Source organism: Pongo pygmaeus, chromosome 19, assembly GCF_028885625.2.
Source record: "Pongo pygmaeus isolate AG05252 chromosome 19, NHGRI_mPonPyg2-v2.0_pri, whole genome shotgun sequence".
NCBI classification, from domain to species: Eukaryota; Metazoa; Chordata; class Mammalia; order Primates; family Hominidae; genus Pongo; species Pongo pygmaeus.
In genome coordinates this window covers 35406823-36560255 of record NC_072392.2, presented here as the reverse complement: position 1 = coordinate 36560255, position 1153433 = coordinate 35406823, and the positions used below count along the sequence as shown (strand labels likewise).

The window sequence follows — 1153433 nt, the reverse complement described above, 5'->3', positions numbered from 1 at the left end:
TTTTAAAGGAAGGGAATCCTAAATATAAATTCAGGGTAGTACTTACCCTCGGGCTGAAGGGTGTAAATCAGGAGAAAGGACAGAGGAGGAGCAGATGTTAGGGTCAGAATCCTAGTTCTTGGGTTGTGTTCTGGGTTCACAAGTGATTACCATATTGCTCAAATACATTTACATAGAGGCCCAGGCACAGACAAGGATGAAATAGGAGCCAAGGTGTGCTATGAGCCAAGGATTATGATTAATCCAATTTTGTGCACTTTAAGCCCTTTGAAAAACAGAAAAGCAAAACAACAAAATAATTTTTAAGAAATTGAATATAGGGCGCTATGTCCTGAATGTGTCCTCCTAAAATTAATTACCAATGTCATAGGATTAGGAAGGAGGGCTTTTAGGTAGTGATTCAGACATGAAGGGAGAGTCTTCACAACTGGGTTTAGGTCCTTACACAAGGACTGGAGGGAGTGGACTTCCCCTGTTTTGCCCTTCCGCCTTCTGCCATGTGAGGACACGGTGCATCACCTCCTGAAGACACCGTGCACAAGATACCATCTTGGATGCAGAGACCAGGCCCTCACCAGACACCAATCCTGCTGGCGCCTTGATCTTGGACTTCTAGCCTATGGAACTATGAGGAATACATTTCTGTTCTTCAGAAATTACCCAGCCTAGTGTATTTTCTTATATACTAGCACAAACTCATTAAGGCGTAATGCCTCTTGTCATTTTCTTCTAAAATTTTCTTTGTTGCCTCTTTAGCACTGGGGCATTTTATATTTGACCCTTCATAATATCTCTTACTTTTGGTTTCTCACATTTCTGTTCCAAGTGTATTCTTAGATACATATTTTCCACTATTTGTTAGTATCCAGGTCAGAAAGTCCAGAATACCTTCTTTTAAGGCTTCTGTTTCTGCAACAATGAAATATTAATGCCTCCTGTAAACTAGGTGTTTCCTTTCCAATTGTAACTGCCATCTGAAAGCAAAGTAGAATTACAGTCTATGAGTGTGGGGTTGATTTTTAATGTATCTAGAGTATGGTTAAATGCTGATTTTTAATCACACAGATACATGGATTGCTTGGCACACTAGGGTATCAGTTGCTAGTTATCTCTGTATTTATCCATGCTGTTACAAAGGGAAAGTACAGACCATGAAGTTGGACCAGCTGTCATACCCACAACATTTGGGGAGCTTTGATTTTTTTTAACCTTCAGCTGCTTAACTATCATACGTAGCAGCTCAGGTGAAAAGCACCTTTATTGTGGGGACTTTCCCTTAGTGCTCTGTGGCAAAATAGAGCAGACCTATGTAGAAGCATTTAAGTATTTTGTGCAACAACAGGAAAATTAAAGGAACAAATTCTTATTGTATCCTTTAGTCCCTGAAGACAAAACCACAGTGACAGTAACTAGGTCATGGCATTGTATTCAGAGAGGGTCAGCCTTGGTCTTTGAGAATGAGTCCGCTTTACCCCACTATCAAGACTCACTGAGCAAACGGGAAAGTTCAGGTGGAACATGCAGTGAAGAGCAAACACGGTGGGGGGCGCTCACTGTCATGCGCTGCCATTCCTGCCATGGTCAGCAGACCTGTCTTATACTTGACAACAGGAAAGTTGAAAAACATTTTCTTTTAGAGTTTCTTGATTCTTCCCAGTTGTGGCAGGATGGACTGACTTAGAGGAGCTCAGGAAGGCAGTTAAACAACACAGAAACACAAGATGAATTGTACTCCTCAGCAGGCCTATGTTAGAGCAGCAGGTCCTTGAAGCCTCGGCCACTCCTGGGACACAGCATAATGCCCCTAATGATTTGAAAATTGGTGGAGAGTGGGCTGCTAATCCCTGTGTCCAGGGACAAAAAGAGACATAAACAGCAAAAAGTTATAAAATAAGTGTGCCTAACATCTGCTTATTGTGGGAGGAAGGGATTTAAGATATAAGAATTTAGCTGCAGGAGCAAACACACACCTGTAATCTCAGCACTTTGGGAGGCCAACACAGGAGGATGGCTTGAGCCCAGGAGTTTGACATGAGCCAGGCAACATAGTAAGTCCCCATTCGTACAAAAATGTTTTTGAAGAAAAGTAGTTGAGTGTGGGGGCACATGCCTGTAGTCCAGGTACGTGGGAGCCTGAGACAAGAAAATTGCTTAAGCCTGGCAAACTGACGCTGCAGTGAGCTGTGATCACAACAATACACGCCAGCCTATGAGTCCGGAGACCCGAACCGGCACCCTGAATCAGGGTCCACCTCCACCTATAGAAATCGGCTCAAGGAGGTCCTGAGAACAGGACTCCCGGGGCTCCGGCTCTGGGGGTCCCGAAGCCCCCTCTCCCACAATGCCCTCTACTACATCCCAGCTCAAGCAACCACCGCGACTGCAACAGAAAGGCCCGTCCACGCATCGCAGAACCTGTTTAAAGGAGCCGCAGCCGGACTTTGAAGAGCAAAGCCCCAGTCAGCATGGGAAACGCGCATGCGCGAGGCGCCAGCCCATTCTGTCACAGTGACTCCACCGGTTGGCTGAGACCACTCCTTAAACCTTATCAAAGCAGGAGCCCTTCGGAGCAGTGCGTCTGTATTGACGCTCCAGCCTGACCAACCCAGGCGTTCGAAAAAACAGTTTCAGGACACCAAGATACAAGGAGGGCTAAACAGGAAGCAGAAAAAGCAGACGGAGTCCTGGCAAAGCAGCGCAACAACCCAGACACAGGCCTGCCTGGACGGTATTCGGGTGAGTCTACCCAGAAGTCGTGCCCCCGTGATCTCCCCGACAAGACTCCTTGCATGCCCAGGGGCTGTTCACTCACAGGAGGACCGTTCCCGTACAGAGCAAAACCCGGAAGCCGCAGGGTGTCCTGGGGCGTGTATTTCTGTGCCACGGCCGTAGGACTGTGTGTGTGGGTGTGTCTCCCATTCTCCCTTCTCTCTGTCTCTCACACTGGGTGCTTCTTTCCCTCTCTCTGTCGGTTTCTCTCTCTGTGTGTGTGTGTGTGTGTGTGTGTGTACGGGCCCGCGTGCGTGTGTGTCTTTGGACGAATGTGCCCTATGCGTCAAAAAGGGATGTCTTTTATGTCGGCCGGTCTTTGGTGAGCCTCTTTCTGCGTCTCTCCCTGGGTCCTGCGGCCGGCTGTCCATCGCTTTGGCGCCGGTTCCACTTTGGGTCTGTGAAAGCCTCGATCACGTGAGGGGATGCTTGGGGCCGGAGCAATGGAAGTCTCATCCCCATCCTGAGCGGCCTCTTCTCTAGGATCAAGGGGACCACACTCCAGCCCAGGACAAAAGCCCCGCAGGAGCACATGGTCCCGCAGGAGAGGATCAGACCCGAGTCCAAGAAGACGGTTGTACCTTTCCACGGCTCTTCTCTGCGAAATGAAGCCGCACCACCACACAATCTTGAAGAGGAAGCCGGGAATGGGAGACGGCAACAATCCCTGTCCCTGGAACGCGGGCCTCTCTGGACAAGCCACCCGCTTCCCACCCCTCCCCTTATGCCCGTGGCGGTGGCTCGGCGCCGTATCCTGCCTGGGCTCTGGCCTCTGCTCTGTCCTCCCTCTTGCTCTGTCTCCCCTGTCTCTGAGCGGCCTAGATGCCTCTTGGTCTGGCTGAATATCTTCTACGAAGATCACCTCCCCGTCCATCAGGGAGACACTCACTTCCTAGAGATCCGTGTCGTGACTGTTTCTCTCTCCAAACCTGTTTCTGCTGCGTTGGGCAGGTCTGATGACCCTGGAGCTCTTGGCTTCCATACGTGTCTCAGACAGGGAAGCTTCCTTGGTCTCCGTGTTTCACCTCATGGCTGGGTGGATTGCCTAGAATGAGCGCTAGGCCACCGTGACTGGCCTTGTCTTCTAGGACAGGTGGTGTCGCATTTCCTCTGCTCTTCCTGTCTCACTCTTGAGGGACATCCTCTCCTCTGCTCAAAGGTGGACCGACTGCCTGAATCTTTTGGCTGTAACGAATGCCAGGAAACAAAGGGACTAGGCGGGGACTGGGGCTGGGGCTGGGTGCAGGGGAGGTTGCGTCAGGGCTAGCTGGGCGGTGGAGGGTTGGGAGTGGGGTGAATGTTGCAGAAACCTCCGTGCTCCTCGGGGAGGCCTTTCAAAATGTGGCTTGGACCGAGGCGCAGGCCCCGTCCAGGTTCCCAGGTCTTCTTCGAGTTCCCTTGGCACTCAGGGAAAGGCCACACTTTCCCCCTTTCCACCGGGCACATGCCTGGACCCCATTGTTGGTTTCGCCATCGCCCCATATGCCTCCGGTGACATACATTCAGGCCATCTGCTCTGGGATACGCCAGTGCCATGCGTGATCGCATTGTCTCCACCTCGGATTCGCCCCGTCCCCGTCTGCACGTGTCCTGGAAAGCAGTGTCGGCTTGCAGGAGCCCCAGGGCTTTTAGAAGCGGGGCAGGCCACTGCTCTTTCAAAGGAGGAGGGAAGCAGAGGGCTCACGGATCAGTGAATTTTCAGCGACACCACGCCTTGAGGGCCATGGGATCATTGTGTGCGGCAGCCAGGCCCTGCCTGCCTCACCACATGTGGTGAGCCCATCCTTTGTCACCCGGAGGGGTCCAAAATCGCTTCTGAAGAGGAGTCCAGAGAACCCAGCAGGCGCCCTGAAGCTCCCCCTCCAGCGGTGGAAGTCGGCTCCAGGAGGTCTTGAAGACGGGACTCCTGGGGGCTTGACCCTGGGACACCTGCGGCCCCCTCTCCCACGCGGCCCAAACTGGACCCCGGCTCCAGCCGCAGCCGCGGCTGCAGCAGGAGCCCCCACTGCCGCCGCGCAGCCGCCGTTATTTAAAGGGGACGCAGCCTGCCTGACTGCCAGGAGCCCAGCGCCTGGCGGCCCAGCCAATGCGCATGCGCGAGGCGCGCGCCCATTCTCCCGCCACAGTGCTTCCCACGGTTGTCTTAGGAACCAGTCCCCGAGGCTTGGCAACACGGGGGCCCTCCGTGGCAGCGCTTGGGTGTCGGGCCTCCGAGGCTCCGGCCTGACCTCTCCACGGGGTCCACAGGAACGTCTCCGGCTGCCAGGAGTCGCAAAGGGCCGAGCAGCGTGACGGAACCACACGGGGAGTCGGGGGGAGGCAGCATGGCATCCCAGCCTCAGGCCTGCCCGGACGGTGTTCGGGTGAGTCTACCCAGAAGTCGTGCCCCCGTGATCCCGAGGACAGGCCCGCCTGCGTGCCCGAGGGCTGTTCTCTCACCCGAGTTTCCTTGCGGTCGAGATCAGAACCCGGCAGCCGCAGTGGTTGCCCGGGGGCGTGTATTTCTCTGCCACCGCTGTAGGACTGTGTGTGTGCGTGTGTCTCCCATTCTCGCTTCTCTCTCTGTCTCACCCTCTGTGTGCTTCTTTCCCTCTCTCTGTCGGGGTGTGTGTGTGTGCGCGCGCGCGCACGCGACCCTGTGCCTGTGTGTCTTTGGACGAATGTGCCCTGTGCGTCAAAAAGGGATGTCTTTTATGTCGGCCGGTCTTTGGTGAGCCTCTTTCTGCGTCTCTCCCTGGGTCCTGCGGCCGGCTGTCCATCGCTTTGGCGCCGGTTCCACTTTGGGTCTGTGAAAGCCTCGATCACGTGAGGGGATGCTTGGGGCCGGAGCAACGGAAGTCTCATCCCCATCCTGAGCGGCCTCTTCTCTAGGATCAAGGGGACCACACTCCAGCCCAGGACAAAAGCCCCGCAGGAGCACATGGTCCCGCAGGAGAGGATCAGACCCGAGTCCAAGAAGACGGTTGTACCTTTCCACGGCTCTTCTCTGCGAAATGAAGCCGCACCACCACACAATCTTGAAGAGGAAGCCGGGAATGGGAGACGGCAACAATCCCTGTCCCTGGAACGCGGGCCTCTCTGGACAAGCCACCCGCTTCCCACCCCTCCCCTTATGCCCGTGGCGGTGGCTCGGCGCCGTATCCTGCCTGGGCTCTGGCCTCTGCTCTGTCCTCCCTCTTGCTCTGTCTCCCCTGTCTCTGAGCGGCCTAGATGCCTCTTGGTCTGGCTGAATATCTTCTACGAAGATCACCTCCCCGTCCATCAGGGAGACACTCACTTCCTAGAGATCCGTGTCGTGACTGTTTCTCTCTCCAAACCTGTTTCTGCTGCGTTGGGCAGGTCTGATGACCCTGGAGCTCTTGGCTTCCATACGTGTCTCAGACAGGGAAGCTTCCTTGGTCTCCGTGTTTCACCTCATGGCTGGGTGGATTGCCTAGAATGAGCGCTAGGCCACCGTGACTGGCCTTGTCTTCTAGGACAGGTGGTGTCGCATTTCCTCTGCTCTTCCTGTCTCACTCTTGAGGGACATCCTCTCCTCTGCTCAAAGGTGGACCGACTGCCTGAATCTTTTGGCTGTAACGAATGCCAGGAAACAAAGGGACTAGGCGGGGACTGGGGCTGGGGCTGGGTGCAGGGGAGGTTGCGTCAGGGCTAGCTGGGCGGTGGAGGGTTGGGAGTGGGGTGAATGTTGCAGAAACCTCCGTGCTCCTCGGGCAGGCCTTTCAAAATGTGGCTTGGACCGAGGCGCAGGCCCCGTCCAGGTTCCCAGGTCTTCTTCGAGTTCCCTTGGCACTCAGGGAAAGGCCACACTTTCCCCCTTTCCACCGGGCACATGCCTGGACCCCATTGTTGGTTTCGCCATCGCCCCATATGCCTCCGGTGACATACATTCAGGCCATCTGCTCTGGGATACGCCAGTGCCACGCGTGATCGCATTGTCTCCACCTCGGATTCGCCCCGTCCCCGTCTGCACGTGTCCTGGAAAGCAGTGTCGGCTTGCAGGAGCCCCAGGGCTTTTAGAAGCGGGGCAGGCCACTGCTCTTTCAAAGGAGGAGGGAAGCAGAGGGCTCACGGATCAGTGAATTTTCAGCGACACCACGCCTTGAGGGCCATGGGATCATTGTGTGCGGCAGCCAGGCCCTGCCTGCCTCACCACATGTGGTGAGCCCATCCTTTGTCACCCGGAGGGGTCCAAAATCGCTTCTGAAGAGGAGTCCAGAGAACCCAGCAGGCGCCCTGAAGCTCCCCCTCCAGCGGTGGAAGTCGGCTCCAGGAGGTCTTGAAGACGGGACTCCTGGGGGCTTGACCCTGGGACACCTGCGGCCCCCTCTCCCACGCGGCCCAAACTGGACCCCGGCTCCAGCCGCAGCCGCGGCTGCAGCAGGAGCCCCCACTGCCGCCGCGCAGCCGCCGTTATTTAAAGGGGACGCAGCCTGCCTGACTGCCAGGAGCCCAGCGCCTGGCGGCCCAGCCAATGCGCATGCGCGAGGCGCGCGCCCATTCTCCCGCCACAGTGCTTCCCACGGTTGTCTTAGGAACCAGTCCCCGAGGCTTGGCAACACGGGGGCCCTCCGTGGCAGCGCTTGGGTGTCGGGCCTCCGAGGCTCCGGCCTGACCTCTCCACGGGGTCCACAGGAACGTCTCCGGCTGCCAGGAGTCGCAAAGGGCCGAGCAGCGTGACGGAACCACACGGGGAGTCGGGGGGAGGCAGCATGGCATCCCAGCCTCAGGCCTGCCCGGACGGTGTTCGGGTGAGTCTACCCAGAAGTCGTGCCCCCGTGATCCCGAGGACAGGCCCGCCTGCGTGCCCGAGGGCTGTTCTCTCACCCGAGTTTCCTTGCGGTCGAGATCAGAACCCGGCAGCCGCAGTGGTTGCCCGGGGGCGTGTATTTCTCTGCCACCGCTGTAGGACTGTGTGTGTGCGTGTGTCTCCCATTCTCGCTTCTCTCTCTGTCTCACCCTCTGTGTGCTTCTTTCCCTCTCTCTGTCGGGGTGTGTGTGTGTGCGCGCGCGCGCACGCGACCCTGTGCCTGTGTGTCTTTGGACGAATGTGCCCTGTGCGTCAAAAAGGGATGTCTTTTATGTCGGCCGGTCTTTGGTGAGCCTCTTTCTGCGTCTCTCCCTGGGTCCTGCGGCCGGCTGTCCATCGCTTTGGCGCCGGTTCCACTTTGGGTCTGTGAAAGCCTCGATCACGTGAGGGGATGCTTGGGGCCGGAGCAACGGAAGTCTCATCCCCATCCTGAGCGGCCTCTTCTCTAGGATCAAGGGGACCACACTCCAGCCCAGGACAAAAGCCCCGCAGGAGCACATGGTCCCGCAGGAGAGGATCAGACCCGAGTCCAAGAAGACGGTTGTACCTTTCCACGGCTCTTCTCTGCGAAATGAAGCCGCACCACCACACAATCTTGAAGAGGAAGCCGGGAATGGGAGACGGCAACAATCCCTGTCCCTGGAACGCGGGCCTCTCTGGACAAGCCACCCGCTTCCCACCCCTCCCCTTATGCCCGTGGCGGTGGCTCGGCGCCGTATCCTGCCTGGGCTCTGGCCTCTGCTCTGTCCTCCCTCTTGCTCTGTCTCCCCTGTCTCTGAGCGGCCTAGATGCCTCTTGGTCTGGCTGAATATCTTCTACGAAGATCACCTCCCCGTCCATCAGGGAGACACTCACTTCCTAGAGATCCGTGTCGTGACTGTTTCTCTCTCCAAACCTGTTTCTGCTGCGTTGGGCAGGTCTGATGACCCTGGAGCTCTTGGCTTCCATACGTGTCTCAGACAGGGAAGCTTCCTTGGTCTCCGTGTTTCACCTCATGGCTGGGTGGATTGCCTAGAATGAGCGCTAGGCCACCGTGACTGGCCTTGTCTTCTAGGACAGGTGGTGTCGCATTTCCTCTGCTCTTCCTGTCTCACTCTTGAGGGACATCCTCTCCTCTGCTCAAAGGTGGACCGACTGCCTGAATCTTTTGGCTGTAACGAATGCCAGGAAACAAAGGGACTAGGCGGGGACTGGGGCTGGGGCTGGGTGCAGGGGAGGTTGCGTCAGGGCTAGCTGGGCGGTGGAGGGTTGGGAGTGGGGTGAATGTTGCAGAAACCTCCGTGCTCCTCGGGCAGGCCTTTCAAAATGTGGCTTGGACCGAGGCGCAGGCCCCGTCCAGGTTCCCAGGTCTTCTTCGAGTTCCCTTGGCACTCAGGGAAAGGCCACACTTTCCCCCTTTCCACCGGGCACATGGCTGGACCCCATTGTTGGTTTCGCCATCGCCCCATATGCCTCCGGTGACATACATTCAGGCCATCTGCTCTGGGATACGCCAGTGCCACGCGTGATCGCATTGTCTCCACCTCGGATTCGCCCCGTCCCCGTCTGCACGTGTCCTGGAAAGCAGTGTCGGCTTGCAGGAGCCCCAGGGCTTTTAGAAGCGGGGCAGGCCACTGCTCTTTCAAAGGAGGAGGGAAGCAGAGGGCTCACGGATCAGTGAATTTTCAGCGACACCACGCCTTGAGGGCCATGGGATCATTGTGTGCGGCAGCCAGGCCCTGCCTGCCTCACCACATGTGGTGAGCCCATCCTTTGTCACCCGGAGGGGTCCAAAATCGCTTCTGAAGAGGAGTCCAGAGAACCCAGCAGGCGCCCTGAAGCTCCCCCTCCAGCGGTGGAAGTCGGCTCCAGGAGGTCTTGAAGACGGGACTCCTGGGGGCTTGACCCTGGGACACCTGCGGCCCCCTCTCCCACGCGGCCCAAACTGGACCCCGGCTCCAGCCGCAGCCGCGGCTGCAGCAGGAGCCCCCACTGCCGCCGCGCAGCCGCCGTTATTTAAAGGGGACGCAGCCTGCCTGACTGCCAGGAGCCCAGCGCCTGGCGGCCCAGCCAATGCGCATGCGCGAGGCGCGCGCCCATTCTCCCGCCACAGTGCTTCCCACGGTTGTCTTAGGAACCAGTCCCCGAGGCTTGGCAACACGGGGGCCCTCCGTGGCAGCGCTTGGGTGTCGGGCCTCCGAGGCTCCGGCCTGACCTCTCCACGGGGTCCACAGGAACGTCTCCGGCTGCCAGGAGTCGCAAAGGGCCGAGCAGCGTGACGGAACCACACGGGGAGTCGGGGGGAGGCAGCATGGCATCCCAGCCTCAGGCCTGCCCGGACGGTGTTCGGGTGAGTCTACCCAGAAGTCGTGCCCCCGTGATCCCGAGGACAGGCCCGCCTGCGTGCCCGAGGGCTGTTCTCTCACCCGAGTTTCCTTGCGGTCGAGATCAGAACCCGGCAGCCGCAGTGGTTGCCCGGGGGCGTGTATTTCTCTGCCACCGCTGTAGGACTGTGTGTGTGCGTGTGTCTCCCATTCTCGCTTCTCTCTCTGTCTCACCCTCTGTGTGCTTCTTTCCCTCTCTCTGTCGGGGTGTGTGTGTGTGCGCGCGCGCGCACGCGACCCTGTGCCTGTGTGTCTTTGGACGAATGTGCCCTGTGCGTCAAAAAGGGATGTCTTTTATGTCGGCCGGTCTTTGGTGAGCCTCTTTCTGCGTCTCTCCCTGGGTCCTGCGGCCGGCTGTCCATCGCTTTGGCGCCGGTTCCACTTTGGGTCTGTGAAAGCCTCGATCACGTGAGGGGATGCTTGGGGCCGGAGCAACGGAAGTCTCATCCCCATCCTGAGCGGCCTCTTCTCTAGGATCAAGGGGACCACACTCCAGCCCAGGACAAAAGCCCCGCAGGAGCACATGGTCCCGCAGGAGAGGATCAGACCCGAGTCCAAGAAGACGGTTGTACCTTTCCACGGCTCTTCTCTGCGAAATGAAGCCGCACCACCACACAATCTTGAAGAGGAAGCCGGGAATGGGAGACGGCAACAATCCCTGTCCCTGGAACGCGGGCCTCTCTGGACAAGCCACCCGCTTCCCACCCCTCCCCTTATGCCCGTGGCGGTGGCTCGGCGCCGTATCCTGCCTGGGCTCTGGCCTCTGCTCTGTCCTCCCTCTTGCTCTGTCTCCCCTGTCTCTGAGCGGCCTAGATGCCTCTTGGTCTGGCTGAATATCTTCTACGAAGATCACCTCCCCGTCCATCAGGGAGACACTCACTTCCTAGAGATCCGTGTCGTGACTGTTTCTCTCTCCAAACCTGTTTCTGCTGCGTTGGGCAGGTCTGATGACCCTGGAGCTCTTGGCTTCCATACGTGTCTCAGACGGGGAAGCTTCCTTGGTCTCCGTGTTTCACCTCATGGCTGGGTGGATTGCCTAGAATGAGCGCTAGGCCACCGTGACTGGCCTTGTCTTCTAGGACAGGTGGTGTCGCATTTCCTCTGCTCTTCCTGTCTCACTCTTGAGGGACATCCTCTCCTCTGCTCAAAGGTGGACCGACTGCCTGAATCTTTTGGCTGTAACGAATGCCAGGAAACAAAGGGACTAGGCGGGGACTGGGGCTGGGGCTGGGTGCAGGGGAGGTTGCGTCAGGGCTAGCTGGGCGGTGGAGGGTTGGGAGTGGGGTGAATGTTGCAGAAACCTCCGTGCTCCTCGGGGAGGCCTTTCAAAATGTGGCCTGGACCGAGGCGCAGGCCCCGTCCAGGTTCCCAGGTCTTCTTCGAGTTCCCTTGGCACTCAGGGAAAGGCCACACTTTCCCCCTTTCCACCGGGCACATGCCTGGACCCCATTGTTGGTTTCGCCATCGCCCCATATGCCTCCGGTGACATACATTCAGGCCATCTGCTCTGGGATACGCCAGTGCCACGCGTGATCGCATTGTCTCCACCTCGGATTCGCCCCGTCCCCGTCTGCACCTGTCCTGGAAAGCAGTGTCGGCTTGCAGGAGCCCCAGGGCTTTTAGAAGCGGGGCAGGCCACTGCTCTTTCAAAGGAGGAGGGAAGCAGAGGGCTCACGGATCAGTGAATTTTCAGCGACACCACGCCTTGAGGGCCATGGGATCATTGTGTGCGGCAGCCAGGCCCTGCCTGCCTCACCACATGTGGTGAGCCCATCCTTTGTCACCCGGAGGGGTCCAAAATCGCTTCTGAGGAGGAGTCCAGAGAACCCAGCAGGCGCCCTGAAGCTCCCCCTCCAGCGGTGGAAGTCGGCTCCAGGAGGTCTTGAAGACGGGACTCCTGGGGGCTTGACCCTGGGACACCTGCGGCCCCCTCTCCCACGCGGCCCAAACTGGACCCCGGCTCCAGCCGCAGCCGCGGCTGCAGCAGGAGCCCCCACTGCCGCCGCGCAGCCGCCGTTATTTAAAGGGGACGCAGCCTGCCTGACTGCCAGGAGCCCAGCGCCTGGCGGCCCAGCCAATGCGCATGCGCGAGGCGCGCGCCCATTCTCCCGCCACAGTGCTTCCCACGGTTGTCTTAGGAACCAGTCCCCGAGGCTTGGCAACACGGGGGCCCTCCGTGGCAGCGCTTGGGTGTCGGGCCTCCGAGGCTCCGGCCTGACCTCTCCACGGGGTCCACAGGAACGTCTCCGGCTGCCAGGAGTCGCAAAGGGCCGAGCAGCGTGACGGAACCGCACGGGGAGTCGGGGGGAGGCAGCATGGCATCCCAGCCTCAGGCCTGCCCGGACGGTGTTCGGGTGAGTCTACCCAGAAGTCGTGCCCCCGTGATCCCGAGGACAGGCCCGCCTGCGTGCCCGAGGGCTGTTCTCTCACCCGAGTTTCCTTGCGGTCGAGATCAGAACCCGGCAGCCGCAGTGGTTGCCCGGGGGCGTGTATTTCTCTGCCACCGCTGTAGGACTGTGTGTGTGCGTGTGTCTCCCATTCTCGCTTCTCTCTCTGTCTCACCCTCTGTGTGCTTCTTTCCCTCTCTCTGTCGGGGTGTGTGTGTGTGCGCGCGCGCGCACGCGACCCTGTGCCTGTGTGTCTTTGGACGAATGTGCCCTGTGCGTCAAAAAGGGATGTCTTTTATGTCGGCCGGTCTTTGGTGAGCCTCTTTCTGCGTCTCTCCCTGGGTCCTGCGGCCGGCTGTCCATCGCTTTGGCGCCGGTTCCACTTTGGGTCTGTGAAAGCCTCGATCACGTGAGGGGATGCTTGGGGCCGGAGCAACGGAAGTCTCATCCCCATCCTGAGCGGCCTCTTCTCTAGGATCAAGGGGACCACACTCCAGCCCAGGACAAAAGCCCCGCAGGAGCACATGGTCCCGCAGGAGAGGATCAGACCCGAGTCCAAGAAGACGGTTGTACCTTTCCACGGCTCTTCTCTGCGAAATGAAGCCGCACCACCACACAATCTTGAAGAGGAAGCCGGGAATGGGAGACGGCAACAATCCCTGTCCCTGGAACGCGGGCCTCTCTGGACAAGCCACCCGCTTCCCACCCCTCCCCTTATGCCCGTGGCGGTGGCTCGGCGCCGTATCCTGCCTGGGCTCTGGCCTCTGCTCTGTCCTCCCTCTTGCTCTGTCTCCCCTGTCTCTGAGCGGCCTAGATGCCTCTTGGTCTGGCTGAATATCTTCTACGAAGATCACCTCCCCGTCCATCAGGGAGACACTCACTTCCTAGAGATCCGTGTCGTGACTGTTTCTCTCTCCAAACCTGTTTCTGCTGCGTTGGGCAGGTCTGATGACCCTGGAGCTCTTGGCTTCCATACGTGTCTCAGACAGGGAAGCTTCCTTGGTCTCCGTGTTTCACCTCATGGCTGGGTGGATTGCCTAGAATGAGCGCTAGGCCACCGTGACTGGCCTTGTCTTCTAGGACAGGTGGTGTCGCATTTCCTCTGCTCTTCCTGTCTCACTCTTGAGGGACATCCTCTCCTCTGCTCAAAGGTGGACCGACTGCCTGAATCTTTTGGCTGTAACGAATGCCAGGAAACAAAGGGACTAGGCGGGGACTGGGGCTGGGGCTGGGTGCAGGGGAGGTTGCGTCAGGGCTAGCTGGGCGGTGGAGGGTTGGGAGTGGGGTGAATGTTGCAGAAACCTCCGTGCTCCTCGGGGAGGCCTTTCAAAATGTGGCCTGGACCGAGGCGCAGGCCCCGTCCAGGTTCCCAGGTCTTCTTCGAGTTCCCTTGGCACTCAGGGAAAGGCCACACTTTCCCCCTTTCCACCGGGCACATGCCTGGACCCCATTGTTGGTTTCGCCATCGCCCCATATGCCTCCGGTGACATACATTCAGGCCATCTGCTCTGGGATACGCCAGTGCCACGCGTGATCGCATTGTCTCCACCTCGGATTCGCCCCGTCCCCGTCTGCACCTGTCCTGGAAAGCAGTGTCGGCTTGCAGGAGCCCCAGGGCTTTTAGAAGCGGGGCAGGCCACTGCTCTTTCAAAGGAGGAGGGAAGCAGAGGGCTCACGGATCAGTGAATTTTCAGCGACACCACGCCTTGAGGGCCATGGGATCATTGTGTGCGGCAGCCAGGCCCTGCCTGCCTCACCACATGTGGTGAGCCCATCCTTTGTCACCCGGAGGGGTCCAAAATCGCTTCTGAAGAGGAGTCCAGAGAACCCAGCAGGCGCCCTGAAGCTCCCCCTCCAGCGGTGGAAGTCGGCTCCAGGAGGTCTTGAAGACGGGACTCCTGGGGGCTTGACCCTGGGACACCTGCGGCCCCCTCTCCCACGCGGCCCAAACTGGACCCCGGCTCCAGCCGCAGCCGCGGCTGCAGCAGGAGCCCCCACTGCCGCCGCGCAGCCGCCGTTATTTAAAGGGGACGCAGCCTGCCTGACTGCCAGGAGCCCAGCGCCTGGCGGCCCAGCCAATGCGCATGCGCGAGGCGCGCGCCCATTCTCCCGCCACAGTGCTTCCCACGGTTGTCTTAGGAACCAGTCCCCGAGGCTTGGCAACACGGGGGCCCTCCGTGGCAGCGCTTGGGTGTCGGGCCTCCGAGGCTCCGGCCTGACCTCTCCACGGGGTCCACAGGAACGTCTCCGGCTGCCAGGAGTCGCAAAGGGCCGAGCAGCGTGACGGAACCGCACGGGGAGTCGGGGGGAGGCAGCATGGCATCCCAGCCTCAGGCCTGCCGGGACGGTGTTCGGGTGAGTCTACCCAGAAGTCGTGCCCCCGTGATCCCGAGGACAGGCCCGCCTGCGTGCCCGAGGGCTGTTCTCTCACCCGAGTTTCCTTGCGGTCGAGATCAGAACCCGGCAGCCGCAGTGGTTGCCCGGGGGCGTGTATTTCTCTGCCACCGCTGTAGGACTGTGTGTGTGCGTGTGTCTCCCATTCTCGCTTCTCTCTCTGTCTCACCCTCTGTGTGCTTCTTTCCCTCTCTCTGTCGGGGTGTGTGTGTGTGCGCGCGCGCGCACGCGACCCTGTGCCTGTGTGTCTTTGGACGAATGTGCCCTGTGCGTCAAAAAGGGATGTCTTTTATGTCGGCCGGTCTTTGGTGAGCCTCTTTCTGCGTCTCTCCCTGGGTCCTGCGGCCGGCTGTCCATCGCTTTGGTGCCGGTTCCACTTTGGGTCTGTGAAAGCCTCGATCACGTGAGGGGATGCTTGGGGCCGGAGCAACGGAAGTCTCATCCCCATCCTGAGCGGCCTCTTCTCTAGGATCAAGGGGACCACACTCCAGCCCAGGACAAAAGCCCCGCAGGAGCACATGGTCCCGCAGGAGAGGATCAGACCCGAGTCCAAGAAGACGGTTGTACCTTTCCACGGCTCTTCTCTGCGAAATGAAGCCACACCACCACACAATCTTGAAGAGGAAGCCGGGAATGGGAGACGGCAACAATCCCTGTCCCTGGAACGCGGGCCTCTCTGGACAAGCCACCCACTTCCCACCCCTCCCCTTATGCCCGTGGCGGTGGCTCGGCGCCGTATCCTGCCTGGGCTCTGGCCTCTGCTCTGTCCTCCCTCTTGCTCTGTCTCCCCTGTCTCTGAGCGGCCTAGATGCCTCTTGGTCTGGCTGAATATCTTCTACGAAGATCACCTCCCCGTCCATCAGGGAGACACTCACTTCCTAGAGATCCGTGTCGTGACTGTTTCTCTCTCCAAACCTGTTTCTGCTGCGTTGGGCAGGTCTGATGACCCTGGAGCTCTTGGCTTCCATACGTGTCTCAGACGGGGAAGCTTCCTTGGTCTCCGTGTTTCACCTCATGGCTGGGTGGATTGCCTAGAATGAGCGCTAGGCCACCGTGACTGGCCTTGTCTTCTAGGACAGGTGGTGTCGCATTTCCTCTGCTCTTCCTGTCTCACTCTTGAGGGACATCCTCTCCTCTGCTCAAAGGTGGACCGACTGCCTGAATCTTTTGGCTGTAACGAATGCCAGGAAACAAAGGGACTAGGCGGGGACTGGGGCTGGGGCTGGGTGCAGGGGAGGTTGCGTCAGGGCTAGCTGGGCGGTGGAGGGTTGGGAGTGGGGTGAATGTTGCAGAAACCTCCGTGCTCCTCGGGGAGGCCTTTCAAAATGTGGCCTGGACCGAGGCGCAGGCCCCGTCCAGGTTCCCAGGTCTTCTTCGAGTTCCCTTGGCACTCAGGGAAAGGCCACACTTTCCCCCTTTCCACCGGGCACATGCCTGGACCCCATTGTTGGTTTCGCCATCGCCCCATATGCCTCCGGTGACATACATTCAGGCCATCTGCTCTGGGATACGCCAGTGCCACGCGTGATCGCATTGTCTCCACCTCGGATTCGCCCCGTCCCCGTCTGCACCTGTCCTGGAAAGCAGTGTCGGCTTGCAGGAGCCCCAGGGCTTTTAGAAGCGGGGCAGGCCACTGCTCTTTCAAAGGAGGAGGGAAGCAGAGGGCTCACGGATCAGTGAATTTTCAGCGACACCACGCCTTGAGGGCCATGGGATCATTGTGTGCGGCAGCCAGGCCCTGCCTGCCTCACCACATGTGGTGAGCCCATCCTTTGTCACCCGGAGGGGTCCAAAATCGCTTCTGAGGAGGAGTCCAGAGAACCCAGCAGGCGCCCTGAAGCTCCCCCTCCAGCGGTGGAAGTCGGCTCCAGGAGGTCTTGAAGACGGGACTCCTGGGGGCTTGACCCTGGGACACCTGCGGCCCCCTCTCCCACGCGGCCCAAACTGGACCCCGGCTCCAGCCGCAGCCGCGGCTGCAGCAGGAGCCCCCACTGCCGCCGCGCAGCCGCCGTTATTTAAAGGGGACGCAGCCTGCCTGACTGCCAGGAGCCCAGCGCCTGGCGGCCCAGCCAATGCGCATGCGCGAGGCGCGCGCCCATTCTCCCGCCACAGTGCTTCCCACGGTTGTCTTAGGAACCAGTCCCCGAGGCTTGGCAACACGGGGGCCCTCCGTGGCAGCGCTTGGGTGTCGGGCCTCCGAGGCTCCGGCCTGACCTCTCCACGGGGTCCACAGGAACGTCTCCGGCTGCCAGGAGTCGCAAAGGGCCGAGCAGCGTGACGGAACCGCACGGGGAGTCGGGGGGAGGCAGCATGGCATCCCAGCCTCAGGCCTGCCCGGACGGTGTTCGGGTGAGTCTACCCAGAAGTCGTGCCCCCGTGATCCCGAGGACAGGCCCGCCTGCGTGCCCGAGGGCTGTTCTCTCACCCGAGTTTCCTTGCGGTCGAGATCAGAACCCGGCAGCCGCAGTGGTTGCCCGGGGGCGTGTATTTCTCTGCCACCGCTGTAGGACTGTGTGTGTGCGTGTGTCTCCCATTCTCGCTTCTCTCTCTGTCTCACCCTCTGTGTGCTTCTTTCCCTCTCTCTGTCGGGGTGTGTGTGTGTGCGCGCGCGCGCACGCGACCCTGTGCCTGTGTGTCTTTGGACGAATGTGCCCTGTGCGTCAAAAAGGGATGTCTTTTATGTCGGCCGGTCTTTGGTGAGCCTCTTTCTGCGTCTCTCCCTGGGTCCTGCGGCCGGCTGTCCATCGCTTTGGTGCCGGTTCCACTTTGGGTCTGTGAAAGCCTCGATCACGTGAGGGGATGCTTGGGGCCGGAGCAACGGAAGTCTCATCCCCATCCTGAGCGGCCTCTTCTCTAGGATCAAGGGGACCACACTCCAGCCCAGGACAAAAGCCCCGCAGGAGCACATGGTCCCGCAGGAGAGGATCAGACCCGAGTCCAAGAAGACGGTTGTACCTTTCCACGGCTCTTCTCTGCGAAATGAAGCCACACCACCACACAATCTTGAAGAGGAAGCCGGGAATGGGAGACGGCAACAATCCCTGTCCCTGGAACGCGGGCCTCTCTGGACAAGCCACCCGCTTCCCACCCCTCCCCTTATGCCCGTGGCGGTGGCTCGGCGCCGTATCCTGCCTGGGCTCTGGCCTCTGCTCTGTCCTCCCTCTTGCTCTGTCTCCCCTGTCTCTGAGCGGCCTAGATGCCTCTTGGTCTGGCTGAATATCTTCTACGAAGATCACCTCCCCGTCCATCAGGGAGACACTCACTTCCTAGAGATCCGTGTCGTGACTGTTTCTCTCTCCAAACCTGTTTCTGCTGCGTTGGGCAGGTCTGATGACCCTGGAGCTCTTGGCTTCCATACGTGTCTCAGACGGGGAAGCTTCCTTGGTCTCCGTGTTTCACCTCATGGCTGGGTGGATTGCCTAGAATGAGCGCTAGGCCACCGTGACTGGCCTTGTCTTCTAGGACAGGTGGTGTCGCATTTCCTCTGCTCTTCCTGTCTCACTCTTGAGGGACATCCTCTCCTCTGCTCAAAGGTGGACCGACTGCCTGAATCTTTTGGCTGTAACGAATGCCAGGAAACAAAGGGACTAGGCGGGGACTGGGGCTGGGGCTGGGTGCAGGGGAGGTTGCGTCAGGGCTAGCTGGGCGGTGGAGGGTTGGGAGTGGGGTGAATGTTGCAGAAACCTCCGTGCTCCTCGGGGAGGCCTTTCAAAATGTGGCCTGGACCGAGGCGCAGGCCCCGTCCAGGTTCCCAGGTCTTCTTCGAGTTCCCTTGGCACTCAGGGAAAGGCCACACTTTCCCCCTTTCCACCGGGCACATGCCTGGACCCCATTGTTGGTTTCGCCATCGCCCCATATGCCTCCGGTGACATACATTCAGGCCATCTGCTCTGGGATACGCCAGTGCCACGCGTGATCGCATTGTCTCCACCTCGGATTCGCCCCGTCCCCGTCTGCACCTGTCCTGGAAAGCAGTGTCGGCTTGCAGGAGCCCCAGGGCTTTTAGAAGCGGGGCAGGCCACTGCTCTTTCAAAGGAGGAGGGAAGCAGAGGGCTCACGGATCAGTGAATTTTCAGCGACACCACGCCTTGAGGGCCATGGGATCATTGTGTGCGGCAGCCAGGCCCTGCCTGCCTCACCACATGTGGTGAGCCCATCCTTTGTCACCCGGAGGGGTCCAAAATCGCTTCTGAAGAGGAGTCCAGAGAACCCAGCAGGCGCCCTGAAGCTCCCCCTCCAGCGGTGGAAGTCGGCTCCAGGAGGTCTTGAAGACGGGACTCCTGGGGGCTTGACCCTGGGACACCTGCGGCCCCCTCTCCCACGCGGCCCAAACTGGACCCCGGCTCCAGCCGCAGCCGCGGCTGCAGCAGGAGCCCCCACTGCCGCCGCGCAGCCGCCGTTATTTAAAGGGGACGCAGCCTGCCTGACTGCCAGGAGCCCAGCGCCTGGCGGCCCAGCCAATGCGCATGCGCGAGGCGCGCGCCCATTCTCCCGCCACAGTGCTTCCCACGGTTGTCTTAGGAACCAGTCCCCGAGGCTTGGCAACACGGGGGCCCTCCGTGGCAGCGCTTGGGTGTCGGGCCTCCGAGGCTCCGGCCTGACCTCTCCACGGGGTCCACAGGAACGTCTCCGGCTGCCAGGAGTCGCAAAGGGCCGAGCAGCGTGACGGAACCACACGGGGAGTCGGGGGGAGGCAGCATGGCATCCCAGCCTCAGGCCTGCCGGGACGGTGTTCGGGTGAGTCTACCCAGAAGTCGTGCCCCCGTGATCCCGAGGACAGGCCCGCCTGCGTGCCCGAGGGCTGTTCTCTCACCCGAGTTTCCTTGCGGTCGAGATCAGAACCCGGCAGCCGCAGTGGTTGCCCGGGGGCGTGTATTTCTCTGCCACCGCTGTAGGACTGTGTGTGTGCGTGTGTCTCCCATTCTCGCTTCTCTCTCTGTCTCACCCTCTGTGTGCTTCTTTCCCTCTCTCTGTCGGGGTGTGTGTGTGTGCGCGCGCGCGCACGCGACCCTGTGCCTGTGTGTCTTTGGACGAATGTGCCCTGTGCGTCAAAAAGGGATGTCTTTTATGTCGGCCGGTCTTTGGTGAGCCTCTTTCTGCGTCTCTCCCTGGGTCCTGCGGCCGGCTGTCCATCGCTTTGGTGCCGGTTCCACTTTGGGTCTGTGAAAGCCTCGATCACGTGAGGGGATGCTTGGGGCCGGAGCAACGGAAGTCTCATCCCCATCCTGAGCGGCCTCTTCTCTAGGATCAAGGGGACCACACTCCAGCCCAGGACAAAAGCCCCGCAGGAGCACATGGTCCCGCAGGAGAGGATCAGACCCGAGTCCAAGAAGACGGTTGTACCTTTCCACGGCTCTTCTCTGCGAAATGAAGCCACACCACCACACAATCTTGAAGAGGAAGCCGGGAATGGGAGACGGCAACAATCCCTGTCCCTGGAACGCGGGCCTCTCTGGACAAGCCACCCACTTCCCACCCCTCCCCTTATGCCCGTGGCGGTGGCTCGGCGCCGTATCCTGCCTGGGCTCTGGCCTCTGCTCTGTCCTCCCTCTTGCTCTGTCTCCCCTGTCTCTGAGCGGCCTAGATGCCTCTTGGTCTGGCTGAATATCTTCTACGAAGATCACCTCCCCGTCCATCAGGGAGACACTCACTTCCTAGAGATCCGTGTCGTGACTGTTTCTCTCTCCAAACCTGTTTCTGCTGCGTTGGGCAGGTCTGATGACCCTGGAGCTCTTGGCTTCCATACGTGTCTCAGACGGGGAAGCTTCCTTGGTCTCCGTGTTTCACCTCATGGCTGGGTGGATTGCCTAGAATGAGCGCTAGGCCACCGTGACTGGCCTTGTCTTCTAGGACAGGTGGTGTCGCATTTCCTCTGCTCTTCCTGTCTCACTCTTGAGGGACATCCTCTCCTCTGCTCAAAGGTGGACCGACTGCCTGAATCTTTTGGCTGTAACGAATGCCAGGAAACAAAGGGACTAGGCGGGGACTGGGGCTGGGGCTGGGTGCAGGGGAGGTTGCGTCAGGGCTAGCTGGGCGGTGGAGGGTTGGGAGTGGGGTGAATGTTGCAGAAACCTCCGTGCTCCTCGGGGAGGCCTTTCAAAATGTGGCCTGGACCGAGGCGCAGGCCCCGTCCAGGTTCCCAGGTCTTCTTCGAGTTCCCTTGGCACTCAGGGAAAGGCCACACTTTCCCCCTTTCCACCGGGCACATGCCTGGACCCCATTGTTGGTTTCGCCATCGCCCCATATGCCTCCGGTGACATACATTCAGGCCATCTGCTCTGGGATACGCCAGTGCCACGCGTGATCGCATTGTCTCCACCTCGGATTCGCCCCGTCCCCGTCTGCACCTGTCCTGGAAAGCAGTGTCGGCTTGCAGGAGCCCCAGGGCTTTTAGAAGCGGGGCAGGCCACTGCTCTTTCAAAGGAGGAGGGAAGCAGAGGGCTCACGGATCAGTGAATTTTCAGCGACACCACGCCTTGAGGGCCATGGGATCATTGTGTGCGGCAGCCAGGCCCTGCCTGCCTCACCACATGTGGTGAGCCCATCCTTTGTCACCCGGAGGGGTCCAAAATCGCTTCTGAGGAGGAGTCCAGAGAACCCAGCAGGCGCCCTGAAGCTCCCCCTCCAGCGGTGGAAGTCGGCTCCAGGAGGTCTTGAAGACGGGACTCCTGGGGGCTTGACCCTGGGACACCTGCGGCCCCCTCTCCCACGCGGCCCAAACTGGACCCCGGCTCCAGCCGCAGCCGCGGCTGCAGCAGGAGCCCCCACTGCCGCCGCGCAGCCGCCGTTATTTAAAGGGGACGCAGCCTGCCTGACTGCCAGGAGCCCAGCGCCTGGCGGCCCAGCCAATGCGCATGCGCGAGGCGCGCGCCCATTCTCCCGCCACAGTGCTTCCCACGGTTGTCTTAGGAACCAGTCCCCGAGGCTTGGCAACACGGGGGCCCTCCGTGGCAGCGCTTGGGTGTCGGGCCTCCGAGGCTCCGGCCTGACCTCTCCACGGGGTCCACAGGAACGTCTCCGGCTGCCAGGAGTCGCAAAGGGCCGAGCAGCGTGACGGAACCGCACGGGGAGTCGGGGGGAGGCAGCATGGCATCCCAGCCTCAGGCCTGCCCGGACGGTGTTCGGGTGAGTCTACCCAGAAGTCGTGCCCCCGTGATCCCGAGGACAGGCCCGCCTGCGTGCCCGAGGGCTGTTCTCTCACCCGAGTTTCCTTGCGGTCGAGATCAGAACCCGGCAGCCGCAGTGGTTGCCCGGGGGCGTGTATTTCTCTGCCACCGCTGTAGGACTGTGTGTGTGCGTGTGTCTCCCATTCTCGCTTCTCTCTCTGTCTCACCCTCTGTGTGCTTCTTTCCCTCTCTCTGTCGGGGTGTGTGTGTGTGCGCGCGCGCGCACGCGACCCTGTGCCTGTGTGTCTTTGGACAAATGTGCCCTGTGCGTCAAAAAGGGATGTCTTTTATGTCGGCCGGTCTTTGGTGAGCCTCTTTCTGCGTCTCTCCCTGGGTCCTGCGGCCGGCTGTCCATCGCTTTGGTGCCGGTTCCACTTTGGGTCTGTGAAAGCCTCGATCACGTGAGGGGATGCTTGGGGCCGGAGCAACGGAAGTCTCATCCCCATCCTGAGCGGCCTCTTCTCTAGGATCAAGGGGACCACACTCCAGCCCAGGACAAAAGCCCCGCAGGAGCACATGGTCCCGCAGGAGAGGATCAGACCCGAGTCCAAGAAGACGGTTGTACCTTTCCACGGCTCTTCTCTGCGAAATGAAGCCACACCACCACACAATCTTGAAGAGGAAGCCGGGAATGGGAGACGGCAACAATCCCTGTCCCTGGAACGCGGGCCTCTCTGGACAAGCCACCCGCTTCCCACCCCTCCCCTTATGCCCGTGGCGGTGGCTCGGCGCCGTATCCTGCCTGGGCTCTGGCCTCTGCTCTGTCCTCCCTCTTGCTCTGTCTCCCCTGTCTCTGAGCGGCCTAGATGCCTCTTGGTCTGGCTGAATATCTTCTACGAAGATCACCTCCCCGTCCATCAGGGAGACACTCACTTCCTAGAGATCCGTGTCGTGACTGTTTCTCTCTCCAAACCTGTTTCTGCTGCGTTGGGCAGGTCTGATGACCCTGGAGCTCTTGGCTTCCATACGTGTCTCAGACGGGGAAGCTTCCTTGGTCTCCGTGTTTCACCTCATGGCTGGGTGGATTGCCTAGAATGAGCGCTAGGCCACCGTGACTGGCCTTGTCTTCTAGGACAGGTGGTGTCGCATTTCCTCTGCTCTTCCTGTCTCACTCTTGAGGGACATCCTCTCCTCTGCTCAAAGGTGGACCGACTGCCTGAATCTTTTGGCTGTAACGAATGCCAGGAAACAAAGGGACTAGGCGGGGACTGGGGCTGGGGCTGGGTGCAGGGGAGGTTGCGTCAGGGCTAGCTGGGCGGTGGAGGGTTGGGAGTGGGGTGAATGTTGCAGAAACCTCCGTGCTCCTCGGGGAGGCCTTTCAAAATGTGGCCTGGACCGAGGCGCAGGCCCCGTCCAGGTTCCCAGGTCTTCTTCGAGTTCCCTTGGCACTCAGGGAAAGGCCACACTTTCCCCCTTTCCACCGGGCACATGCCTGGACCCCATTGTTGGTTTCGCCATCGCCCCATATGCCTCCGGTGACATACATTCAGGCCATCTGCTCTGGGATACGCCAGTGCCACGCGTGATCGCATTGTCTCCACCTCGGATTCGCCCCGTCCCCGTCTGCACCTGTCCTGGAAAGCAGTGTCGGCTTGCAGGAGCCCCAGGGCTTTTAGAAGCGGGGCAGGCCACTGCTCTTTCAAAGGAGGAGGGAAGCAGAGGGCTCACGGATCAGTGAATTTTCAGCGACACCACGCCTTGAGGGCCATGGGATCATTGTGTGCGGCAGCCAGGCCCTGCCTGCCTCACCACATGTGGTGAGCCCATCCTTTGTCACCCGGAGGGGTCCAAAATCGCTTCTGAGGAGGAGTCCAGAGAACCCAGCAGGCGCCCTGAAGCTCCCCCTCCAGCGGTGGAAGTCGGCTCCAGGAGGTCTTGAAGACGGGACTCCTGGGGGCTTGACCCTGGGACACCTGCGGCCCCCTCTCCCACGCGGCCCAAACTGGACCCCGGCTCCAGCCGCAGCCGCGGCTGCAGCAGGAGCCCCCACTGCCGCCGCGCAGCCGCCGTTATTTAAAGGGGACGCAGCCTGCCTGACTGCCAGGAGCCCAGCGCCTGGCGGCCCAGCCAATGCGCATGCGCGAGGCGCGCGCCCATTCTCCCGCCACAGTGCTTCCCACGGTTGTCTTAGGAACCAGTCCCCGAGGCTTGGCAACACGGGGGCCCTCCGTGGCAGCGCTTGGGTGTCGGGCCTCCGAGGCTCCGGCCTGACCTCTCCACGGGGTCCACAGGAACGTCTCCGGCTGCCAGGAGTCGCAAAGGGCCGAGCAGCGTGACGGAACCACACGGGGAGTCGGGGGGAGGCAGCATGGCATCCCAGCCTCAGGCCTGCCGGGACGGTGTTCGGGTGAGTCTACCCAGAAGTCGTGCCCCCGTGATCCCGAGGACAGGCCCGCCTGCGTGCCCGAGGGCTGTTCTCTCACCCGAGTTTCCTTGCGGTCGAGATCAGAACCCGGCAGCCGCAGTGGTTGCCCGGGGGCGTGTATTTCTCTGCCACCGCTGTAGGACTGTGTGTGTGCGTGTGTCTCCCATTCTCGCTTCTCTCTCTGTCTCACCCTCTGTGTGCTTCTTTCCCTCTCTCTGTCGGGGTGTGTGTGTGTGCGCGCGCGCGCACGCGACCCTGTGCCTGTGTGTCTTTGGACGAATGTGCCCTGTGCGTCAAAAAGGGATGTCTTTTATGTCGGCCGGTCTTTGGTGAGCCTCTTTCTGCGTCTCTCCCTGGGTCCTGCGGCCGGCTGTCCATCGCTTTGGTGCCGGTTCCACTTTGGGTCTGTGAAAGCCTCGATCACGTGAGGGGATGCTTGGGGCCGGAGCAACGGAAGTCTCATCCCCATCCTGAGCGGCCTCTTCTCTAGGATCAAGGGGACCACACTCCAGCCCAGGACAAAAGCCCCGCAGGAGCACATGGTCCCGCAGGAGAGGATCAGACCCGAGTCCAAGAAGACGGTTGTACCTTTCCACGGCTCTTCTCTGCGAAATGAAGCCACACCACCACACAATCTTGAAGAGGAAGCCGGGAATGGGAGACGGCAACAATCCCTGTCCCTGGAACGCGGGCCTCTCTGGACAAGCCACCCACTTCCCACCCCTCCCCTTATGCCCGTGGCGGTGGCTCGGCGCCGTATCCTGCCTGGGCTCTGGCCTCTGCTCTGTCCTCCCTCTTGCTCTGTCTCCCCTGTCTCTGAGCGGCCTAGATGCCTCTTGGTCTGGCTGAATATCTTCTACGAAGATCACCTCCCCGTCCATCAGGGAGACACTCACTTCCTAGAGATCCGTGTCGTGACTGTTTCTCTCTCCAAACCTGTTTCTGCTGCGTTGGGCAGGTCTGATGACCCTGGAGCTCTTGGCTTCCATACGTGTCTCAGACAGGGAAGCTTCCTTGGTCTCCGTGTTTCACCTCATGGCTGGGTGGATTGCCTAGAATGAGCGCTAGGCCACCGTGACTGGCCTTGTCTTCTAGGACAGGTGGTGTCGCATTTCCTCTGCTCTTCCTGTCTCACTCTTGAGGGACATCCTCTCCTCTGCTCAAAGGTGGACCGACTGCCTGAATCTTTTGGCTGTAACGAATGCCAGGAAACAAAGGGACTAGGCGGGGACTGGGGCTGGGGCTGGGTGCAGGGGAGGTTGCGTCAGGGCTAGCTGGGCGGTGGAGGGTTGGGAGTGGGGTGAATGTTGCAGAAACCTCCGTGCTCCTCGGGGAGGCCTTTCAAAATGTGGCCTGGACCGAGGCGCAGGCCCCGTCCAGGTTCCCAGGTCTTCTTCGAGTTCCCTTGGCACTCAGGGAAAGGCCACACTTTCCCCCTTTCCACCGGGCACATGCCTGGACCCCATTGTTGGTTTCGCCATCGCCCCATATGCCTCCGGTGACATACATTCAGGCCATCTGCTCTGGGATACGCCAGTGCCACGCGTGATCGCATTGTCTCCACCTCGGATTCGCCCCGTCCCCGTCTGCACCTGTCCTGGAAAGCAGTGTCGGCTTGCAGGAGCCCCAGGGCTTTTAGAAGCGGGGCAGGCCACTGCTCTTTCAAAGGAGGAGGGAAGCAGAGGGCTCACGGATCAGTGAATTTTCAGCGACACCACGCCTTGAGGGCCATGGGATCATTGTGTGCGGCAGCCAGGCCCTGCCTGCCTCACCACATGTGGTGAGCCCATCCTTTGTCACCCGGAGGGGTCCAAAATCGCTTCTGAAGAGGAGTCCAGAGAACCCAGCAGGCGCCCTGAAGCTCCCCCTCCAGCGGTGGAAGTCGGCTCCAGGAGGTCTTGAAGACGGGACTCCTGGGGGCTTGACCCTGGGACACCTGCGGCCCCCTCTCCCACGCGGCCCAAACTGGACCCCGGCTCCAGCCGCAGCCGCGGCTGCAGCAGGAGCCCCCACTGCCGCCGCGCAGCCGCCGTTATTTAAAGGGGACGCAGCCTGCCTGACTGCCAGGAGCCCAGCGCCTGGCGGCCCAGCCAATGCGCATGCGCGAGGCGCGCGCCCATTCTCCCGCCACAGTGCTTCCCACGGTTGTCTTAGGAACCAGTCCCCGAGGCTTGGCAACACGGGGGCCCTCCGTGGCAGCGCTTGGGTGTCGGGCCTCCGAGGCTCCGGCCTGACCTCTCCACGGGGTCCACAGGAACGTCTCCGGCTGCCAGGAGTCGCAAAGGGCCGAGCAGCGTGACGGAACCACACGGGGAGTCGGGGGGAGGCAGCATGGCATCCCAGCCTCAGGCCTGCCGGGACGGTGTTCGGGTGAGTCTACCCAGAAGTCGTGCCCCCGTGATCCCGAGGACAGGCCCGCCTGCGTGCCCGAGGGCTGTTCTCTCACCCGAGTTTCCTTGCGGTCGAGATCAGAACCCGGCAGCCGCAGTGGTTGCCCGGGGGCGTGTATTTCTCTGCCACCGCTGTAGGACTGTGTGTGTGCGTGTGTCTCCCATTCTCGCTTCTCTCTCTGTCTCACCCTCTGTGTGCTTCTTTCCCTCTCTCTGTCGGGGTGTGTGTGTGTGCGCGCGCGCGCACGCGACCCTGTGCCTGTGTGTCTTTGGACGAATGTGCCCTGTGCGTCAAAAAGGGATGTCTTTTATGTCGGCCGGTCTTTGGTGAGCCTCTTTCTGCGTCTCTCCCTGGGTCCTGCGGCCGGCTGTCCATCGCTTTGGTGCCGGTTCCACTTTGGGTCTGTGAAAGCCTCGATCACGTGAGGGGATGCTTGGGGCCGGAGCAACGGAAGTCTCATCCCCATCCTGAGCGGCCTCTTCTCTAGGATCAAGGGGACCACACTCCAGCCCAGGACAAAAGCCCCGCAGGAGCACATGGTCCCGCAGGAGAGGATCAGACCCGAGTCCAAGAAGACGGTTGTACCTTTCCACGGCTCTTCTCTGCGAAATGAAGCCACACCACCACACAATCTTGAAGAGGAAGCCGGGAATGGGAGACGGCAACAATCCCTGTCCCTGGAACGCGGGCCTCTCTGGACAAGCCACCCACTTCCCACCCCTCCCCTTATGCCCGTGGCGGTGGCTCGGCGCCGTATCCTGCCTGGGCTCTGGCCTCTGCTCTGTCCTCCCTCTTGCTCTGTCTCCCCTGTCTCTGAGCGGCCTAGATGCCTCTTGGTCTGGCTGAATATCTTCTACGAAGATCACCTCCCCGTCCATCAGGGAGACACTCACTTCCTAGAGATCCGTGTCGTGACTGTTTCTCTCTCCAAACCTGTTTCTGCTGCGTTGGGCAGGTCTGATGACCCTGGAGCTCTTGGCTTCCATACGTGTCTCAGACAGGGAAGCTTCCTTGGTCTCCGTGTTTCACCTCATGGCTGGGTGGATTGCCTAGAATGAGCGCTAGGCCACCGTGACTGGCCTTGTCTTCTAGGACAGGTGGTGTCGCATTTCCTCTGCTCTTCCTGTCTCACTCTTGAGGGACATCCTCTCCTCTGCTCAAAGGTGGACCGACTGCCTGAATCTTTTGGCTGTAACGAATGCCAGGAAACAAAGGGACTAGGCGGGGACTGGGGCTGGGGCTGGGTGCAGGGGAGGTTGCGTCAGGGCTAGCTGGGCGGTGGAGGGTTGGGAGTGGGGTGAATGTTGCAGAAACCTCCGTGCTCCTCGGGGAGGCCTTTCAAAATGTGGCCTGGACCGAGGCGCAGGCCCCGTCCAGGTTCCCAGGTCTTCTTCGAGTTCCCTTGGCACTCAGGGAAAGGCCACACTTTCCCCCTTTCCACCGGGCACATGCCTGGACCCCATTGTTGGTTTCGCCATCGCCCCATATGCCTCCGGTGACATACATTCAGGCCATCTGCTCTGGGATACGCCAGTGCCACGCGTGATCGCATTGTCTCCACCTCGGATTCGCCCCGTCCCCGTCTGCACCTGTCCTGGAAAGCAGTGTCGGCTTGCAGGAGCCCCAGGGCTTTTAGAAGCGGGGCAGGCCACTGCTCTTTCAAAGGAGGAGGGAAGCAGAGGGCTCACGGATCAGTGAATTTTCAGCGACACCACGCCTTGAGGGCCATGGGATCATTGTGTGCGGCAGCCAGGCCCTGCCTGCCTCACCACATGTGGTGAGCCCATCCTTTGTCACCCGGAGGGGTCCAAAATCGCTTCTGAAGAGGAGTCCAGAGAACCCAGCAGGCGCCCTGAAGCTCCCCCTCCAGCGGTGGAAGTCGGCTCCAGGAGGTCTTGAAGACGGGACTCCTGGGGGCTTGACCCTGGGACACCTGCGGCCCCCTCTCCCACGCGGCCCAAACTGGACCCCGGCTCCAGCCGCAGCCGCGGCTGCAGCAGGAGCCCCCACTGCCGCCGCGCAGCCGCCGTTATTTAAAGGGGACGCAGCCTGCCTGACTGCCAGGAGCCCAGCGCCTGGCGGCCCAGCCAATGCGCATGCGCGAGGCGCGCGCCCATTCTCCCGCCACAGTGCTTCCCACGGTTGTCTTAGGAACCAGTCCCCGAGGCTTGGCAACACGGGGGCCCTCCGTGGCAGCGCTTGGGTGTCGGGCCTCCGAGGCTCCGGCCTGACCTCTCCACGGGGTCCACAGGAACGTCTCCGGCTGCCAGGAGTCGCAAAGGGCCGAGCAGCGTGACGGAACCGCACGGGGAGTCGGGGGGAGGCAGCATGGCATCCCAGCCTCAGGCCTGCCCGGACGGTGTTCGGGTGAGTCTACCCAGAAGTCGTGCCCCCGTGATCCCGAGGACAGGCCCGCCTGCGTGCCCGAGGGCTGTTCTCTCACCCGAGTTTCCTTGCGGTCGAGATCAGAACCCGGCAGCCGCAGTGGTTGCCCGGGGGCGTGTATTTCTCTGCCACCGCTGTAGGACTGTGTGTGTGCGTGTGTCTCCCATTCTCGCTTCTCTCTCTGTCTCACCCTCTGTGTGCTTCTTTCCCTCTCTCTGTCGGGGTGTGTGTGTGTGCGCGCGCGCGCACGCGACCCTGTGCCTGTGTGTCTTTGGACGAATGTGCCCTGTGCGTCAAAAAGGGATGTCTTTTATGTCGGCCGGTCTTTGGTGAGCCTCTTTCTGCGTCTCTCCCTGGGTCCTGCGGCCGGCTGTCCATCGCTTTGGTGCCGGTTCCACTTTGGGTCTGTGAAAGCCTCGATCACGTGAGGGGATGCTTGGGGCCGGAGCAACGGAAGTCTCATCCCCATCCTGAGCGGCCTCTTCTCTAGGATCAAGGGGACCACACTCCAGCCCAGGACAAAAGCCCCGCAGGAGCACATGGTCCCGCAGGAGAGGATCAGACCCGAGTCCAAGAAGACGGTTGTACCTTTCCACGGCTCTTCTCTGCGAAATGAAGCCACACCACCACACAATCTTGAAGAGGAAGCCGGGAATGGGAGACGGCAACAATCCCTGTCCCTGGAACGCGGGCCTCTCTGGACAAGCCACCCGCTTCCCACCCCTCCCCTTATGCCCGTGGCGGTGGCTCGGCGCCGTATCCTGCCTGGGCTCTGGCCTCTGCTCTGTCCTCCCTCTTGCTCTGTCTCCCCTGTCTCTGAGCGGCCTAGATGCCTCTTGGTCTGGCTGAATATCTTCTACGAAGATCACCTCCCCGTCCATCAGGGAGACACTCACTTCCTAGAGATCCGTGTCGTGACTGTTTCTCTCTCCAAACCTGTTTCTGCTGCGTTGGGCAGGTCTGATGACCCTGGAGCTCTTGGCTTCCATACGTGTCTCAGACGGGGAAGCTTCCTTGGTCTCCGTGTTTCACCTCATGGCTGGGTGGATTGCCTAGAATGAGCGCTAGGCCACCGTGACTGGCCTTGTCTTCTAGGACAGGTGGTGTCGCATTTCCTCTGCTCTTCCTGTCTCACTCTTGAGGGACATCCTCTCCTCTGCTCAAAGGTGGACCGACTGCCTGAATCTTTTGGCTGTAACGAATGCCAGGAAACAAAGGGACTAGGCGGGGACTGGGGCTGGGGCTGGGTGCAGGGGAGGTTGCGTCAGGGCTAGCTGGGCGGTGGAGGGTTGGGAGTGGGGTGAATGTTGCAGAAACCTCCGTGCTCCTCGGGGAGGCCTTTCAAAATGTGGCCTGGACCGAGGCGCAGGCCCCGTCCAGGTTCCCAGGTCTTCTTCGAGTTCCCTTGGCACTCAGGGAAAGGCCACACTTTCCCCCTTTCCACCGGGCACATGCCTGGACCCCATTGTTGGTTTCGCCATCGCCCCATATGCCTCCGGTGACATACATTCAGGCCATCTGCTCTGGGATACGCCAGTGCCACGCGTGATCGCATTGTCTCCACCTCGGATTCGCCCCGTCCCCGTCTGCACCTGTCCTGGAAAGCAGTGTCGGCTTGCAGGAGCCCCAGGGCTTTTAGAAGCGGGGCAGGCCACTGCTCTTTCAAAGGAGGAGGGAAGCAGAGGGCTCACGGATCAGTGAATTTTCAGCGACACCACGCCTTGAGGGCCATGGGATCATTGTGTGCGGCAGCCAGGCCCTGCCTGCCTCACCACATGTGGTGAGCCCATCCTTTGTCACCCGGAGGGGTCCAAAATCGCTTCTGAAGAGGAGTCCAGAGAACCCAGCAGGCGCCCTGAAGCTCCCCCTCCAGCGGTGGAAGTCGGCTCCAGGAGGTCTTGAAGACGGGACTCCTGGGGGCTTGACCCTGGGACACCTGCGGCCCCCTCTCCCACGCGGCCCAAACTGGACCCCGGCTCCAGCCGCAGCCGCGGCTGCAGCAGGAGCCCCCACTGCCGCCGCGCAGCCGCCGTTATTTAAAGGGGACGCAGCCTGCCTGACTGCCAGGAGCCCAGCGCCTGGCGGCCCAGCCAATGCGCATGCGCGAGGCGCGCGCCCATTCTCCCGCCACAGTGCTTCCCACGGTTGTCTTAGGAACCAGTCCCCGAGGCTTGGCAACACGGGGGCCCTCCGTGGCAGCGCTTGGGTGTCGGGCCTCCGAGGCTCCGGCCTGACCTCTCCACGGGGTCCACAGGAACGTCTCCGGCTGCCAGGAGTCGCAAAGGGCCGAGCAGCGTGACGGAACCGCACGGGGAGTCGGGGGGAGGCAGCATGGCATCCCAGCCTCAGGCCTGCCCGGACGGTGTTCGGGTGAGTCTACCCAGAAGTCGTGCCCCCGTGATCCCGAGGACAGGCCCGCCTGCGTGCCCGAGGGCTGTTCTCTCACCCGAGTTTCCTTGCGGTCGAGATCAGAACCCGGCAGCCGCAGTGGTTGCCCGGGGGCGTGTATTTCTCTGCCACCGCTGTAGGACTGTGTGTGTGCGTGTGTCTCCCATTCTCGCTTCTCTCTCTGTCTCACCCTCTGTGTGCTTCTTTCCCTCTCTCTGTCGGGGTGTGTGTGTGTGCGCGCGCGCGCACGCGACCCTGTGCCTGTGTGTCTTTGGACGAATGTGCCCTGTGCGTCAAAAAGGGATGTCTTTTATGTCGGCCGGTCTTTGGTGAGCCTCTTTCTGCGTCTCTCCCTGGGTCCTGCGGCCGGCTGTCCATCGCTTTGGTGCCGGTTCCACTTTGGGTCTGTGAAAGCCTCGATCACGTGAGGGGATGCTTGGGGCCGGAGCAACGGAAGTCTCATCCCCATCCTGAGCGGCCTCTTCTCTAGGATCAAGGGGACCACACTCCAGCCCAGGACAAAAGCCCCGCAGGAGCACATGGTCCCGCAGGAGAGGATCAGACCCGAGTCCAAGAAGACGGTTGTACCTTTCCACGGCTCTTCTCTGCGAAATGAAGCCACACCACCACACAATCTTGAAGAGGAAGCCGGGAATGGGAGACGGCAACAATCCCTGTCCCTGGAACGCGGGCCTCTCTGGACAAGCCACCCGCTTCCCACCCCTCCCCTTATGCCCGTGGCGGTGGCTCGGCGCCGTATCCTGCCTGGGCTCTGGCCTCTGCTCTGTCCTCCCTCTTGCTCTGTCTCCCCTGTCTCTGAGCGGCCTAGATGCCTCTTGGTCTGGCTGAATATCTTCTACGAAGATCACCTCCCCGTCCATCAGGGAGACACTCACTTCCTAGAGATCCGTGTCGTGACTGTTTCTCTCTCCAAACCTGTTTCTGCTGCGTTGGGCAGGTCTGATGACCCTGGAGCTCTTGGCTTCCATACGTGTCTCAGACGGGGAAGCTTCCTTGGTCTCCGTGTTTCACCTCATGGCTGGGTGGATTGCCTAGAATGAGCGCTAGGCCACCGTGACTGGCCTTGTCTTCTAGGACAGGTGGTGTCGCATTTCCTCTGCTCTTCCTGTCTCACTCTTGAGGGACATCCTCTCCTCTGCTCAAAGGTGGACCGACTGCCTGAATCTTTTGGCTGTAACGAATGCCAGGAAACAAAGGGACTAGGCGGGGACTGGGGCTGGGGCTGGGTGCAGGGGAGGTTGCGTCAGGGCTAGCTGGGCGGTGGAGGGTTGGGAGTGGGGTGAATGTTGCAGAAACCTCCGTGCTCCTCGGGGAGGCCTTTCAAAATGTGGCCTGGACCGAGGCGCAGGCCCCGTCCAGGTTCCCAGGTCTTCTTCGAGTTCCCTTGGCACTCAGGGAAAGGCCACACTTTCCCCCTTTCCACCGGGCACATGCCTGGACCCCATTGTTGGTTTCGCCATCGCCCCATATGCCTCCGGTGACATACATTCAGGCCATCTGCTCTGGGATACGCCAGTGCCACGCGTGATCGCATTGTCTCCACCTCGGATTCGCCCCGTCCCCGTCTGCACCTGTCCTGGAAAGCAGTGTCGGCTTGCAGGAGCCCCAGGGCTTTTAGAAGCGGGGCAGGCCACTGCTCTTTCAAAGGAGGAGGGAAGCAGAGGGCTCACGGATCAGTGAATTTTCAGCGACACCACGCCTTGAGGGCCATGGGATCATTGTGTGCGGCAGCCAGGCCCTGCCTGCCTCACCACATGTGGTGAGCCCATCCTTTGTCACCCGGAGGGGTCCAAAATCGCTTCTGAAGAGGAGTCCAGAGAACCCAGCAGGCGCCCTGAAGCTCCCCCTCCAGCGGTGGAAGTCGGCTCCAGGAGGTCTTGAAGACGGGACTCCTGGGGGCTTGACCCTGGGACACCTGCGGCCCCCTCTCCCACGCGGCCCAAACTGGACCCCGGCTCCAGCCGCAGCCGCGGCTGCAGCAGGAGCCCCCACTGCCGCCGCGCAGCCGCCGTTATTTAAAGGGGACGCAGCCTGCCTGACTGCCAGGAGCCCAGCGCCTGGCGGCCCAGCCAATGCGCATGCGCGAGGCGCGCGCCCATTCTCCCGCCACAGTGCTTCCCACGGTTGTCTTAGGAACCAGTCCCCGAGGCTTGGCAACACGGGGGCCCTCCGTGGCAGCGCTTGGGTGTCGGGCCTCCGAGGCTCCGGCCTGACCTCTCCACGGGGTCCACAGGAACGTCTCCGGCTGCCAGGAGTCGCAAAGGGCCGAGCAGCGTGACGGAACCACACGGGGAGTCGGGGGGAGGCAGCATGGCATCCCAGCCTCAGGCCTGCCGGGACGGTGTTCGGGTGAGTCTACCCAGAAGTCGTGCCCCCGTGATCCCGAGGACAGGCCCGCCTGCGTGCCCGAGGGCTGTTCTCTCACCCGAGTTTCCTTGCGGTCGAGATCAGAACCCGGCAGCCGCAGTGGTTGCCCGGGGGCGTGTATTTCTCTGCCACCGCTGTAGGACTGTGTGTGTGCGTGTGTCTCCCATTCTCGCTTCTCTCTCTGTCTCACCCTCTGTGTGCTTCTTTCCCTCTCTCTGTCGGGGTGTGTGTGTGTGCGCGCGCGCGCACGCGACCCTGTGCCTGTGTGTCTTTGGACGAATGTGCCCTGTGCGTCAAAAAGGGATGTCTTTTATGTCGGCCGGTCTTTGGTGAGCCTCTTTCTGCGTCTCTCCCTGGGTCCTGCGGCCGGCTGTCCATCGATTTGGTGCCGGTTCCACTTTGGGTCTGTGAAAGCCTCGATCACGTGAGGGGATGCTTGGGGCCGGAGCAACGGAAGTCTCATCCCCATCCTGAGCGGCCTCTTCTCTAGGATCAAGGGGACCACACTCCAGCCCAGGACAAAAGCCCCGCAGGAGCACATGGTCCCGCAGGAGAGGATCAGACCCGAGTCCAAGAAGACGGTTGTACCTTTCCACGGCTCTTCTCTGCGAAATGAAGCCACACCACCACACAATCTTGAAGAGGAAGCCGGGAATGGGAGACGGCAACAATCCCTGTCCCTGGAACGCGGGCCTCTCTGGACAAGCCACCCACTTCCCACCCCTCCCCTTATGCCCGTGGCGGTGGCTCGGCGCCGTATCCTGCCTGGGCTCTGGCCTCTGCTCTGTCCTCCCTCTTGCTCTGTCTCCCCTGTCTCTGAGCGGCCTAGATGCCTCTTGGTCTGGCTGAATATCTTCTACGAAGATCACCTCCCCGTCCATCAGGGAGACACTCACTTCCTAGAGATCCGTGTCGTGACTGTTTCTCTCTCCAAACCTGTTTCTGCTGCGTTGGGCAGGTCTGATGACCCTGGAGCTCTTGGCTTCCATACGTGTCTCAGACAGGGAAGCTTCCTTGGTCTCCGTGTTTCACCTCATGGCTGGGTGGATTGCCTAGAATGAGCGCTAGGCCACCGTGACTGGCCTTGTCTTCTAGGACAGGTGGTGTCGCATTTCCTCTGCTCTTCCTGTCTCACTCTTGAGGGACATCCTCTCCTCTGCTCAAAGGTGGACCGACTGCCTGAATCTTTTGGCTGTAACGAATGCCAGGAAACAAAGGGACTAGGCGGGGACTGGGGCTGGGGCTGGGTGCAGGGGAGGTTGCGTCAGGGCTAGCTGGGCGGTGGAGGGTTGGGAGTGGGGTGAATGTTGCAGAAACCTCCGTGCTCCTCGGGGAGGCCTTTCAAAATGTGGCCTGGACCGAGGCGCAGGCCCCGTCCAGGTTCCCAGGTCTTCTTCGAGTTCCCTTGGCACTCAGGGAAAGGCCACACTTTCCCCCTTTCCACCGGGCACATGCCTGGACCCCATTGTTGGTTTCGCCATCGCCCCATATGCCTCCGGTGACATACATTCAGGCCATCTGCTCTGGGATACGCCAGTGCCACGCGTGATCGCATTGTCTCCACCTCGGATTCGCCCCGTCCCCGTCTGCACCTGTCCTGGAAAGCAGTGTCGGCTTGCAGGAGCCCCAGGGCTTTTAGAAGCGGGGCAGGCCACTGCTCTTTCAAAGGAGGAGGGAAGCAGAGGGCTCACGGATCAGTGAATTTTCAGCGACACCACGCCTTGAGGGCCATGGGATCATTGTGTGCGGCAGCCAGGCCCTGCCTGCCTCACCACATGTGGTGAGCCCATCCTTTGTCACCCGGAGGGGTCCAAAATCGCTTCTGAAGAGGAGTCCAGAGAACCCAGCAGGCGCCCTGAAGCTCCCCCTCCAGCGGTGGAAGTCGGCTCCAGGAGGTCTTGAAGACGGGACTCCTGGGGGCTTGACCCTGGGACACCTGCGGCCCCCTCTCCCACGCGGCCCAAACTGGACCCCGGCTCCAGCCGCAGCCGCGGCTGTAGCAGGAGCCCCCACTGCCGCCGCGCAGCCGCCGTTATTTAAAGGGGACGCAGCCTGCCTGACTGCCAGGAGCCCAGCGCCTGGCGGCCCAGCCAATGCGCATGCGCGAGGCGCGCGCCCATTCTCCCGCCACAGTGCTTCCCACGGTTGTCTTAGGAACCAGTCCCCGAGGCTTGGCAACACGGGGGCCCTCCGTGGCAGCGCTTGGGTGTCGGGCCTCCGAGGCTCCGGCCTGACCTCTCCACGGGGTCCACAGGAACGTCTCCGGCTGCCAGGAGTCGCAAAGGGCCGAGCAGCGTGACGGAACCGCACGGGGAGTCGGGGGGAGGCAGCATGGCATCCCAGCCTCAGGCCTGCCCGGACGGTGTTCGGGTGAGTCTACCCAGAAGTCGTGCCCCCGTGATCCCGAGGACAGGCCCGCCTGCGTGCCCGAGGGCTGTTCTCTCACCCGAGTTTCCTTGCGGTCGAGATCAGAACCCGGCAGCCGCAGTGGTTGCCCGGGGGCGTGTATTTCTCTGCCACCGCTGTAGGACTGTGTGTGTGCGTGTGTCTCCCATTCTCGCTTCTCTCTCTGTCTCACCCTCTGTGTGCTTCTTTCCCTCTCTCTGTCGGGGTGTGTGTGTGTGCGCGCGCGCGCACGCGACCCTGTGCCTGTGTGTCTTTGGACGAATGTGCCCTGTGCGTCAAAAAGGGATGTCTTTTATGTCGGCCGGTCTTTGGTGAGCCTCTTTCTGCGTCTCTCCCTGGGTCCTGCGGCCGGCTGTCCATCGCTTTGGTGCCGGTTCCACTTTGGGTCTGTGAAAGCCTCGATCACGTGAGGGGATGCTTGGGGCCGGAGCAACGGAAGTCTCATCCCCATCCTGAGCGGCCTCTTCTCTAGGATCAAGGGGACCACACTCCAGCCCAGGACAAAAGCCCCGCAGGAGCACATGGTCCCGCAGGAGAGGATCAGACCCGAGTCCAAGAAGACGGTTGTACCTTTCCACGGCTCTTCTCTGCGAAATGAAGCCACACCACCACACAATCTTGAAGAGGAAGCCGGGAATGGGAGACGGCAACAATCCCTGTCCCTGGAACGCGGGCCTCTCTGGACAAGCCACCCACTTCCCACCCCTCCCCTTATGCCCGTGGCGGTGGCTCGGCGCCGTATCCTGCCTGGGCTCTGGCCTCTGCTCTGTCCTCCCTCTTGCTCTGTCTCCCCTGTCTCTGAGCGGCCTAGATGCCTCTTGGTCTGGCTGAATATCTTCTACGAAGATCACCTCCCCGTCCATCAGGGAGACACTCACTTCCTAGAGATCCGTGTCGTGACTGTTTCTCTCTCCAAACCTGTTTCTGCTGCGTTGGGCAGGTCTGATGACCCTGGAGCTCTTGGCTTCCATACGTGTCTCAGACAGGGAAGCTTCCTTGGTCTCCGTGTTTCACCTCATGGCTGGGTGGATTGCCTAGAATGAGCGCTAGGCCACCGTGACTGGCCTTGTCTTCTAGGACAGGTGGTGTCGCATTTCCTCTGCTCTTCCTGTCTCACTCTTGAGGGACATCCTCTCCTCTGCTCAAAGGTGGACCGACTGCCTGAATCTTTTGGCTGTAACGAATGCCAGGAAACAAAGGGACTAGGCGGGGACTGGGGCTGGGGCTGGGTGCAGGGGAGGTTGCGTCAGGGCTAGCTGGGCGGTGGAGGGTTGGGAGTGGGGTGAATGTTGCAGAAACCTCCGTGCTCCTCGGGGAGGCCTTTCAAAATGTGGCCTGGACCGAGGCGCAGGCCCCGTCCAGGTTCCCAGGTCTTCTTCGAGTTCCCTTGGCACTCAGGGAAAGGCCACACTTTCCCCCTTTCCACCGGGCACATGCCTGGACCCCATTGTTGGTTTCGCCATCGCCCCATATGCCTCCGGTGACATACATTCAGGCCATCTGCTCTGGGATACGCCAGTGCCACGCGTGATCGCATTGTCTCCACCTCGGATTCGCCCCGTCCCCGTCTGCACCTGTCCTGGAAAGCAGTGTCGGCTTGCAGGAGCCCCAGGGCTTTTAGAAGCGGGGCAGGCCACTGCTCTTTCAAAGGAGGAGGGAAGCAGAGGGCTCACGGATCAGTGAATTTTCAGCGACACCACGCCTTGAGGGCCATGGGATCATTGTGTGCGGCAGCCAGGCCCTGCCTGCCTCACCACATGTGGTGAGCCCATCCTTTGTCACCCGGAGGGGTCCAAAATCGCTTCTGAAGAGGAGTCCAGAGAACCCAGCAGGCGCCCTGAAGCTCCCCCTCCAGCGGTGGAAGTCGGCTCCAGGAGGTCTTGAAGACGGGACTCCTGGGGGCTTGACCCTGGGACACCTGCGGCCCCCTCTCCCACGCGGCCCAAACTGGACCCCGGCTCCAGCCGCAGCCGCGGCTGTAGCAGGAGCCCCCACTGCCGCCGCGCAGCCGCCGTTATTTAAAGGGGACGCAGCCTGCCTGACTGCCAGGAGCCCAGCGCCTGGCGGCCCAGCCAATGCGCATGCGCGAGGCGCGCGCCCATTCTCCCGCCACAGTGCTTCCCACGGTTGTCTTAGGAACCAGTCCCCGAGGCTTGGCAACACGGGGGCCCTCCGTGGCAGCGCTTGGGTGTCGGGCCTCCGAGGCTCCGGCCTGACCTCTCCACGGGGTCCACAGGAACGTCTCCGGCTGCCAGGAGTCGCAAAGGGCCGAGCAGCGTGACGGAACCGCACGGGGAGTCGGGGGGAGGCAGCATGGCATCCCAGCCTCAGGCCTGCCCGGACGGTGTTCGGGTGAGTCTACCCAGAAGTCGTGCCCCCGTGATCCCGAGGACAGGCCCGCCTGCGTGCCCGAGGGCTGTTCTCTCACCCGAGTTTCCTTGCGGTCGAGATCAGAACCCGGCAGCCGCAGTGGTTGCCCGGGGGCGTGTATTTCTCTGCCACCGCTGTAGGACTGTGTGTGTGCGTGTGTCTCCCATTCTCGCTTCTCTCTCTGTCTCACCCTCTGTGTGCTTCTTTCCCTCTCTCTGTCGGGGTGTGTGTGTGTGCGCGCGCGCGCACGCGACCCTGTGCCTGTGTGTCTTTGGACGAATGTGCCCTGTGCGTCAAAAAGGGATGTCTTTTATGTCGGCCGGTCTTTGGTGAGCCTCTTTCTGCGTCTCTCCCTGGGTCCTGCGGCCGGCTGTCCATCGCTTTGGTGCCGGTTCCACTTTGGGTCTGTGAAAGCCTCGATCACGTGAGGGGATGCTTGGGGCCGGAGCAACGGAAGTCTCATCCCCATCCTGAGCGGCCTCTTCTCTAGGATCAAGGGGACCACACTCCAGCCCAGGACAAAAGCCCCGCAGGAGCACATGGTCCCGCAGGAGAGGATCAGACCCGAGTCCAAGAAGACGGTTGTACCTTTCCACGGCTCTTCTCTGCGAAATGAAGCCACACCACCACACAATCTTGAAGAGGAAGCCGGGAATGGGAGACGGCAACAATCCCTGTCCCTGGAACGCGGGCCTCTCTGGACAAGCCACCCACTTCCCACCCCTCCCCTTATGCCCGTGGCGGTGGCTCGGCGCCGTATCCTGCCTGGGCTCTGGCCTCTGCTCTGTCCTCCCTCTTGCTCTGTCTCCCCTGTCTCTGAGCGGCCTAGATGCCTCTTGGTCTGGCTGAATATCTTCTACGAAGATCACCTCCCCGTCCATCAGGGAGACACTCACTTCCTAGAGATCCGTGTCGTGACTGTTTCTCTCTCCAAACCTGTTTCTGCTGCGTTGGGCAGGTCTGATGACCCTGGAGCTCTTGGCTTCCATACGTGTCTCAGACAGGGAAGCTTCCTTGGTCTCCGTGTTTCACCTCATGGCTGGGTGGATTGCCTAGAATGAGCGCTAGGCCACCGTGACTGGCCTTGTCTTCTAGGACAGGTGGTGTCGCATTTCCTCTGCTCTTCCTGTCTCACTCTTGAGGGACATCCTCTCCTCTGCTCAAAGGTGGACCGACTGCCTGAATCTTTTGGCTGTAACGAATGCCAGGAAACAAAGGGACTAGGCGGGGACTGGGGCTGGGGCTGGGTGCAGGGGAGGTTGCGTCAGGGCTAGCTGGGCGGTGGAGGGTTGGGAGTGGGGTGAATGTTGCAGAAACCTCCGTGCTCCTCGGGGAGGCCTTTCAAAATGTGGCCTGGACCGAGGCGCAGGCCCCGTCCAGGTTCCCAGGTCTTCTTCGAGTTCCCTTGGCACTCAGGGAAAGGCCACACTTTCCCCCTTTCCACCGGGCACATGCCTGGACCCCATTGTTGGTTTCGCCATCGCCCCATATGCCTCCGGTGACATACATTCAGGCCATCTGCTCTGGGATACGCCAGTGCCACGCGTGATCGCATTGTCTCCACCTCGGATTCGCCCCGTCCCCGTCTGCACCTGTCCTGGAAAGCAGTGTCGGCTTGCAGGAGCCCCAGGGCTTTTAGAAGCGGGGCAGGCCACTGCTCTTTCAAAGGAGGAGGGAAGCAGAGGGCTCACGGATCAGTGAATTTTCAGCGACACCACGCCTTGAGGGCCATGGGATCATTGTGTGCGGCAGCCAGGCCCTGCCTGCCTCACCACATGTGGTGAGCCCATCCTTTGTCACCCGGAGGGGTCCAAAATCGCTTCTGAAGAGGAGTCCAGAGAACCCAGCAGGCGCCCTGAAGCTCCCCCTCCAGCGGTGGAAGTCGGCTCCAGGAGGTCTTGAAGACGGGACTCCTGGGGGCTTGACCCTGGGACACCTGCGGCCCCCTCTCCCACGCGGCCCAAACTGGACCCCGGCTCCAGCCGCAGCCGCGGCTGCAGCAGGAGCCCCCACTGCCGCCGCGCAGCCGCCGTTATTTAAAGGGGACGCAGCCTGCCTGACTGCCAGGAGCCCAGCGCCTGGCGGCCCAGCCAATGCGCATGCGCGAGGCGCGCGCCCATTCTCCCGCCACAGTGCTTCCCACGGTTGTCTTAGGAACCAGTCCCCGAGGCTTGGCAACACGGGGGCCCTCCGTGGCAGCGCTTGGGTGTCGGGCCTCCGAGGCTCCGGCCTGACCTCTCCACGGGGTCCACAGGAACGTCTCCGGCTGCCAGGAGTCGCAAAGGGCCGAGCAGCGTGACGGAACCACACGGGGAGTCGGGGGGAGGCAGCATGGCATCCCAGCCTCAGGCCTGCCGGGACGGTGTTCGGGTGAGTCTACCCAGAAGTCGTGCCCCCGTGATCCCGAGGACAGGCCCGCCTGCGTGCCCGAGGGCTGTTCTCTCACCCGAGTTTCCTTGCGGTCGAGATCAGAACCCGGCAGCCGCAGTGGTTGCCCGGGGGCGTGTATTTCTCTGCCACCGCTGTAGGACTGTGTGTGTGCGTGTGTCTCCCATTCTCGCTTCTCTCTCTGTCTCACCCTCTGTGTGCTTCTTTCCCTCTCTCTGTCGGGGTGTGTGTGTGTGCGCGCGCGCGCACGCGACCCTGTGCCTGTGTGTCTTTGGACGAATGTGCCCTGTGCGTCAAAAAGGGATGTCTTTTATGTCGGCCGGTCTTTGGTGAGCCTCTTTCTGCGTCTCTCCCTGGGTCCTGCGGCCGGCTGTCCATCGCTTTGGTGCCGGTTCCACTTTGGGTCTGTGAAAGCCTCGATCACGTGAGGGGATGCTTGGGGCCGGAGCAACGGAAGTCTCATCCCCATCCTGAGCGGCCTCTTCTCTAGGATCAAGGGGACCACACTCCAGCCCAGGACAAAAGCCCCGCAGGAGCACATGGTCCCGCAGGAGAGGATCAGACCCGAGTCCAAGAAGACGGTTGTACCTTTCCACGGCTCTTCTCTGCGAAATGAAGCCACACCACCACACAATCTTGAAGAGGAAGCCGGGAATGGGAGACGGCAACAATCCCTGTCCCTGGAACGCGGGCCTCTCTGGACAAGCCACCCGCTTCCCACCCCTCCCCTTATGCCCGTGGCGGTGGCTCGGCGCCGTATCCTGCCTGGGCTCTGGCCTCTGCTCTGTCCTCCCTCTTGCTCTGTCTCCCCTGTCTCTGAGCGGCCTAGATGCCTCTTGGTCTGGCTGAATATCTTCTACGAAGATCACCTCCCCGTCCATCAGGGAGACACTCACTTCCTAGAGATCCGTGTCGTGACTGTTTCTCTCTCCAAACCTGTTTCTGCTGCGTTGGGCAGGTCTGATGACCCTGGAGCTCTTGGCTTCCATACGTGTCTCAGACGGGGAGCCTTCCTAGGTCTCCGTGTTACACCTCATGTGGTTTGATTGCCTGTAATGTTTGCTAGGCCACCGTGACTGGCCTTGTTTTCTAGTAATGGAGCGGTGCCGCCTTTCCTCTGCACTTCCTGTCTCATCTTTGGGCGACGTCCTATCCTCTGCTCCTGGGTGTACTGACTCCTTGAATCTTTTTGCCCCTTCCTGGATCCCAGGTGTTCTTTGATTTTCCTTGGCATTGATGGAATGGTCACTTTTGCCCTGCTTCCGCCGGCACATGCCTGGACACCAATGTTACTTTCGCCGTCGCCCCATACGCCCGCGGTGACGCACATTCACACCATCTGCTCTGGGGTACGCCGTGCCACGCGTCGTCGCATTGGCTCCACCTCGGAATTGCCCATGTCCCTGTGTGCATGTGTCCTGGAAATTGGTATCAGCTTGCAAGTGCCCCAGGGCTTTTCCTCTTTCAAAGGAAAAGGGAGGCGGAGGACTCTTGGGTCAGTGAATTTTCCGCTGACACCACAGCTTAGGGCCCATGGGATCATTCTGGGATGCATCGAGGCCCTGCCTGCCTGGCAGATATGGTGAGCCCGTGCTTTCTCCCCCAGAAGGGTCCAAAATGGGATCTCAAGAGGAGTCCTGGGACCCCAGCAGACGCCCAAAAACTCCCTCTTCACCCCTGGAATTCGGCTTAAGGAGGTCCTGAATACAGGATTCCTGGGGGTTTGGCCCTGGGACGCCTGTGACCTCTTCTCCCTCTCCGCCCCCTACTGTACCCCTGATCCAGCCGCTGCCAGGGCTGCAACTCGAGCCGCCCTGTCTCCACGTAGCTGCCATTGTTTAAAGCGGAGGCAGCCTGACTACCAGGAGCGGAGCGCTACTCGGCCCCGCCAATGCACATGCGCAAAAGCCCGTGGGGATGCTTGTCACAGTGATTCCCACAGTTGTCTTAGAAACCCTTCCCTGAGGCTTGGCAAAGCAGGAGCCCTCCGTGGCAGTGCTTGGGTGTCGGGGCTCTGAGGCTCCGTCCTGACCTCTCTACGGGGTCGACAGGAACGTCTCCGGCTGCCAGGAGTCGCAAAGGGCCGACCAGGATGACGAAACCACAGGCGAAGTCCGGGGGAAGTGGCATGGCATACCAGCCTCAGACCTGCCCGGACGGTGTTCGGGTGAGTCTCCCCAGAAATCGTACCCCCGTGATCTCAAGGACAGGTCTGCCTGTGTGCCTATGGGCTGCTCTCTCACCTGAGGGTCGTTCTCGTGTAGAGCAAAACCCCGCTGCCTCAGAGGTTGCCTTGGGGTGTGGAGTGTTTCTGTGCCACTGCTGTATGACTGTGTGTTTTTGTGTGTGTGTGTGTGTCTCCTATTCTCTCCTCTCTCTCTGTCTCTTACTCTTTCCCTCTCTCTGTCGGTTTGTTTGTGTCCTTGTGCGTGTTTGTTTGGACGAATGTTCCTTGTGCGCCAAAAAAGCTATTTTTGCATGTCGTCTGGTCTTTGTTGAGCCTGTTTCTGGGTCTCTGCCTGGGTCATGTGGCCGGTTGTCTATCGTTTCCAAGGCGGTTCCACTTTGGGTTCGACCCAAAGGCCTCGACCACGTGACGAGATGCGTCAGTCCCGAGGCAATTGAAATCTCATCCCCAATTTGAGCGGCCTCTTTTCTAGGATCAATATGATCACACTCCAGCCAAGAACAAAATCCTCACAGGAGGTCATTTTTCTGCAGGGGTGGAGCCAACCAAAGTCAAAGAAGATTCTTGTATCTTTTCACAGCTCTTCTCTGAGAACGAAGCCACACAACGATACAATCTTGAAGAAGAAGCTAGGAATGGGAGTTGGCAACAATCCCTGTCACTGGAACACTGGTCTCTCTGGACAAGTCACCAGTTTGGCACCCCTCCCCTTATGCCTGTACCGATGGCATGGTGCTATGTCCTGCCTGGGCTCTGGCCTGTGCTCTGTCCTCCCTCTTGCTCTGTCTCTCCTGTTTCTGAGGGACCTTGATGTTTCTTGGTCTGCCTGAATGTCTTCAACAAAGATCACTTCCCAGTCTGCCAGGGGACACTTCCTGGAGATCCGTGTCATGATTGTTTCTCCCTCCAAACCTGTTTCTGCTTGATTAGCCCGGGTTGATGATCCTGGGGCTCTTGGCTTCCGTACGTGTCTCAGACAGGGAAGCTATCTTGGTCTCCGTGTTTCACCTCATAGCTGAGTGGATTGCCTAGAATGGGCTGTAGGTGACCATGACTGGCCTTGTCTTCTAAGGCAGGCACAGTGTCGCATTTCCTCTGCACTTCCTGTCTCATTCTTGAGAAACATCCTCCCCTCTGCTCGTGGGTGGACTGACTCCTTGAATCTTTCGGCTCTAACGAATGTCAGGGATCCAATGGGACTGGGCTGGGGCTGGAGCTGGATGCAGGGGAGGTTCCGTCAGGACTACCTGGACATTGGAGGATTGGGGGTGGATTGAACTTTGCAGAAACCTCTTTACTCCTCCAGCAGGCTTTTCAAAATGTGGCTTGGACTCATGCAATAAGAAATTTAGGGGTTGAAAGGGCCCCTTTTTCATTGGCACTCTGGGTAACATCGCTTCAGCACAATCGTATGGTAGAGAAGCCTTATCAAATTTGCTGTCCTTCAGGGCTCTTAAAGATGCTTGATAAATGATTAGGGAAATAAGAACAAAATTGAAAGGAAAAGGAAGTCCAAGGACCTGCCCCAGAAGAATCATAGATATGTTTGAATACTTATTCATTATTTGCCCCAGATAGAAAATGTTTTTTAATCAAAAGGCAAAAGTTATAATGAGGAAGATAATATTACCTGGGGCAATGTTGAGACAAATAAGGTGAAGATCAACCAAACGCCCTGAGTCCTTTGTCCCAAACCCTGCTGGGGACCCAAATCCTTTTGATATAGCATCTTTCTACCTGAGGAATGCAAGGAGAATAATACTCATCAGCAAAGAGCCTCTGTTTTCCCATAGGACTGACTCTAACTATGTGAAGAACTGCTACATATTCTACAGTGCTTGATAGGCGGTTCCCATCTGACAGGAGCTGTTTGGCTTGTGGATAGCAGTTCCAAGATTAACAAATGACATCATGTTTGAAAGCCACTGCTCTTATTAAAGAAGAGTCAAGCAAATGTTTTTATTTTGAGTTATTTATAGTTTAGAAAAATTGGGTGAAGTGTGTTTTTGTGAGCAAATTTATTTTTCTCTAGTTTATCCATAATTTGAAAGCTGTGAGTATTCTGATTAGGTGAAAATATAGTTATTTGCTTAAGTACATCTTTTATTGTAAAATGAGACAAATGGAGACACTGGTTATTTTACCCAGGCTTTGACTAGAATAACTTAATTTTAGGTAAATTCCAACAAACCCAACTTAAGAGAAGCCTATATGACCAATTAATTGTTTCTGCACTTTAAGTGAATACTCAGGCTGTACTAGTCCCTTCTCACACTGCTATAAAGATAATATTTGAGACTGGGTAATTTATAAACAAAAGAGGTTTAACTGACAGTTCTGCATAGCCGGGGAGGCCTCAGAAAACTTACAGTTATGATAGAAAGGAAAGTAGGCACCTTCTTCACAAGGTGGCAGGAGAGACTGTGTGTGTGTGTGTGTGTAAAGGATAAAATGTCAAACACTTATACAATCATCATATTTCATAACTCACTATCATGAAAACAGCATGGGTGAAACAACTCCCATGATACATTCACGTCCCACCAGGAGGGATGACAATTTGAAATGAGATTTGGGTGAGGACACAGAGTCAAGCCATATCACAAGCCAACCATAATAAGCCTAAAAGTTATTTTTCACACAAATTGTTCTCACTATGACTTCTCTTTAATAAAAAAGGAGAGCTAGAGAGAGACAGAGAGATTGTTTCAAGGGAAAAGGGTAATGCTTGTTACTAAATGTCAGCTCTGGCTTTTATTTTATGGAGTACAAATTGAATCATAAAATTTTTATATTTTATTTTATTTTCCTTTAAGTTCCAGGATACATGTGCAGAATGTGCAGGTTTGTTAAGTAGGTATACACGTGCCATGGTGGTTTGCAATACCTATTGACCCATCCTCTAAGTTCTATTCCCTCACCCCTCACCCCCCAACAGGCCCTGGTGTGTGCTTTTCCGCTCCCTGTGTCCATGTGTTCTCATTGTTCAACTCCCACTTATGAGTGAGAACATGTGGTGTTTGGTTTTCTGTTCCTGTTTTAGTTTGCTAAGGATGATGGCTTTCAGCTTCATCCATGTCCCTGCAAAGGGCATGATCTCATTCCTTTTATGGCTGCATAGTATTCCATGATGTATATGTACTACATTTTGTTTATCCAGTCTATCATTGATGGGCATTTGGACTAGTTCCATGACTTTGCTATTGTAAATAGTGCTGCAATAAACATATGTGTACATCTATCTTTATACTAGAATAATTTATATTATTTTGGGTATATATACAGTAATGGGATTGCTGGGTCAAATGGTATTTCTGGTTTTAGATCCTTGAGGAATCGTCATACTGTCTTCCACAATGGTTGAACTAATTTACATGCCCACCAACAGCATAAAAGCATTCCTATTTCTCCACAGCCTGGTCAGCTTCTACTGTTTCTTGATTTTTTAATAATCACCATCCTGACTGGTGTGAGATGATATCTCATTGTCGTTTTGATTTGCATTTCTCAAATAATCAGTGATGTTGAGCTTTTTTTATATGTTTGTTGGCTATGTAAATATCTTCTTTGGAGAAGTGTCTGTTCATATTCTTTTCCCATTTTTTGATTGGGTTGTTTGTTTTTTTCTTGTGAATTTGTTCAATTTCCTTGTAAATTCTGGATATTAGACCTTTGTCAGATGGGTAGATTGCAAAATTTTTCTCCCATTCTGTTGTTTGCCTGTTCATTCTGATGATAGTTTCTTTTGCTGTGCAGAAGCTCTTTAGTTTACTTAGATCTCATTTGTCAATCTTGGCTTCTGTTGCAGTTGCTTTTGGCATTTTTGTCATGAAGTCCTTGCTCATGCCTATGTCCTGAATGGTATTGCCTAGGTTTTCTTCTAAGGTTTTTATGGTTTGGGGCTTGACATTTAAGTTTTATGTTTAAGGTTTAAAGTCTTAAGTTTAAGGTTTAAGGAAGGGTTCCAGTTTCAACCTTCTGCATATGGCTAGTGAATTTTCCCAGCTCTATTTATTGAATAGGAGATTCTTTCTTCATTGCTTCTTTTTGTCAGGTTTGTTGAAGATCATATGGATGTAGATGTGTGGTGTTATTTCTGAGGTCTCTGTTCTGTTTAATTAGTCTATATGTCTGTTTTGGTACCAGTACCATGCTGTGTTGGTTAGTGTAGCCTTGTAGTATAGTTTGAAGTAGTGTGATGGCTCCAACTTTGTTCTTTTTGCTATTCCAAACAATTGAAAAGGAGTGACTTCCCCCTAACTCATTTTATGAAGCCAGCATCATCCTGATACCAAAATCAGGAAGACACACACACACACACAAACACACACACACTTCAGGCCAATATCCCTGATGAAAATCGATGCACAAATCCTCAATTAAATACTAGCAAACCAAATTCAGCAGCACATCAAAACACTTATCCACCACAATCAAGTCAGCTTCATCCCTGGGATGCAAGACTGTTTCACCATGCACAAATAAATAAATATAATCCATCAACATAAACAGAACCAAAGACAAAAACCACATGATTATCTCAATAGGTGCAGAAAAAGGCTTTGATAAAATTCAACACCACTTCATGTTAAAAACTCTCAATAAGCTAGGTATTGATGGAACATATCTCAAAATAATAAAAGCTATTTATGGCAACCCTACAGCCAATATCTCAGTCAATGGGCAAAAGCTGGAAGCATTGCCTTTGAAAACTGGTACAAGACAAGGAAGCCCTCTCTCACCACTTCTATTCAACGTAGTATAGGAAGTTCTGGCAAGGGCAATCAGGCAAAAGGAAGAAATAAAGTGTATTCATATAGGAAGAGAGGAAGTCAAGTTGCCTCTGATTGCAGATGATATGCTGTTATATTTAGAAAACTCCATAATCTCAGTCCCAAAACCCCTTAAACTGATAAGCAACTTCAGCAAAGTCTCATGATATAAAATCAATGTCCAAAAATCACAAGCAATCCTTTCCACCAACAATAGACAAGCAGAGAGACAAATCATGAATGAACTCCCATTCACAATTGCTAAAAAAAATGAATAAAATACCTAGAAATACAGCTGACAAGGGATGTGAAAGACCTCTTCAAGGAGAACTACAAACCACTGCTCAAGGAAATAAGAGGACATAAACAAATGGAAAAACATTCCATCCCCATGGATAGGAAAAATCAATACTATAAAAATGGCTGTATTGCCCAAAGTAACTTATAGATTCAATGCCATTCCCATCAAACTACCACTGACATTCTTCACAGAATTAGAAAAATCTACTTTAGATTTCATACAGAACCAAAGAGGACCCCGTGTAGCCAAGATGATCCTGAGAATCCTGAAAGTTTTCATAGTTATAATAATCTTCTAATGAGTACAAGATTATCATTTTTCTTCATATTTTCAGTTGGTGACCTAATGAAATAGGCTATTTTTTGTCTTTTGACACACAAGTACTCTTCTGATGGTCAAAATATTAATGTTATTTATCTCTCCTTGTTTCACTTCAAAGGAAACCAGAATCATGGCATTCTGAAGATTAGAGATGCAAATCTCCATTATTTGGCATCCCAGTGGACCCGATCTGTTTTTCATTGCAAATGTCCTACTGCTAATACTATGCAAGGACCCTCCCTCTAGGCCCAGAGACTGTTGCAGAAGAGATGGTTGCATGAGATTGTAAGGGCTGGTTTTGAGGGATACAGTTAGCTCAGACACTCCAAATCAAGGAGGGTACATAGGTGCCTAAACAGCTTGTAAAACAAAGAACTTTGCTTTCTCAGTTATTATGTGGCACCTTTTTATCCACCCCAACCATGAAAAATGTCCTGCTTCCTGAAATTAAAAGAAAATAATTATTAAGAGGATAAAGATACCTCATGACCAAGCCTCCTGGGCATAATACTCCCAGTTATAAGTTTTGCAGATATAGATATTTAGATATATACAATTATTTTTTAGAAAAATGTATATGTTTTGTATAGTTAATCACTGTAAGTCTGTAATTAAAACCAAGATTATAGTAGCTCAACGCATAGAAGTGAAAGAAAAGTCAATTTTTGTAAACTCGCCATTGGCTTTTTGTTTTTGGCTCTTTACTTTAAATAAATCTTTTAAGGGGTAATGAATGCCTGCCCGAGTCCATTCCTATCTTTCCTAGAACACTTACTTGTCTGTAAGTATTTTGACTTCAAGTTCCTCCACCATAGGGAGTCTCACTGAAGGACAGGATGGACACAGGGCAGGCAGATAGGCCACCCAAGCAGTGCTGGGGGAAAAAAATTAATAGCCATTGATGCTGATGCTGGCAAATATTGGCCATAAAGGGAAGAATGTAAACCAAAAATAAAATTCTAAGCCCTTCAACCATCTGAATGTACCCCTCCTCTCGGCCATGGGGATTCCAGAGTGAAACTGAAAATCTTGTTCAGGCCATGATGGAAGAGAGCATTGGACATGCATCATTATATTTCTCCAGCATTAACATCAACACAGACCTTAAGACATCAACATCAGACCTAAGAGTCTGATCAGAAATATTTAACATCTACTTTCTCTGAATCCTGCTACCTGGAGGCTTTATCTGCCTGATAATATCTACATTTCTCCAACCGCTTATCTTAACCCAGACATTCCTTTCTACTGATAATAACTCTTTCATCCAATTGCCAATCAGAAAATTTTAAAATCTACCTATAACCTGGAAGTCCCCACTTCAAGTTGTCCTGCCCTTCCAGACTGAAACAATATATACCTTACATGTATTGACTGATGTCTCATGTCTCCCTAAAATGTGTAAAACTAGGCTGGGCCCTGACCATCTTGTGCACATGTTCTCAGGGTCTCCTGAGGGCTGTGTCATGGCCCATTGGTCACTTATATTTGGCTCAGAATAAATCTCTTCAAATATTTTAGAGTTTCACTCTTTTTGTTGACCAGTCACTCCCTAGTAAGTTTAGGAGCAGGGATCTGACAGCAACCATTTCATGCTCAGAAACAGCATTCTCTCATCCACTGTCCCCAGGCTCTGCAGAACCCAGGGTCCTGGTATCCATAACCCAAGGAAATGGGAAGGAGTCACGGAGCTCTTGGGCTTTCTCATTCTCTGAAAATGGGCAATTGATAACTAGCCTTGATTTTGTTTAGAAGTATAAATAAATGTCACATTTCTAAGCAAAATCAAGTCTAGTTTCAAATGTGTGAGAGGAAAATAGAAACTTGGGACCCCAATTCACTCTGCCAAAAGGAGAAAGTTAACCTGAAAGCTGAGTCATGCAAGAAGCTGACTTTCCTTTTGCTCCTAAGCACACAGCTCCAGATAGAAGGTTAAATATCCCCACAGGTAGGTGCTCTGTCCTCATCTTACCTTATGTGAAGTGCTGATTTACTGAGCATAAGATGAATACAAAATTGACTATTCCCCTGCCTTATCCTTTTCTTTTGCAATGTGTGGATTCAGTAATGTGACCATACCCTTCCTCTTTCCCCTCCAGCACACTCTTCCCCTTTAAACATTGAAGCCTCAGCATCATCTTTGGAGAAAGGCACAGTCCACAGATTGTTTCTATGATTCTGTGTTTTTTCCTTCCAACTTGTCCTTAATCTTGGCAAAATAAACTTCTAAATTGATTGAGACCTGTCTCAGACACTTACTTGTTTATGAATATTAGAAGCAGTTTGTGTTCTCATCGCGTGTGTTATTACAGCTATCCCTTGTTATCCAACCTTTTACTATCAAGCTCAATAATTGAATAAAATCAGATAACTTTTTAGGTGAGTCCCTTTCTATATAAATTCTTGCTATTCATACTGGAGCTACATTCATTTGGATAGTGCTCTCCCTCCTGAGTCAAGCTTGGTGCTTGACTCTCCCTATCCAAATCAGAAGCCAAATAGACTTGGAAGGTTCAGGCAGTCAGTGTACACAGAACATGCACCGAACTTTTTGTTTAGCCATCGCTAGTTATCTCTAGTAGGTGTAATAATGAGAAATGTTTACTTTTCAAATACATTGCTGTAGTGTTTTAATTTTTACAAGCATGTTTACACAACTAATTTTTATAAAATACACCTGTTGCTGGATACCTCTTGTCTCTATCTTGATAACCATCACCCAGATTTGCAAAGGAGGCCTTGCTCAAATATCTGGAAAGTAATGCCCTCAGAGAGATGTCCACCAGCCTTGTTCCTCTCATTCCTATTTAAAGATTGTGATGTCATTGGATCTTTCCCTAGGGTGGCCCCTGGTTTGCCAGGCTGGACACTCCTGTGTTGGAGATGCATCGACTCACATACTGCATAAATATTTCAGATTTTACTGTGAAGCAAACAATTCACTCCTCAGACCCTCATTCACCCAAGTCCACATCTGGACTTGAGGTTTGGCTTCTCTGGTCCTAACTGGGACTTATCTGACCCTGACAGGAGATAACTTCAGTAGGGACTTTGCCTAATAGCGAGCATGCACACTTCAACTTGGCTTGCTCTGAAGGTAACATTTACTCATTATAATGGTAAAAAAAAAAAAAAAGCCCCTGGGTGGAGATTTCAGTCATTACTAAGACGTGTGATGTATGTACTAGCATGTATCACCATAGAGCATGTGCTCCCAGGAGACCACCCAAAACATGTTTGCTAGTAACACCCCTTCCCAACCCCTTTCATGAATAATCATATAAGACCCTCATAAGGGAGCTTCCCCAGTGCCGATCTACGCTGTCTCTTTTTCCAAGCAGCCCACTCTGACTTGGCTTTTAGAGTGTACTCTCTCTTTAAATAAACTCTGCAGCTGCTTCACTGTCACTGCTCACTTCTTGGCTGAATTCTTTCCTCCAAAAAGACAACAACTGAAGACCCCACACCTCCTGGTAGCATTACCAACTCTTTCTCCTTTTTCTCTGGAGCTGGTGCTCAGATGGTGAGAGTCCTGTGCTAATGGTCCCAGGGTGGGAGCCTGTTTGCCCCTGTCTGGTCCTCAGCAATGTCCTTGGTTAGCTGCCTGGCAACAGCTGTTGATTACCAGAGGGAATAAGTGATCAGCACCTGAGTCGATCACCTCACAGAGGAGCTGAGTGGACGGGGTCAGCTCAGGCCTCCCGGACCAGGGCGGGAATGTCCTGTGATGGCAGATCAGTGTCTTAGCTACCTTTGAGGCACCTCTTCATAGACTGCAGGGATCATTTAGGTAAAAATATAGCCTGCTGATTTTTACACCTTGCTGAAAATCTTTGCTAATAGCAATTTGTTAGCTGTGACAATTACCATTGTTTTTTATTTTTCATTTTGTTCCTTATTACTGAAGATATTCTATGGAGCTTTAAAGCCTCCTGCAGTAAGAAACTAGTAAAGAAACATACTGTTTGCAGGAAGGAAAATTACCCACAATTCTTGTTCTCTTAAGTTGCGTGGTTATCATTCCAACAGCCATTCTCAGCAATGAACTGAGGACCCTCAGATGTGTTTCATTCTCTTAGTATTTTAATCCTCTCCTCCACTCTCAATTGCCACTTTTCCCATGAATGGGGGGAGAGGGGTTGGGAGGGACATCTCCTGTCTTGGGCCCACAGATTTTGAAGTTCAAGTCGGAAGCTCCAGTGATTGCCTGTGTGTAGTAGTCAGGGGCAAGACAGATGTGTGGTTGGTAGTCTTTCCTTCTCTGTACATCTGGCAGCCTCTCTCCTCAAGTTGGGGCTTCATGGAGTCCCAGAACTTTGAACCTGAAGTAGTGTCAGCAGCCATGTTGCAGCTGGAGTCAGGCCAAATGTTGGTCTCACTCCCTCGTGACTGGGACGCTTGGAAGAGCCAAACGGGCAGGCTTGGAGAGCGTGTACTTTTGAAACTCAAGTGTATCTTAAACCATTTCATTGCAACTACGTGTGTGTCTGTGTGCGTGTGTGTGTGTGTGTGTGTGTGTGTGTATGTGTCAGGAGGATGCATAACAGCCTCACTAAGGGGTGACTGACATATAATAGAAGGACTTGTGCACCCATGAAACCATCACCATTATCAAGACAGCGAGCATGTCCATCCCCCACAGGTTTTCTTGTGCTCCTTTGTGATCCCTTCCTCCTGCCTCTCCTGCCATGCTCCACCCAAAGCAACCACTGATCTGCTTTCTGTCACAATATATAGATCGGCAAACTACTTATAATACCAGTTCTAACCTCATCAGGCAAATACTTTCTTTTTGTAAGTTGGGCTTTTCATTGTGTGTTCAACATTCTTGATTCAGAAAGAGTAAGAGAGAAAGGCTGGTGTGGGCCCCTCCTGGGAGGCCTGGCGCTATCCACAGCTCCAGTGTGGCTCACATGCCCTGGAGCCTCTGCCCACAGGAGAGCCCTGACTGCTCATCCACAAGCTTTGTGGTATCCTCTACCATTCCTGGGCAGGATCTGTACAGTGCAGAACTTTCTCCCAGTCCTTGCACCAAAATAACAAGTGTCAGAGATAGTACATTTGGAGCCAGTGGCTGTGCCCTCACCTCTAGATGCGTGTAATACTGAGCTGCTAAGCAAGAGGTCCCTCCCTTCTTGCCCTTTTCTTGGGGCCTCATCCCTTGTGCTCTGCTCCTCCTCACACAGGATCTATCTTCTGATTGCTCCTCTCCACCTCCTGCAGTCCCTGGACCCCCATGGCAATACGAACAGACTCTTCTATATCTTCTGTCCATTGCAGGACCAAGCTCTGACCTGGCTCTCCTCTGTTTTCCAAGCCCTGCACCTGTGGAGTTGGGAATTAGCACCCACCTGACCCCATTGTGTCATCAGGCCCACCCTCCCCAATGCAGGAAGATTTCCAGATGTTGGGGAGCTATGGCATTATCCTGCACACATATCATGTCCTGGCCTGGGAAAGTGATGATGATGATATTTTCCCACAAAATAGACAATAACATCATGAAAGTGCCTAGTACATTTTCTGGCATAAAATATGTATCAAAGCAGTGGGGTTTAGTAGGCATATGTATATTTTAAAAGCTCCTCAGAAGGCAGGGAATGATTTCTTCAATAGAAAAAAAAAAACTACCCCAAAAGGAGAAGATCAATACATTGGATGATAGTAAAATTAAGAATCTCTCAAAAAATTCAATAAGAGAGGGAAAAGATAAGTCACAAATGGGAAATATATTTGTCACAATATGACAGGCAAAGGACTCATGTCCAGAGTGCATGAAGAATTTCTACAAATAAAATAAAGAATCCAACGGAAAAATGAACAAGAGAAAGGAATAGGAACTTCATTTTTTAAAAAAAGAAAAGAAAAAGGAAGTAAGGAAAGACAAATGAGCATCCAAATGGCCAGAAAGCATATAAAAACGCCCAACCTCATAAACCATCAGACAAATGTGATCCACAATGAGAAGCCAATACACACCGACCAGCATGGCTAAAATTAAGAAGACTGTTAATACCAAGTGTTGGTGAAAATGTGAAGTAACTGAAACATTTATACACAGCTGGTGGAAATGTGAAATAGCACAACTACTTTGGAAAATTATTTGGGAATACTGCTAAAGGTGAGCACCCCTATGATCCTGAAATCCCACTCCAATGTGAAAACCCAAAAGAAATGCATCCTGATAGAGGCACTCTTCATAGTAGCCCAATGTTAATCATGGAATAATGGACAAATATATATTATATCATGGAATTTTTATGGTAATGAAAATAGATTAATAACTGCCATGCACAGTTGGTGAATCTCACCAACATAATGTTGAGTGAAAGAAACCTGATACAAATGAATGTGTGCTACACTATTTCATTTCCGTGAAACTCCAAAACAAGCAAAACAAACCTATAGTGTTATAAGTCAGCATAGTGATCATCTTAGTGTTTGCATGGGAGCTCTGGTAATGTTTTATTTCTTGATCTAAGGGCTGGTGTCCCAGATGTGTTCACCTTGTGATAATTCATCAATCTGTTTTCTTGGGATTTGTGGCTTATCTGTACAGACATACTTCAGTTAAAAAAAATTCAACTCAATGACAACAACAAAAAAAACTCAATTTTTTAACATTTTGTGGAGTGTTTATTATGATCCAGTCAGCGTACTAAATACACTATTTTATTTGATCCTTAAAATAACTTAAAAAACTTGATTTAAATATGGACAAAGGACTTGAGAAGACATTTCTCCAAAGAAGATATACAAAAAGCACATGGAAAGACACTTGACATCATTAGTCATCGGGGAATGCAAATGTAAACCATGGTGGGATACTACTTCACACATGTTAGAATGACTATTATCCAAAAATAAAACAAACAGAAAATAATAAGCATTGGCAAGGATGTGGAGAAATTGAAACCCCCATGCATTGTTGGTGGGAATGTAAAATGGTGCAGCTGCTGTGGAAAACAGTTTGATGGCTCCTCAGAAAACCATACACAGAATTAACATATGATCCAGCATTGCCACTTTCAGGTATATACCCAAAACAATAGCATGAAACACATAAAGAGACATGTTCATAGCAGTATTATTCAGAATAACTAAAAGGCAGAAGCCATGTTAAGTGTTCATTGACAGATGAATGGGTAAGCAAAATGTGGTATATCCATACAATGAAATATTATTCAGCTTTTAAAAGGAAGGAAATTTGATACATGCAACAACATGGATGAATCTTCAGGACATTGCCATCGGTGAAATAAACCAGTCGCAAAAAGACAAATACTGCAAGATTGCAATTACATGAATACCTAGAACAGTCAAATTCATACAGACAGAAAGTAGAATGGTGGTTGCCAGGTCCCAAAGCCAACATAAAGCAGCAGTTGTGGACAGCTTCAGTTTCAGCTGAACTTGAGTGTACGTTATGCTGAAACCAGTGTAATCTGATGTCCAACACTCAGAGCCAGTTAAGACTTCTGTTTCTGGCGACCTGGGGAGCTGATGGTGCTTTTCAGGCACACCAGGGATGACTCTTATTTCCCAAATGGGTTGGCAGATTCTTGTGGGTGCCAGGTCTTTGATGGAATGGATCTAGACACTAATAAATAGCCTGCTGGGATTTTGATTGGGATTGTAGTCAATCTATATTGAATCTGTCTTTTAAGAGTATAACCTCTTAACAATATTGAGTCTTCTCACTCATGAACAACATATATCTCCCCATTTATTTATGGCTTCTTTAATTTATCATAGCAATGTTTTACAGTTTTCTGTGTACAGGCCTTTTACATTTTTTGTCAGATTTGTTCCTAAGTACTTTACATTTTTCATACTATTGTAAATGTTGTTAATTTTTTATTTTAATTTCTTTATTTTTTACTTGGCAAATACAAATTTTATCTATTCATAGTATACAATATGATATTTTGCAATGTGTGTACATTTTGTGATGGTTAATCCAACCAATAATATATGCATTACATTTTAATTTTGAATTAAGTTACAAAGCTCTCATTAAACAATTTTTGTACAGTAATTTGTCCTGAAACCTTGGTAAACACACTTATTAACCTCTTGTACATTCCACTGAATTTTCTACACAGACAATCATGTCGTCTGTGAATAACGACCATTATGTCTTTCTTTCCAAACTGAATGTCCTTTATTTCTGTTTCTTGGCTGATTGCACAGTCTCCAATACAGCGCTGGATAGAGGTGGTGAGGGCAGGCATCCCTAGTGTGTTCCTGATGTGAAGGGGAAAGTATTCAGTCTTCCACAATCAAGTGTGATGCTAGCTGAAGGACTTTTGGAATTGCCCTTTATCAGCTTGAGGAAGTTCCCTCTGTTCCTAATTTGCCTCAGTTTTTATCAATAATGGATGTTGGATTTTGCCAAATGTTTTTTCTGTATTGATTACGGTGATCATACAATTTTTTAGTTTGTTTATGTGGTAAATTACATTGATTTATTTTCTATTTTTAAATCAATCTTGCATCTCTAGGATAAATACCACTTAATTATGATTTATTACCTTTCTATTATATTTAGGATTTCATTTGCTAAACTTTTGCATAGAATTCTTGCCCTATGTTCATGAAGAATATTGTCTGTAGTTTTGTTTTCTTCAAATATCCTTGTCTGGCCAGGGTAGAAGGATAATTTTGGTATCAGGGTAACGCTGACTTCATAGATTGAGTTGGGAAGTATTTCTTCCTCTTCAGTTTTTTGGAAGAGTTTGTGAAGTATTGTTATTACTTCTCCCTTAAATGTTTGGTGAATTTCACTACTATCACCATCTGGGCCTGAATTTCTTTATAGGGAGGTTTTTATGTTATTCTTCTTTTTTTTGAGACAGAGTCTCCCTCTGTCACCCAGGCTGGAGTGCAGTCTTGCAATCTCGGCTCACTGCAGCCTCCACCTCGTGGGTTCAAGTGATTCTCTTGCCTCAGCCTCCCAAGTAGCTGGTATTACAGGCTTACACCACCACGCCTGGCTAATTTTTTGTATTTTTGGTCAACAAGGGGTTTCACTGTGTTAGCCAGGATGGTCTCCATCTCCTGACCTCATCCTGACCTCATGATCTGCCCACCTCAGCCTCCCAAATTGCTGGGATTACAAAGGTGAGCCACGGAGCCAGGACTTTTTTTTTTTTTTTTTTTTTTTGAGGGAGAGTCGCACTCTGTCGCCCAGGCTGGAGTGCAGAGGTGTGACCTCAGCTCACTGCAACCTCGGGGGAACCCACCCCCAATAATTCAGTGTGGGTCCTTTTCTATTTTCCATAAGTGTCAGCCAGTCTGAGAAATAAAGGGAAAGAGTACAAAAGAGAGAAATTTTAAAGCTGGGTGTCCAGGGGAGACATCGCATGTTGGCAGGTTCCAGGATGCCCCCCAAGCCGCAAAAACAGCAAGTTTTTATTAGTGATTTTCAAAAGCAGAGGGAGTGTACGAACAGGGTATGGGTCACAGAGATCACATGCTTTACAAGGTAATAAAATATCACAAGGCAAATGGAGGCAGGGTTAGATCACAGGACTGGGGCAAAATTAAAATTGTTAATGAAGTTTCGGGCACGCATTGTCATTGATAACATCTTATCAGGAGACAGGGTTTGAGAGCAGACAACTGGTCTGACCAAAATTTATTAGGCCGGAATTTCATCCTCCTAATAAGCCTGGGAGTGCTACGGGAGACCGGGGCTTATTTCATCCCTTATCTGCAACCATAAAAGACAGACGTTTGCAGAGTGGCATTTCAGAGACCTCCGCCTAGGAATGCATTCTCTTTCTCAGGGCTGTCCCTTGCTGAGAAAAAGAATTCAGTGATATTTCTCCTATTCACTTTTGAAAGAAGAGAAATATGGCTCTGTTCCACCTGGTTCTCAGGCAGCCAGACCTAATGGATATCTCCCTTGTTCCCTGAACATCGCTGTTATCCTGTTCTTTTTTCAAGGTGCCCAGATTTTATATTGTTTAAACAATTTGCTCATTTAACACAATCATCACAGGGTCCTGAGGCAACATACATCCTCAGCTTATGAAGATGACAGGATTAAGAGATTAAAGTAAAGACAGGCATAGGAAATCACAAGAGTATTGATTGGGGAAGTGATAAGTGTCTATGAAATATTCACAATTTATGTTCAGAGATTGCGGTAAAGACAGACGTAAGAAATTATAAAAGTATTAATTTGGGGAACTAATAAATGTCCATGAAATCTTCACAATTTATGTTCTTCTGCCATGGCTTCAGCCAGTCCCTCCATTCAGGGTCCCTGACTTCCCGCAACACCCCCCATCCCAGGTTCAAGCAATTTTCCTGCCTCAGCCTCCCAAGTATCTGGGGTTACAGGTGCCTGCCACCATACCCAGCTAATTTTTGTATTTTTAGTAGAGATGAGGTTTCACCATGTTGGCCAAGCTGGTCTCGAACTCCTGACCTCAGGTGATCTGCCCGCATCAACCTCCCAAGGTGCTGGCGCTGGGACTAAAGGCATAAGCCACTGTGCCTAGCCTATAGGGAGGTCTTAAAACAACATTTTTCATTATTTCTAGGCCTTTTACCTAAGATAAAGTGTAAAAAACGAATCTGAGTTTATTTAATAGATACAGGGCTATTCAGGTTATCTGTTTCTTCTTGGGTGAACTTTGGAAATTTGTCTTTGAAGGAATTTGTCGATTTTATCCATGGCATTGAATTTAATTGAGATAAAAGTATTCCTAATATTATTTTACTATCCCTTTATATCTGTAGAATCTTTAGTGATGTCACCTGTCTCATACCTTCTACTGGTAATTCTCTCTTTTTTCCCTGATCAATCTGGCTGAAAATGTATCATTGTTATTGATTTTCCCAAAGAACAAGCTTTGGGATTCACTGATTTTCCTCTAACCTATTTTCTTTCACTGATTCTCACTTTGATCTTTATTATTCCTTTTTTCTGCTTACTTTGGATTTAATTTGCTTTTTTTTCCATCTTTAAGTGAAAACTGAAGTCACTGATTTGAGACCTCTCTTCTTTTCTTTTTTTCTTTTTTTTTTTAAAAGGTTATGAAATCTTTTTTTTTCTTTTATTATTATTATTATTATTATTATTATACTTTAGGTTTTATGGTACATGTGCCCAATGTGCAGGTAAGTTACATATGTAGACATGTGCCATGCTGGTGCGCTGCACCCACCAACTCATCATCTAGCATTAGGTATATCTCCCAATGCTATCCCTCCCCCCTCCCCCCAACCCACAACAGTCCCCGAAGTGTGATGTTCCCCTTCCTGTGTCCATGTGTTCTCATTGTTCAATTCCCACCTATGAGTGAGAATATGCGGTGTTTGGTTTTTTGTTCTTGCGATAGTTTACTGAGAATGATGATTTCCAATTTCATCCATGTCCCTACAAAGGACATGAACTCATCATTTTTTATGGCTGCATAGTATTCCATGGTGTACATGTGCCACATTTTCTTAATCCAGTCTATCATTGTTGGACATTTGGGTTGGTTCCAAGTCTTTGCTATTGTGAATAATATAATATTTAATGACATAAATTTTCCTCTAGGTACTCTTTTAGTGGCAGCGCATATATTCTATGTTGTTTTCTATTTTCATTCACTTTGAATTGCTTTTTAATTTCCCTTTAGATTTCTCCTTTGACCTATGATTTATTTAGAAGTGTATTAGATGTCAGATATTTGGGGATTTTCAAGAATCTTTCTGTCACTGATTTCTAATTTAATTCTAATTCATCATATGCAGTATGTTTCACAGAGAACACACTGTGTATGATGAATACTTTTGAATTTATGGAGACTTTTAAAAATGGGCCACAGTGTGGTATAGATTCATAAATATTCCATGTGCACTTGGGAAAAATCTGTATTCTGCTATTGTAGAGCAAAGTGTTCTGCAAATATCAATCAAGTCAAGTTAGCTGATAGTGTTGTTCAAATCTACTATATTCTTTTTTGTTTGTTTGTTTGTTTTTGAGATGGAGTCTCATTCTGTAGCCCAGTTTAGAGTGCAGTGGCACAATCTCGGCTCACTGCAACCTCTGCCTGCTGGGTTCAAGTAATTCTCCCTGCCTCAGCCTCCCAAGTAGCTGGGATTACAAGCGCTTGCCACATGCCCAGCTAATTTTTGTATTTTTAGTAGAGACAGAGTTTTGCCATGTTGGCCAGGCTGGTCTTGAACTCCTGACCTCAGGTAATCTGCCCACCTCAGCCTCCCAAAGTGCTGGGATTACAGGCATGAGCCACTGCACCCGGCCAAATCTACTGCATTCTTACTGATTTTCTGCCCACTTGTTGTATTAATTATTGAGAGAAGGCTATTAAAATATCTCATAGTTATGCATTTTTCTATTTTTCTTTGATGTTTTATTAGTTTATCTTTTATTCATTTTGAAGCCTTATTAGGTACAAAAACATTTAGGATTGTTATATCTTCTTCACTGACCACATTGTCAGTATGAAATAACCTTTAATTCCTAGAAATAATTCTTAGCTCTGAAATCTATTTTGATATTAATATAGCCACTCTAAATTTCTTTTGACTAGTTTTAGCATGGTATATCTTTTTCCATCTTTATACTTTTAACCTATTTGTGTCTTTATATTTATAGTGCCTTTCTTATAGGCAGAATATAGTTGGGTCTTAGTTTTTCAATGTAATCTGACACTCTCTGCCTTTTAGTTGGGGTATTTAGACTATTTACATTTAATGTGATTACTGATATGTTTAGGTTGAGCCACTCACCTTGCATATGTTCTCTATTCATCTCATCTGTTTTTTAATTCCTTTTTCCATTTTCCTTTGAATTAATCAAGTATTTTTATCATACCATTTTATCTCATTTTATCTCTCTTCTTAAACGGCCACAATTTTTTTTTTTTTTTTGAGACAGAGTCTTGTTCTGTCACCCAGGCCAGAGTGCAGTGGCGGGATCTCGGCTCACTGCAAGCTCCACTTCCTGGGTTCATGCCATTCTCCTCCTCAGCCTCCCGAGTAGCTGAGACTACAGGTGCCCACCACCACACCTGGCTAATTTTTTGTATTTTTAATAGAGACAGGATTTCACGGTATTAGCCAGGATGGTCTCGATCTCCTGACCTCATGATCCACCTGCCTCAGCCTCCCAAACTGCTGGGATTACAGGCATGAGCCACTGAGCCCAACCTACAATTCTTTTTTTTTAATTGTAAACCTTAAGATAATACATTTTATTTGAAGAAAGGTGCTGAAGAGGTGTTATTTGTGTAGGGTGTTAAAATAATGGTAAGCTATGAGAAGGGGAAAAGGGCATTGAGGCTAAGGAGTTAGTATGAAAAAAAAAACAGACCAGTACACATGGGAATGTTGGTGTAGTTTTGTACTGGGGTGGTTAGATTTGCAGTCGCTGAAGCTAAGTGTGTAGGCAAAGACTGAATGAGAGATGAATCTGGAATGGCAAGTTCAAATTAGTCACTAGAAGACCTCAAACCATCCCCCCTACAACCCCAGTTCTGTAGATATTGAAAGAATGGTGGACCCAGGGCCTGCTCTCTCTGAGCTTAACTCCTCACTTCCCTATGAAAGCTGGCTTTGCTATGTGCCCTGTGATATATATCTGTCCCCACTTTACAAAAATATGAACCTTGTCTCTGGTTTAACTCCAATGCCTAGAAAAATATGTGGCAGAATGCATGCTTCAGTAAATAATCTTTTAATCACTGAATATTTCAAGAATTTCACAGAATTCTATATGACATTATTAACTATTGTAAATTTTTAAGTGGAGAAAAAGTACCATGTTGCCTTTATTTCATGAAAGCAACCTTAAGAATTGGCAGGAATACATCTATCCATCCACTTGTATTTGTGCTCATATACTCATATCCCACTTACTATGGATGAATGGAATGATCTATCATCTAAAGTCAATATTTCTTTTTCCTAACTTCCAATCCAAGGACATTATTCCAGAAATACTTCCTTGTATTTCCTACATTATCAATTTTGCCCTCTCTGTGGATGATTTCCATTGGCATGCAAACATGATATTATTTTTTCTCATCTCATAGAACATTAAACACAGTGATCTTGACTCTACTTCCTCTATAACTACTTACCTTTTCTCCATTCCTTTTTTGAGTGAACCTTCTTGAAATTGTTGCCTGTGCTTACCGCATTCAACCCCTCTACTTTGTTCTCTCAGAAATCCCTTTCAGTCAAGCTTTCTCCTTATCACTTCACTCAAAGGACTCTTGTGAGGTCATCAGGGCTAGCCACTTTATTAAATCCAATGGCTGACTATCAGGTCTCATTTTATGTCAACTTTCAGCAGCATTTGATAAAGTTGGCCACCATTTTCTTGAAATAGTGTTTTCCTTTGGCTTTGTGAACATCATACTCTCCTTTACTGGTTGCTTTTCAATTTCTTTTTGTGGTTCCTCTTTATCCTTCTTTATTTTTATTTCAATAGGTTTTTGCGGGGAACAGGTGGTGTTTTGTACATGAATAAGTTTTTTAGTGGCAATATCTGAGATTTTTGTGCATCCATCACCAGAGCAGTGTACACTGTACCCAATGTGTAGTCTTTTATCCCTCGACCCCCTCTCACCCTTTCCCCCAAGCCCCAAAGTCCATTGTATCATTCTTATGCCTTTGCATCCTCATGGCTTAGCTCCCACTTATGAGTAACGACATACAATGTTTGGTTTTCCATTTCCGAGTTACTTCACTTGGAATAATGGTCTCCAGTTCCAACCAGATTGCTGCAAATGCCATTATTTCATTCCTTTTTATGGCTAAGTAGTATTCCATGGTATGTATGTGTGTGTGTATATTCTTTATTCACTTGTTGATCGATGAGCATTTGGGCTGGTTCCTTATTTTTGCAATTGTGAATGGTGCTGCTATAAACATTCATGTGAAAGCATCTTTTTCATGTAATGATTTCTTCTCCTCTGGGTAGATAGCCAGAAGTGGGATTGATGGATCAAATGGTAGATCTACTTTTAGTTCTTTAAGGAATCTCCACACTGTTTTCCATAGTGGTTGTATTAGTTTACATTCCCATCTAACAGTGTAAAAGTGTTCCCTTTTCACCACATCCACACCAACACCTATTTTAATTTTTTGATTTTTTTATTATGGTCATTCTTGCAGGATTAAGATGGTATCGTGTTGTGGTTTTGATTTGCATTTCCCTGATAATTAGTGAGGTTGAGTATTTTTTCATATATTTGTTGGCCATTGGTATATCTTCTTTTGAGAATTGTCTATTCATGTCCTTAGCCCACTTTTTGATGAGATTGTTTTTTCCTGAACAGCTACAATTCTTTGGCTAGTTATTTTAGTGGTTGCTTTAGTGTTTATAGAGCATGTCTTCAACTGATCACAGTCTACCTTCAAATGATAATATGTCATTTTAGTATAAGAAACTTACATCAGTATACTTCTTCCCTCCTAGTCTTTAAGCTATGACTATCATCCATTTTATTTTACATGTTGTAAATTCCATAGTACTTTATTATTTTTGTTTAAACAATTATATTTTAAAGAGGCTCAAGTAATAATAACAAATCATATATTTGTCCATTTTGTTACTATTTCCAGTGCTCTTCATTCCTTTGTGCAGATCTAGATTTCAATATGGTATCCTTCTTACTGCCTAAAAGACATCCTTTAATTTTTCTTATAGTGCAGGTCTCCAGGTAAGAAAGTCTTAAGTCTTTACAAGTCTGAATATGTATTTATTTCTTCATATCCATTATTCTCTTTTTGGTAGTATCTAGTTGGCTGTGACACTAATCCATTAAACTTTCCATTTCAGTTATGGTATTTTTCAAATCTAGATTTCCATTTGGTAATTCTTCCCAATATACTTGATTATTTTCATACTCATGCTCTTTAATCCCGTGGTTTCTTTACGTGTAAGACACACTTCATGTGATGTTTGGTGACTTTAATATCTTAAGTCTCTGTAGGTTGTTTCCTCTGTACATTGTTTCTGCTGGCTCTTGCCCATTATACATGTTTGTGATTTTTGATTAAAAACTTACATTCCTTGAAGCTGTCTTCCATTTTGCTTTTGCCAGGAACCTGGAAGGCATTAAAAACCTGATGTCACTTTAAATTTGCAGCTTGAGACTTTTTAGATTATACAGCTTGCGTGTGAAGCCACCAGTGGAAGGGCTGCCCATGGTTATATATTAATGTATCCTCACTCTCAGGAGAGATGATTTCCCTCAGGATGGACAATCTTGTCTGCTGCTCCAGGGGCTGTAGGGATTGAGGGGTCAGGAGACAGGGGAGGCAGACAGGTTGATTCATAGCTCCCTCCTACACTAAACCTATCTTTTTGGTGTCCTACTTTTTTTTTTTTTTTTTGAGATGGAGTCTGGCTCTGTCGCCCAGGCTGGAGTGCAGTGGTGCAATCTCGGCTCAATGCAAGCTCCGCCTCCCGGGTTCACGCCATTCTCCTGCCTCAGCCTCCCGAGTAGCTGGGAATATAGGCGCCCGCCACTACGCCCTGCTAATTTTTGTATTTTTAGTAGAGATGGGGTTTCACCGTATTAGCCAGGATGGTCTCGATCTCCTGAACTCGTGATCTGCCCGCCTCGGCCTCCCAAAGTGCTGCGATGACAGGTTTGAGCCACCGCGCCCGGCCGGTGTCCTACTTTTGATGTCTTCTCCTAACCCTCCTACCTTGGACAGGATCTAAACTTTGTCTGCTATTCTGCTGCCCCATCCTCTTCCCAGACTATGAAAAGAGAGTTTCAGTATGACACTTGGCAACTATCTTAAGGGTGAAAAATGGCATCTAATTACTTCTTTGGGTTTCTACTTTCACTTTTTAATTTTAATTTTTTTGCCTTTGCAAACTCTTAATTATTTTGCAGCTCATTGACACGTTTTTTAAAATGGTTCTTGATATGTATTCCAGAAGTTTTTGTTTTCTGGTTCTTGTCAGCCCATGTTGCCGGAAATAAAATTCTTTCAACTTGTTCTTTAACAGTTTAGAGTATCCATATATTCCTTCCTGTTTCAGAGGCAATAGAGTGAGAACACACACTTAGGAGCCAAGCTGGCCTGAGATTAAGATCCACCAGCAATGTGACCTCAGTAGCCTATTTACATTCTGAGCCTCAGCTTCTCATACGGTTGGTGTGATAATTAAATGAGGTAATATATGAATAACACTTAAAACAGAGACTGACACTGGTAAGGATGGACTTTCTTGTTATTACTATCTGAAAAAGTTGAAAAATTATGAGCCTGAGTAACAGTTATACATCTTACCCAATGGTTCACTAACCTCTGGTCCCTGGCTACCCCGGCCCCCTCTACCATGCAGTCACCCACACCCATGCTTATACTGATGGAGGGGAGTCAACTATGAGCTATTCACTGGATGACAGGCCCAGCTACTGTCACAGATGCGCCCCAAGTCCAGGACAGAATGCTAGCAGATAGCTGCTGGTCTGAGAAATGACATCATCATATAAGCCTGAGTGAAAGCACAGCCCCTTTACTACTAAGAAATCTGAAAATAAATGAACATAAACATAATTTTGTATTTTTTATGATGTCATTTGTCCCAACAGCCATCTGACATCAATAGCCCTGATTGCTAAAAGTCTCAGCGTTATAGAAATGTTCTCCTCCTTTTTGAAAACCATGTTTATTTTCCCCCACAATACAGCGCTATCTGCAAAGCCTTGAACTGATAACATAGCTCAGGGGCTAACTCTGTCTTAGCAGAGTAGCAGCTGAAAAAAGAAGACAATTCTTAACAAACAGGGAGATCAGGAATGCTCACTTCTAAAAACATTATTTATTCACGGCAAGTGGTATTTCTGACGTGCAAATGAAGCTTAAACTTCAGCTTTAATTTATAAGAATTAGGAAATACAGATTAAATCTCTGATGCCATATTGTGAATTCAGTAAAGGTTAACTAATCTACCCCGCACAGACAAACGTTAGCTATCCTACGCTTATTATTCTGGAAATTTAATAAAAATTAAACAAGAAGCCTCACAGAGTATAAGAATTGTCCCCCCGCCTTAACAATGTTGTTTTCAGCCTCTGTTGCCTGAAACATTGCAGAATAATTCAGATTTTTTTTAACCCCGCCTTTTTATTGAGTAAAACCAAAGTACTAAACTAATAAATATGAAAAAGGAAGTTGGGTTTAAAAAGAAAAAGCCTCAAGACATCGAGCCTGTTAGATATTTTAAAAGTGAAGACAGAAGGAACGCACTGTTGCTAAACAGAATCATAGGATTATGGTCAATTTATAGTCTTTTCAATATGGGATTTGAATGTTCTGATATTAGATACGATGTACATACTTTATTTATATAGTACCTCCCGAGAAGAAAAAAAACCAATATTGGTTTATACAGTATTTGGCATGCTATGCACATATGCAGTGATGTATAGGATGTCAGAGCTAGAAAATAGCTTAGATACGATTTGGATTCAGCGCTGGGCGGGTCCGCCCCCGCCAAGCCCCGCCCCGTCCCCTCCCCCCGCCTCGCCTCATCCCGCCCACTCCGCCCCCCGCCCCCTGCCCCCTGCCTCTCCGCCCCCCGCCCCGTCCCCTCAACCCCGCCCGGCTCCGCCTCCTCCGCTCTGATCCGCCCCGCCCCGTCCCCTTCGCCTGCCCCGCCCCCGAGACATGCGCTGTGCGCCTGGCCGGCGGGGCTGGCTGAGGACTGCGTGTGGAGCTCCGTGGCCGGTGTCTGAAGTCGTCAGTTTACTGCTTGTAAGGAACATAGCGATCACTGGGAACCTGGAAGTAGAGACTCCTTTCTGCCGTCCCTCCGTCCCTCCGGCTGCTGCGAATCCCCCCGCCGGCCTCCAGGACCCCGGGCTGACAGAACGCCCGCACCGGTCCCTCCGCCCCAGGGCCCGCTATGCGCCCGGCATAATGGGAGAAAAATCACAATGGAAAGGCCCAGCCCCTTGCCATGCAGACGGGAAGCTTGGTCGCACGTCTGATCACCCTTACGCCCCTTGGGGCTTCACTCCCTTTTCGCGGGCTCCAACAACCTGGGTCAGGGCCTCCTTGTCCTGCGTGGGCCTCTCGGCCGCAAGAACACAGTCCCGAGCCCCGGCGAGCCCGCAGGCCTCCCACCCGCCGTGCACAGGCTGCACTTCTGCGCCCCAGCACTGCGCCTGCGGGACCATCTGGATCACTTTTCCATTCTGATGACGTCCTATACTTCGTGGCTGCAGGCTCCTCAAGCCCCAGGTCTGTGCAGAGACGAGCAAAGCTTTCTGGAGCACCCATTTTACTACCAGACTTGGAAGGAACGAAGTTAAGTAATTTCCAAGGTAAGTAATTAAAATTTTACGATGAAAAGGCTAGAAACTCTTCGGCTGGTAATAACTGTCAGACATATCTGTGACTGAAATGTCAGACTTTTTCTGAGAAAAAAACTGAAAACTTGTTTCCCATTATTTTAAATAGGAAAAATTATAGGGCACAGCAAGTCAATAGAAAAAAACCTACCAATTTCCTAACTCACAGTGTGGCAGTAGATTTAAGTTGCACATAAGTTAGGATGTAAAATGCTTAAATGTTGCCACTTGGTCACCCACATTTGATATGGTTGTTAACATGCAGTTGCCTTAGATGCAGTAGCTGTGGCTTGAGACCAGCAACATCCTTTTGCTGAACCTCCCCTTTGTCACCTGAACCTCCCCTTTGTGAACACATCAAAGCTTTTTAAGTGACTGTCACGATCCTGATGGTCTACCAGTTGTTTCTGGAAGCAACATGTGGCTTTTTCCAGCAAACTATTTAGTTTAAAACGTTGTAATTTTTGAAAGCTCAAACATTATGTCTACAACCATCACCCAAAAAATTTGAGACAGGTTCTTGCTCTTTTGCCGGAACTGCACCATGATAGGGGCTCCAGCGATCCACCTGCTTCAGCCTCCCCAGTAGCTGAGACCACAGGTGTGCGCCACCATGTCTGTTAATTTCTAAATTTTTTGTAGAAACTACATCTCCCCACATTGCCCAGGCTGGTCTCGAACTTCTAGACTCAAGCAGTTTTCCTGCCTTGGCCTCCCAAAGTGCTGGAATTACAGGCATGAGTCACCAACCGCACCCAGCCTGAAAAAAGATTTGTGAGATAAATAGCTGCTATACAATTTCGATATTAAAAACTAAGATGTGTTCTTCCAGGAAAGTAATAATTTCGGATATATTCTGTGTCACATCCTGTATGATGAAATAGATGGCAAAAAAAAATCCCATTTAATTTAAAGATGGAAGCTGTAACTTCAAGTAAATTTGGAGCTAAGGAGTCCTTTCGGGCTATGACCCCAGAATTCTGGGGTTCTCTGTACCGATTTTTTGCTAGTGTCCACACACAAGCATTCCTTAATGCTGTGTGTTAAACAAATAGACCTTCTTTAACCCCAGATTTCTCTCCATTTACCATTCTGTTTCTCTGCTCCATGCAACTACCTCACCTCATATCCTCTCTTGCACCCACTCCTTTTGAGCTTTCCTCCAGGGTACTTTGCTGAAATGACTTTTATCTCAGTCATTTAGCTGCATTTGACACAGATGATACAATTGAGGATTTCCACCCTTTCTTCTGGATTTTAGGGACCTTCTCTCCTGGATTCCCTCTCACCTTTATCTTCATCCTCCTGCTCCTCCTCCACCAGATCTCTAATGATCCTCTCAGAATGATCCCACACAGTCTCATAGCTTTAAATACCATCCATCTGTTGATAACCACTAGGCTTGGGGCCTCTTCCCTGAGGGGAGCACCAAGAGTCATCCCTGACTCTTTTCCCTTCTCCCCCAACCCCCATGCAACCACACGGCAAGTCCTGTGGCTCTTGAGTGCAACCAGCATCCTGATTCACCATCTCCATTTCCACAACCAGTTTCAGTCACCTTCCTCTCCTACTGGTCTACTGCCAAAGATCGTCCAACCTCCCTGCATCCTGTCTTGCCCTGCTACAGTCCAGCCTCCACTCAAGCATCCAGAGTGATCTCTTGAAAATGTTAAAACATGATATAAGCATACCCCCACCCCGGTGTAAACCCTGCCACTGTCTACTCATTGCAGTGAATAAAAGCTCAGACAACCTGGTGCATGCCTCTTCAACCTCATCTCCTACCCTTGCTTGTTCTTGCTATGTGGGTCAGATTTTCTGGTCTGCAGAGCTGAAAACAATCTTAACTGACAAACGCTAGATCATAGACTGTATCTACAGCATAAGGCATGGAAGGAAAAGTCCGAGAGAATGAAGGGCCAGAAAAGTTTGTTTAAAAAAAAAAATAAAAAGCACAGGAAACTGGAAACATAACTAACCTGTATGTATATACTTAAAAGAACATGGTAACAAAATGAACTCTTTAGAAACTGAGCCAACAGACTTGCAAACAAGTAGAAATACCTTTGGTCCTACTCTGAAAACAAAAAGAATCCTTAGTGAGTATACAAGAACAAAAATTGTACACATTTCTGGGTCATAATGCAATAAAACTAGAAATAATCAAAAGAGAATTTAAAGATGTTCAGCTTCCTGAAAATGTTAAATTATCCTTTTAAACAAATTAATGCCTACGTCAGGGTGCAAATCCAAAACACAAAGACCTTGCCTATAAAAATATATTTTTGCAAACAACAGTGTATCGGGATGTAAGGAGAGAGCTCACTGACTCAGAAGCTCCCAGAGTGACCAAATGTGTTCATGGGAACTGGAGCACTGCCCTGGAGTCATTTGACATCACCTTATTACAAGTAGGAACAACCATGCTGGGAGATGCTCAGATGCCAGTAATAAGTCAGAGGATTCCCTCGTGAATGGGACCTCCCAGTCCTCTTTGGCACAGGGTTCCAGGCGTGACCACAAATCCATCGGTGAGGGCTTTCAAGATCAACCTACCCTCAGGCAGTGGAGTGGAAACTGGCACTAGCAGCTACAGTGGAAAAAATGAATGTCCTCTAAGAATATGTCATCTGCCCCATGCAAAGACTCTGGATCCCAGAAGTCCTCCTGGTAAGGACTTGGAGCCAGACAACTTCATTTCCTGTCACCTGGGCTGCTCTCCCTCTGACAGCTATGGAAATTGGTGAAGCACAGGAACATATTGGAAATGGCAATGATGTGCCATGCCAATGTGTGGAAGTGTACAAGTTAAGTAATATTTTAAAAACAGAACTCACAACAGTTTGCACAATCCGACCAAAGCTCTGTCATGTATGTTCCTAAACAAGTTTGGAAGAGAATTTGGAAATGGCTGAAATTTTTTTATAAAGCTCATGTTTTTAGTTTGTTTAAATGTAAAAGCATACACTTAGAAACAAGTTAGTATGTAAAAATTTTTAATCTTAGCTATCTGGAAGCTTCAAATACCTAGAATGAGGCATTTCCCAAAGGTCTCTGTAACTTGAATTTCACCGTAGTTTGAAAACTCTTGCCCAGCATAATGGCTAACACCGGTAATCACAGCACTTTGGGAGGTTAAGGTGGGCAGATCACTTGAGCTAGGAGTTAGAGACCAGCCTGGGCAACATGGTGAAACCCCATCTCTACAAAAAATTAAAAAATTAGCTGGGAGTGGTGGCACTGCCGATAGATACAGCTACTCAGGAGGCTGAGGTGGGAGGATCCTTGAACCTGGGAGGTCTAGGCTGCAGTGAGCTGTGATTGCACCAGTGTACTTTAGCCTGGGCAATACTGCCAGACCCTGCCATGTCCCCTAAAAGAAAGAAAACTATTAGTTCATAGTGCAGCTGATGAAATAATATGCATCCACAAAGAAAGGGGCAATCATAATATGTATATAATTACTCAGTATTAAAATATTATGTATAGTATTACATATATTGAATACCTATAATGAATGGGGCACTGCTTTAAGCACTTTATACTCATTATCCCACAAGAATTCTCTCTCCAGCAGGTCTTAGTATATTCAATTTAAGGGCTAATTAGTAAGCAATATATAGAATTGAATGAGAAACTACTTAAAACATAGAAGGCTCTCGAAAATACAATGTGGAATGAGTAAAGCAAGTTACAGAGATACACAGCACATTTATAGAAAGTGTAAAAACTTACAAAGTTAAACAGTATATTATTTAGGGAAACAATATATTATTTAGAGATATTATTATGTAATAAAAGTATAATGAAAGTCAGGGAAATAATACTTTTTGTAAAGCTTCAGATGAATGATTGTCCCAGATGGGGTTACATTTCAGAAGGGCCAACCATGCAGACGGCTTCAAATGTAGTGGTGTAGGTGATGGGTACAATTATTTATTTTACTTTTATGTGAGTCTGTGTATGTGTGTGTGTGTGTGTAATTTTGTATGTATAAAATAGTTCATAATAATTTTTTTTTTTGAGTTGGGATGTTTCTCTGTCTCCCAGGCTGGATTGCAGTAGCATCATCACGGCTCACTGCAGTCTTCACCTCTCAGGCTCAAGTGACCCTCCCACGTCAGCCTCCTGATTACCTAGGACTACAAGTGCACACCACCATGCTTGGCTAAATTTTTTAAATCTTTTGTAGAGATCGGGTCTCACTCTATTGTCCAGGCTGGTCTTGAACTCCTGGCCTCAAACAGTCCTCTTGCCTCAGACTCCCCAAGTGCTGGGATTACAGGGTAAGTTGCTGTGCCCAGCCTAATTTTTTTTTATTTTTAAACAGCTTTATTGAGGAAATATTCACATACCTTATGATCTGCTAGGGTTTAGTATAATCACAGATATGTGCAACCAAAACCGTGGTTAAGTTTACAACATTTTTATTAGTCCTGTACCTTTTAGCTATCACCCTGTTCCCCCCACCACCTACCCCAGCTGTAAGCAACCACAAATCCAGTTTCCATCTCAATAGATTTGTCTTCTCTGGGCATTTCATATAAGTCAATCCATATAAGTGTTTTTTCATGTCTGGCTTCTTCACATTTGTCTCATTCCAGAAGGTGCCTGAATTTTTCCACAACCGGGAATGCTAAGCTGTGGGGTGAATTTTTGGTTCCCAAGTGAATGTGAATGAGGCAGAGTGGAAGGAGAGTTCTTTTACTGAGGGAACGGGACAAGAACCAATGAAAGAAAGAGATCCAGCAGGAGGGGAGGGAGGAAGCGGGGTGGAGAGCTGCTTGAAGCAGATGAACAGAGCTCTGGGCCATGACAGCAGAATAGAAGGTGCAGTGCAGCGGGGTGCAGGTCCTGAGGGGGTGAGAGGGGGAATGTGGAAAACAGCAGGTCATAAACTCTGAATTCCAGCTGCTGGAGCTGTGGGTCCCAGGGGCCTGGTTATCCCCTCACAGGCAGGAGCTGGAAAGTGGGGCGCTGCTCAGGTCCAGGAAGGAAGTGGGTGCACGGGTGGTGTGGACATGTGCATGGAAGCCCACAATGCCCACAACGTGAGGTCAGAACTTCAGGGAGAACCTGCATTTGGGCTCCAGGCTGGTTGGAAGTATTCTTTCATTCAGCAGCCTTCTCATTAAGTGCCTGCTGTGTGACAGACACTGCAGAGCACAGAGATGCAATCTTACCTGTCCCAGCCTTCCAGGCACCAGGGGTGCCACGCGCTTTCAAACAACCAGCTCTCATGTTTCATAGAGCAAGAACTCACTCACTACCACTGGGACAGCACCAAGCCATTCCTTCCAGGGACTTGCCTGGAAGGCTGGGACATGGTCATTTTCCATTTCCCCATGGTTCATGGAACTGTATTCTGCATAGAATGGGCAAAGTGCAACTATCATTGATTAGTAATTGAAGAAACAAAGATTTCACCTTCATGTTTTTTACAAAATGCAATATCTGAGATGTAGCATTCTATATCTTTGGCTTCTTTAATGTTAGCTATACAGACAAAATAGAAAATGAAAAAAACCTTCCAATATTAAATATTCACATTGATGTCTGTATTAGTCTATTTTGTGTTGCTATAAAAGAACACCTGAGGCTGGGTAATTTATGAAGAAAAGAGATTTATTTGGCTTATGATTCTGCAGGCTGTACCAGCCTGGCACCACCATCTGTTTCTGGTGAGGACCCTAGGAAGCCTCCAATCATGATGGAAAGGGAAGTGGAGCAAGGAAGAAAGGAGGTGGGGTGCCACATGCTTTCCAACAACCAGCTCTCATGTTTCATATAGCAAGAACTCACTACCACTGGGACAACACCAAGCCATTCCTGAAGGATCTGCCCTCAAAGACCAAACACCTCTCACTAGGCCCCACTTTCAACATTGGGAATCAAATTTCTTTCTTCTTTCTTTCTTTTTTTTTTTTTTTTTTTTGAGATGGTGTTTCGCTCTGTCTCCCAGGCTGGAGTGCAGTGGCATGATCTCAGCTCACTGCAAGCTCTGCCTCCCGGGTTCATGCCATTCTTCTGCCTCAGCCTCCCGGGTAGCTGGAACTACAGGTGCTCACCACCATGCCCGGCTAATTTTTTTGTGTTTTTAGTAGAGACGGGGTTTCACCATGTTAACCAGGATGGTCTCGATCTCCTGACCTTGTGATCCGCCTGCCCTGGCCTCCCAAAGTGCTGGGATTACAGGCTTGCACCACCGCACCCATCCTAGGCCCCACTTTCAACATTGGGAATCAAATTTCTTTCTTCTGTTTTGTTTTGTTTTGTTAAAGAGATAATCTCACTCTGTCACCCAGGGTGGAGTGAAGTAGCGCAGTTATAGCTCACTATAGAAGCCATGGCTGAGCTGAGCCATAGCTTACTGTGGCATCCAACTCCTGGAGCTCCAGAGGTCCTCCCACCTCAGCCTCCTGAGTAGCTGGGATAACAGGCTCAATCCACCATGCCCAACTAAGTTTTTAATTTTTTGTAGAGACAGGGTCTCACTAGGATGTCAAATTTCAACATGAGATTTGGAGGGGACAAATATTCAAACTGTATCAATGTCAACAGGTTTTTTTTTCCTCATAAAGAGTATCTATGTGTTAGGAACTTTAGATGTTTAAAAAGTGGTGGGGGGGAAGAAATATATAATAAGGGACACACACTTTATAATTTCCTCACATTTTAAATTACTCCAATAACTAATACATAGATGGATTTATGGGTCTGGAATTTTTTCAGTGAGACATTTGTTTATAATTAAAATGTGGATTTTATCTCCTTATTCCTTTTTAATTCAGTCCCAGGCCTGAGCCACCATCAAAACCTTCCTACATTGAAGCTGGGGTTTTTCCCTGAAAATGTTGCTTGTTAGGAAACAAGGAGGCAGTTGCCTTGAGCCAGCTGACCTCAGCCGCCATGCCGCTCTCACAGAGGAGTGTTATTCAGTGGGAAGTTTTGCTCCCTGCATGGCACCGCAGCCCCTCAGCCATGAACTCAGCAAACACTGTCCCATTTTGCCCCCAGTAACAAGCACAGGGGCACCATCACAGGCTAGTACCCAGTGTGAACTAAGTCTTGGGAACTTACTGGAATTGTTGGAAGATATGTCCCTTTTTAGTAATGCACATGGCTGTAAATATTAGGTACAATTTGATTTCAGACTCAATTCATGATGTGTTTTGGCTCAGCTGTGGCCTGCATATGGTGTTGCTGAAACAGAAATGAAAATGCTGGTGAGCCACAGAAAGAAAAATCCTGTGTTTTCTGAAAGCTTCCAACACCTTTGGCCTTGTTCCTTAATCACCTGGGAGGAAGAGGACCTACAAAAACTGGAAACGCAGTGGCCAGCAACCAGCCCTTGACAGGCTTGCTGAGCTGTGAGGGTCTGGAGGAGGAAGAAGCTCTGCATTGTTTCTGCAGCCCCCGTGCAAAACAATGTTGAATTCCAGCATGATATTGAAATGAATGTATTTTATTGTAATGTTAAATCTTAAATTTTTTATTAAGTCCTTTGTTCACAAATGGAAACAACAAAATGACAAATTATTTAAAATTTTCAGATTTTATAACCTTCCTGTCCTCTAGCAAAAAAAAAAGAAAGAAAGAAAGAAAGAAATTTGATTCCCAATGTTGAAAGTGGGGCCTAGTGAGAGGTGTTTGGGTCTTGGGGACAGATCCTTCAGGAATGGCTTGGTGCTGTCCCGGTGGTAGTGAGTGAGTTCTTGCTCTATGGAACATGAGAGCTGGTTGTTGTGAAAGCGCGTGGCACCCCACCTCCTTTCTTCCTTGCTCCACTTCCCCTTCCACCATGACTGGAGGCAGCCTGAGCTTCGGAAGGGAGGCAGTCCTTTAAGACAGCCGTGTCAAATATAAACAATATGAGCTATGCCTGCCTGTAGTTTTAAATTTTCTACTAGCCAGGTTAAAGAAACTAAAGAGAAACAGGTGGAAGTGATTTGTAATAATATAATTTATTTGACCCAATGTATCCAAAATATTTTAATGTGTGATCAGTATAAAATTATTAATGAAACATTTTACATTTCTTTGTCCTAAATCTTTAAAACTCACTCCATATTTTACACTTCTAGCATATCTCTGTTCAAAGCAGCCAGATTCAAGATGTTCTGAAAGCTCTGACTCCCTGAACTCAGGAAGGTGAAGGGCCTGAACCCCACTTCTCTGCCAGGAGCGAGGGAGCTCCCCCTCCCTACCCACATCTCTTCCCAGTCCCAAAGGAAGAGAGAGTGCCCTGAGAGAGCAGGGGCTGCCAGCAGGAGGTGGCCACAGGTAGGCCACTGCTGCCCATCTGCTGCTTGGTGCGGCCATTCTCCCCGCCAGAGATCAGAGGACAGCAGGGTCCCAGGAGGTGGGACCTGTCCACAGCCTTGACCTCCAGAGTTTAGATTTGGAGGGAATAGATTCCAGACAAACGCCTTACCTTGCTATTTGGCCCTTGCCCTAGTGGTCAGGCTGTCATCTATTTCCTCCTGTGTTGTGCGATACTGTGTGAGTTTTAAGCACATACACGTCTACATGCATTTCTTTATAATTCAAGGGACCCAACTTCTAATAAGGGGAAAAGGAATTCAGTACCTAGACAGTCCCTATAGTGTGCCAGCTAACTTGTAGTCAGCATGTTGTTAATCCTGGCATCCTGTCAGCTCTGGGTGTGTTGGTTAGCTGTTACTGTGTAATGAGCCATCCCAAAACTTATTTAGCTCATGATTGAGCAAGTCAGCAATTTATGACAGGCTCCTGCCATAAATTACTTACTATACATATAAAACCTGCCGTACCTTTGTAAGGTATAGCAATCTTCATGTGTGTGTATGGGAGAAGGGTGTCAGCTGCTGGTGACCAGGAAGCTCTGCTGTTGAGAGTGAGTTGACTGTGGAGTGGGCAACTTTGGTTCTCTTCCCCAAAGTGTTTCATCCTCTAGCAGGCTAACCTGGCCTTGTTGTCATGGAGATGGCAGGGTTCTGAAAGAAAAGGAAGAAGCATTCAAGACGTTTTGAGAGTGGGCCCAAAACTGCCAGGTGGATCCAAGTCTTGGGAAACAGATTCTAACTCTGGATGGGAGCAGCTGTAAAAGTGCATTGCAAAGGGTGTAGACACAGGGAAGGTTGAAGAAACACGTATAAAGCACTCCACATGTTTGGAAATTCTTTTCATCCCATTTTGGTATTTGTAGGCTATTACTGGTCTTCAACACAGACTAAATCAAAATGCTGTGCCCAAAACAACCTCTTACTCTGAAAGCAAGTGATGTAAAGATAGATCTGCTGAAAAGACATTTCCTCCTGCTGCACTTTAGTCAAGCAGCTGAGCACGTCTTGAAGCCGTCCTTTGATTTTAACAGGGCAGAGCTGTTTTCTAAGACGGCCCACCACCCCTCCCCGCAAAGCTGAGATGCTGCAATGAGGCAAATCCCAGCAGCACACAAGGAAACCAGGCACAGCTAAGGTTCTCACCCCTGATGCACCTTATAATCACCTGGGTGGCAGGGGGCTTTTAAAATTCCCAAAACCCAAATTGCAACAGACCAGTGAAATCAGAATCCCTGGGGTAGGATCCAGACATCCTTGCTGTTTAAAGCTCTCCAACTGGTTACAATGTGTGGCCAGAATTGAGAACCACAGCGTGAAACCAACGTCTTTTGATGAACTAGTAGCAAATGGTTTCTCAAACGAATGTGAAGTCTTTGCTGCTGAGCTGTAGCCTTTCAGTCTTACTTGCGTTATTTACATTATTTACATACTATCTTTTGCAGGACTTGACCTCTGCTCCTTGTTTTGTTTCTGATTCAACTCAATTTCACAAGTACTGAGTGCATATGATGTGCAGAACACCGTGCTAGTTATTGTGGCCTTGGTTTGGGGAGGACTTTGCTGGGAAATAAAATCACATCGTCAGAAATAAGAGTCTTGCTACTTACCAAATTGAGGCAAAAATGGGAAGACCTAGGGGGTCTCACCCAAGGGTTAGGACACTAATAGATACATCAGAATATTACAGTTCATCTGCTGATGCTGTGAGTGGAAGTGTTCCACTTTGAAACAAAAAACACTGCTGTTACTCTGAGATACTAAGTTTTGTGTGCAAATACATGGTATTTAAATATTTTGTTGATATATAACATGCATGTAGAAATACATGCATAAAGCATTCCCGTAAGCTCAATGTATATTATGACAAAATTGATACACGTGGGTAACCAACAAATAGAAGCAGCCTCACTCATGTGGCCCACAAGCGCTTTCTCCCTCCCTCCTCTTCAAATGTACCAGTGTCTTAACAGCTGACATTACAGATCAGTTTTGTCTTTCTGTGCAAGTCTTTTCATTACAGAAAAATGTAAATATATAAAAATTGAACAAAATTGTATAATAGAGCCGTGATCCAGCTTCAACAGCTAATAATCATGTGCCATTTTTGTTTCTTCTGTACCACAGCCCTTTCCCTACTACCCTTCATTTTATTTTTTTTTTTTTAGTTCTTTTTTGGTGAGGTAAGATACACATGCATTGAAAGGCACAAGTCTTAATTGTACAGCTTTGAAAAATAAATACACCCATATAACCTTCACCTCTTTTCAGAATGGAATATTTCAATCATCCCCAGAAAACACCCTTATGTTCATTCCTAGGCAATTTTTAACTTCCCCAGAGGAAAGTACTGTTGTGGGGGTTTTTTAACCGTAAGTTCATTTTACTTGAAATCATACAATATACATTTTTATGTCCAGCAGTCTCAGCATAATATTTGTGAAACACCTCCATAGTGTGTGTTTTAGTAGTTTGTTCCTTTGTATTGCTGAATAGTATTCTGTTGTATGAATGCACCGTGGTTTGTTCATACATTTCTCTGTTGATGAATATTTGGGTTATTTCCTGTTTTGGGCTATCATAATAGTAAAGGTCTATGAACATTCTTATACAAGTACTTTTTTGTATTGTTTTATTCCTTTATTAGCATTGAAGTGACACATTTTTTCATTTTTTAGCAGTTGCTCCAAGGATTACAATGTGCATCATTAACATTCTCACAGTCTAGAATTAATATTGTACTATTACAGTGAATGTAAAATAGAAAAACTTGCTACAGAATAGTGCCATTTATCTCCTATCCTTTGTGCTGTTGTTGCCATAAATTTTACATCTGCATGGCATAAACCCCATAACACAGTGTTATATTTGCTTTAGTCATAGATCTTTAGATGAAATTAAGAGGAAAAAAAAAGAAAAATATATAATAAATATTTGGAGGGAGATGTTTTGAGGCCACAGAAACATACTGTTTCTTCATCCAAAATTTTTGCATTCGTTGATGACTCTTTCCTGCAGTAATGATTACTGTGGTGTTCTAGTGGTAGTTTTCTGTTTGTGCTCCTTCAACATTTATTACTTGGAATTCTTCTGCAAGGAAGATTTGTCTTTCCTTCCTGATTTATTTAATCTTTTCTATATCAGTATGGACTTGTGGATATTTATTTTATGTTCTTGGTTACAGTTTAGTGCTGTCATAGTTGTTTGCCACTCACATTGTTCCACCTTGAGTCATAGCTCTTCCAGGTTGGCTTCTTTTGACATGTCCCCACCGTTTTATGTTTTTTAAAAGCACTTTCTTATTTTCTGGCACTGCAAGTTGCTCTAATCTCATCTCGTGTTTTTCATGGCAGGCCTAGAATTAGTCATTTCTCCAAGAAGCCTTGGTTTCTTTTATAGGAGAATGGTATTTAGAAACCAGGATCTGGGTACTGGGTGTGCTCATTAATACTGGGATATCACTGCTTCGAGGCCCTCTCAGCATAGTTTGGAAACACGTGAATGTTTCCAAACATGTATGCATGAATACAAACTCAGCATCTACCTATCTACATCTGTCCATCTAAACAGATACATTAAAAGAGACATGGGTTCATACTGACATTCCTAAGTCCAGTACAGCACCTTAGGGTTTATTCTAGCATTCTCCCTTTGTTTATTTATATCTCTTTCACCTAAAGAGAGAAACTGGGCTCTAATTTTCTAAAATATATTTGCTAACATGGAAAATCATTTCAGAATTGCTAACCCATATCCTGAAACAAATTTGCCAACCAGAATACACTATGTTTGTGTGCAGTTCTTGAGTCTTACAGTATGCAGTCAAAACAGTATTTTCCAAGGTTACTTAGGTGAAGACTTTTTTCCCCCACATTCTTCAATATGGGTTAGTCAATATTTTTAATTCAGTAAAATTCATTTGTCACCAACTGCATTCCATCTGACCCACCCACCATCTTTGTTGATTTTTAAATTTATATAGAATAAAACTCATTCTTTGTAACATACAGTTTCATGAGTTTTGACAACTGTATAGAGTTATACATTCACGTTCACAGTAACAGAACTGTCTCATCACCTCTAAGATTCTCTATTCTTGACGCCTCTTTGTAGTTAACCCCTTCCCCAACCGCATTATTTGGCAACCACTAATCATTTTCTATCCCTATAATACTACCTTTTCTAAAATATCATATAAATAGAATTATAGAACATATACAACACAGATGAATCAATTGGTTGTTTGTTGTTGTTGAGTTGTCAAGAATCCCTTGGCGATATATGTGAGAGTTTATTTTGGGGCTCTCTAGTCTATTCTGTTGGTCTATATGTCTGTCTTTATGCCAGCACCACATTGTTTTGATTTCTGTAGCTTTGTACTAAGTTTTGAAATCAGGAAGTATGAGTCCTCCAACATTGTTCTTTTTCAGGATTGTTTGGACTATTCTGGATCCTGAAATTTTATATGAATTTTAGGATGAATTTTTCTGTTTTGCACAGGACATCATTGGGATTTTTACATTCTTGGTTTAGTTAATTCCTAAGTATTTTATTCTTTTTGATGCTATTGTAAATAGAATTTTCTTAATTTCCTTTTCAGATTATTCATTATTAGTATTTAGAAACACAGCTGATTTTTGTGCACTGATTTTGTATCCTACCATTCAGCTGAATTTGTTTATTCTAACAGGAGTGTGTGTGTGTGTGTGTGTGTGTGTGTGTGTGTGTGTAATCTTTAGGGTTTTCTACATCTAAGATCATATCATCTGCAAACAAATATAATTTTACCTCTTTCTTTTCAGTTTGGATGCCATTTGTTTCTTCTTCTTGCCTAATTGTTCTGGCTAGAACTTCCAAGCCATTTTGAATAGAAGTGGTGAAAGCAGGTCTCCTTGCTCTGTTCCTATCTTAGTAGAAAACCTGTCACTCTTTCACCATTAAGTATGATGTTAGTGTGTGTTTTTCATATATGATCTTTATTATATTGAGGTAGCTTCCATCCCCTCTGCATTTGCTGAGTGTTTTTTCATGGAAGGGTATTTAAATTTTGTCAGATGCTTTTTCTACATCTGTTGAGATAATCATGTGATTTACCACTCCATTCTCCTAATGCAGTGATGTTTGAATGTTCAACCATCCTTGCATTCCAGGAATAAATTTTACTTGGTCATAGTGTATAATTATTTTAATATGCTGCTGAATTTAGTTTGTTGGTATTTTGTTGAGGATTTCTGCATTGATATGCATCAGGGAAGTGATACGTGTCTCTAGTTTTCTTGTCTACTTTTTTTCTGACTTTGGTATCAGGGTAATGCTGACCTCATAGAATGAGTTTAGAAATGTTCTCTGATTTTCAGTTTTTTAGAAGAGATGGATTAGTGTTATTTAAATGTTTGATAAGATTCACCAGTGAAGCCATCTGATTCAGGGCCTTTCTTTGTCAGAAAGTTTTTGATGACTGATTCAGTCTTCTTAGTAGTTATGGGGTCTATTCTAATTTTCTGTTTTTTCATGATTCAGTCCTAGTAGGTTTTGTATACCTAAGAACTTGTCTATTTTATCTAGACTGTCCTATTTCTTGGCAAACAGTTGTTTATAATACACCTCTTATAATTCTTTATTTCCGTAGAATTCGTAATAATGCCCCACTTTTATTTTTGGCTTTGAGTCTCTTTTTCTTAGTCAATCTAGCTAAAGTTTTGTCAGTTTTGTTCACCTTTTCAAAAACCAACTTTTGGTTTTGTTTATTTACTGATAAGGAGGGATTTATTTCTGTCATATACTGTTGGTTGTTTATATGCTTTATAGCTTTTTTGTTCTTCATTTCCTGCATACTGTATTCTTTTGTATTTAATTGATTTTTGGTAATGAAATGTTTTAATTTCCTCATTTCCTTTTGTATATGTTCTATTGTGTGTGTGTGTGTGTGTGTGTGTGTGTGTGTGTGTTTGTGTACCACCATGAGATTACATTTAACTTGCAAGTTTATTTATTTTATTCAATTGTATAAACATACTGTAATTTATTTATCCATTCTGCCCTTGATGGTCCTTTGGATTTTTTTTAATTATTGGACTTTTTTTTAGAGCTGTTTTAGATTTACATGAAAAATGAGTGGAAAGTACAGGGAGTTCTCATATATCCAGTTTCCTGCCCACATGCCCTGTTGTTACCCTTACAGTCTTGCCTTGTGGTACATTTGTTACAGATGATGAACAATGTAGAAACATTATTATTAACTAAAATTCACTAGAAGTCACTCTTTGTGTTGTACATTCTATAATTTTGAGAAATGTGTAATGACATGACATGTATCCATCATTAATGCAGCATGCAGAATAGTTTCACTGTCTTAAAATATCCCTTGTTCCTCAGCTACTTGTTCCTTTTTTTCACCCTCCCCCTCCCACAACCCTGGCAACTACTGCTCTCTTTACTGTTTCCATAGTTTTGCCTTTTACAGAATATCATGTGGTTGGAATTCTATGGTACATAGCATTCAAGTGGGCTCCTTTTACTTACCAATATGCATCTAAGTTTCCTGTGTGTCTTTTCATGGCTTGTTAGCTCAGTTTTAAATCAAGGAATAATAGTTCATTGTGTGAATCCACAACAGTTTATCCATTCACCTATTGAAAGGCATCTTGATTGCCTCCAAGTTTTAGCAGTTATGAATAAAGCTATCATAAACATTTACATGGAAGTTTTTGTGTGGATATAAGTTGTCAGCTTACATATGATAAGTGTATACTTAACTTTATAAGGAACTGCCAGGCCAGGCACAGTGACTCATGCCTGTAATCCCAGCACTTTGGGAGGTTGAGGTGAAAGGACTGCTTGAGCCCAGGAGTTCATGACCAGCCTGGGCAATATAATGAGACCTAATCTCTACAAAATAAATTTAAAAATGAACCATCTGTGGTGGTGCCTGTTGGTGTTAATATCATTGTTATGCAACCTGCTCTAGGAAATGATGATCCTGTATTCTCTAAGATGAACCTAATGAGAACCACTCAAGTCAGTAGTCACAACCCATCATTAGCAGAAGCTCAGAAAATAAGATGTTAAATGCCTGGCCATTAAGTTTTCTTATCTTTATTTCTACAGAATCATCACCCCTGCCCCATAAACATGAAAGAAAAGACAAGAGAAACACCCCAGAAGAGAAGGGGAGAAGTGCCCCAGAAAAAATCATACAGTCTCTGAAGTTTGCCCAGGTGGGCCCAGGCCAGCCAGCCTCTCCTCTGGTTGCCCAGCCAGCTACAGGCTGTCATTTAACCTTCCGCCCAGCATGCTTTTGAGTGTGCATAAGTGCTGCATGCCCAAACATGCTGTGCACACAGAGCAGCTCTTTGTATCCCACTCCTGGCCGATCTCCTGCATCATCTCATTGAGCTTCATTGAACTCCACAGTCTGCATGCTCTGTGGAACTCAGGGTCTTCATTTTGCATGGAACTCAGGGTCTTCATTTTCCATGGAACTCAAAGTCTTCTTGCTGTGTGGAACTTGGAGTCTCCTGGCTCCATGGAACTCAGGGCCTTTGTGCTCCATGGAACTTGGGGTGTGTGTGATTCATGGAACTCAGAGTCCTTGTGCTCTGTGGTACTCAGAGCCTGTGTGCTCTGTGGAACTCGGGGTCTGCATGCTCCGTGGAAAGCAACAGGATGCACTTGACCCCCTACACCCACACACACATCCTTCATTTTATTCCTGGCCCTCACCTGTCCACCCTGTGAGGCTTCTTCACCCCCACTCTCCTTTGAGCTCATGCCGGGTCTTTTGCACTGGCCTGAAGCATGGGTGTTGGTAGGAGGGAGTGGCTGAGGTCATGCCTGCAGGCAAATTCTGCTAGTGTCGCACCTGATGGAGCTGCCTGGGGAGGATGTTTCCTTGGAGGACGCGCCCTGGCAGCCACTGGCTTCTTATGGTGCCTGCACTGCTGCTGCTGCTATGGGGGCGCCACAGGGCCACACTAGGGGCTGTTCTGGAAGTGGTGGTTTTCATTTCCAGGTTAGGTAGGGACTGGCAGGCACCTTGGCTGTCCTTGTGGCTTCTGCCCTGACCCTGGTCCTACCCAGGCTGCCGATTTTCCGGGCTGCTGCTCTTCCAGGAGGAAGTAAAGGTGGGAATGGCTGAAACCTCAGCTTTGGATTCGCAGAGACCCTAAGCTGTGTCATGCAGAAAGGGAAAGGATTGCAGATGGTGGTGGCATCAGCTGAAGGCAGGGGATTCACTGTGATGCTGGAGCCGTTCACGCTGGGATGTTTGCATACAGCCCAGGTTCAATTCGGTGGCCCATCAGCGAGTCCTGGATTCAGTCTCACTCGCAAGCCATGGACAACATGAGCTCAATTTGCCAGGACTCTTGGGGTTAGGGAGAGCTCAGCGTCCGGGTGGCTCTGGTTCCTTCTCATGCTGAAATTCTGCTGGTGTTCCTCCATGGGGCCCTTGTGGGTTTTTCTGAGGTGCCCCTCTTGCTGGAGTCGAGGATGAGAAATGTTTTCAGTGGGTTTTCACCCTCCACACATATGTAAGAGGTGTTGTGTTTCATTCCTGTCAGTATTCATTGCTGCAGCTTCCTGAAGTTGTGTCCGTTAAAAGGCAGGGACCCAGTGTCCAGGCTACAGAGGGTGACTCCAGGTTCCACAGCACCACTGTGGACCAGTGTGCCTATGGCCTTAGGAGAATTCCCAGATAGCACAAGGGGGCTGCCCCAGAGGGTGTTCAGCTTGTTGCCAACAGTTACTGAAGCCAGAGTCTGCAACCTTAATGTTCAGGTGAAGCAGCCAGAAACAGGTGTTCTGGCTTTAGGTCCCTGTGGACAATGCCATTCTCTCCTTCCCAGGCTACTGATGTCCTGGGTTGCTCCTCTTATGGTAGAAGCTCAAGATGGAATGGCTGGAGCTTGGCTGCCTCCGGTTAGAGCCTGAGCTCTATATTGCCGACATCACCCGGCAGAATTCCTCATGGGCCCCTTTTGTTGTGGGTGCGACTGCTGGGGCCAGGGTTGTCGTGGGTAGTAAAGGTATTTACCAAGACAACTGTGAGTAAAGAATGGCAAGTTTATTACAGAAACTATGAAAATACATTGCAAGAATGCAACATGCAGCACAGCAGAGAAGGGGCTGTCTGCAAAGATAAAGGGCTGGAGGGAAGTTTTCTAAGGTTGTGCTGGACAGGGCTATGTGCCGGTGAGCTTGTGCTATATGCTAAGAATATGTTGGAATAATTTTAACTGCCAGGGGTTTCCTCTTCTGGTGCCTGAGGGAAACGCCCTGCTGCTTTTAGCTGTCTTGTAACCCACACGCCTTTTCATTTCTGAAGTTGCAAGATAACGGCTGTGGTTTTTCACACAAAAGGTTGCAGACTGGGTTAGGTCCATGTTCTGCCAACCTGGCTCTTTCCCAGTTTCAGTTAACTTAGTGGTTTACTAGAGCCCCACACCTTTCTCTTTCATATGGCCATGATCCAGCAGGTAATCCGTTACCTCCCCTCCACTAGAGAGCTCCATGGCCAGGGGTAATCCTCACTTCTCTGCTAGAGTGCTCCATGGCCAGGAATAATCCTTACCTCTCCTCTGCTAGAGTGCTCCATGGCCAGGGGTAATCCTTACCTCTCCTCCGCTAGAGTGCTCCATGGCCAGGGGTAATCCTTACCTCTCCTCCGCTAGAGTGCTCCATGGCCAGGGGTAATCCTTACCTCTCCTCTGCTAGAGTGCTCCATGGCCAGGGGTAATCCTCACCTCTCCTCCGCTAGAGTGCTCCATGGCCAGGGGTAATCCTCACCTCTCCTCCGCTAGAGTGCTCCATGGCCAGGGGTAATCCTCACCTCTCCTCCGCTAGGGTGCTCCATGGCCAGGGGTAATCCTCACCTCTCCTCCGCTAGAGTGCTCCATGGCCAGGCAGTGTTTCCTGCGTCCAGAGCACCTCAAACAATTTCAGTGTTGTGGTGACTCAGGGCCTTCACCATACAGACTTGGCAGCATAGTCTAGAGGCTGGAGGGGCTCTGTGACTCCTATTAATGACGGTCACTGCCACGGTTTCCCCAAGTAGGATGTGCCGGGAGAACTGCTCCATGTTGGCTCAGCAGAATGTTATTATAGGTAGCTCAAAAAGAGAGGGAACAGGGCTTCTCTAGATTATTTCAGGGAACAGCTATTATTTGAATGTTAATTTAAGACTATTTTATCAATTAAAAATGTAAGGCCCAAGAAACTTCATTTAGGAAGAATGAATAAATTGAATGAATACTGTTAAACTTTATTCTTCTTTCAACAAATATTTTCTGCTCCTCTCTATGAGTCAGGCACTGTGCTAGATACCATAACATAGAAACATAGTGTCAATCAAATATGGTGTGGGTACTGTATGTCAAATTTAAAAATAAAATAAAAGTGCTATATAAGAAAACTCTCAGTGCCCTGGAGGCAGGGTCCAGAGACATATCCTGTGGATGACTGGGGCTGAGGTTTAAGGGATGAGCGTCGGTGATGAGACGGATGGGAGAGGGCCCCTAGGAAAAGCGTCTTCAGACAATTGTGGTTCAGTGAGCTGCAGCCGTCGCGGCAGGAGAGTGAGGAGCACGGCCTATCTGGTGATTTGCTGTGGTGATGTTCTGCAAACTTGCCTCCGGGTCCTGAAGTATTGCTTCTGGGGAAACACAGGGTAAGGTTCCTGCAAGCCTCTGGTTGCAATATTTTCAACTGCCAAGGCACCATTCATGTTCCATGGCTTCATTTTCCAACATCCCTGTAAAACAAGCCAGTCCCATCAGTGTTGAAAACTGCTCTCCACATACCCTTTTCCCATAGAGTACTTCCTGACATACAGAGCTGCCACTCCTGAAAAGCTAACACTTTCCATGCCATGCTGCCTTTTGAAAGGTGCCAGCCAGGCAGCATTAGCTAAGGCCGCTTTTTGGCTCTCCTCACAACAGTGCTGCCCGCTGTGCTCTCATTGGTCATCATCTCATGAAGTCACAAATGTAGCTGCTTTTCCATGGTTTCGCCACACACCAGTGGTGTTAGTTTTGCACTTTCCCGAGCAGCCTCGTGTACAGGTTGGTGAAGCTCCCCTTCCTCTTTCTGGATGCACTGTAGTGCTTGTCATTAGCGTTGAACTCACAATTTGCAGCACTAGAACCCACACCTGAACCAAGCTTGGCTAACAAGCGTTTTCTCTGTAAGGCACATCACAGCCTTCTTGCTCATAAGGACACTAGACAGCGCTTCAGCATTATGCTTAGAGGCCGTTTCAAACTGTGAAATCTCCAACAACAAGCTCAAAACTGCAAAAAAAGTGGTACTATATAGACCATGAGAAGACTGGTTTGCAGGTTGAGAGTAGGAACAAGAAGGCAGCATGGGGCCCTGCATGGCCTCCGCTGGGAGGCCGATGGCTCAAATTGTTGCCCTGCTCTGCACATGTTTTCCTGTGATTGTGAAAGCAACACGAGTATTGATTTGGGGGTTAAAAATACATTTTAACAAGCAGACAAGTTCACAAAAATGAAATAGTGGCTAGTGAGGACCACCCCCATGCGGGAGCTGCAGACAGAGGCTGTTGTGAGTGCGAGGTTTGCTCCTATCCCTGGAGCTTCTGGTTGCCACCAGCACCTTGTAAGCCAGGGAGTGGTGTCACTTGTACTGTAGCAAAAGCACCTTTTCTCAATGTGAAGTATGGCTTGAAGAGAGGAAGATGGAAGACTGGCTGGAAGATGGCTGTGTTAGGGGTGAAGCAAGGATGGGGGTGGATTGACCAAGCTGGGCCAGAGGTCCGAGGGGCTGATCCAAGAGCCCTGTGTGCCTGTGAGTCCTGGCGGAGTGGCCGTGCATGGTGACAGGAGGCATCTAGGACAGCACCCACGTTCCCACCTGAAGCACATGAGGGTGGATGACAGGGTTCGGGGCCCTAGCCTTCAAGTCAGACACACCTGAGTTCAAATCCAGACTCCACCACTGACTGGCTGTGTAGCCTTAGACATGTTCCTTCACTTCCCTAAGCGTCCATTTTCTCATGTCCAATACATAGATTACTATGCCATAGGAATATTAAATAACTCAGTGATTTTGAGGTTAAAATGAGTGCTGGTGCTTTTTATTGAAATAAAGAAAATGGGAAAAGAAGCAGCATTTGAGGTGTGAAGGGGGGGAATCTGGGCATGGGGAGTTGGATGTGCCTGTGGACTTCCATGGACAAATGTCCAGCAGCCGTCTGGTGTGCTTCCGGGATGCTGGGGCCAGGACGTGGGGCCGCAACATACAGACCTGGAAGTTACGAGCAGGCAGGCAGCTGCTGCAGCTGTGAAGAGCAGGCAGTGCAGGATCAGAGGCCCAAGGGTAAAGCCTGGGGAATGCCAGCATTTAGGAAGAGGCCGCTGGAGATCAGGAAAGAGCAGCAGGAAAAGCAGGAGGGTGTGGAGGGATGGGAGGTGCAGGAGGAGGGTTTCCAAGAGGGAGGGGTAGGAGTTGGTGTTCTGTGGGCATGGACTGGAAGTCGTAGCACTTTTGAACTGTAGGGACCTAAGACATCTTTTAGTCTAATCCCCTTATCTATCCTGAAGAAGAAATCATGATTCCAAGGTGATGTGAGTTGCTTGCTTTAGGTCACACTGATTTCACATTGGGATACTTCGATTTCTAATGAGTAATAAAATATTTAACAAATATTCTAGAATTTGGTATTGCTCCTATTCAGTCACACTGGATATTTTCCCAATTTGATGAAACTGAGATTTTAACAACTGTTAACCATTCCATGTACTAAGATGCTTATAGTCAAACTGTGCCTCTTAAACATATTTTTATTGTATATTTAATAAATTTTGCTATAAAAATAAGGTTAAAAAACTCATAACTCATCAAACTGCATTTTAATTATAGTAAACACAAATTACACTGAAGCGGGAGAGTTCCCTGGCCCCCCTCACAGGACGTGTGACAAGGTAGTGTGGCTCTCTGCCTATTCAAACCCCTTACGGGAGGGGGATCACGCACAGGGACAGGTGCAGGAGCCCAAGTGGGTGTGTGCTACAGTGTGCTCTTTTAGCCTTGGCATCTGTGGATGGCTTGAGTGTTAACCAGCTCGGTGGACCCTCAGCCTTTCTGCAAAAGCAGAGGGTCATTGTGACAGCTTTCTGTATCCCAAGCTCTTGTCCAGCATCCTGGAAGAATCAGGTCACACACAGACTTGAAGGATAAATGCAGGGGTTTCTTTGAGGGGTAGAAGTGGCTCTTAGTAGGGATGGATGGGGAGCTGGAAAGGGGGATGGAGTGGGAAGATGATCTTCCCCTGGAGTTTGGCCGTCCAGCAGCCAAAATCCTCTCTGACCACCCCCAGCTGAACTCCTCTCAGCATTCAGGTGTTCCTCATCTTCCTGCTTTCTCTGCCACACCATTCTGCTGTTTGTCTGCTTTTCTCTTCATCTCTTCATCTGTGCCTGGAGCCTGGGGTTTGGGGTTTATATGGGTACAGGATATGGGGGTGTGGTGGGCCAAAGGGCAACTTGTGGGTACGAAAACAGAAATGCCTGTTCCCAGTTAGGGCCATGGGTCTCCAGGCTTGAGGGTGGGGCCTTTGCTGGGGAGCCACCCTCTTCTATGCAGTATTTCCCTGTCTCTTTTCCATATCAATACCTCAATAAAATTTAGTTTTAAAAAATAGCACAAGTAAAAAGTTTGGCTATTTAAACTAAAAAGTAATTATGTCCTAAATTATTTTGTATACAAAGACCTGAGGATTTGAAATATTTTAATAATTGGAGCTTGTCTCTCCTTTGAGGGCACCACTTGCCCCGATCCCTCTTGGTTTCCCCCACAAGGTAGCAGGAGTGCCCATGAATGAACGTGGGTGAAATCATTGGATACAGATAGTAAATACATTCTATTTCCTGAAAAATATTACCTAACTACATGTCTAGATATGGAATTGCATTTTCAAGCCAAGTTGGAATTACAAATTGTAGCCCATTTGAAAATGCAAACAAATGTGTGACATATACACCCAGAGGAAAAGAAGTCACAATTATGAAAGAACAAAGTGGAAAAATATCTCTTTCATGTAAGATTGAGCATTTTGGTTGATACTGTGATAAAAAATCTTGTGATTGATTCTCTTTTGCATTGGTTTTTAGTGTCATTTGCCCTCTGCCCAACTCAGATAAAATTGTATATGATGTAAATAGCAGGAAACTATAAATGGTGATATTGTCCTGAAAGGAAGCCACTTCATTTTTCAAAGATTTCTTCTGCTGCAGGGATCTAGGAGTGTGCAGTGATGGAGTTTTGCATTTCTAGAGGAAACAGCAGGCGGGGGTGTGTGCAGCCGGAAAGGGAGGTGTCTAGGTTCCAAGGGTAAATCCCACCCCCTTAGAGGAGATTGGAGAGCCTCGGAAAGAGGCTGGGCTGCCTGTGATCCCCACCCCACACCCTGCCTCCTACAAGCCCCCTAGAAGGTCCACACTTTGAGTTGTCAGCCAGAGACAGTAACTCAAAACCTTGGCTTTGGGCAGCCAGAAGCCTGGAAATGGGGGAGAGGGCAGGCCTAGACACCAGGGATGAAAATAAAATGAATATTGAAAATTACATACATGTAATGTTTCATATATTCCATATATTTTAATATAAATGCCAGAGGTTTTTGAACCAGAGTAACTCCATCTTGAATAGGGGCTGGGTAAATAAGGCCCCACCCTCAAGCCTGGAGAATCTTGAATAAGGCTGAGACCTACTGGGCTGCATTCCCAGGAAAGTAGGCGTTCTAAGTCACAGGATGAGATAGGAGGTCAGCTCAAGATACGGGTCACAAAGACCTTGCTGATAAAACAGGTTGCGGTAAAGAAGCCAGCCACAACCAAGATGGTGATGAAAGTGGCGTCTGGTTGTCCTCATTGCTCATTACACGCTAATTATGATGCATTAGCATGCTAAAAGACACTCTCACCAGCACCATGAGAGTTTATGAATGCCATGGCAACGTCAGGAAGTTATCCTATACGGTCTAAAAGGGGGAGGAACCCTCAATTCCAGGAATTGCCCACACTTTTCCTGGAAAACTAATTGATAATCCACCGCTTGTTTAGTATATAATCAAAAAGTAACAATAAGTACAAGCAGTTGAGCACCCCATTCCACTGCTCTGCCTATGGGGTGGCCATTCTTTTATTATTATTCTTCTTCTTCTTCTTCTTCTTCTTCTTCTTAAGACAGAGTTTCACTCTTGTTGCCCAGGTTGGAGTGCAATGGTGTGATCTCAGCTCACTGCAACCTCCATCTCCTGGGTTCAAGTGATTCTTCTGCCTCAGACTCCTGAGTAGCTGGGCATACAGATGCCCGCCACCACACCCAGCTAATTTTAATATTTTTGGTAGAAACAGGGTTTCTCCATGATCTCAAACTCTCGACCTCAGGTGATCCACCCACCTCCTCGGCCTCCCAAAGTGCTGGGATTACAGGCATGAGCCTCCGTGCTTGGCCACTGGAGTGGCCATTGTTTTATTCCTTTACTTTCTCTAATAAACTTGCTTTCACTTTATGGATTTGCCTCGAATGCTTTCTTGCACGAGATCCAAGAATTCTCTGTTGGGGCCTGGAACAGTGCCCCTTCCCAGTAACATAAATATGTAATAAAACAAAGGTCCATAACTTGACCCAATTGGAAACACAAAATTTACTATAAGGATTTATATGACAAAGGGATAAAAGGGGCCATTATTGGCTTTTGTGCCTGTGCAGCATGGGCTCCAGATTAACAAATGTTAAAATGCACCAATTGACAAAGCTTCATGAACTTAGTCAATGCTGGGACTCAAGTTACAGTTATACCTGCGAATCTCACTAAATTTAAACACTGCAATGCCTGTAATCTTGGGAAAATAACTATAGAGGAAAAATAGCCATGCTTTATTTTAACTGTAGTTTTGCCTAAATTTTGCATAGGCATAATACTCGTTGCCCTAAAACATGCTCTAACACAATGAATAATAGATATGATTCAATTAAGTCTTTGGCACTTGCAAATTGGCTTGGACCTTGGAGGTCCCCAGTAAAAATAGTTAATATTGCTATAACTATGAGATAAATTGTACCTTGCAGGTCCGCAGTTAAAATAGTTAATATGACTCTACGTAAGTTATAGCAAGATGTGTTAGTCTGCTAGGGCTACCAGACACTGGGTGACTTTAACAATAGAAATTTATTTTCTCCCTGTTCTGGAGGCTGGAATTCCAAGACCAAGGTGTGGGGTATTTGGTTTCTCTGAGGCCTCTCTCCCGACCTGAAATGACCTTTCCTATGAGCACACCCAGCACTGAGGTCTCTTTATGTCTCCAAATTTCTTCTTTTATAGCGACACCTGTCATGTTGGATTAGGGCCCACCTTAATGGTCTCACTTTAACTTAACCACACCCTTTAAAGGCTGTATCTGTAAATTCAGGCACATTCTGAGGTACTGGGGTAAGGGCTTCAGTATGTAATTTTGGGAGAGACACAATTCAGATGTACAGGACATTCAAGTTTAAAACAATATATAAAACCTAATTAATAAAAGGGTGATTCTCTCTACTGCTTCTCCATTTGACAGCTCAGTCTTGCCTCTGCTTAAGTCTGGAAAAAAATAAATGGTGCTTCACGGTGGATTACTACAACCTTAACATTGTAATCCTTTCATTAAGACCCCAACACCCAGTATTATGGAACTTACTGACCCCATCCAATCAACAACTGGTAAATATTTTGCTGTTATAGATTCGGCTATCATGTTCTGTTCAGTGCCTATTTCAATAGTCTCTCTGCCTTAATTCACCTTCACCTGCAGTGGGACACAGTACTTCTTCTCTAGGCTACCCATGGGTTATCCCAACAGCGTTGCCACCACATACAATCTTCATAGAGCCCTTAACTGCACCCAGCTTTCTCCCGGAGCTCAGGATGCCCCAGACCCTCATCCCAGACAGCATTGCTCTGGAGCTCACAGCTGGAGATGACATCAGCACAGACGTCCCCATCCCAGCCCTGTCCTGGGAGCAGGATTCTGGCTTCCCTAGTTAGGCCTCAGAGCTGGCTGATCACCTGGCTTCCTAAACCTGGGTGTTTTCAGGGAAATTTTTGATCTCTACAAACCGTGACGTGTAGAGAGGGACACATATCTGATTCAACAGTCCCTGATCCACTGATCCATGGACATATTTGCCCACAAGGAATAACCAAGAATCTCTCTCTGGTGGAGGTCAGAGGCATTACAAGAGCTGAGTAGCGCTTAGTTTTTAATCACAGACATAGGCAAGGTGTTGAAGTTATTACACTTTCAAGCAGCATGGCCCTCACTCACTCAAGGTGAGATAAATATTGCTGCAAAGGAACAACAGCTGCATTGTTGGAGTTTCGCTTTTGAGGCGTGTGTGTGTGTGTGTGTGTGTGTGTTGATTTCTTTCACAAAACACATTTTCAAATACTTCCTTACTCCAATCAACATTGCCCCGTCCTTTTAAATAAATTTTTTGAAAACTAATAAGCCTATTTTGTTTATTTACATTTTTTATTTACATTTCTTTACAAACTGTTCGCTATTAGTCTACAGTGAAAAGTCAACACTTTATAAAATAAGATTGGCATTTAAAAGCTTCTCAATTCTAATACTTTGAAAGGCTACACCCATTTTCAGAAAGTCTGGGCTATTCAAAATATTTTACAAAATTCTGAAACTTTGAAAAGATGCAAGATTTGGGGACAGCAAGACGAGGCATTTTTTCTTATAGCCAGTTTTGTTCAATATATTATTAAATAAGCACTTTTTAAATTAACAGATTGAATTCTAAAATATATTTTTGAAAATCAATAATGATTTTTGTAAAAATAGAAAATCAGTTGTACTTTTATCTTAAAATTCATTTCTTATCTATTTTCTAGATTTGATGTTTTGCCATTTTAAAGAATACTAGACAAGATGATCTCAATTTGGATCACTATATTGGGCTCCTAATAGCCTGATATAATTTTAAATCATCCCAAACAACACATTATTACCATATACATCAGCATTTCCCAAACTGTGCTGTAAGCTGTGTATACTATTGATATTTTTGAGCTAAAATATGCTTATAAATACACAAAAATATATTTATCTAGGTGTTGTTATGCAATAATGCACTTTTCAAAAAGAAACGATATACCAGTCTCAAGAATACCTGGAAGCTGCATGAAAATTCTTGATTCCTTTTATATATAGTGACAGAAAAAGATGTAAATCTCACAATTGGTTATTTTTATTGTATAAAATTTTTTCTATAAGCACATGTGAATTAAGTATTCATTATTCCACATTCCCCATGTCACCGGCGCTGGGTGCCCACAGCACAGTTTTTCTAACACTGCAGCTGCGGGGCTGAGGGTGGCAGACCGGACACCTGCACTGAGCTGCATTCCTCACACAGTTGGACCAGCCCTGAGCCGGGGGCGGAAGCATCCCAACGTGAAAAGCTGTTTGCCAAGTACAGTGACCACACGTTTCATCTATTTTGAATACACCATCACAACAAACTCTACACTCTTGACAGATGAGACAGGCAGATATGATCTTTGAACATGAGTGAGAAAGACATTCACACAGGCTCCCATCCTCCCTCACATGACTGGAGGATTAAATGGCAGTGGGGGGGTGGATGTTCAGCTCAGGGGCAGGTTAGTGACACTGTCACAGCTATTTTAGGACCTGAAATATTTATAGGATCCTATTCCAAGCCCTAATACATAAACAATGAACCCAAAACTGTACACAAAGGGAAACAAAAAACCACTCTGACAGCCTCCAGGTCCCTCATAAACTCCCCAGAAGTCAAGGAGGTCAAGGCTGGTCTCAAACTCCCGGGCTCAAGTGATCCGCCCACCTGGGCCTCCCGAAGCTCTGGGATTACAGGCATAAGCCACCGCACACGGCCTAGTAAGTTCTTTTGATATGTTTGGAATGAATGTGTTTCCAAGGATAAAAGCTTACAATGACATCTTTCTTACCTGTAAGATACCCGAAGAGCTGAGAGAGGGTCCCCAGGCTGGCTAAGCATCCAGAACTCTGGGGGAGCTTTAAAAACATAGATATGAATTATTGTGCTTCACCCCTTACTTACTGAGTCACAATCCCAGGGATGGAAGCGCCCAGAGATCTGTCTTTTCAGAACTTCTCTGGCTCTCCAGGTGGTGCTGACAATCAGGCAGATTGAGAGCCAGTGCTGCAGGCAGCTCGTCCCAGACCTCAGGAGCAGGGGAGTCACCCAGGGCTAGGTCAGACTGAAGGTTCTGGGGCACCAGGGGTGGGGAGGGGCTTGAGAGTTGGACTTTCCAACAAGCTTCCCAGAAGGGCTGGTTTCCTGAGCCTCAGACCAGGCTTTGAGGGTGCACAGCACTCTTCCTCTAGGTGTGTGTCCACATACCTGGCATCTTTGTTGTTGAATTGCCCCAGATATAAAGTGCACGGTGCCCCCTCTACGCCTTCAGCCCTGCTGTCTCCCTTGCTGACCCCCAAATCTCTGGGGCTCGGACTTGCCTTTATAAAGGGACCTCTCAGCTCAGGGGTGGGCCCTCCCCACTGGCCCTCTCTTCCCAAGGCCCAGCATCAGCAGGAGCTGCTCGAGCAATTCATCCTGAGGGGTCTATGTGGTGTGAAAAGCTGAGGGAGACTGTTCTGTTTATTGTCAAGGGCCAAGAAACAAAGCCTGGAAACAAAGTCTGGTATTGCTCAACCCAGTGGTGATGAGTGACAAGATAGGGCGGGGTGCAGAGGAGACTCCCACACACAGCAGGACTGAGTGAGCGCCAATTCTTCCTTCTAACACTGGCACCAAGGAGAGACCGCTGTCCCTTCCCATAAAGGCAGTGGCCAAATGGAAGCATCACTTGGTGTGCCAGCTCCTTTGGGACAGGAGAACAAGAGGTGACTTGAAGCGGGGTTGGTAGCCCCATCCCAAGCACAGTGGATGCTGAAGGGGGTCCCGGGCTCCCCAGGTCCTGGGCTTCTCTTGATTCTCAATGTTAAGCTTGTTGATTGATTGAATATAGTTGAATATATATAGGTGAGGAAAAGACACAGGCCAAGAACCGGGTGATTCAGTCAGCTCTGAAAAGTCAGGAACAGCATTTCTTTTTTTTTTTTGAAACAGGGTCTTGCTCTGTCACCCAGGCTGGAGTGCAGTGGCACGATCTCGGCTCACTGCAAGCTCCGCCTCCCGGGTTCTCGCCATTCTCCTGCCTCAGCATCCAGAGTAGCTGGCACTAGAGCACCCGCCACCACACCTGGCTAATTTTTTGTATTTTTAGTAGAGACGGGGTTTCACCGTGTTAGCCAGGATGGTCTCCATCTCCTGACCTCGTGATCTGTCCGCCTCGGCCTCCCAAAGTGCTAGGATTACAGCTGTGAGCCACCATGCCCGGCCAGGAAGAGCATTTCTAACCTCCAAATGCAAACGTCTGCCACCCCGGGCTGCTCTCCTCTGGAAACGGCACTGCAGGGCATAGCAGGTCCCAGGTTTGCCTTTCCTAATTCCCTGCACCACCCAGCTCCTGCCTCCCTCACTGTGAGGGATGAGAGGTCCACACAGACAGTTCCTTCTCACCTTTGAAATGGCAGTGGTGGCTGCAGCCTGGGAGCTGAGGCCATCCCAAGCGGGTGAGACCCCCACCAGGGGCCCTGGGTGCCTACCGGCCACAGGCTGAGCCATCCAGGCTGTGCACAGCCACGCCTCAGCCACCAGGATTTCTTTCCTGTGGAACTAGACCTTCCATCCAGAGAGCCTTGCAGCAGAGAGCAGAAATGGGCTTTCTCTCTGCTGGTGTAGGAAAGCCATGGCAGGAACGTGGTACCAACAACACACAGTTGCCTGTCCCACATGGGGTCCCGCACCTCCCGCCTCGCTGCTTTCCTGCCCCTTTACTTGGTAAGTGTGCTCTTTGATTAAGTGTCCTCTTTTTAATTGTGTCCAAATGTTCACACTGTCTCAAGTGATGCTGGAGCCACAGCCTGGGGCCACTGCAGGTCCTTCCTCTGGAGCAAACGGTCTTTGTCACAGTGTTTCTCTAAAAGCACATCCATCCTGACTGACACTTATTTTAGAAACAGAATTGGTGAAAAAAGAGTTGAGCATTATAAAATGTCTTTGGATTTCAAAGAAGTTGACCACTATCTATGGGGAATTGGGGATGAGTAACTGCTCTTTAAATAAATGAGGACAGGCCAGGCATGGTGGCTCATGCCTGTAATCCCAACACTTCGGGAGATTTGTATGTAAAAAATACAAAAAGCTGGACATGGTGGCATGCACCTGTAATCCCAGCTATTCAGGAGGCTGAGGCAGGAGAATTGCTTGAACCCAGGAGATGGAGGTTGCAGTGAGCCGAGATTATGCCACTGCACTCCAGCCTGGGTGACAGAGCAAGATTCCATCTCAAAAAAAAGTAAATGAAGACAAAATCCCAAAGGCTAGAGCCACCGCCCGCCCAGAGCAGGTTCAGGATCGAAGTGCCCCTGTGGTTCCGCTCCCACCTGAGTGCTCTATTTTAAAATGAAGGTCTGGGACAAGGAGACAGCATGTCATTACTAAGGTTCAGTGTTAAATAGAGACATTCTTTCACTGATGGCAGCCATGATGGGCTACCTGAGCTTTCTTTGGTTTTCCCTGCCATCTGCATCATCCTCCACTACACTTGAATGAGGAGTCCTGAGGGCCTGAGTAACTTGCAGGGATTGCTGTGCTGCCAGGAATGAGGGAAAGAAGAGGCCAGAACAGCCACCTCAGCTAAAAAGAAAGCCAGAGGAGAGGGTGGGTATTTAGGGAGCAGGGATTTTTAATTTCAAGTAAATTCTGTAATTAAGGAAATGGGGTGGTGGTGGTGGGGCTCGGGGCTGGGTGCTCTGGCACTGTCCCTAACAGCAGTCACAGTGATGGCTTTGCTCCTGTGCTGCCGTCCCTCCTCCCTCTCAGCAATAGGAAGAATATGTGTGCTTTTGATGCACGTGGTGCAGCAGGCCTGGGATGCCGCATTTCACACAAGCTTCAGGTGACCCCAGTGCTGCTGGTTCATGGACCACGCTGTGAGTAGCAAGGTCACAAACTCCCCTGAGGGAAGGGAGCAGCTGGGCTGCGTTTCTGAGAGAAATCGTAACAGGTTACGATTGAACTACTTTGGGCCTCCCTTCTTGAGAACCCAAAACAGCTGCTGTGTGTGCTGAAGCTATATTCACCCCACCACAAAGAGGACAGTTAGCACCTCTCCCCACACAATGGTATAAGGTTTTGTTTTCATATAAAACCTCAACAGATGAATGGGGCCACTATCAATGATTTTCAGAAAGAAAGGTGTAAATACCAACTATTTTTTTTTTTATGGAGTCTTGCTCTGTCACCCAGGCTGGAATGCAGTGGCACGATCTCCACTCACTGCAACTTCTGACTCCCGGGTTCAAGCAATCCACTTGCCTCAGCCTCCCGAGTAGCTGGGACTACAGGTGTGCACCACACCTGGCTAATTTTTGTACTTTTAGTAGAGATGGGTTTCACCATGTTGGCCAGGCTGGTCTCGAACTGCTGACCTGAAGTGATCCACCTGCCTCTGCCTCCCAAAGTGCTGGGATTACAGGTGTAAGCCACCATACCCGGCCTCCAAATACCAACTATTCTTTAAAAAAAAAAATGATTATGTTGGAGGCACAGTGGCTTATTCTGTAATTTCAATACTTTGGAAGGCCAAGGCAGGCAAATTGCTTGAGCACTGGAGTTGGAGACCAGCCTGGGCAACATGGCAAAACCCTGCTCCTGCAAAAAGTTTTTAAAAAATTAGCCGGGCATAGTCGCATTCATCTATAGTCCCAGCTAGTCAGGAAGCTGCGGTGGGAGGATTGCTGGAGCCCTGGAAGGTTGAGGCTGCAGTGAGCTGTGATGGCACCACTGCAATCCAGCCTGGGTGACAGAGTGAGACCCTGTCTCAGAAAAAGAAAAAAAATATATATATATATATGTATATAATGTTGGGAGAGATGTCCCTCATAATTAAACTAGGTTAATACAGATGATTTTATTTAATAGCTGAAATGGTTCTGTTACCTGGGAGTTTGTTTTACATTTAGTTGATCATGAAGGATCCATCATGAATCCCCCCTAGAAGTGCCCACAGTGACATGTTCCATGAGTGCTTGATGGAAAACCATGTATTTCTAAGGTTCTGGTGGCAGGTAGCAGTTATGCGATGGCATGAGGAAAATCCATTTAGCAGAGTTGTCCAAAAGTGCAATGGCCTGGCTTGGTAAGCTGTAAATTCTGTCCCTGTGAGGGGTAGAAAGTGAGGATGGAGAAGGAAGGAATATGCAAGACAGTGGTTGAACCAGACAGGCTTCTTCCAGCTGTCAGCTTCGTGACTATGGGTACTGTCCATGTCTCCAGGATCCACCTGGGATGCCTCTGATAATGTAACCACGTACCCCCATTTTTCTTGGGCAGTTTATTCCAACAAGTGAGCTATAGTGCAGGCATTGGGACATGAAGTAATCTGTTTGACTTTCAAGGGCTTAGGTCAGCTTGGTGGAGTTCTCTGGGTCCCTCTAGAGAATCACCCAACCCAGGGATGGCCTTCAGGTTCCCACCCCACCACTAAAGCACTTACATTCACACAAAATCCTGGAGCTGAATGTTCTCAGCAGGCTTATTCCTCGTAGGCAAAAGCCAGAAACAAATCCAGATGTTCTTCCAGGAGCGAGTGGCAAAACAGTTGGGGTCATTGTGGAAATGAAGGGAAGCCTGTGGTGTATTGGAAGAATGAACAGGACTCAGTAATGGATTGTTTATGATGTGGGGAGATACAGGCTGAAGAAACTCTTTCTAGAGTCTGGAATGGAGTCCCTAGGTGAGCTGTCACACCATTTATTTAGACAGTAAGTCTGGGTCACAGCCAAGTCCAGGAAGATGACCTAGACTATAGAGTGGGATCAGTTTTAATCTGTAATGTCAAAGAGGCATTTCGGTCTGGAAATCAGCTAGGCAGCTGTACATATAATTCTGAGTGGAGATAAAATCTGGAGGTTGTAAGAATAGGGTTAATAATTAGTGCCTTAAAAATCAGTTTGGTCCCTCAGAGGGCTTGGGGTTCTTTTTTTCTGGCATACCAATAAAAGAATAGCAGAGTCCAGGAGTGAGTTATGATGCACTTCAGATTTTAAATCCCAAGCAGGGGTTTTGAGCACACTGGCAAACCTTGGGGAGGAGCATCCAGAAAGGCAGGATGAGAAGGAGAAGCATTGGCGTCAGGAGCCAGGAGCAAGATGGACCCCAGAAACAAAAAGGAGCCACTTACCTGGACTGTTCCTTTAACATGGTAAATGGAAAGTGGCCATTAGATTTTCCATCATGGAACTGTCAAAAGACAAAAGTACAACAGATTTAGTTTAAAGATCCTAATTGGCTTTATTTGCTATTCTAGAATCAGGCAACACTTCATTCCATAAAACAGACTGAGCATTCCTCCGAGCAGAGTTGGGGAGATGGGCTTTATGGATAGAAAAGGCTGAAGCAGAAACAGAGAACAAAACACGGATTGGTTGCAAAGTTACTTTCCTTGTAAACATTAAAGCAGAGGGGAGGGACTGCCTATCATGCTGGCTAAACCTGGCCTGCTGGGGATTTGCCTTTTATCTCTCTGTGTCCTGACTTCTCAGAAGGTCAGATCAACAACTCAGTTTTGGTTTGGAAAAGTGGAACTTTAGCGCAAGAAACTCCAATCCAGTCTGGTTTTGTTACTGAAATGAACCTGGGTCTGCTTGCCCCGTGTGGTAAAACCAAACACCCACACCGAGATTTGCAGCAGGAGAAAGGAGGGTGTTAACTTGCAGGACACCAAGCAAGGACAATGGGACAGCTTATGCTTCAGACCCAATCTCCTGGATGGCTTACAAGCAAGGGATTTTAAAGGCAGGGGAATAATTCAGGAATGCAGAAGTTACAGGGAAACCATAAATCGATACAGAGGGTATACACTGGTTTGGCCTAAAAAGGTGGAAGCTCTTGAAGCAAGGGGCTTACAGGTCATAGGCGGCTTCAGGATTCTTTGATTGCAGTTGGTTAAGGAAGCCAGGCTTTGTCTAAAACTTGGGATCAGCAGAAAGGAATGTTAAGTTCTGGCCTGTGGGCATGACTCTCTCCAGGCCGCTGAGAAAGAAATTTACAACAAAGAGCAGCTGTCAGAGTGCAGCCCTCATCTCCCTGACATCTGAGGTCTCTGTGATGATGGTCAGTATTTTCCATCTGAGGTGGGTCCGGGTTTCTGAAAAACCATTCATGGACATATGCTAAGATGCAATCTTTAGTTTCAACAGGGGACAAAACACCTTGTCGCTCTGACTTACTCGAGTGGCTATTACTTGCAGCTGTTATTCCCTTCTTGCTTATCAGGTGGCTCATTTACTTCTCAATGCCAGCTAGGTACCTGGAATTTCCCTTGAAAGAAATCAAGATTTTCCTTTGTTTCCATGCTTGGAGGAGGCCTAGCAGGCCTCTAATAGGGGTCCATGCTCCATCTCAGTCTGTTGGGCCTAGTGCAGAAGTTCAGTCCAAACCAATGGCCTCCTGTAAATATATTTTACAGAAGTCAGCAGTGTCCACAGCAAGGGAGAGTTTCTTGAGCAACCTGCTGGGAGACATAAGAGTGAAATAAAGAGTGAATGTCAGGTGAAAACATTGAAAAGATGAGGACTGACAAGTATTTACAGAGGGTTAACTCTGAAGTGGTTCCAACAAACTGGGATCTTGAAAAGCAGGTAGTGGAGGGAAAAATGGCTTCCCCTTCTAGGTTCTTTGGCTGGGCTAGGAATTAAATTGACATAAGACAGGCTAATAGGAGAAGAAAACACTTTAATTACGTCTATATGCACAGGAGTCCCACAAAATATGGACCAGGAGAAGGGCCAGATGAATGAAGCTTAAATAGTGTCCTGAGTTACAGAAAGGAACAGGGGCTTGGGGCTTGCCGGGGATGGGCACAAGTTCTGGGAGGGTGAGGGGAGGCAATGTCTGGTGAATAAAAGGTGTCTTGTGCTGCAGAGAAAACTCTCTGGGGTGATAGAATTGTCTGGAACCAGCCCTCTTCCTGATACAGATAATTCACTAATGTAGATGTATTTTATAGTTATAAATTTCTTTCACAAAAGGGCAGCTTTTCAGAGCTACTCCTGTGTCTGCAATTTCTTAGAATAACAGATCAAAATTTGCCTAAGAAGTATATTTTGTGTTCACATATCTAGTTTTGTATTGTCATATTTTGGGGTGGTGTGTCCTGAGCCCCAGCAGCAAGGGCCATGTTATAGGAATATAATTTTTAATTGACTTTTTCAGAGTTGTTTTGAATTCACAGCTGAAGGGGCTTAGAGTATGCCATCCCAAAATATGCCACTCTGACATAAAGATTATTTTGAGCTGAAGACAACTGAGACCAAGTAGACACAGGACAAACTCTCTGCCCTGCCTCCATCTACCAGAAGGGCAGGATGTCTCTTACCAGCCCAGAGGTGGCACCAGAAAAATCAACATCACAAGCACACCAAATCAACCTTATCTGTCAACTTCCCCCATATATCTACCTTCCCACAACTTGTTATCCAAAGAAGCTCAAGGTCCCCTTCCTTTGTCTTTCCACTTCTCTACAAATATATTGCTCTCTCATTAGGGTGCTAATAAGCCCAAGTTCTAACTGCCTTTTTGAGTTATTATCACTGAGCTCTCCCATGTGTATTTGCAACGCATGAATTAATAAATGTGTTGTTTTCTCTTGTTAACCTGGCTTTCATTGGTCTAAATTTGTGGGGCCAAGGCAATAAACCTAAGATGGGTGGAGGTAAGATTTTTTCTACACCTATACAGCAAAATTGAGCTGAGCGTGCAGAGAGCTCTCATATGCACCCCTCACCAGCCCGCGCGCACACACACACACACACACAGCCTGCCCTACTGTCCATGTCCCACATCAGTGGGGCACATTTCTTACTACTGCTAAACTCACACCAACACATCATTTTCACCCAAAGTCTGTGGTTCACATTAGGGTCGTTCTTGGTGTTGTATTGTCAGTGAAAAGAGCCAAACACTGTAAAATATTTGAAGAGATTTATTCTGAGTCAAATATGAGTGACCCAAGGTATAGTCTCAAGAGGCCCTGAGAACATGTGCCCAAAGCGGTTGTTTTACAGTTTGGTTTTATACATTTTAAGGAGACATGAGACATTAATCAGTACATGTGAGATGCACATTGATTCAGTCCAGAAAGGTGGGACAGCTAGAAGGGGGTCAGTGGGAGGAAGGCGTCCAGGTCATAGGTGGATTCAAAGATTTTCTGATTGGCAATTGATTGAAACAGTTATTATCTAAAAACCTGCAATCAATAGAAAGGAGTATCTGGGTCAAGATAAGGGGTTGTGGAGACCAAGGTTCTTACCATGTAGATGAAGTCTCATGGGGGCCGCCCTTAGAGACAATAGATGGCCAATGTTTCCTATTCAGACTTTTAAAAGGTGCTAGACTTTCAGCTAATCTCTAGAGGATTGGGAGGGCCTGGGAGGGCCTGGAAGGGAAAAGAGCTAGTTATGGTAATAGAGATTCTTTACAGATGCAAATTTTCCCCACAAAAGACAGCTTTGCAGGGCCATTTCAAAATATGCAAATAAATCCTATTTTGGGCTAAAATATTTTTATTTCCTTCTTTATCTGTCATATGATGTTATACGAGAGTCCAGTGGGAAAGTAAGCTGTGTTATATATAAGGTTAAATAAAGCCCATCTGTTGAGATTTTAGTTTTTAGGGTATGACTCCCCAGGCCCCTTAGATAGGAATCTGGGCAAGAGAGAAAAAATGTCAGTTTAGTCCTCAGTACATTCTGTGGGTTTGAACAGATGTCTAATGCCATATCCACCACTGTCATATCATACAGAGTAGTTTCACAGTCCTGCAGATCCCCTGTGCTCTGCCTGTTCATCCCTCTCTCCCCTAACCCCTGCCAACCACTGCTCTTTTTACTGTCTCCATGGTTGTGCCTTTTCCAGAATGTGACAGAGTTGGAATCTTACAGTATGCAGCCTTTTCACATCAGTTTCTTTCAGTTGTAATATGCATTGAAGGTTCTTTCATGCAGCTCAATAGTGTTTGGCAGAAACTCAAAGGCAGGGAGAGGAATGGGAAATCTGTGTGGTGGAAAAGAGGAAGAGGAGTCCTGATGGGACTGCCAGCTGCCAGAGGCAGCTGCTAGTGAAGTGGCTTCATTGTCTGGGGTGACACCCAAGGTTCATTGTCTCACAGCCACAGAGATCAAGGGCATGGACACACAAAGGGTGAGGTTAAGAGTGGAAATTTAATAGGTGAAAGAAAGAGAATAGCTCTCTGCTACAGAGAGGGGTCCCGGAAAAATAGGTTGCTGATGCACAGTGAAATGCAGATTTTTATAGATGAGCTAGTGGGGAGCAGTGTCTGATCTACATCGGGTGCAAAAAAACAGGACCAGGTGTGCCATCTGCATAGGGCATGAATCTCTGGATGCCCCCACACCAATCTTCTATTTATTACGCAGGTGAGTAGCTACTCCATGTTGCTTATTTCTTTCTTACTGTGCATGTGTTAACAACAACAACAAAAAATTAGGGAAGGTGAACCCCCCATGGTGGACATGCCTGGCCCCAGGTAGTCCCTTTTATCAGTGCGGCTGCAGGCCTCCTCCCAGGCAGGCTTCCAGCTTCCTTATCTATGCTTGCAGCTCCATTTTTCAGGCTGCTCTTTGTTAGAAAGAAATGATTTCTTGGGCTGTTTTTTGTTAGAAGTTCTGCCAAGGACTCTTTTGTCCTATCTGCCTAAATAATTTATTTCCATCTCCTGTATCACTGGAAGAGGGGATCCTACCCGACTGGTAAGAGGGTGCCTATTTTGTTCTCCCTGTTGGTCCTAAGTTCGAAGCAAGGGCAAAAAGGAGGGAAGCCGTCAGTGCAGTCCTGACCATTAGGGTTGCTGTATGCAGTTCCCAGCTGGTTGCTTCACTGACTGTGGGTCAGAGCGTCACCAGGCTCTTGGGTGGATTTTTTAAATCCCACGGACTGAAACCCTTCTTTATTATCTCTAGTCACTTGAACATCTTTCTTTGATAGACAGTTTATTCAGTGTTGTTATTTAAAAAAAAAAGCTGCTACTATTACTACTACTACAATTACTATTTATAATAATGGTAATAATTACAGTAATGATGAATCCCAGCAAGGACCAAATAATTATAATTACTGATTTAATATTTATACATAAATATTTATTAAAATATATAATCTATATATTACATATATTTATACCATGACATTTATAGTATCTACATAATTGTATATTATTAGTGTATTTATGACAATTTATATTTATAAATTACATAATAAAAAAAGAATATTATTACTACTACTACTATAAGCCTCAGGACTCCCCCTGCCGCCCACCATTACAGAATATCCCCCTTTTACCATTCAGCCACCCAATCCCTCGTTGCCCCGCTGGTCGAGCTTGCTATATATAAAGGCGGCCGCCAGGTGTCGCCAGACAACTAGCTAAAAAGCCTGCCGAGCGGATCCGGATGGCGAGTGGGCAGGTAGGACGCCAGGCCTCGTCCGTGTCCACCTCGCGTCGCAGTCCCACCTCGGGGCTCCCTGGCACGCATGAGTGGAACCGTGAGATCCCTGGAAGCCAAAAGAAGCCTTGGAAAATTTGGGGGGGAGCGCCCTGGGCCAGGGACAGCTGCCGGGCAGGGGACAGGCTCCGCAGCGCCTCCCGGGACAGCGCCCCACCCAGAGGGGACTTCAAAATTCACAGGGGTCGGCCTGCCTCAGCCTCCCCAGGGGCATTTAGAAATTTCTGCGGACCGAAAGCCCCTCCTGCGTCCTCTTCAGAACTATAATTGTTTATATCTAATCACTATTTATGCAGATTTATTATTTATAAAGTATAATTTATACTTATAATTCTACAAATTTATATTATTTGTATTCATATAGTTTGTAAATGTAAATAAATTATTATTTGTTTATAATACTTGCTTAAAAGAATTACTATTGCTATATAAACCTCAGGTTCCCCCATCCCCCTGCCCCTACCCTCCCCTTCGCACCTCGCCGCAGGCCTCCCCCCATGCCCTTCTCCCCTCGCCTTGCCCCCTTCTCCTCTCCCAAATTCTAGTTGCCCATCTGCTGGGTTGGGCTGCTGGTCGATCTGATCAACTTTCTGAGGTCACATCAAAACTGCAGAAATGAGGCTGATCGACCCAGCAACTCTAACAAAGATCATCCATCGGACATCTGGTTGCCCCTCTATCTCGGAGCCAGAGGCTGTAGGCTCTTCCCCAGTGGGGAGGGTGGGGCCCCAAAGTCCATCCACAAGATCCCATTTTGCAGGCCGTGGCTAAATCCACTGTGCCTTCCCCATTTTTTCTCGAACTGCCCAAGCCAGACTCCACCGATTCCTGCGTGTACTAGTCGACCCGCTCAGGCCACAGCACTCCGAGCTCAAGAGTGCGCCTCCAACGCTGACCCGCAGGTTTAATCTCCGACGAAAGGACGAAGAGTACACCCGGCAAAGCGAGGCTCATCCTGCCAGTGCTGCCAGTGCCGCCAGTCCCCTTGAACTCTGCATGGCGCCCTGTGGCCAAATCCCCTTTCTTGCCTGCTTCGCCAGAGCGCCAGAGAGAAAACCTTCGAAGTGCAGCCAGGTGGCGCCCGACAGCCGGCGCAAGCAGCCGCGGATAGTATGGGCATCGCCAGCGGGCGAGGCCTCTCCTAGTCCCAGACCACCTGGGATCGCGTTTCTTGGCCTGGGGCGGGTGGAGGAGCTCCCAGTTGGCATGGCCTGGAATGACGCGACCCCGCAGCCGAAGGGGACTTGAAAATTTTTCCTAACAACCGTTTCGCTCCGAGGGACTGCTACCTGCTGGGACAGACCTCCCACGCAGCTCAGGGCCTGGCGATCTTCCGCGGGAACTGGGAACGTTTCCGGAGACCCCGGCAGGCCGGCGCTCTGCCTCGGCTTCACAGTGCAGCGGGGTCCCGGGTTCCCCGAGGATTCGGAAGTTTTGCGGGGCGCCGGCGGCGGGAGAGACCGTGAAGTTGAAACCGTGAAAGGCAGAACGTGGGTGAATCGCTTTTATTCTGTCTTTTCGGAGTGGGGAAGCGTTTCTAAAGCATAAAATAAACCCAGAAGCCATCAAGGAAATGATCGATCAGCTTGACAACATGAAGTTTCACAAGCAACGTCAAAAGATAACGAATGATTGTGGGGATCACTTATGCATAAGATAAGAATATTGATTTCATTCACAGTAGCCAAGATACGGAAGCAACCTAAGCGTCTACCAGTGGGTGAAGGGATAAAGAAAATGTGGTGTATGTACACCACGGGGTACTATCCCGCCTTTGAATAAAAGGAAATCCTGCTATTGGCGACAACATGGATGAACGTGGAGGTCATTGTACTAAGCAAAGTAAGCCAGGCACACAAACAAATACCACTTGGTCTCTCCTGTTTGTGGAATCTGAAAATAGTTGAACTCATAGAAACGGAGAGTAGAACGGTGGCTACCTGAGGCCGGGAGAAGGGCAGGAGGGAGGAGCTGTTGGTCAAAGGGTACAAGGATTCAGTTAGACAAGAGGAATACGTTTTAGTGATCCACATGACACGGTGAATGTAGTTAATGCATTTTATATGTCAAAATCCCCAAAATAGTAAATTTTAAATATTCTCACCACAAAAAATAAATGTGTTGGTGATGGATATCTTAATTAGCTTCAAGTAATTGTTCCACCAATGTATACATATATCAAAACATCACATTGTATCCCATAAATATATGCAATTATGATTTGTCAATTAAAAATAAACTTTAAAAAATCTTTTTAAAACGATTTCAGCATTATTTACTATAATAACAAAAAAACTGGGGTGGGGGATAATAGCCACTGATTAAGAGGGGTCAGGTTAAATAAACTCCAGTGCATCCACACCGTACACTGTGTGAATTTGTTTTGTTTGTTTTAGATGAGATAAATGTTGATGATGAAATGTTAAATGAATTATTTAAAATAAGAATTAAGTTATCTCTATTTCAACACATTAAATAGCTAGTAAAGACTGTGTGGTGTGGACAGAGGGAGATGATCTACAGAACAGAAAAGAGACCAAAACAAATGCACCCAGCTGGTTTTTGACAAGCATGCAAAAGCACCTCGTGGGAGGAAAGGTAGCCTTTCCATCAAATGGGAGTAGGGCAATTGCACATCTCAGGCACAGCAAACAAGCAGGCAAATCAAAACCCTTGACCTAAACACCGTCAACTTTAGAATCCCAAGCCCCCACCAAATGAATGGACCCCCTCTTGGCCAAGGGGACCTCAGGAAAATCTTAAAAGTTTAGTTCTAGTCATGATGGGGTGGGAGGTCAAACATGCCTCATTATACCCCCTGCCTTTTGGGGTTTAGACCAGCATTAATGTTAACATAGAGATCAGAAGACTGAGAGAACAGACTCTGAGGCAATAAAATACCAAATTATAAACGGGACCTAAGGCCATGCCAGGCAAGGGTTAAGTCACTAACCCTACGCCTAAAGAATAAACTGTGTTCTAAGGACTACAAGGTTTTTCTTTTTGTCTAGCAGCTAAACAACCACTGGCCTCGAGATAGACAAGATGATTAAAACAATTTCCAGCTCCACTACCCACTTGACTTACTGAACCCCTGCTCTACCAGCCATAACTTCCTGATAAGACCACCAACCATGGATTGTCTCTGGCTGGTTTACAGAGGCTGCACGCTTGTGTGCCTTCATGCCCTGAAAAGACCTGTTGACATATGGGACCTAACTGTAATACATTTAAATGTTAAGTTTCCACCCCAAAGTGAACATGGGTCACATGCTACATGCATGTCTGTTCAATATGCATGTGTCAGGACCACCTTCATGAATATTCATAGCTCCTCCTATAACCTGTTGAATATGTATGTTTAGCCAACCTGCCCAGCATAAAGCTCCTACCCTAACCCCTCCTCCTTCAAAGTGCCTGTTTCTGGTCCCTTGGCTGAGCTGGCCACCTTGAAGGCTGTAATCCTTATGAGAAATAAAGTCTCCTCACGTTTCTAAATGGATAAATTGTGGGGGTTTTACCGTCACACCTCATGCAAACCTTAACTCCAAATGGATCACACATTTCAATGTAAAATGTAAAACTAAAATTTTAGGAAAAAAATTCTTAGAGAAAATTGGGATCTAGGCTAATAAATGAGATTTTATACTTGACATCAAAAGCATGATTCATAAATACAGATGGATAAATTGGAAGTCATCAAAGTTAAAATCCCAGGCTCTGTGAAAGGTCCTTTTTTTTTTTTTTTTTGAGAAGGAGTCTGGCTCTGTCACCCAGGCTGGAGTGCAGTGGTGCAATCTCAGCTCAGTGCAACCTCCTCCTCCCAGCTTCAAGCAATTCTCCTGCCTCAGCCTCCCAAGTAGCTGGGACTACAGGCGTATGTCAACACTCCCAGCTAATTTTTGTATTTTTCATATAGATGGGGTTTCACCATACTGGTCAGGCTGGTCTTGAACTCCAGACCTCGTGATCTGCCTGCCTTGGCCTCCCAAAGTGCTGGGATTACAGGCGTGAGCCACCACACCCAGCTGAAATGTCCTTTTAAGAGGAGGAAAACAAGGTATAGATCAGAAGAATATATTTACAAACCATATATTCTACAGGAATGTGTAAAAAAAAACCTCAAAATGCAACGGTATTTTTCTTCAAAATCCAATTACAAAATTGATGAAAGACATGTTAAAGTATGCCCCCTGCAGAAAGACAAAATGACTCCCAGGAGACTAACTGAATTGCTCAAAGTTAAAATGGAACCAGGCAGCCGTAGCTGGGTGACAGAGACTTCATGTACTCTGTGTTCTTGGAAAGGTGTTATAAAAGTATCACAAGACCTCCCTTCCACAACCAAACCAAACCAGTTCCTTTTGTCAGTGTCAAGATAACTGTAGCCTGAGCACCGCTCCCCTGGACCCCTGACAGCCATTTATAAGAAATTTCTGACAGTCTTCTGCTTAAGGCTTAAAGAACAAGTCAGAACTCCCCTGCCCCGACTAATCAGGACTCAACTGCATCAATCAATCAATCAGGGTTCACCTGTATCGACTAATCAGGATTCAGCTACATCCACTGATCAGGACAGCATGAGTTTCAGTCCTTCATTTACATAAATGAAAGTAGTTGGAAACCTGGACAGAAACTTTCACCATAGAACCCAAACCCTTTCTTAGTTTTCTAGAACTTACTTTCCTTTTGCACTGAAGGCTGCAACTTCCCCATTTACAAACTGTTCACTGAAATAAAGTCACTTTCCACATTCCTTTTCAGAAAACTTAGTTCACAGACATAAACTAGCATTTCACTGAGCAGGATGTACAGATGGCAGGTCGGCACATGAGAAGATGTTAGCCTTTTGTGGGAGTGTAAATTAAAATCAGGGTGAGACGTCATGACACATCCATCAAATGTCTTCAACAAAATATAGGAACAGCATCAAATGCAGGTGAGGCTGTGGCAGAACGGGCTTTCTCACACATTGCTGGTGGTAAGGTAATATTGTACTGCCACTCTGGAAAACAGTGTGGCAGTTTCAAAAAAGAAAACAGCAACAACAAAAACGTGCAGGTGAAGTGTGGCAGAATATGCCATCCCAAAATACGACACTTTAGCATAAGGGTTATTTTGAGCTAAAGGCACTTGAAAAACAGCAGGCACAAGGAAGATGTCCTGACCTCCCCTTTTTCTTCCTGAAAGTAGGAGGTGAATCTCCCATGGGAAAGGCGGCCTCCCTGTACCAGGAGGAAGGAAGCCATTCTTAGCACCAGAGGCAGGGAGTTGGGGCTGAGGGGAATCTGTATGAACAAATCTCGTTAAACTAACCCTCATCTGCCTCGTCACTTCTCCACGATGAACTGCCCTATCCCAGAACCCATTGTCTTGCACGTTTTCACAACGTACTCTTTGTCCAACCTAGTATATATGCGTTCAGGCCTAACTGCTTCTTCGGATCTCTTTTTCCTACAGGGCTCCATTTACATGTGCAAATCTGTGTGCTTTTCTCCTGTTAATGTGTTTTATGTCCACTTACCTCTTAGGCCCAGCCAGAGACACTAACAGTGGAGGTAAAGTTTTGCTGTCCCTGCATAAGGACCATGTAACCCAGCCACCAAACCCCTGGGCATTCACCCCAGAGACACAGGAACTTGCTGTGCATGAAGGGTTGATTCAGCACCTCTGGGGCCGAGGACTCCCCCTGACCTCTGACCCTGGGCTACAGCAGGAATTAGAATATTTCCGAGCCTGAAACTCCTCTTTCCTCAACTTCAGTCAACCAGACACCCTTTGTGGATGGAAAAATCTCATTCAGTGTTTTTATAACAATAACAAATAATAATGGTAATCATTACAATAATGATGAACAACAGCAACAATAACTATTATTATTATTAACCTTGGGGGATGAAAGGGTAGGGTAGAGACCTCTGCATATGCTCCTGGAGAATGACCACCTACTCCTGCTGGGTCCCAGGGTGGGCTGGAGTCAGAGCCCCAGGTTTGCCATGCAACATGCTCTGTGAAGGCAAGGGGCAAGCAGCAGGAGGAAAGGAAATTTGCCCTAAGAGGGTGTGGAAGACCAGTGAGGACCCTGGGAGGAGAAACGGGGGAGGGGTGCACAGGGAGAGGGACCCTGGTCGGGCACCTGCTGCCTGGTCAGTGAGCTGCCAAAGCTTCCTCCACAAGTGCTGGACTCCTTGTCCATGCCTGCCTACCCGGCCCCCGGCCAGCAAACTGTGGGCACCAGCTCATGGTGTACAGAAATATGCACTCTGGATGAATCGCACACCTCAATGTTAAACGTAAAAGAGAAAACCTCAGTAGAGAATGCTAAGCGTTTGTGTCCCCTGGAGAAATGGTCTTCAGTGTGGCACAGCAGAAACCCAGGTGGTCAGCAGCCCCTTCTGGTGTGGTGTCAAGGAAGAGCGCTGACTTGTTAGAGTAGCCTGGAGTTCTGCCCGCTGCGATCCAGCGCGGCAGCCTCTGCATCTGCAGGGAAGGCCTTCAGGTTTAGCACTGCAAACCCAGGCATTTGGAGACTGTTGGGCCAATATCACTGCTCAGGTGCAGATGAGCCGGCTGACTTCACCTGAATTGTAGCTGCCAGCCTTCGTGAGAAATGGGGGCGCTGCTGGGACTGGCCGGCTGGGGCCTCGGGTGCACCATTTCTGCTTGAACACACGTCCCCCAGGCACATGGGGCCCCCAACACGCAAAGCGGCCATGAGGTGCTAGGCCTCCCTCTGGCTAGGGGGAGCAAGGAGACAGCGAGTGTGTCAGCCAGGACTGGGCCTCAGTGCTCCCAGCGTGTGGGGGTGTGACGGGTGTAGTCAGGCCAAGTCTGCGGGGAAGGTTTGTAGGACTGGGGCTGGTGGCTAGCCTTGAATCCTGAACCACCCACCAGTGGCAAACTGCAGTTTTGCAGAGGTTAAGCCTCTGGCACCTCTCTAAGATAGCTAGGCTGGGACAGGACTGGCAACAGCAGCACCAACGCCTGTGTGTCCTGAGCAGGGGGTGCTGCACTCACAGGCTCCAACCAGCAATGTCATTAACATTTTTCTCCACTGCGAGGATTGTGCAAACCCTACCAGTTTCATTCCAATGTTTTTTGAAAAACAAACTTGAACACAGAGCCGGGAGTTTTGACAGGTAGGCTTTAGGAGCTTTGTCACTGCTGCCAGGACACAGGGATCTCCCGGCAAGGTGCTCAGGGACCTGTGGGGCCCAGAGGCCAGGGGGCCGGGAGGGTTTGGAGTGGCCGGCAGGGAGGCCTCAGAGCCATGCCTACTCCTCCCCTAGTCACCCCAGCAGACCTTCCCCTGAGAAGCAGCAGACCAGGGAAGGGGCATCTGTCATTCTCTGCCTGTCACTTTCTTCTCCACTCCACCACCTATGCATTTAACACAGAAAGTGCATGAGGCCACGCCGTCTGCAGTCAGCCACAGCCACTGCTCCATCCAAGGACTCTGCACTGGAGGCCAGCAGGATGCCCTGGGCTTCCTGCAGGGGCTAAGCCATGCACGGTTCCCAGTGCAGTCAGGGCCCCAAGGCAGTGAGAAAGGTTCAGCCTGGAGGCAGGTGGTTAGACATAGGTCATCGAGGGTCCCTTTAAGGTCTCAATCCTAGGATCACATGGGGTCCCATTGCTGTGGCTCGAATTTCTGAGTCTCTCCCTTGATTTTGCTGGTTTTGCCTCTTTACAGATTATTTCCTTTTGGGTTTTCTCTACTTCTAAAGAATTTTTTGTTGTAATTACTTCAGACACTGCCTGAGGATTGAGATTTTATGGTTTTCAAGAGTTACGGTTTTCAATACATCTTTATGTTCCCTCGTTCTACTCTCCTAGAAGTTGGCTCTGTGCTGTTAGCTGCCTCCACACATGTGCCCCTCATTTGTTAGGACTCAAGTGTCACATCTGAAATGGGGGCTAGCAAGGTAGATCTGCAAGACCTATCCCTTGGTTGAAGTAGCAAGCCCTGGAGTGGCCCAGCAGGTGCTGATAATCTGACCTGTGAGAGACTGATTATACAATGACAGTGGCCAGACTACATAAGAAATCAAACTCTGAGCCATAATCTGCAGCAGCCAGCCCCAAAGCCAGCCCGAGATCTGCAGCAACAGCCCAGGAATCCAGCCCACTCGAAGTCAGATGTGCAGGAAGCCAGCCTGCTATCTCCAGTCAATCCAGGGAGCTTAACACCGCCCTGTAACAATCAGCCCCAAACAGCCAGAACTTGACTAATAACAGCTTCTCTAATTTTTGTCCCGGCTTCCAACTTAGAACCAACCAGAAAAAGTGAAATCTGCTGCCCTAACCGACCACACAGGAGGCCCCATTTCTGGTCGGCCACCCCAGTTTCCCCAAGCAAACAGCCTCCACTTGGAGTGCACCTGGAGCCTCCCCTTTTTCCACTGTGAACCTTTCCCATCCTCTGCCTGCTTGGAAATTTCTACCAAAATGCAACTGGTGATGGCTGACTCCCTTGCTGGGGCCTCTGTGTCTCTCATTTGAGTGGTCTTTGCTTATCTCCATGCTGCTTCCCATGCTATTATGGATGGGCATTTCCTGCCCATCCATGAAGATTTCACGTGGGTGCCTGGGGTGGCAGTATGCCCAGGTGCATTTCTCCTGCCTCCTCCTTCTCTCTTTATCCCGCAGTCTTCCTCCTCACCCAGGTAGCCACAGGTGTCCACGTGGAGCACAGTCTGAGGAGAGAGCAGGGTCAAACACAACCAGGTTCTAGGTGGAGCTGAGTGGTGTTTGACAGGTGCTAAGTGCTCCCCCAGATGGATCTTTACATCATAAAAACGATTTTGTGCTTGAGGATGTTGCTTCAGATCCACGAAGCATAAAATCAACACCTGAAATTAGAAAGAAAACATCCAATAAAGAGACCTTCTTCACTCCAGCATCCCTCTCCCTATCTGCCTTCTGAAGCTCCTGCAGCCGGCCTGAAGATGGGTTCAGAAAGTGTTTCCAAGAGGAGCACCACACAGCTCTAACACAAACACACACACACACACACACACACACACACACACAGAGTCAACATGAGGGTAAGAATGAGGAGAGTGATGGCTGCGGTGTCTGAGAGAATCTAGTCTCAAGGATTAACGGAAGGCTCCCCAGGTGAGCGGGAAATGTGAGCAGTGTTCAGTCTCTTAGAGGCATGGATGGAAGTGTCGTCCAGGCAGAAGACAAATGCACAAGGCTTGAAGCTGGAGCAAACAGCTTCCATATGCAGGAGCGCAAATGACAGGCACTTCTATGGCAAATCCAAGAGTGAGGCAGGAGGGGTCAAGGCCCAGCATGCCAGGCCAGTGACTTCGTGGAACCAGCAAACCAAGCTAGGCAAAGTGTGGCATGTTATTTCCTTATAAGATTTTTAATTAGAATCGTAATATTTTCTCTTTAATGCAAAGAATAAATAAATCCTTAAATAATACCTAGCCCAAGGCCCACTATCCAGAGACACTCAAGCTGCTAGAATTTTTAACGTATCCTTCAAGAAATATTTTCTATATAAATGGAAGGCTGAGATGTATATACCATTTTTTGTGGTCTCTTCCACCAAAACTTCCTCAAATGTATTAAGAGCACAACTCTTGAAAACATGTTCCCACAGAAATGTGCACACAAACGTTCTTAGCAGCATCATTCATTATAGCCAAGAAGAGGAAACAACCCAAATGTTCACCGACTGATGAATAAACAAAACGTGCTCCATCCACACAACGCGACATTCACACGTGAGGAATGCCGCACCGTGGTGAACACCAGGAATAGCACATTCAGTGAAAGAAGCCCCATCATAAATGACTCCATTCATGGAAATGTCCAGAATAGGCAAATTCATACAAATAGAAAGTAGATGAGTGGTTGCTTAGGTCTGGAAGGGATGAGGAGCATAGTGGGATGACCTCTGAGATGCATGGGAAGTCCTTTCGGGAGGCTGAAAGTGTTCTGCAATTGACTGGATAATGGCTTCACGGCTCTGTGAATATACTAACAACCACTGAATTGTACACTTCAGCGGTGAATTGTTTGAAATGCAAATGACATCTCACTAAAGCTCTTATTAAGAAATAAATGAGTTGATGGCAGATGGCTATCAGGATTATGAGGGCGACATGTCAGGGGAGGGGCTGTGTGTGGAGGTGCCAGAACTGCACCAGACATCAGCCATTGAAGGGTCCTCTGATGTAAAAATAGGAATTGTGACCTGAGTAATTAATGAGACGCTGGCTGTCCTAAATTTGCAGCTAGTAAAAAAGTTGTGAGTCAGGAAACAAGCTTGGTTTTTCCATAACGGGATTTTGGCTGCTGCATAAGAGAATTGGCTGGAAGAAGCACCATTCACAAGAACTTACTGTCAAGAAGCAAGAAGCACAAAGCACTTACCATCAAGTAAGAGGGACAGGACTCCCAGTAAGGGGGTAGCAGAGAGATGGTGGCAAGTGGACGGATGCACGATACACTTGGGAGATGACACTGACAGAACATGCAAGAAGAATTAGGTAAAAGCATAGGTTATATCAGGGTGTGTCAAAAACAGTGACAGGAGCAAATAAATAATCTAAATTGAGGAACGCTGATTTGAGAATTCTCAGACATGGATTATTGATGGAAAAGCCAAACTCTGTAAAATATTTGAAAGAGGTTTACTGTGAGTGAATGAGTGACCGTGGCCTAAGGAAACAGTCTCAGAGGGCCTGAGGAAGCGTTCCCGAAGCGGTCAGGTTACAGTTTGACTGTGTACATTTTAAGGAGGAAAGAGTTCTAGGCAAAGACATAAGTCAACACATGGAAAGTATACATTGGTGTGACCCGAATAGGTGGGACATCTTGAAGCAGGGGTTTATAGGTCATAGATGGATTCAGAGATTCTCTGATTTGCAGTTGGTTAAAGGAGCAAGCTCTGTCTGAAATTTGATGTCAGGAGAAAGGCATGTTTTAAGCTCAGGATGCTATGTAGCAAGGTCGATGGCCTGCAGGCCTGACTAAACCCTCGCCTGGCATGGCCTTAGGTCTTGTTTATAATTTGGTCTTTATTAACACAGAATCTGCCTTGTCAGTCTTAGGATCTCTAATGTTAATGTTGGAGAGTTGCAGCTAAACTCCAAAAGGGAGGGGGTGTAACAAGGCTTGGGATCCCCTTGGTCAAGAGGGAGTCTGTTCAGTCAATAGGGGAGGCTTAGGATTTTATTTTTAGTTTATAGGATGGATCACATTGTTTTTCTTTTGTCATTACAAATAAGGCTGAGGCCAAGCATAGTGGCTCATGCCTGTAATCTCAACACTTTGAGGGTTGAGGTGGGAGGATCATGTGAGCCCAGCAATTCAAGACCAGCCTGGGCAATATAGGGGGACCTCGTCGCTACAAAAAATAAAAATAAATAAAAATTAGCTAGGCATAGGAGCCCACTCATTTGGTCTCAGCTGCTCAGAAGGCTGAGGCAGAAGAATCACTGGAGCCAAGGATTTCAAGGCTGCAGTGAGCCATCGTGCCACTGCACTCCAGCCTCGGCAACAGAGTGAGACTGTGTCTCAAAAAATAATAAATAAACAAATAAATAAGGCTGAAATGAACAGCCTCATCCATATATTTTCATGAACACCCACCAACTTTTCTCTCCAAATAGCTTTCTAAAGCTTTTGAATAGCTTATTTTTAAGTCCTGCAATGACTTAACAAATTGCGTGTTAGAAAGCCTGTTATGAATTTAGACTCCTGTGTTATTTTGAAATAGATATTTGGTCTTCATCCCCATCCCCATTTAGGAGCAAAAAGCTCCTAAAACCCTTGGAATCTCCAGAGTACTAAGAGTGTCATTTGTGTGCTAATGAAATGACTGGTGGCTGGGGAACCTAGAGAGCTTCAGGATGGGGGCTGGCCACCAGAAAAACAGAGGTGGGATTAGGGGGTTGGGACTTTCACCCCACTTGCCAACCTCTGGGGAGAGGAGAGAGACTGAAGGTTGAGCTGATCACCAGTTGCCAATGATATGGTCGATCAATCATGCCTCTCTAATGCCACCTCAGTGAAAACCCGCAAGGACAGGGTTTGGAGAATTCCCAGATAGCTGAATACATGGAGCCTGGAGGGCGGTGTGTCTGGAGCAGGTGTGGGAGCACTAAGCCCCTTCCCAGATGCCTCACTCTGTGCACCTCTTCCATCTGCCTCTTCATTTTCAGCCTTTGAAATATCCCTTGTAATAAATAAATAAGTGTAAGTAAAGTGTTTCCCTGAGCTCTGTGAGCCACTGTAGCAAATTAATCAAACCTGAGGAGGGAATACTGGGAATCCTGATTTGCAGCCAGTTGGGCAGAAGAACAGGTCACAACCTACTACTTGTGACTGGCATCTGAAGTGGGGACAGTCTGGTGGGACTGAGCCCTTAACCTGTGAGGTCTGACACTGTCCGAGTAGAGAGTTTCAGAATGGTATTGAATTAGGAGACACTCAGCTGTTATCTGCTGAAGGAGTGGTTGATGTGGAGAAATCTCTACACATTTTAGTGACCAGTGATCAGAGAAATACAATTATCCTTTGGTATCTTCAAAGGGATTGGTCCCAAAACTCCTCCTCTGGAAGGGTTTTGGTGATTTGGACACCAAAATTACTGGCTGCTCAAGTCCCTTATATATGAAAGTATAGTATTTGCATATAACCTACACACATCCCCCACATGCTTTAAATCAGATGTGTCCAATCTTTTGGTTTTCCTGGGCCACACTGGAAGAAGAATAGTCTTGAGCCATACATAAAATACACTAACACTAACGATAGCTGATGAGCTTTAAAAAATCGCAAACAAAAAAAAATCATATGTTTTAAGAAAGTTTACAAATTTGTGTTGGAGGGTCCACCACAGGTTGGACAAGGTTGCTTTAAATCACCTCTAGATTACTTATATCTAATACAATGTAAATACTGTGTAAATAGTTGTTATATTGTATTGTTTAGAGAATAATGGCAAGAAAAATTCTGTATGTTTAGTACAGACACAATCATTCTTTTTTTTCAAATGTTTTTGAATCGAGGTTGGCTGAATCCATGGATGCAGAACACGTGGATATGAAGGAGTGACTGTATTCTGTGTGGAATTTATGCTGAATGGGGTGGCAGAACATACATATTCAATAAGCTATAGGAGGAGCAATGAATATTTATGAAAGGAGAAACGTGAATGTGCCATTGAGTTTCATGCCTCTTCATGGGTCATGTGTTCATGCGTTAGCATTATCCGAGGGTGTAGTTTGTAGCCTCTGACATCAAAAGGTGAAGCAGGGGCCACAAACCACTCACTGTGCATCCTCTGTGAGCCAGCCAGAACTGGAGCAGAGGCGGTGGTCCGTTTTAGGAAGGATGCACTGTGAAGCTGGTGACTGTCACTCCAAAACTGCAAAGAGGTAGGATGAGTCCAGCCACGGCCTCAGATGATTGATGATTGGCTAAAGGTGATAAAGGAATGAGTCCTGTGTTTCTTGTCTGCCAGAGCTGGTTTCTGCTTACTCCTTAGGAAAGAGTTCTGGCTAAAGGTTAATATGGAAGGGACATGCTGAAGTCTGTCTGACCTCCCATACCGTCCTGGCCAGGAGCTCAGTTTTTAAGGTTTCTCTGGGGTCCCTTTGGCCAAGAGAGGGTTCTATCAGTCAACTGGGGGAACTTATGATTTAATTTTTATTCCTCGGGTCAATTTAGTAGAACTTGCAACTTGAAAATAAGCATTATCAGGTCTAAGAACTCAGTGTGTGAGCACCACTCAAGCATCACAGCCTGCTGCCAAGATGCTAAATGTTGTAAGAAAATTAATAATTTAAAGGTAAAAACTGACCGCCATGAAGATGAAAAGCCTGAAGACACTGTAATTCTAGAGAGAGGAACATGTGTTCCCGTTGGGGGAAGGCAGCGTCCATTTCAGGGCACACTCAAGGCATGCCAGGGTTTTTCAGGAGTCTGCCAGGTATCCTGTCCTGTCACTCAAGACTCCAGCCCAGGGACAGACAGAAAACCGGAAGACAGCACCTCCTGGCCAGGATCCCAGCATCTATTTGAGGGAGACAAGATGAGAAGGAACATTGTTGTAGCAAAAATAATAGGTTTTCCACTTTTCTACACAGGAGGAAATTCCCACACCTTGATAAGAGGCAGTTCCCCTTCCTGCCCACCTTGGCACAGGCAGTCACACTCCCCACCTGTATGTTGAGGGAAGGTGCAAGAGGGCAGCACTGTCTGAGTTGGGACATCCACAAGCCCCTGCTCAAGCCCACCCTTGGCTTTAGTGCTGGTGATGGCAACACCCCCTCTCGGCCCTGGCCTGAGGTCCTCCACCCTTCTTCAGTTCTCCCTCTCAGGCCTCCATCATCTCACAGCTTTTCTTCCAATCTCTCCTCTTTTTTCTTTTTGATGATGTTTCAAAAGAGTCAGCATTTTGGAAGACAACTGTAGACTTGCTTTCAAATGCAGAGTGTCAGAGAGCCATGGTCTGCCCACAGGTGGCCTGCAGCAGGGCAGATCTGTGCCTCTGATGGCCAAGGAGGAGGTCACAGTTGCTGCTTCTGTCCTCCTCAATGCTCCTGTGACACAATTAGAACAAAGCCTGACTGCCGTGATGAAGAAGACACAAACTTGTGCTGGTGGGTGTCTTGTCCAGAGCACATCAGCCACCCCGTGAGTTGGCAGAGCCAATGGGCAGACACACAGAATGAGGTTACAAGAAGATGCTCTCCTGCAGCAGATCCAAGGAGACAGAGACCCCAGCAGATGGCCCGAGAAGCTCCCACCTGCACCTTCAGCATCAACAGGCAGACAGACACTCCTGTGAGAGGGGATGAGGAAAGTCTGGGAGCCTTAGAAGACTAAAGGAAGAGCTGCGGATGATGTGAAGCAGGTTCACTAATGACCAGTCCAAGGGAGGCCTCCCACTGCATGGAGAGCAGCAGAGACCATCACTGCCCCTCTCACAAGGAATATTTGGCCTGGAATATTTGCTACTTACACATTATGAATCTCCCAGTTACCCATTGGTGTGCCTTTAACTAACATGAGAAACAGGGACCGGGCTGTTTGTTCAGTATTATGTCTTGATATTTTTTATTTCAATTGTATGTGTTAGTAACAAGGGTAGGGGTGGAGGGTGTCCTCATGCATGGCTGCTATAAAGGTCATGAGCAATCAAAAATAGAAATAATTATTTCCATTAATTGGGATATCATTGTAGGATGAAGGTGGAGAATGTATGCTCTGAACATTAAAAAGAGGGCTTGGATCACAGCTCTGCCTTCTGATATTTTGTTTGTTTGTTTGGAGGAAGTGCTTGATCCTTTAGGTAGAAAACAGGCTTAGTGAAGTTAAGTGATTGGCCAAAATCATGCTGCTTCTTACCAGTTGGCTAGAATTCAAACCCAAGCTGACTTAAATAAGAGCCCAAATGTACACTGGTTATGTGGGAGAGGGGTTGCTTTTCTTTACTTCTCATTACTGTGAAAAGACATCTTATACTCAGTAGGGGATATAGAGTCTAGATTTATACTCTAAAAATTATAATGAAATGCACATGCATGTACCATCACCCACCGGAGATATGCACTGGTCCACCTGCCTTTGCAGCTCTCATTTCACATTCCAGCCGCTACACTCACGTCAGCTGTGCATAGAAGATCTTCGGTTATTTCTCGTGTGAGAGTTCACCTTTTGCAAAGGCTGACAGGAAGTGGATGATGAAGAACTGAGTTTTATGTAAAGGAGAGGAAGAGGTAATTGATGGATCAAGGCTGAGCGCACTGCAGGGAGGAAGGATGGAGGGCACGGGTGGAGGGGAAGGTCACCATGGCAGAGTCAGGGACATCTCAGATGAGATGCCCAAAGGTGTAAGAACTCTGATAGGAAGCTGTGGTGTGTGCCACATGCCTCTGCAGGCTGCAGACCAGTTTGGATCTTACTGGTCTATGTATCAAGATATGGAGTGAGCTTACCCTCTCCACACTGCAATTCCTGTGAGTTTCTCTCTTCTCCTTGGAATCTGAGTTTGTTGGTTCCAGAGTAGCTTTCCAGCTGGGAATCTGGGGTGAGATTTCACCAGCCAAAGGCTTTTGGAAGGCAAATCAGGATGTTGGGTATGGGCTGGGCTAACTGCAGGACTGGACTGAGCACTGGACCCTCAGGGTGTCACCCCTGGGGTGGGGTGGGCTTTGGGAGGAACACAGCCCTGGCAGGTGCCCACCTCGGCTTAGTTTGTGCTGGTTGCTATGGGAGTGAAGCAGCTGCCAAGTGGTAGCTCCAGGTGGGGCTGGCCCTCCAAATTCCAGGCCTATAATTTGTCTGGCACATATAACCCCTCATTTGAGGCTTAATTTGTTTCCGAACCCTTGGGTTTGAGAGATCTTATAAAACTTTTATTTTATTGTCATCATATTGTGACAAGTGAAGACATACCCCAATAAAAAATTGAGGATAAACTCCAGTTTGATGAGTTTTTCCTCCTTTTCATGTGTTGATATCAAGGACCCTGTTAGACATAAGGATTAATATCAGGTCTGCTTTTCAGACACTGACTCAGCCAGGAGAAGTGGGACATGGTCCTGGCCTAGCTGATATACATAATAGATACGGACCTCAGGCAGCTGCAGGTGCAGGTGCATGGGCACGGAAGCCTGTGGTGCCGGCTGAAGAGGCTGAGACTTGGAGGACAGCCAGATTCCTCCTTGCCTCTGCTTAGGATTCTGCATTCTCTAACCAGGCGTGGCTGTTGGTTCTGGCCTCTGCCTGCATCGCAACTCCAGTGAGACACCTTCCAGATTGTCCACCTGGGAGATCAGTGAGCCTGGAGAGAAGGGCGGTATCAGAGTTGCAGGTGGAGCTTGCCTTGCAGCAAGGAATCCCAGGCCAAACTAAGCAGGGCAAGCAGCACCACTGAGTGTCCCATCACGTGATTGGTTTCATGTGTTGAAGAATCTGCAGCCTGGAAAACAAGTGGCAGAAATCCGAATGGCAGCATGGTCACAGACACTGGCTGGCTGAGGACTTCGAGACTGTTGAGGTACTTTCTCAAGGCTTCTGTTCCCTTACTGGTCCAATTAGAGTTGACAACGGACACACCCTACCTGGAGTCAGGAGAAGGGAGCGGGCCTTAGTTCTCGTGGACCAACATGTTAACAAGTGCAGCTGTCCCAAGCTCTTTGTTACTGTGGTACGCAGAGCAATGCCCCCAAAAGCTATTCCCATCCCAGGCCATGAAACCAGTGACCATGTTACATATATGGCAATGAGGATGTGCCCCTGCATTGAGGTGTGGCTCTGGAGATGTCCTGGATTTCACAGGTGGGCCCAAGATTATCGCAAGATTCCTAAAGATGGAGGCCGGAGGGCCAAGTCATAGAAAGAGAGGTGGGTGTGGAAGCAGAGGTTGGAGTGATGTGGCTGTGAGCTAGAGAATGTGGGCAGCTTCTAGAAGCTGAGATGGTGAGGAACAGTCTCCCCAGGAGCCCCCAGAAAGGAGTGCAGCCCTGCAGACAATGTGACGTTAGCCAGATAGACCCATTTGTGATTTTTCGCCTCCAGAAATGTAGCACAAATGTGTGTGATTTTAAGTCAGTTTGTGGTATTCAGCCATAGCAGCAATGAGAAACAGACGTAACTTCCATGTGATTCCTTGACAGGCCACGTGGCTCAGGACTCCCGACTCTGTCCTGGCTTTGTTTGCTTGACTGCAAGACACAGTGGGGCTAGACACCTGCTGTGGTCTGAGTGTGGCCCCCAAAAGCATGTGTTAGAAACTTGGTCCCCAGTGCAACAGCATTAAGAGGTGGGACCTTTTATTTTTTAAAATAAAAAGGATCCATGAGGAACAGCTGAAGTAGGTGGAATCTTTAAGAAGACATGATTAGGCCATGAAAGCTGTACCCTCGTGAATGGATTGATTCCCTTATCTCGGGAGTGGGTTAGTTATCATAGTAGTGGGTATCTCTCTCCCTCTCGCTCGCTCTCTCTCTCTCTCTTCTCTCCCTCCCCGTCTCTTTGACCTTCCACTACAGGATGATGCAAAAAGAAAGCCTTCCTTTACCAGATGTCAGCCTCTCAATACTGGACCTATAGGTCTCAAGAACTGTGAGACATAAATTTCTTTATAAATTACCCCATCTGTGTGGTACTCTAATGTAGTAATACAAAATGGACTAAGACAACACATAATGTTTTATAAATAAATTGCATTTGTGGGGTGCTTTTGTCTTTTTAATCTCTCCAACAAAAGACAACTTTGCAGGCCCACTTCTGTTTGCATGCCCTCTGAAAAGCCACCACAAAATATGCCAAAGTATCCTTTTACTTTTTTTCCAGAGTCCTTTTTTCCAATGCACCAAAGTATATTTTGAGATAAAATATCTTTGGTTTTCTCCATTCCCCACTTTGAAACTTCAAATGTTTCACATATAAAAAGGCAAGTTAATCCCTTTGGAAAGATTTAGGTTAGAGTTTGTTAAATAATAGACAGGCAAAGAAGAGAAATGTCAAATTTGAATGAGCAGAAAAGAAAAAATTTTAATATTTTGTCTCAGATCTTCTTGAGACACTTCTATGGAAACAGAAGAAAAACAAAGGTTAATGTCTGGAATAGTGTATAGACTAGTTTTTCCAGAGTCACTGAAGCATCTTCAAATTGTGGTGGTAATCTGACAGATTTTTCTGGGTATTAGTTGGAATCAAGTGTTCCAGCAAACTTTCTGAGTAGTCTGTACATCAACAGGTACAAAGGCTGTTTACATGTAAAGTTGCTATAGTGATTTCTCCTAAAGTTTATATCAAGTTTTCTAGCATCAATTTGCAGGGCTTTAAGAAAAGCCCAGTTTTTTTAAAATTTCTGGTGATTCCAAGTCAGAAAAATGTGAGAAAATGTGAAAACATTAGCTTGGAGACGTGTAGCCAGAAAAGAATTCAGAATTCAGTCCCAGTTGTAGACAAATAATAAAAACTGAAAAACAATGGACAGGGCTAGAACAGAATAGTGGGTATACTATAGTTTTCTTCTGAAACATAATTTTTCTCTCCCCAGTTCCCCATTTCTAACAAAGACAAATCACAATAGGACCAATTTATTCACAAAATAAGTTTTCATTTTGTTATAATTGGTCTGATTGTTTGAATAAAGTACAGAAAAAATGGCGATTGGCCATTCTTTTAAGTTGGCCTTGCTGGAAATTTTTTATAAGGAATTTCATATTAGACTTTTAAAATCCTCTAAAAGCTAGGAAACCAAGCCAAGGGTTTGCCATCAGACTGTGCCTGTAATGCCTGTACAAATTCGGTGAATTCCTCTCCTCTTGAGGCCCCAATATATCTTGAGGTTCTTGGGCCCTTCAGAAAGTGACATTCTATACTTACTGCAAGGTCCAGAACCTTGTAAGGGAACTGTGTAGACGAGGTACCTGGCCAGTCTTTCCACAAGGATTTTTATTAGATCTATAAAATCAACTTTAGTTCTGCTAAATAGGCTCATCATATCTGAAAAGATGCCATTCTTGTCAAAACCTTGGTAAAATAACCAGTGTCTCCAATTATGTCCTGTTATTTAAAAAAGCCCAATTCTTACTAAGCTTATGCAAAGAACTATATTGACATAAATTAAAAATACTTACAAATAATTTCCAAATTCTAGAGAAATCTGATAGACAGAGAGATAAATGTTTCAATTTTGTTCAATTGTTAAAAGCTATAGATGGCTTAAGAGAAAAAAGTTTTCTTGATTCTAGAAAGCAAAGCATAGACAGAATCCACAATGTTTCAAACCAAAGAGTCAAAAAAAATTTTTCTGTCCTCTATCAGTTCAGTCCCATGTAATTAACTCTTGTTCTGCTTGATATTGGGTTAGCAATCTTCAGGAACCCATCACCTTTTCTTATCAGAGTTCTGGAAGTTTTTGCCTATTCCAAAGGTATGATATCCAAACTTACCATAAATTTGTATCCAAGAGTACTTGTCAAGGACTTTTTGATAAATTTCCTTGAAGAAGAAGCAAGCTTTTGACTATAGTAAATCATAAACTGCTTTCTGAGAACAGTCAAAGTAAAACAAAATTTATCTGTGGATGACAAAAGACTTAAAATAACCAGGGTTAGAGACACAATTGACAAGGAAATTTGGTTATTTCTGTGACATTCAGCAATTTAATATAATAATCATAATTATTACTGATAACACATATGAAGACATATCAGAATTTTAGTAACCCCATACCATTTAGGAACACACATTAATAACACATTTTTATAAATACAACTCAAAGACATTTAAATACAATTTCTTATATGGCCAGTCTTTCCATATGATTTTTGCATACCAAATAAGACTAATATGTCCCTCTTGGACTTTCAGTTCTTCATGAAAATACTTTTATAATTTGAAATTAGATTTTGGGAAGTTTTCCAAATATCAACAGTTTAAAACACTTGATAAAAAAACAGATGAATCACAAGCAACTATAAAGTAACAGTCATTCATTAGTGATGATTACCCCAAGTGATAATGTAAAGATTTTTAAAACCAAAAACTTTTACTCTTTGATAGAAAGGAGACTCTGTTTCCCAAATAATCAAAAGACCTAATGAAGACAGCATGAAGCAAACAAAATGCATCTCTCCCCTCTTTCTTGTTCAGTTTACTTACAAGGAAGACAAAAATCATTTACTATCTCTTATTAATACTACAGGAAAATCGTGTTTAAAAGAGAAAACCAAATTCTACCTTTGCAATGGTGTATTAATGCTAAAGCTGATTTTAATAAAATCTTATAAACAGATCCCTTCAATCTCAGTTTTGATCACATAAAATAAGATTTTCATAAACCTTTTATAACTTCTTGCATTTTTTCTATTTTCTTTTTTCCCCAGCTATCCATTCAGTTTTATAACTGTAAAACACCTAACAGAGACAGTAAAAACCTACCTAATTAGACCCAGGCAAAAATGTCTAAATTAAATTCTGAAGATGTTTCTGTTTTATTTACTTTTCTTTTTATTTATTTATTTATTTTTAGAGACAAGGTCTCATTTTGTTACCCAGGCTTGAGTACAGTGGTGCAATCACAGCTCGCTGCAGCCTCCAACCCCTGGGTTGTAGCTGAGATGACAGGCGTGCACCACCACAAACAGTTAATTTTTTTTTTTTTTTTTGAGACAGAGTTTCACTCTGTCACACAGGCTGGAGTGCAATGGCGTGATCTTAGCTCACTGCAACCTCCACCTCCCAGGTTCAAGTGATTCTCCTGCCTCAGCCTCCCTAGTAGCTGGGATTACAGGCATGTGCCACCATGCCCAGCTAATTTTGTATTTTTAGTAGAGACGGGGTTTCTCCATGTTGGTCAGGCTGGTCTCGAACTCCTGACCTCAGGTGATCTGCCCACCTCGGCCTCCCAAAGTGCTGGGATTACAGAAATGAGCCACCGTGCCAGGCCTGCAACCAGCTAACTTTTTAAATTTTTCTTTGTAGAGATTGGGGTCTTGCTATGTTGCCCAGGCTGGTCTCAAACTCCTGGCCTCATGTGATCCTCCTACCTCAGCCACCTAAAGTGCTGGGATTACAGATGTAAACCACCATGTCTGACCCTTTTATTTTACTGTAGCAATAACTGAAAAACTATCTTTATGGCTCGGCATGTAGCACATGCCTTTAATCTCAGCACTTTGGGAGGCTGAGGCAGGTGGATCACTTGAGGCTAGAGTTCAAGACCAGCCTGGCCAACATGGAGAAACTCTGCATCTACTAAAACTAAAATAAAATAAAATGAAATGCCAGGAGTGGTGGCACATACCTGTAATCCCAGCTACTTGGGAGGATGAGGTATAAGATTGCTTGATCCTCGAAGGTGAAGATTGCGGTGAGCTGAGATTGCACCACTGCATTCCAGCAGAGGTGACAGAGTGAGACAGTCTCAAAAAAGAAAAAAAGAAGAGAAACTTTTTTTTTTTTTTTTTTTTTGGAGACAGAATCTCACTCTGTTGCCCAGGCTGGAGTGCAGTGGCATGATCACAGCTCACTGCAGCCTCAACTACCCAGGCTCAGGAAATCCTCCCAGCTCAGCCTCCTGAGTGGCTGGGACTACAAGCCCATGCCACAACACCTGGCTAATTTTTGTAGTTTTGTAGAGACAGGATCTCACTTTGTTTCCCAGGGCTGGTCTCAAACTCCTGGGCTCAAGTGATCTTCCTGCCTCAGCCGCCCAAAGTGCTGGGATTACAGGAGACTGTACCATTGGATCTTTTTTTTTTTTTCAACAAAGTTACCCCCTCAAGTGGCTCACCAAAACCAATAAGGCTTAATCAAGATTATGACTTAATCAAGGACACATGAGGCGTCTCCAGAGAGGTGCACAGCAGTACTCACCATATCCAGAACCACCTCAATGACAGCTCAAAGAAGGGAAAGTTTTGCTAGCCACAAATGGGTTATGAACCACATCTGCCAGCCATATCTTCCAGGGTCTCAGCCTTTCAGCTGACCATCTACACACAAAAACCTAAGAGCCCCATGTAATCCCTCAAACAGGAGATGACAGAAAACCAAAAGCAGTCTATGGAAGAGGAAAGGATCAATGACAAGTGGGTAAGCCACAAAGTCAAAAGTCACACAAATATCAAACCAAAAACAACTGGCTTTCCGACCGGGACCTGCACCCAGGCCATGGCAGTGAATGTGTGGAATTTTAACAACAAGACTGCAAGGTGGGGCCAGGTGCGGTGGCTCACATCTGTAATCACAGCAGTTTGGGAGGCCGAGGCAGGCAGATCATGAGGTCAAGTGATTTAGACCATCCTGGCCAATATGGTGAAACCCCGTCTCTACTAAAAATACAAAAATTAGCTGGGCGTGGTGGCACATGCATGTAATCTCAGCTACTCTGGAGGCAGAGGCAGGAGAATCATTTGAACTTGGGAGTTGGAGGTTGCAGTGAGCCGAGATTGTGCCATTTGCACTCCAGCCTGGGTGACAAGAGCAAAATCTGTCTCAAAAAAAAAAAAAAAAAAAAATAGACTGCAAGGTGGAGTGGCTGGCACTGCAGATTCCACAAGGGACCCAGGGCAGACATTTGGAGCATATGAAGGATTTTAGCTTTGTTTCAGGTCAGACTTTTGCTCTTTAATCTCATCAAGAGGATTTCTAAGGCAAGCCATGACACTATGATGTGTCTTTTAATTTAATCTTCCAATGAATATAAATAAGGCAGCTGTTTAGAATAAGAAATCTCTAAACTATTTTTTTGTAATTTAGAGGTCTTTTCGACTTAAAGAATCCATCTTTTGGCTGCTAATAACTAGAATTTCCAATGATATTCTTATTCTAACAGCAATTCTATCCCACAGCCTCTTCATGGAAAGCCCCGGATGTGGTTTTCCAGGCTTAGAGTACGTTATTACCATTTAAGAAAGACTTGTTTCCTGAAGAGGGCATAGAATAAGCAGTTCCAAAGATTCCTCCAGTAAAATTCATGCCTAGAAACAGGCTCAGATAGCAAGAGACTTTTTTTATTTTAACTCACAGTTTTTATTGGTTGAAGTAATAAAATAAAAATTAGCGCCTTATTTCCTACTTCTTGTCTATTGTTTTTCTTTCTTTTTAAAATTTAATTTAATTTAATTTAGTTGTAAGTTCCAGGATACATGTGCAGGACATGCAGGTTTGTTACATAGGTGAACATGTGCCATGGCAGTTTGCTGCACCTATCAACCCATCACCTAGGTATCAAGCCCCGCATGCATTAGCTATTTATCCTGATACTCTCCCTCCCCACCACAGACAGGCCCCAGTGTGTGTTGTTCCCCTCCCTGTGTCCATGTGCTCTCATTGTTCAGCTATCACTTATAAATGAGAACATGTGGTGTTTTGTTTTCTGTTCCTGTGTTAGTTTGCTGAGGATAATGGCTTCCAGCTCCATCCATGTCCCTGCAAAGCAACAGACCCTTGTTGCCACACATGGTTAGGATGGTGTTTGTGTGCACAGTGCCTCTGGTGACCCACACATTTCTGGGGACACCCATCACAGACCCCTTAATTCATGACACTGGACAGCTCTCCTAGGATGGGACTTTCCCAGGACTAACCAGGCAACAAGGGCTAGACCACAAAAATTCCATATGGATGGGACTTCTTATTAAGACAAACATTCCCAACAGCTGAACACATTCAGAACAAAAAGTTTGCTGCCTAAAACCTTGTATCTCAGGTTCCCAGGCATCTTCAGACTAAACACCTGATGTGACCCAAAAATCACACCCTAGATTGGGGAAACAAGAGACAGTGCTCCCACTTGTCACAAGTCAAACTCTCCAGGGCATAAAACAAGATAAGAGGGGTCCTCATCTGGCTTCTATTTTGTTTTTGTTGTTGTTTTGAGACTTAGTCTCTCACTCTGTCACCCACGCTGGAGTGCAGTGGTGTGATCTTGGCTCACTACAACCTCTGCCTCCTGGGTTCAGGTGGTTCTCCTGCCTCAGCATCCTGAGTAGCAGGGATTACAGGTTCTCACTACCATGCCTGGCTAATTTTTGTATTTTTAGTAGAGAGGGAGTTTCACCATGTCAGCCAGGCTGGTCTTGAATCCTTGACCTCAAGTGATCTGCCCACCTCAGCCTCCCAAAGGACTGAGAGCCACTGCACCTGGCTTGGCTTCTATTTTGAGGACCCACAGCAAAGTTTGCATGCCCATCTGATCACAGCCGCAGACTGGCTGCTCTTCAGGTCCGGCCTGAACAATGGGCTGGCAGGATCTTCAGCCCCCATTCTACCCTACAAGGCCCCTTTTCAGGACAGAACAACACAGGAAGACCAAGACAGAGGAGAAGAATCCTCCTGGAAGGAAGGGCCCTAAACAATATAAGTATTCACACCAAAAAGTACACCAGAGTCACTGCACCCAACACTGTTCACACAGATCCTTTCTCACACTAATCAACATCTTGCGGAGGAAAAACGACTGATTTTCACCCGGATTCCACAGAAAGAACAGCCAGGAGCCTGGCTGGTAAGAATTTCTTACCCTTCTGCCAGCTTCTCAGGTCCTGGGTCCCCTGACTGAAGCTTCCAGAAGAACAAAGCAGCTTTGGTATTCTGTTCAGGACACCATAACTGTAGGGGCAAAGGGAAAACCTCCCCTTTGCCCTTGAAAGTTTCACTGAAAAATCAACTCACAACTCAGATTAATTAATCAACTCAGATTCATTAGAGAAATGGCATGCACGTTTATTAATGTGCACACGGAGAAGGACCAGAGCGATGATCCCAACCCCGCAGTGGTGTGCAGAAGCTTATTTACTGCCTTGAGATTACAGAAGGAACAGGGGCTGGGATGATGGCAAGACAGGTTAGGGGAGAGGGAGGAGGAGGCCTGGCTAGCAAAGGTGGTCTCAGAATGCAGACAGAACCACACAGACAGCAGTCCTCAGAGAGAATAGATGGTAAACGTTTCTTTCTGATGGCTAAACATGTCAGACTCTGAGGGACTCCTTCCTAGATCCAGACAAGGGAAGGCTTCAGAGGAAACTTGCCTGTGTCGGTGTGGATTCTCTACAGACGTAAACGTTCCCCTCAAAAGACAGCTTTGCAGGGCTGCCTCTGTTTGCAGGCCCCTCTAAACAGCCATCTCAAAATATGTCCAGGTATATTGTGGGGTGAACTATTTTGGTTTTCTTCAACTACGTCCTTACTACTTAGTTCAATGCAATTTCTCTTAGCCATGAACTCTTAAGTCTTTTTTTGCCTGATAAGGTTTTGATTCAATTCATAATCTTGACTGATCACCACGTAGGCAGATAAATATTGGTTGACAGCTATATTTCCTCAGTATATTAAAGAAACCTGGCTCGGTGCAGTGACTCATACCTGAAATCCCAGCACTTTCGGAGGCCAAAGTGGTGGGTGGATAGCTTGACCCCAGGAGTTTGAGACCAGCCTGGGCAACATGGCAAAGCCCTGTCTCTCCAAAATTACAAAAATTAGCCGGGTGTGGTGGTGCATGCCTGTAGTCCCAGCTACTCGGGAGGCCGAGATGGGAGGATCCCTTGAACCCAGGAGGCAGAGGTTGCAGTAAGCTGAGATCACGCCACTGCACTCCAGCCTGAGTGACAGAGTGAAACTCTGCCTCAAAATAAATAAATAAATCTTTCCGTGGTTGTGTAGATGTTAAGATATCTGCCTTGCCTACATTTATTTCTCTAATTTTTCCTATCTTTTATTTTGATGTAATTTTAGATATTTTAAAATTTGCGGCCTGGTGTGGTGGCTCGTGCCTGTAATCCCAGCACTTAGGGAGGCTGAGGCAGGTGGATTGCCTGAGATCAGTAGTTCGAGACCAGCCTAGCCAACGTGGTGAAACCCCACCTCTACTAAAAATACAAAACGTAGCTAGGCATGGTGGGGGGCGCCTATAATCCCAGCTACTCAGGAGGCTGAGGTAGGAGAATTGCTTGAACTCAGGAGATGGAGTTTGCAGTGAGCTGAGATCGCACCACTGCATTCCAGCCTGGGTGACAGAGAATAAAAAATGAAGAGTTCATGTCCTTTATAGGGACATGGATGAAACTGGAAACCATCATTCTCAGCAAACTATTGCAAGGACAAAAAACCAAACACCGCATGTTCTCACTCATAGATGGGAATTGAACAATGAGAACACATGGACACAGGAAGGGGAACATCACACTCTGGGGACTGTTGTGGGGTTGGGGGAGGTGGGAGGGGTAGCATTAGGAGATATACCTAACGCTAAATGATGAGTTAATGGGTGCAGCACACAAGCCTGGCACATGTATACATATGTAACAAACCTGCACATTGTGCACATGTATCCTAAAACTTAAAGTATAATAATAATAAAAATTAAAAAAAAAAGAGTTGCAATAGTAGTGCAAAAAATTCCATTCATGATTCCTTCAGATTCCTCTCATATTAACATTCAATTACATTTGCTAAATGCTCTTCTCTTGGTGCAGATGTAGAATATTATAGCTATTTTCCTAGACCCTGTGAGAGTCAGTTGCAGACATGATGCTCCTTTACCTACAAGTATTGAGCGTGTGTTTCTGAAACCAAGGGCAACTCTTACATTATCACAGTACAGTGATCAAAAACAGGAAATCTTCACTGACAAAATACAATTCTCAGACCTTCAGATCTTCTTCAGATTTTGCCACTGTTCCAATATTGTTTTTATAGGGGAAGAAGGCCCTGAACTATGCCTTCATTCAGTTGTCTCATCTGGAACTGTTCTGCAACCTCTTTGATTTCTTGATATTGATGTATTTCCAGATACAGGCTAGTCATTTAATAGAATGTCCCTCCATTTGGTTGCCTGATACGTCCTCACATTGAGAATCAGGTTTTGCACTTTCAGCAGGAACACTACAGAGGGGATGCTGGGCTTTTTCAGTGCAACCGCTCACAAGAAACATGAAGCCAGTTTCTCCCCTGCTGTGAGGGTGAGGTGGGCTTTCTCCCTGGACTGCAACCACCTGGGTAAGTGTGTTTTATAAAATTATCCTTTCTCCACTGTAACCTTCTCCCGTTTCCATTTCTGAGTACAAATTATCTTGTGGGTGGTTACTTTTGAGATTCTGGGTCTCTTAAACATTAGTTTTGGTTGATTTACTTCAGTATCACAATACTTCTGCATATTATCTACTTTCATTTATTCATGGAACTCATTGTGGTTCTGGAATCTAAAGATCAATAGTTTTCATCAATTCCAGAAATTCCTTAGCCATTATCCCTTTGAATAGGACCGTTCTCTCATTATCTGCATTTTCTCCTTTTGTAATTATTGTCAAGTGTGTTTTGCATATTCTCATTTCAATTCTCCAGTCTTCTGATGATCTTTCACAGTTTGCAAATCTTTATTGCTATATATTCTAGACAATTCCACATATGGATATTCTTATAATTTCTATCATCATCTGAGGCTAGTCTGTTGTGTTTTAATTTTTAACTTCACTGATTTCACTATTCACTTCCAGAAGTTTCCCCTTGGTGTTTCAAACAAGCCTGTCTTCTGTGATGGCGATGTGGTATTTTCTAGTGACTGCAGCCATTCTTACCTATCTTTAATCCTTTTAAACCTAGTTAAAAGATTGCCTTCTTCCATGTTCCCTCTGAATGTTATCAGCTTCACATTGCTAAGGTTTTTGAGGTATAATTGACAAAGTGAGTTATAATTGCTTTATTGAAGTATAGTTGTCTAAGATTGTGTACATTTAGGGTGATATGATGACCACAGTGTGATGTTTTGATTTATGTATATATTGTGAACTCATTACCACAACCAAGCTAATTAACACATCTGTCACCTCACATAGTAACCTTGTGCTTGTGTTATGAGAATCTTAAGATACGCTCTCAGCAAATGTCAAGTATTATTAACTATAGTCCCCATGCTGTATATTAGATTCCAGAACTTATTCGTCTTGTAACTGGGAGTTTGTGCTTATTTATTTATTTATTTATTTATTTATTTATTTATTTATTTTTGAGACAGAGTCTGGCTCTGTCATCAGGCTGGAGTACAGTAGCATGATCTTGGCTCATTGCAACCTCCACCTCCCAGGTTCAAATGATTCTCCCACCTCAGCCTCCCGAGCAGCTGGGATTAGAGGTGTGCACCATCATGCCCAGCTACTTTTTATATTTTTAGTAGAGACGGGATTTCTCCATGTTGGCCAGGATGGTCTTGAACTCCTGACCTTAGATGATCTGCCCTCCTTGGCCTCCCAAAGTTCTGGGATTATGGGTGTGAGCCACCGCTCCCAGCCAGAAGTTTGTGCTTTTTGATCAACATTTCCCCATCCCCTCCACTCCCAGCCCCTGGCAACCCGCATTGCCCTCTCCACTTCTGTGAGTTCAATTTTTTTAGATTTCACATCTAAAAACAGGAGGTAAGGGAGATAGTGCAATACAGTCAACCCTTGAACAATGTGAGAGTTGGGGGTGCTGACACCCCCACGCAGTTGGAAATGTATGTATAACTTTTGACTCCCCAAAAACTTAACTATTAGTAGCTTACTGTTGCCTGGAAGTCTTATATGTTAACGTACATCATTGATTAATACATTTTTTATGTTATACATATTATACACTGTGTTCTCATGGTAAAGTAAGCTAGAGGAAAGAAAATGTTATTAAGAAAACCATAAGGAAGAGAAAATCTGTTTACTATTCATTAAGTGGATCATCATAAAGGTCTTCATCCTCATCATCTTTCGGATGAGGAGGAGGGAGAAGAGGGGTTGGTCTTGCTGTCTCAGGGGTGGCAGAGGTGGAAGAGGTGGAGAAGGTGGAAGGGAAGAGGCAGGAGAAGCAGGCCCCCTTGCTGTAACTTTTTTTGAGAAAAATTCATGTATAAATGTACCCACACAGTTCAAACCTCTGTCATTCAAAAGTCAACTATATCTGCTTTTCTGTGTCTGGCTTATTTCACTCAACATAACATCCTCTGGGTTCATCCACAGTGTCACAAAAGGCAGGATTTCCTTCTTTTAGGGTGAATGATATTCTATTATCTCATTATTATGTACATCACATTTTCTTTTTCCACTCATCCATGTGTGTACACTGAAGAAGTTCAGGAAATTCCTTCCCCCCACCCAGAATACGCCAATTTGATGTGTTGATTGCTTCAAACTGAGGGCAGTGGTGGAGGAGCAAATGCAGGGAGGGTTTTCTCTGGACCTCCCTCATCTGTCAAAAGACAGATCCTCCAAATTGAGCTCAGCTGGCATGAATCCCCTTCCTGAGAATCTCATCAACATGGGAAGATTTGTTCATGTCACAGCAGCACAGACAGATCTTGTCACAGCTGTCCCTTTTTCATCCTTCATTCTTCCGGGGATCAATTTATCTTTCCCCCAAATAATTTACTCTCTCTTTGGTTGCCTTTGTCCCCTCTCTTTCTCCCCTTTGCAGAAAAGTACATAAACTTCCAGCCTCACTGGGTGTTGGGTTTCACTTTTCTTTCACGTGATGCCTCCATGCCCACATGTAAATTTGTAAGCCTTATTCTCCTGTTAATCTGCCTGCAGTCCATTTATTTCACAGACTCAATTATTGAGCCCTCTGAGGGTAGAGGGAAAGCTTTTCCTCCCCACAACACCTGGGTTGATTCAGTATTTCAGCTATTGTGAATATGCTGCAATGAGCACGGGGATGCAGACAACTCTTCAACACCCTGGATGCATTTCCTTTGGATATATACCCAGTAATGGAGTTGCTGGATCACATGGTTGCTCTATTTTTAGTTTCTTGAGGAACGTCCATGCTGTTTTCCACAGTGGCTGTACTAACTTACATTCCCACCAACAGTGTACAAGTGACACTGTACTGTGGTCTGTTATACCCTCCTTTTCTGGCTTTGACATTTTGTCTGTGGTGCACTCCTGAAATGAGTTCCGTGGCATGCCTTGTTCCTGTTTTCACTGGAACACACTGCACGCTATGAGGATTATTTCTTTGTGGAGGCCTGGTCATACTTGGTTGATGAGCAGAAGGATCATTTGCCTTTTAGAAGCAGATGTTTGACTTCAAGTTTAAAATCTTCTGTAATTACTGATCAAATTAACATCTCCATGATACTAGTTAACACTTTTCTTAAAATGTCTTTTGTTTCCTAATACTTTTTCTACATTTTTGCACAGTTATCTCATTTTAATTACTCTTAATTTACTTTAAATTTGGAAGTGAGCTTTCTTTTCAACAATCCATAAATGGTTTTTTGTTATTTTCTCTTTTTTCTTGTTCATATTTTCCCAACATTGTCCCTTATATATTTCCTTTTAGTTAAGCAGATTTATTTCTCATCAATCTAATTTGTTTTATATTTTAATCAATTTATCATTTATCTTTATGAAATTCTTTTTTTTCTTACTTTTTTTTTGAAACAGAGTCTTCTTCTGTCACCCAGGCAGGAGTACACTGGTGCCATCTTAGCTTACTGCAATCTCTGCTTCCCAGGTTCAAGCGATTCTCCTCCCTCAGCCTCCTGAGTAGCTTGGATTATAGGTGTGCACCACTGCAACCAGCTAATGTTTGTATTTTTAGTAGAGATGGGGTTTCTTCATGTTGGCCAGGTTGGTCTTGACCCCTGGCCTCACATGATCTGCCCACCTTGGCCTCCAAAACTGCTAGGATTACAGGCATGAGCCACCACACCTGGCCATTTTATCATTATGAATTTTTGTTCTCTTTTTTCTTTTTTTTTTTTTAACAGATTTTAGTCTTGTTCCACTTTTTATTTACCTAACTTCTTCAGTTAAAGTTAGCTTATTAAAATGTTAAATTTCTTAGGAAATGGTAATCTTTGGAGGTTAAAAAGATTTAAATTTCTTATTATTCTCACAATGCACCTAAAACTATACAGCTACACATTTTTTCTCTTAGAACAGCTTCTGTTGTATTCTGACTATCTTCTTAGGTTGTACTTTCAATCCTAGATACCTTCTTCTCTAAACTCGGTGGGTCTTCTAAAAGTAGGAGTAGAATGGGTTTATAGTTTAAAAGGTCCACTACTGTCCTGGGATGTGAATTCTTTGAGGAGGGAGTTACTGCACAAGGAGGTCTGGAGCTGAGGGAGTCTGATGACAAGGCCCTGGGGTGTAGGAGAGGGCGCAGGGCACAGCAAAGCCAGCCTCACTCTGTGTCCCTGGAGCCTATGCCAGGTCTACTTCCTGGCTGCCAGCTTTTCCACAAATGCTATGTGCACCTCGCACTTTCAGATCAGGCTGACAGCTTTCTGTAGGTCATGCCAGGAAAGCGAGGTTAAGCAGGCAACTGTCTAAGGGGTTTGGGGGAAGCTTGGGGGAGTCACAGGTTTTGTTGAGGAGAGAGAGATGGAGGAGATGGGGCTGTGTGTTGGGGAGGAAGGTTCAGACTGGAGATCCAGAAATCCATTAGATCCTCTGGTGGGTCAGGGACGAGAGTTGGGGGTGTTGGGGGTATAAGTGAGTGGAGAATGAGGATTTATGGTGGGAGTGGATTTCAACATCTGCTCTAGGTCAGCATTTGGTTCCTTAATTTTGTTAAGGGATGTTTTGAGACTAACCATAGTACGTTCTATGTTCCTCTGTCAGTGTGATCTTCCCATAGATGCCAGCAGATCAATTGTTTAGAACGAGTACTCTCTAACATGTTTTAAACACAGATCCGTCTCTGGCCATGGCCGATTCGGATCTGCACCGGTGCATATGTTCCAGTAGTGCCTTAATCTGCCTTCCCAGGGGAAGGCCAGGAGGTAGCTTTCATCATTACCAGAATGCAAGGAGTGTTCCTGCAATAGGTGCAGAAAAGGCAGTCCGTGATCCAAAAATTCACTCTCAGAGATGGATGAAGAAAGCAAAGACTTACATTGCCACGTGCAGTTAGGGAGAGTGTTTGTGCAGATCATGCCTCCAGTCTCCCGTGGAAGCTGAGATGCCTTCAGCCTCAGGTCCACTCACTGTGACACTGGGCAGGTGATGCTGGAATAGGAGTCTCCAGCACTAATCAGGGCAACAAGGATAAGATGAAAAAAGCCCTTAAGAATTGGCATTTTACAACAAAACTCCGTCAGCGCTTGACACATACAGACAGAAAGAGTGCCACCCAGATCTCATGTGTCTTGAGTCCCCATTCTGGTCAGACTGCTGCCTGGCACAGAGCCACACTCTGTGCCCCTCCAATGGCAGAGACCAGAGAGGCATCCTCCTTGGTCACACAGCCAAGCTCTCAGGACATAAAACGAGGTGAGAGGGGAACCCCATCCCTTTTTTTTTGTTTCATGGACCCACAGCACAGTTTGCTTAGACAGACATGGGTCTGACAAGCACAACAAACCCAAGTGCTGGGAACACAGCAGGCTTTGAAGGACCTGTACCTGTGTTCTCTACCCAACACTTCCTCTCCTTATGACAAATGGCAGAAAAAGACAGAGACAAAGGAAAACAAAGACCAACTCTGAGATCAAAAGGATCAAATAGAAATCTAGAGAACTCACAAAAACACTAAATGTCCCTTTTTACCCAAAGAACTAGTTCACAATGTTTTATCCTGTCAACCCCAATTTAGAGAGAGAAAAAGACACAAACCTCACCATTCTCACCTAGATCAGCCCCACAGCAGAGACCTGGAAGGCTGGCAGTAAGAATCCTGCATTTGCCGGCTTAGGTCAGAGGTCCCGGGTTTTAGCTGCAGTATCTCCAGAATAAGCAGTGCCCCAGTCAGTGACGGAGGGCCCCGGACTCTGTGTCACGTTCTGTAGGGACCAGAGATCACCTCCAACCTGACTTAGCTCTTACGTGGGCTCCTCAGCTGGATCTAGAAACCAAATTGAAACCAAGCATATTAACAAGAGAAAAGCATACAAATTGTATTAGTATTAAAGGTACATGGGGATCTTCCCAAGTTAGTGAAGTCTGAAGAAGTAGCCAAAGCAAGATGCTTTTGTACTTTTTAGACAAAGAATAATAAATTTGAGAAGAAATGACAAGGCCAAGCAGAATCTGGCTAGGGGCAGTAAATTTCCATGGGAGCCTCTAGGTGATATGCGGGAATATAAAATCAGTGGACAACAAGGCTTACTTCGTGAAGTACATTTACTCGGGTCCGTTGCTGACCCCAATCCCCAGTCTCCGGTGCTAAGGGCTCTCTTCTTGCTCTTGCGTGGGGGTGCCACCCCCAGTGGAGTCTTTACGGCTTGCTACGTGCAGGAAGAGGCAGGTCAGTTCACCCTTTCTAAAACTACATTTTCTCCAATATTTTTGACATAAAATTATCAATATACCAATTTGGCATATTTTGGGATGGCATTCACTCCTTCAAGAGAAAGGTGGGCTGGGGCGGTGCGGGGTCAGGTGAGGATGTGGTGAAAGACACGGTGGGGTATGGATGGAAATGGGCTCTAGGGGAAGAGGGAACAGGCATGGAAGGGGTGAGGAGAGAGGGCCATGAGCCATGGTTCCAGAGGCACAGAGGGAGGCACTGGTGCAGGTGATAAAACCTCACATGAGGGGTTGCACAGGTCAGGGGGAAGGTGGAGGCCACTGGTGAGGAGACCGGGGGTCGGGGTTGACAACTCCACAGATCCCAAAGGTGATGGGGAAGAGCAGCATCTTCCCCGGCTCCCCACACAGCAGCATGTTGGCCTCCAGATATACTCCATCACCCCCATGGGCAGGGCTTACACTTCTGACACCCAGACTCTAGAATACTCCTCTGTCCCCACCCAGGGAAGATCGCTACCCTAGAAGTTCTCCCTCTCATGTCCAGCAAATGCTGCATAGAGCCCTGGAATTCCACAGGGCAAGTTAGGAAGAGGGACAGCTGAAATGAGGAGTAATCACCTTCTCCAAAGAGAAGTTCAGTCCAGTACCATCTTGTGCCCCTGGGCAAGCTCTCCAGCTGAGGGAAGAGGAGCAGGGGTTATGTTGGGCAAAGGTGGAAGCAAGGGACCTCCCAGGAAGTGCTGTAGAATGTTCCACTGGGGACACCTCGTACCCTTCAGGATTAGACCTTGAAACCTGGAGATCCCAGGCAATTAGTATTCAAGGTCAAAGGGCCAGTGACAGGAATAGGAAGGCCTACTGTGTCATTCACAAAGCACTTCCAAATGCATCGCCCCAGGTGACCCTCACAACAACCCCATGAGATCTTCAGGGCAGGGGCTCCCACAAAGAAGGAGTCAGGAATGTCCAGATTTTAACACCTTCTCCAAGTCAGGACCAGGAAATGCTGTCCCAGCACCAACTTATATTCCCTAGACTTCCTCCCACACCACAGCTTAGGGTGACTGCTACCTCGTGGGCAGAGACCCTCACTTTCCAATTCCTACAAGGGGCTGTGCAGGGGGAGGATGAAGCCCCCTCCTCTGACTGTCTCCTCTAAGATCCTGTTTTCTGATGAAAGTCACTCTGGGAACTGTCGGCCTCTGCAAATGGGGGCCTGGACCTCGTGGAAAGAAGATGTGAAGATCACACCTGGCAGGGACCAGTGCTGGAGAGCAAACCTCACCTTTAAAAATTCCCAACTTGGGTGTCCTCCTGCCACTGCATTGGTGCTGACTTCTAAAGGAGCAGCAGACGTGAAAAAGTTGACTTCATGAAGATTATTAAAGTGATAAAATATTTATCCTATTCTCTATAAAGCTCCAGCAAATACGGTTTTCTGCACAAGCTTATCAAGGAATCTTTTAGCGAGGAGCCCTCTGCTGAGGAAAAGTGCACAATCTCAGCTGGGACGCAAATGTCGCTTCTGGAAACAGATGAACACGGTCTGATGAGAGTCTTTCATGGGTCAGCATTGCTCCAGGCCAGCCCAGCACAGTTAGGAGCCTCGGCCCAGGCATGCCCAAGAAGGGAGGGTGGCTAGTGCCCAGGTGCTGGGGGACTGCTCTTTTTGGGTGCTCTTAATTCTGTTAAGAAGCCAGTCCATGGCCCCAATGTCATGGTGTTTGGGGCTTTACCCTGGCATCCTGAACACACCCAAGTAGCTGGGTGTGAGCACTGGAGAGAAGCCCCGGTTTCCACTTCACCTCCTGCCCTGCCCAAGCTGCTCCTCTGGACTGATAGTGTTCTAGTCTCTCCTGAGCATTCTCATTCCTGGGGCCCCTGGGGTCCAATAGTCAATTTAAGAGCCCATCCAAAGAGACTATCTCTTTTAGGGGGCTGGATTTAGGGTTCCCTTACTGATGAATTGGTAAATATGGATGGCAGTGGATGCAGTTGCATGACAGAAAGCAAATCCCAACCCCACACAAAATAATGAGAAATGGAACCAAAGTCCCAGGGCTCTCCAAGCACAGAAGAAGCCACCAAATATTCTGCATCTCCATCATCTGAAGTGAGCTGATGCCTCGGCAGCTGGGTGCAGAGAACATGCTGCTCAGTGCAGAGCTCCAGGCATGCATCACAGGCTGTGGAAGGGTTACAGATTACTCTTGTGCTCAGAAAGGGACAAAACAATCAGCTCTCCCCCTGCTCCCACCCCAGCAGGCCCAGCACCCCTCCCAGCTTCCAGGCCCCACCACCCTGCTGCCTCTACGTATTTTCTGTCTCCAAATTTACTTTACTGTAAGTTCCTTTTCACTCTGTCCATGACCCAGACATTAGCAGGGATTCCCTCAGAGAAACAGACTTGGATCCCAGCTTTGGAGGTCTGAAGATCTCCAGGATTTTTTTTCTAATTCTCAGGCATTAAAACAAATTTTTTTGAAAGTATAACTCACAGATGGAAAGCACAAATATCTTAAGCTTACAATGCAATGGATTCTCACAAACAGTACACTATGAGAGTTGAACTCACCCCAGAAAATGGGCTCACCCCAGGACCTGGAAGCCTCTCTAGGGCCCCTTTCAAGACATCACCTATTCCCCACCCCCCCACCACACTTTCCTGACTTATGATTTTCCAGGAACAATTTTATAGTTTTCCTGTGTTTTCACTCAACTAACATTCGTAGTAATGCTCTGAGATAAACACTGCACTCTCTCCCATTGCTGATGGAAAGCTGGAAGCACAGACACTGGTTATTGATCAGGTGCCCACTGCTTAGGGCGGAGCCAGGGTCCCACGCAGAAGCTCCCTGTAGAACCACATTCTTCAAACACTGAACTGCGCTGCGAAAAGCCCTTTGGCTGCCTGGGTGCAGTGGCTCACACCTGTAATCCCAGTGCTTTGAGAGGCCAAGGTGGGATGGTTGCTTGAGTCCAAGAGCTCCAGACCATCCTGAGCAACATAGCAAGACCCTGTCTATTAAAATAATAATAATAATAATAAAATTAAATTAGTGGGTGTGGTGGTGCATGCCTGCGGTCCCAGCTACTCAAGAAGCTGAGATGACAGGAAAAAAAAAAAAAAGAAAAATCCCTTGGCAAGCAGGAACAATAGCCCAGTTCAATACAATTGGGTGTGTAGAAGAATCGCCACCAGGCTCTGGGTAGGCTAGGCAGAGGGTTTTGCACACACTCTGGGAGTCCTGTCCTCTGCACTGTGGTTGGAACCTGAGAGGGGCTGTGAGGCTCTGAGCAGGAGAGAGACTTGCCCAAAGGACACAGACAGGGAGGAGTAGAGTCTAACGTGAGTACAAGATAGACTACGACCATCGTTTATCTCTTTACACAGGAACAGGAGGAACTTGAGGCAAGGAGGGGCTATATGAGATGCAGTCCCCTCCCTACAGGGGCCAGCTTGGTGCTGGATGCATGGTTGGTTTTATAGTGACTTGAACTCTGGGACTGCAGCAGGCGGGGCCAGCTCCCTGACTGTGAAGGAATAGATCTCTTCCCTGAACCAACAGATGCTGTATGAGGAGGAGAGGAGGGCTGGGAAGCCAGCCAGGCTGGGGTGGGTGGGCAGAGAATGATGGGGTTTCTCAACTGTCCTAACAACCAAAACCACCTTTCTGGCCTTAGAAAGAAGCAACAGGGAGTGTGTGTTCTGTAGAGTTCTTCAGGGCTGGGCAGAGCCCCTGGGGAGACTTGTTGGGGGTGGGGGGACAGAATTCAGATGAAGGAGACTTGGAAAAATGAGTTTCAAGAAGTTTGATTGTGGGTTATGATTTCGATAATGATTAGAATTGCATTTCAGGATGGGCATGGTGGCTGATGCCTGTAATCCCAAAACTTGAAGAGGCAAATGTAGGAGGATCACTTGAGGCCAGGAGTTCAAGACCAGCCTGGACAACATAGCAAGACCCCCTCTCTGCAAAAAAAAAAAAAAAAAAAAAATTAAAAATTAGCCGGGCATGGTGTGACACACACCTATAGTCCCAACTAGTTGAGAGGCTGAGGCAGGAGGATCACTTAAGCTCAAGAGTTCAAGGCTGCAGTGAGCTATGATCAACCACTGCACTCCAACCTGTTTCCAAAAAAAGACAGGAATTGTGTTTCAGTATAATGAAATCATAATTTTTAAAGGTAAATGCTATAACCTTTTATTGAGAGAGAAAAGGAGTTTGACAGTTTAAAACTTGATACTGTCATAAAAATAAACAAAATAGCCCAAAGGTCTTTGCCAAATATTCATGTATATGTAGGAACTGATAACAGAACAAAGGTTGTTTTCAAAAGAAATGAGGGATGGCTCACAGGTTCATTGAGTATTGTTGAGGAAATAGGCTATCCATTTTTTCAAATGCTCAGATTATTCCTAGATTATTCCTACCACACAAAATACAGAATCTAGTTGCTGTATAAGGAAGAAGGTGGCTCTGGGCAGGCACCTGTGTTTCAATCCCAGTTTTGCTCTATGCAGCTCTATGGCCTAGAGAAAGTTACCCTACATCTCTAGGTATATGCTATCCAGATCTTAAGTGGGTTTAAGAAAATAGCTAGGCTGGGCATGGTGGCTCACGCCTGTAATCCCAGCACTTTGGGAGGCAGAGGTGGGAGAATTGCTTGAGGCTAGGAATTCAAGATCAGTCTGGGCAACACAGTGAGTCCCTGTCTCCACAAAAATAAAAAATAAAAATTAGCAGGCACGGTGGTGCATAACTGTAGTCCAAGCAACTTGGGAGTCTGAGGCAGGAGGATTGCTTGAGCCCGGGAGTTCAAGGCCACAGTGAGCTATGATTGCACCACTGCACTCCAGCCTGGGCAACAGAGCAAGACCCTGTCTCAAAGGAAAAAGAGAGAAAGAAAGAAAGGTAGCTAAATCATAGAATGGTTCTGATAAACTGGGCTCTAGATGTGAAGACCTTAGAGCAATGCCTGGCATGTTCAGTAAATACAATTTCCCCACATCCGTCTATTAATAGCATGCTAAACACAGGAGCAGAAGGCCACACAAGCAAGTGGGTTACAAACTTCTGGTTCTGGGTAGGACTCAGGAGCAGAGACAGATAGATGAGGGATGATGGAGGATAGCAGTGGACTCACTAAGATTGACTTCCTGGCTCAAATCTTGGAGGGGAAAAGGGAAAATCCCAAAGGACTTTGGCCATGGGAGTTTTGCTGCTAGTATACCAGGGCATGTCCTGGAATTCATGCTCGTTAAGACAAAACATTTTATAGCAGTTGCCATCCCAGAAAATTCCTATTCCAGCTTCCCTGGGCCACAGGTGAGACAGAGGCTCTCTAAAGTCAACCCGCAGGTTTGACTTCTTCCATTTAGCTGTGCCCTTTCTTTCAACAAGGGGCCTCCAAGGCTGCCACGATGGAGAAAAGAAATGGGGATTACACAGGAGACGGTTCTGTGAGCCAAGCCCCAAAGTGGCAGCCTTAGCTTCTGCCCACATCATACCGACAAGGACTCAGTCCTGTGGCTCCTGCTATGGGCAGGGAGGTGAAGTTTCCCTAATCTGCAAGAGGAACATGAATGGGTTAGGTGAGCAATGGCACTGACTGCACCAGCATGCCTTCAGGTCAGCAGGTCGTCATATTTCTGTTGTCACTACACACCAATAAAACAGAAACTCACTCTGTCTCCAAGGTGGCCATGCAAAGGACTCTCTAGTAATTCCATCCTGCTCAAAGCTCAGGACCATTGGCTCACACGGAGTCCTCTCCAAAGCAGCAAGATGTGGCCCTGTGCAGCCAGGAGGCAGAAAAATAACCTAATTCCCATTCAGAACATGCAGAACATGGACCAAGGAGAAACACAGAATAATTTGTGTAGCCTATGGGGCTGGCAATGGGAAGATAGTAAGAATGTTTTCCTTGATTGGACATCAAATCTGCTCTCTGGAATTAAGTCCATTTCCATTTTGTTTTCTCTTCTTGTCCCTGGTTCTCCTCTCCAAGGAATTCATCATTGTCTGTTACCATCTTGGTCACTTCTGAAGTGGGTTTGGGGGAAAAATTCTCTGTGGGAGCTGCAAGTGTAGCAGCCTGCTTCCTTGCAAAGATGGTACCAAGACTTGCCTATGGGTCCAAGCATTTTAGATCCTGCTCTGCATTTAGACAAGGCTCATAGCTTCACAAGCCACCCCAAACCTTGGTTAACTCACATCCCTGTGTTTCCAGTCAGTTCCATGAGCCAATTACCACACCCGAAAGGCCTTTCTTGGACATAATTCTCAAGACTGAGCCTTGGTAGATTGGACTTCTAAAATACTCTCTTACTACTTGGGGTCCAGAAGCAAGGTTTTTCCACCTCACAAAGTCTGATGTTTCTGGATTCTCTTGATTTCTTTTTAGTTCTACTTACATACTGGGAAAATTATTGAACTCATCTTTCTCCAATTACCTGCCAAATGCATTTATCAATATAGAACACACACTACTAACATTGTTTATCAAACTCTTCCTTTATAGTCACAAGTTCAGCAGCAGGTGCATAATCTGCCATCTAAGTAACTGCAAGTGATGACTTTACCAAAGGCTTTGTTATCACTTAAGATGGATTTAGTTTTCATTAGAATTATTCATTATATTATTCATCAAAATAATATAATACAAAACCAAATAAAATGTGGCTACACTATAAATTTTGGTAAATGATTAGCAAATATAAAAATTAAAAATTTTTGGAACGCTTCTCTTAATGAGACGGATGGACTTCTGTCCCAGCTTTGCCATGAATCTGTGAATGAACAGTTACCTGCTAGAATGTGACAGAGTTCAACATCAGTCATACACCTATTTTTTCACTTGTTCAGTTGGAAGCCTTGAGAAACCTTGCTTACATAAATAAGCAGATAGGAATGGAAAGAGTCTTTATGCAATTATTTGAACTCTTTCAAAGTTATAGACCAAAAAGCACAGATTTATATAATAAAAGTTATTGTAAATGACCCATCTGCTGACAACTGGATTTATTCCACCTTCAGTTTGTTCAAATGAAGAATTGAAACTTATGTGACTTGTAGTGGGATTTGATATCCAGGAATTAAAGACAGTCTCACCTGAAATACCTACTTCAGTATTTTAAATTATCCCCTTGTTAATCCCTGGAGATATGGATCTATGGTCTATAGTAAGATGCAAGATTGTTGAAAGGGAACCTCTTGTGAAGTAGGAAAAGGGCTATTCTAAATAGGGACTCTTTGATCTCATGCTAGATCTTAGGAAGACGATATTTTGGAAACAGCCCAGGTAGAAGTTAAAGATCTGAAAATTAATTTCTTTAAAACCATCCATGGGAAAGTTCTGAGTTAGGAATTCCAAAGGCCTGCCTTCCACCAAAACAGTGAAACCACTGGCAAAAAACTGTCAAAACCACTCTTTATAGAACTCTGGAAAAGCAGCAAGCAGTAGAGCACATATCCAAGAAAAACTGCTGACACCAATAAGAAAAGCTTGCTCCAGGGTGCTTTAGCTTATCCTGGTTCCATCTCCTGCTTCCCTTGAAAACTCACAGCTGCTGTTGCCAGTGTGGTACTGCACAGATCAGAAATGAAGATATTCTCAGAGAGATGGAACTGCTCATTTTGATCTGTCAGATTGCTCCCCAGAAGGCCAGCTCCAAAGGATTGCCATTCTCTCGTCCACCTTGGAACTCACCCCAAACTGAAGCACCACCTCAGAGCAATTGTTGACAACATGTACAGCAAATGCTCCAGGCCCAACTGCCAAAGGGAATGGACAGTTGCTGGGGAAAACAACAGGTTAACCAAAACCTACTGGGAGAAAAGTCTGGGAATAAGATGTTTTAGGCAACAAGGGCTTTGGAAAATTGTTACAAATTCCTGGGAATCTTGAAGGCTGCACACATGCCCAGGGCTCTGTGCACCCTCAGAGAAGAGCTCAGACAGCCCTAAGCTCACCCTTGGCTGATCATGAGGTTCAGCACAGGCAGGAAGTGAAGGTTAAGACCAGGTTGGAAACCACCTGGCTGAGCATTGAAAGAATGACCTCAAAATGCAAAGACTTCCTCTGCAAAAATTAGATTTTTATTTTATTTTATTTTATTTTTTTAGACAGAGTCTTGCTCTGTCACCCAGGCTGGAGTACAGTAACATGATTATGGCTCACTGCAGCATCAAACTCTTGGGCTCAAGTGATTCTCCCACCTCAGCAGCTGGGAATACAGGTGTGTGCCACCACACTCAGCTAATTTTGAATTTTTTGTAGAGATGGGGTTTCACCATGTTGCCCAGGCTGGTCGTGAACTCCTGGCCTCAAGTGATCTACCCATCTCAGCCTCCCAAAGTGCTGGCATTACAGACAAGAGCCACCGCACCTGGCCAAGATTAGATTTTTTATTTTTTTTGAGACGGAGTCTCGCTCTGTCGCCCAGGCTGGAGTGGGATGCGACGATCTCGGCTCACTGCAAGCTCCGCCTCCTGGGTTCACGCCATTCTCCTGCCTCAGCCTCCCGAGTAGCTGGGACTACAGGCATCCACCGACATGCCCAGCTAATTTTTTGTAGTTTTAGTAGAGACGGGGTTTCACTGTATTAGCCAGGATGGTCTCGATCTCCTGACCTCGTGATCCGCCCACCACAGCCTCCCAAAGTGCTGGGATTACAGGCATGAGCCACCGTGATGGCCAAGATTAGATTTTTTTGAATCCCAGTATTTAAGGAAATATCTGTCTAGTTGTTAGCTGACCACTAAACTAATGGAACAGAGACTTCAAAGAATATAAACTTTAAAATGAGTTCAGAAAATGTACTAAACAAACAACTACAACAAGCACAACAACAAACCCCTGGGAGAGCAAAGAATTTCCAGTTTCCATGTTATAATATGCAAAATGTCCACAGTTCAACAAAAATGTAGGAAGAATGCCAAAGAAAAGAAAGAATGGCCCTTACACAGGAGAAAGAAGCAATCAATAGAAACTGCCTCTGAGAAAGCCAGACATTTGGAATCACCAAGCAAAGGTTTAAAATCAGCTTTTTTTTTCAGACAGTCTCACTCTGTTGCGCAGGCTGGAGTGCTGTGGCACAATCTCGGCTCACTGCAACCTCTACCTCTGAAGTTCAAGCAACTCTCAGGCCTCAGCCTCCCAAGTAGCTGGAACTACAGGCACCCACCACCATTCCCAGCTAATTTTTTGTATTTTAGTAAATATGGGGTTTCACCATGTTGCCCAGGATGGTCTCGAACTCCTAAGCTCAGCCATTCCGCCCACCTTGGCCTCCCAAAGTGCTAGGATTACAAACGTGAGACACCATTGCCGGCCTAAAATCAGCTCTTTTAAGTATGTCCAAAGAGCTACAAGAAACCATGTTCTAAAGAACTATGGTGAGGATGAAAACAGTATCTCACCAAATAGAGAATATTAACAAAGAGACGGGAATTATAAAAAGAAACTCAGAAGTTGAAAAGTACAATAACTGCAATCAAAATTCAATGGAAGGCTCACCAGTGCATTTGATCAGGCAGAAGAAAAGAGCTGACACCTTGGTTTAGGTCACAGCATCCCAGTTGCTGCAACTAGATTTTTTCCTTTTTTAGGAATCTCAGGGTCCAAGGATTGTAGTCCCACTGGTGTTCAATGACACAAGATCAATGTGTGTCCATGCAGTACATTTAATTCCGAACCCCCATTTGGGGGTGCTGTCAGGCTTACAGATGCCTTCATGAGATGCTAGGGTGTTCCCACTGCTCATTACTAGGACAGAGCTCCAGCTGCCATTTCAATAAAAAATCCCAAAAAGTCAACTAAATTCAACTCCTTCATCTGCACTCAATGAGCCTGTCTGCCCAGTGGGGATTGTGGACAGAGCAGAAGCATTATGACACGTTATATGTTGGAGTTTTTAGTGCTAAGTTTGTGTGATGAGAATCGCTGAACCCTCCGATGTGTGGTGAGTCATTAAATTGTCTCCCCTGCCACTGAATAGATTCCAACATAGCCTGGCCACATGTCCAAGGGTGTGGGGGACAGAGGGGGAGCTGAAGCACTGATGCTCCCTGATCCCTCTGGTGGAGGGGTCCAGATGACTGAGGTGGGTGCATACAGAGGGTGGGGGCAGGAAAATGCTGGGGTGGATGTTGGAGAACCGACACTAGTGCAGCTAACCCAAAATCACTAAATCAGGGATTTCAGATGGCATCTATTGTTAGGGAAATGAGAATCCTCATGTGAGATGAGTCAGGTTCTCCCGGGAACATAGCAATGTTCCATCTCTACAAAAAATAAAAACATAGCCGGGAGTGGTGGCACACACCATTCCTGAACACTAGGGCTAATAAATAATAAAACCCTATATTTCCATTTTACTGCCAATCACATGGAGACATAAACATCTTCCTGATGGGAGCCATAGCCAAAGTCTTTCCATTTGCAAGAGCTCAGACCTCCCTGCATTGCATGCAGGTTGACCAGGGAGACTACAAGAGGGGGCAGGGGCGGGATTCATGGCAGGTGAGCCTGGGAGCAGAACAGAGAGAAGCACTGTTGTACCGTGGCTTCTTTTTTTTTTTTTTTTCCAATTTTGCTTTTTTTTATATTATACTTTAAGTTCTAGGGTACATGTGCCCAACGTGCAGGTTTCTTACATATGTATACATATGCCATGTCGGTGTGCTGCACCCATTAACTCATCATTTACATTAGGTATATCTCCTAATGCTATCCCTCTCCCCTCCTCCCACCCCACGACAGACCCCGGTGTGTGATGTTCCCCTTCCTGTGTCCAAGTGTTCTCATTGTTCAATTCCCACCTATGAGTGAGAACATGCGGTGTTTGGATTTTTGTCCTTGTGACAGTTTGCTGAGAATGATGGTTTCCAGCTTCATCCATGTCCCTACAAAGGACATGAACTCATCCTTTTTTTTATGGCTGCACAGTATTCCTTGGTGTATGTGTGCCACATTTTCTTAATCCAGTCTATCATTGTTGGACATTTGGGTTGGTTCCAAGTCTTTGCTATTGTGAATAGTGCCACAATAACCTTTGCCCACTTTTTGATGGGGTTGTTTTTTTCTTGTAAATTTGTTTGAGTTCATTGTAGATTCTGGATATTAGCCCTTTGTCAGATGAGTAGATTGCAAAAATCTTCTCCCATTCTGTAGGTTGCCTGTTCACTCTGATAGTTTCTTTTGCTGTGCAGAAGCTCTTTAGTTTAATTAGCTCCCATTTGTCAATTTTGGTTTTTGTTGTCTTTGCTTTTGGTGTTTTAGACACGAAGTCCTTGCCCATGCCTATGTCCTCAATGGTATTGCCTAGGTCTTCTTCAAGGATTTTTATGGTTTTAGGTCTAACATTTAAGTCTTTGATCGATTTTGAATTAATTTTTGTCTAAGGTGTAAGGAAGGGATCCAGTTTCAGCTTTCTACATATGGCTAACCAGTTTTCCCAGCACCATTTATTAAATAGGGAATCCTTTCCCCTTTTCTTGTTTTTGTCAGGTTTGTCAAAGATCAGATTGTTGTAGATGTGTAGTATTATTTCTGAGGGCTCTGTTCTGTTCCATTGGTCTATATCTCTGTTTTGGTACCAGTACCATGCTGTTTTGGCTACTGTAGCCTTGTAGTATAGTTTGAAGTCAGGTAGCGTGATGCCTCCAGGTTTTTTCTTTTGGCTTAGGATTGTCTTGGCGATGCGGGCTCTTTTTTGGTTCCATATGAACTTTAAAGTAGTTTTTCCAATTCTGTGAATAAAGTCATTGGTAGCTTGATGGGGATGGCATCAAATCTATAAATTACCTTGGGCAGTATGGCCATTTTCACGATATTGATTTTTCCTATCCATGAGCATGGAATGTTCTTCCATTTGTTTGTGTCCTCTTTTATTTCGTTGAGCAGTGGTTTGTAGTTTTCCTTGAAGAGGTCCTTCACATCCCTTGTAAGTTGGATTCCTAGGTATTTTATTCTCTTTGAAGCAATTGTGAATGGGAGTTCACTCATGATTTGGCAGTTTGTCTGTTATTGGTGTATAAGAATGCTTGTGATCTTTGCGCATTGATTTTGCATCCTGAGACTTTGCTGAAGTTGCTTATCAGCTTGAGGAGATTTTGGGCTGAGATGATGGGGTTTTCTAAATATACAATCATGTCATCTGCAAACAGGGACAATTTGACTTCCTCTTTTCCTAATTGAATACACTTTATTTCTTTCTCCTGCTTGATTGCCCTGGCCAGAAATTCCAACACTATGTTGAATAGGAGTGATGAGAAAAGGCATTCCTGTCTTGTGCCAGTTTTCAACGAGAATGCTTCCAGTTTTTGCCCATTCAGTATGATATTGGCTGTGGGTTTGTCATAAATAGCTCTTATGATTTTGAGATATGTCCCATCAATACCTAATTTATTGAGAGTTTTTAGCATGAATGGTTGTTGAATTTTGTCAAAGGTCTTTTCTGCATCTGTTGAGATAATCATGTGGTTTTTGTCTTTGGTTCTGTGTATATGCTGGATTACATTTATTGATTTGCATATGTTGAACCAGCCTTGCATCCCAGGGATGAAGCCCACTTGATCATGGTGGATAACCTTTTTGATGTGCTGCTGGATTCAGTTTGCCAGTATTTTATTGAGGATTTTTGCATCAATGTTCATTGGGGATATTGGTCTAAAATTCTCTTTTTTGGTTGTGTCTCTGCCAGGCTTTGGTATCATGATGATGCTGGCCTCATAAAATGAGTTAGGGAAAATTCCCTCTTTTTCTATTGATTGGAATAGTTTCAGAAGGAATGGTACCAGCTCCTCCTTGTACCTGTGGTAGAATTTGGCTGTGAATCCGTCTGGTCCCGGACTTTTTTTTTTGGTTGGTAGGCTATTAATTATTGCCTAAATTTCAGAGTCTCTTATTGGTGTATTCAGGGATTCAACTTCTTCCTGGTTAATCTTGGGAGAGTATATGTGTCCAGGAATTTATCCATTTCTTCCAGATTTTCTAGTTTATTTGCATAGAGGTGTTTATAGTATTCTCTAAAGGTAGTTTGTATTTCTGTGGGATTCTTGGTGATATCCACTTTATCATTTTTTATTGCATCTATTTGATACTTTTGTCTTTTCTTCTTTATCAGTCTTGATAGTGGTCTATTGATTTTGTTGATCTTTTAAAAAAACCAGCTCCTGGATTCATTGATTTTTTGAATGGTTTTTTGTGTGTCTATCTCCTTCAGTTCTGCTCTGATCTTAGTTATTTCTTGCCTTCTGCTAGCTTTTCAATGTGTTTACTCTTGCTTCTCTAGTTATTTTAATTGTGATGTTAGAGTGTCAATTTTAGATCTTTCCTGCTTTCTCTTGTGGGCATTTAGTGCTATAAACTTCCCTCTACACATTGCTTTCAATGTGTCCCAGAGATTCTGGTATGTTTTGTCTTTGTTCTCATTGGTTTCAAAGAACATCTTTATTCCTGCCTTCACTTTGTTATGTACCCAGTAGTCAATCAGGAGCAGGTTGTTCAATTTCCATGTAGTTGAGCAGTTTTGAGAGAGTTTCTTAATCCTGAGCTCTAGTTTGATTGCACTGTGGTCTGAGAGACAGTTTGTTATAATTTATGTTCTTTTACATTTTCTGAGGAGAGCTTTACTTCCAACTATGTGGTCAATTTTGGAGTAAGTGCGATGTGGTGCTGAAAAGAATGTATATTCTGTTGATTTGGGGTGGAGAGTTCTGTAGATGTCTATTAGGTCCGCTTGGTGCAGAGCTGAGTTCAATTCCTGGATATGCTTGTTAACTTTCTGTCTCATTGATCTGTCTAATGTTGACAGTGGGGTGTTAAAGTCTCCCATTGTTATTGTGTGGGAGTCTAAGTCTCTTTGTAGGTCTCTGAGGACTTGCTTTATGAATCTGGGTGCTCCTGTATTGGGTGCATATATATTTAGGGTAGTTAGCTCTGCTTGTTGAATTGATTCCTTTACCATTATGTAATGGCCTTCTTTGTCTCTTTCGATCTCTGTTGGTTTAAAGTCTGTTTTATCAGAGACTAGGATTGCAACCCCTGCCTTTTTTTCTTTTCCATTTTCTTGGTAGATCTTCCTCTATCCCTTTATTTTGAGCCTATGTGTGTCTCTGCACGTGAGATGGGTCTCCTGAATACAGCACACTGATGGGTCTTGACTCTTTATCCAATTTGCCAGTCTGTGTCTTTTAATTGGAGCAGTTATCCCATTTACATTTAAGGTTAATATTGTTATGTGTGAATTTGATCCTGTCATTATGATGTTAGCTGGTTATTTTACTTGTTAGTTGATGCAGTTTCTTTCTAGTATCGATGGTCTTTACAATTCGGCATGTTTTTGCAGTGGCTGGTACTGGTTGTTCTTTTCCATGTTTAGTGCTTCTTTCAGGAGCTCTTGTAGGGCAGGCCTGGTGGTGACAAAATCTCTCAGCATTTGCTTGTCTGTAAAGGATTTTATTTCTCCTTCACTTATGAAGCTTAGTTTGGCTGGATATGAAATTCTGGGTTGAAAATTCTTTTCTTTAAGAATGTTGAATATTAGCCCCCATTCTCTTCAGGCTTGTAGAGTTTCTGCTGAGAGATCCGCTGTTAGTCTGATGGGCTTCCCTTTGTGGATAACCCAACCTTTCTCTCTGGCTGCCCTTAACATTTTTTCCTTTAATTCAACTTTGGTGAATGTGACAATTATGTGTCTTGGAGTTGCTCTTCTTGAGGAGTATCTTTGTGGCATTCTCTGTATTTCCTGAATTGGAATGTTGGCCTGCCTTGCGAGATTGAGGAAATTCTCCTGGATAATACCCTGCAGAGTGTTTTTCAACTTGTTTCCATTCTCCCCATCACTTTCAGGTACACCAATCAGATGTAGATTTGGTCTTTTCACATAGTCCCATATTTCTTGGAGGCTTTGTTTATTTCTTTTTATGCTTTTTTCTCTAAACTTCTCTTCTCACTTCATTTCATTCATTTGATCTTCAATCACTGATACCTTTCTTCCAGTTGATCAAATCAGCTACTGAAGCTTGTGCATTCATCACATAGTTCTCGTGCCATGGTTTTCAGCTCCATCAGGTCATTTAAGGACTTCTCTACACTGGTTATTGTAGTTAGCCATTCATCTAATCTTTTTTCAAGGTTTTTAGCTTCTTTGCGATGGGTTCGAACTTCCTCCTTTAGCTTGGAGAAGTTTGATCGTCTGAAGACTTCTTCTCTCAACTCGTCAAAGTCATTCTCCATCCAGCTTTGTTCCGTTGCTGGCGAGGAGCTGCATTCCTTTGTAGGGGGAGAGGCACTCTGATTTTTAGAATTTTCAGCTTTTCTGCTCTGTTTTTTTCCCCATCTTTGTGGTGTTACCTACCTTTGGTCTTTGATGATGGTGACGTACAGATGGGTTTTTGGTTTGGATATCCTTTCTGTTTGTTAGTTTTCCTTCTAACAGTCAGGATCCTCAGCTGCAGGTCTGTTGGAGTTTGCTGGAGGTCCACTCCAGTCTGTGTTTTCCTGGGTATCAGCTGCAGAGGCTGCAGAAGAGCGAACATTGCTGAACAGCAAATGTTGCTGCCTGATCGTTCCTCCAAAAGCTTCATCTCAGAGGGGTACCTGGCTGTGAGAGACATCAGTCTGCCCCTACTGGGGGGTACCTCCCAATTAGGCTACTCAGGGTTCAGGGACCCACTTGAGGAGGCAGTCTGTCCGTTCTCACATCTCAAACTCTGTGCTGGCAGAACCACTACTCTCTTCAAAGCTGTCAGGCAGGGACATTTAAGTCTGCAGAGGTTTCTGCTGCCTTTTGCTCGGCTATGCCCTGCCCCCAAAGGTGGAGTCTACAGAGGCAGGCAGGCCTACTTGTGCTGCAGTGGGCTTCACCCAGTTCAAGCTTCCTGGTTGCTTTGTTTACCTACTCAAGCCTCAGCAATGGCGGGCGCCCCTCCCCCAGCCTTGCTGCCACCTCGCAGTTCGATCTCAGACTGTTGTGCTAGCAGTGAGTGAGGCTCTGTGGGCATGGGACCCTCCGAGCCAGGCATAGGATATAATCTCCTGGTGTACCGTTTGCTAAGACCATTGGAAAAGAGCAGTATTAGAGGGGGAGTGACCCGATTTCCCAGGTGCCGTCTGTCATGGCTTCCCTTGGCTAGGAAAGGGAATTCCCTGACCCTTTGCACTGCCTCACCCTGCTTCAGCTCATGCTCGGTGGGCTGCACCCACTATCCTGCACCCACTGTCTGACAAGCCCAAGTACCGGTACCTCAGTTGGAAATGCAGAAATCACCCATCTTCTGCATCACTCATGCTGGGAGCTGTAGACTGGAGCTGTTCCTATTCAGCCAACTTGGAACCACCATTCCCATGGCTTCTTTGTCTCTGCTCTGCTTTGCCTGCATCATTATGGACTATCCTGAGGGGAGAATCTGGATGAACACAGGTGGTGGCCGAGTTCTCCACAGCCCACATGCAGTGAGTGAGGACCTGCCTCTTCTCCTGAATGGTACCTCTTTAGCCAGCAGATGGGCACATTTGTCTCTCAGCCTGGATCTTCTAAATGTGTCCAAGAAGTCTCAGTGCCAGTTGTTTCTCCAGGACTCTGGGAGGCTGTGGCAGTTCAGGGGCTGATTGGGAGATCAGCTCCTTTCCAACCTTTCCCTCTATGAATTCCGACTTCCATGACGCCTGTGTCTTCTCAGAAGACATGGGAGAGGTTTCTTTTTCTCATCCAGCCCACAGCCTCAGCAAGGGATCACCCATATCAGTGGCTATCATGGGCCCGGGCATGAAGTGACCACAGGAGTTGGGGCTGCATGAGACACTCACCTTGAAGTTGGTGGCAGGTGTGTCCTCAGGGGAGTCTTGTCAGCCAGCACTCCAGGTGTGGGGTGGAGGGCAGGGCAGCCTTCAAGGACAGCAGAAGAGCGGGTTGGGTTGGAGAGGGCACGGAGGAATCACTTATGTATGCTCCCCAGTTTTAAACCTACTAAAATGTTTATAGGATAGACCTGAACAGTCTGATCATTTCAAAAGGGAAATAAAACTCTCCTTACAATCCTTGTCCTCAAAACCCAGTTCTTTCTTGGTAATTATCCTTTGATCAAATTTGAAAACTGAAAATGATGTATGGAGAGCTTTATTTCCTTAATTTTAACGTTTCTAGAGGAGAAGGAGTGTAGTAGATGGAGCAAAATGTAGGGTTCTGTGGCAATTTTGAAGAACTGGAGAGACCAGATTTGATCGTGAGGCTTCTATAACCCATTAGCGGATACACAGGACAAAGACACGAGAGCAGCAATGGTGACTGATGCTGCAAGGCCCCAGAGGACACTGATAACAGAGGCCCCATTGCAGGAGGGGTCTGCATGAGCTGCCCTGCAGTGCAGCAGGCTGAGCTTCTGCTCTGAGCTCTGTCCTTAGCCCCGCACACACAGGATTGTGCGCAATGAGGGAAGCTGCACCTGCCAGCCCAGTCCTGTGGAGTGCTGGGCGTTGCTTCATCACTCTGTGTCACTCCATAAGGGAATGTTCATGTGTATTTGTTGAACTTCGCTCTCCAGAAGGCCCTTCAAATATTAGTCCATTGGATCTCTCAACTCTCCCAACAGATTGTTGAACCATTTCACAGAAGAGGAACCTGAGGCTCCTGTGAAGGAATAGTTCACCAGAGTCATGGTTGATAGGCCACAGGTCATGGGGATGGCTTGCCTTGGGATGAGTGTGTAGATTGACTTGAAATTTCTAAAGAGGGGAGTTTAGATATGTATTCCCAAAACTTACCATCGCCATCTGGAAGTCTGAATTACCATCTTACTGGGAACTGTCCAGGTGACACCACACTAGAGCTCATGTGATATCTGTTTATGATGAGGTGGTTGTGTGCTCAGGGTGCACACATATCTCTGAGTGGGCATGAGGCACATGCCAGGTGGGCACAGAGACATCCACCTGGAATCCCAGCATGGTTTGAGCCCCTCTACACATAGCTCTTTCCTTGGTGCTGGGAAGTCAATTGTCCTCCCCGACCCTTGGGAGGGAAGTCCTGGCTGGCCCAGAATGTTTCAGATATTTTAGGTATCAGTAACCTTTGAGGACATTACTGTGGATGTCACCCAGGAACAGTAGGCCCTGTAAGGCCCAGCCCAGAGATGCCATGCTGTAGAACAATGGTCCCCTGGGCCTAGTGGGTGAGTCTATCAGCACTGATTGATTTATTCATTTATCTTTAATAATTTCAACTTTTCTTTTCAATTTAGGGGGTCCATGTGCAGGTTTGTTACATGGGCATATCGTGTGATGCTGAGGTTTGGGGTACAATTGATATTGTCACTAAAGTAACAGGTTCACATGGTACCCAATGGTTAGTTTTCCAACCCTTCCCCTCTTGTCTTCCTTCGCCCTCTTGAATTCCCCAGTGTCTATGGTTCCTATCTTTATGCCCACGTGTACTCAACATTTACCTCCCACTTGTAAGTGAGAACATGTGGTATTTGGTTTTCTGTTCCTGAGTTAATTCACTTAGGATAATGGCCTCCAGCTGCATCCATGTTGCTGCAAAGCACGTGATCTCGTTCTTTTTATGACTGTATGGTATTCCATGGTGTATATGTACACATTTTCCTTATCTAGTTCACCATTGAAGGGCAGCTAGGTTGGTTCCCTGTCTTTGCTATCGTGAATAACTCTGATTTATTTTTTGAACAAGTGTCCAGGACAGCCTCGCCACACCCCTCCTTTCTCAGCCCTCAGTCACACTAGTTCTTTCACAGCACAAAGGACTACCTGAAGGAAGCTTGTTAATGTCTCTACATCTGGCTTGTCACCCACCAGAGCATCATCTTCCCATTGCAATGTCATGCCTTTCTGGCGGCTAGATCTCCAATACCCAGAACACTGTGGCTATCTTTAAAAATAAATCACTAGATTAAATTTTTACCAAGCAACAACTCTGTTCTGAGCACGAAGCTAGCGTTTGAGAGCATAGCAGGAAGAATAACTGGCCCTTGCCTTTTTCTTGCAAAACTGAGATTGTGCTGGTGGAGCTTTCATTGATTGGATTATTATGAAAATAAAGGTCAGCCAGCTGTGGAATCTTCCTTCACTCTGCTCTGAGCCTGGCCATGCAAACCAGCAACATGAGCTCCCACTGCCTGGGGATCCGAGGCAGGACTCCCTCCTGTCCTGTGAGGGACACTGGCATCCTTGGGGTCAGGGCTCCCTCCTATCCTATGAGGGATGCTGGCGTCCTCCGGGTCAGGGCTCCCTCCTGTCCTGTGAGGGACACTGGCGTCCTCAGGGTCAGGGTGTTCTTTCCTGGCTGCCCTTGGAGGCCCACCTCGTTCTTCCTCAGGAGCCTGCCCTGAACCTGAGGCCCATGCTTGGTTCTGGCATAGGATTCAAATCCCTGCAGCTTCACTGCAGAGCAGGAGCTCTGCCAGTCAGAGAGAATTTCCCAGCTGGAGCAAAGACAGGGCTGTGGAGGACAGGGAAGGTCCTCCCTGGGGCCTGAATCCAGGTGAGCCGCAGACAGGTGTGCTCTTGGGAGGACCTGGCCAGGGAGGGAGCAGGGTCTTAGTGAGCGCGGTGCGGAGTTCCAGGAATGGTGTTTTCAGGTAGTATGGGGGCTGCTGGTGACCGGTTCCTTCGAAGTCATATTCCTCACACGTATCAGTCTCCCTTCCTATATGTTCCTGTCCTCCTGGGAGTCGGAGTTTCCCGTTACAGCCTCTGCCCTGACCCTTGCCCTTGGACCGTTTCCCTCCCCTTTCATCCCTGATATCCCAGATCTATTCTATTTTTCCTCTTATAACAACCCTGAAAATGTTGTCTGTCAGTTTCCTAAGTTGTGTTTCCACTCGCTGGTGTACGGAGTGTCAGGTTCTACCCCGTGCAGCCGGGTGGGCCTCTCCTGCTCCTTCCTGCTCCTGTAGGTTTCATCCTCCACCTCCCCCAACAGTGGCTTTTAGCTGCCTGGGGCCGCCCACCTGACCCTGGGACGAGTGCGGAATGACCCCCTCTCCACGCGGAGACCTGAGCGGGAGGAGGCAGGGAGGGGCCCAGGCAGCGGGAACTGGGAACAAGCCGCCCGGCAGGAAGTTTCCGGTGCCTGGAATTTTGGAAGAAGCTCGACAGAGCTCAAAACCTCCTGCTAAACAAAAGTGAAGGCGCGCATCCGGTTCTGTTTCCCACCTGCAGGTTCGGCATTCCTCAGTCAGGCAGGTGGGAGGCGGGAGCGGGGTCGGAGAAATGGTGGAAGGCTGGGGTTGCGGGGTGCAGAGAGTGCTGAGCCATGAAGACTTGGGGCAGCGAGGCCGAGCGATGGCAGAGCATGGGGAGGCGTCCAGGCTGCGGGGGAGCGGGGACTTCGGAGCAGTGACCCTGGGGGACACTGAGCACAGGGCCAGGGCGGCGTCCAGGGGTCTCGGGGAGGCCTGGACTAAAGAGGCCTGGGAAGAGAGATGTGGAGAGGTCAAAGGGCCCTGGTGATTCTGGGTGAGGAGCAGGGGATTGAGTCCCCCCAGAACTGAGTCCAACGTTTTTCGGGGGAGGGACAAGGAAACAGTGAGGGGGTGGGGGCCACGAGCCACTGTTCGAGGGACAAACCCAGCTCAGAGGAAATAAGGCACGGGGGTGAGGTGACAAGGGACATGTGGGTGACAGGGCCATGAGATGAGGGGTGTCAAGGTCGGGCCAGGAAAAGACCAACTCATCAGCCAGGGGAAGTGGGGACCCGGGGAAGCAAGACATGGAGGCATGAGGGAGAAAAAGGGAGGAGGGGGAGCTCAGCAAATCAGTCACTGCCAGGCGCCTCTAGGAGCCTGGTTTTGTGGCACCTTAGTCATGTTTTCAGAGAAGAGGTTCATAGTCTAGAGGATCCCATGGCCACATGGACAACGCTGGAAGGAAGTGGAGTGAAGAGCTGGGGTGCCTCTGTGGCCTCACTTCCTTGTGAGGTTCCCACAGGCCCTGTGGGCACACAGCCCAGCCCTGCCCTGAACTCGGAGCCTGCCTGGGTCCTGTCTCTTCCCTCCTGAGCTTTCTGTCTCAGCTGAGCTGTTCTTGCCTGCACCTTAGCACCTCAGGCTGAGTGGCAGGGAGAATCCTAAACTGGCCCTCAAGATTCTGCCCCCTGGGGAACAGTCCTGTATATAGAATCCTTTTCACCAGGGTGGCCTGGACCTCTGAATACTTTGGGATCTCACTCCCCAAGTTACATGACTTTACATTGTAGTTAGGGGGTTTTGAAGATGTAATTACAACACCTAATCAGTCTACTGTAAGGTCATCAAAAAGGAGATTTTCCTGAAGAGGCCTGGTCTAATCAGGTGATCCCTTTCAAAGAAGGGCTGGAGGCTGGGCATGGTGGCTCACGCCTGTAATCCTAGCATTTTGAGAGGCCAAAGCAGGAGGTTCACTTGAGCCCAGGATCACTTGAACCCATCTCTACAAAAAGTATAAAAATTAGACGGGAGTGGTGGATGCACGCCTATAGTCCCAGCTACATGGGAGGATGACGTGGGAGAATCACCTGAGCTCAGGGAGGTTGAGGCTGCAGTGAGCTGTGATTGCACCACTGCACTCCAGCCTGGGCAACAGAGCAAAACCCTGTCTCAAAAAAAATAAAAGGAAGAAGAATAAAAAAGTGGGGTGGAGGTCAGAAGCAGAGGGGGTCAGCGTGATGCAAGGCAGACAGTCTCCTGGAGGCCCTGAAGAGGCCAGCTCCTGTGCTGTGCAGCTATGCCACTGCTGTGCCGCTGCTGTGCCACTGTGCTGCTGTGCCACTGTGCCACTGTGACGCTGTGCTGCTGTGCCGCTCTGCCACTGTGCCACTGTGTGGAGGGCCTCCAGGAAGCTTTCTGAAGCTGCTGCGTGTGTGGCAATTGGTTACATAGCAGCAGAAAACAAATGCAGCCATCTAGTCCTCCCTCTCCTACCCCACCCCTGGATCTAACCAGTTCCTTATATTCTGTAACCAAGGATCACCCTGCACGCTCCTGGACAGCCCTGGTGTGAACCCTCACTCACCCTGGGTGGCTGAAGATGGTTTGGGATAATAATGATAATAGTGGCTCCTGATACCTGTTGGGCACTAACTACTGTGCAAGTATTTTACACCCATGAAGCCATCCCATTTTCACAACAGCTGCATAAGGAGGCATACCTAGAAGAGGATCTAGCAGTCTTCCAGTTCAACTTCATTTAGACATCAGGATCCCAGGCCCAGAGGCACAGCTCATAGTTTCCAAGCCCCACAGGGCGCTGTTTTCAACTGTTAGGACAATCCAGAAGACCCGGAGGGGGCTCCTATGTGCTATGAGCAAAGCAAAAACATCCTTCACTCACAGACTCTCCCCAGGCTGAGCCTGCAGACCCCCTCTTGTGATAGGGTCAGAATTCAGTTTTTAAAGAGCTTAGTGTGTAGATACTATTGATGATCTTTGGGAGCTGAAGTGTTCTTGAACTCCAGGCATAGTAACATGTTTTAGGTTCATTTATTTGAAGCATCATGAAAGGAAAATATATGTTACACCTCAAAAGGAGTTTAGATTCTCTGTAGTTATAACTACAGTATAGTCACATGACTATTTTCCACATTTTAAGCTAAATATTCAGTGTGATAAGATACTCATTTTTGTACATGTTATATCCACTTAACTATTAAAGCTGGTCATTTATCACCTCACATGCAGTGTTAAGATAATGAGTAAATTGTTCATAAATTTTCACTACTATTATTGGGAAGCAACATGGCATGTAATAAATCATCTTTTTTATACGTAGAATGAAATCAAGGCTAGGGAAGGTACATACTACACTTCATTCATGCTGTGTGGCTAAGAATGGATCTCATCGATTGTGTATAATGGCAAGATGAGTACTAAAAATATTTGTAGGATCAATACTTGAATGTTCATAAGCAAGATGTCACAAATATCCCATCATTCCTACAAATCAAAATAATTTTAGTATAATTTTGAGATAGCACATTTATAAACATGTGCCAAATAGAATGTAGCCACCTAGCACAGTGACTGGATTGGATGTAGTACATCCCTGGGTTCCTCCTATGTGTTTCCTGGAGATGTTTGGGAAGTCACCTAGTCCTTTGCTTGTTCATATTCTTTATCCATGTATTGGAATTTTGTAGTAACTGCTTAGCTGATGTGTTTAATGTAAGTTACAGAATTGTCTATTAAACATGCCGTGCTCATTACCTATTATAGAATATTGATTTTTTTCTGTATCTTTGCCCTTCTTTAAAACATTCTAGTACTTTTACTTTTTAGAACATGCATGAGAATACATAGCAGGAGGAGAGCAAAGATGACACCAACTTTTTTCATTTCTTAGCCCTTTTGATCTATGTTATGGCTGAAGATATAGATGAAAATTAAGGCTGAGATATCTGATATCCTGGTATCTTTTGGGCACTTTTAATCTGTTGGGAATTTTAATTGTTAGATATTTTACGTCTGATTATGTGAACATATACAATTTAATGATTAAAATATTATAAATTTCATGCTTAATAATAAATGTCTTTCATATATGACTCCATCAAATCTTTAAACTTAAAAAAATGAATTAACTAAGCCTCTGGCTTTCTAAAATGGAAGCAGGAGAGGCACTCACATCCGCTAAAGGTCAAGCCACAGAATGTTCCAGTAGACTTGGATAAACAACTGAAGCCAATGTCCACCAGCCTTCAGCATCTTTCAGCTGGGAGTAGATTCATTAACTGACCAATCAGAACGAGTTTACAACTTCGGATTTCTGCCCAACAAATCAACTGCCTTTAAAAATAACTTTTGTGGAAATCCTCGATTCAAAAATATTTCCTGTGCTTGCCTTACAGGATACTCTTCAGGGCCACCCTGACTCACTGTACCCGAGTTGCAATTCTTTGTTTCCCAAATAAATGCTATTTCCTTTGACCTCCATGTCCATCTTTTTTAGTGAACAGTACAGTATCTTAACTGTTATTGGTATCCATTATTAAGACTGTTGGACCTTTCATTGCTTCGTAGAATTATCTTTATCTTGGGTAAGAAAGTAAAAATTATCCATAGTTTCTTTAAAATAGTAATTAAAATAGTAATATTTTAAGCCACTCAAAATAAGAAAAAGTCAAAGTTCACAATAAAAAGATCCTGATTTACCTGAATAAGACTTGAAAAGTGAAGAATAATTCCTTCTACTTGAAAAAGGTGTTGACCCAGAATCCACCTCGGATGACCCTCTAGAGCTAGCAAGTCAGCATCATCCCCAGTGCACCTGTGACTGACGACACATCTTATCCAGCTTCCGTAGGGATATCAAAGACACAGGATACAGTGCTGGAAAGGGAAAAAAGTATCAGTGCAAAAGCAGATTTCAGGATTTGGAGCACGGAGGCAAGTGCCCTCTCCTGGCATCCCTGCATGGGGCCATGGTGAGGAGGCTCTGCAGTCTTCCAGGAGGACTGGACCATGGATAGGAAATATCCAAGACATGGATTCTCTGGGGACATGGGCGATTCCAAAAGCACCGAGGAGTGTGCCCCCAGAGAAGCAGTCCACTGGGTCCGTAGTAAAATCTCATGGCATAACCAACGTGGAGGCCAGAGACTAAAAATCTGTAACGTCCTTGGTGTCCATGGACCTCGAAGCCAAACACAACAGCCCCACAGGCATCTGCCATCCCGGCACAGAGAGCTAGGGGCGAGCTTCTAAGGGTAAAGGAGGCTTCTTCCCTGTCCAGATGTGTTGACGGTTGGGTTTACAGATAATGGGGGTGTCTATGTATGTTGTCATGAAAATATAAGGCAAGTGGCAGCAAATATGATTTAGTGGTCCCAGAAATTCAGTGCTGTGTGCTTTCTGCATGACATTAATTTTAATTATGTGGACACAGAAGGAGAAAATTTAAAACTTAAATGTCTTATTATTGCTAGAAAAATAAAAGTTTTTTCCCTATGAGTTAGAAATCTTGATCTCTGCATTTTTCTATGGATCAATTCTCAAAGTTTGTGCAAATACAGTTGGTGTTTCTTTCTAAGTGTCTATGAACTAAGGATGTAACCAACTCCTGCATATGAGGTAAAGGGATGAGGCAAGAGAGATCCAGCAACAGGGTGTGGTTTTTTTTCAATCTTTGGCAACATTTTTCTTCGTGATGTCAAAAGTAGTGAACTCCCTGACTAGGGTTTCAGACAAGGGCTGTTCTAATCCACCAAACACCAAAGGGCAGGGGAAGAAGTGATTTGGACATGGATAACCAGTGTCACCTACAACATGGAACGGAGGGTCATCAAAGTGATCTGAGTCACTTTAATATGTGGCTGGAGAGATGCCAGAACAACAGAAAGAGCCCTCAGGAGGCATCCCCACCCAAGGTCAGTGAAGCTCAGTGCAGCTGCGGGGTGTGGGGTCATAGGGTGACCAGGTGACAGGGCTGATGAGGAGGAGAAATGCTCTGTTAAGGGTGTTGTCTCTGTCACTTCTTCAAGAAGCAGCACAGTCTCAGGCACATGCTCCCTCCTGCCCCGCACTCCCCTCCCACCGACCCACTGCAGCTCTTCCAAGATTCTTCCCTCCATTCTAGGACCTCCCCTTCCTCCTGAGCCCCTGTGGCCTCTATCTTACTCCTTCTCCCCAGTTCTTTGTACCTCCCTCCTCTCCCTCACTCACCTCCCCTCCCATGCAAAGCCCCTACTGGTTCCCCCTTCCCCACTTCACCTCCACTCACACTCCATCTTCACCCTCCATTCCAGTCCTTCCCTTCCTCTCCTCACTCTGACTCCCCTGGTAAACTCACTTCCCATCCCCTCTGTCCATGTCCCTGCCTCAGTTTACCTCCCTTCCCCTCTCCTCACCTTCCTTGGATGCACCTGACCTCTCCTGCCTCCCTCCCCTTCATGCCCTTCCTTTCTTCTCTCTCCAGTTCCATCTCCTCCAACATGCTCCCCTCCCCCTTTCCTTCAGCCTCTGTTGACCTCTCCACCCTCCCAGTCCCCTGCACTCTCCTGCCAAGGCCATCCCTCCCAGCCATCCCCGCCCTCCTCACCTCACCTCGGTTGGCTCCATGTCCCTCAGCTCCCCTCCCCTCCCCTCCCTCTTCCCTGTCCCAAGAGCCATCTGGGTTTCCTTTCCAGTCTCCCTCTGCTCGTGTGCTTTCTTCCCCTTCCCTGACTTCCCCTGCTCTGTCTTCTCCTCAGTTCCCCGCCCTCCCTCTCTGCACCTGCCCAGTTTCCCCCATCTCCCCTCCATGCTCCCTTCCTCGGTTTCCCTCCCCAGCTCCTGAGTTGGGCCACCTCAGCTCAGCGCCCTACTTCCTGTGCCTGCCCCTGCCTGCTGCCCACCCTCCCTGCACACAGCTCACTTCTCCCTCTGACCCTCTTGCTGAGCAGGCGGCTCCCCCGCTGCCCTGGGCCTGCCCACCTTCCCCAGCCCCCGCAGTCAAGGCTCTCCAACTCCACACCACCGGGGTGAGGGCAGAGATGCATCCTCTCCAGGGCTCTGCTTCCTTCAGCAGGTCCCAGATCCTCCCTCCAAGCTAAGTTCCATAGCCTATCCCTGCCCTGGGGGCGACACCACAGGGACCTTCTGCCCACCTTGCCAGGCTTTTCAGAGGCCTCGAAGCTGTGGTCAGGCAGGCAAGTGGGGAGCAAGCCAGGGGTTACAGATCCAGAGCTTGGGGCAGTCCAGGTAGTGGGGGCTGTGGTCCCCTGTGACCACTTCTGTGACCTTGCCACTTGAACCCTCCAGGGCCTATGTCCTCACCTCCAACGTGAAGATCAGGCTGGGCCATTATTGCAGAGCTGTGCTGAGTGTTGAAGAAGATGCGTGTCACGCGTTATTACAGGTGGCTGTTGTTTCCTGAGCATTTGGAAACAACGCTCTGTAAAATACTGTGAACTAACCGCAGAGCTGGGCACAGCATGCTTCATGATCTTATTTTATACTGACGTGTTTTGTCATCGTGCTGTCAAGTATTCTCCAGCCACATCATTTGTTAGTAGTTTGACCTGCATAGGAGGGCAGTGTCACCCTCCTTCCTTCTGTGCTGATTTCAGCGAGGGCCGCCGGACCAGACCGCCCCGCGCGCCCCCTGTTGACTAACCCGGGAACCTCCCGCCGCCTGCCCTGAGCCTTTGGATGTGGGCGGGACCGGGTAAGGGCAGGGCCAGGCGCCTGCGGGGAGGGGCGGGGCCAGGCGCCTGCGGGGAGGGGCGGGGCCAGGCGCCTGCGGAGGGGAACCGCCCCAAGATCTAGGAGTAGGTCGGTGCATTATGGGGCCAGAGTTCACACCCCTGGCTTGACCTACACGTAATTTTTTTCTTTATACTTTGAGTTCTAGGGTACATGTGCATAACGTGCTGGTTTGTTACATAGGTATACATGTGCCATGTTGGCTTGCTGCACCCATCAACCCATCGTTTACATTAGATATTTCTCCTAATGCTATCCCTCCCCCAGCCCCCCATCTCCCCGACAGGCCCTGGTGTGTGATGTTCCCCACCCTGTGTCCAAGTGTTCTCATTGTTCAATTCCCACTTATGAGTGAGAACATGCGGTGTTTGGTTTTCTGTCCTTGTGATAGTTTCCAGCTTCATCCATGTCCCTGCAAAGGACATGAATTCGTCCTTTTTTATGGCTGCATAGTATTCCATGGAGTATATGTGCCACATTTTCTTAATCCAGTCTATCATTGATGGACATTTGGGTTGGTTCCAAGTCTTTGCTATTGTGAATAGTGCTGCAATAAACATACAGACCTACACGTAAATTAACCGGTGTGTGTCAGGCATAGATACCAGCCAAGAAGAAAAGACAAAGTCGGCGGGGGCAGCTCCAGGACAGCGATGACCTGGGTCGCTTCATTCTGTGCCTGGGAAAGAACCAAAGCCACTTGGGGAATAACGCCATGACAAAAATGAGGGATGACGTGTGTGCAGTTGCGGGTTTCATGTTTACTTTCCACGACTCTAGAGGACTTGCCCACCTGTTCATACATAAACTAGTGCCCAAGGCCCCGCTGCCCAGTGAGGGCTCCATCTCCTCCATCACCCCACCCCCTGCTTAGCTCCTGGCCCGCCCCAACCATCCCTTAGTTGATGAGTTGGTGAAGCTGCCCCCCTTTTCCTCCCTATATCCTCTCTTCTCTCCCCCAGGTCCTGCTGGGCCACAGTCTTCGGTCTCTCTGCCCCACCTGCCCCAGGACCCGCCTGGTCTCTTGGGTCCTCACCTGCATGCTCCCGAGCTCACCTCCAAGTTGATCTGCCACTCACAAGGCTGGCCCCCTGCAGCCCACCCCTCACCTGGGGCACCAGGGCCATCCACTTCCTCCACTATCCTCACACCCCCGAAGTGACTCAGGGCTCCCCTGAGCAGCTGCGCTGGAGTCCTCCCACCAGCTCCCTCAGTTATACCTGCTCCCTTCCCCTCAGACCCAGCCCCCCAGGTCTCCAGACCCATTCATGGACGTGGCCTCCTAGGCCTCTCAACACTCACCTCCCAGCAACCCCTCAGCCCTGCCCTCCCCAGGCACCAACTTGGGACCCCCACGGAGGCAGAGACACCTATTCTCACTTGGGCTCATGTCACCCCGGCTCACTGGGGATGCTGAGCCTGTGAGCCCAATCTTGCTCCATCCCTCCAGTTCCTTTGTCCAATCCAAGTCCTCCCAGACCTGTGGTGTCACTCTCAGAAGCCATCTGGACACCCAAGGCACTGCCTAACAGAGATGGCCATGCTCTTCCCTGTAGGGATGGACAAGGGACACCTGCAGTGTGCAGGTCACAGTCTGAACCTTTGGAATGGTGTGGCAGGCTGTGCCCTACCAGGGCCCCCACCAGGCCCCTGAATGGCTGCTCCCCATCAGTCACAAGGAAGACCCTTGATGATCATCCCCACTGCCTCTGAGATGGGCCCGGAAAGGCATGAGCTTCTCAAGCACCTGGGTCACCATCCGGGAAATGGCAGTCATGATCAAGTCAATCCCTTGTGCCCCAGAGACACTGTAACTCCTCAGTAGAATCCCAGAGGGATTGAGGCCACCCTGGACAACATAGCAATGTTCCATCTCTACAAAAAATAAAAACGTAGCCGGGAGTGGTGGCACACACCTGTAGTCCCAGCTATTTGGGAGGCTGAGGTGGGTGGATCACTTGAGGCCAGGAGTTCGAGGCTGCAGTTGAGTAGTCAGTTTGCTACTGCACTCCAGCCTGAGTGACAGAAGGAGAGGGGAGGGAGAGGGGAAGGGAGGGAGGAGGGAGGGAGGGAGAGGAGGGTAGAGGGAGGGAGAGAGAGAAGGAGAGGAGGGAAGGGGAGGGCAGGGGAGGGAGAGAGAGAGGGAGAGGAGGGGAGGAAGAAGAGGAGGAAGAAGAAAGAAGGATGAAGGAAGAAGAAGAATCCCAGAGAGTAAAGAGCCACCATGGGTATCCCCACACTATGTGCAGGCGTCTCTCTGCCTGAAGCATACATGTGTGAAACTCACTGTAGGCAGCACAACCAAGACGGAAAATTAGACCTGAGAGCAGCCTCTGCGGTCTTTGAGAGGAACCCAGGTGATGACCAGAAGCAGGGAGGCCCCATGGGAGGGAGAAACACAAGTAGATGGCCTTCTCTGTGGCTTCCTGCCTGGGGCAAAGGGTGGTCAGTCTCCAGATGCCCAGTAAGGGAAGGGCTCGTGTGGGAAAAGGGAAATCGAAAATCCTGCCGCCTGCACAGCACAGGGGAATCATCCAAGGCTCCAAAGGGTCATTACTGTGATGTCTGTAGCATAATATCCACATCGCTGTAACATCCACAGGGGCCTCCTTAACACCATCAGGCTCTGGAATCGGAGAGCAGAAGCTTCACAGCTGGAGCTGAAGTGGGTCTGAGTACAGACTAATCTCTATCGTGCAGCTTACTATTATCCCTCCTTTAGGGACATGGTCATTTTAAAATATTTTATTTTGAAATAATTATAGAACTTATAGAAAACTGCAGCAGCAGCATAATGGGCGCCTGCTCCCTTCTCCCAGCTCCCCCAGGGCTTCTAGTTTTGCCATGTGTCCCCGCCTCGCTGACCAGCCCCAGTAGACGGCACCAAAGGCAGGCAGGATCACACACTCCTCTTTGCTTGAAACGCTCAGGGATCCTTCCTGCCCCACAAACCCTCTCCATGTACCCACATTCTCTGCCCAAGGGTGGCCTGGCCCCCAGGCCCAGCCCATCCCCGGCATGTGGCTGCTTCCACTCAGGCTGTGGATCTCATGTATTGCAAATGTGGTTTAAACTTTGAGAACAGCAATTCTGGTTTGTAGGAAAAAGTGAGGATCTAGGCCTTTGCAGTCATGCACATGTTCGTATTTTAAATACCGGCCAATGAGCTGCTGCCTAGTGTGCCTACCAGAGACACACCTGTTGTTAAACTACAACTGGATTTACTGTTTCATTCTGCAAGAATATGCCATGGCGCTGTGGAGGGTGCAGTGAGAGGCTTGGAAGAGCCTTGCCACAGGCCGTGTGTGTGTGCCAGCTGGCCATGGGTGGACTAACTGGAGAGGGGCTGGCTCTGAGTTGAGCACTGTTAGGAAGCAGGAGGAGGTATGTATACACTGGAATCTTCATAAACCTCATCCCCCGGGAGGCCAGACACGGGCAGGACAGGCTATCACCAAGGCCAAAGCAGCAGTCACCATGTGGGCTGGGAGAGGACACGGCTGGCACTCCTGGCCTGAGAGATGCTCCCATCTGTCTGTATTCAGACAGGATTCTGGAGTGGCTTGTCTTTGTCTTGATCGGACCATCTGGGGTCTTGCCTGCTGCTGGTGTCCTAAGGGATGGTTTGTATTCTCCAGGAGAGCCCCACAACCTCACTGAGGGTGCCAGCCCAGCTCCTGGGACACAGCCACCCTCCTCCTTCTCAAGCTTTAATGAGAAACGGGCAGGAGGTGGCCGGAGAACCATTGCCCATCTTCCGGGGTGCTAGGGGTGTCTGCTCGCAGATCTGGTCTAGGGCAAAAAGAGAAGGGAAGGGAAAATCTCTCAGAAAATAACAGAATCACAATGCAGCTGCAGGCGAGATGAGCAAATTGGGCTGGTGGCATCCAGGGCGTTAGCAAAGAAAAAAGCACCAGTGTTCAGGCAGCCAGGGAGCCCAGCCGCTCTCTTAGGGCCACCCCCTCCCAGTCCCTCCCGAAGCCACCTTTGCCCCGCCCTGCCCCAGGAGCACACCCCGCGCCCCTCCCGCAGTCCTGTCCCTGCTGGGCTGCCCCCTCCCGCGGGTGCATCCCTAGTCAGTCCCTGAGACCATCCAGAGCTCAGCCCCCGGGATCAGGCTTGCAGTGTTGCAGTGTTGCATCCCTCCTTGCCAGATGCCGCCCTGGAGAGAGCGAGGGCGCAGAAAGGACTGAGCGTCCCGGGTCCCTGCGTGGCCGAACGGCATGTGAGCACATTCCAGGAATACGGAAACGAGAGGAGTAGGCATTTCTACCGTCTAAGGCACTTTGCATGAAATCCCGTGGCACTGGAAAAGTAGTTGAAACAAAGTAACGCTGGCTTTTACGATGCAGATAAACGGATAAGCGGCGTAGGACTCAAGTAGGAGGGCTCCGTGCACACCAGGCGCAGCCCAGCGGGGATTTGCCTGCGCGTCGGGGTGCACAGGGAGGTTGCCGAGTCCCAGGGAAGCCCCCTGGGCTCGGGCTGCAAACTCAGGCAGCCTCTGCTCCTGCCTTAGGGCTTTGAGGGCACGTGCTCCTCCGGGGAGGCACAGCTTCCTCCAATTTCCCACTTCCTCATCCGGCCCTTAATTCACTAAAGACTAACAGGGAACGATGTTCATTACCAAAGTGGGTGCTCCCCCTAGCGTAGCACAGAACGCAGCGCTGTTCTCACTATTGAATTGGAATAATATTTTTAGTATCAAAAATTAATTCTAGAAATCTATTACAGTTCATTTTCCAGAGAACAAGGATAGCAAAAATAATATAGGTTTGTTTCTTAATTTCTTTGTGACACACATCACTGGTTCATGTGATAACGTGTGGATTCTCACCCGGAAGACACACGAGGAATAAAATCACCCATATTTGAAACTCTATCTCAAGTCTTTCAACATTTCAGGCTGTGCTCATTCACACACTACAGAATGATGAATATTCAGAGGAAACTTTTGCAGAACAAGTAAAATTGCAAAATCGGAGTCGGGCGCGGTGGCTCACGCCTGTATTCCCAGCAGCACTTTGGGAGGCCGAGGTAGGAGTATCGCTTGAGCTCGGGAATTCAAGAACAGCCTGGGCAATATAGTGAGCCATCATCTCTAAAAAAATAAAAATAAAAATAAAAAATTGAAAAATTACCTAAAATGAAATGCATACATTGAAATACAATTATTATGAAAATTAAAGTTAATATTAACAACATACGACATGAGCCACAAGATTTACATTAAAATAGTCTAGTTGACAATAACTTGAATATTTAAATAAAGTCCTCTTTATCTCTAAATAATATATTTACAGTCTACCATTATATGAATCACTTAAAATTCAGATGAGGATATTAATCAATATTGACAATTGCTTCAGGAATATCAAGTGAATAATAATGATTTTACTTTTTGGTTTCATTTTGTTTTTGACATAAGATCTTGTTCTGTTGCCCAGGCTGGAGTACAGCAGCAGGATCGTGGCTCACTACAGCCTCTGCCTCCTGGGCTAAAGCAGTCCTCCTACTTCAGCCTCCTGTGTAACTGGGACCACAGACGTGCACTACCAGGCCCAGGTAATTTTTTATTTTTTATTTTTTGGTAGAGACAGAGTCTCATTATGTTGCCCAAGCTATTCTTGAACTTCTGGGCTCAAGCGAGCCTCTCACCTCAGCCACCCCAAATGCTGGGATTACAGGCATGAGTCACCATGCCCAGCATAAAGATTTTATTATGTGGAAATAAAAGGACATTAAAATATAACCTGAAATAATCCATTTCTTGCAAATGATTATTTTTCCACCAGTTAATCAAATAGTGCCAACACTAGACACCAACCCCACTTCCATTGCTAATCCCACTAATACACTCACCAAGACTTCAATTCCTGACCCCCATGTCTCAGGATACTCCTCAATAGCCATTGCAGTAGTATATCCAAAAACAACCATCATACCCCCTAGATAAATTAAAAAAACCTTTAAACCCATATAACCTCCCCCATAATTCAGAATAATAACACACCCAACTACACCACTAATAATCAATACTATACCCCCATAAATAGGAGAAGGTTTAGAAGAAAACCCTACAAACCCTATTACTAAAGCCACACTTAATGATAATAAAGCATATGTGATTAATCCCACGTGGATTACAACCACGACCAATGATATGAAAAACCATCATTGTATTTCAACTATAAGAACACCAGTGACACCAACACGTAAAACTAATCCACTAGTAAATCAACCACTCACTTATCGATCTCCCCGCCCCATCCAACATCTCCATATGATGGAACCTCGGCTCACTTCTTGGTGCCTGCTTAACCCTTCAAATTATGACAGGACTATTCCTAGCTATACACTACTCACCAGATGCCTCAACCACCTTCTCCTCAGTCGCCCAAATCACTCAAGATGTAAACTACGGCTGAATCATCTGCTACCACCATGCCAATGGCGCCTCAATATTTTTCATCTGACTCTTCCTACATATTGGCCGAGGCCTGTGCTATGGCTCATTTCTCTACCTAGAAACCTGAAACATTCACATCATTCTCCTACTCACAACCATAGCAACAGCCTTCATAGGCTAGGTACTCCCATGAGGCCAAATATCCTTCTGAGGGGCCACGGTAATCACAAATCCACTGTCCGCCATTCCGTACGTCGGAACAGACTTGGTCCAGTGGGTTTGAGGTGGTTATTCAGTAGACAAACCCACTCTCACACGATTCTTCACCCTCCACTTTATCCTACCTTTCATTATTACAGCCCTAGTAGTCTTACACCTACTATTTCTCCATGAGACAGGATCAAATAACCCCTCAGGAATCTCCTCCCACTCCGATAAAATTACCTTCCACCCCTACTACACAACCAAAGATATCCTAGGCCTATTTCTCCTCCTTCTCACCCTAATAACACTAGTACTGTTTTCACCCGACCTCTTAACTGATCCAGATAACCACACCCTAGCCAACCCCCTGAATACTCCACCCCATATTAAACCCGAATGGATTGCCTATGCAATCTTATGATCCATTCCCAACAAACTAGGAGGCGTACTGGCCCTCCTACTATCAATCCTCATCCTAGCAGCAATTTCCACACTTCACATGTCCAAACAACAAAGCATAATATTCTGTCCACTAAGCCAATTCCTATATTGACTCCTAATTACAGATCTCCTTATCCTCACATGGGTTGGAGGACAATCAGTAAGCTACCCCTTCATCACCATCAGACAAAGAGCATCCGTAGTTTACTTTGCTACAATTCTAGCCCTGATACAGCTTGCATCCCTAATCCAAAACAAAATACTCAAATGGACCTGCCCTTGTAGTATAAACCAATATACCAGTGTTGTAAACCAGAAATGGAGACTCTCTCCCAAGGACAACTCAGAGAAAAAGTACTTGACTTCACCATCAGCACCCAAAGTTAAGATTCTAATTTAAACTACTCTCTGTATTCTCATGAGGGAGCCATTTTGGGTGCAACCCAAGTATCGACCCACCCCACAGTAATTTTATGTATATCGTGCCTTACTGCTAGGCACCATGAATATTATACAGTACTATAATTGCTTAACTGTACATAGTACATATCAAACCAAACTCAACAACAACTCCTCCCCACCATGCTTACAAGCAAGGACTAGAATACCTTAACTAACTGTAACACATTAAACCCACCCTCCAAAAGAAACTTCTCAACCACAAGCATACCAACAAATACTATATATCCTTAACAGTACATAGTATATCTAATCGTTCATCGTACATAGCACATTCGAGTTAAACAAGTCCTCGTCAATACGGATATCCCCCTCGGAGAGTGGTCCCTTGTTCACCATCCTCCGTGAAATCAATATCCCGCACAAGAGTGCTACTATCCTTTCTCCAGGCCCATAATACTTAGGGGTAGCTATAATGAACTATATCCAGCATCTGGTTCTTACCTCATGGCCATAAAGTCAAGACCGCCCACATGTTCCCCTTAAATAAGACATCACGATGGATCATGGGTCTATCACCCTATTAACCAGTCATGGGAGCTCTCCATGCATTTGGTATTTTAATCTGGGGGGTGTGCACAAGATAGCATTGTGAAACGCTGGCCCTGGAGCACCCTACGTCGCAGTATCTGTCTTTGATTCCTGCCCCATCCCATTATTGATCACACCTACATTCAATATCCCAAGTGAGCATACCTATCACAAGGTGTTTATTAATTCATGCTTGTAGGACATAACAACAATCAGTAAACACATCCGCAGCCGCTTTTCACATCAACTCTACAATAAAATTCCGCAAATCCCCCCTCCCCCATCTTTAGCCTCATCAACCCAGGAAAACACATCTTTGCCAAACCCCAAAAACAAAAGGCCTTAATCCAACTCAACCAGAGCCCAGATTTTTATCTTTAGGCTGTATGCATTTTTAACAGTCACCTCTCAACTAACACGTCTTTTTCCCTCTTAGCCTCACTTCACAGACTCTACAAATTTAGTTACCCCTTTTTCAGCCATCCCATTCAACGCACGCCCAACGACTACTAGACCGACACCCTAAACTAACCCAACCCCAAAGGCAAGGCTTTCCCCCCTACCCATTGCTTGTATGCCCATCCCCTAGCCTTGCTTACACCGTGCAATCACACAGTCTATGTAGCTTAATTACCCAAAGCAAGACACTGAAAATGTCTAGATGGACTTACACTGCCCCATAGACAAACAGGTTTGGTCCTAGCCTTTCTATTAACTCTTGGTAAGATTACACATGCAAGCACCCCCGCCCTGGTGAAATAACCCTCTAAATCACTATGATCAAAAGGAGTAAGTATCAAGCACGCATTAATGCAGCTCAAAACACTTTGCCTAGCCACACCCCCACGGGAGACAGCAGTGATAAACCTTTAGCAATAAACGAAAGTTTAACTAAGCTATACTAACTTCAGTGTTGGTTAATTTCGTGCCAGCCACCACGATCATACGATTAACCCAAGCTAATAGAGACCGGTGTAAAGAGTGTTTTAGATTATCCCTCAATAAAGCTAAATTTCACCTAAGTTGTAGAAAACCCTAGCTGATATAAAACAAACTATGAAAGTGGCTTTAATATTTCTGAATACACAATAGCAAAGATCCAAACTGGGATTAGATACCCCACTATGCTCAGCCCTAAACTTCAACAGTTAAATCAACAAAACTGCTCACCAGAACACTAGGAGCAACAGCTTAAAACGCAAAGGACCTGGTGGTGCTTCACATCCCTCTAGAGGAGCCTGTTCTATAATCGATAAACCCCGATTCACCTCACCACCTCTCGCTCAGCCTATATACCGCCATCTTCAGCAAACCCTAACAAAGGCTACAAAGCAAGCACAAGTATCTACATAAAAATGTTAGGTCAATGTGTAGCCTATGAGGTGGCAAGAAATGGGCTACATTTTCTACCCCAGAAAATTCTACGATAACCATTATGAAACCTGAGGGTCCAAGGAGGATTTAGTAGTAAATTAAGAACAGAGTGCTTAATTGAATAGGGCCATAAAGCACGCACACACGGCCCATCACCCTCCTCAAGTATATTTCAAGGACTATCTAACTAAAACCCCTGTGCATTTATATAGAGGAGATAAGTTGTAACATGGTACGTGTACTGCAAAAGGCACTTGGATAAACCAAAGTGTAGCTTAACATAAAGCATCCTGCTTACACCTGGGAGATTTCAATTTAATTTGACCACCCTGAGCTAATTCTAGCCCCAAACCCAAGTAATTCTACTACCAAACAACCTCAACTAAAATATTTACCCAAATAAAGTATAGGCGATAGAAATTATATTTCGGCGTAATAGACATAGTACTGCAAGGGAAAGATGAAAAAACATAACCAAGCATAAAATAGCAAGGACAAACCCCTATACCTTCTGCATAATGAATTAACTAGAAATAACTTTACAAAGAGAACCAAAGCCAAGACCCCCGAAACCAGACGAGCTACCTAAGAACATCTAAAAGAGCACACCCGTCTATGTAGCAAAATAGTGGGAAGATTCATAGGTAGAGGTGACAAGCCTACCGAGCCTGGTGATAGCTGGTTGTCCAAGATAGAATCTTAGTTCAACTTTAAATTTATCTACAGAACCACCTAATCCCTTTGTAAATTTAACTGTCAGTCTAAAGAGAGACAGCTCTTTAGACACTAGGAAAAAGCCTTGTAGAGAGAGTAAAAAATATAACTTCCATAGTTGGTCGAGAAGCAGCCATCAATTAAGAAAGGGTTCAAGCTCGACGCCCAACCACCCAAAAAAATCCCAAACACATAACTGAACTCCTCACATCACACTGGACCAATCTATCACTTCATAGAGGAAATAATGTTAGTATAAGTGACATGAAAACATTCTCCTCCGCATAAGCGTACATCGGACCAAAATACTTTACTGACAATTAACAGCCCAATATCTATAAATAATCAATTTATAAATAAATTATTACCCACACTGTTAACCCAACACAAAAAAAGTAAAAAAGTAAAAGGAACTCGGCGAATCTTACCCCACCTGTTTATCAAAAACATCACCTCTAGCATTACCAGTACTAAAGGCACCGCCTGCCCAGTGACATATGTTTAACAGCCGCGGTACCCTAACCGTGCAAAGGTAGCATAATCACTTGTTCCTTAAATAGGGACTTGTATGAATGGCTCCACGAGGGTTCAGCTGTCTCTTACTTTCAACCAGTGAAATTGACCTGCCCGTGAAGAGGCGGACATAATACAACAAGACGAGAAGACCCTAAGGAGCTTTAATTTACTAATGCAAACAAGACCAAACAGACCCGCAGGCCCTAAACTACCAGATCTGCATTAAAAATTTCGGTTGGGGCGACCTCAGAGTATAACCCAACCTCCGAGCAACATATGCTGAGACTATACCAGTCAAGGCGAATATCCACATACAATTGACCCAATAATTTGACCAACGGAACAAGTCACCCTAGGGATAACAGCACAATCCTATTCTAGGGTCCATATCGACAGTAGCGTTTATGACCTCGATGTTGGATCAGGACATCCCAAGGGTGCAGCTGCTATTAAAGTTTCGTTTGTTCAATGATTAGAGTCCTGTGTGATCTGAGTTCAGACCGGAGTAATCCAGGTCAGTTTCTATCTATTCTACATTTCTCCCAGTAGGAAAGGATAAGAGAAATGGGGCCCACTTCATAAAGTGCCCCTCCCCCATAGATGATATTATCTCAACCTAATACTGTACCCACACCCACCCAAGAACAGGATTTGTTAAGATGGCAGAGCCCAGCAATTGCATAAAATTTAAAACTTTACAACCAGAGGTTCAACCCCTCTTCTTAACAACATGTCCATAACTAACCTTCTACTTCTTACCGTACCTATCCTAATCACCATGGCATTCCTCATGCTAACTGAACGAAAAATCCTAGGCTACATGCAACTACACAAAGGGCCCAATATTGTAGGCCCCTATGGACTATTACAACCTTTTGCCGAGGCCATAAAACTCTTTACCAAAGAATCCTTAAAACCCTAAACATCAACCGTTACCCTCTACATCGCTGCCCCAACCTTAGCCCTATTGCCCTTCTATTATGAACTCCCCTCCCTATACCTAACCCCCTAGTTAATCTTAACTTAGGCCTTCTATTCATTCTGGCTACATCCAGCCTAGCTGTCTACTCTATCCTATGATCAGGATGAGCATCAAACTCAAACTACGTCCTGATCGGCGCATTACGAGCAGTCGCCCAAACGATTTCACATGAAGTTTCCCTAGCTATCATCCTATTATCAATCCTACTAATAAGCGGCCCATTCAATCTCTGCACCCTCATTACAACCCAAGAACACCTCTGACTACTCCTACCAGCATGACCCCCAGCTATAATATGATTTATTTCCACACTAGCAGAAACCAATCGAGCTGCTTTCCACCTTACCAGAGGAGAATCAGAACTAGTCTCAGGCTTCAACATTGAATATGCTTCAGGCCCATTTGCCCTATTCTTTAGAGCCGAATACATAAATATCATTATAATAAATGCTCTAACTGCCATAATCTTCCTAGGTACAATATATAATATTCACCTACCACAACTCTACACAATATGCTTCACCATTAAAACCCTACTCCTAACCTCTCTATTTTTATGAACCCGAACAGCATACCCCTGATTCTGCTACGATCAACTCATGTATCTCTTATGAAAAAATTTCCTACCACTTACACTAGTACTGCTTATATGACGCATCTCAATATCCGCTACAATTTCCAACATTCCCCCCCAAACTTAAGAAATATGTCTGACAAAAGAGTTACTTTGATAGAGTAAATAATAGAGGTTTAAATCCTCTTATTTCTAGGACCATAGGAATTGAACCCATCCCTGAGAATCCAAAATTCTCCGTGCCACCTGTCACACCCTATCCTAGAGTAAGGTCAGCTAAATAAGCTATCGGGCCCATACCCCAAAAATGTTGGTTATAGCCTTCCCGTACTAATCAATCCACTGGCCCAACCTGTCATCTACTCCACAGTTTTCACAGGTACACTCATTGCAACATTAAGCTCGCACTGATTTTTTACCTGGACAGGATTGAAAATAAACATACTAGCTTTTATCCCAATTTTAATTAAAAATATAAACCCCTGCTCTAAAGAAGCCGCTATCAGATAATTTCTCACACAAGCAACCTCATCTATAATCCTCATAATAGCTATCCTCTCCAACAATGTACTCTCCGGACAATGAACCACAACCAACACCACCAACCAATACTCGTCATTAATAATTACAACAGCCCTAGTAATAAAACCAGGAATAGCCCCTTTCCATTTCTGAGTCCCAGAAGTCACTCAAGGAACCCCTCTAATATCCAGCCTACTTCTCCTCACATGACAAAAATTAGCCTCTATTTCAATTATATATCAAATCTCCCCATTAATAAACATAAACATTCTCCTTACCCTTTCAATCCTATCCATTATAGTGGGTAGCTGCGGTGGATTGAACCAAACCCAACTACGTAAAATCCTAGCATACTCCTTAATCACCCATATAGGCTGAATAATAGCAGTACTAGCATACAACCCAAATATCACCATTTTCAACCTAATCATCTATATCATTCTAACAACCACCACATTCCTGGTACTCAACTTGAACTCTAGCACTACAGCCCTACTACTGTCCCGCACCCGAAATAAACTAACCTAACACCCCTTATCCCATTTACCCTACTATCACTAGGAGGCCTTCCCCCACTAACCGGCTTTCTACCCAAATGAATTATCATTGAAGAATTCACTCATTATCCCCACTACCATAGCCATTATTACTGTCCTTAACCTATATTTTTACATATGCTTAATCTACTTTGCTTCAATTACACTATTCCCCATATCCAACAACGTAAAAATAAAATGACAATTTGAAAATACAAAATCCACACCACTCCTCCCCACACTGACTGTCCTTACCACCCTCCTCCTACCAATCTCTCCACTTACACTACCCACCTCATAGAAATTTAGGTTAAACACAGACCAAGAGCCTTCAAAGCCCTTAGTAAGTTAATAATACTTAATTTCTCCAGCACCCAAGGACTGAAAAACCCTACTTTGCATCAACTGAACGCAAATCAGCCACTTTAATTAAGCTGAGCTCTTGCTAGATCAATGGGACTTAAACCCACAAAAATTTAGTTAACAGTTAAATACCTTAATCAACTGGCTTCAATCTACTTCTCCCGCCGCAAGGGGAAAAAGGCGGGAGAAGCCCTGGCAGGATTGAAGCTGCTTCTTTGAATTTGCAATTCAACATGAAAGTCACCTCAGGGCTGGTAAAAAGAGGTTCAGCTTCTGTTTTTAGATTTACAGTCTAATGCCTTGCTCAGCCATCTTACCCACTAATGTTCGCCAACCGCTGACCATTCTCAACAAATCATAAAGATATCGGAACACTATATTTATTGTTTGGTGCATGAGCTGGAGTCTTGGGCACAGCCTTAAGCCTCCTTATTCGGACTGAACTAGGTCAACCTGGCAACCTTCTAGGTAACGACCACATCTACAACGTCATCGTCACAGCCCACACATTCATCATAATCTTTTTCATAGTAATGCCTATCATAATTGGAGGTTTTGGCAATTGACTGGTCCCCCTGAAAATTGGCGCCCCCGACATGGCATTTCCCCGCATAAATAACATAAGCTTCTGGCTCCTCCCCCCCTCCTTTCTACTACTGCTCGCATCTGCTATGGTAGAAGCCGGTGCCGGAACAGGTTGAACGGTTTACCCTCCTTTGGCAGGAAACTATTCCCATCCAGGGTCCTCTGTAGACCTAACCATTTTCTCCCTTTATCTAGCAGGTGTCTCTTCTATTCTAGGAGCTATTAATTTCATCACCGCAATTATTAACATAAAACCCCCTGCCATATCTCAACACCAAACGCCCCTCTTTGTCTGACCTGTCGTAATCACCGCAGTCCTACTCCTCCTCTCTCTTCCAGTCTTGGCCGCTGGCATTACTATACTGCTACCAGACTGCAACCTTAATATTACCTTCTTTGACCTGGCCGGAGGAGGGGACCCTATCCTATAACACCTATTTTGATTCTTTGTTCACCCCGAAGTCTATATTCTCATCGTACCAGGCTTTGGAATAATTTCTCACATCGTAACATATTATTCCGGAAAGAAAGAACGATTCAGGTACATAGGTATGGTCTGGGCTATAATATCAATTGGCTTCCTAGGGTTTATTGTATGAGCCCATCATATATTCACAGTAGGGATAAACGTAGACACGCGAGCTTACTTTACCTCCACCACTATAATTATTGCCATCCCCACTGGCATCAACGTATTTAGCTGACGTGCTACGCTTCATGGGGGTAACACCAAATGGTCCACTGCAGTACTCTGAGCCCTAGGATTCATCTTCCTTTTTACAGTGGGTGGCCTAACCGGCATTGTACTAGCAAACTCATCATTAGACATCGTACTACATGATACGTATTATGTTGTGGCCCACTTTCACTACGTTCTATCAATAGGAGCTGTGTTCGCCATCATGGGGGGCTTCATCCACTGATTTCCCTTATTCTCAGGCTACACACTCGACCAAGCTTATGCCAAAATTCACTTTGCCATCATATTTGTAGGCGTAAATCTAACCTTCTTCCCACAGCACTTTCTCGGCCTATCTGGGATGCCCCGATGTTATTGCGACTACCCCGATGCATATACCACATGAAATATTTTATCATCTGTAGGCTCATTCATCTCCCTGACAGCAGTAATGCTAATAATTTTCATAACCTGAAAGGCCTTCGCTTCAAAGCAAAAAGTCCTAATAATTGAGCAACCTTCCACTAACCTAGAGTGGCTGTACGGATGCCCTCCAGCCTACCATACATTTGAAGAACCAGTCTACATAAAACCTTGACAAAAAAGGAAGGAATTGAACCTCCTAAGGCTGGTTTCAAGACAGCCTCATAACCCCTATGACTTTTTCAACAAGATATTAGAAAAACTATTTCATAACTTTGTCAAGGATAAGTTACAGGTTAAACCCCGTATATCTTAATGGCACACGGAGCCCAGCTAGGTCTTCAAGACGCCACATCCCCTCTCATAGAAGAGCTAATCGCCTTCCATGATCACTCCCTCATAATCATCTTTCTTATCAGCTTTCTAGTTTTATATGCCCTCTTCCTAACAATTACAACAAAACTAACACTAACATCACAGACGCCCAAGAAATAGAAACTGTTTGAACGATTCTACCCGCCATTATCCTAGTGTTAATTGCCCTTCCATCCCTACGTATCCTGTACATAACAGATGAAATCAATGACCCTTCTTTTACCATTAAATCAGTCGGACACCAATGATACTGAACCTATGAATACACCGATTATGGAGGATTCATTTTCAACTCCTATATGCTTCCACCACTATTCTTAGACCCAGGTGACCTTCGACTTCTTGAAGTTGATAATCGAGTAGTCCTTCCAATTGGAGCCCGTTCATATAATAATTACATCACAAGACGTCCTACACTCATGAACTGTCCCCACATTAGGCTTAAAAACAGATGGAATCCCCAGACGCCTAAACCAAACCACATTCACCACCATACGACCAGGAGTATACTACGGTCAATGCTCAGAAATCTGCGGAGCTAACCATAGTTTCATACCCATCGTTCTAGAACTAATCCCGCTAAAAATCTTCGAAATAGGACCTGTATCCACTTTATAGGCTACTGCCCACTCTCTTAATAAGGTTCACTGTAGAGCTGACCCAGCATTAACCTTTTAAGTTAAAGACTAAGAGAATTGCTATCTCTTTACAGTGAAATGCCTCAACTAGACACCCAACTTATGACCCACTATCATCGCATCAATACTCCTCACATTATTCCTCATCATTCAACTAAAAGTACTAAACACAAACTACCATCTGCCTACCTCACTAAAAATTATTAACATGCAAAACCACAATAATCCTTAAGAGTCAAAATGAACGAAAATCTGTTTACTTCATTCATTGCCCCCACAATTCTAGGCCTGCCAGCTGCAGTGCCAATCGGTCTGTTTCCCCCCATGCTGATTCCAGCTTCCAAACACCTTATCAACAACCGATTAATTACCACTCAACAGTGACTAATTCAACTCACCCTAAAACAAATAACAACAATACGTAACATTAAAGGACGAACCTGATCCCTCATGCTAATATCCCTGATTATCTTCATTGCTACAACCAATCTCCTCGAGCTCTTGCCCCACTCATTCACACCAACTCCCCAACTATCTATAAACCTGGCCATGGCAATCCCCCTATGAGCAGGCGCAGTAATTACAGGCTTCCTCTTTAAAATCAAAATATCTTAGCCCATCTCTTGCCACAAGGCACACCCTCACCCCTCATTCCCATACTAATTATTATCGAAAATATCAGCCTATTTATCCAACCAATAGCCCTAGCCATGCGCCTAACTGCTAATATTACGGCAGGCCATCTGCTCATACACTTAATTGGAAGCGCCACACTAGCACTATCAACTGTCAACCTCCCCACCACCTCAATCATCTTCACAATTTTGATTTTACTGACGATTCTCGAAATCGCTGTAGCCCTGATTCAAGCCTATGTTTTCACACTCCTAGTGAGCCTCTACCTACATGACAATACATAATGACCCAACAATCACATGCCTGTCACATAGTAAAACCCAGCTCATGACCTCTAACTGGGGCCCTTTCAGACCTCCTAATGACATCCGGCATAGCTATATGATTTCACTTTTACTCTACCACCCTACTAATGCTAGGCCTACTGACCAATGCACTAACCATATACCAATGATGATGTGATATTGTAGGAGAAGGTACATACCAAGGCCACCACACAGTACCCGTCCAAAAAGTCCTTCCGTATGGAATATTTTATTCATCATCTCAGAAGTCTTTTTCTTCGCTGGGTTCTTCTGAGCATTCTACCACTCCAGCCTAGCCCCTACCCCTCAACTAGGAGGACATTGACCCCCAACAGGCATCACTCCACTCAACCCCCCTAGAGGTCCCACTCCTAAACACATCTGTATTACTCACATCGGGAGTTTCAATTACTTGAGCTCACTGTAGCCTAATAGAGAACAATCGTAATCAAGCAATTCAAGCACTACTTATCACAATCTTACTCAGCATCTACTTCACCCTCCTACAAGTTTCAGAATACTTTGAAGCCCCCTTTATTATCTCCGATGGTATCTATGGTTCAATATTTTTTGTAGTTACGGGATTCCACGGGCTCCACATCATCATTGGGTCAACATTCCTTACTGTTTGCCTTATCCGCCAACAATTATACCATTTTACATCCAAACACCACTTCGGCTTCGAAGCCGCCGCTTGATACTGACACTTTGTAGATGTAGTTTGACTATTCCTATATGTCTCTATCTACTGGTGAGGATCTTACTCTTTCAGTATAGACAGTACCCTTGACTTCCAATTAACTAGTTTTGATAACACTCTAAAAAGAGTAATGAACCTGGCACTAGCCCTAACAGTCAACACCCTCCTGTCCCTATTACTAATAAACATCACATTTTGATTACCACAACTTAATGTCTACATAGAAAAGTCCAACCCTTATGAATGTGGGTTTGACCCACTATCCTCCTCTCGCATTCCCTTCTCCATAAAATTCTTCTTGATTGCTATCACCTTTTTATTATTTGATCTAGAAATTGCCCTATTACTACCCCTACCGTGAGCCCTCCAAACAACCAATCTACCACTAACAGTTGTATCATCACTCATATTAGTTACCATCTTAATCCTAAGTTTGACTTATGAACGATCCCAGAAAGGGTTAGGCTGAGTCGAATTGGTAAGTAGTTTAAACAAAAACAAATGATTTTGACTCATTAGATTATGATAGTCATACTTACCAAATGCCCCTCATCTACATAAACATTACATTAGCATTTACTATCTCACTGTTAGGACTACTAATCTATTGCTCACACCTAATGTCCTCCCTACTATGCCTAGAGGGGATAATATTATCTCTATTCATCATAAACACCCTCATACCCCTAAACACACACTCTCCCTTAATTAACATCATACTTATCACCATTAGTCTTTGCTGCCTGCGAAGCAGCAGTGGGCCTCGCCCTACTAGTCTCAATTTCTAACACATACGGTCTAGATTACACACATAACTTAAACTTACTCCAATGTTAAAATTACTTATCCCTACAATCATACTACTTCCAACAACATGACTCTCTAAAAACCGTAAAATTTGAATTCACATAACCACTCACAGCCTAATTATCAGCTCTATCTCACTGTTATTTTTCAACCAGGCCAATGACATTCTATTTAGCTACTCTCTTTCTCCTCTGACCCCCTGACGACACCCCTTCTAATACTAACAGCCTGATTTCTACCTCTTATAATCATAGTGAGTCAATGCCACTTATCTAACAAGCCCCCCTTATCGAAAAAACATTACCTGTCTGTACTAATCACCCTTCAAATCTCCCTGATCATGACATTCACGGCCACAGAACTAATCATATTGATTATTAGTGGTGTAGTTGGGTGTGTTATTTTTCTGAATTAAGGGGGAGGTTATATGGGTGTAATGGGTTTTTAAATTTATCTAGGGGGTATGATGGTTGTTTTTGGATATACTATGGCAGTGGCTATTGAGGAGTATCCTGAGACATGGGGGTCAGGAATTGAAGTCTTGGTGAGTGTATTAGTGGGATTAGCAATGGAGGCGGGGTTGGTCTTATGAGTGAAGGAGTACGATGGGGTGGTGGTAGTGGTCACATTCTTTGTTGAACAAACAGCACCTCAAATAACTTCATACAAATACTACTGGGAAACTTAGCATTTTATTAAAATGTTTAAATTTCATATTTTATCAAAGTCTAACATATTAGTCATAATCTATTCTTTTTATTCAACTTTAAAGTTCTATTCAACAATAGCAATTTATAATTTTATATTATTAAATGTCATTCATACAGTTCAATAATTATTTTATAACTTAGCATTAATGAAACCAGCACAGACAGTATAATGTTCATGATATTTTTATTTATAGGTTTAACATACACATACATAATTCAACATTAATGGCTTCCTTAATTACCATTAATATTATAATTTTATATTATCATTTAAGGTTGCCCTTCTATTTTAATATTAGATGTTTTAGCATCCATCAGTTCTATCAAGCTCTTCTCACTGGTTCTTCTTTGAATTCCAGACATGGCTGCAATCTTCTCTTCTAAAATTCTAAAATCTGAGGGCTCTCGCTGGCTGGGTGCTGCTGGAAGAACTGTAACTTGGTTGTTACCTCAACTGTATTTTATTTTAAATGTTTTAATTAAAAGAAGTTTTTTAAAATGTGGAAATCCCTGAGAATATTCACTTCTTTAAATACAATGGGAATAGGTATGGATGAAGTCTGTTTCTCCTCATTTGATCCAGGGGTGCTTCTGAGAACTCTTCCAAGTGCCAGATCCTGGGCCTCTGGCAACTTGGCCCCAGTGGCAGTTCAGTTACCCCATCATGGCTGGGGCACCAGGGGAGCCCCACAGGTGGGTGAAAATTACCGTAGATTAAAACCTAGGCAGTTTAACACAAGCAGCCAGCACCAACATCACGGTACTTGATCTTCCAACTTCCTGCACTACCAATTCTATGTCTCATCACATTCTCCTCTGGCCTCTCAGCCCCTAGCACGCAGGCTTCAGCCTCTGTTTCTGCTGAAGCCCTTTCTTCATACACCCTGGAACATAGAACATAGGACAGAGAGAGAGAGACTTTAGTAGGAATACTGACATTTAAAAACTTATCAGAGACATGAAAAATCAACTACATGAAGTATGGTGGTATATTAAGGCTTTGTGAATAAAAACACAGTAAAGGGTGGGTGTGTAAAGCTATTTTCCAATCATCCTTCCAAACCAAGGCTTTTGAGGACACAAGTCCTCCCAGCAGGTGGCAGGATGGGCCCAGCAGTGTCTTCAGCCCATTGCTGTCATGAGTTAGGAAAGGCTGAATTCTACTTTACATACAAAAGAAAACATTTATTTAATTAAAGATTCAAACTACAATACAGTTCTTCATAAAACTAACATATTTTGATTATCTATATTTTTCTGTTGCTTTTTCTCATGAAACATGATTTGCCTTTGTGAAATCTGAAGTTTCCTATTCTATCAATGAGAAGGTGTATCAAATGGATAGTCCATCCAGTGTATCCAACATCAATTACAAAATGTCTCCCTTTTTCCTAACTTTGCCTTTTTTTCCCTTTGTCATTCTTGAGTCTCTGTTAGTGCACTGAGGAAGTGAAGACATGTACTTAAAGAAATGCCAACACCTGCTGAAGATCAGATTCCATATTTTGTAGTTTAGTTGATGTAATGATGACTTTAGTTATAATGACTTCAGTTGATGTAATGATTCTAATGAACAAGAAAGATTTTGTTTCCCATTTTAAAAACCATTAAATCATGCTGAATATTTTTCAATTTATTACGGACGTATATTCAAGGGGTTGCCATTTCACCTGCTTCAGTCTTCCCTCTAAACCAATCCTAAGACATACCTAGGCTGAATTCATAACACATGAAAATTCATCACATGATGTCCTACTGGGACAAAAAGTATAAAAACTGACATTATTGAGAAAGACTTCATTGAAATCAGGACAGAAAGACACTAAGGCATACAGTGCTCAGAGTGGCATGCTGACAAGATCTCTGGTGGGAGGCCATTGCCTGGATACCTGCTGGGGTTTGTCCTGGACACCATTCATTCACTTGAGCATGTTTGGTACCCAAGGTATTTTTAAATAATAGGCAAAATAGAATGTGTTCTTCAAATCTTGTGGATTTTATACTGAAAACTTCCAGAGATATATCTTAGGTAATTATAAGACCAAGCACAAGAACAACAAAATCCTAACTTGAATCCATCAGTTGCAGATTTCATGGCTGACTACATCAAGAGGAAGTTGCAAGCTCTAAAAGCTGGAAGGCCAGTCAATATCAGGAACTCCTCAGAAGTGAAGGAAAAGCAGTTTAAATTTGTTTAACAAAACCATGTTTTCAAACTAACTTTAGTTCATGCATGAGGGCCATTAAATTTGTTCTTTTTAAAAAGGAAACTTCTTAATTGGAACTAAATCATTCATTATTCACTGTGATACAGGTTATATACCCTTAGGTTTGATGTGATTATTCACATGTTCAGCTGACAGAAAGGAGAAAAAGCTACTCTAATGACTTAGCGTTGCTTTGACTCACTGGTTTTTATCTCACTTTAACTTCCAATCTCGGTTACAGAGAGTGTTAAAGCTGGAAGAGATAATATTTTGGTAGGTGGTAAAGGATAAGTACGAGTCATTTCAAGTTGTTGAAGTTTTCATTAAATAAAGCAAGCTATTTGAAATCTTAAAGCTATTTAAATAAAGGGCTAAGACTTTTCTGTTTTATTTACTTAAGAGCTTAAAAGATACTGTTGAAAATTTAACAGTTAATCTATTTTAGGGTGTGGTTAGATATTTATTTTGACAGTGCTCACTGAAAATTCAATTATACACCCAGAGTCAAACTTGCCCATCATCAAAATATCTAAAGATCTGAGTGTTTACGGGGTAATAACAAACCCTATACTAAACAGTTTGCCAGAAACCTGTCACTACAACATCTAAACGGAACAACTGGGTGGTTATCTAAGACACCTAAACTCAATATGACATTTCAGCTAAAAAGAATGAACTTATACCTAAGCACTTCATGCAAGTTACCAAAAGAGAAGATTTTCTTTAATAAAAAAGTACATTTGTAGACTCAAAGAATCTCAGTGTCGTAAGAAATATTTGAGATCATTTCAGTTAGGCTTTTCATTTCTTAAAATTGAAACTGAAGCTGAGATTAAACAGCTCATAAAAAGACAAAGCTGATCCATGATATTGGTTTGGGCAATGATTTCTTAGATATGACCAAAAATGCACATAGAACAAATGAGATTACATCAAACTAAAGAGCTTCTATACAGCAAAGAAAACAATTAACAGAGTGAAGAGTGACAACTCACAGACTGAGAAAAAATATTTGCAAATCATATGTCTTATAAAGAGCTAATACACAAAATATACAATGAATTCAATAACAATAAAACAAATAACCCTGTTAAAAAGTGGGCAAAAGACCTGGACAGATATTTCCCCAAAGAAGACATACAAATGGCCAGAAGAGATATTAAAAGGTGTTCAATATCACCATTGATTAGGGAAATGCAAATTAAAATGAGATTTCACCTTACTCATTTTAGAATGGCTATTACAAAAAAAATGAAAGACAAGTGTTGGTGAGGATTTGAAGAAAAGAGAACACTTGTAAAATGTTGGTGGGAATGTAAATTAGTGCAGCCATTATGGAAAACAGAAGGGAGGTTTCTCAAAAATAAAAATATATAATTACTATATGAGCTAGAAATTCTACTTCTGGGTGTATACTCAAACAAGTTAAAATCAGTATGTTGACTAGATATCAACACTTCCATGTTCATTGCAGCATTATTCACAATAGCCAAGATATGGAAACAATCTAAGTGCATATCAAGGGATGAATGGATAAAGATTTTATATACATATTTATAGTGTATACACACAATGGAATGCTATTCAGCCTTTAAAAAGGATAAAAGTCTGTCATTTGTGGAAACAAAGAAAAATCTAGAGGATCTTATGTAAAGTGAAATAAGTCAGGCACAGAAAGACAAATACATCATGATCTCACTTACATGTGAAAAGTAAAAAATGTCAGACTTATAGAAGTAAAGAGTAGAATGATGGTTACCAGAGGCTGGAGGAGGCGGGATAGAAAAAAGAAGATTTATTTGTTAAATGGTACAAGGTTCAGCTAGATAGGAGAAATAAGTCCTAGTGATCTATTGAGCAACAAGGTAATCATAGTTAATAATAATGTATTATATACTTCAAAATTGTGGAGTATATTTTAAGCGCTCTCACCATAAAGTAGTGATAAAGATGTGAGTTGAAAGATATGTTAATTCACCTGATGTAAATGTTCCACAATGTATACATGTATCTAAACATCATATTGTAGGCCATAAATACATACAATACTTAATTATCAAATAAAAAATTAAGATGGAGCTGAGCCAAGAATCCAAGACTCTGAATTTAGATTTTTCATTTTCTATTATGCCGAAGTGTTTTCTGAAAATTAAAACTGAATATGGCATGTCCAAAAGAATATGTCATAAGAAGACAGGAATGGGGGGGCTGCTGCATGTAATCTCATATTTTTAGTCGGTTGTGTAAGATATTATTAGGGGAAGAAAATCAGATATTTTAAGAAAATTCTTATAACTCCTGTAATACTGAAATTTTATGGCAAACCTAAAACCTTCAAAACACAGTTTTTTTAAAAGTGAATCATATATACGCAAAGCTTTTATTGAGATTATTAAAGCAAAATCTCTCAAAGTAGCAAAACATTAAGTATATGTTTTAGACTGTAATATGCAGAATAGCAGAATGGTGCCAATGGCAAAAAATCTTTCAAAAGACATAAAAATTATTGAGGTCTCATCCCACCTCCACTAATCTATGTCTTAGCAACCTAGTGTAATTCCTACAAGTTCTGAACACTGCCTTTAATGTATCTTCATGGTTCCCATATCATTTTATAAACTTCAAATATTCACACTTTATAATTGAAACAATATACAAACTTTATTATTAAATAAGCTATGGGATGATATTCTCCATCTACCCTATAAAGATACTATCTTCCTGTTAGAAAATCTGAGACTCTCCAATACATAGTTACTCCTAAGATCTTTTCTTTTTCTTTTTTTTTTTTTTTTAAGACGGAGTCTGTCTCTATCGCCCAGGCTGGAGTACAGTGGCACAATCTTGGCTCACTGCTAGCACTCCCCAGATCTTAACTGTGGAATCTCCAGACCACGTCCAGTCAGTAATCCATTATTAGTTTTGCCTTATGTGCCCTAACCACCTTCTCTTTACCTTCTATTTAAGCCCCCCCAAAAAGATACTATTCTTGGCTCAATTATCCAAATCCTTTGAAAGTAACTGATGACACTGTAGCCTTTCTTTATGTGCCACCTTGTGATCCAGGCTTCCTAGTTATCTGTGAATATTCACATCAGGTTACCTGCACTCCACAGAGGCAGCACCAACAAAAAACATAATTGGGATATACACCACTTTTAGACTTTCGAATACATGCTCCACCTTATAATATGTGAACTGATTATTCACTTCTAGACATTCAACTTTCAAACAGGTACGCTCTGTATTAAACACCAACATCCTCCTTCCCTTTCACTCAAGGGACATCGGGAAAACAAAAAGATGCAATGCAAAGTTCACACATAAGGATAATTATTTGTGATAATGGTGACAATTATCCCTATTTCTTTTCCTGCTCTTATGAATTTGCAAATGTCCTACAAAGTGTATTAAATGAGTCTGTGAAAGTTCATCTAAGTCCCTAGTATTATTATTTTTTAACTCTCTAGAAAGTCCTAGCCACGTGGCTCAAAGCAAAATAGAAAAGATCCAAATCATTCATAGGACAAGTGTTGAGGCAACTTTCAATTACTAAATATATTTTTAGCCATTTAAAACTAAAAGAAAAGTAACGTCTGTAATACCAGCACTTTGGGATGCCGAGGCAGGTGGAACACAAGGTCAGGAGATCAAGACCGTCCTGGCTAACACGGTGAAACCCCGTCTCTACTAAAAAAATACAAAAAATTAGCCGGGCATGGCAGCAGGCACCTGTAGTCCCAGCTACTCAGGAGGCTGAGGCAGGAGAATGGCTTGAACCCGAGAGGGGAGCTTGCAGCGAGCCGAGATCACGTCACTGCACTCTAGCCTGGGCAACAGAGCGAAACTCCATCTCAAAAAAAAGAAAAAAAAAAGTAACAAAACTCTTTTACTCCTTTTTATGATTTAAATTTTATTTTAGGTTTGAAAAGTGAGATGTATATCACTTAACAGTCAGGAAGTGTGTAGTAAACTCAGTCTCTGAACCGACGTCACCTAAAACAGAGATGTTTGTTTTCTCATACTCATCTCTAAAATAGAGGTAGACAGAGAAAGTGCTTCTTTTTCCGAGATTGTAATGAATTCAAACCTATTCATTCATTTTATAGCAGTTATTTTGGTTTCACAGAGAAACATAAAAAGTTCTATCTTATTGGAAAGAAAACCAAGTAGCTATCTAAGTAGTTGATGAGAATGAATTTCTTCTACTGTTTTAAGTGCATGAGGGATAAAGCAAGACTTAGAAATATTTTTGTTAGACCGTTTCATTTTAATAGTATTTTCTATTATAACAGAAATGACCTACAGTAAAATAATTCAAAATACCCTTACTTCTGAAGGTTATTTCCACATAAAATTGTAACATTACTATGATCTAAATTTAAATGTAAACATTACTATGATTAAAATTTTCTATTGATGTTAAAAGTTTGATAATATACAGTTTGTTAAAGTGGTTTGGTCACTATTTGGGTACGATCGACTTCAAACCATAGAGGTGTTTAAATGAACCAAAGTCTTTGGTTTATTTCTATAGCTTTTTGTCTAATTTTATTAATAACTAGTATACCAGTCATTCATATATAGTCATAACTGGCCAACCAAGGTTTACTTGGTAGGAGGGTGACAGTTTACCCTTTAATACCACCTGATCAAAATACTCAAGATGTTCTACACAAATAACAACAAATTGTTTATTTCTAAGAACATAATTTTCCTTTGATAGGAAGCTCTCAACATTAATTTGGAGTCACATTTTAATTTTATAATGTGATAATTCAATAAATGGTCGTTAGATATTGGGTTATTTGGAAAATTGCAAAAAATCAAACTTCTGACAATGTCCTTTAAAATAATTAACTCAGCTGGAAATAGTTAAACAAGACTTAAAAATACAAATCGTAATGGCCGAGCATGGTGGCTCACGCCTGTAATCCCAGCACTTTGGGAGGCTGAGGTGGGCAGATCACGAGGTCAGGAGATCGAGACCTCGGTGAAACCCCGTCTCTACTAAAAATACAAAAAAACTTAGCCGGGAGCAGTAACGGGCGCCTGTGGTCCCAGCTACTCGGGAGGGTGAGGCCAGAGAATGGCGTGAACCCGGGAGGCGGAACTTGCAGTGAGCCGAGATCGGGCCACCGCACTCCAGCCTGGGGCAACAGAGTGAGACTGAGTCTCAAAAAAAAAAAAAAAAAAAAGAAAATACAAATCATAATGTGAATATTCAAACGATTGTACAGTGTAACAATTGTATGCAAATAATCAAGAACAGTGACTATAATAAAAAAGTTTAATAGATTTGACATCAACACTTAAAGAATATAACTTACATATATGAAAATAAGCCATCAAAACTTGAAGCTGTCAAATTGTGAAAAAGAGTAGTAAACAATAAAAATCACTTACTCATTGGAAACACTGCAAAATGTCATGAAATCATTTCAGAAATGAAGGTACATTAATGAAAAATAATCATAGTTTTAAATTCAGTCTCACCTCACCTTTAAGAAACAGTGTAAAACAGCAATAAATGGAATAATTTATATTACTGCAATAAAATGCAAATATATATATTGTGTACTAGCACCCTCTCTTCAATGTATACTTTAACCCAATAGCTTTCTACCACTGGAAATTTCTCATAAGAAAATAATGGTGGCTTACACCTATAATACCAGCACTCTGGTAGGCTGAGGCAATAATGTCAGTTGAGCCTAGGAGTTCCAGATCAGCCTGGGCAACATAGGGGGATTCTGTCTCTACCAAAAAAAAAAAAAATGCCAGTCATAGTGGCTGGCACCTGAATCCTTGCTGCTTGGGAGACTCATATGAACCTAGGCTAATTTCAGCAGGAGTATCATTTGAGCACAGGAGGTCAAGTCTGCAGTGAGCTATGATCATTCCATCGCTGCAGCCTGGGTGACAGAGCAAGACCCTGTCACACACAAAAAAGAAAATAATTCAGAATGTGCACAAAAATATATAAAGATATTTCTGAAAGCTGCATTTGTAATACTGCAAAATCAATGCCACATTGAGACAGGGGTACCAAGATTAAGGTAGAGTCACCAGTGACAATGGAAACCTGGAGTCAGAATGCTGTATCTAAGTGGGACAACAGTTTCTCTGCTGCAGCCTACCATTACCACGCAGCAAAGTTGCTCTATTACTTCTGAATTTTCCACATTCTTAAAGAAAAGCAGAAACTCCAATTTCTAAGACAAAAATCAAGTTACCAAGTATTGACAGAAGAATCACTTTTAAATAATTGTAAACAGTAACAACACACTATAACAGTAAATCTAATTCAGCCTGCTACCAGGCTGTACCAATAGATACAATGAAACTGCATAATATTGGTAAAACAATTGTATGGTAGAAAAATACTGGCATAAAAATGTTCATAGCAAATTCATAAATGGAAAAAGTAGTCTGTTTTATTTAAATAAAAAGGAGCTAAATGAATTGCAGACAACTACAAATTAATAGTTTATACTTTTCAATTTTAGAATTAATGATATATTTTTCTTTATTTTTTGAGTTTTCATTATTGTGATGTATTATGCTGAAATTAGCAAAAAAAAAAAAAAGGTAACTATCTGACTGATACAGAAGTTTGTAATGAGAAGTAAGGTGTGTCCCTAACAAACTCACCTATGAGTCAGTTTGAAGGTAGCAAGAAAATTTTTATCACAGTCGGGGAGAATGGGAACCTGTGATATGTGGCAGTGACATATTGATAACACTGCACTGAGCTGACTTCGGAAGTATTTGTGTAGCTAATGATTTCCAGTGTCATAAAACTTAGGTAAGAACACTGAATATTAGCACTGGTTGATATTTGGTCTCTACAATAGTGAGTATGGTGGTAAATTTTAGATGTCAACTTGAATGGACTAGGGGTTGCCTAGAGAGCTAGTAAAACCTATTAAAGTATTATTTAATATAGTATTGTAGAATATACCTTAAATACATTATGTTACATGTATTATAATGTAACACATTATAATATATTAAAGACATCATTAAATTAATACAGTACTTAGTATAGTATTATTTAATACATTAAAATGGTAACTAACCTTGACGAATCCCTGAGCAAAGCCAGTTAGACCTCATAAGTGGCCTCTCAACCTTGCTTGCTTTGCAAACATAAACAAAACTTGAGGTATTTTTTGTAAATGCCTATATGAAAGAAAAACAGAACTTTCTTTTTCTTTCCAAATAGGAGTGTTTACTATAGTTTTCCTGTTCCTGTATCACATTACACACTGAGTGTGTGGGAGAGCAGAGAGATTTAATTTACAAGTTTTAGATCAAGAGAGCGTGACCAGATCCCAGGTTAAGACAACACTACAGAATACTCATATTAGTAATACTTGTCTTATAAAAAGATATACTCTTCACTGTAATTGCTGCAAACTATAAAATACTGTAAAATAATATGCAGTGTGTTTGTGAAAGGTCAATAACATGCTTATATTTTTGCTGTTGAAAAACTACACAAAAGCAAATGACTAGAACTGTAGATCAATTAGTATCAGTAGAATTATACCATCAAACATTCCACTGAGCTTGAATGTAAGATCTGAAATAATTAAATAATTCCATGGCAGGGCAATAAACTGCATTTACGTTCTCTTTCTAACAATTAGTGCAAGCATATCCAGATAAAGTATATTGATTTTACATTATCTTAAGTGAAATCACCTAATAATTTCTTCAGTAGTCTTTCTTTTAATTTTTATCCTAATTATACATCTGAAAATGATCTTTAGAATTGGTAAAACTCTGATTACATTACATCCTTCGGTTCAGAGTAGCATTGGGTAAAGACATTTTGGCTTCAGACAAATCACTCTTTCATAGTCATCAGCTTTCAGAACATTCTAAGATTTTATTTTCCATCTAAACTTTTCAGTTAATTTTACTATAACTATTAATTGAAGTTACTGAGCAGCAAAGGAACCTGAAGGACACTGCTTTGTTTTGAAAAATGAAGAAAGAAAGGAATGTAAATCCTGTAAATGTAATTCTAATGAAATCAAGATAAAATATCATGTTTATAAAATGAAATACAATTATTTCTAATAACTGTACTTTCATTTCAAATAATTTTCACAAGTTAGTGATGTAGAATAAATACAATTCCAGAAGAATCCAGGATTTTTTTCTATTGCATTTTTTATTAAATTATAGCTGCTTGAAGGCTTTGAAAAATTGAACACCAGTGAAACTGCCCTTCTTTTGTTAATGTGTTTTGTTTTCTTGTTTCATTTTTAATTCAACTAGTCATTCACCAGAAAAAAATTTACTCAGGTAAACTTTTTTGATTATCCTTTCATAGCATTTAACGCACGTTATTTGTTGTAGTCTTTTGTCTATGAATCTATTAATGCTAAGAAACTGAACATTCCTAGGAGTGTCCTAATAAGAAAGAAAAATGAACAATATCAGCTGTATTTTTACTTAAATAAATATTCATATAGTTTACCTTTCAGGATCATAACAAACACTTTGATTATATAAGAAGGTCTTTGTATATACATCAGACTACCAAGAAGTCATATCTGATTTTGTGCTTTTCTACTACTCTTCCCCCAAACTCTTGTTCAAAAAGTTTACTTTTAAAGGGTCTGAACTGTTTGTCAAGCACTGACATCAGCATGTTACCTGAATTAATTCATTAAACTCTTGTGATACTCATGTGGTATTAGCAGTGAAGAAACTGAAGCACAGAAGCTTCAAGTAAAATGTCCAGTTTTAGAGCAACTGAACAGTAGAGTATGGAAGCCCAGTTACTGACCTTGTACCATTGCTCAGTATTGTGAACTGACCTAAAAAGGCCTATGAGATATCAACCCATTAAGATCCATGGCATAAAGAAAATTGTTTGTCCTACAATATCCCAATCTGGATGAAGGCACATAAAGAGAATATGCTTAAGCATGATGACAAAAAAATAAGAAAGAACTGTGAATGCACTTTACAAAACAAAAAGGAACATAAGGGACTTTGGAACCAAGTTGAAAATTAAATATGTTCATGTGCACATAACAAAAGAGTGATCGTAAATAAACTGTGTCAACATTGTACTATGAAGGTGAAACTTTCTTTTTAGGATTAGCTAAACCTTGTATAACTTGTAAAAAAATGCAACCACATATGTTGATGACTAAACCCAATATTTCTTTTGGCTTATATACTAAAAACAGGAATTCCTTCCTGTAATGAAGAAAACAACACAGGCATCAAGGAGTAACAAAATTAATGTCTTAGAATGTAAAATATAGAAACACAAATTAAGCCTTTTTTTTTTACATAATACATGTGAAAACTGCATCAGAATTAAAAAAAAATCTACAGCATAATTGGTTCTGACAATAAGCAATCACATTCTGCTGGAGGTAACTTTAGTAACGTCAAGCTAAAGTCTTAAAATTATGACAGGTGGTATTCATTTAAAATACTCTCAAGAGCTCTTAGAAATCAAGAACACAGTATCTGGACCCTTGATTTGAATCCACACTCAATCTCTTTCTAACTGGGAAATTTTGGACAAAGTTTTAAATTTTCCTGAACATAAAATGCCTAGCTAGCAATAACTTTAGAAAATACTAGGAGTTTGTAAAGTTACAAGAATCAAATGAGTTAATAAATGTAATGTACTTAAAGTAATAACTGGCACAAAATAATTATAACATAATTCATTATTTTTAAAAATATCTAAATTCTCTAGCTTGTAGCTATTTTGAACAGATAAATATATATATATAATTAAAATTTCTAATATGTGTTTTTGATTACTTATCATGTAGAAAAATATAGCTTTCCAGATGAAAATATAGTATCTAATGTAGAAGTCACAAATAATATTTATTAAACTGGAATGCTATGATTTTAAATTGTTTTGAAGCTCATTAAAGTAAGTCCGCACTGGCCAACTTTTAATTTATTAATGAAATTTTTGCCTAGCACAGTTAATCTCCTTTTCTAAGACTTAATTCCCAAATCAATAGTCTTTCTTTTCCCATTTGGAGATGGGTGGGAGTACTGCTCCTTTCTTGCCCATCCCTTCCTCTATTTCCATTATAATAACCAATATGCCCTTGCCTAAGCATATGCCCCCACTTAATAATACAGATTCACTGTACTGTTTCACCAAATGTAACCTGTTATTTTTGGAAACAGGGTTTGTTTAAAAATTTTTTTTTTTAATCCATTTTTTGTTTAAAAATGGGTTTGTTATTCCTTAATACATGCCAAATGTCATCAGTATATTGTGGTCCAGATGTATTCTAAATACCAATTGAAAAACATTCTTAAAGCTAAGAACACACAACATATTTCACAGAAGTGAACAACTGTGAGAAGCCTGGGGATTGTGAGCATTCCTGAAAAGCAATTTTTTTTTTTTGCATTGTGTTACAAGCATTTGCCTATGTTATATGTCTTATAGCTCTAGTTATAAAAATAGAGAATAAATAATATTCCCTCACATCTGTACAAAATAGCAAGAATACACATCTACAGAAGTTTAAAGTATTTACTCTTTTTTTAGTTAATACGTTTCAGAACCTTAAGGAGAGCAAATCATAATACCCATTGATTATAATGTCACATTTTAGTTATTACATTATTACATTTACTTATTACAACTTTTAGAATTTTAGGAGGAAAACAATAATTCTGAGTGTGAAATTTGAATATTTGCACCCTAAAAATTTCCAATTCCATTTTCAATAATTTAGTAGAATGTTTCTTAGAGAAATAAGAAGACAATTAAAAACATGAAAGTACTAGGTTTTCAAGTATATTGCAAAACCATAAATAATATATAATCTATCAGTGGTACAATAATGAATATATTTTTCAATTATATTAAGTTGTAAGAACTCAATGCTCCTAAAATTTTTAAATAATACTATATAAAATACAACTCAAATGATATCAGCTCAAACTCATGTATACATCTTTGCAGCTAGTCTTTTAAAATTAAAAATAATTTAAAATTTTGTCATACATTTATGAACCCATTTTAAAGAACATAACATATCATACAAATGTTAATTTAATACATAATGCATTAGTAAAAACTGTTCTGTATACATATATTATGTTTATGTTAGAAAACTATTTTTAAACAGCAATTAGATTCTATTGATTCATCAAATTATTAAATCACAACACTGCTAAACTCAATTTTTACTCTCCTAAGCATATGGGATCTATGAGAATATACAGTAGAGATAATAATTTGAATAGAATTTAACTTATATGTTTTAGCAAAGAAGAAATAAAAACTGGAATATTATGGGTTTCTAACATGCCTATTTGTTTGTTAGCTGTCCTTTTAAAAATTTCTTTATAGAAACATTTTGAGTGAAGCCCACAGATTATTTAATAACTTATTAGTTATTCAAAAAAGTCTGTCCTTGTTGGCAATGTGGAAAACACCATAGAGCAGGGTCCCCCACCCCAGGAGCTGCAGACCAGTTACCTGCTCATGTCCTGTTAGGAACTGGGCCTCACAGCAGGAGGTGACCTGCCGGACAGGTAATGCTGGGTGGCATTACCACCTGAGCTCCGCCTCCTGTCAGAACTCAGAGCGGCATTAGATTCTCATAGGACCAGGAACCCTACTGTTAACTGCGCATGTGAGGAATATAGGTTGCACACTCCTTATGAGAATCTAATAACTAATGCCTGATGATGTAAAGTGGAAGAGTTTCACATACCCCCCATCCCCACAACGCACTCACCGAGCCATCCCTGGTCTGTGAAAAATTTTCTTCCACAAAACTGGTCCCTGGTGCCAAAAAGTTTGGGGAATGCTGTGTTAAGGTGAAAAAGGGTACATGTGGTAATTGTAAAAAAAAAAAGTTCAATAAATATAGGAAAAAACTCTAACATCATATGTGTATATGCGGACACATACACTTACATATACATGATTTTCTGATTTGAAGAATGTATGAAAAATGAGAAAATGACATTGAAAACCCTTTTAAGGATCATAGTTAAATATACTCTCGCTCTCTCTATATATGTATATATAATATATAGTATATATATATTTTATGTAATATATATTTATATATGTATGTATTATATATAATTATATATTTTTATATGTATATATAATATATAATAATATATAATATATATAATATATATGATATATAATACTTATTTTATATATAATTATATATATACATTTTATATAGACAGGGTCTCACTATGTTGCCCAGGCTGGTCTTAAACTCTAGCTCGAGTGATCCGGTCTTGGCCTCCCAAAGTGCTGGGATTACGGGCATAAGCCACTGTGCCTGGCCCATAGTTAAATTGTCTTAAGCCAAAACTGATCATTGTACTTCCTTTCTCTTCCTCGCTTCATTCTTGAAAGGAATTCAACACTGAAAAAGAGGTGGAGACTTAACTGAGTCATTCACAAATAAGAACTTTAGAAAAGTAAAAAAACATAGTTATATAAATCATTTCCAACGATTTGTTCATCTTTAAAACATAGGCCAATATTTCTATTTTACCCAACTTTACTCAGCTGTAGGATGCAGTCCAGAAACATCTTAGTGTAAGAGTATTTTTTCATAAAATGTAAGATATTTTATTTAAATTGAATGGCTGATCAACCATAAGAATTCCACTGTAAAGTATCCAAAGAAGTACAATTCTTACAAGACAATCATGAAATAATAGTTTTAAGAATTAAAGAAAAAGTAATCGCTTTTCACCAGGAATCAAACTTTTAGTTGGCATAGCATAAAATAATTTCTCACACTGGCAAAAGAAAAACCTCCAGAAACCTGCAGGCAACTGTCCTCTCCCCACTCCCACTCCTAAAGAAAATACGGGCTGGACAGAGGCACCATGATGTCTCCTGCCTCTTGGATTTCCTCTCTGTACCATAGAGATGTCTTCTAGTCTAATCCCACTCGTAAAGTTGAGCAAATGGCATACCAAGAAATGGCATACAAAGACAGAGGATCTAATATGTGTTTGACCTTTCTGAAGCATCTCAAGTCCCTGGATTCCACCTCCTGTTCTCTGTATTTTCAAACATGTTCTCGAACACGTGTTTGACCTTTCGAAAGCATCGCTAGTCCCTGGATTCCACCTCCTGTTCTACATATTTTGTAATGTTAATGTCCAATTTCATTGTTAAAATGTGAGTTTCTACACAAGTTGATTCTTATTTATACCTGAAGACTTTGAATAGGCTCTGGCACTCCCAGACATGGGATATCAAACAGATGCAGGCCTTAAGTAGGTCATAGGACTGGACTTACATAAAAGTGGCTGTGGTTTGTGAGACTAGGATGTAGTGGTTTTTTTTGTTGTTGTTGTTTTGTTTTTTCATTTTGTCTAAGGACTTGAAAACCTTTAGGGGAGATGTGCGTTAAGATTTCTCTTCTTCTAGTGATCTTCTTTTAAAACATAAATCAATCCTGTTAAGGAATCCATTAAATTACTATTAGTGTGAATGGACTTTTTTAGGTAGAATGGATGAATTCAATGTAAATGCAAATGCAGTATGTGGAAGAAGAGCCATTCTCATTCTATGAACATAGGACAGGGATGAGAATATATATAACACTATAGTTAATGAAAATATGTATTTCTGATTTATTTGAAATCAATTTAAGAGATTACATATATATATTTTATAGATATAATATGATTTTCATCAGAGCGCAGAGGATGAAGAGAGAAAAGAAAAGATAGGAGTGGTGGCTACTAGATCCTCTTGGGGGATTATTTTTAAAAAGGCAGTTTTTGGCAATAAATGGACACTAATACCTTCTAATAGGTATCCATTGGCTTGCAGAAAAAAAAGTGTCAGAAAATTTATCATTGGAGAAAAGTCAATGTTTCCATTAGTATTAATGTGGCTAAAGATGGCTCAAGGGTAAAATTATTCAAAATACTATGCACCACAATAGTGCCATCCTGTAGACTACTCTCTCACCCTGTGGGGACAGGGGCTATGTGAAAGGAAAATGAATTTCTAGAGCAGCAAAACAAAATTCTTTATTTTTTTTACATAGAAATTGATTGTGTTTGCTACCAGTGATGTAATTATTTTACAAAGAAGCCCTTGAACTATGGCAGAAATTCTGGATGCTCTGTCACTGTGTGTCAATCTCAATGTATCAATCATAACACGTGTGATTTGGGGTTAATATGAAGCAAAAACAAACTTCTCTTAGGTTAAGTATATTTTCCGAGATTTAAACTAGTTTCCTAATTTTTTTCCCCAGGTTTCCAAATTCTTAGTGTAACACCAACCAAATATCAAAGAGATTATTAGAGTTTCAATAAAATAAATAAAATTAAAGAATAAGCTTATAATTCACATTATTCCATTACATGCATTATTAGAGAGGACATTTCATTAAAGCATGCAAGCTGCATTTTTTTTAAATTTCGACACGTAGATAATTTAAACTAGAAGCCAGCCAACACTTTGATATAGCATAAGACAACTGGGAAATGTCAGTTGACTAAAGTGGTTATTTAAAGAAAATAAGCAAACACAATATTCTTTTTGTTTATTGATATGTGATGCTGTACTGTTATTGGGCAAACTTTTTAATTAATAGAAATCTCTAATGCTTACGACGATAAAAGCATGTTCTGTAAAACAGCACTGTATATGAAAATAGTACAAAAGCGGGAGATTAGAACTCTGACACCACAGTGTCAATGAACATCACACAGATTGAAGATCACAGTAATGAATGACCAACATCTTTAGGCTGGAAAGAGTGGGAAAAATTAAGAATTTCATGGAGATGTTATTTTCAAAAATAGACTCAATAAAATGACCAAACTCACCATTGGGTTCAGAATGTGATCAATCATCTCTTTCACTTTTATGTTACCTTTGTGGAGTTTTATTAATGGAAATGAAGAAATTTACTAGAAAAAATGATTGTAGGCACTGTTAAATTTACTTTCTCTTTGTATAATTTCATGAAAGTGACCTGAACTGCTTTGCAGCATTAGTAGGGAAAAAGATAAATATATGAAATTAAAAGGTGAGAATAAATAAAAAGTTTTTATCTCTCCAGTAAGAAAGTGATAATCATAATGTTTAGTTAAAGCTATCATCTAACCAAACCCGTCAGTACACTGATTTTTTTTTAACTTGAGATTTTAATAATGCTGAAGCATTTCTGTCACCTCAGTATTAGTGCTTCCTTGTTTAAATCTCAAAGGGTCACCATCCAAGGCTGCAAGTATACAAATGATAAAATTTTGGTATTTGAGAATAACCATCTACTAATAGGACAGCCATGACAATAATAATGGCATTGATAGAAGAAAACAAGAAAATTTCAAGAAGATAAATACTAGGGCAGGTTTTTAGATTAACATGCAAGTATGATACCCTCCCTCACAAAAATCAAGTTCATTAACACTAAGCCTGTAAATTTCATAGAATACTTCTTGAACTAGGAGAACTGGAATCACCCATCCTGTTAGAATGCAATTAATTCGACCCTCTTGAACCAGTATCTTGTGTGTTAGGAGTTGTAAATCTCAACTGTTAAGCATCTTCAGGCACTAAACAAGATCTGAATACTAACGGGTTCATTCATTTCACTGATTACTGTATGCAGATATGAAATTCCAGGCACTAATTTTTCATTAAACCACTCTCTTAAGGTTAACTTGGCTCTCTCTTTTCACCTATGAATCCATATGCTTACCACGTAAATTGTAATATTGATTTTTAACATTTCCCCACAGTTCAAAAATATTGTTTGCAAAAAATCAAGGGCCTTTTCTAACAATTCATGTAATTCCTGTTATTAGCTAATGTGTTAAGAGTAGGGAACAATTAAACATACTGTATACAAAATCTTACCATGCTGAATTGCACCCAAGATATTAGTTCTGTCATCCTTCTAAACTAAATCCTCACAACTAAAAAGGATCAGATACTTAAATAAAAACTTCAGGCAAGGTAGGAAAGAAGTCTTTTATCATCCCTGTATATTGCAAAAGTGTTCCATTCTTTCTAAATTCACATTATATTTATTAATGAGCAGCACATAGAAAGAAAGAAAATGAGAGAGACAGAGAAAAAGAGAAGGAAGGAAGGAAAGAAGGAAAGAAGGAGAGAAGGAAGAGAAGATAAGGAAGGAAAGAAGTCAGGACAGAAAGAGAGCTAGAGCTAGAGATAACGATGAGAGAGATAAAAGAGAGAAACTCTAATGTCTTTGATATCCCCTAATTTAAAAGAGAAGGATGTGACCCCCCCACTGTTTACATATAATGGAACAAGCCAAATGTACATTCACTACATGTGGACAGTAAGAAAACTTGCATGGGGAAAACTTTTGGGGGGAAATGAAGGTGATTTCCGAGCTGCTACTGCAGTTGTATATGACACTGACATTTATTTCCCATAATTCTTGCTCACAGGAAACACATCCTTTAAGAAACTGAATAAAATCAAGTTTGACATTCTCATAATCTGCAAGGTATCAACTTCCCTGAGAAGCTCACATTCCCCCAAAACACACACATATATGTAAGGAGCGAGACATTCAGGCGATGAGCTGTGAAAGGTACTTCCACATTGTGTGGGTGGCCAAGGATTTGGTTATTCCTGAACCTGAATCCGAAAAGCGGGGGTGGGGTGTGCGATGACAAATGAGGGTGAGAAGAATGTTTCCATGAAACCAGACACCCTTTTGGAATCTAGGCTGAGAATCAGGATCCCACCCCTGTGCCTACCGTCAGGCGCCAGTAAGCAACCGCTGGCGTCCTCCCCTCTGCTCCTTCCGCAGCAGAAGACATAGGAATCGCGAATAGCCAGGGAGCTTAGGTCCCGCCGAGAGCTCCTGCCAAGCGCTTCTCTCTCGACTAGTTATCAATTGAGAAAAAAAGGATCAGAGACACACAAGGATGGTGATCAAAATCCAGTGTCAGGCACCAGGGTCCCAGAAGGTTCCGGTTCCTCTTCTGCGCCCTTACCCAGCTCTTTTCGCCTGGCAAAGGGTCACCCAGGGAGCCCCCAGCAGCAGATCCTTCCCTTTTGCTGCTCCTGATAGCACCAATCTTCGCCGCCACTGCCACACTGCGCGCCCGCTATCCACTCACCGCACACCCAGAAGGCCTGGCGGAGACAGCGCAGGGGGAGGAGGGTGGATTAAAAGGATAGATTTTTGGAAGGGTAAGGGAGAAAAACTTTGATGTTGTAACCACACACAGGACTGAGAAGAAACCAAAACAAGTTGCAGCTTCGGGAGCGGGGAGGACGCTTTCGCCAGCTCGGGAAAAAAAAAAAAAAGGGAAATCACCCCCTACCAAAATCAGGGGGAGGAAGCTTCCTGCTCCTTGAGCGATCACTGAGCGCACCTCGCAATCTCTGATCTTCGAACCCACTGAAAAAGCACAAGGCATGGGGAGTCCTGTTGGTTCACGCCCGGGGTGCGAATACCAAAAGCACCTCCCTCTGGAAAGGCTGCAGGAAACTCGAGGCAAAGACAGAGGCAAACGCAACGCTGGGAAGAGCCAGGGGTGCTGCAGTCTGCAAAAGCAGAGACGCGTCTCCCTTCGGGCAAACTGACTGCTACAAAGTCTGTTCCCTCCTGCGCAGAGACAGAGACATTTAAAGGCCTGAACGGACGTCAGCACCAGTCGAGCTCGCTGGGTGAGCGCCAGGTCTCCCCGCCCCAAGGATAGCGCGCACAGGGCGATCTACTGCTCGCGAGATAGAGTGGCTTACTTGGGGAGAAAACAGAGCTGGTGGCGCTGCGGAGTGTCAAATCCTGGAGCCCATCGTCAAGACGTTATGCTGGTGGCAGTTCTGTGAGTGCACTTGCCGAATTGAACAGAGCCAGAGCTGCGTGGAGAGAGGTCTGACCACTCTGCGCGCGCACCCAATATTGGGTTACCAAGGAGCTCAACACCTGGTTTTTAGAAAAAAACACTTTTCTCTTTAGCTCTGGTTTGAATCAGTATTCTGATTCGTTTCTCAAAGTTAGTTGAAATCCACCGAGATGTCTTTTACAAGAAAGGGATTAGACTTTCCCGTCTTGAAATTCCAATCAAGATAATACTTAATCTTTCCTTAACCCCCACTGTCTACTTCCTAACTCAGTCACAATGGATGATAGTATTCAAGTGTTTCAAATGACCATTACCCTGCATTCTAAGACGATTTGCATACTTAGACGCCCTTTAGTAACTGCAAATTCTATTTTTTCAACTTCGTTTGCCAGCTGGCTTCAGATCAGGTTCAGTCAATGAAAGCTGGTGTGTAGGAAATTGGCCGGTGCCCAGAGGGTAACAGCTAGGTTGTTCCTCCTCCTTTGCCTCTGCTATGGGTGACATCTGCACCATTACCTGTCCTCTAAGTGGTTCTAGCTTCCATCAGGGAACGCTGCCTCCTTGTCTTTAGTAGCTTGACCTTCCCCCTTTATACTTTCAACCTGTTTCTGATTATAATTTGACTTCTCATATAGAGTAATCAGAGGGAGACAATTTACTGATTTCAACCAATTACTATTCTCTATATTTTATTTATTTATCATACTATAAGACTGAATTTTATGTGTATTTAAGCATGATTCAGCCACTCAAAATTTGACCAAAGCAGCGTTGGTATCTTCCAAAAGGAAGGTCAGATCCTGATGTGTGGTAAACTAATTACTATGAGATCTACGACCCACAGGCTTAGGGTTTTACTTTGATGACTGTTATTTTTATAATTCTGAGTATCAGTGTTCAACGTATTTGATGGCTATCCTCATCAAATGATCCTAATTTATTTATTCACTAATTTATGTACTCTTTGAAAATATGTATTGACATCTTCTGTATCCCTGTCCTCATACATATCTCAGTTTTGTTGCAACAGAGGAAAGCATATGGTGAAACAAGGAGTTGGCCCCTTCTTGACAACTTGTGCAGATACAAGTGCTTTGAATGGGGAAGAGCCTGGGAATGCAATTTTCTTAGTGTGGTGAGCTATTCTGCAATATTATAACATTCAATAAAGAGCTGCAACTCAAAATGAATAAGATAAATTGAAGTGTTGTGATTTAAGTGCAAATTAAACTCTCAAAAACATTAAAATACAGGTTTTGCCTGAAATTAACAAAGCAAAGACAGAGTGTAAATCTTATGTGGTAATTAGATTGGTCCATGGTAAAACTGAGGTAGCCGGTAATTTATTTTTCTATGTTGGGGAAGAAATTTAAAAACAAATATAGTAAACAGCAATTAATGTTTTATGATTTATAAATAAAGTTCTATTTTTAAGATTGAAGCCTCTCTTACCATCCTCGAAGAGCCATTTCAAGCCTTGAATCTCTCAGGGCTTCAGTTTGAATTATTATAACTTTCCAGTTTGAGAACATTTTTCATTTATTCAACACTTAAATTGTATGAGATTATATTTTCAGAAACAATTATTTTTATTTTTTATATGAAATAAAAGTGGACAAAATATTAACTGATAATTTTAAAACTATTATTACAACAAATACAAGGCATATTATAATTGTCAATAAAAAGAGAAATGCCTGTAAAATTATAATAAATCATTCAAATATCTTAAAAGCAAAATGCATAAAAGGTAGAATGTATATATTTTCAATTGAATGACCGTTTTTTAATTAAAAGAAATAAGAGGATTCTTAAAACATTCAATTAGAAACTAGGGATTTTCAGCTTTTCCCCTGATTCTATTAGAAATGTAAAACAAAATAAATTTAAATTCAAAAACATGACAGACCCTTCATAATGTATTCTCTGCCTACTCATTCCATGTCACTTCTAATTTCTCCCTCCATACAAAATACGTTGAAATCATACTAAATCTTTGCCTTCTGTGCTTTTATTGTAACACACTCCGTCATCTTTGCAGTTGCAATTTTCTGTTCATATAATTTGCCTTCTTTCTTCCATTTTATGGCTTAGCATCTTTCTATCTTTCTTGGATCATCTAAGGTTTAGCTTTCTTGTGGAAATCTACATTGGCTGCACTTCCCAGATATTCCCATTGGGCGTTGATTTCCTCTTATAGCACTTCCTCCACTGCGATGTGTTGCCACACTTACTAACATAGCTAACCTGTTACACAGTAAGAACTGTTAGGGGAGAGTTAGGATAAAAAGACTAAAGTGGGTAGAGTTAGGGTTTGGGTTACAATGCTAGCTGTATCTCGATTTGCTAGCATAGCATACATACTAGTCAACAAGTATATATGTATTGTGTATATCTATAAATAAATCAATAACAACTTTTAAAACATGGACCTTTGGTTTGTATCTTATAAAAAGCTTCCCTAAAATGTATGAAAGGTCTCACTGACTTTATGAAATATACATTGCTCTGATTTCTTATTTATTTTCATTTATTTATTTATTTATTTTGAGACAGAGTCCCTCTGCCGCCCAGGCTGAAGTGCAGTGTCACAATCTTGGCTCACTGCAAACTCCGTCTCCTGTGTTCAAGCAATTCTCCTGCCTCAGCCTCCCGAGTAGCTGGGATTACAGGCGCATGCCACCACACCAGCTAATTTTTATATTTTTAGTAGAGATGGGGTTTCACCATGTTGGCCAGGCTGGTCTCAAACTCCTGGCCTCGTAATCCGCCTGCCTTGGCCTCTCAAAGTGCTGGGATTGCAGGCATGAGTCACCATGCCTGGCCCCTTGCTCTGATCTTAGTCTTCTTAGGCTCTGGTCCTTAATATTTGAGAATGTCTGACAGGACCCATGAATTTTATTTTTTTAAAATTGTAAATGCCCAAAATTTGCATGCAGTTTGTATGGAATTTTGCAAAACGTATGGAAATCCTGAAGTCTGGCTTGTTTTTTTTTTTTGGCAGGGTCTCATTCTGTCACCCAGATTGGGATGTGGTGGTGTTATCGTAGCTTACTGTAACCTTAAACTGCTGTGCTCAAGCAATCCTCCAGGCTCAGCCTCTGAGTAGCTAAGATTAAAGGCATGTGACACCATGCCCAGCTTATTTTATTTTATTTTTTTCAGAGACAAAATCTTGCATTGTTGCCCAATCTGGTCTGAAACTCCTGTCCTCAAGTGATCCTCCTGTCTAGGCCTATTAATCCCAAAGGGCTGGGATCCCAAACGTGAGCGGCTGTGCTCAACCTTGAGGTTCTGGCTGTAATCTGGCTGTTACTTATGGAAACAACAGAAGTTCTTGGTATTACCAGTCATTCTTCTTGAGAGAGTCACCCCACAAGCCTGAGAAGAATATAGTGAAGAACCCAAAATGAGGTCATTATGGCAGAAGAGAATTGATAGTGCACACTAAAAGACATTACACACTTTGGGTGATTCAACTAAATCATAGTCTGAAATGCAGTTACTAAGTGGTAATGTTCAAAACATCATCTATTAGTCAAAGTTACAAGAAAAGTCCTGGTTATGTTGGTAAAAATTGATATCTGTGATTGTCCATCTTCAAATGATTTGTTAAATATTTATTAAGATAAAAAAATTACATTTCAAAAGTATTGATATTATTTGTCAATTCCTCCATAACAAATTATCCCAAAATAAGGTATAATAATAAAATTAAAAAAAAGATGAGAAACATATCCTTCGCTACAAAAAAAACAAAAAACCTTTATTATCTCAAAGTTTCTGTGGTGCAGGAATCTGGGCGTGGCTTAACTGGGTCTTCTATTCAGAGACTCTCACAAGTTATAATCAATCTCACTCACATGCTTGATGGTGTATTCAGTACTTTGACAGCTGTTGTCCAGAATTCCATATAATGTGAGCTTCTTCAGTATGGGAAGGTTTCTTCATCAAAATGTGTGAAGCCAAAAAAAAAGAGCCATTGAAAAGAGTCCAAGACAGAAGTCACATCTTTTGTCAACTAATCACAGAATCAACCTCTCGTCATGTTTGCTGTATTCTATGCAACAGCAGCAAGCCTATAGATCCAGCTGACACCCATGGGGAGGGTATTAGACAAGGGTTGGAATCCCAGGAGATGGAGACCATTAGAAACTATGTTAATCGCTGATTACAGTAGTTTGCCAAAGAATCCTGAGATAATAATTCTGGGCTCAAAGTTCTTATGACGCACTGAGGCAGGACAATAAAGGAACAGAAAATAATACTATATTAATTTTAATGATTTACTAATACTAATATACTGGTATAACGTACCAAAATAGTATACTACATTTTTGGTAATTTGTCCAGGAGTAATAGAAACAAATCCAAATATTAAATATCAAAGCACATTATAATTCTATGATAATTAACTCTGTAATTTAAAAAGTCTAACATACGAATATACTGAAAAAGAAAGTTTTAAAAATATACTTTATTTCCTAATGTATCAAAATGGAGACTTCACATATGAAATTAGTAAAATATTTTTGACCTAATAATTTCATTTTTAGCTTTTCTCTAAGAAGTCATATTGTTTGCAAAAATGTTATGTACCTAAGGAGTTTATAACATGCAGTTGTAGTCAGGAAAAATTTTAAATTAAAAATGTGCAATAAATATATGTAAAAACAGAATAATATAGGCATCTAAATAGCCCTACATAAAAAGGCAAACATAAAATTACAAATTAGCATTAACCAAAAATATGCTGTGAAGTACATCCCTTGATTACATTTACTTCTTTTGGAAAAAATAAAAATAATTGTATTTGCTAGTAAGAGAAGGTAGAACATTATTTGCCTATTTGTTTTCAGAAGTAAAACAAGACATTTATGTTTTCAGAACATAATGCAATATAAATACAATATTTTCTAAGTAATAAGTAAACAATTACAAATACAATATTTTCTAAGTAAAACAAATACAATATTTTCTAAGTAATAAGGTTGAGACAAGAAAAAAACAGCAATGAGTCAAAATGTCTATTTACATGCTTTTACAGGAAAACAAGACTTAGCTACTTTCTTCCAAAAAAAAAATTAAGTAGAAATGTTATTGTTTTACTAAAAGTAAATACATTTTACATACTTCTCTCATAATTTTAATCTGGAGTTCAGTTATGGTGATCATATTAGTCAGTGTTTTCCAGAGAAACAGAACCAATAGGAGAGAGAAAGAGACAGGGAGATGAAATCAGGCATTGTTTAGCATGACTATGGGGGAAAAGACATCCCAAGATCTGCAGTCAGCAATCTGGAGACTCAGGAGAGATGGTGGCATAGCTCCAGTGTGAAATCTGGCAGGCAGGTTTGACACTCAATGAAAGCCAAAGTTTCAGTTTGAGTCTAAAGGTGGGAAGGGACCGATGTCCCATCTCAATGCATTCAGGTAGGAGGAAGCTCCTTTTTACTCCTAGGAAAGTCACCCTTTTTATTCTATTCAAGACTTCCACTGATTGGATGGGACCCACCCACATCATTGGGGAAGTCTACTTTACTCAGTCTATGAATTCAATACAGAAAAAGATATACATAAGATGTCATTTAAATTTTTTAAAAATCATTTCTAATCAAAATGTAGCATTTTAATTGTGTTTTTAGAGTTTTGTAAGTGTCCTTAATTTTTCAGCTTATTCTTAAAAAATCAATTTCACTTTATTCAAAATTCCCTTTTGGAAAACATTAAACAGTGGCCCATATAATCTTAGACTTTACATGCTTTTTGATAAATATAACATTAAAAGTAGCATGTGTAGTAATTTAAATTACATATATAAGATGTACATATATTATTCTCCAGAGGAAATAAAACTGTTAAGAACTCTGATTTAGTTAAGGTTCTCCAGAGAAACAGAACTGATAGAAGATGTGTGTGTGTGCGTGTATACATATATACATATATATATGTATATATGAGAGAGAGAGAGAGAGAGAGACAGAGAGCGAGAGAAGAGGTGAAGAGAAGACATTTATTAGGAGAATTGGCTTATCTGATTTCAGAGGCTAAGAAGTCTCATAATAGGCCATGTGCAAGCTGGAGAACCAAGAGAGTTGTTAGCATGGCTCAGTCCAAATCCAGAGGCCTTTCCAGACTTTACCACTAATCAATGCACTATATTTAGAAAGATATCATAGTAAGTCTCTATTTCAATTTAAGATTCTCTATTTTCAGTGACAATGAATGACAAAGGGTCAAATTTTATAATTATTGTGAAAAGAGATTATAGAGAAAGGGCCTGGATAATACAAAAATAGAAGAAAGAACCATCCATCTGGGGCAGAGAATCAGCAGTGATATTACTTGAAATATGGAAATTAATAATATGTATGGTTGAGTTTAAGGTCTAAAACATAAAAGTTAAATCTAAATCTAAAATACATTATTTAACTCTCTAGAATATATCTACTCAATTATATGAAACAAGCAGGCTGATTGTCAATACTTTATCAATAATAAAGGTTTTTCCAAATAGTATTGAAAAAATATCAAAGTGTCTTAAAAAAAAGCCTTAGACCATGAACCGTAGAGAAAAAGGCAAGGTTTGCCATGAAAAGTGAATAACCTTTTTACTTCCAGTTGTGATGCGATCATACAAACCATGAGCACTTTCATTTCAGTGAGTTATGCCAGTTCTTGCTTTACCTTGTCAAGATTATATGTATGATTATATAAGCCAAACATGCTTCCAAGCTGTAACTCACACCAAAATAATAAAGACTGTGAATGAACTGACTATATTTTATGCAAAACAAAATCTTACACTTATTTTAGATTTGAAAATATTTGGGCAATAGGTTAATTAGATCTCTTTTGAGTGTTTTGTTTGGGATGTGTGTGCATATGAATATGAGTGTATTTCTTTGTATGTGTCATCAGCTCAACCTACCTTGAAGAAAAAATATGATAAAATAAATAAATAAAATATATATTATCAGAAGTCAGTGGAGATAAAAAGTACAAAATTTGATGAAGATCTGTCTTGTTTATCATTACACAAGAAAGGAAAAAATTGGAATATAAGACAAAAATTATTTTTTTCATACTAGATACTTTTGAACACTGCCCAACAATTTTTCATCCATTAAAATAAATATGAGAATCAAATATTTCAAAGCAATGCTATAAAATACTTGTATGTAGAAGTTTGTTGATACCCTCCTCAGCATCCTGTTCATGTCTTATTTTATATCAGCACAATTCACAATTGCAAAAACATGTAACGAGCCCAAATGCCCACCAATAAGTAGATTAAGAAATTGTGATTTAAATAAATAAATAAATATATGAGAATACTATTCAGCCATAAAACGAAAAAAATAATGGGATTCACAGCAACCTGGATGGACTCAGAGACTATTATTCTAAGGGAAGTAACGTCAGAATGGAAAACCAAACATCATATGCCCTCGCTCGTATTTGGGAACTAAGCTATGAGGATGCAAAGGCATTAGACTACTACAATGGACTTTGGGGACTTGGGAGAAAGGGTGTAGGGCATGAGGAATAAAAGAATACAAATTGGATAGTGTATACTGCACAGGTGTTCGGTGCATCAAAATCTCACTAATCACCTCTGAAGAACTTATTCTTATAATCAAACACCACCTGTTCCCTAAAAACCTATGGAAATAAAATAAAATGAAGAAATTTTCTGTATGCATACCACATATTTTTTAACTTTTTTCACAGGTTCATTGAGACATAATTTATATATAATTTAATTCACTCATATAAGGTATAAAATTCAATTTTTCAGTGCATTAAGTGGGTGAATATGCAATCACCACAGTATAATTCTAGAACATTTTTATGCTCCTTAAAAGAAAGCTTGCACCCATTAGCAATCTTTCCTCATTTTCCCCACTCTTTCTTTAAACCCCTCCCAGCCCTAGGCAACCATCCATCTTCTTCCTAAGGATTTGCCTATTCTGGAAGGATTTGCCTACCCTGGACATTTCATGTAAGCGGAATCATAATAATATATAGTTATGTGTGACTCGCTACTTTCACTTATTATGTTTTCAATGTTCATCCTTTTTGGAGCATGTATTAATACCTTTTTCTTTTTCATTGCCAAGTAATATTATATTTTATGGACAGGCCACATTTTATTAATCTACTCCTCAATTGATGAACATTTCTGTTGTTTCCTACTTTTTGTTGCTATAAATACTTGTATGCTACTTTTTGTGTAGACGTTTGTTTTAATATTTTTGTGTATACATAGGAGTGAATTACTGAGTCACGTGGTAATTCTATACTTAACCTTTTGAAGAACTGTTTCATTTTTCTGCATGTTGCTTGCCAATTATCCCAGCACCATATATTGAAGAGTGTCCTTTCCCCACTTTATGTTTTGTTTGCTTTATCAAATATCAGATCTGTAGATTGTTTTGGGTAGCATTAAGATTTTGACAATATTATTTTTTGAATTCATAAATATAGGATATTTTTCTATTTATTTATGTCACTTCCAACTTCCTTCATCAATGTGCTATAATTTTCAGTATACACATCTTTCACACCCTTCATTAAAATTACTCCTTAGTATTTTATTTACTTATATGTTTGTTTTGATGCTACTATGAATGTAATTACCTTATTAATTTATTTTTCAGATAGTTTGTCATGGGTGTTTAGAAACAAGAATACTATTTGTATGTTAATTTTGTAACTCTCAACTTTATTGAATGTGTTTATCAGCGTTAACGGGTTTTTTTGGTGGAGTCTAAGATTTTCTTTACTTTAGGATTACATTTTCACAAAACAGAGACAATCTCACCCCTTCCTTTCCTATTTGGATGCCTTTCATTTCTTTGCCTTGTATAATTACTCTGGCTAGTAGATTACATACAATGTTTTCAGCATTTGTAATGTGACATCAAATCCATCTGTTGTAATACATTGATTTTCACTTTTCAACTTGAAAACCTGGACATTTATCACTACTCTCCCTTTCTCTTGGTCTAGTCCTTATTAAAAAAAAAAAACCTACCAATCTATACTAGAATAATTATTTTTCTATAAAACAATTTCAAAGACATTTTAAAAATTTAACAATTTTCAAACTTTCTATGTCAATGATTTTAAACTGTGGTCTCTCAAAACAAATCCAATACCTTTAGTAGAAGAAATTATATTAATTCTTACACTATCGTTGGGTCTATCCAACAGTTGATATTAATAGATATGCTTATTTATTACCTTGTTCTAACAGTTGTAGTGGAAGTCTTGAAAATCAAGTAAAAATTTGTAAAGATTATAATTGCACAAACTCCCTTTCATGAGTCACACAGTTAATCCAAAATATTATTTCTAACTTATCATAAAGCCAACAAGTAAATATGACATAGTGTTTAAAAATAATCCTAATAAGTATATTCTAAAAGTGAAACATTAATTGATACTATTTATTGAATATCTCATTTATTTACATAGAAACAAAGGAATCAAAAGCATATTATGTAACATGCAAATGACTAAAAATACTTGAGATAGCATTGCTACATAAATGCTATGTAAATGCTGACAAAAGTAAAAATGCCATTCGCTACATTTGCTGAATATATTGTGACACATTGTAAGTATTCTAAAGATATATCACTAATGCTTGGGTCAAGTGGGCAAAAATGATTCTAAGTATTTAATTGCCGAAAAATTTAGTACAGAGGATAGTATTCATGTGATGGAAAAATTTTAAGTGGAACTCAGAGATTAGAAGCAGCAGGAAGTTTTAATAAGGTACCAGGTGCAGTGTATAGGATACAAGACAGAACTGTAGGTAAAGTCTCACTCTTTCCAGCATAGCTAGGAGACATGGCTAACTCCACCTGTCCCCAGGCCTCATCTAGAAGTTGAACAGCTCCAAACCAGGTAAACAGAACAATTTTCCAAAGTCAATCAATTTATGACATTAAAGCACTTCTAAAATTTAAACTCTGACTTAAATTAGACAAAATGGATAAATTTTGATGATTTTTCTTTACCAATGATTTTAACACTGTCTTTATTTCCCAAAGATTACTGAAGGCATGTGAAATCATTGGAGATTCTATTTTTCTGACAAAATATTTAAGAGCCTTCCTTTTCTTCTAAGCCAAGTAATTAGGGCTCCTTTGTATATACATCACATAAACAACACTTCTAGACAGGAAAAGATCTAGCAGTTGTAAGTTTTTCTTTCTCATTTTATGAACCCTAACACAACTTCCACAGACCATCTATGACATGAACTTTCTGACTTTTCCTGTATTTCCCTCTTTCATAATTAGTCATTCTACTTTAGGACAAGAATTTGCCATACAAGATCCTCTCTCATATAACATTTCTTTCCTTCATAACTTTTCTTACCATAAATACATCTTCATATCCACAACTTTCTTTAGATCTCTCTCCCTGACTGATTTCTGATGCCCACCCAAACCTAAAAGGTCAGATAACACAAAGCAAAACAGAGGAGAGCTTTAGATTTTGAGAGAGATCTGTCTGCCTGAAGTTCTTGGGATTCCATGAGGACAACAGAGGTTTCTCCTAAAATGGGTTTTGTAGCACCTTCTGTTTTTCTTTAAAGAGTCCCAGTCTGTCAGAAATTACCTTAGTTCCTCTCATGTGGGCACTGAGAGGCAACAAGACAGACTAGGGAACCGCTGGCAACAAGACAGACAACTGAGCAGAAAAAGAAAAACTTACTACAGTCCCCATTGTAAAGATGGATAAACTGAGGCACCATGGAGTTTAAAAATTCATGTTTACATAGAGTTGGGCTCCACAGCTCACTCTCTTAACCATCCTGTAATTTTGCCTAATCTATGCCCAGTCACTGATGCACCTGTATGGTACCTCATGGCCCCCTTAGAGCTTAGAACCTGGGTTTCATTCCTGCTCTACAGCTATATAATTTAACAATTTTCCTCTGAATTTGTTGGATTCTAACCCTATATTTCTAAAATTTTATTAATATTACTGAATCTTAAAGGGAGCTTTAAGATGTCTTTAGTCTTTAGAAATATTAAACCTATAAACAAAGGACTATATGAAGTTAAACTGTATTCAAATTTCTACATGTTTTAAGACATTGAGGCAACATATTAAGAAACACACCTAAGAAACTGCAACCAGTCTACTCTGGACAAAAATTTAGATACAATCTCTTCAAAATAAGCTGCCTAGTGGTATTTATACACATTCTTCCATGTATCAACAGTATCTTACATGCTCATAGCCTTAAAAATAACTAAAAAGTGTCAGAATTATAGGCCTTACACATTTCTGTTGGCTTGAAAAAATGATACAAAATGCATAAACTTCTAGAGTGATCAGTTTAAAAAAGGAGTTCATACCAAAGGTAGTAATACTAGGAATCAAAGAGGGCTAAACACTGCAGGTTCTTAAAGGCGAAAGTTAATAAAACCTTGTTTTTGGTTGTGAATCTTTGCCTTACAACATTATACACATAATTCTCCCCCCTTCTTTTTCCTCTTGCAAAGATGTGGTGATGAACCAGGTTTGCTCATGCAGATGACAATACTCTTGAAAATCATGGCAGAGAAAAAAAATGAAGGGATTATGGTTCACTTAATCATCTCATAAATTAGAACTTATTACCCCTGTGACTCTTGCATAGCTCCAGAAAAAAATATGTGAGAGACAAGAAATGGCTGTTTCCTACCAATATTTTATGTGATGCTTCATTTTTGATTCCTTGAATAACACAACACATTAGCCTATTTATGCCAGAGGTTGCAATTTTTTGAATTTTGGCATAAGTGAAAAATCAGACCTTGTCGATGACATTTAGCAGTAGGATATAAGTAATTCCCACATGCTTAGCATGGAACACTAGGCAAAAGTAGATTAACACAATTATGAAAGCATAGCTATTCAAGTAACTAATTATACAACTTTTTTTTTCCTCATCTCTAAAACATAGTAAGGGATCAGTTATTTAAAAAATACAGTGACAAGTATTTTATTTTTAACTCAGTTTTGGTTTGTTAAGGCCATTGTTTGGCATAAAAAAAATAAAAACAGGAGGAGAAACAAGAACACAAACATGAAATAGAAGCAGTAGTAAAAGCAAATGAAGAGGAACAATGAAATGAGAAGAAAATATACAATGGAAGAAAGGAAAAAGAACAGGTGTGGGAATTAAAAGGCCTATTATGATACCTTTTATCCCCTCCTTGATTCATAAAATTTGAGTAACTCCAAGAGTATCACAACAAAAAACAAGCAAAAGGATACACAAATAGTCACCCCCTAAATTTTGTTAAGAATGAGATAATGCTGCCATTCACACCTAGCTGAGGCACCAGCAGGAGGAGGGCACCCTCCAGAGATTGCAGGAGAAGGGGGAGGACTCTTTGCCCTAGAAGTACCACCACCATTGCCACTGAGGCCTTCGTTACAGCACCCACAGTTTCCTCCCCACCCCAGAATGAGATGGGCCCTGCCGTGCTCCTACTCCCCCTTCCCGGCCCCCAGACTTCCTACTGCTACCACCACTGGTGCCGATGCTAATACAACCACTGTCACCCTCAATGTACCAGCCCACCCCACCAGGCTCCTACCACCTGGTCCCCGTGGGTGTCCTCCTACCGCTCCAGTGGAGCTGCAGTCTCCATCTCCACCACCAACTGCATGAGGAAAGCTGCAGAGCCACGTCATCTGCTCGACCATACCACTGGCGACTCCTCCTTCTCCTTCTGCAGCCTGGCTTGGAGCAGCCAGGCAGGCAAAGCCAGAAAAGCCCAAAACGGGACTCAGGCAGTGGAACAGTTAGAGCCTCACCTTGTCATGCTGGTGCCTGGGTGGCAGGGATCAGTTTCATTGAAGGCACTCACACCCACCTTCCAAAGTCCAGCCTCTCCTTCTGGCTACAGCTGGCCAGGAACTGGGGTCTGGGGTTGGAGTGAGTGCCTTCACTGAAACCGGCCCCTGACCAAGTCCAGCTGGCCAGGAATTGCTGGGCCCACCAAGGCTGCCCTCCTCAGGGAGCCCGAGTAGGAGAGACTCAGACCCAACCAGCCCTCCCCACCCAAGGGCTGATTCCCATTCCTGACACCTCCACCCCCACCAAAAGTGCCCTGTACCCCACTTCCTCCATGGTGCCTACTACTCCCCGCCCGGTAGTCCCATGTGGTCTTCCCAACACAGAGCATGAGGGCGGGCCGGGAAACCACAGTGGGTGTGGGGGCCCTGCTGTGCAATCTAGCTCGAGTGGGAGAAAATTGCCTTCTAGAGTCTGCAGTCTGGGAAGAGAACAATCCCTTACTTGGAAACAACCAGAAGGAGGCCACTGCTGTCACTGCCGCTGCCACCTCCTCAGCTCGCCAATGCCGCTGGCAGTGTAGCCCCCATAGCACCCCTAATCTGCCCTCTGTCACTAATAGTGTAGCCCCCAGATAGCACATCCAACACACCCTAGTTTCAGGCAATGTAAACCCCATATGCCCCCCAAAGCACTCCCCCCACACCTCAGGGAGCATACCACCCAGTAGTGCTCACAATCTGACCCAGCCACCCGGCAGTTCAGCTCCTGATGGCGCACCCCCCAGTCACTGGCAGTGCAGCACCCAACAGCGCCCCTAAACCACTGCCCACTGCCAGCATTGTAGCTCCGGATAACTCCACCCAACCCACCACCTGTCGTGGGCAGTGCAGCAGAAGATAGTGCACCTAATCCTTCCCCAGCCACCTGCAATACACATTAGTGTACACAATCTGCCTCCCCCCATCATCTCTGCCACCAGGGGGAGTATAGCCCCAGATAGCCAGCCAACCTGCCCCACCACGAGCAATGCAACACCGGAGAGTGCCCCCAACCAGACCACTGCCAGAGGCAGGGTAACCTCTAGCAGTGAGCCCCAATAGGACACCCAACCCTTGTCCCCAGAGGTGTACAGGGCAGCCCCGGAAAACTCACCTACCCCATCACATTTCTACCACTGTGGCCAAGCGGCAGTCTCCGATGTCACCACCAACCACAGCGAGGCAAGCCATGGTGGCACAGGCTCCAGCCTCCAGCATGTGGTGGTGCCTCTTCCTTCTAGTCCTCCAGCCCGGCAGGAGAAGCTCCTGCTGCCGGCCGCCCTCCTACTGCTCTGTTGCCACCACCAACCACAGCGAAGTAGTGTCCCAGGCTCCATCCATCCTCCAGCCGCCGAAAGGTTGCGGCCTCTTCCAATTTTGCAAGTTGGGCACAGAGTAGCTCCTCCACTTGACACAGAAGACCCTGAAATGACGTGACGGGACCTCAGCATGCTTTATATACCGAGGTTAATGCAAATGTGGTTCCTGGACTACATGTTCTGATTGGACGAGAGAAAAGCCTCTAGGCCTACTCTGATTGGACTTTATTTTCATGCTGTGATTGGTTGTGTTAAGACTTGCTCTCATCCAATCAGAACATGATCATAAAGTCCAATCCAGAGTAAGCCTGGAGGTTTTTTCTCATCCACTCAAAACATGCAGCCCAGGAACCTCCATGGGCATAACTGCAGTATATAAATGATGCTGAAGAGGGATGAGGTTTTTTCAGGTTCTTCTATCTTCCTGTGGAGTTGTTCGCTGCATAGTGTAGCGGACTAGGAATCAGGAGTCACTGGCCCCGTATGCTGGAGGCTGGAACCGCGGGAGCGCCGCTCGCCTGGCTGCGGTTGTTGGCAGCGACGGAGATAGCAGCGAGGCTGGAGCGGTAGGAGAAGGAAAACAGTTTTGGGATAGATGGAGGGGAATAAAGAGGGTAGATAGTGCCAAAGGGAAAAAAGGATAGCTTAGTCGGGGAAGGAGTTGCAAAAAGTTGGTGGGGAAAAGTGTTTTTGGGTAGATGGAGGCGGAAAAACAGGGTGGCAAGCAGGACAGAAGGAAGGTTTTGCAGAAAGAGGGTGGGTAAAAAGTTTAAAGGTAGGTAGAGCGGGAAAACAGGGTGGCAAGTAAGAGGAGGAAAGGGGGAGGTGATGGGGGAAAACGGGGGCGAGCAGTAGGGAGAGAAGGTTTTGTGAAAAGAAGGGTGGGGCAAAAATACAGTGGGGGGGACAAGTTTTTGGGTAGAGGAGCAAAAGAGGGTAGCAAGTGGGAGAAGGAAACAGAGGGTAGCCAGCAGGAGGAAGACAAGGTTTTGTGAAAAGACAGTGGCAGAAAAGAGCGTGGAGAAAGAAAAGACAGTGGGTGAAAAGTGTTTCGATAGATGGAGTGGAGAAAGAGGGTGACAAGGAGGAGGAAAGACGGTGGTGAGAGAGAGCAGGGATAGAGTGTTGAGAAAATGATGGAAAAATAGTTTGGGGTAGATGGAGGGCAAAAAGGGTGGCAAGCAGGATGGGGAAAGAAGAGCACGAGTGGTAAAGGGAAGAGACTTTGAAAAGATGGTGGGGAAAGTTCTGGGGGGTAGATGGAGGGGGAAAAGACAGAGGTGAGCAGGAGTGGGGAGAAGGCTTTGTGAAAAGACCCTCTGTCTGGAGGGGAAATATTTTTGGGTACATGGAGAAGGGAAAGAGAATTGCAAGGAGGAACGAGGGGAAAGATGATGAAGCAAACAGTTTTTGGGTGGATGAAGGGGGAAAAGAGGGTAGTGAGCAGCAGGAGTGGGGAGAAGGTTTTGGGAAAAGATGGGGGAAAATGCTTTTGCTTGGATGAAGGAGCAAAAGAGGGTGATGAGAGTGGGAGGGTGAAAAGAGGGTGGCTAGGGATAAGGGGAAAAGACGGTGGGAAGAAACTGGGGAAAGGGTTTGGGTAGATGGATGGGGAAAAGGGTGTTGAGCAGGAGAGTAGAGAAGGCTTTGTGAAATGAGGGTGGGCAAAAAATGGTGAAGTTTGGGGGCAGATGGCAGAAGAAAAAGTTTGGCGAGAGGGAGAGAGGGCCAAAGGTGGTCAGGAAAAGAAGGTAGGGAAATAATTTTGGGGGACAAAGGTTTGGGGTAGATTTTTTTAGTAAGATCTTTTGTATTTTTGCTTTTGATGAGTTCCTTATTTTGTGTATGAACCCCTTGCCTGATGCATAGTTTGCAAATACCTGCTTCCATTTTCTGGGTTGTTTCTTCATTTTTTAAAAAATTTATTTTAATTTAATTTTTTTTAGAGAGTCTCACTCTGTCGCCCACGTTCAGTGCAGTGGCGCGATCTCGGCTCACTGCAAGCTCTGTCTCCTGGGTTCACGCCATTTTCCTGCCTGGGCCTCCTGAGTAGCTGGGACTACAGGCGCCTGCCACCATGCCCGGACAATTTTTTTGTATTTTTAGTAGACATGGGGTTTCACCGTGTTATTCAGGATGGTCTCGATCTCCTGATCTGGTGATCCACTGGCCTCGGCCTCCCAAAGTGCTAGGATTACCAGGGTGAGCCACTGTGCATGGCCTGGAAACATAACTTTATTTTTTAGTTTTGTATTGTATATATACGTTAATAGCCCTGAGTTTTAATAAAGTTTCCTTTAAAATATGTATCTTATTTTTTAGAAATATACCCTAAGGCATGTGATTAGTTGGGTGGCATGTTCTTTAGTTTTTACAATTGAAGGATTGTCATTCTTTTATACAAAAAAATAAATAAAGGTGAATTTTTATCATATGCTAGAGGAAAGAAGGCAGATACTAAATAATAAATACTGTATGCTTCCATGTAGATAAAATTTGAAATTATATAAAGACAGAATATTTAATCTTTTCTGGGGTTGAAGTGGGGAGTTTCATTGGCAAAGGTCATGCAATAAATGTGTAGGTGAAGGGAATATTCTATATTTGATTGTGTAGGTGATTATCTAGATTTATGAATTTGTAAAACTGAACTGGACTAAAATGTGTGCCTTATATGCAAATTATAATTCTATAAAATTGATTAAAACTAGTTAGGAGAGAATCAGTCAAGGGGAAAAGAGAGAAAATGCATGTGAAAAAATAATGCCAATGCACTAGAATTATCTTTGATGACATTAAATATAGCCTGGCCTTCTCTTAATTCTTTTTAAAATTAATGTAGATTTCTCAATCCTTTGATACTTTCTACTCAACACATCTTATATTCTCATACATGTTAATGTATGACTACATAGGAGAGGACTCTCTTACAGTTGGACTGGAACAGCTTGATGTTTATATCTAGAGATGCGTTGGAAACATAACACTGACCCGTGAGCAAGATGAAAATGGCATGTGCTAGTTAGTGATTCATTAATATGTTGCTTGAAGTTTAGTGCCAACTGGTCTACATCGTTGAGAATGTTTAGTTTGATGGTTTACACAACTTGGCTTAAGAAGTATATGACCAACAATGTATGAGAGAGCCTGCTATAAAGATTTTTCTGCACTTCCATTAAATTATTACAGTAAGCTCAAATCTTGAAGGTTAATATACAGATAAAATGTGTCTGTGAGACTGAGAAAGGATCTTTTAGGGAGAAAGGCTCTGTTCCCAAAAGACAGACTTTCAATGATTTCCTGCATTTTATTTCTGTTGTACTTTACCTTTACCTTTATTAAACACCAATAAGGTGGTTCTTATAGGGTCATAGGCCTTTTTAGTTTTCCAACCTATTCATACTTGGTGCAAACCTGGTAATTTTTTGCATGATAGTATTGGGATTTTACTCTGAGGCTAGGCTTCACTCTGTAAAAACAGCTTTTTGGAATTGTATCATTTTCAGTCTTTCCATCGTGTTCCACTGTCCCAACCACACGCACACCAGATATGAAGACTACGAGCAACCTCAAAAAGTAACACATCTATAGTAGATGTTTCTACCTCTTGTAAAATCTAAGGAAAAGATACTAAAAATGAAGGCATCAGTAAAACAGTATCATTTTAGGTTGACCTTGAGTATTTCAACATCAGTCTGGCTTCGGAATAATACATTAGCAAGGAGAAACGGGGTACTTTTGTGGTTTTTTACACCTGTTATTTCAATTGAAATTGAAAAAAAAAATTAACTTGAAGTAACTAACCATAAAAAGAAGGTTTTATCAGTATTGAAATAAAATAACAAAATGCATTTGTGGGTCTGACCTCAGAACGGAATTTAAATAGTCAATACTACCTCTAACTCATTCCCCCTTCTCTGAACATCAGCTTTATTCTTATTCCATCTTACTTAATTTGGCACTGACAGATACAGACTCATTCTTACAACATATACCATCAGAAAGTGAAACCTTCACACTCTCCAACTCTTGAAAAATCTGAGATGCACTTTGACTGTTCTCAGATCATGGATCTATTGCTTGGATCAAAAAGTACTGCACAGGGAAGTAGATACTATAGTCTCAGACATTACAGTTTCAAGGTTGGAGTGTGAAAGGGATAGCTCCCTAACAAGGGAGTATCATAGAAATGATATTTTCATGGTCATACTTTTGTGAACTGGGCAGACATCCCTTTACGTAAACTACATCTCTACTTTGAACAGATAAATATCCATGCATATACAAAATTATGCAGTAATATAAGCATGACTTTTCATTAAAATTTTTAACCAAAACAGTCTATTTAGGTGAATAAATACTGATACAGGAGATAGTTCTGCTTGAATGATCTTTACCCTTGGGGAGACATACATAAAAGAATGTCATACTTTATTATGATATGACTATCCAGCATTTATGAGTAAACTTTCATAATACATTTCTCCATTGTTTAAAATAAGCACAAAAACCCTTATAGTTAATTAATATCCCTTTTTAATATACAAAATGAATATAAGAAAATAACACAAATGGTATTATGCCAGCACACAGAAAGTGTTCCAGTTAAAAGTCAATCCTGTATTTTGAGAACTTGACAAAATCATAATTGAAAATAGTGTATTATCTTACATGCAGATGTTGTGTAATCAGGGACATCCAAATCAACTTACATCCAAATATTTCACAAACCATGCCCTCAGGAATATAAAAGCACAAAGGGAGCCAGGACTCCAAATAGCCATTTTTTCATTTTCTGAGGTTAGGTACAATGAAGACTGAATTTTCAACATTATCAGGGCCAAAGAGACGTTGGAGCTTAAAGGATAACATCCAATTTCATAGCAATCTGTTAAACTATAAGCCAGTGTAATGACCCAAATGTTCACCATAATAATTACCATCTTGAGTGATGATGCTGTGAATACAAAGGAACACTGCATCTCCAAAATAAACTACATTTATATGACATCAGACCAATTTGATGGAAAGAAGGCAAACTGTGAATGGTAATTTTGTTTTTTAATTGTTTTCATTGTGTGTACTCATATCTGAAAATATAATACCATGTAATTAGAGAAGTTATCATAACAGAAAATAGACTGGAAGCTTTAGCTTTTTATATCAAATATTTTGCACACAAATATGGCGTTTTACTGATGACCTATGGCTCCAAAATATTGGTAGCTATAATTATGCTTTGTAAAACAGAAGCTATGAATGCCTTACTACAGAAAGACACAAAGAATCATTTCCTTACTCATTCACTGCTAGTAGACCCTGAGGCACAGCATTTCCTGCCCAGATACCTGATTATTAATCCAGTTTTTGTTAGGGGTATACTAACATTAAAGGAGATCGTTGTTTAAACCAGTTAATGTAAAGAAATGCTGTAGGAACCGAAATATTCCTTTTAAATTAACAAAAGTGTTCTTTCCAGGTAGACAAAGTTTCATGAGGACCCAAATGTATACTAGAAAATCATTTGATGAATATGGAATTAATAAAGGAATGTTTTGTTATATGGTTTTAGTACTTTGTTGGTGCCAGGTTAAAGACATGTGGCCCTAGATAGGATAACTCTACAGAAGAGAATTTAATTTGTTTACCTGCTTCACCAGAAATCCAACAATTAAGTCAGTGACTCTATTTTCCAATATTCATTTCCTCCATTTTCTCATCTCTTTTTGATTGATGGTATCATTTCATTATTTTATTTTCATTGACATGGAATTCATTTTGTCTAAAATGACTTTTTGACTGTGTATATATATATATAATTTTAAAATCAATGAAAAATATTGTTTCTCTACATCCAAGATTATCCCTCTATATTCTCTAAAGTTGATACTGTGAAACAGTCCAGATATAAGTCTAGGAATGGCAGTATGAAATACTGTAAAACTGGAAGCAATGTAGTAGGTAATCCATAGGGAAAATGAAACTCAATAAAATTGACTGTATTTAGTTAATGTAATGATGCATTTATATTTTTCATACAAGTATTTTTTTCATATTTTAAAATTTCAAAATTAAGTATACATGTGACTACAGTTCCTCGAAACTTCTTTAAGGTACTTTATCTGGCAGTCACTAGCAGATGTGGTTGTCTAATTCTTAGGTTTTGTTTTCTGCCTCATAATTTTGTTCACATTTGCTGTGGAGATTTTAGAAATCACCCAGATTGTTTGGTACAGGAAGGAAATCAACCACGGGCTGCCTAATTACTGACAATCTTTGTTTTTCCATGGATACATTTTCACCCTTACATACATTGATGGTTTTGGTTAATCCTTTCCACAAACAACCATACGTCCCATGATAGCTTGCTGTACATTAAATCAAACTTTTTATATTGAAAGTGGATAAAGTAAGCCAAGATGTTCCAGAAGAAAATACATTTAGTTCAACGTTTTTAAAAATAAGTTATAGCTTGAAAGTTTCACAGGCAGTCCTAACAAGAAACGACTTGGGAGAAATAGTCCAAATACATGAAACACATAAAAAAAGAATCTATATCAAGTGTAATAAATTGTTCACACCTCAGGTTTTTTCTGCTTTGAATTTTGTCTTGACATTTGACCACATACGTTTCTGTTGTATTCACTTCTAAAAATAGAACAGGAAAGACGTGGACAACAAAAATAGGATATGAATTGAGAGAAAACATGAATTTTCAGAAGAGGAGAAGCATGAAATAACGATAATTAGCATCGAGATATTAAATCTAAACAAACTAGGACATGGTGGTGTGGATAATGATGAAAGCATGCTTTATACGTAAACTAGCAATTTGGTCGAGCGAGTAATTTTGACATTCAGATTGAATACAAATAGTTTAATAAAATTAGACTGCAAACTGCATAGTGTGCTCACATAATTGTTTTTATTTTTTCAAATGTTGCCCTTGCTCCGAATTCAGGTCTGACAGAGGAACAGATGATACAAATAACAGTTGATCCCCTTACATCATCTAGCTAGACAAAACGATGTATATATACTACTACCAATACAAGTTTTCTTCTTTTCCTTATATCACTAATCTTATTTTTAAATTTTATCTATTTCAATTTATATCTTTTATTTTTCTTTTACTACCTAAAAGATGCTATATGGATAACTTTCAGGGAAGCTTGGATTACTGCTGCATTTGTTCAATATGTGACATTTTCCAGTTCCTCCATAATATTCCAGTTAAGTGTGTATGGCCCATTAACCTCCTCCTCCTTTGTGTTTCAGTGCACAGACTTCTCTCATTAATCATCTGTACAACTAAAAATTCAGTTCTTTTTTAAAACTCACGTCAGACTAAAACTTTAGAGATTTGACAGGCACTGGATATTTTTTATTTTCAAAAGAATAATCAAAATGTCTCATAACTATCAAAATGAGGCTTAGATGGGGGAATATGTTTAAGACAGACTTTGACTAAGGGGGAAAAAAAGAGAAATAACAAATCCTTGGGTCCAAGTACTCCAGTGACAAGCTTAAAGTATAAATGCGAATCCTTTTAGTTGAATGAGTCACTATTCTAGTTTAAGCAGATAATGCTGATATCAGACATTTTGGTATTTTATATATAATTGGTAGGATTAATAATCCATTTTGTAGAAAATTGGCTCATTTATCTTTGGGATAGCATGAGATACTAAAATTAACTCTAGAAAACATAATTTTACTTCAATATTTCCAGTACATCTATTGGGGCGTTTCATTTTTTAAGGTACTTTTTTTTATAAGTATCTATAAGCATATGATAACAACATCAGCACGCTAGCAAACACACTGTTAAATTTTGTGTAAAGAGTTATTGGCTTATGGATTCAAACATTTACAAGGTTACTATATACCTCACTAAGAAAGCATAATTCATTTATCACTGACTAGATAGAATAGTATGCCTTTTTTTGAAAGCCCAGAGATTATATTAACTTAGAGAATGAATATAAAATTGCTTTGCATTTTATTGCTATAGGAATAATTTTATTTAAATTGCTTAGTGACTTTTTGCTATTTTGATTTTGTGGTGGTGGTGGTTGCTGTGAAATTCCTTCATTCTAGCCATATTTTCTCCTCCCAATTTTTTCATTCATTTATTGATAATACATTTATTAATTCATTTATTCATTATTTAATTCATTTATTATGTGAGTAAACATTGAGTTGGACCACCTGATGTAAATATAAAAAAACTAAATTTTTCTTGCCATCAAGCATAATTGAGGCAGACATAAAAATATTTGACAAATATTATAATTGTTATAGTTGAAGTCACTGTTAAATAACAAAGTAGCACAGTTTGAGCTTAAACTCCACCTAGAGAGTAGAGGAAGGCTTCATAGAAGCAGGGCATGAACGGGACTTTGAAGGTTGAGGAGGCTCACTTAAGAAGGCTGGGGGGGTTGGCAGTCATATGCAAAGCCTCAGAAAAGTATAACCACATGGAGTAATTGCAGAAATTGACATAATTAATTTAATATTGCTTTGAAATTGCATAGAAGTGGTTACATATAAAACTGGATATGTCAGATGAAGGTCAGGTCCATATGTTCAGCTAAAGAGGTTTAACATTGTTTCTTGAGAAATGGGGAGTCATTTCAAAAAGGAATTATATAAATAGATTTCTGTATTAGTGAAATTATCCAAGGAACAGTGAAGATGACTGAGTTCGTAGTCAAAACTGGAGTCAGAGAGACAACAGAATAATTCAATAATGTACATATGGGAGGAGGAGGGTCAATTTAACACAGGCATAGTGTAAATGATGAGCAAAGAATAAATATAAGAAATCATAATAAATTTCAGAGATTATGAACCTGGAGTCAGTATACATACAGGACAAATAGAAGTGGTGGATGCATGAGAAGAAATAGTTTGACAAAGATCAATTTTCTATGAAAGAAGAGGTGCAGTGCACATTTTGCCTTAAAGTAGCTGAGGGTCCTTCAGCTACTATATTTTAACATTCACTAAAATATACAGCAAAATTCTAGGGTAAAGATAATAGAATTAACAAGATTTTATGCTACAGGTATAGCATTAGCAATTTTCAGTGCACAGTTAGTAGTCAAACTCTATCCACTTCACAGTAACTATATTGTATTTAACTAGAAATGATTTTTTTGAGAAATAGATTTTCAATAAAAGTTATCTTTAGCTAAGAAGTGAAAAGAGTGGGTATCTAGAATCTAAATAAAAAAGTATTACTTCTCTATGGAATAATTTTTCTTTCTGTCAAGCAACAGTTGAGTAATGGGAGTTATATTGTCCCTCAGGGGCCAAAACTGGCTATGTAAAATAATAATAATAATAATAAGATTGTACTCATGTATAAAGTACGGATATAAATACAGTAAATAAATACACAGTATAACTGTAGCATTAAAATTTAATGGAAGGCAATGACTTGGAAAAAGAAAAGTTCATGAATGCTCCTTAGGAAAAGGTAAAAAATGAAGTTGAGAAACATTAATCTGATAGAGGGATGTGTCTTCCTTTTTTTAGTGAAGGTATTTCTGAGTGTCGTATGTAATTTGTGAAATCAGCTCTCATACTAAAAGTGACTTAATGGCCACAAAATCACAAAGACTGGTGATCTCCCTCTCTTAACATTCTTACGTCAAGTTCAGTCTGACATTCTGACATAGTCTGCCTGCTCAGTTGCTGTGGAGTTGAACAACTCTGTCGAGTCCATATCCCTAAGGGATCATAAGCTTTTATTTCTGAGTAAGGCGGAAAGTTATTGCCAAGATAATTAGTGTTAGTTATTGGAGGATCATTAATGGCATCTGCATCAAAAATCACTCCAAGTGGGAGAGCTTCCTTTCTCTTATGGAGTTTTCATTTAATAAGCCATGCTTCCACTTAACATCACCAAAGAAATCGGTTGTATTTTATAAAAATTTTTTTAAGAATGTTTGTACATTCAAAGTGAGCATAGATCTTATATAGAGGATATTTTTAATTGTATATTAAAAGTTTTTTTCTTAGCACATATAGTCTTCTGCATAAAGAAGCCAAGAAGAAACTATAATGATAAGACTTCTTTGGTACTATCACATAAATAATGAGTTGTAAGCAAGCTTACAAAATACATATATACTATATAGAATATATAGGCATGCACTACTTAACTAAGGGGGTACATTCTAAAAATTGTGCCATTCAACATAGTGAAACCCTGTCTCTACTAAAAATACAAAAATTAGCTGGGTGTGGTGGCACACGCCTGTATTCCCAGCTACTGGGGAGGCGGAGGCAGGAGAATCTCTTGAACCCATGAGGCAGAGGATGCAGTGAGCTGAGATCGTGCCACTGCACTCCAGCCTGGCTACAGAGCGAGACTTCATCTCAAAAAATAAATAAGGGCTGGGCGCGGTGGCTCACGCTTGTAATCACAGCACTTTGGGAGGCCGAGGCAGGTGGATGACGAGGTCAGGAGATCAAGACCATCCTGGCTAAAATGGAGAAACCCCGTCTCTATTAAAAATACAAAAAAATTAATCAGGCTTGGTGGCGGGCGCCTGTAGTCCCAGCTACTGGGGAGGCTGAGGCAGGAGAATGGCATGAACCCAGGAGGCAGAGCCTGCAGTGAGCCGAGATCGCGCCACTGCACTCCAGCCTGGGGGACAGAGCAAGACTCCGTCTCAAAAATAAATAATAAATAAATAAAATATACATAAATAAAAATTTAAAAAGTGCCATTAGGTGATTATGTCATTATGCAACCATCATTGGGTATACTTACACAAACCTAACTGGTATCACCTACTACATATCTAGGCTACATGGCATAGTCTATTCCCGTCGACTACAAATCTGTGCAACATGTTACTGAACTGAATACTGTAGGCAATTTTAATGGTGGTATTTGTGTATCTGAACATATTTAAACATAGAAAAAGTACCTAAAAATACACTATTATAATCTTATCAGACCACTGTTGTATATGCAGTCTGTCATTTAGACTGAAGTCATTGTGTGGTGTATGACTGTATTGTTTAAAATAAGCAAGTGGCTTCTCTGCCTAACGTATGCATGATGCGAGGTCATGAGATTTGTAATCTAATTCCTCTCATGCAGAGTCACTTTGGATAGATAAGAGCAGCCTAAACCCTAGCTGAGGTTAAGTGCAAATGGGTTTGCACCTTTAATTTCTAAATTCTAGCAAGCAAAATTGTTTAAAGTATGTGAAATTAACAGTCTGACTTTAAGTTGTACTTTTGCTGAATTATTTTATTAACAAATGAATTTAAGGATTTTTAAAAAGTATCAATTGACTGTGACTCAGTAAAATTCCATCCAAGAAAGTCAATTTCTTTCTTTCAGTCTTTTCTTATGCGTTCACTAGAGATCTAGATCTGGGGTAGAAAATGTAAGGTTTTCCTTTCTAACATTTTACTTTCTTATATGAGAAAAGTTTTAACTTAGGGTCCATAAATTGCTGCTGAAAGCAAGGGTCTGTTCAGCTGCAAAAATGGTAGAAAAAATATGAATGTGTATTCTTTTGTTTACTTTTCCCCCTTTAGGAGAGATTTTTCAAAGTAGTTCTTGCAAGCATTAACATTTATCTGGTGCTTTTTCGGTTCTCTCTTTCTTTTGTGTTTGGAGGGAGCTAGTATCATTCTTTATTTGGCAGGGGACAGAAAAGTCACCTCCATCACATATTTTTATGGTTCCCCTTTAGCCAGGCTTATGCTTACTGCAGTGACAGCCAATTTCTCTTGCTTAGCACAGGAAGAGGGAAGCTGAATTGCATTGGCTTGCGCGCTCTCCACATCCACTTCTCTCCTCATTGTGCCTGGCCAATACTAAAATCTGTTTGATGAGGCCAGGAAATCTCACATAACCTAACAAATTATATATAATTTTTAAATAAATTTGGTATTAATCATAAATGTTTCATGCTGCAGGCATTACAATGAATTTCACTAGAATATTGGTAATTTAAGAACTGAAACATCTATTGTGCCAGTTTGTTTTTTTCTTAAGTGTAAATTAATAGAATTATTTACTGACGTTATTGGAAGTGATTACGAGAAAAAAACACAAGAAATAAACCATGAGACAAGAACATTATTCCTTTGCATATTTCAATATGGACTGAAATGCAGTGATACCTTTAAAATTTGATAATAAATAAAACCAGAAAACATTGTCAGCAATCTTCTTTGGGGAAGAAGAAAGCATTTACTTTTGCCATAGAGCATAATACATTTACATCATAATAACACCATACCTGTGTCTTTTATAACCTAGAGAATTGAACTGTTACATGATGTCACTTTTTAATAATGCAGGAAGTTCACCTTGAGAGTAAATAGTAGCTAGAGCTCAGTAAATTAACTGAAGGAAGAGACAAAAACATATGAATAGACAACAGAATGTTTTCCCTTGAGGGAGGAGAGCAATAGAATATTCACAGAAAAGCAATTACTGTGAAACATAGTAAGGTATGCAGAAAAAGTGAAAGGAAAGTTGAGTTTAACAGAAAGATGGCAATAAGAAAAATAGGTTATTAAAATGTTAAACTTAACAATAAATACATATCTACATGTAACATCTGTAGATCATCTGCTTCTTGAGTGCATTTATATGCACAACTTACCACTTTTGCTAGATTGTAAACTACATGAGAACAGAATCTGTAATATATTCATTTTAAAATAACTGACATCTCCTGTTAGAATGCCTGTCCTGGAGTTCAGATCTCAGAAACACATTCTGTAATTAGGGTCTATCCGAACATCCAGATCCAACATGTATAAATTGCCTGAGAATATTTCCTGATCTAGGTCTAGGTTGTCACTTAGACGTTCTCTTGAACTTAAAAATCCAGCTCAGAAAAGACTTCCATATGTCTCTCCCCATGTTTCTCTGTGTTCAAACATCTGAGTCCCAAAGGCTAATGATCATTCAAATAGAAACACAAAATAAGAGACTTAGCAAAAAGTATAATTCCTAAACCATGCTGCAGCAAAGATTCCCTGGTAAATGTGATATTTAAGGAAATAAGTCTGAACTTTTACCTAATCTAAATTTCAATGGCATAACGTTTTTGCCATCACAAAGGCAAGTGCTTTGCTAGTTTGGCTTAATTTTTTAAGGTATTGCCTTAATGTCACAGGACACCAACACTTACCCAAAGGTGGCAATTGGGTCAGGGTTTCTGCATTAGAGTCCCTTCTGTAGTCACCAGAAATATGTTACAGGAATAGAGATCCAATCCAGACCCCACGAGAGGGTTCTTGGATCTCATACAAGAAAGTATTCAGGGTAAGTTCAAAGTGAAAGCAAGTTTATTAAGAAAGTAATGGAATAAAAGAATGGCTACTCTATAGGCAGAACAGCCCTGAGGCCTGCTGGTTGCCCATTTTTGTGGTTATTTCTTGATGATATGCTAAACAAGGGGTGGACTATTCATGTCTCCCCTTTTTAGACCAGATAGGGTAACTTCCTGATATTGCAATGGCATTTGTAAACTGTCATGGTACTGGTGGGAGTGTAGCAGTGAGTACGACCAGAGGTCACTCTCGTCGCCATTTTGGTTTTGGTGGGTTTTGTCTGGCTTCTTTATTGCAACCTGTATCATCAGCAAGGATTTATGACCCGTATTTTGTGCCAACCTCTTATGTCATCCTGTGACGTAGAATGCCTTAACTGTCTGGGAATGCACCCATTAGGTTTCAGCCTCATTTTACACAGCTCCTATTCAAGATGGAATTGTCCTGGTTCATGTGCCTCTGATATTAATGCTGTGCCTTAAACTATTATTGCAAGAGATCAAGAGGATGTTAATATTCCCTTCAGCATGACTAATCTTTAGACAGGATTCTTCTTCTTCTAGGCCTCTGACCTCTCTTTTCTTAGAACATTTACATTGGAACACTTATCATTCCATATTACCTCTTTGCCCCTTTGAGATGCAAATCTTGTTAAAAGCATCTTGCCAGTTTAGAATTTAGGAATATCTTCCTAAAGGATCTGGGAACCATCTCTTTGAAATGTAAATATTTGAGGAGATAGCACCCCAGTTTCCAATCTCCTTGGGAGGGCAGACTCCTAACATCAATGGGTACCAATCAGCAAACACAGATGGATGACATAATATCAAAGAAAAACATTTTGAAAACTCAGGAATAACTAAATGTGCTCCATACATCCCACAGATCAGTCTCCCTTCTAACATCATGCAGTGAAAACTGCTTACCCTAGTATATAAAAACTCTCCCACTTGTTGTTTCATCTGAGTTGAGTTCAGAGTGAGTTCTGGCCTCTAACATTTACTGCAATGGCTTTGAATGAAGTATTCCTTTCCTATTGAACTTTATCCAGTGCAATTTTTGATTTGACAATAGTTAAAAAAAGTAGTCACATCAAATTGATTTTTCATTTGCCCTGTAGTTGTTATAAAATCTATTACCTGTGGACTTTGTTTTTGCTGTTTTGAGATAGAGTTTCACTCTGTCACCTAGGCTGGAGTGCAGTAGAGTGATCTTGGCTCACTGCAACTTCTACCTCCTGGGTTCAAGCCATGCTCCTACCTTAGTGTCTTGGACTACAGGTGTGTGCCACCATGCCTGCTAATTTTTGTATTATTGGTAGAGATGGGGTCTCTCCATGTTGCCCAGACTGGTCTCAAACTCCTCAACTCCAGCAGTCCACCAGTATTGGCTTCCCAAAGTGCTGGAACTATAGGCATGAGTCACTGACACGGTCTATTAACTTGTTTTGTGATTGAGGGTCTCTGTGTTACAGGATTCTCTCCTTAGTTCAGTTAAAGATGGGATCCCTGTCACATGGCCATAAAAAATTAGTCTCGCAGACAATTTGAAGGGTGAAGAAAGTGGGATTTATTAGGGAAAAAGGGACCCTCCACAAACCCAGAGTCCCTGCTGTTCACTTCCTGTCTTGCAGATTGAATACCAGGTTCTGCCCAGGAAAAGGAGGAGCCTGGCTCCTCCCTGCTGCAAATGGCTCAGGCTCCCTGAGGCTCCACCACAGTGCACACCAATCCCAGTGTGCGGGCTGGTTGGGGGTTTGCTGATAAACCCTTTATACCGGCTGTTTCATGGGAAATGTCTTTCATAGGATGATCACAATAAATGTCATTTTTTATTGTTTTTTCAATGGATAAACTTCATGTTGTTGAGTTATTGATGATATATTGAAATGGACTTTTCATCATCAGTGAGGAAAAAGTGGCTTCCCTTTACCTTCCTAGATTATTTCATTAGACTACAAATTAAATGATCATAAAACAGATTACTGACAAAAAAAACTATAGTTAACTATGTACATGCACAGCAGTCCAACAGAAATATGAGATTCAATGAAAAGCCAGATGATTGATGCTTATATAGCATTCTGAGCTATAGAAAAATATTTGAGGCTTGGAGTTTGTGAAGGATGGTGAAGACAAGTTATAAGGGTGAGGGGGTGGAGATGTATGGTAAATAAATGTTGTCTTGTTCTGCAGATCAAAAATATCTCAGGTAATAAAATTGTCTCAGAGGAGATATCTTTCTGTATTGGACATCTGTATTAAGTACTTTTACTAAAGCAGTGATGAGGCAAGGAGAAAAGTTCCCCTTCACCCTTGGAAGGCTCACTGAAAATTCAACTCACAAAAGAAAGATTAATAAGAGAAAAGCCATCTCATTTATTAAGGTGCACATGGAGAGATCCGGAGTGATTACCCAAACCGCTAGTGGGGTATAGAAGCTTATATACCACCTTGAGGTTACAGATAGAATGGGGACTCAGAGCCCAGGTGAAAATAGGTTATGGTGCTAAATCAGGTTATAGTAGGTTATAGCAGGCAGGTTATGGATAGAAGAGAAGTGGAGGCTTGGCTAACAAAGGTGACCTTGTAATGTAAATGAAACCTTGCATGTAGCTGCCCTCAGATAGAATAGATGGCATATATTTCTTTCAGGCCTTTAAAGCTGTCAGACTCTCAGTTACTCTTTGCTAGATCCAGGAAAGGGAAGTCCTGGCTGCATCAATGCAGATTGTCCACAGAAGCAAATCTCTGCCACAAAAGACAGCTTTGTAAGGCTACATCTGTTTGCTGGCGCTCTGAACAGCCATCTCCATGTATGCCAAATAACCATATTTTGGGGTATGATACTGTTTGGGTGTGTGTCCCAACGCAAATCTCATCTTGAATTGTAATCCCTGCGTGTTGAGGGAGGGACCTGCCTGGAGGTGATCGAGTCATGGTGAGGTTTCCCCCATGCAGTTCTTGTGATAGTGAGGGAGTTCTCATGAGATCTGATAGTTTAAAGGTATGTGGCAGTTTCCCCCTTGCTGTCTGTTTTTCTTCCCCCTTGTGAAGAAGAAGGTGCTTGCTTTCTCCTTCACCTTCCACCATGATTGTAAATTTCCTGAGGCCTCCCCAGGCATGCGGAACTGTGAGACAATTACAACTCTTTTCTTTATAAATAACCCAATCTCAGGCAGTTCTTTATAGCACTGTAAAAACAAACTAGTACAGCATAAAATATTTTTATTTTCTTCAGTAGATTTTCTTTACAGATTACAAAAGGACAGTTTTCAGAGCTACTCCTTTGTCTGCAGTTTCTCAGGATAACCAGCTGAAAATATACCAAATGAATCTACTTCGCAGTGGTACATTCTGCCCTCCAACAGTCATATGAGAGTTAGGCTCGGATGTATCCTGAGCCCTAAGAGTGCCAAATCACTGGTATAAACCAAAAGTAAAATTCTAAATCCCATCAGCCATCTGCATAGACCACCTCCTCTCAGTCAAGAGCATTCCAAAGTTAACCTGAAAAGCTAGTTGAGGCCATGATGGGAACGGGAAACCAGCCATGTCTCATTATACCCTCCTCTGTTTTGGAATTGCTGATAGAACAGACTCTGAGTCTGATAGGAAACATTTACAATCTATTCTCTGAAGCCTGCTACCTGGAGGCTTTGTCTGCATAATAAAACCTTGGTCTCTACAACCCTTTAACTTAACCCAGACAATTCCTGTCCATTGATGCTGAGTCTTTGTATAATAGCTTAACTCTTCCTACCAATTGCCAATCAGAAAATCTTTGAGTCTAACTGTGACTTGGAAGCCAGTTTCATGCCTTTCTGGAGTGAACCAATGTACACCCTATATGTATTGATTGGTGTCTTTTGTCTCCCTAAAATGTAATACACCAATCTGTGTCCCAACAACCATAGGCACATTTTCTTACGATCTCTTGAGGGCTGTGCTATAGGCCATTGCTCACTCATACTTGGCTAAGAATCAGTCTTTTCAAGTATTTTACAGATTTTGGCTCTTTTTGTCAACATTGGTAAGAATATAAATGGTTATAATTTTGTAGAGAGCAACTTAATGTGTTTCAAGAATTTCTTCACATTCACACTTTTTGAGCAAGTAATTTCAAAACTAAGAATATGCACTAAGAGACTACTCAGAGATTTATGTAATTATTTACAAAAATGTTCCCAAATGTGAAACAATGAAATAATGTATAATTAAAATATATCATATCTAGAAAAAAATTTATTGCAAAATATCAAATATTATTGGTAAAATATTTAATAGAATATATTTATTGTTGTTATTTTTAGTGCCAATTGGGAATGGAAAGAGTTTTGTTATGACCATATGCTAATAACCATGTCTAAAGAAATTAAGCAGTGGGTGATTTTGAAGGCTCAAGAAGAGTTGTAAGGGTGAAAACATGTGATACCTTTCCTCACCCATCATAGGTGTCACGGCCAACACTCCTATAACAAAAGATGTATTAACAAGAGAAAAGCATAACAAATTTAATCAAATATTTATGTGACATGTGAGATTTCAGAAATGAAGGCCCAAGGACACAGGGAAAAGTGTTGTTTTATGCTTAGATTAGATGAAAAATGGGTAGCCATGTAAAAAATTTAAATGGACAAAAGGGTATTATCTAGTAATAGAACATTAGATTTATTAATTTAGTAAAAATTGAACTGTACCTGCAAGGTTTGTTCTTTCAGATATTTCTTGGTCTCTCTGCATAGCATTCATTATTTCCAAATATGAGGCAAGACACCTCTTGCTCCACACCTGGGGCAACAAACCTGGAGGAAATAAGGGTGGTCAAGGGAGAAGGATGAGTGTGGCTTGACCAGGTTTTATGGCTTTTTGGTGGGAAGGTAGTTCTAGCTTATGTAACCTGCTTTGAGGAAGACAAACCTTGGTTTGTATGAATCACTTCAGGGAGAGAAAGGCAGCAGGAGACAGGAGTACAGGAGAAGGTCAGAGAGACTTTGCTTCCGAGGCTTCCATTTCCTGTATTTCAAAGTACTCAGCATGCCCAAGTGCCATACTTTGGGGTATGGTTTTCTCAGCCCTAACAAGAGTAAAATGTGTATATGAGGTAACAGTGTGCTACACACACAATGAGAAATAGCTTTGTTAATGGGGTAGCTATTTGAATAAGGTGTCTTTTCCTAAGATCTGTCAATTCTCAAGGACAGCTTTAGGAAATAAATATGTGTAGCTATTTGAATAAGGTGTCTTTTCCTAAGATCTGTCAATTCTCAAGGACAGCTTTAGGAAATAAATATGTGTCTCCTCCCAAACTAACATGGAGATTTTGTGATGTTTATGTATTTTTCCAGGCAAGAAGTTTTCTATTTAAGTCAGTTCTCAATGGACTAAATCTTCAAAATCTTAAGAACAAACCCATTTAAATTAATAGAAGAGCATCTCTTTTGTTGGACCAGAGTGATATTTCAGCTATTCCAATAATGATATAGAGGTAGTATGTTTAGACATTCCTCTGGGCATACACAACTTCCTGGTAAATTCAGGCCCATCATCTAAATATCATACTTAAAAACATAAATGGGCCGGGTGTGGTGGCTCACGCCTGTAATCCCAGCACTTTGGGAGGCCAAGGCAGGCGGAACACAAGGTCAGGAGATCGAGACCATCCTGGCTAACACGGTGAAACCCCGTCTCTACTTAAAAATACAAAAAATTAGCTGGGTGTGGTGGCGGGCACCTGTAGTCCCTGCTACTTGGGAGGCTGAGGCAGGAGAATGGCCTGAACCTGGGAGGTGGAGCTTGCAGTGAGCCAAGATAGCATCACTGCACTCCAGCCTGGGCGACAGAGCAAGACTCCATCTCAAAAAAATAAATACATAAAATAAGATAAAAAATAAAAAACATAAATGGAACAAAAATGATTTTATTAAACAGATGTCTTCCATTTACATGAGCCAATGTTACTTTCCTCAAATTGTACACAATACCCACAATGTTGCTAAGAGTGACAGAGATTAATGGAATCAAAAGTTATCTCTCACTCATGCAGGTGCAAGTTAGATTTCAAATTGTATAGCCATTTGCTTTGTTCTAGGGAAAACTGTTTCTTCAGTAATAGCATTCTATTTTCTATGGTAATCGAGCTTTCCAAAAGCAAACTGCTTCTTCAATTGTGTTTCATTGAATGAAATTTTTGCAGAATATATGAAGAGTTCTGTTTCTTTAAACACTTTAAAACATTAGTTTACCTTTTTATATACTGCACAAGTGCAATGAACTGAACTCATTGACTATTATTTAACTGTGATGCTGAAAGCTAAAATATTACATTGCAAGAACTTTTAGTGATCACCATTTAGCATTTTAAAGGCACTAAAAGCACTATTCATCCGTCAAATTGTTCATTTGTTTAAAACACATGCGACAAAAACTGAGTGTACCTAAAAGCACAAAATAAATCTTCTCCCTTACACTTTAGTTAGATGAAGCAGAATGTGCACAGGTAAGGTCAGTAGAAAAACATACACACACACACACACAGAGTATGTTTGATGTACTCCAAGAAGTTCAATAACACTTGAATGCACATTCGTAACACATCTTTGGAAAACACATGAATATAATTTTAAATTCTGAAACAATAGAAAAGTGAATTGTCACAAGATTGGTTTGGATTTCAGTATCATTATATTAGAAGCAAACTTCATAATCATTTTGAGAACTGCAATCATCTATTTTACTTTGCATTTCTTTCCTTTCCTTGTTTCCCTCTCTCTGCTTCTGGGCTATTAGAGTTTCTCAAATTGTTTGTATCACATAGATGCCCACGTAAACCCTGCAGGGTTGACTCCAAGACTATATTAGACACAAGTGTGTTTGTATTTCAATTCTTGTAATTATAAGTAGCCGCACTTCAGACTATTCGGTTTTCTGTGAAACACAATGGAAAGCATCAAATTAGGGGAAAAGAGTGGCTCAGGCTGGCTGAAGCAATTAATTAAAGAAAATTACTACTGGATGCTTTATGCACAGCAGGGGCGCTGTGCATGAAGAAATATAACTGCTAGTCACACCTGTGCTGATTCTCACTGTGGAATTGAAATTATCATGAGTAAATATAATTACTTAGCAAATTTAATAAATGTTGTTTGGGGTTCTGAAAACAGCACTTGGATCTACATATTACACAGTGATAAATGTGGCAGCACAAGTTCAGTGGTCTCTAATAGCACTAAAATATGTAGAGCATCCTGGAATGTACCAGGAAAGCTTATGAACAAGTAAAGGTAATAAATTGCTACAAAAAAAATGGGTACTAAGCCACTCATGGTTACCCATGCTTTCATGTTTTTCTTTATGTAATTTTGACAAAGTTATTTTTTTCAAAATCCCTGGTAGTTTAGATATCCAAGCTTATCCTCCTGAATTACAAATGTTTATTCCTAACAAAAAATTAGTAAGTATTTGGTAACACTTGAAATGAAGTGCTCTAAGTATTTAATTAAGAAATAAAACAGTTATTGCTCTTGGGTTGTGATGATTGGCAATAATTGCTTTACATGATTTAATGGTTATAAAATTAGCAGAGATAAGTAATAAAAATAAATTAAGCTACACTTTTCATCATAACTTTAATTTGTATGCTCTTAAGAATCATAATGATGATTGGTGTTTTATTAAATGAATATTACGATGAACCTTCATATAATCTATATTATCTTTGAAGAATATGTTGAATCATGAAGTCATAATTTATAATTAAAATGCAATACAAATTGTTTTGTCAAAAGGAAATAAAATATTTATGTATTTTGTAAAATTGTCATATGATAAAAGGCTATTCAGAGTATAAGCTTTCTGCTATAATACTAATAGCCATAAGTCTTCTACTTTAAATCAAGAAAATGTTAGAAAAGGTTTAATAGCTTTATTATATGTAAACAATTCATCAAAATTATTTAAAATACTGTTCTTTTGCTAGGGCTGTCATAACAATATGCCACAATTGGGTGACCAAAAGTCACAGAAACATACTCTCTCACAGTTCTGGAGGCTACAAATCCAAAATCAAGCTTTCTGTGGGACCATGATCTCCACAAAGGCTCTGGGAATGAATGCCTCGTTGATCTTCTCCCTTCTGGCGTTTGCTGTGAAATCTCAGCATTCCTTGTTTTGTAGACGTGGCACTGAAATCTCTACTTTCTTTATCACATGGTCTTCTCCCTTGTGTCTTCATGTCTTCATCTCTTCACATCATCTTCCTTCTCTGTATATTCACATCACCTTTCATCTGTGTATGTTCCTATGTCCAAATTTCTCCCTTATTAGGGAAAGGAAATTATCTAGTATCCAATGTCTTAAGTTCAATAATGGATTTTGTGGCTGCACTAGTTTAATATGGCCATATGTGAACTTGATTACATCTATAATAATCCTATTTCCAAATAAGGTTACATTCACAGGTTCTGGGTGGGCATGAGTTTTCAGGGGCCGCTAATTAACCCAGTACAAATATAAGGTGTTAATGTTCTTGTAAGTCATGTGGCTGACTTCTCCCTGTTTTGTCAGTGTCCTGCAATAAATAAAATTCCCACCTAGTATTCACCTGTACACGAAAAAGAATATTTATTATACTCTAATGGAGGAATTAGGGTCAGAACACTTATTCTGTGAACAGATAATACATATTTTAGGCTTTGCAGACCACATGGTGTTTATTACAATTACTCATCCCTGCTGTGAACAATAGGTAAATGGATTGGCATAGTTGGATTTGGCCCCAAGTCATGATTTTGCCTACCTTTCCTATGGTGGAAAGAATTCTTTATTTTATTTTAACAGAGTAAATTTAAATATATATATCAAGGAAAATCTGTTCTTTGAAAGCACTGTCCACAATTTTTCAAAACCCAGATTTTATTTTTAAAGCTATTTCAAGACCTAGGAAACATAATGTATTTTAAAAATCAAACCCATATGAAGAATTAAGTCTAGAGAAAAGAAATACATATATTTGGGGTGAATTGTAAGTTCAGACACAAAGCCCTTCTGAGTGTGGGACCCCATGTGACTGCACAGATCAGATCATATGCCCTTGAAATTGATTCTGTCTGAAAGCATTTTTGAAATCTTGTTCTTTCAACACACTAGGTCTTACTAAATGGGATTTTTATGAAGTCACTAATAATAACCCACAAATGAGTCAAGTGAATAATATATTACTTAAAGTGCCTACTATAATGTTTTGCACATTAAGTGATGTCCCAGTACAGAGGTTTTTAGATGAATTTATTTATTTATTTTATTTTTTATTTTTTATTTTTTATTTTTTTCTTTTATTATTATTATTATTATACTTTACGTTTTATGGTACATGTGCACAATGTGCAGGTAAGTTACATATGTATACATGTGCCATGCTGGTGCGCTGCACCCACCAACTCGTCATCTAGCATTAGGTATATCTCCCAATGCTATCCCTCCCCCCTCCCCCCACCCCACAACAGTCCCCAGAGTGTGATGTTCCCCTTCCTGTGTCCATGTGTTCTCATTGTTCAATTCCCACCTATGAGTGAGAATATGCAGTGTTTGGTTTTTTGTTCTTGCGATAGTTTACTGAGAATGATGATTTCCAATTTCATCCATGTCCCTACAAAGGACGTGAACTCATCATTTTTTATGGCTGCATAGTATTCCATGGTGTATATGTGCCACATTTTCTTAATCCAGTCTATGATTGTTGGACATTTGGGTTGGTTCCAAGTCTTTGCTATTGTGAATAATGCCGCAATAAACATACGTGTGCATGTGTCTTTATAGCAGCATGATTTATAGTCCTTTGGGTATATACCCAGTAATGGGATGGCTGGGTCGAATGGAATTTCTAGTTCTAGATCCCTGAGGAATCGCCACACTGACTTCCCACAAGGGTTGAACTAGTTTACAGTCCCACCAACAGTGTAAAAGTGTTCCTATTTCTCCACATCCTCTCCAGCACCTGTTGTTTCCTGACTTTTGAATGATTGCCATTCTAACTGGTGTGAGATGGTATCTCATTGTGGTTTTGATTTGCATTTCTCTGATGGCCAGTGATGGTGAGCATTTTTTCATGTGTTTTTTGGCTGCATAAATGTCTTCTTTTGAGAAGTGTCTGTTCATGTCCTTCGCCCACTTTTTGATGGGGTTGTTTGTTTTTTTCTTGTAAATTTGTTGGAGTTCATTGTAGATTCTGGATATTAGCCCTTTGTCAGATGAGTAGGTTGCGAAAATTTTCTCCCATTTTGTAGGTTGCCTGTTCACTCTGATGGTAGTTTCTTTTGCTGTGCAGAAGCTCTTGAGTTTAATTAGATCCCCTTTGTCAATTTTGGCTTTTGTTGCCATTGCTTTTGGTGTTTTAGACATGAAGTCCTTGCCCATGCCTATGTCCTGAATGGTAATGCCTAGGTTTTCTTCTAGGGTTTTTATGGTTTTAGGTCTAACATTTAAGTCTTTAATCCATCTTGAATTGATTTTTGTATAAGGTGTAAGGAAGGGATCCAGTTTCAGCTTTCTACATATGGCTAGCCAGTTTTCCCAGCATGCCATCCCCATCAAGCTACCAATGACTTTCTTCACAGAATTGGAAAAAACTACTTTAAAGTTCATATGGAACCAAAAAAGAGCCCGCATCGCCAAGTCAATCCTAAGCCAAAAGAAGAAAGCTGGAGGCATCACACTACCTGACTTCAAACTATACTACAAGGCTACAGTAACCAAAACAGCATGGTACTGGTACCAAAACAGAGATATAGATCAATGGAACAGAACAGAGCCGTCAGAAATAATGCCACATATCTACAAGTATCTGATCTTTGACAAACCTGACAAAAACAAGAAATGGGGAAAGGATTCCCTATTTAATAAATAGATGAATTTATTTACACCTTTAATAATATAAATACCAAGTGGTGAGTATTGCCCCAATATAAGGTTATTTTAAATGTGATTCGTTACATAATTAATATTATTCTTATAATCATAGTAATATTTTAGTCAAATATCAACAAATAAGGTGCTATTGCTTTATGAGTGTTTTGTAGAAATAGTCAAAGTTCTAGCTATGAATCCTGAAAAGTCAACATTTAGTGAAAACTTTGGATCACTAAAAAATTATACAACAACAAAGTTTGTGAAATTGTTGATGCAAGTCTCATTCATTTAAGTGTGATTAACAAAGGAGGTTAAATTTCACATAGCATAAACTTTTTCTGTTTTTTTATTTTTAATGTGAGAACTTTCTCTAGAAATAAAAATAACCCCATGTTATTTTCATTTTAAATATATAACCTTTGGCACAAAACTGAGAAAATGGCTGCTTCAATAGATGTGAAACTGCCTTTCCCTTGCCAAGGGTTAATTACTAAAGAAGAAATTCAAACTTAAACAACCAACTGCAATTTTGATTAAAAAGAAACTATCATGGTGACTCCGGGTAGTTTAGAGATGACAAGTATCAAATATGTGGTAAAGTGAAATGTAAAAATTATAAGAAGGTGATTATAAGGCAGGCCAGCTTTTAGATTTGCCATGGCAGAGCTAGAAATACTATGATTTTAAAATCTGTATGTTGAACTTTACCTAATGAGTTTTATGTGAAGGCAGATGAACAGAGTACAGAACACAAAAACTGCATTTGCATAATGGAATATGGTTCTGCTTAACTGGCAAGAGAAAATTATTTTTTAAGCATTAATGTAAATATATACTGTTTCATTTTCTTTTATCTGATTATTTTAAATAATGTTTCTGAGTAGCAAATAGAAGGCTTTTTTCCATCAAAAGATCATTATATCATTTCATTTTTCCAATTCTGTGTAAATGTCCAAGTTAGTTTTTTTTGAGGTCTTGCAAACAAAATAGACATCCAAATATTCAGATTTTAATTTTTCTTAAATTAATCTTGGTATTTAAACAATGTAAAATGTTCTACCTCTTGATATATATTGATAATCCATAATTCTGTTTGATGGCACAATAAAAATCACATTTTATTTGTGTTTTAAATTTTAAAAATGCAGGATTTATTTTTAAACTAAAACTTCAGACTCTCTTGGAATAAATTACACAATCTCAAAATACTATTGCACTCTCCTACAAGTGAAAAGCAAATTTTTTTTTATTAAAGAAGTTCAATCTTAGTGAAATAATTTACAATAACCTAGTAGGGGGTGGTGTTTAAGAGATTGAAGCAACATAATTCACTTGATTCAGATACACACATAGAAAATTTTCTAACAGTTACTTTTAAATACATTGGTTCTGAAAGTTCATTTTAATTCTTTATTCTGAGTATAATATTTTTATTACAATTTTAAACTTAATTTTATAAAGACTTTCCTGAAGTACAATTTTAACCCCTCATATATTTTCTAAACAATTGAACAGAATATTTATAGATTGAAATTTTAGGCTTAAAACAGACTCTCTTAATATTCCAATTTTTTTTGAGTCTAAGAACACGTTCCCTGATCTAAAAGATAACTTTAAGAAAATGATATTAATTCATGTCAAACAGGATTTCTGTCTCTTGGAGAGTCACTTACCTTCCTCAAAGTCATTTTTGACCATCTATTGTGTTTAATATGAGATGGTTATTGAGTTACTTGATAAACTTCTAGTTTCCATACATAAAAGTATAACCATTCTGAATATCAAATACTTTGTGAAAATAAAATTATAATTTACATCTGTATTTTACTTTGTCTATTCAAAAAATGTTTGGAAAAAAACATGGAGACTGCAGTCAGCATATTATTTCAAAATTAATACTAATGTTAATGTATGTTGAATACCTGTGATGATAATAACTGTACATTCTGAAAAAAATGTTACTATCCTGTATCTAATTGCTAAGTAAATCACTCACCATTTTAAAGCACTTATTATATGCCTTGCAGTGTGACATGTTGTGAAAGGATGTATAAGGTGACACAAGGTTCTATCATTAAAGACATGAGGAATAAACTTATCACAATAAATGATATCTAATGGCTTAAAAAAGAAAGAAAATATTCTGACTGTGTTAGAGTTTCAGGCTGGGGAAATAGTCACAATGATGATGACTAATAGATCATTTAGGCCTTAAACATAAATAGAACGTTATTAAGCATACAGAGGAAGGGGAGACAAATCTACGTAAATGAAATGGTATGAAGAGAAGCATAGAAGATAAAAATTTAAAAATACAACAAATTTTAGGAAATTTTTAATAACCTAGAAAACAACTTGAGATTCTTCCTTATTTTTAATTTCATTTATACACCATCATTAACCTTACTGAGTCTTCCTCCAAAATGCCTCTTATTACTTCATCTCTATTTGTGTTACTTTCTGAATAAAGTTTCATGTCAACATGATCAGGGATTCCCACCTAAGGGTGATTTTCATGCATAAAGGATATTTGGCAGTGTGTGAAGACATTTTTGATTATTGCAAGTGGGGGAAGAGCACTAGTAGTATGTAGCAGGTAGAGACCAAGTATATTGGCTAAATTGTAGCCAATACTAATACACTGAAGAATATGCTAAATATTCTACAATGCCTAGGTCAGGTTCCCACAACAAAGAATTATCTGTCCAAAATGTCAAAGTACCAAAGTAGAGATAACTTCCTAACTTTATCTGTGCCTTAGAAATTCCTATTCTTGATTAGAAATCATCCAGTCATGTAATCAATTCGATCTACTATAAAATATCCAAGAAGAGATATCTATGAGACAGTTAAAAATCTAATATTAGGCGTCAACAGGAAAATCATATTTGGAGATACAAATTAGTGAGAAATAAAGTATAAAGGTTCAAAATACAGAGATGGTTAACATTTTCTAGAGAAAATCTTTAAAAGGAAAGAAGGAATAATAAGATAATAAAAAATTTATATTTAAAAGGAGGATGGGGTTGGGCGAGATGGCTCATGCCTGTAATCCCAGCACTTTGGGATGGAGGCCAAGACAGGCAAATCACCTGAGGTCAGGAGTTTGAAACCAGTCTGGCCAACATGGTGCAACCCCATCTCTACTAAAAATACAAAAATTAGCTGGGTGTGGTGGCGCATACCTATAATCCCAGCTACTTGTGAGCCTGAGGCAGGAGAATTGCTTTAACCCAGTAGGCAGCGGTTGCAGTGAGCCAAGAAAAGAACCGCTGCACTCCAGCCTGGGCAAGAAAGTGAGACTCCATCTCAAAAAGAAAAAAAAACAGAGAAGAATAAAGATGAATCTGCCAACAAAATATTGAACAAACAACTGAAACAGAAACATTAAGAAAGGAGAAAGAAGAGAACATCTCTTAATAAAGCACATGGGTTCAGCTACTGACCACTTCCATGAATTTGGCTGTCTTCAACATGCCTTTAGGATTAGTAATAATTCCGCTTTTTCCAAATATATGTTTGTTATCTACACATATATTAGATATTGTTTCTGATATTGTTAACCCTTGTATTTATTCTCATTTGGTAAAGTAGTACAACCAAGAGAGAATAAACCAAGTTCTTTCAAAATGTAAAAATCTGGGGGGTTCATGGAATCCATTTGGATTCATGGAATAGCCTCTCCTGATTCTACTTCTGTGTTTTTAGCTAGTTTGTATTATTGGAGCATAATATAGACACGGAAATGGTCCTAAATTATGAGAGTGTAGGTCGATGAGTTTCCCAAATACAACAACTTCATATAATCACTACATTGATCAACAAATAGGGCAGCCCCCACACCTTAGATATCATCATTTTGACCTCTTCCAGTTAGTGACCATCTAGGTTTGTCATTACCTTGACTTCTAACACTATGAATTAGTTTTGTCTGATTTTGAGCTTAATATAAATGTATCATACAGTATGCATTCTTTTATGTATGGCTTCTTTTGCTCAGCATGATAAATCTAATGTTTGGAAAATTGCTTCAATTTTATATATCATTATAGTACATTCATTTTCTTACCTCTTTTGTATGAGTAAACACAAATTATCCATTCTACTTTTGATGAACACTTCAGTTGTTTCCCAAATATTACTGTATTATAATGAAAACTGTTATGAACATTATGTACAAGTCTTTGGAGAACATATTATACAGTTCTGTTGTTTGAGTCACTCATTAAATATTATTTTCACCAGTGTTCTGAAATTGGTACTCTTTGGTGATCACACATCACTTTTGTTACTATTTATTTCTTTAAAATTTCTACAAATACATCTGTCTACTGAGAACTTCTGAACTTTTAACAGGTACTTCCAGTACCTAATATTTAATTATTTTTCTTCTTTAATTTTCCTTCCTATATTACCTTCTTAGATTAATGTGTACAAGACACACAGTAGAGCTACTTAAAATATTGCCTTTTTCTTCTCATTTGGTAATGAAATGTGTAAATCCTACTTAATTAACAACCCTATACTTAACCATCTTCTGCCACTGTCTTAGTTTCTGCTTTCATCTTATTTGAAAGTGTTTGTAAAACTAATTTTCTGATGGCAACGCTGATGTCTAGTGGTTTAGAGTAGTTGGGTTGTTAAAAATTAGTTTCCGCATTCCAAGATAAAAGTTGTTATTATCACAAACTCTTTGAGCAATCCTTACTGTAGCAGTGCACGAGTGAATGAAGTGAGTATCAACTGAGAAACTGGAAAATAATAAGCAACAAAATGCTTGAAAAGAAAAAAAAGAAAACATTTTTTATGAATGTTTGGCGGGTGAGTCCCCTGAGGAATGAATGCCTTTGGTATTTGTGACTCCACGTAAATCAAACGGACATAAAAAGAGATCTAAACTTTGGCACAAACAAATTGATCTGACTGGATGGTGACTGATAAAATGCATTTTTACCTCAATTTCAAAAAGATCTTGGCTGATCAAGGCAGCAATTCAAAAGATAATAAAGTCTGGAGAGACTTGAACAAGTTTCATGGAGTTTATATAAAAGGAAGACTGAGAGGGAAATGTCAAAATATTGAGCAGTACAATATCATGATCATTATAGAAATTACATTATTGAAGGTTGCATATATGGATATATGCAAATGATATGAAAGGGATGAAGCCTTTCCATAAAAATATAATAAAAAATCAACATTCATTTTCACTGGTAATTTATTCTAAGCCTTATTTCCAATGATGCTGCGTGTGTGTGTGTGTGTTTCTAGGATTAAATAAATATGTGCCTTTCTTCTGGGATTAAATCTTTTCACTCATTTTCTCATTGCTGCTTTGATTGTGTCCAAACATCTTATGACAGAGATTTGGCTTTTGCTTTATTTCTAAATGCTTCTCATTAGCACCTAGATTCCTGCTGTATCAAACTTTAAATGTTTGAAATACTACATATAATTTTAGTTTTCTTGGCCTTGGCTCATATGGTTTAATTTTCCTGGAATAGTTTTACCTTACTTGACCATTTGGAAAATTCCTATTCTTTTCTAAGATCCCGTTCCTGGATCTCAGTATTTTTGAAAGCTTCTCTTGACCTTCATAAGCAAACCTGTGTTGTTACTTCTTCTTGTGTCTTTTTTTCATAATATACAGCCTTGGCTCTTCACCTTTAGCATTTAAAAAAATTGCCATTATTTTTTAAATGGACTTTCTAGCCCCAATGCTAAATTTGCTCACAAAAATTTTTAGAATAAATTCAAAAATACACTAAAGATTCTTATACAAATAGTTTGAGTATCTTACTCTGAGAACACTGTTCCATAGCTATTATCACTTTTCACATTAATATTTTCTAACAGTCTTTGTTTTCCTTAAGGGAAGGAATGGATAACATTTATTGTCCTAGCACCTGTTATAGGGATGGACAATTAGTATTAATTTAATAATTGATAATTTTTGTTTATTATACTTATGTGAAACTTAATGTAGGTCTGTACAATTGTAAGCTTTTTATTAGTATTAAACTGATTCAGTCTCATTATTAACCTGTAAAGGTGCTACTCTTATTAATTCCTTGTTTTCAGGTGAATAAACTCAACAGACAAGTTACTAACTTGCCTAATTTCAGGCAGTTAGAAAGGCAGCTCTAATTAAAATATAAGAAACATGATTTCAAATTAAAGGAATTTATCCACTTCATAACACTCTGGAATGTTGATTTTTAAAATATTTATTGTAGTATAACACTGACATATGTACCAACATCAAATGTACAGCCTGAAAAATTATCCAAAAGTGAGCACAGCATTATAAAGATGACTCATGTGAAGTAATAAAATCTGAGCCGAATCCTAGGAAATCCCTTCTTTCCCTGACACAGTAGTAACTCTCCCTCTCACCATTATCCTCACATCTGTTGATACTTTACAGCTACTTCTTTCACTCAACATGCAGTTTGTGTGTAAACGTAACACATTGTACTTATTTATTCCATATTTGATATCTATTTTTCCAGTTTGGATCTAATATAAATTATGTTTCTGGAAAGATTATTATACATATCGTTAGGAGGAAGTATATGTACACATTTATGTATGTATTTCTATATACACACTATATGTATGAAAACATACACACAAACATGCAAACACCTGTATGAATATATAGTCAGGATGGATTTGGGCAATGAGGTCGAAAGGATACGTTCATTATGTTCATTACAAGGTTAAGTTGAATATTTTTCAGAGTCATAGTGATTTACATTCTCTTCATCAGTGCATGCAAATTTCATTTGTACAGCTTCTCTAGAAACCCTAAATACACTTTATTTTTTAAAGTTTAGCTTTTTAGTAATTATAGAGTAGAATTTATTTTTATTTTTAATTTGTATTTATCTAGTAAATAATAAGTAGCTTGATTTCCTTTTATTTTTTTCTTTCTTTAATTTTTTAAAATTCTGTGTGGTAAAGTGCTTTGAAAAGGCCTTTCTTTATGTTTCACTTGGTTGTACTTTTGTTATTTATTTAAAATTTTTTTTTTTGGAGATGGTTCTAACTCTGTCACCCAGGCTGGAGTGCGGTGGTTGATTAGAGCTCACTGCATCCTTGACCTCTCTGACTCAAAAGAGCCTAGCTACTCAGGAGTAGCTGGGACTACAGGCCAAGAGCCACCATGCCTGGCTAATTTTTTAAATTTTTTGTATAGGCAGAGTTCTTCCACTATGTTGCCCAGACAGGTCTCAAATTCTTGGGCTCAAGTGGTCCTCCTACTTTGCCCTCCCAAAGTGCTGGGATTAATGTTGTGAGCCACCATACCTGACCATGTTTTTATTTTTTCAAAAAATTCATTTGTAGAGTTTAAAAAGTATCTTTTAAGAGTTCTTACTGTATTTATGTTGCAAATTTCATTACCCATTCTGTTGCTTGCCTTTTCACTCTCAGTGAGTTATTTTATCATTACAAATCCTTGTTTATGTTATTTTATTACTATTAACTTATTTATCTTATTTATTAGCCTTCAGTGGTTAGTTTTTGAGTCTTTTTTTAAATCTTAAGGTCATAGAAGTATCCTCTATATTACTTTTTAAAATCTGTACTGTTTTATGTTACACATTGGCTTCTATATGAAATAATTTTTGTGTATGTTGTGAAGTTGGATGTTAATATTCATTTTTCTCTATGCATTTATGAAAGACAGCACAATTTATTGAAAATACATCTTTTCCTTGCTGTACTGAAGCACTACTTTTTTCACAAATCAGCTAAATATATTGCTGTGTGGTTCTCTTTATGAGTTCTCCTTTCTGTTTCATTGAAATATCTATACTTGCACCTTTTCCATAATGTCATAATTAATATACATTTATAAAAACTTTAATAGTGTAAGTCTTCACATTATATTTTTTCTTCAAAGTTATTTATGCACTGCGTTTTTATTTGCATTTTACAGTCAGTTTTTCAGTTGCCGCCAAATATAACGCAGACAAATTACACTATTACTAATCACAGTATTGTGATTTTCAGTGTATTGCAAATATAGATTTATTTAAAATACTGAATCTTTCTTCTAATACTAGGAGTAACATAGAAACATGTTACATCTTTATTTCTGTTGAATGTCTTTAATTTCTCTTAATATTTCACAATTTTCAGTAAAGGGATTGCATACAATATGTTATATTTTATATTAGGAATTCAATGTTTCTTCCTGGAAACATTTCAGATTTATAATATTTTACTTGATTTAGACTCACTACATTTGGAAAGCTTCAATTATAATTTTACTTTTAACAGATATAGAGTTACTCAGATTTGCTATTCTTGTGTCACTATTTACGATTTTCTAGAAATGTTATCTATTTCATCAAATTATTTCAAAATTTTTTACTTAAAGTTACTTATTACATTCTCTTTTTCTCTCATGACTATAAAATCTATAATGATTTCCTCATTATTATTCATGACATTTAGAATTTGTGGATACTCTTTTTTAATTTCATGCACAATCATGGGATATTGTTATCAGTCTTTTCATAGTAACTTTGGCTTTTGCTGATTTCATTTATTTTATGATTGTTTCTTTTTCTCCTGCTTCTTATGTATCTTCTCTTTTTTAATTCTTTGGATTTAATTTGACATTACATTAAAAATTTTTGAGATTGATGATTACATTATTAATTTTCAAGCTTTAATTTTTTTAACATATTTATGTAACCACATACATTTATCTCAAACCTGAGGTTTGCCTAAGTCTCCCAACTTTTAACAAGCAGTATTTTTACTTTCATTTTTATTAAATTCAAAATATATTTTAATGTTCACTGTAATTACTTTCTTGATCCATGAATAACTTAGAAATGTGATGCTTAATTTCCAAACATTTGTTAACTTTCAAAGTCTTGCTATAGATTTCCAGCTTAATAACATTGTTGTACAAAAAACACTGTCCAAGATTTCAAATTTTTGGTATTTATTGATTCTTGCTTGGTGCCTAACCTCAGCCTATATCTATCTATCAGATTATCTATCTATCCATCTATCTACCTATTTTCCTATCTATCTATCTATCTAGCTATCTAGCTATCTAGCTATCTATCATCTATCATCTATTTACCTAGATAGAGATATCTATAGATATCTATGGTAAATTTTGAAACATGTTCCAAATACACTATAATAAATTGTATGTTTTGCTATATTTGAGTGCAGTTTTTATGTCAAAGTATTTAATCCTCCTGCTTTAAATGTTTGTATTATTGGTATTTTGTATCCTTTTTGCTATCATGTATAAAAAAATGTATATTAGAGTATTTATGATTGAAGATGTGCCTATTGCTCCTTTTAGTTCTATAAATTATGCATGTGCGTTAACTGTGTGTGCATGAATATAAATACACAAGTTTGACAACTTCCTCAGTAATTGATTCTTTTATGTGGATGATGTATACATCTTCCTCTCAGGTAATAATTTCTGCCTTAAAATCTCTATTGTCTGATATTAACATAGCTAAACAAATTTTCATTTGGCTTGTGTTTGATTATCTTTTACATACATATATGAAATTTTAAAATTTAGATGGTTCTATAGATAGAAGACATATAGATAGAAGACAGTATATGTCTTCTACAGATACAGATATGTATATGTGTATATATAGATATATTAATATTTATATCTATGTCTCTATAAATGTATATATGTAGATATCTATATATGTATATCTACATGTATATCTACATACCAATATATATCTATGTGTGTATATGATATCTATATACATATAGATATGCATGTATATACATACATAGATAACTGTGTATATATATCTACACATGTAGAAATATAGATGTAGATATAAATACATATCTGTGATTAGAGTTATGTGTAAACATGTACGGATATATAGATAGGTCTATACAGAGAATCATCTATCTATATCTAGATAGATGTCTATCAATTGATATCTCTACCTATCTAGCTCTAGATAGATTATCTAATATATTTATGAAACTATCTTAAAACGATCCTAATTTAAACATCAAGATTCATTTTAATTTAAAAGTTAGGAACCATCTTTATTTTGTGGTTCATATACACCATGGAATACTAGGTAGCCATAAAAAAGAGTGAGATCAAGTCATTTGCAGGAACATGGAGGGAGCTGGATGGAGGTCTTCATCCTTAGCAAACTAATGCAAGAACAGAAAACCAAATACTGCATGTTCTCATTTACAAGTGGGAGCTAAATTATGAGAACACATGAACACATAGAGGGAAACAACAGGCACTGGGGTGTCTGGGAGGGTGGAGGGTGGGAGGAAGTAGAAGATCAGGAAAAACAACTAATTGGTACTAGGCTTAATAGCTCGGTGGTGAAATAATGTGCACAACAAACCTCTGTGACACTAGTTTACCCACATGACGAACCTACACATGTGCCATTGAACTGAAAATAAAAGTTAAAAAAATGATGAAAATACGTAAATAAAAATCTTCAACCAACACAACATGGTTCATCACAAGAATCATCTTAATTTAAAAATCTTTACATCTTAAGAAGCTACATGGGAGGCTGAGGCAGGAGAATGGCTTGAACCTGGGAGGCAGGGGTTGCAGTGAGGCAAGATCGCGCCATTGCACTCCAGCCCAGGCGAGACTGTGAGACTCTGTCTCAAAAATAAAATAAAATAAAATAAAATAAAATAAAATAAAATAAAATAAAGACGCAACTTTGCTGCTTAGAGTATATATCCGTTTACATTTAATGTGGTGAATGAAAAATTTGGTTTTCATTTACCACCCTACAATTTGCCTTTCTCAACTACTACTTTATAGATAAAAGGACTTACAGAAAGCAAATATATGACTCAATATTGCAATAAAAGTGCTTGAAATAATTTATATTGAGCAAGTTATCCTTCTTTCTTAAAAATCTTAAGCTATACACATTACATAGCTAGGCACTGATGAGAATCTAGTACTAAATAACCATTATTTCAAAAGGCATAGATAGAATGCTTTCCAGCTATGGAGTGTTTCCATACTCCTCTTCCATACATTTTCAAGCCATTGCATAACAAATATGGAATTTTGTGGAGAGGAGTGAATTTATATCCTTTAATATTTTCTCACTTTAGAAATGCAGTCTTGGAATGATATAAACGCTGTAAACAGACTATCATGCTACATTTACGGAGAATTATATTAAGGTGTCTATTTTTAAGACAAGAATAAAAAATATGTTTTTGTTCTAATAATAGAAACGGATAAGCAGAATTCTGGCTTATAATAATGAGAACATACTATCTCCTAGTTTGAAATAAGTTAAATAATTTAACTTTCTCATGTTATCTTGAAGTTAATACATTGTTCATATTGAATATATCAGTGCATTACATGAAATGGGACATTTGGTACTGTCAGGCCTCTGAGCCCAAGCTAAGCCATCATATCCCCTGTGACCTGCATGCACACATCCAAATGGCCTGTTCCTGCCTTAACTGATGTCATTCCACCACAAAAGAAGTGAAAATGGCCAGTTGTTGCCTTAAGTGATGACATTCCACCACAGAATAAGTGAAAATGGCTGGTCCTTGCCTTAACTGATGACATTACCTTGTGAAATCCCCTTTCCAGGCTCATCCTGACTCAAAAAGCTCCCCCACTGAGCACCTTGTGACCCGCCCCAAGCCTGCCCACCAAAGAACAACCCGCCTTTGACTGTAATTTTCCTTTACCTACCCAAATCTTATAAAGCAGCCCCACCCCTATCTCCCTTCGCTGATTCTCTTTTCGGACTCAGCCTGCCTACACCCAGGTGATTAAAAAGGTTTGTTGCTCACACAGAGCCTGTTTTGTGGTCTCTTCACAGCGACATGGGTGAAAGTTACCATCCCTTTTATCCTCCACATAAAATGATTCAGTGGTTTAAAACACTTCTTTCCATATCCTGCAGTTTTGCATAGCAAAAGAAACATGCACTTTGAGGAAAATGTACCTTTTAATTTTTTGTATTTTAAATATTTATGGGTACAAAATATTTGTATATAATTATGGAGTACATGTGATGTTTCCTCCTTTTTGATCCCAGATCTTCCCTGAATTTTTTGTCCAATTTGCATTGCATTATTTAAGTTTGAAAAGGAGTAATGATGTTTAGTATATACTGTTATAAAATAACTGATTCCAAAGATGTAAAGTATCTGATACTTACTATGTCCAAATACAATTTTTAAGCAAATGTTCCTAACAATGCATAAATAATAACATGGAATAAAATAAATTCGTATAACTTTATGATAATTCACTTAAATTAAAAAGTGTTATGTGCAAACAGATGGTATACGACACTTGGCGTGCAATAATGCAATTGAGTCCAATTAAATATATTGTTTGATTTATTTCCACAATCTTTGCTACATGTATTGTAGACCAAAACATCAAAAACCATAAGTAGGGCTGGGCGCGGTGGTTCAAGCCCGTAATCCCAACACTTTGGCCAAGGCAGGCAGATCATGAGGTCAGGAGATTGAGACCATCGTGGCTAAGATGGTGAAACCCCGTTGCTACGAAAAATACAAAAAAATTAGCCGGGTGTCGTGGCGGGCGCCTGTAGTCCCAGCTAATCAGGAGGCTGAGGCAGGTGAATGGCGTGAACCCGGGAGGCGGAGCTTGCAGTCAGGGGAGATCGCGCCACTGCACTCCAGCCTGGGTGACAAAGCGAGACTCCGTCTCAAAAAAAAAAAAAAAAAAAAAAAACCGTAAGTAGCCTGTATACTGTATAATGTCTTTTTATTCGCTGTCATGTTTTTACTATAAATATATAAGAGCATCTTAAATTATTTAAATAAGTCAATTATTTTATAAGTGGATTTAGTATTAGAACATATATATTGTTTTGCACAAGAAGCTTTTTTAAGTGTCAGAAATTATATACTTATATAGTGACTTTTGTTCACAAAGTAGTTGTAGGTACATACAATATACTTGAAAAATATTTTTGTCGACTTTGGATGCATTTTTCTCTTATAGACTCTTAAAAATGTTAACAAGCCAACATGTGAATGTACTGAAGTATTTTTCAATCATCTTTTCTAATGTTGATAACGAGTTGGTTGATATAAAGTCATTAGAGTGGCAATTCAGCAAATATTTTCTATCGCATAACAAATGTCATTAACTTGCTAGTCTGTCATGCTGTTGCAAAGATAAAGCCACATTCATTAGTGTTTTTTGTCGTTTGTATTGGTGGTTTGTTTTGTTACATGATGTGGCCCACTTCTTGTATTAAATTATTCTTTCTGAAAATGTTCAATCAGAATGTAATAAAACCATTTAAAAATGATTTAAAAAGTTATTCCTGTAGGTGGGAATTGAACAGTGAGAAAACTTGGACACAGGGCAGGGAACATCACACCCCTGGGCCTTTCGTGGGGTGGGGGCAGAGAGGGAGGGATAGCATTAGGAGAAATACCTAATGCAAATGAGCAGTTAATGGGTGCAGCAAACCAACATGGCACATGTATACCTATGTAACAAACCTGCACATTGTGCACATGTTCCCTAGAACTTAAAGTACAAAAAAAAAAATATTAATTTCTACTGAACAAAATGTCCATATATTAGATGGCCTAGGACTGGTAGGGGTCTCTAATCCAGGGGATTGTTGATAAACTCAGACAACTTCTATAATTTTTACATTGTTACTCTTAAAGTCTTGTCATTGTCTGATTGTCTCAATATTGGAAAATAACATGTCAATATTCAGTGTAATAAACTGGAAGAAAAAATGGGCCAATATGCCATTCAATTAAAGACATTGAAAAGAATGTGTATGTATGACTTCTACTCACATCTCAATGTTCATCATGTTGTCACCAAGCCAGATGGAACCATACACTGGGGAATGTAATGTTTATCTGAGAAACTAAATGCCTAAATACAAATTTTAATAGTATGAAGTAAGAGGAAATAAATATGGGGGATTTTCTAGTCCTCTCTATTAGATATAAATTGCAAGATTTGGCCACTTTAAAAAATATTTTTACTAATTTTCCATCAATTCAAATATCATATCATAGAGAGCAATTTAATCAAATTAGATGACAGTTCTAAATATAAAATTTAACTGTACATCTCCCAGAAACCAAAAAATGAGAAATTATCTGTGGCTTTTGGTTAGACAAAGATTTTTTAGATGTGGCCCAAAGAACAACCTAGAGAACAAGCAAAAAAACCAATTACAACAGTAAATATGACTTCATAAAAACAAAAAATTCTATATTTCTAGCCAAAATGACTCAAACTTGGAATAGACATTGCCAAATTATGTCTGATAAAGGATGTGTATCCAAAATATGGAAACTCAATTATAAGGCAAATTACTGTCCAATAATAAACAATAAGGAAAAGAATATATTTGAACACATACTTTGCCAGAGGAAATTCAGAGACAGCAAATAATCACATCGAAAGATGTTTAATATCTTTAGCCATAGGAGAAATACAAATTAAATGAGATGCCATTCCACACCTACTAGAATAAATACAATTAAAAATACTCATCATCTTGTGTGTTGGTGATGATTTAAAAAATCTGTAACTCTCAAATACTGATGGTAGGAAAGTAAATGATACAGCCACTCGGGGGAAAAAAATGGACTGTTTCTCACAAAGTTAAATAGACACCCACCATTTTACCTACTTACTCTACTGTTGTTCTTTAAGCAGAAAACATTAGAGCATATATACATATAAGAATGTGTTTACAAGTGTCCATGGCAAACTTATTTATAATAACACTAAACTGTCAACAATCCAAAGTTTATCAGTGGGTGAATAAATAAATCCAACACGGTATGCTCATAACGTGAGATATAACTTCACACTCATAAAACCATATTTTCAGCAAATGGTGCTGGAACAATTGGACATCCACATTAAAAAAAATCTAGACACTGTGTTTACACAGTGTACAAGAATGTATAATAGATTTAAATATAAAAATGCGAGACTGTAGAAGAATGTTATAAATTGAATTTTTTATGTTAGTACTTCTGCTCTAAGAAAGACATAGTTTATATTTACAAAACAAGCCAAGACTGGGAGACAATATTTACAAAACGTGTATCCAATGAAGAACTGGTATGAGCACACCACAGAACTCTTAAAACTCAAAAAGAAAAAAAAGATAAATAATCCAGTTAAAAAGTGGGCAGGAGATCTGAACAGACATTTCACCAAGGGAAACATATTAATGGCAAATAAGTAAATGAAATATGTTCAACATCATATATTATCAGAGAGTTGCTCATTAGAACAAGATACCACCGCATGCCTACTAAAGTGGCTAAAATCCAAAACACTGACAACACTAAATTGTGTTGAGGATAAAGAGCAAGGGAAACTCGTTTATTCTTTGTGGGAATGCACAATGGCACAACCACGTTAGAAGATAGCTTTGCATTTCTTACAAAGTTAAATGTAGTCTTACCACATGGACCAGTAATTTCACCCCTGTCCAAATAAGTCAAAAATATTTCTACACAAAAATGTCACATGACTCCTTAAAACAACTTTTCTCATAACAAAACTTGGTAGCTACTAAGATGCCCCCAACAGGTGAGTGATAGCTCAATAAACTGGCATATCTATAAAATGGGATATTCAGTGATAAAAGAATAAGCTATCAAGCCATACAAAAATGCAAGAATCTAGAATACATATAACTTAGTGAAAGAAGCTAATCTGAAGAGGCTGTACACTGTATCATTCCAATGATGTAACATTCTTAAAAAGGGGAAAATCTATAAAAAGATCAGAATTTCCAGTAGTCTCCAAGGGAAGGGATGAATAAATCAAGCACAGACATTTTTAAGAAAGTAAAACTATTCTTATAATACCATAGGAGTGGGTACATGACATATGCATTTGTCCCAGCCCATGAAATATATAATGCCAAGAGTGAACCCTAATATAAAACTAATATATGCACTTTCATTTATAATAATATGTCAATACGGATGTATCAGTTATAACAAAGGCACCACACTAATGCAGGATATTAATCATAAAGAATATGGAATGTAGAAGGAAGTGTTTGGAAATTCTCTGTGCTTTGTTAGTTTTTTCTATAAACCTAAAATTGTTCTAAAAATAAAATCTATTAATTTAAAAAAGAATGAACTATTGTTACCAGTATCAACATAGGTGAAAGTCAGAGTAGTTATGTTGAATGCAAAAGACAGACAAAAAAGAATAGATTTTGTGTGATTACATTTACATAAAATTCTACCAAGCGTAAACCATTCTGTAGTATCAGAAATAGATTAGTAGTTGCATGGAGATTAACTAGGGAAGAGCGGAAGAAGCCATTACTAAAGACACAAAGCAACTTTGGGGAAATGAATATGCTCATTATCTTGATCGCCATGGTGTTTTCTTATGTACCAATATGCCAAAACTTTAAAAATAATATACACTGAATTATGTTCAGTTTATGTCAATTACACTTCAATGAAAAACATTTAAAAATATTATGTATCTTGATTTTATATTTATTCAGAGATATTATTATTCTCTATTTGCCATATATACCTTTTGGCAGTGTAAAGATATATAAACATAGTATATAAATATGGTATTTGTAATATTCTTATTCATATGCAAAGACAGTTTACATTTAATTTTTTTAACTTTTCTTCTATTTTTATTCTGTATCCTCCAGACATTAACATTGAGAACTTTATATACTATTACATATTTAAAAATGAGTCATGTCCAGTATAATACAAAATTTCAGCAATGTAACATGACAGGAACAAAATATAAATGAAGTTGCTTTATATAGATTCATTTTTCTCATTAAAACATTTCATAGAATAAATCACTTATTCCAAAGTATTAACATATATATTTAAGTGCAATATGAAAACACAGAATCAAGAAATGGATACCAGATTGATACTCACTAAATCATATGTTAAAATATATTGAATAATTTTGTAGTTTTTCAAAAGTAACTCACATGTCACATATTAATAATGTATATATTTATTTTTAGGAACTCCTTTTAGATGACTATTAGGTGTATAGTTTTATGCTGAGTTTCATGAGAAATACAGAAAGCATATCATTTTATGTCAGAAATAGTATATTGGTTCCTAGGTCATTTTCTATAGCTGTCAAAATGTTTCAACATCTTTTAAAACTCAAGAAAATGAGGAAGAATTACAGAAATATTCCTAGGTTAATTGTTTTTATATCTTTATCTAGTTCTTTCTATTCTTAATTATATTAATTCTTCCAAATGGCTTATTTAAAAATGGGTCGTCAATTGTCTTTCATTAAAATTCTATGGGGTCTCACTACCTGTAAAAAGTTTTATTTAACACGAAGTATTTTTTGGTTATGTAAAAGGAAAATAAAGCTCTGGGCTAAATAAATAACTTTTTTAAATTTTCCCTATTGGGAAGTAGTTGAATATATACATTGCTGTATTCAGCTAAAACATATTAGAATGTGTGTTTATTTACAACAAAAATGAAATAAGGCTGTGTTACATTTGCAAGCTGTAATGGGAAATGTATTTGTCACCCTAGGCAAACTCAAAAGGCATGTATATTGAATTCAGTAATGCTGAGTAATTCAGCCTTCACTTATAACCCTTATATTAGATAATTCAACTTAATAAGTTAAGTCATTTTCCAAGTGTCTGTTAATGTATCAAAAGGATTTATACATTTCACAATCGGGGACTCAAGCTAAGCTAAAGATTTATAAACACAACCAATTAACTAGAGAAAGAATTTTAAGCTTGTTTTCTTGTTTTCCAAACCTAACTCTTTCATGGAATAAAAATAAAGGCAATATTATAAAATAGATGAAAGTGCAGGTAATTACCTTAAGTAACATTGAGAAACCTAGAGCTCACCTGGTCCACAATATTTGATAATCCATGTCACCCCTCATTTACTTCCACAGTTCCCTTAAAGATTGAAGAGCTGTCTGAATACCACAGTCTTAGTATATTATATTTTGTAAGGAAACCTGGTCACTCAGGAACATCTTCTGTGAGAGCCAATCCATCCAGCATGTTAGGAAGTTTCCTTCCATGTATGATTCAGGCTCACCTGATCCAGTGGATTGGATAACGAATGAACACTTGATTTAGGTGGAAGTTATCCATTTATTGATTGGAAATCAGTAAGCCTCTTTCACTTGAGAATTCCAATTGAGATGAAGAATGTAATAGGTATGCATACTGGTTACGCAACACCAAATAGCCTCCATAATGTTATAAAGAATAATATTGAGCCACAGGCAAGCAATGGGGATACAAAAAGTACAAGAGTAAGGGAACATATGCTGCCCTGGAGTGAGAGAAATTGATAAAAAGCCACTCCCTTGATGTTGGACAGGTTCTTAGTTCTATGTTCAGCCTTTATTTTCTGCCCTTGGATTCTACACTGTAAATTTCAAGTTTATTTACAAATGGTTTTGACTACAGAAAAAGCAAGTGTGCCATTATGTCATTTTTGACATATTTTGGCAGGAATAAAGTAAAAACTATTTTTTTCTTTTATTTATTTTTATATTTATTTATTTATTTATTTGAGATTGAGTTTCTCTCTTGCTGCCCAGGCTGGAGTGCAATGGCGTGATCTTGGCTCACTGCAACCTCCGTCCCCCTGGTTCAGGTGATTCTCCTGCCTCAGCCTCCCGAGTAGCTGGGAATACAGGCTTGTGCCAACATGCCCAGCTAATTTTTGTATTTTTAATAGAGGTGGGGTTTCACCTTGTTGGCCAGGCTGGTCTCAAACTCCAGATCTCAGGTGATCCACCCACCTCGACTTCCCAAAGTGCTTGGATTACAGGCGTGAACTATCGCACCCAGCCACAAAAACTATTAAGAGAGTTTTTCAAAGTAGTTTCTGAGTTACATGTAAAAACAAGATAAAAAATTTACTAACAACACTGCAGCTTTCAAAATTAAGCAGTCAGATTTCTATGTGGCTGAGAATTTCTAGCAGTCTCCTCCATTAGAATTTGCCATGCCCCAAATGTCCTATGCTGTACAGTTAAATGATCGATGTTTGAGTAATATTCAGTTTGAAAGCTGACTAAATGTTTCCTTGAGGGGAAAGCATGCTTAGCATTTCATTATAAAATTATCCAAGCTTTCCTCTCATTTCTATGTTCAAATTCAATGCATGAGTTAAAGCATCTTAAGACTTCCTTTTAAGCAGTTTATATATTTGCCCTAAGGTTTCAACTAGTCCTAATCTCAGAGGATCACTTCATTGGAAAAGTTACGCAGAAGTAAAATGAAATGGAGAATAACTATACTAAATTGCCATGTTGAGCTTCGTGATACATTTAGTTAAAATGATATTACTCAAATTGGAATTAACTGCAACTTTCCTAGGTATGTAAATGAAAGTGGAGTGAAATTACTATATAAACCTAGAGTTATGACCATCAAAATACATGATATAGCAATACAATAATTTAATGTTGACTTAGGGATTAAGAAATCAGATATTTCACTCAACAAACTGTGATTTTTAAATTATAACATAATTATAAATTAATATTTATAAGTAATTGTTTCTTAATAAATAATGAGTTGACAAAAATAATAGTTTAAAATTTTATAGCATGATTATATTGTGAAAATTTACATTAAAAATTAAAATAATAAATAAATCACCTTTGGAAACTACTTTTATTTAAAATATCAGGAGTCCAGAAAATTGCAACTTTTTTTGATCTTTATAATCATTTTTACATGAAAATTTAGTTCCAAAACCATTGCAAAGATTTATTATTTTCTTAACCATAGTATTAAGAATCAAACAGTTTCTGTGAAAGTACAATAGAATACAAACATATCCTAGATGTATTGTTTTCTGCATTTATGCAAGAACAATAAGATTTTTTAAATGTTTGACTTATCTGTGGAAATATAGAGACAATTGTATGATTTGGTTTAAGGATTATTCATTTCTGCACTTAGATGAGGTAATTTTTTATTTTCTAGATAAACTCAAATTCCACTTTTTTCATACAGTGCACACATATACATGCATATATATGCTTCTATTAAACAACAGTAGTAAGATTTGAACAGATTGTTTACCTGCCTTTCTGAAAAGTGTCTGTTAACGTTGTTATAAGCCTATAAGGGAAGAAAGGGACTATATTACAAAGGAACAGAAATGATCCAGGGGAGTATGAATACAACTGGATTCTAAGAATACTGGGCTATTGGGTATTGGGATGTAGATTGGGATAAAAGAGTATACCCTTATCAGAGCACTGTCAGTGTCACTATTGATAGGGTACAAACACATGATAGGACGGTTTGTAGCATCAAGGAAAAAGTGATGGCCTCAGATGAGGTTGCAATGTCAAATTTTCAATGGAAGCTGACAGAAGATGCACATGTCACAAAGAAAATAACATGTAGAATACTTAAACTCTACTCTCAATAATTTTTAAGTTATTTTAAATTATATACTATTGTTATTAACTATAGTCACTATTTCCATAGTCGCTATAACTACAGTCACTATAGATCTATTACATAATGTACAATAGATCTCTGAAACTTACTTCTGTCAATTTAAATTTTGTTTCCTTTTACCAACATTGAGATAGCAACTTTTATAACAATTTAAAAATTATAATAACATAAAACAATATAATTTTACAGCAAGGAAAAGGCATTTCTTGAAAGTTAATTCACAAAATTGAATGAATTGCTAAACAAAACAATGTCAAGAACCAAAACAACTCTAGATATCTCAGGCAGAATTAATTCAAAGAAAATGACTGTGCATATTATTTCTCAACATTAGATTCACAATGGAATCACCTGGGGCAATTTTTTAAAGAAACAAATGCCTAAATATCATGTCCAGATTCTAGTATATTTGTTATTAGATATGGCCTGGACATCACTCTACTCCTGATGTCCCTGCTCAAGAATCAACTTCCAGGAAGAGAGACTGGGACTCACTGATTTTGGTGCTATTCAGTTGAACTATAGCCCTCCTGATTTTCCACCTGCTGGTTCTATTCATTATGGATAGGGAGATGTTAACATCTCCAATTATAATAGTAGATTTATCTGTCTGTTCTTGCAGTTCTGTTTTCACCTCAAGTGTTTTTGACAGCCTGTTACATGCAAACACATTAAGGATTGTTATGTTTTCTTGGAAAATTAAACCCTTTGTTACTATGTAATATGGCTTTGTATCCCCCTATAACTGTTCTTGCTCTGAAGTCTTTTTGTTGGAAATTATTAATCCACTTTTCTTTTAATTAGTATTATCATGTTATATATTTTTCAAAGTTAACTCTCAAGCTTGTCCACAATGCCCTTCCAGAAATTAATCAACTACATGTTAAAGTTTTCTACTCCATTACTAACTCCTATGGGGACTCCTGGGCTTTTGCTCCACTAAGCTACAATTCTTTGCATTTCCCCATCTCTCTAATTAAGTGGGGATTTAGGGTGGGGGCAGCACTTTGTTCTATGGCCTCAGTCTTCTAAAGGATCTAAATGAGTTGTTGATAGTCTGTTTGTACAGCATTTTTCTTGTTGTAAGGATGGGAGTGATGACTTCCAAGTTTCTTACATGCTCGAATAACTGACAGTTTTTATTATATACTCACCCCCATGGTGGTAGAAAAATGCTATAATTTTTGGATCAACAGAACTAAAGTACTAGGAGAGGGGCTTTTTCACAGGAAAAATGGTTGCTACTGAAAAAAAAAAAAAGAAAAAAAAGATAAAGTCTTCTCTGCTATCTCCTCTAGACTCTCTAAACTCTCTTCCTGTCTCTGGAGTCCAGACACACAAGCCTCCTTTTAGTTTTGAGCTTTCACTATGCTTTTGTCTTAAAGACTTTGCCTACTATGTCCTTTTTGCTGAGAAAGCACCTTATCCCCTCAATTACCTAGTTAACATCAAATATCAAATCATACTTCTTACTGAAACCCAAGTACCACCTCTAGAAGTCTTCCCTAAGAACAGCCTATATACTGTTAATTCTGTGAGCCCTTTTCTTATATCCTTCAAATTCTCTTCCTTCACATTACTCTTCCTTCATATTACTCTTCCTTCACAGCCTTTAGCCAGGCAATATATTACAGGAAAACAGGGAGTACATGATTTTGCCATGCACTCTTTCTTTTGCCTAGCCCAGTGCCTGGCAAATAATAGATTCTCATTATGTATTTTTTTTGAATGAACTAATAAATCTAAGTAAAATAATTGATGTTTTGGAATTATCTAAGACTGTTAAAATCAGTTAAATATAGTTAATGTGAAGCAAAAAAGAGTAAACAAAATTAATGTAATATATGTGCTGTTATTATTTTAGAAAAAACACAATAATTTACTAATTTCTTTCAATAATTCAATTAACTTTTATGAAATTTCATTGAAGACAAATCTATGAATGCTTTGTTGTAAATAAAAGAATCCTTTTAATAAGCACAAATAAATTAACATAACAAATATCAATTTACAGAGAGACAAAAAATGATTGTTTTCTAGATGAAAGGAGGATTATTAATAGTTGGCATAAGAAATCAAAAATTAGTTCAACAATTAGTCATACGGAAATGTCAAATATTGTCATTAATGTGATAAAGGAGAGTTTCTGCAAATAACCTCCCATCCCTGATGTGAATCTTTCACGTCATTCTGTAGTTCAACTAGTTCTTAATAATTCAAAAACAGGAAAGATAAAATCCATCATTTTGTTTTGCTACCCAGATCCCTCCTGTAGCTGTCATACAGAGTGTAATTTATGACTTGTAAGTTGTGCTGTGGAGCTTGACAAGTTAAGTTTGATTTCATTTAGTATTTTCTTTAAACCATCTTAGATCTCCTCTTTGACAAGAATTTATGTTAGTGTTCTCAAAATGTAAAATGGGTAACTTAATGAGAGCAAAAGTTGTATCCTAAGATATATTTGCATTATCTACATACTCGCAATTAATTCTTAACAGTTCAAATATACCCATTTGTAATAGAATCTAACAGTTTTCCTGTTGAATTTTTTTAGACACAAGAAATTTTTAGTCCTAATAATGTTTAGCTTCCTAGTCACAAACCAAAGAGAAAGCAAATTTCATCAGTTTAGAATGGTTAAAACCAACACAGCTGCAATATTTTTATTTTTGTTTTAAGATTTTGTTTAATCAAATATGGTTTTAAGATGAGTAGAAATTCTTCTGAAGATAATAAAGTATGTCATATAATATCTTAAATAAAAATAATAAGTTATTAATTTTTTCTGCTTATTATGCTCCAGAATCTGTACTAAGCATTTTAGAGGATTATTTTATTTAATTCACACAATAATCCCTTGAGAAATATATAATTATTATCTTTAATTCACAGTTACTGAAAATGAGACACAAAGAGGTTAAGAATTTTGTCTAAGGTCAGGCAGCTAGTGTGACTTAGCAAGGGTGTAATTAAGAAAAAACAAGTCTTTCTTATCTTATGGGAAATTTGGAAAAGCAAATATCTAGGTTCTCTTTTTAATTGAAAAAATATAAAATATAAAATGTGAGTCTCTCTTAAAGCAGGGAATCAACTTTAATTAAATTGAAACAATACAGAATCCTTTGTTATTCAGGCTCTATATTATTATTATCTCTGCTGACAGCAAAAGCTAAGAATAGAAAATATTTCTGACCTAAGTTGGTAAATTATGAATCAACCAGCTAAATAATCAGAATAGGCTAACAAGTGGAATTAAATGTAATTATTCTATATTAAATATAATATAAACAAATTCTTATTGTTATAATTTTACTAAGATTCTACCAGTTTCAACTGAAATATAACATTTTAAATCCAAGCTTAATAAAAGAACTTGGCATGAGATGTTTTCATAGGAAATAGTGACAATTCATATTATTTTTAAGTGTAAATGGGATGTATTATTTCTGTATTTCATTTTCCTTCTAAAAGTTATTTTTAAAGTTTTAGTTTTTCTGAAGTTGATAGCTATTACTAACTCTTTTGGGCAAAGTTTTTTGAGATAGATTGATTTATAAAATTAGGAAGAAACTAAAGTAGTTGTGAAAGTTTCTAAAAAGATAATAAAGTAGTTGTCTTTATGTTATAATAGAAAATGAGAATGTGAATGCAGATCATTTTGACTCTCAGAGTTTGTGTTTTCAGCAAATATTACCTGAATATTGATATATAAATTAGAATTCCCCAAAGGAAAACATTTAAAAATGTTAAAATTAATAAGATCATTAACTTATATACTTGTCCTTAGTATCAGGACCTTCTCCAGTGGATTCAATAGAGCATCTGAAGTTTTGTTGAACAAAGGTTTCTGCAATATGGACTCATGGTGTGAGCTTACTGGGTCACATTCTTTGTTCCTTCTTGCAGCTTTGGGGGGCATTTATAAAAGAGCTGCTGTAGTAGAAGGACTGAGTTGTATCACCCTGAGGATTTAAGTTTCCATGGGAGAATCAAATTCACTTTAGTATAGGGATTTAGTAGGTTTCCCTAGCCTTATTAACAAAATATCATGGACTGAATTATTAACAAAATACTAACACGACATGAAAAATGCATACTTACAATAATCCATTTAAGGCACTATTTTTGTATAGCAAAATTCTTTACTACACACTAGTTGCAAATCAAGTGAGCAAGAGGTGATCATACTGCTCTGCTTCCTACTCCTGCCCTTTCCTCCTACCCCTGCTGAAAATACTTGCTGCAAATGTCTTTTTGTAGGAGACTTTGACCCCAGTGTGTAGAAAGGGAAAGGGAAGGGTCAGATATATATGTCTTGTCTATAACTTAAATCTAATACCAGCACAAAACCCTGAAAGGACAGATTTTTAGAGGGCATTGGCAGGAAACTCTTTGCTCTGCTATCATCTGTTTTAAGCTACTTTTATACATTATTTTTTCAGCATCTACTCCGCTACTATTCAACTGCAATTTGTTTTATTGTACACTTCAACACCATGAACAGTATCTTAATCATTATTGAAGTGTATTACAAGTTCATAAAGAAAACAGAATTTTGTTTCTTCAGTCATCTACTTTGGATGAAAGTGTTATTTAGAAAAGAATAAATGGGAAAAATGATACATTAAAAATAAAAATTGCATATTAATTTTTTAGATCAAATAAGCCAATTTTAAGCATTTTTGTGGACCTTTATAACCAAAATAAATAAACATTTAAAAACAGATGATTTAATTCAGTGTTTTGTTTCTTGAAAATACTGGAATATGTGTTGTAGATAATGTATATATTTCTGTTATTGAAAAGTTTTCAATAGTCAGCTGACTTCATATGTAACTTTTTGCAAATAATAATACCATTTTAAACTTCTTCAAGGATTTTAGGTGTTCTTAAATATTATTTTATAACTTATTTTACTCCCTTAAAGTAAATATTTATGGCATCTGTAAGCCATTGTACAATTGGTATAGCATAGTATTATAATTGTCCTTTGTAATATTTTATAGTATTCACATTTGTATTTAATCACAAATTTGATACAATTTAGCCAAGCCTTCAATACATTTATAAAGAGAGCACTACTGAGACTTTATACATTGGAATAAAATAACAAAATATGATGACAGCATTTTTCCACTCAAAGAGATATATATATTTTTTATTCTATCTAATTTTTAACTAATTTTATTTTTTGCACGCAATGGAGGAGAAAATTACTAAAAGTGTGATTAAGGCTATTATAAGATACCTAAACTGTATGACGCAAGCATTCTCAACTCAACTTTACACTCCACATTGTTTATGAACTTAGTATGCCAGCTTTTTAAGTGTGGTGGGGTCTGGTATTCCACACTTACATGTCTCTGAATCCCACCCTTGTGCTGATGCCAAGATGAACTGAAGCAGGGATGAATTTTTCTCTTACATGGAAACATGAATATATTCCAAACTGGAGGGAGCTCTCACAAGCAGTTCGCTTATGGGAATTACTCTGTGCCTTGAAATGGGTCACACAGTATCCTCAAAAAGATGTGTTGAGTCCTAGACCCTCTTCCATCCCAGTACCAGTAAATGTCACCTTATTTTGAAATAGGAGCTTTACAGATATAATAAAGTTAAAGATCTCAGGGTGAGATCATCCTGAATTTAGGGTGAGTCATGGATATTGGGACACAGAAACACAAGCAAGGTCATGTGAAGATAGAGACAAAGGTTAGAGTTACGCTGTCACAAGCCAAGGAGTACCAGGAGCCACCCAGAACTAGAAGAGGCAAGGAAGGATTCTTCCCTAGAACCATCAGAGGAAGTATGGTCCTGTGTACACCTGGATTTTGGTCTTTTGGCCTCTATAATTGAGAGATATTATTATTATTATTATTATTATTATTATGTTAAGCCACACATTTTGCAGCAATTTCTTTTGACAGCACTAGGAAACTAGTTAATGCCTGTATTATTTGGTTAAACAAAGAGCACTATTAAGTATTTTTAAAACAATGTATATCAATGTTGATTATGGTAAGCAGTTTATAATCAGATCAGTTTCTATGTAAAATTTCATGTTATTATATTGACTTTGTTTTGTTTTAACCATACAAGACTTACTTGGATGTGGTACCATTGATAACCATCCCCATTCCCTCCTGTCCCACAACTTTTAGAAATTTATGGGGTTTTGTTCTAGACTGAATATTTCTTTTCCCTCAAATTTCATATGTTAAAGCCCTACCCCACAATGTGACAGTATTGGGAAGTGAGGTCTTTGAGAATTAATTAGGTTTAGACAAAGTCATGAGCTTAGGACACTCATCAATGGAATTAGTGTCCTTACAAGAACAGGAAGAGAGTCTGTAGAGTGCTTTCCCTCTCTCTCTCTATCTGCTATATGAGGAAAAAGCAAGCCGGGAAGAAGACCTCACCAGGAAACAAATTTGCCAGCACCTTAATCTTGCACTTTCCGGCTTCTAAAATTGTGAGAAATAAATGTCTGCTGTGTAAGCCATCCAGTCCATGATATTTTGTTATAGAAGCCTGGACTGACTGTTATAGGCTGGAACATGCTGGAGATATGGTATGAAATCTAATTTTAGAAAAGTATTTTAAGTTGTAAGATCTGAGGCAAAAATCAGTTAAATATTACCATTTACATTAACCAAATTACTCCATTTGCAGTATCAAATTAAAGAAATTTATGTTTTATTCAAGCCTTTTAAAATCAGCACACCCACTTTGCAGAAGTGATTAATAACCCATGATTATTAATTATGTTTGCCAATTTAATTTTCATCCAGTATTACTTGCAGGGAAAGTTTGAAATTGATCAATCATCTTCCTTTTGAGATGTCACTTGTATAACTAAAGGCTACCTATAATTTCTGTAATTGTTACTCTTTAATGCAACTTTAAACTTCTAAGAAAGATATTTCAATATATTGTTAAATTGAATTAAATGACTAAGACTGTAGCTTAAATGACTGAGATTGTGGTGGAGAGGATATTCCCCAAACTAACTCTGTCTCTGACATTTAGGGGTTCATTGTAATAGTAACACCTTGCTAGCAATCATCTACTAGTGATTTGCTCATGGAACATGCTGGAGAGAAGGAGTGTCTGAGTCCTAGACCATCTCCCATCCAAGTACTTGTAAATGTCACCTTATTTTGAAATAGGAGCTTTACAGACATAATAAAGTTAAAGACCTCAGGGTGAGATCATCCTGAATTTAGAGTGAGTCATGGATATGAATATATGCATATATATATATATTACATGCATGTGGAGGCAGGGTGTATATAATATAATATGTATATATATTATGTATGTATATTGTGTATGTGTATATATATATATATATATGTATGTATATATTATATACACCCTGCCTTCACATGCATGGCCTCCCTCATTATCAGTATCCTCCCCCAGAGTGGTACAACTGTCAAAATTGACTTGCCTACATTAACACAATGTTGTCACCCAGTGGTAAATATACATAACATAAAAGGTATAATTTAATCATTTTAAATTCTAAAACTCAGTGATATTGAATACATTCACAGTGTTGTGTAATAACACTGTTTTCATAACTTTTATATCACTTCAAACAGAAATTCTGTACCATTAAGCAATAATTCTCCATTGCTCTTGCCACAGCCTCCCTGCCCTAGAAACATGCAATCTGCATTCCCTCTGCATGAATTTGACTATACATGATCTTTCGTATAAGTAGAATCATGTACTATTTGTCGTCTTGTATCTGGCTTATTTTATTTAGCATAATGTTTTCAAGATTTATCCATGTTGTAAACATGTATCAGAACATCATTCCCTTTTTATGGCTAAATACTATTCCCTTGTATGTACATGCCACATTTGGTTTATCCACACAGACAGGTTTGTTTTCACTTTTTGACTCTTGTGAGTAAGAATGAGTGATGGTATCTGGCATGTGCATGCAGCCACTTTCTTACTAAAGACCAATAGCATCAAGCACTCTACTAATGGTTGTTATTTATCTGATTAGGATCCAGAGTTCCAAAAATGTTAATTCTTATTTTTTCCAGTTTAACAGCAGTTTTTGTGGAGGGATTGACTTCTAAAACTTCCTATTCCAATCTTCTAAAATCCACTTTAAAAGAATGGTTTAAATTCTGTGCTTGCAGGATGAAATTGATAAAAAAATATTTTACCAACTTTCAAAATTGCATTACAGAGATAATGTCTTTGACTATTGGGTATTCACATATTTGGCATGTTATAAACAACTTTCTGGAAGGTAAAGGCCTTTTATTTCATACTTAATATTAAGACAGGAAACATTGTCCTAGCAATGGCTTTTGGGTTTGATGTGATATATTTGTATGTAATGAGTTTTTAAAAGTTAGAGTGAAAAGTCATCTCATACAAAACAAAATCGTTTTTACTGTTATAAGAAAGTAGTTATTAATTACTTATAAAACATGCAAGTATCTTTATGATATTTGGTGATTTATTTTTCTCCAGTCATCTTGTGTTGTTCTTAGTGGAGAAAAAAATATGGGTGCTCTTTATCTATGACAATGTGAAAAGTAAATAAATGGTTTCCCTAAAAATTCGTCTTCTAAGTCTTTAATCCTCTAAAATGATCATTGATATGTACAAATAAATATTAATAATAACAACTTAAGGATCATTTTTGCTGTTATCAGAAATTGAAAGTACTGTAACAGTCCATCAATAGAGAAATAGTTATGTATATTATGATATACAGCATACATAGTGTATGTCCATATATAGAATATGTACCAAATGTATACAACAAAGTACAATGAATACACGATTATGCTAAGATGGATGGGCATGGATCCACATATTACTCTGTTTGTATATGGTCTTTTCCAAAAAGAAATAAAATGTAAGAAAGAAGAAAAGAAAAATAAAGAGAGAATAAAGGCAACTAAATAAAATATAAGCCAGGATGCATAAGTGGTCTCATCTTAGGACTGGAACACCAGTAAAGCCTCTCTTCTCTGGAAAAAGTTTAGGTCTCTGAAGTTTTCTCAGTGCATCATAACTGACAGCAGCAGGAATGTGGTTCTGCTAACAGCAATAGAAAAGCAAAACTGTCTCAAGATTGTAATATTAATCCAAAGGTTAAAACTTCTTACCTTAGTGTTGCTGGTTTCTGTATGCACATCCCAAAGGATCTAGAAAGGTGGAAAAGACACAGGAGTTGGAAAATGTAGAAAATAAAAAAATAAGATAAATTTAAAAGATAATAAGACAAACATTCATTCATTCACATTAAGCTCCTAAGTTGTAACACATTCTCTGGTAGACACTATGGATATAGCAGTGAAAAAAAAGAAAAACATATATGCCTTTTTGGAGCTTATATTCTCTTGGAAGGAGATATATAATAACAAAAGTAATTAAGCTATATAATATGTTAAGTGTTGATAAGTGCTATGGAGGAAAGTAAGGCAGACAAAGCAATCAGGCAGGAGAAAGAAAGAAATGGTATTCAATTAGGAAAAGAGGAAGTCAAATTGGCCCTGTTTGCACATGACATGATTGTATATCTAGAAAACCCGATCGTCTCAGCCCAAAATCTCCTTAAGCTGATAAGCAATTTCAGCAAAGTATCAGGATAAAAAATCAATGTGCAAAAATCACAAGCATTCTTATACACCAATAACAGAAAAACAGAGAGCCAAATCATGAGTGAACTCCCATTCACAATTGCTTCAAAGAGAATAAAATACCTAGGAATTCAACTTACAAGGGATGTGAAGGACCTCTTCAAGGAGAACTACAAACCACTGCTCAACAAAATAAAAGAGGACACAAACAAATGGAAGAACATTCCATGCTTATGGATAGGAAGAATCAATATCATGAGAATGGCCATACGGCCCAAGGTAATTTATAGATTCAATGCCATCCCCATCAAGCTACCAATGACTTTCTTCACAGAATTGGAAAAAACTACTTTAAAGTTCATATGGAACCAAAAAAGAGCCCACATTGCCACGTCAATCCTAAGCCAGAAGAACAAAACTGGAGGTATCACGCTACCTGACTTCAAACTATACTACAAGGCTACAGTAACCAAAACAGCATGGTACTGGTACCAAAACAGAGATATAGAACAATGGAATAGAGCAGAGCCCTCAGAAATAATACCACACATCTACAACCATCTGATCTTTGACAAACCTGACAAAAACAGGAAATGGGGAAAGGATTCCCTATTTAATAAATGGTGCTAGGAAAACCGGCTAGCCATATGTAGAAAGCTGAAACTGGATCCCTTCTTTACACTTTATACAAAAATTAATTCAAGATGGATTAAAGACTTACATGTTAGGCCTAAAACCATAAAAACCCTAGAAGAAAACCTAGGCAATACCATTCAGGACATAGGCATGGGCAAAGACTTCATGTCTAAAACACCAAAAGCAATGGCAACAAAAGCCAAAATTGACAAATGGGATCTAATTAAACTGAAGAGCTTCTGCACAGCAAAAGAAGCTACCATCAGAGTGAACAGGCAACCTACAGAATGCTACCAAATTTTTGCAATCTACTCATCTGACAAATGGCTAATATCCAGAATCTACAAAGAACTTAAACAAATTTACAAGAAAAAACAACCCCATAAAAAAGTGGGCAAAGGTTATGAACAGACACTGCTCTAAAGAAGACATTTATACAGCCAACAGACACATGAAAAAATGTTCATCATCACTGGCCATTAGAGAAATGCAAATCAAAACCACAATGAGATATCATCTCACACCAGTTAGAATAGCGATCATTAAAAAGTCAGGAAACCACAGGTACTGGGGAGGATGTGGAGAAATAGGAACACTTTTATACTGTTGGTGGGACTGGAAACTAGTTCAACCATTGTGGAAGACAGTGTGATGATTCTTTAAGGATCTAGAACTAGAAATACCATTTGACCCAGCCATCCCATTACTGGGCATATACCCAAATGATTATAAATCATGCTGCTATAAAGACACATGCACATGTATGTTTATTGCGGCACTATTCACAATAGCAAAGACTTGGAAGCAACCCAAATGTCCATCAATGATAGACTGGATTAAGAAAATGTGGCACATATACACCATGGAATACTATGCAGTCATAAAAAAGGATGAGTTCATGTCCTTTGTAGGGACATGGATGAAGCTAGAAACCATCATTCTCAGCAAACTATCGCAAGGACAGAAAAAACAAACACTGCATGTTCTCACTCATAGGTGGGAATTGAACAATGAGAACACTTGGACACAGGAAGGGGAACATCACACACTGGGGCATGTTGTGGGGTGAGAGGAGAGGGGAGGGATAGCATTACGAGATATACCTAATGTAAATGACGAGTTAATGGGTGCAGCACACCAACATGACACATGTATACATAGGTACCAAACCTGCATGTTGTGCACATGTACCCTAGAACTTAAAGTATAATAAAAAATAAATAAATAATTTTAAAAAATTAAAAGAAACGAAACAACAACAAAAAACAAAGCAAATAACGTGAGGAGGGGATACGATTTTAAGTAGGGAAAAAAGGAAGGCATGACAGAGACAGTAGCATAAGAGTGAAAGGCTTGAAAGAGGTGAAATGGTTTGACTGGGTCCCCCACTAAATCTAAAGCTTGACTTGTAGTTCCCGTAATCCCCTTGTGTCATGGGAGGGACCTGGTTGGGGTTAATTTAATCATGGGGTCAGTTACCCCCATGCTGCTGTTCTTGTGATATGAGTGAGTTCTTATGCTCTCTGATGGTTTTATCAGGGTTTTTTTTCCTCATTTTGCTTGGCACTTCTCCTTGCTGCCACCACGTGAAGAAGGATGTGTTGCTTCCCCTTATCATGGTTGTAAGTTTCCTGAGGTCTCACCAGCTGTGCAGAACTGTGACTCAACTAAACCTCTTTCCTTTACAAATTACCCAGTCTAGGGTATGTTTTTTATTAACAGCATGAGAAGGAACTAATACAGAAGGTGAGAAAGCAATCCAGGGGGGATTTGAAGACAGGTGTTTTCAGTCACAGAAACCATGTAAAAAGCATCTAATGTGAGAGTGCTATAATCTGAATGTTGACAACCCCCCCAAATTCATACGTTGAAATCTAATTCACAGTACGATACTATTAAAAGCTAAGGTCTTTGGAAGGGGATTATGTCATGAATACAGAGCCTTCATGAAGGAGATTGGTGCCTTTATAAAAGATGCCCGAGGGGTTGTTTTGTCCCTTCCACCATATGATGACTCCACCATATGAAGAAGAAGATGGGTCTATGAACTAGGAAATAGGGCCTCATCATATATGGAATATGTGGGCACATTGATCTTGGACTTAGCTTCCAGAACTGTGAAGAATAAGTTTATGTCATTTATAAGCTACTTAGTATGTGATATTTTGTTATAGCTGCTCAAATGGACTAACACAGAGACAATTCCCAGCCTGCCCAAAGAGCATCAGGAAGTGTTGGGTACAGGAAAGCTGGAAAAGAGCCACGAGGGGAAGAGCAACAGGGCTGTGATCAAAGAGGTGTGCCTGGTGGGGAGCATGAGTAGAGCTGTATAATCTGCACAATAATGACCCAGAGTGGAATTAGAAGTCCTTAAAAGTGGGTGAGCAGAGTGGCATGATCTCTATTATATTATGTTATATTCTTGCTTGGATATTGAGAATAAACTGAAGGTGAAGGCTAATGCAGAAGCAGGAAGGGAGATAAAAATTCAGAGGAGACATGATGTTGGCTTAGCCTTGGTGGATAACAGCAGTAGTAAAAATCATTTAAATGTTTTGAAGGCAGGTTTGCTGAGAAGTAATTTTGGAGGTACATTACCAAGACTAAATTTATATTTTATAAAATGGACAAATTTAAGTTGTATACCTTAACTTTATATATTTATGCACTCATATTCACACCACCCATATTAAGATGAAGAACAGAAAATCTTCTGGTGCTTTATTCCACAGAAAATCTTCTGGTTCTTTATTCCAGTCAATAACAAACACGGGTCAAAGGATATTCTACTATGACCATAGTTTTCTTTTGCCTCTCGCTAAACTTAGTTTGTCTGGAGTCATATAGATTTTAAGCTTTTGTGTCTGACCTATTTTACTCAACATGATGTTTTGGAGATATATCCATGCTGACTTATGTGTTGATATTTTATTTTTTATTGCTGTGTATTATTACTCTGTAAGTCAGTATCATAATTTGTTTATCTCTTCTCCTCTTTATAGATGTTACATCCAGTTTTTGCCTACAAAGAAAAAAAACTTTTATGAATAAATTTATATCTGTCTCTATTGTGTGAATACACAATCTCATTTATTTTTGGAATATACCTATACATTGAATTATGATGTCATTGGGTATGTGCGCAGTTTAACTTTATAAGACATAGCCAAACTTATTTAAAATGTAGCTATACAATTTACTTTCCCACCACAAATGTATGAGATTTTGTTTCATAACCTCTTCAAAATTGCATATTCAGTTCCCATTTTTTTTTTCTTAAGAGATGGGGCCTTTCTCTGTCACACAGGCTGGAGTGGAGTGGCACAATCATAGCTCACTGCAGCCTTGAACTCCTGGGCTCAAGCTCTCCTCCCATATTGTTCTCCAGGTATTTAGCCGTTTTAATTTTACCAGTTCTCTTGGACATGTAATGACATCTCATTCAGGTTTTTATTTTAATTTTTCTGATGACCAACTGTGTTCAGCACGTTTTTTTATCCCGATCACCCACTTGGCTGTCTTCTTTTATGAACTGACTGTTCAAGTCTTTTGCCCACTTTTAATTGAGTGATTTATCATCTGCATAACAATTTATAGGATTTCTTTACTCTCCAAAGAAATCTTTTGTCAGGTCTATGTATTTCAAATATGTTGTCTCAGTGTGACATTTCTGTTCATTTTTAATTGGGATAAAAACATAACTTGTGATCTATCCTGTTAATAAGGTTTTAAATGTACAATATAGTACTGTTAAGTATAGGCATGATGTTGTACAGAAAATCTCTGGAACTTATGCAACTTACACAACTGAAATTTTATGCCCATTGAACAGCAACCCTTCTTCCTCCTTCCCCTAACCATTCTACTCTCTATTTCTATGAGTTTGACTTTATTTTATTTTTTTTTTGAGACAGAGTCTCCCTCTGTTGCCCAGGCTGGAGTGCAATGGCGCGATCTCGGCTCACTCCAAGTTCTGCCTCCCAGGTTCACGCCATTCTCCTGCCTCAGCCTCCCGAGTAGCTGGGACTACAGGCACCCACCACCACGCCTGGCTAATTTTGTGTATTTTTAGTAGAGACAGGGGTTTCACCATGTTAGCCAGGATGGTCTCGATCTCCTGAGCTCGTGATCCGCCCGCCTCGGCCTCCCAAAGTGCTGGGATTACAGGCTTGAGCCACCACTCCCGGCCGAGTTTGACTATTTTAGAAAGCTCATAGAAGTGAAATCATGCAGAATTTGTTCTTCTGTGACTGACTTATCATGCTTGACATGATATCCTCCAGGTTTATCCATGTTGTTGCAAATGGCAGAATGTCCTTCCTTCTTAAAATTGAAAATATTCCATTGTATTTATACACCACATTGTCTTTATCCATTCATGCAGTAATGGACATTTAAGTTTTTAAATTTTGTTTTTTGTGAGTAATGCTGCAAAGAACAGGGGTATGCAGGTACCTGTACCACATCCTGATTTCCATTCTTTTGGACATATTCCTAAGAGTAAGATTGGGGGATCATAGAGTAGTTCTAATTTTAGTGTTTTTGAGGACCCTCCATACTGTTATTCACAGTGACTAAACCAATTTACATCCCAATTTACAGCAAGAGTGTACAAGGATTCCAGTTTCTCCACATCACTGCCAACACTTGTTATGTCTTGTTTTGTTTTATAATGGCTCTCCTAATGGGTGTGAAGTGATATCATATTGTGGGTTTCATTCGTATTTCTCTGATCATTAGGGATGTTGAACATCTTTTCATATACCTTTTGGCTATTTGTACGTCTTTGAAGAAAGTTTATTCAATCATTTTGCCCCAATTTTTAAGTTATTTTTTCTGTTGTTGAAGGAGTTCCTTATATATGTAATGAGGTTTTTAGAATAAATGAATATAAGTTTAATATAGTAAAAACATTAATACAATTTTTATTTTTATGTTTAATACATTCTGTGCTCCAGAAAAAAAAAAATCATTGTTTATCTCACCCTAGATCATTATGATGTTCCTCAAAGTGTTCTTCTAGAAGCTTAACATTCATGTTTAGGTGTGTGATCCATCTTACATTGAATTTTGTGGGTGATATGAGTGAGATATTAAGATTAATGAAAATGCTAATTATAATAGGTTCTCAGGTCCTAGCCAAAGGTTTTGTATATTAGGATCTGCTGAGATCTAGGTTATTTAAAGGCAATAGACAATCAGTATTAATGAATTTGTTTTCTTTATCTATCTGGTGGTTCTTAAACTTTGTTCCATATTAGAATCAAGTGGTTTGCTTCCTTGCTTTGTTTTGTCTTTGCTTTTAATAGCACTGCCTCAATCATACCTTCAAAAATTCTAATTTGATAACCTGGACATCAGGATTTTTGGAGAAGGAGGGGACAGGGTCTCACTCTGTCACCTAGGTTGGTGTACAGTGGCATGATCATATCCCACTGCAGCCTCGAACTCCTGGGCTTGAGGGATCCTTCTTCCTCAGCCTTTCACATAGCTTGAATTACAGGTGTTGAGCCACCATGCCTGGTGACATTGGGATTTTAATGGGTCTCTGGGTGAGTGAATATAAAGCCAAGTTTAGGAATCACTGACAAGCTCCAGAAGCCTGGAATAATGTATGCGTGAAGATAGAGGTTAGTGTTACTCTCTCCTTGGATGAAAACACCTGACAAGATTTATGTATTTATTTATTGATTTATTGATTTATTGATTGGGAAACAACATTGGAAACAGTTTCTGCTCTGCCTCCTTAATCCCTTGGCCAATGCAATCTTGAGTTCTTTATAGTCTCACCACTAATTCTTGTTGGGAGAATACATCTTTACTTCAAGTTTTCATGCACTTTATCTTCATCTTGGAGAATTATTATTTGAAAAAAAGTTCTCAATATATAACTCATATTAAGTAAAAGACGTATAATACATTGTCGTAATTCAGCAAATATTGCTTGTGATGTTGTACTTACTTTACACTTGTGAAAAATGTAAGCAAAAATTTTAAACAGTTTTATATTATTTTCATAGAAGAATTACAGTAAAATGAGAACTCTGCAAGTCCATATTTTACTAAGTTGCATTATTTGAAAAGCAAACTAATTTTGAAGTATCTGATTTCAAAACACAGTTTGCTATTATTTAATTAGAGGATTTGAAATATAATTTTTAACATTGACTTAGACACTTTCCCGAAATCTATTAGACATAAAAGTAAATGGTATTTATATATTTGTTTGTAAGATGCTATGATTTTAAATTTAAAAGTGTATGTAGCTTTTTCTGAAGGAAGCTGTTCTACCATTGTAGAAGCAATTTTGGGGCATTTCTCTTACTTGATTGACTTTTTTCTCATCCAGATGCTACTGATTTTCGAGATTGCACAAAGTCCACTTCTATAAGGGAACTCAGCCCACAAGGCTGTCATGTACATCAGTAACATCTATATCTTTATAGTACCACATATGCCTTGCCCTATCTAATGAAATTATATACCACGAAGTCAGGATCATATCTTAACTCTTCTGTAAACTCCACAATGCATAGCATAGTGTCACTCATGGGAAAAATCAAACACTTGTAATTGAAATGGATTAACATTCTTCTCATGTTAAGGAACATACTTCTTTTATTGTACCTGTTGTTATGCAGGGTGTAAGATTTATTATTTTCTCCAGAATTGATATCAATAATTTAAAAATATATAAAAATTGAAGATAAATGGGGAAACAAACAATTTATGAAGGTCAAAACTATGAAGTAAATTTCAGTTCATGGATATTTGGTAGAAATACTAGGTTGGAGAGTATGGTTTACATTTGAGACCAAATTAAATACTATTTAATAGATTTCTTTCATACTTAGTTGAAGGAAAGCATGTAGTAAAAAACTAACTTGACCAAAAACCTGACTTGCTCTTGGCAAAAATTATGGTGGAGTGAGAGAGAGAAAGAGAGAGAGAGAAGGAAGACAGAGAATTAATAACCTCTACTCTGTGGGAAAGTCTTTCCATTCCAAATGACACAAATAGAGAATCTGATGAATCCGAGCCTAGGAAAGTAAAAACAGAAGCAGATTGGTATCTAATCATTGAAGACAATAAACCTGAACACTAAGAAGACATGACTAAATAAACATCAAGTTCTGAACAATTAAACTGGTTACTTCTCTTACATTGAAGTAAAGAGAGACTGGAAATTTCTGCCTCAACTCTCCCTATCAACTCAATACCTTAGAGTCGAACATAGTTTTCCAAATAAAAATATAATGAGGCAGAAGATGACACCTTGTTTACTAAATTTTCTAGTTCATATTGAATAGTTCCATCTAAGCTTGAAAGCCAAGGTCTTGGGGAACAATTTTTAATGTGCTTTTCAAAGAGCTCATATTAAAATAATTACTTTATATGTAATTAGCAAATAATTAGATATGAGGCTCACAAAGGAAATATTTATGTTCATATAATATGGCTAATGTATGGTAACAATAGTATTAAATCTATAGATCTATGATGGGAGAATTACTAGAAAAACGATAGTAGGTCTCCCAATCCATGATCATGGAATGATTTTCCATTTGCTTAGATTATTAGTTTTCAGCATGCAAATCTTACACACATTTTGCTACATTAATTTCCAAGGGTTTATTTTTATAGTATTGTGAATATAATTATTTCTTTTTTTTTTTTTTTTTAAGAGAGAAAGTGTCTTGCATTATCTACCAGGCTGGAGTGCAGCATCTTGCAATCATAGCTCACTGCAACCTTGAACTGCTGGGCTCAAGCAATCCTCCTGCCTCAATCTCCCGAGTACCTAGGACTGAGGTGAATGCCACCAAGCCTAGCTAATTAAAAATAAATAAATAAATTTGTAAAGAAGAAGATCTCTCTTTATTGCGCAGGCTTGTTCTGAACTCCTAGCCTCAAGTAATCCTCCTGACTTGACCTCCCAATGCACTGGGATTACAGGCTGAGCTGTGGAGCCCAGCCACTTCCATTTCCTGATGGTTTTATCAATGTGTTCTTCATTGTATTAACTATAACTTCCAGTGCAATATTGGATAGAATTAGTGAGAGTGAACATTATATACATCTTTGGCATGTCACCAATTTTGAGGGGAAAACATCCAGTCTTTCACCATTAGATGTGCGATAAAATACAATGTTTTTGGTGGTGGTTGTTGCTGATGTCCTCTATCAGGTTGAAGAAATTCCATTCTATTTTTTTTATTCATGTTAGATTCTGTCAAATCATTTTCCTGCATCATTGAGATAATCGTTTCATTTTAGTTCTTTATTTTACAACATAGTATATTACATTCTTTACTTTTTAAATACTAAAACAATCCTGCATTTCTGGGATTAATTTCACTTAGTCATGGAGTGCAATCATTTTTATACATGGTTGAATTTAGTTTGATAATATTTTATTTGAGATTTTTGTGTCTATATCTGTAGGGTATATTGATCTCTAATTTTATTTTTAGTTTTTCTTTTTAAAAATTTCTTTTTCTTTCTTCTTTCATTTTTGCTTTTGAATATAGGCCTTATAACATCAATTGGGAAGTTTTTCTCTTTCTCTATTTTCTGCGTATGGGTATCATTTCTTCATTGACTATGTGAAACAATTTACCAGTGAAGTCATGTGGTCCTGTATATTCTCTTATGGAAGACTTTTAATTGTTAATTCAACATATTCATTCAGATTTTCTATTCATGTTTGTTTCAGCTGTGGTAATTTACACATTTTTAAGACTTTCTACCATAAATATAAGTTGTATAATTTGTGGTTATAAAGTAATTTATAGTATTTCCCTTATAATTCATATATTTGGACAGGATGGGGGAGAATTGGTGGTAGTAACCATTGTTCCTGATTTTGGTAATCAACACATTATCTCTTTTTTCTTTTCTTTTTTGAGACAGAGTTTTGCCATTGTCACCCAGGCTGGAGTGCAATGGAAGGATCTGGGTTCACTGTAACATCTGCCTCCTGGGTTCAAGTGGATTCTCCTGCCTCAGCCTCCTGAGTAGCTGGGATTACAGGTGCCCACCACCATGCCCGGCTAATTTTTGTTATTTTTTAGAGATGGGGTTTCACCATGTTGGCCAGGCTAGTCACGAACTGCTGGCCTCAAGTGAATCATCTGCCACGGTCTCCCAAAGTGTTGGGATTATAGGTGTGAGCCACCATGCTCAGCCTTTTTTATTATTCATCATCTAAATATTTCTCAATTTCATTTAACTTTTCAAAGATTTAGATTTTGGATCATTAAATTTATTTGTTTTTTGTTTTATTTTCTATTTGATTGATTTTTGCTGTAATCTGTATTATTTCTTCATTTTTCTTGCTTTGTGCTCACTTTAGTCTTCCTTTTCTAATTTCTAAAGTTGGGAGAATGGATTATTAATTTATGAACTCTCCTTTTAAAGTAACCTTTAAATTTTGATATAATTGTAGATTTACTTACAGTTGTAAGAAATAAGATAGAGAGATCACTTGTAACCTTATCTCATTCTCCCAAATGGTAACATCTTGCAAAACTATAGCACAATATCATAACCAATATATGGAGATTGATATAGTCAACATACAGAATATTTCCATTACCATGGAATCCCTCATGTTGTTCTTTCCTAGCTATATCCATTTTTCTCTTTTTCACCTCATCTTGAACCCTTGACAACCATTAATCTTTCCTCCATTCTCATAATTTTGTCACTTTGGTAATGTTATATAAGGGAAATTCCACATCACATAATCTTTTGTGATTAGATTTATTTACTCAGCATAATTCTATGAAGACTTATGGAGGTTGTTGCCTATATCAATAACTTGTTTATTTTTGATGCTATGTAGTGCTTCATTGCATGAATGTAATACATTTTGTTTAAACTTATTCACTCTTTCAAAAATGTCTGGGTGGTTTCCAGTTTGGGGTTATTAAAAAATAAAGCTGCTCTGAATATTTGTGTAAGTTTTTGAATTAACATGGTTTTTTAAAAGTTACTCTGCTGTAAATGCTCAGGAGTGAAATTACTGAGTCATAGTGTCATTGCATGTTAAATTGCTTGTTTGCTTTTTAAAGAAAGTATCAAGTTGTTACAGAGATTGGCTTTGTTACTTTACATTCTCATCAACCATGCGGGAGTTATGTAGTTTCTTTGCAGCCTTGCCAGCACTCAGTGTTGTCATTATTTTTTATTTTAATGAGTCCATTGGGTGTATATTGAAATCCCATTGGGGTTTTAATTTTTCATTTCCCTAATGGCTAATGATGTTGACATCTTTTCATGCTCTGATTTTCTAAATATATATTCTCTTCAGTGAAATGTATATTCATGTATTTTGCCCACTTTCTAATTTGACTTTGTTCACTCTTAAGTTTTGAAAGTTTTTTATTTATTCTTTATACTAGTCTTTTTCAGACACATGGCAAGCAAAAGGAAAAGGAAGGAGCACATTTTTACCGTCAAGTTGAGATGAAGGACAAGGTTCCCCTTTAGGCCTCCTTTGCCACACAAAAAGTAAATACTCTCTGTTTTCAAGATAAAGTAATGAATGCCAAGAAATACTCAAATTTTATTTATGTACTAATCATAAAAATGAACTATATTATTTAGATAATCAGAAAAAAATTGACAACTTAAGGCAGAGTGAAGGAAACTGAAACTGCAGTTCTACTTTACTATCTTCAACTCTCATTGCTAATTGTATTCATGAGATAAAAATCATGACTAAGTAAACTAGGACAATAATGTTTTACCTAATTTTAAACAATGTACACAATTACTGAATGGGAGTTGTATTTGTGACAATCTTTGTTTTGGTTAAGTTGCTTTGTTATCTAATGGGGTTTCATAAGATATTTCTTTCATAAAATATAAATGTTTAACAGACCACACTTTAGGGCACAAGAATAACCAAAATAATCCCCTTCCAAAATGCTTTTTCTTTTGAAACTCTTGATCTTCTTGTATACACCTAGGGTTGTGGAATGAAATGGATGTTACTTAAAGAAAATGTCTAGCTGGCAAATAGTTGTCATACTTTTTCTTATTCTTGATCCATAGCCAGCTCTGTGTATGAATGGATTAATGCTAGCCATTATTTATCATGCCAATAAGCAGTGGCAATTTTGTGGTGGTGATACTATCACAGTGGGCTAAAGAAGGACATCAGGTTTGGGGTTTGTTTTTTTGTTTCTTTCTTTCTTTTTTCTTTTATCTTATAGGGTTTTTTTTTCTTTTTTTCTCTTACCTAAAGCTGGTCCTCCATTGAAAATGACTTCTTTTACCTTTCATTTATATTCAGTGAAATGATACTTGACCTATTTTTTTTCAAAATTATACTAACATTTACAACAATTATCTAGAGAAGCAATATGGTATGACCATTATAAGCATAGCTCTGATTTCAGAGTGCCTATATTTGAATACATAAAATCACACAATGGATCCATATAGTAACTATTAAAATGTTCTGCCTGAGTTTCATCTTTCATATAATAAAAATAATAATAGTGTCTTGTATGTTTCTCATGATAATTAAATTGCTAATAGATATATGTCACCAAAATACTATGTGTTCAATAAATTCTAACAATTATTATTATATTAGAAAAGTTCCTTCTTCATATCACTCACCTGCTATTAACCTATAGTGCCATTTCTGTAACTCACACACAGTTCTCTGTACAGCCATGGTGAGCAGCTGTATTATATTAATTTCATTAACTGTATTTGTTCAAATCGTTTTAGGACTCTGACTAACCTTTGTAACCCTCAGAGCTCCAAACAATATTCTCTTATCATTATCTTTCTACCTTTTTGAATTCCCTTGACTTTATCCTTAATTTTATTTTTGTCTGCTCTAACCTGTACTGTTATTGTTATTAGATTATTTGAAACATTTTTTCTTCAAGAAAGCCTTCCCAATTTATCAGTATCTTACTCAGAACTATTTTAACTCGGGCCCTATTACCATTATTTGATATACATTTACTTATAATGAGTGGTATATTTTAATTCATATTCTCTAGTTTTTTTTTTTAAGTAAGAATGTCCTTGAAAAAGATATTTATTCCTTCTATGTTTTCCTATAAATTCAAAAGCCTATTAAAACGTTAACTATATGGAAAATACATAATACATGCTGGTGACAAATTTATTTATAATAAAAATGTCTTAGTATCTTTATATGTGGATGATATTGACAAAATTTTTCTCTTTAGTTACATTACAATTGACTTTTAAAAGGTCTTGTTATTCATTAACGTTTCTAAGTGCTTTCCAATAATAACAGAAAAATAGGTGATTGAAACTTGAGAGTTTCACAGGCTTATTCTACTTCTGAGGTGAGATGAGAAGCCACAGACAGACTATCTCTCAACTATGATAGTAATCATAATTGATCTCAGAATTAAAAGAGGAATTTTGCTTTACTAGGTCTTAAGCTTATTGTTCTTTATTACCCATTATTTCACACTTTGCAACTGACTGGGCATTTTGCCAGTGATCACAATGAATAAAATGTGGCTTCAGCAGCCTATTATTGTGCTCAATGTCTTTGCAAGTTGCTGGCAAACATGATTTTATTTTAGATACTGTTATATGAAGTACTTTTTTAAAATTTACAGTTTGCCAATTTATTCATAATTTTCTTAATATCTCATTATCATTATTAACACATTTACATACTGTGCTTCACGCTTACCTGTAAAATAGTGAATTCTACATCAAAACTATTTAACAAGAGCACTGGTGGATGAAGCGACTATACTTCCAAAGCAAAATCATCTGTTTTTCATTTATCAGTTTAGATGTTTAATGTTACTTGTAAATAATAGACTAACAAAAATCCACTAACCCTAGCTTTTGGATTATTATATGCAAAACAGAGTTGTGTTAGACTGTCTTGAAATTGACTGACCTGCTCTGTATAAAGGCTTGAGGTGATCAGGAATACTATATTCTAAGCATATGAGAGTTTTGAAAATTCCTCCATACAATATGAATGGGGAATGCAGGTATACTTGTTTATATATATATTCTATTCATGTATACACATTTATTAACTACTTTCTGTGTTAGCCTGCCACAGTGTCATGAATGCTGGGAGAAGATACAGGACCCCTGGTTCATGGACAAAGACTTTATTTCTCAAGGCACAAGGGGCATGAGTTACTCATTCTTATTGTTCCTTTTACCCCAAAAGTCTAACAAGACAAAGTAGAGGGACCTGAGTAGATACTACACACAGTGGATTTACATCAGAGCTGAGTTACTCTAGGCTGAAGGAGCCCAATCATTTTATCATGAGATATAAGAAAACCTGCCCAGGATTTGCCTTGGAAGGAGACATCTTTATTACCAATAAGTAAGAAAATATATTCTTGCTTTAAATGGAGATACTTAGTCTTTCAAAATTGTTCTCTGCACAAAGATCCTTTAAAAGGGAGCCTAGTGCAGAACAACAGTTTTGCAGAAATGCAAAAGACACTTGGAGGACTGTCTCCTAACACCTATCAAGTGCAGAGTACTACACTAGGTATCAGGGAAAGAAAGATGAAATTATTTGGGCTCATGGAAATCAGCAGCTCACTTAAAAGAAGCATGAGTGGAAAGTTAGTTATGGTAATGCAGGAGAGGAAGTGTTACCATAATGTTTAAAACAGGGAGACATTTAGCCAAATCTTGGAGGTCAGGGAGTACTTTTCAAAGTTAATACCTGATAAGAGTTTTGATGTAAAATTTCTAAAAACACTTCTATGTACATGTGTCTTTCTTACTTTCTTAGGGGTTCTGGGTTATACAAAAGTCAAGAATTTCAGGGCTTTTTATTAAAAATTGCTCAACATATAGTTCTAAGATTTGTTTGCTACCAGTAGCCTCCTGTAGCCAAAATTTCGTAAGGTTTCAAGACTATATAAAGATAATGAAAACTAATCTGAATTACAGTTTTTGCTTAATTAGTAGGATCTTGGAAATTATCTTAAAGAATATAAGAAGATTTTAATAATAATTTTATTTGTGAACTCTTGCCCATAACAATAATGTTTTATAATTTTATCTCCTTCTCCTCTCACTTGAATATGCAATGTTCAACTAAAATCACTTACAAAAGAAGCAGGAATATGGGAATATTTAGCCTTTGGGGAATCTTATTTCCTATCTTGTTGACTATGGCCTCCAAAGAGGAATTTTAGATCCCTGTTTCCCTGCAAGATGATCTATTATGGTGAATTATAACTTCTATATCTCATTTTATCTCATAATGGATAAAGAAAACTTGGCACATATACCGTGGAAAATTATGAAGCCATAAAAAAGGATGGGTTCATGTCCTTTGCAGGGACATGGATGAAGCTGGAATCCATCATTCTCAGCAAACTAACATAGGAACAGAAAACCAAATGCCACATGTTCTCACTCATAAATGGGACTTGAACAATGAGAACACATGGACGCAGGGAGGGAAACATCATACACTGTGGCCTGTTGGGTTTGGGGGGCTAGGATATTAAGAGAAGTACCTAATGTAGATGATGAGTTGATGGGTGCAGCAAACTACCATGGCGCGTGTATACCTATGTAACAAACCTGCATGTTCTGCACATGTATCCCAGAAGTTAAAGTATAAAAAATTCCATATTTTTATATTTTGATATACATACTATAGCAGTATAGTTATATATGTAAAAATTTTAAGGGTAAATACATATAAAACATATATTAGTCTTTGATCAGAATTTTATTACCAATATAAATAAGAATATCATTTAGAATATAAAATTCCTAATTCTGCAAATGACTTAATATTTATCAATATTAATCATAATTATTTAAATGCTTTTTAGCTGCCCATCATCATATTAATAATAGGAATAATGACAGCTAATTTTAATTGAGTACTTCCTAACTGTGGCCCAATTACAGTAAAACAAACACTATTAGATACACCCCATCAATCATTACAGCAAGTCTATGAAACATACTGCGTTACTAAGCCAATATTAGAAATGAAAAACTCATGGGAAGGATATGTATAAAACTTGCTCAAAGTTACCCAGCTAATAAGAGGCTAGGACAAGATTAAACACCTATGTAGTTTTCTTTCCTGAGCGGAAGTTCCTAAGTCCTTGGCTGCATGGCCCCTCATTCAAAAGTCCTAAATTGGCTAAAATTTATATAACAGAAAATTCACAGAATCATTTCCTTCTACTTGTCCACTACCAGGGCTGTTAACAGTCCCAAGCAAAAGGACAAAAATTTTTTCTACTTGAGATAAGAAAAATATAGAGTGTGACAGAAGGTGTTCTACCAATATAAAAACACTTTACCAGGAAAATTGAGAAGAGGGCTGTTAACCTTTGAGAAAATGTAGACCTTCAGTGGATTCTTGTTAGAATCATAAAGACGTAGAGAGAAGATTTTCATTTAAAAGCCTCTTCCATTCAGCCAAGTATATTCTGAATCCATTATGGTATTAGGCTCCTATATAGTTACAAGTAACCCCATGTGGTTTTTAGAATTCTTAAATATTCACACACATAGTTATCTGAAGAATGAATAAATCCATGAATGACTAAGCAAAGTTTATTCCCATATCATTTTCAATATCCTTAAATTATCCTTACATCCTTAAATCTGTTACTTCATTCTCAAAGCACGTAGTCTGTAACTCATAAAAATAAACCTCTGTTGGCCAGGCACAGTGGCTCATGCCTGTAATCCCAGTACTTTCGGAGGCTGAGGTGGGCAGATCACCTGAGGTCAGGAGTTCCTGACCAGCCTGATCAACATGGAGAAACCCTGTCTCTACTAAAAATACAAAATTAGCCGGGATTGGTGGCGCATGCCTGTAATCCCAGCTACTGGGAAGGCTGAGGCAGCAGAATCGCTTGAACCCGGGAGGTGGAGGTTGCGGTAAGCCACTCCAGCCTGGGCAACAAGAGCGAAATTCTGTCTCAATAAATAAATAAATAAACACCTGTCTTCCTAGTGTTTTATGTATATAGTCCAGAGATGCTTTACCTACCTCATCATGTGTCATTTGTTCTGACCTGTTCCTATTCTTCATTGTGTCTAGCCTCATAAGTCATCTTCCTAGTTTTGGACTAACCTAATCCCGTAAGGTCATTGCTAATGTTTCAGCTTTGAATAATTTCCTCTTTTCTGCCCTATGTATTGAACACTTCTATTAATTATGCTGTCTTTAATATATCTTACTTGCTTTGAATAGACTTCTGTACCATTCTACTTGTAGGTTGTTCCAGCCAAACTCATTCTTAATAGGCCGGGCATGGCCTAAATGTTCTAAATAGGCCAGGCATGGTGGCTCATGCCTGTAATCCCAGCACTTTGGGAGGCTGAGGCCGGCGTATCACCTATGGTCGGGAGTTCAGCATCAGCCTAACCACCATGGAGAAACCCTGTCCCTACTAAAAATACAAAAAATTAGCCAAGTGTGGTGGTGCATGCCTGTATTCCCAGCTACTCCAGAGGCTGAGTTAGGAGAATCACTTGAACTCAGGAGGCAGAGGTTGTGGTGAGCCGAGATCGCACCAGACTGGGCAACAAGAGCAAAACTCCGTCTCAAAAAAAAAAAAAGGTTCGAAATAATTCATTTAATATGGGAGAGTGTGGGAAACAGAAAGTTAAAAAAAAAAAAAAAAAACTAACAAGATCAGCAATAATCTCACTTTTTCGTGAATTTGTTAGCATTTACTGAGCTCCACTTACAGTGACTTTCCCATTCTTCCCTGCACACTGTCGACACATAAGGACTCAAATTAAAATGATGTATATGTTTACACTCCAAAATGTTTAAAGAAAAAGGACAGAGAGAGAAGAAAGTAAAAGAAAAGAAAGCCAAAAGGGAAAATATAGCTAAGGTGAACCAGTGAGTTTCTACTCAGAATCTTTATTATTGAGCATGATGTATTTTGTTTTCTTAGTTTATGTATAATGAAAATGGAATGGAAGAATTATAAAAGATGCCTTTAGCTGATATCATTACATGAAAAAGCTGGTATCTGGAATGGTGCATAAATCCCCAATCACAAGCAGAGACCCTGTAACTTATATCACAGTTGTTGCAGTCATCCTTTGCAGCTTCCTCATAGTTGAACCTCGGAGGCGAGGATTGCAGTAAACTGAGATTGCACCACTGCACTCCAGCCTGGGTGACAGTTCATCCCAAGAAAAAAAAAAATAAATACATAAAACATTTTGCCAGGAGTGGTGGCTCACACCTGTAATCCCAGCACTTTCAGAGGCTGAGGCAGGAGGATTGCTTGAGCCCAAGGGTTCAAGAACAGCCTACAGTCTGGGCAACACAGTGAGACACTGTCTCTATAAAAAAAGAAAAAGAGGCTGGGTGCGGTGTCTCATGCTTGTAATCCCAGCACTTTGGGAGGCTGGGGTGGGCAAATCACAAGGTCAGGAGTTCGAGACCAGCCTGGCTAAATGTTGAAACCCCATCTCTACTAAAGATAAAAAATTAGCCGAGTGTGGAGACTTGTGCCTGAAATCCCAGCTACTCAGGGGGCTGAGGCAGTTGAATTGCTTGAACACGGGAGGCGGATGTTGCAGTGAGCCGAGATCTCACCATTGCACTCCAGCCTGGGTGACAGACTGATACTCCATCACCAAAAAAAAAACAAAGGTAAAGAAAAAAATTTATGAAAGTATGCACAACAAAATTAAAATGTCGACTCTAAAGTGAGCTACTGAATGACTGGGATGCATAAGAGAAAAGGGTACTTAACATTTTTATACCTATTGAATTGTATCCTATGTATGCATTATAAATTTAAATGTGCAATAATGCAGATAACTGAAATGTGGGTATGCTTTGATTAGGACTTTGCATTTCCCATTTGCTCAAATTCCTCGTGATTCTAGGTGCATATGAATAGAAATACAAAATGTAAGGGGACAGAGGACTTCTCATAGCCCTTTCTTCTTTCCAGATTTTGTGTCTCTGACTGTAGTTTGCCATATGAGTCCACATGGCTAATGAGCAAAATATTTTTCAGATGGATACCTGTGACCAAGCATTGCATTTTAAAGATATTTCTGAATCTTGGACCTCTTATTTACAGTGAAGACCCCTCACGCATAGTAAATCAGAGAGAAATGTAAAAGATTGCTGCATCGATAATCAATTTCTGGTGAGCAGTAAGTATAGGTAATGTAAACTGAGACAATTATTGCTTTTCATCATATCTTGAGAGAAATCCTACTGTCAATGATTTTGAAAAAAAAAAAAATCTAAGTTCACTCTTTTCTGTAATGAAAAGACATTATCCAGTAGAAGTTCAAGAGTACAATCTGAAGGCAGCTTATCTGACCTGGACACATGATCTTGCCACTTGTTAAAGACAACTTCCTACACAGTAACCTCTCCAGACCTCAGATTTTCAACTCTCTAAAATGGAAACCTAGTAGTATTTACCTCTAGAACTGCAGCTGAACTGAGCATTTTAGGGAAGGAACAAACACACGCATGATATATATATAGTCAGATTATGAACCCAGTGTAGCCCAGAATGCAAAAATTTCTCAGTACTAGAGATTCTCAAGAGAAAAATGAGATGTAGCCTATCTCAGTGGCCTTTCATGTGGCAAATGAAAAGTGAAAGTCCATAATGAGAAAGATATGGGCAGCCAGTGACACCACCCATTCAATGTAGATTCTCAACATCTCTGACAGTCATTACCTGTTGTACCCCAACCTGCTTATATATTAGAGTAATATCACTTTTTGATCAAAACATACATAAACCTCAAGCCTCAGTAAGAAATATTTATGGAGAATCAGATTTTCTGTGTTTCCAGTCAAAACTCAGGTAGACCACATTTTATGTGACAGGAGAAGTCACAGCTGATGCCCAGTTAACCCTGAGATAATCTCTGCCTGCAGCTTCCTATCATCATAGGAAGCTCTTTCACTGAAGTACATCATCTGTATCTGCCCTTTGCTATATAAGTAGCAAAAATAAGCATCTGAAAAGATGCTCAACACCATGTGTCACTGGGGAATTCAAATTAAAACAACAATGAGATACCACTACACATCTATTAGACTGGCTTAAATCCAAATGCTGACACCACCAAATGCTGATGAGGATATGGAGCAACAGGAACTCTCATTGATTGCTGCTGGGAATGCAAAATGGTAAAGCCACTGTGGAAGGCAGTTTTGCAAATTCCTGCAAAACTAAACATACGCTTACCATATGATCTGGCAATTGCGTTCTTTGGTGTATACTCAAATGAACAGAAAACTTTATCCACTGAAATTCTGCACGTGAATGTTTAAAGCAGCTTATACATAACTGACAAAGATTAGAAGTAACCAAGATTTCCTACAATAGGGAAATGGATAAACCATCTCTGAAACATTCATACAGTGGAATATTCTTCAGGAATAAAAAGAAATAAACTACCAAGGCATGAAAAGACTTGGAGGAATCTTAAACACGTATCTCTAAGTGAAAGAAGCCAATGCAAAAAGGCCACATAGTGTAGAGTTCCAATTATATGGAATACTAGAAAAGGCAAAACTAGGCAGATGCTATTATAAAAAGTTCAGTTGTTGTCAGGGGCTTGAGCAGAGGAAAGGATGAATAGGTGGAGCACAGAAGATTTTTAGGGCAGTGAAACTTTTCTGTGTGACCCTATAATGGTGGATATATGTCCTTAAGCATTTGTCAAAGCCCATAAATGGTAGAACACAAAGAGTGAATCTTAATATAAGCCATGAACTTAATAATATCAATATTGGCTCATCAAGCATAACAAATGTACCACACTAACAAGATGATAATAGAGGAAGTGTGTGTACTATGGTGTGAGGCAGATATTAGAGCACAATAGGCCTTCTGCTCTATTTTCTGTACACCTACAACTGTTCTAAAAATTAAGTCAATTATTTATTTATTTATTATTTATTAATTTATTTTTTGAGATGGAGTCTCACTCTGTCACCCATGCTGGAGTTCAATGGCACAATCTTGGCTTATTGCAATCTCTGCCTCCTGGGTTCAAGTGATTCTGCTGCCTCAGCCTGTCAAGTAGCTGGAATTACAGGCACCCACCACCATGCCCAGCTAACTTTTTGTATTTTTAGTAGAGACGGGGTTTCACTGTGTTAGCCAGGATGGTCTTAATCTACTGCCCTCGTGATCCACCCACTTTGCCCTCCCAAAGTACTTGGATTACAGGCATCAGCTACCTTGTCAGGCCTTATTTATCTTTTTGAGACAGGTTTTAAATCTGTCACTCAGGCTGGAGTGCAGTGGTGCAATCATGGCTCAATGCAGCCCCAACATCCAGGGCTCAAGTAACCCTCCCACATCAGCCTCCTAAGTAGTTGGGACCACATCGGTGTGCCACCATGCCTGGCACATTTGTTAAACCTCTGAAAAGATGCTCAACACCATATGTCACTAGGAATATTCAGTATTCAACTAGAGGCTTCAATGGGCTCTGAAATATCCCCTCGTAAACTCTATAAATGTGTTTCCAGCTGGCTGAATGAAAACAAAGGTTTACATCTGTGAGATGAATTCACACATCAGAAAGCATTTTTACTGAGAACTTTTCTAGTTTTATAGCAGGATGTTCGTTTTTTCAATATTGGTCTCAATGGGCTCCAAAATGTCCCTTTGTGCAGTCTACAAAATTTTTTGCCAACATACTGAATCAAAACAAATGTTTAACACTGTGAGATGAATTTTCACATCACCAAACATTTTTACAGATAGTTTGTGTCTAGTTTTTAATCACAAGATTTTGAATTTTTCACTATAAGCCTCAAAGGGCTCTAAATTGTCCCCTCTTAGCTTCTACTAAAAGAGAGTTTTGAAAGTTTAACTCTGTGAAATGAATTCCCAGATTGCAAAGTTATTTCACAGGTAGCTTGCTTCTAGTTTTTATCACGAATTATTTGGCTTTTCACCATAGGCCTCAAATGGGCTCCGAAATGTCCCTTCATACATTCTACAAAAAGAGTGTTTCCAACTTAGCTGAATCAGAAGAAAGCTTAAACTGTGTGAGATGAAACCGCAAATTGCAAAGCATTTTCACATATAGCTTCTATAGTTTCTATCATGTAATATTCTGTTTTCCACTATAGGCCTCCATGGGCTGTGAAATGTCCCCTCATAGGTTCTACAAAAAGGTGTTTCCAACATGCTGAATGAAAACAAAGATTTAACTTTGTGAGATGAACCCACACATCACAAAGCATTTTTATAGATAGATTTTCTCTAGTTTTTATTGCATAATATTCAATTTCATACTATAGGCCTCAATTTCCTCCAAAATTTCCCCTTGTAGATTCTACAAAAAGAATATTTCCAACCTGCTGAATCAAAACCGATGTTCAATTCTGTGAGATGATATGCAAAGCTTTTTCACAGATATCCTGTTTCTATTTTTTATCCTGGGGTATTTGGTTTTTCACTATAAGCATCAATGGGCTCTGAAATGTCCCTTTGTAGATTCTACAAAAAGAGTGTTTCCAACCTGTTGAATAAAACAGTTTTAACTTTGTGAGATGAACCCACATATTGCAAAGCATTTTCACCCATAGCTTGTTTCTAATTTTTACCATGGGTTATTTGTTTTTCACTAAATGCCTCAATGGACTATGAATTGTTGCCTGTAGATTGTACAACCAAAGAGTTTCCAACCTGCTGAAGCAAAACACAGGTTTAACTTTGTAAGATGAATCTACACCTTGCAAAGCATTTTTACAGATAGGTTGCTTTGAGTTTTTATCAAGAGATATTTGGTTCTTCACCGTATGCTTCAATGGGCTATGAAATCTCCCCTTCTAGATTCTACAAAAAAAGTTTCCAAACTGATGAATCAAAAGGAAAGTTCAACTTTTGAGGTGAAATCACACATCACAAAGTATTTTCAGAAATAGCTTCTTTGTAGTTTTTATTGCAGGATATTAGATTTTCCAATATTAGCCTCAACGAGCTCTGAAATGTCCCTTTGTAGATTGTACAAAATGAGTGTTTCCAACTTATGGAATAAAAAGGAAGGTTTAACTCTGTGAGATAAATCCACACATCACAAAGCATCTTCACAGATGGCTTGTTTCTAATTTTTCTTGTGGGATATTCAGTTTTTCACTAAAGGCCTCAAGTGCTCCGAAATGTCCCTTCGCAGATTCTATAACAAGAGTGTTTTAAAACTGCTGAATCAAAACAAACGTATAACTCTTTGAGAGGCATCCACACATCACAAAGCATATATTCAGATCACTTGTTTCTAGTTTTTAAAGCATGATATTCAGTTTTTCACTATATGCCTCACTGGGCTCAGAAATGTCTCATAGTAGATTTTACAAAAATAGTGTTTCCTACCTGCTGAATCAAAACAACAGTTTAAATCTGTGAGATGACTCCAAACCTGGCAAAGCATTTTCACAGATAGATTTTTCCTAGTTTTTATCGCAGGATACTCGGTTTTTCAGTATAGGCATCAATGAACTCTGAAATGTCCACTCATAGGTTCTGTAAAAGTGTGTTCCCAACTCCCTGTATAAAAGCAAAGATTTAACTCTGAAATGAATCTACACATTGGAAAGCATTTTCACAAATAGCTTGTTTCTAGCTTTTATGATGAGACATTTGATTTTTTACTATTGGCCTCAGTGGGCTCAGTAATGTCTCTTTGCAGATTCTACAGAAAAAAAGTTTCTCATTTTTCTGAATAAAAATACAAGTTTAACTCTTTGATATGAAATCGCACATTACAAAGAATTTTCACAAATAGCTTGTTTCTAGGGTTTATCACTGCATATTGGGTTTTTCACTATAGGCTTCAATGGAGTCTTAATTGTAACTTAATTCTACAAAAAAAGTGTCCCCCAACCTGCTGTATGTAAATAAAGTTTTACCTCTGTGAGATAAATCTTCACATTGCAAAGCATTTTCCCTGATAGGTTGTTTCTAGTTTTTATCTCGGGATATTGATTTTTCACTATTGGCTTAAATGGGCTTTGAAAGGTTCCTCTGTAGATTCTACAAAAGGAGTGTTTTAACCTGCTGAATCAAAACAACATTTAACTTTTTGAGCTAAATCCACACATCACAAAGCATTTTCACAGATAGCTTTTTTTTTTTTTTTTTTTTTTTAGATGGAGTCTCACTCAGTCGCCCAGGCTAGAGTGCAGTGGTGTGATCTCGGGTCACTGCAAGCTCCGCTTCCTGGGTTCACACCATTCTCCTGCCTCAGCCTCCTGATTAGCTGGGACTACAGATGCCCGCCACCAGGCCAGGCTAATTTTTTGTGTTTTTAGTAGAGACAGGGTTTCACCATGTTAACCAGGATGGTCTCGATCTCCTGACCTCGTGATCCACCTGCCTCAGCATCCCAAAGTGCTGGGATTACAGGCATGAGCCACCGCACCTGGCCGATAGCTTTTTTTACTTTTTATTGTGGGATATTGGTTTTTCACTACAGGCTGATATTTTCTTCAAATTGTACCCTCATAGATTCTACAAACAGTGAGTTGCCAAGCATCTGAAATGCTAGATATTCAGTTTTTCACTGTAGGCATCAATTTCCTCTGAAATGTCCTATTGAAGATTTTACCAAAAGAGTGTTTCCATCCTGCTGAATCAAAAGAAGGTTTAATCCTGTGAGATGAAATTACCCATCGTAAATCATTTTCAGAGACAGTTTCATATAGTTTTTATCTTAGAATATTCGGTTTTTCACTATAAGCCTCAATGGGCTTTGAAATGCCTCCTCATAAATTGTACAAAAAAAGGAGTTTCCAACATGTCAAATCAAAACAAATATTTAATGTTGTGAGATAAATTCAAATATCGCAAAGCATTTTCATAGATTTTTTTTCTAGTTTTTTCACGGAATATTCGGTTTTTCACTATAGTCCTCAGTGGGCTCAGAAATTCCCCTTGTAGATTCTACAAAAAGAATATTTCTAACCTGCTGAACCAAAACAAAACTTCAACTCTTTGAGATGAAACCACATATTGCAAACATTTTCACAGATAGCTTGTTTCTAGTTTTGATCACAGAATATTGGATGTTTTACAATAGGCCTCAAAGGGCTCAGAATTCTCCTCTCTTAGATTCTACTAAAATAGTGTTTCCAAAAAGCTGTATAAAAATAAAGGCTTAACACTGTGAGATGAATCGACACATCACAAAGCATTTTCACAAGTAGCTTGTTTCTACTTTTTGTCATGTGATATTCAGTTTTTCAATATATTCCTCCATGGGCTCTGAAATGTCCCTTCATAGATTCTATGAAAAGACTGTATCCAACTGACTGAATCAAGACAAAGGTATAACTCTGTGAGAGAAATGCACACATCATAGAGTATTTTCACTGATAGCTTGTTTCTAGTTTTTATCACAGGATAATTGGTTTTTGACTATAGGCCTCAATGGGTTTCAAAATGTCCCTTCGTAGATTCTACAAAAAGAGTGCTTCAGTTCTGCTCAATCAAAGCAAAGGTTTAATTCTCTGAAATGAATCCACACATCACAGATCATTTTCCAATATAGCTTTTTTCTAGTTTTTATTGTGGGATATTTGATTTTTTACTTTAGACCTCAATGGGCTCTGAAATGTGCCTTCTTAGATTCTACAAAGAGTGTTTCTCACCTGCTAAATCAAAACAATGGTTTAACTTTGTGAGATAAGTCCACACATCACCAAGCATTTTTACAAATAGCTTGTTTCTAATTTTTATCATGGGATATTCAGTTTTTTTCAGTGTAGGCCTCAATGGTCTCTGAAATGTCCCTTGTAGATTCTACAGATAGAGTTGTTGCAACCTGATAAATCAAACATTTAATTCTGTGAGATAAATCTATAAATCTACACATCTCAAAGCATTTTCACAGATAGCTTGTTTCTGGTTTTTATCATGGGATACTTGATTTTTCACTATAGACCTCAATAGGCTCTGAAATGTCCCCTCATAGAGTCTACAAAAAGAGTGTTTTCAACATGCTGAATAAAAACAAAGGTTTAACTCTGAAAAATAACAAATCATAAAACATTTTCACAGTTGGCTTGTTTCTAGTTTTTATCATGCGATACTCAGTTTTTCATGACAGGGCATAATGGGTTCCAAAATGTCCCTTTGTACATTCTACAAAAAGAGTGATTTTGGCCTGCTGAATAAAAACAAAGGTTTTATACTGTGAGAGGAATCCACACGTAGGAAGGAATTTTCATAGATAGTTTGTTTCTAGTTTTCATTGCAGGATGTTCAGTTTTTTCATATACTTCTTGATGGGCTCTGAAATGTCCCTTCATAGACTCTACAAAGAGAGCATTTACAACCTGCTGAATAAAAACAAAGGTTTAACCCTGTGAGTTGAATCCACATATCACAAAGCATTCTCATATATAGCTTGTTTCTAATTTTTATCTTGAGATATAACATTTTTAACTTTAGGCCTTAATGTTCTCGGAAATGTGCCATTTTGGTTTCTACAAATACAGTGTTTCAACCTTCCAAATTAAAACAAGGTTTAACTTTGTGATATGAATTGACATATCACAAAGTATTTTCACAGATAGCTTTTTACTAGCTTTTGTCATGGGATTTTCAGTTTTTCACTAATGGCTTTCATGTACCCTGAAATGTCCCTATGTAGATTTTACAAAAAGAGTGTTTCCAACCTACTGAATCAAAACAAGGGTTTGAGTCTGTGAGATATATCCATACATTGCAAAGGACTTTCACAGATTGCTAGTTTCTAGTTTTTATCATGAGATACTTGGTTTTTCACTATAGACCTCAATAGACTCCCAAATGACTCTCATAGATTGTACAAAAAGAGTGTTTTCAAAGTGCTGAATCAAAACAAAGATTTAACTCAGTGAGATGAATCCACGCATTGCAAAATATTTTCACAGATTGCTTGTTTTTTTTCATTTGTTTCTTTGTTTTGTTTTTATCGTGAGATATTTCATTTTTCACTACAGGCCTCAATGGGCACCAAAATGTCTTCTCCTAGATTCTACAAACTGACTGTTTCCAACTTGCTTAATCAAAACAAAGGTTTAACTCTGTGATATGAATACACACATCCCAAAGGATTTTCACAGAGAGCTTGTTTCTAGTTTATATCTCCACATATTTTGTTTTTCACTGTAGGTTTCAATGGGCTTTGAAATGTTTCTTTGTAGATTCTGCAAAAAGAGCTTTTCAAATCTGCTGAATTAAAATAGATATTTAACTCTTTGAGATGAATCCACACACTGCGAAGCATTTTCACAGAGAGCTTGTTTCTAGTTTTTATCATGGGATATTCGGTCTTTCACTGTAGTAGTCCTCAATGGACTCTGAAATGGCCCTTAGTAGATTCTACAAAAAAGAGTGTTTCCAACCTGCTGAATCAAAATAAATGTTTAACTCTGTGAAAGGAATCCACATAATGCAAAGCATTTTCACAGATAGCTTGTTTGTAGTTTTTATTGCAGGATATTTGGTGTTTTAATGTACTTGTCCATGGGCTCCGAAATGTCCCTTCATATATTCTACAAAAATAGTGTTTCCAACCTGCTGAAAAAATAACATGTGTTTAACTCTGAGAGATGATTCCCCAAATCACAAGGCATTTTCACAGATAGCTTGTTTCTAGTTTTCATTGTGGGATATTTAACTTTTCACTATAGGTCTTAATGAGCTTTGTAATGTCCCTTTATACAATCTGCAAAAAGAGGGTTTCCAGCCTGCTGAATCAAAACAAAGGTTTAACTCTGTGAGATAGATCCACACATTGCAAAACATTTTCACAGACATTTTGTTTCTATGTTTCATCGTAGGATACTCACTTTTTCCAAATACTTCTCCAGGGGCTCCATATTGTCCCTTTGTAGATTCCACAAAAAGAGTGTTTCCAACCAGCTAAACCAAAACAAAGGTTTAACTCTGTGAGTTAAATCTATGCATTGCAATGTATTTTCACAGATAGCCTGTTTCTCATTTTTATCATGGGATATTTGGTTTTTCACCATAGGCCTCAATGGGCACTAAAATGTCTTCTCGTAGATTCTAAAAACAGACTGCTTTCAACCTGCTTAATCAAAAGAAAGCTTTAACTCCATGATATGAATTCACACATTGGAAAGCATTTTCACAGATAGCTTGTTTGTAGTTTTTTTCTCCACATATTTTGTTTTTCACTATAGGCTTCCATGGGCTTTGAAATATTTCTTTGTAGATTCTGCAAAAAGAGTTTTTCCAACCTGTGTATTTAAAACACCGTTTTAACTCTGTGGCATGAATCTACAATGGCAAAGCATTTTCACAGATAGCTTTTTCTTGTTTTTGTTTTGTTTTGTTTTGTTTTTGCAGGTGGGGGATATTTGGTCTTTCACTGTAGGTCTCAATGGGCTCTGAAATGGCCCTTCATAGATTCTACATAAAGAGTGTTTCCAACCTGCTGAATCAAAACAAATGTTTAACTCTGGAAGATGAATCCACACATCACAAAGCATTTTCAGATATAGACTTTTATTGTTTTTATTGTGAAATATTCTGTTTTTTACTATAGGCATCAATGGTTGTGAAATATCCCTTCATATATTCTATAAAAAAGTGTTTTCAACCTGCTGAATAAATGCAAAGGTTTAAATCTGTGAGACGCACCCACATGTTGCAAAGCATTTTCAAAGACAGCTTGTTTCTACCTTTATTGTGAGATATTTTGTATTTCACTATGGACCTCAATGGGCTTCAAACTGTCCCTTTCTAGATTCTACACAAACAGTGTTTCCAATCTGCTTAATCAAAAAAATGATTAACTCTGTGAGATGAATCCACATATCACAAAGTATTTTTACTGATAGCTTGTTTCTGGATGTTATCGCGGGATAATCGGTTTTTCATCAACCTGCTGAATCACAAGAAATATTTAAGTCTGTGAGATGAAACCACACATCACATATAACTTTCAGACACAGCTTTTTGTAGTTTTTATCACAGGACATTAAGTTTTTCACTATGGGCTTCAATGGGCTTTGAAATATCCTTGTGTAGATTGTACAAAGAGAGTGTATCCAACCTGCTGTATGAAAACAATATTTAATTCTTTGAGATAAATCCACACATCCCAAAGCATTTTTACAGATAGGTTGTTTCCATTTTTTATCATGAGATGTTAGGGTTTTCACTATAGGTTTCAATGGGCTCTGAAATATTTCTTCATAGATTCTAGAAAAGGAGGGTTTCAATTCGATTGAAATGAGTGTTCTGATTCTGCTGAATCAGAAGAAAGTTTTAACTCTATGAAATGGATCCACACATTGCAGAGATTTTTTGCAGATAGCTTACTTCTAGTTTTTTCATAGGATATTTGGTTTTTCACTATAGGCCTCAATGGGCTGCAAAATGTTTTTAGGTAGCATCTACAAAAAGAGTGTTTCCAAACTGCTGAATTAAAACAAAGGTTTAAATATGTGACATTATTTCAAATATCACAAAGCATTTTCACAGATAACTTGTTTGTAGTTTTTATCACGGGATATTCTGTTTCTCACTATAGGCCTCAAGGATTCGAAATGTGTTTCCTTAGATTTACAAAAAATGTGTTTCTAGCCTGCTGAATGATAAAAAATGTTTAACTCTGTGAGATGAATCCAGACACTGCCAGTCGTTTTCACAGATAGCTGTTTTCTAGTTCTGTGTGTGGGGGATATTCGCTTTTTCACAATATGCCTCAAAGGTCTCAGAAATTCCCATTAGTAGATTCTACACAAAGAGTGTTTCCAACATGCTAAATAAAAGAAAAGTTTAACTCTGTGAGAAGAATCCACACATCATAAAACATTTTCACTGATAGCTTGTTTTTAGTTTTCATCATGTAATATTTGTTTTTTGTTTTTCTTTTTTGTTTTTTGTTTTTTTACTATAGGCCCCAATGAGCTCTGACATTTTTTCTTTTTAGATTCAACAAAAAGAGTGGTTCCAACCTATTGAATCAAAAGACAGGTTAAAATTTGTGAGATGAATCCACACATCACAAAGCATATTCACAGATAGCAAGCTTCTAGTTTTTTTTTTTTTCACAGGATATTCTGTTTTTCACTGTAGGCCTCAATGGGCTCTGACATGTTTATTGGTAGATACTACTAAAAGACTGTTTTGAACCTGCTGAATCAAAAGAAAGGTACAACTCTTTGAGATGAGCCCACACATCCTAAAGCATTTTCACACATAGCTTACTTCTAGTTTTTATCGCAAGATATTCTGTTTTTCACTATAGACGTCCGTGGGCTCCGAAATGTCCCCTTGTAGATTCTACAAAAAGAATGTTTCCAAATTGCTGAATTAAAACAAAGGTTTAACTGTGTGATATTATTTCACAGATCACAAAGCATTTTCACGGATAGCTTGTTTCTAGTTTTTATCGCAGGATATTTGGTTTTAAACTCTAGGCCTCAATGTGCTTCAAAATGTCTCATCTTAGATTCTACAAAAAACATGTTTCCAGCCTGCAGAATCAAAACAAAAGGTTGGCTCTGTGAGATAAATCCGTGTCTCACAAAGGCTTTTGACAGATAGCTTGCATCAAGTTTTCATCGTGAGATATTCCATTTTTCTCTATAGGCATCAGTGGGCTCCAAGATGTCCCTTTGTAGATTCTACAGTGAAAGTGTTTCTAAACTGCTGAATTAAAACAAAGATTTAGCTTTGTGAGATAAATCCAGACATTGCAAAGCATTTCGCTGATAGTTTGTTTCTGGTTTTTATCACAGGATAGTCAGTTTCTTACTATAGGCCTCAATTTGCTCTGTAATATCCCCCCTTAGATTCTAGAAAAGGAGAGTTTCCAGCCTACTGAATCACAAGAAATGTTTAACTCTGTGAGATAAAATCACACATTGGAAAGCATTTTCAGACATAGCTTCTTTGTAGTTTTTATCGCAGGATATTTGGTGTTTCACTATGGGCCTCAGTGGATTTTGAAATTTTCCCTCATAGGGACACAAAAAAAGTCTTTATCTTTCTGAATCAAAACAAAGTTTTAACAGTAAAAAAAAAATCCACACATAGCAAAGCATTTTTACCATATCTGCCAACAAGGAAACTCTTGTTCTCCCAATTTTATCAGAGGGCTGCATGATTCCTATAGGATGAGAAGCAGGCAGCAGTGTCTGGATTTGCCTGGTCATCTAGGCTCTGTTACCTGTCATCTGCATGTTCTTTTTCATTGTGGAGGGGATCTTTTATGGATCTGTTGCTAGGGGGAACTGCCTGTCTTTACAGATCTTTTGGCTGCCAGGGATTTCAGGGAGCAAAAGTACTTTGGGTAGGCTGGCTGCACTCCAGGTTGTGAGTAGTGGTCTCGCTGTAGGGGACTGAGATATTTGCAGTTTGCAGGAGGTTTTGGGTCCTCTGGCAGGAATCCTTGAACATGGCTTGGACTCTAGCACAGGCCCTCTCATTCTCCAAGGCAAGCGTTGATTTTCCATAGCTTTCATGAGGAGTCCATACCCTTCATCAGCACTCCTAAACACACTTTTTTTGGCTTGCAATTGACGGCCACTGAGACACTCTCTGAACTGCATCTGCACCCATGAGGTCAGTCCGAGGTGTGAGACTTCTGCTTCACTTTGAACTTGCCTTTGTCATGGTTTCTGCCTTTCCCAAAGAGCCATGTTGAGAAGCAGGAGCCCCTGTGAGGCCCAGGATGAAGGGAGACAGTGAGCTCAAGGGCCCGGCCATTTTCTGCTGACATCTGCCTCTGGGGTCTCGGGTGTGATTTCATCACCTGGACACCCCTTAACATCTCAGCAGACTGTTTTCCCTTCCCCCATGGGACCCAATTCTTGCACACAGCCTCTTTTGGGAATGAAATCAGAGGAACAGTTTCCAGCACCCACCTCAGTCTCCAAGTGCCTCCTCCTCCAGCGGGACCTGACCATGGAGACAGCCCGAAGGGGCCTGCCTAGAGGGTGCGGGGGTGAGTCTTTTTGAAACTTGCCCCGCCTGTGATGTCTAGGTACAGCCCGCCTGTGTTCCCCAGGCTGCTCTCTCCCAAGAGGAGCTTCCTGCAGAAACACACAGCCTCTGAAGCTGCTGGGATGTGTATTTCTGTGAGAGTGTTTCAAGTTGTGGGTATCTGCGTGTGGATGCGGTCACGGGAGTGTGTGACTGTGTGTGTCTGTGTGTAGGGGTAAGTGGAGTCTGTTGAAAGAAATGTGGCTAACGCCCTGCAGCACTTTGTTTTTTGTCACCCCACCTTCCGGTGGCCTGTCTCTGTGGCTCTGCTTGGGCTGAGGGGCTCCATGTTCTTCATTTTTCCACGGCTTCTGAATCCACAGTGAATTGGAAGAATGGCTGACAACTACCAGGGTCAAAATCACCTCCGCTTGCCAAAAAGCCACATTTCTACAAAGAAGAGAAGCACACCACACCCCAAAACAGACAACTCCCTGTGCTTTATTGTTCTGTGGCCAACCCAGGGCCAAACCCCAGCAGTCCAGTCACAGGGCTTCTTGAATTTACCTTGATTTTGGTTTCTGGCTGAGTAGGTGCTTCAGGTCATCAGCGAGGCACTCCTCCATTGTCTCAGAATTTTATTCTGGGACACAGAGTGTCAGCAACAATAAGGTCAGATAGGGGTGAGAATACAGTCTGTTGAGGTATGGATGGGATCTTGCACCTTCACCTCAAAAAAGGTGCAAACAAATGACACAGAAGTTGCTTCTAACTGCATCCCTTCATTCCCTTCATTGCACAGTCAACAGTATGGCCCGGTGCCCAGGTGGGATGACTCAATCGTGCAGGGAAAAGATGGATTGCAAACTGGGGCCCTTCTGGCCAGCTCTAGAATTGAGCTTTCATTCCCGGAGCCACATTGGAGTGAGACGGATTGATGCTGGGTTGGATGTGGCTGCCACACTGGCCTCCTCTTTTCCTGACTTCCATGTCCCTTGTGGGCCTAGAGTTTCCTAGGTCTGGCTTAGAGTGACTTCCATGTTCCTCATGAACCTGGGGTTTTTCAGGGTCTGGCTCAAAGTCTTCCACACAAAAAGTTTCCCAGTTCATGGAGGACGACTCTAATGGCAATCCATTTCATGAGTGTTTTCTTATAATCACTGTCATGTTTTAATGACTGGGCAGTTGTGATAGTTTTGGAATCGTAAATTTTGATTATATCCATGATCAAGGTAACTCTTGTTCTCCCACTTCTAAAGGACAGCTGCATGACTCCTGTAGGATGAGAAACAGGCAGCTGTGTCTGGCTTTTTCCTGGCAATCTAAGCTCTGTTTGATGTCATCTGCACTTCCTTTCTCATTGTGGATGGGCTATTTCATTGGGCTGTTGATGGGTGGGACTGCCTTTCATCGTGGATATTTTGGTTGCCAGGAATATCAGAGAGCAAAAGGTATTTTGGGTAGGCTGGCTGCACACCGGGTTGTGGGGAGTGGTCTCATAGTGGTGACTGGCATTGTTTGCACTTTGCAGGAGGTTTTTAAGTCCTCTGTCAGGAAACCTTGAACATGGTTTGGACTCCTGCACAAGTCTGCTCATTCTCCCAGGAAAGCCTTGATTTTTCTTTGCTTTCATGGGGGGTCCACAGTGCCCATCAACAGCACTCCTGGACATTATTTTCAGGTTTCAAATTGCCCCAGACAGCCTCTGAGACACTCTCTCAACCTCATGTGCACCCGTGAGAGGCCTGTTTTAGGTGTGAGAACACTGCTCCACCTTGGACTTGCCCTTGCTGTGGTTCCTGCCTTTACCAGAGAGCCGTGCTGAGAAGCAGGAGCCCCTGTGAGGCCTGGGATGAAGAAAGGCAGGGGGTTCAAGGGCCTGGCCATCTTCCACTGACACCTGCCTCTTGGATCTCAGATATTATTCCATCACCCAGAGACCTCTTAACAACTCACCAGACTTTATTCCCATCCCCAGGAGACCCAATTCATGCACATAGCCTTTTTTGGGAATGGAGTCAGAGGAGCAGTCTCCAGAGCCCACTTCACAGTCTTCAAACCCCTCCTTCTCCTGTGGGACCTTACCACGGAGATGGCTCATGAAAGCCTTATGTTTGAGACTATTAGAGTGCTGCAGTTGGTTGCTGCAGGCAGCCTTTTTCTGGAGACTAGGCCAGCTCTGGCTGTACTATTTTCCTGGGCTCTGTCAGGCTTACAGCCCTGACAGCCAGGTGTCCGAGCCTGCTTGGTGAATGTGCATGTGACAGTCAGGCGACCAGGCACCAGTGGTGAGCAGCGGCTCACGTCACGGTGAATGCCACCATTGCCTGGTGACAAGTCCCTTCATCTTGGCAGAGAAGGAATCCTCTGTGGATATGTGTCAGCATTGAACTCTTGCCTGTCTACTCTGAGAGCTCTATGGGATATTCCCACAATCCTAGAAGCGGGCAGTGGTAAGCCAGCCTGAAGAAACTTCAAGTGGAGCCCCAGGAATAAACGAAGAAATCCCCAAGGATCCAAAAGGATACCCAAGATGAGTCAGGCCTGCCTAGACGGTGTCGGAGTGAGTCTTTTTGAAACTTCCCTCCCTGTGATTTCTAGGTACAGCCCGCCTCTGTTTTCTGGGGCTGCTCTCTCTCAGAAGGGGCTTTCTGCAGAACCATGCAGCCTCAGGAGCTACCAGGCTGTGTCTTTCTGTGGGAGTGTTGTGAGTGTTTGAATGTCTGTGTGTGTGTGTGTGGCTGCATGTGAGTGTGTTTGTGTGTGTCTGTGTGTGTGTGTGAAGGGCATCTGCTAAAAGGAATGTGTTTAATGCACTGCAGCACCTTTTTTTTTTGAGTCCCTTCACCTTCTGGTGCACCTGTCTGTGTGGCTCTGCTTGGCCTATGGGGCTGCATGTTCTTTGTTTTTCCATGGTTCCTGAGTCCACGGTGAGTTGGGGGGATGGTTGAGACTCACAGTGTACAAATCACCTCCCCATACAAAGGAACCACTCTTCTAGAAAGAAGAGGAGCACACCACTCTCAGGAGCAGACACCTGTCAGGGCCTCATTGTCCTGTGGCCAAACAATGGCAGGACTGTAGCAGTCTTGTCCACAGGCCGCTTGAATCCAATTTGAATTTGGTTTGCAGCCAAGCAGGTGCTTCACATCATGAAGGGAGCACTCCTCCAACATCTTGGGATTTCATTCCGGAACTAGGAGTGTGAGCAGCAATAAGGTCAGATACAGGTGAACATATAGTCTGCTGAGGTGTGGATGGGGTCCTGCACCTTCATCTGCTAAAAAAGGTGCAGACAGATGACACAGGAAGTGCTTCCAACTCCATCCTTGCATTCCCTTCATTGCACAAGCTGTCCACAACATGGCCCTGTGCTCAGGTGGGAGGACTCCAACTTGCAGGGAATAAAAAAAAAAGGTTTAACTGATACGAAAAGGTTTATCTCTGTAAGATGAATCCACACATCGCAAATCATTTGCAAAGATAGCTTCTTTCTAGTTTTTATGCCAGGATATTAGGTTTTTCACTATAGTCCACAATAGGCTCTGAAATGTCCCTTCATAGATTCTACAAAAAAGGTGTTTTCATCCTGTTGAGTTAAAACAAAGGTTTAACTCTGTGAGATAAATCCACACTTCACAAAGTATTTTCACAGATAGATAGTTTTTAGTTTTTATCGTGAAATATTTGGTGTTTTACTTTAGTCCTCAATGTTCACAAAAATGTCTTTTTTTTGTATATGCTACATAAAGAGTTTTGTCAACCTACTGAATGATAATAAAGGTTTAATTTTGTGAGATGAATCCCCACATCACAAAGCATTTTCACTAATAGATCATTGCTAGTATGTATCGTGGGATATTCAGTTTTTCAATACACTTGTCAATGGGCTCCAAAATGTCCTTTTGTAGATTCTTTAAAAAGAGTGTTTCCAACATGCTGAATCAATATAAAGGTTTACCTCTGTGAGATGAATCCACACACCACCAAGCATTTTCAAATATTGCTTGTTTCTAGTTTTTATCTTGAAATATTCATTTTTTCACTATCAGCCTCAGTGAGCTCCAAAATGTCCCTTCATTGGTTGTACAAAAAGAGTGTTGCCAACCTGCTGAATCAAAACAAAGGTTTAAGTTTGAGTTTGTGAGACAAATCCACACATCAGGAAGCATTTTCACAGATAGCTTGCTGCTAGTTTTAATCACTGGTATTAGGTTTTTCAGTATATCTCTCAATGTACTTTGAAACGTCCCTTTGTAGATTCTATTGAAAGAATGTTTTCAACCTGCTGAATCAAAACAAAGGTTTAACTCTGTAAGATGAACCCAAATATGGCAAAGCATTTACACAGATAGCTTGTTTCTAGTTTTTATCAGAGAATATACAATTTTCCACGGTAGGCCTCAATGGGCTCCGAAATATCCCTTTGTAGATTCTACAAAAAGAGCTTTTCCAACCTACTGAATCAAAAAAAAATTTATCTCTGATAGATGAATTTGCACATCACAAAACATTTTCACAAATTTTTTTTTCTAGTTTTTATCACAGGATATTAGGTTTTTCTCTATAGGCCTCAATGGGCCTATATGGGCTCTGTGTTCCTTCATAGATTCTACAAAAAGAGTGTTTCTAACCTGCTGAATCAAAACAAAAGTTTAACTCTATGAGACAAATCCACACATCGCAAAGCATTTTCACAGATAACTTGTTTCAAGTTTTTATGATGGGATATTTGGTTTTCCACTGCAGGCCTCAACTGACTTCAAAATATCCCTTTGAATGTTCTTCAAAAAGAGCATTTTCAACTAGCTGTAACAAAACAAAGGTTTAACTTTGTGAGATAAATCCACATATTGGAAAGTATTTTCACAGATAGCTTGTTTCCTGTTTTTACAGCAGAATATTCGATTTTACAACTATAGGCCTCTATGGGCTGCAAAATGTCACTTCATAGATTCTACAAAAGAGTTTTCCCAACCTGCTGAATCAAAACAATTTTAACTCTGTCAGTTGAATCCACACATCACAAAGGATTTTCACTGATAGATGTGATTTTCTAGATTTTATCAAGGAATATTTGTTTTTTTTTATTATAGTTCTCAATGGGCCCTGAAATGTCTTTTAACACATTCCAGAATTAGACTGTCTGCAACCTGCTGAATAAAAACAGAGGTTTAACTCTGGGAGATACATCCATACATCAAAGCATTTTCACAGATAGTTTATTTCTAGTTTTTATTGTGAGACATTCGATTTTTAAAGAGGTCTCAATGGTCTCCTAAATGTCCCTTAGTAGATTCTCGATAAATAGTGCTTCCAATCTGCTAAATCGAAACAAAGCTTTAACCTTGTGAGATGAATCCACTCATTGCAAAGCATTTTCACATAAAACTTTTTCTATTTTTCATCACGGGGCATTTGCATTTTTACTGCAGGCCTCAATGGGCTCCAAAGTGTCTCTTCATAGGTTCTACAAAAATAAGTGTCTCCAACCTGCCTTCCATAGATTTTCCAGAAACAGTGTTTTCAACCTGCTGAATCAAAACAAAGATTTAACTCCGTGTGATGAATCCAGACATCAGAAAGCATTTTCACAGATAGCTTGTTTCTAGTTTTAATCACAGGATATTCACTTTTTCACTATAAGCCTAAATAAACTTTGAAATATCCCTTTGAAGATCCTATAAGAAGAAGGTTTCCAACCTGGTGAAGTGAAACAATGGTTTACCTATGGGAAATGAATTCACACATCACAAAGAATTTTCACAGATATCTTGTTTCTACTTTTTATCATGGGATATTCAGGTTTCCACTGTAGGCCTCACTGGGCTTCATAGTATTCCTTCATAGATTCTACAAAATGGATGTTCCCAACTTGCTGAATCAAAATAGGTTTATCTCCATGAGAAAAATCCACACATCACAAAGCATTTTCACAGATACCTTGTATCTTGTTTTTATCACAGGACATTTGGTTTTTCCCTACAGGCCTCAATGGGCCCTAAGTGGTCCCTTCGTAGATTCTACAAAAAGGAGTGTTTCCAACCTACTGAATCAAAACAAAGTTTAACCCTGTAAACTGAATCCACACACTGCAAAGCATTTTCACAGATACCTTGTTTCTAATTTTTATCAGAGGATATTCAGTTTTTTCTAACAGGCCTCAATGGGATCAAATTGTCTAATCATAGATTCTACAAAAAGAGTGTTTCCAAACTACTGAATCAAAGCAAAGTTTAACTGTGAAATGAATCCATACATCACCAAGCATTTTCACAGATAGCTTGTTTCCAGTTTCAATTGCAGGATATTTGGTTTATTGCTATAGGCCTCAAAGTTCTCTGAAATGTCCCTTCATAGATTTAACAAAAAAGTGTTTCAAACTTGCTGAATCAAAATAAAGTTTAACTCTGTGATATGAATCCGCACACGACAAAGCATTTTAACACATAGCTTGTTTCTAGTTTTTATTGCATGATATTCGGTTTTTCTGTATAGACCTCAATAGGCTTTAAAATGTCTCTTCATAGATTCTACAAAAGTGTTTCTAACCTGCCAAATGAAAACAAATTTTAACTCTGAAATGAATGAACACATCACAAAACATTTTCACAGATAGGTTGTTTCTAGTTTTAATCACAGGATGTTCGGGTTTTCACTATAGTCCTCAATATGTTTTTAAATGTCCCTTTCTAGATTCTACAATAAGAGTGTTTCCAAGCTACAGAATTAAAACAAAGGTTTTTCTCTGAGAGATGAATCCACACATCGTATAGGCATTTTCACAGATAGCTTGTTTCTCATTTTTATCACAGGACATTCGCTTTCTCACTATAGGCCTCAATGGGCTTCAAAATGTTTCTTCCTAGATTCTACCAAAAGAGTGTTTCCAATCTGCTGAATCAAAAAAATGGTTTAACACTGAGATGAGTCCACAGATCGCAAATCATCACAGATAGCTTGTTTCTATTTTTTATTGCGGGATATTTGGTTTTTCATTATGTAACTCAATTGGCTTTGAAATGTTCCTTTGTAGATCCTAAGAAAGTAGTGTTTCTAACCTGATGAATCAAAACAAAGGTTTAACTCTGTGTGATGAATCAACACATTACAAAGGATTTTCCCAAGGAGCTTGTTTCTAGTTTTTATCACGGAATATTATGTTTTTCACTATAGGCCTCAATAAGCTCTGAAATGTCCTTTTGTAGATTCTACAAAAAGAGTGTTTCCAACCTGCTGAATTCAAACAAAGGGTTAACTCTGTAAAATGAATCCAAACATTGCAAAACATTTTTATGGATAGCTTGTTTCTAGTTTTAATCACAGGATATTCAATCTTTCACTATAGGCCTCGATGGTCTACAAAATGTTTCTTCATAGATTTTTACAAAAACAGAGTTTCCAGCCTGCTGTACAATACAAAGGTTTAACTCTGTGAGATGAATCCTCACATTGCAAAGCATATTCACAGATAGCTTATTTCTGGTTTTTATCATGGGATCTTTGATTTTTCAGTATAGGCCTCAATAGGCTTAGAAATGTCACATTGTAGATTCCACAAAACAGTGTTTCCAACACGCTGAATCAAAACAAAGGTTTAACTCTGTAAAACGAATGAACACATGACAAAGTATTTTCACAGGTAGCTTGTTTCTAGTTTTTAATTGCAGGATATTCGGTTTTCCTCTATATGCCTCAATGGGATCTGAAATGTCTCTTTGAAGATTGTACCAAAAGAGTGGTTCCAACCTGCTGAAACAAACAAAAAAAAAAGGTTGAACTCTGTTATATGAATCCACAATTGCAAAGCATTTTCACATACAACTTGTTTCTAGTTTTTACCATGGGATATTTGGTTTTCCACTGTAGGCCTCAATGGGCTCTGAAAAGTCCCTTCACAGATTCTACAAAAGGAGTGTTTCTAACCTGTTGATAAAAACAAAGATGTATCTCTTTCAGATAAAACTACACATCAAAAAGTATTTTCACAGGTAGGTTGTTTCCAGTTTTTGTCATGTGATATTTGGTTTTTCACTATAGACCTCAAAGGGATCAGAAATGTCTCTTTTACATTCCACTAAAAGAGTGTTTCAAACCTGCAGTACAAAAAGAAAGCTTTAACTCTGTGACATAAATCCACATAATGCAAAACATTTTCACATATAGCTTGTTTCTAGTTTTTATCCTGGGATATTCTGTTTTTGCCCCTAGGCCTCAATGGGCTTTGAAACATCCCTGTGTGGGTAATGCAGAAAGAGTGTTTCCACCTTGCTGAATCAAAAAAAAAAAAAAAAAAAAAAAAAAAGGTTTAAGTCTTTGAGATGAATCAACACATGGCAAATCTAATTCACAGATAGCTTGTTTCTAGTTTTTTTGAGGGTTATTCATTTTTCACAATAGACATCAATGGGCTCTGAAATGTCCCTTTGGAGATTCTACAAAAAGAGTGTTTCCAAGCTGCTGAATTGAAACAAAGTTTTAACTTTTGAAGATAAAACCACATGTCTCAATGCACTTTCACAGATAGCTTCCTTCTAGTTTTTATCATGGGATATTGGTTTTCACTACATGACAAAATGGGCTCCAAATTGACCTCTTGTAGATTCTACAAGCAGAGAGTTTCCAACCTGCTGATGCAATACAAAGATTTAACTTTGTAAGATAAATCTACACATGACAAAGCATTTTTACAGATACCTTGTTTCTAGCTTTTATCACAGTATATTCTGTTTTTCACTACAGGCCTCAATTTGCTCTGAAATGTCCTGTTGTATATTCTACAATAAGAATGCTTCCAACCTGATGAATAAAAAGAAAGATTTAACTCTATGAGATGAAATCACGCATCTCAAAGCATTTTTAGAGATAGCTTCTTTATAGTTTTTATTAGGATTTTAGGTTTTTCACTATAAGCCTCAATGGGCTTTGAAATATCTCCTCATCAATTGTACAAAAAGAGAGTTTCCAACCTGCTGAATCAAAACAAAGGTTTAACATTGTGAGACAAATCCACAAATTGCAAAGCATTTTCACAGATAACTTATTTCTAGTTTTTATCACGGGATGTTTGGTTTTTCACTATAAGCCTCAGGGGGCTTAAGAAATGGCCCCTCATTGATTCTACAAAATGAATGTTTCCAACCTGCTAAGTTTTCAACCTGCTGAATCAAAACTAACATTCAACTCTGTGAGATGAATCCACACATTGCAAAGCATTTTCACAGATAGCTAGTTTCTAGTTTTTATCACGGGATATTCAGTTTTTTACTATAGGCCTCATTGGGTTTGAAATGTCCCCTTGCAGATTCTAGAAAAATAGTGTTTCCAACCTGCTAAGTCAAAATAAAGGTTAAACTCTGTGAGATGAAACCACGCATTGCAAAACATTTTTACAGATAGCTTGTTCTAGTTTTTATCATGGCATAGGCTGTTTTTCACTATAGGCCTCAATGAGCTCAAAATTGTCCCTTCCTTTATTCTACAAAAAGAATGTTTCCAACCTGCCCAATCAAAACAAGGTTTTACTCTGTGAGTTGATTCTACACATTGCAAAACATTTTCACACATAGCTTGTTTCTAGTTTTTATCCTGGGATATTTAGTTTTTAATATAGGCCTCTATGGGCTCTGAAATGTCCCTTCATAGGTATTACAAAAAGAATATTTTCAACCTTCTGAACTAAAACAAGGGTTTAACTCTGTGAGATGAATCCACACATCTCAAAGCATTTTCACAGATAATCTGTTGTCAGTTTTTATCAGGGATATTCCTTTTTTTTATAATAGGCCTCAAGGACTCAGAAATTTCTTATTTAAATTCTACTAAAACAGTGTTCCCAACCTGCTTTATATGAACATAGGTATAAGTCTGTGAGATAAATCCACACATCACAAACATTTTCACAGATAGCTTGTTTCTAGCTTTTCTCACAAGATATTCAATTTTTTCACTAAAGGCCTCAAAGGGCTCTGAAATGTTCCTTTGTAGATTCTACAAAAGAGGGTTTTAGACCTGCAGAAGCAAAATAAAAGTTTAACTCTGTGATGAATCCACACATTGCAGAGCATTTTTGCTAATAATTTTTTTCTAGTTTCTATGGTGGGATATTTTGTTTATCAATATACTCACACATGGGCTTCAAAATGTCCCTTCATAGAGTCTTAAAAAAAGACTATTCCCAATCTCCTAAGTCAAAACATATGTTTAACTCTGAGAGATAACCCACACATCACAAAGCATTTTCACAGATAGATTGTTTCTAGTTTTTATCGTGGAATATTGGGTTTTTGACTATAGGTTTCAATGGACTCTAAACCATCCTCTCTTAAATTCTACAAAAAAAGTGTTTCCAACCTGCTGTATATAAATAAGAGTTTAACTCTGTGAGATGAATTCAGATTCAAAGCATTTTTACGGATAGCTTGTTTCTAGTTTCCATTGTGAAATATTTGATTTTTCACTCTAAGCCTTAATGGGCTCCGAAATATCCCTTCGTAAATTCTAAAAAAGAGTGTTTCAAACCTGCAGAATCAAAACAAAAGTTTAACTCTGTGAGATGAATCCACCCATTCCAAAGCATTTTTACTAATAATTTGTTGCTAGTTTCTATAATGGGAAATTAAGCTTATCAATGTACTCATCCATGGGCTTTGATTTTGCCATTCATAGAATCTTTAAAAAGAGTGTTTCCAATCTGCTGAATCAAAACAAATGTTTAACTCTGAGAGATGATTTGCATATTGCAAAGCATTTCAAAGATAGCTTGATTCTAGTTTTAATCAAGGAATATTCAACGGGCTTTGAAATGTCCCTTCTTAGATTCTACTAAAAGTGTGTTTCCAACCTGTTGAAAAAAATTTAATTTATGTTTCTAGTTTTTATCGTGGGATATTCAGTTTTTCACTATTGGCCCCAATGGGCTCTGAAATGTCCCTTTGTAGATTCAACAAATTGAGTGATTCCAAACTGCTGAAATTAAAAAAAAATATATTTGTTTTTTTTTTTTTTTTTTTGGTTTTTTTGAGATGGAGTTTCTCTCTGTCACCCAGGCTGGAGTGCAGTGGCAGCGATCTCGGCTCACTGCAAGCTCTGCTTCCTGGGTTCATGCCATTCTCCTGCCTCAGCCTTCGGAGTAGCTGGGACTACAGGCACAGGCCACCAGACCTGGCTAATTTTTTGTGTTTTTAGTAGAGACGGGTTTCACCGTGTTAGCTAGGATGGTCTCGATCACCTGACTTCGTGATCTGCCTGCCTCAGCCTCCCAAAGTGCTGGGATTACAGGCGTGAGGCCCAGCAAAAAAAAAGTTTTGCTATGTGAGATGAATCCACACATCACACAGCATTTTCAGAAGTAAATTTTTAATTGTTTTTATCATGAAATATTCGTTTTTTTACTATAGACTTTCATAGGTATGAAATGTCGTGTGTTCTAGAAAAAAAAGGATTCCCAACCTGCTGAATAAATACAAAGGTTTAACTTTGTGAGATCAATCCACACATTGCAAAGTATTTTCACTGATAGCTTTTCTCTAGTTTCTATCACAGGATAATCAGTTTTTGAGTATAGGTCTCTAATTTGCTTTGAAATGTCCTCTAGTACGTTGTAGAAAAAGAGTGTTTCCAACCTGCTGAATGACAAGATAGTTTAAACTCTGTGAGATAAAATCACATATTGCAAAGCATGTTCAGACATAGCTTCTTTGTAGTTTTTGGTTTTTATTCCCCCGTGGGACATTTGGTTTTTCGCTATAGGCCTCAATGGGCTCTGAAAGGCCCCCTCATAGATTGTACAGAAAGATTGTATTAAACATGCCAAATCAAAAGAAAGGTATAACTCTGTGAGATAAATCCACACATAGCAGAGCATTTTCACAGATAGGTTGTTTCTGGTTTTTATCATGGGATATGCTGTTTCTCACTACATGCCTTAATGGGCTTCAAAATGTTGCTTCATAGATTCTATAAAATAAGTGTTTACAGCCTGCTGAATCAGAATGAAGGTTTAACTCTGGAGGTGAATCCACACATCGTAAAGCATTTTCACGAGAGCTTTCTTCTTTCTTTTTTAGTGTGGAATATTTGGTTTTTCATTGTTGACCTCAATGAGCTCCAAAATGTCCTATCGTAGATTCCACAAAATTAATGTTTCCAACCTACTTAAGCAAAAAAAAGTTTTAAATCTCTGACATGAATCCACACATCACAAAGCATTTTCACAAGTAGCTTGTTTGTAGTTTTTATCACGGGATATTTCGTTTTACACTATAGGCTTCAATGGGCTTCAAAATGTCTTTTCTTAGATTCTACAAAAAAGCATTTCCTACCTGGAATAAAAGCAAAAGTTTATCTCTGTGAGGTGAATTGACACATTGCAACGTATTTTCACAAATAGCTTATTTCTAGTTTTTATCGCGAAAAATTCGATTTTTCACTATTGGCTTCAATGGGCCCTGAAATGTCCCTTTGTAGATTCTACAAAGAGAGTTTTTCCAACCTGCTGAATCAAAACAAAAGTTTAACCCTATGAGATGAATCCACACATTGCAAAGCATTTTCAGAGATTGCTTTTTCATTGTTTTCATCGCAAAACATTCGTTTTTTACTGTAGGCATCAATTCTTGTGAAATGTCCCATTGCATATTCTACAAAAAAAGTGTACCAAACCTGCTGAATAAAAACAAAGGTTTAACTTTGTAAGATGAATCCACACATTGCAAAGCATTTTCACAGATAGCTTGTTACTAGTTTTTATCACGCAATATTCATTTTTTAAATATAGGCCTCCATGGGCTCCAAAATGTCCCTTTGTAGATCCTACGAACTGAGCGTTTACAACCTGCTGAATCAAAACAAGAGTTTAACTCTGTGAGATGAATCCATATATTGCAAAGCATTTTTACAGATAGTTTGTTTTCAGTTTTTATTGGGGGATATTTAGTTTTTCATTATAGGCCTCAAAGATCTCAGAAATATCTTCTTTTAGATTCTACTAAGACAGTGTTAGCAACATGCTGTATATAAACATAGGTTTAAGTCTGTGAGATAAATACGTTGCAAACATTTTCAGATATAGCTAGTTTCTAGATTTTATCACAAGATATTTGGTTTTTCACTAGAGGCATCAATGGGTTCAGAAATGTTCCCTCATAGATTATACAAAAAGTGTGTCTCCAGTCTGCTGAATCAAAAAAAAAGGTTTAGCTCTGTGAGAAAAATCCATGCATTGCAAGCTAATTGAGAGATAGTTTTTTTCTAGTTTTATCACAGGATATTGGTTTTTCACTATAGGCCTCAATGGGCTCAGAAATGTTCCTTTGTTCATTCTACAAAAAACGTGTTTCCAACCTGCTGAATCAAAACAAAAGTTTAACTCTGCAAGATCAACTCACACATCACAAAGCATTTTCACAGATAGCTTGTTTCTAGTTTTTATCAAGAGATACTCTATTTTTTTTATTGTAGACTTCAGTGTGCTCTGAAATGTCCTTTCATAGATTCTACAAAAACAGTGTTTCCAACCTGCTGAATTAAAATAAAAGTTAAACTCTGTAAGATGAAATCATACATTGCAAAGCATTTTCACAAATAGCTTGTTTCTGGTTTTTATCGTGGGATATTTGGTTTTTCAATATAAGCATCAATGGGCTTTGAAATGTTCCTTCTTAAATTTTACAAAGAGACTGTTTTCAACTTTCTGAATAAAAACAATGGATAAATCTCTGAGATGAATCCACACATTACAAAGCATTTTCACAGGTAATTTTTTTTAGTTTTTCTCACGGAATATTGTGTTTTTCAATATAGGCTTCAATGGACTCTAAATTGTCCTCTCTTAAATTTTACAGAAACAGTGTTTGCAATGTGCTGTATATAAACAAAAGTTCACCTCTGTGAGATAAATCTACACACACAAAGCATTTTCACAGTTACCTTGTTTCTAGTTTTCATCATAAAATATTTGGTTTTTCACTATAGGCCTCAATGTGCTCCAAAATGTCCCTTCATAGATTCTACAAAAAAAGTATTTCCATTCTTCTGAATCAAAACAAAGGTTTTACTCTCTGTGATGAATTTACACATTGCAAAGCATTTTCATAGATAGCTTGTTTCTAGTTTTTATTGTGGGATATTTGGTTTTTCACTATAGGCCTAAAAGGGCTCAGAAATTTCTTCTTTTAGACTCTACTAAAAGAGTGTTTCCAAACTGCACTATAAAAACAAAGTTTTACTTCTGTGTGATAAATCAACATATCACAAAGCATATTCACAGATAGCTTGTTTCTAGTTTTTATCACAGGATATTGGGTTTTTCACTAAAGCCTCAATGGGCTTTGAAATGTCCCTCTGTAGATTTTATTAAAAGAGTGTTTTTAACCTGCTGAATCAAAACAATGTTTAACTTTTTGAGATGAAGCCACACATTGCAAAGCATTTTCACAGAGAGATTGTTTCTAGTTTTTATTGCAGGATATTGTTTTTTCACTACAGGCCAATATGGGCTTTGAATTATCCCCTCATAGATTATACAAACAGCAAGTTTCCAAGCTGCTGAAGCAAAACAAAAGTTTAACTTTGTAAGATGAATCTACATATTGCAAAGCATATTTTACAGATAGTTTGTTTCTAGTTTTTATTGCTAGATATTCAGTTTTTCACTGTAGGCTTCAATTTACTCTGAAATATCCTATCAAAGATTCTACAAAAAGAGGGTTTCCAACCTACTGAACCAAAAAAAAGGTTTAACTCTGTGCGACTAAATCACACATCGCAAAGCATTTTCAGAGACACCTTTATATAGATTTATTGCAGGATATTTGGTTTGTCACTATAAGCCTCGATGTTCCTTGAAATGTCTCTTCATAGATTGTGCAAAAACAGAGTTTCCAACTTTTTACTGTAGGCCTCAGTGGGCTCAGAAATGACCCTCAAAGATTCTACAAAAAGAATACTTCTAACCTGCTGAATCAAAACAGAAGTTTAACGCTTTGGGGTGAATCCACACATCATGAAGCATTTTCACAGATAGCTTCTTTCAAGATTTTATCGTGAAATATTTGTTTTTTTGCTATAGGCCTCACTGGGCTCAGAATTGACCCCTCTTAGATTCTACTAAAAGAGTGTTTCCAAAGTGCTGTAAAAAAAATGAAGTTTTAACTCTGTATGATGAATCTACACATCACAAAGCATTTTCAGATATAGCTCACTTCTAGTTTTTATCACGGGATATTCTGTTTTTCACTATAGGCCTCAAAGGGCTCCAAAATGTCCCTTTGCAGATTCTGCAAAATGAGGGTTTTTAACCTGCTGAATATAAACAAAACTTTACCTCTGTGAGATAAATCCACACATCACAAAACATGTTCAAAGGTAGTTTTTTATCTAGTTTTTATCACATGATATTCAGTTTTTCACTATAGGTCTAATGGGCTCTGAAATTTTCCTTTTTAGATTCTACAGAGTGTTTCCAATGTGCTGAATCAAAACAAGGTTTTAACTATGTGAGATGAATCCAGACGTCTAAAGCATTTTCACAAATTGTTTGTTTTTATAGGGGGATAGTCAGTTTTTTACTACAGGCCACAGAAAGCTCAGAAATGTCTTCTTTTAGATTCTACTAAAAGAGTGTTTCCAACCTGCTGTATATAAATATAGGTTTAGCTCTGTGAAATAAATCCACACATTGCAAACATTTTCACAGATAGCTTGTTTCTAGTTTTTATCGTGGGATATTTGGTTTTTCACCATAAGCCTCAATAGGCTCCTAAATGTCCCTTTGTAGATTCTACAAAATGTTTCCAACTTGCTGTATAAAAAAAAAAGGGTTAACTCTGTGAGATGTATCCACACATCAAAAATCATTTTCACAGATAGATTATTTCTAGTTTTTATTTTGCGATATTCTGTTTTTCATTAAAGGTCTCATTGAACTCCAAAAAATCCCTATGTAGATTCTACAAAAAGAGTGTTTCCAGCCTGCTGAATCAAAACAAAGGTTTAATTCTAAGAGATCATTCCAAACATTGCAAGACACATTTACAAATAGGTTGTTTCTAGGTTTTATCATGGGATATTTAGTTTTTTAATATAGGCCTCAATGGGCTCCAAAATTTACCTTTGTAGATTCTATGAAAAGAGTGTTTTCAACTGGCTGAATCAAAACAAAGGTATACCACTATGAGAGAAATGCACACATCGCAAAGCATTTCAATTGATAGCTTGTTTCTACCTTTATTTCAGGATAATCAGTTTTGACTATAGGCCTCAATGAGCTTCAAAATGTCCCTTCTTATATTCTACAAAAAGAGTGCTTTAAACCTGCTTAGGTTTAAACCTGCAAAGGTTTAATTCTGTGAGATGAATCCAAACATTGCACAGCATTTTCACATATATGTTATTTCTAGTATTTAATGCAGGATATTTTGTTTTTCACTATAGACCACAATAAGCTCTGAAATGTCCCCTCATAGATTCTACAAAAAGAGTTCTTTCAACCTGCTGAATAAAAACAAAGGTTTAACTCTGTAAAATGAAGTGATGCATTGTAAAGCATTTTCACAGATAGCTTGGTTCTAATTTTTATCATGGGATATTCAGTTTTTCACCACAGACCACAATGTGCTCCAAAATGTCCATTTGTAGACTCTACAAAAGGAATGATTTTGGCCTCCTGAATCAAAACAAAGGTTTAACTCTGACAGATGAATCCATATATTGCAAAGAATTTTCACAGACAGATTTTTCTAGTTTTCGTCACAGGACATTCTGTTTTTTCATACACTTCTTCATGTGCTCCGAAATGTCCCTTAGTAGACTCCACAGAAAGAGTGTTTTCAACATGCTGAAGCAAAAAGAATGCTTAACTCTGTGAGTTGAATCCACACATCACAAAGCATTCTCTTATATAGCTGGTTTCTGGTTTTTGTCTTGAGATATAAGGATTTTGAATGTAGGCCTCAATGTTCTCTGAAATGTGTCCTCTTAGATCCTTCAAAAACAGTGTTTCCAACCTGCTGAATCAAAGTTTTAACTCCATGAGATGAATTGACACATCACAAAGCATTTTCACAGATAACTTTTCTAGTTTTTGTCACGGGATATTCGGTTTTTCACTAGTGGCCTTTGTGGACTCCAAAATGTCCCTTCATAGAGTCTACAAAAAGAATATTTCCAACTGGCTGAATCAAAACAGAAGTTCATATCTGTGAGATATATCCACACATTGCAAAGCATTTTCACAAATAACTTTTTTCTAGTTTTTATTGCAGGAAATTTGGTTTTTCACTATAGACCTCAATAGGCTCCAAAATGTCCCCTTGTAGATTGCACAAGTGTTTTCAACATGCTAAATCAAAACAAAAGTTTTAATCTGTGATATGAATCCATACATCACAAAGCATTTCCATACATCATAAAGCATTTCCACCATCAAAACAAAGGTTTAACTCTGTGAGATGAATCCACATGCTGCAAAGTATTTTTGCAGATAGCTTTTTTCTATTTTATGTCATGGGATATTCGGTTTTTCACTGTACTGGTCTGTGAGCTCCAAAATGTCCCTTTGTAGATTCTACAAAAAGAGTCTTTAATCTGCTCATTCAAAACAAATGTTGAACTCTGAGAGATGAATCCACTCATCACATAGCATTTTCACAGATAGCTTTTTTCTAGTTTTATCACAGGATATTCAGTTTTTCACTGTAGGCCTCAATGGGCTATGAAATTTCCCTTCGTAGATTCTACAAAAAGTGTGATTCTGGCCTGCTGAATCAAAACAAAGGTTTAACGCTGTGAGATGAATCCTCACATTGCAAAGCATTTTCACAGATAGCTTGTTTCTAGTTTTCGTCACAGGACATTTGGTTTTTCACTATATATCTCAATTTTCTCCAAAATGTCCCCTCATAGATTCTATAAAAAGAGTGTTTCCAATTTTCTGAATCATGATAAAGGATTAAGTCTGTGAGATGAATATACACATGTCAAAGAATTTTTACTGATAGATTGTTTCTTGTTTTTTTGGTGGGATATTTGGATTTTCACTGTAGGCCTCAATGGCCTCTGAAATGTCCCCACCTAGATGTTACAAAAGGACTGCATCCAATGTGCTGAATAAAAAAAAAAAGGTTTATCTCTATCAGAAGAATCCAAACATTAAAAAGCATTTTCACAGATAGCTTGTTTCTAGTTTTTATAGTGGGATATTCAGTTTTTCACTAATGGCCATAATGGGTTCTGAAATGTCCCTTCTTAGATTCTCCAAAGACAGTGTTTCTAATGTGCTTAATCAAAACAAAGGTTTAACTCTTTGAGATGGATCCAGACATCACAAAGCATTTTCAGAGATAGATTTTTTATTGTTTTTATCACAAAATATTCATTTTTTTAGTGTAGGCATCAATGGGTGTGAAATGTCCTTTTGTATATTCTATAAAAAGGTGTCTTTAACCTGCTAAATAAATACAAGGTTTAATTCTGTGAGATAAATCCACACATTGTAAAACATTTAAAAAGATAGCTTGTTTTTACTTTTTATCACAGTATATTTGGTATTTCACTATGGGCCTCAATGGGCTTCAAAATGTCACTTTGTAGATTCTACAAAAAGAGTGTTTCCAACTGCCGAATCAAGACAAAGTATTAGCTCTGTTAGATGAGTCCACACATTGCAAATAATTTTTACTGATAGCTTGTTTCTGGTGTTTATCGTGGGATAATCAGTTGTTCATCAACCTGCTGAATCACAAGAAAGTGTAACCCTGTGAGATGAAATCACACTTTGCAAATAATTTTCAGAAACAGCTACTTTGTAGTTTTTATCATAGGAAATTCAAATTTTCACTGTTAGTCACAATGGGCTTTGAAATGTCCTTTTGTAGATTGTACAAAAAGAGTGTATCCGATCTGCTGAATCAAAACAAAGGTTTAATTCTGTGAGATAAATCCACACATTGCAAAGCATATTCACAGCTAGCTTGCTTTTAGTTTTTATTGTGGGATATTGGGGTTTTCACTATAGGCCTCAATGGGCCCTGAAATATTTCTTCATAGATTCTACATAAAAAGTGTTTTAAACCTGCTGAATCAGAAGAAAGGTTTAACTCTGTGAGATGAATCAACACATTGCAAATCATTTTCACAGATAGCTTGCTTCTAGTTTTTGTCATGGGATATTTGGTTTTTCCATATAGGCCGCAATGGACTCCAAAATATTACTTTGTAGACTCTACAAACTGCTGAATTAAAACAAAGGTTTCACTCTGTGAAATTGAATCCACACATCACAAAGCATTTTCACAGATAGTTTACTTTGGCTTCTCACTGTAGGCCTCAGGGGTTTGAAATGTCTTTTCTTTGATTCTACAAAAAGTGTGTTTCCAACCTGTGGAATCATAGTAAATGTTAAACTCTGTGAAATGAATTCCATACATTGCCAAGCATTTTCACAGATAGCTGGATTCTAGTTTTTATTGAGGGATATTCATTTTTTTACTATAGACCTCAAAGGGCTCAGAAATGCCCATTTGTAGATTTTACAAAAAGAGTGTTTCAAATTTCCTGAATCAAAACAAAGGCTTAACTCTGTGAGATGAATCTACACATCTCAAAGCATTTTCACAGATAGCTTGTTTCTACTTTTTATTACATATATTATATATACTTATACTTGGTTTCTCACTGTAGGCCTCAATGGGCTCCAAAATGTTTCTTCGTTGACTCTACAAAAACATGGTTTCCACCCTGCTAAATCAGAAAAAATGTTTAACTCTGTGAGCTAAATCCACACATCACAAAGCATTTTCACTGATGGCTTGCTTCTAGTTTTTATTAGACGATATTTGATTTTTCACTGTAAGTCTAAATGGGCTCCAAAATGTCCCTTCTTAGATTCTACAAATACATTGTTTCCAACCTGCTGAATCAAAACAAAGGTTTAACTCTGTGAGGTGAATCCACACATGGCAATGCATTTTCAGAGTTAGATTTTGTATTGCTTCTATCATGAAATATTTGGTTTATTACTATAGGTGTCAATGGCTGTTAAATGTCCCTTCATATAATCTATAAAACAAGTGTTCATAATTGGCTGAATAAATACAAAGTTTTAACTCTGTGAGATGAAATCACACATTGCAAAGCATTTTCAGACATAGTTTCTTTTTAGTTTTTATCGACGAACATTCCTTTTTTCACTATAGGCCTCAATGGGCTCAGAAATGTACCTTCGCAGATTGTACAAACAAAGTGTATGAACTTGTGGAATCAAAGCAAAGGTTTAATTCTGTCAGATAAATCCAAACATCACAAAGCCTTTTCACAGATAGTTTGCTTCTAATTTTTATTGTGGGTTATTCTGTATTTCACTGTAGGCCTCAATGAGCTCTGAAATGTTTTCTCCTAGATTCTATGAAAAAAAATGTTTCCAACTCTGTAAGATGCATCCCACATTACAAAGCATTTTCACAGAAAGCTTCCTTCTAGTTTTTGTTGCAAATATTCAGTTTTTCACTATAGGCCTCAAAGGGCTCTGAAGTGTCCCTTTGTTGATTCCACAAAAAGAGTGTTTATGAACTGCTGAATTAAAACAAAGGTTTAACCCTGTGAGGTGAATCCACACATCACAAAGCATTTTCACAGGAAGCTTGTTTGTACTTTTTATTGTGGGATATTTGGTTTTTCACTATAAGCCTCATTGGGCTTCAAAAAGTACTTTATTAGATTCTAAGAAAAACGTGTTTCCAACCTGCTAAATGGAAACAAAGGTTTCACTCTGTGAGATAAATACACACATTGCAAAGCATTTTCACATATAGCTTTTTTTCTAGTTTTTATCATGGGATAATCGATTTTTCACTATAGGCTTTAATGGGCTTTGAAAAGGCCCTTCGTACATTCTACAATTACAGTGTTTTCAACCTGTTGAAACAAAGCAAAAGTTTAACTCTATGAGATAAATCCACACATTACAAAGCTTTTTCACTGATAGGTTTTTTCTAGGTTCTATCGTGGGATATATAGTTTTTCTTTTTCTTTTTTTTTTTTTTTTGAGACGGAGTTTTGCTCTTGTTGCCCAGGCTGGAGTGCAATGACAAGCTCTGCCTCCCCAGTTCAAGTCATTCTCCTGCCTCAGCCTCCCGAGTAGTTGGGATTACAGGCATGTGCCACCACACCTGGCTAATTTTGTATTTTTAGCAGAGATGGGGTTTTTCCATATTGGTCAGGGTGGTCTCGAACTCCCAACCTCAGGTGCTCAGCCCTCCTTGGCCTCCCAAAGTGCTGGGATTACAGGCATGAGCCACCATGCATGGCGGGATATAGAGTTTTTCACTGAATGCCTCAACGGGCTTCAAAATGTCCCTTCATAGATTTTACAAAAAGAGTGTTTCCAACATGCTAAATCAAAACAAACAAACAAACAAACAAAAAACTTTAACTCTCTGAGATGAATCCACACATCACAAAGCATTTTCACTGATAGCTTGTTTCTAGTTTATATTGCAGAATATTTGGTTTTTCACTATAGGACCCAATGGGCTCCAAAATTTGCTTTTGTAGATTGTAAAAAAAGAGTGTTTCCAACTTATTGAAGCAAAAGAAAGTTTTCACTCTGTGAGATTAGTCCACATATCGTAAAGCATTTTCACAGATAGCTCACTTCTAGTTTTTCCTGCCAGATATTCTGTTTTTCACTCTAGGCCTCCATGGGCTCCAAAATGTCTCCTTGTAGATTCTACAGAAAGTGTTTCCAAACTGCTGAATTGAAACAAATGTTTGACTGTGTGACATAATTTTACACATCACAAAGCATTTTCATGGATAGCTTGTTTGTAGTTTTTATTGCAGGATATTTGGTTTTTCACTATAGACCTCAATGTGTTTTGAAATGCCCCTTCTTAGATTCTACAAAAAAGTGCTTCCAAATAGCTGAATCAAAACGAGGTTTTAACTCCTTGAGATAAATCAACATGCAGTAAAGCCATTTGATAGATAGCTTTCATCAAGTTTTTATTGTGGGATATTCTGATTTTCTCTATAGGCACCAATGGGCTTTGAAACGTCCCTTTCAAAAAAAGTGTTTACAGGCTGCTGAATCAAATCAAAGATTTAGCTTTGTATGATTAATCCAGATATCACAAAGCATCTCACTGATAGTTTGTTTCTAGTTTTTAGCGCAGGATAATTTGTTTTTCACTATAGTCTCAATTGGCCTCTGAATCCCCCTGGTAGATTCTAGAAAAAGAGTGCTTCCAAACGGCTGAACCACAAGAAAGGTTTAACTCTGTGAGATGAAACCACACATCGGAAAGCATTTGAAGTCATGGTTTCTTTGTAGTTTTTATCACGGGATATTCGATGTTACACTACAGGCCTCAAAGAATTTTTAAATGTCCGTCCATTGATCGTACAAAAAGAGTGTATCCATCCTTCTGAATCAAAAAAAAAGTTTAACTCCATATAACAAATCCACACACCCTAAAGAATTTTCACCTTATCCCCCAACAAGGAAACTCTTGTTCTCCCAGCTTCTATCGGAGGGCTGCATGATTCCTGTAGGATGAGAAACAGGCAGCCATGTCTGCCTTTTACCTAGTAATCCAGGCTGCTTTATTTCATCTGCCCATCCTCTCTCATTGTAGAGGGGTCTTTCACTGGGCTGTTGCTGGGTGGGACTGCCTCTCACTGGGGATCTTTTGTCTGTCAGGGATTTCAGAGAGCAAAAGGGATTTCAGGTAGGCTGGCTGCGCTCCAAGTTGTGGATAGCGGTCTCATTGAGGGGGTTGGGTTAGTTTGCACTTTGCAGGAGACTTTTGGGTCTTCTGACAGGAATCCTTGAACATGGCTTGGACTCCAGCACAAATCCGCTTGTTCTCCCAGGCAAGCCTTGATTTTTCTTTGCTTTCATGGTGGGTCCGCAGTGCCTCTCAACAGCACTCCTAGACACCCTTTTCGGCTTGCAATTGCCCCAAACGGCCTCTGAGACACCCTCTCAACGTCATCTGCACCCGTGAGTTGCTAGTTCGAGGTTTGAGAACACTGCCTCACCTCGGACTTGCCTTTGTCATGGTTTCTGCCTTCTAGAGCGTCGTGCTGAGAAGCAGGAGCCCCTGCAAGGCCCAGAATGAAGGGACATAGTGAGCTGAAGGGCCCGGCCATCTTCCACTGACACCTGCCTCTGGGGTCTCAGGTATGATTCCATCACCTGGACACCCGTCAACAACTCACCGGACTGTATTTCCATTCCCATGCGACCGGATTCTTGCACACAGCCTCTTTCTGGAACAGAGACAGAAGAGCAATTTCCAGCACCCACCTCACAGTTTCGAAACGCCTCCTCCTCCAGCGGGACCCGACTTCGGAGACGTCCCGAGGAGGCCTTATTGTCGAGACATTAGGGTCCTGCAGTGGGTTGTCGCAGGCAGCATTTTCCCGAGACCAGGTGCGCTCTGCCTGCACCATTTTCCTCTGCTTAGGTAGGCTGACAGCACTGACAACCGAGCGCCCAAGACTGCTTCACGAATGCGAATGCATCAGTCTCTAGGCACCAGGAGCCAATGGTAAGCCATGGCTGGCATCACAGTGGCCACCGTTGCCTGGAGACAACTCCCTGCGGCTTGGTGGAGGAGACCTCTGTGGACATGCATTGGTGTTGGACTCTCGCCTGTGCTCTCTGGGGGATCCACGGGATAGTCCCCCGATTCTAGGAACTGGCAGGGGGGAGCCAGTCTAAAGAAACATCAAGTGAAGCCTCAGGAATAAGTCGCGTAATTCCTAAGGATCCAAAAGGAACTGCAGGATGCGTCAAGCATGCCTAGTGGTCTCCTTGTGGGGTCCGGGGTTGTTTGCAGTTTGCGGGAGGCATCTGGGTTCTCTAGCTGGAATCCTTGAAAGTGGCTTGGATACAAGCACAAGTCCGCTCGTTCTCCCAGGCGGGCCTTGATTTTTCTTTGATTTTATGGGAGTTCCACAGTGCCAATGAAGAGAACTTGTGGACACCCTTTTCAGGCTTGCAATTGCCCCAGAGGGCCTCTGAGACACTCTCTCAACCTCATCTGAACACGTGAGAGGCCAGTTCGAAGTGTGAGAACACTGCTCCTCCTTGGAGTTGCCTTTGTCATGATTCCTGCCTTCTCAGAGAGCCGTGCTGAGAACAGGAGTCCCTGCAAGGCCCGGGATGAAGGTCCTCTCTCTGGATCCGGAGGAATCATAACATTTATCAACTCTGTAAACTCTCGGGAAAGTACTTGTGCTATCCAGGTAACCTGGCCTGTGTGAATTCATGCATTAGTCTCCATTTCTGGGAAGAGCTTCAGCACCAGCAGCACATACCGCTGTGAGGGCAAGTGAAAAAGTATCTCTTTGGGTAGATGGATATAATCCTCCCGTAAAGCTTCATTTGCAAGAAAACGGCTATCACCCTTTTCCACCTGTGGAATAAAGATCCTTCTTACGTGTCCAAGATCACCTGGGTTTAACATAATTATGTTGGATCCCCAGTCATCTCCGTCTTGTTCAGAGGCAGTATTTGGAATTGAGATTCGAGATGTAAAAATACTACTAGATTTTGTATCCCTGTGAACCAAAGACATTGAATGAATATACCTCAAGCCCTGGCTACCTTGCAAAAGGAGAGCCTTCAACTCTGCTTCTTTAGAGTAATTTATGATTCTACAGTTTTCATTCACTTCAGTATCAGCTAAATTTCCACCATGACAATATTCATCCTGTGTAAGCATAGCACCATCTTCTGCCCAGGCAGAGAAATACGGAACTGCATAAGGAAGCCGTCCAGGCACTGCAGTAGAGCCTGTGCTCCTCTCAGAGCGTTTTGCTCACTGCAATCAGCTTAAGGCTTTTCTGATCACCTAATACGGTGCATGCATCCATGCTGCCTCTTCACACAGTAAACACAGAACCAAAACCTCCAGAGCAATTTTCTGCAGCTCCTGAAACTGCTGTATGCCGTAACCTCGCTTTGCTCTCAGTCACTGCAGTTCTCTCAGCAGGCCACGTTTCATCTCCCAGCTCCTCAGCCCTGGCTTCCATGTCTTCACCACAAGAATCATCCCCATACCCCCAACAGAATCCGGAGTGAAAGGATCCGAATTCACTTGGAGTCTGTTGCACATCCAGTTCCCATTTCCTGATTTTTCTGTATCAGGAAGATTGGTCCCAGAGTTTAACAGAGCTGGGATCAATTCTTCCAGCTCTGGAGAGGAAAACCGGGAGTGCAAGTGGCGGGTGGCAGAGCCTAAGCTTGCAGGAGGTCCACCGGGGCCCTCAGGATCCCTCAGCGCCCAGCAGGGACCTCCCCGCCCGGGCCCCCACAATCCCGCGAAGCTTCTCCCGGTGCCCCCAGCACTCGCCAGAACCAGTGGCCCAGGAAGCAGGTGCCGCTGGCCACCAGGAGCCCAAACACCCTCCCCGCACCAGTCACACAGAGACCCGCTGCCAGGCCGGTCAGCGCTGCGCAGGGCCCCAGCAGCTCCTCAGGCTCCAGGTCCAGGGGCTGCTGGGCCTGGCGGGCAAGGTTCCGCTCACCCCCAGAAAAGGAGATGGAGACCCACAAGGACCTCAGCTTGTCTGGTGCTAGAGCCTGGGCTGTCAGAATGCCTCTCCGCCTTGCGGCAGGCAGGAGCCTCGTGCGCCCCCTGGTGGCCGCGGCCAGAAGCTGTCACACCCCATGGGCGGAGGCGCCTCAGCCCGGCAAGGGCGGGCTGGAGGTGTCACTCCCATTCATAGACTAGGAATCAGAACCCTGGGCTGTCATAGCCTGGTCAAAATTCTTCCAAACTGAGCAGGGACAGGGACCAACTCACCCCCAGCTGCAGTGTATGCAGTGTAGACATATCTGGACTTCAGCCATTCCTGAGAAACCCCTTGCCTCACCCGTACATGCCCGGCCCACCTTTCCCTTCCTCGCCAGGACCCCACACCCCTCCCTCTGAGTCGCTTCCTCTCTGAAACAAATAGGGGTGATAGAGAGTAACACATCAGTAACAAGAAACTAGCAGGTGTTCAGTAAAATTGTCTACGCTGGCCTCTTCCACAATCAAGTGAGCATTAACCGGAAAATGCTCATTGGAAGTGGAGAGTCGCCGACAGCCCCTCCGCCTCTGTCTGGCTTTGCATTCCCGCAGAGCCAAACTGGGGCCCAGAAAAGGTGTGGGCGAAGACCCCCTCACCTCCCAGCAGGGAGCGTGCTGCCCGCGGTTTTCGGGATCCTGGGCGTGGAGCCATCCTCACAGGACCCTCAGAGGTGGGGAGGAGAAAGAGCACAGCCATTTGACAGATGCAGAGTGAGGTCCGTGGGGGAGGGGTGAGTGGCCCAAGGCAACAGGACCTGTGAATAGCAGAGCTAGGATTCCAGCAGGTCCCCAGCCAGTCACTGGGTGAGCCCCTGCTGTGTGGGGATCACTGAGGTGCAGGCATTCTGAGAAACACACGGTTGAGGAACTCATGGCCCTCCATCCTGAATTCTGGGGCGCTTTCTAGGACACAATATGGTAAAGGTTGTGTAATATGTGTGAGGTCCAGCATGTGCACGAAGCAAACAGGGATAGATTGGGGTGGTAGTACAGGGACAGAATCACAGTTGGGACCCTTGAGAAGGCAGTTGGAGTTTTTCTGCCAGAGCAGGAGAAACCTTCTGAGCACCCAGGCTGGCATGTGCAAAGGCATAGAGGCAAGCTCCCCCTGACACACGGCTGGAGGGGAAGCTCTAAGTGCTGCGCACAGGCTGTTCACACTGCATCCTTCTCCCTGGACTTGCTCCCCCCTCAGCACCTCCATCCTTCCAGTTAGCTATCCAGGCCACCACCCTCACCCTCTCACACCCACGTCCTGTGGGTCCCACATTCGAGAGACAAGAATTCAGTTTCTTCTCACACCCCCACCCCATGGCTGCTCATCACCTGGTCTGAGTCCCCATCCTCTCTCTCCCCCTACTTGGTCTCTGCTTCCATCCTTGACTCCTGACGTCTCCTTGCAACTCAATACTAGGTCAGATCATGTCACACTTCTGCTCTGGTGCAAGAACTATGTGGTTCCTTCAGTTCAGTGTCACCAGGATTTGATATTCCCAAGGCATGTCTCTCACTCCTTTGTTCTCATTTTACCTTCACACAGGAAAACACTTTTTCTTCTTGAAGTGTGCTGCTATGTAGCTACTCTTGGTGATGAAATCTATGTGTTATTACTTTTGAAATTATTTTAATAGTCCTTACCAAATAAAGATATTTAGCTATGTATTCAACACTAGCTTGAATAATTTTTCTAAGCATGCTTTTTGACTTTTTAAAATTTAAGATGACATTGGATGATTTTATTATGTACATCATGATGTTTTGAACATTCCACATATAGATTGTTGAATGGTTAAATCTAACTATTAACAAATGCATTATCTAACATCGTTATCATTTTTGTTGTGAGAACACTTATCATCCACTATCCTTGCAGTTTTCTAGAAGGCAATATATCATCAGTAACTGTAACCACCTTGCCATACAATAGATTTCTTGAAATTTGTTTTATCTATCCAGTTTTAATTATGTGCCCTCTGACCAACATCTCCCCATCCTGCTCCCCTCTCTAACCACTCCAGGCTCTGCTCACCGCCATTCTGCTCTCTACTTCTATGAGACCAACTTCTTTAGATCCCTCATATGAATGAGATAATGCAGTATTTTTCTTTCTGTACTTAGATTATTTCACTTAATATACTGTCCTCCAGGATCATCCATGTTGACAGTAATGACAGCATTTTATTCTGTTGTATGACTAAGTATCATTCCATTGTATGTGTTTATGTACATACATACATACATGTATGTATACAAGCATATGTAGACATACCATTCTTCAAATATATTATTTTACATTTATTTTTATTAAAATTATATTTCTCCCTTATCTAAATGCTGATAAAAATATGAGGTCTTTTCAGTCCTTCCTCTTAATAAAAGCCAAAGTTAAAGGGCTGTTTCCCTGTTTTTTGGTAAGATTCTTTTTCTTGCTGATTTTTTTGAGTTCCCTGCAGATTCTGCATATTACTACTTAATCGTAAGTATGGTTTGGATTTTTTTTTCCTTTCTGTATAATGTCTGTTTCCTCTGTGGTCTATTTCTTTTCTTTGCCAAAACTTTTTATTAGTTTAATTCAGTCTCATTTATTTATTTTTGTTTTTGTTGCATTTGCTTTTGGGATATTTGTCATAAATTATTTATCTAGGCCAACATCTGGAAGAGTTTTTACTAGGCTTTTCTTCTAGAATTGTTATGGTTTCAAGTCTTAGATTTAAGTCTGTAATCCATCTGGAGTTCATGTTTGGATATGGTGAGAGACACAAACACAGTTTCATTCTTCTACATGTGGCCACCCAATTTTCCCAGCACCATTTTTTATGTATGTGTATGTTTTTGTCTGATTTGTCAAAGGTTGTTATTGTTTGGCTGTATTTGTTAGATTCTCTATTCTGTTACATTGTTGTATGTGTTTATTTTTATACCAGCAAAATACTGTTTTGGTTACTGTATCCTTGTAGTATAAATTGAAGTCGAAGGAAAGACAAAGGAAAGTCGTTGTCTTTCCTTTATTTTGAAGGAGAGTTTTAGCAAATATAAGTGTTCCTAAATAGCAATATTTCCTTCAATACTTTGAATATATTATCCCACTTGGCCCTGGCCTGAAAGGAGTATCTGAGAATTGTGCTGATAGTTATGTGATGAGTAGATTTTCTCTTGCTGCTTTTAAAATTCACTTTTTCTCTTTGACTTTTGACAATTTTGTTAAAATATGTCTTGGTGTAAGCTTCTTCATGTTCAATCTACTTAAGGACTCTTGAACTTCATGAGTCTGGATGTCCACCTCCCACCTCAAATTCAGCAGGTTCTCAGTCAGTATTTCTCAAAATAAGCTTTCTATTCTTTCCTCTATTTCACCTTCTTGTATGCACATAATGCATATATTGCTTTATTTGATGATATTCCATAAGTCTCATAGTTTTTTTTACTCTTTATCTTTTGCTACTTTTTTGTTTTTTGCACCTCTGACAGGATAATTTCAAGATACCTGTTTCCCACTTTGCCATTTCCTCTTCATGACTGAATCTGCTGTTAAAACACTCTATTAAATTTTTCAGTTTAGTCATTATATTCTTCAGCATTAACATTTCTGTGTTTATTTTTATTGCTTCTATTTATTAGTGTAACTTCTGATTTTCTTTATGTATTGCTTTCCTAATTTTGTTTAGTTGTCTATACGTGTTCCCATATAGTTCACTGAGCTTAGTATCTAAAATAATTACTTCCAATTTTTAAAAGCACTTTGTCAATTCCTATTTCTTTAGGGTCTACTATTGAAGCTTTTTGGCTTTACTTAAATTGTGTCATATTTTCCTGATTCTTCATGATTCTTGTGGCCTTGTGCTGGTATACGTATCTTTGAGAAGGTGGTCACTTTTTCTAGTCTTTACAGATTGGCTTCAGCAGGAAAAGTTCTTCACCATTAAGTGTGGCCTGGTGTTCTTGTTCGGTCAGGTGGTTGAGCCTGTTGATGGATTTGGCTGACTGGCGGTGCTTCATGGTCAGAAATGTCTGCTGGTTTTATTCCCCCTGATTTGGTAGCTTTGTTGGGTGAGGCCACTCGAAGCATTGTGGGGCACATTGAGATCTGCATGTACCAGTCACTGAGTGTTTCACCCCCTTTCTTTGGTGCTAGTTATCTTCAAGTGGTCTAAGTATTAAAATTATTCCAGTGTTCGTTTTGAGGCAAAGTAGAAGTGTGCCCATCAGGTAGCACTCCCCAAATAGATATTGAATATCCACTTTGATCTACTTTTCTCCCACTGGAAAAATAATGGGCTGAGGGTATACTTCTCAGCACAGTATTGTTCGGGATACGGAAGTGGTAAAGCAAACAAAGTAAAATCATTCTTCTTATCCATTTTAATGAGTCTGTCTTTGCTTTTGAGCTCTTTTTGGGTTTTGCAATCTCACAGTGGTATTTGGAGTTCTCACAAAAGCATTCTTTCCTGTGGGTAGTTGCCAAATAGATGTCTCTTTGAGGGACTCAGGGCTGGGAACCTACTATTCCACCATCTTACCAGACTCCCTCTATATCCAACCACTTCCATCTCTCAATCTCTCAGTAATTTGTAAAATAGGAAAATCCAAACATGTCTAGAAATCATTACTAAAACTAATAGATGAGTTGAGTGAAGCCACAGTATATAAGCCAAATGTGTAAAAAAGTCAATGTGTATTTTTATAGACTGGCAGTGAAAATCGAAACTTACCCTGAAAAACCTGAAGGAAGTACTGAGGAAAATTAAAGAATACCTACATAAATAGAGCTATCATGTTCACATATCAGAATATTCAATATAATTAATATGTAAATTTTCCCTGAATTAATATGCAGCATCAACACAATTCAGTAAAATTTCAACAAAGGGCTTTGTAAAATTTGATAAGCCAATTCTTAAAGTACTTTGAAAATATAAATAATCTAAATTAGTGAAAACAATAATGAAAAACAGTCACATTTAGAGACATATCTGAAATAAATACTATAAAGCTACAGTATTCACAAAAGTGTGTTGTTACTTGAGAAAATAAATATAAGTAATTGTAATAATATAGGAAGCTCAGATTATATATATATAGACACACACACACATATAAACACACACATACATATGTGTGTATATAGATGTATATATTTACACACATATATAATTTTTTATTAAGGAATGCGTGAAGACAATTCAAAGAGAAGAATAGAAATTTATATAAATATTCTTGGAGAAGTTGAATACCCATATGTAAATATGTTAACATTGATTAATCAAAGTACATCTGAAAAATTAACTTCAAATGAATGAGACGTAAGTGTAATAGATAAAATTATATATTTTGTATGAATAAAACATAGGAGAAATTTATTGTGACCCTGGGATAGGAAATGGTTTCTTAGATAGGCTACACATGCAGAAAACATAAAATAAAATGTATAAATTGAGTCTTCATAAGACACTGTTAAAAAAAATTTAAATTGACAACCATAGCCTGAGAGAAATATTGAAATACATATATTTGATAAATGCTGGTGTTCAGATTTGTATATACATAATTCATACAACTCAGTTAAAAGAAGGCAAATGACCTGACAAACATTAATGGGCAAGGTCCATTAGCTGCTGGTGGGTAAACACATTGTGGCGTGCCCATATGATGGACTATTTCTCAGCAATAACAAGTAAGAAATTAATGATATGTACAACTTGGATGATTTCAAAGGAATTATTATGAATTAAGAGAAGACACTAAAGACTACATAAATGTTAAAATCACAATTATGTGAAATTTTTCAAAAGGCAAATATAGTAGCTGAAATATAATAGTTTTGTCATGGGCATCATGTATAAGGAGAGAATTTAATGAAAAGGACCAGATTGAGCTTTTCGTGGTCATGGGAATGTTCTACATGATGTTTGTGATAGTGATTATACAGTCACATGCAACATATTTGGAAATGACAATGTGTAAAATTTTACAAATTATTCATTTATAATTGATGAATTTTAAAGAATGTAAATTGAACCTCAATAAAATTATTTCAAATTATGCTATGGAAGAATATGTGGGACAATTGGAGCATGCTCAAAACATAGTGAATGTCTGCAATCATTTAGAAGAACTGTATTTTAGTATTTATTTAAGCCAAACAGATGCTCTCCCTGTGACTAAGCAACGTTCCTGTAAATATATATACCATAGAAATGCATCCTTATAATCATGGCAGCTTTCTTTATAATGGCTAAAACAGGAAATGTGTCCAAATGTTTGTCAACAGTAGAATGAATAAATTCTAAAATATTTGGAAAGAAAGCTCTCAGGACAGGGCAGAGTGGGATAATATATTCAAAGTATTGAAAGAAAAACTTCTAACTAAGAACCCTTATATTTGCTAAAATTCTCCTTCAAAATAAAGGAAAGACAAAAACATTCCTTTATCTTTCCTTTGACTTCAATTTATACTACAAGGATACAGTAACCAAAACAGCATTTTGCTGGTATAAAAATAAGCACATAGTTCAATGGTACAGAATGGAGACTCTAGAAATATAGCCAAACAATAACAACCTTTGACAAATCAGACAAAAACATACACATACATAATAAACGGTGCTGGGAAAATTGGGTGGCCACATGTAGAGGAATGAAACTCACCATATCCAAAGATTAACTCCCAGTGGATTAGAGATGAAATCTAAGATCTGAGACAGTAAAATTCTAGAGGAAAAATGTAACAAAAAAACTCACAATAAATCACAGAGGAAACAGACATTATACAGAATGTGAAAAAAAATCCAAAGTATACTTACGATTAAGCAGTAATATGCAGACTCTGCAGGGAACTCAAAAAAATCAGCAAGAAAAAAGAATCATTAAAAAATGGGGAAACTGCCCTTTAACTTGGCTTTTATTAAGAGGAAGGACTGAAAAGACCTCATATTTTTATCAGTATTTAGATAAGGGAGAAATATAATTTTAATAAAAATAAATGCAAAATAATATATTTGAAGAATGGTATGTCTACATATGCTTGTATACATACATGTATGTATGTACATACATACATAAACACATACAATGGAATGATATTTATTCATACAACAGAATAAAATGCTGTCACTACTGACAACATGGATGATCCTGGAGGATATATTAAGTGAAATAAGCCAGGCACAGAAAGAAAAATACTGCGTTATCTCATGCATATGAGGGATCTAAACAAGTTGGTCTCATAGAAGTATAGACCAGAATGGTGGTTACCAGAGGCTGGAGTGGTTAGAGAGGGGAACAGGATGGGGAGATATTGGTCAGAGGACACATAATTACAATTAGATAGATAAAATAAATTTCAAGAAATCTATTGTATAGCAAGGTGGCCACGGTTACTAATGTTATATTGCATTCTAGAAAATTGCAACGATAGTGGATAAGTGTTCTCACAACAAAAATGATAACTATGTTAAATAATGCATTTGTTATTAGCTAGATTTAGATTTAACCATTCAACAATCTATATGCGGAATGTTCAAAACATCATGCTGTACGTAATAAAATCATCCAATGTCATCTTAAATTTTAAAAAGTCAAAAAGCATGCTTAGAAAAATTATTATTCAAGCTAGCGTTGAATATATAGCTAAATATCTTTATTTGGTAAGGGCTATTAAAATAATTTCAAAAGTAATAACACAGAGATTTCATTACCAAGAGTAGCTACATAAGAGTACACTTCAAGAAGAAAAAGCGTCTTCCTGTGTAAAGGCAAAATGAGAACAAAGGAGTGAGAGACATGCCTTGGGAATATCAAATCCTGGTGACACCGAACTGAAGGAACCACATAAATCTTGCACCAGAGCAGAAGTGTGACATGATCTGACCTAGTATTGAGTTGCAAGGAGACGTCAGGAGTCAAGGATGGAAGCAGAGACCAGGTAGGGGGAGAGAGAGGATGGGGACTCAGACCAGGTGATGAGCAGCCATGGGGTGGGGTGGTGAGAAGCAACTGAATTCTTGTCTCTCGAATGTGGGGCCCACAGGATGTGGGTGTGAGAGGGTGAGCGTGGTGGCCTGGATAGTTAACTGGAAGGATGGAGGTGCTGTGGGGGAGCAAGTCCAGGGAGAAGGATGCAGTGTGAACAGCCTGTGCGCAGCATTTAGAGCTTCCCCTCCAGCCGTGTGTCAGGGGGAGCTTGCCTCTATGCCTTTTCACATGCCAGCCTGGGTGCCCAGAAGGCTTCTCCTGCCCTGGCAGAAAAACTCCAACTGCCTTCTCAAGGGTCCCAACTGTGATTCTGTCCCTGTACTCCACGCCTATCTATCCCTCTTTGCTTCGTGCACGTGCTGGACCTCACACATGTTGCACAGCCTTTACTGTATTGTGTCCCAGAAAGCGCCCCAGAATTCAGGATGGAGCGCCATGAGTTCCTCAACCCGGCGTTTCTCAGAATGCCTGCACCTCAGTGATCCCCACAGAGCAGGGGCTCACCCTTTGACTGGCTGGGGACCTTTTGGACTCCTACCTCTACTATTCACAGGTCTGGCCGCCATGGGCCCCTCACCCCGCCCCCACGGACCTCAGTCTCTGCACCTGTCAAGTGGGTGTCCTCTTTCTCCTCCCCACGTCTGAGGGTCCTATGCGGAGGGCACCAGACCCAGGATCCTGAAAACCGCGGGCAGTGCGCCCTCTGCTGGGAGGTGACGGGGTCTTCGCCCACACCCTTTCCATGCCCCAGTTGGTGCTGGGGGAAGGCAAAGCCAGAGGGAGGCGGAGGGGCTGCCGGTGACTGTCCACTTCCTGGGAAGTGGATTCATTTTCCTGTTAATGCTCACCTTGACTGTGGAAGAGGCCAGCGTAGACCATTTTACTGAGCACCTGCTAGTTTCTTGTTACTGATGTGTTACCCACTATCACTCCTATTTGTTTAAGAGAAATAAGCGACTCAGAGCGTGGGGTGTGAGTACTGGAGAAGAAGGGAAAGGTGGGCCGGGCATGTACCGGTGAGGCAAGAGGGGGTCTCAGGAATGGCTGAAGTCCTGATCTGCCTACACTGCATACAGTGCGGCTGGGGTTGAGTTGGTCTCCGTCCCCGCTCAGTTTGGGAGAATCTTGACCAGACCCTGCCACTCGAGGGCTTTGATTCCTGGTCTATGAATGTGGGTGGCACCCCCAGCCCTCCCCTTGCTGGTCTGAAGCTCCCCATCCCATAGGGTGTGACAGATTATGGCCGCGGCCAGAAGGGGGCTCACGAGGATGCCGCTGGCTGCAACACGGAGCTGCATTCCGGCAGCCCAGGCTCCAGCACCAGACGGGCAGAGGTCTCTGCCGGTCTTGGTCTCCTTTTCACGGGGCGGGATGAGCGGAACCTTGCACTTCAGGCTCAGCAGCCCCAGGAACTGGAGGCTGAGGAGCTGCTGGGGCCCTGCCCAGCGCTGACCGGCCTGGCAGCGGGTCCCAGTGTGACCGATGAGGGAAGGGTGCTTGGGCTTCTGGTGGTCAGCGTCACCTGCTTCCTGGGGCACTGGTTCTGGCGAGTTTTGGGGGCGCCTGGGGGAGGCGTCGCAAGACTGTAGGGGCCCCAGGTGGTGAGGGCTCTGCCGGGCGCTGAGGGATCCCGGGCGCCCTAGTGGACCTCCTGCAAGCTTCGGCTCTGCCACCCGCCACTTGCACCCCCGGTTTTCCTCTCCAGAGCTGGAGGAATTAATCCCAGCTCTGTTAAACTCTGGGACGGTTCTTCATGACACAGAAAAGTCAGGAAAAGGGGAATAGGATGTGCAACAGACTCCAAGTGAATTCGGATCCTTTCACTCCGGATTCTGTTGAGGGTGTGGGGATGATTCATGTGATGAAGACATGGAAGCCAGTGCTCAGGAGCTGGGAGATGAAACGTGGCCTGCTGAGATAACTGCAGTGACTGAGAGCAACGTGAGGTTACGGCGCACAGCAGTTTCAGGAGCTGCAGATAATTGCTCTGGAGGTTTTGGTTCTGTGTTTACTGTGTGAAGAGGCAGGATGGATGCATGCACCGCATTAGGTGATCAGAAAAGCCTTAGGCCAATTCTGCAGTGAGCGAAACACTCTGAGAGCAGCACAGGCTCTACTGCAGTGCCTGGATGGCTTCATCATGCAGTTCCATATTTCTCTGCCTGTGCAGAAGATGGTGCACAGGATGAATATTGTCATAGTGGAAGTTTAGCTACGCTGAAGTGAAAACTGCAGAATCATGATGAGTTACTTCAAAGAAGCGGAGTTGAAGGGTCTCCTTTTGCAAGGTAGCTGGGGTTTGACCTATATTCATTCAATGTCTTTGGTTCATAGGGATACAAAATCTAGTAGTATTTTTACATCTCGAGTTTCGATCCCAGATGCTGCCTCTGAAGAAGAGGAAGATGACTGGGGATCCAACAAAATTATGTTAAACACAGGTGATCTCGGACGTGTAACAAGGATCTCTAGTCCACAGTTTGAAGAGGGTGATAGTCGTTTTCCTGCAAATGAAGTTTTACAGGAGAATTCTACCCATCTACCCAAAGAGATGTGCTCCTGCTGCTGAACCTCTTCCCAGAAATAGAGACCAGTGCATGAATTCACACAGGCCAGGTTACCTTGATAGCACAAGTGCTTTCCCGAGAGTTTACAGAGTTGATAAAAGTTATGATTCCTCCAGATCCAGAGAGAAGACCTTCAGCAATGGCCCTGGTAAGCATTCAGTACCGCTATCTGCTTCTAGAAAGAGAGCAGAACAGTAACAAATAGAATTGAAGCCTGGAAAGTTCAAAAATTTGCTTTTAGAAGAATAACTCAAGGGAGCACAGATGGCAGAGGCTGCAGCTGAAGCAGAGTGCTCTGCTGGCGGGACAGCCATCATGTCCAGCACCCAGAGTAATGGGCCATTCAGCCTAGTGGAAGGCATATGAGCCGCTCCATCAACCTTCCTGCATACTCACCTACTCATGTCCCACCTCCTCCAGAAACTGTGACAAGAGGAAGCTAGGTTGAAATCACTGCTGGAATCCCGTTTGTAATGCCTTTCACTCTTGGTAGCAGTAGTTTTACTGCTTGGGACTTTTATTTGTGAATTACAGTTGAAAGCTGCAGTTTTACCTATGTCAGGCTTTCATCTGATCTTACCAGTCTTTCCTCTGTAGGATGGCAGTCACTGTTGGATATTACACCATCCTGTCCAGGGTTAGCCATTGTGGTGGTGTGCTGCTTATAGCTTGCTGTTGCATTGTAATAAAAGGTATCTTTCCTTGTTGTGATTTGTAAGAAGAACTCAAGGGCATTGTTACAAAAATATTCTCCCTTCAAAAAGAGAAAAGCTAAAAGACTCATTACTACTCAGCCTTCAATACACCTGTGTGTCAATCTTATATTTCTTTTTTTATAAAAAACTGTAAAATATACTTTTAGGTCCAACTGTTAGTGCTTTGTAAGCATTGCATGAAGCCTGAGATGTTAATTCCATGGAAGCTTTGCCCTGGGAATTTGCTGTCTTTGCTGTAAGCTTGTGGCATTAAACAAACATTGTAGTTAATAGGCTTTCTCTTTGAAACAATTATGTGAAATGTACAGCTGTTCTTGAGGAACTTTGAAGCTAGTTCATTGAAAAATGCTCCTTTCCCCTCCTTTGTAATGCTATATTAATGAAGTATAATAATTACTGGTTTTGTAATTTTTTTTCTGGTAATGTTCTTCTCTGACTCTTTAAAAATGTCCTTTCCCTCCTCCCAAGTGTTATACTAGACTGTGTGATTAGTCTGATTCTAAATGTTTTACCCAGTTTCTCCTCAATATTCATGTATATAAATTGATCCTGGTGATCCTGTACATGGCTGTTTGAAATGCCAGAATGATTTCTGACATTCCAGGTTTTTCACAAAATACATTTTATTTGTGATTAGTCATTTGACTAATAATATCAGCTAAAAGATGTTGCAAAAAATAAAATTTAAAAAAAATGGCCGGGCACAGTAGTTCACACCTGTAATCCCAGGACTTTGGGAGGCTGAGGCGGATGGATCACGAGGTCAGGAGATCGAGTCCATCCTGCCTAACACGGGGAAACCCCATCTCTACTATAATACAAAAAATTAGCCGGGTGTGGTTGCAGGCGCATGTAGTCCCAGCTATTCATGAGGCTGACACAGGAGAATGGCATGAACCCAGGAGGTGGAACTTGCAGTGATCGGAGATCGGGCCACTGCACTCCAGCCTGGGCAACAGAGTGAGACTCCGTCTTAAAAATAAAATAAAATAAAATAAAATAAAATAAAAAAATAAAAAGAATTTGTGTCTTGTTTGTTTCCTCATTAATGTTGGTTGAAAGCATGTTTGCACTTGTGTTTGACTTGCATTTTTTTTTTTATTTTTTAATTTTTTTATTTTTTATTTTTTTTCTTTTTTCTTTTTTTTTTCTTTTATTGACTTGCATTTTATAAACATCTATTGGCATATTAAAAGTCCCTCTGAGTTTACCTTAATTGTCTAAAAAAATGTAAGAAAAAGGGCCTGTGGGAAGGACTACCATGCAGAGGGCCTAGTGTGAGCACATGCTGTGCAGGAGGGAAGAGGTAATGACCAGGACCAGGGAAATCCCCAAACCCAGCAAGTCAGGGAGCCAAATGAAAGCCTTTCATCCTGTATCGGCCACCTAACCCCATCGACACTCCAAGTGAACATTCTCTTTTAGAGATACTCATTGTCCTGTTTTTTCTGTAATCTTGTAAAGGAATCTGATTTCTCCCATTAGCCTTTCACAGGACTAAAATTTCACATTAGAATGCTATTCTTTAGAAGGCACCTTCCTCGACTAGGCTGCAAAGAGACTGAGGAAGTTACTGTCAGTCACTTATACCCCACAGGGACATTAATTCACCAGAGCTTTGGTGAGGGAGTAGAGGAGCTCATTACAAGCAGGTCTGGATGCTGCACAGAGTGTAAAGGGGGCAGAAGGACCCAGGGCACCTAGGCCTGGAGATAGCCCCAATCCTGGGAGGTACTGTTATTATCCCCATTTTACAGAGGAGCAAACTGAGACACAGGCAGGTAATATGATCAAGAGCACGCTGCCCCGCAGTAGAGGAGCCAGGATCTAAACCGAGGCAGCTTGCCTTGCCATCAGAGCTCTCACCCATGACCTCAGGCTGCTGTTAAGCAGGATTGCCCTGTGGCCAGGGGCACAGCCTATGGGTTCACATTCCAGCTGCTCTACCATTTCAAGGTGTGTGTCCTTGGGCAAGTTACTTGTCTGTGCTCAGTGTCCTCTATAAAGTGGGTGTAGCAGTACCTGCCTCATGGAGTCCCTTAAGTGAGTTAATAGCTGTAACATGCTTAGAATGGTGCCATGCCCATCATCACCATCCACTACATATAGGCCATCATGCCTGAATCCCAGATGGACACATATCCTTGAAGGGTCTAAAATCCAGGATCCTGAAATGCCTGGCAGTGGGATCCTGAAATCCTCTGGCAGTATTCTAACGTCTTTTGACTTCAGAATTGTACCCTGCTTCCTAGGGCTAGAAGGTGTCAGACAACCTGCTCACCCAGTTCAGCCCCAAAGTAGGCAAAGAAAGTTTTGTCACAGGCTTGTCTGGGGCCCAGCCCCTGTAACCTCCCCCGTCCCTCCTTTGCATGCTTCCTCATCCAGATCCACACATGCACTCCAGGTCTTCTGGGCCCAAAGGGAAGGAGATAGGGTGGATAGTGGGTTCTCTGGTCCACCAAAACATGCTGCCTCCAGCCCTGCTGAACTGGTGGGTCCAGGGAATGGGCCTGGAGATGAAGGGGTCTTGCTCTCTCTCTAACTTTAAGCCTTCATTTGCAGTGACTCAAGAGCTTCACCTCTTCCTGTGAGCTTGTCTGGATGTTTATGCTAGATGGCACGGGCCCCTTCTGGCAGGGGTGCACAGGCCAGGACCTGGCTGGCAGCCATGACAGGTGAGGAGACCTTGGCAGGTGAGGAGACCTTGGCAGATGAGAAGACCTGCTTCAGCTTCAATGTATGGGTCTTCTCCTGGCTCTCAGTACATTCCTCCTGAGCCATGATTGGCCCCAGTTCAATGATACCTTCTGCAGCAGCATCATGGTGTCCAGGGGTATAATCTGTAGCATGTGCCAGTGCTACCCCAAGGTATATGGTGGTGGGGCTGAGTGGAGCCAGAAGGGCTGGATCTTGTTCCTCTCTTCCGTGTATGAGCCCCATCCTTCAAACATCTTCTTTTCTTTTCATTTTGACTCCCTGTTTTATTCTGTCTTCTCTTCTGAGCATCCATCCAATCATTTATCCATTCATCCATCTATTCATCCCTCCATTCATCCCAGCATTAATCTATCAATCCATGCATCCATCCATTTATTTATCCAACCACCCATCCATCTATCTGTCCATCATTTAACATAAGGATTGATCAGAAGCCTCCTGGTTCTGGAGCCACGGACCAGACACCATGGGGAGACATGACGAAAAACAACATATGATTTGTGTGCTTGAAACAAAAGCTAATGAGTGCTTACCACCTGCCTGGCAGTCCTGCATTCAGGGTGCAGTTCTCCCCTCATCCTGAGCTTTTTGGTACCTTCTGTAGTTTCATTTTGTAGTAGAGAATGCTGAGCCTCACAAAGTGTGGCCGCTCAGCTGCATAGTGGAGTTTGGATTGGAGCTCAGATGTATGTGACTTAGGCATCACCCTCTGCCTTGAGTCCTCCACTCCAGGGTCTCAGAGCTGCTGAGCATTCTGGGGTTGGTCAGCTCTAACCTTGGTGGCATGCATTGAGCAACTCTCCATATTTTGGAGTCTTGACGTATTCCTAGCCTTAGTGATGGCAAGGACCCTGCTTTGGGAGACCAGGGTTCTAGTTCCAGTCCTGTCCCAAACTTTCTGTGTGATCCTTGTCTTTCTGAGTCCAGTATTTGCATCTGCATAATAGGACACAAGCACCAGTTTTCACAGCCTCATGGGGGTATTACAGAAGTCAGAGAAGAGAATAGATATAGGAATATTTGTAGACTGTAGAGTGTTTCGTTTGGCGAAGGGCTGTCAGGTCCTGACAACCCTCTGGAATGAAGATGTCAGAAGTTGTAAACCTTCAATGCCCAGAGACTTGGAGTGACTCTTCCAAGGTCACATAGCTAGTCAGAGACAGACCTAGGGGAACAAAATGAGAGAAACATGGATTCTAACTTGGGCTTTATCTCTAACTGCCTGGGAGACTGCTCAAGCCCCTTCCCTCTCTGGGCCTCAGTTTCCTTGTTTTTACAATATGTGAGGCAGGATGAGGAGATGGATGTGGAGGATATCTGGGGGCCCTGCTAGAACTCACCTCTAGGGCCCAGGCTTGGGAATCCCCAGAACCCCCATATTGTTCTTTACACCTGGGTGGCTGTGCTCAAGGGCTCAGGGAGGGGGGACTCCTGTTGCTCTGGACTCCCTAGCCCTTCCCCTTCTGTGGGGCCACCCTGGGCTGTCAGCATGTTAGGTGCTGGAATGGTCTGAGCTGGTCTGTAGTCATTTCCGAGGCAGTTTATGGTTGCCTCACCTCTGTCCGTGCCATGTCCTGAGCAGAGGTCCCGCGGAGAAGTTCTGGGGACCAGAGACACCCATGTCACCACTAGCCATGGTAGTCCTCTTCCCCGTGAAGAGGGTGCACCCTGGGAGATGGAATTGTGTGGAACGGAGCGTCTGTCCTGAACTCCCCGTTAAGCAGAGGTGGCTCTGGGACTGTGGGCAGAGATACTGGAGTGGCAGTGGGAAGCAAAGTGGAGGAGGAAATATTGCCGGGTGCTAATGAGTCACAGTTGATAGACTCATGTCTTCATGTGCTGTGGAGGCAGTGTGGTGGGGTGCAGATGGCATATGTTTTGGTGACCTACAGGCTTACATTCAAATAGCTGTTACCTCATGTTCCACATCTGTGACCTTGGTAGGGGGAGCTCCTCAACCCCGAGCCTTGCACAGCTGAGTGGGAGAAACCAGAGGGGTCTTGTGTTGTCGGGGACCTGGCATCATGCCTGGCACAGAGCACTTGCAAAATCTTCATTCTCAAGATTGGCATTTGTAGCTCTGGGGGATACACAGAGAGGTCTCTGTATGTATGAGCAGGTACATGTGGATAGGTGTGGGTCTGTTTGTGTGTGTGGGAGTGCATGTTTCAGGGACACAGGCTATCAAAACCAGCACAAGGTGACTCTAATAAGGGAAGGGAGGAAAGCGCATGGTAAACCAGGAAGACACGCTAGAGATGAGGCTTCCTGCACCCCTCATGGTCTCTTGGTGCCTGTGCCATTGTAGGCTTCAGTGCTCATGCTTGTCCTACCCTCAGGGTCCTCCCCTAGATCTCAGTGTCTGGCCTGTGGAAAGCTTCAGTAAATGGGGAAACATAAATATAAGGGAATATAATTAGCTAATTAGGGTAATTAAGTGAGGAGTAGCCATTTCAAACATGCATTAAGCTGTCCCTGATTTTTAGGGGCTGGATGTCTAGTGAGGGAGATAATTTGCGGCATGATGGGGAGGAAGTAGGATTCACAGAGAAGGTGAGCCGGGCTTTGTAGGTTAAGTAGAAATTCAGCAGGCAGAGAAGATGTAGGAAGATGCTCCAGGCAGAAGAGCAACAGGATCAAAGCCATGTGGTGAAAGAACAAGGCAAGTGGGTCAGCAATGCTACTAGAGGGGGAGGGGAACAAGTCAAGGTAGAAATGGAGGGGCCTCAGCTCCTCAGTGCCTGGGGTGTTATGCTAAGGAATTTGGATCTTACCCTTTAGTCAAAGGGACAAGGGAGGGACATGACCAGGTTTACAGTCTGAGAAAATTATCAGGCTGATATCTGGAAAGAGGAAGTTCTGGGGCAGCGAGACCAATGGGAGGCTTCTCTGCTCAGATGAGAGATGGCGGTCATCTGGATTAGGCAGAATTTGAACTCAAGGCTGTAGGAACTGAAAAGACAGTTCTAGTTTACCATATGAGGAGTACCTGCTGTGGCTGGCAGGGCACCAGCACTTCTACCCAGATTATCTCATTAAAATTCTAAAGTAGACATGGTCAGCTCTGGAAGCCGCCTGGGCCTCAGGCATGAGAGAGGAGGAGGAATTGAGGCAAATCTAGTTGGTGGGTGCAGATGGAGATGCTGAGCCTATTAGGAAAGATGGGACAGGAATGTGGGGAGCAGGGAAAGGAGGGGCAGGGAGAGTGAGGCCTTTCCCTGCCTGGCTGCAGCCTTTACCGATGAGCCTCCCATTCCTCATTCCTGCCAGATCTGCTGGACCCAGGACCAGGACCCTGGTTGGTGCTGAAGGTTCTGTCTCCTCTGTGGGCCTCCCTCCCTCTGCTTCTTCCTTCTGAGGATTGCTCAATGTTCTGCCTAAACACAAATCTGACTGCATACTCCCCTGCTGATAAATCTTCAAGGATGCCTCTGATTCTGGGCAAAGCCTGAGCTTCTTAGTTTTATGTTCTGGGGGTCTCCATTGTTTGATATCCCCTCCCCAGCTTCAACTCCGCCTGTTCCTCCTCATCAAAGTGTTTGTATTTTAATATGCTACCTCCTCTCTTTTTCCTCCAAGATTTTCATAATTGTGGTTGTGATGATGTTGGTGATGGTGATGATGGTGATGGTGAAGGAGGTGCTAATGATGGTGATAGTTATGCTGAGGATGATGATGATAATGGTGAGAATGGTGAAGGTGAGCATGGTGATGGTGATGGTAAGGATGGTGATGATGTGATAATGATGGTGATGGTCAGGATGGTGATGGTGAAAATGGTGGTGGTGATAATGATGGTGATGGTGAGGATGGTGATGGTGAAGGTGGTGATGATACTGTGATAGTTATGGTGAGGATGCTGCTGCTGATGCTGGTGAGAATGGTGAGGGTGAGACTGATGATGATAATGAGGATGGTGATGGTGAGTATGGAGATGGTGATGGTGCACCCCTTGATTTGGCAATTCGACACCTAAGAATTGTTCATTTCTTTTAGGATTTTTTTTTTTTTGAGTCAAGACTTTCCTATGTTGCTCAGGCTGGCCACGAACTACTGATCACGAGTGATCCTCCCACTTTGGCTTCCTGAGTAGCTGTGATTACAGACATGAACCATGGTGACTGGCTTTACCCTAGAAATTTTTCCTGAGGAAATAATCAGACAAGTGTGCCAAGCGGGACTTAGAGAAGGGTATTTATTTTTACATTGATGATAGTAGGTAAGATGTGGAAAGAATGTAAATGTCCAGCAATAAGAGATTGGCTAAATAATTGTGCTACAGCTAGGCAAGGGGCTGGCTTATGGACATTCAGAACACAGCCCCTCCTGATTGAGTCAAATCTCCTGTCACTCCTCTCACACACTGCACACCTCCCTCCTTTTCAGCATAAATTACAATTGTAATTTTCCATTTCTTTGTGAACCTCTTTGATGAATTTCTGTATCCCTCATTAGATGCTAAGCTCCACGGAGGCAAAGAGTATTCTATGTTCATTATTGTGTCCTCCATGCCAAGTTAAGTTCCTGGAACACAGTACACTCTCAATAATTTGTTGTTAAATGAATGACTGAATCTATATTTCTTAGTATGGAAAGATGTTTCAAATGTACAATTAAGAGAAAGAGCAGATTATAAAGCAGCATGCATGCTGTAGTACACACTGCAAATTCCCTCCTTTCTTGATCTTCTTTGGGGGACCACATGCCCACTCTCAGTCAATAAATTATGATTGATCCAAAGTCAACATGACAATGCTATTCTCTACTGCTAGGGATGGTCATGAGATCAGGTTCTGGCCAATCGAAACACAGATTTACAGACCTAAAGAGAAATCCTCTGGGGGTCACCTCTGAAGTTCTTGCTTTTCTAATAAGAATACAGAAGTGACTGCCTTTGCTGGCCCTGTAAACTCATGTAGTGGTTGGAGCTGCAGTAGCCATCTTTCAGCCATGAGCTAAATTCCAATAGACTCATAAAGATGCTGGGCCTAACATTGTTGAACCAGTGAACCATATCCAGGAACCATAGATACTCTAACTATGTAAGAAAAGTGAACCTGTCTTTGTTTAAGTGACTGAACTTTCAGATTAATGCACTTCCAACAGATACAGAGCATAATCCCATATATACCTGTATGTACAAATACGAATAGAAAAATAATTAAAATGATTATCTCTGTGTGGTAGGATTCTCCTTCATATTTTTAATTTCATAAAATTTTCCCAAAGGGCATGTAAATAATAATCATACAAATATTTCTGTACATTCAGAAAATAAACAATGGTACTAATTTTATTTTTAAAAAATAAACAAAATATTGGGGCCCTAGAAGGTAGTTCACTACCATATGTTAAGTTAATTAGCCACGACCGAGATGAACACTTGTGGGTATCCTGGAGGACAGGTTCTGCAGCAGTGAGAAGTCCCCTCCAGAACAGTATGTGGTTCCATACTCCTGAGAGAGGCGGGGCAGACCCCAAGGAAGTAGATGAGAACCTGAGTGAGGCTCTGTGGGGAGAGAGGATGTTCCTCAGCCCTCACAAGGACATGTCAGTTTCACTTGAGATTAGGTCCTGGTCTTGGCTGGGAAGCCTGCCAGGCAGGTTCTCAGCAGCATGGGGTGATAACAGGAGGAGGGGAAGCCTGGCAAGCTGGGGCAGCTCTGGGGTCTTCAGGTGGGGCTGTCTCGGCAGCAACTGTGTTGGCTGTAAACACAGATTTCCAGGAAGCAGAGCGTTGCAATCTCTCCCTCCACAAACCTGGATCATCAGGGATGTTTCCATAGCAGCATCCATGCCAGTGAGAAATCTGGACATGATCTGCGACCCTGTCTCCCACTTTTCCTTTTCTCTTAGAATGGGACAGAGCAGCCTGGAGCAGCTAGTGTCCTGTAGCGACTCCAGTTTGCTGCTCTCTTCCTTATCTTCTTCCTCTTTCCCTCTGTCTCCTCTGCGTCCTTCACCTTCTACATCAGGAAGCTCAAGTCACTGGGCTGAGCCTGGGCTTCTCATCTAAATCACGGAGTGCCAGTCAATGCCTCCCTTCCTCTTCCCAGGGAGCAACTTCAATCTTCCCTGCCTGCAGTGGGGAGCTAGACCCTGCTCCTTATTCCCTGTGGGACAATCTGCAGCCTGTTTCCTCACCCCTGTAATGGGACTGCAAGCCCTCCCTGCCCACCTGACAGTGCTAATTCCAGGCCAGGGGCCCTCCTGGGAAAATCACCAGTGTGGGTGATACAGTGGGTGTTTGTGTGTGTGGAGGAGTGGGGCTGCCACCGGGCCAATTACAGACCCCATCTTTCTTCTCTTCCTGTGCTTGTCGCATGTCAGGAATCCCTCTCCTTTGTGCCATGAAACATAAGGCATTTTCACATCCATCATCTCACTGAGCCTTGCATCTCCTTGGTGAAGTTGGAGTTATTGTCACCATTTTACTGATGAGTAAACTGAGGCTCAGAAAGGGGAAAGTCGTTGCCAGGGTTCCGCTGTGGACTTACAGTGGAGCTGGGATTAGGATGCGTATTCTGGATTCCTGGTGGGGTCCTGGCCCATCTGCAGCTAAGGCCTGTCTTTCTTCTCCCATGAGGTCTCTTTTCCATTCCTTTCCTCCCCATGACAGCCACTGTCACCAACACTCACGGTGTCTGCTCACTGTCACACCACCCCTCGCTGACCCCTGCGTCTGGACTGGAATCCACCATGTCCATCAGACAGATTTTCCTCAATGGTGGTTGGGCTCCAAATCCACTCTCCCCAGACTGACACAAATTGCACTACAGGGGGCCACAACTGTAGGCGTTTCTGGTCTAGAGATAGAGAGATGGTCTCATAGAAATGTCAACATCACTTGGTGAAGAGGAGAGTGGAAACACAGGAGAAAGTTCAGGGAGTGACGTCAGGAGGAGGTGGCCCTTGAGTTGGGTCTTGAGGGGTGTGTAAGAGTTACCAGGCAAGGAACGCTGGGAAGGGCATTTCAGGAGGAAAGAGCAGTATTCTCCAAGGCTCAGACTGGTCTGGTGGCTACAAGATAGAGCTGAGTGACCTGGACCCCTGGAGACAGTGCTCCCTTTTCAGGAGGAAATCTGCAGTTCCCATGCTTTCTGAGACAGCTCTGGGCTGTCTCAGAGTCCCCCCGAGATCTTGGGAAGTTCCTGGGTCCAGTTCCCAGGGATTCTGGTCCAGGCAGAGGAATCCGCACTTCTCACAGGCAGGGGCTGTGACCTCACCCCACAGTTCTGATGCAGTTGGTCCCTGGATCACTCTTGGAGAAATACAAGCAGGACTGAGAGACTTTGACCCAAGCACTGTGCAGGGGGTGGGATGGGGATAGATGTGGAATGGGCCAGAGGAATAGTGGTTGGAGCTATACCCTCCTGGACCACCTTGTCTAAAATGTGGCTGTCCCATCCCCCTTTCCCACTGACACATTCTATCCTCCTTCACTTTTCCTTTATTTTATTTTATTTTTTGTAGATTCAGGGTCTCACTATGTTACCCAGACAGGTCTCAAATTCCTGACCTCAACCATCTTCACATCTTGGCCTCCCAAAGCACTAGGATTACAGGCATGAAGCACCATGCTCTCATCACCAACTCACATGCTGAACATTTGACTAGTTTATTTATTACCTGTTTCACTCTACCAGCACGAGGGCTACATGAGGAAAGGCACTTTGTCTATGTCATTCGCTGCTGTAGCCAGGTGTCTACAATGTGTAAGGTCATGGAAGCTTTTTCTGTTTTGGTTTGTAATTTTAATTTTGGGAAGCAGAAGATATGTGAGTGGACTCAGTGGCTGACAGGAAAAGGGAGAACAGTCTTGGTGTGCACAAGAGTGACAGGGAGACCTACACATAGAGATGTCAGAGGACAGTTCCTGGAAGAGGCTGATGGAAAGGTGGGGCAACTGGGGAGGGTCTCTCTGGACATGAATTCCTTTGAAGCTGGCAGGGAGGGAGGAAGTGCATGGGTGGAGAGGAATGCCTGAAGAACACCTCCTTGGCTTCCATATTCTTCATGAAGTGACAGGTGAGGGGCTTCCTGGGAAGAGAGGGCAGGAGGGGAGCAAATGTAGGCTGGTGATGGTGGGCCTGCAGCAGTGCCCCAGGATGAAGGGGTGAATGCATTACTGAGGCTGGACCCTGGTCATGACCCTTGCCTTGGCCACAAGACTCATTAAAAACCAGCCTCCTCCAGTGAGCTTAGATCATGCCACTGCACTCCAGCCTGGAGACAGAGTGAGACTCTGTCTCAAAAACAAAAACAAAAACAAAAAAACAGCCTCCAGTCCCAATGTGCCCAGCTGGACCATGAGCTGCTTCCTGGATGTGCCAACATCACAACTGGAACACAGATCCTGAGTCACTGACTCTAGAAAGCCTGCCTGGATTCAGTGCCCATCAGACTGGGCTCCTGCAGCACCTGGTCTGCCACTACTATGTGACTGGCCTCTGCCTGCCTCTTATCACAGGTGCCTGTGTTTTTACCTGCCTCAGCGCAGGCTGTTGAGGACCAGGCCAGGCTGATCCATCTTAGGGGCTACAGCAGGTGCCAGCAATGGCTGGGCTGTGTCAGGGCTGGGCAGTAGGCAGCCCAGGTTCTCATGCTGGGCACTGGGTGCCCTTTGCGGGCTCAGCTGGGCATGACCACTGCTTCTGAGTGGCCAGAAGATTCCTGGGACAGGCCTGGTTATCTTGGGCTGACCCTCGCTCCCCAGTTCCTTCCTCCCTCCCTTCCTTGCTGAAACCCTTTTGCATGTCCTCAAAATCCTGCTCCAGCACCAGCAGCCCCCTGGTTTTCAGCAGCCTCAGGGAACTCTTCCTTTTCTTCCTTGCTGTGAGTAAGAGGCCCGATCCCCTGAAGACACTGCTGCCTTGCTGTCCTCTGCTCCAGCCCTTCCCTGAGCCTGAGCAAGATAGGTCCTCCTTGCTTCTCATTGCCTCCCTCTTTCAGCTCATCATCCTTCTCTCCCATAAAAATACATTCATGTGCCACAAAATGATGTTTCCATCAACCCAGGCCGCATGTGAAGTGGTGGACCCATGAAACTATAATGGAGCCGAAAGACACCTACTGCCTAGCCCAGTGACATAACAATTGTAACATTATGGCACAGTTACTTTAAAAATATATTTATTAAAAAAGATTTATAATTCTGTAGAAAAAGAAATATATATCTGGTAGTGTAGCCTAAGTGTCCAGTGTTTATAAAATCTACAGTAGTACACAGTCATGCCCTACGACTTCACCTTCACTCACCACTCACTGACTCTCCCAGAGAAGCTTCCAGCCCTGCACGTTTCATTCATGGTAAGTGTCCTAGACCAGTGCACCATGTCTAGGTACCACACTATATTTTTATATAGTGCAATACTATGTTTTTACTGTACTTTTCATGATATGTTTGGATGCACAAGTACTGACCATTGTGCTACAACTGCCAACAGTATTCACTGCAGTAACCTGTGCCCAGGTGTGCAGCCTGAGAGCAGTAGGCTGTGCCATAGAGCCTAGGTGTACAATATTGAGGTGTGTGTAAGCACACTCTGTGACGTTCGCCCAAAGAAAAATTACCCAAGGACACGGTGACACACGAAGGGAATCAGTATTGAAGCTCTTGCCCTCAGATTGCACCCAGGACGACATCCCTATGCAATGAAGACTTATCTCCCAGTTCATGGGCACTTTCTCCTGCTGAGGTGATGGCAACATGCGCATAGAGAGTCCTCTTCATGCTCTGGCTCTTGGTCCCTCCACCCCTAGAAACTTTGTCTCCACCCTCCCTGAGTCACACACTCCTACCTGTATATTCATGTCCTTGTCACTGCAGAAACTGTAGCTACTCCAGACCCTCAATTTCAAACACCCTTTTTTTGACCACCACTTTCCTTTTTCCCACTGCCTCCCAACTCCAACACACTTCAATGACTCCAAATTTTCACTTTTGTGTCTCACTCACTTTCTTGTAAATTTCCCCTCCTCCCAGCTGAGACTATATGGTCTAGCCTGTCATCCACCCTCTCTAACACTCTCCACTCTCTTGCCCTACAATTTATTGTACTCCCAGGGCAAAACTGCACTCTGCTGAAAACCAGCCACCCGCTCCCTCTGCTCCTGCACTCAGGTGGCTGAGTACAGCCAGAGAGAAACACACATGCATTTTGCTCTCATTTAATCATTAAGCCCAAACCTCCAGGGGGCCCTGGATGATGTCCTACAAACTCACTCATTTCCTGAGTCCATAAGTATGCCAGACTTCTTTATTTGTTGTCTTAATAAAAATATATATAATCTAAGCATGTTATGAATACCAACTGATTTAACTATCATAAAACTCTATGAATCTGTTCTATAATAATCACCATTTCACAGCTGAGGAGATCCTGGCACAGGAAGAGATGAAGTGACTTGCCCTGGAGCCCAGGCACCCAGCTCTGGAAGTGCTGCCCTGTCCCCAAGCAACAGTATCGTGCCTTCTCCTTCCTCCTTAAACCTCTAAAACCTTCCCCAGCCTTCCTTACACCTGCTGCCTTGCTTCCTATTTCAATTTGAAAATAGATGCAATAAAGAGACAACCTTCCCTGGATCCCACCCCCACATCTCCCCAGCTGCTTGCCTCTGTGCTTCATTCTCCACCTCCGCTTGATTGTAGCTGGAGTGTCTGCACTCATGTTAGGGGAGACATTTCTCCATCATATCCACAGCTCAACCCTCAGGTTCTTTCCTGAGTGTCCACTTTGCACACTGCCCGATTCCACAATGCAGCTCTCCCACCCATCCCACACCCTGCATGCTTACTTATTCATCATCTGTTCTGCTCTACTACATGAGGGCTACACAGGGGCAGGGATTCTGGGTAACTTATTCACTGCAGATTCCAGCATCTGGAGCAGTACCTGGCACCTAGAAGGTGTTAGTATTCAATGAAGTCAGTCATTTTATATGTCAGGCTCTGGCCTGCTGCTGGGGACACTAGGGTGATTCAGACAGGTCTCTGCTTATACCAAGTTTACAGTCCCATAGGGGAGACAAACACATTACCTGACAAATTTGCAGGCAGCCATTTATGTTTTTTATCTTACAAAGCAGCCCTTATTGTACTTGAGAGGAAATGCACTCAAGCCGTGAGCTGTAGCCCCACCTCCCCTACTTCAGGACAGAAAGCGCCAGCCTCCAGCCCTTACATTCCTGGGCCTCCAGGGCTCCCTGGACTTTAGGAAACAGCTAGTAAGGGAGTCCAAGTCCACTTTGACTCAGAGCTGTGGGATGTCAACAAGGTGCTTCCCCTCTCTGGTCCTCAATATCTTTGTCTATTCCAAGAGATGATGGTGCCAGCTCAGCAAGCTCCACGGGGCTGGGGCAAATGGGACAGGGATGGTGACAATGCTTTGTGGACAGAAAGGAGGAATTCTGAGTGGCTACCGGAAAGGCACCATGTTTATTTGACAATTTCAAACATGGCAGAACTGCAGAACACAGACATCAAGACTCCCGTGTAATTCCATTTGGAGTCTAAAGCTTAGATGTTGTTTTGTTTAAGCAGTGGCAAACATTATGTATAGATATAGATGTGGGATCATAAAATGTGTTTAAAAGTTATTGACGTGGGATGACTTTGCCTATCAATATACAAGCATTTATTTTGTTTTAATAGCTGTGAAATATCCCACTGTATGAAGAGACTAAAATCTGTCCTTCCATTGTGAATATTTGGATTGATGAACCATTGGACCAAAACAGAGAGGGCAATCAAAGCATTTGACAGCCTGGCAGATCAAAGTGAGAGTTTTATTAGAGAAGACAGTAATGCTAAAAGGGGAGGAGAGCTAAGAGAATCCACCTGCTGCAATCAGAGCCCAGAATCCCACCACCCTAAGAGGCAGGAGACAACGTGGCTAAAAGGGCAGAGACCCCCACGGCTCCCAGCAGTGCCAGATGCAAACTTGTCATCCCACCGTGTGTGGGCTTCCTATGCCCTGGACAGTCTTTCCTGAGGCAGAGGCTGTTTTAAGAGCTTAGAGCACCTTTTCTACAGCAGATTTTCTTATGAATGAGGTCCCTGTTCTGTGCTCCTAACCTATGCTGGGCCCTTTTCCCAACTTGACTTTGGGTAGTGGGTGGATATAGGCCCCAGGTAAACACAAGGCCCCAGGTGGACATCATGGCTCCAGTGGACACACAGCCTCCAGGTGTATATCAGGCCCCAGGTATATACCATTTTCCTGGTATGTATTAGTAACCAAGGGGACACTGGAGTCCAGGTGTACATCAAGTTCACAAGTGGACACCCAGGCCCCATATGGACACCAGCCTACAGGTGAGCATCAGGCTGCAGGAGGATACCCAGGCCTTAGGTAGATATCAGGCCCTATAAGGACACCAGGCCTCATGTGGACATCAGGGCCTAATTCGGGACTCAGGTTCTAGGAAGACACCTAGGCCTCAAGTAGCATCAGGGCCAAGGCGGATACTAGACTCCAGGTGGACATCAGGCCCTAGTTGGACACTAGGCCCTAGGTGGACACCTGGGACCCTGGTGACCATCAGGCCCCAGATTAACTCTAGGCCTTAGGTGGACACCTGGGACCCTGGTGACCATCAGGCCCCAGATTAACTCTAGGCCTTAGGTGAACATCTGATCCCAGTTGGATATCAGGCCCCAGGAGAACATCAGTCCCCAGGTGGATATCAGCTTCCAAGTTGACATCAGGCCACAAGTGGACACTGGACTTGAAGTGTACATTAGGCCTCAGATAGACACCCAGACCCCAGGTGTACACCAGGCACAGGTGGAAATAAAGGCACAGGTAACACCACGCCCTAGGTGGTTACCTAGGCTTCAGGTAGACATCAGACCCCAGGAGGACACCTGGGTCTCAGGTGGTCATCAGGCCCTAGGTGGAAACTCAGGTCCCAGGTGCACATCACGCTCCAAGTGGACACCCAGTTCCCATGGTGATACCCAGGTTCTAGGTGGGCACTGGGACCCAGGTGGACACCAGGCTCAGGGTGGATACCACAACCTGGGTGGACACCCAGCTCTGAGGTGGATATCGGGCTACAGGTGGACATCAAGCCTCGGGTAGATATCTAGTCCCCAGGTGGACATAAGGCCCCAGTTCGACACCAGACCCTGGGTGGATACCTAGGTCTCGGGTGGATGCAACTCCAGCTGAACATCAGGCTCCAGGTGGACACCCAGGCCCTAGGTGAACACTAGGTCTTAGGTGGACATTAGGCCCCAAGTGGAGAACCAGGCCCCAGGTGGACACCCAGCCTTAACATGGACATCAGGCCCTAGGTAGACGGGCAGGTTCAAGGTGCATATGAGGCTCCCGATAAACACCAGTCCCCAGGGAGACCCTTGTCCCCAGGTGAACACCAGCACCCAGGAAGACATCCACCTCCACCTGCACATCATTCCCCAGGTGTATACCTAGGCCCTATGGGGGCACCAGGCTCCAAGTGAGTACACAGATCCCTGGTGGCCATTAGGCAACAGGTTGACACCCAGGGCTTAAGTGGACATGAGGCTGCAGATGAATGCTAGTCCCCAGGTGGATAAATAGGCCCCAGGCATACATCAGGTCTGAGGTCTATACTCAGTCTTCAGGTAGACACTAGGCCCCATGCAGACACCAGACCCCAGATGGATACCAGGCCCTATGCAGACACCAGTCTGCAGGTGGACAGCAGGCCCCAAGAAGACATTATGCCCTGGGTTGACACCTAGGCTTCAGGGAAACACTAGGCCACAAGTGGTTCTCTATGCCCCCGGTGGACATCAAGCCTTAGTGGAATTCCTAGTCGCCAACTGAACATCAGGCCACAGGTGGATGCCCAGGCTCTAGGTGAATACCAGGTCTCACATGGACATTAGGCCCCAGGTGAACATCAAGCCTCAAGTGAATACCTAGGTTCCTGGTGAACATCAGGACCTAGGTGGCACTCAGGCCCTACAATCAAGCCGTAGGAAATCAGAACATATGTGGACACTCAGGGCCCAGGTGGCTATCAGGCCCCAGGTTTATATCACTTTCCTGGTAGACATCAGTACCCAGGTAGATACTGGACTTCAGGTATACATCAGGTTCCTAGGTGGACAGCCAGGCCCGAGGTGGACACCAGCCTACAAGTGGACATCAGACCACAGGAGGACACCCAGGCCCCAGATAGATATCAGTCTCCAGAAGAACACCCAGGCCTCAGGTGGACATCAGGTCCCAGGTTAATTCCAGACCCCATATGGAACTCGGGCCCCACCTGGACACAAGTCCCTAGGTAGATACATAGGCCCTGTAGGCCCTGGGGAACATCAGGCCTTAGGTGAAGTTCTAGGTTACAGATGGACATCTTGCTCCAGTTGGACATCTGGTCCCAAGTGCATATCAGTCTCCAGGTGGACACAAAGTCCCAAGTTGGACATCAGGCACCAGGAGGACTTTAGTCCTCTGGTGAACACCAGCTCCCAGGTTGACATCAGGCTACAAGTTGACACCTAGGGCCCAGATGGACACGTGGCCCCATATGAACACTAGTCCCCAGTCAGCTAGGGCCTGGGTCCACCTGGAGCCTGATGCTTAGCTAGAGACTGGATATCCACCTGAGGCCTAGGTATCTACCCAGGGACTGGTGTCAAAGTGGGGCCTGATATCCACCTGGGGACTAGGTATCCACTTGGGGCTTGATATCCACCTCGAGCCAGATGACCTTCTGTATTCTCATGTCCACCACAGGCCTGGGTGTCCATCTGGGGCCTGGTGTTGATTTGGATTCCAGTGTCTACCTGGAACCTGGGGTCATGTTGTCCACTTGGAGCCTGGAGTTTTCACCTGGGGCCTGGTAGACATCTGGCCCCAGTAAACATCAGCCTGGGGCCTGGTTGTCCACTTAGAGCCTGGAGATTTCACCTAGGGCCTGAAGATCACCTGGGACCCAGGTGTCCAGCTGGGACACCAGACTCCAGGTGTACGCCCAGGCTCCAGGGTACAACAGGCCCCAAAAGAACTCTAGGCCATATTAAACATCAAGTCTCAGGTGGATGCCCAGGCCCCATGTGTACACCAAGCCCCAGGTAGACAGTGGATGCCAGCTGAACATCAGCCCCAAGGTTGACACCCACACTACAGGTGGATATCAGGCCCCAGGTGAAAACCTATGCTTCAGGTGTGCATCAGTCCCCAGGTGAACATAAGGCCACAGATACACATCAGGCCTCGGGTGCACATCTGGCTCCAGGTAAATGTCAGGCCTTAGGTGGATACCCAATCCCCAGGTGGACATCAGAGACCAGGTTGACACAAAAAAATCCCAGTGGGTATCATGTCCCAGTGGACATTCAGGCTCCAGGTAAACACACCAGCCCCACCGTAACCGTAACCACCGTAACGAGAAATGGTAGGTCTAAGTACCATCATGCTCCTTGCTCACAAAAGGATTCTTAGCTATTTTATTCAAAATACAACTCCATTCATCACTCTAAGCAGCGATGTGTAGAAAGGAAAAGAAAAATAAACCAGGCCTCAAGGAATCCATCCAAAATGAGGTAGATATTATAAGGGACAGAAATCCCCAAATGAAATGTTATAGTTGACATAGAATAGTCTTTAAAACCCATTAGTTTCCTCGCACATTTGATACAGAGCATTATTTCCAGAGACTGAACCTAGAAAGAATTGCTTAAGACTAGAAGTCTTGTTCCAGCCTATATTCCACACTGTTGAACATCTATACTTAGTACACCACATTATACATAGCACTGACATGACCTGTGTGCATTTAATTTTCTAATACTTGTTCATCTCTGGCATACTTTATATATATATATATATATTACATATATAATGTACATACATACAAGTACACACACACACAAAGTATATAAGGGTAGGATAGTATAATTTTGCAGTAAGGTTTCTTCTGAAAGTGGTGGAAAGTGGATTGCATTGGCGACATGCTGGAATGTGCTTCCATTGGCAGAAGTAAGGCTTTCAAAACTAGTCGTTTTCATTTTTCTTTAGCAACTGGGAATATTAATAATTGAAGATTTGTTGGTATAAAAATAATCATAATAATCACAATGAAGTGGTGTTAATAATTATATCACAAGATATAATAAACATTATAGATATTATAAGATGTCAAAAAAGAAGATGTCATAAAATCTTTGAGATGATTGACACGTTAAATGCGGCCTCCTGTGCCGCCCTGGGGCGCCACTCTCGTTGGGTTCTTGGCGGTGCTCACCCTACTCCACCTGCTCAGCCTAGGCTCCTGCGCCCCCGGAGTCGCGCCATGGGAGCGAGGACCTTGTCTCGGCCCTAGACAAGGACAATGAGGAGGTGTTGCACGTGGAGTCCCCGCGGAGAGGCTGGACGCCGGGCAGGAGCCTTTGCGGGGGTGCACAGCCTCCTCTGGAAGCCTTGGTTGCTGCCCGGTGCCTGCTGCCCCCTGCGAGCTCCGCGGCGGTGGAGCCAGGCCTGCGCTGCCGGCTCTTGGCCCCGCCTGCGGAGCCTCTGCCCTTTGTCTTGCCCCTGGGGCCCGGGCCTCAGCTGGCCCAGGGTTCCTGATGTTAGCTGACGATGGGCTGGCCTCTGGGACTGGGTCGTGGGCCTCGTGCAGTGGCCGCCGCGTCACCAGCGCCAGGCCTCCCCGCGGTGCTGCTGGCGATGCGGGATGCCCGGGCTCGGGGTCTGCTGGGCCCCCTGGCGCTGCGAACCCGGTCACCTTCCATCGCGTCCACCATGCTGCCCGCTGTTCAGCCCTGGTCTGCAGCCTTCCTGGGACCCCTCCGGCCCCAAAGAGGCATCACTCACAGCCGCTTGCGACACCGGGGCCGCCTGAACCTCCGCCAGGGCTGCGCCGCCCAAGTGGCTCCAGCCAGCCAGCCCTGGCCCACCAACGAGACTTTCCGCTCCCCGAGAAGATCGCCCTCGGCAGGCATACACTGCCATGGAGGATGCAGCGGATACCTTCCAAAGTTTGTGGACACTCTTCTGCCACACCAAAAGTTTCACCATCAGCTGCGATGCCGACTGAGGCACAGAGACCCCTCCGGGAGGTGGACCGGGCAGTGCCTTTGCTGGGCATCCGCAGTGTTGAGCATCCCAAGTGCAGATCCTCACTTCGTGTTCCTCCTCCACGTTCCACATCCAAAGTTCTCTCACCATTTCTAAGCAGGAGAGATCAAAAGAAACTGAAATCAGAAAGAAAGAGAGAGAGAGAGAAAAAGCCATGAGCAAAAAGAGCAAAATCTTTTGGAAAGCGTAAAAAGCCCCAAAGCCAAAAACTAATTCTTATCTCTTTTAAACCTTCTGGACTTCTCCAATGATGAATGATTTTTTTTTTCAACCACTGGCAATTCGTAATTATTAACTTCTCTGGCATTAATGAATAGAAGTTGAATCACATGTGGTAGTATAATTTGTATTATATGAAGCTTTCCATATTTTAAAAAATAATTGTCCAGTTTTTCTCCATGGATTAACAATTAATGGAAAATTTTCAACATTGCTGTGTTAATGTCTCCTGAGATAATTAGATGTGAGTAATTTTTATAAACAGAATTTCCTGGGTGGAATTTCTCATCTTCAGGAGCTCCATAAAAAACCATATCCCAAGAGAACTGTGAATTTGGGAACTGAAAGAACTGAGTCCCAACTTGTCCAGCCTGGAAGCTTTTGGGTGATCACTCTTGCAGGTGACTTCACTGCCTTCTGTTGAAGGGCCAGTGAGAGCCTGGGGGTTTCAACTTGCAAGAGCCTTACCATTTTAGGGTTAGCATTAACAATGAGGAAAAGGCATACTTTTTTGATACTCTCCGTATGTAATAAAATAATTACCAAAACAAAGCAAAGTGTGAGTGGTGACTATTGAGAGGACCCTTTCTATCTTTGCTGGATTCCCAGAGATTTCTGGGTTTCTTTTGGAGTCAATAGTATTTCCATGTTAATTCTGAGCTCTTAAAACCCACAATATGAGTTGCAGCCAGTGACTAGAGTTGCAGCCAGTGACTAGAGTTGCAGCCATTGACCAGTGTAGCAGCTTGTTAAACTGATCACTGGTGGTAGAGTCTTTTCATTCTGCTCACTTCTTAAAAGGTCAGCTTGGTCAGGGATTAGTGCTACCCTGCCAGAAATAAGCAGTTAGGAATCAAGTAAAGGAGTCAGCTAAAAGCGTAATTACGATGTAGTGAGGTCACAGCTAGATGGTTGTTGATCTTTTTCTCTCTGCTGCTGATTTCAAGGCTTTATACTGTGTTTTGATGTAACATAGAATGTATACCATGAAGGACAAACAGTCTGTTAGCTTCTTGGAGCTATAGTCCGTTACTGGAGCAGGGGACAACAATTTGAAGGACATTATTACTTAGACAGTTTAATCTGCCTTTGGCTAGGATAAACTTCAAGTTCCAAGGGCTGGGTTCAGTTGTTATGCAAACTTAGATTGTTGCGGTAAAATTTCCAAAAAAAGGATAGGACTCTTTAGATGAAATAAGAATTTAACTGTATTTGAACCCTGTTGAAGGCCAGACAAGTTTAGGCAAAATGCCATGACTGATGAGTCCCTTTAAATTCCAACATATAATCGATGTTGGTAAATATGATACGTGCACTGGAAAAGGACGTGTATTCAGTAGTTGTTGAGTGTCCCGTTCTGTATATGTCAGTTTCTGTCAAGTTTGTTCATTGTGTTCATCAAATCTCCCTTTCTCTTATGGATTTTTTTCTGTTGGTTCCATCGGTAATTGAAAGGTATGTTAAAATCTATATTGTAGATTAGTCCATGTTTCTTTTAGTTATATCAGTTTCTGTAGTAAATAATTTGAAGGGATATTTTATATTTAGACATATTTAAAATTGGCATACTTTTCTGGTGACTGACATCGTAAAATCTTTTTTATCTTAGCAATATTTCTTGGCTTAAGTCTAAACTGTCAATAATAACATAGCAACATGAGCTTTGTGCTGATTAGTGTTTGCAGGCATGTTTTCCATTGTTTTACTTCCAAATGTCTGGATTATTGTATTCAGATAAATTAATTAAAACATAAAAATTAAATATAATATAAAACATTAAAAAGTGAATATTCTAAAAATCCAGCCAGAGATGTTTCACTTTTAATTGAAGTGTTTAGGACCACTTCTCTCACACTGTGTGCTGAGGTGCTCTAAGATGCTGTGTTTAACTGACAGGGGCAGCAGCGGATAGCGTGTGAGTATGTGTATGTGTGTGTGTGTGTTTGAGATGGGGGTCTCACTCTGTCCCCCAGGCTGGAGTGGAGTGGTGAGGTCTAGGCTCACTGCAGCCTCTGCCTCCCTGAGTAGATGGGACAACAGGCAAGCACCACCATGCCTGGCTAAGTTTGGTAATTTTAGTAGAGACGGGGTTTTGCCATGTTGCCCAGGCTGTATATTTTTGAGGGAAACAAAGCAACATTTGCTGCAGACCTTAAGAACTACTAGCCTGAGGCAGTTCATAGTTTCAAAAGTAGTTAGAAGTGCATTTCTTTACCTTTAAGGTGGGTGTTGTTAATTACCGCGTTGAAAGGAAGTATTGTGCTAAAGTCAGTGTGCAATAGGAATAAGGTCCAGTGGTTGAGATCCAGTCCGATTTTAAGATTTGAAAAGTTGTGCTTTGTGCCCAACAGGCACACACATCGCATTAGTAAGTCAATTGTGCTTTTTTAAGAAAGAAACAAAAATACTGTTTCTACTTCCATTGCGTGTTATTTTTTATATGTACTTGCAAATCCATCACCAAAATAAAAATAATGAACATATCCAGCACTCATAAAAGTTTCCCCTTGCCCTTTTATAATCCCAAACTTTCTGTATCTTCCTACTTACCACTCTCCCTGACAATCACCAATCTGTCACTATAAAAGAGTTTGCCTTGTCTAGACATTTATATAAATGAAGTGTAGTATGGACCCCTTTTTGGAGGGGTCTGGCATCTTTCACACAACATAATTATTTTGAGATTCAGCTATATTGCAGGCATCAATGGGTCATTAATCTTATTACTGAGTAGTATTCTATTGTGCAGATCGGTCGCAACTTATATATCCATTTGCCTGTTGGTGGGTTTTTGCATTGCTTCCAGTTTGGAACTTACACAAATACATTTGCAATGAACATTCATATACACAAGTTCTTATAACTTTGAGTAAATATTAGGAGTGTAATAGCTAATAGGTTTAGGTTTAGTTTTAATAGACCATCAAAATGTTTGTCAAAATGGTTGAACCATTTTATATTTTTATCAGCAGTATATAAGAATTCCACACTCTTGCCAATACTTTGTATGGGCCTTCTTTTAAAATTTTAGACATTTTCATGTGTGTACAATAGTATTTTATTGTGGTTCCATAATGCCTAATAATATGTAGTATCTCTTTATGTACTTACATGCCATCTGTATATATTTGGTAAAGTGTATGTTCACATTTTTTTTTGCTTCTTCCTTTTTTGTTTTTTTCTTTGCTTATTTTCTCATTATTAAATTTTAATAGTTTCTTTATGTACTCTGGATTCAAATCCCTTATTAGATATGAGACTTGCCAGTATTTTCCCCTTGAGTTTTCTTTTTGTTCTCATAACACTATCTTTCAAACAGCAGATGCTCTTAATATTGATGGGGTCCAATTTATTAATTGTTCTTGTGCATTTGGTTTTTGGGGCTTCATCTAAGACATTTTTGATTAATTGAATATTACAAAGATTTTTTTTCTGTATTTTCATCTAAAAGTTCAAAGCTTTCAATACTTTATTTCATATTTAAGTCAATGGTCCTATAAGTGACAGAGCTTTAACCCAAGTCGCTGTCATGCATAGCTGGACCCAGAGGCTTATATAAAATCGTCAAGAAATGTTCTCCTTCTTTCTCTCGACACTTTTCCTTTTGTTTTAGCCTCATTTTTTCCTTCTGAAGATGACTCTCTTCTCTCTCTGTAGCAAGAGATAGTGTGACAAATAACCCACTTTACTTTGTCCTCATAGACCACAGTGGTAGAAAAAGCAAGAGTCCTTCCTGATGATTCCAAAAAAAAAAGTACTGAAACAGTTGCTATGATCCAAGGGTAGAGTCTTTTGCCAGAGCTGGGCATCATGATCACCTCTAGGGCTGGGGCTGGTAGGTTGGGTCAGGCCCAGTTGGTGCTCATTGAAATGGTCCTCAAAGAAAAGGGGGGCTCTCAAGAGGAGAGTTGCTGAACACCCCACCAAAAAATAGCCACTCTGTACATACCTACAATTCCTTGCCATTTTATAAGCAACTGGTTGGGTGGAAAATGACTAGAAATTCAGTTGTCATTAAATTTCCTTTATAATGTCAGTAGAATGAGCCATACATTTCACATGTTGTGGGTTATGTCCATGATAGTCATTTCTGTATATTAGGTATCAATTTGAAGTATCATCTGAAGAAATACACTATTTTGTGATGTTATCCTTAAATTAATATTTTTCGGATAAAGAATTATAGGATGAAAGAAAAGTCTAGGATAGAAATAGAAGAATAGAGAAAATGGGAGCATGGATATACTGCAGAAAATGGCCAAACAGGAAAAGTACTTGTGAGAGGTATTGAAGTACATAATTGATATCACATAGACCTCCAGGAAATTACAACTACTGGCATAAGAACAAACTATCTGAATAGTCTTTGCTAATACTGAGTCTTTTCTGCTTGCAAAAGAAGTAAGAATGGTAAGAAATTGGGACATTGTTCAGATAGGCTTGAATGCATTTATTCATTTACCTGTTGATGGGGTTTGGGGGTATTAATGAAGGATGTTAATAAGTAATAATGGGCATGTTAGGTAATCATAATCGATTTGTCCATTTGGTCTGAAGAAAATTTTGCCTACCTTCTTTTTTGTTGAGGGATTCATTTTTAATGTCATGTTGGATTCTATGGCTTACTGAATGTGTAATTGCCTATTTATGGATTCTGAAGAATTTTATAAAATGTATTTGCCAAACATTTTGAAAGCTTAGAACTTCTCCTAGGAAGAAGTTCTTTAGTGCTTAGTGCTGCCCTGACAAATATGGTAGCCACAGCCATGTGAATATCGAGCACTTGAAATGTGGCTAGGCTGGACTGAGATGTGCTGTCAGGGTAAAACACACACCAGATTTTGAAGACTTAGTAGGAAATAAAATTAAACATATCTAATTAATAACTTCTATATTGGTTAGACATTGAAATAATATTTTGTATATATTTTACATATAAGTATACATTAATGTGTATGTGTAATTAATATCTTCATATGAAATACTTCTCAATTACAGTTGGAAGAATGATGACTTTGTGGTGGAGAAATCTGGCACAAACTTGATCATGTGCCTCCTGCTGTGATGTCCTAGGAAGACCACAGCAGTATTTCTGTGGTTTTCTTGTGAAAGATACATGACCTAAGTCTGGATGTGGAAACACATCAGATGGAAAAAGGTGAACATATCCTTAATAAATGCTTATGCTCTTTAAAACTCTTAAGGTTATGAAAAATAGGGCAAAACAGAGGAACTGTTTGAAGTTGAAGGAGCTTAAGAGACATGACAATTAATGCAATGGGAACTCCTGGATTGGATCCTGGATTACAAAGTTCAAAAAAAATGTATTTAGGGCACAAATGAGAAAATTTGGATGAGATTATAGCTTCTGTTGATTGGACAGTAGTGTTGGGTGGATGCTGATATCCTGATATGGATGATTATGTTCTGGTTATGAGAACTTTTCCCAGATTCCATCGTTTGCCCAGTGGTTTCATGGACAATGTGGCGATGGTAGCAGGAGAAGATGCTACATGTTTCCAATAACATGAACTTCCCTGCAGCAGTGCTGCCTACTGCCCAGATGAGTGCCCTGACTGCTGACAATGAGCAATGCTGAGACCCTGGAAAGAGGAACTGCCTTGCCTAGACCAGACAGATTTCTGGTAATGTTGTAATAATATTTTCTCCTTTCCTTCATGGAAGTGGTAAAGAATTGCCATCATTGGAAAGATGCATATCGGAATATGGACTCCGCTTCATATGCTTCTCATAGCATCAAATTATTTACATTTGCTGAGTTCTTATTCTCTGCTATCATACAACTACTACTGATGATGGAGCTTATTTTACAAAAAAAAGAAGTGATGTGATGGGCTTCAGCCCATATTTATTGGTCTTGTGACATCCCACATCACCCAGAGGAACATGACCTCACAAGAATCAGTTACTTCACCAACTGTGAGACCCTAAGGGGCTGGGTTTCTATCCTATGAGATGTGTTAGATGCCCTGACCCAAGAGCCCTCCTACCCAGAATGCATGGTTCCATGTAGCAAGGATCATTGTGATGGTGGTGATGATGATGGTGAGGATGGTGATGGTGAAGGTGGAGGTGGTGATAATGAAGTGATAGTTACGTTGAGGATGATGAAGGTGATGATGATGGTGAGAATGGTAAAGGTGAACATGGTGATGGTGAGAATGGTGATGGTGGTGATTGTGATGGTGATGATAAGGATGGTGATGGCGAAGGTGGTGATGATAACAGCGATAGTTATGGTGAGGATAATGGTGATGATGATGAGGATGATGATGGTGAGAATGGTGATAGTGACGATGATAGTGATGGTAATGTTGATAATGATTATGATTATGAGGATGGGGAGGGTGACAATAATTATTATGGTGAGGATGGTGATGGTGAAGGTGGTGATAACGATAGTGATAGTTATGGTGAAGACGCTGGTGTTGATGATGGTGAGAATGGTGAGGGTAAGAATGGTGATGGCGATGATGATAGTGTTGGTGATTGTAAGGATGGTGATGGCGATCATGGTGATGATGATAATGGTGCTGACTGGGCTATTAGGTAACGGAGGCAGAAAAGTGGCAGTTTCTAGGAAGTATAGAGCCAGCTGGGAACTGCAAGGTAACCTTAGTGGGGGTGGAAGATGTCGGGCCTCTGCCTCATTTCTAGACATCTGGGGAAAGCTCACCCCTCACAGTAGTTCCAGGAACCCCTCCATCCAGCATTTCCTTCTCGCAATCAGCATGGAGCTTTTGGGGTGCAGAGAAGTGTCTTCTATTCACTGCACTCTGTGGGAAGGGAAAAGGGGGAGTGGTATTTATGAACCCAGTATAATACAGTAGGGTCTCATCTAATATATTTTGGGAGAATTTTCAGCTGAAGAGAGCAAGGCTCAGAGAAGTCAGGTAACTTTATCTTCAATAGCATCCAGTTGTGATTTATTGAGCAGTTACTATGTGCCAGGCAACATGCTGGGTGGTTCCTTATATGTTATCTCATGAAATCCTACAGCAACACAAGAAGACAGGCATAACTACCCCATTATTAAAACTGTGGTAAAATAAACTAAAATTTACTGTCTAACTATGTTTAAGTTTACATTTCAGTGGCACTACATTCACAATGTTGTGCAACCAATTTCAAGAATGCTTTTCATCTTGTAAAACTACAATTCTGTAACTCATTTAACAACAACTCCCCAATCACCACCCTCCCCAGGACCTGGTAGCCACCATTCTCCTGTCTGTCTCTATGGATTTGACTACTCTAGGTGCCTTGGAAAAGTGGAATAATACAGCATTTGCCTTTTTGGTCTGGCTTCTTTTGCTCAGCCTAATGTCCTCAAGGTTCATTCTTGATGCAGCAGGCATCAGAATCTCCTTCCTTTTCAAGGCTGAACACTATTCCACTGTATGCATAGACAGCATTTTGTTGATCCATCCATCCATCCATGGGCACTTGGGTTGCTTCCATCTTTTGGTTATTGTGGATGATGCTGCTCTGAACATGGTTGTGCAAGTATCTCTTCCAGGCTAGCCCCATTATACAGAAGAGCATAGAGAGATTCTGGGAGGAGGGATGACCTGCCCGGGGCCTTTGGTGAGGTCCTGGTGAAGGATCTCCCAGACCTCAAAGGCAGAGCTCCTCTCCTCACCTCACTGCCTTTCTCAGGACCTGCCTCCTGCCCCACCACACAGTGCCCACTCCCTGGTACTAGACTTGCTAAGGCCTCTTGATCCCTGAAAATTCAGGGACAGGAACTGGTGAGCACAACTACAGTCACTCACTTCTCTGTCCCCTACTGCAGATTCTGTGCCAAACAATACATGATAATGACCTGCTTTCCACTCTTTCACCAGATGTGGATGAGGCGCCTATTGCATGCCAGGCGTGTGTGGTCACTGGACGGAGACCCCTGTGAAATGAGAAGATGTGAGCTCCTCAAGGCCAGGGGCAGCCCTTTCACTTGCTGCTACCGTGTGAGGGATGGAGGGGAACCCTGAAGCATTGAAGAAGTGCATGAGTGACCTAGCTCAGATGATGATATCATAGTAACCCTGTTTATTATCACCTACCATGTGCCAGGCATTGTGCGAACTACTTTGCACACATTACCTGCTGTAAAGCTCAGAGACAACTGTAGGAGTGAATCTGTTATACCTCCCACTTTACAGGGAAACTGATGCCCAGAGAGGTGAACCAGTCCACCCCAGGCCTTTCAGCTAGTCTCTGGGATGCAAATCCAGGTGGTCTGACTCAGAGATCCCCTCATCCTCTTGGTTTTTGCCCCTGCAGCCCTCTGGCCTGTCCCCAGAGCCCTGTACCCTGGGCCACCCCGAAGATGACCTGGACATGGGCTTCAGCAAAGGCAGCAACCCCAGCACATCTCCATTTGATAGGGAGGAACCTCAGGCCCACCACAGGAGCCCTGGGCTGCAGGTAGTGTAGGTGCTGGCTGAACCACAATGCACCCATGTTGGAGGATGCACCCTAGGATGGGCAGCAGCAGGAGGTCTCCCTGCCCAATAGCTGGTAGTGGTACCTGAGAACAAAGGAGGAGAAGGAGGCTTTGAACACAGGTGTGGAGAAGCCCAAGGAGGAAGAATAAGACTTGGACTATGGACTGCTGGGTGGCCTCAAGGACCCCCTCCCAGAAAAGGAACTTTGAGACTCATACCCAGGGCTGAGATGAAAGTGCTCCCTATTTTCTATCCTGGAACTGCTGCAAACCTCAGTGTGACATCACAGGGCCTCATTTCCCTATTTGTAAAATGGGATTATATGGGGGTTCCAATGAGACACTGGACCGAGAGCATTTTGAGAATTGTAAAAAATGTACAGTGAGGGAATAATTATTATCAATGGACCATTGCTCTTCCAATAGTTAGTATTCTTTAGCAAATATTTGAAGGTAAAATATGATTTGTTGAGGAGGTTTGCAGCAGCTGAGACCCTCAAGAGTCTTTTCTGTCTCCGTTCCAAGCTGGCCTCTGACAGAGACCTTCTTGGTGCCACCCCTGGGACTCTCATCCTTTGTGCAGGCTTCTCAGGGTTCTTATTTCTATTGCATCTTGTGGTTCCCTAGTGGATGGCGTGCTCCATCTTCACTCAGAGCTAACTGCATCTCCTCCAGGCCCATGTCCCTTGTGCAGCACCCACTGCTCCCTCACCAGGATTCAAACCCTTCTGTGATTGACCTCTGCTGACCTCCTCATTCTTTCTGCTCCTCCAGTTCCATGCCTGTGCCCCTCAATCCCGTGGCTCACACTCTCACCCAAGCTGTTCTCCATCGGGATTTCCTTGGCTCCCTTTTCTGCTCGGCAAATTTGTGTTCATCCTTCCAAGCCCTGCACAGATGTCCTCCTCTCAAAGCTCTCCCTGAGGTCACACTGTCCAGGAACAAGGTAGTTCTTTCTCCTCTGCTGCCTCTGGGTTTTGTGCCTTTATCACTTTGGTGTGACTGCCTGCCTCTTGCTGAAGGGAGGCATTTTGGCTTTACTCACCTCAGTATCTCCTGGGTCCAGCTGGGTGTCTGGCCTGGCCCAGACTCGGTGCTCATCGAGGGTGTATAGAACTCACAAGGACCAAGGAATGTCTTGCAAATAATACCACCCTCCCACACTTCTCCAATGTTTACTTTCTAAGCTCCTTTATTCTTTGACATTCAAATTTCTAAGTGGCCTGTATGTATTTACAAAGCCTGGGAAAACGCCTTCAGAGGACAAACACACACCACCGGCAGAATGTATTTGCATTGACTAGGATTATGGATGAAATTCAGCTTTCTGGAAAATGAATCATTTGGCATTGGCTGAGTATCTACTCTGTGCCAGATACTAAGCTGTGATCTCTAGAAAGAGACATGAACTACTGACACAGTCCTTGACCCTGAAGATCTCAGAATCCAGTGAGCTTGACTTCTTGTAAGTTAGAGACAGAGTTCAGAACAGAAGCTCAGACAAGAGAAGAGAAGTAAAAGGGACACACCAGAGGCAGTGACAGCCACACAGCTGTCTGGGGACACTGAGTGCAGCAACAAATAGCTTAGGCTGACTTGGCAGCCCACGAAAGTATCACGGTTTGCAATTGCAGCATCTCACTGATGCTTTTGTTATGCTGATCTCTGCAAAGCCCCTCTGTGCCCCAGCCCAGGATGGTGGCAGCCATGCTGTGGAGAAAAGGGCAGTGACCAGGACCACAGACTCAGAGCTTGTACCCTGGACCACCTGGGAATGGGAGCCCTTCACATGTTCTCTGCCTCTGTGTTCAGGTTGGGGGTCCCGGCCAAGGAAGGGAGATGACCCCCATGCTGAGTCAAAAGGACACACTCTTGGGAACAGACTGTCTCTTCTTTCTGGGTAATTTCTGCCTCTGCAGTGAATGGTGAAACCAGATACATCCTCTCTGTTGGTATGACACAAAGACAGGCGTTCCTGCTCATGGGCTGAATCTTAGTTGAGGGGAGGTGTAGCACACTCCTGTGCTCTGCTGACTAAGGCAGGGACACATGTCACCCCATCAGAATGACTGCCAGACCAATGGCTAAAATAAAATCATTTCCAATATTCAAAGGAGTCACCTTCATTCATCTACAAATATTTTTCCTTTTCTTTTTTTTTTTTTTTTGAGATGGAGTCTTGCTCTGTCACCTAGGCTGGAGTGCAGTGGCATGATCTTGGCTCATCGCAACCTCCGACTCCTGGGTTCAAGCGATTCTTCTGCCTCAGCCTCCCGAGTAGCTGGGACTACAGGCGCCCACCACTACATCTGGCTAATTTTTGTATTTTGAGCTCCTGACCTTGTGATCCGCCCGCCTTGGCCTCCTAAAGTGCTGAGATTACAGGTGTGAACCACCGCGCCTGGCCCAAGTTTTTTTCTATAAAATGACCTATTGCACTCAGGGTCGGGTAAATGATGCATCATGCCTGCTGGCAACATGGGCCCTATCTGGAAAGTGAGTGCCCACCACCATGGCACAGTGCTGTGCAGTGCCTGTGTGGTGCTGAATCTCAGGAGCAGCCCCCATCCTGTGAACCACAACTACAGGGACCTTAGACATAAGCAAAGACCTCTGGTGGCCAGGCCTGCCAGCAAGCAGATGCTGACTCTGTCCCGGGGGTCTGCAGGGAGGTCGGGCCAGTGGAGAGGTGGCGAGACCCATGTGTGGTCTCCCCAACTCCCTCCCATGCTATGCAATGGGGGCGACCACACACCCGAACTTCCTGGGAGGGTCCTGGTGTGCCCACTGCCTCACAGAGTTATGAGGGGTACTGCCTCTCACATCTCACCGGTATCGCATTTGAAGGACAAATTATGTCTTCCCTTCTCCACCCTGCGGAACTCCGTTTCCTCATGTGCAAGTGGGGGATGATGTGCTTACATGGTTATGCAGTGGGGGTATCGATGGGATCCATCTGTCAATACCCTGCATCCAGTGACCACCTGGAGCACACCTGCAGCTCGCAAGCTGGGCTCCCTGCTGCAGGGAGGGGAGCAAGCACTGCCTGGAGCCAGGGAGCTTCTCTGAAGGAGGTGTTGGAAAGGATTTGTTCCAGAATTTGGGCTTGTATTGGAAGCTTGGGGGAGGGTTGAAAGAAGCCTTTGCTCCAGATTGGATGCTGTCAGAGGCAGGGTGGATTCTATCACCTGGCATCTTCCCCAATCTTACCTCGAAGGAAGGAAGACAAGACCAAAGCTAACGCTGCAATTGACAAGGAGGTAGTGGTCATGACATAGCCACAGGGGAGGGGGTGTGAGGTCATTTTTGTCCATGTTTTGCATGAGCTGAGCCATGATAGCTACCAAGTGACCTTGCTTTGTCTTGACCCATCATGGTCACAGAGCGACCTTGTCTGATGCTGACAACCTGTGCAGTTCAACAGGAGAACACCAACGCCTTGCCAGCAGTGGTTGCTGTCCTCCTGAGGCCTCACTGCTCCTCCTCTGGGACCGACTGCTGACCGTGGGAGGTGTGGAGTGGGAGGGGAATATGCTGTGGGTTTTTTTTTGCAGAGCAAGGGCAGAGGACTCTGATGCCTTCAGCTCTGGCCATCCTGAGTGCTGTGATCTACTTCCCCTGCTTCCTACACCTCCCACAATCCCACCACACTGCTGGAGTCACTGCCAACTCATAGTGCCTTCTAAGGGCCCCAGTGTCTCCGGGACACCCCCTCTACCCTGGGAGGGAAGCAAAGTGCTCACGAATGTCCCAGGTGGAGGTGCTGAAAGAGTGTGGAGGTGGCTTCTTGAGTGTCAAAGTCTGGGATTCCAGCTTTCAGCCTCAGGCTCCACGTGTGTGTGCTGAAGTGGAATTTTCTGCTCTCATTCACTCTCCTGCCTGGTCAGAGGAACTTGGGGAGTTCCTCTCTAGGAGAGGGAAAGGCCCTGGTGAGGTGGCCTTGCCCTGAACTGGGAAGCAATGGGCACGGGAAAGCAGGGTCCTGGGCTCTGCCTACTGCTTGCTGACAGCTTGGGCACAGCACTGCCCTCCCTGGGCTCCTGTCTCTTTTCTCTGTATGATTAGGTGGAGGTGGATGGGATTCTGCTTCTACTCCCAGTCCTTGGGCACCATGTCAGGTACTCACACACTTATGACCCCATCTGGTCCTTGGAACAGCACTGGGGGATGGATCTGTCAATCTCACGTTGGAAATGTTTGTTCTAAATCCCACACTCTGAAGTCAGAAAAACCTGGGTTTCCCTCAGGCACTGACGGTTGCTTGCTATGTGACCTTGGACAAGTCACTGCCCTTCTCTGAGCCTCAACACCCACATTTACACAGGGGAAGAATAATACCTCCCTCTTGGGCTGCTGTGAAGCAGAGCTAATGGGTACATTGCCTCAGGCACATTGCAGGTGCTCAAAGTGTTGGTCTTTCCTTCCCTTTCTAGGTCTCCATTTCCTCATCTACACAGTGGGGAGCAACTCTGTCCTGATTATAAGGAATACAATAGGTGAATGCACTCAGCAAGCCTGCGGACAGGGATGCATAGAGAAGCTTCTTGCAAAGGTGAAGAATGCCTGCTCTGAGCCCCGCGCTGAGTGACAGGTGAGAGGACAGCAAGCCCAGCGACTGAGGCCTATAAAATGCCCCCTGCAGAGAGGGAGGAGGAGCAGTGTTCTAAGGTGGGTGGTTGGCAGCATCCCCAGTGCTTGCAGGAGGAGCAGGACTGCTTGTGCTTGCTCAGGTGGGTGGTAGGTTAGGTTCTTAGGCATCTGCTGGGTATCAGATGCTGCACAGGCATCATCTCCGTGAATTTAATCTTTCCATCATACCTGAGAGGTGGGCATTACAGGGGCATAGTGGGATTGAAACACAGGTCCCCTGAGCCTGTGCCTTTTCTACAAGGCAACTTGGTTCACATGTAATAATAGGACCCAAAAATACACCTGCTATGCTGTGCTCACCAAATTTCAAAACATCCTTGTGACCTGCGAGGTTGCTATACTGTCTTCATTTTATGGATGAGAAAACTGAGGCTCAGAGAGGCTGAATAGTGTATTCATCCCTCCAAAGAACTAAAGGGAAGAGGGGTGCTATAGCTGTGGGGCCTTCTATTCCTGGCAGGAAGTGTGCAGTACCCCAGGCCATTCTGACCCTACTGCAGGCAGGAGAAAAGGCACATCAACAAATCCAGCAGCAAGCTTCCACTGAGGGCCTCCCTGGCCTTTCCTTGCACTAGTGCTGAGGGAGAAACAGCCTTGTTCCTTCACATAACATGGCTTCCTGACGCCCCCAGGATAAAGGTCAGAGTCCTCAGTTCTGTGTTTGAGACTCTTCATGGTCTGGTCCCATCTGCATTTCCAGCCAAATTCTCCACTACGGCCCCCAGTGCAGCAGCCCTGGCCATCTGTCCCATCCCACCATCCTGCCTTGGCTCAAACTGTTCCCTCTGTCCCATGCTATTCACACATAGAACAAGGAGAAGCTTGATAGAGGCTAGCCTGAATATTCCATTTGAGAGCATTTTCAGCTTCTGGAAACAGACATTTCACCCAAAATTCCAGATTCCCTGCTTCTCTGAAAATACATACATACATGCATACATACATACATACATACATACATACATACATAAATCTGCTCTTACTCTGCACTATTCTGTTTCTTGAGACAGAGTTTCACTCTTGTTGCCAGGCTGGAGTGCAGTGGTGTGATCTCCATTCACCACAACCTCTGCCACCCGGGTTCAAGCGAGTCTCCTGCCTCAGCCTCCTGAGTAGCTGGGATTTACAGGCATGAACCACCATAGCCGGCTAATTTTCATGAACTTTTTTTTAGTAGAGATGGAGTTTCACGATGTTGGTCAGGCTGGTCTCCAACTCCTGACCTTGGGTAATCCACCAGCCTCGGCCTCCCAAAGTGCTGGGATTACAGGTGTCAGTCACCTCACTTGTCCAGTCTGCACTATTCCTTAGTGTCAGACTATTTGAGCCAAACAATGTCTTTCTCATTTGGACGTGAACTTCAGGGTCTAATTTTTGTATTTTTAGTATAGACCAGGTTTTTTTTTTTTTTTTTTGACAGAGTTTCACTCTTGTCACCCAGGCCCAATGGTGCAATGGCATGATCTCAGCTCAATGCAACCTCCGCCTCCTGGGTTCAAGGGATTCTTCTGCCTCAGCCTCCCGAGTAGCTGGGATTACAGGCACCTGCCACCACACCCGGCTAATTTTTTGTATTTTTATTAGAAACAGGGTTTTGCCATGTTGGACAGACTGGTCTCGAACTCCTGACCTTAGGTGATATACTCTCCTCAGCCTCCCAAAGTGTGGAATTACAGGCATAGGCCAGAGCCTGGCCTCACCTGGCTAATTCTTTGTATATTTGAAGAGACAGCGTTTCACCATGTTGGCCAGGATGGTCTTGATCTCCGGAATTTGTGATCCACTGGCCTCAGCCTCCCAAAGAACTGGGATTAGAGGTGTGAGCCACTGCACCCGGCCTCAATGTAGCTTATTATCAAAGTATTTACATAGAAAAATTAATCAAAGGGCACAAGCATTTCAATACTTAGGTTAAGATGAAATCTGTGCCCGGAAGAGTGCCAGACACACATGAAATGTTTTGTGCATGAAGCAACCACAACTTAAAATGACTTTCTGTTATTCGTTTTGGTATGTTATTTTGGGAATGTGATTAATCACCTATGTCAAGGACGTTGGGAAGAATTTCCAGATACTCTGATATGCATGACATCTTAATCATACAATATGAAGCAAGGCAATCTTAGGAAATTAGGTATCACTGCCAAGGACCTTTACAATTGAAGATAAATTAAAATTACTATTAAATTTATAACAGTCAGATGGGTTGGCAGGCAAGATGTGTCATTATTTTCTCAGCGTTTTTTCTTTTCCTTGATTCAATAAAACAAACTTAAACGCCAGCTATCTGCAGAACCCTCACTAGACTATATTTAATGATATGTGAAACACAGCCTGCGCACTCACAGATCCTTGCCACGTCCCGTTCCCATCCTCTCAAAACCTGAGTTACCCTGTGGCTAGATTTCTCAAGAAAATGAAAGAGAGAGACGAATGAGAACCATCTTCTTTCAGGTCGCTCCGCACTGCTCCTGCGGGTAGACAATGACCTCTCCGGTGAGGCTTTTATCCTTGACTGTGGGGTGGAGGCCTTAATCCGAGAAAAGAGGCCTCTCAGGGTGAGGAGATGATTTAAATTCTTACTAGAGAGATGTAGCTCCCCACTTCATCCGGACCTTCACAAACCTAAACTGGAGCCGCCGGAAAAATGACTGACAACCGGCCACACAAGCCAGGCAGAGACGCGGGGAGAGCCTTGTGGAGGCACATTGGCTGGGCTGACTAAAGCTCTGGTGCTGGAAGTCAGGCTGCTGCTCCTTTAAACAATGGCAACTGTGCTGTAGCAGAGGGGCTCCTATTGAAGCCTCCGCAGCGACTGGATCCGGGGTCCAGTTTGGGGCAGCCTGGGAGAGGGTGCCGCGAGTGTCCTGTCCCAGGGCCAAACCCCCAGGAGTCCTGTCCTCCGGACCTCCTTAAGGCGACTTCCACCGAGGGAGGGGGAGCTTCAGGACGCCTGCTGTGTTCTGGGGACTCCCGTTCAGATCCGATTTTGGCCCCCTCCCAGTGAGATAGGCTGGGCTCACCACATCTGGTGAGGCAGGCAGGGCCTCGCTGCAGCGCAGAATGATCCCATAGGTCTCAAGGCGTAGCGTCAGCTGAAACTTCACTGATCCATCAGCCCTCTGCCTCCCTCCTCCTTCGAAAGAGCAGTGGCCTGCTCCGCTTCTAAAAGCCCTGGGGCTCCGGAAAGCCGACCGCGCTTTACAGGACACGTGCAGGCAGGAACAGGGGCGAATCCGAGGTGGAGACCATGTGACCACGCGTGGCACTGGCGTATCCCACAGCAGATGGTGTGAACGTGTGTCACCGGAGGCATACCGGGAGACGGCGAAACAAACGGTGGTGTCCAGGCATGTGCCAGTGGAAGGGGGGAAGAAGTGACCTTTCGGTCAATGCCAAGGGAAATCAAAGGACACCTGGGACTCGGTGGGTGGGGGGCCTGTGCCTGACCCAAGCCAGGTTTTCCAATGCCTATCAGAGGAGCAAAGAATCTTCTGCAGAATTCGCCCCGCCCCCAACCCTCCTCCTCCCTGGTAGCCCTGACGCAACTTCCCCTGCACCCAGCCCCAGCCCCAGCCCCAGCCCCAGCCCCAGACACAGACCCAGCCCCAGCCCCAGCCCCAGCCCAGTCCCTCTGGTTCCCGGACATTCGTTTGGGCCACAAGATCAAGGGAGTCAGTCCACCCAGGAGCAGAGGAGAGGATGTCCCTCCAGAATGAGACAGGAAGTGCAGAGGAAATGCGACACCACCTGTCCTAGAAGACAAGGCCAGTCACGGTCGCCTAGCGCTCATTCTAGGCAATCCACCCACCCATGAGGGGAAACATGGAGAACAAGGAAGCTTCCCTGTCTGAGACACGTATGGAAGCCAAGAAATCCAGGGTCATGAGACCTGCCCAATGAAGCAGAAAGACGTTTGGAGAGAGATACCATCATGACACGGATCTGCAGGAAGTGTGTCCCTGACGGACTGGGAAGTCATCTTTGTTGAAGACATTTGGCCAGAGCGAGAGGCATCCAGGCCCCTGAGAAACAGGTGAGGCAGAGCAAGAGGGAGGATAGAGCAGAGGCCAGAGCCCCGGCAGGATACAGCGCCGTGCCACCACCACGGGCATAAGGGGAGGGCTTCCAAAAGGGTGGCTTGTCCAGAGAGGCCAGCGTTCCAGTGACAGTGACAGGGATTGTTGCCATCTCCCATTCCCGGCTGCTTCTTCTACACGGTATGGTGGTGTGGCTTCATTTCTCAGAGAAGAGCCGTGAAAAGGTACAACCATCTTCTCTGATGTGGTCCTGCTTCCCTACTGCGGGACAAAGAGCTCCTGTGGGGCTCTTTTCCTTGGTTGCTGTGTGGTCATGTTGATCTTAGAAAAGAGGCAGCTCATGATGGGGATGAGATTTCAATTGCTCCGGGACCGATGCATCTCCTCACGTGGGCCAGGCCTTCACACACCCAAAGCGGATCCGCGGCGGCGAAAACGATTGACAGCCGGCCTCATGACCCAGGCAGAGACGCAGAAAGAGGCTCAGCAAAGACAGGCCGACATGCCAGAAATCGCCTTGTGCTGCACAGGGCACATTCAGCCAAAGACACACACGCAGAGGGGCACGCACACACTAACCGACAGAGAGAGGGAAAGAAAGACACAGAGACTGAGAGACAGAGAGAGAAGAGAGGATGGGAGACACGCACACACGCGCGCACACATACACGCACACACACACACACAGAAACAGAGTCATACAGCAGAGGCATGGAAACACACCCCCCCAGGCAACCCCTGAGGCTGCGGGGTTCTGCTCTCGACGAGAACGACCCTGGGGTGAGAGAAGAGCCCAGGGGCACGCAGGCCGACCTGTCCTCGAGATGACGGCGGCACGACTTTTGGGGAGACTCACCCCAACAGCGTCCGGGCAGGCCTGAGGCTGGGATGCCGTGCTGCTTCCCCCGGACTCCGCCTGGGGTTTCCTCATCCTGGTCGGCCCTTTGCGACTCCTGGCATCCGGAGACGTTCCCGTCGACCCCGTGGAGAGGTCAGACCGGAGCCTCAGAGCCCCGCCACCCAAGCACTGCCACGGAGGGCTCCTGCTCTGCCAAGCCTCAGGGACGGGTTTCTAAGACAACCGTGGGAAGCACTGTGACGGCAGAAGCCGCGCGCGCCTCGCCTCGCGCATGCGCATTGGCTGGACCGACTCGCGCTCCGCTCCTGGCAGTCAGGCTGCGTCCCCTTTAAATAATGCCCCCGCTGCGCGGCTGCAGCGAGGCTCCTGCTGCAGCCGCGGCGGCGTGTGGATACGGGGTCCAGCTTGGGACGCCGTGGGAGATGGGGCCGCCGGTGCCCTGTCTCAGGGCCAAACCCCCAGGAGTCCCGCCCTCAGGATCTCCTTGAGCCGACTTCCACGGAGGGAAGGGGAGCTTCAGGACGCCTGCTGTGTTCTGGGGACTCCCGTTCAGATCCGATTTTGGCCCCCTCCCAGTGAGATAGGCTGGGCTCACCACATCTGGTGAGGCAGGCAGGGCCTCGCTGCAGCGCAGAATGATCCCATAGGTCTCAAGGCGTAGCGTCAGCTGAAACTTCACTGATCCATCAGCCCTCTGCCTCCCTCCTCCTTCGAAAGAGCAGTGGCCTGCTCCGCTTCTAAAAGCCCTGGGGCTCCGGAAAGCCGACCGCGCTTTACAGGACACGTGCAGGCAGGAACAGGGGCGAATCCGAGGTGGAGACCATGTGACCACGCGTGGCACTGGCGTATCCCACAGCAGATGGTGTGAACGTGTGTCACCGGAGGCATACCGGGAGACGGCGAAACAAACGGTGGTGTCCAGGCATGTGCCAGTGGAAGGGGGGAACAAGTGACCTTTCGGTCAATGCCAAGGGAAATCAAAGGACACCTGGGACTCGGTGGGTGGGGGGCCTGTGCCTGACCCAAGCCAGGTTTTCCAATGCCTATCAGAGGAGCAAAGAATCTTCTGCAGAATTCGCCCCGCCCCCAACCCTCCTCCTCCCTGGTAGCCCTGACGCAACTTCCCCTGCACCCAGCCCCAGCCCCAGCCCCAGCCCCAGCCCCAGCCCCAGACACAGACCCAGCCCCAGCCCCAGCCCCAGCCCAGTCCCTCTGGTTCCCTGACATTCGTTTGGGCCACAAGATCGAGGGAGTCAGTCCACCCAGGAGCAGAGGAGAGGATGTCCCTCCAGAATGAGACAGGAAGTGCAGAGGAAATGCGACACCACCTGTCCTAGAAGACAAGGCCAGTCACGGTCGCCTAGCGCTCATTCTAGGCAGTCCACCCACCCATGAGGGGAAACATGGAGAACAAGGAAGCTTCCCTGTCTGAGACACGTATGGAAGCCAAGAAATCCAGGGTCATGAGACCTGCCCAATGAAGCAGAAAGACGTTTGGAGAGAGATACCATCATGACACGGATCTGCAGGAAGTGTGTCCCTGACGGACTGGGAAGTCATCTTTGTTGAAGACATTGGGCCAGAGCGAGAGGCATCCAGGCCCCTGAGAAACAGGTGAGGCAGAGCAAGAGGGAGGATAGAGCAGAGGCCAGAGCCCCGGCAGGATACAGCGCCGTGCCACCACCACGGGCATAAGGGGAGGGCTTCCAAAAGGGTGGCTTGTCCAGAGAGGCCAGCGTTCCAGTGACAGTGACAGGGATTGTTGCCATCTCCCATTCCCGGCTGCTTCTTCTACACGGTATGGTGGTGTGGCTTCATTTCTCAGAGAAGAGCCGTGAAAAGGTACAACCATCTTCTCTGATGTGGTCCTGCTTCCCTACTGCGGGACAAAGAGCTCCTGTGGGGCTCTTTTCCTTGGTTGCTGTGTGGTCATGTTGATCTTAGAAAAGAGGCAGCTCATGATGGGGATGAGATTTCAATTGCTCCGGGACCGATGCATCTCCTCACGTGGGCCAGGCCTTCACACACCCAAAGCGGATCCGCGGCGGCGAAAACGATTGACAGCCGGCCTCATGACCCAGGCAGAGACGCAGAAAGAGGCTCAGCAAAGACAGGCCGACATGCCAGAAATCGCCTTGTGCTGCACAGGGCACATTCAGCCAAAGACACACACGCAGAGGGGCACGCACACACTAACCGACAGAGAGAGGGAAAGAAAGACACAGAGACTGAGAGACAGAGAGAGAAGAGAGGATGGGAGACACGCACACACGCGCGCACACATACACGCACACACACACACACAGAAACAGAGTCATACAGCAGAGGCATGGAAACACACCCCCCCAGGCAACCCCTGAGGCTGCGGGGTTCTGCTCTCGACGAGAACGACCCTGGGGTGAGAGAAGAGCCCAGGGGCACGCAGGCCGACCTGTCCTCGAGATGACGGCGGCACGACTTTTGGGGAGACTCACCCCAACAGCGTCCGGGCAGGCCTGAGGCTGGGATGCCGTGCTGCTTCCCCCGGACTCCGCCTGGGGTTTCCTCATCCTGGTCGGCCCTTTGCGACTCCTGGCATCCGGAGACGTTCCCGTCGACCCCGTGGAGAGGTCAGACCGGAGCCTCAGAGCCCCGCCACCCAAGCACTGCCACGGAGGGCTCCTGCTCTGCCAAGCCTCAGGGACGGGTTTCTAAGACAACCGTGGGAAGCACTGTGACGGCAGAAGCCGCGCGCGCCTCGCCTCGCGCATGCGCATTGGCTGGACCGACTCGCGCTCCGCTCCTGGCAGTCAGGCTGCGTCCCCTTTAAATAATGCCCCCGCTGCGCGGCTGCAGCGAGGCTCCTGCTGCAGCCGCGGCGGCGTGTGGATACGGGGTCCAGCTTGGGACGCCGTGGGAGATGGGGCCGCCGGTGCCCTGTCTCAGGGCCAAACCCCCAGGAGTCCCGCCCTCAGGATCTCCTTGAGCCGACTTCCACGGAGGGAAGGGGAGCTTCAGGACGCCTGCTGTGTTCTGGGGACTCCCGTTCAGATCCGATTTTGGCCCCCTCCCAGTGAGATAGGCTGGGCTCACCACATCTGGTGAGGCAGGCAGGGCCTCGCTGCAGCGCAGAATGATCCCATAGGTCTCAAGGCGTAGCGTCAGCTGAAACTTCACTGATCCATCAGCCCTCTGCCTCCCTCCTCCTTCGAAAGAGCAGTGGCCTGCTCCGCTTCTAAAAGCCCTGGGGCTCCGGAAAGCCGACCGCGCTTTACAGGACACGTGCAGGCAGGAACAGGGGCGAATCCGAGGTGGAGACCATGTGACCACGCGTGGCACTGGCGTATCCCACAGCAGATGGTGTGAACGTGTGTCACCGGAGGCATACCGGGAGACGGCGAAACAAACGGTGGTGTCCAGGCATGTGCCAGTGGAAGGGGGGAACAAGTGACCTTTCGGTCAATGCCAAGGGAAATCAAAGGACACCTGGGACTCGGTGGGTGGGGGGCCTGTGCCTGACCCAAGCCAGGTTTTCCAATGCCTATCAGAGGAGCAAAGAATCTTCTGCAGAATTCGCCCCGCCCCCAACCCTCCTCCTCCCTGGTAGCCCTGACGCAACTTCCCCTGCACCCAGCCCCAGCCCCAGCCCCAGCCCCAGCCCCAGCCCCAGACACAGACCCAGCCCCAGCCCCAGCCCCAGCCCAGTCCCTCTGGTTCCCTGACATTCGTTTGGGCCACAAGATCGAGGGAGTCAGTCCACCCAGGAGCAGAGGAGAGGATGTCCCTCCAGAATGAGACAGGAAGTGCAGAGGAAATGCGACACCACCTGTCCTAGAAGACAAGGCCAGTCACGGTCGCCTAGCGCTCATTCTAGGCAGTCCACCCACCCATGAGGGGAAACATGGAGAACAAGGAAGCTTCCCTGTCTGAGACACGTATGGAAGCCAAGAAATCCAGGGTCATGAGACCTGCCCAATGAAGCAGAAAGACGTTTGGAGAGAGATACCATCATGACACGGATCTGCAGGAAGTGTGTCCCTGACGGACTGGGAAGTCATCTTTGTTGAAGACATTGGGCCAGAGCGAGAGGCATCCAGGCCCCTGAGAAACAGGTGAGGCAGAGCAAGAGGGAGGATAGAGCAGAGGCCAGAGCCCCGGCAGGATACAGCGCCGTGCCACCACCACGGGCATAAGGGGAGGGCTTCCAAAAGGGTGGATTGTCCAGAGAGGCCAGCGTTCCAGTGACAGTGACAGGGATTGTTGCCATCTCCCATTCCCGGCTGCTTCTTCTACACGGTATGGTGGTGTGGCTTCATTTCTCAGAGAAGAGCCGTGAAAAGGTACAACCATCTTCTCTGATGTGGTCCTGCTTCCCTACTGCGGGACAAAGAGCTCCTGTGGGGCTCTTTTCCTTGGTTGCTCTGTGGTCATGTTGATCTTAGAAAAGAGGCAGCTCATGATGGGGATGAGATTTCAATTGCTCCGGGACCGATGCATCTCCTCACGTGGGCCAGGCCTTCACACACCCAAAGCGGATCCGCGGCGGCGAAAACGATTGACAGCCGGCCTCATGACCCAGGCAGAGACGCAGAAAGAGGCTCAGCAAAGACAGGCCGACATGCCAGAAATCGCCTTGTGCTGCACAGGGCACATTCAGCCAAAGACACACACGCAGAGGGGCACGCACACACTAACCGACAGAGAGAGGGAAAGAAAGACACAGAGACTGAGAGACAGAGAGAGAAGAGAGGATGGGAGACACGCACACACGCGCGCACACATACACGCACACACACACACACAGAAACAGAGTCATACAGCAGAGGCATGGAAACACACCCCCCCCAGGCAACCCCTGAGGCTGCGGGGTTCTGCTCTCGACGAGAACGACCCTGGGGTGAGAGAAGAGCCCAGGGGCACGCAGGCCGACCTGTCCTCGAGATGACGGCGGCACGACTTTTGGGGAGACTCACCCCAACAGCGTCCGGGCAGGCCTGAGGCTGGGATGCCGTGCTGCTTCCCCCGGACTCCGCCTGGGGTTTCCTCATCCTGGTCGGCCCTTTGCGACTCCTGGCATCCGGAGACGTTCCCGTCGACCCCGTGGAGAGGTCAGACCGGAGCCTCAGAGCCCCGCCACCCAAGCACTGCCACGGAGGGCTCCTGCTCTGCCAAGCCTCAGGGACGGGTTTCTAAGACAACCGTGGGAAGCACTGTGACGGCAGAAGCCGCTCGCGCCTCGCCTCGCGCATGCGCATTGGCTGGACCGACTCGCGCTCCGCTCCTGGCAGTCAGGCTGCGTCCCCTTTAAATAATGCCCCCGCTGCGCGGCTGCAGCGAGGCTCCTGCTGCAGCCGCGGCGGCGTGTGGATACGGGGTCCAGCTTGGGACGCCGTGGGAGATGGGGCCGCCGGTGCCCTGTCTCAGGGCCAAACCCCCAGGAGTCCCGCCCTCAGGATCTCCTTGAGCCGACTTCCACGGAGGGAAGGGGAGCTTCAGGACGCCTGCTGTGTTCTGGGGACTCCCGTTCAGATCCGATTTTGGCCCCCTCCCAGTGAGATAGGCTGGGCTCACCACATCTGGTGAGGCAGGCAGGGCCTCGCTGCAGCGCAGAATGATCCCATAGGTCTCAACGCGTAGCGTCAGCTGAAACTTCACTGATCCATCAGCCCTCTGCCTCCCTCCTCCTTCGAAAGAGCAGTGGCCTGCTCCGCTTCTAAAAGCCCTGGGGCTCCGGAAAGCCGACCGCGCTTTACAGGACACGTGCAGGCAGGAACAGGGGCGAATCCGAGGTGGAGACCATGTGACCACGCGTGGCACTGGCGTATCCCACAGCAGATGGTGTGAACGTGTGTCACCGGAGGCATACCGGGAGACGGCGAAACAAACGGTGGTGTCCAGGCATGTGCCAGTGGAAGGGGGGAACAAGTGACCTTTCGGTCAATGCCAAGGGAAATCAAAGGACACCTGGGACTCGGTGGGTGGGGGGCCTGTGCCTGACCCAAGCCAGGTTTTCCAATGCCTATCAGAGGAGCAAAGAATCTTCTGCAGAATTCGCCCCGCCCCCAACCCTCCTCCTCCCTGGTAGCCCTGACGCAACTTCCCCTGCACCCAGCCCCAGCCCCAGCCCCAGCCCCAGCCCCAGCCCCAGACACAGACCCAGCCCCAGCCCCAGCCCCAGCCCAGTCCCTCTGGTTCCCTGACATTCGTTTGGGCCACAAGATCGAGGGAGTCAGTCCACCCAGGAGCAGAGGAGAGGATGTCCCTCCAGAATGAGACAGGAAGTGCAGAGGAAATGCGACACCACCTGTCCTAGAAGACAAGGCCAGTCACGGTCGCCTAGCGCTCATTCTAGGCAGTCCACCCACCCATGAGGGGAAACATGGAGAACAAGGAAGCTTCCCTGTCTGAGACACGTATGGAAGCCAAGAAATCCAGGGTCATGAGACCTGCCCAATGAAGCAGAAAGACGTTTGGAGAGAGATACCATCATGACACGGATCTGCAGGAAGTGTGTCCCTGACGGACTGGGAAGTCATCTTTGTTGAAGACATTGGGCCAGAGCGAGAGGCATCCAGGCCCCTGAGAAACAGGTGAGGCAGAGCAAGAGGGAGGATAGAGCAGAGGCCAGAGCCCCGGCAGGATACAGCGCCGTGCCACCACCACGGGCATAAGGGGAGGGCTTCCAAAAGGGTGGCTTGTCCAGAGAGGCCAGCGTTCCAGTGACAGTGACAGGGATTGTTGCCATCTCCCATTCCCGGCTGCTTCTTCTACACGGTATGGTGGTGTGGCTTCATTTCTCAGAGAAGAGCCGTGAAAAGGTACAACCATCTTCTCTGATGTGGTCCTGCTTCCCTACTGCGGGACAAAGAGCTCCTGTGGGGCTCTTTTCCTTGGTTGCTGTGTGGTCATGTTGATCTTAGAAAAGAGGCAGCTCATGATGGGGATGAGATTTCAATTGCTCCGGGACCGATGCATCTCCTCACGTGGGCCAGGCCTTCACACACCCAAAGCGGATCCGCGGCGGCGAAAACGATTGACAGCCGGCCTCATGACCCAGGCAGAGACGCAGAAAGAGGCTCAGCAAAGACAGGCCGACATGCCAGAAATCGCCTTGTGCTGCACAGGGCACATTCAGCCAAAGACACACACGCAGAGGGGCACGCACACACTAACCGACAGAGAGAGGGATAGAAAGACACAGAGACTGAGAGACAGAGAGAGAAGAGAGGATGGGAGACACGCACACACGCGCGCACACATACACGCACACACACACACACAGAAACAGAGTCATACAGCTGAGGCATGGAAACACACCCCCCCAGGCAACCCCTGAGGCTGCGGGGTTCTGCTCTCGACGAGAACGACCCTGGGGTGAGAGAAGAGCCCAGGGGCACGCAGGCCGACCTGTCCTCGAGATGACGGCGGCACGACTTTTGGGGAGACTCACCCCAACAGCGTCCGGGCAGGCCTGAGGCTGGGATGCCGTGCTGCTTCCCCCGGACTCCGCCTGGGGTTTCCTCATCCTGGTCGGCCCTTTGCGACTCCTGGCATCCGGAGACGTTCCCGTCGACCCCGTGGAGAGGTCAGACCGGAGCCTCAGAGCCCCGCCACCCAAGCACTGCCACGGAGGGCTCCTGCTCTGCCAAGCCTCAGGGACGGGTTTCTAAGACAACCGTGGGAAGCACTGTGACGGCAGAAGCCGCTCGCGCCTCGCCTCGCGCATGCGCATTGGCTGGACCGACTCGCGCTCCGCTCCTGGCAGTCAGGCTGCGTCCCCTTTAAATAATGCCCCCGCTGCGCGGCTGCAGCGAGGCTCCTGCTGCAGCCGCGGCGGCGTGTGGATACGGGGTCCAGCTTGGGACGCCGTGGGAGATGGGGCCGCCGGTGCCCTGTCTCAGGGCCAAACCCCCAGGAGTCCCGCCCTCAGGATCTCCTTGAGCCGACTTCCACGGAGGGAAGGGGAGCTTCAGGACGCCTGCTGTGTTCTAGGGACTCCCGTTCAGATCCGATTTTGGCCCCCTCCCAGTGAGATAGGCTGGGCTCACCACATCTGGTGAGGCAGGCAGGGCCTCGCTGCAGCGCAGAATGATCCCATAGGTCTCAAGGCGTAGCGTCAGCTGAAACTTCACTGATCCATCAGCCCTCTGCCTCCCTCCTCCTTCGAAAGAGCAGTGGCCTGCTCCGCTTCTAAAAGCCCTGGGGCTCCGGAAAGCCGACCGCGCTTTACAGGACACGTGCAGGCAGGAACAGGGGCGAATCCGAGGTGGAGACCATGTGACCACGCGTGGCACTGGCGTATCCCACAGCAGATGGTGTGAACGTGTGTCACCGGAGGCATACCGGGAGACGGCGAAACAAACGGTGGTGTCCAGGCATGTGCCAGTGGAAGGGGGGAACAAGTGACCTTTCGGTCAATGCCAAGGGAAATCAAAGGACACCTGGGACTCGGTGGGTGGGGGGCCTGTGCCTGACCCAAGCCAGGTTTTCCAATGCCTATCAGAGGAGCAAAGAATCTTCTGCAGAATTCGCCCCGCCCCCAACCCTCCTCCTCCCTGGTAGCCCTGACGCAACTTCCCCTGCACCCAGCCCCAGCCCCAGCCCCAGCCCCAGCCCCAGCCCCAGACACAGACCCAGCCCCAGCCCCAGCCCCAGCCCAGTCCCTCTGGTTCCCTGACATTCGTTTGGGCCACAAGATCAAGGGAGTCAGTCCACCCAGGAGCAGAGGAGAGGATGTCCCTCCAGAATGAGACAGGAAGTGCAGAGGAAATGCGACACCACCTGTCCTAGAAGACAAGGCCAGTCACGGTCGCCTAGCGCTCATTCTAGGCAGTCCACCCACCCATGAGGGGAAACATGGAGAACAAGGAAGCTTCCCTGTCTGAGACACGTATGGAAGCCAAGAAATCCAGGGTCATGAGACCTGCCCAATGAAGCAGAAAGACGTTTGGAGAGAGATACCATCATGACACGGATCTGCAGGAAGTGTGTCCCTGACGGACTGGGAAGTCATCTTTGTTGAAGACATTGGGCCAGAGCGAGAGGCATCCAGGCCCCTGAGAAACAGGTGAGGCAGAGCAAGAGGGAGGATAGAGCAGAGGCCAGAGCCCCGGCAGGATACAGCGCCGTGCCACCACCACGGGCATAAGGGGAGGGCTTCCAAAAGGGTGGCTTGTCCAGAGAGGCCAGCGTTCCAGTGACAGTGACAGGGATTGTTGCCATCTCCCATTCCCGGCTGCTTCTTCTACACGGTATGGTGGTGTGGCTTCATTTCTCAGAGAAGAGCCGTGAAAAGGTACAACCATCTTCTCTGATGTGGTCCTGCTTCCCTACTGCGGGACAAAGAGCTCCTGTGGGGCTCTTTTCCTTGGTTGCTGTGTGGTCATGTTGATCTTAGAAAAGAGGCAGCTCATGATGGGGATGAGATTTCAATTGCTCCGGGACCGATGCATCTCCTCACGTGGGCCAGGCCTTCACACACCCAAAGCGGATCCGCGGCGGCGAAAACGATTGACAGCCGGCCTCATGACCCAGGCAGAGACGCAGAAAGAGGCTCAGCAAAGACAGGCCGACATGCCAGAAATCGCCTTGTGCTGCACAGGGCACATTCAGCCAAAGACACACACGCAGAGGGGCACGCACACACTAACCGACAGAGAGAGGGAAAGAAAGACACAGAGACTGAGAGACAGAGAGAGAAGAGAGGATGGGAGACACGCACACACGCGCGCACACATACACGCACACACACACACACAGAAACAGAGTCATACAGCAGAGGCATGGAAACACACCCCCCCCAGGCAACCCCTGAGGCTGCGGGGTTCTGCTCTCGACGAGAACGACCCTGGGGTGAGAGAAGAGCCCAGGGGCACGCAGGCCGACCTGTCCTCGAGATGACGGCGGCACGACTTTTGGGGAGACTCACCCCAACAGCGTCCGGGCAGGCCTGAGGCTGGGATGCCGTGCTGCTTCCCCCGGACTCCGCCTGGGGTTTCCTCATCCTGGTCGGCCCTTTGCGACTCCTGGCATCCGGAGACGTTCCCGTCGACCCCGTGGAGAGGTCAGACCGGAGCCTCAGAGCCCCGCCACCCAAGCACTGCCACGGAGGGCTCCTGCTCTGCCAAGCCTCAGGGACGGGTTTCTAAGACAACCGTGGGAAGCACTGTGACGGCAGAAGCCGCTCGCGCCTCGCCTCGCGCATGCGCATTGGCTGGACCGACTCGCGCTCCGCTCCTGGCAGTCAGGCTGCGTCCCCTTTAAATAATGCCCCCGCTGCGCGGCTGCAGCGAGGCTCCTGCTGCAGCCGCGGCGGCGTGTGGACACGGGGTCCAGCTTGGGACGCCGTGGGAGATGGGGCCGCCGGTGCCCTCTCTCAGAGCCAAACCCCCAGGAGTCCCGCCCTCAGGATCTCCTTGAGCCGACTTCCACGGAGGGAAGGGGAGCTTCAGGACGCCTGCTGTGTTCTGGGGACTCCCGTTCAGATCCGATTTTGGCCCCCTCCCAGTGAGATAGGCTGGGCTCACCACATCTGGTGAGGCAGGCAGGGCCTCGCTGCAGCGCAGAATGATCCCATAGGTCTCAAGGCGTAGCGTCAGCTGAAACTTCACTGATCCATCAGCCCTCTGCCTCCCTCCTCCTTCGAAAGAGCAGTGGCCTGCTCCGCTTCTAAAAGCCCTGGGGCTCCGGAAAGCCGACCGCGCTTTACAGGACACGTGCAGGCAGGAACAGGGGCGAATCCGAGGTGGAGACCATGTGACCACGCGTGGCACTGGCGTATCCCACAGCAGATGGTGTGAACGTGTGTCACCGGAGGCATACCGGGAGACGGCGAAACAAACGGTGGTGTCCAGGCATGTGCCAGTGGAAGGGGGGAAGAAGTGACCTTTCGGTCAATGCCAAGGGAAATCAAAGGACACCTGGGACTCGGTGGGTGGGGGGCCTGTGCCTGACCCAAGCCAGGTTTTCCAATGCCTATCAGAGGAGCAAAGAATCTTCTGCAGAATTCGCCCCGCCCCCAACCCTCCTCCTCCCTGGTAGCCCTGACGCAACTTCCCCTGCACCCAGCCCCAGCCCCAGCCCCAGCCCCAGCCCCAGCCCCAGACACAGACCCAGCCCCAGCCCCAGCCCCAGCCCAGTCCCTCTGGTTCCCTGACATTCGTTTGGGCCACAAGATCAAGGGAGTCAGTCCACCCAGGAGCAGAGGAGAGGATGTCCCTCCAGAATGAGACAGGAAGTGCAGAGGAAATGCGACACCACCTGTCCTAGAAGACAAGGCCAGTCACGGTCGCCTAGCGCTCATTCTAGGCAGTCCACCCACCCATGAGGGGAAACATGGAGAACAAGGAAGCTTCCCTGTCTGAGACACGTATGGAAGCCAAGAAATCCAGGGTCATGAGACCTGCCCAATGAAGCAGAAAGACGTTTGGAGAGAGATACCATCATGACACGGATCTGCAGGAAGTGTGTCCCTGACGGACTGGGAAGTCATCTTTGTTGAAGACATTGGGCCAGAGCGAGAGGCATCCAGGCCCCTGAGAAACAGGTGAGGCAGAGCAAGAGGGAGGATAGAGCAGAGGCCAGAGCCCCGGCAGGATACAGCGCCGTGCCACCACCACGGGCATAAGGGGAGGGCTTCCAAAAGGGTGGCTTGTCCAGAGAGGCCAGCGTTCCAGTGACAGTGACAGGGATTGTTGCCATCTCCCATTCCCGGCTGCTTCTTCTACACGGTATGGTGGTGTGGCTTCATTTCTCAGAGAAGAGCCGTGAAAAGGTACAACCATCTTCTCTGATGTGGTCCTGCTTCCCTACTGCGGGACAAAGAGCTCCTGTGGGGCTCTTTTCCTTGGTTGCTCTGTGGTCATGTTGATCTTAGAAAAGAGGCAGCTCATGATGGGGATGAGATTTCAATTGCTCCAGGACCGATGCATCTCCTCACGTGGGCCAGGCCTTCACACACCCAAAGCGGATCCGCGGCGGCGAAAACGATTGACAGCCGGCCTCATGACCCAGGCAGAGACGCAGAAAGAGGCTCAGCAAAGACAGGCCGACATGCCAGAAATCGCCTTGTGCTGCACAGGGCACATTCAGCCAAAGACACACACGCAGAGGGGCACGCACACACTAACCGACAGAGAGAGGGAAAGAAAGACACAGAGACTGAGAGACAGAGAGAGAAGAGAGGATGGGAGACACGCACACACGCGCGCACACATACACGCACACACACACACACAGAAACAGAGTCATACAGCAGAGGCATGGAAACACACCCCCCCCAGGCAACCCCTGAGGCTGCGGGGTTCTGCTCTCGACGAGAACGACCCTGGGGTGAGAGAAGAGCCCAGGGGCACGCAGGCCGACCTGTCCTCGAGATGACGGCGGCACGACTTTTGGGGAGACTCACCCCAACAGCGTCCGGGCAGGCCTGAGGCTGGGATTCCGTGCTGCTTCCCCCGGACTCCGCCTGGGGTTTCCTCATCCTGGTCGGCCCTTTGCGACTCCTGGCATCCGGAGACGTTCCCGTCGACCCCGTGGAGAGGTCAGACCGGAGCCTCAGAGCCCCGCCAACCAAGCACTGCCACGGAGGGCTCCTGCTCTGCCAAGCCTCAGGGACGGGTTTCTAAGACAACCGTGGGAAGCACTGTGACGGCAGAAGCCGCTCGCGCCTCGCCTCGCGCATGCGCATTGGCTGGACCGACTCGCGCTCCGCTCCTGGCAGTCAGGCTGCGTCCCCTTTAAATAATGCCCCCGCTGCGCGGCTGCAGCGAGGCTCCTGCTGCAGCCGCGGCGGCGTGTGGATACGGGGTCCAGCTTGGGACGCCGTGGGAGATGGGGCCGCCGGTGCCCTGTCTCAGGGCCAAACCCCCAGGAGTCCCGCCCTCAGGATCTCCTTGAGCCGACTTCCACGGAGGGAAGGGGAGCTTCAGGACGCCTGCTGTGTTCTGGGGACTCCCGTTCAGATCCGATTTTGGCCCCCTCCCAGTGAGATAGGCTGGGCTCACCACATCTGGTGAGGCAGGCAGGGCCTCGCTGCAGCGCAGAATGATCCCATAGGTCTCAAGGCGTAGCGTCAGCTGAAACTTCACTGATCCATCAGCCCTCTGCCTCCCTCCTCCTTCGAAAGAGCAGTGGCCTGCTCCGCTTCTAAAAGCCCTGGGGCTCCGGAAAGCCGACCGCGCTTTACAGGACACGTGCAGGCAGGAACAGGGGCGAATCCGAGGTGGAGACCATGTGACCACGCGTGGCACTGGCGTATCCCACAGCAGATGGTGTGAACGTGTGTCACCGGAGGCATACCGGGAGACGGCGAAACAAACGGTGGTGTCCAGGCATGTGCCAGTGGAAGGGGGGAAGAAGTGACCTTTCGGTCAATGCCAAGGGAAATCAAAGGACACCTGGGACTCGGTGGGTGGGGGGCCTGTGCCTGACCCAAGCCAGGTTTTCCAATGCCTATCAGAGGAGCAAAGAATCTTCTGCAGAATTCGCCCCGCCCCCAACCCTCCTCCTCCCTGGTAGCCCTGACGCAACTTCCCCTGCACCCAGCCCCAGCCCCAGCCCCAGCCCCAGCCCCAGCCCCAGACACAGACCCAGCCCCAGCCCCAGCCCCAGCCCAGTCCCTCTGGTTCCCTGACATTCGTTTGGGCCACAAGATCGAGGGAGTCAGTCCACCCAGGAGCAGAGGAGAGGATGTCCCTCCAGAATGAGACAGGAAGTGCAGAGGAAATGCGACACCACCTGTCCTAGAAGACAAGGCCAGTCACGGTCGCCTAGCGCTCATTCTAGGCAGTCCACCCACCCATGAGGGGAAACATGGAGAACAAGGAAGCTTCCCTGTCTGAGACACGTATGGAAGCCAAGAAATCCAGGGTCATGAGACCTGCCCAATGAAGCAGAAAGACGTTTGGAGAGAGATACCATCATGACACGGATCTGCAGGAAGTGTGTCCCTGACGGACTGGGAAGTCATCTTTGTTGAAGACATTGGGCCAGAGCGAGAGGCATCCAGGCCCCTGAGAAACAGGTGAGGCAGAGCAAGAGGGAGGATAGAGCAGAGGCCAGAGCCCCGGCAGGATACAGCGCCGTGCCACCACCACGGGCATAAGGGGAGGGCTTCCAAAAGGGTGGCTTGTCCAGAGAGGCCAGCGTTCCAGTGACAGTGACAGGGATTGTTGCCATCTCCCATTCCCGGCTGCTTCTTCTACACGGTATGGTGGTGTGGCTTCATTTCTCAGAGAAGAGCCGTGAAAAGGTACAACCATCTTCTCTGATGTGGTCCTGCTTCCCTACTGCGGGACAAAGAGCTCCTGTGGGGCTCTTTTCCTTGGTTGCTGTGTGGTCATGTTGATCTTAGAAAAGAGGCAGCTCATGATGGGGATGAGATTTCAATTGCTCCGGGACCGATGCATCTCCTCACGTGGGCCAGGCCTTCACACACCCAAAGCGGATCCGCGGCGGCGAAAACGATTGACAGCCGGCCTCATGACCCAGGCAGAGACGCAGAAAGAGGCTCAGCAAAGACAGGCCGACATGCCAGAAATCGCCTTGTGCTGCACAGGGCACATTCAGCCAAAGACACACACGCAGAGGGGCACGCACACACTAACCGACAGAGAGAGGGAAAGAAAGACACAGAGACTGAGAGACAGAGAGAGAAGAGAGGATGGGAGACACGCACACACGCGCGCACACATACACGCACACACACACACACAGAAACAGAGTCATACAGCAGAGGCATGGAAACACACCCCCCCAGGCAACCCCTGAGGCTGCGGGGTTCTGCTCTCGACGAGAACGACCCTGGGGTGAGAGAAGAGCCCAGGGGCACGCAGGCCGACCTGTCCTCGAGATGACGGCGGCACGACTTTTGGGGAGACTCACCCCAACAGCGTCCGGGCAGGCCTGAGGCTGGGATGCCGTGCTGCTTCCCCCGGACTCCGCCTGGGGTTTCCTCATCCTGGTCGGCCCTTTGCGACTCCTGGCATCCGGAGACGTTCCCGTCGACCCCGTGGAGAGGTCAGACCGGAGCCTCAGAGCCCCGCCACCCAAGCACTGCCACGGAGGGCTCCTGCTCTGCCAAGCCTCAGGGACGGGTTTCTAAGACAACCGTGGGAAGCACTGTGACGGCAGAAGCCGCTCGCGCCTCGCGCATGCGCATTGGCTGGACCGACTCGCGCTCCGCTCCTGGCAGTCAGGCTGCGTCCCCTTTAAATAATGCCCCCGCTGCGCGGCTGCAGCGAGGCTCCTGCTGCAGCCGCGGCGGCGTGTGGACACGGGGTCCAGCTTGGGACGCCGTGGGAGATGGGGCCGCCGGTGCCCTGTCTCAGGGCCAAACCCCCAGGAGTCCCGCCCTCAGGATCTCCTTGAGCCGACTTCCACGGAGGGAAGGGGAGCTTCAGGACGCCTGCTGTGTTCTGGGGACTCCCGTTCAGATCCGATTTTGGCCCCCTCCCAGTGAGATAGGCTGGGCTCACCACATCTGGTGAGGCAGGCAGGGCCTCGCTGCAGCGCCGAATGATCCCATAGGTCTCAAGGCGTAGCGTCAGCTGAAACTTCACTGATCCATCAGCCCTCTGCCTCCCTCCTCCTTCGAAAGAGCAGTGGCCTGCTCCGCTTCTAAAAGCCCTGGGGCTCCGGAAAGCCGACCGCGCTTTACAGGACACGTGCAGGCAGGAACAGGGGCGAATCCGAGGTGGAGACCATGTGACCACGCGTGGCACTGGCGTATCCCACAGCAGATGGTGTGAACGTGTGTCACCGGAGGCATACCGGGAGACGGCGAAACAAACGGTGGTGTCCAGGCATGTGCCAGTGGAAGGGGGGAAGAAGTGACCTTTCGGTCAATGCCAAGGGAAATCAAAGGACACCTGGGACTCGGTGGGTGGGGGGCCTGTGCCTGACCCAAGCCAGGTTTTCCAATGCCTATCAGAGGAGCAAAGAATCTTCTGCAGAATTCGCCCCGCCCCCAACCCTCCTCCTCCCTGGTAGCCCTGACGCAACTTCCCCTGCACCCAGCCCCAGCCCCAGCCCCAGCCCCAGCCCCAGCCCCAGACACAGACCCAGCCCCAGCCCCAGCCCCAGCCCAGTCCCTCTGGTTCCCTGACATTCGTTTGGGCCACAAGATCAAGGGAGTCAGTCCACCCAGGAGCAGAGGAGAGGATGTCCCTCCAGAATGAGACAGGAAGTGCAGAGGAAATGCGACACCACCTGTCCTAGAAGACAAGGCCAGTCACGGTCGCCTAGCGCTCATTCTAGGCAGTCCACCCACCCATGAGGGGAAACATGGAGAACAAGGAAGCTTCCCTGTCTGAGACACGTATGGAAGCCAAGAAATCCAGGGTCATGAGACCTGCCCAATGAAGCAGAAAGACGTTTGGAGAGAGATACCATCATGACACGGATCTGCAGGAAGTGTGTCCCTGACGGACTGGGAAGTCATCTTTGTTGAAGACATTGGGCCAGAGCGAGAGGCATCCAGGCCCCTGAGAAACAGGTGAGGCAGAGCAAGAGGGAGGATAGAGCAGAGGCCAGAGCCCCGGCAGGATACAGCGCCGTGCCACCACCACGGGCATAAGGGGAGGGCTTCCAAAAGGGTGGCTTGTCCAGAGAGGCCAGCGTTCCAGTGACAGTGACAGGGATTGTTGCCATCTCCCATTCCCGGCTTCTTCTTCTACACGGTATGGTGGTGTGGCTTCATTTCTCAGAGAAGAGCTGTGAAAAGGTACAACCATCTTCTCTGATGTGGTCCTGCTTCCCTACTGCGGGACAAAGAGCTCCTGTGGGGCTCTTTTCCTTGGTTGCTGTGTGGTCATGTTGATCTTAGAAAAGAGGCAGCTCATGATGGGGATGAGATTTCAATTGCTCCGGGACCGATGCATCTCCTCACGTGGGCCAGGCCTTCACACACCCAAAGCGGATCCGCGGCGGCGAAAACGATTGACAGCCGGCCTCATGACCCAGGCAGAGACGCAGAAAGAGGCTCAGCAAAGACAGGCCGACATGCCAGAAATCGCCTTGTGCTGCACAGGGCACATTCAGCCAAAGACACACACGCAGAGGGGCACGCACACACTAACCGACAGAGAGAGGGAAAGAAAGACACAGAGACTGAGAGACAGAGAGAGAAGAGAGGATGGGAGACACGCACACACGCGCGCACACATACACGCACACACACACACACAGAAACAGAGTCATACAGCAGAGGCATGGAAACACACCCCCCCAGGCAACCCCTGAGGCTGCGGGGTTCTGCTCTCGACGAGAACGACCCTGGGGTGAGAGAAGAGCCCAGGGGCACGCAGGCCGACCTGTCCTCGAGATGACGGCGGCACGACTTTTGGGGAGACTCACCCCAACAGCGTCCGGGCAGGCCTGAGGCTGGGATGCCGTGCTGCTTCCCCCGGACTCCGCCTGGGGTTTCCTCATCCTGGTCGGCCCTTTGCGACTCCTGGCATCCGGAGACGTTCCCGTCGACCCCGTGGAGAGGTCAGACCGGAGCCTCAGAGCCCCGCCACCCAAGCAGTGCCACGGAGGGCTCCTGCTCTGCCAAGCCTCAGGGACGGGTTTCTAAGACAACCGTGGGAAGCACTGTGACGGCAGAAGCCGCTCGCGCCTCGCGCATGCGCATTGGCTGGACCGACTCGCGCTCCGCTCCTGGCAGTCAGGCTGCGTCCCCTTTAAATAATGCCCCCGCTGCGCGGCTGCAGCGAGGCTCCTGCTGCAGCCGCGGCGGCGTGTGGACACGGGGTCCAGCTTGGGACGCCGTGGGAGATGGGGCCGCCGGTGCCCTGTCTCAGGGCCAAACCCCCAGGAGTCCCGCCCTCAGGATCTCCTTGAGCCGACTTCCACGGAGGGAAGGGGAGCTTCAGGACGCCTGCTGTGTTCTGGGGACTCCCGTTCAGATCCGATTTTGGCCCCCTCCCAGTGAGATAGGCTGGGCTCACCACATCTGGTGAGGCAGGCAGGGCCTCGCTGCAGCGCCGAATGATCCCATAGGTCTCAAGGCGTAGCGTCAGCTGAAACTTCACTGATCCATCAGCCCTCTGCCTCCCTCCTCCTTCGAAAGAGCAGTGGCCTGCTCCGCTTCTAAAAGCCCTGGGGCTCCGGAAAGCCGACCGCGCTTTACAGGACACGTGCAGGCAGGAACAGGGGCGAATCCGAGGTGGAGACCATGTGACCACGCGTGGCACTGGCGTATCCCACAGCAGATGGTGTGAACGTGTGTCACCGGAGGCATACCGGGAGACGGCGAAACAAACGGTGGTGTCCAGGCATGTGCCAGTGGAAGGGGGGAAGAAGTGACCTTTCGGTCAATGCCAAGGGAAATCAAAGGACACCTGGGACTCGGTGGGTGGGGGGCCTGTGCCTGACCCAAGCCAGGTTTTCCAATGCCTATCAGAGGAGCAAAGAATCTTCTGCAGAATTCGCCCCGCCCCCAACCCTCCTCCTCCCTGGTAGCCGTGACGCAACTTCCCCTGCACCCAGCCCCAGCCCCAGCCCCAGCCCCAGCCCCAGCCCCAGACACAGACCCAGCCCCAGCCCCAGCCCCAGCCCAGTCCCTCTGGTTCCCTGACATTCGTTTGGGCCACAAGATCGAGGGAGTCAGTCCACCCAGGAGCAGAGGAGAGGATGTCCCTCCAGAATGAGACAGGAAGTGCAGAGGAAATGCGACACCACCTGTCCTAGAAGACAAGGCCAGTCACGGTCGCCTAGCGCTCATTCTAGGCAGTCCACCCACCCATGAGGGGAAACATGGAGAACAAGGAAGCTTCCCTGTCTGAGACACGTATGGAAGCCAAGAAATCCAGGGTCATGAGACCTGCCCAATGAAGCAGAAAGACGTTTGGAGAGAGATACCATCATGACACGGATCTGCAGGAAGTGTGTCCCTGACGGACTGGGAAGTCATCTTTGTTGAAGACATTGGGCCAGAGCGAGAGGCATCCAGGCCCCTGAGAAACAGGTGAGGCAGAGCAAGAGGGAGGATAGAGCAGAGGCCAGAGCCCCGGCAGGATACAGCGCCGTGCCACCACCACGGGCATAAGGGGAGGGCTTCCAAAAGGGTGGCTTGTCCAGAGAGGCCAGCGTTCCAGTGACAGTGACAGGGATTGTTGCCATCTCCCATTCCCGGCTGCTTCTTCTACACGGTATGGTGGTGTGGCTTCATTTCTCAGAGAAGAGCCGTGAAAAGGTACAACCATCTTCTCTGATGTGGTCCTGCTTCCCTACTGCGGGACAAAGAGCTCCTGTGGGGCTCTTTTCCTTGGTTGCTGTGTGGTCATGTTGATCTTAGAAAAGAGGCAGCTCATGATGGGGATGAGATTTCAATTGCTCCGGGACCGATGCATCTCCTCACGTGGGCCAGGCCTTCACACACCCAAAGCGGATCCGCGGCGGCGAAAACGATTGACAGCCGGCCTCATGACCCAGGCAGAGACGCAGAAAGAGGCTCAGCAAAGACAGGCCGACATGCCAGAAATCGCCTTGTGCTGCACAGGGCACATTCAGCCAAAGACACACACGCAGAGGGGCACGCACACACTAACCGACAGAGAGAGGGAAAGAAAGACACAGAGACTGAGAGACAGAGAGAGAAGAGAGGATGGGAGACACGCACACACGCGCGCACACATACACGCACACACACACACACAGAAACAGAGTCATACAGCAGAGGCATGGAAACACACCCCCCCAGGCAACCCCTGAGGCTGCGGGGTTCTGCTCTCGACGAGAACGACCCTGGGGTGAGAGAAGAGCCCAGGGGCACGCAGGCCGACCTGTCCTCGAGATGACGGCGGCACGACTTTTGGGGAGACTCACCCCAACAGCGTCCGGGCAGGCCTGAGGCTGGGATGCCGTGCTGCTTCCCCCGGACTCCGCCTGGGGTTTCCTCATCCTGGTCGGCCCTTTGCGACTCCTGGCATCCGGAGACGTTCCCGTCGACCCCGTGGAGAGGTCAGACCGGAGCCTCAGAGCCCCGCCACCCAAGCACTGCCACGGAGGGCTCCTGCTCTGCCAAGCCTCAGGGACGGGTTTCTAAGACAACCGTGGGAAGCACTGTGACGGCAGAAGCCGCTCGCGCCTCGCGCATGCGCATTGGCTGGACCGACTCGCGCTCCGCTCCTGGCAGTCAGGCTGCGTCCCCTTTAAATAATGCCCCCGCTGCGCGGCTGCAGCGAGGCTCCTGCTGCAGCCGCGGCGGCGTGTGGATACGGGGTCCAGCTTGGGACGCCGTGGGAGATGGGGCCGCCGGTGCCCTGTCTCAGGGCCAAACCCCCAGGAGTCCCGCCCTCAGGATCTCCTTGAGCCGACTTCCACGGAGGGAAGGGGAGCTTCAGGACGCCTGCTGTGTTCTGGGGACTCCCGTTCAGATCCGATTTTGGCCCCCTCCCAGTGAGATAGGCTGGGCTCACCACATCTGGTGAGGCAGGCAGGGCCTCGCTGCAGCGCCGAATGATCCCATAGGTCTCAAGGCGTAGCGTCAGCTGAAACTTCACTGATCCATCAGCCCTCTGCCTCCCTCCTCCTTCGAAAGAGCAGTGGCCTGCTCCGCTTCTAAAAGCCCTGGGGCTCCGGAAAGCCGACCGCGCTTTACAGGACACGTGCAGGCAGGAACAGGGGCGAATCCGAGGTGGAGACCATGTGACCACGCGTGGCACTGGCGTATCCCACAGCAGATGGTGTGAACGTGTGTCACCGGAGGCATACCGGGAGACGGCGAAACAAACGGTGGTGTCCAGGCATGTGCCAGTGGAAGGGGGGAAGAAGTGACCTTTCGGTCAATGCCAAGGGAAATCAAAGGACACCTGGGACTCGGTGGGTGGGGGGCCTGTGCCTGACCCAAGCCAGGTTTTCCAATGCCTATCAGAGGAGCAAAGAATCTTCTGCAGAATTCGCCCCGCCCCCAACCCTCCTCCTCCCTGGTAGCCCTGACGCAACTTCCCCTGCACCCAGCCCCAGCCCCAGCCCCAGCCCCAGCCCCAGCCCCAGACACAGACCCAGCCCCAGCCCCAGCCCCAGCCCAGTCCCTCTGGTTCCCTGACATTCGTTTGGGCCACAAGATCAAGGGAGTCAGTCCACCCAGGAGCAGAGGAGAGGATGTCCCTCCAGAATGAGACAGGAAGTGCAGAGGAAATGCGACACCACCTGTCCTAGAAGACAAGGCCAGTCACGGTCGCCTAGCGCTCATTCTAGGCAGTCCACCCACCCATGAGGGGAAACATGGAGAACACGGAAGCTTCCCTGTCTGAGACACGTATGGAAGCCAAGAAATCCAGGGTCATGAGACCTGCCCAATGAAGCAGAAAGACGTTTGGAGAGAGATACCATCATGACACGGATCTGCAGGAAGTGTGTCCCTGACGGACTGGGAAGTCATCTTTGTTGAAGACATTGGGCCAGAGCGAGAGGCATCCAGGCCCCTGAGAAACAGGTGAGGCAGAGCAAGAGGGAGGATAGAGCAGAGGCCAGAGCCCCGGCAGGATACAGCGCCGTGCCACCACCACGGGCATAAGGGGAGGGCTTCCAAAAGGGTGGCTTGTCCAGAGAGGCCAGCGTTCCAGTGACAGTGACAGGGATTGTTGCCATCTCCCATTCCCGGCTGCTTCTTCTACACGGTATGGTGGTGTGGCTTCATTTCTCAGAGAAGAGCTGTGAAAAGGTACAACCATCTTCTCTGATGTGGTCCTGCTTCCCTACTGCGGGACAAAGAGCTCCTGTGGGGCTCTTTTCCTTGGTTGCTGTGTGGTCATGTTGATCTTAGAAAAGAGGCAGCTCATGATGGGGATGAGATTTCAATTGCTCCGGGACCGATGCATCTCCTCACGTGGGCCAGGCCTTCACACACCCAAAGCGGATCCGCGGCGGCGAAAACGATTGACAGCCGGCCTCATGACCCAGGCAGAGACGCAGAAAGAGGCTCAGCAAAGACAGGCCGACATGCCAGAAATCGCCTTGTGCTGCACAGGGCACATTCAGCCAAAGACACACACGCAGAGGGGCACGCACACACTAACCGACAGAGAGAGGGAAAGAAAGACACAGAGACTGAGAGACAGAGAGAGAAGAGAGGATGGGAGACACGCACACACGCGCGCACACATACACGCACACACACACACACAGAAACAGAGTCATACAGCAGAGGCATGGAAACACACCCCCCCAGGCAACCCCTGAGGCTGCGGGGTTCTGCTCTCGACGAGAACGACCCTGGGGTGAGAGAAGAGCCCAGGGGCACGCAGGCCGACCTGTCCTCGAGATGACGGCGGCACGACTTTTGGGGAGACTCACCCCAACAGCGTCCGGGCAGGCCTGAGGCTGGGATGCCGTGCTGCTTCCCCCGGACTCCGCCTGGGGTTTCCTCATCCTGGTCGGCCCTTTGCGACTCCTGGCATCCGGAGACGTTCCCGTCGACCCCGTGGAGAGGTCAGACCGGAGCCTCAGAGCCCCGCCACCCAAGCAGTGCCACGGAGGGCTCCTGCTCTGCCAAGCCTCAGGGACGGGTTTCTAAGACAACCGTGGGAAGCACTGTGACGGCAGAAGCCGCTCGCGCCTCGCGCATGCGCATTGGCTGGACCGACTCGCGCTCCGCTCCTGGCAGTCAGGCTGCGTCCCCTTTAAATAATGCCCCCGCTGCGCGGCTGCAGCGAGGCTCCTGCTGCAGCCGCGGCGGCGTGTGGACACGGGGTCCAGCTTGGGACGCCGTGGGAGATGGGGCCGCCGGTGCCCTGTCTCAGGGCCAAACCCCCAGGAGTCCCGCCCTCAGGATCTCCTTGAGCCGACTTCCACGGAGGGAAGGGGAGCTTCAGGACGCCTGCTGTGTTCTGGGGACTCCCGTTCAGATCCGATTTTGGCCCCCTCCCAGTGAGATAGGCTGGGCTCACCACATCTGGTGAGGCAGGCAGGGCCTCGCTGCAGCGCCGAATGATCCCATAGGTCTCAAGGCGTAGCGTCAGCTGAAACTTCACTGATCCATCAGCCCTCTGCCTCCCTCCTCCTTCGAAAGAGCAGTGGCCTGCTCCGCTTCTAAAAGCCCTGGGGCTCCGGAAAGCCGACCGCGCTTTACAGGACACGTGCAGGCAGGAACAGGGGCGAATCCGAGGTGGAGACCATGTGACCACGCGTGGCACTGGCGTATCCCACAGCAGATGGTGTGAACGTGTGTCACCGGAGGCATACCGGGAGACGGCGAAACAAACGGTGGTGTCCAGGCATGTGCCAGTGGAAGGGGGGAAGAAGTGACCTTTCGGTCAATGCCAAGGGAAATCAAAGGACACCTGGGACTCGGTGGGTGGGGGGCCTGTGCCTGACCCAAGCCAGGTTTTCCAATGCCTATCAGAGGAGCAAAGAATCTTCTGCAGAATTCGCCCCGCCCCCAACCCTCCTCCTCCCTGGTAGCCGTGACGCAACTTCCCCTGCACCCAGCCCCAGCCCCAGCCCCAGCCCCAGCCCCAGCCCCAGACACAGACCCAGCCCCAGCCCCAGCCCCAGCCCAGTCCCTCTGGTTCCCTGACATTCGTTTGGGCCACAAGATCGAGGGAGTCAGTCCACCCAGGAGCAGAGGAGAGGATGTCCCTCCAGAATGAGACAGGAAGTGCAGAGGAAATGCGACACCACCTGTCCTAGAAGACAAGGCCAGTCACGGTCGCCTAGCGCTCATTCTAGGCAGTCCACCCACCCATGAGGGGAAACATGGAGAACAAGGAAGCTTCCCTGTCTGAGACACGTATGGAAGCCAAGAAATCCAGGGTCATGAGACCTGCCCAATGAAGCAGAAAGACGTTTGGAGAGAGATACCATCATGACACGGATCTGCAGGAAGTGTGTCCCTGACGGACTGGGAAGTCATCTTTGTTGAAGACATTGGGCCAGAGCGAGAGGCATCCAGGCCCCTGAGAAACAGGTGAGGCAGAGCAAGAGGGAGGATAGAGCAGAGGCCAGAGCCCCGGCAGGATACAGCGCCGTGCCACCACCACGGGCATAAGGGGAGGGCTTCCAAAAGGGTGGCTTGTCCAGAGAGGCCAGCGTTCCAGTGACAGTGACAGGGATTGTTGCCATCTCCCATTCCCGGCTGCTTCTTCTACACGGTATGGTGGTGTGGCTTCATTTCTCAGAGAAGAGCCGTGAAAAGGTACAACCATCTTCTCTGATGTGGTCCTGCTTCCCTACTGCGGGACAAAGAGCTCCTGTGGGGCTCTTTTCCTTGGTTGCTGTGTGGTCATGTTGATCTTAGAAAAGAGGCAGCTCATGATGGGGATGAGATTTCAATTGCTCCGGGACCGATGCATCTCCTCACGTGGGCCAGGCCTTCACACACCCAAAGCGGATCCGCGGCGGCGAAAACGATTGACAGCCGGCCTCATGACCCAGGCAGAGACGCAGAAAGAGGCTCAGCAAAGACAGGCCGACATGCCAGAAATCGCCTTGTGCTGCACAGGGCACATTCAGCCAAAGACACACACGCAGAGGGGCACGCACACACTAACCGACAGAGAGAGGGAAAGAAAGACACAGAGACTGAGAGACAGAGAGAGAAGAGAGGATGGGAGACACGCACACACGCGCGCACACATACACGCACACACACACACACAGAAACAGAGTCATACAGCAGAGGCATGGAAACACACCCCCCCCAGGCAACCCCTGAGGCTGCGGGGTTCTGCTCTCGACGAGAACGACCCTGGGGTGAGAGAAGAGCCCAGGGGCACGCAGGCCGACCTGTCCTCGAGATGACGGCGGCACGACTTTTGGGGAGACTCACCCCAACAGCGTCCGGGCAGGCCTGAGGCTGGGATGCCGTGCTGCTTCCCCCGGACTCCGCCTGGGGTTTCCTCATCCTGGTCGGCCCTTTGCGACTCCTGGCATCCGGAGACGTTCCCGTCGACCCCGTGGAGAGGTCAGACCGGAGCCTCAGAGCCCCGCCACCCAAGCACTGCCACGGAGGGCTCCTGCTCTGCCAAGCCTCAGGGACGGGTTTCTAAGACAACCGTGGGAAGCACTGTGACGGCAGAAGCCGCTCGCGCCTCGCGCATGCGCATTGGCTGGACCGACTCGCGCTCCGCTCCTGGCAGTCAGGCTGCGTCCCCTTTAAATAATGCCCCCGCTGCGCGGCTGCAGCGAGGCTCCTGCTGCAGCCGCGGCGGCGTGTGGATACGGGGTCCAGCTTGGGACGCCGTGGGAGATGGGGCCGCCGGTGCCCTGTCTCAGGGCCAAACCCCCAGGAGTCCCGCCCTCAGGATCTCCTTGAGCCGACTTCCACGGAGGGAAGGGGAGCTTCAGGACGCCTGCTGTGTTCTGGGGACTCCCGTTCAGATCCGATTTTGGCCCCCTCCCAGTGAGATAGGCTGGGCTCACCACATCTGGTGAGGCAGGCAGGGCCTCGCTGCAGCGCCGAATGATCCCATAGGTCTCAAGGAGTAGCGTCAGCTGAAACTTCACTGATCCATCAGCCCTCTGCCTCCCTCCTCCTTCGAAAGAGCAGTGGCCTGCTCCGCTTCTAAAAGCCCTGGGGCTCCGGAAAGCCGACCGCGCTTTACAGGACACGTGCAGGCAGGAACAGGGGCGAATCCGAGGTGGAGACCATGTGACCACGCGTGGCACTGGCGTATCCCACAGCAGATGGTGTGAACGTGTGTCACCGGAGGCATACCGGGAGACGGCGAAACAAACGGTGGTGTCCAGGCATGTGCCAGTGGAAGGGGGGAAGAAGTGACCTTTCGGTCAATGCCAAGGGAAATCAAAGGACACCTGGGACTCGGTGGGTGGGGGGCCTGTGCCTGACCCAAGCCAGGTTTTCCAATGCCTATCAGAGGAGCAAAGAATCTTCTGCAGAATTCGCCCCGCCCCCAACCCTCCTCCTCCCTGGTAGCCCTGACGCAACTTCCCCTGCACCCAGCCCCAGCCCCAGCCCCAGCCCCAGCCCCAGCCCCAGACACAGACCCAGCCCCAGCCCCAGCCCCAGCCCAGTCCCTCTGGTTCCCTGACATTCGTTTGGGCCACAAGATCGAGGGAGTCAGTCCACCCAGGAGCAGAGGAGAGGATGTCCCTCCAGAATGAGACAGGAAGTGCAGAGGAAATGCGACACCACCTGTCCTAGAAGACAAGGCCAGTCACGGTCGCCTAGCGCTCATTCTAGGCAGTCCACCCACCCATGAGGGGAAACATGGAGAACAAGGAAGCTTCCCTGTCTGAGACACGTATGGAAGCCAAGAAATCCAGGGTCATGAGACCTGCCCAATGAAGCAGAAAGACGTTTGGAGAGAGATACCATCATGACACGGATCTGCAGGAAGTGTGTCCCTGACGGACTGGGAAGTCATCTTTGTTGAAGACATTGGGCCAGAGCGAGAGGCATCCAGGCCCCTGAGAAACAGGTGAGGCAGAGCAAGAGGGAGGATAGAGCAGAGGCCAGAGCCCCGGCAGGATACAGCGCCGTGCCACCACCACGGGCATAAGGGGAGGGCTTCCAAAAGGGTGGCTTGTCCAGAGAGGCCAGCGTTCCAGTGACAGTGACAGGGATTGTTGCCATCTCCCATTCCCGGCTGCTTCTTCTACACGGTATGGTGGTGTGGCTTCATTTCTCAGAGAAGAGCCGTGAAAAGGTACAACCATCTTCTCTGATGTGGTCCTGCTTCCCTACTGCGGGACAAAGAGCTCCTGTGGGGCTCTTTTCCTTGGTTGCTGTGTGGTCATGTTGATCTTAGAAAAGAGGCAGCTCATGATGGGGATGAGATTTCAATTGCTCCGGGACCGATGCATCTCCTCACGTGGGCCAGGCCTTCACACACCCAAAGCGGATCCGCGGCGGCGAAAACGATTGACAGCCGGCCTCATGACCCAGGCAGAGACGCAGAAAGAGGCTCAGCAAAGACAGGCCGACATGCCAGAAATCGCCTTGTGCTGCACAGGGCACATTCAGCCAAAGACACACACGCAGAGGGGCACGCACACACTAACCGACAGAGAGAGGGAAAGAAAGACACAGAGACTGAGAGACAGAGAGAGAAGAGAGGATGGGAGACACGCACACACGCGCGCACACATACACGCACACACACACACACAGAAACAGAGTCATACAGCAGAGGCATGGAAACACACCCCCCCCAGGCAACCCCTGAGGCTGCGGGGTTCTGCTCTCGACGAGAACGACCCTGGGGTGAGAGAAGAGCCCAGGGGCACGCAGGCCGACCTGTCCTCGAGATGACGGCGGCACGACTTTTGGGGAGACTCACCCCAACAGCGTCCGGGCAGGCCTGAGGCTGGGATGCCGTGCTGCTTCCCCCGGACTCCGCCTGGGGTTTCCTCATCCTGGTCGGCCCTTTGCGACTCCTGGCATCCGGAGACGTTCCCGTCGACCCCGTGGAGAGGTCAGACCGGAGCCTCAGAGCCCCGCCACCCAAGCACTGCCACGGAGGGCTCCTGCTCTGCCAAGCCTCAGGGACGGGTTTCTAAGACAACCGTGGGAAGCACTGTGACGGCAGAAGCCGCTCGCGCCTCGCCTCGCGCATGCGCATTGGCTGGACCGACTCGCGCTCCGCTCCTGGCAGTCAGGCTGCGTCCCCTTTAAATAATGCCCCCGGTGCGCGGCTGCAGCGAGGCTCCTGCTGCAGCCGCGGCGGCGTGTGGATACGGGGTCCAGCTTGGGACGCCGTGGGAGATGGGGCCGCCGGTGCCCTGTCTCAGGGCCAAACCCCCAGGAGTCCCGCCCTCAGGATCTCCTTGAGCCGACTTCCACGGAGGGAAGGGGAGCTTCAGGACGCCTGCTGTGTTCTGGGGACTCCCGTTCAGATCCGATTTTGGCCCCCTCCCAGTGAGATAGGCTGGGCTCACCACATCTGGTGAGGCAGGCAGGGCCTCGCTGCAGCGCAGAATGATCCCATAGGTCTCAACGCGTAGCGTCAGCTGAAACTTCACTGATCCATCAGCCCTCTGCCTCCCTCCTCCTTCGAAAGAGCAGTGGCCTGCTCCGCTTCTAAAAGCCCTGGGGCTCCGGAAAGCCGACCGCGCTTTACAGGACACGTGCAGGCAGGAACAGGGGCGAATCCGAGGTGGAGACCATGTGACCACGCGTGGCACTGGCGTATCCCACAGCAGATGGTGTGAACGTGTGTCACCGGAGGCATACCGGGAGACGGCGAAACAAACGGTGGTGTCCAGGCATGTGCCAGTGGAAGGGGGGAAGAAGTGACCTTTCGGTCAATGCCAAGGGAAATCAAAGGACACCTGGGACTCGGTGGGTGGGGGGCCTGTGCCTGACCCAAGCCAGGTTTTCCAATGCCTATCAGAGGAGCAAAGAATCTTCTGCAGAATTCGCCCCGCCCCCAACCCTCCTCCTCCCTGGTAGCCCTGACGCAACTTCCCCTGCACCCAGCCCCAGCCCCAGCCCCAGCCCCAGCCCCAGCCCCAGACACAGACCCAGCCCCAGCCCCAGCCCCAGCCCAGTCCCTCTGGTTCCCTGACATTCGTTTGGGCCACAAGATCGAGGGAGTCAGTCCACCCAGGAGCAGAGGAGAGGATGTCCCTCCAGAATGAGACAGGAAGTGCAGAGGAAATGCGACACCACCTGTCCTAGAAGACAAGGCCAGTCACGGTCGCCTAGCGCTCATTCTAGGCAGTCCACCCACCCATGAGGGGAAACATGGAGAACAAGGAAGCTTCCCTGTCTGAGACACGTATGGAAGCCAAGAAATCCAGGGTCATGAGACCTGCCCAATGAAGCAGAAAGACGTTTGGAGAGAGATACCATCATGACACGGATCTGCAGGAAGTGTGTCCCTGACGGACTGGGAAGTCATCTTTGTTGAAGACATTGGGCCAGAGCGAGAGGCATCCAGGCCCCTGAGAAACAGGTGAGGCAGAGCAAGAGGGAGGATAGAGCAGAGGCCAGAGCCCCGGCAGGATACAGCGCCGTGCCACCACCACGGGCATAAGGGGAGGGCTTCCAAAAGGGTGGCTTGTCCAGAGAGGCCAGCGTTCCAGTGACAGTGACAGGGATTGTTGCCATCTCCCATTCCCGGCTGCTTCTTCTACACGGTATGGTGGTGTGGCTTCATTTCTCAGAGAAGAGCCGTGAAAAGGTACAACCATCTTCTCTGATGTGGTCCTGCTTCCCTACTGCGGGACAAAGAGCTCCTGTGGGGCTCTTTTCCTTGGTTGCTGTGTGGTCATGTTGATCTTAGAAAAGAGGCAGCTCATGATGGGGATGAGATTTCAATTGCTCCGGGACCGATGCATCTCCTCACGTGGGCCAGGCCTTCACACACCCAAAGCGGATCCGCGGCGGCGAAAACGATTGACAGCCGGCCTCATGACCCAGGCAGAGACGCAGAAAGAGGCTCAGCAAAGACAGGCCGACATGCCAGAAATCGCCTTGTGCTGCACAGGGCACATTCAGCCAAAGACACACACGCAGAGGGGCACGCACACACTAACCGACAGAGAGAGGGATAGAAAGACACAGAGACTGAGAGACAGAGAGAGAAGAGAGGATGGGAGACACGCACACACGCGCGCACACATACACGCACACACACACACACAGAAACAGAGTCATACAGCTGAGGCATGGAAACACACCCCCCCAGGCAACCCCTGAGGCTGCGGGGTTCTGCTCTCGACGAGAACGACCCTGGGGTGAGAGAAGAGCCCAGGGGCACGCAGGCCGACCTGTCCTCGAGATGACGGCGGCACGACTTTTGGGGAGACTCACCCCAACAGCGTCCGGGCAGGCCTGAGGCTGGGATGCCGTGCTGCTTCCCCCGGACTCCGCCTGGGGTTTCCTCATCCTGGTCGGCCCTTTGCGACTCCTGGCATCCGGAGACGTTCCCGTCGACCCCGTGGAGAGGTCAGACCGGAGCCTCAGAGCCCCGCCACCCAAGCACTGCCACGGAGGGCTCCTGCTCTGCCAAGCCTCAGGGACGGGTTTCTAAGACAACCGTGGGAAGCACTGTGACGGCAGAAGCCGCTCACGCCTCGCGCATGCGAACTGGCTGGACCGACTCGCGCTCCGCTCCTGGCAGTCAGGCTGCGTCCCCTTTAAATAATGCCCCCGCTGCGCGGCTGCAGCGAGGCTCCTGCTGCAGCCGCGGCGGCGTGTGGATACGGGGTCCAGCTTGGGATGCCGTGGGAGATGGGGCCGCCGGTGCCCTGTCTCAGGGCCAAACCCCCAGGAGTCCCGCCCTCAGGATCTCCTTGAGCCGACTTCCACGGAGGGAAGGGGAGCTTCAGGACGCCTGCTGTGTTCTGGGGACTCCCGTTCAGATCCGATTTTGGCCCCCTCCCAGTGAGATAGGCTGGGCTCACCACATCTGGTGAGGCAGGCAGGGCCTCGCTGCAGCGCCGAATGATCCCATAGGTCTCAAGGCGTAGCGTCAGCTGAAACTTCACTGATCCATCAGCCCTCTGCCTCCCTCCTCCTTCGAAAGAGCAGTGGCCTGCTCCGCTTCTAAAAGCCCTGGGGCTCCGGAAAGCCGACCGCGCTTTACAGGACACGTGCAGGCAGGAACAGGGGCGAATCCGAGTTGGAGACCATGTGACCACGCGTGGCACTGGCGTATCCCACAGCAGATGGTGTGAACGTGTGTCACCGGAGGCATACCGGGAGACGGCGAAACAAACGGTGGTGTCCAGGCATGTGCCAGTGGAAGGGGGGAAGAAGTGACCTTTCGGTCAATGCCAAGGGAAATCAAAGGACACCTGGGACTCGGTGGGTGGGGGGCCTGTGCCTGACCCAAGCCAGGTTTTCCAATGCCTATCAGAGGAGCAAAGAATCTTCTGCAGAATTCGCCCCGCCCCCAACCCTCCTCCTCCCTGGTAGCCCTGACGCAACTTCCCCTGCACCCAGCCCCAGCCCCAGCCCCAGCCCCAGCCCCAGCCCCAGACACAGACCCAGCCCCAGCCCCAGCCCCAGCCCAGTCCCTCTGGTTCCCTGACATTCGTTTGGGCCACAAGATCAAGGGAGTCAGTCCACCCAGGAGCAGAGGAGAGGATGTCCCTCCAGAATGAGACAGGAAGTGCAGAGGAAATGCGACACCACCTGTCCTAGAAGACAAGGCCAGTCACGGTCGCCTAGCGCTCATTCTAGGCAGTCCACCCACCCATGAGGGGAAACATGGAGAACAAGGAAGCTTCCCTGTCTGAGACACGTATGGAAGCCAAGAAATCCAGGGTCATGAGACCTGCCCAATGAAGCAGAAAGACGTTTGGAGAGAGATACCATCATGACACGGATCTGCAGGAAGTGTGTCCCTGACGGACTGGGAAGTCATCTTTGTTGAAGACATTGGGCCAGAGCGAGAGGCATCCAGGCCCCTGAGAAACAGGTGAGGCAGAGCAAGAGGGAGGATAGAGCAGAGGCCAGAGCCCCGGCAGGATACAGCGCCGTGCCACCACCACGGGCATAAGGGGAGGGCTTCCAAAAGGGTGGCTTGTCCAGAGAGGCCAGCGTTCCAGTGACAGTGACAGGGATTGTTGCCATCTCCCATTCCCGGCTGCTTCTTCTACACGGTATGGTGGTGTGGCTTCATTTCTCAGAGAAGAGCCGTGAAAAGGTACAACCATCTTCTCTGATGTGGTCCTGCTTCCCTACTGCGGGACAAAGAGCTCCTGTGGGGCTCTTTTCCTTGGTTGCTGTGTGGTCATGTTGATCTTAGAAAAGAGGCAGCTCATGATGGGGATGAGATTTCAATTGCTCCGGGACCGATGCATCTCCTCACGTGGGCCAGGCCTTCACACACCCAAAGCGGATCCGCGGCGGCGAAAACGATTGACAGCCGGCCTCATGACCCAGGCAGAGACGCAGAAAGAGGCTCAGCAAAGACAGGCCGACATGCCAGAAATCGCCTTGTGCTGCACAGTGCACATTCAGCCAAAGACACACACGCAGAGGGGCACGCACACACTAACCGACAGAGAGAGGGAAAGAAAGACACAGAGACTGAGAGACAGAGAGAGAAGAGAGGATGGGAGACACGCACACACGCGCGCACACATACACGCACACACACACACACAGAAACAGAGTCATACAGCAGAGGCATGGAAACACACCCCCCCCAGGCAACCCCTGAGGCTGCGGGGTTCTGCTCTCGACGAGAACGACCCTGGGGTGAGAGAAGAGCCCAGGGGCACGCAGGCCGACCTGTCCTCGAGATGACGGCGGCACGACTTTTGGGGAGACTCACCCCAACAGCGTCCGGGCAGGCCTGAGGCTGGGATGCCGTGCTGCTTCCCCCGGACTCCGCCTGGGGTTTCCTCATCCTGGTCGGCCCTTTGCGACTCCTGGCATCCGGAGACGTTCCCGTCGACCCCGTGGAGAGGTCAGACCGGAGCCTCAGAGCCCCGCCACCCAAGCACTGCCACGGAGGGCTCCTGCTCTGCCAAGCCTCAGGGACGGGTTTCTAAGACAACCGTGGGAAGCACTGTGACGGCAGAAGCCGCTCGCGCCTCGCCTCGCGCATGCGCATTGGCTGGACCGACTCGCGCTCCGCTCCTGGCAGTCAGGCTGCGTCCCCTTTAAATAATGCCCCCGGTGCGCGGCTGCAGCGAGGCTCCTGCTGCAGCCGCGGCGGCGTGTGGATACGGGGTCCAGCTTGGGACGCCGTGGGAGATGGGGCCGCCGGTGCCCTGTCTCAGGGCCAAACCCCCAGGAGTCCCGCCCTCAGGATCTCCTTGAGCCGACTTCCACGGAGGGAAGGGGAGCTTCAGGACGCCTGCTGTGTTCTGGGGACTCCCGTTCAGATCCGATTTTGGCCCCCTCCCAGTGAGATAGGCTGGGCTCACCACATCTGGTGAGGCAGGCAGGGCCTCGCTGCAGCGCAGAATGATCCCATAGGTCTCAACGCGTAGCGTCAGCTGAAACTTCACTGATCCATCAGCCCTCTGCCTCCCTCCTCCTTCGAAAGAGCAGTGGCCTGCTCCGCTTCTAAAAGCCCTGGGGCTCCGGAAAGCCGACCGCGCTTTACAGGACACGTGCAGGCAGGAACAGGGGCGAATCCGAGGTGGAGACCATGTGACCACGCGTGGCACTGGCGTATCCCACAGCAGATGGTGTGAACGTGTGTCACCGGAGGCATACCGGGAGACGGCGAAACAAACGGTGGTGTCCAGGCATGTGCCAGTGGAAGGGGGGAAGAAGTGACCTTTCGGTCAATGCCAAGGGAAATCAAAGGACACCTGGGACTCGGTGGGTGGGGGGCCTGTGCCTGACCCAAGCCAGGTTTTCCAATGCCTATCAGAGGAGCAAAGAATCTTCTGCAGAATTCGCCCCGCCCCCAACCCTCCTCCTCCCTGGTAGCCCTGACGCAACTTCCCCTGCACCCAGCCCCAGCCCCAGCCCCAGCCCCAGCCCCAGCCCCAGACACAGACCCAGCCCCAGCCCCAGCCCCAGCCCAGTCCCTCTGGTTCCCTGACATTCGTTTGGGCCACAAGATCGAGGGAGTCAGTCCACCCAGGAGCAGAGGAGAGGATGTCCCTCCAGAATGAGACAGGAAGTGCAGAGGAAATGCGACACCACCTGTCCTAGAAGACAAGGCCAGTCACGGTCGCCTAGCGCTCATTCTAGGCAGTCCACCCACCCATGAGGGGAAACATGGAGAACAAGGAAGCTTCCCTGTCTGAGACACGTATGGAAGCCAAGAAATCCAGGGTCATGAGACCTGCCCAATGAAGCAGAAAGACGTTTGGAGAGAGATACCATCATGACACGGATCTGCAGGAAGTGTGTCCCTGACGGACTGGGAAGTCATCTTTGTTGAAGACATTGGGCCAGAGCGAGAGGCATCCAGGCCCCTGAGAAACAGGTGAGGCAGAGCAAGAGGGAGGATAGAGCAGAGGCCAGAGCCCCGGCAGGATACAGCGCCGTGCCACCACCACGGGCATAAGGGGAGGGCTTCCAAAAGGGTGGCTTGTCCAGAGAGGCCAGCGTTCCAGTGACAGTGACAGGGATTGTTGCCATCTCCCATTCCCGGCTGCTTCTTCTACACGGTATGGTGGTGTGGCTTCATTTCTCAGAGAAGAGCCGTGAAAAGGTACAACCATCTTCTCTGATGTGGTCCTGCTTCCCTACTGCGGGACAAAGAGCTCCTGTGGGGCTCTTTTCCTTGGTTGCTGTGTGGTCATGTTGATCTTAGAAAAGAGGCAGCTCATGATGGGGATGAGATTTCAATTGCTCCGGGACCGATGCATCTCCTCACGTGGGCCAGGCCTTCACACACCCAAAGCGGATCCGCGGCGGCGAAAACGATTGACAGCCGGCCTCATGACCCAGGCAGAGACGCAGAAAGAGGCTCAGCAAAGACAGGCCGACATGCCAGAAATCGCCTTGTGCTGCACAGGGCACATTCAGCCAAAGACACACACGCAGAGGGGCACGCACACACTAACCGACAGAGAGAGGGATAGAAAGACACAGAGACTGAGAGACAGAGAGAGAAGAGAGGATGGGAGACACGCACACACGCGCGCACACATACACGCACACACACACACACAGAAACAGAGTCATACAGCTGAGGCATGGAAACACACCCCCCCAGGCAACCCCTGAGGCTGCGGGGTTCTGCTCTCGACGAGAACGACCCTGGGGTGAGAGAAGAGCCCAGGGGCACGCAGGCCGACCTGTCCTCGAGATGACGGCGGCACGACTTTTGGGGAGACTCACCCCAACAGCGTCCGGGCAGGCCTGAGGCTGGGATGCCGTGCTGCTTCCCCCGGACTCCGCCTGGGGTTTCCTCATCCTGGTCGGCCCTTTGCGACTCCTGGCATCCGGAGACGTTCCCGTCGACCCCGTGGAGAGGTCAGACCGGAGCCTCAGAGCCCCGCCACCCAAGCACTGCCACGGAGGGCTCCTGCTCTGCCAAGCCTCAGGGACGGGTTTCTAAGACAACCGTGGGAAGCACTGTGACGGCAGAAGCCGCTCACGCCTCGCGCATGCGAACTGGCTGGACCGACTCGCGCTCCGCTCCTGGCAGTCAGGCTGCGTCCCCTTTAAATAATGCCCCCGCTGCGCGGCTGCAGCGAGGCTCCTGCTGCAGCCGCGGCGGCGTGTGGATACGGGGTCCAGCTTGGGATGCCGTGGGAGATGGGGCCGCCGGTGCCCTGTCTCAGGGCCAAACCCCCAGGAGTCCCGCCCTCAGGATCTCCTTGAGCCGACTTCCACGGAGGGAAGGGGAGCTTCAGGACGCCTGCTGTGTTCTGGGGACTCCCGTTCAGATCCGATTTTGGCCCCCTCCCAGTGAGATAGGCTGGGCTCACCACATCTGGTGAGGCAGGCAGGGCCTCGCTGCAGCGCCGAATGATCCCATAGGTCTCAAGGCGTAGCGTCAGCTGAAACTTCACTGATCCATCAGCCCTCTGCCTCCCTCCTCCTTCGAAAGAGCAGTGGCCTGCTCCGCTTCTAAAAGCCCTGGGGCTCCGGAAAGCCGACCGCGCTTTACAGGACACGTGCAGGCAGGAACAGGGGCGAATCCGAGTTGGAGACCATGTGACCACGCGTGGCACTGGCGTATCCCACAGCAGATGGTGTGAACGTGTGTCACCGGAGGCATACCGGGAGACGGCGAAACAAACGGTGGTGTCCAGGCATGTGCCAGTGGAAGGGGGGAAGAAGTGACCTTTCGGTCAATGCCAAGGGAAATCAAAGGACACCTGGGACTCGGTGGGTGGGGGGCCTGTGCCTGACCCAAGCCAGGTTTTCCAATGCCTATCAGAGGAGCAAAGAATCTTCTGCAGAATTCGCCCCGCCCCCAACCCTCCTCCTCCCTGGTAGCCCTGACGCAACTTCCCCTGCACCCAGCCCCAGCCCCAGCCCCAGCCCCAGCCCCAGCCCCAGACACAGACCCAGCCCCAGCCCCAGCCCCAGCCCAGTCCCTCTGGTTCCCTGACATTCGTTTGGGCCACAAGATCAAGGGAGTCAGTCCACCCAGGAGCAGAGGAGAGGATGTCCCTCCAGAATGAGACAGGAAGTGCAGAGGAAATGCGACACCACCTGTCCTAGAAGACAAGGCCAGTCACGGTCGCCTAGCGCTCATTCTAGGCAGTCCACCCACCCATGAGGGGAAACATGGAGAACAAGGAAGCTTCCCTGTCTGAGACACGTATGGAAGCCAAGAAATCCAGGGTCATGAGACCTGCCCAATGAAGCAGAAAGACGTTTGGAGAGAGATACCATCATGACACGGATCTGCAGGAAGTGTGTCCCTGACGGACTGGGAAGTCATCTTTGTTGAAGACATTGGGCCAGAGCGAGAGGCATCCAGGCCCCTGAGAAACAGGTGAGGCAGAGCAAGAGGGAGGATAGAGCAGAGGCCAGAGCCCCGGCAGGATACAGCGCCGTGCCACCACCACGGGCATAAGGGGAGGGCTTCCAAAAGGGTGGCTTGTCCAGAGAGGCCAGCGTTCCAGTGACAGTGACAGGGATTGTTGCCATCTCCCATTCCCGGCTGCTTCTTCTACACGGTATGGTGGTGTGGCTTCATTTCTCAGAGAAGAGCCGTGAAAAGGTACAACCATCTTCTCTGATGTGGTCCTGCTTCCCTACTGCGGGACAAAGAGCTCCTGTGGGGCTCTTTTCCTTGGTTGCTGTGTGGTCATGTTGATCTTAGAAAAGAGGCAGCTCATGATGGGGATGAGATTTCAATTGCTCCGGGACCGATGCATCTCCTCACGTGGGCCAGGCCTTCACACACCCAAAGCGGATCCGCGGCGGCGAAAACGATTGACAGCCGGCCTCATGACCCAGGCAGAGACGCAGAAAGAGGCTCAGCAAAGACAGGCCGACATGCCAGAAATCGCCTTGTGCTGCACAGGGCACATTCAGCCAAAGACACACACGCAGAGGGGCACGCACACACTAACCGACAGAGAGAGGGAAAGAAAGACACAGAGACTGAGAGACAGAGAGAGAAGAGAGGATGGGAGACACGCACACACGCGCGCACACATACACGCACACACACACACACAGAAACAGAGTCATACAGCAGAGGCATGGAAACACACCCCCCCAGGCAACCCCTGAGGCTGCGGGGTTCTGCTCTCGACGAGAACGACCCTGGGGTGAGAGAAGAGCCCAGGGGCACGCAGGCCGACCTGTCCTCGAGATGACGGCGGCACGACTTTTGGGGAGACTCACCCCAACAGCGTCCGGGCAGGCCTGAGGCTGGGATGCCGTGCTGCTTCCCCCGGACTCCGCCTGGGGTTTCCTCATCCTGGTCGGCCCTTTGCGACTCCTGGCATCCGGAGACGTTCCCGTCGACCCCGTGGAGAGGTCAGACCGGAGCCTCAGAGCCCCGCCACCCAAGCACTGCCACGGAGGGCTCCTGCTCTGCCAAGCCTCAGGGACGGGTTTCTAAGACAACCGTGGGAAGCACTGTGACGGCAGAAGCCGCTCGCGCCTCGCGCATGCGCATTGGCTGGACCGACTCGCGCTCCGCTCCTGGCAGTCAGGCTGCGTCCCCTTTAAATAATGCCCCCGCTGCGCGGCTGCAGCGAGGCTCCTGCTGCAGCCGCGGCGGCGTGTGGACACGGGGTCCAGCTTGGGACGCCGTGGGAGATGGGGCCGCCGGTGCCCTGTCTCAGGGCCAAACCCCCAGGAGTCCCGCCCTCAGGATCTCCTTGAGCCGACTTCCACGGAGGGAAGGGGAGCTTCAGGACGCCTGCTGTGTTCTGGGGACTCCCGTTCAGATCCGATTTTGGCCCCCTCCCAGTGAGATAGGCTGGGCTCACCACATCTGGTGAGGCAGGCAGGGCCTCGCTGCAGCGCAGAATGATCCCATAGGTCTCAAGGCGTAGCGTCAGCTGAAACTTCACTGATCCATCAGCCCTCTGCCTCCCTCCTCCTTCGAAAGAGCAGTGGCCTGCTCCGCTTCTAAAAGCCCTGGGGCTCCGGAAAGCCGACCGCGCTTTACAGGACACGTGCAGGCAGGAACAGGGGCGAATCCGAGGTGGAGACCATGTGACCACGCGTGGCACTGGCGTATCCCACAGCAGATGGTGTGAACGTGTGTCACCGGAGGCATACCGGGAGACGGCGAAACAAACGGTGGTGTCCAGGCATGTGCCAGTGGAAGTGGGGAAGAAGTGACCTTTCGGTCAATGCCAAGGGAAATCAAAGGACACCTGGGACTCGGTGGGTGGGGGGCCTGTGCCTGACCCAAGCCAGGTTTTCCAATGCCTATCAGAGGAGCAAAGAATCTTCTGCAGAATTCGCCCCGCCCCCAACCCTCCTCCTCCCTGGTAGCCCTGACGCAACTTCCCCTGCACCCAGCCCCAGCCCCAGCCCCAGCCCCAGCCCCAGCCCCAGACACAGACCCAGCCCCAGCCCCAGCCCCAGCCCAGTCCCTCTGGTTCCCTGACATTCGTTTGGGCCACAAGATCGAGGGAGTCAGTCCACCCAGGAGCAGAGGAGAGGATGTCCCTCCAGAATGAGACAGGAAGTGCAGAGGAAATGCGACACCACCTGTCCTAGAAGACAAGGCCAGTCACGGTCGCCTAGCGCTCATTCTAGGCAGTCCACCCACCCATGAGGGGAAACATGGAGAACAAGGAAGCTTCCCTGTCTGAGACACGTATGGAAGCCAAGAAATCCAGGGTCATGAGACCTGCCCAATGAAGCAGAAAGACGTTTGGAGAGAGATACCATCATGACACGGATCTGCAGGAAGTGTGTCCCTGACGGACTGGGAAGTCATCTTTGTTGAAGACATTGGGCCAGAGCGAGAGGCATCCAGGCCCCTGAGAAACAGGTGAGGCAGAGCAAGAGGGAGGATAGAGCAGAGGCCAGAGCCCCGGCAGGATACAGCGCCGTGCCACCACCACGGGCATAAGGGGAGGGCTTCCAAAAGGGTGGCTTGTCCAGAGAGGCCAGCGTTCCAGTGACAGTGACAGGGATTGTTGCCATCTCCCATTCCCGGCTGCTTCTTCTACACGGTATGGTGGTGTGGCTTCATTTCTCAGAGAAGAGCCGTGAAAAGGTACAACCATCTTCTCTGATGTGGTCCTGCTTCCCTACTGCGGGACAAAGAGCTCCTGTGGGGCTCTTTTCCTTGGTTGCTGTGTGGTCATGTTGATCTTAGAAAAGAGGCAGCTCATGATGGGGATGAGATTTCAATTGCTCCGGGACCGATGCATCTCCTCACGTGGGCCAGGCCTTCACACACCCAAAGCGGATCCGTGGCGGCGAAAACGATTGACAGCCGGCCTCATGACCCAGGCAGAGACGCAGAAAGAGGCTCAGCAAAGACAGGCCGACATGCCAGAAATCGCCTTGTGCTGCACAGGGCACATTCAGCCAAAGACACACACGCAGAGGGGCACGCACACACTAACCGACAGAGAGAGGGAAAGAAAGACACAGAGACTGAGAGACAGAGAGAGAAGAGAGGATGGGAGACACGCACACACGCGCGCACACATACACGCACACACACACACACAGAAACAGAGTCATACAGCAGAGGCATGGAAACACACCCCCCCAGGCAACCCCTGAGGCTGCGGGGTTCTGCTCTCGACGAGAACGACCCTGGGGTGAGAGAAGAGCCCAGGGGCACGCAGGCCGACCTGTCCTCGAGATGACGGCGGCACGACTTTTGGGGAGACTCACCCCAACAGCGTCCGGGCAGGCCTGAGGCTGGGATGCCGTGCTGCTTCCCCCGGACTCCGCCTGGGGTTTCCTCATCCTGGTCGGCCCTTTGCGACTCCTGGCATCCGGAGACGTTCCCGTCGACCCCGTGGAGAGGTCAGACCGGAGCCTCAGAGCCCCGCCACCCAAGCACTGCCACGGAGGGCTCCTGCTCTGCCAAGCCTCAGGGACGGGTTTCTAAGACAACCGTGGGAAGCACTGTGACGGCAGAAGCCGCTCGCGCCTCGCCTCGCGCATGCGCATTGGCTGGACCGACTCGCGCTCCGCTCCTGGCAGTCAGGCTGCGTCCCCTTTAAATAATGCCCCCGCTGCGCGGCTGCAGCGAGGCTCCTGCTGCAGCCGCGGCGGCGTGTGGATACGGGGTCCAGCTTGGGACGCCGTGGGAGATGGGGCCGCCGGTGCCCTGTCTCAGGGCCAAACCCCCAGGAGTCCCGCCCTCAGGATCTCCTTGAGCCGACTTCCACGGAGGGAAGGGGAGCTTCAGGACGCCTGCTGTGTTCTGGGGACTCCCGTTCAGATCCGATTTTGGCCCCCTCCCAGTGAGATAGGCTGGGCTCACCACATCTGGTGAGGCAGGCAGGGCCTCGCTGCAGCGCAGAATGATCCCATAGGTCTCAACGCGTAGCGTCAGCTGAAACTTCACTGATCCATCAGCCCTCTGCCTCCCTCCTCCTTCGAAAGAGCAGTGGCCTGCTCCGCTTCTAAAAGCCCTGGGGCTCCGGAAAGCCGACCGCGCTTTACAGGACACGTGCAGGCAGGAACAGGGGCGAATCCGAGGTGGAGACCATGTGACCACGCGTGGCACTGGCGTATCCCACAGCAGATGGTGTGAACGTGTGTCACCGGAGGCATACCGGGAGACGGCGAAACAAACGGTGGTGTCCAGGCATGTGCCAGTGGAAGGGGGGAACAAGTGACCTTTCGGTCAATGCCAAGGGAAATCAAAGGACACCTGGGACTCGGTGGGTGGGGGGCCTGTGCCTGACCCAAGCCAGGTTTTCCAATGCCTATCAGAGGAGCAAAGAATCTTCTGCAGAATTCGCCCCGCCCCCAACCCTCCTCCTCCCTGGTAGCCCTGACGCAACTTCCCCTGCACCCAGCCCCAGCCCCAGCCCCAGCCCCAGCCCCAGCCCCAGACACAGACCCAGCCCCAGCCCCAGCCCCAGCCCAGTCCCTCTGGTTCCCTGACATTCGTTTGGGCCACAAGATCGAGGGAGTCAGTCCACCCAGGAGCAGAGGAGAGGATGTCCCTCCAGAATGAGACAGGAAGTGCAGAGGAAATGCGACACCACCTGTCCTAGAAGACAAGGCCAGTCACGGTCGCCTAGCGCTCATTCTAGGCAGTCCACCCACCCATGAGGGGAAACATGGAGAACAAGGAAGCTTCCCTGTCTGAGACACGTATGGAAGCCAAGAAATCCAGGGTCATGAGACCTGCCCAATGAAGCAGAAAGACGTTTGGAGAGAGATACCATCATGACACGGATCTGCAGGAAGTGTGTCCCTGACGGACTGGGAAGTCATCTTTGTTGAAGACATTGGGCCAGAGCGAGAGGCATCCAGGCCCCTGAGAAACAGGTGAGGCAGAGCAAGAGGGAGGATAGAGCAGAGGCCAGAGCCCCGGCAGGATACAGCGCCGTGCCACCACCACGGGCATAAGGGGAGGGCTTCCAAAAGGGTGGCTTGTCCAGAGAGGCCAGCGTTCCAGTGACAGTGACAGGGATTGTTGCCATCTCCCATTCCCGGCTGCTTCTTCTACACGGTATGGTGGTGTGGCTTCATTTCTCAGAGAAGAGCCGTGAAAAGGTACAACCATCTTCTCTGATGTGGTCCTGCTTCCCTACTGCGGGACAAAGAGCTCCTGTGGGGCTCTTTTCCTTGGTTGCTGTGTGGTCATGTTGATCTTAGAAAAGAGGCAGCTCATGATGGGGATGAGATTTCAATTGCTCCGGGACCGATGCATCTCCTCACGTGGGCCAGGCCTTCACACACCCAAAGCGGATCCGCGGCGGCGAAAACGATTGACAGCCGGCCTCATGACCCAGGCAGAGACGCAGAAAGAGGCTCAGCAAAGACAGGCCGACATGCCAGAAATCGCCTTGTGCTGCACAGGGCACATTCAGCCAAAGACACACACGCAGAGGGGCACGCACACACTAACCGACAGAGAGAGGGATAGAAAGACACAGAGACTGAGAGACAGAGAGAGAAGAGAGGATGGGAGACACGCACACACGCGCGCACACATACACGCACACACACACACACAGAAACAGAGTCATACAGCTGAGGCATGGAAACACACCCCCCCAGGCAACCCCTGAGGCTGCGGGGTTCTGCTCTCGACGAGAACGACCCTGGGGTGAGAGAAGAGCCCAGGGGCACGCAGGCCGACCTGTCCTCGAGATGACGGCGGCACGACTTTTGGGGAGACTCACCCCAACAGCGTCCGGGCAGGCCTGAGGCTGGGATGCCGTGCTGCTTCCCCCGGACTCCGCCTGGGGTTTCCTCATCCTGGTCGGCCCTTTGCGACTCCTGGCATCCGGAGACGTTCCCGTCGACCCCGTGGAGAGGTCAGACCGGAGCCTCAGAGCCCCGCCACCCAAGCACTGCCACGGAGGGCTCCTGCTCTGCCAAGCCTCAGGGACGGGTTTCTAAGACAACCGTGGGAAGCACTGTGACGGCAGAAGCCGCTCGCGCCTCGCCTCGCGCATGCGCATTGGCTGGACCGACTCGCGCTCCGCTCCTGGCAGTCAGGCTGCGTCCCCTTTAAATAATGCCCCCGCTGCGCGGCTGCAGCGAGGCTCCTGCTGCAGCCGCGGCGGCGTGTGGATACGGGGTCCAGCTTGGGACGCCGTGGGAGATGGGGCCGCCGGTGCCCTGTCTCAGGGCCAAACCCCCAGGAGTCCCGCCCTCAGGATCTCCTTGAGCCGACTTCCACGGAGGGAAGGGGAGCTTCAGGACGCCTGCTGTGTTCTAGGGACTCCCGTTCAGATCCGATTTTGGCCCCCTCCCAGTGAGATAGGCTGGGCTCACCACATCTGGTGAGGCAGGCAGGGCCTCGCTGCAGCGCAGAATGATCCCATAGGTCTCAAGGCGTAGCGTCAGCTGAAACTTCACTGATCCATCAGCCCTCTGCCTCCCTCCTCCTTCGAAAGAGCAGTGGCCTGCTCCGCTTCTAAAAGCCCTGGGGCTCCGGAAAGCCGACCGCGCTTTACAGGACACGTGCAGGCAGGAACAGGGGCGAATCCGAGGTGGAGACCATGTGACCACGCGTGGCACTGGCGTATCCCACAGCAGATGGTGTGAACGTGTGTCACCGGAGGCATACCGGGAGACGGCGAAACAAACGGTGGTGTCCAGGCATGTGCCAGTGGAAGGGGGGAACAAGTGACCTTTCGGTCAATGCCAAGGGAAATCAAAGGACACCAGGGACTCGGTGGGTGGGGGGCCTGTGCCTGACCCAAGCCAGGTTTTCCAATGCCTATCAGAGGAGCAAAGAATCTTCTGCAGAATTCGCCCCGCCCCCAACCCTCCTCCTCCCTGGTAGCCCTGACGCAACTTCCCCTGCACCCAGCCCCAGCCCCAGCCCCAGCCCCAGCCCCAGCCCCAGACACAGACCCAGCCCCAGCCCCAGCCCCAGCCCAGTCCCTCTGGTTCCCTGACATTCGTTTGGGCCACAAGATCAAGGGAGTCAGTCCACCCAGGAGCAGAGGAGAGGATGTCCCTCCAGAATGAGACAGGAAGTGCAGAGGAAATGCGACACCACCTGTCCTAGAAGACAAGGCCAGTCACGGTCGCCTAGCGCTCATTCTAGGCAGTCCACCCACCCATGAGGGGAAACATGGAGAACAAGGAAGCTTCCCTGTCTGAGACACGTATGGAAGCCAAGAAATCCAGGGTCATGAGACCTGCCCAATGAAGCAGAAAGACGTTTGGAGAGAGATACCATCATGACACGGATCTGCAGGAAGTGTGTCCCTGACGGACTGGGAAGTCATCTTTGTTGAAGACATTGGGCCAGAGCGAGAGGCATCCAGGCCCCTGAGAAACAGGTGAGGCAGAGCAAGAGGGAGGATAGAGCAGAGGCCAGAGCCCCGGCAGGATACAGCGCCGTGCCACCACCACGGGCATAAGGGGAGGGCTTCCAAAAGGGTGGCTTGTCCAGAGAGGCCAGCGTTCCAGTGACAGTGACAGGGATTGTTGCCATCTCCCATTCCCGGCTGCTTCTTCTACACGGTATGGTGGTGTGGCTTCATTTCTCAGAGAAGAGCCGTGAAAAGGTACAACCATCTTCTCTGATGTGGTCCTGCTTCCCTACTGCGGGACAAAGAGCTCCTGTGGGGCTCTTTTCCTTGGTTGCTGTGTGGTCATGTTGATCTTAGAAAAGAGGCAGCTCATGATGGGGATGAGATTTCAATTGCTCCGGGACCGATGCATCTCCTCACGTGGGCCAGGCCTTCACACACCCAAAGCGGATCCGCGGCGGCGAAAACGATTGACAGCCGGCCTCATGACCCAGGCAGAGACGCAGAAAGAGGCTCAGCAAAGACAGGCCGACATGCCAGAAATCGCCTTGTGCTGCACAGGGCACATTCAGCCAAAGACACACACGCAGAGGGGCACGCACACACTAACCGACAGAGAGAGGGAAAGAAAGACACAGAGACTGAGAGACAGAGAGAGAAGAGAGGATGGGAGACACGCACACACGCGCGCACACATACACGCACACACACACACACAGAAACAGAGTCATACAGCAGAGGCATGGAAACACACCCCCCCCAGGCAACCCCTGAGGCTGCGGGGTTCTGCTCTCGACGAGAACGACCCTGGGGTGAGAGAAGAGCCCAGGGGCACGCAGGCCGACCTGTCCTCGAGATGACGGCGGCACGACTTTTGGGGAGACTCACCCCAACAGCGTCCGGGCAGGCCTGAGGCTGGGATGCCGTGCTGCTTCCCCCGGACTCCGCCTGGGGTTTCCTCATCCTGGTCGGCCCTTTGCGACTCCTGGCATCCGGAGACGTTCCCGTCGACCCCGTGGAGAGGTCAGACCGGAGCCTCAGAGCCCCGCCACCCAAGCACTGCCACGGAGGGCTCCTGCTCTGCCAAGCCTCAGGGACGGGTTTCTAAGACAACCGTGGGAAGCACTGTGACGGCAGAAGCCGCTCGCGCCTCGCCTCGCGCATGCGCATTGGCTGGACCGACTCGCGCTCCGCTCCTGGCAGTCAGGCTGCGTCCCCTTTAAATAATGCCCCCGCTGCGCGGCTGCAGCGAGGCTCCTGCTGCAGCCGCGGCGGCGTGTGGACACGGGGTCCAGCTTGGGACGCCGTGGGAGATGGGGCCGCCGGTGCCCTCTCTCAGAGCCAAACCCCCAGGAGTCCCGCCCTCAGGATCTCCTTGAGCCGACTTCCACGGAGGGAAGGGGAGCTTCAGGACGCCTGCTGTGTTCTGGGGACTCCCGTTCAGATCCGATTTTGGCCCCCTCCCAGTGAGATAGGCTGGGCTCACCACATCTGGTGAGGCAGGCAGGGCCTCGCTGCAGCGCAGAATGATCCCATAGGTCTCAAGGCGTAGCGTCAGCTGAAACTTCACTGATCCATCAGCCCTCTGCCTCCCTCCTCCTTCGAAAGAGCAGTGGCCTGCTCCGCTTCTAAAAGCCCTGGGGCTCCGGAAAGCCGACCGCGCTTTACAGGACACGTGCAGGCAGGAACAGGGGCGAATCCGAGGTGGAGACCATGTGACCACGCGTGGCACTGGCGTATCCCACAGCAGATGGTGTGAACGTGTGTCACCGGAGGCATACCGGGAGACGGCGAAACAAACGGTGGTGTCCAGGCATGTGCCAGTGGAAGGGGGGAAGAAGTGACCTTTCGGTCAATGCCAAGGGAAATCAAAGGACACCTGGGACTCGGTGGGTGGGGGGCCTGTGCCTGACCCAAGCCAGGTTTTCCAATGCCTATCAGAGGAGCAAAGAATCTTCTGCAGAATTCGCCCCGCCCCCAACCCTCCTCCTCCCTGGTAGCCCTGACGCAACTTCCCCTGCACCCAGCCCCAGCCCCAGCCCCAGCCCCAGCCCCAGCCCCAGACACAGACCCAGCCCCAGCCCCAGCCCCAGCCCAGTCCCTCTGGTTCCCTGACATTCGTTTGGGCCACAAGATCAAGGGAGTCAGTCCACCCAGGAGCAGAGGAGAGGATGTCCCTCCAGAATGAGACAGGAAGTGCAGAGGAAATGCGACACCACCTGTCCTAGAAGACAAGGCCAGTCACGGTCGCCTAGCGCTCATTCTAGGCAGTCCACCCACCCATGAGGGGAAACATGGAGAACAAGGAAGCTTCCCTGTCTGAGACACGTATGGAAGCCAAGAAATCCAGGGTCATGAGACCTGCCCAATGAAGCAGAAAGACGTTTGGAGAGAGATACCATCATGACACGGATCTGCAGGAAGTGTGTCCCTGACGGACTGGGAAGTCATCTTTGTTGAAGACATTGGGCCAGAGCGAGAGGCATCCAGGCCCCTGAGAAACAGGTGAGGCAGAGCAAGAGGGAGGATAGAGCAGAGGCCAGAGCCCCGGCAGGATACAGCGCCGTGCCACCACCACGGGCATAAGGGGAGGGCTTCCAAAAGGGTGGCTTGTCCAGAGAGGCCAGCGTTCCAGTGACAGTGACAGGGATTGTTGCCATCTCCCATTCCCGGCTGCTTCTTCTACACGGTATGGTGGTGTGGCTTCATTTCTCAGAGAAGAGCCGTGAAAAGGTACAACCATCTTCTCTGATGTGGTCCTGCTTCCCTACTGCGGGACAAAGAGCTCCTGTGGGGCTCTTTTCCTTGGTTGCTCTGTGGTCATGTTGATCTTAGAAAAGAGGCAGCTCATGATGGGGATGAGATTTCAATTGCTCCAGGACCGATGCATCTCCTCACGTGGGCCAGGCCTTCACACACCCAAAGCGGATCCGCGGCGGCGAAAACGATTGACAGCCGGCCTCATGACCCAGGCAGAGACGCAGAAAGAGGCTCAGCAAAGACAGGCCGACATGCCAGAAATCGCCTTGTGCTGCACAGGGCACATTCAGCCAAAGACACACACGCAGAGGGGCACGCACACACTAACCGACAGAGAGAGGGAAAGAAAGACACAGAGACTGAGAGACAGAGAGAGAAGAGAGGATGGGAGACACGCACACACGCGCGCACACATACACGCACACACACACACACAGAAACAGAGTCATACAGCAGAGGCATGGAAACACACCCCCCCCAGGCAACCCCTGAGGCTGCGGGGTTCTGCTCTCGACGAGAACGACCCTGGGGTGAGAGAAGAGCCCAGGGGCACGCAGGCCGACCTGTCCTCGAGATGACGGCGGCACGACTTTTGGGGAGACTCACCCCAACAGCGTCCGGGCAGGCCTGAGGCTGGGATTCCGTGCTGCTTCCCCCGGACTCCGCCTGGGGTTTCCTCATCCTGGTCGGCCCTTTGCGACTCCTGGCATCCGGAGACGTTCCCGTCGACCCCGTGGAGAGGTCAGACCGGAGCCTCAGAGCCCCGCCAACCAAGCACTGCCACGGAGGGCTCCTGCTCTGCCAAGCCTCAGGGACGGGTTTCTAAGACAACCGTGGGAAGCACTGTGACGGCAGAAGCCGCTCGCGCCTCGCCTCGCGCATGCGCATTGGCTGGACCGACTCGCGCTCCGCTCCTGGCAGTCAGGCTGCGTCCCCTTTAAATAATGCCCCCGCTGCGCGGCTGCAGCGAGGCTCCTGCTGCAGCCGCGGCGGCGTGTGGATACGGGGTCCAGCTTGGGACGCCGTGGGAGATGGGGCCGCCGGTGCCCTGTCTCAGGGCCAAACCCCCAGGAGTCCCGCCCTCAGGATCTCCTTGAGCCGACTTCCACGGAGGGAAGGGGAGCTTCAGGACGCCTGCTGTGTTCTGGGGACTCCCGTTCAGATCCGATTTTGGCCCCCTCCCAGTGAGATAGGCTGGGCTCACCACATCTGGTGAGGCAGGCAGGGCCTCGCTGCAGCGCAGAATGATCCCATAGGTCTCAAGGCGTAGCGTCAGCTGAAACTTCACTGATCCATCAGCCCTCTGCCTCCCTCCTCCTTCGAAAGAGCAGTGGCCTGCTCCGCTTCTAAAAGCCCTGGGGCTCCGGAAAGCCGACCGCGCTTTACAGGACACGTGCAGGCAGGAACAGGGGCGAATCCGAGGTGGAGACCATGTGACCACGCGTGGCACTGGCGTATCCCACAGCAGATGGTGTGAACGTGTGTCACCGGAGGCATACCGGGAGACGGCGAAACAAACGGTGGTGTCCAGGCATGTGCCAGTGGAAGGGGGGAACAAGTGACCTTTCGGTCAATGCCAAGGGAAATCAAAGGACACCTGGGACTCGGTGGGTGGGGGGCCTGTGCCTGACCCAAGCCAGGTTTTCCAATGCCTATCAGAGGAGCAAAGAATCTTCTGCAGAATTCGCCCCGCCCCCAACCCTCCTCCTCCCTGGTAGCCCTGACGCAACTTCCCCTGCACCCAGCCCCAGCCCCAGCCCCAGCCCCAGCCCCAGCCCCAGACACAGACCCAGCCCCAGCCCCAGCCCCAGCCCAGTCCCTCTGGTTCCCTGACATTCGTTTGGGCCACAAGATCGAGGGAGTCAGTCCACCCAGGAGCAGAGGAGAGGATGTCCCTCCAGAATGAGACAGGAAGTGCAGAGGAAATGCGACACCACCTGTCCTAGAAGACAAGGCCAGTCACGGTCGCCTAGCGCTCATTCTAGGCAGTCCACCCACCCATGAGGGGAAACATGGAGAACAAGGAAGCTTCCCTGTCTGAGACACGTATGGAAGCCAAGAAATCCAGGGTCATGAGACCTGCCCAATGAAGCAGAAAGACGTTTGGAGAGAGATACCATCATGACACGGATCTGCAGGAAGTGTGTCCCTGACGGACTGGGAAGTCATCTTTGTTGAAGACATTGGGCCAGAGCGAGAGGCATCCAGGCCCCTGAGAAACAGGTGAGGCAGAGCAAGAGGGAGGATAGAGCAGAGGCCAGAGCCCCGGCAGGATACAGCGCCGTGCCACCACCACGGGCATAAGGGGAGGGCTTCCAAAAGGGTGGCTTGTCCAGAGAGGCCAGCGTTCCAGTGACAGTGACAGGGATTGTTGCCATCTCCCATTCCCGGCTGCTTCTTCTACACGGTATGGTGGTGTGGCTTCATTTCTCAGAGAAGAGCCGTGAAAAGGTACAACCATCTTCTCTGATGTGGTCCTGCTTCCCTACTGCGGGACAAAGAGCTCCTGTGGGGCTCTTTTCCTTGGTTGCTGTGTGGTCATGTTGATCTTAGAAAAGAGGCAGCTCATGATGGGGATGAGATTTCAATTGCTCCGGGACCGATGCATCTCCTCACGTGGGCCAGGCCTTCACACACCCAAAGCGGATCCGCGGCGGCGAAAACGATTGACAGCCGGCCTCATGACCCAGGCAGAGACGCAGAAAGAGGCTCAGCAAAGACAGGCCGACATGCCAGAAATCGCCTTGTGCTGCACAGGGCACATTCAGCCAAAGACACACACGCAGAGGGGCACGCACACACTAACCGACAGAGAGAGGGAAAGAAAGACACAGAGACTGAGAGACAGAGAGAGAAGAGAGGATGGGAGACACGCACACACGCGCGCACACATACACGCACACACACACACACAGAAACAGAGTCATACAGCAGAGGCATGGAAACACACCCCCCCAGGCAACCCCTGAGGCTGCGGGGTTCTGCTCTCGACGAGAACGACCCTGGGGTGAGAGAAGAGCCCAGGGGCACGCAGGCCGACCTGTCCTCGAGATGACGGCGGCACGACTTTTGGGGAGACTCACCCCAACAGCGTCCGGGCAGGCCTGAGGCTGGGATGCCGTGCTGCTTCCCCCGGACTCCGCCTGGGGTTTCCTCATCCTGGTCGGCCCTTTGCGACTCCTGGCATCCGGAGACGTTCCCGTCGACCCCGTGGAGAGGTCAGACCGGAGCCTCAGAGCCCCGCCACCCAAGCACTGCCACGGAGGGCTCCTGCTCTGCCAAGCCTCAGGGACGGGTTTCTAAGACAACCGTGGGAAGCACTGTGACGGCAGAAGCCGCTCGCGCCTCGCGCATGCGCATTGGCTGGACCGACTCGCGCTCCGCTCCTGGCAGTCAGGCTGCGTCCCCTTTAAATAATGCCCCCGCTGCGCGGCTGCAGCGAGGCTCCTGCTGCAGCCGTGGCGGCGTGTGGATACGGGGTCCAGCTTGGGACGCCGTGGGAGATGGGGCCGCCGGTGCCCTGTCTCAGGGCCAAACCCCCAGGAGTCCCGCCCTCAGGATCTCCTTGAGCCGACTTCCACGGAGGGAAGGGGAGCTTCAGGACGCCTGCTGTGTTCTGGGGACTCCCGTTCAGATCCGATTTTGGCCCCCTCCCAGTGAGATAGGCTGGGCTCACCACATCTGGTGAGGCAGGCAGGGCCTCGCTGCAGCGCAGAATGATCCCATAGGTCTCAAGGCGTAGCGTCAGCTGAAACTTCACTGATCCATCAGCCCTCTGCCTCCCTCCTCCTTCGAAAGAGCAGTGGCCTGCTCCGCTTCTAAAAGCCCTGGGGCTCCGGAAAGCCGACCGCGCTTTACAGGACACGTGCAGGCAGGAACAGGGGCGAATCCGAGGTGGAGACCATGTGACCACGCGTGGCACTGGCGTATCCCACAGCAGATGGTGTGAACGTGTGTCACCGGAGGCATACCGGGAGACGGCGAAACAAACGGTGGTGTCCAGGCATGTGCCAGTGGAAGGGGGGAAGAAGTGACCTTTCGGTCAATGCCAAGGGAAATCAAAGGACACCTGGGACTCGGTGGGTGGGGGGCCTGTGCCTGACCCAAGCCAGGTTTTCCAATGCCTATCAGAGGAGCAAAGAATCTTCTGCAGAATTCGCCCCGCCCCCAACCCTCCTCCTCCCTGGTAGCCCTGACGCAACTTCCCCTGCACCCAGCCCCAGCCCCAGCCCCAGCCCCAGCCCCAGCCCCAGACACAGACCCAGCCCCAGCCCCAGCCCCAGCCCAGTCCCTCTGGTTCCCTGACATTCGTTTGGGCCACAAGATCGAGGGAGTCAGTCCACCCAGGAGCAGAGGAGAGGATGTCCCTCCAGAATGAGACAGGAAGTGCAGAGGAAATGCGACACCACCTGTCCTAGAAGACAAGGCCAGTCACGGTCGCCTAGCGCTCATTCTAGGCAGTCCACCCACCCATGAGGGGAAACATGGAGAACAAGGAAGCTTCCCTGTCTGAGACACGTATGGAAGCCAAGAAATCCAGGGTCATGAGACCTGCCCAATGAAGCAGAAAGACGTTTGGAGAGAGATACCATCATGACACGGATCTGCAGGAAGTGTGTCCCTGACGGACTGGGAAGTCATCTTTGTTGAAGACATTGGGCCAGAGCGAGAGGCATCCAGGCCCCTGAGAAACAGGTGAGGCAGAGCAAGAGGGAGGATAGAGCAGAGGCCAGAGCCCCGGCAGGATACAGCGCCGTGCCACCACCACGGGCATAAGGGGAGGGCTTCCAAAAGGGTGGCTTGTCCAGAGAGGCCAGCGTTCCAGTGACAGTGACAGGGATTGTTGCCATCTCCCATTCCCGGCTGCTTCTTCTACACGGTATGGTGGTGTGGCTTCATTTCTCAGAGAAGAGCCGTGAAAAGGTACAACCATCTTCTCTGATGTGGTCCTGCTTCCCTACTGCGGGACAAAGAGCTCCTGTGGGGCTCTTTTCCTTGGTTGCTGTGTGGTCATGTTGATCTTAGAAAAGAGGCAGCTCATGATGGGGATGAGATTTCAATTGCTCCGGGACCGATGCATCTCCTCACGTGGGCCAGGCCTTCACACACCCAAAGCGGATCCGCGGCGGCGAAAACGATTGACAGCCGGCCTCATGACCCAGGCAGAGACGCAGAAAGAGGCTCAGCAAAGACAGGCCGACATGCCAGAAATCGCCTTGTGCTGCACAGGGCACATTCAGCCAAAGACACACACGCAGAGGGGCACGCACACACTAACCGACAGAGAGAGGGAAAGAAAGACACAGAGACTGAGAGACAGAGAGAGAAGAGAGGATGGGAGACACGCACACACGCGCGCACACATACACGCACACACACACACACAGAAACAGAGTCATACAGCAGAGGCATGGAAACACACCCCCCCAGGCAACCCCTGAGGCTGCGGGGTTCTGCTCTCGACGAGAACGACCCTGGGGTGAGAGAAGAGCCCAGGGGCACGCAGGCCGACCTGTCCTCGAGATGACGGCGGCACGACTTTTGGGGAGACTCACCCCAACAGCGTCCGGGCAGGCCTGAGGCTGGGATGCCGTGCTGCTTCCCCCGGACTCCGCCTGGGGTTTCCTCATCCTGGTCGGCCCTTTGCGACTCCTGGCATCCGGAGACGTTCCCGTCGACCCCGTGGAGAGGTCAGACCGGAGCCTCAGAGCCCCGCCACCCAAGCACTGCCACGGAGGGCTCCTGCTCTGCCAAGCCTCAGGGACGGGTTTCTAAGACAACCGTGGGAAGCACTGTGACGGCAGAAGCCGCTCGCGCCTCGCGCATGCGCATTGGCTGGACCGACTCGCGCTCCGCTCCTGGCAGTCAGGCTGCGTCCCCTTTAAATAATGCCCCCGCTGCGCGGCTGCAGCGAGGCTCCTGCTGCAGCCGCGGCGGCGTGTGGACACGGGGTCCAGCTTGGGACGCCGTGGGAGATGGGGCCGCCGGTGCCCTGTCTCAGGGCCAAACCCCCAGGAGTCCCGCCCTCAGGATCTCCTTGAGCCGACTTCCACGGAGGGAAGGGGAGCTTCAGGACGCCTGCTGTGTTCTGGGGACTCCCGTTCAGATCCGATTTTGGCCCCCTCCCAGTGAGATAGGCTGGGCTCACCACATCTGGTGAGGCAGGCAGGGCCTCGCTGCAGCGCCGAATGATCCCATAGGTCTCAAGGCGTAGCGTCAGCTGAAACTTCACTGATCCATCAGCCCTCTGCCTCCCTCCTCCTTCGAAAGAGCAGTGGCCTGCTCCGCTTCTAAAAGCCCTGGGGCTCCGGAAAGCCGACCGCGCTTTACAGGACACGTGCAGGCAGGAACAGGGGCGAATCCGAGGTGGAGACCATGTGACCACGCGTGGCACTGGCGTATCCCACAGCAGATGGTGTGAACGTGTGTCACCGGAGGCATACCGGGAGACGGCGAAACAAACGGTGGTGTCCAGGCATGTGCCAGTGGAAGGGGGGAAGAAGTGACCTTTCGGTCAATGCCAAGGGAAATCAAAGGACACCTGGGACTCGGTGGGTGGGGGGCCTGTGCCTGACCCAAGCCAGGTTTTCCAATGCCTATCAGAGGAGCAAAGAATCTTCTGCAGAATTCGCCCCGCCCCCAACCCTCCTCCTCCCTGGTAGCCCTGACGCAACTTCCCCTGCACCCAGCCCCAGCCCCAGCCCCAGCCCCAGCCCCAGCCCCAGACACAGACCCAGCCCCAGCCCCAGCCCCAGCCCAGTCCCTCTGGTTCCCTGACATTCGTTTGGGCCACAAGATCAAGGGAGTCAGTCCACCCAGGAGCAGAGGAGAGGATGTCCCTCCAGAATGAGACAGGAAGTGCAGAGGAAATGCGACACCACCTGTCCTAGAAGACAAGGCCAGTCACGGTCGCCTAGCGCTCATTCTAGGCAGTCCACCCACCCATGAGGGGAAACATGGAGAACAAGGAAGCTTCCCTGTCTGAGACACGTATGGAAGCCAAGAAATCCAGGGTCATGAGACCTGCCCAATGAAGCAGAAAGACGTTTGGAGAGAGATACCATCATGACACGGATCTGCAGGAAGTGTGTCCCTGACGGACTGGGAAGTCATCTTTGTTGAAGACATTGGGCCAGAGCGAGAGGCATCCAGGCCCCTGAGAAACAGGTGAGGCAGAGCAAGAGGGAGGATAGAGCAGAGGCCAGAGCCCCGGCAGGATACAGCGCCGTGCCACCACCACGGGCATAAGGGGAGGGCTTCCAAAAGGGTGGCTTGTCCAGAGAGGCCAGCGTTCCAGTGACAGTGACAGGGATTGTTGCCATCTCCCATTCCCGGCTTCTTCTTCTACACGGTATGGTGGTGTGGCTTCATTTCTCAGAGAAGAGCTGTGAAAAGGTACAACCATCTTCTCTGATGTGGTCCTGCTTCCCTACTGCGGGACAAAGAGCTCCTGTGGGGCTCTTTTCCTTGGTTGCTGTGTGGTCATGTTGATCTTAGAAAAGAGGCAGCTCATGATGGGGATGAGATTTCAATTGCTCCGGGACCGATGCATCTCCTCACGTGGGCCAGGCCTTCACACACCCAAAGCGGATCCGCGGCGGCGAAAACGATTGACAGCCGGCCTCATGACCCAGGCAGAGACGCAGAAAGAGGCTCAGCAAAGACAGGCCGACATGCCAGAAATCGCCTTGTGCTGCACAGGGCACATTCAGCCAAAGACACACACGCAGAGGGGCACGCACACACTAACCGACAGAGAGAGGGAAAGAAAGACACAGAGACTGAGAGACAGAGAGAGAAGAGAGGATGGGAGACACGCACACACGCGCGCACACATACACGCACACACACACACACAGAAACAGAGTCATACAGCAGAGGCATGGAAACACACCCCCCCAGGCAACCCCTGAGGCTGCGGGGTTCTGCTCTCGACGAGAACGACCCTGGGGTGAGAGAAGAGCCCAGGGGCACGCAGGCCGACCTGTCCTCGAGATGACGGCGGCACGACTTTTGGGGAGACTCACCCCAACAGCGTCCGGGCAGGCCTGAGGCTGGGATGCCGTGCTGCTTCCCCCGGACTCCGCCTGGGGTTTCCTCATCCTGGTCGGCCCTTTGCGACTCCTGGCATCCGGAGACGTTCCCGTCGACCCCGTGGAGAGGTCAGACCGGAGCCTCAGAGCCCCGCCACCCAAGCAGTGCCACGGAGGGCTCCTGCTCTGCCAAGCCTCAGGGACGGGTTTCTAAGACAACCGTGGGAAGCACTGTGACGGCAGAAGCCGCTCGCGCCTCGCGCATGCGCATTGGCTGGACCGACTCGCGCTCCGCTCCTGGCAGTCAGGCTGCGTCCCCTTTAAATAATGCCCCCGCTGCGCGGCTGCAGCGAGGCTCCTGCTGCAGCCGCGGCGGCGTGTGGACACGGGGTCCAGCTTGGGACGCCGTGGGAGATGGGGCCGCCGGTGCCCTGTCTCAGGGCCAAACCCCCAGGAGTCCCGCCCTCAGGATCTCCTTGAGCCGACTTCCACGGAGGGAAGGGGAGCTTCAGGACGCCTGCTGTGTTCTGGGGACTCCCGTTCAGATCCGATTTTGGCCCCCTCCCAGTGAGATAGGCTGGGCTCACCACATCTGGTGAGGCAGGCAGGGCCTCGCTGCAGCGCCGAATGATCCCATAGGTCTCAAGGCGTAGCGTCAGCTGAAACTTCACTGATCCATCAGCCCTCTGCCTCCCTCCTCCTTCGAAAGAGCAGTGGCCTGCTCCGCTTCTAAAAGCCCTGGGGCTCCGGAAAGCCGACCGCGCTTTACAGGACACGTGCAGGCAGGAACAGGGGCGAATCCGAGGTGGAGACCATGTGACCACGCGTGGCACTGGCGTATCCCACAGCAGATGGTGTGAACGTGTGTCACCGGAGGCATACCGGGAGACGGCGAAACAAACGGTGGTGTCCAGGCATGTGCCAGTGGAAGGGGGGAAGAAGTGACCTTTCGGTCAATGCCAAGGGAAATCAAAGGACACCTGGGACTCGGTGGGTGGGGGGCCTGTGCCTGACCCAAGCCAGGTTTTCCAATGCCTATCAGAGGAGCAAAGAATCTTCTGCAGAATTCGCCCCGCCCCCAACCCTCCTCCTCCCTGGTAGCCGTGACGCAACTTCCCCTGCACCCAGCCCCAGCCCCAGCCCCAGCCCCAGCCCCAGCCCCAGACACAGACCCAGCCCCAGCCCCAGCCCCAGCCCAGTCCCTCTGGTTCCCTGACATTCGTTTGGGCCACAAGATCGAGGGAGTCAGTCCACCCAGGAGCAGAGGAGAGGATGTCCCTCCAGAATGAGACAGGAAGTGCAGAGGAAATGCGACACCACCTGTCCTAGAAGACAAGGCCAGTCACGGTCGCCTAGCGCTCATTCTAGGCAGTCCACCCACCCATGAGGGGAAACATGGAGAACAAGGAAGCTTCCCTGTCTGAGACACGTATGGAAGCCAAGAAATCCAGGGTCATGAGACCTGCCCAATGAAGCAGAAAGACGTTTGGAGAGAGATACCATCATGACACGGATCTGCAGGAAGTGTGTCCCTGACGGACTGGGAAGTCATCTTTGTTGAAGACATTGGGCCAGAGCGAGAGGCATCCAGGCCCCTGAGAAACAGGTGAGGCAGAGCAAGAGGGAGGATAGAGCAGAGGCCAGAGCCCCGGCAGGATACAGCGCCGTGCCACCACCACGGGCATAAGGGGAGGGCTTCCAAAAGGGTGGCTTGTCCAGAGAGGCCAGCGTTCCAGTGACAGTGACAGGGATTGTTGCCATCTCCCATTCCCGGCTGCTTCTTCTACACGGTATGGTGGTGTGGCTTCATTTCTCAGAGAAGAGCCGTGAAAAGGTACAACCATCTTCTCTGATGTGGTCCTGCTTCCCTACTGCGGGACAAAGAGCTCCTGTGGGGCTCTTTTCCTTGGTTGCTGTGTGGTCATGTTGATCTTAGAAAAGAGGCAGCTCATGATGGGGATGAGATTTCAATTGCTCCGGGACCGATGCATCTCCTCACGTGGGCCAGGCCTTCACACACCCAAAGCGGATCCGCGGCGGCGAAAACGATTGACAGCCGGCCTCATGACCCAGGCAGAGACGCAGAAAGAGGCTCAGCAAAGACAGGCCGACATGCCAGAAATCGCCTTGTGCTGCACAGGGCACATTCAGCCAAAGACACACACGCAGAGGGGCACGCACACACTAACCGACAGAGAGAGGGAAAGAAAGACACAGAGACTGAGAGACAGAGAGAGAAGAGAGGATGGGAGACACGCACACACGCGCGCACACATACACGCACACACACACACACAGAAACAGAGTCATACAGCAGAGGCATGGAAACACACCCCCCCAGGCAACCCCTGAGGCTGCGGGGTTCTGCTCTCGACGAGAACGACCCTGGGGTGAGAGAAGAGCCCAGGGGCACGCAGGCCGACCTGTCCTCGAGATGACGGCGGCACGACTTTTGGGGAGACTCACCCCAACAGCGTCCGGGCAGGCCTGAGGCTGGGATGCCGTGCTGCTTCCCCCGGACTCCGCCTGGGGTTTCCTCATCCTGGTCGGCCCTTTGCGACTCCTGGCATCCGGAGACGTTCCCGTCGACCCCGTGGAGAGGTCAGACCGGAGCCTCAGAGCCCCGCCACCCAAGCACTGCCACGGAGGGCTCCTGCTCTGCCAAGCCTCAGGGACGGGTTTCTAAGACAACCGTGGGAAGCACTGTGACGGCAGAAGCCGCTCGCGCCTCGCGCATGCGCATTGGCTGGACCGACTCGCGCTCCGCTCCTGGCAGTCAGGCTGCGTCCCCTTTAAATAATGCCCCCGCTGCGCGGCTGCAGCGAGGCTCCTGCTGCAGCCGCGGCGGCGTGTGGACACGGGGTCCAGCTTGGGACGCCGTGGGAGATGGGGCCGCCGGTGCCCTGTCTCAGGGCCAAACCCCCAGGAGTCCCGCCCTCAGGATCTCCTTGAGCCGACTTCCACGGAGGGAAGGGGAGCTTCAGGACGCCTGCTGTGTTCTGGGGACTCCCGTTCAGATCCGATTTTGGCCCCCTCCCAGTGAGATAGGCTGGGCTCACCACATCTGGTGAGGCAGGCAGGGCCTCGCTGCAGCGCAGAATGATCCCATAGGTCTCAAGGCGTAGCGTCAGCTGAAACTTCACTGATCCATCAGCCCTCTGCCTCCCTCCTCCTTCGAAAGAGCAGTGGCCTGCTCCGCTTCTAAAAGCCCTGGGGCTCCGGAAAGCCGACCGCGCTTTACAGGACACGTGCAGGCAGGAACAGGGGCGAATCCGAGGTGGAGACCATGTGACCACGCGTGGCACTGGCGTATCCCACAGCAGATGGTGTGAACGTGTGTCACCGGAGGCATACCGGGAGACGGCGAAACAAACGGTGGTGTCCAGGCATGTGCCAGTGGAAGTGGGGAAGAAGTGACCTTTCGGTCAATGCCAAGGGAAATCAAAGGACACCTGGGACTCGGTGGGTGGGGGGCCTGTGCCTGACCCAAGCCAGGTTTTCCAATGCCTATCAGAGGAGCAAAGAATCTTCTGCAGAATTCGCCCCGCCCCCAACCCTCCTCCTCCCTGGTAGCCCTGACGCAACTTCCCCTGCACCCAGCCCCAGCCCCAGCCCCAGCCCCAGCCCCAGCCCCAGACACAGACCCAGCCCCAGCCCCAGCCCCAGCCCAGTCCCTCTGGTTCCCTGACATTCGTTTGGGCCACAAGATCGAGGGAGTCAGTCCACCCAGGAGCAGAGGAGAGGATGTCCCTCCAGAATGAGACAGGAAGTGCAGAGGAAATGCGACACCACCTGTCCTAGAAGACAAGGCCAGTCACGGTCGCCTAGCGCTCATTCTAGGCAGTCCACCCACCCATGAGGGGAAACATGGAGAACAAGGAAGCTTCCCTGTCTGAGACACGTATGGAAGCCAAGAAATCCAGGGTCATGAGACCTGCCCAATGAAGCAGAAAGACGTTTGGAGAGAGATACCATCATGACACGGATCTGCAGGAAGTGTGTCCCTGACGGACTGGGAAGTCATCTTTGTTGAAGACATTGGGCCAGAGCGAGAGGCATCCAGGCCCCTGAGAAACAGGTGAGGCAGAGCAAGAGGGAGGATAGAGCAGAGGCCAGAGCCCCGGCAGGATACAGCGCCGTGCCACCACCACGGGCATAAGGGGAGGGCTTCCAAAAGGGTGGCTTGTCCAGAGAGGCCAGCGTTCCAGTGACAGTGACAGGGATTGTTGCCATCTCCCATTCCCGGCTGCTTCTTCTACACGGTATGGTGGTGTGGCTTCATTTCTCAGAGAAGAGCCGTGAAAAGGTACAACCATCTTCTCTGATGTGGTCCTGCTTCCCTACTGCGGGACAAAGAGCTCCTGTGGGGCTCTTTTCCTTGGTTGCTGTGTGGTCATGTTGATCTTAGAAAAGAGGCAGCTCATGATGGGGATGAGATTTCAATTGCTCCGGGACCGATGCATCTCCTCACGTGGGCCAGGCCTTCACACACCCAAAGCGGATCCGCGGCGGCGAAAACGATTGACAGCCGGCCTCATGACCCAGGCAGAGACGCAGAAAGAGGCTCAGCAAAGACAGGCCGACATGCCAGAAATCGCCTTGTGCTGCACAGGGCACATTCAGCCAAAGACACACACGCAGAGGGGCACGCACACACTAACCGACAGAGAGAGGGAAAGAAAGACACAGAGACTGAGAGACAGAGAGAGAAGAGAGGATGGGAGACACGCACACACGCGCGCACACATACACGCACACACACACACACAGAAACAGAGTCATACAGCAGAGGCATGGAAACACACCCCCCCAGGCAACCCCTGAGGCTGCGGGGTTCTGCTCTCGACGAGAACGACCCTGGGGTGAGAGAAGAGCCCAGGGGCACGCAGGCCGACCTGTCCTCGAGATGACGGCGGCACGACTTTTGGGGAGACTCACCCCAACAGCGTCCGGGCAGGCCTGAGGCTGGGATGCCGTGCTGCTTCCCCCGGACTCCGCCTGGGGTTTCCTCATCCTGGTCGGCCCTTTGCGACTCCTGGCATCCGGAGACGTTCCCGTCGACCCCGTGGAGAGGTCAGACCGGAGCCTCAGAGCCCCGCCACCCAAGCACTGCCACGGAGGGCTCCTGCTCTGCCAAGCCTCAGGGACGGGTTTCTAAGACAACCGTGGGAAGCACTGTGACGGCAGAAGCCGCTCGCGCCTCGCCTCGCGCATGCGCATTGGCTGGACCGACTCGCGCTCCGCTCCTGGCAGTCAGGCTGCGTCCCCTTTAAATAATGCCCCCGCTGCGCGGCTGCAGCGAGGCTCCTGCTGCAGCCGCGGCGGCGTGTGGATACGGGGTCCAGCTTGGGACGCCGTGGGAGATGGGGCCGCCGGTGCCCTGTCTCAGGGCCAAACCCCCAGGAGTCCCGCCCTCAGGATCTCCTTGAGCCGACTTCCACGGAGGGAAGGGGAGCTTCAGGACGCCTGCTGTGTTCTGGGGACTCCCGTTCAGATCCGATTTTGGCCCCCTCCCAGTGAGATAGGCTGGGCTCACCACATCTGGTGAGGCAGGCAGGGCCTCGCTGCAGCGCAGAATGATCCCATAGGTCTCAAGGCGTAGCGTCAGCTGAAACTTCACTGATCCATCAGCCCTCTGCCTCCCTCCTCCTTCGAAAGAGCAGTGGCCTGCTCCGCTTCTAAAAGCCCTGGGGCTCCGGAAAGCCGACCGCGCTTTACAGGACACGTGCAGGCAGGAACAGGGGCGAATCCGAGGTGGAGACCATGTGACCACGCGTGGCACTGGCGTATCCCACAGCAGATGGTGTGAACGTGTGTCACCGGAGGCATACCGGGAGACGGCGAAACAAACGGTGGTGTCCAGGCATGTGCCAGTGGAAGGGGGGAACAAGTGACCTTTCGGTCAATGCCAAGGGAAATCAAAGGACACCTGGGACTCGGTGGGTGGGGGGCCTGTGCCTGACCCAAGCCAGGTTTTCCAATGCCTATCAGAGGAGCAAAGAATCTTCTGCAGAATTCGCCCCGCCCCCAACCCTCCTCCTCCCTGGTAGCCCTGACGCAACTTCCCCTGCACCCAGCCCCAGCCCCAGCCCCAGCCCCAGCCCCAGCCCCAGACACAGACCCAGCCCCAGCCCCAGCCCCAGCCCAGTCCCTCTGGTTCCCTGACATTCGTTTGGGCCACAAGATCGAGGGAGTCAGTCCACCCAGGAGCAGAGGAGAGGATGTCCCTCCAGAATGAGACAGGAAGTGCAGAGGAAATGCGACACCACCTGTCCTAGAAGACAAGGCCAGTCACGGTCGCCTAGCGCTCATTCTAGGCAGTCCACCCACCCATGAGGGGAAACATGGAGAACAAGGAAGCTTCCCTGTCTGAGACACGTATGGAAGCCAAGAAATCCAGGGTCATGAGACCTGCCCAATGAAGCAGAAAGACGTTTGGAGAGAGATACCATCATGACACGGATCTGCAGGAAGTGTGTCCCTGACGGACTGGGAAGTCATCTTTGTTGAAGACATTGGGCCAGAGCGAGAGGCATCCAGGCCCCTGAGAAACAGGTGAGGCAGAGCAAGAGGGAGGATAGAGCAGAGGCCAGAGCCCCGGCAGGATACAGCGCCGTGCCACCACCACGGGCATAAGGGGAGGGCTTCCAAAAGGGTGGCTTGTCCAGAGAGGCCAGCGTTCCAGTGACAGTGACAGGGATTGTTGCCATCTCCCATTCCCGGCTGCTTCTTCTACACGGTATGGTGGTGTGGCTTCATTTCTCAGAGAAGAGCCGTGAAAAGGTACAACCATCTTCTCTGATGTGGTCCTGCTTCCCTACTGCGGGACAAAGAGCTCCTGTGGGGCTCTTTTCCTTGGTTGCTGTGTGGTCATGTTGATCTTAGAAAAGAGGCAGCTCATGATGGGGATGAGATTTCAATTGCTCCGGGACCGATGCATCTCCTCACGTGGGCCAGGCCTTCACACACCCAAAGCGGATCCGCGGCGGCGAAAACGATTGACAGCCGGCCTCATGACCCAGGCAGAGACGCAGAAAGAGGCTCAGCAAAGACAGGCCGACATGCCAGAAATCGCCTTGTGCTGCACAGGGCACATTCAGCCAAAGACACACACGCAGAGGGGCACGCACACACTAACCGACAGAGAGAGGGATAGAAAGACACAGAGACTGAGAGACAGAGAGAGAAGAGAGGATGGGAGACACGCACACACGCGCGCACACATACACGCACACACACACACACAGAAACAGAGTCATACAGCTGAGGCATGGAAACACACCCCCCCAGGCAACCCCTGAGGCTGCGGGGTTCTGCTCTCGACGAGAACGACCCTGGGGTGAGAGAAGAGCCCAGGGGCACGCAGGCCGACCTGTCCTCGAGATGACGGCGGCACGACTTTTGGGGAGACTCACCCCAACAGCGTCCGGGCAGGCCTGAGGCTGGGATGCCGTGCTGCTTCCCCCGGACTCCGCCTGGGGTTTCCTCATCCTGGTCGGCCCTTTGCGACTCCTGGCATCCGGAGACGTTCCCGTCGACCCCGTGGAGAGGTCAGACCGGAGCCTCAGAGCCCCGCCACCCAAGCACTGCCACGGAGGGCTCCTGCTCTGCCAAGCCTCAGGGACGGGTTTCTAAGACAACCGTGGGAAGCACTGTGACGGCAGAAGCCGCTCGCGCCTCGCCTCGCGCATGCGCATTGGCTGGACCGACTCGCGCTCCGCTCCTGGCAGTCAGGCTGCGTCCCCTTTAAATAATGCCCCCGCTGCGCGGCTGCAGCGAGGCTCCTGCTGCAGCCGCGGCGGCGTGTGGATACGGGGTCCAGCTTGGGACGCCGTGGGAGATGGGGCCGCCGGTGCCCTGTCTCAGGGCCAAACCCCCAGGAGTCCCGCCCTCAGGATCTCCTTGAGCCGACTTCCACGGAGGGAAGGGGAGCTTCAGGACGCCTGCTGTGTTCTAGGGACTCCCGTTCAGATCCGATTTTGGCCCCCTCCCAGTGAGATAGGCTGGGCTCACCACATCTGGTGAGGCAGGCAGGGCCTCGCTGCAGCGCAGAATGATCCCATAGGTCTCAAGGCGTAGCGTCAGCTGAAACTTCACTGATCCATCAGCCCTCTGCCTCCCTCCTCCTTCGAAAGAGCAGTGGCCTGCTCCGCTTCTAAAAGCCCTGGGGCTCCGGAAAGCCGACCGCGCTTTACAGGACACGTGCAGGCAGGAACAGGGGCGAATCCGAGGTGGAGACCATGTGACCACGCGTGGCACTGGCGTATCCCACAGCAGATGGTGTGAACGTGTGTCACCGGAGGCATACCGGGAGACGGCGAAACAAACGGTGGTGTCCAGGCATGTGCCAGTGGAAGGGGGGAACAAGTGACCTTTCGGTCAATGCCAAGGGAAATCAAAGGACACCAGGGACTCGGTGGGTGGGGGGCCTGTGCCTGACCCAAGCCAGGTTTTCCAATGCCTATCAGAGGAGCAAAGAATCTTCTGCAGAATTCGCCCCGCCCCCAACCCTCCTCCTCCCTGGTAGCCCTGACGCAACTTCCCCTGCACCCAGCCCCAGCCCCAGCCCCAGCCCCAGCCCCAGCCCCAGACACAGACCCAGCCCCAGCCCCAGCCCCAGCCCAGTCCCTCTGGTTCCCTGACATTCGTTTGGGCCACAAGATCAAGGGAGTCAGTCCACCCAGGAGCAGAGGAGAGGATGTCCCTCCAGAATGAGACAGGAAGTGCAGAGGAAATGCGACACCACCTGTCCTAGAAGACAAGGCCAGTCACGGTCGCCTAGCGCTCATTCTAGGCAGTCCACCCACCCATGAGGGGAAACATGGAGAACAAGGAAGCTTCCCTGTCTGAGACACGTATGGAAGCCAAGAAATCCAGGGTCATGAGACCTGCCCAATGAAGCAGAAAGACGTTTGGAGAGAGATACCATCATGACACGGATCTGCAGGAAGTGTGTCCCTGACGGACTGGGAAGTCATCTTTGTTGAAGACATTGGGCCAGAGCGAGAGGCATCCAGGCCCCTGAGAAACAGGTGAGGCAGAGCAAGAGGGAGGATAGAGCAGAGGCCAGAGCCCCGGCAGGATACAGCGCCGTGCCACCACCACGGGCATAAGGGGAGGGCTTCCAAAAGGGTGGCTTGTCCAGAGAGGCCAGCGTTCCAGTGACAGTGACAGGGATTGTTGCCATCTCCCATTCCCGGCTGCTTCTTCTACACGGTATGGTGGTGTGGCTTCATTTCTCAGAGAAGAGCCGTGAAAAGGTACAACCATCTTCTCTGATGTGGTCCTGCTTCCCTACTGCGGGACAAAGAGCTCCTGTGGGGCTCTTTTCCTTGGTTGCTGTGTGGTCATGTTGATCTTAGAAAAGAGGCAGCTCATGATGGGGATGAGATTTCAATTGCTCCGGGACCGATGCATCTCCTCACGTGGGCCAGGCCTTCACACACCCAAAGCGGATCCGCGGCGGCGAAAACGATTGACAGCCGGCCTCATGACCCAGGCAGAGACGCAGAAAGAGGCTCAGCAAAGACAGGCCGACATGCCAGAAATCGCCTTGTGCTGCACAGGGCACATTCAGCCAAAGACACACACGCAGAGGGGCACGCACACACTAACCGACAGAGAGAGGGAAAGAAAGACACAGAGACTGAGAGACAGAGAGAGAAGAGAGGATGGGAGACACGCACACACGCGCGCACACATACACGCACACACACACACACAGAAACAGAGTCATACAGCAGAGGCATGGAAACACACCCCCCCCAGGCAACCCCTGAGGCTGCGGGGTTCTGCTCTCGACGAGAACGACCCTGGGGTGAGAGAAGAGCCCAGGGGCACGCAGGCCGACCTGTCCTCGAGATGACGGCGGCACGACTTTTGGGGAGACTCACCCCAACAGCGTCCGGGCAGGCCTGAGGCTGGGATGCCGTGCTGCTTCCCCCGGACTCCGCCTGGGGTTTCCTCATCCTGGTCGGCCCTTTGCGACTCCTGGCATCCGGAGACGTTCCCGTCGACCCCGTGGAGAGGTCAGACCGGAGCCTCAGAGCCCCGCCACCCAAGCACTGCCACGGAGGGCTCCTGCTCTGCCAAGCCTCAGGGACGGGTTTCTAAGACAACCGTGGGAAGCACTGTGACGGCAGAAGCCGCTCGCGCCTCGCCTCGCGCATGCGCATTGGCTGGACCGACTCGCGCTCCGCTCCTGGCAGTCAGGCTGCGTCCCCTTTAAATAATGCCCCCGCTGCGCGGCTGCAGCGAGGCTCCTGCTGCAGCCGCGGCGGCGTGTGGACACGGGGTCCAGCTTGGGACGCCGTGGGAGATGGGGCCGCCGGTGCCCTCTCTCAGAGCCAAACCCCCAGGAGTCCCGCCCTCAGGATCTCCTTGAGCCGACTTCCACGGAGGGAAGGGGAGCTTCAGGACGCCTGCTGTGTTCTGGGGACTCCCGTTCAGATCCGATTTTGGCCCCCTCCCAGTGAGATAGGCTGGGCTCACCACATCTGGTGAGGCAGGCAGGGCCTCGCTGCAGCGCAGAATGATCCCATAGGTCTCAAGGCGTAGCGTCAGCTGAAACTTCACTGATCCATCAGCCCTCTGCCTCCCTCCTCCTTCGAAAGAGCAGTGGCCTGCTCCGCTTCTAAAAGCCCTGGGGCTCCGGAAAGCCGACCGCGCTTTACAGGACACGTGCAGGCAGGAACAGGGGCGAATCCGAGGTGGAGACCATGTGACCACGCGTGGCACTGGCGTATCCCACAGCAGATGGTGTGAACGTGTGTCACCGGAGGCATACCGGGAGACGGCGAAACAAACGGTGGTGTCCAGGCATGTGCCAGTGGAAGGGGGGAAGAAGTGACCTTTCGGTCAATGCCAAGGGAAATCAAAGGACACCTGGGACTCGGTGGGTGGGGGGCCTGTGCCTGACCCAAGCCAGGTTTTCCAATGCCTATCAGAGGAGCAAAGAATCTTCTGCAGAATTCGCCCCGCCCCCAACCCTCCTCCTCCCTGGTAGCCCTGACGCAACTTCCCCTGCACCCAGCCCCAGCCCCAGCCCCAGCCCCAGCCCCAGCCCCAGACACAGACCCAGCCCCAGCCCCAGCCCCAGCCCAGTCCCTCTGGTTCCCTGACATTCGTTTGGGCCACAAGATCAAGGGAGTCAGTCCACCCAGGAGCAGAGGAGAGGATGTCCCTCCAGAATGAGACAGGAAGTGCAGAGGAAATGCGACACCACCTGTCCTAGAAGACAAGGCCAGTCACGGTCGCCTAGCGCTCATTCTAGGCAGTCCACCCACCCATGAGGGGAAACATGGAGAACAAGGAAGCTTCCCTGTCTGAGACACGTATGGAAGCCAAGAAATCCAGGGTCATGAGACCTGCCCAATGAAGCAGAAAGACGTTTGGAGAGAGATACCATCATGACACGGATCTGCAGGAAGTGTGTCCCTGACGGACTGGGAAGTCATCTTTGTTGAAGACATTGGGCCAGAGCGAGAGGCATCCAGGCCCCTGAGAAACAGGTGAGGCAGAGCAAGAGGGAGGATAGAGCAGAGGCCAGAGCCCCGGCAGGATACAGCGCCGTGCCACCACCACGGGCATAAGGGGAGGGCTTCCAAAAGGGTGGCTTGTCCAGAGAGGCCAGCGTTCCAGTGACAGTGACAGGGATTGTTGCCATCTCCCATTCCCGGCTGCTTCTTCTACACGGTATGGTGGTGTGGCTTCATTTCTCAGAGAAGAGCCGTGAAAAGGTACAACCATCTTCTCTGATGTGGTCCTGCTTCCCTACTGCGGGACAAAGAGCTCCTGTGGGGCTCTTTTCCTTGGTTGCTCTGTGGTCATGTTGATCTTAGAAAAGAGGCAGCTCATGATGGGGATGAGATTTCAATTGCTCCAGGACCGATGCATCTCCTCACGTGGGCCAGGCCTTCACACACCCAAAGCGGATCCGCGGCGGCGAAAACGATTGACAGCCGGCCTCATGACCCAGGCAGAGACGCAGAAAGAGGCTCAGCAAAGACAGGCCGACATGCCAGAAATCGCCTTGTGCTGCACAGGGCACATTCAGCCAAAGACACACACGCAGAGGGGCACGCACACACTAACCGACAGAGAGAGGGAAAGAAAGACACAGAGACTGAGAGACAGAGAGAGAAGAGAGGATGGGAGACACGCACACACGCGCGCACACATACACGCACACACACACACACAGAAACAGAGTCATACAGCAGAGGCATGGAAACACACCCCCCCCAGGCAACCCCTGAGGCTGCGGGGTTCTGCTCTCGACGAGAACGACCCTGGGGTGAGAGAAGAGCCCAGGGGCACGCAGGCCGACCTGTCCTCGAGATGACGGCGGCACGACTTTTGGGGAGACTCACCCCAACAGCGTCCGGGCAGGCCTGAGGCTGGGATTCCGTGCTGCTTCCCCCGGACTCCGCCTGGGGTTTCCTCATCCTGGTCGGCCCTTTGCGACTCCTGGCATCCGGAGACGTTCCCGTCGACCCCGTGGAGAGGTCAGACCGGAGCCTCAGAGCCCCGCCAACCAAGCACTGCCACGGAGGGCTCCTGCTCTGCCAAGCCTCAGGGACGGGTTTCTAAGACAACCGTGGGAAGCACTGTGACGGCAGAAGCCGCTCGCGCCTCGCCTCGCGCATGCGCATTGGCTGGACCGACTCGCGCTCCGCTCCTGGCAGTCAGGCTGCGTCCCCTTTAAATAATGCCCCCGCTGCGCGGCTGCAGCGAGGCTCCTGCTGCAGCCGCGGCGGCGTGTGGATACGGGGTCCAGCTTGGGACGCCGTGGGAGATGGGGCCGCCGGTGCCCTGTCTCAGGGCCAAACCCCCAGGAGTCCCGCCCTCAGGATCTCCTTGAGCCGACTTCCACGGAGGGAAGGGGAGCTTCAGGACGCCTGCTGTGTTCTGGGGACTCCCGTTCAGATCCGATTTTGGCCCCCTCCCAGTGAGATAGGCTGGGCTCACCACATCTGGTGAGGCAGGCAGGGCCTCGCTGCAGCGCAGAATGATCCCATAGGTCTCAAGGCGTAGCGTCAGCTGAAACTTCACTGATCCATCAGCCCTCTGCCTCCCTCCTCCTTCGAAAGAGCAGTGGCCTGCTCCGCTTCTAAAAGCCCTGGGGCTCCGGAAAGCCGACCGCGCTTTACAGGACACGTGCAGGCAGGAACAGGGGCGAATCCGAGGTGGAGACCATGTGACCACGCGTGGCACTGGCGTATCCCACAGCAGATGGTGTGAACGTGTGTCACCGGAGGCATACCGGGAGACGGCGAAACAAACGGTGGTGTCCAGGCATGTGCCAGTGGAAGGGGGGAACAAGTGACCTTTCGGTCAATGCCAAGGGAAATCAAAGGACACCTGGGACTCGGTGGGTGGGGGGCCTGTGCCTGACCCAAGCCAGGTTTTCCAATGCCTATCAGAGGAGCAAAGAATCTTCTGCAGAATTCGCCCCGCCCCCAACCCTCCTCCTCCCTGGTAGCCCTGACGCAACTTCCCCTGCACCCAGCCCCAGCCCCAGCCCCAGCCCCAGCCCCAGCCCCAGACACAGACCCAGCCCCAGCCCCAGCCCCAGCCCAGTCCCTCTGGTTCCCTGACATTCGTTTGGGCCACAAGATCGAGGGAGTCAGTCCACCCAGGAGCAGAGGAGAGGATGTCCCTCCAGAATGAGACAGGAAGTGCAGAGGAAATGCGACACCACCTGTCCTAGAAGACAAGGCCAGTCACGGTCGCCTAGCGCTCATTCTAGGCAGTCCACCCACCCATGAGGGGAAACATGGAGAACAAGGAAGCTTCCCTGTCTGAGACACGTATGGAAGCCAAGAAATCCAGGGTCATGAGACCTGCCCAATGAAGCAGAAAGACGTTTGGAGAGAGATACCATCATGACACGGATCTGCAGGAAGTGTGTCCCTGACGGACTGGGAAGTCATCTTTGTTGAAGACATTGGGCCAGAGCGAGAGGCATCCAGGCCCCTGAGAAACAGGTGAGGCAGAGCAAGAGGGAGGATAGAGCAGAGGCCAGAGCCCCGGCAGGATACAGCGCCGTGCCACCACCACGGGCATAAGGGGAGGGCTTCCAAAAGGGTGGCTTGTCCAGAGAGGCCAGCGTTCCAGTGACAGTGACAGGGATTGTTGCCATCTCCCATTCCCGGCTGCTTCTTCTACACGGTATGGTGGTGTGGCTTCATTTCTCAGAGAAGAGCCGTGAAAAGGTACAACCATCTTCTCTGATGTGGTCCTGCTTCCCTACTGCGGGACAAAGAGCTCCTGTGGGGCTCTTTTCCTTGGTTGCTGTGTGGTCATGTTGATCTTAGAAAAGAGGCAGCTCATGATGGGGATGAGATTTCAATTGCTCCGGGACCGATGCATCTCCTCACGTGGGCCAGGCCTTCACACACCCAAAGCGGATCCGCGGCGGCGAAAACGATTGACAGCCGGCCTCATGACCCAGGCAGAGACGCAGAAAGAGGCTCAGCAAAGACAGGCCGACATGCCAGAAATCGCCTTGTGCTGCACAGGGCACATTCAGCCAAAGACACACACGCAGAGGGGCACGCACACACTAACCGACAGAGAGAGGGAAAGAAAGACACAGAGACTGAGAGACAGAGAGAGAAGAGAGGATGGGAGACACGCACACACGCGCGCACACATACACGCACACACACACACACAGAAACAGAGTCATACAGCAGAGGCATGGAAACACACCCCCCCAGGCAACCCCTGAGGCTGCGGGGTTCTGCTCTCGACGAGAACGACCCTGGGGTGAGAGAAGAGCCCAGGGGCACGCAGGCCGACCTGTCCTCGAGATGACGGCGGCACGACTTTTGGGGAGACTCACCCCAACAGCGTCCGGGCAGGCCTGAGGCTGGGATGCCGTGCTGCTTCCCCCGGACTCCGCCTGGGGTTTCCTCATCCTGGTCGGCCCTTTGCGACTCCTGGCATCCGGAGACGTTCCCGTCGACCCCGTGGAGAGGTCAGACCGGAGCCTCAGAGCCCCGCCACCCAAGCACTGCCACGGAGGGCTCCTGCTCTGCCAAGCCTCAGGGACGGGTTTCTAAGACAACCGTGGGAAGCACTGTGACGGCAGAAGCCGCTCGCGCCTCGCGCATGCGCATTGGCTGGACCGACTCGCGCTCCGCTCCTGGCAGTCAGGCTGCGTCCCCTTTAAATAATGCCCCCGCTGCGCGGCTGCAGCGAGGCTCCTGCTGCAGCCGTGGCGGCGTGTGGATACGGGGTCCAGCTTGGGACGCCGTGGGAGATGGGGCCGCCGGTGCCCTGTCTCAGGGCCAAACCCCCAGGAGTCCCGCCCTCAGGATCTCCTTGAGCCGACTTCCACGGAGGGAAGGGGAGCTTCAGGACGCCTGCTGTGTTCTGGGGACTCCCGTTCAGATCCGATTTTGGCCCCCTCCCAGTGAGATAGGCTGGGCTCACCACATCTGGTGAGGCAGGCAGGGCCTCGCTGCAGCGCAGAATGATCCCATAGGTCTCAAGGCGTAGCGTCAGCTGAAACTTCACTGATCCATCAGCCCTCTGCCTCCCTCCTCCTTCGAAAGAGCAGTGGCCTGCTCCGCTTCTAAAAGCCCTGGGGCTCCGGAAAGCCGACCGCGCTTTACAGGACACGTGCAGGCAGGAACAGGGGCGAATCCGAGGTGGAGACCATGTGACCACGCGTGGCACTGGCGTATCCCACAGCAGATGGTGTGAACGTGTGTCACCGGAGGCATACCGGGAGACGGCGAAACAAACGGTGGTGTCCAGGCATGTGCCAGTGGAAGGGGGGAAGAAGTGACCTTTCGGTCAATGCCAAGGGAAATCAAAGGACACCTGGGACTCGGTGGGTGGGGGGCCTGTGCCTGACCCAAGCCAGGTTTTCCAATGCCTATCAGAGGAGCAAAGAATCTTCTGCAGAATTCGCCCCGCCCCCAACCCTCCTCCTCCCTGGTAGCCCTGACGCAACTTCCCCTGCACCCAGCCCCAGCCCCAGCCCCAGCCCCAGCCCCAGCCCCAGACACAGACCCAGCCCCAGCCCCAGCCCCAGCCCAGTCCCTCTGGTTCCCTGACATTCGTTTGGGCCACAAGATCGAGGGAGTCAGTCCACCCAGGAGCAGAGGAGAGGATGTCCCTCCAGAATGAGACAGGAAGTGCAGAGGAAATGCGACACCACCTGTCCTAGAAGACAAGGCCAGTCACGGTCGCCTAGCGCTCATTCTAGGCAGTCCACCCACCCATGAGGGGAAACATGGAGAACAAGGAAGCTTCCCTGTCTGAGACACGTATGGAAGCCAAGAAATCCAGGGTCATGAGACCTGCCCAATGAAGCAGAAAGACGTTTGGAGAGAGATACCATCATGACACGGATCTGCAGGAAGTGTGTCCCTGACGGACTGGGAAGTCATCTTTGTTGAAGACATTGGGCCAGAGCGAGAGGCATCCAGGCCCCTGAGAAACAGGTGAGGCAGAGCAAGAGGGAGGATAGAGCAGAGGCCAGAGCCCCGGCAGGATACAGCGCCGTGCCACCACCACGGGCATAAGGGGAGGGCTTCCAAAAGGGTGGCTTGTCCAGAGAGGCCAGCGTTCCAGTGACAGTGACAGGGATTGTTGCCATCTCCCATTCCCGGCTGCTTCTTCTACACGGTATGGTGGTGTGGCTTCATTTCTCAGAGAAGAGCCGTGAAAAGGTACAACCATCTTCTCTGATGTGGTCCTGCTTCCCTACTGCGGGACAAAGAGCTCCTGTGGGGCTCTTTTCCTTGGTTGCTGTGTGGTCATGTTGATCTTAGAAAAGAGGCAGCTCATGATGGGGATGAGATTTCAATTGCTCCGGGACCGATGCATCTCCTCACGTGGGCCAGGCCTTCACACACCCAAAGCGGATCCGCGGCGGCGAAAACGATTGACAGCCGGCCTCATGACCCAGGCAGAGACGCAGAAAGAGGCTCAGCAAAGACAGGCCGACATGCCAGAAATCGCCTTGTGCTGCACAGGGCACATTCAGCCAAAGACACACACGCAGAGGGGCACGCACACACTAACCGACAGAGAGAGGGAAAGAAAGACACAGAGACTGAGAGACAGAGAGAGAAGAGAGGATGGGAGACACGCACACACGCGCGCACACATACACGCACACACACACACACAGAAACAGAGTCATACAGCAGAGGCATGGAAACACACCCCCCCAGGCAACCCCTGAGGCTGCGGGGTTCTGCTCTCGACGAGAACGACCCTGGGGTGAGAGAAGAGCCCAGGGGCACGCAGGCCGACCTGTCCTCGAGATGACGGCGGCACGACTTTTGGGGAGACTCACCCCAACAGCGTCCGGGCAGGCCTGAGGCTGGGATGCCGTGCTGCTTCCCCCGGACTCCGCCTGGGGTTTCCTCATCCTGGTCGGCCCTTTGCGACTCCTGGCATCCGGAGACGTTCCCGTCGACCCCGTGGAGAGGTCAGACCGGAGCCTCAGAGCCCCGCCACCCAAGCACTGCCACGGAGGGCTCCTGCTCTGCCAAGCCTCAGGGACGGGTTTCTAAGACAACCGTGGGAAGCACTGTGACGGCAGAAGCCGCTCGCGCCTCGCGCATGCGCATTGGCTGGACCGACTCGCGCTCCGCTCCTGGCAGTCAGGCTGCGTCCCCTTTAAATAATGCCCCCGCTGCGCGGCTGCAGCGAGGCTCCTGCTGCAGCCGCGGCGGCGTGTGGACACGGGGTCCAGCTTGGGACGCCGTGGGAGATGGGGCCGCCGGTGCCCTGTCTCAGGGCCAAACCCCCAGGAGTCCCGCCCTCAGGATCTCCTTGAGCCGACTTCCACGGAGGGAAGGGGAGCTTCAGGACGCCTGCTGTGTTCTGGGGACTCCCGTTCAGATCCGATTTTGGCCCCCTCCCAGTGAGATAGGCTGGGCTCACCACATCTGGTGAGGCAGGCAGGGCCTCGCTGCAGCGCCGAATGATCCCATAGGTCTCAAGGCGTAGCGTCAGCTGAAACTTCACTGATCCATCAGCCCTCTGCCTCCCTCCTCCTTCGAAAGAGCAGTGGCCTGCTCCGCTTCTAAAAGCCCTGGGGCTCCGGAAAGCCGACCGCGCTTTACAGGACACGTGCAGGCAGGAACAGGGGCGAATCCGAGGTGGAGACCATGTGACCACGCGTGGCACTGGCGTATCCCACAGCAGATGGTGTGAACGTGTGTCACCGGAGGCATACCGGGAGACGGCGAAACAAACGGTGGTGTCCAGGCATGTGCCAGTGGAAGGGGGGAAGAAGTGACCTTTCGGTCAATGCCAAGGGAAATCAAAGGACACCTGGGACTCGGTGGGTGGGGGGCCTGTGCCTGACCCAAGCCAGGTTTTCCAATGCCTATCAGAGGAGCAAAGAATCTTCTGCAGAATTCGCCCCGCCCCCAACCCTCCTCCTCCCTGGTAGCCCTGACGCAACTTCCCCTGCACCCAGCCCCAGCCCCAGCCCCAGCCCCAGCCCCAGCCCCAGACACAGACCCAGCCCCAGCCCCAGCCCCAGCCCAGTCCCTCTGGTTCCCTGACATTCGTTTGGGCCACAAGATCAAGGGAGTCAGTCCACCCAGGAGCAGAGGAGAGGATGTCCCTCCAGAATGAGACAGGAAGTGCAGAGGAAATGCGACACCACCTGTCCTAGAAGACAAGGCCAGTCACGGTCGCCTAGCGCTCATTCTAGGCAGTCCACCCACCCATGAGGGGAAACATGGAGAACAAGGAAGCTTCCCTGTCTGAGACACGTATGGAAGCCAAGAAATCCAGGGTCATGAGACCTGCCCAATGAAGCAGAAAGACGTTTGGAGAGAGATACCATCATGACACGGATCTGCAGGAAGTGTGTCCCTGACGGACTGGGAAGTCATCTTTGTTGAAGACATTGGGCCAGAGCGAGAGGCATCCAGGCCCCTGAGAAACAGGTGAGGCAGAGCAAGAGGGAGGATAGAGCAGAGGCCAGAGCCCCGGCAGGATACAGCGCCGTGCCACCACCACGGGCATAAGGGGAGGGCTTCCAAAAGGGTGGCTTGTCCAGAGAGGCCAGCGTTCCAGTGACAGTGACAGGGATTGTTGCCATCTCCCATTCCCGGCTTCTTCTTCTACACGGTATGGTGGTGTGGCTTCATTTCTCAGAGAAGAGCTGTGAAAAGGTACAACCATCTTCTCTGATGTGGTCCTGCTTCCCTACTGCGGGACAAAGAGCTCCTGTGGGGCTCTTTTCCTTGGTTGCTGTGTGGTCATGTTGATCTTAGAAAAGAGGCAGCTCATGATGGGGATGAGATTTCAATTGCTCCGGGACCGATGCATCTCCTCACGTGGGCCAGGCCTTCACACACCCAAAGCGGATCCGCGGCGGCGAAAACGATTGACAGCCGGCCTCATGACCCAGGCAGAGACGCAGAAAGAGGCTCAGCAAAGACAGGCCGACATGCCAGAAATCGCCTTGTGCTGCACAGGGCACATTCAGCCAAAGACACACACGCAGAGGGGCACGCACACACTAACCGACAGAGAGAGGGAAAGAAAGACACAGAGACTGAGAGACAGAGAGAGAAGAGAGGATGGGAGACACGCACACACGCGCGCACACATACACGCACACACACACACACAGAAACAGAGTCATACAGCAGAGGCATGGAAACACACCCCCCCAGGCAACCCCTGAGGCTGCGGGGTTCTGCTCTCGACGAGAACGACCCTGGGGTGAGAGAAGAGCCCAGGGGCACGCAGGCCGACCTGTCCTCGAGATGACGGCGGCACGACTTTTGGGGAGACTCACCCCAACAGCGTCCGGGCAGGCCTGAGGCTGGGATGCCGTGCTGCTTCCCCCGGACTCCGCCTGGGGTTTCCTCATCCTGGTCGGCCCTTTGCGACTCCTGGCATCCGGAGACGTTCCCGTCGACCCCGTGGAGAGGTCAGACCGGAGCCTCAGAGCCCCGCCACCCAAGCAGTGCCACGGAGGGCTCCTGCTCTGCCAAGCCTCAGGGACGGGTTTCTAAGACAACCGTGGGAAGCACTGTGACGGCAGAAGCCGCTCGCGCCTCGCGCATGCGCATTGGCTGGACCGACTCGCGCTCCGCTCCTGGCAGTCAGGCTGCGTCCCCTTTAAATAATGCCCCCGCTGCGCGGCTGCAGCGAGGCTCCTGCTGCAGCCGCGGCGGCGTGTGGACACGGGGTCCAGCTTGGGACGCCGTGGGAGATGGGGCCGCCGGTGCCCTGTCTCAGGGCCAAACCCCCAGGAGTCCCGCCCTCAGGATCTCCTTGAGCCGACTTCCACGGAGGGAAGGGGAGCTTCAGGACGCCTGCTGTGTTCTGGGGACTCCCGTTCAGATCCGATTTTGGCCCCCTCCCAGTGAGATAGGCTGGGCTCACCACATCTGGTGAGGCAGGCAGGGCCTCGCTGCAGCGCCGAATGATCCCATAGGTCTCAAGGCGTAGCGTCAGCTGAAACTTCACTGATCCATCAGCCCTCTGCCTCCCTCCTCCTTCGAAAGAGCAGTGGCCTGCTCCGCTTCTAAAAGCCCTGGGGCTCCGGAAAGCCGACCGCGCTTTACAGGACACGTGCAGGCAGGAACAGGGGCGAATCCGAGGTGGAGACCATGTGACCACGCGTGGCACTGGCGTATCCCACAGCAGATGGTGTGAACGTGTGTCACCGGAGGCATACCGGGAGACGGCGAAACAAACGGTGGTGTCCAGGCATGTGCCAGTGGAAGGGGGGAAGAAGTGACCTTTCGGTCAATGCCAAGGGAAATCAAAGGACACCTGGGACTCGGTGGGTGGGGGGCCTGTGCCTGACCCAAGCCAGGTTTTCCAATGCCTATCAGAGGAGCAAAGAATCTTCTGCAGAATTCGCCCCGCCCCCAACCCTCCTCCTCCCTGGTAGCCGTGACGCAACTTCCCCTGCACCCAGCCCCAGCCCCAGCCCCAGCCCCAGCCCCAGCCCCAGACACAGACCCAGCCCCAGCCCCAGCCCCAGCCCAGTCCCTCTGGTTCCCTGACATTCGTTTGGGCCACAAGATCGAGGGAGTCAGTCCACCCAGGAGCAGAGGAGAGGATGTCCCTCCAGAATGAGACAGGAAGTGCAGAGGAAATGCGACACCACCTGTCCTAGAAGACAAGGCCAGTCACGGTCGCCTAGCGCTCATTCTAGGCAGTCCACCCACCCATGAGGGGAAACATGGAGAACAAGGAAGCTTCCCTGTCTGAGACACGTATGGAAGCCAAGAAATCCAGGGTCATGAGACCTGCCCAATGAAGCAGAAAGACGTTTGGAGAGAGATACCATCATGACACGGATCTGCAGGAAGTGTGTCCCTGACGGACTGGGAAGTCATCTTTGTTGAAGACATTGGGCCAGAGCGAGAGGCATCCAGGCCCCTGAGAAACAGGTGAGGCAGAGCAAGAGGGAGGATAGAGCAGAGGCCAGAGCCCCGGCAGGATACAGCGCCGTGCCACCACCACGGGCATAAGGGGAGGGCTTCCAAAAGGGTGGCTTGTCCAGAGAGGCCAGCGTTCCAGTGACAGTGACAGGGATTGTTGCCATCTCCCATTCCCGGCTGCTTCTTCTACACGGTATGGTGGTGTGGCTTCATTTCTCAGAGAAGAGCCGTGAAAAGGTACAACCATCTTCTCTGATGTGGTCCTGCTTCCCTACTGCGGGACAAAGAGCTCCTGTGGGGCTCTTTTCCTTGGTTGCTCTGTGGTCATGTTGATCTTAGAAAAGAGGCAGCTCATGATGGGGATGAGATTTCAATTGCTCCGGGACCGATGCATCTCCTCACGTGGGCCAGGCCTTCACACACCCAAAGCGGATCCGCGGCGGCGAAAACGATTGACAGCCGGCCTCATGACCCAGGCAGAGACGCAGAAAGAGGCTCAGCAAAGACAGGCCGACATGCCAGAAATCGCCTTGTGCTGCACAGGGCACATTCAGCCAAAGACACACACGCAGAGGGGCACGCACACACTAACCGACAGAGAGAGGGAAAGAAAGACACAGAGACTGAGAGACAGAGAGAGAAGAGAGGATGGGAGACACGCACACACGCGCGCACACATACACGCACACACACACACACAGAAACAGAGTCATACAGCAGAGGCATGGAAACACACCCCCCCAGGCAACCCCTGAGGCTGCGGGGTTCTGCTCTCGACGAGAACGACCCTGGGGTGAGAGAAGAGCCCAGGGGCACGCAGGCCGACCTGTCCTCGAGATGACGGCGGCACGACTTTTGGGGAGACTCACCCCAACAGCGTCCGGGCAGGCCTGAGGCTGGGATGCCGTGCTGCTTCCCCCGGACTCCGCCTGGGGTTTCCTCATCCTGGTCGGCCCTTTGCGACTCCTGGCATCCGGAGACGTTCCCGTCGACCCCGTGGAGAGGTCAGACCGGAGCCTCAGAGCCCCGCCACCCAAGCACTGCCACGGAGGGCTCCTGCTCTGCCAAGCCTCAGGGACGGGTTTCTAAGACAACCGTGGGAAGCACTGTGACGGCAGAAGCCGCTCGCGCCTCGCGCATGCGCATTGGCTGGACCGACTCGCGCTCCGCTCCTGGCAGTCAGGCTGCGTCCCCTTTAAATAATGCCCCCGCTGCGCGGCTGCAGCGAGGCTCCTGCTGCAGCCGCGGCGGCGTGTGGATACGGGGTCCAGCTTGGGACGCCGTGGGAGATGGGGCCGCCGGTGCCCTGTCTCAGGGCCAAACCCCCAGGAGTCCCGCCCTCAGGATCTCCTTGAGCCGACTTCCACGGAGGGAAGGGGAGCTTCAGGACGCCTGCTGTGTTCTGGGGACTCCCGTTCAGATCCGATTTTGGCCCCCTCCCAGTGAGATAGGCTGGGCTCACCACATCTGGTGAGGCAGGCAGGGCCTCGCTGCAGCGCCGAATGATCCCATAGGTCTCAAGGCGTAGCGTCAGCTGAAACTTCACTGATCCATCAGCCCTCTGCCTCCCTCCTCCTTCGAAAGAGCAGTGGCCTGCTCCGCTTCTAAAAGCCCTGGGGCTCCGGAAAGCCGACCGCGCTTTACAGGACACGTGCAGGCAGGAACAGGGGCGAATCCGAGGTGGAGACCATGTGACCACGCGTGGCACTGGCGTATCCCACAGCAGATGGTGTGAACGTGTGTCACCGGAGGCATACCGGGAGACGGCGAAACAAACGGTGGTGTCCAGGCATGTGCCAGTGGAAGGGGGGAAGAAGTGACCTTTCGGTCAATGCCAAGGGAAATCAAAGGACACCTGGGACTCGGTGGGTGGGGGGCCTGTGCCTGACCCAAGCCAGGTTTTCCAATGCCTATCAGAGGAGCAAAGAATCTTCTGCAGAATTCGCCCCGCCCCCAACCCTCCTCCTCCCTGGTAGCCCTGACGCAACTTCCCCTGCACCCAGCCCCAGCCCCAGCCCCAGCCCCAGCCCCAGCCCCAGACACAGACCCAGCCCCAGCCCCAGCCCCAGCCCAGTCCCTCTGGTTCCCTGACATTCGTTTGGGCCACAAGATCAAGGGAGTCAGTCCACCCAGGAGCAGAGGAGAGGATGTCCCTCCAGAATGAGACAGGAAGTGCAGAGGAAATGCGACACCACCTGTCCTAGAAGACAAGGCCAGTCACGGTCGCCTAGCGCTCATTCTAGGCAGTCCACCCACCCATGAGGGGAAACATGGAGAACAAGGAAGCTTCCCTGTCTGAGACACGTATGGAAGCCAAGAAATCCAGGGTCATGAGACCTGCCCAATGAAGCAGAAAGACGTTTGGAGAGAGATACCATCATGACACGGATCTGCAGGAAGTGTGTCCCTGACGGACTGGGAAGTCATCTTTGTTGAAGACATTGGGCCAGAGCGAGAGGCATCCAGGCCCCTGAGAAACAGGTGAGGCAGAGCAAGAGGGAGGATAGAGCAGAGGCCAGAGCCCCGGCAGGATACAGCGCCGTGCCACCACCACGGGCATAAGGGGAGGGCTTCCAAAAGGGTGGCTTGTCCAGAGAGGCCAGCGTTCCAGTGACAGTGACAGGGATTGTTGCCATCTCCCATTCCCGGCTGCTTCTTCTACACGGTATGGTGGTGTGGCTTCATTTCTCAGAGAAGAGCCGTGAAAAGGTACAACCATCTTCTCTGATGTGGTCCTGCTTCCCTACTGCGGGACAAAGAGCTCCTGTGGGGCTCTTTTCCTTGGTTGCTGTGTGGTCATGTTGATCTTAGAAAAGAGGCAGCTCATGATGGGGATGAGATTTCAATTGCTCCGGGACCGATGCATCTCCTCACGTGGGCCAGGCCTTCACACACCCAAAGCGGATCCGCGGCGGCGAAAACGATTGACAGCCGGCCTCATGACCCAGGCAGAGACGCAGAAAGAGGCTCAGCAAAGACAGGCCGACATGCCAGAAATCGCCTTGTGCTGCACAGGGCACATTCAGCCAAAGACACACACGCAGAGGGGCACGCACACACTAACCGACAGAGAGAGGGAAAGAAAGACACAGAGACTGAGAGACAGAGAGAGAAGAGAGGATGGGAGACACGCACACACGCGCGCACACATACACGCACACACACACACACAGAAACAGAGTCATACAGCAGAGGCATGGAAACACACCCCCCCAGGCAACCCCTGAGGCTGCGGGGTTCTGCTCTCGACGAGAACGACCCTGGGGTGAGAGAAGAGCCCAGGGGCACGCAGGCCGACCTGTCCTCGAGATGACGGCGGCACGACTTTTGGGGAGACTCACCCCAACAGCGTCCGGGCAGGCCTGAGGCTGGGATGCCGTGCTGCTTCCCCCGGACTCCGCCTGGGGTTTCCTCATCCTGGTCGGCCCTTTGCGACTCCTGGCATCCGGAGACGTTCCCGTCGACCCCGTGGAGAGGTCAGACCGGAGCCTCAGAGCCCCGCCACCCAAGCAGTGCCACGGAGGGCTCCTGCTCTGCCAAGCCTCAGGGACGGGTTTCTAAGACAACCGTGGGAAGCACTGTGACGGCAGAAGCCGCTCGCGCCTCGCGCATGCGCATTGGCTGGACCGACTCGCGCTCCGCTCCTGGCAGTCAGGCTGCGTCCCCTTTAAATAATGCCCCCGCTGCGCGGCTGCAGCGAGGCTCCTGCTGCAGCCGCGGCGGCGTGTGGACACGGGGTCCAGCTTGGGACGCCGTGGGAGATGGGGCCGCCGGTGCCCTGTCTCAGGGCCAAACCCCCAGGAGTCCCGCCCTCAGGATCTCCTTGAGCCGACTTCCACGGAGGGAAGGGGAGCTTCAGGACGCCTGCTGTGTTCTGGGGACTCCCGTTCAGATCCGATTTTGGCCCCCTCCCAGTGAGATAGGCTGGGCTCACCACATCTGGTGAGGCAGGCAGGGCCTCGCTGCAGCGCCGAATGATCCCATAGGTCTCAAGGCGTAGCGTCAGCTGAAACTTCACTGATCCATCAGCCCTCTGCCTCCCTCCTCCTTCGAAAGAGCAGTGGCCTGCTCCGCTTCTAAAAGCCCTGGGGCTCCGGAAAGCCGACCGCGCTTTACAGGACACGTGCAGGCAGGAACAGGGGCGAATCCGAGGTGGAGACCATGTGACCACGCGTGGCACTGGCGTATCCCACAGCAGATGGTGTGAACGTGTGTCACCGGAGGCATACCGGGAGACGGCGAAACAAACGGTGGTGTCCAGGCATGTGCCAGTGGAAGGGGGGAAGAAGTGACCTTTCGGTCAATGCCAAGGGAAATCAAAGGACACCTGGGACTCGGTGGGTGGGGGGCCTGTGCCTGACCCAAGCCAGGTTTTCCAATGCCTATCAGAGGAGCAAAGAATCTTCTGCAGAATTCGCCCCGCCCCCAACCCTCCTCCTCCCTGGTAGCCGTGACGCAACTTCCCCTGCACCCAGCCCCAGCCCCAGCCCCAGCCCCAGCCCCAGCCCCAGACACAGACCCAGCCCCAGCCCCAGCCCCAGCCCAGTCCCTCTGGTTCCCTGACATTCGTTTGGGCCACAAGATCGAGGGAGTCAGTCCACCCAGGAGCAGAGGAGAGGATGTCCCTCCAGAATGAGACAGGAAGTGCAGAGGAAATGCGACACCACCTGTCCTAGAAGACAAGGCCAGTCACGGTCGCCTAGCGCTCATTCTAGGCAGTCCACCCACCCATGAGGGGAAACATGGAGAACAAGGAAGCTTCCCTGTCTGAGACACGTATGGAAGCCAAGAAATCCAGGGTCATGAGACCTGCCCAATGAAGCAGAAAGACGTTTGGAGAGAGATACCATCATGACACGGATCTGCAGGAAGTGTGTCCCTGACGGACTGGGAAGTCATCTTTGTTGAAGACATTGGGCCAGAGCGAGAGGCATCCAGGCCCCTGAGAAACAGGTGAGGCAGAGCAAGAGGGAGGATAGAGCAGAGGCCAGAGCCCCGGCAGGATACAGCGCCGTGCCACCACCACGGGCATAAGGGGAGGGCTTCCAAAAGGGTGGCTTGTCCAGAGAGGCCAGCGTTCCAGTGACAGTGACAGGGATTGTTGCCATCTCCCATTCCCGGCTGCTTCTTCTACACGGTATGGTGGTGTGGCTTCATTTCTCAGAGAAGAGCCGTGAAAAGGTACAACCATCTTCTCTGATGTGGTCCTGCTTCCCTACTGCGGGACAAAGAGCTCCTGTGGGGCTCTTTTCCTTGGTTGCTGTGTGGTCATGTTGATCTTAGAAAAGAGGCAGCTCATGATGGGGATGAGATTTCAATTGCTCCGGGACCGATGCATCTCCTCACGTGGGCCAGGCCTTCACACACCCAAAGCGGATCCGCGGCGGCGAAAACGATTGACAGCCGGCCTCATGACCCAGGCAGAGACGCAGAAAGAGGCTCAGCAAAGACAGGCCGACATGCCAGAAATCGCCTTGTGCTGCACAGGGCACATTCAGCCAAAGACACACACGCAGAGGGGCACGCACACACTAACCGACAGAGAGAGGGAAAGAAAGACACAGAGACTGAGAGACAGAGAGAGAAGAGAGGATGGGAGACACGCACACACGCGCGCACACATACACGCACACACACACACACAGAAACAGAGTCATACAGCAGAGGCATGGAAACACACCCCCCCCAGGCAACCCCTGAGGCTGCGGGGTTCTGCTCTCGACGAGAACGACCCTGGGGTGAGAGAAGAGCCCAGGGGCACGCAGGCCGACCTGTCCTCGAGATGACGGCGGCACGACTTTTGGGGAGACTCACCCCAACAGCGTCCGGGCAGGCCTGAGGCTGGGATGCCGTGCTGCTTCCCCCGGACTCCGCCTGGGGTTTCCTCATCCTGGTCGGCCCTTTGCGACTCCTGGCATCCGGAGACGTTCCCGTCGACCCCGTGGAGAGGTCAGACCGGAGCCTCAGAGCCCCGCCACCCAAGCACTGCCACGGAGGGCTCCTGCTCTGCCAAGCCTCAGGGACGGGTTTCTAAGACAACCGTGGGAAGCACTGTGACGGCAGAAGCCGCTCGCGCCTCGCGCATGCGCATTGGCTGGACCGACTCGCGCTCCGCTCCTGGCAGTCAGGCTGCGTCCCCTTTAAATAATGCCCCCGCTGCGCGGCTGCAGCGAGGCTCCTGCTGCAGCCGCGGCGGCGTGTGGATACGGGGTCCAGCTTGGGACGCCGTGGGAGATGGGGCCGCCGGTGCCCTGTCTCAGGGCCAAACCCCCAGGAGTCCCGCCCTCAGGATCTCCTTGAGCCGACTTCCACGGAGGGAAGGGGAGCTTCAGGACGCCTGCTGTGTTCTGGGGACTCCCGTTCAGATCCGATTTTGGCCCCCTCCCAGTGAGATAGGCTGGGCTCACCACATCTGGTGAGGCAGGCAGGGCCTCGCTGCAGCGCCGAATGATCCCATAGGTCTCAAGGAGTAGCGTCAGCTGAAACTTCACTGATCCATCAGCCCTCTGCCTCCCTCCTCCTTCGAAAGAGCAGTGGCCTGCTCCGCTTCTAAAAGCCCTGGGGCTCCGGAAAGCCGACCGCGCTTTACAGGACACGTGCAGGCAGGAACAGGGGCGAATCCGAGGTGGAGACCATGTGACCACGCGTGGCACTGGCGTATCCCACAGCAGATGGTGTGAACGTGTGTCACCGGAGGCATACCGGGAGACGGCGAAACAAACGGTGGTGTCCAGGCATGTGCCAGTGGAAGGGGGGAAGAAGTGACCTTTCGGTCAATGCCAAGGGAAATCAAAGGACACCTGGGACTCGGTGGGTGGGGGGCCTGTGCCTGACCCAAGCCAGGTTTTCCAATGCCTATCAGAGGAGCAAAGAATCTTCTGCAGAATTCGCCCCGCCCCCAACCCTCCTCCTCCCTGGTAGCCCTGACGCAACTTCCCCTGCACCCAGCCCCAGCCCCAGCCCCAGCCCCAGCCCCAGCCCCAGACACAGACCCAGCCCCAGCCCCAGCCCCAGCCCAGTCCCTCTGGTTCCCTGACATTCGTTTGGGCCACAAGATCGAGGGAGTCAGTCCACCCAGGAGCAGAGGAGAGGATGTCCCTCCAGAATGAGACAGGAAGTGCAGAGGAAATGCGACACCACCTGTCCTAGAAGACAAGGCCAGTCACGGTCGCCTAGCGCTCATTCTAGGCAGTCCACCCACCCATGAGGGGAAACATGGAGAACAAGGAAGCTTCCCTGTCTGAGACACGTATGGAAGCCAAGAAATCCAGGGTCATGAGACCTGCCCAATGAAGCAGAAAGACGTTTGGAGAGAGATACCATCATGACACGGATCTGCAGGAAGTGTGTCCCTGACGGACTGGGAAGTCATCTTTGTTGAAGACATTGGGCCAGAGCGAGAGGCATCCAGGCCCCTGAGAAACAGGTGAGGCAGAGCAAGAGGGAGGATAGAGCAGAGGCCAGAGCCCCGGCAGGATACAGCGCCGTGCCACCACCACGGGCATAAGGGGAGGGCTTCCAAAAGGGTGGCTTGTCCAGAGAGGCCAGCGTTCCAGTGACAGTGACAGGGATTGTTGCCATCTCCCATTCCCGGCTGCTTCTTCTACACGGTATGGTGGTGTGGCTTCATTTCTCAGAGAAGAGCCGTGAAAAGGTACAACCATCTTCTCTGATGTGGTCCTGCTTCCCTACTGCGGGACAAAGAGCTCCTGTGGGGCTCTTTTCCTTGGTTGCTGTGTGGTCATGTTGATCTTAGAAAAGAGGCAGCTCATGATGGGGATGAGATTTCAATTGCTCCGGGACCGATGCATCTCCTCACGTGGGCCAGGCCTTCACACACCCAAAGCGGATCCGCGGCGGCGAAAACGATTGACAGCCGGCCTCATGACCCAGGCAGAGACGCAGAAAGAGGCTCAGCAAAGACAGGCCGACATGCCAGAAATCGCCTTGTGCTGCACAGGGCACATTCAGCCAAAGACACACACGCAGAGGGGCACGCACACACTAACCGACAGAGAGAGGGAAAGAAAGACACAGAGACTGAGAGACAGAGAGAGAAGAGAGGATGGGAGACACGCACACACGCGCGCACACATACACGCACACACACACACACAGAAACAGAGTCATACAGCAGAGGCATGGAAACACACCCCCCCCAGGCAACCCCTGAGGCTGCGGGGTTCTGCTCTCGACGAGAACGACCCTGGGGTGAGAGAAGAGCCCAGGGGCACGCAGGCCGACCTGTCCTCGAGATGATGGCGGCACGACTTTTGGGGAGACTCACCCCAACAGCGTCCGGGCAGGCCTGAGGCTGGGATGCCGTGCTGCTTCCCCCGGACTCCGCCTGGGGTTTCCTCATCCTGGTCGGCCCTTTGCGACTCCTGGCATCCGGAGACGTTCCCGTCGACCCCGTGGAGAGGTCAGACCGGAGCCTCAGAGCCCCGCCACCCAAGCACTGCCACGGAGGGCTCCTGCTCTGCCAAGCCTCAGGGACGGGTTTCTAAGACAACCGTGGGAAGCACTGTGACGGCAGAAGCCGCTCGCGCCTCGCCTCGCGCATGCGCATTGGCTGGACCGACTCGCGCTCCGCTCCTGGCAGTCAGGCTGCGTCCCCTTTAAATAATGCCCCCGGTGCGCGGCTGCAGCGAGGCTCCTGCTGCAGCCGCGGCGGCGTGTGGATACGGGGTCCAGCTTGGGACGCCGTGGGAGATGGGGCCGCCGGTGCCCTGTCTCAGGGCCAAACCCCCAGGAGTCCCGCCCTCAGGATCTCCTTGAGCCGACTTCCACGGAGGGAAGGGGAGCTTCAGGACGCCTGCTGTGTTCTGGGGACTCCCGTTCAGATCCGATTTTGGCCCCCTCCCAGTGAGATAGGCTGGGCTCACCACATCTGGTGAGGCAGGCAGGGCCTCGCTGCAGCGCAGAATGATCCCATAGGTCTCAACGCGTAGCGTCAGCTGAAACTTCACTGATCCATCAGCCCTCTGCCTCCCTCCTCCTTCGAAAGAGCAGTGGCCTGCTCCGCTTCTAAAAGCCCTGGGGCTCCGGAAAGCCGACCGCGCTTTACAGGACACGTGCAGGCAGGAACAGGGGCGAATCCGAGGTGGAGACCATGTGACCACGCGTGGCACTGGCGTATCCCACAGCAGATGGTGTGAACGTGTGTCACCGGAGGCATACCGGGAGACGGCGAAACAAACGGTGGTGTCCAGGCATGTGCCAGTGGAAGGGGGGAAGAAGTGACCTTTCGGTCAATGCCAAGGGAAATCAAAGGACACCTGGGACTCGGTGGGTGGGGGGCCTGTGCCTGACCCAAGCCAGGTTTTCCAATGCCTATCAGAGGAGCAAAGAATCTTCTGCAGAATTCGCCCCGCCCCCAACCCTCCTCCTCCCTGGTAGCCCTGACGCAACTTCCCCTGCACCCAGCCCCAGCCCCAGCCCCAGCCCCAGCCCCAGCCCCAGACACAGACCCAGCCCCAGCCCCAGCCCCAGCCCAGTCCCTCTGGTTCCCTGACATTCGTTTGGGCCACAAGATCGAGGGAGTCAGTCCACCCAGGAGCAGAGGAGAGGATGTCCCTCCAGAATGAGACAGGAAGTGCAGAGGAAATGCGACACCACCTGTCCTAGAAGACAAGGCCAGTCACGGTCGCCTAGCGCTCATTCTAGGCAGTCCACCCACCCATGAGGGGAAACATGGAGAACAAGGAAGCTTCCCTGTCTGAGACACGTATGGAAGCCAAGAAATCCAGGGTCATGAGACCTGCCCAATGAAGCAGAAAGACGTTTGGAGAGAGATACCATCATGACACGGATCTGCAGGAAGTGTGTCCCTGACGGACTGGGAAGTCATCTTTGTTGAAGACATTGGGCCAGAGCGAGAGGCATCCAGGCCCCTGAGAAACAGGTGAGGCAGAGCAAGAGGGAGGATAGAGCAGAGGCCAGAGCCCCGGCAGGATACAGCGCCGTGCCACCACCACGGGCATAAGGGGAGGGCTTCCAAAAGGGTGGCTTGTCCAGAGAGGCCAGCGTTCCAGTGACAGTGACAGGGATTGTTGCCATCTCCCATTCCCGGCTGCTTCTTCTACACGGTATGGTGGTGTGGCTTCATTTCTCAGAGAAGAGCCGTGAAAAGGTACAACCATCTTCTCTGATGTGGTCCTGCTTCCCTACTGCGGGACAAAGAGCTCCTGTGGGGCTCTTTTCCTTGGTTGCTGTGTGGTCATGTTGATCTTAGAAAAGAGGCAGCTCATGATGGGGATGAGATTTCAATTGCTCCGGGACCGATGCATCTCCTCACGTGGGCCAGGCCTTCACACACCCAAAGCGGATCCGCGGCGGCGAAAACGATTGACAGCCGGCCTCATGACCCAGGCAGAGACGCAGAAAGAGGCTCAGCAAAGACAGGCCGACATGCCAGAAATCGCCTTGTGCTGCACAGGGCACATTCAGCCAAAGACACACACGCAGAGGGGCACGCACACACTAACCGACAGAGAGAGGGATAGAAAGACACAGAGACTGAGAGACAGAGAGAGAAGAGAGGATGGGAGACACGCACACACGCGCGCACACATACACGCACACACACACACACAGAAACAGAGTCATACAGCTGAGGCATGGAAACACACCCCCCCAGGCAACCCCTGAGGCTGCGGGGTTCTGCTCTCGACGAGAACGACCCTGGGGTGAGAGAAGAGCCCAGGGGCACGCAGGCCGACCTGTCCTCGAGATGACGGCGGCACGACTTTTGGGGAGACTCACCCCAACAGCGTCCGGGCAGGCCTGAGGCTGGGATGCCGTGCTGCTTCCCCCGGACTCCGCCTGGGGTTTCCTCATCCTGGTCGGCCCTTTGCGACTCCTGGCATCCGGAGACGTTCCCGTCGACCCCGTGGAGAGGTCAGACCGGAGCCTCAGAGCCCCGCCACCCAAGCAGTGCCACGGAGGGCTCCTGCTCTGCCAAGCCTCAGGGACGGGTTTCTAAGACAACCGTGGGAAGCACTGTGACGGCAGAAGCCGCTCACGCCTCGCGCATGCGAACTGGCTGGACCGACTCGCGCTCCGCTCCTGGCAGTCAGGCTGTGTCCCCTTTAAATAATGCCCCCGCTGCGCGGCTGCAGCGAGGCTCCTGCTGCAGCCGCGGCGGCGTGTGGATACGGGGTCCAGCTTGGGATGCCGTGGGAGATGGGGCCGCCGGTGCCCTGTCTCAGGGCCAAACCCCCAGGAGTCCCGCCCTCAGGATCTCCTTGAGCCGACTTCCACGGAGGGAAGGGGAGCTTCAGGACGCCTGCTGTGTTCTGGGGACTCCCGTTCAGATCCGATTTTGGCCCCCTCCCAGTGAGATAGGCTGGGCTCACCACATCTGGTGAGGCAGGCAGGGCCTCGCTGCAGCGCCGAATGATCCCATAGGTCTCAAGGCGTAGCGTCAGCTGAAACTTCACTGATCCATCAGCCCTCTGCCTCCCTCCTCCTTCGAAAGAGCAGTGGCCTGCTCCGCTTCTAAAAGCCCTGGGGCTCCGGAAAGCCGACCGCGCTTTACAGGACACGTGCAGGCAGGAACAGGGGCGAATCCGAGTTGGAGACCATGTGACCACGCGTGGCACTGGCGTATCCCACAGCAGATGGTGTGAACGTGTGTCACCGGAGGCATACCGGGAGACGGCGAAACAAACGGTGGTGTCCAGGCATGTGCCAGTGGAAGGGGGGAAGAAGTGACCTTTCGGTCAATGCCAAGGGAAATCAAAGGACACCTGGGACTCGGTGGGTGGGGGGCCTGTGCCTGACCCAAGCCAGGTTTTCCAATGCCTATCAGAGGAGCAAAGAATCTTCTGCAGAATTCGCCCCGCCCCCAACCCTCCTCCTCCCTGGTAGCCCTGACGCAACTTCCCCTGCACCCAGCCCCAGCCCCAGCCCCAGCCCCAGCCCCAGCCCCAGACACAGACCCAGCCCCAGCCCCAGCCCCAGCCCAGTCCCTCTGGTTCCCTGACATTCGTTTGGGCCACAAGATCAAGGGAGTCAGTCCACCCAGGAGCAGAGGAGAGGATGTCCCTCCAGAATGAGACAGGAAGTGCAGAGGAAATGCGACACCACCTGTCCTAGAAGACAAGGCCAGTCACGGTCGCCTAGCGCTCATTCTAGGCAGTCCACCCACCCATGAGGGGAAACATGGAGAACAAGGAAGCTTCCCTGTCTGAGACACGTATGGAAGCCAAGAAATCCAGGGTCATGAGACCTGCCCAATGAAGCAGAAAGACGTTTGGAGAGAGATACCATCATGACACGGATCTGCAGGAAGTGTGTCCCTGACGGACTGGGAAGTCATCTTTGTTGAAGACATTGGGCCAGAGCGAGAGGCATCCAGGCCCCTGAGAAACAGGTGAGGCAGAGCAAGAGGGAGGATAGAGCAGAGGCCAGAGCCCCGGCAGGATACAGCGCCGTGCCACCACCACGGGCATAAGGGGAGGGCTTCCAAAAGGGTGGCTTGTCCAGAGAGGCCAGCGTTCCAGTGACAGTGACAGGGATTGTTGCCATCTCCCATTCCCGGCTGCTTCTTCTACACGGTATGGTGGTGTGGCTTCATTTCTCAGAGAAGAGCCGTGAAAAGGTACAACCATCTTCTCTGATGTGGTCCTGCTTCCCTACTGCGGGACAAAGAGCTCCTGTGGGGCTCTTTTCCTTGGTTGCTGTGTGGTCATGTTGATCTTAGAAAAGAGGCAGCTCATGATGGGGATGAGATTTCAATTGCTCCGGGACCGATGCATCTCCTCACGTGGGCCAGGCCTTCACACACCCAAAGCGGATCCGCGGCGGCGAAAACGATTGACAGCCGGCCTCATGACCCAGGCAGAGACGCAGAAAGAGGCTCAGCAAAGACAGGCCGACATGCCAGAAATCGCCTTGTGCTGCACAGGGCACATTCAGCCAAAGACACACACGCAGAGGGGCACGCACACACTAACCGACAGAGAGAGGGAAAGAAAGACACAGAGACTGAGAGACAGAGAGAGAAGAGAGGATGGGAGACACGCACACACGCGCGCACACATACACGCACACACACACACACAGAAACAGAGTCATACAGCAGAGGCATGGAAACACACCCCCCCCAGGCAACCCCTGAGGCTGCGGGGTTCTGCTCTCGACGAGAACGACCCTGGGGTGAGAGAAGAGCCCAGGGGCACGCAGGCCGACCTGTCCTCGAGATGACGGCGGCACGACTTTTGGGGAGACTCACCCCAACAGCGTCCGGGCAGGCCTGAGGCTGGGATGCCGTGCTGCTTCCCCCGGACTCCGCCTGGGGTTTCCTCATCCTGGTCGGCCCTTTGCGACTCCTGGCATCCGGAGACGTTCCCGTCGACCCCGTGGAGAGGTCAGACCGGAGCCTCAGAGCCCCGCCACCCAAGCACTGCCACGGAGGGCTCCTGCTCTGCCAAGCCTCAGGGACGGGTTTCTAAGACAACCGTGGGAAGCACTGTGACGGCAGAAGCCGCTCGCGCCTCGCCTCGCGCATGCGCATTGGCTGGACCGACTCGCGCTCCGCTCCTGGCAGTCAGGCTGCGTCCCCTTTAAATAATGCCCCCGGTGCGCGGCTGCAGCGAGGCTCCTGCTGCAGCCGCGGCGGCGTGTGGATACGGGGTCCAGCTTGGGACGCCGTGGGAGATGGGGCCGCCGGTGCCCTGTCTCAGGGCCAAACCCCCAGGAGTCCCGCCCTCAGGATCTCCTTGAGCCGACTTCCACGGAGGGAAGGGGAGCTTCAGGACGCCTGCTGTGTTCTGGGGACTCCCGTTCAGATCCGATTTTGGCCCCCTCCCAGTGAGATAGGCTGGGCTCACCACATCTGGTGAGGCAGGCAGGGCCTCGCTGCAGCGCAGAATGATCCCATAGGTCTCAACGCGTAGCGTCAGCTGAAACTTCACTGATCCATCAGCCCTCTGCCTCCCTCCTCCTTCGAAAGAGCAGTGGCCTGCTCCGCTTCTAAAAGCCCTGGGGCTCCGGAAAGCCGACCGCGCTTTACAGGACACGTGCAGGCAGGAACAGGGGCGAATCCGAGGTGGAGACCATGTGACCACGCGTGGCACTGGCGTATCCCACAGCAGATGGTGTGAACGTGTGTCACCGGAGGCATACCGGGAGACGGCGAAACAAACGGTGGTGTCCAGGCATGTGCCAGTGGAAGGGGGGAAGAAGTGACCTTTCGGTCAATGCCAAGGGAAATCAAAGGACACCTGGGACTCGGTGGGTGGGGGGCCTGTGCCTGACCCAAGCCAGGTTTTCCAATGCCTATCAGAGGAGCAAAGAATCTTCTGCAGAATTCGCCCCGCCCCCAACCCTCCTCCTCCCTGGTAGCCCTGACGCAACTTCCCCTGCACCCAGCCCCAGCCCCAGCCCCAGCCCCAGCCCCAGCCCCAGACACAGACCCAGCCCCAGCCCCAGCCCCAGCCCAGTCCCTCTGGTTCCCTGACATTCGTTTGGGCCACAAGATCGAGGGAGTCAGTCCACCCAGGAGCAGAGGAGAGGATGTCCCTCCAGAATGAGACAGGAAGTGCAGAGGAAATGCGACACCACCTGTCCTAGAAGACAAGGCCAGTCACGGTCGCCTAGCGCTCATTCTAGGCAGTCCACCCACCCATGAGGGGAAACATGGAGAACAAGGAAGCTTCCCTGTCTGAGACACGTATGGAAGCCAAGAAATCCAGGGTCATGAGACCTGCCCAATGAAGCAGAAAGACGTTTGGAGAGAGATACCATCATGACACGGATCTGCAGGAAGTGTGTCCCTGACGGACTGGGAAGTCATCTTTGTTGAAGACATTGGGCCAGAGCGAGAGGCATCCAGGCCCCTGAGAAACAGGTGAGGCAGAGCAAGAGGGAGGATAGAGCAGAGGCCAGAGCCCCGGCAGGATACAGCGCCGTGCCACCACCACGGGCATAAGGGGAGGGCTTCCAAAAGGGTGGCTTGTCCAGAGAGGCCAGCGTTCCAGTGACAGTGACAGGGATTGTTGCCATCTCCCATTCCCGGCTGCTTCTTCTACACGGTATGGTGGTGTGGCTTCATTTCTCAGAGAAGAGCCGTGAAAAGGTACAACCATCTTCTCTGATGTGGTCCTGCTTCCCTACTGCGGGACAAAGAGCTCCTGTGGGGCTCTTTTCCTTGGTTGCTGTGTGGTCATGTTGATCTTAGAAAAGAGGCAGCTCATGATGGGGATGAGATTTCAATTGCTCCGGGACCGATGCATCTCCTCACGTGGGCCAGGCCTTCACACACCCAAAGCGGATCCGCGGCGGCGAAAACGATTGACAGCCGGCCTCATGACCCAGGCAGAGACGCAGAAAGAGGCTCAGCAAAGACAGGCCGACATGCCAGAAATCGCCTTGTGCTGCACAGGGCACATTCAGCCAAAGACACACACGCAGAGGGGCACGCACACACTAACCGACAGAGAGAGGGATAGAAAGACACAGAGACTGAGAGACAGAGAGAGAAGAGAGGATGGGAGACACGCACACACGCGCGCACACATACACGCACACACACACACACAGAAACAGAGTCATACAGCAGAGGCATGGAAACACACCCCCCCAGGCAACCCCTGAGGCTGCGGGGTTCTGCTCTCGACGAGAACGACCCTGGGGTGAGAGAAGAGCCCAGGGGCACGCAGGCCGACCTGTCCTCGAGATGACGGCGGCACGACTTTTGGGGAGACTCACCCCAACAGCGTCCGGGCAGGCCTGAGGCTGGGATGCCGTGCTGCTTCCCCCGGACTCCGCCTGGGGTTTCCTCATCCTGGTCGGCCCTTTGCGACTCCTGGCATCCGGAGACGTTCCCGTCGACCCCGTGGAGAGGTCAGACCGGAGCCTCAGAGCCCCGCCACCCAAGCACTGCCACGGAGGGCTCCTGCTCTGCCAAGCCTCAGGGACGGGTTTCTAAGACAACCGTGGGAAGCACTGTGACGGCAGAAGCCGCTCACGCCTCGCGCATGCGAACTGGCTGGACCGACTCGCGCTCCGCTCCTGGCAGTCAGGCTGCGTCCCCTTTAAATAATGCCCCCGCTGCGCGGCTGCAGCGAGGCTCCTGCTGCAGCCGCGGCGGCGTGTGGATACGGGGTCCAGCTTGGGATGCCGTGGGAGATGGGGCCGCCGGTGCCCTGTCTCAGGGCCAAACCCCCAGGAGTCCCGCCCTCAGGATCTCCTTGAGCCGACTTCCACGGAGGGAAGGGGAGCTTCAGGACGCCTGCTGTGTTCTGGGGACTCCCGTTCAGATCCGATTTTGGCCCCCTCCCAGTGAGATAGGCTGGGCTCACCACATCTGGTGAGGCAGGCAGGGCCTCGCTGCAGCGCCGAATGATCCCATAGGTCTCAAGGCGTAGCGTCAGCTGAAACTTCACTGATCCATCAGCCCTCTGCCTCCCTCCTCCTTCGAAAGAGCAGTGGCCTGCTCCGCTTCTAAAAGCCCTGGGGCTCCGGAAAGCCGACCGCGCTTTACAGGACACGTGCAGGCAGGAACAGGGGCGAATCCGAGTTGGAGACCATGTGACCACGCGTGGCACTGGCGTATCCCACAGCAGATGGTGTGAACGTGTGTCACCGGAGGCATACCGGGAGACGGCGAAACAAACGGTGGTGTCCAGGCATGTGCCAGTGGAAGGGGGGAAGAAGTGACCTTTCGGTCAATGCCAAGGGAAATCAAAGGACACCTGGGACTCGGTGGGTGGGGGGCCTGTGCCTGACCCAAGCCAGGTTTTCCAATGCCTATCAGAGGAGCAAAGAATCTTCTGCAGAATTCGCCCCGCCCCCAACCCTCCTCCTCCCTGGTAGCCCTGACGCAACTTCCCCTGCACCCAGCCCCAGCCCCAGCCCCAGCCCCAGCCCCAGCCCCAGACACAGACCCAGCCCCAGCCCCAGCCCCAGCCCAGTCCCTCTGGTTCCCTGACATTCGTTTGGGCCACAAGATCAAGGGAGTCAGTCCACCCAGGAGCAGAGGAGAGGATGTCCCTCCAGAATGAGACAGGAAGTGCAGAGGAAATGCGACACCACCTGTCCTAGAAGACAAGGCCAGTCACGGTCGCCTAGCGCTCATTCTAGGCAGTCCACCCACCCATGAGGGGAAACATGGAGAACAAGGAAGCTTCCCTGTCTGAGACACGTATGGAAGCCAAGAAATCCAGGGTCATGAGACCTGCCCAATGAAGCAGAAAGACGTTTGGAGAGAGATACCATCATGACACGGATCTGCAGGAAGTGTGTCCCTGACGGACTGGGAAGTCATCTTTGTTGAAGACATTGGGCCAGAGCGAGAGGCATCCAGGCCCCTGAGAAACAGGTGAGGCAGAGCAAGAGGGAGGATAGAGCAGAGGCCAGAGCCCCGGCAGGATACAGCGCCGTGCCACCACCACGGGCATAAGGGGAGGGCTTCCAAAAGGGTGGCTTGTCCAGAGAGGCCAGCGTTCCAGTGACAGTGACAGGGATTGTTGCCATCTCCCATTCCCGGCTGCTTCTTCTACACGGTATGGTGGTGTGGCTTCATTTCTCAGAGAAGAGCCGTGAAAAGGTACAACCATCTTCTCTGATGTGGTCCTGCTTCCCTACTGCGGGACAAAGAGCTCCTGTGGGGCTCTTTTCCTTGGTTGCTGTGTGGTCATGTTGATCTTAGAAAAGAGGCAGCTCATGATGGGGATGAGATTTCAATTGCTCCGGGACCGATGCATCTCCTCACGTGGGCCAGGCCTTCACACACCCAAAGCGGATCCGCGGCGGCGAAAACGATTGACAGCCGGCCTCATGACCCAGGCAGAGACGCAGAAAGAGGCTCAGCAAAGACAGGCCGACATGCCAGAAATCGCCTTGTGCTGCACAGGGCACATTCAGCCAAAGACACACACGCAGAGGGGCACGCACACACTAACCGACAGAGAGAGGGAAAGAAAGACACAGAGACTGAGAGACAGAGAGAGAAGAGAGGATGGGAGACACGCACACACGCGCGCACACATACACGCACACACACACACACAGAAACAGAGTCATACAGCAGAGGCATGGAAACACACCCCCCCAGGCAACCCCTGAGGCTGCGGGGTTCTGCTCTCGACGAGAACGACCCTGGGGTGAGAGAAGAGCCCAGGGGCACGCAGGCCGACCTGTCCTCGAGATGACGGCGGCACGACTTTTGGGGAGACTCACCCCAACAGCGTCCGGGCAGGCCTGAGGCTGGGATGCCGTGCTGCTTCCCCCGGACTCCGCCTGGGGTTTCCTCATCCTGGTCGGCCCTTTGCGACTCCTGGCATCCGGAGACGTTCCCGTCGACCCCGTGGAGAGGTCAGACCGGAGCCTCAGAGCCCCGCCACCCAAGCACTGCCACGGAGGGCTCCTGCTCTGCCAAGCCTCAGGGACGGGTTTCTAAGACAACCGTGGGAAGCACTGTGACGGCAGAAGCCGCTCGCGCCTCGCGCATGCGCATTGGCTGGACCGACTCGCGCTCCGCTCCTGGCAGTCAGGCTGCGTCCCCTTTAAATAATGCCCCCGCTGCGCGGCTGCAGCGAGGCTCCTGCTGCAGCCGCGGCGGCGTGTGGACACGGGGTCCAGCTTGGGACGCCGTGGGAGATGGGGCCGCCGGTGCCCTCTCTCAGGGCCAAACCCCCAGGAGTCCCGCCCTCAGGATCTCCTTGAGCCGACTTCCACGGAGGGAAGGGGAGCTTCAGGACGCCTGCTGTGTTCTGGGGACTCCCGTTCAGATCCGATTTTGGCCCCCTCCCAGTGAGATAGGCTGGGCTCACCACATCTGGTGAGGCAGGCAGGGCCTCGCTGCAGCGCAGAATGATCCCATAGGTCTCAAGGCGTAGCGTCAGCTGAAACTTCACTGATCCATCAGCCCTCTGCCTCCCTCCTCCTTCGAAAGAGCAGTGGCCTGCTCCGCTTCTAAAAGCCCTGGGGCTCCGGAAAGCCGACCGCGCTTTACAGGACACGTGCAGGCAGGAACAGGGGCGAATCCGAGGTGGAGACCATGTGACCACGCGTGGCACTGGCGTATCCCACAGCAGATGGTGTGAACGTGTGTCACCGGAGGCATACCGGGAGACGGCGAAACAAACGGTGGTGTCCAGGCATGTGCCAGTGGAAGTGGGGAAGAAGTGACCTTTCGGTCAATGCCAAGGGAAATCAAAGGACACCTGGGACTCGGTGGGTGGGGGGCCTGTGCCTGACCCAAGCCAGGTTTTCCAATGCCTATCAGAGGAGCAAAGAATCTTCTGCAGAATTCGCCCCGCCCCCAACCCTCCTCCTCCCTGGTAGCCCTGACGCAACTTCCCCTGCACCCAGCCCCAGCCCCAGCCCCAGCCCCAGCCCCAGCCCCAGACACAGACCCAGCCCCAGCCCCAGCCCCAGCCCAGTCCCTCTGGTTCCCTGACATTCGTTTGGGCCACAAGATCGAGGGAGTCAGTCCACCCAGGAGCAGAGGAGAGGATGTCCCTCCAGAATGAGACAGGAAGTGCAGAGGAAATGCGACACCACCTGTCCTAGAAGACAAGGCCAGTCACGGTCGCCTAGCGCTCATTCTAGGCAGTCCACCCACCCATGAGGGGAAACATGGAGAACAAGGAAGCTTCCCTGTCTGAGACACGTATGGAAGCCAAGAAATCCAGGGTCATGAGACCTGCCCAATGAAGCAGAAAGACGTTTGGAGAGAGATACCATCATGACACGGATCTGCAGGAAGTGTGTCCCTGACGGACTGGGAAGTCATCTTTGTTGAAGACATTGGGCCAGAGCGAGAGGCATCCAGGCCCCTGAGAAACAGGTGAGGCAGAGCAAGAGGGAGGATAGAGCAGAGGCCAGAGCCCCGGCAGGATACAGCGCCGTGCCACCACCACGGGCATAAGGGGAGGGCTTCCAAAAGGGTGGCTTGTCCAGAGAGGCCAGCGTTCCAGTGACAGTGACAGGGATTGTTGCCATCTCCCATTCCCGGCTGCTTCTTCTACACGGTATGGTGGTGTGGCTTCATTTCTCAGAGAAGAGCCGTGAAAAGGTACAACCATCTTCTCTGATGTGGTCCTGCTTCCCTACTGCGGGACAAAGAGCTCCTGTGGGGCTCTTTTCCTTGGTTGCTGTGTGGTCATGTTGATCTTAGAAAAGAGGCAGCTCATGATGGGGATGAGATTTCAATTGCTCCGGGACCGATGCATCTCCTCACGTGGGCCAGGCCTTCACACACCCAAAGCGGATCCGCGGCGGCGAAAACGATTGACAGCCGGCCTCATGACCCAGGCAGAGACGCAGAAAGAGGCTCAGCAAAGACAGGCCGACATGCCAGAAATCGCCTTGTGCTGCACAGGGCACATTCAGCCAAAGACACACACGCAGAGGGGCACGCACACACTAACCGACAGAGAGAGGGAAAGAAAGACACAGAGACTGAGAGACAGAGAGAGAAGAGAGGATGGGAGACACGCACACACGCGCGCACACATACACGCACACACACACACACAGAAACAGAGTCATACAGCAGAGGCATGGAAACACACCCCCCCAGGCAACCCCTGAGGCTGCGGGGTTCTGCTCTCGACGAGAACGACCCTGGGGTGAGAGAAGAGCCCAGGGGCACGCAGGCCGACCTGTCCTCGAGATGACGGCGGCACGACTTTTGGGGAGACTCACCCCAACAGCGTCCGGGCAGGCCTGAGGCTGGGATGCCGTGCTGCTTCCCCCGGACTCCGCCTGGGGTTTCCTCATCCTGGTCGGCCCTTTGCGACTCCTGGCATCCGGAGACGTTCCCGTCGACCCCGTGGAGAGGTCAGACCGGAGCCTCAGAGCCCCGCCACCCAAGCACTGCCACGGAGGGCTCCTGCTCTGCCAAGCCTCAGGGACGGGTTTCTAAGACAACCGTGGGAAGCACTGTGACGGCAGAAGCCGCTCGCGCCTCGCCTCGCGCATGCGCATTGGCTGGACCGACTCGCGCTCCGCTCCTGGCAGTCAGGCTGCGTCCCCTTTAAATAATGCCCCCGCTGCGCGGCTGCAGCGAGGCTCCTGCTGCAGCCGCGGCGGCGTGTGGATACGGGGTCCAGCTTGGGACGCCGTGGGAGATGGGGCCGCCGGTGCCCTGTCTCAGGGCCAAACCCCCAGGAGTCCCGCCCTCAGGATCTCCTTGAGCCGACTTCCACGGAGGGAAGGGGAGCTTCAGGACGCCTGCTGTGTTCTGGGGACTCCCGTTCAGATCCGATTTTGGCCCCCTCCCAGTGAGATAGGCTGGGCTCACCACATCTGGTGAGGCAGGCAGGGCCTCGCTGCAGCGCAGAATGATCCCATAGGTCTCAAGGCGTAGCGTCAGCTGAAACTTCACTGATCCATCAGCCCTCTGCCTCCCTCCTCCTTCGAAAGAGCAGTGGCCTGCTCCGCTTCTAAAAGCCCTGGGGCTCCGGAAAGCCGACCGCGCTTTACAGGACACGTGCAGGCAGGAACAGGGGCGAATCCGAGGTGGAGACCATGTGACCACGCGTGGCACTGGCGTATCCCACAGCAGATGGTGTGAACGTGTGTCACCGGAGGCATACCGGGAGACGGCGAAACAAACGGTGGTGTCCAGGCATGTGCCAGTGGAAGGGGGGAAGAAGTGACCTTTCGGTCAATGCCAAGGGAAATCAAAGGACACCTGGGACTCGGTGGGTGGGGGGCCTGTGCCTGACCCAAGCCAGGTTTTCCAATGCCTATCAGAGGAGCAAAGAATCTTCTGCAGAATTCGCCCCGCCCCCAACCCTCCTCCTCCCTGGTAGCCCTGACGCAACTTCCCCTGCACCCAGCCCCAGCCCCAGCCCCAGCCCCAGCCCCAGCCCCAGACACAGACCCAGCCCCAGCCCCAGCCCCAGCCCAGTCCCTCTGGTTCCCTGACATTCGTTTGGGCCACAAGATCAAGGGAGTCAGTCCACCCAGGAGCAGAGGAGAGGATGTCCCTCCAGAATGAGACAGGAAGTGCAGAGGAAATGCGACACCACCTGTCCTAGAAGACAAGGCCAGTCACGGTCGCCTAGCGCTCATTCTAGGCAGTCCACCCACCCATGAGGGGAAACATGGAGAACAAGGAAGCTTCCCTGTCTGAGACACGTATGGAAGCCAAGAAATCCAGGGTCATGAGACCTGCCCAATGAAGCAGAAAGACGTTTGGAGAGAGATACCATCATGACACGGATCTGCAGGAAGTGTGTCCCTGACGGACTGGGAAGTCATCTTTGTTGAAGACATTGGGCCAGAGCGAGAGGCATCCAGGCCCCTGAGAAACAGGTGAGGCAGAGCAAGAGGGAGGATAGAGCAGAGGCCAGAGCCCCGGCAGGATACAGCGCCGTGCCACCACCACGGGCATAAGGGGAGGGCTTCCAAAAGGGTGGCTTGTCCAGAGAGGCCAGCGTTCCAGTGACAGTGACAGGGATTGTTGCCATCTCCCATTCCCGGCTGCTTCTTCTACACGGTATGGTGGTGTGGCTTCATTTCTCAGAGAAGAGCCGTGAAAAGGTACAACCATCTTCTCTGATGTGGTCCTGCTTCCCTACTGCGGGACAAAGAGCTCCTGTGGGGCTCTTTTCCTTGGTTGCTGTGTGGTCATGTTGATCTTAGAAAAGAGGCAGCTCATGATGGGGATGAGATATCAATTGCTCCGGGACCGATGCATCTCCTCACGTGGGCCAGGCCTTCACACACCCAAAGCGGATCCGCGGCGGCGAAAACGATTGACAGCCGGCCTCATGACCCAGGCAGAGACGCAGAAAGAGGCTCAGCAAAGACAGGCCGACATGCCAGAAATCGCCTTGTGCTGCACAGGGCACATTCAGCCAAAGACACACACGCAGAGGGGCACGCACACACTAACCGACAGAGAGAGGGAAAGAAAGACACAGAGACTGAGAGACAGAGAGAGAAGAGAGGATGGGAGACACGCACACACGCGCGCACACATACACGCACACACACACACACAGAAACAGAGTCATACAGCAGAGGCATGGAAACACACCCCCCCAGGCAACCCCTGAGGCTGCGGGGTTCTGCTCTCGACGAGAACGACCCTGGGGTGAGAGAAGAGCCCAGGGGCACGCAGGCCGACCTGTCCTCGAGATGACGGCGGCACGACTTTTGGGGAGACTCACCCCAACAGCGTCCGGGCAGGCCTGAGGCTGGGATGCCGTGCTGCTTCCCCCGGACTCCGCCTGGGGTTTCCTCATCCTGGTCGGCCCTTTGCGACTCCTGGCATCCGGAGACGTTCCCGTCGACCCCGTGGAGAGGTCAGACCGGAGCCTCAGAGCCCCGCCACCCAAGCACTGCCACGGAGGGCTCCTGCTCTGCCAAGCCTCAGGGACGGGTTTCTAAGACAACCGTGGGAAGCACTGTGACGGCAGAAGCCGCTCGCGCCTCGCGCATGCGCATTGGCTGGACCGACTCGCGCTCCGCTCCTGGCAGTCAGGCTGCGTCCCCTTTAAATAATGCCCCCGCTGCGCGGCTGCAGCGAGGCTCCTGCTGCAGCCGCGGCGGCGTGTGGATACGGGGTCCAGCTTGGGACGCCGTGGGAGATGGGGCCGCCGGTGCCCTGTCTCAGGGCCAAACCCCCAGGAGTCCCGCCCTCAGGATCTCCTTGAGCCGACTTCCACGGAGGGAAGGGGAGCTTCAGGACGCCTGCTGTGTTCTGGGGACTCCCGTTCAGATCCGATTTTGGCCCCCTCCCAGTGAGATAGGCTGGGCTCACCACATCTGGTGAGGCAGGCAGGGCCTCGCTGCAGCGCCGAATGATCCCATAGGTCTCAAGGCGTAGCGTCAGCTGAAACTTCACTGATCCATCAGCCCTCTGCCTCCCTCCTCCTTCGAAAGAGCAGTGGCCTGCTCCGCTTCTAAAAGCCCTGGGGCTCCGGAAAGCCGACCGCGCTTTACAGGACACGTGCAGGCAGGAACAGGGGCGAATCCGAGGTGGAGACCATGTGACCACGCGTGGCACTGGCGTATCCCACAGCAGATGGTGTGAACGTGTGTCACCGGAGGCATACCGGGAGACGGCGAAACAAACGGTGGTGTCCAGGCATGTGCCAGTGGAAGGGGGGAAGAAGTGACCTTTCGGTCAATGCCAAGGGAAATCAAAGGACACCTGGGACTCGGTGGGTGGGGGGCCTGTGCCTGACCCAAGCCTGGTTTTCCAATGCCTATCAGAGGAGCAAAGAATCTTCTGCAGAATTCGCCCCGCCCCCAACCCTCCTCCTCCCTGGTAGCCCTGACGCAACTTCCCCTGCACCCAGCCCCAGCCCCAGCCCCAGCCCCAGCCCCAGCCCCAGACACAGACCCAGCCCCAGCCCCAGCCCCAGCCCAGTCCCTCTGGTTCCCTGACATTCGTTTGGGCCACAAGATCGAGGGAGTCAGTCCACCCAGGAGCAGAGGAGAGGATGTCCCTCCAGAATGAGACAGGAAGTGCAGAGGAAATGCGACACCACCTGTCCTAGAAGACAAGGCCAGTCACGGTCGCCTAGCGCTCATTCTAGGCAGTCCACCCACCCATGAGGGGAAACATGGAGAACAAGGAAGCTTCCCTGTCTGAGACACGTATGGAAGCCAAGAAATCCAGGGTCATGAGACCTGCCCAATGAAGCAGAAAGACGTTTGGAGAGAGATACCATCATGACACGGATCTGCAGGAAGTGTGTCCCTGACGGACTGGGAAGTCATCTTTGTTGAAGACATTGGGCCAGAGCGAGAGGCATCCAGGCCCCTGAGAAACAGGTGAGGCAGAGCAAGAGGGAGGATAGAGCAGAGGCCAGAGCCCCGGCAGGATACAGCGCCATGCCACCACCACGGGCATAAGGGGAGGGCTTCCAAAAGGGTGGCTTGTCCAGAGAGGCCAGCGTTCCAGTGACAGTGACAGGGATTGTTGCCATCTCCCATTCCCGGCTGCTTCTTCTACACGGTATGGTGGTGTGGCTTCATTTCTCAGAGAAGAGCCGTGAAAAGGTACAACCATCTTCTCTGATGTGGTCCTGCTTCCCTACTGCGGGACAAAGAGCTCCTGTGGGGCTCTTTTCCTTGGTTGCTGTGTGGTCATGTTGATCTTAGAAAAGAGGCAGCTCATGATGGGGATGAGATTTCAATTGCTCCGGGACCGATGCATCTCCTCACGTGGGCCAGGCCTTCACACACCCAAAGCGGATCCGCGGCGGTGAAAACGATTGACAGCCGGCCTCATGACCCAGGCAGAGACGCAGAAAGAGGCTCAGCAAAGACAGGCCGACATGCCAGAAATCGCCTTGTGCTGCACAGGGCACATTCAGCCAAAGACACACACGCAGAGGGGCACGCACACACTAACCGACAGAGAGAGGGAAAGAAAGACACAGAGACTGAGAGACAGAGAGAGAAGAGAGGATGGGAGACACGCACACACGCGCGCACACATACACGCACACACACACACACAGAAACAGAGTCATACAGCAGAGGCATGGAAACACACCCCCCCAGGCAACCCCTGAGGCTGCGGGGTTCTGCTCTCGACGAGAACGACCCTGGGGTGAGAGAAGAGCCCAGGGGCACGCAGGCCGACCTGTCCTCGAGATGACGGTGGCACGACTTTTGGGGAGACTCACCCCAACAGCGTCCAGGCAGGCCTGAGGCTGGGATGCCGTGCTGCTTCCCCCGGACTCCGCCTGGGGTTTCCTCATCCTGGTCGGCCCTTTGCGACTCCTGGCATCCGGAGACGTTCCCGTCGACCCCGTGGAGAGGTCAGACCGGAGCCTCAGAGCCCCGCCACCCAAGCACTGCCACGGAGGGCTCCTGCTCTGCCAAGCCTCAGGGACGGGTTTCTAAGACAACCGTGGGAAGCACTGTGACGGCAGAAGCCGCTCGCGCCTCGCGCATGCGCATTGGCTGGACCGACTCGCGCTCCGCTCCTGGCAGTCAGGCTGCGTCCCCTTTAAATAATGCCCCCGCTGCGCGGCTGCAGCGAGGCTCCTGCTGCAGCCGCGGCGGCGTGTGGATACGGGGTCCAGCTTGGGACGCCGTGGGAGATGGGGCCGCCGGTGCCCTGTCTCAGGGCCAAACCCCCAGGAGTCCCGCCCTCAGGATCTCCTTGAGCCGACTTCCACGGAGGGAAGGGGAGCTTCAGGACGCCTGCTGTGTTCTGGGGACTCCCGTTCAGATCCGATTTTGGCCCCCTCCCAGTGAGATAGGATGGGCTCACCACATCTGGTGAGGCAGGCAGGGCCTCGCTGCAGCGCCGAATGATCCCATAGGTCTCAAGGCGTAGCGTCAGCTGAAACTTCACTGATCCATCAGCCCTCTGCCTCCCTCCTCCTTCGAAAGAGCAGTGGCCTGCTCCGCTTCTAAAAGCCCTGGGGCTCCGGAAAGCCGACCGCGCTTTACAGGACACGTGCAGGCAGGAACAGGGGCGAATCCGAGGTGGAGACCATGTGACCACGCGTGGCACTGGCGTATCCCACAGCAGATGGTGTGAACGTGTGTCACCGGAGGCATACCGGGAGACGGCGAAACAAACGGTGGTGTCCAGGCATGTGCCAGTGGAAGGGGGGAAGAAGTGACCTTTCGGTCAATGCCAAGGGAAATCAAAGGACACCTGGGACTCGGTGGGTGGGGGGCCTGTGCCTGACCCAAGCCTGGTTTTCCAATGCCTATCAGAGGAGCAAAGAATCTTCTGCAGAATTCGCCCCGCCCCCAACCCTCCTCCTCCCTGGTAGCCCTGATGCAACTTCCCCTGCACCCAGCCCCAGCCCCAGCCCCAGCCCCAGCCCCAGCCCCAGACACAGACCCAGCCCCAGCCCCAGCCCCAGCCCAGTCCCTCTGGTTCCCTGACATTCGTTTGGGCCACAAGATCGAGGGAGTCAGTCCTCCCAGGAGCAGAGGAGAGGATGTCCCTCCAGAATGAGACAGGAAGTGCAGAGGAAATGCGACACCACCTGTCCTAGAAGACAAGGCCAGTCACGGTCGCCTAGCGCTCATTCTAGGCAGTCCACCCACCCATGAGGGGAAACATGGAGAACAAGGAAGCTTCCCTGTCTGAGACACGTATGGAAGCCAAGAAATCCAGGGTCATGAGACCTGCCCAATGAAGCAGAAAGACGTTTGGAGAGAGATACCATCATGACACGGATCTGCAGGAAGTGTGTCCCTGACGGACTGGGAAGTCATCTTTGTTGAAGACATTGGGCCAGAGCGAGAGGCATCCAGGCCCCTGAGAAACAGGTGAGGCAGAGCAAGAGGGAGGATAGAGCAGAGGCCAGAGCCCCGGCAGGATACAGCGCCATGCCACCACCACGGGCATAAGGGGAGGGCTTCCAAAAGGGTGGCTTGTCCAGAGAGGCCAGCGTTCCAGTGACAGTGACAGGGATTGTTGCCATCTCCCATTCCCGGCTGCTTCTTCTACACGGTATGGTGGTGTGGCTTCATTTCTCAGAGAAGAGCCGTGAAAAGGTACAACCATCTTCTCTGATGTGGTCCTGCTTCCCTACTGCGGGACAAAGAGCTCCTGTGGGGCTCTTTTCCTTGGTTGCCGTGTGGTCATGTTGATCTTAGAAAAGAGGCAGCTCATGATGGGGATGAGATTTCAATTGCTCCGGGACCGATGCATCTCCTCACGTGGGCCAGGCCTTCACACACCCAAAGCGGATCCGCGGCGGCGAAAACGATTGACAGCCGGCCTCATGACCCAGGCAGAGACGCAGAAAGAGGCTCAGCAAAGACAGGCCGACATGCCAGAAATCGCCTTGTGCTGCACAGGGCACATTCAGCCAAAGACACACACGCAGAGGGGCACGCACACACTAACCGACAGAGAGAGGGAAAGAAAGACACAGAGACTGAGAGACAGAGAGAGAAGAGAGGATGGGAGACACGCACACACGCGCGCACACATACACGCACACACACACACACAGAAACAGAGTCATACAGCAGAGGCATGGAAACACACCCCCCCAGGCAACCCCTGAGGCTGCGGGGTTCTGCTCTCGACGAGAACGACCCTGGGGTGAGAGAAGAGCCCAGGGGCACGCAGGCCGACCTGTCCTCGAGATGACGGTGGCACGACTTTTGGGGAGACTCACCCCAACAGCGTCCAGGCAGGCCTGAGGCTGGGATGCCGTGCTGCTTCCCCCGGACTCCGCCTGGGGTTTCCTCATCCTGGTCGGCCCTTTGCGACTCCTGGCATCCGGAGACGTTCCCGTCGACCCCGTGGAGAGGTCAGACCGGAGCCTCAGAGCCCCGCCACCCAAGCACTGCCACGGAGGGCTCCTGCTCTGCCAAGCCTCAGGGACGGGTTTCTAAGACAACCGTGGGAAGCACTGTGACGGCAGAAGCCGCTCGCGCCTCGCGCATGCGCATTGGCTGGACCGACTCGCGCTCCGCTCCTGGCAGTCAGGCTGCGTCCCCTTTAAATAATGCCCCCGCTGCGCGGCTGCAGCGAGGCTCCTGCTGCAGCCGCGGCGGCGTGTGGATACGGGGTCCAGCTTGGGACGCCGTGGGAGATGGGGCCGCCGGTGCCCTGTCTCAGGGCCAAACCCCCAGGAGTCCCGCCCTCAGGATCTCCTTGAGCCGACTTCCACGGAGGGAAGGGGAGCTTCAGGACGCCTGCTGTGTTCTGGGGACTCCCGTTCAGATCCGATTTTGGCCCCCTCCCAGTGAGATAGGATGGGCTCACCACATCTGGTGAGGCAGGCAGGGCCTCGCTGCAGCGCCGAATGATCCCATAGGTCTCAAGGCGTAGCGTCAGCTGAAACTTCACTGATCCATCAGCCCTCTGCCTCCCTCCTCCTTCGAAAGAGCAGTGGCCTGCTCCGCTTCTAAAAGCCCTGGGGCTCCGGAAAGCCGACCGCGCTTTACAGGACACGTGCAGGCAGGAACAGGGGCGAATCCGAGGTGGAGACCATGTGACCACGCGTGGCACTGGCGTATCCCACAGCAGATGGTGTGAACGTGTGTCACCGGAGGCATACCGGGAGACGGCGAAACAAACGGTGGTGTCCAGGCATGTGCCAGTGGAAGGGGGGAAGAAGTGACCTTTCGGTCAATGCCAAGGGAAATCAAAGGACACCTGGGACTCGGTGGGTGGGGGGCCTGTGCCTGACCCAAGCCAGGTTTTCCAATGCCTATCAGAGGAGCAAAGAATCTTCTGCAGAATTCGCCCCGCCCCCAACCCTCCTCCTCCCTGGTAGCCCTGACGCAACTTCCCCTGCACCCAGCCCCAGCCCCAGCCCCAGCCCCAGCCCCAGCCCCAGACACAGACCCAGCCCCAGCCCCAGCCCCAGCCCAGTCCCTCTGGTTCCCTGACATTCGTTTGGGCCACAAGATCAAGGGAGTCAGTCCACCCAGGAGCAGAGGAGAGGATGTCCCTCCAGAATGAGACAGGAAGTGCAGAGGAAATGCGACACCACCTGTCCTAGAAGACAAGGCCAGTCACGGTCGCCTAGCGCTCATTCTAGGCAGTCCACCCACCCATGAGGGGAAACATGGAGAACAAGGAAGCTTCCCTGTCTGAGACACGTATGGAAGCCAAGAAATCCAGGGTCATGAGACCTGCCCAATGAAGCAGAAAGACGTTTGGAGAGAGATACCATCATGACACGGATCTGCAGGAAGTGTGTCCCTGACGGACTGGGAAGTCATCTTTGTTGAAGACATTGGGCCAGAGCGAGAGGCATCCAGGCCCCTGAGAAACAGGTGAGGCAGAGCAAGAGGGAGGATAGAGCAGAGGCCAGAGCCCCGGCAGGATACAGCGCCGTGCCACCACCACGGGCATAAGGGGAGGGCTTCCAAAAGGGTGGCTTGTCCAGAGAGGCCAGCGTTCCAGTGACAGTGACAGGGATTGTTGCCATCTCCCATTCCCGGCTGCTTCTTCTACACGGTATGGTGGTGTGGCTTCATTTCTCAGAGAAGAGCCGTGAAAAGGTACAACCATCTTCTCTGATGTGGTCCTGCTTCCCTACTGCGGGACAAAGAGCTCCTGTGGGGCTCTTTTCCTTGGTTGCTGTGTGGTCATGTTGATCTTAGAAAAGAGGCAGCTCATGATGGGGATGAGATTTCAATTGCTCCGGGACCGATGCATCTCCTCACGTGGGCCAGGCCTTCACACACCCAAAGCGGATCCGCGGCGGCGAAAACGATTGACAGCCGGCCTCATGACCCAGGCAGAGACGCAGAAAGAGGCTCAGCAAAGACAGGCCGACATGCCAGAAATCGCCTTGTGCTGCACAGGGCACATTCAGCCAAAGACACACACGCAGAGGGGCACGCACACACTAATCGACAGAGAGAGGGAAAGAAAGACACAGAGACTGAGAGACAGAGAGAGAAGAGAGGATGGGAGACACGCACACACGCGCGCACACATACACGCACACACACACACACAGAAACAGAGTCATACAGCAGAGGCATGGAAACACACCCCCCCAGGCAACCCCTGAGGCTGCGGGGTTCTGCTCTCGACGAGAACGACCCTGGGGTGAGAGAAGAGCCCAGGGGCACGCAGGCCGACCTGTCCTCGAGATGACGGCGGCACGACTTTTGGGGAGACTCACCCCAACAGCGTCCGGGCAGGCCTGAGGCTGGGATGCCGTGCTGCTTCCCCCGGACTCCGCCTGGGGTTTCCTCATCCTGGTCGGCCCTTTGCGACTCCTGGCATCCGGAGACGTTCCCGTCGACCCCGTGGAGAGGTCAGACCGGAGCCTCAGAGCCCCGCCACCCAAGCACTGCCACGGAGGGCTCCTGCTCTGCCAAGCCTCAGGGACGGGTTTCTAAGACAACCGTGGGAAGCACTGTGACGGCAGAAGCCGCTCGCGCCTCGCGCATGCGCATTGGCTGGACCGACTCGCGCTCCGCTCCTGGCAGTCAGGCTGCGTCCCCTTTAAATAATGCCCCCGCTGCGCGGCTGCAGCGAGGCTCCTGCTGCAGCCGCGGCGGCGTGTGGATACGGGGTCCAGCTTGGGACGCCGTGGGAGATGGGGCCGCCGGTGCCCTGTCTCAGGGCCAAACCCCCAGGAGTCCCGCCCTCAGGATCTCCTTGAGCCGACTTCCACGGAGGGAAGGGGAGCTTCAGGACGCCTGCTGTGTTCTGGGGACTCCCGTTCAGATCCGATTTTGGCCCCCTCCCAGTGAGATAGGCTGGGCTCACCACATCTGGTGAGGCAGGCAGGGCCTCGCTGCAGCGCCGAATGATCCCATAGGTCTCAAGGCGTAGCGTCAGCTGAAACTTCACTGATCCATCAGCCCTCTGCCTCCCTCCTCCTTCGAAAGAGCAGTGGCCTGCTCCGCTTCTAAAAGCCCTGGGGCTCCGGAAAGCCGACCGCGCTTTACAGGACACGTGCAGGCAGGAACAGGGGCGAATCCGAGGTGGAGACCATGTGACCACGCGTGGCACTGGCGTATCCCACAGCAGATGGTGTGAACGTGTGTCACCGGAGGCATACCGGGAGACGGCGAAACAAACGGTGGTGTCCAGGCATGTGCCAGTGGAAGGGGGGAAGAAGTGACCTTTCGGTCAATGCCAAGGGAAATCAAAGGACACCTGGGACTCGGTGGGTGGGGGGCCTGTGCCTGACCCAAGCCAGGTTTTCCAATGCCTATCAGAGGAGCAAAGAATCTTCTGCAGAATTCGCCCCGCCCCCAACCCTCCTCCTCCCTGGTAGCCCTGACGCAACTTCCCCTGCACCCAGCCCCAGCCCCAGCCCCAGCCCCAGCCCCAGCCCCAGACACAGACCCTGCCCCAGCCCCAGCCCCAGCCCAGTCCCTCTGGTTCCCTGACATTCGTTTGGGCCACAAGATCAAGGGAGTCAGTCCACCCAGGAGCAGAGGAGAGGATGTCCCTCCAGAATGAGACAGGAAGTGCAGAGGAAATGCGACACCACCTGTCCTAGAAGACAAGGCCAGTCACGGTCGCCTAGCGCTCATTCTAGGCAATCCACCCACCCATGAGGGGAAACATGGAGAACAAGGAAGCTTCCCTGTCTGAGACACGTATGGAAGCCAAGAAATCCAGGGTCATGAGACCTGCCCAATGAAGCAGAAAGACGTTTGGAGAGAGATACCATCATGACACGGATCTGCAGGAAGTGTGTCCCTGACGGACTGGGAAGTCATCTTTGTTGAAGACATTGGGCCAGAGCGAGAGGCATCCAGGCCCCTGAGAAACAGGTGAGGCAGAGCAAGAGGGAGGATAGAGCAGAGGCCAGAGCCCCGGCAGGATACAGCGCCGTGCCACCACCACGGGCATAAGGGGAGGGCTTCCAAAAGGGTGGCTTGTCCAGAGAGGCCAGCGTTCCAGTGACAGTGACAGGGATTGTTGCCATCTCCCATTCCCGGCTGCTTCTTCTACACGGTATGGTGGTGTGGCTTCATTTCTCAGAGAAGAGCCGTGAAAAGGTACAACCATCTTCTCTGATGTGGTCCTGCTTCCCTACTGCGGGACAAAGAGCTCCTGTGGGGCTCTTTTCCTTGGTTGCTGTGTGGTCATGTTGATCTTAGAAAAGAGGCAGCTCATGATGGGGATGAGATTTCAATTGCTCCGGGACCGATGCATCTCCTCACGTGGGCCAGGCCTTCACACACCCAAAGCGGATCCGCGGCGGCGAAAACGATTGACAGCCGGCCTCATGACCCAGGCAGAGACGCAGAAAGAGGCTCAGCAAAGACAGGCCGACATGCCAGAAATCGCCTTGTGCTGCACAGGGCACATTCAGCCAAAGACACACACGCAGAGGGGCACGCACACACTAACCGACAGAGAGAGGGAAAGAAAGACACAGAGACTGAGAGACAGAGAGAGAAGAGAGGATGGGAGACACGCACACACGCGCGCACACATACACGCACACACACACACACAGAAACAGAGTCATACAGCAGAGGCATGGAAACACACCCCCCCAGGCAACCCCTGAGGCTGCGGGGTTCTGCTCTCGACGAGAACGACCCTGGGGTGAGAGAAGAGCCCAGGGGCACGCAGGCCGACCTGTCCTCGAGATGACGGCGGCACGACTTTTGGGGAGACTCACCCCAACAGCGTCCGGGCAGGCCTGAGGCTGGGATGCCGTGCTGCTTCCCCCGGACTCCGCCTGGGGTTTCCTCATCCTGGTCGGCCCTTTGCGACTCCTGGCATCCGGAGACGTTCCCGTCGACCCCGTGGAGAGGTCAGACCGGAGCCTCAGAGCCCCGCCACCCAAGCAGTGCCACGGAGGACTCCTGCTCTGCCAAGCCTCAGGGACGGGTTTCTAAGACAACCGTGGGAAGCACTGTGACGGCAGAAGCCGCTCGCGCCTCGCGCATGCGCATTGGCTGGACCGACTCGCGCTCCGCTCCTGGCAGTCAGGCTGCGTCCCCTTTAAATAATGCCCCCGCTGCGCGGCTGCAGCGAGGCTCCTGCTGCAGCCGCGGCGGCGTGTGGATACGGGGTCCAGCTTGGGACGCCGTGGGAGATGGGGCCGCCGGTGCCCCGTCTCAGGGCCAAACCCCCAGGAGTCCCACCCTCAGGATCTCCTTGAGCCGACTTCCACGGAGGGAAGGGGAGCTTCAGGACGCCTGCTGTGTTCTGGGGACTCCCGTTCAGATCCGATTTTGGCCCGCTCCCAGTGAGATAGGATGGGCTCACCACATCTGGTGAGGCAGGCAGGGCCTCGCTGCAGCGCAGAATGATCCCATATGTCTCAAGGCGTAGCGTCAGCTGAAACTTCACTGATCCATCAGCCCTCTGCCTCCCTCCTCCTTCGAAAGAGCAGTGGCCTGCTCCGCTTCTAAAAGCCCTGGGGCTCCGGAAAGCCGACCGCGCTTTACAGGACACGTGCAGGCAGGAACAGGGGCGAATCCGAGGTGGAGACCATGTGACCACGCGTGGCACTGGCGTATCCCACAGCAGATGGTGTGAACGTGTGTCACCGGAGGCATACCGGGAGACGGCGAAACAAACGGTGGTGTCCAGGCATGTGCCAGTGGAAGGGGGGAACAAGTGACCTTTCGGTCAATGCCAAGGGAAATCAAAGGACACCTGGGACTCGGTGGGTGGGGGGCCTGTGCCTGACCCAAGCCAGGTTTTCCAATGCCTATCAGAGGAGCAAAGAATCTTCTGCAGAATTCGCCCCGCCCCCAACCCTCCTCCTCCCTGGTAGCCCTGACGCAACTTCCCCTGCACCCAGCCCCAGCCCCAGCCCCAGCCCCAGCCCCAGCCCCAGACACAGACCCAGCCCCAGCCCCAGCCCCAGCCCAGTCCCTCTGGTTCCCTGACATTCGTTTGGGCCACAAGATCAAGGGAGTCAGTCCACCCAGGAGCAGAGGAGAGGATGTCCCTCCAGAGTGAGACAGGAAGTGCAGAGGAAATGCGACACCACCTGTCCTAGAAGACAAGGCCAGTCACGGTCACCTAGCGCTCATTCTAGGCAATCCACCCACCCATGAGGGGAAACATGGAGAACAAGGAAGCTTCCCTGTCTGAGACACGTATGGAAGCCAAGAAATCCAGGGTCATGAGACCTGCCCAATGAAGCAGAAAGACGTTTGGAGAGAGATACCATCATGACACGGATCTGCAGGAAGTGTGTCCCTGACGGACTGGGAAGTCATCTTTGTTGAAGACATTGGGCCAGAGCGAGAGGCATCCAGGCCCCTGAGAAACAGGTGAGGCAGAGCAAGAGGGAGGATAGAGCAGAGGCCAGAGCCCCGGCAGGATACAGCGCCGTGCCACCACCACGGGCATAAGGGGAGGGCTTCCAAAAGGGTGGCTTGTCCAGAGAGGCCAGCGTTCCAGTGACAGTGACAGGGATTGTTGCCATCTCCCATTCCCGGCTGCTTCTTCTACACGGTATGGTGGTGTGGCTTCATTTCTCAGAGAAGAGCCGTGAAAAGGTACAACCATCTTCTCTGATGTGGTCCTGCTTCCCTACTGCGGGACAAAGAGCTCCTGTGGGGCTCTTTTCCTTGGTTGCTGTGTGGTCATGTTGATCTTAGAAAAGAGGCAGCTCATGATGGGGATGAGATTTCAATTGCTCCGGGACCGATGCATCTCCTCACGTGGGCCAGGCCTTCACACACCCAAAGCGGATCCGCGGCGGCGAAAACGATTGACAGCCGGCCTCATGACCCAGGCAGAGACGCAGAAAGAGGCTCAGCAAAGACAGGCCGACATGCCAGAAATCGCCTTGTGCTGCACAGGGCACATTCAGCCAAAGACACACACGCAGAGGGGCACGCACACACTAACCGACAGAGAGAGGGAAAGAAAGACACAGAGACTGAGAGACAGAGAGAGAAGAGAGGATGGGAGACACGCACACACGCGCGCACACATACACGCACACACACACACACAGAAACAGAGTCATACAGCAGAGGCATGGAAACACACCCCCCCAGGCAACCCCTGAGGCTGCGGGGTTCTGCTCTCGACGAGAACGACCCTGGGGTGAGAGAAGAGCCCAGGGGCACGCAGGCCGACCTGTCCTCGAGATGACGGCGGCACGACTTTTGGGGAGACTCACCCCAACAGCGTCCAGGCAGGCCTGAGGCTGGGATGCCGTGCTGCTTCCCCCGGACTCCGCCTGGGGTTTCCTCATCCTGGTCGGCCCTTTGCGACTCCTGGCATCCGGAGACGTTCCCGTCGACCCCGTGGAGAGGTCAGACCGGAGCCTCAGAGCCCCGCCACCCAAGCACTGCCACGGAGGGCTCCTGCTCTGCCAAGCCTCAGGGACGGGTTTCTAAGACAACCGTGGGAAGCACTGTGACGGCAGAAGCCGCTCGCGCCTCGCGCATGCGCATTGGCTGGACCGACTCGCGCTCCGCTCCTGGCAGTCAGGCTGCGTCCCCTTTAAATAATGCCCCCGCTGCGCGGCTGCAGCGAGGCTCCTGCTGCAGCCGCGGCGGCGTGTGGATACGGGGTCCAGCTTGGGACGCCGTGGGAGATGGGGCCGCCGGTGCCCTGTCTCAGGGCCAAACCCCCAGGAGTCCCGCCCTCAGGATCTCCTTGAGCCAACTTCCACGGAGGGAAGGGGAGCTTCAGGACGCCTGCTGTGTTCTGGGGACTCCCGTTCAGATCCGATTTTGGCCCCCTCCCAGTGAGATAGGATGGGCTCACCACATCTGGTGAGGCAGGCAGGGCCTCGCTGCAGCGCCGAATGATCCCATAGGTCTCAAGGCGTAGCGTCAGCTGAAACTTCACTGATCCATCAGCCCTCTGCCTCCCTCCTCCTTCGAAAGAGCAGTGGCCTGCTCCGCTTCTAAAAGCCCTGGGGCTCCGGAAAGCCGACCGCGCTTTACAGGACACGTGCAGGCAGGAACAGGGGCGAATCCGAGGTGGAGACCATGTGACCACGCGTGGCACTGGCGTATCCCACAGCAGATGGTGTGAACGTGTGTCACCGGAGGCATACCGGGAGACGGCGAAACAAACGGTGGTGTCCAGGCATGTGCCAGTGGAAGGGGGGAAGAAGTGACCTTTCGGTCAATGCCAAGGGAAATCAAAGGACACCTGGGACTCGGTGGGTGGGGGGCCTGTGCCTGACCCAAGCCAGGTTTTCCAATGCCTATCAGAGGAGCAAAGAATCTTCTGCAGAATTCGCCCCGCCCCCAACCCTCCTCCTCCCTGGTAGCCCTGACGCAACTTCCCCTGCACCCAGCCCCAGCCCCAGCCCCAGCCCCAGCCCCAGCCCCAGACACAGACCCAGCCCCAGCCCCAGCCCCAGCCCAGTCCCTCTGGTTCCCTGACATTCGTTTGGGCCACAAGATCAAGGGAGTCAGTCCACCCAGGAGCAGAGGAGAGGATGTCCCTCCAGAATGAGACAGGAAGTGCAGAGGAAATGCGACACCACCTGTCCTAGAAGACAAGGCCAGTCACGGTCGCCTAGCGCTCATTCTAGGCAGTCCACCCACCCATGAGGGGAAACATGGAGAACAAGGAAGCTTCCCTGTCTGAGACACGTATGGAAGCCAAGAAATCCAGGGTCATGAGACCTGCCCAATGAAGCAGAAAGACGTTTGGAGAGAGATACCATCATGACACGGATCTGCAGGAAGTGTGTCCCTGACGGACTGGGAAGTCATCTTTGTTGAAGACATTGGGCCAGAGCGAGAGGCATCCAGGCCCCTGAGAAACAGGTGAGGCAGAGCAAGAGGGAGGATAGAGCAGAGGCCAGAGCCCCGGCAGGATACAGCGCCGTGCCACCACCACGGGCATAAGGGGAGGGCTTCCAAAAGGGTGGCTTGTCCAGAGAGGCCAGCGTTCCAGTGACAGTGACAGGGATTGTTGCCATCTCCCATTCCCGGCTGCTTCTTCTACACGGTATGGTGGTGTGGCTTCATTTCTCAGAGAAGAGCCGTGAAAAGGTACAACCATCTTCTCTGATGTGGTCCTGCTTCCCTACTGCGGGACAAAGAGCTCCTGTGGGGCTCTTTTCCTTGGTTGCTGTGTGGTCATGTTGATCTTAGAAAAGAGGCAGCTCATGATGGGGATGAGATTTCAATTGCTCCGGGACCGATGCATCTCCTCACGTGGGCCAGGCCTTCACACACCCAAAGCGGATCCGCGGCGGCGAAAACGATTGACAGCCGGCCTCATGACCCAGGCAGAGACGCAGAAAGAGGCTCAGCAAAGACAGGCCGACATGCCAGAAATCGCCTTGTGCTGCACAGGGCACATTCAGCCAAAGACACACACGCAGAGGGGCACGCACACACTAACCGACAGAGAGAGGGAAAGAAAGACACAGAGACTGAGAGACAGAGAGAGAAGAGAGGATGGGAGACACGCACACACGCGCGCACACATACACGCACACACACACACACAGAAACAGAGTCATACAGCAGAGGCATGGAAACACACCCCCCCAGGCAACCCCTGAGGCTGCGGGGTTCTGCTCTCGACGAGAACGACCCTGGGGTGAGAGAAGAGCCCAGGGGCACGCAGGCCGACCTGTCCTCGAGATGACGGCGGCACGACTTTTGGGGAGACTCACCCCAACAGCGTCCGGGCAGGCCTGAGGCTGGGATGCCGTGCTGCTTCCCCCGGACTCCGCCTGGGGTTTCCTCATCCTGGTCGGCCCTTTGCGACTCCTGGCATCCGGAGACGTTCCCGTCGACCCCGTGGAGAGGTCAGACCGGAGCCTCAGAGCCCCACCACCCAAGCACTGCCACGGAGGGCTCCTGCTCTGCCAAGCCTCAGGGACGGGTTTCTAAGACAACCGTGGGAAGCACTGTGACGGCAGAAGCCGCTCGCGCCTCGCGCATGCGCATTGGCTGGACCGACTCGCGCTCCGCTCCTGGCAGTCAGGCTGCGTCCCCTTTAAATAATGCCCCCGCTGCGCGGCTGCAGCGAGGCTCCTGCTGCAGCCGCGGCGGCGTGTGGATACGGGGTCCAGCTTGGGACGCCGTGGGAGATGGGGCCGCCGGTGCCCTGTCTCAGGGCCAAACCCCCAGGAGTCCCGCCCTCAGGATCTCCTTGAGCCGACTTCCACGGAGGGAAGGGGAGCTTCAGGACGCCTGCTGTGTTCTGGGGACTCCCGTTCAGATCCGATTTTGGCCCCCTCCCAGTGAGATAGGCTGGGCTCACCACATCTGGTGAGGCAGGCAGGGCCTCGCTGCAGCGCAGAATGATCCCATAGGTCTCAAGGCGTAGCGTCAGCTGAAACTTCACTGATCCATCAGCCCTCTGCCTCCCTCCTCCTTCGAAAGAGCAGTGGCCTGCTCCGCTTCTAAAAGCCCTGGGGCTCCGGAAAGCCGACCGCGCTTTACAGGACACGTGCAGGCAGGAACAGGGGCGAATCCGAGGTGGAGACCATGTGACCACGCGTGGCACTGGCGTATCCCACAGCAGATGGTGTGAACGAGTGTCACCGGAGGCATACCGGGAGACGGCGAAACAAACGGTGGTGTCCAGGCATGTGCCAGTGGAAGGGGGGAAGAAGTGACCTTTCGGTCAATGCCAAGGGAAATCAAAGGACACCTGGGACTCGGTGGGTGGGGGGCCTGTGCCTGACCCAAGCCAGGTTTTCCAATGCCTATCAGAGGAGCAAAGAATCTTCTGCAGAATTCGCCCCGCCCCCAACCCTCCTCCTCCCTGGTAGCCCTGACGCAACTTCCCCTGCACCCAGCCCCAGCCCCAGCCCCAGCCCCAGCCCCAGCCCCAGACACAGACCCTGCCCCAGCCCCAGCCCCAGCCCAGTCCCTCTGGTTCCCTGACATTCGTTTGGGCCACAAGATCAAGGGAGTCAGTCCACCCAGGAGCAGAGGAGAGGATGTCCCTCCAGAATGAGACAGGAAGTGCAGAGGAAATGCGACACCACCTTTCCTGGAAGACAAGGCCAGTCACGGTCGCCTAGCGCTCATTCTAGGCAATCCACCCACCCATGAGGGGAAACATGGAGAACAAGGAAGCTTCCCTGTCTGAGACACGTATGGAAGCCAAGAAATCCAGGGTCATGAGACCTGCCCAATGAAGCAGAAAGACGTTTGGAGAGAGATACCATCATGACACGGATCTGCAGGAAGTGTGTCCCTGACGGACTGGGAAGTCATCTTTGTTGAAGACATTGGGCCAGAGCGAGAGGCATCCAGGCCCCTGAGAAACAGGTGAGGCAGAGCAAGAGGGAGGATAGAGCAGAGGCCAGAGCCCTGGCAGGATACAGCGCCGTGCCACCACCACGGGCATAAGGGGAGGGCTTCCAAAAGGGTGGCTTGTCCAGAGAGGCCAGCGTTCCAGTGACAGTGACAGGGATTGTTGCCATCTCCCATTCCCGGCTGCTTCTTCTACACGGTATGGTGGTGTGGCTTCATTTCTCAGAGAAGAGCCGTGAAAAGGTACAACCATCTTCTCTGATGTGGTCCTGCTTCCCTACTGCGGGACAAAGAGCTCCTGTGGGGCTCTTTTCCTTGGTTGCTGTGTGGTCATGTTGATCTTAGAAAAGAGGCAGCTCATGATGGGGATGAGATTTCAATTGCTCCGGGACCGATGCATCTCCTCACGTGGGCCAGGCCTTCACACACCCAAAGCGGATCCGCGGCGGCGAAAACGATTGACAGCCGGCCTCATGACCCAGGCAGAGACGCAGAAAGAGGCTCAGCAAAGACAGGCCGACATGCCAGAAATCGCCTTGTGCTGCACAGGGCACATTCAGCCAAAGACACACACGCAGAGGGGCACGCACACACTAACCGACAGAGAGAGGGAAAGAAAGACACAGAGACTGAGAGACAGAGAGAGAAGAGAGGATGGGAGACACGCACACACGCGCGCACACATACACGCACACACACACACACAGAAACAGAGTCATACAGCAGAGGCATGGAAACACACCCCCCCAGGCAACCCCTGAGGCTGCGGGGTTCTGCTCTCGACGAGAACGACCCTGGGGTGAGAGAAGAGCCCAGGGGCACGCAGGCCGACCTGTCCTCGAGATGACGGCGGCACGACTTTTGGGGAGACTCACCCCAACAGCGTCCGGGCAGGCCTGAGGCTGGGATGCCGTGCTGCTTCCCCCGGACTCCGCCTGGGGTTTCCTCATCCTGGTCGGCCCTTTGCGACTCCTGGCATCCGGAGACGTTCCCGTCGACCCCGTGGAGAGGTCAGACCGGAGCCTCAGAGCCCCGCCACCCAAGCAGTGCCACGGAGGACTCCTGCTCTGCCAAGCCTCAGGGACGGGTTTCTAAGACAACCGTGGGAAGCACTGTGACGGCAGAAGCCGCTCGCGCCTCGCGCATGCGCATTGGCTGGACCGACTCGCGCTCCGCTCCTGGCAGTCAGGCTGCGTCCCCTTTAAATAATGCCCCCGCTGCGCGGCTGCAGCGAGGCTCCTGCTGCAGCCGCGGCGGCGTGTGGATACGGGGTCCAGCTTGGGACGCCGTGGGAGATGGGGCCGCCGGTGCCCTGTCTCAGGGCCAAACCCCCAGGAGTCCCGCCCTCAGGATCTCCTTGAGCCAACTTCCACGGAGGGAAGGGGAGCTTCAGGACGCCTGCTGTGTTCTGGGGACTCCCGTTCAGATCCGATTTTGGCCCCCTCCCAGTGAGATAGGATGGGCTCACCACATCTGGTGAGGCAGGCAGGGCCTCGCTGCAGCGCCGAATGATCCCATAGGTCTCAAGGCGTAGCGTCAGCTGAAACTTCACTGATCCATCAGCCCTCTGCCTCCCTCCTCCTTCGAAAGAGCAGTGGCCTGCTCCGCTTCTAAAAGCCCTGGGGCTCCGGAAAGCCGACCGCGCTTTACAGGACACGTGCAGGCAGGAACAGGGGCGAATCCGAGGTGGAGACCATGTGACCACGCGTGGCACTGGCGTATCCCACAGCAGATGGTGTGAACGTGTGTCACCGGAGGCATACCGGGAGACGGCGAAACAAACGGTGGTGTCCAGGCATGTGCCAGTGGAAGGGGGGAAGAAGTGACCTTTCGGTCAATGCCAAGGGAAATCAAAGGACACCTGGGACTCGGTGGGTGGGGGGCCTGTGCCTGACCCAAGCCAGGTTTTCCAATGCCTATCAGAGGAGCAAAGAATCTTCTGCAGAATTCGCCCCGCCCCCAACCCTCCTCCTCCCTGGTAGCCCTGACGCAACTTCCCCTGCACCCAGCCCCAGCCCCAGCCCCAGCCCCAGCCCCAGCCCCAGACACAGACCCAGCCCCAGCCCCAGCCCCAGCCCAGTCCCTCTGGTTCCCTGACATTCGTTTGGGCCACAAGATCAAGGGAGTCAGTCCACCCAGGAGCAGAGGAGAGGATGTCCCTCCAGAATGAGACAGGAAGTGCAGAGGAAATGCGACACCACCTGTCCTAGAAGACAAGGCCAGTCACGGTCGCCTAGCGCTCATTCTAGGCAGTCCACCCACCCATGAGGGGAAACATGGAGAACAAGGAAGCTTCCCTGTCTGAGACACGTATGGAAGCCAAGAAATCCAGGGTCATGAGACCTGCCCAATGAAGCAGAAAGACGTTTGGAGAGAGATACCATCATGACACGGATCTGCAGGAAGTGTGTCCCTGACGGACTGGGAAGTCATCTTTGTTGAAGACATTGGGCCAGAGCGAGAGGCATCCAGGCCCCTGAGAAACAGGTGAGGCAGAGCAAGAGGGAGGATAGAGCAGAGGCCAGAGCCCCGGCAGGATACAGCGCCGTGCCACCACCACGGGCATAAGGGGAGGGCTTCCAAAAGGGTGGCTTGTCCAGAGAGGCCAGCGTTCCAGTGACAGTGACAGGGATTGTTGCCATCTCCCATTCCCGGCTGCTTCTTCTACACGGTATGGTGGTGTGGCTTCATTTCTCAGAGAAGAGCCGTGAAAAGGTACAACCATCTTCTCTGATGTGGTCCTGCTTCCCTACTGCGGGACAAAGAGCTCCTGTGGGGCTCTTTTCCTTGGTTGCTGTGTGGTCATGTTGATCTTAGAAAAGAGGCAGCTCATGATGGGGATGAGATTTCAATTGCTCCGGGACCGATGCATCTCCTCACGTGGGCCAGGCCTTCACACACCCAAAGCGGATCCGCGGCGGCGAAAACGATTGACAGCCGGCCTCATGACCCAGGCAGAGACGCAGAAAGAGGCTCAGCAAAGACAGGCCGACATGCCAGAAATCGCCTTGTGCTGCACAGGGCACATTCAGCCAAAGACACACACGCAGAGGGGCACGCACACACTAACCGACAGAGAGAGGGAAAGAAAGACACAGAGACTGAGAGACAGAGAGAGAAGAGAGGATGGGAGACACGCACACACGCGCGCACACATACACGCACACACACACACACAGAAACAGAGTCATACAGCAGAGGCATGGAAACACACCCCCCCAGGCAACCCCTGAGGCTGCGGGGTTCTGCTCTCGACGAGAACGACCCTGGGGTGAGAGAAGAGCCCAGGGGCACGCAGGCCGACCTGTCCTCGAGATGACGGCGGCACGACTTTTGGGGAGACTCACCCCAACAGCGTCCGGGCAGGCCTGAGGCTGGGATGCCGTGCTGCTTCCCCCGGACTCCGCCTGGGGTTTCCTCATCCTGGTCGGCCCTTTGCGACTCCTGGCATCCGGAGACGTTCCCGTCGACCCCGTGGAGAGGTCAGACCGGAGCCTCAGAGCCCCACCACCCAAGCACTGCCACGGAGGGCTCCTGCTCTGCCAAGCCTCAGGGACGGGTTTCTAAGACAACCGTGGGAAGCACTGTGACGGCAGAAGCCGCTCGCGCCTCGCGCATGCGCATTGGCTGGACCGACTCGCGCTCCGCTCCTGGCAGTCAGGCTGCGTCCCCTTTAAATAATGCCCCCGCTGCGCGGCTGCAGCGAGGCTCCTGCTGCAGCCGCGGCGGCGTGTGGATACGGGGTCCAGCTTGGGACGCCGTGGGAGATGGGGCCGCCGGTGCCCTGTCTCAGGGCCAAACCCCCAGGAGTCCCGCCCTCAGGATCTCCTTGAGCCGACTTCCACGGAGGGAAGGGGAGCTTCAGGACGCCTGCTGTGTTCTGGGGACTCCCGTTCAGATCCGATTTTGGCCCCCTCCCAGTGAGATAGGCTGGGCTCACCACATCTGGTGAGGCAGGCAGGGCCTCGCTGCAGCGCAGAATGATCCCATAGGTCTCAAGGCGTAGCGTCAGCTGAAACTTCACTGATCCATCAGCCCTCTGCCTCCCTCCTCCTTCGAAAGAGCAGTGGCCTGCTCCGCTTCTAAAAGCCCTGGGGCTCCGGAAAGCCGACCGCGCTTTACAGGACACGTGCAGGCAGGAACAGGGGCGAATCCGAGGTGGAGACCATGTGACCACGCGTGGCACTGGCGTATCCCACAGCAGATGGTGTGAACGTGTGTCACCGGAGGCATACCGGGAGACGGCGAAACAAACGGTGGTGTCCAGGCATGTGCCAGTGGAAGGGGGGAACAAGTGACCTTTCGGTCAATGCCAAGGGAAATCAAAGGACACCTGGGACTCGGTGGGTGGAGGGCCTGTGCCTGACCCAAGCCAGGTTTTCCAATGCCTATCAGAGGAGCAAAGAATCTTCTGCAGAATTCGCCCCGCCCCCAACCCTCCTCCTCCCTGGTAGCCCTGACGCAACTTCCCCTGCACCCAGCCCCAGCCCCAGCCCCAGCCCCAGCCCCAGCCCCAGACACAGACCCTGCCCCAGCCCCAGCCCCAGCCCAGTCCCTCTGGTTCCCTGACATTCGTTTGGGCCACAAGATCAAGGGTGTCAGTCCACCCAGGAGCAGAGGAGAGGATGTCCCTCCAGAATGAGACAGGAAGTGCAGAGGAAATGCGACACCACCTTTCCTGGAAGACAAGGCCAGTCACGGTCGCCTAGCGCTCATTCTAGGCAATCCACCCACCCATGAGGGGAAACATGGAGAACAAGGAAGCTTCCCTGTCTGAGACACGTATGGAAGCCAAGAAATCCAGGGTCATGAGACCTGCCCAATGAAGCAGAAAGACGTTTGGAGAGAGATACCATCATGACACGGATCTGCAGGAAGTGTGTCCCTGACGGACTGGGAAGTCATCTTTGTTGAAGACATTGGGCCAGAGCGAGAGGCATCCAGGCCCCTGAGAAACAGGTGAGGCAGAGCAAGAGGGAGGATAGAGCAGAGGCCAGAGCCCCGGCAGGATACAGCGCCGTGCCACCACCACGGGCATAAGGGGAGGGCTTCCAAAAGGGTGGCTTGTCCAGAGAGGCCAGCGTTCCAGTGACAGTGACAGGGATTGTTGCCATCTCCCATTCCCGGCTGCTTCTTCTACACGGTATGGTGGTGTGGCTTCATTTCTCAGAGAAGAGCCGTGAAAAGGTACAACCATCTTCTCTGATGTGGTCCTGCTTCCCTACTGCGGGACAAAGAGCTCCTGTGGGGCTCTTTTCCTTGGTTGCTGTGTGGTCATGTTGATCTTAGAAAAGAGGCAGCTCATGATGGGGATGAGATTTCAATTGCTCCGGGACCGATGCATCTCCTCACGTGGGCCAGGCCTTCACACACCCAAAGCGGATCCGCGGCGGCGAAAACGATTGACAGCCGGCCTCATGACCCAGGCAGAGACGCAGAAAGAGGCTCAGCAAAGACAGGCCGACATGCCAGAAATCGCCTTGTGCTGCACAGGGCACATTCAGCCAAAGACACACACGCAGAGGGGCACGCACACACTAACCGACAGAGAGAGGGAAAGAAAGACACAGAGACTGAGAGACAGAGAGAGAAGAGAGGATGGGAGACACGCACACACGCGCGCACACATACACGCACACACACACACACAGAAACAGAGTCATACAGCAGAGGCATGGAAACACACCCCCCCAGGCAACCCCTGAGGCTGCGGGGTTCTGCTCTCGACGAGAACGACCCTGGGGTGAGAGAAGAGCCCAGGGGCACGCAGGCCGACCTGTCCTCGAGATGACGGCGGCACGACTTTTGGGGAGACTCACCCCAACAGCGTCCGGGCAGGCCTGAGGCTGGGATGCCGTGCTGCTTCCCCCGGACTCCGCCTGGGGTTTCCTCATCCTGGTCGGCCCTTTGCGACTCCTGGCATCCGGAGACGTTCCCGTCGACCCCGTGGAGAGGTCAGACCGGAGCCTCAGAGCCCCACCACCCAAGCACTGCCACGGAGGGCTCCTGCTCTGCCAAGCCTCAGGGACGGGTTTCTAAGACAACCGTGGGAAGCACTGTGACGGCAGAAGCCGCTCGCGCCTCGCGCATGCGCATTGGCTGGACCGACTCGCGCTCCGCTCCTGGCAGTCAGGCTGCGTCCCCTTTAAATAATGCCCCCGCTGCGCGGCTGCAGCGAGGCTCCTGCTGCAGCCGCGGCGGCGTGTGGATACGGGGTCCAGCTTGGGACGCCGTGGGAGATGGGGCCGCCGGTGCCCTGTCTCAGGGCCAAACCCCCAGGAGTCCCGCCCTCAGGATCTCCTTGAGCCGACTTCCACGGAGGGAAGGGGAGCTTCAGGACGCCTGCTGTGTTCTGGGGACTCCCGTTCAGATCCGATTTTGGCCCCCTCCCAGTGAGATAGGCTGGGCTCACCACATCTGGTGAGGCAGGCAGGGCCTCGCTGCAGCGCAGAATGATCCCATAGGTCTCAAGGCGTAGCGTCAGCTGAAACTTCACTGATCCATCAGCCCTCTGCCTCCCTCCTCCTTCGAAAGAGCAGTGGCCTGCTCCGCTTCTAAAAGCCCTGGGGCTCCGGAAAGCCGACCGCGCTTTACAGGACACGTGCAGGCAGGAACAGGGGCGAATCCGAGGTGGAGACCATGTGACCACGCGTGGCACTGGCGTATCCCACAGCAGATGGTGTGAACGTGTGTCACCGGAGGCATACCGGGAGACGGCGAAACAAACGGTGGTGTCCAGGCATGTGCCAGTGGAAGGGGGGAAGAAGTGACCTTTCGGTCAATGCCAAGGGAAATCAAAGGACACCTGGGACTCGGTGGGTGGGGGGCCTGTGCCTGACCCAAGCCAGGTTTTCCAATGCCTATCAGAGGAGCAAAGAATCTTCTGCAGAATTCGCCCCGCCCCCAACCCTCCTCCTCCCTGGTAGCCCTGACGCAACTTCCCCTGCACCCAGCCCCAGCCCCAGCCCCAGCCCCAGCCCCAGCCCCAGACACAGACCCAGCCCCAGCCCCAGCCCCAGCCCAGTCCCTCTGGTTCCCTGACATTCGTTTGGGCCACAAGATCAAGGGAGTCAGTCCACCCAGGAGCAGAGGAGAGGATGTCCCTCCAGAATGAGACAGGAAGTGCAGAGGAAATGCGACACCACCTGTCCTAGAAGACAAGGCCAGTCACGGTCGCCTAGCGCTCATTCTAGGCAATCCACCCACCCATGAGGGGAAACATGGAGAACAAGGAAGCTTCCCTGTCTGAGACACGTATGGAAGCCAAGAAATCCAGGGTCATGAGACCTGCCCAATGAAGCAGAAAGACGTTTGGAGAGAGATACCATCATGACACGGATCTGCAGGAAGTGTGTCCCTGACGGACTGGGAAGTCATCTTTGTTGAAGACATTGGGCCAGAGCGAGAGGCATCCAGGCCCCTGAGAAACAGGTGAGGCAGAGCAAGAGGGAGGATAGAGCAGAGGCCAGAGCCCCGGCAGGATACAGCGCCGTGCCACCACCACGGGCATAAGGGGAGGGCTTCCAAAAGGGTGGCTTGTCCAGAGAGGCCAGCGTTCCAGTGACAGTGACAGGGATTGTTGCCATCTCCCATTCCCGGCTGCTTCTTCTACACGGTATGGTGGTGTGGCTTCATTTCTCAGAGAAGAGCCGTGAAAAGGTACAACCATCTTCTCTGATGTGGTCCTGCTTCCCTACTGCGGGACAAAGAGCTCCTGTGGGGCTCTTTTCCTTGGTTGCTCTGTGGTCATGTTGATCTTAGAAAAGAGGCAGCTCATGATGGGGATGAGATTTCAATTGCTCCGGGACCGATGCATCTCCTCACGTGGGCCAGGCCTTCACACACCCAAAGCGGATCCGCGGCGGCGAAAACGATTGACAGCCGGCCTCATGACCCAGGCAGAGACGCAGAAAGAGGCTCAGCAAAGACAGGCCGACATGCCAGAAATCGCCTTGTGCTGCACAGGGCACATTCAGCCAAAGACACACACGCAGAGGGGCACGCACACACTAACCGACAGAGAGAGGGAAAGAAAGACACAGAGACTGAGAGACAGAGAGAGAAGAGAGGATGGGAGACACGCACACACGCGCGCACACATACACGCACACACACACACACAGAAACAGAGTCATACAGCAGAGGCATGGAAACACACCCCCCCAGGCAACCCCTGAGGCTGCGGGGTTCTGCTCTCGACGAGAACGACCCTGGGGTGAGAGAAGAGCCCAGGGGCACGCAGGCCGACCTGTCCTCGAGATGACGGCGGCACGACTTTTGGGGAGACTCACCCCAACAGCGTCCGGGCAGGCCTGAGGCTGGGATGCCGTGCTGCTTCCCCCGGACTCCGCCTGGGGTTTCCTCATCCTGGTCGGCCCTTTGCGACTCCTGGCATCCGGAGACGTTCCCGTCGACCCCGTGGAGAGGTCAGACCGGAGCCTCAGAGCCCCGCCACCCAAGCAGTGCCACGGAGGACTCCTGCTCTGCCAAGCCTCAGGGACGGGTTTCTAAGACAACCGTGGGAAGCACTGTGACGGCAGAAGCCGCTCGCGCCTCGCGCATGCGCATTGGCTGGACCGACTCGCGCTCCGCTCCTGGCAGTCAGGCTGCGTCCCGTTTAAATAATGCCCCCGCTGCGCGGCTGCAGCGAGGCTCCTGCTGCAGCCGCGGCGGCGTGTGGATACGGGGTCCAGCTTGGGACGCCGTGGGAGATGGGGCCGCCGGTGCCCTGTCTCAGGGCCAAACCCCCAGGAGTCCCACCCTCAGGATCTCCTTGAGCCGACTTCCACGGAGGGAAGGGGAGCTTCAGGACGCCTGCTGTGTTCTGGGGACTCCCGTTCAGATCCGATTTTGGCCCCCTCCCAGTGAGATAGGCTGGGCTCACCACATCTGGTGAGGCAGGCAGGGCCTCGCTGCAGCGCAGAATGATCCCATAGGTCTCAAGGCGTAGCGTCAGCTGAAACTTCACTGATCCATCAGCCCTCTGCCTCCCTCCTCCTTCGAAAGAGCAGTGGCCTGCTCCGCTTCTAAAAGCCCTGGGGCTCCGGAAAGCCGACCGCGCTTTACAGGACACCTGCAGGCAGGAACAGGGGCGAATCCGAGGTGGAGACCATGTGACCACGCGTGGCACTGGTGTATCCCACAGCAGATGGTGTGAACGTGTGTCACCGGAGGCATACCGGGAGACGGCGAAACAAACGGTGGTGTCCAGGCATGTGCCAGTGGAAGGGGTGAACAAGTGACCTTTCGGTCAATGCCAAGGGAAATCAAAGGACACCTGGGACTCCGTGGGTGGGGGGCCTGTGCCTGACCCAAGCCAGGTTTTCCAATGCCTATCAGAGGAGCAAAGAATCTTCTGCAGAATTCGCCCCGCCCCCAACCCTCCTCCTCCCTGGTAGCCCTGACGCAACTTCCCCTGCACCCAGCCCCAGCCCCAGCCCCAGCCCCAGCCCCAGCCCCAGACACAGACCCAGCCCCAGCCCCAGCCCCAGCCCAGTCCCTCTGGTTCCCTGACATTCGTTTGGGCCACAAGATCAAGGGAGTCAGTCCACCCAGGAGCAGAGGAGAGGATGTCCCTCCAGAATGAGACAGGAAGTGCAGAGGAAATGCGACACCACCTGTCCTAGAAGACAAGGCCAGTCACGGTCGCCTAGCGCTCATTCTAGGCAATCCACCCACCCATGAGGGGAAACATGGAGAACAAGGAAGCTTCCCTGTCTGAGACACGTATGGAAGCCAAGAAATCCAGGGTCATGAGACCTGCCCAATGAAGCAGAAAGACGTTTGGAGAGAGATACCATCATGACACGGATCTGCAGGAAGTGTGTCCCTGACGGACTGGGAAGTCATCTTTGTTGAAGACATTGGGCCAGAGCGAGAGGCATCCAGGCCCCTGAGAAACAGGTGAGGCAGAGCAAGAGGGAGGATAGAGCAGAGGCCAGAGCCCCGGCAGGATACAGCGCCGTGCCACCACCACGGGCATAAGGGGAGGGCTTCCAAAAGGGTGGCTTGTCCAGAGAGGCCAGCGTTCCAGTGACAGTGACAGGGATTGTTGCCATCTCCCATTCCCGGCTGCTTCTTCTACACGGTATGGTGGTGTGGCTTCATTTCTCAGAGAAGAGCCGTGAAAAGGTACAACCATCTTCTCTGATGTGGTCCTGCTTCCCTACTGCGGGACAAAGAGCTCCTGTGGGGCTCTTTTCCTTGGTTGCTGTGTGGTCATGTTGATCTTAGAAAAGAGGCAGCTCATGATGGGGATGAGATTTCAATTGCTCCGGGACCGATGCATCTCCTCACGTGGGCCAGGCCTTCACACACCCAAAGCGGATCCGCGGCGGCGAAAACGATTGACAGCCGGCCTCATGACCCAGGCAGAGACGCAGAAAGAGGCTCAGCAAAGACAGGCCGACATGCCAGAAATCGCCTTGTGCTGCACAGGGCACATTCAGCCAAAGACACACACGCAGAGGGGCACGCACACACTAACCGACAGAGAGAGGGAAAGAAAGACACAGAGACTGAGAGACAGAGAGAGAAGAGAGGATGGGAGACACGCACACACGCGCGCACACATACACGCACACACACACACACAGAAACAGAGTCATACAGCAGAGGCATGGAAACACACCCCCCCAGGCAACCCCTGAGGCTGCGGGGTTCTGCTCTCGACGAGAACGACCCTGGGGTGAGAGAAGAGCCCAGGGGCACGCAGGCCGACCTGTCCTCGAGATGACGGCGGCACGACTTTTGGGGAGACTCACCCCAACAGCGTCCGGGCAGGCCTGAGGCTGGGATGCCGTGCTGCTTCCCCCGGACTCCGCCTGGGGTTTCCTCATCCTGGTCGGCCCTTTGCGACTCCTGGCATCCGGAGACGTTCCCGTCGACCCCGTGGAGAGGTCAGACCGGAGCCTCAGAGCCCCACCACCCAAGCACTGCCACGGAGGGCTCCTGCTCTGCCAAGCCTCAGGGACGGGTTTCTAAGACAACCGTGGGAAGCACTGTGACGGCAGAAGCCGCTCGCGCCTCGCGCATGCGCATTGGCTGGACCGACTCGCGCTCCGCTCCTGGCAGTCAGGCTGCGTCCCCTTTAAATAATGCCCCCGCTGCGCGGCTGCAGCGAGGCTCCTGCTGCAGCCGCGGCGGCGTGTGGATACGGGGTCCAGCTTGGGACGCCGTGGGAGATGGGGCCGCCGGTGCCCTGTCTCAGGGCCAAACCCCCAGGAGTCCCGCCCTCAGGATCTCCTTGAGCCGACTTCCACGGAGGGAAGGGGAGCTTCAGGACGCCTGCTGTGTTCTGGGGACTCCCGTTCAGATCCGATTTTGGCCCCCTCCCAGTGAGATAGGCTGGGCTCACCACATCTGGTGAGGCAGGCAGGGCCTCGCTGCAGCGCAGAATGATCCCATAGGTCTCAAGGCGTAGCGTCAGCTGAAACTTCACTGATCCATCAGCCCTCTGCCTCCCTCCTCCTTCGAAAGAGCAGTGGCCTGCTCCGCTTCTAAAAGCCCTGGGGCTCCGGAAAGCCGACCGCGCTTTACAGGACACGTGCAGGCAGGAACAGGGGCGAATCCGAGGTGGAGACCATGTGACCACGCGTGGCACTGGCGTATCCCACAGCAGATGGTGTGAACGTGTGTCACCGGAGGCATACCGGGAGACGGCGAAACAAACGGTGGTGTCCAGGCATGTGCCAGTGGAAGGGGGGAAGAAGTGACCTTTCGGTCAATGCCAAGGGAAATCAAAGGACACCTGGGACTCGGTGGGTGGGGGGCCTGTGCCTGACCCAAGCCAGGTTTTCCAATGCCTATCAGAGGAGCAAAGAATCTTCTGCAGAATTCGCCCCGCCCCCAACCCTCCTCCTCCCTGGTAGCCCTGACGCAACTTCCCCTGCACCCAGCCCCAGCCCCAGCCCCAGCCCCAGCCCCAGCCCCAGACACAGACCCAGCCCCAGCCCCAGCCCCAGCCCAGTCCCTCTGGTTCCCTGACATTCGTTTGGGCCACAAGATCAAGGGAGTCAGTCCACCCAGGAGCAGAGGAGAGGATGTCCCTCCAGAATGAGACAGGAAGTGCAGAGGAAATGCGACACCACCTGTCCTAGAAGACAAGGCCAGTCACGGTCGCCTAGCGCTCATTCTAGGCAATCCACCCACCCATGAGGGGAAACATGGAGAACAAGGAAGCTTCCCTGTCTGAGACACGTATGGAAGCCAAGAAATCCAGGGTCATGAGACCTGCCCAATGAAGCAGAAAGACGTTTGGAGAGAGATACCATCATGACACGGATCTGCAGGAAGTGTGTCCCTGACGGACTGGGAAGTCATCTTTGTTGAAGACATTGGGCCAGAGCGAGAGGCATCCAGGCCCCTGAGAAACAGGTGAGGCAGAGCAAGAGGGAGGATAGAGCAGAGGCCAGAGGCCCGGCAGGATACAGCGCCGTGCCACCACCACGGGCATAAGGGGAGGGCTTCCAAAAGGGTGGCTTGTCCAGAGAGGACAGCGTTCCAGTGACAGTGACAGGGATTGTTGCCATCTCCCATTCCCGGCTGCTTCTTCTACACGGTATGGTGGTGTGGCTTCATTTCTCAGAGAAGAGCCGTGAAAAGGTACAACCATCTTCTCTGATGTGGTCCTGCTTCCCTACTGCGGGACAAAGAGCTCCTGTGGGGCTCTTTTCCTTGGTTGCTCTGTGGTCATGTTGATCTTAGAAAAGAGGCAGCTCATGATGGGGATGAGATTTCAATTGCTCCGGGACCGATGCATCTCCTCACGTGGGCCAGGCCTTCACACACCCAAAGCGGATCCGCGGCGGCGAAAACGATTGACAGCCGGCCTCATGACCCAGGCAGAGACGCAGAAAGAGGCTCAGCAAAGACAGGCCGACATGCCAGAAATCGCCTTGTGCTGCACAGGGCACATTCAGCCAAAGACACACACGCAGAGGGGCACGCACACACTAACCGACAGAGAGAGGGAAAGAAAGACACAGAGACTGAGAGACAGAGAGAGAAGAGAGGATGGGAGACACGCACACACGCGCGCACACATACACGCACACACACACACACAGAAACAGAGTCATACAGCAGAGGCATGGAAACACACCCCCCCAGGCAACCCCTGAGGCTGCGGGGTTCTGCTCTCGACGAGAACGACCCTGGGGTGAGAGAAGAGCCCAGGGGCACGCAGGCCGACCTGTCCTCGAGATGACGGTGGCACGACTTTTGGGGAGACTCACCCCAACAGCGTCCAGGCAGGCCTGAGGCTGGGATGCCGTGCTGCTTCCCCCGGACTCCGCCTGGGGTTTCCTCATCCTGGTCGGCCCTTTGCGACTCCTGGCATCCGGAGACGTTCCCGTCGACCCCGTGGAGAGGTCAGACCGGAGCCTCAGAGCCCCACCACCCAAGCACTGCCACGGAGGGCTCCTGCTCTGCCAAGCCTCAGGGACGGGTTTCTAAGACAACCGTGGGAAGCACTGTGACGGCAGAAGCCGCTCGCGCCTCGCGCATGCGCATTGGCTGGACCGACTCGCGCTCCGCTCCTGGCAGTCAGGCTGCGTCCCCTTTAAATAATGCCCCCGCTGCGCGGCTGCAGCGAGGCTCCTGCTGCAGCCGCGGCGGTGTGTGGATACGGGGTCCAGCTTGGGACGCCGTGGGAGATGGGGCCGCCGGTGCCCTGTCTCAGGGCCAAACCCCCAGGAGTCCCGCCCTCAGGATCTCCTTGAGCCGACTTCCACGGAGGGAAGGGGAGCTTCAGGACGCCTGCTGTGTTCTGGGGACTCCCGTTCAGATCCGATTTTGGCCCCCTCCCAGTGAGATAGGCTGGGCTCACCACATCTGGTGAGGCAGGCAGGGCCTCGCTGCAGCGCAGAATGATCCCATAGGTCTCAAGGCGTAGCGTCAGCTGAAACTTCACTGATCCATCAGCCCTCTGCCTCCCTCCTCCTTCGAAAGAGCAGTGGCCTGCTCCGCTTCTAAAAGCCCTGGGGCTCCGGAAAGCCGACCGCGCTTTACAGGACACGTGCAGGCAGGAACAGGGGCGAATCCGAGGTGGAGACCATGTGACCACGCGTGGCACTGGCGTATCCCACAGCAGATGGTGTGAACGTGTGTCACCGGAGGCATACCGGGAGACGGCGAAACAAACGGTGGTGTCCAGGCATGTGCCAGTGGAAGGGGGGAAGAAGTGACCTTTCGGTCAATGCCAAGGGAAATCAAAGGACACCTGGGACTCGGTGGGTGGGGGGCCTGTGCCTGACCCAAGCCAGGTTTTCCAATGCCTATCAGAGGAGCAAAGAATCTTCTGCAGAATTCGCCCCGCCCCCAACCCTCCTCCTCCCTGGTAGCCCTGACGCAACTTCCCCTGCACCCAGCCCCAGCCCCAGCCCCAGCCCCAGCCCCAGCCCCAGACACAGACCCAGCCCCAGCCCCAGCCCCAGCCCAGTCCCTCTGGTTCCCTGACATTCGTTTGGGCCACAAGATCAAGGGAGTCAGTCCACCCAGGAGCAGAGGAGAGGATGTCCCTCCAGAATGAGACAGGAAGTGCAGAGGAAATGCGACACCACCTGTCCTAGAAGACAAGGCCAGTCACGGTCGCCTAGCGCTCATTCTAGGCAATCCACCCACCCATGAGGGGAAACATGGAGAACAAGGAAGCTTCCCTGTCTGAGACACGTATGGAAGCCAAGAAATCCAGGGTCATGAGACCTGCCCAATGAAGCAGAAAGACGTTTGGAGAGAGATACCATCATGACACGGATCTGCAGGAAGTGTGTCCCTGACGGACTGGGAAGTCATCTTTGTTGAAGACATTGGGCCAGAGCGAGAGGCATCCAGGCCCCTGAGAAACAGGTGAGGCAGAGCAAGAGGGAGGATAGAGCAGAGGCCAGAGCCCCGGCAGGATACAGCGCCGTGCCACCACCACGGGCATAAGGGGAGGGCTTCCAAAAGGGTGGCTTGTCCAGAGAGGCCAGCGTTCCAGTGACAGTGACAGGGATTGTTGCCATCTCCCATTCCCGGCTGCTTCTTCTACACGGTATGGTGGTGTGGCTTCATTTCTCAGAGAAGAGCCGTGAAAAGGTACAACCATCTTCTCTGATGTGGTCCTGCTTCCCTACTGCGGGACAAAGAGCTCCTGTGGGGCTCTTTTCCTTGGTTGCTGTGTGGTCATGTTGATCTTAGAAAAGAGGCAGCTCATGATGGGGATGAGATTTCAATTGCTCCGGGACCGATGCATCTCCTCACGTGGGCCAGGCCTTCACACACCCAAAGCGGATCCGCGGCGGCGAAAACGATTGACAGCCGGCCTCATGACCCAGGCAGAGACGCAGAAAGAGGCTCAGCAAAGACAGGCCGACATGCCAGAAATCGCCTTGTGCTGCACAGGGCACATTCAGCCAAAGACACACACGCAGAGGGGCACGCACACACTAACCGACAGAGAGAGGGAAAGAAAGACACAGAGACTGAGAGACAGAGAGAGAAGAGAGGATGGGAGACACGCACACACGCGCGCACACATACACGCACACACACACACACAGAAACAGAGTCATACAGCAGAGGCATGGAAACACACCCCCCCAGGCAACCCCTGAGGCTGCGGGGTTCTGCTCTCGACGAGAACGACCCTGGGGTGAGAGAAGAGCCCAGGGGCACGCAGGCCGACCTGTCCTCGAGATGACGGCGGCACGACTTTTGGGGAGACTCACCCCAACAGCGTCCGGGCAGGCCTGAGGCTGGGATGCCGTGCTGCTTCCCCCGGACTCCGCCTGGGGTTTCCTCATCCTGGTCGGCCCTTTGCGACTCCTGGCATCCGGAGACGTTCCCGTCGACCCCGTGGAGAGGTCAGACCGGAGCCTCAGAGCCCCGCCACCCAAGCAGTGCCACGGAGGACTCCTGCTCTGCCAAGCCTCAGGGACGGGTTTCTAAGACAACCGTGGGAAGCACTGTGACGGCAGAAGCCGCTCGCGCCTCGCGCATGCGCATTGGCTGGACCGACTCGCGCTCCGCTCCTGGCAGTCAGGCTGCGTCCCGTTTAAATAATGCCCCCGCTGCGCGGCTGCAGCGAGGCTCCTGCTGCAGCCGCGGCGGCGTGTGGATACGGGGTCCAGCTTGGGACGCCGTGGGAGATGGGGCCGCCGGTGCCCTGTCTCAGGGCCAAACCCCCAGGAGTCCCACCCTCAGGATCTCCTTGAGCCGACTTCCACGGAGGGAAGGGGAGCTTCAGGACGCCTGCTGTGTTCTGGGGACTCCCGTTCAGATCCGATTTTGGCCCCCTCCCAGTGAGATAGGCTGGGCTCACCACATCTGGTGAGGCAGGCAGGGCCTCGCTGCAGCGCAGAATGATCCCATAGGTCTCAAGGCGTAGCGTCAGCTGAAACTTCACTGATCCATCAGCCCTCTGCCTCCCTCCTCCTTCGAAAGAGCAGTGGCCTGCTCCGCTTCTAAAAGCCCTGGGGCTCCGGAAAGCCGACCGCGCTTTACAGGACACCTGCAGGCAGGAACAGGGGCGAATCCGAGGTGGAGACCATGTGACCACGCGTGGCACTGGTGTATCCCACAGCAGATGGTGTGAACGTGTGTCACCGGAGGCATACCGGGAGACGGCGAAACAAACGGTGGTGTCCAGGCATGTGCCAGTGGAAGGGGTGAACAAGTGACCTTTCGGTCAATGCCAAGGGAAATCAAAGGACACCTGGGACTCCGTGGGTGGGGGGCCTGTGCCTGACCCAAGCCAGGTTTTCCAATGCCTATCAGAGGAGCAAAGAATCTTCTGCAGAATTCGCCCCGCCCCCAACCCTCCTCCTCCCTGGTAGCCCTGACGCAACTTCCCCTGCACCCAGCCCCAGCCCCAGCCCCAGCCCCAGCCCCAGCCCCAGACACAGACCCAGCCCCAGCCCCAGCCCCAGCCCAGTCCCTCTGGTTCCCTGACATTCGTTTGGGCCACAAGATCAAGGGAGTCAGTCCACCCAGGAGCAGAGGAGAGGATGTCCCTCCAGAATGAGACAGGAAGTGCAGAGGAAATGCGACACCACCTGTCCTAGAAGACAAGGCCAGTCACGGTCGCCTAGCGCTCATTCTAGGCAATCCACCCACCCATGAGGGGAAACATGGAGAACAAGGAAGCTTCCCTGTCTGAGACACGTATGGAAGCCAAGAAATCCAGGGTCATGAGACCTGCCCAATGAAGCAGAAAGACGTTTGGAGAGAGATACCATCATGACACGGATCTGCAGGAAGTGTGTCCCTGACGGACTGGGAAGTCATCTTTGTTGAAGACATTGGGCCAGAGCGAGAGGCATCCAGGCCCCTGAGAAACAGGTGAGGCAGAGCAAGAGGGAGGATAGAGCAGAGGCCAGAGCCCCGGCAGGATACAGCGCCGTGCCACCACCACGGGCATAAGGGGAGGGCTTCCAAAAGGGTGGCTTGTCCAGAGAGGCCAGCGTTCCAGTGACAGTGACAGGGATTGTTGCCATCTCCCATTCCCGGCTGCTTCTTCTACACGGTATGGTGGTGTGGCTTCATTTCTCAGAGAAGAGCCGTGAAAAGGTACAACCATCTTCTCTGATGTGGTCCTGCTTCCCTACTGCGGGACAAAGAGCTCCTGTGGGGCTCTTTTCCTTGGTTGCTGTGTGGTCATGTTGATCTTAGAAAAGAGGCAGCTCATGATGGGGATGAGATTTCAATTGCTCCGGGACCGATGCATCTCCTCACGTGGGCCAGGCCTTCACACACCCAAAGCGGATCCGCGGCGGCGAAAACGATTGACAGCCGGCCTCATGACCCAGGCAGAGACGCAGAAAGAGGCTCAGCAAAGACAGGCCGACATGCCAGAAATCGCCTTGTGCTGCACAGGGCACATTCAGCCAAAGACACACACGCAGAGGGGCACGCACACACTAACCGACAGAGAGAGGGAAAGAAAGACACAGAGACTGAGAGACAGAGAGAGAAGAGAGGATGGGAGACACGCACACACGCGCGCACACATACACGCACACACACACACACAGAAACAGAGTCATACAGCAGAGGCATGGAAACACACCCCCCCCAGGCAACCCCTGAGGCTGCGGGGTTCTGCTCTCGACGAGAACGACCCTGGGGTGAGAGAAGAGCCCAGGGGCACGCAGGCCGACCTGTCCTCGAGATGACGGCGGCACGACTTTTGGGGAGACTCACCCCAACAGCGTCCGGGCAGGCCTGAGGCTGGGATGCCGTGCTGCTTCCCCCGGACTCCGCCTGGGGTTTCCTCATCCTGGTCGGCCCTTTGCGACTCCTGGCATCCGGAGACGTTCCCGTCGACCCCGTGGAGAGGTCAGACCGGAGCCTCAGAGCCCCACCACCCAAGCACTGCCACGGAGGGCTCCTGCTCTGCCAAGCCTCAGGGACGGGTTTCTAAGACAACCGTGGGAAGCACTGTGACGGCAGAAGCCGCTCGCGCCTCGCGCATGCGCATTGGCTGGACCGACTCGCGCTCCGCTCCTGGCAGTCAGGCTGCGTCCCCTTTAAATAATGCCCCCGCTGCGCGGCTGCAGCGAGGCTCCTGCTGCAGCCGCGGCGGCGTGTGGATACGGGGTCCAGCTTGGGACGCCGTGGGAGATGGGGCCGCCGGTGCCCTGTCTCAGGGCCAAACCCCCAGGAGTCCCGCCCTCAGGATCTCCTTGAGCCGACTTCCACGGAGGGAAGGGGAGCTTCAGGACGCCTGCTGTGTTCTGGGGACTCCCGTTCAGATCCGATTTTGGCCCCCTCCCAGTGAGATAGGCTGGGCTCACCACATCTGGTGAGGCAGGCAGGGCCTCGCTGCAGCGCAGAATGATCCCATAGGTCTCAAGGCGTAGCGTCAGCTGAAACTTCACTGATCCATCAGCCCTCTGCCTCCCTCCTCCTTCGAAAGAGCAGTGGCCTGCTCCGCTTCTAAAAGCCCTGGGGCTCCGGAAAGCCGACCGCGCTTTACAGGACACGTGCAGGCAGGAACAGGGGCGAATCCGAGGTGGAGACCATGTGACCACGCGTGGCACTGGCGTATCCCACAGCAGATGGTGTGAACGTGTGTCACCGGAGGCATACCGGGAGACGGCGAAACAAACGGTGGTGTCCAGGCATGTGCCAGTGGAAGGGGGGAAGAAGTGACCTTTCGGTCAATGCCAAGGGAAATCAAAGGACACCTGGGACTCGGTGGGTGGGGGGCCTGTGCCTGACCCAAGCCAGGTTTTCCAATGCCTATCAGAGGAGCAAAGAATCTTCTGCAGAATTCGCCCCGCCCCCAACCCTCCTCCTCCCTGGTAGCCCTGACGCAACTTCCCCTGCACCCAGCCCCAGCCCCAGCCCCAGCCCCAGCCCCAGCCCCAGACACAGACCCAGCCCCAGCCCCAGCCCCAGCCCAGTCCCTCTGGTTCCCTGACATTCGTTTGGGCCACAAGATCAAGGGAGTCAGTCCACCCAGGAGCAGAGGAGAGGATGTCCCTCCAGAATGAGACAGGAAGTGCAGAGGAAATGCGACACCACCTGTCCTAGAAGACAAGGCCAGTCACGGTCGCCTAGCGCTCATTCTAGGCAATCCACCCACCCATGAGGGGAAACATGGAGAACAAGGAAGCTTCCCTGTCTGAGACACGTATGGAAGCCAAGAAATCCAGGGTCATGAGACCTGCCCAATGAAGCAGAAAGACGTTTGGAGAGAGATACCATCATGACACGGATCTGCAGGAAGTGTGTCCCTGACGGACTGGGAAGTCATCTTTGTTGAAGACATTGGGCCAGAGCGAGAGGCATCCAGGCCCCTGAGAAACAGGTGAGGCAGAGCAAGAGGGAGGATAGAGCAGAGGCCAGAGGCCCGGCAGGATACAGCGCCGTGCCACCACCACGGGCATAAGGGGAGGGCTTCCAAAAGGGTGGCTTGTCCAGAGAGGACAGCGTTCCAGTGACAGTGACAGGGATTGTTGCCATCTCCCATTCCCGGCTGCTTCTTCTACACGGTATGGTGGTGTGGCTTCATTTCTCAGAGAAGAGCCGTGAAAAGGTACAACCATCTTCTCTGATGTGGTCCTGCTTCCCTACTGCGGGACAAAGAGCTCCTGTGGGGCTCTTTTCCTTGGTTGCTCTGTGGTCATGTTGATCTTAGAAAAGAGGCAGCTCATGATGGGGATGAGATTTCAATTGCTCCGGGACCGATGCATCTCCTCACGTGGGCCAGGCCTTCACACACCCAAAGCGGATCCGCGGCGGCGAAAACGATTGACAGCCGGCCTCATGACCCAGGCAGAGACGCAGAAAGAGGCTCAGCAAAGACAGGCCGACATGCCAGAAATCGCCTTGTGCTGCACAGGGCACATTCAGCCAAAGACACACACGCAGAGGGGCACGCACACACTAACCGACAGAGAGAGGGAAAGAAAGACACAGAGACTGAGAGACAGAGAGAGAAGAGAGGATGGGAGACACACACACACGCGCGCACACATACACGCACACACACACACACAGAAACAGAGTCATACAGCAGAGGCATGGAAACACACCCCCCCAGGCAACCCCTGAGGCTGCGGGGTTCTGCTCTCGACGAGAACGACCCTGGGGTGAGAGAAGAGCCCAGGGGCACGCAGGCCGACCTGTCCTCGAGATGACGGCGGCACGACTTTTGGGGAGACTCACCCCAACAGCGTCCGGGCAGGCCTGAGGCTGGGATGCCGTGCTGCTTCCCCCGGACTCCGCCTGGGGTTTCCTCATCCTGGTCGGCCCTTTGCGACTCCTGGCATCCGGAGACGTTCCCGTCGACCCCGTGGAGAGGTCAGACCGGAGCCTCAGAGCCCCGCCACCCAAGCACTGCCACGGAGGGCTCCTGCTCTGCCAAGCCTCAGGGACGGGTTTCTAAGACAACCGTGGGAAGCACTGTGACGGCAGAAGCCGCTCGCGCCTCGCGCATGCGCATTGGCTGGACCGACTCGCGCTCCGCTCCTGGCAGTCAGGCTGCGTCCCCTTTAAATAATGCCCCCGCTGCGCGGCTGCAGCGAGGCTCCTGCTGCAGCCGCGGCGGCATGTGGATACGGGGTCCAGCTTGGGACGCCGTGGGAGATGGGGCCGCCGGTGCCCTGTCTCAGGGCCAAACCCCCAGGAGTCCCGCCCTCAGGATCTCCTTGAGCCGACTTCCACGGAGGGAAGGGGAGCTTCAGGACGCCTGCTGTGTTCTGGGGACTCCCGTTCAGATCCGATTTTGGCCCCCTCCCAGTGAGATAGGCTGGGCTCACCACATCTGGTGAGGCAGGCAGGGCCTCGCTGCAGCGCAGAATGATCCCATAGGTCTCAAGGCGTAGCGTCAGCTGAAACTTCACTGATCCATCAGCCCTCTGCCTCCCTCCTCCTTCGAAAGAGCAGTGGCCTGCTCCGCTTCTAAAAGCCCTGGGGCTCCGGAAAGCCGACCGCGCTTTACAGGACACGTGCAGGCAGGAACAGGGGCGAATCCGAGGTGGAGACCATGTGACCACGCGTGGCACTGGCGTATCCCACAGCAGATGGTGTGAACGTGTGTCACCAGAGGCATACCGGGAGACGGCGAAACAAACGGTGGTGTCCAGGCATGTGCCAGTGGAAGGGGGGAAGTAGTGACCTTTCGGTCAATGTCAAGGGAAATCAAAGAACACCTGGGACTCGGTGGGTGGGGGGCCTGTGCCTGACCCAAGCCAGGTTTTCCAATGCCTATCAGAGGAGCAAAGAATCTTCTGCAGAATTCGCCCCGCCCCCAACCCTCCTCCTCCCTGGTAGCCCTGACGCAACTTCCCCTGCACCCAGCCCCAGCCCCAGCCCCAGCCCCAGCCCCAGACACAGACCCAGCCCCAGCCCCAGCCCCAGCCCAGTCCCCCTGGTTCCCTGACATTCGTTTGGGCCACAAGATCAAGGGAGTCAGTCCACCCAGGAGCAGAGGAGAGGATGTCCCTCCAGAATGAGACAGGAAGTGCAGAGGAAATGCGACACCACCTGTCCTAGAAGACAAGGCCAGTCACGGTCGCCTAGCGCTCATTCTAGGCAATCCACCCACCCATGAGGGGAAACATGGAGAACAAGGAAGCTTCCCTGTCTGAGACACGTATGGAAGCCAAGAAATCCAGGGTCATGAGACCTGCCCAATGAAGCAGAAAGACGTTTGGAGAGAGATACCATCATGACACGGATCTGCAGGAAGTGTGTCCCTGACGGACTGGGAAGTCATCTTTGTTGAAGACATTGGGCCAGAGCGAGAGGCATCCAGGCCCCTGAGAAACAGGTGAGGCAGAGCAAGAGGGAGGATAGAGCAGAGGCCAGAGCCCCGGCAGGATACAGCGCCGTGCCACCACCACGGGCATAAGGGGAGGGCTTCCAAAAGGGTGGCTTGTCCAGAGAGGCCAGCGTTCCAGTGACAGTGACAGGGATTGTTGCCATCTCCCATTCCCGGCTGCTTCTTCTACACGGTATGGTGGTGTGGCTTCATTTCTCAGAGAAGAGCCGTGAAAAGGTACAACCATCTTCTCTGATGTGGTCCTGCTTCCCTACTGCGGGACAAAGAGCTCCTGTGGGGCTCTTTTCCTTGGTTGCTCTGTGGTCATGTTGATCTTAGAAAAGAGGCAGCTCATGATGGGGATGAGATTTCAATTGCTCCGGGACCGATGCATCTCCTCACGTGGGCCAGGCCTTCACACACCCAAAGCGGATCCGCGGCGGCGAAAACGATTGACAGCCGGCCTCATGACCCAGGCAGAGACGCAGAAAGAGGCTCAGCAAAGACAGGCCGACATGCCAGAAATCGCCTTGTGCTGCACAGGGCACATTCAGCCAAAGACACACACGCAGAGGGGCACGCACACACTAACCGACAGAGAGAGGGAAAGAAAGACACAGAGACTGAGAGACAGAGAGAGAAGAGAGGATGGGAGACACACACACACGCGCGCACACATACACGCACACACACACACACAGAAACAGAGTCATACAGCAGAGGCATGGAAACACACCCCCCCAGGCAACCCCTGAGGCTGCGGGGTTCTGCTCTCGACGAGAACGACCCTGGGGTGAGAGAAGAGCCCAGGGGCACGCAGGCCGACCTGTCCTCGAGATGACGGCGGCACGACTTTTGGGGAGACTCACCCCAACAGCGTCCGGGCAGGCCTGAGGCTGGGATGCCGTGCTGCTTCCCCCGGACTCCGCCTGGGGTTTCCTCATCCTGGTCGGCCCTTTGCGACTCCTGGCATCCGGAGACGTTCCCGTCGACCCCGTGGAGAGGTCAGACCGGAGCCTCAGAGCCCCGCCACCCAAGCACTGCCATGGAGGGCTCCTGCTCTGCCAAGCCTCAGGGACGGGTTTCTAAGACAACCGTGGGAAGCACTGTGACGGCAGAAGCCGCTCGCGCCTCGCGCATGCGCATTGGCTGGACCGACTCGCGCTCCGCTCCTGGCAGTCAGGCTGCGTCCCCTTTAAATAATGCCCCCGCTGCGCGGCTGCAGCGAGGCTCCTGCTGCAGCCGCGGCGGCGTGTGGATACGGGGTCCAGCTTGGGACGCCGTGGGAGATGGGGCCGCCGGTGCCCTGTCTCAGGGCCAAACCCCCAGGAGTCCCGCCCTCAGGATCTCCTTGAGCCGACTTCCACGGAGGGAAGGGGAGCTTCAGGACGCCTGCTGTGTTCTGGGGACTCCCGTTCAGATCCGATTTTGGCCCCCTCCCAGTGAGATAGGCTGGGCTCACCACATCTGGTGAGGCAGGCAGGGCCTCGCTGCAGCGCAGAATGATCCCATAGGTCTCAAGGCGTAGCGTCAGCTGAAACTTCACTGATCCATCAGCCCTCTGCCTCCCTCCTCCTTCGAAAGAGCAGTGGCCTGCTCCGCTTCTAAAAGCCCTGGGGCTCCGGAAAGCCGACCGCGCTTTACAGGACACGTGCAGGCAGGAACAGGGGCGAATCCGAGGTGGAGACCATGTGACCACGCGTGGCACTGGCGTATCCCACAGCAGATGGTGTGAACGTGTGTCACCGGAGGCATACCGGGAGACGGCGAAACAAATGGTGGTGTCCAGGCATGTGCCAGTGGAAGGGGGGAAGAAGTGACCTTTCGGTCAATGCCAAGGGAAATCAAAGAACACCTGGGACTCGGTGGGTGGGGGGCCTGTGCCTGACCCAAGCCAGGTTTTCCAATGCCTATCAGAGGAGCAAAGAATCTTCTGCAGAATTCGCCCCGCCCCCAACCCTCCTCCTCCCTGGTAGCCCTGACGCAACTTCCCCTGCACCCAGCCCCAGCCCCAGCCCCAGCCCCAGCCCCAGACACAGACCCAGCCCCAGCCCCAGCCCCAGCCCAGTCCCCCTGGTTCCCTGACATTCGTTTGGGCCACAAGATCAAGGGAGTCAGTCCACCCAGGAGCAGAGGAGAGGATGTCCCTCCAGAATGAGACAGGAAGTGCAGAGGAAATGCGACACCACCTGTCCTAGAAGACAAGGCCAGTCACGGTCGCCTAGCGCTCATTCTAGGCAGTCCACCCACCCATGAGGGGAAACATGGAGAACAAGGAAGCTTCCCTGTCTGAGACACGTATGGAAGCCAAGAAATCCAGGGTCATGAGACCTGCCCAATGAAGCAGAAAGACGTTTGGAGAGAGATACCATCATGACACGGATCTGCAGGAAGTGTGTCCCTGACGGACTGGGAAGTCATCTTTGTTGAAGACATTGGGCCAGAGCGAGAGGCATCCAGGCCCCTGAGAAACAGGTGAGGCAGAGCAAGAGGGAGGATAGAGCAGAGGCCAGAGCCCCGGCAGGATACAGTGCCGTGCCACCACCACGGGCATAAGGGGAGGGCTTCCAAAAGGGTGGCTTGTCCAGAGAGGCCAGCGTTCCAGTGACAGTGACAGGGATTGTTGCCATCTCCCATTCCCGGCTGCTTCTTCTACACGGTATGGTGGTGTGGCTTCATTTCTCAGAGAAGAGCCGTGAAAAGGTACAACCATCTTCTCTGATGTGGTCCTGCTTCCCTACTGCGGGACAAAGAGCTCCTGTGGGGCTCTTTTCCTTGGTTGCTGTGTGGTCATGTTGATCTTAGAAAAGAGGCAGCTCATGATGGGGATGAGATTTCAATTGCTCCGGGACCGATGCATCTCCTCACGTGGGCCAGGCCTTCACACACCCAAAGCGGATCCGCGGCGGCGAAAACGATTGACATCCGGCCTCATGACCCAGGCAGAGACGCAGAAAGAGGCTCAGCAAAGACAGGCCGACATGCCAGAAATCGCCTTGTGCTGCACAGGGCACATTCAGCCAAAGACACACACGCAGAGGGGCACGCACACACTAACCGACAGAGAGAGGGAAAGAAAGACACAGAGACTGAGAGACAGAGAGAGAAGAGAGGATGGGAGACACACACACACGCGCGCACACATACACGCACACACACACACACAGAAACAGAGTCATACAGCAGAGGCATGGAAACACACCCCCCCAGGCAACCCCTGAGGCTGCGGGGTTCTGCTCTCGACGAGAACGACCCTGGGGTGAGAGAAGAGCCCAGGGGCACGCAGGCCGACCTGTCCTCGAGATGACGGCGGCACGACTTTTGGGGAGACTCACCCCAACAGCGTCCGGGCAGGCCTGAGGCTGGGATGCCGTGCTGCTTCCCCCGGACTCCGCTTGGGGTTTCCTCATCCTGGTCGGCCCTTTGCGACTCCTGGCATCCGGAGACGTTCCCGTCGACCCCGTGGAGAGGTCAGACCGGAGCCTCAGAGCCCCGCCACCCAAGCACTGCCATGGAGGGCTCCTGCTCTGCCAAGCCTCAGGGACGGGTTTCTAAGACAACCGTGGGAAGCACTGTGACGGCAGAAGCCGCTCGCGCCTCGCGCATGCGCATTGGCTGGACCGACTCGCGCTCCGCTCCTGGCAGTCAGGCTGCGTCCCCTTTAAATAATGCCCCCGCTGCGCGGCTGCAGCGAGGCTCCTGCTGCAGCCGCGGCGGCGTGTGGATACGGGGTCCAGCTTGGGACGCCGTGGGAGATGGGGCCGCCGGTGCCCTGTCTCAGGGCCAAACCCCCAGGAGTCCCGCCCTCAGGATCTCCTTGAGCCGACTTCCACGGAGGGAAGGGGAGCTTCAGGACGCCTGCTGTGTTCTGGGGACTCCCGTTCAGATCCGATTTTGGCCCCCTCCCAGTGAGATAGGCTGGGCTCACCACATCTGGTGAGGCAGGCAGGGCCTCGCTGCAGCGCAGAATGATCCCATAGGTCTCAAGGCGTAGCGTCAGCTGAAACTTCACTGATCCATCAGCCCTCTGCCTCCCTCCTCCTTCGAAAGAGCAGTGGCCTGCTCCGCTTCTAAAAGCCCTGGGGCTCCGGAAAGCCGACCGCGCTTTACAGGACACGTGCAGGCAGGAACAGGGGCGAATCCGAGGTGGAGACCATGTGACCACGCGTGGCACTGGCGTATCCCACAGCAGATGGTGTGAACGTGTGTCACCGGAGGCATACCGGGAGACGGCGAAACAAACGGTGGTGTCCAGGCATGTGCCAGTGGAAGGGGTGAACAAGTGACCTTTCGGTCAATGCCAAGGGAAATCAAAGGACACCTGGGACTCCGTGGGTGGGGGGCCTGTGCCTGACCCAAGCCAGGTTTTCCAATGCCTATCAGAGGAGCAAAGAATCTTCTGCAGAATTCGCCCCGCCCCCAACCCTCCTCCTCCCTGGTAGCCCTGACGCAACTTCCCCTGCACCCAGCCCCAGCCCCAGCCCCAGCCCCAGCCCCAGACACAGACCCAGCCCAAGCCCCAGCCCCAGCCCAGTCCCTCTGGTTCCCTGACATTCGTTTGGGCCACAAGATCAAGGGAGTCAGTCCACCCAGGAGCAGAGGAGAGGATGTCCCTCCAGAATGAGACAGGAAGTGCAGAGGAAATGCGACACCACCTGTCCTAGAAGACAAGGCCAGTCACGGTCGCCTAGCGCTCATTCTAGGCAATCCACCCACCCATGAGGGGAAACATGGAGAACAAGGAAGCTTCCCTGTCTGAGACACGTATGGAAGCCAAGAAATCCAGGGTCATGAGACCTGCCCAATGAAGCAGAAAGACGTTTGGAGAGAGATACCATCATGACACGGATCTGCAGGAAGTGTGTCCCTGACGGACTGGGAAGTCATCTTTGTTGAAGACATTGGGCCAGAGCGAGAGGCATCCAGGCCCCTGAGAAACAGGTGAGGCAGAGCAAGAGGGAGGATAGAGCAGAGGCCAGAGCCCCGGCAGGATACAGCGCCGTGCCACCACCACGGGCATAAGGGGAGGGCTTCCAAAAGGGTGGCTTGTCCAGAGAGGCCAGCGTTCCAGTGACAGTGACAGGGATTGTTGCCATCTCCCATTCCCGGCTGCTTCTTCTACACGGTATGGTGGTGTGGCTTCATTTCTCAGAGAAGAGCCGTGAAAAGGTACAACCATCTTCTCTGATGTGGTCCTGCTTCCCTACTGCGGGACAAAGAGCTCCTGTGGGGCTCTTTTCCTTGGTTGCTGTGTGGTCATGTTGATCTTAGAAAAGAGGCAGCTCATGATGGGGATGAGATTTCAATTGCTCCGGGACCGATGCATCTCCTCACGTGGGCCAGGCCTTCACACACCCAAAGCGGATCCGCGGCGGCGAAAACGATTGACAGCCGGCCTCATGACCCAGGCAGAGACGCAGAAAGAGGCTCAGCAAAGACAGGCCGACATGCCAGAAATCGCCTTGTGCTGCACAGGGCACATTCAGCCAAAGACACACACGCAGAGGGGCACGCACACACTAACCGACAGAGAGAGGGAAAGAAAGACACAGAGACTGAGAGACAGAGAGAGAAGAGAGGATGGGAGACACACACACACGCGCGCACACATACACGCACACACACACACACAGAAACAGAGTCATACAGCAGAGGCATGGAAACACACCCCCCCAGGCAACCCCTGAGGCTGCGGGGTTCTGCTCTCGACGAGAACGACCCTGGGGTGAGAGAAGAGCCCAGGGGCACGCAGGCAGACCTGTCCTCGAGATGACGGCGGCACGACTTTTGGGGAGACTCACCCCAACAGCGTCCGGGCAGGCCTGAGGCTGGGATGCCGTGCTGCTTCCCCCGGACTCCGCCTGGGGTTTCCTCATCCTGGTCGGCCCTTTGCGACTCCTGGCATCCGGAGACGTTCCCGTCGACCCCGTGGAGAGGTCAGACCGGAGCCTCAGAGCCCCGCCACCCAAGCACTGCCACGGAGGGCTCCTGCTCTGCCAAGCCTCAGGGACGGGTTTCTAAGACAACCGTGGGAAGCACTGTAACGGCAGAAGCCGCTCGCGCCTCGCGCATGCGCATTGGCTGGACCGACTCGCGCTCCGCTCCTGGCAGTCAGGCTGCGTCCCCTTTAAATAATGCCCCCGCTGCGCGGCTGCAGCGAGGCTCCTGCTGCAGCCGCGGCGGCGTGTGGATACGGGGTCCAGCTTGGGACGCCGTGGGAGATGGGGCCGCCGGTGCCCTGTCTCAGGGCCAAACCCCCAGGAGTCCCGCCCTCAGGATCTCCTTGAGCCGACTTCCACGGAGGGAAGGGGAGCTTCAGGACGCCTGCTGTGTTCTGGGGACTCCCGTTCAGATCCGATTTTGGCCCCCTCCCAGTGAGATAGGCTGGGCTCACCACATCTGGTGAGGCAGGCAGGGCCTCGCTGCAGCGCCGAATGATCCCATAGGTCTCAAGGCGTAGCGTCAGCTGAAACTTCACTGATCCATCAGCCCTCTGCCTCCCTCCTCCTTCGAAAGAGCAGTGGCCTGCTCCGCTTCTAAAAGCCCTGGGGCTCCGGAAAGCCGACCGCGCTTTACAGGACACGTGCAGGCAGGAACAGGGGCGAATCCGAGGTGGAGACCATGTGACCACGCGTGGCACTGGCGTATCCCACAGCAGATGGTGTGAACGTGTGTCACCGGAGGCATACCGGGAGACGGCGAAACAAACGGTGGTGTCCAGGCATGTGCCAGTGGAAGGGGGGAAGAAGTGACCTTTCGGTCAATGCCAAGGGAAATCAAAGGACACCTGGGACTCGGTGGGTGGGGGGCCTGTGCCTGACCCAAGCCAGGTTTTCCAATGCCTATCAGAGGAGCAAAGAATCTTCTGCAGAATTCGCCCCGCCCCCAACCCTCCTCCTCCCTGGTAGCCCTGACGCAACTTCCCCTGCACCCAGCCCCAGCCCCAGCCCCAGCCCCAGCCCCAGCCCCAGACACAGACCCAGCCCCAGCCCCAGCCCCAGCCCAGTCCCTCTGGTTCCCTGACATTCGTTTGGGCCACAAGGTCAAGGGAGTCAGTCCACCCAGAGCAGAGGAGAGGATGTCCCTCCAGAATGAGACAGGAAGTGCAGAGGAAATGCGACACCACCTGTCCTAGAAGACAAGGCCAGTCACGGTCGCCTAGCGCTCATTCTAGGCAATCCACCCACCCATGAGGGGAAACATGGAGAACAAGGAAGCTTCCCTGTCTGAGACACGTATGGAAGCCAAGAAATCCAGGGTCATGAGACCTGCCCAATGAAGCAGAAAGACGTTTGGAGAGAGATACCATCATGACACGGATCTGCAGGAAGTGTGTCCCTGACGGACTGGGAAGTCATCTTTGTTGAAGACATTGGGCCAGAGCGAGAGGCATCCAGGCCCCTGAGAAACAGGTGAGGCAGAGCAAGAGGGAGGATAGAGCAGAGGCCAGAGCCCCGGCAGGATACAGCGCCGTGCCACCACCACGGGCATAAGGGGAGGGCTTCCAAAAGGGTGGCTTGTCCAGAGAGGCCAGCGTTCCAGTGACAGTGACAGGGATTGTTGCCATCTCCCATTCCCGGCTGCTTCTTCTACACGGTATGGTGGTGTGGCTTCATTTCTCAGAGAAGAGCCGTGAAAAGGTACAACCATCTTCTCTGATGTGGTCCTGCTTCCCTACTGCGGGACAAAGAGCTCCTGTGGGGCTCTTTTCCTTGGTTGCTGTGTGGTCATGTTGATCTTAGAAAAGAGGCAGCTCATGATGGGGATGAGATTTCAATTGCTCCGGGACCGATGCATCTCCTCACGTGGGCCAGGCCTTCACACACCCAAAGCGGATCCGCGGCGGCGAAAACGATTGACAGCCGGCCTCATGACCCAGGCAGAGACGCAGAAAGAGGCTCAGCAAAGACAGGCCGACATGCCAGAAATCGCCTTGTGCTGCACAGGGCACATTCAGCCAAAGACACACACGCAGAGGGGCACGCACACACTAACCGACAGAGAGAGGGAAAGAAAGACACAGAGACTGAGAGACAGAGAGAGAAGAGAGGATGGGAGACACACACACACGCGCGCACACATACACGCACACACACACACACAGAAACAGAGTCATACAGCAGAGGCATGGAAACACACCCCCCCAGGCAACCCCTGAGGCTGCGGGGTTCTGCTCTCGACGAGAACGACCCTGGGGTGAGAGAAGAGCCCAGGGGCACGCAGGCCGACCTGTCCTCGAGATGACGGCGGCACGACTTTTGGGGAGACTCACCCCAACAGCGTCCGGGCAGGCCTGAGGCTGGGATGCCGTGCTGCTTCCCCCGGACTCCGCCTGGGGTTTCCTCATCCTGGTCGGCCCTTTGCGACTCCTGGCATCCGGAGACGTTCCCGTCGACCCCGTGGAGAGGTCAGACCGGAGCCTCAGAGCCCCGCCACCCAAGCACTGCCACGGAGGGCTCCTGCTCTGCCAAGCCTCAGGGACGGGTTTCTAAGACAACCGTGGGAAGCACTGTGACGGCAGAAGCCGCTCGCGCCTCGCGCATGCGCATTGGCTGGACCGACTCGCGCTCCGCTCCTGGCAGTCAGGCTGCGTCCCCTTTAAATAATGCCCCCGCTGCGCGGCTGCAGCGAGGCTCCTGCTGCAGCCGCGGCGGCGTGTGGATACGGGGTCCAGCTTGGGACGCCGTGGGAGATGGGGCCGCCGGTGCCCTGTCTCAGGGCCAAACCCCCAGGAGTCCCGCCCTCAGGATCTCCTTGAGCCGACTTCCACGGAGGGAAGGGGAGCTTCAGGACGCCTGCTGTGTTCTGGGGACTCCCGTTCAGATCCGATTTTGGCCCCCTCCCAGTGAGATAGGCTGGGCTCACCACATCTGGTGAGGCAGGCAGGGCCTCGCTGCAGCGCAGAATGATCCCATAGGTCTCAAGGCGTAGCGTCAGCTGAAACTTCACTGATCCATCAGCCCTCTGCCTCCCTCCTCCTTCGAAAGAGCAGTGGCCTGCTCCGCTTCTAAAAGCCCTGGGGCTCCGGAAAGCCGACCGCGCTTTACAGGACACGTGCAGGCAGGAACAGGGGCGAATCCGAGGTGGAGACCATGTGACCACGCGTGGCACTGGCGTATCCCACAGCAGATGGTGTGAACGTGTGTCACCGGAGGCATACCGGGAGACGGCGAAACAAACGGTGGTGTCCAGGCATGTGCCAGTGGAAGGGGGGAAGTAGTGACCTTTCGGTCAATGTCAAGGGAAATCAAAGAACACCTGGGACTCGGTGGGTGGGGGGCCTGTGCCTGACCCAAGCCAGGTTTTCCAATGCCTATCAGAGGAGCAAAGAATCTTCTGCAGAATTCGCCCCGCCCCCAACCCTCCTCCTCCCTGGTAGCCCTGACGCAACTTCCCCTGCACCCAGCCCCAGCCCCAGCCCCAGCCCCAGCCCCAGACACAGACCCAGCCCCAGCCCCAGCCCCAGCCCAGTCCCTCTGGTTCCCTGACATTCGTTTGGGCCACAAGATCAAGGGAGTCAGTCCACCCAGGAGCAGAGGAGAGGATGTCCCTCCAGAATGAGACAGGAAGTGCAGAGGAAATGCGACACCACCTGTCCTAGAAGACAAGGCCAGTCACGGTCGCCTAGCGCTCATTCTAGGCAGTCCACCCACCCATGAGGGGAAACATGGAGAACAAGGAAGCTTCCCTGTCTGAGACACGTATGGAAGCCAAGAAATCCAGGGTCATGAGACCTGCCCAATGAAGCAGAAAGACGTTTGGAGAGAGATACCATCATGACACGGATCTGCAGGAAGTGTGTCCCTGACGGACTGGGAAGTCATCTTTGTTGAAGACATTGGGCCAGAGCGAGAGGCATCCAGGCCCCTGAGAAACAGGTGAGGCAGAGCAAGAGGGAGGATAGAGCAGAGGCCAGAGCCCCGGCAGGATACAGCGCCGTGCCACCACCACGGGCATAAGGGGAGGGCTTCCAAAAGGGTGGCTTGTCCAGAGAGGCCAGCGTTCCAGTGACAGCGACAGGGATTGTTGCCATCTCCCATTCCCGGCTGCTTCTTCTACACGGTATGGTGGTGTGGCTTCATTTCTCAGAGAAGAGCCGTGAAAAGGTACAACCATCTTCTCTGATGTGGTCCTGCTTCCCTACTGCGGGACAAAGAGCTCCTGTGGGGCTCTTTTCCTTGGTTGCTCTGTGGTCATGTTGATCTTAGAAAAGAGGCAGCTCATGATGGGGATGAGATTTCAATTGCTCCGGGACCGATGCATCTCCTCACGTGGGCCAGGCCTTCACACACCCAAAGCGGATCCGCGGCGGCGAAAACGATTGACAGCCGGCCTCATGACCCAGGCAGAGACGCAGAAAGAGGCTCAGCAAAGACAGGCCGACATGCCAGAAATCGCCTTGTGCTGCACAGGGCACATTCAGCCAAAGACACACACGCAGAGGGGCACGCACACACTAACCGACAGAGAGAGGGAAAGAAAGACACAGAGACTGAGAGACAGAGAGAGAAGAGAGGATGGGAGACACGCACACACGCGCGCACACATACACGCACACACACACACACAGAAACAGAGTCATACAGCAGAGGCATGGAAACACACCCCCCCCAGGCAACCCCTGAGGCTGCGGGGTTCTGCTCTCGACGAGAACGACCCTGGGGTGAGAGAAGAGCCCAGGGGCACGCAGGCCGACCTGTCCTCGAGATGACGGCGGCACGACTTTTGGGGAGACTCACCCCAACAGCGTCCGGGCAGGCCTGAGGCTGGGATGCCGTGCTGCTTCCCCCGGACTCCGCCTGGGGTTTCCTCATCCTGGTCGGCCCTTTGCGACTCCTGGCATCCGGAGACGTTCCCGTCGACCCCGTGGAGAGGTCAGACCGGAGCCTCAGAGCCCCGCCACCCAAGCACTGCCACGGAGGGCTCCTGCTCTGCCAAGCCTCAGGGACGGGTTTCTAAGACAACCGTGGGAAGCACTGTGACGGCAGAAGCCGCTCGCGCCTCGCGCATGCGCATTGGCTGGACCGACTCGCGCTCCGCTCCTGGCAGTCAGGCTGCGTCCCCTTTAAATAATGCCCCCGCTGCGCGGCTGCAGCGAGGCTCCTGCTGCAGCCGCGGCGGCGTGTGGATACGGGGTCCAGCTTGGGACGCCGTGGGAGATGGGGCCGCCGGTGCCCTGTCTCAGGGCCAAACCCCCAGGAGTCCCGCCCTCAGGATCTCCTTGAGCCGACTTCCACGGAGGGAAGGGGAGCTTCAGGACGCCTGCTGTGTTCTGGGGACTCCCGTTCAGATCCGATTTTGGCCCCCTCCCAGTGAGATAGGCTGGGCTCACCACATCTGGTGAGGCAGGCAGGGCCTCGCTGCAGCGCAGAATGATCCCATAGGTCTCAAGGCGTAGCGTCAGCTGAAACTTCACTGATCCATCAGCCCTCTGCCTCCCTCCTCCTTCGAAAGAGCAGTGGCCTGCTCCGCTTCTAAAAGCCCTGGGGCTCCGGAAAGCCGACCGCGCTTTACAGGACACGTGCAGGCAGGAACAGGGGCGAATCCGAGGTGGAGACCATGTGACCACGCGTGGCACTGGCGTATCCCACAGCAGATGGTGTGAACGTGTGTCACCGGAGGCATACCGGGAGACGGCGAAACAAACGGTGGTGTCCAGGCATGTGCCAGTGGAAGGGGGGAACAAGTGACCTTTCGGTCAATGCCAAGGGAAATCAAAGGACACCTGGGACTCGGTGGGTGGGGGGCCTGTGCCTGACCCAAGCCAGGTTTTCCAATGCCTATCAGAGGAGCAAAGAATCTTCTGCAGAATTCGCCCCGCCCCCAACCCTCCTCCTCCCTGGTAGCCCTGACGCAACTTCCCCTGCACCCAGCCCCAGCCCCAGCCCCAGCCCCAGCCCCAGCCCCAGACACAGACCCAGCCCCAGCCCCAGCCCCAGCCCAGTCCCTCTGGTTCCCTGACATTCGTTTGGGCCACAAGATCAAGGGAGTCAGTCCACCCAGGAGCAGAGGAGAGGATGTCCCTCCAGAATGAGACAGGAAGTGCAGAAGAAATGGGACACCACCTGTCCTAGAAGACAAGGCCAGTCACGGTCGCCTAGCGCTCATTCTAGGCAGTCCACCCACCCATGAGGGGAAACATGGAGAACAAGGAAGCTTCCCTGTCTGAGACACGTATGGAAGCCAAGAAATCCAGGGTCATGAGACCTGCCCAATGAAGCAGAAAGACGTTTGGAGAGAGATACCATCATGACACGGATCTGCAGGAAGTGTGTCACTGACGGACTGGGAAGTCATCTTTGTTGAAGACATTGGGCCAGAGCGAGAGGCATCCAGGCCCCTGAGAAACAGGTGAGGCAGAGCAAGAGGGAGGATAGAGCAGAGGCCAGAGCCCCGGCAGGATACAGCGCCGTGCCACCACCACGGGCATAAGGGGAGGGCTTCCAAAAGGGTGGCTTGTCCAGAGAGGCCAGCGTTCCAGTGACAGCGACAGGGATTGTTGCCATCTCCCATTCCCGGCTGCTTCTTCTACACGGTATGGTGGTGTGGCTTCATTTCTCAGAGAAGAGCCGTGAAAAGGTACAACCATCTTCTCTGATGTGGTCCTGCTTCCCTACTGCGGGACAAAGAGCTCCTGTGGGGCTCTTTTCCTTGGTTGCTGTGTGGTCATGTTGATCTTAGAAAAGAGGCAGCTCATGATGGGGATGAGATTTCAATTGCTCCGGGACCGATGCATCTCCTCACGTGGGCCAGGCCTTCACACACCCAAAGCGGATCCGCGGCGGCGAAAACGATTGACAGCCGGCCTCATGACCCAGGCAGAGACGCAGAAAGAGGCTCAGCAAAGACAGGCCGACATGCCAGAAATCGCCTTGTGCTGCACAGGGCACATTCAGCCAAAGACACACACGCAGAGGGGCACGCACACACTAACCGACAGAGAGAGGGAAAGAAAGACACAGAGACTGAGAGACAGAGAGAGAAGAGAGGATGGGAGACACACACACACGCGCGCACTCATACACGCACACACACACACACAGAAACAGAGTCATACAGCAGAGGCATGGAAACACACCCCCCCAGGCAACCCCTGAGGCTGCGGGGTTCTGCTCTCGACGAGAACGACCCTGGGGTGAGAGAAGAGCACAGGGGCACGCAGGCCGACCTGTCCTCGAGATGACGGCGGCACGACTTTTGGGGAGACTCACCCCAACAGCGTCCGGGCAGGCCTGAGGCTGGGATGCCGTGCTGCTTCCCCCGGACTCCGCCTGGGGTTTCCTCATCCTGGTCGGCCCTTTGCGACTCCTGGCATCCGGAGACGTTCCCGTCGACCCCGTGGAGAGGTCAGACCGGAGCCTCAGAGCCCCGCCACCCAAGCACTGCCACGGAGGGCTCCTGCTCTGCCAAGCCTCAGGGACGGGTTTCTAAGACAACCGTGGGAAGCACTGTGATGGCAGAAGCCACTCGCGCCTCGCGCATGCGCATTGGCTGGACCGACTCGCGCTCCGCTCCTGGCAGTCAGGCTGCGTCCCCTTTAAATAATGCCCCCGCTGCGCGGCTGCAGCGAGGCTCCTGCTGCAGCCGCGGCGGCGTGTGGATACGGGGTCCAGCTTGGGACGCCGTGGGAGATGGGGCCGCCGGTGCCCTGTCTCAGGGCCAAACCCCCAGGAGTCCCGCCCTCAGGATCTCCTTGAGCCGACTTCCACGGAGGGAAGGGGAGCTTCAGGACGCCTGCTGTGTTCTGGGGACTCCCGTTCAGATCCGATTTTGGCCCCCTCCCAGTGAGATAGGCTGGGCTCACCACATCTGGTGAGGCAGGCAGGGCCTCGCTGCAGCGCAGAATGATCCCATAGGTCTCAACGCGTAGCGTCAGCTGAAACTTCACTGATCCATCAGCCCTCTGCCTCCCTCCTCCTTCGAAAGAGCAGTGGCCTGCTCCGCTTCTAAAAGCCCTGGGGCTCCGGAAAGCCGACCGCGCTTTACAGGACACGTGCAGGCAGGAACAGGGGCGAATCCGAGGTGGAGACCATGTGACCACGCGTGGCACTGGCGTATCCCACAGCAGATGGTGTGAACGTGTGTCACCGGAGGCATACCGGGAGACGGCGAAACAAACGGTGGTGTCCAGGCATGTGCCAGTGGAAGGGGGGAAGAAGTGACCTTTCGGTCAATGCCAAGGGAAATCAAAGGACACCTGGGACTCGGTGGGTGGGGGGCCTGTGCCTGACCCAAGCCAGGTTTTCCAATGCCTATCAGAGGAGCAAAGAATCTTCTGCAGAATTCGCCCCGCCCCCAACCCTCCTCCTCCCTGGTAGCCCTGACGCAACTTCCCCTGCACCCAGCCCCAGCCCCAGCCCCAGCCCCAGCCCCAGACACAGACACAGACCCAGCCCCAGCCCCAGCCCCAGCCCAGTCCCTCTGGTTCCCTGACATTCGTTTGGGCCACAAGATCAAGGGAGTCAGTCCACCCAGGAGCAGAGGAGAGGATGTCCCTCAAGAATGAGACAGGAAGTGCAGAGGAAATGCGACACCACCTGTCCTAGAAGACAAGGCCAGTCACGGTCGCCTAGCGCTCATTCTAGGCAGTCCACCCACCCATGAGGGGAAACATGGAGAACAAGGAAGCTTCCCTGTCTGAGACACGTATGGAAGCCAAGAAATCCAGGGTCATGAGACCTGCCCAATGAAGCAGAAAGACGTTTGGAGAGAGATACCATCATGACACGGATCTGCAGGAAGTGTGTCCCTGACGGACTGGGAAGTCATCTTTGTTGAAGACATTGGGCCAGAGCGAGAGGCATCCAGGCCCCTGAGAAACAGGTGAGGCAGAGCAAGAGGGAGGATAGAGCAGAGGCCAGAGCCCCGGCAGGATACAGCGCCGTGCCACCACCACGGGCATAAGGGGAGGGCTTCCAAAAGGGTGGCTTGTCCAGAGAGGCCAGCGTTCCAGTGACAGTGACAGGGATTGTTGCCATCTCCCATTCCCGGCTGCTTCTTCTACACGGTATGGTGGTGTGGCTTCATTTCTCAGAGAAGAGCCGTGAAAAGGTACAACCATCTTCTCTGATGTGGTCCTGCTTCCCTACTGCGGGACAAAGAGCTCCTGTGGGGCTCTTTTCCTTGGTTGCTGTGTGGTCATGTTGATCTTAGAAAAGAGGCAGCTCATGATGGGGATGAGATTTCAATTGCTCCGGGACCGATGCATCTCCTCACGTGGGCCAGGCCTTCACACACCCAAAGCGGATCCGCGGCGGCGAAAACGATTGACAGCCGGCCTCATGACCCAGGCAGAGACGCAGAAAGAGGCTCAGCAAAGACAGGCCGACATGCCAGAAATCGCCTTGTGCTGCACAGGGCACATTCAGCCAAAGACACACACGCAGAGGGGCACGCACACACTAACCGACAGAGAGAGGGAAAGAAAGACACAGAGACTGAGAGACAGAGAGAGAAGAGAGGATGGGAGACACACACACACGCGCGCACACATACACGCACACACACACACACAGAAACAGAGTCATACAGCAGAGGCATGGAAACACACCCCCCCAGGCAACCCCTGAGGCTGCGGGGTTCTGCTCTCGACGAGAACGACCCTGGGGTGAGAGAACAGCCCAGGGGCACGCAGGCCGACCTGTCCTCGAGATGACGGCGGCACGACTTTTGGGGAGACTCACCCCAACAGCGTCCGGGCAGGCCTGAGGCTGGGATGCCGTGCTGCTTCCCCCGGACTCCGCCTGGGGTTTCCTCATCCTGGTCGGCCCTTTGCGACTCCTGGCATCCGGAGACGTTCCCGTCGACCCCGTGGAGAGGTCAGACCGGAGCCTCAGAGCCCCGCCACCCAAGCACTGCCACGGAGGGCTCCTGCTCTGCCAAGCCTCAGGGACGGGTTTCTAAGACAACCGTGGGAAGCACTGTGACGGCAGAAGCCGCTCGCGCCTCGCGCATGCGCATTGGCTGGACCGACTCGCGCTCCGCTCCTGGCAGTCAGGCTGCGTCCCCTTTAAATAATGCCCCCGCTGCGCGGCTGCAGCGAGGCTCCTGCTGCAGCCGCGGCGGCGTGTGGATACGGGGTCCAGCTTGGGACGCCGTGGGAGATGGGGCCGCCGGTGCCCTGTCTCAGGGCCAAACCCCCAGGAGTCCCGCCCTCAGGATCTCCTTGAGCCGACTTCCACGGAGGGAAGGGGAGCTTCAGGACGCCTGCTGTGTTCTGGGGACTCCCGTTCAGATCCGATTTTGGCCCCCTCCCAGTGAGATAGGCTGGGCTCACCACATCTGGTGAGGCAGGCAGGGCCTCGCTGCAGCGCAGAATGATCCCATAGGTCTCAACGCGTAGCGTCAGCTGAAACTTCACTGATCCATCAGCCCTCTGCCTCCCTCCTCCTTCGAAAGAGCAGTGGCCTGCTCCGCTTCTAAAAGCCCTGGGGCTCCGGAAAGCCGACCGCGCTTTACAGGACACGTGCAGGCAGGAACAGGGGCGAATCCGAGGTGGAGACCATGTGACCACGCGTGGCACTGGCGTATCCCACAGCAGATGGTGTGAACGTGTGTCACCGGAGGCATACCGGGAGACGGCGAAACAAACGGTGGTGTCCAGGCATGTGCCAGTGGAAGGGGGGAAGAAGTGACCTTTCGGTCAATGCCAAGGGAAATCAAAGGACACCTGGGACTCGGTGGGTGGGGGGCCTGTGCCTGACCCAAGCCAGGTTTTCCAATGCCTATCAGAGGAGCAAAGAATCTTCTGCAGAATTCGCCCCGCCCCCAACCCTCCTCCTCCCTGGTAGCCCTGACGCAACTTCCCCTGCACTCAGCCCCAGCCCCAGCCCCAGCCCCAGCCCCAGCCCCAGACACAGACCCAGCCCCAGCCCCAGCCCCAGCCCAGTCCCTCTGGTTCCCTGACATTCGTTTGGGCCACAAGATCAAGGGAGTCAGTCCACCCAGGAGCAGAGGAGAGGATGTCCCTCCAGAATGAGACAGGAAGTGCAGAGGAAATGCGACACCACCTGTCCTAGAAGACAAGGCCAGTCACGGTCGCCTAGCGCTCATTCTAGGCAGTCCACCCACCCATGAGGGGAAACATGGAGAACAAGGAAGCTTCCCTGTCTGAGACACGTATGGAAGCCAAGAAATCCAGGGTCATGAGACCTGCCCAATGAAGCAGAAAGACGTTTGGAGAGAGATACCATCATGACACGGATCTGCAGGAAGTGTGTCCCTGACGGACTGGGAAGTCATCTTTGTTGAAGACATTGGGCCAGAGCGAGAGGCATCCAGGCCCCTGAGAAACAGGTGAGGCAGAGCAAGAGGGAGGATAGAGCAGAGGCCAGAGCCCCGGCAGGATACAGCGCCGTGCCACCACCACGGGCATAAGGGGAGGGCTTCCAAAAGGGTGGCTTGTCCAGAGAGGCCAGCGTTCCAGTGACAGTGACAGGGATTGTTGCCATCTCCCATTCCCGGCTGCTTCTTCTACACGGTATGGTGGTGTGGCTTCATTTCTCAGAGAAGAGCCGTGAAAAGTTACAACCATCTTCTCTGATGTGGTCCTGCTTCCCTACTGCGGGACAAAGAGCTCCTGTGGGGCTCTTTTCCTTGGTTGCTGTGTGGTCATGTTGATCTTAGAAAAGAGGCAGCTCATGATGGGGATGAGATTTCAATTGCTCCGGGACCGATGCATCTCCTCACGTGGGCCAGGCCTTCACACACCCAAAGCGGATCCGCGGCGGCGAAAACGATTGACAGCCGGCCTCATGACCCAGGCAGAGACGCAGAAAGAGGCTCAGCAAAGACAGGCCGACATGCCAGAAATCGCCTTGTGCTGCACAGGGCACATTCAGCCAAAGACACACACGCAGAGGGGCACGCACACACTAACCGACAGAGAGAGGGAAAGAAAGACACAGAGACTGAGAGACAGAGAGAGAAGAGAGGATGGGAGACACACACACACGCGCACACACGTACACGCACACACACACACACACAGAAACAGAGTCATACAGCAGAGGCATGGAAACACACCCCCCCAGGCAACCCCTGAGGCTGCGGGGTTCTGCTCTCGACGAGAACGACCCTGGGGTGAGAGAAGAGCCCAGGGGCACGCAGGCCGACCTGTCCTCGAGATGACGGCGGCACGACTTTTGGGGAGACTCACCCCAACAGCGTCCGGGCAGGCCTGAGGCTGGGATGCCGTGCTGCTTCCCCCGGACTCCGCCTGGGGTTTCCTCATCCTGGTCGGCCCTTTGCGACTCCTGGCATCCGGAGACGTTCCCGTCGACCCCGTGGAGAGGTCAGACCGGAGCCTCAGAGCCCCGCCACCCAAGCACTGCCACGGAGGGCTCCTGCTCTGCCAAGCCTCAGGGACGGGTTTCTAAGACAACCGTGGGAAGCACTGTGACGGCAGAAGCCGCTCGCGCCTCGCGCATGCGCATTGGCTGGACCGACTCGCGCTCCGCTCCTGGCAGTCAGGCTGCGTCCCCTTTAAATAATGCCCCCGCTGCGCGGCTGCAGCGAGGCTCCTGCTGCAGCCGCGGCGGCGTGTGGATACGGGGTCCAGCTTGGGACGCCGTGGGAGATGGGGCCGCCGGTGCCCTGTCTCAGGGCCAAACCCCCAGGAGTCCCGCCCTCAGGATCTCCTTGAGCCGACTTCCACGGAGGGAAGGGGAGCTTCAGGACGCCTGCTGTGTTCTGGGGACTCCCGTTCAGATCCGATTTTGGCCCCCTCCCAGTGAGATAGGCTGGGCTCACCACATCTGGTGAGGCAGGCAGGGCCTCGCTGCAGCGCAGAATGATCCCATAGGTCTCAAGGCGTAGCGTCAGCTGAAACTTCACTGATCCATCAGCCCTCTGCCTCCCTCCTCCTTCGAAAGAGCAGTGGCCTGCTCCGCTTCTAAAAGCCCTGGGGCTCCGGAAAGCCGACCGCGCTTTACAGGACACGTGCAGGCAGGAACAGGGGCGAATCCGAGGTGGAGACCATGTGACCACGCGTGGCACTGGCGTATCCCACAGCAGATGGTGTGAACGTGTGTCACCGGAGGCATACCGGGAGACGGCGAAACAAACGGTGGTGTCCAGGCATGTGCCAGTGGAAGGGGGGAAGTAGTGACCTTTCGGTCAATGTCAAGGGAAATCAAAGAACACCTGGGACTCGGTGGGTGGGGGGCCTGTGCCTGACCCAAGCCAGGTTTTCCAATGCCTATCAGAGGAGCAAAGAATCTTCTGCAGAATTCGCCCCGCCCCCAACCCTCCTCCTCCCTGGTAGCCCTGACGCAACTTCCCCTGCACCCAGCCCCAGCCCCAGCCCCAGCCCCAGACCCAGACACAGACCCAGCCCCAGCCCCAGCCCCAGCCCAGTCCCTCTGGTTCCCTGACATTCGTTTGGGCCACAAGATCAAGGGAGTCAGTCCACCCAGGAGCAGAGGAGAGGATGTCCCTCCAGAATGAGACAGGAAGTGCAGAGGAAATGCGACACCACCTGTCCTAGAAGACAAGGCCAGTCACGGTCGCCTAGCGCTCATTCTAGGCAGTCCACCCACCCATGAGGGGAAACATGGAGAACAAGGAAGCTTCCCTGTCTGAGACACGTATGGAAGCCAAGAAATCCAGGGTCATGAGACCTGCCCAATGAAGCAGAAAGACGTTTGGAGAGAGATACCATCATGACACGGATCTGCAGGAAGTGTGTCCCTGACGGACTGGGAAGTCATCTTTGTTGAAGACATTGGGCCAGAGCGAGAGGCATCCAGGCCCCTGAGAAACAGGTGAGGCAGAGCAAGAGGGAGGATAGAGCAGAGGCCAGAGCCCCGGCAGGATACAGCGCCGTGCCACCACCACGGGCATAAGGGGAGGGCTTCCAAAAGGGTGGCTTGTCCAGAGAGGCCAGCGTTCCAGTGACAGCGACAGGGATTGTTGCCATCTCCCATTCCCGGCTGCTTCTTCTACACGGTATGGTGGTGTGGCTTCATTTCTCAGAGAAGAGCCGTGAAAAGGTACAACCATCTTCTCTGATGTGGTCCTGCTTCCCTACTGCGGGACAAAGAGCTCCTGTGGGGCTCTTTTCCTTGGTTGCTCTGTGGTCATGTTGATCTTAGAAAAGAGGCAGCTCATGATGGGGATGAGATTTCAATTGCTCCGGGACCGATGCATCTCCTCACGTGGGCCAGGCCTTCACACACCCAAAGCGGATCCGCGGCGGCGAAAACGATTGACAGCCGGCCTCATGACCCAGGCAGAGACGCAGAAAGAGGCTCAGCAAAGACAGGCCGACATGCCAGAAATCGCCTTGTGCTGCACAGGGCACATTCAGCCAAAGACACACACGCAGAGGGGCACGCACACACTAACCGACAGAGAGAGGGAAAGAAAGACACAGAGACTGAGAGACAGAGAGAGAAGAGAGGATGGGAGACACGCACACACGCGCGCACACATACACGCACACACACACACACAGAAACAGAGTCATACAGCAGAGGCATGGAAACACACCCCCCCCAGGCAACCCCTGAGGCTGCGGGGTTCTGCTCTCGACGAGAACGACCCTGGGGTGAGAGAAGAGCCCAGGGGCACGCAGGCCGACCTGTCCTCGAGATGACGGCGGCACGACTTTTGGGGAGACTCACCCCAACAGCGTCCGGGCAGGCCTGAGGCTGGGATGCCGTGCTGCTTCCCCCGGACTCCGCCTGGGGTTTCCTCATCCTGGTCGGCCCTTTGCGACTCCTGGCATCCGGAGACGTTCCCGTCGACCCCGTGGAGAGGTCAGACCGGAGCCTCAGAGCCCCGCCACCCAAGCACTGCCACGGAGGGCTCCTGCTCTGCCAAGCCTCAGGGACGGGTTTCTAAGACAACCGTGGGAAGCACTGTGACGGCAGAAGCCGCTCGCGCCTCGCGCATGCGCATTGGCTGGACCGACTCGCGCTCCGCTCCTGGCAGTCAGGCTGCGTCCCCTTTAAATAATGCCCCCGCTGCGCGGCTGCAGCGAGGCTCCTGCTGCAGCCGCGGCGGCGTGTGGATACGGGGTCCAGCTTGGGACGCCGTGGGAGATGGGGCCGCCGGTGCCCTGTCTCAGGGCCAAACCCCCAGGAGTCCCGCCCTCAGGATCTCCTTGAGCCGACTTCCACGGAGGGAAGGGGAGCTTCAGGACGCCTGCTGTGTTCTGGGGACTCCCGTTCAGATCCGATTTTGGCCCCCTCCCAGTGAGATAGGCTGGGCTCACCACATCTGGTGAGGCAGGCAGGGCCTCGCTGCAGCGCAGAATGATCCCATAGGTCTCAAGGCGTAGCGTCAGCTGAAACTTCACTGATCCATCAGCCCTCTGCCTCCCTCCTCCTTCGAAAGAGCAGTGGCCTGCTCCGCTTCTAAAAGCCCTGGGGCTCCGGAAAGCCGACCGCGCTTTACAGGACACGTGCAGGCAGGAACAGGGGCGAATCCGAGGTGGAGACCATGTGACCACGCGTGGCACTGGCGTATCCCACAGCAGATGGTGTGAACGTGTGTCACCGGAGGCATACCGGGAGACGGCGAAACAAACGGTGGTGTCCAGGCATGTGCCAGTGGAAGGGGGGAAGAAGTGACCTTTCGGTCAATGCCAAGGGAAATCAAAGGACACCTGGGACTCGGTGGGTGGGGGGCCTGTGCCTGACCCAAGCCAGGTTTTCCAATGCCTATCAGAGGAGCAAAGAATCTTCTGCAGAATTCGCCCCGCCCCCAACCCTCCTCCTCCCTGGTAGCCCTGACGCAACTTCCCCTGCACCCAGCCCCAGCCCCAGCCCCAGCCCCAGCCCCAGACACAGACACAGACCCAGCCCCAGCCCCAGCCCCAGCCCAGTCCCTCTGGTTCCCTGACATTCGTTTGGGCCACAAGATCAAGGGAGTCAGTCCACCCAGGAGCAGAGGAGAGGATGTCCCTCCAGAATGAGACAGGAAGTGCAGAGGAAATGCGACACCACCTGTCCTAGAAGACAAGGCCAGTCACGGTCGCCTAGCGCTCATTCTAGGCAGTCCACCCACCCATGAGGGGAAACATGGAGAACAAGGAAGCTTCCCTGTCTGAGACACGTATGGAAGCCAAGAAATCCAGGGTCATGAGACCTGCCCAATGAAGCAGAAAGACGTTTGGAGAGAGATACCATCATGACACGGATCTGCAGGAAGTGTGTCACTGACGGACTGGGAAGTCATCTTTGTTGAAGACATTGGGCCAGAGCGAGAGGCATCCAGGCCCCTGAGAAACAGGTGAGGCAGAGCAAGAGGGAGGATAGAGCAGAGGCCAGAGCCCCGGCAGGATACAGCGCCGTGCCACCACCACGGGCATAAGGGGAGGGCTTCCAAAAGGGTGGCTTGTCCAGAGAGGCCAGCGTTCCAGTGACAGCGACAGGGATTGTTGCCATCTCCCATTCCCGGCTGCTTCTTCTACACGGTATGGTGGTGTGGCTTCATTTCTCAGAGAAGAGCCGTGAAAAGGTACAACCATCTTCTCTGATGTGGTCCTGCTTCCCTACTGCGGGACAAAGAGCTCCTGTGGGGCTCTTTTCCTTGGTTGCTGTGTGGTCATGTTGATCTTAGAAAAGAGGCAGCTCATGATGGGGATGAGATTTCAATTGCTCCGGGACCGATGCATCTCCTCACGTGGGCCAGGCCTTCACACACCCAAAGCGGATCCGCGGCGGCGAAAACGATTGACAGCCGGCCTCATGACCCAGGCAGAGACGCAGAAAGAGGCTCAGCAAAGACAGGCCGACATGCCAGAAATCGCCTTGTGCTGCACAGGGCACATTCAGCCAAAGACACACACGCAGAGGGGCACGCACACACTAACCGACAGAGAGAGGGAAAGAAAGACACAGAGACTGAGAGACAGAGAGAGAAGAGAGGATGGGAGACACACACACACGCGCGCACTCATACACGCACACACACACACACAGAAACAGAGTCATACAGCAGAGGCATGGAAACACACCCCCCCAGGCAACCCCTGAGGCTGCGGGGTTCTGCTCTCGACGAGAACGACCCTGGGGTGAGAGAAGAGCACAGGGGCACGCAGGCCGACCTGTCCTCGAGATGACGGCGGCACGACTTTTGGGGAGACTCACCCCAACAGCGTCCGGGCAGGCCTGAGGCTGGGATGCCGTGCTGCTTCCCCCGGACTCCGCCTGGGGTTTCCTCATCCTGGTCGGCCCTTTGCGACTCCTGGCATCCGGAGACGTTCCCGTCGACCCCGTGGAGAGGTCAGACCGGAGCCTCAGAGCCCCGCCACCCAAGCACTGCCACGGAGGGCTCCTGCTCTGCCAAGCCTCAGGGACGGGTTTCTAAGACAACCGTGGGAAGCACTGTGATGGCAGAAGCCACTCGCGCCTCGCGCATGCGCATTGGCTGGACCGACTCGCGCTCCGCTCCTGGCAGTCAGGCTGCGTCCCCTTTAAATAATGCCCCCGCTGCGCGGCTGCAGCGAGGCTCCTGCTGCAGCCGCGGCGGCGTGTGGATACGGGGTCCAGCTTGGGACGCCGTGGGAGATGGGGCCGCCGGTGCCCTGTCTCAGGGCCAAACCCCCAGGGGTCCCGCCCTCAGGATCTCCTTGAGCCGACTTCCACGGAGGGAAGGGGAGCTTCAGGACGCCTGCTGTGTTCTGGGGACTCCCGTTCAGATCCGATTTTGGCCCCCTCCCAGTGAGATAGGCTGGGCTCACCACATCTGGTGAGGCAGGCAGGGCCTCGCTGCAGCGCAGAATGATCCCATAGGTCTCAACGCGTAGCGTCAGCTGAAACTTCACTGATCCATCAGCCCTCTGCCTCCCTCCTCCTTCGAAAGAGCAGTGGCCTGCTCCGCTTCTAAAAGCCCTGGGGCTCCGGAAAGCCGACCGCGCTTTACAGGACACGTGCAGGCAGGAACAGGGGCGAATCCGAGGTGGAGACCATGTGACCACGCGTGGCACTGGCGTATCCCACAGCAGATGGTGTGAACGTGTGTCACCGGAGGCATACCGGGAGACGGCGAAACAAACGGTGGTGTCCAGGCATGTGCCAGTGGAAGGGGGGAAGAAGTGACCTTTCGGTCAATGCCAAGGGAAATCAAAGGACACCTGGGACTCGGTGGGTGGGGGGCCTGTGCCTGACCCAAGCCAGGTTTTCCAATGCCTATCAGAGGAGCAAAGAATCTTCTGCAGAATTCGCCCCGCCCCCAACCCTCCTCCTCCCTGGTAGCCCTGACGCAACTTCCCCTGCACCCAGCCCCAGCCCCAGCCCCAGCCCCAGCCCCAGACACAGACACAGACCCAGCCCCAGCCCCAGCCCCAGCCCAGTCCCTCTGGTTCCCTGACATTCGTTTGGGCCACAAGATCAAGGGAGTCAGTCCACCCAGGAGCAGAGGAGAGGATGTCCCTCAAGAATGAGACAGGAAGTGCAGAGGAAATGCGACACCACCTGTCCTAGAAGACAAGGCCAGTCACGGTCGCCTAGCGCTCATTCTAGGCAGTCCACCCACCCATGAGGGGAAACATGGAGAACAAGGAAGCTTCCCTGTCTGAGACACGTATGGAAGCCAAGAAATCCAGGGTCATGAGACCTGCCCAATGAAGCAGAAAGACGTTTGGAGAGAGATACCATCATGACACGGATCTGCAGGAAGTGTGTCCCTGACGGACTGGGAAGTCATCTTTGTTGAAGACATTGGGCCAGAGCGAGAGGCATCCAGGCCCCTGAGAAACAGGTGAGGCAGAGCAAGAGGGAGGATAGAGCAGAGGCCAGAGCCCCGGCAGGATACAGCGCCGTGCCACCACCACGGGCATAAGGGGAGGGCTTCCAAAAGGGTGGCTTGTCCAGAGAGGCCAGCGTTCCAGTGACAGTGACAGGGATTGTTGCCATCTCCCATTCCCGGCTGCTTCTTCTACACGGTATGGTGGTGTGGCTTCATTTCTCAGAGAAGAGCCGTGAAAAGGTACAACCATCTTCTCTGATGTGGTCCTGCTTCCCTACTGCGGGACAAAGAGCTCCTGTGGGGCTCTTTTCCTTGGTTGCTGTGTGGTCATGTTGATCTTAGAAAAGAGGCAGCTCATGATGGGGATGAGATTTCAATTGCTCCGGGACCGATGCATCTCCTCACGTGGGCCAGGCCTTCACACACCCAAAGCGGATCCGCGGCGGCGAAAACGATTGACAGCCGGCCTCATGACCCAGGCAGAGACGCAGAAAGAGGCTCAGCAAAGACAGGCCGACATGCCAGAAATCGCCTTGTGCTGCACAGGGCACATTCAGCCAAAGACACACACGCAGAGGGGCACGCACACACTAACCGACAGAGAGAGGGAAAGAAAGACACAGAGACTGAGAGACAGAGAGAGAAGAGAGGATGGGAGACACACACACACGCGCGCACACATACACGCACACACACACACACAGAAACAGAGTCATACAGCAGAGGCATGGAAACACACCCCCCCAGGCAACCCCTGAGGCTGCGGGGTTCTGCTCTCGACGAGAACGACCCTGGGGTGAGAGAACAGCCCAGGGGCACGCAGGCCGACCTGTCCTCGAGATGACGGCGGCACGACTTTTGGGGAGACTCACCCCAACAGCGTCCGGGCAGGCCTGAGGCTGGGATGCCGTGCTGCTTCCCCCGGACTCCGCCTGGGGTTTCCTCATCCTGGTCGGCCCTTTGCGACTCCTGGCATCCGGAGACGTTCCCGTCGACCCCGTGGAGAGGTCAGACCGGAGCCTCAGAGCCCCGCCACCCAAGCACTGCCACGGAGGGCTCCTGCTCTGCCAAGCCTCAGGGACGGGTTTCTAAGACAACCGTGGGAAGCACTGTGACGGCAGAAGCCGCTCGCGCCTCGCGCATGCGCATTGGCTGGACCGACTCGCGCTCCGCTCCTGGCAGTCAGGCTGCGTCCCCTTTAAATAATGCCCCCGCTGCGCGGCTGCAGCGAGGCTCCTGCTGCAGCCGCGGCGGCGTGTGGATACGGGGTCCAGCTTGGGACGCCGTGGGAGATGGGGCCGCCGGTGCCCTGTCTCAGGGCCAAACCCCCAGGAGTCCCGCCCTCAGGATCTCCTTGAGCCGACTTCCACGGAGGGAAGGGGAGCTTCAGGACGCCTGCTGTGTTCTGGGGACTCCCGTTCAGATCCGATTTTGGCCCCCTCCCAGTGAGATAGGCTGGGCTCACCACATCTGGTGAGGCAGGCAGGGCCTCGCTGCAGCGCAGAATGATCCCATAGGTCTCAACGCGTAGCGTCAGCTGAAACTTCACTGATCCATCAGCCCTCTGCCTCCCTCCTCCTTCGAAAGAGCAGTGGCCTGCTCCGCTTCTAAAAGCCCTGGGGCTCCGGAAAGCCGACCGCGCTTTACAGGACACGTGCAGGCAGGAACAGGGGCGAATCCGAGGTGGAGACCATGTGACCACGCGTGGCACTGGCGTATCCCACAGCAGATGGTGTGAACGTGTGTCACCGGAGGCATACCGGGAGACGGCGAAACAAACGGTGGTGTCCAGGCATGTGCCAGTGGAAGGGGGGAAGAAGTGACCTTTCGGTCAATGCCAAGGGAAATCAAAGGACACCTGGGACTCGGTGGGTGGGGGGCCTGTGCCTGACCCAAGCCAGGTTTTCCAATGCCTATCAGAGGAGCAAAGAATCTTCTGCAGAATTCGCCCCGCCCCCAACCCTCCTCCTCCCTGGTAGCCCTGACGCAACTTCCCCTGCACTCAGCCCCAGCCCCAGCCCCAGCCCCAGCCCCAGCCCCAGACACAGACCCAGCCCCAGCCCCAGCCCCAGCCCAGTCCCTCTGGTTCCCTGACATTCGTTTGGGCCACAAGATCAAGGGAGTCAGTCCACCCAGGAGCAGAGGAGAGGATGTCCCTCCAGAATGAGACAGGAAGTGCAGAGGAAATGCGACACCACCTGTCCTAGAAGACAAGGCCAGTCACGGTCGCCTAGCGCTCATTCTAGGCAGTCCACCCACCCATGAGGGGAAACATGGAGAACAAGGAAGCTTCCCTGTCTGAGACACGTATGGAAGCCAAGAAATCCAGGGTCATGAGACCTGCCCAATGAAGCAGAAAGACGTTTGGAGAGAGATACCATCATGACACGGATCTGCAGGAAGTGTGTCCCTGACGGACTGGGAAGTCATCTTTGTTGAAGACATTGGGCCAGAGCGAGAGGCATCCAGGCCCCTGAGAAACAGGTGAGGCAGAGCAAGAGGGAGGATAGAGCAGAGGCCAGAGCCCCGGCAGGATACAGCGCCGTGCCACCACCACGGGCATAAGGGGAGGGCTTCCAAAAGGGTGGCTTGTCCAGAGAGGCCAGCGTTCCAGTGACAGTGACAGGGATTGTTGCCATCTCCCATTCCCGGCTGCTTCTTCTACACGGTATGGTGGTGTGGCTTCATTTCTCAGAGAAGAGCCGTGAAAAGTTACAACCATCTTCTCTGATGTGGTCCTGCTTCCCTACTGCGGGACAAAGAGCTCCTGTGGGGCTCTTTTCCTTGGTTGCTGTGTGGTCATGTTGATCTTAGAAAAGAGGCAGCTCATGATGGGGATGAGATTTCAATTGCTCCGGGACCGATGCATCTCCTCACGTGGGCCAGGCCTTCACACACCCAAAGCGGATCCGCGGCGGCGAAAACGATTGACAGCCGGCCTCATGACCCAGGCAGAGACGCAGAAAGAGGCTCAGCAAAGACAGGCCGACATGCCAGAAATCGCCTTGTGCTGCACAGGGCACATTCAGCCAAAGACACACACGCAGAGGGGCACGCACACACTAACCGACAGAGAGAGGGAAAGAAAGACACAGAGACTGAGAGACAGAGAGAGAAGAGAGGATGGGAGACACACACACACGCGCGCACACGTACACGCACACACACACACACACAGAAACAGAGTCATACAGCAGAGGCATGGAAACACACCCCCCCAGGCAACCCCTGAGGCTGCGGGGTTCTGCTCTCGACGAGAACGACCCTGGGGTGAGAGAAGAGCCCAGGGGCACGCAGGCCGACCTGTCCTCGAGATGACGGCGGCACGACTTTTGGGGAGACTCACCCCAACAGCGTCCGGGCAGGCCTGAGGCTGGGATGCCGTGCTGCTTCCCCCGGACTCCGCCTGGGGTTTCCTCATCCTGGTCGGCCCTTTGCGACTCCTGGCATCCGGAGACGTTCCCGTCGACCCCGTGGAGAGGTCAGACCGGAGCCTCAGAGCCCCGCCACCCAAGCACTGCCACGGAGGGCTCCTGCTCTGCCAAGCCTCAGGGACGGGTTTCTAAGACAACCGTGGGAAGCACTGTGACGGCAGAAGCCGCTCGCGCCTCGCGCATGCGCATTGGCTGGACCGACTCGCGCTCCGCTCCTGGCAGTCAGGCTGCGTCCCCTTTAAATAATGCCCCCGCTGCGCGGCTGCAGCGAGGCTCCTGCTGCAGCCGCGGCGGCGTGTGGATACGGGGTCCAGCTTGGGACGCCGTGGGAGATGGGGCCGCCGGTGCCCTGTCTCAGGGCCAAACCCCCAGGAGTCCCGCCCTCAGGATCTCCTTGAGCCGACTTCCACGGAGGGAAGGGGAGCTTCAGGACGCCTGCTGTGTTCTGGGGACTCCCGTTCAGATCCGATTTTGGCCCCCTCCCAGTGAGATAGGCTGGGCTCACCACATCTGGTGAGGCAGGCAGGGCCTCGCTGCAGCGCAGAATGATCCCATAGGTCTCAAGGCGTAGCGTCAGCTGAAACTTCACTGATCCATCAGCCCTCTGCCTCCCTCCTCCTTCGAAAGAGCAGTGGCCTGCTCCGCTTCTAAAAGCCCTGGGGCTCCGGAAAGCCGACCGCGCTTTACAGGACACGTGCAGGCAGGAACAGGGGCGAATCCGAGGTGGAGACCATGTGACCACGCGTGGCACTGGCGTATCCCACAGCAGATGGTGTGAACGTATGTCACCAGAGGCATACCGGGAGACGGCGAAACAAACGGTGGTGTCCAGGCATGTGCCAGTGGAAGGGGGGAACAAGTGACCTTTCGGTCAATGCCAAGGGAAATCAAAGGACACCTGGGACTCGGTGGGTGGGGGGCCTGTGCCTGACCCAAGCCAGGTTTTCCAATGCCTATCAGAGGAGCAAAGAATCTTCTGCAGAATTCGCCCCGCCCCCAACCCTCCTCCTCCCTGGTAGCCCTGACGCAACTTCCCCTGCACCCAGCCCCAGCCCCAGCCCCAGCCCCAGCCCCAGCCCCAGACACAGACCCAGCCCCAGCCCCAGCCCCAGCCCAGTCCCTCTGGTTCCCTGACATTCGTTTGGGCCACAAGATCAAGGGAGTCAGTCCACCCAGGAGCAGAGGAGAGGATGTCCCTCCAGAATGAGACAGGAAGTGCAGAGGAAATGCGACACCACCTGTCCTAGAAGACAAGGCCAGTCACGGTCGCCTAGCGCTCATTCTAGGCAGTCCACCCACCCATGAGGGGAAACATGGAGAACAAGGAAGCTTCCCTGTCTGAGACACGTATGGAAGCCAAGAAATCCAGGGTCATGAGACCTGCCCAATGAAGCAGAAAGACGTTTGGAGAGAGATACCATCATGACACGGATCTGCAGGAAGTGTGTCCCTGACGGACTGGGAAGTCATCTTTGTTGAAGACATTGGGCCAGAGCGAGAGGCATCCAGGCCCCTGAGAAACAGGTGAGGCAGAGCAAGAGGGAGGATAGAGCAGAGGCCAGAGCCCCGGCAGGATACAGCGCCGTGCCACCACCACGGGCATAAGGGGAGGGCTTCCAAAAGGGTGGCTTGTCCAGAGAGGCCAGCGTTCCAGTGACAGTGACAGGGATTGTTGCCATCTCCCATTCCCGGCTGCTTCTTCTACACGGTATGGTGGTGTGGCTTCATTTCTCAGAGAAGAGCCGTGAAAAGGTACAACCATCTTCTCTGATGTGGTCCTGCTTCCCTACTGCGGGACAAAGAGCTCCTGTGGGGCTCTTTTCCTTGGTTGCTGTGTGGTCATGTTGATCTTAGAAAAGAGGCAGCTCATGATGGGGATGAGATTTCAATTGCTCCGGGACCGATGCATCTCCTCACGTGGGCCAGGCCTTCACACACCCAAAGCGGATCCGCGGCGGCGAAAACGATTGACAGCCGGCCTCAAGACCCAGGCAGAGACGCAGAAAGAGGCTCAGCAAAGACAGGCCGACATGCCAGAAATCGCCTTGTGCTGCACAGGGCACATTCAGCCAAAGACACACACGCAGAGGGGCACGCACACACTAACCGACAGAGAGAGGGAAAGAAAGACACAGAGACTGAGAGACAGAGAGAGAAGAGAGGATGGGAGACACACACACACGCGCGCACACATACACGCACACACACACACACAGAAACAGAGTCATACAGCAGAGGCATGGAAACACACCCCCCCAGGCAACCCCTGAGGCTGCGGGGTTCTGCTCTCGACGAGAACGACCCTGGGGTGAGAGAACAGCCCAGGGGCACGCAGGCCGACCTGTCCTCGAGATGACGGCGGCACGACTTTTGGGGAGACTCACCCCAACAGCGTCCGGGCAGGCCTGAGGCTGGGATGCCGTGCTGCTTCCCCCGGACTCCGCCTGGGGTTTCCTCATCCTGGTCGGCCCTTTGCGACTCCTGGCATCCGGAGACGTTCCCGTCGACCCCGTGGAGAGGTCAGACCGGAGCCTCAGAGCCCCGCCACCCAAGCACTGCCACGGAGGGCTCCTGCTCTGCCAAGCCTCAGGGACGGGTTTCTAAGACAACCGTGGGAAGCACTGTGACGGCAGAAGCCGCTCGCGCCTCGCGCATGCGCATTGGCTGGACCGACTCGCGCTCCGCTCCTGGCAGTCAGGCTGCGTCCCCTTTAAATAATGCCCCCGCTGCGCGGCTGCAGCGAGGCTCCTGCTGCAGCCGCGGCGGCGTGTGGATACGGGGTCCAGCTTGGGACGCCGTGGGAGATGGGGCCGCCGGTGCCCTGTCTCAGGGCCAAACCCCCAGGAGTCCCGCCCTCAGGATCTCCTTGAGCCGACTTCCACGGAGGGAAGGGGAGCTTCAGGACGCCTGCTGTGTTCTGGGGACTCCCGTTCAGATCCGATTTTGGCCCCCTCCCAGTGAGATAGGCTGGGCTCACCACATCTGGTGAGGCAGGCAGGGCCTCGCTGCAGCGCAGAATGATCCCATAGGTCTCAACGCGTAGCGTCAGCTGAAACTTCACTGATCCATCAGCCCTCTGCCTCCCTCCTCCTTCGAAAGAGCAGTGGCCTGCTCCGCTTCTAAAAGCCCTGGGGCTCCGGAAAGCCGACCGCGCTTTACAGGACACGTGCAGGCAGGAACAGGGGCGAATCCGAGGTGGAGACCATGTGACCACGCGTGGCACTGGCGTATCCCACAGCAGATGGTGTGAACGTGTGTCACCGGAGGCATACCGGGAGACGGCGAAACAAACGGTGGTGTCCAGGCATGTGCCAGTGGAAGGGGGGAACAAGTGACCTTTCGGTCAATGCCAAGGGAAATCAAAGGACACCTGGGACTCGGTGGGTGGGGGGCCTGTGCCTGACCCAAGCCAGGTTTTCCAATGCCTATCAGAGGAGCAAAGAATCTTCTGCAGAATTCGCCCCGCCCCCAACCCTCCTCCTCCCTGGTAGCCCTGACGCAACTTCCCCTGCACCCAGCCCCAGCCCCAGCCCCAGCCCCAGCCCCAGACACAGACCCAGCCCCAGCCCCAGCCCCAGCCCAGTCCCTCTGGTTCCCTGACATTCGTTTGGGCCACAAGATCAAGGGAGTCAGTCCACCCAGGAGCAGAGGAGAGGATGTCCCTCCAGAATGAGACAGGAAGTGCAGAGGAAATGCGACACCACCTGTCCTAGAAGACAAGGCCAGTCACGGTCGCCTAGCGCTCATTCTAGGCAATCCACCCACCCATGAGGGGAAACATGGAGAACAAGGAAGCTTCCCTGTCTGAGACACGTATGGAAGCCAAGAAATCCAGGGTCATGAGACCTGCCCAATGAAGCAGAAAGACGTTTGGAGAGAGATACCATCATGACACGGATCTGCAGGAAGTGTGTCCCTGACGGACTGGGAAGTCATCTTTTTTGAAGACATTGGGCCAGAGCGAGAGGCATCCAGGCCCCTGAGAAACAGGTGAGGCAGAGCAAGAGGGAGGATAGAGCAGAGGCCAGAGCCCCGGCAGGATACAGCGCCGTGCCACCACCACGGGCATAAGGGGAGGGCTTCCAAAAGGGTGGCTTGTCCAGAGAGGCCAGCGTTCCAGTGACAGTGACAGGGATTGTTGCCATCTCCCATTCCCGGCTGCTTCTTCTACACGGTATGGTGGTGTGGCTTCATTTCTCAGAGAAGAGCCGTGAAAAGGTACAACCATCTTCTCTGATGTGGTCCTGCTTCCCTACTGCGGGACAAAGAGCTCCTGTGGGGCTCTTTTCCTTGGTTGCTGTGTGGTCATGTTGATCTTAGAAAAGAGGCAGCTCATGATGGGGATGAGATTTCAATTGCTCCGGGACCGATGCATCTCCTCACGTGGGCCAGGCCTTCACACACCCAAAGCGGATCCGCGGCGGCGAAAACGATTGACAGCCGGCCTCATGACCCAGGCAGAGACGCAGAAAGAGGCTCAGCAAAGACAGGCCGACATGCCAGAAATCGCCTTGTGCTGCACAGGGCACATTCAGCCAAAGACACACACGCAGAGGGGCACGCACACACTAACCGACAGAGAGAGGGAAAGAAAGACACAGAGACTGAGAGACAGAGAGAGAAGAGAGGATGGGAGACACACACACACGCGCGCACACATACACGCACACACACACACACAGAAACAGAGTCATACAGCAGAGGCATGGAAACACACCCCCCCAGGCAACCCCTGAGGCTGCGGGGTTCTGCTCTCGACGAGAACGACCCTGGGGTGAGAGAACAGCCCAGGGGCACGCAGGCCGACCTGTCCTCGAGATGACGGCGGCACGACTTTTGGGGAGACTCACCCCAACAGCGTCCGGGCAGGCCTGAGGCTGGGATGCCGTGCTGCTTCCCCCGGACTCCGCCTGGGGTTTCCTCATCCTGGTCGGCCCTTTGCGACTCCTGGCATCCGGAGACGTTCCCGTGGACCCCGTGGAGAGGTCAGACCGGAGCCTCAGAGCCCCGCCACCCAAGCACTGCCACGGAGGGCTCCTGCTCTGCCAAGCCTCAGGGACGGGTTTCTAAGACAACCGTGGGAAGCACTGTGACGGCAGAAGCCGCTCGCGCCTCGCGCATGCGCATTGGCTGGACCGACTCGCGCTCCGCTCCTGGCAGTCAGGCTGCGTCCCCTTTAAATAATGCCCCCGCTGCGCGGCTGCAGCGAGGCTCCTGCTGCAGCCGCGGCGGCGTGTGGATACGGGGTCCAGCTTGGGACGCCGTGGGAGATGGGGTCGCCGGTGCCCTGTCTCAGGGCCAAACCCCCAGGAGTCCCGCCCTCAGGATCTCCTTGAGCCGACTTCCACGGAGGGAAGGGGAGCTTCAGGACGCCTGCTGTGTTCTGGGGACTCCCGTTCAGATCCGATTTTGGCCCCCTCCCAGTGAGATAGGCTGGGCTCACCACATCTGGTGAGGCAGGCAGGGCCTCGCTGCAGCGCAGAATGATCCCATAGGTCTCAAGGCGTAGCGTCAGCTGAAACTTCACTGATCCATCAGCCCTCTGCCTCCCTCCTCCTTCGAAAGAGCAGTGGCCTGCTCCGCTTCTAAAAGCCCTGGGGCTCCGGAAAGCCGACCGCGCTTTACAGGACACGTGCAGGCAGGAACAGGGGCGAATCCGAGGTGGAGACCATGTGACCACGCGTGGCACTGGCGTATCCCACAGCAGATGGTGTGAACGTGTGTCACCGGAGGCATACCGGGAGACGGCGAAACAAACGGTGGTGTCCAGGCATGTGCCAGTGGAAGGGGGGAACAAGTGACCTTTCGGTCAATGCCAAGGGAAATCAAAGGACACCTGGGACTCGGTGGGTGGGGGGCCTGTGCCTGACCCAAGCCAGGTTTTCCAATGCCTATCAGAGGAGCAAAGAATCTTCTGCAGAATTCGCCCCGCCCCCAACCCTCCTCCTCCCTGGTAGCCCTGACGCAACTTCCCCTGCACCCAGCCCCAGCCCCAGCCCCAGCCCCAGCCCCAGACACAGACCCAGCCCCAGCCCCAGCCCCAGCCCAGTCCCTCTGGTTCCCTGACATTCGTTTGGGCCACAAGATCAAGGGAGTCAGTCCACCCAGGAGCAGAGGAGAGGATGTCCCTCCAGAATGAGACAGGAAGTGCAGAGGAAATGCGACACCACCTGTCCTAGAAGACAAGGCCAGTCACGGTCGCCTAGCGCTCATTCTAGGCAATCCACCCACCCATGAGGGGAAACATGGAGAACAAGGAAGCTTCCCTGTCTGAGACACGTATGGAAGCCAAGAAATCCAGGGTCATGAGACCTGCCCAATGAAGCAGAAAGACGTTTGGAGAGAGATACCATCATGACACGGATCTGCAGGAAGTGTGTCCCTGACGGACTGGGAAGTCATCTTTGTTGAAGACATTGGGCCAGAGCGAGAGGCATCCAGGCCCCTGAGAAACAGGTGAGGCAGAGCAAGAGGGAGGATAGAGCAGAGGCCAGAGCCCCGGCAGGATACAGCGCCATGCCACCACCACGGGCATAAGGGGAGGGCTTCCAAAAGGGTGGCTTGTCCAGAGAGGCCAGCGTTCCAGTGACAGTGACAGGGATTGTTGCCATCTCCCATTCCCGGCTGCTTCTTCTACACGGTATGGTGGTGTGGCTTCATTTCTCAGAGAAGAGCCGTGAAAAGGTACAACCATCTTCTCTGATGTGGTCCTGCTTCCCTACTGCGGGACAAAGAGCTCCTGTGGGGCTCTTTTCCTTGGTTGCTGTGTGGTCATGTTGATCTTAGAAAAGTGGCAGCTCATGATGGGGATGAGATTTCAATTGCTCCGGGACCGATGCATCTCCTCACGTGGGCCAGGCCTTCACACACCCAAAGCGGATCCGCGGCGGCGAAAACGATTGACAGCCGGCCTCATGACCCAGGCAGAGACGCAGAAAGAGGCTCAGCAAAGACAGGCCGACATGCCAGAAATCGCCTTGTGCTGCACAGGGCACATTCAGCCAAAGACACACACGCAGAGGGGCACGCACACACTAACCGACAGAGAGAGGGAAAGAAAGACACAGAGACTGAGAGACAGAGAGAGAAGAGAGGATGGGAGACACACACACACGCGCGCACACATACACGCACACACACACACACAGAAACAGAGTCATACAGCAGAGGCATGGAAACACACCCCCCCAGGCAACCCCTGAGGCTGCGGGGTTCTGCTCTCGACGAGAACGACCCTGGGGTGAGAGAAGAGCCCAGGGGCACGCAGGCCGACCTGTCCTCGAGATGACGGCGGCACGACTTTTGGGGAGACTCACCCCAACAGCGTCCGGGCAGGCCTGAGGCTGGGATGCCGTGCTGCTTCCCCCGGACTCCGCCTGGGGTTTCCTCATCCTGGTCGGCCCTTTGCGACTCCTGGCATCCGGAGACGTTCCCGTCGACCCCGTGGAGAGGTCAGACCGGAGCCTCAGAGCCCCGCCACCCAAGCACTGCCACGGAGGGCTCCTGCTCTGCCAAGCCTCAGGGACGGGTTTCTAAGACAACCGTGGGAAGCACTGTGACGGCAGAAGCCGCTCGCGCCTCGCGCATGCGCATTGGCTGGACCGACTCGCGCTCCGCTCCTGGCAGTCAGGCTGCGTCCCCTTTAAATAATGCCCCCGCTGCGCGGCTGCAGCGAGGCTCCTGCTGCAGCCGCGGCGGCGTGTGGATACGGGGTCCAGCTTGGGACGCCGTGGGAGATGGGGCCGCCGGTGCCCTGTCTCAGGGCCAAACCCCCAGGAGTCCCGCCCTCAGGATCTCCTTGAGCCGACTTCCACGGAGGGAAGGGGAGCTTCAGGACGCCTGCTGTGTTCTGGGGACTCCCGTTCAGATCCGATTTTGGCCCCCTCCCAGTGAGATAGGCTGGGCTCACCACATCTGGTGAGGCAGGCAGGGCCTCGCTGCAGCGCAGAATGATCCCATAGGTCTCAAGGCGTAGCGTCAGCTGAAACTTCACTGATCCATCAGCCCTCTGCCTCCCTCCTCCTTCGAAAGAGCAGTGGCCTGCTCCTCTTCTAAAAGCCCTGGGGCTCCAGAAAGCCGACCGCGCTTTACAGGACACGTGCAGGCAGGAACAGGGGCGAATCCGAGGTGGAGACCATGTGACCACGCGTGGCACTGGCGTATCCCACAGCAGATGGTGTGAACGTGTGTCACCAGAGGCATACCGGGAGACGGCGAAACAAACGGTGGTGTCCAGGCATGTGCCAGTGGAAGGGGGGAAGTAGTGACCTTTCGGTCAATGTCAAGGGAAATCAAAGAACACCTGGGACTCGGTGGGTGGGGGGCCTGTGCCTGACCCAAGCCAGGTTTTCCAATGCCTATCAGAGGAGCAAAGAATCTTCTGCAGAATTCGCCCCGCCCCCAACCCTCCTCCTCCCTGGTAGCCCTGACGCAACTTCCCCTGCACCCAGCCCCAGCCCCAGCCCCAGCCCCAGCCCCAGACACAGACCCAGCCCCAGCCCCAGCCCCAGCCCAGTCCCTCTGGTTCCCTGACATTCGTTTGGGCCACAAGATCAAGGGAGTCAGTCCACCCAGGAGCAGAGGAGAGGATGTCCCTCCAGAATGAGACAGGAAGTGCAGAGGAAATGCGACACCACCTGTCCTAGAAGACAAGGCCAGTCACGGTCGCCTAGCGCTCATTCTAGGCAGTCCACCCACCCATGAGGGGAAACATGGAGAACAAGGAAGCTTCCCTGTCTGAGACACGTATGGAAGCCAAGAAATCCAGGGTCATGAGACCTGCCCAATGAAGCAGAAAGACGTTTGGAGAGAGATACCATCATGACACGGATCTGCAGGAAGTGTGTCCCTGACGGACTGGGAAGTCATCTTTGTTGAAGACATTGGGCCAGAGCGAGAGGCATCCAGGCCCCTGAGAAACAGGTGAGGCAGATCAAGAGGGAGGATAGAGCAGAGGCCAGAGCCCCGGCAGGATACAGCGCCGTGCCACCACCACGGGCATAAGGGGAGGGCTTCCAAAAGGGTGGCTTGTCCAGAGAGGCCAGCGTTCCAGTGACAGCGACAGGGATTGTTGCCATCTCCCATTCCCGGCTGCTTCTTCTACACGGTATGGTGGTGTGGCTTCATTTCTCAGAGAAGAGCCGTGAAAAGGTACAACCATCTTCTCTGATGTGGTCCTGCTTCCCTACTGCGGGACAAAGAGCTCCTGTGGGGCTCTTTTCCTTGGTTGCTCTGTGGTCATGTTGATCTTAGAAAAGAGGCAGCTCATGATGGGGACGAGATTTCAATTGCTCCGGGACCGATGCATCTCCTCACGTGGGCCAGGCCTTCACACACCCAAAGCGGATCCGCGGCGGCGAAAACGATTGACAGCCGGCCTCATGACCCAGGCAGAGACGCAGAAAGAGGCTCAGCAAAGACAGGCCGACATGCCAGAAATCGCCTTGTGCTGCACAGGGCACATTCAGCCAAAGACACACACGCAGAGGGGCACGCACACACTAACCGACAGAGAGAGGGAAAGAAAGACACAGAGACTGAGAGACAGAGAGAGAAGAGAGGATGGGAGACACGCACACACGCGCGCACACATACACGCACACACACACACACAGAAACAGAGTCATACAGCAGAGGCATGGAAACACACCCCCCCCAGGCAACCCCTGAGGCTGCGGGGTTCTGCTCTCGACGAGAACGACCCTGGGGTGAGAGAAGAGCCCAGGGGCACGCAGGCCGACCTGTCCTCGAGATGACGGCGGCACGACTTTTGGGGAGACTCACCCCAACAGCGTCCGGGCAGGCCTGAGGCTGGGATGCCGTGCTGCTTCCCCCGGACTCCGCCTGGGGTTTCCTCATCCTGGTCGGCCCTTTGCGACTCCTGGCATCCGGAGACGTTCCCGTCGACCCCGTGGAGAGGTCAGACCGGAGCCTCAGAGCCCCGCCACCCAAGCACTGCCACGGAGGGCTCCTGCTCTGCCAAGCCTCAGGGACGGGTTTCTAAGACAACCGTGGGAAGCACTGTGACGGCAGAAGCCGCTCGCGCCTCGCGCATGCGCATTGGCTGGACCGACTCGCGCTCCGCTCCTGGCAGTCAGGCTGCGTCCCCTTTAAATAATGCCCCCGCTGCGCGGCTGCAGCGAGGCTCCTGCTGCAGCCGCGGCGGCGTGTGGATACGGGGTCCAGCTTGGGACGCCGTGGGAGATGGGGCCGCCGGTGCCCTGTCTCAGGGCCAAACCCCCAGGAGTCCCGCCCTCAGGATCTCCTTGAGCCGACTTCCACGGAGGGAAGGGGAGCTTCAGGACGCCTGCTGTGTTCTGGGGACTCCCGTTCAGATCCGATTTTGGCCCCCTCCCAGTGAGATAGGCTGGGCTCACCACATCTGGTGAGGCAGGCAGGGCCTCGCTGCAGCGCAGAATGATCCCATAGGTCTCAAGGCGTAGCGTCAGCTGAAACTTCACTGATCCATCAGCCCTCTGCCTCCCTCCTCCTTCGAAAGAGCAGTGGCCTGCTCCGCTTCTAAAAGCCCTGGGGCTCCGGAAAGCCGACCGCGCTTTACAGGACACGTGCAGGCAGGAACAGGGGCGAATCCGAGGTGGAGACCATGTGACCACGCGTGGCACTGGCGTATCCCACAGCAGATGGTGTGAACGTGTGTCACCGGAGGCATACCGGGAGACGGCGAAACAAACGGTGGTGTCCAGGCATGTGCCAGTGGAAGGGGGGAAGAAGTGACCTTTCGGTCAATGCCAAGGGAAATCAAAGGACACCTGGGACTCGGTGGGTGGGGGGCCTGTGCCTGACCCAAGCCAGGTTTTCCAATGCCTATCAGAGGAGCAAAGAATCTTCTGCAGAATTCGCCCCGCCCCCAACCCTCCTCCTCCCTGGTAGCCCTGACGCAACTTCCCCTGCACCCAGCCCCAGCCCCAGCCCCAGCCCCAGCCCCAGCCCCAGACACAGACCCAGCCCCAGCCCCAGCCCCAGCCCAGTCCCTCTGGTTCCCTGACATTCGTTTGGGCCACAAGATCAAGGGAGTCAGTCCACCCAGGAGCAGAGGAGAGGATGTCCCTCCAGAATGAGACAGGAAGTGCAGAGGAAATGCGACACCACCTGTCCTAGAAGACAAGGCCAGTCACGGTCGCCTAGCGCTCATTCTAGGCAGTCCACCCACCCATGAGGGGAAACATGGAGAACAAGGAAGCTTCCCTGTCTGAGACACGTATGGAAGCCAAGAAATCCAGGGTCATGAGACCTGCCCAATGAAGCAGAAAGACGTTTGGAGAGAGATACCATCATGACACGGATCTGCAGGAAGTGTGTCCCTGACGGACTGGGAAGTCATCTTTGTTGAAGACATTGGGCCAGAGCGAGAGGCATCCAGGCCCCTGAGAAACAGGTGAGGCAGAGCAAGAGGGAGGATAGAGCAGAGGCCAGAGCCCCGGCAGGATACAGCGCCGTGCCACCACCACGGGCATAAGGGGAGGGCTTCCAAAAGGGTGGCTTGTCCAGAGAGGCCAGCGTTCCAGTGACAGCGACAGGGATTGTTTCCATCTCCCATTCCCGGCTGCTTCTTCTACACGGTATGGTGGTGTGGCTTCATTTCTCAGAGAAGAGCCGTGAAAAGGTACAACCATCTTCTCTGATGTGGTCCTGCTTCCCTACTGCGGGACAAAGAGCTCCTGTGGGGCTCTTTTCCTTGGTTGCTGTGTGGTCATGTTGATCTTAGAAAAGAGGCAGCTCATGATGGGGATGAGATTTCAATTGCTCCGGGACCGATGCATCTCCTCACGTGGGCCAGGCCTTCACACACCCAAAGCGGATCCGCGGCGGCGAAAACGATTGACAGCCGGCCTCATGACCCAGGCAGAGACGCAGAAAGAGGCTCAGCAAAGACAGGCCGACATGCCAGAAATCGCCTTGTGCTGCACAGGGCACATTCAGCCAAAGACACACACGCAGAGGGGCACGCACACACTAACCGACAGAGAGAGGGAAAGAAAGACACAGAGACTGAGAGACAGAGAGAGAAGAGAGGATGGGAGACACACACACACGCGCGCACACATACACGCACACACACACACACAGAAACAGAGTCATACAGCAGAGGCATGGAAACACACCCCCCCAGGCAACCCCTGAGGCTGCGGGGTTCTGCTCTCGACGAGAACGACCCTGGGGTGAGAGAAGAGCACAGGGGCACGCAGGCCGACCTGTCCTCGAGATGACGGCGGCACGACTTTTGGGGAGACTCACCCCAACAGCGTCCGGGCAGGCCTGAGGCTGGGATGCCGTGCTGCTTCCCCCGGACTCCGCCTGGGGTTTCCTCATCCTGGTCGGCCCTTTGCGACTCCTGGCATCCGGAGACGTTCCCGTGGACCCCGTGGAGAGGTCAGACCGGAGCCTCAGAGCCCCGCCACCCAAGCACTGCCACGGAGGGCTCCTGCTCTGCCAAGCCTCAGGGACGGGTTTCTAAGACAACCGTGGGAAGCACTGTGATGGCAGAAGCCACTCGCGCCTCGCGCATGCGCATTGGCTGGACCGACTCGCGCTCCGCTCCTGGCAGTCAGGCTGCGTCCCCTTTAAATAATGCCCCCGCTGCGCGGCTGCAGCGAGGCTCCTGCTGCAGCCGCGGCGGCGTGTGGATACGGGGTCCAGCTTGGGACGCCGTGGGAGATGGGGCCGCCGGTGCCCTGTCTCAGGGCCAAACCCCCAGGAGTCCCGCCCTCAGGATCTCCTTGAGCCGACTTCCACGGAGGGAAGGGGAGCTTCAGGACGCCTGCTGTGTTCTGGGGACTCCCGTTCAGATCCGATTTTGGCCCCCTCCCAGTGAGATAGGCTGGGCTCACCACATCTGGTGAGGCAGGCAGGGCCTCGCTGCAGCGCAGAATGATCCCATAGGTCTCAAGGCGTAGCGTCAGCTGAAACTTCACTGATCCATCAGCCCTCTGCCTCCCTCCTCCTTCGAAAGAGCAGTGGCCTGCTCCGCTTCTAAAAGCCCTGGGGCTCCGGAAAGCCGACCGCGCTTTACAGGACACGTGCAGGCAGGAACAGGGGCGAATCCGAGGTGGAGACCATGTGACCACGCGTGGCACTGGCGTATCCCACAGCAGATGGTGTGAACGTGTGTCACCGGAGGCATACCGGGAGACGGCGAAACAAACGGTGGTGTCCAGGCATGTGCCAGTGGAAGGGGGGAAGAAGTGACCTTTCGGTCAATGCCAAGGGAAATCAAAGGACACCTGGGACTCGGTGGGTGGGGGGCCTGTGCCTGACCCAAGCCAGGTTTTCCAATGCCTATCAGAGGAGCAAAGAATCTTCTGCAGAATTCGCCCCGCCCCCAACCCTCCTCCTCCCTGGTAGCCCTGACGCAACTTCCCCTGCACCCAGCCCCAGCCCCAGCCCCAGCCCCAGCCCCAGACACAGACACAGACCCAGCCCCAGCCCCAGCCCCAGCCCAGTCCCTCTGGTTCCCTGACATTCGTTTGGGCCACAAGATCAAGGGAGTCAGTCCACCCAGGAGCAGAGGAGAGGATGTCCCTCAAGAATGAGACAGGAAGTGCAGAGGAAATGCGACACCACCTGTCCTAGAAGACAAGGCCAGTCACGGTCGCCTAGCGCTCATTCTAGGCAGTCCACCCACCCATGAGGGGAAACATGGAGAACAAGGAAGCTTCCCTGTCTGAGACACGTATGGAAGCCAAGAAATCCAGGGTCATGAGACCTGCCCAATGAAGCAGAAAGACGTTTGGAGAGAGATACCATCATGACACGGATCTGCAGGAAGTGTGTCCCTGACGGACTGGGAAGTCATCTTTGTTGAAGACATTGGGCCAGAGCGAGAGGCATCCAGGCCCCTGAGAAACAGGTGAGGCAGAGCAAGAGGGAGGATAGAGCAGAGGCCAGAGCCCCGGCAGGATACAGCGCCGTGCCACCACCACGGGCATAAGGGGAGGGCTTCCAAAAGGGTGGCTTGTCCAGAGAGGCCAGCGTTCCAGTGACAGTGACAGGGATTGTTGCCATCTCCCATTCCCGGCTGCTTCTTCTACACGGTATGGTGGTGTGGCTTCATTTCTCAGAGAAGAGCCGTGAAAAGGTACAACCATCTTCTCTGATGTGGTCCTGCTTCCCTACTGCGGGACAAAGAGCTCCTGTGGGGCTCTTTTCCTTGGTTGCTGTGTGGTCATGTTGATCTTAGAAAAGAGGCAGCTCATGATGGGGATGAGATTTCAATTGCTCCGGGACCGATGCATCTCCTCACGTGGGCCAGGCCTTCACACACCCAAAGCGGATCCGCGGCGGCGAAAACGATTGACAGCCGGCCTCATGACCCAGGCAGAGACGCAGAAAGAGGCTCAGCAAAGACAGGCCGACATGCCAGAAATCGCCTTGTGCTGCACAGGGCACATTCAGCCAAAGACACACACGCAGAGGGGCACGCACACACTAACCGACAGAGAGAGGGAAAGAAAGACACAGAGACTGAGAGACAGAGAGAGAAGAGAGGATGGGAGACACACACACACGCGCGCACACATACACGCACACACACACACACAGAAACAGAGTCATACAGCAGAGGCATGGAAACACACCCCCCCAGGCAACCCCTGAGGCTGCGGGGTTCTGCTCTCGACGAGAACGACCCTGGGGTGAGAGAACAGCCCAGGGGCACGCAGGCCGACCTGTCCTCGAGATGACGGCGGCACGACTTTTGGGGAGACTCACCCCAACAGCGTCCGGGCAGGCCTGAGGCTGGGATGCCGTGCTGCTTCCCCCGGACTCCGCCTGGGGTTTCCTCATCCTGGTCGGCCCTTTGCGACTCCTGGCATCCGGAGACGTTCCCGTCGACCCCGTGGAGAGGTCAGACCGGAGCCTCAGAGCCCCGCCACCCAAGCACTGCCACGGAGGGCTCCTGCTCTGCCAAGCCTCAGGGACGGGTTTCTAAGACAACCGTGGGAAGCACTGTGACGGCAGAAGCCGCTCGCGCCTCGCGCATGCGCATTGGCTGGACCGACTCGCGCTCCGCTCCTGGCAGTCAGGCTGCGTCCCCTTTAAATAATGCCCCCGCTGCGCGGCTGCAGCGAGGCTCCTGCTGCAGCCGCGGCGGCGTGTGGATACGGGGTCCAGCTTGGGACGCCGTGGGAGATGGGGCCGCCGGTGCCCTGTCTCAGGGCCAAACCCCCAGGAGTCCCGCCCTCAGGATCTCCTTGAGCCGACTTCCACGGAGGGAAGGGGAGCTTCAGGACGCCTGCTGTGTTCTGGGGACTCCCGTTCAGATCCGATTTTGGCCCCCTCCCAGTGAGATAGGCTGGGCTCACCACATCTGGTGAGGCAGGCAGGGCCTCGCTGCAGCGCAGAATGATCCCATAGGTCTCAACGCGTAGCGTCAGCTGAAACTTCACTGATCCATCAGCCCTCTGCCTCCCTCCTCCTTCGAAAGAGCAGTGGCCTGCTCCGCTTCTAAAAGCCCTGGGGCTCCGGAAAGCCGACCGCGCTTTACAGGACACGTGCAGGCAGGAACAGGGGCGAATCCGAGGTGGAGACCATGTGACCACGCGTGGCACTGGCGTATCCCACAGCAGATGGTGTGAACGTGTGTCACCGGAGGCATACCGGGAGACGGCGAAACAAACGGTGGTGTCCAGGCATGTGCCAGTGGAAGGGGGGAAGAAGTGACCTTTCGGTCAATGCCAAGGGAAATCAAAGGACACCTGGGACTCGGTGGGTGGGGGGCCTGTGCCTGACCCAAGCCAGGTTTTCCAATGCCTATCAGAGGAGCAAAGAATCTTCTGCAGAATTCGCCCCGCCCCCAACCCTCCTCCTCCCTGGTAGCCCTGACGCAACTTCCCCTGCACTCAGCCCCAGCCCCAGCCCCAGCCCCAGCCCCAGCCCCAGACACAGACCCAGCCCCAGCCCCAGCCCCAGCCCAGTCCCTCTGGTTCCCTGACATTCGTTTGGGCCACAAGATCAAGGGAGTCAGTCCACCCAGGAGCAGAGGAGAGGATGTCCCTCCAGAATGAGACAGGAAGTGCAGAGGAAATGCGACACCACCTGTCCTAGAAGACAAGGCCAGTCACGGTCGCCTAGCGCTCATTCTAGGCAGTCCACCCACCCATGAGGGGAAACATGGAGAACAAGGAAGCTTCCCTGTCTGAGACACGTATGGAAGCCAAGAAATCCAGGGTCATGAGACCTGCCCAATGAAGCAGAAAGACGTTTGGAGAGAGATACCATCATGACACGGATCTGCAGGAAGTGTGTCCCTGACGGACTGGGAAGTCATCTTTGTTGAAGACATTGGGCCAGAGCGAGAGGCATCCAGGCCCCTGAGAAACAGGTGAGGCAGAGCAAGAGGGAGGATAGAGCAGAGGCCAGAGCCCCGGCAGGATACAGCGCCGTGCCACCACCACGGGCATAAGGGGAGGGCTTCCAAAAGGGTGGCTTGTCCAGAGAGGCCAGCGTTCCAGTGACAGCGACAGGGATTGTTTCCATCTCCCATTCCCGGCTGCTTCTTCTACACGGTATGGTGGTGTGGCTTCATTTCTCAGAGAAGAGCCGTGAAAAGGTACAACCATCTTCTCTGATGTGGTCCTGCTTCCCTACTGCGGGACAAAGAGCTCCTGTGGGGCTCTTTTCCTTGGTTGCTGTGTGGTCATGTTGATCTTAGAAAAGAGGCAGCTCATGATGGGGATGAGATTTCAATTGCTCCGGGACCGATGCATCTCCTCACGTGGGCCAGGCCTTCACACACCCAAAGCGGATCCGCGGCGGCGAAAACGATTGACAGCCGGCCTCATGACCCAGGCAGAGACGCAGAAAGAGGCTCAGCAAAGACAGGCCGACATGCCAGAAATCGCCTTGTGCTGCACAGGGCACATTCAGCCAAAGACACACACGCAGAGGGGCACGCACACACTAACCGACAGAGAGAGGGAAAGAAAGACACAGAGACTGAGAGACAGAGAGAGAAGAGAGGATGGGAGACACACACACACGCGCGCACACATACACGCACACACACACACACAGAAACAGAGTCATACAGCAGAGGCATGGAAACACACCCCCCCAGGCAACCCCTGAGGCTGCGGGGTTCTGCTCTCGACGAGAACGACCCTGGGGTGAGAGAAGAGCACAGGGGCACGCAGGCCGACCTGTCCTCGAGATGACGGCGGCACGACTTTTGGGGAGACTCACCCCAACAGCGTCCGGGCAGGCCTGAGGCTGGGATGCCGTGCTGCTTCCCCCGGACTCCGCCTGGGGTTTCCTCATCCTGGTCGGCCCTTTGCGACTCCTGGCATCCGGAGACGTTCCCGTGGACCCCGTGGAGAGGTCAGACCGGAGCCTCAGAGCCCCGCCACCCAAGCACTGCCACGGAGGGCTCCTGCTCTGCCAAGCCTCAGGGACGGGTTTCTAAGACAACCGTGGGAAGCACTGTGATGGCAGAAGCCACTCGCGCCTCGCGCATGCGCATTGGCTGGACCGACTCGCGCTCCGCTCCTGGCAGTCAGGCTGCGTCCCCTTTAAATAATGCCCCCGCTGCGCGGCTGCAGCGAGGCTCCTGCTGCAGCCGCGGCGGCGTGTGGATACGGGGTCCAGCTTGGGACGCCGTGGGAGATGGGGCCGCCGGTGCCCTGTCTCAGGGCCAAACCCCCAGGAGTCCCGCCCTCAGGATCTCCTTGAGCCGACTTCCACGGAGGGAAGGGGAGCTTCAGGACGCCTGCTGTGTTCTGGGGACTCCCGTTCAGATCCGATTTTGGCCCCCTCCCAGTGAGATAGGCTGGGCTCACCACATCTGGTGAGGCAGGCAGGGCCTCGCTGCAGCGCAGAATGATCCCATAGGTCTCAAGGCGTAGCGTCAGCTGAAACTTCACTGATCCATCAGCCCTCTGCCTCCCTCCTCCTTCGAAAGAGCAGTGGCCTGCTCCGCTTCTAAAAGCCCTGGGGCTCCGGAAAGCCGACCGCGCTTTACAGGACACGTGCAGGCAGGAACAGGGGCGAATCCGAGGTGGAGACCATGTGACCACGCGTGGCACTGGCGTATCCCACAGCAGATGGTGTGAACGTGTGTCACCGGAGGCATACCGGGAGACGGCGAAACAAACGGTGGTGTCCAGGCATGTGCCAGTGGAAGGGGGGAAGAAGTGACCTTTCGGTCAATGCCAAGGGAAATCAAAGGACACCTGGGACTCGGTGGGTGGGGGGCCTGTGCCTGACCCAAGCCAGGTTTTCCAATGCCTATCAGAGGAGCAAAGAATCTTCTGCAGAATTCGCCCCGCCCCCAACCCTCCTCCTCCCTGGTAGCCCTGACGCAACTTCCCCTGCACCCAGCCCCAGCCCCAGCCCCAGCCCCAGCCCCAGACACAGACACAGACCCAGCCCCAGCCCCAGCCCCAGCCCAGTCCCTCTGGTTCCCTGACATTCGTTTGGGCCACAAGATCAAGGGAGTCAGTCCACCCAGGAGCAGAGGAGAGGATGTCCCTCAAGAATGAGACAGGAAGTGCAGAGGAAATGCGACACCACCTGTCCTAGAAGACAAGGCCAGTCACGGTCGCCTAGCGCTCATTCTAGGCAGTCCACCCACCCATGAGGGGAAACATGGAGAACAAGGAAGCTTCCCTGTCTGAGACACGTATGGAAGCCAAGAAATCCAGGGTCATGAGACCTGCCCAATGAAGCAGAAAGACGTTTGGAGAGAGATACCATCATGACACGGATCTGCAGGAAGTGTGTCCCTGACGGACTGGGAAGTCATCTTTGTTGAAGACATTGGGCCAGAGCGAGAGGCATCCAGGCCCCTGAGAAACAGGTGAGGCAGAGCAAGAGGGAGGATAGAGCAGAGGCCAGAGCCCCGGCAGGATACAGCGCCGTGCCACCACCACGGGCATAAGGGGAGGGCTTCCAAAAGGGTGGCTTGTCCAGAGAGGCCAGCGTTCCAGTGACAGTGACAGGGATTGTTGCCATCTCCCATTCCCGGCTGCTTCTTCTACACGGTATGGTGGTGTGGCTTCATTTCTCAGAGAAGAGCCGTGAAAAGGTACAACCATCTTCTCTGATGTGGTCCTGCTTCCCTACTGCGGGACAAAGAGCTCCTGTGGGGCTCTTTTCCTTGGTTGCTGTGTGGTCATGTTGATCTTAGAAAAGAGGCAGCTCATGATGGGGATGAGATTTCAATTGCTCCGGGACCGATGCATCTCCTCACGTGGGCCAGGCCTTCACACACCCAAAGCGGATCCGCGGCGGCGAAAACGATTGACAGCCGGCCTCATGACCCAGGCAGAGACGCAGAAAGAGGCTCAGCAAAGACAGGCCGACATGCCAGAAATCGCCTTGTGCTGCACAGGGCACATTCAGCCAAAGACACACACGCAGAGGGGCACGCACACACTAACCGACAGAGAGAGGGAAAGAAAGACACAGAGACTGAGAGACAGAGAGAGAAGAGAGGATGGGAGACACACACACACGCGCGCACACGTACACGCACACACACACACACACAGAAACAGAGTCATACAGCAGAGGCATGGAAACACACCCCCCCAGGCAACCCCTGAGGCTGCGGGGTTCTGCTCTCGACGAGAACGACCCTGGGGTGAGAGAAGAGCCCAGGGGCACGCAGGCCGACCTGTCCTCGAGATGACGGCGGCACGACTTTTGGGGAGACTCACCCCAACAGCGTCCGGGCAGGCCTGAGGCTGGGATGCCGTGCTGCTTCCCCCGGACTCCGCCTGGGGTTTCCTCATCCTGGTCGGCCCTTTGCGACTCCTGGCATCCGGAGACGTTCCCGTCGACCCCGTGGAGAGGTCAGACCGGAGCCTCAGAGCCCCGCCACCCAAGCACTGCCACGGAGGGCTCCTGCTCTGCCAAGCCTCAGGGACGGGTTTCTAAGACAACCGTGGGAAGCACTGTGACGGCAGAAGCCGCTCGCGCCTCGCGCATGCGCATTGGCTGGACCGACTCGCGCTCCGCTCCTGGCAGTCAGGCTGCGTCCCCTTTAAATAATGCCCCCGCTGCGCGGCTGCAGCGAGGCTCCTGCTGCAGCCGCGGCGGCGTGTGGATACGGGGTCCAGCTTGGGACGCCGTGGGAGATGGGGCCGCCGGTGCCCTGTCTCAGGGCCAAACCCCCAGGAGTCCCGCCCTCAGGATCTCCTTGAGCCGACTTCCACGGAGGGAAGGGGAGCTTCAGGACGCCTGCTGTGTTCTGGGGACTCCCGTTCAGATCCGATTTTGGCCCCCTCCCAGTGAGATAGGCTGGGCTCACCACATCTGGTGAGGCAGGCAGGGCCTCGCTGCAGCGCAGAATGATCCCATAGGTCTCAACGCGTAGCGTCAGCTGAAACTTCACTGATCCATCAGCCCTCTGCCTCCCTCCTCCTTCGAAAGAGCAGTGGCCTGCTCCGCTTCTAAAAGCCCTGGGGCTCCGGAAAGCCGACCGCGCTTTACAGGACACGTGCAGGCAGGAACAGGGGCGAATCCGAGGTGGAGACCATGTGACCACGCGTGGCACTGGCGTATCCCACAGCAGATGGTGTGAACGTGTGTCACCGGAGGCATACCGGGAGACGGCGAAACAAACGGTGGTGTCCAGGCATGTGCCAGTGGAAGGGGGGAAGAAGTGACCTTTCGGTCAATGCCAAGGGAAATCAAAGGACACCTGGGACTCGGTGGGTGGGGGGCCTGTGCCTGACCCAAGCCAGGTTTTCCAATGCCTATCAGAGGAGCAAAGAATCTTCTGCAGAATTCGCCCCGCCCCCAACCCTCCTCCACCCTGGTAGCCCTGACGCAACTTCCCCTGCACTCAGCCCCAGCCCCAGCCCCAGCCCCAGCCCCAGCCCCAGACACAGACCCAGCCCCAGCCCCAGCCCCAGCCCAGTCCCTCTGGTTCCCTGACATTCGTTTGGGCCACAAGATCAAGGGAGTCAGTCCACCCAGGAGCAGAGGAGAGGATGTCCCTCCAGAATGAGACAGGAAGTGCAGAGGAAATGCGACACCACCTGTCCTAGAAGACAAGGCCAGTCACGGTCGCCTAGCGCTCATTCTAGGCAGTCCACCCACCCATGAGGGGAAACATGGAGAACAAGGAAGCTTCCCTGTCTGAGACACGTATGGAAGCCAAGAAATCCAGGGTCATGAGACCTGCCCAATGAAGCAGAAAGACGTTTGGAGAGAGATACCATCATGACACGGATCTGCAGGAAGTGTGTCCCTGACGGACTGGGAAGTCATCTTTGTTGAAGACATTGGGCCAGAGCGAGAGGCATCCAGGCCCCTGAGAAACAGGTGAGGCAGAGCAAGAGGGAGGATAGAGCAGAGGCCAGAGCCCCGGCAGGATACAGCGCCGTGCCACCACCACGGGCATAAGGGGAGGGCTTCCAAAAGGGTGGCTTGTCCAGAGAGGCCAGCGTTCCAGTGACAGTGACAGGGATTGTTGCCATCTCCCATTCCCGGCTGCTTCTTCTACACGGTATGGTGGTGTGGCTTCATTTCTCAGAGAAGAGCCGTGAAAAGGTACAACCATCTTCTCTGATGTGGTCCTGCTTCCCTACTGCGGGACAAAGAGCTCCTGTGGGGCTCTTTTCCTTGGTTGCTGTGTGGTCATGTTGATCTTAGAAAAGAGGCAGCTCATGATGGGGATGAGATTTCAATTGCTCCGGGACCGATGCATCTCCTCACGTGGGCCAGGCCTTCACACACCCAAAGCGGATCCGCGGCGGCGAAAACGATTGACAGCCGGCCTCATGACCCAGGCAGAGACGCAGAAAGAGGCTCAGCAAAGACAGGCCGACATGCCAGAAATCGCCTTGTGCTGCACAGGGCACATTCAGCCAAAGACACACACGCAGAGGGGCACGCACACACTAACCGACAGAGAGAGGGAAAGAAAGACACAGAGACTGAGAGACAGAGAGAGAAGAGAGGATGGGAGACACACACACACGCGCGCACACGTACACGCACACACACACACACACAGAAACAGAGTCATACAGCAGAGGCATGGAAACACACCCCCCCAGGCAACCCCTGAGGCTGCGGGGTTCTGCTCTCGACGAGAACGACCCTGGGGTGAGAGAAGAGCCCAGGGGCACGCAGGCCGACCTGTCCTCGAGATGACGGCGGCACGACTTTTGGGGAGACTCACCCCAACAGCGTCCGGGCAGGCCTGAGGCTGGGATGCCGTGCTGCTTCCCCCGGACTCCGCCTGGGGTTTCCTCATCCTGGTCGGCCCTTTGCGACTCCTGGCATCCGGAGACGTTCCCGTCGACCCCGTGGAGAGGTCAGACCGGAGCCTCAGAGCCCCGCCACCCAAGCACTGCCACGGAGGGCTCCTGCTCTGCCAAGCCTCAGGGACGGGTTTCTAAGACAACCGTGGGAAGCACTGTGACGGCAGAAGCCACTCGCGCCTCGCGCATGCGCATTGGCTGGACCGACTCGCGCTCCGCTCCTGGCAGTCAGGCTGCGTCCCCTTTAAATAATGCCCCCGCTGCGCGGCTGCAGCGAGGCTCCTGCTGCAGCCGCGGCGGCGTGTGGATACGGGGTCCAGCTTGGGACGCCGTGGGAGATGGGGCCGCCGGTGCCCTGTCTCAGGGCCAAACCCCCAGGAGTCCCGCCCTCAGGATCTCCTTGAGCCGACTTCCACGGAGGGAAGGGGAGCTTCAGGACGCCTGCTGTGTTCTGGGGACTCCCGTTCAGATCCGATTTTGGCCCCCTCCCAGTGAGATAGGCTGGGCTCACCACATCTGGTGAGGCAGGCAGGGCCTCGCTGCAGCGCAGAATGATCCCATAGGTCTCAAGGCGTAGCGTCAGCTGAAACTTCACTGATCCATCAGCCCTCTGCCTCCCTCCTCCTTCGAAAGAGCAGTGGCCTGCTCCGCTTCTAAAAGCCCTGGGGCTCCGGAAAGCCGACCGCGCTTTACAGGACACGTGCAGGCAGGAACAGGGGCGAATCCGAGGTGGAGACCATGTGACCACGCGTGGCACTGGCGTATCCCACAGCAGATGGTGTGAACGTATGTCACCAGAGGCATACCGGGAGACGGCGAAACAAACGGTGGTGTCCAGGCATGTGCCAGTGGAAGGGGGGAACAAGTGACCTTTCGGTCAATGCCAAGGGAAATCAAAGGACACCTGGGACTCGGTGGGTGGGGGGCCTGTGCCTGACCCAAGCCAGGTTTTCCAATGCCTATCAGAGGAGCAAAGAATCTTCTGCAGAATTCGCCCCGCCCCCAACCCTCCTCCTCCCTGGTAGCCCTGACGCAACTTCCCCTGCACCCAGCCCCAGCCCCAGCCCCAGCCCCAGCCCCAGCCCCAGACACAGACCCAGCCCCAGCCCCAGCCCCAGCCCAGTCCCTCTGGTTCCCTGACATTCGTTTGGGCCACAAGATCAAGGGAGTCAGTCCACCCAGGAGCAGAGGAGAGGATGTCCCTCCAGAATGAGACAGGAAGTGCAGAGGAAATGCGACACCACCTGTCCTAGAAGACAAGGCCAGTCACGGTCGCCTAGCGCTCATTCTAGGCAGTCCACCCACCCATGAGGGGAAACATGGAGAACAAGGAAGCTTCCCTGTCTGAGACACGTATGGAAGCCAAGAAATCCAGGGTCATGAGACCTGCCCAATGAAGCAGAAAGACGTTTGGAGAGAGATACCATCATGACACGGATCTGCAGGAAGTGTGTCCCTGACGGACTGGGAAGTCATCTTTGTTGAAGACATTGGGCCAGAGCGAGAGGCATCCAGGCCCCTGAGAAACAGGTGAGGCAGAGCAAGAGGGAGGATAGAGCAGAGGCCAGAGCCCCGGCAGGATACAGCGCCGTGCCACCACCACGGGCATAAGGGGAGGGCTTCCAAAAGGGTGGCTTGTCCAGAGAGGCCAGCGTTCCAGTGACAGTGACAGGGATTGTTGCCATCTCCCATTCCCGGCTGCTTCTTCTACACGGTATGGTGGTGTGGCTTCATTTCTCAGAGAAGAGCCGTGAAAAGGTACAACCATCTTCTCTGATGTGGTCCTGCTTCCCTACTGCGGGACAAAGAGCTCCTGTGGGGCTCTTTTCCTTGGTTGCTGTGTGGTCATGTTGATCTTAGAAAAGAGGCAGCTCATGATGGGGATGAGATTTCAATTGCTCCGGGACCGATGCATCTCCTCACGTGGGCCAGGCCTTCACACACCCAAAGCGGATCCGCGGCGGCGAAAACGATTGACAGCCGGCCTCATGACCCAGGCAGAGACGCAGAAAGAGGCTCAGCAAAGACAGGCCGACATGCCAGAAATCGCCTTGTGCTGCACAGGGCACATTCAGCCAAAGACACACACGCAGAGGGGCACGCACACACTAACCGACAGAGAGAGGGAAAGAAAGACACAGAGACTGAGAGACAGAGAGAGAAGAGAGGATGGGAGACACACACACACGCGCGCACACATACACGCACACACACACACACAGAAACAGAGTCATACAGCAGAGGCATGGAAACACACCCCCCCAGGCAACCCCTGAGGCTGCGGGGTTCTGCTCTCGACGAGAACGACCCTGGGGTGAGAGAAGAGCCCAGGGGCACGCAGGCCGACCTGTCCTCGAGATGACGGCGGCACGACTTTTGGGGAGACTCACCCCAACAGCGTCCGGGCAGGCCTGAGGCTGGGATGCCGTGCTGCTTCCCCCGGACTCCGCCTGGGGTTTCCTCATCCTGGTCGGCCCTTTGCGACTCCTGGCATCCGGAGACGTTCCCGTCGACCCCGTGGAGAGGTCAGACCGGAGCCTCAGAGCCCCGCCACCCAAGCACTGCCACGGAGGGCTCCTGCTCTGCCAAGCCTCAGGGACGGGTTTCTAAGACAACCGTGGGAAGCACTGTGACGGCAGAAGCCGCTCGCGCCTCGCGCATGCGCATTGGCTGGACCGACTCGCGCTCCGCTCCTGGCAGTCAGGCTGCGTCCCCTTTAAATAATGCCCCCGCTGCGCGGCTGCAGCGAGGCTCCTGCTGCAGCCGCGGCGGCGTGTGGATACGGGGTCCAGCTTGGGACGCCGTGGGAGATGGGGCCGCCGGTGCCCTGTCTCAGGGCCAAACCCCCAGGAGTCCCGCCCTCAGGATCTCCTTGAGCCGACTTCCACGGAGGGAAGGGGAGCTTCAGGACGCCTGCTGTGTTCTGGGGACTCCCGTTCAGATCCGATTTTGGCCCCCTCCCAGTGAGATAGGCTGGGCTCACCACATCTGGTGAGGCAGGCAGGGCCTCGCTGCAGCGCAGAATGATCCCATAGGTCTCAAGGCGTAGCGTCAGCTGAAACTTCACTGATCCATCAGCCCTCTGCCTCCCTCCTCCTTCGAAAGAGCAGTGGCCTGCTCCGCTTCTAAAAGCCCTGGGGCTCCGGAAAGCCGACCGCGCTTTACAGGACACGTGCAGGCAGGAACAGGGGCGAATCCGAGGTGGAGACCATGTGACCACGCGTGGCACTGGCGTATCCCACAGCAGATGGTGTGAACGTGTGTCACCGGAGGCATACCGGGAGACGGCGAAACAAACGGTGGTGTCCAGGCATGTGCCAGTGGAAGGGGGGAAGAAGTGACCTTTCGGTCAATGCCAAGGGAAATCAAAGGACACCTGGGACTCGGTGGGTGGGGGGCCTGTGCCTGACCCAAGCCAGGTTTTCCAATGCCTATCAGAGGAGCAAAGAATCTTCTGCAGAATTCGCCCCGCCCCCAACCCTCCTCCTCCCTGGTAGCCCTGACGCAACTTCCCCTGCACTCAGCCCCAGCCCCAGCCCCAGCCCCAGCCCCAGCCCCAGACACAGACCCAGCCCCAGCCCCAGCCCCAGCCCAGTCCCTCTGGTTCCCTGACATTCGTTTGGGCCACAAGATCAAGGGAGTCAGTCCACCCAGGAGCAGAGGAGAGGATGTCCCTCCAGAATGAGACAGGAAGTGCAGAGGAAATGCGACACCACCTGTCCTAGAAGACAAGGCCAGTCACGGTCGCCTAGCGCTCATTCTAGGCAGTCCACCCACCCATGAGGGGAAACATGGAGAACAAGGAAGCTTCCCTGTCTGAGACACGTATGGAAGCCAAGAAATCCAGGGTCATGAGACCTGCCCAATGAAGCAGAAAGACGTTTGGAGAGAGATACCATCATGACACGGATCTGCAGGAAGTGTGTCCCTGACGGACTGGGAAGTCATCTTTGTTGAAGACATTGGGCCAGAGCGAGAGGCATCCAGGCCCCTGAGAAACAGGTGAGGCAGAGCAAGAGGGAGGATAGAGCAGAGGCCAGAGCCCCGGCAGGATACAGCGCCGTGCCACCACCACGGGCATAAGGGGAGGGCTTCCAAAAGGGTGGCTTGTCCAGAGAGGCCAGCGTTCCAGTGACAGTGACAGGGATTGTTGCCATCTCCCATTCCCGGCTGCTTCTTCTACACGGTATGGTGGTGTGGCTTCATTTCTCAGAGAAGAGCCGTGAAAAGGTACAACCATCTTCTCTGATGTGGTCCTGCTTCCCTACTGCGGGACAAAGAGCTCCTGTGGGGCTCTTTTCCTTGGTTGCTGTGTGGTCATGTTGATCTTAGAAAAGAGGCAGCTCATGATGGGGATGAGATTTCAATTGCTCCGGGACCGATGCATCTCCTCACGTGGGCCAGGCCTTCACACACCCAAAGCGGATCCGCGGCGGCGAAAACGATTGACAGCCGGCCTCATGACCCAGGCAGAGACGCAGAAAGAGGCTCAGCAAAGACAGGCCGACATGCCAGAAATCGCCTTGTGCTGCACAGGGCACATTCAGCCAAAGACACACACGCAGAGGGGCACGCACACACTAACCGACAGAGAGAGGGAAAGAAAGACACAGAGACTGAGAGACAGAGAGAGAAGAGAGGATGGGAGACACACACACACGCGCGCACACGTACACGCACACACACACACACACAGAAACAGAGTCATACAGCAGAGGCATGGAAACACACCCCCCCAGGCAACCCCTGAGGCTGCGGGGTTCTGCTCTCGACGAGAACGACCCTGGGGTGAGAGAAGAGCCCAGGGGCACGCAGGCCGACCTGTCCTCGAGATGACGGCGGCACGACTTTTGGGGAGACTCACCCCAACAGCGTCCGGGCAGGCCTGAGGCTGGGATGCCGTGCTGCTTCCCCCGGACTCCGCCTGGGGTTTCCTCATCCTGGTCGGCCCTTTGCGACTCCTGGCATCCGGAGACGTTCCCGTCGACCCCGTGGAGAGGTCAGACCGGAGCCTCAGAGCCCCGCCACCCAAGCACTGCCACGGAGGGCTCCTGCTCTGCCAAGCCTCAGGGACGGGTTTCTAAGACAACCGTGGGAAGCACTGTGACGGCAGAAGCCACTCGCGCCTCGCGCATGCGCATTGGCTGGACCGACTCGCGCTCCGCTCCTGGCAGTCAGGCTGCGTCCCCTTTAAATAATGCCCCCGCTGCGCGGCTGCAGCGAGGCTCCTGCTGCAGCCGCGGCGGCGTGTGGATACGGGGTCCAGCTTGGGACGCCGTGGGAGATGGGGCCGCCGGTGCCCTGTCTCAGGGCCAAACCCCCAGGAGTCCCGCCTTCAGGATCTCCTTGAGCCGACTTCCACGGAGGGAAGGGGAGCTTCAGGACGCCTGCTGTGTTCTGGGGACTCCCGTTCAGATCCGATTTTGGCCCCCTCCCAGTGAGATAGGCTGGGCTCACCACATCTGGTGAGGCAGGCAGGGCCTCGCTGCAGCGCAGAATGATCCCATAGGTCTCAAGGCGTAGCGTCAGCTGAAACTTCACTGATCCATCAGCCCTCTGCCTCCCTCCTCCTTCGAAAGAGCAGTGGCCTGCTCCGCTTCTAAAAGCCCTGGGGCTCCGGAAAGCCGACCGCGCTTTACAGGACACGTGCAGGCAGGAACAGGGGCGAATCCGAGGTGGAGACCATGTGACCACGCGTGGCACTGGCGTATCCCACAGCAGATGGTGTGAACGTATGTCACCAGAGGCATACCGGGAGACGGCGAAACAAACGGTGGTGTCCAGGCATGTGCCAGTGGAAGGGGGGAACAAGTGACCTTTCGGTCAATGCCAAGGGAAATCAAAGGACACCTGGGACTCGGTGGGTGGGGGGCCTGTGCCTGACCCAAGCCAGGTTTTCCAATGCCTATCAGAGGAGCAAAGAATCTTCTGCAGAATTCGCCCCGCCCCCAACCCTCCTCCTCCCTGGTAGCCCTGACGCAACTTCCCCTGCACCCAGCCCCAGCCCCAGCCCCAGCCCCAGCCCCAGCCCCAGACACAGACCCAGCCCCAGCCCCAGCCCCAGCCCAGTCCCTCTGGTTCCCTGACATTCGTTTGGGCCACAAGATCAAGGGAGTCAGTCCACCCAGGAGCAGAGGAGAGGATGTCCCTCCAGAATGAGACAGGAAGTGCAGAGGAAATGCGACACCACCTGTCCTAGAAGACAAGGCCAGTCACGGTCGCCTAGCGCTCATTCTAGGCAGTCCACCCACCCATGAGGGGAAACATGGAGAACAAGGAAGCTTCCCTGTCTGAGACACGTATGGAAGCCAAGAAATCCAGGGTCATGAGACCTGCCCAATGAAGCAGAAAGACGTTTGGAGAGAGATACCATCATGACACGGATCTGCAGGAAGTGTGTCCCTGACGGACTGGGAAGTCATCTTTGTTGAAGACATTGGGCCAGAGCGAGAGGCATCCAGGCCCCTGAGAAACAGGTGAGGCAGAGCAAGAGGGAGGATAGAGCAGAGGCCAGAGCCCCGGCAGGATACAGCGCCGTGCCACCACCACGGGCATAAGGGGAGGGCTTCCAAAAGGGTGGCTTGTCCAGAGAGGCCAGCGTTCCAGTGACAGTGACAGGGATTGTTGCCATCTCCCATTCCCGGCTGCTTCTTCTACACGGTATGGTGGTGTGGCTTCATTTCTCAGAGAAGAGCCGTGAAAAGGTACAACCATCTTCTCTGATGTGGTCCTGCTTCCCTACTGCGGGACAAAGAGCTCCTGTGGGGCTCTTTTCCTTGGTTGCTGTGTGGTCATGTTGATCTTAGAAAAGAGGCAGCTCATGATGGGGATGAGATTTCAATTGCTCCGGGACCGATGCATCTCCTCACGTGGGCCAGGCCTTCACACACCCAAAGCGGATCCGCGGCGGCGAAAACGATTGACAGCCGGCCTCATGACCCAGGCAGAGACGCAGAAAGAGGCTCAGCAAAGACAGGCCGACATGCCAGAAATCGCCTTGTGCTGCACAGGGCACATTCAGCCAAAGACACACACGCAGAGGGGCACGCACACACTAACCGACAGAGAGAGGGAAAGAAAGACACAGAGACTGAGAGACAGAGAGAGAAGAGAGGATGGGAGACACACACACACGCGCGCACACATACACGCACACACACACACACAGAAACAGAGTCATACAGCAGAGGCATGGAAACACACCCCCCCAGGCAACCCCTGAGGCTGCGGGGTTCTGCTCTCGACGAGAACGACCCTGGGGTGAGAGAAGAGCCCAGGGGCACGCAGGCCGACCTGTCCTCGAGATGACGGCGGCACGACTTTTGGGGAGACTCACCCCAACAGCGTCCGGGCAGGCCTGAGGCTGGGATGCCGTGCTGCTTCCCCCGGACTCCGCCTGGGGTTTCCTCATCCTGGTCGGCCCTTTGCGACTCCTGGCATCCGGAGACGTTCCCGTGGACCCCGTGGAGAGGTCAGACCGGAGCCTCAGAGCCCCGCCACCCAAGCACTGCCACGGAGGGCTCCTGCTCTGCCAAGCCTCAGGGACGGGTTTCTAAGACAACCGTGGGAAGCACTGTGACGGCAGAAGCCGCTCGCGCCTCGCGCATGCGCATTGGCTGGACCGACTCGCGCTCCGCTCCTGGCAGTCAGGCTGCGTCCCCTTTAAATAATGCCCCCGCTGCGCGGCTGCAGCGAGGCTCCTGCTGCAGCCGCGGCGGCGTGTGGATACGGGGTCCAGCTTGGGACGCCGTGGGAGATGGGGTCGCCGGTGCCCTGTCTCAGGGCCAAACCCCCAGGAGTCCCGCCCTCAGGATCTCCTTGAGCCGACTTCCACGGAGGGAAGGGGAGCTTCAGGACGCCTGCTGTGTTCTGGGGACTCCCGTTCAGATCCGATTTTGGCCCCCTCCCAGTGAGATAGGCTGGGCTCACCACATCTGGTGAGGCAGGCAGGGCCTCGCTGCAGCGCAGAATGATCCCATAGGTCTCAAGGCGTAGCGTCAGCTGAAACTTCACTGATCCATCAGCCCTCTGCCTCCCTCCTCCTTCGAAAGAGCAGTGGCCTGCTCCGCTTCTAAAAGCCCTGGGGCTCCGGAAAGCCGACCGCGCTTTACAGGACACGTGCAGGCAGGAACAGGGGCGAATCCGAGGTGGAGACCATGTGACCACGCGTGGCACTGGCGTATCCCACAGCAGATGGTGTGAACGTGTGTCACCGGAGGCATACCGGGAGACGGCGAAACAAACGGTGGTGTCCAGGCATGTGCCAGTGGAAGGGGGGAACAAGTGACCTTTCGGTCAATGCCAAGGGAAATCAAAGGACACCTGGGACTCGGTGGGTGGGGGGCCTGTGCCTGACCCAAGCCAGGTTTTCCAATGCCTATCAGAGGAGCAAAGAATCTTCTGCAGAATTCGCCCCGCCCCCAACCCTCCTCCTCCCTGGTAGCCCTGACGCAACTTCCCCTGCACCCAGCCCCAGCCCCAGCCCCAGCCCCAGCCCCAGCCCCAGACACAGACCCAGCCCCAGCCCCAGCCCCAGCCCAGTCCCTCTGGTTCCCTGACATTCGTTTGGGCCACAAGATCAAGGGAGTCAGTCCACCCAGGAGCAGAGGAGAGGATGTCCCTCCAGAATGAGACAGGAAGTGCAGAGGAAATGCGACACCACCTGTCCTAGAAGACAAGGCCAGTCACGGTCGCCTAGCGCTCATTCTAGGCAGTCCACCCACCCATGAGGGGAAACATGGAGAACAAGGAAGCTTCCCTGTCTGAGACACGTATGGAAGCCAAGAAATCCAGGGTCATGAGACCTGCCCAATGAAGCAGAAAGACGTTTGGAGAGAGATACCATCATGACACGGATCTGCAGGAAGTGTGTCCCTGACGGACTGGGAAGTCATCTTTGTTGAAGACATTGGGCCAGAGCGAGAGGCATCCAGGCCCCTGAGAAACAGGTGAGGCAGAGCAAGAGGGAGGATAGAGCAGAGGCCAGAGCCCCGGCAGGATACAGCGCCGTGCCACCACCACGGGCATAAGGGGAGGGCTTCCAAAAGGGTGGCTTGTCCAGAGAGGCCAGCGTTCCAGTGACAGTGACAGGGATTGTTGCCATCTCCCATTCCCGGCTGCTTCTTCTACACGGTATGGTGGTGTGGCTTCATTTCTCAGAGAAGAGCCGTGAAAAGGTACAACCATCTTCTCTGATGTGGTCCTGCTTCCCTACTGCGGGACAAAGAGCTCCTGTGGGGCTCTTTTCCTTGGTTGCTGTGTGGTCATGTTGATCTTAGAAAAGAGGCAGCTCATGATGGGGATGAGATTTCAATTGCTCCGGGACCGATGCATCTCCTCACGTGGGCCAGGCCTTCACACACCCAAAGCGGATCCGCGGCGGCGAAAACGATTGACAGCCGGCCTCATGACCCAGGCAGAGACGCAGAAAGAGGCTCAGCAAAGACAGGCCGACATGCCAGAAATCGCCTTGTGCTGCACAGGGCACATTCAGCCAAAGACACACACGCAGAGGGGCACGCACACACTAACCGACAGAGAGAGGGAAAGAAAGACACAGAGACTGAGAGACAGAGAGAGAAGAGAGGATGGGAGACACACACACACGCGCGCACACATACACGCACACACACACACACAGAAACAGAGTCATACAGCAGAGGCATGGAAACACACCCCCCCAGGCAACCCCTGAGGCTGCGGGGTTCTGCTCTCGACGAGAACGACCCTGGGGTGAGAGAACAGCCCAGGGGCACGCAGGCCGACCTGTCCTCGAGATGACGGCGGCACGACTTTTGGGGAGACTCACCCCAACAGCGTCCGGGCAGGCCTGAGGCTGGGATGCCGTGCTGCTTCCCCCGGACTCCGCCTGGGGTTTCCTCATCCTGGTCGGCCCTTTGCGACTCCTGGCATCCGGAGACGTTCCCGTCGACCCCGTGGAGAGGTCAGACCGGAGCCTCAGAGCCCCGCCACCCAAGCACTGCCACGGAGGGCTCCTGCTCTGCCAAGCCTCAGGGACGGGTTTCTAAGACAACCGTGGGAAGCACTGTGACGGCAGAAGCCGCTCGCGCCTCGCGCATGCGCATTGGCTGGACCGACTCGCGCTCCGCTCCTGGCAGTCAGGCTGCGTCCCCTTTAAATAATGCCCCCGCTGCGCGGCTGCAGCGAGGCTCCTGCTGCAGCCGCGGCGGCGTGTGGATACGGGGTCCAGCTTGGGACGCCGTGGGAGATGGGGCCGCCGGTGCCCTGTCTCAGGGCCAAACCCCCAGGAGTCCCGCCCTCAGGATCTCCTTGAGCCGACTTCCACGGAGGGAAGGGGAGCTTCAGGACGCCTGCTGTGTTCTGGGGACTCCCGTTCAGATCCGATTTTGGCCCCCTCCCAGTGAGATAGGCTGGGCTCACCACATCTGGTGAGGCAGGCAGGGCCTCGCTGCAGCGCAGAATGATCCCATAGGTCTCAACGCGTAGCGTCAGCTGAAACTTCACTGATCCATCAGCCCTCTGCCTCCCTCCTCCTTCGAAAGAGCAGTGGCCTGCTCCGCTTCTAAAAGCCCTGGGGCTCCGGAAAGCCGACCGCGCTTTACAGGACACGTGCAGGCAGGAACAGGGGCGAATCCGAGGTGGAGACCATGTGACCACGCGTGGCACTGGCGTATCCCACAGCAGATGGTGTGAACGTGTGTCACCGGAGGCATACCGGGAGACGGCGAAACAAACGGTGGTGTCCAGGCATGTGCCAGTGGAAGGGGGGAACAAGTGACCTTTCGGTCAATGCCAAGGGAAATCAAAGGACACCTGGGACTCGATGGGTGGGGGGCCTGTGCCTGACCCAAGCCAGGTTTTCCAATGCCTATCAGAGGAGCAAAGAATCTTCTGCAGAATTCGCCCCGCCCCCAACCCTCCTCCTCCCTGGTAGCCCTGACGCAACTTCCCCTGCACCCAGCCCCAGCCCCAGCCCCAGCCCCAGCCCCAGACACAGACCCAGCCCCAGCCCCAGCCCCAGCCCAGTCCCTCTGGTTCCCTGACATTCGTTTGGGCCACAAGATCAAGGGAGTCAGTCCACCCAGGAGCAGAGGAGAGGATGTCCCTCCAGAATGAGACAGGAAGTGCAGAGGAAATGCGACACCACCTGTCCTAGAAGACAAGGCCAGTCACGGTCGCCTAGCGCTCATTCTAGGCAATCCACCCACCCATGAGGGGAAACATGGAGAACAAGGAAGCTTCCCTGTCTGAGACACGTATGGAAGCCAAGAAATCCAGGGTCATGAGACCTGCCCAATGAAGCAGAAAGACGTTTGGAGAGAGATACCATCATGACACGGATCTGCAGGAAGTGTGTCCCTGACGGACTGGGAAGTCATCTTTTTTGAAGACATTGGGCCAGAGCGAGAGGCATCCAGGCCCCTGAGAAACAGGTGAGGCAGAGCAAGAGGGAGGATAGAGCAGAGGCCAGAGCCCCGGCAGGATACAGCGCCGTGCCACCACCACGGGCATAAGGGGAGGGCTTCCAAAAGGGTGGCTTGTCCAGAGAGGCCAGCGTTCCAGTGACAGTGACAGGGATTGTTGCCATCTCCCATTCCCGGCTGCTTCTTCTACACGGTATGGTGGTGTGGCTTCATTTCTCAGAGAAGAGCCGTGAAAAGGTACAACCATCTTCTCTGATGTGGTCCTGCTTCCCTACTGCGGGACAAAGAGCTCCTGTGGGGCTCTTTTCCTTGGTTGCTGTGTGGTCATGTTGATCTTAGAAAAGAGGCAGCTCATGATGGGGATGAGATTTCAATTGCTCCGGGACCGATGCATCTCCTCACGTGGGCCAGGCCTTCACACACCCAAAGCGGATCCGCGGCGGCGAAAACGATTGACAGCCGGCCTCATGACCCAGGCAGAGACGCAGAAAGAGGCTCAGCAAAGACAGGCCGACATGCCAGAAATCGCCTTGTGCTGCACAGGGCACATTCAGCCAAAGACACACACGCAGAGGGGCACGCACACACTAACCGACAGAGAGAGGGAAAGAAAGACACAGAGACTGAGAGACAGAGAGAGAAGAGAGGATGGGAGACACACACACACGCGCGCACACATACACGCACACACACACACACAGAAACAGAGTCATACAGCAGAGGCATGGAAACACACCCCCCCAGGCAACCCCTGAGGCTGCGGGGTTCTGCTCTCGACGAGAACGACCCTGGGGTGAGAGAACAGCCCAGGGGCACGCAGGCCGACCTGTCCTCGAGATGACGGCGGCACGACTTTTGGGGAGACTCACCCCAACAGCGTCCGGGCAGGCCTGAGGCTGGGATGCCGTGCTGCTTCCCCCGGACTCCGCCTGGGGTTTCCTCATCCTGGTCGGCCCTTTGCGACTCCTGGCATCCGGAGACGTTCCCGTGGACCCCGTGGAGAGGTCAGACCGGAGCCTCAGAGCCCCGCCACCCAAGCACTGCCACGGAGGGCTCCTGCTCTGCCAAGCCTCAGGGACGGGTTTCTAAGACAACCGTGGGAAGCACTGTGACGGCAGAAGCCGCTCGCGCCTCGCGCATGCGCATTGGCTGGACCGACTCGCGCTCCGCTCCTGGCAGTCAGGCTGCGTCCCCTTTAAATAATGCCCCCGCTGCGCGGCTGCAGCGAGGCTCCTGCTGCAGCCGCGGCGGCGTGTGGATACGGGGTCCAGCTTGGGACGCCGTGGGAGATGGGGTCGCCGGTGCCCTGTCTCAGGGCCAAACCCCCAGGAGTCCCGCCCTCAGGATCTCCTTGAGCCGACTTCCACGGAGGGAAGGGGAGCTTCAGGACGCCTGCTGTGTTCTGGGGACTCCCGTTCAGATCCGATTTTGGCCCCCTCCCAGTGAGATAGGCTGGGCTCACCACATCTGGTGAGGCAGGCAGGGCCTCGCTGCAGCGCAGAATGATCCCATAGGTCTCAAGGCGTAGCGTCAGCTGAAACTTCACTGATCCATCAGCCCTCTGCCTCCCTCCTCCTTCGAAAGAGCAGTGGCCTGCTCCGCTTCTAAAAGCCCTGGGGCTCCGGAAAGCCGACCGCGCTTTACAGGACACGTGCAGGCAGGAACAGGGGCGAATCCGAGGTGGAGACCATGTGACCACGCGTGGCACTGGCGTATCCCACAGCAGATGGTGTGAACGTGTGTCACCGGAGGCATACCGGGAGACGGCGAAACAAACGGTGGTGTCCAGGCATGTGCCAGTGGAAGGGGGGAACAAGTGACCTTTCGGTCAATGCCAAGGGAAATCAAAGGACACCTGGGACTCGGTGGGTGGGGGGCCTGTGCCTGACCCAAGCCAGGTTTTCCAATGCCTATCAGAGGAGCAAAGAATCTTCTGCAGAATTCGCCCCGCCCCCAACCCTCCTCCTCCCTGGTAGCCCTGACGCAACTTCCCCTGCACCCAGCCCCAGCCCCAGCCCCAGCCCCAGCCCCAGCCCCAGACACAGACCCAGCCCCAGCCCCAGCCCCAGCCCAGTCCCTCTGGTTCCCTGACATTCGTTTGGGCCACAAGATCAAGGGAGTCAGTCCACCCAGGAGCAGAGGAGAGGATGTCCCTCCAGAATGAGACAGGAAGTGCAGAGGAAATGCGACACCACCTGTCCTAGAAGACAAGGCCAGTCACGGTCGCCTAGCGCTCATTCTAGGCAGTCCACCCACCCATGAGGGGAAACATGGAGAACAAGGAAGCTTCCCTGTCTGAGACACGTATGGAAGCCAAGAAATCCAGGGTCATGAGACCTGCCCAATGAAGCAGAAAGACGTTTGGAGAGAGATACCATCATGACACGGATCTGCAGGAAGTGTGTCCCTGACGGACTGGGAAGTCATCTTTGTTGAAGACATTGGGCCAGAGCGAGAGGCATCCAGGCCCCTGAGAAACAGGTGAGGCAGAGCAAGAGGGAGGATAGAGCAGAGGCCAGAGCCCCGGCAGGATACAGCGCCGTGCCACCACCACGGGCATAAGGGGAGGGCTTCCAAAAGGGTGGCTTGTCCAGAGAGGCCAGCGTTCCAGTGACAGTGACAGGGATTGTTGCCATCTCCCATTCCCGGCTGCTTCTTCTACACGGTATGGTGGTGTGGCTTCATTTCTCAGAGAAGAGCCGTGAAAAGGTACAACCATCTTCTCTGATGTGGTCCTGCTTCCCTACTGCGGGACAAAGAGCTCCTGTGGGGCTCTTTTCCTTGGTTGCTCTGTGGTCATGTTGATCTTAGAAAAGAGGCAGCTCATGATGGGGATGAGATTTCAATTGCTCCGGGACCGATGCATCTCCTCACGTGGGCCAGGCCTTCACACACCCAAAGCGGATCCGCGGCGGCGAAAACGATTGACAGCCGGCCTCATGACCCAGGCAGAGACGCAGAAAGAGGCTCAGCAAAGACAGGCCGACATGCCAGAAATCGCCTTGTGCTGCACAGGGCACATTCAGCCAAAGACACACACGCAGAGGGGCACGCACACACTAACCGACAGAGAGAGGGAAAGAAAGACACAGAGACTGAGAGACAGAGAGAGAAGAGAGGATGGGAGACACACACACACGCGCGCACACATACACGCACACACACACACACAGAAACAGAGTCATACAGCAGAGGCATGGAAACACACCCCCCCAGGCAACCCCTGAGGCTGCGGGGTTCTGCTCTCGACGAGAACGACCCTGGGGTGAGAGAACAGCCCAGGGGCACGCAGGCCGACCTGTCCTCGAGATGACGGCGGCACGACTTTTGGGGAGACTCACCCCAACAGCGTCCGGGCAGGCCTGAGGCTGGGATGCCGTGCTGCTTCCCCCGGACTCCGCCTGGGGTTTCCTCATCCTGGTCGGCCCTTTGCGACTCCTGGCATCCGGAGACGTTCCCGTGGACCCCGTGGAGAGGTCAGACCGGAGCCTCAGAGCCCCGCCACCCAAGCACTGCCACGGAGGGCTCCTGCTCTGCCAAGCCTCAGGGACGGGTTTCTAAGACAACCGTGGGAAGCACTGTGACGGCAGAAGCCGCTCGCGCCTCGCGCATGCGCATTGGCTGGACCGACTCGCGCTCCGCTCCTGGCAGTCAGGCTGCGTCCCCTTTAAATAATGCCCCCGCTGCGTGGCTGCAGCGAGGCTCCTGCTGCAGCCGCGGCGGCGTGTGGATACGGGGTCCAGCTTGGGACGCCGTGGGAGATGGGGTCGCCGGTGCCCTGTCTCAGGGCCAAACCCCCAGGAGTCCCGCCCTCAGGATCTCCTTGAGCCGACTTCCACGGAGGGAAGGGGAGCTTCAGGACGCCTGCTGTGTTCTGGGGACTCCCGTTCAGATCCGATTTTGGCCCCCTCCCAGTGAGATAGGCTGGGCTCACCACATCTGGTGAGGCAGGCAGGGCCTCGCTGCAGCGCAGAATGATCCCATAGGTCTCAAGGCGTAGCGTCAGCTGAAACTTCACTGATCCATCAGCCCTCTGCCTCCCTCCTCCTTCGAAAGAGCAGTGGCCTGCTCCGCTTCTAAAAGCCCTGGGGCTCCGGAAAGCCGACCGCGCTTTACAGGACACGTGCAGGCAGGAACAGGGGCGAATCCGAGGTGGAGACCATGTGACCACGCGTGGCACTGGCGTATCCCACAGCAGATGGTGTGAACGTGTGTCACCGGAGGCATACCGGGAGACGGCGAAACAAACGGTGGTGTCCAGGCATGTGCCAGTGGAAGGGGGGAACAAGTGACCTTTCGGTCAATGCCAAGGGAAATCAAAGGACACCTGGGACTCGGTGGGTGGGGGGCCTGTGCCTGACCCAAGCCAGGTTTTCCAATGCCTATCAGAGGAGCAAAGAATCTTCTGCAGAATTCGCCCCGCCCCCAACCCTCCTCCTCCCTGGTAGCCCTGACGCAACTTCCCCTGCACCCAGCCCCAGCCCCAGCCCCAGCCCCAGCCCCAGACACAGACCCAGCCCCAGCCCCAGCCCCAGCCCAGTCCCTCTGGTTCCCTGACATTCGTTTGGGCCACAAGATCAAGGGAGTCAGTCCACCCAGGAGCAGAGGAGAGGATGTCCCTCCAGAATGAGACAGGAAGTGCAGAGGAAATGCGACACCACCTGTCCTAGAAGACAAGGCCAGTCACGGTCGCCTAGCGCTCATTCTAGGCAATCCACCCACCCATGAGGGGAAACATGGAGAACAAGGAAGCTTCCCTGTCTGAGACACGTATGGAAGCCAAGAAATCCAGGGTCATGAGACCTGCCCAATGAAGCAGAAAGACGTTTGGAGAGAGATACCATCATGACACGGATCTGCAGGAAGTGTGTCCCTGACGGACTGGGAAGTCATCTTTGTTGAAGACATTGGGCCAGAGCGAGAGGCATCCAGGCCCCTGAGAAACAGGTGAGGCAGAGCAAGAGGGAGGATAGAGCAGAGGCCAGAGCCCCGGCAGGATACAGCGCCGTGCCACCACCACGGGCATAAGGGGAGGGCTTCCAAAAGGGTGGCTTGTCCAGAGAGGCCAGCGTTCCAGTGACAGTGACAGGGATTGTTGCCATCTCCCATTCCCGGCTGCTTCTTCTACACGGTATGGTGGTGTGGCTTCATTTCTCAGAGAAGAGCCGTGAAAAGGTACAACCATCTTCTCTGATGTGGTCCTGCTTCCCTACTGCGGGACAAAGAGCTCCTGTGGGGCTCTTTTCCTTGGTTGCTCTGTGGTCATGTTGATCTTAGAAAAGAGGCAGCTCATGATGGGGATGAGATTTCAATTGCTCCGGGACCGATGCATCTCCTCACGTGGGCCAGGCCTTCACACACCCAAAGCGGATCCGCGGCGGCGAAAACGATTGACAGCCGGCCTCATGACCCAGGCAGAGACGCAGAAAGAGGCTCAGCAAAGACAGGCCGACATGCCAGAAATCGCCTTGTGCTGCACAGGGCACATTCAGCCAAAGACACACACGCAGAGGGGCACGCACACACTAACCGACAGAGAGAGGGAAAGAAAGACACAGAGACTGAGAGACAGAGAGAGAAGAGAGGATGGGAGACACACACACGCGCGCACACATACACGCACACACACACACACAGAAACAGAGTCATACAGCAGAGGCATGGAAACACACCCCCCCAGGCAACCCCTGAGGCTGCGGGGTTCTGCTCTCGACGAGAACGACCCTGGGGTGAGAGAACAGCCCAGGGGCACGCAGGCCGACCTGTCCTCGAGATGACGGCGGCACGACTTTTGGGGAGACTCACCCCAACAGCGTCCGGGCAGGCCTGAGGCTGGGATGCCGTGCTGCTTCCCCCGGACTCCGCCTGGGGTTTCCTCATCCTGGTCGGCCCTTTGCGACTCCTGGCATCCGGAGACGTTCCCGTCGACCCCGTGGAGAGGTCAGACCGGAGCCTCAGAGCCCCGCCACCCAAGCACTGCCACGGAGGGCTCCTGCTCTGCCAAGCCTCAGGGACGGGTTTCTAAGACAACCGTGGGAAGCACTGTGACGGCAGAAGCCGCTCGCGCCTCGCGCATGCGCATTGGCTGGACCGACTCGCGCTCCGCTCCTGGCAGTCAGGCTGCGTCCCCTTTAAATAATGCCCCCGCTGCGCGGCTGCAGCGAGGCTCCTGCTGCAGCCGCGGCGGCGTGTGGATACGGGGTCCAGCTTGGGACGCCGTGGGAGATGGGGTCGCCGGTGCCCTGTCTCAGGGCCAAACCCCCAGGAGTCCCGCCCTCAGGATCTCCTTGAGCCGACTTCCACGGAGGGAAGGGGAGCTTCAGGACGCCTGCTGTGTTCTGGGGACTCCCGTTCAGATCCGATTTTGGCCCCCTCCCAGTGAGATAGGCTGGGCTCACCACATCTGGTGAGGCAGGCAGGGCCTCGCTGCAGCGCAGAATGATCCCATAGGTCTCAAGGCGTAGCGTCAGCTGAAACTTCACTGATCCATCAGCCCTCTGCCTCCCTCCTCCTTCGAAAGAGCAGTGGCCTGCTCCGCTTCTAAAAGCCCTGGGGCTCCGGAAAGCCGACCGCGCTTTACAGGACATGTGCAGGCAGGAACAGGGGCGAATCCGAGGTGGAGACCATGTGACCACGCGTGGCACTGGCGTATCCCACAGCAGATGGTGTGAACGTGTGTCACCGGAGGCATACCGGGAGACGGCGAAACAAACGGTGGTGTCCAGGCATGTGCCAGTGGAAGGGGGGAACAAGTGACCTTTCGGTCAATGCCAAGGGAAATCAAAGGACACCTGGGACTCGGTGGGTGGGGGGCCTGTGCCTGACCCAAGCCAGGTTTTCCAATGCCTATCAGAGGAGCAAAGAATCTTCTGCAGAATTCGCCCCGCCCCCAACCCTCCTCCTCCCTGGTAGCCCTGACGCAACTTCCCCTGCACCCAGCCCCAGACCCAGCCCCAGCCCCAGCCCCAGACACAGACCCAGCCCCAGCCCCAGCCCCAGCCCAGTCCCTCTGGTTCCCTGACATTCGTTTGGGCCACAAGATCAAGGGAGTCAGTCCACCCAGGAGCAGAGGAGAGGATGTCCCTCCAGAATGAGACAGGAAGTGCAGAGGAAATGCGACACCACCTGTCCTAGAAGACAAGGCCAGTCACGGTCGCCTAGCGCTCATTCTAGGCAGTCCACCCACCCATGAGGGGAAACATGGAGAACAAGGAAGCTTCCCTGTCTGAGACACGTATGGAAGCCAAGAAATCCAGGGTCATGAGACCTGCCCAATGAAGCAGAAAGACGTTTGGAGAGAGATACCATCATGACACGGATCTGCAGGAAGTGTGTCCCTGACGGACTGGGAAGTCATCTTTGTTGAAGACATTGGGCCAGAGCGAGAGGCATCCAGGCCCCTGAGAAACAGGTGAGGCAGAGCAAGAGGGAGGATAGAGCAGAGGCCAGAGCCCCGGCAGGATACAGCGCCGTGCCACCACCACGGGCATAAGGGGAGGGCTTCCAAAAGGGTGGCTTGTCCAGAGAGGCCAGCGTTCCAGTGACAGTGACAGGGATTGTTGCCATCTCCCATTCCCGGCTGCTTCTTCTACACGGTATGGTGGTGTGGCTTCATTTCTCAGAGAAGAGCCGTGAAAAGGTACAACCATCTTCTCTGATGTGGTCCTGCTTCCCTACTGCGGGACAAAGAGCTCCTGTGGGGCTCTTTTCCTTGGTTGCTCTGTGGTCATGTTGATCTTAGAAAAGAGGCAGCTCATGATGGGGATGAGATTTCAATTGCTCCGGGACCGATGCATCTCCTCACGTGGGCCAGGCCTTCACACACCCAAAGCGGATCCGCGGCGGCGAAAACGATTGACAGCCGGCCTCATGACCCAGGCAGAGACGCAGAAAGAGGCTCAGCAAAGACAGGCCGACATGCCAGAAATCGCCTTGTGCTGCACAGGGCACATTCAGCCAAAGACACACACGCAGAGGGGCACGCACACACTAACCGACAGAGAGAGGGAAAGAAAGACACAGAGACTGAGAGACAGAGAGAGAAGAGAGGATGGGAGACACACACACACGCGCGCACACATACACGCACACACACACACACAGAAACAGAGTCATACAGCAGAGGCATGGAAACACACCCCCTCAGGCAACCCCTGAGGCTGCGGGGTTCTGCTCTCGACGAGAACGACCCTGGGGTGAGAGAACAGCCCAGGGGCACGCAGGCCGACCTGTCCTCGAGATGACGGCGGCACGACTTTTGGGGAGACTCACCCCAACAGCGTCCGGGCAGGCCTGAGGCTGGGATGCCGTGCTGCTTCCCCCGGACTCCGCCTGGGGTTTCCTCATCCTGGTCGGCCCTTTGCGACTCCTGGCATCCGGAGACGTTCCCGTCGACCCCGTGGAGAGGTCAGACCGGAGCCTCAGAGCCCCGCCACCCAAGCACTGCCACGGAGGGCTCCTGCTCTGCCAAGCCTCAGGGACGGGTTTCTAAGACAACCGTGGGAAGCACTGTGACGGCAGAAGCCGCTCGCGCCTCGCGCATGCGCATTGGCTGGACCGACTCGCGCTCCGCTCCTGGCAGTCAGGCTGCGTCCCCTTTAAATAATGCCCCCGCTGCGCGGCTGCAGCGAGGCTCCTGCTGCAGCCGCGGCGGCGTGTGGATACGGGGTCCAGCTTGGGACGCCGTGGGAGATGGGGCCGCCGGTGCCCTGTCTCAGGGCCAAACCCCCAGGAGTCCCGCCCTCAGGATCTCCTTGAGCCGACTTCCACGGAGGGAAGGGGAGCTTCAGGACGCCTGCTGTGTTCTGGGGACTCCCGTTCAGATCCGATTTTGGCGCCCTCCCAGTGAGATAGGCTGGGCTCACCACATCTGGTGAGGCAGGCAGGGCCTCGCTGCAGCGCAGAATGATCCCATAGGTCTCAAGGCGTAGCGTCAGCTGAAACTTCACTGATCCATCAGCCCTCTGCCTCCCTCCTCCTTCGAAAGAGCAGTGGCCTGCTCCGCTTCTAAAAGCCCTGGGGCTCCGGAAAGCCGACCGCGCTTTACAGGACACGTGCAGGCAGGAACAGGGGCGAATCCGAGGTGGAGACCATGTGACCACGCGTGGCACTGGCGTATCCCACAGCAGATGGTGTGAACGTGTGTCACCAGAGGCATACCGGGAGACGGCGAAACAAACGGTGGTGTCCAGGCATGTGCCAGTGGAAGTGGGGAAGAAGTGACCTTTCGGTCAATGCCAAGGGAAATCAAAGGACACCTGGGACTCGGTGGGTGGGGGGCCTGTGCCTGACCCAAGCCAGGTTTTCCAATGCCTATCAGAGGAGCAAAGAATCTTCTGCAGAATTCGCCCCGCCCCCAACCCTCCTCCTCCCTGGTAGCCCTGAGGCAACTTCCCCTGCACCCAGCCCCAGCCCCAGCCCCAGCCCCAGCCCCAGCCCCAGACACAGACCCAGCCCCAGCCCCAGCCCCAGCCCAGTCCCTCTGGTTCCCTGACATTCGTTTGGGCCACAAGATCAAGGGAGTCAGTCCACCCAGGAGCAGAGGAGAGGATGTGCCTCAAGAATGAGACAGGAAGTGCAGAGGAAATGCGACACCACCTTTCGTAGAAGACAAGGCCAGTCACGGTCGCCTAGCGCTCATTCTAGGCAGTCCACCCACCCATGAGGGGAAACATGGAGAACAAGGAAGCTTCCCTGTCTGAGACACGTATGGAAGCCAAGAAATCCAGGGTCATGAGACCTGCCCAATGAAGCAGAAAGACGTTTGGAGAGAGATACCATCATGACACGGATCTGCAGGAAGTGTGTCCCTGACGGACTGGGAAGTCATCTTTGTTGAAGACATTGGGCCAGAGCGAGAGGCATCCAGGCCCCTGAGAAACAGGTGAGGCAGAGCAAGAGGGAGGATAGAGCAGAGGCCAGAGCCCCGGCAGGATACAGCGCCGTGCCACCACCACGGGCATAAGGGGAGGGCTTCCAAAAGGGTGGCTGGCCTCTCTGGCCAGCGTTCCAGTGACAGTGACAAGGATTGTTGCCATCTCCCATTCCCGGCTGCTTCTTCTACACGGTATGGTGGTGTGGCTTCATTTCTCAGAGAAGAGCCGTGAAAAGGTACAACCATCTTCTCTGATGTGGTCCTGCTTCCCTACTGCGGGACAAAGAGCTCCTGTGGGGCTCTTTTCCTTGGTTGCTGTGCGGTCATGTTGATCTTAGAAAAGAGGCAGCTCATGATGGGGATGAGATTTCAATTGCTCCGGGACCGATGCATCTCCTCACGTGGGCCAGGCCTTCACACACCCAAAGCGGATCCGCGGCGGCGAAAACGATTGACAGCCGGCCTCATGACCCAGGCAGAGACGCAGAAAGAGGCTCAGCAAAGACAGGCCGACATGCCAGAAATCGCCTTGTGCTGCACAGGGCACATTCAGCCAAAGACACACACGCAGAGGGGCACGCACACACTAACCGACAGAGAGAGGGAAAGAAAGACACAGAGACTGAGAGACAGAGAGAGAAGAGAGGATGGGAGACACACACACACGCGCGCACACATACACGCACACACACACACACAGAAACAGAGTCATACAGCAGAGGCATGGAAACACACCCCCCCAGGCTACCCCTGAGGCTGCGGGGTTCTGCTCTCGACGAGAACGACCCTGGGGTGAGAGAACAGCCCAGGGGCACGCAGGCCGACCTGTCCTCGAGATGACGGCGGCACGACTTTTGGGGAGACTCACCCCAACAGCGTCCGGGCAGGCCTGAGGCTGGGATGCCGTGCTGCTTCCCCCGGACTCCGCCTGGGGTTTCCTCATCCTGGTCCGCCCTTTGCGACTCCTGGCATCCGGAGACGTTCCCGTCGACCCCGTGGAGAGGTCAGACCGGAGCCTCAGAGCCCCGCCACCCAAGCACTGCCACGGAGGGCTCCTGCTCTGCCAAGCCTCAGGGACGGGTTTCTAAGACAACCGTGGGAAGCACTGTGACGGCAGAAGCCGCTCGCGCCTCGCGCATGCGCATTGGCTGGACCGACTCACGCTCCGCTCCTGGCAGTCAGGCTGCGTCCCCTTTAAATAATGCCGCGGCGGCGTGTGGATACGGGGTCCAGCTTGGGACGCCGTGGGAGATGGGGCCGCCGGTGCCCTGTCTCAGGGCCAAACCCCCAGGAGTCCCGCCCTCAGGATCTCCTTGAGCCGACTTCCACGGAGGGAAGGGGAGCTTCAGGACGCCTGCTGTGTTCTGGGGACTCCCGTTCAGATCCGATTTTGGCCCCCTCCCAGTGAGATAGGCTGGGCTCACCACATCTGGTGAGGCAGGCAGGGCCTCGCTGCAGCGCAGAATGATCCCATAGGTCTCAAGGCGTAGCGTCAGCTGAAACTTCACTGATCCATCAGCCCTCTGCCTCCCTCCTCCTTCGAAAGAGCAGTGGCCTGCTCCGCTTCTAAAAGCCCTGGGGCTCCGGAAAGCCGACCGCGCTTTACAGGACACGTGCAGGCAGGAACAGGGGCGAATCCGAGGTGGAGACCATGTGACCACGCGTGGCACTGGCGTATCCCACAGCAGATGGTGTGAACGTGTGTCACCGGAGGCATACCGGGAGACGGCGAAACAAACGGTGGTGTCCAGGCATGTGCCAGTGGAAGGGGGGAACAAGTGACCTTTCGGTCAATGCCAAGGGAAATCAAAGGACACCTGGGACTCGGTGGGTGGGGGGCCTGTGCCTGACCCAAGCCAGGTTTTCCAATGCCTATCAGAGGAGCAAAGAATCTTCTGCAGAATTCGCCCCGCCCCCAACCCTCCTCCTCCCTGGTAGCCCTGACGCAACTTCCCCTGCACCCAGCCCCAGCCCCAGCCCCAGCCCCAGCCCCAGACACAGACCCAGCCCCAGCCCCAGCCCCAGCCCAGTCCCTCTGGTTCCCTGACATTCGTTTGGGCCACAAGATCAAGGGAGTCAGTCCACCCAGGAGCAGAGGAGAGGATGTCCCTCCAGAATGAGACAGGAAGTGCAGAGGAAATGCGACACCACCTGTCCTAGAAGACAAGGCCAGTCACGGTCGCCTAGCGCTCATTCTAGGCAATCCACCCACCCATGAGGGGAAACATGGAGAACAAGGAAGCTTCCCTGTCTGAGACACGTATGGAAGCCAAGAAATCCAGGGTCATGAGACCTGCCCAATGAAGCAGAAAGACGTTTGGAGAGAGATACCATCATGACACGGATCTGCAGGAAGTGTGTCCCTGACGGACTGGGAAGTCATCTTTGTTGAAGACATTGGGCCAGAGCGAGAGGCATCCAGGCCCCTGAGAAACAGGTGAGGCAGAGCAAGAGGGAGGATAGAGCAGAGGCCAGAGCCCCGGCAGGATACAGCGCCGTGCCACCACCACGGGCATAAGGGGAGGGCTTCCAAAAGGGTGGCTTGTCCAGAGAGGCCAGCGTTCCAGTGACAGTGACAGGGATTGTTGCCATCTCCCATTCCCGGCTGCTTCTTCTACACGGTATGGTGGTGTGGCTTCATTTCTCAGAGAAGAGCCGTGAAAAGGTACAACCATCTTCTCTGATGTGGTCCTGCTTCCCTACTGCGGGACAAAGAGCTCCTGTGGGGCTCTTTTCCTTGGTTGCTGTGTGGTCATGTTGATCTTAGAAAAGAGGCAGCTCATGATGGGGACGAGATTTCAATTGCTCCGGGACCGATGCATCTCCTCACGTGGGCCAGGCCTTCACACACCCAAAGCGGATCCGCGGCGGCGAAAACGATTGACAGCCGGCCTCATGACCCAGGCAGAGACGCAGAAAGAGGCTCAGCAAAGACAGGCCGACATGCCAGAAATCGCCTTGTGCTGCACAGGGCACATTCAGCCAAAGACACACACGCAGAGGGGCACGCACACACTAACCGACAGAGAGAGGGAAAGAAAGACACAGAGACTGAGAGACAGAGAGAGAAGAGAGGATGGGAGACACGCACACACGCGCGCACACATACACGCGCACACACACACACAGAAACAGAGTCATACAGCAGAGGCATGGAAACACACCCCCCCCAGGCAACCCCTGAGGCTGCGGGGTTCTGCTCTCGACGAGAACGACCCTGGGGTGAGAGAAGAGCCCAGGGGCACGCAGGCCGACCTGTCCTCGAGATGACGGCGGCACGACTTTTGGGGAGACTCACCCCAACAGCGTCCGGGCAGGCCTGAGGCTGGGATGCCGTGCTGCTTCCCCCGGACTCCGCCTGGGGTTTCCTCATCCTGGTCGGCCCTTTGCGACTCCTGGCATCCGGAGACGTTCCCGTCGACCCCGTGGAGAGGTCAGACCGGAGCCTCAGAGCCCCGCCACCCAAGCACTGCCACGGAGGGCTCCTGCTCTGCCAAGCCTCAGGGACGGGTTTCTAAGACAACCGTGGGAAGCACTGTGACGGCAGAAGCCGCTCGCGCCTCGCGCATGCGCATTGGCTGGACCGACTCGCGCTCCGCTCCTGGCAGTCAGGCTGCGTCCCCTTTAAATAATGCCCCCGCTGCGCGGCTGCAGCGAGGCTCCTGCTGCAGCCGCGGCGGCGTGTGGATACGGGGTCCAGCTTGGGACGCCGTGGGAGATGGGGCCGCCGGTGCCCTGTCTCAGGGCCAAACCCCCAGGAGTCCCGCCCTCAGGATCTCCTTGAGCCGACTTCCACGGAGGGAAGGGGAGCTTCAGGACGCCTGCTGTGTTCTGGGGACTCCCGTTCAGATCCGATTTTGGCCCCCTCCCAGTGAGATAGGCTGGGCTCACCACATCTGGTGAGGCAGGCAGGGCCTCGCTGCAGCGCAGAATGATCCCATAGGTCTCAAGGCGTAGCGTCAGCTGAAACTTCACTGATCCATCAGCCCTCTGCCTCCCTCCTCCTTCGAAAGAGCAGTGGCCTGCTCCGCTTCTAAAAGCCCTGGGGCTCCGGAAAGCCGACCGCGCTTTACAGGACACGTGCAGGCAGGAACAGGGGCGAATCCGAGGTGGAGACCATGTGACCACGCGTGGCACTGGCGTATCCCACAGCAGATGGTGTGAACGTGTGTCACCGGAGGCATACCGGGAGACGGCGAAACAAACGGTGGTGTCCAGGCATGTGCCAGTGGAAGGGGGGAACAAGTGACCTTTCGGTCAATGCCAAGGGAAATCAAAGGACACCTGGGACTCGGTGGGTGGGGGGCCTGTGCCTGACCCAAGCCAGGTTTTCCAATGCCTATCAGAGGAGCAAAGAATCTTCTGCAGAATTCGCCCCGCCCCCAACCCTCCTCCTCCCTGGTAGCCCTGACGCAACTTCCCCTGCACCCAGCCCCAGCCCCAGCCCCAGCCCCAGCCCCAGACACAGACACAGACCCAGCCCCAGCCCCAGCCCAGTCCCTCTGGTTCCCTGACATTCGTTTGGGCCACAAGATCAAGGGAGTCAGTCCACCCAGGAGCAGAGGAGAGGATGTCCCTCCAGAATGAGACAGGAAGTGCAGAGGAAATGCGACACCACCTGTCCTAGAAGACAAGGCCAGTCACGGTCGCCTAGCGCTCATTCTAGGCAATCCACCCACCCATGAGGGGAAACATGGAGAACAAGGAAGCTTCCCTGTCTGAGACACGTATGGAAGCCAAGAAATCCAGGGTCATGAGACCTGCCCAATGAAGCAGAAAGACGTTTGGAGAGAGATACCATCATGACACGGATCTGCAGGAAGTGTGTCCCTGACGGACTGGGAAGTCATCTTTGTTGAAGACATTGGGCCAGAGCGAGAGGCATCCAGGCCCCTGAGAAACAGGTGAGGCAGAGCAAGAGGGAGGATAGAGCAGAGGCCAGAGCCCCGGCAGGATACAGCGCCGTGCCACCACCACGGGCATAAGGGGAGGGCTTCCAAAAGGGTGGCTTGTCCAGAGAGGCCAGCGTTCCAGTGACAGTGACAGGGATTGTTGCCATCTCCCATTCCCGGCTGCTTCTTCTACACGGTATGGTGGTGTGGCTTCATTTCTCAGAGAAGAGCCGTGAAAAGGTACAACCATCTTCTCTGATGTGGTCCTGCTTCCCTACTGCGGGACAAAGAGCTCCTGTGGGGCTCTTTTCCTTGGTTGCTGTGTGGTCATGTTGATCTTAGAAAAGAGGCAGCTCATGATGGGGACGAGATTTCAATTGCTCCGGGACCGATGCATCTCCTCACGTGGGCCAGGCCTTCACACACCCAAAGCGGATCCGCGGCGGCGAAAACGATTGACAGCCGGCCTCATGACCCAGGCAGAGACGCAGAAAGAGGCTCAGCAAAGACAGGCCGACATGCCAGAAATCGCCTTGTGCTGCACAGGGCACATTCAGCCAAAGACACACACGCAGAGGGGCACGCACACACTAACCGACAGAGAGAGGGAAAGAAAGACACAGAGACTGAGAGACAGAGAGAGAAGAGAGGATGGGAGACACGCACACACGCGCGCACACATACACGCACACACACACACACAGAAACAGAGTCATACAGCAGAGGCATGGAAACACACCCCCCCCAGGCAACCCCTGAGGCTGCGGGGTTCTGCTCTCGACGAGAACGACCCTGGGGTGAGAGAAGAGCCCAGGGGCACGCAGGCCGACCTGTCCTCGAGATGACGGCGGCACGACTTTTGGGGAGACTCACCCCAACAGCGTCCGGGCAGGCCTGAGGCTGGGATGCCGTGCTGCTTCCCCCGGACTCCGCCTGGGGTTTCCTCATCCTGGTCGGCCCTTTGCGACTCCTGGCATCCGGAGACGTTCCCGTCGACCCCGTGGAGAGGTCAGACCGGAGCCTCAGAGCCCCGCCACCCAAGCACTGCCACGGAGGGCTCCTGCTCTGCCAAGCCTCAGGGACGGGTTTCTAAGACAACCGTGGGAAGCACTGTGACGGCAGAAGCCGCTCGCGCCTCGCGCATGCGCATTGGCTGGACCGACTCGCGCTCCGCTCCTGGCAGTCAGGCTGCGTCCCCTTTAAATAATGCCCCCGCTGCGCGGCTGCAGCGAGGCTCCTGCTGCAGCCGCGGCGGCGTGTGGATACGGGGTCCAGCTTGGGACGCCGTGGGAGATGGGGCCGCCGGTGCCCTGTCTCAGGGCCAAACCCCCAGGAGTCCCGCCCTCAGGATCTCCTTGAGCCGACTTCCACGGAGGGAAGGGGAGCTTCAGGACGCCTGCTGTGTTCTGGGGACTCCCGTTCAGATCCGATTTTGGCCCCCTCCCAGTGAGATAGGCTGGGCTCACCACATCTGGTGAGGCAGGCAGGGCCTCGCTGCAGCGCAGAATGATCCCATAGGTCTCAAGGCGTAGCGTCAGCTGAAACTTCACTGATCCATCAGCCCTCTGCCTCCCTCCTCCTTCGAAAGAGCAGTGGCCTGCTCCGCTTCTAAAAGCCCTGGGGCTCCGGAAAGCCGACCGCGCTTTACAGGACACGTGCAGGCAGGAACAGGGGCGAATCCGAGGTGGAGACCATGTGACCACGCGTGGCACTGGCGTATCCCACAGCAGATGGTGTGAACGTGTGTCACCGGAGGCATACCGGGAGACGGCGAAACAAACGGTGGTGTCCAGGCATGTGCCAGTGGAAGGGGGGAACAAGTGACCTTTCGGTCAATGCCAAGGGAAATCAAAGGACACCTGGGACTCGGTGGGTGGGGGGCCTGTGCCTGACCCAAGCCAGGTTTTCCAATGCCTATCAGAGGAGCAAAGAATCTTCTGCAGAATTCGCCCCGCCCCCAACCCTCCTCCTCCCTGGTAGCCCTGACGCAACTTCCCCTGCACCCAGCCCCAGCCCCAGCCCCAGCCCCAGCCCCAGACACAGACCCAGCCCCAGCCCCAGCCCCAGCCCAGTCCCTCTGGTTCCCTGACATTCGTTTGGGCCACAAGATCAAGGGAGTCAGTCCACCCAGGAGCAGAGGAGAGGATGTCCCTCCAGAATGAGACAGGAAGTGCAGAGGAAATGCGACACCACCTGTCCTAGAAGACAAGGCCAGTCACGGTCGCCTAGCGCTCATTCTAGGCAATCCACCCACCCATGAGGGGAAACATGGAGAACAAGGAAGCTTCCCTGTCTGAGACACGTATGGAAGCCAAGAAATCCAGGGTCATGAGACCTGCCCAATGAAGCAGAAAGACGTTTGGAGAGAGATACCATCATGACACGGATCTGCAGGAAGTGTGTCCCTGACGGACTGGGAAGTCATCTTTGTTGAAGACATTGGGCCAGAGCGAGAGGCATCCAGGCCCCTGAGAAACAGGTGAGGCAGAGCAAGAGGGAGGATAGAGCAGAGGCCAGAGCCCCGGCAGGATACAGCGCCGTGCCACCACCACGGGCATAAGGGGAGGGCTTCCAAAAGGGTGGCTTGTCCAGAGAGGCCAGCGTTCCAGTGACAGTGACAGGGATTGTTGCCATCTCCCATTCCCGGCTGCTTCTTCTACACGGTATGGTGGTGTGGCTTCATTTCTCAGAGAAGAGCCGTGAAAAGGTACAACCATCTTCTCTGATGTGGTCCTGCTTCCCTACTGCGGGACAAAGAGCTCCTGTGGGGCTCTTTTCCTTGGTTGCTGTGTGGTCATGTTGATCTTAGAAAAGAGGCAGCTCATGATGGGGACGAGATTTCAATTGCTCCGGGACCGATGCATCTCCTCACGTGGGCCAGGCCTTCACACACCCAAAGCGGATCCGCGGCGGCGAAAACGATTGACAGCCGGCCTCATGACCCAGGCAGAGACGCAGAAAGAGGCTCAGCAAAGACAGGCCGACATGCCAGAAATCGCCTTGTGCTGCACAGGGCACATTCAGCCAAAGACACACACGCAGAGGGGCACGCACACACTAACCGACAGAGAGAGGGAAAGAAAGACACAGAGACTGAGAGACAGAGAGAGAAGAGAGGATGGGAGACACGCACACACGCGCGCACACATACACGCACACACACACACACAGAAACAGAGTCATACAGCAGAGGCATGGAAACACACCCCCCCCAGGCAACCCCTGAGGCTGCGGGGTTCTGCTCTCGACGAGAACGACCCTGGGGTGAGAGAAGAGCCCAGGGGCACGCAGGCCGACCTGTCCTCGAGATGACGGCGGCACGACTTTTGGGGAGACTCACCCCAACAGCGTCCGGGCAGGCCTGAGGCTGGGATGCCGTGCTGCTTCCCCCGGACTCCGCCTGGGGTTTCCTCATCCTGGTCGGCCCTTTGCGACTCCTGGCATCCGGAGACGTTCCCGTGGACCCCGTGGAGAGGTCAGACCGGAGCCTCAGAGCCCCGCCACCCAAGCACTGCCACGGAGGGCTCCTGCTCTGCCAAGCCTCAGGGACGGGTTTCTAAGACAACCGTGGGAAGCACTGTGACGGCAGAAGCCGCTCGCGCCTCGCGCATGCGCATTGGCTGGACCGACTCGCGCTCCGCTCCTGGCAGTCAGGCTGCGTCCCCTTTAAATAATGCCCCCGCTGCGCGGCTGCAGCGAGGCTCCTGCTGCAGCCGCGGCGGCGTGTGGATACGGGGTCCAGCTTGGGACGCCGTGGGAGATGGGGCCGCCGGTGCCCTGTCTCAGGGCCAAACCCCCAGGAGTCCCGCCCTCAGGATCTCCTTGAGCCGACTTCCACGGAGGGAAGGGGAGCTTCAGGACGCCTGCTGTGTTCTGGGGACTCCCGTTCAGATCCGATTTTGGCCCCCTCCCAGTGAGATAGGCTGGGCTCACCACATCTGGTGAGGCAGGCAGGGCCTCGCTGCAGCGCAGAATGATCCCATAGGTCTCAAGGCGTAGCGTCAGCTGAAACTTCACTGATCCATCAGCCCTCTGCCTCCCTCCTCCTTCGAAAGAGCAGTGGCCTGCTCCGCTTCTAAAAGCCCTGGGGCTCCGGAAAGCCGACCGCGCTTTACAGGACACGTGCAGGCAGGAACAGGGGCGAATCCGAGGTGGAGACCATGTGACCACGCGTGGCACTGGCGTATCCCACAGCAGATGGTGTGAACGTGTGTCACCGGAGGCATACCGGGAGACGGCGAAACAAACGGTGGTGTCCAGGCATGTGCCAGTGGAAGGGGGGAACAAGTGACCTTTCGGTCAATGCCAAGGGAAATCAAAGGACACCTGGGACTCGGTGGGTGGGGGGCCTGTGCCTGACCCAAGCCAGGTTTTCCAATGCCTATCAGAGGAGCAAAGAATCTTCTGCAGAATTCGCCCCGCCCCCAACCCTCCTCCTCCCTGGTAGCCCTGACGCAACTTCCCCTGCACCCAGCCCCAGCCCCAGCCCCAGCCCCAGCCCCAGACACAGACCCAGCCCCAGCCCCAGCCCCAGCCCAGTCCCTCTGGTTCCCTGACATTCGTTTGGGCCACAAGATCAAGGGAGTCAGTCCACCCAGGAGCAGAGGAGAGGATGTCCCTCCAGAATGAGACAGGAAGTGCAGAGGAAATGCGACACCACCTGTCCTAGAAGACAAGGCCAGTCACGGTCGCCTAGCGCTCATTCTAGGCAATCCACCCACCCATGAGGGGAAACATGGAGAACAAGGAAGCTTCCCTGTCTGAGACACGTATGGAAGCCAAGAAATCCAGGGTCATGAGACCTGCCCAATGAAGCAGAAAGACGTTTGGAGAGAGATACCATCATGACACGGATCTGCAGGAAGTGTGTCCCTGACGGACTGGGAAGTCATCTTTGTTGAAGACATTGGGCCAGAGCGAGAGGCATCCAGGCCCCTGAGAAACAGGTGAGGCAGAGCAAGAGGGAGGATAGAGCAGAGGCCAGAGCCCCGGCAGGATACAGCGCCGTGCCACCACCACGGGCATAAGGGGAGGGCTTCCAAAAGGGTGGCTTGTCCAGAGAGGCCAGCGTTCCAGTGACAGTGACAGGGATTGTTGCCATCTCCCATTCCCGGCTGCTTCTTCTACACGGTATGGTGGTGTGGCTTCATTTCTCAGAGAAGAGCCGTGAAAAGGTACAACCATCTTCTCTGATGTGGTCCTGCTTCCCTACTGCGGGACAAAGAGCTCCTGTGGGGCTCTTTTCCTTGGTTGCTGTGTGGTCATGTTGATCTTAGAAAAGAGGCAGCTCATGATGGGGACGAGATTTCAATTGCTCCGGGACCGATGCATCTCCTCACGTGGGCCAGGCCTTCACACACCCAAAGCGGATCCGCGGCGGTGAAAACGATTGACAGCCGGCCTCATGACCCAGGCAGAGACGCAGAAAGAGGCTCAGCAAAGACAGGCCGACATGCCAGAAATCGCCTTGTGCTGCACAGGGCACATTCAGCCAAAGACACACACGCAGAGGGGCACGCACACACTAACCGACAGAGAGAGGGAAAGAAAGACACAGAGACTGAGAGACAGAGAGAGAAGAGAGGATGGGAGACACGCACACACGCGCGCACACATACACGCACACACACACACACAGAAACAGAGTCATACAGCAGAGGCATGGAAACACACCCCCCCCAGGCAACCCCTGAGGCTGCGGGGTTCTGCTCTCGACGAGAACGACCCTGGGGTGAGAGAAGAGCCCAGGGGCACGCAGGCCGACCTGTCCTCGAGATGACGGCGGCACGACTTTTGGGGAGACTCACCCCAACAGCGTCCGGGCAGGCCTGAGGCTGGGATGCCGTGCTGCTTCCCCCGGACTCCGCCTGGGGTTTCCTCATCCTGGTCGGCCCTTTGCGACTCCTGGCATCCGGAGACGTTCCCGTCGACCCCGTGGAGAGGTCAGACCGGAGCCTCAGAGCCCCGCCACCCAAGCACTGCCACGGAGGGCTCCTGCTCTGCCAAGCCTCAGGGACGGGTTTCTAAGACAACCGTGGGAAGCACTGTGACGGCAGAAGCCGCTCGCGCCTCGCGCATGCGCATTGGCTGGACCGACTCGCGCTCCGCTCCTGGCAGTCAGGCTGCGTCCCCTTTAAATAATGCCCCCGCTGCGCGGCTGCAGCGAGGCTCCTGCTGCAGCCGCGGCGGCGTGTGGATACGGGGTCCAGCTTGGGACGCCGTGGGAGATGGGGCCGCCGGTGCCCTGTCTCAGGGCCAAACCCCCAGGAGTCCCGCCCTCAGGATCTCCTTGAGCCGACTTCCACGGAGGGAAGGGGAGCTTCAGGACGCCTGCTGTGTTCTGGGGACTCCCGTTCAGATCCGATTTTGGCCCCCTCCCAGTGAGATAGGCTGGGCTCACCACATCTGGTGAGGCAGGCAGGGCCTCGCTGCAGCGCAGAATGATCCCATAGGTCTCAAGGCGTAGCGTCAGCTGAAACTTCACTGATCCATCAGCCCTCTGCCTCCCTCCTCCTTCGAAAGAGCAGTGGCCTGCTCCGCTTCTAAAAGCCCTGGGGCTCCGGAAAGCCGACCGCGCTTTACAGGACACGTGCAGGCAGGAACAGGGGCGAATCCGAGGTGGAGACCATGTGACCACGCGTGGCACTGGCGTATCCCACAGCAGATGGTGTGAACGTGTGTCACCGGAGGCATACCGGGAGACGGCGAAACAAACGGTGGTGTCCAGGCATGTGCCAGTGGAAGGGGGGAACAAGTGACCTTTCGGTCAATGCCAAGGGAAATCAAAGGACACCTGGGACTCGGTGGGTGGGGGGCCTGTGCCTGACCCAAGCCAGGTTTTCCAATGCCTATCAGAGGAGCAAAGAATCTTCTGCAGAATTCGCCCCGCCCCCAACCCTCCTCCTCCCTGGTAGCCCTGACGCAACTTCCCCTGCACGCAGCCCCAGCCCCAGCCCCAGCCCCAGCCCCAGACACAGACCCAGCCCCAGCCCCAGCCCCAGCCCAGTCCCTCTGGTTCCCTGACATTCGTTTGGGCCACAAGATCAAGGGAGTCAGTCCACCCAGGAGCAGAGGAGAGGATGTCCCTCCAGAATGAGACAGGAAGTGCAGAGGAAATGCGACACCACCTGTCCTAGAAGACAAGGCCAGTCACGGTCGCCTAGCGCTCATTCTAGGCAATCCACCCACCCATGAGGGGAAACATGGAGAACAAGGAAGCTTCCCTGTCTGAGACACGTATGGAAGCCAAGAAATCCAGGGTCATGAGACCTGCCCAATGAAGCAGAAAGACGTTTGGAGAGAGATACCATCATGACACGGATCTGCAGGAAGTGTGTCCCTGACGGACTGGGAAGTCATCTTTGTTGAAGACATTGGGCCAGAGCGAGAGGCATCCAGGCCCCTGAGAAACAGGTGAGGCAGAGCAAGAGGGAGGATAGAGCAGAGGCCAGAGCCCCGGCAGGATACAGCACCGTGCCACCACCACGGGCATAAGGGGAGGGCTTCCAAAAGGGTGGCTTGTCCAGAGAGGCCAGCGTTCCAGTGACAGTGACAGGGATTGTTGCCATCTCCCATTCCCGGCTGCTTCTTCTACACGGTATGGTGGTGTGGCTTCATTTCTCAGAGAAGAGCCGTGAAAAGGTACAACCATCTTCTCTGATGTGGTCCTGCTTCCCTACTGCGGGACAAAGAGCTCCTGTGGGGCTCTTTTCCTTGGTTGCTGTGTGGTCATGTTGATCTTAGAAAAGAGGCAGCTCATGATGGGGACGAGATTTCAATTGCTCCGGGACCGATGCATCTCCTCACGTGGGCCAGGCCTTCACACACCCAAAGCGGATCCGCGGCGGCGAAAACGATTGACAGCCGGCCTCATGACCCAGGCAGAGACGCAGAAAGAGGCTCAGCAAAGACAGGCCGACATGCCAGAAATCGCCTTGTGCTGCACAGGGCACATTCAGCCAAAGACACACACGCAGAGGGGCACGCACACACTAACCGACAGAGAGAGGGAAAGAAAGACACAGAGACTGAGAGACAGAGAGAGAAGAGAGGATGGGAGACACGCACACACGCGCGCACACATACACGCGCACACACACACACAGAAACAGAGTCATACAGCAGAGGCATGGAAACACACCCCCCCCAGGCAACCCCTGAGGCTGCGGGGTTCTGCTCTCGACGAGAACGACCCTGGGGTGAGAGAAGAGCCCAGGGGCACGCAGGCCGACCTGTCCTCGAGATGACGGCGGCACGACTTTTGGGGAGACTCACCCCAACAGCGTCCGGGCAGGCCTGAGGCTGGGATGCCGTGCTGCTTCCCCCGGACTCCGCCTGGGGTTTCCTCATCCTGGTCGGCCCTTTGCGACTCCTGGCATCCGGAGACGTTCCCGTCGACCCCGTGGAGAGGTCAGACCGGAGCCTCAGAGCCCCGCCACCCAAGCACTGCCACGGAGGGCTCCTGCTCTGCCAAGCCTCAGGGACGGGTTTCTAAGACAACCGTGGGAAGCACTGTGACGGCAGAAGCCGCTCGCGCCTCGCGCATGCGCATTGGCTGGACCGACTCGCGCTCCGCTCCTGGCAGTCAGGCTGCGTCCCCTTTAAATAATGCCCCCGCTGCGCGGCTGCAGCGAGGCTCCTGCTGCAGCCGCGGCGGCGTGTGGATACGGGGTCCAGCTTGGGACGCCGTGGGAGATGGGGCCGCCGGTGCCCTGTCTCAGGGCCAAACCCCCAGGAGTCCCGCCCTCAGGATCTCCTTGAGCCGACTTCCACGGAGGGAAGGGGAGCTTCAGGACGCCTGCTGTGTTCTGGGGACTCCCGTTCAGATCCGATTTTGGCCCCCTCCCAGTGAGATAGGCTGGGCTCACCACATCTGGTGAGGCAGGCAGGGCCTCGCTGCAGCGCAGAATGATCCCATAGGTCTCAAGGCGTAGCGTCAGCTGAAACTTCACTGATCCATCAGCCCTCTGCCTCCCTCCTCCTTCGAAAGAGCAGTGGCCTGCTCCGCTTCTAAAAGCCCTGGGGCTCCGGAAAGCCGACCGCGCTTTACAGGACACGTGCAGGCAGGAACAGGGGCGAATCCGAGGTGGAGACCATGTGACCACGCGTGGCACTGGCGTATCCCACAGCAGATGGTGTGAACGTGTGTCACCGGAGGCATACCGGGAGACGGCGAAACAAACGGTGGTGTCCAGGCATGTGCCAGTGGAAGGGGGGAAGAAGTGACCTTTCGGTCAATGCCAAGGGAAATCAAAGGACACCTGGGACTCGGTGGGTGGGGGGCCTGTGCCTGACCCAAGCCAGGTTTTCCAATGCCTATCAGAGGAGCAAAGAATCTTCTGCAGAATTCGCCCCGCCCCCAACCCTCCTCCTCCCTGGTAGCCCTGACGCAACTTCCCCTGCACCCAGCCCCAGCCCCAGCCCCAGCCCCAGCCCCAGACACAGACACAGACCCAGCCCCAGCCCCAGCCCAGTCCCTCTGGTTCCCTGACATTCGTTTGGGCCACAAGATCAAGGGAGTCAGTCCACCCAGGAGCAGAGGAGAGGATGTCCCTCCAGAATGAGACAGGAAGTGCAGAGGAAATGCGACACCACCTGTCCTAGAAGACAAGGCCAGTCACGGTCGCCTAGCGCTCATTCTAGGCAATCCACCCACCCATGAGGGGAAACATGGAGAACAAGGAAGCTTCCCTGTCTGAGACACGTATGGAAGCCAAGAAATCCAGGGTCATGAGACCTGCCCAATGAAGCAGAAAGACGTTTGGAGAGAGATACCATCATGACACGGATCTGCAGGAAGTGTGTCCCTGACGGACTGGGAAGTCATCTTTGTTGAAGACATTGGGCCAGAGCGAGAGGCATCCAGGCCCCTGAGAAACAGGTGAGGCAGAGCAAGAGGGAGGATAGAGCAGAGGCCAGAGCCCCGGCAGGATACAGCGCCGTGCCACCACCACGGGCATAAGGGGAGGGCTTCCAAAAGGGTGGCTTGTCCAGAGAGGCCAGCGTTCCAGTGACAGTGACAGGGATTGTTGCCATCTCCCATTCCCGGCTGCTTCTTCTACACGGTATGGTGGTGTGGCTTCATTTCTCAGAGAAGAGCCGTGAAAAGGTACAACCATCTTCTCTGATGTGGTCCTGCTTCCCTACTGCGGGACAAAGAGCTCCTGTGGGGCTCTTTTCCTTGGTTGCTGTGTGGTCATGTTGATCTTAGAAAAGAGGCAGCTCATGATGGGGACGAGATTTCAATTGCTCCGGGACCGATGCATCTCCTCACGTGGGCCAGGCCTTCACACACCCAAAGCGGATCCGCGGCGGCGAAAACGATTGACAGCCGGCCTCATGACCCAGGCAGAGACGCAGAAAGAGGCTCAGCAAAGACAGGCCGACATGCCAGAAATCGCCTTGTGCTGCACAGGGCACATTCAGCCAAAGACACACACGCAGAGGGGCACGCACACACTAACCGACAGAGAGAGGGAAAGAAAGACACAGAGACTGAGAGACAGAGAGAGAAGAGAGGATGGGAGACACGCACACACGCGCGCACACATACACGCACACACACACACACAGAAACAGAGTCATACAGCAGAGGCATGGAAACACACCCCCCCCAGGCAACCCCTGAGGCTGCGGGGTTCTGCTCTCGACGAGAACGACCCTGGGGTGAGAGAAGAGCCCAGGGGCACGCAGGCCGACCTGTCCTCGAGATGACGGCGGCACGACTTTTGGGGAGACTCACCCCAACAGCGTCCGGGCAGGCCTGAGGCTGGGATGCCGTGCTGCTTCCCCCGGACTCCGCCTGGGGTTTCCTCATCCTGGTCGGCCCTTTGCGACTCCTGGCATCCGGAGACGTTCCCGTCGACCCCGTGGAGAGGTCAGACCGGAGCCTCAGAGCCCCGCCACCCAAGCACTGCCACGGAGGGCTCCTGCTCTGCCAAGCCTCAGGGACGGGTTTCTAAGACAACCGTGGGAAGCACTGTGACGGCAGAAGCCGCTCGCGCCTCGCGCATGCGCATTGGCTGGACCGACTCGCGCTCCGCTCCTGGCAGTCAGGCTGCGTCCCCTTTAAATAATGCCCCCGCTGCGCGGCTGCAGCGAGGCTCCTGCTGCAGCCGCGGCGGCGTGTGGATACGGGGTCCAGCTTGGGACGCCGTGGGAGATGGGGCCGCCGGTGCCCTGTCTCAGGGCCAAACCCCCAGGAGTCCCGCCCTCAGGATCTCCTTGAGCCGACTTCCACGGAGGGAAGGGGAGCTTCAGGACGCCTGCTGTGTTCTGGGGACTCCCGTTCAGATCCGATTTTGGCCCCCTCCCAGTGAGATAGGCTGGGCTCACCACATCTGGTGAGGCAGGCAGGGCCTCGCTGCAGCGCAGAATGATCCCATAGGTCTCAAGGCGTAGCGTCAGCTGAAACTTCACTGATCCATCAGCCCTCTGCCTCCCTCCTCCTTCGAAAGAGCAGTGGCCTGCTCCGCTTCTAAAAGCCCTGGGGCTCCGGAAAGCCGACCGCGCTTTACAGGACACGTGCAGGCAGGAACAGGGGCGAATCCGAGGTGGAGACCATGTGACCACGCGTGGCACTGGCGTATCCCACAGCAGATGGTGTGAACGTGTGTCACCGGAGGCATACCGGGAGACGGCGAAACAAACGGTGGTGTCCAGGCATGTGCCAGTGGAAGGGGGGAACAAGTGACCTTTCGGTCAATGCCAAGGGAAATCAAAGGACACCTGGGACTCGGTGGGTGGGGGGCCTGTGCCTGACCCAAGCCAGGTTTTCCAATGCCTATCAGAGGAGCAAAGAATCTTCTGCAGAATTCGCCCCGCCCCCAACCCTCCTCCTCCCTGGTAGCCCTGACGCAACTTCCCCTGCACCCAGCCCCAGCCCCAGCCCCAGCCCCAGCCCCAGACACAGACCCAGCCCCAGCCCCAGCCCCAGCCCAGTCCCTCTGGTTCCCTGACATTCGTTTGGGCCACAAGATCAAGGGAGTCAGTCCACCCAGGAGCAGAGGAGAGGATGTCCCTCCAGAATGAGACAGGAAGTGCAGAGGAAATGCGACACCACCTGTCCTAGAAGACAAGGCCAGTCACGGTCGCCTAGCGCTCATTCTAGGCAATCCACCCACCCATGAGGGGAAACATGGAGAACAAGGAAGCTTCCCTGTCTGAGACACGTATGGAAGCCAAGAAATCCAGGGTCATGAGACCTGCCCAATGAAGCAGAAAGACGTTTGGAGAGAGATACCATCATGACACGGATCTGCAGGAAGTGTGTCCCTGACGGACTGGGAAGTCATCTTTGTTGAAGACATTGGGCCAGAGCGAGAGGCATCCAGGCCCCTGAGAAACAGGTGAGGCAGAGCAAGAGGGAGGATAGAGCAGAGGCCAGAGCCCCGGCAGGATACAGCGCCGTGCCACCACCACGGGCATAAGAGGAGGGCTTCCAAAAGGGTGGCTTGTCCAGAGAGGCCAGCGTTCCAGTGACAGTGACAGGGATTGTTGCCATCTCCCATTCCCGGCTGCTTCTTCTACACGGTATGGTGGTGTGGCTTCATTTCTCAGAGAAGAGCCGTGAAAAGGTACAACCATCTTCTCTGATGTGGTCCTGCTTCCCTACTGCGGGACAAAGAGCTCCTGTGGGGCTCTTTTCCTTGGTTGCTGTGTGGTCATGTTGATCTTAGAAAAGAGGCAGCTCATGATGGGGACGAGATTTCAATTGCTCCGGGACCGATGCATCTCCTCACGTGGGCCAGGCCTTCACACACCCAAAGCGGATCCGCGGCGGCGAAAACGATTGACAGCCGGCCTCATGACCCAGGCAGAGACGCAGAAAGAGGCTCAGCAAAGACAGGCCGACATGCCAGAAATCGCCTTGTGCTGCACAGGGCACATTCAGCCAAAGACACACACGCAGAGGGGCACGCACACACTAACCGACAGAGAGAGGGAAAGAAAGACACAGAGACTGAGAGACAGAGAGAGAAGAGAGGATGGGAGACACGCACACACGCGCGCACACATACACGCACACACACACACACAGAAACAGAGTCATACAGCAGAGGCATGGAAACACACCCCCCCCAGGCAACCCCTGAGGCTGCGGGGTTCTGCTCTCGACGAGAACGACCCTGGGGTGAGAGAAGAGCCCAGGGGCACGCAGGCCGACCTGTCCTCGAGATGACGGCGGCACGACTTTTGGGGAGACTCACCCCAACAGCGTCCGGGCAGGCCTGAGGCTGGGATGCCGTGCTGCTTCCCCCGGACTCCGCCTGGGGTTTCCTCATCCTGGTCGGCCCTTTGCGACTCCTGGCATCCGGAGACGTTCCCGTCGACCCCGTGGAGAGGTCAGACCGGAGCCTCAGAGCCCCGCCACCCAAGCACTGCCACGGAGGGCTCCTGCTCTGCCAAGCCTCAGGGACGGGTTTCTAAGACAACCGTGGGAAGCACTGTGACGGCAGAAGCCGCTCGCGCCTCGCGCATGCGCATTGGCTGGACCGACTCGCGCTCCGCTCCTGGCAGTCAGGCTGCGTCCCCTTTAAATAATGCCCCCGCTGCGCGGCTGCAGCGAGGCTCCTGCTGCAGCCGCGGCGGCGTGTGGATACGGGGTCCAGCTTGGGACGCCGTGGGAGATGGGGCCGCCGGTGCCCTGTCTCAGGGCCAAACCCCCAGGAGTCCCGCCCTCAGGATCTCCTTGAGCCGACTTCCACGGAGGGAAGGGGAGCTTCAGGACGCCTGCTGTGTTCTGGGGACTCCCGTTCAGATCCGATTTTGGCCCCCTCCCAGTGAGATAGGCTGGGCTCACCACATCTGGTGAGGCAGGCAGGGCCTCGCTGCAGCGCAGAATGATCCCATAGGTCTCAAGGCGTAGCGTCAGCTGAAACTTCACTGATCCATCAGCCCTCTGCCTCCCTCCTCCTTCGAAAGAGCAGTGGCCTGCTCCGCTTCTAAAAGCCCTGGGGCTCCGGAAAGCCGACCGCGCTTTACAGGACACGTGCAGGCAGGAACAGGGGCGAATCCGAGGTGGAGACCATGTGACCACGCGTGGCACTGGCGTATCCCACAGCAGATGGTGTGAACGTGTGTCACCGGAGGCATACCGGGAGACGGCGAAACAAACGGTGGTGTCCAGGCATGTGCCAGTGGAAGGGGGGAACAAGTGACCTTTCGGTCAATGCCAAGGGAAATCAAAGGACACCTGGGACTCGGTGGGTGGGGGGCCTGTGCCTGACCCAAGCCAGGTTTTCCAATGCCTATCAGAGGAGCAAAGAATCTTCTGCAGAATTCGCCCCGCCCCCAACCCTCCTCCTCCCTGGTAGCCCTGACGCAACTTCCCCTGCACCCAGCCCCAGCCCCAGCCCCAGCCCCAGCCCCAGACACAGACCCAGCCCCAGCCCCAGCCCCAGCCCAGTCCCTCTGGTTCCCTGACATTCGTTTGGGCCACAAGATCAAGGGAGTCAGTCCACCCAGGAGCAGAGGAGAGGATGTCCCTCCAGAATGAGACAGGAAGTGCAGAGGAAATGCGACACCACCTGTCCTAGAAGACAAGGCCAGTCACGGTCGCCTAGCGCTCATTCTAGGCAATCCACCCACCCATGAGGGGAAACATGGAGAACAAGGAAGCTTCCCTGTCTGAGACACGTATGGAAGCCAAGAAATCCAGGGTCATGAGACCTGCCCAATGAAGCAGAAAGACGTTTGGAGAGAGATACCATCATGACACGGATCTGCAGGAAGTGTGTCCCTGACGGACTGGGAAGTCATCTTTGTTGAAGACATTGGGCCAGAGCGAGAGGCATCCAGGCCCCTGAGAAACAGGTGAGGCAGAGCAAGAGGGAGGATAGAGCAGAGGCCAGAGCCCCGGCAGGATACAGCGCCGTGCCACCACCACGGGCATAAGGGGAGGGCTTCCAAAAGGGTGGCTTGTCCAGAGAGGCCAGCGTTCCAGTGACAGTGACAGGGATTGTTGCCATCTCCCATTCCCGGCTGCTTCTTCTACACGGTATGGTGGTGTGGCTTCATTTCTCAGAGAAGAGCCGTGAAAAGGTACAACCATCTTCTCTGATGTGGTCCTGCTTCCCTACTGCGGGACAAAGAGCTCCTGTGGGGCTCTTTTCCTTGGTTGCTGTGTGGTCATGTTGATCTTAGAAAAGAGGCAGCTCATGATGGGGACGAGATTTCAATTGCTCCGGGACCGATGCATCTCCTCACGTGGGCCAGGCCTTCACACACCCAAAGCGGATCCGCGGCGGCGAAAACGATTGACAGCCGGCCTCATGACCCAGGCAGAGACGCAGAAAGAGGCTCAGCAAAGACAGGCCGACATGCCAGAAATCGCCTTGTGCTGCACAGGGCACATTCAGCCAAAGACACACACGCAGAGGGGCACGCACACACTAACCGACAGAGAGAGGGAAAGAAAGACACAGAGACTGAGAGACAGAGAGAGAAGAGAGGATGGGAGACACGCACACACGCGCGCACACATACACGCACACACACACACACAGAAACAGAGTCATACAGCAGAGGCATGGAAACACACCCCCCCCAGGCAACCCCTGAGGCTGCGGGGTTCTGCTCTCGACGAGAACGACCCTGGGGTGAGAGAAGAGCCCAGGGGCACGCAGGCCGACCTGTCCTCGAGATGACGGCGGCACGACTTTTGGGGAGACTCACCCCAACAGCGTCCGGGCAGGCCTGAGGCTGGGATGCCGTGCTGCTTCCCCCGGACTCCGCCTGGGGTTTCCTCATCCTGGTCGGCCCTTTGCGACTCCTGGCATCCGGAGACGTTCCCGTCGACCCCGTGGAGAGGTCAGACCGGAGCCTCAGAGCCCCGCCACCCAAGCACTGCCACGGAGGGCTCCTGCTCTGCCAAGCCTCAGGGACGGGTTTCTAAGACAACCGTGGGAAGCACTGTGACGGCAGAAGCCGCTCGCGCCTCGCGCATGCGCATTGGCTGGACCGACTCGCGCTCCGCTCCTGGCAGTCAGGCTGCGTCCCCTTTAAATAATGCCCCCGCTGCGCGGCTGCAGCGAGGCTCCTGCTGCAGCCGCGGCGGCGTGTGGATACGGGGTCCAGCTTGGGACGCCGTGGGAGATGGGGCCGCCGGTGCCCTGTCTCAGGGCCAAACCCCCAGGAGTCCCGCCCTCAGGATCTCCTTGAGCCGACTTCCACGGAGGGAAGGGGAGCTTCAGGACGCCTGCTGTGTTCTGGGGACTCCCGTTCAGATCCGATTTTGGCCCCCTCCCAGTGAGATAGGCTGGGCTCACCACATCTGGTGAGGCAGGCAGGGCCTCGCTGCAGCGCAGAATGATCCCATAGGTCTCAAGGCGTAGCGTCAGCTGAAACTTCACTGATCCATCAGCCCTCTGCCTCCCTCCTCCTTCGAAAGAGCAGTGGCCTGCTCCGCTTCTAAAAGCCCTGGGGCTCCGGAAAGCCGACCGCGCTTTACAGGACACGTGCAGGCAGGAACAGGGGCGAATCCGAGGTGGAGACCATGTGACCACGCGTGGCACTGGCGTATCCCACAGCAGATGGTGTGAACGTGTGTCACCGGAGGCATACCGGGAGACGGCGAAACAAACGGTGGTGTCCAGGCATGTGCCAGTGGAAGGGGGGAACAAGTGACCTTTCGGTCAATGCCAAGGGAAATCAAAGGACACCTGGGACTCGGTGGGTGGGGGGCCTGTGCCTGACCCAAGCCAGGTTTTCCAATGCCTATCAGAGGAGCAAAGAATCTTCTGCAGAATTCGCCCCGCCCCCAACCCTCCTCCTCCCTGGTAGCCCTGACGCAACTTCCCCTGCACCCAGCCCCAGCCCCAGCCCCAGCCCCAGCCCCAGACACAGACCCAGCCCCAGCCCCAGCCCCAGCCCAGTCCCTCTGGTTCCCTGACATTCGTTTGGGCCACAAGATCAAGGGAGTCAGTCCACCCAGGAGCAGAGGAGAGGATGTCCCTCCAGAATGAGACAGGAAGTGCAGAGGAAATGCGACACCACCTGTCCTAGAAGACAAGGCCAGTCACGGTCGCCTAGCGCTCATTCTAGGCAATCCACCCACCCATGAGGGGAAACATGGAGAACAAGGAAGCTTCCCTGTCTGAGACACGTATGGAAGCCAAGAAATCCAGGGTCATGAGACCTGCCCAATGAAGCAGAAAGACGTTTGGAGAGAGATACCATCATGACACGGATCTGCAGGAAGTGTGTCCCTGACGGACTGGGAAGTCATCTTTGTTGAAGACATTGGGCCAGAGCGAGAGGCATCCAGGCCCCTGAGAAACAGGTGAGGCAGAGCAAGAGGGAGGATAGAGCAGAGGCCAGAGCCCCGGCAGGATACAGCGCCGTGCCACCACCACGGGCATAAGGGGAGGGCTTCCAAAAGGGTGGCTTGTCCAGAGAGGCCAGCGTTCCAGTGACAGTGACAGGGATTGTTGCCATCTCCCATTCCCGGCTGCTTCTTCTACACGGTATGGTGGTGTGGCTTCATTTCTCAGAGAAGAGCCGTGAAAAGGTACAACCATCTTCTCTGATGTGGTCCTGCTTCCCTACTGCGGGACAAAGAGCTCCTGTGGGGCTCTTTTCCTTGGTTGCTGTGTGGTCATGTTGATCTTAGAAAAGAGGCAGCTCATGATGGGGACGAGATTTCAATTGCTCCGGGACCGATGCATCTCCTCACGTGGGCCAGGCCTTCACACACCCAAAGCGGATCCGCGGCGGCGAAAACGATTGACAGCCGGCCTCATGACCCAGGCAGAGACGCAGAAAGAGGCTCAGCAAAGACAGGCCGACATGCCAGAAATCGCCTTGTGCTGCACAGGGCACATTCAGCCAAAGACACACACGCAGAGGGGCACGCACACACTAACCGACAGAGAGAGGGAAAGAAAGACACAGAGACTGAGAGACAGAGAGAGAAGAGAGGATGGGAGACACGCACACACGCGCGCACACATACACGCACACACACACACACAGAAACAGAGTCATACAGCAGAGGCATGGAAACACACCCCCCCCAGGCAACCCCTGAGGCTGCGGGGTTCTGCTCTCGACGAGAACGACCCTGGGGTGAGAGAAGAGCCCAGGGGCACGCAGGCCGACCTGTCCTCGAGATGACGGCGGCACGACTTTTGGGGAGACTCACCCCAACAGCGTCCGGGCAGGCCTGAGGCTGGGATGCCGTGCTGCTTCCCCCGGACTCCGCCTGGGGTTTCCTCATCCTGGTCGGCCCTTTGCGACTCCTGGCATCCGGAGACGTTCCCGTCGACCCCGTGGAGAGGTCAGACCGGAGCCTCAGAGCCCCGCCACCCAAGCACTGCCACGGAGGGCTCCTGCTCTGCCAAGCCTCAGGGACGGGTTTCTAAGACAACCGTGGGAAGCACTGTGACGGCAGAAGCCGCTCGCGCCTCGCGCATGCGCATTGGCTGGACCGACTCGCGCTCCGCTCCTGGCAGTCAGGCTGCGTCCCCTTTAAATAATGCCCCCGCTGCGCGGCTGCAGCGAGGCTCCTGCTGCAGCCGCGGCGGCGTGTGGATACGGGGTCCAGCTTGGGACGCCGTGGGAGATGGGGCCGCCGGTGCCCTGTCTCAGGGCCAAACCCCCAGGAGTCCCGCCCTCAGGATCTCCTTGAGCCGACTTCCACGGAGGGAAGGGGAGCTTCAGGACGCCTGCTGTGTTCTGGGGACTCCCGTTCAGATCCGATTTTGGCCCCCTCCCAGTGAGATAGGCTGGGCTCACCACATCTGGTGAGGCAGGCAGGGCCTCGCTGCAGCGCAGAATGATCCCATAGGTCTCAAGGCGTAGCGTCAGCTGAAACTTCACTGATCCATCAGCCCTCTGCCTCCCTCCTCCTTCGAAAGAGCAGTGGCCTGCTCCGCTTCTAAAAGCCCTGGGGCTCCGGAAAGCCGACCGCGCTTTACAGGACACGTGCAGGCAGGAACAGGGGCGAATCCGAGGTGGAGACCATGTGACCACGCGTGGCACTGGCGTATCCCACAGCAGATGGTGTGAACGTGTGTCACCGGAGGCATACCGGGAGACGGCGAAACAAACGGTGGTGTCCAGGCATGTGCCAGTGGAAGGGGGGAACAAGTGACCTTTCGGTCAATGCCAAGGGAAATCAAAGGACACCTGGGACTCGGTGGGTGGGGGGCCTGTGCCTGACCCAAGCCAGGTTTTCCAATGCCTATCAGAGGAGCAAAGAATCTTCTGCAGAATTCGCCCCGCCCCCAACCCTCCTCCTCCCTGGTAGCCCTGACGCAACTTCCCCTGCACCCAGCCCCAGCCCCAGCCCCAGCCCCAGCCCCAGACACAGACCCAGCCCCAGCCCCAGCCCCAGCCCAGTCCCTCTGGTTCCCTGACATTCGTTTGGGCCACAAGATCAAGGGAGTCAGTCCACCCAGGAGCAGAGGAGAGGATGTCCCTCCAGAATGAGACAGGAAGTGCAGAGGAAATGCGACACCACCTGTCCTAGAAGACAAGGCCAGTCACGGTCGCCTAGCGCTCATTCTAGGCAATCCACCCACCCATGAGGGGAAACATGGAGAACAAGGAAGCTTCCCTGTCTGAGACACGTATGGAAGCCAAGAAATCCAGGGTCATGAGACCTGCCCAATGAAGCAGAAAGACGTTTGGAGAGAGATACCATCATGACACGGATCTGCAGGAAGTGTGTCCCTGACGGACTGGGAAGTCATCTTTGTTGAAGACATTGGGCCAGAGCGAGAGGCATCCAGGCCCCTGAGAAACAGGTGAGGCAGAGCAAGAGGGAGGATAGAGCAGAGGCCAGAGCCCCGGCAGGATACAGCGCCGTGCCACCACCACGGGCATAAGGGGAGGGCTTCCAAAAGGGTGGCTTGTCCAGAGAGGCCAGCGTTCCAGTGACAGTGACAGGGATTGTTGCCATCTCCCATTCCCGGCTGCTTCTTCTACACGGTATGGTGGTGTGGCTTCATTTCTCAGAGAAGAGCCGTGAAAAGGTACAACCATCTTCTCTGATGTGGTCCTGCTTCCCTACTGCGGGACAAAGAGCTCCTGTGGGGCTCTTTTCCTTGGTTGCTGTGTGGTCATGTTGATCTTAGAAAAGAGGCAGCTCATGATGGGGACGAGATTTCAATTGCTCCGGGACCGATGCATCTCCTCACGTGGGCCAGGCCTTCACACACCCAAAGCGGATCCGCGGCGGCGAAAACGATTGACAGCCGGCCTCATGACCCAGGCAGAGACGCAGAAAGAGGCTCAGCAAAGACAGGCCGACATGCCAGAAATCGCCTTGTGCTGCACAGGGCACATTCAGCCAAAGACACACACGCAGAGGGGCACGCACACACTAACCGACAGAGAGAGGGAAAGAAAGACACAGAGACTGAGAGACAGAGAGAGAAGAGAGGATGGGAGACACGCACACACGCGCGCACACATACACGCACACACACACACACAGAAACAGAGTCATACAGCAGAGGCATGGAAACACACCCCCCCCAGGCAACCCCTGAGGCTGCGGGGTTCTGCTCTCGACGAGAACGACCCTGGGGTGAGAGAAGAGCCCAGGGGCACGCAGGCCGACCTGTCCTCGAGATGACGGCGGCACGACTTTTGGGGAGACTCACCCCAACAGCGTCCGGGCAGGCCTGAGGCTGGGATGCCGTGCTGCTTCCCCCGGACTCCGCCTGGGGTTTCCTCATCCTGGTCGGCCCTTTGCGACTCCTGGCATCCGGAGACGTTCCCGTCGACCCCGTGGAGAGGTCAGACCGGAGCCTCAGAGCCCCGCCACCCAAGCACTGCCACGGAGGGCTCCTGCTCTGCCAAGCCTCAGGGACGGGTTTCTAAGACAACCGTGGGAAGCACTGTGACGGCAGAAGCCGCTCGCGCCTCGCGCATGCGCATTGGCTGGACCGACTCGCGCTCCGCTCCTGGCAGTCAGGCTGCGTCCCCTTTAAATAATGCCCCCGCTGCGCGGCTGCAGCGAGGCTCCTGCTGCAGCCGCGGCGGCGTGTGGATACGGGGTCCAGCTTGGGACGCCGTGGGAGATGGGGCCGCCGGTGCCCTGTCTCAGGGCCAAACCCCCAGGAGTCCCGCCCTCAGGATCTCCTTGAGCCGACTTCCACGGAGGGAAGGGGAGCTTCAGGACGCCTGCTGTGTTCTGGGGACTCCCGTTCAGATCCGATTTTGGCCCCCTCCCAGTGAGATAGGCTGGGCTCACCACATCTGGTGAGGCAGGCAGGGCCTCGCTGCAGCGCAGAATGATCCCATAGGTCTCAAGGCGTAGCGTCAGCTGAAACTTCACTGATCCATCAGCCCTCTGCCTCCCTCCTCCTTCGAAAGAGCAGTGGCCTGCTCCGCTTCTAAAAGCCCTGGGGCTCCGGAAAGCCGACCGCGCTTTACAGGACACGTGCAGGCAGGAACAGGGGCGAATCCGAGGTGGAGACCATGTGACCACGCGTGGCACTGGCGTATCCCACAGCAGATGGTGTGAACGTGTGTCACCGGAGGCATACCGGGAGACGGCGAAACAAACGGTGGTGTCCAGGCATGTGCCAGTGGAAGGGGGGAACAAGTGACCTTTCGGTCAATGCCAAGGGAAATCAAAGGACACCTGGGACTCGGTGGGTGGGGGGCCTGTGCCTGACCCAAGCCAGGTTTTCCAATGCCTATCAGAGGAGCAAAGAATCTTCTGCAGAATTCGCCCCGCCCCCAACCCTCCTCCTCCCTGGTAGCCCTGACGCAACTTCCCCTGCACCCAGCCCCAGCCCCAGCCCCAGCCCCAGCCCCAGACACAGACCCAGCCCCAGCCCCAGCCCCAGCCCAGTCCCTCTGGTTCCCTGACATTCGTTTGGGCCACAAGATCAAGGGAGTCAGTCCACCCAGGAGCAGAGGAGAGGATGTCCCTCCAGAATGAGACAGGAAGTGCAGAGGAAATGCGACACCACCTGTCCTAGAAGACAAGGCCAGTCACGGTCGCCTAGCGCTCATTCTAGGCAATCCACCCACCCATGAGGGGAAACATGGAGAACAAGGAAGCTTCCCTGTCTGAGACACGTATGGAAGCCAAGAAATCCAGGGTCATGAGACCTGCCCAATGAAGCAGAAAGACGTTTGGAGAGAGATACCATCATGACACGGATCTGCAGGAAGTGTGTCCCTGACGGACTGGGAAGTCATCTTTGTTGAAGACATTGGGCCAGAGCGAGAGGCATCCAGGCCCCTGAGAAACAGGTGAGGCAGAGCAAGAGGGAGGATAGAGCAGAGGCCAGAGCCCCGGCAGGATACAGCGCCGTGCCACCACCACGGGCATAAGGGGAGGGCTTCCAAAAGGGTGGCTTGTCCAGAGAGGCCAGCGTTCCAGTGACAGTGACAGGGATTGTTGCCATCTCCCATTCCCGGCTGCTTCTTCTACACGGTATGGTGGTGTGGCTTCATTTCTCAGAGAAGAGCCGTGAAAAGGTACAACCATCTTCTCTGATGTGGTCCTGCTTCCCTACTGCGGGACAAAGAGCTCCTGTGGGGCTCTTTTCCTTGGTTGCTGTGTGGTCATGTTGATCTTAGAAAAGAGGCAGCTCATGATGGGGACGAGATTTCAATTGCTCCGGGACCGATGCATCTCCTCACGTGGGCCAGGCCTTCACACACCCAAAGCGGATCCGCGGCGGCGAAAACGATTGACAGCCGGCCTCATGACCCAGGCAGAGACGCAGAAAGAGGCTCAGCAAAGACAGGCCGACATGCCAGAAATCGCCTTGTGCTGCACAGGGCACATTCAGCCAAAGACACACACGCAGAGGGGCACGCACACACTAACCGACAGAGAGAGGGAAAGAAAGACACAGAGACTGAGAGACAGAGAGAGAAGAGAGGATGGGAGACACGCACACACGCGCGCACACATACACGCACACACACACACACAGAAACAGAGTCATACAGCAGAGGCATGGAAACACACCCCCCCCAGGCAACCCCTGAGGCTGCGGGGTTCTGCTCTCGACGAGAACGACCCTGGGGTGAGAGAAGAGCCCAGGGGCACGCAGGCCGACCTGTCCTCGAGATGACGGCGGCACGACTTTTGGGGAGACTCACCCCAACAGCGTCCGGGCAGGCCTGAGGCTGGGATGCCGTGCTGCTTCCCCCGGACTCCGCCTGGGGTTTCCTCATCCTGGTCGGCCCTTTGCGACTCCTGGCATCCGGAGACGTTCCCGTCGACCCCGTGGAGAGGTCAGACCGGAGCCTCAGAGCCCCGCCACCCAAGCACTGCCACGGAGGGCTCCTGCTCTGCCAAGCCTCAGGGACGGGTTTCTAAGACAACCGTGGGAAGCACTGTGACGGCAGAAGCCGCTCGCGCCTCGCGCATGCGCATTGGCTGGACCGACTCGCGCTCCGCTCCTGGCAGTCAGGCTGCGTCCCCTTTAAATAATGCCCCCGCTGCGCGGCTGCAGCGAGGCTCCTGCTGCAGCCGCGGCGGCGTGTGGATACGGGGTCCAGCTTGGGACGCCGTGGGAGATGGGGCCGCCGGTGCCCTGTCTCAGGGCCAAACCCCCAGGAGTCCCGCCCTCAGGATCTCCTTGAGCCGACTTCCACGGAGGGAAGGGGAGCTTCAGGACGCCTGCTGTGTTCTGGGGACTCCCGTTCAGATCCGATTTTGGCCCCCTCCCAGTGAGATAGGCTGGGCTCACCACATCTGGTGAGGCAGGCAGGGCCTCGCTGCAGCGCAGAATGATCCCATAGGTCTCAAGGCGTAGCGTCAGCTGAAACTTCACTGATCCATCAGCCCTCTGCCTCCCTCCTCCTTCGAAAGAGCAGTGGCCTGCTCCGCTTCTAAAAGCCCTGGGGCTCCGGAAAGCCGACCGCGCTTTACAGGACACGTGCAGGCAGGAACAGGGGCGAATCCGAGGTGGAGACCATGTGACCACGCGTGGCACTGGCGTATCCCACAGCAGATGGTGTGAACGTGTGTCACCGGAGGCATACCGGGAGACGGCGAAACAAACGGTGGTGTCCAGGCATGTGCCAGTGGAAGGGGGGAACAAGTGACCTTTCGGTCAATGCCAAGGGAAATCAAAGGACACCTGGGACTCGGTGGGTGGGGGGCCTGTGCCTGACCCAAGCCAGGTTTTCCAATGCCTATCAGAGGAGCAAAGAATCTTCTGCAGAATTCGCCCCGCCCCCAACCCTCCTCCTCCCTGGTAGCCCTGACGCAACTTCCCCTGCACCCAGCCCCAGCCCCAGCCCCAGCCCCAGCCCCAGACACAGACCCAGCCCCAGCCCCAGCCCCAGCCCAGTCCCTCTGGTTCCCTGACATTCGTTTGGGCCACAAGATCAAGGGAGTCAGTCCACCCAGGAGCAGAGGAGAGGATGTCCCTCCAGAATGAGACAGGAAGTGCAGAGGAAATGCGACACCACCTGTCCTAGAAGACAAGGCCAGTCACGGTCGCCTAGCGCTCATTCTAGGCAATCCACCCACCCATGAGGGGAAACATGGAGAACAAGGAAGCTTCCCTGTCTGAGACACGTATGGAAGCCAAGAAATCCAGGGTCATGAGACCTGCCCAATGAAGCAGAAAGACGTTTGGAGAGAGATACCATCATGACACGGATCTGCAGGAAGTGTGTCCCTGACGGACTGGGAAGTCATCTTTGTTGAAGACATTGGGCCAGAGCGAGAGGCATCCAGGCCCCTGAGAAACAGGTGAGGCAGAGCAAGAGGGAGGATAGAGCAGAGGCCAGAGCCCCGGCAGGATACAGCGCCGTGCCACCACCACGGGCATAAGGGGAGGGCTTCCAAAAGGGTGGCTTGTCCAGAGAGGCCAGCGTTCCAGTGACAGTGACAGGGATTGTTGCCATCTCCCATTCCCGGCTGCTTCTTCTACACGGTATGGTGGTGTGGCTTCATTTCTCAGAGAAGAGCCGTGAAAAGGTACAACCATCTTCTCTGATGTGGTCCTGCTTCCCTACTGCGGGACAAAGAGCTCCTGTGGGGCTCTTTTCCTTGGTTGCTGTGTGGTCATGTTGATCTTAGAAAAGAGGCAGCTCATGATGGGGACGAGATTTCAATTGCTCCGGGACCGATGCATCTCCTCACGTGGGCCAGGCCTTCACACACCCAAAGCGGATCCGCGGCGGCGAAAACGATTGACAGCCGGCCTCATGACCCAGGCAGAGACGCAGAAAGAGGCTCAGCAAAGACAGGCCGACATGCCAGAAATCGCCTTGTGCTGCACAGGGCACATTCAGCCAAAGACACACACGCAGAGGGGCACGCACACACTAACCGACAGAGAGAGGGAAAGAAAGACACAGAGACTGAGAGACAGAGAGAGAAGAGAGGATGGGAGACACGCACACACGCGCGCACACATACACGCACACACACACACACAGAAACAGAGTCATACAGCAGAGGCATGGAAACACACCCCCCCCAGGCAACCCCTGAGGCTGCGGGGTTCTGCTCTCGACGAGAACGACCCTGGGGTGAGAGAAGAGCCCAGGGGCACGCAGGCCGACCTGTCCTCGAGATGACGGCGGCACGACTTTTGGGGAGACTCACCCCAACAGCGTCCGGGCAGGCCTGAGGCTGGGATGCCGTGCTGCTTCCCCCGGACTCCGCCTGGGGTTTCCTCATCCTGGTCGGCCCTTTGCGACTCCTGGCATCCGGAGACGTTCCCGTCGACCCCGTGGAGAGGTCAGACCGGAGCCTCAGAGCCCCGCCACCCAAGCACTGCCACGGAGGGCTCCTGCTCTGCCAAGCCTCAGGGACGGGTTTCTAAGACAACCGTGGGAAGCACTGTGACGGCAGAAGCCGCTCGCGCCTCGCGCATGCGCATTGGCTGGACCGACTCGCGCTCCGCTCCTGGCAGTCAGGCTGCGTCCCCTTTAAATAATGCCCCCGCTGCGCGGCTGCAGCGAGGCTCCTGCTGCAGCCGCGGCGGCGTGTGGATACGGGGTCCAGCTTGGGACGCCGTGGGAGATGGGGCCGCCGGTGCCCTGTCTCAGGGCCAAACCCCCAGGAGTCCCGCCCTCAGGATCTCCTTGAGCCGACTTCCACGGAGGGAAGGGGAGCTTCAGGACGCCTGCTGTGTTCTGGGGACTCCCGTTCAGATCCGATTTTGGCCCCCTCCCAGTGAGATAGGCTGGGCTCACCACATCTGGTGAGGCAGGCAGGGCCTCGCTGCAGCGCAGAATGATCCCATAGGTCTCAAGGCGTAGCGTCAGCTGAAACTTCACTGATCCATCAGCCCTCTGCCTCCCTCCTCCTTCGAAAGAGCAGTGGCCTGCTCCGCTTCTAAAAGCCCTGGGGCTCCGGAAAGCCGACCGCGCTTTACAGGACACGTGCAGGCAGGAACAGGGGCGAATCCGAGGTGGAGACCATGTGACCACGCGTGGCACTGGCGTATCCCACAGCAGATGGTGTGAACGTGTGTCACCGGAGGCATACCGGGAGACGGCGAAACAAACGGTGGTGTCCAGGCATGTGCCAGTGGAAGGGGGGAACAAGTGACCTTTCGGTCAATGCCAAGGGAAATCAAAGGACACCTGGGACTCGGTGGGTGGGGGGCCTGTGCCTGACCCAAGCCAGGTTTTCCAATGCCTATCAGAGGAGCAAAGAATCTTCTGCAGAATTCGCCCCGCCCCCAACCCTCCTCCTCCCTGGTAGCCCTGACGCAACTTCCCCTGCACCCAGCCCCAGCCCCAGCCCCAGCCCCAGCCCCAGACACAGACCCAGCCCCAGCCCCAGCCCCAGCCCAGTCCCTCTGGTTCCCTGACATTCGTTTGGGCCACAAGATCAAGGGAGTCAGTCCACCCAGGAGCAGAGGAGAGGATGTCCCTCCAGAATGAGACAGGAAGTGCAGAGGAAATGCGACACCACCTGTCCTAGAAGACAAGGCCAGTCACGGTCGCCTAGCGCTCATTCTAGGCAATCCACCCACCCATGAGGGGAAACATGGAGAACAAGGAAGCTTCCCTGTCTGAGACACGTATGGAAGCCAAGAAATCCAGGGTCATGAGACCTGCCCAATGAAGCAGAAAGACGTTTGGAGAGAGATACCATCATGACACGGATCTGCAGGAAGTGTGTCCCTGACGGACTGGGAAGTCATCTTTGTTGAAGACATTGGGCCAGAGCGAGAGGCATCCAGGCCCCTGAGAAACAGGTGAGGCAGAGCAAGAGGGAGGATAGAGCAGAGGCCAGAGCCCCGGCAGGATACAGCGCCGTGCCACCACCACGGGCATAAGGGGAGGGCTTCCAAAAGGGTGGCTTGTCCAGAGAGGCCAGCGTTCCAGTGACAGTGACAGGGATTGTTGCCATCTCCCATTCCCGGCTGCTTCTTCTACACGGTATGGTGGTGTGGCTTCATTTCTCAGAGAAGAGCCGTGAAAAGGTACAACCATCTTCTCTGATGTGGTCCTGCTTCCCTACTGCGGGACAAAGAGCTCCTGTGGGGCTCTTTTCCTTGGTTGCTGTGTGGTCATGTTGATCTTAGAAAAGAGGCAGCTCATGATGGGGACGAGATTTCAATTGCTCCGGGACCGATGCATCTCCTCACGTGGGCCAGGCCTTCACACACCCAAAGCGGATCCGCGGCGGCGAAAACGATTGACAGCCGGCCTCATGACCCAGGCAGAGACGCAGAAAGAGGCTCAGCAAAGACAGGCCGACATGCCAGAAATCGCCTTGTGCTGCACAGGGCACATTCAGCCAAAGACACACACGCAGAGGGGCACGCACACACTAACCGACAGAGAGAGGGAAAGAAAGACACAGAGACTGAGAGACAGAGAGAGAAGAGAGGATGGGAGACACGCACACACGCGCGCACACATACACGCACACACACACACACAGAAACAGAGTCATACAGCAGAGGCATGGAAACACACCCCCCCCAGGCAACCCCTGAGGCTGCGGGGTTCTGCTCTCGACGAGAACGACCCTGGGGTGAGAGAAGAGCCCAGGGGCACGCAGGCCGACCTGTCCTCGAGATGACGGCGGCACGACTTTTGGGGAGACTCACCCCAACAGCGTCCGGGCAGGCCTGAGGCTGGGATGCCGTGCTGCTTCCCCCGGACTCCGCCTGGGGTTTCCTCATCCTGGTCGGCCCTTTGCGACTCCTGGCATCCGGAGACGTTCCCGTCGACCCCGTGGAGAGGTCAGACCGGAGCCTCAGAGCCCCGCCACCCAAGCACTGCCACGGAGGGCTCCTGCTCTGCCAAGCCTCAGGGACGGGTTTCTAAGACAACCGTGGGAAGCACTGTGACGGCAGAAGCCGCTCGCGCCTCGCGCATGCGCATTGGCTGGACCGACTCGCGCTCCGCTCCTGGCAGTCAGGCTGCGTCCCCTTTAAATAATGCCCCCGCTGCGCGGCTGCAGCGAGGCTCCTGCTGCAGCCGCGGCGGCGTGTGGATACGGGGTCCAGCTTGGGACGCCGTGGGAGATGGGGCCGCCGGTGCCCTGTCTCAGGGCCAAACCCCCAGGAGTCCCGCCCTCAGGATCTCCTTGAGCCGACTTCCACGGAGGGAAGGGGAGCTTCAGGACGCCTGCTGTGTTCTGGGGACTCCCGTTCAGATCCGATTTTGGCCCCCTCCCAGTGAGATAGGCTGGGCTCACCACATCTGGTGAGGCAGGCAGGGCCTCGCTGCAGCGCAGAATGATCCCATAGGTCTCAAGGCGTAGCGTCAGCTGAAACTTCACTGATCCATCAGCCCTCTGCCTCCCTCCTCCTTCGAAAGAGCAGTGGCCTGCTCCGCTTCTAAAAGCCCTGGGGCTCCGGAAAGCCGACCGCGCTTTACAGGACACGTGCAGGCAGGAACAGGGGCGAATCCGAGGTGGAGACCATGTGACCACGCGTGGCACTGGCGTATCCCACAGCAGATGGTGTGAACGTGTGTCACCGGAGGCATACCGGGAGACGGCGAAACAAACGGTGGTGTCCAGGCATGTGCCAGTGGAAGGGGGGAACAAGTGACCTTTCGGTCAATGCCAAGGGAAATCAAAGGACACCTGGGACTCGGTGGGTGGGGGGCCTGTGCCTGACCCAAGCCAGGTTTTCCAATGCCTATCAGAGGAGCAAAGAATCTTCTGCAGAATTCGCCCCGCCCCCAACCCTCCTCCTCCCTGGTAGCCCTGACGCAACTTCCCCTGCACCCAGCCCCAGCCCCAGCCCCAGCCCCAGCCCCAGACACAGACCCAGCCCCAGCCCCAGCCCCAGCCCAGTCCCTCTGGTTCCCTGACATTCGTTTGGGCCACAAGATCAAGGGAGTCAGTCCACCCAGGAGCAGAGGAGAGGATGTCCCTCCAGAATGAGACAGGAAGTGCAGAGGAAATGCGACACCACCTGTCCTAGAAGACAAGGCCAGTCACGGTCGCCTAGCGCTCATTCTAGGCAATCCACCCACCCATGAGGGGAAACATGGAGAACAAGGAAGCTTCCCTGTCTGAGACACGTATGGAAGCCAAGAAATCCAGGGTCATGAGACCTGCCCAATGAAGCAGAAAGACGTTTGGAGAGAGATACCATCATGACACGGATCTGCAGGAAGTGTGTCCCTGACGGACTGGGAAGTCATCTTTGTTGAAGACATTGGGCCAGAGCGAGAGGCATCCAGGCCCCTGAGAAACAGGTGAGGCAGAGCAAGAGGGAGGATAGAGCAGAGGCCAGAGCCCCGGCAGGATACAGCGCCGTGCCACCACCACGGGCATAAGGGGAGGGCTTCCAAAAGGGTGGCTTGTCCAGAGAGGCCAGCGTTCCAGTGACAGTGACAGGGATTGTTGCCATCTCCCATTCCCGGCTGCTTCTTCTACACGGTATGGTGGTGTGGCTTCATTTCTCAGAGAAGAGCCGTGAAAAGGTACAACCATCTTCTCTGATGTGGTCCTGCTTCCCTACTGCGGGACAAAGAGCTCCTGTGGGGCTCTTTTCCTTGGTTGCTGTGTGGTCATGTTGATCTTAGAAAAGAGGCAGCTCATGATGGGGACGAGATTTCAATTGCTCCGGGACCGATGCATCTCCTCACGTGGGCCAGGCCTTCACACACCCAAAGCGGATCCGCGGCGGCGAAAACGATTGACAGCCGGCCTCATGACCCAGGCAGAGACGCAGAAAGAGGCTCAGCAAAGACAGGCCGACATGCCAGAAATCGCCTTGTGCTGCACAGGGCACATTCAGCCAAAGACACACACGCAGAGGGGCACGCACACACTAACCGACAGAGAGAGGGAAAGAAAGACACAGAGACTGAGAGACAGAGAGAGAAGAGAGGATGGGAGACACGCACACACGCGCGCACACATACACGCACACACACACACACAGAAACAGAGTCATACAGCAGAGGCATGGAAACACACCCCCCCCAGGCAACCCCTGAGGCTGCGGGGTTCTGCTCTCGACGAGAACGACCCTGGGGTGAGAGAAGAGCCCAGGGGCACGCAGGCCGACCTGTCCTCGAGATGACGGCGGCACGACTTTTGGGGAGACTCACCCCAACAGCGTCCGGGCAGGCCTGAGGCTGGGATGCCGTGCTGCTTCCCCCGGACTCCGCCTGGGGTTTCCTCATCCTGGTCGGCCCTTTGCGACTCCTGGCATCCGGAGACGTTCCCGTCGACCCCGTGGAGAGGTCAGACCGGAGCCTCAGAGCCCCGCCACCCAAGCACTGCCACGGAGGGCTCCTGCTCTGCCAAGCCTCAGGGACGGGTTTCTAAGACAACCGTGGGAAGCACTGTGACGGCAGAAGCCGCTCGCGCCTCGCGCATGCGCATTGGCTGGACCGACTCGCGCTCCGCTCCTGGCAGTCAGGCTGCGTCCCCTTTAAATAATGCCCCCGCTGCGCGGCTGCAGCGAGGCTCCTGCTGCAGCCGCGGCGGCGTGTGGATACGGGGTCCAGCTTGGGACGCCGTGGGAGATGGGGCCGCCGGTGCCCTGTCTCAGGGCCAAACCCCCAGGAGTCCCGCCCTCAGGATCTCCTTGAGCCGACTTCCACGGAGGGAAGGGGAGCTTCAGGACGCCTGCTGTGTTCTGGGGACTCCCGTTCAGATCCGATTTTGGCCCCCTCCCAGTGAGATAGGCTGGGCTCACCACATCTGGTGAGGCAGGCAGGGCCTCGCTGCAGCGCAGAATGATCCCATAGGTCTCAAGGCGTAGCGTCAGCTGAAACTTCACTGATCCATCAGCCCTCTGCCTCCCTCCTCCTTCGAAAGAGCAGTGGCCTGCTCCGCTTCTAAAAGCCCTGGGGCTCCGGAAAGCCGACCGCGCTTTACAGGACACGTGCAGGCAGGAACAGGGGCGAATCCGAGGTGGAGACCATGTGACCACGCGTGGCACTGGCGTATCCCACAGCAGATGGTGTGAACGTGTGTCACCGGAGGCATACCGGGAGACGGCGAAACAAACGGTGGTGTCCAGGCATGTGCCAGTGGAAGGGGGGAACAAGTGACCTTTCGGTCAATGCCAAGGGAAATCAAAGGACACCTGGGACTCGGTGGGTGGGGGGCCTGTGCCTGACCCAAGCCAGGTTTTCCAATGCCTATCAGAGGAGCAAAGAATCTTCTGCAGAATTCGCCCCGCCCCCAACCCTCCTCCTCCCTGGTAGCCCTGACGCAACTTCCCCTGCACCCAGCCCCAGCCCCAGCCCCAGCCCCAGCCCCAGACACAGACCCAGCCCCAGCCCCAGCCCCAGCCCAGTCCCTCTGGTTCCCTGACATTCGTTTGGGCCACAAGATCAAGGGAGTCAGTCCACCCAGGAGCAGAGGAGAGGATGTCCCTCCAGAATGAGACAGGAAGTGCAGAGGAAATGCGACACCACCTGTCCTAGAAGACAAGGCCAGTCACGGTCGCCTAGCGCTCATTCTAGGCAATCCACCCACCCATGAGGGGAAACATGGAGAACAAGGAAGCTTCCCTGTCTGAGACACGTATGGAAGCCAAGAAATCCAGGGTCATGAGACCTGCCCAATGAAGCAGAAAGACGTTTGGAGAGAGATACCATCATGACACGGATCTGCAGGAAGTGTGTCCCTGACGGACTGGGAAGTCATCTTTGTTGAAGACATTGGGCCAGAGCGAGAGGCATCCAGGCCCCTGAGAAACAGGTGAGGCAGAGCAAGAGGGAGGATAGAGCAGAGGCCAGAGCCCCGGCAGGATACAGCGCCGTGCCACCACCACGGGCATAAGGGGAGGGCTTCCAAAAGGGTGGCTTGTCCAGAGAGGCCAGCGTTCCAGTGACAGTGACAGGGATTGTTGCCATCTCCCATTCCCGGCTGCTTCTTCTACACGGTATGGTGGTGTGGCTTCATTTCTCAGAGAAGAGCCGTGAAAAGGTACAACCATCTTCTCTGATGTGGTCCTGCTTCCCTACTGCGGGACAAAGAGCTCCTGTGGGGCTCTTTTCCTTGGTTGCTGTGTGGTCATGTTGATCTTAGAAAAGAGGCAGCTCATGATGGGGACGAGATTTCAATTGCTCCGGGACCGATGCATCTCCTCACGTGGGCCAGGCCTTCACACACCCAAAGCGGATCCGCGGCGGCGAAAACGATTGACAGCCGGCCTCATGACCCAGGCAGAGACGCAGAAAGAGGCTCAGCAAAGACAGGCCGACATGCCAGAAATCGCCTTGTGCTGCACAGGGCACATTCAGCCAAAGACACACACGCAGAGGGGCACGCACACACTAACCGACAGAGAGAGGGAAAGAAAGACACAGAGACTGAGAGACAGAGAGAGAAGAGAGGATGGGAGACACGCACACACGCGCGCACACATACACGCACACACACACACACAGAAACAGAGTCATACAGCAGAGGCATGGAAACACACCCCCCCCAGGCAACCCCTGAGGCTGCGGGGTTCTGCTCTCGACGAGAACGACCCTGGGGTGAGAGAAGAGCCCAGGGGCACGCAGGCCGACCTGTCCTCGAGATGACGGCGGCACGACTTTTGGGGAGACTCACCCCAACAGCGTCCGGGCAGGCCTGAGGCTGGGATGCCGTGCTGCTTCCCCCGGACTCCGCCTGGGGTTTCCTCATCCTGGTCGGCCCTTTGCGACTCCTGGCATCCGGAGACGTTCCCGTCGACCCCGTGGAGAGGTCAGACCGGAGCCTCAGAGCCCCGCCACCCAAGCACTGCCACGGAGGGCTCCTGCTCTGCCAAGCCTCAGGGACGGGTTTCTAAGACAACCGTGGGAAGCACTGTGACGGCAGAAGCCGCTCGCGCCTCGCGCATGCGCATTGGCTGGACCGACTCGCGCTCCGCTCCTGGCAGTCAGGCTGCGTCCCCTTTAAATAATGCCCCCGCTGCGCGGCTGCAGCGAGGCTCCTGCTGCAGCCGCGGCGGCGTGTGGATACGGGGTCCAGCTTGGGACGCCGTGGGAGATGGGGCCGCCGGTGCCCTGTCTCAGGGCCAAACCCCCAGGAGTCCCGCCCTCAGGATCTCCTTGAGCCGACTTCCACGGAGGGAAGGGGAGCTTCAGGACGCCTGCTGTGTTCTGGGGACTCCCGTTCAGATCCGATTTTGGCCCCCTCCCAGTGAGATAGGCTGGGCTCACCACATCTGGTGAGGCAGGCAGGGCCTCGCTGCAGCGCAGAATGATCCCATAGGTCTCAAGGCGTAGCGTCAGCTGAAACTTCACTGATCCATCAGCCCTCTGCCTCCCTCCTCCTTCGAAAGAGCAGTGGCCTGCTCCGCTTCTAAAAGCCCTGGGGCTCCGGAAAGCCGACCGCGCTTTACAGGACACGTGCAGGCAGGAACAGGGGCGAATCCGAGGTGGAGACCATGTGACCACGCGTGGCACTGGCGTATCCCACAGCAGATGGTGTGAACGTGTGTCACCGGAGGCATACCGGGAGACGGCGAAACAAACGGTGGTGTCCAGGCATGTGCCAGTGGAAGGGGGGAACAAGTGACCTTTCGGTCAATGCCAAGGGAAATCAAAGGACACCTGGGACTCGGTGGGTGGGGGGCCTGTGCCTGACCCAAGCCAGGTTTTCCAATGCCTATCAGAGGAGCAAAGAATCTTCTGCAGAATTCGCCCCGCCCCCAACCCTCCTCCTCCCTGGTAGCCCTGACGCAACTTCCCCTGCACCCAGCCCCAGCCCCAGCCCCAGCCCCAGCCCCAGACACAGACCCAGCCCCAGCCCCAGCCCCAGCCCAGTCCCTCTGGTTCCCTGACATTCGTTTGGGCCACAAGATCAAGGGAGTCAGTCCACCCAGGAGCAGAGGAGAGGATGTCCCTCCAGAATGAGACAGGAAGTGCAGAGGAAATGCGACACCACCTGTCCTAGAAGACAAGGCCAGTCACGGTCGCCTAGCGCTCATTCTAGGCAATCCACCCACCCATGAGGGGAAACATGGAGAACAAGGAAGCTTCCCTGTCTGAGACACGTATGGAAGCCAAGAAATCCAGGGTCATGAGACCTGCCCAATGAAGCAGAAAGACGTTTGGAGAGAGATACCATCATGACACGGATCTGCAGGAAGTGTGTCCCTGACGGACTGGGAAGTCATCTTTGTTGAAGACATTGGGCCAGAGCGAGAGGCATCCAGGCCCCTGAGAAACAGGTGAGGCAGAGCAAGAGGGAGGATAGAGCAGAGGCCAGAGCCCCGGCAGGATACAGCGCCGTGCCACCACCACGGGCATAAGGGGAGGGCTTCCAAAAGGGTGGCTTGTCCAGAGAGGCCAGCGTTCCAGTGACAGTGACAGGGATTGTTGCCATCTCCCATTCCCGGCTGCTTCTTCTACACGGTATGGTGGTGTGGCTTCATTTCTCAGAGAAGAGCCGTGAAAAGGTACAACCATCTTCTCTGATGTGGTCCTGCTTCCCTACTGCGGGACAAAGAGCTCCTGTGGGGCTCTTTTCCTTGGTTGCTGTGTGGTCATGTTGATCTTAGAAAAGAGGCAGCTCATGATGGGGACGAGATTTCAATTGCTCCGGGACCGATGCATCTCCTCACGTGGGCCAGGCCTTCACACACCCAAAGCGGATCCGCGGCGGCGAAAACGATTGACAGCCGGCCTCATGACCCAGGCAGAGACGCAGAAAGAGGCTCAGCAAAGACAGGCCGACATGCCAGAAATCGCCTTGTGCTGCACAGGGCACATTCAGCCAAAGACACACACGCAGAGGGGCACGCACACACTAACCGACAGAGAGAGGGAAAGAAAGACACAGAGACTGAGAGACAGAGAGAGAAGAGAGGATGGGAGACACGCACACACGCGCGCACACATACACGCGCACACACACACACAGAAACAGAGTCATACAGCAGAGGCATGGAAACACACCCCCCCCAGGCAACCCCTGAGGCTGCGGGGTTCTGCTCTCGACGAGAACGACCCTGGGGTGAGAGAAGAGCCCAGGGGCACGCAGGCCGACCTGTCCTCGAGATGACGGCGGCACGACTTTTGGGGAGACTCACCCCAACAGCGTCCGGGCAGGCCTGAGGCTGGGATGCCGTGCTGCTTCCCCCGGACTCCGCCTGGGGTTTCCTCATCCTGGTCGGCCCTTTGCGACTCCTGGCATCCGGAGACGTTCCCGTCGACCCCGTGGAGAGGTCAGACCGGAGCCTCAGAGCCCCGCCACCCAAGCACTGCCACGGAGGGCTCCTGCTCTGCCAAGCCTCAGGGACGGGTTTCTAAGACAACCGTGGGAAGCACTGTGACGGCAGAAGCCGCTCGCGCCTCGCGCATGCGCATTGGCTGGACCGACTCGCGCTCCGCTCCTGGCAGTCAGGCTGCGTCCCCTTTAAATAATGCCCCCGCTGCGCGGCTGCAGCGAGGCTCCTGCTGCAGCCGCGGCGGCGTGTGGATACGGGGTCCAGCTTGGGACGCCGTGGGAGATGGGGCCGCCGGTGCCCTGTCTCAGGGCCAAACCCCCAGGAGTCCCGCCCTCAGGATCTCCTTGAGCCGACTTCCACGGAGGGAAGGGGAGCTTCAGGACGCCTGCTGTGTTCTGGGGACTCCCGTTCAGATCCGATTTTGGCCCCCTCCCAGTGAGATAGGCTGGGCTCACCACATCTGGTGAGGCAGGCAGGGCCTCGCTGCAGCGCAGAATGATCCCATAGGTCTCAAGGCGTAGCGTCAGCTGAAACTTCACTGATCCATCAGCCCTCTGCCTCCCTCCTCCTTCGAAAGAGCAGTGGCCTGCTCCGCTTCTAAAAGCCCTGGGGCTCCGGAAAGCCGACCGCGCTTTACAGGACACGTGCAGGCAGGAACAGGGGCGAATCCGAGGTGGAGACCATGTGACCACGCGTGGCACTGGCGTATCCCACAGCAGATGGTGTGAACGTGTGTCACCGGAGGCATACCGGGAGACGGCGAAACAAACGGTGGTGTCCAGGCATGTGCCAGTGGAAGGGGGGAAGAAGTGACCTTTCGGTCAATGCCAAGGGAAATCAAAGGACACCTGGGACTCGGTGGGTGGGGGGCCTGTGCCTGACCCAAGCCAGGTTTTCCAATGCCTATCAGAGGAGCAAAGAATCTTCTGCAGAATTCGCCCCGCCCCCAACCCTCCTCCTCCCTGGTAGCCCTGACGCAACTTCCCCTGCACCCAGCCCCAGCCCCAGCCCCAGCCCCAGCCCCAGACACAGACACAGACCCAGCCCCAGCCCCAGCCCAGTCCCTCTGGTTCCCTGACATTCGTTTGGGCCACAAGATCAAGGGAGTCAGTCCACCCAGGAGCAGAGGAGAGGATGTCCCTCCAGAATGAGACAGGAAGTGCAGAGGAAATGCGACACCACCTGTCCTAGAAGACAAGGCCAGTCACGGTCGCCTAGCGCTCATTCTAGGCAATCCACCCACCCATGAGGGGAAACATGGAGAACAAGGAAGCTTCCCTGTCTGAGACACGTATGGAAGCCAAGAAATCCAGGGTCATGAGACCTGCCCAATGAAGCAGAAAGACGTTTGGAGAGAGATACCATCATGACACGGATCTGCAGGAAGTGTGTCCCTGACGGACTGGGAAGTCATCTTTGTTGAAGACATTGGGCCAGAGCGAGAGGCATCCAGGCCCCTGAGAAACAGGTGAGGCAGAGCAAGAGGGAGGATAGAGAAGAGGCCAGAGCCCCGGCAGGATACAGCGCCGTGCCACCACCACGGGCATAAGGGGAGGGCTTCCAAAAGGGTGGCTTGTCCAGAGAGGCCAGCGTTCCAGTGACAGTGACAGGGATTGTTGCCATCTCCCATTCCCGGCTGCTTCTTCTACACGGTATGGTGCTGTGGCTTCATTTCTCAGAGAAGAGCCGTGAAAAGGTACAACCATCTTCTCTGATGTGGTCCTGCTTCCCTACTGCGGGACAAAGAGCTCCTGTGGGGCTCTTTTCCTTGGTTGCTGTGTGGTCATGTTGATCTTAGAAAAGAGGCAGCTCATGATGGGGACGAGATTTCAATTGCTCCGGGACCGATGCATCTCCTCACGTGGGCCAGGCCTTCACACACCCAAAGCGGATCCGCGGCGGCGAAAACGATTGACAGCCGGCCTCATGACCCAGGCAGAGACGCAGAAAGAGGCTCAGCAAAGACAGGCCGACATGCCAGAAATCGCCTTGTGCTGCACAGGGCACATTCAGCCAAAGACACACACGCAGAGGGGCACGCACACACTAACCGACAGAGAGAGGGAAAGAAAGACACAGAGACTGAGAGACAGAGAGAGAAGAGAGGATGGGAGACACGCACACACGCGCGCACACATACACGCACACACACACACACAGAAACAGAGTCATACAGCAGAGGCATGGAAACACACCCCCCCCAGGCAACCCCTGAGGCTGCGGGGTTCTGCTCTCGACGAGAACGACCCTGGGGTGAGAGAAGAGCCCAGGGGCACGCAGGCCGACCTGTCCTCGAGATGACGGCGGCACGACTTTTGGGGAGACTCACCCCAACAGCGTCCGGGCAGGCCTGAGGCTGGGATGCCGTGCTGCTTCCCCCGGACTCCGCCTGGGGTTTCCTCATCCTGGTCGGCCCTTTGCGACTCCTGGCATCCGGAGACGTTCCCGTCGACCCTGTGGAGAGGTCAGACCGGAGCCTCAGAGCCCCGCCACCCAAGCACTGCCACGGAGGGCTCCTGCTCTGCCAAGCCTCAGGGACGGGTTTCTAAGACAACCGTGGGAAGCACTGTGACGGCAGAAGCCGCTCGCGCCTCGCGCATGCGCATTGGCTGGACCGACTCGCGCTCCGCTCCTGGCAGTCAGGCTGCGTCCCCTTTAAATAATGCCCCCGCTGCGCGGCTGCAGCGAGGCTCCTGCTGCAGCCGCGGCGGCGTGTGGATACGGGGTCCAGCTTGGGACGCCGTGGGAGATGGGGCCGCCGGTGCCCTGTCTCAGGGCCAAACCCCCAGGAGTCCCGCCCTCAGGATCTCCTTGAGCCGACTTCCACGGAGGGAAGGGGAGCTTCAGGACGCCTGCTGTGTTCTGGGGACTCCCGTTCAGATCCGATTTTGGCCCCCTCCCAGTGAGATAGGATGGGCTCACCACATCTGGTGAGGCAGGCAGGGCCTCGCTGCAGCGCAGAATGATCCCATAGGTCTCAAGGCGTAGCGTCAGCTGAAACTTCACTGATCCATCAGCCCTCTGCCTCCCTCCTCCTTCGAAAGAGCAGTGGCCTGCTCCGCTTCTAAAAGCCCTGGGGCTCCGGAAAGCCGACCGCGCTTTACAGGACACGTGCAGGCAGGAACAGGGGCGAATCCGAGGTGGAGACCATGTGACCACGCGTGGCACTGGCGTATCCCACAGCAGATGGTGTGAACGTGTGTCACCGGAGGCATACCGGGAGACGGCGAAACAAACGGTGGTGTCCAGGCATGTGCCAGTGGAAGGGGGGAAGAAGTGACCTTTCGGTCAATGCCAAGGGAAATCAAAGGACACCTGGGACTCGGTGGGTGGGGGGCCTGTGCCTGACCCAAGCCAGGTTTTCCAATGCCTATCAGAGGAGCAAAGAATCTTCTGCAGAATTCGCCCCGCCCCCAACCCTCCTCCTCCCTGGTAGCCCTGACGCAACTTCCCCTGCACCCAGCCCCAGCCCCAGCCCCAGCCCCAGCCCCAGACACAGACACAGACCCAGCCCCAGCCCCAGCCCCAGCCCAGTCCCTCTGGTTCCCTGACATTCGTTTGGGCCACAAGATCAAGGGAGTCAGTCCACCCAGGAGCAGAGGAGAGGATGTCCCTCAAGAATGAGACAGGAAGTGCAGAGGAAATGCGACACCACCTGTCCTAGAAGACAAGGCCAGTCACGGTCGCCTAGCGCTCATTCTAGGCAGTCCACCCACCCATGAGGGGAAACATGGAGAACAAGGAAGCTTCCCTGTCTGAGACACGTATGGAAGCCAAGAAATCCAGGGTCATGAGACCTGCCCAATGAAGCAGAAAGACGTTTGGAGAGAGATACCATCATGACACGGATCTGCAGGAAGTGTGTCCCTGACGGACTGGGAAGTCATCTTTGTTGAAGACATTGGGCCAGAGCGAGAGGCATCCAGGCCCCTGAGAAACAGGTGAGGCAGAGCAAGAGGGAGGATAGAGCAGAGGCCAGAGCCCCGGCAGGATACAGCGCCGTGCCACCACCACGGGCATAAGGGGAGGGCTTCCAAAAGGGTGGCTTGTCCAGAGAGGCCAGCGTTCCAGTGACAGCGACAGGGATTGTTGCCATCTCCCATTCCCGGCTGCTTCTTCTACACGGTATGGTGGTGTGGCTTCATTTCTCAGAGAAGAGCCGTGAAAAGGTACAACCATCTTCTCTGATGTGGTCCTGCTTCCCTACTGCGGGACAAAGAGCTCCTGTGGGGCTCTTTTCCTTGGTTGCTGTGTGGTCATGTTGATCTTAGAAAAGAGGCAGCTCATGATGGGGATGAGATTTCAATTGCTCCGGGACCGATGCATCTCCTCACGTGGGCCAGGCCTTCACACACCCAAAGCGGATCCGCGGCGGCGAAAACGATTGACAGCCGGCCTCATGACCCAGGCAGAGACGCAGAAAGAGGCTCAGCAAAGACAGGCCGACATGCCAGAAATCGCCTTGTGCTGCACAGGGCACATTCAGCCAAAGACACACACGCAGAGGGGCACGCACACACTAACCGACAGAGAGAGGGAAAGAAAGACACAGAGACTGAGAGACAGAGAGAGAAGAGAGGATGGGAGACACGCACACACGCGCGCACACATACACGCACACACACACACACAGAAACAGAGTCATACAGCAGAGGCATGGAAACACACCCCCCCAGGCAACCCCTGAGGCTGCGGGGTTCTGCTCTCGACGAGAACGACCCTGGGGTGAGAGAAGAGCCCAGGGGCACGCAGGCCGACCTGTCCTCGAGATGACGGCGGCACGACTTTTGGGGAGACTCACCCCAACAGCGTCCGGGCAGGCCTGAGGCTGGGATGCCGTGCTGCTTCCCCCGGACTCCGCCTGGGGTTTCCTCATCCTGGTCGGCCCTTTGCGACTCCTGGCATCCGGAGACGTTCCCGTCGACCCCGTGGAGAGGTCAGACCGGAGCCTCAGAGCCCCGCCACCCAAGCACTGCCACGGAGGGCTCCTGCTCTGCCAAGCCTCAGGGACGGGTTTCTAAGACAACCGTGGGAAGCACTGTGACGGCAGAAGCCGCTCGCGCCTCGCGCATGCGCATTGGCTGGACCGACTCGCGCTCCGCTCCTGGCAGTCAGGCTGCGTCCCCTTTAAATAATGCCCCCGCTGCGCGGCTGCAGCGAGGCTCCTGCTGCAGCCGCGGCGGCGTGTGGATACGGGGTCCAGCTTGGGACGCCGTGGGAGATGGGGCCGCCGGTGCCCTGTCTCAGGGCCAAACCCCCAGGAGTCCCGCCCTCAGGATCTCCTTGAGCCGACTTCCACGGAGGGAAGGGGAGCTTCAGGACGCCTGCTGTGTTCTGGGGACTCCCGTTCAGATCCGATTTTGGCCCCCTCCCAGTGAGATAGGATGGGCTCACCACATCTGGTGAGGCAGGCAGGGCCTCGCTGCAGCGCAGAATGATCCCATAGGTCTCAAGGCGTAGCGTCAGCTGAAACTTCACTGATCCATCAGCCCTCTGCCTCCCTCCTCCTTCGAAAGAGCAGTGGCCTGCTCCGCTTCTAAAAGCCCTGGGGCTCCGGAAAGCCGACCGCGCTTTACAGGACACGTGCAGGCAGGAACAGGGGCGAATCCGAGGTGGAGACCATGTGACCACGCGTGGCACTGGCGTATCCCACAGCAGATGGTGTGAACGTGTGTCACCGGAGGCATACCGGGAGACGGCGAAACAAACGGTGGTGTCCAGGCATGTGCCAGTGGAAGGGGGGAAGAAGTGACCTTTCGGTCAATGCCAAGGGAAATCAAAGGACACCTGGGACTCGGTGGGTGGGGGGCCTGTGCCTGACCCAAGCCAGGTTTTCCAATGCCTATCAGAGGAGCAAAGAATCTTCTGCAGAATTCGCCCCGCCCCCAACCCTCCTCCTCCCTGGTAGCCCTGACGCAACTTCCCCTGCACCCAGCCCCAGCCCCAGCCCCAGCCCCAGCCCCAGCCCCAGACACAGACCCAGCCCCAGCCCCAGCCCCAGCCCAGTCCCTCTGGTTCCCTGACATTCGTTTGGGCCACAAGATCAAGGGAGTCAGTCCACCCAGGAGCAGAGGAGAGGATGTCCCTCCAGAATGAGACAGGAAGTGCAGAGGAAATGCGACACCACCTGTCCTAGAAGACAAGGCCAGTCACGGTCGCCTAGCGCTCATTCTAGGCAGTCCACCCACCCATGAGGGGAAACATGGAGAACAAGGAAGCTTCCCTGTCTGAGACACGTATGGAAGCCAAGAAATCCAGGGTCATGAGACCTGCCCAATGAAGCAGAAAGACGTTTGGAGAGAGATACCATCATGACACGGATCTGCAGGAAGTGTGTCCCTGACGGACTGGGAAGTCATCTTTGTTGAAGACATTGGGCCAGAGCGAGAGGCATCCAGGCCCCTGAGAAACAGGTGAGGCAGAGCAAGAGGGAGGATAGAGCAGAGGCCAGAGCCCCGGCAGGATACAGCGCCGTGCCACCACCACGGGCATAAGGGGAGGGCTTCCAAAAGGGTGGCTTGTCCAGAGAGGCCAGCGTTCCAGTGACAGCGACAGGGATTGTTGCCATCTCCCATTCCCGGCTGCTTCTTCTACACGGTATGGTGGTGTGGCTTCATTTCTCAGAGAAGAGCCGTGAAAAGGTACAACCATCTTCTCTGATGTGGTCCTGCTTCCCTACTGCGGGACAAAGAGCTCCTGTGGGGCTCTTTTCCTTGGTTGCTGTGTGGTCATGTTGATCTTAGAAAAGAGGCAGCTCATGATGGGGATGAGATTTCAATTGCTCCGGGACCGATGCATCTCCTCACGTGGGCCAGGCCTTCACACACCCAAAGCGGATCCGCGGCGGCGAAAACGATTGACAGCCGGCCTCATGACCCAGGCAGAGACGCAGAAAGAGGCTCAGCAAAGACAGGCCGACATGCCAGAAATCGCCTTGTGCTGCACAGGGCACATTCAGCCAAAGACACACACGCAGAGGGGCACGCACACACTAACCGACAGAGAGAGGGAAAGAAAGACACAGAGACTGAGAGACAGAGAGAGAAGAGAGGATGGGAGACACGCACACACGCGCGCACACATACACGCACACACACACACACAGAAACAGAGTCATACAGCAGAGGCATGGAAACACACCCCCCCCAGGCAACCCCTGAGGCTGCGGGGTTCTGCTCTCGACGAGAACGACCCTGGGGTGAGAGAAGAGCCCAGGGGCACGCAGGCCGACCTGTCCTCGAGATGACGGCGGCACGACTTTTGGGGAGACTCACCCCAACAGCGTCCGGGCAGGCCTGAGGCTGGGATGCCGTGCTGCTTCCCCCGGACTCCGCCTGGGGTTTCCTCATCCTGGTCGGCCCTTTGCGACTCCTGGCATCCGGAGACGTTCCCGTCGACCCCGTGGAGAGGTCAGACCGGAGCCTCAGAGCCCCGCCACCCAAGCACTGCCACGGAGGGCTCCTGCTCTGCCAAGCCTCAGGGACGGGTTTCTAAGACAACCGTGGGAAGCACTGTGACGGCAGAAGCCGCTCGCGCCTCGCGCATGCGCATTGGCTGGACCGACTCGCGCTCCGCTCCTGGCAGTCAGGCTGCGTCCCCTTTAAATAATGCCCCCGCTGCGCGGCTGCAGCGAGGCTCCTGCTGCAGCCGCGGCGGCGTGTGGATACGGGGTCCAGCTTGGGACGCCGTGGGAGATGGGGCCGCCGGTGCCCTGTCTCAGGGCCAAACCCCCAGGAGTCCCGCCCTCAGGATCTCCTTGAGCCGACTTCCACGGAGGGAAGGGGAGCTTCAGGACGCCTGCTGTGTTCTGGGGACTCCCGTTCAGATCCGATTTTGGCCCCCTCCCAGTGAGATAGGCTGGGCTCACCACATCTGGTGAGGCAGGCAGGGCCTCGCTGCAGCGCAGAATGATCCCATAGGTCTCAAGGCGTAGCGTCAGCTGAAACTTCACTGATCCATCAGCCCTCTGCCTCCCTCCTCCTTCGAAAGAGCAGTGGCCTGCTCCGCTTCTAAAAGCCCTGGGGCTCCGGAAAGCCGACCGCGCTTTACAGGACACGTGCAGGCAGGAACAGGGGCGAATCCGAGGTGGAGACCATGTGACCACGCGTGGCACTGGCGTATCCCACAGCAGATGGTGTGAACGTGTGTCACCGGAGGCATACCGGGAGACGGCGAAACAAACGGTGGTGTCCAGGCATGTGCCAGTGGAAGGGGGGAACAAGTGACCTTTCGGTCAATGCCAAGGGAAATCAAAGGACACCTGGGACTCGGTGGGTGGGGGGCCTGTGCCTGACCCAAGCCAGGTTTTCCAATGCCTATCAGAGGAGCAAAGAATCTTCTGCAGAATTCGCCCCGCCCCCAACCCTCCTCCTCCCTGGTAGCCCTGACGCAACTTCCCCTGCACCCAGCCCCAGCCCCAGCCCCAGCCCCAGCCCCAGCCCCAGACACAGACCCAGCCCCAGCCCCAGCCCCAGCCCAGTCCCTCTGGTTCCCTGACATTCGTTTGGGCCACAAGATCAAGGGAGTCAGTCCACCCAGGAGCAGAGGAGAGGATGTCCCTCCAGAATGAGACAGGAAGTGCAGAGGAAATGCGACACCACCTGTCCTAGAAGACAAGGCCAGTCACGGTCGCCTAGCGCTCATTCTAGGCAGTCCACCCACCCATGAGGGGAAACATGGAGAACAAGGAAGCTTCCCTGTCTGAGACACGTATGGAAGCCAAGAAATCCAGGGTCATGAGACCTGCCCAATGAAGCAGAAAGACGTTTGGAGAGAGATACCATCATGACACGGATCTGCAGGAAGTGTGTCCCTGACGGACTGGGAAGTCATCTTTGTTGAAGACATTGGGCCAGAGCGAGAGGCATCCAGGCCCCTGAGAAACAGGTGAGGCAGAGCAAGAGGGAGGATAGAGCAGAGGCCAGAGCCCCGGCAGGATACAGCGCCGTGCCACCACCACGGGCATAAGGGGAGGGCTTCCAAAAGGGTGGCTTGTCCAGAGAGGCCAGCGTTCCAGTGACAGTGACAGGGATTGTTGCCATCTCCCATTCCCGGCTGCTTCTTCTACACGGTATGGTGGTGTGGCTTCATTTCTCAGAGAAGAGCCGTGAAAAGGTACAACCATCTTCTCTGATGTGGTCCTGCTTCCCTACTGCGGGACAAAGAGCTCCTGTGGGGCTCTTTTCCTTGGTTGCTGTGTGGTCATGTTGATCTTAGAAAAGAGGCAGCTCATGATGGGGATGAGATTTCAATTGCTCCGGGACCGATGCATCTCCTCACGTGGGCCAGGCCTTCACACACCCAAAGCGGATCCGCGGCGGCGAAAACGATTGACAGCCGGCCTCATGACCCAGGCAGAGACGCAGAAAGAGGCTCAGCAAAGACAGGCCGACATGCCAGAAATCGCCTTGTGCTGCACAGGGCACATTCAGCCAAAGACACACACGCAGAGGGGCACGCACACACTAACCGACAGAGAGAGGGAAAGAAAGACACAGAGACTGAGAGACAGAGAGAGAAGAGAGGATGGGAGACACACACACACGCGCGCACACATACACGCACACACACACACACAGAAACAGAGTCATACAGCAGAGGCATGGAAACACACCCCCCCAGGCAACCCCTGAGGCTGCGGGGTTCTGCTCTCGACGAGAACGACCCTGGGGTGAGAGAACAGCCCAGGGGCACGCAGGCCGACCTGTCCTCGAGATGACGGCGGCACGACTTTTGGGGAGACTCACCCCAACAGCGTCCGGGCAGGCCTGAGGCTGGGATGCCGTGCTGCTTCCCCCGGACTCCGCCTGGGGTTTCCTCATCCTGGTCGGCCCTTTGCGACTCCTGGCATCCGGAGACGTTCCCGTCGACCCCGTGGAGAGGTCAGACCGGAGCCTCAGAGCCCCGCCACCCAAGCACTGCCACGGAGGGCTCCTGCTCTGCCAAGCCTCAGGGACGGGTTTCTAAGACAACCGTGGGAAGCACTGTGACGGCAGAAGCCGCTCGCGCCTCGCGCATGCGCATTGGCTGGACCGACTCGCGCTCCGCTCCTGGCAGTCAGGCTGCGTCCCCTTTAAATAATGCCCCCGCTGCGCGGCTGCAGCGAGGCTCCTGCTGCAGCCGCGGCGGCGTGTGGATACGGGGTCCAGCTTGGGACGCCGTGGGAGATGGGGCCGCCGGTGCCCTGTCTCAGGGCCAAACCCCCAGGAGTCCCGCCCTCAGGATCTCCTTGAGCCGACTTCCACGGAGGGAAGGGGAGCTTCAGGACGCCTGCTGTGTTCTGGGGACTCCCGTTCAGATCCGATTTTGGCCCCCTCCCAGTGAGATAGGCTGGGCTCACCACATCTGGTGAGGCAGGCAGGGCCTCGCTGCAGCGCAGAATGATCCCATAGGTCTCAAGGCGTAGCGTCAGCTGAAACTTCACTGATCCATCAGCCCTCTGCCTCCCTCCTCCTTCGAAAGAGCAGTGGCCTGCTCCGCTTCTAAAAGCCCTGGGGCTCCGGAAAGCCGACCGCGCTTTACAGGACACGTGCAGGCAGGAACAGGGGCGAATCCGAGGTGGAGACCATGTGACCACGCGTGGCACTGGCGTATCCCACAGCAGATGGTGTGAACGTGTGTCACCGGAGGCATACCGGGAGACGGCGAAACAAACGGTGGTGTCCAGGCATGTGCCAGTGGAAGGGGGGAACAAGTGACCTTTCGGTCAATGCCAAGGGAAATCAAAGGACACCTGGGACTCGATGGGTGGGGGGCCTGTGCCTGACCCAAGCCAGGTTTTCCAATGCCTATCAGAGGAGCAAAGAATCTTCTGCAGAATTCGCCCCGCCCCCAACCCTCCTCCTCCCTGGTAGCCCTGACGCAACTTCCCCTGCACCCAGCCCCAGCCCCAGCCCCAGCCCCAGCCCCAGACACAGACCCAGCCCCAGCCCCAGCCCCAGCCCAGTCCCTCTGGTTCCCTGACATTCGTTTGGGCCACAAGATCAAGGGAGTCAGTCCACCCAGGAGCAGAGGAGAGGATGTCCCTCCAGAATGAGACAGGAAGTGCAGAGGAAATGCGACACCACCTGTCCTAGAAGACAAGGCCAGTCACGGTCGCCTAGCGCTCATTCTAGGCAATCCACCCACCCATGAGGGGAAACATGGAGAACAAGGAAGCTTCCCTGTCTGAGACACGTATGGAAGCCAAGAAATCCAGGGTCATGAGACCTGCCCAATGAAGCAGAAAGACGTTTGGAGAGAGATACCATCATGACACGGATCTGCAGGAAGTGTGTCCCTGACGGACTGGGAAGTCATCTTTTTTGAAGACATTGGGCCAGAGCGAGAGGCATCCAGGCCCCTGAGAAACAGGTGAGGCAGAGCAAGAGGGAGGATAGAGCAGAGGCCAGAGCCCCGGCAGGATACAGCGCCGTGCCACCACCACGGGCATAAGGGGAGGGCTTCCAAAAGGGTGGCTTGTCCAGAGAGGCCAGCGTTCCAGTGACAGTGACAGGGATTGTTGCCATCTCCCATTCCCGGCTGCTTCTTCTACACGGTATGGTGGTGTGGCTTCATTTCTCAGAGAAGAGCCGTGAAAAGGTACAACCATCTTCTCTGATGTGGTCCTGCTTCCCTACTGCGGGACAAAGAGCTCCTGTGGGGCTCTTTTCCTTGGTTGCTGTGTGGTCATGTTGATCTTAGAAAAGAGGCAGCTCATGATGGGGATGAGATTTCAATTGCTCCGGGACCGATGCATCTCCTCACGTGGGCCAGGCCTTCACACACCCAAAGCGGATCCGCGGCGGCGAAAACGATTGACAGCCGGCCTCATGACCCAGGCAGAGACGCAGAAAGAGGCTCAGCAAAGACAGGCCGACATGCCAGAAATCGCCTTGTGCTGCACAGGGCACATTCAGCCAAAGACACACACGCAGAGGGGCACGCACACACTAACCGACAGAGAGAGGGAAAGAAAGACACAGAGACTGAGAGACAGAGAGAGAAGAGAGGATGGGAGACACACACACACGCGCGCACACATACACGCACACACACACACACAGAAACAGAGTCATACAGCAGAGGCATGGAAACACACCCCCCCAGGCAACCCCTGAGGCTGCGGGGTTCTGCTCTCGACGAGAACGACCCTGGGGTGAGAGAACAGCCCAGGGGCACGCAGGCCGACCTGTCCTCGAGATGACGGCGGCACGACTTTTGGGGAGACTCACCCCAACAGCGTCCGGGCAGGCCTGAGGCTGGGATGCCGTGCTGCTTCCCCCGGACTCCGCCTGGGGTTTCCTCATCCTGGTCGGCCCTTTGCGACTCCTGGCATCCGGAGACGTTCCCGTGGACCCCGTGGAGAGGTCAGACCGGAGCCTCAGAGCCCCGCCACCCAAGCACTGCCACGGAGGGCTCCTGCTCTGCCAAGCCTCAGGGACGGGTTTCTAAGACAACCGTGGGAAGCACTGTGACGGCAGAAGCCGCTCGCGCCTCGCGCATGCGCATTGGCTGGACCGACTCGCGCTCCGCTCCTGGCAGTCAGGCTGCGTCCCCTTTAAATAATGCCCCCGCTGCGCGGCTGCAGCGAGGCTCCTGCTGCAGCCGCGGCGGCGTGTGGATACGGGGTCCAGCTTGGGACGCCGTGGGAGATGGGGTCGCCGGTGCCCTGTCTCAGGGCCAAACCCCCAGGAGTCCCGCCCTCAGGATCTCCTTGAGCCGACTTCCACGGAGGGAAGGGGAGCTTCAGGACGCCTGCTGTGTTCTGGGGACTCCCGTTCAGATCCGATTTTGGCCCCCTCCCAGTGAGATAGGCTGGGCTCACCACATCTGGTGAGGCAGGCAGGGCCTCGCTGCAGCGCAGAATGATCCCATAGGTCTCAAGGCGTAGCGTCAGCTGAAACTTCACTGATCCATCAGCCCTCTGCCTCCCTCCTCCTTCGAAAGAGCAGTGGCCTGCTCCGCTTCTAAAAGCCCTGGGGCTCCGGAAAGCCGACCGCGCTTTACAGGACACGTGCAGGCAGGAACAGGGGCGAATCCGAGGTGGAGACCATGTGACCACGCGTGGCACTGGCGTATCCCACAGCAGATGGTGTGAACGTGTGTCACCGGAGGCATACCGGGAGACGGCGAAACAAACGGTGGTGTCCAGGCATGTGCCAGTGGAAGGGGGGAACAAGTGACCTTTCGGTCAATGCCAAGGGAAATCAAAGGACACCTGGGACTCGGTGGGTGGGGGGCCTGTGCCTGACCCAAGCCAGGTTTTCCAATGCCTATCAGAGGAGCAAAGAATCTTCTGCAGAATTCGCCCCGCCCCCAACCCTCCTCCTCCCTGGTAGCCCTGACGCAACTTCCCCTGCACCCAGCCCCAGCCCCAGCCCCAGCCCCAGCCCCAGCCCCAGACACAGACCCAGCCCCAGCCCCAGCCCCAGCCCAGTCCCTCTGGTTCCCTGACATTCGTTTGGGCCACAAGATCAAGGGAGTCAGTCCACCCAGGAGCAGAGGAGAGGATGTCCCTCCAGAATGAGACAGGAAGTGCAGAGGAAATGCGACACCACCTGTCCTAGAAGACAAGGCCAGTCACGGTCGCCTAGCGCTCATTCTAGGCAGTCCACCCACCCATGAGGGGAAACATGGAGAACAAGGAAGCTTCCCTGTCTGAGACACGTATGGAAGCCAAGAAATCCAGGGTCATGAGACCTGCCCAATGAAGCAGAAAGACGTTTGGAGAGAGATACCATCATGACACGGATCTGCAGGAAGTGTGTCCCTGACGGACTGGGAAGTCATCTTTGTTGAAGACATTGGGCCAGAGCGAGAGGCATCCAGGCCCCTGAGAAACAGGTGAGGCAGAGCAAGAGGGAGGATAGAGCAGAGGCCAGAGCCCCGGCAGGATACAGCGCCGTGCCACCACCACGGGCATAAGGGGAGGGCTTCCAAAAGGGTGGCTTGTCCAGAGAGGCCAGCGTTCCAGTGACAGTGACAGGGATTGTTGCCATCTCCCATTCCCGGCTGCTTCTTCTACACGGTATGGTGGTGTGGCTTCATTTCTCAGAGAAGAGCCGTGAAAAGGTACAACCATCTTCTCTGATGTGGTCCTGCTTCCCTACTGCGGGACAAAGAGCTCCTGTGGGGCTCTTTTCCTTGGTTGCTCTGTGGTCATGTTGATCTTAGAAAAGAGGCAGCTCATGATGGGGATGAGATTTCAATTGCTCCGGGACCGATGCATCTCCTCACGTGGGCCAGGCCTTCACACACCCAAAGCGGATCCGCGGCGGCGAAAACGATTGACAGCCGGCCTCATGACCCAGGCAGAGACGCAGAAAGAGGCTCAGCAAAGACAGGCCGACATGCCAGAAATCGCCTTGTGCTGCACAGGGCACATTCAGCCAAAGACACACACGCAGAGGGGCACGCACACACTAACCGACAGAGAGAGGGAAAGAAAGACACAGAGACTGAGAGACAGAGAGAGAAGAGAGGATGGGAGACACACACACACGCGCGCACACATACACGCACACACACACACACAGAAACAGAGTCATACAGCAGAGGCATGGAAACACACCCCCCCAGGCAACCCCTGAGGCTGCGGGGTTCTGCTCTCGACGAGAACGACCCTGGGGTGAGAGAACAGCCCAGGGGCACGCAGGCCGACCTGTCCTCGAGATGACGGCGGCACGACTTTTGGGGAGACTCACCCCAACAGCGTCCGGGCAGGCCTGAGGCTGGGATGCCGTGCTGCTTCCCCCGGACTCCGCCTGGGGTTTCCTCATCCTGGTCGGCCCTTTGCGACTCCTGGCATCCGGAGACGTTCCCGTGGACCCCGTGGAGAGGTCAGACCGGAGCCTCAGAGCCCCGCCACCCAAGCACTGCCACGGAGGGCTCCTGCTCTGCCAAGCCTCAGGGACGGGTTTCTAAGACAACCGTGGGAAGCACTGTGACGGCAGAAGCCGCTCGCGCCTCGCGCATGCGCATTGGCTGGACCGACTCGCGCTCCGCTCCTGGCAGTCAGGCTGCGTCCCCTTTAAATAATGCCCCCGCTGCGTGGCTGCAGCGAGGCTCCTGCTGCAGCCGCGGCGGCGTGTGGATACGGGGTCCAGCTTGGGACGCCGTGGGAGATGGGGTCGCCGGTGCCCTGTCTCAGGGCCAAACCCCCAGGAGTCCCGCCCTCAGGATCTCCTTGAGCCGACTTCCACGGAGGGAAGGGGAGCTTCAGGACGCCTGCTGTGTTCTGGGGACTCCCGTTCAGATCCGATTTTGGCCCCCTCCCAGTGAGATAGGCTGGGCTCACCACATCTGGTGAGGCAGGCAGGGCCTCGCTGCAGCGCAGAATGATCCCATAGGTCTCAAGGCGTAGCGTCAGCTGAAACTTCACTGATCCATCAGCCCTCTGCCTCCCTCCTCCTTCGAAAGAGCAGTGGCCTGCTCCGCTTCTAAAAGCCCTGGGGCTCCGGAAAGCCGACCGCGCTTTACAGGACACGTGCAGGCAGGAACAGGGGCGAATCCGAGGTGGAGACCATGTGACCACGCGTGGCACTGGCGTATCCCACAGCAGATGGTGTGAACGTGTGTCACCGGAGGCATACCGGGAGACGGCGAAACAAACGGTGGTGTCCAGGCATGTGCCAGTGGAAGGGGGGAACAAGTGACCTTTCGGTCAATGCCAAGGGAAATCAAAGGACACCTGGGACTCGGTGGGTGGGGGGCCTGTGCCTGACCCAAGCCAGGTTTTCCAATGCCTATCAGAGGAGCAAAGAATCTTCTGCAGAATTCGCCCCGCCCCCAACCCTCCTCCTCCCTGGTAGCCCTGACGCAACTTCCCCTGCACCCAGCCCCAGCCCCAGCCCCAGCCCCAGCCCCAGACACAGACCCAGCCCCAGCCCCAGCCCCAGCCCAGTCCCTCTGGTTCCCTGACATTCGTTTGGGCCACAAGATCAAGGGAGTCAGTCCACCCAGGAGCAGAGGAGAGGATGTCCCTCCAGAATGAGACAGGAAGTGCAGAGGAAATGCGACACCACCTGTCCTAGAAGACAAGGCCAGTCACGGTCGCCTAGCGCTCATTCTAGGCAATCCACCCACCCATGAGGGGAAACATGGAGAACAAGGAAGCTTCCCTGTCTGAGACACGTATGGAAGCCAAGAAATCCAGGGTCATGAGACCTGCCCAATGAAGCAGAAAGACGTTTGGAGAGAGATACCATCATGACACGGATCTGCAGGAAGTGTGTCCCTGACGGACTGGGAAGTCATCTTTGTTGAAGACATTGGGCCAGAGCGAGAGGCATCCAGGCCCCTGAGAAACAGGTGAGGCAGAGCAAGAGGGAGGATAGAGCAGAGGCCAGAGCCCCGGCAGGATACAGCGCCGTGCCACCACCACGGGCATAAGGGGAGGGCTTCCAAAAGGGTGGCTTGTCCAGAGAGGCCAGCGTTCCAGTGACAGTGACAGGGATTGTTGCCATCTCCCATTCCCGGCTGCTTCTTCTACACGGTATGGTGGTGTGGCTTCATTTCTCAGAGAAGAGCCGTGAAAAGGTACAACCATCTTCTCTGATGTGGTCCTGCTTCCCTACTGCGGGACAAAGAGCTCCTGTGGGGCTCTTTTCCTTGGTTGCTGTGTGGTCATGTTGATCTTAGAAAAGAGGCAGCTCATGATGGGGACGAGATTTCAATTGCTCCGGGACCGATGCATCTCCTCACGTGGGCCAGGCCTTCACACACCCAAAGCGGATCCGCGGCGGCGAAAACGATTGACAGCCGGCCTCATGACCCAGGCAGAGACGCAGAAAGAGGCTCAGCAAAGACAGGCCGACATGCCAGAAATCGCCTTGTGCTGCACAGGGCACATTCAGCCAAAGACACACACGCAGAGGGGCACGCACACACTAACCGACAGAGAGAGGGAAAGAAAGACACAGAGACTGAGAGACAGAGAGAGAAGAGAGGATGGGAGACACGCACACACGCGCGCACACATACACGCACACACACACACACAGAAACAGAGTCATACAGCAGAGGCATGGAAACACACCCCCCCCAGGCAACCCCTGAGGCTGCGGGGTTCTGCTCTCGACGAGAACGACCCTGGGGTGAGAGAAGAGCCCAGGGGCACGCAGGCCGACCTGTCCTCGAGATGACGGCGGCACGACTTTTGGGGAGACTCACCCCAACAGCGTCCGGGCAGGCCTGAGGCTGGGATGCCGTGCTGCTTCCCCCGGACTCCGCCTGGGGTTTCCTCATCCTGGTCGGCCCTTTGCGACTCCTGGCATCCGGAGACGTTCCCGTCGACCCCGTGGAGAGGTCAGACCGGAGCCTCAGAGCCCCGCCACCCAAGCACTGCCACGGAGGGCTCCTGCTCTGCCAAGCCTCAGGGACGGGTTTCTAAGACAACCGTGGGAAGCACTGTGACGGCAGAAGCCGCTCGCGCCTCGCGCATGCGCATTGGCTGGACCGACTCGCGCTCCGCTCCTGGCAGTCAGGCTGCGTCCCCTTTAAATAATGCCCCCGCTGCGCGGCTGCAGCGAGGCTCCTGCTGCAGCCGCGGCGGCGTGTGGATACGGGGTCCAGCTTGGGACGCCGTGGGAGATGGGGCCGCCGGTGCCCTGTCTCAGGGCCAAACCCCCAGGAGTCCCGCCCTCAGGATCTCCTTGAGCCGACTTCCACGGAGGGAAGGGGAGCTTCAGGACGCCTGCTGTGTTCTGGGGACTCCCGTTCAGATCCGATTTTGGCCCCCTCCCAGTGAGATAGGCTGGGCTCACCACATCTGGTGAGGCAGGCAGGGCCTCGCTGCAGCGCAGAATGATCCCATAGGTCTCAAGGCGTAGCGTCAGCTGAAACTTCACTGATCCATCAGCCCTCTGCCTCCCTCCTCCTTCGAAAGAGCAGTGGCCTGCTCCGCTTCTAAAAGCCCTGGGGCTCCGGAAAGCCGACCGCGCTTTACAGGACACGTGCAGGCAGGAACAGGGGCGAATCCGAGGTGGAGACCATGTGACCACGCGTGGCACTGGCGTATCCCACAGCAGATGGTGTGAACGTGTGTCACCGGAGGCATACCGGGAGACGGCGAAACAAACGGTGGTGTCCAGGCATGTGCCAGTGGAAGGGGGGAACAAGTGACCTTTCGGTCAATGCCAAGGGAAATCAAAGGACACCTGGGACTCGGTGGGTGGGGGGCCTGTGCCTGACCCAAGCCAGGTTTTCCAATGCCTATCAGAGGAGCAAAGAATCTTCTGCAGAATTCGCCCCGCCCCCAACCCTCCTCCTCCCTGGTAGCCCTGACGCAACTTCCCCTGCACCCAGCCCCAGCCCCAGCCCCAGCCCCAGCCCCAGACACAGACCCAGCCCCAGCCCCAGCCCCAGCCCAGTCCCTCTGGTTCCCTGACATTCGTTTGGGCCACAAGATCAAGGGAGTCAGTCCACCCAGGAGCAGAGGAGAGGATGTCCCTCCAGAATGAGACAGGAAGTGCAGAGGAAATGCGACACCACCTGTCCTAGAAGACAAGGCCAGTCACGGTCGCCTAGCGCTCATTCTAGGCAATCCACCCACCCATGAGGGGAAACATGGAGAACAAGGAAGCTTCCCTGTCTGAGACACGTATGGAAGCCAAGAAATCCAGGGTCATGAGACCTGCCCAATGAAGCAGAAAGACGTTTGGAGAGAGATACCATCATGACACGGATCTGCAGGAAGTGTGTCCCTGACGGACTGGGAAGTCATCTTTGTTGAAGACATTGGGCCAGAGCGAGAGGCATCCAGGCCCCTGAGAAACAGGTGAGGCAGAGCAAGAGGGAGGATAGAGCAGAGGCCAGAGCCCCGGCAGGATACAGCGCCGTGCCACCACCACGGGCATAAGGGGAGGGCTTCCAAAAGGGTGGCTTGTCCAGAGAGGCCAGCGTTCCAGTGACAGTGACAGGGATTGTTGCCATCTCCCATTCCCGGCTGCTTCTTCTACACGGTATGGTGGTGTGGCTTCATTTCTCAGAGAAGAGCCGTGAAAAGGTACAACCATCTTCTCTGATGTGGTCCTGCTTCCCTACTGCGGGACAAAGAGCTCCTGTGGGGCTCTTTTCCTTGGTTGCTGTGTGGTCATGTTGATCTTAGAAAAGAGGCAGCTCATGATGGGGACGAGATTTCAATTGCTCCGGGACCGATGCATCTCCTCACGTGGGCCAGGCCTTCACACACCCAAAGCGGATCCGCGGCGGCGAAAACGATTGACAGCCGGCCTCATGACCCAGGCAGAGACGCAGAAAGAGGCTCAGCAAAGACAGGCCGACATGCCAGAAATCGCCTTGTGCTGCACAGGGCACATTCAGCCAAAGACACACACGCAGAGGGGCACGCACACACTAACCGACAGAGAGAGGGAAAGAAAGACACAGAGACTGAGAGACAGAGAGAGAAGAGAGGATGGGAGACACGCACACACGCGCGCACACATACACGCACACACACACACACAGAAACAGAGTCATACAGCAGAGGCATGGAAACACACCCCCCCCAGGCAACCCCTGAGGCTGCGGGGTTCTGCTCTCGACGAGAACGACCCTGGGGTGAGAGAAGAGCCCAGGGGCACGCAGGCCGACCTGTCCTCGAGATGACGGCGGCACGACTTTTGGGGAGACTCACCCCAACAGCGTCCGGGCAGGCCTGAGGCTGGGATGCCGTGCTGCTTCCCCCGGACTCCGCCTGGGGTTTCCTCATCCTGGTCGGCCCTTTGCGACTCCTGGCATCCGGAGACGTTCCCGTCGACCCCGTGGAGAGGTCAGACCGGAGCCTCAGAGCCCCGCCACCCAAGCACTGCCACGGAGGGCTCCTGCTCTGCCAAGCCTCAGGGACGGGTTTCTAAGACAACCGTGGGAAGCACTGTGACGGCAGAAGCCGCTCGCGCCTCGCGCATGCGCATTGGCTGGACCGACTCGCGCTCCGCTCCTGGCAGTCAGGCTGCGTCCCCTTTAAATAATGCCCCCGCTGCGCGGCTGCAGCGAGGCTCCTGCTGCAGCCGCGGCGGCGTGTGGATACGGGGTCCAGCTTGGGACGCCGTGGGAGATGGGGCCGCCGGTGCCCTGTCTCAGGGCCAAACCCCCAGGAGTCCCGCCCTCAGGATCTCCTTGAGCCGACTTCCACGGAGGGAAGGGGAGCTTCAGGACGCCTGCTGTGTTCTGGGGACTCCCGTTCAGATCCGATTTTGGCCCCCTCCCAGTGAGATAGGCTGGGCTCACCACATCTGGTGAGGCAGGCAGGGCCTCGCTGCAGCGCAGAATGATCCCATAGGTCTCAAGGCGTAGCGTCAGCTGAAACTTCACTGATCCATCAGCCCTCTGCCTCCCTCCTCCTTCGAAAGAGCAGTGGCCTGCTCCGCTTCTAAAAGCCCTGGGGCTCCGGAAAGCCGACCGCGCTTTACAGGACACGTGCAGGCAGGAACAGGGGCGAATCCGAGGTGGAGACCATGTGACCACGCGTGGCACTGGCGTATCCCACAGCAGATGGTGTGAACGTGTGTCACCGGAGGCATACCGGGAGACGGCGAAACAAACGGTGGTGTCCAGGCATGTGCCAGTGGAAGGGGGGAACAAGTGACCTTTCGGTCAATGCCAAGGGAAATCAAAGGACACCTGGGACTCGGTGGGTGGGGGGCCTGTGCCTGACCCAAGCCAGGTTTTCCAATGCCTATCAGAGGAGCAAAGAATCTTCTGCAGAATTCGCCCCGCCCCCAACCCTCCTCCTCCCTGGTAGCCCTGACGCAACTTCCCCTGCACCCAGCCCCAGCCCCAGCCCCAGCCCCAGCCCCAGACACAGACCCAGCCCCAGCCCCAGCCCCAGCCCAGTCCCTCTGGTTCCCTGACATTCGTTTGGGCCACAAGATCAAGGGAGTCAGTCCACCCAGGAGCAGAGGAGAGGATGTCCCTCCAGAATGAGACAGGAAGTGCAGAGGAAATGCGACACCACCTGTCCTAGAAGACAAGGCCAGTCACGGTCGCCTAGCGCTCATTCTAGGCAATCCACCCACCCATGAGGGGAAACATGGAGAACAAGGAAGCTTCCCTGTCTGAGACACGTATGGAAGCCAAGAAATCCAGGGTCATGAGACCTGCCCAATGAAGCAGAAAGACGTTTGGAGAGAGATACCATCATGACACGGATCTGCAGGAAGTGTGTCCCTGACGGACTGGGAAGTCATCTTTGTTGAAGACATTGGGCCAGAGCGAGAGGCATCCAGGCCCCTGAGAAACAGGTGAGGCAGAGCAAGAGGGAGGATAGAGCAGAGGCCAGAGCCCCGGCAGGATACAGCGCCGTGCCACCACCACGGGCATAAGGGGAGGGCTTCCAAAAGGGTGGCTTGTCCAGAGAGGCCAGCGTTCCAGTGACAGTGACAGGGATTGTTGCCATCTCCCATTCCCGGCTGCTTCTTCTACACGGTATGGTGGTGTGGCTTCATTTCTCAGAGAAGAGCCGTGAAAAGGTACAACCATCTTCTCTGATGTGGTCCTGCTTCCCTACTGCGGGACAAAGAGCTCCTGTGGGGCTCTTTTCCTTGGTTGCTGTGTGGTCATGTTGATCTTAGAAAAGAGGCAGCTCATGATGGGGACGAGATTTCAATTGCTCCGGGACCGATGCATCTCCTCACGTGGGCCAGGCCTTCACACACCCAAAGCGGATCCGCGGCGGCGAAAACGATTGACAGCCGGCCTCATGACCCAGGCAGAGACGCAGAAAGAGGCTCAGCAAAGACAGGCCGACATGCCAGAAATCGCCTTGTGCTGCACAGGGCACATTCAGCCAAAGACACACACGCAGAGGGGCACGCACACACTAACCGACAGAGAGAGGGAAAGAAAGACACAGAGACTGAGAGACAGAGAGAGAAGAGAGGATGGGAGACACGCACACACGCGCGCACACATACACGCACACACACACACACAGAAACAGAGTCATACAGCAGAGGCATGGAAACACACCCCCCCCAGGCAACCCCTGAGGCTGCGGGGTTCTGCTCTCGACGAGAACGACCCTGGGGTGAGAGAAGAGCCCAGGGGCACGCAGGCCGACCTGTCCTCGAGATGACGGCGGCACGACTTTTGGGGAGACTCACCCCAACAGCGTCCGGGCAGGCCTGAGGCTGGGATGCCGTGCTGCTTCCCCCGGACTCCGCCTGGGGTTTCCTCATCCTGGTCGGCCCTTTGCGACTCCTGGCATCCGGAGACGTTCCCGTCGACCCCGTGGAGAGGTCAGACCGGAGCCTCAGAGCCCCGCCACCCAAGCACTGCCACGGAGGGCTCCTGCTCTGCCAAGCCTCAGGGACGGGTTTCTAAGACAACCGTGGGAAGCACTGTGACGGCAGAAGCCGCTCGCGCCTCGCGCATGCGCATTGGCTGGACCGACTCGCGCTCCGCTCCTGGCAGTCAGGCTGCGTCCCCTTTAAATAATGCCCCCGCTGCGCGGCTGCAGCGAGGCTCCTGCTGCAGCCGCGGCGGCGTGTGGATACGGGGTCCAGCTTGGGACGCCGTGGGAGATGGGGCCGCCGGTGCCCTGTCTCAGGGCCAAACCCCCAGGAGTCCCGCCCTCAGGATCTCCTTGAGCCGACTTCCACGGAGGGAAGGGGAGCTTCAGGACGCCTGCTGTGTTCTGGGGACTCCCGTTCAGATCCGATTTTGGCCCCCTCCCAGTGAGATAGGCTGGGCTCACCACATCTGGTGAGGCAGGCAGGGCCTCGCTGCAGCGCAGAATGATCCCATAGGTCTCAAGGCGTAGCGTCAGCTGAAACTTCACTGATCCATCAGCCCTCTGCCTCCCTCCTCCTTCGAAAGAGCAGTGGCCTGCTCCGCTTCTAAAAGCCCTGGGGCTCCGGAAAGCCGACCGCGCTTTACAGGACACGTGCAGGCAGGAACAGGGGCGAATCCGAGGTGGAGACCATGTGACCACGCGTGGCACTGGCGTATCCCACAGCAGATGGTGTGAACGTGTGTCACCGGAGGCATACCGGGAGACGGCGAAACAAACGGTGGTGTCCAGGCATGTGCCAGTGGAAGGGGGGAACAAGTGACCTTTCGGTCAATGCCAAGGGAAATCAAAGGACACCTGGGACTCGGTGGGTGGGGGGCCTGTGCCTGACCCAAGCCAGGTTTTCCAATGCCTATCAGAGGAGCAAAGAATCTTCTGCAGAATTCGCCCCGCCCCCAACCCTCCTCCTCCCTGGTAGCCCTGACGCAACTTCCCCTGCACCCAGCCCCAGCCCCAGCCCCAGCCCCAGCCCCAGACACAGACCCAGCCCCAGCCCCAGCCCCAGCCCAGTCCCTCTGGTTCCCTGACATTCGTTTGGGCCACAAGATCAAGGGAGTCAGTCCACCCAGGAGCAGAGGAGAGGATGTCCCTCCAGAATGAGACAGGAAGTGCAGAGGAAATGCGACACCACCTGTCCTAGAAGACAAGGCCAGTCACGGTCGCCTAGCGCTCATTCTAGGCAATCCACCCACCCATGAGGGGAAACATGGAGAACAAGGAAGCTTCCCTGTCTGAGACACGTATGGAAGCCAAGAAATCCAGGGTCATGAGACCTGCCCAATGAAGCAGAAAGACGTTTGGAGAGAGATACCATCATGACACGGATCTGCAGGAAGTGTGTCCCTGACGGACTGGGAAGTCATCTTTGTTGAAGACATTGGGCCAGAGCGAGAGGCATCCAGGCCCCTGAGAAACAGGTGAGGCAGAGCAAGAGGGAGGATAGAGCAGAGGCCAGAGCCCCGGCAGGATACAGCGCCGTGCCACCACCACGGGCATAAGGGGAGGGCTTCCAAAAGGGTGGCTTGTCCAGAGAGGCCAGCGTTCCAGTGACAGTGACAGGGATTGTTGCCATCTCCCATTCCCGGCTGCTTCTTCTACACGGTATGGTGGTGTGGCTTCATTTCTCAGAGAAGAGCCGTGAAAAGGTACAACCATCTTCTCTGATGTGGTCCTGCTTCCCTACTGCGGGACAAAGAGCTCCTGTGGGGCTCTTTTCCTTGGTTGCTGTGTGGTCATGTTGATCTTAGAAAAGAGGCAGCTCATGATGGGGACGAGATTTCAATTGCTCCGGGACCGATGCATCTCCTCACGTGGGCCAGGCCTTCACACACCCAAAGCGGATCCGCGGCGGCGAAAACGATTGACAGCCGGCCTCATGACCCAGGCAGAGACGCAGAAAGAGGCTCAGCAAAGACAGGCCGACATGCCAGAAATCGCCTTGTGCTGCACAGGGCACATTCAGCCAAAGACACACACGCAGAGGGGCACGCACACACTAACCGACAGAGAGAGGGAAAGAAAGACACAGAGACTGAGAGACAGAGAGAGAAGAGAGGATGGGAGACACGCACACACGCGCGCACACATACACGCACACACACACACACAGAAACAGAGTCATACAGCAGAGGCATGGAAACACACCCCCCCCAGGCAACCCCTGAGGCTGCGGGGTTCTGCTCTCGACGAGAACGACCCTGGGGTGAGAGAAGAGCCCAGGGGCACGCAGGCCGACCTGTCCTCGAGATGACGGCGGCACGACTTTTGGGGAGACTCACCCCAACAGCGTCCGGGCAGGCCTGAGGCTGGGATGCCGTGCTGCTTCCCCCGGACTCCGCCTGGGGTTTCCTCATCCTGGTCGGCCCTTTGCGACTCCTGGCATCCGGAGACGTTCCCGTCGACCCCGTGGAGAGGTCAGACCGGAGCCTCAGAGCCCCGCCACCCAAGCACTGCCACGGAGGGCTCCTGCTCTGCCAAGCCTCAGGGACGGGTTTCTAAGACAACCGTGGGAAGCACTGTGACGGCAGAAGCCGCTCGCGCCTCGCGCATGCGCATTGGCTGGACCGACTCGCGCTCCGCTCCTGGCAGTCAGGCTGCGTCCCCTTTAAATAATGCCCCCGCTGCGCGGCTGCAGCGAGGCTCCTGCTGCAGCCGCGGCGGCGTGTGGATACGGGGTCCAGCTTGGGACGCCGTGGGAGATGGGGCCGCCGGTGCCCTGTCTCAGGGCCAAACCCCCAGGAGTCCCGCCCTCAGGATCTCCTTGAGCCGACTTCCACGGAGGGAAGGGGAGCTTCAGGACGCCTGCTGTGTTCTGGGGACTCCCGTTCAGATCCGATTTTGGCCCCCTCCCAGTGAGATAGGATGGGCTCACCACATCTGGTGAGGCAGGCAGGGCCTCGCTGCAGCGCAGAATGATCCCATAGGTCTCAAGGCGTAGCGTCAGCTGAAACTTCACTGATCCATCAGCCCTCTGCCTCCCTCCTCCTTCGAAAGAGCAGTGGCCTGCTCCGCTTCTAAAAGCCCTGGGGCTCCGGAAAGCCGACCGCGCTTTACAGGACACGTGCAGGCAGGAACAGGGGCGAATCCGAGGTGGAGACCATGTGACCACGCGTGGCACTGGCGTATCCCACAGCAGATGGTGTGAACGTGTGTCACCGGAGGCATACCGGGAGACGGCGAAACAAACGGTGGTGTCCAGGCATGTGCCAGTGGAAGGGGGGAAGAAGTGACCTTTCGGTCAATGCCAAGGGAAATCAAAGGACACCTGGGACTCGGTGGGTGGGGGGCCTGTGCCTGACCCAAGCCAGGTTTTCCAATGCCTATCAGAGGAGCAAAGAATCTTCTGCAGAATTCGCCCCGCCCCCAACCCTCCTCCTCCCTGGTAGCCCTGACGCAACTTCCCCTGCACCCAGCCCCAGCCCCAGCCCCAGCCCCAGCCCCAGACACAGACACAGACCCAGCCCCAGCCCCAGCCCCAGCCCAGTCCCTCTGGTTCCCTGACATTCGTTTGGGCCACAAGATCAAGGGAGTCAGTCCACCCAGGAGCAGAGGAGAGGATGTCCCTCAAGAATGAGACAGGAAGTGCAGAGGAAATGCGACACCACCTGTCCTAGAAGACAAGGCCAGTCACGGTCGCCTAGCGCTCATTCTAGGCAGTCCACCCACCCATGAGGGGAAACATGGAGAACAAGGAAGCTTCCCTGTCTGAGACACGTATGGAAGCCAAGAAATCCAGGGTCATGAGACCTGCCCAATGAAGCAGAAAGACGTTTGGAGAGAGATACCATCATGACACGGATCTGCAGGAAGTGTGTCCCTGACGGACTGGGAAGTCATCTTTGTTGAAGACATTGGGCCAGAGCGAGAGGCATCCAGGCCCCTGAGAAACAGGTGAGGCAGAGCAAGAGGGAGGATAGAGCAGAGGCCAGAGCCCCGGCAGGATACAGCGCCGTGCCACCACCACGGGCATAAGGGGAGGGCTTCCAAAAGGGTGGCTTGTCCAGAGAGGCCAGCGTTCCAGTGACAGCGACAGGGATTGTTGCCATCTCCCATTCCCGGCTGCTTCTTCTACACGGTATGGTGGTGTGGCTTCATTTCTCAGAGAAGAGCCGTGAAAAGGTACAACCATCTTCTCTGATGTGGTCCTGCTTCCCTACTGCGGGACAAAGAGCTCCTGTGGGGCTCTTTTCCTTGGTTGCTGTGTGGTCATGTTGATCTTAGAAAAGAGGCAGCTCATGATGGGGATGAGATTTCAATTGCTCCGGGACCGATGCATCTCCTCACGTGGGCCAGGCCTTCACACACCCAAAGCGGATCCGCGGCGGCGAAAACGATTGACAGCCGGCCTCATGACCCAGGCAGAGACGCAGAAAGAGGCTCAGCAAAGACAGGCCGACATGCCAGAAATCGCCTTGTGCTGCACAGGGCACATTCAGCCAAAGACACACACGCAGAGGGGCACGCACACACTAACCGACAGAGAGAGGGAAAGAAAGACACAGAGACTGAGAGACAGAGAGAGAAGAGAGGATGGGAGACACGCACACACGCGCGCACACATACACGCACACACACACACACAGAAACAGAGTCATACAGCAGAGGCATGGAAACACACCCCCCCAGGCAACCCCTGAGGCTGCGGGGTTCTGCTCTCGACGAGAACGACCCTGGGGTGAGAGAAGAGCCCAGGGGCACGCAGGCCGACCTGTCCTCGAGATGACGGCGGCACGACTTTTGGGGAGACTCACCCCAACAGCGTCCGGGCAGGCCTGAGGCTGGGATGCCGTGCTGCTTCCCCCGGACTCCGCCTGGGGTTTCCTCATCCTGGTCGGCCCTTTGCGACTCCTGGCATCCGGAGACGTTCCCGTCGACCCCGTGGAGAGGTCAGACCGGAGCCTCAGAGCCCCGCCACCCAAGCACTGCCACGGAGGGCTCCTGCTCTGCCAAGCCTCAGGGACGGGTTTCTAAGACAACCGTGGGAAGCACTGTGACGGCAGAAGCCGCTCGCGCCTCGCGCATGCGCATTGGCTGGACCGACTCGCGCTCCGCTCCTGGCAGTCAGGCTGCGTCCCCTTTAAATAATGCCCCCGCTGCGCGGCTGCAGCGAGGCTCCTGCTGCAGCCGCGGCGGCGTGTGGATACGGGGTCCAGCTTGGGACGCCGTGGGAGATGGGGCCGCCGGTGCCCTGTCTCAGGGCCAAACCCCCAGGAGTCCCGCCCTCAGGATCTCCTTGAGCCGACTTCCACGGAGGGAAGGGGAGCTTCAGGACGCCTGCTGTGTTCTGGGGACTCCCGTTCAGATCCGATTTTGGCCCCCTCCCAGTGAGATAGGATGGGCTCACCACATCTGGTGAGGCAGGCAGGGCCTCGCTGCAGCGCAGAATGATCCCATAGGTCTCAAGGCGTAGCGTCAGCTGAAACTTCACTGATCCATCAGCCCTCTGCCTCCCTCCTCCTTCGAAAGAGCAGTGGCCTGCTCCGCTTCTAAAAGCCCTGGGGCTCCGGAAAGCCGACCGCGCTTTACAGGACACGTGCAGGCAGGAACAGGGGCGAATCCGAGGTGGAGACCATGTGACCACGCGTGGCACTGGCGTATCCCACAGCAGATGGTGTGAACGTGTGTCACCGGAGGCATACCGGGAGACGGCGAAACAAACGGTGGTGTCCAGGCATGTGCCAGTGGAAGGGGGGAAGAAGTGACCTTTCGGTCAATGCCAAGGGAAATCAAAGGACACCTGGGACTCGGTGGGTGGGGGGCCTGTGCCTGACCCAAGCCAGGTTTTCCAATGCCTATCAGAGGAGCAAAGAATCTTCTGCAGAATTCGCCCCGCCCCCAACCCTCCTCCTCCCTGGTAGCCCTGACGCAACTTCCCCTGCACCCAGCCCCAGCCCCAGCCCCAGCCCCAGCCCCAGCCCCAGACACAGACCCAGCCCCAGCCCCAGCCCCAGCCCAGTCCCTCTGGTTCCCTGACATTCGTTTGGGCCACAAGATCAAGGGAGTCAGTCCACCCAGGAGCAGAGGAGAGGATGTCCCTCCAGAATGAGACAGGAAGTGCAGAGGAAATGCGACACCACCTGTCCTAGAAGACAAGGCCAGTCACGGTCGCCTAGCGCTCATTCTAGGCAGTCCACCCACCCATGAGGGGAAACATGGAGAACAAGGAAGCTTCCCTGTCTGAGACACGTATGGAAGCCAAGAAATCCAGGGTCATGAGACCTGCCCAATGAAGCAGAAAGACGTTTGGAGAGAGATACCATCATGACACGGATCTGCAGGAAGTGTGTCCCTGACGGACTGGGAAGTCATCTTTGTTGAAGACATTGGGCCAGAGCGAGAGGCATCCAGGCCCCTGAGAAACAGGTGAGGCAGAGCAAGAGGGAGGATAGAGCAGAGGCCAGAGCCCCGGCAGGATACAGCGCCGTGCCACCACCACGGGCATAAGGGGAGGGCTTCCAAAAGGGTGGCTTGTCCAGAGAGGCCAGCGTTCCAGTGACAGCGACAGGGATTGTTGCCATCTCCCATTCCCGGCTGCTTCTTCTACACGGTATGGTGGTGTGGCTTCATTTCTCAGAGAAGAGCCGTGAAAAGGTACAACCATCTTCTCTGATGTGGTCCTGCTTCCCTACTGCGGGACAAAGAGCTCCTGTGGGGCTCTTTTCCTTGGTTGCTGTGTGGTCATGTTGATCTTAGAAAAGAGGCAGCTCATGATGGGGATGAGATTTCAATTGCTCCGGGACCGATGCATCTCCTCACGTGGGCCAGGCCTTCACACACCCAAAGCGGATCCGCGGCGGCGAAAACGATTGACAGCCGGCCTCATGACCCAGGCAGAGACGCAGAAAGAGGCTCAGCAAAGACAGGCCGACATGCCAGAAATCGCCTTGTGCTGCACAGGGCACATTCAGCCAAAGACACACACGCAGAGGGGCACGCACACACTAACCGACAGAGAGAGGGAAAGAAAGACACAGAGACTGAGAGACAGAGAGAGAAGAGAGGATGGGAGACACGCACACACGCGCGCACACATACACGCACACACACACACACAGAAACAGAGTCATACAGCAGAGGCATGGAAACACACCCCCCCCAGGCAACCCCTGAGGCTGCGGGGTTCTGCTCTCGACGAGAACGACCCTGGGGTGAGAGAAGAGCCCAGGGGCACGCAGGCCGACCTGTCCTCGAGATGACGGCGGCACGACTTTTGGGGAGACTCACCCCAACAGCGTCCGGGCAGGCCTGAGGCTGGGATGCCGTGCTGCTTCCCCCGGACTCCGCCTGGGGTTTCCTCATCCTGGTCGGCCCTTTGCGACTCCTGGCATCCGGAGACGTTCCCGTCGACCCCGTGGAGAGGTCAGACCGGAGCCTCAGAGCCCCGCCACCCAAGCACTGCCACGGAGGGCTCCTGCTCTGCCAAGCCTCAGGGACGGGTTTCTAAGACAACCGTGGGAAGCACTGTGACGGCAGAAGCCGCTCGCGCCTCGCGCATGCGCATTGGCTGGACCGACTCGCGCTCCGCTCCTGGCAGTCAGGCTGCGTCCCCTTTAAATAATGCCCCCGCTGCGCGGCTGCAGCGAGGCTCCTGCTGCAGCCGCGGCGGCGTGTGGATACGGGGTCCAGCTTGGGACGCCGTGGGAGATGGGGCCGCCGGTGCCCTGTCTCAGGGCCAAACCCCCAGGAGTCCCGCCCTCAGGATCTCCTTGAGCCGACTTCCACGGAGGGAAGGGGAGCTTCAGGACGCCTGCTGTGTTCTGGGGACTCCCGTTCAGATCCGATTTTGGCCCCCTCCCAGTGAGATAGGCTGGGCTCACCACATCTGGTGAGGCAGGCAGGGCCTCGCTGCAGCGCAGAATGATCCCATAGGTCTCAAGGCGTAGCGTCAGCTGAAACTTCACTGATCCATCAGCCCTCTGCCTCCCTCCTCCTTCGAAAGAGCAGTGGCCTGCTCCGCTTCTAAAAGCCCTGGGGCTCCGGAAAGCCGACCGCGCTTTACAGGACACGTGCAGGCAGGAACAGGGGCGAATCCGAGGTGGAGACCATGTGACCACGCGTGGCACTGGCGTATCCCACAGCAGATGGTGTGAACGTGTGTCACCGGAGGCATACCGGGAGACGGCGAAACAAACGGTGGTGTCCAGGCATGTGCCAGTGGAAGGGGGGAACAAGTGACCTTTCGGTCAATGCCAAGGGAAATCAAAGGACACCTGGGACTCGGTGGGTGGGGGGCCTGTGCCTGACCCAAGCCAGGTTTTCCAATGCCTATCAGAGGAGCAAAGAATCTTCTGCAGAATTCGCCCCGCCCCCAACCCTCCTCCTCCCTGGTAGCCCTGACGCAACTTCCCCTGCACCCAGCCCCAGCCCCAGCCCCAGCCCCAGCCCCAGCCCCAGACACAGACCCAGCCCCAGCCCCAGCCCCAGCCCAGTCCCTCTGGTTCCCTGACATTCGTTTGGGCCACAAGATCAAGGGAGTCAGTCCACCCAGGAGCAGAGGAGAGGATGTCCCTCCAGAATGAGACAGGAAGTGCAGAGGAAATGCGACACCACCTGTCCTAGAAGACAAGGCCAGTCACGGTCGCCTAGCGCTCATTCTAGGCAGTCCACCCACCCATGAGGGGAAACATGGAGAACAAGGAAGCTTCCCTGTCTGAGACACGTATGGAAGCCAAGAAATCCAGGGTCATGAGACCTGCCCAATGAAGCAGAAAGACGTTTGGAGAGAGATACCATCATGACACGGATCTGCAGGAAGTGTGTCCCTGACGGACTGGGAAGTCATCTTTGTTGAAGACATTGGGCCAGAGCGAGAGGCATCCAGGCCCCTGAGAAACAGGTGAGGCAGAGCAAGAGGGAGGATAGAGCAGAGGCCAGAGCCCCGGCAGGATACAGCGCCGTGCCACCACCACGGGCATAAGGGGAGGGCTTCCAAAAGGGTGGCTTGTCCAGAGAGGCCAGCGTTCCAGTGACAGTGACAGGGATTGTTGCCATCTCCCATTCCCGGCTGCTTCTTCTACACGGTATGGTGGTGTGGCTTCATTTCTCAGAGAAGAGCCGTGAAAAGGTACAACCATCTTCTCTGATGTGGTCCTGCTTCCCTACTGCGGGACAAAGAGCTCCTGTGGGGCTCTTTTCCTTGGTTGCTGTGTGGTCATGTTGATCTTAGAAAAGAGGCAGCTCATGATGGGGATGAGATTTCAATTGCTCCGGGACCGATGCATCTCCTCACGTGGGCCAGGCCTTCACACACCCAAAGCGGATCCGCGGCGGCGAAAACGATTGACAGCCGGCCTCATGACCCAGGCAGAGACGCAGAAAGAGGCTCAGCAAAGACAGGCCGACATGCCAGAAATCGCCTTGTGCTGCACAGGGCACATTCAGCCAAAGACACACACGCAGAGGGGCACGCACACACTAACCGACAGAGAGAGGGAAAGAAAGACACAGAGACTGAGAGACAGAGAGAGAAGAGAGGATGGGAGACACACACACACGCGCGCACACATACACGCACACACACACACACAGAAACAGAGTCATACAGCAGAGGCATGGAAACACACCCCCCCAGGCAACCCCTGAGGCTGCGGGGTTCTGCTCTCGACGAGAACGACCCTGGGGTGAGAGAACAGCCCAGGGGCACGCAGGCCGACCTGTCCTCGAGATGACGGCGGCACGACTTTTGGGGAGACTCACCCCAACAGCGTCCGGGCAGGCCTGAGGCTGGGATGCCGTGCTGCTTCCCCCGGACTCCGCCTGGGGTTTCCTCATCCTGGTCGGCCCTTTGCGACTCCTGGCATCCGGAGACGTTCCCGTCGACCCCGTGGAGAGGTCAGACCGGAGCCTCAGAGCCCCGCCACCCAAGCACTGCCACGGAGGGCTCCTGCTCTGCCAAGCCTCAGGGACGGGTTTCTAAGACAACCGTGGGAAGCACTGTGACGGCAGAAGCCGCTCGCGCCTCGCGCATGCGCATTGGCTGGACCGACTCGCGCTCCGCTCCTGGCAGTCAGGCTGCGTCCCCTTTAAATAATGCCCCCGCTGCGCGGCTGCAGCGAGGCTCCTGCTGCAGCCGCGGCGGCGTGTGGATACGGGGTCCAGCTTGGGACGCCGTGGGAGATGGGGCCGCCGGTGCCCTGTCTCAGGGCCAAACCCCCAGGAGTCCCGCCCTCAGGATCTCCTTGAGCCGACTTCCACGGAGGGAAGGGGAGCTTCAGGACGCCTGCTGTGTTCTGGGGACTCCCGTTCAGATCCGATTTTGGCCCCCTCCCAGTGAGATAGGCTGGGCTCACCACATCTGGTGAGGCAGGCAGGGCCTCGCTGCAGCGCAGAATGATCCCATAGGTCTCAACGCGTAGCGTCAGCTGAAACTTCACTGATCCATCAGCCCTCTGCCTCCCTCCTCCTTCGAAAGAGCAGTGGCCTGCTCCGCTTCTAAAAGCCCTGGGGCTCCGGAAAGCCGACCGCGCTTTACAGGACACGTGCAGGCAGGAACAGGGGCGAATCCGAGGTGGAGACCATGTGACCACGCGTGGCACTGGCGTATCCCACAGCAGATGGTGTGAACGTGTGTCACCGGAGGCATACCGGGAGACGGCGAAACAAACGGTGGTGTCCAGGCATGTGCCAGTGGAAGGGGGGAACAAGTGACCTTTCGGTCAATGCCAAGGGAAATCAAAGGACACCTGGGACTCGATGGGTGGGGGGCCTGTGCCTGACCCAAGCCAGGTTTTCCAATGCCTATCAGAGGAGCAAAGAATCTTCTGCAGAATTCGCCCCGCCCCCAACCCTCCTCCTCCCTGGTAGCCCTGACGCAACTTCCCCTGCACCCAGCCCCAGCCCCAGCCCCAGCCCCAGCCCCAGACACAGACCCAGCCCCAGCCCCAGCCCCAGCCCAGTCCCTCTGGTTCCCTGACATTCGTTTGGGCCACAAGATCAAGGGAGTCAGTCCACCCAGGAGCAGAGGAGAGGATGTCCCTCCAGAATGAGACAGGAAGTGCAGAGGAAATGCGACACCACCTGTCCTAGAAGACAAGGCCAGTCACGGTCGCCTAGCGCTCATTCTAGGCAATCCACCCACCCATGAGGGGAAACATGGAGAACAAGGAAGCTTCCCTGTCTGAGACACGTATGGAAGCCAAGAAATCCAGGGTCATGAGACCTGCCCAATGAAGCAGAAAGACGTTTGGAGAGAGATACCATCATGACACGGATCTGCAGGAAGTGTGTCCCTGACGGACTGGGAAGTCATCTTTTTTGAAGACATTGGGCCAGAGCGAGAGGCATCCAGGCCCCTGAGAAACAGGTGAGGCAGAGCAAGAGGGAGGATAGAGCAGAGGCCAGAGCCCCGGCAGGATACAGCGCCGTGCCACCACCACGGGCATAAGGGGAGGGCTTCCAAAAGGGTGGCTTGTCCAGAGAGGCCAGCGTTCCAGTGACAGTGACAGGGATTGTTGCCATCTCCCATTCCCGGCTGCTTCTTCTACACGGTATGGTGGTGTGGCTTCATTTCTCAGAGAAGAGCCGTGAAAAGGTACAACCATCTTCTCTGATGTGGTCCTGCTTCCCTACTGCGGGACAAAGAGCTCCTGTGGGGCTCTTTTCCTTGGTTGCTGTGTGGTCATGTTGATCTTAGAAAAGAGGCAGCTCATGATGGGGATGAGATTTCAATTGCTCCGGGACCGATGCATCTCCTCACGTGGGCCAGGCCTTCACACACCCAAAGCGGATCCGCGGCGGCGAAAACGATTGACAGCCGGCCTCATGACCCAGGCAGAGACGCAGAAAGAGGCTCAGCAAAGACAGGCCGACATGCCAGAAATCGCCTTGTGCTGCACAGGGCACATTCAGCCAAAGACACACACGCAGAGGGGCACGCACACACTAACCGACAGAGAGAGGGAAAGAAAGACACAGAGACTGAGAGACAGAGAGAGAAGAGAGGATGGGAGACACACACACACGCGCGCACACATACACGCACACACACACACACAGAAACAGAGTCATACAGCAGAGGCATGGAAACACACCCCCCCAGGCAACCCCTGAGGCTGCGGGGTTCTGCTCTCGACGAGAACGACCCTGGGGTGAGAGAACAGCCCAGGGGCACGCAGGCCGACCTGTCCTCGAGATGACGGCGGCACGACTTTTGGGGAGACTCACCCCAACAGCGTCCGGGCAGGCCTGAGGCTGGGATGCCGTGCTGCTTCCCCCGGACTCCGCCTGGGGTTTCCTCATCCTGGTCGGCCCTTTGCGACTCCTGGCATCCGGAGACGTTCCCGTGGACCCCGTGGAGAGGTCAGACCGGAGCCTCAGAGCCCCGCCACCCAAGCACTGCCACGGAGGGCTCCTGCTCTGCCAAGCCTCAGGGACGGGTTTCTAAGACAACCGTGGGAAGCACTGTGACGGCAGAAGCCGCTCGCGCCTCGCGCATGCGCATTGGCTGGACCGACTCGCGCTCCGCTCCTGGCAGTCAGGCTGCGTCCCCTTTAAATAATGCCCCCGCTGCGCGGCTGCAGCGAGGCTCCTGCTGCAGCCGCGGCGGCGTGTGGATACGGGGTCCAGCTTGGGACGCCGTGGGAGATGGGGTCGCCGGTGCCCTGTCTCAGGGCCAAACCCCCAGGAGTCCCGCCCTCAGGATCTCCTTGAGCCGACTTCCACGGAGGGAAGGGGAGCTTCAGGACGCCTGCTGTGTTCTGGGGACTCCCGTTCAGATCCGATTTTGGCCCCCTCCCAGTGAGATAGGCTGGGCTCACCACATCTGGTGAGGCAGGCAGGGCCTCGCTGCAGCGCAGAATGATCCCATAGGTCTCAAGGCGTAGCGTCAGCTGAAACTTCACTGATCCATCAGCCCTCTGCCTCCCTCCTCCTTCGAAAGAGCAGTGGCCTGCTCCGCTTCTAAAAGCCCTGGGGCTCCGGAAAGCCGACCGCGCTTTACAGGACACGTGCAGGCAGGAACAGGGGCGAATCCGAGGTGGAGACCATGTGACCACGCGTGGCACTGGCGTATCCCACAGCAGATGGTGTGAACGTGTGTCACCGGAGGCATACCGGGAGACGGCGAAACAAACGGTGGTGTCCAGGCATGTGCCAGTGGAAGGGGGGAACAAGTGACCTTTCGGTCAATGCCAAGGGAAATCAAAGGACACCTGGGACTCGGTGGGTGGGGGGCCTGTGCCTGACCCAAGCCAGGTTTTCCAATGCCTATCAGAGGAGCAAAGAATCTTCTGCAGAATTCGCCCCGCCCCCAACCCTCCTCCTCCCTGGTAGCCCTGACGCAACTTCCCCTGCACCCAGCCCCAGCCCCAGCCCCAGCCCCAGCCCCAGCCCCAGACACAGACCCAGCCCCAGCCCCAGCCCCAGCCCAGTCCCTCTGGTTCCCTGACATTCGTTTGGGCCACAAGATCAAGGGAGTCAGTCCACCCAGGAGCAGAGGAGAGGATGTCCCTCCAGAATGAGACAGGAAGTGCAGAGGAAATGCGACACCACCTGTCCTAGAAGACAAGGCCAGTCACGGTCGCCTAGCGCTCATTCTAGGCAGTCCACCCACCCATGAGGGGAAACATGGAGAACAAGGAAGCTTCCCTGTCTGAGACACGTATGGAAGCCAAGAAATCCAGGGTCATGAGACCTGCCCAATGAAGCAGAAAGACGTTTGGAGAGAGATACCATCATGACACGGATCTGCAGGAAGTGTGTCCCTGACGGACTGGGAAGTCATCTTTGTTGAAGACATTGGGCCAGAGCGAGAGGCATCCAGGCCCCTGAGAAACAGGTGAGGCAGAGCAAGAGGGAGGATAGAGCAGAGGCCAGAGCCCCGGCAGGATACAGCGCCGTGCCACCACCACGGGCATAAGGGGAGGGCTTCCAAAAGGGTGGCTTGTCCAGAGAGGCCAGCGTTCCAGTGACAGTGACAGGGATTGTTGCCATCTCCCATTCCCGGCTGCTTCTTCTACACGGTATGGTGGTGTGGCTTCATTTCTCAGAGAAGAGCCGTGAAAAGGTACAACCATCTTCTCTGATGTGGTCCTGCTTCCCTACTGCGGGACAAAGAGCTCCTGTGGGGCTCTTTTCCTTGGTTGCTCTGTGGTCATGTTGATCTTAGAAAAGAGGCAGCTCATGATGGGGATGAGATTTCAATTGCTCCGGGACCGATGCATCTCCTCACGTGGGCCAGGCCTTCACACACCCAAAGCGGATCCGCGGCGGCGAAAACGATTGACAGCCGGCCTCATGACCCAGGCAGAGACGCAGAAAGAGGCTCAGCAAAGACAGGCCGACATGCCAGAAATCGCCTTGTGCTGCACAGGGCACATTCAGCCAAAGACACACACGCAGAGGGGCACGCACACACTAACCGACAGAGAGAGGGAAAGAAAGACACAGAGACTGAGAGACAGAGAGAGAAGAGAGGATGGGAGACACACACACACGCGCGCACACATACACGCACACACACACACACAGAAACAGAGTCATACAGCAGAGGCATGGAAACACACCCCCCCAGGCAACCCCTGAGGCTGCGGGGTTCTGCTCTCGACGAGAACGACCCTGGGGTGAGAGAACAGCCCAGGGGCACGCAGGCCGACCTGTCCTCGAGATGACGGCGGCACGACTTTTGGGGAGACTCACCCCAACAGCGTCCGGGCAGGCCTGAGGCTGGGATGCCGTGCTGCTTCCCCCGGACTCCGCCTGGGGTTTCCTCATCCTGGTCGGCCCTTTGCGACTCCTGGCATCCGGAGACGTTCCCGTGGACCCCGTGGAGAGGTCAGACCGGAGCCTCAGAGCCCCGCCACCCAAGCACTGCCACGGAGGGCTCCTGCTCTGCCAAGCCTCAGGGACGGGTTTCTAAGACAACCGTGGGAAGCACTGTGACGGCAGAAGCCGCTCGCGCCTCGCGCATGCGCATTGGCTGGACCGACTCGCGCTCCGCTCCTGGCAGTCAGGCTGCGTCCCCTTTAAATAATGCCCCCGCTGCGTGGCTGCAGCGAGGCTCCTGCTGCAGCCGCGGCGGCGTGTGGATACGGGGTCCAGCTTGGGACGCCGTGGGAGATGGGGTCGCCGGTGCCCTGTCTCAGGGCCAAACCCCCAGGAGTCCCGCCCTCAGGATCTCCTTGAGCCGACTTCCACGGAGGGAAGGGGAGCTTCAGGACGCCTGCTGTGTTCTGGGGACTCCCGTTCAGATCCGATTTTGGCCCCCTCCCAGTGAGATAGGCTGGGCTCACCACATCTGGTGAGGCAGGCAGGGCCTCGCTGCAGCGCAGAATGATCCCATAGGTCTCAAGGCGTAGCGTCAGCTGAAACTTCACTGATCCATCAGCCCTCTGCCTCCCTCCTCCTTCGAAAGAGCAGTGGCCTGCTCCGCTTCTAAAAGCCCTGGGGCTCCGGAAAGCCGACCGCGCTTTACAGGACACGTGCAGGCAGGAACAGGGGCGAATCCGAGGTGGAGACCATGTGACCACGCGTGGCACTGGCGTATCCCACAGCAGATGGTGTGAACGTGTGTCACCGGAGGCATACCGGGAGACGGCGAAACAAACGGTGGTGTCCAGGCATGTGCCAGTGGAAGGGGGGAACAAGTGACCTTTCGGTCAATGCCAAGGGAAATCAAAGGACACCTGGGACTCGGTGGGTGGGGGGCCTGTGCCTGACCCAAGCCAGGTTTTCCAATGCCTATCAGAGGAGCAAAGAATCTTCTGCAGAATTCGCCCCGCCCCCAACCCTCCTCCTCCCTGGTAGCCCTGACGCAACTTCCCCTGCACCCAGCCCCAGCCCCAGCCCCAGCCCCAGCCCCAGACACAGACCCAGCCCCAGCCCCAGCCCCAGCCCAGTCCCTCTGGTTCCCTGACATTCGTTTGGGCCACAAGATCAAGGGAGTCAGTCCACCCAGGAGCAGAGGAGAGGATGTCCCTCCAGAATGAGACAGGAAGTGCAGAGGAAATGCGACACCACCTGTCCTAGAAGACAAGGCCAGTCACGGTCGCCTAGCGCTCATTCTAGGCAATCCACCCACCCATGAGGGGAAACATGGAGAACAAGGAAGCTTCCCTGTCTGAGACACGTATGGAAGCCAAGAAATCCAGGGTCATGAGACCTGCCCAATGAAGCAGAAAGACGTTTGGAGAGAGATACCATCATGACACGGATCTGCAGGAAGTGTGTCCCTGACGGACTGGGAAGTCATCTTTGTTGAAGACATTGGGCCAGAGCGAGAGGCATCCAGGCCCCTGAGAAACAGGTGAGGCAGAGCAAGAGGGAGGATAGAGCAGAGGCCAGAGCCCCGGCAGGATACAGCGCCGTGCCACCACCACGGGCATAAGGGGAGGGCTTCCAAAAGGGTGGCTTGTCCAGAGAGGCCAGCGTTCCAGTGACAGTGACAGGGATTGTTGCCATCTCCCATTCCCGGCTGCTTCTTCTACACGGTATGGTGGTGTGGCTTCATTTCTCAGAGAAGAGCCGTGAAAAGGTACAACCATCTTCTCTGATGTGGTCCTGCTTCCCTACTGCGGGACAAAGAGCTCCTGTGGGGCTCTTTTCCTTGGTTGCTGTGTGGTCATGTTGATCTTAGAAAAGAGGCAGCTCATGATGGGGACGAGATTTCAATTGCTCCGGGACCGATGCATCTCCTCACGTGGGCCAGGCCTTCACACACCCAAAGCGGATCCGCGGCGGCGAAAACGATTGACAGCCGGCCTCATGACCCAGGCAGAGACGCAGAAAGAGGCTCAGCAAAGACAGGCCGACATGCCAGAAATCGCCTTGTGCTGCACAGGGCACATTCAGCCAAAGACACACACGCAGAGGGGCACGCACACACTAACCGACAGAGAGAGGGAAAGAAAGACACAGAGACTGAGAGACAGAGAGAGAAGAGAGGATGGGAGACACGCACACACGCGCGCACACATACACGCACACACACACACACAGAAACAGAGTCATACAGCAGAGGCATGGAAACACACCCCCCCCAGGCAACCCCTGAGGCTGCGGGGTTCTGCTCTCGACGAGAACGACCCTGGGGTGAGAGAAGAGCCCAGGGGCACGCAGGCCGACCTGTCCTCGAGATGACGGCGGCACGACTTTTGGGGAGACTCACCCCAACAGCGTCCGGGCAGGCCTGAGGCTGGGATGCCGTGCTGCTTCCCCCGGACTCCGCCTGGGGTTTCCTCATCCTGGTCGGCCCTTTGCGACTCCTGGCATCCGGAGACGTTCCCGTCGACCCCGTGGAGAGGTCAGACCGGAGCCTCAGAGCCCCGCCACCCAAGCACTGCCACGGAGGGCTCCTGCTCTGCCAAGCCTCAGGGACGGGTTTCTAAGACAACCGTGGGAAGCACTGTGACGGCAGAAGCCGCTCGCGCCTCGCGCATGCGCATTGGCTGGACCGACTCGCGCTCCGCTCCTGGCAGTCAGGCTGCGTCCCCTTTAAATAATGCCCCCGCTGCGCGGCTGCAGCGAGGCTCCTGCTGCAGCCGCGGCGGCGTGTGGATACGGGGTCCAGCTTGGGACGCCGTGGGAGATGGGGCCGCCGGTGCCCTGTCTCAGGGCCAAACCCCCAGGAGTCCCGCCCTCAGGATCTCCTTGAGCCGACTTCCACGGAGGGAAGGGGAGCTTCAGGACGCCTGCTGTGTTCTGGGGACTCCCGTTCAGATCCGATTTTGGCCCCCTCCCAGTGAGATAGGCTGGGCTCACCACATCTGGTGAGGCAGGCAGGGCCTCGCTGCAGCGCAGAATGATCCCATAGGTCTCAAGGCGTAGCGTCAGCTGAAACTTCACTGATCCATCAGCCCTCTGCCTCCCTCCTCCTTCGAAAGAGCAGTGGCCTGCTCCGCTTCTAAAAGCCCTGGGGCTCCGGAAAGCCGACCGCGCTTTACAGGACACGTGCAGGCAGGAACAGGGGCGAATCCGAGGTGGAGACCATGTGACCACGCGTGGCACTGGCGTATCCCACAGCAGATGGTGTGAACGTGTGTCACCGGAGGCATACCGGGAGACGGCGAAACAAACGGTGGTGTCCAGGCATGTGCCAGTGGAAGGGGGGAACAAGTGACCTTTCGGTCAATGCCAAGGGAAATCAAAGGACACCTGGGACTCGGTGGGTGGGGGGCCTGTGCCTGACCCAAGCCAGGTTTTCCAATGCCTATCAGAGGAGCAAAGAATCTTCTGCAGAATTCGCCCCGCCCCCAACCCTCCTCCTCCCTGGTAGCCCTGACGCAACTTCCCCTGCACCCAGCCCCAGCCCCAGCCCCAGCCCCAGCCCCAGACACAGACCCAGCCCCAGCCCCAGCCCCAGCCCAGTCCCTCTGGTTCCCTGACATTCGTTTGGGCCACAAGATCAAGGGAGTCAGTCCACCCAGGAGCAGAGGAGAGGATGTCCCTCCAGAATGAGACAGGAAGTGCAGAGGAAATGCGACACCACCTGTCCTAGAAGACAAGGCCAGTCACGGTCGCCTAGCGCTCATTCTAGGCAATCCACCCACCCATGAGGGGAAACATGGAGAACAAGGAAGCTTCCCTGTCTGAGACACGTATGGAAGCCAAGAAATCCAGGGTCATGAGACCTGCCCAATGAAGCAGAAAGACGTTTGGAGAGAGATACCATCATGACACGGATCTGCAGGAAGTGTGTCCCTGACGGACTGGGAAGTCATCTTTGTTGAAGACATTGGGCCAGAGCGAGAGGCATCCAGGCCCCTGAGAAACAGGTGAGGCAGAGCAAGAGGGAGGATAGAGCAGAGGCCAGAGCCCCGGCAGGATACAGCGCCGTGCCACCACCACGGGCATAAGGGGAGGGCTTCCAAAAGGGTGGCTTGTCCAGAGAGGCCAGCGTTCCAGTGACAGTGACAGGGATTGTTGCCATCTCCCATTCCCGGCTGCTTCTTCTACACGGTATGGTGGTGTGGCTTCATTTCTCAGAGAAGAGCCGTGAAAAGGTACAACCATCTTCTCTGATGTGGTCCTGCTTCCCTACTGCGGGACAAAGAGCTCCTGTGGGGCTCTTTTCCTTGGTTGCTGTGTGGTCATGTTGATCTTAGAAAAGAGGCAGCTCATGATGGGGACGAGATTTCAATTGCTCCGGGACCGATGCATCTCCTCACGTGGGCCAGGCCTTCACACACCCAAAGCGGATCCGCGGCGGCGAAAACGATTGACAGCCGGCCTCATGACCCAGGCAGAGACGCAGAAAGAGGCTCAGCAAAGACAGGCCGACATGCCAGAAATCGCCTTGTGCTGCACAGGGCACATTCAGCCAAAGACACACACGCAGAGGGGCACGCACACACTAACCGACAGAGAGAGGGAAAGAAAGACACAGAGACTGAGAGACAGAGAGAGAAGAGAGGATGGGAGACACGCACACACGCGCGCACACATACACGCACACACACACACACAGAAACAGAGTCATACAGCAGAGGCATGGAAACACACCCCCCCCAGGCAACCCCTGAGGCTGCGGGGTTCTGCTCTCGACGAGAACGACCCTGGGGTGAGAGAAGAGCCCAGGGGCACGCAGGCCGACCTGTCCTCGAGATGACGGCGGCACGACTTTTGGGGAGACTCACCCCAACAGCGTCCGGGCAGGCCTGAGGCTGGGATGCCGTGCTGCTTCCCCCGGACTCCGCCTGGGGTTTCCTCATCCTGGTCGGCCCTTTGCGACTCCTGGCATCCGGAGACGTTCCCGTCGACCCCGTGGAGAGGTCAGACCGGAGCCTCAGAGCCCCGCCACCCAAGCACTGCCACGGAGGGCTCCTGCTCTGCCAAGCCTCAGGGACGGGTTTCTAAGACAACCGTGGGAAGCACTGTGACGGCAGAAGCCGCTCGCGCCTCGCGCATGCGCATTGGCTGGACCGACTCGCGCTCCGCTCCTGGCAGTCAGGCTGCGTCCCCTTTAAATAATGCCCCCGCTGCGCGGCTGCAGCGAGGCTCCTGCTGCAGCCGCGGCGGCGTGTGGATACGGGGTCCAGCTTGGGACGCCGTGGGAGATGGGGCCGCCGGTGCCCTGTCTCAGGGCCAAACCCCCAGGAGTCCCGCCCTCAGGATCTCCTTGAGCCGACTTCCACGGAGGGAAGGGGAGCTTCAGGACGCCTGCTGTGTTCTGGGGACTCCCGTTCAGATCCGATTTTGGCCCCCTCCCAGTGAGATAGGCTGGGCTCACCACATCTGGTGAGGCAGGCAGGGCCTCGCTGCAGCGCAGAATGATCCCATAGGTCTCAAGGCGTAGCGTCAGCTGAAACTTCACTGATCCATCAGCCCTCTGCCTCCCTCCTCCTTCGAAAGAGCAGTGGCCTGCTCCGCTTCTAAAAGCCCTGGGGCTCCGGAAAGCCGACCGCGCTTTACAGGACACGTGCAGGCAGGAACAGGGGCGAATCCGAGGTGGAGACCATGTGACCACGCGTGGCACTGGCGTATCCCACAGCAGATGGTGTGAACGTGTGTCACCGGAGGCATACCGGGAGACGGCGAAACAAACGGTGGTGTCCAGGCATGTGCCAGTGGAAGGGGGGAACAAGTGACCTTTCGGTCAATGCCAAGGGAAATCAAAGGACACCTGGGACTCGGTGGGTGGGGGGCCTGTGCCTGACCCAAGCCAGGTTTTCCAATGCCTATCAGAGGAGCAAAGAATCTTCTGCAGAATTCGCCCCGCCCCCAACCCTCCTCCTCCCTGGTAGCCCTGACGCAACTTCCCCTGCACCCAGCCCCAGCCCCAGCCCCAGCCCCAGCCCCAGACACAGACCCAGCCCCAGCCCCAGCCCCAGCCCAGTCCCTCTGGTTCCCTGACATTCGTTTGGGCCACAAGATCAAGGGAGTCAGTCCACCCAGGAGCAGAGGAGAGGATGTCCCTCCAGAATGAGACAGGAAGTGCAGAGGAAATGCGACACCACCTGTCCTAGAAGACAAGGCCAGTCACGGTCGCCTAGCGCTCATTCTAGGCAATCCACCCACCCATGAGGGGAAACATGGAGAACAAGGAAGCTTCCCTGTCTGAGACACGTATGGAAGCCAAGAAATCCAGGGTCATGAGACCTGCCCAATGAAGCAGAAAGACGTTTGGAGAGAGATACCATCATGACACGGATCTGCAGGAAGTGTGTCCCTGACGGACTGGGAAGTCATCTTTGTTGAAGACATTGGGCCAGAGCGAGAGGCATCCAGGCCCCTGAGAAACAGGTGAGGCAGAGCAAGAGGGAGGATAGAGCAGAGGCCAGAGCCCCGGCAGGATACAGCGCCGTGCCACCACCACGGGCATAAGGGGAGGGCTTCCAAAAGGGTGGCTTGTCCAGAGAGGCCAGCGTTCCAGTGACAGTGACAGGGATTGTTGCCATCTCCCATTCCCGGCTGCTTCTTCTACACGGTATGGTGGTGTGGCTTCATTTCTCAGAGAAGAGCCGTGAAAAGGTACAACCATCTTCTCTGATGTGGTCCTGCTTCCCTACTGCGGGACAAAGAGCTCCTGTGGGGCTCTTTTCCTTGGTTGCTGTGTGGTCATGTTGATCTTAGAAAAGAGGCAGCTCATGATGGGGACGAGATTTCAATTGCTCCGGGACCGATGCATCTCCTCACGTGGGCCAGGCCTTCACACACCCAAAGCGGATCCGCGGCGGCGAAAACGATTGACAGCCGGCCTCATGACCCAGGCAGAGACGCAGAAAGAGGCTCAGCAAAGACAGGCCGACATGCCAGAAATCGCCTTGTGCTGCACAGGGCACATTCAGCCAAAGACACACACGCAGAGGGGCACGCACACACTAACCGACAGAGAGAGGGAAAGAAAGACACAGAGACTGAGAGACAGAGAGAGAAGAGAGGATGGGAGACACGCACACACGCGCGCACACATACACGCACACACACACACACAGAAACAGAGTCATACAGCAGAGGCATGGAAACACACCCCCCCCAGGCAACCCCTGAGGCTGCGGGGTTCTGCTCTCGACGAGAACGACCCTGGGGTGAGAGAAGAGCCCAGGGGCACGCAGGCCGACCTGTCCTCGAGATGACGGCGGCACGACTTTTGGGGAGACTCACCCCAACAGCGTCCGGGCAGGCCTGAGGCTGGGATGCCGTGCTGCTTCCCCCGGACTCCGCCTGGGGTTTCCTCATCCTGGTCGGCCCTTTGCGACTCCTGGCATCCGGAGACGTTCCCGTCGACCCCGTGGAGAGGTCAGACCGGAGCCTCAGAGCCCCGCCACCCAAGCACTGCCACGGAGGGCTCCTGCTCTGCCAAGCCTCAGGGACGGGTTTCTAAGACAACCGTGGGAAGCACTGTGACGGCAGAAGCCGCTCGCGCCTCGCGCATGCGCATTGGCTGGACCGACTCGCGCTCCGCTCCTGGCAGTCAGGCTGCGTCCCCTTTAAATAATGCCCCCGCTGCGCGGCTGCAGCGAGGCTCCTGCTGCAGCCGCGGCGGCGTGTGGATACGGGGTCCAGCTTGGGACGCCGTGGGAGATGGGGCCGCCGGTGCCCTGTCTCAGGGCCAAACCCCCAGGAGTCCCGCCCTCAGGATCTCCTTGAGCCGACTTCCACGGAGGGAAGGGGAGCTTCAGGACGCCTGCTGTGTTCTGGGGACTCCCGTTCAGATCCGATTTTGGCCCCCTCCCAGTGAGATAGGCTGGGCTCACCACATCTGGTGAGGCAGGCAGGGCCTCGCTGCAGCGCAGAATGATCCCATAGGTCTCAAGGCGTAGCGTCAGCTGAAACTTCACTGATCCATCAGCCCTCTGCCTCCCTCCTCCTTCGAAAGAGCAGTGGCCTGCTCCGCTTCTAAAAGCCCTGGGGCTCCGGAAAGCCGACCGCGCTTTACAGGACACGTGCAGGCAGGAACAGGGGCGAATCCGAGGTGGAGACCATGTGACCACGCGTGGCACTGGCGTATCCCACAGCAGATGGTGTGAACGTGTGTCACCGGAGGCATACCGGGAGACGGCGAAACAAACGGTGGTGTCCAGGCATGTGCCAGTGGAAGGGGGGAACAAGTGACCTTTCGGTCAATGCCAAGGGAAATCAAAGGACACCTGGGACTCGGTGGGTGGGGGGCCTGTGCCTGACCCAAGCCAGGTTTTCCAATGCCTATCAGAGGAGCAAAGAATCTTCTGCAGAATTCGCCCCGCCCCCAACCCTCCTCCTCCCTGGTAGCCCTGACGCAACTTCCCCTGCACCCAGCCCCAGCCCCAGCCCCAGCCCCAGCCCCAGACACAGACCCAGCCCCAGCCCCAGCCCCAGCCCAGTCCCTCTGGTTCCCTGACATTCGTTTGGGCCACAAGATCAAGGGAGTCAGTCCACCCAGGAGCAGAGGAGAGGATGTCCCTCCAGAATGAGACAGGAAGTGCAGAGGAAATGCGACACCACCTGTCCTAGAAGACAAGGCCAGTCACGGTCGCCTAGCGCTCATTCTAGGCAATCCACCCACCCATGAGGGGAAACATGGAGAACAAGGAAGCTTCCCTGTCTGAGACACGTATGGAAGCCAAGAAATCCAGGGTCATGAGACCTGCCCAATGAAGCAGAAAGACGTTTGGAGAGAGATACCATCATGACACGGATCTGCAGGAAGTGTGTCCCTGACGGACTGGGAAGTCATCTTTGTTGAAGACATTGGGCCAGAGCGAGAGGCATCCAGGCCCCTGAGAAACAGGTGAGGCAGAGCAAGAGGGAGGATAGAGCAGAGGCCAGAGCCCCGGCAGGATACAGCGCCGTGCCACCACCACGGGCATAAGGGGAGGGCTTCCAAAAGGGTGGCTTGTCCAGAGAGGCCAGCGTTCCAGTGACAGTGACAGGGATTGTTGCCATCTCCCATTCCCGGCTGCTTCTTCTACACGGTATGGTGGTGTGGCTTCATTTCTCAGAGAAGAGCCGTGAAAAGGTACAACCATCTTCTCTGATGTGGTCCTGCTTCCCTACTGCGGGACAAAGAGCTCCTGTGGGGCTCTTTTCCTTGGTTGCTGTGTGGTCATGTTGATCTTAGAAAAGAGGCAGCTCATGATGGGGACGAGATTTCAATTGCTCCGGGACCGATGCATCTCCTCACGTGGGCCAGGCCTTCACACACCCAAAGCGGATCCGCGGCGGCGAAAACGATTGACAGCCGGCCTCATGACCCAGGCAGAGACGCAGAAAGAGGCTCAGCAAAGACAGGCCGACATGCCAGAAATCGCCTTGTGCTGCACAGGGCACATTCAGCCAAAGACACACACGCAGAGGGGCACGCACACACTAACCGACAGAGAGAGGGAAAGAAAGACACAGAGACTGAGAGACAGAGAGAGAAGAGAGGATGGGAGACACGCACACACGCGCGCACACATACACGCACACACACACACACAGAAACAGAGTCATACAGCAGAGGCATGGAAACACACCCCCCCCAGGCAACCCCTGAGGCTGCGGGGTTCTGCTCTCGACGAGAACGACCCTGGGGTGAGAGAAGAGCCCAGGGGCACGCAGGCCGACCTGTCCTCGAGATGACGGCGGCACGACTTTTGGGGAGACTCACCCCAACAGCGTCCGGGCAGGCCTGAGGCTGGGATGCCGTGCTGCTTCCCCCGGACTCCGCCTGGGGTTTCCTCATCCTGGTCGGCCCTTTGCGACTCCTGGCATCCGGAGACGTTCCCGTCGACCCCGTGGAGAGGTCAGACCGGAGCCTCAGAGCCCCGCCACCCAAGCACTGCCACGGAGGGCTCCTGCTCTGCCAAGCCTCAGGGACGGGTTTCTAAGACAACCGTGGGAAGCACTGTGACGGCAGAAGCCGCTCGCGCCTCGCGCATGCGCATTGGCTGGACCGACTCGCGCTCCGCTCCTGGCAGTCAGGCTGCGTCCCCTTTAAATAATGCCCCCGCTGCGCGGCTGCAGCGAGGCTCCTGCTGCAGCCGCGGCGGCGTGTGGATACGGGGTCCAGCTTGGGACGCCGTGGGAGATGGGGCCGCCGGTGCCCTGTCTCAGGGCCAAACCCCCAGGAGTCCCGCCCTCAGGATCTCCTTGAGCCGACTTCCACGGAGGGAAGGGGAGCTTCAGGACGCCTGCTGTGTTCTGGGGACTCCCGTTCAGATCCGATTTTGGCCCCCTCCCAGTGAGATAGGCTGGGCTCACCACATCTGGTGAGGCAGGCAGGGCCTCGCTGCAGCGCAGAATGATCCCATAGGTCTCAAGGCGTAGCGTCAGCTGAAACTTCACTGATCCATCAGCCCTCTGCCTCCCTCCTCCTTCGAAAGAGCAGTGGCCTGCTCCGCTTCTAAAAGCCCTGGGGCTCCGGAAAGCCGACCGCGCTTTACAGGACACGTGCAGGCAGGAACAGGGGCGAATCCGAGGTGGAGACCATGTGACCACGCGTGGCACTGGCGTATCCCACAGCAGATGGTGTGAACGTGTGTCACCGGAGGCATACCGGGAGACGGCGAAACAAACGGTGGTGTCCAGGCATGTGCCAGTGGAAGGGGGGAACAAGTGACCTTTCGGTCAATGCCAAGGGAAATCAAAGGACACCTGGGACTCGGTGGGTGGGGGGCCTGTGCCTGACCCAAGCCAGGTTTTCCAATGCCTATCAGAGGAGCAAAGAATCTTCTGCAGAATTCGCCCCGCCCCCAACCCTCCTCCTCCCTGGTAGCCCTGACGCAACTTCCCCTGCACCCAGCCCCAGCCCCAGCCCCAGCCCCAGCCCCAGACACAGACCCAGCCCCAGCCCCAGCCCCAGCCCAGTCCCTCTGGTTCCCTGACATTCGTTTGGGCCACAAGATCAAGGGAGTCAGTCCACCCAGGAGCAGAGGAGAGGATGTCCCTCCAGAATGAGACAGGAAGTGCAGAGGAAATGCGACACCACCTGTCCTAGAAGACAAGGCCAGTCACGGTCGCCTAGCGCTCATTCTAGGCAATCCACCCACCCATGAGGGGAAACATGGAGAACAAGGAAGCTTCCCTGTCTGAGACACGTATGGAAGCCAAGAAATCCAGGGTCATGAGACCTGCCCAATGAAGCAGAAAGACGTTTGGAGAGAGATACCATCATGACACGGATCTGCAGGAAGTGTGTCCCTGACGGACTGGGAAGTCATCTTTGTTGAAGACATTGGGCCAGAGCGAGAGGCATCCAGGCCCCTGAGAAACAGGTGAGGCAGAGCAAGAGGGAGGATAGAGCAGAGGCCAGAGCCCCGGCAGGATACAGCGCCGTGCCACCACCACGGGCATAAGGGGAGGGCTTCCAAAAGGGTGGCTTGTCCAGAGAGGCCAGCGTTCCAGTGACAGTGACAGGGATTGTTGCCATCTCCCATTCCCGGCTGCTTCTTCTACACGGTATGGTGGTGTGGCTTCATTTCTCAGAGAAGAGCCGTGAAAAGGTACAACCATCTTCTCTGATGTGGTCCTGCTTCCCTACTGCGGGACAAAGAGCTCCTGTGGGGCTCTTTTCCTTGGTTGCTGTGTGGTCATGTTGATCTTAGAAAAGAGGCAGCTCATGATGGGGACGAGATTTCAATTGCTCCGGGACCGATGCATCTCCTCACGTGGGCCAGGCCTTCACACACCCAAAGCGGATCCGCGGCGGCGAAAACGATTGACAGCCGGCCTCATGACCCAGGCAGAGACGCAGAAAGAGGCTCAGCAAAGACAGGCCGACATGCCAGAAATCGCCTTGTGCTGCACAGGGCACATTCAGCCAAAGACACACACGCAGAGGGGCACGCACACACTAACCGACAGAGAGAGGGAAAGAAAGACACAGAGACTGAGAGACAGAGAGAGAAGAGAGGATGGGAGACACGCACACACGCGCGCACACATACACGCACACACACACACACAGAAACAGAGTCATACAGCAGAGGCATGGAAACACACCCCCCCCAGGCAACCCCTGAGGCTGCGGGGTTCTGCTCTCGACGAGAACGACCCTGGGGTGAGAGAAGAGCCCAGGGGCACGCAGGCCGACCTGTCCTCGAGATGACGGCGGCACGACTTTTGGGGAGACTCACCCCAACAGCGTCCGGGCAGGCCTGAGGCTGGGATGCCGTGCTGCTTCCCCCGGACTCCGCCTGGGGTTTCCTCATCCTGGTCGGCCCTTTGCGACTCCTGGCATCCGGAGACGTTCCCGTCGACCCCGTGGAGAGGTCAGACCGGAGCCTCAGAGCCCCGCCACCCAAGCACTGCCACGGAGGGCTCCTGCTCTGCCAAGCCTCAGGGACGGGTTTCTAAGACAACCGTGGGAAGCACTGTGACGGCAGAAGCCGCTCGCGCCTCGCGCATGCGCATTGGCTGGACCGACTCGCGCTCCGCTCCTGGCAGTCAGGCTGCGTCCCCTTTAAATAATGCCCCCGCTGCGCGGCTGCAGCGAGGCTCCTGCTGCAGCCGCGGCGGCGTGTGGATACGGGGTCCAGCTTGGGACGCCGTGGGAGATGGGGCCGCCGGTGCCCTGTCTCAGGGCCAAACCCCCAGGAGTCCCGCCCTCAGGATCTCCTTGAGCCGACTTCCACGGAGGGAAGGGGAGCTTCAGGACGCCTGCTGTGTTCTGGGGACTCCCGTTCAGATCCGATTTTGGCCCCCTCCCAGTGAGATAGGCTGGGCTCACCACATCTGGTGAGGCAGGCAGGGCCTCGCTGCAGCGCAGAATGATCCCATAGGTCTCAAGGCGTAGCGTCAGCTGAAACTTCACTGATCCATCAGCCCTCTGCCTCCCTCCTCCTTCGAAAGAGCAGTGGCCTGCTCCGCTTCTAAAAGCCCTGGGGCTCCGGAAAGCCGACCGCGCTTTACAGGACACGTGCAGGCAGGAACAGGGGCGAATCCGAGGTGGAGACCATGTGACCACGCGTGGCACTGGCGTATCCCACAGCAGATGGTGTGAACGTGTGTCACCGGAGGCATACCGGGAGACGGCGAAACAAACGGTGGTGTCCAGGCATGTGCCAGTGGAAGGGGGGAACAAGTGACCTTTCGGTCAATGCCAAGGGAAATCAAAGGACACCTGGGACTCGGTGGGTGGGGGGCCTGTGCCTGACCCAAGCCAGGTTTTCCAATGCCTATCAGAGGAGCAAAGAATCTTCTGCAGAATTCGCCCCGCCCCCAACCCTCCTCCTCCCTGGTAGCCCTGACGCAACTTCCCCTGCACCCAGCCCCAGCCCCAGCCCCAGCCCCAGCCCCAGACACAGACCCAGCCCCAGCCCCAGCCCCAGCCCAGTCCCTCTGGTTCCCTGACATTCGTTTGGGCCACAAGATCAAGGGAGTCAGTCCACCCAGGAGCAGAGGAGAGGATGTCCCTCCAGAATGAGACAGGAAGTGCAGAGGAAATGCGACACCACCTGTCCTAGAAGACAAGGCCAGTCACGGTCGCCTAGCGCTCATTCTAGGCAATCCACCCACCCATGAGGGGAAACATGGAGAACAAGGAAGCTTCCCTGTCTGAGACACGTATGGAAGCCAAGAAATCCAGGGTCATGAGACCTGCCCAATGAAGCAGAAAGACGTTTGGAGAGAGATACCATCATGACACGGATCTGCAGGAAGTGTGTCCCTGACGGACTGGGAAGTCATCTTTGTTGAAGACATTGGGCCAGAGCGAGAGGCATCCAGGCCCCTGAGAAACAGGTGAGGCAGAGCAAGAGGGAGGATAGAGCAGAGGCCAGAGCCCCGGCAGGATACAGCGCCGTGCCACCACCACGGGCATAAGGGGAGGGCTTCCAAAAGGGTGGCTTGTCCAGAGAGGCCAGCGTTCCAGTGACAGTGACAGGGATTGTTGCCATCTCCCATTCCCGGCTGCTTCTTCTACACGGTATGGTGGTGTGGCTTCATTTCTCAGAGAAGAGCCGTGAAAAGGTACAACCATCTTCTCTGATGTGGTCCTGCTTCCCTACTGCGGGACAAAGAGCTCCTGTGGGGCTCTTTTCCTTGGTTGCTGTGTGGTCATGTTGATCTTAGAAAAGAGGCAGCTCATGATGGGGACGAGATTTCAATTGCTCCGGGACCGATGCATCTCCTCACGTGGGCCAGGCCTTCACACACCCAAAGCGGATCCGCGGCGGCGAAAACGATTGACAGCCGGCCTCATGACCCAGGCAGAGACGCAGAAAGAGGCTCAGCAAAGACAGGCCGACATGCCAGAAATCGCCTTGTGCTGCACAGGGCACATTCAGCCAAAGACACACACGCAGAGGGGCACGCACACACTAACCGACAGAGAGAGGGAAAGAAAGACACAGAGACTGAGAGACAGAGAGAGAAGAGAGGATGGGAGACACGCACACACGCGCGCACACATACACGCACACACACACACACAGAAACAGAGTCATACAGCAGAGGCATGGAAACACACCCCCCCCAGGCAACCCCTGAGGCTGCGGGGTTCTGCTCTCGACGAGAACGACCCTGGGGTGAGAGAAGAGCCCAGGGGCACGCAGGCCGACCTGTCCTCGAGATGACGGCGGCACGACTTTTGGGGAGACTCACCCCAACAGCGTCCGGGCAGGCCTGAGGCTGGGATGCCGTGCTGCTTCCCCCGGACTCCGCCTGGGGTTTCCTCATCCTGGTCGGCCCTTTGCGACTCCTGGCATCCGGAGACGTTCCCGTCGACCCCGTGGAGAGGTCAGACCGGAGCCTCAGAGCCCCGCCACCCAAGCACTGCCACGGAGGGCTCCTGCTCTGCCAAGCCTCAGGGACGGGTTTCTAAGACAACCGTGGGAAGCACTGTGACGGCAGAAGCCGCTCGCGCCTCGCGCATGCGCATTGGCTGGACCGACTCGCGCTCCGCTCCTGGCAGTCAGGCTGCGTCCCCTTTAAATAATGCCCCCGCTGCGCGGCTGCAGCGAGGCTCCTGCTGCAGCCGCGGCGGCGTGTGGATACGGGGTCCAGCTTGGGACGCCGTGGGAGATGGGGCCGCCGGTGCCCTGTCTCAGGGCCAAACCCCCAGGAGTCCCGCCCTCAGGATCTCCTTGAGCCGACTTCCACGGAGGGAAGGGGAGCTTCAGGACGCCTGCTGTGTTCTGGGGACTCCCGTTCAGATCCGATTTTGGCCCCCTCCCAGTGAGATAGGCTGGGCTCACCACATCTGGTGAGGCAGGCAGGGCCTCGCTGCAGCGCAGAATGATCCCATAGGTCTCAAGGCGTAGCGTCAGCTGAAACTTCACTGATCCATCAGCCCTCTGCCTCCCTCCTCCTTCGAAAGAGCAGTGGCCTGCTCCGCTTCTAAAAGCCCTGGGGCTCCGGAAAGCCGACCGCGCTTTACAGGACACGTGCAGGCAGGAACAGGGGCGAATCCGAGGTGGAGACCATGTGACCACGCGTGGCACTGGCGTATCCCACAGCAGATGGTGTGAACGTGTGTCACCGGAGGCATACCGGGAGACGGCGAAACAAACGGTGGTGTCCAGGCATGTGCCAGTGGAAGGGGGGAACAAGTGACCTTTCGGTCAATGCCAAGGGAAATCAAAGGACACCTGGGACTCGGTGGGTGGGGGGCCTGTGCCTGACCCAAGCCAGGTTTTCCAATGCCTATCAGAGGAGCAAAGAATCTTCTGCAGAATTCGCCCCGCCCCCAACCCTCCTCCTCCCTGGTAGCCCTGACGCAACTTCCCCTGCACCCAGCCCCAGCCCCAGCCCCAGCCCCAGCCCCAGACACAGACCCAGCCCCAGCCCCAGCCCCAGCCCAGTCCCTCTGGTTCCCTGACATTCGTTTGGGCCACAAGATCAAGGGAGTCAGTCCACCCAGGAGCAGAGGAGAGGATGTCCCTCCAGAATGAGACAGGAAGTGCAGAGGAAATGCGACACCACCTGTCCTAGAAGACAAGGCCAGTCACGGTCGCCTAGCGCTCATTCTAGGCAATCCACCCACCCATGAGGGGAAACATGGAGAACAAGGAAGCTTCCCTGTCTGAGACACGTATGGAAGCCAAGAAATCCAGGGTCATGAGACCTGCCCAATGAAGCAGAAAGACGTTTGGAGAGAGATACCATCATGACACGGATCTGCAGGAAGTGTGTCCCTGACGGACTGGGAAGTCATCTTTGTTGAAGACATTGGGCCAGAGCGAGAGGCATCCAGGCCCCTGAGAAACAGGTGAGGCAGAGCAAGAGGGAGGATAGAGCAGAGGCCAGAGCCCCGGCAGGATACAGCGCCGTGCCACCACCACGGGCATAAGGGGAGGGCTTCCAAAAGGGTGGCTTGTCCAGAGAGGCCAGCGTTCCAGTGACAGTGACAGGGATTGTTGCCATCTCCCATTCCCGGCTGCTTCTTCTACACGGTATGGTGGTGTGGCTTCATTTCTCAGAGAAGAGCCGTGAAAAGGTACAACCATCTTCTCTGATGTGGTCCTGCTTCCCTACTGCGGGACAAAGAGCTCCTGTGGGGCTCTTTTCCTTGGTTGCTGTGTGGTCATGTTGATCTTAGAAAAGAGGCAGCTCATGATGGGGACGAGATTTCAATTGCTCCGGGACCGATGCATCTCCTCACGTGGGCCAGGCCTTCACACACCCAAAGCGGATCCGCGGCGGCGAAAACGATTGACAGCCGGCCTCATGACCCAGGCAGAGACGCAGAAAGAGGCTCAGCAAAGACAGGCCGACATGCCAGAAATCGCCTTGTGCTGCACAGGGCACATTCAGCCAAAGACACACACGCAGAGGGGCACGCACACACTAACCGACAGAGAGAGGGAAAGAAAGACACAGAGACTGAGAGACAGAGAGAGAAGAGAGGATGGGAGACACGCACACACGCGCGCACACATACACGCACACACACACACACAGAAACAGAGTCATACAGCAGAGGCATGGAAACACACCCCCCCCAGGCAACCCCTGAGGCTGCGGGGTTCTGCTCTCGACGAGAACGACCCTGGGGTGAGAGAAGAGCCCAGGGGCACGCAGGCCGACCTGTCCTCGAGATGACGGCGGCACGACTTTTGGGGAGACTCACCCCAACAGCGTCCGGGCAGGCCTGAGGCTGGGATGCCGTGCTGCTTCCCCCGGACTCCGCCTGGGGTTTCCTCATCCTGGTCGGCCCTTTGCGACTCCTGGCATCCGGAGACGTTCCCGTCGACCCCGTGGAGAGGTCAGACCGGAGCCTCAGAGCCCCGCCACCCAAGCACTGCCACGGAGGGCTCCTGCTCTGCCAAGCCTCAGGGACGGGTTTCTAAGACAACCGTGGGAAGCACTGTGACGGCAGAAGCCGCTCGCGCCTCGCGCATGCGCATTGGCTGGACCGACTCGCGCTCCGCTCCTGGCAGTCAGGCTGCGTCCCCTTTAAATAATGCCCCCGCTGCGCGGCTGCAGCGAGGCTCCTGCTGCAGCCGCGGCGGCGTGTGGATACGGGGTCCAGCTTGGGACGCCGTGGGAGATGGGGCCGCCGGTGCCCTGTCTCAGGGCCAAACCCCCAGGAGTCCCGCCCTCAGGATCTCCTTGAGCCGACTTCCACGGAGGGAAGGGGAGCTTCAGGACGCCTGCTGTGTTCTGGGGACTCCCGTTCAGATCCGATTTTGGCCCCCTCCCAGTGAGATAGGCTGGGCTCACCACATCTGGTGAGGCAGGCAGGGCCTCGCTGCAGCGCAGAATGATCCCATAGGTCTCAAGGCGTAGCGTCAGCTGAAACTTCACTGATCCATCAGCCCTCTGCCTCCCTCCTCCTTCGAAAGAGCAGTGGCCTGCTCCGCTTCTAAAAGCCCTGGGGCTCCGGAAAGCCGACCGCGCTTTACAGGACACGTGCAGGCAGGAACAGGGGCGAATCCGAGGTGGAGACCATGTGACCACGCGTGGCACTGGCGTATCCCACAGCAGATGGTGTGAACGTGTGTCACCGGAGGCATACCGGGAGACGGCGAAACAAACGGTGGTGTCCAGGCATGTGCCAGTGGAAGGGGGGAACAAGTGACCTTTCGGTCAATGCCAAGGGAAATCAAAGGACACCTGGGACTCGGTGGGTGGGGGGCCTGTGCCTGACCCAAGCCAGGTTTTCCAATGCCTATCAGAGGAGCAAAGAATCTTCTGCAGAATTCGCCCCGCCCCCAACCCTCCTCCTCCCTGGTAGCCCTGACGCAACTTCCCCTGCACCCAGCCCCAGCCCCAGCCCCAGCCCCAGCCCCAGACACAGACACAGACCCAGCCCCAGCCCCAGCCCAGTCCCTCTGGTTCCCTGACATTCGTTTGGGCCACAAGATCAAGGGAGTCAGTCCACCCAGGAGCAGAGGAGAGGATGTCCCTCCAGAATGAGACAGGAAGTGCAGAGGAAATGCGACACCACCTGTCCTAGAAGACAAGGCCAGTCACGGTCGCCTAGCGCTCATTCTAGGCAATCCACCCACCCATGAGGGGAAACATGGAGAACAAGGAAGCTTCCCTGTCTGAGACACGTATGGAAGCCAAGAAATCCAGGGTCATGAGACCTGCCCAATGAAGCAGAAAGACGTTTGGAGAGAGATACCATCATGACACGGATCTGCAGGAAGTGTGTCCCTGACGGACTGGGAAGTCATCTTTGTTGAAGACATTGGGCCAGAGCGAGAGGCATCCAGGCCCCTGAGAAACAGGTGAGGCAGAGCAAGAGGGAGGATAGAGAAGAGGCCAGAGCCCCGGCAGGATACAGCGCCGTGCCACCACCACGGGCATAAGGGGAGGGCTTCCAAAAGGGTGGCTTGTCCAGAGAGGCCAGCGTTCCAGTGACAGTGACAGGGATTGTTGCCATCTCCCATTCCCGGCTGCTTCTTCTACACGGTATGGTGCTGTGGCTTCATTTCTCAGAGAAGAGCCGTGAAAAGGTACAACCATCTTCTCTGATGTGGTCCTGCTTCCCTACTGCGGGACAAAGAGCTCCTGTGGGGCTCTTTTCCTTGGTTGCTGTGTGGTCATGTTGATCTTAGAAAAGAGGCAGCTCATGATGGGGACGAGATTTCAATTGCTCCGGGACCGATGCATCTCCTCACGTGGGCCAGGCCTTCACACACCCAAAGCGGATCCGCGGCGGCGAAAACGATTGACAGCCGGCCTCATGACCCAGGCAGAGACGCAGAAAGAGGCTCAGCAAAGACAGGCCGACATGCCAGAAATCGCCTTGTGCTGCACAGGGCACATTCAGCCAAAGACACACACGCAGAGGGGCACGCACACACTAACCGACAGAGAGAGGGAAAGAAAGACACAGAGACTGAGAGACAGAGAGAGAAGAGAGGATGGGAGACACGCACACACGCGCGCACACATACACGCACACACACACACACAGAAACAGAGTCATACAGCAGAGGCATGGAAACACACCCCCCCCAGGCAACCCCTGAGGCTGCGGGGTTCTGCTCTCGACGAGAACGACCCTGGGGTGAGAGAAGAGCCCAGGGGCACGCAGGCCGACCTGTCCTCGAGATGACGGCGGCACGACTTTTGGGGAGACTCACCCCAACAGCGTCCGGGCAGGCCTGAGGCTGGGATGCCGTGCTGCTTCCCCCGGACTCCGCCTGGGGTTTCCTCATCCTGGTCGGCCCTTTGCGACTCCTGGCATCCGGAGACGTTCCCGTCGACCCTGTGGAGAGGTCAGACCGGAGCCTCAGAGCCCCGCCACCCAAGCACTGCCACGGAGGGCTCCTGCTCTGCCAAGCCTCAGGGACGGGTTTCTAAGACAACCGTGGGAAGCACTGTGACGGCAGAAGCCGCTCGCGCCTCGCGCATGCGCATTGGCTGGACCGACTCGCGCTCCGCTCCTGGCAGTCAGGCTGCGTCCCCTTTAAATAATGCCCCCGCTGCGCGGCTGCAGCGAGGCTCCTGCTGCAGCCGCGGCGGCGTGTGGATACGGGGTCCAGCTTGGGACGCCGTGGGAGATGGGGCCGCCGGTGCCCTGTCTCAGGGCCAAACCCCCAGGAGTCCCGCCCTCAGGATCTCCTTGAGCCGACTTCCACGGAGGGAAGGGGAGCTTCAGGACGCCTGCTGTGTTCTGGGGACTCCCGTTCAGATCCGATTTTGGCCCCCTCCCAGTGAGATAGGATGGGCTCACCACATCTGGTGAGGCAGGCAGGGCCTCGCTGCAGCGCAGAATGATCCCATAGGTCTCAAGGCGTAGCGTCAGCTGAAACTTCACTGATCCATCAGCCCTCTGCCTCCCTCCTCCTTCGAAAGAGCAGTGGCCTGCTCCGCTTCTAAAAGCCCTGGGGCTCCGGAAAGCCGACCGCGCTTTACAGGACACGTGCAGGCAGGAACAGGGGCGAATCCGAGGTGGAGACCATGTGACCACGCGTGGCACTGGCGTATCCCACAGCAGATGGTGTGAACGTGTGTCACCGGAGGCATACCGGGAGACGGCGAAACAAACGGTGGTGTCCAGGCATGTGCCAGTGGAAGGGGGGAAGAAGTGACCTTTCGGTCAATGCCAAGGGAAATCAAAGGACACCTGGGACTCGGTGGGTGGGGGGCCTGTGCCTGACCCAAGCCAGGTTTTCCAATGCCTATCAGAGGAGCAAAGAATCTTCTGCAGAATTCGCCCCGCCCCCAACCCTCCTCCTCCCTGGTAGCCCTGACGCAACTTCCCCTGCACCCAGCCCCAGCCCCAGCCCCAGCCCCAGCCCCAGACACAGACACAGACCCAGCCCCAGCCCCAGCCCCAGCCCAGTCCCTCTGGTTCCCTGACATTCGTTTGGGCCACAAGATCAAGGGAGTCAGTCCACCCAGGAGCAGAGGAGAGGATGTCCCTCAAGAATGAGACAGGAAGTGCAGAGGAAATGCGACACCACCTGTCCTAGAAGACAAGGCCAGTCACGGTCGCCTAGCGCTCATTCTAGGCAGTCCACCCACCCATGAGGGGAAACATGGAGAACAAGGAAGCTTCCCTGTCTGAGACACGTATGGAAGCCAAGAAATCCAGGGTCATGAGACCTGCCCAATGAAGCAGAAAGACGTTTGGAGAGAGATACCATCATGACACGGATCTGCAGGAAGTGTGTCCCTGACGGACTGGGAAGTCATCTTTGTTGAAGACATTGGGCCAGAGCGAGAGGCATCCAGGCCCCTGAGAAACAGGTGAGGCAGAGCAAGAGGGAGGATAGAGCAGAGGCCAGAGCCCCGGCAGGATACAGCGCCGTGCCACCACCACGGGCATAAGGGGAGGGCTTCCAAAAGGGTGGCTTGTCCAGAGAGGCCAGCGTTCCAGTGACAGCGACAGGGATTGTTGCCATCTCCCATTCCCGGCTGCTTCTTCTACACGGTATGGTGGTGTGGCTTCATTTCTCAGAGAAGAGCCGTGAAAAGGTACAACCATCTTCTCTGATGTGGTCCTGCTTCCCTACTGCGGGACAAAGAGCTCCTGTGGGGCTCTTTTCCTTGGTTGCTGTGTGGTCATGTTGATCTTAGAAAAGAGGCAGCTCATGATGGGGATGAGATTTCAATTGCTCCGGGACCGATGCATCTCCTCACGTGGGCCAGGCCTTCACACACCCAAAGCGGATCCGCGGCGGCGAAAACGATTGACAGCCGGCCTCATGACCCAGGCAGAGACGCAGAAAGAGGCTCAGCAAAGACAGGCCGACATGCCAGAAATCGCCTTGTGCTGCACAGGGCACATTCAGCCAAAGACACACACGCAGAGGGGCACGCACACACTAACCGACAGAGAGAGGGAAAGAAAGACACAGAGACTGAGAGACAGAGAGAGAAGAGAGGATGGGAGACACGCACACACGCGCGCACACATACACGCACACACACACACACAGAAACAGAGTCATACAGCAGAGGCATGGAAACACACCCCCCCAGGCAACCCCTGAGGCTGCGGGGTTCTGCTCTCGACGAGAACGACCCTGGGGTGAGAGAAGAGCCCAGGGGCACGCAGGCCGACCTGTCCTCGAGATGACGGCGGCACGACTTTTGGGGAGACTCACCCCAACAGCGTCCGGGCAGGCCTGAGGCTGGGATGCCGTGCTGCTTCCCCCGGACTCCGCCTGGGGTTTCCTCATCCTGGTCGGCCCTTTGCGACTCCTGGCATCCGGAGACGTTCCCGTCGACCCCGTGGAGAGGTCAGACCGGAGCCTCAGAGCCCCGCCACCCAAGCACTGCCACGGAGGGCTCCTGCTCTGCCAAGCCTCAGGGACGGGTTTCTAAGACAACCGTGGGAAGCACTGTGACGGCAGAAGCCGCTCGCGCCTCGCGCATGCGCATTGGCTGGACCGACTCGCGCTCCGCTCCTGGCAGTCAGGCTGCGTCCCCTTTAAATAATGCCCCCGCTGCGCGGCTGCAGCGAGGCTCCTGCTGCAGCCGCGGCGGCGTGTGGATACGGGGTCCAGCTTGGGACGCCGTGGGAGATGGGGCCGCCGGTGCCCTGTCTCAGGGCCAAACCCCCAGGAGTCCCGCCCTCAGGATCTCCTTGAGCCGACTTCCACGGAGGGAAGGGGAGCTTCAGGACGCCTGCTGTGTTCTGGGGACTCCCGTTCAGATCCGATTTTGGCCCCCTCCCAGTGAGATAGGATGGGCTCACCACATCTGGTGAGGCAGGCAGGGCCTCGCTGCAGCGCAGAATGATCCCATAGGTCTCAAGGCGTAGCGTCAGCTGAAACTTCACTGATCCATCAGCCCTCTGCCTCCCTCCTCCTTCGAAAGAGCAGTGGCCTGCTCCGCTTCTAAAAGCCCTGGGGCTCCGGAAAGCCGACCGCGCTTTACAGGACACGTGCAGGCAGGAACAGGGGCGAATCCGAGGTGGAGACCATGTGACCACGCGTGGCACTGGCGTATCCCACAGCAGATGGTGTGAACGTGTGTCACCGGAGGCATACCGGGAGACGGCGAAACAAACGGTGGTGTCCAGGCATGTGCCAGTGGAAGGGGGGAAGAAGTGACCTTTCGGTCAATGCCAAGGGAAATCAAAGGACACCTGGGACTCGGTGGGTGGGGGGCCTGTGCCTGACCCAAGCCAGGTTTTCCAATGCCTATCAGAGGAGCAAAGAATCTTCTGCAGAATTCGCCCCGCCCCCAACCCTCCTCCTCCCTGGTAGCCCTGACGCAACTTCCCCTGCACCCAGCCCCAGCCCCAGCCCCAGCCCCAGCCCCAGCCCCAGACACAGACCCAGCCCCAGCCCCAGCCCCAGCCCAGTCCCTCTGGTTCCCTGACATTCGTTTGGGCCACAAGATCAAGGGAGTCAGTCCACCCAGGAGCAGAGGAGAGGATGTCCCTCCAGAATGAGACAGGAAGTGCAGAGGAAATGCGACACCACCTGTCCTAGAAGACAAGGCCAGTCACGGTCGCCTAGCGCTCATTCTAGGCAGTCCACCCACCCATGAGGGGAAACATGGAGAACAAGGAAGCTTCCCTGTCTGAGACACGTATGGAAGCCAAGAAATCCAGGGTCATGAGACCTGCCCAATGAAGCAGAAAGACGTTTGGAGAGAGATACCATCATGACACGGATCTGCAGGAAGTGTGTCCCTGACGGACTGGGAAGTCATCTTTGTTGAAGACATTGGGCCAGAGCGAGAGGCATCCAGGCCCCTGAGAAACAGGTGAGGCAGAGCAAGAGGGAGGATAGAGCAGAGGCCAGAGCCCCGGCAGGATACAGCGCCGTGCCACCACCACGGGCATAAGGGGAGGGCTTCCAAAAGGGTGGCTTGTCCAGAGAGGCCAGCGTTCCAGTGACAGCGACAGGGATTGTTGCCATCTCCCATTCCCGGCTGCTTCTTCTACACGGTATGGTGGTGTGGCTTCATTTCTCAGAGAAGAGCCGTGAAAAGGTACAACCATCTTCTCTGATGTGGTCCTGCTTCCCTACTGCGGGACAAAGAGCTCCTGTGGGGCTCTTTTCCTTGGTTGCTGTGTGGTCATGTTGATCTTAGAAAAGAGGCAGCTCATGATGGGGATGAGATTTCAATTGCTCCGGGACCGATGCATCTCCTCACGTGGGCCAGGCCTTCACACACCCAAAGCGGATCCGCGGCGGCGAAAACGATTGACAGCCGGCCTCATGACCCAGGCAGAGACGCAGAAAGAGGCTCAGCAAAGACAGGCCGACATGCCAGAAATCGCCTTGTGCTGCACAGGGCACATTCAGCCAAAGACACACACGCAGAGGGGCACGCACACACTAACCGACAGAGAGAGGGAAAGAAAGACACAGAGACTGAGAGACAGAGAGAGAAGAGAGGATGGGAGACACGCACACACGCGCGCACACATACACGCACACACACACACACAGAAACAGAGTCATACAGCAGAGGCATGGAAACACACCCCCCCCAGGCAACCCCTGAGGCTGCGGGGTTCTGCTCTCGACGAGAACGACCCTGGGGTGAGAGAAGAGCCCAGGGGCACGCAGGCCGACCTGTCCTCGAGATGACGGCGGCACGACTTTTGGGGAGACTCACCCCAACAGCGTCCGGGCAGGCCTGAGGCTGGGATGCCGTGCTGCTTCCCCCGGACTCCGCCTGGGGTTTCCTCATCCTGGTCGGCCCTTTGCGACTCCTGGCATCCGGAGACGTTCCCGTCGACCCCGTGGAGAGGTCAGACCGGAGCCTCAGAGCCCCGCCACCCAAGCACTGCCACGGAGGGCTCCTGCTCTGCCAAGCCTCAGGGACGGGTTTCTAAGACAACCGTGGGAAGCACTGTGACGGCAGAAGCCGCTCGCGCCTCGCGCATGCGCATTGGCTGGACCGACTCGCGCTCCGCTCCTGGCAGTCAGGCTGCGTCCCCTTTAAATAATGCCCCCGCTGCGCGGCTGCAGCGAGGCTCCTGCTGCAGCCGCGGCGGCGTGTGGATACGGGGTCCAGCTTGGGACGCCGTGGGAGATGGGGCCGCCGGTGCCCTGTCTCAGGGCCAAACCCCCAGGAGTCCCGCCCTCAGGATCTCCTTGAGCCGACTTCCACGGAGGGAAGGGGAGCTTCAGGACGCCTGCTGTGTTCTGGGGACTCCCGTTCAGATCCGATTTTGGCCCCCTCCCAGTGAGATAGGCTGGGCTCACCACATCTGGTGAGGCAGGCAGGGCCTCGCTGCAGCGCAGAATGATCCCATAGGTCTCAAGGCGTAGCGTCAGCTGAAACTTCACTGATCCATCAGCCCTCTGCCTCCCTCCTCCTTCGAAAGAGCAGTGGCCTGCTCCGCTTCTAAAAGCCCTGGGGCTCCGGAAAGCCGACCGCGCTTTACAGGACACGTGCAGGCAGGAACAGGGGCGAATCCGAGGTGGAGACCATGTGACCACGCGTGGCACTGGCGTATCCCACAGCAGATGGTGTGAACGTGTGTCACCGGAGGCATACCGGGAGACGGCGAAACAAACGGTGGTGTCCAGGCATGTGCCAGTGGAAGGGGGGAACAAGTGACCTTTCGGTCAATGCCAAGGGAAATCAAAGGACACCTGGGACTCGGTGGGTGGGGGGCCTGTGCCTGACCCAAGCCAGGTTTTCCAATGCCTATCAGAGGAGCAAAGAATCTTCTGCAGAATTCGCCCCGCCCCCAACCCTCCTCCTCCCTGGTAGCCCTGACGCAACTTCCCCTGCACCCAGCCCCAGCCCCAGCCCCAGCCCCAGCCCCAGCCCCAGACACAGACCCAGCCCCAGCCCCAGCCCCAGCCCAGTCCCTCTGGTTCCCTGACATTCGTTTGGGCCACAAGATCAAGGGAGTCAGTCCACCCAGGAGCAGAGGAGAGGATGTCCCTCCAGAATGAGACAGGAAGTGCAGAGGAAATGCGACACCACCTGTCCTAGAAGACAAGGCCAGTCACGGTCGCCTAGCGCTCATTCTAGGCAGTCCACCCACCCATGAGGGGAAACATGGAGAACAAGGAAGCTTCCCTGTCTGAGACACGTATGGAAGCCAAGAAATCCAGGGTCATGAGACCTGCCCAATGAAGCAGAAAGACGTTTGGAGAGAGATACCATCATGACACGGATCTGCAGGAAGTGTGTCCCTGACGGACTGGGAAGTCATCTTTGTTGAAGACATTGGGCCAGAGCGAGAGGCATCCAGGCCCCTGAGAAACAGGTGAGGCAGAGCAAGAGGGAGGATAGAGCAGAGGCCAGAGCCCCGGCAGGATACAGCGCCGTGCCACCACCACGGGCATAAGGGGAGGGCTTCCAAAAGGGTGGCTTGTCCAGAGAGGCCAGCGTTCCAGTGACAGCGACAGGGATTGTTGCCATCTCCCATTCCCGGCTGCTTCTTCTACACGGTATGGTGGTGTGGCTTCATTTCTCAGAGAAGAGCCGTGAAAAGGTACAACCATCTTCTCTGATGTGGTCCTGCTTCCCTACTGCGGGACAAAGAGCTCCTGTGGGGCTCTTTTCCTTGGTTGCTGTGTGGTCATGTTGATCTTAGAAAAGAGGCAGCTCATGATGGGGATGAGATTTCAATTGCTCCGGGACCGATGCATCTCCTCACGTGGGCCAGGCCTTCACACACCCAAAGCGGATCCGCGGCGGCGAAAACGATTGACAGCCGGCCTCATGACCCAGGCAGAGACGCAGAAAGAGGCTCAGCAAAGACAGGCCGACATGCCAGAAATCGCCTTGTGCTGCACAGGGCACATCCAGCCAAAGACACACACGCAGAGGGGCACGCACACACTAACCGACAGAGAGAGGGAAAGAAAGACACAGAGACTGAGAGACAGAGAGAGAAGAGAGGATGGGAGACACGCACACACGCGCGCACACATACACGCACACACACACACACAGAAACAGAGTCATACAGCAGAGGCATGGAAACACACCCCCCCCAGGCAACCCCTGAGGCTGCGGGGTTCTGCTCTCGACGAGAACGACCCTGGGGTGAGAGAAGAGCCCAGGGGCACGCAGGCCGACCTGTCCTCGAGATGACGGCGGCACGACTTTTGGGGAGACTCACCCCAACAGCGTCCGGGCAGGCCTGAGGCTGGGATGCCGTGCTGCTTCCCCCGGACTCCGCCTGGGGTTTCCTCATCCTGGTCGGCCCTTTGCGACTCCTGGCATCCGGAGACGTTCCCGTCGACCCCGTGGAGAGGTCAGACCGGAGCCTCAGAGCCCCGCCACCCAAGCACTGCCACGGAGGACTCCTGCTCTGCCAAGCCTCAGGGACGGGTTTCTAAGACAACCGTGGGAAGCACTGTGACGGCAGAAGCCGCTCGCGCCTCGCGCATGCGCATTGGCTGGACCGACTCGCGCTCCGCTCCTGGCAGTCAGGCTGCGTCCCCTTTAAATAATGCCCCCGCTGCGCGGCTGCAGCGAGGCTCCTGCTGCAGCCGCGGCGGCGTGTGGATACGGGGTCCAGCTTGGGACGCCGTGGGAGATGGGGCCGCCGGTGCCCTGTCTCAGGGCCAAACCCCCAGGAGTCCCACCCTCAGGATCTCCTTGAGCCGACTTCCACGGAGGGAAGGGGAGCTTCAGGACGCCTGCTGTGTTCTGGGGACTCCCGTTCAGATCCGATTTTGGCCCCCTCCCAGTGAGATAGGATGGGCTCACCACATCTGGTGAGGCAGGCAGGGCCTCGCTGCAGCGCAGAATGATCCCATAGGTCTCAAGGCGTAGCGTCAGCTGAAACTTCACTGATCCATCAGCCCTCTGCCTCCCTCCTCCTTCGAAAGAGCAGTGGCCTGCTCCGCTTCTAAAAGCCCTGGGGCTCCGGAAAGCCGACCGCGCTTTACAGGACACGTGCAGGCAGGAACAGGGGCGAATCCGAGGTGGAGACCATGTGACCACGCGTGGCACTGGCGTATCCCACAGCAGATGGTGTGAACGTGTGTCACCGGAGGCATACCGGGAGACGGCGAAACAAACGGTGGTGTCCAGGCATGTGCCAGTGGAAGGGGGAAACAAGTGACCTTTCGGTCAATGCCAAGGGAAATCAAAGGACACCTGGGACTCGGTGGGTGGGGGGCCTGTGCCTGACCCAAGCCAGGTTTTCCAATGCCTATCAGAGGAGCAAAGAATCTTCTGCAGAATTCGCCCCGCCCCCAACCCTCCTCCTCCCTGGTAGCCCTGACGCAACTTCCCCTGCACCCAGCCCCAGCCCCAGCCCCAGCCCCAGACCCAGACACAGACCCAGCCCCAGCCCCAGCCCCAGCCCAGTCCCTCTGGTTCCCTGACATTCGTTTGGGCCACAAGATCAAGGGAGTCAGTCCACCCAGGAGCAGAGGAGAGGATGTCCCTCCAGAATGAGACAGGAAGTGCAGAGGAAATGCGACACCACCTGTCCTAGAAGACAAGGCCAGTCACGGTCGCCTAGCGCTCATTCTAGGCAATCCACCCACCCATGAGGGGAAACATGGAGAACAAGGAAGCTTCCCTGTCTGAGACACGTATGGAAGCCAAGAAATCCAGGGTCATGAGACCTGCCCAATGAAGCAGAAAGACGTTTGGAGAGAGATACCATCATGACACGGATCTGCAGGAAGTGTGTCCCTGACGGACTGGGAAGTCATCTTTGTTGAAGACATTGGGCCAGAGCGAGAGGCATCCAGGCCCCTGAGAAACAGGTGAGGCAGAGCAAGAGGGAGGATAGAGCAGAGGCCAGAGCCCCGGCAGGATACAGCGCCGTGCCACCACCACGGGCATAAGGGGAGGGCTTCCAAAAGGGTGGCTTGTCCAGAGAGGCCAGCGTTCCAGTGACAGCGACAGGGATTGTTGCCATCTCCCATTCCCGGCTGCTTCTTCTACACGGTATGGTGGTGTGGCTTCATTTCTCAGAGAAGAGCCGTGAAAAGGTACAACCATCTTCTCTGATGTGGTCCTGCTTCCCTACTGCGGGACAAAGAGCTCCTGTGGGGCTCTTTTCCTTGGTTGCTGTGTGGTCATGTTGATCTTAGAAAAGAGGCAGCTCATGATGGGGATGAGATTTCAATTGCTCCGGGACCGATGCATCTCCTCACGTGGGCCAGGCCTTCACACACCCAAAGCGGATCCGCGGCGGCGAAAACGATTGACAGCCGGCCTCATGACCCAGGCAGAGACGCAGAAAGAGGCTCAGCAAAGACAGGCCGACATGCCAGAAATCGCCTTGTGCTGCACAGGGCACATTCAGCCAAAGACACACACGCAGAGGGGCACGCACACACTAACCGACAGAGAGAGGGAAAGAAAGACACAGAGACTGAGAGACAGAGAGAGAAGAGAGGATGGGAGACACACACACACGCGCGCACACATACACGCACACACACACACACAGAAACAGAGTCATACAGCAGAGGCATGGAAACACACCCCCCCAGGCAACCCCTGAGGCTGCGGGGTTCTGCTCTCGACGAGAACGACCCTGGGGTGAGAGAAGAGCCCAGGGGCACGCAGGCCGACCTGTCCTCGAGATGACGGCGGCACGACTTTTGGGGAGACTCACCCCAACAGCGTCCGGGCAGGCCTGAGGCTGGGATGCCGTGCTGCTTCCCCCGGACTCCGCCTGGGGTTTCCTCATCCTGGTCGGCCCTTTGCGACTCCTGGCATCCGGAGACGTTCCCGTCGACCCCGTGGAGAGGTCAGACCGGAGCCTCAGAGCCCCGCCACCCAAGCACTGCCACGGAGGGCTCCTGCTCTGCCAAGCCTCAGGGACGGGTTTCTAAGACAACCGTGGGAAGCACTGTGACGGCAGAAGCCGCTCGCGCCTCGCGCATGCGCATTGGCTGGACCGACTCGCGCTCCGCTCCTGGCAGTCAGGCTGAGTCCCCTTTAAATAATGCCCCCGCTGCGCGGCTGCAGCGAGGCTCCTGCTGCAGCCGCGGCGGCGTGTGGATACGGGGTCCAGCTTGGGACGCCGTGGGAGATGGGGTCGCCGGTGCCCGGTCTCAGGGCCAAACCCCCAGGAGTCCCGCCCTCAGGATCTCCTTGAGCCGACTTCCACGGAGGGAAGGGGAGCTTCAGGACGCCTGCTGTGTTCTGGGGACTCCCGTTCAGATCCGATTTTGGCCCCCTCCCAGTGAGATAGGATGGGCTCACCACATCTGGTGAGGCAGGCAGGGCCTCGCTGCAGCGCAGAATGATCCCATAGGTCTCAAGGCGTAGCGTCAGCTGAAACTTCACTGATCCATCAGCCCTCTGCCTCCCTCCTCCTTCGAAAGAGCAGTGGCCTGCTCCGCTTCTAAAAGCCCTGGGGCTCCGGAAAGCCGACCGCGCTTTACAGGACACGTGCAGGCAGGAACAGGGGCGAATCCGAGGTGGAGACCATGTGACCACGCGTGGCACTGGCGTATCCCACAGCAGATGGTGTGAACGTGTGTCACCGGAGGCATACCGGGAGACGGCGAAACAAACGGTGGTGTCCAGGCATGTGCCAGTGGAAGGGGGGAACAAGTGACCTTTCGGTCAATGCCAAGGGAAATCAAAGGACACCTGGGACTCGGTGGGTGGGGGGCCTGTGCCTGACCCAAGCCAGGTTTTCCAATGCCTATCAGAGGAGCAAAGAATCTTCTGCAGAATTCGCCCCGCCCCCAACCCTCCTCCTCCCTGGTAGCCCTGACGCAACTTCCCCTGCACCCAGCCCCAGCCCCAGCCCCAGCCCCAGCCCTAGCCCCAGACACAGACCCAGCCCCAGCCCCAGCCCAGTCCCTCTGGTTCCCTGACATTCGTTTGGGCCACAAGATCAAGGGAGTCAGTCCACCCAGGAGCAGAGGAGAGGATGTCCCTCAGGAATGAGACAGGAAGTGCAGAGGAAATGCGACACCACCTGTCCTAGAAGACAAGGCCAGTCACGGTCGCCTAGCGCTCATTCTAGGCAATCCACCCACCCATGAGGGGAAACATGGAGAACAAGGAAGCTTCCCTGTCTGAGACACGTATGGAAGCCAAGAAATCCAGGGTCATGAGACCTGCCCAATGAAGCAGAAAGACGTTTGGAGAGAGATACCATCATGACACGGATCTGCAGGAAGTGTGTCCCTGACGGACTGGGAAGTCATCTTTGTTGAAGACATTTGGCCAGAGCGAGAGGCATCCAGGCCCCTGAGAAACAGGTGAGGCAGAGCAAGAGGGAGGATAGAGCAGAGGCCAGAGCCCCGGCAGGATACAGCGCCGTGCCACCACCACGGGCATAAGGGGAGGGCTTCCAAAAGGGTGGCTTGTCCAGAGAGGCCAGCGTTCCAGTGACAGTGACAGGGATTGTTGCCATCTCCCATTCCCGGCTGCTTCTTCTACACGGTATGGTGGTGTGGCTTCATTTCTCAGAGAAGAGCCGTGAAAAGGTACAACCATCTTCTCTGATGTGGTTCTGCTTCCCTACTGCGGGACAAAGAGCTCCTGTGGGGCTCTTTTCCTTCGTTGCCGTGTGGTCATCTTGATCTTAGAAAAGAGGCAGCTCATGATGGGGATGAGATTTCAATTGCTCCGGGACCGATACATCTCCTCACGTGGGCCAGGCCTTCACACACCCAAAGCGGATCCGCGGCGGCGAAAACGATTGACAGCCGGCCTCATGACCCAGGCAGAGACGCAGAAAGAGGCTCAGCAAAGACAGGCCGACATGCCAGAAATCGCCTTGTGCTGCACAGGGCACATTCAGCCAAAGACACACACGCAGAGGAGCACGCACACACTAACTGACAGAGAGAGGGAAAGAAAGACACAGAGACAGAGAGACAGAGAGAGAAGAGAGAATGGGAGACAGACACACACGCGCGCACACATACACGCACACACACACACACAGAAACAGAGTCATACAGCAGAGGCATGGAAACACACCCCCCCAGGCAACCCCTGAGGCTGCGGGGTTCTGCTCTCGACGAGAACGACCCTGGGGTGAGAGAAGAGCCCAGGGGCACGCAGGCCGACCTGTCCTCGAGATGACGGCGGCACGACTTTTGGGGAGACTCACCCCAACAGCGTCCGGGCAGGCCTGAGGCTGGGATGCCGTGCTGCTTCCCCCGGACTCCGCCTGGGGTTTCCTCATCCTGGTCGGCCCTTTGCGACTCCTGGCATCCGGAGACGTTCCCGTCGACCCCGTGGAGAGGTCAGGCCGGAGCCTCAGAGCCCCGCCACCCAAGCACTGCCACGGAGGGCTCCTGCTCTGCCAAGCCTCAGGGACCGGTTTCTAAGACAACCGTGGGAAGCACTGTGACGGCAGAAGCCGCTCGCGCCTCGCGCATCCGCATTGGCTGGACCGACTCGCGCTCCGCTCCTGGCAGTCAGGCTGCGTCCCCTTTAAATAATGCCCCCGCTGCGCGGCTGCAGCGAGGCTCCTGCTGCAGCCGCGGCGGCGTGTGGATACAGGGTCCAGCTTGGGACGCAGTGGGAGAGGGGCCGCCGGTGCCCTGTCGCAGGGCCAAACCCCCAGGAGTCCCTCCCTCAGGTTCTCCTTGAGCCGACTTCCACGGAGGGAAGGGGAGCTTCAGGACGCCTGCTGTGTTCTGGGGACTCCCGTTCAGATCCGATTTTGGCCCCCTCCCAGTGAGATAGGATGGGCTCACCACATCTGTTGAGGTAGGCAGGGTCTCGCTGCAGAATAGAATGATCCAGTAGGTCTGAAGGCGTAGTGTCAGCTGAAAACTTCACTGATCCATCAGCCCTCTGCCTCCCTCCTCCTTTGAAATTGCAGTGGCCTGCCCCGCTTCTAAAACCCTGTGGCTCCTGAAAGCCGACCGCGCTTTACAGGACACGTGCAGGGAGGAACACGGGCGAATCCGAGGTGGAGACCATGTGACCCCATGTGTCACTGGCGGATCCTAGAGCAGATGGTGTGAACGTGTGTCACCGAAGGCATATCGGGAGACGGCGAAACAAACGTTGGTGTCTAGGCATGTGCTAGTGGAAGGGGGGAACATGTGGCATATCCGTCAATGCCAAGGAAAATCAAAGAAAACCTGGGAGCCCGGGAGTGGGGGGTTCTGTGGCTCTCCCAAGCAGGTTTTCAAATGCCTTTCAGAGAAGCAGATAAGTTTCTGCACACTTGTGTAGTCACTAGGCCCTTCCTCAGAGTGATTCTTAAATGTGTGCATTTAGTAAGATTTTACCTACCCAAGTTTATTAATAAATATACCTTGTTATTGTTTATATTCAGGGAGAGTGTGCATATTTAAATCCTTACTTCTCACCTGCGTGTGTTGGTTCATGCATGTAATCCGGAGTTGGAGTATTGTTTCCGTCCAGGAGTTTGAGACCAGCCAGGTCAACATAGTGGGATACCATCTCTAGAAAATATAAAAATTTGCAGGTCATAGTGGCGAACGGCTATAGTCCCCATCTACTTGGGAAGCTGAGGTGGGAGGATCAATTGAGCCGTGGAGTTTGAGGCTGCAGTGCAGTGAACCATGATCACACAATTGCACTCCAGCCTGTGTGACAGAGTAAGACTTTTTCTCATAGAAAAAAAAAAAGGGAAAAAGAAAAAAAATCTACTTCTCTTGGTTACCAGTGCAGTGTACTTTGAAAAATAAAATGAACTGTCACAAGTTATAATCTTTTTCCTAAGTTTTCTTGAAAAAAGGAAAAGTTTCTCCATAATTTATAGGGTGAATCAAATGAATCTTATATAATATTTTTGTTTCAAATGTACATCTTTGAAACTTGGTAAATATGTTAATGTACTGAGAATTTTTATAATATGAAAAACTCTCTGATGTATCTAATTTACATGTTTTAATTTATATATTTTTGTGAACAAGGAATATACTGTTTATTAAAAAAAAAAGAAGTTTCTGCAAAATTCGCCCCACCCCCAACCCTCCTCCGCCCTGATATCCCTGAGGCCACTTCCACTGCACCAAGCCCCAGCCCCAGCCCCAGCCCCAGCCCCAGCCCCAGACACAGACCCAGCCCCTGCCCCAGCCCCAGCCCAGTCCCTGTGGTTCCCTGACATTCGATTCGGCCACAAGATTAAGGGAGTCAGTCCACCCAGGAGCAGAGGAGAGAACGTCCCTTAAGAAAGACTGAAAGTGCAGAGGAAATGCGACACCAGCTCTCTTAGAAGACAAGGCCAGTCACGGTCGCCTAGCGCTCATTCTAGGCAATCCACCCACCCATGAGGGGAAACATGGAGAACAAGGAAGCTTCCCTGTCTGAGACACATATGGAAGTCAAGAAATCCAGGGTCATGAGTCCCGTCCAATGAAGCAGAAACCTGTTTGGAGAGAGAAACAAACATGACACTGATCTGCAGGAAGTGTGTCCCTGACGGACTGGGAAGTCATCTTTGTTGAAGACATTTGGCCAGAGCGAGAGGCATGCAGGCCCCTGAGAAACAGGGGAGGCAGAGCAAGAGGGAGGATAGAGCAGAGGCCAGAGCCCCGGCAGGATACAGCGCCATGCCACCGCCACGGGCATAAGGGGAGGGGTTCCAAAAGGGTGGCTTGTCCTGAGAGGCCAGCGTACTAGTGATAGGGATTGTTGCCATCTCCCATTCCTTGCTTCCTCTTCCAGACTGTATCGTGGTGTGGCTTCATTTCTCAGAGAAGAGCCGTGAAAAGATACAACCATCTTCTCTGACGTGGGTCCATTCCTCTCCTGCAGGACAAAGAGCTCCTGTGGAATTCTTGTCCTTCACTGCAGTGAGGTCATCTTGATGTTAGAAAAGAGGCAGCTCATGATGGGGATGAGATTTCAATTGCTCCTGGACCGATGCATCTCCTTACATGGACCAGGCCTTCACACACCCAAAGCAGATTCGCGGTGGCGAAAGCAATTGACAACCGGCCTCATGACCCAGCCAGAGACGCAGAAAGAGGCTCAGCAAAGACAGGCCGACATGCCAGAAATTGCTTTGTGGTGCACAGGGCACTTTCTGACAAAGACACACACGCACGGGGGCACAAACACACTAACCAACAGAGAGAGGGAAAGAAAGACACAGAGACTGAGAGACAGAGCAGAGAGAATGGGACATACACACAGACACACACACACACACACACACAAACAGAGTCATACACTAGAGGCATTGAAACACACACCCCCAGGCCACCCCTGAGGCTTCGGGGTTCTGCTCTGGACGAGAACGACCCTCGGGTGAGAGATCAGCCCCAGGGGCACGCAGGCCGACCTGTCCTCGAGATGACGGCGACACTACTTTTGGGGAGACTCACTCCAACACCGTCCGGAGAGGCCTGAGGCTAGGATGCCGTGCTGCTTCCCCCGGACTCCGCCTGGGGTTTCCTCATCCTGGTCGGCCCTTTGCGACTGCTGGCATCAGGAGACGTTCCCGTCGACCTCGTGGAGCGGTCAGGCCGGAGCCTCAGAGCCCCGCCACCCAAGCACCGCCACGGAGGGCTCCTGCTTTGCCAAGCCTCAAGGGACCGGTTTCTAAGACAACCGTGAGAAGTACTGTGAAGGGAAGAGAAGCTCGCGCCTCGCGCATGCGCGTTGGCTGGGCCGACTCGGGCTCAGCTCCTGGCTGTCAGGCTGTGTCCGCTTTAAATTAGGCCTAGGTTGTGTGGTGTCAGCTAGTCTCCTGCCTCAGCCGTGGTGGCTGCTGGATCCGGGGCCCGGTTTGGGGCAGCATGGGACAGGGGTCCGCGGATGTCCTGTCCCAGGGCCAAGCCCCCAGGAGTCCTGTCCTCCGGACCTCCTTGAGCCGACTTCCACGGAGGGATGGGGAGTTTCAGGGCGCCTACTGGTTTCTGGGGACTCCCGTTCAGATCCGATTTTGGCCCCCTCCGAGTGAGATAGGATGGGCTCACCACATCTGATGAGGCAGGCAAGACCTCTCTTCAGCACACATCTACCCCATGGGTCTCAAGGCGTGTTTTCAGCTGAAAATTCACTGATCCATTAGCCGTCTTCCTCCCTCCTCCTTTGGAAGAGCAGTGGACTGCCCGGCGTCTAAAAGCTCTGGGCCTCCGGAAAGCCGATAGCGCTTTCCAGGACACGTGCAAACAGGAACAGGGGTGAATCCAACGTGGAGACCATGGGGCCACGCGTGGTAGTGGCGTGTCTCATGGCAGATGGTTTGATTGTGTGTCACCGGAGGCATATGGGGCGACGGCGAAACAAACGGTGGTGTTCAGGCTTGTGCCCTGTGGAAGGCGGAACAAGTGACGTTTTCATCAATGCCAAGGAATATCAAAGTACACCTGGGAACCAGGAGGGGCCCGGTGCCTGACCGAAGCCCCATTTTGAAATGCCTGCTAGAGGAGCAGAGAGGTTTCTCCAAAATTCACCCCACCTCCAACCCTCCACCGTCCAGGTAGCCCTTACTCCACCTCTTCTGCACCCAGCCCCAGTCCTGGAAACCAGCAACAATGAAAGCCTCGGAAACCGTGGAACAACTGGAAACCACCTCCAAGGGCATAAGGGGAGGAGTCCCAAACGGGTGACTTGTCCTGAGAGGCTTGCTTTCCATTGACAGGCGTCCTTGTTATGTCCCGTTTTCAGCTTCTGTTGAAGATTGATTCGTAGCATGGCTTCATTTCTCAGAGAAGAGCCATGAGGAGACAGAACCATCTCCTTTCACATTGGTGTCCTCCCCTACTGGAAAACAGTTAACTCCTTGTAGTTTTGTTTGTTTGTTTGTTTGTTTGTTTTGTTGGAGTGTGGTCATCTTGATTCTAGAAAAGAGGCAGCTCAGGATCGGGATGAAATTTCAGTTTCTCTGAAACCGACGCTTTTCACATTGTCGAGGTCTTCAGAAAGCCAAAGTGGAACCGCCGCGGAAATGATTGACAGCCGGCCACATGACCCAGGCAGAGACGCAGACTGGGGCCCACTAAAGACACGCTGACATGCAAGAGATCGCTTTGTAGCGCACTGGGCACATAAACACACACGCACACGGGCTCACTCACACAGAGAGACAGAGAAAGTGAGAGAAACAGACAGAGAGTGAGTGACAGAGAGAATGGGAGACACACGCACCAGACATACAGCAGTGGCAGAGAGACACACACCCCCAGGCAATCACTGAGGCTGCGGGTCTCTGCTCTTTGGGAGAATGACCCTCGGGTGAGAGAGTAGTCCTTCGGCACACAGACAAACCTGTCCTCGAGATCACCAGGGGCATGATTTTGGAGGCTCACCTGAACACCGTACTGGCAGGCCTGAGGCTGGGATGCCACCCCGCTTTCCCCGGACTCCGTCTGCTGTTTCTGCATCCTGGTAGCCCCTCTGTGTAGCATAATGTCCCGAATCTGTTTTGTCGACCCCCTGGATTGGTCCGGCTGGAGTCTCGACACTGACTCACTGCAACGGAAGGCTCCTGCTTTGACAAGGCTCAGGGAATCGTCCTCAGCCAACCGTTGGAACCACCGTCACAGGGGAATGGGCTCGTGCCTCCCGCATGCGCATTCCCCATGCCGACTCCTGCTTTGCTCTTCAAACTCCGGCTGTGGCCCCTTTAAACAGGTTCGGCGACACGTGGCGGGTGTTCTGTGGCAGTAGCAGTGGCGGCTGGAGCGTGGATGTAGTAGAGGTCGTTATGGGAGTGGGGGCTTCGGGTCCTCCAGGGCTGGACCCCCGGGAGTCCTGTTTTCAGAACCTCCTTGAGCCGACTTCTACCGGTGCAGGGGGACCCCCCTTCAAGGCGCCAGGTCGGGTCTCCAGACTCACAGGCTGACGTGCATTGTGGTGATCAGAGTTCACTGCAGCCTCCATCTCCCAGGCTGAAGTGATTTTCTTGTCTCAGCCTCCCACATACCTGGGACTACAGGCATGTGCCCCCACACTCAACTACTTTTCTCCAAAAACATTTTTGTACAAATGGGGACTTACTATGTTGCCTGGCCCATGTCAAACTCCTGGGCTCAAACTGTCCTCCTGTGTTGGCCTCCCAAAGTGCTGAGATTACAGGTGTGTGTTTGCTCCTGCAGCTAAATTCTTATATCTTAAATCCCTACCTCCCACAATAAGCAGATGTTAGGCACACTTATTTTATAACTTTTTGCTGTTTATGTCTCTTTTTGTCCCTGGACACAGGGATTAGCGACCCACTCTCCACCAAATTTCAAATCATTAGGGGCATTATGTTGTGTCCCAGGAGTGGCTGAGGCTTCAAGTACCTGCTGATCTAACATGGGCCTGCTGAGGTGTACAATTCACCTTGGGTTTCTGTGTTAACAACCTTCCTGAGCTCCTCTAAGTCAGTCCATCCTGCCACAACTGGCAAGAATCAAGAAACTCTCCAAGAAAATGTTTCTGAAGCTGCCTGTTGTCAAGTAGAAGACAGGTCCGCTGACCATGGCAGGCATGGCAGTGCATGACAGTGAGCGCCCCCCACCGTGTTTACTATTCACTGCATGTTCCACCTGAACTTTCCCATCTGCTCAGTGAGTCTTGACGGTGGTGGGGTAAAGGGGACTCACTCTCAAAGACCAAGGCTGACTCTCTCTGAATACAATTGCTTGACCTAATTACTGTCACTGTGGTTTTGTCTTCAGGGACTAAAAGATACAATAAGAATTTATTCCTTTAATTGTCCTGTTGATGCACAAAATACTTAAATGCTTCTACATAGGTCTGCTCTTGTGCACCATAGAGCACTAAGGGAAAATCCCCACAATAAAAGTGCTTTTCACCTGAGCTGCTAAGTGTGACAGTTAAGCAGATGAAGGTTAAAAAAATCAATCTCCCCAAATATGGGTATGACAACTGATCCAACCTCACGGTCTTACTTTCCCTCTGTAACAGCATGGATAAATACAGAGATAACTAGCAACTGATACCCTAGTGCACCAAGCAATTGAAGTATCTGTGTGGTTAAAAACCAGCATTTAACCTTACTCTAGATACACTAAATATCAACCTCACACACACTCATAGCCTGTAATTCCTCTTTGCTTCTAGATGGCAGTTACAATCGGAAAGGAAATACCTAGTTTAAAGGAGGCATTAATACTTCATTGCTGCAGAAATTAACTCTTAAAAGAATGTATCCTGGACTTTCTGACCTGGATACTAATAAACAGTGAAAAATATGTATCTAAGAATACACTTGGAAGAGAAATGTGAAAAACCAAAAGTAAGAGATATTATGAAGGATCAAATATAAAATGACCCAGTGCTAAAGAGGCAACAAAGAAAATGGTAAAAGAAAATGACAAGAGGCATTATGCCTTCATGAGTTTGTGCTACTGTGTAAGAAAATACAATAGACTGGGTAATTTCTGAAGAAGAGAAATTACTTCTCACATTTCCATAGGCTGGAAGTCCAAGATCAAGGTGCCAGCAGGATTGGTGTCTGGTGAGGACCAGATCTTTGCAACCAAGATGGTACCTTGTGCACTGTGTCTTCAGGAGGAGATGCACTGTGTCCTCACATGGCAGAAGGTGGAAGGGCAAAACAGGGGAAGCCCACTCCCTCCAGTCCTTGTGTAAGGACCCTAAACCCATTCGTGAAGATTCTCCCTTCATGACTGAGTCACTACCCAAGGGCCGTACTTCTTAATCCTATAACATTGTGATTAATTTTAGGGGAACCATTCAGAACATAGCACTCTATATTCAATTATTTAAAAATTATTTTGTTGTTTTGCTTTTCTGTTTTTCAAATAGCTTAAAGTGCACAAAATTTGATCAATCATATTCCTTGGCTCATAGCATACCTTGGCTCTTATTTCATCCTTGTCTGTGCCTGGGCCTCTATGTAAATCTATTTGAATGTATTTGAATAATATGGTAATCACTTGTGAACCCAGAACACAACCCAAGAACTAGGGTTCTGACCCTAACATCTGCTCCTCCTCTGTCCTTTTTCCTGATTTACACCATTCAGCCCCAGGGTAACTACTATCCGGAATTTATGTTTAGGATTCCCTGCCTTTAAAAAAACATTGTTTTATTGCATATATATGATTGCCCTAAATGATGTATTATTTAGTTTTTAAGGGTATAATTTATGTACCCATTCTCCTATAAATTTACCCATTCTCCTATTAATGAACATCTAGCTTGTTTCCATATATTTGCTATTATGAATGGCATTACATGAGCATTTTTTTTTTTTTACTACTTCTGGTACATATGGGCAAGAGTTTCTCCAGGGCCTATGGTAGAGAAATTACTTTGCCATAACATATGAGAATGCTCAACTTTATAAGATAATCCAAATTGTTTTCCAAAGTGGTTGTTCTAATTTAAACTCTCACCTCCTGTATTAGTTCGAGATGATCTTGTTGATCCACAGTCTCTCCATATTTGGTGATATGGTTTGGCTGTGTGCCCACTCAAATCTCAGATTGAATTCTATCTCCCAGAATACCAACATGTTGTGGGAGGGACCCAGGGTGAGGTAACTGAATGATGGAGGCCAGTCTTTCCTGTGCTATTCTCATGATAGTGAATAAGCCTCATGAGATCTGATGGGTTTATCAGGGGATTCTGCTTTGGCTTCCTCCTCATTTTCTCTTGCTGCTGCCATTTAAGAAGTCCCTTTCACCTCCTACCATGACTCTGAGGCCTCCCCCACCATGTGGGACTGTAAATCCAATTACAGTTCTTTTTCTTTAAACCTCTTTTTCTTCTCAGACTTGGATACGTCTTTATCAGCAGTGTGAAATTGGAATAATACAGTAAATTAATACCTGTGGTGTGGGGTGCTGCTGAAAAGATAACCAAAAATGTGGAAGCGACTTTGAAACTTGGTAACAGGCAGAGGCTGAAACAGTTTGGAGGGCTCAGAAGAACACTGGAAAAGGTTGGAAATTTTGGAACCTCCTAGAGACTTGTTGAATGGCTTTGACAAAAATGCTGATAGTGTTTTGAACAATAAGGTCCAGGCTGAGATGGTCTCAGATGGAGTTGAGGAACTTGTTGGGAACTGGAGCAAAGGTGACTCTTGTTATGTTTTAGCAAAGAGAATGGCAGCATTTTGCCGCTGCCCTAGAGATTTGTGGAACTTTGAACTTGAGAGAGATGATTTAGGTTATCTGCTGGAAGAAATTTCTAAGCAGTAAAGCATTCAAGAGGTGACTTGGGTGATGCTAAAGGCCTTCGGTTTTATAAAGGAAGCAGAGCATACAAGTTTGGGAAATTTGCAGCCTGACAATTTGATAGAAAAGAAAATTCCATTTTCTGATGATAAATTCAAGCAGTCTGCAGAAATTTGCATAAGTAATGAGAAGCTGAATGTTAATCCCCAAAACAATGGGGAAAATTTCTATGGGACATGTCACAGGTCATCACAGCAGCCCCTCCCATCACAAGCCTGGAGGCCTAGGATGAAAAACTGTTTTTCTGGGCTGGGCCCAGGTTGACTGTGCTGTGTGCAGCCTATAGCCTTGGTTCTCTGCGTTTCAGCCCTTCCAGCCATGGCTGAAAGGGGCCAACATAGAAGTCACGCCATGGCCTTGAGAGTGCAAACACCAAGCCTTGGCAGCTTCCACGTGGTGTTGAGCCTGCACATGCATAGAAGTCAAGAATTGAGGTTTGGAATCCCCCACCTAGATTTCAGAGGATGTACGAAAATACTGGGATATCCAAGCAGAAGTTTGCTGCAGGGGTGGGGCTCTGATGGAGAACCTCTGCTAGGGCTGTGCAGAAGGGAAATGTGGGGTTGGAGAACCTACAGAGTCCCTACTGGGGCACTTCCTAGTGGAGCTGTGAGGAGAGGGCCACTCTCCTCCAGGCCCCAGAATGGTAGATTCACTGACGGCTTGCACTGTGAGCCTGGAAAAGCTGCAGTCACTCAACATCAGCCCATGAAAACAGCCAGGAGGTGGGCTATACCCTGCAAAGCCACAGGGGCAGAACTACCCAAGGCCATGGTAGCCCACCTCTTGCATCAGCATGATCTTGATGTGAAACATGAAGTCAATGGAGATCATTTTGGAGCTTTAAAATTTGACTACCTTGCTGGATTTCAGACTGGCATGGGGCCTGTAAACCCTTTGTTTTGGCCAATTTCTCCCATTTGGAACAGCTGCATTTACTCAATTACCTGTACCCCCACTGTATCTAGGAAGTAACTAGCTTGATTTGGATTTTACAGGGTCATAGGCAGAAGAGACTTGCCTTTTCTCAGATGAGACTTTGGACAGTGGACATTTGGGTTAATGCTGAAATGAGTTAAGACTTTGGGTGACTGTTGGGAAGGCATAATAGGTTTTGAAATGTGAGGACATGAGATTTGGAGAGGACATGAGACTTGGAGGGGCCAAGAGTGGAAAAATATGGTTTGACTATGTCCCTACCCAAATCTCAACTTGAATTGTATTGCTCAGAATTCCCACATGTTCGGGGAGGGAACCAGGGGGAGGTAGTTGAATCTTTGGGGTCGGTCTTTCCCATGCTATTCTTGTGATAGTGAATAAGTCTCACAAGATCTGATGGGTTTATCAGTGGTTTCATCTTTTGCTTCTTTTGCCTCCTTCTCATATTCTCTTGCCACTGCCATGTAAGAAGTGCTGTTCATCCACTGCCATAACTCTGAGGCCTCCTCAACCATGTGGAACCCTAAATACAATTAATCCTCTTTTTCTTCCCTATCTCAGGTTTGTCTTTATGAGCAGTGTGAATGTGGACTAATACATTTGGTATTGTCAAACTTCTTAATCACTGTGGGGAGAGTAGATATGTAGTATCTTGGGCATTTTCCTGATTACTAATGAGGTTGAGAAATTTTTTACATTTTGTGGGCTTTCTTTTTGTGTAATCCCTATTGATGTATTTTCCCAATTTTCTGTTAGGTTGCTATTTTTAAAATTAATTCATAGGAGCTCCTTATACTTAGTTGATACGATTTTAATCTTTCATAGATTTTAGGTACTGCAAATATATTCTAATTTATAGTTTACCTTTTCACTTTTTTACTTTTATTTTTTAATTTCTATTTTTTTTTTAAGACAGAGTCTAGCTCTGTTATTCAGGCTGGAATGCAGTGGCTCACTGCAACCTCCACCTCCCGGGTTCAGATGATTCTCGTGCCTCAGCTTCCCAAGTAGCTGGGATTACAAGTGTCTGCCACTAATGCCAAGCTAATTTCTTGTATTTTTAGTAGAGATGGAGTTTCACCATGTTGGCCAGCCTGGTCTCAAACTCCTGACCTCTGGTGATGTACTGTTGGGATTACAGGCTTGAGATACCATGCCCAGCCTATCTTTCCACTTTTTGATGTAAAAAGTTCTTAATTTTGTGATAGTCAAAATGTCTAATCTTTTTTAATGGTTAAATGGCTTTTTGTGTCTCATTCATTTACATTTTCTACTAAAAGTATTAAAGTTTTGTTTCTGAAATGTAAGTCTTTTCTCCTCTGGAATTTAATGTTTGTATATAGAGTGAAGTAGGAATATAATTTCATTTTGTTTCCTATATCAATAACCATTATTTTTCTATTCTATTTATTGAAAAGTCCTTTCTTTCCTTGCTGATCTGCCATGTCATCTACATCACATATCAAAGATTAAATTTGTGTAGATTTGCTTGGGAACTCTCTATTCTGTTTCATCTGTCAGTTTATCGTGAAGACCACACTGTCTTAATTGCTGTGGCTTTTTAAAAGTTCTGATATTTGGCAGCACAAATATTTCCTCTTCTTCAATAAGGTCTTTGATATTCTTGGCCCCTTCCCTTTTCCATATATATATTTTTATATATATTATATATATTCATATATATATTATATATCCATATATATTATATATATATATATAAATATTTATATATATAGTGAGACAAGGTCTCACTTTCTTGCCCAGGCTTGAGGACTGGTGCAATCATAGCTGACTGCAGACTTGAACCCCCGGGCTCAAGAACTCCTCCTACCTCAGCCTCTCAAGTAACTGGGACACTAAGGCATGCACCACCTCATCCAGCTAATTAAAAAAAATTTACTATTTTTTGTAACAATGGGGATCTTGCTATGCTGTCCAGGCTGGTCTCAAACTTTTGGCCTCAAGCAATCCTCTCACCTCAAGCTCCCAAAGTTCTGGGATCACAAGAGTTAGCCACCACACCTGGCTCCATTTTCCATATTTTAAGACCGTTTTTTAAAAGCTGCTCAAGACTGCTTTATTCTCTTGGTGCTACTTGCAACTCCCTTACTTCGCCTTGGAAATACTGTTAATGAAGAAAATCTTAAGAGTTGAAAAATAAAATATTATTTCTTTTCTTCCAATTGCAAAAGAGCAGACACCCTCCTGAATCATAAAGCTGGTTTTGAAAAATTGGTGAAATGACAGCATACACAGTATTATTAATTCTGTTCTAATTTCTGCTTCACTGTAGAGCGTCTTCACAGAGTCTTAAAAGATTATTGCTATGAAATATTCTTATACATGTAACCCATAACCTCTACAATTCTGCAGTTGTACTTGGCTGTCTTACCTAATACTCAGTTGCTTTGCTTCATAATATTTAAATTGGCGTCTTTATTTTCCAAAATGCATAAATACTAGCATAGATTTTTAGTTAAGCCAGAAGAAAGTAGACTTTATTTACTAACATAACTTATATGTAAAGGTTTCATAAATCTGCTTCTTTTCTTTTACATCATAACAACCACTGAAAATAATATTTCTATAGCAGTTGGGGATAAATGGACAATGACTTTTGTGGCCAGAGGTGAATGGCCCAGGGGCTCCTGCACTCCGGGTCCCACTGAGCCTGCCACACAGCTGAGGGCATCGGTATTTCCACACAACTACAGGGCACACTGTCCCAGAACACAGATCAGATGCTCTCCTTTATTCAAAGGGGGAGTTGAGAGTATTGTCATTGTAATTAAATTAATAAACACATATTTATACAGTGTTAAAATCTGGTTGGACTTCTGTCTCTTCACAAAACAAATCGCTTAAATGAAACCACAGAGTTAACATAAATGAGTACATTTGCTTCTATCATATGCTCTTTTAAATGGAATTAGAATCTAATTTGAAATGTCAATTAAAAGTTTAAATATTCAACTCAATTACATTTAGATTTTGGTTTTGTTTTGTTTTGATATGGAATTTAGCTCTTGTCACCCAGGCTGGAATGCAATGGCACAATCTCAGCTCACTGCAAGCACCTTCTCCCGAGTTCAAGAAATTCTCTTGCCTCAACCTCCTGAGTAGCTGGGATTACAGGTGCCTGCCACCACCTCTGGCTAATTTTTGTATTTTCAGTAGAGATGGGGGTTTCACCATGTTGGCCAGGCTGGTCTTGAACTCCTGACCTCACGTGATCCACCGACCTTGGCCTCCCAAAGTGCTGGGATTGCAGGTGTGAGCCACCGCACTTGGCCTTTTTAGATTATTTTACTTTATTTTAGTTACTTATTTTTATGACTTTATTGTCATAAAAATGCTAGCTTTTTAAAAAAATCAATCAATATAACAAAGAACATAGAAGATGATCAACAAGCATTCCCACCTCCATGATCTGGAAATAACTGTCATCAATCCAAAAGCTAACACATGGTGGATCCCTTCACACCAGTTCCCAGTACAAAATAACCCCTTGCTTGTAGAAAACATTATTATTATCATTACTATTTTCGAGACAGAATTTGAGTCTTGTAGCCCAGGCTGGAGTGCAATGGTCCAATCTCAGCTCACTGCAACCTCTGCCTCCCAGGATCAAAGTATTCTTCTGCCTCAGCCTCCCAAGCAGCTGGGATTACAGGCATGCTCCACCATGGCCTGCTAATTTTTTGTATTTTTAGTAGAGACAGGGTTTCACCATGTTGGCCAGGCTGGTCTCAAACTCCTCACTTCAGGTGATCCACTTGTCTCAACCTTCCAAAGTGTTGGGATTACAGGCCTGAACCACCACACCTGGACTAGAAAACATTATTCAATAGCAAACAGTAGCAGTATGCTTGGGGGTTTTAGGACTGATTATTTTAAAATCTCTGGAAAAGTTCAATGCATTACCTTAGGCTATAATCCCAGGGCAGAGTCTCATCTGTTAATAGGGGGCTGGTCTAAGGGTCCTTCCAGCTCTCAGATTAATGGTTTCCCATGTTGAACTGCTCCCTGACACCCATCCATCCTTGGTTTTGATTGTTTGTTTGTTTTTACAGAGACAAGGTCTCACTATTTGCCCAGGCTGGTCTTGAACTCCTGGCCTTAAGCGATCCTCCTGCCTTGGCCTCCCAAACTGTTGGAGTTACAGATGTGAGCCTTTGTGCTCAGCCCATCCTTGGCTGTTCAAGTGTGGAGGTAAATTGTAGATGCCAAGTTTACCTCCAGACCAGAAGGGGCAGATGCCCCAGGGCAGAATCATAACCCTAACCAGGCCTCCCACTACATGAAGACATTATTTTCTGAAGCTTAATCCTGGACAAAGGTCTGACCAGTAGCACTGTGTTCATGAATATCAGGTCAAAAATTTAAAACTGGGAATATCCAGAAGAACCTGGTAGATGCAGGTGCAGTCTGCAGTCCAATGGTCAGCCACAAAAACAGGCTACCTGTTCTTTCTCTTTATCATGGAGTCCTTGATGTAAAATTCGATGACACTTTCTTGCTTCTAGTGAGCTTCCCTTTCTTCTTCATTTTCCATAAATAGTTTCCTCCATCCCACCTCTCAACAGGCCACAGTGAATTCAGTAATTTTTAACCATGAAAATGAGTGTCCATAACATGAATTTAGAGGCCAGGCAGGGTGGCTCATGTCTGTAATCCCAGCACTCTGGGAGGCTGAAGTGGGAGAATGCCTTGAGCTTAGGAGTTTGAGACCAGCCTGGGCAACATGGTGAAACCCTGTCTCTAACCAAAAATAAATGAATAAAAAAAAAAGCCATGTATGGTGGTGCATGCTACTAGTCCAGCTACTCAGGAGGCTGAGGTGGGAGGATTGCTTGAGTCAAGGAGGCCAAGTCTGAAGTGGGCCAAGATCATGCCACTGCAATCCATCCTGGGCAACAGAGTGAGAACTTATCTCAAGAAAAAAAAAAAAGATTTATAGGACAGACTGACTCTCTTATTACAAGCCAATGCTCATTTGCAATTCCATAAATCCTAGGGCACCTCTTAAGAATTATGCTAAATCTACTCTATCCATGCTCTATAAATGGATTCACTATTGTAGATGCCACTAAGAACATTCACCATTCACCAGAGGAGGTAAAAATAGCAGCATTAATAGGAGTTTGGAAGAAGTTGATTCGAACCCTCATAAATGACTTTGAGGGGTTCAAGACTTTAGCAGAGGAAGTAACCACAGTTGTGGTGAAGATAGCAAGAGAACTAGTATTACAAGTGGAGCCTGAAGATGTGAGTGAATTGCTGCAATCTTTTTTTTTTTTTTTTTTTTTGAGATGGAGTTTTGCTCTTGTTGCCCAGGCTGGAGTAAAATGGTGCGATCTCAGCTCACCGAAACCTCCACCTCCTGGTTTCAAGTGATTCTCCTGCCTCAGCCTCCTGAGTAGCTGGTATTGTAGGCATGTGCCATGACACCCAGCTAATTTTGTATTTTTAGTAGAGACGGAGTTTCACCATGTTGGTCTGGCTGGTCTCGAACTCCCAACGTCAGATGATCCACTAGCCTCAGCCTACAAAAGTACTGGGATTACAGGCATGAGCCACCGCACCCAGCTGAATTGCTGCAATCTTAATGGATAAAGAGTTGCTTATTATGAATGAGTAAAGAAAGTGGTTTCTTGGGATGGAATCTACTCTTGCTGAAGATGCCATGAACATTGTGGAAAGAACAACAAAGGACTTAGACTATTCCATAAACTTAGTTGATAGAGGAGTGGCAAAGTTTGAGAGGATTGGTTCCAGTTTTGATACAAATTCTACTGTGGGTAAAATGCTACCAAACTGTACAGCATGCTACAGCGAAATCTTTTATGAAAGCAAGAGTCAGTCAATATGGCTAACTTCATTGTCATGTTACTTTAAGAAATTACCGCTCCCTCTCCAGCCCTCAGCAACCATCATCCTGAGCAGTCAGTAGCTATCAACATTGAGACAAGACCATCCACCAGCAAAATGATGATGACTTGCTGAAGGCACAGATGATGGTTAGCATTTTTTGGCAATCAAGTATTTTCAAAGTAAGGTATACATTATATTTTAGACATAATGCTATTGCAAACTTAATTGACTACAGTAGTTTAAACTTAACTATTTTTTTTGAGATGGAGTCTCACTCTGTTGCCCAGGTTGGAGTGCAGTGGTGAGATCTTGTCTCACTGCAAACTCTGTCTCCCAGGTTCAAACAATTCTCCTGCCTCAGCCTCTTGAGTAGCTAGGAATACAGGCCCTCACCACCATTTTTGTATTTTCACAGGGTTTCCCCATGTTGGCCAGGCAGGTCTCGAACTTCTGACCTCTGGTGATCCACCTACCTTGGCCTCCCAATGTGCTGGGATTACAGGCGTGAGCCACTATGCCCGACAACGTATCTTTTATATGCACCAGAAAGCAAAGAATTTCTTGTGACTTGCAAAAAATTTCGTGTGACTTGCTCTATTGTGAGGTTCGCTTTATTGTGGTGACCTAGAACCAAACCTGCAATATCTCCAAGGTGCGCCTGTACCCCTGAAAGCAGAGCTGGAGTGAAGACTTGGGTGTGGATAGTTTATTTGGGAAGTGATTCCAAGAAGCAAGAGTGAGAGGTGGGAAGAGTGAACCAGGCAAATAGAAAAAAGCCAAAATAATGGCATGCTATTGAGGCTGCTCCCATGCACTTTTTTTATACAGGACCTTCTGAGAGACTCAGGAAAGTTACCCAGGACTGTCCACCTGAAACATGAGCCTCGAGCATTTGCCCACCTGTCCCACACTGGTTGAGGTCTTCCCCTGAGGCTGTTAACCTGCAAGTGTTTCTGGGCTGTATTTGTGCTCAGGAAAATCCTACAATAGTGGAGATGTCCTGGGGCGGAAAGTGTAGCTTGAGTTTGCTGGCAGCACAAGGGAAGCCTGTGCTTCAATAGAACTCCCCACGGTGGCTGAGACTGAATGAAAGGTGTGCTGAGAAGACATGACACAGTCGTCATTGCACGGAGGAATCGTAGCCTTCCATCTTGGCAAGAGGACTACCGCCCTGAATCCTGCGCTTGAGAAGGTGCCTCTCTGGCCCTCCACCGACTGTACCCTTGCCCACCCAGAGCTCTCACCATCTCTTCTAGGGCACACGCTGGGCACTCAGGCCCCTGGCCAAATGTGCCTGAGCCTGCATGGCCTCTTCCCTGGGTCCATTTCAAAGCGCAAACTGTGCTTGTCCAAATGGTGCCCAAGGCTCTGCTGTCTGAAGGGGTGAGAATTGTGGATGGAGCTTGCATGGGGCCTAGGAAGTCCCCCACACAGGGGTACGCAAAGCTTCTCAAGTGAGGACAGGGCTAGCTATGATGAAAGAAAAAAGTTTAGCCTGGGGCTGAGGATCAGCTCTCCCTTTACTACCACATTCCCGCGCAGAGCACCAAGAAATCAGAGAATTCTACACTCGACTTCGACCTTGTGGGTTATTATGGCGGTATATTTATTGAAGTAGAAGAATAGAACATATTTAGCTATTTTTTTAGATTCATTTTATAATTCATAATTATTTAGACATAATGCAAATATGGGCTGGAATTCATGTTCTGATTTTTGTGGCCTTGAGCTAAGGGAAAGGGACCCAGGAAATGGGTTTTATGTGCTTGGATGGCTTCATGGAATCCCCAACTTCATTAGCTGCCGTGATGACTCAAGGTTGTTACTAAAATCCACTTTGTATTATCTTTAAAAACCAAGGGATATTATGTAGCTCAGCAGTTAGAAGGCACTTGACTCAAAATATCTATGAACCAAAGGATATAAATGACTAAGAGCAGGAGGATCATTACCTGAAGGGGTGGAGGGTTGATCTCAGGATATGACCTGTGAGATCCTTCCTGCTGGCTCAGTGCTGACTGAACGTGGGGCAGGAGAGCCCCAGGAGCAACACATATCTGGGATAGGAGGGAATGCGGGGAGGAAGGAAAGAGAAATAGGCCCTTTTTGTTTTTATTGTTCCATGACAATTATACATATGTCTAGGGTACATGTGATATTTTGATATATGCATACAATGTGCACTGATCAAATCAAGATAATTTGCATATCCATCACCTCAAACATTTATCATTTATTTGTGTTAGGAAAATTCCACATCTTTCTTCTAGCCATTTTGAAATGTATAATAAGTTATTGTTAATGATCATCACTCTACTGTGCTATTGAACACTAGAACTTCTGTTCCTTCCATCTAACTGTATTTTTGTGCCCATTAACCAACTTCTGGGAAGGGTAAAATGGTGGGTGGATGAAAAGGGCCCTTCTTAAGGCAAAGAAAATCTTACAAGAAGGGAAGACATCTTAGGAGGAAAAATAAAAAGGTGGACCATGGGCTTAGAGTGGGGACTGCAGAAATTGAATGGTAAAGAAAAAACCAACTTAGCATTGTGAAAATAAATCTCAATGTCATTCCTTTCACAAGTCCAATGGCTGATATTCTTTTGGCAAGCTGGATATGAAGTAGGAATCTTTCTTTGAGTCATACATTTTCATGATTATGATTATTATTGAATAATAGGTGACAATTATTGAGAGCAATTATTGAGGACAATTATTGAGCTTTCACAAGCTCTTTTCAAAGGCCTTTATATATGTTTTCTCCACTTCTGTTAGATATTCTTATTCCCGTTTTGTAGTTGAGGGATGCACAGGCATAAAGCCTATGTGGAGGCAGAGAGCAGCTAAGTAACCTGACCACGGCCCAACAGCAAACAAATGATGGGGCCACATGCAAATCGAGGCAGAACCCTTCTATTTTATGAAGCTCAATGTTTTCTTGTTTTCATCTTGTTATGAATACACCTATTTGCAAAGGGGTTTTGAAGCTACATTAAAACATTTTGTGGTCGTGCGTGGTGGCTGTTGCCTATAATCCCAGCATTTTGGGAGACCAAAGTGGGCAGATTGCCTGAGCTCAGGAGTTTGAGCCCAGCCTGGCCAACATGGTGAAACCCTGTGTCTACTAAAAATGCAAAAAAATTAGCCGGGCATGTTAGTGTGCACCTGTAATCTCAGATAATCTGGAGGCTGAGGCAGGAGAATCGCTTGAACCCGGGAGAGGAAGGTTGCAGTAAGCTGAGATCGTGCCACTGCACTCCAGCCTGGGCAACAGAGTGAGACTCTGTCTCTAAATAAATAAATAAATAAATAAATAAGATTGAAATTTGAGCTCCTGACCATGTCCCTAGGTTGAACTCATATGTATTTTGATGTCTTCTAAGATTTATTCTTAGTGCATTTTTTAAGTTAAAGTATTTATTTACTGAGCATCTACTGTATATCACGTGCTGAGATTGGCATCAGCAGTGCAGGGAACATATGGCACAGTCTCTGCCCTCAAGTAACTTTCACTCACCACATATATTTATTAGGACACCGATACATGTGTGAATATAAGATAGTAAGATAGACATTGCAAGAAGTAATTATTTACTGTAAACCTATTTCATAGGATTTTAATCTTAAAGTACTTTCACCCTATTTCCAAAAAAATGTGTTGCATAACTTTAAAGGGATTCTCAGTTTGAAATCATCATATGAACTGCAGTAGCATCTGCTGGTGAAATACTGCTTTGTATCTATTAGAATAGTCCAAACAATTGGGAGAGAACTGCATTATTAGAGCTGTAAAATTTACTGTCTAGAAATCTCAGAAAAGAAGAGGAAGTTCTATGGTAGATGACTAAGATGACATCTAAACTCTTCTCTTAAGCTACTGAAGTTCTGTGGATATCTCACAGCAGAAAGTTCAAGTGTATGCCCACAACTCCTCATGCCACAAGATGTGACACCTTTTCAATCTCTTTTTGCAAAAGTTTCCAATTCTGTCTCTTATAAGAGTACTTTTTATACCGACATATTCCGGATTTTGTAGTGCACGCAAAGACAAGATGGGAAGGGGGCTTCAATTTGTTGATGCCAGCTGCTCTATGGACCAGGCCCTGCCCATGCATCCATGTTGGTTCTTTTATCCCTACATCAACCATAGCCCATAGGCATTAACCTCCATTGTACAGATGAAGAAATTGAAACTCTAAGAGAATATGCAATTTACCCAGAGTCACGCAGCTTGTGTATGTAAGAGTTGGAATGAAAATCTAATCTGAATCTCAAGTCTCCTTCTACAATATGGTTTTGATTACATTTTGCAATCACCTTAGCAGGGATATGTCTGCCCTAAAAGATAGTAAGTAGGAATACTTCTCTCTATACATTAACCTAACATCCATGGGCTTCGTTTTTGTATTTCGAGGTGTCATAACATTATAATAATTTGATTTTATTTGAATAGTGAGTATTATACTACTTAGTCTAGAGATCTGTGACATCCCAGTCTAAACTGCATGATAGCAATGAAGCTTCTTCAAGGAGACAAGTATGAGTAATAAAGTAGAAATAAGTTGAATTTCTATGGAGTTGCTACTTCTGAATTTAAAGTTAGCTGAGGTTAAGTAGATATTCAAAAAGATCACTATAATCTTCACTTGAATAATATAAACATTTATTATTTTTTACATATTTATTTATTTATGGAACATAGATGTAATTTTAAAACAGAATATTTGCAAATTGTATTAAAATATATTAAAAACATAATACATTATGACCCAATAGAGTTTTTCACAGTAACTCAGTGTTAGTTTAAAATGTGAAATTCAATCAATATAATTCACCATAGAATATAGTGTGTATGTCAGTATAATGTATATCCAAATTGGAAAGAAGTAAATTTATCTTTGTTTTTTAGTAAGATGAAATTAAAATTTTAGGGAATTTCAACTTTCATTTTAGATTCTGGAGGGTACCTGTGCAGGTCTATTACATGGGTGTATTGTGTGATGATGAGATTTGGGGTATGAATGAAGGTGTGAGTGCCTGTCTTGAATTTGCACCCAGAGCAATCTCCCCTGATCAGCAGAGGGTAAACTAACTTGAATTACACTTGAATTTCTTAGGAGAGCAGGTCACAAAGGGCAAATTGTGGTCCAGAGACAAAAGTGTCCAACGGTCTAAAATGAGCCTGCCATATCACTTAGGGTAGAGGTCTTAACACAATTACATTTCAGAAAGGGGTCAAACCATTGTTTAAAGATAAATGTAAGCTGGGTGTGGAGGCACACGTCTATAATTCCAGCTACTCAGGAGGCTGAGGCAGGAGAATCCCTTGAGTTCAGGGTTTTAAGACCAGCCTGGACAACATAGGAAGATCCCATCTCAATTTTTAAAAATGAGAAAAAAATAGATAAACTTAAGCATATTAACATTTTAAAGAGTTTATTTAAACAAACAGAGATTCATGGATCAGCCAGCTCCAAACTGAAAGTGGTTGGAGGATCTACTGGAGGTGTTTGTAGGGAAGGCTTTTATAGGGTGAATGTAGAAGTAGAGTAGAGAAACTATTTGTTTGGCAAAAATTTTGGCAGTTGCATTATTTGAACTATCCTGTTGGTAGGTCTCTCATTACACAGCTAATACTCAGCGGGCCACTTGTTGGTGGGCTAAGCTTGTTTCATTTTGTCTATGTAGGAACCCAGGCCATGGGAGCTATCTCAGCCTAATGCTTTCCCATTACATTATTTTACACCTTTCTGTATCAGGATAAGTGGGGATCTTCCACATGAGGCTTCTTACCACCCTGTTTCCCTCAGCAAAATGTAACTGTCCCTTTTGCCTCTGTAGGCAATCTTCTGAACAGGGCTTTCCTAATATTCTTATCTCATCTTATTTTATCTTATCCTCTTCTCTGTACATTGTTTACATGCTTCTGGAACACTTGTGTGTCTTGCATCCATCGCCTGCATTATTTAGGCAATCCTAAAAGAAGACTTCTAGGATGGATTGGTAGAGAACTGCTGGCATATTGCGCCCTCTCTCCTTGTATCTGGAACTTTCATAATTACCTTAGTTCTCCAGGCCAATTTTGCAATTATCTTCATTCTCCACTTCAAAATACATTTACCTCTGACAGAAGGTGAGTACATAAAAGGGACCTTGTCCAGTGGTACATATGAGGCAGGAGACATGATATAGTTAAAATTGTAAACTAAAAGCTTTCTGACACCAAGAGCATAAGTAACAAAAGAAAAAAACAAGTAAATTGGACTTCACCAAAATTTAAAACTTTTGTGCAATCAGAGGACAACTGGTAGAATGGAAGAAAATATTTCAAACAATATCTTTGATAAGGGATCAATATGCAGAATATATAAAGAATTCCTACAACTTAACAATAAATAAACAACCCAATTAAAAAATAGGCAAAGACTTACATAGAAAATTTCTCAAAAAAGATACACAACTGGCCATCAAGCACATGAAAGATGCTCAACATCACTGATTACTAAGGAAATGCAAATCAAAACCATAGTAAGATACCACTTCATACACATTAAGATGGCAATCATCAAAAAACCAGGGAATAACAAGTGTTCGTGAGGATGTAGCCAAATCGAAACTCTTGTACATTGCTGGTGGATTCTACAGCGGTATAGTCATGGTAGAAAAGAGTACAGTGCTTCCTAAATTAAAAATAAATGGAACATAGGCTGGGCTCAGTGGCTCATGCCTGTTATCCCAGCACTTTAGGACACTGAGGCGGCCAGATCATGAGGTCCGGAGTTCAAGACCAGCCTGACCAACATGGTGAAACTGTGTCTCAACTAAAAATACAAAAATTAGCTAGGTGTGGTGCTGCGTGCCTGTAATCCCAGCTACTCAGGAGGCTGAGGCAGCAGAATCACTTGAATGTGGGAGGTGAAGGTTGCAGTGAGCCAAGAGAGTCAAACTCCATCTCAAAAATAAATAAATAAATAAAAATGAAACATAGAATTGCTATATCAGTCAGCAAGTCAACTTCTGGGTTTAAACCCACAAGAATTGAAAGAAATGTGTTAAGAAACATGCCACTAACTGCATGTGCTCCCTATACAATTAGCTACAGAAAGAGGTGATAACTCATATTATTTACAAATATTACAAGTATAAAGAACTTTAAAATAATCATTTTCTATGATTTGTTATCAATTGTAAGTTTATTTTAACAATTATCAATTAGCTACAGAACACGAGTAATGTTTCTTACTTTAGCCAGATGTAAACATGTGATGCAGTAATATAGTGAAGAATATTACTCACTTCAGGGGATAGGGCTTTGGTGAAGAATTTTGAGAAACTCTTGAAAGAGGAAAAGTAAACCTCCCATGATAGTAATACAATTCCAAAAGCAAAAGGAGAAAAAATGTAAATGTATTAAATCAAAAAATATTTTAAGGTAAGGCAAAAGTAGGTATAGAATGGTGAGTCACATACAAATTGTGAAAGTGAGTAATGCCCAGAAATCAAAGGAGAGGGAAAAATATGGTAGGTGAATATGGTTGCAATGCTAATTTTAAAAAGTTATTAGCAGCTAGCTCAATTCAAGCTTTGAATAAATAGAAATAGAGTGTTTATAACAGTATGCTTAATCTACTGGTGACAATATTAAGATAATTGTTGAAATATACTTGAAAGAAGTTAGTGAAAGCAGGGAATGAAAGACTATTGAACTTTTCTGGTTTGTTTTGTAAAAATTTGCCTATGTCCAACATACAGGCACAAAAATAAAATACTGGAAATAGAGAGCAAATCTTGGCCATTCAAATGAGAGTCAGCTATTAATTCTTTGCCCATAGGCTGTACTCCTACAAGCAAACGTTGGTAAAATATGTGATTCAATACAGATACTCATTTTTCAAATGTTTACAACCTGTTTGAGTCCATTTGGACTGCTGTAACAAATTACCTTAGACTGGGTAATTTATAAATCAAATTTGTTATTCTCAGTTCTGGGGGTTGGGAAGTCCAAGATCTAGGTGCCGGCAGAGATGTTACCTGGTGAGGTTTGTTTCTGACACTTACTGCTGCATCTTCACATGGCATAAGGGCGAAAGGGGCAAAGTAGCTCCCTATGGGTTCTTTTATAAGGGGACTAACACATTCATGACGGCTCCCCAAACCCTTAACCTACTCACATCCCAAAGACCTCCCTTCTTTCTTTATTTATTTATTTATTTATTTATTTATTTATTTATTTATTTATTTAATTTTTGAGACGGAGTCTTGCTCTGTTGCCCAGGCTGTGGTGCAGTGGCACAATCTCAGCTCACTGCAATCTCTGCTTCCCAGGTTCAAGCAATTCTCCCACCTCAGCCTCCCGAGTAGCTGGGATTACAGGCGTGTGCCACCACACCTCGCTAATTTTTGTATTTTTAGTAGAGATGGGGTTTTATCATGTTGGCCAGGCTGGTCTTGAACTCCTGACCTCATGATCTGTCCACTTCAGCATCCCAAAGTGCTGGGATTACAGGTGTGAGCCATTGTGTCCAGCCTGGCCTCACATCACATATATGTGTGTGATGTGTAATATATATCACATCACATATATTAGATTTCAATATATGAATTTTGAAGAGATATATACTCTCAGCCCATAGCACAAACCAAGGATGAATGTTTGAGGCACCTGTCAAAATACACATTTGAAAAGATCAGAACGTCTGGAATGCCAAATGAATTACATTAGTAGAGGCAAATTCTAACAATGAATTGAGAAAAACTGCAAACAGAAAGAATCACAGAGAGAACCATTTAATTTTAATATTGAGGAAAAACTTTGAATGTGGGTTCCATTCAATTGTACAATAACTCAACGTATACAGCATCAACACTTTTAAAACATTGAGATAAAATACTTTTGGATTTTATCAAATTGGATGTAATGCTAGAAGAAGAATTCATACTTTGAAGGGACTGGGATAAATTAAACGATTTATTTAGTTCTGTTTGCACTTGCTACATGCTGTTTCCAATATGAATATTTTCACAAGATTTACCTGTCTAATACATGAGTTGGCTCCTGACCTTGAAGCAATTGTTAGCAATAGATACACTGGTAAAAAAATTATCTTCTCCTGTCCTGCATGACCATGGACATGGACATCTTATTATTTATGCATAATAAAAACTTTCAGTTAAGCTTAATAAATATTTATTGACAATGTGCTAATCATGAAGAGGACTGTGGATAAAGGTGGATGATAAAGATAAATTTAAGTTGGGAAAACTACCACCACTACGTCTACAAGGGCTGAAAGTATATACAGGTCAGAAGCACACAGAAATCACTGAACCACAAAGTAAATGGCCATAAGTGCTGTTATATACCCAAACCATGTCCTACTTATATAGTCCTTTAAATGGATAAATAATACATTAATTCTGACTGGGAAGGGAGGAAGTTTCTAGGAATAGTTCTTTAAAAAGTTGCATCAGTTTTGATTAATACATAGAAAGAGACTGTTACAGAAGAAGAGCTAGCTAACGGAAGACCTAGCATAATTTTATTCTTGCACAATATCAGGGAACCCAACAGTTTTGTCAGCAGTAGCTACTTTTAATTTCTTTGGATACTTGAGATCATCTGGGAAGATTGTGGTAAGTAAGGCTGATGATGAAGACTTTGATTGAGAAAGGATTTATCAGGAGCTGGGCACAGTCGCTCATGCCTGTAATTCCAGCCATGTAGGAGGATGAGGCAGGAAGACTGCTTAAGTCCAGGAATTAGAGATTAACCTGGGCAATATAGCCAGACCAACTTCTCTACAAAAAATAAAAAACAATTAGATGGGCATTGTGGCACATGTCTGTGGCCCCAGCTATTGGGGAGACTAAGGTAAAAAGATCACTTGGGCCCAGGAGTTTGAGGCAACAATAAGCTATGATTGTGATGGCAGCGGCTGCTGCCATCATGCCAGCTGCAGGGGAGAGGTGTGGCCAGGGTTGTTTGCTCCCTGGAGTTGGCAGGATGGGGACAAGTGGGAGCCCTGCCCCTTCCGAGTTGGAATTGGAGCTCCCCGGGTGCTGCTGCAGCTGACCAAACTGCAACTGTAACTTTAGACCTGGACCTCTCACTCCATGGAGCAGACAAGAGTTTATCCAACTCCCCTACTCTGTCCCCACCCCAGCCCACCACCCAGCCACCCAAACCAATCCTGCAGACTCAGGCATCCCTGCACTCTTGGGGAGCCTGGGAACGCCTCCCTTGCCCCCTGCAGGCTTGGAGGCACTTCTTCCTGCTGCCTGGTCTCTCCCACCTCCTGGCTCTGTGCTCTGATCTCAGAGTGGGGATGGGACCCAGCAGGGTGCTGTCACAGCCCAGCCAGGTGGGCACACATTGGAAGCAGTGCTGATGTGCCAATCCCCTGCCATCTCAGCCCCCTCTGGACTTTGGACACCGAGGAGCAGGGGCATGGGAGGGGAAGCTGAGGGGGTCTGAGGGTGGCTGGGCACTGGCCTGCAAGTGCCTCTTGGTGCCAGCAGCCTGGGTGCCATGTATGGCTGTGGGAGGCAGACAGGCTCCTGGGTGGAAGGGGATGGGTCCCCACTGAAGCCCCACCTGCAGGCTAGGCTGCCAGTCCTGCAGACTGGAGGCAAAACTCATGGTGCTTTTTCCTGGGCCCACCCATGGCTGCCCATGGACCAATGGGCATACACCTCCTCCCCTCTGACAGCCATAAAAGCCCAGGACTCAGCCAGAACAGGGCATAAGACAGAGGAGGGAAGACTAGAGGCAGGAAGGAGCTATCCTTTCTGCTGATAGCTGGAGACAATGGGAGGGCCAGCTACTTTCTCTGCTGAATGCTTCAGAAACCTGCAGAGATGTCTGGGAACTACCAGCTGCAGACAGGAGCAACCCTCTCCAGGGCTTCCCTTTCTGCTGAGAGCTGAACACTTGACAGAACAACCTAGAGAGGAGCTACCCACTATGGGTCTTCCCTGAGCTGTTCTAACACTTAATAAAGCTCCTCTCCTTTAACCCTTCACTTGTCTACCTACACCATTCTTCCTTGATGCAGGACAAGAACTCTGGCAAAGATGCCACCAATCACAGTTTTCCAACCAGAAAATCGACACCCCAAAGATTCCATAACAATTACACCACTGCACTCCAGCCTAGGTGGCAGAGTGAGACCCTGACTTTTAAAAAAAGAAAAAAAAGGAATTATCCACAAGTTATTAGATAAGAATGCTAATAGCTTCTAATTGTGATACCTTCACGTTTGAAATGGAAGGGATGGAAGTTGACACCAGGTCAGTTTTCCCAAAGTTATAACCCTGCTTTTGGCCTCTTTCAGCTCCAGTCAGACATTAGCAATGCTCAGTTACCTTCAATATTAAGCCAGTCCTGACATGAAACTGGCAGAATTGCAGAACGCTGACCCAGACTTGAAGGTAGATCTGGAATTAGGATTGCTGCTTTAAGCCCAGTATCAAGGTATATAATGAATCATGAATTTGTCATAAACCAAATTCAGTGGATTTTTTTCCTATAATTCTGATGATAACTTTGCCTTGATTATATATTAAAACAATTCATTTGCTGTATCTTCGTTACTGTCCCAAATGTTTTGGGTTGACATACCGATGTTAGCTAGTGGTTTTGGTCTCAACTTTCAGTAGCTGCTCCAATGTAAAATGATCACACATAAATCTTAGGTTTTTACTCATATGATACCTTGTCTGATACTATCTTCATCTATCAAATAAAGGGTTTAGTATTTTCTTGGTCAATGTGGGCAGCTATAACAGAAAACACAGATTGAGTGGCTAAAACAACAAACATTTGTTTTTCACAGCTCTGTAGGCTGTAAATCTGAAATCAGGGAGTCAGCCTGGTTGGGTTCTTGGTGAAGGCTGTCTTCTTGGTTACAGATGGCTGTCTTATTTTATCCTCACATGGAGGAGAGAAAAATCTCTCTTGTATCTCTTCTTAGAAGGGCACTACTTTCCTTTGATGAGGGTTTCATCTTCATGACCTAATTACCTCCCAAAGGTTTACCTCCTAATACCAATACATTGAGAGTTAGGATTTCAACATATGAATTTGAGGGATTTGCAGTTCATAATAACTATCAATGTCAACTCAGTTCAAGCTTGAATTTGTTTTGCTTTGGGTGACAAATCTCTAACTAATTTGAATTCATCTTTCCCCAGTCTGGTTCAATGTTGTCTTCTTTCTCCTTCACCACCAACAGTTAGCAAGATGTCAGTTTTACTTGAGGCTAAGTCTGTTTTAGTTATCACAATACAGAACCCTGTAAGCTATATCTTAGTTGCCCCTTTCATAATATTTTTCATTATGGAAAAAATACATTCTAAACATTGTTCCTATTCTAAGAAACTTGGCTGCATCTTTGCAACAAAAATAATGCGGACATTTGCCAAATAAAGCTGTAGAGAAAGGTAAAATCATTGCTCTGAATTATTCATAAAATCACAGGAATTAGGGACAAACACTAAATAAGGATGAATTATTCAGTGACCTGAAACAGATATTTTCTTTAGTTTCTCATGTAATTTGAAATGTACTGCAATTTACATCCTCAGTGTTATAAACGTATGATGTTTCTCTTTTAGTGAAAAGCACCCAACAGAACTTGTTAAACAAATGAGTTTTTTTCTCTTCTCATATCTAAAAGCATTTTTTATAGCTACACATCTACAAATATGTTTTAATAGACCTAACCTCTCTATGATGTCATTTTCCCCTTGGGTACCAGAATATATATTTAGCCCTGTAGAATTATTTAGCTCTCAAGTGCTGAGTTACTAGTTCCCAGGAGTTGCATTGCCCAAAGCAATGTGGACCTTTTTCTATTTTAAATTTCACCTCACATGGTCCTTTGGTTTTGTTACATTTTGTACTTGTTTTGATTTTTTTTTTCCTCTCTATGGAAGTTATTTGCCAAGTAAGGAGAAAAAGTGTTGATGTTTTTCCTTATTCAAAAATTATGGTAGATGAAAAAAATCTGATTAAATAACTCTATTGAAGTCTTTCTCAACTTTTTACTAAAATAAACATGAAGGCACTGAAAAGGTGAAATTTTCAGCTATTGAAAATTTGGAATGTAGGACATCATGCCGAGATTTGAGGAAATGTATCAGTAATTTAGAAAGGGATGGTAGTAGATACACAAAAAGCAATTAGAAGCATTAAAGGCCTTGGATTCTTTTCATGTTAAAGAAAATACATTCTGAAAGTAAGTACAAAGACCCTTTGTATTTCCTGAATAACCTGTTCCCTAACAGAATACCAGGGCCTATGCCAAGGAATAAACTGTGTGGGTGTGTTTTTCTCTTCTGGTGCTGATATGGTCATAGGATGGGGATGCTCTCTCTTTGCTATTTCTCTAACCAATCTTATTACTATAGCACCTAATATTAAAACATTTCAAGTCTAGTTACTGACAAGAGAGTAAACTAGAGTGGACTCCTGACTCATAACAAGGATTCAGATCTACAGTTCTCATAGAGTGAAGAGATTATGTTTGCAACTGAGAAACAGATGTAAAAACTGTAAGGAATCCCTGGAGAGTCTGAAAGTCCCTGAGCCCTGATACAGAGAGCAAATGGCAGTTTAAGGCTGACCACCTCTCATTCCCGGCACTATTCCTCACATAAGAATATTACAGTACACTCTTCACTGCTCTCTCTGCTTCAAGCTTTGCCCTTCCACCTCTCTGTTCCACAGAGAAGAAGGTAGGATGCTCCTCTTAAAATACAAGGCAGATTATTTTACTCATCTTCTTAGAAACTTTTCAATGGCTTCTCATCTCATTCTGAATAAAATTCAAAGTGCTTTCCAGGCTTACAAGTCCCTGTATGATCCTGAGCCTTGACAGTATCTCAGACAAAATCTCCAGCCTCCCATTGGTCACTCCTGCTCTGTCACACTAGTGTCCTCGCTGTTGTTTTGAAATATAGCAAGCATGATTTTTCTTCAGTGTCTTTATCCTTGTTATTTTTTCTGCCTGCCTTGTTCTGTGTCTTGGGCATTCCATATGACTCATCTCCTCATTCCCCTTAGTCCTTTTTCCATGTGGCATTTGAATACAGAAATCTTCACTATCTAAAATTATACTCCCATATCCATAACTTCTTTTATTGCTGTAGATATCCTTACAGCATTTATCATTGCCATTAGCTTATTTGTCTTTCCTTACTAAAATGTAAACTAAATACAGACAGAAATTTTTGTAATTAAAAAACACATAACAAAAAAATCCACCATCTTAACAAAATTTTAAGTTTGCAGAACATTTTGTTAATGATATACACATTGTTGTACAGCAGAAATCTAGAATGTTTTTATCTTGCTTGACTGAAACTCCACACCTGGGGAACAGCAACTCCAGATTTCCTGTTTCCTCCAGGCCCTGACAACTACCATTTTATCTTCTGTTTCCATGTGTTTGGCTACTTTCAATACCTCATATAGATGGAAACACAATATATTTGTCTTTGTGTCTGGCTTATTTCACTTAGCACAATATCCTTAAGATTGATACATGTTGAAATATGACAGAATTTCCCTTTTGAAGGCTGAATAATATTCCATTGTATGTGTATATATATACACATATATATACCATATATACACACCATACATATATATACCATATATATACACCATACATATATATACCATACTATATATACCATACATATATATATACCATACATATATATATACACCATATATATATACACCATATATATATATACACCATATATATATACACCATATATATATACACCATATATATATATACACCATATATATATACACTATATATATATACACCATATATATATTTTATATATATATATATACACATACACCATATTTTCTTTATCTGTTCATTTGATGATGGAGTGTTAGATTGTTTCTACTTTTTGGCTATGGTGAATAATTCTGTAATGAATATAGGAATGCAAATATCACTTCAAGATCTTGTTTTCAATTATTTTGGAATTATTCAATTATTTTGGAAAAATGCCCACAAGTGGGATTGCTGCATCATATGGGTAGGTCTATTTTTTAATGTTTTGAGGACCCTCTATACTGTTTGCCATAGTGGCTCTACCATTTTACATTCCTACTGACAGTACATAGGGTTCTAATTCAATTTCTCCACATCTTCATCAACACTTGCTATTTTCTTTTTTTAAAAATGGTCATAGAGTTATGAGGTGATAAATCCTGTTGTGATTTTAATTAGCATTTCCCTGATGATTAATGATGGTGAGTATCTTTTTATATCACTGTTGGTCATTTGTATGTCTTCCTGAAAAATATCTATTTAAGAATTTGGCCATTTTTAAATTGGGTTATGTGTTTATTTGCTTTTGAGTTATAGATGTTTCTTATATATTTTGGATATTAATCCCTTAGCACGTACATGGTTTTCAAATTTTTTTTCCAATTATGTAGGCTGCCTGTTCACTCTGTTGTTTCCTTTTTTGCAAAGAAGCATTTTATCTTGATGTAATCATCCTAACCTATTTTTGCTTTGGTTGCCTGTGCTTTTGGTGTCAAATCCAAGGAATTATTGCCACGACCAATGTGATAAAGGCTTTCTTTATGTTTTCTTGTAGCAGTTTTACAGCTTTAGTTCTTACATTGAAGTCTTCAATCCATTTGGAGTTAACATTTGTGAACAGTGTAAGATAAGGGTTCACTTTCATTCTTTTGCATAAGGATATCCAGTTTTCCCAACAATATTTGTAGAAGAAATTATCCTTTCTCCATTGTATAGTTTTGGCACCCTCGTCAAAGATCATTTGACTATATGCATGTGGGTTTATTTCTGGGCTTGCTTTATTTATGTATTAATTAATTAATTAATTTATTTATTTATTTATTTATTTATTTGAGATGGAGTCTTGCTCTGTAACCCAGGTGGGAGTGCAGTGGTGTGATCTTGGCTCACTGCAACCTCTTCCTCCTGGGTTCAAGCGATTCTGCTACCTCAGCCTCCCGAGTAGCTGGAATTACAGGTGCCCACAACCATGCCCAGCTAATTTTTGTATTTTTTCATAGAGACTGGATTTCACCATGTTAGCCAGGCTGGTCTCAAACTCCCGACCTTAGGTGATCCACCCGCCTTGGCCTCCCAATGGGCTTTCTATTCTGTTCCACTAATCCATTCTTTTCCATTCATCTGTATGATTAGTTTTATGTTAATATCACACTATTGGGATTGCTGTAGCTTTGTAGTATATTTCAAAGTCAGAAAATGTGAAGCCTCTAACTTTGTTTTTCTTTCTTAGGATTGTTTTGGATATTCAGGGTCCGTTGTGGTTCCATATGGATTTTAGAATTGTCCTTTCTATTTCTCTAAAATTATCATTGGAATTTTTATAGAGATTACATCAAATCTGTAAATTGCTTTGGCTAGTATCAGAATTTAAAAATATTCTTTCAATTCATGAAAATCAGATGGCTTTCCATTTACTTGTGTCTTCCTTAACTTCTTTCAGCAATATTTTGCAGTATTCAGTGTACAAGTCTTTCCCCCACCGTCTAAGTTTATTCCTACGTATTTTATTCATTTTGATGCCATTGCAATTGGATTGTTTTCTTAATTTCCTTTTCAGAATGTTTGCTGTTTGTGTTTTTTTGAATCTTTACTTTGAATCCTGCAACTTTGTTGAATTCATTTTATTAGTTCTAAGAGCTGTTTGTTGAATCTTTAGGGTTTTTTTTAATATATAAGATGATGTTTTCTGTGAATAGAGAAAATTTTACTTCTTCCTTTCCAATTTGGATGCCTTTTATATCTTTTTCTTGCTTAATTATTTTAGCTAGGACTTTATGTACTTCATAAAGGCATCCTTGCCTTGTTCCTGATCCTGATCTTAGAAGAAGAGATTTCAGTTTTTCTTCATTAATATGATGTGAACTGTGGGTTTTTACATATGGCCCTTATTCTGTTGGAATAATTTCCTTCTATTCCTATTTTTTCAAGTGTTTTTCTAATGAGAGAATGTTGAATTTCATCAAATGCTCTTTCTCCATCTATGAAGATGATGATGTTATTTTAATTGTTTTGTTAAAGTGGCCTATTATATTGATTCTCACATGTTGAACACTTCTTGCATTTCAGGAACAAATCCATCATAATTATGGTGAATGATACTTTACAGTGCTATTGAATTCATTTTGCTGGTATTTGTTGAGGATTTTGCATCTACATTCATTAAGAATCTTTAATTCTTTTTCTTGTAGCGCCATTGTCTCGCTTTGATATTAGGGTTGTGCTAGCTTCACAAAAAGAGTTTAGAATTTTTCTTTCTTCTTTAATTTTTTAGGAATGTTTGAGAAATATTGCCATTAATTCTTCCTTAAATATTGGCAGAATTCTCTAGTAAAGTCACCTGTGCCTGAGATTTTCTTTGCTGGAAGATTTTTGATTACTAATTTGAATACCTTACTAGCTATAGATTTGTTCATATTTTGTATTTCTTCTTGATTCAGTGTTGTAAGTTGTGTATTTCCAGTAATTTGATTTTTTTCTAGGTTATCCAATTACCACCATAATCATTCACAGCAGTCTCTTATCATCTTTTTTTATTCCTGTGGCATCAATTGCAATGTCTACTTTTTCATTTTTAATTTTATTTGGTTGAGTCTTTTCTTTTTTTAATTGCCATATTCCATTGTATAGTATTACCACAGTTTTTTTTAATCTATTCACTTGCATTGGTTCTGCTTTCTGGTTATAATGAAAATATGTGTATGAAAATATCCTTTATTTGCATTAATCTTTATTATTTCCTTCCTTTTGCTGGGTTTGGGCTTAGTTCTTTTTTAGTTCCTTGAGTTGTAAAGTTAGGTTTTTTATTTGAGATCTTTCTTCTTTTTTAAGGTAGGCATTTATTGCTATAAATTTCCCTCTTTAGTACTGCCTTTGCTGCATTTCAAAGTTTTTGCTATGTTGTGTTTTTAAATTTTTTTTGTCAGCTTGTTTTCTAATATTCTTTTTGATTTCTTCTTTGACTCATTGGCTGTTCAATAGTATGTTGTTTAATTTCCATATATTTGTAAATGTTTCAGTTTGCCTTCTACTATTGAATTTTTGCTTCATCCTACTTTTGGTCAAAACAGGTTCTTGATTTCCTTTGTCTTAAATTTGTTAAGACTTGTTTTGTGACCTAACATGTGATCTATCCTGGAGAATGTGTCAGGATATGTCACTTTGCCAGATAATTTATATACCTCCATTTTTGAAGGGTTGATATTTGGAAACTTATTTTGTTCCTTTTATTGGGCCATGTTTCCTTGTTTCCTTGCGTGCCTTTTAATTTTGTGTTGCAATTCTAGGATTTGAAAAAAATAACCACTTCTCCCTGTCTTTACAGACTGGTTTTGCACTGGGAAATCCTTTCACCAGTCAGCCCAGTTAGAGATTCTGAAGTGTGTCAAATCTTTCTGTGAATGTATTGTCTCTGGAATTGTGTGTAAATTCTTAGAAAAATTTGCAAGTCTTTCTTCAGGAGCATGTAATCTCTTGCTCTCTTTGTTATCTATCTGTAGTACTGTAGGTTATCTGGAGTTGCTATAACCCCCTAGCTCTCTTTTGTTCTCAGCAGTCCTGAGACATCAAGCGTATCCGGTCAGACAGAAAACAGTCCATCAGGCTGACTGGGAAAAGTTGGAATTCTGGATGCACTCTCCAGCTTTTTCCTTCTCCAAGGGGAAGCCAGGAGTTGAGGGTTTTCTCCCACTCATTGCATATTGATCCAGGGAAGGATAGTATGATAAGTGAATGTATGCTAAACCAAACTGCCTCAACTCATTTGTTCTTAATATCCCCAACCTGGAAAGCTTTCCTGTTAGCGCTTAAATTCAGGCAAGACAGAAAACAATCACTTGGCAACTCCCCTGAAGTCTAAACACTGAATGTGTGTTTCAGTATTCTCTTTCACTTCTGTGTGGGAATCAGGAACTGTAGAGTATTCTCCCAATCTTGTTATACTGAGTCACAGGAGGAATGATGGTGATTGAGTGACAGTCCAAACTGTGGCTTTATCAGCAGGCATGCAATCTGGCATCCTTTCCTGTTAGTACTTAGATTCAGAGTAGACAGGTGCCCTCCCAAAAAGTCAAAATGCTGAACATATGGTCTAAACTTTTCTTTCTCTCCCTAGAGATGAGCTGGGAGTTTGGTGCTTTCTCTCCATTGTGTTGTACTGCTGAGGGAGGATGAATGAGTGCAACAAATTTACCTGCTGATTTAGATGTGTCTGGCTTGAAGCCTACCAGGGAATCCAGAGTCTTTAAATTGGCCTCTGTACTTTTCACAAAGGGGATTTATTTGCGTATTATTGTCGAGCGGGTGTCTCCTTGGACAGGAGGGTGGAGGGGCTTTGAGGCTTTCTATTTCATCATCTTGCTGGTGTCCTGACAGGAATTTTAAACTGGGCTCCTTTCTCCGCATTGTTGGAGAATGGATCCTGGCTGATTATACGTACTCATGAAATACTGGATAAATTATTATTTGTCATTTACTTACAAATATTTAAAATTTTTATTATGGGAAATAAGTTTTTAATCACTATAAAAGTTTCTTGAAGCACTAATTCATTACTGTGAAAAGTGGGTAGGGGAATAAAAATCAAGCATTTGTCTACTTATCTTGCTTTTCCTGTCAAAACTGTGTTTTGGTGTAATCAATACATATTTGGGAGGAAATGTTCTTTTAGAAATTATTCCAGCTAATAAATGAAGAAAAAAATGAAATAATGTAGTACCGTTATAACACCTAGTAAAATAATGGTTGAAACAAGTTTTATAATGAATGCTAAAACTATCAGGTGAAAAGTTGATGCAAACCTTTACTGTGGAGGAATGTAGCTGACATTAATTTCTTATCTGAATAACATTTTTGAAACTTTATGACTGTTTGAATTTAAAATGGATTTTGGTGTCTTTATTTTTTCTTTTATACTCTCTTTTTTCACATAAAAATCAACTATTAACTGATTGGTTTTATGGTCTTTTGGAAAGAGACTATACAAATTCTGCATTTTGTATGAAGATCTCTTTTACACTGTCAGAGGAAATTTTATCTCTGGTAAGCTCTGATTTCATCTTTCAATTTTATTTTGAATTTCTTTGTCTTTTGTTTTATCAGCACCTTGTTTAATTTAAAATAGATTCAATGTCAACAGTCAAGGAGTTAACTCAGGAAACTAATTTATCCAGAAATACAAATATTTTTGCATATATTTTATCCTTTGTTTTAGATCTTTCATGTGTAGTTTCTAAAAATGAAATATGGACAGTTTCCTTGATTTCTGAGCATAGTCAATGAATAATTTTACCAAAATAAGCAAACACTTTTGAGCTTTTTTTTTTCCTTGAGACTGAGTCTTGCTCTATCACCCAGGTTGGAGTAGGGTGGTGTGATCTTGGCACACTGCAGCCTCTGCCTTCCAAGTTCAAGCAATTCTCCTGCCTCAGCCTCCTGATTAGCTGAGATTACAGTTGCCCACCACCACACCCAGGTAATTTTTTGTTTTCTTTTTATTAGAGACTGGGTTTCACCATGTTGGCCTGGCTGGTCTCCAACTCCTGACCTCAAGTGATTCGCCCACCTCGACCTCCCAAAGTGCTGAGATTACAGGTGTAAGCCACCATGCCCAGCCTGGAGCATTTTGATATAATGAATTACTGGGGAAACCTTTTAATATAATGTGAGCCCATTTAAAAAGAATCCAGTATAATTATTATATTCTTTATATGACTACATTTCACAGTGAAGTAACTTAGCACTCTGTATTTATAATGCTTTGAAAATACATATTTGTTGCTGATTTTATACTCCAAACAGAAATTATAGGACACCATATTATATAAACACAAGTATTCAATATTAGTTTTCACACTTTAAAACAATAATCTTGGCCTTGTGCAGCGGCTCGTGCCTGTATCCCCAGCACTTTGGGAGGTCGAGGCAGGCAGATCACGAGGTCAGAAGATTGAGACCATCCTGAATAACACGATGAAACCCTGTCTCTAATAAAAATACAAAAAAAAAATTAGCCGGGCATGGTGGCAGGCGCCTGTAGTCCCACTACTCGAGAGGCTGAGGCAAGAGAATGGCATGAACCCTGGAGGCTGAGCTCGCAGTGAGCCAAGATGGTGCCACTGCACTCCAGCCTGGATGACACAGCAAGACTCCATCTCAAAAAAAAAAAAAATCTTTTCAATTTTTAAAATTTTTCTCAAACTACCCATCAGAGAAGTTTAACATCTCCATTTACATTTCTATGATGTTATACAGAAATATTTTATTTCTTTCCCCAGAATAATATAAGCAAAATCTCTCCCTCTGACTATACACACCTGGTATTTTTATTTTAATTGTTTAAGGGTTTCTATCTCTTCCTATTCTGAATGATTATTCTCTTTTTGAGCTTTCTTCCAGTAACCATTTTAAATAGTCTCTAGACAACTTTCTAGATTCTAGTATCCGCATTAATCTTCCTGCCGCTGCAGTTTCTGTCTTCTCCAAGAATCTAGCTTTTATGAGAACAAAATAGTCATATCTTCTTTAAAGAAGAGTTTCCAGTGTAAGAACTAAAAGTTTAAGTTAATTGTAAATGAAAGACTCCAGCTAGAGGAGAAAATATTTCATTTTAAGATGAATGTTTCAGAATACAATTACTATATTGAAGATGAATCTCACTATGGCCACATTAATTACATCTATTTCAATTTAAGGGGACACAGTAACAAATCTTACCTCTCCGAAAAGAAATCAAATCTGAAATATGGTGGAGAAGTATGAGCCCTGACCAAGAGAATTTCTTGGAAGGCATAGATTGACTTATAGCAAATGTTATCTGAAGTAGTAAAATCTTACGCTTTATTTTTATAGAAAACAGACAATAAAAATCTTTCTAAATTAATGCACAGGTACTTTTGTAAAAATAACATAAAAATATCTGATTAACTTAGATACATAAGTTCTTTAAGTTCCAAAATAAAGAATGAGAGAAGTTTATAGTTTGTCTGACTTTTATTCTTTTCAATCCATAATTAATTCCATAGATAGAATAATTTATAATGTAACTTTAATCATTACATCCTTTGATCAAAAATATACAGATATTCTTAATTTTTCTTCTCACATATACTTACATTATTTTTCATCTTTTTAATATTTCTTTATTCACTGGTCCCACAATAGTTCACTAAGTTTGGTATTTCTTGGCTTTGTAAAAAATTTCCCAGTTCAGCTGCTGAGCACAATGAGTACTCTTCTCTCCTCTTCCTTTGTATTCTTTTTAGGTCCAACCCCATGGCTTTCCTTTTGTACTCTCTAGGCCAAGAATGTTCTTTCTTCTTCTTACCATTTAAACATTATTCATTTTTCATGGCTGTATTAGTCCGTTTTCACACTGTGATAAAAGACTTTCCTGAGACTGGGTAATTGATAAAGGAAAAAAGTTGTAATTGACTCACAGTTCTGCATGCTGGAGAGGCCTCAGGAAACTTACCATGATGGTGGGAGGAGAAGCTGACATGTCTTCTATGGTGGCAGGCAAGGGAGAAAGTAAGCATGTGAAGGAGGAACCGTCAAACACTTATGAACCCATCAGATCTCTTGAGAACTTAACTCATTATCATGAGAACAGCATAGGGGAAGCTGCTCCCATGATCCAATCACCTCCCACCAGGTTCCTTCCTTTACTTGTGGGGATTACAATTCCAGATGAGATTTGGGTGGGGACACAGAGCCAAACCATATCAATGGCCAAAATAATATATATTTTTCTTTTCTCATCTATTCCTGACTATGTCCTTTCTGAATTTCTTCCATACTTTCAACCTGTCACAGAAAAGGCAGAGCTTACTCATATTTCTTATCCTGTTATTTAAAAATTAATTTTGCCTGAGTTTGAGAATAATAGTCAATAGGCAGGGGATGAGCAGGCCATCAACAGCATCCTTTATTTTGGCAGCAATTATTCTAAACCAAACTTACCTTGTCATGGGTATAATTACGTGATCTCAAAAAGAATTAAAAATCTCTATCACTTGAACCACAGTTTCCCTTAGCATATTTAATATACTTCATTTTTGTCAGCTAACACATGTTAGCTAATATTTTTACCATCAAGAAGAATATCCTTTGGGAAAAGTATCTCTGTTTCATTAATACATATTGAGAGAGTTGGACCCTATGGCTTCCCAACTTGCTCAGGAATGGGGAAGCTAGGGTACCCAGATAGGTAATCTTCTGTTTTGATACTTATATCCTGACTGTACATAGTGTCAAATCTGGGTCTTGACCTAGCAGGCACACATTAACACAACATGAATTAAGGAAAAAGTCATTTATGAAACTACAATTGCTGCAGTAGTTATTTGGTAGTCCTCTTTTTAAAAATTTCCTTTTAATTGAAATGAAAGTTTATAAGTGATCATACTGTAAATGATATAACATTTTATAATGTTTTATTACAAAAACTCAAACACTCCAGGAGTGAATTTAATGTAAATTGAAATCTCCCTCTCTCTACAATCCCACTTGCCTCATCATTTCCTCAATTCTTTAGAAATCCACCAAAAACAATTTAATTAGAACTCAAATACTCTCACTCATAAAACGCATATGTGTACTTTTTAAAAAATGGGATTATGCTAATTATGATTTGTAGTGACCTGATATTTCATTCAAAAATACATTGGATATCTTGCCATCATTTAAAATGACTGTAAAATGTTAATTTTACCAGTATTTTTATAAAACATATCTATTGAAAATTTAAGTCATTACCATCTTTGCATTTTTTATAAACTTGTATAATGAACAGCTTTGCAAATATTAGTTAGCACATTTGTTCAATTATTTAATAGAGATCTAATCCGAGGAGTTGAGAATTTTCAACTCTTTCTCAGGACCATTCCTTTGGAGTGATTTTGGAAATGTAGGTTATTTTTGGTTGTATCAATGATGGAGACATGACAAGCACTTACAAATAGAGAGTACAGATCACATGCAGCATGCATTGGGCCAAACAGTGCATTGAGACAAACAGTCCTATATAAGGAAGAATTGCTTTGTATGAAGGCCCAATAGTACCTCTTGGAGAAACATGGCATCATGAAGTATTTCACTGTCTACTTTAAGAAATGTTGCACTATTTGTGCATTTTACAATAAATATCTATTGATCTTATAATCTACAATACAATATACTATTATTTAAAGTTCTCTTTTGTTTTGTTTTGTTTTTGTTTGTTTGTTTGTTTGTTTGTTTTTTTGAGACAGAGTCTTGCTCTGTCACCCAGGCTGGAGTGCAGTGGCAGAATCTTGGCTCAATCCAACCTCCACCTCCTGGGTTTGAGTGATTTCTTGTGCCTCAGTTTCACAAGTAGCTGAGACTACAGGCACGTGCCACCATTCCCAGCTAATTTTTGTATTTTTGTGTTTTTAGTAGAGAAGGGGTTTCAACATATCAGCCAGGCTGGCCTTGAACCACTGTCCTCAAGTGATCCACCCACCTTGGCCTCCCAAAGTGCAGGGATTACAGATGTGAGCCACCATGCCTGGCCTATTATTTTAAGGATTTAATCTTCTCCCATCCCAACAGCAATGGAATTTTTCAATAAATCCAAAAAATTGTTTCTTTGAAAAGACAAATAAATTAGATGACAAAAAAGAGAGAGCCTGTTAAAATATAAGAAGAAAAATGGAAAACTGGATAATTGAAAATTTCAAAAGAATGCAATATGTATCTTTTGGTCATGTATTTGAAAATATATGTGAAGAGGTTAATTTTTTAGGGAAAATTTAACTATAAAAATAAATCTAGATAAATGAGAACATTTGAAGATACCAACAATAGAAAAAAATGAAACTGGCATAAAGTTATAGCACCTTTAAAAGCTCAAGGCCCAGCTGTGTCTCAAGCAGGTCCTCTTCAACTTAATGGAAATGTTAATTCCTGTGTTGTTCAAACTATTCTTTTGGTTAATGGGAGCAAAGGAAGCATATCTCTCCCTCCATTTATTTCTTAAAACAACTGAAAACCAAAAGAAAAATCAATGTGCAAAGAAAAAAACTCCACTAATTTTGTTAAAAACAACACCATTAATAATTATAAACCAAACTTTGAAGACTAGTTGTTAGTGCCATAACAATTTAACCTTTCTTCAAAACATGGTGAGAGTAGATGCAGATAACTGAGCAAATATGGCATATTATACACATAGAGAGACTTATTTTCCCACCTGAAACTATAACCTGATGGCAAATGGCTTATTCAAGTGATAGAAAAAGAAAACAGCATTTTTGAAAATAGGAATTCTGTAAATGGCTGGTAACTGACCTAGCTTACCAAAAAGTGCAAAATTGTAAGCAGCGGGGAAATCTGATTCTACAAAATGTTCATAAATTGGTTGCACGGGATACCTCTGAAAGTAGAAGTAAAGGTAGGACTAAAACCCAGGAAGATTGGTTGAAAGACTGTTTCCAACGCCCACTTCATCAATCTTCGTGAATGCCTCTAGGTTCTGCTGGTGGAAAAGTAGACATCTGCTGTCTAGAGAGGTAACAGGGAATCTTAGTACTGGCAATATCATCTTCATTGGTCATACATAAATTAGGGGGGCAAAATGAACAGTAACTACTGAAAGCTAGATCTCCCCAATTTTCACCTCTATCTAGATTCAAAAAATAACAGTCTACTAGTCTTATATCCTCAGAGAAGACTGGAAGACTCTAGTTGGAAGATCATGATCAGCCCAAAGGAATAGACAGTGGATATGTCATGAGGTGCTTTTCTGGGAAAACTTCTCAACCTGATGGCCCTGTCTGGAAGCCACAGTTGAAAATTATTTCCTAAGAACCTGAAGCTTACCATAAACATTTATTGTATTGCTCTTGAACACAAACAGATAACCAACAATCACGAGATTCTAGGTACAGCCAATAACAAACACAGAAACAAAAAATAAACAAAACAACTGAAAGTAAACAGAGTCTATACAGTGTGGGAAAAAGGTAATTATTAATTTCCTCAGAGAGGGAAGATAAGATAATACAACAAGAACAAGGTGTGATATAAAATGGATATTCAAAAAAATAGAATTCTTAAAATTTAAGAAATTTATTGCAGAAATATATAACTTAATGGGATATTTGGAAGTTAAAGCTGACTGCAACTCCAGAAAAGTTAGTGTAAACAGAGTTGGGAATGAGAAAGGGAAAGTTTAATGAATTAAATAATTGGTCCTATAGGGCCAAACAAAATACAGGCATTTGGGAAAAGAAAAAAATACAATGAAGTATGATATATATAAATTTTTTTTGAAATGGGTAAGAGTTAAAGTGTATGAATTTCAGATTGAATGTGTCCACCAGAATTCAAGCCAGTGGTGAAAATAGACCTAGATCAACACACACACACACACACATACACACACACACACACACACACACACACACACACACACACACAAATCAGCACACTCCGGAAAAAAAAAAAAAGAAGAAGACACTTCAAATTTCCAGAGAAGAGAAATAAAAACGGTCACTGGAAGACAAGCAAAGCCTTATAAATTGCAAAACAAATTATTTCTAATGCAGAATAGTATCTCCAACCAAACTGTAAATCAGATAGGAGGAAACAATAATAAGCATTTACAGCATGGCAAGATTCTAAAACTCTACATCCAATACATCCTATCTCAGGAATTTACTGGAGAAGAATTTCACTAAAATGAGGAAGTAAACTAAGAAAGAGTAGGGTATAAAATACAGGGAATCTCCTGGTTGTTAGATGTACAGTATGTGTACACAGCAACCTGTGTAAATTAGAGCTATCTAGAAAAAAAATTCTAAAAGATAAATCTGATAAAATGTCTAATGCATCTGAACGCAATATGAGACTCATTAGAAAACTGGGGTAGAGTTTGGAGTTGGTACTTTGATACATGCATAGAAAAATGAACAAAACAAAAATTTTTAAAAAATTGTCAGTTTAAGAGAAAAATGTTGTGTAGAAATGAAATTCAATCATTTATGCTCCATGTTTCAGGTGTGAGTAACATTTACCTAATTATAACAGTACTAGTGTTACTGGAAAAAGGGGTCCCAATCCACACTTCAAGAGAGAGTTCTTGGGCCTCACACAGGAAAGAATTCAAGGTGAGTCACAGATTACAATGAGAAGAAGACATAGTTTATTGAAAGCTACTGCCTTTTAGAGTAGGGCGTCCTCAGAAAGCAAGCGAAGGAATGCACCATCTATGTTTTCAGTTTTTCTGTTATAGGGGTTTTGTCTATGTAAAGACTAAATTGAATTGTCTATGTAAAGACTAAATTGGAAACCAAATAACAAGAAGAAGGAATTTATGCATAATCTTCAAATCATGAGGAGTAAAATTCATACAGGACCTATCGCTTAAAGAGTTTCATAGTGGTTACCAGTGGGCATTTTGTGATGTTTATCAATGTGATTCTTGAATGTAAAAAGGACTACTTATAAGATTTCATATTCTGAATTAATGTGCAGCATATTATGTTAAATTGTTAACCAATTTAAAAATTTTTTGAGTTTAAATTAGAAATCTTATTGTTCTATTTATAAATCTAGTACATTAAAAATTATTTTTAAGGAGACTTTGATTAATGTTTGGTCCATTTACAACTTAGTTAATTAAACTCCCTTAAAGATTTCAAACTACATTTATAAATATGTTCAATGATCTTTGTGAACATTTTCATTATCAGACTAACAATTAAAGCCTTCGGAGTACTTAAACAACCCTTATAGAGCTAATAAATTAAACTCACAAAATCATGAATCTTAAATTATCTTCAATGTTAAACCACTATTGGCAACTCGGTAAAACTGCTTATAATTTCAACTAAAAAAAAATCCAATATCTAAAATATTCTGTTACACATTTAAAATTGGAATGTAAAATGCTAATCTATATTTAAATACTAATACAATTATAAATAAATATCACATCTCTAAAGTATAAATATTGTAGCTTTTATATACTTCATCATCTCTAAACTTTTTTTCAATGTTTTCCTGGGATTAAAAAAATCATAAAAACAATTACATCCTCTTAAGCAAATGGGGTTATCACCTCAGTGAGTTGTGGCTACTTTTTCAGGTTGTTTAGCTGTCAGAGATTTTGATTGGAAAATGAGATCTGGAGCTTCAGATACTCAGGGTAATTGTTGGTTTTTCCCTCATTAATATGGGAACAAATTCTAACGTTGTAAAAGTTATGTTAATAGAGATTCCAAGCCCATGAACTCTAAGTGAAATGGCAATGCAATCCATGTTTTCTAGATCCATGTTGCCTACATCTTTAGCCTGATTTTAATATCTAACCTCCCTACTCTGATTGTTTAGGTAATAGATTAAATTCAAAAATCTATTTACTCTATGATTCTTGATAGAGTTCTTTTTATATTCTTCATATCTGGTAAAGTCATAACTTTTCTAGATATTTAAATGACATACACATTTATTATTTGATCTCATGTGTATATCTGATTCTGTGGTCACATTTCCCAAGGCCAGATAAATGACTGTAGCCAGCCAGATGTAAGGCTAGGTGTAAAAAGAGATATTCCCACAGATTATATACTTGCTGTGTAGAGAAAACTCTCTCTGTTTTTCCTCTAGTCTCACACCACAAAGATCAATCAGCAACACAGAAGACTTCTGTGACCAAATGTGTGGGTTTCTTCCTCCATATATACACCAAGGAGCAGACACCAGCTGAGTGTCCACTAATTCAGTTCTGACACTACCCTGTCTACCTGGAGATAGTGTCAGATCTCACAGGTCAGTCCCCAAGACTGCCCACCCTCAACCTACCAGCCACAAGTCCAGGCCTCTGAACTTCTGACATACTGGCTTCAAGTTGGGTTCTCATGACCCCCTCTTTGGGTTTGATTAATTTGTTGGAGTGGCTCACAGAACTCAGGGAAACACTTACATTTCCTGGTGTATTATAAAGGATATTGCAAAGGATATAGATGAAGAGACACTTAGAGCAATGCATGGGGAAAGGGAGCAGAGCTTCCATGCCATCCCTGGGTGGGCCACCCTCCAGGAACATCCATGTGTTCAACTACCCAGAAGCTCACTGAACCCTGTCCTCCTAGATTTTCATGGAAGTTTCATGATATCAGCATTCCTCCCTCCAGGGTATAGAGTGGGACTCTCTCCTGAGATGGTCTTAAGATCCACAACCAGAAAGGCAGGAACATAAAAATGAAAACAGGCCATGAGAAGGTGAGAGGCCTGCTCCTGAGGCCTAACACACCCAATATTATAACAAAAGACTGTAACAAGTGCTAGGGGAGTTATAAGCCAGGAACTGTGGATGAAAACCAACATATATCATAACACTACAGTTGCTGAGAAAATATTCATGGAAAATAGACCTAAATTGATACTGTCTATTGACATAATTTACTTTACTGATCTTTTTTTTTTTTTTTTTTTCTTTTATTATTATTTATTATTATTAAACTTTAGGTTTTATGGTACATGTGCGCAATGTGCAGGTAAATTACATATGTATACATGTGCCATGCTGGTGCGCTGCACCCACCAACTCGTCATCTAGCATTAGGTATATCTCCCAGTGCTATCCCTCCCCCCTCCCCCCACCCCACAACAGTCCCCAGAGTGTGATGTTCCCCTTCCTGTGTCCATGTGTTCTCATTGTTCAATTCCCACCTATGAGTGAGAATATGCGGTGTTTGGTTTTTTGTTCTTGCGATAGTTTACTGAGAATGATGATTTCCAATTTCATCCATGTCCCTACAAAGGACGTGAACTCATCATTTTTTATGGCTGCATAGTATTCCATGGTGTATATGTGCCACATTTTCTTAATCCAGTCTATCATTGTTGGACACTTGGGTTGGTTCCAAGTCTTTGCTATTGTGAATAATGCCGCAATAAACATACGTGTGCATGTGTCTTTATAGCAGCATGATTCATAGTCCTTTGGGTATATACCCAGTAATGGGATGGCTGGGTCGAATGGAATTTCTAGTTCTAGATCCCTGAGGAATCGCCACACTGACTTCCACAAGGGTTGAATTAGTTTACAGTCCCACCAACAGTGTAAAAGTGTTCCTATTTCTCCACATCCTCTCCAGCACCTGTTGTTTCCTGACTTTTTAATGATTGCCATTCTAACTGGTGTGAGATGGTATCTCATTGTGGTTTTGATTTGCATTTCTCTGATGGCCAGTGATGGTGAGCATTTTTTCATGTGATTTTTGGCTGCATAAATGTCTTCTTTTGAGAAGTGTCTGTTCATATCCTTTGCCCACTTTTTGATGGGGTTGTTTGTTTTTTTCTTGTAAATTTGTTGGAGTTCATTGTAGATTCTGGATATTAGCCCTTTGTCAGATGAGTAGGTTGCGAAAATTTTCTCCCATTTTGTAGGTTGCCTGTTCACTCTGATGGTAGTTTCTTTTGCTGTGCAGAAGCTCTTTAGTTTAATTAGATCCCATTTGTCAATTTTGGCTTTTGTTGCCATTGCTTTTGGTGTTTTAGACATGAAGTCCTTGCCCATGCCTATGTCCTGAATGGTAATGCCTAGGTTTTCTTCTAGGGTTTTTATGGTTTTAGGTCTAACATTTAAGTCTTTAATCCATCTTGAATTGATTTTTGTATAAGGTGTAAGGAAGGGATCCAGTTTCAGCTTTCTACATTTGGCTAGCCAGTTTTCCCAGCACCATTTATTAAATAGGGAATCCTTTCCCCATTTCTTGTTTTTGTCAGGTTTGTCAAAGATCAAATACTTGTAGATATGTGGCATTATTTCTGACGGCTCTGTTCTGTTCCATTGATCTATATCTCTGTTTTGGTACCAGTACCATGCTGTTTTGGTTACTGTAGCCTTGTAGTATAGTTTGAAGTCAGGTAGTGTGATGCCTCCAGCTTTGTTCTTTTGGCTTAGGATTGACTTGGTGATGCGGGCTCTTTTTTGGTTCCATATGAACTTTAAAGTAGTTTTTTCCAATTCTGTGAAGAAAGTCGTTGGTAGCTTGATGGGGATGGCATTGAATCTGTAAATTACCTTGGGAAGGATGGCCATTTTCATGATATTGATTCTTCCTACCCATGAGCATGGAATGTTCTTCCATTTGTTTGTATCCTCTTTTATTTCCTTGAGCAGTGGTTTGTAGTTCTCCTTGAAGAGGTCTTTCACATCCCTTGTAAGTTGGATTCCTAGGTATTTTATTCTCTTTGAAGCAATTGTGAATGGGAGTTCACTGATGATTTGGCTCTCTGTTTGTCTGTTATTGGTGTATAAGAATGCTTGTGATTTTTGCACATTGATTTTGTATCCTGAGACTTTGCTGAAGTTGCTTATCAGCTTAAGGAGATTTTGGGCTGAGACAATGGGGTTTTCTAGATATACTATCATGTCATCTGCAAACAGGGACAATTTGACTTCCTCTTTTCCTAATTGAATACCCTTGATTTCCTTCTCCTGCCTAATTGCCCTGGCCAGAACTTCCAACACTATGTTGAATAGAAGTGGTGAGAGAGGGCATCCCTGTCTTGTGCCAGTTTTCAAAGGGAATGCTTCCAGTTTTTGCCCATTCAGTATGATATTGGCTGTGGGTTTGTCATAAATAGCTCTTATTATTTTGAGATACGTCCCATCAATTCCTAATTTATTGAGAGTTTTTAGCATGAAGGGTTGTTGAATTTTGTCAAAGGCCTTTTCTGCATCTATTGAGATAATCATGTGGTTTTTGTCTTTGGTTCTGTTTATATGCTGGATTACATTTATCTTTTCCTTCACCATTTTAATAAATAGCTCAGACAAAAATGAGTCCCATTCAAAGATAATAATAGACAAGATAGCAGCACTGTGCCTGTATAACATATATTTCATGTTAGAGAAAAGCAACAAAGACAATATAATATTAAAAGACAGAAAAAAATTACATGCCACATTGACTATCATTGAATCACAAATTGAATACAAATTTTTAATGCATTGTTTCATTAAATCAAACTCCCATTCCTGCACCAATACAACTCCTCTGATGTAAGTGACCTAAAAAGACATAAATAGCTTTTAAAGCAGATATAAGATAAATGCAATATATGTAGTGTGAGCTTAGAAAGATAAAAGGGAAAATATCTTTTATCTGAGAAATATATACCACACTAGAAACAGCAAAAATGAAGAATAGATAGTTTCAAAACTTACTCAAATAAATGGTGTGTAAGAAAAAAATTAAGAAAACAAAATGGAAAAGAATAAATAACAAGGGTAGAACAGTATTTATAGTTGTTTGAAGACAGACAAAGCTGACCTAACATGTTACCATGCATATTTTATCCAGTTTTCCAATTTTGTTTTTATTGCTGGAAGGTTAGTTTGGTCAGAGTTATTTCACCATATCAGCAAGTATAATTTTCCAAACTCACACCCCTTACTTTTTGTATCTTATTTTTTATCCTATTATTACATATTTTATAATATTATATATTCCATACTGAATTATACAATAAATAAAAAATAAAATATGAACACAACAATTTTATAGAAATGGTGAGGTTTTTTTTTAATTGAAGCAGAAGTTCATGACGCGAAAATAGAATGATGCAGTAAAGATATAAACTCAAGAACTCATTTTATGGAAAAAGTGAAAACAATTTGCAACATTAAAATAATTAATCAGAACCTCAATCCAGATTAAGAAGGAATAGAGAACAAATATTAAAACTGGAAGGCAATGAAAATATAATCACAGATATTTATCAAGTAATTAGATAAGATCATTTTCTTAATTTTACACAAATATATTGGAAACCCTGGATTATATGATTTTTTCCATATGAAAATATAAGTGACCCAAATGACAAGAGTTATAAAATCTTAGTATCTTATTAATGCAGAAAAAGATGTTGAAGATATAAAATTCTGAACATTCTCCTCTCAACAGACAAATCAGCAGGCATGAACATTTTCAAGAAGAAATGTATCAAGACATGAAAGTACTGATAACTCAAAGCTATTTCAAGTTTTCCTCTTCTAATTCTAGCTATGAGGAGTTAATTTGTATCAGGCCATCCCACCTGGCAAGAACAATTATGAAAGCTGGATAAAATTAATTAAAAATAAGTAGCTATTTAAGGGCTTCTGAGAGCAATCAAAGCATCCAGAACTTGAGTGTGTAAGCTCCCAGAAAGAAGAGAAACACATTGAAGTGATTTCAACATTCTCCACAACCTTTCATTTGGATACATTTGCTGAGCAGATAGCTAAGAAGAAAATGGTAGCTCAGAGATTTTGGAAATCTGATAGGCCTGCATAGACAAAAATTGGAATTCAGGACTATCATGGTGGCCAGGGCTTGATAAAGGGCCAGTAGAAACAAAACAATTTCGTTTTGTTTTTCCTTCACAGTATTTTCTGATTCTTTAGTTGCAGAAAGTGAGCAACTAAGAAGCTTAGCATAAAATGGAGCTACCCGACTAAAAGGAAGTTAAGCAGACCTCTCAGCAAAAGGATAGACAAAATTGGAATTCAACAAGGAACAGAGGACCTAGAAATCTCCCTAGGCATTGAGACCCCTAAAAAGCTAATCCGTAGCTGAAAACACAAACTAGAAATGCACCAGCTGCCACAAAAACTGAAATCTAGCCTCAAGGCATTTCAGTCTGATTGGACCAAGAGGATCTACCTCTAAGCCAGAAGAAAACTACAATTTCTTTGGAGGGAGATCCCATCTAAAGACTTTTTCTCTTAGGTCAACGTCTGGCTTTTGATCATAAATAACCAGGCATATCAGTCAGCGGGGCTAAATGAGGCATGCACACACATGTGCGTGCACACACAAACAAAGTGAGAGTGACAATGAGAGGGAGAGGAGAAATCTATAGCTTTAAATGTTTCCATGTACAGAAAATAAAAATACTTCCAAATATACTTATGAATAAATATTGTATTTATACTAAACTGGACCAAAGCTGAACACGTGTTCTCTTCCCATCCCTTTCCCTTTGTCTCTCTCGTATACACTACACACAATAAAATACAGGCCTATTCCACTAATAAATATTACTGCAAATATTCTAAAGCTGTACTTTACAATTAAAAGTTGTAATCCCATTAAAATCATACTTCATAATCAAGGGGTGTTCATGTTAGTAAGCAAGAATGGATGACTATTAGGAAATAGTTTACTATAATTTATCATGTTAATAGAAAAACAATAATCTCCAGAAACTTCACAATATATTACCAATTAAATATATTAATAGAAGAGTATTATAATGAGATAGATGTAATTTAACCCAAAATTCAGAATTTATGTGATGGTGTTTGGTTACAGGGCCTTTGGGAAGTAACAAGGTTTAGATGATGTCATCAGGGCAGGGTTCTCATGATGGAATTAGTTCCCTTGTAACATAGACACTAGAGAGCTTGCTCTCTTTCCCTGCAATGTGAGGACAGAGTGAGAGAACTTGACTGTCTGCAAGAGAACACTCACCAGATAGCAAACATTCACAGATCCTGATCTTGGACTTTCCAGCCTCCAGATGTGTAAGAAAATACATTTCTGTTTAAACCACTCAGTCTGTGGTATTTTGTGATGGCAGTTCAATCAGACTAGGACAAATAATGACACCATTCATGATTGTTCCCATCTACCAGTCACCAAAACAAGTTCTAAAAAGATTAAAGAATAAATTCCTCCAAGAGATAAACTTAAAGCCTAAAAATTAGAATAAATTGTAAATAAAGATTAAAAATATAACTGGAGGCCATCAAAAAAATATATATCCTAAGGAGATTGTTAAAGCTATATGAAAAATGTATGCTAAAAATCTCATTGGAGCACTATTCATAAATCTAAACAATTGTAAATAATAACTGGGCTATGGTTATGTTGATTATGGTAAATCCATATATGTTAACATAACGTGGTAATTTGTAAATGTTTATAAAGCATTCTTGTATATTAGCAAAACAATTTGAAGTGTCAAATTAAAAATCCTGAATACAAAATTACATGTAAGTTATAATTCCAAGTATGTTTGAAAAATTACATATTAAAATAATGGAAGTAAATGCAACAAACTATTTATAGTAGAATTTTATTTTACAGCAACTCAAAATAATGAAACAAATCCTCTGGCTTACAACTTTCAACTAGGTATTGTGATTTTCTTACTATTCCATTCAGTAAGATATAGGTAGCATGGTTGTACTCTGTTTGTCAGTGTTCTCCTGGCATCATTATTCATAGTGTCCCTATCACTTTCACAAGTTTCCTAGTTTGCAGAATAAATTATATGGTTATCTGAGATATGGGAAACCTAATTTTCTTCCTTCTTCCCCAGTGATAATCTATATAATTCTGGACAACTCACCTATCCATAAAACAATTTGATCTCTACCTTAAAATAGATATATCTCTGCTAGTTAACTTCATAGAAATATTGTAAGGATTAATGAGGAGATGCTTGGAAAATACTTTGAGCTCATCAGAGAAAAGTGCTATGATATTGCCACTAATACATTTATTTACTAGCTTGCTGAGTAGAAAGTCAAGGGAAATCAAGATTTTGTGGGTATCAGCTACAAAACTAAATCAATCACACATGTTCTGGCAGCCCATTTAGATAAGTTCCCCAGAGTACAGTAGCTAGTGAACATAGAACTTCTCCAAAAAAAAAAATATATATATATATATGAACATAGAACTTCTCCACATATATATATATAATCTATATCTATATATATGTACATAAAATTACAAAAATTAGAGACACATAGGCTAAATTTTGACTCTGTATAGGCTATTCAGTTAGCAGTTATGAGTAGATGTATTGAACTTCTCTTTCTTGGTGAAAATATTGTGTTCCATCAAGTACTAACCATATGGAATGTTTGGAAGTTGAACAAAGACTGTTCATTAAGCTTGAAAGGGACAGATGTGAGTCAGCAAACACTTTGTAACCTGGCAGTCAGGCCTCAAAATCAAGCCTATTGTTTTAGTAGACCAATTAAGTTTTTTAGAAACTCAGTGGACAGGTGCCATCTTCACACATTTTCAGCACCTTATAAATTAGGTGCTTTTGCCTGGCACTAAAATATCCTTCTTGAACTTAAAAATCAAAATCAATAAGTCAATCTACTTCTTAGGCAACAAAGAAGCAGAAGAAAGGCAACAACGGGGCAGATTAAACTTCTAGCAATGAGTCCCAAATATACAGGAGCCTTAGTTTGATTAAGATGACAAAAAAACACCTGGAGGAAGGGCACTCAAGTCTGGTTCATGGTCTCTTTGTTCTTCCTAAAATCTACATCCCTTGCATCAACCACAGTACTGTAGTCGATGATTTGAAGTTGAAGCATAATATCTTATTTTTTCTGACATTGCAAGTATATAACAGTTCACAAAGTTTTTCCTTTTCTTTTTTTTTTTTTTTTTTTGAGACAGAGTCTCGCTCTGTCACCCAGGCTGGAGTGCAGTGGCACGATCGTCACTGCAAGCTCTGCCTCCCGGCTTCACACCATTCTCCTGCCTCAGCCTCCCGAGTAGCTGGGACTACAGGCGCCCGCCACCACGCCCGGTTAATTTTTTCTATTTCTCAGTAGAGACGGGGTTTCACCACGTTAGCCAGGATGGTCGCGATCTCCTGACCTCGATCACAAAGTTGATTATCTTTTCACTTGTCAAGTTTTTACACTGTCTATCTAAAATTCATATCTTGACCTTTCGTGTCTGTCTTCAAGAATAAGTCATCTCTCTTCCCACTCTCTGTCAATTTGATCTCTTTCTCTTTGCTTTGTTCTGGAGGAGAGAAAGGTGTATGTGTATCATTTTCTTCTTTGTCCGAATTAAATAGCTGTTCTTGGAGAGTGGTGAGCAGTTCTTTATGCAAAGGAGAACTAGTTACTTAGTTTTGTACCATTTACAAAAAAAGTAAGAAAATGCTGAAAACCAGTATCTTAAAATATTCATTTTATTCAATTTTATTTTAATTGGGTCACAGATATGAGGGAATATTTTTAGTTGAATAAGGAATAAAAATATTTGGTTATAAATCCTCAAGAATATTTATATCTTAAAACTGTTTTTATATTTCTGTTTCTATGACATTCAAATGGGCAAAATTTTTTCTAGAATTTAGACAGATTTACCAATAATTGCATAAATATGTCTAGAAATTGAAAAATTAAAAGAAAAATACAACAATGAGAAAGTGAATTGAACTTGAAAAATACCATAATTGTGAAAACCAAACTTTCATAATATTATTTTAATGTTTTCTGATTTGCATTTTGGGAAATCTTTCCTTCACTGTGTTTTTTTCCTTAGACTTTCTCTACATACTGTTCACAAAATTCAGTTAAAAACTATTTTAGAGATTGTCTAGGGAAAGGGCTTCATGCTCAGTCATTGACTGTTACTTACATTGGTACAATTAGGGGTATTAAATTTGAGTTCATTGGATTTATGCTTCTCCCCACACAGGCTGACTATTGGTAGCTGTTGCTGCTTGGAATACATATTGGCTTAATTAATCAGTACTATTTGGAATTCTGTGAAAATGCAAACTAATTATGAACTTTCCCTGATAAGAGACAATTTTGACTCCTGATTATTTGCTTTTCCCTACATTTATATAACAGCAATCCCATGAAATTGAGCATTAGACCAGTATGTTATTGATTTGCACATTAGGCAATTTGCACCTCTGAATTGCTTTCCTTTCTGATATCCTCAGATGAAAGATCTTGAAAAAGAGTATGCAGTCAGACCTTTATTTGATTGTTTGATTATTGTTTTTCCTCTCTGTTTCCATTAGCGTTATTTGTGGAAGACCACAGCAGTGGGAGTTCTTGTCACAGAAATCTTGTGACCTCTGTGTTTGGTAGCTATAGACTGCAATGAGTTTATCTCTTCATAGGGGAAATTGAGAACAGATTACTGCTACCCACTACCCAAGCTCTGGTTTTCTTTACAAAGCTTCTGCATAAATCACAACTACATAGCTTCAATGACGGATGTAACTCTTGCTTGTAAGTGTGGCAGCAGAGTTGATGGTCATGGATTTAAGCTACAGTCTCATCACTAGTTTATTTATAGTAAACACTCTGGGGGTGACTTATAGTGCTAGATTCTGTGCTAGACTCTGGTGTTGAAATATGTGTCAGCTATGGCCTCAGCTCTCAAGGCATTAGTTGTGTTTGTGTGTATTGTGTGTTTTGAGGGAGGTGTTAGGTGTTGGTTGAAAGACTGAGGAAGGGGAGCAAGATTTGAGGAGAAAACAAACATGCACACGTACATGGTTTCCTTGACTAATCTGCACTTCTGAATTCTCAATACATCCATCTGATTCAGTCATAATTGAATTAGAAACATCCTGAGCGGCGGTGGAAAACATTGAATTTTTTTTTTGCACTGAAGCTAGAACTCTTGGGTACCATAACCTAGCAATATTGTTTGCTGGCTGTCACTTAAACTCACAAAACACCTCTGTTTTATCATCTATAATAAATACAGATACAATATTCTGTTTTATATATATGTATATATCTTGCAAAATTATTGTGATGATGAAAAACGTAATGTAATAGACACTGAATAATGCATAGTAGATGGTAAGCACTAAATAAATGGCTATGTAAGCAGTGATTCCTCTCTTTGTTATCTTCATTATTACAATTTCTACATAGGTTTTATTTCAGTGATTTTTATAGTAATGACTTTGCTTATTTTATAAAAATGCTTCATGCCAAAGAGTACAAAGAAAACAAAATAAATCACCCCAAATTTTCAGAAACAACCAATGTTAACAGTTGGTGGAATTCATTTGGGTGATTTTTTTGTTTGTTTCTTCTTTGCACTTTTTGGTATTATTCAAATTTAAAGGGAATAAGCACATACAATTATTATAATAGCTGTAAAATAGTTATATGTGTTTCAAATTTCATACTCCAAAAAGTTTGGATATAGATGGAAGATACATAACTATATGTATAGTGAGAGAGAGACAGCTAGTAGAATAGATAAAAAATAATTTTATAATAAGAATACTATGTCTGCTTTTTTAATTGGAAGTATTAAATTTATCTATGTGACTGCATTATTTCCTAAAAGGTCACATTTTTAAAAAAATTTAAAAAACATTAGAAGATTGAGTCATTATAATTTATTTCTTAAATTTTAATTATATGTATTTCTATGAATAATTTATGCATAAACATATATATGTAATGTCAAATCCTAAGAAAATGTATACACCTTAAGGAATTATCACAAAACAAATACCTCCACAACTACCACTCAGAATAACATTTTTTTTTTGCAAAACAGATTACTACTCCTTAATTTGTCTTCAAAGATACCCACTATTTGGAGTTTACTTTTCTTAATGTTTTGATATTTATATACCCACTCTGTGGTAGGCCAATAATGCCTCTGAAAGGCATGTCCGTGTCTTCATCCATGGAGCCTGACCTTATTTGAAGTAGGGCATTTGCAGATGTATTTAAGACATTTGAGGCCAGGCACAGTGGCTCATGTCTGTAATCTCAGCACTTTGAAAGGCCGAGGCAGGTGGATTCACCTGAGGTCAGGATTTCAAGACCAGCCTGGCCAACATGGCAAAAAGCCCGTATCTACCAAAGATACAAAAATTAGCTGGGTGTGGTGGTGGCAGCACCTGTAATCCCAGCTACTCGAGAGCCTGAGGCAGGGAGGATCACTTGAACACAGGAGGCGGAGGTTGCAGTAAGCCAAGATCGCGCCATTGCACTCCAGTCTGGGTGGCAGAGCAAGACTCTGTCTCAAGAAAAAAAAAAAAAAGAAATTTGAGAGGAGATCATCCTGGGTTATCTGAGTGAGCCCTAAATGCCATCACAAGTGTCCTTATAAAAAGGAGACAGAGGGAGCAGAAGGCAATGGGACAATAGAAATGGAGAAGCTTGAAGATGCTGTGATGCTGGCTTTGGAAATAGAGGAAGGCCCACAGGATGGAAGAGGCCATGAATGGATTATCTTTTGGAGTCTCCATTGAGAATATAGCCCTTCTGCCATCTTGACTTTAGGTCAGTGAAACGAATGTTGTACTTCTGGTCTCTCTAACTGAGAGAGAATAAATTTATCTTGTTTAAAATCACTAACTTTGTGATAAGTTGTTACAACAGCCCCAGGAAACAAATACACACTCATTTATTTTCTTTTATTGCTTAACATTATGCATTGTAAGATTGACATATGTTGTTACATGTAGTTCTAATTTGTTCATTTTCATCACTGAATAATATTCAATATGCAATTTTAAAAATTCATCTTTTTTTAAACAAATAATGCTGCTATGAACATCCTTGCTTGTATCTTGTAGTATAAATATGTAAGTGGGTAGCTGCATCCATTTACTTTTTCTCCAACAGTCTATGAGAATTTCCTTTGTTCTGTATCTTCATTTGTAATCATTATTGTTAGTCTTTTAATGTTAGACAAACTAGTATGTGTAGAATTGTATGTCATTACAGTTTTAATTTAAATTTCTCTAACAAATAATGAGCCATTTTCATCAGGACTGAGCCTAGGGTGAAGCAAGACAGGCATCAAGGGTACACAATTTAAGGATGTATTTATTCCCTTTCCTTTCTGTCCTTGTTTGTGATGAATTATTTCTACTTTATCAAATAAAAAGTGTAATAGGTATACAATTGATTTTTGCTTTTTGTGCATTTGTTATAAATCCAGTCACCTTACCAAACTGGCATTTATTTCTAATTGTTTGTAGATAATTTTTGACATTGGTACATAGCCATGCCATCTCCAAAATAGCATTTACCTTTCCTTTTCAATACTTACAAATTTAACTTCTTTTAATTACCTTATCACACTAGCTGGGGACACTATAAATCTTTTATACTTGATTTGATGTCTATAGAAACTGTAGTGATGTCCTCTCTTTTATTAATTTCTCACACTGGTAATTTCTGGTCTCTCTTTCTGTCTCACTGTTTATCTTTCTGTCACTCTCTTCCCCTCTTTCTCCGTGTGTGTGTGTGTGTGTGTGTGTGTGTGTGTCTGTATAAAAGAATTTAAATATACAGATAGTCCTTGACTTAATGATGGTTTCACTTACAATTTTTCGACTTTACAACACTGCAAAACAATCACAATTCCAACATAATGTACCATATTCAATACATTGCATGAGAGATTCAACACTTTCTGATAAAGCAGGCTTTCTGTTAGATAATTTTGACCAACTTTAGGCTAATGTTAGTGCACTGAGCTTTTTTAAGGTAGGCTAGGCTAAGCGATGATGTTTGGCAGGTTGGGTATATTAAATGCATTTTCTACTTATGATATTTTCAATTATATTGGGCTTATCAGGATGTAACCCTATCATAAGTTGAGGAACATCTGTACTATAATTATGCAATTATAAAGAGATTCATTATTTTTTTCCAGGCAAAAGTTTTTTTATTATTGATTTTTCTCTTATACATCTGATGTATTAGTTTTCAAATTGCTATAAAGATACTACCTGAGACTGGGTAATTTATAAATAAAAATGATTTACTTGATTCACAGTTCTGCATGGCTGGGGAGGCCTCAGGAAACATACAATCATGACAGAAGGTAAAGGAGAAGCAAGGCACATCTTACATGGTAGCAGGAGAGAGAGCAAGAAAAACTGCCACTTTTTTTTTTTTTTGAGGCAGAGTCTTGCTGTGTAGCCCAGACTGGAGTGCAGTGGTGTGATCTTGGCTCACTGCAACCTTCGTCTCCCAGGTTCAAGTGATTCCTCTGTCTCAGTCTCCTGAATAGCTGAGATTACAGGCATGTGCCACTATACCCAGCTAATTTTTTTGTATTTTTAGTAGAGATGGGGTTTTGCCATGTTAACCAGCTGGTTTTGAACTCCTGATCTGAAGTGATCCACCCACCTTAGCCTCCCTAAGTGCTGGGATTCTGTACAGGTGTGAGCCATTGCACTGGACAAAACTGTCACATTTAAAACCATCAGATCTCATGACAACTCCCTCATTATCATGGGAATAGCATGGAGGAAACCACTCCCATGATCCAATTACCTCCCACCAAGTCCCTCCTTCAACATGTGGAGATTACAATTAGAGATGAGATTTGGGCAGGGACACAGTGCCAAACCATATCATCCTCATTTTTTTTTCAATAATTTCTTCATCATATCTCATCATGTATTTATTTACATGTATTTTAAATTGAGTACTAGGCATTATATATGAAAAACTGAAAGTAATTTGAGGCCCTGGAAATGTTAACATTCTCTAGAAAGGAATTACATTTGGTCTTTGCAGTAAGCTAAGGACACTAGCAGGTTACTTTAACGCTTCCATAAGTGTACACACAATCAGACACTAGTTTTATGTCCCTGAGCGGGCTGGTCTTTATCGAGTGTACTCCTTGCCCCCAACTGAAAGCCTGGAGGGTACTGTGCTCCAATTCTCCCCACCACATTCCCTTGCACACTCACACAGTTACATGCATTTGGCTGCCGAAAGTATTCCTTAGTTTTGCAATCTATTTTTTAACTTCCTAGAATCAGTAAAAATCTTGAGCTGAAAAGTGATGCTCAATGCCAAGCTCATCTCTTGGATCTGGGCTTTGCAATTTTCCATTGCTTTGTTAACACTTAGTGTCTTGAAGAAATTTTGTTGCTGTGTTCCATGGGAGAGTTGATATCAATTACAAATCTGCAGTTACTGGTAGAAGTTCGTGTGGTTTCTATTTTATCTTCAGATTTTACTTTTAGACTGCTCCAGTCTACATCTTTTTATGAGATCATGTGAGTACAGTTATTTTTAATTCTCTTCTGAAACCTCTGGAGTTTTGTAACTTGCATTATTCTTGTTTTACCAAAATTTATGCCTTTTATTCTATAGTCTGCAAGAAGTTTTCTTTAGTTGCTTAATCTATGTGCTGTATTTATAGGACTTATTGTTCATCTGTCATTTCATAAAATGTCTCTTTTTACCTTCTCCTTATTTTGGCTCATTCTTTGTCTAGATTTTTGGGGTGATGTTATCTGAGATCTTTTATGTCTATTTGTCGCTTGAATGACCCTTTGGGTTTTATATAATTTTTTCAGCTATCCTTTTATTTTCTTAAGAATGTCCTGGTAACATGTTTCCCCTATAAATCTACATCCAAATCCTTCCTTAATTTAAGGAATCACTACATGATAATGAACATTTAATTCTCTTTTATTCCAATTTGAGTTATCAATGTCAGTGCCAATTATTCTTATTCAAGATATCATTGCCTGCGCTTTTCACATATTATCTTGTTTATAATGACTTGAATCATTTTTGTTTATTAACATACATAGCTACACTCCCCCCAGAGGAATAGGGAACTCACATTTGCAAAAGAAAACCCATGGGAACACCCACAACACAATTTATCCATCATCCAGAATTACTGAGTAAAGGCTCTTGGAATAAGAATTTTCAACACAAATAGAAAATGAAAAACTATAATATGCATACAAAATGTGAGAGGACTTGGACATTTAAAAAAGGACTTCTAGTTGAAAACTTATGTGTAGACTAACTAGCAGAAAAGATATAGGTGGAATTGATGAGTGTAAAATTATTAAATAAAAACAAAAAATAGGAGTACATGATAAATATTTTCAAAATATGATATCTGAAAAGGCTAATATAATACACTTTTGACAATTTCCAAGAAAAGTAGAAAGAAGGAAGAAAATTTTTAAAATAGATAAAGATACTACACCTACAGATATGAAGAAATTTTAAAACCTCAAGCTGTAGTCATTAAATATGATTATTATCTGAATTTTAAATGCATGCACTCTTTGACTCAATCTTTGACTCTTTTGTTATCATCTCTAGCAGATGCTCAGTGGTCTGATAGGATCAGTAACAACACAGCACCATTGCCAAGCCACATGGAAGCATGAAGCAAAAGAAAACCTCAGTAATATTGATTTTGTCTTTATTTAAAATGTTAATATGTTGTTCATCATAGATTTCCTGCATTAATTTTGATTTAATAAAATATTACATTATCAGTTACCTTGATTACTGAGTTTATTTGACATCCATTTAGGTTCCTCACCTGAGGCAGCAAGGGCTTCATGTTCTTCACTCTGAATCTGGACCCGCACAAGACCTAAAAATTTTACATTTATGTCCACTTAGGCAGTTGAGGTCTTGCCTTCTTAGTTTCTCTATAGCTCACTACAAATAAATGGTGTTGATGTAGGGAGAGGGCTACACTCTCTTAGTGGTAGTTCCAGGAAGATGCCTATGTGCCCCTGATAGCACTACAGAGTTTAGCAATTTCTGCCTTCACTGCTTATTTTACTTTTTCTCTTCCTCAGTTTGTTTCCCTTCCAGAGAGCCAGGTCATGGGCACTGGAACTAGATGAATAAGGATTGAAAACCTACTTATATAACCTTGAATGAGTTATTTTACTTGTCTGAGTCTCAATTTTCTTATATATTAAGTGAGGATAATTTTTAATTTATAAGATTCTTGTATAAATAAATATGTACAGAAAGTCCATCATACACCTAGTCCACTGCATGGACTTAATAAATGTCATTTATCTTTTCTACTCTATTTCTGCTTCCCATTCTTCAACTTACTACTACAAAGCTAATCCTTTAGCTAGAATATAGTAGAACCTGAAAAAAATTGAAATGCATTTCTTTCATTGCTATAATCACAAATATGTTACATAGACCTACCTTAATGCTAGGGTTCATCCACTGAGTTGGTTCAGTTATGTTTAATATTAGTTTAATATTTCAAACATAGCAAAAATAGTTTATTAGTTACTTATAATAGGTGGAGGAAAGTAATCAATAGTCTTCTTAGAAATACTCTGATTCCTGATCTAAACCCCATTCTTCAGTGAAATTGTTTTGATAATGTATACAATTTCAGAAATTTATATTTTTGCTTCTAAAATCTCAATGTATTTAGTTAAGAGAAATAAAAATAACTTTAACTGACTTTATAATATATAAAGTTTATTTTAAACCTTTGCCTTTAAATGAAAAAAATGTTATTAGAGGTTTTATAGTTTTCTGTATATAACATCAGGCTAATTTTCACTAGACTGTAAATTTTCTTATATGGACAGGCAAATCAGTACTGAATATACAATAGATTTTCTTTTCTATGGATTGTGCCTAAATTACATCAGTTTAGAATAAACACACTTAATTAAAGCCAATAAATTCAGGTGTTCTACGATTGTTATACTTTTTGTTTTCAATGAAAAATAGCCAGACCTATTCACTGGGGCTTGTTGTAATTATGGATTTTAATGTGAATAAGTTATCATTTGATGTTCCACCAAGAAAATGTTTTTACTTTTTAAAGAGCTTTAAGATTTGTTATTTGGGTTAGTGTCCTTTGAATAATGGCTGAGAGAACAGTTTTTTTTTTTCAATTACACATGTATTTCTTCATTTATTTAGAGGCTCTGGGGTCAGACTAGATTCAAAATGCACACACGCATTTGTCTCAAGTAATGGTGGAAAGTTACCTCCTTGGTGACTGCACTATGCAAGATTGTGTGTGGTTTGGTTTCTAATCTTTCATTTCTTTCCAACATGAAAAAATAACCTTCCTCCTGCAAGAAAAAAACATTGTATTTGGGGAGCTGCTTTTGATCAAAGAAAGGGGCAATAGTTCTTTCCTGAAAATGGTGACAAGAATGAAAAATGGAAAGAAAGATTTATTTAACTAGAAGTAATGATTTTGGGGGAGGAATAGGGAGAGTATATGTGAGGAAACAAGGAAGGAAACTGAGAGTAACAGTCACTGATGCCAGTTTGTGAAAGGGATGAGGCTGACCAACATGCCTTGAGGCCATATTAGAAGATTTTAGTTTTCATATAAAATATTTATATTTCCATCTTTTTTTCTATATTACAAGGGCAATCAAAAGAAGAATTTTGGCTTTGTACAGAATTTTCCTATGTGTTGATGAAGTAAAAATGCCAAGTACATTCACATTTTCAAGGTTTTACTGAGAATAAAGTTTATACCTAGAAATAGTTTTAATACAAGCAATGGGCTGTTATTCTAGGAAAACAAAACTGAGAGAGATGGTCTAACAGGAATGATGTAGCAGAATTAACATAAATGCTGCTATGCTTTGGTTCTGTGTCCCCACCCATTCCCACGTGTCGAGGGAGGGAAGTGATAGGATCATGGGAGGGGGTGGTTTCTCCCATGCTGTTGTCGTGATAGCGAGTCTCACAAAATCTTTTGGTTTTAAAAGAGGCAGTTCTTTCCTGTGCTCCTACATCTCTCTCTTCTGCCACCTTGTGAAGAAGGTGCCTGCTTCCCCTTCACCTTCCGCCATGATTGTCAGCTTCCTGAGGCCTCCCCAGCCATGCAGAACTGTGAGTCAATTAAACCTCTTTCCGTTATAAACTACCCAGTCTCAGGCAGTTCTTGACAGCGGTGCAAAAATGGACTAATGCAAATAGAAAAGATATTATCAATTTCATCCTCCCCAGAACTTACATGTTTTCACTAGATGTATGAGATATATTTTTCAATCTCCTTGAAAATCAACACAAGCCCTTCGTTATCCAGTCTCATTCTAAAATAAAGTATTTTTTTAATATTGGCACCAGGACAATTTCAACTAAATTAACGGCTTCAGCAACATAAATTAGTATCTCACACTTCTGTAGGTCTGAAGTCTGAGTGGGCTCAACCAGCTCCCCTGTTCAACAACCGGCAAGGTCCAAACGAAGTTAACAATCAACAGGGATCTTATTGGGAAGTTCTGGTAAGAGTACATTTCCAGGTTTATTAAGGTTGTTGGCAGAATTTAGTCGTCTGCAGTTGTATCACCATTCCCAGTATCTTGTACAGTTGTACGTCATTGTTTTCTTGCCAGTGTCAACTGGTGGACACAGCTGGTGTCAGCTCCTAGTAACCTGTCTCCAGACTTCCTATGTGTGCCTCTACATCGCAAAACCAGCAATGACGCCTCCGAACCTTCTCAGGCAGAATCTTTCTAATTTCTCCCTCTGCCAAGCCTCTCTTTCTCCAGCTAAAGAACGTTCTCTGCTTTTAAAAGTTCATATGATTAGATTGGGTTCACCTGGATACTTAAAACTGCTTGCCCTATCTTAAGGTTTGTAACCTTAGTTACAGCTGCAAAGTCCATTTTGCCATATTCACAGATTCCAGGAATGAGGATGTGGACATCTTTGGGAGGCAACTGTGCATACCACAAATACTAATCTCACAATAATCTGTTTATGGCTTATTTTTTGGCCATTACTTCACTGAAATTCATAGTCTGCATTTTGTTAAGTATTCACTCTCTGAGCTGAAGCATAGTAATACAGAAAAACCTAGATGATTCAAAATGAAAAACATTGACAGAGTAAACAGAATATCAGAAATCATTGTTTTTTGAGCCTAATGCGCGAAAAAGTTTATTTTCCATATTTTTTGATAGTATTTTTCCTTGTTTTTAATTGTGGTATACTTTAGATAAGATGAAATGCACAATTTTTATGTCATTATTCAATGACTTTTGATAAAAATATATGATTGAGCCACGCACAGCCCATAAAACATTGACATTACCCCAGAAATTTCTCATGCCACTTAACAATCAATTCCCATCACCCTCCAGCTATTATTCTTGTTTCTATCACTACAGATTGATCTTGCCCATTCTGAAATTTTATATGGATGTGATCATACAATACATACTTTTGGTGTCCTTTTTTGTAGTACTTTTGAGTAGTTTTCAATTATTTGACTATATCACAGCTTTTACAATCTATTCTCCAGTTTTAGAGGCCTTTGAGTTCTCTTCAGTTTCGGGTTATCAAGAATAATTATACTGTTATCTTTATTTCTATTAGGCCTGACAATATTTCATAATCATGTATTCTTAGAATAATGTGCAATTTATTTATTTAAGCAGTCATATTGATTTTTAGGTAAATATATTTTTTTATTTAAATTTTAGGGTAAATGTGCACAACGTGCAGGGTTGTTACATATGTATGCATGTGCCACGTTGGTGTGCTGCACCCATTAACTCGTCATTTGCATTAGGTATATCTCCTAATGCTATCCCTCCCCCCTGCCCCCTACCCCACGACAAGCCCCGGTGTGTGATGTTCCCGTTCCTGTGTCCAAGTGTTCTCATTGTTCAAATCCCACCTATGAGTGAGAACATATGGTGTTTGGTATTTTGTCCTTGTGATAGTTTACTGAGAATGATGGTTTCCAGCTTCATCCATGTCCCTACAAAGTACATAAACTTATCATTTTTTATGGCTGCATAGTATTCCATGGTGTATATGTGCCACATTTTCTTAATCCAGTCTATCATTGTTGGACATTTGGCTTGGTTTCAAGTCTTTGCTATTGTGAATAGTGCTGCAATAAACATATGTGTGCATGTGTCTTCATAGCAGCATGATTTATAATCCTTTGGGTATATACCTAGTAATGGGATGGCTGGGTCAAAAGTTATTTCTAGTTCTAGATCCCTGAGGAATCGCCACACTGTCTTCCACAATGGTTGAACTAGTTTACAGTCCCATGAACAGTGTAAAAGTGTTCCTATTTCTCCATATCCTCTCCAGCACCTGTTGTTGCATGACTTTTTAATGATCACCATTCTAACTGGTGTGAGATGGTATCTCACTGTAGTTTTGATTTGCATTTCTCTGATGGTCAGTGATGATGAGCATTTTTTCATGTTTCTTTTGGCTGCATAAATGTCTTCTTTTGAGAAGTGTCTGTTCATGTCCTTTGCTCACTTTTTGATGGGGTTGTTAGTTTTTTTTCTTGTAAATTTGTTTGAGTTCTTTGTAGATTCTTGATATTAGCCCTTTGTCAGATGAGTAGATTACAAATTTTTTTTCCCATTCTGTAGGTTGCCTGTTAACTCTGATGGTAGTTTCTTTTGCTGTGCAGAAGCTCTTTTGTTCAATTAGATCCCATTTGTCAATTTTGGCTTTTGTTGCCATTGCTTTTGGTGTTTTAGACATGAAGTCCTTGCCCATGCCTATGTCCTGAATGGTATTGCCTAGGTTTTCTTCTAGGGTTTTTATGGTTTTAGGTCTAACATTTAAGTCTTTAATCCATCTTGAATTAACTTTTGTGTAAGGTGTAAAGAAGGGACCCAATTTCAGCTTTCTACATATGGCTAACCAGTTTTCCCAGCACCATTTATTAAATAGGGAATCCTTTCCCCATTTCTGGTTTTTGTCAGATTTGTCAAAGATCAGATAGTTGTAGATGTGTGGTATTATTTCCGAGGGCTCTGTTCTGTTCCATTGGTCTATATCTCTGTTTTGGTACCAGTACCATGCTGTTTTGGTTACTGTAGCCTTGTAGTACAGTTTGAAGTCAGGTAGCGTGATGCCTCCAGCTTTATTCTTTTGGCTTAGGATTGACTTGGCAATGCAGGCTCTTTTTTGGTTCCCTATGAATTTTAAAGTAGTTTTTTCCAATTCTGTAAAGAAAGACATTGGTAGCTTCATGGGGATGGCATTGAATCTACGAATTACCTTGGGCAGTATGGCCATTTTCACGATATTGATTATTCCTACACATGAGCATGGAATGTTCTTCCATTTGTTTGTATCCTCTTTTGTTTCATTGAGCAGTGGTTTATAATTCTCCTTGAAGGGTCGTTCATGTCCCTTGTAAGTTGGATTCCTAGGTATTTTATTTTCTTTGAAGCAATTGTGAATGGGAGTTCACTCACAATTTGGCTCTCTGTTTGTCTGTTATTGGTGTATAAGAATGCTTGTGATTTTTGCACACTGATTTTGTATCCTGAGACTTTGCTGAAGTTGCTTATCAGCTTAAGGAGATTTTGGGCTGAGATGATGGGGTTTTCTAGATATACAATCATGTCATCTGCAAACAGGGACAATTTGACTTCCTCTTTTCCTAATTGAATACCCTTTATTTCCTTCTCCTGCTTGATTGCCCTGGCCAGAACTTCCACCACTATGTTGAAAAGGAGTGGTGAGAGAGGGCATCCCTGTCTTGTGCCAGTTTTCAAAGGGAATGCTTCCGGTTTTTGCCCATTCAGTATGATATTGGCTGTGGGTTTGTCATAAATAGCTCTTATTATTTTGAGATATGTCCCATTAATACCTAATTTATTGAGAGTTTTTAGCATGAAGGGCTGTTGATTTTTAGGTAAATATTTTTTAAGATTACCTGCCCACAAACCTAAACTACCTATTGAGCCCTGCTTGTACTTTGATGGGCATATGCACATATACACTCAGAGTTGAATGTGGCTACTTTAAATGACTTCTGCCATTCTCATAAAATAATTAGCAGATTATCCAGTTTATAAACTTGGTGACATTGCTATATAAGATACTGGAAAACAAATTCCATTATATAATATTTGCAGAGAGAAGTTTTTGCAATTGATAAGCCACTTTTCCAGGATTTTTTATGCTAAATACAGTTGTTTGGATAAGGACATTCTTACAGATAACTGGCTTCATAACTAATACAAGCAATTTATCATAACATACCCATAGTTAATTGTTTTCTTCACTTTTGCCCTACAATAGGTGCTCTTAAATTCCTTTGTAATATCTTTAAAGGCACAGAAGTAAGAAATGGAGAGAAAAATAAGCCTGAGACGTCTTTGGGCTCCAAAAATCTTTTCTCTTGGTAACCATAGCAGCTCGTGACTCAATAAAATGATAAAAAGACTTCATATTTTGGGGTTAAAAAAACTTGAATATGTTAGTTTTTCTGACAAAGATAATCAAATACGACAATTGCTAAATCAGGATATTAAAACTATCATCTCAGGATAATAACAATTACGTATTTTCCTGTTGAAACTTTAGATTCTTTGTTGTTGTCATTGTCCCTTAAGGAAAACCTATCTGTCCTTGTGCCCCAGTGGCACTCCACATCTTTAGTAGATGTGAGTTTACATTTTTTATCACTACTCTTGTGCTTGAGAGCATGCTTTAACATTTCTTGTAGTGCTTTTCTGGTGGTAATAAATTCTTTCACCTATTATTTTAACCTTATTAAAGTTTTAATTTTGCCTTTTGAAGATTATTTTCACTGGATATATAATTCTGAAATGACTTATTATTTCTCCTCTATAGTTTAAATAATTTTTAGATTTTCATTTAGCTTACATTTGTTCTGATGACAAGTCAGAAGTATTTTTTATCATTATTCCCTTTTCTGTTACACGTCTTTTCTCCTGCCTACAATTACAAATTTTGAATTGTATTACTGTGTTGATATTGTACATCTCTCCACTGTCTTCCTTCTTTTCCTCTAAATCCTTGGACATATTTTAATACCAGCTTAATAATGCTTGTTTTTATTCTGAACAACATCAAGGTCTGTTTCTATTGCTTATTTTTCTCCTAATTTTCTCATAGGTTTCTGCTATTTTTGCACATTTAATAATCGTTTTTATTTTATATTTGACATTTTTCATACTATATTATTTAGATTCTAGACTTCCATATTTGGTGGAAGTGTGTTGAATTTTATTTTGTGCAGACAGTTAATTTACTGGCACATTATTTTGATCCAGTTGGTGCTTGTTTTTAAGTTTTTAAGGCTGATTTAAGAGTGTTTCTTCTGATAGGAGTAGATGAGCCCTACTTTGGAAGCTGACTTTCCTGAGTTCTTATTTAAATACTGGGAGATGCTCAGTGAGTCTTTTCACTTTGGCTAGTTGAAACTCTAATGGCTTTCAACATTGTTGAACCAGTGAAATCCTCATTCCGCTCATTGCCCCTTAGAAACTGTTCTCCGCGTGGCCTTGTGAAATCTTACTCTGTACATGTATAATACGTTGTTCACTCAAAAAATTCAAGAAGACTCATTTGTAGATTTTTAGATCTCTTTCTCAGTTCAATGTTTTCTTCTCTGGAATGTTATTCATAAATTCCAGCCACCTCAGCTGCATCCTACAATCAGTTTCTCCATTCAGAAAAATTGCATCTATTTGGGCTCCTCTTTCCTTTTCTGCAGTTTTGGAAGTATCCCTATACAAAAGGCCAGCTTTAAATGTGGAGTTCACTTCAAGGATCACGACTCTATGCTGTGTGTTGTACAATGCTTTAAAATGGGCACATGGTACATTTTGTCTAGTTTTATAGTTGTTTACAGCAGAAGATTCAGTCTGAAATCCATTATTTTTTTACAGCCAGAACCAGATTTCAAGCACTCTGTTTTTTAAAAAAGCACATATTTTGTACCTACTATCTTCCATGTACCATACCAGGTGTGTTCAAACAAGTCAGCTTTTACTATTTGTTGTTCCCCATGAAGGGCTTACATTTTATTTTTTTTTCAGAGAGAGGGCTTAGGCAGATTTTTATTCAATATCTATGCATTTGCTCATGCTGACTATTTCTGGTATATTTTTACATACTTCCTAAATACCGTTTGTCTTGCAAGATTTATGGCACTTCTTTTTTGCATGCTTTTCTAATTCATCTCCAAAATCAACCTTTCCCAACTTCATTTGTTCATAAGATACTTTTAAATTGACCTCTGTTATAGCATTTACCCTGTTGAATTATAGCTATCTCTGTATGAGTCATAAAAACCTAGCAAAATTTTAGGCTGCAACTGCCACTTTTCTCTCTTTGTGACTTAGCTTGTCACAGTTACAAGTGCACATATTAGGCCATTTCTAAGGGTTCATTGTACTGAATACATGCTACCTAATTTAACTCACATAATAATCTTGTGAGGTATATAGTATAATTATCATTATGTTTAATAAATGAATTGAGTCTTATATAAGTTAATTATTTATTCTAGTTTACTGTCAGTGATAGAACTGAATTCTGAATTCAAGCTCCGTGTTTGGAACTCCAAATCCACTAATCATCACTATACCACATTTATCATGCATTGCCTTCACTCTTGTTAGCCTGACAAATAGGAAAATAATACAATAATCCTTAAATATCAGTACTATCTCATACAATTTCATATAACTCATACAATTTTAATCACAATTGAAAAGGTCTATACAGCTTAATTAGTCTAACTCCCCATTCAATGGCCGTATTTTCTCTACAGTATTCCTAACCATAAGACTTTGTTTTGACCCTACTGTTTGTGTCCCCCATCCCTTAAAGCAATCCATGTATGATAGTAATTATTAATTCCTTAGAGTTGTTTACATACACCATCCTAAAACTTGTATCCACCATTTCTTTCTCCACCCTTAAAGGCTTTATAAAATTTCTCCCCTTGGTCATTCATTGGCAAGCCCTCAAATATTTGAAAACAACTAATGTTGCCTTAAGTCCTCTTTCTTTCAAGGTAAGCATCTTTAGTTGCTTTTCTTTGCTCTTCTTCTTAGATTGGTTTCTACTCTTTACATCAAATATTTTCTATTTGTGGACAAGATTTTAAGAAATCTAAAACTATGAAACATACTGTCCTGTATGATCATAGTAATCTGTGAGGCTATTATTATCTTAGGTGTTATTACAAAGCTCTTACTTTCCCTTTCCAAGATGAACAACATAACAACATGAATAAAGAAAATTTTCCCTCTAGTAACTAGATGTGTTAGAGTAACTATGATTTACAGATGAAAACCTAGGGCCAGAGTCTTCCTGTAGGATATTAGACTTCCTTTTCAAGAGGTGGCCCCCTATATAATATTTTTAAATTATCTGCCCTCTTCCTTCAATTCTGTCACTCTGTTATACCCTTTGAAAAGAGACAGTGAAGGAGTTATATTTGGAAATATGCCCCATATTTTTTCTGATCACTGGAATGCCGAGATGAATATGAATTTTATGAGTCTGTAGAGTTAGGGAGTACATATTTTCAGTAATTAATTCTACAATCTTAAAATAGCTCTCACCATAAATCAACAGCTGAATGGTGGGAGTTGGACATAATGGAGAAAATATGGACTAAAGAGATTATGAATAGGTATTGTAGATAATCCATATTTTAATTGGGTGAATTAAGTAAACTCTTGGATGGATTAAAAGGTTAGGTTCTGGTTGGATGTGGTTTTCCCTTATGTTCCAGAAATATGTCAGCTTCCGATTTACAACAAAGGCCCAAATTCACAAAAAGAGAAAGACACCTCCTTCCCTACCTAGTAGAAGAAACTAATATTGTCATCAGACCATCCATATGCCATTATTTTTTTATATTACTCAGACTATAATAGGCAGTGAACTTTCAATAATATATCACCTGATCTTTTGGTGTTTATATGAGAAACCTGTAATCTTTCTCTGATAAAGAGAATAAGCCCATGAGCCAATATACCTGACAAATGTGTAAAGGCAGGGGCAGCACCCAGGTGTCCCTGAGAAATCTATCTCTGTCACTGCTTTCTCAGGGCCGCGGAGGATACATATCTCATGCAAGCACACACTTGCACTCACGTGTGTGCATGTTTACCCTCTGGATTAGCCCAATTCTCCATTCACCTTTAGTTTTGCCTCGTATTTTGGGAGTTCAGATTAGAAAACTGATCTAATCCATCCACATTTCTGGCATCTCTAAGCTTATATGGTATCAATGACCTCATGATCTTTTAGATTTATTTTTAATTTCTGAGTATTTACTTTCAAGGGCTATTTAACCTTGGTGAAATCTTAAAATCTTCAGCTAAAGATATACTACATGACAGGCATACAATTTTGGAACTGCTTTGTTATGAACCTATACAAGGTAAATTGGCAGTGGTCACATATTAAATTGGCTGCTTGAACAAACCTTAATGGCACAGCTTTCATCTCAGGACTTATTAAGATCCAGTGGTTGCTTAAAGAGAAATTAGTTTGTTTGCTATAATTTGTTGAGGAAATCACCATACAATATGCCATTAGAGTGCACATATTTCTTATAAGATACCTGTGGTAAAGCTCTTCCTGTCATCCTAAACTGGAGAATGTACTGAAATTAGCTTGCATCATGAAAGTTTAGATGCAGCTGAAAATTCAGACAATTGTTTTATCTTAAAAGCTATTTTCACTTTTTCATTGCCACATTTAAAAGTTAAGGTTTAAAGAGAAATATTCTCAAGTGATTATGGAACAAGTGCAGGAAAATAGAAGAATAAAAATATGTATTTCAAGGCATCAATTCTAATTCTGTTTCTAAAAATAGTCAGTGTGCAAAGCTGCAGTTGCTGGGGCATTGCTTCAATGAAGCTGCATCATCACCATCAACTACATTTTCAGGATCCACAATCTTCATATATATACTTTACTTTTTAACATTATAGAGGAAGAAAGTGTAATAATTTGGTGGGAACTTCCTCCTATGTATGATATAGGAAGGTAGACAAATTAGCATCTGCCCATGCTGTGATGATCACAGGAACAATCTTGCAGCTGACAATGCCAAGAAATTACTGTCCTTGAATAACGTCAAGCTTTAAATTTTTGATTACTGAAATTTCAGTAACAAATATTGCAATCAAAATTGAATTTCATAAAACTTTGGATTCATTCTACGATAGTAATATTCAGCTTCAGGTGAATAATGACGTGATACTCGGCCTTTCAGTGTTCGGCCAAATATTTATTTGGTGCATCTCTCTATATATTTGCAGATTTTAAAATATTTTTTTCTGCTGCATATCATCATAACTGATACACATACACAAACATACACACAAAATCTTATGGAAGGCAAATGCAAACAAATACACAAAGAACATATTATAGGAAAATGTGAAAAAAGAAAACATTCAAAGCAGAGATCATTACATAAGATGACAAAACTGAAACTAAACATATCTTCACTGTTATATGTAATGAAATAAAATTAAGAATTAAAGCAAAAGACTTATATTGGACAAGAAAAAATGTGTTGATAATTCTGTTAGCTCCACCTAAATCCTTTATCTGACTTTCAGTACTCTGTTCTGTGCTCCAGGAGGTGAACTCCTAAGACTTTATCATTCAGATTCCTCTGCCAGCTAGCTCCTAGTTGAATTGGATTAATGTAAGGCACTGGCAGTGGGTCAGATGGCAGAAGGAGAGAGAGAGAAATCCTGATACCTATTCCCTGCTTTCTTCCTAATTCTGCATGAGTGTAGTTTCTACCAGATACCTCTTCTCCACAGCACCAGCTCTTTCTAGGCTTCAATAATGCAAATTATACACCTTGTCCCTTCAGGTCTAGGGATGGTAACAGTGTTTCACTATTCCTGGCATCTGAGTATTACAGCAACCTTTGCTGGGGTTTTAAATCCTGCTCTAACTGAGGTAAGTAGTCCTTTCACCAAAGTCTCTATTGTGGACCATTGAAGCAGATTTCTTTTTCTTTTCTTTCTTTCTTTTTTAATAATAGTGATGGGGTCTCCCTATGTTGCCCAGGATGGTCTCGAACTCCTAGGCTCAAGTGATCTCCCGCCTTGGCCTCCCAAAATGCTGGGATTACAGGTGTGAGCCACCATACCAAGCCTGAAGCAGATTTCTGTTTTATACAAGGGTCCTAATTAATGTAGAAGCTATTACAAAATGGGGTATGTAAGAATATCTCTTTCTTAGGGAATAACAGGTAGCTATACCTTGTACCACCTACCACACAGAAAGAGCAGAGTGACTGAGAGGCTTCTCTGGATTTTGGAAGTAACATGACTACAGTTGTGTGTATTCAAACCTATTACAGGCTAACTCACAAGTCTACCCATTTAGAACAAAGAGCTCTTTGCAGCAGGTTCAGTCTGTGCTGTAGGCTCCTCTGCTGCGTGGGTATTTTGACTCAGTAGATCTAAGTATCTAGCTTAGAGTAATGCTGTTTGAAGCTTCTAAGTAACCCCAAGAAGACAATCACAGTTCACCTAACTAATGATTTTGGAACAAACCTATGTCCCCTTCTGCCAAATATTTTTATCTGTTTAAGAAGTCTGGCTTGTCATCATGTAACTATGTGATTTGAAGTGTTCACCATCAAGTGGGTGCTATCCAAGTTATCAAATCTTAAAATTGTGCTTGAGAATTAGCAGGTTATTATAAAATGGAATTGATATGGGTGACATTAAGGCTGAACAGGAAGGGGAGTCACAAGTATATTGAATGAGCAGGTGGTTCAGGCCTTTATTAGCTATTCCTGCTTAGTTATCAAATTTTCCTCAACTCTCATTCATATTCAACAGGGGAATCCCTTAAAGAGAAGGTGCTCAACAATCAGGTAGATTAGGTGTCTGATCTTTCCTGTGGATGTCTATCAAGCTTTCTCCCAGTGATACCGGTGCTTACTTAGTGGAACCATGCAAAAAGTAATCATAGTTGCATGGATGGTAAATATGCATGAACTCAACACAATGGACTACCCTTTAGCAACCCTGATCTGTCTGCTATCACTGAGTGTCCAATTTGTCAATACCAAGGGCCAATGTGTTCCTGATATGGCACCGTTTCATAGGGACGCCGACCGGCACCTGGTGCCAGGGTGATTACATTGAATCCTTTATATTGTGGAGTAAGCAATCATTTGTCCACATAAAACCAAATACACATTCTAGAAATGGGTTTCTCTTCTCTGCCCTCAGTGCTTCTACCAGTGTCACCATATGTCACCTTATAGAATGCCTTGTTCATTGCCATAACATCCTATACTACATTGCCTTTGACAAGGAAACTCGTTTTATAGCAAAACAATTGTTACAAAAGATCCATGCCCGTTAAATTTGTGTTTCCCCACATGTCCCATCACCAGTAAGCAGCTGGCCTGATAGAATGATGGAATGGCTTCCTAAAGGCTCAGTTTCGATGCCAGGTGTGACACAGTATTGTTTGAAATTGTGGTGTTGGCCTAACAGATTAAACTATTAGCCAATACATAAGCCATATTTCCAAAAGCCAGAATATGTAGGATCAGGAACTAAGAAGTAGAATTATTTTACCTAACATTCTATTTACAGAATTTTATTTGCCTTCCTGGAAACTTGTATTTAGTAGCTTTGGAGGTTCTCTTTTCCAAGGAAGGAACATTTCTTTCAAGAAATATAGCTATGTTTCCATTAAATTTGGACCTGAAATTGCACCCTTGCTATTTTTAGCTCCTAATGCCATTGACCTAACTGGCAATAAAGAGTTTAACTATACTGAATGGATTGATTAATTCTGATTAACAAAGGAAAATTAGGCAAGTAGGCCTAGTTGGAATCCAGGAGATCTGCTGTGGAGCCTTTCAGCACTTATATGTCCCATAAAGAGCCACCAAATGAAGACAGTATCACTAGGGACTTTGATCCTATGAAATGAAGATTTGGGTCATCCCATGAGACAATAATTCCTGTACTCTGGAAGTAGTAAAGTTTGCTTGAAAATGGAATGGATAATAGAAAAAGGAAATTATGATGATAAAATTTAGCCTCATGACCAAAAATCAAAACAGTAGTAGCTAATTTACATATTTATGTTAACTGAATATTTCTTTCCCCTCACTCTCCTTGCTATCTCATATAAAGAGTACTGATAGTGGGTGACATTAACATTTATAATCCAGTTGGGAATAAGACAGAATTGCTGACACCTTGCCACAATTTAAATTATGCTAGGACTGTGGTCTCCCTGTACTGAGATCCAATTTTCTTAATCTAAGCAAGAGGCAAGAATGAGTGAGAAGTCAGAGTAATGTTCTGGTAAGTTTCTATTGACTTCATGGATTTATTTTCTTCCCTTGTCTAACTTTCTCTGTGCTCATGGATGCAGAGCCATGCAGTCAACATCATCCAGATTCCTCTGTGGCCTGAATTTCAGCAGAAGGCACTCAGTGGGAGGCTCCTGTAGGGTTCAAGTTAGATGGAGAGGAGAATGGGTTATTTCTTCCCTGATTCCCTCTGCTTTGGTTCTGTGCTTCTGCTAGGGGCTGAATCTCTCCATAACTAGGACTCCTGCTATGTGACCTTTCCTTGCAGCTCCAGAACTCACTTAGCTCTGGTAATGCTATCTTTTCTCTTGTCCCTTTATGGCTTCCTGTGGTTGGTGTCTTTGTTCCTCTGCATCTCTCTTACTCTCTTATTTTTTTAACCCTAGCTACATCTCCATAAATGGACTCTTTAAGTTCTTGACAGTGGAAACTCTGAGAGGAATCATGATTCCTTCCCAGATTACTTTCAGTAACAAAGCCAATGATTTATTGCATATAAGCAGCAACTCTGATAATAATTAACTCAGAAGCTTGAAAGTGAAGCTTTGGCCAAAAGAATTACAGGCAAATGGAAATTTAAAAAAAAGCAAAGATCACAATATTTAGAACAAATAGGTTTTATTCATGGTTGGTAAAAAATATGAAGTAGGACAAAGGCACTTTGTATCAATAAAACGGTCACTATAAATAAGTAACTGTCATAAATATTTATTAAATATTTATGTAAAGTTCAGAAAGCAAAAACTTCAGAAGTATTTTTGAAAATACAATTTATGATACTATTTATTCAGCTGATGGAGGATCAAGTGAGAAAACATAAGTGAGATTTAAGAGGACATAAGCAATTAATGGAGGATAACTAATATGAGCATATGTATTCAAATACTCATGGAATAATAGTCAAAGTGGACAGAGTGTTGGGCCTCAATGAAAACCTTAGCGTATTCCAAAAAGTAAAAATAGGGTATAATTTAGTCCATGATGACAATGTAATAAAACTGGAAATTATGTCTGGGAAGTGATATTGCCTGCAATTGTTAATTTCTACATTTTAAAAAATAATTATTCTATTATTTTGTTCAGTAAACATTGTACTTTTTTATAGGTAAAATATCAAAATACTCAAATATATACAAAAAGTTCATAATATATAATTTTAAAAATACCATAAAAATATCAAACTTAGAAGAAGCATGAACAATTGTAGCTGTGCTAATAGCCCTCAATGAGTTCAGAATTTTATAATTAGATATTAAAAGGAGGGTAAGAAGTACATGTGTGGTAACTGGACAGTGCACAGCCACAAGTTGGGTATAGCCCTATAAATTGTCTATTTTAAAGTATATATATATATAGTATTTTGCTATTCAGAAATGTTGAATCATTTAAACGTAATATTATTATTACAGAAACAGTATATGTGCATCAGAGAAAAGTTTTTAAATGCGGAGGAGCAAAATGTGTCAAAATATTCCTATAAACAAGAAACCACCATTGTTAGTGCCATTTCCTCTAGCCTTACATCTTATTTTTCATCAAATATACACTTTGTAACTTCTTTTTCAGTCAATAATTTTCACATTGTTATTTTCATGCATTTTCATTATGTATAATATCCATGCTGTATTTGGATGTCTTTTATTAATTAAACATTTTTCTTTAGGGCTGATTTCTTTAAACCAGTCTCAGTGCAGTCCTGCACATTATATCTAATTGTCCGTCCCTTAATTTTTTTTTTAAATCTAAAATTACCCTCCTTTTTAAATGGTACTGACTTGTTGAAGGAATGAGGCCAATTGACCTACAAAATGGCATACCTTAGGGCTTTGCTTGATTGCTTTCTGTGTCTAAATTTACACTTAATGCCTTAATGGCTGCCAGTTAAACACGCTTGACTAGACTAAATCACAGGTGAAATTTTGTACCTCATGTTGTACTACATCAGAAAATTTTTAATGTCAGGTTGACCCACAGTTGAGACAGTAAGAGTGACCATTGGTTTGTGTGATATCTGATATCCGATACTGATATCATCCTTCAGTTAGATTGCCCCTTTTGCAAGTATGGGATGCTATGAAGGTCTACTTCCCCATAAGCCTTCACTTAATGAATTTTAGCAGCAATGTTTCTCTTTCATAAGCTTCCACTGAAATATAATATAATTGAATTGTGCAAACCATAATTGTATAGCTCAAGGAATTAGTTCAGAGTGAACACACCCATGAAACTACCAACCTGGGTCAAGAAACATTCAAAGGACACATAGGAGGCTCCTCATGCCCCAACCACATTATTTCCCTCTCCCTTCTCCCAAAATTTAGCCACTGTCCTGATGTCAAATGGCAAAGAAAAATTTACCCCCTATAAATAGACTAATACAGAATGTGTTTGTATTTGTTCCTCTTGTTCAAAATTATGATCAAGATTCACAGATGTTATTGTGTGTATCTTTATCACATTCATTTTGATTGATGTAAAGTAGTACAATCTATTCATACACCACTATTTATTCTTTCCTGTCTGGCTAGACATTGCTTTCCTTCTGTGGCTAAATAATCCATTTGTGAACTTTGTTATAAGTTTCTATTACTGCATTTGTGCATACAATTCTGTTGAATGCATACCCAGAAATGAAATTCTTGGATCTTACAGGACACATGTGTTCAAATGTTGTAGATAATATGATACCTGTTTCCAAAGTGGTTGTTCGAAATTCATCCTGATAGCATAACAGATTTCCAGTTGCTTCAAAACCACATCAACACTTTAAATTATTTTCTATCTTTTAACTTTTCTGGTGAATGTATAGTATTTCTCCCAAAGGACTTAATTATTATTTAAGGACAAGTGAGGTTGGAGGTCTTTTAAAACGTTTATTAGATATTTGTATAATCTCTTTTGTAAACTGCTTTTTCAAAATATCGCCCATTTTCCTATTGGGTGTCCTCTCTTCTTATTGTTCAAATTTTTATGTATTCTGCATATAAGCCATTTGTCAATTATATAAACCACAAATAATCTAGTTTCACTTGCTTTTGCTCTCTTATTGGTGCCTTTTTAGAGAAGAAAACACTTTTTAATTTTAATAAAGTTCAAATCATTAATGTTTTTCATATCTTGCTTAAGAAATCTTCGCCTTCCCAGGCCCTGAAGATATTCTTTATTATCTTATAAAATTATTGCTTTTCCATTCCCGTTTAGATCTACATGAATGAAATGGTTTTGTGAATGAAGTGAGGTAAAAATCTAGATTTCTTTTTCCTTACTGATACAGAATTCTATACTGTTATATTGGTCTATCTATGCTTGTGATATTTACCTTTCTTCATTACTATGGTTTATATTACAGCCTTGATATCTGGGACTGTAAGTACTTTGTTCTTTTTTGAGATGTTAGCTCTTCTTAGCTTTTGCATTGTCATCTAAATTCTAGAATCCGCATGTCAATTTTTGAAGATAAAGAAGCCTCTTGGAACTATGATTGATATTGTAATCAGCAGATGAATTTAGGAAAATGGACATCTTTATGAATTTAAGTTTTCAATTTATGAACACATTCTATCTCTTGATTCATTTAGATTTCATTCAATATTACCCAATAAAGTTATATAGTTCTGTAGAGATTTTGCATATATTTGACTAAATTTATCTCAAGTATTCGATGTCTTGATGCTGTTCAAAGGGGTATCTTTTTTATATTTTAATCTTCTATTTATTGTATAAAGAAATACACTTTTAAAAATATTGATCTTATATCAGAAACCACACAAAACTGTGATATTAATTCTAATAATTAAGTAGAAAATTATCTTGGACATTTCATAAACACAAATGTACAGTGTGAAAATGGGAGTGGCATTTTACCTTTCTGGTCTTTAGTCTTACTCCTTGACATCTTGCACTGGCTATGAATGGATTAGAATAAAGTGGGATGGAGTAATGAGAATAAGTAATCTAGCCTCATATTTTATCTTGCAGACAAAATGTTTAACATTTCACATTATGAAGGATTTTGCTGCAGATGTTTTTTTCTTTTTTTGAAGATTATGTTTATCAATTAAAATGCTACAGTTTGCTGAGTTTTTCAGTTCTAAAAAATACTATTATCAGAGATTGTAGACAATCATCTGATTTTTCTTTTTATTCAGTAGTACATTGCACTAATAGACTTTTAAATATTTTTGGCAAATTTGAGCTGAAAGAGGATAACCTTTCAAACACAAAAGTTGCAAGAAAAGTATAAGAAACCACAAAATATTTTACTGAGATTTTCAGATTCACCAGTTGTTTATGTTTTGCTCCATTTATTTATGATTTTTCCTCCTCTCTCATTCTTCTGTTTTTTTAATTATTTAAGACTAATATGTCAAATTTGCCCTTCTACCCTGTTAGGGTTTGGCTGTGTCCCCACCCAGATCTCCTCTTGAATTCCCACATGTGTGGGAGGGACCCAGTAGGAGGTAATTGAATCATGGGGGCACATCTTTCCCATGCTGTTCTCATGATAGCAAAGAAGTCTCGAAAGATCTGATGATTTTATACAGGGGGATTTCCCTGCACAAGCTCTCTTCTCTTGTGTGCCACCATGCGAGACATGGCTTTCACCTTCTGCCGTGATTGTGAAGCTTCCCTAGCCACATGGAACTGTGAGTCTATTAAACCTCTTTTCTCTTGTAAATTGCACAGTCTCGGGTTTATCTTTATCAGCCTCATGAAAATGGACTAATACATACCCCCAAATGAATCAATTTGACTTTCTGAAAAAAGACATCTCCCTATAACCAAAGTATAATTATCAAAATCAAAAAAGTTTACTCATTGATTTTTTAATGTTAAAACATCCTTACATTTCTGGAATTAAAGGAAGTTTGTTAGTCTACATTAAACTTTTGAAATATGCTACTGAATTTGTTTAAACAATATTTGCATAAGATTTTTACTTCAATTTGTATATGAAGCCTGGATTGTGTTTTTCTTTCATGTACTGCCCTATAAGATTTCTTATCAAGATAATGTGGCCATCATAAAATGTGTTGGAAAGGGTTTCTGCAATTACAGAAACTAAGTGTTATAGAACTCTAAGTGTTATAAAAGAATTACTATTCCATTATTAAATCTTTAGAAGAATTTGCAGGCAAATCCTGGCATGGACTATTCCAAAATTGAATATGTTAAATATTTAATTTCATTAATGTAAATCAGATTACTCATATTTTGTTTTTTTTCCAGTGTCTGCTTTAGTAAGTAGTATTTTTCTTAGAATTTGTCCATTTTTTTCTAAATTTTCAAATTGTTGCCAAAATTTGTTCATAATATCCTTAAATAAGTTTTTAAAAATCACATGTATTGATGTATAATTTACATTCATCAGAATTTACTCTTCTTAGACATCCAGTTTGATGATCATGATAAATTACATTCACTAGAATTTACCCTTCTTAGATATACAGTTTGATGATTATTGATTAATGTATATAATCATATAACTACCACTGCAATCAATATACAGAATACTCCCATCATCCCCATAAATTCCCTCAATTTCCTTTGTATTAAGTCTCCAACCTCTACTTATACCCTGGCAACCACTGATCTGATTTGTCTCTATACTTTTGCTTTTACCAGAATATCATATGAATGGAATGAAACAGTGTATTGCCTTTCATGTCTTTTGCAAAATTATGTTCTTTCATGGATTTTAAGTTTCTTCTTTTTAAATTGCTAATATTAACTTACTATCTCTATATAGAAAACTTTGTTTATCACTAGCTGATTGATGTACATTTGAGTTGTTTCTAGGTTTATGGTACTGTGAATAATTTGCATATAGGGATTTACATGAACTTCCCTTGCTCCCATTTTTGGGGGTAAATTCTTAAGAGAGGACTTTCTGGGTTGTATGTAAGAGAATATTTGAAATGATAAGAAACTGCCAAACTGTTTTCCAAAGTTGCTGTATCATTTTGCATCCCCGCTAGCAAACTGAGAGTTTTATGGTCCACATCCTCACTATCACTTAATACATTCAGTTGTCTATAATTTTTAAATTTTACCCAATTTAGTTATATGTGTAGGGGCATCTCACTGTGGATTTAATTTACATTTTTCTAGTGAAAAGTAATGTTGATCATTTCATATGCTTACTGGCCATTTGCATATTTTCTTTGGTGAAGTGTTTGCTCAAATGGTTCCCTACTTTAAAATTTTAAAAATTTAAAATTATTTTATATTCTGCTAATATTTTACAACTGAAGTTCACAAAACACTGAAAGGGCTAATTCAGACACACTGGCAGAAACTGCAGTCTCTGATAATCTATATGTATTACTTACCTATAACTGGTACAGAGTTGTGATTATTGATTAAGAAGCCTGAGAAAGAACTAGGACAAAGCACTTCTGAGCCTTTAGATAACTCATTTTCTTGGACTGGATTTTCCAAAACAAAATTGATCTTTGGCTATATGTTTTTGGTCGTATTTCAAAGAATAATATCTTTAGGAGATAATTCCAAATATCCAGAAAAATGCTTATCTCAAAGTCCACTTCTGAACCTTTAAACTTGACCCAACCTCCCACATATCTTTTCCAGGCAATTACTTTGGCTTTCTCTAATTCATTCTCTAGTCTCATCGCGTCACTGCACTCCAATCTGGGTGACAGACAGAGGAAGACTCCATCTCAAAAAAAAAGTATAATAGTCTCTTCTTCCCCTATAAAAACAATATTGGAACAGTTGGCAAAATCCGAAGAAGATGTGAAGGTCTGAGAATTGTATTTTGTCAATGAAGGTTTCCTGTTTTTGATCACTGTACTGTGATAATGTAAGAGTTGCCCTTGGTTTCAGAAACACATGCTTAATAGTTATAGGTAAAGGAGCATCATGTCTGCAACTGACTCTCACAGGTTCTAGGAAAATAGCTATAATATTCTACATCTGCACCAAGAGAAGAGCATTTAGCAAATGTAATTGAATGTTAATATGAGAGGAATCTGAAGGAAACACAAATGGATTTTTTTGCACTACTATTGCAACTCTTTTTTTTAATTTTTATTATTATTATACTTTAAGTTTTAGGATACATGTGCACAATGTGCAGGTTTGTTACATATGTATACATGTGCCATGTTTGTGTGCTGCACCCATTAACTCGTCATTTAGCATTAGGTATATCTCCTAATGCTATCCCTCCCATCTCCTCCAACCCGACAACAGTCCCCAGAGTGTGATGTTCCAATTCCTGTGTCCATGTGTTCTCATTGTTCAATTCCCATCTATGAGTGAGAACATGCGGTGTTTGGTTTTTTGTCCTTGCAATAATTTGCTGAGAATTATGGTTTCCAGTTTCATCCATGTCCCTACAAAGGACATGAACTCTTCATTTTTTATTCTCTGTCACCCAGGCTGGAATGCAGTGGTGTGATCTCAGCTCACTGCAACCTGCATCTCCTGAGTTCAAGCAATTCTCCTACCTCAGCCTCCTGAGTAGCTGGGATTATAGGCGCCCCCCACCATGCCTAGCTAAGTTTTGCATTTTTAGTAGAGGCGGGGTTTCACCACGTTGGCCAGGCTGATCTCGAACTACTGATCTCAGGCAATCCACCTGCCTCGGCCTCCCTAAGTGCTGGGATTACAGGCCTGAGCCACCACACCAGGCCGCAAATTTTAAAATGTCTAAAATTACATCAAAATAAAAGATAGGAAAAATGAGAGAAATAAGTGTAGGCAAAGCAGATATCTCAACATCTACACAACCATGGAAAGATTTATTTATTTATTTTGAGGCAGAGTTTCACTCTGTCACTCAGGCTGGAGTGCAGTGGCGTGATCTCAGCTTACTGCAACCACCACCTCCTGGGTTCAAGGGATCCTCCCATCTCGGCCTCCTGAGTAGCTGGGACTACAGACATGCACCACCACACCCGGCTAATTTTTGTAATTTTGGAGAGACAGGGCTTTGCCATGTTGCCCAGGCTGGTCTCAAACTCCTGAGCTCAAGCTATCCACCCACCACTTTGGCCTCCAAAAGTGCTGGGATTTCAGGTATGAGTCACTGCACCGAGCCAGGTTTCTTTAATATACTGAGGAAATATAGCTGTCAACCAATATTTATCTGCTTACATGGTGATCACTCAAGATTATTAATTGAATCAAAACCTTTTCAGGCAAAAAAAGACTTAAGAGTTCATGGCTAAAAGAAATTGCATTGAGCTAAGTAGTAAGGACGTAGTTGAAGGAAACCAAAATATTTCACCCTACAATATACCTGGACATATTGTGAGATGGCTGTTTAGAGGGGCCCGCAAACAGAGGCAGCCCTGCAAAGCTGTCTTTTGAGGGGAACGTTTGCATCTGTACGGGATCCACACCGACACAGGCAAGTTTCCTCTGAAGCCTTCCCTTGTCTGGATCTAGGAAGGAGTCCCTCAGAGTCTGACATGTTTAGCCATCAGAAAGAAACGTTTACCATCTATTCTCTCTGAGGACTGCTGTCTGTGTGGTTCTGTCTGCATTCTGAGACCACCTTTGCTAGCCAGGCCTCCTCCTCCCTCTCCCCTAACCTGTCTTGCCATCATCCCAGCCCCTGTTCCTTCTGTAATCTCAAGGCAGTAAATAAGCTTCTGCACACCACTGCGGGGTTGGGATCATCGCTCTGGTCCTTCTCCATGTGCACATTAATAAATGTGCATGCCATTTCTCTAATTAATCTGAGTTGATTAATTAATCTGAGTTGTGAGTTGATTTTTCAGTGAAACTTTCAAGGGCAAAGGGGAGGTTTTCCCTTCGCCCCTACAGTTTTGGTGTCCTGAACAGAATACCAAAGCTGCTTTGCTCTTCTGGAAGTTTCAGTCAGGGGACCCAGGACCTGAGAAGCTGGCAGAAGGGTAAGAAATTCTTACCAGCCAGGCTCCTGACCAGTCTCTCTGTGGAATCCGGGTGAGCAGATGGTAAAAATCAGTCATTTTTCCTCCGCAAGATGTTGATTAGTGTGAGAAAGGATCTGTGTGAACAGTGTTGGGTACAGCGACTCTGGTGTACTTTTTGGTGTGAATACTCATATTGTTTAGGGCCCTTCCTTCCGGGAGGATTCTTCTCTTCTGTCTTGGTCTTCCTGTGTTGTTCTGTCCTGAAAAGGGGCCTTGTAGGGTAGAATGGGGGCTGAAGATCCTGCCAGCCCATTGTTCAGGCCGGACCTGAAAAGCAGCCAGTCTGCGGCTGTGATCAGATGGGCATGCAGACTTTGCTGTGGGTCCTCAAAATAGAAGCCAAGCCAGGTGCAGTGGCTCTCAGTCCTTTGGGAGGCTGAGGTGGGCAGGTCACTTGAGGTCAAGGATTCAAGACCAGCCTGGCTGACATGGTGAAACCCCCTCTCTACTAAAAATACAAAAATTAGCCAGGTATGGTAGTGAGCACCTGTAATCCCTGCTACTCAGGAGGCTGAGGCAGGAGAACCACCTGAACCCAGGAGGCATAGGTTGCAGTGAGCCAAGATGACACCACTGCACTCCAGCGTGGGTGACAGAGTGAGAGACTAAGTCTCAAAACAACAACAAAAACAAAATAGAAGCCAGATGAGGACCCCTCTTGTCTTGTTTTATGCCCTGGAGAGTTTGACTTGTGACAAGTGGGAGCACTATCTCTTGTTTCCGCAATCTAGGGTGTGATTTTTGGGTCACATCAGGTGTTTAGTCTGAAGATGCCTGGGAACCTGAGATACAAGGATTTAGGCAGCAAACATTTTGTTCTGAATGTGTTCAGCTGTTGGGAATGTTTGTCTTAATAAGAAGTCCCATCCATAAGGAATTTTTGTGGTCTAGCCCTTGTTGCCTGGTTAGTCCTGGGAAAGTCCCATCCTAGGAGAGCTGTCCAGTGTCATGAATTAAGGGGTCTGTGATGGGTGTCCCCAGAAATGTGTGGGTCACCAGAGGCACTGTGCACACAAACACCATCCTAACCATGTGCGGCAACAAGAGTCTGTTGCTTTGCAGGGATGTGGATGGAGCTGGAAGCCATTATCCTCAGCAAACTAACACAGGAACAGAAAACAAAACACCACGTGTTCTCATTTATAAGTGATAGCTGAACAACGAGAGCACATGGACACAGGAAGGGGAACAACACACACTGGGGCCTGTCTGTGGTGGGGAGGGAGAGTATCAGGATAAATAGCTAATGCATGCGGGGCTTGATACCTAGGTGATGGGTTGATAGGTGCAGCAAACCGCCATGGCACATGTTCACCTATGTAACAAACCTGCATGTCCTGCACATGTATCCTGGAACTTACAACTAAATTAAATTAAATCAAATTTTAAAAAGAAAGAAAAACAATAGACAAGAAATAGGAAATAAGGCGCTAATTTTTATTTTATTACTTCAACCAATAAAAACTGTGAGTTAAAATAAAAAAAAGTCTCTTGCTATCTGAGCCTGTTTCTAGGAGTGAATTTTACTGGAGGAATCTTTGGAACTGCTTATTCTATGCCCTCTTCAGGAAACAAGTCTTTCTTAAATGGTAATAACCTACTCTAAGCCTGGAAAACCACATCCGGGGCTTTCCATGAAGAGGCTGTGGGATGGAATTGCTGTTAGAATAAGAACATCATTGGAAATTCTAGTTATTAGCAGCCAAAAGATGGATTCTTTAAGTCGAAAAGACCTCTAAATTACAAAAAATAGTTCAGAGATTTCTTATTCTAAACAGCTGCTTTATTTATATTCATTGGAAGATTAAATTAAAAGACACATCATAGTGTCATGGCTTGCCTTAGAAATCCTCTTCATGAGATTAAAGAACAAAAGACTGACCTGAAACAAAGCTAAAATCCTTCATACGCTCCAAATGCCTGTCCTGGGTCCCTTGTGGAATCTGCAGTGCCAGCCACTCCACCTTGCAGTCTACTTTTTTTTTTTTTTTTTTTTTTTGAGACAAAGTTTCGCTCTTGTCACCCAGGCTGGAGTGCAATGGCACAATCTCGGCTCACTGCACCTCCAACTCCCAAGTTCAAATTATTCTCCTGCCTCTGCCTCCAGAGTAGCTGAGATTACAGGCATGTGCCACCACGCCCAGCTAATTTTTGTATTTTTAGTAGAGACGGGGTTTCACCATATTGGCCAGGATGGTCTCAATCACTTGACCTCATGATCTGCCTTCCTCGGCCTTCCAAACTGCTGTGATTACAGATGTGAGCCACCGCACCTGGCCCCACCTTGCAGTCTTGTTGTTAAAATTCCACACATTCACTGCCATGGCCTGGGTGCAGGTCCCGGTCAGAAAGCCAGTCGCTTTTGGTTTGATATTTGTGTAACTTTTGACTTTGTGGCTTACCCACTTGTCATTGATCCTTTCCTCTTCCATAGATGGCTTTTAGTTTTCTGTCATCTCCAGTTTGAGGGATTACATGGGGCTCTTAGGTTTTTGTGTGTAAATGGTCAGCTGAAAGGCTGAGACCCTGGAAGATATGGCTGGCAGATGTGAGTCATACCCCATTTGTGGCTAGCAAAACTTTCCCTCCTTTGAGCTGTCATTGAGGTGGTTCTGGATCTGGTGAGGAATGCTGTGCACCTCTCTGGAGATGCCTCATGTGTCCTTGGTTAAGTCATAATCTTGATTAAGCCTTATTGGTTTTGGTGAGCCACTTGAGGGGGTACCTTTGTTTAAAAAAAAAAAAAAGATCCAATGGTACAATCTCCTGTAATCCCAGCACTTTGGGTGGCTGAGGCAGGAAGATCACTTGAGCCCAGGAGTTCGAGACCAGCCCTGGGAAACAAAGTGAGATCCTTTCTCTACAAAACTACAAAAATTAGCCAGGTGTTGTGGCATGGGCTTGTAGTCCCAGCCACTCAGGAGGCTGAGCTGGGAGGATTTCTTGAGCCTGGGTAGTCAAGGCTGCAGTGAGCTGTGATCGTGCCACTGCACTCCAGCCTGGGTGACAGAGTGAGATTCTGTCTCCAAAAAAAAAAAAAAAAGTTTCTCTTCTTTTTATCTTTTTTGAGACTGTCTCACTCTGTCACCTATGCTGGAATGCAGTGGTACAATCTCAGCTCACTGCAATCTTCACCTTTGAGGATCAAGCAATTCTCATACCTCATCCTCCCAAGTAAATGGAATTACAGGTTTGTGCCACCACTCCTGGCATTTCATTTTATTTTATTTTAGTTTTAGTAGATGCAGAGTTTCTCCATGTTGGCCAGGCTGGTCTTGAACTCTGGCCTCAAGTGATCCACCTGCCTCAGCCTCCCAAAGTGCTGAGATTAAAGGCATGCGCCACATGCCGAGCCATAAAGATTGTTTTTCAGTTATTGCTACAGTAAAATAGAAGGGTCAGACATGGTGGTTTACATCTGTAATCCCAGCACTTTAGGTGGCTGAGGCAGGAGGATCACATGAGGCCAGGAGTTTGAGACCAGCCTGGGCAACATAGCAAGACCCCAATCTCTACAAAGAAAAATTTAAAAAGTTAGCTCGTTGCAGGCCTGGCATGGTGGCTCATGTCTGTAATCCCAGCACTTTGGGAGGCCAAGGTGGGCAGATCACCTGAGGTCAGGAGTTCGAGACCAGCCTGACCAACATGGAGAAACCCCGTCTCTACTAAAAATACAAAATTAGCCGGGCATGGTGGCACATGCCTGTAATCCCAGCTACTAGGGAGGCTGAGGCAGGAGAATCACTGGAACCTGGGAGGCGGAGGTTGCGGTGAGCTGAGATCACGCCATTGCACTCCAGCCTGGGTGACAGAGTGAAACTCCAGCTCAAAAAAAAAAAAAAAAATTAACTGTTTGTGGTGGTGCACGCCTGTCATCTCAGCTACAACCCAGGAGTTGGAGGCTGCAGCGAGCTATGATTGCACCACTGTACTCAAGCCTGGGTAACAAAACAAGACCCTGCCTCTAAAAATAAATAAATGAATAAATAAAAAGAAAAGTAAATAAAACAGAAACATCTTCAGAATTTAATTTAGACATTTTTGCCTGGGTCTAATTAGGCAGGTTTTTACTGTCTCTGTTAGGTGTTTTACAGTCATAAAACTGAATGGATAGCTGGGGAAGAAAAGAAAATAGAAAAAATGCAAGAAGTTATAAAAGGTTTATGAAAATTGTATTTTATGTGATCAAAACTGAGATTGAAGGGATCTGTTTATTAGATTTTATTAAAATTAGCTTTAGCAATAATACACTGTTGCAAAGGTAGAATTTGGTTTTCTCTTTTAAACATGATTTTCATGTAGTATTAATAAGAGATAGTAAATGATTTTTGTCTTCCTTGTAAGTAAACTGCACAAAAAAGAGGGGAGAGATGCATTTTGTTTGCTTCATGCTGTCTTCATTAGGTCTTTTGATTATTTGGGAAACAGAGTCTCCTTTCTATCAAAGAGTAAAAGTTTTTGGTTTTTAAAATCTTTACATTATCACTTGGGGTAATCATCACTAATGAATGACTATTACTTTATAGTTGCTTGTGATTCATCCTGTTTTTTTATCAAGTGTTTTAAACTGTTGATATTTGGAAAACTTCCCAAAATCTAATTTCAAATTATAAAAGTAGGTATTTTCATGAATAACTCCTGGAAGTCCAAGAGGGACATATTAGTCTTATTTGGTATGCAAAAATCATATGGAAAGACTGGCCACATAAGAAATTGTATTTAAATGTCTTTGAGTTGTAGTTATAAAAATGTGTTATTAATATGTGTTCCTAAATGGTATGGGGTTACTAAAATTCTGATATGTCTTCATATGTGTTATCAGTAATAATTATTATTATTATATTAGATTGCTGAATGTCACAGAGGTGACCAAATTTCCTTGTCAATTGTGTCTCTAACCCTGGTTATTTTAAGTCTTTTGTCATCCACAGATAATTTTTGTTTTACTTTGACTGTTCTCAGAAAGCAGTTTATGATTTACTATAGTCAAAAGCTTCCTTCTTCTTCAAGGAAATTTATCAAAAAGTCCTTGACGAGTACTCTTGGATACAGATTTATGGTAAGTTTGGATATCATACCGTTGGAATAGGCAAAAACTTCCAGAACTCTGATAAGAAAACGTGATGGGTTCCTGAAGATTGCTAACCCAATATCAAGAAGAACAAGAGTTAATTACATGGGACTGAACTGATAGAGGACTGAAAATTTTTTTTTTGACTCTTTGGTTTGAAACTTTGTGGATTCTTTCTATGCTTTGCTTTCTAGAATCAAGAAAACTTTTTTCTCTTAAGCCATCTATAGCATTTAACAATTGAACAAAATTGAAACATTTATCTCTCTCTCTATCAGATTTCTCTAGAATTTGGAAATTATTTGTATTTTTAATTTATGTCAATATAGTTCTTTGCATAAGCTCAGTAAGAATTGGGTTTTTTTTAAAAAACAGGACATAATTGGAGACCCTGGTTATTTTACCAAGGTTTTGACAAGAATGGCATATTTTCAGATATGATGAGCCTCTTTAGCAGAACTAAAGTTGATTTTATAGATCTAATAAAAATCCTTGTGGAAAGACTGGCCAGGTACCTCGTCTACACAGTTCCCTTACAAGGTTCTGGACCTTGCAGTAAGTATAGAACGTCACTTTCTGAAGGGCCCAAGAACCTCAAGATATATTGGGGCCTCAAGAAGAGAGGAATTCACCGAATTTGTACAGGCATTACATTCACAGTCTGATGGCAAACCCTTGGGTTGGTTTCCTAGCTTTTAGAGGATTTTAAAAGTCTAATATGAAATTCCTTATAAAAAATTTCCATCAAGGCCAACTTAAAAGAATGGCCAATCACCATTTTTTCTGTGCTTTATTCAAACAATCAGACCAATTATAACAAAATGCAAACTTATTTTGTGAATAAATTGGTCCTATTGTGATTTGTCTTTGTTAGAAATGGGGAACTGGGGAGAGAAAAATTATGTTTCAGAAGAAAACTATAGTATACCCACTATTCTGTTCTAGCCCTGTCCATTGTTTTTCAGTTTTTATTATTTGTCTACAACTGGGACTGAATTCTGAATTCTTTTCTGGCTACACGTCTCCAAGCTAATGTTTTCACATTTTCTCACATTTTTCTGACTTGGAATCACCAGAAATTTTAAAAAAACTGGGCTTTTCTTAAAGCCCTGCAAATTGATGCTAGAAAACTTGATATAAACTTTAGGAGAAATCACTATAGCAACTTTACATGTAAACAGCCTTTGTACCTGTTGATGTACAGACTACTCAGAAAGTTTGCTGGAACACTTGATTCCAACTAATACCCAGAAAAATCTGTCAGATTACCACCACAATTTGAAGATGCTTCAGTGACTCTGGAAAAACTAGTCTATACACTATTCCAGACATTAACCTTTGTTTTTCTTCTGTTTCCATAGAAGTGTCTCAAGAAGATCTGAGACAAAATATTAAAATTTTTTCTTTTCTGCTCATTCAAATTTGACATTTCTCTTCTTTGCCTGTCTATTATTTAACAAACTCTAACCTAAATCTTTCCAAAGGGATTAACTTGCCTTTTTATATGTGAAACATTTGAAGTTTCAAAGTGGGGAATGGAGAAAACCAAAGATATTTTATCTCAAAATATACTTTGGTGCATTGGAAAAAAGGACTCTGGAAAAAAAGTAAAAGGATACTTTGGCATATTTTGTGGTGGCTTTTCAGAGGGCATGCAAACAGAAGTGGGCCTGCAAAGTTGTCTTTTGTTGGAGAGATTAAAAAGACAAAAGCACCCCACAAATGCAATTTATTTATAAAACATTATGTGTTGTCTTAGTCCATTTTGTATTACTACATTAGAGTACCACACAGATGGGGTAATTTATAAAGAAATTTATGTCTCACAGTTCTTGAGACCTATAGGTCCAGTATTGAGAGGCTGACATCTGGTAAAGGAAGGCTTTCTTTTTGCATCATCCTGTAGTGGAAGGTCAAAGAGACGGGGAGGGAGAGAAGAGAGAGAGAGAGAGCGAGTGAGAGGGAGAGAGATACCCACTACTATGATAACTAACCCACTCCCGAGATAAGGGAATCAATCCATTCACGAGGGTACAGCTTTCATGGCCTAATCATGTCTTCTTAAAGATTCCACCTACTTCAGCTGTTCCTCATGGATCCTTTTTATTTTAAAAAATAAAAGGTCCCACCTCTTAATGCTGTTGCACTGGGGACCAAGTTTCTAACACATGCTTTTGGGGGCCACACTCAGACCACAGCAGGTGTCTAGCCCCACTGTGTCTTGCAGTCAAGCAAACAAAGCCAGGACAGAGTCGGGAGTCCTGAGCCACGTGGCCTGTCAAGGAATCACATGGAAGTTACGTCTGTTTCTCATTGCTGCTATGGCTGAATACCACAAACTGACTTAAAATCACACACATTTGTGCTACATTTCTGGAGGCGAAAAATCACAAATGGGTCTATCTGGCTAAAGTCACATTGTCTGCAGGGCTGCACTCCTTTCTGGGGGCTCCTGGGGAGACTGTTCCTCACCATCTCAGCTTCTAGAAGCTGCCCACATTCTCTAGCTCACAGCCACATCACTCCAACCTCTGCTTCCACACCCACCTCTCTTTCTATGACTTGGCCCTCCGGCCTCCATCTTTAGGAATCTTGCGATAATCTTGGGCCCACCTGTGAAATCCAGGACATCTCCAGAGCCACACCTCAATGCAGGGGCACATCCTCATTGCCATATATGTAACATGGTCACTGGTTTCATGGCCTGGGATGGGAATAGCTTTTGGGGGCATTGCTCTGCGTACCACAGTAACAAAGAGCTTGGGACAGCTGTACTTGTTAACATGTTGGTCCACGAGAACTAAGGCCCGCTCCCTTCTCCTGACTCCAGGTAGAGTGTGTCCGTTGTCAACTCTAATTGGACCAGTAAGGGAACAGAAGCCTTGAGAAAGTACCTCAACAGTCTTGAAGTCCTCAGCCAGCCAGTGTCTGTGACCATGCTGCCATTCGGATTTCTGCCACTTGTTTTCCAGGCTGCAGATTCTTCAACACATGAAACCAATCACGTGATGGGACACTCAGTGGTGCTGCTTGCCCTGCTTAGTTTGGCCTGGGATTCCTTGCTGCAAGGCAAGCTCCACCTGCAACTCTGATACCGCCCTTCTCTCCAGGCTCACTGATCTCCCAGGTGGACAATCTGGAAGGTGTCTCACTGGAGTTGCGATGCAGGCAGAGGCCAGAACCAACAGCCACGCCTGGTTAGAGAATGCAGAATCCTAAGCAGAGGCAAGGAGGAATCTGGCTGTCCTCCAAGTCTCAGCCTCTTCAGCCGGCACCACAGGCTTCCGTGCCCATGCACCTGCACCTGCAGCTGCCTGAGGTCCGTATCTATTATGTATATCAGCTAGGCCAGGACCATGTCCCACTTCTCCTGGCTGAGTCAGTGTCTGAAAAGCAGACCTGATATTAATCCTTATGTCTAACAGGGTCCTTGATATCAACACATGAAAAGGAGGAAAAACTCATCAAACTGGAGTTTATCCTCAATTTTTTATTGGGGTATGTCTTCACTTGTCACAATATGATGACAATAAAATAAAAGTTTTATAAGATCTCTCAAACCCAAGGGTTCAGAAACAAATTAAGCCTCAAATGAGGGGTTATATGTGCCAGACAAATTATAGGCCTGGAATTTGGAGGGCCAGCCCCACCTGGAGCTACCACTTGGCAGCTGCTTCACTCCCATAGCAACCAGCACAAACTAAGCCGAGGTGGGCACCTGCCAGGGCTGTGTTCCTCCCAAAGCCCACCCCACCCCAGGGGTGACACCCTGAGGGTCCAGTGCTCAGTCCAGTCCTGCAGTTAGCCCAGCCCATACCCAACATCCTGATTTGCCTTCCAAAAGCCTTTGGCTGGTGAAATCTCACCCCAGATTCCCAGCTGGAAAGCTACTCTGGAACCAACAAACTCAGATTCCAAGGAGAAGAGAGAAACTCACAGGAATTGCAGTGTGGAGAGGGTAAGCTCACTCCATATCTTGATACATAGACCAGTAAGATCCAAACTGGTCTGCAGCCTGCAGAGGCATGTGGCACACACCACAGCTTCCTATCAGAGTTCTTACACCTTTGGGCATCTCATCTGAGATGTCCCTGTCTCTGCCATGGTGACCTTCCCCTCCACCCGTGCCCTCCATCCTTCCTCCCTGCAGTGCGCTCAGCCTTGATCCATCAATTACCTCTTCCTCTCCTTTACATAAAACTCAGTTCTTCATCATCCACTTCCTGTCAGCCTTTGCAAAAGGTGAACTCTCACACGAGAAATAACCGAAGATCTTCTATGCACAGCTGACGTGAGTGTAGCGGCTGGAATGTGAAATGAGAGCTGCAAAGGCAGGTGGACCAGTGCATATCTCCGGTGGGTGATGGTACATGTATGTGCATTTCATTATAATTTTTAGAGTATAAATCTAGACTCTATATCCCCTACTGAGTATAAGATGTCTTTTCACAGTAATGAGAAGTAAAGAAAAGCAACCCCTCTCCCACATAACCAGTGTACATTTGGGCTCTTATTTAAGTCAGCTTGGGTTTGAATTCTAGCCAACTGGTAAGAAGCAGCATGATTTTGGCCAATCACTTAACTTCACTAAGCCTGTTTTCTACCTAAAGGATCAAGCACTTCCTCCAAACAAACAAACAAAATATCAGAAGGCAGAGCTGTGATCCAAGCCCTCTTTTTAATGTTCAGAGCATACATTCTCCACCTTCATCCTACAATGATATCCCAATTAATGGAAATAATTATTTCTATTTTTGATTGCTCATGACCTTTATAGCAGCCATGCATGAGGACACCCTCCACCCCTACCCTTGTTACTAACACATACAATTGAAATAAAAAATATCAAGACATAATACTGAACAAACAGCCCGGTCCCTGTTTCTCATGTTAGTTAAAGGCACACCAACGGGTAACTGGGAGATTCATAATGTGTAAGTAGCAAATATTCCAGGCCAAATATTCCTTGTGAGAGGGGCAGTGATGGTCTCTGCTGCTCTCCATGCAGTGGGAGGCCTCCCTTGGACTGGTCATTAGTGAACCTGCTTCACATCATCCGCAGCTCTTCCTTTAGTCTTCTAAGGCTCCCAGACTTTCCTCATCCCCTCTCACAGGAGTGTCTGTCTGCCTGTTGATGCTGAAGGTGCAGGTGGGAGCTTCTCGGGCCATCTGCTGGGGTCTCTGTCTCCTTGGATCTGCTGCAGGAGAGCATCTTCTTGTAACCTCATTCTGTGTGTCTGCCCATTGGCTCTGCCAACTCACGGGGTGGCTGATGTGCTCTGGACAAGACACCCACCAGCACAAGTTTGTGTCTTCTTCATCACGGCAGTCAGGCTTTGTTCTAATTGTGTCACAGGAGCATTGAGGAGGACAGAAGCAGCAACTGTGACCTCCTCCTTGGCCATCAGAGGCACAGATCTGCCCTGCTGCAGGCCACCTGTGGGCAGACCATGGCTCTCTGACACTCTGCATTTGAAAGCAAGTCTACAGTTGTCTTCCAAAATGCTGACTCTTTTGAAACATCATCAAAAAGAAAAAAGAGGAGAGATTGGAAGAAAAGCTGTGAGATGATGGAGGCCTGAGAGGGAGAACTGAAGAAGGGTGGAGGACCTCAGGCCAGGGCCGAGAGGGGGTGTTGCCATCACCAGCACTAAAGCCAAGGGTGGGCTTGAGCAGGGGCTTGTGGATGTCCCAACTCAGACAGTGCTGCCCTCTTGCACCTTCCCTCAACATACAGGTGGGGAGTGTGACTGCCTGTGCCAAGGTGGGCAGGAAGGGGAACTGCCTCTTATCAAGGTGTGGGAATTTCCTCCTGTGTAGAAAAGTGGAAAACCTATTATTTTTGCTACAACAATGTTCCTTCTCATCTTGTCTCCCTCAAATAGATGCTGGGATCCTGGCCAGGAGGTGCTGTCTTCCGGTTTTCTGTCTGTCCCTGGGCTGGAGTCTTGAGTGACAGGACAGGATACCTGGCAGACTCCTGAAAAACCCTGGCATGCCTTGAGTGTGCCCTGAAATGGACGCTGCCTTCCCCCAACGGGAACACATGTTCCTCTCTCTAGAATTACAGTGTCTTCAGGCTTTTCATCTTCATGGCGGTCAGTTTTTACCTTTAAATTATTAATTTTCTTACAACATTTAGCATCTTGGCAGCAGGCTGTGATGCTTGAGTGGTGCTCACACACTGAGTTCTTAGACCTGATAATGCTTATTTTCAAGTTGCAAGTTCTACTAAATTGACCCGAGGAATAAAAATTAAATCATAAGTTCCCCCAGTTGACTGATAGAACCCTCTCTTGGCCAAAGGGACCCCAGAGAAACCTTAAAAACTGAGCTCCTGGCCAGGACGGTATGGGAGGTCAGACAGACTTCAGCATGTCCCTTCCATATTAACCTTTAGCCAGAACTCTTTCCTAAGGAGTAAGCAGAAACCAGCTCTGGCAGACAAGAAACACAGGACTCATTCCTTTATCACCTTTAGCCAATCATCAATCATCTGAGGCCGTGGCTGGACTCATCCTACCTCTTTGCAGTTTTGGAGTGACAGTCACCAGCTTCACAGTGCATCCTTCCTAAAACGGACCACCGCCTCTGCTCCAGTTCTGGCTGGCTCACAGAGGATGCACAGTGAGTGGTTTGTGGCCCCTGCTTCACCTTTTGATGTCAGAGGCTACAAACTACACCCTCGGATAATGCTAACGCATGAACACATGACCCATGAAGAGGCATGAAACTCAATGGCACATTCACGTTTCTCCTTTCATAAATATTCATTGCTCCTCCTATAGCTTATTGAATATGTATGTTCTGCCACCCCATTCAGCATAAATTCCACACAGAATACAGTCACTCCTTCATATCCACGTGTTCTGCATCCATGGATTCAGCCAACCTCGATTCAAAAACATTTGAAAAAAAAGAATGATTGTGTCTGTACTAAACATACAGAATTTTTCTTGCCATTATTCTCTAAACAATACAATATAACAACTATTTACACAGTATTTACATTGTATTAGATATAAGTAATCTAGAGGTGATTTAAAGCAACCTTGTCCAACCTGTGGTGGACCCTCCAACACAAATTTGTAAACTTTCTTAAAACATATGATTTTTTTTTGTTTGCGATTTTTTAAAGCTCATCAGCTATCGTTAGTGTTAGTGTATTTTATGTATGGCTCAAGACTATTCTTCTTCCAGTGTGGCCCAGGAAAACCAAAAGATTGGACACATCTGATTTAAAGCATGTGGGGGATGTGTGTAGGTTATATGCAAATACTATACTTTCATATATAAGGGACTTGAGCAGCCAGTAATTTTGGTGTCCAAATCACCAAAACCCTTCCAGAGGAGGAGTTTTGGGACCAATCCCTTTGAAGATACCAAAGGATAATTGTATTTCTCTGATCACTGGTCACTAAAATGTGTAGAGATTTCTCCACATCAACCACTCCTTCAGCAGATAACAGCTGAGTGTCTCCTAATTCAATACCATTCTGAAACTCTCTACTCGGACAGTGTCAGACCTCACAGGTTAAGGGCTCAGTCCCACCAGACTGTCCCCACTTCAGATGCCAGTCACAAGTAGTAGGTTGTGACCTGCTCTTCTGCCCAACTGGCTGCAAATCAGGATTCCCAGTATTCCCTCCTCAGGTTTGATTAATTTGCTACAGTGGCTCACAGAGCTCAGGGAAACACTTTACTTACACTTATTTATTTATTACAAGGGATATTTCAAAGGCTGAAAATGAAGAGGCAGATGGAAGAGGTGCACAGAGTGAGGCATCTGGGAAGGGGCTTAGCACTCCCACACCTGCTCCAGACACACCGCCCTCCAGGCTCCATGTATTCAGCTATCTGGGAATTCTCCAAACCCTGTCCTTGCGGGTTTTCACTGAGGTGGCATTAGAGAGGCATGATTGATCGACCATATCATTGGCAACTGGTGATCAGCTCAACCTTCAGTCTCTCTCCTCTCCCCAGAGGTTGGCAAGTGGGGTGAAAGTCCCAACCCCCTAATCCCACCTCTGTCTTTCTGGTGGCCAGCCCCCATCCTGAAGCTCTCTAGGGTCCCCAGCCACCAGTCATTTCATTAGCACACAAATGACACCCTTAGTACTCTGGAGATTCCAAGGGTTTTAGGAGCTTTTTGCTCCTAAATGGGGATGGGGATGAAGACCAAATATCTATTTCAAAATAACACAGGAGTCTAAATTCATAACAGGCTTTCTAACACGCAATTTGTTAAGTCATTGCAGGACTTAAAAATAAGCTATTCAAAAGCTTTAGAAAGCTATTTGGAGAGAAAAGTTGGTGGGTGTTCATGAAAATATATGGATGAGGCTGTTCATTTCAGCCTTATTTATTTGTTTATTTATTATTTTTTGAGACACAGTCTCACTCTGTTGCCGAGGCTGGAGTGCAGTGGCACGATGGCTCACTGCAGCCTTGAAATCCTTGGCTCCAGTGATTCTTCTGCCTCAGCCTTCTGAGCAGCTGAGACCAAATGAGTGGGCTCCTATGCCTAGCTAATTTTTATTTATTTTTATTTTTTGTAGCGACGAGGTCCCCCTATATTGCCCAGGCTGGTCTTGAATTGCTGGGCTCACATGATCCTCCCACCTCAACCCTCAAAGTGTTGAGATTACAGGCATGAGCCACTATGCTTGGCCTCAGCCTTATTTGTAATGACAAAAGAAAAACAATGTGATCCATCCTATAAACTAAAAATAAAATCCTAAGCCTCCCCTATTGACTGAACAGACTCCCTCTTGACCAAGGGGATCCCAAGCCTTGTTACACCCCCTCCCTTTTGGAGTTTAGCTGCAACTCTCCAACATTAACATTAGAGATCCTAAGACTGACAAGGCAGATTCTGTGTTAATAAAGACCAAATTATAAACAAGACCTAAGGCCATGCCAGGCGAGGGTTTAGTCAGGCCTGCAGGCCATCGACCTTGCTACATAGCATCCTGAGCTTAAAACATGCCTTTCTCCTGACATCAAATTTCAGACAGAGCTTGCTCCTTTAACCAACTGCAAATCAGAGAATCTCTGAATCCATCTATGACCTGTAAACCCCTGCTTCAAGATGTCCCACCTATTCGGGTCACACCAATGTATACTTTCCATGTGTTGACTTATGTCTTGGCCTAGAACTCTTTCCTCCTTAAAATGTACACAGTCAAACTGTAACCTGACCGCTTCGGGAACGCTTCCTCAGGCCCTCTGAGACTGTTTCCTTAGGCCACGGTCACTCATTCACTCACAGTAAACCTCTTTCAAATATTTTACAGAGTTTGGCTTTTCCATCAATAATCCGTGTCTGAGAATTCTCAAATCAGCGTTCCTCAATTTAGATTATTTATTTGCTCCTGTCACTGTTTTTGACACACCCTGATATAACCTATGCTTTTACCTAATTCTTCTTGCATGTTCTGTCAGTGTCATCTCCCAAGTGTATCGTGCATCCGTCCACTTGCCACCATCTCTCTGCTACCCCCTTACTGGGAGTCCTGTCCCTCTTACTTGATGGTAAGTGCTTTGTGCTTCTTGCTTCTTGACAGTAAGTTCTTGTGAATGGTGCTTCTTCCAGCCAATTCTCTTATGCAGCAGCCAAAATCCCGTTATGGAAAAACCAAGCTTGTTTCCTGACTCACAACTTTTTTACTAGCTGCAAATTTAGGACAGCCAGCGTCTCATTAATTACTCAGGTCACAATTCCTATTTTTACATCAGAGGACCCTTCAATGGCTGATGTCTGGTGCAGTTCTGGCACCTCCACACACAGCCTCTCCCCTGACATGTCGCCCTCATAATCCTGATAGCCATCTGCCATCAACTCATTTATTTCTTAATAAGAGCTTTAGTGAGATGTCATTTGCATTTCAAACAATTCACCGCTGAAGTGTACAATTCAGTGGTTGTTAGTATATTCACAGAGCCGTGAAGCCATTATCCAGTCAATTGCAGAACACTTTCAGCCTCCCGAAAGGACTTCCCATGCATCTCAGAGGTCATCCCACTATGCTCCTCATCCCTTCCAGACCTAAGCAACCACTCATCTACTTTCTATTTGTATGAATTTGCCTATTCTGGACATTTCCATGAATGGAGTCATTTATGATGGGGCTTCTTTCACTGAATGTGCTATTCCTGGTGTTCACCACGGTGCGGCATTCCTCACGTGTGAATGTCGCGTTGTGTGGATGGAGCACGTTTTGTTTATTCATCAGTCGGTGAACATTTGGGTTGTTTCCTCTTCTTGGCTATAATGAATGATGCTGCTAAGAACGTTTGTGTGCACATTTCTGTGGGAACATGTTTTCAAGAGTTGTGCTCTTAATACATTTGAGGAAGTTTTGGTGGAAGAGACCACAAAAAATGGTATATACATCTCAGCCTTCCATTTATATAGAAAATATTTCTTGAAGGATACGTTAAAAATTCTAGCAGCTTGAGTGTCTCTGGATAGTGGGCCTTGGGCTAGGTATTATTTAAGGATTTATTTATTCTTTGCATTAAAGAGAAAATATTACGATTCTAATTAAAAATCTTATAAGGAAATAACATGCCACACTTTGCCTAGCTTGGTTTGCTGGTTCCACGAAGTCACTGGCCTGGCATGCTGGGCCTTGACCCCTCCTGCCTCACTCTTGGATTTGCCATAGAAGTGCCTGTCATTTGCGCTCCTGCATATGGAAGCTGTTTGCTCCAGCTTCAGGCCTTGTGCATTTGTCTTCTGCCTGGACGACACTTCCATCCATGCCTCTAAGAGACTGAACACTGCTCACATTTCCCGCTCACCTGGGGAGCCTTCCGTTAATCCTTGAGACTAGATTCTCTCAGACACCGCAGCCATCACTCTCCTCATTCTTACCCTCATGTTGACTCTGTGTGTGTGTGTGTGTGTGTGTGTGTTTGTGTTAGAGCTGTGTGGTGCTCCTCTTGGAAACACTTTCTGAACCCATCTTCAGGCCGGCTGCAGGAGCTTCAGAAGGCAGATAGGGAGAGGGATGCTGGAGTGAAGAAGGTCTCTTTATTGGATGTTTTCTTTCTAATTTCAGGTGTTGATTTTATGCTTCGTGGATCTGAAGCAACATCCTCAAGCACAAAATCGTTTTTATGATGTAAAGATCCATCTGGGGGAGCACTTAGCACCTGTCAAACACCACTCAGCTCCACCTAGAACCTGGTTGTGTTTGACCCTGCTCTCTCCTCAGACTGTGCTCCACGTGGACACCTGTGGCTAGCTGGGTGAGGAGGAAGACTGCGGGATAAAGAGAGAAGGAGGAGGCAGGAGAAATGCACCTGGGCATACTGCCACCCCAGGCACCCACGTGAAATCTTCATGGATGGGCAGGAAATGCCCATCCATAATAGCATGGGAAGCAGCATGGAGATAAGCAAAGACCACTCAAATGAGAGACACAGAGGCCCCAGCAAGGGAGTCAGCCATCACAAGTTGCATTTTGGTAGAAATTTCCAAGCAGGCAGAGGATGGGAAAGGTTCACAGTGGAAAAAGGGGAGGCTCCAGGTGCACTCCAAGTGGAGGCTGTTTGCTTGGGGAAACTGGGGTGGCCGACCAGAAATGGGGCCTCCTGTGTGGTCGGTTAGGGCAGCAGATTTCACTTTTTCTGGTTGGTTCTAAGTTGGAAGCCGGGACAAAAATTAGAGAAGCTGTTATTAGTCAAGTTCTGGCTGTTTGGGGCTGATTGTTACAGGGCGGTGTTAAGCTCCCTGGATTGACTGGAGATAGCAGGCTGGCTTCCTGCACATCTGACTTCGAGTGGGCTGGATTCCTGGGCTGTTGCTGCAGATCTCGGGCTGGCTTTGGGGCTGGCTGCTGCAGATTATGGCTCAGAGTTTGATTTCTTATGTAGTCTGGCCACTGTCATTGTATAATCAGTCTCTCACAGGTCAGATTATCAGCACCTGCTGGGCCACTCCAGGGCTTGCTACTTCAACCAAGGGATAGGTCTTGCAGATCTACCTTGCTAGCCCCCATTTCAGATGTGACACTTGAGTCCTAACAAATGAGGGGCACATGTGTGGAGGCAGCTAACAGCACAGAGCCAACTTCTAGGAGAGTAGAACGAGGGAACATAAAGATGTATTGAAAACCGTAACTCTTGAAAACCATAAAATCTCAATCCTCAGGCAGTGTCTGAAGTAATTACAACAAAAAATTCTTTAGAAGTAGAGAAAACCCAAAAGGAAATAATCTGTAAAGAGGCAAAACCAGCAAAATCAAGGGAGAGACTCAGAAATTCGAGCCACAGCAATGGGACCCCATGTGATCCTAGGATTGAGACCTTAAAGGGACCCTCGATGACCTATGTCTAACCACCTGCCTCCAGGCTGAACCTTTCTCACTGCCTTGGGGCCCTGACTGCACTGGGAACCGTGCATGGCTTAGCCCCTGCAGGAAGCCCAGGGCATCCTGCTGGCCTCCAGTGCAGAGTCCTTGGATGGAGCAGTGGCTGTGGCTGACTGCAGACGGCGTGGCCTCATGCACTTTCTGTGTTAAATGCATAGGTGGTGGAGTGGAGAAGAAAGTGACAGGCAGAGAATGACAGATGCCCCTTCCCTGGTCTGCTGCTTCTCAGGGGAAGGTCTGCTGGGGTGACTAGGGGAGGAGGAGGCATGGCTCTGAGGCCTCCCTGCCGGCCACTCCAAACCCTCCCGGCCCCCTGGCCTCTGGGCCCCACAGGTCCCTGAGCACCTTGCCGGGAGATCCCTGTGTCCTGGCAGCAGTGACAAAGCTCCTAAAGCCTACCTGTCAAAACTCCCGGCTCTGTGTTCAAGTTTGTTTTTCAAAAAACATTGGAATGAAACTGGTAGGGTTTGCACAATCCTCGCAGTGGAGAAAAATGTTAATGACATTGCTGGTTGGAGCCTGTGAGTGCAGCACCCCCTGCTCAGGACACACAGGCGTTGGTGCTGCTGTTGCCAGTCCTGTCCCAGCCTAGCTATCTTAGAGAGGTGCCAGAGGCTTAACCTCTGCAAAACTGCAGTTTGCCACTGGTGGGTGGTTCAGGATTCAAGGCTAGCCACCAGCCCCAGTCCTACAAACCTTCCCCGCAGACTTGGCCTGACTACACCCGTCACACCCCCACACGCTGGGAGCACTGAGGCCCAGTCCTGGCTGACACACTCGCTGTCTCCTTGCTCCCCCTAGCCAGAGGGAGGCCTAGCACCTCATGGCCGCTTTGCGTGTTGGGGGCCCCATGTGCCTGGGGGACGTGTGTTCAAGCAGAAATGGTGCACCCGAGGCCCCAGCCGGCCAGTCCCAGCAGCGCCCCCATTTCTCACGAAGGCTGGCAGCTACAATTCAGGTGAAGTCAGCCGGCTCATCTGCACCTGAGCAGTGATATTGGCCCAACAGTCTCCAAATGCCTGGGTTTGCAGTGCTAAACCTGAAGGCCTTCCCTGCAGATGCAGAGGCTGCCGCGCTGGATCGCAGCGGGCAGAACTCCAGGCTACTCTAACAAGTCAGCGCTCTTCCTTGACACCACACCAGAAGGGGCTGCTGACCACCTGGGTTTCTGCTGTGCCACACTGAAGACCATTTCTCCAGGGGACACAAACGCTTAGCATTCTCTACTGAGGTTTTCTCTTTTACGTTTAACATTGAGGTGTGCGATTCATCCAGAGTGCATATTTCTGTACACCATGAGCTGGTGCCCACAGTTTGCTGGCCGGGGGCCGGGTAGGCAGGCATGGACAAGGAGTCCAGCACTTGTGGAGGAAGCTTTGGCAGCTCACTGACCAGGCAGCAGGTGCCCGACCAGGGTCCCTCTCCCTGTGCACCCCTCCCCCGTTTCTCCTCCCAGGGTCCTCACTGGTCTTCCACACCCTCTTAGGGCAAATTTCCTTTCCTCCTGCTGCTTGCCCCTTGCCTTCACAGAGCATGTTGCATGGCAAACCTGGGGCTCTGACTCCAGCCCACCCTGGGACCCAGCAGGAGTAGGTGGTCATTCTCCAGGAGCATATGCAGAGGTCTCTACCCTACCCTTTCATCCCCCAAGGTTAATAATAATAATAGTTATTGTTGCTGTTGTTCATCATTATTGTAATGATTACCATTATTATTTGTTATTGTTATAAAAACACTGAATGAGATTTTTCCATCCACAAGGGGTGTCTGGTTGACTGAAGTTGAGGAAAGAGGAGTTTCAGGCTCGGAAATATTCTAATTCCTGCTGTAGCCCAGGGTCAGAGGTCAGGGGGAGTCCTCGGCCCCAGAGGTGCTGAATCAACCCTTCATGCACAGCAAGTTCCTGTGTCTCTGGGGTGAATGCCCAGGGGTTTGGTGGCTGGGTTACATGGTCCTTATGCAGGGACAGCAAAACTTTACCTCCACTGTTAGTGTCTCTGGCTGGGCCTAAGAGGTAAGTGGACATAAAACACATTAACAGGAGAAAAGCACACAGATTTGCACATGTAAATGGAGCCCTGTAGGAAAAAGAGATCCGAAGAAGCAGTTAGGCCTGAACGCATATATACTAGGTTGGACAAAGAGTAAGTTGTGAAAACGTGCAAGACAATGGGTTCTGGGATAGGGCAGTTCATCGTGGAGAAGGGACGAGGCAGATGAGGGTTAGTTTAACGAGATTTGTTCATACAGATTCCCCTCAGCCCCAACTCCCTGTCTCTGGTGCTAAGAATGGCTTCCTTCCTCCTGGTAGAGGGAGGCTGCCTTTCCCATGGGAGATTCACCTCCTACTTTCAGGAAGAAAAAGGGGAGGTCAGGACATCTTCCTTGTGCCTGCTGTTTTTCAAGTGCCTTTAGCTCAAAATAACCCTTATGCTAAAGTGTCGTATTTTGGGATGGCATATTCTGCCACACTTCACCTGCACGTTTTTGTTGTTGCTGTTTTCTTTTTTGAAACTGCCACACTGTTTTCCAGAGTGGCAGTACAATATTACCTTACCACCAGCAATGTGTGAGAAAGCCCGTTCTGCCACAGCCTCACCTGCATTTGATGCTGTTCCTATATTTTGTTGAAGACATTTGATGGATGTGTCATGACGTCTCACCCTGATTTTAATTTACACTCCCACAAAAGGCTAACATCTTCTCATGTGCCGACCTGCCATCTGTACATCCTGCTCAGTGAAATGCTAGTTTATGTCTGTGAACTAAGTTTTCTGAAAAGGAATGTGGAAAGTGACTTTATTTCAGTGAACAGTTTGTAAATGGGGAAGTTGCAGCCTTCAGTGCAAAAGGAAAGTAAGTTCTAGAAAACTAAGAAAGGGTTTGGGTTCTATGGTGAAAGTTTCTGTCCAGGTTTCCAACTACTTTCATTTATGTAAATGAAGGACTGAAACTCATGCTGTCCTGATCAGTGGATGTAGCTGAATCCTGATTAGTCGATACAGGTGAACCCTGATTGATTGATTGATGCAGTTGAGTCCTGATTAGTCGGGGCAGGGGAGTTCTGACTTGTTCTTTAAGCCTTAAGCAGAAGACTGTCAGAAATTTCTTATAAATGGCTGTCAGGGGTCCAGGGGAGCGGTGCTCAGGCTACAGTTATCTTGACACTGACAAAAGGAACTGGTTTGGTTTGGTTGTGGAAGGGAGGTCTTGTGATACTTTTATAACACCTTTCCAAGAACACAGAGTACATGAAGTCTCTGTCACCCAGCTACGGCTGCCTGGTTCCATTTTAACTTTGAGCAATTCAGTTAGTCTCCTGGGAGTCATTTTGTCTTTCTGCAGGGGGCATACTTTAACATGTCTTTCATCAATTTTGTAATTGGATTTTGAAGAAAAATACTGTTGCATTTTGAGTTTTTTTTTTACACATTCCTGTAGAATATATGGTTTGTAAATATATTCTTCTGATCTATACCTTGTTTTCCTCCTCTTAAAAGGACATTTCAGCTGGGTGTGGTGGCTCACGCCTGTAATCCCAGCACTTTGGGAGGCCAAGGCAGGCAGAACATGAGGTCTGGAGTTCAAGACCAGCCTGACCAATATGGTGAAACCCCATCTATATGAAAAATACAAAAATTAGCTGGAAGTGTTGACACACGCCTGTAGTCCCAGCTACTTGGGAGGCTGAGGCAGGAAAATTGCTTGAACCTGGGAGGAGGAGGTTGCACTGAGCTGAGATTGCACCACTGCACTCCAGCCTGGGTGACAGAGCCAGACTCCTTCTTAAAAAAAAAAAAAAAAAAAGGACCTTTCACAGAGCCTGGGATTTTAACTTTGATGACTTCCAATTTATCCATCTGTATTTATGAATCATGCTTTTGATGTCAAGTATAAAATCTCATTTTTTAGCCTAGATCCCAATTTTCTCTAAGAATTTTTTTCCTAAAATTTTATAGTTTTACATTTTACATTGAAATGTGTGATCCATTTGGAGTTAATATTTGCATGAGGTGTGAATGAGAGTAAAACCCCCACAATTTATCCATTTAGAAACGTGAGGAGACTTTATTTCTCATAAAGATTACAGCCTTCAAGGTGGCCATCTCAGCCAAGGGACCAGAAACAGGCACTTTGAAGGAGGAAGGGTTAGGGTAGGAGCTTTATGCTGGGCAGGTTGGCTAAACATACATATTCAACAAGTTATAGGAGGATCCATGAATATTCATGAAGGTGGTCCTAACACATGCATATTGAACAGACATGCATGTAGCATATGACCCATGTTGACTTTGGGGTGGAGACTTAACATTTAAATGTATTACAGTTAGGTCCTTTATGTCAATAGGTCTTTTCAGGGCGTGAAGTCACACAAGCATGCAGCCTCTGTAAACCAGCCAGAGACAATCCACGGTTGGTGGTCTTATCAGGAAGTTATGGCTGGTAGAGCAGGGGTTCAGTAAGTCAGTGGGTAGTGGAGCTGAAAATGGTTTTAATCTTGTCTATCTTGAGGCCAGTGGTTGTTTAGCTGCTAGAGAAAAAGAAAAGCCTTGTGGTCCTTAGAACACAATTTATTTTTTAGGCATAGGGTTAGTGACTTAACCCTTGCCTGGCATGGCCTTGGGTCCTGTTTATAACTTGGTATTTTATTGACACAGAGTCTGTTCTGTCAGTCTTCTGATCTCTATGTTAACATTAATGCTGGTCTAAACCCCAAAAGGCAGGGGGTATAATGAGGCGTGTTTGACCTCCCACCCCATCATGACTAGAACTAAACTTTTAAGATTTTCCTGAGGTCCCCTTGGCCAAGAGGGGGTCCATTCATTTGGTAGGGGCTTGGGATTCTAAAGTTGACAGTGTCTAGGTCAAGGGTTTTTGTTTGCCTGCTTGTTTGCTGTGCCTGTGATGTGCAATTGCCCTACTCCCATTTGATGGAAAGGCTACCTTTCCTCCCATGACGTGCTTTTGCATGCTTGTCAAAAACCAGCTGGGTGCATTTGTTTTGGTCTCTTGTCAGTTCTGTAGATCATCTCTCTCTGTCCACACCACACAGTCTTTACTAGCTATTTAATGTGTTGAAATAGAGGTAACTTAATTCTTGTTTTAAATTATTCATTTAACATTTCATCATCAACATTTATCTCATCTAAAACAAACAAAACAAATTCACACAGCGTACGGTGTGGATGCACTGGAGTTTATTTAACCTGACCCCTCTTAATCAATGGCTATTATCCCCCACTCCGGTTTTTTTGTTATTATAGTAAATAATGCTGAAATCGTTTTAAAAACATTTTTTAAAGTTTATTTTTAATTGACAAATCATAATTGTATATATTTATGGGCTACAATGTGACGTTTTGATATATGTATACATCGGTGGAACAATTACTTTAAGCTAATTAAGATATCCATCACCAACACATTTATTTTTTATGGTGAGATTATTTAAAATTTACTATTTTGGGGATTTTGACATATAAAATGCATTAACTACAGTCACCGTGTCATGTGGATCACTAAAACATAATCCTCTTGTCTAACTGAATCCTTGTACCCTTTGACCAACATCTCCCCCCTCCTGCCTTTCCCCCGGCCTCAGGTAGCCACCGTTCTACTCTCCGTTTCTATGAGTTCAACTATTTTCAGATTCCACACACAGGAGAGACCAAGTGGTATTTGTTTCTGTGCCTGGCTTACTTTGCTTAGTACAATGGCCTCCACGTTCATCCATGTTGTCGCCAATAGCAGGATTTCCTTTTATTCAAAGGCGGGATAGTACCCGGTGGTGTACATACACCACATTTTCTTTATTCCTTCACCCACTGGTAGACGCTTAGGTTGCTTCCGTATCTTGGCGACTGTGAATGAAGTCAATATTCTTATCTTATGCATAAGTGATCCCCACAATCATTTGTTATCTTTTGACGTTGCTTGTGAAACTTCATGTTGTCAAGCTGATCAATCATTTCCTTGATGGCTTCTGGGTTTATTTTATGCTTTAGAAAGGCTTCCCCCCTCCGAAAAGACAGAATAAAAGCGATTCACCCACGTTCTGCCTTTCACGGTTTCAACTTCACGGTCTCTCCCGCCGCCGGCGCCCCGCAAAACTTCCGAATCCTCGGGGAACCCGGGACCCCGCTGCACTGTGAAGCCGAGGCAGGGCGCCGGCCTGCCGGGGTCTCCGGAAACGTTCCCAGTTCCCGCGGAAGATCGCCAGGCCCTGAGCCGCGTGGGAGGTCTGTCCTAGCAGGTAGCAGTCCCTCGGAGTGGAACGGTTGTTAGGAAAAATTTTCAAGTCCCCTTCGGCTGCGGGGTCGCTTCATTCCAGGCCATGCCGACTGGGAGCTCCTCCACCCGCCCCAGGCCAAGAAACGCGATCCCAGGTGGTCTGGGACTAGGAGAGGCCTCGCCCGCTGGCGATGCCCATTCTATCCGCGGCTGCTTGCGCTGGCTGTCGGGCGCCACCTGGCTGCACTTCGAAGGTTTTCTCTCTGGCGCTCTGGCGAAGCAGGCAAGAAAGGGGATTTGGCCACAGGGCGCCATGCAGAGTTCAAGGGGACTGGCGGCACTGGCAGCACTGGCAGGATGAGCCTCGCTTTGCCGGGTGTACTCTTCGTCCTTTCGTCAGAGATTAAACCTGAGGGTCAGCGTTGGAGGCTCACTCTTGAGCTCGGAGTGCTGTGGCCTGAGCGGGTCGACTAGTACACGCAGGAATCGATGGGCCTTCTGAGAGTGTGAACGGGGGATGGGGTACTCTGCCGGACGCCCACTGGCGTGGGGCCAGGTCCTCAGGCCTTCCATTACACCCATTATCTCCAAGCCCCTCCCCGGAGGTGAGGACCGGCCCGGCTGTTTCAGGAGGACTGCGAAGAGTAACATGGGCCCGTCCGTGGCCATCCGTGGGTCGTGGTCATCCGACTTGAGCTTCACACCTTTTTCCGAGTCTTGTCTTGGAGGTGGAGTCTGGCTTGGGCAGTTCGAGAAAAAACGGGGAAGGCACAGTGGATTTAGCCACGGCCTGCAAAATGGGATCTTGTGGTTGGACTTTGGGGCCCCACCCTCCCAACTGGGGAAGAGCCTACAGCCTCTGGCTCCGAGATAGAGGGGCGACCACATGTCCGATGGATGATCTTTGTTAGAGTTGCTGGGTCGATCAGCCTCATTTCTGCAGTTTTGATGTGACCTCAGAAAGTTGATCAGATCGACCAGCAGCCCAACCCAGCAGATGGGCAACTAGAATTTGGGAGAGGAGAAGGGGGCAAGGCGAGGGGAGAAGGGCGTGGGGGGGAGGCCTGCGGCGAGGTGCGAAGGGGAGGGTAGGGGCAGGGGGATGGTGGAACCTGAGGTTTATATAGCAACAGTAATTCTTTTAAGCAAGTATTATAAACAAATAATAATTTATTTACATTTACAAACTATATGAATATAAATAATATAAATTTGTAGAATTATAAGTATAAATTATACTTTATAAATAATAAATCTGCATAAATAGTGATTAGATATAAACAATTATAGTTCTGAAGAGGACGCAGGAGGGGCTTTCGGTCCGCAGAAATTTCTAAATGCCCCTGGGGAGGCTGAGGCAGGCCGACCCCAGTGAATTTTGAAGTCCCCTCTGGGTGGGGCGCTGTCCCGGGAGGCGCTGCGGAGCCTGTCCCCTGCCCGGCAGCTGTCCCTGGCCCAGGGCGCTCCCCCCCAAATTTTCCAAGGCTTCTTTTGGCTTCCAGGGATCTCACGGTTCCACTCATGCGTGCCAGGGAGCCCCGAGGTGGGAATGCGACGCGAGGTGGACACGGACGAGGCCTGGCGTCCTACCTGCCCACTCGCCATCCGGATCCGCTCGGCAGGCTTTTTAGCTAGTTGTCTGGCGACACCTGGCGGCCGCCTTTATATATAGCAAGCTCGACCAGCGGGGCAACGTGGGATTCGGTGGCTGAATGGTAAAAGGGGGATATTCTGTAATGGTGGGGAGCAGGGGGAGTCCTGAGGCTTATAGTAGTAGTAGTAATAATATTCTTTTTGTATTATGTAATTTATAAATATAAATTGTCATAAATACACTAATAATATACAATTATGTAGATACTATAAATGTCATGGTATAAATATATGTAATATATAGATTATATATTTTAATAAATATTTATGTATAAATATTAAATCAGTAATTATAATTATTTGGTCCTTGCTGGGATTCATCATTACTGTAATTATTACCATTATTATAAATAGTAATTGTAGTAGTAGTAGTAATAGTAGCAGCTTTTTTTTTTTAATAACAACACTGAATAAACTGTCTATCAAAGAAAGATGTTCAAGTGACTAGAGATAATAAAGAAGGGTTTCAGTCCGTGGGATTTAAAAAATCCACCCAAGAGCCTGGTGACGCTCTGACCCACAGTCAGTGAAGCAACCAGCTGGGAACTGATACAGCAACCCTAATGGTCAGGACTGCACTGACGGCTTCCCTCCTTTTTGCCCTTGCTTCGAACTTAGGACCAACAGGGAGAACAAAATAGGCACCCTCTTACCAGTCAGGTAGGATCCCCTCTTCCAGTGATACAGGAGATGGAAATAAATTATTTAGGCAGATAGGACAAAAGAGTCCTTGGCAGAACTTCTAACAAAAAACAGCCCAAGAAATCATTTCTTTCTAACAAAGAGCAGCCTGAAAAATGGAGCTGCAAGCATAGATAAGGAAGCTGGAAGCCTGCCTGGGAGGAGGCCTGCAGCCGCACTGATAAAAGGGACTACCTGGAGCCAGGCATGTCCACCATGGGGGGTTCACCTTCCCTAATTTTTTGTTGTTGTTGTTAACACATGCACAGTAAGAAAGAAATAAGCAACATGGAGTAGCTACTCACCTGCATAATAAATAGAAGATTGGTGTGGGGGCATCCAGAGATTCATGCCCTATGCAGATGGCACACCTGGTCCTGTTTTTTTGCACCCGATGTAGATCAGACACTGCTCCCCACTAGCTCATCTATAAAAATCTGCATTTCACTGTGCATCAGCAACCTATTTTTCCAGGACCCCTCTCTGTAGCAGAGAGCTATTCTCTTTCTTTCACCTATTAAATTTCCACTCTTAACCTCACCCTTTGTGTGTCCATGCCCTTGATCTCTGTGGCTGTGAGACAATGAACCTTGGGTGTCACCCCAGACAATGAAGCCACTTCACTAGCAGCTGCCTCTGGCGGCTGGCAGTCCCATCAGGACTCCTCTTCCTCTTTTCCACCACACAGATTTCCCATTCCTCTCCCTGCCTTTGAGTTTCTGCCAAACACTATTGAGCTGCATGAAAGAACCTTCAATGCATATTACAACTGAAAGAAACTGATCTGAAAAGGCTGCATACTGTAAGATTCCAACTCTGTCACATTCTGGAAAAGGCACAACCATGGAGACAGTAAAAAGAGCAGTGGTTGGCAGGGGTTGGGGGAGAGAGGGATGAACAGGCAGAGCACAGGGGATCTGCAGGACTGTGAAACTACTCTGTATGATATGACAGTGGTGGATATGGCATTAGACATCTGTTCAAACCCACAGAATGTACTGAGGACTAAACTGACATTTTTTCTCTCTTGCCCAGATTCCTATCTAAGGGGCCTGGGGAGTCATACCCTAAAAACTAAAATCTCAACAGATGGGCTTTATTTAACCTTATATATAACACAGCTTACTTTCCCACCGGACTCTCGTATAACATCATATGACAGATAAAGAAGGAAATAAAAATATTTTAGCCCAAAATAGGATTTATTTGCATATTTTGAAATGGCCCTGCAAAGCTGTCTCTTGTGGGGAAAATTTGCATCTGTAAAGAATCTCTATTACCATAACTAGCTCTTTTCCCTTCCAGGCCCTCCCAGGCCCTCCCAATCTTCTAGAGATTAGCTGAAAGTCTAGCACCTTTTAAAAGTCTGAATAGGAAACATTGGCCATCTATTGTCTCTAAGGGCGGCCCCCATGAGACTTCATCTACATGGTAAGAACCTTGGTCTCCACAACCCCTTATCTTGACCCAGATACTCCTTTCTATTGATTGCAGGTTTTTAGATAATAACTGTTTCAATCAATTGCCAATCAGAAAATCTTTGAATCCACCTATGACCTGGACGCCTTCCTCCCACTGACCCCCTTCTAGCTGTCCCACCTTTCTGGACTGAATCAATGTGCATCTCACATGTACTGATTAATGTCTCATGTCTCCTTAAAATGTATAAAACCAAACTGTAAAACAACCGCTTTGGGCACATGTTCTCAGGGCCTCTTGAGACTATACCTTGGGTCACTCATATTTGGCTCAGAATAAATCTCTTCAATATATTTTACAGTGTTTGGCTCTTTTCACTGACAATACAACACCAAGAATGACCCTAATGTGAACCACAGACTTTGGGTGAAAATGATGTGTTGGTGTGAGTTTAGCAGTAGTAACAAATGTGCCCCACTGATGTGGGACATGGACAGTAGGGCAGGCTGTGTGTGTGTGTGTGTGTGTGCGCGTGGGCTGGTGAGGGGTGCATATGAGAGCTCTCTGCACGCTCAGCTCAATTTTGCTGTATAGGTGTAGAAAAAATCTTACCTCCACCCATCTTAGGTTTATTGCCTTGGCCCCACAAATTTAGACCAATGAAAGCCAGGTTAACAAGAGAAAACAACACATTTATTAATTCATGCATTGCAAATACACATGGGAGAGCTCAGTGATAATAACTCAAAAAGGCAGTTAGAACTTGGGCTTATTAGCACCCTAATGAGAGAGCAATATATTTGTAGAGAAGTGGAAAGACAAAGGAAGGGGACCTTGAGCTTCTTTGGATAACAAGTTGTGGGAAGGTAGATATATGGGGGAAGTTGACAGATAAGGTTGATTTGGTGTGCTTGTGATGTTGATTTTTCTGGTGCCACCTCTGGGCTGGTAAGAGACATCCTGCCTTTCTGGTAGATGGGGGCAGGGCAGAGAGTTTGTCCTGTGTCTACTTGGTCTCAGTTGTCTTCAGCTCAAAATAATCTTTATGTCAGAGTGGCATATTTTGGGATGGCATACTCTAAGCCCCTTCAGCTGTGAATTCAAAACAACTCTGAAAAAGTCAATTAAAAACTATATTCCTATAACATGGCCCTTGCTGCTGGGGCTCAGGACACACCACCCCAAAATATGACAATACAAAACCAGATATGTGAACACAAAATATACTTCTTAGGCAAATTTTGATCTGTTATTCTAAGAAATTGCAGACACAGGAGTAGCTCTGAAAAGCTGCCCTTTTGTGAAAGAAATTTATAACTATAAAATACATCAACATTAGTGAATTATCTGTATCAGGAAGAGGGCTGGTTCCAGACAATTCTATCACCCCAGAGAGTTTTCTCTGCAGCACAAGACACTTTTATTCACCAGACATTGCCTCCCCTCACCCTCCCAGAACTTGTGCCCATCCCCGGCAAGCCCCAAGCCCCTGTTCCTTTCTGTAACTCAGGACACTATTTAAGCTTCATTCATCTGGCCCTTCTCCTGGTCCATATTTTGTGGGACTCCTGTGCATATAGACGTAATTAAAGTGTTTTCTTCTCCTATTAGCCTGTCTTATGTCAATTTAATTCCTAGCCCAGCCAAAGAACCTAGAAAGGGAAGCCATTTTTCCCTCCACTACCTGCTTTTCAAGATCCCAGTTTGTTGGAACCACTTCAGAGTTAACCCTCTGTAAATACTTGTCAGTCCTCATCTTTTCAATGTTTTCACCTGACATTCACTCTTTATTTCACTCTTATGTCTCCCAGCAGGTTGCTCAAGAAACTCTCCCTTGCTGTGGACACTGCTGACTTCTGTAAAATATATTTACAGGAGGCCATTGGTTTGGACTGAACTTCTGCACTAGGCCCAACAGACTGAGATGGAGCATGGACCCCTATTAGAGGCCTGCTAGGCCTCCTCCAAGCATGGAAACAAAGGAAAATCTTGATTTCTTTCAAGGGAAATTCCAGGTACCTAGCTGGCATTGAGAAGTAAATGAGCCACCTGATAAGCAAGAAGGGAATAACAGCTGCAAGTAATAGCCACTCGAGTAAGTCAGAGCGACAAGGTGTTTTGTCCCCTGTTGAAACTAAAGATTGCATCTTAGCATATGTCCATGAATGGTTTTTCAGAAACCCGGACCCACCTCAGATGGAAAATACTGACCATCATCACAGAGACCTCAGATGTCAGGGAGATGAGGGCTGCACTCTGACAGCTGCTCTTTGTTGTAAATTTCTTTCTCAGCGGCCTGGAGAGAGTCATGCCCACAGGCCAGAACTTAACATTCCTTTCTGCTGATCCCAAGTTTTAGACAAAGCCTGGCTTCCTTAACCAACTGCAATCAAAGAATCCTGAAGCCGCCTATGACCTGTAAGCCCCTTGCTTCAAGAGCTTCCACCTTTTTAGGCCAAACCAGTGTATACCCTCTGTATTGATTTATGGTTTCCCTGTAACTTCTGCATTCCTGAATTATTCCCCTGCTTTTAAAATCCCTTGCTTGTAAGCCATCCAGGAGATTGGGTCTGAAGCATAAGCTGTCCCATTCTCCTTGCTTGGTGTCCTGCAAGTTAACACCCTCCTTTCTCCTGCTGCAAACCTCGGTGTGGGTGTTTGGTTTTACCACACGGGGCAAGCAGACCCAGGTTCATTTCAGTAACAAAACCAGACTGGATTGGAGTTTCTTGCGCTAAAGTTCCACTTTTCCAAACCAAAACTGAGCTGTTGATCTGACCTTCTGAGAAGTCAGGACACAGAGAGATAAAAGGCAAATCCCCAGCAGGCCAGGTTTAGCCAGCATGGTAGGCAGTCCCTCCCCTCTGCTTTAATGTTTACAAGGAAAGTAACTTTGCAACCAATCCGTGTTTTGTTCTCTGTTTCTGCTTCAGCCTTTTCTATCCATAAAGCCCATCTCCCCAACTCTGCTCGGAGGAATGCTCAGTCTGTTTTATGGAATGAAGTGTTGCCTGATTCTAGAATAGCAAATAAAGCCAATTAGGATCTTTAAACTAAATCTGTTGTACTTTTGTCTTTTGACAGTTCCATGATGGAATATCTAATGGCCACTTTCCATTTACCATGTTAAAGGAACAGTCCAGGTAAGTGGCTCCTTTTTGTTTCTGGGGTCCATCTTGCTCCTGGCTCCTGACGCCAATGCTTCTCCTTCTCATCCTGCCTTTCTGGATGCTCCTACCCAAGGTTTGCCAGCGTGCTCACAACCCCTGCTTGGGATTTAAAATCTGAAGTGCATCATAACTCACTCCTGGACTCTGCTATTCTTTTATTGGTATGCCAGAAAAAAAGAACCCCAAGCCCTCTGGGGGACCAAACTGATTTTTAAGGCACTAATTATTAACTCTATTCTTACAACCTCCAGATTTTATCTCCACTCAGAATTATATGTACAGCTACCTAGCTGATTTCCAGACCGAAATACCTCTTTGACATTACAGATTAAAACTGATCCCACTCTATAGTCTAGGTCATCTTCCTGGACTTGGCTGTGACCTAGACTTACTGTCTAAATAAATGGTGTGACGGCTCACCTAGGGACTCCATTCCAGACTCTAGAAAGAGTTTCTTCAGCCTGTATCTCCCCACATCATAAACAATCCATTACTGAGTCCTGTTCATTCTTCCAATAGACCAAAGGCTTCCCTTCACTTCCACAATGACCCCAACTGTTTTGCCACTCGCTCCTGGAAGAACATCTGGATTTGTTTCTGGCTTTTGGCTATGAGGAATAAGCCTGCTGAGAACATTCAGCTCCAGGATTTTGTGTGAATGTAAGTGGTTTCGTGGTAGGGTGGGAACCTGAAGGCCATCCCTGGGTTGGGTGATTCTCTAGAGGGACCCAGAGAACTCCACCAAGCTGACCTAAGCCCTTGAAAATCAAACAGATTACTGCATGTCCCAATGCCTGCACTATAGCTCTCTTGTTGGAATAAACTGCCCAAGAAAAATGGGGGTACGTGGTTACATTATCAGAGGCATCCCAGGTGGATCCTGGAGACATGGACAGTACCCATAGTCACGAAGCTGACAGCTGGAAGAAGCCTGTCTGGTTCAACCCCTGTCTGGCATATTCCTTCCTTCTCCATCCTCACTTTCTACCCCTCACAGGGACAGAACTTACAGCTTACCAAGCCAGGCCATTGCACTTTTGGACAACTCTACTAAATGGATTTTCCTCATGCCATCGCATAACTGCTACCTGCCACCAGAACCTTAGAAATACATGGTTTTCCATCAAGCACTCATGGAACATGTCACTGTGGGCACTTCTAGGGGGGATTCATGATGGATCCTTCATGATCAACTAAATGTAAAACAAACTCCCAGGTAACAGAACCATTTCAGCTATTAAATAAAATCATCTGTATTAACCTAGTTTAATTATGAGGGACATCTCTCCCAACATTATATACATATATATATATTTTTTTTCTTTTTCTGAGACAGGGTCTCACTCTGTCACCCAGGCTGGATTGCAGTGGTGCCATCACAGCTCACTGCAGCCTCAACCTTCCAGGGCTCCAGCAATCCTCCCACCGCAGCTTCCTGACTAGCTGGGACTATAGATGAATGCGACTATGCCCGGCTAATTTTTTAAAAACTTTTTGCAGGAGCAGGGTTTTGCCATGTTGCCCAGGCTGGTCTCCAACTCCAGTGCTCAAGCAATTTGCCTGCCTTGGCCTTCCAAAGTATTGAAATTACAGAATAAGCCACTGTGCCTCCAACATAATCATTTTTTTTTTTAAAGAATAGTTGGTACTTGGAGGCCGGGTATGGTGGCTTACACCTGTAATCCCAGCACTTTGGGAGGCAGAGGCAGGTGGATCACTTCAGGTCAGCAGTTCGAGACCAGCCTGGCCAACATGGTGAAACCCATCTCTACTAAAAGTACAAAAATTAGCCAGGTGTGGTGCACACCTGTAGTCCCAGCTACTCGGGAGGCTGAGGCAAGTGGATTGCTTGAACCCGGGAGTCAGAAGTTGCAGTGAGTGGAGATCGTGCCACTGCATTCCAGCCTGGGTGACAGAGCAAGACTCCATAAAAAAAAAATAGTTGGTATTTACACCTTTCTTTCTGAAAATCATTGATAGTGGCCCCATTCATCTGTTGAGGTTTTATATGAAAACAAAACCTTATACCATTGTGTGGGGAGAGGTGCTAACTGTCCTCTTTGTGGTGGGGTGAATATAGCTTCAGCACACACAGCAGCTGTTTTGGGTTCTCAAGAAGGGAGGCCCAAAGTAGTTCAATCGTAACCTATTACGATTTCTCTCAGAAACGCAGCCCAGCTGCTCCCTTCCCTCAGGGGAGTTTGTGACCTTGCTACTCACAGCGTGGTCCATGAACCAGCAGCACTGGGGTCACCTGAAGCTTGTGTGAAATGCGGCATCCCAGGCCTGCTGCACCACGTGCATCAAAAGCACACATATTCTTCCTATTGCTGAGAGGGAGGAGGGACGGCAGCACAGGAGCAAAGCCATCACTGTGACTGCTGTTAGGGACAGTGCCAGAGCACCCAGCCCCGAGCCCCACCACCACCACCCCATTTCCTTAATTACAGAATTTACTTGAAATTAAAAATCCCTGCTCCCTAAATACCCACCCTCTCCTCTGGCTTTCTTTTTAGCTGAGGTGGCTGTTCTGGCCTCTTCTTTCCCTCATTCCTGGCAGCACAGCAATCCCTGCAAGTTACTCAGACCCTCAGGACTCCTCATTCAAGTGTAGTGGAGGATGATGCAGATGGCAGGGAAAACCAAAGAAAGCTCAGGTAGCCCATCATGGCTGCCATCAGTGAAAGAATGTCTCTATTTAACACTGAACCTTAGTAATGACATGCTCTCTCCTTGTCCCAGACCTTCATTTTAAAATAGAGCACTCAGGTGGGAGCGGAACCACAGGGGCACTTCGATCCTGAACCTGCTCTGGGCGGGCGGTGGCTCTAGCCTTTGGGATTTTGTCTTCATTTACTTTTTTTTGAGATGGAATCTTGCTCTGTCACCCAGGCTGGAGTGCAGTGGCATAATCTCGGCTCACTGCAACCTCCATCTCCTGGGTTCAAGCAATTCTCCTGCCTCAGCCTCCTGAATAGCTGGGATTACAGGTGCATGCCACCATGTCCAGCTTTTTGTATTTTTTACATACAAATCTCCCGAAGTGTTGGGATTACAGGCGTGAGCCACCATGCCTGGCCTGTCCTCATTTATTTAAAGAGCAGTTACTCATCCCCAATTCCCCATAGATAGTGGTCAACTTCTTTGAAATCCAGAGACATTTTATAATGCTCAACTCTTTTTTCACCAATTCTGTTTCTAAAATAAGTGTCAGTCAGGATGGATGTGCTTTTAGAGAAACACTGTGACAAAGACCGTTTGCTCCAGAGGAAGGACCTGCAGTGGCCCCAGGCTGTGGCTCCAGCATCACTTGAGACAGTGTGAACATTTGGACACAATTAAAAAGAGGACACTTAATCAAAGAGCACACTTACCAAGTAAAGGGGCAGGAAAGCAGGGAGGCGGGAGGTGCGGGACCCCATGTGGGACAGGCAACTGTGTGTTGTTGGTACCACGTTCCTGCCATGGCTTTCCTACACCAGCAGAGAGAAAGCCCATTTCTGCTCTCTGCTGCAAGGCTCTCTGGATGGAAGGTCTAGTTCCACAGGAAAGAAATCCTGGTGGCTGAGGCGTGGCTGTGCACAGCCTGGATGGCTCAGCCTGTGGCTGGCCGGCACCCAGGGCCCCTGGTGGGGGTCTCACCTGCTTGGGATGGCCTCAGCTCCCAGGCTGCAGCCACCATTGCCATTTCAAAGGTGAGAAGGAACTGTCTGTGTGGACCTCTCATCCCTCACAGTGAGGGAGGCAGGAGCTGGGTGGTGCAGGGAATTAGGAAAGGCAAACCTGGGACCTGCTATGCCCTGCAGTGCCGTTTCCAGAGGAGAGCAGCCCGGGGTGGCAGACGTTTGCATTTGGAGGTTAGAAATGCTCTTCCTGGCCGGGCATGGTGGCTCACAGCTGTAATCCCAGCACTTTGGGAGGCCGAGGCGGACAGATCACGAGGTCAGGAGATGGAGACCATCCTGGCTAACACGGTGAAACCCCGTCTCTACTAAAAATACAAAAAATTAGCCAGGTGTGGTGGCGGGTGCTCTAGTGCCAGCTACTCTGGACGCTGAGGCAGGAGAATGGCGAGAACCCGGGAGGCGGAGCTTGCAGTGAGCCGAGATCGTGCCACTGCACTCCAGCCTGGGTGACAGAGCAAGACCCTGTTTCAAAAAAAAAAAAGAAATGCTGTTCCTGACTTTTCAGAGCTGACTGAATCACCCGGTTCTTGGCCTGTGTCTTTTCCTCACCTATATATATTCAACTATATTCAATCAACAAGCTTAACATTGAGAATCAAGAGAAGCCCAGGACCTGGGGAGCCCGGGACCCCCTTCAGCATCCACTGTGCTTGGGATGGGGCTACCAACCCCGCTTCAAGTCACCTCTTGTTCTCCTGTCCCAAAGGAGCTGGCACACCAAGTGATGCTTCCATTTGGCCACTGCCTTTATGGGAAGGGACAGCGGTCTCTCCTTGGTGCCAGTGTTAGAAGGAAGAATTGGTGCTCACTCAGTCCTGCTGTGTGTGGGAGTCTCCTCTGCACCCCGCCCTATCTTGTCACTCATCACCACTGGGTTGAGCAATACCAGACTTTGTTTCCAGGCTTTGTTTCTTGGCCCTTGACAATAAACAGAACAGTCTCCCTCAGCTTTTCACACCACATAGACCCCTCAGGATGAATTGCTCGAGCAGCTCCTGCTGATGCTGGGCCTTGGGAAGAGAGGGCCAGTGGGGAGGGCCCGCCCCTGAGCTGAGAGGTCCCTTTATAAAGGCAAGTCCGAGCCCCAGAGATTTGGGGGTCAGCAAGGGAGACAGCAGGGCTGAAGGCGTAGAGGGGGCACCGTGCACTTTATATCTGAGGCAATTCAACAACAAAGATGCCAGGTATGTGGACACACACCTAGAGGAAGAGTGCTGTGCACCCTCAAAGCCTGGTCTGAGGCTCAGCAAACCAGCCCTTCTGGGAAGCTTGTTGGAAAGTCCAACTCTCAAGCCCCTCCCCACCCCTGGTGCCCCAGAACCTTCAGTCTGACCTAGCCCTGGGTGACTCCCCTGCTCCTGAGGTCTGGGACGAGCTGCCTGCAGCACTGGCTCTCAATCTGCCTGATTGTCAGCACCACCTGGAGAGCCAGAGAAGTTCTGAAAAGACAGATCTCTGGGCGCTTCCATCCCTGGGATTGTGACTCAGTAAGTAAGGGGTGAAGCCCAATAATTCATATCTATGTTTTTAAAGCTCCCCCAGAGTTCTGGATGCTTAGCCAGCCTGGGGACCCTCTCTCAGCTCTTCGGGTATCTTACAGGTAAGAAAGATGTCATTGTAAGCTTTTATCCTTGGAAACACATTCATTCCAAACATATCAAAAGAACTTACTAGGCCGTGTGCGGTGGCTTATGCCTGTAATCCCAGAGCTTCGGGAGGCCCAGGTGGGCGGATCACTTGAGCCCGGGAGTTTGAGACCAGCCTTGACCTCCTTGACTTCTGGGGAGTTTATGAGGGACCTGGAGGCTGTCAGAGTGGTTTTTTGTTTCCCTTTGTGTACAGTTTTGGGTTCATTGTTTATGTATTAGGGCTTGGAATAGGATCCTATAAATATTTCAGGTCCTAAAATAGCTGTGACAGTGTCACTAACCTGCCCCTGAGCTGAACATCCACCCCCCCACTGCCATTTAATCCTCCAGTCATGTGAGGGAGGATGGGAGCCTGTGTGAATGTCTTTCTCACTCATGTTCAAAGATCATATCTGCCTGTCTCATCTGTCAAGAGTGTAGAGTTTGTTGTGATGGTGTATTCAAAATAGATGAAACGTGTGGTCATTGTACTTGGCAAACAGCTTTTCACGTTGGGATGCTTCCGCCCCCGGCTCAGGGCTGGTCCAACTGTGTGAGGAATGCAGCTCAGTGCAGGTGTCCGGTCTGCCACCCTCAGCCCCGCAGCTGCAGTGTTAGAAAAACTGTGCTGTGGGCACCCAGCGCCGGTGACATGGGGAATGTGGAATAATGAATACTTAATTCACATGTGCTTATAGAAAAAATTTTATACAATAAAAATAACCAATTGTGAGATTTACATCTTTTTCTGTCACTATATATAAAAGGAATCAAGAATTTTCATGCAGCTTCCAGGTATTCTTGAGACTGGTATATCGTTTCTTTTTGAAAAGTGCACTATTGCATAACAACACCTAGATAAATATATTTTTGTGTATTTATAAGCATATTTTAGCTCAAAAATATCAATAGTATACACAGCTTACAGCACAGTTTGGGAAATGCTGATGTATATGGTAATAATGTGTTGTGTGGGATGATTTAAAATTATATCAGGCTATTAGGAGCCCAATATAGTGATCCAAATTGAGATCATCTTGTCTAGTATTCTTTAAAATGGCAAAACATCAAATCTAGAAAATAGATAAGAAATGAATTTTAAGATAAAAGTACAACTGATTTTCTATTTTTACAAAAATCATTATTGATTTTCAAAAATATATTTTAGAATTCAATCTGTTAATTTAAAAAGTGCTTATTTAATAATATATTGAACAAAACTGGCTATAAGAAAAAATGCCTCGTCTTGCTGTCCCCAAATCTTGCATCTTTTCAAAGTTTCAGAATTTTGTAAAATATTTTGAATAGCCCAGACTTTCTGAAAATGGGTGTAGCCTTTCAAAGTATTAGAATTGAGAAGCTTTTAAATGCCAATCTTATTTTATAAAGTGTTGACTTTTCACTGTAGACTAATAGCGAACAGTTTGTAAAGAAATGTAAATAAAAAATGTAAATAAACAAAATAGGCTTATTAGTTTTCAAAAAATTTATTTAAAAGGACGGGGCAATGTTGATTGGAGTAAGGAAGTATTTGAAAATGTGTTTTGTGAAAGAAATCAACACACACACACACACACACACACACGCCTCAAAAGCGAAACTCCAACAATGCAGCTGTTGTTCCTTTGCAGCAATATTTATCTCACCTTGAGTGAGTGAGGGCCATGCTGCTTGAAAGTGTAATAACTTCAACACCTTGCCTATGTCTGTGATTTAAAACTAAGCGCTACTCAGCTCTTGTAATGCCCCTGACCTCCACCAGAGAGAGATTCTTGGTTATTCCTTGTGGGCAAATATGTCCATGGATCAGTGGATCAGGGACTGTTGAATCAGATATGTGTCCCTCTCTACACGTCACGGTTTGTAGAGATCAAAAATTTCCCTGAAAACACCCAGGTTTAGGAAGCCAGGTGATCAGCCAGCTCTGAGGCCTAACTAGGGAAGCCAGAATCCTGCTCCCAGGACAGGGCTGGGATGGGGACGTCTGTGCTGATGTCATCTCCAGCTGTGAGCTCCAGAGCAATGCTGTCTGGGATGAGGGTCTGGGGCATCCTGAGCTCCGGGAGAAAGCTGGGTGCAGTTAAGGGCTCTATGAAGATTGTATGTGGTGGCAACGCTGTTGGGATAACCCATGGGTAGCCTAGAGAAGAAGTACTGTGTCCCACTGCAGGTGAAGGTGAATTAAGGCAGAGAGACTATTGAAATAGGCACTGAACAGAACATGATAGCTGAATCTATAACAGCACAATATTTACCAGTTGTTGATTGGATGGGGTCAGTAAGTTCCATAATACTGGGTGTTGGGGTCTTAATGAAAGGATTACAATGTTAAGGTTGTAGTAATCCACCGTGAAGCACCATTTATTTTTTTCCAGGCTTAAGCAGAGGCAAGACTGAGCTGTCAAATGGAGAAGCAGTAGAGAGAATCACCCTTTTATTAATTAGGTTTTATATATTAAGTTTTAAACTTGAAGGTCCTGTACATCTGAATTGTGTCTCTCCCAAAATTACATACTGAAGCCCTTACCCCAGTACCTCAGAATGTGCCTGAATTTACAGATACAGCCTTTAAAGGGTGTGGTTAAGTTAAAGTGAGACCATTAAGGTGGGCCCTAATCCAACATGACAGGTGTCGCTATAAAAGAAGAAATTTGGAGACATAAAGAGACCTCAGTGCTGGGTGTGCTCATAGGAAAGGTCATTTCAGGTCGGGAGAGAGGCCTCAGAGAAACCAAATACCCCACACCTTGGTCTTGGAATTCCAGCCTCCAGAACAGGGAGAAAATAAATTTCTATTGTTAAAGTCACCCAGTGTCTGGTAGCCCTAGCAGACTAACACATCTTGCTATAACTTACGTAGAGTCATATTAACTATTTTAACTGGGGACCTGCAAGGTACAATTTGTCTCATAGTTATAGCAATATTAACTATTTTTACTGGGGACCTCCAAGGTCCAAGCCAATTTGCAAGTGCCAAAGACTTAATTGAATCATATCTATTATTCATTGTGTTAGAGCATGTTTTAGGGCAACGAGTATTATGCCTATGCAAAATTTAGGCAAAACTACAGTTAAAATAAAGCATGGCTATTTTTCCTCTATAGTTATTTTCCCAGGATTACAGGCATTGCAGTGTTTAAATTTAGTGAGATTCACAGGTATAACTGTAACTTGAGTCCCAGCATTGACTAAGTTCATGAAGCTTTGTCAATTGGTGCATTTTAACATTTGTTAATCTGGAGCCCATGCTGCACAGGCACAAAAGCCAATCATGGCCCCTTTTATCCCTTTGTCATATAAATCCTTATAGTAAATTTTGTGTTTCCAATTGGGTCAAGTTATGGACCTTTGTTTTATTACATATTTATGTTACTGGGAAGGGGCACTGTTCCAGGCCCCAACAGAGAATTCTTGGATCTCGTGCAAGAAAGCATTCGAGGCAAATCCATAAAGTGAAAGCAAGTTTATTAGAGAAAGTAAAGGAATAAAACAATGGCCACTCCAGTGGCCAAGCACGGAGGCTCATGCCTGTAATCCCAGCACTTTGGGAGGCCGAGGAGGTGGGTGGATCACCTGAGGTCGAGAGTTTGAGATCATGGAGAAACCCTGTTTCTACCAAAAATATTAAAATTAGCTGGGTGTGGTGGCGGGCATCTGTATTCCCAGCTACTCAGGAGTCTGAGGCAGAAGAATCACTTGAACCCAGGAGATGGAGGTTGCAGTGAGCTGAGATCACACCATTGCACTCCAACCTGGGCAACAAGAGTGAAACTCTGTCTTAAGAATAATAATAATAATAATAATAATAATAACAATAATAATAATAATAAAAGAATGGCCACCCCATAGGCAGAGCAGTGGAATGGGGTGCTCAACTGCTTGTACTTATTGTTACTTTTTGATTATATACTAAACAAGCGGTGGATTATCAATTAGTTTTCCAGGAAAGGTGTGGGCAATTCCTGGAATTGAGGGTTCCTCCCCCTTTTAGACCGTATAGGATAACTTCCTGACGTTGCCATGGCATTCATAAACTCTCATGGTGCTGGTGAGAGTGTCTTTTAGCATGCTAATGCATCATAATTAGCGTGTAATGAGCAATGAGGACAACCAGACGCCACTTTCATCACCATCTTGGTTGTGGCTGGCTTCTTTACCGCAACCTGTTTTATCAGCAAGGTCTTTGTGACCCGTATCTTGAGCTGACCTCCTATCTCATCCTGTGACTTAGAACGCCTACTTTCCTGGGAATGCAGCCCAGTAGGTCTCAGCCTTATTCAAGATTCTCCAGGCTTGAGGGTGGGGCCTTATTTACCCAGCCCCTATTCAAGATGGAGTTACTCTGGTTCAAAAACCTCTGGCATTTATATTAAAATATATGGAATATATGAAACATTACATGTATGTAATTTTCAATATTCATTTTATTTTCATCCCTGGTGTCTAGGCCTGCCCTCTCCCCCATTTCCCGGCTTCTGGCTGCCCAAAGCCAAGGTTTTGAGTTACTGTCTCTGGCTGACAACTCAAAGTGTGGACCTTCTAGGGGGCTTGTAGGAGGCAGGGTGTGGGGTGGGGATCACAGGCAGCCCAGCCTCTTTCCCAGGCTCTCCAATCCCCTCTAAGGGGGTGGGATTTACCCTTGGAACCTAGACACCTCCCTTTCCGGCTGCACACACCCCCGCCTGCTCTTTCCTCTAGAAATGCAAAACTCCATCACTGCACACTCCTAGATCCCTGCCGCAGAAGAAATCTTTGAAAAATGAAGTGGCTTCCTTTCAGGACAATATCACCATTTATAGTTTCCTGCTATTTACATCATATACAATTTTATCTGAGTTGGGCAGAGGGCAAATGACACTAAAAACCAATGCAAAAGAGAATCAATCACAAGATTTTTTATCACAGTATCAACCAAAATGCTCAATCTTACATGAAAGAGATATTTTTCCACTTTGTTCTTTCATAATTGTGACTTCTTTTCCTCTGGGTGTATATGTCACACATTTGTTTGCATTTTCAAATGGGCTACAATTTGTAATTCCAACTTGGCTTGAAAATGCAATTCCATATCTAGACATGTAGTTAGGTAATATTTTTCAGGAAATAGAATGTATTTACTATCTGTATCCAATGATTTCACCCACGTTCATTCATGGGCACTCCTGCTACCTTGTGGGGGAAACCAAGAGGGATCGGGGCAAGTGGTGCCCTCAAAGGAGAGACAAGCTCCAATTATTAAAATATTTCAAATCCTCAGGTCTTTGTATACAAAATAATTTAGGACATAATTACTTTTTAGTTTAAATAGCCAAACTTTTTACTTGTGCTATTTTTTAAAACTAAATTTTATTGAGGTATTGATATGGAAAAGAGACAGGGAAATACTGCATAGAAGAGGGTGGCTCCCCAGCAAAGGCCCCACCCTCAAGCCTGGAGACCCATGGCCCTAACTGGGAACAGGCATTTCTGTTTTCGTACCCACAAGTTGCCCTTTGGCCCACCACACCCCCATATCCTGTACCCATATAAACCCCAAACCCCAGGCTCCAGGAGCAGATGAAGAGATGAAGAGAAAAGCAGACAAACAGCAGAATGGTGTGGCAGAGAAAGCAGGAAGATGAGGAACACCTGAATGCTGAGAGGAGTTCAGCTGGGGGTGGTCAGAGAGGATTTTGGCTGCTGGATGGCCAAACTCCAGGGGAAGATCATCTTCCCACTCCATCCCCCTTTCCAGCTCCCCATCCATCCCTACTAAGAGCCACTTCTACCCCTCAAAGAAACCCCTGCATTTATCCTTCAAGTCTGTGTGTGACCTGATTCTTCCAGGATGCTGGACAAGAGCTTGGGATACAGAAAGCTGTCACAATGACCCTCTGCTTTTGCAGAAAGGCTGAGGGTCCACTGAGCTGGTTAACACTCAAGCCGTCCACAGATGCCAAGGCTAAAAGAGCACACTGTAGCACACACCCACTTGGGCTCCTGCACCTGTCCCTGTGCGTGATCCCCCTCCCGTAAGGGGTTTGAATAGGCAGAGAGCCACACTACCTTGTCACACGTCCTGTGAGGGGGGCCAGGGAACTCTCCCGCTTCAGTGTAATTTGTGTTTACTATAATTAAAATGCAGTTTGATGAGTTATGAGTTTTTTAACCTTATTTTTATAGCAAAATTTATTAAATATACAATAAAAATATGTTTAAGAGGCACAGTTTGACTATAAGCATCTTAGTACATGGAATGGTTAACAGTTGTTAAAATCTCAGTTTCATCAAATTGGGAAAATATCCAGTGTGACTGAATAGGAGCAATACCAAATTCGAGAATATTTATTAAATATTTTATTACTCATTAGAAATCGAAGTATCCCAATGTGAAATCAGTGTGACCTAAAGCAAGCAACTCACATCACCTTGGAATCATGATTTCTTCTTCAGGATAGATAAGGGGATTAGACTAAAAGATGTCTTAGGTCCCTACAGTTCAAAAGTGCTACGACTTCCAGTCCATGCCCACAGAACACCGACTCCTACCCCTCCCTCTTGGAAACCCTCCTGCTGCACCTCCCATCCCTCCACACCCTCCTGCTTTTCCTGCTGCTCTTTCCTGATCTCCAGCGGCCTCTTCCTAAATGCTGGCATTCCCCAGGCTTTACCCTTGGGCCTCTGATCCTGCACTGCCTGCTCTTCACAGCTGCAGCAGCTGCCTGCCTGCTCGTAACTTCCAGGTCTGTATGTTGCGGCCCCACGTCCTGGCCCCAGCATCCCGGAAGCACACCAGACGGCTGCTGGACATTTGTCCATGGAAGTCCACAGGCACATCCAACTCCCCATGCCCAGATTCCCCCCCTTCACACCTCAAATGCTGCTTCTTTTCCCATTTTCTTTATTTCAATAAAAAGCACCAGCACTCATTTTAACCTCAAAATCACTGAGTTATTTAATATTCCTATGGCATAGTAATCTATGTATTGGACATGAGAAAATGGACGCTTAGGGAAGTGAAGGAACATGTCTAAGGCTACACAGCCAGTCAGTGGTGGAGTCTGGATTTGAACTCAGGTGTGTCTGACTTGAAGGCTAGGGCCCCGAACCCTGTCATCCACCCTCATGTGCTTCAGGCGGGAACGTGGGTGCTGTCCTAGATGCCTCCTGTCACCATGCACGGCCACTCCGCCAGGACTCACAGGCACACAGGGCTCTTGGATCAGCCCCTCGGACCTCTGGCCCAGCTTGGTCAATCCACCCCCATCCTTGCTTCACCCCTAACACAGCCATCTTCCAGCCAGTCTTCCATCTTCCTCTCTTCAAGCCATACTTCACATTGAGAAAAGGTGCTTTTGCTACAGTACAAGTGACACCACTCCCTGGCTTACAAGGTGCTGGTGGCAACCAGAAGCTCCAGGGATAGGAGCAAACCTCGCACTCACAACAGCCTCTGTCTGCAGCTCCCGCATGGGGGTGGTCCTCACTAGCCACTATTTCATATTTGTGAACTTGTTTGCTTGTTAAAATGTATTTTTAACCCCCAAATCAATACTCGTGTTGCTTTCACAATCACAGGAAAACATGTGCAGAGCAGGGCAACAATTTGAGCCATCGGCCTCCCAGCGGAGGCCATGCAGGGCCCCATGCTGCCTTCTTGTTCCTACTCTCAACCTGCAAACCAGTCTTCTCATGGTCTATATAGTACCACTTTTTTTGCAGTTTTGAGCTTGTTGTTGGAGATTTCACAGTTTGAAACGGCCTCTAAGCATAATGCTGAAGCGCTGTCTAGTGTCCTTATGAGCAAGAAGGCTGTGATGTGCCTTACAGAGAAAACGCTTGTTAGCCAAGCTTGGTTCAGGTGTGGGTTCTAGTGCTGCAAATTGTGAGTTCAACGCTAATGACAAGCACTACAGTGCATCCAGAAAGAGGAAGGGGAGCTTCACCAACCTGTACACGAGGCTGCTCGGGAAAGTGCAAAACTAACACCACTGGTGTGTGGCGAAACCATGGAAAAGCAGCTACATTTGTGACTTCATGAGATGATGACCAATGAGAGCACAGCGGGCAGCACTGTTGTGAGGAGAGCCAAAAAGCGGCCTTAGCTAATGCTGCCTGGCTGGCGCCTTTCAAAAGGCAGCATGGCATGGAAAGTGTTAGCTTTTCAGCAGCGGCAGCTCTGTAGATCAGGAAGTACTCTACGGGAAAAGGGTATGTGGAGAGCAGTTTTCAACACTGATGGGACTGGCTTGTTTTACAGGGATGTTGGAAAATGAAGCCATGGAACATGAATGGTGCCTTGGCAGTTGAAAATATTGCAACCAGAGGCTTGCAGGAACCTTACCCTGTGTTTCCCCAGAAGCAATACTTCAGGACCCGGAGGCAAGTTTACAGAACATAACCACAGCAAATCACCAGATAGGCCGTGCTCCTCACTCTCCTGCCGCGACGGCTGCAGCTCACTGAACCACAATTGCCTGAAGACGCTTTTCCTAGGGGCCCTCTCCCATCCGTCTCATCACCGACGCTCATCCCTTAAACTTCAGCCCCAGTCATCCACAGGATATGTCTCTGGACCCTGCCTCCAGGGCACTGAGAGTTTTCTTATATAGCACTTTTATTTTATTTTTAAATTTGACATACAGTACCCACACCATATTTGATTGACGCTATGTTTCTATGTTATGGTATCTAGCACAGTGCCTGACTCATAGAGAGGAGCAGAAAATATTTGTTGAAAGAAGAATAAAGTTTAACAGTATTCATTCAATTTATTCATTCTTCCTAAATGAAGTTTCTTGGGTCTTACATTTTTAATTGATAAAATAGTCTTAAATTAACATTCAAATAATAGCTGTTCCCTGAAATAATCTAGAGAAGCCCTGTTCCCTCTCTTTTTGAGCTACCTATAATAACATTCTGCTGAGCCAACATGGAGCAGTTCTCCCGGCACATCCTACTTGGGGAAACCGTGGCAGTGACCGTCATTAATAGGAGTCACAGAGCCCCTCCAGCCTCTAGACTATGCTGCCAAGTCTGTATGGTGAAGGCCCTGAGTCACCACAACACTGAAATTGTTTGAGGTGCTCTGGACGCAGGAAACACTGCCTGGCCATGGAGCACTCTAGCGGAGGAGAGGTGAGGATTACCCCTGGCCATGGAGCACTCTAGCGGAGGAGAGGTGAGGATTACCCCTGGCCATGGAGCACTCTAGCGGAGGAGAGGTGAGGATTACCCCTGGCCATGGAGCACTCTAGCGGAGGAGAGGTGAGGATTACCCCTGGCCATGGAGCACTCTAGCAGAGGAGAGGTAAGGATTACCCCTGGCCATGGAGCACTCTAGCGGAGGAGAGGTAAGGATTACCCCTGGCCATGGAGCACTCTAGCGGAGGAGAGGTGAGGATTACCCCTGGCCATGGAGCACTCTAGCAGAGGAGAGGTAAGGATTATTCCTGGCCATGGAGCACTCTAGCAGAGAAGTGAGGATTACCCCTGGCCATGGAGCTCTCTAGTGGAGGGGAGGTAATGGATTACCTGCTGGATCATGGCCATATGAAACAGAAAGGTGTGGGGCTCTAGTAAACCACCAAGTTAACTGAAACTGGGAAAGAGCCAGGTTGGCAGAACATGGACCTAACCCAGTCTGCAACCCTTTTGTGTGAAAAACCACAGCCGTTATCTTGCAACTTCAGAAATGAAAAGGCGTGTGGGTTACAAGACAGCTAAAAGCAGCAGGGCGTTTCCCTCAGGCACCAGAAGAGGAAACCCCTGGCAGTTAAAATTATTCCAACATATTCTTAGCATATAGCACAAGCTCACCTGCACATAGCCACATCCAGCACAACCTTAGAAAACTTCCCTCCAGCCCTTTATCTTTGCAGACAGCCCCTTCTCTGCTGTGCTGCATGTTGCATTCTTGCAATGTATTTTCATAGTTTCTGTAATAAACTTGCCATTCTTTACTCACAGTTGTCTTGGTAAATACCTTTACTACCCACGACAACCCTGGCCCCAGCAGTCGCACCCACAACAAAAGGGGCCCATGAGGAATTCTGCCGGGTGATGTCGGCAATATAGAGCTCAGGCTCTAACCGGAGGCAGCCAAGCTCCAGCCATTCCATCTTGAGCTTCTACCATAAGAGGAGCAACCCAGGACATCAGTAGCCTGGGAAGGAGAGAATGGCATTGTCCACAGGGACCTAAAGCCAGAACACCTGTTTCTGGCTGCTTCACCTGAACATTAAGGTTGCAGACTCTGGCTTCAGTAACTGTTGGCAACAAGCTGAACACCCTCTGGGGCAGCCCCCTTGTGCTATCTGGGAATTCTCCTAAGGCCATAGGCACACTGGTCCACAGTGGTGCTGTGGAACCTGGAGTCACCCTCTGTAGCCTGGACACTGGGTCCCTGCCTTTTAACGGACACAACTTCAGGAAGCTGCAGCAATGAATACTGACAGGAATGAAACACAACACCTCTTACATATGTGTGGAGGGTGAAAACCCACTGAAAACATTTCTCATCCTCGACTCCAGCAAGAGGGGCACCTCAGAAAAACCCACAAGGGCCCCATGGAGGAACACCAGCAGAATTTCAGCATGAGAAGGAACCAGAGCCACCCGGACGCTAAGCTCTCCCTAACCCCAAGAGTCCTGGCAAATTGAGCTCATGTTGTCCATGGCTTGCGAGTGAGACTGAATCCAGGACCCGCTGATGGGCCACCGAATTGAACCTGGACTGTATGCAAACATCCCAGCGTGGACGGCTCCAGCATCACAGTGAATCCCCTGCCTTCAGCTGATGCCATCACCATCTGCAATCCTTTCCCTTTCTGCATGACACAGCTTAGGGTCTCTGCGAATCCAAAGCTGAGGTTTCAGCCATTCCCACCTTTACTTCCTCCTGGAAGAGCAGCAGCCCGGAAAATCGGCAGCCTGGGTAGGACCAGGGTCAGGGCAGAAGCCACAAGGACAGCCAAGGTGCCTGCCAGTCCCTACCTAACCTGGAAATGAAAACCACCAATTCCAGAACAGCCCCCAGTGTGGCCCTGTGGCGCCCCCATGGCAGCAGCAGCAGTGCAGGCACCATAAGAAGCCAGTGGCTGCCAGGGCGCGTCCTCCAAGGAAACATCCTCCCCAGGCAGCTCCATCAGGTGCGACACTAGCAGAATTTGCCTGCAGGCATGACCTCAGCCACTCCCTCCTACCAACACCCATGCTTCAGGCCAGTGCAAAAGACCCGGCATGAGCTCAAAGGAGAGTGGGGGTGAAGAAGCCTCACAGGGTGGACAGGTGAGGGCCAGGAATAAAATGAAGGATGTGTGTGTGGGTGTAGGGGGTCAAGTGCATCCTGGTGCTTTCCACGGAGCATGCAGACCCCGAGTTCCACAGAGCACACAGGCTCTGAGTACCACAGAGCACAAGGACTCTGAGTTCCATGAATCACACACACCCCAAGTTCCATGGAGCACAAAGGCCCTGAGTTCCATGGAGCCAGGAGACTCCAAGTTCCACACAGCAAGAAGACTTTGAGTTCCATGGAAAATGAAGACCCTGAGTTCCATGCAAAATGAAGACCCTGAGTTCCACAGAGCATGCAGACTGTGGAGTTCAATGAAGCTCAATGAGATGATGCAGGAGATCGGCCAGGAGTGGGATACAAAGAGCTGCTCTGTGTGCACAGCATGTTTGGGCATGCAGCACTTCTGCACACTCAAAAGCATGCTGGGCGGAAGGTTAAATGACAGCCTGTAGCTGGCTGGGCAACCAGAGGAGAGGCTGGCTGGCCTGGGCCCACCTGGGCAAACTTCAGAGACTGTATGATTTTTTCTGGGGCACTTCTCCCCTTCTCTTCTGGGGTGCTTCTCTTGTCTTTTCTTTCATGTTTATGGGGCAGGGGTGATGATTCTATAGAAATAAAGATAAGAAAACTTAATGGCCAGGCATTTAACATCTTATTTTCTGAGCTTCTGCTAATGATGGGTTGTGACTACTGACTTGAGTGGTTCTCATTAGGTTCATCTTAGAGAATACAGGATCATCATTTCCTAGAGCAGGTTGCATAACAATGATATTAACACCAACAGGCACCACCACAGATGGTTCATTTTTAAATTTATTTTGTAGAGATTAGGTCTCATTATATTGCCCAGGCTGGTCATGAACTCCTGGGCTCAAGCAGTCCTTTCACCTCAACCTCCCAAAGTGCTGGGATTACAGGCATGAGTCACTGTGCCTGGCCTGGCAGTTCCTTATAAAGTGAAGTATACACTTATCATATGTAAGCTGACAACTTATATCCACACAAAAACTTCCATGTAAATGTTTATGATAGCTTTATTCATAACTGCTAAAACTTGGAGGCAATCAAGATGCCTTTCAGTAGGTGAATGGATAAACTGTTGTGGATTCACACAATGAACTATTATTCCTTGATTTAAAACTGAGCTAACAAGCCATGAAAAGACACACAGGAAACTTAGATGCATATTGGTAAGTAAAAGGAGCCCACTTGAATGCTATGTACCATAGAATTCCAACCACATGATATTCTGTAAAAGGCAAAACTATGGAAACAGTAAAGAGAGCAGTAGTTGCCAGGGTTGTGGGAGGGGGAGGGTGAAAAAAAGGAACAAGTAGCTGAGGCACAAGGGATATTTTAAGACAGTGAAACTATTCTGCATGCTGCATTAATGATGGATACATGTCATGTCATTACACATTTCTCAAAATTATAGAAGGTACAACACAAAGAGTGACTTCTAGTGAATTTTAGTTAATAATAATGTTTCTACATTGTTCATCATCTGTAACAAATGTACCACAAGGCAAGACTGTAAGGGTAACAACAGGGCATGTGGGCAGGAAACTGGATATATGAGAACTCCCTGTACTTTCCACTCATTTTTCATGTAAATCTAAAACAGCTCTAAAAAAAAGTCCAATAATTAAAAAAAATCCAAAGGACCATCAAGGGCAGAATGGATAAATAAATTACAGTATGTTTATACAATTGAATAAAATAAATAAACTTGCAAGTTAAATGTAATCTCATGGTGGTACACAAACACACACACACACACACACACACACACACAATAGAACATATACAAAAGGAAATGAGGAAATTAAAACATTTCATTACCAAAAATCAATTAAATACAAAAGAATACAGTATGCAGGAAATGAAGAACAAAAAAGCTATAAAGCATATAAACAACCAACAGTATATGACAGAAATAAATCCCTCCTTATCAGTAAATAAACAAAACCAAAAGTTGGTTTTTGAAAAGGTGAACAAAACTGACAAAACTTTAGCTAGATTGACTAAGAAAAAGAGACTCAAAGCCAAAAATAAAAGTGGGGCATTATTACGAATTCTACGGAAATAAAGAATTATAAGAGGTGTATTATAAACAACTGTTTGCCAAGAAATAGGACAGTCTAGATAAAATAGACAAGTTCTTAGGTATACAAAACCTACTAGGACTGAATCATGAAAAAACAGAAAATTAGAATAGACCCCATAACTACTAAGAAGACTGAATCAGTCATCAAAAACTTTCTGACAAAGAAAGGCCCTGAATCAGATGGCTTCACTGGTGAATCTTATCAAACATTTAAATAACACTAATCCATCTCTTCTAAAAAACTGGAAATCAGAGAACATTTCTAAACTCATTCTATGAGGTCAGCATTACCCTGATACCAAAGTCAGAAAAAAAGTAGACAAGAAAACTAGAGACACGTATCACTTCCCTGATGCATATCAATGCAGAAATCCTCAACAAAATACCAACAAACTAAATTCAGCAGCATATTAAAATAATTATACACTATGACCAAGTAAAATTTATTCCTGGAATGCAAGGATGGTTGAACATTCAAACATCACTGCATTAGGAGAATGGAGTGGTAAATCACATGATTATCTCAACAGATGTAGAAAAAGCATCTGACAAAATTTAAATACCCTTCCATGAAAAAACACTCAGCAAATGCAGAGGGGATGGAAGCTACCTCAATATAATAAAGATCATATATGAAAAACACACACTAACATCATACTTAATGGTGAAAGACTGACAGGTTTTCTACTAAGATAGGAACAGAGCAAGGAGACCTGCTTTCACCACTTCTATTCAAAATGGCTTGGAAGTTCTAGCCAGAACAATTAGGCAAGAAGAAGAAACAAATGGCATCCAAACTGAAAAGAAAGAGGTAAAATTATATTTGTTTGCAGATGATATGATCTTAGATGTAGAAAACCCTAAAGATTACACACACACACACACACACACACACACACACACTCCTGTTAGAATAAACAAATTCAGCTGAATGGTAGGATACAAAATCAGTGCACAAAAATCAGCTGTGTTTCTAAATACTAATAATGAATAATCTGAAAAGGAAATTAAGAAAATTCTATTTACAATAGCATCAAAAAGAATAAAATACTTAGGAATTAACTAAACCAAGAATGTAAAAATCCCAATGATGTCCTGTGCAAAACAGAAAAATTCATCCTAAAATTCATATAAAATTTCAGGATCCAGAATAGTCCAAACAATCCTGAAAAAGAACAATGTTGGAGGACTCATACTTCCTGATTTCAAAACTTAGTACAAAGCTACAGAAATCAAAACAATGTGGTGCTGGCATAAAGACAGACATATAGACCAACAGAATAGACTAGAGAGCCCCAAAATAAACTCTCACATATATCGCCAAGCGATTCTTGACAACTCAACAACAACAAACAACCAATTGATTCATCTGTGTTGTATATGTTCTATAATTCTATTTATATGATATTTTAGAAAAGGTAGTATTATAGGGATAGAAAATGATTAGTGGTTGCCAAATAATGCGGTTGGGGAAGGGGTTAACTACAAAGAGGCGTCAAGAATAGAGAATCTTAGAGGTGATGAGACAGTTCTGTTACTGTGAACGTGAATGTATAACTCTATACAGTTGTCAAAACTCATGAAACTGTATGTTACAAAGAATGAGTTTTATTCTATATAAATTTAAAAATCAACAAAGATGGTGGGTGGGTCAGATGGAATGCAGTTGGTGACAAATGAATTTTACTGAATTAAAAATATTGACTAACCCATATTGAAGAATGTGGGGGAAAAAAGTCTTCACCTAAGTAACCTTGGAAAATACTGTTTTGACTGCATACTGTAAGACTCAAGAACTGCACACAAACATAGTGTATTCTGGTTGGCAAATTTGTTTCAGGATATGGGTTAGCAATTCTGAAATGATTTTCCATGTTAGCAAATATATTTTAGAAAATTAGAGCCCAGTTTCTCTCTTTAGGTGAAAGAGATATAAATAAACAAAGGGAGAATGCTAGAATAAACCCTAAGGTGCTGTACTGGACTTAGGAATGTCAGTATGAACCCATGTCTCTTTTAATGTATCTGTTTAGATGGACAGATGTAGATAGGTAGATGCTGAGTTTGTATTCATGCATACATGTTTGGAAACATTCACGTGTTTCCAAACTATGCTGAGAGGGCCTCGAAGCAGTGATATCCCAGTATTAATGAGCACACCCAGTACCCAGATCCTGGTTTCTAAATACCATTCTCCTATAAAAGAAACCAAGGCTTCTTGGAGAAATGACTAATTCTAGGCCTGCCATGAAAAACACGAGATGAGATTAGAGCAACTTGCAGTGCCAGAAAATAAGAAAGTGCTTTTAAAAAATATAAAACGGTGGGGACATGTCAAAAGAAGCCAACCTGGAAGAGCTATGACTCAAGGTGGAACAATGTGAGTGGCAAACAACTATGACAGCACTAAACTGTAACCAAGAACATAAAATAAATATCCACAAGTCCATACTGATATAGAAAAGATTAAATAAATCAGGAAGGAAAGACAAATCTTCCTTGCAGAAGAATTCCAAGTAATAAATGTTGAAGGAGCACAAACAGAAAACTACCACTAGAACACCACAGTAATCATTACTGCAGGAAAGAGTCATCAACGAATGCAAAAATTTTGGATGAAGAAACAGTATGTTTCTGTGGCCTCAAAACATCTCCCTCCAAATATTTATTATATATTTTTCTTTTTTTTTCCTCTTAATTTCATCTAAAGATCTATGACTAAAGCAAATATAACACTGTGTTATGGGGTTTATGCCATGCAGATGTAAAATTTATGGCAACAACAGCACAAAGGATAGGAGATAAATGGCACTATTCTGTAGCAAGTTTTTCTATTTTACATTCACTGTAATAGTACAATATTAATTCTAGACTGTGAGAATGTTAATGATGCACATTGTAATCCTTGGAGCAACTGCTAAAAAATGAAAAAATGTGTCACTTCAATGCTAATAAAGGAATAAAACAATACAAAAAAGTACTTGTATAAGAATGTTCATAGACCTTTACTATTATGATAGCCCAAAACAGGAAATAACCCAAATATTCATCAACAGAGAAATGTATGAACAAACCACGGTGCATTCATACAACAGAATACTATTCAGCAATACAAAGGAACAAACTACTAAAACACACACTATGGAGGTGTTTCACAAATATTATGCTGAGACTGCTGGACATAAAAATGTATATTGTATGATTTCAAGTAAAATGAACTTACGGTTAAAAAACCCCCACAACAGTACTTTCCTCTGGGGAAGTTAAAAATTGCCTAGGAATGAACATGAGGGTGTTTTCTGGGGATGATTGAAATATTCCATTCTGAAAAGAGGTGAAGGTTATATGGGTGTATTTATTTTTCAAAGCTGTACAATTAAGACTTGTGCCTTTCAATGCATGTGTATCTTACCTCACCAAAAAAGAACTAAAAAAAAAAGATAAAATGAAGGGTAGTAGGGAAAGGGCTGTGGTACAGAAGAAACAAAAATGGCACATGATTATTAGCTGTTGAAGCTGGATCACGGCTCTATTATACAATTTTGTTCAATTTTTATATATTTACATTTTTCTGTAACGAAAAGACTTGCACAGAAAGACAAAACTGATCTGTAATGTCAGCTGTTAAGACACTGGTACATTTGAAGAGGAGGGAGGGAGAAAGCGCTTCTGGGCCACATGAGTGACGCTGCTTCTATTTGTTGGTTACCCACGTGTATCAATTTTGTCATAATATACATTGAGCTTACGGGAATGCTTTATGCATGTATTTCTACATGCATGTTATATATCAACAAAATATTTAAATACCATGTATTTGCACACAAAACTTAGTATCTCAGAGTAACAGCAGCGTTTTTTGTTTCAAAGTGGAACACTTCCATTCACAGCATCAGCAGATGAACTGTAATATTCTGATGTATCTATTAGTGTCCTAACCCTTGGGTGAGACCCCCTAGGTCTTCCCATTTTTGCCTCAATTTGGTAAGTAGCAAGACTCTTATTTCTGACGATGTGATTTTATTTCCCAGCAAAGTCCTCCCCAAACCAAGGCCACAATAACTAGCACGGTGTTCTGCACATCATATGCACTCAGTACTTGTGAAATTGAGTTGAATCAGAAACAAAACAAGGAGCAGAGGTCAAGTCCTGCAAAAGATAGTATGTAAATAATGTAAATAACGCAAGTAAGACTGAAAGGCTACAGCTCAGCAGCAAAGACTTCACATTCGTTTGAGAAACCATTTGCTACTAGTTCATCAAAAGACGTTGGTTTCACGCTGTGGTTCTCAATTCTGGCCACACATTGTAACCAGTTGGAGAGCTTTAAACAGCAAGGATGTCTGGATCCTACCCCAGGGATTCTGATTTCACTGGTCTGTTGCAATTTGGGTTTTGGGAATTTTAAAAGCCCCCTGCCACCCAGGTGATTATATGGTGCATCAGGGGTGAGAACCTTAGCTGTGCCTGGTTTCCTTGTGTGCTGCTGGGATTTGCCTCATTGCAGCATCTCAGCTTTGTGGGGAGGGGTGGTGGGCCATCTTAGAAAACAGCTCTGCCCTGTTAAAATCAAAGGACGGCTTCAAGACGTGCTCAGCTGCTTGACTAAAGTGCAGCAGGAGGAAATGTCTTTTCAGCAGATCTATCTTTACATCACTTGCTTTCAGAGTAAGAGGTTGTTTTGGGCACAGCATTTTGATTTAGTCTGTGTTGAAGACCAGTAATAGCCTACAAATACCAAAATGGGATGAAAAGAATTTCCAAACATGTGGAGTGCTTTATACGTGTTTCTTCAACCTTCCCTGTGTCTACACCCTTTGCAATGCACTTTTACAGCTGCTCCCATCCAGAGTTAGAATCTGTTTCCCAAGACTTGGATCCACCTGGCAGTTTTGGGCCCACTCTCAAAACGTCTTGAATGCTTCTTCCTTTTCTTTCAGAACCCTGCCATCTCCATGACAACAAGGCCAGGTTAGCCTGCTAGAGGATGAAACACTTTGGGGAAGAGAACCAAAGTTGCCCACTCCACAGTCAACTCACTCTCAACAGCAGAGCTTCCTGGTCACCAGCAGCTGACCCCCTTCTCCCATACACACACATGAAGATTGCTATACCTTACAAAGGTACGGCAGGTTTTATATGTATAGTAAGTAATTTATGGCAGGAGCCTGTCATAAATTGCTGACTTGCTCAATCATGAGCTAAATAAGTTTTGGGATGGCTCATTACACAGTAACAGCTAACCAACACACCCAGAGCTGACAGGATGCCAGGATTAACAACATGCTGACTACAAGTTAGCTGGCACACTATAGGGACTGTCTAGGTACTGAATTCCTTTTCCCCTTATTAGAAGTTGGGTCCCTTGAATTATAAAGAAATGCATGTAGACGTGTATGTGCTTAAAACTCACACAGTATCGCACAACACAGGAGGAAATAGATGACAGCCTGACCACTAGGGCAAGGGCCAAATAGCAAGGTAAGGCGTTTGTCTGGAATCTATTCCCTCCAAATCTAAACTCTGGAGGTCAAGGCTGTGGACAGGTCCCACCTCCTGGGACCCTGCTGTCCTCTGATCTCTGGCGGGGAGAATGGCCGCACCAAGCAGCAGATGGGCAGCAGTGGCCTACCTGTGGCCACCTCCTGCTGGCAGCCCCTGCTCTCTCAGGGCACTCTCTCTTCCTTTGGGACTGGGAAGAGATGTGGGTAGGGAGGGGGAGCTCCCTCGCTCCTGGCAGAGAAGTGGGGTTCAGGCCCTTCACCTTCCTGAGTTCAGGGAGTCAGAGCTTTCAGAACATCTTGAATCTGGCTGCTTTGAACAGAGATATGCTAGAAGTGTAAAATATGGAGTGAGTTTTAAAGATTTAGGACAAAGAAATGTAAAATGTTTCATTAATAATTTTATACTGATCACACATTAAAATATTTTGGATACATTGGGTCAAATAAATTATATTATTACAAATCACTTCCACCTGTTTCTCTTTAGTTTCCTTAACCTGGCTAGTAGAAAATTTAAAACTACAGGCAGGCATAGCTCATATTGTTTATATTTGACACGGCTGTCTTAAAGGACTGCCTCCCTTCCGAAGCTCAGGCTGCCTCCAGTCATGGTGGAAGGGGAAGTGGAGCAAGGAAGAAAGGAGGTGGGGTGCCACGCGCTTTCACAACAACCAGCTCTCATGTTCCATAGAGCAAGAACTCACTCACTACCACCGGGACAGCACCAAGCCATTCCTGAAGGATCTGTCCCCAAGACCCAAACACCTCTCACTAGGCCCCACTTTCAACATTGGGAATCAAATTTCTTTCTTTCTTTCTTTCTTTTTTTTTTGCTAGAGGACAGGAAGGTTATAAAATCTGAAAATTTAAATAATTTGTCATTTTGTTGTTTCCATTTGTGAACAAAGGACTTAATAAAAAATTTAAGATTTAACATTACAATAAAATACATTCATTTCAATATCACGCTGGAATTCAACATTGTTTTGCACAGGGGCTGCAGAAACAATGCAGAGCTTCTTCCTCCTCCAGACCCTCACAGCTCAGCAAGCCTGTCAAGGGCTGGTTGCTGGCCACTGCGTTTCCAGTTTTTGTAGGTCCTCTTCCTCCCAGGTGATTAAGGAACAAGGCCAAAGATGTTGGAAGCTTTCAGAAAACACAGGATTTTTCTTTCTGTGGCTCACCAGCATTTTCATTTCTGTTTCAGCAACACCATATGCAGGCCACAGCTGAGCCAAAACACATCATGAATTGAGTCTGAAATCAAATTGTACCTAATATTTACAGCCATGTGCATTACTAAAAAGGGACATATCTTCCAACAATTCCAGTAAGTTCCCAAGACTTAGTTCACACTGGGTACTAGCCTGTGATGGTGCCCCTGTGCTTGTTACTGGGGGCAAAATGGGACAGTGTTTGCTGAGTTCATGGCTGAGGGGCTGCGGTGCCATGCAGGGAGCAAAACTTCCCACTGAATAACACTCCTCTGTGAGAGCGGCATGGCGGCTGAGGTCAGCTGGCTCAAGGCAACTGCCTCCTTGTTTCCTAACAAGCAACATTTTCAGGGAAAAACCCCAGCTTCAATGTAGGAAGGTTTTGATGGTGGCTCAGGCCTGGGACTGAATTAAAAAGGAATAAGGAGATAAAATCCACATTTTAATTATAAACAAATGTCTCACTGAAAAAATTCCAGACCCATAAATCCATCTATGTATTAGTTATTGGAGTAATTTAAAATGTGAGGAAATTATAAAGTGTGTGTCCCTTATTATATATTTCTTCCCCCCCACCACTTTTTAAACATCTAAAGTTCCTAACACATAGATACTCTTTATGAGGAAAAAAAAACCTGTTGACATTGATACAGTTTGAATATTTGTCCCCTCCAAATCTCATGTTGAAATTTGACATCCTAGTGAGACCCTGTCTCTACAAAAAATTAAAAGCTTAGTTGGGCATGGTGGATTGAGCCTGTTATCCCAGCTACTCAGGAGGCTGAGGTGGGAGGACCTCTGGAGCTCCAGGAGTTGGATGCCACAGTAAGCTATGGCTCAGCTCAGCCATGGCTTCTATAGTGAGCTATAACTGCGCTACTTCACTCCACCCTGGGTGACAGAGTGAGATTATCTCTTTAACAAAACAAAACAAAACAGAAGAAAGAAATTTGATTCCCAATGTTGAAAGTGGGGCCTAGGATGGGTGCGGTGGTGCAAGCCTGTAATCCCAGCACTTTGGGAGGCCAGGGCAGGCGGATCACAAGGTCAGGAGATCGAGACCATCCTGATTAACATGGTGAAACCCCGTCTCTACTAAAAACACAAAAAAATTAGCCGGGCATGGTGGTGAGCACCTGTAGTTCCAGCTACCCGGGAGGCTGAGGCAGAAGAATGGCATGAACCCGGGAGGCAGAGCTTGCAGTGAGCTGAGATCATGCCACTGCACTCCAGCCTGGGAGACAGAGCGAAACACCATCTCAAAAAAAAAAAAAAAAAAAAAAGAAAGAAAGAAGAAAGAAATTTGATTCCCAATGTTGAAAGTGGGGCCTAGTGAGAGGTGTTTGGTCTTTGAGGGCAGATCCTTCAGGAATGGCTTGGTGTTGTCCCAGTGGTAGTGAGTTCTTGCTATATGAAACATGAGAGCTGGTTGTTGGAAAGCATGTGGCACCCCACCTCCTTTCTTCCTTGCTCCGCTTCCCTTTCCATCATGATTGGAGGCTTCCTAGGGTCCTCACCAGAAACAGATGGTGGTGCCAGGCTGGTACAGCCTGCAGAATCATAAGCCAAATAAATCTCTTTTCTTCATAAATTACCCAGCCTCAGGTGTTCTTTTATAGCAACACAAAATAGACTAATACAGACATCAATGTGAATATTTAATATTGGAAGGTTTTTTCATTTTCTATTTTGTCTGTATAGCTAACATTAAAGAAGCCAAAGATATAGAATGCTACATCTCAGATATTGCATTTTGTAAAAAACATGAAGGTGAAATCTTTGTTTCTTCAATTACTAATCAATGATAGTTGCACTTTGCCCATTCTATGCAGAATACAGTTCCATGAACCATGGGGAGATGGAAAATAACCATGTCCCAGCCTTCCAGGCAAGTCCCTGGAAGGAATGGCTTGGTGCTGTCCCAGTGGTAGTGAGTGAGTTCTTGCTCTATGAAACATGAGAGCTGGTTGTTTGAAAGCGCGTGGCACCCCTGGTGCCTGGAAGGCTGGGACAGGTAAGATTGCATCTCTGTGCTCTGCAGTGTCTGTCACACAGCAGGCACTTAATGAGAAGGCTGCTGAATGAAAGAATACTTCCAACCAGCCTGGAGCCCAAATGCAGGTTCTCCCTGAAGTTCTGACCTCACGTTGTGGGCATTGTGGGCTTCCATGCACATGTCCACACCACCCGTGCACCCACTTCCTTCCTGGACCTGAGCAGCGCCCCACTTTCCAGCTCCTGCCTGTGAGGGGATAACCAGGCCCCTGGGACCCACAGCTCCAGCAGCTGGAATTCAGAGTTTATGACCTGCTGTTTTCCACATTCCCCCTCTCACCCCCTCAGGACCTGCACCCCGCTGCACTGCACCTTCTATTCTGCTGTCATGGCCTGGAGCTCTGTTCATCTGCTTCAAGCAGCTCTCCACCCCGCTTCCTCCCTCCCCTCCTGCTGGATCTCTTTCTTTCATTGGTTCTTGTCCCGTTCCCTCAGTCAAAGAACTCTCCTTCCACTCTGCCTCATTCACATTCACTTGGGAACCAAAAATTCACCCCACAGCTTAGCATTCACGGTTGTGGAAAAATTCAGGCACCTTCTGGAATGAGACAAATGTGAAGAAGCCAGACATGAAAAAACACTTATATGGATCGACTTATATGAAATGCCCAGAGAAGACAAATCTATTGAGATGGAAACTGGATTTGTGGTTGCTTACAGCTGGGGTAGGTGGTGGGGGGAACAGGGTGATAGCTAAAAGGTACAGGACTAATAAAAATGTTGTAAACTTAACCACGGTTTTGGTTGCACATATCTGTGATTATACTAAACCCTAGCAGATCATAAGGTATGTGAATATTTCCTCAATAAAGCTGTTTAAAAATAAAAAAAAATTAGGCTGGGCACAGCAACTTACCCTGTAATCCCAGCACTTGGGGAGTCTGAGGCAAGAGGACTGTTTGAGGCCAGGAGTTCAAGACCAGCCTGGACAATAGAGTGAGACCCGATCTCTACAAAAGATTTAAAAAATTTAGCCAAGCATGGTGGTGTGCACTTGTAGTCCTAGGTAATCAGGAGGCTGACGTGGGAGGGTCACTTGAGCCTGAGAGGTGAAGGCTGCAGTGAGCCGTGATGATGCTACTGCAATCCAGCCTGGGAGACAGAGAAACAACCCAACTCAAAAAAAAAAATTATTACGAACTATTTTATACATACAAAATTACACACACACACACACATACACAGACTCACATAAAAGTAAAATAAATAATTGTACCCATCACCTACTCCACTACATTTGAAGCCATCTGCATGGTTGGCCCTTCTGAAATGTAACCCCATCTGGGACAATCATTCATCTGAAGCTTTACAAAAAGTATTATTTCCCTGACTTTCATTATACTTTTATTACATAATAATATCTCTAAATAATATATTGTTTCCCTAAATAATATACTGTTTAACTTTGTAAGTTTTTACACTTTCTATAAATGTGCTGTGTATCTCTGTAACTTGCGTTACTCATTCCACATTGTATTTTCGAGAGCCTTCTATGTTTTAAGTAGTTTCTCATTCAATTCTATATATTGCTTACTAATTAGCCCTTAAATTGAATATACTAAGACCTGCTGGAGAGAGAATTCTTGTGGGATAATGAGTATAAAGTGCTTAAAGCAGTGCCCCATTCATTATAGGTATTCAATATATGTAATACTATACATAATATTTTAATACTGAGTAATTATATACATATTATGATTGCCCCTTTCTTTGTGGATGCATATTATTTCATCAGCTGCACTATGAACTAATAGTTTTCTTTCTTTTAGGGGAGGTGGCAGGGTCTGGCAGTATTGCCCAGGCTAAAGTACACTGGTGCAATCACAGCTCACTGCAGCCTAGACCTCCCAGGTTCAAGGATCCTCCCACCTCAGCCTCCTGAGTAGCTGTATCTATCGGCAGTGCCACCACTCCCAGCTAATTTTTAAATTTTTTGTAGAGATGGGGTTTCACCATGTTGCCCAGGCTGGTCTCTAACTCCTAGCTCAAGTGATCTGCCCACCTTAACCTCCCAAAGTGCTGTGATTACCGGTGTTAGCCATTATGCTGGGCAAGAGTTTTCAAACTACGGTGAAATTCAAGTTACAGAGACCTTTGGGAAATGCCTCATTCTAGGTATTTGAAGCTTCCAGATAGCTAAGATTAAAAATTTTTACATACTAACTTGTTTCTAAGTGTATGCTTTTACATTTAAACAAACTAAAAACATGAGCTTTATAAAAAAATTTCAGCCATTTCCAAATTCTCTTCCAAACTTGTTTAGGAACATACATGACAGAGCTTTGGTCGGATTGTGCAAACTGTTGTGAGTTCTGTTTTTAAAATATTACTTAACTTGTACACTTCCACACATTGGCATGGCACATCATTGCCATTTCCAATATGTTCCTGTGCTTCACCAATTTCCATAGCTGTCAGAGGGAGAGCAGCCCAGGTGACAGGAAATGAAGTTGTCTGGCTCCAAGTCCTTAACAGGAGGACTTCTGGGATCCAGAGTCTTTGCATGGGGCAGATGACATATTCTTAGAGGACGTTCATTTTTTCCACTGTAGCTGCTAGTGCCAGTTTCCACTCCACTGCCTGAGGGTAGGTTGATCTTGAAAGCCCTCACCGATGGATTTGTGGTCACGCCTGGAACCCTGTGCCAAAAGGACTGGGAGGTCCCGTTCAGGAGGGAATCCTCTGACTTATTACTGGCATCTGAGCATCTCCCAGCATGGCTGTTCCTACTTGTAATAAGGTGATGTCAAATGACTTCAGGGCAGTGCTCCAGTTCCCATGAACACATCTGGTCACTCTGGGAGCTTCTGAGTCAGTGAGCTCTCTCCTTACATCCCGATACACTGTTGTTTGCAAAAATATATTTTTATAGGCAAGGTCTTTGTGTTTTGGATTTGCACCCTGATGTAGGCATTAATTTGTTTAAAAGGATAATTTAATATTTTCAGGAAGCTGAACATCTTTAAATTCTCTTTTGATTATTTCTAGTTTTATTGCATTATGACCCAGAAATGTGTACAATTTTTGTTCTTGTATACTCACTAAGGATTCTTTTTGTTTTCAGAGTAGGACCAAAGGTATTTCTACTTGTTTGCAAGTCTGTTGGCTCAGTTTCTAAAGAGTTCATTTTGTTACCATGTTCTTTTAAGTATATACATACAGGTTAGTTATGTTTCCAGTTTCCTGTGCTTTTTATTTTTTTTTTTAAACAAACTTTTCTGGCCCTTCATTCTCTTGGACTTTTCCTTCCATGCCTTATGCTGTAGATACAGTCTATGATCTAGCGTTTGTCAGTTAAGATTGTTTTCAGCTCTGCAGACCAGAAAATCTGACCCACATAGCAAGAACAAGCAAGGGTAGGAGATGAGGTTGAAGAGGCATGCACCAGGTTGTCTGAGCTTTTATTCACTGCAATGAGTAGACAGTGGCAGGGTTTACACTGGGGTGGGGGTATGCTTATATCATGTTTTAACATTTTCAAGAGATCACTCTGGATGCTTGAGTGGAGGCTGGACTGTAGCAGGGCAAGACAGGATGCAGGGAGGTTGGACGATCTTTGGCAGTAGACCAGTAGGAGAGGAAGGTGACTGAAACTGGTTGTGGAAATGGAGATGGTGAATCAGGATGCTGGTTGCACTCAAGAGCCACAGGACTTGCCGTGTGGTTGCATGGGGGTTGGGGGAGAAGGGAAAAGAGTCAGGGATGACTCTTGGTGCTCCCCTCAGGGAAGAGGCCCCAAGCCTAGTGGTTATCAACAGATGGATGGTATTTAAAGCTATGAGACTGTGTGGGATCATTCTGAGAGGATCATTAGAGATCTGGTGGAGGAGGAGCAGGAGGATGAAGATAAAGGTGAGAGGGAATCCAGGAGAGAAGGTCCCTAAAATCCAGAAGAAAGGGTGGAAATCCTCAATTGTATCATCTGTGTCAAATGCAGCTAAATGACTGAGATAAAAGTCATTTCAGCAAAGTATCCTGGAGGAAAGCTCGAAAGGAGTGGGTGCAAGAGAGGATATGAGGTGAGGTAGTTGCATGGAGCAGAGAAACAGAATGGTAAATGGAGAGAAATCTGGGGTTAAAGAAGGTCCATTTGTTTAACACACAGCATTAAGGAATGCTTGTGTGTGGACACTAGCAAAAAATCGGTACAGAGAACCCCAGAATTCTGGGGTCATAGCCCGAAAGGACTCCTTAGCTCCAAATTTACTTGAAGTTACAGCTTCCATCTTTAAATTAAATGGGATTTTTTTTTTTTTGCCATCTATTTCATAACACAGGATGTGACACAGAATAGATCCGAAATTATTACTTTCCTGGAAGAACACATCTTAGTTTTTAATATCGAAACTGTATAGCAGCTATTTATCTCACAAATCTTTTTTCAGGCTGGGTGCGGTTGGTGACTCATGCCTGTAATTCCAGCACTTTGGGAGGCCAAGGCAGGAAAACTGCTTGAGTCTAGAAGTTCGAGACCAGCCTGGGCAATGTGGGGAGATGTAGTTTCTACAAAAAATTTAGAAATTAACAGACATGGTGGCGCACACCTGTGGTCTCAGCTACTGGGGAGGCTGAAGCAGGTGGATCGCTGGAGCCCCTATCATGGTGCAGTTCCGGCAAAAGAGCAAGAACCTGTCTCAAATTTTTTGGGTGATGGTTGTAGACATAATGTTTGAGCTTTCAAAAATTACAACATTTTAAACTAAATAGTTTGCTGGAAAAAGCCACATGTTGCTTCCAGAAACAACTGGTAGACCATCAGGATCATGACAGTCACTTAAAAAGCTTTGATGTGTTGACAAAGGGGAGGTTCAGGTGACAAAGGGGAGGTTCAGCAAAAGGATGTTGCTGGTCTCAAGCCACAGCTACTGCATCTAAGGCAACTGCATGTTAACAACCATATCAAATGTGGGTGACCAAGTGGCAACATTTAAGCATTTTACATCCTAACTTATGTGCAACTTAAATCTACTGCCACACTGTGAGTTAGGAAATTGGTAGGTTTTTTTCTATTGACTTGCTGTGCCCTATAATTTTTCCTATTTAAAATAATGGGAAACAAGTTTTCAGTTTTTTTCTCAGAAAAAGTCTGACATTTCAGGCACAGATATGTCTGACAGTTATTACCAGCCGAAGAGTTTCTAGCTTTTTCATCGTAAAATTTTAATTACTTACCTTGGAAATTACTTAACTTCGTTCCTTCCAAATCTGGTAGTAAAATGGGTGCTCCAGAAAGCTTTGCTCGTCTCTGCACAGACCTGGGGCTTGAGGAGCCTGCAGCCACGAAGTACAGGACGTCATCAGAATGGAAAAGTGATCCAGATGGTCCCGCAGGAGCAGTGCTGGGGCGCAGAAGTGCAGCCTGTGCACGGAGGGTGGGAGGCCTGCGGGCTCGCCGGGGCTCGGGACTGTGTTCTTGCGGCCGAGAGGCCCACGCAGGACAAGGAGGCCCTGACCCAGGTTGTTGGAGCCCGCGAAGAGGGAGTGAAGCCCCAAGGGGCGTAAGGGTGATCAGACGTGCGACCAAGCTTCCCGTCTGCATGGCAAGGGGCTGGGCCTTTCCATTGTGATTTTTCTCCCATTATGCCGGGCGCATAGCGGGCCCTGGGGCGGAGGGACCGGTGCGGGCGTTCTGTCAGCCCGGGGTCCTGGAGGCCGGCGGGGGGATTCGCAGCAGCCCGAGGGACGAAGGGACGGCAGAAAGGAGTCTCTACTTCCAGGTTCCCAGTGATCGCTATGTTCCTTACAAGCAGTAAACTGACGACTTCAGACACCGGCCACGGAGCTCCACACGCAGTCCTCAGCCAGCCCCGCCGGCCAGGCGCACAGCGCATGTCTCGGGGGCGGGGCAGGCGAAGGGGACGGGGCGGGGCGGATCAGAGCGGAGGAGGCGGAGCCGGGCGGGGTTGAGGGGACGGGGCGGGGGGCGGAGAGGCAGGGGGCAGGGGGCGGGGGGCGGAGTGGGCGGGGCGGAGTGGGCGGGATGAGGCGAGGCGAGGCGGGGGGAGGGGACGGGGCGGGGCTTGGCGGGGGCGGACCCGCCCAGCGCTGAATCCAAATCGTATCTAAGCTATTTTCTAGCTCTGACATCCTATACATCACTGCATATGTGCATAGCATGCCAAATACTGTATAAACCAATATTGGTTTTTTTTCTTCTCGGGAGGTACTATATAAATAAAGTATGTACATCGTATCTAATATCAGAACATTCAAATCCCATATTGAAAAGACTATAAATTGACCATAATCCTATGATTCTGTTTAGCAACAGTGCGTTCCTTCTCAGTCTTCACTTTTAAAATATCTAACAGGCTCGATGTCTTGAGGCTTTTTCTTTTTAAACCCAACATCCTTTTTCATATTTATTAGTTTAGTACTTTGGTTTTACTCAATAAAAAGGCGGGGTTAAAAAAAATCTGAATTATTCTGCAATGTTTCAGGCAACAGAGGCTGAAAACAACATTGTTAAGGCGGGGGGACAATTCTTATACTCTATGAGGCTTCTTGTTTAATTTTTATTAAATTTCCAGAATAATAAGCGTAGGATAGCTAACGTTTGTCTGTGCGGGGTAGATTAGTTAACCTTTACTGAATTCACAATATGGCATCAGAGATTTAATCTGTATTTCCTAATTCTTATAAATTAAAGCTGAAGTTTAAGCTTCATTTGCACGTCAGAAATACCACTTGCCATGAATAAATAATGTTTTTAGAAGTGAGCATTCCTGATCTCCCTGTTTGTTAAGAATTGTCTTCTTTTTTCAGCTGCTACTCTGCTAAGACAGAGTTAGCCCCTGAGCTATGTTATCAGTTCAAGGCTTTGCAGATAGCGCTGTATTGTGGGGGAAAAATAAACATGGTTTTCAAAAAGGAGGAGAACATTTCTATAACGCTGACACTTTTAGTAATCAGGGCTATTGATGTCAGATGGCTGTTGGGACAAATGACATCATAAAAAATACAAAATTATGTTTGTTTATGTTCATTTATTTTCAGATTTCCTAGTAGTAAAGGGGCTGTGCTTTCACTCAGGCTTATATGATGATGTCATTTCTCAGACCAGCAGCTATCTGCTAGCATTCTGTCCTGGACTTGGGGCGCATCTGTGACAGTAGCTGGGCCTGTCATCCAGTGAATAGCTCATAGTTGACTCCCCTCCATCAGTATAAGCATGGGTGTGGGTGACTGCATGGTAGAGGGGGCCGGGGTAGCCAGGGACCAGAGGTTAGTGAACCATTGGGTAAGATGTATAACTGTTACTCAGGCTCATAATTTTTCAACTTTTTCAGATAGTAATAACAAGAAAGTCCATCCTTACCAGTGTCAGTCTCTGTTTTAAGTGTTATTCATATATTACCTCATTTAATTATCACACCAACCGTATGAGAAGCTGAGGCTCAGAATGTAAATAGGCTACTGAGGTCACATTGCTGGTGGATCTTAATCTCAGGCCAGCTTGGCTCCTAAGTGTGTGTTCTCACTCTATTGCCTCTGAAACAGGAAGGAATATATGGATACTCTAAACTGTTAAAGAACAAGTTGAAAGAATTTTATTTCCGGCAACATGGGCTGACAAGAACCAGAAAACAACAAAAACTTCTGGAATACATATCAAGAACCATTTTAAAAAACGTGTCAATGAGCTGCAAAATAATTAAGTGTTTGCAAAGGCAAAAAAATTAAAATTAAAAAGTGAAAGTAGAAACCCAAAGAAGTAATTAGATGCCATTTTTCACCCTTAAGATAGTTGCCAAGTGTCATACTGAAACTCTCTTTTCATAGTCTGGGAAGAGGATGGGGCAGCAGAATAGCAGACAAAGTTTAGATCCTGTCCAAGGTAGGAGGGTTAGGAGAAGACATCAAAAGTAGGACACCGGCCGGGCGCGGTGGCTCAAACCTGTAATCGCAGCACTTTGGGAGGCCGAGGCGGGCAGATCACGAGTTCAGGAGATCGAGACCATCCTGGCTAATACGGTGAAACCCCATCTCTACTAAAAATACAAAAATTAGCCGGGCGTAGTGGCGGGCGCCTATATTCCCAGCTACTCGGGAGGCTGAGGCAGGAGAATGGCGTGAACCCGGGAGGCGGAGCTTGCATTGAGCCGAGATTGCACCACTGCACTCCAGCCTGGGCGACAGAGCCAGACTCCATCTCAAAAAAAAAAAAAAAAAAAGTAGGACACCAAAAAGATAGGTTTAGTGTAGGAGGGAGCTATGAATCAACCTGTCTGCCTCCCCTGTCTCCTGACCCCTCAATCCCTACAGCCCCTGGAGTAGCAGACAAGATTGTCCATCCTGAGGGAAATCATCTCTCCTGAGAGTGAGGATACATTAATATATAACCATGGGCAGCCCTTCCACTGGTGGCTTCACATATAAGCTGTATAATCTAAAAAGTCTCAAGCTGCAAATTTAAAGTGACATCAGGTTTTTAATGCCTTCCAGGTTCCTGGCAAAAGCAAAATGGAAGACAGCTTCAAGGAATGTAAGTTTTTAATCAAAAATCACAAACATGTATAATGGGCAAGAGCCAGCAGAAACAATGTACAGAGGAAACAACCTACAGAGACTTAAGATATTAAAGTCACCAAACATCACATGAAGTGTGTCTTACACGTAAAGAAACCACGGGATTAAAGAGCATGAGTATGAAAATAATCAAGTATATTGGGAAGAATTACCAAATGGAAATCTAGATTTGAAAAATACCATAACTGAAATGGAAAGTTTAATGGATTAGTGTCACAGCCAACTAGATACTACCAAAAAGAGAATAATGGATATGAAGAAATAAATACATATTCAGACTTGTAAAGACTTAAGACTTTCTTACCTGGAGACCTGCACTATAAGAAAAATTAAAGGTTGTCTTTTAGGCAGTAAGAAGGATACCATATTGAAATCTAGATCTGCACAAAGGAATGAAGAGCACTGGAAATAGTAACAAAATGGACAAATATATGATTTGTTATTATTACTTAAGCCTCTTTAAAATATAATTGTTTAAACAAAAGTAATAAAGTACTATGGAATTTACAACATGTAAAATAAAATGGATGATAGTCATAGCTTAAAGACTAGGAGGGAAGAAGTATACTGATGTAAGTTTCTTATACTAAAATGACATATTATCATTTGAAGGTAGACTGTGATCAGTTGAAGACATGCTCTATAAACACTAAAGCAACCACTAAAATAACTAGCCAAAGAATTGTAGCTGTTCAGGAAAAAACAATCTCATCAAAAAGTGGGCTAAGGACATGAATAGACAATTCTCAAAAGAAGATATACCAATGGCCAACAAATATATGAAAAAATACTCAACCTCACTAACTATCAGGGAAATGCAAATCAAAACCACAACACGATACCATCTTAATCCTGCAAGAATGACCATAATAAAAAAATCAAAAAATTAAAATAGGTGTTGGTGTGGATGTGGTGAAAAGGGAACACTTTTACACTGTTAGATGGGAATGTAAACTAATACAACCACTATGGAAAACAGTGTGGAGATTCCTCAAAGAACTAAAAGTAGATCTACCATTTGATCCATCAATCCCACTTCTGGCTATCTACCCAGAGGAGAAGAAATCATTACATGAAAAAGATGCTTTCACATGAATGTTTATAGCAGCACCATTCACAATTGCAAAAATAAGGAACCAGCCCAAATGCTCATCGATCAACGAGTGAATAAAGAATATACACACACACATACATACCATGGAATACTACTTAGCCATAAAGAGGAATGAAATAATGGCATTTGCAGCAATCTGGTTGGAACTGGAGACCATTATTCCAAGTGAAGTAACTCGGAAATGGAAAACCAAACATTGTATGTCGTTACTCATAAGTGGGAGCTAAGCCATGAGGATGCAAAGGCATAAGAATGATACAATGGACTTTGGGGCTTGGGGGAAAGGGTGAGAGGGGGTCGAGGGATAAAAGACTACACATTGGGTACAGTGTACACTGCTCTGGTGATGGATGCACAAAAATCTCAGATATTGCCACTAAAAAACTTATTCATGTACAAAACACCACCTGTTCCCTGCAAAAACCTATTGAAATAAAAATAAAGAAGGATAAAGAGGAACCACAAAAAGAAATTGAAAAGCAACCAGTAAAGGAGAGTATGATGTTCACAAAGCCAAAGGAAAACATTATTTCAAGAAAATGGTGGCCAACTTTATCAAATGCTGCTGAAAGTTGACATAAAATGAGACCTGATAGTCAGCCATTGGATTTAATAAAGTGGCTAGCCCTGATGACCTCACAAGAGTCCTTTGGGTGAAGTGATAAGGAGAAAGCTTGACTGAAAGGGATTTCTGAGAGAACAAAGTAGAGGGGTTGAATGCGGTAAGCACAGGCAACAATTTCAAGAAGGTTCACTCAAAAAAGGAATGGAGAAAAGGTAAGTAGTTATAGAGGAAGTAGAGTCAAGATCACTGTGTTCTATGAGATGAGAAAAAAAATATCATGTTTGCATGCCAATGGAAATCATCCACAGAGAGGGCAAAATTGATAATGTAGGAAATACAAGGAAGTATTTCTGGAATAATGTCCTTGGATTGGAAGTTAGGAAAAAGAAATATTGACTTTAGATGATAGATCATTCCATTCATCCATAGTAAGTGGGATATGAGTATATGAGCACAAATACAAGTGGATGGATAGATGTATTCCTGCGAATTCTTAAGGTTGCTTTCATGAAATAAAGGCAACATGGTACTTTTTCTCCACTTAAAAATTTACAATAGTTAATAATGTCATATAGAATTCTGTGAAATTCTTGAAATATTCAGTGATTAAAAGATTATTTACTGAAGCATGCATTCTGCCACATATTTTTCTAGGCATTGGAGGTAAACCAGAGACAAGGTTCATATTTTTGTAAAGTGGGGACAGATATATATCACAGGGCACATAGCAAAGCCAGCTTTCATAGGGAAGTGAGGAGTTAAGCTCAGAGAGAGCAGGCCCTGGGTCCACCATTTTTTCAATATCTACAGAACTGGGGTTGTAGGGGGGATGGTTTGAGGTCTTCTAGTGACTAATTTGAACTTGCCATTCCAGATTCATCTCTCATTCAGTCTTTGCCTACATACTTAGCTTCAGTGACTGCAAATCTAACCACCCCAGTACAAAACTACACCAACATTCCCATGTGTACTGGTCTGTTTTTTTTTTCATACTAACTCCTTAGCCTCAATGCCCTTTTCCCCTTCTCATAGCTTACCATTATTTTAACACCCTACACAAATAACACCTCTTCAGCACCTTTCTTCAAATAAAATGTATTATCTTAAGGTTTACAATTAAAAAAAAGAGAATTGTAGGTTGGGCTCAGTGGCTCATGCCTGTAATCCCAGCAGTTTGGGAGGCTGAGGCAGGTGGATCATGAGGTCAGGAGATCGAGACCATCCTGGCTAATACCGTGAAATCCTGTCTCTATTAAAAATACAAAAAATTAGCCAGGTGTGGTGGTGGGCACCTGTAGTCTCAGCTACTCGGGAGGCTGAGGAGGAGAATGGCATGAACCCAGGAAGTGGAGCTTGCAGTGAGCCGAGATCCCGCCACTGCACTCTGGCCTGGGTGACAGAACAAGACTCTGTCTCAAAAAAAAAAAAAAAAAAAAAAATTGTGGCCGTTTAAGAAGAGAGATAAAATGAGATAAAATGGTATGATAAAAATACTTGATTAATTCAAAGGAAAATGGAAAAAGGAATTAAAAAACAGATGAGATGAATAGAGAACATATGCAAGGTGAGTGGCTCAACCTAAACATATCAGTAATCACATTAAATGTAAATAGTCTAAATACCCCAACTAAAAGGCAGAGAGTGTCAGATTACATTGAAAAACTAAGACCCAACTATATTCTGCCTATAAGAAAGGCACTATAAATATAAAGACACAAATAGGTTAAAAGTATAAAGATGGAAAAAGATATACCATGCTAAAACTAGTCAAAAGAAATTTAGAGTGGCTATATTAATATCAAAATAGATTTCAGAGCAAAGAATTATTTCTAGGAATTAAAGGTTATTTCATACTGACAATGTGGTCAGTGAAGAAGATATAACAATCCTAAATGTTTTTGTACCTAATAAGGCTTCAAAATGAATAAAAGATAAACTAATAAAACATCAAAGAAAAATAGAAAAATGCATAACTATGAGATATTTTAATAGCCTTCTCTCAATAATTAATACAACAAGTGGGCAGAAAATCAGTAAGAATGCAGTAGATTTGGCCGGGTGCAGTGGCTCATGCCTGTAATCCCAGCACTTTGGGAGGCTGAGGTGGGCAGATTACCTGAGGTCAGGAGTTCAAGACCAGCCTGGCCAACATGGCAAAATCCTGTCTCTACTAAAAATACAAAAATTAGCTGGGCATGTGGCAAGCGCTTGTAATCCCAGCTACTTGGGAGGCTGAGGCAGGGAGAATTACTTGAACCCAGCAGGCAGAGGTTGCAGTGAGCCGAGATTGTGCCACTGCACTCTAAACTGGGCTACAGAATGAGACTCCATCTCAAAAACAAACAAACAAACAAAAAAGAATATAGTAGATTTGAACAACACTATCAGCTAACTTGACTTGATTGATATTTGCAGAACACTTTGCTCTACAATAGCAGAATACAGATTTTTCCCAAGTGCACATGGAATATTTATGAATCTATACCACACTGTGGCCCATTTTTAAAAGTCTCCATAAATTCAAAAGTATTCATCATACACAGTGTGTTCTCTGTAAAACATACTGCATATGATGAATTAGAATTAAATTAGAAATCAGTGACAGAAAGATTCTTGAAAATCCCCAAATATCTGACATCTAATACACTTCTAAATAAATCATAGGTCAAAGGAGAAATCTAAAGGGAAATTAAAAAGCAATTCAAAGTGAATGAAAATAGAAAACAACATAGAATATATGCGCTGTCACTAAAAGAGTACCTAGAGGAAAATTTATGTCATTAAATATTATATTATTCACAATAGCAAAGACTTGGAACCAACCCAAATGTCCAACAATGATAGACTGGATTAAGAAAATGTGGCACATGTACACCATGGAATACTATGCAGCCATAAAAAATGATGAGTTCATGTCCTTTGTAGGGACATGGATGAAATTGGAAATCATCATTCTCAGTAAACTATCGCAAGAACAAAAAACCAAACACCGCATATTCTCACTCATAGGTGGGAATTGAACAATGAGAACACATGGACACAGGAAGGGGAACATCACACTTCGGGGACTGTTGTGGGTTGGGGGGAGGGGGGAGGGATAGCATTGGGAGATATACCTAATGCTAGATGACGAGTTGGTGGGTGCAGCGCACCAGCATGGCACATGTCTACATATGTAACTTACCTGCACATTGGGCACATGTACCATAAAACCTAAAGTATAATAATAATAATAATAATAATAATAATAATAAAAGAAAAAAAAAAGATTTCATAACCTTTTAAAAAAAAAAAGAAAAAAAGAAAAGAAGAGAGGTCTCAAATCAGTGACTTCAGTTTTCACTTAAAGATGGAAAAAAAAGCAAATTAAATCCAAAGTAAGCAGAAAAAAGGAATAATAAAGATCAAAGTGAGAATCAGTGAAAGAAAATAGGTTAGAGGAAAATCAGTGAATCCCAAAGCTTGTTCTTTGGGAAAATCAATAACATTGATACATTTTCAGCCAGATTGATCAGGGAAAAAAGAGAGAATTACCAGTAGAAGGTATGAGACAGGTGACATCACTAAAGATTCTACAGATATAAAGGGATAGTAAAATAATATTAGGAATACTTTTATCTCAATTAAATTCAATGCCATGGATAAAATCGACAAATTCCTTCAAAGACAAATTTCCAAAGTTCACCCAAGAAGAAACAGATAACCTGAATAGCCCTGTATCTATTAAATAAACTCAGATTCGTTTTTTACACTTTATCTTAGGTAAAAGGCCTAGAAATGATGAAAAATGTTGTTTTAAGACCTCCCTATAGGCTAGGCACAGTGGCTTATGCCTTTAGTCCCAGCGCCAGCACCTTGGGAGGTTGATGCGGGCAGATCACCTGAGGTCAGGAGTTCGAGACCAGCTTGGCCAACATGGTGAAACCTCATCTCTACTAAAAATACAAAAATTAGCTGGGTATGGTGGCAGGCACCTGTAACCCCAGATACTTGGGAGGCTGAGGCAGGAAAATTGCTTGAACCTGGGATGGGGGGTGTTGCGGGAAGTCAGGGACCCTGAATGGAGGGACTGGCTGAAGCCATGGCAGAAGAACATAAATTGTGAAGATTTCATGGACATTTATTAGTTCCCCAAATTAATACTTTTATAATTTCTTACGTCTGTCTTTACCGCAATCTCTGAACATAAATTGTGAATATTTCATAGACACTTATCACTTCCCCAATCAATACTCTTGTGATTTCCTATGCCTGTCTTTACTTTAATCTCTTAATCCTGTCATCTTCATAAGCTGAGGATGTATGTTGCCTCAGGACCCTGTGATGATTGCGTTAACTGAGCAAATTGTTTAAACAATATAAAATCTGGGCACCTTGAAAAAAGAACAGGATAACAGCGATGTTCAGGGAACAAGGGAGATATCCATTAGGTCTGGCTGCCTGAGAACCAGGTGGAACAGAGCCATATTTCTCTTCTTTCAAAAGTGAATAGGAGAAATATCACTGAATTCTTTTTCTCGGCAAGGGACAGCCCTGAGAAAGAGAATGCATTCCTAGGCGGAGGTCTCTGAAATGCCACTCTGCAAACGTCTGTCTTTTATGGTTGCAGATAAGGGATGAAATAAGCCCCGGTCTCCCGTAGCACTCCCAGGCTTATTAGGAGGATGAAATTCCGGCCTAATAAATTTTGGTCAGACCAGTTGTCTGCTCTCAAACCCTGTCTCCTGATAAGATGTTATCAATGACAATGCGTGCCCGAAACTTCATTAACAATTTTAATTTTGCCCCAGTCCTGTGATCTAACCCTGCCTCCATTTGCCTTGTGATATTTTATTACCTTGTAAAGCATGTGATCTCTGTGACCCATACCCTGTTCGTACACTCCCTCTGCTTTTGAAAATCACTAATAAAAACTTGCTGTTTTTGCGGCTTGGGGGGCATCCTGGAACCTGCCAACATGCGATGTCTCCCCTGGACACCCAGCTTTAAAATTTCTCTCTTTTGTACTCTTTCCCTTTATTTCTCAGACTGGCTGACACTTATGGAAAATAGAAAAGGACCCACACTGAATTATTGGGGGTGGGTTCCCCCGAGGTTGCAGTGAGCTGAGGTCACACCTCTGCACTCCAGCCTGGGCGACAGAGTGCGACTCTCCCTCAAAAAAAAAAAAAAAAAAAAAAAAAGTCCTGGCTCCGTGGCTCACCTTTGTAATCCCAGCAATTTGGGAGGCTGAGGTGGGCAGATCATGAGGTCAGGATGAGGTCAGGAGATGGAGACCATCCTGGCTAACACAGTGAAACCCCTTGTTGACCAAAAATACAAAAAATTAGCCAGGCGTGGTGATGTAAGCCTGTAATACCAGCTACTTGGGAGGCTGAGGCAAGAGAATCACTTGAACCCAGGAGGTGGAGGCTGCAGTGAGCCGAGATTGCAAGGCTGCACTCCAGCCTGGGTGACAGAGGGAGACTCTGTCTCAAAAAAAAAAAGAATAACATAAAAACCTCCCTATAAAGAAATTCAGGCCCAGATGGTGATAGTAGTGAAATTCACCAAACATTTAAGGGAGAAGTAATAACAATACTTCACAAACTCTTCCAAAAAACTGAAGAGGAAGTAATACTTCCCAACTCAATCTATGAAGTCAGCGTTACCCTGATACCAAAATTATCCTTGTACCCTGGCCAGACAAGGATATTTGAAGAAAACAAAACTACAGACAATATTCTTCATGAACATAGGGCAAGAATTCTATGCAAAAGTTTAGCAAATGAAATCCTAAATATAATAGAAAGGTAATAAATCATAATTAAGTGGTATTTATCCTAGAGATGCAAGATTGATTTAAAAATAGAAAATAAATCAATGTAATTTACCACATAAACAAACTAAAAAATTGTATGATCACCGTAATCAATACAGAAAAAACATTTGGCAAAATCCAACATCCATTATTGATAAAAACTGAGGCAAATTAGGAACAGAGGGAACTTCCTCAAGCTGATAAAGGGCAATTCCAAAAGTCCTTCAGCTAGCATCACACTTGATTGTGGAAGACTGAATACTTTCCCCTTCACATCAGGAACACACTAGGGATGCCTGCCCTCACCACCTCTATCCAGCGCTGTATTGGAGACTGTGCAATCAGCCAAGAAACAGAAATAAAGGACATTCAGTTTGGAAAGAAAGACATAATGGTCGTTATTCACAGACGACATGATTGTCTGTGTAGAAAATTCAGTGGAATGTACAAGAGGTTAATAAGTGTGTTTACCAAGGTTTCAGGACAAATTACTGTACAAAAATTGTTTAATGAGAGCTTTGTAACTTAATTCAAAATTAAAATGTAATGCATATATTATTGGTTGGATTAACCATCACAAAATGTACACACATTGCAAAATATCATATTGTATACTATGAATAGATAAAATTTGTATTTGCCAAGTAAAAAATAAAGAAATTAAAATAAAAAATTAACAACATTTACAATAGTATGAAAAATGTAAAGTACTTAGGAACAAATCTGACAAAAAATGTAAAAGGCCTGTACACAGAAAACTGTAAAACATTGCTATGATAAATTAAAGAAGCCATAAATAAATGGGGAGATATATGTTGTTCATGAGTGAGAAGACTCAATATTGTTAAGAGGTTATACTCTTAAAAGACAGATTCAATATAGATTGACTACAATCCCAATCAAAATCCCAGCAGGCTATTTATTAGTGTCTAGATCCATTCCATCAAAGACCTGGCACCCACAAGAATCTGCCAACCCATTTGGGAAATAAGAGTCATCCCTGGTGTGCCTGAAAAGCACCATCAGCTCCCCAGGTCGCCAGAAACAGAAGTCTTAACTGGCTCTGAGTGTTGGACATCAGATTACACTGGTTTCAGCATAACGTACACTCAAGTTCAGCTGAAACTGAAGCTGTCCACAACTGCTGCTTTATGTTGGCTTTGGGACCTGGCAACCACCATTCTACTTTCTGTCTGTATGAATTTGACTGTTCTAGGTATTCATGTAATTGCAATCTTGCAGTATTTGTCTTTTTGCGACTGGTTTATTTCACCAATGGCAATGTCCTGAAGATTCATCCATGTTGTTGCATGTATCAAATTTCCTTCCTTTTAAAAGCTGAATAATATTTCATTGTATGGATATACCACATTTTGCTTACCCATTCATCTGTCAATGAACACTTAACATGGCTTCTGCCTTTTAGTTATTCTGAATAATACTGCTATGAACATGTCTCTTTATGTGTTTCATGCTATTGTTTTGGGTATATACCTGAAAGTGGCAATGCTGGATCATATGTTAATTCTGTGTATGGTTTTCTGAGGAGCCATCAAACTGTTTTCCACAGCAGCTGCACCATTTTACATTCCCACCAACAATGCATGGGGGTTTCAATTTCTCCACATCCTTGCCAATGCTTATTATTTTCTGTTTGTTTTATTTTTGGATAATAGTCATTCTAACATGTGTGAAGTAGTATCCCACCATGGTTTACATTTGCATTCCCCGATGACTAATGATGTCAAGTGTCTTTCCATGTGCTTTTTGTATATCTTCTTTGGAGAAATGTCTTCTCAAGTCCTTTGTCCATATTTAAATCAAGTTTTTTAAGTTATTTTAAGGATCAAATAAAATAGTGTATTTAGTACGCTGACTGGATCATAATAAACACTCCACAAAATGTTAAAAAATTGAGTTTTTTTTGTTGTTGTCATTGAGTTGAATTTTTTTTAACTGAAGTATGTCTGTACAGATAAGCCACAAATCCCAAGAAAACAGATTGATGAATTATCACAAGGTGAACACATCTGGGACACCAGCCCTTAGATCAAGAAATAAAACATTACCAGAGCTCCCATGCAAACACTAAGATGATCACTATGCTGACTTATAACACTATAGGTTTGTTTTGCTTGTTTTGGAGTTTCACGGAAATGAAATAGTGTAGCACACATTCATTTGTATCAGGTTTCTTTCACTCAACATTATGTTGGTGAGATTCACCAACTGTGCATGGCAGTTATTAATCTATTTTCATTACCATAAAAATTCCATGATATAATATATATTTGTCCATTATTCCATGATTAACATTGGGCTACTATGAAGATTGCCTCTATCAGGATGCATTTCTTTTGGGTTTTCACATTGGAGTGGGATTTCAGGATCATAGGGGTGCTCACCTTTAGCAGTATTCCCAAATAATTTTCCAAAGTAGTTGTGCTATTTCACATTTCCACCAGCTGTGTATAAATGTTTCAGTTACTTCACATTTTCACCAACACTTGGTATTAACAGTCTTCTTAATTTTAGCCATGCTGGTCGGTGTGTATTGGCTTCTCATTGTGGATCACATTTGTCTGATGGTTTATGAGGTTGGGCATTTTTATATGCTTTCTGGCCATTTGGATGCTCATTTGTCTTTCCTTACTTCCTTTTTCTTTTCTTTTTTTAAAAAATGAAGTTCCTATTCCTTTCTCTTGTTCATTTTTCCGTTGGATTCTTTATTTTATTTGTAGAAATTCTTCATGCACTCTGGACATGAGTCCTTTGCCTGTCATATTGTGACAAATATATTTCCCATTTGTGACTTATCTTTTCCCTCTCTTATTGAATTTTTTGAGAGATTCTTAATTTTACTATCATCCAATGTATTGATCTTCTCCTTTTGGGGTAGTTTTTTTTTTTCTATTGAAGAAATCATTCCCTGCCTTCTGAGGAGCTTTTAAAATATACATATGCCTACTAAACCCCACTGCTTTGATACATATTTTATGCCAGAAAATGTACTAGGCACTTTCATGATGTTATTGTCTATTTTGTGGGAAAATATCATCATCATCACTTTCCCAGGCCAGGACATGATATGTGTGCAGGATAATGCCATAGCTCCCCAACATCTGGAAATCTTCCTGCATTGGGGAGGGTGGGCCTGATGACACAATGGGGTCAGGTGGGTGCTAATTCCCAACTCCACAGGTGCAGGGCTTGGAAAACAGAGGAGAGCCAGGTCAGAGCTTGGTCCTGCAATGGACAGAAGATATAGAAGAGTCTGTTCGTATTGCCATGGGGGTCCAGGGACTGCAGGAGGTGGAGAGGAGCAATCAGAAGATAGATCCTGTGTGAGGAGGAGCAGAGCACAAGGGATGAGGCCCCAAGAAAAGGGCAAGAAGGGAGGGACCTCTTGCTTAGCAGCTCAGTATTACACGCATCTAGAGGTGAGGGCACAGCCACTGGCTCCAAATGTACTATCTCTGACACTTGTTATTTTGGTGCAAGGACTGGGAGAAAGTTCTGCACTGTACAGATCCTGCCCAGGAATGGTAGAGGATACCACAAAGCTTGTGGATGAGCAGTCAGGGCTCTCCTGTGGGCAGAGGCTCCAGGGCATGTGAGCCACACTGGAGCTGTGGATAGCGCCAGGCCTCCCAGGAGGGGCCCACACCAGCCTTTCTCTCTTACTCTTTCTGAATCAAGAATGTTGAACACACAATGAAAAGCCCAACTTACAAAAAGAAAGTATTTGCCTGATGAGGTTAGAACTGGTATTATAAGTAGTTTGCCGATCTATATATTGTGACAGAAAGCAGATCAGTGGTTGCTTTGGGTGGAGCATGGCAGGAGAGGCAGGAGGAAGGGATCACAAAGGAGCACAAGAAAACCTGTGGGGGATGGACATGCTCGCTGTCTTGATAATGGTGATGGTTTCATGGGTGCACAAGTCCTTCTATTATATGTCAGTCACCCCTTAGTGAGGCTGTTATGCATTCTCCTGACACATACACACACACACACACACACACACACACACGCACACAGACACACACGTAGTTGCAATGAAATGGTTTAAGATACACTTGAGTTTCAAAAGTACACGCTCTCCAAGCCTGCCCGTTTGGCTCTTCCAAGCGTCCCAGTCACGAGGGAGTGAGACCAACATTTGGCCTGACTCCAGCTGCAACATGGCTGCTGACACTACTTCAGGTTCAAAGTTCTGGGACTCCATGAAGCCCCAACTTGAGGAGAGAGGCTGCCAGATGTACAGAGAAGGAAAGACTACCAACCACACATCTGTCTTGCCCCTGACTACTACACACAGGCAATCACTGGAGCTTCCGACTTGAACTTCAAAATCTGTGGGCCCAAGACAGGAGATGTCCCTCCCAACCCCTCTCCCCCCATTCATGGGAAAAGTGGCAATTGAGAGTGGAGGAGAGGATTAAAATACTAAGAGAATGAAACACATCTGAGGGTCCTCAGTTCATTGCTGAGAATGGCTGTTGGAATGATAACCACGCAACTTAAGAGAACAAGAATTGTGGGTAATTTTCCTTCCTGCAAACAGTATGTTTCTTTACTAGTTTCTTACTGCAGGAGGCTTTAAAGCTCCATAGAATATCTTCAGTAATAAGGAACAAAATGAAAAATAAAAAACAATGGTAATTGTCACAGCTAACAAATTGCTATTAGCAAAGATTTTCAGCAAGGTGTAAAAATCAGCAGGCTATATTTTTACCTAAATGATCCCTGCAGTCTATGAAGAGGTGCCTCAAAGGTAGCTAAGACACTGATCTGCCATCACAGGACATTCCCGCCCTGGTCCGGGAGGCCTGAGCTGACCCCGTCCACTCAGCTCCTCTGTGAGGTGATCAACTCAGGTGCTGATCACTTATTCCCTCTGGTAATCGACAGCTGTTGCCAGGCAGCTAACCAAGGACATTGCTGAGGACCAGACAGGGGCAAACAGGCTCCCACCCTGGGACCATTAGCACAGGGCTCTCACCATCTGAGCACCAGCTCCAGAGAAAAAGGAGAAAGAGTTGGTAATGCTACCAGGAGGTGTGGGGTCTTCAGTTCTTGTCTTTTTGGAGGAAAGAATTCAGCCAAGAAGTGAGCAGTGACAGTGAAGCAGCTGCAGAGTTTATTTAAAGAGAGAGTACACTCTAAAAGCCAAGTCAGAGTGGGCTGCTTGGAAAAAGAGACAGCGTAGATCGGCACTGGGGAAGCTCCCTTATGAGGGTCTTATATGATTATTCATGAAAGGGGTTGGGAAGGGGTGTTACTAGCAAACACGTTTTGGGTGGTCTCCTGGGAGCACATGCTCTATGGTGATACATGCTAGTACATACATCACACGTCTTAGTAATGACTGAAATCTCCACCCAGGGGCTTTTTTTTTTTTTTTACCATTATAATGAGTAAATGTTACCTTCAGAGCAAGCCAAGTTGAAGTGTGCATGCTCGCTATTAGGCAAAGTCCCTACTGAAGTTATCTCCTGTCAGGGTCAGATAAGTCCCAGTTAGGACCAGAGAAGCCAAACCTCAAGTCCAGATGTGGACTTGGGTGAATGAGGGTCTGAGGAGTGAATTGTTTGCTTCACAGTAAAATCTGAAATATTTATGCAGTATGTGAGTCGATGCATCTCCAACACAGGAGTGTCCAGCCTGGCAAACCAGGGGCCACCCTAGGGAAAGATCCAATGACATCACAATCTTTAAATAGGAATGAGAGGAACAAGGCTGGTGGACATCTCTCTGAGGGCATTACTTTCCAGATATTTGAGCAAGGCCTCCTTTGCAAATCTGGGTGATGGTTATCAAGATAGAGACAAGAGGTATCCAGCAACAGGTGTATTTTATAAAAATTAGTTGTGTAAACATGCTTGTAAAAATTAAAACACTACAGCAATGTATTTGAAAAGTAAACATTTCTCATTATTACACCTACTAGAGATAACTAGCGATGGCTAAACAAAAAGTTCGGTGCATGTTCTGTGTACACTGACTGCCTGAACCTTCCAAGTCTATTTGGCTTCTGATTTGGATAGGGAGAGTCAAGCACCAAGCTTGACTCAGGAGGGAGAGCACTATCCAAATGAATGTAGCTCCAGTATGAATAGCAAGAATTTATATAGAAAGGGACTCACCTAAAAAGTTATCTGATTTTATTCAATTATTGAGCTTGATAGTAAAAGGTTGGATAACAAGGGATAGCTGTAATAACACACACGATGAGAACACAAACTGCTTCTAATATTCATAAACAAGTAAGTGTCTGAGACAGGTCTCAATCAATTTAGAAGTTTATTTTGCCAAGATTAAGGACAAGTTGGAAGGAAAAAACACAGAATCATAGAAACAATCTGTGGACTGTGCCTTTCTCCAAAGATGATGCTGAGGCTTCAATGTTTAAAGGGGAAGAGTGTGCTGGAGGGGAAAGAGGAAGGGTATGGTCACATTACTGAATCCACACATTGCAAAAGAAAAGGATAAGGCAGGGGAATAGTCAATTTTGTATTCATCTTATGCTCAGTAAATCAGCACTTCACATAAGGTAAGATGAGGACAGAGCACCTACCTGTGGGGATATTTAACCTTCTATCTGGAGCTGTGTGCTTAGGAGCAAAAGGAAAGTCAGCTTCTTGCATGACTTAGCTTTCAGCTTAACTTTCTCCTTTTGGCAGAGTGAATTGGGGTCCCAAGTTTCTATTTTCCTCTCACACATTTGAAACTAGACTTGATTTTGCTTAGAAATGTGACATTTATTTATACTTCTAAACAAAATCAAGGCTAGTTATCAATTGCCCATTTTCAGAGAATGAGAAAGCCCAAGAGCTCCGTGACTCCTTCCCATTTCCTTGGGTTATGGATACCAGGACCCTGGGTTCTGCAGAGCCTGGGGACAGTGGATGAGAGAATGCTGTTTCTGAGCATGAAATGGTTGCTGTCAGATCCCTGCTCCTAAACTTACTAGGGAGTGACTGGTCAACAAAAAGAGTGAAACTCTAAAATATTTGAAGAGATTTATTCTGAGCCAAATATAAGTGACCAATGGGCCATGACCCAGCCCTCAGGAGACCCTGAGAACATGTGCACAAGATGGTCAGGGCCCAGCCTAGTTTTACACATTTTAGGGAGCCATGAGACATCAGTCAATACATGTAAGGTATATATTGTTTCAGTCTGGAAGGGCAGGACAACTTGAAGTGGGGACTTCCAGGTTATAGGTAGATTTTAAAATTTTCTGATTGGCAATTGGATGAAAGAGTTATTATCAGTAGAAAGGAATGTCTGGGTTAAGATAAGCGGTTGGAGAAATGTAGATATTATCAGGCAGATAAAGCCTCCAGGTAGCAGGATTCAGAGAAAGTAGATGTTAAATATTTCTGATCAGACTCTTAGGTCTGATGTTGATGTCTTAAGGTCTGTGTTGATGTTAATGCTGGAGAAATATAATTATGCATGTCCAATGCTCTCTTCCATCATGGCCTGAACAAGATTTTCAGTTTCACTCTGGAATCCCCATGGCCGAGAGGAGGGGTACATTCAGATGGTTGAAGGGCTTAGAATTTTATTTTTGGTTTACATTCTTCCCTTTATGGCCAATATTTGCCAGCGTCAGCATCAATGGCTATTAATTTTTTTCCCCCAGCACTGCTTGGGTGGCCTATCTGCCTGCCCTGTGTCCATCCTGTCCTTCAGTGAGACTCCCTATGGTGGAGGAACTTGAAGTCAAAATACTTATAGACAAGTAAGTGTTCTAGGAAAGATAGGAATGGACTCGGGCAGGCATTCATTACCCCTTAAAAGATTTATTTAAAGTAAAGAGCCAAAAACAAAAAGCCAATGGCGAGTTTACAAAAATTGACTTTTCTTTCACTTCTATGCGTTGAGCTACTATAATCTTGGTTTTAATTACAGACTTACGGTGATTAACTATACAAAACATATACATTTTTCTAAAAAATAATTGTATATATCTAAATATCTATATCTGCAAAACTTATAACTGGGAGTATTATGCCCAGGAGGCTTGGTCATGAGGTATCTTTATCCTCTTAATAATTATTTTCTTTTAATTTCAGGAAGCAGGACATTTTTCATGGTTGGGGTGGATAAAAAGGTGCCACATAATAACTGAGAAAGCAAAGTTCTTTGTTTTACAAGCTGTTTAGGCACCTATGTACCCTCCTTGATTTGGAGTGTCTGAGCTAACTGTATCCCTCAAAACCAGCCCTTACAATCTCATGCAACCATCTCTTCTGCAACAGTCTCTGGGCCTAGAGGGAGGGTCCTTGCATAGTATTAGCAGTAGGACATTTGCAATGAAAAACAGATCGGGTCCACTGGGATGCCAAATAATGGAGATTTGCATCTCTAATCTTCAGAATGCCATGATTCTGGTTTCCTTTGAAGTGAAACAAGGAGAGATAAATAACATTAATATTTTGACCATCAGAAGAGTACTTGTGTGTCAAAAGACAAAAAATAGCCTATTTCATTAGGTCACCAACTGAAAATATGAAGAAAAATGATAATCTTGTACTCATTAGAAGATTATTATAACTATGAAAACTTTCAGGATTCTCAGGATCATCTTGGCTACACGGGGTCCTCTTTGGTTCTGTATGAAATCTAAAGTAGATTTTTCTAATTCTGTGAAGAATGTCAGTGGTAGTTTGATGGGAATGGCATTGAATCTATAAGTTACTTTGGGCAATACAGCCATTTTTATAGTATTGATTTTTCCTATCCATGGGGATGGAATGTTTTTCCATTTGTTTATGTCCTCTTATTTCCTTGAGCAGTGGTTTGTAGTTCTCCTTGAAGAGGTCTTTCACATCCCTTGTCAGCTGTATTTCTAGGTATTTTATTCATTTTTTTTAGCAATTGTGAATGGGAGTTCATTCATGATTTGTCTCTCTGCTTGTCTATTGTTGGTGGAAAGGATTGCTTGTGATTTTTGGACATTGATTTTATATCATGAGACTTTGCTGAAGTTGCTTATCAGTTTAAGGGGTTTTGGGACTGAGATTATGGAGTTTTCTAAATATAACAGCATATCATCTGCAATCAGAGGCAACTTGACTTCCTCTCTTCCTATATGAATACCCTTTATTTCTTCCTTTTGCCTGATTGCCCTTGCCAGAACTTCCTATACTACGTTGAATAGAAGTGGTGAGAGAGGGCTTCCTTGTCTTGTACCAGTTTTCAAAGGCAATGCTTCCAGCTTTTGCCCATTGACTGAGATATTGGCTGTAGGGTTGCCATAAATAGCTTTTATTATTTTGAGATATGTTCCATCAATACCTAGTTTATTGAGAGTTTTTAACATGAAGTGGTGTTGAATTTTATCAAAGCCTTTTTCTGCACCTATTGAGATAATCATGTGGTTTTTGTCTTTGGTTCTGTTTATGTTGATGGATTATATTTATTTATTTGTGCATGGTGAAACAGTCTTGCATCCCAGGGATGAAGCTGACTTGATTGTGGTGGATAAGTGTTTTGATGTGCTGCTGAATTTGGTTTGCTAGTATTTAATTGAGGATTTGTGCATCGATTTTCATCAGGGATATTGGCCTGAAGTGTGTGTGTGTTTGTGTGTGTGTGTGTGTCTTCCTGATTTTGGTATCAGGATGATGCTGGCTTCATAAAATGAGTTAGGGGGAAGTCACTCCTTTTCAACTGTTTGGAATAGCAAAAAGAACAAAGTTGGAGGCATCACACTACTTCAAACTATACTACAAGGCTACACTAACCAACACAGCATGGTACTGGTACCAAAACAGACATATAGACTAATTAAACAGAACAGAGACCTCAGAAATAACACCACACATCTACATCCATATGATCTTCAACAAACCTGACAAAAAGAAGCAATGAAGAAAGAATCTCCTATTCAATAAATAGAGCTGGGAAAATTCACTAGCCATATGCAGAAGATTGAAACTGGAACCCTTCCTTAAACCTTAAACTTAAGACTTTAAACCTTAAACATAAAACTTAAATGTCAAGCCCCAAACCATAAAAACCCTAGAAGAAAACCTAGGCAATACCATTCAGGACATAGGCATGAGCAAGGACTTCATGACAAAAATGCCAAAAGCAACTGCAACAGAAGCCAAGATTGACAAATGAGATCTAAGTAAACTAAAGAGCTTCTGCACAGCAAAAGAAACTATCATCAGAATGAACAGGCAAACAACAGAATGGGAGAAAAATTTTGCAATCTACCCATCTGACAAAGGTCTAATATCCAGAATTTACAAGGAAATTGAACAAATTCACAAGAAAAAAACAAACAACCCAATCAAAAAATGGGAAAAGAATATGAACAGACACTTCTCCAAAGAAGATATTTACATAGCCAACAAACATATAAAAAAAGCTCAACATCACTGATTATTTGAGAAATGCAAATCAAAACTACAATGAGATATCATCTCACACCAGTCAGGATGGTGATTATTAAAAAATCAAGAAACAGTAGAAGCTGACCAGGCTGTGGAGAAATAGGAATGCTTTTATGCTGTTGGTGGGCATGTAAATTAGTTCAACCATTGTGGAAGACAGTATGACGATTCCTCAAGGATCTAAAACCAGAAATACCATTTGACCCAGCAATCCCATTACTGTATATATACCCAAAATAATATAAATTATTCTAGTATAAAGATACACGTACACATATGTTTATTGCAGCACTATTTACAATAGCAAAGTCATGGAACTAGTCCAAATGCCCATCAATGATAGACTGGATAAACAAAATGTAGTACATATACATCATGGAATACTATGCAGCCATAAAAGGAATGAGATCATGCCCTTTGCAGGGACATGGATGAAGCTGAAAGCCATCATCCTTAGCAAACTAAAACAGGAACAGAAAACCAAACACCACATGTTCTCACTCATAAGTGGGAGTTGAACAATGAGAACACATGGACACAGGGAGCAGAAAAGCACACACCGGGGCCTGTTGGGGGGTGAGGGGTGAGGGAATAGAACTTAGAGGATGGGTCAATAGGTATAGCAAACCACCATGGCACGTGTATACCTACTTAACAAACCTGCACATTCTGCACATGTATCCTGGAACTTAAAGGAAAATAAAATAAAATATAAAAATTTTATGATTCAATTTGTACTCCATAAAATAAAAGCCAGAGCTGACATTTAGTAACAAGCATTACCCTTTTCCCTTGAAACAATCTCTCTGTCTCTCTCTAGCTCTCCTTTTTTATTAAAGAGAAGTCATAGTGAGAACAATTTGTGTGAAAAATAAGTTTTAGGCTTATTATGGTTGGCTTGTGATATGGCTTGACTCTGTGTCCTCACCCAAATCTCATTTCAAATTGTCATCCCTCCTGGTGGGACGTGAATGTATCATGGGAGTTGTTTCACCCATGCTGTTTTCATGATAGTGAGTTATGAAATCTGATGATTGTATAAGTGTTTGACATTTTATCCTTTACACACACACACACACACAGTCTCTCCTGCCACCTTGTGAAGAAGGTGCCTACTTTCCTTTCTATCATAACTGTAAGTTTTCTGAGGCCTCCCCGGCTATGCAGAACTGTCAGTTAAACCTCTTTTGTTTATAAATTACCCAGTCTCAAATATTATCTTTATAGCAGTGTGAGAAGGGACTAGTACAGCCTGAGTATTCACTTAAAGTGCAGAAACAATTAATTGGTCATATAGGCTTCTCTTAAGTTGGGTTTGTTGGAATTTACCTAAAATTAAGTTATTCTAGTCAAAGCCTGGGTAAAATAACCAGTGTCTCCATTTGTCTCATTTTACAATAAAAGATGTACTTAAGCAAATAACTATATTTTCACCTAATCAGAATACTCACAGCTTTCAAATTATGGATAAACTAGAGAAAAATAAATTTGCTCACAAAAACACACTTCACCCAATTTTTCTAAACTATAAATAACTCAAAATAAAAACATTTGCTTGACTCTTCTTTAATAAGAGCAGTGGCTTTCAAACATGATGTCATTTGTTAATCTTGGAACTGCTATCCACAAGCCAAACAGCTCCTGTCAGATGGGAACCGCCTATCAAGCACTGTAGAATATGTAGCAGTTCTTCACATAGTTAGAGTCAGTCCTATGGGAAAACAGAGGCTCTTTGCTGATGAGTATTATTCTCCTTGCATTCCTCAGGTAGAAAGACGCTATATCAAAAGGATTTGGGTCCCCAGCAGGGTTTGGGACAAAGGACTCAGGGCGTTTGGTTGATCTTCACCTTATTTGTCTCAACATTGCCCCAGGTAATATTATCTTCCTCATTATAACTTTTGCCTTTTGATTAAAAAACATTTTCTATCTGGGGCAAATAATGAATAAGTATTCAAACATATCTATGATTCTTCTGGGGCAGGTCCTTGGACTTCCTTTTCCTTTCAATTTTGTTCTTATTTCCCTAATCATTTATCAAGCATCTTTAAGAGCCCTGAAGGACAGCAAATTTGATAAGGCTTCTCTACCATACGATTGTGCTGAAGCGATGTTACCCAGAGTGCCAATGAAAAAGGGGCCCTTTCAACCCCTAAATTTCTTATTGCATGAGTCCAAGCCACATTTTGAAAAGCCTGCTGGAGGAGTAAAGAGGTTTCTGCAAAGTTCAATCCACCCCCAATCCTCCAATGTCCAGGTAGTCCTGACGGAACCTCCCCTGCATCCAGCTCCAGCCCCAGCCCAGTCCCATTGGATCCGTGACATTCGTTAGAGCCGAAAGATTCAAGGAGTCAGTCCACCCACGAGCAGAGGGGAGGATGTTTCTCAAGAATGAGACAGGAAGTGCAGAGGAAATGCGACACTGTGCCTGCCTTAGAAGACAAGGCCAGTCATGGTCACCTACAGCCCATTCTAGGCAATCCACTCAGCTATGAGGTGAAACACGGAGACCAAGATAGCTTCCCTGTCTGAGACACGTACGGAAGCCAAGAGCCCCAGGATCATCAACCCTGGCTAATCAAGCAGAAACAGGTTTGGAGGGAGAAACAGTCATGACACGGATCTCCAGGAAGTGTCCCCTGGCAGACTGGGAAGTGATCTTTGTTGAAGACATTCAGACAGACCAAGAAACATCAAGGTCCCTCAGAAACAGGAGAGACAGAGCAAGAGGGAGGACAGAGCACAGGCCAGAGCCCAGGCAGGATATAGCACCATGCCATCGGTACAGGCATAAGGGGAGGGGTGCCAAACTGGTGACTTGTCCAGAGAGACCAGTGTTCCAGTGACAGGGATTGTTGCCAACTCCCATTCCTAGCTTCTTCTTCAAGATTGTATCGTTGTGTGGCTTCGTTCTCAGAGAAGAGCTGTGAAAAGATACAAGAATCTTCTTTGACTTTGGTTGGCTCCACCCCTGCAGAAAAATGACCTCCTGTGAGGATTTTGTTCTTGGCTGGAGTGTGATCATATTGATCCTAGAAAAGAGGCCGCTCAAATTGGGGATGAGATTTCAATTGCCCCGGGACTGACGCATCTCGTCACGTGGTCGAGGCCTTCACGAACCCAAAGTGGAACCGCCTTGGAAACGATAGACAACCGGCCACATGACCCAGGCAGAGACCCAGAAACAGGCTCAACAAAGACCAGACGACATGCAAAAATAGCTTTTTTGGCGCACAAGGAACATTCGTCCAAACAAACACGCACAAGGACACAAACAAACCGACAGAGAGAGGGAAAGAGTAAGAGACAGAGAGAGAGGAGAGAATAGGAGACACACACACACACACAAAAACACACAGTCATACAGCAGTGGCACAGAAACACTCCACACCCCAAGGCAACCTCTGAGGCAGCGGGGTTTTGCTCTACACGAGAACGACCCTCAGGTGAGAGAGCAGCCCATAGGCACACAGGCAGACCTGTCCTTGAGATCACGGGGGTACGATTTCTGGGGAGACTCACCCGAACACCGTCTGGGCAGGTCTGAGGCTGGCATGCCATGCCACTTCCCCCGGACTTCGCCTGTGGTTTCGTCATCCTGGTCGGCCCTTTGCGACTCCTGGCAGCCGGAGACGTTCCTGTCGACCCCGTAGAGATGTCAGGACGGAGCCTCAGAGCCCCGACACCCAAGCACTGCCACGGAGGGCTCCTGCTTTGCCAAGCCTCAGGGAAGGGTTTCTAAGACAACTGTGGGAATCACTGTGACAAGCATTCCCCACGGGCTTTTGCGCATGCGCATTGGCGGGGCCGAGTAGCGCTCCGCTCCTGGTAGTCAGGCTGCCTCCGCTTTAAACAATGGCAGCTACGTGGAGACAGGGCGGCTCGAGTTGCAGCCCTGGCAGCGGCTGGATCAGGGGTACAGTAGGGGGCGGAGAGGGAGAAGAGGTCACAGGCGTCCCAGGGCCAAACCCCCAGGAATCCTGTATTCAGGACCTCCTTAAGCCGAATTCCAGGGGTGAAGAGGGAGTTTCTGGGCGTCTGCTGGGGTCCCAGGACTCCTCTTGAGATCCCATTTTGGACCCTTCTGGGGGAGAAAGCACGGGCTCACCATATCTGCCAGGCAGGCAGGGCCTCGCTGCATCCCAGAATGATCCCATGGGCCCTAAGCTGTGGTGTCAGCGGAAAATTCACTGACCCAAGAGTCCTCCGCCTCCCTTCCCCTTTGAAAGAGGAAAAGCCCTGGGGCACTTGCAAGCTGATACCACTTTCCAGGACACGTGCACACAGGGACAGGGGCAATTCCGAGGTGGAGCCAATGCGACGACGCGTGGCACGGCGTACCCCAGAGCAGATGGTGTGAATGTGCGTCACCGCGGGCGTATGGGGCGACGGCGAAAGTAACATTGGTGTCCAGGCATGTGCCGGCGGAAGCAGGGCAAAAGTGACCATTCCATCAATGCCAAGGAAAATCAAAGAACACCTGGGATCCAGGAAGGGGCAAAAAGATTCAAGGAGTCAGTACACCCAGGAGCAGAGGATAGGACGTCCCCCAAAGATGAGACAGGAAGTGCAGAGGAAAGGCGGCACCCCTCCATTACTAGAAAACAAGGCCAGTCACGGTGGCCTAGCAAACATTACAGGCAATCAAACCACATGAGGTGTAACTTGGAGACCTAGGAAGGCTCCCTGTCTGAGACACGTATGGAAGCCAAGAGCTCCAGGGTCATCAGACCTGCCCAACGCGGCAGAAACAGGTTTGGAGAGAGAAACAGTCACGACACGGATCTCTAGGAAGCGAGTGTCTCCCTGATGGACGGGGAGGTGATCTTCGTAGAAGATATTCAGCCAGACCAAGAGGCATCTAGGCCGCTCAGAGACAGGGGAGACAGAGCAAGAGGGAGGACAGAGCAGAGGCCAGAGCCCAGGCAGGATACGGCGCCGAGCCACCGCCACGGGCATAAGGGGAGGGGTGGGAAGCGGGTGGCTTGTCCAGAGAGGCCAGCGTTCCAGGGACAGGGATTGTTGCCGTCTCCCATTCCCGGCTTCCTCTTCAAGATTGTGTGGTGGTGTGGCTTCATTTCGCAGAGAAGAGCCGTGGAAAGGTACAACCGTCTTCTTGGACTCGGGTCTGATCCTCTCCTGCGGGACCATGTGCTCCTGCGGGGCTTTTGTCCTGGGCTGGAGTGTGGTCCCCTTGATCCTAGAGAAGAGGCCGCTCAGGATGGGGATGAGACTTCCATTGCTCCGGCCCCAAGCATCCCCTCACGTGATCGAGGCTTTCACAGACCCAAAGTGGAACCGGCGCCAAAGCGATGGACAGCCGGCCGCAGGACCCAGGGAGAGACGCAGAAAGAGGCTCACCAAAGACCGGCCGACATAAAAGACATCCCTTTTTGACGCACAGGGCACATTCGTCCAAAGACACACACGCACAGGGTCGCGTGCGCGCGCGCGCACACACACACACACACCGACAGAGAGAGGGAAAGAAGCACACAGAGGGTGAGACAGAGAGAGAAGCGAGAATGGGAGACACACGCACACACACAGTCCTACAGCGGTGGCAGAGAAATACACGCCCCCGGGCAACCACTGCGGCTGCCGGGTTCTGATCTCGACCGCAAGGAAACTCGGGTGAGAGAACAGCCCTCGGGCACGCAGGCGGGCCTGTCCTCGGGATCACGGGGGCACGACTTCTGGGTAGACTCACCCGAACACCGTCCGGGCAGGCCTGAGGCTGGGATGCCATGCTGCCTCCCCCCGACTCCCCGTGTGGTTTCGTCACGCTGCTCGGCCCTTTGCGACTCCTGGCAGCCGGAGACGTTCCTGTGGACCCCGTGGAGAGGTCAGGCCGGAGCCTCGGAGGCCCGACACCCAAGCGCTGCCACGGAGGGCCCCCGTGTTGCCAAGCCTCGGGGACTGGTTTCTAAGACAACCGTGGGAAGCACTGTGGCGGGAGAATGGGCGCGCGCCTCGCGCATGCGCATTGGCTGGGCCGCCAGGCGCTGGGCTCCTGGCAGTCAGGCAGGCTGCGTCCCCTTTAAATAACGGCGGCTGCGCGGCGGCAGTGGGGGCTCCTGCTGCAGCCGCGGCTGCGGCTGGAGCCGGGGTCCAGTTTGGGCCGCGCGGGAGAGGGGGCCGCAGGTGTCCCAGGGTCAAGCCCCCAGGAGTCCCGTCTTCAAGACCTCCTGGAGCCGACTTCCACCGCTGGAGGGGGAGCTTCAGGGCGCCTGCTGGGTTCTCTGGACTCCTCTTCAGAAGCGATTTTGGACCCCTCCGGGTGACAAAGGATGGGCTCACCACATGTGGTGAGGCAGGCAGGGCCTGGCTGCCGCACACAATGATCCCATGGCCCTCAAGGCGTGGTGTCGCTGAAAATTCACTGATCCGTGAGCCCTCTGCTTCCCTCCTCCTTTGAAAGAGCAGTGGCCTGCCCCGCTTCTAAAAGCCCTGGGGCTCCTGCAAGCCGACACTGCTTTCCAGGACACGTGCAGACGGGGACGGGGCGAATCCGAGGTGGAGACAATGCGATCACGCGTGGCACTGGCGTATCCCAGAGCAGATGGCCTGAATGTATGTCACCGGAGGCATATGGGGCGATGGCGAAACCAACAATGGGGTCCAGGCATGTGCCCGGTGGATAGGGGGAAAGTGTGGCCTTTCCCTGAGTGCCAAGGGAACTCGAAGAAGACCTGGGAACCTGGACGGGGCCTGCGCCTCGGTCCAAGCCACATTTTGAAAGGCCTGCCCGAGGAGCACGGAGGTTTCTGCAACATTCACCCCACTCCCAACCCTCCACCGCCCAGCTAGCCCTGACGCAACCTCCCCTGCACCCAGCCCCAGCCCCAGTCCCCCCGCCTAGTCCCTTTGTTTCCTGACATTCGTTACAGCCAAAAGATTCAGGCAGTCGGTCCACCTTTGAGCAGAGGAGAGGATGTCCCTCAAGAGTGAGACAGGAAGAGCAGAGGAAATGCGACACCACCTGTCCTACAAGACAAGGCCAGTCACGGTGGCCTCGCGCTCATTCTAGGCAATCCACCCAGCCATGAGGTGAAACACGGAGACCAAGGAAGCTTCCCTGTCTGAGACACGTATGGAAGCCAAGAGCTCCAGGGTCATCAGACCTGCCCAACGCAGCAGAAACAGGTTTGGAGAGAGAAACAGTCACGACACGGATCTCTAGGAAGCGAGTGTCTCCCTGATGGACGGGGAGGTGATCTTCGTAGAAGATATTCAGCCAGACCAAGAGGCATCTAGGCCGCTCAGAGACAGGGGAGACAGAGCAAGAGGGAGGACAGAGCAGAGGCCAGAGCCCAGGCAGGATACGGCGCCGAGCCACCGCCACGGGCATAAGGGGAGGGGTGGGAAGCGGGTGGCTTGTCCAGAGAGGCCAGCGTTCCAGGGACAGGGATTGTTGCCGTCTCCCATTCCCGGCTTCCTCTTCAAGATTGTGTGGTGGTGTGGCTTCATTTCGCAGAGAAGAGCCGTGGAAAGGTACAACCGTCTTCTTGGACTCGGGTCTGATCCTCTCCTGCGGGACCATGTGCTCCTGCGGGGCTTTTGTCCTGGGCTGGAGTGTGGTCCCCTTGATCCTAGAGAAGAGGCCGCTCAGGATGGGGATGAGACTTCCATTGCTCCGGCCCCAAGCATCCCCTCACGTGATCGAGGCTTTCACAGACCCAAAGTGGAACCGGCGCCAAAGCGATGGACAGCCGGCCGCAGGACCCAGGGAGAGACGCAGAAAGAGGCTCACCAAAGACCGGCCGACATAAAAGACATCCCTTTTTGACGCACAGGGCACATTCGTCCAAAGACACACACGCACAGGGTCGCGTGCGCGCGCGCGCACACACACACACACACCGACAGAGAGAGGGAAAGAAGCACACAGAGGGTGAGACAGAGAGAGAAGCGAGAATGGGAGACACACGCACACACACAGTCCTACAGCGGTGGCAGAGAAATACACGCCCCCGGGCAACCACTGCGGCTGCCGGGTTCTGATCTCGACCGCAAGGAAACTCGGGTGAGAGAACAGCCCTCGGGCACGCAGGCGGGCCTGTCCTCGGGATCACGGGGGCACGACTTCTGGGTAGACTCACCCGAACACCGTCCGGGCAGGCCTGAGGCTGGGATGCCATGCTGCCTCCCCCCGACTCCCCGTGTGGTTTCGTCACGCTGCTCGGCCCTTTGCGACTCCTGGCAGCCGGAGACGTTCCTGTGGACCCCGTGGAGAGGTCAGGCCGGAGCCTCGGAGGCCCGACACCCAAGCGCTGCCACGGAGGGCCCCCGTGTTGCCAAGCCTCGGGGACTGGTTTCTAAGACAACCGTGGGAAGCACTGTGGCGGGAGAATGGGCGCGCGCCTCGCGCATGCGCATTGGCTGGGCCGCCAGGCGCTGGGCTCCTGGCAGTCAGGCAGGCTGCGTCCCCTTTAAATAACGGCGGCTGCGCGGCGGCAGTGGGGGCTCCTGCTGCAGCCGCGGCTGCGGCTGGAGCCGGGGTCCAGTTTGGGCCGCGCGGGAGAGGGGGCCGCAGGTGTCCCAGGGTCAAGCCCCCAGGAGTCCCGTCTTCAAGACCTCCTGGAGCCGACTTCCACCGCTGGAGGGGGAGCTTCAGGGCGCCTGCTGGGTTCTCTGGACTCCTCTTCAGAAGCGATTTTGGACCCCTCCGGGTGACAAAGGATGGGCTCACCACATGTGGTGAGGCAGGCAGGGCCTGGCTGCCGCACACAATGATCCCATGGCCCTCAAGGCGTGGTGTCGCTGAAAATTCACTGATCCGTGAGCCCTCTGCTTCCCTCCTCCTTTGAAAGAGCAGTGGCCTGCCCCGCTTCTAAAAGCCCTGGGGCTCCTGCAAGCCGACACTGCTTTCCAGGACACGTGCAGACGGGGACGGGGCGAATCCGAGGTGGAGACAATGCGATCACGCGTGGCACTGGCGTATCCCAGAGCAGATGGCCTGAATGTATGTCACCGGAGGCATATGGGGCGATGGCGAAACCAACAATGGGGTCCAGGCATGTGCCCGGTGGATAGGGGGAAAGTGTGGCCTTTCCCTGAGTGCCAAGGGAACTCGAAGAAGACCTGGGAACCTGGACGGGGCCTGCGCCTCGGTCCAAGCCACATTTTGAAAGGCCTGCCCGAGGAGCACGGAGGTTTCTGCAACATTCACCCCACTCCCAACCCTCCACCGCCCAGCTAGCCCTGACGCAACCTCCCCTGCACCCAGCCCCAGCCCCAGTCCCCCCGCCTAGTCCCTTTGTTTCCTGACATTCGTTACAGCCAAAAGATTCAGGCAGTCGGTCCACCTTTGAGCAGAGGAGAGGATGTCCCTCAAGAGTGAGACAGGAAGAGCAGAGGAAATGCGACACCACCTGTCCTACAAGACAAGGCCAGTCACGGTGGCCTCGCGCTCATTCTAGGCAATCCACCCAGCCATGAGGTGAAACACGGAGACCAAGGAAGCTTCCCTGTCTGAGACACGTATGGAAGCCAAGAGCTCCAGGGTCATCAGACCTGCCCAACGCAGCAGAAACAGGTTTGGAGAGAGAAACAGTCACGACACGGATCTCTAGGAAGCGAGTGTCTCCCTGATGGACGGGGAGGTGATCTTCGTAGAAGATATTCAGCCAGACCAAGAGGCATCTAGGCCGCTCAGAGACAGGGGAGACAGAGCAAGAGGGAGGACAGAGCAGAGGCCAGAGCCCAGGCAGGATACGGCGCCGAGCCACCGCCACGGGCATAAGGGGAGGGGTGGGAAGCGGGTGGCTTGTCCAGAGAGGCCAGCGTTCCAGGGACAGGGATTGTTGCCGTCTCCCATTCCCGGCTTCCTCTTCAAGATTGTGTGGTGGTGTGGCTTCATTTCGCAGAGAAGAGCCGTGGAAAGGTACAACCGTCTTCTTGGACTCGGGTCTGATCCTCTCCTGCGGGACCATGTGCTCCTGCGGGGCTTTTGTCCTGGGCTGGAGTGTGGTCCCCTTGATCCTAGAGAAGAGGCCGCTCAGGATGGGGATGAGACTTCCATTGCTCCGGCCCCAAGCATCCCCTCACGTGATCGAGGCTTTCACAGACCCAAAGTGGAACCGGCGCCAAAGCGATGGACAGCCGGCCGCAGGACCCAGGGAGAGACGCAGAAAGAGGCTCACCAAAGACCGGCCGACATAAAAGACATCCCTTTTTGACGCACAGGGCACATTCGTCCAAAGACACACACGCACAGGGTCGCGTGCGCGCGCGCGCACACACACACACCGACAGAGAGAGGGAAAGAAGCACACAGAGGGTGAGACAGAGAGAGAAGCGAGAATGGGAGACACACGCACACACACAGTCCTACAGCGGTGGCAGAGAAATACACGCCCCCGGGCAACCACTGCGGCTGCCGGGTTCTGATCTCGACCGCAAGGAAACTCGGGTGAGAGAACAGCCCTCGGGCACGCAGGCGGGCCTGTCCTCGGGATCACGGGGGCACGACTTCTGGGTAGACTCACCCGAACACCGTCCGGGCAGGCCTGAGGCTGGGATGCCATGCTGCCTCCCCCCGACTCCCCGTGTGGTTTCGTCACGCTGCTCGGCCCTTTGCGACTCCTGGCAGCCGGAGACGTTCCTGTGGACCCCGTGGAGAGGTCAGGCCGGAGCCTCGGAGGCCCGACACCCAAGCGCTGCCACGGAGGGCCCCCGTGTTGCCAAGCCTCGGGGACTGGTTTCTAAGACAACCGTGGGAAGCACTGTGGCGGGAGAATGGGCGCGCGCCTCGCGCATGCGCATTGGCTGGGCCGCCAGGCGCTGGGCTCCTGGCAGTCAGGCAGGCTGCGTCCCCTTTAAATAACGGCGGCTGCGCGGCGGCAGTGGGGGCTCCTGCTGCAGCCGCGGCTGCGGCTGGAGCCGGGGTCCAGTTTGGGCCGCGCGGGAGAGGGGGCCGCAGGTGTCCCAGGGTCAAGCCCCCAGGAGTCCCGTCTTCAAGACCTCCTGGAGCCGACTTCCACCGCTGGAGGGGGAGCTTCAGGGCGCCTGCTGGGTTCTCTGGACTCCTCTTCAGAAGCGATTTTGGACCCCTCCGGGTGACAAAGGATGGGCTCACCACATGTGGTGAGGCAGGCAGGGCCTGGCTGCCGCACACAATGATCCCATGGCCCTCAAGGCGTGGTGTCGCTGAAAATTCACTGATCCGTGAGCCCTCTGCTTCCCTCCTCCTTTGAAAGAGCAGTGGCCTGCCCCGCTTCTAAAAGCCCTGGGGCTCCTGCAAGCCGACACTGCTTTCCAGGACACGTGCAGACGGGGACGGGGCGAATCCGAGGTGGAGACAATGCGATCACGCGTGGCACTGGCGTATCCCAGAGCAGATGGCCTGAATGTATGTCACCGGAGGCATATGGGGCGATGGCGAAACCAACAATGGGGTCCAGGCATGTGCCCGGTGGATAGGGGGAAAGTGTGGCCTTTCCCTGAGTGCCAAGGGAACTCGAAGAAGACCTGGGAACCTGGACGGGGCCTGCGCCTCGGTCCAAGCCACATTTTGAAAGGCCTGCCCGAGGAGCACGGAGGTTTCTGCAACATTCACCCCACTCCCAACCCTCCACCGCCCAGCTAGCCCTGACGCAACCTCCCCTGCACCCAGCCCCAGCCCCAGTCCCCCCGCCTAGTCCCTTTGTTTCCTGACATTCGTTACAGCCAAAAGATTCAGGCAGTCGGTCCACCTTTGAGCAGAGGAGAGGATGTCCCTCAAGAGTGAGACAGGAAGAGCAGAGGAAATGCGACACCACCTGTCCTACAAGACAAGGCCAGTCACGGTGGCCTCGCGCTCATTCTAGGCAATCCACCCAGCCATGAGGTGAAACACGGAGACCAAGGAAGCTTCCCTGTCTGAGACACGTATGGAAGCCAAGAGCTCCAGGGTCATCAGACCTGCCCAACGCAGCAGAAACAGGTTTGGAGAGAGAAACAGTCACGACACGGATCTCTAGGAAGCGAGTGTCTCCCTGATGGACGGGGAGGTGATCTTCGTAGAAGATATTCAGCCAGACCAAGAGGCATCTAGGCCGCTCAGAGACAGGGGAGACAGAGCAAGAGGGAGGACAGAGCAGAGGCCAGAGCCCAGGCAGGATACGGCGCCGAGCCACCGCCACGGGCATAAGGGGAGGGGTGGGAAGCGGGTGGCTTGTCCAGAGAGGCCAGCGTTCCAGGGACAGGGATTGTTGCCGTCTCCCATTCCCGGCTTCCTCTTCAAGATTGTGTGGTGGTGTGGCTTCATTTCGCAGAGAAGAGCCGTGGAAAGGTACAACCGTCTTCTTGGACTCGGGTCTGATCCTCTCCTGCGGGACCATGTGCTCCTGCGGGGCTTTTGTCCTGGGCTGGAGTGTGGTCCCCTTGATCCTAGAGAAGAGGCCGCTCAGGATGGGGATGAGACTTCCATTGCTCCGGCCCCAAGCATCCCCTCACGTGATCGAGGCTTTCACAGACCCAAAGTGGAACCGGCGCCAAAGCGATGGACAGCCGGCCGCAGGACCCAGGGAGAGACGCAGAAAGAGGCTCACCAAAGACCGGCCGACATAAAAGACATCCCTTTTTGACGCACAGGGCACATTCGTCCAAAGACACACACGCACAGGGTCGCGTGCGCGCGCGCGCACACACACACACACACCGACAGAGAGAGGGAAAGAAGCACACAGAGGGTGAGACAGAGAGAGAAGCGAGAATGGGAGACACACGCACACACACAGTCCTACAGCGGTGGCAGAGAAATACACGCCCCCGGGCAACCACTGCGGCTGCCGGGTTCTGATCTCGACCGCAAGGAAACTCGGGTGAGAGAACAGCCCTCGGGCACGCAGGCGGGCCTGTCCTCGGGATCACGGGGGCACGACTTCTGGGTAGACTCACCCGAACACCGTCCGGGCAGGCCTGAGGCTGGGATGCCATGCTGCCTCCCCCCGACTCCCCGTGTGGTTTCGTCACGCTGCTCGGCCCTTTGCGACTCCTGGCAGCCGGAGACGTTCCTGTGGACCCCGTGGAGAGGTCAGGCCGGAGCCTCGGAGGCCCGACACCCAAGCGCTGCCACGGAGGGCCCCCGTGTTGCCAAGCCTCGGGGACTGGTTTCTAAGACAACCGTGGGAAGCACTGTGGCGGGAGAATGGGCGCGCGCCTCGCGCATGCGCATTGGCTGGGCCGCCAGGCGCTGGGCTCCTGGCAGTCAGGCAGGCTGCGTCCCCTTTAAATAACGGCGGCTGCGCGGCGGCAGTGGGGGCTCCTGCTGCAGCCGCGGCTGCGGCTGGAGCCGGGGTCCAGTTTGGGCCGCGCGGGAGAGGGGGCCGCAGGTGTCCCAGGGTCAAGCCCCCAGGAGTCCCGTCTTCAAGACCTCCTGGAGCCGACTTCCACCGCTGGAGGGGGAGCTTCAGGGCGCCTGCTGGGTTCTCTGGACTCCTCTTCAGAAGCGATTTTGGACCCCTCCGGGTGACAAAGGATGGGCTCACCACATGTGGTGAGGCAGGCAGGGCCTGGCTGCCGCACACAATGATCCCATGGCCCTCAAGGCGTGGTGTCGCTGAAAATTCACTGATCCGTGAGCCCTCTGCTTCCCTCCTCCTTTGAAAGAGCAGTGGCCTGCCCCGCTTCTAAAAGCCCTGGGGCTCCTGCAAGCCGACACTGCTTTCCAGGACACGTGCAGACGGGGACGGGGCGAATCCGAGGTGGAGACAATGCGATCACGCGTGGCACTGGCGTATCCCAGAGCAGATGGCCTGAATGTATGTCACCGGAGGCATATGGGGCGATGGCGAAACCAACAATGGGGTCCAGGCATGTGCCCGGTGGATAGGGGGAAAGTGTGGCCTTTCCCTGAGTGCCAAGGGAACTCGAAGAAGACCTGGGAACCTGGACGGGGCCTGCGCCTCGGTCCAAGCCACATTTTGAAAGGCCTGCCCGAGGAGCACGGAGGTTTCTGCAACATTCACCCCACTCCCAACCCTCCACCGCCCAGCTAGCCCTGACGCAACCTCCCCTGCACCCAGCCCCAGCCCCAGTCCCCCCGCCTAGTCCCTTTGTTTCCTGACATTCGTTACAGCCAAAAGATTCAGGCAGTCGGTCCACCTTTGAGCAGAGGAGAGGATGTCCCTCAAGAGTGAGACAGGAAGAGCAGAGGAAATGCGACACCACCTGTCCTACAAGACAAGGCCAGTCACGGTGGCCTCGCGCTCATTCTAGGCAATCCACCCAGCCATGAGGTGAAACACGGAGACCAAGGAAGCTTCCCTGTCTGAGACACGTATGGAAGCCAAGAGCTCCAGGGTCATCAGACCTGCCCAACGCAGCAGAAACAGGTTTGGAGAGAGAAACAGTCACGACACGGATCTCTAGGAAGCGAGTGTCTCCCTGATGGACGGGGAGGTGATCTTCGTAGAAGATATTCAGCCAGACCAAGAGGCATCTAGGCCGCTCAGAGACAGGGGAGACAGAGCAAGAGGGAGGACAGAGCAGAGGCCAGAGCCCAGGCAGGATACGGCGCCGAGCCACCGCCACGGGCATAAGGGGAGGGGTGGGAAGCGGGTGGCTTGTCCAGAGAGGCCAGCGTTCCAGGGACAGGGATTGTTGCCGTCTCCCATTCCCGGCTTCCTCTTCAAGATTGTGTGGTGGTGTGGCTTCATTTCGCAGAGAAGAGCCGTGGAAAGGTACAACCGTCTTCTTGGACTCGGGTCTGATCCTCTCCTGCGGGACCATGTGCTCCTGCGGGGCTTTTGTCCTGGGCTGGAGTGTGGTCCCCTTGATCCTAGAGAAGAGGCCGCTCAGGATGGGGATGAGACTTCCATTGCTCCGGCCCCAAGCATCCCCTCACGTGATCGAGGCTTTCACAGACCCAAAGTGGAACCGGCGCCAAAGCGATGGACAGCCGGCCGCAGGACCCAGGGAGAGACGCAGAAAGAGGCTCACCAAAGACCGGCCGACATAAAAGACATCCCTTTTTGACGCACAGGGCACATTCGTCCAAAGACACACACGCACAGGGTCGCGTGCGCGCGCGCGCACACACACACACACACCGACAGAGAGAGGGAAAGAAGCACACAGAGGGTGAGACAGAGAGAGAAGCGAGAATGGGAGACACACGCACACACACAGTCCTACAGCGGTGGCAGAGAAATACACGCCCCCGGGCAACCACTGCGGCTGCCGGGTTCTGATCTCGACCGCAAGGAAACTCGGGTGAGAGAACAGCCCTCGGGCACGCAGGCGGGCCTGTCCTCGGGATCACGGGGGCACGACTTCTGGGTAGACTCACCCGAACACCGTCCGGGCAGGCCTGAGGCTGGGATGCCATGCTGCGTCCCCCCGACTCCCCGTGTGGTTTCGTCACGCTGCTCGGCCCTTTGCGACTCCTGGCAGCCGGAGACGTTCCTGTGGACCCCGTGGAGAGGTCAGGCCGGAGCCTCGGAGGCCCGACACCCAAGCGCTGCCACGGAGGGCCCCCGTGTTGCCAAGCCTCGGGGACTGGTTTCTAAGACAACCGTGGGAAGCACTGTGGCGGGAGAATGGGCGCGCGCCTCGCGCATGCGCATTGGCTGGGCCGCCAGGCGCTGGGCTCCTGGCAGTCAGGCAGGCTGCGTCCCCTTTAAATAACGGCGGCTGCGCGGCGGCAGTGGGGGCTCCTGCTGCAGCCGCGGCTGCGGCTGGAGCCGGGGTCCAGTTTGGGCCGCGCGGGAGAGGGGGCCGCAGGTGTCCCAGGGTCAAGCCCCCAGGAGTCCCGTCTTCAAGACCTCCTGGAGCCGACTTCCACCGCTGGAGGGGGAGCTTCAGGGCGCCTGCTGGGTTCTCTGGACTCCTCTTCAGAAGCGATTTTGGACCCCTCCGGGTGACAAAGGATGGGCTCACCACATGTGGTGAGGCAGGCAGGGCCTGGCTGCCGCACACAATGATCCCATGGCCCTCAAGGCGTGGTGTCGCTGAAAATTCACTGATCCGTGAGCCCTCTGCTTCCCTCCTCCTTTGAAAGAGCAGTGGCCTGCCCCGCTTCTAAAAGCCCTGGGGCTCCTGCAAGCCGACACTGCTTTCCAGGACACGTGCAGACGGGGACGGGGCGAATCCGAGGTGGAGACAATGCGATCACGCGTGGCACTGGCGTATCCCAGAGCAGATGGCCTGAATGTATGTCACCGGAGGCATATGGGGCGATGGCGAAACCAACAATGGGGTCCAGGCATGTGCCCGGTGGATAGGGGGAAAGTGTGGCCTTTCCCTGAGTGCCAAGGGAACTCGAAGAAGACCTGGGAACCTGGACGGGGCCTGCGCCTCGGTCCAAGCCACATTTTGAAAGGCCTGCCCGAGGAGCACGGAGGTTTCTGCAACATTCACCCCACTCCCAACCCTCCACCGCCCAGCTAGCCCTGACGCAACCTCCCCTGCACCCAGCCCCAGCCCCAGTCCCCCCGCCTAGTCCCTTTGTTTCCTGACATTCGTTACAGCCAAAAGATTCAGGCAGTCGGTCCACCTTTGAGCAGAGGAGAGGATGTCCCTCAAGAGTGAGACAGGAAGAGCAGAGGAAATGCGACACCACCTGTCCTACAAGACAAGGCCAGTCACGGTGGCCTCGCGCTCATTCTAGGCAATCCACCCAGCCATGAGGTGAAACACGGAGACCAAGGAAGCTTCCCTGTCTGAGACACGTATGGAAGCCAAGAGCTCCAGGGTCATCAGACCTGCCCAACGCAGCAGAAACAGGTTTGGAGAGAGAAACAGTCACGACACGGATCTCTAGGAAGCGAGTGTCTCCCTGATGGACGGGGAGGTGATCTTCGTAGAAGATATTCAGCCAGACCAAGAGGCATCTAGGCCGCTCAGAGACAGGGGAGACAGAGCAAGAGGGAGGACAGAGCAGAGGCCAGAGCCCAGGCAGGATACGGCGCCGAGCCACCGCCACGGGCATAAGGGGAGGGGTGGGAAGCGGGTGGCTTGTCCAGAGAGGCCAGCGTTCCAGGGACAGGGATTGTTGCCGTCTCCCATTCCCGGCTTCCTCTTCAAGATTGTGTGGTGGTGTGGCTTCATTTCGCAGAGAAGAGCCGTGGAAAGGTACAACCGTCTTCTTGGACTCGGGTCTGATCCTCTCCTGCGGGACCATGTGCTCCTGCGGGGCTTTTGTCCTGGGCTGGAGTGTGGTCCCCTTGATCCTAGAGAAGAGGCCGCTCAGGATGGGGATGAGACTTCCATTGCTCCGGCCCCAAGCATCCCCTCACGTGATCGAGGCTTTCACAGACCCAAAGTGGAACCGGCGCCAAAGCGATGGACAGCCGGCCGCAGGACCCAGGGAGAGACGCAGAAAGAGGCTCACCAAAGACCGGCCGACATAAAAGACATCCCTTTTTGACGCACAGGGCACATTCGTCCAAAGACACACACGCACAGGGTCGCGTGCGCGCGCGCGCGCACACACACACACCGACAGAGAGAGGGAAAGAAGCACACAGAGGGTGAGACAGAGAGAGAAGCGAGAATGGGAGACACACGCACACACACAGTCCTACAGCGGTGGCAGAGAAATACACGCCCCCGGGCAACCACTGCGGCTGCCGGGTTCTGATCTCGACCGCAAGGAAACTCGGGTGAGAGAACAGCCCTCGGGCACGCAGGCGGGCCTGTCCTCGGGATCACGGGGGCACGACTTCTGGGTAGACTCACCCGAACACCGTCCGGGCAGGCCTGAGGCTGGGATGCCATGCTGCCTCCCCCCGACTCCCCGTGTGGTTTCGTCACGCTGCTCGGCCCTTTGCGACTCCTGGCAGCCGGAGACGTTCCTGTGGACCCCGTGGAGAGGTCAGGCCGGAGCCTCGGAGGCCCGACACCCAAGCGCTGCCACGGAGGGCCCCCGTGTTGCCAAGCCTCGGGGACTGGTTTCTAAGACAACCGTGGGAAGCACTGTGGCGGGAGAATGGGCGCGCGCCTCGCGCATGCGCATTGGCTGGGCCGCCAGGCGCTGGGCTCCTGGCAGTCAGGCAGGCTGCGTCCCCTTTAAATAACGGCGGCTGCGCGGCGGCAGTGGGGGCTCCTGCTGCAGCCGCGGCTGCGGCTGGAGCCGGGGTCCAGTTTGGGCCGCGCGGGAGAGGGGGCCGCAGGTGTCCCAGGGTCAAGCCCCCAGGAGTCCCGTCTTCAAGACCTCCTGGAGCCGACTTCCACCGCTGGAGGGGGAGCTTCAGGGCGCCTGCTGGGTTCTCTGGACTCCTCTTCAGAAGCGATTTTGGACCCCTCCGGGTGACAAAGGATGGGCTCACCACATGTGGTGAGGCAGGCAGGGCCTGGCTGCCGCACACAATGATCCCATGGCCCTCAAGGCGTGGTGTCGCTGAAAATTCACTGATCCGTGAGCCCTCTGCTTCCCTCCTCCTTTGAAAGAGCAGTGGCCTGCCCCGCTTCTAAAAGCCCTGGGGCTCCTGCAAGCCGACACTGCTTTCCAGGACACGTGCAGACGGGGACGGGGCGAATCCGAGGTGGAGACAATGCGATCACGCGTGGCACTGGCGTATCCCAGAGCAGATGGCCTGAATGTATGTCACCGGAGGCATATGGGGCGATGGCGAAACCAACAATGGGGTCCAGGCATGTGCCCGGTGGATAGGGGGAAAGTGTGGCCTTTCCCTGAGTGCCAAGGGAACTCGAAGAAGACCTGGGAACCTGGACGGGGCCTGCGCCTCGGTCCAAGCCACATTTTGAAAGGCCTGCCCGAGGAGCACGGAGGTTTCTGCAACATTCACCCCACTCCCAACCCTCCACCGCCCAGCTAGCCCTGACGCAACCTCCCCTGCACCCAGCCCCAGCCCCAGTCCCCCCGCCTAGTCCCTTTGTTTCCTGACATTCGTTACAGCCAAAAGATTCAGGCAGTCGGTCCACCTTTGAGCAGAGGAGAGGATGTCCCTCAAGAGTGAGACAGGAAGAGCAGAGGAAATGCGACACCACCTGTCCTACAAGACAAGGCCAGTCACGGTGGCCTCGCGCTCATTCTAGGCAATCCACCCAGCCATGAGGTGAAACACGGAGACCAAGGAAGCTTCCCTGTCTGAGACACGTATGGAAGCCAAGAGCTCCAGGGTCATCAGACCTGCCCAACGCAGCAGAAACAGGTTTGGAGAGAGAAACAGTCACGACACGGATCTCTAGGAAGCGAGTGTCTCCCTGATGGACGGGGAGGTGATCTTCGTAGAAGATATTCAGCCAGACCAAGAGGCATCTAGGCCGCTCAGAGACAGGGGAGACAGAGCAAGAGGGAGGACAGAGCAGAGGCCAGAGCCCAGGCAGGATACGGCGCCGAGCCACCGCCACGGGCATAAGGGGAGGGGTGGGAAGCGGGTGGCTTGTCCAGAGAGGCCAGCGTTCCAGGGACAGGGATTGTTGCCGTCTCCCATTCCCGGCTTCCTCTTCAAGATTGTGTGGTGGTGTGGCTTCATTTCGCAGAGAAGAGCCGTGGAAAGGTACAACCGTCTTCTTGGACTCGGGTCTGATCCTCTCCTGCGGGACCATGTGCTCCTGCGGGGCTTTTGTCCTGGGCTGGAGTGTGGTCCCCTTGATCCTAGAGAAGAGGCCGCTCAGGATGGGGATGAGACTTCCATTGCTCCGGCCCCAAGCATCCCCTCACGTGATCGAGGCTTTCACAGACCCAAAGTGGAACCGGCGCCAAAGCGATGGACAGCCGGCCGCAGGACCCAGGGAGAGACGCAGAAAGAGGCTCACCAAAGACCGGCCGACATAAAAGACATCCCTTTTTGACGCACAGGGCACATTCGTCCAAAGACACACACGCACAGGGTCGCGTGCGCGCGCGCGCACACACACACACACACCGACAGAGAGAGGGAAAGAAGCACACAGAGGGTGAGACAGAGAGAGAAGCGAGAATGGGAGACACACGCACACACACAGTCCTACAGCGGTGGCAGAGAAATACACGCCCCCGGGCAACCACTGCGGCTGCCGGGTTCTGATCTCGACCGCAAGGAAACTCGGGTGAGAGAACAGCCCTCGGGCACGCAGGCGGGCCTGTCCTCGGGATCACGGGGGCACGACTTCTGGGTAGACTCACCCGAACACCGTCCGGGCAGGCCTGAGGCTGGGATGCCATGCTGCGTCCCCCCGACTCCCCGTGTGGTTTCGTCACGCTGCTCGGCCCTTTGCGACTCCTGGCAGCCGGAGACGTTCCTGTGGACCCCGTGGAGAGGTCAGGCCGGAGCCTCGGAGGCCCGACACCCAAGCGCTGCCACGGAGGGCCCCCGTGTTGCCAAGCCTCGGGGACTGGTTTCTAAGACAACCGTGGGAAGCACTGTGGCGGGAGAATGGGCGCGCGCCTCGCGCATGCGCATTGGCTGGGCCGCCAGGCGCTGGGCTCCTGGCAGTCAGGCAGGCTGCGTCCCCTTTAAATAACGGCGGCTGCGCGGCGGCAGTGGGGGCTCCTGCTGCAGCCGCGGCTGCGGCTGGAGCCGGGGTCCAGTTTGGGCCGCGCGGGAGAGGGGGCCGCAGGTGTCCCAGGGTCAAGCCCCCAGGAGTCCCGTCTTCAAGACCTCCTGGAGCCGACTTCCACCGCTGGAGGGGGAGCTTCAGGGCGCCTGCTGGGTTCTCTGGACTCCTCTTCAGAAGCGATTTTGGACCCCTCCGGGTGACAAAGGATGGGCTCACCACATGTGGTGAGGCAGGCAGGGCCTGGCTGCCGCACACAATGATCCCATGGCCCTCAAGGCGTGGTGTCGCTGAAAATTCACTGATCCGTGAGCCCTCTGCTTCCCTCCTCCTTTGAAAGAGCAGTGGCCTGCCCCGCTTCTAAAAGCCCTGGGGCTCCTGCAAGCCGACACTGCTTTCCAGGACACGTGCAGACGGGGACGGGGCGAATCCGAGGTGGAGACAATGCGATCACGCGTGGCACTGGCGTATCCCAGAGCAGATGGCCTGAATGTATGTCACCGGAGGCATATGGGGCGATGGCGAAACCAACAATGGGGTCCAGGCCTGTGCCCGGTGGATAGGGGGAAAGTGTGGCCTTTCCCTGAGTGCCAAGGGAACTCGAAGAAGACCTGGGAACCTGGACGGGGCCTGCGCCTCGGTCCAAGCCACATTTTGAAAGGCCTGCCCGAGGAGCACGGAGGTTTCTGCAACATTCACCCCACTCCCAACCCTCCACCGCCCAGCTAGCCCTGACGCAACCTCCCCTGCACCCAGCCCCAGCCCCAGTCCCCCCGCCTAGTCCCTTTGTTTCCTGACATTCGTTACAGCCAAAAGATTCAGGCAGTCGGTCCACCTTTGAGCAGAGGAGAGGATGTCCCTCAAGAGTGAGACAGGAAGAGCAGAGGAAATGCGACACCACCTGTCCTACAAGACAAGGCCAGTCACGGTGGCCTCGCGCTCATTCTAGGCAATCCACCCAGCCATGAGGTGAAACACGGAGACCAAGGAAGCTTCCCTGTCTGAGACACGTATGGAAGCCAAGAGCTCCAGGGTCATCAGACCTGCCCAACGCAGCAGAAACAGGTTTGGAGAGAGAAACAGTCACGACACGGATCTCTAGGAAGCGAGTGTCTCCCTGATGGACGGGGAGGTGATCTTCGTAGAAGATATTCAGCCAGACCAAGAGGCATCTAGGCCGCTCAGAGACAGGGGAGACAGAGCAAGAGGGAGGACAGAGCAGAGGCCAGAGCCCAGGCAGGATACGGCGCCGAGCCACCGCCACGGGCATAAGGGGAGGGGTGGGAAGCGGGTGGCTTGTCCAGAGAGGCCAGCGTTCCAGGGACAGGGATTGTTGCCGTCTCCCATTCCCGGCTTCCTCTTCAAGATTGTGTGGTGGTGTGGCTTCATTTCGCAGAGAAGAGCCGTGGAAAGGTACAACCGTCTTCTTGGACTCGGGTCTGATCCTCTCCTGCGGGACCATGTGCTCCTGCGGGGCTTTTGTCCTGGGCTGGAGTGTGGTCCCCTTGATCCTAGAGAAGAGGCCGCTCAGGATGGGGATGAGACTTCCATTGCTCCGGCCCCAAGCATCCCCTCACGTGATCGAGGCTTTCACAGACCCAAAGTGGAACCGGCGCCAAAGCGATGGACAGCCGGCCGCAGGACCCAGGGAGAGACGCAGAAAGAGGCTCACCAAAGACCGGCCGACATAAAAGACATCCCTTTTTGACGCACAGGGCACATTCGTCCAAAGACACACACGCACAGGGTCGCGTGCGCGCGCGCGCGCACACACACACACCGACAGAGAGAGGGAAAGAAGCACACAGAGGGTGAGACAGAGAGAGAAGCGAGAATGGGAGACACACGCACACACACAGTCCTACAGCGGTGGCAGAGAAATACACGCCCCCGGGCAACCACTGCGGCTGCCGGGTTCTGATCTCGACCGCAAGGAAACTCGGGTGAGAGAACAGCCCTCGGGCACGCAGGCGGGCCTGTCCTCGGGATCACGGGGGCACGACTTCTGGGTAGACTCACCCGAACACCGTCCGGGCAGGCCTGAGGCTGGGATGCCATGCTGCCTCCCCCCGACTCCCCGTGTGGTTTCGTCACGCTGCTCGGCCCTTTGCGACTCCTGGCAGCCGGAGACGTTCCTGTGGACCCCGTGGAGAGGTCAGGCCGGAGCCTCGGAGGCCCGACACCCAAGCGCTGCCACGGAGGGCCCCCGTGTTGCCAAGCCTCGGGGACTGGTTTCTAAGACAACCGTGGGAAGCACTGTGGCGGGAGAATGGGCGCGCGCCTCGCGCATGCGCATTGGCTGGGCCGCCAGGCGCTGGGCTCCTGGCAGTCAGGCAGGCTGCGTCCCCTTTAAATAACGGCGGCTGCGCGGCGGCAGTGGGGGCTCCTGCTGCAGCCGCGGCTGCGGCTGGAGCCGGGGTCCAGTTTGGGCCGCGCGGGAGAGGGGGCCGCAGGTGTCCCAGGGTCAAGCCCCCAGGAGTCCCGTCTTCAAGACCTCCTGGAGCCGACTTCCACCGCTGGAGGGGGAGCTTCAGGGCGCCTGCTGGGTTCTCTGGACTCCTCTTCAGAAGCGATTTTGGACCCCTCCGGGTGACAAAGGATGGGCTCACCACATGTGGTGAGGCAGGCAGGGCCTGGCTGCCGCACACAATGATCCCATGGCCCTCAAGGCGTGGTGTCGCTGAAAATTCACTGATCCGTGAGCCCTCTGCTTCCCTCCTCCTTTGAAAGAGCAGTGGCCTGCCCCGCTTCTAAAAGCCCTGGGGCTCCTGCAAGCCGACACTGCTTTCCAGGACACGTGCAGACGGGGACGGGGCGAATCCGAGGTGGAGACAATGCGATCATGCGTGGCACTGGCGTATCCCAGAGCAGATGGCCTGAATGTATGTCACCGGAGGCATATGGGGCGATGGCGAAACCAACAATGGGGTCCAGGCATGTGCCCGGTGGATAGGGGGAAAGTGTGGCCTTTCCCTGAGTGCCAAGGGAACTCGAAGAAGACCTGGGAACCTGGACGGGGCCTGCGCCTCGGTCCAAGCCACATTTTGAAAGGCCTGCCCGAGGAGCACGGAGGTTTCTGCAACATTCACCCCACTCCCAACCCTCCACCGCCCAGCTAGCCCTGACGCAACCTCCCCTGCACCCAGCCCCAGCCCCAGTCCCCCCGCCTAGTCCCTTTGTTTCCTGACATTCGTTACAGCCAAAAGATTCAGGCAGTCGGTCCACCTTTGAGCAGAGGAGAGGATGTCCCTCAAGAGTGAGACAGGAAGAGCAGAGGAAATGCGACACCACCTGTCCTACAAGACAAGGCCAGTCACGGTGGCCTCGCGCTCATTCTAGGCAATCCACCCAGCCATGAGGTGAAACACGGAGACCAAGGAAGCTTCCCTGTCTGAGACACGTATGGAAGCCAAGAGCTCCAGGGTCATCAGACCTGCCCAACGCAGCAGAAACAGGTTTGGAGAGAGAAACAGTCACGACACGGATCTCTAGGAAGCGAGTGTCTCCCTGATGGACGGGGAGGTGATCTTCGTAGAAGATATTCAGCCAGACCAAGAGGCATCTAGGCCGCTCAGAGACAGGGGAGACAGAGCAAGAGGGAGGACAGAGCAGAGGCCAGAGCCCAGGCAGGATACGGCGCCGAGCCACCGCCACGGGCATAAGGGGAGGGGTGGGAAGCGGGTGGCTTGTCCAGAGAGGCCAGCGTTCCAGGGACAGGGATTGTTGCCGTCTCCCATTCCCGGCTTCCTCTTCAAGATTGTGTGGTGGTGTGGCTTCATTTCGCAGAGAAGAGCCGTGGAAAGGTACAACCGTCTTCTTGGACTCGGGTCTGATCCTCTCCTGCGGGACCATGTGCTCCTGCGGGGCTTTTGTCCTGGGCTGGAGTGTGGTCCCCTTGATCCTAGAGAAGAGGCCGCTCAGGATGGGGATGAGACTTCCATTGCTCCGGCCCCAAGCATCCCCTCACGTGATCGAGGCTTTCACAGACCCAAAGTGGAACCGGCGCCAAAGCGATGGACAGCCGGCCGCAGGACCCAGGGAGAGACGCAGAAAGAGGCTCACCAAAGACCGGCCGACATAAAAGACATCCCTTTTTGACGCACAGGGCACATTCGTCCAAAGACACACACGCACAGGGTCGCGTGCGCGCGCGCACACACACACACACACACCGACAGAGAGAGGGAAAGAAGCACACAGAGGGTGAGACAGAGAGAGAAGCGAGAATGGGAGACACACGCACACACACAGTCCTACAGCGGTGGCAGAGAAATACACGCCCCCGGGCAACCACTGCGGCTGCCGGGTTCTGATCTCGACCGCAAGGAAACTCGGGTGAGAGAACAGCCCTCGGGCACGCAGGCGGGCCTGTCCTCGGGATCACGGGGGCACGACTTCTGGGTAGACTCACCCGAACACCGTCCGGGCAGGCCTGAGGCTGGGATGCCATGCTGCCTCCCCCCGACTCCCCGTGTGGTTTCGTCACGCTGCTCGGCCCTTTGCGACTCCTGGCAGCCGGAGACGTTCCTGTGGACCCCGTGGAGAGGTCAGGCCGGAGCCTCGGAGGCCCGACACCCAAGCGCTGCCACGGAGGGCCCCCGTGTTGCCAAGCCTCGGGGACTGGTTTCTAAGACAACCGTGGGAAGCACTGTGGCGGGAGAATGGGCGCGCGCCTCGCGCATGCGCATTGGCTGGGCCGCCAGGCGCTGGGCTCCTGGCAGTCAGGCAGGCTGCGTCCCCTTTAAATAACGGCGGCTGCGCGGCGGCAGTGGGGGCTCCTGCTGCAGCCGCGGCTGCGGCTGGAGCCGGGGTCCAGTTTGGGCCGCGCGGGAGAGGGGGCCGCAGGTGTCCCAGGGTCAAGCCCCCAGGAGTCCCGTCTTCAAGACCTCCTGGAGCCGACTTCCACCGCTGGAGGGGGAGCTTCAGGGCGCCTGCTGGGTTCTCTGGACTCCTCTTCAGAAGCGATTTTGGACCCCTCCGGGTGACAAAGGATGGGCTCACCACATGTGGTGAGGCAGGCAGGGCCTGGCTGCCGCACACAATGATCCCATGGCCCTCAAGGCGTGGTGTCGCTGAAAATTCACTGATCCGTGAGCCCTCTGCTTCCCTCCTCCTTTGAAAGAGCAGTGGCCTGCCCCGCTTCTAAAAGCCCTGGGGCTCCTGCAAGCCGACACTGCTTTCCAGGACACGTGCAGACGGGGACGGGGCGAATCCGAGGTGGAGACAATGCGATCACGCGTGGCACTGGCGTATCCCAGAGCAGATGGCCTGAATGTATGTCACCGGAGGCATATGGGGCGATGGCGAAACCAACAATGGGGTCCAGGCATGTGCCCGGTGGATAGGGGGAAAGTGTGGCCTTTCCCTGAGTGCCAAGGGAACTCGAAGAAGACCTGGGAACCTGGACGGGGCCTGCGCCTCGGTCCAAGCCACATTTTGAAAGGCCTGCCCGAGGAGCACGGAGGTTTCTGCAACATTCACCCCACTCCCAACCCTCCACCGCCCAGCTAGCCCTGACGCAACCTCCCCTGCACCCAGCCCCAGCCCCAGTCCCCCCGCCTAGTCCCTTTGTTTCCTGACATTCGTTACAGCCAAAAGATTCAGGCAGTCGGTCCACCTTTGAGCAGAGGAGAGGATGTCCCTCAAGAGTGAGACAGGAAGAGCAGAGGAAATGCGACACCACCTGTCCTACAAGACAAGGCCAGTCACGGTGGCCTCGCGCTCATTCTAGGCAATCCACCCAGCCATGAGGTGAAACACGGAGACCAAGGAAGCTTCCCTGTCTGAGACACGTATGGAAGCCAAGAGCTCCAGGGTCATCAGACCTGCCCAACGCAGCAGAAACAGGTTTGGAGAGAGAAACAGTCACGACACGGATCTCTAGGAAGCGAGTGTCTCCCTGATGGACGGGGAGGTGATCTTCGTAGAAGATATTCAGCCAGACCAAGAGGCATCTAGGCCGCTCAGAGACAGGGGAGACAGAGCAAGAGGGAGGACAGAGCAGAGGCCAGAGCCCAGGCAGGATACGGCGCCGAGCCACCGCCACGGGCATAAGGGGAGGGGTGGGAAGCGGGTGGCTTGTCCAGAGAGGCCAGCGTTCCAGGGACAGGGATTGTTGCCGTCTCCCATTCCCGGCTTCCTCTTCAAGATTGTGTGGTGGTGTGGCTTCATTTCGCAGAGAAGAGCCGTGGAAAGGTACAACCGTCTTCTTGGACTCGGGTCTGATCCTCTCCTGCGGGACCATGTGCTCCTGCGGGGCTTTTGTCCTGGGCTGGAGTGTGGTCCCCTTGATCCTAGAGAAGAGGCCGCTCAGGATGGGGATGAGACTTCCATTGCTCCGGCCCCAAGCATCCCCTCACGTGATCGAGGCTTTCACAGACCCAAAGTGGAACCGGCGCCAAAGCGATGGACAGCCGGCCGCAGGACCCAGGGAGAGACGCAGAAAGAGGCTCACCAAAGACCGGCCGACATAAAAGACATCCCTTTTTGACGCACAGGGCACATTCGTCCAAAGACACACACGCACAGGGTCGCGTGCGCGCGCGCGCACACACACACACACACCGACAGAGAGAGGGAAAGAAGCACACAGAGGGTGAGACAGAGAGAGAAGCGAGAATGGGAGACACACGCACACACACAGTCCTACAGCGGTGGCAGAGAAATACACGCCCCCGGGCAACCACTGCGGCTGCCGGGTTCTGATCTCGACCGCAAGGAAACTCGGGTGAGAGAACAGCCCTCGGGCACGCAGGCGGGCCTGTCCTCGGGATCACGGGGGCACGACTTCTGGGTAGACTCACCCGAACACCGTCCGGGCAGGCCTGAGGCTGGGATGCCATGCTGCCTCCCCCCGACTCCCCGTGTGGTTTCGTCACGCTGCTCGGCCCTTTGCGACTCCTGGCAGCCGGAGACGTTCCTGTGGACCCCGTGGAGAGGTCAGGCCGGAGCCTCGGAGGCCCGACACCCAAGCGCTGCCACGGAGGGCCCCCGTGTTGCCAAGCCTCGGGGACTGGTTTCTAAGACAACCGTGGGAAGCACTGTGGCGGGAGAATGGGCGCGCGCCTCGCGCATGCGCATTGGCTGGGCCGCCAGGCGCTGGGCTCCTGGCAGTCAGGCAGGCTGCGTCCCCTTTAAATAACGGCGGCTGCGCGGCGGCAGTGGGGGCTCCTGCTGCAGCCGCGGCTGCGGCTGGAGCCGGGGTCCAGTTTGGGCCGCGCGGGAGAGGGGGCCGCAGGTGTCCCAGGGTCAAGCCCCCAGGAGTCCCGTCTTCAAGACCTCCTGGAGCCGACTTCCACCGCTGGAGGGGGAGCTTCAGGGCGCCTGCTGGGTTCTCTGGACTCCTCTTCAGAAGCGATTTTGGACCCCTCCGGGTGACAAAGGATGGGCTCACCACATGTGGTGAGGCAGGCAGGGCCTGGCTGCCGCACACAATGATCCCATGGCCCTCAAGGCGTGGTGTCGCTGAAAATTCACTGATCCGTGAGCCCTCTGCTTCCCTCCTCCTTTGAAAGAGCAGTGGCCTGCCCCGCTTCTAAAAGCCCTGGGGCTCCTGCAAGCCGACACTGCTTTCCAGGACACGTGCAGACGGGGACGGGGCGAATCCGAGGTGGAGACAATGCGATCACGCGTGGCACTGGCGTATCCCAGAGCAGATGGCCTGAATGTATGTCACCGGAGGCATATGGGGCGATGGCGAAACCAACAATGGGGTCCAGGCCTGTGCCCGGTGGATAGGGGGAAAGTGTGGCCTTTCCCTGAGTGCCAAGGGAACTCGAAGAAGACCTGGGAACCTGGACGGGGCCTGCGCCTCGGTCCAAGCCACATTTTGAAAGGCCTGCCCGAGGAGCACGGAGGTTTCTGCAACATTCACCCCACTCCCAACCCTCCACCGCCCAGCTAGCCCTGACGCAACCTCCCCTGCACCCAGCCCCAGCCCCAGTCCCCCCGCCTAGTCCCTTTGTTTCCTGACATTCGTTACAGCCAAAAGATTCAGGCAGTCGGTCCACCTTTGAGCAGAGGAGAGGATGTCCCTCAAGAGTGAGACAGGAAGAGCAGAGGAAATGCGACACCACCTGTCCTACAAGACAAGGCCAGTCACGGTGGCCTCGCGCTCATTCTAGGCAATCCACCCAGCCATGAGGTGAAACACGGAGACCAAGGAAGCTTCCCTGTCTGAGACACGTATGGAAGCCAAGAGCTCCAGGGTCATCAGACCTGCCCAACGCAGCAGAAACAGGTTTGGAGAGAGAAACAGTCACGACACGGATCTCTAGGAAGCGAGTGTCTCCCTGATGGACGGGGAGGTGATCTTCGTAGAAGATATTCAGCCAGACCAAGAGGCATCTAGGCCGCTCAGAGACAGGGGAGACAGAGCAAGAGGGAGGACAGAGCAGAGGCCAGAGCCCAGGCAGGATACGGCGCCGAGCCACCGCCACGGGCATAAGGGGAGGGGTGGGAAGCGGGTGGCTTGTCCAGAGAGGCCAGCGTTCCAGGGACAGGGATTGTTGCCGTCTCCCATTCCCGGCTTCCTCTTCAAGATTGTGTGGTGGTGTGGCTTCATTTCGCAGAGAAGAGCCGTGGAAAGGTACAACCGTCTTCTTGGACTCGGGTCTGATCCTCTCCTGCGGGACCATGTGCTCCTGCGGGGCTTTTGTCCTGGGCTGGAGTGTGGTCCCCTTGATCCTAGAGAAGAGGCCGCTCAGGATGGGGATGAGACTTCCATTGCTCCGGCCCCAAGCATCCCCTCACGTGATCGAGGCTTTCACAGACCCAAAGTGGAACCGGCGCCAAAGCGATGGACAGCCGGCCGCAGGACCCAGGGAGAGACGCAGAAAGAGGCTCACCAAAGACCGGCCGACATAAAAGACATCCCTTTTTGACGCACAGGGCACATTCGTCCAAAGACACACACGCACAGGGTCGCGTGCGCGCGCGCGCACACACACACACACCGACAGAGAGAGGGAAAGAAGCACACAGAGGGTGAGACAGAGAGAGAAGCGAGAATGGGAGACACACGCACACACACAGTCCTACAGCGGTGGCAGAGAAATACACGCCCCCGGGCAACCACTGCGGCTGCCGGGTTCTGATCTCGACCGCAAGGAAACTCGGGTGAGAGAACAGCCCTCGGGCACGCAGGCGGGCCTGTCCTCGGGATCACGGGGGCACGACTTCTGGGTAGACTCACCCGAATACCGTCCGGGAAGGCCTGTGTCTGGGTTGTTGCGCTGCTTTGCCAGGACTCCGTCTGCTTTTTCTGCTTCCTGTTTAGCCCTCCTTGTATCGTGGTGTCCTGAAACTGTTTTTTCGAACTCCTGGGTTGGTCAGGCTGGAGCGTCAATACAGACGCACTGCTCCGAAGGGCTCCTGCTTTGATAAGGTTTAAGGAGTGGTCTCAGCCAACCGGTGGAGTCACTGTGACAGAATGGGCTGGCGCCTCGCGCATGCGCGTTTCCCCTGCTGACTGGGGCTTTGCTCTTCAAAGTCCGGCTGCGGCTCCTTTAAACAGGTTCTGCGATGCGTGGACGGGCCTTTCTGTTGCAGTCGCGGTGGTTGCTTGAGCTGGGATGTAGTAGAGGGCATTGTGGGAGAGGGGGCTTCGGGACCCCCAGAGCCGGAGCCCCGGGAGTCCTGTTCTCAGGACCTCCTTGAGCCGATTTCTACAGGTGGAGGTGGAACCTGATTCAGGGTGCCGGTTCGGGTCTCCGGACTCATAGGCTGGCGTGTATTGTTGTGATCACAGCTCACTGCAGCGTCAGTTTGCCAGACTTAAGCAATTTTCTTGTCTCAGGCTCCCACGTACCTGGACTACAGGCATGTGCCCCCACACTCAACTACTTTTCTTCAAAAACATTTTTGTACGAATGGGGACTTACTATGTTGCCTGGCTCATGTCAAACTCCTGGGCTCAAGCCATCCTCCTGTGTTGGCCTCCCAAAGTGCTGAGATTACAGGTGTGTGTTTGCTCCTGCAGCTAAATTCTTATATCTTAAATCCCTTCCTCCCACAATAAGCAGATGTTAGGCACACTTATTTTATAACTTTTTGCTGTTTATGTCTCTTTTTGTCCCTGGACACAGGGATTAGCAGCCCACTCTCCACCAATTTTCAAATCATTAGGGGCATTATGCTGTGTCCCAGGAGTGGCCGAGGCTTCAAGGACCTGCTGCTCTAACATAGGCCTGCTGAGGAGTACAATTCATCTTGTGTTTCTGTGTTGTTTAACTGCCTTCCTGAGCTCCTCTAAGTCAGTCCATCCTGCCACAACTGGGAAGAATCAAGAAACTCTAAAAGAAAATGTTTTTCAACTTTCCTGTTGTCAAGTATAAGACAGGTCTGCTGACCATGGCAGGAATGGCAGCGCATGACAGTGAGCGCCCCCCACCGTGTTTGCTCTTCACTGCATGTTCCACCTGAACTTTCCCGTTTGCTCAGTGAGTCTTGATAGTGGGGTAAAGCGGACTCATTCTCAAAGACCAAGGCTGACCCTCTCTGAATACAATGCCATGACCTAGTTACTGTCACTGTGGTTTTGTCTTCTAGGGACTAAAGGATACAATAAGAATTTGTTCCTTTAATTTTCCTGTTGTTGCACAAAATACTTAAATGCTTCTACATAGGTCTGCTCTATTTTGCCACAGAGCACTAAGGGAAAGTCCCCACAATAAAGGTGCTTTTCACCTGAGCTGCTACGTATGATAGTTAAGCAGCTGAAGGTTAAAAAAAATCAAAGCTCCCCAAATGTTGTGGGTATGACAGCTGGTCCAACTTCATGGTCTGTACTTTCCCTTTGTAACAGCATGGATAAATACAGAGATAACTAGCAACTGATACCCTAGTGTGCCAAGCAATCCATGTATCTGTGTGATTAAAAATCAGCATTTAACCATACTCTAGATACATTAAAAATCAACCCCACACTCATAGACTGTAATTCTACTTCGCTTTCAGATGGCAGTTACAATTGGAAAGGAAACACCTAGTTTACAGGAGGCATTAATATTTCATTGTTGCAGAAACAGAAGCCTTAAAAGAAGGTATTCTGGACTTTCTGACCTGGATACTAACAAATAGTGGAAAATATGTATCTAAGAATACACTTGGAACAGAAATGTGAGAAACCAAAAGTAAGAGATATTATGAAGGGTCAAATATAAAATGCCCCGGTGCTAAAGAGGCAACAAAGAAAATTTTAGAAGAAAATGACAAGAGGCATTACGCCTTAATGAGTTTGTGCTAGTATATAAGAAAATACACTAGGCTGGGTGTATTTTCTGAAGAACAGAAATGTATTCCTCATAGTTCCATAGGCTAGAAGTCCAAGATCAAGGCGCCAGCAGGATTGGTGTCTGGTGAGGGCCTGGTCTCTGCATCCAAGATGGTATCTTGTGCACGGTGTCTTCAGGAGGTGATGCACCGTGTCCTCACATGGCAGAAGGCGGAAGGGCAAAACAGGGGAAGTCCACTCCCTCCAGTCCTTGTGTAAGGACCTAAACCCAGTTGTGAAGACTCTCCCTTCATGTCTGAATCACTACCTAAAAGCCCTCCTTCCTAATCCTATGACATTGGTAATTAATTTTAGGAGGACACATTCAGGACATAGCGCCCTATATTCAATTTCTTAAAAATTATTTTGTTGTTTTGCTTTTCTGTTTTTCAAAGGGCTTAAAGTGCACAAAATTGGATTAATCATAATCCTTGGCTCATAGCACACCTTGGCTCCTATTTCATCCTTGTCTGTGCCTGGGCCTCTATGTAAATGTATTTGAGCAATATGGTAATCACTTGTGAACCCAGAACACAACCCAAGAACTAGGATTCTGACCCTAACATCTGCTCCTCCTCTGTCCTTTCTCCTGATTTATACCCTTCAGCCCGAGGGTAAGTACTACCCTGAATTTATATTTAGGATTCCCTTCCTTTAAAAAAAACATTGTTTTATTGCATACATATGATTGCCCTAAATGACATACTATTTAGTATTTAAGGGTATAATTTATTTACCCATTCTTCTATCAATTTACCCATTCTCCTATTAATGAACAAATGTTCATTCATCTGGCTTATTTCCAGATTTTTGCTATTATGAATGGCATTACATGAGCATTTATTTTTTTACTACTTCTGGTGCATATGGGCAAGAGTTTCTCCAGGGCCTATATTAGAGGAATTACTTTGCCATAACATATGAGAATGCTCAAATTTATAAGATAATCCAAATCGCTTTCCAAAGTGGTTGTTCTAATTTAAACTCTCACCTGCTGTATTAGTTCGAGATGATCTTGTTGAGCCACAGTCTCTCCATATTTGGTGATATGGTTTAGCTGTGTCCACACCCAAATCTCAGCTTGAATTCTATCTCCAGAATTCCCACATATTATGGGAGGGACCCAGGGTGAGGTAATTGAATCACGGAGGCCAGTCTTTCCTGTGCTATTCTCATGATAGTGAATAAGCCTCATGAGATCTGATGGGTTTATGAGGGGTTTCTGCTTTGGCTTCCTTCTCATTTTCTCTTGCAGCTGCCATGTAAGAAGTACCTTTCACCTCCTGCCATGACTCTGAGGCCTCCTCCACCATGTGGGACTGTAAATCCATTTACAGTTCTTTTTCTTTACACCTTTTTTTCTTTTCAGACTTGGGTATGTCTTTATCAGCAGTGTGAAAATGGACTAATACAGTAAATTGGTACCAGTGGAGTGGGGTGCTGCTGAAAAGATATCCAAAAATGTGCAAGTGACTTTGAAACATGGTAACAGACAGAGGTTGGAAAAGTTTGGAGGGCTCAGAAGAAGACTGAAAAATGTGGGAAAATTTGGAGCCTCCTAGAGACTTGCTGAATGGCTTTGACAAAAATGCTGATAGTGTTTTGAACAATAAGGTCCAGGCTGAGGTGGTCTCAGATGGAGATGAGGAACTTGTTGTGAACTGGAGCAAAGGTGACTCTTGTTATGTTTTAGCAAAGAGAATGGCAGCATTTTGCCCCTGCCCTAGAGATTTGTGGAACTTTGAACTTGAGAGTGATAATTTAAGGTATCTGCTGGAAGAAATTTCTAAGCAGTAAAGCATTCAAGAGGTGACTTGGGTGATGTTAAAGGCCTTCGGTTTTATAAAGGAAGCAGAGCATATAAATTTGGAAAATTTGCAGCCTGACAATGTGATAGAGAAGAAAATCCCATTTTCTGAGGATACATTCAAGCTGTCAGCAGAAATTTGCAACAGTAATGAGAAGCTGAATGTTAATCCCCAAAATAATGGGGAAAATGTCTACAGGACATGTCACAGGTCATCACAGCAGCCCCTCCCATCACAAGCCCGGAGGCCTAGGAGGAAAAAATGGTTTTCTGGGCTGGGCCAGGTTCACTGTGCTGTGTGTAGCATAGAGCCTTGTTTCTCTGCGTTTCAGCCCCTCCAGCCACGGCTGAAAGGGGCCAACATAGAACTCAGGCCATGGCCTTGAGAGTGCAAGCACCAAGCCTTGGTAGCTTACACGTTGTGCTGAGCCTGCACATGCATAGAAGTCAAGAATTGAGGTTTGGAAACCTCCACCTAGATTTCAGAGGATGTATGAAAACACCTGGATGTCAAAGTGAAAATTTGTTGCAGGGGTGATGCTCTGATGGAGAACCTCTGCTAGGGCTGTGCAGAAGGGAAATGTGGGGTTGGAGCCCCTATACAGAGTCCCTATTGGGGCACTTCCTAGTGGAGCTTTGAGGAGAGGGCCACTCTCCTCCAGATCCCAGAATGGTAGATTCACTGACAGCTTGCACCATGAGCCCGGAAAAGCTGCAGACACTCAACATCAGCCCATGAAAACAGCCAGGAGGTGGGCTATACCCTGCAAAGCCACAGGGGCAGGACTACCCAAGGCTGTGGGAGCCCACCTCTTGCATCAGCATGACCTTGATGTGAAACATGGAGTCAAAGGAGATCATTTTGGATCTTTAAAATTTGACTACCTTGCTGAATTTTGGACTTGCTTGGGGCCTGTAACCCCTTTGTTTTGGCAAATTACTCCCATTGGGAACAGCTGTATTTACTCAATTATCTGTACCCCCATCGTATCTAGGAAGTAACTAGCTTGATTTGGACTTTACAGGGTCATAGGCAGAAGAGACTTGCCTTGTCTCAGATGAGACTTTGGAAAGTGGACATTTGGGTTAATGCTGAAATGAGTTAAGACTTTGGGGGACTGTTGGGAAGGCATGATAGGTTTTGAAATGTGAGGACATGAGATTTGGAGGGGCCAGGAGCAGAATAATATGGTTTGGCTATGTCCCTACCCACATCTCAACTTGAATTGTATTGCTCAGAATTCTCACACGTTCGGGGAGGAACTCATGGGGCAGTAGTTGAATCTTTGGGGTCAGTCTTTCCTATGCTATTCTTGTGATAGTGAATAAATCTCACAAGATCTGATGGGTTTATCAGGGATTTCATCTTTTGCTTATTTTGCTTCCTTCTCATATTCTCTTGCCACTGCCATGTAAGAAGTGCTGTTCATCCACCGCCATAACTCTGAGGCCTCCTCAGCCATGTGGAACCCTTAATCCAATTAAGTCTCTTTTTCTTCCCCATCTCAGGTATGTATTTATCACCAGTGTGAATATGGACTAATACCTTTGGTATTGTCAAACTTCTTAATATTTGTGGAGAGAATAGATGTGAAGTATCTTGTGCATTTTCCTGATTACTAATGAGGTTAAGAAAATTTGTATATTTTGTGGGCTTTCTCTTTTGTGAAATCCGTATTAATGTCTTTTCCCAATTTTCTGTTGGATGGCTATTTTTAAAACTAATTCATAAGAGCTCCTTATCCAAAATTAATTCATAGGAGCACTTAGTTGATATGATATTAATCTTTCGTAGGTTTTAGGTACTGCAAATATCTTCTTCTAATTTATAGTTTATCTTTTCACTTTTTTACTTTTATTTTTAATTTCTATTTTTTTTTTAGACAGAGTCTCACTCTATCATTCAGGCTGGAGTGCAGTGGCTCACTGCAACCTCCACCTCCCTGGTTCAGAGGATTCTCATGCCTCAGCTTCCCAAGTAGCTGGGATTACAGGTGTCTGCCACTAATGCCTGGCTAATTTCTTGTATTTTTAGTAGAGATGGGGTTTCACCATGTTGGCCAGCCTGGTTTCAAACTCCTGACCCCAAGTGGTCTACTGTTGGGATTACAGGTTTTAGACACCATGCCCAGCCTATCTTTCCATTTTTTGATGTAAAAAGTTCTTAATTTTGTGATAGTCAAAATGTCTAATCTTTTTTAATGGTTAAGTGGCTTTTTGTGTCTCATTCACTTACATTTTCTACTAAAAGTTTTGAAGTTTTGTTTCTGACGTGTAAGTCTTTTGTCCATCTGGAATTTAATGTTTGTATATAGAGTAAACTAGGACTATAATTTCATTTTGTTTCCTATATCAATAACCATTATTTTTCTATTCTATTTATTGAAAAGTCCTTTCTTTCCTTGCTGATCTGCCATGTCACCTACATCACATATCAAAGATGAAATTTGTGGAGATTTGCTTGGGAGCTCTCTATTCTGTTTCATTAGTCAGTTTATCAGTGAAGACCACACTGTCTTAATTACTGTAGCTTTATAAAAGTTCTTATATTTGGCAGGACAAATCTTTCCTCTTCTTCAATAATGTCTTTGATATTCTTGGCCCCTTTCCTTTTCCATATATATATATATATATATATATATATATATATATATATATATACACAGAGAGAGAGAGAGAGAGAGAGAGAGAGACAGGGTCTCACTTTGTTGCCCAGGCTTGAGGACTGTGGTGCAATCATAGCTCACTGCAGACTTGAACTCCTAGGCTCAAGAGCTCCTCCTACCTCAGCCTCCCAAGTAACTGGGACTCTAAGGCATGCACCACCACATCCAGCTAATTTCTTAAAAAATTATTATTTTTTGCAATTATGAGGATCTTGCTATGCTGCCCAGGCTGGTCTCAAACTTTTGTCCTCAAGCAATCCTCCCACCTCAGGCTCCCAAAGTGTTGGGATCACAAGAGTGAGCCACCACACCTGGCTTCATTTTCCATATTTTAAGACTATTTTTAAAAAGCTGCTCAAGACTGCTTTTTTCTCTTGGTGTTACTTGCAACTCCCTTGCTTAGCCTTGGAAATACTTTTAGTGAAGAAAATCTAAAGAGTCAAAAAATAAAATATTCTTTCTTTTCTTCCAGTTGCAAAAGAGCAGACACCCTCCTGAATCATAAAGCTGGTTTTGATAAATTGGTGAACTGAGAGCATACACAGTATTATTAATTCTGTTCTAATTTCTGCTTCACTGTGGAGTGTCTTCACAGCGTCTTAAAAGATTATTGCTATGAAATATTCTTATACATGTAACACATAACCTCTACAATTCTGCAGTTGTACTTGGCTGTCTTACCTAATAATCAGTTGCTTTGCTTCATAATATTTAAATTGGCATCTCTAATTTCCAAAAGGCATAAATACTCATATAGATTTTTAGTTAAGCCAGAAGAAAGTAGACTTTATTTACTAACATAACTTATACGTAAAGATTTAATAAATCTCCCTGCTTCTTTTCTTTTGCATCATAACAACCACTGAAAACAATATTTCTATAGAAGTTGGGTGTAAATGAACAATGACTTTTGTGGCCAGAGGTGAATGGCCCAGGGGCTCCTGCACTCCAGGTCCCACTGAGCCTGCCACACAGCTGAGGGCATCGGTATTTCCACACACCTATAGTGCACACTGTCCCAGAACACAGATCAGATGCTCTCCTTTATTTAAATGGATAGATTAGAGTATTGTCATTGTAATTAAATTAATAAATACATATTTATACACTGTTAAAATCTGGTTGGATTTGTGTCCCTTCACAAAACAAATTACTTAAATGAAACCACAGAGTTAATATAATTGAGTACCTTTGCTTCTATGAGATGCTCTTTTAAATGGAATTAGAATCTAATTTGAAATGTCAGTTAAAAGTTTAAATATTCAACTCAATTACATTTAGATTTTTGTTTTGTTTTGTTTTGAGGTGGAGTTTAGCTCTTGTCACCCAGGCTGGAGTGCAATGGCGCAATCTCAGCTCACTGCAAGCAGTTTCTCCTGGGTTCAAGTGATTCTCCTGCCTCAACCTCCCAAGTAGCTGGGATTACAGGTGCCTGCCACCACACCTGGCTAATTTTTGTATTTTCAGTAGAGATGGGGTTTCACCATGTTGGCCAGGCTGTTCTCGGACTCCTGACCTCAGGTGATCCACCCACCTCGGCCTCTCAAAATGCTTGGATTACAGGCATGAGCCACCACACTTGGCCTTTTCAGATTATTTTACTTTATTTTAGTTACTTATTTTTATGACTTTATTGTTATAAAAATGATAATTAAAAAATCAATCAATATAACAAAGAACATAGAAGGTGATCAACAAGCATTCCCACCTCCGTGACCTAGAAATAACTGTCATCAATCCAAAAGCTTACTCATGGTGAATCCCTTCACACCAGTTCCCAGTACAAAGTAACCCCTTGCTTGTAGAAAACATTATTATTATCATTATTATTTTTGCGATGGAATTTGTCTCTTGTAGTCTAGGCTGGAGTGCAATGGTGTGATCTCAGCTCACTGCAACTTCTGCCTCACAAGTTCAAAGGATTCTCCTGCCTCAGCCTCCCAAGCAGCTGGGATTACTGGTGTGCACCGCCATGGCCTGCTAATTTTTTGTATTTTTGTAGAGACAGTTATTCACCATGTTGGCCAGACTGGTCTCAAACTCCTGACCTCAGGTGATCCACTCACCTCAATCTTCCAAAGTGTTGGGATTACAGGCAAGTGCCACCACACCCAGACTAGAAAACATTATTCAATAGCAAACAATAGCAGTATGCTTGGGGGTTTTAGGATTGATTATTTTCAAATCTCTAGAAAAGCTCAATGCATTACTTTGGGCTATAATCTCAGGGCAGAGTCTCATCTGTTAATGGTGGGCTGGTCTAAGAGACCTTCCAGCTCTCAGATTAATGGTTTCCCATGTTGAACTGCTCCCTGCCACCCACCCATCCTCGGTTTTGTTTGTTTGTTTTTACAGAGACAAGGTCTCACTATATTGCCCATGCTGGTCTTGAACTCCTGACCTCAAGCTATCCTCCTGCCTTGGCCTCCCAAAGTGCTGGAGTTACAGATGTGAGCCTCTGTGCTCAGCCCATCATTGGCTGTTCAAGTGTGGAGGTAAACAGTAGATGCCAAATTTACCTCCAGGTCAGAAGGGGCAGATGTCCCAGGGCAGAATCATAACCCTAACCAGGCCTCCCACTGCATGAAGACATTATGTTCTGAAGCTTAAACCTGGACAAAGGTCTGACCAGTAGCACTGTGTTCATGAATATCAGGTCAAAAATTTAAAACTGGGACTATCCAGAAGAACCTGGTAGATGCAGGTGCAGTCCACAGTCCAATGATCAGCCATGATAACAGGCCACCTGTACTTTCTCTTTATCATGGAGTCCTTGATGTAAAAATTGATGACACTTTCTTGCTTCTGGTAGGCTTCCCTTTTTCATTTTCCATAAGTAGCTTCCTCCATCCCGCCTCCCAACAGGCCACAGTCAATTCAGGACATTTTAACCATGAAAATGAGTCTCCATAACATGAATTTAGAGGCCAGGCAGGGTGGATCATGCCTGCAATCCCAGCACTCTGTGAGGCTGAAGTGGGAGAATGGCTTGAGCTTAGGAGTTTGAGACCAGCCTGGGCAACATGGTGAACCCTGTCTCTAACAAAAAAAATAAATAAATAAAAATAAGCCATGTATGGTGGTGCATGCTACTAGTCCCAGATACTCAGGAGGCTGAGGTGGGAGGATTGTGGGGCCAAGGAGGTCAAGTCTGGGGTGGGCCAAGATCATGCCACTGCAATCCAGCCTGGGCAATGGAGTGAGACATTATCTCAGGAAAAAAAAAAAGATTTAAAAGACAGGCTGACTTTCTTGTTACAAGCCAATGCTCATTTGCCATTCCATAAATCCTAGGACACCTCTTAAGAATTATGCTAAATCTACTCTACCTGTGCTCTATAAATGGAACAACAACACTTGGATGATATCAGAGCTGTTTACCACATGGGTTACTGAGTATTTTAATCCCACTGTTGAGACCTACAGCTCAGAAAAAAAGATACATTTCAAATACTTTAGCTTTTTGACAATGTACCTGATGACTAAAGAGCTCTAATGGAGATGTACAGGGAAACGCATGCTGGTTTCATGCCTGCCAACACAACATCTATTCTGTAGTCCATGGATTGAGGCATCATTTTGAGTTTCAAGTCTTATTATTTGAGAAATATATTTTATAAGGCTGTTACTGCCATAGGTCATGATTCCTTTGATGGATCTGGGCAAAGTAAATTGGAAACATTCTGGAAAGGATTCACTATGGTAGATGCCACTAAGAACATTCATGATTCACCAGAGGAGGTAAAAATAGCAGCATTAATAGGAGTTTGGAAGAAGTTGATTCTGACCCTCATAAATGACTTTGAGGGGTTCAAGACCTTAGCAGAGGAAGTAACCACAGTTGTGGTGAAGATAACAAAAGAACTAGAATTACAAGTGGAGCCTGAAGATGTGAGTGAATTGCTGCAATCTTTTTTTTTTTTTTTTTGAGATGGAGTTTTGCTCTTGTTGCCCAGGCTGGAGTGCAATGGCATGATCTCGGCTCACCACAACCTCCGTCTCCTGGCTTCAAGTGATTCTCCTGCCTCACCCTCCTGAGTAGCTGGCATTATAAGCATGTGCCACCACATCTGGCTAATTTTGTATTTTTAGTAGACATAGTGTTTCACCATATTGGTTAATCTGGTCTCGAACTCACAACCTCAGATGATCCATCCACCTCAGCCTGGGATTACAGGCATGAACCACCGCGCCTGGCCGAATTGCTGCAATCATAATGGAAATAAATGGAATTAGATGGAAAAAAGTTTAGCCTGGGGCTCAGGATAGGCTCTCCCTTTACTACCACATTCCTGTGCAGAGCACCAAGGAATCAGAGATTTCTACACACGACTTTGGCCTTGTGGGTTATTATGGCAGTATATTTATTGAAGTAGGAGAATAGAACATATTTAACTATTTGTTAGCTTCATTTATAACTCATAATTATTTAGACATAATGCAAATGTGGGCTGGAATTCATGTTCTGATTTTTTGTGGCCTTGACCTAAGGAAGAGGGAACCAGGGAAATGGGCTTTATATGCTTGGATGGCTTCATGGAATCTGCAACTTCTTTAGCTTCTGTGACAACTCAAGATTGTTACTAAAATCCACTTTGTATTATCTTTAAAAACCAAGCGATATTATTTTTGCTTATATTATATCACATATCATATATTATTATATATAATGTTATAATAGATAATGTAATATAATTAATATATAATATATAATGTATATTATATAATTATATATAATATGTATAAAATAATGTATTATTATTGCTTATTATGAGTGAGCAAAGAAAGTGGTTTCTTAGGATGGAATCTACTCCTGGTGAAGATGCTGTGAACATTGTGGAAAGAACAACAAAGGACTTAGAATATTCCATAAACTTAGTTGATAGAGGAGTGGCAGGGTTTGAGAGGATTGATTCCAATTTTGATATAAATTCTACTGTGGGTAAAATGCTACCAAACTGCATAGCATGCTACAGTGAAATCTTTTGTGAAAGGAAGAGTCAGTCAATGCAGCAAACTTCATTGTCATCTTATTTTAAGAAATTGCCACTCCCTCTCCAGCCCTCAGCAACCACCACCCTGATCAGTCAGTAGCTATCAACGTTGAGGCAAGACCATCCAGCAGCAAAATGATGATGACTTGCTGAAGGCCCGGATGATGGTTAGCATTTTTTGGCAATCACATATTTTCAAAGTAAGGTATATATATTAAATTTTAGACATAATGCTATTGCACACTTAATTGACTACAGTAGTTTAAACATAACTTTTTTTTGAGATGGCATCTGGCTCTGTTGCCCAGGTTGGAGTGCAGTGGTGTGATCTTGCCTCACTGCAAACTCTGCCTCCCAGGTTCAAACAATTCTCCTGCCTCAGCCTCCTAAGTAGCTGAGACTACAGGCACTCACCACCATTTTTGTATTTCTGGTAGACACAGGGTTTCACCATGTTGGCCAGGCTGGTCTCGAACTTCTGACCTTAGGTGATGCACCTACCTCGGCCTCCCAATGTGCTGGAATTACAGGCGTGAGCCACCATGCCTGGCAACATAACTTTTATATGCACCAGAAAGCAAAGAATTTTGTGTGAATTGCAAAAAATTTCGTGTGACCTGCACTGTTGTGACATTCACCTTATTCTGGTTACCTAGAACGTGTAATATCTCCAAGGTGTGTCTGTATCCCTAAAAGCAGAGCTGGAGTAAAGACTTGGGTGTGGGTGGTTTATTTGGGAAGTGATTCCAAGAAGCAGGAGTCAGAAGTGGGAAGAGTGAGCCAGGCAAGAAAGAAAACCCAAAATAATGGCATGCTATTGAGGCTCCTGCCATGCAATTTTTTCTGCAGGACCTTCCTAGAGGCTCCGGAAAGTTATCCAGAACTGTCCACCTGAAACATGAGCCTGGAGCATTCGTCCATCTGTCCCACACTGGTTGAAGTCTTCCCCTGAGGCTGTTAACCTGCAAGTGTTTCTGGGCTGTATTTGTGCTCAGGAAAAATCCTACAATAATGGAGATGCCCTAGGGCAGAAAGTGTAGCTTGAGTTTGCTGGCAGCACAAGGGAAGCCTGCGTTTCCATGGAACTTCCCACGGTGGCTGAGACTGAATGAAAGGTGAGCTGAGAAGACATGATGCAGGCGCCATTGCACTAAGCAATCATAGCCTTCGATCTGGGCAAGAAGACCCCTGCCCTGAATCCTGCGCTTGAGAAAGTGCCTCTCTGGTCCTCCAATGACTGTACTCCGGCCCACTCAGAGCTCTCACCCTGTCTTCTAGGGCACACAATGGGCCTGGCACTCAGGCCCCTGGCCAAATGTGCCTGAGCCTGCATGGCCTCTTCCCTGGGTCCATTTCAAAGCACAAACTGTGTTTGTCCAAATGGTGCCCAAGGCTCTGCTGTCTGAAGGGGTGAAAATTGTGAATGGAGCTTGCATGGGGCCTAGGGAGTCCCCCACACAGGGGTATGCAAGGCTTCTCAAGAGAGGACAGGGCTAGCTATGATGAAAGAAAAAAGTTTAGCTTGGGGCTGAGGATCGGCTCTCCCTTTACTACCACATTCCCGTGCAGAGCACCAAGAAATCAGAGAATTCTACACTCGACTTTGACCTTGTGGGTTATTATGGCAGTATATTTATTGAAGTAGGAGAATAGAACATATTTAACTATTTGCTAACATCATTTATAACTCATAATTATTTAGACATGATGCAACTGTGGGCTGGAATTCAAGTTCTGATTTTATGTGGCCTTGAGCTAAGGAAAAGGTACCCAGGAGATGGGCTTTAAGTGCTTGGGTGGCTTCATGGAATCCCCAACTTCATTAGCTTCTGTGACACCTCAAGATAGTTACTAAAATCCACTTTGTATTATCTTTAAAAACCAAGGGATATTATGTAGGTCAGTAGTTAGAAGGCACTTGACTCAAAATATCTATGAACCAAAGGATATAAATGACTAAAAGCAGGAGGATTATTACCTGAAGGGGTGGAGGGTTGATCTCAGGATATGACCTGTGAGATCCTCCCTGCTGGCTGAGTGCTCGCTAACGTGGGGTAGGAGAGCACCAGGAACAACACATATCTTGGACAGGAGGGAATGTGGGGAGTAAGGAAAGAGAAATAGGCCTTTTTGTTTTTATTGACACATGACAATTATACATATTTCTAGGGTACATGTGATATTTTGATACATGCATACAATGTGTAGTGATCAAATCAGTATAATTTGCATATCCATCACCTCAAACATTTATCATTTATTTGTGTTGAGAACATTCCACATCTTTCCTCCAGTCATTTTGAAATATATGTTATTGTTAATGATCGTCACCCTACTGTGCTATTGAACACTAGAAAATCTTCTGTTCCTTCCATCTAACTGTATTTTTGTGCCCATTAGCCAACTTCCGGGAAGGGCAAAAGAGTGAGTGGATGATAAGGGCCCTTTTTAAGGAAAAGTAAATTTTATGAGAAGCGAAGACATTTTAGGAGGAAAAATAAAAAGGTGGACCATGGGCTTAGAGTGGGGACTGCAGAAATTGAATGGCAAAGAGAAAAAAACAACTTAGCATTGTGAAAATACATCTCAATGTCATTCCTTTCACAGGTCCAACGTCTGATATTCTTTTGGGAAGCTGGATATGAGGTAGGAATCTTTCTTTGAGTCATACATTTTTATCATTATGATTATTGTTGAATGATAGCTGACAATTTTTGAGAGCAATTATTGAGGACAATTATTGAGCTTTGACAAGCTCTTTTCAAAGGACTTTACATATATTTTCTCCACTTCTAATTGTTAGATATTCTTATTATTCCCATTTTGTAGATGAGGGATGCACAGGCATAAAGCCTATGTGGAGGCAGAGAGCAGCTAAGTAACCTGACCATGGCCCAACAGCAAACAAATGATGGGGCCACATGCAAATCCAGGCAGAACCCTTCTATTATATGAAGCTCAATGTTTTCTTGTTTTCATCTTGTTATGAAAACACCTATTTGCAGAGGGGTTTTGAAGCTACTTTAAAACATTTTGTGGCTGTGTGTGGTGGCTGACACCTGCAATCCCAGCATATTGGGAGACCAAGGTGGGCAGACTGCCTGAGCTCAGGAGTTTGAGACCAGCCTGGCTAACATGGTGAAACCCTGTGTCTCCTAAAAATACAAAAAAATTAGCCGGGCATGTTGGTGTGCACCTGTAATCCCAGCTACTCTGGAGGGTGAGGCAGGAGAATCGCTTGAACCGGGGAGACGAAGGTTGCAGTAAGCCAAGATCGTGCCACTGCACTTCAGCCTGGGCGACAGAGTGAGACTGTGTCTCCAAATAAACAAATAAATAAGATTGACCTTTGAGCTCCTGATCATGTCCCTAGATTGTACTTGTACATATTTTGATGTCTAATAAGATTTATTCTTAGTGCATTTTTTAAGTTAAAGTATTTATTGAGCATCTACTGTATATCATGTGCTGAGACAGGCAACGGTGGTGCAGGGAATATATGGCACAGTCTCTGACCTCAGGTAACTTTCACTCTCATACATATGTATTAGGACACAAACACATGTGTGAATATAAGGTAGTATGATATACATTGCAACAAATAATTATTTACTGTAAACCTATTTTATAGGATTTTAAACTTAAACTACTTTCACCCTATTTCCAAAAAAGTATTGCATAACTTTAAATGGATTCTCAGTTTGAAATCATCATACAAACTGCAGTAGCATCTGCTGGTGAAATACTGCTTTGTATCTATTAGAATAGTCCAAACAACTGGGAGAGAACTGCATTATTAGAGCTGTAAAAGTTATTGTCTAGAAATCTCAGAAAATAAGAGGAAGTTCTATGGTAGATGAATAAGATGACATCTAAACTGTTCTCTTAAGCTACTGAATGAAGTCCTGTGGATATCTTACAGCACAAAGTTCAAGTGTATGCCCACAACTCCTCATGCCACAAGATGTGACACCTTTCCAAACTCTTTTTGCAAAAGTTTCCAATTATGTCTCTTATAAGAGTAATTTTTATACCCACATATTCCGGCTTTTGTAGTGCACGCAAAGACAAGATGGGAAGGGGCTTCCATTTGTTGGTGCCAGCTGCTCTATGGACCAGGCCCTGCCCATGCATCCATGTTGGTTCTTTTATCCCCACATCAGCTGTAGACCATAGGCATTAACCTCCATTGTACAGACGAGGAAATTGAAAGTCTAAGAGAATATGCAATCAACCCAGAGTCATACAGCTTGTGTATGTGAGGGCTGGAATGAAAATCCAATCTGTGTGAGTCCCAAGTCCCCTTCCACCATATGGTTTCCATTTCATTTTGCAATCAGCTTGGCTGGGATATGTCTGCCCTAAAAGACAGTAAGTAGGAATACCTGTCTCTATACCTTAACCTAACATCCATGGGCTTGCTTTTTGTATTTGGAGGTGTCATAACATTATAATAATAATTTGATTTTATTTGAATAGTGAATATTATACTACTCAGTCTAGAGATTTATGACATCCCAGTCTAAACTGGGTGATAGCAATGAAGCTTCTTCAAGGAGACAAGTATGAGTAATAAGGTAGAAATAAGTTGAATTTCTATGGAGTTGCTACTTCTGAATTTAAAGCTAGCTGAGGTTAAGTAGATATTCAAAAAGATCGCTATAATCGTCACTTGAATAATATAAACATTTATTATTTTTTACATATGTATATATTTATGGAACATAGATGTAATTTTAAAACAGATTTTTGCAAACTGTATTAAAATATGCTAAAAACATAACACATTATGACCCAACAGAGTTTTTCAAAGTAACTCAGTGTTAGTTTAAAATGTGAAATTTAATCGATATAATTCACCATAGAATACAGTGTGTATGTCAGTATAATATATATCAAAATTGGAAAGAAGTATATTTATCTTTGTTTTTTAATAAGATGAATTTACAATTTTAATGAATTTCAACTTTCATTTTAGGTTCTGGAGGGTATCTGTACAGGTTTATTACATGGGTGTATTGTGTGATGCTGAGATTTGGGGTATGAATGAAGGTGTGAGTGCCTGTCTTGAACTTGTACCAAGATCAACCTCCCCTGATCAGCAGAGGGTAAACTAACTTGAATTACACTTGAATTTTTTAGGAGAGCAGGTAACAAAGGGCAAATGGTGTCCAGAGACAAAAGTGCTCGATGGTCTAAAATGAGCCTGCCATATCACTGTGGGTACAGGTCTTCACACAAATACATTTCAGAAAGGGGTCAAACCCTTGTTTACACATAAATGTAAGCTGGGTGTGGAGGCACACGTCTATAATTCCAGCGACTCAGGAGGCTGAGGCAGGTGGATCCCTTGAGTTCAGGAGTTTAAGACCAGGCTGGACAACATAGGAAGATCCCATTTCAATTTTTAAAAATGAGAAAAAAAAATAGATAAACTTAAGCATATTAAATTTTTAAAGAGTTTATTTGAGCAAACAGAGATTCATGGATCAGGCAGCTCCAAACTCAAAGTGGTTGGAGGATCTACCAGAGGTGTTTGTAGGGAAGGCTTTTATAGGGTGAATATAGAAGTAGAGTAGAGAAATTGTTTGATTGGCAAAAATTTGGGCAGTTGCATTATTTGAACTATCCTGGTGGTAGGTCTCTCATTACACAGCTAATACTCAGCGGGCCGCTTGTTGATGGGCTAAGCTTTTCATTTTGTCTATGTAGGAACCCAGGCCATGGGAGCTATCTCAGCCTAATGCTCTCCCATTAAGTTATTTTACACCTTCTATCTGTATCAGAGTAAGCGGGGGTCTTCCCCAGGAGGCTTCTTACCACCCTGTTTCCCTCAGCAAAATGAAACTGTCCCTTTTGCCTCTGTAGGCAATCTTCTGAACAAGGCTTTCCTAATATTTTTATATCATCTTATTTTATCTTATCCTTTTCTCTGTACCTTGTTTACACGCTTCTGGAACACTTGTACACTTTGCACCCATCCCCTGCATTATTTAGGCAATCCTAAAAGAAGACTTCTAGGATGGATTGGTGGAGAACTGCTGGCATATTGAGCCCTCTCTCTTTGTATCTGGAACTTTCATAATTACCTTAGTTCTCCATGCCAATTTTGCAATTATCTTTGTTCTCCACTTCAAAATACATTTACCTCTGACAGAAGCTGAGTACATAAAAGGGACCTTGCCCAGTGGTACTTATGAGGCAGGAGATGTGATATATTTAAAATTATAAACTAAAAGCTTTCTGACACCAAAAGCATAAGTAAAACACAAAAAAATAAGTAAAGTGGACTTCATCAAAATTTAAAACTTTTGTGCAATCAGAGGACAACCGGCAGAATGGAAGAAAATATTTTAAATAATATCTTTGATAAGGGATCAATATCCAGAATATATAAAGAACTCCTACAACTCAGCAATAAATAAACAACCCAATTAAAAAATAGGCAAAGGACTTACATAGAAATTTTCCCAAAAAAGATATACAACTGGCCATCAAGCCCATGAAAGACGCTCAACATCACTGGTTACTAAGGAAAAGCAAATCAAAACCATAATAAGATACCACTTCATACCCATTAAGATGGCAATCATCAAAAAACCAGGGAATAATAAGTGTTGGTGAGGATGTAGCCAAATCAAAACTCTTGTGCATTGCCGGTGGAATCTACAGCGGTATAGTCATGGTGGAAAAGAGTACAGCGGTTCCTAAATTTAAAAAAATATGGAACATAGGCTGGGCTCAGTGGCTCATGCCTGTAATCCCAGCACTTTAGGACACCAAGGTGGCCAGATCACGAGGTCAGGAGTTCAAGACCAGCCTGACCAACATAGTGAAACCACGGGGTTTCACCCCATCTCAGCTAAAAATACAAAAATTAGCTGGGCATGGTGCTGCGTGCCTGTACTCCCAGCTACTCAGGAGGCTGAGGCAGGAGAATCCCTTGAACCTGGGAGGTGGGGGTTGCAGTGAACCTGGGAGGTGGGGGTCACAGTGAGCCGAGATCACATGACTGCACTCCAGCCTGGGTGACAGAGCTAGATTCCATCTCAAATAAATAAATCAATAAATACAAATGAAACATAGAATTACCATATGAGTCAGCAAGTCCACTTCTGGGGTTAAACCCATAAGAATTGAAAGCAAGGACTTCAACAGATATTTGCAAATTCATGTGCATAGTAACATTATTCATGATAGCCAAAAGGTGGAAGCATTCATTGACAGAGGAATGGATAAACAAAATGTGGTATAGATATACAGTGGAGTATTACTTAGCCTTAAAAAGGGACATTCTGACGCATGCTACAACATGGATGGACTTTGACATAATGCCAAGTGAAAGAAGCTGGATACAAAAAACTAATACTGCCTGATTCCACTTATGTGAGGTATGTAGCATGTAATATTCACAGAAACCAAAAGTAGAATGAAGGTTCCCAGTTAATGGGAAAAGAGATTAAGGAAGGGCTATTGTTTAAAGAATGCAGAGTTTTAGTTTGGGAAATTGAAAAAGAAAAATTTCTAGAGATGATGGATGGTGGTGACAGTTGTACAATCAGGTGACTGTATTTAGTGACACTGAACTATGCACTTAAAAATGGTTAAAATGGCAAATTTTATGCTATGTATATTTTGCCAAAATAAAAATTACAAACTTTTTTAAATTAAAAGCTTTAGAATAATTAATTAAAATAAAAGTAATTAAATCTATTTTAAAACTAAAGCTAAAATGAATTCCCCTTCAATCCCAATAACTATGTGCCAAAAGCGCTACTTCTGCTCTGATCATTCTACCTACTGTGAATATCCATGTGCGACTTTTGGCTAGTTCATAAAATAAACTTGAATGAGCATTAATTTTTTTATAATTCTCTTTCTCTATCCACTAGCTACATTCTACATCCTACAAGTTGCAGACCACACCTGATAAAGATGAATCATTTTTCTGCTCCCTCTCACAATTCCCTCTAGTATCTGTGATTTATATACGCCCTCCTGCTGCTCTAGGTCCAATCTCTGTGCAGTTGGATGTCTCGGTATTGGTAACTCTTGACCTGGGTAAGCAAGAAACACAGTGAAATTGATGTTTTCTCTTTGAAGTTGACCCTGAAATAGGAGAATCTTTGGGTGGTCCATCCATGTCCATTCATTCCTGTTAACAATGTTAACAAATATTTTCTGGCTTAGGACATTACAGAAGGAAAATTTTATTTATTCATTTTTTCATTATTATTTTATTGAGACGGAGTCTCCTTCTGTCCCCCAGGCTGGAGTGCAGTTGCAGAATTTTGGCTCACTGTAACCTCTGCCTCCCAGGTTCAAGCGATTCTCCTGCCTCAGCCTCCCAAGTAGCTGGGATTACAGACGCGTGCCACCACGTCCGGCTAATGTTTTGTATTTTCAGTAGAGATGGGGTTTCACCATGTTAGCCACAATGGTCTCAATCTCCTGACCTCATGATCTGCCCGCCTCGGCCTCCCAAAGCGCTGGGATTACAGGTGTGAGCTGCCGTGACTGGCCTAAAGAAACAGAATTTTATTAATTTATCAGCTGAGTTTGCATTTCAGCAGCTTACAAAGCATTTGCCATTGTTTGAGGTTGCAGTGAGGACAACATGAAACATCTGATGAAAAACTTTCACAAAACCTGGTCTCTTTGCAACAGCTTAGCTATGTGAGAATAGCTTTTATAACATGACAACCCTAAAAATAAAACCATTTTAAAGTTAAAGCTGTCCTTCCAGTTGCCATTTCAAATTTTATCCCAAGAACTGAGGTGCCGTTCAGTAAAAGGCAACTACAGGCTTCTCAGCAGTAAGGCTAAGTACTTGTTTTATGTTTTCTGGTGATGAATTTATTTCTTGTCTTTGAGTTTGCAATGATAACTATAAAAGTGATTGTCAATAGTATTAGTATAATTTAATTTCTAATAGAATGAGTTTTCCAAGTATGTGTTAGTCAGAGCTATGACATTCCTAATAATACCAGAACTTATTTTGTGCTCTATGATGATGATATTAGTCATCTGTTTTCTCAGCAATATTTTACAGTGCTTCAGACTATTAATACACTAATCTGTATTTTTGGCTGGGTGCCGTGGCTCACGCCTGTAATCCCAGCAGTTTCAGAGGCTGAGACCGGTGGATCACTCAAGCTCAGGTGTTCAAGAGAAGCCTGAGCAACACTGCGAAACCCCCTTTACTAAAAATACAAAAATTAGCTTGGCGTGGTGGTGGGTGCCTGTAATCCCAGCTACTTGGGAGGCTGAGGCAGGAGAATCATTTGAACCTGGGAGGCAGAGGTTGGAGTGAGCTGAGATCGCACCATTGCACTTCCGCCTAGGCAACAAGAGGGAAACTTCATTTCAAAGGAAACAAAAAGAGTAAATAGTAAGATTGGGCATGGTGGCTCATGCCTATAATCCTAGCACTTTGGGAGGCTGAGGTGGGCTGAGCACCTGAGGTCGGGAGTTCGAGGGCAGCCTGACCTACATGGAGGAACCCTGTCTCTATTAAAAATACAAAATTAGCCATGCTTGGTAGTGCATGCCTGTAATCCCAACTACCTGAGAGGATGAGGTAGGAGAATTGTTTGAACCCGGGAGGTGGAGGTTGTGGTGAGCCAAGATCATGCCATTGCACTCCAGCCTGGGCAACAAGAGTGAAACTACGTCCAAAATAAAATAAAATGAAATAAAATAAATAAAAAATAAATAAATAAAGAGTGAATAGTATTCCTTTGTGTGTGTGTGTATATGTACACACACATATATATATATATATATCACATTTTCTTTATCCATTCATCCAATGCTGGCCTCCTACGTTGCTTCTATATCTTAGCTATTATGAATAATCCTGCAGTGAATATGGTAGTGCAGTTATCTCTTCAGTTTGCTGATTTCAATTCCTTTAGCTATACACCCACAGGAGGGATTGCTGGAACATACAGTAATTCTATTTTTAGTTTCTGATGAATCTCCATATTATTTTCCATAATGGCTGTATTAATTTACATTGGGAAATGTAATTACTTTTGATGCTGTTGGGAATGGACTGGTTTATTCAATAAACCGTGTTAGATACATTAACTAATAGTGTGTAGGAGTTAAGTTATATTTACTGAATTCTTTACATTAAGGTATAGTTAAAACAGACTGAATAATTAAATGTAAAAATGATCTGGAGAAAACCTTTTGTTTTGTTTTGTTTTGTTTTCTTTTTTTGAGATGGAGTCTCACTCTGTCATCCAGGCTGCAGTGTAGTGGGGGGATCTCAACTGACTGCAACCTCACTCTCCCAGGTTCAAGTGATACTCCTGCCTCAGCCGCCTGAGTAGCTGGGATTACAGGTGTGTGCCACCATACTCGAATAATCGTATATGTTTTAAAATAGGAATAGATTTTCTAAGCTAAACTGAAGGGAAATGCTAAGGAAAGAGTGAGATTTGACTTGATAATTATGTGTCTGAATGAATCAGCCAATTAATAAAATGAAAACAGGCCAGGGACAGTGGTACATGCCAGTCATCCCAGCACTTTGGGAGGCCAAGGTGGGCAGATCACTTGAGTCCAAGAGTTTGAGACCAGCCTGAGCAACATATCAAAACCCCATCTCTGCAAAAAATACAAAAATTAGCCAGGTGTGGTGACTCATGCCTGTAGTCCCTGCAACTTGGGAGGCTGAGGTAGGAGGATCACCTGAGCCTGGAGATGTAGAGACTGCAGTGAGCTGTGATCTTGCTACTGCACATCCAGCTTGGGCAACAGAGTGAGACCCTGTCCCAAAAAACCTCAACTAAAATGAAATGAAAACAAACACAAGATAAAAATTGATGGACTTATTTTAACACATAGTATGATGAACACACATAGATAACAATACTAACCCAATGGATTTTTGTCAGTCAAACTCATGGCCACTAGTCTAAAGGAAATAGGAATAATGACTATGAATTCACAACCATTTGCAACATTAGAAATACAAATTATCATCAGATATATCAGACTCACAATTATTTGACCTTTAAAGAATTCATCCTGCTCTCCATAATGAATAAGAAAATATTGATAAGTCTTTTTTCCCTTAACTTAGCCTTTTGTGCTCCTGAATCTCTGAATTTGTGTTTATATCTGAAAACTCTTTTTTTGTAATTATTTTCTGCAGCTTTTTTCTCTTCACTTGAGATATCTCCTATATTCTCTTTACACTTTTCCACAAATGACTCAATTTTTTTCATAAGCTTCATTGATGAGTTCCATGTATATGATGATAGGTAATGATAAATTATCCATGTGGTTTCCCTCCAGTCTTGTTCATTATTCAAGTGACTCTCCTTGGTTTAGCAACAGGCTAGGAGGTATCTATGACATTTTGTTCAGGTTAAGCAGAAAGAAGAAAACAAAATCTACATTCTCTTTTTCATATTTTAAACACAAGCCAACAAATAATTTGGAAAGACCCATGATTAGACAGGGAGGATTTTATGCTCCTTCAAGAGTAATTGAGTTTGTTTAATTGTATGGAGGAATGAGCATATCTCAAGGGGAATCGAGAAGAGATAATATTTGGATGACAGAATCATTAAGAAGTGGCTTTGTACCCTGGCTACAACACTGCACACGGGAAATATTCAGGTGCAGTGGTGCATGCCGGTAATCCCAGCACTTTAGGAGGCTGAGGCAGGTGGATCACCTGAGGTCAGGAGTTCAAGACCAGCCTGACAAACATGGTGAAACCCCATCTCTACTAAATACAAAAAATTAGCTGGGTGTGGTGGCACATGCCTCTAATCCCAGCTACTTGGGAGGCTGAGGCAGGAGAATCACTTGAACTTGGGAGGCGGAGGTTGCAGTGAGCTGAGATCAGGCCATTGCACTCCAGCCTGGGCAACAAGAGCAAAACTCTGTCTCAAAAAAAAAAAAAAATCACAGCCCCACCAACTTTTTCACATAGGATGATTAAGGATTCCAGAGCCCACGCTACCTCTAGGGGCTCCTACCCCTGTCACACCACACATATATCTTGACAGGGCCTGTTACAGAGAAGAAAAGCCCCAGTAAATTAATATCACAATCATCACCACATACCCACCAAAAGACTCAAATTAAAATTTTGACAAAATTAAATGTCAAGAAGAATGCGAAGATTTTGGAATTATCAGACATTGTAAGACTGTCAGTTGGTGTGCTAACATTGGGATGAAACCAATAATACCTAGTAAAACTGACGATATGTTTATCCTGTAACCTATGGTTTCACCTCTTGCTTTATACTATACATAAATACACACTAATGGTAACCAAATAGAAATACAAACATGTTCACAGCAGCATCATTTGTAACTGACAAAAATGAACACAACCCACATGTCCACCAACAATGAAGGGAAACACACTGGTGTACTGTATTTTCACTTATTTTTATTTTTCATATTTATTTTATGTATATAAATATAAATTTATATATTTTTTGAGACAGCGTCTTGCTTAGTCACCCAGGTTGGAGTGCAGTGGTGCGATCTCGGCTCACTGCAACCTCCGCCTCCCGGTTTCAAGCAATTCTCCTGTCTCAGCCTCCCGAGTAGCTGGGATTACAGGCATGTGCCACCACTCCCAGTAAATTTTTGTATTTCTAGTAGAGATGGGGTTTCACCTTGTTGGTAAGGCTGGTCTCAAACTCCTGTCCTGAGGTGATCCACCTGTCTCGGACTCTCAAAGTGCTGGGATTACAGGTGGGAGCCACTGTGCTTGGGCTTTTTTTTTTTTTTTTTTTGAGACTGTCACTCTATTGCCCAGGTTGGAGTACAGGGCACGATCTTGGCTCACTGCAACCTCCACCACCTCCCAGGTTCAACTGATTCTTCTGCCTCAGCTCTCGAATAATTGGGATTACAGGTGCACACCACCACACCTGGCTATTTTTTTTTTTTTTTTAACAGAATCTAGTTCTGTCACACAGGCTGGAGTGCAGTGGCTCAAACTCGGCTCACTGCAACCTCTGCCTCCCAGATTCAAAAGATTCTCCAGCCTCAGCCTCCTGAGTAGCTGAGACTATAGGCATGTGCCACCACGCCCGGCTAATTTTTTGTATTTTTAGTAGGAATGTGGTTTCACCATGTTCACCAGGATTGTCTCCATCTTCTGACCGCGTGATCCACCTGCCTTGGCCTCCCAAAGTGCTGAGATTACAGTCATTAGCCACTATGTGGCCTAATTTTTGTAGTTTTAGTAGAGACGGAGTTTCACCATGTTGGCTAGGGTGGTCTGGAACTCCTTACCTCAAGTGATCTGCCTGCCTCGGCCTCCCAAAGTGCTGGGATTATAGGCATGAGCCGTCATGCCTGGCTGGTGTACTGTTTTAATAGAATGCAGAAACAATGCTGACTGTGAATCTTAAATACTTAATATTGAGTAAAAGGGGCCAGATGCACCAGGATACAGACTTTTACTCCGACTATGTAAGAGAAAAACCAGGCAAAATCAGACTTTACTTTAGGCATATAAAAATGCATAATAAGGCCAGGCACTTAGGTCAGGAGTTTGAAACCAGCCTGACCAACATGCAAAACTCCATCTCTACTACAAATACAAAAATTAGCCAGGCATGGTGGCACATGGCCCGTGCCTGTAATCCCAGCTACTTGGGAGGTTGAGGCATGAGAATCATTTGAATCCAGGAGGCGGAGGTTGCAGTGAGTCAAGATCATGCCACTACTCTCCAGCCTGGGTGACAGAGTGAGACTCCATCTCCAAAAAAAAAAAAAAAAAAGAAAGAAAATACATAATAAAATTATAAAGAGAACCAAGGAGAGGACGGCAGATATCCACAGGTGGATATCTGTTGTATCTATTACTAATAAGGGGAAGGAAGACTTTAGGATCAGTTAGGGGCATACAGAGGACTTCTTGGTGGTGATAGTGCTCTATTTCTTCATCTGGATAGGTATCACATAGATGTTTCTTTAATAACAGATGTATCCATATCTTTGTTTGTATATGTTAAAATAAGAATGAAATAGAGGAAAGGATGGTGAATGGAAAGAGATTTCTCCATTCATCAAAATTTTAAAGTCACGTTTTTCTTCATGTTCTTCTCCAAGCTCAGTCTGAAATAGTGAAAGCAGCCAAGCACGGTGGCTCACGCCTGCAATCTCAGCATTTTGGGAGGCTGAGGTGGATGAATCACCTGAGGTCAGGAGTTGAGACCAGCCTGGCCAACATGGTAAAACCCTGTCTCTACTAAAAATACAAAAATTAGCTGGGCGTGGTGGCGGGCACCTATAATCCCAGCTACTCGGGAGGCTACAGTGAGCTGAGATCATGCCACTTGACACAAAAGAGTGAAACTCTGTCTCAAAACAAAACAACAACAACAATGACAAAGGGAAACAGGAAAACATCCTAAATAATAGAGGACTTATTAAACTAGGGTGCAGCCACTCAAACTGTGTATTGATTTGTAGATTAAGGAAACTATGACCCTCCCTAGGTACTGATTTAGAGTGACATTTCTGTGAAAATAGAGAAATACTTATATATGCATAGAACACATATATGTATTTAAAATTGTATATGGGTATGACATATACATACATATTTGTGTGTATGGCAACTGCAACCTTGTACATGAAAATAACTTCTGTGTTCAGCCCTAAAAAAGAACTAGATCTTTCCATTTGCCACAACATGGATGAACCTGGAGGGCATTATACCAAGTGAAGTTGGCCAAACACAGAAAGAAAAATATTGCATGACCTTACTTATATGTGGAATGTTAAAACGATTTTCACATACAAAGGAATAGAAGGCTGGAAGCGGTGGCTCACACTTGTAATTTCAGCACTTTGGGAGGCCAAGGCGGGAAGATCACAAGGTCAGTAGTTCAAGTCCAGCCTGGCTAACACAGTGAAACTCCGACTCTACTAAAAATGCAAAAAATTAGCCAGGTGTGATGGCACGTGCCTGTAATTCCAGCTACTCAGGAGGCTGAGGCAGGAGAATCTGTTGAACCAACGAGGCAGAGGTTGCAGTGAGCCGAGATCATGCCACTGCACTCCAGCCTGGGCAACAGAGCAAGACTCTGCCTCGAAAAAAAAAAAAAAAAAAAAAAAAAAACCAGAGTGGTTACCAGGTAGAGAGGAAGGGAGGAAAATAAGAACATGTGGGTCAGAGATACAAAGTAGCAGATATGCAGGATGAACAATCCTATACATCTAATATACAACATGAGGACTATAGGTAATAAAATTGTACTGTATGTGGGATTCATGATAAATGAGTAGATTTTGCCTTCCCTTGCCACACTAAATAAAATGTGGGTAGCTGTGAGATTATAGATATGTTAATTTGCTTCACTATAGTAGCCCTTTTACTATGTATATGTATCTTATAACATCATATTGTGTACCTTAAATATACACAATAAAATATATTTAAAAAAAGAAAAAGATTGGTCAGGCATGGGGGCTCACACGGGTAATCCTAGAACTTTGGGAGGCCGAGATGGGCAGATCACGAGGTCAGGAGTTTGAGACCAGCCTGGCCAACATGGTGAAACCCTGTCTCTACTAAAAATACAAAAAAATTGGCCAGGTGTGGTGGCACACACCTGTAATCTTAGCTACTCAGGAGGCTGGGGCAGGAGAATTGCTTGAACCTAGGAGGCAAAGGTTTCAGTGAGCTGAGATTGTAGCACTGCACTCCAGCCTGGGTGACAGAGTGAGACTCCATCTCAGAAACAAAACAAAACAAAACAAACAAAACAAAACAAAAAAACAAAAAGAAAACATTTTGGCCAGGAGTGGTGGCTCACCCCTGTAATCCCAGCACTTTGGGAGGCTGAGGCAAGTGGATCGTGAGTTCAGGAGATCGAGACCATCCTGGCTAACATGGTTAAACCCTGTTTCTACTAAAAATACAAAAAAAAAAAAAAAATTAGCCAGGTGTGGTGGCGGGCGCCTATAGTCCCAGCTACTCAGGAGGCTGAGGCAGGAGAATGGCGTGAACCTGGGAGGCAGAGCTTGCAGTGAGCCGAGATGGCACCACTGCACTCCAGCCTGGGTGACAGAGCAAGACTCCATTTAAAAAAAAAAAAAAGAAAAACCGAATATCCCGCGATGCAAACTAGCAATAATCTACTAGTGAAAATGCGTTGTGATGTGTGGATTCATCTCACAGAGTTAAACCTTTATTTTCATTCAGTAGGTTGGGAACACTCTTTTGGTAGAATATACAAAAAAGACATTTTGGTGAACAGTGAGACCTAATGTAAAAAACTGAGCACTTTGGGATAACAACTAAAAACTATATATCTGTAAAAATGGTTTGTGATGTGTGGATTCATCTCACAGACTTAAACTGTTGTTTTGATTCAGCAGGTTGGAAACACTCTTTTGTAGGATCTATGAAGGGACATTTTGGAGCCAACTGTGGACTATAGTGAAAAACCTAATATCCCAGGATAAGAAGTGGAAAATCTATCTGTTAAAATAATTTGCGATGTATGGATTCATCTCACAGAGTTAAACCTTTTTTTAAATTAAGTTAAACCTTTTTTGTTGTTGTTGCTCCCCCACAATTTGGAGTCCTTCAACTTGGGCACTGGGCCATGTTGTGGAGAGCTTGGGCAATGAAGGGAATGCAGGGATGGAGTTGGTAGCAATTTCTGAGTCATCTGTCTGCAACTTTTTTGCAGCTGAAATTGTGGGACCCTATCCACACCTCAACAGATTGTACCCTCACCTGTATCTAACTTAACTGCTGCTCACACTCTTTGTCCCAGAATGAAATCACAAGATGATGGAAGAGTGCCTACCTCACGAAGTGAAGCACCTGCTTGGCTGAAAACAATTTGAGGTGGATTCAGGAAGCCCTACGGACAGGACTGCTAGGGTCTGGCACTGAGTTGGCTGCAGGACAATGAGGCACTGGGAGGTGTCTGCTCTTCGGTGTGATATGCTCCTGTTCTTTATTGAAGAATGGCTGCTTTGTATGGGAAGGTGATTTGGATCCCTGTTGGTCTTAGACCGCAATTCACTGCATTCAGGAACCACGGGAAAACAAAAAACACGCAGCCCCATAGCCCAAGCGGAGCCACACAGACAGGTGCACCAGAAGGTGGCGTGACTCGAAAAAAAAGGGCAGTGGTGCATGAGCCAAATATGCACCAGAAGGTGGAGTGACTCGAAAAAAAAGGGCAGCGGTGCATGAGCCAAATATTTTTTAGCAGATGACAATTATACACACACACACACACACACAGACCCACAAACACACACATACAGCCACACACTCACACGCAGACATCCAAAACTCACAGCACTCACACAGAAACACACAGCTTGGCAGCTTCTGAGGCTGTGTGGTTCTGCTTCGCCAGGAAGTCCATCAGGCAAGAGCGCAGTCCTGAAAAACACAGGCGGACTTTACCTAGAAATCAGTGAGGCAACTGTCAAGGAGACACCCCGACACTGAGTAGGCAGGCCTGACGCAGCCTGCGGATCTTTTTGGACCTTAGGGATTTCGCAGTGTATTTCTGAAGCTCCGCTTGAGGTTTCCTCAGGCTGACTCCCTACTGCCATCTGCTGGGATTGTAGGACTATCACTTGGATCTTTAAAGGAAAACAGGTGAGACTCCAACGCAGACGCACGTCCACAGAGGTCTTCCTCTCCGCCAAGCCACAGATACCCGCAGCCAGGCAACGGTGACATTCACTTGACGCGAGCCTTCCCTCACGGCTTGTGCATGGTGTCCCGAGACTGAAGCATGCGCATTCGCGAGGCAGCCTCAGGAGCTGAACTGTCAGGGATGTCAGCCTGCCTAGGCAGAGAAAAATAGTATAGGCAGAGCCAGCCTGGTCTCGGGAATAAAGCTGTCTGCGACAACCACAGCGAGACCCTGTAAGTCTCCACCATAGCGCCTCCTGGGGCCATATCCGTGGTCAGGCACCAGTGGAGGAGGAGAAGTTTCTAGAATTTAAGGTGGGCACTGGAAACGGCTCTTCTGTTTCCATTGCCGAAAGAGGCTGTGTGACGGAATTGGGTCCCATGGGGATGGGAATACAATCTGGTAAGATGAGGGGTCTGGGGGTGATGAAATCATCCCTTATACACCGGAGGTGGGTGTCACTGAAAGATGGCCTGGCCCTTGAGCTCACTGCCACACTTCATTCTGGGCCTCACAGATGCTCGTGCTTCTCAGCACAGCAGTCTGGGAATGGAAAGAACCAAGACAAAAAGAAGTCCAATGTGGTACCAGGTCTTTGAAGTAGAACTGGCAACACGCAAGAGCAAATGAAATTGAGAGATTGTCTCAGAGGCCATCCGGGGTGGTAACAGTCCTGAAGACGGTGTTCAGGAATGCTGCTGAGGGTCATTGCTGACACCACAGGGAAGCTAAGAAAAATCAGTGCTCGCCTAAAAGAACCAGAGGGCCTGCGGTAAAGTCCAAGCCACGTTGAAAGATTTCTGCTAGAAGACCCAAGAGCCTCCTGCAAAGTAAAACCAACCCTAGCCCCTACAACTAGACCACTACCCACCACCTGGAGTGCAGCCAGCCTACCCGAAGTCCCTTTTTCTCCTTGAAACCCCTGGCAGCCAAAAGATGTGTGGCAAGAGTCAGGTCCATCCAGCAACAGCCCAATGATAAACCGCCTCCACAATGAGAAAGGATGTGTAGATGAAATTAAACACAGCCTAGATTACCAGGCAAAAGCCAGACACGGCTGCATGCTCTCATCCTATAGGAATCATGCCGCCTTCTGATAGAAGTGAGAGAAAAGGCCGGGCGCGGTGGCTCAGGCCTGTAATCCCAGCACTTTGGGAGGCCGAGGCGGGCGGATCATGAGGTCAGGAGATCCAGACCATCTTGGCTAACATGGTGAAACCCCGTCTCTACTAAAAATACAAAAAATTAGCCTGGCGAGGTGGCGGGTGCCTATAGTCCCAGCTACTCGGGAGGCTGAGGCAGGAGAATGGCGTGAACCCCAGGGGGCGGAGCCTGCAGTGAGCCGAGATCGTGCCACTGCACTCCAGCCTGGGCGATAGCGAGACTCCGTCTCAAAAAAAAGAAAAAAAAGAAGTGAGAGAAAAAATAAGTTCCTGGATGGTAGATATAACACGAATTTACGATTACAAAAATATCACAGCTGCCCAGTCATTAAAACGTGACAGTGTTTAGAAGGAAACACTCATGAAATGGATCTCCATGAGTGTCGTTTTCTGGCGACTGGGAAAGTTTTTCCTGAGGAAGACTTTGAGGCAGACCCAGGAAACCCTAGACCCACGAGGAACATGGAAGTGAGGAATAGAGGAGGCCAGGGTGGAGGCCACATCCCACCCAGCATCAATCCATCCCCCTCCTATGTGGCTCCGTGAAGGAAAGCCAAAATTGGGAGCTGGCCCAAATGGCCCCAGTTTGTGCTCCAGCTGTTCCCCTCATGTTGGAGTCCTCCCACCTAAGCACAGGGCCATGGTGTAAACATCTTGTGCAATGAAGAGAGCAAGGATGGAATTGGAAGCACCTTCTGCCATCTCTCCGCACCTTTTTGCAGGGAAAGGTGTGGACCCCACCCACATTTCACCAGATTATATACTCACCCCAATCTGAACTTACGGCTGCTCACCCCTCCGTCTCGGGATGAAATCCGAAGACGATGGAGGATTGCCCACCTCATGACGTGAAGCACCTGTTCGGCTCAAAACCGAATTCGAGTTGGATTCAAGCGGCCCTGAGACAGGATTGCGAGGGTCTGGTTGCGAGGTTTCGACGATCGGTTGGTCCCAGGACAAAGAAGTCATGGGAGGTGTCTGCCCTTGGGTGTGGTGTGCTCCTCTTCTTTCTTCAAGAGTGGCTCTTTTGCAGGGGAATGTGATTTGGACCCTGGCGTGTCTCGGCCAGCCCCGCAATTCACCGGGGATTAAGGAAACACAGAAAAACAAAGGACATGAAGCGAGGCAGCCCAAGCAGAGCCACACAGACAGGTGCACCAGAAGCTGGGGCGAGATGAAAACGAAAGTGCTGCAGTGTGTGAGCCACACTGCTTTCAGCAGACACCACTTAGACACACACAGACACACACACACAGCCACTTACACACGGAGACATACAACACTCGCAACACTCCCATAGCAACACACAGCCCGGCAGCTTCTGAGACTGCGCGGTACTGCTCTGCCTCGAAACCTGAACGGGCACGAAACCCTACCGGGAAGAGCAGCCCCAGAAAACACAGGCGGGCTGTACCAAGAAATGACAGGGGGGCAACTTTCAAGGAGACTCACTCTCACAAGATCTAGGCAGGCCTAACGCATCCTGCGGGTCGATCCTTAGGGATTTCGCGCTGTATTTCTGAAGCTCCGCTTGAGATTTCTTCAGGCTGATTGGCCACTGCCATCTCCTAGGATGTGGGACTATCACGTGGATCCTTCAAAGAAGACAGGCGAGAGTCCAAAGCGGACGCACCCCACAGAGGTCTCTTTCTCCGCCAAGCCACAGATACTTGTCGCCAGGCAACAGTGGCAGTCACTGTGACGCGAGCCTTCCCTCACTGCTTTCGCATGGTGCTCGGATTCTGGCGCATGCGCATTCGTGAGGCAGCCTCGGGAGCTGAACTGTCAGGGCTGTCAGCCTGCCTAAGCAGAGGAAAATGGTTCAGGCAGACCCAGCCTGGTCTAGGGAGGTGTCTGTCCTTAGGTGTGGTGTGCTCCTCTTCTTTCTGCAAGAGTGGCTTCTTTGCAGGGGAATGTGATTTGGACCCAGGCATGTCCGGCCAGCCCCCCAATTCACCGTTCATTCAGGAAACAGAAAAGCAAAGGACAAGAAGTGAGGCAGTCCAAGCAGAACCACTCAGACACGCGCACCAGAAGGTGGGGCGAGTCCAAAACGAAAGCGCTGCAGTGTGTGAGCCACACTGCTTTCAGTGGACACCACTTACACACACACACACACACACACACACACACACACACACACACACGGAAACATACATCACTCGCAACACTCCCATAGCAACATACAGCCCGGTAGCTTCTGAGACTGTTTGGTACTGCTCTACCACGAAGACGAATTGGGGAGAGAGCAGCACCAGGAAACACAGGCGGGCTGTTCCTAGAAATCACAGGGGGCAACTTTCAAGGATACTCAAACCAACACCGTCTAGGCAGGCCTGACGCATCCTGCAGGCCCTTTTGGATTCTTAGGGACATCGCGCTGTATTTCTGAAGCTGCGCTTGAGATTTCTTCAGGCTAACTCTCCACTGCCATCTCTTAGGACTGTGGGAATATCACGTGGATCCTTCAAAGAAGACAGGCTAGAGTCTAATGCGGACGCAGGTCCACAGCGGTCTCCTTTTCCGCCAAGCCACAGATATTTGTCGGCAGGCAACGGTTGCATTCACCGTGACGCAAGCCTTCGCTCACCGGTTGCACATGGTGCCCTGAGACTGGCGCATGTGCATATGCGAGGCCTGAGACTGGCACATGCGCATATGCGAGGCAACCTCGGCCCCTGAACTGTCAGGGCTGTCAGCCTGCCTAAGCAGAGGGAAACGGGACAGGCAGAGCCAGCCTGGTTCGCGAAAAAGCTGCCTGCGCCAACCACTTCGGGGCCCTCGGCAGTCTCCCTGGTTGCTTCCCGCTGGAGGACGAGGAGTGTCAAGCATGTGCGGTGGGCGCTGGAAACTGCTCTTCTGATTCCATTTCCGAAAGAGGCTGTGTGCAGGAATTGGGTCCCATGGCGATGGGAATACAGTCTGTTGAGTTGATGGGGGGTCTGTTGGTAATGGAATCATTCCTGATACCCCTGAGGCGGATGTCAGTGAAAGATGGCCGGCCTTTGAGCTCACTTCCTCCCTTCATCCTGGGCCTCCCAGACGCTCCTGCTTGTCTGCACAGCTGTTTGGCACTGGAAGGAACCACGACAGAAAGAAGTCCAATCTAGTACACGATCTTGGAACTGGAACTGGCAACCCACAAGGGCAAGTGAAGTTGAGAGAGTGTCTCAGAGTCCACTTGGGGTGATTGCAAGGCTGAAGAAGGTGTCCAGGAGTGCTGGTGAGGGTCACTGTGGAACTCTGATAGTAGCTAAGAAAAATCAGCGCTGGCCGAAGAGAACCAGAGGGGCTGGGCTGGAGGCCAAACCACGTTCAAAGATTTTTCCAGAAGACCGAAGACCACCCTGCAAAGTGAAAACAACCCCAGCCCCCACAACTAGACCACTACCCACAACCTGGAGTGCAGCCAGCCTACCCCAAGTCTCTTTTGTTCCCTGAAATCCCTGGCAGCCAAAAGATCCATGGCAAGAGTTAGGAGTCAGCTAAAAGCATAATTATTAAGTCCCAACAATTGTCTGTGGATGGCAAAAAGTTTTAGGACACCAACTGTTAAAGCCAAAATTAAATAGAAAAGTTTGTTACTTCTGTTCCATACAAGAATTTTACATAACAGTTATAATTATTTATAATGTACACTAAGAAATATTACAATTATGAGTTTCCCATAACTTTGGAATATATAATGATAACCTATTTTTACAAATATAGCACAAAGAAATTCTAACACCATTTCATATCTGATCATGCTTCCTGTATGATTTTTATATTATATAAATCAAATATGTCATGTTTGGACTTTAGGAGACCTAATAGCTAAAAGTTCAATTAGGTCAGAAAAAGACACAATTTATAATGTGATTATGGAACATTTGTCAAATATCAAAGGTTTAAATCATTTTATATTATAAAATAGAATTCTAGGTTACCATAAGTTATACATTTAGTCAAAATGTTAACTCAAAACTTTTTAAAGGATAAAACCTATACTCATTAATAGAGGGAAAACTTAGCTTTCTAAACAATCACTTTCTTTTTCTTATTTTTCTTATAGCTTATGCAAAGGCCAACAAACTTTTCATCATTATTGAGTATCACATGAAAATCTTGTTCTAGAGGGAGAGCCAAATTTCACCTTTGCATCATGGTACTATTAATGTCAAACTCAATTCTTGATATAACTTTATAGACAAATCTATCCAAGTTTAATGTTTGACCATGAGGTAAGAGTCTCAATAAACTTTCTTATAACCCTTTACAATTTTCTCTTAAAGAGCAGATCAATGTTCCAAGAAAACTGCGTTGTGCTTTTATTTTAATGTTCAATTTATGAAAAATCTGAATACTTTTTTAACTTTAGCTAACATAGACATATAGATACACACAGAATTTCTTCTACAATGTTAAATGTTTTACAAACCTTCCACAACTTGCTCAAACCTTCAGCTTTATTCTAACTTAAAACAATCCTGTAACCCACTAAAGAAGCCTGCCCACCCTCCCCCACCACCCAAATTTGCCTTCTTATAATCTTTTACCTAAACACCTTAGATGTAAAACTGTTTCTTCAGTAGTCTCAATTACATGGAACAATGCTAACTATTGGCAACTTCTAGTTTTAGTGACAAACTTGGCAAATGTAAACCTAATATGAAATTCTAAGAACCCCCCTCCCCAACTATATGAATGAACTCCTCTTCTTGGCCAAGAGCCTTGCAGAGTTAATCAGAAAATCTAGTTCAGGCATTGTGGAAGAGGGGATTAGACATGCCTCACTATATCCCTCCAGTATTAACATTAACACAAACATTAAGTGTGATAAGAAACATTTACAATATATTTTCTCAGAAGCCTGCTACCTGGAAGCTTCTTCTGCACAATAAAACCTTGGTTTTTACAACCCTTTATCTTGACTCAGACATTCCTTTCTACTGCTAATAACTCTTCTAACTAACTACCAATCATAATATGTTTAAATCTGGCTGAGTGTGGTTGCTCACACCTGTAATTACAGCACTTTAGGAGGCTGAGGAGGGTGGATCCCTTGAGCTCAGGAGTTTCAGACCAATCTGGGCAACATGGTGAATCCCAGCCTCCACCGAAAAAAATACAAAAAACTTAGCCAGGCACGGTGGCATGCATCTGTGGTCCTAGCTACTTGGAACACTGAAGAGGTAGGATCACTTGAGCTCAGTGGGTAGAGGTTGCAGTGAGCCAAGATCACACCACGGCACTCCAGCCTGGGTGACACAGTGAGATCCCATATTAAAAAAAATACAAAAATAAATAAAAATAAAATAAAAAGGATATGTTCAAATCTCCCTATGACCTGGAAGCCTACACTTAGAATTGTCTTGCCCACTCAGATCAAACCAACGTAAATCTTACATGTATGGATTGATGTACTGTGTCTCTCTAAAACGTATAAAAACAAGCTGTGCCCAACCACCTTGGGCACATATCATCAGGACCCCTGAGGCTGTGTCACAGGCATGTTTTTAACCTTGGCAAAATAAACTTTTTAAATTGACTGAGACCTGTCTCTGATATTTTGGGTTCCCAACTAGTAACCACAGAGAGATTCTGAGTGGAGGTGCCCCTAATCTTTGACAAATCTCCTCTCAGTGCTTCAAACCAGCTTGATCTATCCTTATGGCTCAAACCAATGAGATAATTGGCTGAGGCCTGGGGGCCCCTCCCTCAAGAGAATCCCTAATATCCCCAAATTTGGTTGACATCTAAAGTTTATTTTGCTGTACAACTTCTTTTATGGAGTTTTGCTTCCTTCCAACAGTGAAGTCAAGTTTTCCTCCTTCCATACTGATAAAAGGCAGGTAACTCCTTTCTGGGGTTTCAGCTCACCTCCAATAGAAAAGGTGAGTTTGAGTTTCTTCTTTCTTCTAAAATGGCAGAGAGCAGTCTTCAGCCAGGGCCCCATTCCTAGATATGTAGCTGAATTGGGTTTTATTTGTTTTGTAAATTCTCCTTAATGACTAAACGGTACAACTGACAACCAGCTGGTCTTAATTTTCTCTTACTATTAGAGCATTCAGTGATCATATTGTTGGCTTTTGTTGTTATTTTTCCAGTCTTTCTCCCATCTGATGTGACCAACTCTACTGGACCTGGTCAAATCCAAATGAAAATTCCAAATTATAGAGAACAAGGCCTCTGAATTGTCTGAAGTTTCTCACAGCTGCAAAAAGAAAAAACCCTGCACTTGGTTTCTGTGTTGGCTTCTTGTCTTTCTTTTCTTTCCCCTGTTCCTCCTTCTCCTTTTCAATCTTTTGTACCAAGAAAAATATCTATAGCAGGCTTCTAATGACTTCAACTCCTCAAAGAACTCAAAACAAAGATGCCACTCACCCCTTTTTGAAATGCTGTATTTTCTCTGTGGAGTTTCAAGAGCCACGGGCAGATTCTTTTTAGGTCTAAAGCTCTGCTTTCTGGTATCACATTATTTTACCTTTTTGGTTTTGGGGAGTAATAGAGATTCCATTGCATTGTGAGAGGATTTGACCTTGGCATGTGTAATGGCAGATGAGAGCTAAAAAGTTAGGGGTGACTGAGGACAGTATACAGGAAGTGGTCTTAGCTATATATATATAGCTAATGTGTATATATATATATATACACATACAGCTAATGTGTGTGTATATATATAGTTAATGTGTATATATCTATAGCTAATGTGTATATATATACAGCTAATGTGTATATATGTATATTTATATATATGTATGTATTTCCCCTTGGACGTTGTTTGTTTAGCATCCTAATTCTAGTTCAGAGGTGCATTCTAAAGAGTCTTTTCCATTGCCTTTTCTCTTCTAATTCATCTTTATTGGCTTGTCTGTCCATTTGGGTGAGAAACTGAAGTGTCATTTTTTTTGATAAATGAGAGACTGAGTTTCCTCAGGTCCAAACAGAAAAGGCATTTTGATTCTCCCAGCTGAAAGTTACCTTTGGGTGACTGAGGGCTGATTAGGAGTGTCTAGGGTGTTGATGTCCTGCAATGTTGCCATGGCCCTACAGGGAACTCCCAACAATTTAATTTTAAAAAGCTTCATCCAGGAAACACATATAGGAGCTGCTCACTCCACATTGTGAGCTCTTTTGCAGGTGGTAGACCTCCAGAGAGAGAAACTGAGGCACATAAGAGGCCAGAAATCACTTAGTGTTGACACACTGTGGAGTCCCATCCACAATCAGTACCTTTTGATCTACTCCACTAAATCCTAGGCCGCAGCCCAGTTCTTCCTTTTAAGAAAAATCATGGGAAACAAATTAAAAATGAAGAAAGACAAGGAGAACAACCTCTCTTGGGCACCCTGTTTGGATTTATGGTGTGTCTACTTACAAGTGGTTGTGTAAATGGAAGGGCATGCCAGGTTTTCTAATACTCCAGATTGTTACACATGAGGTATGATCTTATGCACATTTTAAACTGACAGGCAAATTACATCAAGGAGAATTCAGAGCTCAAAGGTCGACCTGCAACTATTAAGTTCTCCACTTCTCAGCTTTTTTTTTCTGCCTGTTTAAGTCTGCTCTGACTTTAGACTATTAATAGTCTACTTTAAGACTTTACTTTAGACTGCTAATAGTCTAAAGTAAACTAGACTTTACTATCAAAGGAAACTACTGAGATAAAATCTAGTGTTTTCATCCAACTTTTTCTGTTATTGTTTTTGCTAACCAATGAGTTTGTATTAATATCTCATCCTAGAGTTCTGATGTAAAAACTATAGGCTACAAATCTTTGTTTGTATGAGTGGGTATGTGCATGTTTAAGTGTATGTGCACTTTTTTATGTATTTCTGGCCACAAAGTACCAAATTTGGCTTAAACTTAAAGAGTACTCATGAATTTAATAATCAGCCCAAATGCTTTTCAAGCTCACAAGACTTATGCAAAACCTTTAATAAATAAACTAGCTTTAAAATAATTGGCAAATCAATATTAGAAATGTCAAGAATTGGCAGCATACATTTTTGTTTGTATTTATTGATTAAGCCATTTCATACTTATTCTTGCCAAATACTATATAAGACATCAAAACTGTAAACCCAGCCAAAACTAGAATGATCTTTGCTTGTATAATTTTTAAAGAAATAAGACACTAATATCATTATTATTGAAAACTGAAAGATATCAGTTTCAGAAAACTGAAAGATTCAAGTTAAATCTTAAATAATTTGTAAAGTAAACATATAATTCATCTCTTTTTTTATTTTTTATTTTTTTTGAGATGGAGTCTCACTCTGTTGCCCAGGCTGGAGTGCAGTGGCATGAATTCAACTCACTGCAACCTCTGCCTCCCAGGTTCAAGGGATTCTCATTCTTCAGTCTCCCAAGTAGCTGAAATTACAGGCGTGTGCCACCACACCTGGCTAATTTTTGTATGTTTAGTAGAGACAGGCTTTCACCATGTTGGCCAGGCTGGTCTCAAACTCCAGGCCTCAAGTGATTGACCTGCCTCAGCCTCCCGAAGTGCTGGGATTACAGGCATGAGCCACCACACCTGGACTATATTTAATCTTAAAGTTCTTACTTAGGTAATTACCTGAAATTCACAGGCTATAAAAATGGTTGAGAGAAAAATAACCTTAAATGTTGACGATCACAGTTTTCATAAATAATCTAGGTAAACTATTAAAATAATTAGGTGATATGATTTGGTTGTCTCCCTACCCAAATCTCATCTTGAATTTCCACGTGTTGTGGGAGGGACCCAGTGGAGGTAATTGGATCATGTGGGCAGGTCTCTCCCCTGCTGTTCTCGTGATAGTGAGTAAGTCTCACGAGATCTGATGATTATTACAGGGGGCAATTTTCCTACACAAGCTCTTTTTGCTTGTTGCCATCAGTGTAAGACGTGACTTGCTGCTCTTGCCTTCTGTCGTGACTGTGAAGCCTCCCAAGCCATGTGGAACTGTAAGTCCAATAACCCTCTTTCTTTTGTAAATTGCCCAGTCTCTGGTGTGTCTTTATCAGCTGAGTGAAAACGGACTAATACACTAGGGAAATGTAATGGAATAAATATTTAGAAACAAACTTGTCATAATTTAGGACCTAAAGTTATGTTAAATATTTTATTAAATGTCTGAATTTCTAGGTACTTTCTAATTTAAAGGTATATGTATTAGTAAAACATTCTTGTTTTACTAATGTAAAGTAACATTCTTGTTACTAATGTGTTTTTAGTAACAAATTTTGGTCTAATTCTAAACTTATTTAGATGTTTTGTATAAAACAAGGTAAAAAAGGAAGCAAGAAACAGAGCAATGTTTAAAAAAAGGTTAAAAAAATAAGGATTTTTTTTGTAAGAAAGCTTAAACAAAAGTAAATTTATGTGAGAGTCTCGTATGATAAATTTTTTTCCTAAAATAAAATGACTGTGTTTTTTGCAAGGAAGATAAATATTTATGACCAGCCAGAAAATCCAAGCATTTTCTGAATGACCTAAATTATATCAAGGTTAGTAAAAAACAATAAAAAATTTTTAAAATGTTATGTGATTAATTGGCTATAATTAAAAAATATAATTAAGTTTTTCTAGAAATTGAACTTTGATATTATAAATACACTCATACGAAACTAAATAATTGGGTAAAACACAATTTCATGAAAATATTAATACAAGAAGTTTTTAATTTTTAAATTCTATAATCTATTTCTTTTTGAAATTATTCAAATTGCTATCTCAGAAGCTGTACCCTGTTACTTCATCTTCCCTCTTTTAAGAAGGCCTTGGATGGTAATTCTCCACTTTAGCATTTGCTGTAGCTTTTTAATTAATAGTCTAAAGTAAATGAGATAATTTTTGAAAACAGGCAAATGAAAAATCTTTTGGGTCCTCTTTTGTCTGCTTGTCTGTTATATCTACTTGTTTATACGTGTCATCATGAAGTGATATTTCACTGTTAAACTGCATGAAAGATCGTGAATCAGTTGACCAAAAGAAAAGGGCCAATCAGATTGATAGAAGCTAGCTCAGATGCTTTTTAATTCACATGACTTCAGTAATCTTTTGTAAGATTAATCTGGTAAATTTAATCTTAAAATTCTCTTCATTAGTTTAAAATCTTAAAGCCAACATTAAATTAAAATCTCAGTTTTTTACACTGGGAATTTCGGTTACTGAAAGTTAAAATAGCAGGAGTGTAAAATGTGTTTTTGGTGAAGTTTATAAAAGACAAAGATGTGGATTTTGCTAAAGAAAATGTAACTTTTTCCTAGTTAGAAAACTATTTAAGAGTCACTTTAAAATAATATATATTATTTATATGTAATATATATACATATATATGTATATACATACTCACACACACATATAAAACTAAGTGGATGAAAGAAAAAAATTAAGCACCAGGGTACACCTTGAGACCTGTGGTTACCAAGAAGATAGTCAATGTGGGGTAAGGGCAAAACCAAGTAACCATTAAACCATAGGGTACAATGCAAAGAAATTGCTCCGTATTGTAGGTTAGTATCACTTTCTTGAGCTTTATTATAATAAATTGCAAACACAACGACTTTAAGAACAAAATCCTTAACTGAAAATGCTGCAGAGTAAAAGAGATTGTTTGGGTTGATGCAGGACCTGCAGGTCACTATTAAACAATTGCTGATGAGAATATGTGATCCAAGTGCACAGGAGGGTATTCCTGCAACCAGCCTAGGGGACCAGATAAATACCACTATAAGGTCTATTCGCTCTGAGAAGGAGACTGCCCAACTCTCCCTACAAAATATCAAATGGAGCTCCCCAGATGAAGCAGTTAATATGCTTCGTATGCAAGCCCTGTGCGACTGGCTTCTATGATGTCTGGGATATTTCCCCACCAAATATGACTATTTCTTAGGTCATAATAAATATAGGGGTTAAAAAGGCCCCTTTTTCATTGGCACTCTGGGTAACATCGCTTCAGCACAATCATGTGACAGAGAAGCCTTATCAAATTTGCTGTCCCTCAGGGCTCCTACAGATGCTTGATAAATGATTAGGGTAATAAGCAAAAAAACTGGAAGGAAAAGGAAGTCAAAGGATCTGCCCCAGAAGAATCACAGATATGTTTGAATTCTTATTCATTATTTCCTCTAGATAGAAATTTTTTTAACCAAAAGGCAAAAGTTATAATGAGGAAAATGATATTGCCTGGGGCAATGTTGAGACAAATAAGATGAAGATCAACCAAAGACCCTGAGTCCTTTGGCCCAAATCCCTGATAGGGATTCAAATACTTTTGATATAGCATCTTGCTACCTGAGGAATGCAAGGAGAATAATACTCATAAGCAAAGAGCATCTGTTTGCCCATAGGACTGACTGTAACTATGTGAAGAACTGCTACATATTCAACAGTGCTTGATAGGCAGTGACATCTCACAGGAGCTGCTTGGCTTGTGGATAGCAGTTCCAAGATGAACAAATGAAATTGTGTTTAAAAGCCACTGCTCTTGTTAAAGAAAAGTGAAGCAAATGTTTTTATTTTGAGTTATTTGTAGTTTAGAACAATTGGGTAAAGTATGTTTTTTGTGAGCAAATTTACTTTTCTCTAAGTTATCCAAAAGTTGAAAGCTATGAGTGTTCTGATTATATGACAATATAGTTGTTTGCTTCAGTAAGTACATCTTTTATTATAAAATGGGACAAGTAGGGACACTGGTTATTTTACCCAGGCTTTGACTAGAATAACACAATTTTAGGTAAAGTTCCAAAAAACCCAACTTAATAGGAGCCTATGTGGCCAATTTCTTGTTTCTGCACTTTATGTGATTACTCAGGCTGTACCAGTCCCTTCTCACACTGCTATAAAAATACTACCTGAGACTGGGTAATTTATAAACAATGGAGATTTAATTGACAGTTCTGCATAACTGGGGTGGCCTCAAAAACTTACAATTATGATGGAAAGGAAAGTAGGCACCTTCTTCACAAGGTGACAGGAGAGACTGTGTGTGTGTGGGGGGGTGTGTATAAAAGAGAAAATGTCAAACACTTATACAATCATCAGATTTCATGATAACTTACTATCATGAAAACAGCATGGGTGAAACAACTACCATGATACAATCACCTCCCACCAGGAGGGATTGCAATTCGAGATGAGATTTGGGTGAGGACACAGAGTCAACCATATCACAAGCCAATCATAATAAGCCTAAAACATTTTTCACACAAATTGGTCTTACTATGACTTCTCTTTAATAAAAAAGGAGAGCAAGGGAGAGAGATAGAGAGAGAGAAAGAGAGAGAGAGATTGTTTCAAGGGAAAAGGGTAATACTTGTTACTAAATGTCAGCTCTGCCTTTTATTTTCTTGAGTACAAATTGAATCATAAAATCTTTCTATTTTATTTTATTTTACTTAAGTTCCGGGACACATGTGCAGAATGGGAAGGTTTGTTAAATACATGTGCCATGGTGGTTTGCTATACCTATTGACCCATTCTCTAAGTTTCCTCCCCTCTAGCCCCCAGTCTCTGACAGGCGCTGGTGTGTTTTGTTCCACTCCCTGTGTCCATATGTTCCCGTTGTTTGACTCCCACTTATGAGTGAGAACATGCGGTGTTTGGTTTTCTATTCCTGTGTCAGTTTGCTGAGGATGGTGGCTTCTGGCTTCATCCATGTCCCTGCAAAAGACATAACATCATTCCTTTTTTATGGCTGCATAGTATTCCATGATGTATATGTTCCACATTTTGTTTATCCAGTCTATCATTGATGGGCATTTGAACTAGTTCCATGGCTTTTCTATTGTAAATAGTGCTGCAATAAACATATGTGTGCATGTGTCTTTACAGTAGAATGATTTATATTCTTTTGGGTATATATCCAGTAATGGGATTGCTGCATCAAATGGTATTTCTGGTTCTAGAACCTTGAGGAATCATCATACTGTCTTCCCCAGTGGCTGAACTAATTTACATGCCCACTAAGAGTGTAAAAGCATTCCTATTTCTCCATAGCCTTGCCAGCTTCTATTGTTTCTTGATTTTTTTAATAATCACCACCCTGACTGGTGTGAGATGGTATCTCATTGTGGTTTTGATTTGCATTTCTCAAATGATCAGTGATGTTAAGGGTTTTTTATATGTTTATTGGCCATGTAAATGTCTTCTCTGATGAAGTGTTTGTTCATGTCCTTTGCCCATTTTTTGATTGGGTTGTTTGTTTTTGTCTTGTAAATATGTTTAATTTCCTAGTAAATTCTGGATGTTAGACCTTTATCAGAAGGTAGATTACAAAGTTTTTCTCCCTTTCTGTTGTTTGCCTATCCACTCTGATGATAGTTTCTTTGCTGTGCAGAAGCTCTTTAGATTAATTAGACCTCATCTTTCAATTTTGGCTTCTGTTGCAATTGCTTTTGGCACTTTTCTCATGAAGTCTTTGCTCATGCCTATGTCCTGAATGGTATTGGCTAGGTTTTCTTCTAGGGCTTTTATGGTTTGGGGCTTGACATTTAGGTCTTTAATCCATTGTGAGTTAATTTTTGTATAAGGCTTAAAAAAAGGGGTCCAGTTTCAATTTTCTGCAAATGGTTAGTGAATTTTACCAGCTCCATTTATTGAATAGAAGATTCTTTCCACATTGCTTGTTTTTGTCAGGTTTGCTGAAGATCATATGGATGTAGATGTGTTGTGTTATTTCTGAGGTCTCTGTTCTGTTTCATTGGTCTACATGTCTGCCTTGGTACCAGTACCATGCTGTTTTTGTACTGTAGCCTTGTAATATAGTTTGAAGTCAGCTAGTGCGATGCCTCCAGCTTCGTTCTTTTTGCTATTCCAAACAATTGAAAAGGAGTGACTCCTCCCTAACTTATTTTATGAAGCCAGCATCATCCTGATACCAAAAACCAGGAACACACACACAGAAACACACACACACACACACACATACAAACTTCAGGGCAATGTCCCTGATGAACATCGATGTACAAATCCTCAATGAAATACTAGCAAACCAAATTCAGTAGCGCATCAAAGCACTTATTCACCACAATCAAGTTGGCTTCATCCCTGGGATGCAAGACTGTTTCACCACACACAAATAAATAAACCTAATCCATCACATCAACAGAACCAAAGACAAAAACCACTTGATAATTGCAATAGATGCAGAAAAGGCATTTGATAAAATTCAAGACCCTTTCATGGTAAAAACTCTCAATAAACTAGGTATTGATGGAACATATCTCAAAATAATAAGAGCTATTGATGATAAACCCACAGCCAATATCATAGTGAATGGGCAAAAGATGGAAGCATTGCCCTTGAAAACTGGTACAAGAAAAGGAAGACCTCTCTCACCATTTCTATTCAACATAGTATTGGAAATTCTGGCAAGGGCAATCAGGCAAGAGGAAGAAATAAAGTGTATTCAAATAGGAACAGAGAAAGTCAAATTGTCTCTGTTTGCAGATGGTATGCTGTTATATTTAGAAAACTCCGTCAACTCAGCCCCAAAAGTCCTTAAACTGATAAGCAACTTCAGCAGTCTCATGATACAAAATCAACGTGCAAAAATCACAAGCATTCCTTTACGCTAACAATAGACGAGCAGAAAGACAAACCATGAATGAACTCCCATTCACAATCACTAAAAATGAATAAAATACCTAGAAATACAGCTAACAAGGAATGTGAAGGACCTCTTCAAGGAGAACTACAAACCACTGTTGAAGGAAATAATAGGACATAAACAAATGGAAAAACATTCCATCCTCATGGATAGAAAAAATCAATATCATAAAAATGGCCGTATTGCCCAAAGTAATTTATAGATTCAATGCTATTCCCACCAAACTACCATTGACATTCTTCACAGAATTAGAAAAATCTACTTTAAATTTCATATGGAATCAAAGAAGACTGCATACAGCCAAGACAATCCTGAGAATCATGAAATTTTTCATAGTTATAATAATCTTCCAATGATTGCAAGATTATAATTTTTCTTCATATTTTGTAATGGTGACCTAACGAAATTTTTTTTTCTCTTTTGAAACAAAAATACTCTTGATGGTCAAAATATTAATGTTATTTATCTCTCCTTGTTTTACTTCAAGGGAAACCAGAATCATGGCATTCTGAAGATTAGGGATGCAAATCTCCGTTATTTGGCATCCCACTGGACCCGATCTGTTTTTCATTGCAAATGTCCTACTGCTAAGACTCTGCAAGGACCCTCGCTCGACGCCCAGAGACTGTTGCAGAAGAGATGGGTGCATAAGATTGTAAGGGCTGGTTTTTAGGGAGTTAGCGCAGACCCTCCAGATCAAGGAGGGTACAGAGGTGCCTAAACAGCTTATAAAACAAAGGGCTTTGCTTTTTTTTTTTTTTTTTTTTTGGAAAAGGGTATTTATTTATTAAACTATAGTTTAATAAACAAGATGTGACACAATCAAACATTGGAGATAGGAGAAAATTTAGAACTACTCCATCAATATGGTGGCCACTAGCTGCCTGTGGCTAGTTAGATTTAAATTAATTCAGTTCCTTTTTTTTTTTTTTTTTTAGTATTTATTGATGATTCTTGGGTGTTTCTCGGAGAGGGGGATACGGCAGGGTCATAGGATAATAGTGGAGAGAAGGTCAGGAGATAAACACATGAAAAAAGGTCTCTGGTTTTCCTAGGCAGAGGTCCCTGCGGCCTTCTGCAGTGTTTGTGCCCCTGGGTACTTGAGATTAGGGAGTGGTGATGACTCTTAAAGAGCATGCTGCCTTCAAGCATCTGTTTAACAAAGCACATCTTGCACCGCCCTTAATCCATTTAACCCTGAGTTGACACAGCACATGTTTCAGAGAGCACGGGGCTGGGGGAAAGGCCATAGATCAACAGCATCCCAAGGCAGAAGAACTTCTCCTAGTCAGAACAAAATGGAGTCTCCTATGCCCACCTCTTTCTACACAGACACAGCAACAATCTGATCTCTCCTTCCTTTCCCTACACTTCCCCCTCTTCTTTTCAACAAAACCGTCATCGTCCTCATGGCCCACTCCGGATGGTCGCTGTCCCGATGGTCGCTGTTGGGCACACCTCCCAGACAGGGCGGCCGGGCAGAGGCGCTCCTCACTTCCCAAATGGGGCCGCCGGGCAGAGGCGCTCCTCACTTCCCAGACGGGGCGGCCGGGCAGAGACGCTCCTCACCTCCCAGACGGGGCGGCCGGGCAGAGGCGCTCCTCACTTCCCAGATGGGGCGGCCGGGCAGAGACGCTCCTCACTTCCTCCCAGACGGGGTGGCGACCAGGCAGAGGCGCTCCTCACCTCCTAGACAGGGCGGCCGGGCAGAGGTGCTCCTCACTTCCCACACTGGGCGGCCGGGCCGTGTCGCTCCTCACCTCCCAGACGGGGTGGCCAGACAGAGGCGCTCCTCACTTCCCAGACGGTGTGGCGGCTGGGCAGAGGCGCTCCTCACTTCCCAGACGGGGCAGCCAGGCAGAGGCGCTCCTCACTTCCTCCCAGACGGGGTGGCGGCCAGGCAGAGGCACTCCTCACTTCCCAGATGGGGCAGCCGGGCAGAGGCGCTCCTCACTTCCTCCCAGACGGGGTGGCGGCCAGGCAGAGGCGCTCCTCACCTCCCAGACGGGGCGGCCGGGCAGAGGTGCTCCTCATCTCCCAGACGGGGCAGCCGGGCAGAGGTGCTCCTCACTTCCTCCCAGACGGGGTGGCAGCCGGGCAGAGGCACTTCTCACCTCCCAGACGGGGTGGCCGGGCAGAGGCGCTCCTCACTTCCCAGACGGGGCGGCCGGGCAGAGGCGCTCCTCACTTCCCAGACGGGGCGGCCGGCAGAGGCGCTCCTCACTTCCCAGATGGGGCGGCCGGGCAGAGGCGCTCCTCACTTCCTCCCAGATGGGGTGGCGGCCAGGCAGAGGCGCTCCTCACCTCCTAGACAGGGCGGCCGGGCAGAGGTGCTCCTCACTTCCCACACTGGGCGGCCGGGCCGTGTCGCTCCTCACCTCCCAGACGGGGTGGCCAGGCAGAGGCGCTCCTCACTTCCCAGACGGGGCAGCCAGGCAGAGGCGCTCCTCACTTCCTCCCAGACGGGGTGGCGGCCAGGCAGAGGCACTCCTCACTTCCCAGATGGGGCAGCCGGGCAGAGGCGCTCCTCACTTCCTCCCAGAAGGGGTGGCATCCAGGCAGAGGCGCTCCTCACCTCCCAGACGGGGCGGCCGGGCAGAGGTGCTCCTCATCTCCCAGACGGGGCAGCCGGGCAGAGGTGCTCCTCACTTCCTCCCAGACGGGGTGGCAGCCGGGCAGAGGCACTCCTCACCTCCCAGACGGGGTGGCCGGGCAGAGGCACTCCTCACTTCCCAGACGGGGCGGCCGGCAGAGGCGCTCCTCACTTCCCAGATGGGGCAGCCAGGCAGAGGCGCTCCTCACTTCCTCCCAGATGGGGTGTGGCCAGGCAGAGGCGCTCCTAACCTCCCAGACGGGGCGGCCGGGCAGAGGTGCTCCTCATCTCCCAGACGGGGCAGCCGGGCAGAGGTGCTCCTCACTTCCTCCCAGAGGAGGTGGCGGCCGGGCAGAGGCACTCCTCACCTCCCAGACGGGGCGGCTGGGCAGAGGCGCTCCTCACCTCCCAGACAGGGTGGCCAGGCAGAGGCGCTCCTCACTTCCCATATGGGGTGGCGGCCGGGCAGAGGCGCTCCTCCCTTCCCAGACGGGGCAGCCGGGCAGAGGCGCTCCTCACTTCCTCCCAGACGGGGTGGCGGCCAGGCAGAGGCGCTCCTCACCTCCCAGACGGGGCGGCCGGGCAGAGGCGCTCCTCACTTCCCAGATGGGGCGGCCGGGCAGAGGCGCTCCTCACTTCCTCCCAGATGGGGTGGCGGCCAGGCAGAGGCGCTCCTCACTTCCCAGATGGGGCGGCCGGGCAGAGGCGCTCCTCACTTCCTCCCAGATGGGGTGGCGGCCAGGCAGAGGCACTCCTCACCTCCCAGAAGGGGTGGCTGGGCAGAGGCGTTCCTCGCTTCCCAGACGGGGCAGCCGGGCAGAGGCGCTCCTCACATCCCAGACGATGGGCGGCCGGGCAGAGGCGCCGCTTTCTCAGCTATTATGTGGCACCTTTTTATCCACCCCAACCATAAAAAATGTCCTGCTTCCTGGAATTAAAAGAAAATAATTACTGAGATGATAAAGATACCTCATGACCAAGCCTCCTGGGTATAATACTCCCAAGTTATAAGTTTTGCAGATACATATATATATAATTATTTTTTAGAAAAATGCTCATGTTTTGCATAGTTAATTGCCATAAGTCTGTAATTAAAACCAAGATTATAGTAGCTCAATGCATAGAAATTATTGAAAAGTCAGTTTTGGTAAACTCGCCGTTGACTTTTTGTTTTGGCTCTTTAAATAAATCTTTTAAGGGGTAATTAATGCCTGTCCGAGTCCATTCCTATCTGGCCTAGAACACTTACTTGTCTATAAGTCTTTTGCTTTTAAATCCCTCCACCACAGGGAGTTCCACTGAAGGACAGGATGGACACAGGGCAGGCAGCCATGCCACAGAAGCAATGCTAGGGGAAAAAAAATCAGTATCCATTGATGTTGACTCTGGCAAATATTGGCCATAAGGGGAAGGATGTAAACCAAAAATAAAATTCTAAGCCCCTCAACCATCTGAATGTACCCCTCCTCTCAGCCAAGGGGATTCTGGAGGGAAGCTGAAAATCTAGTACAGGCCACGATGGAAGAGAGCATTGGACATGTCTCATTATATTTCTCCAGCATTAACATCAACACAGACCTTAAGACATCAACATCAGATCTAAGAGTCTGATCAGAATCATTTAACATCTATTTTCTCTGAAGCCTGCTACCTGGAGGCTTTATCTGCATGATAATATCTAGGTTTCTACAACCCCTTATCTTCACCAAGACATTCCTTTCTACTGATAATAACACCTTCAACCAATTGACAATGAGGATATGTTTAAATATACCTATGACCTGGAAGCCCCCACTTTGCACCCTCAGATCAAACTAATGTAAATCTAATACATGTATTGATTTATCGATGAAAACAGTCAAACTCATCCAGGCACAGTGGCTCACACCTGTAATCCCAGCATTTTGGGAGGCTGATGCGGGTAGATCACCTGAGGTCAAGAGTTCGACAGCAGCCTGGCCAACATGGTGAAACCACGTCTCTACTAAAATACAAAAATTAGCCCAGCATGGTGGTGGGCACCTGTAATCTTAGCCACTCCGGAGGCTGAGGCAGGAGAATTGCTTGAACCCAGGAGGCGGAAGTTGCAGTGACCTGAGATCGTGCCATTGCACTGTAGCCTGGGTGACACAGCAAGACTCCATCTCAAAACAACAACAACAACAAACCAGAAAAACAGTCAAACTCTGTAAAATATTTGAAGAGATTTGTTCTGAGCCAAATATGAGTGACCATGGTCCATGACGCAGCCCTCAGAAGACCCTGAGCACATGTGTCCAAGGTAGTCAGGGTGCATCTTGGTTTTGTACATTTTAGGGAGATATGAGACTTCAAATACATTTAAAAAAAAAATACATTAGTTTTGTCCAGAAAGCCAGAACCACTCAAAACAGGGGTTTCCACGTTATAGGTAGATTTAAAATTTTTCTAATTGACAATTGATTGAAAGAGTTATCAATAAAAAGGAATGTCTGGGTTGTGATAAGTGGTTGTGGAGACCAAGATTCTGTCATGCAGATGAAGCCTTCAGGTAGCAGGCTTCCAAGATAACAGACTGTAAATAGTTCTCATGAGACTTAAGTTCTGTGTTAATGTTAATGGTGGAGAGGTAAAATGAGGCATATCTGACCTCCACTTCCAAAAATATCTGAGACAGGTCTCAGTTAATTGAGAAAGTTTGTTTTGCCTAGTTTAAGGGCATGCCCATGACACAGCCTCAGGAGGTCCTGACAACATGTGCCCAAGGTGGTCAGGATACAGCTTGCTTTTACATATTTTAGGGAGAAAATGCATCCGCCTGTAAACAAAGAATAAAATTCTAAGGTCCCTGAACCATCTGAATGGACTTTTTTCTAGGCCAGAACACAATGAAATTGAAGAACCCAAACATTCCTTTCTATTGATAATACTTTCAGCCAATTGAGCCCATTCAGACCACAGCAAGGTGCCAGGCCAGGCAAGGGCTGACCGGAGACACTTGCCAGATGAGCCACTGGCAAAAGGCGCAGCTCCCTGGTGAGGGAGAAACACCAGGGACTAGGAGAGGTCCAGAAGGCCCTGAAGGAGTTTTGATCGGGCTGGCCATCTGCACACTTAGTGTGATGAGCTCTGACATGGCCTTGCATGGACGGATCAGGCAGGACACCCCAGTTGAGGAGGATGGCAGGAGTGATGGCACAAGGGAAAGGGTGGGCACCCCGAGGTGACAGACAGCTCCCCACTACCTCCACTCTGTGCTGCAGCTCAGGGGCTGGCTTTTCTGCTGCAAATCAGCCCCTCTGTACAAGCCCTGGCCTCATTCCCTTGGTTCCAGCTCACCCAGCTGACCAAAGGGACTCGCCTGTACCCCTGCATCTGGGCCTACACCTGGCTCCTGAGTTGTCAGAGATGTTTGTTGGGCCAACGAGTGCACAGATGGAAACACAGACAGAAAGACAGATGGAGAGATGGTGGGTGGCCAGACAAAGGTGCAACTTGGTGAGGAATGTGCATTAGGGAATCATGGAAGAGCAGAAACTGTTTGAAGATTCCAAGTGGCAAAAGTGAGGAGGCAAAGCAGGGCTGAAGGGCCTCCCTCAGAGCCCTCTCCCACCCTGTGGTATCCCCAACCCCTTGGTCCTTCTTGTGGGAGGCACTCACTTTTTGCCCAGCCTCTTGTGGCTATAGCCCAGCAGGTCCCAGGTGGCACCAGCCAAGATGAAGGTGGCATTGAGTGCTGAAGGCTCCCTCGCCATGAAGGGATGATGAGTAGTGGGTGGGGCCTCAGGAGGAAGAAGGCCACCAACCCTACCTGGCCCCTAACCTGCTGCCTGGGGTAGGCAGGTACCAGAGGCATGGGGTGAGGCATGTTGCAGGTCGGGGACCAGGGCCACCTCCCTGCCTGAACCCATGGACTGGCTCAGGGGCCTGTCAGATAAATCTAGAGTTGAGCTGGAGGCAGGGGCAGGGGTTTGTTACTGGATTCAAGACCATGGAAGGAAAGGTTAAGACGAAGGCCAGCAAGTGGGGAGGCAAATTAAAGTGGCTGGCAGGAGAGAGAAGCCAGGACAGGTGGCCGTGGCCCTGTCCCTGCACGCAGACCCAGGAAGGAGCTCAGAGGCAGGATTCATGCCAAGGTGGCCTACCCAGCACATCTCTCCATCACAGACATGAGAGAAAAGCCTCCAGCTTGGCCCTCACATCTTTGAAACCCACAGTAATGGGGCTGACATCCTCTACCATATGCAAGAGAGGTTTCCCGAACACTGGCAGCAAGCGAGTCTGCACAGGATGGTGAATCCACACAGAAAACGCTGTTCTCATGCTCTTTGGAAGCACCAATTTACATTCGGACAGTTTTGTGGGGAGATGAGACCAGTAAAAGCCAGGGGACCCTGCTCATTAAGATAACCCTTAGTGGTCTCTGATTGGAAGCAAGGCTGCAGAGGAGGGTAAGATCAAACCCATGGCTGTAGGTGATGGCTCGGGCCCTGGATTCTTCAGGAAGGACACCCATGAATGCACCTTGAAAGGTCAGCTCCATGGATCTCAGCTGGCTGGGCCCATTTGGGAGTTCTGTCTTTGGGGAAGGATGCTGTCCTAGGCTCTGTTCCACACTGGCCCTAGGCTCAGGCAAGGATTCAAATCACAGTCAGCTTCATGCCCAAGGAGGGCATGGCACCGCCTCCTCAAGGGCCATGGCGGGAGGGTGGAGGCCTTAATTCCATCCTGCAGGATCCCAGGTCAGGAACAAGACCCGGGGATGCTGCTTCTGGGTCTGAGCCCCAGGTATGGGTCAAGAGGGCCCCAACTTCAAGGATGAGGTTATTCGTGGTATAAGAAACTGTAACTCTCCTAGGACATTCCCTCTTTGTAAGAAGGAAGCTGCCCCTTTGCTTCCAAGACAAATAGGTATGAGGCTGATTGTCCAGCACCGACCCACCCTAGGGCTGGAAAGGCTGGGAGGGCAGGTGGGCACATCCCCAATTTGAAGGAGCCAGGTGTACTCCAGGGCAGTGGATGAAAATGCTAGCATGGGCCTGTGATTAGGCCTGAGAGGAGGTTTGGCTGCCATCAGTGGAGCTGGCTATCAGAGGATGCCTCCCTTCGGATTCTGGCCTTCAGCCTTTTCAGACCATGGTGATCGGGGTCCACCAGGAGAATGATCTCGGCTGTCATCCAGGCTTCTGGGTAGTACTGCTCCTCCAGGCAGCATTGCCCATGACACAGAAACACCTGTGCTGTGGGGGCCCGGCACAGGCTGTTCTTGGCCAAAGTAAGAACAAGCTGGAGAACTTGGGCAAAAGCCTAGTTGCCCTCATCTTCTTGCTCAGGCTCAGCAGCAGGCAACCCCAAGAGCAGAAGTCTCCCTCCATCTTGGGAGGTCGTTGTACCCTGAATCTTCCTGGAGTACATGGTCCAGGTCCGCAAGGGCTCATCCAAACACCTGCAGCTTGGGCAGGCAACCAGCAGATGAAGGTGACAGGCCCTGCTGCCACCAGCCAGGATGGCCAACCATCAGTAGCCAAGTGCCCTGCCCAGGATGCCCTGCATCCAGGAGGGTGCTGGCTTCCTGGGCAGTGGCCTTCACAGAGGACACAGAAGGAGGGAGGGAACACAGGGTCAGCCCAGAAAGGCCATCGTTCCCTCACTTGCAGAGCTCCTCTCTATAGCCAGCCTCTGCTGGCTCCCTGGGGAGTGTGAACTCCTGGGCTGCAGAGGGGCTGCCCACTTCTTCCAGAGGGCCTGGCCATGGATGAGGGCCCCGGGTAGAAGACACCCTCCCTGCAATGCCCACTCCCCTGGAAGCTGTAAAGCCCAGCTTATACCCTTGGAGGGTAAGTGGCCAACTCAGGGCCTGGCATCCTTGTCCACTACTACTCTGCCTGGCCCCCAGATCAGGCACCTGGATTTACCTCCTCATGCTTCTCCCCCAGCTGCCCCACTGCTCCACCCACTTGATCCAGCTTCCCTTGCCTGGGTGACTGCCATGACCTCCTTCCTCTGCTCCTCAGCAAAGGACTCTCTCCAACAGGCCCTATGATACACCCAGGCAGTCAGCTCACCTCATCTACATTCCACAGGCTGCCCCAGCCTTTAGGACAGTGGCAAACATAGCCTCTGTCCATCCTGGTCTCTGAGCACCCCTTCTTACCCCAAGGTCAGTTGCTAACCAGTGAGCGGCTGGGGGGCCTCCTTCTCCCACTCCCACTGCATTGTGTCCAGAGTGGCCAGCACCAGCCCCAGGTGTCAGGGGTCAGTGCATTTGCCTCTGTGGGAATGGCAGAGTGGGTTCTTCCTGAAGGGCTGTGCTAGAATTGGCCCATAGCCTCCATGTGTCCCATGGGGCAGAGCCAAAGGAGGCAGTCAGCAAGCGCCATCCACCCCAGCCTGTCTCTCCCTGGGGACTGCTGGACTGAGGGTCCAGGTGGCCCAGCTCTGAGGTCTGTTGCTGGCCAGGCCTGCCCACCTCCCCTCTGTCTCCCAGGCACTTCCCTTTTCAGAGTCACGTTTCAAGCTGACTCTTTGCATCAGGGTTCAGGCAGCTGCCCAAACACATCTCCTCATCTCTGACCATTTCTTCAGAGTCGACTATGAGCAGAAATCACCCAGACACCCCACAGGTAAGTCCACTTGCCTCAGATGGCTCTTCCTCTTCTCAAGAACCTACAAAGGCTCCCAGTGCCTGAGGAACAACATCTGTTGGAGACCCTGCCTTTCTTGCTGACCCTCTCACCCTCTTTTCCAGGCAGCCAGGTGATCCTCGACACTCCTCCCCTCAAAGGAAAGCAGAGTGCACCCCAGGATTGAGCAGGGGCGCTGCTGCAGGGAGCAAACCCCACACCACTGAGGCCTGCTGTCCCTGCTGAGAGGGGGGGCAGTCCCAGGGCCCCACCCAGGTCCAGGGTCCTGGCACTATTCTGCTGGGCTCCCATGGGGAACAGTGATGGTCTCTTCCCACCAGCCTGTGAGTGACAGAAAGGCAGGACTGGGGCGTGAACCCCAGTACCCCACCTTGCTGTGTGACCCTGTTGAGCCTAACCTCTCTGTGCCAAGCTGACCCCTGATGCAAAGATAACCACCCAGGGTGGTCACGACGTCTCGACCAGCGCAGGCCTGGCACATCTCGGCCAGGTCCATGGCAGCAGGAGGGCACCGCCTCGGACATCTATCAGCCCTACAGGGAAGGGCTGTCCCTCTGACCTCACAACCACCCTCCTGTTGCTCGCGGGGAGGAGCCGCCGGCAGCACAGTCACACTGCCACCCAGAGGGGCAGCCTGTGGTCAGGGCGCAAAGCAGAAATGTGGGCACAATAACTTCCGGTTATCTTACAGGTCAGCCGGTGTGGCATGGTGACTGCTACGTTTCCAGTGTGGTTTCCTGTCACTTTCAAAACGGCTCCAGACAGTGCTGCCCAGCCCCCCGCCTCTAAGCTTGGAGACCCCATCTGGCTTCCTCCTCTAGACTAAGAAACCACTACTTCAGCTGGCTACGCACCTGCCGGGTCCCTCCTCCCAGCTCTGACACCACATCTAGGCCCTCCTCATGGCTCACGGACCCCCAGTACCTCCTCAGAGCTCTGAGACCCAGCCGGGCCCCCTCCCCTGAGCTCCAGGTCCCCATAAACTTCTCTCAGCCCTTTCTCCTTCACATGGGCACAGCTGCTTCTTCTGCATCATGGAACTGATGCTCACACTTGTCCAGCTCAACCCCTGCATTAAATCCCTCTGATTCACCTCACGTGGTTTCTGTTTTCCTAAGTGCCCCCAAGTGATAGAATGCACTGGAGTAACTGAAGCAGAAGCAGGTGAAATCCTGCCCCAGGTCCCACCAGGGAGTGATTTTGAGTCCTTTGGACCCCAAAGCCAGCTGTGCTCTTGGGCTCCCCGCCCATGCCTCTTCCTGCCTGACTTGGGGTGGGCCTCCTACAACAAAAAGGTGCCCCAGGCTGGCCCTACCCAGCTTTAAGGGGGGCCGTTCCCTCTCCTGTGCCCGAGCCTCCTGAGGCTTATACAAATAAGCTGACAGGTAGGTGGCGCTGTTGGCACTAAGCCTGCCAGAGACCATCTTCCTGGGTGTCTCTTACTCTCTTACTCGGACCTGGGTGCCTCTTACTCCCACCCCGTGCCACCCCAAACCCAACTGAAATCAACCCACTGCAGGGAGTGAAGAGCTGCCCAGGCAGTGGGCCCAGGGGTCCCATGCCCGTAGTGCTGGGGAAGGGCTGGGATTGGAGATTCTGTGGGGTGCTGTGTGCACCTGGGCGAGGCCCTGCGGTTTCAATGCCTCCACGAGACATAACAGGAAATGCTGAGGTCCTGGGCGTCCGTCTTGGCCAGGCATCACAGGTCCCAAGCAGTGGCCCATTTTTCTTCTTGAGCTTGAGCAGGAACAGGGTGGAGCGGGGGAGGGAGGGGGCTGCCTCTGAAGGTGGGGCAGGGTGCAGGGTTTTCTGCAGGCAGGTGCCAACAACCTTACAGCTGCCTGTCAAGAGTTCAGGGAGGACCGACAGTGGGTGGGCCTGGGGCAGGGCTTGCAAAAGAGGTGATGAACAGGCGCAGCCCAGGAGGAAGAAGCTGGGAGCAGAGGCCACTGTGATTCCGGGCAGATCACCATACATATCCTCATTATTAACTGTTATGTAGAATAGCATAGTGTGGGTATAGTTTATTTAACTATTCTTTTTTTCACGGAAATTATGATTGTTTCCAGTTTTTTTGCTATTACCAAGAGTGTTGACAATGAACATTCTTGTACATACCTCTTTATACATACATATGTGTATTATTTGAGAATAGAGAAGTGGGATTGCAGAGCTGAAAGATATGCTTTTTTTTTTTTTTTTTTTTTTGAGATGGAGTTTCGCTCTTGTTGCCCAGGCTGGGGTGCAATGGCGTGACTTGGCTCACTGAAACCTCTGCCTGCCTAGTTCAACCGATGATTCTCCAGCCTCAGCCTCCCAAGTAGCTGGGATTACAGACACCCGCCACCACACCCAGCTAATTTTTTTGTATTTTTTGGTAGAGACAGGGTTTCACTATGTTGGCCAGGCTGGTCTCCAGCTCCTGAACTCGTGATCCACCCACCTCAGCCTCTCAAAGTGCTGGATTACAGGCATGAGCCACCATGCCTGGACAAGTTTTAATTTTTGATGGAGTCAAATTTATTAGTCTTTTTTTTTTTTGTCTTAATGGCTCTCTGACTTGGGTTTTCTGGTTTTTTTGTGATTTATTTCTTTTTTCTTTTCTTTTCTTTTTTTTTTTTTTTTTGAGATGGAGTTTGGCTCTGTTGCCCAGGCTGGAGTACAATGGCATGATCTCGGCTTATTGCAACCTCCACCTCCCGGGTTCAAGCAATTCTCCTGCCTCAGCCTCCTGAGTAGCTGGGATTAAAGGCTTGGCCACCATGCCCGGCTAATTTTTGTATTTTAGTAGAGACAGGTTTTCACCATGTTGTCCAGGCTGGTCTTAAATTCCTGACCTCAGGTGATCCTTCAGCCTCAGGCCTCCCAAAGTGCTGGGATTACAGGTGTGAGCCACCGCATCTGGCTGTAATTTATTTCTTGTTTGAAAATATCTTTCTGGGACTAGGTATGGTGGTTCACACTTGTAATCCCAGCACTTTGGGATGCCACATGAGGAAGACCACTTGAGGCCAGGAGTTTGAGACCAAACTGGGAAATACAGGGAGATCTCATATTTGCAAAAACATTTAAAAAATTAGCTTAGCAGGGCCGGGTGCAGTTGCTCATGCCTGTAATCCCAGCACTTCCTGAGGCTGAGGCAGGTGGATCACGAAGTCAGGAGAATGAGACCATCCTAGCAAACATGGTGAAAGCCCGTCTCTACTAAAAATACAAAAAAATTAGCCGGGAGTGGTGGCGGGCTTCTGTAGTCCCAACTACTTGGGAAGCTGAGGCAGGTGAATGGCATAAACCCAGGAAGCAGAGCTTGCAGTGAGCCGAGATCCTGCCACTGCACTCCAGCCCAGACAACAGAGCGAGACTCTGCCTCAAAAAAAAAAAAAAAAAAAAAAAAAATTAGCTTAGCAGCGCAATGGCTCACGCCTGTAATCCCAGCACTTTGGGAAGCTGAGGCAGGTGGATCATCTGAGGTCGGGAGTTCGAGACCAGCCTGACCAACATGGAGAAACCCTGTCTCTACTAAAAATACATAATTAGCCTGGCGTGGTGGTATATGCCTGTAATCTCAGCTACTCGGGAGGCTGAGGCAGGAGAATTGCTTGAACCCGGGAGGCAGAGGGTGCAGTGAGCCAAGATTGCACCATTGTACTCCAGCCTGGGCTACAAGAGCGAAACTCCATCTCAAAAAAAAAATTAATTAATTAATTTAAAAAATAAATAAAAAATTAGCTTAGCGTGGCACATGCCTGAGTCCTAGTTATGCAGGAGGCTGAGGTGGGATTATAGCTTGAGCCAAGGAATTCAAGGCTGCAGTGAGCTGTGATCAAGACACTGGACTTCAGCCTAGGAGACAGAGCAAGACCCTGTCTCAAAAAAAAAAAAAAAATTCTTCCTTACCCAAGCTTATAAACATATTTACTTGTATTTTCTTCTACTACTTTTACAGACTTTTGTTTGTTTATTGGTTTTGTTTGTTTGTTTGTTTAGAATGGAGTCTCGCTCTGTTGCCCAGTCTAGAGTGCAGTGGTGCAATCTCAGCTCACTGTAACCTCCACCTGCTGTATTCAAGCAATTCTCCTGCCTCAGCCTCCTAAGTAGGTGGGACTACAGGCACATGCCACCATGACTGGCTAATTTTTTGTATTTTTAGTGGAGACGGGGTTTCACCATGCTGGCCAGGCTGGTCTCAAACTCCTGACCTTGTGATCCACCCACCTCAACCTCCCAAAGTATTGGGATTATAGGCACGAGCCACCACACCCTGCTATGTGTTTTTTAAACATATAGTTCTTTGATCTACAAAGAAATTTCCCCAAACTTGCTAGAGAGGTTGACATTCAAATTCAGGCAATTCAGAGAACGCCTGTGAGACAGTGGAAAAGACAACCATCCCCAAAATGCATAATCATCAGATTCATCAAGATCAATGTGAAAGAAAAAATATTAAAGCAGCTACAGAAAAGGGTTAGGTTACTTACAAAGGGAACCCCATCAGACCACAGCAGACCTTTCAGCAGAAACTCTGCCACCCAGAAGAGATTGGGAACCTATATTTAGCATTCTTAAAGAGAAAAATCCAACCAAGAATTTCACATCCTGCCAAACTAAGCTTCGAAAGTGAAGGGGAAATAAAATCCTTTTCAGATTTGCAAATGCCGAGGGAATTCATTACCACCAGACCAGCCTTGCAAGGATCCTTAAGGAACCCATTATATCAACCACACTCTCAAACCACATCGCAATAAAATAGAAATTTATACCAAGAATCTCTTTCAAAACCATATAATTACATGCAAATTAAACAATCTGCTCCTGAATGACTTTGGGGAAAATTTAAATTAAGGCAGAAATAAAAAAATATTTGAAACAAATGAAAACAAAGATGCAACATACCAAAATCTTTGGGACACAGCAAAAGCCATGTTAATTTGAAAGGTTATAGTGGAAAGCACCCATATGAAAAAGTTAGAGATCTGAAACTGACAACCTAAAATCACACCTAGAGAGATGAAAATAACCAGTAGCATATTAAAAAACTAATCCACCAGCTTTATTCCTGGAATGCTAGGTTGCTTCAATATATAAAAATTAACAAATGAGATTTATTACATAAATAGAAATAAAAATAAAAACCACATGATTATCTCAAAAGACACAAAAAGGACTTTTGATAAAATTCAAAAACAATATTAAATACCCTCAAAAAGTTAGGCATTAAAGGAACATATCTCAAAATAATAAGAGCTATCTATGGCAAATCCACAGCCAACCCCATACAGAATGGGCAAAAACTGGAAACACTCCCCTTGAGAACTGGGAACAAGACAAGGATGTCTACTCTAACCACTCCTATTCAATGTAGTACTAGAAATTCTAAACACAGCAATCAGGCAAGAACAAGAAATAAAAGATATCCAAATAGGAAAAGAATTCAAACTCTCTTTGCTGATGACATGATTCTATTACAAAATGCTAAAGAATCTACCAAAAGGCTCCTAGAATTGATAATCAATATAAGTAAAGTTTCAGGATACAAAATCGATGTGTAAAAATAAGTAGCATTTCCATACACCAACAACATCTATGCTAAGAGTGAAATCAAGAACACAATTCCACTTACAATGGACTCAAAGAAAATGAAATACCTAGGAATACAGCTAACCAAGGAGGTGAAAGATCTCTACAAGGAGAACTACGAAACAATGCTGAAAGAAATCAGAGGTAACACAAATAAATAGAAAAAACATTCCATGCTCATGGATTGGAAGAATCAATATCATAAAAATGGCCACAGTGCCTAAAGCAATTTGCATTGCTATTTCTAACAAACTACCAATGTCATTATACACGGAATTAGAAAAAATGATTTTAAAATTCATAAGGCACTAGAAAAGAGCCCAAATAACAAAAACAATGCTAAGCCAAAAGAACAAAACCAGAAGCATCACATTACTCGACCTCACATCATACTATAAAGCCACGGTAACCAAAATAGCTTGATGTTGGTACAAAAATAGACACACAAACGAATGGAACAGAATAGAAAAATCAGAAATAAAACCACACACCTATAACCATCTGATCTTCAATGAGGCTAAAAAAAACAAGCAATGGGGAAAGGACTCCCTTCTCAATAAATGATGCTGGGATAACTGGAATTCAATCATACACACATTATAAAGGAGTTTAAAGTGTTACTGCAAATACATAATAATATAAATAAATTAAATTGTTCTCTATTTTTAAAGAGCTAAATCAGGTAATTTTAGTAAATGTGAATTTCCAGTTTGAAGCCGTTGCTTTAAACACAAACATTTGCATCTGTTTCTTCTGAGAGTTAGAAGGGGAACTAATAGCAAAAGTATCTTAAGCAAAGAAAAAACAGCCTAATGGTAACTGTCAGTTGGCCATAATAAGTAAAATCCTAAAGTGGCAGCATGGACAGCTGAGCAGCAAAGTGACGTGCACTGTGGAACATTTGCAGGGTTCAGTAACTGGCAACATGAGGTAGGTTAGGAGAAAGGGTGAAACTTGGAAGATCGCTTGAAAGTTGGATTTTCTACTTCAAACAATCAGAAGAAGCTGTCTCTCATCATCTTAGAAAATTGAAATTTATTACTCAATCAGGTAGAAAAAGTATCTGGACCACAATGTTTCTGGCCACAGTTCTACCACAATTGAGAGGAAGAATACCACACCAAAATAGGAAGTAGGGACAGCTAAAGAGTGAAAGATCTATATTTTCAGAAACCTGATTATTCCCTCAAAAATGACCTGATACATTGACTCTGGGTATTTTGCAGTAATATTGTCTAGCTAGGTCACCACATGTGCAATCCACAAACAGCATGCCTGTGTACACATTCTCAAATAAGATTTAATGACTCCATCTTAAACATGAGTCAAGATCACAGACACGAAATGAATGTTCTAATATTAAACAGAGACACTTAAAGAAAGCCACTTGGAAAAAACAGACTATGAAGGGAGGTAACTAAAAATAAAATAGAAACAGAAAAAAGCAAAAACTTTCATCACCATTTCTGACATAAAAGAAATGCTATCACGTCTGTGAAACAAGATTATGGTACTACATAAATACTCAGAGAACAAAAGAATTTAAGCAGAGAAATGAAATTTAGTGGAAAAACTGAAAGATATTGCTGTGACACTCTAAGAACAAAAGTGAAACTTAAAATTGCAAACCAAACCAGAACTTTTGTAGACCATATATACGTATATAATATAGACAAATTATACATAAGTATATGTATATTGATATATGCTTATATATAACTATATATAAAATTTGTCTGTTAAAGTGTAAAGAAAAGCACAATAACACTACACTTAATTGTAGCAAGCAGTGATTCATGAATAAGGCTGCTCTAAACCAAATGTGGCTGTGCTGGAGGAATGCCAGGCGAAGGCTTTTACACAGAGAACATGGAAGAAAAGTAACGACAATTTCTGACTCATTAACGTCAAATATATTAACATTATTATCAATACAAAAATAGACCAATAAGGCCTTATTAGGTCTATCCTGCTGCGACATTCATAATTAACTATAATTAACTGATGGCTTTTGATTGGTTAGCCTTAAATATTAGTTTTCTTTAATATGGGTATGTAGGAGAGACAGCTCAAGTTAAATTATGTTTACAAACCAAACAAGATTAATATAATATCACTAATGAGGCCTTAATAGCAAGATTAATATAATATCATTAATGAGGCCTTAATGGGTTTGTCTACTCAGGGGTTCTCCAGTTCTGGTCTCCATTTTACTTTAACTACATATATGTACACATATATGCACACACACACACACGTATATACGTGTTATATATATATGTATATGTATACATATACATTGTATAACAAACATATATATATTTAGATATATGTTATACATCATAATTTTAATATACATTAATAAAATACCCCGAGGTATATTATATAGAATATAATAATGTAATGCATAATATATATGCATTGATAATAATGTTAATATATATTTTAATATATTATTGAATATATAGTTAATATATTGTAAATTTAATTTAATAATATAATACTTAAAAAGAACATAGATATAATAGAGAGTAGACAATCATTGAACAAATAATTTAAATTTCTAAGTTGCAAGGCCCCATTGAGAGACAAAAAATGGATAAAAATAGACCCATTCTGGGGCAAATAAGCATGAAATTTAAGATTACTTGGGAAAAAAGAGAATATCCTAGGTGAATTCAAAGAGGAAAAGCTAATATAGTAATGATAAAAAGTTAAATTGACACTGGATTTCTCAACAACATCTCTGAAGCTGAGAGAGAATGATGCAATGACTTTAACTTCTGAAGCAAATTTGATTTCCAAACTTAAATTATGTCCCACGCTGACAATTATTTGAAAGTTAAGTGTAGATTTCAGATGTACAAGGTCTCAGAAATCTTAACTCCTATGGACTTTTCTTTAGGAAACTACATTACAGCATACAACAAAACAAAGGAGATACCAAGAAAGGAAATAATATGCAATTCTGAACAAAAGGTGATCCAGCACCAAAGTAGGGAATGGGTAGAAGCCACGTGACACTGTCAAGATCCTCCTTCAGTACAGGATTATGTGTTACTCCCAGTGCTGGGAGGGCCACCTGCAAACAGCCCTGAGCTGCCAGCCTTTTGAGAGTGCCTTAGCTGAAGGGAGGAGCTGGCCACTCACCGTACCTTGGGATAGCTGGGTACTTTTGTATATAATCCCTATATTTCTAAATGTCATTCTTATACACTCATTGCTCCTTGGTTTTTCTGTTTTTGTCATTAAAACAGAGCTAGGGTTGGCTACTGTGTTTTTTTTTGTAATAGATAAATTTTGCAGATTATTTGATTCTTCAAAATGTATGTATGTTTAAAAATCAAGCTTACAATGTAATGCATTATCGTGATCAAATTGGAGTCACTGGGATACATATCACCTCATGCATTTATAATTTCTTTTTATTAGAAACATTCCCATTTCATTCTTTTAGTTATTTTGAAATATACAATAAACTATTATTAACTATAGTCACCCTATTGTGCCAGAACACTAGGTTGTATTGATTCTAACTTCATTTTCTACCCATTAACCAATATATCCTAATCTTCTCCTCCCCACAACCCTTCCAGAATCTGGAAACCATTATTCTATTCTTTATTCAAGATTTTAACCTTCTTAGCTTTCACATATAAGTGAGAACATGCAATATTATAAAATTAAAATAAAAAATAAATAACTTATATCAAACAAGTATAAAAATGGTGACCTAAATGGAATAAGTCATGAGGTAAAAGGCATTTTCATCCCTTTTGCATTACTAAAAAGGGTGGCTATTCTAAACATCACTAAGAGTAAAGACATTTCCTGATATAAAGATGTTTCCAGAGTTTAAGAATTAGAAAAAAAATTATTGATTCATACCTGCTTTATATATTTACAGTTTTCATAATCATTAATCTGATATATCAGAAATGAGTTACTTGCCTAAAAAAATTATAGATAGTTTTGTTGAAACAGCAGCATAGCATATTATTTGTAGCAACTCTACAATGTGGTAATAATTTTATTATTCCTTTAGTCTTCTTGATGATATAAAACACTTTTTGGTGAGTATATGCTTCTCTAGAAAATCAAACACATATAACTATACTATTATAATAATAGTTTCAGAGACTAAAATTTTTATTATAGATGAAGAAAAACTCCTTAAATTATAAAGCTAGGTAACTGACAATGTTTTACAGAGTAAATAAAATACCTTTGAAGTATTTATTTAGTTCAGTAATATATTTACAGTCCACTATTTAAGTATTAGAATTGTTGAAGTATTTAAATATTTACTACTGGGAAGTCACTCACTTTCATTTTTGAAGGATAAAATTCATTACAAATATAATATACAGCTTGCATTTTCCAAATTCTATTTTGTTTTAAAAACATAAAAAGAAGCCAACTGATCAGATAAAGAACTTACAGATATTTCCAAGATGAACTACCACAATGCTTTGCTTTCTTCTGCTTGTAATGACAAGTTGAGTTAACTTGAGCGAGATCTTTTGTGTCTGTGGTTTAAGGGCACATTCCTAAAAAAGTTTATAAAAAGTATCAAAAAGTATCAAATCCAGTTGTATGTGTGTGTGTGTATGTGTGTGTGTGTGTGTGTGTTTGGACCCAAATATGAAATGCAAATTTTGTGTTAACTCTTTTTGTACCATCTGTCCCTGACCCACTGTACTTCCTAAGTTCTTCTGTAGCTTCTGCCCACACCCAATACTATGTATCCCGAAAGATTTGTATACTGCCTGATGCTATGCTCCTTTTTAAATTATTTTATATGCAGTATCAATGTATTGGCCAATATTATATTCAAACTCTGAATTTATAAACGTGAGAAAAACACACCCCTACTAGCGGGCAACTTTCATTGCAGTACTGTTTGGATTTTAATCTTTATTTTAACAAGCCAATGGATAGCCCCATTTTTAAATATTGTCTAACATAAATATGTTCTATAAAATAAAATAATATATCTAAAATTTCAGGGGTCTGATGGCATACATATATATATATATATATGCCATCATATATATATGAGTAGCAACAGATTAACTACTGGGAGTTTTCCTCATTACAGAAGTAGCCCACTCATTCTAAAGATAAAGATGTTGAACAGAAGATGAGTACAAAAGCTGATATTTTATAATTTACCTATTGTACAGCACACGTTTATTTAATGTGTTTTTCCCTGAAGCTTTGTACTCATTTTTTTTGCATATATCTCGAGCCAAACAATTTATAAAAACCAATTAGTTGGGATTTTTATATATTGTCTGATTTAGAGCCATTAACCCATTTTAGTGTCTCGGGTTCACAATTTCTAAGACAAGGGTAAAAATAATCACACGCTGAGTGATATTTAATGGCTAATAAAAGTACCATTTGAAAAGGGAATTAGTAGTATAACCTTTAAGCTCAGGCTCTCTTAGGTGTAATATACAGCCTTACGAGAAATAGTTTGCAATTAATTGTGTAAATTCAAGTTTTGTCTTTTCATCACTGTGTTCCCTTTTCAGAGAGTCAGCTACGTAATTACCGACTCAGATGAACACAGATAATTGTAACAAGTAACTATAACCAATAAGCTCCAGAAAACTGCTTTTATATCTTTTACTGATTTTTCTGTATTTTGTCTTTCTCATTCCCCAAGAAAGGTGAGAGTAATTTATTTGTCCCATCAGAGTATTTTATGTCATTATTATTTCAGACTATCATGACTAGCAGGCTAGAGGTTGAGAATTAGGTTTGAATAAAGTTTGAAATGACATTATAATTTTAATTAAATAATATATTTGATAAAAATGACTTAAAATGTGTTCTCTTGAAATGAGCATTTTTCATAAAAGAATACAAGAACAACTCACTTGTGTTTAAAATTCTATCCAAAGAGGAATAAACTTTTTTATTTGGTTATAATAAACATGGCAGATAATGTATTAATATGTAGTAATTTTAACCTTCATTACCAAGACTTTTAAATAATCTGAAATATTTGCATCAAAAGCATACAACTGTGGACAATGGTATCAAAACGATATAGAAAAGCACAGCTGAGCACTTTCAAATTATAAATAAAATTTTCTTACACATGGAAACATATTTGAAAAAAGATTATTATGACCATTGATCTCTCTATTAGTCAACATAATAAACCAAGGCCAATCACTGTTTACTGTTCATTTAGACCAAGTTACATATATGACAAAGTTACTTGCCTATCTGAATATTAGGTACAAAGTTACAGTTAGACAGGAAGAATAACTTCTAGTGTTTTATCACACGGTAGGTGACAATAGCTGACAATAATGCTTTATATGTTTCAGGATAACTAGAAGAGATGATCTGGAATGCTATCATCTCAAAGAAATGATAAATGTTTAATGTTAAGGATAAGCTAATCACACTGATTCAATCATTATACAATGTACACGTTACTGAAACATGATACTTTAACTCACAAATATGTACAAATATGTGTCACTTATAAGTAAAATAAAACAACAAAATCCAAAACTGTTTGTTTAAAAGCAAAAAAAAAAAAACCCACAAGATGAATGTTATGAGTATTACATATATTACAAATGATACAACCATTATTTTCAAGGGTAATATTTCTTCTCATATTCTATTTATATGCTGATTATTTTCTCTAATTCCAGATTCATATATCATTGTGTTTTAATTATGTTTTATAAGTGTGTATTTTGTAGTTTATTTTTGTCTACCTCATGAAAGTTCTTTTCAAAAGTCACCATCAAACAATTCAGAAAAAAGACTTGTTTTAAGTGTAATGTTGGAAAAATTAGCTGATTTTACCTAGTGAATAGGCTGTTATGACTTTGAGGGAAAGAAGTAGATACTAATAATACTTTAATAATAATAATAATGAAATGTGACAGACTCATTTACTAGCTGAAAACACTATACACTATTTCTAATGAGCAAGCTGATTAGATATGATTGAAATAGATTTTACACTTACTAACAAAAAAAATTATACTACCTAGAATACATTTTGGAATCTGGAGTCTTTGAATTGCTATTTGATTCTATAATCTCACCATACAGAATATTCTTGATTTATATTTTACATGTTTTCAAAGTTCATAAGGTCACTAGGGTATAAGATGTTATAACAATAAAATATTTATATTTATCTTATTTAAAGTTGCATATTCTTGTTTGTCTTAATGTTTTCTCCCTCCAGTCTTACTCTCTGCCAGTACTTTTGTTTCACTAACAACGACACTCATTTTATTATATGAGCCTTTTTGGAAATCTTTTACCGTATTGCCATCCCTTAGAGGATAAATCTATCTACCAATGTTATGTTCACAGCTGCTCTTCACCCTGTTGTAGTTTTTCATCCCAGTGTTATCACTTCCTTCTCAACACTCCTTGGCATTAATGCTTTATTCTTCCTTTGCTTCCTTTGCCTAGAATGCTCTCCCCTCCCTCCCACATTATGCATCTAGTCTAGTGGCATGTCCTTTAACTTTTACAGCATAGATAAGGCTTTGCCTTTTCTACAATAACTTTTTTGAAAAATGTATTCAGTGTCAAGTGACTGTGGCTTCTTTTCTATTTACTCATACTTTTTTTTAAAATTAACTGTGCATATTTAAATTATAGAAGTTGGTAAGTCTTATATGTAAAAATGCATTGTATTAATACAGAGAACAAATCCATTACCTTCAAATGTTTTCTCATGTTCCTTTCCGTCTCACTCTCCTAATGCTGCCTATTTTTCATCCCCAAGGAAGCATTGCCCTGATTTTTGTCAGTATGGAATAGTTTGTGTTCTCTATAATGTTACCTACATGAAACCAATTAATATTGTCTTTTTTGGAGGCAGGTAATAGCTTGACTTCTTTTACTCAGTATAATTCTTGAGATTTATCAATTTTGTTGCATGTATGAAGAGTTTTTCTCTTATTGACAAATACTCTTCCATTGTATGGATATGTCCATTTTTTTCACCATTCCCCTATTCATAGACATTTGAGTTGTTTCCAGTATTGGGCTACTAGGAAAAAATTAGTTATGAAGATTAGTGTACAAGTTTTTGTATGGACATATATTATCATTTATTTCGGGTTAATATCTAAGGATGAAATAGCTGGCAGGTATTATATTCAATGTATGAAGATGCTGCCAAACTATTTTCCAAGGTGGTTATAAAGTTTGATTTTTTACCCAAATGAGTGAGAATTTTATTTGTTCTCCATCCACAGCAACATGGGCTACGATCAATTTTGTTGATTTTAGTTCCAATAATATGTACGGTTTTCTCATGGTCATTTTAAGTTGTATCATCTCATCCCAGTTAAAATGACTTGTATGAAAAAGATAGGCAATAAAGAATGCCGGTAAGGATTTGGAGAATAGAATAATCTCATACACCATTGGTTGGAATGTAAAGTAGTACTACCACTATGAACAGCTTGGAGGTTTTTTTAAAAAAACTAAAAATAGAACTACCATATCATCCTGCAATACCACTAATGGGTGTACATCCTAAAGAAATAAGTCAGTGTATCAAAGAGATATCTATACGTCCATGTTTACTGCAGCAATAATATTGCAGCAATTGTTTATTGCAGCAATAATATTGCAGCAATTGTTTATTGCAGCAATAATATTGCAGCAATTGTTTATTGCAGCAATAATATTGCAGCAATTGTTTATTGCAGCAATAATATTGCAGCAATTGTTTATTGCAGCAATAATATTGCAGCAATTGTTTATTGCAGCAATAATATTGCAGCAATTGTTTATTGCAGCAATAATATTGCAGCAATTGTTTATTGCAGCAATATTCACAATAGCAAGGTATGAAATTGGCTTAATTTTCCATCAATAGATGAACGGACAAAGAGAGTGTAGTATATATACACAATGGAGCACTATTCAGCCATAGAAATGAATGAGATCCTGTCATTTACAACAACATGAATGGAACTGAAGAACATTATGTTAAGTGAAATAAATTAGGCTCAGAAAGACAAATATTATACCTCTTCACTCATATGTGGAAGCTGAAAAAATAAACTCATGGAGATAGAAAGTAGAAAGATGGTTTTCAGTGGCTGAGAAGGGTAGCAGAACAAGGGGATAGAGGGGAAATGGTTAGTGGGCACAAAAAAATACAATTAGAATGAATAAGATCTAGTATACAGTAGCACAATAGAGTGACTGCACATAACAGTTGTTTGCTGTATATTTTAAAATAACTGAAAAAGTAGACTTGGAATGTTCCTAACACAAAGAAATAATAAACAATTGAGGTGATTAATATCCCAGTTACCCTGTTTTGATAATTACACATTGTATATCATTATCAAAACATCACATGTACCCCATTAATATAGACACTATTATGTACCCATAATAATTAAAAATAAATTAATAACTTTAGCCAATGGAAGGGTTTTATAATTTGTACTTACATTGTTTAAATTAAAAAAAAACATGCTTTTCAAAAAACATAAGATAACAAAAAATTAAACCATAGACAGAGACAAAGTTTCAAGTAATATTTCTAATAAAAAATTCTCAAAATTCAATAATTATCCATTATTTTGATATAGGCCTTCCTCTGATGAATTTGATTCAACTTTTCACTTGCTTGCCTCTTAAAAGATTTACATTCCTTGCAATTAGAGAGTTTTTATATTCTAAAATTTTTTGAGTGATTGTAATAGCCCTCTCACGTAAAAGCCTCCAAAAGTTTGATAAATGCACATATAATTTGGCGTTGGTTATATAAAATCTATATTTTTACTTATATATTTTTATTCTTGTAGTCAATAGTATCAATGAATGATAAAGTTAAAAGGTATATATTCCTATTATTTTTTTTAAAAATTGCCAGCTAATAGGTAATGACTTACATATGTAAATATGTATAAAGAAATAGAAGATTGTCTTATTTTTCAAATAATATTTGTGAGTAAAGATATACAAACTTAAATACATCATTAGAAATAGCTCTGATATATTTAGGCATTTGAGTGTTATTTTAAATCAGGGGAAAATTTTATGTAATCTCTTCATATTCTTCACTGTAACATTTTAAATAACAGTTAACAAGACTATAATTTATTATTTGAATTGAAATATTGCTTTCTATGGAACTGACTTTTCAACGTCAGTGTAAAATATGGAGATAGGTTAAGAAGTTATTCTGATTATGGTAATTTGATAGCACAACACAGTGAATACAGTCAACAATAATTCATTGTACATTTTTAAATAACTAAAAGAATATAATCAGACTGCTTGTAACACAAGAAAGGATGAATGCTTGAGGTGATGGATATTCCATTTGTCCTGATGTGATTTTGGTGCATTGTATACTTATATCAAAATGTCTCACATATGGCACAGATATAAATAGCTATTATGTAGCCACAAAAATAAAAAACAAAATGTTAACAAATGCACACATGAGTGCATTTGAGTTAAAATTTAGATGATTAAAGTCATATAGAAATTTTAAAAATCTGTCAAAAGTGGCCAGGCGTGGTGGCTAATGCCTGTAATCCCAGCACTTTGGGAGGCCGAGGCAGGTGGATCATGAGGTCAGGAGATCAAGACCATTCTGGCCAACATGGTGAAACCCCATCTCTACTAAAAATAAAAAAATAAAAAAAATTAGCCGGGTGTAGTGTTAGGTGCATGTAATCCCAGCTACTCGGTAGGCTGAGGTAGGAGAATCACTTGAACCAGGGAGTCGGAGGTTGCAGTAACCAAAGATGATGCCACCGCACTCCAGCCTGGCAACAGCATGAGACTCCGTCAAAAAAAAAAAATTTCTTCAAAAGTGAGAAGGAACTAGTAACTCTAAGATACATGGACTAGGAAGACCAGTGTTGAAGTCTTAAATTATACCAATGGTTTATTACATAACCCCTGGAGCCAAGATTAAACATAATTCCAGGGCAAATAAATGTTTATTTATTTTCAAATAAAATAAGATAAAACTCTGACTAAATGTATGAGAATTCTTCACATGAATCACAGGTATCTGACTACGAAAATGAAGCAAACACACTATTAGCCACTCTTGGAAAATGTTACAAAAAATTATTCAAAAATGTTACCCAAAGATGATTAAGAGGTTCTTAGTTTGATTTCGAAAGGTGTAATCACCTTGTATTAAACTCTTACTAGATCTTAATACTTATTAATAATTGAAATTAATGATTTATATATGCTCCAATGCTATTCAGTAAGCACTTTTGATAAGCATCTGGGGATAAGCTACATTTTGTAGCATCTTTCAGTGTTGTTGAATTTTGCAAATGAAAATATTTTAAGACAAATTGCTCTAAACTTCCAATGCCAGCCCAAACCATAGTGACCGTTCTGCCAAAACTAAAACACTGGACAACATATGCGAAACAGTAGCTTTCAAGACATTCACCAAAGGTTGGTAAATACTTTCTTTCAGCTTGCTTGACTAAAAGAACAAATCTACAGCTGAAACCTTTGAGCTTCCCATGGCCTTTCCAACTCGATGTATATCATTTCCCCTCAGAAGCATAAGAACCAGTCCACTGAAGGTTCCTCGTCAACCTAATTAATGATATTTGATGTAGGTATCTGCTTCCTAGTCTTTCTGTAATACCTCAATTCCCGAGTTGGAAACTTCCTAATATTTACATCGCGTGAGCATTTCCTTTTCGATTTTTTAGTATTATACTTTTCAGGATTTTCTTGGTCAAGAATAAATGCAGACAGTGTATATTTTGCCACTTTTTTCTCTATAATTACAAGTGGAATTTAAATTCTACAAAATTAGTTTCGCAGGGAAAAATATCTTTGTTTGTGTCTAACTAACCTTGTTGATTTACCCAGAAAGTATGACTTCCATGTGTTTCTTCCACATCATCAAAGTTCTATAATGCCAACTATTGTACTGTCTCCTTATCAGTGTGCAAAGATCCACTCACAGAGGATTTTTCACTGAGTGAATTTGTTAGTTTCTTGGGGGAGAATAGAACAAGTTGATGTTCTCCCATGGGACCTAATACAACCTTATGAACCTCTCTGCCCTGAAACACTGCACTATTCCAAACCATCTTGGCAATGTTGATGATTTGTAAAAAGCCAGACCAGCTCTAATTCTTAATGAGAATTGTGAGAGAAATATGAATTAAAAGCTTGACTATATGCCATAGTTCAATTTAACACTCATTTCCTGGGTTTCTTAATTCTGGTAAGATTGTGCAATTAACATAATAATATTTAACTCTGGATTCACATAATTTCTATTTTACCTTTACATTTAAAATATCATGCTTCAGTTAAGCAAGACTCTAAGGTTATAAATTATTTCTTGATACATATCTAAAAATTGAAGATAAATCTACAATGGAAAGTTTTCCATAGCTTGAATTTTTTTATATATTTCCAACTGAATTGTATCTTTTTTATATATAAAGATTATTTTATTACAATATTTTGCTTTATTTAGTTTTCTCTATTTCTTATACCTTGGATATGTATTAGACATAAACAAAGATATGCTTTTAGACATAAATTGATATTTTACATTTCTGATATTGATAGGGTTTTTTTAATCATTCTTGCTAGTATTTGGTACTGATTAGCTTCATATCTTTATATATATTACTTTATGTTTTTATTTCTTTATCTCTAAAATAGAAATAATGGTGGTATCTGCCACAAGATAGTCTACAAGATTCCTGCTTATCTTGCATTTCACTTTACTTTCCTTTGAAATTTAAAACCACGCTTATTTTAATAGCCATTTGTATATATTTCCATTTATAATATTTTAAGTAATAAAATATTATAAGCATATTTTAAGTAAATAAACTTGCTTTCTATTTCTTCTTGTTCCCAAATGCATCTCTTCTACCACTAGAGTTATACTGACATAAATCATAAGTTACAGGAAGAGTTTATATTCTTACTATAGAACTAGAACAATCAGCTGTGCCTCTAGGTTGCTTGAGGCAGATGTCATTCCAACTGACTTGAAAAGGATACTGATCTTCTGGGACCTTGACACTGATTGTACAACCCAAATGAAATATGTCTCTTTGGAAAACTCTATACTTGTCCAATATTGGAAAGTAACCTTCTTGTAAGAAAGTTAATGCCCAGATCCCCAAATGACTTGGCCTCCTCACTTCTGTGCAGCAGTGAAGTGTAAACTGGTAGCAGATAAAATGCTACCTTTGTTGTTTATAAAATACTCTAAAGTTTGAAAAGCACTTTTTCCTCAGCCACAAAGGAATTTTATGAGAAAAAAGTGAGCTAAAAATATTTAGTATCTAGTGAAGAAAGTCTATTTTAAAAAACATTAAAATTGTATATTAAAACTGATGAAAATTATAGTAATAAGACTCAAGATTCTCCTTTGCAAAACTCAGGTAGGAATTATTTTCATTGAAATTTATTATTTTAGTTTTGATGGAAATGTAGGTTGGAAACTTTCTTCCAAAATTTTTAATATTATGTTATTAAGCATATTAGTGAAAATAGTTGCTCTAATATTTTTACTCAGAGCATTTTGATAGAAAAAGTTTTTTCCATTTCATACGGAGTATGCTGGATTATATGAAATAGTTACAAATTATTTATTATTATTATGTTAAAAACCACACATGTTAAATTCTTCCCATCCCACTGATTTAACTCACAATATTCTTTGCACATAAAATATTTTTTCATCTGATATGTGTCTTTTAAAATAATTGCGGTTCTCAAATTCTAACCTTTTTACAAAGAATCCTTTGATTCATCATCTTATACCAAAATGATCTCTTTTTTCCTCTGAAAGTGTATCTATAGGCCAGGTGCAGTGGCTCACATCTGTAACTGCAGCAATTTGGAAGCCTAAGGCAGGCAGATCACTTGAGGCTAAGGGTTTGAGACCAGCCCGGTTAACATGGTGAAACCCCTTCTCTACCAAAAATACAAAAATGAGTCAGGCATGGTGGCTCACACTTGTAATCCCAAATACTCAGGAGGCTGACGCAGGAGAAACACTTGAACCCAGGATTGGGAGGTTGCAGTGAGCTGAGATTGCACCACTGCACTCCAGTCTGGACGACAGAGCAAGACCCTGTCTCCCAATAAATAAATAAAATGAAAGTGTTATCTACAATTTTGTACATATTTCTGCACTTAATACATTTTAATTTACATGATTTATACCACTGACCAAAATATAATTTCTTTGAAGGCAGCATGATATTCCTGTTTTTATTTTCTAAATAATCTAACAATAAAATAGAGGAGCGTATAGGAAAGAATTTTATATTTCATTCACTTTCTTCCTTCTTATTGTAATTAAAGAAACTAATCGCTTTGAATTTTTTCTGTCGTATTAATAAATCAATAATTTTAACGTGTGTCTCAAAGCATGTTTTTAAATACAATAGCATTTCTGACACATAAAAGTCAGTATTTAATTGTCTATTCCTTTCCCATAGAAATATACCCCTGATATATATACTAAATAAATGGATAATAATATTGTCAATATATATCACTGTTCTTGATCAGGTACAAATGTTGTTATGGGGAAAACACTTGAAATTTCAAGATCTTATTGAAAATTTGGGAGAGCAAGATGATTTTTTGTAAATTGAAGATTATGAGGATGGCAGTTGTTTTTCATCTTCCCTCAAAATAAAATGAACATAATGAGTTGATTAATTTTCTGGTAGTGTTACTAAAAATGTAAATGAAGTTGAGATTTCAAAATGAATTATACATTAACAAAACTTTTGCAATTCAGCATTGGTTTTCCATTTTTTTCAAATATCCACCCTTCCCAAAATCAACGGGTTTTGTCAATCAAATTTTCTTCCACTCTCCTATTGAATATGTGATGTATAATTAAAGCTCATTAATTAGGCTTATTTCCTGGGAATCCCACTTTTAAGGAGACAGAACAAAAATTCTAGCTTATTCTTTCTTGCAGAAGAATTAAGAAAATGATGTTCAATATACCTACAAACTCCCCACTACCTTTTCTAGGTTCTTTTCTTTGTATAATATTCCCTTGATTTGAAAAACCACAGTTTATTATTTCAAGCAATTTTTTTTACTTAAGTTAACCTCATTCCATGTTTGTTACTAGAAATAAAAAAAACTTAAAGTAACAATATAACTTTAAGGTAGACTTTACAAAGCACTTACTAGTTTCTATTCATATTTCCTGCAGATATTTCTAGGCTTGTTTAATAAATAGACTCAGTCCTTCCAGTTTAAAAATCAGCCTTCTCAAAAAATGTGTCACACCCTCATAATAAAATTGTATGTTTTTGTAACTCCACTTATCACTGAAAAGTGTTTTTTAAGTATAGTTTTAAATGTACTGCCATCACTGAAATACCCCGCATTCATTCTTCAGCACACTAGGTTGTGTGAGAATTCTGAAGCAACTGGCTCAAAGTTGTCAAATTCAAAATTAAATGTCAAGTGACCAGTTGCTATACATATTATTAATAGACTCTAACCCTCTGCAAAGCTGTCTGTTGTTCTAGAAAAATATATAATCAAGGCATCACATCGTCTTTAAACTGCTATGTCCATTGCACAAATAAAATCATCTGTTTTGTGAGGGGTTGATTGGAGGAATAAAATAACGAAAAGAGTGATGAGCTGCATGCAGGTAGGTATTATACTAAATGTGCATGTGATTTTTTTCATTAAAGTACATAATATTTAATAGATGTTTATTATAGTTAATATTTCTGTAAACATCTAATATTTGATTCAGTTCAAAAACAACTCTATTTTCAATAATATTGTATATTACACATTGTTCAATTACTGATACATGTAATATACTTTTGAAATCCAAGATTTAAAAGAAAGATAAGTATATGATTACTGATCATTTAAGTACTTTCTATTTTTTAATTTTTCTATATAGAGTTAGGCTGTTGACTGCATATAATTTCTTTTTTACTCAGACTAGACATGTGGGTTTCCACCATAAATTCTTGTTAAGAAAATAACAACTCAGTAAAAACATGTCAGAAATTTCATGAAAATTGTTTATAAAGTTTAACACTTCAAGGGAACTTTTATGAGTATTAAAATTCTATATATAATTAAAACAATATTTCCAAAACAACATTTGTTGGTGCCATGTAGTTGTATTGAGGTAAAAAAAACCAAAGGAGTAACCAGGTATTAGTGACAGTACTGCCTTCTCACTGCTACAGATTTGTATTCTTTATATAAGTTAAGACATTTCAATAAAGAGTGTAAAAATTAGATGATCCTATGTTGTAAGTTGCTCACTTTTCTGCGACAGGCAATATTATTCCCAAGGTAAAATCATTTGTGTGATTTATGGTGACTTTCAACTTTATTAAAGTGTTCTTTATAAAAAACAGCCTGAATAAAGAGGACAAAGGAAAGAAAATTTAAATACAGAAGGAAAGGTTCAGTAAAGAGAGATGTCAGTTTATAGGTAAGTGGACTTTAGTTTCTAATAACTAAATCTGTCTCCAGTAGTTTTTATTTAATCTAAAGAGTTATTAGTTAAAGCTGTAAAATTATTCAATAAGCTGATTTAAAATTTAAAGTGGAGTATATTATTTGGTTATGCCAAATTTATCAAATCAATGCAACAATTTAAAAGAATAGTATATATTTTATTTTTATATTTATAAATCCATTTGTTACTTAGCACTAAATTTAATTTTTATGACTTGTCAACTTAATATTATCCTTGAAAGCTACCATATATAATATACTTTTAGTTTCAGAGACCAAATAATTTGTCACTGTGGACTAATGCATGCAACCTCAGAAGAAGACTCCCTTTTCAAATGGCACATTTCAAATATTATGTTTGTGTTGCAGGTTTCTGAATAAATTCTGTTTTGAGAAATAATTATTTACTAAAAATGTTTGAACAGCTCATAGATAATAGGTTGATGACAGATAGATAGATCTATCATATAGATTTATGGATTTATTATATTTTGAATTTAATCATTGTACTTTGATAATAAACATATGTGCATAATTTGGGGAAGAAAATTTACAAGCTTGATTTCAAAATGAATTGAATTTCAATGTAACTTGAAAGAATCTTATGCAAATAGATCATATCATTGCATTGTCTCACAAGGATCTACATACACATACACACATGCTCATGTATACAGTCATGCATTACTTAATGAGGGGGATATATTCAAAGAAATGTGTCATTAGGCAATTTTATCATTGTGTGAACATCATAGAGTGCACTTACACAAACCTAGATGGTATCACCTACTACACACCTAGGTTACATGTTATACTCTATTCCTTCTCAGCCACAAATTTATACAGCATGTCCCTATATTAAATACTGTAGCCTGTTATAACCCATTGGTAAGTATTTGTGTATGGAAGCATAGAAAAGATTCAATAAAAATACAGTCTTATAATCTTATGGGACTACTATTGTATATGCAGTCCATCACTGACCAAAATGCTGTTATGTGGTGCATGACTGTATATAAACATACACTCTGTGCACATAGATATGTATACATCTATAAAACTAGGTTTTCTGAGAATATACTAGCTTCATATTTCATGTTTCTTTATTAGTCGATTATTACATATCACTATTTTTCTGAGTAAATAGTAGGCCATGTTCTTTAAAGTTTGCCTTATATTAGCTCTGAAGAGACTTAGGCTCATGACATGGAAAGAAATCTAGAAGATTTAAAGTAAATAAATAGTACACACTGAGTGATGGAACCCACAATTCCACATTCTGGAAATTTTTTTGGTAACTTTTACTGTATATTTTGTTTGTGGTTTGGGATATTTTAATTTTCTTATTTATTCATTTTGTTAGTTAAATGATTATAAAATTAGCATATGTTATGTGATACTCAGACAGTTAAAACATATTTTATTTTAGGAAAAAAATGGCATGTAAAATACAAGCACACATACATCTTGCGAAAAGTACTTTCTCAAGTTTTAGTTTATCTTTTATATTTCTGATATCTCAAATTCCATTAGAAGAATTATTCTTCTCCTCCACCTCTTTCTCCTTATCCTTTCTCGTCTCTCTTCCTTTTCCATTGCAACTCCTTCTCCTCTACTTCTTTTGCTTCTTCACAAACTTGTTGAAAATTTATGTTACATCAATAAAAAGGTCCTTAAAAAACTAACTCCAGGATATAAATTTTATAGAGAATATCTCATTTAATCTTGACAACACATATTATTTTAATATTATTATTGTCTCATTATTTGGATTAAAGAAAAACAGCTTCGGAAAATAAATTTGTCAACTATGAAACTGATAGTATATAGCAGAGACAGGATTGTAGTATAGATAAATCTGACTTTAGAGACTATGTGTCTTATAGTGACACATAGAAACTGTTTCTGCTGTTAATTCTATGGTAGGAAAAAAATTGATGCTATTACCTGCATATTAACGTGATATATAGCTAATATAAAATTCAATTTATGGACATGAACATTTTCTAAATCTTATCTGTATATTGTTAAATATATTTCTCATGGAATTAATCAATGTCATGAAGAGTATGACTTCTTGAAAATCATTGCCTCACGATTTGATCATGGTGACCACATAGTAAAGTCCAAGGCAAGGAATTTTCTGATGACTATGTCTTGTGACAGCTATAAATGTCTTAAGCTACAAATTGGATTGATACATTAAGATCTATTTTCCCTTATATATAAAAAACATAAAACATAGATAAATTATATATGTTGTATATATATAATATATATAAATAATGCATAATTTATATGTAATATATAAATATTAAATATATTTAATAGAAATATATTAAAATATTTACAATTTAATTATAATTTAATTATAATTTAATATATAATTTAATTATAATTTAATAAATATTTATAATTTAACCCTAACCCTAACCCAAACCCTAACTCTAACCTAATAATCCTATATTTATTTAAGTATATTAAAAATATTTATAATTTTTAATCAGTCCCGTAAAAATTGTGTTAAACTAGCTTGAAAAAGAATTCTGTAACTTATTAAGCCAATAGATATATATTTAGTAAATGTTATGATTGTGTATGAATCTTTTCTCCCTGTTTGTCTTAAATAATGTTTAAAACCATTGATTTTTTATTTCACGCTGTACACCATCATGCTAATAACCACTCTATTTGGGGAAACATTAAAATTTGGCAGATCTAAAACTTTTATGACTATGTCCATGTGGCAATTCTTAAATTATTATGCAAAGCCCTGATAATTTTACAAAACATTTAAACAACTGATTTTCTACTCTGGCCATAAATATCAATCAGGCAACAATTAGATCTTCTATGAAGCACACGCTTATGATGTGTAACTATCTTCGGTGCTTGCTCTTTATACTCCCAGAATACACATGCCATGTAAGCCTACAGAAGATACTTAAAGTCAGGTATATTGGAGCTATGAACTAAAGTTTAATTAAGCTCATGTTTCCCTTCTTTCAATAATTATTGTCTTACATAGTCTATTGTTCAATGTCTGAAATCCTTTGGGTCATATAGTACTTTAAGTTTTATAATTTTTACAACAGAAATTGCCTTAATACTTGTTACTCCATCACAGTTAAACTGTAGCATATTTTTAAGGAATTCAGCTAGAATATTTAGTATCCTCATATCATTAGATTATATTTAAACAAGTACCTACATTTACATGGATATAAACATGCAACTAAATTAATATTGATTCATTGATATGATTATCAACATGAGCCTGAGGGATGGCCAGGCCATATTGTACTTTGTTCCCATTACAAATGGCAGCCCTTACAATATCATATACCTGCGACAACGTCTTTGGCAAGTGGACAGGATGTCGTATTGTGTGTGTGTGTGTGTTTACTGCGTTTAAGCTGTTGTGCCTGTGCCAGACAATATGTATATTAACTTTTACGGCAATAACTCCACTGGCATATTGAAGAAATCACTTGTTTTTATTTGGTATCCATCTTAGGAAGTTGTATTAGTATGTTTATAAGTAGTTACTGCTTTCTACTTCCAGTTGGCTGATACAATAAGGCTTTATTGTAACCTTTTCCAAAGGTGTTCTCTGATACATTTTTCAACAAATCATATTAACAAGGGAATTACATACATTTTAGTTTTTTCTGGAAGCTTACCCAGAGAAGTTTGTTAATGTTGAGTGATGTGTAAATATCTAAATTTATTCATATCTACATCAATTCCACAATTAGCAAATACAGCTTTAAATATTATCTGTAGAAATGTACATTTTCTGAAATAAAAATTTTTGTGATTTTACAAGTGTGAATCAAAAAAATGTGAGATTAAGGTTTAGCTTGCTTAAATTTAACTCTCTGATGTTACTAGAGCTTTGGAAAGAAACGTAACAACTCCCCTTTTTAGAATATTTCAAATCAGATCCAGGAGATATTCTTGCTCTTTCACAAAGCAGATAATGGTTTCAGGTTTTTTTGATATTATGGACTACTAGCCTCAACTGAGAATAAGCTTTCCTTTTCCCTGTCCCCTAGTTTTCTTAATTTTTCCCTATTTATACTATCTGTTCTTTTATTTCAATATAATTCTTCCATTAGCTTTCAGGTCTACCACGTAAGACTGCAATATGTATCCTTAATATTTTACCACTTTACGAAAAACCTTGGAGCACTATAATTGCCCTGTCCACAAATATTGATGGTAAAGTATCTTTAAAACACAATGTGGATAAAAATATAGAAAGTTCTTTTCTTCTCAAAGGGGTGATAAACTGCCTTGGAGGGCAAATGTAATCTGGAGTCATTTTATTAAGGCAGTGTTTAAAAACAAACACAAAGTGAATGGGTTTAGCCCTAAGACAGAGCAAGCAATTTCCTATTTGTGACACCAATTCTTACTATTTTATTACACACAGACTAATCATATATTCATATAACCTGCAGGCAGGAATCTGATTTTGTGACACCTTGCATAAGACAGTTTCACTAACAGAAGAAATGTGGAAAAAATATTAACAAACTAATAATAAGACATATAAGATGAAAGTAAAAGTAAATATATAAGGTTTGAGGTAAAAAATCTGTTTACATTATGTTAAAAGACTTTGAGATGATAATTTTACAACCTCGTATGTTAGTTTTTAATTAAAAGATAATGAAACAAAAAAGTTAAAAATGAAATTATGCACAGGCAATGTAATTGAAGTCTTGCAATTGTCCAAGCTATTATCCAAGAATTTCTGTCAACTGGACTTTATGAACCAGAGAAATCATTTGTTCTGTCTGTATTTGTGAAATATAAGGTTATATGCAATCTGTTCCAAACCACAAAAGAAAATCACTATAAACATCAGTAGGATTTTGAAATAAATCCTTGCTTTTTGGTAAGCAGTTTGTGAGAAACAACTCTTGGCTTGCTAATGGGCCATAATATACGCTGAATGGATATGAACATAATAGTTAATCCAAAGTACCCATTAAAAACTCTAAAATACCTCTTCAACTTTGTTGTATCTGCTGTGCCCAGAATAATTTATTCCATTAATAAATGTAGGTATCACTAATGTGACTTGGCTTGAGGACGTTCTGAATGCATTCTAATTTACATAAGAAACTTTCAACTTCTCGGCATGCCATCACTTGGCTGCATTGCCAGCTCTCCCACATCCACACTCACGACACCATCAGAATTCCCCTATGACCTGTTAACTGACAAGAAATACATTTCATCCTGTTAAATACATGGCGCTACAAAGTATGGTAGTTATTAACTGGAAATAGACAGTTGTGATGGTAATTCTTATATTTCAACTAATTTATTTTTCCTCCCTCTCCCTTTAAAATATGCATCATTTGAAGTTTTCCAAAGCAGATGCTGTGACAGAATTAGAAATTTTCAAGATTTATTAGGGGAAATTCTGAAGAGAATGAAGTGGGAGATAGCATCAGTAGGCAGGGAGAGCATTCACATTGTGATACAGGTCTGACAGCTGTGAAAGTGAGAGGAGAAAATGTCTGGGAAGAACTTCAGAGTGCAGATCAGTCAAAACTGTGTGGTTTCTTGAGACAAATTTTCCTGTAGGAGGAGTTCCCTGTTAAGCAGAAATGGTCTGAACCTAGTACTCTCACCATGTTCAGGATGTGAACCATGTTCATGCGTGAATGTGTTTCTGGAACTAAAGCAGTTAGGTTTGTCAGTCAACTCTCCTCACTGCAGTAGGTTCCATTGAAGGAGATCTGAGCTGCACACTTCCATAAGCACCATACTTAAGCTCCTTTCAGAAGGATGAAGTTGGTTACTAATGCGAGCCAACGTGGCTTACCTGCTTTAAACTTCAGTGTTTTCAAGCACATCATCCAAGATCTTTTCTTCACAAGTATCAGTACATCACCCCTTTCTTATCTGAGCTATGGCCATAGAGTAGATACTTGCCAAGGCTGTAACTAATTATCTTTGTAACACTATTAACTCTCACCATTAGATCCCCTCTGCGATTTTCAGCATTTGTGTGTTCTTGTTGGACAAAATTAAGAGATCTTCAAATGCTGCCATGATGGCATTCTGACTTTCATGTTCTGCCCTGAGCTGACAGTTGGCTACCCTGGTATGTTTACTTTCTAGAGTTTCCATAATTTACAGTAGTAAACTTATTCCACATTGCTTCATTGTCCCTCATATCTCTCAATTGTTAGAACTATTGCATAAGTCAGTGAATCCTAATTTAGCTGGAGCTTATCCCTATTTATTACAAGTAGGAGTCTCCACAATTGTGAAGATACATCATGAGGAGTTACCAATACTCCGAATTTCTACCAGCAATTATTTACTACTTTATCAGTTGTTTTGTTGATAAGTTATCTAATTCCAGAATATTTTACAGAATCTTTGTCTACTTTTTTAGATTGTTTCTTATACCAAATAGACCATCTCTTTTTGTTTAGATTCCCACAGAAACAGGACCAGAGACAAAAATTCAATCGCAAGTGGGTTATTTGGGAAGTGATGCCAGGAAATACTGGTAGGAGCGGAAAAGTGAAAGGAGAGAGATGTGTGCATTATCAAGCTGGTTACCCATATGGGCAACTAGAGCTTGATATTCCTAGGGAGTTAGAGAGTGGTGTACAATAAGGGCTTTCTAGTTATTCCACCATAGAAGTGAGGAAGCTGTGGTATTATTTACCAACTCTGTCTATAATTGTTCATTTGCAGCTACTGCCATTGTCTATACCACTTCAGCATTTTTACCACTCATGTACTTAAAAAACATCTTTCTGTGACCAGAAAAATGACTTCAGGAAAAGCATTAGAATAGTTCATATCATAAATCTTCTGGTGTGCAAAAGTAAATGCCAATGAGAATGTGCTGAGCACCAATAGAATTGTCAACAGATTATGATAAAAAAATTTAAAAGTAACGTCTGTAATACAGAAAAGAGAGGCAAAATAGTAAAAACTGAAATGCATGCATGCTTCATCTATTCCAAAAGTTGGAAACATTATCGTAAATAAAATAAGCCAGACACAAAGGATAAATATGATATGATTCTGTTTACATGAAACACCTAGAATAGGAAAATTCATAGAAGCAGAATATAGATTTGAAGGTACCAGAAGAAGGAATTGGGAGTAATCGCTTAAGGGGTAGAAAGTTTCTATTTTAGATTATTTAAAAAACTGAAATAGATAGTGGTGATGGAAACACAATATTGTGGACTTATTTAATGGCACTAAATGATACACATAGAAAGGCTAAACTAGCATTTTTTAATGTTATATATGTTATAAGAAAAAGTCAATATAAAGTTCTTGACCAGCCTGGCCAATATGGTGAAACCCTGTCTCTACTAAAAATACAAAAATTAGCTGGGCATGCTGGCAGGAGCTTGTAGTCCCAGATACTCAGGAGGCTGAGGCAGGAGAATTGCTTGAACCCAGGAGGCGGAGGTTGCAGTGAGTCGAGATCGTGCCACTGCACTCCAGCATGGGTGACAGAGTGAGACTCCATCTCAAAATAAATAACTTAATTAATTAAGATAAATAAATAAAAATAAATAAAATAAAAAATAAATTTAAAAAAGAAAAAATGATAAAGGTCATCACAATTCAAAGGACAGGAATACATAAATGAAAGAGTACATGTTGTGAATGAGGAAAAACAATTGGGATTTTCAATATTTTGAGTGGTTATAAAATAACAGTGTGACACTTTATGAAAAGAAATAGACATCTCTGATAAAGGAAAACCTCAGTATCTCATTTCCAAGTTTGTATACAAGAAACTTATGCAAACAGTTATGCAAGGAGAAACTTCGATCCGTACTCTTTGCAAATTTGTTTCTGATAGTGCAGACTGAAAACAACCTAAATATACACTAATATGGGACTGAATATTTTATTTTGGATTCATTCAAACCATGGAATTGTTTAAATATGTTGAAGTGAATAAGCTTTGTGAATAAACCTCAGGAATATAATTAAGTAAAAATAGCCAGAATGATGAAAATCATATTACAATTCTGGGAAAAATTAAATATTTTGAAAAATCTTACAATATATTTGATAAATAGGGTTACATATGTCAAATGTTTTAAAAAGTGTCCAAAAATTAATTCTGACTTCAAAATAGAAATACAAAGGTTCAAAGGGGCTCCTTTATACTGCAAATGTTCGTTTTTAAAATAAAGAATTTAAAACAAATAGGATTACATATTAATATTCATTTAATATGATGTTGGTTGATGCATGTTCATTATACTTTAAAGTTACTTTTTTCTGGATGCTTGCCTTTTTTATAAAATAGATTATTATGTTAATTATAGCCTGTACTTTTTAAATCAGAATTAATAACCCCCTTTTCAATTAGTTTATTATGACTTCAATTACATTGGCTGTGCATAATTTTATTTTTAACTTTTCTGTTTCATTCTCTTTTAATTAAAAACTAACATACGGGGTTGTAAAATTATCATCTCAAAGTCTTTTAACATAATTTAAACAGATTTTTTACCTCAAACCTTATATATGTATTTTTACTTTCATCTTATATATCTTATTATTAGTTTGTTAATATTTTTTCCACATTTCTTCTGTTAGTGAAACTGTCTTTTATTTGCCTGTGATAGGCAAAGAAGACGGGCATGTCTTCATGTCTTCTTGAGATCTGTGCCATTTGTAGGGCTCAGAAATTGTCACTGCTCCTGACAGCATGATGAGAGGCATATGCTATATAATCTGTGCCTAACATGGGTATGTTTCTAATACTTGTGGTACTTTTTCTTTTCTTTTCTTTTTTTCTCTTATTTTCTTTCTTTTCCTTTCTTTTCTTTTTTTATTTTTCCCTTTTCCTTTCTCCTTTTCTTTTATTTTCTCTTCTTTTTTTTTGGTAGTGTTGTAGTTTCACCATGTTGCCCAGGCTGGTCTTAAACTCCTGAGCCCAAGCGATCTGCCCTCCTCGGCCTCCCAAAGTGCTGGGATTACATGTGTGAGCTACTGTGCCCAGTGTTGCCTGTGATACTTTTAAAATTTGTTTCAGCTAACAAGGAATACATTCTGATTTAATTTACAATATTGTTTACTATTAATGTTTAAGGATTTTTATCTCAACTGTGAGTAAGTATAAGTGTCCACTTCTGTAGTTGACCCTTAAGCTGGTATTCATCTTTATCATCTCTTTCCCACATCATTCACTGTAGATTTTGCTTATTCTCACACAGCCTTTTATGTAAATTAATTCACCTACAAGGTTGGATAATACAGCCCTGTGCCATTGTTTCCAATGGTCTCTTCAACAGCCCCGTAACTTTTAACATTCAAATAGAAGTGCCAAGAGACACCCCAGAGAATAACAGGTTTCAGACATACTCCTCTCTTTGTACATTGCTATCATGAGTGCGAGCTCCGCATAATTACCAGGCTTGACTCCTCCCATTGATAAACAACTCTTTTTTATCCCTCCTTGAGCAGCAGCATGAGGAGTCCATGTGGCAGTTATTGCTTCACCGCATTCTGCCCCCGCCGGAAGTACCACTGAGTTCCCCAGGAATCAGGCTTTCCAACTCAGCAGAGTATAAAACTGTGAAAATATGAAGCATAGTTGCAATACTGCTAAGAAAAGCCATTTGTACTTTCTTCCACCCCTTCCTTTTTAGACTTACATAATTTAACTCTGTGGAACACAACACATAAAGTGGCCACTGATTCAATGCAGAACGCTGCCTCTGAGGTGATGCCTTAGCTGAGCAATCCATAGGCCATTCCAATATTCTATCAGAAGAGCTCCTTCCAGTCATAGAGTATTTAATACTTCAAGTGATCTTTCACTCACTAAGCACCTAATTGACTGTGAAAAAATATTACTCTGACGCAATGCATGTAGGGTCCCATGTTATGAATTATTCATTAGGTTATTAGGGGTTGTGTTAGAAAAATGCAAAACTCTCAGATAGTGATACTGTCAAGGAACATATTAGGGAAATAAACTCATATCCAGACTATGCATAATTTCTGATAAGAATAAATAACTCATCCTCCAGGGTAGAAGGGATTGATTATTTTATTTTATTTTTTTGAGACGGAGTCTCCCTCTGTCGCCCAGGCTGGAGTGCAGTGGCGCGATCTCGGCTCACTGCAAGCTCCGCCTCCCAGGCTCACATCATTCTCCTGCCTCAGCCTCCCCAGTAGCTGGGGCTACAGGCGCCCGCCGCGAAGCCCGGCTAATTTTTTTTGTATTTTTTAGTAGAGACGGGGTTTCACCATGTTAGCCAGGATGGTCTCTATTTCCTGACCTTGTGATCCGCCCGCCTCGGCCTCCCAAATTGCTGGGATTACAGGCCTGAGCCACCGCGCCCGGCCAAAGGGATTGATTGTAATCAACATAGCAGTGAGTGACGGGCATATCTTCTTGAGATCTGTGCCATTTGTAGGGTTGAGAATTGATCACAGCTCCTGACAGGATGATGAGAGGAATATGCTGTGTGATCTGTGCCTAACATCCCTCAACATTAGCATTACTGCACTCTTCATGAGCCTAGAAGATTAAGTCTAAAGTGGCAGAGGATAGAAACTAGTTGACATCATTGGCTAAGTTCCTAACAAGTGTTGAGTGCCTCCTCTGATGCAGGTGCTTTCTGGGGTCCATCGATGTGAGACCCAAAGTTTCACAAATTTTGTGCTCACTTCCATGTGTCCATCCACATGCCTCTTCCCCAGACTTCAATATATCTATCTGATTTTCTAATGCTCTTTTCATGACTCTTATCAACAAGCCAAGCCATTTAATGCTTTACAGCAGTCCGCATACCTGGGCCAGATTTCTTGGGTCACTTTACACCTTTTTACACTCATATCAAGTGGACAACAAAGAGTAATGCTTGTAACATTACTTGCTGAGAGGATTCACTTCATTAATGTATTTCAGAACCACATCCTCTGACTTGTGCAATATTACAATTGCAGTCTATTTTCATCTCATTCCAACATATCAAGTTGACCCATATGTAAACTAGGACCAATTATATTTCCTCTTCTATGAGATGATTTTAAGAAACATTCCCTCACCCAGAAGGTTATAGATATGAGCTGAGAGAAATGGTCAATCAAAAATAAGCGATGGATGCAGGGTCCCATGTTATGAATTATTCATTAGGTTACTAGGGATTGTGTTAGAAAAGTGCAATGTGCCTTCTTAACCCTGATAACAAATTGTCATTTTAGTTATTTGATAGATTGCTACTGTACCTGATAAGTTTAGCAGATTTAATAATGTTAAAGGGTAGTTCCAGTCACATCATCACTTAATTTCTACAGGTACTCAATCGCTGTTAGTATCAGGTAGTTAATAGATTTCTAAGATAACCTCCAAGATTCTTGTCTCCGACCCTGTACACACCCTATACATCTTCTCCCCTTGGTTGTATGAATTCCCTGTGGAAATTATGGACTTTCATTTCTGTGATAAGGCAACATTATATGGAAAGGTGAAAGGATTTTGCATATGCAATAAAAGTCCCAAATCAGTTTATTTTTAGTGAATTGAAAGGAAGACTATTCTGGGTGGGTAAGAATCAGTTTGGTGCAAGATGTTAAAAGAGGGGCTGAGATCATTGTTCATCTGAGAATGGTTATCCTGCTGGCTTTAAAGAGAAGTTTCTATATTGTGAGAGGGATAGATGGATAGGAATTGAAAATGTCCTTTAGGCATTGTGAACAACGTCCATGAATGGCCAGTTAAGAAAATGGAGACCCCAATTCTGCAATCAAAAGAACTAAATTATACCAACAGCCTAATGAGCTCACAAGAGGGCTATGAACTCCACATAACAATGCAGCCTGGCTAACACCTTGATTTCTACTTTGTGAGACCCTGAGCAGAGAATCTAATGGTAGTTTGTCTGGATTTCTGACCTACAGAAATTGAAGCAATAAATAGGCATAGCTTTACCCTGAAAATTTGGAGAAAGTGTGTCTTGCAGCATGTAAAACTAATATAGATCATTAGCACACTAGAAGCTTCTTTTCTAATATCACGGAGTCTGTTCACTATTGAAGCAGATATTGCCCAGGGGATGAAGTTTTCATTTAAAAAATTCTCATTATCACATCTTCTCACTGTCACATTGCCTTTGCCCCATTCTCTATCATCTTCCTTCCTTCTTTTTTTTCTATATATCTCTTACACTTTACTTTGTATTTCATTTTCCCTTGTTTGAGATAAACTTTTTTGATTTATCTTTCAGCTCACTAGTTGTATTGTTTCTCAATTCATATATTTGAAGCTACTTACCAGACACCAGAGATTACATGGATGTGAGACTTTTATTTAAAGTGAATCACGTGGTGTAGCAATAGAAAGAGAATGAAGGCAAGCAATGGAGATCCAATTGGTAACTGCAGCGTAAGCCTTCACTTGGGCCAGTCTTACAAGCTGCACTGTATTGAGACTAGCTTGAATGATCAATATTTATGTAAAGAATCTTGGATTTGAGAGAACACATCTAAAAATCTCTCTCATTCACTCCGTGGTCAAACAGGCTTATTAAACTGAATAGGGTAATTACAAAGCAACAGTAAAGAGACTGACTAGGTGTCACAAGAAAAATTTCAGACATTGAAAAGTATACCATAAATGCCACTGCCCTTATCTTAGCCAAGAATAAAACCAACAAACCAACAATCAAACAAAGAAAGGTATCTAGGCATCCCCAGAGAAAGAGACAGAATTTTTGTCAGCCAGCCTGAAATTAGTTCTACTTCTATATTAATCCCCCCACCTACCAGATTACTCTGCTCAGTCTTCTACTAAACTCATCTCATAGTTGTATTTTGCACTACTTACTATTGATATTTTTAATTGCCATTTTTTTTGTCAAAACTTTCCAAATTATTTCCCTTTTGGTGTGTCTTCTCTATTATCTTGAACATATTAGTAACAGTAATTTAAAATTCTTTCAATTCTCAACAACCCAATCTCCTGCAGATGTGCTTTAATTAACTATTGTTGCTCTTCAGTTTTGGTCAGTAGACTACATCTTTTAGCATGGCTCTGGCTCATAATTTTTTATTGCATAATTGGCAGTGAAGATGAAAAATTCTATAGAATTGGGAAAGTGATGTTTCCAAAAAAGACACTTTATGTTTTAAAGCGGATACCAGCCTATCTTCCCAATTTTGTACAAAGTGGGCATTTGGGTTTGTAAGGTCTGTTATTTTATTCTTTTTTTTAAATTCATTAATTAATTTATTATTATTATACTTTAGGTTTTAGGGTACATGTGCGCAATGTGCAGGTTAGTTACATATGTATACATGTGCCATGCTGGTGCGCTGCACCCACTAACTCGTCAAGTAGCATTAGGTTTATTATTTTTCTTTTTGCTTTATTTTTTCTTTACATTCTTAACCATACATCTTTCAAACTCTTGGTCAGCAAACTACCATAGGTCAATTTTTTTTCTCCTGCTTCTGATGCCTTTGTTACTTTTATACAAATGTTAGGCACTGAGTTTAGAAACATGACAGGAAATTTTGAGGGACTTAATGATGTTAATTTACTCTAGTAATAAACTTTTGCTTTAAGCAAATTGTTGTTGTAAAGGTGTTGTATCCACCTGAATCTGTGATTAATCTCACTGTGAAGATTGGATATTTCAAGTATACCTTTTACAAGATGTACTCCTGATAAGGCCCAAATGAAAGCGGAAAATGCTGGTTAGGTCTCATGTTTCTTAGTGGAGATTGAAGTCCAACTTTTTCACCCTTGCCAGCCTCATATGAATACCAAGAGCTACGCTGTCTATCTCAGCAACTCTCATGCTATTTTCCAATAGTCACACATTGGTTGGGGAAAACAGACAAAAAAAATGTGCTCACTTCTTTAAGCTTCTCTTCTTTGCTTTCACCTTCATCATAAACCCTTGTTGCTTCCTTTGATTGCCAATCTCTTTATACAAATTTAAAAATATTTTGTATACATATTCTGTTTACCTTGAATAAGTGCTGGTATAAAACAAACTATACTTTCATTTATAATTCATTTCATTTAAAAAATGAATAGACTATTAATGACCTTCAAGAAAATGTTATCTATTATACATGTACTTAAAGCCCTAAAAATAGAAAAAAAAAGTAAATAAGCAGAAAAACATTTGAAAATATAGTGGCCAAAAATTTCCAAAATATGTTGTAAAATATAAACCTACAAATTAAAGTGCACACAAATCAACAATGATTACACAGAACTGCTTAAGCCCTCCAAATGGCTGAACATAAAACATGAAAAAGGCATTTTAGGAGCAGTCAAATTTTTTAAATGATGTTTTACATAGAAGATAAAAACAACAAACATTATAGTTGACTTCTCATTAGAAACAGTGGTGGTTGGAAGAAGATGAAATAATATATTTTTTTAACTCTGTAAAGTAATAAAATACATTATCCACTTAATTTCATGTCAACATAAAATCCCTTTAGATAAGGGCATTTTAACCTAAAATGCCAATTTTATTAATTAAATTTGAGATAATTTACTAACTGTAAACCTATACTATTGGACATAATAAAGGAAAATTATCATGCTGAAGGGAATCGACATAAAAGAAAACTTGAATTGACCTAAGAAAAAGAACATCTTAAGTAGTAATGTGTCAGTATATATAAAAGATCATATACAGATAGAAAGATAGGTAGATAGATAGATAGATAGATAGATGCATAGATACATAGATAGACAGATGATAGATAGGTAATCTTTCCGTTAGTTCAAAATCAAGACATAAATTAAAAACATACATCATTGACTTCTGGTTCCAAAATGGTAGCAGAGAAGCAGGTTGGCTTCACTCCTTCCCACAGAAAACCAAAGGCAAATCTACATCACAGACACTATCACCAGTAATATTTCAGAAGCCAAATATGGTTCCTGGGGCTACAGAGAAGTTAAAAAACAAACAAACAAACAAAAACCCCCAAAACTCTGAGCAGATGGTAAGAGAGAATCAGACTTCCAGATTTGCAATGACGCTTCCCTGACTCTTCTCTACACAAAGTGTGTAAAAATTTTCCATCAACTTATGGTTTCTATGTGCATAAAACCAACAAACAAAAAACACTAATAGACAAAAATATTTGAAGGTATAAAACACATTGGTAAAATTAAGTACACGGACAAACCCAGAATAGTCTAATACCATAATTATGATGTGCAATCCATTTATAACTGTAGTATGAAGTGCAAAAGACAAATCTATTACAAAATAATATTTAATATTAACCTATTCAGAGATAGACAATATAAAATATATAAATTGAGGCAAGAGAGTCAAAATGTGAGGGGAATGAAGATAATGTTTAGAGGGCATTTTTATTGTTTTTGTATTCTTATCTGTGTTATTTCAGAAAAGATCATCTCTTTAGAAACTTTAAAAAAATTTAATAGCTTTGTGGGTACAAGTGTTTTTTGGTTACATAGATGAATTGTATAGTGATGAAGTCTGAGATTTTAGTGCACCCTGAGAAGTGTCCATTGTACACAATATATAGTTTTCTAATCCCTTACCCCACTTCACCCTCTCCCTTCTGAGTTTCCAAAGTTCATTATATCACTCTGTATGCCTTTGTATACCTATAGCTTAGCCCCCATTATAAGTGAGAACATGCAATATTTGATTTTCCATTCCTGAATTACTTCACTTAGAAAATGGCCCCCAGCTACATCCCAGTTGCTACAAAAGAAATTATTTTGTTCTTTTCTATGGTTGAGTAGAATGCCACAGTGTATAAATACTACATTTCCTTTATCCACTTATTGGCCAATGGGCACTAAGATTGGTTTCATATCTTTACAATTATGAATTTTGCCAAAAATTACATGTGCAGATGTCTTTTTCATATAACTTTCCCTTTTGGTAGATACCCAGTAGTGAGATTGCTGGACCAAATGATAGATCTACTTTTAGTTCTTTAGGACATCTCAGTACGGTTTTCCATAGAGGTTGTACTAATTTACTTTCCCACCAGCAGTGTATAAATGTTTCCTTTTCACCACTTCCATGCCAACATCTATTGTTTTTTGACTTTTTAATAATGGTCATTCTTGCAAAGGTAAGGTAGTATCTTATTGCAGTTTTAATTTGCATTTCCCAGATGATTACTGATTTTGAGCACTCTTTCATATGTTTGGTGGCCATTTGTATTTCTTCTTTGGAGAAATGTCTATTCATGGCATTTGCCTACTTTTTGATGGAATTACTTGTTTTTGTTCTTGCTGATTGTTTGAGTTCCTTGTAGTTTCTGGATATTAGTCCTTTGTCAGATGCATAGTTTGCAAATATTTTCTCTCATTCTCTGGGGTGTCTGTGTACTCTGATGATTATTTCTTTTGCTGAACAGAAGCTTATTAGTTTAATTAGGTCTCATTTATTTATTTGTGATACATTTGCTTTTGGGGTTTTAGTCATAAATTTTTTACCTTGGCCAATTTCCAGGAGAACTTTTTCTAGGTTTTCTTCTAGAATTGTTGTGATCTCAGGTCTTAGATTTAAGTCTTTGATCCATCATGAGTTGATTTTTGTATAACGTGAGAGATAAAGATCCAGTTTCATTTTTCTACATGTCACTATCTGATTTCCCTAGCACAATTTATTAAATATGGTGTCCTTTTTCTAATTTATGTTTTTATAGATTTGTCAAAAATCAGTTGTATGCATTTGGCATTGTTTCTGGGTTCTCTATTCCGTTCCATTGGTCGATGTGTCTACTTTTGTATCAGTATCATGCTTTTTTGGTTACTGTAGCCTTTTAGCATAATTTGATGTGAGGTAATGTGATGTCTTCAGATTTGTTTATTTTTTTTTTCATTAGGATGGCTTTGAATATTCAGAATTGTTTTTGGTTCCATGCAAATTTTAGAAATATTTTTTCTAATTCTGTGAAAAATGATGTTGGTATTTTGATAGGAATTGCATTGAATCTGTGGATTGCTTTGAGAAATATGATCATTTTTGAGATACTGATTTTTCCAATCCATAAGCCTGGGATGTGTTTTCATTTTTTCATGTCATCTATGATGTCCTTCCTCTGTAGTGTTTTGTAGCTATCTTTGTAGAGACATTTTACCCCTTTAAGTGTATCCCAAAGTATTTTATTTTATTTTTTTGCAGATATTATAAAAGAGATTCAGTTCTTGTTTGATTCTCAGCTTGGTCATTGGTGTACAGCAGAGCTAGTAAATTGTGTAAATCAACAAATAATAATATTGGTGAATAGTGATATTTTGTCTTCCTCTTTTTCATTTTGAATGCCCTTCATTTCTTTCTCTTACTTGATTGATATCGCTAAAACTTCCAGTACTAGGTTGAATAAAAGTGATGAAAGTGGGCATCCTTGAATTGTTCCTGTTCTAAGGGGGAATACCTTCAACTTTTCCTCTTTCAGTATAATGTTGGTTGTGAGTTTGTCATATATAGCTTATATTATTATTATTATTATTATTATTATTATTATTGAGATGGAGTCTCGTTTTGTCGCCCAGGCTGGAGTGCAGTGGCGCGATCTCCGCTCAATGAAAGCTCCGCCTGCTGGGTTCACGCCATTCTCCTGCCTCAGCCTGCGGTGTAGCTGGGACTACAGGCGCCTGCCACCACGCCCGGATAATTTTTTGTATTTTTAGTAGAGTCGGAGTTTCACCGTGTTAGCCAGGATGGTCTCTGTCTTCTGACCTCGTAATCAGCCCGCCTCGGCCTCCCAAAGTGCTGGGATTACAAGCGTGAGCCACCGCGCCCGGCCTAGCTTATATTATTTTGAGGTATGTCCCTTGTATGCCTAATTTGTTGAGGGTTTTTATCACAAAGTGATGCTGAATTTAATTAAATGTTTTTTCTACATCTACTGATATGATCATAGAGATTTTGTTTTAAATTCTGTTTATGTGATGTATCATATTTATTGACTTGTGTGTATAAAGCCTTCTCTGTATCCCAGAGACAAAACCCAATTGAACATGGTGTATTATCTGTTTGATGCGCTATTGGATTCTGTTAGCCAGAGTTTTGTTGAGGATTTTTGCATCTATGTTCATCAAGGATATTGGTCTGTAGCTTTTTGTTGTCGTTGTTACATTCTTTCCTGATTTTGGTATCAGGGTCATACTTGGCTTCATAGAATGAGTTAAGGAGGACTTCTTTTCTCAACCTTTTGGAATAGATTCAGTAGAATTGGTAGCAATTCTTTCAGCGTGTGCTGAAATTCAGCTGTGAATTTATCTGGCCCTGGGCTTTTTGTGGTGTTGGCATTTTTAATTTTTTTTACTACTGATTCAATTTCACTGCTTGTTATTGGTCTGTTCATGGTTTCTATTTCTTTCTGATTTAATCTAGGAGGGTTGTATGTTTCCCGAAATTTATTTATTTCCTCTAAGTTTTCCAGTTTGTGTGCAAAGAGGTGTGCATAGTAGTATCAAATTATCTTTTGTATTTCTGTGGTGCCAGTTGTAAGGTCTTCATTTTCATTTCTAATTGAGTTTATTTGAATCTTCTCTCTTATTTTCTTGATAGAGCTAGCTAATTATCTATCAATTTTTATCTTTTCAAAAAATCACCTTTTTGTTTTATTTTATTTTTGTATTTTTTGTTAACTTTTCAATTTAATTGCGTTCTGCTTTGATCTTTGTTATTTCTTTTCTTATGCTAGCTTTGAGTTTTGTTTGTTCTTTCTTTAGTTCTTTGAAGTGTGATGTCAATTTGTCAATTTGTAATCTGTTTTTGATGCAGGCATTTACCACTATAAGCTCTCTTCTCAGTACTGTTTCTGCTGTATCCCAGAAGTTTTGATAACTTTTGTCACTATTATCATGTATTTCAAGATATTTTTAAATTTCTATCTTGATTTAATTGCTTACCGCAAAATCATTTAGGAACAGAACGTTTAATTTCTTTGTGTTTGTATCGTTTTGATAGTTCCTTTTGCAGTTGATTTCTAGTTTTATTCCACTGTGGTCTGAGAAGATACTTGATATGATTTCAATTTTTAAAACTTCATTAAGGCACGTTTCTTGACCTATCATATGGTCTATCTTGGAGAACGTTCCAAGTGCTGATGAGAAAAATGTATATTCTGCAGTACTTGGGTGGAGTATTCTGTTTATATCTATTAGGCCCATTTGTTCTATAGTGTAGTTTACATCCATTGTTTCTTCATTGACTTTCTGTCTTGAGGATCTGTCTAAAGCCATCAGGGAGTGATGAAATTCCCCACTATTATGTGCTGCTGTCTATACCATTTCGTAGGTCGAGTAGCATTTGTTTTATGAATCTGAAAGATCCAGTGTTAGGTGCATATACATTTAGAATTATAGTCTTGTTTGATTGATCGTTTTATCATGATTTAAAGACCTTTATCTTTAAAAAAACTTGTTGTTTTAAAGTCTGTTTTAGCCCATTTAAGAATGGCTACTTCTACATGCTCTTGATTTCCATTTGCATGAAATATTTTTTTTTCACCCTATTACCTTGAGTTAATATGAATCCTTAACATTTTAGGTGAGTCTCATGACCACAGAAGATAATTTGGTTTGTGATGTTTTTTATCCATTCTGCCATTCTGTTCTTTTAAACGGAGCATTCAAGCCACTTGTGTGCAATATTAATATTGAAATGTGAGGCCCTCTTTCAATCATCATGTTAATTGTTACCTAGACATTTTGCTTGCTTCATTGTGTTACTGTTTTATAAGCACTGTTTTATGCTTTCAAGAGGTTCTCTGCTGGTGCATACCATCCTTTGTTTCAAGATTTAGAACTCCTTTTAGTATTTCTTGTAGGGCTGGTCTTGTAGTAACAAACTCCCTCAGCATTTGTTTGTCCAAAACTAAGTATATTTCTCTATCATTTATGAAAATTAATTTTGCTGGATGCAAATTTTTGGCTAATAGTTATACTGTTTAAGGAAGCTACACATAATCCCTTCTGGCTTGTAAGGTTTCTGCTGAGAAGTCTGGTGTTAGTCTGAAAGATTTTTCCTTTATAGATTACCTGATACTTTTCTCCCACAGCTCTTAGAATTATTTCCTTCATGTTGACATTAGATAGCCTGATGACTATAGGGCTTGGTAATGTTCTTTTTGCAATAAATCTCCCAGGAGTTCTTTGTGCTTCTTGTATGTGGGTATCTAAATCTCTAGCAAGGCCAGGGACTTTTCATCCATTATTCTCTTAGATAAGTTTTCCAACTTTTTGCTTTCTCTTTTTCCTCAGGAAATCCAATTATTCTTAAGTTTGGCCATTTTACATAATCCGGTAATTTTTGGAGACATTTTTTTCATCTCTTTTGATTTTATTTTCTTTATTTTTGTCTGATTGGGTTATTTTAAAAGCCTTATCTTTGAGTCCTGAAATTAATTCTTCTACTTGGTCTAGACTATAGTTAAAACTTTCCACTACATTTTAAAATTTCATAAATGTGACTGCTGTGGGGTGGGAGGAGGGGGGAGGGCTAGCATTAGGAGATATACCTAATGCTAAATGATGTGTTAATGGGTGCAGCACACCAGCATGGCACATGTATACATATGTAACTAACCTGTGCATTGTGCACATGTACCCTAAAACTTAAAGTATAGTAATAAAAAAAAAAAGACTTCCTGATGGAGACAACAATGTGGCTTTCAGGCCATGCTCCTCCCAGTCTGCCCACAAAGCCAGGGTGCCTAGCTCTTATGCTTGTGGCTACAGCAGACTTCCCACTTGACCCTGGTTCTGGACAACATAATTTTTCCCCACTTGAGGCTATATTACATATTTCTGTTGGAAGCTTCTCTCACCCTGAAACCGCTGCCTGAGTTAGCTGGCAGACTTCTGTGAGTTTCCCTGTAATGCAAAATCAGAAACAGCTTCCCTTGGTTTGTGCTAGATACTGGGGATGATGGCAAGTCTCTTCCCACTGCTGCTCCTTTTATAAGCCCACTGCTCTATAAATCTCTTCCTGCACTGGGTATGGTTAGACCTTCTCTTGTGACATGGATTGCCAAATTAATCACTGGCAGAGTATAATCTAGGGCCAGTTTCTCCCCCTCTCACGCTCTGGGGACTTAAAAGTTTCTGCCTGGCTCATAGTTTAGGCAGAAGCCTGATGTGTTTTTCTAGGGTCTGTGGTTTCCTGTTATGTTTCTGCATTGCTTCTTGGAAAACAGTATGTAATATGGACCTCTACAAACTATTTTGTTATTCCAAGTAGGAGATGCATGCTAACACTACTTCCAATCTTCATCTTAGATAGCATCTCTTTAAAATAATATGTTATATCTAAAATTATTTTCTATAAGCCTCATGATAACCACAATTCAAAAACCCATAATAGATTCTTTAAAAATAAAAGCAATAAATTAAAATATACTACCAGGGAAAATTGTTTAACCACAAAGGAAGACAGGAAGAAAAAAAATAAGTAAGGGAGGAGTTATGAAACATTCAGAAAACACACAATAAAATAGTAGTAGTAAGTTCTTACTTATCAGTATTAACACAGAATGCTAGTAAACTCAATTCCCTAATTAAAAGGCATAGAATTCTGAATGGATAAAGGAACAACACCCAATTATATGCTGTCTACTAGAAAACTGCTTCTCCTACAAAGACATATACATACTAAAAGTTAAAAGGTGAAAAATAATATACCATGCAAGTAGAAACCAAAAAAGAGGAAGGATAGCTTTACTGATACCAGATAAAATAGAATACAAGTCAAAGACTATTAAAAGAGACAAGGAATGTCACTATATAATAATAAAAATGTCAATTAAGCAAGAGAATATAATAATTATAAATATTTATCCATCTACCACAGGAGCACCCATGTATATAAAGCCAACAGAAATAGATCTACAATGAGAGATATATATCAATACAATTATGGTAGGGGATTTCAACACACCACTGTCATTAATAGACAGATAATCCAGACAGATAATTAATTAAGAAACACTGGATTTAAACTACACAGTAGACCAAATAGGTCTAATGAATGTTTATAGGACATTTCATATGGCTGCTGTGGAATGCATATTATTCCAATTACCAAATGGAACATTGTCTAGAATAGACCACATTTTAGGCCACAAGAGATGTCTCAACAAATTTTCAGAAAACTGGAAATGATATTAAGTACCTTTTCTGATCACAAAGGAATAAAACTAGATATAAATTAAAAAAACGAAACCTCAGAAGATATACAAAACACAATAAAATTAAACAATACAATTCTGAAAGACCAGTGGGTCAATGAAGAAATTAAAAAGGAAACTAAAAATTTCTAGAAACAAATGAAAATGGAACTATAACACACTAATATCTGGTACAGAGCAAAATCAATGCTAAAAGGAAAAAAATTAGGAAGAGCTCAAATAAAATTCCAAACAACATACCTCAAGGAAATAGAAAACCAAAAAGAAATCAATCACAAGATTTGCATAAGGAAAGAAATAATAAAATCAAAGTATAAATGAAATTGAGACTAAAATAATTATAGACTATTAACAAACAAAAAGTTGGGTTTTGAAAAGATAAATAAAAATCAATAAAGTGTCATCTAGACTAAGGAAAAAAGAAAGTGGACTCAACTAAAAAGAATCAGAGACAAAACAGAAGACATAACAAATGAGACCACAGAAGTACGAAGAATCATTAGACACTATTGCGAGCAACTCTCTCTAACAAATTGGAAAACCTAGAAGAAATGGAGAAACTTCTGGACTCACACAGCCTACCAAGATTGAACCATGAAGAAATGGAAAACCTTAACAAACCAAAAAACAAATAATGAGATCAGAGCTCTAATAAGACTCCCATCTAATAAAGCCTAGGAACTCGTGGCTTCACTCCTGAATCTACCAAATATTTAAAGAACTGATACCAATCCTACTAGAGTTATTCCAAAAAATTGAAGTCAATGTAATACTTCCAAAATCATTGTATGAGGCCGCCATTACACTGATACCAAAATAAGAGAAGGACACAACCAAAAAAAAGAAAGAAAGAAAACTACCAGCCAGCCAGTATCAACGATAAACATAGATACAAAAATCCTCAACAAAATGCTAGCAAACTGAATTCGACACCACATTTAAAAGGGCATGACCAAGTGGGATCCATCCAGGGATGCAAGACTCATTCAACATATGCAAATCAATAAACATGATACATCACATTAGCAGAATCAAAAACAAAAGCTAAATAATCATTTCAAAAAATGCTGAAAATTTATGAAATAAAATTTAATATTACTTTAAAATAAAAACAGTCAACAACAAATTGGTTATAAAAGAGCATAGCTCAGGATAACAAAGGCAATTTATGACAAACCAATTGTTAACTTCATAAGGAAAGCAGAAGACATGAAATGCTTTTCTCTAAGATCTGTAACAAGGCAAGGATATCCACTTTCCCCACTTTTATTCAACATAATGCTGAGAGTCTTGGCTAGAGCAATTAGGCAATAGAACAAAGTAATAAAGGGCATCCATACTGGAAAGGAAATAGTCAAATCAGCCTACTTCTCAGATGACATAATCACACAGTTAGAAAACCTGACCTCTCCACCAAAAAGCTGTTAGAGCCAGTAAGCAAATTCAGTAAAGCTTCGGAAAACAAGATCAACATACAAAAATCAGTAGCATTTCTATACACCAACAGTGAACAATCTGAAAGAGAAATCAATAAATCAATCCATGTATAATAGTTACAAAGAATATAAAATGCCTAGGAATCATTTTAACCTAAGAAGTGAAAGATCTCTAGAAGGAAAACTATGAAACACTGATAAAAGAAATTGAAGTGGACACACCAAAAAATGGAAATACATTCCAGGCTCAAGGACTGGAATAAATAATATTGTTTAAATGACAATGTTCCCCAAAGCAATTTACAGATATAATGCAACCCCTATCAAAACACGAATGACGTTCCTCTTACGAATGGAAAAATCTCCTAAAATTTACGTGGAACTACGGAAGATCCGAAATACCAAAGCAATCCTGAGCAAAGGGAACATGGTTGGAGGCATCACACTAGCTGACATCAAAATATACTACAATGTTATTGTAAAAAATCAACATGATACTAACATAAAATATTCCATATAGACCAATGGAATAGAATACAAAACCCAAATATAAATTCACACATCTAGAGCCAATTCTTCTTCAACAAAACACTAAGTATATTCAATAAGGGAAAGATAGTGCCTTCAAAAAAATGGTGCTGAGAAAGTTGGATATCTATATGCCAAAGAATGAAACTAGGCCCCTATTTCTCACCAAATGCAAAAATCAAATAAAAGTGGATTAAGGACTAAAATATAATGCCTGAAACTATAAAACTACTAAAAGAAAACATTGTAAATCTGCTTCAGGACATTGGTCTGAGCAAATTTTTTTTGTGAAAGACTTCAAAAGCACTAGTAACCAAAGTAAAAATACGCAAGTGGAATTGCATAAAGATAAAAGCTTCTGCATAGCAAAGGAAACAACATAGTGAAAAGACAACCAGCAAAATGAAAGAAAATATTTACCAGAGATTAATAACCAGAATATTAATCTCTGTCTGACCAGAGATTAATAACCAGAATATATAAAGCCCTCAAACAACTCAATACCAAAAAATATGCCAGCCACAGAATGACACACATTGCATGCTCTTACTCATACATAGGAGCTAAATTTAAAAAATAAACTTATGGAATTGATTCAGGGAAAATGGCAGACAGGAGGCAGGACTAACTTGCAGCATCCACTTGGATGGACAAAGCAGTGTGTGGAAACCCACATCTTGAACTTTTTCTCCAAGAACTACTGCAGGAACATATCAGGAAAGTAAAGAGAATCCACAGACCCTCTGAAGGAAGTGGGTTGCTGTGTATGTGGTTCTGTGGGACATGTGAGGAATTGTGAGTCTGCTTGCTTTCTCTGCTGGGGAAAGTTCTCAGCCCTGCTCACCAGCTGCCTGGAAGTAAACTCGGTGCTGTTTTGGGAACACAGTGGGAGTGAGACCAGCCTTTTGGGCTGTGGGCTGCATGGGAGCTGGGTGAAGACTGTGAGGACTGTGGCTGCCAGCTTTTCCCCACTTCCCTGGTGACCTGTGTGATTCAGCAGACACAGCCAAACTCCCTCTGGGAACATAACTCCCTTGGTCTGGGAACCACACCCCACCACCCACAGCAGCCACAGCAAGCCCCATGGAAGGAGAGTCTTGAACACAGACATGCCTAACCCTGACCCCACCTGATGGTCTTTCTCTATGACCCTGCCCACCACCTGATTCCCCCTAACCTACCATAGCGGATGTGCTCTTGACAGCACAAACTCCTGCTTGAAAATGCAAAAAACACAAAACTAGTGCACTTAACAAAAATGCAACAAAAGACCTTCATGGAATCCACTTTACTCCTCTGCTACCTCCACCAGAGCAGGTGCTTCTATCCACAGCTGAGAGACCTGGAGACGAGTCACTTCACAGATCTCTTTGCAGACATTTCCCAGTACCAACCACAAGCCTGGTAACTCTGCTGGGTGGCTAGTTCCAGAAGAGAAGTAACAACCACTGTAGTTGAGCCCTCAGGAAACCCCATCCTTAGGGGAAAGGGGAGAGCACCATATCCAAGGAGCACCTTGTGGGACAAAAGAATTTGAGCAGCAGCCCTTGAATCCCAGAACATCTCTCTGACATAGTCTACCCAAATAAGAGTGAACCAGAAAAACTATTCTGGTAATATGACAAAACAAAGTTCTTTAACACCCCGTAAAAGATCATACTAGCTCACCAGCAATGAATTCAAACCAAGAAGAAATGTCTGAATTGCCAGGGAAAATAATTCAGAAGGTCAACTATTAAGCTAACCAAGGAGGCACCATAGAAAAGTGGAGTCCAATGTTAAGAAATCAATTAAAAAAAGATACAAAATATGAATGGAAAAAATGTGCAGTAAAACAGATAGTGTAAATAGAAAACCATCACAGCTACTGCAAGTGAAGGACACACTTAGAGAATTGCAAAATGTACCGGAAACTCTCAGCAATAGAAGAGAACAAGTAGAAGAAAGCATTTCAGAGCTTGAAGACAAGGCTCTTGAATTAACTCAATCCTACAAAGATTAAAAAAAAATAACAAAGCCTCAAAGAAGTTTGGGATAAGGTTAAACAACCAAATCTAAGAATAATTGGTATTCCTAAGGAAGAAAAAAATCTATAAGTTTGGAAAACATATTTGAGGGAATAATTGAGGAAAACTTCCTTAACCTTGCCAGAGATCTAGACATTGAAATACAAGAAGGTAAAAGAACACCCGGTCAATTCATCACAAAAAGATCATCACCGAAGCACATAGTCATCAGGTTATCTAAAGTTAAGAAAAATTTTAAAAATCTTAAGAGTTGTGAGTCAAAAGCCTCAGGTAAACTCTAAAGAAAAATCTATCAGATTAACAGCAGATTTCCTGGCAGAAACACTACAAGCTAGAAAGGATTGGAGTCCTAAGTTAACCTTCTTAAAGAGAACAATTACCCGCCAAGAATTTTGTATCCAGCAAAACTAAGAATCATAAATTAAGAAAAGATACAGTCTTTTTCAGACAAACAAATGTTGAGTGAATTTGCCACTACCAAACTGGAACTATAAGAACTGCTAAAAGGAGCTCTAAATCTTGAAACAATTTCTCAAAATACATCTAAATAGAACCTCATTAAATTGTAAATCTCACAGGTCTTATAAAAAAACACAATGATAAAAACCTAAGGTTTTCAGAAAACAAATAGCATAATGAATAGAATAGTACCTCACATGTCAATACTAATGTTGAATGTAAGTGGACAAAATACTCCACTTACAGGATACAGAACAGCAGAATGGATAAGAATTCACCAACCAAATATCTGCTATCTTCAAGAGACTCACCTCACACATAAGGACTCACATAAACTTAAGGTGAAGGGGTGAAAAAGATATTCGATGTAAATGGAAACCAAAAAACAAACAGGAACAGCTATTCTTATGTCAGACAAAACAGACTTTAAAGCAGCAGCAGTCAAAAAAGACAAAGAAGAACTGTGATGATAAAAGGAGTAGTTCAACAGAAAGACAAAAAAAGACAGAATCCTCCCTAAATCATTTTATGAAGTCAGTATCACCCTACTACCAAAACCAGGAAAAGTCATAACAAAACAAGAAAAATACAGACCAATATCTCTGATGAACATAGCAAAAATTTAAACAAAATACTAGCTAACCAATTTTAACAGCATAATAAAATGCTAATTCGCCATGATCAGGTGGGTTTCATATCAGGGATGCAAGGATGGATTCATATCTGCAAGTCAATAAATAGGATATGCCACATAAACAGAATTAAAAACAAAAATTACATGATCATCTCAATAGATACATTGGACAAAATATAGCATTCCTTTCTATTAAAACCCTCAGCAATATTGGCATAGAAGGGACATAGCTTAAGGTAATAAAAACATTCTATGATAAACCCACAGCCAACATTATACTGAATAGGAAAAAATTATAATCATTCCCCCTGAGAACTGGAACAAGACAAGGATGCCCACTTTCACCACTTCTATTCAACTTAATACTGGAAGTCCTATCCATAGCAATCAGACAAGATGAAGAAATATAGGACACCCAAATTGGTAAAGAAGAAGTCAAAATTTCACTGTTCGCTGATGTCATAATTGTATACCTAGGAAACCCTAAAGGCCTATTCAAAAAGCTGCCAGAACTGATAAATGAATTCAGCAAATTTCAGGATACAAAATTAATGTACACAAATTAGTAGCTCTGCTACACACCAACAGTGACCAATTGCAGAATCAAATCATTTATAGAATTCTGATGGAACCCAAAAAGAGTGTGCATAGCCAAAACAAGAATAAATGAAAAAAAAAAAAACAAATCTAGAGGCATCACATTGTTCAACTGCAAACTATATTATAAGGCCATAGTCACCAAAACAATATGGTTCTGGTATAAAAACACTCATATAGGCCAATGGAACAGAATAGAGAATGCAGAAATAAGACCAAATACTTACAGTCACCTGATCTTCAACAAAGCAAACGAAAACTTAAAGTGGGGAAAGGACAACCTATTCAATAAATTGTGCTGGGATATTTGGCAAGCCTCATGTAGAAGAATAAAACTAGATCCTCATCTGTACCTTATGCAAAAATCACCTCTAGGTGGATCAAAGACTTAAATCTAAGACCTTAAACCACAAAATTCTAGAAGATAACATTGGAAATGTCCTTCTAGACATTGGCTTAGGCAAATACTTTATAACCAAGAACTGGAAAGAAAATGCAACCAAAAACAAAGATAAATAGACAGGTCCTAATTAAACGAAAAAGCTTCTGTGCAATAATGAAATCACCAGCAGAGTAAACAGACCACCTGCAGAGTGGGAGAATATCTTGTTACTCTATACATCCAACAAAGAACCAATATTCAGAATCTACAAGCAACTCAAACAAATCAGCAAGTAAAAAACAAACAATTCTATCAAAAAGTGAACTAAGACCATAGACAATTCTCAAAAAAAGATATACAAATGCCAACAAATATGAAAAAATGCTCGACATTACCAGTTACTAGGAAAATGCAAATCAAAACCACAATGAAATACCACCTTATTCCTGTAAGAATGGCCATAATTCTTTTGGAGGCCGAGGCTGGTGGATCATGAGGTCAGGAGTTCGAGCTCAGCCTGGCCAACATGGTGAAACCCTGTCTCTACTATAAATACTAAAAATAGCTGGGCATGGTGACGGATGCCTGTAATTCCAGCTACTCAGGAGGCTGAGGAAGGAGAATTGCTTGAACCCAGAAGGCGGAGGTTGCAGTGAGCTGAGATCATGCCAGTGCACTCCAGCCTGGGTGACAGAGCACAGCTCCATCTCGGAAAAAATAAAAATAAAAAAACAAAAAAAAATAGATGTTGGTGTGAATGTGGTGAAAAGGGAACACTTTTACACTCTTGATGGGAATGTAAACTAGTACATCCACTATGGAATACTGTGTAAAGTTTCATTAAAGAACTAAAAGTAGATCTACCATTTGATCCAGCAAGCCCCCTACAGGGTAACTACCTGGAGGAAATGAAGTCATTCTATGAAAAATATACCCGCACCTGCATGTTTATAGCAGCACAATTCACAATTTCAAAATTATGGAACCAGCCTCAATCCCCATCAATCAAAGAGTGGTTTACTATGGTATATATACCATGGAATACTATTCAACAATAAAAGATAATGAAATAATGGCATTTGCAGTAACCTGGATGGAATTGGAGACCATTATTCTAAATGAAGTAACTCAGGTATGGAAAAACAACCATCACATGTCCTCACTTATATCTGAAAGATATACTATGAGGACACAAATATTTAATACAATGGACTTTGGGGACTCAGAGAAATGACTGAGAGTGGGGTGAAGAATCAAAGGCTATACTTTGGGTCCAGAGTACATGGCTCAGGTGATGGGTGCTCCCAAATTTCCGAAGTTACCACTGAAAAACTTATTCATGTAACCAAATACCACCTGTTCCCTAGAAATCAACTGAAATAAAAAAAATGAACTTATGGAGTTAAAGATAGAATGATGGATTCCGCAGGTTGAGAATGGTTTGTGTGTAGGAGGGGGAATTAAAGAAAGATTCATTATTGGGTGCAAACATACGGTTAAGTAGAAAAAGTAAATTCTAATGTTCAATAGGAGACTAGAGTGACTATAGTTAGCAACAATATATTATGTATTTCACAGAAACTAGAAGAGAGGATTTGAAATATTCAATCAATATTCAAAGACAAATATTATTTGTTCTCACTCATAATTGAAAGCTAAAAAAAATTGATTTCTCAAAGGTAGACTAGATTGGTGGTTATCAGAGGCCAGGAATGCAAGGGGGGGTAGAAGATGAAGAAAGGCTGATTAATGGAAATAAATATTCAATTTGACAGAAGAAATAATAACTAGTGTTTGACAGACCAGCAGGGTAAATATAGTTACCAATAAACTATTGTTTATTTCAAAATAGCTAGAAGAGGAAAATTCAAGTGTTTCCAGCATAAAGAAAATATAAATATTTAAGATGATGAATGTTCCAATTAAACTGATTTGATCTTACAAATTGTGTGATTGTGTTAAATTATCACATATACCTCAAATATTGGACATCTATTATGTATTATTTAAAAATTTTAAATTTAAAATATATATTGGATTGAGCCAAGAAAAAATAGAAAATTTAGATGAGATGATATTTTCAATAACAAATAAGTCAAATAGAAACAATATAACATTAACATTTTCTTACATACAAATGGATTAACTTTTGAAATTAAAAACTAGAGATTGTTAGACTTGGAAAAACTGCTGAGAGGCAGTATATCCTTTCTATAAGAGGCACACTTTAAATACAGATATGTAGAGACTACATGCAAGTTAAGCCTTCCAATGCACACAGTATGAAAATGAAATATAGTGTGATGATATTTATTCAAGCAACAGCGAAGTCAAGAAAATGAATATTACCAAAATAATGAGATATTTTGCAATGATGATAATCAAATTACTTCAATTAGCATAACATCAAAATGAGTATGCTGCTAAATGCAAAGCTTCAAAATACATAGAGATAGCCAACAGTACTACTGGGAGAAAAATACAAATCCGCAGTGACATTTACATACGTTAAGACTCCCAATTTTAGATTCTAGTTTTAAAAATAACTGAATCTATAAAAGTATAAATTATCTATATGTACTTAAACATTTTCATTTTATTAATATCTTGGACCCTGTATTAGTTCATTCTTACAATGCTATAAATACATACTTCGGACTGGCTAATTTATGAAAAAAAGAGGTTTAATTGACTCCCAGTTCCCCAGGCCGTACAGGAAGCATGGCTGAGGAGGCCTTAGGAAACTTACAATCATCGAGGAAGGTGAAGGGGAAGCAAGCACATCTTCACATGGGCAGCAGGAGAGAGAGGGAAAGAGATAGAAGTGGGAAGTGCTAAACACTTTCAAACAAGTAGATCTCATGTGAACTCACTCACTATCACAAGAACACCAAGGGAGAAATCCACCCCCATGATTCAATATCTCCCACCAGGTCCCTCCCTCAACAATAGAGATTACAATTCAACTTGAGATTTGGGTAGGCACACAATGCCAAACCATATTATTTTGTCCCAGACCCTCCCAAATCTCATGTTCTTCTTACATTTCAAAACATGAGTATGCCTTCCTAATAGTCTCCTGAATTCTTAACTTATTCCAGCATTAACTCAAAAGTCAAAGTCTAAAGTCTCATCTGAGAAAAGGTAAGTCCTTTCCACCTATGAGCCTAGAGACTGTAAATTTAAAAAAAAATTGTTACTTTCAAGATATAATTGGGGTACAGTCATTGGGTATGACTTTCCATGCAAAAAGAGTGAAAGTGACAAAAACAAAGGGGCTACAGTCCCCATGCAACTCCAAAACCGAGCAGTGCAGTCATTAAATCTTCAAGCTCCAAAATAATTTTCCTTGATTCCATGTCTCACATCCAGGCCAAGTGACACAAGGGGTGGGCTCACAAGGCCTTGGGCAGTTCTGCCACTGTGGCTGCTTTCATGGGTTGGCATTGATTCCCTGTAGCTTTTTTCAGTCACACTGTGAAAACTGTTTGTGCATCTACCATTCTGGGGTCTGAAAGTCAGTGGCCTTTTTCTCACAGCTCCATTAGGTAGTGCCTCTGTGTGAGGGCTCCAAACCCACATTTCCCCTTCACACTGTCCTAGTACAGGTTCTCCAAAAGGGCTCTATCCCTGGAGATGACTTCTGTCTGGACATTTAGGTGTTTCCATACAACCTCTGAAATCTAGGAAGAGGCTCCCAAACCTCAGTTCTGTGGACCCACAGGCTTAATACCATGTGGAAGCCTTGGTTGCTTCCAGCTTGTACCCTCTGGAGCAGTGGCCTGAGCTGTACCTTGGCCCCTTTTAGTGACAGCTGGGGCTGGAGTGGCTGGGATGCCGGCACCATGACCGAAGGATGCACAGAACAGTGAGGCCCTGGGCCTGGCACACAAAACCATTTTTGCCTCCTAGGCCTCCAGGCCTGTGATAGGAAGGGCTGTCATGAAGGTCTTTAAAATGCCTTTGAGGCATCTTTCCTATTGTCTTGGGTATTAACATTTGGTGTCTCTCTGCTTTTGCAAATTTCTACAGTCTGCTTGAATTCCTCCACAGAAAAGAAGTTTTTCTCTTTTCTACCACTTGGCCATGCTTTAAATTTTCCAAACTTTTAAGCTTTACTTTATTTTAAATATAAGTTCCTGTTTCAGATAATCTCTTTGCTCTTGAATATGAGTGTATGCTGTTAAAAGCAGCCAGACCATGTCTTGAATCCTTTGCTGCTTAAAATTTCTTCCACTAGATATCCTAAACCATCTCTCAAGTTCAAAGTTCCACAGATCTCTAGTACAGGAGGATAATGCTGCCAGTCTTTTTGCTAAAGCTCATCAAGAGTAACCTTTTTACTCCAGTCCCCAATAAGTTCCTCATCTCCATCTGAGACCATCTCAGCCTGGACTTCATTGTCCATAACACTATCAGTATTTTGGTCACAACAATTTAAAAAATCTCTAGGAAGATCCAAACTTTCCCTCATCTTCCTGTTTTCTTCTGAGCCTTCCAAAGTGTTCCAACCTCTCTGCCCATTACCCAGTTCCAAAATCGCTTCCACATGTTTAGTTATCTTTATAGCAATGTCCACTTTTCTGGTACCAATTTTCTGTATTAATCTGTTCCCACACTTCTATAAAGACATGGCTAATTTATGGAGAAAAGAGATTTAATTGACTAACAGTTCCACAGTCTGTACAGAAAGCATGACTGAGAAGGCCTTAGGAAACTTACAATCATGATGGAAGGCACAGGCAAAAAAGGGCCATTTTCACATGACTGGAGGAAGAGACAGAACAAAGGGGGAAGTACTACACACTTTCAAACAACTGGATCTCATGAGAACTTACTATCATGAGAACAACAAGGGGGAGATCCACTTCCATGATCCCATCACCTCCCAACAGCTCCCTCCCATAACACAGGAGATTGCAATTCAACATGAGATCTGGGTGAGGACAGAGCCAAACCACATCAGACCCTAAATCGAAGAACTATAAAATGAACATCTTTTAATGTCCCCATGATATGCTAAGTTAGATCACATACTGTGTCAAAAAATATGTAAAATTATCTCAACAGATTAAAATCTTACAGAGTATGTTGTCTATTTCTAATAAAATTAAATTTGAAATCAATAATAAAAAGACATTAAAAAATCCTCACTTGATTTTAAATGAAATGACACTTATAAATAATACCTGGCCAAAGCAAATAATCACAAGGGAAATTAGAAAGTGTGTCATACTAAAAAATAATAAAATCGCAAAATAAAATTTTTGTGATATGCTTTCAACACAGTGCTTAGGAAGAAATTTATAAATATAAATGTACTCATTGGATTATGTCAATTTTCTCATTTTATGTCTCCTAAACTTACACTTTATAATTCATTGCAAGAGTTCTATTTGTTAAAATTCTTACAGTGATAATGCAAATTTGAATTCTTGAGTTTTGCTTTAAACGACCACAATGTACCCCTTTTTGTTACAAAACTTTAAAAAAATAAAGTTTCCCAGTTTATACTTTATATTGTTGATGTGCAGAAGAGATAAAGGGAGGGCCTCTAATAAGTACAGGATGAAAAAAGTTAATGTTCCTCCTGGTTTTGCTGACTGTGGGCTCCTCTGGTTCCTTAATATCATATTCTCCAGATCAGGGATTTTGGGGCAAGAAATCTGTTCAGCACAATTACATCTAGTAGATAGAGCTACTTAACTGTGTTGGCCTGTGTTGCAATAAATAATAATAGACCAAACCTCAATACAGTGGAACAGCTGTCACCACAGCTAACAGTGGAGGCAATCATGAGGTCAGACGAGAACTGTAACTGGGGAGCATACATAGACCCAGCTGCCAGAGCTAACAGCACATATATATTTATATCTGGGTGGCTGTAGCTGCCAAACCTTTTCCACAAGCAGCTTTGTGTATTGACTTCAAGCCTGATAGAAAGACGGAGAAAAAAAATTGCACATTCAACAATGCTAGAAATAGAAAGAAGAATGTGTCAAATAATGGTGTAAATGTTTGATGTATGGTGAATATTATTTTCAAAGAAGAAATATGTTTTTAAAATGTTTAGTTCTTTTGGTTAAGGACTATGTCTAACTTTTTTTTGACAATTTTCATTAAGATTATTATTTATTTTATTTAGTTCTCAAGATTCTCATTGTGCTTAAGTGTTCAATTCTATTTGAACATGGAGGCTAAACTATTTCAATAATAGATACATATTACTGAAAATTATTTACTTAATTGAGATACTAAAATACTTTTTTCTATACTTTATCAAATCTATGCTCTAACTAAAAAACACTAACATTTATTGTATTGGTTGTCATTGTTCCCTTAATGTTTACATTACATTGCTAAGTAAAATGATAACTTCAGGATTGGCACAAGGGTAAATATTGCATAGAAACCACAGAAGCAGATGAAAGGTAAAATACCTTAAACTATTTGATGTTGCCCACAGTGCAGGTCATAGTGGCATAACTTTATCTGAACTTCATGTCTCTACAAATACGAACAAGATGCAAAAGAGATGCTATGATTAGAATGACTACCCTGTGAGGTACTTTGAGGAATTTCTGCCCTCTGACTTTAAGTAACATATAAACTGTTGACCACAGATGACAATTTGGGACAGTTGTTTTATGCCAGTCTTTCCATGTACAAGTAGAATAATGGGGAAAAATTGTGCACTTCTGAGTATTTGCTGAGAGCCAGGGTGTATTCAAAATCAAATGGCCAGGCCTCAAACAAGCGGGAGATTTTGTCCTGAAATTCTTTCTCATGAGAAGGTACACTCAGTATTATAGTCACATCTTTAATAAAAAAATACATTAAAAAATTCTAAAGAATCAAAAGCTATTTCAAGTGTTTTAATAAAGTGTTATTAAAATTCATATTCCTAATATATACTCTGCAAATTTATTATCTATTTTAATAAACAATGTAATCATAAGACTGTCGTGTTCGGATCAAGTAGTCTCAGTTTACGATATGGGTCTTCATGTAAATTGGCCTAAGCAAAGAATGAGCTTGTCTTTCCTGATTTTTTTGCTCTTTGTGAAAATTGTATTTTTCAATGCAAATGGTGTAACTAGCGTTTTGTTTAATATATTACTTACTTGTGAATTGTTTACAAACTGTTGTCTTTCTTGTGTCCTCTAAATTGAGAGACTGAAAACTGGGTATATTTCTATGTATGTTTAAATATCAGGTATAACAAAAGTCAAACTAAAAGATCTTTATTTTTTCATCCATCTTGCCATCAATTGACAATTCCATCATGTTGCAGAATCCTTTCTTTGTATAATGCCTAATTTTAGCGGATAAATTTCAGTGGATTAATATACCCAAGTAGTTTGGCAACTTTGGATGATAAAATAAATTAATGTGCTGAAAAAGATGCAAATTAGAAAAGAGTACCTACTAGAACAATCCATAAAGGGTGTAACTATACATAAGTATTAGAAAGATAAATGTACGGAGAAATATTTATTAAAAGTATAAACATCTAAGGAATGTGATATTTAAATGCTGTTCTGGAACTATTTTATCACCATCCACTACTTGCAGACCTCTGAGAAAGATACCTGTTTTGTATTTGAATAGTACATTGTTGAAATCTTTTAGTAATTTGTTTTTTATTCATTTTAGCCATTGGGGTGTATATACTATTATATTTTTTACATTTTGAGGAAATGCCTTTTATGCAATTTCTAATAAAGTTCTTTGCCTATTTTTCTACTGAATTGACTGTGTATGTGTGTGTGGATACAATATCACAGTATGAGTTCTATGTTATATATATACATATATGCAATGGAATTAGTGCTATATCATTATATCTGAATTGTACTCTCTCTCATTTATTTTTTGTTACTTTCTTAATTGTATTTGTTTAGGACAGGTATTTTAAATTTTATGGTAGTTAATTTATAGTGTTTTCTTTTTTTATTTTTAAAAATTTCACCTATATTGAGGTATGGAAAATAATACTCTCTTTTTCTCTAGAAGTTTTGTGGTTTATTTCCCAGTTTAGATCTCTAATCCATATAAAATGGTTTTTCTTTATGGTGTTATGTAGAGGTAAGGATAAAGTTTTCAAAACATATATCCTATTGTGATTTTTAATTTGGGAGAAACAGAGAAAGAGAGAGATAGTAATTTAGCCTTAATTGACAAACTTGTGTTTATATCATAATGGCCCATATTTCTAAGTGGTACTTCAAGTGTAAGAGCAAATAGTAAGAAGACCTACCTACTGAGAGAGCAAAATTAAAACTTGATTAGATCAATCACAGAATGGGTAGAAATGATCTGCTTAAAATCTGCTTTCGCAACCTACTCATCTGACAAAGGGCTAATATCCAGAATCTACAATGAACTCCAACAAATTTACAAGAAAAAAACAAACAACCCCATCAAAAAGTGGGCAAAGGATATGAACAGACATTTCTCAAAAGAGGACATTTATGCAGCCAAAAGACACATGAAAAAATCCTCATCATCACTGGCCATCAGAGAAATGCAAATCAAAACCACAATGAGATACTATCTCATACCATTTAGAATGGCAATCATTAAAAAGTCAGGAAACAACAGGTGCTGGGGAGGATGTGGAGAAATAGGAACACTTTTACGCTGTTAGTGGGACTGTAAACTAGTTCAACCATTGTGGAAGTCAGTGTGGTGATTCCTCAGGGATCTAGAACTAGAAATACCATTTGACCCAGCCATCCCATTACTGGGTATATACCCAAAGGACTACAAATCATGCTGCTATAAAGACACATGCAGACGTATGTTTATGGCGGCACTATTCACAATAGCAAAGACTTGGAACCAACCCAAATGTCCAACAATGAGAGACTGGATTAAGAAAATGTGGCACATATACACCATGGAATACTATGCAGCCATAAAAAATGATGAGTTCATGTCCTTTGTAGGGACATGGATGAAATTGGAAATCATCATTCTCAGTAAACTATCGCAAGGTCAAAAAACCAAACACTGCATGTTCTCACTCATAGATGGGAACTGAAAAATGAGAACACATGGACACAGGAAGGGGAACATCACACTCTGGGGACTGTTGTGGGGTGGGGGGAGAGGGGAGGGATAGCATTAGGAGACATACCTAATGCTAAATGGCGAGTTAATGGGTGCAGCACACCAGCATGGCACATGTATACATATGTAACTAACCTGCACATTGTGCACATGTACCCTAAAACTTAAAGTATAATTTAAAAAAAAAAGCTTAAAGTTAATAAATGCTTTCTTTAAAAAAACTTTTTAGTTTTAGAGGTACAAATGCAGGTTTGTTACATAGGCAAATTTGTATCATGGCGATTGTTGTACAGATTATTTCATCACCCAGGTATTAAGCCTGGTACCCATTAGTTAATTTTTCAGATCCTCTCCCACCTCTCACCCTCCACCCTCTGAAACACCCCAGTGTGTGTTGTTCCCCTTTATGTTTTCATGTGTTCTCATCATTTAGCTCCCACTTATAAGTAAGAACTTGTGGTGTTTGGTTTTCTGTTCCTGGGTTAGTTTGCTAAGGATAATGTCCTCCAGCTCTATCCATGTCCCTGCAAAGAACATGTTCTTGTGCTTTTTTATGGCTGTATAGTATTCCATTGTGTATATGTACCACATTTTCTTTATCCAGTCTGTCATTGATGGGCATTTAAGTTGATTCCATGTCTTTGCTGTTGTGAATAGTGCTGCAATGAATGTATGTGTGCATGTGTCTTTATAACAGAATTATTTATTTTCCTCTGGGTGTATACACAGTAATGACATTGCTGGGTTAAATGGTGTTTCTGTCTTTAAGTGTTTAAGGAATCACCACACTGCCTTCCACAATGGCTGATATAGTTTACACTCCTCCCAACAGTGTATAGGCATTTGGTTTTCTCCACAATCTCACCATCTGTTATTTTTTGATTTTGTAATAATAACCATTCTGACTGGTGTTACATGGTATCTCATCGTAATTTTGATTTGTGTTTCTCGAATCATCAGTGTTTTTGAGATTTTTGTCATATGTTTGTTGGCTGGCTGCATGTATGCCTTCCTTAGGAAAATGTCTGTTAATGTCCTTTGCCCAATATTTTTATGGGGTGTTTGTTTATGGAAGTGCTTGATATTCAATGAAAGCCTCAAAGTAGTTCTCCTATTATTCATATTTAGTAAATGACACTCATAAATATTATAAGGCATACCAGGAGATGTGGACAAATAATGAAAAGCCAAGAGGCAAAAAAGAAATTCATCAGCAGATTATCTAGATTTTGGAAAGATTGAGCACAAATATTAAAATAATTGTGATTAATATATGTCACAATATAGATGAATGAACAAATAATATTGCCACAAAACTGAATCTATTAAAATAATAAATTATTTGTAGATTTAAAATACAATGTCTTAGTCTGTTTTTTGTTGTCATAAAGGAATTTCTGAGCCTGAGTAATTTATAAAGATAAGAGGTTTATTTGCCTCATAGTTCCACAGGCTGTTCAAGAAGCATGCTGCTGGTGACATCTGCTTCTGTTGAGAGCCTCAGGCTGCTTCCACTCATAGTGAAAGGCAAAGGGAAGTCAGCAGGTGATGTGTACAGAAATCATATCATGAGAGAGGAGGCAAGAGAGAGCAAGAATGTACCAAGTCCTTTTAAACAATCAGCTTTTATGCAAACTAACAGAGAATTCATTCACTCCAGAGGGAGGGAATTAATATACTCATGTTGGATTTACCCCCATTACTCAAACATCTCCCATCAGGCCCCACGTGTAGCACTTGGGTTCAAATTTCATATTTGGCTTGGGGTGACAAATATCCAAATCATAATATCCAATAATATAAGATTCCCAAAATATAATCACATTAAGAACCAAGTAGAAGGTTAAAGTGTCATTTAAAACATCCTAACAGAGTAACAGTGAACTGAGTTACATATAAATAGAAAATACTGGACTAGGCACGGTGGCTCATACCTGTAATTTCAGCACTTTGGGAGACCGAGGTGGGTGGGAGTTCGAGACCAGCCTGGCCAATATTGTGAAACCCCATCTCTGCTAAAAACACAAACATTGGCTGGGCATAGTGGCAGGCTCCTGTAGTCCCAGCTACTTAGGAGGTTGAATCAGGAGAATCACTTGAACCCGGGAGGCGGAGGTTGCAGTGAGCTGAGATGATGCCGCTGCACACCAACCTGGGTGACAGAGTGAGATTCCATCTCAAAAAAAAAAAAAAATAGAAAGAAAAGAAAATACCCCTCTTGATGTCCAGAGACAAAAAAGAAGGGAAAACTTTATAAAAATACATGATAGGATGGCTATGGTCAGAATATTTATGTCTCTCCAAAATTCATATGTTGATATCTTCTATGGTTTGAGTATGTCCCCCAAAAAGCATGCATTAGAAACTTAATATCAAATGCAACAGTGTTGGGAGGTGAGGCCTAATAGGAGGTGATATGGTTGGCTTTGTATCCCCACCCAAAACCCCATGTCGAATTGTAATTTTTAATGTTGGGGGAGGAACCTGGTGAGAGATGATTGAATCATGTTGGCAAATTTCCCCCTTGCTGTTCTCATAATAACGACTGAGTCCTCATGAGATCTGCTTGTTAAAACTGTGTAGCACTTCTTCTTTCACTCTCTCATGCTCCACCATAGTAAGACATGCTTGCCTCCCCTTTGCATTCCACCATGATTATAAATTTCCTGAGGCTGCCCAGCCATGCTTCCTTTACAGCCTGTTGTACCGTGAGTCAATTAAATCTCTTTTCTTCATAAATTACCCAGTCTTAGGTAGTTCTTTTTAGCAGAGTGAGGATGGACTAATGCAGGAGGTTTTTAAGTCATGAGTGTGATGCGTATCACAGATGGATTATGCCTATTACAAAAGGGCTTGGGGCTGTAAGTTTGATCTCCTGCTTTCTCCCACCCTCTCCTTCACTTTTACTGTCTGTCATGGGATAATGCAGCAAGAAAGCCCTTGCCAGAATCCAGCCCCTCAATCTTAGCCTTCCTACCCTACAAAACATGAGTCAGTAAATTTCTGTTCATTACAAATTATTTAGTCTCAGGTAAAAAATGAACTAAGACAGAAAACTGGTATCAGAGAAGTGGGGTGTTGCTATAAAAATATATAAACATGTGAAAGTGGCTTTGGAACTTGACAATGAATAGAGATTAGAAAAGTTTGGAGAAACATGCTAGAAAACCCTAGATTGCAATAAACAGAGGGTTAAGGAGTTTCAGCAGAATTGCTGAGTGCTCAGAAGCAAAGAACTGCAAAGAAAGATTGAAACATCTTAGAGATTACCTAATGATTTTGATCAAAATGTTGGTAGGAAAATGAATGATAAAGCCAATACTAATGAGGTCTCAGATAGAAATAAGGAATAACCTATTAGAAACTGGAGGAAAGGTCATACGCATTATAAAGTGACTCAGGATTTGGTTAATTGTTTCCATGCCCAAGGGCATTTTGAAAGGCAGAATGCAAGAGCTATCAACTAGCATATCTGTTGGAACGCATAATCTAAACAGCAAAGCATTCAGGGTGCTATGTGACTTTTTTTCAATTTTGTATAGTAAAATAACAGGACAAAACGTAATTTAAAGACAGAATTTTAATTTTAAAAAAAAGTGGTTAGAGATTTGAAGGATTTTCACCTTGGTCTTGTGGTACAGAATGAACAAGCATTTTTAGTAGAGGGAACCTAGGTTGTAGCCAAGAGAATGTTTAATAAGAAGTTGAGTATGGATAGTATAAAGCCCGAGGTTATTTATTAAGACAGTGGGAGAAGGACCCCGAAGATATTTGAGAAATCTTTTAGACTGCTCTTCCCATTGCAGGCCCAGAGCTCAAGAATGGCAGAATGGTTTCAGGGGGCAAACCTGGGGTGCCTTATATAAACTCGTTGCCCAGGTCCACCTCAGAACTCTGTTCCCTGCATTCTGGTGCACAACGCTCCTTGGTTACCCCAGGTAGGGCCCAAGATAACCCAAGAGTGGCTCACACCAGAGCATTGGAAGATGCAAGTAGCAAATCTTGGTGACCTCCATGTGGATTTAAGTCTTTAGTCTCATATAATGCAAGAGCTGTAGGTGCATGTCCTCCTCCATCTAGATTTCAACAGATACAACAAACAGCCTGAGAGACAAGGCAGAAACCTGTAGCAGGGGTGGAGCCATTGAAGAGAGCTTTTATTAGGCCAATGCCCTGTAGAATCGTAGGGTCAGAGCCACTGCAAAGAGTCCCCATTAGGGCAGTACCGCATGGAGTTACAGGGGTGGGGTTGTCACCAAGTCTCAGGACTGCAGAGCTAGATGTGTGTAACACCAGCCTTGGGAGAACCACAGGCAAGAAGAACCTTCGACCCGTGACAGCTGCAACATGGGCTGAGCCCTCCAAAGCCATGAGTTTTTGGCCCTTCAAGGCTTCAGAAGTCCAACCTCTACCCCAGTGTGGCAGAAGTATGGAATGGAGCCAAGGAGGATTATTCTGGAACCCTAAAGATGTGACGTTTGTCCCATTGGGTTTTGTACTTGCTTGGGACCAGTTAACCCCCTTTTTATGAGTGAAGATTTTACTCATTTTACCTCACAAGCTTATGGCTGGAGAACAATATGCCTCTGGATAAATCATGATTTGAGTCTCACTCACATGATGTTACAAGAGAATTTCAATTATGGAGTTGGTACTGGAATGAGTAAGAATTTGTGGGTAGTGGGATGGAATGAATGTGTTTTGCACTTTGAAAATAACACAAAGTTTGGAAGTTAGGGTTGAAATTCTGTGGTTTGACTCTGTGCCCCAAAATGCATGTGTTGGAAACAGAATCCCCAATACAATAGTGTTGGGAGGTGGGGCCTAATTGGTGGAGTTGAGATAATGAGAACTCCACCCTCATTAATAGATTATTCTATATTATAAAAGGACTTGAGGCTGCAAGTTCAATCTCTTCTTTTTTGCCCTTCTGCTTTTTACCATTAGATGATGCAGCAAGAAAGCTTTTGTGACATGGCAGCCTCTCAGTTTTGGACTTTTCAGCTTCCAAAACCATAAGCCAATACATTTCTGTTCCTTATAAATTATCCAGTCTCAGATATTCCATAACTAAGACAACACTCAAACATTAATGCAATAATATTAAGAGGTGAGGACTTTAGGGTGTGATTAGGTCATAACAGCAGAATTCTTATGGATAAGATTAGTGCCCTTGTAAAAGAGGTTCAAGGGAGCTCATTCTCCCCTTTTCACCTATGAAGAATTTTGCCCTCATCTGACATTGATTCTGCTAGTGCCTTGATCTTGGACATTCCAGTCTCCAGAACTGTAAGAAATAAAATTATGTTACTCGTAAATTACCCATTCTAAGGTATTTTTGTTATAGCAGCTCCAACAAACTAAGGCATAGTATAAACTGTTTCAATAAATATTTAGTTTGTGTCTTAAGAGGAATGATGAATAGGAATAAGGTAGAGATAATATGTGATGAAACATTGGTCAAAAATATTCCTTAAAATAATTTATTTTTAAATTAAAATTTGTACCTACTTCAAGAAAGGTAAATCAGTTTTTTATTATTGTATATTGAAAAAAAAACTTCCCTCAAAATATAAACATTTATTTAGCTTATAATTCTGTGGTTAAACTATTTGCTTTGGGATAACATGAAAGGTTCTTTTGTCACCAGCTGGGAGCAACCATGTATGTAGAATCATCTGACATTTAGACAGCTCTGTTTCTGGAGAGTGAGTAGCATTAGCTGAATTGATGGGAGTAACTAGTCTATGTGGTGTTTGGTCTTTCATTCCAGTCTTGATCAATGTAAGGAGGCATCCAAAAGCATCAAGAGACTGTAAGCTCCAAGGTATAAACATTTTTCCAAGTTTCTGTTTCCATTGATCTTCCTTTTCCATTACACAATGCAAGTCACATGGGCAGAGTAGGAGTCAATGTAAAAATGTCTGCACAAAAAGTACAGGGATGCAAGAATAAATTAGGGGCCACTACTATAACTATGCTACAGACCATCTCTAATCCTAATGATGGGTAACTTTCCCATAGAAATGCTTCCATCTTTGACAAAATACAGCAGAATCACATTTAATTATGGGATTACATTTGAAATCTAGAACCATGCATAATTCAAACAAGTCAGTAACTCCTCATTTGCAATTCTTCTTAATACAGAGATCTAAACTCAAAAGAAAGGCACAAATCTAAACTCAAAAGAAAGGTACAAATCTAAACTAAAAAGAAATACTATCTGTCCACCAAACACTCAACATATAAAGTGAAATAAAGATGAATTAACTATAATAGACACCTTCATTTTGTCTGGTTAGTTACTCTATGGGAAAGGAATAGTCATTGACATTGTTAAGATCTTGATATTATTCTATTCCAAGGGAGTATTTCCCCATTTCTTGTTTTTTAAAACTTTTGGGCTCACTTTTTTGGCTTTTGGCTTCTCCATTTGGGGTATCAATCATAGTATATTAAAGTGGTCCAAGTTTGTAACCGAGAAGCTTTCTCAGCCCGCTTAATTATCATGCAGAGTTTGGAACCCAGAAGTCTCCTGCACTTTATTCAAACCTGAGACTGTATTTGCTGCTCCCTTAAAGCCTTTGCAGAGTGGATGTAAAAGAAACTAACAAAGTAGGGATATCAAATAATTTGTCTGTCCAATGAAGGAATCATTAAGCTAATAAAAAACAAGACAGAATCCATTTTTCAAGAACTCCAGAATCTAATTTTTAAAACTTACAGTAATTGAAGGAGTGCTTTAAAAAGAGAAAGGCTGCTAAACTTTAGTAGAAAAATGTTGTAGTGCTTTCGCTTACCCACTTACCATTTTCTCCCTATTTGCCAGTAGGGAAGCAGCTGTGGGGGCAGCAGTAGACATTTCTGGCATGGCTTGCTGGTATTAGAATTTAATAGGATCTGTTCTCAAAAACTGTGTGTATGCATTTTGACATATCTGGTGTTTCCCTGAGGAGTCAATGCAGTGGCTGACCTTTGTTTCATCCCTCTCAGACTGGAACAATAGTCTTGGTAGTGATGGTCCCTGTCAAAAGCACTTAAAGACATAAACAACTCATAGTTGCCTGAGGCAAGAGATGGCATATGGGGCAAGTAAAAGAAAAATTCAAAAGGCTGGGAAGGGGAAAACTAAGAAGAAAAATTCTTGGTGGATAAAGAATTTGAAGAGATATTGTGTATAGTATGGAATTTGGAGTGTAACATGCATATATACCAACAGCTGAATGCATGCTCAGAAAAGACCTAAAATGATTCTACAGATATAAAACTGATGGATCTGTGGGTTCCATGCAAGATTATGAAGGCTGGTTTGTCTTAGCATTAAAGGAGTGCCACAGCTTACAGTGAATTTGCAGACTGAGAGAGATTATTGTATGTTTATTTTATTTGTTGATTGGTTTTCTCCATATGTTTAGCCAATCTTGGTCAAGTGATCAACTGACCACTAAGAAAATAGAATAAAGACTTCAGAGGCCACACATAGACATGAATATAGTATCTGCAAAAAATAGTTTGGAGAATTCATTTTAAAGTCACATGACTGCAGCAAATAACAGTTGACATCAGTAAACCCTTGAATTATGTATAATCTAATTCCTAGAGTTACCGCATTACAATCTTCAAAATATTTAGTTTTCAATAATCACAAAAGTTAAAAATCATACAAAGAAATGGAAAAGAATGACCAACTTATAAAGAAAAAATTAAACATGTCAGAAGCCATGCCTGAGGAAACCTAGACTTTGGACTTGCTAGACAAAGACTTTAAGTCAATTATCTTAAATATATTCCAGGAGATAAAGAAAACTAAAGAGAAAGAATGAGGGGAAACCAATAGAACAATGTATGAAAAGATAAATATCAATAAAGAGCTATAACTACTTAAAAAGAACTCAGAAAATTTTTTTTTTAATTATACTTCAAGTTCTAGGGTACATGTGCCCAACATGCAGGTTTGTTACATATGTATTCATGTGCCATGTTGGTGTGCTGCACCCGTTAACTTGTCATTTACATTAGGCATATCTCCTAATGCTATCCCTCCCTACTCCTCCCACCCTACGACAGGCCCCGGTGTGTGATGTTCCCCACCCTGTGTCCAAGCGTAAAAAGAACCCGGAAAATGATTTAAACTGAAGTGTATAATAATGGAAATGAGAAATTAATTAGGAGAGTTCTGCAGCAGATGTGAGCAGGCAGAAGAAGAAATAAGTAAACAAGAAGGTAAGACATTTAAAATTATCCCATCTGAGGAAGAGAAAAAAATAAAAGATTAACTGGAAATTAACAGACGGGTTTATGGGACAAAGCATAGCATGCCAAAATACACATTACGAGAGTAACAGGGAAAGGGGCAGAAAGAATATGTAAAGAGTCGGGCAAAAACTTCCCAAATTTGATCAAAGGCAGTAATCCATAATCCAAGAAAGTAGACACACATGCAACAGGCTAAACAAAAAGAGATCTACACCAAGACATATTTCAACCAAAACCTTGAAAGCCACAGTCAAAGAGAGACTTCTGAAAGCAGCCAGAGAGAATCAGCTCATCACATTAAATGGATTTTTGTTTTTCTTGAGGTGCAGTCTCATTCTGTTGCCTAGGCTGGAGTACAGTGGGGCGATCTCAGCTTACTGCAACCTCCATCTCCTGGGTTCAAGTGCCTCAGCCTCTTGAGTAGCTGGGAATACAGGCATGCACCATGATGCCTGGCTAATTTTTGCGTTTTTAGAAGAGATGGGGTTTCGCCATGATGGCCAGGCTGGTCTTGAACTGTTGACCTCAGGTGATCCGCCCACATCAGCCTCCCAAAGTGCTAGGATTACCGTGACTGGCCTAAATTGATTCTTAGTAAGATTTTTTACCAGAAACCATGGAGAGCAGAAGGAATTGGGATGACTAAAGTTCTGAAAGAAAAAAAAAACACTCTACTAAGAATTCTGTCTGTGACAAAACCAAACTTCAAAAATGAAGACATTTTGAGATATTCAAAAGCTGGGGCAGTTTGTCAGTGGTAAACACGACTTACAAGAAATGTTAATGGGAGTCTTTTAGGCTGAAATTAAGTCACTAAACAATAACTCAAAGCCACATATAAATATACTATTTTATATATATATACACATATAAATAAATATACAATACACACATACATAAAATGAAGAATTCAACAAAAGTAACTTCATAGGTAAGTACAAAAGTATTAAAGTATTTTTGGATGTAACTTCTTTTTTGTTTCCTACATGATTTAAAAACAAAAACTATAAATACAGGTTGATGGACACACAATGTATAAACATGTAATGTATAATAGGAGCAATCTAAAAGTGATGACAGCTGTATAGGAGCAGAGTTTTTAAGATATCATTGAAACTAAATTCAAACGCAATTGTTAGAAATGTAGGATATTAATTAAAATTCACATACTAACCACCGAGAAGTTGCTCAAACACAAGAGAAGGCAGTATTAAAAGAAATGAGGAACAACAGTATGTGTTTATACATATTTTTATATTTGTGTATGTGCATATATATGTAAATGTATATAAATGTATGAATGGGTGTGCATATATATAAATATATATAAATATAGGCCATATAGAAAGTAAATTGGAAAATGGCACAAATGTCTTTGTTTGTGCTGCTATTAAAAAAATGCCAGAGAATAGGTAATTTATAAAGAACAGAAATTTATTTTATCTTGGATCTGGAGTCTGGGAAATCCACGGTGAAGCGCTGGTGATGAAGCGCTAGCATATTCAGTATCTAGCAAAGGCTCGTCCCTCATAGACAGCACTATCTACATGTCCTCACATTATGGAAAGAATAGAAGGGCAAACAGGGTGTTCTTCCATGGGGGAATGGACACAAGTATAAACAGGAATGCACATTTTTGGCTATACAATACGTTACACTAGAAGTCTTAATTCAAAAAGATTGAGATTATACAAGTTATTTTTTCTGATCGCTATAAAATAAAGCTACAAATAAAAACTGGAAAACTTATAAATGCATGGAAATTGAACAACTTACTATTAAGTAACCAATGGGTGAAAGAGGAATTCACATGGGCAATAATAAAATACTTTGAGATGAATTTAAACAAAAATACAACATATCTAAATTTAAAGGATGCAACAAAAGCAATGCTCTGAGGAAAACTTATAGCCGTAAATGAGTACATTAAAAAAAGTCAATAAATACCCTAACTTTACCAAGGAACTGGAAAAAGAACAACAAACTGAAACCAAAGCTAGCAGAAGGAAGGAAATAAAGATTACAGCTTAAGTAAATAACATAGAAAATGGCAAAACAGAGAAAATCAACACAACCAAAACTTCATACTTGGTAAAAATAAAAAAAAAAAAAGACACATTGTTATTTAGACAAACAAAGAAACAAAGAGACGGGATACAAAAAGTAAAATCAGAAATAAAAGCAGAGATAGTACTATTTTATTTGTCAATAAAGAACATGGAGATGTTTCTCGAACCTAAATAGAAAGGTACAGGGCCTGGACACAACCAAGAATCTTTACATGGATGGATCTGATAATAAACTAATATATACCCCTTCTCTATCTATTATTTTAAATATTCATTAAAAATAGTATCTTACATTAGATCATAGATTTTCTAATGCACTTGTGACCAAATTGTTTATATGTACGGGGTCCTGTCTGCAAAATAAACAAAGAAACAAAAAAACGTTTGCTTGAGGTTCTGCAAACCTACGGACAGGCCTGAAAATGACTCCTGTCTTAGGTCTGCTGTGGACTTTGAGTTTAGCTTCACTGTCACAGTTCATCCACCTTAAGAAATCTTAATATGTATTATCAGGAGAAAAGTTTGTTCATTCTTCCTTGTATATTAGCTTAGCAGTTTTCTAAGTCTTTTTCACTGTTAAGTCATTTACCATGACTTTTTTTCTAGATGAGGGTTTAGCCAAATACCTCAGCTAGCCCTTAACAGAAATAGTATATCCTATATTTCAATTTTTAATTTTAAACTTTATGCTGCTATGCTTAAAGTTTGTGTATGTCTCCTAGTATACATATGCAAAAAATTTATCTGGGGTGTATACATAACAGTAGAACTAATGTGTCACCAGCTGTTCATATTCTCTACTTAAGTAGATATTGTCAAGTAATTCCCCAAATATATTAGCACCATGTACACTACCTCTAGAATTTTTCTATTGCCCTATGTAACAAATTTCATATTTTCAGAATTAAAAATAAAAGTCAATCAGATAAGTAGGTTGGCATTACATATATATTTGAAATCATATCAAGTTTTGATCAGTTTGAATTTCTTTCCTTAATAGCCAATTGAGTTTGTTGTTTGTTTTCATAACACACTTGCTCATTTCATTAGTCTATTTCTCAAGTTAGATTTCTGGGGTTTTGTTGATTTGCATACTAATACTTTAGAAGTGTTACAAATACCATCAACCAATATGTAACTTGTCTGACATTTTTATGATCTCATAAATAAAAAAAACTATTATAATTTTGATGTACTTAAAATCATCCATTGTTTCACTTGTGATTTATGCTTTTTATATATTATTATTCTAGGTCATAAAGATGTCTTATGATTATTTTTGGAGGGGGAAAAAAGAAACATCTGAGAAAGAAACACAGTGAATCTGAACAAAAGAAATTATATATTGATTTAAAAATAAGTAAAATGTAGAGGTGTTCACTTTCTTCATAAAAATAAATATTAAAAAGGAGCTTACTGTTTCCCCCTACAGTTTACCAAACATTTCAGATTGTTGTACTTAGTATTTCAATGTCTATTTGAAAGTTTAGCTGATGGTTTAATATATGAAATATGTATGACTTTCACTTTAGATAGCTAAAATGCATGGCTGAATTACTACAGAACAACAGAAAATGTACCTGGTAGTTCAAGTTCCAAATATGACATTAGCTTTGATGTAACACATATGAATTGTAAGTAATTGATTGTTTTTGAACCCTATGAATTTTGCTTCAATTAATTTTTTTCAAAGAATTCTACTAATATAATCATAAATGATATCTCCCTTTTCGTGTTGTCCAGGTTCAATTCCCTTTGGCTGTCAAATAAATACTCCTTTCATTTTGTCCTTTGCTACTTTATAGATATAAACTTCACAAGGGGAAATTCCTTATGAAACATTTTACAAAACAGTGTTTCCTTTAAGCTATGAGCTGCAATACAGAGATTTAAAAATAGACATACCACAAGTTTCAAAAGCACATATTTTTTATTAGTTTATTTACCAATCTTGCTACCCATTCCCTTTCTTTGCAACTTTCAAAGCTGTAGAGCTATAGAATTACAGTGCGATATGAGGAATAGAAAAAAGATAAATTTAAATAAGGCTCATCCTTTGAATCTTTTATTAAAATAAATTTGTTGTATACATATTTTCAAAAAAGGAAAGAAAATTAATACAGATTATTATGTGCCAGCCATTGTTCTAAAAATAGTATTAAAAACTATCAATTGGCCAGGAGCGGTGGCTCACGCCTGTAATCCCCACACTTTGGGAGGCCCAGGAGGGTGGATCACGAGGTCAGGAGATCGAGACCATCCTGGCTAACACGGTGAAACCCCATCTCTAATAAACATACAAAAAAATTAGCCGGGCGCAGTGGCTGGTGCCTGTAGTCCAAGCTACTAGGGAGACTGAGGCAGGAGAATGGTGTGAACCCAGGAGGCGGAGCTTGCAGTGAGCAGAGATCACGCCACTGCACTCCAGCCTGGGTGACAGAGTGAGACTCTGTCTCAAAAAAAAAAAAAAGCTATCAATTAAATAATAAAAATAATAAAAATATTGATTTATTTTAGTCAAATAAAGAGTTGTAACTATTTTGAAACCATAAGCCATCTTCTTTTACTCTTTATATTGAGGTATAATGGACAAATAAAATGCGTATATTCCAGGCATACAATGTGTCGTTTTTGTATATGTGCACATTGTGAAACCATTACCACAATCAAGCTAAATATATCCATTAACTGCCACAGTTACTCTGTGTGTGTGTGTGTTAACAATACTTAAAATCTACTGTCTTATTTCAAGTATGCAATACATTATTATTAACTATAGTCATCATGGTATATATTAGGTCTCCAGAGCTTATTCATCTTAAATTGGAAGTCTGTATCCTTTGATCAGTATCTCACTATTTCCAAAACCTCCAACCCCTGATTGCCACCTATAAATTAATTTTTTTTGGAGTCCACATATAAATAAGATTATGCAGTATTTTTGTTCCTATGTCTGGCTTATTTTACTTTACATAATTTCATCCAGTTTCATCTTTATTGTTGCAAATGGCAAGATTTCCTAAAAAAAAATACCCAAGTCTTGGAAACAAATAAGTTTGTGTGTCTATGGAAAAATAAGTTGAATTTTTAAAATGTGGTTATGGGTATTTAATGGAATGCCATTCAGTTTTTCTTACTTTATTAAAGATAAATTAAAAAGAGAAAATTTGCTTGTAAAACCCAGATATTACTCATTGCTTACAAAATAATAATTATTTAAAAATGTTTAATGTGCTGCTGACTTTTTAAATTTCTGCATAAAACATAAATATTATATTGGAAGGTAATATAACACATAGAAGGGAATATCTATAAGTGCATATAGTTAGACATATGTGATCAAATATATCCATAAATGTAAAAATAGGCATAAGAATGTATACAAATATACATAAGGATAGTAACTTTCTTTGTTGCTCTCATTTTTTTTTTTGTTAATAAATAGCTACTGGTGGTAGGCTTAGAGGTTCATGACTATAATCCCAACACTTTGGAAAGCTGAGGGGGAGGATTGCTTGAGCCCAGGATTTCAAGATTGGCCTGGGCAACATGCCAAGACCCAGTCTCTACAAAAAATAAAAAATTGAAAAATTAGCGAGGTGTGATGGCATAAGGCTGTAGTCCCAGCTACTCAGGAGGCTAAGGCAGGAGAATTGCTGGCTCTCAGGAGGTTATGGCTGCAGAGAGCCATGTTTGCACCAGTGCACTCCAGCATGGGCAACAGAACAAGACCCTATCTCAAAAATAAATAAATACATACATATAGGTAGCCACTGAAAAATTTTCAATAATACTGAATTATGTATTGAAAAAATTAAAGATGACTATTTTGAGTTTTAAAAAGTAAAATGATAAAATCTATGTTGAGTTTATCAAATAACACAATGACTTTGAAAGCACCTGTTAAAATGCTGTGTTATATAAACAATAACCATTTTAATTGAATGAATTTCCACACATGGCCTTAATATGCAAAATATTTTTTAAAAGTTGTGACTGCATCTAAATAATATGCATTATATATAAAATTATTTTTAAGATACCCAGAGAGAGAAAGACAGGAAGTGAGTGGAAGATAGAAAGGGTAAGATAAATATATGAGAAATGAGAATGAAAAAAAAGGGGGAAAGGGAAAATATAGAAAATTTTCAAGCTAAAGATATTGAGTCAAAATCTAGACCAGCAGTCTCATTTCAGAGTGTGAACAACAGCTACCAAGTACATCAGTAACACAGCTATTAGTACTTGATGAATCTACTGAATAACTTCTAGAGTGACAAATTAGAATTAAAGAAAACTGTCTAGTTGTAAATGAAAAACCAGCACTGTAACAATATAAGAGCAGAAACTTTAAAAAAATCTGCTATATCTTTAACAAAAAATGACAAAATAATCATAATTAGCATTAGTGTAAACAAAAACAAAACAGGATTTTAGAGCAGCAGTCCACTTTCATAGGAAACAATAACAATAGGATTAACATAGTGTTGTTGTTTCAAAAAATTCACTATATGTAAAAGAAAATCTCTAAACATCTGGGTGATATCCCTCATCTTGAATTCTGTAGTTATAATTAAGACTCTTGGAGGGCCTTTACCTTATCTCTTCAAAAATAAGTGATATTATTTTAGATAACTAACAAAGTTCATAGCAGACATTATACATTCTTTGCTGGTAGTGATTAGTTTGACGAATGCTTGAAATATGTATCTAAGAAGTGTATTAGAAGGGAAGGTAGGAAAGTTTGTATGAAGAACTTTTCTAGGACTTCAAGTTTGATTTCAAATATTCCACAGTCTCTTAACACTTTTGATTTAGTACCTCATCTCATCAGGCATAGTCAGAATTCAAATTCCTGTGTGCCCCACAGCTCCCATTCTAAATATTCTCGGGCAAGCATGATCCAAGGGTGCAGTTTCCAGTTTCAAGTGACCAGCATTGCAGGGCCTTTGTGTTTTGTTCCACTAGAAGACTACCAAAAGAGTGCTATATGTGTCCCCAATATTTCACCGAGTTTTGATGAAATACTCCTCACAATGTTGAGTTGTCCTTCTGCTCTCAATTTTCTTATACACTCTTGTAACAATCACTAAACCATGCAATACATTTGTGTGATTAAAAGCCAGGATCCTGGCAGGAAAGAGAATTCATCACAAAGACTTGCAACAGTGGAAGTTAATAACACCCAAAAGGGACAACAAGAGGAAAACAAGGACAAAATACTCCAGTCCTTTATACTCTTCTTCCCCTTTATCTTCTTTTGATGCCTCCTTTTTGTCAAACTTAACTTGAAGTCTGCTGAAAACTAAGCCTGAGAGATGCAATATGCAGAGATTAGCATCTGGACAGAAGGATGGAGCATGTATATAAGAGGCAGAGAAAGAAACAGAAGCAGAAAATCACTATATTTTTTCTGACAATGAAGAATTTTTGCTTTATCTAACTCATTACCTAAAGTAGAGTTCTTTTCAGGAAGGTATTTAATTACACATAGCAACAGTCCTCTTTGCCAGAGATAATCCAAAACATGCAAACTAAAATAGAGGTACAATATGCAAGGTATAACAAAACAATGAAAATACCAAGTGAAAAGAACTATGACTGAGTCAAGGATTACAGAGAAATAAGAAAACATCACTTTAATGACTCAAGGGAAATTCATACAGTGTTGGAATCTTGAAGGATTACAGAGAGTTAGATAAAGTATCACAGAGGGGGAGAGTGTGAGAAAGGATAATAATCTAAAAAATATAGATGGGTTTTAATAAGATTTAAATGTTGGTAACATCGAAGAAACTACGAAGAAATTGATAGCTCAATTAAGCAAAAGGAAAGTCATGGATAACCATTTACACTGAGATAAGAAATTTTAATTTTACTTTACAGAAATTGAAATAATTGAATCAGGTGAGTGGCATGGTTAGCTTTCTATGACAGAAAGACTGCTCTGTAAGTTTGGAAAGAAGCAAACTGGAGGCTAAAAGCAGCCCAGGCATTAGCAATCTGGGAGAGCGATGTACGTTTAAATCACAGATGTGAAAGTGAGCATGAAAAAGGAGGCTATATTTTGTGTGGGACAAAGTTGAATCTGTACCTATTATTTCTCAGAGTAACTACTTTTACTTGTATTGACTAATATCTATAGAACACTTTGTTTTAAAATATGTTGGTGAGTCTCTAAATAGATCTATAAAAATGTTGGCAGTGCTCATGTGAGTTTAGGGTGAGGATTCATTGGTGGGAGTATTTTTATTTGTGAGTATTTTTATTTATTGTTTTCAGTGACAACTTTTATGAATTGTTTACTGAGACAAAAATTATCTGAACTGTAAAAGAAATAGAGATTTTGTCTAACATCCGTCAGGGTTGTTACCAAGCGTATGTAAACTGTGGAAGCCCTTATCTTGGAGAATAGCTTAAAATAGGCATTTGATAAATGTATCCTTCCACCGCGCTTTCTTCCATTACTCTGAGTGGAATCTGCAAATGCCTGAGTCTGCTGAGATATGCTGAAAGAAAATAATACTTGAATTGCAAAAAAAAAATGTTCTGTATAAGTTAGAAAGCTATTTTGTTTAGTTTTCTGTATACACTCATATATTTACATAATCAGTGTTTATCAACTTGCATCATGTTTTGTGATGTGTGGATATTAGATAAAAATATAGGTATATATATGTACATATAGGTATACATATATTTACGCACACATATATATAGAGAGAGAGGAGTGAGCAGTAATTTTTATCTTTTATGTAAAGATTGCAAGACAGTGTTATTTTAGTTGAATAAACTGAGGCAATTATATCTTCCTGTTTATCAAAATAGTACTCTATTGCCATATTGTCTTAGCACAAAACATAAAAACGTAAGATACCTTTTTCTGCCAACCTATTTCACAGAAGCTCATTTATCCATCTATTCATTCACAGATTGAAATATTGAGAGACTTTATGCTAAACCTACAAAGAAGCTTTTCTTTAGAAAAATATATTTCAGCAAGTGCTTAGTAATGTAGATCAAGCTGTAAATATAACACGCTCCCTAGAAATACTCTAAGGGGAAACAAATATTGCATACCTTTTTGGGTTGTTGATTCAAAAAACCAGTGTAGCATCTGTTTAGGTAGGGACGGATAAATGGATTTTCTATTAAAGGGACTTTTCAACAAAAACAGTAGAAAGGAGACCTTTCATTTGAAGAAGTCTTTATAACAAACAACAGTTTGTTATCTTAGTAAGAAAGACTATTTTCTTCTCAGGAACCAATACCTAACAACTAAAAACAGAAGATAAAGATGTATTGTTCAGAGCAATTATGCCGGCAAGAAACATGAATAAAGACAGTGGCTTTTTGTCATTTTCAAACACATCTCTTGAGGAAGAAACCAGAAACACTGTAGTTATGAGGCTTCAAAAACTGAAAGTAGGACATTTAAAAAAATATGTAAATCTACTCTTCTGTTCCATTTTTATCTTGAACCAAAAGATTAAGAATAAAAAAATCAAAGCAACTAAAAGTTATAAGTTCAATACACAAAATAAATATTTTCATTTTAAAATAGTCAAAAAGCATGAAGTGAAATAATTACATAATAAAATTGAAATTTTTCTAATATGTATGTTTCTCTAACTGCATAAAATAATTAGACTATTCAATTTTATTTTTAAATTTTTCCATAACACTTGTTTCTTTATATCATACTACATGAGATATTTGTTTCTTACATCTGCTGTTGATTTTCTCTGTATCTCTACATCTCTATTCATTATCCACCTAATCTTCATTTAGGCAGACATATTTTGTCTGCTTTTTTCTGACAATATTAGTGCTATATTAGTAGAACCTGGTGATTGATTCTGTGTTAGGCTTATGGTAATTAGAAGGAATCAGTGGTGACATCTTAGCTTCTGGTGGTGTGTGTTGTCATTTGGCATAACTTAGAACGCCAAAGGAGGAGTAAGTTTTCTTGGTAAGACGATGACTTGAGTTTTGGAAGCTTATATCTGTTGTTCTTGTGGCTCATCTAATTGTAAATGTCTAATACACAGTTTAAAAAATGTTTTCTGGGTCTCAGAAAAAAAACCCAAAGTCTGAGCTGGGCAGTATTGGATGAAGTAAAATAAGTTCAGATATTGAGATTTGTGTGAAAATAAATTAGTATATTTTAAAATGAACTGTAGTAATACATCAAAATATTTGCCTAGGCTTCATTAGTCTAAATATTTGATCCATACCATGAAGGAATTGATTGTGTTCTGTTTACAATTGTTTCTTTATTTTTGTATATAGGAACAAAATTGATAAATGCATGCTGAATAAATAAATGTGTTAGGAAATGAGTATCAATGCTTAGGAGTTATTTTGTTACCACTCAATCTTTAAACATATTTTGTTTTTCTAGATAGGAGACCTAACTCAGGTTAGCACATTCTCATATTTGTTCATTGGGCATTTTATATTAAAGCACGGTTTTTTGTTTTTTTGTTTTTTTTTTGAGAAGGAGTCTCACTCTGTCGCCCAGGCTGGAGTTCAATGGCACAATCTGGGCTCAGTGCAAGCTCCGCCTCCCAGGTTCATGCCATTCTCCTGCCTCAGCCTCCCAAGTAGCTGAGACTACAGGCACCTGCCACCACGCCCAGCTATTTTTTTGTATTTTTAGTAGAGACAGGGTTTCACCGTGTTAGACAGAATGGTCTGGATCACCTGACCTCGTGATCCACCCGCCTTGGCCTCCCAAAGTGCTGGGATTACAGGCGTGAGCCACCGTGCCTGGCTATTAAAGCAATCTTTACAAGTTCTGATAATTTATACAAGTTCTGATACATGGCTACCCAATGCTAGTCCAACCCAGGGCCAGAATTCACTGGCTGCTGCTGCATGTACTTGCTGAAACCAAATAAACTGCCTTTTTATTGAAAGCATTATAGAAATCAATTTGGGTTTATCATCACATATTTGAAGCTTTTTATCTGGGCTATAACAAAAAAAAAAAACGGGGAAGGAAGCATGGACAAATGGTAAATTTAAAGATTAAGCAGAAGGTATTTATTTTATTATGAAGTCTTTCTGGGGACCTCAAATTAAAATAAAATTTAATGTAAAACATTTGTTATCATATTAGAGTTCCCAGGTATGGAAACATTAATATACACACGAATCATGAACTAACTCAGAGATTACTCATTTAAATTTCATTGTATATATTATAAAGCAAGGACTTCACATGATCTTAGCCAAAAGGCTGAGAAGCAATAAAGCAAGGACTTAAAGTAATAAATGCATAGTTAATTTTATATCTACAAGCTATATTTGTCTCTTCAGCCAAGAATGCTAAGAAGGTAGTCACGTCAGTTGTGAAATCTACTGTGTGATCTGGCAATTTCCTCTTTAAGAATCGCACTTTAACAATCAATTCATTTCAAAGAGGCCAATAAATATCCAGAGGTTCTAAACACAGAATATTGCACATACTAATTAAAATTTTCAAAGATTGCCTAATGAAATTGTCTTACATCTTGGTGAAGAGAACAACAGTTTCCTTTGATTCGATTATCACCTGATATTATTAGTAGTGCTTTTCAGAATTGTTATCACTCTCTTCCTGATAGAGGAGGGCACATTTATTCATTTGAGGTGTCTCTATGTAGGCCATTACAAGAGAAATAGAATCAAATGGTTGCCTTAAATTCTTTACAAAGAGACAAATTCAAATTCAATTAGGATAAGTGCACTTGAATCAAGACAAGGTATAAATAAAATACCTAAAATAATAATACCTAGACTCAAAATTTAAATCATGGCATCATGAGTAGGTAATACAGTTCTATGTTTAGCACATCAATAAGTTATTACCATATTTAGGAGCTCAGATGGGTGGAAAGATGTAACAGTGTGCTTAACTATCAATCTAGAATTCAAAGTTACACATAATTAACTATATCCTTTAACTTTGGTAGCATTACTAAATTTCATAAACCATTTCTTAATATTTTAAAAACTGTATTAGTATCATATTAATATGTAAACATGTAATACCCATCAATTTGTAGGTACCCTTATAGCACTTAATTTCATATGTCGAAATCTTGTAAACTTGGTTGTAATGACTGCAGTGCAAAAGTAATTAAGTGTACCAGACAGCAACACCTATCAGGTAGTCAAAGCATTTCCCATTGTATAATGAGATGAAGCAGAAAGAGTGTATCTTAAGACAATGTGCAGAGCAGCCCCATATGCAGAGGAAGCAGTGAGGCGAATTTTTTTCTTCTTCAGAGAAGTCCCAGGAAATGGAAATTAAGCAAGCTTCAGCCTATTATGTAGTGCATTTTCCATAAATAGAGAATGAAACCTTACCGCTTTAACATGCTTCAAGCCCCAGTGGAGACAGTGAAGTAAAGTGATACAAGTTTTGCGGCAGATTTCACGGTCCCAGGGAAGTGGAGTTGACTGTCAGTGACAAAGCTGTTTTATTTAAGTAGGAAAAATGAATCATTATCACCTTTGACTAGAAAAATAACATTATCACCCTCACACATGGAGCACTGAAAACCGACATTTCACAATTCCACTTGTAAGGGATTTACTAAATGTCTTTTGTGTCATATGAAGCACACAGGTTTTCATTAACTCCTTGTTGTAGAAGGTACTATCACGGGTATTTGTTTTTTTGGACACGCTCATGGAATTTTTTTTCTGTAGCTACAGAAAGCCTTCAGTTATCCCATTTACCAGCAAGATGAGGCCTTGCCTCATTTTCACCATTCAGTCCAGAGGTTTCTAATGAACACATTTTTAAATACAGATTGGACACTATTCAAAAGACTGACCTGCCTTCGAAACAAGGGCTTCCACATCTCCCAGATATGTGACTGTTTATGAAGGTGTGTCAAGAACCTCCACGTTTTCCCACTTCTTCCTTGCAGTTCAGAGACATTTGATTCTCTATCCACTAGTTTAATTATGCATATCTTAATTACCTTGTGGGCATTTTGTGAAATGAATAAAGTCACTCCTAATTTTGTTAATCAAATCACTTTTTGCCTTTAGACAAAAGTTGTGTCCCAATGAAGACATTTTATGCAGCTACCAAGTACTATATGCTGGGTTCTGAGTTCAAAGTATAAAAACTCTCATTCTCTAATCTTGAGGAGCTAATGATCTTGTATCTAGGCATGGGTGACTGACTGAAAGAATGAACGAAATTCTGAAAAATTGAGTAATGAAGTATATACATCATGGACCCGAAGAAAGCACTAGTTTAATCTCCTTGATAGGATTGGGAAAGTTTTCATATATAAGGAAGAATTTTAGCTGGAGTTTGGAAGACTGGTCAAATCTAGTTTGAAAAGAAGAGGTAAATGGTTGTAATTTAATAAAATAGGATGAGCTAGATTTGTCTGTTGTTTTGGTATGCATAGATACAGTTTAAAATCACATGAAAACCATGCTGGTATAATGAAACTTTTTCTGTAGGCAATGTAAGATTATGTAGAAACATTTATTAGCTTTCTCATTCAATGTTAACAGGCTAGGGGTGACAGAGGAAAAGACAAACCAAAAGAGACAAAGGGGATGGTTATTCTCAAAGCAAAGTTCTTGTAACTGTAATTTTTGTACTTTTAACAACGTTTTCATGTCCTCTAAAGAAACCTAATGTGTTGTACAACTGCTACAAATTGTGTTCATTAGGAAAACCTACAATTCATTGTGGTTTAATGTGTTTTGTTTTATAATTGTGGCTAAAATAAAATAACTTTTTATATATAATAGAAACTTTCATATTAATAAGTATCTGTCTAGTCATATTAGGAAGAATAACAAAATGGAAGATAGATTTTGATTCAGGAAAACTGGGCGCACTTGGGTTTCAATCCCAACTATTACTTCTACTTGCCATGTGACAATGTTCAAATTATTTAGGCATTTTAAGTCTTCTTTTTCTCAAGTCCAAAACTGGTTTAAAATTTATATCTCAGATGTTGTTAAAAATTAAATGAGATAATGTATGTAAAATGTTTGGAGAAAATACTACTTATTAAACTTTGCTGCAATTCATGAGCTCATGAAAATATCTTTAAGATGGAGGGTGACTATAATTCTCATATTTAGCATTATATATATTGCAATTGTATTTCCCAGCTTTAGAAGGAACTAAAGCAGACTAATATATTGAATTTCATATATATATATGAGGAATATATAGATAGACTGATTTCCATATATGTGTGTATATATAAAGAGACAGAGAGCGAGAGAGACAATGACAGAGAAACAGAAAAACAAAAAGTCTATGACTTGAATTCTGTTATAATTGGTATAAAGTACAAAAGACTTAAGCAATTGTACATTACTATTTCCTTCCCTCACAAGAAAAATTAAATAAAAAAATTATACTCACTTTAAGATCTTATACTTCAATTTTCACAATTTTTTCCTTTACCCTGAGGTTATCATCTTTGAAATTCAATATTGGGGCCCCTGTTCTCATATTTAAAACTTTGGCAACAGGCCCACAGACTTTTTCTCAACCTTAATTTATTTTTTAATCTTTGTTGAAAACTTCTAGTGAATGATGCATCCAATATCATACCTCTGTTCTTGAACTTCTTGTTTCTAATAACTATTCCTCACCATCATTTCAGATACCTATTCCAGGGACACATCTTTTTTATACCCATAATTATTTTAGCTGGAAAATCAATCATGCAAATATTCAATTCCTTAACTCCTTTACTTTCCACCTTACAGCTTATTTATTCAAATACTCCTACTCTGATTTTATCAGAAGCCTGGATTTATTAAGCCATAGGTTATCCCCAATTTCAAAAATCCTCTTCTTAGTATGATTCTTTTTTCAGCTTATATTCCATGGCTCATAGTTCAATAAGATTTTTTACATTATTCTAAAGGCCCGTGCTTTTTTTTCTTTCCATTATACTAATCTGAAGAAAAAGCTATCTGATTTCTGTCTACATAAAATATCAGGACACATTATTCCTACTACAAAATGATCATCCAAAAATTGAAATAATCCCTCATCACTTCAATTCTAGGCAAGATATCAGGTCAACTAATCTTCATTCTATTTCAAATCTTTCAAAGATTGTTCATACACTTCAAAATCTATTTCTATCTTTTCTATTAGACAAGTAGTCATTTTCTCTGAATATCAAATTTATATACGTACTTTTACATTTGGATGCAATCTGTTCTGTTATAAAAAAATAGCTGTTTCTTCTGCTATCTAATCTTTGTATTGAATTACATATTTTCTTGTCTCTCAAGAAAATTATTCTATCAATTCTCTTGTCTCTCTCTGTCCTTCTTTCCACCCTATTTGTTTTCTTCCTTTGAAGCTTCCTGAGACATGCAATCCTGTTTTACCTTCTATTTCCCCAGCATATAATAATGCTTATCAGTTACATGTAATATACACTTTTATTTAGTAATAAATGCCAATATAAATAATTTCAAAGAAGATATTACAGTGCTATAAAGTAGGAAAGTTTAGTTGAATGTTAATTCTGCCTTTCAAGACACTCATGTATGTGTTCATTAAGCATCAATTATTGTGAACATTACACAGATTTAGGATTTAAGAATTCTATTTTAAAATTGTTATTGTGTTTAAATACATATAAAATAAAATTTTGTATTTTACTTTTTTCTCAATGCATAATTCAGAAGCATGAGTTGCATTCACAATGTTGTGAAACCATAATCATTACCTATTTTTAAAACTTTTTCATCACCCAAACAGAACTGCATAACAAACAATAACTTTCCATTCTCTCTTCTCTCAGCCCCTGAGAACCTCTAATCTCTTTCTCTATAATTTTACTTGTTGTAGATATTTTATACAAGTGTGTCAGAAAATATTTGTCCTTTTATGTCTGGCTTTTTTCACTTGGTATAATGTTTTCTAGGTTATACCTGTTAATGGCAATACATCAGAACTTCATCCCATTTTCTGGCTGAATAATATTCTACTATATGTATACATCAACTTTTGTCCATTCATTTGTTTGTTGATGAACACCTGGATTGTTTTCATCTTTTGGCTCTGTGAATAATGCCACAATAAGCAGTGACATACAAGTATGTGAAACTTTGTTTCCAGTTTTGGGGGGTATATAACAAAGTCTAAAATTGTTTGGGTTATATGGTAATTCTATGTGTAGCTTTCTGAGAGACCGTAAAACTCTTTTCAACAGTGACTGCACCATTTTACATTTCTGCCAGGAAGGTGCAATTGTTCCAATTCCTCCACATCCTTGCCAACACGCATTATTTTCTTTTATTTTATTATAGCTATCCTAGTAGGTATGAAGTAGTATCTTATAGTTTAGATTTCCCTAAAGACTAACAATATTGGACATGCTTGCATGTGCTTATTTGTATATCTTCTTTGTATAGATGTTTATCAAGTTCTTGGATCATTTTATAAATTGGGTCATATGTTATTTTGTTGAGTTTTAGGAGTTCTTTATATCTTAGGTATTAATTTCCATAAGATATGTGTTTTAGAGATATTTTATCCTAATCTGTAGCTTTACTTTTTCACTTTCTTGATCATATCCTTTAATAAATAAAATATTTTAATTTTGTAAAGTCAAATACATATATTTGACTTTCAAATTTATATACATACTTCTACATTTCGATGCAATCTGTCCTGTTATACATTGCTTTTGTATTATACATTGCTACTGTATTATGCATGCTTGTGTATTACACATTGAGAAGAAGGTATAATAGGAAATTTTATTTTATACATATTTAACCACAGTAACAATTTAAAAAACAGAATTCCTTTTTCTTTTGAGATGGAGTCTCGCTGCGTCCCCCAGGCTGGAGTGCAGTGGTGCAATCTGATCTCGGCTCACTGCAAGCTCCACCTCCCGGGTTCACGCCATTCCCCTGCCTCAGCCTCCCAAGTAGCTGGGACTACAGGCGCCTGCCAGCACTCCCAGCTAATTTTTTGTGTTTTTAGTAGAGCCGGGGTTTCACCGTGTTAACCAGGATGGTCTCGGTCTCCTGACCTCGTGATCCGCCCGCCTCAGCCTCCCAAAATGCTGGGATTACAGGCTTGAGCCACCACGCCTGGCTAAAATATAGAATTCTTAAAGAAATCCTAAATCTGTGTAACGTTCACAATAATTGATGCTTTATGAACTGGTACATGAGTCTCTTGAAAGTCAAATATATATATATTTAATTATATATACATATATATATAGTTATATAGTTACTCATGCTTTGGTGTCATATGTAAAACTCCATTGACAAATCTCAGGCCCAGAATGTTTATACCTATGTCTTCTTCTAAAAGTTTTTGGATGTTAACTCTTACATTTATGTCATTGATTCATTTTGAGTTAATGTTTTATATGGTGCGAGGTAGGGGACCAGCTTCATTCTTCTTAATGTGGAAGTCCAGTTGACCCAACACCTTTTGGTGAAGATGCTGCTTTTCTATTATAGACTTGTCACCCTTTTCAGAAATCGGCTGCTAATAGACACGTAAATTTATTTCTGACTCTCAAATATTGAATTGATCTGTATAACTATCCTTATACCAATCCCAAATGGTTTTTATTTGGGCTTCTTTGTAATAATTTTTAAAATTTAGAAATTGTGAGTCCTCTAAATTTTTCTTTCTCAAAATTGTTTTGACCATTTGGATCCCCTTGCAATTTCATGTAATGTAAGGATCAGCTTTTTGCATTTCTGCAAAAAAAAAAAAAAAAAGGCTGTTGCAATTTTGATATGGATTGTCTTGAATTTGTAGATAACTCTATGTGGTACTGATGTCTTAAAATATTAAGTCTTCAACCCCATGAACATGGGCTGCCTTTCCATTTAAATAGGTGTTTAGTTTTTTTCATCAGTGCTTTATATTTTTCAGTGTATATTAAAATGTTTGTTAATCTAACTTTCTTGGTTAAATTTGTTCTAAAGTATTTTAATGTTTTGAATGATATTGTACATTGAATTACTATTTAAATTTCCTTTGCAAATTGTTCATTGCAAATGTGTAGAAATACATTCAATTTGTGTATGTTGATTTTGCACCTGGCAATTGGACTGAATTTGTTTCTTAGTAACTTTCTTGTGGATTTTGAGAGATTTTTCTACATATAACAACATGTCATATGTGAATAGATGTATCTTTATTTTTTCCTTTTAAATTAGGGGACCTTTTATTTATTGTCCTTGCCAACTTGCTCTGTCTAAAACTTCCAATATAATGTTGAATAGCAATGATGAAAGTGGGCATCTTTGTCTTGTTTCTATCTTAGTGGAAGGCTTTCATTTTGATTTTGGGTACAATATACAGAGGGCAAAAAAAAGGAAAAACTGTGCTTCTTAAAACCTCTTAAAACAAATTTGCTAAATATTTTATTACTGATTATTTTTAAATGATGTTTTATATCCTAAAAATTCAGGAACCACGTATTAAAATATTTAAAATGTTAAAATACTAGAACAGTTGCCTAGGACCAAATTTACCCAACATCAAAAGCTTATAAAAGCTCTTCATTTTATAACTTTCAGGAGGATCTCATATATGTGAGTGGAAACACTTACATTAATTGTAATACAACATTAGTTGAAAGTATTTTCAAGTTCTTAGCAATTTTTGCTGTTAGTAGATCTTAACAAATATTTCAAAGTTTTTTGCTTTATTGCTGAGTGAATAATCATGTATAAAGTTATCTTCACTTCACTGTTAAAGATTAAAATATTATCTAGGCTTTTATAAAGCACATTAAGATTGCATGCAATGCACTAAATTAACGAATATTATTTTTAAGAAATAGAAAGTTAGGTAAAATGATGATGCAATAAGGATATCTTAGAGAGTCAGTTGCTTTTATACAAACAACAATAATGAGCATAGCTGAATGTGCTGATTCTCTGAATCCATGATAAAAATAATAGATTTTTATCTTATCCATGGATAACAATCCATGATTCTCTGAATTCACGATGAAAAAACATTTTATTAACCTTTAGACTACAAAATCAATAAGAAAAAAGTGAAAACTTTAGAGATTTCAGACAATTAAAATAACTGAAGGATGTCAAATTCACTAAGCAGTCTTAGGCATTAAAAAACAATGGCATGATGCTTTCAAGTAGATCAACAAAAGTAAACAAAAAAATAACATGGGGTTTGAGGATTCACTTGTGGTTGTAATGGATAAATTAAAATATCAAAGCTAGTTTCTTCTCATTCAGAGTTGCAAACACTAAAATAACCAAAACATTATAATAACCAATATGTTAATTAAATATATCTGTGATTATATAAAACACATTTCTGTTTGAAAATATTGCTGAAAGTGCATGCATTATTTGTCAACAATTTATTTCCCAAATTAGAATAGTTTATTACACTCTGAACAATTTATATGCTTTAAGTGTAAATAATCTAATTGTGGTTGAATTTTCAAAATCGCCTCTATGTAAAATTCCAAAGTTGCTTATTTTCTCCTTCAATAAAATGATGTAAAGTATTAGTTCACTTAATATAATGAAAGTAAAGAGCATTGTTCACAAGTTGATCATAGAAGAAAAACATACAGGCAGCTCTCCATGTCATTGGTTAATACCATATTTTCTTAAAAGATCAGAGTCTGGAAGTATAGATGTAAAGTTGATTTCAATACATCTTGTCTTAAAATGCAGGCTATCTTAGTCACCCACTGAAACTTTCCACCTGGGACATGTATATAAATGGATCAGAGTTCTGTTGGCTTAAGTAATTTAATCAAATTCTGCACGTTTACAACTGGCTTTATACTAAGCTGTTTGGTTTGTCCTTCTTGAATGTATTATAGATTATTAAATCTATTTAACATCTTATCTAATGTCAGTAAGTTTTACAAATAATTCTGGATCACTTTACTCATCGAATCTAAATGTTCCTCCCATTACAAACTTAAATAAAAATACTCCAGTGTGCAGCTTTATTAGAAACTTCATCAAATATCTCACCTTCACAGATAAAAAGCTGCATTGGGAACAACATAGATTTTATTCCTTATAACAGATATAAGATCCTTGAGAATAAAAATTTTATAAGAGAATAATTTAACATATCTCATATTATTTCCCTAACAAGACAACTCCTTATTAAGGTTTAAAGAATGTCACAAATGAAGCGGGATTCTTTCATTTACATTATATTGCTTAATAATTCTACAAAATAAGAGAACATTGTATGGTCCCAGAGGTACAGTAAGAGATTTGAATATACACTTAGACAAACCTTCTAGATATAGGTAAATTTCTTTAATTCTCATAAAATTACCAACGAAGAACCAATCCATTGCATGACTCACTTAAATCTTTATAAATTAACATTTTTGGTATGTGAGTGTTATTCCATATGCCAAAAAAATCCTTTATAATTAATGGCACTGTTTAATACAGTAATTTCAAAAATTGATTATCACTTATTACAATTATATTAATAACACTCATGGTAATTATACGATCATAATCATGGTAAAATACTTATTGAGAACTGTAAGTTCTAGGCACTGTATTACATACTTTACAATTTTCTCATATGATTCTTAAAAAAACTTAAGTGGTAGCTGTTATTATGAGCATGTTTTACATATAATCACATAGGCTAAGGATGTTAAGTATACTTTTTAAGGTAACAAAGCTACTAAGCTTTGGGAGCAGAGATTCAAATATCAGTCTGACCCAATAAATTGCATAATAAATACAAGTGACAAGGAACTAATATCAATGTTTTTCAAAATGCAAACCACAATCTATTAATAGTTCATGAACTCAAATAAAGCTCATCATCAGTATTCTTTAAAATAATAAAATTTAATAAGTTATAAATATTAGACCTTATCATAATAGTAAGGATATAATTGATTCATGAATTTATTTTCAGATATATTCCTCTGATGAATTAACACAAAATCAGAGTTAAACATTTTTGCAATGCTGAGTTCTATTAACTCCATGAAGGAGTACATGCACCATTTAAAAAATTACCAAGTCATCTGCAGAAGGCAAAAAGTCAGTTTTTAAGTGCTAGAAAGTGAGAGTTCATGAACGTTGTGCTTATTAAGCATTAAAAATTAGTATGCTGGAGAGGATAGAAATCAAATGACCTGCATATAGGTGGATAAAATGAATTTCACTCTTCATTGATCAGGAAAAAGTCTTCACTTTGTGTCCAGTAAGGGTTTGTAATCTTGGGGATATTCAATAGTCATGGTCCTTTACAAGCTTTGATTGATTAATTACAGCAGTGATAAACACAATAATCATTTTTGATATTTCATAGGGAATTGCCACTATAGGTTGTATGTTCAAAGTAAGCAACAATTTTATTATGGTCCTTTCCTTAATCTCTGTTGTAGAGAAATGATACAAGGAACAATATATGGTCAGATATTTTTGGTCAATACTTACATCTTGGGTTTAGATTTTTAGGGGATATGTTTTGTTTATCCATATACCTTCAATTTCACTTTCATGCATGATCCATAAAATAGTTACTCTACTAAAACTGTTAATAATACCCTGATCACAGCAACAATTAATCATATTCTTTCATTTGTACATGGCTGAATCATTAAAAAAAGATACTGAGGGCAGGTGTGTCATATTTTGGAAAACCAATTGGCTTCCTTATTAATTTTACATAGAGTCTTCTTAACCTACTGTCAAGGATTTCAAAGGGTTAAATATTTAATCTACTTACAAGTTAACAAGTTAGCTTGCCACAATTTCATGGACAATGGGAAAAGATAAAATATTTCTATGTGAGAGACAAAGGACGTTATTACTGATAATGCTGCAAAAGCAGTAAAAGCATATGTACATTCCTGTCACTTTCCCTTGCCCCAGAGTTCAATGGGGAGATACATATGGGTTACTTTCCCTTGCCCCAGAGTCCAATGGGGAGAAACACATGGGCTCAGGTAGAAGCCAGCACACAGAGTGAGTTGTGTTCAGAAAGAAGCTGAGTTTTAGGGAATGTGGATCTCTTATAATGGGTAGGAAGCATATCTACCCTTCACTCTGGTAGAAGACATCCCCTTCTATTTTCCAAGGCTCTTAATATGAGACAAACAGCAACATGCAACATACATGAAAAATTTTCTCTCAACGCTTACCTTGGAGCATTTATCCAAATAACAGGAGACTAAATAGTATAGAAAATATTGTGATAAGTAAATTCCGTTTTGGAATTGTGAATAAAGTGATTCTGTTGTTCAGTACTCTTGCAAGAAAAATGTGCAAGAAATTTTGTTGAACCTGTATCGCAGGGACAACATATGGCTTCCTTTGCTATGATTGCTTCTGTCATAGAGCTTCAATGCAGTATTCAAATATAGGAGTATCAAGGCCAATAAAGACAACTTCTCAGGAATCAGCGGATACAAATATCTCTGATACAGCCTGAAAGTTTTATACTTCAACAGGCATGTTCATAGATCATGTGAAATACTACCATTATAGACTTACAAAAATTTAAACAGAGCATATAAACTCTAAGATAGTAGACTTATTTGTCTCCACAATCAATATTGTGATACAATATATCTTGGTGCATATATATGCAAGTCATAAAGAGCACAATCTATAGTTTTTGTAGTTATCTGAGGAAATTGAGAGTTGTTTTAACCAAATAATTCTAAATTGACAGCAGGACAAGTATAACTAGTTCAAACAGTTCAAGGATATTTTTTCTTAATTAGTTGAGTGCATATATGTTGTTAGTGATTTCCTGTGATATGGAACAATTGTCAATATTTTAAGTTATCTGGCTTTACAGAAAGAATATTATATAACTATGATATTAATGTCATATAAGAAATAAGGTAATAACATCATATGCTATAAAATGATGCTTATTTTAACTAAAGATTTTTTTAGCTAAAAACGTTGATTGCTGAAAAGTTTGAGCCTGGAAGAAGTAATTACCAATGTTACTAATGTTGGGCTGATGAGAAAATAAACTTCTCTGGATGAACTTTATGAAAACTGTAGTTGTAATAATTTTAGCAGAATATTACAATAATAGAAAAAGTATGACAAACTCAACAGCTTAACTTGTGTGGCAAATTATACCTGCCTTGAATCAAACAAATTATTTGTTTTTTTAAACACCTTTATTGAGGTGTAACTGATATACAAAAGCCTTCACATATTCAGTGTATACAACTTGATGAGTTTGAAAATATGCATACACCTGTGAAACCATCAGCACAATCAAAGTAATCTCTGAGAGGTAGCTGCTCTCCCATGTATACTACAGCATTATTTACAATGTTCAAAATATAGAAACAACCTAAATGTCCACTGACAAAAAAGAAGATAAAGAAGATGTGATATGTCACCGAACAATGGAATATTGTTCAGTATTTAAAAAGGTGAAAATGTTATCTTTTGTGAAAACATGGATAAAAGTAGAGAACATTATGAAAAGTGAAATAAGCCAGTCAGAGAAAGACATATGTTGCATGATTCTATCTATACAGGATATCTAAAATAGTCAAATTCAAAGAAGCAGAGTAGAACGGTGGCTGCCAGGGAATAGGTGAATAGGGAAATGGAGACTTGTTGCTCAATTGATATAAAGTTTTGGTTACCCAAGATGAAAAAGTTTTAGGGATCTGCTGTACAACATCAGATTTATAGTTAACAATATAACATTTAGCACTCCAAAGTTTAAGAGGATAGATTTCATTTTATGTGCTTTCGCCATGCCCACACACACACTGAGACATGTGAGCATGCAGCATGCAAACACAAAAGACAGTAATTCATCAAAATGTATACATTAAAATGTACAGTTATTTTTATATCAATTATAACTCAATAAAGCCTTAAAAAGAACAAGATAACATTAGATATCAGAAATTGTAAGAAAAAAGTCTTTTTTACAATATTTCTTTAGCCTCATCCAATTTTCAGCAAATTTGAAGTGACAATTATTTCATAGAAAATAATTACTTTCTTAAGATTTACTTTGATTAGTTATATTTATAGAAATTTAATACCTTTTTACAAATATAGAACAATTTTTAGTCACTGAATGACTTGCATTTTTTATCTCCTAACTAAGAGATAAGCAACCAAAGTGTTCACCTTTAATGCAGCTACAGTTTCCTTTTTATTAAAAAAAAATATATTGTTTTCATAATTAAAGACATAACCAGGCAGTTATTCTTAGAAGAAGCCAGCTAGACATTTTAAACATTAGTAATTAATTTTAAAAAATCTTTGTGAACTTCGTGCTATTTTAAAATTACGTATTTATAAGTTTCAGTAAACCAATTAGCATTAGAGTTACCATGAAATTTAAGAGACTTTGTAATAAGTTTCATTGTTTTTTTTCTACTTAGTTTTATGTAGACCTGGGCTAGATATTCCTGGACTACGCATATATAATGACAGACTTTAAAAGCAATTTAAAAGGCTGACTGTTGTCAAATTAAAAAGTCTCCACAGGAGAGTGACGGTACAGGGTAATAACGGTTTGACACTGTAGTTCCTATGTTAACCACATAACAGACCGAAATGTTATCTGTGACAGCTAAAAGATAGAATTAGGAAAGCACCAGAAAAGAGAGCAACTGATTCTCTTTTCCCAAGCAATCACCGAAAAATAAGGAACAAAATAAGACTGAAAGCTCAGTGACAGATGACTGATGGTCAAAATCATATTGGCCGGGCACAGTGGCTCAGGCCTATAATCCCAGCACTTCGGGAGGCTGAGGCAGGCAGATCACAAGATCAGGAGATGGAGACCATTCTGGCCAACATGGTGAAACTCCGTCTCTACTAAAATACAAAAAATTAGCCAGGTGTGGTGGCGGGCGCCTGTAGTCCCAGCCACTCGGGAGGCTGAGGCAGGGGAATCGCTTGAACCCAGAAGTCGGAGGTTGCAGCGAGCTGAGATCGCGCCACTGCACTCCAGCCTGGCAACAGAGCAAGTCTTTCACTCAAAAAAAAAATTCATATATAAGTCATGAGCTATGGTAATTCAAAGCTACAGTTCCTCAAACTGTCCCGGTAAATGTAATAAATTTAAGGGGGTCTCCAAGAAGAATCAAATCTTAGTTAGTCACCACTGCAATTGTACCTGAAGACCAAAACAGAGGACCAAAAGGCACAGGTAAGAATGTTGTTTCCGGCCTCAAGGCTGGCAACACCAGCACCACTAAGCGAGGCCGACAAGGCAATTTTGGTGGATCTCCTAAAATGTCTGATAAAATAAGACCAGGGCTAAGTACTACTATGACTACGACTACGACTACTACTATGACTACAACTAATCATACTACTACCTGTAACAATAATTACAAAGCTGCTGAGTCTATTAACTTGCCAGGCAAGGGAACACTCAACAGTTAAGAAATTTACTAAGTCTCTGCAGCGTATAATCAGGGTTCCTTAAGTGATTAAAAAAAGGGAATTCACAATAGTTATGCTAAGAGCCGAAACTAGAACACCAAATTAAGTGAAATGAGTTTATATGTCTGCACTGTCCATTCATCAGAAAAGACTTTAGTTTGTTGTAATAAATAAATGTTCATTCAGGTCACTCAAATTCATGACATCTTATCAGCTTTAGCTGGTTAGAGCCAGTTATCATGTAATGAAACAATCAGTTTTGCTATATTCTAGGGAAGTGGTATTGTAGATATGTTTATGTGTGAACTAGATTGGTATGTAAACTGCATGTCTTAGCATGAGTTTCTGCCAAAAAAATTGAGTACCACTAGTTTAGATGTTGGGCAAAATTAATTATTTGTCATATATTTTTTGACTCTTCTCTAGATCCTAAATGCTTAGAAAGTTAATTATTTTAAAATCACAGTTTTTTAAAGATAAAATAAAAAACACGCTGATAGTCTTTATGAGGAATTTTTGGCTAAAATTAGGTTAGAATATACGCTATGTTTCCTTTTCTTTGCTGATCTGTTTGTAGTAGAGGGATATAAGATAATGAACTTCTCATAATTTTGTAAATGCACCAAATAAAGGAGAATGGACAAAAGCTATCAGTGCTGCACATTGTTAAAAGAAGCTTTACTAACCTTGGCGTGGAAAAGATGTCCAAGGTGTTCATCAGCAAATTGAATTGCAAATGAAAAGCCAAGGAAAATTTCTACAATGCAAAGCTGAAATCAGGATCAGATCATTTTGAGGCATCTGGGTTCCCTTTTCACGGGTATATACATAAGCTTGATTAGACAAGAGTAAAATGGAAATCATGAATTCATAGGCAGGGGTACATACATTTAAAATAATGAAATTGGTCTGCATGGAGTAGCTTAGCTAGCAGATTGTCACAGTATGATCTCTCATTAGGATATTTCCTTGAAGCTTAAGATTGTTAGCGTAAACAAGGCAGAAATATCCAGGTGATAGTGGCTAGACACAGGTATTCATCTTGAAACTTAACTGTTCTTTGAAGAATTATATGGTCCACAGAAATCCTGATATACTGTGAATATTAAACACAATAAGTATTATCACAAACTTTAAATAAGCACAGTGTACCCCAGCTTACTTAAACTAAAAGTTTATGAGACTAATTGTCTTCCCTTACATACAGATATTTGAATAAGCCATGTCCAAAGTATATTTTACTTCTGAAATTTATTTTTGCTTAAATTGGAGCTAATGTCTGACTGGCTTTGCAGTTGAGGTATTCATATAAATATCCAGCATCATATTTAAACCCAGATTTCAAAATTCTTTATGGTTTTGACTATTTCAGCTTCTTTGTATGTTTTGGAAATACAATAGAATTCAAAAACTCAGATTTTTTTGGTTGCAAAATTGCATTTCCTAATATTAGGACTCAAATATGTCATGAAATCTAGAGAAAGTTTTTGCAATTCCTGTCAATTTTTCAAGAATTTGGGTTTGTTTTATGCATTAATATGTTTGAAAATGTTTACATTTTAATGAATTAAAATCTCATGTTAAATAATATAGTTTACATCTATTGATGTAAATCCTTTATCTCTTCCTTTATATACATTTTAGAGTTTACATGCTCTAAAAGTTACATGCTATTGTCTCTAGCAAACTCCAAGTGGGTTGTTCACTGTTCAAAGTCTTTTGAAATATATTTTTTCCTTCATAAGATATTTTATTAAATAAAATATTTAGGTCAAATCCATATTTATGCCTTCATAAAGGTATATTTGCAGAATGCATGATGATGAAAGAGCTACTTTTCCTTTTTTATATTTTGAATAAAAGACTGTGCTTCAGGAAAGAAAATAAGGATGTAAAAGTGAGCAAGATTAGCTATCATAGCTATAAATGAGTGTCCTTCAGTAGTAGTCCAACTTCTAGTCTAAATATTAGTGAGATAAGAGCACAGGCAGTGTTTCTTATCAATTAATCATGGCTACGTTTCTTATACAATTCTTATTTCATCATTAATTTTTAAAATATTCTTTTACTCCTTAAAGAATACAAATTATAAATCTTTTGTGAGTACAAATAACAACAGCATATATGCAAGCAATAATACTTAGTAAAACAGATAATATCAACCTGTCAGTAATTCAATAAATGCAGTATTACTTATACCACTGAAGGTCCTTTATGCTCATCATAGAGGCAATACCCCTGCCTCCCTTTTAGAGTTAACCACTGAGCTAATTTGTGTGTTTCTACTGCTTTTCATTATAACGAAAATACACACCAATACACCCACATGTTTTTATGTATGTTCTTATAATTTAATAGATATTAATCTGTCAGCTGTAAATATTCTCAAAAAATGTTTGCTAGTTGTACCAGTAAATAATGCAAAAACATTTGTCACAGTTTGATGTATTAGCTAATTTGAACTAATGATTATTTTCTGTCTCTCTGTCATTACTTGCTATTGTATGTCCTCCATTAGAAACTCCAGGAAAGTGCATATATGTTTTGACTATCTTGCTTTGTTGTGGGAATGAAGGACTGGAGAGACTACAGGATGAGACAGGAGAATTTTATTGAGTGCAGTGGGGCCCAGCAGATTAACATCCAAAAACTGAGCCAAGAACAAACACAGGTCTTGGCTTTTATACACACTTCAAAAAGGGGGTCGGCTAGTTTGAAGCAAGCTTACAGTGGCGTGAAGCATAGTGGCACAAAAGCAAGTGTGCAGAACGAAGCAGAACAAAGACAGCTAATCAAACTGTGACAGGTGCATAACTCAGGATTACATATGACATCTTGCTATGTGGCTGAGATGGCTGTTACCTAGGTTTTACTCAAGTGCCTTGCACGGGCTTATCTCATAACCTTCGCTATGGTGCCCAGGTGGCTGTAGTTCCGGCCTGCTCAGGCTTCTCATGAACCTCAATGTGACGCCTAGATAAAACAGAATACTTGAAGGTACTAGTTACAGAGAATAGAAATCCATAAACTCGTAGGTTTACTCACATCACAAGAGAAGGGAAAATTTGTTTTTTCTTCTCCCTATGTTGAGGGAGTGCTGGGAGAGTCTCCAGAGCACATTCCTTTCAGCCCTGGTTTCTTAGATAACATTATTGGAACTTTTGCCTGGGTCTGGGTTTTGCCTGTCACTGCCTTTGGGATGATCAGCCTAATACAGAAAGCTTATTTCTTTCTCTTTTTAATTTTATTTTTCTTTCTTTCTCTAATTTCTGCCTCAGTTTAATGCTCAAATTCCACAAATTAGCATATATCGTTAGGAAAGAAACAAAATGCTCACAACCCTTTCCTCTTTCTTCATTTACAGCAATATTTATGCAAAACATAAAGTTTATCTGCATCTAATTTTTCATATATGACTACACTGAATCCACTCCCACCATTTTTTTGCTGCTACTACCCCAGAGAAACTGCTCTTGTCCTGGTCTCCAATTATCTTCATGTTTCTACCTTCAGATTTTCCTTCTACTTTATTTCTAATTCTACTCCTCTCTGAACATCTTAAAAAGTGTCCCAAGTTTCAAACTCTTCTATTTAGAGTCAGTTTCGTGATGTTACTACATGTTTCTTTTTAAATCTATACTTTTGAGTAAAATCTGTACACTTAGAACTCCCAAATTTATAAATTCAGCTTTGCAATCTCCTTTGAGTTACACACTCTCAGGCACAGGTCCCTATTTAATGTCACTTCTCAGATGCCTACTAGGCATACAAAATGCCAATATCATTCTTCTATTCACCCCTAAAATGTGTGCTTCTTATACTCTTTCTCATTTTAGTTAGTGACACATCCATTCTGTTACTTAGGCCAAACTCTTTGAGTCATCCACAGTGTTTTAACATCTTCTCACATTATAATTTAATTCCTAATTCCTCAATAAAAAAAGTGGGTTCTTTCTAACAACATATCTGAAATTTGACCAATTCTCTCTATCTCTGCTGTTTTCATCATGATAAACTCTGTATTGTTCCTTTCCTGAATTATAGTGAGTTTCTCCTAATTGATTTTTTTTGTATCACACTTGACTCCAAGAACATACTCTCAATTCAAGGGCCAAAGTGTCCTTCAAATTATGTTACATCATGTTACTCCCATGTCCAAAGTTTCCTGATGACTTCCCAACTCATCCACAGTGAAATTCAAAATCATCACAATGGCTTACCAGGCCTATGAGATGCACTCTCACCACATCCTCATTATTTATCTAATCACATTTCTTGTTTCTCATTCATTCACAGACCTAGTACTTTGAAGCTAACAGTCAACTTGTGATTATTCTGTTGTGTTCTACCTACTGTGTTGCTGAATTAAAATGCTCTTCCTCACAATATGAAAATGGCTCATTCCCTCAACACATTCCATTTTTTAGTCAGCAGCATTTTTATGAAGGTATTTCCTTACCACCCTATTTAAAATTGAAGCCCTTAACACTCCTAATTATCTGTTCCCGTTTTTTGTTCCTCACAAAAAACATGACACATACTTTTAAAATTTCAATTGTTTCTCTTTCAATATGAAAATGTATGTACTATGAGCTTAGGGAAATATTGTTTATTTTGCCATCCCAAGCAAGACATGGTGTTTAGTAAGCATTTGTTGAATAAATAAACAAATATTTGTTGAACAAACAAATGACTGACTGATTTCACTGTTCCTAACCACTAGGACCATCTCTATCAATGTGAAGGTATGAAAAACATCAGAAAGAGAAGAATGTTGTCAAGCGTTGCCAGAGAACCGTAAAAGTCAAACACCACACCACATTCTGCCCCCACGCAGAATTAACACATAATAATTTTGTAGAAAGGAGAGACATCTTAACTAACAAGGTTACATTTGAAATTGGTGAAAAAAAGAAAAGCACATACATATATGATCTAGAGACAGAACCCATGTTTTACAAGGGAGAATAAAACAGTTACATTTATTGTATGCCTGAATTTCATGGTTTCACTGTATCATATTGGCTGTATATGGGACTAATTTCTGATTACAAAAAAGTCTTATGCCATTTGCATAGAGATTTGAAAACACAAGGCTAAAACTAAAGGGTTATCATCCTAAATGCATGTTTGTAAATGTTTTCTAGAATTGTGACCCCTTGGTGATATTGCTAGACAGAGAAGTTACTTTCAGAATTTATGGCTTTTTTTATGAAACATAGAATCTGATAACACTAGCTCTAAATGTCTAGTTACTCTAGAGTGTTCTAAATTTTATGTCAAGATAGGCTGCAAAAGGAGACAAAGGAATAGAATACCATTTTTGGAGGGTACTGATGAGCCTAAATTTGAGGGTCAATAGAACATCTATAAACAGAGGCACATTTCTAGTTACCAAAAGGCCAAATTTTGAATTAGGTCTTTTTTAAATTTGAACTTTTATCCCAAATGAGCAGTGTCAAGGCAAATATTTCACTAGACAAAGTTAAACAGCAGGGAATAGTTTATCCAAGGGTACTGCAATTGTGGAGAGAGGCCAGCATTCAATCTGGGCTCTACTCTACACAAAGAACTGAAGCATTTTTAAGATGTAAGGTAAGAGGATCATAAGCCACATGTGTTTGCTAATTGGCTTTACTGAAAGGAAAAATGGACATTTTAATATTTTTATGACAGGAAGTAGTTTCACAACTTGGCTCAAGGCACCAGTACTAATGTAGGTTTTACCCTCCCATAGAAACTGGTAGATAGGGGTACTCAACTTGATGATTACATTTGAAAGGGATGGGGCTCAGGTCGTTGAGAAAATGCCCCTGGGTTGTTAAACTGGTAAGAGGCTGCAAAAATATTTACATGTCAAAGGGACAGAGAAAGAATTTACAGTTTCAAGTGTTCTAAATCAAATGGTATACAAAAAGGAAGGTCAGTGGCCTAGAGCAGGAACAAGCCTGTATAAAGTTTTTGAAGCTGAGGGGAATAAATACTAACATCCTCTTGGTCATGACTACTATGTACATCAGTATCAGCTCATCCCTAAAGGCAGATCAACACTGCCAGCTGAGCAAACCAGCATGCCTTTATCATCTTGTGATTTGTAACTGACTGAGAACCACATGCTATAGATATTTTATTTTGTTTTTTCACAGCACTGACTTCTCAAGATGACAACTTTTAGATTCTCAACATTTGTAGATAGTCTTTTTTGATTTTTTTCCCACATGACACACTTTTTAGTAACTCTATGGGATATGAAACTAATAACTGAATTGCAATGGTGATGACCCCAACCTATTAACTTCAGCCTTCAGTAACAGCGGGGATATGCCAGGATATAGACAAGAAAAATGTAATTGTCCTCAATATTTTTTCTTCTCACTAAGCATAGTCCTTGTTGGAAAGGACATAGTCAAAATAATCCTTATAATTTATTTTAAGAAATTTTTTGTGGTAGTTCTACATTTTATTAGCATGAACCTTTGTTTTTAAAAATATTGTGTATTTATATAAGATGTAAATAATGATGATTTTGATACACATATAGATAGTAAAAAGGATTTTTTTAAGATAAAACCCTGAAGACAGTATAATATTATTGAGTTTTCTACAGAATATTTTTTTGTATTTCTGCTTTTTAATTATAGTTTTAGTTGACATGCAATAATTACACATATTTATGGGGTACATAACAATATTTTGATACATGTATACAAGGACCTTAGTATTTTTCATTCTCACTAATTATAATCTTTAATGGGGGGATGTCATTAAGAGTATCTTCATAATTTATTTCAAGAAATTGTCTCTAGTGGTTCTACATTTTATTAGTTTGAACCTATTTTCTATCTAGACAGCTTTCCTCAGTGTAGGTGGTTCTGTGCCTCACTGTCAGAGCTGAGAGTAATTCCAACCACCATCTAAGTTTGTCATTTGTTTACAGCATTTATTTCTCACAGGAGAATAAAGTCAAAATTTTTTAATCAAGTTAGAAGACATCGTTTGATAATTACATTGCTTTTTAATGTGTATGAATCTTAGCACCTTGAATTAGGAAAGACTGTCAATGACTGAATTAAACTGATAATACCTAAAAAAAAAATCCTGACAATTTTATAGTACTTATTATGTATTATACATTAATTAACTCATTTATTCTTCACAATATTACTAAAGGCAATATAAATATTATTGTTATTTTCAAAATAAGGAAACTGTGGCACAAAATGTTAATTTGCCTAAAATCATAAATTAGTACTTGATGAGTTTTGATCCCAAGCTGTCTGAATTTAATTTTATAATCAAAAATTCATAAACTGTCATGCATCTCTTAACTTCTAAGAGAATCATATATAAAATTTAATTTTAAATGTAACTTGAAACATGTCATTCTCCTGAGTGTCTGTCTTATCTAATATATAATATCAGAATCAAATGTTGATACTACTTAATAATTTTAATTTATGTAACAAAATATAAAAGACTATTAGCACAGATTGTGTGCATTTCATCATGCCAGTATTATATCATTAACACATTATTTTCACTTACAATGCAGTTAGACATTGTGTAAGTTTTGTCTCAAATACAATTGCGCAAAAATTCTATCTAACACAAATTCATTTTAATTTTTCATGTTTTTTCTCAGCTGATTTAATTTTGCGGAGGGGACCAATATTTTACAAACACTAAAACAGAAATGCCTAACACCAGTTAGTACTCTAAATCAACATTTGAAAATACCAATGTTTTATTTTAAAAATATTCTAAGATCTATATCTATATCTATCTATGCTACTTAGCTTGTGATAATCACTTCACAATGTATACCTAAATAAATCCTCACATTTTCAGTCTTAAATATGTACAAGTTTTATTTTTCAATTCTACCTCAGTAAAGCTGAATGTATATAAATTCATTATTTATAGCTATATATAAAATAAAATATATAATATATATATTTTATAATAGATATATTATTATAAGAAAGCTAAAACGTATATATATTTGGGGAACCAAAAAGAAAAAGCATACAAAAAGGCATTTGTACAAATATATTTTACTTTAAAAATCAATGAGGAAACCACATTTTAAAAGGTGTATAATTTATGAGAATAATTTTTCTATTCTTTGAGTTGACATATACCCATGCATCTTTGAAAATATAATTCTACAGGCAGGGCGCAGTGCTCACGCCTGTAATCCCAGCACTTTGGGAGGCCAAGGCGGGTGGATCACGAGGTCAGGAGATCGACACCACAGTGAAACCCCATCTCCACTAAAAATACAAAAAATTAGTTGGGCGCAGTGCCAGGTGCCTGTAGTCCCAGCTGCTCCGGAGGCTGAAGCAGGAGAATGGCATGAACCCGGGAGGCGGAGCTTGCAGTGACCCGAGATCCCGCCACTGCACTCCAGCCTGGGCAACAGAGCGAGACTCCATCTCAAAAAAAAAAAAAAAAGGAGAAAACATAATTCTACATATTGTAAAACATTTTATTTTAAAAAGCAGCATGTGCTTTGCTTTTTTTTCCCCCTAGTTATTTTGCATCTGATGCGCAATACTAGATGCTCCATTTATTGGCATATCCTGTGTATGCGTCTGCACGTATAAAGGTGGCACATTTCTTCTTTATTTTAGGACTTCTGGATTAATGGGAAACCAACTAGACTTAAACTGAAGGGTCAGAGGTTTCTGGTGTCTTTCTTAACATTGCCTAGGGGGATTCTTCTCACTGCAGAAATTTCACGTTCAATCACAGTATACCCCCTGGGGTCATTTGTCATGGTCTTGGCAGGTTAGATATCTAGTTATTAAAAATAAGGACAAGTCTGAGGTAGCTAAATTAAAAGCAAAATACCAGTTATAGTGTTACTTGTAGTGGAATGACTAGTTAAGTTCAAATAGAGCAGAATCACAGCTGTCAGACTATAGATTTACAAAAGCATATTTTGACCCTATGGTAATAGGCAATTTAAACCAAAAATCTATTTTTGTAAAAGGTTATTCTCAGGACCTGTGAGAACCTGTTATCTTCCTATCATATATATGATTTGTTGAGCAGGATTGATTAAAAAAATGAATTAAGTCAGAATAAAAAACAAAATGGGAAGGAAAATTAGATGAGTGCATGATAAATGAAAACTATGAGTGAATTCAAAGTGATTTTTTATTAATATATGAGTACAGAAATGTTAGTTCCTTTATTTCTGACTAGCAATTTTTAGCAACAAGTAGAATCTAATTAATCATTCATTTTGCATTATTAAATATGTATTAACCACTGTGCTAAGATTATGTCATAGTTCCTACAGTCACAAAGTATGATCTACTTAAGTCATTCATTAATTGGATAAAGAAATCATTGTTTTCTTATAAAATACTATCATAGAGAAAACTGGGAGACCAACTTTTAATAAATATACAAATAAATGAATACATTTATTAATATAGTGTTACATATTTTGAAGAAAATTTAAATATACAGATATTACTTATGGGGTCTGGTGGGATGGGCAGCATTGTATATAGTGCTTAGAGAAGGTCTTTCTAAAGAGCTAATGTTATTTATGAGATTTAAATGGTGAGAAAGAGACAGACATTAGAAGACAAGAGATTTAGACAAAGATTATCTAGGGCAGAGGCTCTAAGGCAAGGATGAATGACAAGAATGTTTAAAGGGAAGATCAAAGAGCAATGTGGAAATGATACTGTGTAAGTTATCAGCAAAGGTGTTATCTACAGAGCCTCAGTGACTTGTACCTAAGTAGAAGATAGGTAAAACTTTTCCACTCAAGAACACCTGAGTTGATAATTTATGACAGTCAATGACAAAGCAGGGTGCAAACTATTTTGGTAAAATATCAGACAGTAAAAGTTTTAGGCTTCATTGGCCAAAAGGCAAAATTGAGGATATCATATGTCTGCTTATATATCAAACAAGAAGACATATTTCCATATTTTTGTTGACCAAAATAAAACCATAATAATAATTAAGTAGACTTATGAATCTACTGATAAAAACAATTGAATTCTTTACTGGGAAATAGCATTTTGCTTAATTGAGATTCAGGGTTTATTTTACCTATCATCAAAATTGATTGCAAATGCTCATCTGTTAATACTCATCTATAATGAAATTTTACATATTCTATCTTAGATTTTTTTTTTTTGACATGGAGTCTCACTCTGTTGCCCAGGCTGGAGTACCGTGGTGGAATTTCAGCTCACTACAGCCTCCGCCTCCTGGGTTCCAGTAATTCTCCTGCCGCAGCTTCTAGAGCAGCTGAGATTACAGGCATGCACCACTACACCCAGGTATTTTTTGTATTTTTAGTAGAGACGGGGCTACACCATGGTGGCCAGGCTGGTCTCAAACTCCTGACCTCAGGTGATCTGCCTACCTTGGCCTCGCAAAGTACTAGGATTACAGGAATGAGCCACTGTGCCCGGCATGATACTGTTTTTAACACAGAGATACCGCCAAATATTGATATCAGTTCATAAGCATATTATTTTAATTGAGCACATAAAACATTTGGAAGGTATTCTACCGGATTCTTCTCTTGATATTTGCCTTTTAGCATATCATTATATTGTTATATTGCAGAATTGTCACTTCCAGTTAAAGGTTAGGTAGGAGTTTCTCAATTGTATAATTACATTCATTTTGAAATATTAAACTTTCTTTTATAGCTACATCAGTTTTCCAATACCAGTACTGAAATTGTAGTTTGAACTCAGAGAAAATACGTTTTACTGCACATTTGCATGGGAATGAAGAACCTTTTTGTTATAACTTATGAAAGCAGAGAGAATGTACAGCAGATTGGCATTTTGCTAAATGATTTATTGTTTAGTTGTTGAAATTACATTATAGTAGTCAACAATTTTCATCTAAGCACTATCTTGCTTTGTAATTTTTGAATTAATTTTGATAAATATCTACAAATGTTTACACTAAAAGCTAATTTCAAAGCCTTTCAATGAAGTGATTGGGGTGATTCTTCTTCAGAAAAATTTCAATCATGTAGATCTGTCCAAATAATTAGTATAAAATGTTACCACTGCTAAATGATCTAATTATTGTGCAGGTAGGTTAGGATTCTTCAATTTTCCATAAAAATATTTATAGAATTGACAATGGTTACATAGACAAGAATGAATGAAGTTCATGTGATAGATTCAAACATTTTCTTCAACTATATGCTGGTAATAAGGAATGACAAAAGATTTTATATACCTTGCATTTTCACATACTATAATTTTTTCCAATTATGTACTTTTTGATGCACATACATTTTTACCGCCAATATTTGTAAACCATCTTAGCAGATTCCATTTCTGGATGTATGAAATTAGTTTTAACTTGACATATTTGAAAAAATTCAAGTGAGAATATTTTCACTTGAATTTTTTCCTCGACTACAAAGAGAAATTAATTCTTCAAATACTTCAAACTGGTCATTAACCTACTGAAAAATCGATCACAGTTAAAGAGTGTTAATAATACCTCTCAACTCATCAAATACCATGGACCACCACACTAAGTTATATCCTTTACTTTTATTTAAAATAATTATATAATATTCTGCTCTAAATTTCATCTTGAATGAATTCGATAGCTATTCTTGTATACTTGGCATATGTCATGCTCCTTTGTTTTTCAACATTGAAATTTCATTTATATCTGGAAAATAAGACTTACCTATGAGGTTAAGGAACTTATATATTGTGAGTTAAGAAAGTCATTTTTAGAAAAATTCCTTCGGGCTCGGTGGCTCATGCCTGTAATCCCAGCACTTTGGGAGGCAGAGGCGGGTGGATCATGGGGTCAGGAGTTCAAGACCAACGTGGACAAAATGGCGAAACCCCATCTCTTCTAAAGATACAAAAATTAGCCAGGCGTGGTGGCAGGCACCTCTAATCCCAGCTACTTGAGAGGCTGAGGCAGAGAACTGTGTCAACCTGGGAGGCAGAAGTTGCAGTGAGCCAAGACTGTGCAACTGCATTCCAGCCTGGGTGACAAAGTGAGACTCCCTCTCAAAAAAAAAAAAAAAAAAAAATCCACATTCTTAAAATCCAGGGCCAGTTCTGCTGCTTTAAATTTGGCCGTTTAATTCTTTCATATGGGACTTTGTAGCTGGGACAAGTGATTCAATGATTTACAAATAGTTTGAATTTTATTAATGAGTATAGACATTGTATATAGGTTTTTTTTTTTTTTTTTTTGATGCAGAGTCTTGCTCTGTCACCCAGGCTGGAGTGTAGTTGTGCCCTCTCAGCTCACTGCAACCTCCTCCTCCCAGGTTCAAGTGATTCTCCTGTCTCAGCCTCCCAAGTAGCTTGGAGTACAGGGCACGCCACCACTCCCAGATAATTTTTTTGTATTTTTAGTGGAGAGAAGGTTTCACCACGTTGGCCAGGATAGTCTCCATCTCCTGATCTCATGATCTGCCCACCTCAGCCTCCCAAAGTGCTGGGATTACAGGAGTGAGCCACCGCACCTGACCTGTATATCAAATTTTTGAAGGAAACACTATTCTTTTTTTGATCTTTTTGAGCAATAGCCCTTGGTACTAATGTAAGTATCATGGAACCCATGTAACCAGAATATTTATTTCTCTCAGTCAGTATGACATTATCTGATCCACAAAGTATAAAGACAGGCATTTCTAGTAGCCCTTCATAATCAAGTCCACTTAGAGAACCCTAACATAGTCTCTTAAAATTGACTATGATAGTTTTAAGGGAGAGAAAAAAAAGTTCTAGCAGGGCTTCTGTTTTGCTCTGCAGAGTGTGTTTATTCCAAAAAGGGATGTTACTAAAGTAGGATAAGAATATAAATGTTTCCCATGGAGAGATTTTGTACAGAACATCTTCACTGCTCACTTTGGTATAGAGGAGTAAGTCACAAGGCTAGGACCTATACCAATAACTAAGCAATGACAAATAAATGCACCGGATTCATGTGACATTCACAGATAATAGCCTAAGTTGCATTTTTGTCTTCTGTAAAATAACCATAATTATCATAAAGAAAACCATCTTCCAGCTGAAAAAAAATGTCTCTCTCAGGGCCTATTGTAGCCAAGAATACTAGGAGACATAGTTATACCAATGAAATATAAACGAAAAGCACTTGATAAGCATTTTTAGAATACTCTTTTAAATATACCTAATCGACTGGCATGTACTCTTTTTCCCAGGTCTAGAAAATAGGTGCAATATTTAAGTGGAAGAGCCTTTCTCAGACTATGAAGCAACAAACTGCAGTCAAATGGGGGTTGAATATAATTTTATGGGGAGTGTAAGGGTTTTGTACTCATGGAACTGTTCTAAATATACTGGCATACTTTCACTTAAGAAAAATAAAATGTCAAATTTATTTAAACCATGTTTTATTTAGATTTAATTTTACTTATGGCTCTTTTATCATATGGACAGTAGGATAGATCTGACTAAATATGACACATAGAATAATTTGGATTTATTTTCTTCACTTTTTTTTTTTTTTTGAGAAGGAGTCTCACTCTGTCGCCAGGCTGGAGTGCAGTGGCACGATATCGGCTCACTGCAACCTCTGACTCCCTGGTTCAAGTGATTCTCCTGCCTCAGCCTCCCAAGTTTCTGGGATTACAGGCACGCGCCACCACACCCAGTTAATTTTTCTATTTTTAGTAGAGATGGGAATTCACCATTTTGGCCAGGATGGTCTCGATCTCCTGACCTTGTGATCCACCCACCTCAGCCTCACAAAGTGATGGGATTACTGGTGTGAGCCACCGCACCCAGCTTTCTTCACCCTTTTGCTTTCTGCCACGGCATTATGCATCAAGAAGGCCCTTGAAAGTTTTACCAGCCCTTTCACCTTGGACTTCCTGCTCTCTAGAATGGTGAGAAATAAATTTATGTGCTTTATAATTTATATAGTCTCAGGTATTGCATTATAGAAGCACAAAATGAATACATGCCTAGACAATGATAAATAAAAACAAATGTTTTGAAAGCTGTTTATTTTTTGGAGGGGGATCAGCTACTCTACCTGTGACATCACAAAAATAATTACAGATTGATTACAAAACAGTTGTGGAACATTACTTCAGAGGTCATAAACCTTAGAATTGTATGGGTAATTAAAACTAGTCTGGTTTTCCAAATTAGGATATTTTAATGGCTTTTAGTATATTAATTAACTTTTGAGAAGGCTATGTTTTAATATTATATAAAAAGATTACAATTTGAAAAATGCTAAACAGGATAAAATGCTACCATGTTTTTCAAATAATTATCTGTTTCTTTCCAGGGACATACAGCTTCATCATAGTACTCCTCAGCCCAAAATAAGTAGCCAGTGAGTCACTAATAAAAACTGGAGTACTGTGGTTGCCTATTGGGAGATGATCAATCTATCAACAAGAACTTCTTATCTTGTTGAAAGTCATTGACATTTAATGAGATATGACATAATGATATTCCACCAAATACAGTAAAATTTGACAGATTAATCTGGGGAATTTGACATCTTAGTAATGATGAATTTTTTCATCCCATCTGTTATAATTAATTACCATATATTGTGTAATATAAATTTATACGTACTGCTTTAGCTGCCTTTCACAAGTTTCAAGAAGTAATATTTACATACTGAGCTCAAAAGAATTTTATTTATATTATTATTTTGTATGTGCTCATTAAATGCTAATGTCCAAAAGGTCTTTTGTGTTATTTTACTGTTACTAACGTCTATAGTGATAACAATATGGCTGAATAATAAGGCCTATGATACTAATTTTTTAATAAGATATGACCAGCACATGATTACTTATATCCAAATATATCATGGGTTTTTGAAACAATGTATACGCTTTAGTTTGGAAGGGCTGTGATATGGTTTGGCTCTGTGTCCCCAACCAAATCTCATCTCGAATTGTATCCCCATGTGTTGAGGGAGGGACCAAGTGGGAGGTGATTGGACCATGGTGGGAGATTTGCCCTTTGCAGGTCTCCTGATAGTGAGTTCTCAGGAGATCTGATGGTTTAGAGGTGTGACACTTCTCCCTTCCCTCTTTCTCTTTCTCCTGCCTCTGTGGAAAGATGCGCCTTGCTTCCCCTTTGCCTTCCACCATGATTGGAGGTTTCCTGAGGCCTCCCCAGCCATGCAAAACTGTGAGTCAATTAAACCTCTTTTCTTCATAAATTACCCAATCTCAGATAGTTCTTTATAGTATTGTGAAAACAGACTAATACAGGCTGCATTCTATGTATTTTATTCAGCTTAAATGTATTAATTTTAAATTTTTATACATATATTGAACTATATATGCATTTAGTCTATCATTGACTCATAGCTATCCTTGTTCTATCATTTTTGCTTTGTATATTTATAAGTTCTTTTACTACTGTAAATTTAAAACAAATATATCTAATATGTACTAAAACTTTTTGAGTCTGCATTTGTCTTCATCTTGAGTTACAGGTTTTGTTTTGGTTTGTTCTCATTATTGTTTTGCCTTAAAGTTTATTCTACTGGTAATAGCCTATGTAGAATAAGATTTTTGTGATTAGTACTCACCCGAGATATTTCTCAGTTATTTTACTTTTGACCATCTTTAAGCATTAGAAAGTATTTTTTTAAATAGTGTAAATTTGCATTTTATTTTTTTAGTCTGAAAATTTTTTTGTTTATTTTAGAGACAGGGTCTTGCTAGATTGCCCAGGTTGGGCATAACCTTCCGGGCTCAGGCAATTCTCTTACCTTAGCCTGTCTCATAGTCTTCAGCCATGAAACTGTCTTTAGGCATGAAACTCAACTGGCAATTTTTTTTTTCTTAGAGGGAATTTTTAAGGCATTTTACCATTAATATTTTTAAAATAGTTAATATTTTCATCCATTTCTATAATTTTATGTTTTGCTTTCTTTTACATCAATTTTCATATTATTTTTTAAATTTTGACTTATTTTAGAGTGATAGTGATAGGTTGGTTTTTAATTTATTTGGCCCCTGCCCCAAATCTGAGGATTGGCGTTTTTCAACAATTCTGAGAAACAATCATTCTGATGTGGGCTGCGACTTTATTTACATAGGGTGTACACCAAGTAACCAATGGGAGACCTCTAGAGGGTTTCCTCAGAAAACTGTAATCGGGCTCTTGAGCACCTTTTCTCAGGCCAGCTCCTACCCTGTAGAGTGTACTTTCATTTTCAGTAAATCTCTGCTTTTTTTGCTTCATTCTTTCCTTGCTTTGTGTATGCATTTTGTCCAGTTCTTTGTTCAAAACGCCAAGGATCCAGACATGCTACACCGGTAACAATTAGATTGTGTCTCTAGAAACTTAGTGGAGACTTATAGCTTTTATTTTCGATTTCTACTCAGTATTATTGTCAATATGGGCAAATACATTATCTTTTGTTTTTGATAACAAGTGGGCATTTTTGTGCACTCAGGAGATCATTCCCTGTGGGGTCTCGTCTCTAAACTAACTTTCACCCTTTATAGGTTCCAGGTTTGGTAGTTTATCTCTCAATTTGTGCAAAAAAAAGAAAAGAAAAGAAAAGTAGTGTATATATATATATATATATCCACTAAGATACAGTTCTAGGCCAAAAGTATTCAACAGATGTTCTGTGTTAATACCAGTTACAGTACTATCTTACTTCTCTGCATTTGTGTTTTTTAATTATTATGATGATTTATGGACTTTATTTTTATCTATTCAGCTAAGCGTTTTGGTTTTCTTAAGCCATCCTATGTCTCTAATATTTGTTTAGACTTTAAATATGTTGTATCTTTTTGCATATAGAAATTCAAAAATATGACAAATTCTTGTTTTGTAAGCTAGATATTTACCATGTGTTTTTATATGTTTCTTTTGAATTTTCGTGTTATCCTTCTCCTATGTATGCAATGCCCATATACGCAAACTTAGGAGAGCCAATATAATAATGCATTGTTAACATTTTAACAAACCTCTCCTAGAAATTATTTTTCCATAATACTTATTGAGATGAAAGCATAAAAACTAGTTTAAGATTAAACAGTTATTAAGTGGAAGAAACTGCATGCTGAACTCTGTACATAAACAATTAGTAGACTCATCCAACTACACCATAAAAAGACATGTCAAAATATTATAAAATTGTAAAGAGCTATATATTGGGAAATACTCTAAAGGAGGAGGTAATAAAATGTGAACTGGGTGTATTGAGATCTCATTTATAATTTTGAGAAAATGGCTTAATATTACAATGACAAAATTTTGTTAATTACCCAATATAAATGTTGTCAAATAAACTGGATACTTCCTTTAAAATTTATCAATTTATTTATAATTTATAATTATTTATAATTTATCAATTATTGTTTAAATTTACAGTTTAGGAACTACTTGTACTAAAAATAAATTATAAATTGTTTCCACAATTTCAGGATTCAAAATTATGTTTTTATATTACAACCATTATGTTTGTTTTTGGAAGCCAATAGTTTGATATAATTTTATATGTACTTCATTTATATCAAGAGGCAATCTTCTTGAAACATTCTATGAATATCAAGCTTTATATATCGAACAGTATTAATCCAAGCATATATTCGGAAAAAGGAAATAACAAATTTTTCTTATAAAGTAACAAATTATTTCATTTATGTATCAAAAATTTCTGTAAATAAAGTGAAATCACACATATTAAAAAATAGAAAAGTCTCCTTAGTGTTGAACAAAATCTAAACATTAGATGTTTGATTTATAATTTTAAGGAGTTTTCTCTTCTTGTACATCATCCATCTTTATAAAGGAGAAATACTGTTTTGACTTGAAAGTTATGGTATTATTTTGTGTTTTTATATAATCTGATCTCAGATTCAATGTGATATAGAGTAAATTTAATGAGAAAGTCATACTTTGCTTAAGAGATTCTGCCACTTAATAGCTTGAAGGCACCGAAACTTAAAATTCAGTATATGTTTTTATTAATGATAAAATAATGTCACATCTAATTTACATAATTGTATAAAGCTTTGGAATATTTAAACTTATGCAATCATACGTTATATGTGATGGCACAAAGTGTTAAATATTATTACATGAATCATTTTAATTATATTTATTAAAACTTTTCATCTCCCAATAATTTTTTATTTTGAGACTTCAGTAAAAAATTAAAATGATAAAAATGACATTTTGATGTTATAATTCAAAATTTCCATTGTCTTGAACATATCAGATTGACTAAAAAGAATATTAGCACATCTACTGCAATATAGAATTTACTGATTTTTAAATATATCAAAAATACCTAACTATTTGTCATTCATCATGTTTTATTCCTGATTTAAAACTGAAAACATAATGCATGAAAATATATATTTTTAATTTTTGGGTCATGTACTAATGAAAGACATACAATCAGAAGAAATTTCTTTATCCAACCTGCCTCAAATAAATATTCACATGGTCTTGATTTTATCAAGAGTTTATTCACTTTTTACATAATCATAAGTTTAATTTTAATAAGATAGTAGTATGTAATTAAAACTTATAAATGCATTATCAATTCCATTTTCAGATTATTTTATACATGATTGTGTCATTTTAAAAGGCATTGCTTCCAAATGTAAATAAAGTGAGCATTCCATATATATTGTAAAGATTATATTCATAATTGGATTATCTATCTTCAAGGATAAGGAAAAACTTTTAAACACAAAACATTAAATATAAGGTGAAGGTATAATATTGACTTATTTGTAATTAGAAAACTAGATCAAAATGTTCTCTTAGCAAAAATAGGTGAACCATTCTGGAGCAAATTACTAATATAAATTATTTGGAGGTAAACGTCAGTTTTGCACTTAATGTACACTTACTCATATTTCTTTATAATGAATGATTACTAAAAATTCATATACTATGCATAAGTAAGCATTTCCACAGGCTGTCAACCTAAAATATGCATATGCAAAATATTAGGGCTGTATACACGTATTGTTTTAAAATAATAGTTGACTTCCATAAATTTTGAGATTTTAATACAGAAGATAAAAATGCTTTATTGTTTCTGGTTTTATACAAATAACATTTATCAGTTCACACCATTTGTAACTGATAATCTATCTGTACTTAAAATTTTCAAGCTTCCTTGTTAATTTAAATATTGTTATTCTTCCATGAAGAAATCATTGTATCATTTTAGAGATAATCTTGGTAAATTTTCTAAAAGTTTGTACTAGAGAAGAATTTTCTTTAGGTTTTCACATCATCCACTGTAATAGGTAATAACTGGTGCCTGAATTTTTTTCCCAAGCATTGGGAAATGAACATAGTTATTGACTCACATAAAAATATTTATCCTGTATCTCATACTTTAAGTTGGCTGAATGTCAATATTTGTGTCTAATGTATTTGCAAAAAATGTGTAAGCTATATAAACACAACACTAAAAAACGACAAAGGAAGTTTCCTGTTATGTCAAAATTGAAACCTAATTCACTTTCAAGTCCACATTTTTTTGCACTATATTCATTACTGTTTTTTCAAAAACAAACTCTTCTATTTAAAGGTGAATATTTAACTTGGTTAAGATGTGCAAATGTGATTATCTAATTGAGATAAAAGTTGAACAATTCATTGTCTCAAATCTATTTTACTTTTTTTCCATGTGAGTATATATCTATTTTTGAGCCAGTGTTTCCTTAACCTTAAATGCAGTGCATATGTCCTCAGAGTAAAACACTCATGTCCAGTATTTCTCCGTATTTATTAAAAAAATTATCTAGACAACATATAATTTTACTACTAAATTGGAAAATGCATTTACTTAGGAAAATGTGCCTTACTCTTCCTGTGAAGCTTGACATAATTTTCTTCTTTACCTGACCCATTTCTCTTTTCAAAAGATCTCAGAGAGGTCCTTCCGGATAATTCCATCTAAAATATCCCTGTCCCAACTCTACTTCCCTCACACACATTGTATCTTTTACTCTTAGAAATTTGTTGTATACTTATTTGTTTCTAGATAGTTATTTTTTGCTGATAAGAATGCCAGCTCTGTAAGGACTCTGTGTCATTTCTGCACCTTATATTCCTACTAAGATAATTACCTGGCACACAAAAAATCAATTAGCATATGTACAGTTGTAATACATGGAGAAACCACAAAAATACTTCCTCATAAAATTCTCCTAATCCAGTATCAGTAGTTTTAACTTTTCTTAGCATTTTTATTACAACTTTCTTAGAAGAAATTTATGAACTGAATTTTAGACGTGTTAAACATCAGCATCCTGTACAACATCTGATTGTCAAGATCTATTATTGTTTGGGTGTGTATGAATAAAAAGATGCCATCTGTGCTAGTAAGGAAGATTTAGGAGTTACTATTAATATAATAGTGGGGTCAATTAAATTAAAGTTGATACAATTGCCCAGTGAAGTATAAAATATAGAAGAAAAGAGAATATAGCCAAACACTGAAGAACACTAGTATTTATGGTGGGGACAGAGGAAAGGAAATGGAAGAAGCTGGTCCAGGCTGTCCAGCAGATTTTGTGTAGGGTGGGAGCTCATTACCCTTTTTTCTACCAGCAACCAAGAAACCAAACAATTCAGGTACTCTGCCTTTTTTTTTTTTTTGTCTCATCCAAATCCAGAGTCTCAACGGCTCCTTCTGCCAATAAAAAGTAGTAACAAAAGGGAAAAACTAGTGGAGATCAGTATTATGGAAATCAAGAAGAGAGCAATTTTCAAGAAGAATAGGTTATCAAATATCGAAGAGAAATCAAAAAAGTCAGAAAAGTATCTATTAATTTGTTCAATACTAATTTTTTAAAAACTTAAGGCACGGATCAATTTTCATTTACTTCAATTTTCCCCGAGGTTTGCTCTACTGAAAAGATTTTATCTGCTGTGTACTTCTTTTTTGCCTATCTTCTCTGAAAGTCTCTCCTTAACAATGAGCTTCCCGATATGTGTCCTGCTGATCACACTAAGACATGACTCTCTTGTGCTCTAATTTTTATGATAATTTCAGTCACTAAGATTTGAGAGGTTTAGATATCTGACCAAAATTTTGAGGGATGCCAAGAGGTGTTACGTTAAGTACAGGCCAGAGTATTTTTCTAATTCAGTTTGACTAAAACTTTTAAATTTGTTCCTTTTTATATTCTCAATGTAACAAAGCCTGCAAGCCTGCCATCATAAGACTTTCTCCTTTGCACATATGAAGTTCAAATCTCCTTCTGCCCTAGGAGTATATTCTTTCTACGAAATTCCAACTGCTTCACCGTTGCATACACTGAACAGATCAACCCCTTTCCCCCACACCCCTGTAGCTGATCCTGTTGAATAAAGAGTGTATTTTCATTTGATATTATCTAATGCTTCTTTGAGAGCGTAACTGTCGGATTCTTGAAGGACATGATGTGGATACAACAGAAATGACTGAGTCTATACCATATTATCTAGAATACAGTCGCATTTGATTAATGTTTGTTGAGTTCTTAGAAACATATTTTTCTCTTAACAGTACTGGCACAATTTCGGTATTTAAAAAGTATGTATGTATTTTACAGCAGATTTGTCCTGCTCATTCTCTAAATAAAATATATAGCTGTCTGTCAACTTCAGCATTTCCATATCTCCTCTTTCTCATTCCCCAAGCCACCGGGAATGACTCTAATAGTTTTATACACTTGAGCTTAGATATATCTAGAGCAAGGAGGTCTTTCTAAAATGAGTAGCATGAAAATAAATTATGTGGCAGACTACTGTGTGATGATACAACTCATTAATATATGTAACAGTAACTTGTGCAACACCAGTGTAATCCACAGGAAAAAAAAGATAAATAATCTCTATTTGGGTATAATTGTAGAGTATCATTGAGATGAAGAGAGGATGTTAAATGCTACTTCAGATGTCAGGTAGAATACAGAGCTACTAATCATTTGTAGTAGTAGAAAATGCAAAGAGTTGGTGAAAAGAGTGTCCCAATTGTCAGTCCTCAGAACATGTTTAGTCTTCTACAAGGGCCCACCAAAACAAACATACATACATGTGGGAAATGTTCTTTGGGTACTCTAAGTGTTATCAGTGTGGAATTTATGTAAGGCTGAATGTTCACAGAAATAGATTGGAGTCTAATAAATACTTTTTTTGTAATTGTTTTTAGTTACCTATTTTTAATCCAAGAATGGTGTAGCCTAAAAACATAGAAACAAACAAACAAACAACAACATAAAACGCTGGGTGCCATGGCTCACGCCTGTAATCCTAGCACTTTGGGAGGCCGAGGCGGGTGGATCACGAGGTCAGGAGAGATCGAGACCATCCTGGCTAACACAGTGAAACCCCGTCTCTACTAAAATATAAAAAATTAGCCAGGCGTGGTGGCATGTGCCTGTAGTTCCAGCTACTTGGGAGGCTGAGGCAGGAGAATCGCTTGAACCCGGGAGGTGGAGGTTCAGTGAGCCGAGATCATGCCACAGCACTCAGCCTGGGTGAAAAACAAAAAACAAATCAAAGAAAAAGCAAACCAAGAAAACCCTATTTTACGTTTATATCAACTGATTGCTAGATGAGTTGGGATTAGGGCCAGTTTAATTCAAAGGTGAAAACAATCATTTACATGAGTTGCTTACATACACATACACAGAAATTATCCTCTTTTTAAAGTTTACTGCTTTCACAATGAGTCTTCTGCTTGCCTTGGGATAAACACTGTAAGCTGTTTTTTTTTATTTCTGTTTCCTAAGTTACCATAAAATTTTGAGTAAATAAAATATTTAGAGGTAAGAATGTAATACTGTCTCCCTACTTAAGTGAATATAGATGGAATAATATAAATATATATACATAAATATATACATACATACATATTGTATGTGTATATATACATACATACATATTGTATGTGTATATATACATACATACATGTATATACATATATACATGTATATACATATATTTATATATACATGCATATATATTTATATATACATACATAAATATATTTATACATACATAATATTTATGTATGTACATAATATATATATTTATACACACATATTTTTTATGTATGTACATAAATATATGTATTTTATGTATATATGTACATATATGTACATAAATTTATATATTTATACATACATATATACATAATATATACATAATATATACATATATACACATAAATATATACATAAATATGTATATAAATATATAAAAATATATACACAAAAATATATATACATAAATATATGTATACATAAATATAAATGTATATACATAAATGTAAATATATATATACACATAAATGAAAGGTATTACCCTGGGGCAGAGGGAAGTAAATCTTGTGAGGTTCCCTGAGAGCATTTGGACATACTGTGTACCTGAAGATAAGTAAGGGATATATTGTTGCATAGTTTCCAGTTCTTAAGCAAGCTACCATGTTCACAACACTTGCAAATGTTAAATCTGAATGCTGAGCCAAACTAAAATATATTCCATTTATAACTGTTGCAGTTATATGTGTTTATTATAGTTGATATTTTGGCCAACAAAATATTTGCATAGGAACATAAATATTAATTGTATGTTCCACGAGATGCATGCTTAACCTTGGTCAACAAATATTTAACATTAGAGATGTTAAAATATTTTCCTATATTACAAAAAGGGAAGAATTGAAAAGCTTGTTTATTTTTTCTGAAAAATAAAGAGCTAAGAACTGTGTTTGGCACCGTGGAAATATGGAAAAAATAGTATCTATGATTAAAAGTTTTCCAATAATATTATAATTAATATTATTTTATGTTTTATCATTCATATTGAGTAATGACCATATGTAATTTCTCCTACTAAGAATAAGCAATAAATTGGTAAATAAAGCTTTTATAGTGTACTTCCAGAGATATATATGTAACAAGACATTTGCAGGCTGGGAATATATATGCAAAGGAAGAAGTGGGTATTGCTACTACACTGTATAGAAAGGGCACCTAACATAATTTTGGAGCCAAGGGATTTATTCTCAGTGTAATTAATATCTACTTTGAAATGTGTATCATAATTTGCCAGGTGATGATTGGGTGAAGTTTTGCAGGAACCAACTACATACAAAAAGAAAAAATACTGGCAGCGAAAGAGCATAATTAGTGGGCTAGTAGGTGACACCAAAAAAAAATTTCTTAATTTGCTGTGGTTTCACAATGGCAATGTGGTAATCATAAAAACAAACCCTTCTTCAGAGATGATTAGTGAGCTATTTACAGTATTGCACCATTGCAGTTATTTATAATCTTCAAAGTAAACGTAAGAAACTACAGAGTAAAATGAAACACTATTGGCAAAATGTTGAGAACATTGCAAGTAAGGCATAGGCACATGAGTCTTTAGTAAACCTCTCTCTAACTTGGTGTGTATGAAATATCTCCATAATAAAAATCTGAAGAAAAAATTAGAAGTAAAAATTAGAAGAAAAACCCAACAGAGAATGAAAGAGAATTCATAATCTGTGAAAGTTATTTGAATTCTAAAAACAAAAAATCGCAATAATATATAGATGTGTTAATTATTCCTAAGAAAACTGTAGACAACTTCAAAATATAGGCAATAGGTTTTCACAGAAAAGTATTTAGCAATGACTTATATAATTAGTAATCATGAAAATGTAAATTAGGACCAAAATGAGATGTTTCATATCAAATTGACAACAATTAAGAAGCTTACTAATAAATATCAAGCATTAGTAAGAATTTTCATCAGTAGTTTTATTGCTCTTACTAGGCTTTTAAACTGATACAAGTACATTAATAATGTGACAGCCATATAAAGTTAAATATCCATAAACTTCCAAAAGCAGTAATTTCACTGTTAGAGTCATATATCTTTGGTAACTCTTGTACGTCACCCACCAGTGTTTCCATAAGAATGTGATTGTAGTTAAGTGGGAGAGAAAAAACGGTTCAGAGGACTGACTGGTTGTATACAATGTAGTATATTTGCCAATGAAATACTATAGATCAGAGAAAATATGGTTATAGAACACATCTCAGAAATAAAATATATGAATGAAAAAGAATGCTGTAAGACTATTTATAGCATAACTTTTATTGTCAGCAAAATTATAAAAAAACCACATAAACACCTAAATATGTACACAAATAAATGCAGATGAATATACCCATATGCACATATATTATGCATTTTAGGAACTTTACATTTGTGATTAAACATTTTTAAATCTAAAAAATTTCTACATATATATATATATGTATATATTCAGGTTATTGGTTAACCTGGAATAGAGAAAAACCTTAGGATACAGTAAAAAACAAAAATCCATATAGCAATACCATTGGCCTTCTGCTTGAGTAGTTGATTCCTGAGAATTTTTTTTTTTTTTAATTATTGTGCTTTAAGTTTCACATGTGTTGCACAGTTCTGACTAGTGTATTACAACTGGATGGTTGTAATTAATTTGTCCAGATATGAACATGTGACCCAATCTAGACATAAAATTAAATCTTAGCTATTCCCTAGATGAGGGAAATAAAATTCTGACCACATCATTTTATTTCCTGACTCTAAAACTAGCTATAATTCTAGACTTTTTAGTCATACACAATTGTGTTTGAGAGCTATCTCATATCAACTATTAAATTTTAGAAATTTTGAGGTCATTTTTAGACAGAAATTATTAAAAATAAACATGTTAATTTATAATTAAATTATATTAAAACTAAGGAAAATAAATTAAATTCATCACTTCCTAAGTATTTCACTATATTTTGCTGTGATTTATGCTACCGAAAATATTTACATAGATGATGTTTGTATCATAGCAACACTATATAATGGCAAGCTAATGTGCATCTCTCCAGCTTCCTGTTAGTGGCCTTAGGTTGCAGCTTGTAATTCAGTCATAAAGAGAGTATTTACAGCATGAAAATTAACCCCACATATCAGGGTTAGATTTACTATTTTGTTGATTGTGTAGAATTAATAAAAGTAATAAAAGTAAAAATAGAGAATGAATAAAAGTATGTTAATAATGCAAATTATTTTTTAAATTGTGTCTGCAACCATTACATTGTGAACCACCCCAACATACAAGGACATATCCTTGTATTAAAAAATCATGATTCTCAGAAAAGTGATTGTATCATTGGTGAACAAGTAAAGGTTTTAATTAATTTTACTTTTATCTTACCACTAATGTATAAAAAAAAGTAACCAATATTCATATTGAAACTCTATTCATTTGCTAATTGCAGTCAGTTATCTATGGATTTAAGAGTTTGGCAAAAATTAACAAAAACTCCCCCTGAAAAGGGAACTAATATTTTATTACTTGTGCGTTATATGCTATGCATCTTTATATTAGTAAAACATAAAAAAGTTGCATATAAAACTTTTTTGAGAGATAAATCTTTTTTTTTTTTTTTTCTGAGATGGAGTCTCACTCTGTCACCCAGGCTGGAGTGCAGTGGCACAGTCTCAGCTCACTGCAAGCTCCGCCTCCCACGTTCACGCCATTCTCCTGCCCCAGCCTCCTGAGTAGCTGGGACTGCAGGTTCCCGCCACCATGACCGACTAATTTTTTTTTTGTATTTTTAGTAGAGGTGGGGTTTCACCGTGTTAGCCAGGATGGTCTCTATCTCCTGACCTTCTGATCCACCCGCCTCAGCCTCCCAAAGTGCTGAGATTACAGGTGTGAGCCACGGTGCCCGGCAGAGAGATGATTCTTAAATATTTACTGGCTCACACTGGTTACAAGCTAGTTATTAAGAGAGTTAAGTAGTATTTTTACCATATGTTCGTGAGTCAGTTGTACTTGTTAAAGGAGTGTTGCAAGTAATAAACTTTAGCAAGCACAATTAGATTTATTGAGATGAGGTATGTAGCAGAAAAGTGTTTAATTTCCAAGTAGGAAGTGGATAATACCTGTTGAATGATATACATTAAATATTAAAGAGTTAACTGCTAAAGCTCAGATATCAGATCATGTGCCTATCTATAAAGATATTTTAATGTGTCTTGTTATAAAATGCCAGACTATTTGTAAAAGAAAAAAAATCAATATGCTTGCCAAAAGAAGTTGTATCAAATAAAGACAGATAAATGTGTTTATTATAGGGTTAAGAAAGCTGAATTCTCCATTTTAAATGGAATATTGTATAAGAAAATTCAAAGAGGAGTGAGATACAGCAGAAAACAAAATTGGCATCTGGGAAAATCTGATATTAATGCTCCTTACTAGTTCTTTCTGGCAACTTTATAACCATGCCTGACAAAGTGACAGTTACTCAATCTTTAAAGAGCCAGCTTCTGTGACCAGCATGGGGTGCATGGGAAAAGATTATTTATATCTCTCTTTATGGCCTAATACTTCACATTGCTCTTGGACAGAAAAGAATGAAGATCATTTAAATAACGTCTAGCAACATGCACTGAGTTTTAACTTCTTTTGTTAAGAGACGGAAACCTCCAGATTGTGGTTTTGTTTCAGGAACCATGGCTCAATAGAATATCTACCCCTTTTGTTATTAATTTATGATGCACATAGAAATAAATTGACTAGAAGTAAGTGAATTTTTAGGTGATGAATTTTTTTTTTTTTTTGAGATGGAGTCTCACTCTATCACCCAGGCTGGAGTGCAGTGGTGCAATCTGGGCTCACTGCAAGCTCCGCCTCCTGAGTTCATGCCATTCCCCTGCCTCAGCCTCCTGAGCAGCTGGGAATACAGGTGCCCGCCACCACGCCCGGCTAATTTTTTTATATTTTTTTAGTAGAAACTAGGTTTCGCCGTCTTAGCAAGGATGGTCTCAATCTCCTGACATTATGATCCACCTGCCTCAGCCTCCCAAAATGCAGGGATTACAGGAATGAGTCATCGCACCCAGCCAGATTCTGAATTTTTAGAGAAGCTACAAGCCTACTCAAAAAAAGGCTATTATTGCTCAACCTGTAAGGCAAATTCTGTGATGTGAATCTCAAGTTGTTACTTACTAAAGTATGACATTTCTCAGGAAGACAACTTTTCTCAATACCTTTCTAAAGTATAATCAACATTTAAAAAAAAAAAAAAAACAAGACCTGTCTATCTGATGTCTTCAAGAGACCCATATCACATGTAATGGCATCCATAAGCTCTAAGTAAACGGTTGGAGAAAGATCTACCACACACATGGAAAATATAAAAGTGCAGAAGTCACTGTTCCTACATCAGATAAAACAGACTTCAAACCAATAAACAGCGAAAAAGAGCAAAGAAAGGCATTACATAATGATAAAGGTTTCAATTCAACAAGAAGACTAAAGTAGACTAAACTATCTTAATTATATATGCATCCAATATTGGAGCACCCATATTCATAAAACACGTACTTCTAGGTCTACAAAGAGCCCTAGACAGCCCACACAATAACTGTGGGAAACTTCAAGAACTCACCAACAGTATTAAACAAATCATCAAGGCAGAAAACTAACAAAGAAATTCTGGACTTAAGATTGACATTTGGTCAGCTGGACCTAATAGACATCTACAGAATTTTCCATTCATCGATGACAAAATACACATTTTTCTCATCTGTATATAGAACATATTTCAAGATGGACCCCATGCTCAGCCATAAAGTAAGTCTCAATAAATTAAAAAAAATATAGAGGTCATACCAACCACATTCTCGGAACACAGGAAAAAATATAAATCAATGCCAAGAAGATATCTGAAAATCACAAAATTGCAAGGAAATTAAACAACTTGCTCCTGAATAACTTTCAGGCAAACAAAAAAATATAGGCAGAAATGAAAAATATTCTTTGAAATAAGTGAAGAGAGACACAACATATTAAAATTTCTCAGATATGGTGAAAGCAATGTTAAGAGGAAAGTTTATAGCTAAATACCTACCCCAAAAATTTAGGAAGATAGCAAACTAAAGATCTAACATCACATCTAGAGGAACTAGAAAAAGAATAACAAGCTAACTCCAAAGCTGGCAGAAGAGAAGTAGTAACTAAAATCATTGTGGAGCTGAATGAAATTGAGACCCCAAAACCCATACAAACAATTAACACAGCCAAAAGTTTATTTTTTGAAAATATAAACAGGACTGTTAGACCACTAGCTAGATTAACAGAACAGAGGGAAGGTCTAATTATGCACAAACAAACAACAGAGGTGACATTACAACCAATCGCACAGAAATACAAAAGATCCTCAGAGACTATTATAAGCACCTCTATGCACCCAAACTAGAAAACCTAGAAGAAATAAATTCCTGAGAACATGCAGTCTTCCGAGATTGAATTGGAAAGATATTGAAACACTGAACAGACCAATATTGAGTTCTGAAATTGAATCAGTGATTAAAAAAAAACCTACTAATCAAAACAACTCTGGACCAAGTGGATTCACAGCCAAATTCTACCAGATGTATGTAGAAGAGTTGTTACAAATTCTACTGAAACTATTTCAAAAAATTAAGAAGAAAGGACTCCCCGACAAGTCATTTTACAAAGCCAGCATCACCCTAATATCAATGCCTGGCAAAGACACAACAACAACAAAGAAAACTACAGGCCAATATCTCTGATTAATAGAGATGCAAAAATCTTCCACAAATTACTAAGAAACCAAATTGAATAGCACATCAGTTAATTCACCAATATCAAGTAGGCTTCATTCCTGGGATGGAAGGTTGGTTCAACATGTGGGATTTAATAAATGTGATTTACCATATAAACAATTTAAAACAAAAAAACATATGACCATCTCAAGAGATGCAGAAAAATATTTCAATAAAATCCAACATCTGTTCATGATAAAAATTCTCGACACTAGATATTAAAGGAACATGCTCCTTAATAACAGCCATCTATGACAAACCCATGGCTCACACCATACTGAACAGGCAAAAACTGGAAGCATTCCCTTAAGAGCTGGAACAAAATATGGATGGCCACTCTCACCACTCCTATTCAACATAGTTCTGAAAGTGCTAGCCAGAGGAATCAGCAAGAGAAAAAAAAAAAGGATATCCAAATAGAAAAAGAAGTCAAACTATCTCTCTTCACCTGATATTACTCTACACCTAAAGACTCCTACAAAAGGCTCCTGAACTGATAAATCGTTTCGGGAAAGCTTCAGGATACAAAACCAATGTACAAAAATCAGTCAAATTTGTGTACCCCAGTAACATTCAAGCTAAGATTGAAAACAAGAATATAATGTCACTTAAAATAGTTACAAAAAGTAAAATATCTAGAAATACATCTAACCAAGGAGACAAAAGATCTCTAAAAACTGTAAAACACTGGTAAAAGAACTCATATGTGATACAAATGCAAAATTATTCCATGCTCATGAATTGGAAGAATCAATATTGTTAAAATAGGCCATATTGTCCAAAGCAATATACAGATTCAATGCTATTCCTACAAAACTATGAATACCATTTTTCACAGAATTAGAAAAAAAAAACGATTCTAAAATACATTTGGAGCCTCTAAAAGCCTGAGCAGTCAAAGCAATTCTATTAAGAAACAACAAAAGGTAAATATCTAATATCCAAATTGTAGTTGTAGGTAAGCCACGGCATTTTGCCTATGCCCTTTCCTTTTCACTCCGTAGTAGGTTTTACAATTGCAAATGTCTCACGTGTGTGCATACATATCTGTGTATGTGTGTGCATGAATGTACGTAAACTAAGAAAGCCCTTTTAGTCCACACTACCTGGGAGCAATTAATAGTCATATGATAAAAATGAGTATACAAAAATAAAAATTACCTTTACAGAAGCTAAAAATCAACAGATAGTAAAAGTCAACACAATATTCATAGAAATGTAGAGACACACCCTCTATTTCCATAAGATGTCCAAACAATGTTTGAGTTAAGCTTCTCGAATTCTTAATAGTTTACACGGATGTCAGTTCATAAGCAGTACACATAGAACATGGAGACTTGTGTAATTCCTGAAGGGCTAATTTACAAACGGATGGATTAGGGTTGGGGTAGAGATACCACAAAGGATAGTGAAGTAAGCTGTCACTTCCTAGCAGCCACTTCCTTACCACAAGCACATCTGAAGGAGAAGGTACATTACTCATAATCAGAAGTAAAACATCCTGTACTGTCTGTGCTTTGTTTGAATCAGTGGTTAAAGATGTAGCCACTCACAGAGAAGAAGCAAGATGAATTAGTGTATTGGTCTAACTCTTCATCCTTCACAGCTCCTGTTAAGGGTTCACCATGAGCTGAGGCCATTTAGAAGTCAGAGGACCCAGAAGACATAATGTATGTTAAAAAAGGTAATGGAAAAAATGGCACATGAATTTAAAGGAGTAAATAAGGTATCTTTCACAGTTTAGAAACATTAGCTTTCATAGAGATAACTTTGTCAAACACATACATGAGATAGTGTCTCTAAAACGCTTAGGACAATGTCTGGCTTGCATGAAAGAGGTTCAAAAAAATTGTCAGGTTTGGCAGGGCGCAGTGGCTCACGCCTGTAATCCCAGCACTTTGGGAGGCGGAGGCAGAGGCAGCGATCCCCTGAGGTCAGGAGCTTGAGACTAGCCTGACCAACATGGAGAAACCCCGTCTGTACTAAAAACACAAAATTAGTCGGGAGTGGTAGCGCATACCTATAATCCCAGCTACTCAGGAGGCTGAGGCAGGAGAATCGCTTGAACCCAGGAGGCAGAGATTGCAGTGAGCCAATATTGTGCCATTGCACTCCAGGCTGGGCAACAAGAGCAAAACACCGTTAAAAAAAAAAGAAAATTATTAGATTCATTCTTCTTCCTATATTTGCAAAATTTTCCAGCAAGAATGAGTAAATAGAAGAATCAAGGGCCCTTTTCTCTCAGAAAAAAGCATTTACTATGTTAAAGGGACACAAGCTGCATGTTGATGATACATCATTACATAAATATTTGACAACATCTGCTCCTTTATGAAGTAATTGGCATCAAGATTTAATCTATCAAATACATTTACTATGTGCCATTTTGTATAAAACATATTTATATTGCTTTGTAATGAGCAGATATTTGCAATGATACTTTCCTTGATTGGAGTGTTCATATTACTTTAATTTGGTCTGATAATTCTGGGTAGCAAACTCTGATGGTTGTGGGACACAAACTCTGTTAACATTGCTAACTGAGGTACGCATTCAACTAGTTTTGTATATACTTAATAGTTTTTGATGCTTCCTGCTGTACCTCTTGCTGTGGATTTCAAGGCAGTGCCAAAGATCTTGTCTGTATATACATATATTGAGGAGATATAGCAAAGTAAATAGTTTCTACAGGACTCCATGTCATTGATTTCGCACCGTGATAGGCAGCAGTTGTTCCAGGATCTCTGCTAAAACTCCTCATATCTAATAGCACTGCAAATAAGAGAATGGACTTTATTCATGCCAAAGTCAAACAGAATCCTCTAAAAATGTAAGGGAATAATGGTTTTAATGCAAATATTTCTTTTTTGATTTCTAAAATACAGCTTTAGAAATTTACTGGAAAAAATATATATAGTCTACTCTTGATACCTTGAAGAAAAATCTGTCCTGAATTTTTGTACATTTTTTTCTGTAGACATAAATGAAAAAGAATTTTAGAAGACTACTTTACCAGAACTGTTAACATCTAGCATCTTTCAGTTGTATGTGATTTGGGGAAAGAGAAGAGGAGAGAGATAAGGTATTAGATACATTTTTGCCAATGACAGTAAACAAAATTAAAATAATATGGGCATAACATCTCTAGCCAAGCACAATTTCATTGCAAATATCTGTTCAGCTCAAAACAATATAAATCTGTTTTATACAAAATGTTATACAGCAAATATATTCAATAGCTTCAATCTTGATGACAATTACTTCATAAAGGAAAAATATTTCAAACATTTATGCAATGATACATTGTCAACATGCAACTTGCCCATGCCAAATATACACTTCATTGTTTTCATTATCAACAATAATTCTTTATATCTCCTCTTGTTCTAGCTGCCACTTAATTTGTCAGCAGAATTTTCTAGAAAGGTCTTAGAGATCAAGAATGTTTTTTAAAATGCTGACGATGGAGAAAAAGGACATGATTAGGAAAGAACAAAGTTGGTAATAACCAATTTTAACATTTTTCACAATACAAAAGTAAAACAAAAATGATAGCAGATTCATGTTATGACATGTAAAACAAAGTATGCTTAAGAAGAAGTGTTTGTTTTTTGTTTTGTCTACCTACTGGCAACCTCCTCTGTCTGCTGTAAAATGCTACTAGGAAAAGATGTTGTAGAGAACTTATAAATATTTGTATAATTTTATATCTCATTTTAAAAAGTATGCCAATGACCAATAGATGTATACTAATTAAGGTAATCTGCGTGGATCAAATTGAGCACCCCAGATTTCAAAAAATATTCAAAATAAATTATCTATGTGTATCTTGATTCTGGTAGAGGCTGTCCATAGACTTGGTGGTGGTCAGTGAGTAATTACATCATAATAAAAATCATGTTGGTTCAATTAAACAAAATATTATTTCTTTAAAAATATAACAGTATGCCTCAAATATGTATAAAATATATTTCTACTCTGATATACAAAAACCCAATTTTCTAATATATTGTGTACAAGAAGCATGATGGTTTGATGTTGCAAACCAGTTGGGTGGTCTGTTAGATTTTACAATAAACATACTGCTCAGTAGGATCACAGAGCAATGTGTGGGAATCAGGTAAGAGTGATGAGGTGAATATATTGGCAACCTGGAGGTTTCAAAAAGACATCTGAGCGATTCTTCTAATTCTTTATATTTCCAAACTACATAGCAAAAGCAGAATTAAGCACAGAAAAAAATGGTAAGACAAGAAGAAAACATGATACCCCTTTCATTGTCTAGCATGATTTTTTGCATGATCCATGGAATAAAAATATAAAAAATTAACTTTCATAAGCAATATAATCTAACTTGCTTATAAACAAAAAAAGCTGTCTTGATCATTAAGATCATGTTTAATCTGCAATAATTTTCATTTAGGGAATTTTATAGATTCTTTGAAGTATCAAAATATCTGTACATAATTATAGCACCAATTATATGAGTCGCAGAGGTAAATTCTGCTTGAGCAAATATAAGAAAAGAGAGCCTGTTTTCTTTATTTTTTTGCTTCATAGATACTTTTTCTTTTTAGAATAAAACTCTCTTCAACCAGAAAAATATATTTCAATATGGTTTTTAATTTAAAAATAAGTCATGTGGTTCTTCATGATTAGTCTCTGATTTGAAAGCTTAGTCAGTTGGGAAAAAATAAATACTGTTCAATCAACACAGTATTTTCTTCTTTAAACTTTTTATTCACATCTTTTAGTTTACCAGTACCAATCCTGAAATACCTAAGACTGAGGGTTTAAACATTTCGCGTCTTTAATATTCTTTTTTAAATTAATGCCCCTTTTAACATCCAGAACTCATTGCCTAGTGAATTCCTTAATGTAGTCTCCAATGCATAATACATAGATAAGCTTCCATTGGACAGGTAATATCATCTCCTTTTTGATTGATTAAAAGTAGTAATACAAAGTATTAAGTAAAACACTAATTGAAACACAAATATTTTAGATTATATAACCATCAAAAAATTATTCATACATAAAATTGAAACCATTTCATTGCACGTATTTTACTGATTACAGGATTTGTAATGCATGTTCTACCCTGTGAAGAATAAAAATATCTTTCCAGAGTATCAAATACGTCATTGAGAATTTTACAGAATATGCTGCCTGGGAAGAAGTAGAATCACCTGACATTGTTAAACACTGGCAAAGACAGAAATAACAGCATGTGCCAATGCACAATGCCTGGAAGTTTGTTGATATAGATGAACATGGACAGATATTTCTTTAAGCAGTATCATCATTGGTTTTCCACTTAACAGAAATGAAGGACCTCATATTTATGACATATTAGAAATCATGACAATGAAGTTGTTCATTTTTCTTCTAATACTTTTCTCTATCAAATAGACACTACTAGGAGAGTGCATAGTGAGTACTTACCGACAGGGTAGAGTTAAAGTTATCCATTCTGTTTAGGTGATCTTGCCCAAATCATCGTCCAATATAGTATTCCACTCTTGCAGTAAAGAGTGGTTATCCACCGATTTTTAAAGTTCTAAGTCTATATCCTTATTGGAAGATGCGGACAGAAGAGGGAATTGTTTCAAGTTTATGAGTGTACAGTAGAGAAAAGTAGCACATGCTTGCATTTTACTTAAGAGTTGTCTGGGTGGTCATAAAATCAAACTACCTGTTTAGGGATAAGTAGTACTTAGTTTTAACAGACATCGATAAGACAGAACACATCTCCAATGACCCCAGAAGGAGAAGATGCATGAAGAGCTATTACAAAAGGTTAAAACTAAAGGAGAGAACAGGGATCAGAGAAACAGGAAGATGTGTACAGTGATAGTTCTGAGAAAGGTTATTTTACCTTAAAATGGCTTTTTTTGTTTTTGTTTTCTTTTTGAGACGGAGTCTGGCTCTATCACCCAGACTGGACTGCAAGCTCTGCCTCTCGGGTTCATGCCATTCTCTTGCCTCAGCCCCCCAAGTAGCTGGGACAACAGGTGCCTGCCACTATGCCAGGCTAATTTTTTGTATTTTTAGTAGAGACGGGGTTTCACTGTGTTAGCCAGGATGGTCTTGATCTCCTGACCTCGTGATCCGCCCACCTCGACCTCCCAAAGTGCTGGGATTACAGGCGTGAGCCACCACACCCAGCCCCTAAAATGGCTTTTAAGTATTTCCTTGAATGAAAACACCAGATATATTCAACACCAATACTAACACAAAAAGACTTGGCAGCTGGGCGCGGTGGCGCACACCTGTAATCCCAGCACTTTGGGAGGCTGAGGCAGATGGATTCATTGAGGTCAGGAGTTCAAGACTAGCCTGACCAACATAGTGAAACACCATCGCTACTAGAAATACAAAATTAGCTGGGCATGATGGCGGTTGCCTGTAATCCCAGCTACTCAGGAAGCTGAGGCAGGAGAATTGCTTGAACCCGGGAGGCAGAGGTTACAGTGAGCAGAAATCACGCCACTGCACTCAAGTCTGGGTGACAGAGCAACATTCCATCTCAAAAAAAAAACAAAACAAAACACAACAAAACAAAAAGTCTTGGCAAACAAACCATTGTCATTCTTTGGATAACAATTTTTTAACCATTTCCAATTTAAGGTCCAAGTGTCCTGACCCCCACGTCTGTAAGAGATCATTGCTAGTCACAAACATTCAGGAAAACAATAATCCTAGCTTGTACTTCCCAATAACTAATTAGAAGTGTCTCTTCTGCAATTTGATTGAATCATCTCCAAGGAAAAACACTGTTGTAAAAAATAAATATACATATAATTATGTATATATAATGTACAATTTTAAATATATTTCATTACATTGATATTTTAAATATATATTTCATTACATTGATATTTTAAATATATTTCATTACATTGATGTACTCTCAAAAATAGTAAACATGCAAACTAAACTCCTAACTGTTGCTTAGACCACACTATAGATACATATAAGTCAATAACCTTTCTCCTGAACTGTAATCTCACTGAAATAAACTGATCTTTAACCCAAAGAAATGTGAAGATCATCAGTATGGGATTACATTTCCTTTACAATGGCTTTAGTCAAGTGTAACTATAGTGCTGAGTATAACTACAATTGCATTAAATTGCAATTTAATTGAGAATATTCAAGAGTCCTTAAATTTTCAAAATATAAATAAAACCTAACAATATTAAAACTGATTTTCAACAGAAAATGTTTTTACCTTGTATTGAAATTATTAAACACACTACAATTACCCAACTTAAACCTATTCCAGGTAGATATTCTTCTGAATCCAGAAGCTAGTAACATATAATATATCTGTACATAACATCTTTACAAGATAGTTTTAAATATGACATATTTACAATCACTTAAATTTTGTTTTTGCTACCGATTGACTACTGATAATTCATACAATATCCTCATTTTTCAAGTAATAAGCTATTTTATAGTAGTTAGCATTGAGATTACTCCACAGTCAATTTTCCTCAAACTGTATTTTCTTCCTCTGGAATCCAAATTAATCATAGATGGTAATATCTTTCGTGGAAGGACAACTAAGGAGAAGACTTATTGGGTGATTAGTGGACAATTATCTTAGTTCTTTTTACAAAATAAGAAGACTTAATCTTTAAAACAAATTCAAAATCTTTTTTATATTTGAATATCTTATCCACAGCTTGGTTATGAAAACTTGTATTTTTTATGTTTCTACACTGTAGTTTTGAGTTACCTTTGTGCCATAATCAATTATGGACAAAAAATAAAAATACTAATAGAGCACAAGATTTAAGAATGAAACATAATCCTTACCCCACCCCTTCACCATTTCTGAAAAAGATAATAACAAGAATGACTATAAAAATGCGTATGTAGCATAAAAACTATTTTCATATCATGATTCTATTGCTGATAAGAAGGATATGGCGTCTCTGTGGCATTTTAAAAATATAGCCACGAATACTTTGAATGTCCTGACATCGAAGGGTAGACATGTTTCTTCCCCCTAAGTCAGACAGGCTGTGATTGCTTAAAGTAACTGAGCATTAAAGTAATTCTATGTGACTTCTGAGGCAAGATTATTAAAGGCAATACATTGACCCATTAACTGAAACACTCAGGAAAGCTACCTGTATGATTCCACGCTGTGAGGGAGGCTCAAGTTACATGAAGAAGCAATATTCAGACACTCTGGTTAAGAGATTATTTTGAGCCCAGCTTTTAAGTCATACCAATGTAGAAGCCAAACATGTAAATGAAGCAGCTTTCAGAAGATTTCATTGTCTAACGTTGAATTCATTCCTAGACATCTAGGACTTCTCAGAGGCCCCAAATACTGTAGACCACAGAAATGTCACCCCACTTTGCATTTTCAACCCCCTGACCCCAAAATATATGAGGATGACAAAATGGTTATTGCATCATGCCACTGAATTTGAGCAGTTTGTTTTGCAGAAATAACTAGCAGAAGCAATCACAAATAGAAATGTTTTCTTTCTCCACAATTTGGAAGATGATGGTCTTAAGAAAGACAAAAAGGAAAGAGGAGAAAATGTGGCATAGGACAATCCTGAGTCTTCCATTTCATAGCTGTCAATTTTGGCAATTGGTATTTAAATCATGGATGATATTTTCATATTCTGGGCATTTATGAAAGGTTAAATTAGATAGCATAATTAAAGTATCAGACACAACTGTGCTTTCAACAAAAAAATGCATAATTGTTTCATCCCTCCCCTTACTAAATAAATTTTAATAGGTCTTTTTATAGGTGAAACAGTGCCAGAAAAGAATTTCAAACTATGTAAATAACAAAAAAATAATGTTTGGCTTTTTTGAAACTAAGGAAAATTTCATAGTGCAAGAGGTATTGGTAATGCAGTCTATAGAGATAAAAAATCATTCATTTTAATAAATACATGACAATCTCACAGGAAGAATACGAAGTTTGAGATACACAGGTACATACACAGGTAAATAAAAGGGTTGCATTTCCAGTCCTCATGGAATTTAGAATCTAGCAGGTAAATAAATGGAAATCACACACAATTTTTAGCCTGATGAATTTTTAATAAAAAGACCACAATACTATAGGAATATAGAGCAGCAAAATTTGCCCTTGTCTCCTCGAAAATAAACCATTAAACTGATTCAAAATAATAAACAGTAGCTAGTAAATACTAGAGAAGTATGCCTTGAAGCAGCAGCAATAGACATATAAGCTGTGAGAAGAAAGAATGCAGAACATCTTAGCGAAATCGAGAGACAACTAGTGTGTTTGGGTCACAGACACCAGTAAGCATACGTGACTGGAGAGAGAAGTCAGGGCTATATGAAAAGGACCTTTAGTAGATTACCAAATTTCTCTTAAGGGCAATAGTGTATTATTCAAAGGGGTTAAGCAAGTGATTTCAGATATTAGTTTTAAAATGTTAGCTAAAGAATGCACAATCTGTATGACTCTCCAGACTAAAACTTTTAAGGATTTTCATACTTTTCTTTCCCTTTTGATGCTCATGACATACCCTCATTCAAAAAAGGTTTGGGCATTATTCTTCTATAATTATATAACAGACATAAGAATACTTGATGTATGATTTGTACTGTCATGCCCTGATTTAGGAAACAGAAATATAAAGCCTTTTTATCACACACATGATACAACTGGAAAAACTATTTAAATTTATCGCTATGTTGTTTCATGATTTAAAAAAAAAAAATCTACAAACTGAGTTTACACTCCAAACTCTATCCCAAGTATAGCAGGAATTTCACAGAAATTAAGAGGATTGGTTAAGTTTTGAAAAACTAGTATGTAGCTTTATATAATTACTAAACTGAAGAACAAAATATTATATTATGATAAACCTCTCATATTATTTTTTGTCATAGTTTCAAATGTCTATATATTTGCTTCACATTTAACTATTGACACTTGTGGTTTGAAAGCCTCTTAGTCTTTCTTGCTGTCTAATGGATGTTTGCTTAATAGGCCTTGATACTATTGTAGGCTTGAATTTCTATAAATCTTACCTCCAGAACACACAATATAATAACTACCTATCCTATACAGAGGGTCCAGATGTTCTACCTGTCTTTCTGGTCTCATTCATAGAACTTATTTCTACTACTGGGACACTCTTCTCATGAGAAAACAAACAAAAAACAGAAACAAAAACAAGTCTACTTCCTCTTCACTCTCTTGCTTCTGCTCCCTGTCTCATGAATGCAGTTTGCTGCTTCTTTGCTCATGGAAAGGTTGCTTGGATCCAGAATGTGACTTTCCTTTCTGTGGTGCTGGCTCTTCTGCTAGCTTCTTTCCTTTTATCCTTTTATTAGAAACTATTCGAACATATTTTATTTTCAGCATAATTTCTACCAACATTCATCAGACTTAGTAAGGAATCTCTGATTAAAGTTAAGCATTATGGCTATGTAAGTTAAATGAAAGTTGAATATATTCAACATGTATAAATATTGGCATAAGCATAGCATCCAAGGACATACTCTTACAAGATAACTGAAACACTTAACTTTGATATGTGAGGGCTTGTTTTGGAAATGAAACTCTACACCCACACACAAACATAACATTTACCAGAAAATTTTCAAGTTATTTTTTTCAAAGGAATGTCACCTACTATGATCACAAAAGTTGGATGTCAGGAGTAATTAATTATCTCATACTTTTAACCACAATTCTTAGACAGTAGGAATTAAAAGTTTTAAATTGGGACATAAATCTCAAAAAAAGTTAAATTGGCTCTGTGGGATCTTATGTATAACTAAGAATGCTTATATTTTTCATCAAACTATTCTCTTTTAAAGGTTTGCTTTATAGCCAATTAGTTTTGCTGTATTCTGAGTCATATTTAATAATGAGAAAATAACGTTTTCTATATGTTGTTTTAGAAGAGATGGAAAAGCACTTCAGAATTTTGATACATAGTTGTTTTCTGACAAAGTAATTTTTCACTTTGTTACAAATTCGAGTGTGTCAACATCTACTCTATATATTAAAGTCTCTTCAACACATGCATAATAGAATATAATTCCATTATATTATATATAATGGAAATAATATAAAATACAAATGACTGTGCAAATAAGTTGACAAATTGTTGAAAGTTATTTGCTAGAATATGAAAGTCAAATAATAGAAGTTGGGGAATACCAAAATATCATGTGCTTTTTTATCCGTCTAGGGAGATTGATTACTTAATCCACTTCTTTTTAAAGCTTCATGAGCACTCAAATATATTTTGTAACTCTTTGTGAATGAAAAGATAATATTCATACAATGAATGTTAGAGTTTCATGTTCATCTTCCTATTGCCTTTTGTTTAACAACAAAATAACCTTTCAAAGATAACAATATAAAACAAAAATTATTTGAATATCTAGTAGACTTCTCTTGGAGAAAGAAATACACTGAGACCCAATTTGCTGTAGAGAGTGAGATTCCAATGCATATTTTAGAAGAAAGAAGAGAAATTAAAGAAAACCTTAATTTCCTTGCATAAGAAATAAATGCAGAAGCTCCACCTCTAGAATGGCAATGTGAAGAGCTCCATGGATCTTTTATAAAATTGTTGAAAATTATAAAACAACCATCACCTATGTCACTTGAAAAGTCATAATGGTACATAGAAAATGAAGTATTTATTCAAGAAAATCTACTGAAACTCACTAAGAACAGTGAGAGTTTTTTTGCATTTGATCCACAACCCATTCTTACCTCTCTTTCTCACAGCCTATCTTGATATAAACTCTACTCAATGCAATGTAGCTAAGAACACAGAACTTTTACTAGACCCTATTGAGGGGCTATAGTATCTTTTTGGGAGTAACAGTACATTAGAATTTTTCATTTCTACCCCCACCTGCTGCCACTACCTGTTCTTGAGGTTAAGCTTTTGTTGAATATGGTCAAGAAGTAGGATGTCACTTCCTCCTACCAGCTTTAATTCATGGAATGAGGACTGTTTGGGTGCAACACTGAGAACACTGAGCCCTGATTGCCTTCTTTCTGGTTTGTAAGGCAAAGTTCTCATTCCAGGAGTGGCAGACTGAGATTACCAACGGCTACTTCTCATCCCAGTGACCCAGTCTCAAAGTAGGGCTGTCACTCCGAGATGAGAATGCTGCTCTCTTTGCTGCAATCACCAGAGACAAAGCTCAGAAGTTTTGCCCAAAGGAAGGGGCAGAACATACAGCAGAGAGTGTAAAGCTTTTCCCAAAAGAAGAGTCTGAGGAAATTTCAACTTCATTGAACAACAATGAAGTGGTGGTAAAAAGCAAGTAAGAGAGACTGGCACTTTATTACAGACATATGCTTTGAAACACAGGTCAGCTAGTTTACCAGGAATAACCCATGAAAAAGACAGCTAAGAGGAGCCCTTCTGGTGTCAGGAAGAAGCTTCAAATGCTGAACAAATGAAAAAACCTGAAATAATAAATAAGACTGTTAATATAACAAAAACTGTAAATACCTAGTATGTTTCTTTTTATCTTTTTTTGAGATATAAAATTATGTCAAGTGTGTTAGTCTGTTCATGCTGATACATATATATACCAGAGACTGAGAAATTTGTAAAGACGAAATTTATTTCTCATAGTTCTGCAGGCTGGAAGTTTAAGACCAATTTGCTGGCAGGTTTGGTGTCTGCTGAGGTGCCTTGAATACTGCATCCTCCAGAGGGGATGAATGCTGTTATTTTCATATGGTGAAAAGGATGAAAAGGCAAAGGGTCCTAATTCCCTCCAGCCCTTCTATAAGACACTCATACCATCCATGAGGACAGGTTCCAGCTCTTAATGCTGTCACATTGAAATTAAGTTTCAACATGAACTTTGGAGAGGACAAAACAACAAACCATATCATCAAGTAACAGTTATAACAAATTATTGGGTATATAGCATATATAGATGTAATGTGTACAGCAATAATAGCACAAACAGAAGGAGAGCCAAAGTATACAAAAGTGAACAAAAGTAAAATTTATATATACATAGGTCACTAGAATTGCTATGCATCTAAAATTGATTCTGTTAAGATGTATACAGTAAACCCTAAACAAGGGAAACATTGAAAAAATATAGATAAATTATTAAATTTAAATTAAATGTTTTTTAGAAAATACCTAATTCAGAAGAAAGCAGTAAAGGAGGAATAGAGGGATGAAAAAGACATAAGGTATACAGAAAACTGAAGTAAAATGATGGATGTAAATGTAACTATACGAGTAACCTCAAGTGAAAATGAATTTAAATATTCAAATAAAGGAAATATTGTCAGACTGGAGGAAAAACAAATTAATTAAACAAGATCCATCCACATGTCTGCAGGAGACACACTTTAGATCCGAAGATGAAAATTCATACAAAAAAAGGATGGAAAATTTGTATGATGCAGGCAGTAACCCCAAGAAAGCTGGAATTGTTATATTAATATCAGAAAAAAATAGACTTTGAAACAAAAGGGGTTAGAGGTAAAGAGAGATTTCATAAAAATAAAAGGACCAATATCTCAAATATAAATAATTATAAGCATATATATGTGTGATGAAAGGCTTCAAAATCCATTGACATAGAAACCTCCAAAAATGAAGATTAATTAGACAATTTAACATACTTCTTGCAGCCTTGGATATTCACTTTCACAAATGGATAAAGTGGCTAGGCAGAAGATCAACAAAGAAATACGACACTTGAACAATACTATAAAATAACCAGACTGATTAGATATTTAAGGAACACTGTAACAACAGTAGATTCTCAAGTGCACACGCAACATTATCCAGGAATACCATATCCCAGGCCATAAAATAGACCTCAATGAATTTAAACATTGGAATAATACAAAGCATATTTTCAGACAATAATTGAGTAAAATAATAAATCAGCAATAGGAAAATTTGGGAAACTCAGAATTATGTGGAAATTAAACAACATGCTATTAAATAACCAATGGGTCCAAGAAGAAATAAATTAGAAAATACTTTAAGAATGCATATCTCCTATGTGATGCAATAAAAGTAGTTCTCATACTCAAAAATTACATTCTCTAACTTGCCACCATAAGGCACTGAAAAAGAAAATTGAAACTACAGCAACCACAAGTATTAGGGTATACAAATTACTGAAACAGAAAAACAATTGAGAACCTCAACAAAGCCAAAAATTGTTTCTTTGAACACATCAACAGTGGCCACAATTTAAATAGACCAACCAACAAGGAAGAGAAACTATTCAAGTATTAATGAAATTTTTAAAAGGACACTAAACTTAAATAAAAATTTATTATAAAAGTACCCTATGAACAATTATATCTAAAATTTAGATATTTTTTAAGAACTGGACAAATTCTAAGAAAGATTCAAATTAGCAAAAATGAGTCAAAGAGAAATATAAAATCTTATCAAGTAAAGAGATTAAGTTAGTAATCAAAGCTACCACCTCGGGAAACTGACAATAGCAACAAAGTCTTCTAGCCAAGAATGCCTCTACCAAACTTTTAAAGTTGAATTAATACAATTATTTACAAACTCTTGCAAAAAAAATAGAGAATACACTTCCCAGTTTATTCTATGAAGCTAGTTACCCTAATAACAAAACCAGACAAAACATAAAAAAAAAACCCACAAACACAGAACAATATCTTTAACAAAAATAGATGAAAAAAATCCTCAGCAAAATGCTAATGACCAAAATCCAGCAATACATAAAACATAATATACTATAACCAGGCAGGACTTATCTCAGGAATGGAAGAAAAATATAAAATAAATGCATCATTAACTAGAGTCAATTATACTGAGTTTCATTTTCCCTATTGATTACCTACTAAGTTGCTTCCAGTTTTACAGTATTTTGTACCGCCATTCCTAGACTCATATCTGGACTGTTTCACAGTATCGACTTTAGAGAATATAGAGGGATAACCTTGGAAATAGAGAAACAATATTGTTCAGTGATTTTAAAAGCATATATATACACACAAGTGGTCAAAAAGTCATTTTAGCCAAAATGAATTCCATGTCAATGTAAATAAAATAACGAAATGATACCATCAATCAAAAAGAGATGAGAAAATGGAGGAAATGAATATTGGAAAATAGAGTCACTGACTTAATTGTTGGATTTCTGGTGAAGCAGGAAAACAAATTAAATTCTCTTCTGTAGAGTTATCCTATCTAGGGCCACATGTCTTTAACCTGGCACCAACGAAGTACTAAAACCATATAACAAAACAGCTTTTATTAATTCCATATTCATCAAATGATTTTCTGGTATACATTTGGGTCCTCATGTAACTTTGTCTATCTAGAAAGGACACTTTTTTTAATTTAAAAGGAATATTTCAGTTTCTACGCATTTCTTTACATTAACTGGCTTAAACACCGATCTCCGTTAGTTAATGTTAGTATACCCCTTACCCAAAACTGGATTAATAATCAGGTATCTGGGCAGGAAATGCTGTGCCGCAGGGTCTACTAGCAGTGAATGAGTAAGGAAATGATTTTGTGTCTTTCTGTAGTAAGGCATTCATAGCTTCTGTTTTACAAAGCATAATTATAGCTACCAATATTTTGGAGCCATAAATCATCAGTAAAAGGCTATATTTGTGTGCAAAACATTTGATATAAAAAGTTAAGGCTTCCAGTCTTATTTTTTGTTATAACTTTTCTAATTACATGGTACTATATTTTCAGATATGAGTACACACAATGAAAACAATTAAAAAAACAAAATTACCATTCACAGTTTGCCTTCTTTTCATCAAATTGGTCTCATGTCATATAAACGTTGTTTATTTTAGAGATGCAGTGTTCCTCTGTATTCATAACATCATCACTGAAGATGGTATTATGGTGAACATTTGGGTCATTACACTGGCTTATACTTTAACAGACTGCTATGAAATTGGATATTATCCCTTAAGCTCCAATGTCTGTATGGCCCTGATAATGCTGAAAATGCAGTCCTCATTGTACCTAACCTTAGGAAATGAATAAATGGCTATATGGAGTCCTGCCTCCCTTTGTGCTTTTGTATTCCTGAGGGCATGATTTTATACTACTTCACAGAATATGTCAAAGACTAATTGTGAAATATTTGGATGTAAGTTATTTGGATGTCCCTGATTACACAACATCTGCATGTAAGATAATACACTATTTTCAATTATGATTTTGTCAAGTTCTCAAAATACAGGATTGGCTTTTAACTGAAACTATTTCTGTGTGCCGGCGTAATACCATTTGTGCTATTTTCTTATATTTATTCTGTATATTAAAGAGACATTAATTAAAAGGGCTTTTGTGCTTATTTTAGACAATAAAGAAATTTATTATGAAAGTTTGCACATAAATATGCTGGATAGTCATTTCATAATAAAGTATGACATCATTTTATTTATGTCTCCCAAAGGGTAAAGATCATTCAAGCAGAAATGTCTCCTGTATCGGTATTTATTCACCTAAATAGACTGTTTTGGTTAAAATTTTAATGAAAAGTCATGCTTATATTACTGTATAATTTAGTATATGCATGGATATTTATCTGTTCAAAGTAGAGATGTAGTTGACATGAAGGGATGTCTGCCTAGTTCACAAAAGTATGACCATAAAAATATCATTTCTATGATACTCACTCCTTATGGGAGCCATCCCTTTGTCACTCCAACCTTGAAACTGTAATGTCAGAGATTATAGTATCTACTTCCCTGTGCAGTACTTTTTGATCCAAGTAATAGGTCCATGATCTGAGAATAGTCAAAGTGCATCTCAGATTTTTCAAGGGTTGGAGAGGGTGAAGGTTTCACTTCTGATGGTATATGTTGTAAGAATGAGTCTGTGTCTGTCAGTGCCAAAGAAGGATGGAATAATAAAGCTGATGCTCAGAGAAGAGGGAATGAGAGAGGTAACATTGACTATTTAAAATCCGTCCTGAGGTCAGACCCACAAATGCATTTTCTCTTATTTTATTTCAATGCTGATAAAACCTTCTTATGTTTATAGTTAGGTCAAATTAGTTTTTTGTATTTCAATTGAAATAACAGGTGTAAAAAAACACAAAAGTACCCCATTTCCCCTTGCAGATGTATTGTTCTGAAGCTAGACTGACGTTGAAATACTCGAGGTCAACTTAAAATGATACTATTTTACTGATGCCTTCATTTTTAGTATCTTTTCCTTAGATTTTTCAAGAGGTAAAAACATCTACTACAGATGTGTTACCTTTTGAGGTTGCTTTTCGTCTTGTTATCTGGTGTGTGTGTGGCTGGGACAATGGAACACGATGGAAAGACTGAAAATGATACAATTCTAAAAAGCTGTTTTTACAGTTTGAAGCCTAGCCTCAGAGTAAAATCCCAATACTATCATGCAAAAAATTACTAGGTTTGCACCAAGGATGAATAGGTTGGAAAACTAAAAAGGCCTGTGAGGCCCTATAAGAAGAACTTTATTAGTGTTTAATAAAGGTAAAGGTAAAGTACAACAGAAATAAAATGCAGGAAATCATTGAAAGTCTGTCTTTCAGGATCCTTTCTCAGTCTCACGGGCACATTTTATCTGTATATTATGAACCTTCAAGATTTGAGCTTACTATAATAATTTAAAGTGCAGAAAAGTCTTTTTAGCAGGCTCCCTCATACATTGCTGGTCATATACTTAAGCCACGTTGTGTAAACCATCAAACTAAACATTCTCAACGATGTAGACCAGTTGGCACTAAACTTAAAAGCAACATATTACGAATCACTAACTAGCACATGCCATTTTCATCTTGCTCACGGTCAGTGTTATGCTTCCAATGCATCTCTAGATATAAATATCAAGCTGTTCCAGTCCAACTGTAAAAGCCCTCTCTTATGTAACCATACATTGACATATATGAGAATATAAAATCTGTTGAGGAAAAAGTATCAAAGGATTGAGAAATCTACATAAATTTTAAAAAGAATTAAGAGAAAGCCAGGCTATATTTAATGTCATCAAAGATAATTCTAGTGCATTGGCAATTTTTTCACATGACTTTTCTTTCTTTTCCCCTTGACTGATTCTCTCCTAACTAGTTTTAATCAATTTTATAGAGTAATTTGCATATAAGGCACACATTTGTCCAGTTCAGTTTTACAAATTTATAAAGCTAGATAATCACCTACACAATCAAATATAGAATATTCCCTTCACCTACACATTTATTGCACGACCTTTGCCAATGAAATTCCCCACTTCAACCCCAGAAAGGTTTAATGCATTCTGTCTTGGGAATTTCAAATTTTATTAACATGGAAGCATACAGTATTTATTATTTAGTATCTGCCTTCTTTCCTCTAGTATATGATAAAAATTCCCCTTTAATTTTTTTTTTGTATAAAGGAATGACAATCCTTCAACTGTAAAAACCAAAGAACATGCCACCCAATTAATCACATGCCTTAGGGTATATTTCTGAGAAATAAGATACATATTTTAAAAGCAACTTTATTAAAACTCAGGGCTATTAATGTATGTATACAAATACAACACCAGAAAATAAAGTTGTTTCCAGGCCGGGAGCAGTGGCTCTCACCTGTAATCCCAGCACTTTGGGAGGCCGAGGTGGGCGCATCACGAGATCAGGAGATTGAGACCATCCTGGCTAACACGGTGAAACCCTGACTCTACTAAAAACACAAAAAATTAGCTGGGCTTGGTAACCTGCGCCTGCAGTCCCAGCTACTTGGGAGGCTGAGGCTGCAGAATGGCCTGACCCCGGGAGTCGGAGCTCGCAGTGAGCTGAGACCATGCCACTGCATTCCAGCCTGGGCAACAGAGTGAGACTCCGTCTCGAAAAAAAAAGAGAAAAGCTTCTGCAAAGCAGAGGAAGCAATCAGTAGAATAAAGAAACAGGCCGGGAGCGGTGGCTCACGCCTGTACACCCAACACTTTGGGAAGCTGAGGCTCGCCAATCACGAAGCCAGGAGATCGAGACCATCCTGGCTAACACGGTGAAACCCTGTCTCTACTAAAAAGACAAAAAAAGTCCCGGTGTGGTGGCAGGCGCCTATAGTCCCAGCTATTCGGGAGGCCAAGGCAGGAAAATGGAGTGAACCCAGGAGGCAGAGCTTGCAGTGAGCGGAGATCGCGCCACTGCACTCCAACCTGGGCGACAGAGCAAGACTCCGTCTAAAAATAATTAAATTAAATTAAAATTTAAAAAAAATGAAACAACCCAGAGAATGGAAGCAAGTATTTGCAAACTATGCCTCAGGCAACGGGTTCATACACGAAATACATAACTGAAACTGCTCAAAAGCAAAAATACAAATGATCTTATTTAAAAAAACTACCCGAAACTTTGTCCCCCACCATTATTTCCCTACCTTCTTTTCCCGACCGCCTTTGGCCCCCTCCCTCTCACCACCCTTTTTCTTCCATCTGCCCCCAAAACTTCCATCATTTTTTTCCCACCCTCATTTCACAAAGCCTTCTCTACTCTCGTGCTCAACACCCTTTTCCCCATCCATCTACCCAAACCCTTTCCCCAGTTTCTTCCCACCGTCTTTTCCCCTTATCCCTGGCCACCCTCTTTTTCCCCCTCCCGCTCTCATCACCCTCTTTTGCTCCTTTAAGCAAAAACATTTTCCTCCGTCTTTTCCCAAAACCTTCTCTCCACTCCTGCTCACTACCCTCTTTTCCCCCTTCATCCACCCAAAAACTGTTTTCTTCATCGTCTTTCCCCCTGTTCCTCCTTGCCATTCTCTTTACCTTCTCCATCTACCCAAAAACATTTCCCTGGTCTTTTCACAAAGCCTTCTCCCCACTCCTATTCACCTCCCTCTTTCCACTTCCATCTACACCCCAAAACTTTCCCCCTTTTCAAAGTCTCCCCCCTTTACCACTCATGCTCTTTCCCCTATCCTGCTTGCCACCCTCTTTTTTGCCCTCCATCTACCCCAAACCATTTTTCGGTCGTTTTCCCAACCCCCTATCCCTGGCTCCCTCTCGCCACCCACCCTCTTTCCTCCTCCTCGTCACCGTCTTTCCCCACTATATCTATCCAAACAATTTTTACCCACCGTCTTTTCTTTCTCCACCGTCTTTCTTTCCTACCACTGTCTTTTCACAAAACCTTGTCTTCCTCTTGCTGGCTACCCTCTTTTCCCTTCTCCCACTTGCTACCCTGTTTTGCTCCTCAACACAAAAACTCCCCCCCACCCCACTGTATTTTCTCCCCACCGTCTTTTCACAAAACCTTCTCTCCCTACTGCTAGCCCCATTTTCCCCCCATCACCTCCCCGTTTTTCCTTTTCCCACTTGCCACCCTCTTTTCCACCTCCATCTACCCTTAAACTTTTTACCCACCGTCTTTCTGCAAAACCTTTCTTCCCTCCCACTCCCCACCCTGTTTTTACACCTCCATCTACCCAAAAACTTTTTTCCCCACCATCTTTTCGCCGACATCTTTCTGCAACACCTTCTCCGGCTAAGCTATCCTTTTTTCGCTTTGGCACTAACTACCGTCTTTACTCCCCTCCATCTACCCCAAAACTGTTTTCCTTCTCCTACCGCTCCAGCCGTGCTGCTATCTCTCCGTTGCTGCCAACAACCGCAGCGAGGCGAGCCACGCTGCCCCGGCTCCAGCCTCCAGCATACCGCAAGTGACTCCTGATTCCTAGTCCTCTACGTCGGGCAGCGAGCAACTCCACAGCAAAATACAGGAACCTGAAAACGCCTGATCACTCTTCAGCATCATTTATATACTGCGGTTATGCCCACGGAGGTTCCTGGACTGCATGTTTTGATTGGATGAGAAAAAAACCTCCAGGCTTACTCTGATTGGACTTTATGATCATGTTCTGACTGGATAAGAGCAAGTCTGAACACAACCAATCACAGAATGAAAATAAAGTCCAATCAGAGTAGGCCTAGAGGTTTTTTCTTGTCCAACCAGAACATGTAATCCAGGAACTGTATTTGCATAACCTCGTATATAAAGTATGCTGAGGTCGCATCAGGTCATTTCAGGCTGTCTTGTGTCCAGCCCTGCTGGACACAGAAACTTGCCCTGCTGGATATGAAACCTCATAATAGTAGAGTAATTTGAAAAGTGTGGCATTGGCACAAGAAAAGACAGACAAATCAAATTAGTCTAGAATTGTGGACAAGTAGGAATATACTTTATAATGAAGATGGCTTTGTTTTTCTTTCTTTCTTTTTTTTTTTTTTGAGATGGAGTCTCACTCTGTTGCCCCGGCTGGTGTGCAATGGCATGATCTCGGCTCACTGCAACCTCCACCTCCCAGGCTCAAGTGATTCTCCTGCCTCAGCCTCCCAAGTAGCTGGGATTACAGGTGCATGTCACCATGCCTGGCTAATTTTTGTATTTTTAGTAGAAAAGAAGTTTCACCATGTTGGCCAGGCTGGTCTCGAACTCCTGACCTCAAGTGATCCACCCGCCTCAGCCTCCCAGAGTGCTGGGATTACAGGAGCCACCGCTCCTGGCCTTCTTTTTCTTTATTTGCTTTTTCAGTTCCATAGACGCATGCAAAGAGTAACATAACAAATGTCCATCTACCTACCATCTGTGATTACAAAACTTAGTATTTTATCATTCTTGGTTCAGAATTATTTAATAAAGACAATACTTCCTCTGCACAAATGCTTACCTTAAAACCACTCTTGAATTCTTTTCACAATTGACTTATCAACTCTCAAATTTAAAACCATGTGTTTTTGTCTTTATATTCCTCAGACATTTATAGAAAGGTATTTACTGAGCGGTTACTATGTGCCAGATATTATGCTGTTTTTATATACTGTTTTTACTTTATATAGCTAATTACATTATTTGTCACATATTAACCTATTTTAAATATGAAAAGAAATGATGTATTAATATTTTCAAATCTTGATAACTTTTATTAAGTAAATACTTGAGAGGAAGCTTTTACAGGTAATTGTGGTTTTATTTATGTAGATATAGTTATAATTTATTAGAAGTACACTTGGTGTTTTAGTTCTTATTAATTCTATTTTTTTCCCATCCTGTTTAGATGGTTTCCTAGAAACATGATTATTTATTGGCGTTGATCTCACAGTCTGGTGAGGACTTCTTTGCTGATAATGTCAAGTTCAGGTTATCCTCCCAACCAAGGAGCATTCAGCACAGAACAAAGTCATTATCCTCCTCACTCTGTAAGGTATACATTTCCCAGCACCCACCACCAGCAGGTAAGGAACAAATACTATGCCAATTGCACATGTTTTTTGTGTTTTTCTTTACTTTTCCTATTTAATACACATGTTGGTAGAAACCACCAAATTTACCCTTTTTTTTTTAAAGTGGCAAGAGCTATTTACAAAGACGAGGAACCAAAGGTTGGGAATTAATTATTTCTGTCTTCTTACTGTGGCTTTATGCCGATTTGAAGAGTTGAACTTGTCTTTGCTTTTGATGACAGGAGTTGATGATAAATAGAAAACTTATCAATTCTCAAGAATTTCTAGGGTAAGACCTTTATTTATACTCCCAAGTTGTGGTTGAGTTTTAAGCTGGCCAGATAACTTGGCATGTCTCGAGTGATGGCCAGGATAAAGACCCCTGTCTTCTTGAGAGACTGATGGTAGGAAGATGTGTATAGTAGGTAGGAAGGAAGGGATGGTAGACAGGAAGGAAGACTTTATCATAGGAAGAGTTTGTAAGAGATTGATTTACCTTGTGAAAAATAAAGTATGAGGTGAAATAATCATCTCACAGTAGACCAAGGATATGGGTATAAGAGGTTTAAAGAAAAATAGGAAAGGACGGGAAAAAACGGTCATCTCAGAGACTGAGAAAGCAGATTTGTCATCAGAATGTACTACGGGGTCCTACTGAGGACTCCTGTGAAGTGCAGTCATGATTGCAGTTAGAATGGACATTCCTACGTTGTTCCTGTGTAGGGAGGCATTTAGTCTTTCACCATTACGTGTAATGTTAGTTGCACGTTTTTGTTGATGCCTTTTTTGGTTGAAGAGGTTGCTTTCTGTTCCTAGTTTCAGAATTTCTGTCATGATTGGATGTTGAATTTTGCTTGTGTCATCCCCCTACCCCAGTGTTATTCATCTGATTACCAATTTTCCGGATTATTGTTGCTGCTGGTTTTTTCATAAAATCAGGCCGGGCGCAGTGGCTCACGCCTGTAATCCCAGCACTTTGGGAGGCTGAGGCGGGTGGATCACTTGAGGTCAGGAGTTTGAGATCAGCCTGGCCAACATGGTTATACCCCATCTCTACTAAAAATATGAAAAAATTAGCCAGGCATTGTGGCAGGCACCTGTAATCCCAGCTACTTGGGAGGCTGAGGCTGGAGAATTGCTTGAACCCGGGAGGCAGAGGTTGCAGTGAGCCAAAATCGTGCTGGTGCACTCCAGCCTGGGCAACAAAAGTGAAACCCCGTCTTAAAAAAAAAACAAAATCAACTTTGCAGTTGAGTTTATATATATACACATATATCTATATTAGAATGCACTTATTATATGTGTACATTGTAACAAATTTTGACAAATTCATGAACTCATAGAACCATCACCAAAATGAAGATGAACAACATTTCTAACACTCCAGCACGTTCCTTGGCACCCCATCCTCCTTGGCACCCACCCGTGTCAGTCCTCCTCCCCCACTTCCTACTAACCTCAGCTCCTAGGAAACCACTGATCTGCTCTCTATCATAAAACATTGTATATGTTCTGAGCTTCATGGGAACTCTTTTGTCTATGACCTCTTTTGCTTCCCATAGTACTTCTGTGATCTACCCATGTCTGGCATGTCTCAGTTCTTTCCTTTTTATTGTTGAGTATGGGTATACCACAATTTGTTTACCCAGTCACCTATTACAGTTTTTGATTTTATTTTATTTTATTATTATTATACTTTAAGTTTTAGGGTACATGTGCAAAATATGCAGGTTAGTTACATATGTATACATGTGCCATGCTGGTGTGCTGCACCCATTAACTCATCATTTAGCATTAGGTATATCTCCTAATGCTATCCCTCCCCCCTCCCCCCACCCCACAACAGTCCCCAGAGTGTGATGTTCCCCTTCCTGTGTCCATGTGTTCTCATTGTTCAATTCCCACCTATGAGTGAGAACATGTGGTGTTTGGTTTTTTGTCCTTGTGATAGTTTACTGAGAATGATGATTTCCAATTTCATCCATGTCCCTACAAAGGACATGAACTCATCATTTTTTATGGCTCTCCAAAGGATACTGTTAAGAAAATGAGGCAATACTTCTTTTAATTATCTAGATACAACAGATATATAGATATATGTTTTCTAAGTAATTTTACTTCTATAATAATCAAAAACTGGACCATCGAGGCTAGGTCCAGTTTTTGATTATTATAGGTAAAATTACTTAGAAAACAAATATTTGTTGTATCTAGATTATTAAAAGAAGTATTGCTTCATTTTCTTAACAGTATCCTTTGGAGAGCATACATTTTTTATTTGTATCAAGTCCGATGTACTTTTTTTTTTGGAGATAGAGTCTTGCTCTGTTGCCCAGGCTGGAGTGCTATGGTGCCATCTCAGCTCACTGCAACCTCTGTCTCCCAAGTTCAAGAAATTCTCCTGCCTCAGCCTCCTGAGTAGCTGGAATTACAGGCATGTGCCACCACGCCCAGGTAATTTTTCTATTTTTAGTAAAGGTGGAGTTTCACCGTGTTGGCCCGGCTGGTCTCGAACTTCTGAACTCAAGTGATCCGCCCACCTCAGCCTCCCAAAGTGTTGGGATTATAGGCATGAGCCACTGCACCTGGCCTTTTCTTTCTTCCTTCCTTCCTTCCTTCCTTTCTTTCTTTCTTCTTTTTCTTTCTTTTTCTTCTTTTTCTTCCTTTCTTTCTTTCTTTCTCTCTCTCTTTCTCTCTCTGCCCTCTTTCTCCACTTTCTTTCTTTGAGTCTCACTCTGTCACCCAGACTAGAGTGGGCAGTTGTGTGATCCCGGCTCACTGCAACCTCCTCTTCCTCGTTCAAGCAATTCTCCTGCTTCAGCCTCCCAAGTAGCTGGGATTACAAACACCTGCCACCATGCCTGGCTAATTTTTTGTATTTTTAGTAGGGTTTCGCCATGTTGGCCAGGCTAGTCTCGAACTCCTGACCTTAGGTGATCTACCCGCCTCAGCCTCCCAAAGTGCTGGGATTTCAGGTGTGAGCCCACTATGTGTGGCCGGGATTGATACTTTTTCATCTTAGATATTTGATAGAATTTGTCAGTGAAACTGTTGGGCCCAGAATTTTTTTTTGTGGGAAGAATTTAAATATGAACTCAATTTCTTTCATAGTTATAATTCAGATACTCAATTTTTTCTTGAGTCAGTTTCGGTATATTTTGTTGTTTAAGGTATCAGATTTATTGACATAATTTGTCTCAATATTTCCTCATCATTTCAGTGCCTTTGAGATATGTTGAGATGTTGTTCCTCATGTTCATAATGTTTGTTTTTATTATTTTTTAATCAGTCCACCTAAAGGTTTATCAATTTAATAGATTCTTGAAGAGCTAGCTTTGGTTTCAATCATTTTCACTATTTTTTTATTTCACTGATTTCCACTCTTTATTGTTTTTTTTCTTCTCTAATTGCCTGTATATATATCATTTCTGACATCCTTCTTTCTTTTTGTGTCTTCAAGTTTTCTTCTGATATTATTGTGTTTTTGCCTGAAGCACTTCATTTCTCTCAGTTTAGGTCTTTTGGCAATTAATTCTCTCAGCTTTTATTTGCCTGAAAAAGTTTTTATTTCTGAAGACAATTTTCTCTAGATATAGAATTCTAAGTTGACAGTTTCAGTATTTTAAGAGATGTCATATCATTGTATTCTGGCTTGTATGGTTTCTGACTAGAAGCCTGTGGTCATTCTTCATTTTTGTTCATTAATATATAAAACACATTTTCCCCCCTGTGGCTACTTTTTTTTTTTTTTTGAGGCATTATTGCTCTGTCATTCAGGCTGAAGAGCAGTGGTATGATCTCGGCCCACTGCAACCTCCGCCTCCCGGGTTCAAGCAATTCTCGTGCCTCAGTCCCCTGAGTAGCTGGGGCTACAGGCACGCACTACGATGCCCAGCTATTTTTTTTTTTTTTTGAGACAGAGTTTCACTCTTGTTGCCCAGGCTGGAGTGCAATGATGCGATCTTGGCTCACCACAACCTCCGCTTCCCGGGTTCAAGTGATTCTCCTGCGTCAGCCTCCCAAGTAGCTAGGATTATAGGCATGCGCCACCATGCCTGGCTAATTTTGTATTTTTTAGTAGAGACGGGGTTTCACCATGTTGTTCAGGCTGGTCTCAAACTCCTGACCTCAGGTGATCCATCCGCCTCAGCCTCCCAAAGTGCTGGGATTACAGGCATGAGCCACTGTGCCTGGCCCCAGCTAATTTTTTGTATTTTTATTAGGGACAAGTTTTCACTATGTTGGCCAGGCTGGTCTCGAACTCCTGGCCTCAAGTGATCTGCCTGCCTAACATATTCTAATATTTTTCCCAGTGTCTTTTTGTTTCAATTTTTCTTTTTTTTTTAAAGCATACTGAAGTTTAAAATGTTTTTACTGCCATCAAATCTTTTTTCTATAATGTTTATTAACCTTTATGCCTAATTGCCCTTTCTTCCCTGATATCAGATAAATAAGTACCCACACATTTTCTTTGAGTTCTCATGCAATGAAGAGTAATTTAAAAGATAATAAATGTATCTACAATTTATTTTCAAATAGTTCAGCCAAAATGAAGTTTTAGGCACATACACAGAGACACACAGAAAGCAAATATGTTAAAATGTTAACTACTGGTGAATCTAGATGAAGGATAAATGAGTGTCCATTATACTGTTCCTTCAACTTTTAAGTGAATTTGAAATTTTTCAAAATAGTAAGTTGGATGGGGAAAAATTCTTTGCTGTAAGCTAGAAATTAGCTAAGCTTCTAGGTGTTTTGTGACCCACCTAATCATGTGAAACATCTTTATCATACAGTAGTCTGTGGGGTTTATAAGAAATGTTCTGCTGCATTAAAAAAAAGAAATTTAAAATTATAGTGAATAAAGGTCATCTTCCATGGCTGAATACATTACCACAAATGTAATTTATTGAATTTCATTTTTTAGCAGAAAAGTGTCTTAAAAACTGATTCATTAAAATGAGACATGTTGTGTTGTAGTGTGACCCATTTCCATGTTATAGTTGAGAAACTGGATGTTCAGAAAAATTAAGTGACCTAGGTACCTGAGTTGGAATTAACCCAGGACCCCTGACTCTAGTCCTGCTTTTTTCCTCTAAAGTGTAAACCATTACTACTACTGCTAACTAATACTTCTCTTTCCGTCTCCCTCTCCCCATTCTCTCCCAACTGCCCACCTCCAGAAGTAAGGATTTAAAAAGAACTAACATTTCTTAGATTTTTTTAAAATGTTAAGCCTAGGTATATCATTTATAGAAGAATTAAATAAGCTTGAAAGAAAAAATTACCTACAGTTTTACCACTTAAAAGTTATTAACATTTTCATGTTGATTCTTCCCTAATTGTGTGTGTATTATGTTAATTTTAATTTAATTTTATTTTATTTTATGGGTTTTTTTATTTATTTTTTTTGATGCTGCTCCTTGTGGAACAGGGCTAACCCATAGGCAGTGTGTCCAGAGTCAGCCCATACGAATATTTTAATGTGCTCACTTTGTACATTCTGTTTAACTTTACTTTTGCTTAAATACGTGCTTAGCTTCTTTTTGTGCCAATAAGTTTACAACTGTATTGTTAGTGGCTACTTAGTATTCCACATGTGAATAAATAAAGTTCACTGATTAAATGAAGTTATTTCCTTAATCAAACATCATACATTCAGGTTACCTGTTTGTTCAGAAGTACGGTGTTGTGACATGCATTTTTTTTTTTTTTTTGAGACGGAGTCTCACTTTGTTGCCCAGGCTGGAGTGCAGTGGCACGATCTTGGCTCACTGCAACCTATACCTCCCAGTGATTCCCTGCCTCAGGCTCCTGAGTAGCTGGGACTACAGGCGCATGCCACCAAGTTCAGCTAATTTTTGTATTTTTAGTGGAGATGAGGTTTCACCATGTTGGCCAGGCTGGTCTCGAACTCCTGACCTCAGGTGATCTGCCCACCTTGGCCTCCCAAAGTGCTGGGATTATAGGTGTGAGCCACTGCAGCTGGCCCATACATTATTTAGGTTGTTTTTTTTTTGTATGCATTCTTACTTATTTCCTTAAGGTAGACTTCTTTTAGTATAATTAATTACAGACCAGGTTGATTTTTAAGGTTCAGTGGGTATTTCCAGATTGTCCTGCAAAAGAGTAGGGCCAGTTCTTAACTCCTGACAAAAGTGTATAAAGGTACCCACTTCTTGGCCGGGCGCAGTGGTTCACGCCTGTAATCTCAGCACTTTGGAAAGCTGAGGCAGGCAGATCACCAGAGGTCAGGAGTTCGAGACAAGCCTGGCCAACATGGTGAAACCCCGTCTCTACTAAAAATACAAAAATTAGCCGGGCCTGGTGGCAGGCGCCTGTAATCCCAGCTACTCAGGAGGTTGAGGCAAGAGAATCACTTGAACCTGAGAGGCAGAGGTTGCAGTGAGCTGAGATTGCGCCATTGCACTTCAGCCTGGGGGACAAGAGTGAGACTTCGTCTCAAAAAATAAAAAATAAAAATAAAAATAAATAAAGGTACCCACTCCTTCTGTATCCTTGCTGACACCACGTTTATTGTTTTACAAAAAGATTGTTAATTTGATGAATGATTGTTTTTAAGTTATTATTTGTTAGTAAAATTTAACATTTTTTATTTGTTTATTGGTTATTTTTCCTGTTTTGTAAATTGTTTTTTCATATATGTTGCCCATTTTTTTGTTGGTTTATTTTATATTGAGTTGTTAGAGTGCATGTTTTGCAAATGTTTTCCCTGTTCATTCATTTGCATTTTTAATTTGTTATTACTGATTTGATAAGCAGAAGATTGTGTTTTTGCGTGTGTGTGTGTTTTTTTTTTTTTTTTTTTTGAGACGGTGTCTTCCTCTGTCACCCAGGTTGGAGTGCAGTGGTGCCATCTCTGTTCACCGCAACCTCAGCCTCCCAAGTAGTTGGGATTACAGGCTCGCACCACCACATCTAGCGATTTTTGTATTTTTAGTAGAGATGGGGTTCTACCATGTTGGCCAGGCTGGTCTCGAACTCCTCACCTCAAGTGATCTGCCTGCCCCGGCCTCCCAAAATGCTGGGATTACAGGTGTGAGCCATCGTGCCCAGCAGAAGATTGTTTTTTATTTTGTCCATCAATCTCTATTTTTTGAAAACTAATGTCTTTTATATCTTTTGCTTTTGGCCTTCCTGAACCCAAGATAATGTGAATCTTTTTTTTTTTAACTTGAGGTTTTTTTTGATTTGCTAATAAGCCTCTTATAAATGTTTGCTATTACTTGACTTTTTTTTTTTGATGTAAGATATGAGGTAAGAATCTAATTCTTTTTCTTCAGGATTGGTATCTGGCTGTTTCAACCCAAGATTGTAAACTTCATGAAGGCAGATATCTTGTCTGTTTTGATCCACCACCCTATTCCTGTTATATAAGTAGGCACTTGAGGATTTGGTTTCTTATTAAATATTTAATATTTAGAAAGGAAGTCAGTGGAAAATATTTCTTTGTAATATTAATTGTTTGGGCATGCATCAGAATCACCTGAGGAGCACTTTTGAAGTCTGCTGAATCAAAATGTAATCTCTTTTGCTATTATATATGATTCTGTAACACAAATTTACTCATATGCATATAGTGGGAGAATGATATTCATGTATCATGAAAGCCCTGGTGGTTCACCAAAGATCTTTCTTTATGCATTAACATTTCTAAGTTCTCAGGAGTACGCTGTCTCATAATGAAAGAAAAAGGCTTCACAACACATGAAGACTTAAAAATATTTCAACATTCTGCATTTAGTTTTCATTTAGTGCAAGTAGTAACTGGTTTAGTGAATTTAAGAACTGTTGTGCTTTTCACAGTGTTAGTGAAGATTCGAGCATTGAAAAGACAATGTGAAGACAAATTTTCTTGTATGTTTTTAACGTTGATAAAGGAGGGAGGGGGAGAAAAAGAGGTTGATAAAGATGGTTGTATGCCAAGTCTGAGGTTTTTTTTCTTTTATTTGAGACGGAGTCTCACTCTGTCACCCATGCTGGAGTGCAGTAGTGCAATCTCAGCTCACTGCAACCTCTCCCTCCTGGGTTCAAGCCATTCTCCTGCCTCAGCCTCCTGAGTAGCTGGGACTACGGGTGCCCGCCACCACGCCCAGCTAATTTTTGTATTTTTTAGTAGAGATGGGGTTTCACCATGTTGGTCAGACTGGTCTTGAACTCCTGACCTTGTGATCTGCCCGCCTTGGCATCCCAAAGTGCTGGGATTACAGGCATAAGCCACCATGCCCGGCCACTGATATTTTGTTTAGATGAAACATACTGGTTTATTTTGGAAGCCAGCGACCTCACGGATTTACATCTTAAGAGAGGAATCATAAACTGTAGGGCTTAAAGCTGCCAAAGATTGACTGTATGCCAGATGCAAAGGATACTGGAGCTTTAACTCTATTAAGTCTATTAGAATTGTTATTGCTTTTATTGGTGCTTTCCTTACAGAATTGTACAGGTTTTAGGGTGTAGCCATAATCTTATTTTCCCAGAAGGCCTCTTAGATTCAGTGCATACTATTACAGAATATGAGGCTTTTCCTCAGTGTATATTAGCTGAAATATCTGTACTAAGGTGTTTTGAAGCAACTGTCCAGTTATCTCCTGTATGCATTCTTGGCTCAGAACTATTGACTTTTCACAGTTCCTTAATCATTATTTAATACATTTTAGGATTCTGTAATCCTGTGAACTACCCTCACTGTAGGTTTCTCATAGTCTAAGTAAAATTAGTACTCTAAAAGTTATCTGTTTTATAATATTGCTTATATCTTTACAGCAGACTGGAAATTAATAGGGTGTGTGTGGATGTGTGTTGGAGGGTAGTGGATTTTGGGTGAAGGGGCTTTCATTCTGCTACAGCTCTGCTGATTTGGAGGTGTAATGGGATGTTTTTGGCTAAGGAAATGTTACGTATGCTGTAGAGTGGGCTTTATGAAAGTAGGCCCAGAGATAGTAGCAGCTGAAGTTCCTAGGTCACTTCTCTGACTTTTGTACCTCAGTTTTGGTTTGGAAAGCCTGAAAACTTTTGATAGGAACACTTGGCCATGTTATAGTTGTTAAGTTGGGTGGACACACAGGTTTTGCCTGGAATAATACTATTTCCCAGCCAGTTGTTCAGACCATTTGAAGAGCCATTGCAAGGAAACGGCTGAGAAGTTGGTATCTTCCTTTGTCGTGATTGCATTATTTACCTATAAATTCTCTATAATTTCAGTATTGTTACACTAGAGGCTGATCAACACTAACTCACCTGACTTTGTATAGCTTTTAGGCTCTTCAAAATAGTACATGGTATATCTAAACTATAAAAGTGAGGTGAGAATTTGCATATATGTAAATATGAAAGTTACTACTAAAGGTTTCATTGGACACATAGTACACATGGCTCTGCTGTGGTTTAAAACCGACTTTTTCATTTAAGGCAATCTGGACTCTATTAGTGAGAAATAAATTGTTTTTCTTGGTTTTATTCTCTAAAGGATCCAGCATTCGGAGGCAAACATGGAGCTCCATCCTCTCCAATATCAGGGCAACCATGTGGAGATGATCAAAATGCTTCACCTTCAAAACTTTCAAAGGAAGAGTTAATACAGAGTATGGGTCGTGTAGATTGAGAAATTGCAAAAGTAAAACAGCAGATCCTTAAGCTGAAAAAGAAACAAGTAAAAGTCTTTGTCTAATATATTCTAAGAATGTATGTTTTTCTCCCTACAGAAGGTATTTTTGAGTTTTCTATATTTTGAAACTTTACATAAAAGGAATCATGCCTTATATATTCTGACTTGCTGGTTTTTGCTACTATTGTGGTTTTCTTACATTCATTCATTTTCCTTGCTGCACTGTCTGATTATATGATTGTAGAGAGTGAAATTTGTGTGTCCATTCTATTTTTGATTTTTTTTTATAATCCATACAATGGTGCTGGTTTTTGGTTCACATGTAGAGATTTTCCAGGGCATGTGCCCAGGAATGGCAGTGCTTGGCCCAAGATTATGCACAGTGAACTATTTAATAGATGATACCAAATTTGCTAAGAAGTAACACCATTTTACATTCCCACTGGCAGCTTATGTGGGTACTGGTTTGTGCACATTCTTGCCTTTACTTGATACCATTTTTTCAGTTGGATATGAGATAGTCTTCTGTGGTTTGGAAGGAGGCTGAGCTTATTTTCATTTGTTTATGGGTTATTTGGGTTCCTTATGTGCATGTTCAAGTCTTTTGTCTATAGTCTCCTATTTCATCATTGAAACTTTTAGGATTTCCTGAAGTCCCTTGTCAGATATGTGTATAGAAGATTTGCCTAGTTTGTGGCCTGTAACTTCACTTTTAGCCCAGTATCCACTCTAAGTGTACACGAAGTCCATTTTTTTTTCCCGCATTTGGAGTCTCACTCTTTCACCCAGGCTGGAGTGCAGTGGTGTGATCTTGGCTCACTGCAACCTCTGCCTCCCAGGTTCAAGCGATTCTCCTGCAACAGCCTCCCAAGTAGCTGGGACTGTAGGCGCTTTAAGTGCTTTTAATGTATTCATAAAGTTGTATAGCTATTACCACTCTCTAACTCTAGAATATTTTTATCATTTCAAAAAGAAACTCCATACTTACTAGCAGTTACTCCCCATTTCCCCCTTTCCCCAGCCCCTGGCAACCACTAGTCTATTCTCTGTCTCTATGGACTAGCATATGCCAAATATCAGAAAACACAGAATCATATGTGACCTTTTGTGTTTGGCTTCATTAATTTAGCATGTTGTTCTGATTCATCCATGTTGTATCTTGTGTCAGCACTTCATTGCTTTATATGCCTGAATCCCATTGCATGAGTATACTATGTTTTGTTTATCCATTTATTTAGTTGATGGATATTTGAGTTGTTTTCATTTTTTGACTATGATTAATAATGTACTGTGATGAGATTCATGTACTCGTTTTTGTGTGGACATATTTTTACAATTTTCTTTATATATCTAGGAGTAGGCATATGGTAAATCTATGTTTAAATTTTTGAAAAACTTCAAAACTATTTTCCAAAGTCTCTGTACCATTTTATATTATTACCAGCAGCGTATGGAGGTTCCATTTTTTTCCTACCTCCTTGCCAACATCTGTTATTTTCCTTTTTTAAAAAAAATATAGCCATCCTTGTTGATGTGAAGTAGTATCTAGTGGTAGTTTTCATTTGCATATCCTTAATGACTAATGATGTTGAGCATCTTTTCATGTGCTGATTGGCTATTTGTATATCGTTTTAGAGAAATGTTCATTTAGATTGTTTCCTCATTTAATTGGGTTGTCTTTTTGTTATTCTAAGAATTCTTTATATATCCTGGACATTAGTTCCTCATCAGATGTATGACTTAATAGATATTTTCTCTCATTCTGTGGGTTCTTTTCACTTTCCTGATAGTATCCTTTGATGTTCAAAAGTTTTGAATTTTGTTAAAGTCCAGTTTGTTTTTTCCTTTTGTCACTCTTGCATTTGGTGTTGTATCTAAGACCCACTGCCTAATTCACGGTCACAGATTTATAACTATGTTTCCTTCTACGAATTTTATAGTTTTACCCCTTATATTTGGGTCTTTGATCCTGATAGTGTTTTTCTGGTGAACATAATTTGTTTAGGTTTTATATGAAAACCAACTGGGGCTATTAAGGTAGTTTTACTATATTATCTTTAGAAGTTTTATGGTTTTGCTTCTCATCTTATTCTTAATCCACTGGAAACTACATGTCGTATAGTCAGTGTTCATTTATATTTACTCACATATTTGTCTTCTTACGTGCTCACCATTTCTGCTCGCAACTCAAGTCTTCCATCTAGGGGAACACCCTTCTACTGAAGAACATCTCTTAGAATTTCCTTTAGTGAAGGTCTCTTAGTTAGCAAACTCAGTATTTGTTTGGTTTTTATGACTTAAATATTGTCTTATATTTGGCCTGTTTATTAAAAGATACATTAATTTCGTATATGATTATTTTTTCTTAGTACATTGTCTTCTTGCTTCCAGTTTTAAGACATTATCTCTTGGTCTAAATCCACATTCTTTCATGGATAATGTGAATTTTCTCTCCGGTTGTTTTCAAGATATTCTTTTCTTCAGGGTTCCATTATTTTTATGATGATACATTTAGGTGGTTTTTTTTTCCTTTTAAATCTGTCCAACTTGAGCTTCTTGAATATGAAGGGTAGAGTTTTTCATCACTTTGGGAAAATTCCATGCCATTATCTTTTTTACAAAACTTTTCTAACAGTTTATTGTTCTACTTCTGAAATACTGTTAGAAGATATCTTATCACTCATGTCTTTCATGTCTCTTGTTTCTTTCTTATTTTTTACTTCTTTGGGCTTCATTCTGAGCAATTTCTTCAGCCTGTCTTCCAGTTTACATTTTCCTTTTCAATTATATGTAATCTGCTGTCAAATCTGTCTTCAATTTCAACAATTATGTTTTTATTTCTGGAATTTGTTTGGCTCCTTCTCAAATCTGCCTGGTCGTTTTTAGAATGTTTTTTTGCTTTCATTGAGTTGTATTAAATTTTCATTATATGCCCAACAATTCTATTTAAGTCTTTATCGGTTTGATTTTGCTGAGTCTCTTTTCTTTTGTCTTTATTTTCTTTACTTGTACAATGGTAATAATCTAGTAATAACACCAACTAAATCACATGATTGTTGTATGAATTGAGATAATGAATATATTGCATAATATGTGGTACGTAGTAAATGTACATGCAATCCATCATAATAATTAGAAATAATGAAATATAATGTATGATTATTATGAAATGTACCAGAGCCACAAATTTTATTGAGCGATGTGAAAGACAACTAGAGAAAACAAAGAAATATGCCATAGCTGGATGGAAACAGTAATAATAATGTTCTGTGTTCATCTTGGACTAAATCATGTCTCATACAATTTCAATAAAATTCCAATTAAATTTATTTTTAAAACATGGCAAATACATTGTAAAGTTAATGTAAAAGAACAAACAGGGCCAGGCTCAGTGGCTCAACCTGTAATCCCAGCACTTTGGGAGGCTGAGGCGGGCATATCACGAGTTCAGGAGATCGAGACCATCCTGGCTAACATGGTGAAACCCCATCTCTACTATAATACAAAAAATTAGCCGGGCGTGGTTGCAGGTGCCTGTATTCCCAGCTACTCAGGAGTCTGAGGCAGGAGAATGGCGCGAACACAGGAGGAGGAGCTTGTGGTGAGTGGAGATCATGCCACTGCACTCCAGCTTGGGCGACAGAGCGAGATTCCGTCTCAAAAATAAAATAAAATAAAATATAAAAAGAAAAAGAATTTGTATCTTGTTTCCTCATTAATGTTGGTTGAAAGCATGTTTGCATTTGTCTTTGACTTGTGTTTTATTAACATTGATTGGCATATTAAAAGTCCCTCTGAGTTTACCTTCTCTAAAAAAATGTAAGAAAAAGGGCCTGTGGGAAGGACTATGGGGCAGAGGGGCCTGTGGGAAGGACTATGGGGCAGAGGGGCTTGTGTGAGCACATGCTGGGCAGGAGGAAAGAGGTAATGACCAGGACCAGGGAAATCCCCAAACCCAGCAAGTCAGGGAGCCAAATGAAAGCCTTTCATCCTGTATCGGCCACCTAACCCCATCGACACTCCAAGTGAACATTCTTTTTAGAGATACTCATTGTCCTATTTTTTTTTTTGTAATCTTGTAAAGGAATCTGATTTCTCCCATTAGCCTTTCACCAGACTAAAATTTCACATTAGAATGCTATTCTTTAGAAGGCATCTTCTTAGATTAGGCTGCAAGGAGATTGAGGAAGTTACTGTCAGTCACTTATACCCCACAGGGACATGCATTCACCAGAGCTTTGGTGGGGGAGTAGAGGAACTCATTACAAGCAGGTCTGGATGCTGCACGAGTGTAAAGGGGACAGAAGTTCCAGGACACCTAGGCCTGGAGATAGCGCCAATGCTGGGAGGTACCGTTATTATCCCCATTTTACAGAGCAGGAAACAGACACAGGCAGGTAATGTGATCAAGACCATGTTGCCCCGCAGTACAGGAGGCAGGATCTAAACCCAGGCAGGCTGCCTTGCCATCAGAGCTCTCACCCATAACCTCATGCTCCCATTAAGCAGGATTGCCCTGTGGCTAGGGGCACAGCCTCTGGGTTCATGTTCCAGCTTCTCTACCATTTCCAGCTGTGTGACCTTGGGCAAGTTACTTGTCTGTGCTCAGTGTCCTCTGCATAGTGGGTATAGCAATAACTGCCACATGTGTCCCTTAAGTAGTTAATAGCTGTAACATGCTTAGAATGGTGCCATGCACATCGTCACCATCCAGTACATATGAGCCATCATGCCTGAATCCCAGATGGACACATATTGTTGAAGGGTCTAAAATCTAGGATCCTGAAATGCCTGGCAGTGGGATCCTGAAATCCTCTGGCAGCATTCTAACGTCTTTTGACTGCAGAATTGTACCCTGCTTCCCAGGGCTAGAAGGTGTCGGATAACCTGCTCACCCAGTTCAGCCCCAAAGTAGGCAAAGAAAATTTTGTCACAGGCTTGCCTGGGGCCCAGCCCCTGTAACCTCCTCCATCCCTCCTTTGCATGCTCCCTCACCCAGATTCACACATGCACTCCAGGTCTTCTGGACCCCAAGGGAAGGAGAGAGGGTGGGGAGTGGGTTCACTGGTCCACCGAAGCCTGCTGCCTCCAGCCCTGCTGAACTGGTGGGTCCAGGGAATGGGCCTGGAGCTGAAGGGGTATTGCTCTCCCTTTAACTTTAAGCCTTCATTTGCAGTGACCTAAGAGCTTCACTTCTTCCTGTGAGCCTGTCTGGATGTTTATGCTGGATGGCACGGGCCCCTTTTGGCAGGGGTGCACAGGCCAGGGCGTGGCTGGCAGCCATGACAGGTGAGGAGACCTTGGCAGATGAGAAGACCTTCTGCTTCAGCTTCAATGTATGGGTCTTCTCCTGGCTCTCAGTACATTCCTCCTGAGTCATGATGGGCCCCAATTCAATGAAATCTTCTGCAGCAGCATCATGGTGTCCAGGAGTTTAATCTGTAGCATGTGCCAGTGCTACCCCAAGGTATATGGTGGTGGGGCTGAGTGGAGCCAGAAGGGCTGGATCTTGTTCCTTTCTTCCTTGTATGAGTCCCATCCTTCAATCATCTTCTTGTTCTTTTCATTTTGACTCCCTATTTTATTCTGTCTTCTCTTCTGAACATCCATCCATTCATTTATGCATTCATCCATCTATTCATCCCTCCATTCATCCCAGCATTAATCTATCAATCCATGCATTCATCCATTCATTTATCCAACCACCCATCCATCTATCTGTCCATCATTTAGCATAGGATTGATCAGAAGCCTCCTGGTTCTGGAGCCACGGACCAGACACCATGGGGAGACATGATGAAAAACAACATATGATTTGTGTGCTTGAAACAAAAGTTAATGAGTACTTACCACCTGCCTGGCAGTCCTGCATTCAGGGTGCAGTTCTCCGCTCATCCTGAGCTTTTTGGTACCTTCTGTAGTTTCATTTTGTAGTAGAGAATGCTGAGCCTCACAAAGTGTGGTCGCTCAGCTGCATAGTGGAGTTTGGATTGGAGCTCAGATGTGTGTGACTTAGACATCACCTTCTGCCTTGAGTCCTCCACTCCAGGGTCCCACAGCTGCTGAGCATTCTGGGGTTGGTCAGCTCTAACCTTGGTGGCATGCATTGAGCAACTCTCCATATTTTGGAGTCTTAATGTATTCTTAGCCTTAGTGATGGCGAGGACCCTGCTTTGGGAGACCTGGGTTCTAGTTCCAGTTCTGTCCCAAACTTGCTGTGTGATCTTTGTCTTTCTGAGCCCAGTATTTGCATTTGCATAATAGGATACAAGCACCAATTTTCACAGCCTCATGGGGTATTACAGAGGTCAGAGAAGAGAAGAGACATGAATATTTGTAGACTATAGAGTGTTTTGTTTGGGTGAAGGGCTGTCAGATCCTGACAACCCTCTGGAATGAAGATGTCAGAAGTTGTAAGCCTTCAATGCCCAGAGAGGTGGAGTGACTCTTCCAAGGTCACATAGTTAGCCAGAGACAGACCTAGGGGAAAAAAGAAGAGAAACATGGATTCTAACTTGGGCTCTGTCTCTAACTGCCTGGGAGACTGCTCAAGCCCCTTCCCTCTCTGTGCCTCAGTTTCCTTGTTTTTACAATATGTGAGAAAGGATGAGGGGATGTATGGGGAGGATATCTGGGGGCCCTGCTAGAACTCACCTCTAGGGCCCAGGCTTGGGAATCCCCAGAACCCCCACATTGTCCTTTACACCTGGGTGGCTGTGCTCAAGGGCTCAGGGAGGGGGGACTCTTGCGGCCCTGGACTTCCTAGCCCTTCCCCTTCTGTGGGCCCACCCTAGGCTGTCAGCATGTTACGTGCTGGAAGGGTCTGAGCTGGTTTGTAGTCATTTCCGGGGCAGTTTATGGTCGCCTCCCCTCTGTCCGTGCCATGTCCTGAGCAGAGGCCCCAGGGAGAAGAAGTCCTGGGGGCCAGAGCAACCCATGTCACCACTAGCCGTGGTAGTCCTCTTCCCCATGAGGAGGGTGCACCCTGGGAGATGGCATTGGGTGGAATGGAGCATCTGTCCTGACCTCCCCGTTAAGCAGAGGTGGCTCTGGGGCTCTGGGCAGGGATACTGGAGTGGCAGTGGGAAGCGAAGTGGGGGAGGAAATATTCCTGGGTACTAATGAGTCACAGTTGATAGCCTCATGTCTTCATGTGTTGTGGAGGCAGTGTGGTGGGGTGCAGATGGCATATGTTTTGGTGATCTACAGGCTTACATTCAAATAGCTGTTACCTGATGTTCCACGTCTGTGACCTTGGCAGGGGGAGCTCCTCAACCCCGAACTTTGCACAGCTGAGTGGGAGAAACCAGAGGGGTCTTGTGTTGTCGGGGACCTGGCATCATGCCTGGCTCAGAGCACTTGCAAAATCTTCATTCTCAAGATTGGCATTCGTAGCTCTGGGGGATACACACAGAGGTCTCTGTATGTATGGGCAGGCACATGTGGATAGGTGTGGGTCTGTTTGTGTGTATGGGAGTGCATGTTTCAGGGACACAGGCTATCAAAACCAGCACAAGTTGAGACTAATAAGGGAAGGGAGGAAAGCGCATGGTAAACCAGGAAGACACGCTAGAGATGAGGCTTCCTGCACCCCTCATGGTCTCTTGGTGCCTGTGCCATTGTAGCCTTCAGTGCTCATGCTTGTCCTACCCTCAGGGTCCTCCCCTGGATCTCAGTGTCTGGCCTTTGGAAAGCTTCAGTAAATGGGGAAACGTAAATATAAGGCAATATAACTAGCTAATTAGGGTAATTAAGTGAGGAGTAGCCATTTCCAACATATATTAAGCTGCCCCTGATTTTTAGGGCCTGGAGGTCTAGTGAGGGAGACAATTTGTGTCATGATGGGGAGGAAGTAGGATTCACAGAGAAGGTGAACTGGGCTTTGTAGGTGAAGTAGAAATTCAGCAGGCAGAGAAGATGTAGGAAGACGCTCCAGGCAGAAGAGCAACAGGATCAAAGCCATGTGGTGAAAGAACAAGGCAAGTGGGTCAGCAATGCTACTAGAGGGGGAGGGGAACAAGTCAAGGTGGAAATGGAGGGGCCTCAGCTCCTCAGTGCCTGGGGTGTCATGCTAAGGGATTTGGATCTTACCCTTTAGTCGATGGGACAAGGGAGGGACATGACCAGGTTTGCAGTTTGAGAAAATTATCAGGATGGTATCTGGAAAGAGGAAGGTCTGGGGCAGTGAGACCAATGGGAGGCTTCTCTGCTCAGGTGAGAGAAGGTGATCATCTGGATTAGGGAGAATTTGAACCCAAGGCTGTAGAAACTGAGAAGACAGTTCCAGTTTACCATATGTGGAGTACCTGCTGTGGCTGGCAGGGCACCAGCACTTCTACTCAGGTTATTTCATTAAAATTCTAAAGTAGACCTGGTCAGCTCTGGAAGCCACCTGGGCCTCAGGCATGAGAGAGGAGAAGGAATTGGGGCAAATCTAGTGGGTGGGTGCAGTTGGAGATGCTGAGCCTATTAGCAAAGATGGTACAGGAAAGTGGGGAGCAGGGAAAGGAGTGGCAGGGAGAGTGAGGTCTTTCCCTGCCTGGCTGCAGCCTTTACCCATGATCCTCCCATTCCTCATTCCTGCCAGATCTGCTGGACCCAGGACCAGGACCCTGGTTGGTGTTGAAGGTTCTGTCTCCTCTGTGGGCTTCCCTCCCTCTGCTTCTTCCTTCTGAGGATTGCTCAATGTTCTGCCTAAACACGAATCTGACTGCATACTCTCCTGCTGATAAATCTTCAAGGATGCCTCTTATTCTGGGCAAAGCCTGAGCTGCTTAGTTTTATGTTCTGGGGGTCTCCATTGTTTGATATGCCCTCCCCAGCTTCCACTCTGCCTGTTCCTCCTCATCAAAGTATCTGTATTTTAATATGCTACCTCCTCTCCTTTTCCTCCAAGATTTTCATAATTGTGGTTGTGATGATGATGATGATGGTGATGATGGTGATGGTGAAGGTGGTGATAATGACAGTGATATTTGTGTTGAGGATGATGGTGATAATGTTGGTGATGGTGAGGAAGGTGATGTTGAAGGTGGTGACCATGATAGTGATAGTTATGCTGAGGATGATGATGATGATGATGCTGAGAATGGTGAAGGTGAGCATGGTGATGGTGATGATAAGGATGGTGATGGTAAGGTGATAATGATGGTGATGGTGAGGATGATGATGGTGAAGGTGGTGATAATGATAGTGATAGTTATGCGAGGATGATGGTGATAACGGTGAGAATGGTGAAGGTGAGCATGGTGATGGTGATGGTAATGGTGGTGATGATGAAGTGATAATGATAGTGATGGTAAGGATGGTGATGATGAGGTGATAATGATGGTGATGGTCAGGATGGTGATGGTGAAAATAGTGGTGGTGATGATGATGATGGTGATGGTGAGGATGGTGATGGTGAAGGTGATGATGATATGGATAGTTATGGTGAGGATGCTGCTGCTGATGCTGGTGAGAATGGTGAGTGTGAGACTGATGATGATAATGAGGATGGTGATGGTGAGTATGGGGATGGTGATGGTGCACCCTTTGATTTGGCAATTCGGCATCTAAGAATTGTTCATTTTTTCTACGTTTTTTCTGGTTTTTTGGGTCAAGACTTCCCTATGTTGCCCAGGCTGGCCACGAGCTACTGGCCACGAGTGATCCTCCCACTTTGGCCTCCTGAGTAGCTGTGATTACAGGCATGGAACAGGGTGCCTAGATTTACCCTAGGAATTTATCCTGAGGAAATAATCAGACAAGTGTGCCAAAGCAGTACTTAGAGAAGGGTATTTATTGTTGCACTGATGATAGTAGGTAAGATATGCGAAGAATGTAAATGACCAGCAATAAGAGATTGGCTAAATAATTGTGCTACAGCTAGACAAGGGGCTGGCTTATGGCCATTCAGAACACAGACCCTCCTGATTGAGTCAAATCTCCCATCACTGCTCTCACACACCACACATCTCCGTCCTTTTCAGCACAAATTACAATCGTAATTTTACATTTCTTTGTGAACCTCTTTGATGAATTTCTGTATCCCTCATTAGATGCTAAGGTCCATGGAGGCAAGGGGTATACTATGTTCATTATTGTGTCCTCCATGCCAAGTTAAGTTCCTGGAACACAGTACACTCTCAATAATTTGTTGTTAACTGAATGACTGAATCTGTATTTCTTAGTATGGAAAGATGTTTGAAATATGCAATTAAGAGAAAGAGCAGATTATAAAGCAGCACGCATGCTATAGTACACACTGCAAATTCCCTCCTTTCTTGATCTTCTTTGGGGGACCACATGCGCACTCTCAGTCAACGAATTATGATTGATCCAAAGTCAATCATGACAATGCTATTCTCTACTGCTAGGGATGGTCATGAGATCAAGTTCTGGCCAATCAAAACACAGATTTCCAGACCTAAAGAGGAATCCTCTGGGGGTCACCTCTGAAGTTCTTGCTTTTCTAATAAGAATACAGAAATTACTGCTTTTGCTGGCCTTGTAAACTCATGTAGTGGTTGGAGCTGCAGTAGCCGTCTTACAGCCATGAGCTAAATTCCAATAGACTCACAAAGATGCTGGGCCTAACATTGTTGAACCAGTGAACCATAGCCAGGAACCATAGATACTCTAACTATGTAAGAAAAATGAACGTGTCTTTGTTTAAGTGACTGAACTTTCAGATTAATGCACTCCCAACAGATACAGAGCATGATCCCATCTATACCTCTATGTGCAAATATGAATAGAAAAATAATTAAAGTGATTATCTCTGTGTGGTAGGATTCTCCTTCATATTTTTTTATTTTATAAAGTTTTCCCAAAGGGCATGTAAATAATAATCAGACAAATATTTCTGTACATTCAGAAAATAATCAATGGTACTAATTTTATTTTTAAAAAATAAACGAAATATTGGGGCCCCAGAAGGTAGTTCACTACCATATGGTAAGTTAATTAGCCACGACCGAGATGAACACTTCTGGGTATCCTGGAGGACAGGTTCTACAGCAGTGAGAGGTCCCCTCCGGAAGAGTATGTGGTTCCAAACTCCTGAGGGAGGCGGGGCAGACCCCAAGGAAGTAGATGAGAACCTGAGTGAGGCTCTGTGGGGAGAGAGGATGTTCCTCAGCCCTCACAAGGACATGTCAGTTTCACCTGAGATTAAGCCCCAGCCTTGGCTGGGCAGCCTGCCAGGCAGGTTCTCAGCAGCATGGGGTGATAACAGGAGGAGGGGAAGCCTGGCAAGCTGGGGCAGCTCTGGAGTCTTCAGGTGTGGCTATCTCCAGCAGCAACTGTGTTGGCTGTAAACACAGATTTCCAGGAAGCAGAGCGTTGCCATCTCTCCCGTCACAAACCTGGACCATCAGGGATGTTTCCATAGCAGCATCCATGCCAGTGAGACATCTGGACATGATCTGTGATCCCCTCTCCCACTTTTCCTTTTCTCTTAGAATGGGACAGAGCAGCCTGGAGCAGCTAGTGTCCTGTAGTGACTCCAGTTTGCTGCTCTCCTCCTTATCTTCTTCCTCCTGTCCTCTGTCTCCTCTGCATCCTTCACCTTCTACATCAGGAAGCTCAAGTCACCGGGCTGAGCCTGGGCTTCTCGTCTAAATCACGGAGTGCCAGTCAATGCCTCCCTTCCTCTTCCCAGGGAGCAACTTCAGTCTTCCCTGCCTGCAGTGGGGAGCTAGACCCTGCTCCTTATTCCCTGTGGGACCATCCGCAGCCTGTTTCCTTACCCCTGTAATGGGACTGCAGTCCTCCCTGCCCACCTGGCAGTGCTAATTCCAGGCTGGGGGCCCTCCTGGGAAAATCACCAGTGTGGGTGATACGGTGGGTGTTTGTGTGTGTGGAGGAGTGGGGCTGCCACCTGGCCATTTACAGACCCCACCCCTCTCTCCCTGTGTTTGTCGCATGTCAGGAATCCCTCTCCTTTGTGCCATGAAACATAAGGCATTTTCAGATCCATCATCTCACTGAGCCTTGCATCTCCTTGGTGAAGTTGGAGTTATTGTCGCCATTTTACTGATGAGTAAAATGAGGCTCAGAAAGGGGAAAGTCGTTGCCAGGGTTCCGCTGTGGACTTATAGCGGAGCTGGGATTACGATGCGTGTTCTGGATTCCTGGCGGGGTCCTGGCCCATCTGCCGCTAAGGCCTGTCTTTCTGCTCCCATGAGGTCCCTTTTCCATTCCTTTCCTCCCCATGACAGCCACTGTCACCACCACCCAGGGTCTGTGCTCACTGTCACACCACCCCTCGCTGACCCCTGCGTCTGGGCTGGAACCCACCATGTCCATCAGACAGATTTTCCTCAATGGTGGTTGGGCTCCAAATCCAATCTCCCCAGACTGACACAAATTGCACTACAGGGGGCCGCAAGTGTATGCATTTCTGGTCTAGAGAGAGAGAGATGGTCCCATAGAAATGTCAACATCACTTGGTGAAGAGGAGAGTGGAAACACAGGACAAAGTTCAGGGAGTGACATCAGGAGGAGGTGGCCCTTGAGTTGGGTCTTGAGGGATGTGTAAGAGTTACCAGGCAAGGAATGCTGGGAAGGGCATTCCAGGAGGAAAGAGCAGCATTCTGCAAGGCTCAGACTTGTCTGGTGGCTACAAGGTAGAGCTGGGTGACCTGGACCCCTTGAGACAGTGCTCCCTTTTCAGGAGGAAATCTGCAGTTCCCATACTTTGGGATGTCTCAGAGTCCCCTAGAGATCTTGGGAAATTCCTGGGTCCAGTTCCCGGGCATTCTAGTCCAGGCAGAGGAATCCGCACTTCTCACAGGCAGGGGCTGTGACCTCACCCCACAGTTCTGATGCAGTTGGTCCCTGGATCACTCTTGGAGAAATACAAGCAGGACTGAGAGGCTTTGACCCAAGCACAGTGCAGGGGGTGGGATGGGGATAGATGTGGAATGGGCCAGAGGAATAGTGGTTGGAGCTATACCCTCCTGGACCACCTTGTCAAAATTGTGGCTCTCCCATCCCCCTTTCCCACTGACACATTCTATCCTCTTTCACTTTTCCTTTATTTTATTCATTTTATTTTATTTTTTGTAGATACAGAGTCTCACTATGTTACCCAGACTGGTCTCAAATTCCTGACCTCAACCATCCTCACATCTCGGCCTCCCAAAGCACTAGGATTACAGGCATGAAGCACCATGCTCTCATCACCAACTCACATGCTGAACATTTGACTAGTTTATTTATTACCTGTTTCACTCTACTAGCATGAGGTCTACATGAGGAAAGGGACTTTGTCTATGTCATTCACTGCTGTAGCCAAGTGTCTACAATGTGTAAGGTCATGGAAGCTTTTTCTGTTTTGGTTTGTAATTTTAATTTTGGGAAGCAGAAGATATCTGAGTGGACTCAGTGGCTGACAGGAAAAGGGAGAACAGTCTTGGTGTGCACAAGAGTGACAGGGAGGCCTAGACAGAGAGATGTCAGAGGACAGTTCCTGGAAGAGGCTGATGGAAAGTTGGGGCAACTGGGGAGGGTCTCTCTGGACATGAATTCCTTTGAAGCTGGCAGGGAGGGAGGAAGTGCATGGGTGGAGAGGAATGCCTGAAGAACACCTCCTTGGCTTCCATATTCTTCATGAAGTGACAGGTGAGGGGCTTCCTGGGAAGAGAGGGCAGGAGGGGAGCAAATGTAGGCTGGTGATGGTGGGCCTGCAGCAGTGCCCCAGGATGAAGGGGTGAATGCATTACTGAGGCTGGACCCTGGTCATGATCCTTGCCTTGGCCTCAAGACTCATTAAAAACCAGCCTCCTCCAGTGAGCTTAGATCATGCCACTGCACTCCAGCCTGGAGACAGAGTGAGACTCCGTCTCAAAAACTAAAACAATAAAAAAGCCTCCAGTCCCAATGTGCCCAGCTGGACCATGCGCTTCTTCCTGGAGGCGCCACCAACACAATTGGAACACAAATCCTGAGTCACTGCCTCTAGAAAGCCTGCCTGGATTCAGTGCCCATCAGACTGGGCTCCTGCAGCACCTGGTCTGCCACTACTATGTGACTTGCCTCTGCCTGCCTCTTACCACAGGTGCCTGTGTTTTTACCTGCCTCAGTGAGGGCTGTTGAGGACCAGGCCAGGCTGATCCATCTTAGGGGCTACAGCAGGTGCCAGCAATGGCTGGGTTGTGTCAGGGCTGGGCAGTAGGCAGCCCAGGTTCTCACGCTGGGCACTGGGTGCCCTTTGTGGGCTCAACTGGGCATGACCACTGCTTCTGAGTGGCCAGAAGATTCCTGGGAGAGGCCTGGTTATCTTGGGCTGACCCTCGCTCCCCAGATCCTTCCTCCCTCCCTCCCTTGCTGAAACCATTTTGCATGTCCTCAAAATCCTGCTCCAGCACCAGCAGTCCCCTGGTTTTCAGCAGCCTCAGGGAACTCTTCCTTTTCTTCCTTGCTGTGAGTAAGAGGCCCAATCCCCTGAAGACACTGCTGCCTTGCAGTCCTCTGCTGCAGCCCTTCCCTGGGCCTGAGCAGGATAGGTCCTCCTTGCTTCTCATTGCCTCCGTCTTTCAGCTCATCATCCTTCTCTCCCATAAAAATACATTCATGTGCCACAAAATGATGTTTCCATCAACCCAGACCCCATGTGCAGTGGTGGACCCATGAAACTATAATGGAGCCGAAAGACACCTACTGCCTAGCCCAGTGACATAACAATTGTAACGTTATGGCACAGTTACTTTAAAAACATATTTATTTAAAAAGATTTATAATTCTGTAGAAAAATAAATATATATCTCGTAGTGTAGCCTAAGTGTCCCGTGTTTATAAAGTCTACAGTAGTACACAGTCATGCCCTACGACTTCACCTTCACTCACCACTCACTAACTCACCCAGAGAAGCTTCCAGCCCTGCACGTTCCATTCATGGTAAGTGTCCTAGACCAGTGCACCATGTCTAGGTACCATACTATATTTTTACATAGTGCAATACTATGTTTTTACTGTACTTTTCATGATATGTTTGGATGCACAAGTACTAACCATTGTGCTACAACTGCCAACAGTATTCACTGCAGTAACCTGTGCCCAGGTGTGCAGCCCGAGAGCAGTAGGCTGTGCCATAGAGCCTAGGTGTACAGTAGGTACAATATTGAGGTGTGTGTAAGCACACTCTGTGACGTTCGCCCAAAGAAAAATTACCCAAGGACATGGTGACACACGAAGGGAATCAGTATTGAAGCTCTTGCCCCCAGATTGCACCCAGGACAACATCCCTATGCAATGAAGACTTATCTCCCAGTTCATGGGCACTTTCTCCTGCTGAGGTGATGCCAACATGCACATAGAGAGTCCTCTTCATGCTCAGGCTCTTGGTCCCTCCACCCATAGAGACCTTGTCTCCACCCTCCCTGAGTCACCCACTCCTACCTGTATATTCTTGTCCTTGTCACTGCAGAAACTGTAGCTACTCCAGACCCTCAATTTCAAACACCCTTTTTTTGACCATCACTTTCCTTTTTCCCGCTGCCTCCCAACTCCAACACACTTCAATGACTCCAAATTTTCACTTTTGTGTCTCACTCACTTTCTTGTAAATTTCCCCTCCTCCCAGCTGAGACTATATGGTCCAGCCTGTCATCCACCCTCTCTAACACTCTCCACTCTCTTGCCCTGCAATTGATTGTACTCCCAGGGCAAAATTGCACTCTGCTGAAAATCAGCCACCCGCTCCCTCTGCTCCTGCACTCAGGTGGCTGAGCACAGCCAGAGAGAAACACACATGCCTTTTGCTCTCATTTAATCATGAAGCCCAAACCTCCAGGTGGCCCTGGATGATGTCCTACAAACTCACTCATTTCCTGAGTCCATAAGTCTGCCAGACTTCTTTATTTGTTATCTTCATAAAAATATATATAATCTAAGCACATTATGAATACCAACTGATTTAATTATCATAAAACTCTATGAATCTGTTCTATAATAATCACCATTTCACAGCTGAGGAGATGCTGGCACAGGAAGAGATGAAGTGACTTGCCCTGGAGCCCAGGCACCCAGTTCTGGAAGTGCTGCCCTGTCCCCAAGCAACAGTATCGTGCCTTCTCCTTCCTCCTTAAACCTCTAAAACCTTCCCCAGCCTTCCTTACACCTGCTGCCTTGCTTCCTATTTCAATTTGAAAATAGATGCAATAAAGAGAGAACCTTCCCTGGATCCCACCCCCACATCTCCCCAGCTGCTTGCCTCTGCGCTTCCTTCTCCACCTCCGCTTGATTGTAGCTGGAGTGTCTGCACTCATGTTAGGGGAGACTTTTCTCCATCATATCCACAGCTCAACCCTCAGGTTCTTTCCTGAGTTTCCGCTTTGCACACTGCCCAATTCCGCAATGCAGCTCTCCCACCCATCTCACACCCTGCATGCTTACTTATTCGTCATCTGTTCTGCCCTACTACAGTGAGGGCTACACAGGGGCAGGGATTCTGGGTAACTTATTCACTGCAGATTCCAGCATATGGAGCAGTACCTGGCACCTAGAAGGTGTTGGTATTCAATGAAGTCAGTCATTTTATATGTCAGGTTCTGGCCTGCTGCTGGGGACACTAGGGTGATTCAGATAGGTCCCTACTTATACCAAGTTTACAGTCCCATGGGGAGACAAACACATTACCTGACACATTTGCAGGCAGCCATTTATATTTTTCATCTTACAAAGCAGCCCTTATTGTACTTGAGAGGAAATGTACTCAAGCCGTGAGCTGTAGCCCCACCTCCCCTACTTCAGGACAGAAAGCCCCTGGCTCCAGCCCTTACATTCCTGGGCCTCCGGGGCTACCTGAACTTTAGGAAACAGCTAGTAAGGGAGTCCAAGTCCACTTTGACTGAGAGCTGTGGGATGTCAACAAGGTGCTTCCCCTCTCTGGTCCTCAATGTCTTTGTCTATTACAAGAGATGATGGTGCCAGCTCAGCAAGCTCCACGGGGCTGGGGCAAATGGGACAGGGAGGGTGACAATGCTTTGTGGACAGAGAGGAGGAGTTCTGAATGGCTACTGGAAAGGCACTATGTTTATTTGACAATTTCAAACATGGGAGAACTGCAGAACACAGACATCAAGACTCCCCTGTAATTCCATTTGGATTCTAAAGCTTAGATGTTGTTTTGTTTAAGCAGTGGCAAACATTATGTATAGATATAGATGTGGGATCATAAAATGTGTTTAAAGTTATTGATGTGGGATGACTTTGCCTATCAATATACAAGCATTTATTTTGTTTTAATAGCTGTGAAATATCCCACTGTATGAAGAGACTAAAATCGTCCTTCTATTGTGGATATTTGGATTGATGAACCATTGGACCAAAACAGAGAGGGCAATCAAAGCATTTGACAGCCTGGCAGATCAAAGTGAGAGGTTTATTACAGAAGACAGTAATGCTAAAAGGGGAGGAGAGCTAAGTGAATCCACCTGCTGCAATCAGAGCCCAGAATCCCACCACCCTAAGAGGCAGGAGACAACGTGGCTAAAAGGGCAGAGGCCCCCAGGGCTCCCAGCAGTGCCAGATGCAAACTTGTCATCCCACCCTGTGTGTGGGCTTCCTATGCCCTGGACAGTCTTTCCTAAGGCAGAGGCTGTTTTAAGAGCTTAGAGCACCCATTCTACAGCAGATTTTCTTATGAATGAGGTCCGTGTTCTGTGCTCCTCACCTATCCTGGGCCCTTTTCCCAACTTGACTTTGGGTAGTGGGTGGATATAGGCCCCAGGTAAACACCAGGCCCCAGGTGGACATCAGGGCTCAAGTGGACACACAGGCTCCAAGTGTATACCAGGCCCCAGGTATATACCATTTTCCTGGTACGTATTAGTAACCAAGGGGATTAGTAACCAAGTCCAGGTGTACATCAAGCTCACAAGTGGACACCCAGGCCCCATATGGACACCAGCCTACAGATGAGCATCAGGCTGCAGGAGGATACCCAGGCCTTAGGTAGATATCAGGCCCTATAAGGACACCAGGCCTCATGTGAACATCAGGGCCTAACTGGGGACTCAGGTTCTAGGAAGACACCTAGGCCTCAAGTAGCATCAGGGCCAAGGCAGATACTAGACTCCAGGTGGACATCAGGCCCCAGTTGGACACTAGGCCCTAGGTGGACACCTGGGACCCTGGTGACCATCAAGCCCCAGATTAACACTAGGCCTTAGGTGAATATCTGATCCTAGTTGTATATCAGGCCCCAGGAGAACATCAGTCCCCAGGTGGATATCAGCTTCCAAGTTGACATCAGGCCACAAGTGGACACTGGACTTGAGGTGTACATTAGGCCTCAGATGGACACCCAGGCCCCAGGTGTACACCAGGCTCAGGTGGAAATCAAGGCACAGGTAACACCATGCCCTAGGTGGTTACCTAGGCTTCAGGTAGACATCAGATCCCAGGTGGACACCTGGGTCTCAGGTGGTCATCAGGCCCTAGGTGGAAACTCAGGTCCCAGGTGCACATCACGTTCCAAGTGGACACCCAGGCCCCATGGTGATACCCAGGTTCCAGGTGGGCACTGGGCCCCAGATGAACACCAGGCTCCGGGTGGATACCAGAACCTAGGTGGACACCCAGCTCTGAGGTGGATATCGGGCTCCAGGTGGACATCAAGCCTCGGGTATATACCTAGTCCCCAGGTGGACATAAGGCCCCAGTTCAACACCAGACCCTGGGTGGATACCTAGGTCTCGGGTGGATGCATCTCCAGCTGAACATCAGGCTCCAGGTGGACACCCAGGCCCTAGGTGAACACTAGGTCTTAGGTGGACATTAGGCCCCAAGTGGACAACCAGGCCCCAGGTGGACACCCAGCCTTAACATGGACATCAGGCCCTAGGTAGATGGCAGGTTCAAGGTGCATATGAGGCTCCCGATAAACACCAGTCCCCAGGGAGACCCTTGTCCCCAGGTGAACACCAGCACCCAGGAAGACATCCACCTCCACCTGCACATCATTCCCCAGGTGTATACCTAGGCCCTATGGGAGCACCAGGCCCCAAGTGAGTACACAGATCCCTGGTGGCCTTTAGGCACCAGGTTGACATGCAAGGCTTAAGTGGACATGAGGCCCCAGATGAATGCTAGTCCCCAGGTGGATAAATAGGCCCCAGGCATACATCAGGTCTGAGGTCTATACTCAGTCTTCAGGTGGACACTAGGCCCCATGCAGACACCAGACCCCAGATGGATACCAGGCCCTATGCAGACACAAGTTTGCAGGTGGACAGCAGGCCCCAAGAAGACATTATGCCCTGGGTTGACACCTAGGCTTCAGGGGAACACTAGGCCACAAGTGGTCCCCTATGCCCCCGGTGGACATCAAGCCTTAGTGGAATTCCTAGTCACCAACTGAACATCAGGCCGCAGGTGGATGCCCAGGCTCTAGGTGAATACCAGGTCTCACATGGACATTCGGCCCCAGGTGAACATCAAGCCCCAAGTGAATACCTAGGTTCCTGGTGAACATCAGGAACCAGGTGGCACTCAGGTCGTACACTCAGGCCGTAGGAAATCAGAACATATGTGGACACTCAGGGCCCAGGTGGCTATCAGGCCCCAGGTTTATATCACTTTCCTGGTAGACATCAGTACCCAGGTAGATACTGGACTTCAGGTATACATCAGGTTCCTAGGTGGACACCCAGGCCCCAGGTGGACACCAGCCTACAAGTGGACATCAGACCACAGGAGTACACCCAGGCCCCAGATAGATATCAGTCTCCAGAAGAACACCCAGGCCTCAGGTGGACATCAGGTCCCAGGTTAATTCCAGACCCCATATGGAACTCTGGCCCCACCTGGACACAAGTCCCTAGGTAGATACATAGGCCCTGTAGGCCCTGGGGAACATCAGGCCTTAGGTGAAGTTCTAGGCTACAGGTGGACATCTTGCTCCAGTTGGACATCTGGTCCCAAGTGCATATCAGTCTCCAGGTGGACACAAAGTCCCAAGTTGGACATCAGGCACCAGGATGACTTTTGTCCTCTGGTGAACACTAGCTCCCAGGTTGACATCAGGCTACAAGTTGACACCTAGGGCCCAGATGGACACGTGGCCCCATATGAACACTAGTCCCCAGTCAGCTAGGGCCTGGGTCCACCTGGAGCCTGATGCTTAGCTAGAAACTGCATATCCACCTGAGGCCTAGGTATCTACCCAGGGACTGGTGTCAAAGTGGGGCCTGATATCCACATGGGGACAAGGTATCCACCTGGGGCTTGATATCCACCTCGAGCCAGATGACCTTCTGGAGTCTGATGTCCACCACAGGCCTGGGTGTCCATCTGGGGCCTGGTGTTGATTTGGATTCCAGCGTCTACCTGGAACCTGGGGTCATGTTGTCCACTTGGAGCCTGGAGTTTTCACCCGGGGCCTGGTAGACATCTGGCCCCAGTAAACATCAGCCTGGGGCCTGGTTGTCCACTTAGAGCCTGGAGTTTTCACCTAGGGCCTGAAGATCACCTGAGACCCAGGTGTCCAGCTGGGACACCAGACTCCAGGTGTACGCCCAGGCTCCAGGGTACAACAGACCCCCAAAGAACTCTGGGCCATATTAAACATCAAGTCTCAGGTGGATGCACAGGACCCATGTGTACACCAGGCCCCAGGTAGACAGTGGACGCCAGCTGAACATCAGCCCCAAGGTTGACACCCACACTACAGATGGATATCAGGCCCCAGGTGAAAACCTATGCTTCAGGTGTGCATCAGTCCCCAGGTGAACATAAGGCCACAGATAGACATCAGGCCTCAGGTGCACATCTGGCTCCAGGTAAACATTAGGCCTTAGGTGGATACCCAATCCCCAGGTGGACATCAGAGACCAGGTTGACACAAAACAATCCCAGTGGGTATCATGTCCCAGTGGACATTCAGGCTCCAGGTAAACACACCAGCCCCACCGTAACCGTAACCACCGTAACGAGAAATGGTAGGTCTAAGTACCATCATGCTCCTTGCTCACAAAAGGATGCTTAGCTATTTTATTCAAAATACAACTCCATTCATCACTCTAAGCAGCGATGTGTAGAAAGGAAAAGAAAAATAAACCAGGCCTCAAGGAATCCATCCAAAATGAGGTAGATATTATAATGGACAGAAATCCCCAAATGAAATGTTATAGTTGACATAGAATAGTCTTTAAAACCCATTAATTTTCTCGCACATTTGATACAGAGCATTATTTCCAGAGACTGAACCTAGAAAGAATTGCTTAAGACTAGAAGTCTTGTTCCAGCCTAGATTCCACACTGTTGAACATCTATACTTAGTACACCACATTATACATAGCACTGACATGACCTGTGTGCATTTAATTTTCTAATACTTGTTCATCTCTGGCATATTTTATATATATATATATATTACATATATAATATACATACATACAAGTACACACACACACAAAGTATATAAGGGTAGGATAGTATAATTGTGCAGTAACGTTTCTTGTGAAAGTGGTGGAAAGTGGATTGCGTTGGCGACATGCTGGAATGTGCTTCCATTGGCAGAAGTAAGGCTTTCAAAACTAGTCGTTTACATTTTTCTTTAGCAACTGGGAATATTAATAATTGAAGATGTGTTGGTATAAGAATAATCATAATAATCACAATGAAGTGGTGTTAATAATTGTATCACAAGATATAATAAATATTACAGATATTATAAGATGTCAAAAAAAAGATGTCATAAAATCTTTGAGATGATTGACACGTTAAATGCGGCCTCCTGTGCCGCCCTGGGGCGCCACTCTCGTTGGGTTCTTGGCGGTGCTCACCCTACTCCACCTGCTCAGCCTAGGCTCCTGCGCCCCCGGAGTCGCGCCATGGGAGCGAGGACCTTGCCTAGGCCCTAGACAAGGACAATGAGGAGGGGGTGCACGTGGAGTCCCCGCGGAGAGGCTGGATGCCGTGCAGAAGCCTTTGCGGGGGTGCACAGCCTCCTCTGGAAGCCCTGGTCGCTGCCCAGTGCCTGCTGCGCCCTGCGAGCTCCGCTGCGGTGGAGCCAGGCCTGCGCTGCCGGCTCTCGGCCCCGCCTGCGGAGCCTCTGCTCTTTGTCTTGTCCCTGGGGCCCGGGCCTCAGCTGGCCCGGGGTTCCTGATGTTAGCTGACGATGGGCTGGCCTCTGGGACTGGGTCGTGGGCCTCGCGCAGTGGCCGCCGCGTCACCAGCGCCAGGCCTCCCCGCGGTGCTGCTGGCGATGCGGGATGCCCGGGCTCGGGGTCTGCTGGGCCCCCTGGCGCTGCGAACCCCGTCACCTTCCGTCGCGGCCACCATGCTGCCCGCTGGTCAGCCCTGGTCTGCAGCCTTCCTGGGACCCCTCCGGTCCCAAGGAGGCATCACTCACAGCCGCTTGCGACACCAGGGCCGCCTGAACCTCCGCCAGGGCTGCGCCGCCCAAGTGGCTCCAGCCAGCCAGCCCTGGCCCATGAACGAGACTTTCCGCTCCCCGAGAAGATCGCCCTCGGCAGGGATACACGGCTATGGAGGATGCAGCGGATACCTTCCAAAGTTTGTGGACACTCTTCTGCCACACCAAAAGTTTCGCCATCAGCTGCGATGCCGACTGGGGCGCAGAGACCCCTCCGGGAGGTGGACCAGGCAGTGCCTTTGCTGGGCATCCGCAGTGCTGACCACCCCAAGTGCAGATCCCCACTTCGTGTTCCTCCTACTCCACGTTCCACATCCAAAGTTCTCTCACCGTTTCTAAGCAGGAGAAATCAAAAGAAACTGAAATCAGAAAGAAAGAGAGAGAGAGAAAGCCATGAGCCAAAAAAGAGCAAAACCTTTTGGAAAGCATAAAACGCCCCAAAGCCAAAAACTAATTCTTATCTCTTTTAAACCTTCTGCACTTCGCCAATGATGAATGATTTATTTATTTTTAACCACTGGCAATTCGTAATTATTAACTTCTCTGGCATTAATGAATAGAAGTTGAATCACATGTGGTAGTATAATTTGTATTATATGAAGCTTTCCATATTTTAAAAAATAATTGTCCGGTTTTTCTCCATGGATTAACAATTAATGGAAAATTTTCAACATTGCTGTGTTAATGTCTCCTGAGATAATTAGATGTGAGTAATTTTTATAAACAGAATTTCCTGGGTGGAATTTCTCATCTTCAGGAGCTCCATAAATAACCATATCCCAAGAGAACTGTGAATTTGGGAACTGAAAGAACTGAGTCCCAACTGGTCCAGCCTGGAAGCTTTTGGGTGATCACTCTTGCAGGTGACTTCACTGCCTTCTGTTGAAGGGCCAGTGACAGCCTGGGGGTTTCAACTTGCAAGAGCCTTACCATTTTAGGGTTAGCATTAACAATGAGGAAAAGGCATACTTTTTTGATATTCTCTGTATGTAATAAAATAGTTACCAAAACAAAGCAAAGTGTGAGTGGTGACTATTGAGAGGACCCTTTCTATCTTTGCTGGATTCCCAGAGATTTCTGGGTTTCTTTTGGAGTCAATAGTATTTCCATGTTAATTCTGAGCTCTTAAAACCCACAATATGAGTTGCAGCCAGTGACTAGAGTTGCAGCCAGTGACTAGAGTTGCAGCCAGTGACCAGTGTTGCAGCTTGTTAAACTGATCACTGGTGGTAGAGCCTTTTCATTCTGCTCACTTCTTAAAAGATCAGCTTGGTCAGGGATTAGTGCTACCCTGCCAGAAATAAGCAGTTAGGAATCAAGTAAAGGAGTCAGCTAAAAGCGTAATTACGAAGTAGTGAGGTCACAGCCAGATGGTTGTTTATCTCATTTTCTCTCTGCTGCTGATTTCAAGGCTTTATACCGTGTTTTGATGTAACACAGAATGTATACTATGAAGGACAAACAGTCTGTTAGCTTCTTGGAGCTATACTCCGTTACTGGAGCAGGGGACAACAATTTGAAGGACATTATTACTTAGTTTAATCTGCCTTTGGCTAGGATAAACTTCAAGTTCCAAGGGCTGGGTTCAGTTGTTATGCAAATTTAGACTGTTGCGGTAAAATTTCCAGAAAAAAAGGATAGGACTCTTTAGATGAAATAAGAATTTAACTGTATTTGAACCCCGTTGAAGGCCAGACAAGTTTAGGCAAAATCCCGTGACTGATGAGTCCCTTTAAATTCCAACATATAATCGATGTTGGTAAATATGATACGTGCACTGGAAAAGGATGTGTATCCAGTAGTCGTTGAGTGTCCCGTTCTGTATATGTCAGTTTCTGTCAAGTTTGTTCATTGTGTTCATCAAATCTCCCTTTCTCTTATGGATTTTTTTCTGTTGGTTCCATCGGTAATTGAAAGCTATGTTAAAATCTATATTGTAGATTAGTCCATGTTTCTTTTAGTTATATCAGTTTCTGTAGTAAATAATTTGAAGGGATATTTTATATTTAGACATATTTAACATTGGCATACTTTTCTGGTGACTGACATCGTAAAACCTTTTTTATCTTAGCAATATTTCTTGGCTTAAGTCTAAACTGTCAATAATAACATAGCAACATGAACTTTGTGCTGATTAGTGTTTGCAGGCATGTTTTCCATTGTTTTACTTCCAAATGTCTGGATTATTGTTTTCAGATAAATTAATTAAAACATAAAAATTAAATATACTATAAAACATTAAAAAGTGAATATTCTAAAAATCCAGCCAGAGATGTTTCACTTTTAATTGAAGTGTTTAGGACCACGGCTCTCACACTGTGAGCTAAGGTGCCCTGAGATGCTGTGTTTAACTGACAGGGGCACCAGCGGATAGCGTGTGGGTATGTGTATGTGTGTGTGTGTGTTTGAGATGGGGGTCTCACTCTGTCCCCCAGGCTGGAGTGGAGTGGTAAGGTCTAGACTCACTGCAGCCTCTGCCTCCCTGAGTAGCTGGGACAACAGGCAAGCACCACCATGCCTGGCTAAGTTTTATAATTTTAGTAGAGACGGGGTTTTGCCATGTTGCCCAGGCTGTATATTTTTGAGGGAAACAAAGCAACATTTGCTGGAGACCTTAAGAACTACTAGCCTGAGGCAGTTCATAGTTTCAAAAGTAGTTAGAAGTGCATTTCTTTAGCTTTAAGGTGGGTGTTGTTAATTACCGCGATGAAAGGAAGTATTGTGCTAAAGTCAGTGTGGAATAGGAATAAGGTCCAGTGGTTGAGATCCAGTCCGATTTTAAGATTTGAAAATTTGTGCTGTGTGCCCAACAGGCACACACATCCCATTAGTAAGTAAATTGTGCTTTTTTAAGAAAGAAACAAAAATACTGTTTCTACTTCCATTGCGTGTTATTTTTTATATGTACTTGCAAATCCATCACCAAAATAAAAATAATGAACATATCCAGCACTTATAAAAGTTTCCCCTTGCCCTTTTATAATCCCAAACTTTCTGTATCTTCCTACCTTACCACTCTCCCTGACAATCACCAATCTGTCACTATAAAAGAGTTTGCCTTGTCTAGACATTTATATAAATGAAGTGTAGTATGGACCCTTTTTTGGAGGGGTCTGGCATCTTTCACACAACATAATTATTTTGAGATTCAGCTATATTGCAGGCATCAATGGGTCATTAATTTTATTACTGAGTAGTATTCTATTGTGCAGATTGGTCACAACTTATATATCCGTTTGCCTGTTGATCGGTTTTTGCATTGCTTCCAGTTTGGGACTTACACAAATACATTTGCAATGAACATTCATGTACATAAGTTCTTATAACTTTGAGTAAACATTAGGAGTGTAATAGCTAATAGGTTTAGGTTTAGTTTTAATAGACTGTCAAAATGTTTGCCAAAATGGTTGTACCATTTTATATTTTTATCAGCAGTATCTAAGAATTCCACACTCTTGCCAACACTTTGTATGGGTCTTCTTTTAAAATTTTAGACATTTTCATGTGTGTACAATAGTATTTTATTGTGGATCCATAATGCCTAATAATATGTAGTATCTCTTTATGTACTTACATGCCATCTGTATATATTTGGTAAAGTGTATGTTCACATTTTTTTTGCTTCTTCCTTTTTTGTTTTTTTCTTTGCTTATTTTCTCATTATTAAATTTTAATAGTTTCTTTATATACTCTGGATTCAAATCCCTTATTAGATATGAGACTTGCCAGTATTTTCCCCTTGAGTTTTCTTTTTTGTTCTCATAACACTATCTTTCAAAGAGCAGATGCTCTGAATATTGATGGGGTCCAATTTATTAATTGTTCTTGTGCATTTGGTTTTTGGGGCTTCATCTAAGACATTTTTGATTAATTGAATATTACAAAGATTTTTTTCTGTATTTTCATCTAAAAGTTCAAAGCTTTTAATACTTTATTTTATATTTAAGTCAATGGTCCTATAAGTGACAGAGCTTTAACCCAAGTCGCTGTCATGCATAGCTGGACCCAGGGGCTTATATAAAATCATCAAGAAATGTTCTCCTTCTTTCTCTTGACACTTTTCCTTTTGTTTTAGCCTCATTTTTTCCTTCTGAAGATGACTCTCCTCTCTCTCTGTAGCAAGAGATAGTGCGACAAATAACCCATTTTACTTTGAACTCTCAGACCACAGTGGTAGAAAAAGCAAGAGTCCTTCCTGATGATTCCAAAAAAAAAAGTACTGAAACAGTTGCTATGATCCAAGGGTAGAGTCTTTTGCCAGAGCTGGGCATCATGATCACCTCTAGGGCTGGGGCTGGTAGGTTGGGTCAGGCCCAGTTGGTGCTCATTGAAATGGTCCTCAAAGAAAAGGGGGGCTCTCAAGAGGAGAGTTGCTTAACACCCCTCCAAAAAATAGCCACTGTGTACATACCTACAATTCCTTGCCATTTTATAAGCAACTGATTGGGTGGAAAATGACTAGAAATTCAGTTGTCATTAACTTTCCTTTATAATGTCAGTAGAATGAGCCATACATTTCACATGTTGTGGGTTATGTCCATGATGGTCATTTCTGTATATTAGGTATCAATTTGGAGTATCATGTGAAGAAATATACTATTTTGTGACATTATTCTTAAATTAATATTTTTAGGATAAAGAATTATAGGATGAAAGAAAAGTCTAGGATAGAAACAAAAGAATAGGGAAAATGGGAGCATTGATATACTGCAGAAAATGGCCAAACAGGAAAAGTACTTGTGAGAGGTATTGAAGTACATAATTGATATCACATAGACCTCCAGGAAATTACAACTACTGGCATAAGAACAAACTATCTGAATAGTCTTTGCTAATACTGAGTCTTTTCTGCTTGCAAAAGAAGTAAGAATGGTAAGGAATTGGGACATTGTTCAGATAGGCCTGAATGCATTTATTCATTTACCTGTTGATGGGGTTTGGGGGTATTAATGAAGGATGTTAATAAATAATAATGGGCATGTTAGGTAATCATAATTGATTTGTCCAATTGGTCTGAAGAAAATTTTGCCTACCTTCTTTTTTGTCGAGGGATTCATTTTTAATGTCATGTTGGATTCTATGGCTTACTGAATGTGTAATTGCCTATTTATGGATTCTGAAGAATTTTATAAAATGTATTTGCCAAACATTTTGAAAACTTAGAACTTCTCCAAGGAAGAAGTTCTTTAGTGCTTAGTGCTGCCCTGACAAATATGGTAGCCACAGCCATGTGAATATTGAGCACTTGAAATATGACGAGGCTGGACTGAGATGTGCTGTCAGGGTAAAACACACACCAGATTTTGAAGACTTGGTAGGAAATAAAATTAAACATATCTAATTAATAACTTTTATATTGGTTAGACATTGAAATAATATTTTGTATATATTTTACATATAAATATACATTCATGTGTATGTGTAATTAATATCTTCATATGAAATACTTCTCAAGAGTTTCACTCTTGTCACCCAGGCCCAATGGTGCAATGGCATGATCTCAGCTCAATGCAACCTCCGCCTCCTGGGTTCAAGGGATTCTTCTGCCTCAGCCTCCCGAGTAGCTGGGATTACAGGCACCTGCCACCACACCCGGCTAATTTTTTGTATTTTTATTAGAAACAGGGTTTTGCCATGTTGGGCAGACTGGTCTCGAACCCCTGACCTTAGGTGATATACCCTCCTCGGCCTCCCAAAGTGTGGAATTACAGGCATAAGCCAGAGTCTGGCCTCACCTGGCTAATTCTTTGTATATTTGAAGAGACAGCATTTCACCGTGTTGGCCAGGATGGTCTTGATCGCCTGACTTCGTGATCCGCTGGCCTCAGCCTCCCAAAGAACTGGGATTAGAGGTGTGAGCCACTGCACTCGGCCTCAATGTAGCTTATTATCAAAGTATTTACATAGAAAAATTAATCAAAGGGCACAAGCATTTCAATACTTAGGTTAAGATGAAATCTGTGCCCAGAAGAGTGCCAGACACACATGAAATGTTTTGTTCATGAGGCAACCACAACTTAAAATGATTTTCTGTTATTCGTTTTGGTATGTTATTTTGGGAATGTGATTAATCACCTATGTCAAGGACGTTGGGAAGAATTTCCAGATACTCTGATATGCATGACATCTTAATCATACAATATAAAGCAAGGCTATCTTAGGAAATTCGGTATCACTGCCAAGGATCTTTACAATTGAAGATAAATTAAAATTACTATTAAACTTGTAACAGTCAGATGGGTTGGCAGGCAAAATGTGTCATTTTTTTCTCAGCATTTTTTCTTTTCCTTGATTCAATAAAACAAACTTAAACGCCAGCTATCTGCAGAACCCTCACTAGACTATGTTTAATGATATGTGAAACACAGCCTGCGCACTCACAGATCCTTGCCACCTCCTGTTCCCATCCTCTCAAAACCTGTGTTACCCTGTGGCTAGATTTCTCAAGAAAATGAAAGAGAGAGACGAACGAGAACCATCTTCTTTCAGGTCGCTCCGCACTGCTCCTCCGGTGAGGCTTTTATCCTTGACTGGGGGGTAGAGGCCTTAATCCTAGAAAAGAGGCCTCTCAGGGTGAGGAGGTGATTTAAATTCTTACGAGAGAGACGCAGCTCCCCACCTCATCTGGACCTTCACAAACCTAAACTGGAGCCGCCGGAAAAATGACTGACAACCGGCCACACAAGCCAGGCAGAGACGCGGGGAGAGGCTGACCACAAGAAAGGCGGACGTAGACGATACTGACCTCTGGCGCACAGGGCACATGTGTCCCAACACACACACATGCACCCACAGACGGACACAGAGCAAAAGAGTGAGAAAGGGGAGAGAGAGAAACAAGAGAGAGACGTACGCACACACACAAACGCACAAAGACATACAGCAGTGGCACGGTAACACCTACCCTCGGCAGCCCCTGAATTTTCAGGGTTCTGCTCTCCACGACTACAACCCACTGGTGAGAGAGCAGCCCACGGACACATAAGCAAACCTCTCCTTTTTTGAAGAGACTCACTGGCACACCGTCCGTGCAGGCCTGAGGCTGGGATCCCGCGCTGCTTCCCCGGCCCTCTGCCGGCAGTTTCTTCCTCCTGGACGACCCTCCGTGAATCCCGGCCTCCAGAGACCATCCTATTGATGCCCTGGCCAGGACTGGTCTTAGCCCCGACTCTGACTAATCCCTCTAGTCCTAGATACCCGGGAGGTGGAGGCAAGAGAATCACTTGAACCTGGGCGGCAGAGTTTGCAGTCAGCTGAGATCTCGCCACTGCACTCGACTGAGTGACAGAGTGAGACTCCGACTATAATAAAAAAAAAAAAGAAAGAAAAGAAAAATGATCCCGGAGCGGCGGCTGCGGGGACTGGGGCGGCGGTGGGTGAAGTGAAGTCTGGGAGAGGGGTCTCGTCGACCCTCCCCGAATCCAGGCCTGAGGCTGGGATCTCGTGCTGCCGCCCTAGCGATACGCCTGAGGTTTCTTCCTTCTGAGGTTTTTTCCTGGTGGTCGACCCTCGGAGAATCCCAGGCTCCGGAGACCATCCTGTTAATGCCGTGGCCAGGACTGCTCTCAGACCCGACTCTGACGCACTATCACACGGGGCTCCTACTTCGCAAAGTCTCAGGGACCCATCCCCGGGCAAAGGTGGCAATCACTAGGACCAAAGCGGTGGCTCAGGCCTTGCGCTTGCGCACTGGCGAGGCCGAATCTCCGCTTGCTCCGGAGAGTCAGGCTGCTGATCCTTTAAAAAATGGCGGCGACGCGCGGCTGAGGGGACTGGGGCAGCGGTGGCGGCGGCAGCGCAGTCTGAAGCCGCGGGTGGGAAGAGGACTACGAGAGGGTCCTGGGGGAGACCTAAGGGTTGGACCCATAGAGGTCCTGTCATCAGGACTTTCTTGATCGGTCTTCTTCTTTGGTTCCCTGTGGAGGAGGAGTTTCAGGGTGCGGCTGGGCTCTCTGGACTCCTCTTCAAATCTGACTATGGATCGCACGGGGTGATCAGGAATGGGGTTACAATGCAGTGAGGCGGGAAGGGTCTCACTGGGGCACAGAAAGATCCTAAGGGCTGCAAGGTGTACTGTCAGCTGAAAATGCACTGACCTATGAGGCCACCGCCTCCCTCCTTCCTAGGTGGAGCAGTGGCCTGACTTCATCTCCAAGGTCCGGGACTCTGGCATCCTGACACTGCTTTCCGCGGCATGTGCAAGGACAGACAGAGGCGAGTCCAAGATGGAGCCAATGTGACCACACGTGGCACTAATGTTTCCCAAGAGCAGATGGAGTCAGTGTGTGTCTTTGATTGCAGTATGGGGCGATGCTGAGACGGATAGTGACGTCCAGGTGTGCGCAGGTGGGTCACTGGGACCTCCCACACAAATCCAAGGAAAAGCCAAGCACACTAGAAAAGCTGTGAGACAGGGCCTGTGCCTGAGTCCAAGCCACATTCAGGGATGACTGCCAGAGGGGCCAAGAGGTTTCGACAAACTACACCGCACCGACATCCCGCCACCTGTAGGTACCCCTGACTCCACCTCCCCTGCACCCAGCAAAACCCAGTCCCTTTGGCTCCTTGACATCCGTGGCAGCCAAAAGATTCAGTGCCTGAAGGCACTTTCCCCAGGAGCAGAGGAACCGGATGGCCCTCAGGAATGAGAGAGGAAGGGCAAGTGGGATGTAACACTAACTTTCCTTGAAGGCAAAGGTCAGCCATGGTGGGGTTGCTTCCCGCTCTTCCTGGACTGACCATGAAGCAATTACTTGGGACATGCAGACCAAGGGAGCTTCCCTGTCCAAGACAGGTACGGAAGCCCAGAACTCCAGGATCATCACACCCTATCATCCAGAAATCGGTTTGGAGAGGGAAGCAATCATAAAAGGGACCCCAACGAAATTTCTCCCTAATGGACTGGGAAGTGTTCTTTGTTGAAGACATTGAGCCAGACTAAGAAGCCTCTAGGCTTCACAGGAGCTGGGCAGACAGAGCAAGAGGGAGGACACAGCAGAGGCCAATGTCACAACACAATGCCACTATCACTAGCATCCAGGAAAAAGTGCCAAATGGGTGACTTGGCGAGGAAGGCCAGTGTTTGAGTGACAGACATGCTTGCCCCATCTTGTTGCCATCTTCCTTCTCCATCCCAGTGTATAGCTTTGGGTAGATTTCTCAATGAGGGCAAAGGGCGAGAGGAGTGAGAACCGTCTTCTTGAAGGTCTGTGGGCACACTCCTGCGAGTGGACAATGAGCACCTGTGAGGCCTTTGTCCTTGGCGGGGATGCCATCATCTTGGTCCTAGCAAGGAGCTAGCACACAATGGGAAGGGTATTAAAACTCCTGCAAGACAGGCCGGAGGCACGAAGCCCCTTCACCGAAGCACAGCCATGGAGAACTCCTGCTATGCCAAAATTCAGGGACTGGATATTAAGACAACAGTGGAAATCACTGTGAAGAGACAGTCAGCTAGAGCCTTGCGGAGGCACATTGGCTGGGCCGACTAAAGCTCTGGTGCTGGAAGTCAGGCTGCTGCTCCTTTAAACAATGGCAACTTCGCGGTAGCAGAGGGGCTCCTGTTGAAGCCTCTGCAGCGACTGGATCCGGGGTCCAGTTTGGGGCAGCCTGGGAGAGGGTGCCGCGGGTGTCCTGTCCCAGGGCCAAACCCCCAGGAGTCCTGTCCTCCGGACCTTCTTAAGGCGACTTCCACCGAGGGAGGGGGAGCTTCAGGACGCCTGCTGGGTTCTCGGGACTCCCCTTCAGATCCGATTTTGGCCCCCTCCGAGTGAGATAGGATGGGCTCACCACATCTGGTGAGGCAGGCAGGGCCTCGTTGCAGCACAGAATGATCCCATGGGTCTCAAGGCGTGTCGTCAGCTCAAAATTCACTGATCCAACAGCTCTCTGCCTCCCTCCTCCTTTGAAAGAGCACTAGCCTGCCCGGCTTCTAAAAGCCCTGGGGCTCCGGAAGTCGACAGCAATTTACAGGACACGTGCAAACAGGAAAAGGGACAAATCCCAGGTGGAGACCATGCGACGACACGTGGCACTGGCCCATCCCACAGCAGATGGCATGAATGTGTGTAACCAGAGGAATGTGGGGCAACACCAAAACAAACGTGGTGTCTAGATATGTGCCCAGTGGAAGGGGGGAAAAAGTGACACTTCCATCACAGCAATGGAAAATTGAAGAATTCCCGGGAACGAGGAGGGGGCCTGTGACTGACTGGAGCCACATTTTGAAATTAATGCCAGAGGAGCAAACAGGTTTCTGCAAAACTCACCGCACCGCCAAAGCTCCATCACCCAGGTAGCCCTCACAAAACGTCCCCTGCACCAAGCTCCAGCACCAGCCCCAGACCCAGCCCCAGCCCCAGACCCAGACCCAGACCCAGACCCAGCCAAGTCCCTTTGGTTCCCTGACATTCGGTACAGCCAAAAGATCTAGGGAGCCAGTCCACACAGGAGTAGAGGAGAGGATGTCCCTCAAGAATGAGACAGGAAGTACAGAGGAAATGCGACACGATCCGTGCAAGAAGACAAGGCCATTCACGGTCGCCTGGCGCTCATTCTAGGCATTCCACCAACCCATGAGGGGAAACATGGAAACAAGCAAGCTTTCCTGCCGGATAAATTTATGGAAGCGAAGAGTTCTACGGTCATCAGACCTGCCTAATCAAGCAGAAACAGGTTTGGAGAGAGAAACAATCATGACAGGGATCTTCGGGAAGTGTCTCCCTGACAGACTGGGAAGTCAAGGACTGGGAAGTCCCTGACAGACAGGGAACACATTAGGCAAGAGAGATAGGCATCTAGGCCAGGGGAGGCAGAGCAAGAGGGAGGACAGCTAAGAAGGAGCAAGAGGAAGGAAAGAGCAGAGGGAAGACAGAGCAAGAGGGAGGACAGAGCAGAAGCCAGAGCCGAGGCAGGATACAGCACCATGCAACATCCGCGGGCATAAGGGGAGGGGTTCTAGAAGGTTGGCTTGTCCAGAGACGCCAGCGTTCCAGTGACAGGGAATGTTGCCATCTCCCATTCCCGGCTGCTTCTTCTACACGGTATCGTGGTTTGGTTTCATTTCTCAGAGAAGAGCCGTGAAAAGATACAACCATCTTCTCTGATGTGGGTCTGCTCCCCTACTGCAGGACAAAGAGCTCCTGTGGGGCTCTTTTCCTTGGTTGCTGTGTGGTCATCTTGATTTTAGAAGAGGCAACCCATGTTGGGGATGAGATTTCAATTGCTCCGGGACCGGATGCATCTCCTCACGTGGGTCAGGCCTTCACACACACAAAGCGGATCGACGGCGGCGAAAACGATTAACAACCGGCCTCATGACCCAGGCAGAGACGCAGAAAGAGGCTCAGCAAAGACAGGCCGACATGCCAGAAATCGCTTTGTGGTGCACAGGGCACATTCGTCCAAAGACACACACGCACAAGGGCACACACACACACTAACCGACAGAGAGAGGGAAAGAAAGACACAGAGACTGAGAGACAGAGAGAGAAGAGAGAATGGGAGACACACACACACACACACACACACGCACACACACACACACACACACACAGAGTCATACAGCAGAGGCATTGAAACACACCCCTCCAGGCAACCTCCGAGGCGGCGGGGTTCTGCTGTCGACGAGAACGACCCTCGGGTGAGAGAACAGCCCAGGGGCACACAGGCCGACCTGTCCTCGAGATGACGGCGGCACGACTTTTGGGGAGACTCACCCCAACAGCGTCCGGGCAGGCCTGAGGCTGGAATGCCGTGCTGCTTCCCCCGGACTCCGCCTGGGGTTTCCTCATCCTGGTCAGCCCTTTGCGAATCCTGCCAACCGGAGACATTCCCGTCGATCCCATAGAGATGTCAGGCCGGAGCGTCAGAGCCCCGCCACCCAAGCACTGCCGCGAAGGGCTCCTGCTTTGCCGAGCCTCAGGGACCGGTTTCTAAGACAACCGTGGGAAGCACTGTGACGGCAGAAGCCGCTGGCGCCTCGCGCATGCGCATTGGCTGGACGGACTCGCGCTCCGCTCCTGGCAGTCAGGCTGCGTCCCCTTTAAATAATGCCCCCTCTGCGCGGCTGCAGCGAGGCTCCCGCTGCAGCCGTGGCGGCGTGTGGATACGGGGTCCAGCTTGGGACGCCGTGGGAGAGGGGGCCGCCGGTTCCCTGTCCCAGGGCCAAACCCCCAGCAGTCCGCCCTCAGGATCCCCTTGAGCGGACTTCCACCAAGGGAAGGGGAGCTTCAGGACGCCTGCTGTGTTCTGGGGACTCCCGTTCAGATCCGATTTTGGCCCCCTCCCAGTGAGATAGGATGGGCTCACCACATCTGGTGAGGCAGGCAGGGCCTCGCTGCAGCACAGAATGATCCCATAGGTCTCAAGGCGCAGCGTCAGCTGAACCTTCACTGATCCATCAGCCCACTGCCTCCCTCCTCCTTCGAAAGAGCAGGGGCCTGCCCCGCTTCTAAAAGCCCTGGGGCTCCGGAAAGCCGACCGCGCTTTACACGACACGTGCGGGCAGGAACAGGGGCGAATCCGCGGTGGAGACCATGAGACCACGCGTGGCACTGGCGTATCCCACAGCAGATGGTGTGAATGTGTGTCACCGGGGGCATATCGGGAGACGGCGAAACAAACGGTGGTGTCCAGGTACGGGCCAGTGGAAGGCGGGAACAAGTGACCCTTCGGTCAATGCCAAGGGAAATCAAAGAACACCTGGGATTCGGTGGGTGGGGGGCCTGTGCCTGACCCAAGCCAGGTTTTCAAATGCCTATCAGAGGAGCAAAGAAGTTTCTGCAGAATTCGCCCCACATCCAACACTCCTCCTCCCTGGTAGCCCTGACGCAACTTCCCCTGCACCCAGCCACAGCCCCAGCCCCAGCCCCAGCCCCAGCCCAGTCCCTCTGGTTCCCTGACTTTCGTTTCGGCCACAAGATCAAGGGAGTCAGTCCACACAGGAGCAGAGGAGAGGATGTCCCTCAACAATGAGAGGAAGTGCAGAGGAAATGCGACACCAGCTATCCTAGAAGACAAGGCCAGTCACGGTCGCCTAGCGCTCATTCTAGGCAATCCACCCACCCATGAGGAGAAACCTGGAGAACAAGGAAGCTTCCCTGTCTGAGACACGTATGGAAGCCAAGAAATCCAGGGTCATGAGACCTGCCCAATGGAGCAGAAAGACGCTTGGAGAGAGATACAATCATGACACGGATCTGCAGGAAGTGTGTCCCTGACGCACTGGGAAGTCATCTTTGCACAAGGGCACACACACACTAACCGACAGAGAGAGGGAAAGAAAGACACAGAGACTGAGAGACAGAGAGAGAAGAGAGAATGGGAGACACACACACACACACACACACACACACACGCAGGGTCATACAGCAGAGGCATTGAAACACACCCCTCCAGGCAACCTCTGAGGCTGCGGGGTTCTGCTGTCGACGAGAACGACCCTCGGGTGAGAGAACAGCCCAGGGGCACGCAGGCCGACCTGTCCTCGAGATGACGGCGGCACGACATTTGGGGAGACTCACCCCAACAGCTCCGGGCAGGCCTGAGGCTGGAATGCCGTGCTGCTTCCCCCGGACTCCGCCTGGGGTTTGCTCATCCTGGTCGGCCCTTTGCGAATCCTGCCAACCGGAGACGTTCCCGTCGACCCTGTAGAGATGTCAGGCCGGAGCCTCAGGGCCCCGCCACCCAAGCACTGCGGCGGAGGGCTCCTGCTTTGCCGAGCCTCAGGGACCGGTTTCTAAGACAACCGTGGGAAGCACTGTGACGGCAGAAGCCGCTCGCGCCTCGCGCATGCGTATTGGCTGGACCGACTCGCGCTCCGCTCCTGGCAGACAGGGTGCGTCCCCTTTAAATAATGCCCCCTCTGCGCGGCTGCAGCGAGGCTCCCTCTGCAGCCGTGGCGGCGTGTGGATACGGGGTCCAGCTTGGGACGCCGTGGGAGAGGGGGCCGCCAGTTCACTGTCCCAGGGCCAAACCCCCAGCAGTCCGCCCTCAGGATCCCCTTGAGCCGACTTCCACCGAGGGAAGGGGAGCTTCAAGACGCGTGCTGTGTTCTGGGGACTCCCGTTCAGATCCGATTTTGGCCCCCTCCCAGTGAGATAGGATGGGCTCACCACATCTGGTGAGGCAGGCAGGGCCTCACTGAAGCACACAATGATCCCATAGGTCTCAAGGCGCAGCGTCAGCTGAACCTTCACTGATCCATCAGCCCTCGGCCTCGCTCCTCCTTCGAAAGAGCAGGGGCCTGCCCCGCTTCTAAAAGCCCTGGGGCTCCGGAAAGCCGACCGCGCTTTATAGGCCACGTGCAGGCAGGAACAGGGGCGAAGCCGAGGTGGAGACCATGTGACCACGCGTGGCACTGGCGTATCCCACAGCAGATGGTGTGAATGTGTGTCACCGGAGGCATATTGGGAGACGGCGAAACAAACGGTGGTGTCCAGGTATGGGCCAGTGGAAGGCGGGAACAAGTGACCCTTCGGTCAATGCCAAGGGAAATCAAAGAACACCTGGGATTCGGTGGGTGGGGGGCCTGTGCCTGACCCAAGCCAGGTTTTCAAATGCCTATCAGAGGAGCAAAGAAGTTTCTGCAGAATTCGCCCCACACCCAACCCTCCTCCTCCCTGGTAGCCCTGACGCAACTTCCCCTGCACCCAGCCCCAGCCCCAGCCCCAGCCCCAGCCCCAGCCCCAGCCCAGTCCCTCTGGTTCCCTGACATTCGTTTCGGCCACAAGATCACGGGAATCAGTCCACCCAGGAGCAGAGGACAGGAGGTCCCTCAAGAATGAGACAGGAAGTGCAGAGGAAATGCGACACCACCTGTCCTAGAAGACAAGGCCAGTCACGCTCGCCTAGCGCTCATTCTAGGCAATCCACCCACCCATGAGGAGAAACCTGGAGAACAAGGAAGCTTCCCTGTCTGAGACACGTATGGAAGCCAAGAAATCCAGGGTCATGAGACCTGCCCAATGAAGCAGAAAGACGTTTGGAGAGAGATACAATCATGACACGGATCTGCAGGAAGTGTGTCCCTGACGCACTGGGAAGTCATCTTTGTTGAAGACATTTGGCCAGAGCGAGAGGCATCCAGGCCCCTGAGAAACACGTGAGGCAGAACAAGAGGAAGGATAGAGCAGAGGCCAGAGCCCCGGCAGGATACAGCGCCGTGCCACCGCCAGGGGCATAAGTGGAGGGGTTCCAAAAGGGTGGCTTGTCCAGAGAGGCCAGCATTCCAGGGACAGAGATTGTTGCCATCTCCCATTCCCGGCTTCTTCTTCTACACGGTATCGTGGTGTGGCTTCATTCCTCAGAGAAGAACCGTGAAAAGATACAGCCATCTTCTCTGATGTGGTTCTGCTCCGCTACTGCAGGACAAAGAGCTCTGGTGGGGCTCTTTTCCTTGGTTGCTGTGTGGTCATCTTGATCTTAGAAAAGAGGCAGCTCATGATGGGGATGAGATTTCAATTGCTCCGTGACCGATACATCTCCTCACGTGGGCCAGGCCTTCACACACCCAAAGTGGATCCGCGGCGGCGAAAACGATTGACAACCGGCCTCATGACCCAGGCAGAGACGCAGAAAGAGGCTCAGCAAAGACAGGCCGACATGCCAGAAATCGCTTTGTGGTGCACAGGGCACATTCGTCCAAAGACACACACGCACAAGGGCACACACACACTGACCGACAGAGAGAGGGAAAGAAAGACACAGAGACTGAGAGACAGAGATAGAAGAGAGAATGGGAGACACACACAGAGACACAGACAGACACACAGACACGCGCATACACACACACACACACACACACACACACAGAGTCATACAGCAGAGGTATTGAAACACACACCTCCAGGCAACCCCTGAGGCTGCGGGGTTCTGCTGTGGACGAGAACGACCCTCGGGTGAGAGAACAGCCCAGGGGCATGCAGGCCGACCTGTCCTCGAGATGACGGCGGCACGACTTTTGGGGAGACTCACCCCAACAGCGACCAGACAGGCCTGAGGCTGGGATGCCGTGCTGCTTCCCCCGGACTCCGCCTGGGGTTTGCTCATCCTGGTCGGCCCTTTGCGACTCCTGGCATCCGGAGACGTTCCCGTCGACCTCGTGGAGAGGTCAGGCCGGAGCCTCAGAGCCCTGCCACCCAAGCACTGCCACGGAGGGCTTCTGCTTTGCCAACCCTCAGCGATCAGTTTCTAAGACAACCGTGGGAAGCACTGTGAAGGGAAGAGCCGCTCGTGCCTCGCGCATGCGCTTTGGCTGGGCCGACTCGGTCTCCGCTCCTGGCTCTCAGGCTGTGTCCGCTTTAAATTAGGCCTAGGTTGTGTGGTGTCAGCTAGTCTCCTGCCTCAGCCGTGGTGGCTGCTGGATCCGGGGCCCGGTTTGGGGCAGCGTGGGAGAGAGGGCCGCGGATGTCCTGTCCCAGGGCCAAGCCCCCAGGAGTCCTGTCCTCCGGACCTCCTTGAGCCGACTTCCACGGAGGGATGGGGAGTTTCAGGGCGCCTACTGGCTTCTGGGGACTCCCGTTCAGATCCGATTTTGGCTCCCTCCGAGTGAGATAGGATGGGCTCACCACATCTGATGAGGCAGGCAAGACCTCTCTGCAGCACAGATCTATCCCATGGGTCTCAAGGCGTGTTTTCAGCTGAAAGTTCACTGATCCATTAGCCGTCTGCCTCCCTCCTCCTTTGGAAGAGCAGTGGAGTGCCCGGCTTCTAAAAGCTCTGGGCCTCCGGAAAGCCGACCGCTCTTTCCAGGACACGTGCAAACAGGAAAAGGGGTGAATCCAACGTGGAGTCCATGGGATCACGCGTGGTAGTGGCGTGTCTCATGGCAGATGATTTGATTGTGTGTCACCGGAGGCATAAGGGGCGACGGCGAAACAAACGGTGGTGTTCAGGCTTGTGCCCGGTGGAAGGCGGAATAAGTGACGTTTTCATCAATGACAAGGAATATCAAAGTACCCCTGGGAACCACGAGGGGCCCCGTGCCTGACCGAAGCCCCATTTTGAAATGCCTGCCCGAGGAGCAAAGAGGTTTCTCCAAAATTCACCCTACTTCCAACCCTCCACCGCCCAGGTAGCCCTTACTCCACCTCTCCTGCACCCAGCCCCAGTCCTGGAAACCAGCAACACTGGAAGCCTTGGAAACCGTGGAACAACTGGAAACCACCTCCAAGGGCATAAGGGGAGGAGTGCCAAACGGGTGACTTGTCCTGAGAGGCTTGCTTTCCATTGACAGGCATCCTTGTTATGTCCCGTTTTCAGCTTCTCTTGAAGATTGATTCGTAGCATGGCTTCATTTCTCAGAGAAGAGCCGTGAGGAGATAGAACCATCTCCTTTCACACTGGTGTCCTCCCCTACTGGAAAACAGTTAGCTCCTTGTAGTTTTTTTTTGTTTGTTTGTTTGTTTTTGTTTTTTTGTTGTTGTTGTTGGAGTGTGGTCATCTTGATTCTAGAAAAGAGGCAGCTCAGGATCGGGATGAAATTTCAGTTTCTCTGAGACCGACGCTTTTCGCATTGTCGAGGTCTTCAGAAAGCCAAAGTGGAACTGCCGCGGAAATGATTGACAACCGGCCACATGACCCAGGCAGAGACGCAGACTGGGGCCCACTAAAGACACGCTGACATGCAAGAGATCGCTTTGTAACGCACTGGGCACATAAACACACACGCACACGGGCTCACACACACACAGAGACAGAGAAAGTGAGAGAAACAGACAGAGAGTGAGTGACAGAGAGAGAAGAGAGAATGGGAGACACACGCACCAGACATACAGCAGTGGCAGAGAGACACACACCCCCAGGCAATCACTGAGGCTGCGGGTCTCTGCTCTTTGGGAGAATGACCCTCGGGTGAGAGAGTAGTCCTTCGGCACACAGACAAACCTGTCCTCGAGATCACCAGGGGCATGACTTTGGAGGCTCACCTGAACACCGTACTGGCAGGCCTGAGGCTGGGATGCCACCCCGCTTTCCCCGGACTCCATCTGCTGTTTCTGCATCCTGGTAGCCCCTCTGTGTAGCATAATGTCCCGAATCTGTTTTGTCGACCCCCTGGATTGGTCCGGCTGGAGTCTCGACACTGACTCACTGCCACGGAAGGCTCCTGCTTTGACAAGGCTCAGGGAATCGTCCTCAGCCAACCGTTGGAACCACCGTCACAGGGGAATGGGCTCGTGCCTCCCGCATGCGCATTCCCCAGGCCGACTCCTGCTTTGCTCTTCAAACTCTGGCTGTGGCCCCTTTAAAAAGGTTCGGCGACACGTGGCGGGGGTTCTGTGGCAGTAGCAGTGGCGGCTGGAGCGTGGATGTAGTAGAGGTCGTTATGGGAGTGGGAGCTTCGGGTCCTCCAGGGCTGGACCCCCGGGAGTCCTGTTTTCAGAACCTCCTTGAGCCAACTTCTACCGGTGCAGGGGGACCCCCCTTCAAGGCGCCAGGTCGGGTCTCCAGACTCACAGGCTGACTTACATTGTGGTGATCAGAGTTCACTGCAGCCTCCATCTCCCAGGCTGAAGTGATTTTCTTGTCTCAGCCTCCCACATACCTGGGACTACAGGCATGTGCCCCCACACTCAACTACTTTTCTCCAAAAACATTTTTGTACAAATGGGGACTTACTATGTTGCCTGGCTCATGTCAAACTCCTGGGCTCAAACTGTCCTCCTGTGTTGGCCTCCCAAAGTGCTGAGATTACAGGTGTGTGTTTGCTCCTGCAGCTAAATTCTTATATCTTAAATCCCTACCTCCCGCAATAAGCAGATGTTAGGCACACTTATTTTATAACTTTTTGCTGTTTATGTCTCTTTTTGTCCCTGGACACAGGGATTAGCGACCCACTCTCCACCAAATTTCAAATCATTAGGGGAATTATGTTGTGTCCCAGGAGTGGCTGAGGCTTCAAGTACCTGCTGCTCTAACATGGGCCTGCTGAGGAGTACAATTCACCTTTTGCTTCTGTGTTAACAACCTTCCTGAGCTGCTCTAAGTCAGTCCATCCTGCCACAACTGGCAAGAATCAAGAAACTCTCCAAGAAAATGTTTCTCAACCTGCCTGTTGTCAAGTAGAAGACAGGTCTGCTGACCATGGCAAGCATGGCAGTGCATGACAGTGAGCGCCCCCCACCGTGTTTGCTATTCACTGCATGTTCCACCTGAACTTTCCCATCTGCTCAGTGAGTCTTGACAGTGGGGTAAAGGGGACTCACTCTCAAAGACCAAGGCTGACTCTCTCTGAATACAATGGCTTGACCTAATTACTGTCACTGTGGTTTTGTCTTCAGGGGCTGAAAGATACAATGAGAATTTATTCCTTTAATTGTCCTGTTGATGCACAAAATACTTAAATGCTTCTACATAGGTCTGCTCTTGTGCACCATAGAGCACTAAGGGAAAGTCCCCACAATAAAAGTACTTTTCACCTGAGCTGCTACGTGTGACAGTTAAGCAGATGAAGGTTAAAAAAATCAAAGCTCCCCAAATATGGGTATGACAACTGATCCAACCTCACGGTCTGTACTTTCCCTCTGTAACAGCATGGATAAATACAGAGATAACTAGCAACTGATACCCTGGTGCACCAAGCAATTGAAGTATTTGTGTGATTAAAAACCAGCATTTAACCATACTCTAGATACACTAAATATCAACCTCACACACACTCATAGCCTGTAATTCCTCTTTGCTTCTAGATGGCAGTTACAATTGGAAAGGAAATACCTAGTTTACAGGAGGCATTAATACTTCATTGCTGCAGAAACTAAACCCTTAAAAGAATGTATCCTGGACTTTCTGACCTGGATACTAATAAACAGTGAAAAATATGTATCTAAGAATACACTTGGAACACAAATGTGAAAAACCAAAAGTAAGAGATATTATGAAGGATCAAATATAAAATGACCCAGTGCTAAAGAGGCAACAAAGAAAATTGTAGAAGAAAATGACAAGAGGCATTATGCCTTCATGAGTTTGTGCTACTGTATAAGAAAATACAATAGACTGGGTAATTTCTGAAGAAGAGAAATTACTTCTCACAGTTCCATAGGCTGGAAGTCCAAGATCAAGGTGCCAGCAGGATTGGTGTCTGGTGAGGACCAGGTCTTTGCAACCAAGATGGTACCTTGTGCACTATGTCTTCAGGAGGAGATGCACTATGTCCTCACATGGCAGAAGGTGGAAGGGCAAAACAGGGGAAGCCCACTCCCTCCAGTCCTTGTGTAAGGACCCTAAACCCATTCGTGAAGATTCTCCCTTCATGACTGAGTCACTACCCAAGGGCCGTACTTCTTAATCCTATAACATTGTGATTAATTTTAGGGGAACCATTCAGAACATAGCACTCTATATTCAATTATTTAAAAATTATTTTGTTGTTTTGCTTTTCTTTTTTTCAAATGACTTAAAGTGCACAAAATTTGATCAATCATATTCCTTGGCTCATAGCATACCTTGGCTCTAATTTCATCCTTGTCTGTGCCTGGCCCTCTATGTAAATGTATTTGAATGTATTTGAATAATATGGTAATCACTTGTGAACCCAGAACACAACCCAAGAACTAGGGTTCTGACCCTAACATCTGCTCCTCCTCTGTCCTTTTTCCTGATTTACACCATTCAGCCCCAGGGCAACTACTATCCTGAATTTATGTTTAGGATTCCCTGCCTTTAAAAAAACATTGTTTTATTGCATATATATGATTGCCCTAAATGACATATTATTTAGTTTTTAAGGGTATAATTTATTTACCCATTCTCCTATAAATTTACCCATTCTCCTATTAATGAACATCTGGCTTGTTTCCATATATTTGCTATTATGAATGGCATTACATAAGCATTTTTTTTTTTTTACTACTTCTGGTACATATGGGCAAGAGTTTCTCCAGGGCCTATGGTAGAGAAATTACTTTGCCATAACATATGAGAATGCTCAACTTTATAAGATAATCCAAATTGTTTTCCAAAGTGGTTGTTCTAATTTAAACTCTCACCTCCTGTATTAGTTTGAGATGATCTTGTTGATCCACAGTCTCTCCATATTCGGTGATATGGTTTGGTTGTGTGCCCACTCAAATCTCAGCTTGAATTCTATCTCCCAGAATACCAACATGTTGTGGGAGGGACCCAGGGTGAGGTAACTGAATGATGGAGGCCAGTCTTTCCTGTGCTATTCTCATGATAGTGAATAAGCCTCATGAGATCTGATGGGTTTATCAGGGGTTTCTGCTTTGGCTTCCTCCTCATTTTCTCTTGCTGCTGCCATGTAAGAAGTCCCTTTCACCTCCTGCCATGACTCTGAGGCCTCCCCCACCATGTGGGACTGTAAATCAAATTACAGTTCTTTTTCTTTAAACCTCTTTTTCTTCTCAGACTTGGATATGTCTTTATCAGCAGTGTGAAAATGGAATAATACAGTAAATTAATACCAGTGGTGTGGGGTGCTGCTGAAAAGATAACCAAAAATGTGGAAGCAACTTTGAAACTTGGTAACAGGCAGAGGCTGGAACAGTTTGGAGGGCTCAGAAGAACACTGGAAAAGTTGGAAATTTTGGAACCTCCTAGAGACTTATTGAATGGCTTTGACAAAAATGCTGATAGTGTTTTGAACAATAAGGTCCAGGCTGAGGTGGTCTCAGATGGAGATGAGGAACTTGTTGGGAACTGGAGAAAAGGTGATTCTTGTTATGTTTTAGCAAAGAGAATGGCAGCCTTTTGCCCCTGCCCTAGAGATTTGTGGAACTTTGAACTTGAGGGAGATGATTTAGGTTTTCTGCTGGAAGAAATTTCTAAGCAGTAAAGCATTCAAGAGGTGACTTGGGTGATGCTAAAGGCCTTCAGTTTTATAAAGGAAGCAGAGCATACAAGTTTGGAAAATTTGCAGCCTGACAAATTGATAGAAAAGAAAATCCCATTTTCTGAGGATAAATTCAAGCAGTCTGCAGAAATTTGCATAAGTAACAAGAAGCTGAATGTTAATCCCCAAAACAATGGGGAAAATTTCTACGGGACATGTCACAGGTCATCACAGCAGCCCCTCCCATCACAAGCCCGGAGGCCTAGGAGGAAAAACTGTTTTTCTGGGCTGGGCCCAGGTTGACTGTGCTGTGTGCAGCCTAGAGCCTTGGTTCTCTGCGTTTCAGCCCTTCCAGCCATGGCTGAAAGGGGCCAACATAGATCTCAGGCCATGGCCTTGAGAGTGCAAACACCAAGCCTTGGCAGCTTCCACGTGGTGTTGAGCCTGCACATGCATAGAAGTCAAGAATTGAGGTTTGGAATCCCCCACCTAGATTTCAGAGGATGTACGAAAATACCGGGATATCCAAGCAGAAGTTTGCTGCAGGGGTGGGGCTCTGATGGAGAACCTCTGCTAGGGCTGTGCAGAAGGGAAATGTGGGGTTGGAGACCCTACACAGAGTCCCTACTGGGGCACTTCCTAGTGGAGCTGTGAGGAGAGGGCCACTCTCCTCCAGGCCCCAGAATGGTAGATTCACTGACGGCTTGTACTGTGAGCCTGGAAAAGCTGCAGTCACTCAACATCAGCCCATGAAAACAGCCAGGAGGTGGGCTATACCCTGCAAAGCCACAGAGGCAGAACTACCCAAGGCCGTGGTAGCCCACCTCTTGCATCAGCATGATCTTGATGTGAAACATGAAGTCAATGGAGATCATTTTGGAGCTTTAAAATTTGACTACCTTGCTGGATTTCAGACTGGCATGGGGCCTGTAAACCCTTTGTTTTGGCCAATTTCTCCCATTTGGAACAGCTGCATTTGCTCAATTACCTGTACCCCCACTGTATCTAGGAAGTAACTAGCTTGATTTGGATTTTACAGGGTCATAGGCAGAAGAGACTTGCCTTGTCTCAGATGAGACTTTGGACAGTGGACATTTGGGTTAATGCTGAAATGAGTTAAGACTTTGGGGGACTGTTGGGAAGGCATAATAGGTTTTGAAATGTGAGGACATGAGATTTGGAGAGGACATGAGACTTGGAGGGGCCAAGAGTGGAAAAATATGGTTTGACTATGTCGCTACCCAAATCTCAACTTGAATTGTATTGCTCAGAATTCCCACGTGTTCGGGGAGGGAAGCAGGGGGAGGTAGTTGAATCTTTGGGGTCGGTCTTTCCCATGCTATTCTTGTGATAGTGAATAAATCTCACAAGATCTGATGGGTTTATCAGTGGTTTCATCTTTTGCTTCTTTTGCCTCCTTCTCATATTCTCTTGCCACTGCCATGTAAGAAGTGCTGTTCATCCACCGCCATAACTCTGAGGCCTCCTCAACCATGTGGAACCCTAAATACAATTAATCCTCTTTTTCTTCCCTATCTCAGGTATGTCTTTATCAGCAGTGTGAATGTGGACTAATACATTTGGTATTGTCAAACTTCTTAATTACTGTGGGGAGAATAGATGTGTAGTATCTTGGGCATTCTCCTGATTACTAATGAGGTTGAGAAATTTTTTACATTTTTCAGGCTTTCTCTTTTGTGAAATCCCTATTGATGTATTTTCCCAATTTTCTGTTAGGTTGCTATTTTTAAAATTAATTCATAGGAGCTCCTTATACTTAGTTGATATGATTTTAATCTTTCATAGGTTTTAGGTACTGCAAATATATTCTAATTTATAGTTTACCTTTTCACATTTTTACTTTTATTTTTTAATTTCTATTTCTTTTTTTGAGACAGAGTCTAGCTCTGTTATTCAGGCTGGAGTGCAGTGGCTCACTGCAACCTCCACCTCCTGGGTTCAGATGATTCTCGTGCCTCAGCTTCCCAAGTAGCTGGGATTACAGGTGTCTGCCACTAATGCCAAGCTAATTTCTTGTATTTTTAGCAGAGACGGGGTTTCACCATGTTGTCCAGCCTGGTCTCAAACTCCTGACCTCAGGTGATGTACTGTTGGGATTCCAGGCTTGAGACAACGTGCCCAGCCTATCTTTCCACTTTTTGATGTAAAAAGTTCTTAATTTTGTGATAGTCAAAATGTCTAATCTTTTTTAATGGTTAAATGGCTTTTTGTGTCTCATTCACTTACATTTTCTACTAAAAGTATTAAAGTTTTATTTCTGAAATGTAAGTCTTTGCTCCTCTGGAATTTAATGTTTGTATATAGAGTGAAGTAGGAATATAATTTCATTTTGTTTCCTATATCAATAACCATTATTTTTCTATTCTATTTATTGAAAAGTCCTTTCTTTCCTTGCTGATCTGCCATGTCATCTACATCACATATCAAAGATTAAATTTGTGGAGATTTGTTTGGGAACTCTCTATTCTGTTTCCTCTGTCAGTTTATTGTGAAGACCACACTGTCTTAATTGCTGTGGCTTTTTAAAAGTTCTGATATTTTGAAGCACATATCTTTCCTCTTCTTCAATAAGGTCTTTGATATTCTTGGCCCCTTCCCTTTTCCATATACGTATTTTTTATATATATTATATATATCCATATATATATATATATATATATATATTTATATATATAGTGAGACAAGGTCTCACTTTGTTGCCCAGGCTTGAAGACTG

At 46.9% G+C, this 1153433-nt stretch overlaps 1 protein-coding gene and 4 pseudogenes across 3 annotated transcripts; 3 read left to right on the top strand and 2 right to left on the bottom strand.

Annotated features, from left to right (window-relative positions):
* Positions 1 to 67281: 67281 nt before the first annotated feature.
* On the top strand, positions 67282 to 84188 carry LOC134738624 (putative uncharacterized protein LINC02693; annotated as a pseudogene).
* Positions 84189 to 182419: 98231 nt separating this feature from the next.
* On the top strand, positions 182420 to 183097 carry LOC129017779 (cytochrome c oxidase subunit 2-like; annotated as a pseudogene).
* A 260-nt stretch (positions 183098 to 183357) lies between these two features.
* LOC134738620 (ATP synthase subunit a-like) lies at positions 183358 to 184037 on the top strand (annotated as a pseudogene).
* Positions 184038 to 361469: 177432 nt separating this feature from the next.
* Positions 361470 to 1140863, bottom strand: LOC134737555 (protein FAM182B-like). Of its 3 annotated transcripts, none has more exons than XM_063656416.1 (4): positions 700080 to 700251; positions 374718 to 375005; positions 370026 to 370125; positions 361470 to 363225 (listed from the first exon to the last, which is right to left on the bottom strand). In XM_063656416.1, exons 1-4 carry the CDS (start codon positions 700152 to 700154, stop codon positions 362753 to 362755), a joined length of 936 nt encoding a protein of 311 aa, XP_063512486.1. In that variant the 5' UTR covers positions 700155 to 700251; the 3' UTR covers positions 361470 to 362752. The 3 variants fall into 3 exon arrangements, with proteins under 3 accessions (XP_063512486.1, XP_063512485.1, XP_063512487.1); XM_063656415.1 differs by lacking the exon at positions 700080 to 700251 and adding an exon at positions 381342 to 381532; XM_063656417.1 differs by lacking the exons at positions 374718 to 375005; positions 700080 to 700251 and adding an exon at positions 1140621 to 1140863.
* Positions 822962 to 847495, bottom strand: LOC129017543 (putative uncharacterized protein LINC02693; annotated as a pseudogene).
* Positions 1140864 to 1153433: the final 12570 nt, after the last annotated feature.

Coding starts and splice junctions, on each gene's coding strand:
- LOC134737555 (XM_063656416.1), bottom strand. CDS start 700,154: ATGAGGAAACCCCAGGCGGAGTCCGGGGGAAGCAGCACGGCATCCCAG. Junction 375,006..700,079: donor CCTGCCCGGACGCTGTTGGG/GTGAGTCTCCCC, acceptor CCTTCCTTCGAG/GTAAGATTGGGGAAGATGCC. Junction 363,226..370,025: donor TCCTGGAACTACTGTGAGGG/GTGAGCTTTCCC, acceptor TTCTGATTTCAG/TTTCTTTTGATCTCTCCTGC.